The sequence below is a fragment of the Phymastichus coffea genome, unplaced genomic scaffold, assembly GCF_024137745.1.
Source record: "Phymastichus coffea isolate CEN01 unplaced genomic scaffold, Cenicafe_Pcof_1.1 PCOF00002, whole genome shotgun sequence".
Taxonomy (NCBI): domain Eukaryota; kingdom Metazoa; phylum Arthropoda; class Insecta; order Hymenoptera; family Eulophidae; genus Phymastichus; species Phymastichus coffea.
This window is the reverse complement of record NW_026706813.1, coordinates 11,680,656-12,834,088: the sequence shown is the minus strand read 5'-3', so window position 1 is coordinate 12,834,088 and position 1,153,433 is coordinate 11,680,656. Positions and strand designations below refer to the sequence as shown.

General features: G+C 38.7%; 3 protein-coding genes and 1 pseudogene across 3 annotated transcripts; 3 read left to right on the top strand and 1 right to left on the bottom strand.

Moving 5' to 3' along the window:
- The first annotated feature begins 35,226 nt into the window (after positions 1 to 35,226).
- On the top strand, positions 35,227 to 37,033 carry LOC131663008 (uncharacterized). Its single transcript, XM_058933068.1, has 2 exons — positions 35,227 to 35,814; positions 35,987 to 37,033. Exons 1-2 carry the CDS (start codon positions 35,227 to 35,229, stop codon positions 37,031 to 37,033), a joined length of 1,635 nt encoding a protein of 544 aa, XP_058789051.1.
- Positions 37,034 to 91,540: 54,507 nt separating this feature from the next.
- LOC131663000 (negative elongation factor B-like) lies at positions 91,541 to 94,626 on the bottom strand (annotated as a pseudogene).
- A 28,273-nt stretch (positions 94,627 to 122,899) lies between these two features.
- Positions 122,900 to 123,247, top strand: LOC131662992 (uncharacterized). Its single transcript, XM_058933046.1, has one exon. It carries the CDS (start codon positions 122,900 to 122,902, stop codon positions 123,245 to 123,247), a length of 348 nt encoding a protein of 115 aa, XP_058789029.1.
- A 65,900-nt stretch (positions 123,248 to 189,147) lies between these two features.
- On the top strand, positions 189,148 to 1,104,030 carry LOC131663186 (homeobox protein unc-42-like). Its single transcript, XM_058933391.1, has 6 exons — positions 189,148 to 189,770; positions 369,102 to 369,229; positions 481,259 to 481,366; positions 886,750 to 886,932; positions 981,378 to 981,477; positions 1,103,700 to 1,104,030. The coding sequence occupies exons 1-6, from the start codon at positions 189,548 to 189,550 to the stop codon at positions 1,103,804 to 1,103,806; spliced, it is 849 nt and encodes a 282-aa protein (XP_058789374.1). The 5' UTR covers positions 189,148 to 189,547; the 3' UTR covers positions 1,103,807 to 1,104,030.
- The last annotated feature ends 49,403 nt before the right edge of the window (positions 1,104,031 to 1,153,433 follow it).

Genomic DNA, 1,153,433 nt, shown 5'->3' with positions numbered 1-1,153,433 from the left:
GCTCTAATACTACTAAGCATAATCAAGGTTCCCCTTTCGGTGAATCCACGTGATTGCGTACCGGGACCAAGTGTGTAAACACCGCTGACCGCGCAAATTAAAATATTTATTTTAATAAATCACGAACCACATAGTAGCGCGATATTATTACTAGAAGTGTTATCCGACGTATTAAAATATATATATATATATATAAACCTATCTGACATACCGGCGTAAGTTCATTTAAGTCAACCGGCGAAGCCCCCTCCCTTTTTCCTTCCCGATTACTGCCGCCTGCCTCTCGCAAGGACGAACTTCGGATATTATCGGTAAAGACGCGATCCATTCGGTGACACGGTCGGGGTACCGTACTGAAGGTCTAGTCCGCCCGAGTCAGGACCACTCGGAGCTAAAAACGGTCTAACACGTGCCCGTTTTGAAGAGACATCAAAACTGGCACGTAACAGCAGACTTGTTAGTTGAAGAAAATAAAGATAATTATGATAATCAAAAAATTGAAGAGTAGGTAAATCTAAAGCACATGAATGATGAAGAATAAAATTACACAATTAAGCTAATTAACGAGGTACGAGACGTTTTTTATCTACCCGGTGACGAATTACCCGGTACTGATTTAATCATGCATGAGATCCATACAATCGATGAACGTCCTGTTAATTGCAGACAATATCAATATCTCCATGCAATGAAACCTAAATTGAATCATCATATTGACAAATTATTAAAAGCTTGTATAATACGCGAATCTAAATCTTCTTACAATGTATCAGTCTGGATAGTCCCAAAAACAACCGATGAAAACGGACGTATGGTTATGGACATGCGGGAATTAAATGAGAAAACTCTTGCTGATTCATACCCTATTCCTAATATCACTCAAATTTTCGACCAAGTTAGTGGTGCCAAGTTTTATACAATTTTAGATTTAACCATGGGATTTTATCAGATTAAAATGATCCTGATCATTCTGATCATGATATCCTGATCATGCTCATAAAACTGCATTTACCACACCCTTTGGTCACTATGAATTCATACTTATGCATTTTGATCTTAAAAATGCACCTACTACTTTTCAAAGATTAATGGATATGTTGTTAAGAGGTTTAAAGGGACTAGAACTTTTTGTTTATTTAGACGACATTGTTATTTATGCTAATGCTATCGAAGAGCATGATCGAAAATTTAGATTACTTTTAGAAAGATTACGAAAAGCTGGACTAAAGTTACAAATTAGTAAGTGCAAATTTTTAATGCGACGTTTAAATTATCTTGGACATGTTATCAGTGAGAACGGTCTTGAGCCTGATCCAAAAAAGGTTGAAGCTGTGCAAAAGTTTTCTCCACCAAAAAATGTCAAAAGTGTCCGATAATTTCTAGGTTTATGTTGATATTATCGCCGATTTATAAAGGATTTTGCCAAAATCGCTAAATTTTTAATTAAATTATTGCGAAAGCACATAACTTTTCAATGGAATACAAAAGCTAACGAAGCTTTCATGCATTAAAAAAGGCATTGTGTGCAGCCCCAGTTTTACAATTTCCGGATTTAACTAAGAGCTATAATATACGAACTGATGCCTCTGTTTATGATGTAGCTGGTATACTCTCACAAGGTCCTGTTGGAAGCGACAGACCAATTGCATATACTTCACGTGTTTTACGCGGAGCTGAACTAAGTTACGAAGTCTACGAGAAAGAAGCACTCGCAATTATACACAGTGTTAAATCCTTCAAATCATATGTTTACGGTCAATTTATAATAATAATAACTGATCATCAACCTTTGGTTTGGTTTAAAACTGTAGATTTAAACACTCGAGTATTGAAATGGAGATTCCAGCTCTCCGAATATGACTATAAAATTCTTTATATACCAGGAAAATCTAATGCTTCAACTGACGCTTTATCAAGAAATCCAGTAGAATCAGGTGAAACCAATACAGTTGCCGAACTACATTCTATCTCAAAAGCTCAAAGTTCTGTCATAAATTTAGGTTTTTCTCCTGAATTTGGGGATACTGATGTCGATATAAAGTTTTTAATAGATTGCTCTTCCAATATTAATGTTATTAAAAGAAGCTCAGTACCACAAAACCTAATGTTTCATCTTGGAAAGGGCATTATTTTACAAGGATTATTTACAGAGAATATCAAAGTAGTTTGTAGTGTTGAATTATTACTTTTAGACCAAGTTGCCGAGTTTTATATAATTGATGATAATTTTAATTTACATTATGATGGAATTATCGGTTTAAAATATTTGAACGACACCAAAGTAGAATTAATTTTAAAAGGTCGATTTTTATTCATTCTGATGTAATTACACCTTTAAAACAATTAACAAGTCAAAGACTTAATAACAAATATATGTATACGATTGATACTCGCATTATTAACAATAGAATTCCTTTATTAGAAACATATAATTTAAAATCTGAATATAATATGTTATTTATTATCAGCATAGTCTCAGAACAAAGTATTATAAAAGAATGTTTTGCAAATAATATTAATGAATCAGAGAAAATAATCTTAAAAGATATCGGTGATCATTTATATGTAACTGTCGGCTCGACTATAATGGAATTGTTTGGTAAACAAATAAAATTATAAGTAATATCTAATAATTTTCCCATAAATAATGAAGGATTATTAGGAATTGATTTTCTAAATGATAATAAAGCTGTACTTGATTTCAAAGCTAAAATAATTCGGATTGATAATTTTGTTACTTCTTTTAAATGCTCAGTTAAAAATATTGATGAATTTTTAGAAAAACGATTTGTCGGTAATGATTTACCTAAAGATAATGATTTATCCAACACGTTATCAACCAATTTAAGTAAAAATCTTTTTATTATAACTAGAAACCAAAAACAACTTGTTAATCAACAACAACAAAAACACTTGTTAATCAACAACAAGTTGTTGATTTCTAGTTATATTGATCAAATCAATATAACTAGAAATCAACAACTTGTTGTTTGTTCTACTCAACCACCTCAAACTGTTATTATAGATACTAATACGAGCGTGGTCCGATAAGTACTTAGCCTCACCGCCTGATGGCGCCACTCTCGTAAAATAAATATTTTATCACGTAGTACAATCTTCTCAATGGTTACTGTCAAGATTTCAGCCGGATCGAAGTTGTAGTTTATTTTTGAGAGCGTGTGAAAGCAAGTGTGTCCGTTGATTTTTGAAAAATGGAAAAAGAGCAGTATCGATCGGTGATTCGATTCTTGTTTTTGGAAGGGAAATCGCGCAGCGAAATCAAAAAGGGCTTGGATGCTGTGTACGGTGACTCTTTTCCTTCGATGGCGACCGTCAAAAATTGGTTTAACGAGTTTCAATGTGGTCGCACGTCGATTTTTGAAGAGCCACGTCCAGGTGCTCCGAAAACGGCTTCCACGGAGGATAACGTGATAAAAATTCATGATCTCGTATTGGCAGATAGACTATTGAAGGTGCGCGAGATAGCTAAGATTGTAGGTATCGTAAAGACCGTGTGGGTCATGTCCTGCATGAAATTTTGGGCATGAGAAAGCTGTCGGCGCGATGGCTGCCGCGTTTGCTCACTCCGGACAACAAGCGCAACCGTGAGACAACTTTAGAGCAATGTCTGACGCTGTTTAAGCGCAATCCGAAGGAGTTTCTGCGTCATTTTGTGACAGTCGACGAAACATGGATCCACTGGTATATACTAGAGACCAAGGAACAGTCGAAACAGTGGACTTTACCCGGCGAAAGTGCTCCGAAGAAGGCGAAGACTGCCGGAGCGGCCGGAAAGGTGATGGCCACCATTTTCTGTGATTCACAAGGTTAGATCTACATCGACTACCTGGAGAGGGGCAAAACGGTCACAGGGCTGTCCTATGCCGAATTATTGGGCCGATTCGACGTCGAATGGCAGAAAAAACGGCACTATTTGGTGAAGAAAAAAGTGCTCTTCCACCATGACAACGCACCGGCTCACACCTCCGCCGTCGCCATGGTCAAATTGGTCGAATTAGGCTACGAACTGCTGCCCCATCCACCGAATTCTCCAGATTTAGCCCCGTGCGACTTCTTTTTGTTTCCAAACTTGAAAAAGTGACTCGCCAGGCTGAAATTTGAGTCGAATGAGGAGGTAATCGCTGCTACGGAAGCCTACTTTTCAGACCTCGAGGAAGTGGTGGACACCGAGGAATTTCCAAAACATTCTATAGAATTCATCAAAATATTACAGGAAAAATTTAAAAGAAGACATACAACGAAGAATTCAACAATGTTTAGAATGCCAATTAAAAAAGTTTACCAGATTACAAACAAAACATCCCATGATAATTACCGATACTTGTGCTACGGTTTTTGAAAAAATTGCCATTGATATTGTAGGCTGTTACGTGACGCTTCATTATGTTATAATTGTATTTTGTCGAATAATATTTCGCTCTCGAGATTTCCGTTCGGACATAGTATAGCTAGCAGTATTGGTGTGCGCGACTCGGTAGGAATGAGCGGCAGAGGCTGATTCACGCTGCGGCAGTATGCTGCGACAGCATGCTTCGGTCAGCGTGCTTAGCTAGGTAAGACGAGCCGATACGAGAAGCGAAAACGTCTAAAGCATATGTGCGAGTGAGAGACGGAATGCGAGGGACAAAAGATATATAATGAACCGGCGAAAACAACGACGAAAGAGAGATTAGTCAGTTAGGAGTGAGCGCTCAACTAAGAAGCCTGCATTTTTCCTACTGAAGTTAGATCCATAATAAGAGTTTGAGAATATAATTGTTCGAGTTACAATTAAGTATTAGAAGTGTCGACTACAATTGTTTTAATAATTTTGTGTAAACGAAAATCATAGGAATTATCATTTTCTTGTGTGTTGCTACACTATTGGATAAAAAATATATTGGACCAGTTAATCTGATCAGATTTAAAGTAAAAGTGATTGGCCACATCACGAAGCAAGTAATATTTTGGACCAATTTATATTTACAATATTAATACAAAGTGAGTAACACTTTTTATGTAATCAAAAAAATAATAGAGATCGCGAGGCGAAAATTACACGTCTGAGAATTTATATATATATATATATATATATATATATATATATATATATATATCTCTATTCTGCTTAACTTATTTATGTTGTGAAAGAGACTAGAATAAATATTATAAATATAAACGCCTATAAATGTATCCATATGCTTCCCCATTATATTAAAGAAAATCGCTATTACATTTTTCATTTTAATAAACAAGCGAAAAACGTTATAAACGTTGAATTATTTATTTTACAATTGCGATATCGAGTGTCGGATTATAATTAACAGGGATTATCATTATTGACGTGCGAACGGGCCGGGGTGCCCGAAAGCCTGTCTGCCGCCCGAGTCTAAGGCTGCTCGGCTGTTAAAAAGGCCTTCGTACGGGACAAACTCGCCTCGCGCGAGTTGTCACCTATCATAGTCCTTGTAAAGAAAACTCCTGATGGAAATGAATATATCCTAACTATGCAAGATCAATTAAGCAAATTCTGTTTAGCTGTCCCATTAAGAGACACACTTTCCTCTACAATAGCTGATGATTTTATTAAAAAATTCATCTGCATTTTTGGTTGCCCTAAGCTTGTTCTTACTGATCATAGGGAAAAATTACTTGAGTTCTTTAATGAATAGAATAGCTAAAAGATTTAAAATAAAAAGCTAAGAATGACTACTTTTAGACCACAGTCTAGTGGTTCCTTAGAACATTCACATCACGCCAAATTCCTTAAACAATATACTGAGGCTGATAATGATTGGGATCACTGGCTCGATCTTGCAATGCTCAATTATAATACTTGTATACATGAAAGCACCAAGCTTACTCCATACGAATTAGTGTTTGGCCGTTTAGCTCGTTTACCATCAAGCAATACACTAAGAGTAGGAGATATGTTGCCCACATACAAGGGTTATATAACAGATCTTGTGACTCGATTGATTGAGATTGATTGAAAAATTTTTACTATGTGAGAAACGAGCAGTGTTGGCCTATACTTATTAAGTAAAGATTTTTCTTTAGTTACGTGTATAGATATTATTTCTGCTTTTTTTAGTGCATGTGATCAAATTTCTTTGTTAATGCTTAAGTTTATTATGTGTACTATGGGAGATGATATAAATCAGTTAATGTTTTTATTACTTTCGTATTGATGCCAACGACTCCACCGTTTTTATTTTTCATTTTGGCAATGATCTCCTTTATTTCATGTGTGTATGTAGGTTTCAAACATATGCTTTTTGAATTCATTTTTGTTATTTTTATGTTATGGTTTAGTGGGGCGTTCATTTTGCTACTAAGTTTTATTTCAACATTGCAAAACGATTCATTCATTTTGTCTAATATTGTTGTTGATTTAGTAATTTTTGCGTTATTATGAATGATGTAGTCAATGTAATTATTTTTCTTTGTGTTTTTTCCTAATTTATTATTAATTATAGGCTTCTAGAATTGTGAGCTGTTTGAATAAGATTTTTATCAAAAGATTCTTTTGCTTTCTTAATAACTATGTCAAGTGTTTTGTCATAATTTTTGTAATTATTTTTTATTGTATTAATTTTCTCGGCTTTCTAGATGTTATAAAGTTTTTCTTTAGTTTTACATAATATTAGTGTTGCTCTAGGTATCCATGCTTTTCTAGGTTCTGTTATTGTGGTTATTACTTGGCGGTTGCAATCACGACGCTCTCAGGAAGCTCGATTATGATTCGCTTAGCAAAAATATAGATAATGCACATAGTGCACCATATGGCCAGCCTCGCGGCTGGCCAGATCATTTTGTGCAAATGTCTTTTGTCAAAGCGTCGGACAATAATTGTCTTCCTCAACAGAGAATGGAGACTTCTCAAACAAACAATTCGTTGTTTTGGGAGAGGATGTCGTAAACTTCTCTTTCCTGTACGGGCATATGCGAATGCAAATGCTGAAGTACAAAATGCGTCACCGATTGCCCTCGATAAGCAGCTAATGCTAGTCGACCCGAAGTGAATGCAATGTCTATTTGAACGAAGATTTGCAATCACAAGTGCGGATGTGTGTACCTTCACATGGTGGGGCTGAAAACGCTGTCTCTATAAAGAAACAGTTGGCAAAACACACAACGCTTGTCCCTATTTGAGCATCGAACTTTAGAATTAAACTCCGAAGTTCGATCATTTGAACGCGAGTTAGAATACCCGATTTAGCCTAATATCGGAGCTTGATTCGAATGTATGGCATGACTGGCATAAATATTGAAAACTGCCTGGGGAATTGCCTTGTCGGCTAGACGAGGCCCCGCCCTGACCTAAAAGTCAAAAAATATTAAATCGAAAGGGCAAACATCAGTATCAGCCAGTTATAAAAGCCACTCCATAGAAAGCGAAATCCGAAATTAGGGCGAAAACTGGGAAACAACTTTTTCGAATGACGAATACCTACTAGCGTGAGCGGGGAAGACCGAAACACAATGGGGAGACGTGCCACGGTACGTCGAAGCGATGGACCTGTGAGTTGTGGGAGCAATCCCTTAATACAGGTACGCAGGGTGGGATGTTTTCGAAGGTGAGCCCAGGAGGGGAGGCTTAGCTGGTTGATCGTCTTAGAAACTTCCTCTGGATGTCTTAGCTGAGTCTCTCTTCTGACATCCCAATTTGGGTTGGCCTCTGCGGGGTAGTGGTACCAGGTCAAGCAAATCTCGTAAGATTTGTATGCTGCGTGCTTCTGACGCGGTAGACGTTGGGGCAACTAGAGTTCCGTCGTGCCCAAATCGAGGGTCAAGCCTTTAGTTCCGCTCTCCCTGAGCGTCGAACTTTAAAAAGATCGGTACTCCTTTCGAGCAGGTCACCGCCTTAGATTAAAAAGGCTCCGATTCACTGTGAGCGTCAGGGATGTCGTAGCAAACTTGACTTCCGTATCCTCAAAGTACTTGAAAGAGAAGGAGTGAAAGACAGTAGGCTATGCCAACCTATTGGCGCCCAGAGAGAGGGATGGTAATGTTTGATTAAGCTGTGCCACCCTCAAAACGGAAAAGTGTGAACAACGCATACACTAACTGTGGTTATTACTTATGTTGTTAAACATTTTAGCTTTTTGTATGCATTGTTTTATGTTGTTTATAAAAGTCGAGGTAGCTTAGTTTGGATCTGTTTGTATTTCTTTTTCACCGCAATTTATAGTTTTGGCTATGCTGCTTAATTCTTGGAAATTTATTTTAATGATATTTGTATCTTGCCGAATTTTCTTTTTTACTCCCTTCAATCACATTATCAGTGAATAATAGTCATTGAATAGCGTGCTTAATAAATATATATTATAAGTTATCTTATTAAGTATAATGAAGAAATTATCTATGTACGAACCTTTATTGTTATCATCAATGGATGGTCTGGTTATACCATGAAAACCCGGACAATAGCCATTTTCTAGAAGTACTTGTAGAAATTCTTGGTCCATTATTTCTTGGCTAAATATATCAGAGTCAAAGCCAATAACTATTATACTATTTTTCTTATTTTTGTTGAGTTTTAAAAGCTTTTTAATATTAATTAAGAATTTGGTTTTATGCAAGTCGTGAGATCTGTAAACAATGGACAAATTCAATTCTTTATTATTTAGTAATGTTATTTTCGAGTTAGTTATTTTCAAGTTATTGATTTGTATTATTCCAGTGTTTTTTTATATTATTGTTAATATACATCACTGTACTATCTGATCTGTTTAGTTTACTATTATTGTAATACATGTTATATCTATCTATATTTAGAATTTGTTTTAGTTGTAGATTCCAAGTTTCTGTACATATTTTAATGTATGGTCTTATTAGGAACCTGTTTATGAAGACTATTAATTTATTCTAATTTGCATTTAAGCTTCTAATATTTATGCATACTATTATTTCTTTTCCTATTTTTCAATATTTATTGAAGCTGCATACGTTGTTAATTGTTTTTTCTTCAGTAAGTAGATTATTTTCACCATCATTATCCATGTTTTTACTTACTGTTTATTTGTTTATCCGTTGGACTTGGCGTCGATAGGGAAACAAGCGATGCGTTGCTTGGTATTCTAAATCTTAAATTAGTTATCCTTTGTTGTGGTCTAGCGTGCTTTGTTTTTCCATAGGACCATTGAAAAGTCGGTTAAATGTTATAATCTGTTATTTCAATATATTTTTTAATTTTATTTTTGAGTATTTCACAATTGTAGCTCATTTGCAGAATGTTTATCATTATAGTTTGTTTGGAATTTTTTTTATGATAAGCGTAATTTGAACACGTAAGTGTGTCTTTGTTGCACCTATCAGTTGGGTGATTGCCAGTGCATTTCATGCACATGGCTTCGTTTCTGCATCTACTGCCACTGTGGTCAAATCTTGAGCAATTGTAGCAAGGAGTTGTAGTTATAATGTCAAAAACTCTACGATTTTAACAGCCAACAAATAGTCTATTATCGTTTTTATTGGTATGCTTGTATTTAGAGTTACTTCAAATTGATTGAGCCTTATCATCAGTATAAATATGTAATACTTTACAATTTTCATCATACTGATTAAAGTTTCTTTGGTTAATACCTGATTCAATGTATTTCTCATTTGTTGTGAAAGCTATGAAAATTCCCGTTACATTTACAGTTGGTTTTTTAATTTATTCTTTTTCAATTTTTATTGTTCATGGTAATTTTCTTGTAAGAGTTTTATCAATAGGGTTAATACTTTCTTCATTCACGCAGTTTATTATAATCAATTCATTATTTTTTGAATGGATTTTTTTGTTTGAATAGTTTTATCTTTTATAAGGTAATGAGCAACAACATTTTATAAATTAGTAGTATCATTAATACTTTTAGTAGTCTTATTGACAACCAGTTTCTGTTATAATTGAATATAATTATGTTATATATTTCTCATAAGTTATATTTATTATAATAAAGATAATCGAAAATAATTTTTTTCTTATTTGCTAAATCAAAAGGTAATATAGTCAGCAGGTACTGTTCGTATAAGCGTTGTCATAGGCCAAGCTATAGAGCGTTGACGTGCAGATACTTGGAGCGTAAGTTCCATTCCCCGTGATATTAAAATTCTTTTTAATTTGTTTTAAATTATTTAATCGTATCTCAATTATCGATTTTATATAAATTTTGAAAATTTATTAAACACATGTTAAAAATATCAAATTTTTTCTGTAATTTATGGAAGGGTTATAATTTTTCAATGGAATATATGGAATGTATGGAATGTATGGAATGTATGTCATTTATGACATGTATGGAATATTTTTAATGAAGGGAAAATATTAACCGTCCACCATAAAAATGATCTGTATCTTATTAGCAGTCGCATTCGCATCGAGCGTCTACTCATGTAAAGTGTGAAAAAAAAAAAGATAATACGAGGATTGTACAATAAGCGCCAACAAGATTTATTATAGGTCATTATTTTTTTATTGTTTATAGAGAATATTTTATATTTTTTTTCAATATCTTTTTGTAATTTTTATTTATGCAGATTTGAGTAAACGAGGCTGAATAGCTTCACATCTCAATGGACATGCGCTCACGTAAAACGAGCAAATCTGGCTCCAATCAGCTTTTACTATACATGGCAGATTGATCGAGTGCGCCGTTTTGAATATGGTCTGGAAGTCTATCGTTGGGTGACGACCCTGTAACGAAACATCAGCGCTGGGCTGGCCACTGTCTTTTCATTCGCAACAGAAGTTACGGCAATGTGTCAATCGAATTGACCGCCATACGTCATCGAATTAATAGGGATGATTGAAGACAGTATGAGCTCAAGTATCGCGTAGCAACAACATGGGAAGAGCCAGCGCACGCAACGACTAGCATATCTACTTACAACCCGCACGCATGTACAGACGAGCCTGCGTTATCATCGACGAAGAGTTTTATTACAAAGTTTTCATTACTTTTTCAAGGTCATTGTACGGTAAATCACCAGATTCCTACGGAATACCATGACAATTTCTCACTAACCACCGAGTAGGTAAACAAGGAAGGCATCAGTTCAGGGCGGTATCAGCTCGCTAGGCTGACTTCCCTGAGCTAGTGCCCGTGCATCTTTAGCTCGGCACTGTCAACTCACCTCCCCTCCTCTTACGTGCTTCGGCACTGTCGACTCACCTCCCTCTCCCCTCACACTTTCGGTTCATTGTACCCCCTCCCCTATTGAGCTGATATGCTCTCTGAGCTGATGCCCTTGCGATCGCATGCTTTCCGTTCATCGTGTGTGTGTGTGTGTGTACGTGTGTGTGTTAAATTTTTAGACGTAATAAGGTAAATTTTTATCAAAAAAAAATCAACGGACAGATCGGGGGATCGAATCCGCGTCCTCTGGATCCGCAGGTCAATGCTCTACCGCTAAAGCCACTGCAACTAGTACCCCGGACAGTTCTTATTATGTATATTAGCTACACGATTGGTAAAGGACCTAAAAGCGCTAATACATAAAACTAATAATGCTGTTATATATATATATATATATATATATATATATTGTAACGGGATTAATACCGTTTATTTAATTTAAGCGCGCGATCGTATCGAAGAGCGCGCGTGATTATCTGAACGTTCAAACACGAAAACCGGAGAGCAGGAGGGAACGGGTGTCAGTCAACCAACTATTTACTAACATGAAATAAATACGTCGGAAATATTATTAATATCACAAGCGAGAACGTTTCTTGCCTCTTAAAGCTACACTGTATTCGGCCCGCGTGTTTATGTTTACATGCCGCGCGCACGACAATAATATGGAGTGTCGGATCGTTCGCCGCTCTTTGTTCGCCGAGTTATTACATGCGCTTTTTGTCGAGTACGAGCGATTAGTTATAGACAATTCTATCGCGATCGCGAAATTAAGCTAGCCAGCTTACCTTATTAACTCTCGCACGGGTAACAAGTGAGATGAAGAAGGCTCGTACCGCACACGCTATGTCTTTCGGTAATGTTTATCTGCCGGCGATGATGTCTCTCGCTTACGGTTTCGCCCTCGATGACGAAACTCGCCGCCCACGCACACTTGCACGCACTCTTGCACGTACACTTTTCGGACGTAAGGCTATGGTACAGTTCCTTTCTTTTCGACTCTGCACTCCGGGAAACTCGGAAAAAACTCTGGTTCTTCTTAATAGCAGCTGAGTGTGCGGGTTCTAATCTTTCACTCTGCAGCTAGACGTATCGGCAATTAATCCTCCACTCCCTCAGGCGATATCGATAGCTGATCCTCAACTGGTTCATTTTCATACGCGCGCGTTCCGTTCTGTCGCGTGCCGAACTCCCTCGTCACATCCTCCTCAACCGGTAGGTGCTGCCCTCGCGGGCAGCCGCATGGTTGGGCCGTTAGCGCTAATAAGACGTTTACCGTCACAATATATTTATTATAATTAGTATAAAATGAATTTTTTGCAGTTCAAAGTGTGTGTGCGTGTGTGTCTCATCTACCGCAGATGGTTTAATAGAAAAAAAGTGCAAGAACCTGTGAAGATCAAGATGAACAAAATGCAACACAAGATCCTCCTTATTTTCTTTTATATGTAGCATTCGTGGTTGTAAGCTACTATAAATAGCACAGGGTAAAAATAACCGAATCTTTCATGAACCAGTATTCCAATAAAATAGATCGCTACCCTAAAGTAAAGTACTCTCGTCTTCCACAGGAAGACCCGGGCGAAAAGAAGAACAAGCAATCATTGAGATGAAAACAAACTATTTCCAAATTTTCGAGCAATACTAATAATTTTTTTGAGCAAAAAGGCTATCAACAGTTCAATAACGAAAAGAAGGACTAATAATCATATGTACACATGTCATCATTGTACACCACCTCAACTACAATAAATAAATTTTTGTTTTTCATCTGAATTCTATGTTGTATAATTTTTTTTTTGTTGATAAAAAATACAAAATTTATTATAAAAAGTTGAACTGCTGCTGTTGCTGCTGCTGTTGTTATCGTCAGAGTTAGCTTTTTTTTGGATGGTTTAATAAAAAAATAAAAGAACATTTCTTTCGTATCAATTGAAAAAAATTTTTTATTGATAAAAAATATATCTTATTCTACATGTTCTTAAAATATACATGTTAATCTACAAATTATTCACTTAAAAAAAAATCAAAATAGAAATCCTTCAACGACTTCATTGCTCTCTTCCCAAACCATACAACAGCCATCGATGTAAAACTTTTTCATTAACTTAACGTTTTTATGTGTACATGTCGTTACGTATTTGCCGTTATGATGAGATCAAATGGTAACTGATTTTAATTTTTCGAAAGGTGAATAGCCCCAATCATTCAAATCGAAAACTATGAGGCCATATCGTTCTAACCACTCTTTTTCAGATTTCCGGAAACGAAAATTTTCGGCATCTTTGGATATCAATTGGCATCTTTGACTATATCTGTGATGATGAATTTATGCTCTTCGTATTTAAAATCGCCAGAGTTCCATGTTAATCCATGATAGTAGAGTTATAACCAGAGATTTTCCTCGCTATATTTCTCCGTTAGTTTTCACCATGGAATGGGAGGTATGAATAAGCGTACAAGTAGTTTTTCGTTGTAGTTAAGTGGAAATATCGCTAACTCTTTCACAGCATGAGTTTTGCCAGGCATTATGAAGCCTTGCATATCCACTACGATAGAAAGCTACTACTGAGCTGTTTAAGGAAAGAGTCAATTCATTAATACCCCTCTCCTCTCCTAAATAAGTTGTTTCACATCTCTATTTATCGGATTATACTAAACGATGCGATCATGTAGAATAAGACAATACGCTGTAGTTCCTTCCGGAATATTTTCTCTGATGTCGAACTCCAAGCGCACATCTACTAGAGCAGTCTTTAATGATTCGTTTTGTTTTGAACAGCCAATCACTACGAGTAGCATATATTTTTTATATTAGAGTGTTTTGAGCATTGGTTCGGCATCTTTACCGTAGAATACGTTTTGAAAATTGGAATACGTATCGTACAACATTGCGTACTAGATTTTACTGAAATCAATGTAGAGATAGCCATATGGATAACGCTGAGAGTTATGGTACAGTTTTACATTTCTGATGTTACAATGTTCAAATATACTAGCGTCAGAGTTTGGTTCATTTTTTCGATTAGCTTGAAAGGCTAAGATGACGTATCGTGGTTTCTCCAACTGATTTGTCGTTTTAACTGTCCAGACGTGATTTGTGTTTGCAGACAGCGCTGGATATTCATACAATTCCCAACTACGAAAACTCATTAAAATACTTCGTTCGCTTTTGAGGAAGTTGAGTAGATGTATTTTCTTTGCATTCGATGCAATCACATAGGGCATAAGCCATTAGAGACGTATTACATCAATCTTGAATTCTTCGTAAGCTTCAACGTCGTTGACGGTCTTCTTCGTTAGATAAATTGTATTTACATCGATATTCAATTTATGAGAATAAATTCATGTTTCATATTCACTAGCACTTTGCGATAGTCCTCAGCGAATCAAAGTATGAAGCTCAGAGGTATCAAAATATGAAAGTCGCCATTCGCATTAGTTATTTTATGGTTCTCTTGTTCTATTTTTATTCATCCGGCATTTTCGGCAATCAAAGTTTGATTTGGAATGAGAGATAACCAGTTCTTCATAACTATTGTGAAACGACGTTCTTACATTTATCTATTTCTATTGCGTTCAACTTTTACCTGATTTATTTAAACATGTGACAAGTGGCATTATTAACAAAATTAGTATTCGTTAACAAAGTGTTATTGTTGCTACATAATTGTCCACAAATGTGTAACGAGCTACGAGATGGTAAAAGGCACAAGTCTTGATGTTGAATTGATATACGAATCTCGTCACTATTTTTGAATGATGAATTCTTGTAAGGTTAATTAGCGTGGATCTCGTAATGTGCCAAAGATTCATCGAAGACGACAGGTGACTGTATTTATAGAATGTTCCCCATTGTTTCGTTGAAAGCAGCAAAAAATTAGGCAATTTATTTTCCACCCGGAACTACTCTTAGCCCAAGACTTTTTAGGAACTTTATGCTTCGACGTGTTAAAGCTTTCGTTTTCCGACCACGATTGATGACTGGAGTTCACCGTGTTGACGTTTTCAATTTCAGTCTACGACTGATGATGGATTTGCATTTTTCAGTGCTTAGCTCTTACCACTCTTTGAATCGTAAACAATTCCCATCATACGCTTTTGAGGTGTAATCTGATGGTTATAACTGCACCGCAAATATTATTTAAATTTCCGTCTTGTTTGACGATATGTAATTATAAATAATCTACAGACTTTTTCGTAACTGGAACATAAATCACGTGAGAGAGAATTTCAATAATTTTATATCCAAGCGGTACTGCTGGAAAAAATTCGCGTAATATTGTGAACAGTATTTCCGTTCAAGTAAGCGCTAGCGGTTATTTTACATTGGACTCTTACAGTGTTCACCTTGAGAATACTGACGGGTAGATCAGAGTTGTCAGAAACGTTTACCTCTATTGTACGTTGTAAAAAATTCAATAATCGTCCAATAGTGCGGACGGAAATCGATAGGTTGAGAACACTTGATTGTACAATGCAAGATGTTGTTTGGTTTCAAACTTAATGTTATATTATTATTATTATCAGTGCGAAGATACTCCACAGTTCTGCGAAGAAATTTATCAATGTCGTCGATCTTTTAGGTCCCGACAGTTATGTCGATAATTTGATTTTCAACGTAAAATTTATTATTATATACGTCAATATTAGATATCGAGTTGAACGTTAGCAACTCGACTAAGCCTAACTTGTAATATTTATGCTATCATAGTTCAATTGGTAGGAAATAGTGCGCTTCCAACAGTGAAGAATTACGTGAAAGAGTCAGAGTTAACGAATCCTCCATGACTGTCCGAACATGACTACTAATATTTTCACGTAGCCTTTACTTTTATACACTCGAAAAAAAACTGTAAACAAATATGACCACATACGTGAGAAATGAAATCTTGATATCTTTTCGTATTATATTTGATCTCCATATCACTAAGATACATCATTAAATCAATAGGTGGCCTAAGATCTCCAAAGCTAATGTTGCAACAGGTATGGTGCTACGAACAATCCATACATGGAGAATGACTATAATCCACAGAAAGATGACAAGTATTTAATGTATTTTGTCGTCAATAACCTTTACGGATGGAGTATGACCCAGCCCCTTCCACTCGGTGATTTTGAATGATGCGACATTGACTCAAACTTATCTTTCGATATTTGATACATACTCGAGGTGGATTTGGAGTATCCAAAAGAAATTCACGATGCGCACAAAGACAAGCTATTTTGTTCGGAGCACAAAGCTGTTCCCGAACCCAAACAGAAATAGCTCCTGACAATTCCCAATGATAAGGAGCGTTACGTAATTCACTATAGAGCTTTGAAACAAGCAATAAGGCATGGCTTGCATCTTGCTAAGATACATGGGGTTTTAAAATTTAATCAGAGCCCATGGTTCAATACGTACATTGATTTGAATAGTAAGATGCGTAAACAAGCGAGAAACGAATTCGAAAAAATGTTATACAAACTGTTCAACAATGCAGTGTACGGCAGGACTGTGGAAAACGAAAAGAAACGCATCGATGTTGAGTTGATGAATAAGTGGGAGGGGCGATACGGTGTCGAAGATTTGATAGCTCGACAAAATTTCTATAGTAGTGACATTTTCGACGACGAACTGGTGGCGATTCAACTCTTGCGAACGGAAATAATAGTGAGAAAACATACGTAGGTCTTGCTGTTCTTGACTTGTCCAAGACTCTCATGTGTCGATTCTAGTATAAGTACATGGCCAACCGTTGTCGAACCGCTGCTGTCGAGCCGCAAACCGCGTAGTTGAAGTGAATGAGTTTCTGTTGTTTCTATCAAACAAGGTATCAACTGCATTGATCTTAAATAAAAAGCTGCTAAACTATATGGCAGATTCCGCTAATAAATTATTTCTTACCTATAAAGGTTATTGCTGTATACAATTTACTACTGCATAAATATGTATCAATATACGTATAAGAAAAAAAACACTTTTTTATATTTTTCAAATATAATGTATGTTTATTTATTAATTCTTCAATCTTCATAGATTTCTTTTTACAATCCGGTTCTATTTATCTACCGATTATATGAATCATCAAATTCTAACCATTTTACGAAAACTTGAGTACCACATCTTTTAATAACTTTTTCTACCAGATAGATATCAGGACACTTACGAGTAGTTTTCTAAAGTTCCTGTTCGTAGAAGCCATTTAGAATAGGCTGATTTCGATAAACTTTTAAATGATAAGTAGTTGGATTTGTTGGTGCCACGCCAATTTGGTGTATATCCCTTTTCAGATATTTGCTTCGCTTTGCTCACTCTGACTTTCACAAATTTTAAACTTTGATTTTCTTTTTTTTCTTCCCACGTCTTGTATAAAATTTTTCAATACTTAAGCTTGATTCGCCGCTGTAACTTGGATAGGTTTGATACCAATATTTCTGTGTTTGCGATTATTGTAAGCAGCTGTGTGCTCCGGTAGTATATCGATCCATTTGTAGCTCCACGAAACGTTCTTCAACGTGCGATTAAATCGTCCGCATATCAAAGCTTTGAATGAACTATTGGTAGAGTATAGTTAGATATTACATTTTATTACGAGAGCTGGAAAATTTGCATAGTAGAATTCCTTACCTTTATCCGTATGAAGTTTCTTTGGCAGTCTATCTTTTGCTGAAATAGATTTCATGGCTGCTGTTACATCGCTACCAGTTTTCCTTTTCACTAACACAGATCATGTGGGCTTGGTAAAATGATTAATTATCGTGAGAAGCAAATTGTTGCCGCAATTTTGCCTAGAGTAGGCCTGTATATCGACGAGATCAGCTTGCCACGTCTCTTCGATACCTCGAACGTCGTACTTTCATCTCGGATAATTACGTCTCGTTGGTTTGTGCAACTCCTCCACCACTGTTTCTATCTAATCGACTGTTTCCTAAATTTTGAACACTTGACTCTATTCATGATAATTCTTCTTTGATAATTACATCCTCAAGATCACTCGTGCGATCATGTCTCTCGTAGATTTGATTTCCATCTGAACAATCTTTTCCATAGTTTTCCAATTTATAGCGTCTTTATCTTATCTTGGATAAAGGTATTTCAATCTTTTATTCTCTAGATCATAATAGTACTCAGTCGATCGCTTGAACACAATACCAGGCGGAACGCGGAGACCGTTGACTCCTTGCTCTTTAACTTTACGTCCAAATATGTCGACATTCATTTTGATAATGCTCAAGCGGTAGGAGTTCTCTCAGTATATATATATATCCATCCTCGCGTAATTCTTCGATTATTGAATGAATTTCGTTGATATGATTATTGTTACCAGCTGATTGTTCACCCACTATCAATCGAAGACGATCAACGAGCTCATTTGGATCACCCTAATGTACGTAATCCATATAAATACTGTTCCATGCAACCTTGGAGATAGGTGAAAACGTACTAGTCCGTAGCCCCTGCCCTCCTAATTTCTTTTTAGTCCAACTAAACAACGGTCCAATTAATAGGTGTGTTTAAAAAGTAAGGTGACTTTGTATTTTTAAGAAAAAATATTTATTTATTTATCAATATTTATATTGTCCCCTTCAAAGTAATCCCCCCCAGATACAATACACTTATGCCAACGGTTTTTCCAATCATCAAAGCACTTCTCATAAGCACTTTTCGGTATAGCCTTGAGCTCTTCCAGCGATGCAGTCTTTATCTCTTCAATCGTTGCAAATCTCCGTCCTTTCATAGGTCTCTTTAGTTTTGGGAATAAGAAAAATTCACATGGGGCCAAATCCGGTGAATATGGTGGCTGAGGCATGATTGTGGTGTTGTTTTTGGCCAAAAAATCTCTCACAAGCAAAGATGAGTGAGCAGGGGCATTATCGTGATGTAAAAGCCATGAATTGTTTTTCCACAATTCTGGGCGTTTTCTTCGTATTGCTTCTCGCAAACGGCGCATAACTTCAAGATAATACTGTTTATTGACCGTATGTCCATATGGTAAGAACTCCTGATGCACCACGCCATGGTAATCGAAGAAAACAGTGAACAAAACTTTGACATTTGATCGAATTTGGCGTGCTTTTTTCGGTCTTGGCTCATCTGGGCTCTTCCATGAGAGCGATTGGACTTTCGTTTCGATATCATAACCATATACCCATGATTCATCATCAGTTATGACCCTTTTGAGTAAATCTGGGTCGTCGTTGACGTCATTCAACAGTTCTTGAGCGATGCTCATGCGACGGTTTTGTTGGTCAAAATTTAGCAATTTCGGAACAAACTTCGCTGACACACGTCTCATGCCCAAAACGTTAGAAAAAATTTCATGGCACGAGCTATGCGATATACCAACATCCTCATCAACTTCTCTGATAGTGATTAGACGATTTTCCAGAACAATTTTCTTCACTGCTTGAACGTTTTCATCAGTTGTTGACGTGCTTGGGCGTCCAGAGCGAGGCTCGTCATTGGCATCTTCCCGGCCATCTTGGAAGAGTTTGTACCACTTGTAAACATTTTTTTTACTCAGAACAGTTTCACCGTATGCCACCGTCAACATTTCAAGTGTTTCGGAGCACTTTATTTTATTTTTTACACAAAATTTGATGCAAATCCTTTGATCCATATTTTTCGATAGCAAGAAATCGCCGAGTACGCAAAACACTTATAACCTTTAAGCCTCTCACAACCAAACAAAAAAGGCTATTCACTTGAATCTTGGTACAGATGTTCGGGAAGAGTGTACCAACATAACAAAACAAAAAAATTGTTCCGGATGACTGAGTATTTACGCGTTTGTATGCTGAGTGAGAAAAAAAAATAGTCAGATCAAAATCACGCGCTAGCTACAGAATGCCCGTTCGCGATATATTTTTTTTTTCTTAGACCAAGGCGTAACCGCATTTCGAACCCTTAACCACCCGATATCCAAATGTGTAGAAAACGTTTTTAAAAACAAGCAGAGTGCGCCTAAGAATGATTTACGGCCGCACCTAAGAGTAGCGCCTGCAAGAAAACCCGACCCGACGATGATCGCTGATCGCGCACATGTTTTCGTTCAGGTTTCCGCGGGCCTTCTCGACGCGCAAAGACCTTTCCGACTAGTTTCTTCTTACTAATAATATGTTATGGATCAGATAAGAAATGTGACGTTGAAAGAATTTCTATAATCATAAGAAATATTGTAAGCCAGCGACGCTAAATGTTTTAATATTAAGATTAAGGATAAGCACCATAGAATTTCAAATTTGTGAGAGGTCGAGTGGCGAGTTTGAACGGGTTATGAGCGATTCTGCATGATGCGCGCTGACACGAGTCGATTTCAATTATAATAGAGAATTAATAAAATGAGGCGTTGAGATCCTCAAAACTTTAAATTGTTCAAATAGGAAAACTGCACCTGTGTGCGAAAGCCGCTGTCCATTAAGCTCAATTAAGCATACGCATCGCCAGAATTGATGCTAGCTTGCGAATCAAACCAGCAGATCGGAAACGTGTATTTCCGAATCTCACATCGAGATAAAGACTCGAAGGTTGAAAAGGTTGAGAGCGGGGGCCGTGGGTCCCCCTCGAAAACCAATCGTGAAACGTGACGCGAGCAGGACAGCAGGCTAAAAACACTATCATTGGCGGCAAAGCGAAAACAAGCAACGCCCCACGGCCCTTGAGCCGCGAGAGAAGGAAAATTAACGGGAAAGCGGGAGAGGGAAAACTATATGCTTCCTTTTTTGACTCGCTCAGCGGATTCAACCAGAACCGTTCGACCTTTCACCTAGGCAAGTTAGCACCGTTTTCTTCGTGCGATAGTTGTCTGCAGCAACTTGTTGTTTTTATTTTTTTTTCATAATAAATCTGTAATTCACCTTTGTACCTAGTGTTAGTTTATCTTTGTATTATTGATTGCGTTCGACTTGTGTTTTTGTATAATAAATCTTTAATTCGCCTTTTACCAATTTCGTCATTTCACTCCTCAACCCGAACAAAAATCGATAATCGAAAGTACATTGCCCGTGAAATTTGAAAAGTCACCTTACTTTTTGAACACACCTCGTATGTTCTTAAATTAGTTATTCTATTCTGCGTTCGTATAGCCTCATTTGGATTATTTTTCTTCCTATGAATACTAGATATCTCCAATATTTCTTTGTAGCTCTTGAAATCATTGGAATGGCTTAAATTTTGATCGGTCTGCTTTGCTACCAGTAACTCCATTAAACCCTGTGTTTTTGAATACTTGAAACCATCGACGTCTACGTTATTTTTGTCAAAAATCACTGCAGATTTACCAAACGTGTGTGATCCCTTTCGTTCTTTACGTACTCCATAAATCAAGTCCGCAAAATTCGAATCACTTTTATCCAATGCATTCGTGTACTTGTCGCCAGCGAAATGCTCATTCTCGCTCGGCTCGGATGAATTATTATAAAACTGTGTAGTATTGTATGTAACAGTAGCATCGCTATCTTCGCCATTAGACTGAGCGGTTTCATACTTGTCGACATTATCAACAGAATAATTGATTTCGTATTTTGATTTTTTTTTGTTTAGAAATTTCGGCTTTTTAACTGTAACAGAAGTTTCGGGGAAGATTTTTTTTCCCTTCTCACTTATTAAATTTTTTATTAGATCCACTTCGCTTGTTATGGCTTTAAGAGGATCGACTATTGATTTAAATGTCTTATTCAAGACTTCGTCGGTATACTCTCGGCTATGCTTCAATAAACTATATTTTTGTCTTATTGCGTCTTGCGCTTTTACGAGTTGAGAAAGCACATGTTTTTCCCGTTGATAATCAGCCATGTTTACGCTTCAACTATTGTCGAGAGACTGTATACTGCATTACTATCGTGATATATTTATAACAAAACAACCAAAGCCCTTTCGATATCTTCCACAGTTTACAGCTCTATCTTTGTGGAGCACTAAAAACCTATATTTATCATCCAACCACCATTTTGCACAAAGTTCTTTAAATTGATTGTAAATCATATCGAAATTCACGTGATCGTCATATATATGTTTCATATTTGCTCGTGTTATCGAAAAACTACCAATAAATTGATGTTATCTCTCATGAGATGTTTGGGAAAAAGTCCTTATGTTTGCGAGAGATAGAAATAGTTGACGCTTCTATGCCTGTCATACAAAAAAAAGTACGTACATTGTCCTGGTTCTCACAGGTGATGTCGTCTAATATCATAATCGAATTAGATAGTGCATGCTCAGGATCAATCACAAATTCATGCTCTTTGAACGGAAAATACTTTATTCGATGTATCGGCTTTAACACCTCTTCCAATAATTTATATTTTGGCTGATTGAGAGATTTTGAGTACACGTAAACATTTTCGAATCTAACACCATTGGGATGAGTGATAAGCGATAAAAGTCTGTTGGTCTGACCACAGTTGGACGGACCACAAAAAATAGCTTTGATGCTATTTGCCAGTAAATCTCCATGACGCTTTGATTTTCTCGCACGATGACGTCAAAATTTTCTACGCGAAGTTTCACAGTTTATTCTTTGAAATTCATACTCTCAAGACAAAGTTCGAACGATAACCGACTATATGGCTATATATATATACCTGCTTTTATAGTTTCAAACGTTAGTCGTCTGTTGGACTTAATCGAGTGATGATAAGTGCAAACGACAAAGAGCAAAGAAAGGACTAGGATTAATCAATGATATCATCAATAAACTTCCATTTTAGCTCCATATTCCAAGCTATCAATATTTTGGACCAGGAACTAAGTAACAGACACGTTTAGCTCGCAGTTGTGACGAGAGTAGACTTTTGCCTGTTTCTCGTCGGTCCCTCTGCCTCCCCCGTTTGCCCTCGGCAAGGCTCAGTGGTAAGTATTGGGTTTACTTTTTCTATGTGCCTAATACTGTACCTCTTTTTCAGCCGCCATAAATTACCAGGCCCGGCTAAGATAGCCTAAGAAGAGTAAGAAAGAGCGTTGCAGAAGAAAAGACCTAAGAAGACGCTGCAGTTGAAGAAAGAGAGAGAGAGAGAGAGAGAGAGAGAGAGAGAGAGAGAGAGAGAGAGAGAGAGAGAGAGAGAGAGAGAGAGAGAGAGAGAGAGAGAGAGAGAGAGAGAGAGAGAGAGCGTTCACGTGAGCGCACGCTAAACGGTTATTAGGCAGGCGGGCGACGCGTGACCAATTAGCGCTTAAGAAGCGACCAATTAGCGAAGAAGGGGTTGGCTGCCTTTCATCTCGTGCGGCCCCATGTCCTGGCCTTCATCAGAGCGCGCACCACCTGCAGCAGTGACAACGACAGTTGGCTTGCCTGAGTTTCCACCTACGCCTTCAAGGGATCATCGAAAAGAAGAACAAAGGTCTGGTTACCTCTCTCCTGGTTATTCTCTCTCTCGCAGTGATGTGCGACTGTGCGAAGTATTATTCGCCAGGCGATCATTTGCCGGCTACCTTTGTTTAATTCCTTTTTTGTCGGTAATTTGTATTGCGTGTTTCGTTTAGTTATAAGTACGCGGTAGCCAGGCGATTGTTCGCCGGCTACTTTACCAGTTTCTTTGTATTAGAATAAGTCGCGTTTATCATTCCGTCATGGTTCAGCATTGTATTAGAATAAGTCGCGTTTACGGTTAAGATGTTTAGATTTTCGATTAGTTTCATATTGAAGACGTACGAATGAGGTGTTCATAGTTGATTAGTTTAAGCGCCCGTTTGTTTAAATTATAAGATAATAAAAGTTTTGTGATTTGATATTACTAAAATTGGTTTAATTTCACGCCTACTCTTTCGATTACATCTAGAGCGAAAGTGTCTCTCTTATCTTCCTCTTTAAAAATAGGTAGCAGTGCGTCAAAACTGTTATACGGTGATCCAGCAATTAATTCTACCGATGCAGCTTGCAAGCAACATGATATAGCGTACTCGAAAAATCGAGAAAATATACATGTTAGAAAAATTGCAGACAAAGTTTTAGCTGACAAAGCGTTTAATAGAATCTTGACTAAGGATTCTAGTATTTATGAGAAAGTAGCTGCTTACGCTGTATCGAACACCATGAAATAAAAATCGAAGTTTAGTATGGGTCTCAAGAAGAGGAAAAACCAAGCCGAAAGGACGTAAGAAAACTAAAAAGTTAGTTAATTTGAAAAATGTGATCAAAGCGGCCACATTCACATGATCCAAGGGTAAATGTAGATGCAAAGCCATCGGTTCTGCTTTGAAAAAAGCTCATGCAACCGTTAAAGAAGCTGGTGGAAAAGCAAACATCAACGAAGACGGGTGGAGCTTTGCCTTTCTTCATATCACTTTTTGCAGGCTTGAGTGCAACTGGTGCTCTAGCTGGTGGCACCGCGGGAATCACAAAAGCTGTGAACGATGCAAAGTCTGCAAAACATCAATTGAAAGAGAACATGAGACACAACAAATCGATGGAGGCCATTACTCTGGGAAAAGGCTTGTATCTCAAACCTTATTAAAAATGTTATGGACTTTATCTCAAACCTTATCTGGAATCAGGTTTGAAAAAAATAAAAAGTTCGAAATAAATCTACCAAATAGAGCCCTCACAAACACTGACTTGATGAAGTATGCAAAAATTTTGAATGTACCAAATTTTCGCTGAGTCTTTATGAGAAATGACTTACCAAGTTCTGGACCATATTATCACGAATCAGCTATAGTCAATCTTGATGATGTCGAAGGAACTGGGATGCACTGGGTGGCTTGTCGGAAAACAAGAAAAAACGTCACAAATTTTGATAACATTGGAAATCTTAGGCCACATATTGATTTATGTATCTTGGTGATATTGAAATGAAATATAAGACGAAAAGATATCAAAATTTTAATAATTACGTATGTCATCTTTTTTTACAATTTTTGTACGAGGGTATAAAATTAAAGACAATGTGAAATTATTGGTATTCATTTTCGGAAAGTCATGCAGGATTCTTTAACTCTGATTGCTTCAGGTAATTTTTTACTGCTTGAAGCGCACTAATTTCCACCAATTGAACTATCACAACATAAATATTAAAAGTTGGCTTTAGTCGAGTTCCTAACGTTTAAATCGATACCTAGTATTGACGTACATAATAAATTTTCCCGCACATCGTGCGCAAAGTTAGATTTCGAGCACGCTTTTCCATGCGCATAGCCCTTGATTCCCGTAATATGGAATTAATATTACGCTTATGGAAGTAATATTACGCTTATCGTAATATGGAACTGCGCATGCGCAGACCCATTCCCACAGGGGAAAATAGTTTACGCACGGAAAGAATGCGTCAATGCCTGCACAGTTTAATGTGGAAATACTGGGGAAAATACATTTTCTTCGCGGCGTATCTGGCAGTATATTTAGCTCTACATTTTGAGCAGCTTCTGCAATTTCTGCCGGCAGTGATTCACTCATATCACTTACGGCATTCACGTCACCTCCGAGCCGAGCTAAATATTTTTGTTGAATAGAAAGGAACGACGAAAGGACAAACGCGAAAGGACAACTGCCAAATTTGTACTGGCAGAATGTTTTCCGTCGGACTTCGAGAATATTGTTTTTAAATTTTCATTTTTAAAAATGAGTTTCGTGAAGTGGGAAAGGACTTTGTTTTCCTCATTTTTTTGTCGTTATCTACATTGTCAATGGGGGAAAGAAATGTTTTGCGTATTTTTTTCACATTTATTCCATAAATATAAAATCTTCTGCTTTTTCCATCCATCTCACAAATTCGAAGTACAATCGAACTTTCGCATCTCATACGAGAAAATAGTATCTCGCTTGGTCGGTAACCCTCGCGCGTGCGGGAATCGCCCACTTTGCGCACTTGTATCGTAATGAACTATTACATCGTAAATCAAGTTATCATATCAACATACCTGTTCGGATCTACGAGATCAACGACATTGATAAATTTCTTCGTAGAGCTGTGTAGTGTCTCAGCACTGATAATAATAATATAACATTAAATTTGAAACCCAACTACAACACTTTTCATTGCACAATCGACTGTTCTGAAACTATTGATTTTCGTCCACAGAATTCTATTGGACGATTGTTGGATTTTTCTCAAAGTATATTAGAGGCAAACGTTTCTTACAGCTCTGATCTTCTCGTCAGTATTCTCAAGTTGTACGTTGTGGAAGTCCAGTATAACGTAACCGCTGGCTCTTACTTGAACGGAAACACTATTCACGATGTTCACGAATTTTTACAAGCAGTACAGCCTGGATATAAAATTATTCAAATTATTTCTCACGTGATTTATATTCCAGTTACGAAAAAATCTGTAGATTATTTACAATTACACATCTTCGATAAAGACCGAAATTTAATTAATTTTCGTAGTAACATCATTACCATCAGATTACAGTTCAAAAGCTTATGATGGGTATTGTTTATAATTCAAAGATTGGTCGGGACTATATAAACATGGAGAAATGCAAACCCACCATCAGTTGTCCACTGAAATTGAAAATGTTAACACGGCTAACTCCAATCATTGATCACCATCGGAAAGCGGAAAGTTTATCACGTTAATGTTGCTGAAAAGTCTTGGGTTAAGAGTAGCTCTTGGTAGAAAATAAATTGCCTAATTTTTTACTACTTTCAACAATATAATGGAGAATATTCTAGAAATACAGTCACCTGTCATCTTTCGATGAATCTTTAGCTCATTAAGAGATCCACGCTGAGCAACCTTACACGAATTCATCGTTCAAAAATAGTGACAAGATTTGTATATCAATTCAGCATCAAAACTTGTGTCTTTTACCATCTCGCAGCTCGTTACACATTTGTAGACGACTACGTAGAAAATACACTAGTGGAAAAAATTAAAGGATCAAAAAAAAATTCCAATTACAATTTTTTGACGCTTTTTATCTGGCTGTATTTCCCTTGAAAATGGTCGTACTGGAATTAAAAAAAAGAGTTTTCAAGTTTCAAGTTTCTAGTTTTGAGATCTCATAATCAAAAAATTTTTCAAGCAACATGTTCTGCTCAATCCTCTAGAATAACAACAAAAATTTTTTGATTAAATTTATTCAGTTTTTTTATTAATATACGAACTTGGAAAAAATTTTTCTAACTCAGCCACTCTATGGATAGGATAACTTGTTTATTCAGCTTTACGAAGCGTACCACATGGAGGTTGCCCGGTCGGATTTACGCTTCATGTGTGTTTTTTTAGGAGAAATGAGACCCAGAGGCTCGTCATTTCCTCCGTAGTTAATGACTCCAAACTCATTTTCGTAAGAATATGTGTGTGTGTGTATGATGAGAAAAAAACAATTGTTTTTTTTTCAAAAAAAGCATTTGAATTCTCTTAATAACTAGTATTGTCACCCCTGTTCTCAGTAACGGCTGCCAAGCGTTCAGTCATACTAATGTAGTGGACAATCTGGAGTTACGGAATGGTTTTCCAAATTTGCAGAAGTGCACGCTCTAATGCGGCCAAGTTGTACAAATTTGGATACTCTCTGCGCAAACGACGACCCATTATGTCCAAAACATGCTCGATGGGTTTGAGGTCTGAACTCATTGGTCGGTGCCGCAGCAATGTGATGTCATATCGTTCAAAAAGCGTCTGGTAATGTTGGCTATGTGTGGACGTGCGTTATCTTACATTAGAATAAACACCCTCTGAAGTTGTCGTCTGCGCGGTCCAATCGGTCTTAAAATTTGGTTAATGTAGCGCTGAGCTGTTAAGTTTTCACGTACAATCAGCAGAGGTGTTCTCCAATTTCGTGGAACGCTGCCCCAGACCATGACTGATCCACCGCCGTAGGCAACAATCGGACGAACAAAATTCTGGCGAAAACGTTCACCACGATGACGCCGATGACGCCAAGGGAACGTCGGTCGCTCCTATGAAGGACGAACCGGGATTCGTCAGTGAATAAAACATTTCTCCATTGTCTTAATGTCTAAGACTGATGTGCATAAGCATATGCTAAGCGTGCTCGGCGATGTCTCGCTGTCAAAAGGGGTACACGATTAGAATGTCGTGCATTTAACCCAATTTCGCGAAGATTACTGTTCGGAAAGAAATGTTCCGCACTTGATGCCGCTTTCAATGTCTTTGTCGCTCTTGTACCCGATTTGGGAAATTTCTTGCCACAATATTCGCATTGATGAAAGGTTCACGTTGAACTTGTTGGACAATCGCCCAATCATCGCGAACAGTCGTGACACGATGGCGACCTTGTCCAAGGCGACGATTGTATTGGTTCGTCTCCCGCGCATACGTTCGAGATACGACGGATTGACTAACACCTATTTGGATAGCAACATCACGTTGGCTGTATCCTTCTTCAAGCAGGCTAATCAAACGAGAAACCTTCGGTTCTGATAAATGCCGTCTAACCATGATCGAAAATCAAAATGAATTTTTGATTTTTGCAAATTTATGAATTTTTTTTTTGTAATGCAAAAGGAGTGTTTTTTAAAAAAGAAGCTTTTTTTTAGCGTTGTAAGAGTTCACCAAAATTAATGATAAGCAATTTCTGAAAAGCGTGTAGATCGAATTCGAAATTTGATTGGGTATATCAACTTTATTTAAATTTTAATTAAAATTTTAATTCAGTTGAAGTTTACAAATCAGGAAAATCATGAAATGCAATAACAGAATCACGTTAAAAAGGGCAAAGATTATGATCATTTATGATCGTAAATTCGACCTAGCAACCTCCATGTGGTACGCTTCGGGTAATGCTAATGCCGGCCCTAGTTTTTGTTCAAAATTTTTTGCAGTCATTTTTTTTTGCCTTTTTTTCAAGACTATAATCATTTAAAATCAAAATTGTGATCCTTTAATTTTTTTCAAAAATTTGATTGAATAAAACAAAAAAACGGCTTGATCGATTGAATTGAAACTTTATGGGGTTTTTGTGGGCATATTGAACTATAAAAGACACGCTTAACATTTCTGGTTTTCTCGATTGTTCCAACTTAGCGCTTGATTATCCCAAAAGCCACCAAATACAAATAAAAATTAAAAAGCGTCAAAAAATTGGAATGGAATTTTTTTTTGATCCTTTAATTTTTTCCACTAGTGTATAACACTTTGTTAACAAATATCAATTTTGTTAATAATGCCACTTGTCACATGTTTAAATAAATCAGGTAAAAGTTGAACGCAATAGAAAGAGATAAATGTAAGAACGTCGTTTCACAACAGTTATCAAGAAGTGGTTATCTCTCACTGCAATTCAAACTTTGATTGCCGAAAATACCGGATGGATCAATATAGAACAAGAAGACCGTAAAATAACTAATGCGAATGGCGACTTTGATGTTTTGATTCCTCTGAGCTTAATACTTATTGAGCTTTAAACTCAACACACAGAAAAATAGTCGATAAAATGAATGAATTCTTCTGTAACATGGTAAAAGATTTGACTAATAAAATACACCCAACAACAAAAACATAGGAATGCCAGAGATGAACAACAAAACTATATTTTTATAGATATCGAATATATACGAAATACAAGAAATAATCCATAAAAAGAAAAATAAAAAAGATGGTATTGACGGAATAAACTCAAAAGTACTTAAAACTTTAACAAGTTTCATCTCACCATCCCTGGTTCACATAATAAATACTAACATATAAGAAGAAACATGGCCAGATGCACTTAAACAAGCTCAGCTAATTCCTATTTACTAAGCCAAAGAAAAACATTTACTAACAAATTACAGGCCTATCTCACTCATATCGAATTTAGCTAAAGTTTTTGCAAAACTAATGCACAAAAGAATAATTAGTTTCATAAATGATTGCAATCTAATTTCTAACAAACAATATGGTTTCTAAAAAAATAAAAGTACAAAAGATGCACTCTACTACATAACGAATATTATATACAATCAACTCGATCAAGGTGATCCTAGCATTATCACCTTTCTTGACTTAGCAAACGGATTTGATACAGTAGATCATACCATACTGCTAAATAAATTATACCATTGGTATACGAAGAAAAGCTTATAGTCTTATTAACAGTTACCTAACCAACAGAAAACAAATTATGGAAATAAATAACCATATTAGTAAACTAGAAACAGTATACATGGGAGAATCACAAGGAACAATCCTAGGATCCCTACTTTTCCTACTCTACATAAATGATATTCTTTCGAATATGTCAGAAAATTCAATCCTATCTTTTGCAGGTGATACAGCAGTTATCGCATCTGGTAGGAGTTGGATAAAAGTTGAAAGAAATATGAATAATGAACTTCAAAAAGTAAGTGACTGGTTAGCTTTAAATAGACTATCATTAAACATTGACAAAACAGCCTATCTTCAATTTAGAAATAACTATAATAGCACACACAAATACTTGAATATTTCTATACAAGGTAAAACAATTCACAGAGAAGAATACATAAAGTACCTAGGTGTAACTTTTGATAGCAATATGAGATGGGATCAACACTTACAAAATTTATACAAAAGAACCAAGTAATTAACTTTTGTTTTTTAAAAATTATCAAGAAAAATGAGCAAGGAAGTGCTCAAGATGAACTATTACGCTCTAGCTCACAGCATTATATTTTACGGAATTATTGTATAGGGAGGCACTTATTCAGAATTAAAGGACTACAAAACTTACAAAATAGATTACTTAAAATAGTTAATAAAAATAAATTCATCATTGAGAAAAAACCTCTTGACATAGGGAAAACTTTCTCATTAGAATCACTACTGTATCATTATGATGAACTTTTTATAACATACAATAATATAAAGAAGAAAATAAGAAACAACAACTTACAAGTACCAGGAAGATTGAGACAAATCAGTATAAAAAACAGTTTTATTAGTGCTAGTACACTATTTAATAAACTATCTAATGAACTTAAATCAATAGACAATTTACATACTAGGATAAGAAAATTCAAATTATAGATACAGCAGAACCCATAAAACTTGTTACACCGAGTAAGAAAAATACGAAAGATAAATGGCACATTCCAGACTATGACGATCAACTTTTGAGGGGTAGGTTTCGGATTATCTTGAAAATTGGTCTACATGTTGCCTATATGGTTATGTATTTAAGTATGCATTATTAGATCATTAAAATAATTATATCAAAAGTTATAAAAAATTGAACATTTTTGACGAAAAATTTAGGGTGTAGGAGTTACGGGTTAGGGTGTGGCAGGTTAACCAGCTCGAGGGTTGAAGAAAATGGTGTTAAAAATTTGGGCTTACAGCGTAACGGCTTAACCAGCTCGATGGTTGATGAAATTTGGGTGTAGGAGTTACTGGTTACAGCGTGACAGGTTAAATAGTTCAAGGGTTACCCACCAACATTCACCTACAGAGGTTGGTAAGGTAGGATGCTGTAGAAGTTGTTAGGGTAAAATACCCTAACAACTTCTACAGCAACTTATTAAATAGTAAGCTATATGATGGTTTCTCTCATTCTCCTTCTATAGTAGGGAGCATAGTAAGCTTATGCTGGCTAAGTTTGGGCCCTCGGAGATGGGGTAGCGTCTCTAGCTTGCTAGGTGCGTTCGCCGTTTAGTGTGCATGCTTCTCTCTCTCCCTCTCTCTCTCTCTCTATGATTATAGATAGTTTGTATTAAATTCTAACAATATATATATATTTTTTATTTTCTTTTTATATTGAAAAGTATCGTGTACATTGATGTCTTGTTAATTGTAAACTAATTTTTTAACATCACCACTAATTGGATTATATTGTACAATACGATCGTGTAATATTAAGCAGTAGGCTGCAGTATCTTCAGGAAAATCGGTCCGAGTTTCAAATTCTAGGCGAACATCGACCGGGGCGCTTTTTAATCTTTCATTTTGTTTGGAGCAGTATATAACTATTAACGGTACTTTATTAATAAAATCCTTTTTATTAAGTAACGGGTAGTTTTCTTTACCATAGTAAGCGTTTTGAAAATTGGTATATATATCGTAGAGAACAGCAAACTAATTTTGATTGATAGTTAAATTGAGATTTCCATACGGATAGCATTGTGAATTGAGGAATAGCTTCTCATTACTAATATTACACTGATCAAAATTACTAGAATTAATACTCGCTGAACTTTTACGTTTAGTTTGAAAAGCTAAAATAACAAAGCGAGGCTTTTTTAATTGATTGGACGTGTTAACACTCCAAACATGCTTTGATGTACGAGGTAATTTTGGATACTCATACATTTTCCAAGTACGATAACTCATTGTCATTGCACGATCTCGTCCAATCTGATTGAGTAATTTGATTTTTTCTTTGTCTTCAACCATCACATATGGTATCGACCATTCTACCTTAGTTAAAGTAATTTTTGATTTTTCTGAAGCATCAGTATTCCTTACTGGAATACTTAAAATAGCATTCAAATCATCTTTTGATCTTGTGAGAATAAATTCATGCTTGACATTGACTACAATTTTCCGATAATCTTCAGCAAAGCCCAGCAAAAATACTGATAAGGATAGTCACATCAAAAATACCTAGAGCATTACATATTAAAACTTCATTCTTATCACCATTCCATTCGGTATTTTCAACGATAGAGCTTTGACATGGATTGAGTGCAAGCCAATTTTTCACGAGGCTCGTTAAGCTTACATTTGTAACTTTATCAATTTCAATAGCATTTATTTCATATCGTATTTCCTCGAACAAATGACAGAGGGCGTTGTTGACTAATCAAGTGTTCTCCACTGGCGTAGTACCGTCCGGCTAGGTCAACCGACCACAAATATGAATCATACTGCGTGATGGAAGCAGAGATAAATCTTGATGTTCAATTGCTGTATGAATTTCATCGCTATTATTGAAATATGATAATGAATAAGGCTGATGCGCATGAACTTCATAATGAGCTATAGACTCATAGAAAGCGATACCTGAATGAATGTCTAGAATTCCCTCTATATTGTTGTTGTTGTTTTATACAGCACAATAATATGCACAATATTTTCTTCCACGATTTTCGACGACTTTCAGTCTCAATTTTTTCAGGAATCCACTGTTCTGAGGTGTGAGCGGTCTGATAGCTTGCTGTTGAATGGTTTTTGATTGACATTTTTATCTCTTAATATAGCCTCGACTGGTCTTTATATTGTAAATGATACCCATTACTAAGATATGGTCTTTATATGTACTCGCACTGTGATGACTTCTCCTCGAAAATTAACTAGGTTTCCGTCTTGATCTACTATACAAATTTGAAAATGATCAATGCTCCTCACAGCGACTGGAAGGTAAATGACTTGAGAGGGAACTTCTATAATCTTATATCCAGGTGTGACTGTTGGGAAAATTCATATATAGTATGTACTTTGCGATCGTTTTTGTAAGAGCCTGTAGTAATATTACACTCTACACGTAAATCGTTGACTTTGAGAATAGTGCCACCCAATGAGTACCTGGTCCACGTTTATCATCTAAATTTACAACAGCTGACTCTTTATATCGTGGTCCATCGATATAGATAAACTATCCAAAATTTGCAATTTTTAGTATTTTAGCATATTGTTTTATATCATCATCTGTTAGTGCTCGATTAGGTAAAATCACTTCGAGCTTTTTTTAAACCTTTTTCACTTGAATATTGTTTCAGATGAAGGCCATGACCTTTACGATGCGGTTTCAAGTAAAGTCTTCTACCAATAGCAATATCTTCCATAGTTTTATTGTGTTTATGAGCCTATTTCAATTAATTTTGAGCAGCCTTAGCACTGTTTACGGCATTTGCTATTGAAGCAGCTCCTCCAGGTAGAGATCCAGTGGCACTCAAAGTGGCAAATAATGGAATTAAAAAAGGGAAACCTTCACCTACGGTAGAATTGTAATAGCGTAGGCCTTCAATGCCAACAATTTCGCTGCTATTACCGAATTATTTAAGGGGAGGGTAAGGGAGGCGGTGTGTTGCTCCTAGCAAAGCAGAAAAGGGAAGGTGTAGACTCAATGATTTCACACACTCAACTTCGTTAATTGAACCTTTATTACACTTGCACTTCCCTGAGTGCCGACGAGAATACAAAACTACTTATCACTAAGAATACGCAAAACTTACACTAAATGAGATGACCGGCACATTAGCGCCATGTCATCTCATTAACCGGCTCAAACTAAACTAAGTGACGAAGATACGTCGCGCCGGCTCGTGAAAGCCTGGCGCCGCACACAAACCGCGAGACAATGCCGAGGAAAATAGAGAGAGAGAAACGAGAGGAGAGACAACTAAACCTGACCAAAGAGTGATGGCTGCTTGGTAGGTGGGCTTCAGGTGAGGTGGCTAACGCAAGACGTGGCCCAGCTCTCGTTGTCACGGCTCTCACACTCTCTATCGAGTTCGAGGCAAAGAAAAGATGGCAATCCTTCCCAGTGCGGAACTGCCCAGCGCGACAAGTGCCGCGCGCCGAGCCTCACCGAACTACATATATTTTCTCTCTCTCTCTCTCTCTCTCTCTCTGTGAAAACTCACTTTGCAGGGTATTCGCCAACTGCGGCTCTCATGCCTGGGCAATAAATCGCAATTTTTATTGCCTTTTTCGAGCCGCGGAGGCGATTAAATACCCGGCTACACAACATAACCTACAAACTTAAGCAACAACGCCTTACACACACACGCTTCTGCACACCTACGCTTCTACACACTACGGCTTCATCTGTGCTACTACACACTACGCTCTCATCTGCGTCCACTGCATTAGCTGCATATCGTTGCTGCTGCACTCATTGAACACACTCGACTTTGCTCCAACCTGCCGTAGCTGTTCTCGACTGCATTCTACCTGCATGTTGGTGAGAGAGAGAGAAAATACACAAATCTCGTGCATGCCTATCTGCATCCTTATATGCGTTGCATAAATTTGCATTATTGTATTCCCTTGCGTTATCGTGCATTTCATATAATACGTTCTTATAAGTATTGCTGAGTTTCCATATACTGTGTTTATGTTTACATTTTGCCTGTACGTTTGTATACCTGCTCAGCTGGGAAAAGTTGCTGGCTAGAGTCTGCTTGGCACGCAATCACCCGCGAATTTCGAAATTCGTCAAACTCTCTACGTTCGGACAATCAACTGTTGCCTCTGCCAGCATCTCTCGCTCAAGTAGCTTTCCCCTGTCTGTCTACACCGGCCTGGTTCTATGTCCAGTCAATGCGCTAAATGCCTGTTTTCCCTGCGCCGTATCGACAATACTCTTTTATGCACTGAATGTCATATCAACTGTGTATCGCCGTCACTGCGTCCCAGGGGATCTGAACCATTCATCTGCAAGAGTCATCAACATACAAGTAGCAGCGACTCGTCGTTGGCGTCTGTTGTCGAGGCTCTTCCCCAGTCTTCACCAGTAGGTCCACTGGCCACTGGCGCGTCCCTCTTACCTTATCTCTCCAAGAAGCGGCTCGCCTCGCCCACTCTGTCTAGCTTACACGCACTGAAACTCCATTGCCTGGGTCCTCCATTGTTACGCCGCAATTCAACAACTGTAGACAGATCCTCGCCTGCATCGTTGGAGAATTCCTCTACTGCCTCTCACCAGACTATACAGGTAGAGCCTACATCTAAGCCAATCATGTCTGATAAACCACCTACTTGGTTTGTTGGCTTCCTCGAGGAATTCCAAGACCTCAGAAGCGATATCAACTCTATCAGCTCCACTCTCCAGCATTCCGTCAAACAAAATGATATCAACAATAAACTTGCTGCACACATTGATACCCCAGAGGTTATGGTTCGCGGGCTCCCCTCGCAGTTTAATGGCTCGCTGTATGATGCCGCTCGCTACATATTAAGCGCCCTTGGTTTTGGCCACGGCCATGACATGCCTGCTATCGAGGCCACCCGAGAATGGTATCAGCCAAACCGCTACCAAAATGCGCAACAAAATGTTGACGCCCCCGCAGAGTCCTCTCACCCAAGCCACCCTTTTATCACTTTCTCATTCTACCTCTCATCAACCTCCTCTCGCGATCGCGTTATCGCTGCAACAGCTCGTATTCGTGAGCTCACCGCCATATCCATTTTTGGGTGCGGTGGAAGCACCCCTGTCTACGTGCGCCCAGTCTACCCCAAAGTCATCTACGATCTCCTCACAAAAGCTAGAGCTGCCTGCACATCTCTATCTCCGTCCTGTAGTCCGCAATCTGCGTATCTTCGTGCGACCGACATTTAATTCTGAGCTTTTGCCGATTCTCTGCGAGGAGGATCTACACCGTCTCCCCCCCAATCAAAATCAAAATCGCTCAGCAAACCTCTCACTCAACGCTATTACCCCTACTCGTGGCTCTCGACCATTCATTCCACGAAAGTCCCAGCGACTGCAGCAACCACAAAGTAATCAGCATCAATACCCGCATCAGTTACCTTCACTACTACAATACCAACAAGCGCAACAACCACCACAGCAACAGCAGCAGCAACCACAGCAACAGCAGCAGCAACCACCTCAACGGCAGCAACAACAGGAACCTCTGCATAGTCAGCAGCTACTACAGCATCCGCCACCTCAATTGTCTCAACAGCTTCATCAACAACCCCCGTCCCTGCAGCAACAATATCACCAGCCCCAAACGTTCCATGCCCAACTCCAGCATCAGCCACTCCAACAGCCCCAGCTACCGCACCTGCAAGCCACGCACCAACAAAAATGCTTGCAGAAAAACCGTGGCCGGAAAACGGCACAAAACTCTGGTCCGCATCTGCTCCCTGTTCTGCCTGCTCATCCCTTATCCGCTGTTATAGCATCCTCCAATTCTCACACTGGCCAACCCCCACTTCTAAATCATCCGAGCATCAGTCCCGATGCTGCCCCTCGAATGTCTTCACTGGCAATGGATACGGCGGAGCCTTCACTCTCAAGTGGGACGAGCTACCGTCAACCTTCCCACATCGCAGATGATGCATCCCTTCCCACTGAATGCACTATGGGAAATCCACCTACCATTGATTGACCCTCAGGGTCAATACAGCCCCCAATTGTTGCCCCCCCCCCCTCCCATTTTCTGTGTAGCACATGCAAATGTGAACCGCCTGAACCACGGCGGCTATTTCGCCCTTCTTGAGGACAGAGTATCCCACTCACACTATGACGCTGTTGCCATCACAGAAACGTTCCTAAAGGATACTGTGGCTGACTCTCACCTCTCTCTCTCTGGATTCAACCTATTTCGACATGATCGCTCAGCCATGGAAGGTGGTGGTGTTGCTCTCTACATTCGTGACAGCTTCTTCGTTCGCATAATTGCCAAATCGCATCCTGATGACTACAATGCTTCAGAATTTTTGGTGGTGGAATTACGACAACAACATGCAAAACTTCTACATGCTGTAGTCTATCGTCGCCCGTCTGCGTTGGCTCCACTGAATTTTTTCCATACCATTGTCCCTCTTCTCCCAAATTATCATGACGTGATAATTTGTGGGGATTTCAACTGCAATCTCTTATCGCACACACTACACTACGTCAACATGCTTCGAGAACAAATCGAGCGCTACGCCTTAAAAGTCGTCTCCATGCTGCCTACTTGTCATCGATTCCAGGATGGTCATGCTTCTCACACTCTTCTGGACCTCTTCTTAATTAAAAATGACACAGATATCCACTCCTTTTCAAAAACGCCGGCCCCATTTATTGACTGTCACGACCTTATCGAGCTTTCTATCTATGCCACGGTTCCCCCCTCAGCCACGAAAACCATCCTCATTCGCAAACTGAAAAGTGTTGACACAGTACAGCTAAATTTACTGGTTGCCGAGGGCGTTGCCGTACAGTATCCATCACCGCAAACTACTCTTACTGACCCAACTCAAATGTCCCTGGATTCACTCGAACGCTTCCTCTCAAACGCCGTGCTGAAAGCCTTCGACACCCTTGCCCCGGTTCGCCAGACAAAACTGTCTGCCAAGGCTAAGCCGTGGGTATCAGCTGACATTCGCATCCTCATGCGTGCTCGCACGGCGGCGTACAAGCGATCAAAAATAACTGCGCTTCCAGGTGACATTCGGAGGTACAAAGACCTTCGAAACCGTGTTTCAAACCAGCTTGACACTGCAAAAAATAACCACATCTCGGCCAAACTTGCATCTGCCACAGATCCCAAGACCAAATGGAGAGAGCTTCGCTGTCTCGGCATTGCACAAAAATCCATGCCGTCTCCACTATGATTTTTCTCACCCACAGCGTTAAACTGTCACTTCGCCAAAATCGTTAACCAGCTTCCGCCTATTACTCTTTCCTGCTACGACAATCTCACATCGATATCATTCTCTCGCTCATTCTCATTTCCCCAATTCAATCTAAACCCGGTGTCAGTCAAGGACGTGGAGGATGTTCTCGCGGATGCCCACTCAAAGTCAAAAGGAGAGGACGGGATCTCGCTGAGAATGCTGTCGATGGTTTCGCAAACTATCCTTCCGTACTACACCATGCTTTTTAATCACTCAATTGCCAACTCACTTTTCCCTACGCTCTGGAAGCGCACGCAAATTGTCCCGCTCTCCAAAGTGAAGTCTCCTACCTCCCTTTCGGACACACGACCTATTGCTAAGCTATGTGAGCCCTCGAAGCTCTTCGAGCGCCTCGTCCATCGTCAATTGTCAGCCTACCTTCAGCAGCATCACCTGCTCGACTCCCGCCAAGCCGGATTTAGAAGGGGACATTCTACCGAGACCGCGCTCCTTGGTCTTCTCGACGATGTTCGGTTTGCTACCGAAAATAGGCTTCTCACCATCCTTGTGCTTTTTGACTTCTCAAAAGCCTTTGATCGCATCTGCCACTTGCGACTGATCACCAAACTGCGCAATATAAACCTCTCCGACAAAGCCCTCAAATGGTTTTTTAACTATTTGGCGGATCGCGTTCAGGCGGTGGTAGATGAGGGAGGCGTTGTCTCTGAGTGGCTCCGCGCTTCCACCGGTGTCCCGCGGGGGAGTGTCCTTGGCCCTCTCCTCTTTGCCATCTACATCAACGACCTTCCGATGGTCTTGTCATCTGCCAAGTATATCATCTATGCGGATGACACGCAAATATATGTGCATTGTTCCCCGCAGGACATTGAGCGTGGCATCGTGGAGGCCCAGCGAGATGCACAAGCGGTGGCTGATTGGGCCTTGGGCAATGGCCTTGATCTCAACCTTGCCAAAACGAAGGCTATGATCTTGGGCAGCGAATTGTATGTGACTGCCCTTGACCTCACCACTTTGCCTTGCATCACCGTCAACGGACATAAGATCCCCTTCGTGATGGCGGCAAGGAGCCTTGGGGTCACCCTCTCTCCTACGCTCCAATGGAAGTCACATACTTCAGACGTAGTGAGGAAGGTTTACGGCTCTCTCAGCTCTCTTAAGTTCTATCGCCGTTCTTTGTCGCTCGCTCTCCGCAAGACTTTGGTTGAGTCACTGGTACTCCCACTGCTAAACTTCTCGTCCACCGTCTTCATGGATCTTGACAAGACACGTACTCGTGACCTCCAGGTGGCGCAAAATGCTTGTGTTCGATTCGTCTCTGGTAACATCCCATTGCTACCAAATAATAACCTCACCTCTCATGTTACGTTCCACCGTCTGAAACTACGTTGGCTCACACTCTCATCGACACGTCAACTAGCCCTCGCAAAACTATTTTATAAGGTCGTTTGTAACAATGGCCTGTCGTATCTGACTGGCCACATATCACTACTGAACCAACTTACTATCGCCCGCCGCTCTATTTGCAATATACCCGCGGCCTTCCACTTTCGTGCTCCACGCACTGAGTCCTGGAAGAGATCATTCGCAATTAGAGGTATGGATCTCCTAAACCAACTTGCAGTGACCACTTTTTCCTTGGTACGACTCACTGAATTCAAATACTGGTTATTTGATCTTCTTTTCCTCCTTGAAATTGACAGATTCGCTATCCGGGTTGCACAGGAGCAAATGACAGGTACAGCCTCCCTCGCTTACCTTCCCCATATTTCACGCCCGTACAACGTCTCTGCGTTCGCTCCTAATCCTTCATATCTACTGGTGGGCGGCAGATATTTGCGTTATCGATTCCTGAATGATGAACCTAATCTCTCCCTCCACTCTAAACTGTAAATATGCCCCCTCCCACTGCGTTAATTAAGTTTATATATTAAGCTCGTGCGCACATCTCTGAGGTTCTCTTAATTGTATTCTTAGATTATATAATTAGCTTAGTCTCTACATGTACATTTGCGCTGCCTTGCACTTCTATGTATCAAGTAGATTCGACTGCTGTCTTGCAACAATCCGCTTGCTAAAACATGCCGTTTGTACGCTTACAATACTGCTATTGTCACAATCACTATTATATATTGTCAACTGTGTATTTCTTCCAACCACACGGGGTCCTACCCCATGGTTTAATAAAGATTAATCAATCAATCATTCAATCAAATCTCTCTCTCTCTCTTTCTCTTACTCTTGATGTTTCCTTCCCATTTCGCTTGCTCGCTGCCTTCTCTCTCTTTTTCTAGCTACAATACTGAAAAATATAAAGGCAGGCATCAGACACGTAAAATAACGTGCGTCCGATGCCAGCCGTACGCCTTTGCCTAGGATGGAGAGGGAAGCAAGCACACGGTGCAGGCCATGACCAGCCTACACCGTCACAGCCCCTCCGAAGGCCGAAGCTCTCCCTTGGAGACAAGGCCTTACCTCTCTTTAAGCTTTCTCTCTCTTTCCGGCAAATGGCTCACGACTTGATCAAACGCTACAAACCAAAATAACTTATAGGTAAACTTATAGTACTTAAACTAGCTTAATCTAGGTTCCTTGATTTTTAACGAAGATTCTAGTCGGTAACCGATTTATGTAAACTAAATATACAACATTAAATACAAGAGCAATGCGTGACTTAAACAACTACTCTAAAGATAAACTCAAAAAAAAACGTAAATATACGTTTTAATTATTACTAAACCCGATCAAATCAACGGCACATCAGGACGCCGCGCACACGAAATCACAGCTGAAGAAAACCATACCTTTTATTCGGAGACTAGTCTCTCCTCTCCAAATACTTGAGGCGGAGGGCTCTCAATTCCTCCGCCACGGGAGTAAGGGAGCCAGCACCATTGTGCCGTTGACCGCTCGCGACAGTTACTATCGGAGGTGTCGCCTCCTATGTTTCCATCGGGGCAACTTCCGTCGAGAGCGAACTCGATCCGTCGGGCGACCGAGATTCAGCGCCGCTCGCCTGCTGCCGAGCGCTTTTACGTGCCAGTCTTTCGCAGTACGCTTTTCCCGAGCGATGGCGTTTCTTCCGAGTCACTCCAGAGGTGACTGTCGCGACTGTCGATGGAACCGAAACTTAGGGCTCCGGTTCTCGAGAAGCCTGCTGTGGCGTGGGCCTGTCTTGTGGGACAGACACTACACTCGCCGGCGGCTCACTCGAGACCGAGGCCGGGGCGTCCCGAATCGCTTGCAGCCGCGCTTGCTCCCGTGAGTACGCCTGGCTACAACGCGGACAGCTATCGACAATCGTGTCCAAACGGCCACAATTCCGATAGAAGTCGCGTCTGAGTGGCGGCCTCGTGCAGTCAGCCCTGCGGTGGGAGCCCGTCCGACAATTGAAGCACCGGTACGGTGGGAGATCTAGTTGATCGTCCCACAGCACCGAGGCCAACCCGCAGAGAAAGACTCCCCTCGTAAGCCTAACCTCCGGATTAGGCGCCTACTCTAGCCGGCGTACTCACCGGCACCGACCTTTCCGCGCGTGCATCCTCGCGCCTTGCTGGTGGGCACGTCTCCGATGATGTTGAGGCGCGCTCAACAGTCGGCACGGGGAGGACTGGCGATGGCGACGGAGGAGACGGCGAGGGGGCCGACGGCCCGTCCACCTCCATAGCGCCGACACCACCCTCGCAGGGCCCAAGCCTTCGAGTCACAAGGTGACTCGCCGCCCGACCCGCCGAAACCCCGGTACGTTGGTCGGGGTCAATCGATGCAACGTCCGCGATCAGACGAGCCGAAGACGGCGGCATTGGGTCCCGCGAGTGCAGCGGCGACTCTATGTTACACGAGGTTAAGTTGAGCCGGCCTCGATTTCGCCTCCGTCCCGCGTTTACCCGCTCCTCGTGTTCGTGCCTTCTCTCGTCGGCCGAGTAGCCCGCCGGTGCGAAACCACTCGGGCCACCAGTTCTTGCGAACTGGTAGGCCGGGTCCAGCCTCTGAAGCTCGAGAGGCTTCCACGGCAAAGGTTCGTGCATGTGCCTCTGAGGCGCCACCTTAGGCGCATCAGTGACCCGCGCACTCTTCTCGGCCGAACTACCGTCGTCGTCAAGTACTTCAAGCACCCCGTTCGTGCCCGTGGAACGTGCCAGCGAGAGTAACAACGGCATACGGCCGACTCGTCTTCGCGAGTTCGCGCGTGTCTTAGCGGCTCTCCCGATAGCCGGTCTAATGGCGCGATTGGCCGCGGGGAGTCGTCGGTCCGGCGACGAATCACTCCGGGAGTCCTCTCCAGCGAGTGGCTGGAACAAACCCCCCGAGGTGAACATCACGCGAGACCTCTCCGCGGCTTCGCGAGAGTCGTAAGCCGGAAGGAAGCGCACTTCCTCACTGCCTCTGACCAGGTCTGCGCCGGCACAGCTAAGCGGAGTATCGTGTGTGGAGCCTTGCCTTTCCTGGCAAGGCGCACCTGGCTACCCACTTCGGCCGGGACCGGTCCCACCGGCAACGGGGGAGGAAACGGCACGTCGCGGCCCGAACCGGCACTGCCAAGCTGCACAGTCGAGGCACTTAAAGGCAGTGGTTGAGACTCGGCTTGAGAGGCCGCCTGCTCTTCCTGCAAAGGAAAAGCGGCGGGTTTCTCAGCCTGGCTCGATTACACCTGCTCCAGTGCCATCACCACATGAACTCTCGCACTACGGTGTTTGCTGTCTGTCTGCAACTCGTAAATCTCGGGTGAGACTACGCTAATGATCTTAAACGGACCGTCATACGTAGGATCTAATTCCGCGATCTTATCCGCGGCAGCGTTAGAAAGCATATAGACTTTTCGCCAGACTAGATCGCCCACCTGGAAGAGTACCTGCTTTCTACCTTTGTCATATTGACGTTTTTGCCTTTCTTGAGCCTCTTCAATGTGTTTCGCCACTAGGTCTCGAAGCGCGTTTAATCTCGTTAATCTATCCGTCCATGCTTGCGTATCAATTTTCGTAATAGGCAACTTCTTCTCTAACTCTCTCCTAAGACTTTTAACCGGCCGCGGGTCTCTACCAAAATTCAAGAACGCCGGCGATACCTTAGTCGACGACTGCGTCGCGGTATTTAAAGCGTGCCTAAACTTGTGCAAATAACGGTTCCAGCTTCTGTGGTCTATCAACAAACATAGCAATCATAGTTTTCAGCGTCTTATTGACGCGTTCAACCGAATCACTCTGCTGATGATATGCGGGGCACAATACGTGCTCGATGCCATGCTCTTGTAACATACCCTGGAAGATCACACTCTTGTATGCTTTCGCATTATCACTTATCAAGTACTCTGGCGTTTCCCATCTAAATAAAATCAATTCCTCCAAAGCAGCGGCAAGAGCAGGCCCATCCGCCGACCTAAGCGGTTTCAATTCAATCCACTTGGTGAATAGATCTTGAAACACGACCATATACCGAAACCTATTCTTACTACGTGGTAGCTCGACTACGTCCGTGGCTACTACGGCCCATGGGCGTTCTACTGCGCGTTTTCGCATTAAGCCGAGCGGTGCCTGTTGTACTATTTTGTACTCCTGGCATATTTTACACTCGGCTATGAAGGTACTAACGTCGTACCAGATGCCCGGCCAGTAGTACTCACGTGCTATTCTATCGTACATCTTTTCCCGGCCTAAATGCCCCTAAGAGGGCTCGCAATGAGCATCACGCAACACCCGTTCCCTATGTTCAACCAGCACCACCATGCGCCATCACTCTTCTCTGTTAGTGATCGGACCTTCTACTCTCCACGTTCTATACTTTTTTGGCCTAGACATCACGTCCTGTATCCGTTGCAAATACCATTTATCGTTCGTGTCCTCAAACGCGCATACCTCGTATTCGTCTTCGAATTCTCTGGATAATGCGTCTGGCACATAGTGTAATGCCCATTTCCTATTTATTATCTCGCAGTCGTGCTGCTGAAACTCCAGTACCCACCTCTCTAACCGACCTGTAAGTTCTCTTTTATTCAAAATTTTCGTCAGCGCGCTATGATCAGTAACTACAATAAAGTGTGACCCTTCTATGTACGGTCTAAACTTCTTTACCGCGAAAAGAACGGCTAAAAACTCTATCTCACTAACTGTGTAGTTACGCTCATGAGTGCTAAGCATTCGACTGGCATAGTATATCGGATGCTCGCCATCGTCGAATATTTGAACTAAACATGCGCCAACCGCAAAAGATGAACCGTCACAGTGCAAGTAGAAAGGACGCGCGAAGTCCGGGCGCGCAAGAACAGGCGCCTCAGTCAATGCGCGCTTCAACCTTTCAAATGCAACTTGCTGAACCTCGCCCTATTCCCATGGTTGATCTTTCCTAATCAGTTTAGTCAGGGGGACTTTGATATCACTTTCGTGTTCAATAAACCTAGCGTACCAGCCTACCAACCCGAGAAAGCGACGCAACTGAGCTACGTTGCTTGGAGCTGGATCTACAATCGACCTTATTAAGGTGCAGTTGCACCTTATTGTCGTCCAGACGCAAACCCTCACTGTCTAAGCGATAGCCCAAGTATGTCACTTCTGTACAGAAGAAATCCGACTTCTCGAGATTGATTTCCAGACATACGCTTGCTAACCTTTTCAACACCTTTTCTAACCAAAAGACATGACTTTCAAAGTCCGCGCTAACCACTAATAAACGGTCAAGATACCAGAAAACGTGCGGTTCGTATTCAGGCCCAAAAAGTGCGTCCATTACCCTCATGAACGTTACTGGCGCGTTTATTAAACCGAAAGGCATTCTTTCAAACTCCCACAAGCCTAGTCCTGGTACTGCAAAAGCCGTATATTGCTTACTAGTTTCCGAGAGCGGAATTTGCCAGAACGTTGATTTTAAATCGATTTTTAAAAGATGAACCGCGCCACGCAGCCTGTCCAAGATTGAGTCCATGCTTGGCATTGGATAAGCGTCAATCTTTGTCACTCTATTGACCGGCCTAAAATCTAGACAAAATCTATAACCATCGTCTTGCTTTCGTACGACTACCGGCGCGCTGCACCATTGACTGTTCGACGGCCTGATTATCTTTGCTTTCCACAGGCGCATTGTTTCCTCCTGCAGGAAAGTCAAGATTTTCGGCGACATTCGACGCATTGGCGTTTTAATCGGGCGCGCGACACTGACATCGATAATATGCTCGATAACGTTAGTGACTGCCGGTGAATCTCCAGACTCGGGGACGATCCGGCGAATGAGCGCTATGATCGTCTCGCGCTGAGTCTCTTCGTACCTATTCAAACCTGCGCATTCAACAAACACGTCAACTGCCTCGCTACCTTCGTCGGCAAATTGACACCAATTGTTCTGATCACCTGACCGCCAAGCACGATTCCCGACATCAATGTTAATTTGCCAGTTCTTACAGAAATCCGCGCCTAGGATCAGGTCGTGTTTTAAAGTTGACAAGGCCGTCACGGTCAGCCAGGCGATTCTACCACCTATCTCAACACCCAGTCTGAGATCGTCTAATTTTCGCGCCTTTTCACCTGAAATACCTTGCACGAATATAGTTGGCGGCCTCAAACGTTCCTCGTATCTTTGTGCAAGCCTCGATCCTACAACTGACACCTGAGCACCTGAGTCCAACAGCGCGTTATAGACTTCATCGCCTATCTTCACCTTCAAGAAAAACCTATTCTCTGTCACGGCTACTAACGCTTGATCCAACTCTTCCGTTTTTGGCAAAGCTACTGAGCTATCCTCAGTCTCCCCCCTCACCGAAACGGACGGTGCGTCTGTACAGACGACCGGACGCTTACCCAAAGCTACAAAGTTGGTGGGTTCATTAAATATGTGTGCATTATCTATGCGCGAATTTGTTGAGCCTGCCGCGTCGTTAGATGTGGAAGAGTCCACGTTAAGCTGAACTTTGTTCGTTCCGACCGCATCCCACGCATCGTACTTAAGCAATGTTTTGCTTGTCGCCATGACCGACCCTAGCACTAATACGTTAAACCGAGGGTTTTCCGCCATGCGAAACGCTCGATTTTTGGTTCTCTGGCTTTAGGGGTCGTCCAACGCCGAGGAAATAGACTCTCCACTAACTACGAGATCTGGTCTCTCCAGCTTCTCGTCAGCTACATCGTAAACGACTTCATTACCCGGCCTACAGACGACTTGCTTACTTTCATTTGCATCCGACTCTAATTTCTCGTCTACACCTAATACTACCGGCCTGCAAACGACTTGCTTTCTTTCGTTTGCATCCTATTCTACTTCTAACCTCACACCAATACTGCGATCGAAATTCCTTATTTCCGACGCAACAACCGAGTTACTCTTCCTTTTTAGCAACTCGTCTATCCAAACCGCCCGTTCGATTTGCTTTAAGCAGGAGTCGCTGAGCGGTCGGCGGTTCCCGCACCCGAGTTTCCCTGTCTTGCTTGACTGCAAGTCGAACAATTTCGGAAGACAAACCCAACGGTCCCACAAACCTGACACTTCGGTTTGGCCTCCGTCGGTCTCAGTCGGCAATTGTTTGCATAGTGCCCAGGTTGTCGGCACTTATAGCAAACAATCGGCTGCGAATTCTGCGCAGCCGGGCACTGAGACCTCTGATGGCCAGATAAACCGCACGCGAAACACGCGCCTACAAAAGGACGTTGTCCTCTCGCGTTGCCCGTTTGAGGACCGTTCGTTTGTCCACGCTGTTGTGGAATCAAACTCGGCGCAGAAAACATTGGTAGCTAGATGGCCGGCGGCTGCGCTGCAACGTTCGGCTGCGCTGCAACATTCGGTTGCGCTACAACATTCGGCTGCGCATCCTGCTGCGAAGAGCGGTTTGTCGCCTGCGGCTTCGTGCCTTGGACATTCGCCGCGGCAACTTCGCTCTTCGGCCCTTTGCCCTTGACCTTTGCTTTCCTTTTCTTCGAGCTGGTTCTATCTCTAGCCGGTTCTATCGTTAGGACTTCATCTACTTCACTCGCTAATTCTTCTACTGCCGTTACTGTTTTATTCGCGGCTTGCTTTTTCGGCTCAGAGTAAGCCCCTTCCGGCACCAACGTAACGTCCGCGCTCGGTGGACGTTGCCACCTTTTTCTACCTATCATACGATCTTCTAACGCTAGGCTGGCTTCTTTGAATTGGCTTAGGTCGTTAAACGTTTTTGTTTCAAGGTATCGCCTATACTGCGGATGTAACCCTTCCACAATAATAGCTACTTGCTTTTTATCAGAAACCGGCGGATCGAAGCGTCTCAAGATCGACTGAACGGCTGCTACATATTCAGAAATGCGTTCGCGTTCTCCTTGCGATCTTTGCATCAATTCTCTACATAACTACTGCCTACTAAGCCGACGACAAAAATTGGCTGAAAAGCTCTTTTTGAATTCCAATAAAGTCGCCCATTGCTTTCGATTAAGCTCATACCAAGTACGCGCCTTACCACGCAAACTAGTGCCGATTGCGTTTAGCATTTCTTTATCGGGAATTCTATAGAAGCGCTGACAGTCCTCTAGTCCTGATAAATAGCTAATCGCGCTCGTATTACCATCGTCCGAAAAACGAAGCGACCAGGCATTCAGCTCACTAACACCATCGGCTGGCACACCATTAATATACTTAACATGCTTTGGACTTGTCTTTTTCTTTTCAGCTTTTGCCGTCTTATCGCTTTTACCTAACGCTCCTTTCTTCTGATCTTCGATCTCTGACTCGAAGGAGCTTGAGGGGTCTACGGTGCTGCCATGGTCCGGCAAAATTTTCGCCTTGACCGGCTTTTATCCGACGCTCTCGTTGAAGCTCTGGACTCCGAGTCCGAGTCTCCTTTTCCTCGTCTAGACACTCGCGCGCCTACTCTAACAGGCGCTCGCACAGCTTTTTCACATTCAGAGATCCACGACTCTATGTCAGATGGCGGGCACTCAGGAAAGAGAACCTGATTCACTGGCTGAACGCTTGAGCGAATCTGGTAAGCAGGGCTGGCGGCCGCTGGCACGTTGAGCGCCGCGTGGCCGGTCCTCGGATCGGCTTGCAACGGCTGTTGAGCCTGTTGCGCAGCCTGATCCGCACCACCCTGCATTGCCTCTCTCTCTACCCTATAGACGGTATTTGTGCCATCGGTGATGCCTTGTTGCACTTCCCGTCGGTATATCCATCGCGGAACAGATGTTATTGCATCCCATACCTGGCTCAAGGTGCCGGCACTACGTCTCTCTGTCTCGGGCGCATCCGTCGCGCGCGCGTCTCGCTCTTGGGGAGTGGTTCTTACTGGACTGGTCACCGGCAAGATAACCTCCTCGCGAATGGGCGTCATCGCTCTAGCATCCTGAGGCTGAGCCGTACTGACGGCGCCAGTTGCTGGCAATATTACCTCCCCGCGATCAGGAGTCGTTACTCTAGCGCCCTGCAGCTGAGCTGACCGATGCAGAGCGGCAACATTTTGTGGTGACAAAGTCGCCTGCCCTGGTAAGCATGGCTCTACCGCCCTTGATGACGCGACTCTAACACATTCGACCGGTCCAGTCTGGCTTTCGTCGCTGCTAACCGCCGCGTGTGTGGGTTCGCGCTGCGAAAGGTCAGGCACGCGACCTTCTTTAAAGTCGCTCGGTTGAAGCGGTGCTCCTAACTCTGGCCTTTCTATCGCAAGCGTAAAACGCAAGTAACGTTCCCTTAACTCTTCGATCTCGCCGTGTAAAGAAAGTTTCCTATGGCGCAATAACCGTAACAATGCGACCGGCTCTGTTGAGTCGATACGGCGCTTGAATTCTTTGACGCGCGCGTCGCGGAGAATCCTATGCATAGTTACGCGATTCTTACACGCCAGCGGCATGATGCGATCGAATCGTTAGTTTATTAAAAATTCAAATGAAATAAATACTTAAAAAAAAATTATTTTCGAAAACAACGGCGCAACCGAGTTGCCAACAAACAGAAAACACGCTAAAAGAAAATATGAACGGACAAACAGCAATATGTAACCAACCAAAAAAAAAATAATAAATGAATAGAATAAAAAAACTATGCTCCTTCCGTGTACTAGGCCGGCAAGTTATCGCCTTGCCTAGAACCACAAAGGAATGCAGCGTTCGAACGTAAACAAACTCGGAAGCTCAAATTCTCAGAAGCAAACACGTGTTGGCGCGAGCGACCTTTGCGCGCCGCGACCTGATACTCTAATGCTTTCAGTTTCTAAGTTTTTTTTTCTCAGACAAAGGCGCGTTGTTTTTAACACGCTTTGCCCTTGCTAACAAAACGCGACAAAATCACTTTCACAAACCACACTCACTGACAAACTTACTGTAAAAATGTAATCACTAAGGCTACTTATTAACTATTCGCGCACACACATACAAGCACTCTTCTCACTTCTGCTTTGTCCCCTTCCCCACAAGGGATGCCATGTAATAGCGTGGGCCTTCAATGCGAACAATTTCGCTGCTATTACCGAATTATTTAAGGGGAGGGTAAGGGAGGCGGTGTGTTGCTCCTAGCAAAGCAGAAAAGGGAAGGTGTAGACTCAATAATTTCACACACTCAACTTCGTTAATTGAACCTTTATTACACTTGCACTTCCCTGAGTGCCGACGAGAATACAAAACTAATTATCACTAATAATACGCAAAACTTACACTAAATAAGATGACCGGCACGTTAGCGCCATGTCATCTCATTAACCGGCTCAAACTAAACTAAGTGACGAAGATACGTCGCGCCGGCTCGTGAAAGCCTGGCGCCGCACACAAATCGCGAGACAATGCCGAGAAAAATAGAGAGAGAGAAACGAGAGGAGAGAAAACTAAACCTGACCAAAGAGTGATGGCTGCTTGGTAGATGGGCTGCAGGTGAGGTGGCTAACGCAAGATGTGGCCCAGCTCTCGTTGTCACGGCTCTTACACTCTCTCTCGGGTTCGAGACAAAGAAAAGATGGCAATCCTTCCCAGTGCGGCCGATCTCTCTCGCGTGCGCCGATCTAGTCAAATGCGTGCGAGTCGGCTTCTCACGCCTTCACCACCACTGTCCTCCTAATCGGCGGCACGCGGCACTGCCCAGCGCGACAAGTGCCGCGCGCCGAGCCTCACCGAACTACATATATTTTCTCTCTCTCTCTCTCTCTTTCTCTCTCTCTCTCTCTTTCTCTCTCTCTCTTTCTCTCTCTCTCTCTCTCTTTCTCTTACTCTTGATGTTTCCTTCACATTTCGCTTGCTCGCTGCCTTCTCTCTCTCTCTCTCTCTCTCTCTCTCTAGCTACAATACTGAAAAAAATAAAGGCAGGCCTCAGACACGTAAAATAACGTGCGTCCGATGCCAGCCGTGCGCCTTTGCCTATGATGGAGAGGGAAGCAGGCATACGGTGCAGGCCATGACCAGCACCATCACAGAATAAGAGGCATATTTATATTTCTTCTACCACCAGCCTTTTTCACAGCTTCTTTGACGTCTTTTATAGCCGAACAAATGACGAAGAGTGATTTATTACTAGGCATAACACTTTTCGAGGCAGCGTTAATAATTTTTTTCAATGTAATTGATAGATTTTTACTTTTTATAGGTGTCTTTCGTCGTCGTGGTCGTTTTTGTTGTTGTTGACGATTTTTTAATCTCTTACCTCATTCCTTTTCACGTTTCACAATTTTAACATCCATACCAAGTTGACTTTTAAATTTCATTATGTTGGCTACAGCAAACGCAGCAACTTTCTCACCAAAACTATTATCTTTTTTGTCGGCTTTGTTTCTCACGTCAATGTTCTCTCGATTCTGAGCATAAGCAATATCGTGATCTTTACAAGCAGCGACTAGCGGATTTTATCCAGAATCACCCCGAGTATGTCGTTTTTAATTTATTTTCCAGTCAGCAGTACTAATAACTAGACAAATAAGCTTCGAATGGTAAATTATTAATGATTTTTTTCACTAAGATACCACCACTAGTCTTTCTTTCATGACAAATGACTATACCTCTTCAGAAGACAAAGTCTTAATGAAACTAAAAAATATATAAACAGTCTTTTTATAGTTAGTAGTCTCATTCGTCGTTCGATCGGTGACTAGAAAACAAAACTTCAAAGAGCAACCACTTAAGTTGCAAGTCATATAATTTGATGGTGTGGTAGAGACGTAAAAACGAGAAAAAAGACATGGCGAACTACTACCTGACAGTATACGAGCAGTTTTCTGTGGTCCTAGTAACTGTGGAAAATCTAACTGTTTGCTAACACTAATCATACATCCTAATGGACTTAAATTCGAAAACGTTTATGTTTATTCAAAGTCCCTTAATCAACCGAAGTATAGATTTTTACAATATTTATTGGAATCGATTGATGGTATACAGTATCGTGAATTCAATGAGCCTGAAGCAGTTGTTTTGACCAGATAAGGCTCTTTCAAATTCCATATTGATTTTTACGATATATTCTCTGAAAAGCAGAACAAAATAAGTCCATTCTTCTGTATGGGAAAACATAAAGATGTAAATAGTTTCTATCTCTGTGAATCCTACGCTCGCATTTCGAAGCATGTCATTCGAGATAATGTGAATTTACTAGTTTTGTTTCGATAAGATGACGTAAATATTAAACACATTTAATATGATCACGTTAACTTGGATATGTTTTGTGAGAAGTTTAAAGTAATTTGTTCAAAATTTTGGAAATACAATAATCATGGATTTTTAGTTATCGATAGAGATGGACCAATCAATCTTGGACGGTATAGAAAAGGATTTGATTCTTTGGCTATAAATATAGCGGGGTGAATGAATGAAGATTATTTAACTTTAGAAATTACAAGCGTCAACATGGCTGAAAGAGAAAAGAAGGTGCTTGGGCATATATCTGAGGCTCGTGATGTCATAAGACGTAAGTATCAACTAATAAAACGTGACAAAGCTGATTTAGAAAATACATTGAATCAAATTTTTAAGCCTATGGTTGATCCATTGAAGAAACTTGTGAAGGTAGCTATTGATAAAACTAACGCTACTACTAAACAGGAAACGAACAAGGAGAAGAAAATTATGGAATAGATGAGACACGGCAAGCTGATCTTGTTGAGATGCAAGGATATTCCAGAGAGAACAAAGTTTTTCGCTATTTATTAACTATTATAGATACGTTCTCAACTCATGACTCATTTACCTCTTCATAAAATAAATTTATATAATATAATCTTTATTAACATAGAAGAAGATATAAAAATACATTCAAATAATAAATTGAAATCTATCCCATTCATTATATTGTGTATATAATACATATCTTTGAACTTTTCAGATAGATCCATAAAAAGATTATAGTGATGAATTATTGCTCTTGAAATTTGGTCTCGTGGAATAACTTGGAACTCATAATCTAGTTAAAGAATAATTCGATATTCATCTTGCTTCATGTATGTTATTAGGTAATTCTGAACTTTATACAATTTATGATGATTCTTTTCAGGAAGTTTGTCGAAGAGCTTCATTCCAATGTTATTCAACATTTCAAAATTTATCTTGCTGTAGGTAAAGAGATCTAGGATGTTACGTCTTCTACTACTACTGCTACTACTACTGCTGCTATAACAGCTACTATTCGATTCATGAAACAGAATGAAGCTCTTTGAGGCTCGTGAATATTTTAAATGCTGTCTACACTACTTTGGTTTTCGAGCCGCCATAACCGCCTCCCTCTACTTTGAATTAGATATCTATAGTATTTTATATATACAGTGTGATGATTTTCAAATAGAGGACCGAGCATTTGAATTATCATTAGCATACGTTTCTTGAACAATACTCGTGATATAACTTCATTCATTTCAGCAATACGTCTTTGGAAGCGCACACAGTCTCGTGCTATCTGCTCATAAATACCATTTCTAGAGTCTTTTTCTTCGTATAAAAGATGATGTATTCTAACTTTCTTCGCAAACCATACATGCTGAATCAATAAAACGTAACATAATGAATCAATAAAACGTAAATTAATGACATAATTCTGAACATGTTTTGTAAAAGATATATAACGCTCGTTGTTCTCTGCTAAAAGAGGAATTTTTTACTCGAAATCTAGATTAGTAGCAATTTCTGTTACGATAAAATGTCATAGCCTGAAAAATTGTGAAATACTACTGGAATGAAATGGGCCAGTTTATTACTCAAATTACAATAATTATGAGCAGGTCCTCTAAATATACCGGTTAAATGACAATGATCTCTAACTTTTTTTTCTTCTTCCATAACAGTTTTATTACAATTGTAACACTTCGTAGCCCATTTGATGTATACTCATCTATAATGGAAAGATTAATTGCTAAAGCATTTTTATATACTTCTTCTGACTCAGCTAACAATATTTTAAATTGTTTTATAAGCCATTAGGTTTTGTTTAAATTTTGGGATAGTATCGTCAGATAGATTGATTCTACACTTATTAATTTATGAACAATCAATATCGTAATAATAGCTATCAATTGATCCACAGTTGTAAAATAGTGGAGGCAGTGTTCATAAAGATAGATTTTTTTAGTATGTGAGGTTATTTGACTTCTAACAAGAGCAGGTAAATTTTTAATCCAAACATAGACTCGTTAAAAACTTAACTCGTTAGAAATTGGTTCTACATCGTGAATATTTTGGCTTTTATCATCATCATATTCATCAATATACTCTTTTTAAATTAAAAGAAGATTAACACGTTTGGATTTCTTTGAGCTAGTTGAATGGCACGGTGACACTTCCAATTTTTTTCTGTATTTTTTAAGAATGTATACGTTTAAAGATATGTCATTTTACTTTTCAAATATATTTAATACTTTTTATTTCTACAGGAAACGTTATATCATCAAATTTCAATTTTTTTTTCAAAGCGTGTATAATTACTAGTTCTATAACTGTGATTTTTATACCTATCAGTAGGACGAAGACATTATAGTATAGCCCATTTGAAACATTCATTTTTGGTATTCTTAACATTAATATACGCTCTCCTTATTTCTATGGCCTTAGGTAACGGAATACGAGGTGTGTTCAAAAAGTAAGGTGGCTTTTCAAATTTCACGGGCAACGTACTTTCGATTATCGATTTTTTTATTTTGTTATGTTGGTACACTCTTCCCGAACATTTTACCAAGTTTCAAGTGTATAGCATTTTTTGTTTGGTTGTGAGAGGCGTAAAGATTATAAGTGTTTTGCGTGCTCGGCGATTTCTTGCTATCGAAAAATATGGATCAAAGGATTTACATCAAATTTTGTGTAAAAAATAAAATAAAGTGCTCCGAAACACTTGAAATGTTAACGGTGGCATACGGTGAAACTATTCTGAGTAAAAAAAATGTTTACAAGTGGTACAAACTCTTCCAAGATGGCCGGGAAGATGCCAATGACGAGCCTCACTCTGGACGCCCAAGCACGTCAACAACTGATGAAAACGTTCAAGCAGTGAAGAAAATTGTTCTGGAAAATCGTCGAATCACTATCAGAGAAGTTGCTGAGGATGTTGGTATATTGCTTGGCTCGTGCCATGAAATCTTTTCTAACGTTTTGGGCATGAGACGTGTGTCAGCGCATGAGCATCGCTCAAGAACTGTTGAATGACGTCAATGACGACCCAGATTTACTCAAAAGGTTCATAACTGGTGACGAATCATGGGTATATGGTTATGATATCGAAACCAAAGTCCAATCGTCCCAATGGATGAGCCCAGATGAGCCAAGACCGAAAAAAGCACGCCAAGTTCGATCAAATGTCAAAGTTTTGCTCACTGTTTTCTTCGATTACCATGGCGTGGTGCATCAGGAGTTCTTACCATATGAACGTACGGTCAGTAAACAGTATTATCTTGAAGTTATGCGCCGTTTGCGAGAAGCAATACGAAGAAAACGCCCAGAATTGTGGAAAAACAATTCATGGCTTTTGCATCACGATAATGCCTCTGCTCACTCATCTTTGCTTGTGAGAGATTTTTTGTCCAAAAACAACACCACAATCATGCCTCAGCCACCATATTCACCGGATTTGGCTCCATGTGACTTTTTCTTGTTCCCAAAACTAAAGAGACCTATGAAAGGACGGAGATTTGCAACGATTGAAGAGATAAAGACTGCATCGCTGGAAGAGCTCAAGGCTATACCGAAAAGTGCTTATGAGAAGTGCTTTGAGGATTGGAAAAATCGTTGGCATAAGTGTATTGTATCTGAGGGGGATTACTTTGAAGGGGACAACATAAATATTGATAAATAAATAAATATTTTTTCTTAAAAATACAAAGTCACCTTACTTTTTGAACACACCTCGTATACCGGCAAAGTTTGAGTGGATTGTATTTATTTATGTTAACTGTAACCATAACAATACTTTTTATTGATTAACCAGATTCTCTTTCTTGAAATTCTTCAACATTCTTAGGTTAAACCTCTTCAATATGTGACGGTGTAGGCCCGTCATGGCCTGCACCGTGTGCTTGCCTCCCTCTCCTTCTTAGGCAAAGGCGCACGGCCGGCATCAAGCGCACGTTATTATCACGTGCCTGATGCCTGCCCTTTTATTTTTCAGCTACGCACGAGAGCGGTGGAAGGAGAAGCCGTGGACGCGACGACGCGTTCGAGTATTGAGTGCGAGAGAGTCAGAAAGAGAGAGAAAAACTATAGTTTAAGTTGGGCTTGGCGCGCGGCACTCGTCGCGACCGGCATTGCCGCGTGCCGCCGATTAGGAGGCGAGTGGTGGGAGAAGGCGTGAGAAGCCGGCTCTCATGCACTCGCGACAGAGAGTGACGCGACGCGCGCGACAGCAATCAGTCGTACGAGAGCTGGTGACCATCGCTGCCTGCCCTTTGTCCGGAAGAAGTCAGCATTCCCCAGCAGATCGGCCGGACGGGACTTCCTCTGCCAGCGACGCAGCAGTTGCCCTGCAAGAAGCCGTCATCGAGGCAGAACCCGACAGCCTTTTCTGCCAGGTCGCCGGCCACGCAGCAGCTAGGGGTTTTCCAGCCTAGCCGCCGGTGGGACACCTTTAAGGCTGCCAGCAACAGCGACGCCCACCAGAATTTGGTCAGGTCACCGATTCCTCTCTCTTTTTGTATCTCTTCCTTTCCTCGGCGTTTCTCACGGTTCGCGTTGCTACGCCAGGCTTTTCCGAGCCAGCGTCAAGAGATTTATAATAGGCCAACCACAGATCTTTTACAGTTTTTTTAAAATATAAATATGAAGACATTTTTTTGAGATACTTAGTAAAGTACTTTGTAAATTAATGGTTGTCTTTGAGATACTTTATGAATTATACAAGGTCTCTAAGCTACTTTTTCTAACTACGAGTACTAGTAGTCTATAGAAACTACTGTTAACTACCAACTATGGCTACAGACTGTCTTAACACACTGTGCTCTTTCTTAGGGCGGATTCACTTTTAAAGGCAGGCGGTGGCGCTGTTCGTAGCTATGGAGAGGATAGCTTCTGTCGGAAAAGTGGAGAAGCGATTTTAACGACACTGAACTAGTATACGCAGTGTTATGACCTATGCAAGAAGTAGCTTGTACTGAAAAGTGGGGAGACGACTGCAAAGACAACTAACTAAATACAGTATATATTGAATTCTAACGTTCTCATTTCTAGATTAGCTATCGTATTGTTCGGATATATCTACGAGGACAAGTGTTTAAAATGGGGAAAAATAATTGCTAATCATTACATTGTCTACGTACTACAAAGATATATTTAAATAATATAAATATAGTAAGGGAGGTGGGAGAGCGTAAAGTGGGAGAGTGGGTGGGTGGAGAAGCGTAGGAAAAGACTACTTGGTGAGCTGAGTGCGGGTGAGGCACTGAACTTTGTCTTTCAATATAAGCTTGATGCAGCTCTAGCAAGCATTCTCCCCTCCATGTACATCTCAAGCTAGAGCGAGAGAGCGAGAGAGGGAGAGAGAGAGAGAGAGAGAGACCGCACCTCAAGCTAGAAACGCTGGTCCCCCTCCGAGGACTCACACCTAACCAACATATGTTAGCTTACCAAGCGTCCGACCAACTTCTACAATGTCCTACCTATACAATCTCTATAGAAGAAATCTACCTCGACAGTCTATATAATAATATTTATTATTATATTATTTACCTTATAAGGGGGGCTCTGGGGGGGTTGCAACTAGATCAAGGAATCATGCCGGGGGGTTGGTAGGAGATATCATTCACTACCTAACCACCCACCATGCATGCCCAGCGCGCATTTCTAATTTTCACTAATGAGTAGCACTTTGCCTATTTTCAAATCTCAACTGCAGACTCATTGGATTGCTTCCTAAATTCCTCGATTGTCGCAGCTAGTGGTGGATCTGCGTGTAGTGGAGCTTACGATCAGCCAAAAAATGGACAAGACACGGCTCTTCACGGTCAAAGATCCTTTCCTTCTCCTCTCTCCAAGAAAAAATTATTTTATTGGCAGATATGGTAATTCGGATATCCGTAGCGCCCTCCGAATATTCTGTCATTGGTCGATATGTAAATTAGAAAAGTAACAGTATCTTCATTTTATCTCTTACGAGGTCTGTCCGGAAAGTATCGGGTCTACGTTTATATCTTCGCGCCATAGTGTTCGAGCGACCTCTACCGGACAGAAACATCAACAGTAAAGCCTCACGAATCCATTGGTTACTTACTGATACCTGCCGGACGTATAGTTCATGCGCAGCGTGTCTTTGTTTACAGTGCTTTTTTCGCGTTCGTCGGATTTTGATATTGTCAAAAATGACTGAAAAACAAGATCAACGAATTTGCATCAAATTTTGCTTTCAACTCGGAAAAACGAGTTCGGAAACTATTGCAATGATGCAACAGGCCTTCGGAAGCGAGTGTATGAGCAAAACACGAATAAAAGAGTGGTATAAACGGTTCAAGGATGGTCGCACTTCTGTCCATAGTGATTCTCGCTCCGGCCGACCTTCGACGACAAAAACCGCAGATAATATTGAGCGGGTGCGACTTGCAATCAAACAAGATCGTCGTATGACTATGAGAGAACTAGAAGAAGACCTTGGGATACCAAAAACTATCATTTCAGAAATTTTAACCGAAAATTTAGGAATGAAACGCACGTGTGCGAAATTCATCCCAAAATTGCTCACAGCAGAGCAGAAGAACATTCTCTTAGAAATCGCTCTGGACAATCTGGAAATGGTCAATAATGATGATAATGTGCTTAGAAAAGTTATTACAGGTGATGAATCATGAGTTTATGGTTATGATCCTGAAACAAAACAACAATCTTCACAGTGGAAGCATTCTGAATCGCTAAGATCCAAAAAAGCACGTCAAAGTCGGAGCAATGTTAAGTCAATGTTGATTGTTTTTTTCGACTGTGAAGGAGTTGTACGTCACGAATATGCAACAACAGGTCAGACAATCAATAAAGAATACTACGTTCAAATTTTGAAACGTTTGCGTGATGCAGTAAGAAGAAAACGGCCGCACTTTTGGAAAGTGGTGACTGGCTTCTCCATCACAATAATGCGCCAGCGCATTCATCCAATCTTGTGCAGCAGTTTTTGAGCAAACAAATTATCGCATTGCTTCGACAACCTCCATACAGTCTCGACATAGCCCCTTGTGACTTTTGGCTGTTTCCAAAACTAAAAAAACCACTCAAAGGACACCGATTCGATGACAAAACAACGGTTGAAAACAATACGACGAGTGTACTTAAGGCTATTTCTAAAAGTGTGTTCCAGGACTGTTTTGAAAAGTGGAAACATCGATGGAACCGTGTTATTCAATCATGTGGGGATTACTTTGAAGGATGCCACCCACCAGATGATAAAGAATAACGCTAGCAGGAAAATATAAAGGTAGGACCGATACTTTCCGGACAGACCTCGTACTTCGTCGTTATTTACCCTCTCTCACCCTTCACGAAGTCGGTCAGCATTAATTGATGAGAAAGATCTACCCCTACTCCTATTTATTTTTCGGTGTGAACGGAAATAAAATTTATTCTAATTCGCTTATTGGTCGTAACGTCACCGGCGAGTTTCTTTAGAGGTTCAAATTTCATCAGTTATTTATGTTAATTTAATTTGTCAGACTAATTGTCGCTTATACATTTTAAATCGTGTCACTGGGTATTTCGTAATATAATAAAATAGTTGTAGGTCGATTTCATTTTCGTAGCGTCTTCATATCGAGTTTGCGTTTGAACTAGTATTGTATCTATTTTAGTTCGCTCGCTTTTAAATGGTCTGTCTCGCTCGCTCTCGTCTAGTCTGTCTTGCTTGCTCCCACTTAGTCTATCTCGGCGCTTCAGAATGGCCGTTCTCGCTCCCGCGTGTAGACCTCGTGCTTTGCTGCCGGTCTCTGTAGCGCTCCCCCTTGATCGTGTTGTATATGTGCATCGGAGTGTTGTATGTGTGTATCCGGGTGTTCGCCAGTGGTCAATAGCAGTGTGTGTGGCGCTCAAGTTGTCCTCGACACAGCTGATTGCCAGTTGCCGCTTCATCGGCGATTTTCTGGTCGCCCCGGGTGTGACATGTAATGGTCCTATCTATGAGCTAGTTTATTATTTCACTGTATCACTGCAACCCGTCAAACTCAACTATCTGTTTACATAAATTAGTATCTTAAACAGCGCCACCTCACCTATTATTCGATTGTCTTAGTACAAGAGTCTAATTTCATAACCATATAAGAAGCGTGACGTCACAGACTGATAGATTTAGATACTCATATAATAGTTTTTGTTATTTGAATAAAATATGTTAATTAAACGTAATTTTGATGTAACAAAGCATTTCTTATATAGATTATAGTACATAGATTTAGATTATAATAATACCAATTGTGTTTAATTATTAAATAATAATGAATTTTAATATGCAAAGTTAATTTGTTTATTACACTATAAATATTAATTATTAGAAAAATGTGGATACTTTATATTCAAAATGAATATCTGAAAAACATTAGTAAGGATTGGTTTCATTAATAACAGTTTAATAATAACTGTTATTAATAAATAAATAATCAATAATTTATTTAAACATTAAGTTGTATACAGAACGAAAGCGTCAATTTTGTACATAATAATGATACCTTTATAATTTATAAATCGTAAATAATTAATCTAGTAATTACATTATAAGATTATAGAAAAAACCGTTACAAATATGAAAATTTGTTATAGTTCAAATGTTATTAACTAATTTGAATATTTCTTTTTAGAAATTACTTCTAAAATTAATAAACGATAAAGTTATGTTAAAATTTAATATTGTTCTATTATAAATATTGTAATATTGCATTAATTAACTTTATTAGTTAATAACTTTTGACGATACTATTTGTGATAATTATAAATTACATTAAATCGACAAATAACTAATTTTGTAAAGTTCACATGTACTGAAAGTTCAGTGTTGATGTTTATTTACTTGTAAATTAAGAAAATTCATTTCTCAAAATTCGAGAATGTTTCTCGAAGATTCGAAAACTTCTCAAAGAGAACTCTCCTCCGAAAATCTGTGTATAAATACGCCCACTATTGCACAGGCTGATATTCACTTCTAGCCTTGCAAAGTGAGCGCATGAGAATAAACTTGGCTAATACCTCAGTTCTTTTTCTCATTGTGATTAACTGAGCAAGACCTTTCCTTTCCTATAATTCAAGCTCAACTTATAGAACATCTCGCGCTATAAGAAACTTGGGCCGAATTATATCCTATCCAAGAAAGACTTTAGCTCTGCTTATGGGACCATTCGCACCATAAGAAACTAGGGCATAGTCTGACTTGCCTTGGAACTTTACTCATATTCGCATATATTTGATTTATCGAATTATTTTATTGACAATTAGAGTAATTTTAAAAAAAAAAGAATTCTCACTCATTAGCGTGACTAAGACCACGAGAGTACAAATTATTGATTATAAGTGATACGAACATCACAGACATCTAGTGTTTCTGTGCTAGTGTCTGGAGGTGTAACGTGTCCGCAGGTTTTGCTCACATGCATTTTTGTTGTATTTTTCAGTCAGGTTTCCTGTGTTTTCCTCCAGCCGGCAACACGTGATCGAGAGTGTGTGTGTGCGTGCGCTCTCTTTTTGTCGTAGTGCACTCCATTTTTCATTCATCCGTCAGATCGCGCAGTCTGCCTTGTTGCATCTTTTTTCTAAGCATGGGTGGGCGAATTTGAAAATAATGTAAGGTTTTGTTTTAGGGCGCGAGTAGAACAATTTTATTCGGCTGGTTATGGGATGGCAAGAGACGGGGTTGATTCCCCTGAGGTTTTGCAAGTAATGCAACACTCTCAGGCAAAGCCTTGTAATGCACCGTATTTTGCACTTTAAATCTATTATTTTTATATTTTTAGATTTTTCAACTAATTTCCAAGTTTTGTTTTTTATTAAGCAATCCATTTAGGTATTCATAGAATCTTTTCACAAATTATTTTCGTGGCTATTAAACACTTCTTCGTACTTTTAAGAACTAACAGTACTTACAACGCTTACATAAATGTAATTTGAATCAATAAAACTTGCAGTATACTGATCAGGCATTTTCCTTTCCCTTTCTGACCTTCTTAAAGTTAATATATTTTTATTATTTGGGTTTGATATAGAGTTTTCGTTATTTATATTTTGATCGTTATTAAAATATTCATAGTCTTTCTCATTATTATTTTCGTTACCTTTAGATCCAATTAGGTTTTCATTATTTTCAATTATGTCAACATGTCTCGCTCTAGTGTGTTCAGGTGTGGTAGGTGAAAATAATAACTCAGGTATCACGTTTTCAATTCACTCTAAATTTACTTTATTTTTCATATAAAAAGAAACTGCGTGACGATAAATTACACAAAAATACAAAGCAACTTAAAACTAGAAAAACATTAGAAATATTAAAAAACGCTTATACAACAAAACGCAAACTTCAAAAACATTAAAGAATCGCTAAACATTTATCACAGATAGTTTAAAATATGCAACGCCGTGAGGTGAAAAGAAAAAGTCTAGAAAGCGTCCGTCCGAACATTAGAGCTGTTTTCCAAGGATCCCCGAATATATATCCTAATGTGGCCGCTCACCAGACTTCCCTTCCTTACAGCCATCTCCCCGTTTATTTCTTTTTTAAGGATCAGGTGAAGGTGAACACGACCCTTACGCTTTCTCTTTTGAGGAAACAGGCGAAAGCGAAGACGACCCTTACACGTGTGCCCAACCCGCTCAAGCGCGTTGCCCGATTTCTGCCACGTATTTGTCTCTAAAGTCTTATCGCTGGTGCGTTAATTATTCTATTTCTCCATGTGCTACGCTTTCATTTTACAATCGTCCGTCCTGTGCACTACGTGTACTACCCAAAACTCTTACTTATCTGCAGATTCACATTGCTTGATATTTGAACGTCCGGAACACTAGTGATTTTATTATCTATGAAAAATCTATATCCCACATGGTCGTATCCTAATGAAATTCCTAAGTCAGCTCTTCTATCTCATTTTTTGCTTCTCTTAAGTTCTGGTACTTTAACAAATACTTTACTTCCGAATATTTACAAAATTGCTGATATTAGGTTTCTTTTTGACTAAAATTTCGAAAGTCGTCTTATTCTTGATTGTGTTTGCAAATCGTTCTATTTTTCAAGTATGCGGAGGCATTTACTATCTCTGGTCAATATTTCTTACTTACTTTGACTTCAAATATAAAATATTTAGCCGTATTGATAATTATTCGATTGTATCTTTCAGTTATTTGATTTAATTCACGTACGTTTGGAGAACATGATTCTAAATAAATTCCTTTCTCTCTTACAAACTTGTATACATCATTATTCAGGTATTCTTTCCCGTTATCGCATCTCAATTTTTTAATTCTTTTTCCCATGATATTTTCAACTTTATTAACGAAATCAACAAAACAATCTTGTACCTTTGCTTTTGAATGTAATGTATATATTAGTATACACTTGCGATAATCATCGATAAAAGTTATAAAATATTGAAAACCATTAAAATCTACTGTCTAATACGGTCCGTTAAAATCAGTACGTACTATTTTTAAAATTTCATTTGCTCAAATTCTATTATTTTTTAAATGATTATAAATTATAATATTATAATATTATTTTTATAGTTATAAATATTATTTTTTAAATTATATATTTTATTTCGAATACATGTGCCACATTTCTAAAATACTTACGCTAAACTTCTCGTCATTCCACCTACTAGTTTATCTTTGCACATCTTTTCTGAGTTATTAAAATTAACGAGACCCAAAGTCTTATGATATCTTTTCTTTTGTTGTTCTTAAAATAATAATTTTCATTTTTCTAGATATTGTAACATTTTTTTCTGCTAAAATAACTACTTATTTTATACTTATTTTACTTATTAGAACTCTACCTCTGCTTCTATAGTGGTGGCCACGTTGTTCACTTCTGTCTCCGCGACCTCCTTGCCAGTGTGTTCCACGTCTTCTACCGTCTTTCGCTTTCTTGAGCCCAAGATATCCAAGGATTTTTGCAATTTTCTTTAAATAACCAGGTTTTCTGCATCCATAACAAATTTTTCCTTCATCTTGTTCTACATCTTGTCATACTTGTTGGTATGCGGTACTCTTTTTTCCCATTTTCATTCTTGTTGCGGCTTTCCCACATGTATATTTTCTCATTTAAACATTCGCAATTTCATTCCACTTCATTTTCTGCATCAACTGTTCTTAACACATAATTTAGTTTTTCTCGCTTAGTTAGTTTTTCCACCAACATTTTTTAATTCGTTTATAGTCTTTTCAAATTTAGTGAAAAACGACTTTGAAACTTCAAAATATTTCAATTTAATTTTATCTAACTTATTTATTCTATATATTGTAACGGGGGAGATAAATCTGAAAATGGGAAATTTATTTAAGAACAAACTCCCACGATGCAGAGCAAACCGCCGCTCCGTTAAACACGTATGGTAATACGTGTATTCGCCTTAACGCCAGATGATTTATCCTAGTTGTCTTCTATCGAACGGAGTTGAACTCACCTTAAGTCACGTGTCTTGTTACACTTGATGAGTTTTAAGTGTGAGCGACTTTATTCCTAATCTTCTTAATCTCCTAGACGTAATTGGATTAAAACCTAAGCCTTTTTCAATTACTTAAGCTACTAGGAAAATTAAATGACGAAAACGGCGAATAAATTTAACAGACTTTAATTAATAAAAAAATCACTACAGTCTTTGTAGGGCCGAAAGACTAACGCTCGCGAATAGGATTTTACAATTAACTATTTTCCGTGAGAAAGAGAGAGAGAGAAGATTCAAATATTACCGCGAACTAACGCTCGGCGCCAATACCAAAAATAACCATATCACGAATATACTCGTACAAAATATCGAAAGTATTTTGTATCGCTTAATATGACGGGAGGTGCACCTACCATGTGGTGCAATTACGGTGATCAGCCGTAATTGTTGTTGCAAAAATTTCAACTGCCACTGCCCCTCTGTTATCAGCTGCGCTGCCTCAATTCGCTTTTATCTGCTACTTCTGCACCGCTGCTTGCTGCTTCAATACTGTCGTTGCACACACGCACGTAATTGACCAAAGAAATCTTTATTCGGTGAAAACAAAGTGCGAAAACAAATCGGCGGTAACTCGCGTTCACAGCTGAGGCGTAACTGTCTCTTCAAAAGATCGCGCGCCCCCTCTCTCTCTTAGCTGTTAGAACTAACGCGCGAGAAGCAGAATCGCGAACGGTTCGATTAATTAAATCGACTACCGTTGCAATATCTATAACTCCGATGATTCTTTCAAATATATTTTATCGTATTTCTTTATTATATCTTGAGCCGTTTTTTGATCATTCGTAAATTCTATTTGATCATCTATAATCCAACAATAAAAGTAATTCATTGCTTTTAAATTCTTCTCGTCCCATGCTGCTTGATTTTTAGTGGCCTGTGTTCCTTTAGTTGCTGGTTCGTCAAATTTTTGCATTTCAGTTATAACTTCTTCTACATGCTATAATTCTTACCATTGTTATGTCTAGGCGAGGAAATGTTATGGCTAGACGTAATAATGTTTAAAATACTGTCACGTTGATAAAAGTTGGATCTTAGTCAGGAGTTAGGCGGAGGTTGATTAAAGGGATAGTGCCTTTATTATATGTAATGTGTTTAGGTAGATAACTTCTTACCTTATTAGGACTGGGTTTCAGAAGAGATTTTACCAAACAGTCTCAGGTGTTTGCACTTTATTAAGATTTATTGTTGAAAGATAAGTTTATAATGCTTAGCTAAGAATAATTCCGGTTCTGAGTAGCCTGGTAGCGAAACTTAGAAATAACTATATCAGTATAAGTACGATTATGAGTATTAACTTGAGTATGAGCTGCCGCGGATCCTGATCCAGCCTTTTTATACCATAGGCTGATGTGCCCCTTCCCTTGTTTTGCTAAATTAATAAGCGGTGAGTAATATTCGCGAAAATATTATGGAGAACGTGCTTAGCCTAATCTATCTCGCTAAATAGATTTACAAATGTTCCCGGGAGGGTTGATACGATAGGAAGTTAAATTACCGATACCCGACTAGTTACCATATCCCGTCATGTGTGTTGTCGTGACACTTAATTACTTATCATGGTTTGTCACGTACATTTTTTTAGTATCGACGAGACATGTCCACCCCTCGGAGTTCTTTGCTAATAAAGCAAGGGACTAGCGCTCTCCGAGCGCTACTGTAATTATTTTATATATATTTTGTTTGTGTGTATTGTTATCTTTTTTATCTTATTATTCTATATATGTTGTGTATTTTTTTCATTTTATATTCATTCATTTATTCGAAAATAGGAAGGGTTTGGGAAAGGATTATAGCCGCTCTAATCGGTGAACCTACAAGGTGCTCTGAAACCTAAACAACACCTCCTTGCCGATACACCTGGCGCAAGGAGCATTACGAAGCATATAGTGTTCTGGGCTGACTCATTCGGCCTCCATGGCTAGTTGTTGATCCATTGGTGCGGCTGCCACACGTACTTGGCAGTATAAACAGCTTTGCCAATGTGCGGTGTCCTGCCCGTAAAGGCGGCACGGATGGAATGGATATCGCCCGAATCCCTTATCACCGTAAGTCTCTTCGAATAGAAACCGTAGATGTAAGTGATCGTGGTGGGCTTCTCTATACATATATTCAGTTAGCTGGTGGTAGCTCTAGCTTCCCTCTTCGTCGACTTGTGGAAGCTCGGGATGCTCCATGGTCATCTGTGCTTCCCGGTTCTCCCATTGCTGCCTCATAACCGGTCCATAGTGGTGGTAGATGTCCGGCCCTACTGAATCTGCTCCGTTGTCCATGATCTGTTGGCCCTCTTGTGTGGTGGGCTGAGTGCGGTGGTTGCGACACGCTTCATGGTGCTGGTCTATGGTATATCTGACATGACAGGGGGTATGTTTAGTCCCTTTATACCCTTTCTTTTAGAAAGTGGAGAGTGGTAGTGGAGTGTCTTTTCTTTCGGATTCTTGGACTAGGATTCCTTGCTCGGCTATGGGTGGGGAGCCGGGAATATCGTAGTTGATTGGTGGCCTAAAATATTTTCCGTCGAAGAAGGTTGATACGATAGGAAGTTAAATTATCGATACCCGATTAGTTACCGAACCCGTCATGTGTGTTCTCGTGACACTTAATTACTTATCATGGATCGTACGTACGTTTTCTTAGTATCGACGTGACACCATAAAAAATCTGAAGTTTCACATTATCGTTGCTTACCATTTCGTCTTCTTTTTATTTTCTTGCTTTTTTCTTCTTCTTCTTCAATTTTTCTATTTTTCATTCAAATCTTGTAGTGATTATCTATGTCCTCTCCGTCTGTATTAGGGTTTCCTTGACAGATAATGTTTTTTTCGCTTTTTCTGCTTCTTTTATTTCTTCTTTCTTTTTATTTTCTAATGCTCTTTGTATTATATACTTGATAATCTTCCTCAAATCGTCTAGTTTTGTAACGAAAGCTCATTCGTTACCATTATTTAAAGGTGGGCAAGTGAGGCACACTCGCTCATAGCAATTGAGGCGGGAAGGGGGAAGATGCAAAGAAATGAAAGTAGTCAATGAATTATACGCACAAAACACAAATTCGCATTTTAACAAATCTAATTAAACCGAATCAAAATTACATTACACTCAAACTTCGCAATACCGCACATTAACAAATCGCATAAGAATAAGCCGCATTACACGAGCTCTTAATCTAATAAACACAACGACGTTCTTAACACCTATTACAAATAGAACAAGTTAACTAACTAATCGCGCCGAGAAATCTATAGAAAACACAACGCGCGTCTCACGGCAGATGACTGCCTTGACGACGAACCGACTTAGGCTACATAAGAGAAAGTCGCCCGGCGAGGGATCGCCTGGATGATTTCTCTTTGATTGATTTATTATCCCGACCGTAATTAGATGTGCACGCCTTGCTACCCACCTAATATTTAAATTTACGCAAAGTGCCGTCGTTGAAGAGAGAGAGAAAGAAAGAAATTAATTTGCGAACTTGACCTTTGATGCTGGAACGGGATTTCTGGCTGCTCCCTACGCAGGATGTTGCAGGTCGTCGCTGGGCAACTCCTGCCGGCTTCCTAAGTAGCGTCCTGAGCAGATGCAGGAACAAGTCGCCTTCTCCTCTCGGTTTTCTTCTCGGCCCTTTGTCCTCAGCTGCACTTTTGACTTTTTCACCGCTGGCCGTCTACCGTCTTGCTCCGATCGACTCGGAAAACCTTCTCAGTCTGCCCTCGACTTACTACCGTCTGTGTCGCTCGTTTTTCCTCGCAATCTACAGCTTCTTCATCGTTCTTTCTCTCTCCCCACTTGAACTACTAATTCGGAGGCGCGCGACCAAGGCACTAATTGGTTCGAAACGTACGCCTGCCTAATCTTGCGTAGGGCACGCACGCCCCCGACTATTTCTCTCTCTCTCTCTCTAACATCTCTATACTCTCTATCGCCAGATTAACAGCTTCGGGCCTACTCGGCCCCGCTCGGCAATCTCTGTCAGCTCAAACAGAGACCATGCATTAGGCGCATTCTTAAATGCGCCTAACACTGGTCACCGCGCCTTGCCGAGAGAGAGGGAAATTTGGGAAAATTCCGACGAGAGCAAGCGCAACGCTTGCTCTCGTCACAGTTTCAAGTCGTTATATACTTCAACTTCCTTATATCCGTTCAAAATTTCAATTAATCTCGCTTTCGGTGCTGTCTTAGCTTGTTATTTTTCTTTGGTGTTTTTGTACATTCTTTTGAGATTGTCAATGTTAGCAAGGTTTAACACTGTTTCTATTCTGAATTGCATACGTAGTCAATGAATTCTTTTTTTGGAACTATATAAGCCTATCCAGGACTTCTCCCTTGTTAATGCTTTAAAATAAAAAAAAATTTAATAAAATCTAGAAATGAATGAAGAATTCTGTGATGAGCATACAATATAAATTTAAGAAGGTATGTTAGAATATTAAATGAATTATATTAGACTTAGCAGTATAATGCACTGCATAGAATGCAGAGCTTAATAGTACGACGCACTCTTTGTAATTTTGGTGACTGCTGAGTTATCTAATTGCAACTTAGCAGTTATCGGGTAGAAGATTTCCGAAGTCAAGTGTGTAGTGTCAGTTTGTGTAGATTTATGAATATTGTAAGAACATATGTCTATTGTAATGCTACTCTTCAAATATAATAAATATATATAAGGAATAATTATTCCTTTAACTCGTACCTTATTTCAACAGATTCGTGATAATTTTTCGCCGATTGGTCATTCTGTTAATAATTATCACTACATTTACATAAAGAATCCTGCAAAACTACTAGATAGCAGCTTATCACGCAATAAACATGGAAAGCATATTTGCGATCGATGTGTACACTACTTAATTATATTGAATAAGCTACTACTTAATTATATTGAATAAGCTACTACTTAATTATATTGAATAACACCACAAAAAAATTGCAGACAGTTGAATCAATGTCGTGTACAAATGCCAAAAGTCAACAATGATGTAATTGAGTTCAAGAATTACCAATTAAATTTAAAATCACCGTTTATAATTTATGCAGACTGTGAATATCTATTAGAAGTATTCGGTGCAAAGCAAGACGTTGACAAGAATACCGTTGCATATGAGCATCATGAAAAATATCTTTTTTTGGAAGATCACAAAGCATTTGGTTCCAAACAAAAAACTGTATGCTAGACTCATGAGTAAGAAAAATTATGTGATACATTATCAAGCCCTTAAGCATGCCGTCGCACATTGGCTTCAGCTTACTAAAATTCATAACGTTTTGAAATTTGAGCAATTTGCATAGTTGAAACCATACATTGATCTCCACAGTTCAATTAAGGCTAAAGCTGAAAATGATTTTCAAGAAAATCTTTTCAAGCTCACGAATAATAGTATATATGGAAAAACTATGGAAAATTTTAGCACATATGTCAACTTCTTTACACCTATACAGACAGTTTTATTTATGCTGTAAAGTGTCAAAATATCTATGCTGACATAAAAGCTAATATTAATTATTTTTAACACTTCAGATTATCTTACGGACAACGTATTTGATATGCCGCGTGTAAACAAAAAGATTGTCGGCTTAATAAAGGATGAATGCAATGGTAGTATATTAAAAGAATTCATTGGCTTGAGGACTAAAATCTACTGTACTTGTGTGAATGGCATTGTTGCTATGAAATAATTAAAGATATAAAGGGTTCTGTTGTCTAAATTATTATTGACTTTGATCACTATCTGAATTGTTTAAGAAATCTAAGTATTCATAAAAGAGAGCAATGTATAATCAGATCCAAGTTATATAATGTCAAATCTATTCGACAAAGAAAAAATGTTTTGAATCGGTATGATGAAAAAAGATACTCAATCCCTGACAGTATTGACACACTTGCTCATGGATACTTCAAAATCATGTAAACATATATTATTTTTGCAACTACAGAATAATATTATTATAATTTACAGTTATAATGTCCATTAAATTAGTTATTGATAATTTTAGGTTGGAAAAAAATGTCCATCAAAACGTATATACTTTCAAGAGAAGGTTCAAGTACGTCATATAATGGCATGGATATATGCACATCAATCATAGAGAATGAATGGAGATGGCTCGTGATCGAGAACGTTTCAAAGTGAGAATCGAACGTTTTAATAATATTGTTACACCAGTTCTTATAAAGAAATGTATGGAATTCAGGAGCAAATGTATAAAGTAATACATTGGATACTATAAAAATTTTTGTATATTATTTATTTTCAATTTTTACATATCACTTTTATGAACAAGACTGTTATGTAGTTTATCAGATCCTAATCATTTCACTAAATAATGACGAACTCGTTTTTTTATAACTTTTTTCATTAAATAAATATCAGGATCTTTTGTTTTCAATAATTCTTTTAGATATAATCCACCAGTAATATAATAACGTAATATAACATCTGAAGCTTACATCAATCACAATAAAGGACACAGTATTCATAAGTTCTTTCTAGCCATACCACCTGATTATAAGATGATTGAAGATCGTAAACAGCTCATATATTTGCCTCATATAATTAATGATTTACAGTGACGTTTAGTTTATCAAGACGGTGATTTAATTAATTTTCGAGGTGAAGTCATAACAATTCGTTTACATATAAAAAGAATTTTATAATGGGAATAGTTTCTAACTTAAATAGATAGTAGTTACAAAATAGATAGTAGTTACATAAGTATCCTTGTAACACGTACGTTAATGATTTAAGCCCGAACAACGTTGCGTCACAAATTATTTAAGGGGGAAAGGCTCGGAAGGCACATTCGCTTCGTCGCGAAAATTTAACGAGGGCTATGTCGTCCGGCAATATCGATAATCGCAATTTAATCAATTACAGAGAGACAGGTTTAACAGAATGAACTCATCAATTCTAATATTTTTCTCTTTATTACAACAATTTTATACATTCGGCCTTGACGTGTGCGTCGGCCGAGCCCGGGCTAAGTTCGCTCCGTGCGAGTGAACGCACAGGAAACAGAACGTCACCTTACAATTCGTCCCGCGAATTCCGCGAGGGCGATGCGAATTTACGCATCTAACCACTCGTCCGCGTCCGGCCTATATGATGCTCGGAGAGAGAGAGAAATCAAGGCGCGCACCGATAAACTAAAAGGGGTACCTGACCTTGAGAGGGAGCGCTGTTGTGGAAGTCCACGTCCTCTGGGCGAGCGATGTAGTCTTCGCAAGGCAGGATTCTCGATGTAGCCGATCTTCCCTCTTGCTGATGGTCTCCAAACAGTATTTAACCGCACAAACACCCGTTATTGTCGCGAAGTTCGACTAGCTGGCAATTAATCGCCGGTCAGAACTATACTGCCCGCGATCTCGCGGCTTCCGCGCTTTCTTACTCGCCCCTCCCTATAGGTACTCAACGGCCGAGCGCCGCCAGCTACGCACACATGTGCGGCTCATGCCGGCGACACTATTTCTCTCTCTCCTCCTCTGCTCTCCGCCTATGCCTATCCCTCCAGCGCCAGGCATCTCCGCCGATCAGGAATCAGACCTGTAACAAAGCCACATCGTGCGTCGATACTCGGTTTTACTCAACCAAGACCGATGTGGCAGTGGCTCAGGGGAAGGCACGCGGAAGAGAGAGAGAGGCGAACAGGGCGATCGAATCTAATGATCGATTCGCCCGTCACACCCCCTCCCAAGTCCAACGATACCCCCGATCATCGGTGGACGACCACCTCGACCTCTCTAGCACCGCCGCCACCGGCCTCGGAAACTCAGAGGGACAAAAACGGAAATAATATAAGGGCAACACTCGCACACGCCAACAATCATACTCAACATTCATTCCAATTAAATAACCTTCACCACTACTCACCCATTTGCCTTAATCAGCACTCCGGGCATCAGGTGTGCTGGCTTGCAACGCGAAGCGTCGCAGCCGCACCATCCTGATGTATTCGGCCGTGGTGGGGTGACTAGGATTAACCGCCCCAGCCAATCTACCTAATTCCCGGGCCTGTTCGTCCGTCCACGGCTCTTCAGGCGTCGACCCCACCATCTCCGCTCGGGGCTGAAGAGGCTCCCCAGAGGGACCAGGGGCAGGATCAGCCCTCTCTGCGTCGTCGCCAGATCCTGGCGGAGTGCGCCGCAGGGCAACCTCGGCGTCTCGCTGAAGAGAACTTGCAGCCTGGTGTTCCAGCCGCGCGTCCTCTCGCAGCCTTAAAACTGCCTCGTCCGGACCGGCCCGATCAGCCTCGAGAGCTCGTCTCCTCTCCATTCTTTCTCTTCGGAGACGGCCACCACGCCGCTGCTTCTTCTTACGCGGCTCGGTTGCCATCTCTTCCCCGGCCTCCTCGCTACGAGCCCCTCCATTCCTTTCACCCGGTGGTTGAGGTCCGTCCGCCTCCTTGTGCTGTTGCTCCTCAGGCGCCCTGGCTACAGCGTCGGCCCCCGCTCGAGTCCGCAAATACTTTGCGTAAGCGGCCGCACATCGCACGCAATGAGCAACCGTCGCGTCCAGGCGCCCACAATTCCTGCAGCATTCCCGCGGGTTCGGCGGCTCCGGGCATCTCGAGCGGCGATGTTCTCCAGTCCGGCAATTAAAGCAGATAAACGGCCGCACGTCCAACTCCCGGTCGAACGGCACCGAGTTCAGGCCGGCCAGAAAGGTGCCCGTCAATCGGCCCATCATGACGCCCTCCTCCCTGGCTCCTACTACTGGAGTCTCGGCGGGAATGGCGTCCTGCAACGGGGGCCGCGAGCCCTCACTTGATGCAATCGGCCCGTCCACCTCGCCTCGTCGCGGCTCGGGTCGGACAACAGCAGGCAAGCGCGGGGTCCCCGGCGGAGGCGGCCTCTCGTCAGGAATCTCCCACTCTAGTTGGCGGTGATGGGGAAAGAAACCCAAAACCGGCCGGGCCCCGTCCGTCTCCCGGATCCACCGCCCAGCCCGGAGCACCAGACGCGGCGGCTCGGCCTCCGACACCTGACCGGCCGAGTCGCGAGGCTTCAGAGCAGGCTTCGCGGAGACTCCCCCATCACGGTCATCAGGGCCACCCGCCATCGGCGTCCCACCGGAACGCGGAGGCGAAACACGCCTCTCCCTGGAGCGCCGGGGGCAGTGCAGCCCACGGGCTCGTCCTATCTCTAGCCTCCGCGGACGCCTCCCCAATGCTATCGCCTCCGCGGTCGCCTCGCCATGGAAACGGTGCGAATTTACGCACTCATTTCCCGGTCCAGCGTCCTCGGTGCGGCGGTGGCTCCTGAACGGCTGCTCCGGTTCCTCCGCGCCGGCCTCGGTCAGAGGCGAGACCCAATTGCTCGCCGAGAAATCCGGGCCCTTGTTCTTCTTCTTTTTCTTCTTGCCGCCGCCCCGCTGCTCCTCCGCGGTCCTCCTCCGCTCGTCCTCCAGGTACCCGGCAGGCGGGATGCTCGACGGCGGTCCCTGTCGGCGGAAACTGTATCTTGGGTCCAGCTGCTGCTGGTGCATAGGCACCCACTCCATTGGCTCGTGGATGTGCCTCTCCGGCCGCACCACCGCCGTCGCCGCTGCCGAGCCCGCCGCAATTCCCGGAACCGGCTCCCCCTCTAGCTGCAGCCTCCCGTTGGTAAAGCCCAACTCCTGGGGTCGGTCCGCTGCCGCTGATGATGGTAGGCCGGGCAGGTCCGCAGAGCCCCCAGGGTTCGACGGACGTGCGAATTCACGCACAGACGTCTCGCCCCTTAGCTCCTGCGTCTGCGCCGGAGAACTCCTTAGCAAGAGCTCCTCCAGCTCCATTTCTGCGGCGTTGCTGTCCACGATCAGGCCAGCCGCTTCTCCTCCCTCGGCGCCCGGTTTCTCTTCAGGAAACCCCGGGCCGACGCTCAGGACGCGATAGGCCGAAAGCTCCGCGACCATAGCCACGGCTCGCCTCAGCACTCGCGTACCCTGGGTTTCAAGAGTCCCGGGAGCCGCCTCTTCGGTCGTGCTTTCCAAGCCGCACGGATCCGGGAGCTCTTCTTCTCCATCACCCTCCGTGGAGCCGGCAAGCGACTGCTCGGGCCGAGCCAAAGATGACGAGGGCTCGGCCACGCTTGCCTCCGTTTTCTCGGGTTCTGGGTCCACCGTCCGGTCTCGTCCTGGGGAAGGCTCGCTCCTGACGCCTATTTCGGCTGTCAGAGCGGCCAACGTCGTAATTTCATCTTCCATCTGTAAATTTAAGGCGTATTAGTCATTTGGTCTTTCTTCGGTCAACATCAGTAATAAAAAAAAAACAATTAAAAGAAGAAAAACGAAAACACGATCCAACCCGTCTACTTCGTTACCCGACGGCGGTCGGTCGCCGTCCGTTGCCCACACCGCGCGGCGGAACGTAACGCTTCAAGTCCTTCACGTGGACCATCGGGATCCGATAGTTATTGTCAGTCTCCAACTCGTATATTAGGTTCGAGACTTTCTTCACTATTTTATACGGTCCGGTGTATTCGGGGTCCAGTTTCGCGTTCCTGCCCGTCGCGGCACACGACAACGAGTAGTTCCTCCGCCAAACTAAATCGCCTACGCTAAAGACTACGTCCCTTCGCCTCTTGTCATACTCTCTCTTCTGTCTTTCCTGCGCCTTCTCGATATGACGTCCCACCAAGTCTCGCAAAGCATTAAGTCTTTCTAATCGGTCCTGCCAAATTTCGGGTTTGATCCTGATCACGGGAGAACGCCGCTCCATTTCCCTCCTTAAACTTTTCACCGGCCGAGGATTCCGACCGAAGTTCAGGAACGCCGGCGTAACCCTCGTAGAAGACTGAGTCGCGGTGTTAATCGCGTGCCTGAATTCATGCAGGTAGCGGTCCCAAGTCCGGTGATCGTTGTCCACGAACATAGCTATCATCGTCTTTAGCGTCTGGTTAACTCTCTCTACTGGGTCACCCTGCTGATGGTACGGGGGACAGAACACATGCTCAACGCCGTATTCTCGGAGCGTATCCTGAAACGCCTTGCTCTGATAAGCTTTCGCGTTGTCACTAACCACTCGGGTGTTTCCCATCGGAACAGGATCATTTCCTCAAACGCGTGCGAGAGCGACTTTCCGTCCTCGGAGCTCAACGGTTTGAGCTCGACCCATTTAGTAAAGAGATCCTGGAATACTACCATGTACCGAAATCGATTTTTACTTCGCGGCAACTCTATCACGTCCGTCGCAACCACCACCCACGGGCGCTCTATCATCCGCCTTCCCATCAACCCTTTCGGTACTTTCTGCTCGACTTTATATTTTTGGCAAACCTGACACTGATTTACGAACGTCCGTACGTCATATCGCACCCCTGGCCAATAATATTCCCTTATGACCCGATCGCACGTCTTATCCTGTCCAAAATGTCCGGCCGAAGGCGCACAATGGGCGTCCTGCAAAACCCTTTCCCGATACTCGAGCGGAACAACCATTCGCCAGCACTCCTCACGATTGGTAACTGGATCAAGCAGATAGTCTGTCATGTAGCGATACAACAGGCCGTCCTCTACCTTCCAATTTTTATATTTTTCCGGCCGCTCCTGGACTTCTTGGCGTCTTCGTTGGTACCAAGAGTCCTTGATTGCCGTAAATTCGCTGACCTCTGCCTCGTCTTCAAACTCGCGCGAGAGTGCATCCGGGACATGATGCAAGGCACCCTTCCTATGCACTATCTCGCAATCGAGCTGTTGAAAATCCAGCACCCACCGCTCGAGTCGGCCGGTCAAATCTCGCTTGCTTAAAAGCCTCGTCAACGCGCTATGATCCGTCACTACTACGAAGTGAAATCCCTCGATATACGGCCTAAACTTCTGAACTGCGAATCGAACCGCCAAAAATTCAATCTCACTCACCGTATATCGTTTCTCATGCGCGTTTAACATACGACTCGCATAGCAAATCGGGTGTTCCCCATCCTCAAAAATCTGCACTAAACACGCTCCCACCGCGTATGACGAACCATCGCAATGCAGATAAAACGTCCGCTCGAAGTCCGGCCTCGCCAGCACAAGAGCCTCAGTGAGCGCCCTTTTCAGTCGCTCAAAGGCTTCCTGTTGCTCCTCGCCCCAAACCCACGACTGATCTTTCCTCAATAACTTCGTGAGCGGTACCTTTATATCGCTCTCGTTTTCGATAAATCGCGCGTACCAACCCACCATACCCAGGAATCTGCGAAGCTGTTCTATCGAACGAGGCGCCGGGTAGTCCATAATCGGCTGAATCCGATCCGGGTCCGGGCGCAGGCCCTCGCCGTCCAACCTATAGCCAAGATAGGTCACCTGCGTACAAAAGAAGTCCGACTTTTCGAGGTTGATCTCCAACCCTACCTCAACTAAACGCCGCAGTACTCTTTCTAACCACTGCATGTGGTCCTCGAAATTCGCGCTCACCACCAATAAGTCATCCATATACCAGAAAACGTTATGCGCGAACTCCGGTCCGAATAGAGCGTCCATGAAGCGCATGAACGTCGCGGGCGCGTTTACCAGGCCGAAGGGCATTCTTTCAAACTCCCACAGCCCCAACCCGGGAACCGCAAATACCGTAAATTGTTTACTGTTTTCGTCCAAAGGGATCTGCCAAAACGCCGACCTAAGATCAACCTTTGACAAAAATACGGCGCCACGCAATCGATCCAGAATCGAGTCGAGACTGGGCATCGGGTACATATCGATCTTTGTCACTTTATTTACCGGACGGAAGTCCAGACAAAATCGATACGTCCCGTCTGCCTTTTTCACCACGACCGGCGCGCTACTCCACTGACTATCTGACGGCCGGATTACCCCTGCATGCCACATTCTTGTCGTCTCCTCCTGGGTAAACTTTAAGATCGGCGGCGACATCCGGCGTATAGGCGTTTTGATCGGTCTCGCATCCCCCACATCTATTACGTGCCTAATCAAATTCGTCACAGCCGGAGCAATTCCGGGTTCCGGTACGATGCGGTGCACCAACGCCAACACTCGCTCACGTTGCGCGCTCACGTAACTCACGAGTCCCGCACACTCAGCGAATACGTGCGCCGTCCCGTCCTCATTATTCACGAAAGGAATCCATTCTCGCGAGCCCCTCGGTCGCCATTCCCGTCTCTCGATGCTGATATCCTGCATCCACGCATTCCAAAAATCCGCGCCCAAGATTAGGTCGTGCGCGCACTGCGCCACGGCACACGCGATCAGCGTCCCGCTCTTTCCCCCTATCTCGAGGTACAATTTCAGATCGCCCAACGGGTCCGGTTCCTCACCCGACACTCCTCTTACAAATATCGTTGGCGGCCTCAACCGTGACCTAAACCTATTTGCCAATCCTGGGCCCACCACCGTAACCTGCGCACCTGAATCCAACAACGCGAGATAATTTTTCCTATTTATTTTGATAGCTAGAAAAAATCTGTTCTCTACTACGGCCACCTGGGCCACGTCATCATCCTCGCGCGGGCTCGCTAACCGATCATCCGAGCCTGGCTCGGCTCTTCCCTCCGCTACTACGGAAGGCGTCTCCGCCACCCTCGCACGGCTCGCCGGATCCTCGCCCACCGATCCCTGTCGCATCACTCCACTGTACCGCTCACCGGTGTCCGAGAGCCTTGGCGAGGCTCGCGGTGGTTCCGCTTCTCCGCGCCCCCCTCGCGCTCCATCAGACCCCTCTCCTACCTGAGGCGCACCCGAGGGCTCAACCTGCGCTCGCTCGGATCGCTCACTCATCTTTAGCGCATCCGAGAGCAGCGGGGAGCGTCGTGGTGACTCCTCAGCCACGGGCTCAACCTGCGCTCGATCGGATCGCTCACTCATTTTTGGCGCATCCGAGAGCAGCGGGGAGCGTCGTGGTGACTCTTCAGCCACGCGCTCATCCTGCGCTCGATCGGATCGCTCTCTCACTACTCCTAACTTCCCTTTCCCGACGGTGCAATCTTCCTTTCTTTCGCTTCCTATCGCTTTCCCGAACTGGACATCTTCGAGATCCGACACGTTCAACCGCTCATAACGGCGCGACAGACTATCCCAAAATTCCTCTGACTTACTCTTAGCTATTTCCGGATGTACGCCTCCAACCCCGCGCGTCGTTCCCTCAATCGCGGCACTCTTATTCTGGTCCGGTTCCTCGGCCGCGAATAACAACGCCGCCTCCCCGGGCCCGACCTTCTCACCCCCATTGATTTTCCCGTTACCGGTTCTCGTTGCGCGAGTCACCCTGTTCCGGTGCAACTCAAGCGCCAACCGCGCTCGCCCGAGCAGACTCAAGCAGGGGTCGACGAGCGAGTTTCGGCCCCCGCCTGCGAGTTTCCCTGTTGCGCCAGACCAGCCGCACACGTGGGGCAGTTCTGGAAGACCGCCCCCGCGGTCCCGCAAACCTGGCAACTAACCACGGCCCCCGGACACGCATTAGCAAAGTGTCCGGCCTGCCTACACCGATAACAAGTGGGGGGCGGCCTACCTCCGTCGCGATTAACGCGATTCGGACACTGCGAACTCCTATGTCCCTTACCTCCACACGTAAAACAATTACCTCCGAACGCGCGCGAACTCGCGCCAGCGCCATCACCGCCTCGCTGCGCGCCCCTCTGCTGGGGAACTAAACTTGGCGGAACCGGGGTTTGTGTCCGCGCCGCACCTGGATCCGCCGGAACGGCCGAGGTTGCGGAATTATTCGCACTGATTCCCCCGCCGGTTCCGGAACCCAAGGTCGGCCCCCCGCCCCCGCCGGGCTGCGCGGCAGCCGTGAGTACCTCGCTCTTGGACGCGTCGCCACTCTTTCCCTTTGACCGCCTCTTAGAACGTCGCGTACCCGATCCGTCCTCTGGTGTTACCTCGGCGCCCTTTTCCGCCTCTAACACAGCGGTCCTTGCCACCTTTCTCGCTGGTCCCGCCGAGCTCCGATACGCCGCGTCCTGAACCAGCATGCTGTCGGCCGCCGGAGGTGGCCGCCACCTCTTCACCCTTGCCCGCTGACGCTCGAACTCGCAGCCTACCCTCTTCAGTTCCTTGAGCGTAGCAAACGACTTCCCGTACAAATACCTCGCGAAGGTGGGATGCAAACCTTCTTTGCAAATCGCCACCTGCCTTCTCTCCGAAGGAGGCCTATCAAAACGGCGAACGATACATTGGAAGGCGGTCAGGTAGTCACCCAGCGTCTCTCCCTCTGCCTGCGTCCTTAATCGTAACTCCTGATATAAATCCTCCCGCTTATAATGCCTTCCGAATTCCTCCTTTAAATCGGTAAGAAACTCCCCGAGGGTTCGCCAAGTATTTTCATTGTTACGGTACCAGAGCGCCGCCTTCCCTGTTAATATTATGCCTACCGCCCGGAGTACTTCCTCATTTCTCAACCTGTAAAAATCCTGGCATTTCCTAATATCACTTACGAAACCGTCCACATTCGCTCCCCCGTCACCCGAAAACTTCAGCGACCAAGAACGAAAGGCCTTCACCGCGTCCACCGGTTTATAACGTCGGGGCTGACGCAGACCTGAGCGCCTGCAAGTACTCCGGCGCTTCGGTCTGCGACTGACCAACCCCGCCCCATCCGGCCCGTCCTCATCCGAACTCGGGGACTCGCTCCAACTATCTTCCCATTCGCTTGCCGATGGGCACCTCGGCCTATACCTCTCCCTAAATTCCCCTGGGTTGGCAAACCGTGGCCTGGCCCGCGGCGACGTTCCCTCGGTTTTCACAGCGTAATTTTCTCGCGCGCCGTCCTTCAACAGTTTCCTAACTAAATCCTCCCAATTCTTCATGGCCTCTCCAACCTCGCGTGGCAGTGCCGGGGTACTTGTTCTCCGGTCGAACGACCCCAATACTCTCTCCTCGGTGGCGTCGCTTTCCACTTCGGAGAAAAATTCGTCTTCCGAAACCGGCTCCCGCGAGCTACTTTCCCTCCGCTGGCGCGACGCCGAGCGAGATCGTCGCTCCTCTCGCGCCCGTCTATGTGGTGTCCGAGTCGTCGTTATGTCCTCGGCGCGCGGCGCATCCCGCCTACCCGCCTGCATCTCCAACGCGGCCTCTTCTACGCGATATAAGTTATTCGCGCTTTCCGATAATGCTGCGCGTACTTCCCTCCGCATAACTAAGCCAGGCAGGCTTGCGACGATGTTCCACGCCTGTCCGAAAACGTTCGGCCCTCCCGCGGCATCCTGGAACGCCACCTCTCCGTGAGACGCCAACTCTCCCCTGGCATCGGCGAGCGCCGTCGCCCCCTCATGTGATGCAACCCGGGCGTTATCCTGCCCGTCCTCGCTCCTATGCTCTGGCCCGCTTCTCTGCGCTGCTACCGGCGGCGGCCGCTCGTTTGAGGATGCCAAGCTTTCTCGCCTGCGAATTAACGCAGGCTCGATCTGGCCCTCCAGACGTCCGCGGCTCACCTCGCCTCTATCAGGCTGCAGGTCCATGTTGACCTTGCGCGACTCCTCCCGCAGAATAGCCTCCGGCGGGCCCGGCATAACGCCCGACTCAAAGTCACCCGGACTCAGGGGCGGATTAAGCTCCGGCCTTTCACGCGAGATCATGTAGCGCAGCATGCGCTCCTGAAGTACCCCGAAGCTACCCGTCACGCTAAGGCCATAGCTCTTAAAGAGACTCAGCAACTCCGCGGGCGGCGTTTCGTTGATTCGCCGCTTAAGAGCCCGCACCGACCTATCTTTTAATATTTCGCGCATAATCGCGCCTGCCGTCCCGCTTGGCGGCATCCTTACAAGCCCCTCTGCTTTTCACACCGCCCGAACGCTCGATCCAATATCACGTTCGCGATGTGGGCACAACCGACGACCGCGTCGCGCAACTGTCCAAATAATAAAATGAAATTAAACAAACAAAAAAAAAACACTAGCGACCAACACTAACTTGCCCTAAATTATCGTCCGGCCAATTCTCATCAACGGCGGATGCGACTTCTACGCATTCGCTTTTTTTCGTTCGGCCGTTACTCAATCAACAATATAAAATAAACTTTCAGGCAGTGCGAATTATACGCACTGCTCTGCGTCCTTAATTTCAAAATAAAACTCAAAATAAAAACACAAATACTAACTACTCTCACTCTCGTCGCGGCTCCCAGGCAAGGGCGCACCTTTCTAATCCGCTGATCTAAACAGATTAGTACCCCATGGCCATCTCGCATACGTATCTAACTACGCTAACAACACCCGCTTCTTAAATGGACTTGTATATCCGTCCTTTTACTGGCCGTATACCGTGGGTATGATGAGTAGTGGCCTTCGACACGTTAGGTCGATGACTCACTCGCCCGTGCCTGAGTATAGCAACGGCAACACAACTATGCTACAATTTCGGCCTCGTATCTCTCTCTCGATCGGCGCTCTCTGTGAACCCGAGATGAGGAATGTAAACAAACACCGCTCGAGCCGCGGCTCAACGCAGCTCGGCCGATCGTTCGATCACCTCCCCTCTCGGCGTCAACCGACCTTTTCAAATTCTTTTGTCTACGCGAATTACTTTTCTGTTTTAGAATTTCGCGTCCTGTCTCTCTTTCTCGCGATCATCTCAATCCCGATTTCCGCGATTTCCCCACAAGGGATGCCATGTAACACGTACGTTAATGATTTAAGCCCGAACAACGTTGCGTCACAAATTATTTAAGGGGGAAAGGCTCGGAAGGCACATTCGCTTCGTCGCGAAAATTTAACGAGGGCTATGTCGTCCGGCAATATCGATAATCGCAATTTAATCAATTACAGAGAGACAGGTTTAACAGAATGAACTCATCAATTCTAATATTTTTCTCTTTATTACAACTATTTTATACATTCGGCCTTGACGTGTGCGTCGGCCGAGCCCGGGCTAAGTTCGCTCCGTGCGAGTGAACGCACAGGAAACAGAACGTCACCTTACAATTCGTCCCGCGAATTCCGCGAGGGCGATGCGAATTTACGCATCTAACCACTCGTCCGCGTCCGGCCTATATGATGCTCGGAGAGAGAGAGAAATCAAGGCGCGCACCGATAAACTAAAAGGGGTACCTGACCTTGAGAGGGAGCGCTGTTGTGGAAGTCCACGTCCTCTGGGCGAGCGATGTAGTCTTCGCAAGGCAGGATTCTCGATGTAGCCGATCTTCCCTCTTGCTGATGGTCTCCAAACAGTATTTAACCGCACAAACACCCGTTATTGTCGCGAAGTTCGACTAGCTGGCAATTAATCGCCGGTCAGAACTATACTGCCCGCGATCTCGCGGCTTCCGCGCTTTCTTACGCGCCCCTCCCTATAGGTACTCAACGGCCGAGCGCCGCCGGCTACGCACACATGTGCGGCTCATGCCGGCGACACTATTTCTCTCTCTCCTCCTCTGCTCTCCGCCTATGCCTATCCCTCCAGCGCCAGGCATCTCCGCCGATCAGGAATCAGACCTGTAACAAAGCCACATCGTGCGTCGATACTCGGTTTTACTCAACCAAGACCGATGTGGCAGCGGCTCAGGGGAAGGCACGCGGAAGAGAGAGAGAGGCGAACAGGGCGATCGAATCTAATGATCGATTCGCCCGTCACATCCTAAAATAGATAGCAGTTACATAAGTATCCCATCATGTGCTCAGAAGGTCAGTACGACGGATATTCAAAAGTCTGATAAGTTGCTACATTCAGTTTTTGAAGAGTCTCAATTTCGATATCGTCACAAGCACCGCTCAAGGAAAAACAAAAGAAAAAACATTAAAGTTCAAAAAAATTGAAGTGTATTCTATTTGCTGCTGTCAAGTTAAAGATAGAGGAAATACTTAGTGTACAAAGACCAGTCGCTTTTGATGAGTCTATCACTCATTATGAAGTTCATGCACATCAACTATACACCTCATAAAACTTTAATAATAGTAATGAAATATGTATCGCAGTTCAATGTCAAGATTTATGTCTTTTATCATTAAAAAGTTCTCTTTGGTTATAAAGTTGGAAAAAAACAAGAAGTGATGGTACTGCAGTTAGTGGTACAAAGATTGTATAGAATCCTATTTGTTATCTATTTGAAGATATTCGTTATGAAAATGATGCTGTAGAGATAGATAAATGCAAAATTTTCGGATTATCCAGCCCTATAAAGGTTTAGTTTCACTCAATCAAAATCAAAGCAGATTTCTTGAAAATGATGAATGACTTCATTTCAAAGAAATTCGAAATATATTAGATGGTAATGGTAACTTTGATATTTCATTACCATTTTTAATTATCTTACGGTTTGCAGAAGTTCATAAAATATGAAATTATTTTGACTCGATCTAGAAATAATCTAAATACAATAGCGCAAAATCGTGTGAAAATTGGCGCTGATGATGCGTATAAAACTGTCAAACTAGAAGTAACTAGTATTAAATGGTTGATGCCTTATGTTATCATGTCAGATAAGTTTTTTTTTTTTTTTTGACAAGAGTCTGAATCCATTTACGGACAACTGACGGAAGCCCGCCATGTGTGGGACTCAGTAGCTTAGGCCACCAATACCCACCAAACATATCTCTCCTTGTTCACATCAGAACCAGCCCAGAACTGTTGATCACATTACTTCAGACTGGGCGGCTGTCATTGCGTGTCCAACATACATTCATCGCTTTAATACTCATTCATTCCCAAGTAGGCTCTGAAATTTTCTCATTCATTCAATTTTTCAAGCATCCATCCGTCTTTTTGTTTCGTAACACATTCGTAACGTACAGCGCAATCTTACGCCATGCGTCGGCTGTTGTCAACATTACGTTCGTCACATTTTCTGGTGTAATCGGCCATAATTCTATCTCCAGTCTCAATTTTTGCTCGGCCCAACGGTCGCACACGAAAAACGTATGCTCCGCGTCGTCCCAAGACCCCCTACAGAATACACAGTTTAGAAAAGTTACCTTACCCATTCTTTGCAGGTACTTTCGGAAGTATTCGTGTACGGTCAGAAACAGGGTGAGATAGAAATCCACCTCCCCGTGTTTTCTGTCTTTCCACGGACCAACGTCTGTATCAGTCTGTGGGTCCATCGTCCTTGAACGTCTGTCGTCCATCTTGTCTGCCATTGCTCTGTCGTTATCGTTCGTTCCTCTGTTGCAGCGTCTGCCCTCCCTACGGTCGCACTTCGGTCGTAAATGCGTTTCCTCTCGCCTGCCAAGAGGTCATTCGGGATAACGCCCGCTATCGCGAATATCGCGTTTTCCGAAACTGTTCGGTACGCGCACGCGATTCTTAGCTGAGCTGAGCCAGATGTGTGTCGCGGGCCGTTATTACGGCTGCTATGTCGTCAGCATAGGCGACCAGACGCGTGTCCGGGGGCATGTCGAGCTTTATTAGTCCGTCGTACAGTACGTTTCAGAAGTCGGAACCCAGTATGGATTCTTGTGCCACTCCCGCTGTAATTTTCCGGTACTTCCGTCCTTCCGTCGTTTCATACGTCAGTCTTCGGTCCTTTAAGTAATCCTTCAAGACTCTTAGAAGGTAGGCGGGCATCTGAAAGCCGTATAGTGCTCTCAGAATATCCACCCACCTAGCAGAGTTGAAGGCGTTCTTTACGTCTAATGTTACTAGGAACGTTATTGGTCTGGCTCCATAGCAAATCTCGTTCATTCTGTCAACTACCTGTCTCACGTCTGTGATTGCTCCTATCGTTGAGCGTACTTTCCGGAAGCCGTGTTGTCGGTCCGATAGGTCGCCAGTAGCTTGCACTGCCGCATTCAGTCTTGGTTTCAGTAGCAGTTCGTATAATTTGCCGGTCGTGTTGAGGAGGCTCAAGGGCCTATACGAATTCGGCTTATCGGGGTCTCCCTTGCCTTTGCTAATGAGTACCAACCTCGCGTTCTTCGAGAGTTTACTGAAAACACCCGCTGTCAGGCACCCACTGTACAACTGCAAGATTATGTCGGGCCATTGAGTCGCAACATACCGTAGCTGTTCACTCGGTATATCGTCTGGTCCAGGAGCCTTGTTTATCTTCAGCAAGGTTGTGGCTCGTATGAGCTCTCCCCTTGTTAAGCAAGGACATTCCATTTCTTCGTTCGTGTTCGTGTCATCGATTCTGTCAGGATGCGTTGAAAAAAGACCCTCAAATATCTTTTCCATTGTCCGAGCGTCTTTTCTCTCCGGTGGAGCTCGGTCACCTAGTTTCCGGGTCACAATTTTGTAACCCATCCCCCACGGGTCCGAGTCCACCTCGTCTATTAGTCGTGTCCAGCATTGTTGTTTGCTGTCCGTTATAGCTTTTTTCAGCCTTTTTCTGGCAAGTTTGTATGCCTATGAGGCTTCTTCGTCATGTCTGTTTCTTTGTCTTTGTGCCTGTCTACATTCGCGTCTGATGTCTACAATTTCTTGCGTCCACCAGTATATCTGTCGCCGGTCGCGTCCGTATCGTTTTTTTGGCATCGTAGCTTCGCATAGGTGACGGAGGTATTTTTCCGCCTCCTCAGCTAACTTCTCCACCGAGCAAAAGATACTACATTAAATTCGTAGGTATTACCTTCGATAATAAATGCCGTATATTTTTTACTTTCTTCTTCGAGAGGAATTTGCCAAAATCTACTTGTCAAATCAAAACTAGAAATAAATTTTACTCCGAAACAATGTTGAAAAAATATCATTCATATGTAGTGGGGCTTCCTAATCTTTTACTCATTTTTTGTTTAGTTTTCGAGCATCTAAACAAAATCGTACTAATCCGTCTTTTTTATACTTATGACAATTGGATTAATGTAATTACTAATTGATTGACGAATGACGCCATCCTTTAACATTTCTCTGATTGCAATTCGAACATTTTCTCGATAATTTAACGGTATAGGATACTGTTCTGAAAAATATGGCTCTTTATTTTTTAGAATCTGTTTGTGAGTATATACTTTTGATAAACCTAGTTTTGTACGAAATACATCTCTGAATTCGTACACAAGCGAAGCTATCTTATTTTTTTGAGCATCGGTAAGATTAGAGCTTTCATCTACTTTCTCATTAATTTCCCCTCGAGTTAGATTCACAGTATCATCATTTGTGATGCCTGCGTCTATTTCATTACGTGTTAGATCAATGAGTGATGGTATGTCATTACCAAATTCCGAGACAGTATCATACTGAATAGTTAAGCTTTGATATGTACTTTCATCTATAAATGTATCGTTAAATTTTAAGTTTTCTAAAGTATTATTAATTTCAAAATAAATTTGTTCATTATATGTATCAAGTTTGAGCTTTATATTTTTCATTGTGTCATAATCGATAATACAATCTTTTATTAATTTAGGAATGATTATGAAAATAATATCAATATATTGATTACCCCATTTTACATTTAAATAAATTTGTTTTTTCGATCTCACCGATTTTTGGCCTGTAGCTACTTAAATAACATGTCCACTATTCGGAAGGACTGTGAAGATGGCCCCCGGGTTTTTATGGGAAATTGCTAGCGAAAATGGGAAAACGGCATTAATTCCGCTAATTGTCCCTGATACTCGTAGTAATTTCCCATTTTCGATTAGTCAACGGGAAATGGGTGAAAATTGGCATTTTCTCCTGGCACCGGACGTGGCCTCTTTCTTTAATAATTGTTGTTGAATAATTACGATTGATGGCTTAAAATTAAGATTTCAATATCCCCCATCATCCCCCGTATTCGCATTTATGATAAATGTTACTCATTTTAAATAAAAATTGTTTATAACTTTGACGCTTTGAATGGCGGGAAATCGGTGTCAGTCCGTATTTCTGCGTTCCGTGGTCCAGATAACACAGCTGGTGGCGCATACACATGTACTGGACACTTATTAGAGTCGTCTGCTCTTAAAAAAAAACAAGACTTATCTAAATCAAAGAAGTAATCTAAAGAGTAAGTATCGTGGTAAATTATAATGTGTAATTGTGAGTAATTATTATGAACGTACGTTTGTGTTTTTAAACATGTACAGGTTATGTTGTAGTGAACATAGATTAATGAAATTTTTTTATTAATATGAATTTCAGAACAGTTGCCTAGAGAACATTTTAAGATTTAGCTGAGCAGTTTCAACAGGTAACACATGTATATCTTATCTCTCTACAATATTATTAAAAAATTTTTCATGAATGATTATTTATTAGTAAAAAATTATTATGAATTTACTTTGCTTTGTCAAGCAATGCCAAAAACAATTAAGAGCTTGAAAAGACTGTGAACTTAATAACAAAGATATATAGGTACGCTTCATTATTGATCAAAACAATCTCTATTACAGTTAACTAAGAAGAGTCAGTGGACAAGGAGGATGACTTATGAATGTCTTTGTGGGGATTAGCCTTTTATAACAGCTCAACTTACATTGACGCAAACAAGAAAATGTTGAGGAGAGACCATTATGACACTTTTTTTTGCCATATTTCGTAAGTATACTATAATTACAGAGCATTATCATAAAAATTAGTTAACAAACTCGAATAACGTTTTATTTTTTTAGAAATCCTTGTTTTAAAGCAGGATATTATCAATGAAGATTGTGGATGATGTCTTTGATAAATTTTTAACATAAAATATATCAACAGTTTCATCACAGTCTATATTTCAGATAAAAGCAAGGTAATTCCTTTCTTGCACATAAAATAATATTGCAGGTTTTACTTTTTCGTCAGCCTTTTTTGTATATGTGACAATTTCTTCCAATAAATTATCTCTCTTCTCCCACTAGCCATCAGTGAATCTGATATAAGATTAATAGTAAGCCAGTCCATTTTCTCTATAATTATCTGTACCTTTATCTGGAAAATTACATTTTGTAGTTGTGGTTTTCTTTGGTGGTGGCTTGAATGCTATTATACCGGTAAATATGAAATCCTCGCCCTTGAAACTTAAAGTTAAGGGTATTTCACTCAATGTCGCTAAAGCATTTTCATGCATCAGATAAGACGTCTCCACTTGAACACAAAACAAATGTTTGATCTCAAAGGTTATTGTTGCTGTTCTATTGCACTTGTAGCATTTTTTTTCCTTTTTGAATATTTGTTTTCAAAGTAATCTTTCATAGTACAATGAGATGCATTCATTTCAACATGAGTAGTATTCAAATACTCTGACGAATAAGAATGATGATTATTGTGACCACAATTTTTGCACTGAGTGATCTTTGTAATAAAACATGCATCTTTCATTAAAGTCTCGTACAATCTGTCGATAGAGTCTTTGCAATCCAACTGAAAAAGCCTTTCTTTATCTGTTAGCTCATACTTCAAACTATTTTTACAAAGATCTACTCGCATTTGGTAGTACAATTGTCTAGCAAATTTACGTCTATACCTGGATATCAATGTAAAAATGTCGTTCGTGGAACCTTCATATCTCTTTTTTCTAATCCAATTACACAGGCCTGCAAGGTTTTGTTCTTTTGCAACTGAGGGTCATTTCCGAAGTAATTTTTGGCGTAGAATTCGAATCCGTCATCAGAATTTCTCCATCACGTCAGGTTTTTGAGTAATCGTCCCCTAAAGGTCGAAAAAACACGTTTTTTGGCCATATTCAAGGCTTGATTACATCGTGAGTTTATATTCTTTTCAAAAACGGTTGGCGGAATCTTAAAAGAGCACTCTTACCCTTCAAAACCCATTTTTCAAATTTAAGATATCATTTTTTTTCATCAAGATATCGTCAATGGAAATTTGCCATTTTTGAGGTTTCACCATGAGCTTAAAAATTCGGCCAATAGTCCTGGAAGAATACGATATATTTTTAGTATTTTTTGGATAATGATTCTAGAATCATTATAAAAAAAAAATGTCCTGGAAGAATACGATATATTTTTAGTATTTTTTGGATAATGATTCTAGAATCATTATAAAAAAAAAACTAAGAAATATATCGTATTCTTCCAGGAAAATTGGCCGAACTTTTAAGCTCATGGTGAAACCTCAAAAATGGCAAATTTCAATTGATGATATCTTGATGAAAAAAAAAGATATCTTAAATTTGAAAAATGGGTTTTGAAGGGTAAGAGTGCTTCTTTAAGATGCCGTCAACCGTTTTTGAAAAGAATATAAACTCACGATGTAATCAAGCCTTGAATATGGCTAAAAAACGTGTTTTTTCGACCTTTAGGGGACGATTACTCAAAAACCTGACGTGATGAAGCAATTCTGACGACGGATTCTAATTCTACGCCAAAAATTACTTCGGAAATGACCGTAAGTTGTAAAAGAACAGTGACGACTCTCTATTTTGCAGGCCTGTGTTATCAAAAGAATTCCAGAAACAGCTACAAGCTACTATCACCTCAAATATACTATCCAGAGGACACGTATTAATCAATTGATACAATTCACCGTTGTACTCAATAGGCGATAGTTTTGATCCATTATGTATCAACTGCCGCTTATTCCATCTGATACATATACTATACAATTCTACAGAAGAATCACTGTCACTTAAATTGGCAGTCCTTTTAGTATATGATCCTTCATCTGATTCTTGTAAATTACCGATAGTTTCTTCGCAATTTTCAATGCTAGCAGAGCTGTGAAACGATTTTTCAGAATATTCGTAATTATTTTGCAATTTGTCGAGAGTATCTTCGCGTTCATTTTCATGGGAATTTTCTGAAAGTTTATTTTTGTAAGATTTTGTATCATTTGTTTCCAGATCTACCAAACAATGCGATTCTTCTTTCGTTACTTCAACGTTCTGCGAATTACGTTCACCAATGAGAAGGACCTCCAAAGACATAGCAGACTTTTGCCCAGCTTCATTACTATCATCATAAATAATAATTTTCTCGTCATCATTTTCTGACAGCTCTGGTACGTACGATTTTTCATTGGCAGAATCATCACTTACACTATCATCTGAAAATTACATTAATATTATGAGAAATAACAACTTTTTGCAATTATAAAAAAACGCATTGGCGTTACCTACTTCTTCGGCTTCCTCAAATTCATCAAATATTTTACTTTCTTTCACGATTAAACCTTGCCAATTTTCTTTCAATACATAAGGCGCATTGGACATCATAGGTACTTTTTTCGTTTTTAATTTGGGTTTCGAATTCAAAATGATTCGTCTGTGTTTCAGAATCTCTTGTTTAAAAGGAATCAGTTTAGTCAAAAAGTCGGAGACTTCATTTATTGTATTCTCTTGAATTTGTGCATAATGATTAAATTTCATGTAAAATTTTTTTGTTATTCCATGTCAAAGATGCTTGTTATTTACAACATCACTTCAAAACACGAATTCCAAACAAATTACCTTCAAATTATCAATTACTTTGTTATTTAAGTAGTATTCATTATGTATATCCTCGTGGGATAGTGCTTTAATCCAACTTCTTTTAGCAACTTGTAAAATTTATTCAATGAATATTGACGTCTGGCTGTCTGGATTTATTTGTTGACCAATACTTTTTTGTGCAAACATAAATCGATCATTAACTGTTAGATCCACATTCTTTACTTTCTCTTTCAACAAATGTATAGATTTTACATTATTTTTTGTTATACATTCTGTGCCTGCAATTATAAATATATCTTGCAATACATGTTTAAAATCTGTTAGTGTGCAGCACTGACTTAGGAAAATGATACACTTGCTAAAAAAAGCTCGCTGAGCGTTGGTCTTGCAGCAGCTGCATTGATTAAAATTGTCTAGTATTACAGAAACGTCAATTTTAATACTCGTTTTCATACTATCAGATATACTTCCATTATTCTCTAAAATTTGAATGCACATGTCTGAATATTCTTCACAAGTTTTACTGTATATAGCTAAGCTCAATCCCTCTCGTAATTCTTGAGAATCGTTAACAAATATTACTTGTGGAAAGTAAATTTTATTCATACGGCGAAACATTTCTAAAATAAAATCCTCGATGTCATGCCGATTAACGTTTTCTTGTAAAAGAGTACCTAAAGGTATAGAATCATTTTCAATAATGGAAAAGATAGATATTTCACTTATCAATGTGCTTATGTATTTTTTATTTCCATCGATAACAATTTCAAGGTTTTTAAATAAGTAGTTTCCACTGGTTAAAATAAATGGAAGCTCTGATAAACAACTACATTTCCAACTGTTAAGTTCTTCAGGACAAAAATTATGAACATTGAATTTGTAAATATTAATATCTTTAATAGCCGTAGCATAAGTTGCATCTCTTTTCATGTTGTGCAACATAATCAAACTGTCTATTTTGGATTTATTGTCACAATCATATACAGTTTTATTTTCACTTTTTTCTGTTCTTTCTTCTGGAGCTTTTTCGTCATAACCTCCAACTTCACAATTTCTCAATTATCTGATTTTTTCAAATCATCGTAAACTCTTTTATACGAGTACACAGTTGATTTTGCTAATTTATTGATAATATCTGGATGGTTGCTTATTATAGAGATTTGACAAGGGCATGAAGTTGAGCTAAGGGTAATTTTGGATGTACCCACCATAATAATTTCAACAAGTGGCGAGTGACACTATCTTTGGACATGCCTGCCAAGAAAAATTCGTCAAATATCACAGTGCAAAACGATTCATTCGTAAATTTGTCAGACATGTTCAAAACGAGTAAAAGCACCTGCGAAAAAAGCACATACAAATGTCAGTAGTGTCATGATCTAGTCAAATTTAAGTAGATTATAATGCAAATTACCAAGGTGTGGAGAAATGGATCTTCGTAGGCGAGCTGTCCTTGACAATTAGGCAGTGTGGTAAGTACACGCATGAGTCCGCGAGCATCACCGCGCGACTTGTTTTGAACAGTAGTGCCGGCACCGATACCACCGACGTGTAAGGCATAATACATGGATAAGACCGCTGCAACGCCCGACAATTGTACATAGGCTTCACATGCATCTGGTGGAGAACCAGAGTGTTCAATAATAGCAACCGCGCTTTCGGGCTCGTCTGGAGGAAGCTTGAGATTCAAGTGACGAATCTGATCGTCTACTTGTAGTTATATAAGAAATCATTGTAGCATTCCGAATAAATCAATTTCAAAAAAAGATACATTTTATTTACAAAAATCTTACCATCAGAGACATCAGAGCTGGCAGAAATTTAGTCACAACCTGGCTGCCGAGCTTAGGCTCTTTAAAGCCTTGCGAGTCGATCATTGTCTAAGCGGACAAACCCAATGCAAGCATCCGTAACAACAACACTAAAACGGCATTGTCGCGAGGCATTGACTCCCCATTAATCAGATGTAAAGCAATCTTCATTGCGTTACTAACAAGATCACTACATATGGATCACACAGTGTCATGCTCAAATCTCCCAGGTCTTGCTCCTGTCCTTTCTGTTAATAGCATGAGTAATCAGTGAACTTTTATATAACTTATTTTCATTTCATTTTCTAATAGACTATTAATTACCTTAATACTATCTAAGAAACCTTGAAGTTCACGAGATCGTTTGACATCAACGTTTTTTTCGCGTATGCAAGCATCCAAACACCACATGAATTTGTGACAAGGATCCACAGAAATGATGTCTTGCACCTACAATAGAAATTACAAGGTATTTAAATAAACTTACTTTGTCAATTAAAAAAAGTCTCAACATTAGAATAAATAAGACCTCCAAATCATGCAACGCCATCAAAAGTTCAGCTCTTAAAGTACAATAATGAACATTTTTTTGTCCTTAAAAATAGTGTTCTTAAAAATTGAAGAACCATATCATATAGCTTGACACTGTGTCCAATCATGTGGGCTAACTTTTGAATAACTTGGCCTCGTCTTCTTACCTATAAAATTTAATTTTTTTATAGTAAACAAAATCAACATTTATTAAAGTAACGCCGTATTCCTCTACCATTACCTTTGGAGAAGGAATAAAAAAAGGGCGTATCAAATTAAGATGGCCAATAAGGACTTCCTCTTTTCCAATAATATATCTACTGATAATGAGAATGGAGATACTTCATCGCCAAACAAGCTCTGATTGTCTTTCCGTATCTGTCTTTTAACTTCTGTATCTGCATGATTGTAAAGTTCTTTTTCTCTCACAAGTACCTTCAAATACTTATCATCAATAATTGGTGCGTTTCTTAAAATACACATGACAAATGGTCTCAAAGCAGCTACCCTTATAGCGGGAAAACTTTTAGACAATAGTTCTTTCAATCTGCGATCCACAGATTGGGAGCCTTTTTCACTTCTTTCTGCTCCAATTTCGTTAACTCCTCCAGTACAGATGCATGAAAATCAAATCTTTGAATACCATGAAGATCTAGCAAAGATAACATAGGTCGAAGAGAGGGCAAGAGAATTCCATTTTCCAACTAAAAGATATGTACATTGGTTCTTACTATCTTTATTCAAAAGAACGTGTCAAGCAAAGTTAAAATAATAATTTATCAATGATTCATAAGAAAACCTGATTCTTTTGCTTTTAAGGGATCATTACAGCTAGTCAAGGCATCACTAAGAAATGCTTGTCCAGGTATCCTTCTACCCCATCAATTAAAAAAACCTGTACACTTTCGTACGCAACGAACTCGCCTGACGCAATTTACGTAATAAACAATAATAATACCTAATCTGATAATAATACTTTCTTGTCCAGTTAACCTCATAAGCCGTGTTTTCGTTTAAAGCAGTCAACACTACGCGCCATCAGCTGTGTTACTTGGCCAGCGGAACGCAGAAATTCGGACTGATACCGCTTTCCCGCCATCCGAGGCGTCAAAGCTATTAACAATTTTTATTTGAAAAGGGTAACATTTAGGATAAATGCGAATACGGGGGATGATGGGGGATATTAAAATCTTAATTTCAAGCCGTCTATCGTAAATATTCAACAACAATTATTAGAGAAAGAGGCCACTTCCGGTGCCAGGAGAAAATGCCAATTTTCACCCATTTCCCGTTGACTAATCGAAAATGGGTAATTACTACGAGTATCAGGGACAATTAGCGGAATTAATGCCGTTTTCCCATTTTCGCTAGCAATTTCCCATAAAAAACCGGGGGCCATCTTCACAGTCCTCTATTCGGAAGAGTAGGATTATCTTTAAAAGCACTGAAGTTTTGATTGTAAAATTCCTCTGAGATAGCAGAAATTTTACTGCCCGAATCAAGTAGAGCTTTTACTGGAACTTTCTCTAATAAAAGAAGTATTTCAGGACAAATTCTGTCCCCATTGCTATTATCATTATTTGATAATTCACCGTTAATTTCACGTCTAGGATCTTCAAAATTAGTTAATAATTCTTTTAACACTAAGGTGTTATTTGATTTTAATGTTCCAACTCGTTGCAAGCTTTTGCGTTTATCCGATTTCCGAGAAGCAACATTTACTCGTTTCCCGAAGAAGTATTTGGTACATCTTGTAAAATCGGTTTTATACTATTTCAATTTTTATTTACTTTGCTATTTTTGTTAATTGACTTATTACTTTCAATTGTTCTACAATTAATTTGTTGTTCTCCACTACTATCTTTTTGAGTATGACGTGAACTAATATAGTCATCGTTATCCAAAGGAGATAAAATCTTAATTAATTCTAATATCTTTTTTATATTTCTATCTTGAACTAATAAACGTACATCTCTATCAAAATGCCGAGATAATTTATCTATTAATTCTTCTTCATCTAAATTTTAATTTATATCAAATGCTAAATTAATTTTACGTATTGCATAATTATAACGTGACAATTTTGCACCAAAATATTTACCAAATTCTATTTCGCGAGTAATTTTCTACGTATTTCAGCGTTACAAAATTTCTTTTTAAATAATATTTCAAAATCTTCAAAATTTTTAATCTCACGTTGTACTAAATAATACCATGAAGAATTTATTCCCATCACAGATTGAGATAACAAACATAATAATTGAGCAGTATTGTAATTACTTGCATGCAAATAAAGTTTAAGATCATTTAAATATTTTACAGGTTGATATTTATAACTATCATCAAAAACTGGACACGTTAAAGCAGGTTGTTTAATTGTTTCAATAATAGTTTCATTAACAACAAATCTATTTTGATCATTATTTTTAATTTTATCAATATTCTAACGAAGTACTGAAAATGTTTCATTCATTTCCATAGTAACATTATTTTTCGCTCGAATAATATCATTGAAATCATCTTCACATCTATTTTTTAAAATAGAAATAACTTCATTTGACTTTTCTAAGTTTGATTCTAAGTTCTTAATTATTTGATCTCGTTCAATTATTTTATTTGTCAATCTATCATCTTTATTACTCAAATTATTAATAGTTTCAGAAATTGTTTTAAAATCATTTTCTAACTTAAACTGATCAGTATGAAATGTTTTTAATTCATCTACTACAGTTTCGTGCGTTCTTTTTTGTTGCACGGTCAATTCCTCACCAATTAGTGATTCACTAAGTTCGTTTATAATTGTCTCTGGAGTACACTCAGTAGAGTTATAAATTGGACGTTTTTCTTTCGACATTGCAATATCAACTCAAAGAAATGGAAAGGATATAAACAATTCAAAACTAATTATAAATGATATATGAATGATTTAAATCAATTAATTATAATAACATAGAAATTTGTTGAAAAATAATCAAACAAATTCAAACTTATTAATAAAATAAAAAACATAATTGCATATTTTATATTGTAAATTTATTTAATAAATAACCTAATATATAAACAATAAAAATTAAGCACCGAGAGCTAGCCTAGATGCCATTATATGTTCTACAGTGTCAGCTAAATGACTCAAATCTGAACTAATATTTCTTAAATTAGTATCAAACAATCTCATATTCTTCTTCTAATTATTACCTAAATTAACAAACGAATTAGCAAGTTCCATATACAAAGTACGCAATTCACTTAATTCTTTTTCTAGTGATGCATCTTTATACTCGTATATTATAGCTCGCATTTGTTTATATCTTTTCGGCATACTTAATAACAAACGTATAGCATAATAGTATAAATTAAGTAATAACAAATAAATTAACGCAAACTAATGTAACAAGAGTCCTGTCACGGTCGCCAAATGTGGTGTTCTCATCACTTATAATATAATTAATAGTTCGTACTCTCGTGGTCTTGTCACGTTAATGAGTAAAAATTCGTTTCTTTCCAAATTTACTCTAATTGTCAATATGAAATAAATCAATAAATCAAGTATATCCAAATATAAGTAAAGTTTCAAGAAAAATCGGACTCTGCCCTAGTTTCTTATGGTGCCAATTGTCCCAGAAGCAAAGCTAAAGTCTTTCATATAAAGGATATAATTCAGCCCAAGTTTTTTATAGCACGAAATGTTCTATAAGTTGAGCATGAATTATAGGAAAGGAAAGGTAATAATAAATAAAGTAATAATAATAAAGGCTAAGTTAATCACAATGAGAGAAAGAATTCAGGTATTAGCCAAGTTTATTCAATCTCATGCGCTCACTTTATAGCAGTGAATGCCAGCCTGTGCAATAAACAGCGTATTTATACACCGATTTTCCCGCCTATTTTCGCAGGAGAGTTCTCTTCGAGAAGTTTTCGAATCTTCGAAAAATATTCGCAAATTTTCAGAAATGAATTTTCTTAATTTACAAGTAAATAAACTTCAATATTAAAGTTTCAACACATGTAAACTTTACAAAATTAGTTATTGGTCGATTTAGTGTAATTTACAATTATCACAAATAGTATCGTTAAAAGTTATTAACTAATAAAGTTAATTAGTAGTATAGCAATGTATGTTCCAGCACACCTGCGGGGGGTCTCCGGTGTGCTGGAACATACGTATGTAAACTTTACAAAATTAGTTATTGGTCGATTTAGTGTAATTTACAATTATCACAAATAGTATCGTTAAAAGTTATTAACTAATAAAGTTAATTAGTAGTATAGCAATGTATGTTCCAGCACACATGCGGGGGGTCTATAACCCTTTGACCCCACCGGGCTTAACCCTTTTATGTTAATAATAATTATTATTGTTAACAATTATTATTAACAATATTCGTGGGGGGTCCCTTGGTTTAACCCTTTGATTCCCTGGCCTCTATTCCTTCCATGTTAATTATTATTATTAATGTTAACAATTGTTTATAATTTTTGAGGAAGGTTTCTAGGGCTCCTAGTCCCTAGGGCTCCTAGTCCCTAGGGACCCTATACCTAGTGCTTTTAGTCTAATTAAATTGAAGTTATAAATATATATATATTATTAACAATTTACTTGCTACATTGAGAATGAAACGAATATAGAAAATAGCGACGATTTTTTTTTGAAAAAAATGAAAAGACAGACCGGAGAATCGAACCGGAGTCCTCTGGGTTGGCAGGCTAGCGTTCTACCACTAGAGCCAATGCCACATGTACCTTAAAGGATGCATATTGTGTATATTAGCTACACACGCATACATTTGGTATAGGGCCCGAGCGTGTGGAGGAGGAGGGGAGCGCATCCTGTCTATAGTTCTGGCCTGATGGGGATGCGCTACTATAGTAGTATTAAATGTATGCTCTCTCTCTTTCTCTCTCTCTCTCTCTCTCTCTCTCTCTAGCTAAGCGTGGACCATGGTGCGCGGAGGGGAGCGTATGCTGTCCATAGTCAACACGTGCTCTCTCCACGAAGGGAACTGTTTTCGTGAGAATGCTAGAGACTACGAATGCAGACGCTTGACTGACACCTCCTTGAGATGTTCCTCCTAAACATCTCTGCTAGGAGAGAACCTTATTCCCATCCATTCACCCTTTCTTACAATCGTTATGATTATTTTACTATTTAAATAAGCACACATTTATTATTTATTTAATATTTATTATTTTTAATTATACATTGAATAGAGTACATTTTGTCTATAATCTTTATGTTCAGTGTCTGACATAGCTATTTTTAAATATTCAGTTGAATTTTTATATGAATTATAGTCATCTGTAAAACTTTCGACTGTGTCGATCCCTTTTGATTTTGCTTGTTTTTGTCTTTCCATCATCCAATCGTGTATCTTTTGTGTATTTACTGCAGCACATACTATATTCTCGCGATTTTGATTATGATATATGCATGATGGTTTAAATTTAAGACTTAAATCTTCCAATCGCGGACATCTCATTTCAGTTTCGATATCTAAAATATTTCTGTAATTAAAAAAAAAACTAATTAAATTCGAATTTAGAATTTTGTACTATTGTATATTATTTGAACCTACTTTTCAGGAATAATTTTTTTAAGCCATTGCTTCATTTGTAATCCTTTAACATAAATATTTCTACAATTATGTAAATGACTACGTATAGTACAATTTAAAAAATTATATGGTAAAATACCATTTCTCCATAATATACCTATAAAATTAATTATATTAAATATTTCAAATAAAATCAATGTTAATTAACGATAATAAAAATAAATACCATGATGATGTAATTCCAACCACTTATTAACACTTTGATATTCAATAGACAGTTTGAGCCAATGATATGGAGGTTTAAAAAGTAGTACTGTAGGTGAAGTATTAGAACATACTGGTAAATAGGCAAACTCCTTACAAATAAAAGTATTATTAAGACTCTGAAAGCCTTGAATATCTAAAATATAGTCCATCTTAGAGTATAAATCCCATTATTCTCTATGATATGTGAGCTAAATCGTATCTCAAAGCAATAATGACTATATTTTTATTCTGAAGATCTATATATAAACCCTTTAATACTAAATTAATAAGTTAGATGGTGCTACAGTCGGTTCACCCCCAGTCTTTCGTTTGAGCTAACCCTTCCATATACTGCCTACAGCGCCCACACTTTGTAGGCAGCGCCCTCAGTTTGCTGACAGCGCCCTCACTTAACCTTTAAAAGCAGCTTTGGCCTAGCAAAAGAGCGCAGTCTCTCGAGACAGCCTGCGAGCTAAGCTTGCCTTACCTTACGACATTTGCAAGTAGTTCCTCAGTAGTTAGTTGAATCCTTATTGATTTGTTAAACAAATCAATATTCATTACCAACTGAGAACAAGTTCATTTTAGAGCTGTTCACTACTTTTTCCATCCTTTCATCATAATAATCCTTTATACAACTATAGACAAGTGACTGTACAAGACAATAAAACTAGATAACTAACAACATGACTTCTATCGCCTATTTTGAAGAAACAATTAAAAATTTATGGAAAGCTTATATCCATTCGAACGATTTAGATATAGACGATTGTATTAGATGGAGAAATCTAACAGTTAATGCTATAATTTCAATTAATGAATTTATGAAACGATCTGATTTAATTAGAGCAATTCGACAAAGGTGTCAAACTTGTGCTTGTCATTTGAATTCTATTGAAGTCAATTTAAGTAAAACTATAAAAGTTGGTGGAAGTATACAACCATTAACAGCTATTCAGGATGAAATTCTAGGAGATGGAGTTGTTGGGAGACCAATTCATTCAGCCTTTGAAAATCGAATTAGTACAGTCTGTATAGTTAATCAACATCATTTAGATATAAAAACATTTCTAGTTGCCGCAAATCAATTATTACAAATTAAAATACCTCAATTTCTTGCTATCCATAATAACTTAAAAATAAATACAAAAATGGCATCACAATTTATTATAAAGACAAATCAAGAAGAAGATATTCAAATCAAGTATTTCAATACAGAAAATGTTTACATTTATAAGACTACTGATCTTGATAGATGGTTTCAAAATATCGTTAAAGATATTATACTTAAACAAATCGAAGAATTTCAAGAAAGAGACTCAGGCTGGTCGTTAAAAACTATTGTCGGTCTCACTATTAATATAAATAAGTATAATCCATTTAAACCATGCTCGTATATACCATTACCGTCAAGCATAGATAATAAAAGAGCCTGTGTTAATGTAAAAAATGAAGACAATGAATGTTTTAAATGGGCTATACTTTCATGCCTTCATCCAGTTGCAAGAAATCCAAACAGAGTAATTAAGTACAAGCCCTATGAGAATGAACTGAATTTTGATGGTATAAGCTTCCCTGTAAAAATAAAAAGTATTCCTAAATTTGAAAAGTTGAATAATATAAGTGTAAATTTATATATACTAAAAAAATATGGATCGAAATATGAAGTCTCACCGTGCTATATAACGAAATTGAAACAAACTAAACATGTGAACTTACTCTTAATACAAAACGAATATATTGATGAAAATGAGACTAATAAACCACGAATATCAATAGATGATGAAAAATTCAAATTAGAAACTCACTACGTATGGATTAAAACTTTATCTGCTCTCCTTCGTAGACAAGTTACTCAACATACTGAAAAAATTTATCTTTGCGAACGTTGCCTTCATTATTTTACTAACAAGGAAAATTTGAAATCTCATGAAGTTGACTGTTCCAAAATAAATAAGTGTCGGATTAATTTACCTGACGATGCTACTTTAGAATTTTAAAAATTTTAAACATAAAGAGGAAGTTCCATTTATTATATACGCGGATTTTGAATGTCTGTTAAAACCTATAGAAGATCCGAATAGAAATCTCAATGTTAAGAGACATAGTTTCCAAGAACATGAAGCCTATAGCATTGGATTATATGTAAAATGCCGTTATGATGATAGTAAGTCGATATATAAGTCATATAGAAAAAAATTAAATGAAGACGAATCACCAGCATCATGGTTTATAAAGCAATTGAAGTCCCTAGTGATCGAGTTAGAAAAGATATATAATAATGCAATAAAAATGAATTTATAATTTATTAATGAAGAGACGTTCAAAACGGCAAGAAGATGTCATATTTGCAACCAATATTTTCAAGATAACCAAAAACGAGTTCGTGATCATTGTCATTTAACAGGAAAATTTAGAGGTGCAGCTCACAATCATTGCAATTTGAATTATAAAAATGCTGCTTTCATACCAGTCGTATTTCATAACTTTACAGGCTATGACTCACATTTTATTATAACAGAAATTGCTACTAACTCAGAATTTGAAGGAAAGATCTCTGTTCTCACTGAAAACAAGGAGCGATACATATCCTTCACAAAAGAAGTTGCAAACAGTCGAATTAGCTTTCGTTTCATTGATTCCTTTCGATTTATGCCTACATCTCTAGATAAATTAGCATATTATTTACCTCAGCTAGATATTGTACAGAGAGAATTTCAGAAAGATAATTACACTTTAGAACAGATTAATTTACTCAAAAGAAAATGAGTTTTCCCATATGAATACATACAAAATTTAAATAGACTAACTGAGACAGAGTTACCATCTATTGAAAAATTTCATAGTCAATTGACAGATAGTGATATTCCTACTGAAAAATATAAGCATGCTCAAAACGTATGGAATATTTTCGGTAGTATTTGGAAGAAAATAGATTTAGGAATGTATTCTGATCTCTATCTGAAAACTGATGTACTTTTACTAGCTGATATTTTTGAGAATTTTCGATCAAGCTGTAAGAATGCATATGATCTCGTTCCTGCTCATTATTACACTACTCCTGGATTAACATGGGACGCGATGTTAAAATATACAAATATGAAGCTTGAACTATCAGTAGATATAGATATGGTATTATTCATTCAAAAAGGTATTCGCGGAGATATTAAACAATGCTGCAATTGATTTTCAAAAGCAAACAATAAATATATGGGTGAAGAATTCAATAAGGATGAGCCAAACAAATTTTTAATTTATTATGACGTAAACAACCTTTATGGTTGGGCTATGACTCAATCACTACCATTTGAGGGCTTCAAATGGGTTTCAAATGTGGATATGTCAAATTTTTTCAATATCTCTGATGATAGCGACGTAGGCTATATTTTAGAAGTAGATCTAGAGTATCCACAAGAGCTGCATGATGAACATGAAGACCTACCTCTTTGTCCTGAACATACTCAACCACCCGGATCAAAACAGAAAAAACTTTTGACAACGCTTTATGATAAAGAACGATACGTTATTTCTTATAGAGCGTTAAAACAAGCTCTCAAATATGGACTAAAACTCAAAAAGATATATAGAGCGCTAGAATTCAAACAAAAACAATGGCTGAAACCATATGTTGATTTAAATACTGAAAAAAGAAAGCAAGCTAAAAATGAGTTTGAAAAATTATTTTACAAGCTTATGATTAATGCAGTATATGGAAAAACAATGGAAGACGAAAGAAAACGAAAAGATGTCAAACTGATCAATCAATGGGGTGGTAGATATGGCGCTGAAGCTCGAATTGCCCAACCAAATTTCCATAGTAGTTCCATCTTTCATGAAAAATTAGCTGCTATTCAATTATCGCGGACAACTATCAGTATTAAAAAACCTATATACATCGGTCTATGTGTATTAGATCTTTCAAAAACATTAGTCTATGACTTTCATTATGGTTACATGAAGCAACGTATTGGTGAAAAATGTAAATTACTTTATACTGATACTGACAGCCTCATTTATGAAATTCAAGATGTCGATATGTATGAGATCATGAAAGTAGACATTGATAAATTTGACACATCGGACTATCCTGCTGATAATCAATTTGGAATGCCTCTAGCTAACAAAAAAGTTCTTGGTGTTATGAAGGATGAGAGCAATGCTGCTATTATGAGGGAGTACATTGGGTTACGAAGTAAACTATACAGTATTGAAATAATAAATAAGGATCCCTTGAAAAAGGCAAAAGGAGTGAAAAAACATAAGGTGTTTAAACGAAATGGAAATTATTAAACGTACTCAATGTAATATTCGATCTAAATTACATCAAGTTTTAACAGAGAGAGAGGAAAAGACAGCACTAAGCCCTCATGATGATAAACGATGTATTTTTGATAATAATCCGGACACACTTCCATGGGGGCATTATAAAACTCTCGAAATTGCTGAAATGAAAGAAAGAGTTGAACAGCTACGAAGAAAGAGGTATAGAGAAGAAGACGAAGTGATATAACAAAATAGTAATATGAAAAGATTCAGATTTGAAGAAAATAATTCTAGAGGGCAGCACTAGCGAAAGAATTCTACTCCTTCGACAGTTACTAGATGGCGCTGATGACTAGTAATGGAGAGGGAAAAACAATGGATATCTGAGTCTACAGAGTGGGAGAATGGTTTTAGATGAAGAATCATGAGAGAGGGGAGACTGAAAGAGAGGGAAGCGGCGACGGCGGCTTGAGCTTTAAGAGTGGGGATGCTACTTATAAAACTAAGAGCTCACTCTTGTTCGAAATAGTTGCTCGGCTCTCACTCAAGCAACAGTCTTACCTTTAATACGTCTTCCACTAACTATTGAAACAAGTAAGATATTTAAATAATTTTAGTTTATTAATACCTTAGTAATAAATAAGTAAATAATTAATTCTTTGATTCTTTATTTTACAGAATGAATTTCTCAGCAATAAATAAAATTTCCAAGACGACTTTCCTTTCTCGGAAGGCGATGTCCCAATTAACATCGAACACGTTATACCAAGTAACAAAAGTTAGATCATTAACAACGAAATATGGATTTAGCGTTGTTATTACAGTTGACGACGAATTTGATGTGTTCCTGCCTAAAAGGGTTAACATAGTACTCGAAAAAGATGAAGAAATGTTGAACAACCTACATCAGACTAGTGAGAAGGATGAGTTATTTATTTACCATATTGTCGGTTCAAACTTGGAATTTAAACATAATTGTATTTTCAACGAATAGTAATTAAATGTATTATAATACTAATGTAAATAGCTACACTATGAATAATAAAAAAAAAATATATCTAATTAAATAGTCTTTTTTCCTTTATTTAACTATCCTCTTATTTCCTTTTGTGGAGAGGTAAAAAAAAAAGTTCTTAATGTAGCCCTTTCCATTGAATTTCTTCTCAATGTAAAGGTGACTCATGAGCGTTGATTCGAAAGGAAGTACCTCACAGGTGAGAGCGAAGGTTGGTCTCTCACTATTCCTATAATTAACCTTAAGTTCCGATAGAGGGCAGTCATTCGAATTCTAATATATTTATAAGAAGAATGCATAGTTTGCTTTACCATCATTCAGTGAGAAGAAATAGCTATAGCAAGACTATCCTCTTGTGGTTTATCATGGCGCCTATTAGAAGAAACAAGAAGAGCATTCACGCTTCGAAGTATGTATGGTTCTCAGATAATATTCAAATTCATCATCTTCCTATTGAAGACAAAGACTTGAGAAAAGTAGTGTGGGAGCAGCTTGCACGAGATCGAGAACGCTTCCAACGTCGTATTATGCAACTAAGTAGTATAATATCGCGAGCACTATTTAAAAAACGTATAATAATGATGAATCATATTCTTGAACCTATACTAAAAAATCATTGTATAGTATATACACTTAACAAACTAAAAATCTAAGTGGAGGTGGAAGAAGCAGCAAGTGGAGGTGGAAGAAGTATCAAGTGGAGGGAGGCGGCCGTGCCGGCTAGAAAAAGTGTAGGTGGGGTAAAGGTCTTAAGAGAGAGAGAAGAGCTCGGAAAACGTCATTCTGTTAGAAGAATCATTACCAGTAGTATCCACTTCCTTCTCCACTATTCTCAAGTCTTCGATAGCAAGATGGATTTAGAAATGTTAAATAAAATAGCTATGAAGCCCTTTGATCCACTACCGGAGAAAAATCATTATGAACTTGAAGAAAATCATTGTTATTTAGTAACAAACTTTAAGGAAGAAGATAACAATCGAATCATTCTCGAGCTCGATTGTGAATTCCAACTTATTTTACCAGATCGAATTTCAAGAGCCATCATGAAACATTATGATCTTTATATATTACTTTCAGATCATGTACAAAAATATTGTTTACAGATTGAATGTCATAGCGCTGGTAGATTTCAATTTATTATTTAATGTGACATCAATGTATCTTTATTTCAATAAAGTATGTACAATAAATTTATTATAAAATATATTGTGGAGAGGTAAATGAGTCACAGGTGTTTCTACTAAAGCAGGTTTCGACTTGTTCTAATGGACTCACAAGTGATGATGCTCAAATGGAAGTACCTCACAGGTGAGAGCGAAGGTTGGGGCTCTTACCATTAAAATAAAACAAAAATTATTTATTATTATTGTGATATTTATTTGAATAAAATTTACTTTACATAAACGTCTTTATTCTTTCATATGTATAAAGTCTTATCTATCCATGAATTGTGCGAATTGTCGAATCCCAACCATTTAACGTATACTTGATTACCACGTTTCCTTAAAACTTTTTCAATGAGATATACATCAGGATACATAGCTTTCTGTAGTTCTTGCTCGTAAAAACCTCCAACAATTGGATTGCCTTTATAATCTCTTAAATGATAAGTGATAGACTTTGTCTTCGCAACTCGTTGAATAGTAAAAATCTTAGTAGACCAGTTAGGAGTGTATCCTTTTTCGAAAACGTGTTTAGACTTGCTCACACGTACTTTATCGCCTACTTGAAATTTAGGGCTCTTAACGAAAAGACGTCGATCGTAAGAGAATCGTCTCAACACCTGCATTTCATTATCTTTAGTTACGTCTTTTGGCTTCATATCTATCGTACGATGTTTTCGATTATTGTAAGATTTCAATAAATGAGCTAGAATGTTGATCCATTTGTAATTTCCTTGAAGACTGAATTTTTTCCACATGACAATTTTTAGCGTGCGATTGAAAGGTTCACAAATAGTTGCCTTAAGATTGCTATAGGTTGAATATAGATTTATTTTATACTTTGTCATTAGTCTTTGAAAATTTGAATTGTAGAATTCTTTGCCATAATCCACATGTAGATTTCTAGGAGTGCGTCCTTTTTTTAATATAGACTTCATTGCATAAGAAACATCTACACCAGTTTTTTGTTTCACAGGAACTGCCCAAGCGTACTTTGAAAATATATCAATGACAGTTAATAGATATCGAAAGCCTTTGTTCTCTCTCGAGTAGCCTTGCATCTCTACAAGATCAGCTTCCCATGTCTCATCTATTCCGCGTACATCAACTTTTCTACGGTCCAATAGTTTTCAAAATGTCAAACGGTCCAATAGTTTTTTCTTTCTCTTTATGATTACTATTATTATCTTTTTCTAACTGAGTAATAACTACTCGATGCTTTATTAATTCTGATCTTATTGTATCCAATGATTTTGAGAGATCATTTATCATGCTCGTAAGCGTAGCAACGTTAGCTTTACTAGTTTTTCGCAACGTTCGTAAGTTTACAGCATCGTTACTCTCCTGAGGATAGGTTATATAACAAGTTCTTTTGTCATTCGCGTCGTATTGTCCGTCTTCAGTGATATTATACCCTATACCAGGAGGACGTCTATTATCCTCCTTTTTTTTATTCAATATACGTCCAAACACATCAACACTTATTTTATTACTGAGTAATATTTAGGATTCTCTTAATATATATAGCCAGCTTCATGTAATTCTTCAATAATTGAATGAATTTCATTAACATGACTAGAATTACCGGCGGTTTGTTCGGCAATAAGCAATCTCAATCGATCAACGAGCTCGTTTGGATCATTCCAATATACATAATCAAATAACGTTCCTTTTCTAGCTATTTTATAGTTAGGAAAAAGACCTCTTCCATCAATAGTCGATTTTCGCTTCTTAGCGCTACTGCTCAAAGATAAATTTGGTCCAATATACTTTTTGAATTTATTTACATGTTTATTGCGATATTCTCCATTTGTTTCGTATCTCTTTCGATGAGCGTTAGTGATTTCGAGAATTTTTATATAATTTTCAATATCCAATAAACTGATTAATTTAGAATCAGATTCTTTACGAAAGGGAAGTTCCATTAAACCAAGCGTCTTGCTGTATGCTTTATCATTCACAGTCACGTTATCGTTTTGGAAGGAAATTGGAGAATTGCCTATGACATATGTATTTTCATGTAAGCGAACACCAAATGTCTTGTCTAAATTACTTTTCTGCTGAGGTTCATGCAATAGTCGAACATAGTTTCCTATAATCGAATCATCCAATAGCTGTTGCCTCTGTTCTGTAGTTACATTTGAACTACTTTTGTTCAAATTTATAGCAGTTGTATCAAGTGATGATTCATCATGATCATCATCATTATCATCAATAGAAATAGCAGACTCAAATGTAGTATCAAGCGGTTGTAATGTAGAATTTAATTCATTAGCAGTACTATTGAAATATCTAGATTTGTAGGGAGTGTCAGTTGCTACTTCTGACTTGAAAACATTATCGAACTCGATTTTCTTTTTCTTTTTCGTTGGCTGTTCAGCAGTAGTAGCGTTACTTTTATCAGTAGTTGCCTCTACGAGTTTCTTCAATGGATCAACCATAGGCTTAAAAGTTTCATGCAATAACTTTTCTAAATCAGCTTTACCACGTTTTATTAGTTGATACTTGCGTCTTATGGCATCACGAGCCATGGATAATTGCTCGAGCACCTTCTTTTCTCTTTCAAAGTCAGCCATGTTTACGCTTCTAATTTCTGAAGTTAAATAATCTTCATCCACTCACTCATCTATATTTATAGCAAAAGAATCAAATCCCTTTCTATATCGTCCATGATTTATTGGTCTGTCTCTGTCGATAACCAAAAACCCATGATTATCGTCTCTCCAACATTTTAAACAAATTGCTTTAAACTTCTCAAAAGTAAATTCACATTATCTCGAATGAGATGCTTCGGAATGCGAGCGTACGATTGACAGAGATAGAAACTATCTACTTTTTTATGTCTACCCATACAGAAGAATGCTCTTATGTTAGCTTGCTTCTCAGTGGCTATATCGTCAAAAATCATGATAGAATTTGGTCGCGTTTTATCTGGTGAAACAACTGTCTCATGCTCGCTGAAAGCATGATACTCTATATCATTAATAGGCTCTAATAAATCTTTCAAAAATGTATATTTAGGCTGATTAAGGGATTTTGAGTAGACATATACGTTTTCAAATCTAAGACCATTAGGATGAGTGATTAATGTTAATAAACAATTAGTTTTTCCATAATTACTAGGTCCGCAGAAAACGGCACGGATACTATTAGGCAATAGTTCACCATGTCTTTTTTCTTGTTTTTCCGTCTCCACCACTCTATCGAAATTAATGACTTGAAGCTTAAGATGTTGTTCTTGGAAATCCATGTTCTTTACTCATCATTGACACCTCAATGAATGAGTTGTTAGGTATAAAAAGTCTGCTTATATATCTTTTATTTCATTAACATGCTGTCTTTCGAAGAAGTATGATCACGTACTATAAAAGAAAGACTGGTGGTGATTTAGTGAACGAGATTATAAATAACTTGCCTATTGAAGCTCACTTACCTGGATATCAGTATTGTGGTCCTGGTACAAAATTGAACAAACGATTGGCACGTGGAGATCCTAGTAAAAATCCACTAGACGTTGCTTGTAAAGAACACGATATTGCTTATGCGCAAAATCTGGAGGATATTGCGACAAGAAATAAAGCTGACGAAATTCTAGCTAACAAAGCTTGGGAAAGAGTACAAGCTAAAGATAGCAGTTTTGGTGAGAAAGCAGCTGCCTCCACTGTAGCCAACATTATGAAAGTTAAAAGTAAGCTTGGTATGGGTGTTACTATGAAGAAAGGTAGTAAGAAACAAGGTAGAGGATTTAAAACACGTCAAGCACGAAAGAAATGTAGAAAAATCAAAAAGCCGTCAGTTACATTGAATAAAATTATTAAGACGGTCTCGAAAAGTAGTGTGCCTAACAATAGAGCTCTTGTAGTTATTCGTTCGGCTATAAAAGGAGCCACTGAAGCTGTGAAAAAGGCTGGCGGTAGAAGTAAAATAAATATACCCCGTATTTTACCTATTCCCAGTAAAGTTGGTGGAGCGATTCCTTTTTTAATTCCATTATTTGCTGCTTTAAGCGCCACTGGAGCTCTAGCTGGAGGAGCTGCTTCAATAGCAAAAGCCGTTAACAGTCCTAAGGCCGCTCAAAATCAATTGAACGAAGCTCATAGACATAATAAAACTATGGAAGCTATTGCTATTGGTAAAGGACTTTATTTGAAACCATATCGTAAAGGTTATGGTCTTCATTAGAAACCATATTCAAGTGGAAAAGGTTTAAAAAAAAAGCTCGAAGTAATTTTACATAATCGAGCACTGACAGATCATGATATAAGAAAATATGCTAAAATACTAAAAATTACAAATTTTCGAAGTGTTTTCATGCGTAATGCTCTGCCAGCTGATGGACCACGATATAAAGAGGCAGCTATTGTAAATTTAGATGATAAACGTGGACCAGGTACTCATTGGGTAACATACAAAAAGAAAGGTGATGAGGTTATGTATTTTGATAGTTTTGGTAATCTACAACCACCTATAGATCTATTGCTTTATCTCAAAGTTAATAGAATTATGTATAATTATATTAGATATCAAGATTTTAATACATATAATTGCGGCCATCTTTGTCTCAAATTTCTTTTAAACAAACTATAGAAAATACGACTAGTATATGAAATACTCATTCAAAGAATGACTATCATTTGACATGCATCTGTCATGGAGAATAAACTGACATTGAGTCTCTCAGGAACATCATCCGTACTCGAAACATATTATTTTCCACCGATCGAATTGATACCAAACAAAAAATACGTTCTTGGTCTAGTTGAGCTATTAACATTTAATTCAATACCAAATATTGACGTTGGTTATAATAAGTTTTACATTGAAGGTCAAGAAGCTATCACTTTACCGACTGGTAGCTAAGAAATAGAAGATATTGAAAGCTTTCTCAAATAAGCATTAGCATCTAAAGGTATATCGTGTAGCCTGAAACCAAATAATAATACTTTACGTAGTGTCATTTAGTGCAGTCAAAAAATACATTTTGAACCAGAAGATTCTATTGGATCAATTTTAGGCTTCACTAGACGTACGCTCGTTGAAAACGAAACACATAGTTCTGACTTACCCGTCACTATTCTCAAAGTCAACGCTTTACGTGTAGAGTGTAATATTACTACAGGCTCTTACATAAACGATCGCAAAGTACATACTATACATGAATTTTTCCCTGCAGTCCCACCTGGATATAAGATTATAGAAGTTCCCTCTCAAATCATTTACCTTCCAGTCGCTGTGAGGAGCATTGATCATTTTCAAATTCGTATAGTTGATCAAGACGGAAACCTAGTTACCTTTCGAGGAGAAGTCATCACAGTGCGAGTACATATAAAGACCATATCTTAGTAATGGGTATCATTTACAATATAAAGTCCGGTCGAGGCTATATTGAGAGATAAAAATGTCAATCAACAATCAGTCAACAGCGAGCTATCAGACCGCTCACACCTCAGAACTGTCAATTCCTGAAAAGCTTGAGACTGAAAGTCCTCGAAAATCGTGGAAGAAAATATTGTGTATATTAGTGTGCTGTATAAAACAACAACAACAATATGGAGGGAATTCTAGACATTCATTCAGGTGTCGCTTTCGATGAGGCTATAGCTCATTATGAAGTTCATATGCATCAGCCTTATTCATTATCATATTTCAATAATGGTGATGAAATCCATATAGCAATTCAACATCAAGATTTATCTCTGCTTCCATCACGCAGTATGATTCATATTTGTGGTCGGTTGACCAAGCCGGACGGTACTACGCCAGTGGAGAACACTTTATTAGTCAACAACGCCCTCTGTCATTTGTTCGAGGAAATACGATATGAAATAAATGCTATTGAAATTGATAAAGTGAAAAATGTAGGCTTAACGAGCCTCATGAAAAATTGGCTTTCACTCAATCCATGTCAAAACTCTATCGCTGAAAATGCCGGATGGAATGGTGATAACAATGAAGTTTTAATATGTAACGCTCAAAGTTTTTTTGATGTGACTATCCCTCTCAGTATGTTACTGGGCTTTGCTGAAGATTATCGAAAAATTGTTGTCAATGTCAAGCATGAACTTATTCTCACAAGATCAAAAGATGATTTGAATGCTATTTTAAGTATTCCATTAAGGAATCCTGATGCTTCAGAAAAATCAAAAATTACTTTAACTAAGGTTGAATGGTTGATGCCATATGTGATGGTCGCAGACAAAGAAAAAATCAAATTACTCAATCAGATTGGACGAGATCGTGCAATTACTATGAGTTATCGTACTTGGGAAATGTATGAGTATCCAAAATTACCTCGTACATCAAAGCATGTTTGGAGTGTTAAGACTTCCAATCAATTGGAAAAGCCTCGCTTTGTTATTTTAGCTTTTCAAACTAAACGTAAAAGTTCAGCAAGTGTTAATTCTAGTAATTTTGATCATTGTAATATTAGTAATGTGAAGCTATTCCTCAATTCACAATGCTATCCGTATGGAAATCTCAATTTAAATATCAATCAAAATCAGTTTGCTGTTCTCTACGATATGTATACTAATTTTCAAAACGCTTACTATGGTAAAGAAAACGAGCCGTTACTCAATAAAAAGGATTTCATTAATAAAGTGCCGTTAATAGTTATAGACTGCTCCAAACAAAATGAAACATTAAAAAGCGCTCCAGTCGATGTTCGCCTAGAATTTGAAACTCGGACCGATTTTCCTGAAGATACTGCAGCCTACTGCTTAATATTACATGATCGTATTGTACAATATAATCCAATTAGTGGTGATGTTAAAAAATTAGTTTAAAATTAACAAGACATTATATGATATATATATATATATATATATATATATATATATATATACATATATATACATATACACTATATATTGTTAGAATTTAATACAAACTACCTATAATCATAGATAGCGAGAGAGAGAGAGAGAGAATAGCATCCACACTAAACGGCGTACGCACCTAGCAAGCTAGAGACGCTACCACCTCTCCGAGGGCCCAAAATTAGCCAGCATAAGCTTACTATACTCCCTACTATAGAAGGAGAGAGACCATCATACAGCTTACTAAATACCCTACCAACTTCTACAGCATCCTACCTTACCAACCTATGTAGATGAATATTGGTGGGTGAGTGGGTGAGAGTAGGTAGGTGGGTGGAATAGGTGAATGGGGGTGGGGGGCACTGGTAGATCCTAAGTAAATTAAAACATTATTAATTTTTTATTTTAGTTTAATTTATTACTTTTTTTATAAAATTAAAAATACAATTTTTTTTTTCTTTTTAATATTATTGTTTAATTTTTTTGGATCCGACGACCTTAGAGGGGCGAGTCAGCTTCCTGATGATTGGTTGAGCCGGAATCAAAATTACTTTCCGTCGAACACACTCAACGTTTTTTACCAACGGAATTTTTTTCTGTAAAAAAATTTTTTAATTATTTTTTTTAATTTAAATTTATTAATTCTTTCTATAACGTAATTACTTACATTAGCGGTTAAATCGAGTGGTTTATCAATTTGGGTATCATCTCCTCTTTGACAGCCTGCGGATGTTGCTGTCGATGAGCTTGCTGTTGACGTCGCTGGTGATGTTGTCCTCGACGTTGCTGATGACGATGATAATGTCATCGACGCAGATGACGTTGACATCCTCGAAGGTGACCCATTACCTTCATTCACCATGGCTGTTGTTGATGGTGCAGCAATGTTGTTTATGCTGGAAAGCCTTCGCTTAACTTTCGCAGCAAGTTCGTCTTGCTGCGCTTTAGCTAAGTCGGCTTTCCGTTTCCGCTCCAATCGAGCGGATTTTTGCTGCCTCCTCATAGCGTCCGCACGCTTATGTTGCTCTAGTTTTGCATTGACGCGATCATTGACAATTTTGTCAATTTGATACGCGACTTGATGCGCCATCATTCTGGCCGCCATAGATTCCTTGATCCACTGAAAAGAGATAAGACAATTAAATATTAATACAAAATATAAATTGTTATAATTTTATAATAATACTTACTGGTTGAACCATAGCTTTCATTTCTATGATTTGCAGTCCTTGAGGACTGCTCTCCTCCACAAATCGTTGCAACTGAAAATAAATGATAATAAATAAATAAATAAATAAATAAATAAATATATGAGAAAAAATACTTACGGTAATTAATATTAAAATTAAGAGCCGATATAACGGCTCTTTTGCCACATTCTGCATGGTCGGAAGCTGGTAAGTGGTAAGCTGAAATTGAATAATAATATTATTAAAAAATTATAAAAGTTATTTTAATTATTTTTAAATTATTTAAAATTATACTTACAGTTTCTAAAAACTCACACGCTTTAACAATATTTTCCATTGTTGTTTTATTTTTTTTATTTATAACTTTATAAAAAATATAAAAATTACTAACATTTAAATAATAATAATAAACAATTAGCACTGCACTGTGAACCGCTCGAAGTTTCCTTTAAGACTGACCAACGAAAATCCTACTGAACACTCACACTATTATCAGGTACGAATTTTCTACAATATATGTAACGCTACACACAAACGTAGACATTCTTTGAGTGAGATAGGACGTTTAGTGTACCCTTTCCCACCCCATGTAGGCTAGAAAGTTTGTCACTTTCTAAAAACTATAAATCTTGACGTCCCGCTGACTTTATGGTCATCCGCAAAAAACACATTAAACGCAGGTCACGCGTCCGCGCTATGAGTTTTGTTTGACCATCCTTAAACCGTCTATGATCTACATTTGCAATAGTCATAGGTAACATAAGACAAGAGGGAACGTAGTAAGCATAGATGGTCTCTCTTTCTGAAAGTAGTGGAGAAGCTTGATCACCCTCAAACCAGCTGTGATCTACATTTATGATAGACATAATTAACTTAAGATAATAGGGTAGTTAGTAAGCATAGCTGATCATGCGCTCCCCTCCTCCTCGCACTATGGACCACGCTGAGTCAGAGCTAGAGAGAGAGAGCATACATTTAATACTACTATAGTAGCGCATCCCCATCAGGCCAGAACTATAGACAGCATGCGCTCCCCTCCTCCTCCGCACGTTCGGGCCCTATACCAAATGTATGCGTGTGTAGCTAATATACACAATATGCATCCTCTAAGGTACATGTGGCATTGGCTCTAGTGGTAGAACGCTAGCCTGCCAACCCAGAGGACTCCGGTTCGATTCTCCGGTCTGTCTTTTCATTTTTTTCAAAAAAAAATCGTCGCTATTTTCTATATTCGTTTCATTCTCAATGTAGCAAGTAAATTGTTAATAATATATATATTTATAACTTTAAAAAAAAAAAACATTTAAATTTAATTAGACTGAAAGCACTAGGTATAGGGTCCCTAGGGACTAGGAGCCCTAGGGACTAGGAGCCCTAGAAACCTTCCTCAAAAATTATAAACAATTATTAACATTAATAATAATAATTAACATGGAAGGGATAGAGGCCAGGGAATCAAAGGGTTAAACCAAGGGACCCCCCACGAATATTGTTAATAATAATTGTTAACAATAATAATTATTATTAACATAAAAGGGTTAAGCCAGGGGGCCAAAGGGGTAAGCCCGGTGGGGTCAAAGGGTTACAGACCCCCCCGCATGTGTGCTGGAACATACGTATGTTCCAGCACACCGGAGACCCCCCGCAGGTGTGCTGGAACATACATTGCTATACTACTACTTTAATTAATGCATTATTACAATATTTATAATAGAACAATATTAAATTTTAACATAACTTTATCGTTTATTAATTTTAGAAGTAATTTCTAAAAAGAAATATTCAAATTAGTTAATAACATTTGAACTATAACAAATTTTCATATTTGTAACGGTTTTTTCTATAATCTTATAATGTAATTACTAGATTAATTATTTACGATTTATAAATTATAAAGGTATCATTATTATGTACAAAATTGACGCTTTCGTTCTGTATACAACTTAATGTTTAAATAACAGTTATTATTAAACTGTTATTAATGAAACCAATCCTTACTAATGTTTTTCAGATATTCATTTTGAATATAAAGTATCCACATTTTTCTAATAATTAATATTTATAGTGTAATAAACAAATTAACTTTGCATATTAAAATTCATTATTATTTAATAATTAAACACAATTGGTATTATTATAATCTAAATCTATGTACTATAATCTATATAAGAAATGCTTTGTTACATCAAAATTACGTTTAACTAACATATTTTATTCAAATAACAAAAACTATTATATGAGTATCTAAATCTATCAGTCTGTGACGTCACGCTCCTTATATGATGATGAAATTAGACTCTTGTACTAGGGCAATCAAATAATAGGTGACGTGGCGCCGTTTAATATGCTAATTGATGTAAACAGATAGATGAGTTTAACGGATTGAAGAAGAAGTAGTTGAAGAAGTTTAACTAAAAGAAGGCCTTGGGATACCAAAAACTATTATTTCAGAAATTTTAACCGAAAATTTAGGAATGAAACGCGTGTGTGCGAAATTCATCCCAAAATTGCTCACAGCAGAGCAGACGAACATTCGCTTAGAAATCGCTCTGGACAATCTGGAAATGGTCAATAATGATGATAATGTGCTTAGAAAAGTTATTATAGGTGATGAATCATGGGTTTATGGTTATGATCCTGAAACAAAACAACAATCTTCACAGTGGAAGCATTCTGAATCGCCAAGACCAAAAAAAGCACGTCAAAGTTGGAGCAATGTTAAGTCAATGTTGATTGTTTTTTTCGATTGTGAAGGTGTTGTACGTCACGAATATGCACCAACAGGTCACACAATCAATAAAGAATACTACGTTCAAATTTTAAAACGTTTGCGTGATGCAGTAAGAAGAAAACGGCCGCACTTTTGGGAAAGTGGTGACTGGCTTCTCCATCACGATAATGCGCCAGCGCATTCATCCAATCTTGTGCAGCAGTTTTTGAGCAAACACAATATCGCATTGCTTCGACAACCTCCATACAGTCTCGACATAGCCCCTTGTGACTTTTGGCTGTTTCCAAAACTAAAAAAAACCACTCAAAGGACACCGATTCGATGACAAACCAACGGTTGAAAACAATGCGACGAGTGTACTTAAGGCTATCCCTAAAAGTGAGTTCCACAACTGTTTTGAAAAGTGGAAACATCGATGGAACCGTGTTAATCAATCAAGTGGGAATTACTTTGAAGGATGCCACCCACCAGATAATAAAGAATAACGCTAGCACGAAAATATAAAGGTAGGCTCGACACTTTCCGGACAGACCTCGTACATATCTATTATAACGGCCGGGGCCGTTTTCGCGGAAGATTGTCCGCGCACGAGGCCGAGCATGGCCAAGCGGGCAAGCGAGCGAGGAGTGAAGAGTGAGAGAGAGACAGAGCGAGACTCGATGAGGCGCGTGCCGTAGCGAGAGGATGGGGAGAGAAAACGATTTTCGGACACTTGGACTTAGACCGGCGAGCTCGAGGGATTGTCACGTGCGCGCGCGAACAAAAGAAAAGAGGAAGAAAAGGAAAGCGACCGGCAAATAAAGAAAAGTGCGAGTGTGCGAGAAAAGTGGACACTATCCTCAAGGATCGCCGGAGCCAGTGGATCGTCATCTCGAGTGGGCGATTACTAGGGGCAGAACTTGCCAGCCTGAGCAAGGGCGATAACACGGGCGATTAGCAAGGAGTAGTCTGTCTGCAGCAGCTACTTCCCGGTGAGTTTCTCTCTGTTTATAAGCGACAACTTAGCGTGCGTTAGTTGCGCGAGCGAGCGTCTCTCTCTCTAAAGTAGTATTGATAGCGAAATCTCGGCATGCGGTAATTGTATAAAATTTCTCTAAAGGAATAAAGCCTGATTTAACCTGTTTAAGCGTTGACATTGTGTTGGGCGTACCCAGGAAGGCACCTCTGTCCCTTCCCACGCCCGTGATTAGAACCCACGCACGCTCTCGTGCTTAGCCGTGCTTTCGCGATCCCTTTTCAGGGCAGCGCGTGCCCGCCCGTATTCGGCGGAGCGCCAGGAAACGGCTAGCTGATCGGGGCGCCGGTGAGCCTCGCACCGACCAGTGAAAATAAAATCCTTAACGGGCCGCGAGAATAATTCGATTATTTTCCAGACCGTTTCAGTGGCGCCAAACTAGCTATAATCACGGGCAATGACGGTTGACCGGCACGCGGCAACCTTCGACAGGTCGAAACCGGCGCGAGAGAGAGAGAGAGAGTCTTTGTGTCAGGCGCGCGTGAGTGTTTACAAACACGCGGCTTGAGTCAGAGTTTGTGGGGAAAACGGCGGCCTTGACGACTTCTATGTCATTCAGAATTATATCATTGTAGCCGAGTATCGCGACTACTAAAATTCGTAGTCGTCAACGCCGTTAAATAGGTTCGACGACAGTCGCGCCGACAGCGAAAATTGTGCCGCCGCCCGCGCGGGCAAGGCGACCGACAGCTGCGAGAAGTTTTTTTTTCTCTATCATTGTTTTTTTTTGATTTTACTTGTCTCTTCTGTTTCTGATTTTTTCCGTTTATTTTTTTTTTGAGTAGTAGTGTGTGACTCCTCGCAGCGGTCGATATATTTTTTTGTTTTTGCTTTTGCTTTGAAAATTTTCTTTTCTTCTCACTATTTTGTTTTGACTCGTCGTAAGCCGTCTTGCTACGCCGAACTTATAACAGACGAAGCGAATCGAACTTTTCTCGGATTCTAGCTATCGTCACATAATAACCTCAACGAACTACAACACCGGGCGTGCCCAAAAGAAAAATAACACAGCGGCACTAACAAACAGTTAGTACTGCTGATAGGTAGGATTATTGTTTTTTTGTGTAGAGTGGCGCGCCCCAAGCCGTGTGTTGAGAGGCCATTAAAATAAAAGCTCGCGTTGGAGCATTGAATTCGTTAGAATTTAAGACGCGAATAATTAGTTTGTTGTTGGTTGGCCACCAATTAGTCAAGAATACACTCACGTGCGCTAGGTTGTCAGAGCGAGGTTGTAAATCGTACTAGGCGATTATTGACATTTACAACAGCGCTCGCAACCAATTAATAATGGAGACGCTAAGAGACCCGGAAGTAAGCGTTCAGTAATGGATCGCCGAGTTGCAAGAAGATGGGCTACATAGGACACTGGCAGCCCTAGATTTGAAAGTAGATGGCGACATAGCAGTAAAGAAGAGCCGGCTGCAGAAATGGATGCTGGGAGACTATACCGCATCAGATTTTCAGCAGACGATGCAAGCGTCACCAGCGTCGGCTATGCGAGCCAGGATGGAACGGAGGACAACGTTTATCCTGCAAGAGCAGGAAGCGTTAGCGGAGGCGACGGGCGTCGCAGAACATCCACTGCAAACAGCATTGACCGATGACATGCTCATATCAAAAATGGATATGCAGCTAACGGGGCTGATTCTGGAGGAATCGATGCACTCGGGCGAAGCACCAACATCGCCCCCAAGGCCAGAGCAACCTGTAGATGAGGCCGACGAATTGCTGACAACCGGAGGAGACCCAGTACAGGTTTCACGGGAGTTTATCAAAGCAATAGGAGTTTGGCTGAAGCAACTCCGAGCTGTGGAAAAGTCCGTGGCCCTATACAACCAGAGGGTCCGGGAAGCGACGCAGCTGATGCAAGGAGTGTGCGCAGCACAAGCCAGAATCGTCAGCCAAATCGAGACACTCCAGCACAGAGTCGGAATGCTAGAAAACGACATGGATGACCTGCAGGATGCGCAAGAAGCGCAGACACACGCTGAACAAGACACCCCGCCACCAGACAATCCGCGCCCGGGCGCGCGCTTCCAGGACACGTTTACGCTTCACTACCCGAGCGACACGGGCGGCAGCACGCCATTGAGGGGCAATCAAATGCCCGGGGCGCGATGGCCGCACCAACCACCCCTAGCGCAGCCCTCAGGAGGGGGCGGACAGCAGAATGCCCATTTGAATTCCGCTGTACCGAACCCAGGAGGGCAGCCGAGGATTCACCATAGTACCGCAGTCGGACGAAATTTTGGGCAGGTAGAACCAACCACCACCGACAGACTGGGACGCAGTGCAGGGCAGAGAAGGTTCACCAGCACCTATCTGCCCAGGTACAGCATGGGCCCGTCGGCGGGGTCACACCAAAATACGACCGGCGGGTTTTCCACGACCTGAGATGTGGGAAAAATGGTGAGGGGATGGAAGGTTAGGTTCGCTGGAAGTGAAGGCCAAAGTGTGGACGTCTTCTTAGATAAGCTGGAAGCGCAACGGATGGCCGCCGGAATTTCCGAGGAAGAGATGCTGATGGGCTTACCCGACGTCCTAACGGGGGCGGCCCAAACCTGGTACTTAAACAACCACCAGGATTGGATCAGCTATCAGGACTTCCTCGAGGACGCGCGCCAATGGTTTGGCACCAGCATCGTGCAGCAACAGAGGCTGAAGAGGGAGGTGCATGCGCGCTATCAGGGGCAAGATGAGCCGGTAAGGGATTATATTACCAAGCTCCAAGCCATGGTGAGAAAAGTGCAGCCACCCATGCCCGCGTCGGAAGAACTTGAACTGCTATACGCCAACTTGCTGCCAGAAATCCAGCGCCATATCAGACGCACGAGAGTAACCTCGGTGCGTGAATTATGCCGCCTGGCCACAGAGGTCCAGAACGACCTAATTCACGCGAGCCAGAAAAGAGTGATGCTGGAGCCGAAAGCCGCCCTGTTTCCGGAATGGACTTATACCCCACCGGGGGCGGGGGCAAAAAAGGCAAAAGTGTCAGCACTGAGTGCCGAACAGCCCGAGGAAGGAGAGGAGCCCGCCGAGGCAGAGATCGCGGCGGTCGCTCAGAAGGGGACACCGAGCCATTGGATGGAGAAGCTGGAAAAATCCATAATGGATAAGCTCAGTGAAAAGCTTGCCCAGAGACGACACCCAGGCCCAGAGGTCAGCGAAGGACCATAGATTATTCGAAACCGTTGAGCTGCTCCCAGTGCGGCAGACTCGGTTTCAGTGTTAGATATTGCCCAGATTGTAACCCGCCAGTGCCGGCGGGAAACGGGACGGGAAGTAGTTAGAAGGGATCACTACCGCTTCCCCCAAATCCCAGATCCCACAGGCAGGGCAAACTCCGGGCGATAAGGATCGCCTGATGCCCCCGATGCCGATCACTAGAATAAACTCGCAATCGACGGGCAACGATGACTCGCTGAAGCCAGCGAGCGCCCAGCCGACACAAGGGCGAGGAAGCGGTGACGACGGTAACATCGGCTGTGGGACCGCAGCAAGTAGCGAAGATTCGGCTACAACACAGGAAAAAAGAGTAAGCGGACCCAGCAGCGCCGACTTAGTCCTCACAGATGAGCGCGACGGACATTCTTTCCACAGTAATGGCAAGGTATCGGCCTCGGCACCAGAAAACCCGGAGATCTCAGGATCCCGCGCATCTACGCAAGCCCAGACGGAGCAGGCAGCGAGCGAACGGCGCACTGTAGCTAATGGAGCTTGTGATTTGGGCGGCGAGTCTTCGGCGACTGCCGCGGTCGCAAAGGAACGCCATACGGTAAGCCGTGAAAAAGAATACGCGCCGGAGGACGAGTCAAGGTGGTGGCTCACCGTGCAGATCGGGACTTTCCGAATTCGTGCCCTATACGATTCAGGAGCCTCCTGCACGTCGATGGGAGCGTTAGGTCTGCTGATTGCCGCTGAACTCGGACTTAAATTGAAAGTAACCAAGGCTGGGTCGTGCAAGTTGCCAGACGGCCGATCAGTGCCCGTGATAGGCCATCTAGAGATGCCTTTCACAACCGGAGGCGTGACCAAAGATGTCCGCGTCTCTATCATCCCAGAGCTCGCAGATCAATGTTATGTGGGGGTCAACTTCATGAAAAAGTTCAAGGCAGTGACTGACCACACTGATAATACCATTTTTCTGCGAGACGATAACGTGACGGTACCGATGGAGATGGCTGGCTTAAAGGGAGCCGCCGAAATGGCCTCGATCGGTATCGCTGACACGACAGAAGAGCGGAGATAGAAAGTTTGGTGAAAAGTATGCTGCCACCGCCCAGCAAACTTCTAGGGGCGGCGAGAGACGTCGAGCATGACATCAAGCTGACGTCCACCAGGCCGATCAAGCAGAGATATTACCCGGTCTCACCCAAGATCGAGCAAGAAATGCACAAGCAGGTCGCAAAGTTGCTTGAGGCCGGCGTAATAGAAAGATCGAAAAGCGGTTGGTCAAGTCCAATCGTGATGGTACCGCGAGGCAATAAAGGAGAATACCGGATGTGCATCGACTTCCGCGAGGTGAACACGATTACAGAGCCAGATGCTTACCCAATTCCCTTTATGCAAGACATACTGAGGCGGCTGCGCAACGCCAAGTATATATCAACAGTGGATTTGAGCCTCGCCTACCACCAAATCCTGTTGAAAAAGGAATGTCGCCCGTATACAGCCTTCACCGTACCGGACTTGGGGCATTTTCAATACGTGAGAATGCCCTTCGGCCTCGCATATGCGGGGGTGACATTCCAACGCCTGATAGACGGCGTCATCGGCCCAGACATGGACTCTTTTGCGTTCGCGTACCTAGACGACATCATCATCGTCTCTTCGTCATTTGAAGAGCACAAGCTCCACTTGACGAAAGTTCTAAACCGATTGATAGAGGCAGGGCTCACAGTAAGCTCTGACAAGAGCGTGTTTTGCAAGTCGGAGGTCCGATACCTCGGACTACTCGTTAATCGCGACAGAATCAGGCCGGATCCAGAAAAAGTCCGGCCGATTGCAGAATACCCGAGGCCCAGCAATGTTCGGAAGCTCAGGAGCTTCATGGGCATGGCCTCGTGGTACCGGCGATTCATCGAAGACTTTGCCACGATCTCTGAGCCCCTCGTCAAGCTGACCAGAAAGGCCGAACCATTCGTGTGGGGAATCGCACAGCAAGAGGCGTTCGAAACCATCAACCGCACCTTGTCGAAAGCAGAACGCAATTATTCGGTCTCGGAGCGTGAGTGCCTAGCAGTGCTGTACGGAATTGAAAAATTCCGACACTACATAGAGGGCTACAAGTTCAAAGTGGTAACGGACCACAGCTCTCTGCGCTGGCTAAGACGCATGAGAAACCAGACGAACCGTCTAGCGAGGTGGGCTCTACGACTTCAAGGATATCAATTTGAAGTCGAGCACCGTAAAGGAGCCCTGCATGCAGTCCCTAACGCACTGTCACGCGCGTTCGAGGACAACGACGAAGATGAGCCCACGATAAGTGCCCTCACGTGGGCCAAAGAAACTAAAGACGAGTGGTACCTCTCCAAAATCGAAGAGGTCAAAAATGAGCCCGGTGCCCATCCGATTTGGAAAATCACGGGCGGTAACTTGTACACTTACCGCCCCGACCGAGCTTTCTCCGAACTGCTTGAGGACGATGAGGCATGGAAGCTAGTAGTGCCCTAAGAGCAGAAGGGGAAAGTTTTGGCCGAGTGTCACGATGCAGTGACAGCAGGGCACCTGGGGCGAGACAAAACACTCGCCCGCGTGCGCCGCCTTTACTTTTGGCCAGCGCTTAAGCGCGAAGTAAAAGAATACGTGCGCGGCTGCCAAATTTGCCAGCAGTGCAAAATGGAGCAGCGACGCGCTTATGGGCTTATTACCGATTCGTTCCCGCGCAGCCCCCGGGGCCACGAATATCTCCTAGTCTTTGTCGATTTGTTCACGCGTTGGGTGGAGTGCGTACCAATCCGCCGAGCCAACGCCAAGACCATCGTTAAAGAGTTAAACGACAAAATCGTAATGAGATTCGGAGCGCCGGAACAATTTCTCTCGGACAACGGGACGGAGTTTAAAAACCAACTCGTCGAAGACTACTTGGCTAAGCAAGGCATAAAGTCCGGGCTAACCCCCGCGTATAGCCCTCATGCCAACCCGACAGAGAGATACAACCGAACTCTCAAGACAATGATCGTCACCTATCTGGAAGACCATCATAAAAATTGGGACGAAAAGCTCGTTGAATTGTCCTTCGACCTGAACACGGCCATACATAGCACCACCAAGGTCAGCCCGGCCCTTTTGAATTATGGTCGACAACCAGTTCCGCCCGGCACTCAGCGCCGCCAACAGGATTCCGCAAGCGCTGAGAACGAAGAAGAACAAGCCAAGGCAGAATGGGCCGAACACTTGGGGCTACTGAGTGACTGGTATGATGAGGCCGCAGCACGCACGAAGGACGAGCAAGAGCGCCAGGCGCCCCATTATGACAAAAAACATCGGCCGCATAAGTTCAAGGTCGGAGACTGGGTGTGAAAGAGGAATCGGATCCTCTCCTCGGCGGCCCAAGGCGTGGCGACAAAACTAGCACCGAAATATACCGGGCCCTACGTCATCACGAAAGTTTGCGGCAACAACGCGTTCAAACTGGCTAACCACCAAGTAGAGTTAGACACCCTCGTCCACGCCAAAGACCTCCGCCAGTTTTACGACTCGGCCGAGTACAAAGACCAAACCCAGCCGGAAGATGGGGAAGACACGGTTCGACCGCCGAGGGAGAGAAGGGCGAAAGGCGACCCGCCCGAAGCGTGCGACCAAGCGAGCGAGCGCGAGTCCGACGAACCGGGCGAGCCGGCGGATCCGACACCCACGCCGGCGCCAGCGAAGCGGGGACCAGGGCGGCCGCGCAAGGTCCAAGCGGCAGGCCCACAGTCCACTGTCGCGAGAAAGCCACGGGGCCGGCCTAGAAAAACGGCACGCCTGGTACTTCGCACAGCGACGCGGGCTATACCGAATCCGAGCCGAGCCGTCGAAACGAAGGGCTTAGCGGTCCCACCCGCGCCATTCGCAATCATTACCCCCATCAGCCATGATCATTCATTCACCTCATACCATCCATTGTCACCCCATTACAGATGGAAGACGCAGTCGTCGAAGTCGCCGCCTGGTTCTTCAACCACGCCCTACACGAGGACCTCGAGCGGTCGGAGAAAGGGACCCTATTCGGCGCTCGCAAGACCTTCGAGCGGATGCGCGTCGAGGCCCTCGAGTTGGAGGACGAAGAGAAAAGGGATGCGGAGTTCGCCCGCATCTTTGACCAGATTGCGAACCAGATCCGGGAGGGCATCGCACAGGACACCGTGCTCCGCCGGCTAGACGACGCCCGAGCTCGACTCATCCTGCGGGTGCAACAGCTGCAGGAAGAGGGCGTCATCGCGCCGCCACACCTAAGGCCGAACCCAAGGCTCACCCTGGAAGAGGTCCGTGAGGCCCCGAAGGGCTGGCCGACCCGCGGCGGGCACATAAGCAACCCCGCCCCGCCGCCGAAGACGTCGGTGCACGCGTGGGTGTACGGGCGATACGCGTCCATGGCCGTACCCACCGGACGACCCGCCTCAAGTACGGGTCGCCCCACGCCCAAAGCCCAGGATGCCTCCTCGCAGACCATCGGCGAGAAAAGGGACGCGACCACCCAGACCCCCCGCTCAACAGTGCACCGCGGAGTCCAGGTCAGGCCGTTCCGCTGGGCGGTGTCAACCCAGGCGACACCGACCCGGCTAGACCGATCGACACAGGCCTACTCTGACCAGCAGGAGGTGGCCTCGCAAATCTGGCTATCCACGGGCGCACCAGGAGCCGCGACGGGCCGAGAAGAGGCCCTGAGCCGAAGAGGCGCGCCCTCCGAGTGCGGCCGGAGGCCATGGGACGTGGGCAGCAACCCGGAACACATTCCGAGGCCTGCCCGCGTATACCCCCACATCGATCGGCCGTACGAGAGTGCGGATTGACCCACCTCCCCGTTGAGCGAGTGGGTGAGCCGATTGAGTGAAGAGGAATGGCCAAGCATCGGGCGAGCGCTGACCGAAGTTGGAAGTTCGTCATGAGCTTCCAACGTCGAGTCCTAACCAAGTCGGCGCAGTTTCTGGAGCTACCCGGTGTGGTAACCCTCCTTGACCCGTGGCTCGAGAAACTCGAGCGGTGGCAACGCTACGAGTTGGCGGTCCGGGCAATACAGCAAGAGCAGTCGCCCGTATTCACGGCGCCCCCCTCCGCTATTGCCCTACCCGGAATTCCGCCGGGCACCCGGCATGGAAGACCAGCGCCCCCAAGGGCCCAGAGCCACTAGGCCCACAGCCCAGGTAACGTCCGACCAGAACGTCGAGGACGCGGCTACCTCCGAGCCAGCCCATCACGGCCGCGTGAGCGTGGACGCCAACTCCTCCGGGGGAAGCACGGTGATGATCAATGTCAGCCAACGTCACGGGCGCTGGTCAGAACATCATCGCCAACAGAGCGCCCATTCCCTGGGGCGAAGAGAACGGAGCAGCGTGAGGAGCGCGAGCCGGACTCCCAACCCCAACGTCGTCGACCCGGAGGGTCGCCGAGAGGGCCAATCGCGCCGAGACGTCGAGGGATGCTACATCTGCGGACATCCCGGCGTCTCCAAGTCATCGCGCTGCCCGAACCTCGCCCGCCACGGCGAATTCCGTCGCAGCTGTAGCCATCGGCGTCGCTGACAGTTGCCCACTGGGGCAGCTAAATAAAAGATTCTTACCTCATGTCACCGTCACATTTATTTCACTTCACCCCTCTCACCTCGCTAGTCCTTACCCTCGCATAATCATTCCGCGCTATGATCGTCGGAGATTACCTCGGGTATCATCCGACTAGGAGGGGGCTATAACGGCCGGGGCCGTTTTCGCGGAAGATTGTCCGCGCACGAGGCCGAGCATGGCCAAGCGGGCAAGCGAGCGAGGAGTGAAGAGAGAGAGACAGAGCGAGACTCGATGAGGCGCGTGCCGTAGAGAGAGGGTGGGGAGAGAAAACGATTTTCGGACACTTGGACTTAGACCGGCGAGCTCGAGGGATTGTCACGTGCGCGCGCGAACAAAAGAAAAGAGGAAGAAAAGGAAAGCGACCGGCAAATAAAGAAAAGTGCGAGTGTGCGAGAAAAGTGGACACTATCCTCAAGGATCGCCGGAGCCAGTGGATCGTCATCTCGAGTGGGCGATTACTAGGGGCAGAACTTGCCAGCCTGAGCAAGGGCGATAACACGGGCGATTAGCAAGGAGTAGTCTGTCTGCAGCAGCTACTTCCCGGTGAGTTTCTCTCTGTTTATAAGCGACAACTTAGCGTGCGTTAGTTGCGCGAGCGAGCGTCTCTCTCTCTAAAGTAGTATTCATAGCGAAATCTCGGCATGCGGTAATTGTATAAAATTTGTCTAAAGGAATAAAGCCCTATTTAACCTGTTTAAGCGTTGACATTGTGTTGGGCGTACCCAGGAAGGTACCTCTGTCCCTTCCCGCGCCCGTGATTAGAACCCACGCACGCTCTCGTGCTTAGCCGTGCTTTCGCGATCCCTTTTCAGGTCAGCGCGTACCCGCCCGTATTCGGCGGAACGCCAGGAAGCGGCTAGCTGATCGGGGCGGCGGTGAGCCCCGCACCGACCAGTGAAAATAAAATCCTTAACGGGCCGCGAGAATAATTCGATTATTTTCCAGACCGTTACACTATTCAAACAAGAAATCGAGCATGTCATAACAACGGTATATTATCTAACGATCAAACCTACTGATAGGTATAATCAGACCTTGAAAACGATGATTATATCTTTTATAGAGGGACATTTAGGATGAAAACTTGTAACACATCACATTCTCTTTGAGTACATAAAACACGACTTAGGTAAACCCTGCCATATTGAATTTCAGTTGTCAATCGGTGCCGTCCGGTACCTATCAGTATGATTAAGATATCAATCAATGAAATTGTTCTTATTATAACAAAAGTTGAACAAATTGAATATTTAAATGGATTAATACAGTCACAAAATAGATCAACAGATATCGACAATTAATAGCGATATTACATTGTAATGGGACAGTCGGTTTTTACAATAAAATCTGCCCGTGACTCTATTCACTAATTATTTACGCGGAAATTTGGATGGCAAAATGCTTCAGCTACTGAACAACTTGCCAGACATGCAGGTTGCGACGTCTGCGCGTTAGAGGGCCTTAGATATAAAGTGGAAGTAACTTAAAATTTAATTACATAGTTTAAAAAATCCGAAACCATCTATTTATTAACAATAACAATAAAATAAAAAAAGAACAAAAGACATTACAAACAAATAAGTAAAAAGAAACAATACATATTACCGTACAAATAAGCCTTCGAGGCGAAGAGGTATTACCGGAAAGGTGTTCAACCGTTGCGAAGCGGCAGTCTATATGAAAGACAACGTTGAGCCTCACGGCAGTTCCGGACAATCAAGGGTCGCTCAGAGGTCGCAATCCTGCGTACAGCGGAGTATCCAATTGTCAGGAGTCCACGACACCATAACTATCATGGGCGTACTACAACTGATTCTTGAGGGGCGGAAAGAGAGAGAAGAGAGCTCACACTGTGCTGATTGCCCCAGCTGCCACACCTTTACTTCCAATGGGCTCAGGTATCAGTGGTGATGGAGCAAACGCCAAAGGTTGTGCTGCAGTGACCGGGGATGATCTGGCCCATTTAATCACAAGTCAACAAAACTGAAACGAAAATTCCTGCAGCAATCCGCGGCGCACCCCAAATCCACACCAAAGTCTTCTATTCTGCCTGTAACGATAACTTCCCGACCTAAATCTGTACGTAAACTCTTCTCTTTTACCGACGGTAACACAGTGAATCGAATCTTCACGTACAATAATCACCGTTCCACATCCTAAGTTCTCTTATATACTTTCTAGTCTCCCCCGCCCCCCACAACACACGCACCTTTTCGCCACGATGTGCTGTGCCGCTAATCCGCCCTAAGCCACTAATCCGCCACCTCAAATCATGTAAACCGGACATTAGTAATGTGCTAACTCAATTACATCAATGCCCTGCTTAACGACAGTGCACGCAAACAGCCAGAGGCCGGTGAAGACAGGGGAATCGCTACTCAACGGTTGTCCCCGCCACAAAATCTATAAAAGAAAGATAGGAAGAATTAAGTTCATTGTATCAAGGCTAATAGTATTGCTCATGATGATTATGGTGGTAGAGGTGAATATTTGAGCAATGAAGTATCAAAGAATTGTTGCAAAATTAAACAACGATTTGCTGCAATATTCGCGTCGAAAATTTGATATTTGTGGAAGCTTGACAAGTAGAACTTATCGAAATAAAGTCATATTTCCTGTGAGAAAGTCAAGACATGTATTTTAAAAATGGCACTTACTCAATTACTCAATTGAGTTATTCATTATTGATCGAATTGTTAAAACCAAGCCAATAATTTACTATTTTCGAGATTATCAAAATAAACTTATCGTTAACGGGTTTTACGAACAGCAAAAAAACATTGTGTTCCTAGTTGAGAAAGTCTTTAAGAGGCATGGAAATCGAGTCTATATGAAATAGCTTGAATTTGATAACATTTACAACAGTTGCATCGCTAAAAAAAAGTTGAATTGCTAAATACAAATTTTTTTTAGACGTAGTTTAGAGTCCCAATTTTCAGGTTTGAGCTATAAAGAATGAAAATGCCTCTTGATCTGAGAGTTGCATCTCATGCGCATTGTTGTATCTCTTCTCCAAATCATTGGATAGAGTCTGAAGTTGCTGAACGAAGAAGATAAATTATCATCTGTCATCTTCTTATAGATCTTCTTAATGGAATTATTGTCACCAAAGCTACATTTGACGTACAAACTAATGCTGTAAGCCTCATACTCTTTTACGAAGCGTTAATCTTCCACTGGCTACAAGACATTATCCAAGTGAAAATAGATAACAAATAGCACTAAAGTATTGTAATCATGATTCTGAAACTATTGTTCTTCTTTGTAAGAATAATAATAGATACAAATATGTAATTGTGGACATTCCTTTTCATGTGATTGTAACTTTTCATTGCTTCAAAAGTATTGTAAACAACAATCGCAGACGTAGCATTTATGCTAATGAGTAAAGATTTGATTTCCAATCATTCTAAATATATTGTTAACGCATACGTAATAAAACTTGGGGATATACTTTTGTTGTTGTAATCATTTTCTAGTTGAGTTTTAAGACTATCCTTGATGTGTAAATCTTGATCAAGCAGCAATTTCACGTAATTGTCTTTTTTTATAGAGGATAGATGACACGGTCAGACTTCTTATCTTTTATCACACTTTTTAAGTATGTAGAGATTGATGCATATATTGTTAATTGTCTCAAACTTTTTGATATCTTCAGGTTATCAAGATATTTGACATCTAGGATTGTTTTATTAAAGAAGATAGTTGTAGACTTGTGGGTTTACATATACTGAAAACAGTACTGAGAAAATAGACCACTCAAAACACTGATTATCATTCATATATATTAATGTAGACACATTAATATATACTCTAATATCAATGAAGAATAGAAGTATGATGAAAGAGTTTCCCTTAAGAGAAGCCCACTTTTTCATGTTGATTCTTAGTTCTAGGATGGCTTTTATTGACCAGCTAGAAACTTTCCTTTGAAACTTTCCCATTTTTTTCATTATAATCTGCCTGATGTTATCTTTAAACCATGCTGATAATTTGGTGGTTTGATAGCACTATTTTTAGTGCTAAAATACTTCACGTGCTTTCATGCTGAAATACTTTAGTGTTAAAAAAATAAAACCTTCGCCAGCTTTTTGGATAATACTCTCGACTTCTAGTTCAGTATTTACGTTAATAGCACTAAATGTAGTGAGAACTAGTTTGATTTGCATCTCAAGAACGTGTTATGAAAGAGACGATATCTAAATTAATATGATTGATGATAACTCCGGTGTAAATTCGATTTTTGAATGTCAATTAAATATCTTCCTATATAGATTCTCTCTAATCTAATTGTAATTATAATGTTCCGCCAGAAAACTATTCAGTTTGTTTTAATAGGCTCATACACATAGTTCCGACTCTTTGAATCTTCGATCTGTTTAAATCAGTGTTCAACATTAACAATCGTAGAACTTTGATAGCTTTTTTCAGATTATCAAACCATCTCATATAATCGTCAGTTCCGACTGCCGTTCACTACCTTCCAGAGCTGTCTTCAAATTTATAGATGACATTTTGCTGCCACTACTGCTGTTGCTTGCTTTTTAAAAAATCAGAAACGAATAAGCAAGATGCAAATTTATCTTCAAAGAGCTTGCTCTTGTTCCCATCAGACGCAAGGTCCTTCCCGAAGTATATTACTTCTCACTACTTCAGTCACTTGATTATTTCCCAGTTGTTTTTAAATGCAAACAGATAGATGAAAGAAATGGTCATGGTATATCTTGGCAAATAGGAATATTCTATATACAATTCTGGTGCTATAATTTACTGTTTTATGAGATGGTGTACGTCAAGTGTGCACAAAAAGTAAAGTGATTAGTCAGTAACTGCGTGAAATATATATAATTATAATTCGAGAGGTTTTGATTCATTGACTGATTCACGGAATGTGTTCTTTTTTATAGACTAATTGTGGACATAGAAGCTGATATGGAATGCCCATTGTCCTTGTACTTCATATTAACCAATCAAGGCCCATGTTGAAACTGGATAAGATAGCGTCAAAATGACTGTGTTATTCATAGAATATCCAACAAAAGTGTTTTTTCTTTTGCCATTTGCAATTATTTATAAAAAATTAGTTGAACAAATTACCCAAAATTATTATTTTTCGAAATTGATATTGTCAATCTATGAGAAAAATTATGAAGTGAATGTATATAACAATTTTTCATTAGACTTCAATTAGTGTAAAATGACCATGAATTGTATAGTTTCAGAATCTTTGATACCCGTACTTACCCTAGTAATTCGACGACGGAAAGGTTGAATGGGTGAATTACAAAAATTTATTTTCCAGTTTGAGTTTTTGAAAACCGTGTTAAATGTTACATTTGAGTAGTGGGGTAACTGTTTACACAAAATTATAGAATTGTTCCTTTTAACTACAATTTTAACTAAGTTTACTTTTCTGGTATTCAAAGTTGCAGAGCTTTTGACTTGAAAGCTTTAACTAATAACGGAAAAAAATTTTTCACTGTATCTTTAAAATAAGTGAATGTAGTCATATTATCAGTTACTTAGTTTATTGTCTTGTAGAGTCACTTGTCAGTAGTCGTATAAAGGATTATTATTATTATGAGAGATAGGAAATATCGCTATATTTCCTATCGAACAGCTCTGAAATGAACTCGTTCTCAGTTGGTGATTAATATTGATTTGTTCAACACTTGAGTGTTAAACAAACAACACAATAAACACTTCTTTTAAGTATTATCAATCAATATTAATTGTTTAACAAATCAATAAGGATTCAACTAACTACTAAGGAACTACTTGCAAATAAAGCAAGGTAAGGCAAGTTTAGCTCGCAGGCTGTCTCAAGTGACTGCACTCTTTTGCTAGGTCGATGCGGCTTATGAAGGCTAAATGAGGTTGATGTCGGCAAAATGATGACGCTGCAAGCAGCACTATTAGTTGTATAGGTAGCATGTACTTGTAAGGATGGGATAGTTAAAATGAAAGAACGGTGATGAACCTACTGTAGGCTCTCAAACTTATTAATTTCGTATGAAGGATTTGTATAGATCTGTAAATTGAAAATATAGTCATTATTGCTTTGAGATATGATTCAGTTCACATATTTCAGGGAATAATTTGATTGATACTCCAAAATGGACTATATTTTAGATATTCACGGATATTAGGGTCCTAAAAATATCGTTATTTTTAAGGAGTTTGCTTATTTATCAGTAAGTTCTAATACTTCACCTACAATACTACTTTTTAAACCACCGCATCATTGGCTCAAACTTTATATCCCATATCAAAGTGTTAATAAATGGCTGGAATTACATCATCATGATATTTATTTTTTATTATCGTTAATTAAGATTGTTTTTATTTGAAATATTTAATACTTTTCATTTTATAGGTATATTATGGAGAAACGGTATTATACCATACAGTTTTTTAAATTGCACGTTATCATTTACATAATGTAGAAATATTTATGTTAATGGATATAAAAGAAGCAATGGCTCAAACAAAATATTCCTGAAAAGTAGGTTTAAATAATTTACAGTAGAATGTTATTACAATTTAAATTTAATTATTTTTTTTAATACAGAAAAATTTTAGATATCGAAAATGAAATGAGATATCCGCGATTGGCAGACTTAAGTGTTCAATTTAAATCACCATGAATATCTCATAGTCAAAATCGAGAGAATGTAGTATGTGCTGCGGTAAATACATAAAAGATATACGACTGGTTTATGGAAAGACAAAAACAAGCAAAATTAAAAAGGAGACGATACAGTCGAAAGATTTATAGAGAATTATAATTTGTATAAATATTCAACTGAATATTTTGAAATAGCTATGTCAGATACTGAACATAAAGATTATAGACAAAGTGTACTCTACTCAATGTATAATTAAAAATAATAAATAATAAGAAAACAATTAAAATATGAGCATATTTAATCAATATTTACTTAACAATTATTATTACTTAATAACTAATTACAATAAGAAAATAGTCATGCATGAGAAGGATAGGGTACTCTCCTAGTAGAGACCCTTACAGTCGAGCGACTGTTCTCGCAGTATTTAGCAATCTCACAAAAACAGCTTTGGTCGTACGTGAAGCTCTTTTCACGTAGAGAAAGAGGGAATCTAAAATATCTTCCCCTCTACGAAAGAAAATGTGGTTACAAGCTACGTTGAGCCACGTTGAGCCAGAGCGAGAGAGCGAGAGAACACGCGCTCCCCTATTCCTCCGTGCGCCGCCAAGCCACGCTGAACACACGCTTCCCTCTTCTGCACGCTCGGGCTCTATTTTATAACAGCTAATATACGCAATAAGGACTCTTCAACCTACATGTGACGGTGACTCTAGTGGTAAACCACTGGCCTGTCGACCCACAGCACGCGAGTTCGATTCCACGATCTGTCCCTTTACTTTTTTTCAATTACCGCATTTAATATATTTTCCATTTAACATTTTAATTTATTAAAAATATTTTATAAAAATTAAAAAATAAATCATTATATGAGAAATAAAAAGCACTAGAGTGCCTTGGGACTTTCTTCAACCACGTGGCCTTCTGGCCCAGAATATACATTGCTATACTTCTTCCAGTAAAACAGAAAACTGCTACAGATGTCACTAATGCAATGGACTCTGTATTAAAAATTCGTATAAATCCAAGTAGATAAAAGCAATTCGAATTTTTAAAGTCTAATGAGAAAATATAAAATAAACCTATATTCTACTTATAGTAATCTTCAATTATCAATTTGTGAACTTTCAATTGAACACTCAAAAATATTATGTAGAAAAAATTTAGATTAAAAAGAAATTATAAGTAGATTGACTTTTTCCCTGATTTAATAGAATCTTATAATGACCGAAAACATAACACAATAAATATGAAGTCTAAAGACGTGACAAAAGCAAATGAAATGCAAGTCTTAACTCGATTCTTTTAAGACCAACGTTTTTTCAAAAAACCGAAATTCCAAGTAGTAGATGAAGTACAAGTGAATAAGTATAAACACGTTTTTGAAAAAGGATATACGTCTAAATTGTCTACAGAAATTTTTACTATTCATCATATTTCGAGAACTAAACCTGTAACATATCACCTGCTAGATTACCAAGAAAATTCTAATTTTAAGGGTTTTTACGAGCAAGAACTACAGAAGACTATGTATCCTGATATCTATCTTGTAGAAGAAATTCCCAGAAAACGGGGTAATGAAGTCTTCGTAAAATGGCTCGGCTTTGACAATACTCACAATTCTTAGATAAATAAAGAGACTATAAATAAATGAATTACAAATATAAATTTATATGTATCTAGCTTTCTTTGAAATAAATAGTATTTTGTTTTCATTTATATATTATATTGTTTTTTTTTATTTTAAGGACAAGAGCCCTAACCTTTACTCTTACCTTGAGGTACTTCCATTTTATTTTCATAACTAGTGAGTCCATTAAGACACGTGGAAACCTGCTTTAATAGAAACAGTCATGACTTATTTACGTCTGCATAGATTAAATTTATATAATATAATCTTTATTAATACGTAAGAAGATATAAAAAATACATTTAAATAATAAATTGAAATTGATCACATTCATTATATTGTATAAATAATGCATATCTTTGAATTTTTCGGATAGATCAATGAAAAGATCATAGTGATGAATTATTGCTCTTGAAATTTGGTCTCGCGGAATAATTTGGAACTCATAATCTAGTTAAAGAATAATTCGAGATTCATCTTACTTCATAGATGTAATTAGGTAATTCTTATTAAGATTCGGGATGAGGAGTGACACAGCGGCGAATAAACTCAACAGCGGATTAATACACTAATCCTTTACTTGTCAACAATAGTTTACGAGATAGCGATCTCACGCCGATAGACTACGAGCGGCACAACAAATCGCGAGCGCGAAGGTGAATCGGTGGCTGTTCCTGACATTCCCTTTTGAATCTACTTGTTACAATAAATACCCGATAAACAATTTCCGCCGTTAATGTGGCCGACGGGGTAGTCGGCAGATCTGCCACACTACCCACTCATCAACCGGCGCCCAAATATGCAAGAGAGAGAGAAAAGAAAGAACGCATCACCGACCTGGGCCGTCAGCCTCTCTGACGGCTGGAAGACGTCCAAAGAATAATCCCTCTTTTACTCAATAAAAACATTCTCCCAGCAATTAGAACTTAGTAAATTCCTGAAAATATCACACCATTCACAGATTCTATAAACCATCGTATTTTTGTGATTAAATGACATTAGTTTACATTCGCTATATGGTGTTGAAATCCTTTTTCTAGAAACCGAGGTGTTATAGGTATAAGTCTATATTTTTCTAATGTAATAATCGAACTCCAAAACCGCTGTCAAGGACTATCAGGCATTATCCATTGTAGGAAAGGTGATGCTCGTTGCGGTATCAAGCCGTTCAGAATACTGGCATCATTATTTCTACCATTAGAAAAATAAGGTCCGTATATTTCCAAAATGTAAGCAGCGGTGCTTACTAACATTATAGGCTTCACTAGTGGTATATCCTTATGAGCAGAATAACTATGACGTTAGAATAAAAAGTTACTGCTTTATGTGTGTGTGTGTGTGTGTGTGTGTGTGTGTGTGTGTGTGTGAGTGTGTGTGTGTCTGTGTCTGTGTCTGTGTGCGCCATCAGCAACAACAATAACAATAACTTATATTTACCATTTGCGAACAATGCTTCTGCTAAATCCCTTGTGCGGTGATCTATAAAGTATTCCCTGCCACTATGTTCTAAGCCTAGATGAAAAGGAACAAAATTGTCCATGAGAGCTTTCCTAGCTGAATCAATAGCTTTACCTATATATTTTCATGGCATCTGGAAAAGTATTGAAAAAATAAAGTGTGAAAGACCAGTTCTGAGTTTCATTAATAATATTGCAAGACAAGTTCGTGAAATTCTATTAGCTGTATTTGAAATAGCCCCATTTACATAACCAAAATGGTTTTTGAAGTTTGATTCATTTTTACCTGTATGTTAATATAGTCTGAATTACTTAAGGTACCGGCGGTTTCGATCACGACGCTCTCAGGAAGCTCGATTATAATCCGCTTAGCAAAAACATGGATGATGCACATAGTGCACCATATGGCCAGCCTCGCGGCTGGCCAGGTCACCTTGTGCAAAAATCTTTTGTCAAAGCGGCGGACAGTAGTTGTCTTCCTTAACAGAGAGTGGAGACTTCTCAAACAAACACTTTGTTGTTTTGGAAGAGGATGTCGTAAACTTCTCTTACCTGTACGGGCATGAGCAAATGCAAATGCTGAAGTACAAAATGCGTCACCGATTGCCCTCGAGAAGCAACTAATGCTAGTCGACCCGAAGTGAATGCAATGTGTATTTGAACGAAGACTTGCAATCACATATGCGGATGTGTGTACCTTCACGTGGTGGGGCTGAAAACGCTGTTTCTGTTAAGAAACAGTAGGCAAAACACACAACGCTCGCCCCTAGGGCAAATGGCCAATAGGCTAAACGACAATAAACAACACGGACCATGACAGCACGTGGTGAGGTGCGGCCCGAAAACGCCCAAACATTCAACGTGGAGTCTACCGCACCCCAAGAGCTCAACTCAAGCCCAGAAAAGCCAAAATCCGAAAATCACTTGAGGGGAAATCTCTTGGGATTGTGGTATCACGCGCCCTCTTAGAGGACGGGAGACCGCTCCGGGAGCTGGTTGCAGAGGACCAATGGTCCCGGCAATCCGAATCTAATTCGGATAGATAAGAAATTACTCCCTATCGACTGGCAATCGGTAGGTGCCACTATTGTGGGTAAAGAGTCGTGGCCGTGGTTATAGCAGCCACCCAAAGTTCTTTGCCTCCAGCTCCGGGAGTAAGGCCCGACACTTTTGTGTGAGAAAACACAATTTGAACGCTAATCTCGAACGCTAAAACACCTGATTTTAGCCTGGATCTCGGAAATTGATTTGAATGAGTGGCATGACTGGCACGAATATTGTAAACTGCCTGGGGAGTCGCCTTGTCGCCTAGGCGAGACCCCGCCCCTGACCCAAGTCAGAAAATTAATCGAAAGAGCAGAGATCAATATCAGCGAGTCATAAAAGCCTTCCATGGAAAGCGAAATCCGAGACTCGGGCAAAATCAGAACACAACCTTTCGAATGACGGATACCCACCAGCGTGAGCGGGGACGACCGAAACGCAATGGGAAGACATGCCCTGGCACGTCGAAGCGATGGATCTGTGAGTCGTGGGAGAAATCCCTTAATACAGGTACGCAGGGTGGGATGTATTTCGAACGCGAGCCCAGGAGGGGAGGTTTAGTTGGTTGATCATCTTAGGAATCTTCCTCTGGCTGTTCTGGCTGAGTCTCTCTTGTGACATCCCAATTTTGGGTTGGCCTCTGCGGGGTAGTGGTACCAGGTCAAGCAAATCTCGTAAGATTTGTACGTTGCGTGCTTCCGACGCAGTAGACGTTGGGGCAACTAGAGTCCCGTCGCGCCCAAACCGAGGGTCAAGCCTTTAGTTCCGCTCTTTGAGCGTCGAACCGTGAAAAGATCGGTACTCCTTTCGAGGAGGTCGCCGCCTTAGATCAAAAAGGTTCCGACTCACTGAGTGCGCCAGGGATGTCGTAGCAAACTTGACTTCCGGATCCCCAATGTATTTGAAAGCGAAGGGGTGAAAGACAGTGGGCTATGCCAACTTATTGGCGCCCAGAGAGAGGGGTGGAAATGTCTTGAGTACGCTATACCACCCTCAAAACGGAAAAATGTGAAACAACGCATACACTAGCTACTTAAGGTACCAGGTATATTAAAGTTTCGAGATCTCTTTCTAACGAAATAGCAAAGATCGTTTAGGAAATCACAAACTTCTAAACTTGTTAATTTTGTTCTATCTGAAGCTGTTATAATACGAGATTCTTCTTGTTTAAAAAAACTTTTTAAATGTCTCTTACAGTATCGATCTTGTCCCTGAATAATTATGCTGCAGATGACAAATACAATAGCTTAGCTTGAGATGGTATAACAATATGACCCATACCTGCAGAATGGCAAATGTGATTACGACTTTTCGTTTTGCTAGTCCTACTAAAAGATTATGTGATGTGCTGATCAACATCGATTTCTTGACTTCTTTTATTAGACTCTATGTTGGCCAAGTTTCTCACCAATTTATAGTTACGGTCACTTCATGATGACTTCAGGGTCTGACATCTGATGATTCTTCAGGCCTGAACCCCGCATTCCCACCATCATCAGATGTCGATTCTGGGGTTTTAAGTCTTTATTGCGTAAGTTTGTTTTGTCCGGTTGTCATGACGCTATGTCAACCATTACCCATTGTCACCACGTAGAGGTGCCTTGATTGCAATCGTACATTACGGGCATAGTTGAAATTAAAAATTGTAAAATCATGAAAGTAAAAATTTATCAGGGTATTATTACGCTAAAAAAATTATTAGCATAAAAATATATTATATACGAGATCTGTTTAAAAAGTATCGCGAATTTTGTATGTTTTCAAAAATTATTTATTTATTCATGAATATCTATTTTATCTCCTTCAAAGTAATCCCCCTCTGATATAATGCACTTGTGTCAACGTTTTTTCCAATCCTCGAAGCCCATAAAAAAATCATTTTTTGTGATATTGTTCAGCTACTCCTTCGTTGCCATCTTTGTCTCCTGAATCGTGGCGTAGCGTCGTCCTTTCATGAACCTCTTCAGTTTTGGGAACAGGAAAAAGTCACAGGGGGCCAAGTCTGGGAAATACGATGGCTGTGACACCATTACTGTGATGATTTTGGTCAAATATTCGTGTACAAGCAACGATGTATAAGCAGGGGTATTATCATGGTACAAAAGCCAGATTTTGTTCTTCCACAAATCCGGACGTTTGTGGCGTTCTGGATTGCTTCGCGCAAATTGTACATAACTTGCACTTCTTTATTGACCGTATTACCTGTGACAAGAAGTCATGATACACCACGCACTTGTAATCGAAGTAAACTGTGAGCAAATCTTTCACGTTCGCCCGAACATGGTGCGCTTTTTTCGGTCTTGGCTCATGCGGCAGCATCCATTAGGATGATTGAGCTTTGGTTTCCACATTATAACCATAAACCTATGATTCATCACCAGTTATGATCCTGTGGAGCACATTTGGGTTGTTACGGACCGAGTCGAACATCTCCTGAGAAATGTTAACCCGATGCTCTTTTTGGTCAAAATTGAGCAATTTTGGCAAGAAATTTTGCGGCGACCCGACTTATGCCCAAATCATTGGTTAGAATGGAATGGCATGAGTCAATCGATATGTTTAGATCCTCAGAAACTTCTCTAACGGTGATTCGACGATTGACCAATACTATTTTCTTCGCTTTATCAATGTTTTCGTCTCTTGTTAACGTGTTCGGGCCTTCGGCACGTTATTTGTCGTTCAGATCTTCTCGGCCCTCTGAGAACATTTTGTACCACCAATAAACGTTGCTTTGGTCACAAACAAGCGCATCGCGCACCGCCATCTACTGTGGGAGCTATAACCGATCAGGATGTCCAACGGAGAAGCCTACGCAACGCGGCTTGCACATCCCCCTAGGCAAAAACTCAGCTCACACGGTTGTTCCTTCTCTACTACCCCTCTCAAATGCGCGCAGCATGCACATATCTCGCATGCTTGAAGTAAAAGAGGAATTCTCTTCGATTGCACGTAGCGACAATCTCTCGTCCTCTACTGCCTTCTATCTCTCTTTCATTCCGCTCCTCTTCTCTTATCGTGACTCGAGCCTTCGCCTCGTCACTAGGGGGAGAGTACTGTGGCAGTTTCATGGTTTGACCATCTACATCTAGATGGTAACGGTCAGCCACGGGCGGCAAGAAATATGCTCGCTGAATATATAAGTCCGCATAGCAGTACGAGTACTTCGAGCCTATGAGACAGGTGTTACCGGCCGTCGAGCCTTACTGACAAGTTCAGCCGGTAGCATCGGGACTAAACGCTTTCTACCTTATCAACCTCCCGAGTGTGAGCCTGGCTACCTCGCACGATGGACAACCTTCACGGGTCTAATTCCCTTTTACACGAAACTTCTCGTACACACATACATATCTCTCTCACTAACAGCCAAAAGTTTAATGTAATTTTCAACTTGTTCCTTATACTAAAACAATTATTTGTTGTTTTATACAATATGATAATTATTTAAAATAGGAATAAATCAAAGAAGGTTAGCTTTTAACGGAGATCTTTTGCCGACTGAACCATGAGGCGAATTTGTATATGGACGGATTACAGAATATATAAATGTGCATTAACTAAAATTGTTTAATTAATGAAAAGGAAAATACGATTCGAATTATACGAAAATCAATGTATGCGATCCATATTCGTCGGATAAAGTGACTAATAGCGAAATAGACATTACCGATCGATTTAAACTAACAGATTCAAAATTCTGACTAATTGGATTACTAACGTCAGTCACTGATTGGATCAATAGATGAATATGCAAAAAATTATATTTCTCTCCGCATCAAATATTAAGTATTTAAATTTTATTGTTTCGTTTTATTTTGGTATATTTAGGAATTAGGTTTAATTCAGTTATTGCAAAACGTTTTTATTGTTTCTTAGAAATTTGATAACATTTTTATAATCAACCTTTTATATTCTATTTGATAAAATTAGTGAATTTATATTCTGTTTGATAAAATTAGTGAATTTATTAAATAATTATATAAATTGAAAATGATTATGTTTTTCTACATAGAACAATTTTCGAGTTCCCAGGAGAAAGCATAATTACAATTACAATTACAATAGGTTGTAATCTTTATTGACGCTCTCTTTCCTGTCAGGCCATGCCTCATCTTTATGGAATATTCGAAGTGCATACAGTTATTGGAACTCAAAATGCGCTTCGTAATATGCTGCTAGTAGACAAATTTAAGAGAGTATGGTACGTACGTAGTTAGTTAGTTGAGAGAACTGATCAACTTTCGTTTGACTCGCGTAGGAACAATCGTAAGTTTGGCAGCGTTGTATACATGCTCCGCTCTCCACTATTACCGCGTGTTGTTTACGGTGTACGCTCTAACCTAAATTATAGCTCGATCACGGTCGGATATGAGTGACAATAACAACGAGAAAAAAGTTTAAAAATGGTTTTGGGGAAAGAAGAGAGTGACCAAAAAAGTTTACAATCTCAGATGCAAACAACGTGATTTTATATCGAAACTACCACAGAAATGTAAAGTACAAGCTCGTACGTCGTTTGAAAATTCGCGCGTAGTTGAGAGCACGCGAGAGACATGCGACGTTGCCGTGTTGTCATTGCTCTCGCGCTAATCACCAATTTACGATTGAAATTGTTCAATTGCTCTGGTTACAGCTTCCTGAAGATGATTTTGAATGTACCAATCGATTCAAGAATTTTTTTCACATGTTCCAGAATTTTTTCAGATTTTTCTCATTTTTTGATTGTTACGGTAAACGTCAAATTAGCGCTGATAATCTAACTTAATTGCTGCATCTGAGGGCAGCACCTACCGGGGGGACGAAATATGTAACGAAGGAATTCGGCACGCGAGCAAACGGAACGCACGCGATTGAAACCGAACTAGTGAAGCATTGACCATTGTTGTGTCCGCCCGCTTTTCGTTATCGCCACCGCCGATTCACGTGCCCTTGACGACTACAACGCATCAGAACAACAGCAGCCAGTTATCCAGGACGGTAGCCGCCAAGGAGCCATCCAGCTACCAGTTTGAGGCCAAGACGAGTGTGTGTGTGTGTGAGGTTTCGCCATCGAGGGCGAAACCATTCCGTGCGCGCATTCGCGACCCGCGAACTAACATTAAAAACTGTTCCGTGCTGTGCGATTTGTCGCTGTGTTCTCCGATCGCCTGCAAATATAAGGTAAGCTGGCCAGCTTAATTTCGCGATCGCGGTTGCGTGATTAATAATCAATTTCTAATATTCGATGCGTGCGTGTAACGGCTCTAATAACAAAGAGCAGCGAGCGTACCGGCAAAGCGTGTTGTCGATGAGCGAGCGTCAACGTAAACAAACGCGCGGGCCGACCTTCTGTAGATTATGAGGGATAATAAAAGATCTAATTCGTATTACTAACAAGTGCTTTTCGATTCACTTATACCTCATAGCTTCCACTCACTTTCTTTAGATAAGAGAACTTACTGGTTGACTGGCGCCTGTCTTTGCATGCTCCCCGATTTACGTACTGAGCATAATTAACTACGCGCGTCCTTTTAATGTAATTGCGCGAATAATATAATTAAACGGTTTTACCCCGTTACATGATATATTTATAAACGCAGAAAAGTATTTTTTTTTCCATAAGAGCTCGTGTTAACTTCAATAATTAATTACGCCCGTTTGAAGTTCCTGAGTGTCGCGAAATTTGAATAGGGCATTCAGTGCACTTGAATAAAAATTTCCTCAAAGTTTCAAACGATTCTCATTTTTTGATCTCTTAGGTACCATACTCCCTTAAAAAGAGAAAAGGCTTCAAGAATAAAAATATGTTAAGATTGATTGACAATTATTGCCGGCCGTCACAGTGCATTAATTTTCGAGTTATCGTGTTCACCGACTTGAAAAATACCGTTTTGAAAAACGCGTTTAAAGTTTAAAGTAAGAAAAAAACGTTTTTTCGAACATACGTAGAATCATCGATACCAGGGCCATAAAACGATTATCCTTTTGCATCAGCTATGTTTAAAGCCTCTTTTTTCTTATCCCTAAGTTAAACTGAATTTCACTTCAGAAGTTGCGTGAAACGAAAAATATGATTCACACAGATGGGTGAGATCAAAGTGGGAAAATCGATCTCTCTTCTAATATATAGCTCGGATTGACTTCAAACTTTCAGTGAGTATTTTTGTTGAGTTTTACTTTCAGATGAAACAATAAAAATAATAATTTTTCATTATATTAAATCCCTTAAGAAAATCCTGCAGAAAGTCAAATATAATCACTATATGTAAGCAAAATAGTGATTAACCACACGTTATAGTTTACTTTGACGCTTATGATATTATACTTATTGAGTTATACTTATCATCTTTATGATTTTTTTTCAAATATTCATTAATAAAATTTTATCTTTTAAAATGTGGCTTATATTTCGGTTTATATTGCTGCTTGTGCTTGTGCTTGCTGCTGCTGCCGATAATTGTGCTTGTGCTACTACTGCTGGTATAGGTGTTTGTCCTGCTGCTGCTCTCGGTAGTTTTGCTGATTTTGCCGATGCTTATGTTTGTACTTTTACAAATTCTTTTTTCCAAGTATAAATTTAGAATGTCAAACTTCAATTTTATGTTAAAACTTACAAGAAATAAGATAATTTTGAAAATTTTTTAATGCAAAAAGAAAATAAAAAACTGCCTGAATAAAAAAATTAGCGTTTATATAAAATAATTACATTTGATCGAGAAACACTAAAAAGTTAAATAATAATGATTTAAAATGAATGATTTCTTGTTAATATAAGTAATTTAGAAGACAACTATCCATTCCGATTTTAATTGCCAGTCGATTTCATCTAACTTGCCTTCCAAGACCCTGTATTAAATTTTAAACTAATAAGATTTTGGTTTTATTTTTCTGTAGCGGTGGAGTTTATATTTTTGTTGCTGTTATTCATATTCTCATTATTGTTTTTTTTATTGTTCGTGTTGTTGTTATTTTTGGTTGATAGTTTATTGTTAATATTGTAATGGTGGTGGTAACTGTTCTTCGCACTTATTTCTTGTTTTTACTAAAACAATCTACTTCTCCAGATTTTCTCATACTTTTATAAAATAACTAGCAACTCTCACCCAGGATCAGAAAATAAAGTTCAAATTTTTATGAGAAAACTCCAATTTATATATTAAAGATTTATAGTCTTGTTTTTCTGCTGATATTGCTGTTACTAACCCTGTTACTGCTTGTATTCCTGCTGATGATCATTCGACTTGTGCTGCTAATTGTACTGCTGTTGGTGCCAATACTTATGCACGTGCTACTTGTTCTACTCCTGTTGGTACAAATGTTTGTCCTGCTGCTGGTATTAGTGGTTTTGGTGATGTTGCCGATGCTTATGCTTGTGTTTTTGTTACTGGTACTACTAGTGCTGGTGCTGGTGATTGTACTGCTTGTGTTGCTGAGACTCGTACTTGTACTGCTTGTGCTGCTGAGACTCGTACTTGTACTACTTGTGCTGCTGGGGCTCGTACTGCTATTGCTATTTGTCATGTTACTGCAGTAGTATAGCAATGTATGTTCCAACACACCTGCGGGGGGTCCGTAACCCTTTGGCCCCCCTGGCTTAACCCTTTAATGTTAATAATAATTGTTAATGTTAAAAATTATTATTAACAATATTCGTGGGGGTCCCTGGTTTAACCCTTTGATTCCCTGGCCTAACCCTTCAATATTAATTATTATTAATGTTAATAATTGTTTATAATTTTTTGAGGAAGGTTTCTAGCGACAAATGAAAAAAATGAAGAGACAGATCGGAGAATTGAACTGGCGTCCTCTGGGTTGGCAGGATAGCGCTCTACCACTAGAGTCAATGTCACATGTACCTTAGAGGATGCATATTGTCTATATTAGCTATACACGTATATATTTGGTATAGGGCCTGAGCGTGCGGAGGAGGAGGGGAGCGCATGTGCAGCTATGCTTACTACCTAACCTCTTATATTAAGTTGACTATGTCTATCACAAATGTAGATCACAGCTTCTCCACTACTTTCTGGAAGAGAGAAAAAGAGAGCAGCTATGTTTTGCTACTAACCCTCTTTATCTTATACTCATATTGTAGAAAAATATTACCTGTTAATATTACAAGTGTTCGGTAGGATTTTCGATGATCAGTCTCAAGGCAAACTTCGAGTTGGTCATAGTACATTGTGAAATTGGTTTTTCTGTTTATTTGTGTATAAAAATTTTTGTTAGTGAAAATGGAAAATATAGGTAATGTCTGTCAGCTTCTAGAAACCGTAAGTAATCATTTTAAAAATTAAAAATAATTATATATATGTAATTTTAATAATTTTTAGTTATAATTTATAAAATACTAATGCTATCCCGCGTGAGCTGCTGTATCGGCTGCTCATTGTCCTTTTAAATAACGTAAGTTCTTTTTTATATTATTTAATATTTAATATTTAAATATTTATTTATTTATTTTCAGTTGCTCAGGTGTGTAGGCAACACACAATACGTTGCCCAACTCACTCAGATAATTGCGGTCGTTCGTGCAGTAAGTTTATTATTATTATTATTATTTAATTCTATACATGTACTTATACAGATTTTTTATTTTTCAGTGGATCAAAGAATCATTGATTGAAAGGCTGGTCGCGCAACAATTAGCCTATCAAATTGAAAAGACCGTAGAAGATCGAGTGAGGGCGCAACTATGTCGCCAGAAGCCCGCGGAAATAATGAGAAAAAAGTAAGAATTCTCACGATTAGACCGCAAGAGAAAAGCTGAGCTGGCCAAGACGGTGCAGGATGAATTAGCGGACAAAAGAAAAAAAAGATTAGTTCCAGTAAAATCAACGTCATCAGCGTCGCCCTCTTCTACAACATCATCTTCAGGATCGGAGACGTTGTCATCGTCGTCTACGTCTGCATCGTCTACGTCTGCGATATCTGCGTCGTCTATATCTACGACGTCTACGTCTGCGTCATCTACGTCTGCGTCTACTACATCTGCGTCTGCAACATCACCGATGCCTTCGCTTGACATTTTGCAACATGATGAGGCAATTGATTTGTCTACTAAGGTAAGAAAACACTTATATTTATTATAAAATTTATATATTTTATGCGTTTATTTTAATCAAAATTAATTAATATTTTTAATATTTTACAGAGAACTGTGCCGCAGAAGCCACAAATCAAAAGTAGTGAGGCAATTCGTCGTAGAATAATTATGATTCCGGCTGAACCGACAACGAGAAAGCCGAGTCGCCCCCTCAAGGTAGTAGGAACGCATAAGAAGAAAGAAGACAAAATAAAATAAAATAATATTGTTTTTGTAATAATTAATATAAATTTTGAATAAAATAAATTAAAATAAATAAAATGCTTAATTTTTTTTTTAATTAGAGAGAGGGAGAGAAAGAAGTGTGAGAGTGAGAGAACTAGTGGTAGAGAGATAGAGAGAGAGGATGAGAGAGAGTTACATATGCTGTTATGATTAGGTATTAAGTAAAGACATATATTTAAAATTAAATGCTTTTATTCATAAAATTTAACGTGATGTACTGTATGTTACATATTTTAATTTATTTAGCTTATATTTAATTGTATTAATTCCAATTTATTTAGAGAGTCAACTATATTCAACTAATTTCTTCACATCACCGCTGATTGGATCTGCCAGTGGGCCCTCCGACAGAGTGCCTTCCCCAACCACCCATCCACCTACTCCACCCACCCACACCCACCTACAGAGGTTATTAAGGTAGGATGCTGTTGAAGTTGGTAGGATATTTGGTAAGCTATATGAAGGTCCCTCTCAGTCTCCTTCGATAGTAGGACACGTAGTAAGCTTATGCTGGCTAAGTTTGGGCCCTCGGAGAGGGGGTAGCACCTCTAGCTTGAGGTTTTTCCAATTGATTGGAAGTCTTAACACTCCAAACATGCTTTGATGTACCAGGTAATTTTGGATACTCATACAATTCCCAAGTACGATAATTCATAGTAATTGCACGATCTCGTCTAATCTGATTGAGTAATTTGATTTTTTATTTTTTGCAACCGTCACACATGGCATCAACCATTCAACGTTAGTAATTTCTGATTTTTTTGAAGCATCAGGATTCCTTACTGGAATGCTTAAAATAGCATTCAAATCATCTTTTGATCTTGTGAGAATAAGTTCATGCTTGACATTGACTACAATTTTCCGATAATCTTCAGCAAAGCCCAGTAACATACTGAGAGGGATAGTCACATCAAAAAAACCTAGAGCGTTATATATTAAAATTTCATTGTTATCACCATTCCATCCGGCATTTTCAGCGATAGAGCTTTGATATGGATTGAGTGAAGGCCAATTTTTCATGAGGCTCGTTAAGCCTACATTTTTCACTTTATCAATTTCAATAGCATTTATTTCATATCGTATTTTCTCGAACAAATGACAAGGGCGTTGTTAACTAATAAAGTGTTCTCCACTGGCATAGTATCATCCGGCTTGGTTAACCGATCACAAATATGAATCATACTGCGTGATGGAAGCTGAGATAAATCTTGATGTTGAATTGCTATATGGATTTCATCACTATTATTGAAATATGATAATGAATAAGGCTGATGCGCATGAACTTCATAATGAGCTATAGACTCATCGAAAGCGACACCTGAATGAATGTCTAGAATTCCCTCCATATTGTTGTTGTTGTTTTATACAGCACACTAATATGCACAATATTTTCTTCCACGATTTTCGACGACTTTCAGTCTCAATCTTTTCAGGAATTGACTGTTCTGAGGTGTGAGAGGTCTGATAGCTCGCTGTTGACTGGTTGTTGATTGACATTTTTGTCTCTTAATATAGCCTCGACCGGTCTTTATATTGTAAATGATACCCATTACTAAGATATGGTCTTTATATGTACTTGCACTGTGATGACTTCTCCTCGAAAGTTAACTAGGTTTCCGTCTTGATCAACTATACGAATTTGAAAATGATCAATGCTCCTCACAGCGACTGGAAGGTAAATGACTTGAGAGGGAACTTATATAATCTTATATCCAGGTGAGACTGCTGGGAAAAATTCATATATAGTATGTACTTTGCGATCGTTTATGTAAGAGCCTGTAGTAATATTACACTCTACACGTAAAGCGTTGACTTTGAGAATAGTGACGGGTAAGTCAGAACTATGTGTTTCATTGTCAACGAACGTTCGTCTAGTGAAGCCTAAAATTGATCCAATAGAATCTTCTGTTTCAAAATGTATTTTTTGACTGTACTGAATGATACTACGAAAAGTATTATTATTTAGTTTCAGGCTAAACGATATACCTTTAGATGCTAATACTTCTTTGAGAAAGTTTTCAATATCTTCTATTTCGTAGCTACCAGTCGGTAAAATGATAGCTTCCTGAACTTCAATGTAAAACTTATTATAACCAACGTCAATGTTTGGTATTGAATTAAATGTTAATAGCTCAACTAGACCAAGAACGTATTTTTTGTTTGGTATCAATTCGATCGGTGGAAAATAATATATTTCGAGTACGGATGATGTTCCCGAGAGACTCAATGTATTTTCCATGACAGATTCATGTCAAATGATAGTCATTCTTTGAATAAGTATTTTATATACTAGTCGTCTTTTCTATAGTTTGTTTAAAAGAAATTTGAGACAAAGATGACCGCAATTATATGTATTAAAATCTTGATATCTAATATAATTATACATGATTCTATTAACTTTGAGATAAAGCAATAGATCTATAGGCGGTTGTAGATTACCAAAACTATCAAAATACATAACCTTATCACCTTTCTTTTTGTATGCCACCCAATGAGTACCTGGTCCACGTTTATCATCTAAATTTACAATAGCTCTCTCTTTGTATCGTGGTCCATCGGTTGGCAAAGCATTACGCATGAAAACACCTCAAAAATTTGCAATTTTTAGTATTTTAGCATTTTTTCTTATATCATGATCTGTCAGTGCTCGATTATGTAAAATTACTTCGAGCTTTTTTTTTGAAACCTTCTCAGCTTGAGTATGGTTTCAGATGAAGACCATCACCTTTACAATATGGTTTCAAATAATGTCCTTTACCAATAGCAATAGCTTCCATAGTTTTATTATGTTTATGAGCTTCTTTCAATTAATTTTGAGAGGCATTAGCACTATTAACGGCTTTTGCTATTCAAGCAGCTCCTCCAGCTAGAGCTCCATTGGCACTTAAAGCAGCAAATAATGGAATTAAAAAAGGAAGCACTCCACCAACTTTACTGGGAATAGGTAAAATACGTGGTATATTTATTTTGCTTCGACCACCAGCCTTTTTCACAGCTTCTTTAGATCCTTTTCTAGCCGAACGAATGACTACAAGATCTCGATTGTTAGGCACACTACTTTTCATGACCGTCTTAATAATTTTATTCAATGTAACTGACGGCTTTTTGATTTTTCTACATTTCTTTCGTGCTTGGCGTTTTTTAAATCCTCTACCTCGTTTCTTCCTACCTTTCTTCATATCAACACCCATACCAAGCTTAGTTTTAACTTTCATAATATTGGCTACAGTGAAGGCAGCTGCTTTCTCACCAAAACTGCTATCTTTAGCTTGCACTCTTTCCCAAGCTTTGTTAGCCAGAATTTCGTCAGCTTTATTTCTTGTCGCAATATCCTCCAGATTTTGCGCATAAGCAATATCATGTTCTTTACAAGCAACGTCTAGTGGATTTTTACCAGGATCTCCACGTGCCAATCGCTTGTTCAATTTTATACCAGGACCACAATACTGATATCCAGGTAAGTGAACTTCAATAGGCAAGATATTTATAATCTTGTTCACTAGACCACCACCAGTCTTTCTTTTATAGTACGTGATGATAGAACTTAGACTTAGACAGCATATTAATGAAATAAAAGATATATAAGCAGACTTTTTATACCTAACAAACTCATTCACTGAGGTATCGATGATGAGTAAACAACATGGATTTCAAAGAACAGCCTCTTAAGCTGCAAGTCATTAATTTCGATAGAGTGGTGGAGACGGAAAAACAACAAAAAAGACATGGCGAACTATTGCCAAATAGTATCGTGCCGTTTTCTGAGGACCTAGTAATTGTGGAAAAACTAATTGTTTATTAACATTAATCACTCATCGTAATGGTCTTATATTTGAAAACGTATATGTCTACTCAAAATCCCTTAATCAGTCTAAATATAATTTTTTGAAAGATTTATTAGAGCCTATTAATGGTATAGAGTATCATGCTTTCAGCGAGCATGAGGCAGTTGTTTCACCAGATAAAACACGACCAAATTCTATCATGATTTTTGACGATATAGCCACTGAGAAGTAAAATAACGTAATAGCATTCTTCTGTATGGGTAGACATAAAAAAGGAGATGGTTTCTATCTCTGTCAATCGTACGCCCGCTTTCCGAAGCATCTCATTCGAAATAATGTGAATTTACTTGTTTTGTTTCGACAAGATGACGTGAATATTTAGCACATTTACGATGATCATATTAACTCAGATAAGTCTTTTGAAAAGTTTAAAGCAATTTGTTCAAAATGTTGGAGAGACGATAATCATGGGTTTTTGGTTATCGACAGAGACAGTCCAAGAAATCATGGACGATATAGAAAGGGATTTGATTCTTTTGCTATAAATATAGACGAGTGAGTGGATGAAGATTATTTAACTTTAGAAATTACAAGCGTAAACATGGCTGACTTTGGAAGAGAAAAGAAGGTGCTCGAGCAATTATCCATGGCTCGTGAAGCCATAATACGCAATTATTAACTAATAAAACGCCGTAAAGCTGATTTAGAAAAGACATTGCATGAAACTTTTAAACCTATGGTTGATCCATTGAAGAAACTCCTAGAGGCAACTACTGACAAAAGTAACGCTACTACTGCAGAACAGCCAACGAAAAAGAAAAAGAAAATCGCGTTCGATAATGTTTTCAAGTCAGAAGTAGCAACTGACACTCCCTACAAATGTAGATATTTCAATAGTACTGCTAATGAATGAAATTCTACATTACAACCGCTTGATACTACATTTGAGTCTGCTATTTCTATTGATGATGATGATGATGATGATGAATCATCACTTGATACAACTGCTATAAATTTGAACAAAAGTAGTTCAAATGTAACTACAGAACAGAGACAACAGCTATTGGATGATTCGATTGTTGGAAACTATAATCGACTATTGCATGAACCTCAGCATAAAAGTAATTTAGACAAGACATTTGGTGTTCGCTTCCACGAAAATACATATGTCATAGGCAATTCTCCAATTTCCTTCCAAAACGACAACGTGACTGTGAATGATAAAGCATATAGCAAAACGCTTGGTTTAATCGAACTTCTCTTTCGTAAAGAACCTGATTCTAAATTAATCAGTTCATTGGATAGTGAAAATTATATAAAAATTCTTGAAATCACTAACGCTTATCGAAAGAGATACGAAACAAATGGAGAATATCGCAATAAACATGTAAATAAATTCAAAAAGTATATTGGTCCAAATTTATCTTTGAGCAGTAGCGCTAAGAAGCGAAAATTAAGAGCGAAGGAACGTTATTTGATTATGTATATTGGGATGATCCAAACGAGCTCGTTGATCAATTGAGATTGCTTATCGCCGAACAAACCGCTGGTAATTCCAGTCATATTAATGAAATTCATTCAATCATTGAAGAATTATGTGAAGCTGGCTATATATATTAAGAGAATCCTAAATATTCTTCAGTAATAAAATGAGTGTTGATGTGTTTGGACGTATATTGAATAAAAAAAAAGGAGGGAAATCGAGGTCCTCCTGGTGTATGGTACAAAATCACTAAAGACGGACAATACGACGCGAATGACAAAAGAATTTGTAACATAGCCGATTCTCAGGAGAGTAACGATGCTGTAAACTTACGAACGTTGCGAAAAACTACTGAAGCTAACGTTACTACGCTTACGAGTATGATAAATGATCTTATAAAATCATTGGATACAATAAGATTAGAATTAGTAAAGCATCCAGTCGTTATTAATTAGTTAGAAGAAGATAATATTAATAATAATAATAATAAGGAGAAAGAAAGAAATATTGGACCGTTTGACTTTTTAAATCAATTTAAAAAATAGATTAAAATGAAACATCAAAGAGTAGAGGATGAGTTACACAAACCAGCACGTCGAAACTATCCCCGTAGAAAAGTTGATGTACGCGGAATAGATGAGACATGGCAAGCTGATCTTGTAGAGATGCAAGGCTACTCGAGAGAGAACAATGGCTTTCGATATCTATTAACTGTCATTGATATATTTTCAAAGTACGCTTGGGCAGTTCCTGTGAAACAAAAAACTGGTGTAGATGTTGCTTATGCAATGAAGTCTATATTAGAAAAAGGACGCACTCCTAGAAATCTACATGTGGACTATGGCAAAGAATTCTACAATTCAAATTTACAAAGACTAATGACAAAGCATAAAATAAATCTATATTCAACCTATAGCAATCTTAAGGCAACTATTTCTGAACGTTTCAATCGCACGCTAAAAAATGTCATGTGGAAAATATTCAGTCTTCAAGGAAATTACAAATGGATCAACATTCTAGTTGATTTATTGAAATCTTACAATAATCGAAAAGATCTTACGATAGATATGAAGCATAAAGACGTAATTAAAGAGAATGAAATGCAGGTGTTGAGACGATTCTCTTATGACCGACGTCTTTTCGTTAAGAGCCCTAAATTCCAAGTAGGCGATGAAGTACGTGTGAGCAAGTCTAAACACGTTTTCGAAAAAGGATACACTCCTAACTGGTCTACTGAGATTTTTACTATTCAACGAGTTGCGAAGACAAAGTCTATCACTTATCATTTAAGAGATTATAAAGGTAATCAAATTGTTGGAGGTTTTTACAAGCAAGAACTACAGAAAGCTATGTATCCTGATGCTTATCTCATTGAAAAAGTTTTAAGGAAACGTGGTAATCAAGTATACGTTAAATGGTTGGGATTCGATAACTCGCACAATTCATGAATAGATAAGACTTTATACGTATGAAAGAATAAAGACGTTTATGTAAAGTAACTTTTATTCAAATAAATATCATAATAATAATAAATAATTTTTGTTTTATTTTAATGGTAAGAGCCCCAACTTTCGCTCTCACCTGTGCGGTACTTCCATTTGAGCATCATCACTTGTGAGTCCATTAGAACAAGTCGAAACCTGCTTTAGTAGGAACACCTGTGACTCATTTACCTCTCCACAATATATTTTATAATAAATTTATTGTACATACTTTATTGAAATAAAGATACGTTGTTGTTACATGTTGTTACAAATAATAAATTGAAATCTACCAGCGCTATGATATTCTATCTGTAAACAATATTTTTGTACATGATCTGAAAGTAATATATAAAGATCATAATGTTTCATGATGGCTCTTGAAATTCGATCTGATAAAATAAGTTGGAACCATACATACTTCGAAGCACGAATGCTCTTCTTGTTTCTTCTAATAGGCGCCGTGATGAATCACAAGATGATAGTCTTGCTATAGCTATTTCTTCTCACTGAATGATGGTAAAGCAAACTATGCAACCTACTTATAAATGTATTAGAACTCGAATGACTGCCCTCTATCGGAACTTAAGGTTAATTATAGGAATAGTGAGAGCCCCGACCTTCGCTCTCACCTGTGAGGTACTTCCTTTCGAATCGTCGCTCATTAGTCACCTTTACATTGAGATAAAATTCATTGGAAAGGGCTACATTATGAACTTTTTTTTTTACCTCTCCACAAAAGGTAATAAGAGGATAGTTAAATAAAGGAAAAAAAAGACTATTCAATTAGATATATATTTTTTATTATTCATAGTGCAACTATTTACATTAGTATTATAATACATTTAATTATTATTCGTTGAAGATACAATTATGTTTAAATTCGAAGTTTGAAACGACAATATGGTAAATACATAACTCCTCCTTCTTACTAGTCTAATGTAGGTTTTTCAACATTTCTTCGTCTTTTTCGAGTACTATATTAACCCTTTTGGGCAGGAACACATCAAATTCGTCATCTATTGTAATAACAACGCTAAATCCATATTCCGTTGTTAATGATCTAACTTTAGTAACTTGATATAATGTATTCGATGTAAGTTGGGACATCGCCTTCCGAGGAAAGTCGTCTTGGAAATTTTATTTATTTTTGAGAAATCCAATCTGTAAAATAAATAATCAAGGAATTAATTATTTATTTATATATTACTAAGGTATTAAAAAACCAAAATTATTTAAATATCTTACTTGTTTCAATAGTTAGTGGAAGATGTATTAGAGGTTGAGGTAAAACTGTTGCTTGAGTGAGAGCTGAGCAACTGTTTCGAACAAGAGTGAGCTCTTAGTTTTATAACTGGCATCCCCACTCTTAAAGCTCAAGCCGCTCTCGCGGCTTTCCTCTCTTTCAGTCTCCCCTCTCATGATTCTTCATCTAAAACCATTCTCCCACTCTGTAGACTCAGGTATCCATTGTTTCTCCATCTCCATTGCTAGTCATCAGCGACTTCTAGTAACTGTCGAAAGGGTAGAATTTTTTCGCTAGTGCTGCCCTCTAGAATTATTTTCTTCAATTCTGGATCTTTTCATATTACTATTTTGTTCTATCACTTCGTCTTCTTCTCTATACCTCTTTCTTCGTAGCTGTTCAACTCTTTTTTTCATTTCGAAAATTTCGAGAGTTTTATAATGCCGCCATGGAAGTGTGTCCGGATTATTATCAAAAATACAACGTTTATCATCATGAGGGTTTAGTGCTGTCTTTTCCTCTCTCTCTCTCTCTCTCTCTCTGTTATTACTTGATGTAATTTAGATCGAATATTACATTGAGTACGTTTAATAATTTCCATTTCGTTTAAACACTTTCGATAATCTGAGTGAGTTATTGTATTTTTTACTGTATGTTTTTTCACTCCTTTTGCCTTTTTCAAGGGATCCTTATTTATTATTTCGATACTGTATAGTTTACTTCGTAACCCAATATACTCTCTCATAATAGCAGCATTGCTCTCATCCTTCATAACACCAAGAACTTTTTTGTTAGCTAGAGGCATTCCAAATTGATTATCAGCAGGATAGTCCGACGTGTCAAATTTATCAATGTCTACTTTCATGATCTCATATACATCGACATCTTGAATTTCATAAATGAGGCTGCCTGTATCAGTATAAAGTAATTTACATTTTTCACCAATTCATTGCTTCATGTAACCATAATAAAAGTCATAGACTAATATTTTTGAAAGATCTAATACACATAGACCGATGTATAGGTTTTTCAATACTGATAGTTTTCCAGGATAATTGAATAGCAGCTAAATTTTCATGAAAAATGGAACTACTATGGAAATTTGGTTGGGCAATTCGAGCTTCAGCGCCATATCTACCACCCCATTGATTGATCAGTTTGACATCTTTTCGTTTTCTTTCGTCTTCCATCGTTTTTCCATATACTGCATTAATCATAAGCTTGTAAAATAATTTTTCAAACTCATTTTTAGCTTGCTTTCTTTTCTCAGTATTTAAATCAACATATGGTCTCAGCCATTGTTTTTATTTGAATTCTAACGCTCTATATATCTTTTTGAGTTTTAGTCCATATTTGAGAGCTTGTTTTAACGCTCTATTATGAATAACGTATCGTTCTTTATCATAAAGCGTTGTCAAAAGTTTTTTCTGTTTTGATCCGTGTGGTTTAGTATGTTCGGCACAAAGAGGTAGGTCTTCATGATCATCATGCAGCTCTTGTAGATACTCTAGATCTACTTCTAAAATATAGCCTACGTCGCTATCATCAGAGATATTGAAAAAATTTGACATATCCACATTTGAAACCCATTTGAAGTCCTCAAATGGTAGTGATTGAGTCATAGCCCAACCATAAAGGGTGTTTACGTCATAATACATTAAAATTTTGTTTGGCTCATCCTTATTGAATTCTTCACCCATATATTTATTGTTTGCTTTTGAAAATCTATTGCAGCATTGACTAATACCTCCGCGAATACCTTTTTGAATGAGTAAAACCATATCTATATCTTTTAATAGTTCAAGCTTCATATTTGTATATTTTAACATCGCGTCCCATGTTAATCCAGGGGTAGTGTAATAATGAGCAGTATCAAGATAATATGCATTCTTACAGGTTGATCGAAAATTTTCAAAAATATCAGCTAGTAAAAGTACATCAGCTTTCAGATAGAGATCAGAATACATTCCTAAATCTATTTTCTTCCAAATCCTTCCGAAAATATTCCATACATTTTGAGCATGCTTGTATTCTTCAGTAGGAATATCACTATCTGTCAATCGACTATGAAATTTTTCAATAGATGGTAACTCTGTCTTAGTTAGTCTATTTAAATTTTGGATGTATTCATATGGGAAAACTCCTTTTCTTTTGTTTAAATTAATCTGTTCTAAAGTGTAATTATCTTTCTGAAATTCTCTCTGTACAATATCTAGCTGAGGTAAATAATATGCTAATTTATCTAGAGATGTAGGCATAAATCGAAAGGAATCAATGTAACGAAAGCTAATTCGACTGTTTGCAACTTCTTTTGTGAAGGATATTTATCGTTCCTTGTTTTGAGCGAGAGCAAAGATCTTTCCTTCAAATTCTGAGTTAGTAGCAATTTCTGTTATAAAAAAATGTGAGCCATAGCCTGTAAAGTTATGAAACATGACTGGTATGAAAGCAGCATTTTTATAATTCAAATTGCAATGATTGTGAGCTGCACCTCTAAATTTTCCTGTTAAATGACAATGATCACGAACTCGTTTTTGGTTATCTTGAAAATATTGGTTGCAAATATGACATCTTCTTGCCGTTTTGAATGTCTGTTCATTAATAAATGATAAATCCATTTTTATTGCATTATTATTTATCTTTTCTAACTCAATCACTAGGGACTTCAATTGCTTTATAAACCATAATGCTGGTGATTCGTCTTCATTTAATTTTTTTCTATATGACTTATATATCGACTTACTATCATCATAACGGCATTTTACATATAATCCAATGCTATAGGCTTCATGTTCTTGGAAACTATGTCTCTTAACATTGAGATTTCTATTCGGATCTTCTATAGGTTTTAACAGACATTCAAAATCAGCGTATATAATAAATGGAACTTCCTCTTTATGCTTAAAATTTTTAAATTCTAAAGTAGCATCGTCAGGTAAATTAATCCGACACTTATTTATTTTGGAACAGTTAACTTTATGAGATTTCAAATTTTCCTCGTTAATCTATACGTAGTAAGTTTCTAATTTGAATTTTTCATCATCTCTTGATATTCGTCGTCTATTAGTATCATTTTCATCAATATATTCGTTTTGTATTAAGAGTAACTTCACATGTTTAGTTTGTTTTAATTTCGTTATATAGCACGGTGAGACTTCATATTTCGATCCATATTTTTTTTTAGTATATATAAATTTACACTTATATTATTCAACTTTTCAAATTTAGGTATACTTTTTATTTTTACAGGGAAGCTTATACTATTTCAACCAATTTAAAACTTCAAATCACCAATTTTGTTCAAAGTTGGTAGACTTGTTACCTATACAGAGGTTAACATCTGTGCAGAGTTTTAGATCAAAATATTGATAAGGGACCGACTTATCAACTGTTGAAAAAATATTGGACTTTTTTTTATTAATTCGATTTCTCGGAGACTAATAAAGATATGGACATGATTCTTTTTTTAAAAGACGCGGAAAGAGTTTCACTTTTAAAATGTAAATAATAAAATACCAAATAATTTATTTATGCCACTGTTATAAACAATTTTTTCAAAAAATCGACGATATCTCAAAAAACGATATTTTTTTTTTTTTAATTTTTGTACCATCGTGTTCCTTGTCATTTTTTACACAAGAAACCGTTGAGAAAATCGAGTGCCCGCTATTAGGATTAAGATAGCACTAAAATGAAACGAACCACTCGCTAGCCGCTCGGCCGCTCGGCCGTCTGCTACTCGTGCGGTTCCAACGTTGCTTGCTGCAATTGCCTTCTTTAAAGATTAAATAATTTCATATTCTAACAGTCTATATGTATTTATTTAAATAATATATAGATGTATTAATTAAGTAAGTAATGTAAATGAACTATTTTTTTATACAATCTGATATAATATTGAAATTAAACATTCGCTCTCTGCATTTGAGCGGGCTTGAGACCGACGCATATTTAGGATGCGGCCGCATTAAAAATGTTTTTTTATGGGACCTACACCATAATACTCTTAATAAGTTATTTACATGTAATTTTACAAAAAAAAACCCTTTAAATTATGCGTCTTATTTCAAATTCAGATGAGTATGAAGTTTTTTTTACTTTAATTTCCGTTGTATTGTCATCACTAACTGGAATGAATGCATGCAGTGATTGTGTTCCTTGTATAGTAAGAGCATCTTTTAATTGACTATACATGCTACTTTCAAAAATTTCATATTCTTCTTGACTACAGTAAATAAACGTTATTTTAGGCATAACTTGCTTCGCCCATTTGTAAAATTCTGCAGAATTACTTATGATTTTACCGAGCAAGCTTTCTCGTCGAGCTGATCTTTTTATACCTCCACCAATTCCATCACATGGACTTTTAACATGATAACTTGCAAAAAAATGCCACTCTGCTCTAAATAGAATAAATGCCGTAATATCGAACTAAGTTTAGAAAATTCATTCTATTTTTATATTGGCTTCCGGCACCATCACTAACATAAATAATTTTTTTTACAGTATTTTGAAATGTATTTTTGATGAATTCAATTAAATTTTTTTGATATTTAGCATAAATTCTTTTTCGTAAGAAATTCAAAGACTTTTAAAGACTTCTAGAAGCTATTACAAATTGGTGTTTATATTTTCTACCATATATTTTTGCATATACGTCATTCTCACTCCCGATCTAACGCACAGAGCAAATGTTTCATTCAATGTTGTTTCAGATTTATATTACTTATATTACTTTACTTATATTACTTTATATTACGTTATATTAAGTAAATAAGTCATCAAAATTTAATTTAAATTTAATTACTTATTTAATTAATTAATTTATATATTATCTAAATAAATACATATAAACTGTTAGAATATGAAATTATTTAATCTTTAAAGAAGGCAATTGCAGCAAGCAACGTTGGAACCGCACGAGTAGCAGACGGCCGAGCGGCCGAGCGGGTAGGGCGTGGTTCGTTTCATTTTAGTGCTATCTTAATCCTAATAGCGGGCACTCGATTTTCTCAACGGTTTCTTGTGTAAAAAATGACAAGGAACACGATGGTACAAAAATTAAAAAAAAAAATATCGTTTTTTGAGATATCGTCGATTTTTTGAAAAAATTGTTTATAACAGTGGCATAAATAAATTATTTGGTATTTTATTATTTACATTTTAAAAGTGAAACTCTTTCCGCGTCTTTTAAAAAAAGAATCATGTCCATATCTTTATTAGTCTCCGAGAAATCGAATTAATAAAAAAAAGTCCAATATTTTTTCAACAGTTGATAAGTCGGCCCCTTATCAATATTTTGATCTAAAACTCTGCACAGATGTTGACCTCTGTATAGATAACAAGTCTACCAACTTTGAACAAAATTGGTGATTTGAAGTTTTAAACTGTTTGAAATAGCCAAGAATTGCCCACCATCAAAATTCAGTTCATTCTCATAGGACTTGTACTTAATCACTCTGTTTGGATTTCTTTCAACTAGATGAAGGCATGAAAGTATAGCCCATTTATAACATTCATTGTTTTCAATTTTAACATTAACACAGGCTCTTTTATTATCTATGCCTGATGGTAATGGTATAAATGAGCATGGTTTAAATGGATTATACTTATGTATATTAATAGTGAGATCAACAATAGTTTTTAACGACCAGCCTGAGTCTTTTTCTTGAAATTCTTCAATTTGTTTAAGTATGTGGCGAGGACTTTCGGAAGTCTTAACCGCGCTACAGAATCTCTTTCGCCACAAGGCCTGATTGGCTCTTTACCCCCAGTTATTTAGGGCGCCAGACCGCCGTCTAACTAAGGCGATCGTCTGGGATAGGGCCTAAAGGTCGTCGCGTATCCCGGTTTGCTATCACGGCGACTGCGCAGGGTGGGCAAACGGATGGGTATTCGCGATCTCCTCTGCTCCAGGCATCGGTGTCCCACAATTCGATTCCTCTTTGTCTCCTCGTTTATGGTATACCGGCAGCTCAGATGATGACTCCTTGTTTCAGGTCGGAAGTCCGTTCGAATTCGCGCGTATGTTACCTATAGAGGGAACCGAAAATATAACGAATCAGCGTTACCCGATTATAACCGTTCGCGGCTGAAAATAATCAGCATGCAAATAAGGCAGGGTAACAAAGTAAAAATTTATATCAAGAACAATTAATCACTTTTATTGACTTATTACATAATTCATAAGCATGTGGTCGGATTAATTAGGGTCAGTACGATTCTGCATAATTATATGAAATAGCAAGGACACAAAGTAGTAGAAATGCAAATATTCCGTCCCGGTCGGTCTTTGATTGGCGAAAATGGCGGAACGGTCAGCGCGAATAATTGGATGATTGATTTTACTCGTCTAAGCCTAACATTCGCAATAGCTAATATCTTGGCGAAAGGTCAGCGCGAATAACTTAATCACTGATTTTAATTTGTCTGATCCTAACACTTGCAATAGCTAATCTTGGCGAAAGATCAACGCGAATAACTAAATCACGGATTCCTTTTGTCTGATCCTAACATTTGCAATAACTAATAATTTGGTGAAAGGTCAGCGTAAATAATTACATCTCGGATTTTAATTCGCATACTTCCAATGTCCGCGACAAATTACTATTGGCGAAAGGTCAGCACGAATCAACTAATCACTAGTTCTCTTCGTCCGATCTTAACACTCACGTTCGATTCTACGAAATGGCGGAAAGGTTAGCGCGAATTAGAAGGCACCGGTATCAACGGATCCACGCGTCGCGACAACCTACTACACCGAAAAATCCATTCCTGCACTCCGCGATTAATACTAATAAGTGGCACTTTGCCTACTTACGGTTTTTCCTGCTGAGATTCGGCGAACGAAATTAGCATGAAAAAAACAAGATGGTTAGCTCAATTAATCCTGCAAAACAAGAGTATCTGGCACAGGCACTCCTTCTTGCTCGAAGAACAACGGCAAAATGGACGAGAATCGGCTTTCCGCGGTCAAAGATCGCTTTTCTTCTCCTCTTTCCGAGAAGAAATATTATTATTGGTCGGTATGCTAATTCGGATATCGGTAGTGCCCTCCGAATATTTTATCATTGGTCTGTATGTAAATTAGAAAGATACAGCGCCCTCCTTGACTCTCCTACTTTCGTCGTTATTTACCCTCTCTCTCCCCCCACTAAGTTAGCTAGCATTAATTGATAGGAAAGATATACTCCTACTCTTATCTATTTTTCTATCGGGACGGAAATCAAATTTTATTCTAATTCGCTCATTGGTCCTGTCGTCACTAGCGAATTTCGTCAGAGGTTCGAATTCTGTCGGTTAATTTATCGATTAAATTTAACGGAGTATTTGTCGCTCGCTATTATAATAGGGGGTGTATCGGACGCATGCGAATTTTATAATTTGATATCTATTCCATGTTCATTATAATTTTAATTTTAATGCATATATAATATACGTCGTTTCAATTGTAGCGCCCCCATCTTCGCATTTACATATAATTCATCATTTTATATAATCTGTCTCGCTCGCTCTTGTTTAGTCTATTTCGCTCGCTCCGTCTCGCTCGCTCGCTCTTATTTAGTCTATCTCGCTCGCTCCGTCTCGCTCGCTCGCTCTCAGTCTGTCTCGCTCGCTCTTATTTAGTCTATCTCACTCGCTCTGTCTCGCTCGCTCGCACTCAGTCTGTCTCGCTCGCTCTGTCTCAGTCTGTCTCGGCGCTTCAAAATGGCTGCTCGGTCTCTCGCGTGTACACCTCGTGTTCCCGTAACGGTCATTGGAGCGCCTCCTAGGGCGCTCCCGTGTCGGTCAAGTGACGTGTTCCCGGGTGTCTATGAGGGTGGTCCGATAAGTACTTAGCCTACAAAAGAAAAACGAAAATTTTAGTTTTATTTTTTAACATAGTCTCCTTTTAGTTCGATACAGCGATGCTCCAACTTCTTTAACCCGTTTAAATCCGAAAAATACGTTTCCTCGAGGTCTGAAAAGTAGGCTTCCGTGGCAGCGATTACCTCCTCATTCGACTCAAATTTCTGCCCGGCGAGTGACTTTTTCAAGTTTGGAAACAAAAAGAAGTCGCACGGGGCTAAATCTGGAGAATACGGTGGATGGGGCAGCAGTTCGTAGCCTAATTCGACCAATTTGGCCATGGCGACGGCGGAGGAGTGAGCCGGTGCGTTGTCATGGTGGAAGAGCACTTTTTTCTTCGCCAACTGGGGCCGTTTTTTCTGCAATTCGACATCGAATCGGCCCAATAATTCGGCATAATACAGCCCTGTGACCGTTTTGCCCCTCTCCAGGTAGTCGATGTAGATCACACCTTGTGAATCCTAGAAAACGGTGGCCATCACCTTTCCGGCCGATGGGGAAGTCTTCGCCCTCTTCGGAGCACTTTCGCCGGGTAAAGTCCACTGTTTCGACTATTCCTTGGTCTCTGGTGTATACCAGTGGATCCATGTTTCGTCGAATGTGACGAAACGACGCAGAAACTCCTTCAGATTACGCTTAAACAGCGTCAGACATTGCTCTAAAGTTGTCTCACGGTTGCGCTTGTTGTCCGGAGTGAACAAACGTGGCACCCATCACGCCGAAAGCTTTCTCATACCCAAAATTTCATGCAGGACATGACCCACGCGGTCTTTTAAGATGCCTACGATCTTAGCTATCTCGCACACCTTATTGGCGTTTATTGCGGTTAACAAAAAAAAGAAAGAAAAACAAGAGAAAAGAAAAAAAAGAAAACAAAAGAATAATAACAACAAAACAAAAAAAACTGGTTGCTCGCTGGTGGGCTACTGATACCCACGCCTGCGGGAGCGATCGCGCCTCTCCATTTTTTCCATCTCTTGGAGGGCACGCTGGAGTTGTTGGAGCTCCCTCAGGCGTAGGTCCGTGTCAACCTCGTCATCGGAGGTCCTATGGTTATGGGACCTCCGGAGCAGCTCCCTCGCCAGCTCCTCCGCCGATGACCTGGCAGATGAAGCGGGAGGTCCGGTGCGGGGTATAGCCCCGGTGTTAGCCGTCGGCCTCTCCCTCTCCGACCTTTCACGGTATTGTATTATATTACCAATAATAATCGATATGAAACAATTACTGTCTGAGTTTAATCCTCCTATTGATTGTGGGGGTGCGGTCAATATCACTGTCATGTTTTTTTCTTTATCCTCATCTACAGTTTCCTGGTGTCTTTTATCAAATTCCTTAGCTGTTTGTAGGTCTGATTATGAGGGTATTGTCAGTTCTTCATCTTTTGTTTGTATCATCTCTTCATTGTCTAGAAATTTAACGTTTTTTAATATTCCTTTAGGCATTCCTGTATGCGTTCCTTCAGGTTATATCTCAGGCGTGACAGTATCTATTTTGTCTAAGATCCTTATTATTTGGTCTGTTATAGCTGGGATCTGATGGTCAATGTCGTTTGTTAATGTCACTTGTTTAGCTGGTAGAAATTCTAGGTTTTCCACCAATTGTTCACTATTTTGCGTCTCCCCATTCATGTCGAATAGTAACATTTCTTGATCCTTAAGGCGTTTTAGTAACTTATTGAGTGGTTCTTCATCAATCCAGGATAGTTCCTGTCTATTTATTGGAGTGGTATGTTTGTCGGTAAAGTTTTCATCTTCATCTGATGTCTGGTCATTTATCCCTTTATCGTCACCTGATGATATTTCCCATATTGGGCAAGTATTTTCTTCCGAGTCTGTATTAATTTCTATGTGGGAGGCCATTTTCATGGCTATTTCCCCTGTGTGGTCATGTTGGCCTATTATTGGGAATCGGGGGGAAGCAGTGGACTCGTCTGCTCCCCACCTAGCGCCTTTCCCAATAATTCAGAGCAAATATAGTATGTTGGCAAAATTTGCGAAAGTCAAAAGGCGAACCTATATTTTTACAAACTTGGCAGTGTGTCTATCTTATTTTCGGTCCTGTTTTTAGGAATAAAGATTCTCGTTTTGGGCAGGATGCTGCATAATGACCTGGTTGGTAACAGAAGAAATAAAGATTCTTTGGGCATTGTCGGTAGTTATGATCACCCTGGCAGCATTTGCATGGCTCTCTGTTTTGTCTGTCGGTCTGATTATCATTATTCATTGTATTATCTGTTTGATTGTTTTGAAATGGTATCAGTGAAGGCAAATTCCATTTTGTTTCTACACCATTCGATGTCGGTACTTGTTGACCTTGACTGTAACCTTGTGTCTGTTGGTTCCGGTTATTCATTCTGCCATTGGTCTGATTGTTATTTGCTGTCTGTAATTTTTCTTGATTTGTCCATATTCGTTCTTGTTTGACTGGTGGGAAGCCCAAGTATTGGTGAGGTCCTTGGTATGCTGCAATTTGTGCCATCATGGGTGCAGTATACAGGGTGTCCAAAAAGTAACGATACACCTGAGAAATTTTCTAAGCCGGTTATTTTTTTAACCGGGTGAAGGTTGTTCTTGAAGTAACTTTTTACGAGGAATCCGATGGTAACCTTGGATTTGACCTTGAACCTCATTTTCAAGGTTATTTTGAGGACAACCTCATTTTTTTAAATGGAAACCCCTATTTTTTATGGCGGAATCGGAAAGAGCGGAAAATTTTACGTCTAGATATGTATTGAGGTATGAGGTTGAGGTAACCCCTAGAGGTCAACTAGAGGTCAAAGTATGAATTCTTAAAAATCTCGCGAATTCAGTGGTTAAACAAAACAAACAAAAGGATAACCCCGGGTAACTTTCAACGGTGCTCTTTAATTTGTCCTTGAACCTCATTTTCAAGGTTATTTTGAGGTCAACCTCATTTTTTTTAATGGGTACCCCTATTTTTTATGGCGGAATCGAAAAAAGTGAAGACTCACGTATGGATGAGTTGAGGTTTGAGGTTAATGTGACCTCTAGGGGTCAGATGAAGGTCAAACTGTGGCTTTGTAATAGTACCGGGATTTTAGTGGTACAAGGAAGCAAATAAAGGTCATGGAAACCCCCATTTTCGACAGCGGCAATCGAAAGAGCGGAAAATTTCACATCCAAATATCTACTTAGATCATAAGTCAAGGGCGAACTTAAAGTTTAAGGTCAGTCGAAGGCCATCCAAACTTAAAGACGCCCTAAAATTTTTTAAAGTTTTTTTCATAATGGAGAAGGGTATTTATTTAGTAATTGCCCACCGGAGATCCGTGACCTTGAATTTAACCTTCAACCTCATTATCAAGGTTTTTTCAAGATCAATTTTTTTTACTTTTAGCGTTACCCAGGAACAACGACGTGGACGTAGTAAAATCTGTCCCTTTGGGGTGCTTTATTTTCGTGAGTTCCCCTCGCCTCTCACGATCGGGGTGCTTTATTTTCGTGAGTTCCCCTCGCCTATCAACAATGATTTTTTACGCTTATTTTCTTAATAACTTGATTAGCCGGTTAAACTTTTTAAGGTTACTATCCCATACCTATTCATTGATAATCCACTAACAATTTCACTTGGTTCTATCCTTAGGAAATGTACTATGCCTAACTTTATCGTTTTGAGCTTATTCTTCGGGACAATTGCATTTTCAAAAATTAATATTTAAAATGCAACATATTTGAAAAGATTTTACCATTCGAAAATCTCCATAAAGCATTAGTGCATTAGTCGGACTGTAGTAGAACTTTTTTGTAAAAGTACTCAAATTATAATTTTCATTTTTTGAAAACATTTATTTGGGTTGCAAACTTTTTGTTTTTAATTCTGATTGATTTTTGAGTAAATTTCGATTCGCTGACTTAAAATGGAACGCCTCACTGAACGAGAAAGAATATCACTTCTTATGATGAGAGGCTGGGGTGGAGTAGAAAGATCTTACAGGGCAGTGAGAAATCTTTTTAATAAGACATTTCGGGTTAATAGAACTCCAATTGCTGTGTCTACTGTTCAGAATACTATTTCAAGGTTTGTAAATTTTGGCCATGTCAGAAATCTACCTAAGTCAGGCAGACCACGCTCAGCAACAAATGAAGAGAATTTATTAAATGTTCTATTATCATTCACTGAAAATCCACATAATTCCATCCGCAGAGTTGCTCAAGAGCATGACATAAGTACATCGTCCGTACATATCATTTTAAAAACAGCAAAATTCCATCCGTTTAACGTACACCTGGTTCACAAGTTGAATGAAGACGATTTCGATCGTCATGTTGAGTTTTGTGAAGATATGATGGCACGCATAATTGAAAATCCAAATCTTCCATCAAACATAGTTTTTTCTGATGAAGCAACTTTTCAACTTGACGGAACATTAAATCGACATAATTGCAGGTACTGGGCTGCGGAAAATCCACACTGGATGCGAGAAGATAAATCGCAATATCCGCAGAAGTTGAATGTTTGGGCTGGAATAGTGAATAATCGAATCATAGGGCCATTCTTTATTGATGGTAACTTAAACGCTCAAAATTATGAAGAGATGCTTCGTAATCAAATAGTTCCAGCAATTAGAGAAATAGTCGGAGACAACTTCGAAAATACATGGTATCAGCAGGATGGTGCTGCAGCTCACTATGGACGAGACGTTCGAATTTACTTAGATGAGGTGTTTGATAATCGGTGGATAGGAAGGAGAGGCACAATTGAATGGCCAGCTAGGTCCCCCGATTTGACGCCTTTAGATTATTTCTATTGGGGTTATCTAAAGGATTGGGTATACAAAACTAAACCCCAAAACTTGGACGAATTACGTCAAAGGATCATAGACGAATCAGCTCTCATTCCCACTGAAATGATCCAAAATGCTGTTGATGCTTTTTACCACCGATTAGCTTACTGTCAAGAAGTGAACGGTGAACAATTCGAGCACTTAAAATAAGATGTGCTGATGTAAGATAAATCATACGTGAGAGGCCAGGGGAACTCACGAAAATCAAGCACCCCGATCGTGAGAGGCGAGGGGAACTCACGAAAATCAAGCACCCCGATCGTGAGAGGCGAGGGGAACTCACGAAAATAAAGCACCCCAAAGGGACAGATTTTACTATGTCCACGTCGTTGTTCCTGGGTAACGCTAAAAGTAAAAAAAATTGATCTTGAAAAAACCTTGATAATGAGGTTGAAGGGTAAATTCAAGGTTACGGATCTCCGATGGGCAATTACTAAATAAATACCCTTCTCCATTATGATAAAAACTTTAAAAAATTTTAGGGCGTCTTTAAGTTTGGTTGGCCTTCGACTGACCTTAAACTTTAAGTTCGCCCTTGACTTATGATCTAAGTAGATATTTGGATGTGAAATTTTCCGCTCTTTCGATTGCCGCTGTCGAAAATGGGGGTTTCCATGACCTTTATTTGCTTCCTTGTACCACTAAAATCCCGGTACTATTACAAAGCCACAGTTTGACCTTCATCTGACCCCTAGAGGTCACATTAACCTCAAACCTCAACTCATCCATACGTGAGTCTTCACTTTTTTCGATTCCGCCATAAAAAATAGGGGTACCCATTAAAAAAAATGAGGTTGACCTCAAAATAACCTTGAAAATGAGGTTCAAGTACAAATTAAAGAGCACCGTTGAAAGTTACCTGGGGTTATCCTTTTGTTTGTTTTGTTTAACCACTGAATTCGCGAGATTTTTAAGAATTCATACTTTGACCTCTTGTTGACCTCTAGGGGTTACCTCAACCTCATACCTCAATACATATCTGGACGTAAAATTTTCCGCTCTTTCCGATTCCGCCATAAAAAATAGGGGTTTCCATTTAAAAAAATGAGGTTGACCTCAAAATAACCTTGAAAATGAGGTTCAAGGTCAAATCCAAGGTTACCATCGGATTCCTCGTAAAAAGTTACTTCAAGAACAACCTTCACCCGGTTGAAAAAATAACCGGCTTAGAAAATTTCTCAGGTGTATCGTTACTTTTTGGACACCCTGTATATGTTCCCTTGCTTGGTCTGTTGTTATATATTATTTTGTTTTGTTTTACCTATATTATCTTTTCCATTATTGTTTTGAGGGTTTTCACATGTCATGTCAAGTTTTGTTCCAATTTTCTGTACGACCAAGGCTTTTGCTGTTTTTTTATTGGTTTTTGGTGCTGCTGCTGGAAAGTGTGTCTTGGTCGAAGGTGGATGGTATTGTTCATCCATTTCCTCCAAATCTTCCCATTTTCGGCCATAATATGTCACATCACTGAATCTCTCTATCCATTTATCAGACATATATTTTCGGTATGCCGGAAGGAGTCCTCGTCTAGCGATTTTAATTTATTGTCGCAAGGAAATAGGACGTTTAAAATGGCTGGCTATAAATCGGAAGGCGTTCAGGTAGTCTGTTATTGATTCACCCTCATTTTGTGTTCGTCTTTTGAGTTCTTCTTCAATGTCATCATCAGTCATTCTTCTGCCATAGTGGTCTCGTAGGGCATTTTTTAGGTCTCGCCACGAATAGATTTCTTTTGATATTCCCCGGTACCACGAATTGACTTCTTTGGAGAACACGGCTGTTATTGCTTGAAGCAGGTCGTCACTTGACATTCTAACATGTCTTTTCTGGTCTTTGATTTGGCTAATAAATTCTTCAGGTCCGTCTGTGCCATTAAATCTTATTTTACGGCTTTCTAGTAACTTAATGTTACGAAGGTCTCGTCGGGCAGTGTCATAGTCATGTTCCCTTAACCTATGTGAACGATGTCTCGATTAATATTTTGATTCCCAATATGAGGTCGAGCTTTCGGTGTCAGAATAATATCTGGTCGGTTCTCGCCATTGTTCACGAGAATAGTGATATCCTGTATGTTTATTCCTGTGTTTGGATTACGACCGTGACCTTGATCGAGAGCGATAGTCCATTCGATGTTTCGAGCGTCTGTTCCGTGGCTCAATGTCATATTCACTTTCCGATGAGTATCTTTTGTTTCTTCTATGTCGACGGATATGTCGTGATCGGATACGGTCTGAGTGGTCGGGTTGTTGTGGTGCTCTAATGTAGCGACTGTCGTCGGATGTATCGTCTTCGCTGTACGAATCTGAATACTTATTTACACATCTTCTTTTTTCTAATTGTTTATTTCGTCTGTAGTTATCTTTATCACTATAAATTTCCCTTGATGAGCTGAAGGAACTAGACGGTAGGCGAGAATAACTTTTGTGGGGTTCTTTTACTTTTTCGATTCTTTTTAATTTATGTACTTCATTTATTCTGTCTGGTCGTACTATTTTCCATTGTTGATTATCGTCGGAAAATTCTTTTTCATCTAAACATTGTTTCTTATGTCGGACTGGTTGAGCTCTATTTATTTCTGCAGTGTCCTTTGATGGTTTCGCAGTAAAAGTGTAATTTTTGTCTAAATTTGATTTTATTATATTGTTTGGTCTGGTCCTTTTTACAAGCTCATCTGTGGTTGCGAGCTTTGTCTTGGACGGCTTAATTGTGGCAAAGTTTGGTCTGTATCCGTTCTGGTCGATATTTGACGGACCGTGTATTTCTCTGGTTACACCCCAGGTTACTCGCTCCTTTAGTAGTGGTTTCGAACGCCCGCGTGTTTTTCTTTCAATCTCTGATGGTGATTCAGAGTTGCTGTCGGACTAATTTGACTGTCTAGTACGTATTTTGCGAGGTCCATTGTATGTCGGCGAACGTGGTGCTTGAGCACGGGAATAGTCATCATCTGATGTGATTTGTGCTATTTCCATTTCTCTATTTCTGGTTGTTTGTCTATTGGTACTGTTTGGTTCTATTTCATTGATCTGATTCCATGTCAATGTTGGCGAAGTTGTATGGAGTTGTTTTGGTGGCGTAGCTTGTCGACGAACGATATCTACATCGAGTGGTAAGTTAATTAGTTGATTCGTCTCTGTTATCTGTCGCTCGTCTGTTTCTACCTCCTCGCTTGCTGTTGACGTTGCGTCTATCGTGTTTGTTTTTGGGGGTTGGTTAGCAGTTTTGTTAGAGTCAGTTTCATGCTCTTCATTCCATAATATTCTAGCGAACGGTGGAAAACTGTCAATTCTTTGACTTCGGATCATGGATGGATTAGCTGAGAGTCTTTGTTCTCGAATCACCCATTTCAGTAGCTCTAATCAGTCGGTAATATCATCGTTCGATATTCACCATTCTCCTTGCCGTAATTCATTACAAATTTCCTCCTCAGTATTGTCAGCTATTCTATTTGCTATATCTCGGGCTGTTTTATTTTTCTTTAAAATGTGCAGTAGGTTAGCATTTGATAGTGGTAGTTTAATTGTTGCTCTGGCTGGAATGTCATCGTGAGTAACAACCATTTTTACCAACTTTGTTTATCTATTATCAGTTTTTAAGCTAATTTCAGATTGTTGAACCAGACAATCTCAGTTTGGAAGTAATCGAAATCCGACACCTTTCCAGAGTCTAAACTATCAGAATCTGGTGCCAAATCCAAACTATATACGAACCCTAAACGAACTTGAACCGTTGCAATTTGAAATAATTTCACGTCAGACTTCAAACTGTCAAAGTCTGTGGCAACGTATTCGTACTGTCTAAGTCTGAACTGTCAGTTCTTAACCCATTAACGTCCAAAATGTCAAAATTTCTTGCACGTTTTCAAAGTGATTTTTTCCTATGTAATTGGCGTTGAAAAAATTCTTGAACCACATATTCTGATGTAAAATTGCATGCTTTTTCAGAATCCGTTACCAGAATCATGATAAAACTCACAGGAAAAGAGATATGCTCGATTGAAACATAAAAAACACCTAAATTTTCGAAAAAAAAAATTTTTAGGATTTTTTTTCGAAGTGTTACGGTGAAGATATCACCTTGCGACCATGATCAAAGGTGATCATGGGATTTGAAGTAAAACAGGGAATTTTTTTGTTTACCTTGAACCATCGCTTCTTTACAAAATGGCGGAAAAAACGAATTTTTTTTTTTTCAATTTTCATCAACTTTTTTCTCAAAATCTATGGTCTTTAGAAAAAAATTCATAAAAACAAAAATGCCTTAGAATCTCTCGAGGAACATTCTCAAATTTTTTCAGAATTTTTTGAGACATTTTTGAAAATCCCATTTCCCAAGTTTCCCGGAAAATCAAAAATTGTCTCAAAAAATTCTGAAAAAATTTGAGAATGTTCCTCGAGTGATTCTGAGACATTTTTGTTTTAATGAATTTTTCTCTAAAGTCCATAGATTTCGAGAAAAAAATTGATAAAGTCGAAAAAATAAAAATTCGTTTCGGCCGATGTTTTGAAAACCTATTGGTAAAAAAACGTTCTGTCTACGAAAACTCGGAAAAAATTTTAATATTGCTCGAATGATTCTAACTTATTTTCATTCTTTTTTCAAAGACTTATAGATTCCGACAAAAATTTCATCCTTTATTTCCATTTCATTTCGGCTGATAAGCGTCATTTTTGGTCTCATGTATTCATGAATATTCGTCTTTTTTTGTTCTCTTCTTTCGTGTTTTTGTACATACGGATGAGTGATAAATAAACGAAATCATTAATTTCATACATTATGTCGCGGAAACATGTAAGATCTTCTGAATATGAATCAGATTTGTGACGAGAGCAAGCAGTACGCTTGCTCCTCGTCTGCCCTTCTTCTCTCTCTCCCTGTTATCACTCGGCATGGCGACGTGGTCAGCGTTCGGCGCATATATTTATTGCGCCTAACCACTGGCCTTTATGTTTTTCCAGCTGCCAAAGATTGCCGAGCAAGATTGAGAGCGCCCGAAGAAGCAAGAGCGCAGCGACTATGAGGTAGAGAGAGACAGAGAGAGAGAGAGAGAAAGTTAGCGAGCATGCTAGAGTGCGCGTCTATGCACGCACTATGCAGGTTTAGGCGTGTGACGCGCAACCAATTAGCGCTTTTGTCGCACGCCACCTAATGAGTGGGCTTGGTGGGAGAGCCCGGCGAGAGCGCGAATGCTGACCATACGGCAAGTCGCGTGAGGCAGTTCCCGGAAGAAAGTTAAGGAGAGAAGTTGGAAGTAGCAGCGCGATGAGAGAAGAAGAAATACACGTGCAGCAGTGACCAGACCAGGGCGAGCCGAGGCAACGTGTGGCGGCAACACCTGCAGCAGGGCATTCAGTGTCGCCCTCGCCGCCATGCACGGCATGACTTCCAGGGGGTTCACCACGGGCTACGCCGAGGAAGACGTCCAGCCAGCGGCCAGGTCAACTCCCCTTTGCCGGCTCATCGCCAAGGACAAAGGTCAGGTTATCTCTCTCTCCCGGTATTTCTCTCTCTCATGGTGATGCGCGGCTGCGTAGGAACGATACGTAGCCAGGCGATCACTTGCGGGCTACACTCATCGTAATGCGGTAGAGAGGTTTCGACGTATTCTTTCCTTTATAAGGAGGTAAATGGCCAAGGCGATTTAGTCGCCGGGCCATTTGTCCTCCCGCGTTAGTTTAAGTTGTTCTGTATATGTGCGCGTGATGTAAACGTTATTGTAACTGATTTTGTATTTGTTTGTCTGAATAGATTTAAGTTGTATGTTCCAAGTAAAGAAAATTATTTATTCGTTCGACCTATCCTCTCGTTCCCCGATTGTTAAAGAGCGAAAATGCCTCTCTTACTCTCCCCTTAATAAATTAGTGACGTCAGTGCCGAATAAGGCGCTGCCCCCGTTACATGGCATCCCTTGTGGGGAGATTAACAATCGGGTAATAATAGAGAGAAATGGTCAAGCGGTAATGGTATTTTTTTTTTTTCAAGAAAGGAAAAATAATTTGTTAGCTAAGGGCAAAACGCGCGTGCTATGAATTTTTTTTTTTTAGAAGGAATTTCGTCGTTGTTCTCTCGGATTGTTTTGTTTTGGGCCTACCGGCGACCTTTTCTTATCGGGGAATCGGGTAGCCGCGCGTGCGTCATTGAGCCGTTCGAGCGCTAGAGTTCGACACATTTTAAGTTTCCTATTTCTTAGAAAGTAAAACTTTGCCTTGCTGTTTTGTTTTGTTTTGTGATATTTTCTAGTAAGTGGACACATGTATATATTTACGGTTTCTTTCTTTGGCTTATGCAAGGCGATTCCTCGTCGGCTCAGAGCCTAGAAAAAATTGGTCTTATTATTTGGCAGTAGTGTCGAATTACATGGATCGTGGTTGAGACACGTTCGTTCTTGTAGCTCGCATTTCAGTCTCTTAAAAATTTTTTTTAGACGCAAAATGTCATTAGCGTGTAGAGACAGAATCGTCTTACGCAGAATATTACGCGATGCGCACGCGAAAAGGTTAAAACGTAAAATTGACTCAACAGAGCCGGTCGTTCTGTTAGAGTTGATGCGCTATCGCGGATTGACTTTGTGCGGCGATTTAGAAGAATTACGGGACCGGTATTTACGATTTATGTTGATGAAAGAACGAACAGATTTGCGGCCGCCGTTGCATTCTAATGATTTCGCGTCGGGCCAAATCCCGGACTTGCTATGCGACGAGCAGTAAGAAGCAGCGGCAGACAGGGCGCAGAGCGCAGATCTTGGCGATGAGCTCGCGACGGCTGTGACGCCCTTGGCGACTGAATTAACGCGCGCGAGAAAGCAGGCGACGCAGGTAACTGCTTGTGTTGCCGCTCCTCGCGAGCGGGTTCGGTCGCCGGGCGAGAGCGCAGCCGCGCCGGTTAACAAAACGCGTTGCCACCGGCGACATGCCTGCCGTCGGTTAGCGCGACCGGACGCGCTCGCGAGCAAGAAGCCAGAGATCGGGGCGAATGTAGCACTGGGGCGCTAAGCTAAATCTGGGGAGCTTTAACTGCTGTTCCGCGTTGGATTTTTAGGCGCGAGGTTAGACAGGGCATCACGGATGGTGCGAATGCAGTTTTTAGGGTCGAAAGAGAAGCGATGCACAGTAGGTCGGTCCAGGCCGAGCAGCAGGCTTCAATGCCGTCTCAGGCCAGGCCGTCCGGCAACCGTGCGGCGCTAAACGTGCCCGCGGCTGGAACTGAGCAATCGGCACATGCGAGCGCATCGTTTAATAGAGCAGGTAGTACGCTTATGAGCACTGATTTAAGCAAATCAGTGAGCACAAGGTACCAAGCGCCAAGGATAAATTCGTGGGTGGAAAATTGGGAAGGCGAAGTTGCCGCGGCCGCGGCCGATGGGCAGCAGCCGCCGGCGGCAAGCCAACCTGCAAGAGAAGCCGCGCCGGCTCAATTGAGCGCGCAGGCTTCGTTAGCCTCGACTGCAAATGCAGCTCCTAGCTTGATTCCACAACAACGCGATCGGAATAGTGGCGCGTTTAGGAATATTTCTGATAGACCATTCACAGGGGCATGTTTTAATTGCAACGCGATAGGACACAGAAGGGCGCAATGCCCGGTGGCTCGAGTCAATCCACTGGTTGTCTGTTACAAATGTCGGCAACAGGGACATTATGCCAATAGTTGCCCGACTCGATCTACTGAGCGCGCGCCCGCGTGTTAGGTCTGTGGTACGGTTGGTTTCGTTTTTAGAGATTGCCCTTCAGGTAGAGAGAGTGCTTTACGCAAGAGGCAAGGGTACCATGGTTGAGGCGAGAAAGGAAGGCGAGAACAAGGCAATAATTACCAGTTCTTCGCATCTTTTCTCGGATAGCATTTTCGATAAGCGTGAAAATGAGGATGTGAAAGTCAAGTGTGTATCTAGAGTAGAAGGTAAGAGTTTAGCAGAGGATAGAAATGAGATTGTAGATTCGAGAGGTTTGTGAAATAGAGTAAGGAAAGTTGCGTTTGAGAGTGAGCTGCCGAGTTTGACTTTAGACAGGAACCGGGCGCAAGGTAGCGTAGCCGTGGATTTCCCCAGTAAGACCAGCAATGGTCCCGAACAGGTAAATTCTCGCGACTCGGTACAGGAAGGCGCAGAAGGTTTCTGAATAGTCAAAATGCTAAAATACAGAAAGTTTTACCAGACACAAATGCGCGAGATGCGATCGAGCATGGTAGAAATTCTTTGGCGGGTAGTTCGCTCGAGAAGTGCCTAGCGAGGCAAAGTGAGTTGCCGTCACTGCGCATGAACGCGAGAGAGACAGGTTCAAGTATTTCGCCCACGGTTGGGCAGGCTTCGGAAAAGGCCGTTGCTTTAGAAAATCAGGGTGAACCTGTGAAAGAATCTGTTGGTAAGGAAGCGAGCTCAGGCGCTGCGCTCCCGTCGGAGCGGGCTGCGACAAAGGTCATGGTCACGCGCGATAGAAGTGAGCTTGTTGATACTAGGGTTTTGTTGTTTGGACGTTTAGTCGTCGGTGCCGACGTACCTTCCGTTTTGGTGAGGGGAGGGTCTGAGTGGAACTCAGAAATCCCGAAGAAAACGGCAGAGGAATCAGATGCAGCGTTAGTCGCAGTAGTAGAGAATATGTTCTTTATTAAGGTCGACATAGGCGGGCAAGTCTATACAGCGCTGCTAGATTCAGGTGCACAGGTATCAGTGGTAGGGCCGAATCTTGGCTTACGGTTTAAGGACCGGTTAAGGCCACCTACGATATTCGTACAGGGTATCTCAGGTGAGAAACCGCGAACGTGGGGGACTTAAAGCTAAGTATGGAAATTGGTGGCAGGACTGATTGGTTGATTGCGATGGTAGTATCTACACTTAGGCACGACTTGATTTTAGGTGCAGATTTTTGGAATAAATGGGATATTAATGTCAACTACGGTAATCGCGCTTGGCGGGCAGGTGACCAAGGCGATTGGGTTTAGTTAGCAGAGTAGGATAGTAGAGAAGTAGATGTTTACGCCGAACGCGCGGGTTTGAGTAAATACGAGAAGGCTCAGAAAGAGACAATCATGGCGCTCGTTCGCCGGATTGTCACGGAACCTGGCGAATCACCAGCGGTCACCAGGGTTATCGAGCACATTATCGACGTAGGCGATGCGCGCCCGATAAAGACGCCGATGCGCCGAATGTCGCCTCCAATCTTAGCATTCACGCAGGAAGAAACCATGCGGCTATGGAAGGCGAAAATAATTAGGCCATCGAATAGTCAATGGTGTAACGCGCCGGTGATCGTGCGTAAACTAGACGGTGATTATAGGTTTTGCCTCGATTTCAGACCTGTAAATAAGGTGACAAAAGCAGACGCGTATCCGATGCCTAGCATTGACGCTATTTTAGATAGATTGCGCGGAGCGGCTTACCTGTCAAAAATAGATTTGCGAGCGGCGTTTTGGAAAATTCCGTTATCTCAAAATAGCAAATAATATACAGCGTTTGCGGTCCCAGGTTCAGGATTATGGGAATTCGAGCGAATGCCGTTTGGTTTGGTAAATGCGCCGGCTACTTTCACGCGCCTCATGGACGCACTTTTCGGTCCAGAGTATGAGCCGCATGTTTTTCTGGTATCTTGATGATTTGTTGGTGGTTAGTGCAGATTTTGAGAGCCATATGTTATGGTTAGAAAAGGTTTTGAAGCGATTGGGTACAGGTTAGACTGTGAGGGCTTGCGTCCGGATGGTGATAAGGTAAAGCAGATAGTTAAGTTGGATACAAAGGCATGGAAGATAGGCTATTACGTTTGAATGCATTGCGCGACTTAGTAGCCAAACATATTGACGAAGCACAGGAAAAGTAATAGAAGTACTACGATGAAGGTAGGCGACGAGCTCTTTTCCAAGTGGGTGATTTGGTTTGGCGCGAAGTGCATATGCTTTCGAATGCAGCGGCGGGCAAGAACGCGAAACTTGATCCAAAAAATGACGGTCCGTTTGAAATCGTTCTGGTAATCTCGCCCGAGATTTATGAATTGGCCACAAATAGCAAAAACATCGCACCACTAGAGTACATGTTTCGGAGATTCGCCACGGAAAGTAAACGCGTAATTTTTTTTACGAATATTTATTATTTTAGAGTTGGATTGCTATGATGGCGTGCGGGGTTGGTCGATTCTTCGGTGAGAGAAGTTTGTTCACTTTGTTGTAAGGGTTTTAAGTTTAGATTTTGGGGATGAAGAGTTTGCCCTTGGTTCTATCTAGGTGTTATCAGAATAAATTTAAGTTATAGCCTAAGTTATGATTAAGAAATTAATTAAGGTTATTATTTTGTTTAGCGTTTAGCGCTGGCTGCAAGTTGCCGGTCGAGAGAGGAGAAGGGGGAAGAGAGTCAGGCCGCAGTGAGCTTTGGCCTTGGGAGGGGGTGTGACGAGAGCAAGCAGTACGCTTGCTCCTCGCCTGCCCTTCTTCTCTCTCTCCCTCTTATCATTCGGCATGGCGACGTGGTCAGCGTTCGGCGCATATATTTATTGCGCCTAACCACTGGCCTTTATGTTTTTCCAGCCGCCAAAGATTGCCGAGCAAGATTGAGAGCGCCCGAAGAAGCAAGAGCGTAGCGACTATGAGGTAGAGAGAGACAGAGAGAGAGAGAGAGAGAGAGAGAGAAAGTTAGCGAGCATGCTAGAGTGCGCGTCTATGCACGCACTATGCAGGTTTAGGCCGGCGTGTGACGCGCGACCAATTAGCGCTTTTGTCGCACGCCGCATAATGAGTGGGCTTGGTGGGAGGGCCCGGCGAGAGCGCGAATGCTGACCATGCGTCAAATCGCGTGAGGCAGTTCCCGGAAGAAAGTTAAGGAGAGAAGTTGGAAGTAGCAGCGCGATGAGAGAAGAAGAAACACACGTGCAGCAGTGACCAGACCAGGGCGAGCCGAGGCAACGTGTGGCGGCAACACCTGCAGCAGGGCATTCAGTGTCGCCCTCGCCGCCATGCACGGCATGACTTCCAGGGGGTTCACCACGGGCTACGCCGAGGAAGACGTCCAGCCAGCGGCCAGGTCAACTCCCCGTTGCCGGCTCATCGCCAAGGACAAAGGTCAGGTTATCTCTCTCTCCCGGTATTTCTCTCTCTCTCATGGTGATGCGCGGCCGCGTAGGAACGATACGTAGCCAGGCGATCACTTGCTGGCTACGCTCATCGTAATGCGGTAGAGAGGTTTCGACGTATTCTTTCCTTTGTAAGGAGGTAAATGGCCAAGGCGATTTAGTCGCCGGGCCATTCGTCCTCCCGCGTTAGTTTAAGTTGTTCTGTATATGTGCGCGTGATGTAAACGTTATTGTAACTGATTTTGTGTTTGTTTGTCTGAATAGATTTAAGTTGTATGTTCCAAGTAAAGAAAATTATTTATTCGTTCGACCTATCCTCTCGTTCCCCGATTGTTAAAGAGCGAAAGTGCCTCTCTTACTCTCCCCTTAATAAATTAGTGACGTCAGTGCCGAATAAGGCGCTGCCCCCGTTACAGATTCTTTAGATAGTGATTCAAAACGCAACGTATTGATTCCGAATCCTGACTATTCAGGTTCCGATGATTCTGGTTCCGATTTTGATTCAAATTGCGAACATGAAATACCCAATATCACTTACAATAAAGCTTGTGCAAATTATTCTGAAAAACAAGATAAACTTGAAAAAGGTCATGAATTCACTTGGATTGAGGGTGAAAAGTTACACCCTGATTCTTGTGAAGATAAAGTGTTATTGTCCGAATCGCAAAAAAAGAAAATACGTAGGAGCGAACCTTTTCAATTGTTTGAAACCTTTTTTTCTATTGAAATGAAAAAATATATTATTGATGCGTGTAAAGACAATGGTTATGATCTGAAATTGAAAGATCTTGATACTTTTATTGGAATAGTTATTTTTTCTACATTCAATCCCAGAAAATCACAGAGAGATTACTGGTCATCTGATCCGTATTTATCTAATGAAGTAGTTTCTTCTGCAATGTCTCGCCAACAATTTGAAATCACAAAATCTAAATTGAAGTTTTCAAAAAACAAAGACAAAGATTCAAATGATGGAGGATGGCGCGTTCGTTCTCTACTGAAACTTTTTCAAAATAACATCATGAAATTAGGAATATGGAGAACTGCTCTATCCGTTGCAAAACATGTAATTTAAATATTTGCAATAAATGTTGGCTAAAAAAGCACAGCTAAAAGTATGAATAAGTGAGAGGCAAGGAGACTCACGGAAAACAAGCACCCCGAGACGTGAGAGGCAAGGGGACTCACGGGAAAAAAGCACCCCAAAGGAGACAGAATTTTACCACGTCCACGCCGTAGTCTCTGGGTAACGCTAAGAGTAAAAAAATGTTCCTAAAATTTGCACAGAAATCGTTTTTTACCAATAGGTTTTTAGAACATAGCGGCCGAAACGAATTTTTATTTTTTCAACTTTATCAATTTTTTTCTCGAAATCTATGGACTTTAGAAAAAAATTCATAAGAACAAAAATGTCTTAGAATCACTCGAGAAACATCCTAATATTTTTTCAGAATTTTTGGAGACATTTTTGAAAATTCCATTTCCCAAGTTTCCCGGAAAATCAAAAATTTTCTTAAAAAATTCTGAAAAAATTTGAGAATGTTCCTCGAGCGATTCTAAGGGATTTTTGTTTTTATGAATTTTTTTCTAAAGACCATAGATTTTGAGAAAAAAGTTGATGAAGATTGAAAAAAAAAAATTCGTTTTTTCCGCCATTTTGTAAAGAAGCGATGGTTCAAGGTAAGCAAAAAAATTCCCTGTTAAACTTCAAATCCCATGATCACCTTTGATCACGGTCGCAAGGTGATATCTTCACCGTAACACTTCGAAAAAAAATCCTAAAAATTTTTTTTTTCGAAAATTTAGGTGTTTTTTATGTTTCAATCGAGCATATCTCTTTTCCTGTGAGTTTTATCATGATTCTGGTAACGGATTCTGAAAGAGCATGCAATTTTACATCAGAATATGTGGTTCAAGAATTTTTTCAACGCCAATTACATAGAAAAAAATCACTTTGAAAACGTGCAAGAAATTTTGACATTTTGGACGTTAATGGGTTAAAACAATCGAGTTCAATTCGGTGTGAGTCCGTAATTTATAGTCAGGGTTTGGAGTTTCGGACTTGACTCTCACGAATATGCAGGATCGGTCAGGTCTTATGTACTATCCTTATCTATTTTTGATAATATACTGGTTGTCTTCAATAATACTGTCATCCGAAAATACTAATTATCAGTATCTATACTGATGGTCAGAAATATTAGGTATCAGTAACTTGTACGGATGGTCTGAAATACTAGGTATCAGTAACTTGTACTGATGGTCAGACTGTATGTTAGGTATCAGTATTTATACTGATGGTCAGACTGTATGCTAGGTATCAGTATTTATACTGATGGTCAGACTGTATACTAGGTATCAGTATTTATACTGATGGTCAGACTTTATGCTGAAAATAATCTTATTAATTAAATATCTATTCCTATTTTAAAACATATAATTACATATACATGCATATAATAATTAATCACATTTAATGAATATAAATAATTATTAATATAATAATAACAATGTATGATTATGTATAATTATAATTATAATGGTTATAATTAATTCGTAAATTTTCAGTCAGCAACTTATACGCGTAATTTGATGCTGGTTACGGGGCGGCAAGGGGCGGGAATGGCTTTCCTGAGGTGTTACAATTAATGCAGCGCTCAGGAAAGGCCTTGTAATGTACTGCATTACAAGTATAATATCTTTAACGTTATTTTGAAACCATCTATCAAGATCAGTAGTCTTATAAATGCAAACATTTTCTGTATTGAAATACTTGATTTGAATATCTTCTTCTTGATTTTTCTTTATTATAAATTGTGATGCCATTATTGTATTTATTTTTAAGTTATTATGGATAGCAAGAAATTGAGGTATTTTAATTTGTAAAAGTTGATTTACAGGAACTAGAAATGTTTTTATATCTAAATGATGTTGATTAACTATACAGACTGTACTAATTCGATTTTCAAAGGCTCAATGAATTGGCCTCCAAACAACTCCATCTCCTGGAATTTCATCCTGAATAGCTGTTAATCGATGTATACTTCCACCAACTTTTATAGTTTTACTTAAATTGACTTCAATAGAATTCAAATGACAAGCACAAGTTTGACACCTTTGTCGAATTGCTCTAATTAAATCAGATCGTTTCATAAATTCATTAATTGAAATTATAGCATTAACTGTTAGATTTCTCCATCTAATACAATCGTCTATATCTAAATCGTCCGAATGATTATAAGCTTTCCACAAATTTTTAATTGTTTCTTCAAAATAGGCGATAGAAGTCATGTTGTCAGTTATCTAGTTTTTATTGTCTTGTAGGGTCACTTGTCTATAGTTGTATAAAGGATTATTATGATGAAAGGATGGGAAAGGGTAGAGAACAGCTCTAAAATGAACTTGTTCTCAGTTGGTAATTAATATTGATTTGTTTAACAAATCATTAAAGATTCAACTAACTACTGAGGAACTACTTGTAAATGGAGTAAGGTAAGGCAAGCTTAGCTCGCAGGCTGTCTCGAGAGACTGCGCTCTTTCGCTAGGCCGAAGCGGTTTTTAAAGGTTAAGTGAGGGCGCTGCCAGCAAACTGAGGGCGCTATCTATAAAGTGAGGGCGCTGTAGGCAGTATATGGAAGGGATAGCTCAAACGAAAGAGTGGGGGTGAATCGACTGTAGCACCATCTAACTTATTAATTTAGTATTAAAGGGTTTATAAATAGATCTTCAGAATAAAAATATAGTCATTATTGCTTTGAGATACGATTCAGCTCACATATTATAGTATAATAATTGGATTTATACTCTAAGATGGACTGTATTTTAGATATTCAAGGCTTTCAGAGTCCTAATAATATTTTTATTTGTAAGGAGTTTGCCTATTTACCAGTATGTTCTAATACTTCACCTGCAGTACTACTTTTTAAACCTCCACATTATTCGCTCAAACTGCCTATTGAATATCAAAGTGTTAATATGTGGTTGGAATTACATCATCATGGTATTTTTTTTTATTATCGTTAATTAACATTGATTTTATTTGAAATATTTAATATAATCAATTTTATAGGTATATTATGGAGAAGTGGTATTTTATCATATAATTTTTTAAATTGTACTATTCGTAGTTATTTACATAATTGTAGAAATATTTATGTGAAAAGATTACAAAAGAAGCAATGGCTCAAAAAAATTATTCCTGAAAAGTAGGTTCAAATGATATACAATAGTACAAAATTCTAAATTCGAATTTAATTAGTTTTTTTTAATTACAGAAATATTTTAGATATCGAAACTGAAATGAGATGTCCGCGATTGGAAGATTTAAGCCTTAAATTGAAACCATCATGCATATATCATAGTCAAAATCGCGAGAATATAGTATGTGCTGCGGTAAATACACAAAAGATACACGACTGGATGATGGAAAGACAAAAACAAGCAAAATCAAAAGGGATCGATACAGTCGAAAAATTTACAGATGACTATAATTCATATAAAAATCAAGTTATTTTTTTTTTTTCGTTAAAAAAATCTTCATTATTTATTTCTTATTAACGAACGATTTATTTTTAACGGACAAAAAACTGGCTGTGACAAATACTGAATTAGACCTTTAGGTATTCGATTTTTACGGGAAAAATCCATGCAAAAAGAAATATTTCGACGAGCTACCCCAAATTGAAAAAGAAATGATCAAATTCGGTTGATTAGTTGCTTAAAAATTAAAGTTTTTTCAATCCATTTCAATTTGAGCGCCCGGCACACTTTTCTCTCCGCCCGCTTCGAGCTCCCGACTTCTCTCCTCCCACCTGCTGACCACGCTCGCGGTCGAAAATTCACAATACACTCTCATGTTCGACTTGATTTGTTGCTGACATTGTAATGCTAGTTAAGTTAATTTTTATATCATAGTAAACTTTGAACCTTCCGTGATACACCAGTTAAAGTTTTATCGCTCAATGTTTATAAACAAAACTTGATTTGCAACTAAACTTTTATTTTAACAATAATTGACATTACAACGAAATTTATAAATATATTTTCTTGAAAATTTGTTCGTAGTTTCACGACCTCAAAACACAAATGTTATGTGATACGGCTACTCAATTTCCTGCTGTTTGTGCAAATTAAAAAATGATTAACAAATAGTGAAGTTAGGCGGTTTTTCCCTTATAGCGCAAAAGCTATTCAGTCGATTTTGACGTTCGAGGTCTCATTTTGTAGAGAATTTCAGCGCCATAAAAGGGTAGAATTTACGTAACTGACCATCAAACCTCCACACAAATATAGCAAAAACATAATTTTTTCGCGTGTTTTTCGCTAATTGTTTATGGGCGCACGGTTTTTTTTTCTTTTGAAATATTTTTTTTCCATTTTATATAACCTCTCCTACATGTCCGTCGAGAAATATGTCCTCTTACAGTTTTATCCCATTTTTGGCTATTTTGCTGCCAGAATGTTTGGACTAAACATTCAATTCTTGAACTGAAATAGCGTAGTTTATGCATATTTTGCATGAAAAATCTTTTTCTTTTATTTTAAGGACGCGCTTCGTCGACGTCAGTGGGAAGAATTATTGGGGATATCATTGAACGATAACAGCAGAGTGTGTGAATTACATTTTGAATATAGTGATCTACTGCTAGATGATGACGCTTGCTTTGTTGAGAATGAGTGGTTTGTTTCCATTCGAGACAGAATCAATATAAAGAAAGATGCTTTACCGTTGCGAGATTTAATTAGTCCGGATGAGGTATGCGCTAATGACTATTAATTACAAATTTTCATTTGATCCCGTATAAAAACTATTTTATTTTGTAACTTGTTACATGTCATTAATTAAATTATAATTTCACTGTAGATGCGAAAAAGAAAAGGGAGAGAAAAAGAGCACTGCGAATTGAAGAAAAAATTCTTAGAGGCACAAGAAAGAAGTCGTAAAGAAAAGGAACAACTTGAAGCCAAACAACCACCTTCAGTTATAAATGTTACTAATTAAAAGTAGTATTTGTAATTATTTATTGATATGAAAGATACGTAAAATACACCATTCTTTTTAACATTTATGTTATATTATGTTAATTCATTTTTATAATTATAAATAGTATTTGTAATTGTTTATTGATATGAAGGATACGTAAAATATACCATTCTTTTTAACATTTATGTTATATTATGATAAGTAGTCATTGAATTTCCATAAAATATGTACTTATTCATTTATGCATAGTGAATAATTCAATTAATTATAGTAAGTAATATAAATAAACTTGATCGTTATTTATTGTGCCAACTGATCAACAAAAATCCACAGAAATAAAAAAAAATTAAAAAAAAATAAACAAAATGTGATTTGAACCTGCGATCGCAAAATTATACGGACGCCTTAGCTACCGCAGCTACCATGACAAGACAGCGACGTTGACATGAATATCGTACAAGTTCATCAAGGGAAAGGGGGCTTAAGTTTTAGTAATTATAATTACTTATAATGTCATGCATTCGATCTCAAGCGAATTGTTACACATAAATTTTCATCAATAATCTTTCTTTCAAATAATGATCTCGACTATGCAATTCTCTTTGGGACAGTTAGTGTTTGTGTGTTGTCACACTTTTCCGATTTGAGGGTGGCACAGCGTAATCAAACATTACCACCCTTCTCGCTGGGCACCAATCAGGTTGGCATAGCCCACTGTCTTTCACTCCTTCGCTTTCAAATATTTTGGAGATCCGGAAGTCAAGTTTGCTGCGACATCCCTGACGCACACAGCGAGGCGGAACCTTTTTCATCTAAGGCGGCGACCTCCTCGAGAGGAGTACCGATCTTTTCAAGGTTCAACGCTCAAGGAGAGCGGAACTAAAGGCTTGACCCTCGGTTTGGGCGCGACGGGACTCTAGTTGCCCCAACGTCTACTGCGTCGGAAGCACACAGCATACAAATCTTACGAGATTTGCTTGACCTGGTACCACTACCCCGCAGAGGCCAACCCAAATTGGGATGTCAGAGGAGAGACTCAGCCAGGACAGCCAGAGGAAGATTCCTTAGACGATCGACCAACTAAGCCCCCCTCCTGGGCTCGCGTTCGAAATACGTCCCACCCGGCGTTCCTGTATTAAGGGATTTCTCCCACGACTCACAGGTCCATCGCTTCGACATGCCGGGGCATGTCTCCCCATTGCGTTTCGGTCCAACCCGTTCACGCTGGTGGGTATCCGTCATTCGAAAGGTTGTTTTTACCCCGTTCCGTCCCAAAGTCAGATCTTTCAAAACTCTGTCGTTGGGCCAAAACAGGGTTCATCGCGTTGAAGTTTAGCCAGAGCCGCCTTTTGGCCACCCTTCTGGGTGTTCACCGCGTCACCCCGTTGAGGCGGAGCAGTTGGCACTTGCGAGGTCTGCCGTTCAAAGAGATCTCGCTTTAAAACGCGGTCTCTTTGGGACAGGTCGCGTCGGTAACGCGGTATCTCGCGTGGTCTGGTCACCGAGAGAGGCGCTGGGGGTAGAGGGTCAGTGCGGAGATGTGGGTCGCAAACGTTTTACATGGAGGGGATACGGCCGCTACCTCTCCTTTATACAGTCTCCATGCTACTACTATAGTAGCGGATCCCCATTAGGCCAGAACTATAGACAGCATGCGCTCCCCTCCTCCTCCGCACGCTGTGGTTCACGCTGAGTTAGAGCTAAAGAGAGGGGGAGAGAGAGAGAGAGAGAGAGAGAGCACGCATTCTCAAGTTAGAACTATAGACAGCATGCGCCTCCCCCCCGCACGCTCAGGCCCTATACTAAATGTATGCGTGTGTAGCTAATATACACAATATGCATCCTCTAAGGTATATGTGGTATTGGCTCTAGTGGTAGAGCGCTAGCCTGCCAAACCAGAGGACTCCGGTTCGATTCTCCGGTCTCTTCATTTTTTTCAAAAATCGTCGCTATTTTCTACTCGTTTCATTTTCAATGTAGCAAATAAATATATTTATAACTTTTAAAAAGAATACATTTAAATTTAATTAGACTGAAAGCACTAGGTATAGTGTCCCTAGGGACTAGGAGCCCTAGTGACTAGGAGCCCTAGAAATCTTCCTCAAAAAATTATAAACAATTATTAACATTAATAATAATTAACATTGAAGGGTTAAACCAGCGACCTCCCACGAATATTGTTAATAATAATTGTTAACATTAACAATTATTATTAACATGAAAGGGTTAAGCCAGGGGGGGGCCAAAGGGTTACGGACCCCCCGCAAGTGTGCTGGAACATACATTGCTATACTACTATATTGCTATACAAGCACAAGCACTGTCTCACTAGTTCATGATTCACTCTTCAACGATCAAGAGATTATTGCAGGACAGGAGCAAATCTCTAGAGCATTCCCTGATACTACAGTAGAGAAGCTGCTCAGCACCAACACCATCACAAATAGACAGTGAGGGTGAGTCATGTTTTGGTATAAAAGTGTGTAAAAATTAAAAAATTAATAAATCTTTAAGAAAATTAATTTATATTTAAAATATTAATTAAACAATACAAAATGAAAAAGTAAGATAATAAATAAAAAAGGAAGGCTCGCTAAATCAAATATATATAATAAATACATTAACTCAAAATACAAACAAAATATGTATAAAATAAATAATATAAATTATAAAAATATTTAAATAAACAAGATCCACACATTCAATCTTACCCATTCAAATATCAATATTTATGAGCGAAAAAAGGCCCGATTTTTTTATTGAAACTTTTTTCTTAAATAAATGTCTATTAAAAATATTTTATTAAATAATTACAAATAAATCATCATAAATACTCATATAATATTGAAAACGTCATCTGTTTCATACTAAAACAGAAATGATGTCTCGGAATGAGAAGTGTGTTAGATTCTGCACAGATTATTGGGTTATTATGTGCTAAAATTAGCATAGCTTGTCGAGTTATGTAGCTGTACGAACGTCCATTCCGAAGTTCAATAAAGTCTTTTTTTACCAGATTAAAGCTCTGAGAGAGTGAGAGAGCGAAAATATATAAAAAGAACGAACGAACTGCTAACCATTAAATGTACGGTGTTAACGATGCAATACAAATAAAAAACGTAGCGCGATTTTTCTTCCGTAGAAAGACTACGGCTGGTAATGTTACTGATTGTCGGCAGAGAAAGAATCACATACTCACGCAGTTAGTACGTGATTCCTTCCAAAATCCAGGATCCCTATCTGCTGATGCCCATGAAGTCTTGAGGATTTTCATCAATGCAAATAAATATACAAATTCTAGTTTAAGATATATTGTTAATTAAAATATGTATAACTAGGATAAGTTTTATGAATACAGTTTTTCCTTTTATCTTTGTTTTTTTATATATGTTTCTCTAAAGTAGCTAACACATTCAAAAGGGACGATTCAGAAAAGGAATCTTCCTCTGAAGAGGAAGGTAGGTGGAGAAGCAAGAGAGCTGATATCCACCTTGACCAATACCCGCAGTAATAGCTTACCTAAATATAAATATTTGAATAAATTTGTACATGAATCGTCCTCAAAAATGTCTTAAGCTGAAGTATTATTATTTTTGGCATGTTCTTAATATAATATTATTAGAATAACAGACGTTTCATGACAACAATAAAACCAAATCCGAATAAAACGTTATGCAAATAAACAGCATCGATTAATTATTTGATTAATTAACTTAGTGATCTTTACGGTTTATGCAAAATTTCGTTTATTATTTATGGACAATAATCAAAACAGAATATGCATCTTGACTACATTTCTTATGAATTTGATTATTTTAATAACTTACCTCAGTCTTACCTTGATTTAGATTTAAGTCTCAATCATTGAATTGAGTATTTCGTATATAAGTATATTCAATATTACTATATGCATCAGTTCTATTATTTTAATGTAAAGACAATCGTGAATAATTTTATGATATACACAAACTATTATATAGAGTAATATAGCTAATGATTGATTAACGTCATTTTTATACACACAATAATAGGTCTGTATACAAAACCGTGCACATATGTCCATATGTACGTCATTATTTCGAATATATATCGAATTACGACAGTGACATTCTTATATTCATTTCTTCTTATATTTTATTTCATCATCGGTAGCGATTATTTCCTGTATTCCACGTTCAATTTTCCTGATTATACTTTGATTTCTGTACATATACACGTCCACGTAGTACATACAAATAAAATATCAATCAACTTTTTATTTTTTAATCGGTAATTCCTATTTATTTCTAAAATTTTATTAATATTTATGGTCAGATATCACTAGTTTAGGTTTTAAAAGAAAGAGAATAATGTATTATATATAATACAGCCAAATAACTTTAATAATGTGAAATAAAAATAATGCTTAAGTATTCATTAGGAGTACGCGTAATTAATTAACCGATATTTTTTGCATTGAATTCTTTCTCCGCCACACAGATTCTTTTTATTCTCTTTCTTTTTCAAATCTTTGCTCTCTCTTTCTCTCTCCCTCTGATTTCAGTTTCAATGGCTTTCGCAGATGACGTTATTGCTAAGCTTATATTCACAATTTCCGAAATTTCGGCTTTGAATACGTTAATATGATTTCAAATCATTAAAATTATGAAAAAATCATAGTATAGTGATAAATATGCTGTCCATAAGTCTATGAAATAAAGACAAATATGATAAATATATAAAAGTTGTCGTGCACTACTGTAGCTAGTTTCCTATATTATATTTCCATTATTAATAATTGGACACACGTTTCATTTGCTCACTAAAATTAAAATATGGTTAAACATTAATTAAATTTCAATATACATTAAATTATTTGCGTGCTTTTGTTGTCATTTAACTTAAAACTGCTGTGAAAATATATCAAACAAGTAGTTTTCTAATTGCATTGATAAATGAGTAATAAAATGTTAAAATTATTTTGTAATATTTTTATAACAAGTGGAATATTTTAATTTATATTTCTCGCTAAATCTGTATTAGTCAGAGTTCAGGTTTTGAACAGAACAATAGAATGCCGAAAAATCTTACTAAATGAATTAATTACATTTAGTATTACTTAACTTCTGTTGTACTGAAATAATGCACATATTTTATAGCAAGAGTATATATTGTAGTATAATAAATGATGTACGTACGAACACAGAATTTAATTATGCATGTGATATACAATTTTACTAAAATTTATTTTTAAAATAATGCATGAAGTAAGAATATTTCACTATTACTAAACGTTTCTTTTGAGAAAACAAGTGTGGAATAATCAAGATAAATATTATCCTAGATATGCAGACGTTATTAATAGAATATTTCAAATAGATATTAATATTTAACTTCTCTTATGAATAGTTAAAAATAAGTGTATAATTGAAAATAGTAGTTTAATAATAGTAATTAGTTTTTACTGAAGTCCTTATGATCATTTCCGAAAAAAATAATATAATTGCATATAAATATAGTTATCAATAGATTACAACAAGATTAGAAAAAAAAATGTCGATTTACTTATGAAATTCAATATTCAAATATAAACAGTGAAGTTAATCATAGAATAGGTGGGTTACAAAAGATAACAATAAAGAAAGAATAGCAAAAAGAATTTAAAAAAAAAAATTTTTAAAAAAGATTGAAAGAAAAAAAAGGAAAGCAAAATAACACTAGATCTAAATGGACAGAATATTTTTTAGATAAATTTCTATTGGGACAGCGCCATGATGACGGAAATCTAGTTTGATTGGGTGGGTTGTACATGTTGCCTCGGCAACGCCTGGCATTCAGTAACCAATGAAATAGCAGGCCGATTACGTTGGCTACAACTTGCCCTGGACTAACTATATTTCGTTTCTCTCTTACAGATTCGCATGGCAATCATTCTAGTGAACCCGTTCTCAACTGTATATTTGATCTTTATCTATAATATTCAATTTCTTACCGAGTATTTCAAAAGGTAACTAAATGAGTGTTGTACATGAAAGTTTTTAGTTAGTGTTTAGTTGCGGTGTATTGTGGTATGAAATAAGCTATATAGCCAGTATAGTAGACAGCTTCAATCTGGCTAACGACTTGTCAGCCGGTCCGGGCCCGGTTAACGGTGGCGGCGGTGCAGGAAACGCAGCTGGCGCTAGCGGAAGCTCAGCGCCAGGCAGTACATCCAGCATTTCGGGTTCATCTTTATCAACACTGAGCCTCGAACACCAACAGTTCAATATTTTTCCCGCTATTTTTAGCCGACAACTAAACTTTTCAGCAGCTGCAGCTGCAAATTGTAGTCAAAATAAATTGATGGATGAGCTAAGACCAAATCTTGGTCTTCTTGGTGCCGTCAATCTTATGGAAACAGAAGCTTTCCATTTAAACCATAGTCAAGAAAAACGAAAATGCAGTAGCACTAGCTCAAATGAGCAGGATTTCGGTCTTTACGGGGTGCATCAAGCTTTGGAGGCTAGTCCTCCAACTCCAGCAGTTACTCCTGGTAGAAGCAGCGTCGGAGCATCTAATTCTGTTGGTGAGTCTTGAATTTAAATTATATTTCAAATTTCAACATCTCTCTGTTAAAAATTACTTTTTTTATATATATTAATAACGCTCACTTGTATTATAAAAAAAACAAAGTGTTAGTCTTCGGAAGACAGTATAACGTGATTAAAAATATTATACGATGTAAAGTGAATAACCCTTAATATCAGAATACGTTATGTATTTTTCTTAGGACGATTTGGACTTTACTTAGCTTACAGTTATTCCAGCAGAATTATATTGATATTAGATAAAATGAATTTCCATAATTTTGATATACTAATTCTGTTTAGATCAAGGAATGTAGTTATAGTTTGGGGTAGGTATTGTATTATTGTAAGCCAAAAACGTTGACTCAATATTTAAAAGATTCACGAAGGTAGTTTTTATTTTTTTCACATGTAATTCAATGAAAATTGTTGAATCTTTATTGATAAACGTGATTTACATTTATACAATATAGGCATAGGACAACTAGTATATTTCCTTTTTTTAATGTTGTTATTATTCCACCTTTTTTGCTTCTATTTTGTATTTATCAAAAATTATAAGCAAGATAGCAGTTGAGTATATTTGCATATGATAGTATGTTCATATGAAGCATATATATATATATATATATACATATATAACTAGTCACTAGTAACCATTTTTTTCAATATATAATTTAATTAGGCTATGTATAAATTAAATTTCTTTTATAATTATACTATGGTTTGAACATTTTATGAATGCTTGAACAGTTCACAAATCAAGAAAATATATTATCTTTTACTTTTTTGTGCGACAAAGCAAGTCAAAAAATAAAAAATATATTTTTATCTGTTATATTAATATTTTTTTATTTAAAAATGTACTGTCAAAGCTATAAAAGTTTTACAACCACCAAATGATCAAAGTTATATGAGCCTAAATATGTCTAGCTGCATGAACACTCATTAGTTTTAATATCAAATCTATATTAATTACTAAAAAAATATAAAAGTTTTACAATCATCTTTGTAACCAATTTTTGAAGATCTATCGAGAATAACACAATGATAACAAGTCGTTATACAAAACTAACCTTTGTTTTCAGTTGTTAAACACCAACAAAGATAATAACAAAAAAAATTGTATTTGGTTGTAGTAAGCAAAATTTAAATAGCATAAAACGGAAATTCTCACTGTAAATTCTACATAGACTCTTTTATCTGTGTCATTACAGTTCAAACATTAGATTTTAAGAGTCAACTTTAAGTGATATTAACAGAATGATATATCTAATTTTACTCTATTAAGAAAATCAAGTTAAGTGCGCTTAATTAAGCAACAATGAATACAATTTACCGAATACTACTATAACTCTTATTGTAAATTTTCACTACAAAGGAAAAAATTTATTACGAGAAGGATATTTTCATAAACTATTACAGGTTTATCGTTCCGTACATATAAATATTCATCCAAACTTGTACTGTTGACTTGGAAAATTTCTTTTTCGTAAACTAATTCAGGTATTTTATATTTCTTGTTTAAAAAAAATATTCTTATCCTCCTTTTCAAAACATGAAAAACGATATTTTAACTTTTTTAACCTGTAAAAAAATTTGAAACATATTCATGGGCGGTTCCCATTAGGCAAGTAAAACAATAATATTGAATGTATTATTAATTATACCAATATAACATTGGCGTTATAGCAAACCATTAATATTAACTAAGGTTCAGTATTGTATAATATAATAATTTATTACATTTGATGAATCATAGATCTAATGAATTTTTAGAAAATTTTTCAATACATCCTGATATGAGTAACAGTTGATCGAATACTGTGAAATAATTAGTGCAAATTCAATATTTATTCATCGCTGAATCTCAATGGTGATGATCTACTTCGAACTGCATGGTTTATTCATGCGTATATACTAGTAGAATCGCACAGTTTACATGGAAAAGGTTCAATTAATAAAATAAGTAATACAAAAGCAAAATGTAGAGCGTGCGAAGTGCGCTAAACGAAGTATTTAAAATTTTTTTGTGAAACAATTGACCTCCAATTTTCATTATAGCTTTACTATAGCTTTACCAAAAAAATAATGATAAATATATCAACATCGGAATAAAGTCAATTTTGATCAATTCAAAAAAGATTCAGTGATTTTAGCTTCTTTTCTACTTTATTATTTTTATCTTATCAACTTTATAGTCTAAAAGTATATTATAATTTTCGATGGTTATATTATAGAATTAGAAATTGTTTTCCGCGGTAACGACTGGGGTAAGTATTACTCCTGCTACCAATTTAAAGAATGTCAATGAGATATTTTTCATTTGAATTTTTCATATGATTAATTTAATAATATGCGTCTATTTGTCTTTTTTAAGTGAGTTATGTAGTATAGAAATACACGTAACATTGTGTAAAAATAAAAATAAATTAAACTAGTTTATGCTGTGGCTGTGTTTGATAAGCAAATAATGAAAGAAAACTCATTTTTGACTTTTTGGTAACAGATTTGTTAGCTGGCTATTATTTTTTGTGAAGAGGATAATAAATCTACCTATGAAAAGTAAAAAAGGTATTTTTCTTCCCTGCTTCCTTATATCGGTTGAACACAATGTAAACTAAGATAAAACTATAGCTGGCGAGAATAGAGATTAAAGAAAATAAATGAATCGTAAATATCGTATTTATTTTTCATTGTGTAAACCATAAATGGATGCTTTACCTTTTTTTGCTATTGTTTTCTTTTTAAGTATATGATACTGCGAATAGTATAGTAAGCCTTTTAGGTAATACAAAAATACTTTTAAAAAGAGTGTATTTAAAATGAAACATATTCTTTTTGCGGCATTACAAAAATTTAGTATAGGGGCACGGCAAAACCTTAAAATTCTATGTGTTTAAATTTAAACGTTTTAAGTGTGTAATTTTTGTGACGTCATCCGTAAAAAATACATTGTCGCTGAATTTGAACGTTTAGAAGTGTTTAAAATTGAGGACAATGTACTTCTTATGGGTGATGTCATATTAAACGTTTAAATTTAAACACATGGGTTTACCATGGAGGTGTGTATAAGTAACCGGAATACTTTCATATCTTCACGCTGGTGTGGATCATCGTCATCGGGCGAATGACGTTTTTCAAAGTAATCCCCATTTCTTCGATTAACGCACTCTTAGCGGCTTTTCCAGTTCTTGAAGCAGTCCTGAAACTCAGATTTTAGAATAGCCATCAATGCACTCGTCGCATTTGCTTGAATCGTCTTTACGTTATCAAACCGGTCTTCATTGAACGGCTTTTTCTATTCTGGAAATAATTAAAAGTCACAGGAAACTGTGGTGAGACTGTACGGAGATTGGCGAAGTTGTATGATTTGGGGCTTTGTTAAATATCGCTGCACAAGCTTCCTCCTGTGTTAAAGCATAGGGCCCTTCGCTGTTCCCAACCCTCTGCTGAAGCATTGAACAACTTGAAATTGAGGTTGCTTTCTTCTTATTGCGTACCGCAATCGTTTCAGACCTTTACGATAAAATTCTTTAGTGATTGTTTGACCTCTATATATCATATTCGTGGTATACAACACCTTTATAATAAAAAAAAACAATCAGCATTGACTTGACATTGGTCCGACTTTGACGTGGTTTTTTCGATCTTGGCGATCCAAAATGTTTCTACTGTGAAAACTGTTGTTTGGTTTTGGGATCATAATCATAAAGTTACCATTCATCACCAGTAATAATCTTTTTGAATCTATTGAATCATCAAAATTCATGAGCAAGTTGTCCTAAGCGATTTCAAAGCGAAGCTTTTCCTGTTCTTCCATGAGCAGTTTTGGAATGAATTTTGTAAACATATTAGTCATTCTTAGTTTCTTGGTTAAAATTTCCCAAACAATGATTTTGGGAATCACAAGATCATATTCTAGTTCGCGCACAGTCAACCGGCGATCTTTGTTAATCGCGAGCCATACAAGATCTATATTTTCCAGTGTTATAGTGTTTGAAAGATGTCCGAAGCTCGAATCACTGTCAACAGATTAGCAACCACCTTTAAACCATTCATACCACTCATATATCTGACTTTTACCCATACAGTCATCTTCAAAAATTTTTAGAAGTTTACAGCAAAACTTTATGAAAATTCGCTGTTCAACTTTTCCGGTCATTTTTATCAATAAACTAATGAGGTGATAAAAAAAAGTCCTTAAATAAATCACGCTGTTTGCGATTGTCTTGATATAAACTGCGGCATCGATTGAGTTTCTGAAGAGTTGTAGTTGAGCGTGATACCCAACAGAGCGGCTCAAACGTTCTCAAAAGTATTCTGGATTCTTTTAGGACATACTTGTATATCTGGAAATTCCACTCTTAGTTTGCAAAGCTCACACATTCACGGAAATCATTTTATAATTAAATTAAATATTTCAGTTATAAAAAATGTAAAAGAAATAAAGTGTTTCTGTAGTACTAGTAATGATAGGAAATATAAATAAATTCTTACTGCTCTTGTGAACATTGCTTTGTTAGTCTTTTTTTTATTTTATGTTTTTAAGTAATTTTGTATCATGATTTAAAAAAAAAGAAACGTAATTAAAATTCTTAAAATGCATTATGACCTGAAGAAATAATCAAACATAAAAAAATTTAGTAGGTTACAATAAATCTACTAAATTAGTAGATTTTGTTATTATAATTTTATTATCTCAAAATATGTTAAAATCGTTTATATTTGCATGTACTTTATTTGAAACTTCTGTCTGTGGTATGTATATTAACGTATTATATTAAAAATTTATTTTACAATGAAATTCCAGTCTAATTTTCAGCATGCCAATGATTGATTTTTATTTTTTTAGACAGTTCAGAATCTAATATATTTAAACATTTATCTAAAATTAGAACTCGTACAAATGTCTCTGCTTAACTTGTTTGCTCAAACTTCTCAGTTTTTTGTCATCATAGCACTTTTAAGCTTTCTTTTACTCATTATTATTCCATCATATTTAAATTTCACCACTAAATAACGGAAAACACATTTTAAATAAAAGATAACGTTAATTACATCAGATTCTTTTACCATTTATCTAAATAACATACATCAAAATAGTGATTCATTGTTGAATAATAAAATAGGATAGTTAGCAGCGTTTGATTGTTCTAAGAGTTTTCCTTACACTAAAAATAAAAATTCTAAATGCAAAAATAAACTTAAAAATAGATTTTCCACTAATCTAACGATACTAGTTATACAAGGTATGGTAATATAAATGAGCCTATGGCCAGATCGTATTGACAAAGATCGGTGTATGAGCAAATATTTAACATACGCTTGTACAACTAAGCTGGTTCTTATACTCACAAGTTTCACGGTTGAGCTTTAGTATTGTCGTAAAAAATAATTTGCGTAATAGAAATAAAATATCTTATAAAAGGAAACAAATGTACAGCACCAAGAGTGATTGAACATTTAAAATGTTTTAAAGAAAAATACCCTGGTATTTACAACTTAAAAGAATACCTTAAGTAATATAGATATATTCCAATGGAAAATGGTTTTACTCAATTATAGTTTATTCATTATATGTTCATTATTCATTTTGTAGTTTATTCTTTATTTAATAATTTTAGATATATAAAAAAAATTTTCCAAATCCCACTTTTAACATAAATTTTTAATATAAATTTGTTACTTTATGTTAATGCTACATTACCATATCTTCTGATTAATGTATAAAAATAATTTCGCAGGCAAGTAGATTATGAAGCCTGGTTACATGTTATACTATATATAATAAAGTGGTGAATCCGAACGCCCGAAAAATTGTTTCTTATTTGTAATTCTATGCGTTAATTTATTGATGCTTCTATCAGTTGAATCGGTAATCGAGATTATCATTTTTCAATTAATAAAATAGTAAATAATTATAATTGAATCGATGCAGTTTTAAAAAATGTATTTGAGAAACAAAATGTTTAAGTTGTTATTAAAATTATTGTACGGAGCAATTTTTTGTCCCAGGTTAATAATCGATGCTATGTATTGAGCGAATTCTACGTATAATACATATAATAGATGTTTGTTGGTTCAGACAGTTGAGTCAGCTCAGCCTTCGAGCTACTCAGACTTTTAAACTTTAGTGACTACATATGAGTATGCATGAATGAGTGATTGTAAAAATATAAACAAAGTATTAACGTAAATAGAAAAAGATATATCGATTCAAAGTTAAAAAATTATTCATTTATTATCTATAAACTACTTGTCTATTGGAGCAAAGTGATCTAAGCACTTTTAGTGAAATATCTTTCCCGTTATTATTCCCAACCCTTGTACATCTGAAAAAATGTATACTGATAGGCCAATAGGTAGAAAATAGTCGTCAGTTTAAGCTTTCTTTAGTAGAGATTAGGAAATAAATCATTATGTGCTAATGCATAAATGAACCAAAGTTTGTTTAATTCTAATAATTTTTACTATATCTGCTTGGTCTAAAATAAACTACATAGGCCTACTTGACAAACCTGTCTATTCAAAAATGAGTCCTAAATTTATAATTGGAACTGCTTGAACATTTTACATAATATATTTTCTTAATAATTTCTAAACAACTGATCGGTTAGGTAGGGGCATGTAGTTTAGCAGATATAATAAAATTTATTAAAACTAAACATTTCGAGTTTATTTATATATTAGCAGATTAACGATTAATTTCATGAAATTCACTAATGCAAATTTTCGACTTACGATTATTTTCTATCAACTATGAGAATTATGTATCTGCCTATGAGTTTATATATCTTTAAATGTATGAGGAAGAAAGGGGTTATGTAATATAGTTTATTTATTTATTTCAACACACACACACATATATATATGGTTATTTCTCCAAATAACGTCCAAAGACAAAAAGAAGATCAAAATTTTTTAGAATATGTTACTAATATGACTTTTTATAATTTTATTATGTAAATAATTCAATCAGAAAGAGAGTATAACTCACAGCTAAGCGAAAATAATACTTTTATTATTTATACGAATAAAAATTTAAATAATTCCGGTTTTTTGATAATAAAGTAGAAATTAATAAAATTAAGGATAAAATCCGATTCATTTACGTTATAATTAATACTGTAATTTAAAAAAAGAATTATGGTTTTTCATATGTACGAGGTGTGTTCAAAAAGTAAGGTGACTTTGTATTTTTAAGAAAATATATTTATTTATTTATCAATATTTATGTTGTCCCCTTCAAAGTAATCCCCCTCAGATACAATACACTTATGCCAACGATTTTTCCAATCCTCAAAGCACTTCTCATAAGCACTTTTCGATATAGCCTTGAGCTCTTCCAGCGATGCAGTCTTTATCTCTTCAATCGTTGTAAATCTCCGTCCTTTCATAGGTCTCTTTAGTTTTGGGAACAAGAAAAAGTCACATGGGGCCAAATCCGGTGAATATGGTGGCTGAGGCATGATTGTGATGTTGTTTTTGGCCAACAAATCTCTCACAAGCAAAGATGAGTGAGCAGGGGCATTATCGTGATGCAAAAGCCATGAATTGTTTTTCCACAATTCTGGGCGTTTTCTTCGTATTGCTTCTCGCAAACGGCGCATAACTTCAAGATAATACTGTTTAGTGACCGTGCGTCCATATGGTAAGAACTCCTGATGCACCACGCCATGGTAATCGAAGAAAACAGTGAGTAAAACTTTGACATTTGATCGAACTTGGCGTGCTTTTTTCGGTCTTGGCTCATCTGGGCTCTTCCATTGGGACGATTGGACTTTGGTTTCGATATCATAACCATATACCCATGATTCGTTATCAGTTATGACCCTTTTGAGTAAAACTGGGTCGTCGTTGACGTCATTCAACAGTTCTTGAGCGATGCTCATGCGACGGTTCTTTTGGTCAAAATTTAGCAATTTCGGAACAAACTTCGCTGACACACGTCTCATGCCCAAAACGTTAGAAAAAATTTCATGGCACGAGCCAAGCGATATACCAACATCCTCAGCAACTTCTCTGATAGTGATTCAACGATTTCCCAGAACAATTTTCTTCACTGCTTGAACGTTTTCATCAGTTGTTGACGTGCTTGGGCATCCAGAGCGAGGCTCGTCATTGGCATCTTCCCGGCCATCTTGGAAGAGTTTGTACCACTTGTAAACATTTTTTTTACTCAGAACAGTATCACCGTATGCCACCGTCAACATTTCAAGTGTTTCGGAGCACTTTATTTTATTTTTTACACAAAATTTGATGCAAATCCTTTGATCCATATTTTTCGATAGCAAGAAATCGCCGAGCACGCAAAACACTTATAACCTTTACGCCTCTCACAACCAAACAACAAATGCTATATTGTTGAAACTTGGTACAGATGTTCGGGAAGAGTGTACCAACATAACAAAACAAAAAAATCGATAATCGAAAGTACGTTGCCCGTGAAATTTGAAAAGTCACCTTACTTTTTGAACACACCTCGTATTATATTACACTATCGACGGAGTTACAAATTAATCAGTAAAAATTCAGTTTTAAAACAAAATAAATATTATATTAGAGTTTTATAATAATAAACATAACTTTATTGCTATAATAAATATTGATATAATAAATTATTGTTTTTGTAAAAAATAGGTGTTGATGGATTTATATGTAATTGAAATACGCGTTTTTTTCTAAAATATGTGATACTGTTTCACTGTAGGCGTTTAAATCGGTAATAAATTAGTGTTTAAATTGAAAGTACTAAATAAACAGAAACTTTTAACCCCCAAAGAAAAATTAAAAATTTATTAGCTAATTTTTTTTAAAGAAATAAATTTTTTTTAATGCCGTCGACAAAATTATACACGTCGCAATGAAATAAGCTACATACTGTAGGTTTGACTTTAACCAAATTACACGGAGAAATAATGAACTTATACCAAAAGTAATGTTTTTTAAGCTATTAGTTTTGAGATAGATATTGAAATGATCAAACATTTACTTTAATTTTTTGTAATCGAGTAAAAGAAGTCGACTGTAACGATTATGCCTTGGTTCCCATCCTATAATAGTGCCTGTACGTTGACAACCAACTACATTACAAACTATTTAAATGACTTGCATCGTCATAATCTATATAGATATACTATCTCCCTATAGTTTATGAAAAACAATATAATTAATTAACTTGTAATGGACACAGCAGTCAAATATGTAGAATAAGACTTCTACTCAACGAATACGTGTTATTTTACATAAATTATTTATGTATTATTACGGTTTTTTAATTGCAAACATTTATTCACTCTTTATATATAAATAACAATAATTGTGATGAAACTAACATCATGGAAATAAATTATACGATTTAATGAACATTTCCATAGGAAGTTGAGATAAAGTTAATTAATAACTTAAATGCTATTTATAAATAAAAAAATTCAATAATTTAGTTAAACCAAACTAATTTGATGTAATGAATAAGTGATTATTAAATATGTAAACAAAATTTTAATTAAATTGAAAGCTTACGCCAAAGCCGAGATATTTTTAATAAACTGAAAAGTGAAAAAACTCCATAATTCATAATCAACAGCAATTTTTGATATTCTGTTTTGATAAATAGGTTCATTTAATTATAGGCTACAAGTACATATAATTTTCTACCACAATTACAGTGTATTAACTCAAGATATCATCATTTTTAACTTTAAACCAATATATAAAATAAGCCGACATTATAAAAAATAATCTGTACTCATGAAATTAAAGCATAATCAAAAAAGCGGAATCCTAATGTAAATATTTAATTCTTTTTTTTAACATAAAACTTTTTTATTTTCAATATTAATTTAATTATGTTTGAACTAACTATAAACTACTATTTAACGCTTTGATTTTATTTGCTTATTGTTTTTTTAAGTGCTGTAATGGATATCGAATGAACTTGGCGCTTGCATAAAGAAACAACCATATATATAAATTAAAAATAGGTATTTTATAATGATTTGCTGACATTAAGAGACATTAACTGTAGTTGAAATTGTTATATTTCTTAATAAAAAGTAATTTATACTTTAAAGCAATTTATTGTAGAGCACACAAATTAATAATACCAGAAACGATTTTAATCACTGAATTTCTACTAAATTATGTGGCACTAATCCATAAAATAATTTAAACAACTTCAATCTCTGAATCACTCATTCAACTTGGACTCTTGTTTCTACTATATCTGATGTATTTCTGTTTTATTTTATAGAGATAAGATGGCCTTATGACTTGTACCGCTCAATGCACCTTCTTTTTCAATCATAAAGTCCTTGTCGACCATTGTACAGTTAATATTAGAAATTGTTTTATCGAGAATATCATTTTCTATAAGCAGCTGCTTATCCAATGTTGCTCATATACTCGCTTCCGAAGGCCTTTTGCATCATTTCAATAGTTTCCGAACTCGTTTTTCGGAGTTGAAAGCAAAATTTGATGTAAATTCGTTGATCTTGTTTTCCAGTCATTTTTGACAATATCAAAATCCGACGAACGCGAAAAGGCACTGTAAACAAAGACACGCTGCGCATGAACTATACGTCCGGCAGGTGTCAGTAAGTAACCAATAGATTCGTGAGGCTTTACTGTTGACGTTTCTGTCCGGTAGAGGTCGCTCGAATACTATGGCGCGAAGATATAAACGTAGACCCGATACTTTCCGGACGGACCTCGTACATGTGGAAAAAGCACTATTTTTTTATATATTTGAGGTTATGTAGCATCGTAAATAAATTTTATCACAGAAAACTTTCTAAAGCATCTTAAAGTACAAATTTTCCCTTTCAAAATGCTGTTGAGTTAGCCTAAATATCTTTTTTTTTCGTCAATATATCGCATTTTGAAATTTATATATTTATGAATTTCTCAAAATTCAAAAATTCATTAACCCATTAAGTCCTAAGTGGACCATTTTTTTTTACTGTTTTCAATTGATCATTTATCAGGAATAGAAATAAGGGATAGACATTTCTGACGTAAAATTGTCTGAACTTTCGATCTATGCTGTTAGAATTTTGAAAAAATGCGTGAGTGTGCGTGTGTATAACAATGTTCGAGTGAATTCACTGAACAGAAAAATTCGTGCAACGAAATGTTAATATATTTTTGAAATTTAAGAAATTCATAAATACAGTCGAACCTACGGCACTGCACGCTTTCGGGAGTAGCTGACCCAAGGCACTGCACGCTGGCGGTAGCCAATCACAGCGCTGCGCCAGGTACGGGAATATGTAGCACTAAAAGAGGCTCAAAAAAATTTTGCGCAATTGTTCGTAGTTGTGTAATTAAGCAGGATAATGTTTTTATTTAATAGAACAATATTGGATTTTGTCGGCATTAAAATAATTCAATTAAAATTACTTTTTTTAATTTTAATAAAAAAGTTAAGAGGGCCCCCCCGGTGAGTGGGCTACTAGTGACGGTACTGCGCAGCGTGCAGTTTCTAGGGTATAGAGGCGCGCAGTGACTCGGGCAATGCAGTGCCGAAGGGTGCAGTGCCGTAGGTTTGACTGTATATATCTCGGCGAAAAAAAAAGATATTTAGGCAAACTCAACGGTATTTAAAAGGGGATGATTTGTACTTTAAGTTGCTTCGGATTGTTTTTTTATAGAAAAATTTATTTACGATGCTACATCACCTTAAATATATCAAAAAATAGTGTTTTTTACATTTTTAGGGTTAGAATATCGCAAAAACCTGATCTAATGGAATAATTCTAAGGCCAGATTTGGATTCAGCACACCAAAATGTTTCGGAAATACTATAGCTCGCTTGTGATATTAAATCTTGTATACGCTGTTTCATTAGTTTACTATTGATATATAAAATCGTTATTATTTACAATGGCCAAAAAGAGAAATTTATTCGTTTGATTGTATTTTCATTTTTAGAATGCTCATAATCATATAGTTAGAAAACTAGAATTTAGGAATTTCAGGATCACCTTCATCACGTCCAAGAGCAACAATATGAAACTACCATAAAAAATTATGATTAAAAATAAAAGGGTTTTCAATGCATCAACATAATCATCAGAATTACTCACCAAAATCAGAAACTAACAGAATTTTACGAGCGTAGATACAAAGAATAACAAGGAGACTTCTCGCGTAAAATCGAAAGTATTGGCAATATATTGCGAAAATGTTGGAAAATATTATTGGAGATGTATTGGAGATATATTTCCAATGTATATTGCAATACTATTTCCAATATTTGCCTTGAGGTCGAGCAGCAAGATGTTGGCAATAATTTCTAAGTAAACCTACATTTTCGAGTCTATTGGTAATATATTTTCAGAAAAACCCTTTACAATAAGCTGCCAATATGGCGGTAATATATTGGCAATACTGAGTAAATATATGGGTAATAGAATGTCATTTTACTTTTATGTATGCTTTCTCAATCTTCTCTTTATCAATAAAATTGATAAAATTCGATTAAATTCACTTTATTTTTCACAATATAATTTTACATTAATAAATTTACTAAGCCAACAATCTTTACAATGATTTGTTATAAATGCAAAAGTGTTATAATTATGTTTTACAATAGGGTTTATTATAGGAATGCAAAAATGATAACATAAGTCGCTTGTTTTAATTTACAATTATTGTTTCTCTAAATCATTAACGGGTTCTACAATGTAATTGGTATCTGTATTTTGAACTCTAATATGATAACAAACATTTTTCAAACATTTTATTTCAATAATTTCATAATTATCACATACCGCAATATATTTATTTATTAACGATCGAGTGCCACCTGGCACGTCAACGGAGAATGGATTTTCAACTATGAGATTTTTTATGATTGCATAATTTTGTCCACCGCAATTACATAATTTTTTACATTCACAGTTTGTAATGCGTATGAAGTTTTGAACAATACCAAATTTAGTCGAATTATCAAAATTATACTGAATGTAAAAGGACTCGGTTTTGTTGTTATTTTGAACTTTTTCAGATGTATATAAGATATCGATTTTGTATAATTTCAAAAATACAAAAACATTTTTGTCAATCCAATTGTTATTTACTAAAATTTCGTTCACATATTGAAGCTCATCTTTTATTAAATAGCCAACTACTGAAATATTATTATCAATTTTTGTTGATTTAAATTTTCTTGTAGGCGATAAAATTTTAGTACAAAGTTCGAAAGCTTCTTCGTTCCCTTCCAACCATTTATTTTTGTAAGTATATATTGCCATATGAATACTTACATTAAAAAGAATTTGAATTTGTGGAAATTTACTTCCACGTACCATTGATTTCAACTTCCCGTTTATATCTTCAAGTGGAAAACACGAGGTAGTAAACAGTGGGCCAAAACGACGGACCATTAAAGCTGAATGCCTAAGTAGGTGAATGTTACCGCTCATGAATTTTAACTCATAACAATTTTCAAAATTTTCTCTAAATTTTTCAAAGCATTTGTCTGCTAAATCTATCATGTCGTCTGTAATTTTTTCTTGTAATAACAACTGAAGTCCCAACAATAAATACATATAGTGGTGTAAATAGTTATGTGGCAATATACCCCATAAAACAGGTACCAAATAATACAAGGCCCAATTCATCTATTCAGTTGCTTTCCAATAGCAGTAATGCGTCTTTATTGGCCTTGGCCGTCTTGCAACGGAGCAAGGTGGCTTAATAGAGCATAGTCGATAATCTACAACTCCCACTACCATGAAATGAAAATTTTTCACAGTAAATTTATAATCAAACCACAATTGCCCTAGTCGTTTTATGACGCCTTCGAACTCTAAATGCATAATGTCAATAGCTGTAGAAGTTACGTAATTAGGTACAATTTGTGATAGAATTGAGGGACCTTTAACGCCACATACAGGCATATTTATTTCTACAGCTAACCTAGCATTCTCAATCGTTTCCACGTCTGTCCGAATCTGTAATTCTTTTTCATAGGAATATACGCGAGTATTAGCTATAGTGAGACCGATTTCTAAACAAGTTTGACACCCGAATCTACCATTGTATTGGTTCATCGCGAGAAACAAAGCTTTTACAGGTAAGTTAGCTGTGCCGCAAGTAATTATTTCTCGAATGAGAATAGATTTAAACAAATCCTCCACATAAACTTGAATGCCTTTATAAACTTTTCTAAGAGACTCTTTTCCTGGATATAAAAATAAATTAGGATTTGGTTTCTTCTTACCAAACCATAATGCTGCAACCAATAGAATATTTTACAATTTGTATCTCAATGCATAAGACAACTCTAAAATAATTTTAAAAAACCCCAAATGCAATAATTAGACGAGTTGAAAATTTTGACACCGTCAGTGTACAACTGAAATGAAATATTTTGTTTGCTTGAAAGAATTTGATTTTTCTGAGCGAGTTCTTTATACACTTCGCCGTCATAGATATCACATTATTCGCGAAACCAAAGTCCAATCGTCCCAATGGAAGAGCCCAGATGAGCCAAGACCGAAAAAAGCACAACAAGTTTGATCAAATGTCATAGTTTTGCTCACTGTTTTCTTCGATTACCATGGCGTGGTGCATCAGGAGTTCTTACAATATGGACGTACGGTCAATAAACTGTATTATCTTGAAGTTATGCGCCATTTGCGAGAAGCAATACGAAGAAAACGCCCAGAATTGTGGAAAAACAATTCATGGCTTGTCACAGGGTTATAGCGATGTTCGCTAGCCCTGTGTGCGGCACTCTCCTCGCGTGAACGCAGCGACCAAGTGTACGCTATATAGCGACGATCTGGAGAGAGGAGCGCGACGATCGGCGAGGTGTCGCCGTGAGTGCGAGTGAGAGCGAGAAGAGCGAGAGAGAGAGCGATTTTGACTGATTTCTGACGGCGAGAGAAGTGGGAGCGCGGCGGCGTGAGGCTTAGAAATTAAGAGAGAGGAAGGGCAGTTAGGCGCGAGCTCTCAAGTAATTAGGGCCGCCTAGAGAAAGACTGGACGAAGCGAGATTTGGCCGGAAGGAAGCAAATGCCATCGGTGCGACTGCCACACTTGCCAGGAAGCCAGTAGTCCGAAGCCGAGCCAGTACACGCAGCGACCATTCGCCGTCTACGAGGTTTAAGGCCGTGCTGCGGCCCTTCCTGCAGCAGCTTCCATCGTCGCCAGGGCGCCGTTTCCTGCGGGACTACGCTTCCGCCGGCGTCACCTCTCTGTCGACGGACCGTCGGCATCCGGTGGGTACAAAGCCAGTTTATCTCTCTCGCGCCAGCTCTCGCTCGATTACGGACATTAGCGTATTTTGATTTTATCGCGCACGCTGAGCGATCTCGCTCGCGTGATCCCGCGAACTCTGGTCGCGGAAAGGTTGAGCGAGCGCGCTCGCCGCGACGAAGTTAATCTTGTAGCGATATTTGTGAAAAGGCGTCAATAAATGAGATCGCCATATGTAGTACAGTTGAACCCCTGGCAATTCTCGTTGCGGCACTTCTTGCGCCCCCGCACCTCTCGCTGGCTGCGCCGCGGCACTTTTCAAGGGGCAGGGCCGTACACTGCCCCTTGCGTACCAGGGGATCTCTCTTTCTCTTACGGCCTTATTGGAAGGCTTATTCTTCCCTCTTTATAATTTCAATAGATTTCCGAATATGTATGGATAATCCGACTTCAAACTTTTAGTTTTATGGATACACATACATAAACCGACTTTAAACTTTTTTTTTTTTTTTTTTTTTTATTAAAGCTTTTAAACTTATACAAGATTATTTCGCTTTGTACGATAATACATATTACATTATTTTAATTTAGATTCTAAGGTTACAATTTTTTAAGTAATCGAAAATAATTTTACAAACGTTGATATTCGGCTCGCTTATGAACATTTCGATGCACATGGGAAGTTGGAAGTTTGAACAGTTTTTTTAATAATGTAGATCGTTGTTGATCGTACTTGTTACATTACCAGACCACATGGTTTATATTTTCGGGTTCAAGGCCGCATTTGCAAAGAGGACTATTGACAACTTTAATTTTTGCTAGAGATTCAGCTAGGTGGTAGTGGTTAGATCTCGCTCTATTAATTGAGACGATAAGGTCCCTGGGCAGCTTTTTTCCCGTAAACCATGAGTGTTTTTTATCTTTAAAATATTTAAAATATTTTTATCTTTAAAAATTTAAAATACAGAACTCCTTTGGTGTTGCCCAGTTCTCTCATAGTTTCGTTAGTGCGTTCAGTGGCCATTTTATTTACATGAAAATAGAGGACAGTATATGGGATCCTATCTATTTGAGCGTAATTATTTTTGATGGCTACTTTAGCTAGATAGTCGACGCTTTCGTTTCCATTGATTCCCTTGTGAGAAGGGATCCATAGAAATTGCGCAAAGGAAAGAGTTTTTTGAAATTTTCATATTTCTGTTTGATTTGAATAATATACGGGTTCGTTTTATTGTCAGTTTTAGTGCTAGCTAAAGCATGGAGAGCACTAAGGGAATCGGAGAAGATAAAAACGTTAGACTTTTTGTCCTCTAGAGCAACATCCATTGCGAGATTTAAAGCTATTGCTTCAGCTGTAAAAATGGAGGCCTCCTTGGCTATACTCTTATTAATTTTTTTATTAAGTGCAGGTGTAAAGCAAGCTGCTCCGACGAATCTGTCGTCTGAGAATTTACTACCGTCGGTATATATCGAGATGGGATTGCCGCTTTCTCTTAGAAAATTTTCTAAATATTCGTTAGGATTATTGGAGCTTTTTAGTTTTTGTCCGAAATCAAAATTAATTGGAATAGTTATACAATTAGAGCTATAATTGTTGCTAAAAAGTAGTGACTCATGTATTACGAGAGATTCAGTCAGAACAGCAACACTATTAATGCATTCGTATAGAATGCGCTTGGACTTGTTATTATTTGGTGCGTGATAGATAATGTTTTCGTACATACGATTGTTTTTATTGGATAGTGTTTTTAGTACATACCTATTACCTAAAAGTTTCGCTCGTTCTTGAATCAAAGGGAGTTTGGCTTCTGCTAATAGTATATTAGTAGGAGTGCTTTTTCTGAAACCCAGAGCAGCTCTAATTGCTCGGTATTGCATTTGCTCAAATGTTTTAACAGACTCTTTTTTTTTCGGTAAGTATATAAAGCTGCCATACTCAATTGATGATCGAACGAAGCTTTTGTACAGTATAATTAGGGTGCTAGGGTGGGCTCCCCACCAAGTACCGCAAAGAAATTTTATAATGTTCATAAGAGAATAACATTTGGCTAGTAAATTATTCATATGAACAGTAAATTCCATTTTATAATCAAATATTATGCCTAAAACCGAGCAGATTCGCTAGATACAATTTTGCAGTCGTTGATTTTTATAGAGGTGGAGCCAGGAATAATTTTCTTTTTATTGAAATGGACAAAAATAGTCTTTTTAGGAGAAAGTTCAAGGCCCAGAGCTAAGAGGTTACGACGAATAGTTTCATTTGTTTTTTCTAATGATTTTAGACAGCCGGAAGCCGAGAACGATACTGCTACGACTGCTATATCGTCCGCAAATTCTAGCACGGTGATTCCGTTTTTCTCAAGACCATTAGCTATCTCTGACGTATAAATAATGTACAATAATGAGCTCAGTACGCCTCCTTGCGGGACTCCTTTATTGACTGTAATCTGTTCATATCCTTCAATGTTAGTATGCAAGAATCTTTCAAAAGTGAGAAATTTCGTAAATTGGATAACTTTTTCCGAGCATTTGAGTTTTGCTAGTTTATCGAGGAGTAGTACAGGGAGCACATTGTTATATGCATCTGAAACGTCGAGAAAAGTGGCTAACGCTTCATCTTTACGTTCTAGAGCCTCATCGACTATATAACTGAACAGAGCTAGATTATCGTGGCACGATCTGCCTTTGCGGAATCCAGCTTGGGATGAGGGTAAAAGATTATTATGTTCGATCCACCATTCTATTCTATTTTTAACCATGGCTTCAAATAGTTTGCCAGTACATGATGTGAGGGCAATAGGTCTCACACCGTTTCGATCATGTTTTTCAACCATGTGAATAAAAGAGTGCTTCCAAGCTTCTGGATAGTTACTTACGCGGTACATCGCATTAAAGATATCGAGGAGTTCAAGTTTATATTTAATTGGCAAATTTTTGAGAATTTCATAATCTATTCCATCAATGCCAGGGGAAGCTGAGATTCGACGCGAGTCTAATATTCTATTTAGTTCCATGAAGGAAAAAGGCTCATCAAAGAAGTTATTGTCTTGGCACGAAGGAAAATAGTCCGAATTATTGCTCACATGTGGTGAACTTAATTTTTCGAGACAGACAACACTTTTTTGTCGCGATTTTTCCATGTCGTTTTCAGAACTGTGATTAGTTTTGCACCAAGAGTTTTTTAGTACTTTGCATTTGTTCCAAACATAAGTTTTATTAGTGGAAAAGTTGATAGATTCCGCAAAGGTTTTGAAATACAGTCTTTTTTTATGATTAAACGTTTTTTTCGCTGAAGCACAGTTTCTATGATACTCAATCAAGTCTGAGAGTTTATGAGAAAAATTCCATTTTTTAAAAGAAGCCCTCCGAAGCCGTTTGATTCTGTCGCAGTCGGAGTCCCACCAAGGAGTAGGGTTCTTTAATGGTCTTTTGGCTTTTTTGTTGTTTCTGGGCGTGACTTCTTTAATTTTGTCCGATATGACTTGAATGAAGAAGTCATATTTGTTAGAGGGAGTGAGGTTACTATAGTCAAGAGAAAGAAATTTATTGTTAAAATCGTCAGAGAGATCGTTATTAAATTTGGTCCAATTGGTCCTTACTGATTTAAGCTTGAATGTTTTTTTGCTATGTGTTTGTCTTATGGTATCAATGTAGATGGTTATAGGAAAATGATCAGAGCCAAATGTTTCATCAAAGACCGTAACATTGATTTTATCTGCGAACGGAATCGAGGACAGAACGAGGTCTATATTTGATTTTTTGCCAGATCTTTTGTCAAAATGGGTTGACGAGTTATGGTTGTGAAGATATAAGTTATTCGCGTCAATGCTAAGCTCAAGTCTTTCTCCATTTTTGTCTGTTTTTTTGCAGTTCCAATTGACATTGTGAGCGTTAAAGTCACCTACCAGAAGCGCATGAGGTAGATTAGAATTGACACGATTTATTATTTCGTCCCATTCGATTTGCGAGAGTGTAAGGCCGGGGATTCGGTAGCAAGTGACTATGTCAATATTAGGCGTCGTGTTAAGAATTCTAATACCAGTGATTTCCACCTTATCGTTTTGTGTGGTGTACTGAATGATTTCTCTATAAGATAGATTTTTTTTAATGAGGTAAACAATACCACCTCCGCGAGTGTTCGTACGATCTTTTCTAAAAGTGTTGAAGCCAGAAAGATAAAGTCGATTTTCAGGTTTGAGCCACCATTCTACGCATATAAATATGTCTATATTTTGAAGTATTTTATGCAGTTCGTTTTTTCGCTGAAGAATACTACGAGAATTCCAAAACAATACCTTAAGTGTGAATTCTTTTAGGCTTGGATTCATATCGAAAGAAGGATTTTTTTTATTCGTTTTGGGAGTTCTCGTCGTCGCTGAGGCCTTCGGTTTCATAAACGCTACTGTTTTCGTCTTGTGAAGCAGTGAGCTTAATATCAAATTGTTGAGAGACGAGTAGATTCCGAATACGAGTGATTCTGCTTTTAGTATATTTATCTTCTAGCGCTGAATATATTTGAGTGAGCATAATAGCCAGACCGTCCGTGTTAGTGGTATACAAGGTAGCTGTATCACGAATGTTTGCATTGCCGTACGTGCTTTCTACGAATTCTATAAGCTGGTCATATTCGATAGGAAATTTACTTGGATCGTTTTCAATCATATTTCGCGCTGGCTCGAGGTGAGTTTTAAAGTCAATTTTACTAGTTACCTTGGCCTTTTTCTTTTTTGGCTGCTTGGGTGCGCCTGAATTTTTAAGCACATTCTGTGTAGAGAGAGAAGTACTTGTATCGCTGGGCGAGGTATTCGAAAGCGGACGCTTTGACTTGATGTTGCTGTCGGCTAAGATGACCTTGTTAGTTTCATTGGATTTTTGATTCACGATATTGCCTTCAGGAGTAGTTTCACTGCAATTGATCTCCATAGCTGATTCATCTTGAGTGTTGAAAGGGAGATCAGAGCGGTTTGGGCAGTTTTTTGCCAGATGACCTTCTTTCTTACACTGGAAGCACATCATTTTTTCAGTAGAAAAGTAAATCCAGTAGTTTACACCCTCATGGACAATCTTTAAATTCGTTGGAATTTTTGAGATGTCTTCTTGCTTGACGTATAATTGTTTGCGAAAGCTCAGTAAGTGACCCAATTCAGGCACATGTATACCAGCTTTGACAGTTGTGATTTGCGAGGCGGGAGTGATGCCTATTTTCTCGAATTCTTGAGTGATGATAGCATTAGGGATGCAGGGCTGGACGTTAGAGATGAGGACACGTTTCGCTTTCGAAGTTAGTGGTCTAATTTGCAGAGAAAGATCTTCGATTTTAACTTCAGTTTTCTTTTCAACCAATGTGTCGACTATTTCCGGTTTGCTCAGGTAGAAGCACACGCGATTTTGGCTGATTCTTGAGATGTACAAAATATCTTTAGGTGGAACAACTTTTGAAAGAGCTATAGCATACTGTTCAATGGTTTTTCCTTCGATGGAATCAACGACGATAGCTTGCTTTCGGGACAAAACTCTTTCTTGCTGAACAATACTCGAGAATGTTGGTGACTGTGAGGCGTTTGGAATGGCACAGAGCGCCATGATTTGGCTGGTTGGGGCTCTTGACGGAGTCACCAACGGGTATCACCCTTTCTTATCACTAGTTTTATGTACAGCGACAGTTGTGATCAAATCGACACACTTCAGCTCCAAGGGAGAGCATTGGCCAATAGGCCACTACTTTTAGTTTTATGGATGCAGATAATCCGATTTTAAACTTATGAACCCCTGTCTTTCTCTTACGGCCTCACCGGCAGGCCTCACCTGTCCTCTCTTACTTCTAGAACTAAGATGTGATAATGATCTCGAGATAACCCTCGGCTATCCCCGAATCGCAGCCGAAACTGGTAGAGGCTGAGACAGCCTTGCGTAAAACGCGGCACTCATTTCACCCAAGCTGTTACGTGCGGCTCTGGCTAATCGCCACACCGCCAGACGAGCGAAACATTGAGGAGGCATGCCGCATCTAATATGTTGTCATAAAACAACAGGCAGACGCTTGCCACGTCGAATCAACCAGCTTACACTTAATGTTTTCCGAGATATTAATATAATTACTTAATAATTACCCCGAGACCTATCGGTACCTGCTGTGGAAAACATTGGGATTGCCCAGAAGTTTTCCCGGCGCGTCCGACATCTATCGGTCAGATGTATTTTAATTATTCGTGCTTAGCTCTACCTAACCGTCTGCTACATCAGTCTATTTTGACTTTCGAATCTATCCAGTCGTAGGTTTGTTTGTGTCATAGAAAATTTTGTCTCGAAGCATTGCTTAGTTTCCTGTTGATTATATATACATAGTCAGTCAGTTTGTTGTATACAGTTGTATACACTATATATATACATATATACGTATATATTTATAGATTTGTACACGTTGATTGACGTTTTTGAAGTGACTTTTTTGCAGTGAATATTTGAACGGTAAGTGTATTACGTTTTAATAATTTTATAATTTTCCTCCACAAAATAACGCAAGAATGTATTTTTAATTTGATATTTATATTGTATTAATCCGTAAAGTACATATTTTATATATCTGCTAATTAATTTGTTTATCAAAACAACGTTATAAGTAAATTTTAATTAACAATTTAAAATAAATCAAAATTTAAGAATCTTTCTACACTTATTAAAAAACTTGTAAAAACAAGTATTTGATAGTTTTATAATTTTTATCCAGTTTATTTGCAGTAGAAAAATTCAATTATAAATTGTTTATACATATGTATTTATCCTTTAAGGCCCATGCAGAAAATGGATGATGTAGCGACAAATTAATTACGATTTTCATTGTATAATTAAAAATAAATTATATGTATTTTTTTTACTTTGGAACTTTTAATTGTTTGAAAAAAATTATTTAAAATGAAAATTTTCATTCGTGAAAAATTGAAACCACCAATCGATTCTATTCAAAATCCAAGACGAAAATCACTATGACGTTTTTTTGTCAGTGTACAATATTTATAAGCAATTGAAATTTATTAAAATTATTGTGATTTTCGACAATTAAATATGCCAATCGATTTATGGAAAAAATTATGACAATAAATCAAAATCTGACGTAAAAACATCATAGATATTTTCACCTTGATTTTTTTTGTAGCTTCGATTGATGCTTTTATTTTTTGAAAATCAAAAATTTTCCACTAAATTCTTTAAATAATTTTTTTATAAACCATTGAAAACTACAAAAGAAAAAATACGTATATTTTATTTTTTTATTATATGTACAATAAATGACGAATTATGTTTCATTTATATATACTATTGTTTACTGTATTATTTATTTACAAAAATTTCTTTTTCAGATTGCCATGTCTAAGTCTTTAACAGCAGCGCAAATCTCCGATATCAAACAGAAACTGTTTGAAAAGCAGTCGATGGCCAGTCTTGCTAAGGAATATAATGTATCATCAAGGACAATCGGGGGAGTGAGGGACATGGACGGCCAGCAGCAGACAGGCCTAGAATCCCCAATCATCAGAAAGCACCAGGTGAACTTGTCGATTAAAGACAAACTGGACATCATCGCCAAGCTTGAGAAAGGACAATCGACGGATGATTTGGCAAAGTTCTATAACGTCGATTCTTCAACTATCAGAAATACCAGATCTTCAAAATCAGATATATTAAAGCGTAGCTTGGCGCTGGAGCAGTGAAAGCAACCATTAGATAGTAAAAGAATTCGTACAGAAGAAAACATCCGTGACACAGCGCTATATTCTTGGTTCGAGGACGAACGTGCTGCTGGAACACCAATCTCGGGTAGTTACCTCCAAGAAAAGGCTTTGGAGCTCCACAAAGCGAAAGGACTCGAAGGCGATTTCAAGGCGAGCAGCGGTTGGCTCGACAATTTCAAGAAGCGCTATGGTATCAGAGAATTATCCATGCAAGGAGAAAAATTGTTTGCTGATAGTATTGGAGCAGAAGACTTCAAAAGTGAAATGAAGAATTGCATCGTAGAAGGAGGCTACTCTTTGGACCAAATGTACAACGCAGATGAAACGGCCTTATACTTCAGATCGCTGCCACGGAAAACTTTAGCTGCAGGCCACGAAAGACAAGCAGCGGGATTTAAAGAGCCAAAGGAACGAGTCACGGTCATGTGCTGCGCCAATGCGACGGGATCGCATAAAATTACGCCTTTAGTCGTCGGAAAATTTGCAAAACCAAGATGTTTCGCTAAGTGTAAAGGAGAAAATATTTTGTTACAAGTGAAGTATACTAGCAGCAAATCAGCCTGGATGAACAAAAAATTGTTTTTGGACTGGTTCGAGAACGTCTTTATTCAAGAAGTAAAAGAAAAACATCCAGTGCATAGGAAAGTGCTTCTTTTACTCGACAATGCGCCATCTCACCCTTCTGCTGATGAGCTGAACCAAATCGACGAGACGATCCAAGTGAAGTTTTTATCGCCGAATGTGACGGCTTTGGTTCAACCTATGGATCAAGGAGTGATAGAAAAAATGAAAAAGATGTACCGAAAAAGCTGTTGAAAGAGCTTTTCCTGCAGCAACGTGGAGGCAGTACGAAAGCAGCATTCACAAATTAGCGCAAAAACAAGATATGAAAGATTGCTGCTATAGAGTTTGGAACTCTTGGAATGACATCAACGACCGAGATATTTCCCATGCCTGGAATCGGCTTTTTGATGTCGCTGATTTTCCACGAGAGCAACGAGTTTCTGCAGAAGAAGTCAATCAGTTACTTGCCCTTCTCAGAGATGCTTCAGAGTCCGCTGATTGTACTTTTGACATGGCAGCAGCTTGGATTGCAGCTGATTTTCAAGAAAATGCCTGGGAGCGTTCAAATGTTGTTGAAATTTATGAGAGGTATGTAAAGATGTTTTCAATAAATAAATTTATATATATATAAATATATATAAATATATATATATATATATATATATATATATATATATATATATATATATATATATATATATATATATATATATATATATATAAATTTATTTATTGAAAACATCTTTACATACCTCTCATATATATATATATATATAATAACGGGGTGGATATTTGCCCGCGTTATTTCGCGAGAGATTGATAAGTATTTTATACGGCTCGATGCGGGCGTACGACAACCGTACGAGACTATGCCCGGATACTCAGTTACGCCTTAAGGCCCGCGGGAGCGTCGTGGGATCAGCAGCTAGTCTTCAAGTTAATTCACCGACGGGAAGAGCGTGGAAAGTTGTAGAGTTAGGTGTAAATAAGAAAATAGGTTACGTAAAATAAATAATATTTATACAGCTTGTAAGTTTACATAGAAAGCAGAGCGGCGATAAAGAGAGAGAGAATAACTAGCTAGCGAGAGAGAGACAAGGTACGCAAGTAGGTACTTACAAATGCGCGCGAGACCACGGAAGAGTCTTATCAACTGCTTGAATACAGGGGGGGACGATCGACTAGTTCGCACTAGAATAGTCCCACACACTATCTTGCAACACTGCGCACTATTTACGGTGGGAAGTCTCTCTTTTCTACTGCCGCTGGGCCAAACCAAAACGTCTCAGTGAAGATGGACAATATCTCGACTTCTTTGTGAAAGTCGGCCGGCAAGAACACGTGTGTTTTCGGCCGCGATTCTCAAGCTAATGTCGCGGGAGCGTACCCCCACTCTCTCCTCTACTCTGTCGAACCTAAGTCGGTTCCTGTCGCGCGGCCGTCTCTCTCTTATACGTTAGCGCGCCTTCGGTGTGGATCTGCACGGGCTTATCCTTCCTCTCGCTAGTTCGCGTTGCGAATTAAGTATTCTCTCTCTCTTACCTCGTACTCTATTGCCTGCAGCGACTGCCACTTCTAGGCTTTTGTACATAAAGTCACATAAGTTAATATAGATATAAGTATATAAGTATATATAAATATATAAGAGTGGTTGTTTGAGAGAGAGAGACATAACGAGTGGTTTATCGCACGTTATAATATATATATATATATACGAGGTGTGTTCAAAAAATAACGAGAATTTTCGTTTTATGAAAAAAATATTTATTTATTCATCTACATTAATGTTATCGCCTTCAAAGTAGTCCCCTTCGGATACAATACACTTATGCCAACGCTTTTTCCAATCCTCGAAACACTTTTGAAACTCGATCTTTGTAATAGCTTTTAGCTCTTTCAGCGATTCGCTTTTAGTGTCATCTATGCTTGTAAAACGACGGCCATTTAATGTTCTCTTTATTTTTGGAAATAGAAAAAAGTCACATGGAGCCATATCTGGCGAATATGGAGGCTGAGGCATCGTTACAGTTTCGTTTTTGGCCAAAAATTCACGAACAAGCAATGAAGTGTGAGCAGGCGCATTATCGTGGTGCAAAAGCCATGAATTGTTTTGCCACAAATCCGGGCGTTTTTTTCGGATTGCTTCACGCAAACGACGTTGAACTTGTAGGTAGTACTGCTTATTGATTGTTTGACCTTGTGGCAAGAATTCATAATGCACTATGCCATTAAAACCGAAGAACACAGTGAGCATAACCTTCACATTCGACCGTACTTGTCGAGCCTTTTTCGGTCTTGACGATCCAGAATGCCTCCACTGGGACGATTGAGCCTTAGTTTCGACATCATATCCGTAAACCCATGTTTCGTCACCTGTTATAACACGTTTTAGTAGTTCTGCATCGTTATTGACTTCATTTAGCGACTCCTGAGCAACTTCCATTCGCCGCTGTTTTTGTTCGAAATTCAACAATTTTGGAACGAATTTTGCTGCCACACGTTTCATACCCAAAACATTCGAAAAAATTTGATGGCATGAGCCAACTGATATGCCAACATCATCAGCGACTTCTCTGATTGTGATTCGGCGATCGTTCATTACCATTTCTTTCACTTTTTTCACGTTTTCATCGGTTGTTGATGTGCTTGGGCGTCCGGGTCGTTCGTCATCTTCAACGTTTTCGTGGCCATCTTGGAAACGCTTATACCACTCATAAATCCTTGCTTTACTCATAGCAGACTCACTATATGCCTTTGTTAACATTTGACAAACTTTACTACACTTTATTTCATTTTTTACGCAAAATTTAATACAAATTTTTTGATCCATTTTTTTTCACAAACGAAAATCGCCGAGCTCGAAAAACACGTCTAACGTTAGCGGCTGCCACTTAAAAAGTAAGCAATGAATATTGCTGAAAATTTTATCGTACTTCAGGGGCATGTGTACCAACATAATAAAAAAAAAATTTTATACAAGCGGACTCTCCAAACCCGCGAAATTTAAAAATTCTCGTTACTTTTTGAACACACCTCGTATCATAGTCAAAATCGCGAGAATATAGTATGTGCTGCGGTAAATACACAAAATATACACGATTGGATGATGGAAAGACAAAAACAAGCAAAATCAAAAGGGATCGATATAGTCGAAAGAATTACAGATGACTATAATTCATATAAAAATTCAACTGAATATTTAAAAATAGCTATGTCAAACACTGAACATAAAGATTATAGACAAAGTGTACTCTACTCAATGTATAATTGCAAATAATAAATATTAAATAAATAATAAAATGTGTACTTATTTTAATAATAAAATAATTATAACGATTACAAGAAAGGGCGAATGGATGGGAATAAGGTTCTCTCCTAGCAGAGATGTTTAGGGGGAACATCTCAAGGAGGTGTCAGTCGAGCAACTACACTCGTATTCTCTAGCATTCTCACGAAAACAGTTCACTTCATGGAAAGAGCACGCATTGACTATAGACAGCATACGCTCCCCTCCGCGCATCATGGTCCACGCTGAGCTAGAGCGTAGGAGAGAGAGAGAGAGAGAGCACGCTTGTTTACTACTACTATAGTAGCGCATCCCTATCAGGCCAGTACTATAGACAGCATGCGCTCCCCTCCTCTACCGCACGCTATGGTCCACGCTGAGTCGGAGCTAGAGAGAGGGAGAAAGAAAGAGAGAGAGAGCACGCATCCTCAAGTTAGAACTATAGACAGCGTGCGCTCCCCTCCTCCTCCGCACGCTCAAGCCCTATACTAAATGTATACGTGTGTAGTTAATATACACAATATGCATCCTCTAAGGTATATGTAGCATTGACTCTAGTGGTAGAGCGCTAGCCTGCCAATCCAGAGGACTCCGGTTCGATTCTCCGGTCTGTCACTTCATTTTTTTCAAAAATCGTCGCTATTTTCTACTCATTTCATTTTCAATGTAGCAAGTAAATTGTGAATAATATAGATATATATATATAACTTTAAAAAAAAATACATTTAAATTTAATTAGACTGAAAGCACTAGGTATAGGGTCTCTATGGATTAGGAACCCTAGAATTCTTCCTCAAAAAATTATAAACAATTATTAACATTAATAATAATTAACATTGAAGGGTTAGGCCAGGAAATCAAAGGGTTAAACCAGGGACCGCCCACGAATATTGTTAATAATAATTGTTAACCTTAACCTTCTTAATAATAATTGTTAACCTTAACAATTATTATTAAGAAGAAAGGGTTAAGCCAGGCGGGCCAAAGGGTTACGGACCCCCACAGGTGTGCTGGAACATACTTGAATATCATTTCCACCCAATCAAAGTAGCTATCGTGTTTTTTGGGTTGTCTCAATTTCTTTGAGTGCTTGTTTTGGTCATCATCGACTGATTTTTCAATTAAACCTTGCTTAATATTATCAGATTTCGTGTTCTAGAACGTAAAATAAATTTACTATAAATTTAAAAAATTATAAATACGTAATAATAATCATGATTTAAAGGAATATTTGTTGAGCTTTCAATACCTTGATAAATTGGCTTTGAAGTAGATAAGCAATGTATGTTTTGGAACAAAAAGGAGTCGACAAAGGATGCCGCCAATGTACAAGGGATACGTGAATATTCTGGGATACAAAGGAGCCGCCCGATGAAGGTATCACGGTAGTGACACCTTTTAATTTATGGTCAGACCCCATGCTGAGTGTCTAAAAGGCATTTGATGTACCTTTGACACCACCCGCCTGCCAGTGGACCCCATGCTGACTGTTTAAAGGGTATTTGATGTTCGTTTGACACCTTCCGCGTGCTGCCAATGTATAAGGGATATGTGTATGTTCTGGGACATAAGCCAATGTATAAGGGATATGTGTATGTTCTGGGACATAAGCCAATGTATAAGGGATATGTGTATGTTCTGGGACATAAGCCAATGTACAAGGGATATGTGTATGTTCTGGGACACAAAGACGCCGCCCGATAAAGGTGTCGCGGTAGTGATACCTTTTAATTTAAGGTGAGATCCCATGCTAAGTGTCTAAAAGGCATTTGATGTACCTTTGACACCACCCGTCTGCCAGTGGACCCCATGCTGACTGTTTAAAGGGTATTTGATGTTCGTTTGACACCTTCCGCGTGCTGCCAATGTATAAGGGATATGTGTATGTTCTGGGACATAAGCCAATGTATAAGGGATATGTGTATGTTCTGGGACATAAGCCAATGTATAAGGGATATGTGTATGTTCTGGAACATAAGCCAATGTACAAGGGATATGTGTATGTTCTGGGACACAAAGACGCCGCCCGATAAAGGTGTCGCGGTAGTGATACCTTTTAATTTAAGGTGAGATCCCATGCTAAGTGTTTAAAAGGCATTTGTTTTTCGTTTGACACCTCTCGCGTGCCAGTGGGCCCCTTCGACAGAGTTCCCCCCACTCACCTACCCACCCACCTACAGAGGTTGTTAAGGTAGGATGCTGTAGAAGTCAGTAGGGTCTTTGATAAACTATTTGATGGTCTCTCTCTCTCTATCTATCCCTCTCTCTCGCTCTCCTTCGATAGTAGGACGCTTAGTAAGTTTATGTTAGCTGAGTGTGGGCCCTCGGAGAGGGGGTAGCGTCTATAGCTTGCTAGGCGCAGCCACCACCCACATACCCACCTCCCATCTTTCGTCTGACTACCCCCTCTTCAACCTACAGCGCCGAAACCGCTGCTTTCAGCGCCACCATAGTTCTTAAAAGCCGTGCTCGATTGGAAAAGAGCGCAGTCTTTCGAGACAGCCCGCTTCACTAGCTTTCTTAACAGTGACAAGCAGTAGGAGTAGTAGTACTAATAGTTGTAGTAGTGGTAGTACTAGTAGTAGTAGTAGTAGTAGTACTAGTAGTAGTAGTAGTAGTAGTACTAGTACTAGTAGTAGTAGTAGTAGTAGTAGTAGTTCTAGTTATCCTACGCGCATTTTAATTACAATGGCTTCTATTTCTTATTTTAAAATACAGTATGCGATTTATGGAAAACCTATTACAACTTAGATGCTAATAATTATGATTTTATTAGATGGAAAAATATAATAATTACCGCTTTGAATTCTCTTGAAGAATAGATGTTACAGTCTAACTTAAGTAGAGCAATACGACAGAGATATCAAACATGCGCTACTCATTTGAATTCAATCGAAATTAATTTAAATAATTCCATAAAAATCCGAGAAAATGTTAATTCATTAAGAGTCATTCCAAACCAAATTGAAGGGGACGGCGTTATTTGGCGTGAAATAAATTCAGCATTTGAAAAACGTATCATTACTGCATTGATAGCCAATCAAGAACATACAAATATAAAGTCATTCTTAAAAGCAGCAAATAAACTATTACAATTACAAATACCAAAATATCTTTCAATTCATAATACTCTAAAAATAAATATAGAAATGTCAGCTTAATTTACCGTAATAAAAGATAATGTAGAGGACATTCAAGTAAAGTATTCCAACTCCGAAAATGTTTCTATTTAAAGAACGACAGATCTTAAATTATGGTTTACAGAAAATATTGAAGATGTTATACTTAAAAATTTAGAAGAATTTCAAAAAAAGATTCCGGTTGGACATTAAAACTATCATCGGTATTACTGTTAATATAAATAAATTTAATCCTTTCAAACCCGGTTCATATATTCAACTATCTAAACAAATAGCAGATAAAAAAGCAATTATCAACGTTCAAAATACAGATAATGAATGTTTTAAATGGGCTGTGCTTGCCTGTCTTCATCCAGATAGATTTCATAACGAAAGAGTTCAAAATTATATGCCCTTTGCGAATGAATTGAAATTCGATGATATAAATTTGCCTGTTGAGGTAAAGAATATTCCTAAATTTGAAAAATTAAATAGTATTTCAATAAATCTAAACATACTAAACAAATACGGGTTTAAATTCGAAGTCTCACTATATCATATATCAACTTTAAAACAAGATAAGCATGTAAATCTTTTTTTACTACAAAGCGATTATATCGATGAGAATGAAACAGAAAAATCTAATAGATCAAATAACAATGATAATTTGAAATTAAAATTCCACTATGTATGGATTAAAAACCTATGAACTCTTGTTAGAAGTCAAGTAACGAAACATACTGCACAAATTTATCTATGTGAACGCTGTCTCCACTATTTTAATAATAAAGACAAATTTAATATTCATGAGACAGATTGTTCAAAATTAAATGAATATAGAGTTAATTTATCTAATTTTCCTCTTCTGAAATTAAATCATTATGACCGAAAAGAAATGGTTCCGTTTATTATATATGCTGATTTAGCGTGCTTATTGAAACCAGTAAATAATGGACGATCCTTCCAAGATCATGAAGCCTTTAGTGTGGGGCTTTATATAAAATGTAGTTATGATGATTCCAAATCAGTCTTTAAGATGTATAAAAAAAAACTGAATGAAGAACAATCACCAGCACAATGGATTATCAAACAATTTCAGATTTTGTTATATGAAATGGATCAGATATATAAGAATGCAATAGAAATGAATCTTTCATGGCGTAATCAAATGGATTTCAAGATGAGCAAAGTGTGTCATATTTGTAAAAAATATTTTCAACGTGATGAAACACAAGAGTTAGAGATCATTGTCATTTGACGGGCCGATTTAGAGGTGCTGCTCACGCATCTTGTAATTTAAATGATAAGAATCCTTATTTTATACCATTCGTCTTCCATAACCTTACTGGATATCATTCTCATTTTATAATAAAAGAAATAGCTACTAGCTCTGATCTTGAGGGAAATGCGACTATTTTAGCTGAAAACAAGGAAAGATCTATAGCTTTCATAAAACACGTGGACGGTAGTTTTATAAATTTTCGATTTATTGATTCGTTTCGTTTCATGCCATCATCTCTCGAAAGGATTTGGAAGAAAATAGATTTAGGAATGTATTCTGATCTCTATCTGAAAACTGATGTACTTTTACTAGCTGATATTTTTGAAAATTTTCGATCAACCTGTAAGAATGCATATGATTTCGATCCAGCGCACTATTATACTACTCCTGGATTAACATGGGATGCTATGTTAAAGTGTACAAAAATTGAGCTATAACTTTTAACCGATATAGACATTGTTTTATTCATCCAAAAAGTTATTCGAGGAGGTATTAGTCAATGCTGTAATAGATATTCAAAAGCTAATAATCGATATATGGGCTCAGAATATAATGAAAAAGAACCTAGCAAGACTTTGATGTACTTTGATGTTAACAATTTATATGGATAGGCGATGACGTAATCATTACCATATAAAAATTTTAAGTGGGTCTCTAACATCGATGAGCCTCATTTTTTCAATATTTCCGATAATAATGAGGTTGGATATATTTTAGAAGTTGATCTAGAGTATCCAAAAGAACTACACGACGAACATAAGGACCTTCCACTTTGTCCTAAACATAACACACCACCCGGATCAAGACAAAAAAACTTTTAACAACACTGTATATGAATTTCAAGACGTTGATATATATGACATAATGGAAGAAGATATCAATAAATTTGATACATCAGCTTACTCAGAAAATAATCAGTTTAATATGCCGTTAGTTAATAAAAAAGTTCTCGGTATTATGAAAGATGAATGCAATGGTAATATTATGAGAGAATTCATTGGACTTCGAAGTAAAATGTATAGTATACTAATAGAAAACCATCAAGTAATAAAGAAAGCAAAAGGCGTAAAAACCCATACTGTCATAAAAACAATAGATCATGAAGATTTTCGAAACTGGTTATTGGATTTAGAAACTATTAGGCGTGAGCAATGCAATATACGAAGTGTATTGCACCAAGTAAGAACAGAAAGAGTGCAGAAAGTAGCACTAAGTCTATATGATGATAAACGATGTATATTCGATAAGAATCATGATACACTTCCATTGGGTCATTACAAAACTATTGAAACGTCAAAGCTTAAAATCAAGAGTGCGGAACAAGGAAGGAAAAGAAAGACCATAGAAATGGAAGAAAATCTTCAAGAAAGTTGTAAGCTTCCTCCAACCTCCGATAGAAGTCGCTCAGAATAGAGTAGTAATAGTGGGGAGGAAGAAGGCTCAATTAGAAAAAGACTAAGGATAGAATAGTGAGAGAGTGGGGACAACGGTAGAGTGGGGGACTACGGCAGACATGGCGACTGAAGTCGGAGGAGTATGGGCAATGGAATCATATGAGAAATTACTCAAGTAAGGATAAGGCGAAAAGAGAGAGAAATTACGGTGGCTCGAGTTCTCAGGAGGGGACGCATGGTACAAAACGGAGAACACACCTCAGTCCGTCGCAGTTATTCAGCAGTAGGTTGAAGCAACAACAGTAGTCTCTCTTCCTAGTTCTCCTATTCGACTTCTAGATTTTCTCTTAAAAGTAAGTTTCTTTTATACGAGTAGCTCTCTAACTACGATATATCCTAGTAGTATTAATTATTGATTGTTTTTTTTTTATCGTAGAATGGATTTCTCATTAATCAACAAAATAGCCAAATCGGCATTCTTACCTAGAAAAACAATGTCGCAATTAGAAAATAACTACACCTATATGATAACGAAATTAAGATGGCTGAATACTCGTTATGGATTCAGTGTTGTAATAACCGTAGACGACGAATTTGAAATTTTTCTACCTAAGCGAGTAATCTTAGCATTAGAAAAAGACGAAGATATGTTGAAAAATGTTTCGAGACTGGAGAGAAAGGAGTTGTTTATTTACCATCGAGAAGGCTCGAATTTTGAATTAAAATATTAAATTAGTATAATGTATAAATGTATACAAGTAAATAAATTTATATTTAAAATTTTAATTATGTCTTTAATTCAAATTTAATTATTCCTTCTAATCCTTTTTTTGGAGAGGTTAAAGTAATTACTTTTGCGTTCTTTCTGCTGAGTTTCGACTTAGTGTAAAGGTATCATAAGCAATGTTAGTAGTGGAAGCACCTCACAGGTGAGAGCGATGGTTGGGGCTCTCATCATTCCCTAACAAAAAAAAAAATAAAGAGAGAAGGGGCGATTTCGGCGGCTCAAAAAGCGAAGTAGTGGGGTTATATTCTAAAATAGCGATAAGATGTTATAAGGAAGCCCGTTCAGTTCGAAGTAGTGGTAAGAAGAAGAAGTAGTAGTTGAAGCTTAGCCATGCCAGCTATAAGAGACAACAGAAGATCTCACTCCTCTTCTAAGCATGTATGGTTTGCGAAGAAAGTTAAAATACATCATCTTCCATACGAAGAAAAAGACTCTAGAAAAGGTATTTGGGAGCAGATAGCACGAGATCACGAACGTTTCCAAAGACGTATTGATGAATTGAATAAAGTTATGTCACGAGTATTACTCAAGAAACGTATATTGATGATGAATCGAATGCTTGGTCCTATATTAGAAAATCATCACACTATATATATGTTAAATAAAATGGAAATCTGATTTAAAGTAGAGGGAGGTGGTTGTGGCGACTCGAAAACCAAAGTAGTGGGGAAAGGTTTTAAAAGAGCTCTGAGCCTCAAAGAGCTTCATTCTGTCTCAAGAATCGAGTAGTAGTAGCAGCAGCAGCAGCAGCAGCAGCATCAACACCAACAGCAGTGAGAGCAGTAGTAGAAGTAGTAGTAGAAGTAGTATTAGATGAAGAATACGTAACATTCTAGATCTCTTTACCTACTGCAAGATGAATTTTGAAATGTTGAATAACATTGGAATGAAGCTTTTCGATATACTTTCTGAAAAAAGTCATTATGAATTTCATGAAGATGAGAATTATCTAATAACATTCATGAGACAAGATGAATCTGGAATTATTCTTGAACTCGATTGTGAGTTCAAAATTGTTCTACCGGACCGAATGTCAAGAGCGATAATTCATCATTTGGATCTTTTTATTTATCTTCCTGATAGAGTACAAAAATATGCATTATTTATTCAATATCATCGATGTGATCGATTTCAATTTAATATTAAGTAAATGTATTTGTATATCTTATTATATCTCAATAAAGATTGTATTATATAAATTTATTTTCTGGAGAGGTAAATGAGTCATTAGTGTTTCTATGAAAGCAGGTTTTGACTTGTCTTAATGGACTCACTAGTGTCGAATATAAAAAATGGAAGTACCTCACAGGTAAGACCAAAGGTTGGGGCTCTTATCCTTGAAATAAAAAAAAGAATATAACATTTATAAATGAAAATAATTATTTATTTAAATACAAGCTAGATACATATAAATTTATATTTGTAATTCATTGTTGTACGAGGTGTGTTCAAAAAGTAAGGTGACTTTGTATTTTTAAGAAAAAATATTTATTTATTTATCAATATTTATCTTGTTCCCTTCAAAGTAATCCCCCTCACATACAATACACTTATGCCAACGGTTTTTCCAATCCTCAAAGCACTTCTCATAAGCACTTTTCGGTATAGCCTTGAGCTCTTCCAGCGATGCAATCTTTATCTCTTCAATGGTTGCAAATCTCCGTCCTTTCATAGGTCTCTTTAATTTTGGGAACAATAAAAAGTCACATGGGGCCAAATCCGGTGAATATGGTGGCTGAGGCATGATTGTGGTGTTGTTTTTGACCAAAAAATCTCTCACAAGCAAAGATGAGTGAGCAGGGGCATTATCGTGATGCAAAAGCCATGAATTGTTTTTCCATAATTCTGGGCGTTTTCTTCGTATTGCTTCTCGTAAATGGCGCATAACTTCAAGATAATACTGTTTATTGACCGTACGTCCATATGGTAAGAACTCCTGATGCACCACGCCATGGTAATCGAAGAAAACAGTGAGCAAAACTTTGACATTTGATCGAACTTGGCGTCATTCAACGGTTCTTGAACGGTTTCTCATGCGACGGTTCTTTTGGTCAAAATTTAGCAATTTCGGAACAAACTTCGCTGACACACGTCTCATGCCCAAAACGTTAGAAAAAATTTCATGGCACGAGCCAAGCGATATACCAACATCCTCAGCAACTTCTCTGATAGTGATTCGACGATTTTCCAGAACAATTTTCTTCACTGCTTGAACGTTTTCATCAGTTGTTGACGTGCTTGGGCGTCCAGAGCGAGGCTCGTCATTGGCATCTTCCGGGCCATCTTGGAAGAGTTTGTACCACTTGTAAACATTTTTTTTACTCAGAACAGTTTCACCGTATGCCACCGTCAACATTTCAAGTGTTTCGGAGCACTTTATTTTATTTTTTACACAAAATTTGATGCAAATCCTTTGATCCATATTTTTCGATAGCAAGAAATCGCCGAGCACGCAAAACACTTATAACCTTTACGCCTCTCACAACCAAACAACAAATGCTATATTGTTAACAAATGCTACCAATATAACAAAACAAACAAATCGATAATCGAAAGTACGTTGCCCGTGAAATTTGAAAAGTCACCTTACTTTTTGAACAAACCTCGTACTTAAACAAATTAAAGAATTTCTAGAAAGAGACTCAGGCTGGTCGTTAAAAACTATTGTAGGTCTCACTATTAATATAAATTAGTATAATCCATTTAAACCATGCTCATATATACCATTACCGTCAAGCATAGATAAGAAAAGAGCCTGTGTTAATGTTAAAAATGAAAATAATGAATGTTTTAAATGGGCTATACTTTCATGCCTTCATCTAGTTGAAAGAAATCCAAACGGAGTAATTAAGTACAAGCCCTATGAGAATGAACTGAATTTTGATGTTATAAGCTTCCCTGTAAAAATAAAAAGTATACCTAAATTTGAAAAGTTGAATAATATAAGTGTAAATTTATATATACTTAAAAAATATGGATCGAAATATGAAGTCTCACCGTGCTATATAACTAAATTAAAACAAACTAAACATGTGAACTTACTCTTGAATACAAAACGAATACATTGATGAAAATGATACTAATAGACCACGAATATCAATAGATGATGAAAAATTCAAATTAGAAACTCACTACATATGGATTAAAAATTTTTCTGCTCTCCTTCGTAGACAAGTTACTCAAAATAATGAAAAAATTTATCTTTGCGAACGTTGCCTTCATTATTTTACTAACGAGGAAAATTTGAAATCTCATGAAGTTGACTATTCCAAAATAAATAAGTGTCGGATTAATTTACCTGACGATGCTACTTTAGAATTTAAAAAGTTTAAGCATAAAGAGGAAGTTCCATTTATTATATTCGCTGATTTTGAATGTCTGTTAAAATCTATAGAAGATCCGAATAGAAATCTCAATGTTAAAAGACATAGTTTCCAGGAACATGAAGCCTATAGCATTGGATTATATGTAAAATGCCGTTATGATGATAGTAAGTCGATATATACGTAAGTCATATAAAAAAAAATTAAATGAAGACAAATCACCAGCATTATGGTTTATAAAGCAATTGAAGTCCCTTGTGATCGAGTTAGAAGAGATATATAATAATTCTATAAAAATGGATTTATCATTTATTAATAAACATACATTCAAAACGGCAAGAAAATGTCATATTTGCAACCGATATTTCCAAAATAACGAAAAACGAATTCGTGATCACAGTCATTTAACAGGAAAATTTAGAAGTGCAGCTCACAATCATTGCAATTTGAATTATAAAAATGCTGCTTTCATACCAGTCATGTGTCATAACTTTACAGGCTATGACTCACATTTTATTATAACAGAAATTGCTACTAACTCAGAATTTGAAGAAAAGATCTCTGTTCTCGCTGAAAACAAGGAGCGATACATATCCTTCACAAAAGAAGTTGCAAACAGTCGAATTAGCTTTCGTTTCATTGATTCATTTCGATTTATGCCTACATCTCTAGATAAACTAGCATATTATTTACCTTAGCTAGATATTGTATAGAGAGGATTTCAGAAAGATAATTACACTTTAGAACAGATTAATTTACACAAAAGAAAAGGAGTTTTCCCATATGAATACATCCAAAATTTAAATAGACTAACTAAGACAGAATTACCATCTATTGAAAAATTTCATAGTCGATTGACAGATAGTGATATTCCTACTGAAGAATACAAGCATGCTCATAACGTATGGACTATTTTCGGTAGGATTTGGAAGAAAATAGATTTAGGAAGGTATTCTGATCTCTATCTGAAAACTGATGTACTTTTACTAGCTGATATTTTTGAGAATTTTCGATCAACCTGTAAAAATGCATATGATCTCGATCCTGCTCATTATTACACTACCCCTGGATCAATATGGGACGCGATGTTAAAATATACAAATATGAAGCTTGAACTATTAAAAGATATAGATATGGTTTTATTCATTCAAAAAGGTATTCGCGGAGGTATTAGTCAATGCTGCAATAGATTTTCAAAAGCAAACAATAAATATATGGGTGAAAAATTTAATAAGGATGAGTCAAACAAAATTTTAATGTATTATGACGTAAAGAACCTTTATGGTTGGGCTATGACTCAATCACTACCATTTGAGGGCTTTAAATGGGTTTTGAATGTGGATATGTCAAATTTTTTCAATATCTCTGATGATAGCGACGTAGGCTATATTTTAGAAGTAGATCTAGAGTATCCACAAGAGCTGCATGATGATCATAAAGACCTACCTCTTTGTCCTGAACATACTAAACGACCCAGATCAAAACAGAAAAAACTTTTGACAACGCTTTATGATAAAGAACGATACGTTATTCATTATAGAGCGTTAAAACAAGCTCTCAAATATGGACTAAAACTCAAAAAGATATATAGAGCGCTAGAATTCAAATAAAAACAATGGCTGAAACCATATGTTGATTTAAATACTGAAAAAAGAAAGCAAGCTAAAAATGAGTTTGAAAAATTATTTTATAAGCTTATGATTAATGCAGTATATGGAAAAACGATGTAAGACGAAAGAAAACGAAAAGAGGTCAAACTGATCAATCAATGGGGTGGTAGATCTGGCGCTGAAGCTCGAATTGCCCAACCAAATTTCCATAGTAGTTCCATCTTTCATGAAAATTTAGCTGCTATTCAATTATTCTGGACAACTATCAGTATTAAAAAACCTATATACATCGGTCTATGTGTATTAGATTTTTGAAAAACATTAGTCTATGACTTTCATTATGGTTACATGAAGCAACGAAGTGGTGAAAAATGTAAATTACTTTATACTGATACTGACAGCCTCATTTATGAAATTCAAGATGTCGATATGTATGAGATTATGAAAATAGACATTGATAAATTTAACACATCGGACTGTCCTGCTGATAATCAATTTGAAATGCCTCTAGCTAATAAAAAAGTTCTTGGTGTTATGAAGGATGAGTGCAATGCTGCTATTATGAGGGAGTACTTTGGGTTACGAAGTTAACTATACAGTATCGAAATAATAAATAAGGATCCCTTGAAAAAGGCAAAAGGAGTGAAAAGACATACAGTAAAAAATACAAGAATTGGACAGCTACGAAGAAATAGGTATAGAGAAGAAGACGAAGTGATAGAAGAAAATAGTAATATGAGAAGATCCAGAATTGAAGAAAATAATTCTAGAGGACAGCACAAGCGAAAGAATTCTACTCCTTCGACAGTTACTAGATGGCGCTGATGACTAGTAATGGAGAGGGAGAAACAATGGATACCTGAGTCTATAGAGTGGGAGAACGGTTTTAGATGAAGAATTATGAGAAGGGGAGACTGAAAGAGAGGGAAGCGGCGACGGCGGTTTGAGCTTTAAGAGTGGGGATGCCACTTATAAAACTAAGAGCTCACTCTTGTCCGAAACAGTTGCTCAGCTCTCACTCAATGAAGAGTCTTACCTCAATCTCTAATACATCTTCCACTAACTATTGAATCAAGTAAGATATTTAAATAATTTTGGTTTTTTAATACCTTAGTAATAAATAAAGTAATAATAATATCTCTCTCACGCTGAGCTAGAGCGTAGGAGAGAGAGAGAGAGAGAGCACGCTTGTTTACTACTACTATAGTAGCGCATCCCTATCAGGCCAGTACTATAGACAGCATGCGCTCCCCTCCTCTACCGCACGCTATGGTCCACGCTGAGTCGGAGCTAGAGAGAGGGAGAAAGAAAGAGAGAGAGAGCACGCATCCTCAAGTTAGAACTATAGACAGCGTGCGCTCCCCTCCTCCTCCGCACGCTCAAGCCCTATACTAAATGTATACGTGTGTAGTTAATATACACAATATGCATCCTCTAAGGTATATGTAGCATTGACTCTAGTGGTAGAGCGCTAGCCTGCCAATCCAGAGGACTCCGGTTCGATTCTCCGGTCTGTCACTTCATTTTTTTCAAAAATCGTCGCTATTTTCTACTCATTTCATTTTCAATATAGCAAGTAAATTGTGAATAATATAGATATATATATATAACTTTAAAAAAAAATACATTTAAATTTAATTAGACTGAAAGCACTAGGTATAGGGTCTCTATGGATTAGGAACCCTAGAATTCTTCCTCAAAAAATTATAAACAATTATTAACATTAATAATAATTAACATTGAAGGGTTAGGCCAGGAAATCAAAGGGTTAAACCAGGGACCGCCCACGAATATTGTTAATAATAATTGTTAACCTTAACCTTCTTAATAATAATTGTTAACCTTAACAATTATTATTAAGAAGAAAGGGTTAAGCCAGGCGGGCCAAAGGGTTACGGACCCCCACAGGTGTGCTGGAACATACTTGAATATCATTTCCACCCAATCAAAGTAGCTATCGTGTTTTTTGGGTTGTCTCAATTTCTTTGAGTGCTTGTTTTGGTCATCATCGACTGATTTTTCAATTAAACCTTGCTTAATATTATCAGATTTCGTGTTCTAGAACGTAAAATAAATTTACTATAAATTTAAAAAATTATAAATACGTAATAATAATCATGATTTAAAGGAATATTTGTTGAGCTTTCAATACCTTGATAAATTGGCTTTGAAGTAGATAAGCAATGTATGTTTTGGAACAAAAAGGAGTCGACAAAGGATGCCGCCAATGTACAAGGGATACGTGAATATTCTGGGATACAAAGGAGCCGCCCGATGAAGGTATCACGGTAGTGACACCTTTTAATTTATGGTCAGACCCCATGCTGAGTGTCTAAAAGGCATTTGATGTACCTTTGACACCACCCGCCTGCCAGTGGACCCCATGCTGACTGTTTAAAGGGTATTTGATGTTCGTTTGACACCTTCCGCGTGCTGCCAATGTATAAGGGATATGTGTATGTTCTGGGACATAAGCCAATGTATAAGGGATATGTGTATGTTCTGGGACATAAGCCAATGTATAAGGGATATGTGTATGTTCTGGGACATAAGCCAATGTACAAGGGATATGTGTATGTTCTGGGACACAAAGACGCCGCCCGATAAAGGTGTCGCGGTAGTGATACCTTTTAATTTAAGGTGAGATCCCATGCTAAGTGTCTAAAAGGCATTTGATGTACCTTTGACACCACCCGTCTGCCAGTGGACCCCATGCTGACTGTTTAAAGGGTATTTGATGTTCGTTTGACACCTTCCGCGTGCTGCCAATGTATAAGGGATATGTGTATGTTCTGGGACATAAGCCAATGTATAAGGGATATGTGTATGTTCTGGGACATAAGCCAATGTATAAGGGATATGTGTATGTTCTGGAACATAAGCCAATGTACAAGGGATATGTGTATGTTCTGGGACACAAAGACGCCGCCCGATAAAGGTGTCGCGGTAGTGATACCTTTTAATTTAAGGTGAGATCCCATGCTAAGTGTTTAAAAGGCATTTGTTTTTCGTTTGACACCTCTCGCGTGCCAGTGGGCCCCTTCGACAGAGTTCCCCCCACTCACCTACCCACCCACCTACAGAGGTTGTTAAGGTAGGATGCTGTAGAAGTCAGTAGGGTCTTTGATAAACTATTTGATGGTCTCTCTCTCTCTATCTATCCCTCTCTCTCGCTCTCCTTCGATAGTAGGACGCTTAGTAAGTTTATGTTAGCTGAGTGTGGGCCCTCGGAGAGGGGGTAGCGTCTATAGCTTGCTAGGCGCAGCCACCACCCACATACCCACCTCCCATCTTTCGTCTGACTACCCCCTCTTCAACCTACAGCGCCGAAACCGCTGCTTTCAGCGCCACCATAGTTCTTAAAAGCCGTGCTCGATTGGAAAAGAGCGCAGTCTTTCGAGACAGCCCGCTTCACTAGCTTTCTTAACAGTGACAAGCAGTAGGAGTAGTAGTACTAATAGTTGTAGTAGTGGTAGTACTAGTAGTAGTAGTAGTAGTAGTACTAGTAGTAGTAGTAGTAGTAGTACTAGTACTAGTAGTAGTAGTAGTAGTAGTAGTAGTTCTAGTTATCCTACGCGCATTTTAATTACAATGGCTTCTATTTCTTATTTTAAAATACAGTATGCGATTTATGGAAAACCTATTACAACTTAGATGCTAATAATTATGATTTTATTAGATGGAAAAATATAATAATTACCGCTTTGAATTCTCTTGAAGAATAGATGTTACAGTCTAACTTAAGTAGAGCAATACGACAGAGATATCAAACATGCGCTACTCATTTGAATTCAATCGAAATTAATTTAAATAATTCCATAAAAATCCGAGAAAATGTTAATTCATTAAGAGTCATTCCAAACCAAATTGAAGGGGACGGCGTTATTTGGCGTGAAATAAATTCAGCATTTGAAAAACGTATCATTACTGCATTGATAGCCAATCAAGAACATACAAATATAAAGTCATTCTTAAAAGCAGCAAATAAACTATTACAATTACAAATACCAAAATATCTTTCAATTCATAATACTCTAAAAATAAATATAGAAATGTCAGCTTAATTTACCGTAATAAAAGATAATGTAGAGGACATTCAAGTAAAGTATTCCAACTCCGAAAATGTTTCTATTTAAAGAACGACAGATCTTAAATTATGGTTTACAGAAAATATTGAAGATGTTATACTTAAAAATTTAGAAGAATTTCAAAAAAAGATTCCGGTTGGACATTAAAACTATCATCGGTATTACTGTTAATATAAATAAATTTAATCCTTTCAAACCCGGTTCATATATTCAACTATCTAAACAAATAGCAGATAAAAAAGCAATTATCAACGTTCAAAATACAGATAATGAATGTTTTAAATGGGCTGTGCTTGCCTGTCTTCATCCAGATAGATTTCATAACGAAAGAGTTCAAAATTATATGCCCTTTGCGAATGAATTGAAATTCGATGATATAAATTTGCCTGTTGAGGTAAAGAATATTCCTAAATTTGAAAAATTAAATAGTATTTCAATAAATCTAAACATACTAAACAAATACGGGTTTAAATTCGAAGTCTCACTATATCATATATCAACTTTAAAACAAGATAAGCATGTAAATCTTTTTTTACTACAAAGCGATTATATCGATGAGAATGAAACAGAAAAATCTAATAGATCAAATAACAATGATAATTTGAAATTAAAATTCCACTATGTATGGATTAAAAACCTATGAACTCTTGTTAGAAGTCAAGTAACGAAACATACTGCACAAATTTATCTATGTGAACGCTGTCTCCACTATTTTAATAATAAAGACAAATTTAATATTCATGAGACAGATTGTTCAAAATTAAATGAATATAGAGTTAATTTATCTAATTTTCCTCTTCTGAAATTAAATCATTATGACCGAAAAGAAATGGTTCCGTTTATTATATATGCTGATTTAGCGTGCTTATTGAAACCAGTAAATAATGGACGATCCTTCCAAGATCATGAAGCCTTTAGTGTGGGGCTTTATATAAAATGTAGTTATGATGATTCCAAATCAGTCTTTAAGATGTATAAAAAAAAACTGAATGAAGAACAATCACCAGCACAATGGATTATCAAACAATTTCAGATTTTGTTATATGAAATGGATCAGATATATAAGAATGCAATAGAAATGAATCTTTCATGGCGTAATCAAATGGATTTCAAGATGAGCAAAGTGTGTCATATTTGTAAAAAATATTTTCAACGTGATGAAACACAAGAGTTAGAGATCATTGTCATTTGACGGGCCGATTTAGAGGTGCTGCTCACGCATCTTGTAATTTAAATGATAAGAATCCTTATTTTATACCATTCGTCTTCCATAACCTTACTGGATATCATTCTCATTTTATAATAAAAGAAATAGCTACTAGCTCTGATCTTGAGGGAAATGCGACTATTTTAGCTGAAAACAAGGAAAGATCTATAGCTTTCATAAAACACGTGGACGGTAGTTTTATAAATTTTCGATTTATTGATTCGTTTCGTTTCATGCCATCATCTCTCGAAAGGATTTGGAAGAAAATAGATTTAGGAATGTATTCTGATCTCTATCTGAAAACTGATGTACTTTTACTAGCTGATATTTTTGAAAATTTTCGATCAACCTGTAAGAATGCATATGATTTCGATCCAGCGCACTATTATACTACTCCTGGATTAACATGGGATGCTATGTTAAAGTGTACAAAAATTGAGCTATAACTTTTAACCGATATAGACATTGTTTTATTCATCCAAAAAGTTATTCGAGGAGGTATTAGTCAATGCTGTAATAGATATTCAAAAGCTAATAATCGATATATGGGCTCAGAATATAATGAAAAAGAACCTAGCAAGACTTTGATGTACTTTGATGTTAACAATTTATATGGATAGGCGATGACGTAATCATTACCATATAAAAATTTTAAGTGGGTCTCTAACATCGATGAGCCTCATTTTTTCAATATTTCCGATAATAATGAGGTTGGATATATTTTAGAAGTTGATCTAGAGTATCCAAAAGAACTACACGACGAACATAAGGACCTTCCACTTTGTCCTAAACATAACACACCACCCGGATCAAGACAAAAAAACTTTTAACAACACTGTATATGAATTTCAAGACGTTGATATATATGACATAATGGAAGAAGATATCAATAAATTTGATACATCAGCTTACTCAGAAAATAATCAGTTTAATATGCCGTTAGTTAATAAAAAAGTTCTCGGTATTATGAAAGATGAATGCAATGGTAATATTATGAGAGAATTCATTGGACTTCGAAGTAAAATGTATAGTATACTAATAGAAAACCATCAAGTAATAAAGAAAGCAAAAGGCGTAAAAACCCATACTGTCATAAAAACAATAGATCATGAAGATTTTCGAAACTGGTTATTGGATTTAGAAACTATTAGGCGTGAGCAATGCAATATACGAAGTGTATTGCACCAAGTAAGAACAGAAAGAGTGCAGAAAGTAGCACTAAGTCTATATGATGATAAACGATGTATATTCGATAAGAATCATGATACACTTCCATTGGGTCATTACAAAACTATTGAAACGTCAAAGCTTAAAATCAAGAGTGCGGAACAAGGAAGGAAAAGAAAGACCATAGAAATGGAAGAAAATCTTCAAGAAAGTTGTAAGCTTCCTCCAACCTCCGATAGAAGTCGCTCAGAATAGAGTAGTAATAGTGGGGAGGAAGAAGGCTCAATTAGAAAAAGACTAAGGATAGAATAGTGAGAGAGTGGGGACAACGGTAGAGTGGGGGACTACGGCAGACATGGCGACTGAAGTCGGAGGAGTATGGGCAATGGAATCATATGAGAAATTACTCAAGTAAGGATAAGGCGAAAAGAGAGAGAAATTACGGTGGCTCGAGTTCTCAGGAGGGGACGCATGGTACAAAACGGAGAACACACCTCAGTCCGTCGCAGTTATTCAGCAGTAGGTTGAAGCAACAACAGTAGTCTCTCTTCCTAGTTCTCCTATTCGACTTCTAGATTTTCTCTTAAAAGTAAGTTTCTTTTATACGAGTAGCTCTCTAACTACGATATATCCTAGTAGTATTAATTATTGATTGTTTTTTTTTTATCGTAGAATGGATTTCTCATTAATCAACAAAATAGCCAAATCGGCATTCTTACCTAGAAAAACAATGTCGCAATTAGAAAATAACTACACCTATATGATAACGAAATTAAGATGGCTGAATACTCGTTATGGATTCAGTGTTGTAATAACCGTAGACGACGAATTTGAAATTTTTCTACCTAAGCGAGTAATCTTAGCATTAGAAAAAGACGAAGATATGTTGAAAAATGTTTCGAGACTGGAGAGAAAGGAGTTGTTTATTTACCATCGAGAAGGCTCGAATTTTGAATTAAAATATTAAATTAGTATAATGTATAAATGTATACAAGTAAATAAATTTATATTTAAAATTTTAATTATGTCTTTAATTCAAATTTAATTATTCCTTCTAATCCTTTTTTTGGAGAGGTTAAAGTAATTACTTTTGCGTTCTTTCTGCTGAGTTTCGACTTAGTGTAAAGGTATCATAAGCAATGTTAGTAGTGGAAGCACCTCACAGGTGAGAGCGATGGTTGGGGCTCTCATCATTCCCTAACAAAAAAAAAAATAAAGAGAGAAGGGGCGATTTCGGCGGCTCAAAAAGCGAAGTAGTGGGGTTATATTCTAAAATAGCGATAAGATGTTATAAGGAAGCCCGTTCAGTTCGAAGTAGTGGTAAGAAGAAGAAGTAGTAGTTGAAGCTTAGCCATGCCAGCTATAAGAGACAACAGAAGATCTCACTCCTCTTCTAAGCATGTATGGTTTGCGAAGAAAGTTAAAATACATCATCTTCCATACGAAGAAAAAGACTCTAGAAAAGGTATTTGGGAGCAGATAGCACGAGATCACGAACGTTTCCAAAGACGTATTGATGAATTGAATAAAGTTATGTCACGAGTATTACTCAAGAAACGTATATTGATGATGAATCGAATGCTTGGTCCTATATTAGAAAATCATCACACTATATATATGTTAAATAAAATGGAAATCTGATTTAAAGTAGAGGGAGGTGGTTGTGGCGACTCGAAAACCAAAGTAGTGGGGAAAGGTTTTAAAAGAGCTCTGAGCCTCAAAGAGCTTCATTCTGTCTCAAGAATCGAGTAGTAGTAGCAGCAGCAGCAGCAGCAGCAGCATCAACACCAACAGCAGTGAGAGCAGTAGTAGAAGTAGTAGTAGAAGTAGTATTAGATGAAGAATACGTAACATTCTAGATCTCTTTACCTACTGCAAGATGAATTTTGAAATGTTGAATAACATTGGAATGAAGCTTTTCGATATACTTTCTGAAAAAAGTCATTATGAATTTCATGAAGATGAGAATTATCTAATAACATTCATGAGACAAGATGAATCTGGAATTATTCTTGAACTCGATTGTGAGTTCAAAATTGTTCTACCGGACCGAATGTCAAGAGCGATAATTCATCATTTGGATCTTTTTATTTATCTTCCTGATAGAGTACAAAAATATGCATTATTTATTCAATATCATCGATGTGATCGATTTCAATTTAATATTAAGTAAATGTATTTGTATATCTTATTATATCTCAATAAAGATTGTATTATATAAATTTATTTTCTGGAGAGGTAAATGAGTCATTAGTGTTTCTATGAAAGCAGGTTTTGACTTGTCTTAATGGACTCACTAGTGTCGAATATAAAAAATGGAAGTACCTCACAGGTAAGACCAAAGGTTGGGGCTCTTATCCTTGAAATAAAAAAAAGAATATAACATTTATAAATGAAAATAATTATTTATTTAAATACAAGCTAGATACATATAAATTTATATTTGTAATTCATTGTTGTACGAGGTGTGTTCAAAAAGTAAGGTGACTTTGTATTTTTAAGAAAAAATATTTATTTATTTATCAATATTTATCTTGTTCCCTTCAAAGTAATCCCCCTCACATACAATACACTTATGCCAACGGTTTTTCCAATCCTCAAAGCACTTCTCATAAGCACTTTTCGGTATAGCCTTGAGCTCTTCCAGCGATGCAATCTTTATCTCTTCAATGGTTGCAAATCTCCGTCCTTTCATAGGTCTCTTTAATTTTGGGAACAATAAAAAGTCACATGGGGCCAAATCCGGTGAATATGGTGGCTGAGGCATGATTGTGGTGTTGTTTTTGACCAAAAAATCTCTCACAAGCAAAGATGAGTGAGCAGGGGCATTATCGTGATGCAAAAGCCATGAATTGTTTTTCCATAATTCTGGGCGTTTTCTTCGTATTGCTTCTCGTAAATGGCGCATAACTTCAAGATAATACTGTTTATTGACCGTACGTCCATATGGTAAGAACTCCTGATGCACCACGCCATGGTAATCGAAGAAAACAGTGAGCAAAACTTTGACATTTGATCGAACTTGGCGTCATTCAACGGTTCTTGAACGGTTTCTCATGCGACGGTTCTTTTGGTCAAAATTTAGCAATTTCGGAACAAACTTCGCTGACACACGTCTCATGCCCAAAACGTTAGAAAAAATTTCATGGCACGAGCCAAGCGATATACCAACATCCTCAGCAACTTCTCTGATAGTGATTCGACGATTTTCCAGAACAATTTTCTTCACTGCTTGAACGTTTTCATCAGTTGTTGACGTGCTTGGGCGTCCAGAGCGAGGCTCGTCATTGGCATCTTCCGGGCCATCTTGGAAGAGTTTGTACCACTTGTAAACATTTTTTTTACTCAGAACAGTTTCACCGTATGCCACCGTCAACATTTCAAGTGTTTCGGAGCACTTTATTTTATTTTTTACACAAAATTTGATGCAAATCCTTTGATCCATATTTTTCGATAGCAAGAAATCGCCGAGCACGCAAAACACTTATAACCTTTACGCCTCTCACAACCAAACAACAAATGCTATATTGTTAACAAATGCTACCAATATAACAAAACAAACAAATCGATAATCGAAAGTACGTTGCCCGTGAAATTTGAAAAGTCACCTTACTTTTTGAACAAACCTCGTACTTAAACAAATTAAAGAATTTCTAGAAAGAGACTCAGGCTGGTCGTTAAAAACTATTGTAGGTCTCACTATTAATATAAATTAGTATAATCCATTTAAACCATGCTCATATATACCATTACCGTCAAGCATAGATAAGAAAAGAGCCTGTGTTAATGTTAAAAATGAAAATAATGAATGTTTTAAATGGGCTATACTTTCATGCCTTCATCTAGTTGAAAGAAATCCAAACGGAGTAATTAAGTACAAGCCCTATGAGAATGAACTGAATTTTGATGTTATAAGCTTCCCTGTAAAAATAAAAAGTATACCTAAATTTGAAAAGTTGAATAATATAAGTGTAAATTTATATATACTTAAAAAATATGGATCGAAATATGAAGTCTCACCGTGCTATATAACTAAATTAAAACAAACTAAACATGTGAACTTACTCTTGAATACAAAACGAATACATTGATGAAAATGATACTAATAGACCACGAATATCAATAGATGATGAAAAATTCAAATTAGAAACTCACTACATATGGATTAAAAATTTTTCTGCTCTCCTTCGTAGACAAGTTACTCAAAATAATGAAAAAATTTATCTTTGCGAACGTTGCCTTCATTATTTTACTAACGAGGAAAATTTGAAATCTCATGAAGTTGACTATTCCAAAATAAATAAGTGTCGGATTAATTTACCTGACGATGCTACTTTAGAATTTAAAAAGTTTAAGCATAAAGAGGAAGTTCCATTTATTATATTCGCTGATTTTGAATGTCTGTTAAAATCTATAGAAGATCCGAATAGAAATCTCAATGTTAAAAGACATAGTTTCCAGGAACATGAAGCCTATAGCATTGGATTATATGTAAAATGCCGTTATGATGATAGTAAGTCGATATATACGTAAGTCATATAAAAAAAAATTAAATGAAGACAAATCACCAGCATTATGGTTTATAAAGCAATTGAAGTCCCTTGTGATCGAGTTAGAAGAGATATATAATAATTCTATAAAAATGGATTTATCATTTATTAATAAACATACATTCAAAACGGCAAGAAAATGTCATATTTGCAACCGATATTTCCAAAATAACGAAAAACGAATTCGTGATCACAGTCATTTAACAGGAAAATTTAGAAGTGCAGCTCACAATCATTGCAATTTGAATTATAAAAATGCTGCTTTCATACCAGTCATGTGTCATAACTTTACAGGCTATGACTCACATTTTATTATAACAGAAATTGCTACTAACTCAGAATTTGAAGAAAAGATCTCTGTTCTCGCTGAAAACAAGGAGCGATACATATCCTTCACAAAAGAAGTTGCAAACAGTCGAATTAGCTTTCGTTTCATTGATTCATTTCGATTTATGCCTACATCTCTAGATAAACTAGCATATTATTTACCTTAGCTAGATATTGTATAGAGAGGATTTCAGAAAGATAATTACACTTTAGAACAGATTAATTTACACAAAAGAAAAGGAGTTTTCCCATATGAATACATCCAAAATTTAAATAGACTAACTAAGACAGAATTACCATCTATTGAAAAATTTCATAGTCGATTGACAGATAGTGATATTCCTACTGAAGAATACAAGCATGCTCATAACGTATGGACTATTTTCGGTAGGATTTGGAAGAAAATAGATTTAGGAAGGTATTCTGATCTCTATCTGAAAACTGATGTACTTTTACTAGCTGATATTTTTGAGAATTTTCGATCAACCTGTAAAAATGCATATGATCTCGATCCTGCTCATTATTACACTACCCCTGGATCAATATGGGACGCGATGTTAAAATATACAAATATGAAGCTTGAACTATTAAAAGATATAGATATGGTTTTATTCATTCAAAAAGGTATTCGCGGAGGTATTAGTCAATGCTGCAATAGATTTTCAAAAGCAAACAATAAATATATGGGTGAAAAATTTAATAAGGATGAGTCAAACAAAATTTTAATGTATTATGACGTAAAGAACCTTTATGGTTGGGCTATGACTCAATCACTACCATTTGAGGGCTTTAAATGGGTTTTGAATGTGGATATGTCAAATTTTTTCAATATCTCTGATGATAGCGACGTAGGCTATATTTTAGAAGTAGATCTAGAGTATCCACAAGAGCTGCATGATGATCATAAAGACCTACCTCTTTGTCCTGAACATACTAAACGACCCAGATCAAAACAGAAAAAACTTTTGACAACGCTTTATGATAAAGAACGATACGTTATTCATTATAGAGCGTTAAAACAAGCTCTCAAATATGGACTAAAACTCAAAAAGATATATAGAGCGCTAGAATTCAAATAAAAACAATGGCTGAAACCATATGTTGATTTAAATACTGAAAAAAGAAAGCAAGCTAAAAATGAGTTTGAAAAATTATTTTATAAGCTTATGATTAATGCAGTATATGGAAAAACGATGTAAGACGAAAGAAAACGAAAAGAGGTCAAACTGATCAATCAATGGGGTGGTAGATCTGGCGCTGAAGCTCGAATTGCCCAACCAAATTTCCATAGTAGTTCCATCTTTCATGAAAATTTAGCTGCTATTCAATTATTCTGGACAACTATCAGTATTAAAAAACCTATATACATCGGTCTATGTGTATTAGATTTTTGAAAAACATTAGTCTATGACTTTCATTATGGTTACATGAAGCAACGAAGTGGTGAAAAATGTAAATTACTTTATACTGATACTGACAGCCTCATTTATGAAATTCAAGATGTCGATATGTATGAGATTATGAAAATAGACATTGATAAATTTAACACATCGGACTGTCCTGCTGATAATCAATTTGAAATGCCTCTAGCTAATAAAAAAGTTCTTGGTGTTATGAAGGATGAGTGCAATGCTGCTATTATGAGGGAGTACTTTGGGTTACGAAGTTAACTATACAGTATCGAAATAATAAATAAGGATCCCTTGAAAAAGGCAAAAGGAGTGAAAAGACATACAGTAAAAAATACAAGAATTGGACAGCTACGAAGAAATAGGTATAGAGAAGAAGACGAAGTGATAGAAGAAAATAGTAATATGAGAAGATCCAGAATTGAAGAAAATAATTCTAGAGGACAGCACAAGCGAAAGAATTCTACTCCTTCGACAGTTACTAGATGGCGCTGATGACTAGTAATGGAGAGGGAGAAACAATGGATACCTGAGTCTATAGAGTGGGAGAACGGTTTTAGATGAAGAATTATGAGAAGGGGAGACTGAAAGAGAGGGAAGCGGCGACGGCGGTTTGAGCTTTAAGAGTGGGGATGCCACTTATAAAACTAAGAGCTCACTCTTGTCCGAAACAGTTGCTCAGCTCTCACTCAATGAAGAGTCTTACCTCAATCTCTAATACATCTTCCACTAACTATTGAATCAAGTAAGATATTTAAATAATTTTGGTTTTTTAATACCTTAGTAATAAATAAATAAATAATTAATTCTTTGATTATTTATTTTACAGAATGGATTTCTCAAACATAAATAAAATTTCCAAGACGACTTTCCTTCCTCGGAAGGCGATGTCCCAACTTACATCGAATACATTATATCAAGTTACTAAAGTTAGATCATTAATAACGAAATATGGATTTAGCGTTGTTATTACAATAAATGACGAATTTGATATGTTCCTGCCCTAAAGGGTTAATATAGTACTCGAAAGAGATGAAGAAATGTTGAAAAACCTATATCAGACTAGTGAGAAGGAGGAGTTATTTATTTACCATATTGTCGGTTCAAACTTCGAATTTAAACATAATTGTATCTTCAACGAATAATAATTAAATGTATTATAATAGTAATGTAAATAGCCGCACTATGAATAATAAAAAAAATATATCTAATTTAATAGTATTTTTTTCCTTTATTTAACTATCATCTTATTTCCTTTTGTGGAGAGATAAAAAAAAAGTCCATAATGTAGCCCTTTCCAATGAATTTTATCTCAATGTAAAGGTGACTCATGAACGACGATTCGAAAGGAAGTACCTCAGAGGTGAGAGCGAAGGTTGGGGCTCTCACTATTCCTATAATTAACCTTAAGTTCCGATAGAGAGCAGTCATTCGAGTTCTAATATATTATTAAACTCACATACTCACAAAAGATAATAACAACTTTATTATAAAAGAATGATAACGAGTTTTATTTTCGAAACTCAGAAATAGGTTAACAACAGGTATTATTAGAATCGAGCTATTAATACAAATACTTAAAAAATCATAACACCGACGAGAGAGAGGTTGCTTAGCAACGTAAACGTTCTTTTGCTCTTCAGATGAGCCACACATAATATTATCCCCCCGTCTTTCAGATTGTCGTCCCGACAATCTCAACAAGAAAGGAAAGAAAAGACCGATGACATCAAGCGGGTTGAGTCTTGGTTTTCTCAACCAATGGCCCGTCTCTTGACAATTAGCACAGTCTTCTCAAAATCTTTTACTTCTCGAAAATGGCATCCTCTTCAAGCGGGCTGTTCTTTCGCTCATGGCCAAAGGGTCCGTCTCTTGAATTGATCCATCCTGAAATTTCGATAGAATCATCAGGAATCATCCACTTGTCAAGCGAGTTGATCCTCAACTCATCCGGTCAAAGGACCCGTCTCTTGACAGTAGAATTGTATCGTTATCGTCGGGATCTTGTGATTATAAGCAGATGTATTACTTGATAAGTTATGAACGAGAGTGGGAATGTTGATGTGCTGTGGTCCCATAACTCTGTTCCTGCTCTGGCATTTGCCCTGTGGCTCACGGAAAAAAACCACAGCTCAAAATAACCGTAAGCAGAGCAGATTAGTTACCTATCGTGATAAATTGCCAGTCGGTCAATGTGGACTATCTTTGTTTTGCGTTTTGGAGTCTTTTGGATGCAAAACACCACGTCGTTGATTTTTTTTATGATCTTGAATGGTCCCTCCCAGTTACTTTGAAGTTTTGGTGTTATACCCGTGATGCAACGAGGATTGTAAAACCAAACTTTTTAACCATCTTAAAAATCAACTTTTCGAGCTGTTCTGTCGTAGGCTTTCTTTGTTCTTTGAGAAGAAATTCCAATGTTGAGTCTTGCAAAATGGTGGATTTTGTTGAGTGTGGTCTTGAGTTTGTGTATGTAGGTTCCGGAGGTGAATAGATCATCAGTGAGTGGAGATCCACGCATCAGGTCCAATGGAAGTCGTAAGTCAAATCCAGTAACCATCTCGGCTGGAGTAACTCCTGTTGTTGCGTGTATCGAAGATCTGTAAGCTAAAAGGTATAATGAAATCCAACGATCCTAATCTTTCTGATTATTTGTGATGTATTTAGACAAGTATTCAAGTGTTGTTTTGTTTTGTCTTTCAACTTGACCATTCGATTGTGGATGTAATGATGTTGTTCTTGTTTTTCGGATACAAAGTAAGTGAGATAATTCTTTGATTAATTTAGAGTCGAAATTACGAGCTTGATCTGTATGAATTTCAAGAGGAACTTCATATCTACTTACGAATTCTCGAACAAATACATCCGCAATAGTTTTCGTTCTCATATTGGAAAGAGGAAAAACTTCTACCCATTTAGTAAAACAATCTATCAAAACTAAAAGATATTTATTTCCTGGAGAAGAAATTCGGAAACGTCCTAAAATATCTATTTGAATTCTTTCAAAAGGTAAACCTACATCGTAAATTTTCATTTGACTGTGGCCTTTGTTAGAAGGACCTTTTTTGCGATACAGATGGAACAAGATCTACACCACTTTTCAACATCATTTTTATAAGAAGCCCAATAGAACCTTTTACGAATTTTTTCTAGTGTTTTATTAACTCCAAAATAACCACTAGAAGGAGAATCGTGAGCTTCTTCCAAAATTACGTCGATGTAGTTTCAGGGTACAATTAATTGAAGAATTTTGGTTTTTCAATCAGAAGAAATCCATTCTCTATATAAAACATCATCTTTAATTACTAGAGAATCTCATTGAGATACATAAATTTTTATATATTCATTTTTAGAAGAAACATCTTGCCATGATAATTTTAGCCCATTCTTTTTACTTTCTAAAATAGCCCGAATTACATCGTCCTGATATTGACGATCTCTCCAAATATTTTGAGGTATTTCCTCAAAAATAATACGTCTTACAGAATTATCTTTCTCATATTTTGACTCTACATTGAAGCAATATTTGCAAGATGTATTAGGACAATGTCGTCTAGAGAGTCCATCTGCATTGCCATGAGAAACGCCTTTGCGATGTATAATTTTGAAATCATACTGGTCTAATCTTCCTATCCAGCGTGCTAATTGGCCATCTAAATTTTTGAAAGACAAAAGCCATGTCAATACAGAGTGATCTGTTCTGACAAAAAAAGGTCTACCACATAAATAACAGTGAAAGATTTGGACTGAGTCTACTACAGCTAGTAGTTCACGACGAGTAACACAATAATTTCTTTCAGCTTTAGACAAAACACGACTGTAAAAACCGATCACCCTTTCTACTCCATCCTGAATTTGTGATAAAACCGCGCCTATACCATGATCAGAAGCATCTGTATCCAAAATGAAAGTTAAATCGGTACAAAGAAATGCTAAAATGGGTGGAGTTGATAAAACTTTCTTTAAATTTGAGAATGATTTCTAACAATCATCTGTCCATTCAAATTTAGTCTTCTTTTCGGTTAACCGATAAAGGACTTTCGCAATCAACGAAAATCCCTTAATGAAACGTTTATAATAAGAACATAGACCTGTAAAAGCTTTTACCTGTTTTTTACAGACGGGTTCTGGCCAAGAAACCATAGTTTCTATCTTTTTTGGATCGGTCCTCTTTCCTTTTTCCGAAACAATATGCCCTAAATACTCGATTTCACGCTGAAAGAAAACACATTTTTTCCTATTCAGCTTCAAATTAGCATCTCGAATCCTTGTAAAGATTGTACGTAAGTTAACAAGCATATCATCGAACGATTTTGCCATTACCGTGACATCATCTAAGTAGATCAAGCTAATTTCATTTAAAAGATCACGGAGTAATTTTTCCATTAAACGTTCGAATGTAGCTGGAGCATTGCATAGTCCAAAAGCCATAACGATAAACTGCCATAAACCATTACCTATCGAAAAATCTGTCTTTTCTCTGTCCTCTAGACAGATCTTAACTTGCCAATATCCGCTCTTAAGATCCAAAGTCGAAATCCAAGAGTTACCAGCTAACTTATCTAAAGTTTGATCGATTCTAGTTAAAGGATATGAATCTTTGATTGTCTTATCGTGCAACTTTCTGAAATCAATACAAAATCTCCAACTGTCATCTTTCTTTCGTTTTAACACTACTGGAGAACACCAAGAACTTGATGATTACTCGATAATCCCTTATTTGCGCATATCATTAATCATTTTATCAATTTTATTATTACGTAATTAATTTTATTATTTTATATAATCATTTTATCAATTACTCGTACATGAAAAGGAAGAGGACGAACCGGCTGTTTCATAGGATTGAAATCATTCAATTCAATTTTATGCTCAACCAAATTACATTTTCCGGCAACATCATCATCTTGAAAAATATCTTGAAAATCTATTAAAAGCTAAGAGAATTTTTCTTTCTGTGAAGAATCCAAATTTCGGGAATAATCTTCAAAACTCCATAATTCTGTAACACTTTTGTCCATCCGTATCACTGTCGATTCTACTTGGGATACCTTTAAAAATTTTATACATCGACTCTGTAATTCCAGTCTTATTTAAAAAATCACACCTAAGTATGCAATCGTCAGTAATATCTGCAACAAAAACAATCATGTAAACTGAATACTGACCTAAATCAATTCTAGCAAGTGTTTTAAACTTAAGAGGAACATTTTCACCAGTGGGATACTTTAAATTTTTTGTTATTGAGAGAGATTTGATGGCAATTCGGAGTAATAAATTTAGAATTCAGAATAGTAACGTCTGAACCTGAATCAATTTTCAAAATACACGATTTTTTATTTATGCTACCTTCAAATTCAAAAGTTTTTAAATTCTGAAGAACCCTACAAACATGCAAACTCTTATAATCCGATTCACCAGTAAAATCAGTAGGAGCCTCTATATCGGGTGTCAAACTTGTCCCTGAAAATTTGACATGAGCTAGTTTCCCTGTTCAGGACAACAACTTGATTACCACGTTTCCTTAAAACTTTTTCAATGAGATAAGCATCGGGATACATAGCTTTCTGTAGTTCTTGCTCGTAAAAACCTCCAACAATTGGATTGCCTTTATAATCTCTTAAATGATAAGTGATAGGCTTTGTCTTCGCAACTAGTTGAATAGTAAAAATCTCAATAGACCAGTTATCCTTTTTCGAAAACGTGTTTAGACTTGCTCACACGTACTTTATCGCCTACTTGGAATTTAGGGCTCTTAACGAAAAGACGTCGGTCGTAAGAGAATCGTTTTTTGTTGCACAGGAACTGCCCAAGCGTACTATGAAAATATATTAATGACAGTTAATAGATATCGAAAGACTTTGTTCTCTCTCGAGTAGCCTTGCATCTCTACAAGATCAGCTTGCAATGTCTCATCTATTCCACGTATATCAACTTTTCTACGGGGATAGTTTCGACGTGCTGGCTTATGTAACTCATCTACCACTCTTTGATGTTTCATTTTAATCTATTTTTTAAATTGATTTAAAAAGTCAAACGGTCCAATATTTCTTTCTTTATCCTTATTATTATTATTAATATTATCTTCTTCTAACTAATTAATAACTACTCGATGCTTTACTAATTCTAATCTTATTGTATCTGTGACGGAGAATTTCGGCTTGCCGGCTTCTCCTTTGTCTCTCTCTCGTCCGTTCGTTGCGCCCGGGCTGAGGGTGTATTTGTATACACTCTCATGCCTACATTTTCTCTGTTTGAGGTGCGGCGAACGGGCATTGGCGGAGCTGGAGGCGGCCGACGAGGCGACGATCCGTTGCCAGGATCGTCATGCGGGAGAGCGAGCGGGATGGGGAGAGCGCGGGCTACGCACGCATCCGACGCGAGCGCGGCCGGGGGGGAAAATCGGCAGTATCGTTTGGGCTGGCCGATCGCGTGCGCGCATTGTTTTCATTCGTCGCCGATTTTTGTTGGTTTTGGAAGCGGTGCGGTGCTTCGTCGTCGTTTTGTTTGTGAATACGCATCCGGTGTGTGGGCGCGCATCGGTGGCAATTTTTCTCGTGCGTGGAGTGAGTGGCTGGGTCGCGCCCAGCCAAGCCTTGCCGCCCAGCACCGGTGTGCGCGGGTAACGGCGAAGCCCGTACCGCCGGCGCGCGCGCGTTCTGCGAGCGGCTGGGGAACAGCCGACGGCAGCGGCAGCAGCGAGTGGCAGCGGCCGGTTGTCAACAACAGCAACAACAGCGAGTGGCAGCGGTGGTAGCAGTAGCGAGCAGTATCCGTCGGCGAGGTCGGTGCCGGTTTTTTCTCTCTCTCCCTCTCTTTCTCTCGCTCTCTTGCATGTCCGGGGGTGTTCGCCGGTGCAACGGTGCAGGTCGGGCAGTGATGCCGGCCCCCGTTGCCGGGTCTTGAGGTCGCGGGTGCGTTCGCGAGCGAATCGGCTTAGTCGGATTATCGGGCAGTGATTGCCGATAGTCCGATTGAGCGGATTAACGAATTTTGTGTTGGGCCGATTTGCGAGACGGAGCGTGCGAGCTCCGTCTACCTATTAAGTTGTGTTTCTTTCTTTTATTTTCTTTTATTGTATTGTATTAATAAATTTTGTTATATATATATACATGTGTCATATGTTACTGTGTCAACCCATTCGTTTTCCGACTGTCCTTTAATTCGTGCGCGATTGGTACACACGCTCGGTGTGCCATTCAGTCGTGGGAGCATTCGTGCCTCCCGAGCCCTCCTTTTGATAAATACTGTGCGGACGGCCGCGAGCAAAATATTCCCTTGAATAGTCGGCTTAAATAATTCCGTTACATATCCAATGATTTTATAAGATCTTTGATCACACTCGTAAGCGTAGTAACGTTAGCTTCACTAGTTTTTCGCAACGTTCGTAAGTTTACAGCATTGTTACTCTCCTGAGGATCGGCTACACTACAAATTCTTTTGTCATTCGCGTCGTATTGTCCGTCTTTAGTGATTTTATACCCTACACCAGGAGAACCTCGATTTCCTTCCTTTTTTTATTCAATATACTTCCAAACACATCAACACTCATTTTATGACTGAGGAATATTTAGGATTCTATTAATATAACTTAATTTTTCAATGATATAAAGAATTTCATTAACATGACTAGAATTAGTCATGTTTGTTCGGCAATAAGCAATCTCAATCGATCAACGAGCTCGTTTGGATCATCCCAATATATATAATCAAATAACGTTCCTTCGCTTTTAATTTTCACTTCTTAGCGCTACTGCTCAAAGATAAATTTAGACCAATATACTTTTTGAATTTATTTACATGTTTATTGCGATATTCTCCATTTGTTTCGTATCTCTTTCGATGAGCGTTAGTGATTTCAAGAATTTTTATATAATTTTGAATATCTAATGAACTGATTAATTTAGAATCAGGTTATTTACGAAAGAGAAGTTCCATTAAACCAAGCGTCTTGCTGTATGCTTTATCATTCATAGTCACGTTATCGTTTTGGAAGGAAATTGGAGAATTGCCTATGACATATGTATTTTCATGCAAGCGAACTCCAAATATCTTGTCTAAATTACTTTTCTGCTGAGGTTTATGCAATAGTCGAATATAGTTTCCTACAATTGAATCATCCAATAGCTGTTGTCTCTGTTCTGTAGTTACATTTAAACTACTTTTGTTCAAATTTATAGCAGTTGTATCAAGTGATGATTCATCATGATCATGATCATCATCATCAATAGAAATAGCAGACTCAAATGTAGTATCAAGCGGTTGTAATGTAGAATTTAATTCATTAGCAGTACTATTGAAATATCTAGATTTGTAGGGAGTGTCAGTTGCTACTTCTGACTTGAAAACATTATCGAACGCGATTTCCTTTTTCTTTTTTGTTGGCTGTTCAGCAGTAGTAGCGTTACTTTTATCAGTAGTTGCCTCTACGAGTTTCTTCAATGGATCAATCATAGGTTTAAAAGTTTCGATGAGTCTATAGCTCATTATGAAGTTCATGCGCATCAGCCTTATTCATTATCATATTTCAATAATAGTGATGAATGTGACTATCCTTCTCACTATGTTGCTGTACTTTGCTGAAGATTATCGGAAAATTGTAGTCAATGTCAAGCATGAACTTATTCTCACAAGATCAAAAGATGATTTGAATGCTATTTTAAGTATTCCAGTACAGAATCCTGATGCTTCAGAAAAATCAAAAATTACTTTAACTAAGGTTGAATGGTTGATGCCATATGTGATGGTTGCAGACAAAGAAAAAATCAAATTACTCAATCAGATTGGACGAGATCGTGTAATTACTATAGGTTATCGTACTTGGGAAATGTATGAGTATCCAAAATTACCTCGTACATCAAAGCATGTTTGGAGTGTTAAAACTTTCAATCAATTGGAAAAGCCTCGCTTTGTTATTTTAGCTTTTCAAACCAAACGTAAAAGTTCAGCGAGTGTTAATTCTAGTAATTTTGATCATTGTAATATTAGTAACGTGAAACTATTCCTCAATTCACAATGCTATCCGTTTGGAAATCTCAATTTAAATACCAATCAAAATCAGTTTGCTGTTCTCTACGATATGTATACTAATTTTCAAAACGCTTGCTATGGTCAAGAAAATGAGTCGTTACACAATAAAAAGGATTTCATTAATAAAGTGCCGTTTACAGTTGTAGACTGCTCCAAACAAAATGAAACATTAAAAAGCGCCCCAGTCGACGTTCGCCTAGATTTTGAAACTCGGACCGATTTTCCTGAAGATACTGCAGCCTACTGCTTAATATTACACGATCGTATTGTACAATACGAGTATAATCCAATTAGTGGTGATGTTAAAAAATTAGTTTAAAATTAACAAGACATCAATGTAGACCATACTTTTCAATATAAAAAGAAAATAAAATATATATATATATATTGTTAGAATTTAATACAAACTATCTATAATCATAGAGAGAGAGAGAGAGAGAGAGAGAGAGGGAGAGAGAGAAGCATGCACACTAAACGGCGTACGCACCTAGCAAGCTAGAGACGCTACCACCTCTCCGAGGGCCCAAACTTAGCCAGCATAAGCTTACTATGCTCCCTACTATAGAAGGAGAATGAGAGAGACCATCATATAACCTACTAAATACCCTACCAACTTCTACAGCATCCTACCTTACCAACCTCTGTAGGTGAATGTTGGTGGGTGGGTGAGGGTAGGTAGGTGGGTAGTGTAGGTGAATGGATAGGTGGGTGGAGTAGGTGAATGGGAAGGGGGGGAGCACTTTGTCGGAGGACCCATTGGTAGATCCTAGGTAAATTAATACATTATTAATTTTTTAATTTAGTTTATTTTATTACTTTTTTTTATAAATTTTAGAAAATTAAAAGTACAGTTTTTTTTCTTTTTTAATATTATTATTATTATTATTTAAATTTTCTTGATCCGACGACCTTCGAGGGACGAGTTGGCTTCCTCACTGTTGGTTGGGCCGGAATCAAAATCACTTTCCGTCGAACACACTCGACGTTCTTCACCAACGGAATTTTTTTCTGTAAAAAAAATTTTTTAATTATTATTTTTAATTTATATTTATTAATTATTTCTATAATGTAATTACTTACAGTAGTAGTTAAATCGAGTGGTATATCGATTTGTGCATCGTCTTTTTGACAGCCTGCGGATGTTGCTGTAGATGAGGTTGCTGTTGACGTCGCTGGTGATGTTGACCGCAACGTTGCTGATGATGATGATAATGTCACCGACTCAGATGATGTTGACATCCTCGAAGATGGTACATTATCTTGATTCTTCATGGCGGTTGTTGATCGTGCAGCAATCTGCTTTATGCTGGAAAGCCTTCGCTTAACTTTCGCAGCAAGTTCGTCTTGCTCCGCTTTAGCTAAATTTCCGCTCCAATCGAGTGGATTCTTGCTGCTCATAGCGTCCGCACGCTTACGTTGTTCCAACTTCGCCTTCACACGATCATTAACAATCTTGTCAGTTTGATACACGACTTGGTGCGCCATCATTCTGGCCGCCATAGATTCCTTAATCCACTGAAAAGAGAAAAGACAATTAAATATTAATAAAAAATATAAATTGATATAATTTTATAATGATACTTACTTGCTGGACAATCGCCTTTATCTTCCGGATTTACAGTGCTTGATGACTGCTCTCATCTACAAATCATTGCAACTGAAAAATAAATGATAATAAATAAATAAATAAATAAATAAATATATAATGAGAAAAAATACTTACAGTTATTAATATTAGAATTAATAGCCGATATAACGGCTCTCTTGTTACAGCTTGAACGGTAAAATTAGTAAGCTGAAATTGAATAATAATATTATTATTAAAAAAAATTCTAAAAGTTATTTTAATTATTTAAAAATTATACTCACATTTCTAAAAACTCGCATGCTTTAATAATATTCTCCATAGTTTTGTTTTTTCTTTTTTTATTAAATAAATTTTAGAAAATTATAAAAACTTACTAATGTTTAAATAATAAACAATCAGCACTTTACTATGAACAGCTCGAAGTTTCCTTTAAGTCGACCTAATATACAAAATATGCATCCTCTAAGTTATATGTGGTATTGGCTCTAGTGGTAGAGCGCTAGCCTTTCAACTCAGAGGACTCCGGTTCGATTCTCCTGTCTGTCTCTTCATTTTTTTCAAAAATCGTCGCTATTTTCTACTCGTTTCATTTTCAATGTAGCAAATAAATTGTCAATAATATATATTTACAACTTTTTAAAAAAATACATTTAAATTTAATTAGACTGAAAGCACTAGGTATAGGGTCCTAGGGACTAGGAGCAATTGGACAAGAAACAATTATTAACATTAATAATAATTAACATTGAAGGGTTAAACCAGGGACCCCCCCCCCACGAATATTGTTAATAATAATTGTTAACATTAACAATTACACAAGCCGACAAGGAAAAAAACCCAGAAACCAGACAGTACGTTCCCAAAGGTTTTTGGTGCGCTGAAACCGAATCTGACCTCAGAATTGCTCTATCACCCTAGGTTTTCGAGAAATCCTAACCTAAAAGTTCAAAAAACACGATTTTTCACTATATTTTGCGTAGTATTACGTCGTAAGCCAATTTTATTTAAAAAAAGGAGTAATACTAAAAGTACTGCTCTTGCCCTTCAAAACCCTTTTTTCAGATTTAGAAAATCTTTTTTTTCCATCGAGATATCGTAGATTGAATTTGAGTGATTTAGCGATTTCGTTACAGCACGAAATAGTGGCGAATTTCCGAATAAGGACTTATATTGTAATTATATGTTTTTTGGGTCACTGAATCCAAATTGAACGTCAGAATGACTCTATAATCTCAATTCCCTTAACCCTAGAGCCCCATAACCTGCGACGCTGTAACCCCCGACCCTCACACCCCAATTTCCTTAACCCTCGAGCCCTTTAACCTGCTGCGGTATAACCCCCGACCCTCATACCCCAATTTCCTCAATCCTCGAGCCTTTAACCTGCGAAGCTATAACCCCCGATCCTCACACCCCAATTTCTTCAACCCTCGAGCCCTATTACCGCGACGCTATAACCCCCAACCCTCATACCGAAATTCGCTACGCAGAATACCTCAAGCCTCCAAATTATATTCAACCCCCGAGCCCTGCAAGTCTGCAACCTCAGACTCCTTTGCCAGAATTTCCTCAATCAGCACTTCAAGCTGCTATTGTAATACCGTATGTCTCTACATTTCAATCCCTTCAATATCCAAGCCTTGTATTCTACGCAGCTTTCAATTACGCGTCAATCTCATTTATTCAGTTTGTGAGTGTTGCATCTGAATAACTGCAACCCTACAGTTTTTCACTTCTTTTTTTTATGAAAACGCTGTCGTTTATCTTGAAATGAACGTTTAAGAGATTTGCGTCTATGATGATCTGTCAATGTATCGTGTTGGTGTAGAGCCCAGCAATAGTCAGCCATCATGCTCTCATTCCATTTACCTTGATAATGTTCCTCTTTGTTTCTGAAATCTTGATGAAATCTTTCACCCATTTCTTCACTGAACGCCCGGATTGTCCGGAAAGTATTCCAAATGTGAAAACAAAAAGTGTATTTTCAGGCTCATCAAACATCCTAATTTTTAAAAATTCTGTAGCATTGTCGACACAATAGTTTTGTATTTAGGGTCCCAGTGGTTTCCGAGAAAATTCTCGGTGACACTTTTGAAACTTATTCAAGCATTTCTCTCATTAGTCGTCATTGTCAAGAGGAATTCATCATCTTTCATAAGTGCTCGAATGTCTGGCCCTACAAATATACCTTCCTTAATTTTCGCTTCAGACAATTTAAGAAATTTGCCCTGAAGATACTTGTAACATTCGCCTTCCTTATCTAGTGCCTTGACGAATTGCTTCATCAAGCCCAGTTTTATATGGAGTGGAGGTAACAAGATATGTTTAGTATCAACAAAGTTCTCATGGACGACATTGTGTGATCCAATAACCATTCCGATTCTTTTCGTCCATTCTTTCCGAACCCAATGTTCTTCTCGTGCACGACTGTCCCAGAGACACAAAAAACAGGGGTGCTTCGTATTTCCAGATTACAAGCCAACTAATATATTGATCATCTTGAAATCGCCACAAACGAGCCATTTGTGTTCATTGTAATTGATTTTCTCAAGAAGGAATCGAAAGTTATCGTGAGACTCTTTCATCACAGTGGAATGAGCAATGGGAATAGCTGCATACTCATTTCCATTGTGCAGCAATACTGCCTTGAGACTTTGTACAGATGCATCTATGAAGAGTCGCCAATTCTCTGGATTATAACCTCCTTGCACTCCATATAAACTGATGAGATGCTTTATATCGTTGCAGTAAACAAGGTTATCCACGCAAGTAAAATATGGCCGAAATTTAATATCTCACTTCCTGTAAATAGAAACTTTTGTCTCAGGTAATAAAAGATTTCTTTCTTTTAGTCTTGAAGCTAAGAGTTCTGAAGAATCTTTCGAAAGATTCAAATCACGGATCAGATCACGGATCATCCAAAAAATTTTGTTCGAAAAGTTTGGGCTTTTCTGAGTCAGAAAAATCTTCTTCATCACTACTGCTGCTTTTGTCTGTTACCGGAACTTCTATTGGTTGAAGTTTTTTTGGCTCAGAATCAGAATTTTTTTTTCTTTCTATTTTTCCATACTAAGCTGCTGTTACACTAAAAACGTTCGGATAAAGGAGAAAAGCTTTGTTATTATGATTAAAACCTAAAATATCACATTTACAAAAGTAACAGTCATCATGGTGATTTTTAGGTTCACGCCATATTGTTGGTTGGAGAACAACTTCGGTTTTAGTTTTATTCCAGTTTTTCAAACTTCGGCGACAGTCTTCACAAATATATTTAGGAACCCATGGTTTGTCTAAATTCTTCATAGGTGTCTCGTAACATTCTTCAAACTGATCTTTAATGATATCAGTGATTGATCGACAAAGTCGAGTTACCTCAAATTTACCGCAGATATTACAAAAGGAATCGATTTTTCCTTTGCATGGAATTCTACATGCCGATATCTTCAATAACTTATAAGTTAATTGGAAAACACGAGTAATATTATAAACTTATTCTAATAGCGAAATGGGTAAATATAATTAAATTTCTAGAAGACAAAGTAATAATAAAGATCAGTAAAAGTACTGCACACAGTGTTATATGAGAAATAATAGAAAGTATTTAATTCCATTGACTTCTCCGTTAGCCTGCCGCTCAAACACGATCTATAACATGGATGAAGAACGAAGCACAAAAATTTGTAGTTTTTGAGCAATGTCATACACGGTTATCCTCAAGTAAGGAAATGTAGGCCCTAAGTGAATCCGATATCTGCTAACGTAGATACTTTCTTCATCGTTAGTAGACCAGAAAAATGTAAGATTAAAAATCCTAGCTGATCGATTTCGCAAGTTATAGACACTTGTATGTAAACGTAAATTGTACTTGTATACGTAAGTTGCATATGAATTTTCCTATCACAGACACAAATTCTTCTACCTTCTTTTACCGCAGAAATGACGTCTATCATTGTTCCATTGACCCAGCGGTATTCCCCGTTCACCAAACCCGAATTTCTTTAACCCTCGATAGGGCCGTGGGTTATAGCTTCGCAGTTTAAAGGCTCGAGGTTTAAGGAAATTGGGGTGTGAAGGTCGGGGGTTATACAGCAGCAGGTTAAATGGCTCGAGAGTTAAGGAAATTGGGGTATATCGGTCAGGGGTTACAGCGTCGCAGGTTATGGGGCTCTAGGGTTAAGGGAATTGAGATTATAGAGTCATTCTGACGTTCAATTTGGATTCAGTGACCCAAAAAACATATAATTACAATATAAGTCCTTATTCGGAAATTCGCCACTATTTCGTGCTGTAACGAAATCGCTAAATCACTCAAATTCAATCTACGATATCTCGATGGAAAAAAAAGATTTTCTAAATCTGAAAAAAAGGTTTTGAAGGGTAAGAGTAGTACTTTGAGATAGCATTACTCGTTTTTTAAAATAAAATTGGCTTACGACGTAATACTACGCGAAATATAGTAAAAAATCATGTTTTTTAAACTTTTAGGTTAGGATTTCTCGAAAACCTAGGGTGATGGAGCAATTCTGAGGTCAGATTCGATTTCAGCGCACTAAAAACGTTTGGGAACGTACTGTCTGGTTTCTGGGTTTTTCCATTTTTTAAATTTTGTCGGCCTGTGTTATTATTAACATGAAAGGGTTAAGCCAGGGGGGTCAAAGGGTTACGGACCCCCTGCAGGTGTGCTGGAATATACATTGCTATACTACTTGTGGGTGTTCGTGTGAGTGTCTACGTGTGTGCTTATCTGTGATATGAATTCTTTACATGATTTCGAATGAATTGAGTAAATAGAGAAAAAATATGTCATAAAATATATGTTTTATTCACTATTTTAGACTACGTAAACAAAAAGTGTACAGCATAACTTACTCCAGCGATGTTCACTACAGTAGCAAACAATATGATCCAATCTATTTGGCATCCAAAGAAGTGAATATTTTATTCTATTTGAAGATTAGTGATAAATCATACTTACCTTTTTATATCAGAACCATTATATTTTTCGAACGTTTAAATTTTTTAACTATTATAAATTGTAAAAATCGTTGGCTTAGAATATTCATAATAACAATGTAAGATTGTATTGTGAAAAATAAAGTAAAATGAATCGAATTTATCGATTTTATTGAAAAATGGAAGTTTTAGAAAGCATAAATGAAAGCAAAATGACATTTTATTGCAAATATATTGACTCAGTATTGCCAATATATTACCGCCATATTGGCAGCTTATTGTAAAGGGTTTATCTGAAAATATTGCGAATATACTGGCTATAGACTCAAAAATTTAGGTTCACTTAGGAACTATTGCCAACATCTTGCTGATCGACCTCAAGGCAAATATTGGAATTAGTATTGCAATATACATTGGCAATATATCTCCAATACATCCCCAATAGTATTTTGAAATATTTCCGCAATATATTGCCAGTACTCTCGATTTTTACGCGGGAAGTCGCCTTGTTATTCTTTGTATCTACGCTTGTAAAATTCGGTTAGTTTCTGATTTTGGTGAGTGATTTTGATGATTATGTTCGCGGTTCGATTTTTACGCGGGTTATTTCTCTCTTTACATTATTTCAAAAATTTATATAAAAATTTTTTGAGCAAACAATTGCACTGCAGCAAAACTGGTTTGTTGACTTGGCGCTTGAAAGCTTAAAATTACAATGTCAAAAAATATTGAAAAATTGCATTGTCTTTTACAAGTACTATGTGGAGAAATGCTTCCTAGTGATAAAAAAAATAAAGTCGACATATGTTTTAATATTTTCAATGATTTAAATGAAAAATTGAAGGCCGGATGAAATAACCGGATCAGCGATCGGCCCAAGCCAAACTGAAACTATGCAATCGGTGCTTAGTACGGAACAAACTTTTCTTATTGAAAAAATATTAACCAATCATGTACTCGAGTATAACTGCCAGCGAAAAAGTTATTCATACTGGTTCGAAGTATGTGTCTATCAATTTCCAGAAATCTGCATTCAATATTTTCGGAGATTTCCCAGGAATGTGAGATTATAATACAGGCGCTGTATATTCACATCGCGGTAAAACTTCGGTTAAATAATGAGAACAATAACTAACAATTGAAAACTCTATTTCAATGTCATTGTTTTATTTAAATACGTTGAATTAAATTTTAAAATGTGCCGAAACAGGATCACTTTGTATATATGTAGCCCGAGAAAAAAAATCACAATGAGTTTTTTAAAAATTGTTTTGAAGTAAAACACCCTCCATATACAAAATATTAGGCGATAGTATTTTTTAGATATTTATAAGTTATTACAATTTTGTTGTAAATTGCTTACTCTTTAGAATGTGTATGTATGTCTAATAAATAACTATTTCGATAACTTTTACGGTGTCGATAATGTTGTCTTCAAAGAAAATATTTACTGAAGCTTTGCCGCGATGGGCATGAATAGCAACTGTACTATAACCTCACATATTTCCTCGCATATCTCCGAAAATATTGAATGTAAATTTCCGAAAATTGATAGGTACGTACTTTGAATCATTATGAACAACTTTGTCACTCACAGTTATACACGAGTACATGATTTATCAATGTTTTTTCAATAAGAAAAGTTTGTTCCCTGCTAAGCACCGATTGCATAGTTTTAGGGGCTATTTGGCTTGGCCCGAGCCCTAATCCAATTATTCAATCTAGCCCTTCAATTGCGATTTACATGTGAAATAGAATATAATACACAATCCATAAATTTTCTTGACAATACACGCAAAAGTAACAAATTTGATATCAATTGATTTCAAAAAGGTACATACTCAGATAAATTTATCGATTTTATTTTACACCACCCAATCGCACAAAAGAAAGCCATTATTCACAATTTGATTTATAAAGATATCCATTTTTCCAATGGAAGATTTCATTCAGATAATATAAAAATAGTTAAAAAATTAGTCATTAATAAATGATTCTTCGATTAAATTCATTGAAACCAACATCAGTCACAGATTTTCCTATTTAAAAAAGGGCATTAACTTGAACAAACTCATGAAAATAAAAATATTGATAGTACTGAAAAACATAGACATATAGTTGGTCCTTATATAAAACATTTAAGCCAAAAATTAAATAATATTTTTGCGAAAAGAAGATACAGAGTTATTAAAAGGCCCACTCATAAACTAAAATGAATTTCAATGGCATAGGCAAAGATAGAGTAGAGAAAATGGAAAAGAGTGGCTTACTATACAAGATTAATTGCGAGCACTGTAAATATTCTTATATAAGACAAACAAGTGGACAAGTGAATTTGTAAATTAATGAATACAAACTTAGTGTAAAAACTAATGACTGATGCTCAGCTATATCCGAAAATACAAGAAAACATAAGTATACAATAAATGTTGACCATATAAAAATTCAAGATTGTGTCAATACATAAAAGAAATGAGAACTTGCGAAAATGTTACATATTTACAATACCAGACAAAACATAAACAGAGAAAAAGATACCATCAAATTAAAATAATACCATGAAACATCTGTTGATGTGAGTAATCGTTCAATTAAAAACTCTAATAATGCAAAATACACCTATTATTATACTCTGGACGTTCGAAAACTGAGATATAATAATTAAAACCTATTTATTCAAATTTACATATACGCACAACTTTGTATGTATTGTTATGTATGTGAATATTGACTGCAAGTATCATGATTAGGTACATTTTTTTACTTATTATGCTTAATATTAGTGGTTCTACTGTGAACGCTTTGTATTATAATTAGTTCCTCATCTATTCCACATACCTTCCCTTTCCCTCATTATGTCCTGCAGTATATATGCCCTCTTGTCACTAATCGATCAATACTTATACTTGAGATATTGTACGTGAACTTTCAAGATCTGAATGAAGGAGTACATTGACTAACGAATTTTATTTTATATTTTGATTGGCTCTTGATGACGTGAGATACTGAATTTTATTTTGTTGTAACACAAATATAATAACTTTCATAAATGATTATCAATCATGATTATTGCAGTTATTAATGAATAATATATTATTTTACAAAGGGTCCACATTGATTGTAGTGAAGAACTGGTTCCACGGAATTCTTATTTTTTAACAAAAATATTTATCTTGCAAGACCAAGTAAGCATAATCAAGTTGTAGCACTTCACAAAATTTAATTTCCTAGTCGATCTATAGCAAGAAAGTTGAATCTTAGGAGCCAAACTGTTGATTATAATATAAAAATGTTTGAAGAAGCTGAAAGTGTGGAAAATAAATTTAATGGAAAGTATAACGACGGTTTCCGAAGATAAATAAGATATATTGTGAATACAAGTTCTATGGATCGATGAAAGCAAATTCAAAATTTTAGCTAGTAGAAGAAAAGTTTATTTACGAAGAAGGCAAATTTAGAAGTACGCAAAAGATTGTATTGTTCCTAATGCGAAACATGGTGGTGGGTCTGTAACGATGTGGGGTTATTTTTCTGGATCTCAAGTCGTTAATCTCATAAACGTTACAGAGATATGAAGAGGGAGGATATTAACAAATTTTAGAGGACAGCGCTATAATATCTGGAACGCGTTTGATTGGTGTTTCCTTTACTCTTCAATAAAACAACGACCCGAAACACACCTCAAAGATTATACATATAATATTTACCTTCACTTGAAAAGAAAAAAAAGTAAGTGTAACAGAATGGCTTTCTCAAACCCTAACTTTATCCCGATCGAATTACTATGAGAAGAGCTTTTACTTTTAACAATAGTAACATTAATAACTTAATTTAAATTCTTTACCATGAATAAATCGTCATTATTTTCTTAATTTGTAATGCTCTATTTATTTATTTTTTTCTATTTCATTCTATGCACATGTGTGCATGTACACACATTCAAGTTATAAAGAATTAAATACAAATATTTAGAAAAAATAATACGCATGTGTAAAAAATGACTACTATAGAATTTAGCATATTGCAAGGCATAGTTCATAGTTTCTTTTATTAACAATTTACCTTTTGTTGTTTATTTGGTTAAAAGATAATATTTTATACTTTCACTTTTATAATTTTTCGAACCAAAAACAGTAGAAAACGTTGATGTATTTCTTTTTCCTTCACAAATATACAGGGTGTCCCAGAACTATGGGATCAAACTTCTAGGGGATATTCAGTGCACTAATAGAAGATATTTGAGTATAAGAACCCATGTCCCTGAAATATCTCCTTAAGGCGCTACGGCCCTTTAACGTTTTAAGACAGTAATGTGTTCTTTCGAATTTTATTTTCGGTTTTTGTACATAATAGCTACAGTAATTGTTCAAAATGTCGTCCTTGAAGTTGAATACAACTGTTTAAATGGTGTACATGATTTCTGCGGACCCGACTGAAAATTTAATAATCATTTTGAATCACTTCAAATGCCGCAGTAATCCTTGCAAGCAGATCCTGCTCTGTTTCCACAGGCGTTTCATAAGCTAGAGATTTACATGCCCCCACAAAAAGAAATCTAAAGATGTTAGATCGGGTGACCGGGGGGGGGGGGCACGGAACTGAACTACCTCTGCCAATCCAATGTTCTTCGAATTGACGGCTCAAATATTGACGGACTCCAACAGAAAAGTGGGCAGGCGCACCATCATGTAACAGCCACATTTCCTGTCGAACGTTTAATGGGATATTTTCAAGAAGTTCTGGAAGGACGTCTTGTAGAAAACGCTCGTAGATAAATCCTGTTAAACGATTAGGCAACAAGTATGGTCCAACCAAATGGTCATCAACTATACCGGCCCACACGTTAATAAACCAATGCTGCTGATGACTTCTGGCAATTATCGCGTGTGGATTTTCTTCGTCCCAAACATGGTCATTTCTACTATTGAAAATACCATCTCGTGTGAAACTGGCTTCATCCGTCCATAAAACAAAACGTAAAAAATTGAATTGCTCAACAATCTGATGAAGTAGCCACTGGCAAAAGTGAACTCTTGGCTGATAATAAATTGGAGTTAAGCCTTGAACTTTTTGTAAATGGTATGGATAAAGCTGTTGCTCATGTAACACTCACCAAACGGAATTTCGAGTCGCACCATTCTTACTGTTCTCTCTGCACCAGTATCGTACATGTTAGGTTTGAAAGTGCCAGTCTCACTAAGTCGTCGATGAATAGCAATAAACTTTTTGTACCCGGGATGTTGCCTTGCAGAATAGCGTTCTTGATACAGCCGTGCAGCAGCTTTTGCGTACAATTTATTGCTCCATATACCAGATGCATATCTGCAAGTTCTTGATTAGTGTATAACTATGCGAATTTTACAAAATTTGCAGAATTAACTACTAAATGCACTAAAATAAAGAATTTCTTCATTCTTTCTTGACTCAGGTAAACAATGGCAAAAAATATCTAAGATAAGGCATCAAAAATTCCTCAAATGTTTCGACATTTTGAACAATTACTGTAGCTATTATGTATAAAAACCAAAAATAAAATTCGAAAAAAACGCATTACTGTCTTAAAGCGTTAAAGGGCCGCAACACCTTAAGAAGAAATTTCTGTATATGGGTTCTTATACTCAAATGTCTTCTATTAGTGCACTGAATATCCCCTAGAAGTTTGATCCCATAGTTCTGGGACACCCTGTATATATTGTAACGGGGTTAATACCGTTTATTTAATTTAAGCGCGCGCTCGCATAGAAAAGCGCGCGTGATTACCTACACGTTCAAACACGAAAACCGGTGAGCAGGAGGGAACGGATGTCAGTCAACCAACTGTCTACTAGCATGAAATAAATACGTCGGAAATATTGTTAGTATCACAAGCGAGAACGTTTATTGCCTCTTAATGTTACACTATATTCGGTCCGCGTGTTCATGTTTACATGCCGCGCGCACGACAACAACATGCAGTGTCGGATCGCTCGCCGCTCATTGTTCGCCGAGTTATTACATGCACGCTTTTTAACGAGTACGAGAGATTAGTTATAGACGATTCTATCGCGATCGCGAAATTAAGCTGGCCAGCTTACCTTATTAACTCTCGAACGGGTAACAAGTGAGACGAAGAAGGCTCGTACGGCACACGCTATGTCTTTCAGTAATGTTTATCTGCCGGCGATGATGTCTCTCGCTTACGGTTTCGGCCTCGATGGCGAAACTCTCCGCTCACGCACACTTGCACGCACTCCACTCCGTCAGGCTATGGCACAGCTTCTCTCTTTTCGTCTCTACACTCCGGAAAACTCGGGAAAGACTCTTTCTTATTAATTGCGACTGGAGGTATCGATAGCAAATCCTCGACTGGTTCATTTTCATACGGGCGCGTTACGTCCCGTCGCTTGCCGAATACCCTCGTCACACATTTTCCCCAACCGGTAGGTACTACCCTCGCGGGCAGCCGTATAGTTGAGCCGTTAGCGCTAATAAGACCTTTACCGTCACAATATATATGTATATACGTATACATATGTGTGTGTGCATATGTATGTATGTATCTACGTATATATCGTTTGTACTTTTACATAGATAGTTTTTTTACAGTTCTGTTACCGGCCACTTAATTAGGACTGTAGTCAGGGATGGAATCGCTTATTGCGTCTTTCTAAAACAATTAATTTTATCTGTATTGCAGAAATGAGCATCTTTCCTGTACTACTTTCTTTACATTCAAGAAAATTTGTTTGCAAAAATTCGACGACCGTGTCACATTGGTTAAGTTATTAATATTTTATAATAAACAAGTTTCTTTAAAGTGTTGACCCTGCAATTACTAACATGATTTTTTAATTACTTAACATATTAACATAAATTAAAAATATTATTATCTGATCTATCTGATTATTAATCCTAGTTCTGTTGAAAATTTGTCGGGAAATCGTACTTTAATTTTTTAAATAGTTATCTATAAAGAAAATTCATGTACTATTTTAGAGTAGATTAAAAATACAAAAATAAGTAAATGTTTGCCGACATAAAATTGGATACAATTCGATATATCACTACGTTCCTGCATTTGATTCCCCAAAAAATTTTCAAGTGAATAAGACATTACAGTTTATTAATGACAATAATCATAGTTCTATCCGTTTCCTTATAGATCATTCTTGCATAATGTGAATTTTTATTAGATATGAATCGTTCTGTAATGAATATACTTGTTAATTAGTACTCTTTTTTTAGTAAACAATACTGTATGTTTATGATTTCTGGCTTAAATACCAGAGCTATCCATTCGCATAGATATTACATTAATAAATGAATTATAGAATAGCATGACTTACTTACGGTTGCAACAGTGGAGTTATAACACTAAGATTATGGCAATATAACTTAATCACAAGTATGTGTTACAAGTGAAACGACGTCTTGATCATCATGATTTTGCCGATGATAATGTTGTCTACGATATATGATATTGGAATACATAATTATAGAAGATTTGAATTTAATATGTGTATGAATCACTCTACAGCATACTCTGAATAATGTAGCGGTATAGATATAAGGATATTAAATCTAATAGAATCAAGCTAAGCTAAAGGTAAATGATCTAGAATGTTCTAGAACTCTGAAAGCACATAGTATACACACAACATAGTACTACCCTCTCTATTCTCTTTTACGTCCTCACTATTAACACAACTCGTCGTTCGTATAAAAACGTCTTCTGCTATTCTATTTTTTTCCTCTCCCCAAAATTTCTCCATGCACTTTTCAAGCGCATAGTGGGACTGTTCCTCCGACCGGCACCGGAGTCGTGCGTTCTATTCTCTGCGGATTAAGGATCTCGTAGAGGATTACACTGTAGTATCTATTCATGTCATCACGAGTCTTCTTTTCCTTTTCCTGGAGTGACAGCAAATTTTGGTAATCACCTTGCTAGCCGGGGCATAAACCGCGGTCGTTTCCTTTGCATCTTACAAGTGTTTGCGTAATTTTGTTTCACGTTAATTTCTCCCTGATACATACCATTATTCATGCTCTCTCATATTTTCGATCCTCTCTCAATACCACAACGGACGGATCAGAAATAGGTAAGGATACTTTGGTACAAAGATAACGCTGGATTTTTGCCTTTTTTTGGAAAAATTATTATCAAACATACAAAATTTAAAGGAGTTAAGACATTTTTGTAGTTCGGTTTATTACACATTTTTTCTCTATTTCCAATACGATTCACATCTTTTCAATGAGAACGCGTTGAAGTTCGCTATTAGTGAACAAATTTTCGATATATATATATACTTAAAAAGATCATTTTGAGTCATTGTATTTTTGAATATGTACGTTTCAGTATGGCATAACTTGGAACGAGAAAGAAACCATACTGAGTTGAGAATATCAGGTGGTATAATTTCATTTTGCTTAATTTTATTTCATTCTACCATTAAGAATTGTAAATTTGTTATTAGTTATTAAATATCATTTTTGAAATAAATTTATCATCTGACCATATTCTTTAACACCCGACGTTCCATTACCCTGGACATAAATAAATACGTGCGCCAACCAAAACCCCTCGCACGATACTTTATTTTCTTGTATCACTAACCAGTGTAGAACATTTCAGAAATTTTGTAATAATATATAAAAGATCAAGATTTTAATGCAGTACCAATAATTAATTATTAAATGTGATAAAATCCTTAATGAATTATCGTCATAAATCGGATATCGCTGAAATACTTCCAGTATGAGTATATCAACATTCGTAAAACCAATCATTCGAATCAAAACAATCATTTATCAACATAACTGTTGTAGCGAATGAATCTTCATTAAAATGCGCTCATATATTAAGGAATGACGGCGACGGAAAATAGCGAGCACGAATGTGAGAGAGCAACTTGTCAAGAAAGTTAGGAGCTCTATCAATTAAAAAGCGATAGGCCTCTTACATTCCGAACGTATTGCTCTGCAAAAAAAAAATGGCACAATGATATAGCAAAAATAGCATTTAAGCTTTTTGTTTTATGCGATAATTGGTTTGTTAGTAGTAGGTCTAGCTTAATTAGTAAAGTTGTAACAGCGATCAAAAGAAATTAAACACCGAAAATAATTAAAGTTATCAAAGTATATGAGTATATACCGATAGGTTTTTATCAGCCTTCTCTTTTCTTGTCATCGTTTGTTGAAAATCAGCCGATTTCATCATCTTTCTTATATCCGGACCTGTGAAAATACCTTCCTTTATTTTTGCATCAGATAATCTTGGGAATTTATCCAATAAGTAGTGGAAGCATTTTCCATTCTGATCAAGGGCTTTGATGAATTGCTTAATCAATTCTAATTTTATGTGGAGGGGAGGTAAAAGTATTTTTTTTGGATCACACAAGGGTTTTTTGAGAACATTGTGTGATCCTGGCTTCAAAGACACGCGAAGTGGCCACTTAGATTCTTCCCAATGACGTGTAGTAGCTCTACTATCCCACAAACAAATGTAACATGGGTATTTGGTATACCCCGACTGCTGTCCAAGAAGTATAGTTATTATTTTCAAATCACCACATATGATTCTTTTAGATACACTAAATGGGCGAGTGGAATCGAAGCATATTTATTTCCATTGTGAAGGAAGTCAGTCTTTAAACTTCTTTTAGACGAATCGATGAAGAGATGCCATTCAGTAGCGACGTATATAATTTTGTCATTAAGCCAATCACGTCATGACAGTAAGTCGATCCATCTTTCTCTGCGAAATATCTGATATATTCTTGCTCTCTGTTTCTGTACCAAGAAAAAGTTGTTTTTGGAGCTAACAGATTCATTTCTTTCAACCTAGAACCGAACAATTCTGATTTATTTTTTGGCAAGTCCAAATCTTTAACCAAATTATTTAAAAGAGCTTGTGTAAACAATTGAGGACTTTCGGTTGTATGGAAATGTGTACTATCATCTGACTGCGGATCTTCGTCGTCCACCTCGATATCATTTATTTCGTCTGGGCTCTTGGAAGTAGTAGGTAAACATGCTGCTTTCTATAGGGGTGATGATTTCTCACAGACAAGAGTCCCCTGTAAAACTGGTTTAGTAACAGATGAGATTAGGATACAAAATTGCAGATTTATTCTTACTGTTGAAACCTTTCAGGTCAATAGAACAAAAGTAACAGTCATTATGATCACGTGGCTCACGCCAGATCATCGGAGAACTGAAAGGTAATTTTTGAGAAGAGTCGTCTTTATTCCAACGACTTAATATTGTATGGCAACTTACACAAATTGTGTTTGGCACCCAAGATTTGTCTACATTCACGATAAAATAGCCGAAATAGTTTTTGTAAGCAGTTTCGATTGAAGGCGTAATGTTTCTACTTTGGTTTTTAGTAGCATAAAGTCCACATACGTTGCAGAACTTGTTAGGATCGTTCACGCAACTCCGGGGAGACATTACGAGGGTGGTCCGATAAGTACTTAGCCTCACCGCCCGATGGCGCTACTCTCTACTAAGAGTGTTGATTTGATAGCTCATGTATTTCAGATCACTGATCTGAGGCTGCCGCGATCTGAAGCCCTCTGATCTGTGGCCTTTCTAGTTTAGCTACTTGCGATACTTTTCAAATCTGTATTTTCCACATCGATGAAATACACTACTGCGTGTGTAAATGAGCTTGTTTTAGCTGAATCAATTGCCGAGATCATTTCATCTTTATCTAGAAATCAATTATCAATAGTATATGCTAGTCATAACAGATTATTTGTAACATCGGCGCATAACTTTACTTAATTTAAAATATTTTTTTAAAATTAAAATTAAAATTAAAATTAGTAGAATGAGAACCATTGCTCGTAAGTGAAAACGACTACGATGAGAGTCACGGCCGAGAGTTTCTTTCTATTTCCAACTGAAGATAGTTCCATAAAAAGCAATAAAAAGAAACACAGCATTGATTTAGGCCTATACGTATTCCTTTCGCTTTGTTGCTGCTCTCCGATCCTGTTCTTTCTCGCTCGTACGCATTGGATAGGGCATGCAGATCCTAACGCACATCTGCTGATGTGGCCACATATCGATAAGAGGAAAAGCTATAAATGTGCAATCTGTTTCCCGTTTTCATTTTTTTACCAAATTGTTTTCAGTAGGTAAACTAGAGAGGCCTTAACTCAGGGGAATTTCAGCCCAATGAGCAGATGCCCTCCATGAGTTGCTGCCCGTGCATTTTGACTTCAACACTGTCAACACACCTTCCCCCGCTTACTGAGCTAATGTGCTTACTGAGTTGATGCCCGTGTGTTCTGTGTTCTACGCTTTCGATTCATTGTGTCTGTATATGTGTGTGTGTGTATATTAAATTTTTTGATATAATAAAATAAATTTTTATTTATTTAATAATTATTTATATCGTTAAATGACGTATTGAATTATAATAACGTATCGAAAGAAGGCTTGAGAAAATTGAGAGAAAACGAAAGGACAGGTCAAAGGATCGAACCCGCGTCCTCTGGATCCGCAGGCCAATGCTTTACCACTATAGCCACTATCACTAGTACCATAGACAATTCTTATTGTGTATATTAGCTATACGATTGGTATAGGGCATAAGCGCTAATACATATAAATAATAATACTATTATATATATATTTATTGTACTTAGTATATAATGAATGTTTTTTTCTATATAATACGTATACTAACCTGTGTGTGTGCGTGCGTCTGCGTGTGTACATGCGTGTGTGTATGTGTGTGTGTCACTTACAGGAGATGGTTTAATAAAAAAGGTGCAAGTACCTGTGAAGACAAAGACGAAAAAAATGCAATATAAAATACTGATTATTTTCTTTTATTTCTAGTCTTCGTGGTTGTAAGCTACTATAAATAGCACAGCGTAAGAATCATCGAATCAATCAGTATTCCAATAAAATGAATCGTTACCCCAAAGTAAGGTACTCCCGTCATCCACAAAAAGACCCAGACGAAAACAACAAACAATCCACATGGAAACAAACTATTTCCAAATTTTCGAGTAATAATAATAATTTTCATGGACAAAAAGGCTATCAGTAGTTCAATAAAGAAAAGAAGCACTAATAATCACATGTACACATGTTATCACTATGTGTCACCTCAAGTACAATAAATAAGCATTTTTTTTCATCAAAATTCTATGTGCTATAAATTTTTTTATTGAAAAAATACAAAGTTTGTTTATTTTTTCAGAGTCAGCGATGACTTACGCTTTTTTGGATGATTTAATAAAAAATAAATGAATATTTTTTTGTATCATTTGAAAAAAAGTTTTTATAGATGAAAATATGTTATTTTACATGTTCTTAAAAATACATGTCATTCTACAAATTATCTACTTAAAAAAAAGAAAAAAAAGTCACTATAGATATCCTTCAACGACTGCATTGCTTTCTCTCCAATTTATGCATCAACCATCGATATAAAACTTTTTCATAAATTTAACGTTTTAATGTGCACATGTCGTTATGATAACGGCACACGGTAACTGATTTTAATTTTTCGAAAGGTGAATAACCCCAATCGTTCAAGTCGAAAACTGAGGCCATATTGTTCTAACCACTCTTTTTTCAGATCTCGGTAAATCAAAATTTTCGTGGCATTTTTTAGCGTGTCTATGATGATGAATTTATGCTCTTCATACTTGAAATTACAAGAGTCCCATTCGAGTCCATGATAGTAGATTTCTATCCAAAGATTTTGTCGCTTATATTTCTCTGTTAGTTTTCGCCATGGAAAGAGATGTTTCGTAAGCGTACAAGTGGTTCTTCGTTGTAGTCAAGTGAAATTATCGCTAACTCTTTCATAGCATAAGTTTTGCCAGGCATCACGAAGCCTTTCATATCCACTATGTACTCTATTGTGATAGAACTTCACATCTCCATTTATCGGATTATACTGAACGATGCAATCGTGTAGAATAAGACAATATGCTGCAGTTCCTTCAAGAATATTTTCTCTAGTTTAGAACTCCAAACGCATATCTACTGGAGCAGTCTTTAATGATTCGTTTTGTTTCGAACAGTCAATCACTACGAGTGGCATGTAATTTTGTAACAGAATTAACGGAGATTCAAAAGAGAAGACAAGAAAGGCGCTTTCGTTCTAAATATAATCGGAAGAGTAGACGAGTAAATAAGCCACTATTATTAATTTCATTTGACAAACCTTATTATTACACTTTCATCAAATATGCGCGTCAACTTATCATAAACTAAACCTATGAAATGAACATTTGTTCCTTCAAAAAACGCAACTTATTCCAACATAAAAATCCGCACGAAATAGCCGGTGAGTGAACGCCTAGCTATTTAACTTTTACAATAAACCACGGGATATAAACTAACGAATAAGTGTCTACCAAAGATAGCCGGCAAGTGATTGCCAGACTATCTATAGATTCGCGCAGCTGAATATGTCACTGCGAGAGAGAGAGAAAGAAAAACCGGGAGAGAGAGATGACCTGACATTTATTTTCTCCTCGATGATCTCTTTAAGACGAGAGTGACAACAGCAGAGCCGGCCGATCGCTGGGCTTCTTGTTGTTGACGCTGCTGCTTATGTAGGTAGTGCGCGCTATGTCCTGCGGTCAGGAAAACCACCAAGATGATCAGAAGCGCAAGCTTGTTTTCTGGTTGACTGACCTAGATGATGTTGAGTGAAGGAACGCAATACTCCTGCGCGGCCAATGACCGTGCTCTTGCGAACTATCCTCTTTTAGCCTAGTTTCTTAGGCGACGTGCGACAAAACGCTAATTGGTCTCTCGTTGCCCGCCTATCTACACCCGCATATTCCGTGCTCATACACTCTCTCTCTCACTTTTTTCTGATTCTCTCTCTCTCTCCTACTTCCTTAAGCTATCTCGGCTGGATCTGGTGATTTATGGCGATTGAAAAAGAGGTAGAGTATTAGGCGCATAATGAAAAAGGTGCGCCCAATACTGACCACTGAGCCTGGCCGAGGGCAAAAGGAAGAGGCACACTCCCTCCCAAGGCCAAAGCTCGAATCTCAGCGAGAAATAATCATGGCGGTCGTCTTTAATATCCCTCCCCCCTCCTAAATAATATTTTTCATATCTCCATTTATCGGATTATACTGAACTATGCAATCATGTAGAATAAAACAATATGCTGCAGTTCCTCCAGAAATATTTTTTCTTGTATCGAACTCCAAGCGTACATACTCGTATACCTAAGCAGTCTTTAACGATTCGTTTTATTTTGAATAGTCAATCACTATGAGTGGCATGTAATTTTTATATTCGAGTTTCTTGAGTATCCGTTCGGCATCTTTACCGTAGTATGTGTTTTGGAAATTGGCATATTATTGAAATGTCGCAGAACATTGCGTACTGGTTTTTACTGAAATCAATGTTGCGATTGCCATATGGATAGCACTGAGAATTGTGGTACAGTGTTACATTTCCGATGTTACAATGATCAAATATACTAACGTTAGAGTTTGGATCATTTTTTCGATTAGTTTGGAAGGCTAAGATGACATAGCGTGGTTTCTCCAACTAATTTGTTGTTTTAACTGTCCAGATGTGATTTGTATTTGTAGGCAGCGCTGAATATTCGTACAGTTCCCAACTACCAAAACTCATTGAAATACTTCGTTCGTTTTTTTAGAAAGTCAAGTAAACGTATTTTCTTCGCATTCGATGCAGTCACATAAGGCATAAGCCATTCGCGACGTATTACATCAATCTTGAATTCTTCATAAGCTTCAACGTGGTTGATGGTCTTCTTCGTTTGATAAACTGTATTTACATCGGTACTCGTTCTTATGAGAATTAATTCATATTTCGTATTCGCTAGTACTTTGTGATAGTCTTCAGCGAATCCAAGTATGAAGCTCAGGGGAATCAAAACATCAAAGTCGCCATTCGGATTAGTTATTTCACTGTCTTCTTCCTCTATATTTATCAATCCAGTATTTTCGGCAATCAAAGCTTAACTTGGAATGAGAGATAACCAGTTCTTCATAACTGTCATGAGACCAACGTTCTTACATTTCAAATATATTTATTATATAACGATTAATTTATATATATTTTATTTCTATAACGATAAATTCATACCTAATTTTTTCAGACGTATGATAAATGGCATTATTAATTAATTATATATATATATATATATATATATATATATATATATATATATATATATATATATATATATTAATTAACAAAATTAGTATTCGTTAACAAAATGTTATTTTTGCTACATAATCCTACACAAATGAGTAACGAGCTACGAGTTGGTAAAAGACACAAGTCTTGATGTTGAATTGATGTAAGTTCGATGAGTGTGGATTTCGTAATGAGCCAAATATTCATTGAAGATCACATACTATATTTCTAGAATTTTCTCCATTATTTCGTTGAAAGCAACAAAAAGAAATTAGGCAACTTATTTTCCACCAGGAACTACACTTAACCCATGACTTTTTAGAAATTTTATGCTTTGACGTGTTAAGGCTTCCGATTTCTGATGATGATTGATGACTGGAGTTTGCCGTGTTAACTTTTTCAATTTTAGTCGACGGCTGATGATGGGTTTGCATTTTTCAGTGCTTATACAGCCCCTATCACTCTTTGAATTGTAAACAATTTCCATCATATGTGTTGAGGACGCAAGCGCGCAGAACCTTTATATTTTTTTTACCCGGCCTCTTTCTGTTGCACATATGGCAGCGGAGTGCTTCGTACGGCAATCGGTGTTTCGTGTTGGGAACGTGTTGCGAGCTCGCACCTTCCACGACCAAGCGGCACCCTTCTTCCAAGGCCTCGCTCGGATGACGCGCATGGCTGCTGTCTAAACAGAGCCAAGATCGTACGCCTCAGCTCAAGAAACGCAAATGTCGTGCATTTCTTGAGGCTGGAATAAGAACGAATGGCCAGCAACGATTACGGTTCGGCGATGGCACAAGGGCTATCCCGAGATCGTCCAGCGATCCACGAGCGGGGTGGAAGTTTGAGGGAGGAATTGGTCGCGGAGGGGTGATGAGAGGTTCGAAGGACGAAGGGAACGGCAGAAGATATGTGCGATAACATTCGTGGCTATGAGGGTGACATCTATTGGGTATTGAAGGCGAATTGGTGTCGTGCACATTTATCGAGCATTTGTTTAATAAAAATTGATAGTGTAAATGCGCATCAAGTTGTTTTATACATAACGACGAATGTTATTTCCATGGTTACGAGTGCATTTAAAAGGGGAGCGCAGCGCGCCTCCGCCGGCACTCTTTTTTGAATCGTTATACTTAAGACTGTAAAAACATTGTGAACTATTACTTTTCAATTGTGATTGTTTCTTTGTGAGCTGTAACATTCGATTCTATTGTAATTGTGAACTGTGAATAAAAAAAAAAAAAAAAATTTTGGTGTTTGTGTTGTGTCTTCGCGAAGAATAAGTAAATAAATTACTCCTGCTCAACAATCCTTAACAATATGCTTTTGAGATATAATCTGATGATTATGACTTCACAACAAAAATTAATTAAATTTACGTCTTGATCGACGATGCTAATTACTTTTTCGTAACTGGAAGATAAATCATAGACGATAGAAATCCAATAATTTTACATCCAGGAGGTACTGCTGGAAAAAGTTCGTGAATATCATGAACAGTCTTTCTGTTCAAGTAAGCGCCAGCGGTTCGATTACACTGGACTCTCACAGCGTTCGTCTTGAGAATACTGACGGGAAGATCAGAGTTGTGAGAAACGTTTACCTCTAATATATGTTGTGAAAAATCAACAATCGTGCAATAGAATTCTGCCGACGAAAATCAACAGATTTAGAACACTTGATTGTACAATGGAAGGTGTTGTTGTTTGGTTTCGAACTTAATGTTATAATATTATCAGTGCGGACACGCTATACAGCTCTAAGAAATTTATCAAGGTCGTCGATTTCATAGGTTCTGTAGGTAAAATTTATTATTATGTACATTAATATTAGGTATCGAGTTGAACGTTAGGAACTAGACTAAGTTCAACTTGTAATGTTTATGCTGTATAGTTCAATTGGTGGGAAATAGTCCGCTTCCAACAGTGAAGAATTACCTGAGAGAGTCAGAGTTAACGAATCCTCCATGACTGTCCGAACATGACTACCAATATTTTCACCTTGCCTTTACTTTTATATCCACGCACAAAAACTGTAAACAAAGATAACCGCATACGTAAGTATTGAAATCTTGATATCTTTTCCTATTATATTTGATCTTAATATCACCAAGATCCATCATTAAATCAATAGGTGGCCCAACATCTCTAAATCTATTAAAATATGTAACGTTTTCTCCGATATTCTCATAAGCCACCCAGTGCTTCCATGTTGTTTCAACGTCATCAAGATTGACTATAGCTGATTCGTGATAACAGGGTCCAGAACGCGGTAAGTCACTTCAGATGAAGACTCCGCAAATATATCGTATATTCAAAATTTTTGCATACTTCTAGTCAATGTTTATGAGAACTCTATCTCGTAGATTTATTTCGAAATATTCTTTTTATAAACCTGATCCTAGATAAGGATTGAGATAAAGTCCATAGCCATTTTTATAAAGTATGAGTTACGAGCCTTTTCCTAGAGTTATGGCCTCCATCGTTTATTTGTGTCTCTTGTTCTTTTCCAATTGCTGTTTTGCAGATTTTGCATCGTTCACAGCTTTTGCGATTCCCGCGTACGGCCAGCTAGAGCATGAGTTGCACTCAAGCCTGCAAAAAGTGGTACGAGGAAGGGCAAAGCAAAAGCCATCTTCGTTGATATTGGTAGAATTCGTGGAAAGTTGATGTTTATTTTTCCACCAGCTTTTTTAATGGTTGTACGAGCTTTTTTTAAATGAAAACCGATGGATTTTCGCGCAGATTTACCCGTGGACTATTTGAATGTGGCCACTTTGATGACACTTATTAAATTAACTATTTTTTTAGTTTTCTTGCGTCCTTTCGGCTTGTTTTTTTTTCTCTTCTCGAGACTCATACTAAACTTTGACTTTAATTTCATAGAGTTCGATACAGCGTAAACAGTTGCTTTCTATTAATCGCTTTTTCAGCTCAAACTTTGTCTTCCATATTTCTAGCCTGTATATTTTCTCGATTTTTCGAGTACGCTATATCGTATTGCTTGTAAGTTACGTCGGAGGATGATTCCTGGATTACCACGAGCTAAACGTATCTGTAACTGATTTCCTGATCCAAAATATTGATAGGCTGGAATATTGAGCTCAAATGGAAGTTTATTTATGATATCACTGACTAATCCTCGTCCTTTCTTTGCTCTTTGACGTGTGCATATGATCATCACTCGATCAAGTCCAACACACCACTATAACGTTTGAAACTATAAAAGCAGGTATATATATAGCCATGTGGCTAGTGATGGTTCGAACTTTATATCGTGAGTATGAATTTCAAAGACCAAACTGTTAAACTTCCCATAGAAAAGTTTGACGTCATCGTGCGGGAAAATGAGCAATCAAAGTGTCATGGAGATTTACTGCCCAATAGCATGTGAGCTATTTTTTGTAGTCCATCCATCTGTAGTAAGACCAACAGTCTTTTGACACTTATCACTCATTAACTTAACATCCAATGGTGTTAGATTCGAAAATTTTTACGTGTACTCGAAATCTCATAATCAGCCAAAGTATAAATTATTGGAAGAGATCTTAAAGCCTATAGATGGAGTGAAGTATTTTCCATGCAAGGAACACGAATCCGTGATCGATCCTGAGCATCATTGCCTAATTCAATTATGATATTCGACGAAATCGCCTGTGAGAAAGAAGACAATGTACGTGCGATCTTTGTTATGGGCAGACATAAAAGTTATATATATATATAATATATATATAATATATATATAATTATATAAATTATAATCGGAATTCAGATGATCGTCATATATAGTGTGTCCCAAAAGTCCCGGGACTGTCCAAAAACTCGAAAGGAACGCGTTATCGGGAAAAATGTTTCAAATAAAGTTGATATGTTCGTTATTGATGAACTTCGTGATGACCTTGCTTTTAACCTCAAAGTTATTTTTCAAGGTCTTTTCAAGATCAGCTTTCGTTTTTTAAATAGGAACACCTATTTTTTACCCCACATTCAGAATTAACGGAAAATTTTATGAATATGAGATGAAGTATTATATGTTGAGTCCGGGAGATCCGTCAAGATAATTGCCAAGGTTATGCGAATTCCAATATTATTTTTTTCTGTCTACTCTAATGATCCTACAATAATACGGTTTAGCGGAAAATGTTTCAGATGAAAGTTACTGGACTTCGAAGGGAACATTTCCTGTTGAACGCGACTTTGACCTTGACGTTTATTTTCTAGGTCATTTCAAGGTCATTCTTATTTTTCTTTAAAAAAATCTTAGTTTCGATCTCGGATTCTCAAAAATCGCAAAATTTTACATCCAGATATTCACAATCGAGGTCCAGAAGAACTTTGAAGATCATTTATACAATAATATTGTATTTTGTTTGAATAGAAATCTCTTTTCTTGATTCAAAGTCGATTAACGTAGTTATTTGACAATCAAATCTTAATTTTTTGGTGCAGTAAGTTATTTAAAAGAATCCGAAGTCAATTAGTACAACTTACACAAAAGAGGTTTATTCAAAAGTATTTGACTAATAATAAAAATAATTTTATGTACAGCCATAATACAAGTATTTTACATAATAATAAGTATTTTAGTAATAATAACAACCTAATAAAAATAATCGCATATTAATGAATTAAATGTTCAAATTGATGACCACCAACTTCTTGACAGTAATGTTACGTCTCACGTAACGGTCGCGAATTAACAAGAGTTACTCAAACGCGATTGTCTTTTCGGTCAACGTGTAAGCGCTTTACCACGGGTGCGAGACTAATACGAAAGCAGGCCGATAACGTATCCAAAGTACCGAGTGAAAAAGTAATAATTAAATAATTTTGCCTGCAGTTTAACTGGTCCAGAAACTCGTACCTTAGAAGCCAGAGATGTAACGTAGATAAGAATTAGGTATAACTCTCAAAAAAGTTATTATAAAAATAGATTTAAAATATTTATTGATCGAATTACAGAAGGTGCATAGTGTTACAGAGTCGAATACAAAGTGTGTTATACAATTGTTTTGCGTCGTCTTTTATAGTACAAAATACATAAAAACTAATCAATAAAGGGTTAAACCCAGAAGGGGTAAGTGCGTCACTGCGAATAAATGTCAGCTATTAAATGACTATTACTTTTAATTACGGGAACTCCCCTTTCATAAAAAAATTCAAATTTTACCGCTATAAAATAGTCTGACTCGTCCTCGATGTAACACGCCCGCCCCTGAAGACTAGCGACGCAGGGCGCTCGCAAGTTGCACCTGTCTATTTGAAATTTCGTACATCAAAATATTATACTTATACTTATACCTTGCACATCACGAAGTTACAATAAACACTACGTACTAAACACAAAGTAATTTTACAGATATATATGTTTAAAAGAGAAACACTTCGAAGAAGTACTTAACATAAAGTTTCTAATTTTCAAAAGGCAAGAAACCACCACTCCACACTACATTTAATCTTCTTAAAAATATTTCTTCTCCTATGGTGCCAGGTTTACATATACGGCACTTTTCTCCAGGTTAAAGGACATTCTGATGAGCAGTTGACCAGCACTCCCAACAGATGAGGAAAATATTCTTTGGTCCGTGGCTTAAGTATTTTAAAATGCATAACTTATAAAAACGCCACACAGGTAGAGGTCGAGAGCATTGGATACAGTTATCAAAAGTTAACAGATCCACAAAACCTCTACCTCCATAAGACAAATGCACAAATTCTGCGTACGTTCTTCCGCGTTCAATCCTTTCTCCAAGAAAATATGCAACTAGATAGTCTATCCAGACTTGCATTTCTTCTCTGGTACATTCATCAAGTGGTCGAGGAACATACACTACATACTGTAATTGATTATTCTCATACCTTCACTGCCACCTTTTCATAATGATTTGAAGCTGCTCGTTTGTTATATCTGATCCAGTTACTATCGGTAAGATTAGGTCGTTTCCCATCATACGAGCGCAATCCTCCGATGCCTTTCGGTAGTCCTCGCAACTCTCATAACAAATCTGGCCTAAGACTTGCGCTTGATTTGTAGGGTTATCCACTCTGGATGGTCGCCCCATTTTCACTTCTTCACTGTTCAACCATAAGACGATTCCTCGTCGATACATTTACGGTAAAACCACGTTGTCGTATGGTTCCGGACTGTTGAACAAATTCCAGGGATCACTTATCACTCCTTCTTCAGTGATCACAAATCTGTGATTTCCTCCATAAGCCTCTTCCAACTTTTGCAAGACCTTACTCACGAACATGTTACACTATCACTTGTAGAGGCACAGACACAAAACTAGTTGACACGATGCTGTCTTACTGGCAACTAAGTCCATTTTATTTTGGTCTACCTTTCAAACCGGGAGCTTAATCACTAATCTAGCTATAAAACTCTAATTTTATTTCTTTTCTACTGCTAGATACTACTTGATTTATTCGAACACCAGGTGGTGAATTTAGCGTATTTTATGTCAACTGTTTTTGGAGGAGCCTTGCTGGGAAATTGCAGTATAACTTCACTCTAATAATAATTTATTTCTATTTTTATATAAAAATAGCCCACAAAAAAAATTTATTCACTATGATTTAGCCAATAGCTACTTTTTGCTGAATATAACTGGTCTACTTGCCTATTCCACGCCTAAGTTAATTCACTACCTCCTTGATGGAACCGGCACCTTTCGTCATCATTTTCTAATGACTTTCGATGTTCTGCAAAGGGGCACTCCAAAATTTGCACCAACACGTCCTTACATTCTTTGCTTAAATGTAACGCCGTGCAGTAACGACAATTACGTACTGTTAAAAACGGTACTTGACACACTGCACAATATCCAAACGTAAGTCGGTTATCTGTATTAAGACTACTATAATCTATCTTAAACAGATGCTGAATGTAGATATCAGTACTTTCACTCACGGTTTGAGACAGCAAATTTTGGCTCCTGAATAAATTATGTTTGGGTACTGTAGGATATTCAGGATATTGAAATATCTCAAAATTGTTTCTTAATGTAAAACGTTTGCCTCTGGCTTGTTGATGTGCCACTGTGAGTTCTGGTATTACTGGACCTAGTAGTGAGTATCCCATCTTCGTTACACTTTCCTTGCATAATACGTGAAATTCTGATGAGTTATTATATAGTATTTTCCCGATTAATTCATAAGTGTTGGTTAGCTGCAAGGTCCGCACTTTGTATCCATATTCACTTGCTGTTATGTTCAACCAGCAGCAAGCTCCCCAACGATAAATATAGAACGGTTCAGGTGTCCTACAGTAGTTTTCACTCGTTTCAAACTGTCCTAGAGGGTCTCGTTGCACAACACCTTCTTCGTTAAAGATAAAACCGTGGCAAAATCCTTTTTCACTTATGAGTTTGATGGAAATACACTGAACTATATTAATTGTTTACTCTGTTGTTTTCTATAGACTAACTAATTTCTTCTTGCTTCATTCGTTTTAATACTGATGTTTTGTAATTCCCTACTTTTCTCTTTCTACTTTTATGTTCCTGGTTGATTACCATTTTTCAATCCATGACCTACTCTAGTCACACTCGGAAAGCTTTACTACCCACATCTGACCTAATATTACGGATAATGTTCCCCCGCAAAACTAAATATTTCATATGAATGCTAAAACTGCAACTAGCCGGCTGACTCCTTAAATAACAGGTATATTTATTTATTCTTTGATATTTATTGATTCTGAGCTTTGAATTCCTATTTTTTCTGACGAGTCTTCCTTTAGTTCTTCATCTTGGGTTGATTCTAATAGAATTGGTAATATATTTTCATAGTCATGAACCTTTTTAGGAGGTATCTCGTAAAACGGTGGCCCTGTAAAATCGTATCTAAATCCGGAATCTAATTTCGACATTGGTATATATGTTTTGCTTACTGTAATGCCTCTTCTATTTTGTTTTTTGTTGACATAGCGATATACAGTTAACATAATTAGAGAGCTTATAATTAAACATAAAATTGCAATGCTGATACAAATAAAGTTCCAAGTTGATAAGTCTACAATTTTTGATTCTACTTTTGTTGTTAGGATAGTAATCAGTTTTATGTCAATTTTAGTTGTACTCTCTAGCCGCTGGTCTATATTCAAAAGGGTTAGTCAAAAAGACGGAATAATTAGATTTTTTATTACTTTATTGCCGGTCACACCTCTATATATTTTTCCGTCGGCCCATATGTTACAAGACCTTGGGAGTTCAATTATGCCAGAAGAAAGCTTCGGAATAGATATCAATTTGTTAGTGCATTTAATTTTTAATGAATCATATTCTCTCGTGGAAAATAACCAGAGATGACGGCTAGAAGTTTTGATTAGTACGTAATCTTCATCTTGACTTAATTGAACATTACATTTATATAAAGTTTCGATTTTTGGTTTTATTAACATGTTGAACTTACGAGATGGTTTAGCATTTTCTATTAATTCGACGCTACATATTCTATAATATTTTACCATGACACATAATTCAAAGGCCATTTCACTCATAAAGAAATATGAATTATTAGTTTCTGATACAACAATATAATCATTCTGTGGTTCAATGTATGCGGCGATTGATTTGTTTGTCTCAGATTGTTGAAAAATTGGAAAAGACATCATTTTGTACACGACAAACTATTCGGACATCTATGAATGGTAGGACTATTTCTACTATTAGTATTTTTCATACATCATAAAATGTAACTGTGCTATGTCAGCAATATTTGCTGTATTAATACTATTAGGTTTAAGAATGGATTTTAAAAGTGACGTCTTTTCAATTTCATGTACTACTGCTTGTAAAGTATGCATAGCTAATAAATATTTGTTATATTTAAACATTTCAACATTTAATAACAAAATTTCTTTGCTTTCATGTTGTACTTCTTTAATGAGTGAAATTGCTTTGTGGAAATTAAAGCCCTGATTTTTGTCTGTTATGTTCGGGTTTTGTTTTAACAGTTGCAAACATCTTTTTAAATATTCAGTTTTCAAGTTTACAGATCTAATTTATTCATGCAGGCCATTGTCAAAGAAATAAGTGTTCGATTCATCGCCCATAATATAAGATAGATCGTTTATCCCCATGTTAGTTGCTCTTTCTATAAATTTTTTAGTGTTACTCAATGCGTAACTGTTTTGAAAAGATAAAGCTTTTCCTCCCCCCTTAATTTTGTCAACATGCAATGTGTTGACAAGACGATTCAGGGAATCGTTGACACGTTTGATATCTCTCAAATGATCTTTAACATGCTGTATAATCAAACTTGCTTCTATGTTGGACACATTATCTTGTACGAAAATGCTATTTAAAGTAGTTACTTGACTAGTAAGCAGCTCTTTCCAAATGAAAATGTGTTGCAGATCAATGGTTGTTAGTAATCTCCAATTTGCACGAATAAAGGCTATACGTTCAATTTTGTGAAACGCAATCCCTGGATTGTCTTCAATCAGATATACGACGGGGTTTTTTTCTCGTCCCCTAATTACCATAAATCCGAGAAGAAAATACAGGCAGATTGCTGCTTTTTTCATCTTGTTTGTTTTTTTTGTGTGTTCTGCAAATTGTAATTTGATATAGATTACAATTATTATTCAATAAGTTATATTTTTTTATACAAGTTTTGTTAATCCATGCTTGGGTTAGATCGTGTATTATCGTTATTACAAATTTTCTTAAATAATACTCTCTTACAAATTTTATCTAATGAATCAAATACCTTATGTAATTAAAAAAAAGATCTTTGAATGTTTTAATATTGATTAATTGCTAAATCTGTTGCGTTTACAATAATTTCTAATTCATTTAGATTGTTGCTAATTTGTTCAGCGTGCGCAACTGTCTGCTGTAATGAACTATAAAATTTGTATTAACACATATATCTTTTTATACCTTTGTTTAGGTATTCAACAAAACTCATCGTTGCTAATTGTTCTCTTTCTTCCATAGTGTCTGTTACTTCATCTAACTGTAACTGAGCTAAATAGCCTGCAATCTTGTATGATTTTAATATGTTTATGGTTCTTTTTCCAAATTTATGAGTTGATTTGTTATTTCTTTGGGCCATAGATATTAATTTTGTCTTTATAGAAATTAGATTTTCTAATACTTTAATTTTTTCTGAATCATTCATGATGACAAATCTAATTTGAAAACCAATTTTTTTTTTATTTATTCGTCCCTATCTGAACGAGCCCGTTTGTTCCTTGAAGGAATTGATCAAATGCAAGGCTCTTGTAATACGGGATAGAGGCTAGTATCTATTAATCTGTTTTCTACTTGCTGTGTGTTGGGTTTAAAGGTACACTCGATTACTTTCGCTTTTAGTGCTGGTGCATCCGGGGAACTTGGAGCAAATGGGGAATTTGGAGGGGCGTTTATATAACTCTTGTTGGCCACTGATCCTCGCTCGATTTTATTTTAATTCTTATTTTGTTTCCGTTCTTTAGTAGGAGTTCTAGCTAAATGGACAAGTAAATTGGTAAGTGAATTCCACACTGCACCTATTATTTTAATAGACCATCCGAAAAGCGAATAGAGTACGTATCCAAGAATGATTGTATCGAATATAAATTTAATCACGCAAAAAAGCATAATTACGGAAATAACACCTGCGCTTACCGAACCAAACCTAAATCTTCCCCATAATTTCAACCATGTGGATTTGGCTAATTTCTCTAGCACTTTTTCACCGAGCATATGATAAAATGATAATTCTACTCCGGGACGTCCGTTCAAAGATTTTTGCTACTTTATTGCGTTTTTACACTTTTTGCTACTTTATTTAAAATCGCGGCTTGTTCGTTTGGAAACATGATATAGCTTTTTAATTTTTTAATATCTGATAAACTATAAATTCCGCTGTTAGTTATTAAGGTTGAGACAAACCCGCATTTAAGTAATGCTCCTAGATCTTTAAATGCGAAGGACACTCCTTCAGTATTTAACATGTATAGTGGTCGTCTTTCGATACCCTGTTCCATAACTTTTTTTACGTATCCGATGTAAAGTTCTGTGAACTTATTTTCTTGGCACTCGTGCATGGGAATTGGGTCCCAGAAAGCGTAACCAAGAATGTTATCTATGATAATGTGATTTCATTATTATCTAGCGATACTGTTTCCCAGTGTTCTTGCAACGAAATTTTAACATATCCTGTCACAAAAACGTCTTGAAATTTGCCATATGGGTCATTATAGTAGCCTATGTTACTGCATCCAGCCGTGCTACCAGTTGATCCTGCAAAAGTTGTAGCGTGTACTACTGAATTATTCACTAGTAAGGATTGAAAGAGGTGATCTCCTATAGATATTGATCTGTGTACGTGCATTCTTTCGCATTCGTCTCTTGATGTTTCGCGTAGGTATTATATTCTTCCTAATCCAACTTCCATATTATAATTATTATAGCCGCATCTCTTAGCGTGCCTATTTATTTCTATTTTGCAATAGCATACTCGCACTGACGAATATTCATTGAGTTGCAATAGTGATACTTCGATCCGCGTAGAATTGACTATTGGTGGTGGCAATTCGCAGTCTGCAATATCTACCAAAGAAAATATGTAATATTTTGTGACAAGTTCCAAGAGCAGTAGGCAAATTAGAAGACTCATCATCTGTAAACAATAAATTTAAGTTATTCCTTAATAGATCTTAATCAAAACATACAATCTGCGCTATTGTCTATTAAATTCTGCGAAACGATTATTCGGTTGGCCTTATATGCGATATGCGTAAACGGTTTGTATGTACAATTTTGCTGCGGCTTTTGCTGATCTCAATTAGTACATTTCCATTGGGCCATATTTCTGATACTAGATATGGTCCAGAGTATTGGTCACCGAATTTTTTTGGTTCGGGGCAACTTAAAAGCCAAACATAATCGTTTACCTTAATTTCTCTCGGATTGATTTTTTTGTCGTATTAATGTTTTGACTTAATCTTTGCAGGTGTAATTTTTTCATGAGCAATTCGGTGCAAAGTATTCAAACGTCTAATTAGTTGTGACATATAATCGGCATAAGTAGACACGAGATCTTCCGGTTCTGGCGGAGTTGCTGATGGTACTCTTGCAACTCTTGCATACATGAGTTCATATGGAGTATAATGCGTAGCCTCATGTCTGCTAGTGTTATAATTGAACATTGCCATTTCTACAAATTCATCCCAATCTTCAAACTTATTTGTAAAAACTTTTAAATATTCGTTTAATGGGGAGTGTTGTCTTTCTTTTACTCCATTGGATTTAAGATGGAAAGCGCTTGTGCGAAATTGTTTATTACGAAATCTTTTTGCAACTCTTTTCATTTATTTTGACAAAAAATTTTGCCCGTAATCGGTAAGCAAGCCGTTTGGTGCTCCGAATACACAGACTACACGTTTAATAAAAGCATCTGCTATAGTAATAGCTGTTTGATCAGGTATTGGAATACCTATAGCGAAACGTGTAAACATGCACTGAAATGTTAAACAGTAACGATTATTTAGTTTGGTCGTTGGCATCGGTCCCACAAATCCATTGCTGTTTTGAAAAATGGTACTGACGGAGAATCCGTGACGACCATCTTCTGTTTAGTTTTTTCACGTACTAATTTTTTTGTTTGGCAATCAACACATCGTTGTATGAAACTAAGTACGTCTCCTTTAAGATATTCCCAGTTTGATTTGTGTCAAATACGATTAAATGTTTTATTAACTCCCGCGTGTCTCCCGACTGCTGAACAATATGATTCTTGTATAATCTCCGCTCTCTCGTTAGGTAGGGGATGATGTTTTACCTGTCCGGTGCCTACTATAACCTTGACATCTAGTTTTCCAAGTTTATCTCGTATACAGTTAATAATTTTACTGAATAACACGTTCTCTATGCTTTCACTTTTGGCTAAGCTAAAAGTGACTATCTTGTTTTCATCAATGATGTTTCTTAAGTTTATGAGTAATGCTTTTAGCATAATAATTATATCCTCGGTGCTTTCGCGTTGTTTGCACCTTAGCGGCATCACTAAATGATATCTTTTTCCAACTTTAAGTAGTTTAGGGTATCCTACTTTTAAATTTTCTAATCTTGGTAATTTATTTACTTCTTTTAATAGACGAGCTCCTTCATCGAGAAGTTCTCCTTTATCATTGACAAAATACAAATAACTATCTTTTCTCATAAACAATTTTTCGCAACAATAAATGATGTTGCTTTCAGGTAATTTATTTTCTATTTCGTTCTCATTATTTACGATCTCTTCTGTTGCGTTTATCTTAGTTCCGTTTGATTCGCATTTGATTGAAACATTTGTTATTAAATAATGTAAATACATACGAAATATCCTTATTATTTTGACTTGACAAGATTAATCAATTTTTGAAAAATACAATATTGTATAAATGACCTTCAAAGTTCTTCTAGCCCTCGATTGTGAGTTCATATCTGGATGTAAAATTTTGTGCTTTTTGAGAATCCTAGATAAAAACTAAGATAAAAAATAAGAAAATTATTATTTTTTCTAAAAATGGAAGTGTTCCCTTCAAAGTCCAGTAACTTTCATCGTAACATTTTTCGCTAAACCGCATTATTGTAGGATCATTAAAATAGAAATAAATAATAATAATAAAACAGAAAAAAAATAATACTGGAATTCGCATAACCTTGGCAATTACCTGGACGGTTCTCCCGGACCCCACACATAATCCTTCATCTGAATCTAAAATTTTCCGCTAGTTCTGAATGTGAGGAAAAAAATGGGTGTTTCTATTAAAAAAACGAAAGCTAACCTTAAAATGACCTTGAAAGGTCTATCAGACCCCACGTGTAATATATCAGTTAAACGTAGAATTTCCCGCTCTATCCAGATCGAAGGTCAAAAATAGAGGTTCCTATTTAAAAATCAAAGTTGACCTTAAAATGACCTTGAAAAATAACTTTGAGGTTAAAAGCAAGGTCATCGCGAAGTTCATCAATAGCAAACAAATCAACTTTATTTTAAAAATTTTTCCCGATAACGTGTTCTTTTCGGATTTTTGGACAATCCCAGGACTTTTGGGACACACTATATATGGGTAATTCTAGGCTATTTCGATTGACTTGTAACCCTTAGATTACGGATTTTTTTTTAATTTGGCACAATTGTTGTACACATAAAACTGAGATTTTTCCCAAATTTTGGAGACGATACATTAATTATATCAAAAGTTATTAACAATTAAAGAAAAATGATAAAAAATTTTCAAACAGCTATATTTTAAAAACTAATAAAGATATCGAAGTCGGATTTTTTTCAAAATACTTATAATGCCTTAAAATTTCGAAATAATTACAACAATAAACAATAAAAATTTTTTTTCGAAAGTTATTAACTTTTTGTTTAAACAATTGCTAATATCTCAAAAAGTATATTTTTTTTTGAAAAATTCTTGCTCCTGCGTATTCCTGAGGATTTTTGCTATCGAAATCAATCATAAAATTCAAGGGCCCGACATATCGGAAAGCGTAGCCCTAATCAAAAGAAGACGCCTCAGCGTAAGACCACGAAGACGTCCTGCTGTCGTTGCGACGTACACTGAGGCATCTTCTTTTGATTAGGGCTACGCTTTCCGATATGTCGGGCCCTTGAATTTTATGATTGATTTCGATAGCAAAAATCCTCAGGAATACGCAGGAGCAAGAATTTTTCAAAAAAAAAATATACTTTTTGAGATATTAGCAATTGTTTAAACAAAAAGTTAATAACTTTCGAAAAAAAATTTTTATTGTTTATTGTTGTAATTATTTCGAAAGTTCAAGGTATTATAAGTAATTTGGGAAAACTCCGATTCGGTATCTTTATTAGTTTTTTAGATTAAAGCTAAAGTACCTTTCGACCGTGAGTCCGCTGGAGCGCTACCGCAGCCTTACGCTGAGGCGTCTTCTTTTGATTCAGGCTACACTTTCCGATATGTCGGGCCCTTGAATTTTATGATTGATTTCGATTGCAAAAATCCTCAGGAATACGCAGGAGCAAGAATTTTTCAAAAAAAAAAATATACTTTTTGAGATATTAGCAATTGTTTAAACAAAAAGTTAATAACTTTCGAAAAAAAATTTTTATTGTTTATTGTTGTAATTATTTCGAAAGTTCAAGGTATTATAAGTAATTTGGGAAAACTCCGATTCGGTATCTTTATTAGTTTTTTAGATTAAAGCTAAAGTACCTTTCGACCGTGAGTCCGCTGGAGCGCTACCGCAGCCTTACGCCGAGGCGTCTTCTTTTGATTAGGGCTACGCTTTCCGATATGTCGGGCCCTTGAATTTTATGATTGATTTCGATAGCAAAAATCCTCAGGAATACGTAGGAGCAAGAATTTTTCAAAAAAAAAATATACTTTTTGAGATATTAGCAATTGTTTAAACAAAAAGTTAATAACTTTCGAAAAAAAATTTTTATTGTTTATTGTTGTAATTATTTCGAAATTTTAAGGCATTATAAGTATTTTGAAAAAAATCCGACTTCGATATCTTTATTAGTTTTTAAAATATAGCTGTTTGAAAATTTTTTATCATTTTTCTTTAATTGTTAATAACTTTTGATATAATTAATGTATCGTCTCCAAAATTTGGGAAAAATCTCAGTTTTATGTGTACAACAATTGTGCCAAATTAAAAAAAAATCCGTAACCTAAGGGTTACTAGTCAATCGAAATAGCCTAGAATTACCCATATGACGATCATCCGAATTCCGATATGACTTACAATTAATTTAAAGAACTTTGAACAAAATGCTGGTTGTATGATAAATATGGGTTTTTAGTGATCGACAAAGATAGAGCTCTGAACTCTGGAAGATATTGAAAAGGCTTTGATTATTTGATATAAATATACCACGATAGTAATAAAATACACAGTCTCTCGACAATAGTTGAAGCGTCAACATGGCTGATTATCAACAGGAAAAAAATAAGCTATCTCAACTCCTAAAAGCACAAGACTCATTAAGACAAAAATATAGTTTATTCAATCATACCCGAGATTATACTGACGAAGTCTTGAATAAGACATTCAAACAATTAAAAAGCCGAAATTTCTAAATAAAAAAATCAAACTATGTAATCAATTATTCTGCTTATAGCGTCAATAAGTATGACACCGTTCAGTCTAGTGGTAAAAATAGCGATGCTACTGTTTCGCACAATACTACATAGATTTATAACAGTTTATCCGAGCTGAGTGAGAATCAGCGTTTAGCTAGCAATAAGTACGCGAATACAATAGATAAAAGTGATTCTAATTTTGTGGACTTGATTTATGAAGTACGTAAAGAACGAAATGGGTCATACACGCTTCGTAAATATATGATAATTTTTAACAAAAATAACGTAGACATCGATGGTGTCAAGTATCCAAAAACACAAGGTTTAATGGAGTTACTGAGAGCAAAGCAACCTTATCAAGGTTTAATCAGTTCGAATGATCTCAAGAGCTATAAAGAAATCTTGAAGATATCTACTATTCATAGGAAAAAAAAATAATCCAAACGAGGTTATACGAGCGCATAATAGTAACAAATTCATTAATATAATTGGTCCGTTGTTTAGTTTGACTAAAAAGACAAAAAGAAGACAGGGAATACAGCCTCCTACATTTATATGGATTACCTATACTGGGATGATTCGAATGAGCTCGTTGATCGTCTTCGATTGTCAATGGCTGAACAATTAGCTGGTAACAATAATCATATCAACGAAATTCACTCAATAATTAAAGAACTACGTGAGGCTAGATATATATATTGTAACGGGGTTGCTTACCGTTTAATTAATTTTATTGAGGCGATCGCGTAAATACGTTCGTAATCACCTATATCAAACGGGGAAGTCGGAGAGCAAGAGAAAACAGGTGTCAGTCAACCAACTAACTACGAATACAAAGAGAACGCTCCAAAAGTACTTGTTAATATCGTGTACGAAAACTCTTTATTATCTTTTAAATGCTACATTAGAGTCGGCCCGCGTGTTTATGTTTACATCGGCGCTCGCTCGACAACAACATACGGTGTCGGATCGCTCGCCGCTCTTCGTTAGCAGAGCTATTACATGCACGCTTCGAGCGCGGAAAATTAATTATTACACGTGCAATCACGATCGCGATATTAAGCTGGCCAGCTTACCTTTATTCTGCAGACGCACGAAGACAAAAGAATAATTTGCACTGCGGGAATGTCTGTCTGTTCTTTTGTCGCGGATCGTGAATTCGCACGCACGTGGTTTCGCCCTCGATGGCGAAACCTCACACACACACTCTTTTGATGTCGCAGGTACGATGGCCTTCAGCTGGCTCAGGTCAGCACTCCAGACGACTGGGTGACAGTGGTCGCTGATATTTGGCTCTGGTTCGGACAATTCTATTGTAGAGTTCGATCTGGTGGCTCGCGTATCGGTAACTGGCGTCGTAATTACGGGCGAGCGTGATGATGGTTAGTTCCTCACTGGTTCATTTTCAATCGCGTGCGTTCCGTCTGCTCGCGTACCGAATTCCGTCGTTACATTTTTCGTCTCCCGGCAAGTGCTGCCCCCGCAGGCATCTACTAGATTAGGCAATTAGCGCTAATTTGACGTTTACCGACATAATATATATATATATATATACTGGGAGTACACCTATCGTTTGAGCATTATCAAAATGAACGTCGATATATTAGGACGTAAATTTAGAACAAGATCGTCGTATGACTGTGCAAGAACTAGAAGAAGACCTTGGGATACCAAAAACTATCTTTTCAGAAATTTTAACTAAAAATTTAGGAATGAAACGCGTGTGTGCGAAATTCATCCCAAAATTGCTCACAGCAGAGCAGAAGAACATTTGCTTAGAAATCGCTCTGGACAATCTGGAAATGGTCAATAATGATGATAATGTGTTTAGAAAAGTTATTACAGGTGATAAATCAATGGTTTATGGTTATGATCCTGAAACAAAACAACAATCTTCACAGTGGAAGCATTCGGAATCGCTAAGACCAAAAAAAGGCAGGTTAAAGTTGGAGCAATGTTAAGTCAATGTTGATTGTTTTTTTCGATTGTGAAGTTGTTGTACATCACGAATATGCACCAACAGGTTAGACAATCAATAAAAATACTACGTTCAAATTTTAAAACGTTTGCATGATACAGTAAGAAGAAAACTGCCGCACTTTTGGGAAAGTGGTGACTGGCTTCTCCATCACAATAATGCGCCAGCGTATTCATCCAATCTTGTGCAGCAGTTTTTGAGCAAACACAATATCGCATTGCTTCGACAACCTCCATACAATCCCGATATAGCCCCTTGTGACTTTTGGCTGTTTCCAAAACTAAAAAAACCACTCAAAGGACACCGATTCGATGACAATACAACGGTTGAAAACAATGCGACGAATGTATTTAAGGCTATCCTTAAAAGTGAGTTCCAGGACTAGTTTGAAAAGTGGAAACATCGATGGAACAGTGTTATTCAATCAACACGAAAATATAAAGGTAGGCTCGATACTTTCCGGACAGACCTCGTATTTAGACTTTGATGATTCCAAGTTTCTGTATATATTATTGTGCTAGGTTTTATTAGGAGCCTGTTTATGAAAACTATTGATTTATTGTAATTTGCATTCAATGTTTATGCACACTGTTATTTCTTTTTCTATTTTTAAATATTTATATAAGCTGTATACGTTGTTAATTGTTTTTACTTCAATAAGTAGATTACTTTCACCATCATTATCCATGTTTCTTCTTACTGATTATTTGCTTATTCGTTGGACTTGGCGTCGATAGGGAAGCGAGCGATGTATTGCTTGGTATTTTAAGTCTTAAATTAGTTATCCTATGTTGTGCTGTCGCACACGCTGTATTGCCAAAGTACCGTTAAAAAGTTGGTTGAATGGGATTTGTCATTTCAATTAATTTTTTTATTATATTTTTGAGTATTTCACAATTGTTGCTATCATTTACAGAATGTTTATCATTATAGTTTGTTTGGAATTTTTTTATGATAAGTGCAATCTGGATACGTATGTGTGTCTTTGTTGCACCTGCCAGGTGTGTGATTACCAGTACATTTAATACACGACGCTTCGATTCTGCATCTACTTCTACTATAGCTAAATCTTGAGTACATTTACCAAGGAGTTGTATCTACACTAGTGGAAAAAATTAAAGGATCAAAAAAAAATTCCAAATTTTTTGACGCTTTTTAACTGGCTGTATTTCCCTAGAAAATGGTCGTACTGGAATTTTAAAAAAAGCGTTTTAAAGTTTGAAGTTTCTCGTTTTGAGATCTCATAATCGAAAAATTTTTCAAGCAAGATGTTCTGCTCAATCCTCATGAATACCCAAAAAAATCTTTTTATGAAATGTTTTCAGTGATTTTTTTAGTCTACAAACTTGGAAAAAATTTTTCTAACTTAGACACTATAAGGATCGGATAACTTATTTATTCAGCTTTAATTTGCATTTTTGAAAAGTTCAATATCCCCAACTCTCGCTGAGATATCGAACTTTGAATGGAAAAGGATCTTTTTGTCTTTAACCATCAATATCTCAGCAACCGCTGATTGCACAAAAAAATAAAGGTAGTTTATTTACTGTAAAGGTAGTTTAGCTACTGTTTTTGAAAAAAAAATTTTTTTTTTATTCTTTACATTAATTTGAAAAATCAAGAGAAAAAGGGTATTTGGTGGCTTTTGGGATAATCAAGCGCTAAGTTGGAACTATCGAGAAAATCAGAAATGTTAAGTTTGTCTTTTACAGTTCAATATGCCCACAAAAACTCCACAAAGTTTCAATTCAATCGATCAAGCCGTTTTTTTGTTTTATGCAATCGAATTTTTGAAAAAAATTAAAGGATCACAATTTTGAACTAAATGATCATTATCTAGAAAAAAAGGAAAAAAAATTTTTTTTTTAAATTTGAAACATTTTTTTTAATGACTCCAAAAAATTTTGAACAAAAACTACCGCCGGCATCAACATTACCCGAAGCGTACCACATGGAGGTTACCCGGTCGGATTTACGATCATAAATGATCATAATCTTTGACCTTTTTAACGCGATTCTGTTATTGCATATCATGATTTTCCTGATTTGTAAACTTCAACTGAATTAAAATTTTAATTAAATTTTAAATAAAGTTGATACACCCAATCGAATTTCGAACTCGATCTACACGCTTTTCAGAAATTGCTTATCATTAATTTTCGTGAACTCTCACAACGCTAAAAAAACAGTTTTTTTTTCAATACCACTCCTTTTGCATTACAAAAAAAATTCATAATTTTGCAAAAATCAAAAATTCATTTTGATTTTCGATCATGATTGGACGGCATTTATCAGAACCGGAGGTTTCTCGTTTGATCACCCTGCTTGAAGAAGGTTACACTCAACGTGATGTTGCTATCCAGATGGATGTTAGTCAATCCGTCGTATCTCGAACGTATGCGCGATATCGGGAAACGAACCAATACAATCGTCGCCTTGGATAAGGTCGCCATCGTGTCACGACCGTTCGCGATGATCGGGCGATTGTCCGACAAGTTCGACGTGAACCTTTCATCAATGCGAATATCGTGGCAAGAAATTTCCCCAATCAGGTACAACAGCGACAAAGACATCGACAGCGGCATCAAGTTCGAAACATTTCTTTCCGAACAGTAATCAATCGTCTTCGCGAAATTGGGTTAAATGCACGACACCCTAATCGTGTACCCCTTTTGACAGCGAGACATCGCCGAGCACGCTTAGCATATGCTAATGCACATCGGGTTTGGACATTAAGACAATGGGGAAATGTTTTATTCACTGACGAATCCCGGTTCGTCCTTCATGGGAGCGACCGACGTCCTGTTGTTTGGCGTCGCACATTGGAGCTATAGAGGCGGATTGATTCAAAACCACCTAGATGAAACAATATTTGATGGAATTAAAAATTTCTTGAACATGATTATTGGTAATTCAATTCGTCAGAGATCTACGAAGCTTTATTTTTGTAAATCATAAACCTTAAGCCCTGAAACCATGAATTCTAAACCCCAAATCTATAACCCCTTAGCTTTATAGTCGAACATATACTCGTATAGTCCACTTCATATCCGTTCTTAAGCATGGTTCCAGAACATATTTTAGGCAAAATAAATTTAGGATAATCAGAGTAATCTGTCTGTGCAAATATATTTGACTTTGGAATAATTTTCAAGGTCATTTGAAGGTCAGAATTTTTTAATAGAAAACCTCTATTTTGACACCGAATTCGAAAAGAGCGAGAAATTTTAAGTCTGAAATTGTACTTTAAATTTTCATTTTTCACAAGTGCTCAGAAGCTGTTGCTTTAAATGAGCTAATCTTACTTTTAGCGCTACCCAGAAACAACGATGTGGACATAGTAAGGACTGTTTCCTTTGGGGTGCTTGATTAAAGTGAGTCCCCTTGCCTCTCACTGTTTGGGGTGCTTGATTAAAATTAAAAAGGTTCTTCTTGTAATCATAATTTACCATTATTCCAATATTAACATATTTTTTGCAGCCTTATCTATTTCAAGTTTAGTGTTTTTCATTTTGTATCTCAAATTAGAGATCTGTAGATTAGATGAAATAAGTAATTTATGAATCAAATTGGTATTAGTAGCGATTCTACTACACTTTCTTGTATTGAACTTTCGGTAATGCTTCACGTCCTTGTTTCGAGATTCCAGAGATTCTTCAGATAATAAACCTATTGGAATTAGTGCAAAATGGTCAATGATTTTATCTCCATGATAAAGTATCTTATGCACAGATGTTGGCATATAGTACCAATTATATAAATTTATATATAATTGTAAAGTTTCTTTTGCATAAAACTTGAATTTCATGGTGTCAATTTTTATGCCACATGCAATAGTTTGTAATATGATTCCAAATCTGACGATTAATTGTTTGTCGACACCTGTTATTTGGGATCACGAAAAAATCTTCTTGCAGTATTACCGTCATTGGAAGATCCTGTCCCTTGTTATAGGTAATCTATAAGTAAACCTGTTTTATCTTTGAACATTTTTTGGATCTTAGTGTTAGCTAATTTCATTTGTTCTTTTTCTTCAATCGATTTTGCAGCCCACTTGCAGAAATCTAATCTATATGCTATATCAAGAATACATTCCATAAATCGTATCCATGCATGCAAACTTGATAAGCCATATTTAAAATTATCAAGTATCTCAGTTTTTTTCGATAACTCATTCAAATTATTCATTTGTGATGGTGTTGCTTTACATATTACACAAGATGCGGATGAAGGTGTATCTGTTAATGTCTGTACGACTTTTCCATCTATCATAGTTAGATGCAGCGAGTGCTTTACATGAATTTTTATACCAGCAATCTCTAGTGACGTTGGTGATAGAGCGTTGATTTTAGATTTTATTCGAGCTACTTTATCACGAGTGTTCTCTGGTGTTTCTTTGATATATTCGAAACTGATAACTCAGCAATATCTAATCGAGCCAGATTGTGGATTAGATCAAATTTTTTTTCTTAAATTTGGTATATTTTCTTCTAATGTAAGCTGTACCATAGAGATCATAAAAATACTACTGTCTGATGTAGTGCCATCAGTAAATTTTTGTTTATATTCACTCTGATCAGAAGCACCATCACATCTCCATTTACAAGTCATTATAAGAGATACTTCAGTTACATTTTTAGGTATGAGAGAAATAACAGTAGGTATTTGTAGTAACCGCTTACATGTATGATCTAATAAAGCTTGCAAATCAATGGAAACGTGTTTCTCAGTTATTAATATACTTGAAGGTACAGGATAGCGTTCTGCTTTTGCTTCTGCAAGCTTTTTATAAGGTATAAAAATATCTGCATTCTTTTCTTTAGATCGTTTTCGAATCGTATCATACTGCCACCGAGATAACTTTGTATCCTCAATAAGAGCTAATGATTCAGTTTCGGTAAATGTTAGTAAGTTGCATTCTTCATTGTTTAAAAGGCATTCAATAACATGTATCAAATGTTTCTTTCCAGAATCTCTTAAGTTTTTATAAAAAGCCTGTTTTATTTCTACTTCTGAATAACTTTCAGGCAGAAGTAGTATTTTTCTGCGCTTAGTAAATTTAGAACTACCTTCATAATTATCTAATGATGGTCTGCCACCACTTGGGGCATCCTCTTTAAGATCAATAATAACATTTTCTGATAACCACTGACAATTTTTATTTCTAAATACATTTTCTTTGTAAAATGCAGAAGATAATTTCATTTTGAAGATGCGTAGCAAACTAATACTAAGTTTTTTTTTCACGCGCGATAACTGTTCTAAGTCAGAATAAATCGTATTAACATAACTGATTAAGCAATCAACATTTTGTTCATTTTTATCGACTTTGAACAATACGTTACATAAGTTTAAGTGGGGTAGAGTAAGAGATTCCATTTTAATATATTAAGTGTGATGTAAGTGTGATCTAAGAATACTAATAATACTGCAAATATGCACAAGTCTTTATTTTTTTAAATACACTAAAATTTAAAAAAATGGGCTCTCGAATGATTGTGATGAATGAATGTGATGTGAATGATTATAGATAATACAATATAAATATGACTTATAAGTATTACTAATGAATATTACTAATATTAAAGGAAATTATTTAGCAAATTTTAACTTAAACGTTATATGTGGTTAAATTTTTTATACATCTTATTCTTATTGATAACGACTACTGTTTTTTTTTTTTTTATTTAAGCATTTCAAACCTTTACAAAGTGTAAACTTACAGGTTTATTTCTGCTAGAAAAAAAAAAAAAAAAAAAAATTTTAACCACCTATTCTTAGGTCCATTTTTTACATTTTTAAATTACACATTTTTATAAACTTAAAAATAGATTTGCAAGCTTCAATATCCGGTTTCGCTATAAACATTTGTACACAAAAAGGGCGGTGATACTTTAATTTAGCTAAATCTTTATACAAAGAACATCTTTGTTTGTCATAGAGTTCGCACTGCCATAATACATGATTGATGTTTTCGTTCTCTTTTCCACACGGACACAAAGGTGAAGTAACAACTTGTATTTTTTGTAACGAATCTGCCATATGATAGTGACCTGATCGTAGGCGGTTGATTGAGACGATTATTTCTCTTGGTAAATTCTCTTTATAGAACCAGGGCTTACATTTTTCACTATAGTAAAATTGACAATATAGCTTTCCTTTTGTTAAGCCTAGTTGCAAGTTAGCATTATTTGTGTTTACAGTACTCATTTTTTTTATATATTCAAACATGTCAGTGTAAGGTACTTTTAAGTAATTAGTATACGCTTTATCTGTCGCTGTTTTAGCAAGATTGTCAGCAAACTCATTTTCTATGATTCCTATGTGAGAAGGTATCCAGAAAAATTGTATACTGAAAATGTTTTTCGTAATTTTTTTAAAGAGATTATATTTTTTTTTAATTAGCAATATGTATGGATTTAATGAACATATATCGTCTCTAGATTTGAGACTTTGAAGGGCGCTGAGAGAATCAGAGAAAATGTATACGTCTTGGTTAGCATGTTGCAGAGCAATGTCCATAGCGTGATTTAGAGCAATACATTCTGCTGTATATACAGAGGCATTTTTGTTTATGCTTTTTACAATTTCGATGCCAAGCGATGGTGCTATACACGCGGCACCTACATGATTATTATTCGCTATTTTGCTACCATCCGTAAAGATATTCAAAGAGTTTTCATTTTGCAAAAGTGATTCTAGTGTATCGTTAGGTTTTTTTTCTTTTTTCAGATGTTCACCTAGAGATCTATTAAAAGGTATCGAGGTCGCGTTAACATCATAGTCATGATAGAAAATAGGACAGCATTCGTGCTCGGCAATATAGTCAGCAGTACTTGATACATATTCTATACATTCTGTTAGGAGTCGTTTCCTTTTCTTTTTATTTTTTTCTGAGTATATTATTTGACCATACATTAAGTTATTTTTATATGAAAGACATTTAGTTAAGTATTGAGAGCCTAAAAGTTTCGCTCGTTCATATACATACGGAAGTTTCGATTCTAAAATAAGGATATTTGTCAGGGTGCTTTTTCTGAATCCTAATACCAATCTAATCGCTGCATACTGAGTTTGTTCGATTTTTATAATAAATTTTTTGAGTGTTGGAAAATAAATGAAACAACCATATTCAATAATAGAACGAACGTAGCTTTTGTACAGAACAATAAGTGTAGATGGGTCTGCACCCCACCACGTGCCGCAAAGGTATTTTATAATATTGAACGCGGAGTTGCATTTGGTGAGAATCATATTTACGTGTGGAATAAATGTTAGTTTGTAGTCAAATATAAGGCCTAAAAAGCGCACCGTTTCTGTAGACAAAATTTGAGTACCATTTAGTGTTATTGCTACTCGCCCTGGCGGAATTTTTTTATTATTGAAGTGGAGAAGAAACGTTATCTTAGGCGATAGTGATAGTCCTAAAGGGAGGAGGTTGCCATTCATTTTGTCTACTGATTCCTGCAATATCCTTTTAGACTCATTAGTATTTTTGCCTTTTATGTACATGACTATGTCATCTGCGAATTGAAGTACTTTAACCTCGCTATTAATGTTATCAGTAATATTCATAACATAGATTAGGTATAACAGAGGGCTAAGGACCCCTCCCTGTGGGACTCCTTTGCTAGCTTGATTAATTTCAAAGCCTTCTATATCAGTGTGTAAATATCTTATTTGCATCAGGTATTTTGTAAACTTGATCAAACGCTCTGAACAGTTAAGTTTAGCAAGTTTGTCTAGAAGAATATTTGGAATCACGTTATTAAAAGCATCAGACACATCTAAAAAAGCAGCTAGTACTTCTGTCTTTTTAGTGAAAGATTCATCAATTTCAGACGTTAAATATGCTAAATTATCATAGCAAGATCTACCTTTGCGAAAGCCTGATTGACCTATAGGAAGATAATTATTGGATTCAAGCCACCACTGTAATCTATTTTTAACCATTTTCTCAAAAACTTTGCATAAACAGGATGTTAAGGCTATGAGCCTGACCGATTTGCCGTCTGGCTTAGGTATCATATGTACAAAAGAGTGTTGCCAGTCGTCAGGAAAATCGCTTTTCAGATACATTTCATTAAGAATGTCTAAAAGCAGGAGCTTGTATTTCATGGAAATCTTATCTATAATTTCATTATCGATTCCGTCTATACCAGGTGACGCTTTTATTTTAATCGAGCTTAATACTTTGTTCATTTCTGCAAATGAAAAATATTTATCGAAAAACTCGTTATTCATACAATCCGGTATCCAGTCAGGGTTCATAGTAGGTGAAGACGAGGGGCACGGTTTGCATAAATTTTTTATACAGTGAGTTGATCGTTCTTTGATTTTGTTAGGATCTAATAAGTTCGTATTTTTAACTTTAACCCAACTATTATTCAGTATTTTGCATTTATTCCACACGTAAGATATATTTGTTCTAAAATTGATGGTTTCAGCAAATTTTCGTAAGTATTTTTTTTTTTTTGATTTAAATAGTTTTTTAGCTAATGTGCAATTTTTTTTGTATTCAATATAATTCTTATAATTCCTTGTAAATTCCCATTTCTTGTATGCAGCACGCCTTAGGCGCTTTATTTTATTGCATTCCGTATCCCACCAAGCGGCTGGATTATTAATTTGTTTTTTAGTGTAAACTTTTTTCTTAGGAGTAGCTTTGCGTAATGCGTCGGTTACCGTTTGAACAAAAAGTTTATATTTTTCTCTGGCGGGGAGAACATCGTAGTTCCAAGTAAAAAAAAGATCAAAATCATTATTCATGTAATCGTCAAAAAGAGACCAATCAGTTTTCAGTGATTTAATTTTGAATGTTTTTCTTTCGTATTTTTGTTTACTTGCGTCTACATTTATAAGTATTGGAAAGTGGTCAGAGTCATATGGCTCATCATATACTTCATAATTTATTTTATCGGACAAGGATAGAGTAGATATCACGAGATCTATATTCGATTCAGTTTTGTATTGAGAATTTATGTGCGTAGTTGTATTTGTGTTATGTAGAAACAGGTTTTTTAGATCAATGCTGTGTTCCATGCGGTCTCCATTAGCGTCAGTATTTTTGCAATTCCATTTAGTGTTATGAGCATTGAAATCTCCAACTAAGATTGTATTCAGACTTTTAGTGCTACAGTCAAGTATATTATTCCATTCAGTTTGTGTTAGCGTAATACCCGGGATTCTGTAGCACGCAATAATGTCTATTACGGGAGATGAGTTTTCAATACGTATGCCGCCTAATTCTACCTCGGATGTAAATATGTTTATGTGATCGAGCTCTGTTACAATTAAATTTTTATTAACCAGAAACAGGATACCTCCTGCACGAGAAAGACATCTGTCGTATCTTATTGTTGTGAATCCAGTGATTGTAAATTTATCTTTTGGTTTTAACCATGTTTCTACGCAGACAAATACATCTACATCTTGAAGCAAATCGTACAAATCACTTTTTCGCTGTTTTACGCTTCTCGAGTTCCAATATAAAATTTTTAGTTTCGATTTATTTTGTGGATTGATTGAATTTGTGTTAAGATTGTTCATGTTTGTATTTGTATAAATATTCATTTCGCGTCTGAATCAGAATCCTCACTCGTATCTATAAATTTTTCCGCGTCGGGTTGTGTCTCGTGTGCATACAAAACGTTTCGTAAGCGCGTAAGCCGGGTTTTCGCATTTCTATCATCCGTGAGAGGATATACTTCTGTAAGTAAGTCACTGAGAGCGATAAGATTGCTCGTATACTCTTTTGCTTTTTCGACAGCTGTACTCGGGCTCGAATTATTCAAGAAGTCGATTAGTTGTTCAAAATTAATACAGTATTTCTTTTCTTCATTGTCAAACATTTTTTTCGCTCCTACAAGTTTTTTCTCAAAGTCTATCGTAGCTAGCTTTTCGTTTCTCTTTTTTTTCGTACCTTTATTAATTGTATTGTTACTTCTATTTATACCTTGGGTTGTAGTAGCTTCAGATGATACAGAGTCCAGACTCGGAGGGTACGGCCTCTTAAACGTGGATGTTTTGATCTGCGATGAATATTCTTGACTGGTGTTAGTAGTGTCGTCGCCCTTGTTTACCATATTATTCTCTTCGGTGTTTACCTCAGTTGTTGTCTGTTCTTTTTCTTGCGTAGAACTTTCTGTTATCATGTCATTATTTATGTCTTCATCATCTTCGAGGGAAGTGGGAGTAGTCTCAGCGTCGTTGATGTAATTTTGGCAATGTCTGGCTAAGTGCCCTTCTTGTTTACATTGAAAACATGTGAGTTTACCCATCGAGAAGTATATCCAGTAGTTTATGCCTTCGTGAGTGATGCGTAAGCTGTTTGGAATTTTTGGTATGTCTTCAGGTTTTATGTACATCTGCTTTCTGAATGTCAATAAGTGGCTTATCGATGAGTTTTGTGTGCCCATTTTAACTGTAGTTATTTGTGATACTGGAGTTATGTCTATTTTTTGGAGCTGTTGAAGTATTACTGCAGTAGGAACACATGATTGAATATTAGAGATTATAACCCTTTTTGCTTTTGATACTAACGTTCTAATGTTCAACTCTTTTTCTCCGATGTGTAACACAGCTTTTTCACTAATGAGTTCCTCTACTAGTTCTTTGTTATTCAAGTAGAAACAGACACGATTCTGGTTTATGCGAGACGCATAAAGAATGTCTTTCGGATTAACTATTTTCGCCAATTCTAGGGCGTACTTTTCTACGGTATGACCTTCGATAGAGTCAACGATTATGGCTTGTTCTCTTGACAGTACTTTTTCTTGTTGCATGATTTGGGAGTACGATGCTTGTTGCTGTTGAATTTTGTCGGAACAATCATTGTTAATTGCACTCGCGCAGAGACTGAACGCGAGTACTTATAATTGTTTAATTGTTTTTACACCTTTAGCTTTTAAATTTCACTCGTCGAAACTCCATTGACACAGTACTCACACGCGCTATATAACAGCAGCTCCAAAGCTTCCACAGTTCAGAGAGCGTTTACAAACACGTCCGATCACTACAACGGTCGGCGAGCGACTCTCAATGACTACTGTTATTCCATTTCATTTACAATTTAATTTACTTGAATTTGACATATTCAATTTTGCTTGTTCTAATTATAAAAATATTATTTTATCTATAGATTTTTCTTGTAATATAACTAATTTAGGTTTGTAAATCGATCTACTCGCAATACATTATAATAAGTTGCATATTATAGAAAGGAAAATAGACAGCCATACATAGCTGTTTTAGATTTTCACCATAAACGTAAAACAGTAACTTTCAAACTTTCACCATTATAAGCTTTCAATGATGTAGAATAAATTGGGATTACAATTTACTGTATAAGTATTTGAAATTACACGATTAAGAAATTTAAATTTATAATGGATACAGAGCTTACATATTGAAATCTGTTATTTAAAAAAAAAATGATGAAGTCAGGATAAAAAGACATAATGAAGTGCAATGTGTTAAATGAATTCTACGAGAGAGAGAGGTTTGTGGGTTTGGTGTATTGGGTTTGTGGGTTTGGGGGTTTGGGGTTTTGGGTTTTGGGTTTGTGGGTTTGGAGTATTGGGTTTGTGGGTTTGGGGTTTGGGGTTTGTGGGTTTGGAGTATTGGGTTTGAGGGTTTGAAGTTTGTGGGTTTGGGAGTTTGGGGTTTGGGGTTTTGGGTTTGTGGGTTTGGAGTATTGGGTTTGTGGGTTTGGAGTATTGGGTTTGTGGGTTTTGGGTTTGTGAGTTTGGGGGTTTGGAGTTTTGGGTTTGGGGGTTTGGGGTTTGGGGTTTTGGGTTTGTGGGTTTGGAGTATTGAGTTTGTGGGTTTGGGGGTTTGGGGTTTGGTGTTTGTGGGTTTGGGGTTTTGAGAGTTTGGGGTTTGGGGTTTTGGGTTTGGGGGTTTGGGGTTTGGTGTTTGTGGGTTTGGGGTTTTGGGAGTTTGGGGTTTGGTGTTTTGGGTTTGTGGGTTTGGGGTTTTGGGTTTGTGGGTTTGCAGTATTGGGTTTGTGGGTTTGGTGTATTGGGTTTGTGGGTTTGGGGGTTTGGGGTTTTGGGTTTTGGGTTTGTGGGTTTGGAGTATTGGGTTTGTGGGTTTGGGGTTTGGGGTTTGTGGGTTTGGAGTATTGAGTTTGTGGGTTTGTTGGTTTGTGGGTTTGGGGGTTTGGGGTTTGGGGTTTTGGGTTTGTGGGTTTGGAGTATTGAGTTTGTGGGTTTGGGGGTTTGGGGTTTGGTGTTTGTGGGTTTGGGGTTTTGAGAGTTTGGGGTTTGGGGTTTTGGGTTTGGGGGTTTGGGGTTTGGTGTTTGTGGGTTTGGGGTTTTGGGAGTTTGGGGTTTGGTGTTTTGGGTTTGTGGGTTTGGGGTTTTGGGTTTGTGGGTTTGCAGTATTGGGTTTGTGGGTTTGCAGTATTGGGTTTGTGGGTTTGGAGTATTGGGTTTGTGAGTTTGGGGGTTTTGGAGTTTTGGGTTTGTGGGTTTTGAGTATTGGGTTTGTGGGTTTGTGGGTTTGGGGGTTTGGGGTTTGGGGTTTTGGGTTTGTGGGCTTGGAGTATTGGGTTTGGGGTTTTGGGTTTGTGGGCTTGGAGTATTGGGTTTGGGGTTTTGGGTTTGTGGGTTTGGAGTATTGGGTTTGTGGGTTTGGAGTATTGGGTTTGTGGGTTTTGGGTTTGTGAGTTTGGGGGTTTGGAGTTTTGGGTTTGAGGGTTTGGAGTATTGAGTTTGTGGGTTTGTTGGTTTGTGGGTTTGGGGGTTTGGGGTTTGGGGTTTTGGGTTTGTGGGTTTGGAGTATTGAGTTTGTGGGTTTGGGGGTTTGGGGTTTGGTGTTTGTGGGTTTGGGGTTTTGAGAGTTTGGGGTTTGGGGTTTTGGGTTTGGGGGTTTGGGGTTTGGTGTTTGTGGGTTTGGGGTTTTGGGAGTTTGGGGTTTGGTGTTTTGGGTTTGTGGGTTTGGGGTTTTGGGTTTGTGGGTTTGCAGTATTGGGTTTGTGGGTTTGCAGTATTGGGTTTGTGGGTTTGGAGTATTGGGTTTGTGAGTTTGGGGGTTTGGAGTTTTGGGTTTGTGGGTTTGGAGTATTGGGTTTGTGGGTTTGTGGGTTTGGGGGTTTGGGGTTTGGGGTTTTGGGTTTGTGGGCTTGGAGTATTGGGTTTGGGGTTTTAGGTTTGTGGGTTTGGAGTATTGGGTTTGTGGGTTTGGAGTATTGGGTTTGTGGGTTTGTGGGTTTGGGGTTTGTGAGTTTGGGGGTTTGGAGTTTTGGGTTTGTGGGTTTGGAGTATTGGGTTTGTGGGTTTGGGGGTTTGGTGTTTGGGATTTGTGGGTTTGGAGTATTGGGTTTGTGGGTTTGGGGGTTTGGGGTTTGGTTTTTGTGAGTTTGGGGTTTTGGGTTTGTGAGTTTGGAGAATGGGCTTCGTAGCTCTCTTCCATATAGTATAAAAAAGATCCTCACCAAAAATTATAAAGTTTGATCAAGATATCTGGCCTCTAGGTGGTTTTGAACCTATTGACCATAATGTGCGTCGTCGTGGAGAACGTTTTCGCCAGAATTTTGTTCGTTCGATTGTTGCCTACGGCGATGGATCAGTCATAGTGCTGATTGTACGCGAAAACTTAACAGCTCAGCGCTACATTGACCAAATTTTGAGACCGATTGTACTGTGCAGACGAAAACATCAGAGGGCGTTTATTCTAATGCAAGATAACGCACTTTCACACATAGCCAACGTCACTAGACGCTTTTTAAAACGACATGACATCACATTGCTACGGCACCCACCAATAAGTCCAGACCTCAACCCCATCGAGAATGTTTGGGTAATAATAGGTCGTCGTTTGCGCAGAGAGTATCCAAATTTGTACAACTTGGCCATATTAGAGCGTGCACTTCTGCTAATTTGGAACACCATTCCGCAACCCCAGATTGCTCGCTATATTAATATGACTGAACGCTTGGCAGCCGTTATGAGAACAGGGGTGGCAATACCCGTTATTAAGATAATTGAAATGCTTTTTTTGAAAAATTTTTTTTCCTCATCCCAAACATACACACACATACATATATTCTTAGAAGAATGAGTTTGGAGTCATTAACTACGGAGGAACTGACGAGCCTCCGGGTCTCATTTCTCCTAAAAAAATACACACATATAGCGTAAATCCGACCGGACAACCTCCATGTGGTACGCTTCAGGTAATGTTGATGCCGGCGGTAATTTTTGTTCAAAATTTTTTGGAGTCATTAAAAAAAATGTTTCAAATTAAAAAAAAAAATTTTTTTTCCAGATAATGATCATTTAAAGTCAAAATTGTGATCCTTTAATTTTTTTCAAAAATTCGATTGCATAAAACAAAAAAACGGCTTGATCGATTGAATTGAAACTTTGTGGAGTTTTTGTGGACATATTGTACTGTAAAAGACACGCTTAACATTTCTGATTTTCTCGATAGTTCCAACTTAGCGCTTGATTATTCCAAAAGACACCAAATACCCTTTTTTTCTTGATTTTTCAAATTAATGTAAAGAATAAAAAAAAATTTGTTTTTCAAAAACAGTAGCACAGTATTTTGAGAAATTTATTCAAGATTTCAAAACTTACCTTTATTTTTTTGTGCAATCAGCGGTTGCTGAGATATAGATGGTTAAAGACAAAACGATCCTTTTCCATTCAAAGCTCGATATCTCAGCAAGAGGTGGGGATATTGAACTTTTCAAAAATGCAAATTAAAGCTGAATAAATAAGTTATCCGATCCTTATAGTGGCTGAGTTAGAAACATTTTTTCCAAGTTTGTAGACTAAAAAAAAAAACTAAAAATATTTCATAAAAAGATTTTTTTTGGTATTCATGAGGCCTGAGCAGAACATCTTGCTTGAAAAATTTTTTGCTTATGAGATCTCAAAACGAGAGACTTCAAACTTTAAAATGCTTTTTATAAAATTCCAGTAAGACCATTTTCAAGGGAAATACAGCCAGTAAAAAGCGTCAAAAATTTTTTTTGATCCTTTAATTTTTTCCACTAGTGTACAGTGCCGGTCAGCCACTTTTACCCCCCCACGGGCAAAATCAGTCTAACTTCAAAGTTTTATATCTCTGGTAGAAATTAACGTACAGAGACGCGCGTGGGTGCGTTTGAAAGGTCTTTCGGAGAGCTTTCAAATGATATGACTCACGGTTGCCATCGACTGTTTTTTTAAATTTTGCAACAATTATACAAAATTGAAAATTCTGAAATTTTTTTATTATTTTTGACAATTAGCCAATTTTGGAAAAAAAATCGTACGAAAATTTGAAGTACACCATTTTTTAGCTATTACCAAGCCCTATCTGAATCACTCATCAAAAATTTATTTTCGTCAAACATGACGCGCGCACGGGCATTTTTTCCTGGAAGTGACAGTTTTTTTCAACATTTTTTATCTCCGTCAAATTGTAATAATCGAAAAAAATTTTATAGGAGAAAAAATGTTTGTTTTTTCACGTAGAATACTGCAATAATTTTTTTTTCGGTTTTTCGAAAAATTTTTTTTTTCGGTTTTTTTCAATTTTTTTTTTCTCACAGTCGGTACGCTAAAAAGATGAGAAACCACAAAAAAAAAATTTTTTCCACCCATTCAATAATACTACATAACAAGTATCGTAAATTACATAAAAAAAAAATCGTTTTTTTTTCGACCTTGAAAAATAATTTAAACCGAAAAAAAAATTTTTTCGAAAAACTGAAAAAAAAATTATTGCAGTATTCTTCGTGAAAAAACAAACATTTTTTTCTCCTATAAATTTTTTTCGATTGTTACAATTTGACGGAGATAAAAAATGTTGAAAAAAACTGTCACTTCCAGGAAAAAATGCCCATGCGCGCGTCATATTTGACGAAAATAAATTTTTGATGAGTGATTCAGATAGAGCTTGGTAATAGCTAAAAAATGGTGTACTCCAAATTTTCGTACGATTTTTTTTCCAAAATTGGCTAATTGTCAAAAATAATAAAAAAATTTCAGAATTTTCAATTTTGCATAATTGTTGCAAAATTTACAAAAACAATCGATGGCAACCGTGAGTCATATCATTCGAAAGCTCTCCGAAAGACCTTTCAAACGCACCCACGCGCGTCTCTGTACATTAATTTCTACCAGAGATATAAAACTTTGAAGTTAGACTGATTTTGCCCGTGGGGGGGGGTAAAAGTGGCTGACCGGCACTGTAGCTCACCTGAGAAGTGCCCAACGAGGCAAAGTGAGTTGCCATCGCTGCGCATGAACACGAGGGAGGCAGGTTTGACTATTTCGCCCACGGTTGGACAGGCTTTGGAAAATGCCATTGCTTTAGGAAATTAGGACGAACCTGCGGTAGAATTTGTTTGTGAGAAAGCGAGCTCAGGCGATGCGCTCCCGTCGGAGCGGGCTACGATAAGGGTTACGGTCACGCGCGATAGAGGTGAGATTGTTGATAATAGGGTTTTGTTATGTGGACGTTCGGTCGTCGGTGCCGGCGCACCGTTATGGTGAGGGGAGGGTCTGAGTGGAACTCAAAAATCTCGAAAAAAACGGCGGATGAATCGGACGCAGCGTTAGTCCCAGTAGTTGAGAACAGGTTTTTTATCAAGGTCGACATAGGCGGGCAAGTCTATACAGCGCTGCTAGATTCAGGTGTTCAAATATTGGTAGTGGGACCGAATCTCGGCTTATGGTTTATGGACCGTTTAAAACCGCCTACGATATTAGTATAGGGCATCTCGAGTGAGAAGCCGCGAACGTGAGGCAACTTGAAGCTGAGTTTTGAAATTGGTGGTAGGACGGATTGGTTAACTGCGGATGTAGTATCTACGCTTAAGTACGACTTGATATTAGAAATCGCCTTTTGGATAGTGTGGGATATAAATATTAGCTACCATAATCGCGTTTGGCGAGTAGGTGACTAAGGCGATTGGTATCCGTTAGCAGAACAGAGTAGTAACGAGGTAGTCGTTTTTGCGGAATGCGCAGGTTTAAGTAAGTACGAGGAGGCTCAGTGAGAGACAATCCTGGCGTTAGTTCACCGGATTGTCCCTGAGCCGAGTGAATCTCCGGCGGTTACTAAAGTTATCGAGCAATTCATCGATGTAGTTGATGCGCACCCGATAAAGACTCCGATGCGTCGAATGTCTCCTCCTATATTAGCGTTCACGCAAGAAGAAACGATGCGGCTATGAAAGACGAAAATAATTAGGCCATCGCATAGTCAATAGTGTAGCACGCCGGTAATCGTACGACAACAGGATGGTGATTATAGATTTTGTGTCGATTTTATACCGGTAAATAAAGTCAGGAAAGTAGATGCGTATCCGATGGCTAGCATTGATGCTATCCTGGACAGGTTGCACGGAGCAGTCGACTTGTCGGAGATAGATCTGCGAGCGGCGTTTTGGCAAACTCCGCTATCGGAAAGTAGCAAACAATATACAGCGTTCGCGGTCCCTGGTCTTGGTTTATGGGAGTTCGAGCGAATGTCGTTTGGTTTGATAAATGCGCCGGCTACTTTCACGCGTCTAATGGATGCACTTTTCGGTCCAAAATACGAGCCGTATGTTTTTTGGTATCTTAACGATTTGCTGGTAGTTAGCGCGGATTTCGATAGCCACGTGACTTGGGTAGAGAAGGTCCTGAAGCTTTTAGTAAGTGTCGGTCTAGAAATCAACTTAGAAAAGTCTGATTTCTTCTGTACCGAGGTAACTTATTTAGGATGCAGGTTAGATAGCGAGGGTTTGCGTCCGGATGAGGACAAAGTAAAGCCAATAGCAGATTATCCTGCACCGAGTAACGTAGCTCACTTGCGCAGTTTCCTAGGCATGGTAGGATGGCATGCACGTTTTATCTAACACGAGAATGAGATAAAGGTCCCGTTGACCAAGCTTATTCGAAAGGACCAGTCATGGCAATGGAAGGAAGAACAGCAAGTTGCATTTGAGAGGTTGAAGTGCGCATTAACAGAGACACCGGTATTCGCGTGCCCTGATTTTACGCGCCCCTTTCACTTGCACTGCGACGGCTGTTCCTTCGCAGTTGGCACGTGTTTGGTCAAGGTATTCGACGATGGCGAGTATCCTATATGCTACATCAGTCGGATGCTAAACGCGCAATGGCGAAATTACACAGTGAACGAAATCGAGTTTTTGGCGATACTTTTTGCGGTAAAAAAGTTTAGGCCTTATATAGAAGGCTCACACTTTGGCATCGTTACGGATCATAGTGCGCTCACTAAGATCCTAAATAAACGCGAACTTATAGGTTGATTGGAAAGATGGGTACTAAAATTTCAGTAGTTAGATTGCGAAATAGTACATAGAAAGGGAGCGCTGCACTATGTGCCGGACACACTTTCGCGAGAATTTGAGGACGAACTCGAGGTTTGCGCATTCGATAATATACAGGATGCTTCGTATCTACAACGTGTGAATGACGTTCTTCAAAGACCGAAGAAATTCGAGAATTGTAGAGTATCGGTACATCCTGTATAAGTAACTAATCGCGAGAAATTCTGGCGTATGGTAGTGCCACTGGAGTACTGGGAAAGGATGTTGAGAGACGCTCAGTACGAACCGTTCTCCGGACATTTCGGCCGTGAAAAGACTTACGATCGAATAGCTCGTGAGTATTACTGGCCAGGAGTGTGGTATGATGTGAGGACGTTTGTAGATGAGTGCTCTCAATGTCAGAAGTACAAGGTAGTCCAACAGGCGCCTCAAGGTCTAATGGGTAAACGTGTAGTAGAACGACCATGGGCCGCGGTAGCGACTGACGTGGTAGAGCTTCCCCGTAGCAAAAATAAGTTTAAATACCTGATGGTTTTCCTAGACTTATTTACCAAGTGAGTTGAGTTAAAGCCGCTACGGTCGGGGGATGGTCTTGCTCTTGTTGCCGCGCTTGAGGAGTTAATCCTGTTTAGGTGGAAAACTCCGGAATATATCGTTAGTGATAATACGAAGGCGTATAGTAGCAAAGTGTTTCAGGACAGGTTGCGAGAATTCGGTATCGAACACGTATTTTGCCCTGCGTATCTGATGATGACGCAAAATGACCCGGTTGAGCGTGTGAATCGAACGCTAAAAACGATGATAGTGATGTTTGTAGATGCCGAACACTGGAGCTGGGATAGGTATTTGCATAAATTTCGTCATGCTATCAATACGGCTACTCAGGCGTCGACAAAGGTATCGCCGGCGTTTCTAAACTTTGGTAGGATCCGCGTCTGGTAAAGAGTTTAAGGCGCGAGACTGAGGTAAAACCCCCTATTGTCAAGATAGATACGGAGGCGTGGGAAGACAGGCTATCATGTTTAAATGCGTTACGCGACTTGGTAGTTAGGCAAATTGTTGAAGCCCAGGAAAGGCAAAAGAAACACTACCATAAGGGTCGACGTCAGGCACTTTTCCAGATAGGTGATTTGTTTTGGCGCAAAGTGCATACGCTTTCGAGCGCAGCAGATGGTAAGAACGCGAAACTCGATCCGAAATACGATGAACCGTTTAAAATTATTTCAGTAATTTCGCCCGAGATCTACGAGTGAGCAACAAACAGTAAACATCGTACTACTCGAGTGCATGTCTCTGAAATTAAGCGTTATATGCCTCCGCGAAAAGTAAATAAATAGGTTCATGGGGCGATTCTGGTACGACAATTTTGTTTATTTGTCTCTTTTTTTTTTTAAAGGTTTAACGAGGGCAACGACGAAAAGTGGTGATGGCTGAGTCCGGAGACTCGGGCCGCATCCCTCACGTCGCCGAGGACCAAGTACCTTCAGGCGTCACGTTAGCACGGGTAGAACGCTGGAAGCTGCTGAGGTTATGGAGGTTGACCAGGAATCGAGATCTGCCGCCCCGCTTTCGGGCTTAGGGCAGGCGGTCTCTTACGACGTCGAGGTTGCCTCCTGCACCTCGTAGTTGGCCAGGACGTGAGTTGGTGGAGGCTGATGGGTGACTACTCGCGCGAGGCGAGTTTATCCCGTGTGAAGGCCTTTCAACAGCCGAGCGGCCTTTGACTCGCGCGTCAATGGGATATTCGATCGGACATATATATCTATCCGTAATCAGTTATATATCGAATAAACAATGCGGAAGCATATGGATACCCTCGAGTGCGTTTAATAATACTTATAAAATTTATTGTTTAAAGCTCGAGTACATGAATAAATGATAGAGCGAGAATAGAAAAAGATATAAATAAATATAGGCGCGTGTCCTTCGGCTCACGTTGTCTATAATTTATAAACTATATGGTATTCACTTATTTTTTAAATAGTGTTACTGACAATCGGTCCTTTATATGTTAATATTATTTCCTATTTATTGGTCCTCTCTCCTTTCTGTTTTCAAGCGCTTCGTATGGTCCGTTATATGTATGTATATTATAATTATGTGTCCAGTGGATTAAGATATTTTCTTCGGTCCTAATAGCGTGAACAAATTTCCTGTATAACGGTTGTGTTTCCTGGGGTTTTTATTAATACTAGAACTCTGCTGACGTGATTTGAACTGAAGCTTCAATTAAACTTTCAATTAACTAAAATAATATCGCCGAATAACACGGACAAATCAAACTCAATTTATATTTTAGTCGGCGATATAAACTCTATAATGCGGCCTAGTTGCTCGGCGCTCAGTCCTAACTGACTATTCCAACCTCCGTTGTTTTCACCGGTTTATTATATATTCTTTGTCCCTCGCATTCCGTCTCTCTCTCGCACATATGCTTTAGACGTTTACAGTTCTCGAATCGGCTCGTATTACTTAGCTAAGCACGCTGACTGCAGCATGCTGTCGCAGCATGCTGCAGCAGCGTGAATCAGCCTCTGCTGCTCATTCCCACCGAGCCGCGCACACGAATACTGCTAGCTTTGCAATCAATGATATTGGCCAATAAGTATTCCGATTGATTGATATGTGCGATATCATAGAAGAAGATATTGAAAATGTTGATACCTTGGACTATTCAACTAACAATTGATTTGATATACCTAGAGCTACCAAGTAGTACAGACTATAAGAGTTCTAAGTCACTTTTACCATGAAAGTTTAATTTTCTTCCTTAGCAGCAGTCGGAAACATTATCAATCCCATGTTACCGACCGATAAAATGTTTTATCGACAGAATTTGAATCCACAGTTTGCATTATAGCCGACCATTATGTGCCGATATGCAGGCCCCGTCGGTCGGTAGTTATCGACGTGGATGGATGATGCCCCCGGCCCGATGACCCCCCGATGATCGATGAGTCACATTGAAAAAATATATGATTAATGGTATTGACGGCGGCGTACTGGCATGCTCAGTCGGTATATCTCGTGGAAAGTTCTAGATTTACTGGCGTACTACTCGTGCGCATACCCCGTGAGGTAAGGCTTATTATTGGAAAATCAACAAAGAAATCACCAAAATTTTGAATACGTTTAAAATTTTAAAAAACATTTCGTTGATAAAAAAAGTATACATGCTATTATATTATAATACTTATAGAAGTTTTATAACGTGACCGCTTATTGGATTATACTTAACTATACGATCGTGTAAAATTAAGCAATATGCAGCTGTTTCTGCAGGTATATCATTTTTTGTTTCAAATTCTAGACGTACATCTACAACAGCTGGTTTCAGTGTTCACATCGTATAGCACTCGTTGTAATATTATACATTATTAATTATATAATCTCTTGCTAGCCGCAATGTTCAATAAATGTGAATTCATTTTGCTTAGAACAATCTATCACTATTAGAAGTGCATACGTAATAAATTGTCTTCGATCCACAAGTGGATTGTACATACAGTCTCTGTTGTAATAATTCACTTGAAAATTAGCATACATATCATATAACATAGAATATTGATTATTATTTATAACAAGATTTTAATTTCCATACGGATATTGCTGAGAATTGAGAAAAAGAAAAACTCTTAGAAATAGGAATATCTTTTTAAATGAAATTGAATAACTGTATTTTACACTTATCTAACGTAATTACATAAGTCGTCACCCATTCGATACGTATGAGTTCAATTTTAAATGGTTCATACTGCTCAGTATCATCAATGCTCACCAAGTTTTGTATGACTGCGTTTAAATTATCTCTTGATCGCGTAATAATAAGTTCATGCTTTACATTCAAAACAATTTTGTGATAGTCTTCAGCGAATCTTAAAATCATGGGAAGTGGTATCGACACATCAAAGTAACCATTGTTGTTGTGAATTATTGTTTTAGTTTCTTTAATATCAAGCCATCTTTTCAATATCAAGCCAGATTTTGATTCAATGAAATCAAACCTTTCATATTACTCGTCAAGGCAACATTTTTACATATGTCTATCTCAATGGCATTAATTTCATAGCGGATATCTTCGAATAGGTGGCATAGCATTATTTATGAACTTTGTCCCAGTAACAGTATTACCATCTCGTCTTCTTATTTCTCCTATAATATGTTAAGAACTTTTCGATGGTAAGAGACATAAATCTTGATGTTGTATTAATATACGAATTTCATCGCTATTGTTAAATGTTTGTGAATTGTAAGGTTGATGTGCATGAACTTCATAATGAGCTATAGATTCATCAAAGATGGTAGGTGCTTACACACTAAGTATTTCTTTCATCTTTGAAATGACAACAACATACAAATATACACGTTAATTTTTCAAACTGTTGACGTTTCTTTTTCTTCTTTTTGTTGCGATGTCTCGAAAGATCTTCAGCCCGAGATTTTTCAGGAATTGAATGTTTCAACGAGTTAGACCTCTGACTATCCGTCGATGACTGACTTTTTGAGCATATGACGATGTTGTTATATAGCCACTCCCTACTTTAGCATTATAAATTATTCCCATTATACTCTCTTTATATGTAAACGAATCGTGATTACTTTTCGAAAGTTTATTAAATTATCATCTTGGTCAATTAGTCGTAAATGATTAATAACTCTGACAGTTAGAGGTAAATATATAATCTGTTTAGGAACATCAATGATCTTACTCGTATATCCTAGTGGTACAGCTGGTAAAATAAATAAATGATAAATAATACAATAAATGATATGACCTCTATTTTGATTAATGTAAGTACCAGATGCTATATTACATTCAAAGCGTAGAGCGTTTACTTTGAGAATGGTTACAGGCATGTCGGAGACATTGATATTGGTCTGCAACAATCGTTTAGTGAAACCTAATAAACGTTCTATAGAGTTAATTGATCGAAAATCGACAAGTTCACTGCAAATTATTTCACTACATAAAGTATTGTTATTAGGCTTTATTTCAATTTTCATATATGTTGACTTTAACTTTTCTTTCAAATATCGATCTATGTCCCCAATTTTATAACTATCTATAGGTAGTTTAATTTCAATGTCACCATCCTTGAATTTATTCTGTTCGACATCAATATTTGGTATCGAATTAAATGTAAGTAATTCTACCAAACCAAGAGTATAAGTTTTATCCTTATCCAGTTATATAGGTGGAAAAAGGTATGTTTCTAATACAGATGATGTACTAGACCAAATTAATATTTTTCTTTTCACCAACATTTTTTATGGTTGTTCGTGCTGCGTTTAAAGCACTCTAAATAACAATTTTCGGATAATTGCTACGAGTTATACATTTTTTTGTCATGATGATAAGTTTTTTCATTGTTAAAGTCTTTCTTTTTTTAGAACTTTTTTTTAACGAAGTCTTCCTTTTCTTAGAACGCTTCTTGCTGAGTCCATTCCGAACATTGATTTTGCTTTTATGAAGTTCCTAACGGCATATGCTGCAGCTCCTTCACTTAAGTTAGCATCAGAACTATGTACACGTTGCCAAAAGTTTTCAGCCAATACTTTCCCTGCAATGTTTCGTGCTTGAATATCCTTATTTTTAGAGTAAGCAATGTCGTGGATCTGTACATGCAGCGTTCAGAGAATTAATGCTAGGGTTTCGTCGAGCTAATCGCTTATACAGGGTGACCCATTTTAAAGGAACCACGTAAATTTTCTACGGTTGGCGTTCTATAAAAAAATTGTTCAGACAAAAGGTATTTGGGATAATGAGGGACACCTTTTCCTGAAAACGGATTTGACCTTGAAAATTATTATCAAGGTCATTTGAAGGTCAAGGTCATTTTATAATAGGAACCTATAAATTTGATCCCGGATTCTGAAAGAGCGAGAAATTCTACGTTTAATAAACCGTAAACATAAGGTATTATGTGTGGGGTGCGGTTAACCCCCCCCCCCTTCCCCCCCACCCCGCGTAAGGTCATGTAGGGGTCAAATTTATTATTTTCTTCATCTATGCACAGGGATGATCGGGCAAGGGTAAGATTAATTTTAATAACCCAAAAACTCAAATAACTCAATAAACCAACCTCAATAACCCCAATAACCAAATAACCAAGTAATTTTTTTAATAATAACCACCATTTTTTATCATGGATTCGGAAAGAGCGGGAAATTCTACGTTCATATAAGGTATTATGTGTGGGATGCGGTCAACCCCCCTCCTATCCCACCGGGGTAAGAGTGAGATTAATAATAATAATAATAATAATATTAGTAACAATAATAATAATAATAATAATAATAATAATATTAGTAACCGGGCTGGTCTAGTGAGTGGTAACACCTCACTGGGCAAATGCTAGCTTCCAACGTCCACGACGTGCCCGGTGGAAACGATGTCCGTCGCGTCAATGCTCTGAGCAGCAACGCCATAACGGACACGGCCAAGAGGAAGATATGGCTCACAAATGACGCAAAAGATAATGGTATTCTGCCGATGTGTCCAACCATTAATCACTTATACACATATACACTCACACACTACGCAAACACTCACACACACACGCCTTCTGGCTAACCGGGGAAGTGAATGCTCGGCGACCCTATAAACGGGCATTACCGAAAAGCGAATGGTAGGGGACTCCTATAAACGGAGCCGCCCGAAAGCAAGTGAAGGGGATCTCTCTAAACGGGCTCTCCCCGTGAACGAAGCCCGGTTTTGCCCATGGGCACTTACATACACGCACACATCACAGGGGGGAACACTGAACACACAGGGTAAACACACAGGGGGGGGACCTCAGGGGCCGTGCGTTGTCCCAGCGCGGTTCGTGGAGTCGCGACCACGAGGGACCTCTAGCATAACGGGACAGAAAACTATGGAAAATGCACAAAGAAAACATTGATTTACCTCAAGTGGTAATCCCTTCTCAGGGAGAATCCACCCCGGGTTCCGATCGGGTGAAAGCCCCGGTGGCCACGGGCAGCGGCAAGGATTTTGAGGGCCGCACCTTGTGCATGGCGAAGAGGTGGACCAAACGAAACGATACGAACAAAAATACACTGAACATACCAGAACGACAGAGGACAGACAGTGTATCAAGTGGCGGCAGCGGGGTGAGTTACGCCTCCGCCACAGACAACCAAGAACAGACGTCAGGACGAACACCCATGATAAACAAAACACGAGACATGACTGAACTGCTAAGGCTAATACAAGAGAGGGCGACAAAAATGGCCGAAGCAGCAAACATACAAAAAAACATGAATATGACAGTGAAGACTGGAATCAAGACAATTCTCGAGACTGTGGACATTGCGCTGCACAAGCGGATGGACACAGCTCCGGAAGGACACCGACGAGACAGCAACAAGACAAGCACGACGACGAACAACAACGCAGAGACGCCACAGACGAAACGGAAACGTTCGCTGACCGGAACCACGCCGGAGCCCTCACAAAAGAGGCCACCGACGACAGATTCGACCAAAGACTGGCAGACCGTTACACGGAAAAAAACAAAAAAGAAAACGGACGCAAGGAATCGACCTGACAAGGACAGACCGGCCCACCAGGAAAGGGGACTCGCTGTCCTCGTCAAACCGGGGACACACGCGTCGTACTCCGATATCGTCCGAAAAATCCGGACAACGATCGATCCGAAGGAGAGTCACGTACAGGTGACGACCCTGAGGAAGACTAAGAACGGTCTGTGCCTATTGAAGCTGCAGGTAGACGCAGACAAACCAGACGGACGCGACGTGTTTGAGCGACAGATCCAGGAGGCCATCGGGGAAGCGGGCAGTGTCAGGGCTATGACTTCCAAGGTACAATTGGAGATCATGGATCTGGACTGCGTTGCGACTCCGGAAGACGTGACTGACGCGCTCAGACGAGAGTCTGGGCGAGACACAGACTTTCGGGTCCACATTTTCGGTCCTAACCGCGCTGAGCAGTATATGGCGGTCTGCGAAATGGAATCGCGAGAAGCCGAGGCGCTGCTGCGGCGCGGTCGGATCGGAATTGGCTGGGTGCACTGCCGCGTCCGAAAAAGACTGACGGTGACGAAATGTTACAGGTGCCTGGGCTTCGGCCACGTGAAGGCCGAATATACGGGCAAGGACAGGACGAAATGCTGCCGCAAATGCGGCGCATCCGGACATTACGCGACGGAATGCAAAGGAGAACCGGTCTGTCCACTGTGCTCCGAGGCCGGGCATGGGGACGTCGCCCACCTCGCCGGAAACGGCAGGTGTGCCGTGTTCCGGGCCGTGCTGGAGGAGTGCAGGAGGCGTGCCGGAAGACGGACAGAGTAGTACAAGGAAACTTGAATAGAAGTAGGACTGCAGACATGCTCCTACCGCAGATAGCCGACGAACATGACGCGGATATTCTGATCCTTTGTGAATCATACAGGAAAAGGATGTCCCAGACATTATACATTACAAATTACTATACATTACAAACAGGACAGAGACCACTGCTATCTGGGTAAGGGGCGCCGCTCAATTTAGAGTCTCCAACCGCGGAGTCGGGGACGACTACGTCTGGGCTACAGTCGGAGCTATCACTTATGTCAGCGTCTACTTGACACCCAACTGCACCGCGGCGGAGTTCGAAAGGAAGGCGACGCTGTTAGAGGACGGGATCAGGGACTTGCCAGGAGATGTCATCGTTGCGGGGGATCTCAATGCGAGGGCGATCGAGTGGGGAATGAACGAAACGAACCGACGTGGACGACTGCTGCTGGAAATGGCCGCAAGGTTGGACCTAGCAGTAGTAAATACGGGACACACGCCGACGTACAGACGACCAGGGATTGGAGACTCCATCCCTGACGTGACGATGACGTCGGACAGAATCCTGCCACGGATGAGGGGGTGGCGGGTAGTCGAGGACTATACAGCCAGCGACCATCAATACATCGTCTTCGAAGTGGCGGGACGGACAGAAACGAGACAAACGAGTATCCACCAACCCCCGCGGTGGAACCTTAACAAACTTGACCGACAAAAATTTTCGGAGGAGTTGATGGCGGCATCAGCCCCGGGGTCGAAGATTCCTCCTGAGCTAACGGGCCGGCGAAGAACGGAAAGACTGACAGACGAGACGGCGAAATTAATAAACAACTTGTGCACCAGCACAATGACGAAACGACGACAGATACAAAAAAGACGACCACAATACTGGTGGACGGACGAAATAGCCGAGCTACGCAAGATATGCCTGGCAAATCGGCGACGTGCGACGAGGGCTGGAGGTGGACCCGAAAGGGAAAACCTTCAGGCCATATACAAAACAGCACGGAAGACGCTGACGAAAGCAATACGGGACAGCAAGACGCGATGCTGGAGGAAGCTCTGCGAGGAGGTGAACGAAGATCCCTGGGGAACCGGCTACAAGATTGTGACCGGGAAACTAGGGGCCCGAGTCTCACCGGAACTTAAAGATGCCGAAACAGCAGGACGGATCGTTGACGGATTGTTTCCGACGCACCCGATTAGGACAAACGTGATGGATGACGTGGACGCACAAATGCCCCCCGCTTTTACCGCTGAGGAGCTCATCAGAGCCACGAATGCGATGAAGACGGGTAAGGCACCGGAACCGGACGGAGTACCATCCGAGATTCTCCGGCTCGTGGCTCGTCTACGGCCGGAGATACTTCTCGACCTGTACAATACGTGCTTGACTACAGGAACGTTCAGCGATCGGTGGAAGGAGGCGAGGCTCGTTCTTATTCCAAAAGGTAGGGGCGACCCTGGCACTCCTTCGGCCTACCGGCCGTTGAGTTTACTTGACACTACTGGTAAACTATTTGAACAATTACTCAGACCGAGACTGACGGACGCGATACAGGCCGGACGGGGTCTCTCAGATTTGCAATTCGGCTTCAGGAGGGGTCGGTCGACGATTTGAGCGATCCAAAAGGTGATTGATTCTTTCCTGGAACTAGACAGACACTGCCATGCGGCGCGACCCATTGTGCTACTAGCGACGCTCGACATCAGAAATGCTTTTAACTCGGCCAGGTGGGTGGATATCTTGGAGGCGCTGAAAAGCAACTTTCGGATTCCACCGTACCTGGTTCGGGTTGTGGAGGATTATCTGAGAAACAGACGAATAACGTACGAGACGATCGAAGGACTGGTAACGAGACAGGTCACCGCTGGGGTGGCTCAGGGGTCGATACTGGGACCCGACTTTTGGAATGGTCTATACGATAGTCTGCTTCGGCTTGGGATGCCACTCGGAGTGACCCTCGTCGCCTACGCTGATGACGTGGCGGCGGTGATCACGGAGAGATCTCCCGAGCTGGCGCAGCTGACGTTGAACCAGACTATGAGACGAGTTGGACGATGGATGACAGAACACGGACTGCAACTCGCAACAGAAAAGACGGAACTTATGCTTCTCACGAGAAGACGCATACAGACGATACTACCCATGAGAGTGGGTACATACGAAACGGAGACCAAGGGGGAAGTCAAGTACCTTGGGGTAACCCTCGATACGAAGATGACCTTCTGGCCTCACATACAGAAGAAAGCCCGAAAAGCGGCAGAGAGGATAACATCCTTGAGCCGCCTGATGGCAAACACGACGGGACCGAGACCAGGAAAGCGGCGACTGCTAATGGCGACAGCTCACTCGATCCTCTAGGACGGCGCGGAAATATGGGCAGATTCCTTGAAGACAAAGAAGTACTGTAAGACAATGACGATGGTACAGAGACAGGGCGCTGTGCGAATCGCTTGCTCCTACCGAACAGTCTCTGCGCAGGCTGTCCTGGTGGCGAGCGTAATACCCGTGGATCTTCTTGCCTCTGAACGCAAAAGGATTTATGGGAGCAGCGCAGACATAGGACGAAAGAACGCGGGAATCGTTGAACGCGAAAGGACGATCGACATGTGGCAAGACCGATGGACAGAAGAATGAGTTAGCAAATGGACGAGATGACTGATACGGGACGTGAGACCGTGGCTTGGAAGGAATTTTGGTGATGTGAATTTTCACGTCACCCAGCTCTTGACGGGCCACGGGTACTTTCGACGGTACCTCCACAATATGAACCGAGTACGAACACCCTACTGCAAGTATTGTGGACACGAACGAGACGACGCGGAACACACGTTTTTCAGGTGCGACCGCTGGACAAGACTCAGACGAGAACTAGAGACAACAGTTGGCAACATCACCCCCGATAACATTGTAGAGGTGATGCTGCATAAACCCGAATGGTGGCGTTTAGTCGCTACCTATACGGAAACCATACTAAGACGTAAGAACGCGGACGACTGTCTGAAGGACGACTGAGCAGACGGATTGACGCGACGTAACGACGCACGGTAAAACGATACGAACGAAGGAACACAGACAGAACCCCCAGTCAGAAGTAATATCAACATAGTCCCTGGCTGGGGGAAGGACAACAAGGAGATGGCGGTTTAGTGGGTAGGCCTGTCTTTTTTTTTTTTTGGGGAGTCCCACATACCTCCTTAGATCAAGACTAAGGGGAATCCGCAAAAAGGATTCCGCAACTCCTTGTAAAAAAAAAAAAATAATAATAATAACAATATTAGTAACAATAATAATAATATTAGTAACAATAATAATAATATTAGTAACAATAATAATAATAATAGTAACAATAATAATAATAACAATAATAATGCCGGGCTGGTCTAGTGAGTGGTAACACCTCACTGGGCAAATGCTAGCTTCCAACGTCCACGACGTACCCGGTGAAAACGATGTCCGTCGCGTCAATGCTCTGAGCAGCAACGCCATAACGGACACGGCCAAGAGGAAGATATGGCTCACAAATGACGCAAAAGATAATGGTATTCTGCCGATGTGTCCAACCATTAATCACTTATACACATACACACACACACACACTACGCAAACACTCACACACACACGCCTTCTGGCAAACCGGAGAAGTGAATGCTCGGTGACCCTATAAACGGGTCTTACCGAAAAGCGAATGGTCGGGGACTCCTATAAACGAAGCCGCCCGAAAGCGATAGAAGGGGATATCTCTAAACGGGCTCTCCCCGTGAATGAAGCCCGGTTTCGCCTATGGGCACTCACATACACGCACACACCACAGGGGGAACACTGAACACACAGGGTATACATACAGGGGGGGGACCTCAGGGGCCGTGCGTTGTCCCAGCGCGGTTCGTGGAGTCGCGACCACGAGGGACCTTCAGCACAATGGGACGAAACCAACAATATGAATATGCACAATGAAAACATTGATGTACCTCAAGTGGTAACTCCTTCTCAGAAGGAATCCACCCCGGGTTCCGATCGGGTGAAAGCCCCGGTGGCCACTGACAGCGGCACGGATTTTGAGGGCCGTACTTTGTGCACGGGAATGGGGAGAAAGATAGGAAAAAACAGGACAGGACTTCAACGTATTGGAACTTACGACGACAAGATAGAGAGCTGTTTGACAAACTGTTAAGGGAGGCACCGTTACCCGCCGAGTCTGTCCCGGCAGAGCTTGGTCTGCGGGAGCGTGCGGAATGGATAACGGACAAGACAATGGAACTGATAACGGAACTGTGCGACGTCATGATGACTCGACGCAAGGGCCGAACGTACAAACGAGCAATGTACTGGTGGACGGACGAGATTGGCCTCCTCCGTGGGGAATGCATTGCCTGTCGCCGGAGGATGAACCGCGCACGGAAAAAGAGCAGACCAGACGCGGACGAACTATCGACAGCGTACAAGATGGCACGTAAGAGACTGACTACTAAAATAAAGGACAGTAAAAACCGATGCGCTAGACAGTTGTGTGAAGAAGTGGAGCGGGACCCTTGGGGACTTGGCTACAAGATTGTGGCCAAGAAACTGGGGGCCCTTGGCCCTTCTGAACCAAAAGACAAAGACACCATGAAAGAAATAGTAGATGGACTTTTCCCAAACCAACCAGAGACGGAAGAAATTACGAACGAGCAAGAGACGACAGTGCCAGAGTTTGTCGGGGCAGAGCTCACTAAGGCTGTGTCCACGATCAAGCCTGGTAAGGCACCCGGACCAGACGGTATCCCGGGAGAGATCCTCCAGCAGATCGTGGGCGTACGTCCAGGACTCCTCCTGGATAAGTATAACGCGGTCTTACGTGCGGGCATCTTTCCCAGACGATGGAAGACTGCTAGACTGGTTCTCCTGCATAAAGGAAAAGCCGAATAGTCCGTCTTCCTATAGGCCCCTGAGTCTTCTAGACACAGCGGGTAAACTTTACGAAGCGTTATTGAAACCAAGACTGACGAACGCGGTAACTGCAAACGGAGGACTTGCAGGAAACCAGCACGGATTCAGACGGGGCTGCTCAACTATAGGGGCGATTCGACAAGTGACCGACGCCTTTCGGCGGACGGGGCGCGTGTGCTACGGAGCGAGGCCAATAGTACTTCTCGCGACTTTTTATGTCAGGAATGCCTTCAACTCCGCTCGGTGGGGGGATATTCTGGAGGCCCTACAAACTTTCAGGGTTCCCGAATACCTGATGCAGATGGTGAGGGAGTACCTACACGACAGATGGATTCGATACGAGACGACCGACAGAACAGTGACCAGACGAATTACAGCAGGAGTCGCCCAAGGTTCAATCCTTGGACCCGACTTCTGGAACATACTGTACGACGCACTACTAAGACTATCGATGCCACCGGGGGTTGAGCTGGTTGCCTACGCCGATGATGTGGCTGTGGTGATAATAGCCCGTATCCCGGAGCTGGCGCAAATGCTTCTGAACCGCGCGATGTTACGAATCAATAGATGGATGACTGAACGCGGACTTAGCCTTGCCCTGGCCAAGACAGAACTCATCATTCTGACGGGAAGCAGGATTAATACCCTGATTCCCATGACAGTCGTAGAGGTATCGCTGTGGACCAGTGGGGCGGTCGAGTATCTGGGGGTGACCCTAGATACGAAGATGACCTTCTGGCCGCACATACAACAGACAGCGAGGAAGGCGGCAGAGAGGACTTCCGCTCTCAGTCGTCTTATGGCAAATACATTTGGACCGAGACAATGGAAGAGACGACTACTGATGACAACGACCCACTCGATCATGCTCTACGGGGCGGAGGTGCGGGCCGACGCGTTGGGGGTCAAGAAATACTGCAAACGACTGACAAACGTACAAAGACGGGGAGCACTGAGGATAGCCTGCGCCTACAGGACAGTCTCGGCTGAGGCTGTCCTGGTGGTGGCGGGGGTTATCCCGATAAACATGCTCGCCAGAGAGCGGAAACGCGTGTACGAACGAAACAGTGACATGACCAGAACGGAAGCTGCCCAGGACGAAAGAACTAGGACGATGACGGACTGGAACAAACAATGGAGGATGAGCACGAACGGAGCATGGACTAGACGACTCATCGACGACCTGAGACCGTGGACGGAGAGGCAATTTGGGGAAGTGTATTTTTACCTGACCCAGTTTCTTACCGGCCACGGGTACTTCAGGAAATATCTGTTTGACAGAGACAAAGTTAACAGCGCCGACTGTAAATACTGTGGACACAAATGTGATGACGCAGAGCATACATTTTTCAAATGCTCACACTGGAACGACGAAAGGCAAAGACTGGAGACGACACTTGGAAACATCACGCCCAACAACATTGTGGCAAAGATGCTACAAGACAAAGACTCCTGGACGGTAACGGCAACGTACGTTGAGACTATCCTACGAGGGAAAAAGGCGGACGGTTGCCTGGAAGTCGAGTGTTAGACGAGAAGAATGCGAGAGTAAATGGTATGAACAAATGGATGAATGTGAATAAATGGACGTAACGAAACGATACAGGACCCGTGGACAACGAGAGGACTTGACGCGGTTCTCCAGCGGGAAGTAATGCTTACGCGGTTCCCCGCTGGAGAATGGTGTAGGTGGACTTTACTACTCTTCCCCGGACGGTTTACCCTCCGGTTGAAGAGAAGCGGGATTTGGGCGGTCAGCTGGTCTTCGACGACCCGGAGGCTCCTTGCGTTCGATTGATAGATCGCTTGAAACAGCCCGGTCTGAGAGGATCAGCGAGTCACGTCACACGGCGGGTGGGAGAGTGTAGGTGGGTAGCTTCGGTGAACTGCTGTCACACACCAACCGTTATGGTCCATGAGGATTTATCCTGTTTTTTTACCACCATAAAAAAAAAAAAAAAAAAAAATAACCTAATACCCAAGATAAATAAAAGTTCGATTATCAAAGTCGTTTTTAATTTAATCATTTCGTGTGTTCGTGCCACATTTAGTAACGTGAACCAATCTACCCAATGTATGCAAAGAGGAAGTGTCCAGTCTATCTAGGCAAGGTGAGAATGCTGAGCCGATCAAGACAAGACGTTGGCTACCCAGCCAATGAAGGCAAGGAATTAATTACCCAGCCAATTAAGGCAAGGTAGGAATGCCCAGCCAATGAAGACAAGACTATGACTACAGATAGAGTTATGGTCAAGGTTGTAACACAAACATTTATCTCATAAAATGTTCAAAAATACCGCCGTTCAAATTTATGCAGTGTTGAATTCTACGTTCGAAGTTTTCAACTGTGGACAAGAAAATGTGACGCGGAATAGATCTACAAGCTTGTATGATGCGTTGCATCATATCTTGCCGTGTTGTTGGTTGCTGTGTATAAACCACACTTTTCAAATAGCCCCACAATAAAACGAAATCTGGACTTGTTAGATCTGGTGATCTTGGACACCACTCAGTAATGTCACTACCAATGCCTATCCATCGTTTTTGGTATCGTTGGTTTAAGAAGTGATGAACTATTAGTGAGCGATGACACGGTGCACCGTCCTTTTGAAGCCATAATCGTCGTCTTGTTTCCAAGTTCACATCTTCCAATAATTCTGGTAATTAATTCTGTAGTAAATTAAGATATGCTGCGCTGTTGACATTCCCATCGAAAAAATAAGGTCCTATTAGATCATTATTATATAATCATTTATTATACCACACCAAACTACGAGGCTCCATCTATGTTGATTATCAACATGACGTACCCAATAAGGGTTCTGGATAGACCAATAATGACTATTATAGCAATTGAGTTGCCCATTACTATGAAATGTAGCTTCGTCAGAAAACATTACGTATCTGAAAAATTCAGGAGCTTCGCGAATCCTTGCTTCTGCCCAATTACAGAATTCGAGTCTGCGGCGGAGATCATCTGGTATCAAAGCCTGAGTTAAAGTTATCTGATACAGGTGAAATCTATGAAGTCGCAAGTTTTTACGGGCTGTTGTTCTTGGGATTCTAGGGCGTCTCTGAATTTCACGCAAAGAGATATGATGAACCAAAGAAAACTTATTTTCCATTTTTTAGCTTAGACGCCGTGTAAACTTCTTAATTGTTGACATTCTGTTATCTCTCGGGGCGTATTTGTGGTCGACGTCTCTCTCTTCGTTCAATGATTCGGATTCGCACGTGATTTGGATACTGAAGCCTTCCTGAATAATTTTGACGGTCAAGGCCCATATCGTGCTGCAGCAAAATATTACCGTCCAGTTATTGGGTTGGGGGGAGGCAAGATATTACCAGCAAGTTATTGGGTTATAACAATTAATCTTACCCTTGCCCAATCATCCCCGTGCATAGATGAAGAAAATAATAAATTTGAGCACTATATGACCTTAAGCGGGGGGGAGGGGGTTAACCGCAACCCACACATGATACCTTATCTGAACGTAGAATTTCTCGCTCTTTCCGAATTGGGGATCAAAATTATAGGTTCCTATTAAAAAAATTACTTTGACCTTCAAATGACCTTGAAAATAATTTTCAAGGTCAAATCCGATTTCAGGAAAAGGTGTCCCTCATTATCCCAAATAACTTTTGTCTGAACAATTTTTTTATAGAACGCCAACCGTAGAAAATTTCGGAGTTGTTCCTTTAAAATGGGACACCCTGTATAGTTTTGTACCAGGTCCGCAATATTAATAACCTTGTATGTGAGCCTCAAAAGGTAGATTATTTATCGCGTTATTTACTATTATTTATTTTCTCTCGTCGGCGATTATGGTCGAGTGTTTAGTAGTGAATGCGTAAAAACTTTTAAATACACTCTTTTATAGCATCGATTATTATTTGTGATTCGGAGTTTAGACTAAAATGGATGTTGATGAACAATCTCTCAAGCTTTCTGTGATAACTTTTGATGCGTTGTCAGATAAAAGTAAAAAGAAAAGTAAAAGACAGGGAGATTTATTGCCAGACAGCATACGTGCAGTATGCTGTGGTGCATTTAATTGTGGTAAAATGAATGCACTCTTAGCTCTTTTAACCTATTATAATGGTTTAAAGTTTGAAAATATTTGCATATATTCTAAGTCACTTAATCTACCAAAATATAAATTTCTTGAGCAACTTCTTGAACCCATCAAAGGTATTGACTACTTAACTTTTAGCGAGCGCGATCTCGTTGTATCACCAGACGAAGCACGTTCAAACTCTATTTTGATTTTTAATGACATTGCTTGTGAGAAACAAGATAATGTGAAAACTTTTTATTGCATGGGAAGACATAGAAATGTTGATTGCTTTTATTTATGTCAATCATATGCTCAAGTGCCCAAACACTTAGTGAGATATAATGTGAAATTTTAATAATTTTCCGCCAAGATGACATGAATTTAAAACATTTCTATAATGATCATGTGAATACTGATATGTCATACCAATGTTTTAAAGAAATTTGTTCTTCGTATTGGAAAGAAGCTTTCTTGTAATTGACAAGGATCGAAAAATAGATGCTGGCAGATTCAGAAAAGGTTGTGATAAGTTCATTATAAATGCAAAGTATTCAACATAAAACCGACAGTAGGCAACGAGATTGCAGATTGACATCATACTGAGTTAGGTTAACAGATTGGTATTCTTCGTCAAGTTAAAAAAGCTCGCGAAGCCATAAAACATAAATATAATTTGTCAAAGTATGACAAACTAGCAACTGAAAAATTTGTCAAAGAGACTTCCAAGCCTGTGATTGAACCACTTGAAAAGTTGGTTGATGAAACAACACTTAGTCAGCAGAGAAAAACCAAACGTAAAAAATTATTGCAACCTAAAAAAGAAGAAAAAGATAGCTATGACATACGAGAATTATCTAAAACAGAGGAAAAATCATTTGAAAAATTATATGATAGTGGATTGGAAGAAGCATTGAATGCTAATGAACAACTGAAACATAATGATGTTGATGTATTTCATGCTCCTGAAAGTGATTCACTTCATAAGTATTTATCAATGTTGCGGAAAAATCAAGTAACAGCATTAGATACTATTTGTGGGGTACGTCAAATTAAAGATGGTGATAGGTCATTGAATTTTGAAAATAATAAAATTATTATAGGTAAAGATACTGATGAAAAAAGCCCTGGATTGATTGAACTGTTACTCAAAAAACAGCCTGATGGCTCCATTGTAACTCAAGACGATTCAGGTACTTACGGTCGTATTATAAATAAAACGAATGCATATAAAAAGCATTACAAACCAGTTCCATTTACTTATTGTTTGAAAGATTATCAAGACAAACTTATCGCTAGTGGCTTTTACGAAGAAGAATTACTCGAGACAAAATATCCGGATATTTATTTGATAGGAAAAATTGTAAAAAAACATAGAGATCATTATTATGTAAAATAGTGAGAATTTGACGAATCACATAATAGTTATGTTTATAAAGATGATATGTAAACGGTATTAAATAAATAAATAAATAAAATAATAAAATAAATTTTGTTTTTTTATTGTTTCATTTTTATACATTTTTTTATGAGTATAGGTGTAATAATTTCACTCAAACGAATTATTCTTATTTTAAACCGTTCTCTATCACGAGCCATCTGCATCCATTCTCCATGAAGAGCAGTTTGATGTGCATATGCCCATGTAATCATCTCACGTATTTGACTGTTTTCTTGAAAACGTACAGGCTTCGATGGTTTCTTTTTTTAGTTCAATATGAAATTAAACAACACTGATTAAAATTAATTACGCATCTGTTGCATAATAATATTTAAAAAAATGTTAATATGTTTTTCCTTTTTGACTTACCTAATTTTGTAATTTCCTTGTGTTAGAGTGTCAGTACTGTTAGGTAATAGATATCTCTTGTGATCATAAGGATTAAACGCAATTTTTCTTTGTTGAATAATTTCAACATCGTGCAATTTAGATCTGATCGTAGATTGCTGTCTTTTATGAATATGTAAATTTTGTAAACAGTCCAAATAATGATCAAATTCAATAGTTTTCTCGACAACAGAAGCCTTCACACCTTTTAATTTTTTTCATAGCATCAATACCATTTACACGAGTACAGTACATTTTTTTACTCCTCAAACCAATAAATTCTGTTAGTATATTTCCATTACACTCGTCCTTCATTAAACCATCTACCTTCTTATTTACCCTTGGCATATCGAATACGTTGTCAGCAGGATAGTCAGAAGTGTCAAAATAATTTATGTTAGCTTTCATATCAGCATAAATGTCTTGACACTTTATTGAGTATATGAAACTATTAGTATCCGTATAGAAAAGCTTACAGTTTTTTCCATATATTCTTTTCATGTAATCATAATGAAATCTGTACATTAATGTTTTGGATACGTCTAATACTGTAAGACCGACATAAATAGGTTTATTCAAATATACCTGAGTTTTACGCAACTGAACAGCGACCAAGTTTTCATCAAAAATAGCTCTACTATGAAAGTTAAGTTTTGAAACGAAAACTTTCACACCATATCGTCCATCCCACTTTGATAAAGGTTTTACATCAACATGTTTGCGAATGTTTTCCATTGTTTAACCATGTATACAATTATTCATGAGTTTGAAATTATTTTTTTGAAACTCATTTTTAGCTTTCGCTCTCATCGAACTGTTTAGGTCGATGTATGGTTTTAGCCATGCAGATTGCTTGACTTTCAATACTCTATAGATTTTTACAAGCTTGATTCTATGTTTAGCAGCATGTTTAAGAGCTCGATAATATATCATATAATTTCTCTTATTCATGAAAGTAGCACATAATTTTTCATGCTTAGAACCATGAAGCTTGATGTGCTCTGGGCAAAATGGAAAATCATTATGCTCATTGTGAATCGATTACGGATAATATAAATCGACCTCTAAAATATAACCTATTGAAGCATCATCTGCAACCTGTAGAAAATCAATTTTATCAAAATTTTCTTCCCACTCAATTTTATCTTGTGGCAAATATTGTGTCATCGCATATTCATACAAGTTATCAGCGTCTAGATAAACAAGGTACTCCTCTTCTACACTACTATCAAATTTTTCTTTCATGTATCTGTTGTTAGCTGCACCGTATCGACCTGAGTATTGACTCAAACCACCACGAATACCTGATTCTATAAATAAATGCATATTTAAATCCGTCAAAAGTTTTAATGATATCTTTGTAAACTTGAGCATCGCATCCCATGAAAAACCTGGAGTTGTATAATAGTGGGCTGGATCTAGACCATACGCTGTTAGACAATGTTCAAAAACTTCTGCGAGTAATAGAATATCGATTTTTATGTACAAATCGAAATATTCACCTAAATTTTTTATGTTAAATGCTTTCCAAACGTGGAGGGCATGCTCGTAATCAGCATCTGATACTTCTGAATCAGTGAGACTACTGTAAAAGTATTTTTTTTTTAGGCAAGCTGATTTCTTCAAGTTTTTCCCAGCAATCGATATATTCATATGGAAGCACTCCTTTCGCCGTCAAAAAATTTATTTTTTCTCCCCCAGTATCTTGAAATTCTGAATTCACAATATTATAACTAACGAAATAAGAAGCCAATTTGTCAAGTGACGAAGCCATAAACATGAATGAATGAATGAATCCTAATTTGATTCCAATGTCTGCAACAGACTTTGTGAATGCAATATACGAGGGGGGGACAATAAGTCTTTACATAATCCAAGAGACGGCGCTCGTCACGCTTAAATTATCATGTTTTTGGCAAGCAAACTACTAAGTAGATATCGTAAAAAGTTTCAGCTCGATTCATTAAGTTGTTTTTTTGTGAGTGTTGGTTGAACCAAAAGTTATTGGTTTATTTGAAAAATGGAAAAAACAATTTCGAGCGGTGATAAAACATTTTCATTTGAAAGGCCTTACACCAAAAGAAATCACAGTTGAGTTGAACGCCGTTCATGGCAAGTCGGCCCCTGTATTTAAGACCGTTTATAACTGGGTAAATGAATTTAAACGCGGCCGTAAACAACAAAAGATGAACCTCGTTCAGGACGCCCCGTAGTAGATCACCCAAACCTTTTCCATGAACTCTACAATTTTCTATTCTTAAATGAATACATTCAAGTTTACCAATGGTACTGAGCAATGATTGTTTTTGTGGCATACTAAGCGATAATGACTGTCTCAAACCTTTTGTCAAAGTTTGCAAAGATAAGACACATTGTATTTTCCATCGCGTAGGTTTTTAGAAATAACAAGATTTACAGATTCTTCAATAAGATGGAAGTGTTCCAAACAATTTTTTAAAATTTCCATTTTTGTTTTTTAGCATAGACGATGATTGTTGCAGGTATCAATCACGAATGAATTGAGATCGACGTCAACTATTTTATATATAACATTATTGATCTTCTTCACCACATGTACTACAGGTATCTGAAGTTTCTATCTCAGACTCTTCATTTTTAATATAATCATCATATGCTCCATTGATTAATTCATCATCATCGCTAAGCATTTCGATGTCGGATTGAGCTTTTTCTTCTTCTTCCATCTCCATAAGCAACTCTGCTAACGTTCTTTCAGTTAAAATGCAGAATTTATTGATGTCTTAAGCGTGTTTTGGATAACACATTTTGAGCTTCGAAATTTCTTGATAGATGACAAGAGAATAATCATATTTGCAAAGGAAATCTCATTTATATGCATATTTAAAAAGGGAGGGGGTACAACTTTAAGTTTGTGTGCAAGTGCTTTTTTAATTTAGATGCAGTAAGACTCGTATTGAAGTATCATATCAGACTATAGGTAATTGTTTCAAAGTATTCTTAGCAACATTTTTCTTATAAATCCATTTTGTCCAGATCTGAACAAGTTCGGCTGCAAAGCTTTGCCAACTGGCCATTTTCATATGCGCAGCTTAAAGATTTAGCAGCTGCCGGATTTAGTGAATGAAATTGACAAAGTCCGATGCTTCGAGTGTAACATAGAGATTTGTCATTGGGAAGGGAGTGACGATCTAAAGACGTTACACCAGCAATGGGGTAGCCGCTGTTGATTCATTTGCAACGTACCTTCTGGTAATATTCCGATCGGAGTTGACCCGAGTACCGTACCTTTACCAAGTCCACAAAGTTTTGATGTATGTATTATATACGAGCTTGAGTACCGACCAATTGCAGAGTTGTTTGAGTATACTAGTAAGACAATAAATACAGATTCAAACACAACATCATCCTCACAAGTAAATATCGATAAATTTAGAGATGAACGAATTTGTAAAATATGCTTTGCTAAGGATATTTTGTGCTTTGTGGACATATCGCAACATACGAGTACTCCACATGTTCAATCAGATTAATCTCGTCCTTTTCTCTTGTCCTATTTGCCACAAGAGAATAAGTCAAATTTATGATGGATATCTTGTTTAATTTAATAATGAAATTAATACTTTCATACAGATATGTACCCTTGAAAGTTAAAGAAACTTGTTTGAAGAGTTTACGCTTAACCTTAGGCGTCCCAGATTATTCGGGCCCGAAAAATGACCTGTATATGACCTTGGAGTTCAAGCGGATCCCACACATATTACCTTATCTAAACGTAGAATTTCCCGCTCTTTCCGAATCCGGGGTCAAAAATAGGGGTTCCTATTTAAAAAAACACAGTTGACCTTCAAATGACCTTGAACATGACCTTAGAGGTCAAAGGCAAGGTCACAGGGATATGTCCCTCTCAAAGTTGGGCAACTTTCATCTGAACTATTTTTCGATAACCCTCATAGTTTCCGAGAAAATCCACTGGGTCATTTAAAATGGCCCACCCCGTATGTAATAGATTTAAATTCATCACTTGATGTAGTCAAATCTTTTTTTTTTAATGAAGTTTGATGTTAGATTTTTGTTTGTTGGAGAGATAACCAAATCGCGGATAATTTCATTAAAGCAAGTTTTAACTTGTTTTAACTGATTAATAATAAGCGATGGATTTGAAATGGAAGTACCTCACAGCTGAGAACAAAGGGGCTTTCTTTATTAAAAGAAATAAAAAAGATTTTATTTGTTACTATGCCCTTTCATTTGAAAAACTTATTTTATATAAATTTATTTTATTTTCTTGTGCATAAAGTCTTATCTATCCATGAATTGTGTATGCTGTCGAATTCCAACCATTTTTCATATACTTCATTATTAGATTCCTTAGAATATTTTCAATAATATAAATGAAAATTATATATATTTTCAATAATATAAACTAAAACTATATAAAATAATATATAATCTGTAATTAGGGCAGCTGAAACAGAGACATGCGCCTAACGCTGGTCACCGTGCCTTGCCGAGACAGAGGGGAATTTGCAAAAATTCCGACGAGAACAAGCGCAACGCTTGCTCTCGTCACAAGGGAATAAATAACTACCTAGAAAACCTAACTGCTACAGAGGTATCTGATTATTCACTTTAGAACAACCAAAAAATGAATTAACTTCACAAATTTTCACTTCCCATCCTAAAAATCAAAACATGGGTAAGAACAAATATTGATAAAACTAATACATTTGCTAAGTACCTCGAAAGCGTATGTGAAATAATGATATCACCCCATGATAACGTATTATAACAAAAGAAGAAAAACACACAATGTTAAATAGAAGACACACTAAAAATGGTAGAAATTATTTATTCAACAGTGGCAAAATAAATGAAATAATAAACATTATCGCGAATGGGAAAATCAAAAACAGTCCAGGACACGACATCATTCATGGAAAACTACTTAAAAAACTCATTATAAAAGCGAAAAAATTTATCATATAGTAATAAATGCAACTTTTCGACTCTTCTATTTTCCTGTTGTATGGAAGGTAGCAAAAATTTAAAGAAAGGCACACTTTGGTTTAACAAATGAAGAATAAAAACCAATGAAATAAAATCAATTTAAGTAACTTAAACTTTAAAAAAAGAAACTTGTTTTCCAGCACATATAAAAACAAACTAATACATCAAGCAGACAAATCCAAATACCTTGGAATGCATCTAGATCGTTGCTTAACATAGAGAGACCATATATGGATTAAACGTAAACAACTAAATCTACAACTCAGAAAATATTAGGCGGGACATCTAATTTGTCAATTATAAATAAACTATTAATATACAAGAGCATATTTAAACAATGATGATCATAGCGTATCCAACTTTGTGGTACAGAAATAAAATCAAACATTGATATTATTGACAGATTCCAAAATAAAGCTTCGAGATCTACTGCAATAGCATCATGGTTTGTTACAAATGAAATAATCAGAAAGAACATCATTATACGGATTGTTAAAGAAGAAACAGAAATGGCTTGTAAAAGGTACACTATACAATTAATAGAACGTCCTAATTATTTAGCGAAGAAATTAATCCACACAACACCAAGAATATCAAGTTTTAAAAAATATTAATCACTATTTATACATGTATAATTTAGCTCTATAAAATAAAAGTATTGTTATGGACCAATCGTAAAGTACCTTCATGTAATGTAGGTTTTTGTTTCATGTAATAAGTTTTTGTAATAAAAAAATAATATTGTTATTATTATCAATACTTGAAGTACCTTCTTGTGAATAGGTAATATATAATATGTATCTATTCCGCGCACCGGGCACGTATCCTGCACTTATTCACGGTGAGAGCTCGGGAACTTAACCAACAAAATAAACGAAGAAACGAAAGAAAACTTTGTGCGCGCGGCGGTCTGCTACACAGTTCTTCTTTTACTGCCGATTTTTATCTTCTCTTTCTCTCTCTCTCTCTCTATAGAGAGATGCGCGCGCAGGTCTGCTAGCGGCTATCTCTCTTTCTTTCGATCTTCCGTCTCTCTCTCTCTCTCTCTCTCTCTCTCTCTCTTTCACTCGTCAACTCCCTTTAGCATAACGTCGCTGCTGTTTCACCTCGAAAAAGAAACAAAGAAATAGCTAATGAGAGTGTGCTCAACCAGCGTACACTCTCAGCTTGGCAAGGCGCACAGGCATTTGTGAAAGCTCGACGGAGAGCAACGGCCGAGCCGTAATTCTCCGTTACAGCCCCCCCGAAGAAACCGATTCTTTCACCAGAATCGGGAGCTGTTCCCCCGCACTAACCATTCGGGCGCTTTACTTGAGCTGGGAGGACGCCAAAAAAAGAAATTAAAGAATAATGCTAAAATTATAATAATAAAAAAAAGAAATAAGAGAAAAATTAATAAACGGACGGAAATCTATAATCAACACAAAAAACTACATCTCAAACCGCCATCAAAGAAATCCCATCACCTCAAAAAGAAAGTAACAACAAAAGAATAGAATCAAACTTAAAATAAATAAAAGGAAACCAAATCGAAAGTAAAAAAAAACAAAGCCAAACTTGACTTACCTCGTCGCTCCCCCGTTTTACCGATCTTTCTGACGGGGTGGAGGCTGCAAAAGCTCACTCGTCTCAGCGACGAAGTGCAAACGATCCCCAATCGACAACCCGGCAAAATATGCCAGGGCTATCGATCGAGGATGATGGCGTAGACGACTCAGGTGGCGCCAAAGATATTAAGGCTATTGATGCCACTACCGGTATGGCTGCCGAAGGCACCCGTAGCGACGCCACCGACGTTACCAATGGTACTGGCGACGTTCTCGTCGACACCGACGACGAAACTGTTGAGGGTGCGGCTCCCGCCATCCTCTCTCGTAACGCTCCAGCGTCTTATACCACCGGGAGACTCAGCACAGTGTCCGGTCCGATCCGATACCGGCCTGTCGGCCTGACGCTGGTTCGGCCTCCACCACTGCCATGGCCTCCGGTTGAGGCTCCGGCCGTTGGAAGGCGGGTTCCTGGACCAGCACGGAGGGAGTTGCCTCCGACGCACCTAAGCTGGCGGCGAGAAGGCCCCTTTTCTTCGCCGGAATGCGCTTGGCTCTAGCTCGTGTCTTTCGGTGACGACGGCCATCTGGATATCCCGTCGTCGTCGATGAACGAGCACCACAAGCGCATCTGGCCCGAAGCCTCCTCCTCGACCACAGGCTCTTTACCGGCCAGCATAGATCCCGGGGGCAACACTGGCTCAGGACCCTTCACCTCCATAGGGTCGGACCTATCCGGGTTCCGCACTTCAATGGGAACCGGTTCCACCCTCGAGTTCTGGACTTACCCGATCTCTCCGGATGAGCCTTGATCCGCCATACGTCGGCTCGCAATGTCCACCACCTCAGTTGAAACCTCCTATGGGAGTGGGTTATGGCCGACGTAGCGGAACTCTACGTCTTTTTAGAGAAATCGGTAAACCGCCCAGACTTCTTCTTCCTCCAGGGTTCGGGGACATCCTCGTCCTTGTATCCCTCTGGAGGGCAAAGGCCCCGACCACTGAGCCGCATCGGCGGGAACACCCTACGTGGTCTTTCCTCCGGCTCAGCCGACGCTGGGAGGAACTGCATCTCGAGGGAGATCTCCAGTTTCCGCTTCGGGACGCACCTCGGAACTACAGGTTCCTCCCGAATCGCCGGCAGGGGGTCATATTCCTCCCTTGCTCCCCAAATCGCAAACCCGGGGTGCCCGGCTCCAAACGGATTTGTAGATCCCGGGTGCGAGCAGTCTGAAGGCCTATGACTGCCCCAGCGTAGGTGCGCCCAATCTGAGCGCGGACCCGCGGCTCACGAGACGCCATATTGGCCAGCGCCTGTTGTAGAGGAAGCGCCTAGCGAGACGGGCCGGTGTTTAGGTGGTTATTCCACTCAGTCGGGATCCGATGAGGAACCGACTCCAGCGAGACAAGGTTAGCTTACGGTGTTACTCTATTACGTCCGTGGCAATGACTGCCCACGGACGCTCGACTACTCGCTTACTCATTAAACCCTTCGGTACATTCTTTTCACCTTTATAACGCTGGCATAGTTGGCATGACTGCACGAACTTCTGCACATCGTACCACATACCCGGCCAGAAATACTCTCGAGCGATGCGATCATACGTCTTCTTGGGACCAAGATGTCCCGCAGCCGGTTCGCAATGAGCATCTCGCATGACACGTGATCGACGCTCCTCCGGTACGAAAAGTCGCCAATGCTATTCCTTATGAGTTACCAGATCCAGGATTTCATTGGTACCATATTTATACAGCATTCTATCCTCGACTTTCCAATACCGGAACTTCTGTGGCTTCAACTCCACATCCTTCAGTCGATGAAGTTACAATCGAGCTCTGACATGGTGTAATTTTTTTCGTACTCATTCAGTGTGCGACTCGCGTAACACACCGGGTGTTCGTACTCCTCGTCGTCCTTTTGCATTAGACAACTTCCGAGTGCATAAGACGATGCGTTGCAGTGCACATAGAACATCCGAGTAAAATCCGGATGCACCAGCACTGGGCACTCAGTCAACGCTTGCTTCAGCGAGTCGGACGCTTGTTGTTGTTCGAAGTCCCAGTGCCATGCCTCGTTCTTGTGCAGCAGCTTCGATAGGGGTACTTTTAGATGTGACTCGTGCTTGATGAACCTGGTTACCGCCGATGAGCTATATGAGAAGTGGACGGTCTTCCACTATAACGTCCATTATAGGATTCTCACCATCAGATGCACCACGTGCTGCCTTCGATGGTAACCCAGAGAAACTCACGCTTTCATCCGATTGTTCATCTGCCTTGTCCGGCACCTCAGATGCTAGGGCAACCCGCTACGATGACTTGCCTGCGGGCACTGCCTCACACGGCTGTCGCCACCGGCTCCCCTGTCCATCACGCAATTCCTGGCGTCCCCCACCGTCAGCCACCTACCAACGGTTCTCAAGACGCCTTTCGAGCTCTACCCAGTATTCTCCGTCCGTCTCTGTCCCGCCCGCTTCATGGACTCGTACCCTTAGGTACAGTTCATCGTGCCCGAGCCCTGGAGCCTATTGCGAGCCACCGCGGAGAGCGTTGGGCCTCCATTCCCCGCTGACCGGTTTTCCGCCAGCCTACGAATTGGCTCGCAGTTCGCAAAGATGCGGAACGTACAATTCGGCGCCTGGCAGTTCTGACAGGATTTCCTCGACCGACTCAGAGGGCAACCCAGGACATAGTGTCCCGGTTGATGGCGCCGGAAACAAATTGGGCTTCCCTGTGCCTGATTAGTTTGGCCTCGACCAGATCTTGGGCACTTGAAGATCCTATGGCCCTCTTCATTGCAGACATAGCATCGTTCACCCAGCACCTTGGATAGAAAGAGAGAGAGAGAGAGAGAGAGAGAGAGAGAGAGAAAACCACAATACCGACCTTGCTCTGCGCTGTTGATATGCTTAATCGTCCTTCAATCCTCCTCTCCGGAATGCCTTCTTTGCGTTATGCTGTTAAATTTTATCCTGATGTAAATTTCCTTGTTAGTTGTTATCCTCTATTATTACTTGTTAATTGTTGTTTATGTTGTTGTTATTAGTGTTGTTGTTAATTCTTGTGTGTAGCTACGTATTGTCCTGGTATGTGTGTGTGTGTGTGTTGTCACATTGATTGCTGTTGTTGAGTGGGTGAATGTTCATTCGTGTTGTGCTTCCTGTTAGAATATGTCGCTCACCACCAAGGAAAATGGCTACCAACTAACAAAGACTGTAGCTCCGAAAGCAGCTCATTAGCGCTACCAGAGACCCTACCCCATGAAAACATTATATTTTATAGAGACGCGCTATTTATAAGAAAGGTAACTACCTATACCTCACTGACTTATTTGGAAAACCATAAGATGAAGGTGTCTCAACTTGCAGAAACAAAAAAAAAACCTGGTATAAATAATTTAACAATAATAGTACCTAAACTAAATTTCATATTGTTGTACCATTACATAATGAAAAAATAGAAACAACAGCTAATATTAGAACAACCCTCGTTACGGTTTTCACATTGCATGCTGGAATACTGACGCAAAATAAGATTAAAACATTGAGCATAGCAAAAAATTAAACCATCTACAATACTCCACAAATTCGCGCCATAAACTCTTTACCGGGCGCGGATCCCTACCAAAGATTAAAATACCTTCGTAGACGCCTGAGTCGCAGTATTTACAGTATGACGAAATTCACGAAAATACCTGTCCCAGCTCCTGTGATCGGCATGTACAAACATCGCTATTATCGTTTTCAAAGTACGATTAACACGCTCTACCGGGTAACCCGGTTAAATTAACCTTTTAAGAACGGCGATTTTTACGTTAAAATTTGACTTTTTTTTTGCACAATATTTGTGCATAAAATGAAAGAATATGTCACGTGGAGTGCCTGACAAAATTGGTGGTCGATATATCGACCAGTCCCGTCCTTAAAAGGTTAAATTTATCATTCCTTACCTGAAGTTAACATTACAGATTTGGATGTTTCTACGTATACATTTTGAGGTTTGAACAATTTGGATTCTACAATTGGTCCAAACTGGCCAGATTGTTCCTTTAAAACTAAAAAGAGAGGTAACAAAAGTTTAGGGGTTGTATAGTATAGCTGTGTATCCTTAATGATACCGATTGTACTTGTACTAGACATTGAATCTGACTTTCACCTTTCACCGTAAGTGTTCTTCTGGAGTGGATTTCCAATTGGAATCCACTTTGATCTGTATTATATGTATTATGAATTCCAATTTCTTAAATAGTTTTCTTCACATTAGTAATAACTGTAAAAGCTTGTTTTTCTAGTTCTGCACTACTTTCGACAGTTTTTCGGGTAACCAATTTGTTAATTTTTCTTGATATAATTCTGTGAGAAATTTTAAATCTTGATAACTAGTGTTTTGAAGCTTTGAACCTAAAATCTTCAAACTCTAGATCCTTTTTTGCGTGTAATGCCCAACGACTCAAATCTTGATCATGCACAATAGAACCAGCGTCAACAGCAGAATTGAAATTTTGTAATACATAATCACAAATTCGGTCAATTTTTTCTCTGTATGTACCACCTTGATTGACTGTGTGAGCCCAACGCCGAAGCTGACTGATAGAAGATACCTTTTTAAATTTACTTTCCACACTCTCAAGACTCAAATTTTTTCTTTTCCCACTTCGCAAATAATTCACTGCTGTTTCTTTCTAATCAAAAGATAAATCTTCTCTATCTTCTTTACACTAATTTGTTGAAAATTCTACGGGAGGACGAAAAAAATGCATTGTATCGTCCTTGATAATTTGTGCATCAGGATCCTTGCATTCCACCTGGAAATCTAACATTTCTTCTAAAAATATTACTACATCGTAAAATTCGTCCATCGAATCTATTAAAATATTTTTTATGTCTTCCGCTAACTGATTTTCTTGATAAGTAGTTGGGCTATTAATCGGTAATTCCAATGTTTCAAAGTATGCCAGCAATAAATTGATTACGTTTAAAGGATTGACTCTCATCGTGAATACTGCATTGCATTAACTACTTTCGTGGATAGATTGGCTTAATGAAATGAAAAATAAACATTCGAAATTTCTTACCTTTTCGATAAAACAAAAATTAAGAATAAATTATGTTATGAATCTAAATTTGAAAATATTGAAGAAATTATTTAACTAAGAAATTATTTATCACGTCCGTCCAGTAAGACATGGAATTCAAACTGATATCTTATGTTTACTAAAACTTGTACGATATATACGAGGGTGGTCCGATAAGTACTTAGCCTCACCGCCCGATGGCACCCCTCTCGCAAAATAAATATTCTATCACGTAGTAAAACCTTCTCGGTGGTTACTGTCAAGATTTCAGCCGGATCGGAGTTGTAGTTTATTTTTGAGAGCGTGTGAAAGGAAGTGTGTCCGCTAATTTTTGAAAAATGGAAAAAGAGCAGTATCGGTCGGTGATTCGATTCTTGTTTTTGATAGAGAAATCGCGCAGCGAAATCAAAAAGCGCTTGGATGCTGTATACGGTAACTCTTCTCCTTCGATGGCGACCGTCAAAAATTGGTTTAACGAGTTTCAACGTGGTCGTACGTCGATTTTTGAAGAGCCACATCCAGGTGCTCCAAAAACGACTACCACGGAGGATAACGTGACAAAAATTCACGATCTCGTATTGGCAGATCGACGATTGAAGGTGCGCGAGATAGCTAAGATCGTAGGCATCTCAAAAGACCGCGTGGGTCATGTCCTGCATGAAATTTTGGGCATGAGAAAGCTGTGGGCGCGATGGGTGCCGCGTTTGCTCACTCCGGACAACAAGCGTAACCGTGAGACAACTTCAGAGCAATGTCTGACGCTGTTTAAGCGCAACCCGAAGGAGTTTCTGCGTCGTTTCGTGACAGTCGACGAAACATGGATCCACTGGTATACACCAGAGACCAAGGAACAGTCGAAACAGTGGACTTTACCCGACGAAAGTGCTCCGAAGAAGGCGAAGACTGCCCCATCGGCCGGAAAAGTGATGGCCACCGTTTTCTGGGATTCACAAGGTGTGATCTACATCGATTACCTGGAGAGGGGCAAAACGGGCAGAGGGCTGTACTATGCCGAATTATTGGGCCGATTCGACATCGAATTGTAGAAAAAATGGCCCCATTTGGCGAAGAAAAAAGTGCTCTTCCACCATGACAACGCACCGGCTCACACCTCTGCCGTCGCCATGGCCAAATTGGTCGAATTAGGCTACGAACTGCTGCCCCATCTACCGTATTCTCCAGATTTAGCACCGTGCAACTTCTTTTTGTTTCCCAACTTGAAAAAGTAACTCCCCAGGCAGAAATTTGAGTCGAATGAGGAGGTAATCGCTGCCACGGAAGCCTACTTTTCAGACCTTGAGGAAACGTATTTTTCAGACGGGTTAATGGAGTTGGAGTATCGCTGGGCCAAGTGTATCGAACTATAAGGAGACTATGTTAAAAAAAATATGCCACTTTTCCAAAATTTTCGTTTTTTTTTTGTAGGCTAAGTACTTATCGGACCACCCTCGTATATAAGTTGAAATACTTGATTTCTCACTTTAATTTTGACTGTGTTACGAATTATTCGTTTTAGCCTATAATAATTTGACTACGAGAGAAATCAGGTATACTCATATACTCATAACTATATACTTTTGAAATTACTTGTGAAAACTCTATTGTTAATAATTTGTTATGTTTTGATATTAATAAAGCCTGAAGAGGTCAGCAAATGTGCTGACGAAACGTTGCTGAATATAATTAAAATTATTTTATAATTAAATGATTTTCCATCTATCATTATTTCCCTTCGATCCATCATTACAAAATTTATCATTGATATTCTCTAGTATACGCCATCCTCAAAGTAACTTAGTAGAGCTTATACACAGAGAAATAGAACGATTTTTGAGAACGTATACTCGAGAAAACCACAAAAGATGGGCTTCATTAATACCCAAGATCTAAAACACTATGGATTCCATTTATCACGAGACAACCGAGATCACTCCTATGGAATTTCACATAGGAAAGAAGCCAGAGCGCTTTCGGTATTGCTGGCTCCCCACTAATTAACTCGATTGGATCTAACAAAATCGATGATATCCATCAAAAAGTACACAAGAAGCTGAACAAGAGAGCATACGAGGTCTGTCCGGAAAGTATCGGGCCTATGTTTATATCTTCGCGCCATAGTGTTCGAGCGACCTCTACCGGACAGAAACGTTAACAGTAAAGCCTCACGAATCTATTGGTTACTTACTGACACCTGCCGGACGTATCGTTCATGCGCAGCGTGTCTTTGTTTACAGTGCCTTTTTCGCGTTCGTCGGATTTTGATATTGTCAAAAATGACTAAAAAATAAGATCAACGAATTTGCATCAAATTTTGCTTTCAACTCGGAAAAACGAGTTCGGAAACTATTGAAATGATACAAAAGGCCTTCGGAAGCGAGTGTACGTATATCTTTAATATATCTCATGTATCTTTAATCGTTTATAACTTTAAGAGGCGATTTTTCCTTGAGAAACGATTCATACTAAAAAATTCGACATCTTCGACTTAATTTTTTAAATCACGAACTTTTAACTTGCATGCCATTTCGCGACAAAATCTGTGCACATATCAAAAATAGCATTGTAGAGGCTACCAAGCGTAAAACGGAGTCTCTTTCGTAAATAGAAAATCGCTCGTTGCTTAGGAACGCGAGCAGTGTTTGGAAATAAAAACTCAGCCATTTTTTGAGATGTGATTTCATTATTTAATGGTTAGCCCTACTACTCTCCTCTCCTATATGATAGTCAAAGATTTCAACTCATAAGACCCGCTCTATTAATAAGAAAAAAGCAGCCTTAAACTATTTTCTCTCTTGATAAAATTAATACAGCCTAGAGATTTGACTGAGTATTTGTTGTTTGCTGTCGGGCCTTTTCCTGATAGATGAAACAATACTTAGCCGCAGTTCAGATGGCCCATCGAAGTAGCAAACTGCGTGGATTGATATATTTTGTATATATTTCATATGTATGTATATGTACACTGCCGCTCACATAAATTTGGCCACCCCATCAAAAATCTGTCACGAATGCACGGATATATGTATACATATATATGCATATATGCATTCATTGTATACGAACTACTATTATCATTTGACAATTACTAAAGCTATAGATTCTGCGACAAAAGCTCTGATGCATAAATTTGTTCCTCTTCATCTTGACTTAGAACACAATAGTAGGGAATACTTTATAAAACACCACACAAGAGATGTAGCAAAAGCCTTGTTCGCAAATGGTGAAGACGTTGCTATTTTTGTTTCTGATGGCACATACATATACATACAAAAAACAGTAACTACTTGTTCCAGCAGTTTTTCTGTTCGTAAAGTTAGACCACTAGTAAAGTCTGATGTTAGTAAGCTCCACTGAATACATTTCTGAAATATATGTGCCTTATTTTGCTGGTGGTAAGATTAATTATGCCAGTATTTTGAACAGTTTGATGCGGCAACAAGCATCGTCCTTTCTACAATGGATAATTGTATATATCCATTATTTTGTAATATACAAAATAATCAACGTACTGATCGTTGATAGAGGTTTTCAAGAGTCGATTAGTACATTAGAAGAATATAGACTTATACCTGTAATGCTTCGTTTTCTAGAAAGAGGATCACAACATGATACAGCGAGTACAAACGGATCTCGTTTAGTCACAAAAATACGATAAGATGTCGAATCTATGAATGGTCTGATAAAGCAGTGGAAAATGCTTTCGAAGTCATGCTTAACTCTCAGATACCTTATATTGGATACTCTATACGAATTATCTTAGTAATTTGTAATGATTATAGATCACCAAAAGTTTCAGAGACTTGCTACGATTATTCTATAATTGCTGAGAGAATGCTTGCTTTAAGTAAAAGAAGGAATACTCTCCAAAAAAAAGTTAATGACAATGGTTGGAGGAAAAAAAGAGTAAAATGAAATAGAAGCAACTTCAATCATGAGTTTTCCACGATTAATAATTGATAACCTATAAAGAATAACAATTGGTGTATACTAATTTAAGCAAGCTACATCCTGTACCAGAAAACACATTGACGAGGATAGAAATTACATACTTCAAGTACACCGACAACAAGATGATACTGTATTATTAGGAGATACTGTAGGAATTTTTTTGAATTTTTCGGGCTAAATCAAAATTGGATCCAAAACCCGTCTCAGAGAACTTCCCCCTTTAATTAGTACTTATATAGAGCACTCTTTCATAAATCTGCTCACAATAAATTGATTACACATGTCAAAAAAGAAAACTTTTGAAGATAATTATATAAAATAGAGTATTAAAGTATTTCATCCATTCTATTCTATATATACTATTAAGTATAACAATATATATCAATTCAATTACTGATTTATTATGTGATGAGAGCAGGCCGTGCGCTGGCTTCTCGTCTGCGTTTCTCCCTCCTTCTCCACTCGGCAAGGCGTGGTGGCCAACGTTGGGCGCATTAAAGTATGCGCTTAACACTCGGCCTTTTTGTTTTAGTGTCAAGAACGGACCAGCGGAGCTAAGCGCAAGAAAAAGTTGAGGAACGCGAAGAGTATTAGAAAGAGAAAGAGAGAGAGAGAGAGAGATAGTGAGCATTAGGCCTATGCAGGGTTAGGTAGGCGCGCGACGCGTGACCAATAAGCGGCGCGTCGTCCAATAATTATGTCAAAAATGTGTTGGCAAATAACATTGTGTAATTTAGTCGAATAGTCAGATTTCCTTCGCTAATAGGGATTCCTACATTCTTTTTATAGGTAGGACTAAAAAATATATTACACTCCAGGTTTCATTTTCCTATGAATAAAATGGATGTGTCCAATGCGATAATTGATCACTGGGTATACAGGGTGTCCCATTTTAATTTACCACCCCCTAAAACAGGTTAATAATTTGCTCTGAGAAAAAAATATTTCAAATAAAATTTGTTGGGTTCGAAGGGGGGCATCTTTTGGCTATTTCAGCTGCGACCTTGAACATGACCTTCAAGGTCATTTGAAAGTCAAGACCAAATTTTCATATGAAATGTGTATATTTTATGGCGGATTCGGATTCTACTAAAAAAGAAAAACACTTTTTGTATGAATCATTTTTTGATCATCAATAGGTAGGTAGCTCTCCCTTTAACTGAAAAGAGAATTTGTTCTAGAAATAAGATGTTTTAGATGAATGTTACTAGCTTCAAACAAAGACAGAGGTATCCTTTGGATCACTTAAGGCAAGACCTTCACGTCCAACCACTTAAGGCAAGACCCCTTCGTTCAGCTAGTCACGGAAATTTCAATGTCTCAAGTGCTCTATCAATTGCCCATTTTGTTGAATGCACATTTGTATTCTCTGCCGAAAACTTTTTTGGACATCTATTAATGTTTGTGGGGTTAACGCCTGGAATGCTGCAACAATTCTCTCCATCATATTTTGTGCCGTCGTCGGGGCTTCCGCGTAAACTCTCTGCTTCACGGCCCCCCACAGAAAGAAGTCCAATGGGGTCAAATCTGGCGATCGCGCAGGAAATTCACAGATTGGACTACCAATTCCAATCCAACTATTTGGGTATGTCGCGTTCAGAAATCTCCTGACAAGTAGTCGACGATGAGCGGGAGCACCATCTTGCTGGAACCACATATCTCGCCTTATTTCTAGCGGAATGTTTTCTAGAAGAGGTGGAATTTGGTTCTCGAGAATATCTAAATAAAGCTCGCCGTTTAAATTACGGTCATAAAAAATTGGACCCACAACGTATTTCCCAACTATGCCCGCCCAAACATTAATTGACCACCGTCTTTGTGTACGGTGATCTCGCTGCCAATGTTGATTTTCTTCTGCATAATAATGCACGTTATGAAGATTAACTCCTCCCATATTGTCGAGCTTTGCCTCGTCTGTAAAGAGAGTCCGATCAAAGAAAAATGGATCTATGCGCATTCGTGTTTCCGCCTGTGACGGTGTAGGCCGGTCATGGCCTGCACCGTGCGCTTATCCCCCCTCTCCTTCATAGGCAAAGGCGCACGGCCGGCATCAAGCGCACGTTTTTACCACGTGCCTGATGCCTGCCCCTTTATTTTTCAGCTACGCACGAGAGCGGTGGAAGGAGAGGCCGTGGACGCGACGACGCGCTCGAGTATTGAGAGTGCGAGAGAGAGAGAGAGAGAGAGAGAGAAAAGCAATAGTTTGAGTATTGGGCTTGGCGCGCGGCACTTGTCGCGACGGGCATTGCCGCGTGCCGCCGATTAGGCGAGTGGTGGGAGAAAGCGTGAGAAGCCGGCTCGCACGCACTAGAGAGAGTGACGCGACGCGCGCGACAGCAATTAGTCGAGAGTTAGCTGGTGACCATCGCTGCCTGCCCTTCGTCCGGAAGAAGTCAGCATTCCTCAGCAGATCGGCCGGACGGGACTTCCTCTGCCAGCGACGCAGCAGTTGCCCTGCAAGAAGCCGTCACCGAGGCAGAACCCGACAGCCTTTTCTGCCAGGTCGCCGGCCACGCAGCAGCGAGGAGTTTTCCAGACTAGCCGCCGGTGGGACACCTTTAAAGCTGCCAGCAACAGCGACGTCCACCAATTTGGTCAGGTCACCGATTCCTCTCTCTCTATATCTCTGTCTTTCCTCGGCGTTTCTCACGGTTCGCGTCGCTACGCCAGGCTTTCCCGAGCCGGCGTAGTTTTCGGCAGTGTGTAAATTCAAGTAATTGTTTGAGCCGGTTAACGAGGTGGCATGGCGCTAATGTGCCGGTCATCTCGTTTAGAATAAGTGCGCGTGTTGTTAATAGTAATAAGTGATTTGTGTTCTCGTCGGCACTCGTGGTAGTGCGTTTATAATAAACGTGTGTTAGCGGATTGTGTGTGTGAAATTCTTTTGCCCGCTGTTCTCCTTCCTGCTTTGTCTGGAGCGACACACCGCCTCCCTTACCTTCCCCCTTTAAATAATTGGTAATAGTAGTGAAGATATCGGCATTATTGGCCGACACTATTACACGCCCATTGATAGAATCTAAGTCACCTGGCAGGATCACCAGGCTCAATGGCATGTGTAAGGTGCAAGTGATATGGATGAAATCTAAAATGACGCAATACACGGGAAACTGTTGATCTGGGTACTCCATGCATTCGCTGAATTTGTCGCGTCGAAATATGAGGATCCTCGGCAATTACAGCACGAACCCCAAGCGCAATACGCTCTCTTGGGCCCGTCCGTCGCCTCTTCCTTCTTAAGTTACCTCCTTAAGCTCTTATCGTTAGAAGTTTAATATTCCTCCTAGTAGGATGACGAGCGTCCGGATACCTTTCAGCGTACAGCCTCGCTGCAGCCTTGTAATTGTCGTGACATTCTCCCAGAATCTTGATCATGTTAACTATCTCTACTGGCGTGTAGTCAGCCATTATCTGTTGTAGGTAGATTTTTTAGGGAATATTTAATCTTAAATTAATAATTTAATTTTTATTTAATCTGAAATTCAGAAAGTCAATGAAAACCTAATGATGAGAAGCTTTGAGGAGCTGTAAGAATTTACAAGCCTTACCAATAGAACGATAACGAAGCAAAAAAATGTCTTTTAGCGAGAAATAAAGCATTTACGAGAAAAATATTCTAATTCTAATATTCTAATTCCTCGGATAAAATATAATGGTTACCTGTAAATAAACATTTGACCTTCAAAAAATCTTGATGACCTTCAAATGACATTGATGGCTCTTAAGCAAGTTCGTGGTGAAGGTCACTACAGTATGTCCCTCATTGAATCTAGTAACATTCATCAAAATTATTCTTAACTGTGGGAAAAATTGTAACCTCAGTTTAAGGTAGAGATATCTAGTGATTTTTTCTACTTTTTTAAAGCCGTTTACAACAAAAATTTGGGATTTTTTCAAAAAATGATTCATACAAAAAGTGTTTTTCTTTTTTAGTAGAATCCGAATCCGCCATAAAATATGCACATTTCATAAGAAAATTTGGTCTTGACTTTCAAATGACCTTGAAGGTCATGTTCAAGGTCGCAGCTGAAATAGCCAAAAGATGCCCCCCTTCGAACCCAACAAATTTTATTTGAAACATTTTGTTCTCAGAGCAAATTATTAACCTGTTTTAGGGGGTGGTAAATTAAAATGGGACACCCTGTATAATTATATATATATATATATTCTTCATCTCTCATCCCTTCCTCATCGATCTTAGTTAAGGCTTATAAATACGTTTTATAATTCTTCGAAATATAAATTTATTATTATAATTATTGTAAGTGAGAATCATGGCTCGGCCGTTGCTCTCCGTCGAGTTCTCACCAATGCCCGTGCGCCTAGCTAAGCTAAGATTGTGCGCTGGTTGAGCACACTCTCATCAGCTATTTCTTTTGTTTCCTTTCGTGAGGTGCGACGGCGTCGACGGCGATTGGAGGGAGCTGACGAGCAGATGACAGTGAGAGGGAGAGAGACAGAAAATCCGAGAGAGTTAGCGAGTCGCCGGCAGACCTGCGTGCGTATCTCGCTGGAGGAGAGAGAGAAAAATAGGTGCCGATCGAGTGCTACGTAGCCCGGCAGCTCTGCCGGCTACGAAGTCGTCTATTGACTTTGTTCGGGCGTTATTATTTCTTTCTTTTGTATTCAAATGTATCTTCTTTTTTTATATCTTTTTCTTTATTAAACAAACAGCGGTTCGGTGAGCAGCCCTGCAGCCGATCCGCTGCGCGTTTGTGTTTGTGAGTTTCATGTAACGGCGGCATTATTTTATTGTTCAAAATAAGTTTTGTTATTTTATTATTAAAATTGTTAATAAAGTTGTTGTTCTATTCAGATTTTTGTTGTTGTGATAATTGTACCTAGAATCACTCCTAATCCCGAGATAGTTCGTTCGCGTATGATTAATGCTTTCGCTCGACGCATTATTAAGTCGTGGAAACGTTTTCTTTTGCTTCCCGAATCCCCCTTTATTAAACAAATAATTTGTACGGTCAGGCGCTAGCTACCTGGAGAGGGACGACTGGATTTCACCGTTACATTATAGTAACTTGATAATCAAAATTATCAACAATTTTTATAGTACTCATTGTAAGATAGATTTGATCTTCTGTCTTACAAAAATAGATTCAATAAAATGATCCTTGGAATACAAAAATTTAAAACCTATCAATTTTACAATTATAACTTAATAATACAACCTTCCCAGGTTTCACATATAATAATAAAAAAAAGTTATCATTCTGTGCCTGAAAAAAGTTAATTAATCTTTTTAATGAAAAGGAATAAAAATGCATAACTGAATAATTTTATTCATCTGTTATTACATATATATTTTTATAATTTACTACTTTTATTTATTTTTGTACTATTTTTTATTATGTAGATAAAATAAAAATTATTATAAAAATAAGTTTATGCATATTATTTTACATTTTATACTTGACATATCTAATATCTTAGATATATTTTTTCAGTTTAATGTCAACAAATATAGGGTACTTTTGATGAAACTGATCCTTTTTATGTAATCAATCCTGTAATTGTTTTAAAAAATATCTCAGTAAAGAAACAGGTCAAACAAAGACTAATCATTCAGAGACTTAAGTTGAAGTGAATAATGGGAGAACAGATTGATTACAGGAGCATACAGTTCGTGGGCAGTTGAACATAGATAATATTGTTGGTTTTAAACTTAATGATAAATGTAAAACACTTGTTGTTTTTTTTGATACAAAGAAAATTGTTGATGTTAAACCTGAAAATTCTATAACCAGTGATCAAAATTAGCCAGTCAGTTTACTGTCAATATCAGAAGTAACGACTCTCAGAGTTCAGGACCTGGTGAAAAACCTTTTGGTGAAAAATAACCTTCCGTTGAATTAACTTTAGAAGAACTTTTTGCTCTCATTGCTTGTGTTGTCTCTGTAGACAAAAATTAACGTAACTTGATTCTCATATTGATCAATTTATGGAAAAAACGAAAGCGAAAATCAAGTTATTACTACAATATCTTAAAAATAACTAAAATTACCGCACTCGGTCTCACTAGTGTAACTGATGATTAATCTCAAGCCTAATTTATTCCTAACATTGCAAGTTAATCAAGTTAATCTTATTTTTATATATCACATCATGAAAAACCGTTAAAATGGTGCAACGGTCCAGTCTGATTTGTCCCTTTTTTCCCTCTGCAAAATAGCAACCCATCGTGCACGAGACAACCAAAGAAAAGCGGTAATTGAGCGAAGGCGCTTTTCTCACATATATGCAAATATGTTAGAGCAGCTCAGCGAAAACATTACCATATAAGGAGCGTGACATCACGACGGTGGGAAATTTATTGTTTACAATGGAAAATCGACAATTATAAAGTTTTTCAAATGAACAAAAGCATTTTTTTAGTCAATTTTGATGCGCTGATCTTGAATTTCATGTTGTTATAATTCTTAAGTCTGTATTTATTGGTTTAATTTAATTTACAAGTTAATAGTGTTAGTTATTTTGCAATAAATAATTATATTGTTAATTCGAATATGCGATTACGTCCGCGACGTATTGAAACAGAGAAGCAAGAATTCGACACTTTGGTAACTGATTATTCATTGAATTATCAACAAATAAAAAAGTTATAATTTATTTAAACAATTAAAATTGCGTTGTTAGATAGCGAGTGCAAATTCGTTGTTTAATTATTATTCAAAATTGGATAGCTATATTAATCGTTTTTAATTTGAATAATGTTCTACTAATCACAAGCGATTTGTTAATGTAAAAATTTTCCGAAAATTTATTGTAGAATTGGCGTCATTTGATTATCAAATTGTATTACTTATAAATCTAAAAGGCAATTTTTCCTCGAGAAACGATTTACGTATGTTAAAAAACTCGTTATTTCATATTTAATTTTTTAAATCATAAAATTGCAAATTCGATCGAGCCATTTTGCGACAAAACATGTGCAATGCTTGTATCTGTTTCAAAAATAGCGTTGTAGGGGCTACCAAGCGTAGAAAGAAGCCGATTTCGCAAGTATAAATTCGCTCCTCGCTGCGGCAAGAGGATTCACTATCCTACCTTGCTTAGAAGCGCGAGCATTGATTAGAAATAAAGGCTCAGCAATCTCCTGAGACTAATTTCTTTATTCAGTGGTTAGCCTGCTAATTCCTCTCCTTTTGATATCTAAGCTCTCAACTCATAAGACTATCTCTGTTATGAGAAAAAAGTAGCCTTCGAGATCTCCTTCCTTCAAATTTATGAATTGTTGAGAATTTAGATTGAGTATTGGTTGCGGCGCTGTCGGGCCTCTCCCCGATAGATGCAATTACGCTGAATTGTATTTCAAGACGGTTCATCGAGATAGAATACTTTGCGTTTACTACTCGACAAATTTTGATATTTCATGTCTAGTAGAATATAACGTGTCAACTTCTTGTTACTCTCGGAAACGGGATTACAAACGCGACAGATAGAGTCCGAACTATTATTTTGATAACGCGAGATAGACTCAAACGTTACAATGGATTTAAAACAAAGATTTTCAAGAAAATCATCAAATTTATCACATATGTCACTAGTTAACGTCTTCTGAGAGGTCTGTTAAAAAATATGACGTCAAATGACCACGAACCTTAAAAACCCCCAATATACCATTTATAATGTTTACTAATTGTTTTGAACTGATAGAATCAAATTTCAATCGATTTTGAATCGAAATAATCACGAAATAAAATTGACAAAAATTTATTTTACTCATAAGGAGAAAGGGAGCTAGAGCATACATAGTTCTATATATGTTATACTCCTAATATACATATAAATATCCTATATCCTATATATAGTCCTCCTAATATACGTTAAACTCGTAACTATTCGTCAAAAATGCACTTCAGTTAAACAAGTACATTATTCTAATGTCATTATTTTTCTGTATATTTATTAATATTACATATATTCTCAATAAATTATAACAAAGAATCACACTCCACCGATTGGTTCATTGATTCTCACCATCATCCGTTCACCATTTCAGGCTAAGAGTGTGTACGTATGAATTTTCATACCGATTTTCTCTGTTCGAGGTGCGGTGAACGAATTGATTACCAAAGCCAGGAGCGGCCAGCGATTACGTATGAGGAAATGATATGACGAACGTAAGGAGAACGAAGACAAAAGGGGCAAATAAAGAGTAACATAGAAAGAGTATTGAGGAGCAGTTCAAGCTGGACTATCGAATCAGGTGTACTGCTGATTTGTCGACGCATTAGCGAGTTTTGCTTTCGGGCGCGGTATTGTTGGGTTCTTGGACATTTACGTTTCCAGATACACATCCAATGTTCGAGATGTATTGGTTTGAGATCTTGATATTTTGTGTCTAGGTCCCGTCCGGTCAACATTGAATTTCGGTACCGAAGCGTGTGAGAATCCTGACAAGGATCTCCACGGATGAGACACGCGACATTTTCGAAGAGCATGTGAAGAGCAGCAACGACCAACAACCGAAAGCGAGCTACGGAAGCATCGGCTAGCATCCGTGTTTGCTCTTCTTTCTCCTACTTCTCTCCGAGGAGGTGTAGGGTGGCGTGCACGACTCCCTCGACGGCGGGACCTAAGTCCAGCCTAATGAGGGCGGCTGCCGCTTCTTCGAATTGCTCGAAGATGATCTTCATCCTGTAACAGAATCCCGTGTGTCAGAATCCTTAACCCTTTCCTTGGGTATCGAAGGTGGGCGCCTGATCGGCTGCCCAGGGCCTTCGTCGCCGGGATTGAAGGTGGGGTCCTTTGCGTCGGTCTCCCAGGTCCTTCGTTCGCAGGGCCTCATGCATCCACGGTCGGTGTTCTCGGCGGTCAACCCCTCTTCCTTTTCCCCACGATACGAGGGGGAACACGTGGATTCTGTGACGGTGTAGTCTGGGTGGTTAGCGCGTTCTTGCGAGGTCTCCCTCGCGGGCGCTTTGCTGTGTTAGTTGGAAGGGCGGTTATCAGGATCTTATCGGAAGGATCGGAAGAGACGTGACGAGGTTGGCTCGAAGTTGTCGCGCTATCATTCCGGATAGCGTTATCCGTAATAACGGCGTGCCCGCTTCCGCCTGTCGTCGCATCGCTCGCAGTAGGCGGAATGCTCGTCGCCTTGGTTCCCTCGTGAATAATCAATAAACCAAGGTATGTGGCCTCGGGCTTGTAGAAGACGTTCTTCTCTCACTTAATCGAGAGTCCGGCTCGATATAACCTATCTAATACGGTTTTAAGATGTTGTAGGTGATCTTCGAATTTGGACGATACTACTATGATATCATCCAAATAGACGAAGGCGAAATCGCCAAGCTCAGGTCCTATCACGCTATCTATTAACCGTTGGAAAGTGGCGTCGGCGTACGAGGGACCGAATGGCATTCGTACGAACTGGAAATGTCCTAGTTCGGGCACGGTAAAGGCAGTGATAGGTCGAGATTCGGTTTTGAGTGGTATCGTATCACCGACCCGAATATCGTGTTCAATGCCTGCTGCACATCCCAGTCCCACGGGAGCCTGCGATAAGGCCTCGCCGATGGTCCTCTGCAATATCGCCTGCTGAGAGGCTGTTACCTCGGCTAGTCCGATAGTAGCTAATCTCGGACCAGCCTCCAAACTAGCTACCTCTAGTTTCATCTTGGTTTGAGATTTCTTGATCAGTAATGTATCGTCGTCCGGATCAAGTACCGCTCTAAATAACCTAATAAAGTTTACTCCTAGAATACAATCATCGACGAGGGTAGGGGGGATAGCTACTCTCGTCGGCATCGTCATATCCCCTACGGTGAACGGCAACATGGCGTGACCAATGATGTCAACTTACGACCATTTGGTAGTCCTGCCGTACCCTTGTGGGTGGTATCTAACCTGACGCCTAGTACAGACGCTATCTGCAGAGCATTACTACCCATTGCTGTGGTGGAAGCTCCCGGATCATAGAGAGCCCGTATCTGGAAGTCTCCTATTTTCACTGGTAGCCACCAGTGCGTTTCCTGTTCCGGGGAATATAGCGAAACAGATTCGGCGGCTCCACAGCCTTGCTCTTTGCACACCATAGCGCTAGCCACTGTGCTCTTACGTGGTAAAGTGACGTCACTTGTCGTTCGAACCACCTTGGTTCGGACGATCGAAGTTTCCTTGGGGTTACCCTTTGACGGTTTATCAGCCGTTACCCGCGCCCCCGAGAGCGTGTGCGATCCATTCGCCACCACCTCGGCCGGTCTAGAGTCTTGGGCTTTACTAACGTTATTACCCTTTCTCTCCGCGTTCACTTCACCGCCACGTTCATCATTGGCGCCACCAGGGGAGTTCTCACTCTCGTCGCTCAACACACTCGCTACTATCGGTGCTGACTGTGTTGGCGAAGGCCGCGAGATCTCGTTAACGGGGTTTATTTGGGAGGTTGAAGAAGTGGGGTCAACCCCACCTAACCACTCCTTTCCTCGTTTCCCTTGTTGCATTGGGGACAGTACTTTCTGCTGTACCCCAGTAATCCACACTCGATGCATTTGAGTGGCTTGGAGAAGTCTCTCTCCCGTTTTCGAGGAGCTTCCAGCTTCTTAGTTTGGTCCTCTGAGGTCAGGTTTTTCCCGGCGAAGTTATTCTTCATCCCTTCCGATATCTCCTTGAGAGATAGCAGCACTTGGTTCAGTATATCGGTGAGTGGAGCCTTCTTCTCGCCATCAACTGCCTCTAGGCTCGGACTAGGTGTCGCCCCCGAGGGCGTTGGCGTGTAGACGACCTGGTGCATCACCTTCTCGAGCACTTTCTCCATACGGTCCAACCTGTCGCTGACTTCCGGTTTATCACTGGACATCGCTGCCACTTTGCCCTTACGGCTCTTGTTTCCATCGGTGTGAGGGTGGTACGCTAACTCTGGGTACAGAGTTGACTGAGGGTCCGGTACCACCCGTTCTACCTTTCGCTGGTGTAAGCTGTTCTGTTCCGCCGTGGCCAGCGCGTTTAGGGTCCGTATGGAGTTCACTTCGGACCTCCGCGCTTGACCTTGAATGTCCGGGAGAGGTTCGCGTGCAGCAAGTGCAATTGACTATCAGGCGTCATCTGGGGGGTTTAACTGCTTCATCAGGCCCATCATGTTAGCGATGTAAATATTTACTGGTTTGTCGGAGCCCTGATACCGGCTCTGAATCTACCCCATTAGACGTTGTTGCTGCTGCACGCTGGTCCCAAACCACTCTTATGCGTCCATCTCGAACTCAGCGTAGGAGAGCCATTCCTCCTTCATCGCCTCGTACCAGGTGAGGGCGAGACCGATGAGTAGCTTTGATACGGTTAGGAGCATCTCGTCTTCCGTGAGTCCTGCGCCATTCCTCATGTTGTCCAGCCTAGACAGGAAGTTGTCGATACTTGCATTGCCCTCTCCTGAAAACTTGAGTTTCCATCCTCGGACAGTGCGACCAACATCCCTTGTAATCGACCAAGGGTTTGTTGTCGGCTGAGATGACCACGTGCTCAGTGGGTGGTTATTTACTTCAGCATTAACTCCACTGAGTTAATGCTGTCCACCCTCTCCGAAAGGGAGCGTCCGGCGGGGGGTCCTGCCGGTGGCCCCCGTGGGCCTCTGTCCGGGTCCAGCTGGAGTACTTTGAGGTAACCTGGTGTCGTAATGGTAGGTGAAGGTCCTGGAATGCTACGCTCCTACGCGTGTTCTCTTGGTGTCGCATTTCGCTGGAATTATTCACATTGTCTTGCTGTACGTTTCTGTTTTCGGCATTTTCCAATGCGCTCATCCTGGCGGATAGGTCGTCCAGTTGGCTTTTCACATTGCTGCAGTTGTTGTAGATTTGGTCTAATACCTTCGTTAGACTCGACACATTCACTCTTAATGAGTCTAGCAGCTCTAACTTCTTCTCATTCTTTCTGGACCGGAAAATGAGATCTTGAATCATCACAGCGAATGCCGGCGGGAGTTGGAATTGGCTACCATCATTAGCCGTTATCGTAATATATTTATTACTGCTCGTGCTCTTGCCGTCGTCCAGTACGTTTGTGATGTTTATCGCTGTTTCTTGAATTCGCGATATTACTTCCGCACTCTGCATTAGCTGGGCTAGCGGGTGTTCTCCTTCTTGCTCGGATGCTGTGTGTTCCGCGCATAAGGATACTATTAGCTCCGAGCGTAGGGCTGCCCTTCTTGCCAGATTGCTGTGCTGGTTGTCGTCTTCTGCGAAATCCGCCGCAGAGTAGTCGCCTAACAACCAGTTTTGCAGTCATCCAGCTCTCGAGAGCCTATTCCCGCTTGTCTTGAGCTCCAGGTGTTCGAGGTACTCGTTAATTTCCTCGTCTTGGAGCGTTAACACCCTGTCTTCTACCTCTTTTTAAGTGCGGTCCATTGTCATCTATTAGTTGTGTTGCGGCTAATTTTAACGAAAATTTACACGCTTGTTTCACGCGTGATGCGAGTGCGAGTGCTATATTAAAATCGGTAAGCAAGTGAAAATTTGGACTTTATTAGCCGACGATAGGCTCAACCAAGGGTATTCACTATTGTATTTACCGAAAGGCTCTTTGCTCGTTATTACGCAATATAATGATCCTGCCTATCAGGCGCACTAACTGTTTGTTTGCGTGGCTGTGTTGATTAGTATCGAAAATATTATAACGAGCGTCTGTGTGCGTAATCATCAATAACCGCAGCTCACAATATTTAAAAATTACATTTACGTTAAGGCAACACGATATCAAATAAAATTATCGATTTGAATTTCTTTTGTTTGAATGTTCCCGGTGTTAGTTTTCCCCGGGCCAACGGGTACAATATTTATTGCGGCGACTTTCAAAACTTATTGGTGTTTACGCTTAGTTAAGAGTCGTTCGGTCGCACTCGTACGCGCTTACAGCGACTGTTTACAGTTTATCGTCGCGGCGGGCCTTCGCAAGCTAACTAACAGAGAGGTTATGTTTACTATGTGGCTTTTAATAGAAAGTGCGCACAACAACACTTTGATTGCCACCTAAGTCGCTGGTTGACTGAGCGCAAGGTCAATGTTTAGAACCACGCACTAGCATTAGGTTCTTTTACGTTGGGCGCCATGTAACGGGGTTAATACCGTTTATTTAATTTAATGCACACGATGATATCGAAGAGCGCGCGTTATTATCTATACGTTCAAACACGAAAACCGGAGAGCAGGATGGAACGGGTATCAGTCAACCAACTATCTACTATTGAAATAAATACGATGAAATTCTAATCAATATCACATGCGAGATCGTTTATTTCCTCTAAACTGTATACTGTATTCGGCCCGAGTGTTTATGTTTACAAGACGCGCGCGCGACAATAACATGCGGAGTCGGATCGCTCGCCGCTCTTTGTTTGCCGAGATAATACATGCACGTTTTCTAGCGAGTACGAGAATTTAGTTATTCAGCAATTCTGTCGCGATCGCGAAATTAAGCTGACCAGCTTACCTTATTAACAGTTGTACGGCAACACGAGAGAATGTAGCTCACAATTGAGTTTCGGCAAAATCTATTGCTTTTTTTGTATGCGACGAGAAAACTTGCGTTCACGGATTCGCCCTCTATGGTGAAACTCCTCACTTGCACACTCTTGCACGCACTCGTAGTGTTCAGTATCAGGTACGGCTCCTGCTGGCTTGGATCAGCTCGTCTCGGCACTCGGGAAAGCTCGGGAACTATCAACTATTCCACCTTGCACAGCTTAGCGACCGGGTGCTAATCTTCGACTCCTCTCAGGCGATATCGATAGCTGATCCTCGACTACCTCATTTTCATACGCGCGCGTTCCGTCCCGTCGCGTGCCGAATTCCCTCGTCACATTTTCCCCAACCGGTAGGTGCTGCCCTCGCGGGCAGCCGCATGGTTGGGCCGTTAGCGCTAATAAGACGTTTACCATCACAACACTTATATTAATATCACATGTTAATCAAATTACAGCCACTTTTATTACATTGTGCAGAAATACCTGAATACAGCTCTGAAATGGTTCAATAAATAGAGGATAATAATTAAGGGGTCTACCCACTACTCGACTTTTGAAAAATCGATTTTTTTTTTTTACATTTTTCGAATATATATGTATGTAAGAATATTGTGTCAAAATTTTATAAAGATCCGAGCAGTGTAACTATATATTTTTGTGACCTGTACATCACTACCTCGGCGCGCCTACCTGAGCGCGCTACGCCAGCTGCACGCGCTTGCCCGCCCCTTCTGCCGGCTAAATCTCTTAGACAATAAATGCTGCTGCTACCTGAAGTAAATCGTATATTCTCTTTTTCGACTATGTTTTCGACCTTTTTTCTTTGAATTTAAGTGTTACTATATAGTTTTTGGAGGGAAATAAGCCAGCTCTAGTGCTGTTCTTATATATATTTCGACAGTCAGTTTTGTCTGTGATCTCGTACGACCAGCATCATGCCGAAAGGGAGCAGAACAAACCGAGTTTGTGTAGGTTTGACGGGGAAGAAAAAACAACAATTTCGCGGAAATCAATTCTCCGACGAAACCGGAACTGACCATGCAAGTAAATCAGCTGAAAAACTCAAAAATTCAAAAGATGCCACCTTAGACATACACGAAGATCCCACGTCTGGTTACGTGTTTATAAGTTTTGCTGCAGTTTTTTGTATGTTACAAGAATATTTAAAGTGTAAAGTGTGTAACGGAGCAGTTAAATTTACGAAATATGCTCAGCATGGACTAGGTTTCCAATTGTGTGTAGCTTGTGAAAAGTGCGGAGAAAAGTATATCAATTCTTGTCCCAAAATTGGAAATGGCTATGAAGTGAATCATCGCTTAGTATTTATTTTTCGGTTACTTGGAATTGGACTAACAGGTATAAATAAATTTTGTAATCTGATGGAACTAGGCATAGGACTGCGTTCGAAAGCTTATTATAGTATCCTTGATAAGATTCTCATGGCAATGGACGCTGTTTTCACCCTAGTGACTCGCAAAGCTGTTGCCGAAGAACAAAAGATACAAAAAGAAAAAGGACTTCCCGAAGATGTTTTATCTATTTCTGGTGACGGCTCTTGGGCAAAAAGAGGTTTCACTTCTTTAATTGGCATAATATCTCTCATTCTTAAGTTCACTGGAAAAGCTGTAGACGTCATTATAAAATCAAGTTACTGTAAAGGATGCCAATTGTGGAAAGGAAAAGAGCACACTCTGGAGTACGCTGCCTGGTACGAAAAACACGAGCCTGAGTGTTCATCAAATCACGAGGGATCTTCTGGCAAAATGGAAATGAGAGGTATTGTCGAAATGTTTTTCCGATCAATAGAAAGATTTGCAGTTCGCTATGGTTATTATATTGGAGACGGAGATACCAAAACATTCAAATGGTTGCTCGAGAGTGAGCCCTACGGTGAAGATTTTGAAGTTAAAAAATTGGAGTGCGTTTTACACGTTGCAAAAAGGGTTTTTAAACGTGCTAATGAGGCAAGAAAGGCTCTCATTCAAAAGAGAAAAGCAGTCAAACAAGCAGAAACCACGAAGGACTCAGAGGACACACCGAAAAAACGTACTCCAAAAAAAGTCGCAGCAAAGAAAACGCCATCAAAGCCATCCGCTCAAAAGAAAGTTCCTGGAGTTAAAACTCAAACTTTGACAGTAAAACTAATGAAGGAATTGTCAACAAATTACGGTTTAGCTGTACGTAGAAATGTAAATTCTGTTGAAGGGATGCGTAAAGAGATTTGGGCTGGCTTTTATCACAAGATTTCAACTGACGCCAAGCCGCAGCACTCGTACTGTTCGATCGAGTGGTGTAAGTACCTTAAAGCAAAAGCAGCTAAAGAGCAGTACACACATCCACCTGCTCTCGCTGACGAAGTCCAAGAAGTGCTGAAGCCCATCTACGAAGATTTGACCAAGACGGAATTACTTGAAAGGTGTTTAGATGGTAACACGTGGAACAACAACGAAAGTTTCAACACAACTGTATGGACTATGGCACCTAAACACATATTCCATGGAAAACAAGTCGTTGAGATTGCTTGCAAAACAGCAGCATGTATTTTTAACGAAGGGAACAAGTCATTGCTTAAAATTTTGGACGTAATGAACGTCCGTATCGGTCCTATCGCAAAAAGTTACGCGAACAAGAGCGACAAAACGCGCATCTCAACGACGAACCGCAGGAGTAGTCAATCTTCTAAAGAGTCCAGGTCAGCACGAAAGAAAGCTAGATTAGCAGAGAATGAAGAATTTGAACAAGAAGAAGATGAAATGTACGGTGCTGGTATCGCAGATTGAGTTTAGGTAAGATTTTTAAAGAATTTTTCATTAAAAAAAACTTTAAACGCGTTTTTCTCAAAACAACGTTTTCAAAGGTGGTACCACCATTTTAAGCAAAACTACTCGACCGATCCTCTTGAAATTTAAAACACGTATTCTACATATAAAAGCCGAGGTTTGCAAGCTATTTTACATTACAATATTATACTTTTAATACATCTTAACCTCAAAAAACAGCGAAAAAATCAGTGTTTTTTTTTTTTATATTTGTGATTTTTTGGCAGCGATTTTGTTATTTGTTGCTAAATATTTGTAAATATAGCTCGCAAACCTAGCTATTTTCATACTGAATCTAAAAAAGTTCGATTTTTCTGTTTCAGACGAGCCGTTCTTCAGAAAATGGTGGTACCGTTCACCTCGCTTATTTTTTAGGACTTACGTTCAGCCATGGTTTTTGTTCACAAAATTTAAATAAAATGGATTAAAAAAAATTTTTTATACAGTTTTAGACATTATTTATCACACCTAACAATATTTATATCAATATGGTTCACAATATGTTTTAAAAAAATTCCCAAAAGTAGGCATTTTTTTTGAGGGCGAGTAGTGGGTAGACCCCTTAATAAAACGAAATCAATACAAGTAACCTATACCTAAAACAGGGGTTCTTGCCCACAGGTACACATGAATAAATAATTAATTTCACAAAGAGACACAGCAAAATTTCTTGGTATGCACCTGGACCGACGACTGACGGCGAGAAACCATATTTGGACTAAACGTAAAAAACTAAATCGACAAATGAAAAAATATTATTGGCTATAGGAAAAAAATCTAAATTATCAATTAAAAATAAACTATTTCATAAAAATTTATAATAAAAACAGTATGGATATATGGTATACAACTCTGAGATACTACTACTAACCTAAGACAAATACTAATATCGTCGAAAGATTCCAAAACAAATCACTAAGATATATCACTGATACACCACGGTTCATAACAAATGAATTATATAAGGAAAAATATCAACATAACGACTATAAAAGAAAAAATAATAGAACAATCCAGCAGATCTACCACCAGAATACCCGACTATTCAAATCCCCTTGCAAAGGAACTAATGGCCATAACACCAACAACTTCAAGATTTAAGAAACATAAAACACAATTTAGTACAAAAATAAAAAAGCATAGAATTAACGCATTGGTATACATCATTGATGAAGTACCTTCATGTAATATTGTAACTGATTATTGAAATTGTAATAACATCATTTACTTATTGTTATAGACAGATTGTAAATTTAATTTGAAAAGAAAAAAAAAGAAAAAATTTATTATACTAACAATAAGCAACAATTTAGCCTCTTTCTTCTTCTTGCCTGAAGATACAAGGTGTGTTCAAAAAGTAAGGTGAATTTTTATTTTTATGAAAAAATATTTATTTATTTATCAATATTTATGTTGTCCTCTTCAAAGTAAATCAGATATAATATACAACCAACGTTTTTTCCAATCCTCGAAGCCCTTCTCGTAAGAACTTTCTGGTATAGCCTTGAGTTCTTCCAGCAATTTTTTCTTTATCTCCTCAATCATTCCAAACCTCCATCCTTTCATGGGTTTCTTGAGTTTTGGGAACAGGAAAAAGTCTCAGGGGGCCATATCCAGTGAATATGGTGCCTGTGGTTTTGTTTTTGGCCGAAAAGTTCGACACAAGCAATGATGAGTGAGCAGGTGCATTATCGTGATGCTAAATCTATGATTTGTTTTCCCACAATTCCGGAAATTTTTTTCATATCGCTTCTCGCAAACGGCACATAACTTCAAGGTAATACTCTTTATTGACCGTACGACATTGTGGTAAGAACTCTTGATATACTACGCCACGATAATCAAAGAAAACAGTGAGCAAAACCTTGACATTTGATCGAAGTTGGCGTATTTTTTGAGTGTTGGCTCTTCTGGGGTCTTCCATTGGGAAGATTGGACTTTAGTTTCGATATCACATAATCATACACCCACGATTCATCACCAGTTATGACTCTTTTGAGCATATCATGATCATTGAACATCATTGACTTCATTGAACATCTCTTGAGCAATGGTCATGCGACAGTTCTTTTGATGGAAAGTAAGCAATTTTGGAACGAATTTCGCTGACACACGTATCATGCCCAAAACATCCGAAATAATGTTATGGCATGAGCTAATCTATATACCAACACATCTGTAACTTCTCTGATAGTGATTCGACGATTTTTTAAAACAATTTCTTTCACTGCTTCAACGTTTTCATCTGTTGTTGATATGCTGGAACATCACATCCAGAGCGAAGTTCGTCTTCGACATTCTCTCGGCCTTCTTGGAACAGCTTCTACCACTTATACACATTTTTCATACTCAGCATAGACTCACCGTATGTAATTATCAATATTTTAAAAGCTTTAGAGCAATGGATTTTATTTTCTACCTCTGACGGCTCTGCCAGAAAAACAACAGGTGCTATATAGTTGAAACTATGAATATATGATCGTGGCGAATATATTAACACAACAACAACAAAAATTAAAAACTTGAATGTACGTAGCTCGCGAAAGTTGAAAAGTCATCTTACTTTTTGAACACCCCTCGTATAAGTAAATCGCCAAATTGTCAGACCGGCGTGTAAGAAGTTATAATAAAGGACTGTTCTCTTACATTACAATACTGCTCTTATATAGGATCTACTCTGATTATTTCGCAGTATCTTTTGAGGTCGTTATTACAATTTAGTTGGTATTTGTTTACGTGGCATTTTTTTAGTTTGCTGAATACAGAGTTGCGGTGCATTCAATAACTTCATCCGGAGAGCCATGCTCGTTAGTTTCTAGCTGACGTATGGATAAATTTGTTAATTTGAAATTTGAAAATGTATGCTTAGTGTTAAGAAATAAAAATCTGTAAAGATACTGTGAGATGTAACAGTGTAATTAAATTGTTCACAAAATAAACAAATGGTTAATCAATGTTAACAATAAACTATATCAAAAAAAATTGACACGGAATATAAAGATTATCGATAAAGTATTTTATACTCAATATATACAATTTAAATTAAAAATATTAAATGAAAATTATATCATGGGGTTCATCTCAAATAGTTTTTTAAGAAAAAATTGTTTGGTAATTATGTAATAAAATAATTAGAGTTAAAGAACAGTCAATCACTTGGTGGATATGTACAATATGCTGTAACACTAAGGGGAGCAACTTAAAACGGTGGTCATCTAAATTGATACGTATCATAACTTGCTGGATTATTGTAATTTTACGATTTATTTTTGAATTTAACAATTCAATTTTCTTAGGCATAGAATTATTTTGCTTATTAATCAGAATATATAAGGACATGAAGACATAGATCGCTCAGTGAACATGATTAAAATCAATGCTTCAAATAACCTAAAAATGGCAAAGCTTTAAAGAAGCACTTTATAGAAAAATAAAAATTTACTTATTACTCAATACCTGTCGATCATAGTTTCAAATATGTTTTGCACCGACATTTTTACATTTCTGTAGAAATAGCAACTACATTGAAATAAAAACTTGCACTTCTTGTAACATCGCAGTTAAAAAATATTGAGCTTTATATTAACAATAATTGTCGTATTATTATTAAAGAATTATATTTTCAAGATGTAACATAATATCTTTACTGTGAAAGTCATAAATCATACATTTTATTGTTGAAATAATGACACATTTTATTATTTTTTTATTACGATGTCTATTACATAGCCCGACGTGAAAAATTTAGACCGTTGAATTCAAATCTGACCTTAGAATTACTTTATCACATCAAGTTTTTTAAATACTCTAACCTAAAAGTGCAAAAAATACTATATTTTGCTGTTTTGAGGTGCAATCACATTTTGAATAAATTTTTTTTGGAAAACTGAGTGCACTATCTTAAAAGAGTACTCTTACCCTATAAACTCTTTAATTGAGTTTCAAATATCTTTTCTTCTGTCCAAGATATCGCAATTGGAAGTTTACTGTTATAGCAATTCTGTTAAAGCTGGAAAATAAAGTTAGTCGTTTAAAAAATTGATGTAATGTATTTTATTATTATTTGTACAGCGACCCAAAATCTACTGGAAGTATCTAGTCTCATCTAATGAGCAAGTTTCATGTCGGGTAGTGTTATTGCTGAACACGCATTGTATAATTTTTCTTTTTTAGTAATCTATACAACTTGCCTATTTTTTGCTCTCTTGCAATTATGCTTCTGAGTAAATGTATGTGCAAGTATTCCCGTATTTTTGGTATATAAACTATTAACTAGCACTTTTTATTTTTACAGCAACTTTATAACTTAATTCTCAAATATTTATATCACTGATATGTCGAAAATTTTATTAAAAAAAATCTTTAGATTTTTAAAATAAAGTATACATGTGATGATAAATTTTATTATCGTTGAAACGTCCATTAACCCATTAACGTCCAAAATGTCAAAATTTCTTGCACGTTTTCAAAGTGATTTTTTCTTATGTAATTGGCATTGAAAAAATTCTTGAACCACATATTCTGATGTAAAATTGCATGCTCTTTCAGAATCCGTTGCCAGAATCATGATAAAACTCACAGGAAAAGAGATATGCTCGATTGAAACATAAAAAACACCTAAATTTTCGAAAAAAAACATTTTTAGGATTTTTTTTCGAAGTGTTACGGTGAAGATATCACCTTGCGACCGTGATCAAAGGTGATCATGGGATTTGAAGTTTAACAGGGAATTTTTTTGTTTACCTTGAACCATCGCTTCTTTACAAAATGGCGGAAAAAACGAATTTTTATTTTTTCAACTTTATCAATTTTTTTCTCGAAATCTATGGACTTTAGAAAAAAATTCATAAGAACAAAAATGTCTTAGAATCACTCGAGAAACATCTTAAAATTTTTTCAGAATTTTTGGAGACATTTTTGAAAATTCCATTTCCCAAGTTTCCCGGAAAATCAAAAATTGTCTCAAAAAATTCTGAAAAAATTTGAGAATGTTCCTCGAGCGATTCTAAGGCATTTTTATTTTTATGAATTTTTTTCTAAAGACCATAGATTTTGAAAAAAAAGTTGATGAAGATTGAAAAAAAAAAATTCGTTTTTTCCGCCATTTTGTAAAGAAGCGATGGTTCAAGGTAAACAAAAAAATTCCCTGTTAAACTTCAAATCCCATGATCACCTTTGATCACGGTCGTAAGGTGATATCTTCACCGTAACACTTCGAAAAAAAATCCTAAAAATTTTTTTTTTCGAAAATTTAGGTGTTTTTTATGTTTCAATCGAGTATATCTCTTTTTCTGTGAGTTTTATCATGATTCTGGCAACGGATTCTGAAAGAGCATGCAATTTTACATCAGAATATGTGGTTCAAGAATTTTTTCAATGCCAATTACATAGGAAAAAATCACTTTGAAAACGTGCAAGAAATTTTAACATTTTGGACGTTAATGGGTTAATACGCACAGGTAATTAAAGCATTTCCTATTAATTCTATCTACTAGACGCGTAAACTCTTACAAAGACATATTTGAACATATTGAAAATCGTTACTCTTAGACACTAAAATAAAAGTTATGTATAGTTCAATCTTTCGCTTTTCATTTGTTTAAAACGTCTTATATACAGGCTGGGCCATTTTAAATGACCCAGTCGATTTTCTCGGGAACTATGAGGGTTAGCGAAAGATAGTTCAGATGAAAGTTGCCCAACTTTGAGGGGGACATATCCCTGTGACCTTGCCTTTGACCTCTAAGGTCATGTTCAAGGTCATTTGAAGGTCAATTTTGTTTTTTTAAATAGGAACCCCTATTTTTGACCCCGGATTCGGAAGAGCGGGAAATTCTACGTTTATATAAGATAATATGTGTGGGATCCGCATGAACCCCAAGGCCATGTACAGGTCATTTTTCCGGCCCGAATTGTCTGGGACGCCTAAGGTTAAGCGTAAACTCTTCAAACAAGTTTCTTTAACTCTCAAGGGTACATATCTGTATGACCTTGCCTTTGAACTTTCAGGTTATGTTCAAGGTCATTCCGCCTTCATGTTCGGTTATAGACTAAGCTTTCGTTTTTATGTTTTTCTCATTAAAGAATTATGTAGATATTTATTGTCATGTTCTGACGTCACCATTCCAAAATTCAGATGATAATCTTAAAGTTATTATTTGTATTTTGTACTTACATAAAATCAGAATTATGTTACATGTAAATTAAATATTCATTGCAAAAAATTACTAATGCAACATCATACTACAAATATATGAAACATTCTTCAACTTAACAAAAACAAATTAACTTCAATTCCTTTACGTTCCAATTTTTGGAAAATCATTAAAAGGAAATTAATCATGAAATTTGAGTAATTTTTCAAATTTTCTATTTCCATCAGTCTTGCAAGTTCCGATTGAAATTACGTGATCTTAATTTTGTTTGAGTGATTGAAACCTCTAAAAATGCCTGACTATCAGCCGAATAAGATTATGGATATATTATTGGTTTTAGGGACTAGTCATAATAATTATCGTGCTGCAGCTAGACTTTACGCTGAACGCTTTCCTAACCAACAACACCCAGATCATAGATAAATAAGTCACATAACTCAGAGAGCTCGTCGTGGACGTTTGGTTAGGCAACGCAGCGTCACGTGTATGACGCGAATGATGTACGTGTTCTGGTTGTTCTTGCAATCATTCACCTTGATCCTCATACCAGTAGTCGCCGAATTGAAAGAGGGCATGGTATAGCAAGAAGAACAGTTTTAAGAATTCTCAGAATCCTAAAATATCATGCTTATCATATTACTTTGGTCCAGGAGTTACAACCTGCACATTTCCAACAGCGAATTGCGTTATGCCAATGGGCCTTGCAGATGATAAAGAATGATCCAATTTTTTTCAACTATGTCCTTTTTTCTGATGAGGCTAAATTCCAAAGTGACGAAGAACTTAGTAGGCATAATTGCCACTATTGATCGAATGAAAATCCTCATCGGCACAGAACTGTGAATCACCAGAGGCGTTGGAGCCTGATGGTTTGGTGTGTAATCATCAATAGTTATTTGATCGGTCCTTATTTTTTTGAAGAAAACGTTAACGGGAATAGTTATTTACAGCTAATAAGAGATCAGTTACTTGCAATGACGGAAGATGTTGATTTACACACGATTTTCGGTTTTGCTCATTTTTGTATAACATTTAAATACCTTAAGAAACAAATTATATTGATTGTAACGGGGGCAGCGCCTTATTCGGCACTGACGTCACTAATTTATTAAGGGGAGAGTAAGAGAGGCACTTTCGCTCTTTAACAATCGGGGAACGAGAGGATAGGTCGAACGAATAAATAATTTTCTTTGCTTGGAACGTTCAACTTAAATCTATTCAGACAAACAAATACAAAATCAGTTACAATAACGTTTACATCACGCGCACATATACAGAACAACTTAAACTAACGCGGGAGGACGAATGGCCAGGCGACTAAATCGCCTTGGCCATTTACCTCCTTACAAAGGAAAAAATACGTTGAAACCTCTCTACCGCATTACGATGAGCGTAGCCGGCAAGTGATCGCCTGGCTACCTATCGTTCCTACGCGGCCGCGCATCACCATGAGAGAGAGAAACACCGGGGGAGAGAGATAACCTGACCTTTGTCCTTGGCGATGAGCCGGCAACGGGGAGTTGACCTGGCCGCTGGCTGGATGTCTTCCTCGGCATAGCCCGTGGTGAATCCCCTGGAAGTCATGCCGTGCATGGCGGCGAGGGCGACACTGAATACCCTGCTGCAGATGTTGCCTCCACACGTTGCCTCGGCTCGCCCTGGTCTGGTCACTGCTGCTCGTGTACTTCTTCTCTCATTGCGCTGCTACTTCCAACTTCTCTCCTCAACTTTCTTTCGGGAACTACCTCACTCTAGTAAGGCTCGGCTGCGACTCTCTCACGCACTAATTCTTGCGCGCCTCTTGCAGTCGCTCTGCGGCGCTCGCTCCTCTCCCTACCTTGACCTATTAGTTAGGCGGCACGCGACGCGTCGCTTATCAGTCACGCGTTGCGCGCCTGCCAATCCCTGCATAGGCCTAATACTCTCTTTCTCTCTCTCTCTCTTTCTCACTCTCTCTCTCTCTGTCTCTCTCTCTCTCTCTCTGTCTCTCTCTACCTCATAGTCGCTGCGCTCTTGTTTCTTCGGGCGCTCTCAATCTTGCTCGGCAATCTTCGGCGGCTGGAAAAACATAAAGGCCAGTGGTTAGGCGCAATAAATATATGCGCCGAACGCTGACCACGTCGCCATGCCGAGCGATAAGAGGGAGAGAGAGAAGAAGGGCAGACGAAGAGCAAGCGTACTGCTTGCCCTCGTCACATGATTTACTGAATGAATAAGCAACATATATAGTATAATTACAATGTGTGTATAATATTGTATATATGCTATAGAAGAGACTGATCGTTTGTTTTAATGAAAGAAAACGAGAGCGAGAACGAAATCGTTAGCTAGCAGGAGTAGCATAGCGTTCTCAACGAGAAAAAATTACTTGCGTTGAATAAGACAGAGTAAAAGATAGAAAGAGACAGAAAGAGAGAGAGAGAGAGAAAGAGAGAGAGAGAGAGAGACGTAACTAAAAAAAGAGAGACAGAACTAGGCTAGAATGAATAGCCATACTACGGGAGATTAACGAAGAGTAAGGGCATACGATAACTGCTCGTTTACACTAGTGTATTTTTTAGGTTTCACTACTTACATCCCCTTATAATTTTACACTTCTGTTCCTGTTTTATTAACGGTGGCAACAATGATTTATCAATTTACTCCTCAACTGGATGTTCTCGCTATAGAGCATGGAGTAGCATATTGTTTAGAACGACGAAAAAATAACTGTGTTGGTAAAAGGCAGATGATCGCATATGGCAAGCATACCTGCCGACGGGCCGTTGCTAGACACATGGAGGAAATAAGTAGTCCAGTTGTCTTTCACATTTTAACATTTCGTTATGCCGACATGGTGAGAACACGCTTTGGTTTTATTGTTTTCGACTGTTTGCTCGTCCACCGCCCGATGATCTTAATTGCCCTAATCTCGAAGTTAGGCACGTCCGAGTTATTATGCGACATCTGTAAACCGTTCTAGCGTTTCGAAAGTGAGATATTTACGACCGAACCGAGTGACAGAACGAGTGTGTTTAGCAATAATTTGCCGTGTAATGAATGATGTTCATTAGCTTAATTTTATGCGTAGTTTTGTAAGCCGTGTATTTGAGAAAATGAAAATTCAAACGTAGTTGTCAAAAGAAAGTTTTTTATCGAAATGATTAAGCAATTTTTAGATGAATGCAGCACTGATACTCGCGGTGCCGTTTGTTCTTTTTTCCCTCCCTGATACCTTCTATGTGTGCGTGGGCGCAAATGTGCGGACCCATGGCCACTACGCTATTAATACAGATCGAAAGACAAGTTTTTCCGAGGCTATCACTCTCGAAAGGGGGTTTTACCTCGGGTGACTTCACATGCGGATCGGAGAGCCACAGGGGCGCCGAGGCCGATTGGCATGGAGAAGAGTTAGAAGAGGAGGATGCAAACGGGCACGTTAGTAGCACGCGATTTTCTGAAAAGCCACGCCTCTCGAGTCCTAAACGAAAAAACGAGTGGAGGGAGGAGGACTGAGGGCCAATAAATGACCTGAGAAAGGAGTGTCCAGCAGAATTTCTCGAGCTCTCGAGCAGGCAAGTCGCCTTTGTACGCGTGCGAAAGTTTGTATTTGCGTTGAAGTTTTTTATTTGTTTTTCGCGTCGTTTTATCACCTTAGTTAGTGTTAGACTTCGGGTGTTTCTTAATTAAAATTTGTTTTAAATAAATTTCGACTATAAGTTATTTCAAACACTACTTATTCCCATTCGTCATTCCAAACACATATATACCGAAAGATTAAGAGTTCAATTCCAAAAAATTAATAATTAGTTACCAGTAACGTTTCTATATCAATTTTTAACATAATGAAATAAAGATTTGTATCTCTCTCAATACTAACTTAATACACAGCGAATATCCCACACTTTAATGTTAATGAAAATATTGGCAGATAAAAACGGCATTGAACTTATCATCAATTAGAGAAGTTTCTTGGCAAAGGAGAATATGAAATATTAGAAGATCATAAACATCAAAATATTTATAAGTTTAAGAAACCATAGTATAAATTTTTTAAGAATATGTTTTTACCTCAAAATTGTAGTTAAAAGATTTTTTTTTTAAATTCAATTTTTAATATTTTTAAGCTAAAAAAGAGCCAAATAAATAATTATTGATAAATTTTCAGGTTCAGAAGGTGCTTTTAAGAAATTGAAGCCTGAGCCCTGTGCAGTCAGCCCACATATAGGTCATACACCAACTGCAGCAAGTTGCCCGACACCTGCACGGCGTAGGCATAGGACGACTTTTACACAGGTACGATGTTGAGTCTTACGTTTTTTTTTCTTTCCATTTCTAACCAAAACAAGAACGATATAAAAACTTTAATTTAATAATATTTTAAGATATATTTGACGATCTTTTAATGCAGTTTCGTGTTTTTTAGCACAATTCCTTGAGAAGTAAAATGACATGTACGAAATCTTAAGATTTAGTTGTGATTTTTTTTGTAATATTTTTATAGAAGTAAAACCTGTAATTAAAAGCAATTATTGCAGTAAAGAAATTTCAATTGTTAGTAGAATTATATGATATAAATTTTTAAATTCAGAAAAAACTATTTATTTTTCAATAATATTAAATTTATTTTTCGTGAAAAAATAAATTTATTATTATTAGGAGTTTCAATTTACTGTTTAGAATTATGAATATTGTAATCATCGGGCATTTGTTAAAGCACACAAGTATATCAAAAAGCGACCGCAATAGAAAATAGCAAGTGCGAAAGTGAGAGAAAGAGAGGTTGATTGATTGATAGATACCCCTTTATTTGCTATAATGGCAAAACATAAAATACAGAATATATACAGCATTTATCAATACATACAATAATTATCCTATTTCAAAATCATACCGTATCACAAGGTATCACAAGAATATCACAAGTATGTGGAAATAAACTAGTGTTATATAATTAAAAATTCCGCAGAAAAAAACACTAATATTTGTCACTACAGACTAGATTGCGTATTTCTTAAAACTAGTAATCAGCCAAAAGTACATTTACGACTAGTTTTCGTCATTTAACACTAAATTGTATAATAAAAAAACAACACAAATAAATAAGTAAATGCTCCAGTAGCACCCCGTATCCTACGTGATCAAGCAAAGCACTCGCACGCTCTTCTCTTAAAGCTGCCAAGCGACGGCGCATGCCTCAGATCCAAGGAAAGGGTGTTTCAAAGACGGGCACACATCATCTGAAAAGACCTGCGCGCCATCTCCGCCTTGCCCCCCCCTTAACCGGATATCTTGACTTATGCCTAGGGAAGAGCTCAGCTAGGTAGCCAGGCACCAGCATACACAGGCACTTGTATATGAGCAGGGACACAAAATATTCCTTGTGCACGTCCACACGAATCCAGCCTGACCTCCATCTAAATGGAGAGTTCGATGCCCTCGCGTGGGATACAAAGAAGTATATCACGTATGCATTGCTCAGTCTCTGCAACCGTACTACACGATCTAATAAAGCACAGGCCGTACAGAGCTCTCCTGACTTTAGCTGCAACCCAGTCGATGTGCGATTTTCACGAGCGATAGCTTACTATCGAGCACGCCCCCAAGACAAATTATCTCCTCACAGAATGGAACAAATACACCCTCCTGCACGTCAACACCAGGCAAGTCAATCGCGTATATGTCATTTATATGGTTTATCAGATTCTCTGTGGTGATGTGAGTGTTGGACATACCGCGCTTTACTTTCATTAAATTGCAAAGCAGTCCATCATCCCTAACCCTTGCAATGCATGAGGGTAAGAGTAATCCCGACCCCCACTGTCCCATACAATTTATCAACCCCGCACCCGTAGCGACTTCAGTGGGCCGGTGACGAGGCCACGAGACTCTAGCCCTTATCACGTCCCCTTGAGTCAATGAAGAAAGAACAACCTTCAGAGTCACGAGAGCTAGCCTGTGCATACTATCAGGGAAAACGTCTAATCTAAAGCAGATGTTACTTTGATAAGATCTTTATCTCGGTTGGCTTTAAGCCCTCTAAATCCTTCTTAAATCCTTCTTAAATCTTTCTTCTAGAGAGCAATTGCTGCATACTTTCTGCAGGTCTGTACAATCGAGAACTGATCTTGGATCACGCTCTCTAATGCCACGATGTGACCTTCACTGGTACTTTCTCTTTCAGTCTTTATTCAAATCGTCATTTGTTGAAATGTAACTTTTAATATTCATGACAATTCAATTTTGAAAAAATGCTGTACAAAATCGGTAAAATGAAGGAAAATTATTTTCTCTTCAAATAAAAATATATAAATGTACACTCCCGCCCAATAATCTTTACCCACCCGAAGAAAAAACGACTTTAACTTTGAAACTCTATATATCGGCTGAAAATAAACTTACAGAGCTCTGCAAGGGCTCATTTGAAAGGTCCTTTCAGGCATTTTTGAATGGTGCATATGAAAAATATACTAACATATTTCCCTTTGTATAGAGGGGCGAATGTCAAAACAAAAATTACGAAACTTTTGTTGTTTCTTTAACCGCTCGCCATTTCGAGCAGAAAAATCGTAGAAAAAAAACAGCGTCCATATTCATTGCTCTTTCTCTCGGAAAATTCGAATTGTAGAACAAAAATATACTTCGAAGAAAATGCTCTATTTTATTAGGTGTAACGGGGTGGTTATCTAGCAAAAATGAGAAATTTATTAACGCACAAACTCCCACGTTGCAAAGCTAACCGCCGCTCCGTTAAGTAAGTATAGTTATACGTGTATTCGCCATTACGTTTGATGATTTCGTTTCAGTGTCTTCTTTCAAACCGAGTTGAACTCAATTTAAGTCACTTGACTTGTGACACTCGATCTATCTTCAGTATGAATGACTTAATGCCTAATCCGCCTAATCCCCTAGACGAAATCGAATTAAGACTTAAGCCTTTATAGATCTATTAAGCTAATAGAAAACGAAATGACGTAAACGGCGAATAAAATTAACAAAGTTTAATCAATAAAAACTACAATCTTTTATGGGCCGAAAGACTAACGCACGCGATAGGATTTACAATTATAAATTATAATTCGGTGAGAGAGAGAGAGAGAGAGGATTCGAAAATTGCCGCGAAATCTAACGCTCGGTACGAATACAAAAATTTACGATCGCGATTGACAAAATACTTTCGAAAGTATTTTGTCGCGCAATAATAAAGAGAGTTGCACCTACCCTGCGGTACAATTACGGTGATCATCCATAATTGTTGATGAATAAACGCAAATATGCTCCTCGCATCAGCTGTGCTGCCTCACACTCAAATCTGCTGCTGCTTTTACTGCTGCTGCTGTAAATGCTGCTGCTGGCTGCTTCTGTAAATGCTGCTGCTAATTGATTGCTGCACTCTCGCGCGAATAAAATAGTCCCAGGAAACTTTCGATTTATAACGGCAAAACACAGTGCAAAAACTAAACACGGTAATATTATCGTGAAAGCAGCTGAGGCTTAACTGCCCATTTTCAAAACCTGGCGCTCCCTCTCTCTCTCTCTCTTAGTCGTTCGAACTAATATCGCGAGTAGACGAATTGCGAACGGATCAATTAATCTAATCAACTACCGTCGTAAAGGAGAATGCGTAAACGAAATTTTATAATCATATGAAATCATTTTTTTTCAGTCATAATATCAAGTAGCCTAATTTTTTTATTTTTCTTTAGTCTGGAAGAATAAAAAAGATCATTTATATGTGAAGCTATTCTATTTACTACAGACAAATTTTAACTCTATGCATATCTCGATCAACGAAAAATCTGAGTCAGTTTAACAACTATTAAGAAACAGTCATAATACGATATAGGGTTTTTGAAACAAAACAGTCATGAAAATAATATTTGATTTGAAATAAGAACATTTTTGTTGCTTTTTTTGTCTCAATATAAGTAGAAAAATTAATCTAACCTATTAAAACTAATCATAATTAATGATTAAAAAAAATAAAAAATAAATGTTTATGTAACCTTCGTTTATTATTTTTTGCCATAGTAATATATTGTTGAAGTATTATTGAAGTATAACACCAAGAGATTTGGGTTAACGTTATCACGTTATTGGATTACACATAAATAGTAAAAGTAATCGTCAGGTTGCTAATATTCTCAATATTCCTCGTCGAACCGTAGACTATAATGTAAATAAATTTGAAAGTAGCTAATGCCCATTTCGCGCTATATGCGAATCCGGGGTCAAAAATAGGGGTTTCCATTACAAAAAACACTTCGACCTTGAAATGACCTTCAAAATGAGGTTAAAGGTCAAAGGTTTTTGGTGCATTCGGTAGCCCCCTCTGTTCTGAACAAATTTTGTAGAGGTCATTTTTCGATATCTTAAAAATTAAAAAAACGCTTTTAGGCAGTTTTTCAAGCATTTGACCTTAAATCGACCTTCTCACGGCCATGAAAAAAAATTTAAAAATACCGTTTTGGACGTAAAATTTTCCGCTCTTTCGATTGCCGTTGTCAAAAATAGGGGTTCCTATTTAAAAAAATAAAGTTGACCTTGAAATAACCCTGAGGGTCAATCTCAAGGTCAAATCCAAGGTCACCATCGGATTCCGCGTTGAAAGTTACTAAAGGAATGATCTTGACCTTTTTCAGAACTGAAGTACTTCAGAAAATATTCAGGCGTCCCGGGACTTAATTGACACCCTGTATATATTCAATTTGAAATTCTCATTCATTCAATTCCATCGTACTTAAATATTCTTAAAAGATTTTTCCAATATTTATGGTCTTAATTATGATAAGCCATCTGACTAGGTTTCAATGCATCAAAAGGCTTACAAGTATAGCTGATCGAAAAATCCTTGAATGTGTGATGGGACAAAGGGAGGGGAAAAGATAAAGGTTCGAAAGACGACGATTCTCTCCTCGCCCTCAGTCTGTCGTCGGCGACGCAGTCAGCCGATAAACGTTTGCAGCTTTGTTTATTTGAGTTGGGCGCCAGCTACCGTGCTCCCGCGTTAGGAGAACAGGTAGCGCTGCAACATCGGCTGTTGTGAGGGAAAAGTCGGAGAACGACGATGCTGGGATGGTCGATCAGCGTTCCCTTCCTGGTCGCTGGGGCAGACGATCCCAAGGATTGCGAACGCGATTACACGACGTCGAGCTGTTCAATTTACGCGCAAAAACTCAGACTTCATTTAAGGAACACTAGCGAGAAGCCTACACATGTGCCAAGGATCGGTCGGTCGCGCGAAAGTCAGACGCTACCCAATCGACGCTTAGTACTTCAAAATGAGATCGTAGCGAAAATCGGATGTTAGGAATGCTTATGGAAAATTCATCGGTCGAATGAAGGTCAGACGCGACTCGAGTAATATATATATGAATCCGATCAGCTTTACAAAGGAATTTCGACAACACGCGTATGCAAACTCGTCGCCCGCGCGAAGGTCATGCGACGCTTGACGACGATCAACAATCGCAATGGAAAATCACTAAGGAATCTACGATACTAACGCGCATATAGGGAATCGATCGGTCGCATGAAGGTCATGCTCCGTCTATTCGGAATGTGGCAACTTATGCGGAAAATCACTCCAAGAAACTAGCAAATAAACTACGCGCACAAAGATGATTACTTCCCGCACGAAAAACGGAGAAACCTCGTTTATCAACCGGCAAATCGATAAGTTATGCAACAAATCGACGACGACTAGACGCGCGCGCGTGAAGTACTTGTCGTTCGGGCAAAATGTGACATAACGGCGCAACAAGAAGGGAAAATCATCCGAAGGGTCGGTGGCGAAGAATGCGTGCACAAGCGATCGGTCGGACGCGCGTAGGTCGGGCTACCGCCGCTAACGCCGCTGTAGCTATTGCTACTGTCGTTGTTGTTGCCCCTGCCGTTGTTGGGGCTGCTGCTGCTACTGCTGCTAGGCTGTTGCTAGGCTGCTTGCTATTGTTGTTATTGCTGCTGCTGCTGTTGCTCACTTGCTGCTCTGCTACTGTTGCTCGCTTGCTGCTGCTTTATTTGCTGTTCTCACTCACTCACGTCTCTGGCCGGCTCCAGAGTTCAGCGGACACTTCTGGTCGGCACCAGAGCTTAACGAGTACTCGCGCGGCGTTTTTCGGCGACGCGCCGCTTCTCCTTTCTTACCTCTCCTTAACGATTAGGTGATTGGTCGACTTATTGCTAAACCGGATGTAAGCGCCGTCTATATCGGTATTTCTAGCCCGCGTAATTTTATCATTGGTCGTGTCTTGGCGCCTAATTTTCCTACTGGTTGCGAAGATAGCGTCGGTTTCACTCTATTTGTCTAGCTACCCCTAAGCTGATAACGATTGGCTAGTCCGTTAGCGTCGCTTACCTATCCTTGTCTATCTACCGCTCGTTGGTCTTACCGATTCCCCTCACTGGCGTCCGATCGGTCTCATATCAGTTGTCTCGTTCGCTCTCACGCACTTGATTGCCCCTACTTTCATCTAGCCAGGTCTGCCTTAGTTAACGGGGGCTTGCGATCAGCTGATCCTGACTGGAATCTTTAAGGGCTTCCAGCTTCCTGGGGGAGTATCGGACCGGGTCGTGAGTGTGCGAGGGGTTGTACGCGGACGTAAGGGTCGTGCGCATCGGTCGGGAAGACTTCGGGGGACCGTAGGTCGCGAGATCTGAACATGCGGGGGCGGGTGTATGCGGCAATAGCTGTTCGGCCGCATTTCTAGCTGGATCGGGGCTAGCATACGGTAGCATAGGTTTTCCTGTGATGACGCATCATCACAAATGATGAACAATAACTATTGCAAAGGAATTTCGTTTGGTCAAGTAAATGATTGATGAAAAATATTCTTAAGTTTTATAAATTGAAAAAACATTCAGTTGATTTTGAACAATTCGATGAAGTTTCAGAAACTGAAATCGAAAAAGATACCGAAGAATTTTTAGAAGGCAGTGATTCTCCAGCAACTTAAGTTATAGAGATTATATTATTTTTCTTTAGATATATTTTGTCTTATTATTTTTATTAATTTTAAAGATGATTGTGGAAATTTCTAATTTTTGTTTGGAGAGAATATAATTTTATCTGGATTTTACGAGTACTGCACTTTACACAGCGTTGATTCAAAATTAAACTGTCACGAGTATTGAAAGTTACATTCCAATATATAATCTTTTATTTTTTTAAATTTTTGTAGTCAATAATATCGAAATAAGTGTATAAGTAGAAGCTAGGTTTAGTAAGCGTTTTTTCAGTGTTAGAAAAATATTGGTTAATTTTTTATGCCAGTTTTGGATTTGTAGCAGGAAATTGTATCAAATGCTATGATTTGAAATTAATTTTGAAACGGTTAAGACTGGTAAAAATTGAAAATTTGGTTGCATGAAGTTTCGAAGGACATTTGAAGGTCATATAATAGAACTATCATCTCTATAGTATTTTTCTCGGATTGTACATCAGTCTCGGTTTAATTGGCTTCTTGGCTCATATTTTTGGTTTCACTCTGAGCCGATATATTTGATTTTTTCACACTAAAAAAAATGGTCCATAGTGTGAAATCACAGTGCCTCTGCGACCAGAAAAGAGCTCGTTGTCGATGAGACTGCTAGACGCCTTCCTTGATATTATTACATATTTTGTTTTGTGGGTATAAATTTCAAAGGTACCACGTTAAAAAAACGACACGTGGATTTGTAACCAACAAATTAAATTTTAAATGGAAATAAACATTTTAATAATAATGCTATTAACAAATACATATAATAATAATATAACGAGTGAAGTTGTTAACTCATTATGTCTCTCACTCCCTAGCAGCGATAATTAAATGTCACCTATTTCTCCAAACCTATCCTATGTATTCATGAATTTATTATATTTACGAGGTCTGTCCGGAAAGTATCGGGCCTACCTTTATATTTTCAAGCTAGCGTTATTCTTTATCATCTGGTGGGTGGTATCCTTCAAAGTAATCCCCACTTGATTGAATAATACGGTTCCATCGATGTTTCCGCTTTTCAAAAAGTCCTGGAACTCACTTTTAGAGATAGCCTTAAGTACACTCATCGCATTATTTTCAACCGTTGTGTTGTCATCGAATCGGTGTCCTTTGAGTGGTTTTTTTAGTTTTGTAAACAGCCAAAAGTCACAAGGGGCTACTGTATGGAGATTGTCGAAGCAATGCGATAAATTTTCGCGTGTACTAGGTTTTCTGTAGCAAGCTTCTGCACGTCAGCTAGTCGCGCCTTAGTAGACTTAACAGGTAACTATTGTAGATTTATGATCATTTTCAATTATTTGATCATCTCAACTATTTCGAGGATTAGGCACTTGGGCCAGCTTGCTGTATACGCATTCGAATAGAGTGAGTTTAGTGCCTTCGTCTACACTAGTATTGTAGAAGAATGCGGCGCATTCACATAAAATATTCTATTTTCTAACATTATCAACGTAGTTCATGAACCATTCTTTCATCGAATGATACATGTGCTAGATTGATTCATATGCTTGAGCGTGTAAAGCGTAAAGTGTAAAGTGTAAAGCGGTGGTTTGCATGTTTTTATCTTAGAAAGCTTGACTACGTTCCTAATAAGTGAGCTCGTCAAATTTTTCTCTTGATCAGTTCGAATTATTTTGTAAGTAAACACTGCATATTTAGCATATTTTCGTTTTGTTTTTTTTGTTTTTTCGGATGGATGGACTATATCCAAGGCTAACTTTTCAAAACTAGTGTCCGGTGTGTTAGTTAGCACCATCAGTTGTCGTATCTTTTGTCGGTGAAACTTATAGATTTTGCATTTTTTTACAAGTGCCAAAAAGTTTCTGTATGTCAGATTTCATATTTGGCCAAAAGTAGTTCTGGCGAATTCATTTTTAAGTTTTCGAAACGCCCTTGTGACCAGTTATTGGTGACTCGTGCGTTTCTTTAATAATTTCTTTGCGCAGAGCTTCTTCCGGTAGTTGAATTAGATTGTTACAGATTAATAGCTTTGTATGAGAATCATGAATGTAAATTTTGAAGAAATCCATGATCTCGCACCATTTAAGGTTATCGATCCTGCCCGTTTTCGAGATTCTAATCAATCCTAGTTCTAATGTCAGATATACATCAAACAGCGACTTAATTGAGTCCTTGAGTATTTGAGGATCGACTGGAATTATAAGATTCTCTTTTATCGGCAAAGCAATTAGATATTTATTGTTTTTCTTTGTGACTTTCGTCTCATAATCTAACATCTTGCAGGTATGGAAGTTTGTTTTCTTGTTGGAGCGTGATTGCTCATAGGTCGAGGAGTTAGTTCTTTTTTGTAATGAAATAAACTAAATTGTCTTTGGTTAGCAAGAAATGATCTTTAATTTTATGATATTCGGAGCGGGGCAAGAAGCGTTTAACTCACCACGATCAAACTCGTACTCTACTTCTGAATTAATTTCGTATGAGCTGTCGTCATAATTGATACGATCTACTAGAGTGTAAACCCTGAGAGTGATAAGGTTCTTGGTCATTCGGTTCGTTGTCATTAGGTAGTTGTATTGCTTCTTGGAATATCCTTGCAGTTTTCCATTTCTACGTCAAGGTTAGGACTAGTGAAAGGCTCATTATCATCGGCATGAATATCTATGTTTTCATTAGTTCCGAAAGTCGATGTTGGTGAGAGTTCTGGAACCTTGTTGTGGGAATTGTGGATATATTGTTTTTCGGGGGGAGTGGGTGTTTGATCTGTTTTCTTATCAGAGTCTATAGAAGCTTTAAGTACTTGTACAATTTTATCCCGTTCTTGCGATGGTAGTCGAAAGGTGGTGCCTGATACTTTTTTCAATTGCACATCCGTTAAAATATAAGCAAAAATAATCTTATCATCAAAATCTAGGTTGAACAATTTTTCGGTCTTTTTGCTTCTAGTCAACCATTTTATTTTGATCTTTCTAGATTTCTAGTATATATTTTGTAGAGCTTTACATATAAAAATTCGTGTCAAGGGTATGTACGGCAATAAATTCACCTTCGTTATATATAATTTCATGTCCTTGGTTATCTAATCTTAGACATTTCGTGGTTTGGAGATCATTGGTTGACGAAATCGTACGTTTGTTCCGTCTCCTGATTCCTTCCACGGTATCTGCTGCGTGGTTCGTTTTTCCTCGGTTGTAGCGAACTTCAAAGTCATATTCTAGTAGTTTATAATACTAACGCTTAAGCCTAGCATTGGGTGTTTTGAGATTTTCGACCAGATGAGGAGTTGGTGATCTGTTATAATGGTAAATTTTCGGTTAAAAAGATAATAACGGAAGTGATTGATACAATATACTATCGATAGAATTTTCTTTTCAATCGTGCTATAATTGGTTTCGAGTTTAAGTAAGACTCTAGGGGCATAGAGAAAATATTTATAGGGACATATTTGTCGTCTATTTTTTGTCGTAGGTAGCCGCCGACAGCGTATCGTGAAGCGTCCGTCATCACGAAGAGTCGTTCGTTGAAATTAGGATGTATGAGTGTCGGCTCTGTGGTTAGGCAAATTTTTAGTGTTGGTTTTACACGCATCTTATTGAGCATCTTGTCAGATAAATGGCGTATTCCTCTTCGTAAGTTCGGTGAGGGGCTTAGCTATTTTTGAGAAACCAAGAATGAATCGGTGGTAATAGCCGGAAAGGCCAATAAACTCTTGTATATTTTTGGAAATTCTTGGTGTCGGAAATTTCTTGATGGCGCAAATCTTGATACGGTAAATATTTACAGGGATGATATTTACTATGGTTATTATTTTATGGCACGTTGTGTTAGTTGTTGTTAGATAGTTGTTTAGTAAGTGGAAGGCGTTATTAGTTTTTACTACAAGTCTATGAAAGCGCGTTTGTAAGTCGTTTGGAATTTTGTTGGTGTCAATCAAGCTCATAATTTCAGCTACTTGATTAAGGTTAGAGTTAAGATTGAGGTGGGGAGGTAAATGAGCATAATTTAGCGAAGAGAATTTTTCTTTGGAATAATAAACGGAGTCACTTTCAAGTATATGTCTGATATCACCTTCTGAATCTAGATTCATCACCGACAAAGTGTATACTTGGTCGTATTTCATTCCTCTATCTAAGGCAATAACGTTTTCGAATGACTGATCTCTGAATAAAAATTTGTTGCTAGGGCTTCCAACTAAATTTCTGTTACGAGTATCATGGGTTGAGGATGATCCTTGAATTTTTAGAGTTATATAAGTTAGCGCGTTAGTTCGACTCGATTTGGGCAGACGAAAAAAGTAAAGAATTGTAATTAACGTATCTGTAATAGGTTTTGAGCTGGTAACAGTTGTGATATGCTCATCTACCTGTAGTCTTGATACCACCAAATGCTCACTTAGTCTGGAGATGAAATTTCAAGATCAATTAGTTTGTTTAAAATTTACGAAAAGGTCTCTTGGTTCTTTAGCCCTTGTGTCGAGACTTCGTTTTCGTTAGAGTTTCTTGAATTATTAGAACTAAGGGGAACTGCAGTGACGGATTCGAATTCGTGAGAACATATTGATACGTGCAGTAAAGGATCATTTATAGAACTTTCCTACAAGTTCAATTTAAAGTACATCACTTCTGGGTTCAGCGTTAATTTTGGAAATCTAATCTTGACCGGACAATCGTTACTATTCTCTATTTGTAGGTCTACATAGCCATCTATATTATTTGCTATTTGATTTCACCGTAAGGGTTTCCAAATTCCAAGATAAGGATATAATCTCTATAGAATGATGTTGAGTTTTTAAGAGGTACTTTAAGGATTAATTAAAATTTAAGAAAATTTGCTTCCAAAATAGCTTGGATGCTGATAGGGAATTGGTCAGTTATAACAATAAATTTAATTTGTGAGTCACCAATACTTATATAAGTTGTACTTACAGTATCAAGAGGTGTGATCAAAAAGTAAGGTGAATTTTGAAATTTAGCGGGCTACGTCCGTTCGATCTTCGACTTTGTTATTTGGTTATGTCGGTACACTCGTCTAGAACATACGTTCCAAATTTGAGCTTTGTAGTATGTTTGGTTTGTTTGTGAGAGGCATCAAGGTTAGAAGTGTTTTGCGTGCTCCACGATTTGCTGCTGTCTAAAAACATGGATCAAAGAGTTTGCATTAAATTTTGTGTGAAAAATGGAATCAAATGTTCCAAAACACTTGAAATGCTGAAAGTGGCATACGGTGAGTCTACTTTAAGCCAAAAAAATGTTTACAAGTGGTATAAACTCTTCCAAGAAGGCCGAGAAGACACCGACGACGAACGTTCGTTCTGGACGCCCCAGCACATCAACAACTGATGAGAATGTTGAAGAAGTGAAGTAAATAGTGTTGGGAAATCGTCGAATTACCATTAGAGAAATTGCTGATGATATTGGCATCTCATTTGATTCGTGCCAATCAATTTTGACGAGTGTTTTAGACATGAGACGTGTGTCAGTGAAGTTTGTTCCGAAATTGCTCAATTTCGACCAAAAGAAACGTCGCATGAGCATCGCCCAAGAGCTACTGAATGACGTCAACGATGATCCAGATTTACTCAACAGGGTTATAACAGGTGACGAAACATGGGTATACGGTTATGACGTCGAGACTAAGACTCAATCGTCCCAGTGGAAGCATTCTGGATCACCCAGACCAAAAAAAGCACGCCATGTTCGATCAAATGTAAAGGTTTTGCTTACAGTTTTCTTTGACTGCAGGGACGTGGTGCATCATGAGTTCTTGCCACAGGGTAGAACAGTAAATAAGGAATATTACCTGCAAGTTATGCGCAATTTGCGCGAAGCAATCCGCCAGAAACGTCCGAATTTGTGGAAAAATAAAAATTGGCTTTTGCACCATGATAACGCCCCTGCTCACACATCGTTGCTTGTGCGCGAATTTTTGGCTAAAACCAACACAGTAACGATGCCACAGGCACCATATTCCCCAGATCTGGCCCCCTGTGACTTCTTCTTTTTCCCAAAACTGAAGAGGCCCATGAAAGGACGGCGTTTTGCCACGATTGAGGAGATAAAGACGGCATCGAAGGATGAACTAAACAAGATCACAAAAAATGATTTTTTGAAATGCTTTGAGGATTGGAAAAAGCGTTGGCACAAGTGCATTATATCCGAGGGGGATTACTTTGAAGGAGATAAAATAAAAATTGATGAATAAATAAATATTTTTTGAGAAAAATAAAAATTCACCTTACTTTTTGATCACACCTCGTATATCAGTGTCTGAGGCTCCTCTGATAAGGGGAGAGTCACTGACATTAAGTTGAAGGTGGTCTTGCAATGCCAAAATTTTTATTAAATTTGGTTCGGCACCGGAGTCTATCATGGTGTCAATTTAGACATAATTAAAGTCATTAGATGCGATTTCGACTATAGAAATGTCGTTAGGATGCAGTAGATAAGTATTTTACATCTGTAACCGTTAGGATTCTATTTACTGGACGTTGTTTCTGGGACGACCCCGACGTGCCCTGTGCTTCTGATGCTTCCCGACGATTAAATGTTATTGGATTTGCACCATTGTTTATACTTGAGGCTCAAGCAGTCATTGACACTGTACTTATTCCTTTTACAGTAGCTACGAGTCGCTTGTGGGTGATATAGAACCTTTCTGAACTGCGGTTGATTGTGGACGGTAAGTCTGAGCGTTGACGCTGTTGAAGATAGGCTGCTGGGGTGGGTTCTTGCGTTATGTTCCGGGTGACTTGTGGATAGTTCTCGTAAACTTTTGTTGTAATCATCGTATTATTTCACTTTCTGTCCGGCATTCCACATTTTAGTCAATAGCGTTCTTGTTGTTTGTCTACTTTTATTACGTCGTTGACCTTTTGTAGTGTCATGCTCGGTTTCATTTGAAGACGGCTTTGAAATCTGTAATAGAGCTCGTTCCTCAATCCTTCGATGGTAACACTATCAAGCTTAACCTTTTTCATCAAAGTTATTTGATACTCTGTCATATTTTTGTCACGTATCGTCAGCAATATTGTCTCGGATATCCATTAATCTTTAAATGTACTCTAGTATGAGTTCATTCTTTCACCGGACTAAAGCCGTCGACTCTCCTTCGTGCGTATTTGCCGTTGCGTTCGAGGAAAACATTTATTTGAATTGTTCTGTGAAGTTTTCAAAGTCTGTAAAGTTCAATCCGTGTATAGCTGCTCATACCCTATCTTCTAATTTGTTGATAAGCAGCTTGATCATTTGAGACTGAACTTCTTGTGGTATTAAAGCTTTTACGCGGTGGTATGGTATGAACGCGTGTAAATTAGTACTCTTTAAAACGGGGAACGTTAGCCAGGGCTTCTTTAATCGTGAAAGTAGAAGGTTATCTACAAGGTACCGGGGCTGATGTTTCGAATAACCTTCATCGCCGTGTGTGATAGAAGGATAGTCGCTGTCGTATTCGGAATAGGGAACTATCTGGCAAACCTGAGGTAGCCGGCATTTATGTTGAGTTAATCAAATTTTAATTTTGTGTAATCGAAGCTGTCGAATTTTTCAATAGGTCATATGCTGCGCCTAGTAATGTAATTTGTCCCTCAAGCTGCTTAGTCTTTATGTTTTCTTTGTCAAGAGCAGCGGTAACTTCCTGCGCGATTTTTTCGTAAAAATGCGTTTGGAAAAGTAGAATTAGCGTGTTCTGGTGAATTTAGATATTCGCGAGCAACACGGTTTGTGTTCAAGAACTCTGGTATCTGGAGATTTGTAGTTTATAAAGAGGGAAAAGGAAAAGAAACATATACCTGATGTGTAGTAGTGATACGAATGTGCGCGTATGAGTTGGTGCGAACCCACGATCGGCGGCTACGAGTCTTATTGTATGGTGCAATTAATTTTGTTAATAGGATTTGATACAAATACTCTATTGAAAAAGTACTCCATCGCTGCTGTCAACAATATTACGTCTTGTTTTTATGTTATTTTATAAGGAGATAATTTACGTGTCCGCACGAATAGCAAAGGTTTATGGAGTAATACAAATTATATATGTAAAATAGTATAATGAACAAAAATGCTGTAAATCAAATAAATCAATAACAAAAATGTAACCTCAGATAATGAGAGATATCAACTTTCTTTACTTATACTTATCGATGTATTGGATGAAGTTCGTCAGCTGGATTTATTATTTTGTAACACGTACGTTAATAATTTAAGCCCGAACAACGTTGCGTCACAAATTATTTAAGGGGAAAGGCTCGGAAGGCGCATTCGCTTCGTCGCGAAAATTTAACGAGGGCTATGTCGTCCGGTAATATAGATAATCGCAATTTAATCAATTACAGAGAGACAGGTTCGAACAGAATAAACTCATCAATTCTAATATTTTTCTCTTTATTGCTACAATACTATACATTCGGCGTTTGACGTGTGCGTCGGCCGAGTCCGGGCTAAGTTCGTTCCGTGCGAATGAACGCACAGGAAACAGAACGTCACCTTACAATTTGTCCCGCGAATTCCGCGAGGGCGATGCGAATTCACGCATCCAACCACTCGTCCGCGTCCGGCCTATATGATGCTTGGAGAGAGAGAAATCGAGGCGCGCACCGATAAACTAAAAAGGGTACCTGACCTTGAGAGGGAGCGCTGCTGCGGAAGTCCACGTCCTCTGAGTGAGCGATGTAGTCCTCGAAAGGCAGGATTCTCGATGCAGCCGGTCTTCCTTCTTGCTGATGGTCGCTATGGTACTCAACCGCACAAACACTCGTTATGGTCGCGAAGCTTGACTAGATGGCAATTAATTGCCGGTCAAAACTCTACTGCCCGCGATCTCGCGCCTTCCGCGCTTTCTTACGCGCCCCTCCCTATAGGTACTCAAACGGCCGAGCGCGCCGCCGGCTACGCACACATGTGCGGCTCATGCCGGCGACACTATTTCTCTCTCTCCTCCTCTGCTCTCCGCCTATGCCTATCCCTCCAGCGCCAGGTATCTCCGCCGATCAGGAATCAGACCTGCAACAAAGCCACATCGTGCGTCGATACTCGGTTTTACTCAACCAAGACCGATGTGGCAGCGGCTCAGGGGAAGGCACGCGGAAGAGAGAGAGAGGCGAACAGGGCGATCGAACCCAACGATCGATTCGCCCGTCACAATTTTTCCTTTTTTTTCGACTAACTCTGATATTCCCTATTTACTAATGAGCGCGCTTTAGCTTCTTTATTTTCAATTTTCTGGATTTTATGTGATTCTTCCTGTATGTAGCAACGATTGCACGACTGTGCCATTCTCAGTCAATCTTAGCACAAGTTCGTCGAGGGATTGATGGAATAAACGGCAATTACAAAATGAGAATACGCGGAACTGCCAGTTTCACTTGTGTGATTAGATATTTGTTTCTCGAAAAATAGAATGACAAAAAATAGATTTAGAACCGAGCAGTATCTTATTGAAAATTTGCACTACTTGGTTGTGATGCTCGAGCTAGACTGACTATCGTTGACAAAAAATGCATCGCGGTGGTACTACTTTCCCCACCTTAACTCATCGTAATTTCGAAAAATTAGATTGGCGGAGGTATTACGCTTCGCTCTTGCTGACATTCGTGCAGGTGGATTCATTTTACATCTAGTGCACGCTCGCTAATCGGTTGTAATTTTTGGGGTATTAACCAATTTTGCCTGCCTTTGCAGCTCGACTTTATGAAAAGACATTTTTAAGAGCTCTCACAGACTCAGCAACAAAGGCATATCAATTTACAGTGTCCTTATATCGATTTTGCCTGTATAGGCTTTATGGAGACGTAACATAGAATATTTTCAGACGTTTCATTCAATTTATATTCAACACCTTCTACAATAAATTCATTGTCATATTAAAAAAGTAGCGTTGTTTCTTTTTCGACATCAAGATAAGAATTTATTACGCATTGCGTTATTATTTCTGCCAGTATATCGTGTAACGATCTTTCTTCTTCATTAACTATAAACTTAATTTTTTCATCATAGTTCCGATCGAAGGTTCTTGATAATAATATTATTACAACGGTCGTGGTATTAATTGTAATAGGTATGATATTGTTTTATTTATTATTTATTATCTATACGTATCACTATACGATATAATTCTGTGTAAACATTATGCCTATGTGATACAACTGAAACTTCAAACTGATTTTAGCCTTTTATAAGACTCTTATTTATATGTTTCATGATACACATATATGAAAAGTTATTTTGAGTTCGAATAAAATACAATTTTATAAAAATGTTTTATTATCACAGATTTACAAGTGAAAAATACATAGTATTGATTTGCCATGGCGGTTTCACATCCAATCACGGATGAAAGAAAATGATACGATTAATTGCGGTTTCCCTGTTTACAATTAGAAGTAACATCAAAATAAATATAAAAAGATATAAATATTTTGATAAAAATAAATATATAAATATAAATAATAAAAGATAAAAATAAATGACTTTGCATATTTAAATTTTAAACTTTAAATTAAAATTTTGTAACGGGGGAGATAAATCTGAAAATGGGAAATTTATTTAAGAACAAACTCCCACGATGCAGAGCAAACCGCCGCTCCGTTAAACACGTATGATAATACGTGTATTCGCCTTAACGTCAGATGATTTATCCTAGTTGTCTTCTATCGATCGGAGTTGAACTCACCTTAAGTCACGTGTCTTGTTACACTTGATGAGTTTTAAGTGTGAGCGACTTTACTCTTAATCTTCTTAATCCCCTAGATGTAATTGGATTAAACCTAAGCCTGTTTCAAATACTTAAGCTACCAGGAAAATCAAACGACGAAAACGGCGAATAAATTTAACAGACTTTATTTAATAAAAAATCACTATCACGAAAATAGGATTTTACAATTTAATTATGTTCGGTGAGAAAGAGAGAGAGAGAGAGTAGATTTGAATTCTACCGCGAACTAACGCACGATGCGAATACAAAAAATATAACGCTATCACGGATAGACAAAATACCGAATGTATTTTATTTCGCTTAATATGACGGAAGGTGCACCTACCATGCGGTGCAATTACGGTGATCAGCAGTAATTGTTGTTGCAAAATTATCAACTGCCGCTGCACCTCGCTTAATCAGCTGCACTGCCTTAATTTGCCTTTATATGCTGCAAATCTGCTGCTTCTGCACCGCTGCTTGCTGCTGCAATATTACTGTTGCACCCACGCACGTATTTGTTCGGAAAACTAATTATTTTTGCGAATCAAAGTGAAAAACACAAATCGGCGGTAAACTCACGTAAACAGCTGAGGCGTAACTACTTATTCAAATCATCGCGCGCCCCCTCTCTCTCTCAATACTTCGAACTAACGCGCGAGAAGCAGAATCGCGAACGGTTCGATTAATTCAATCGACTACCGTTGCAATTTGTGAAATATTTTTAAAAGTTTTAATTCAATTTAAATTAATTTTTTTTGAGAAACAAATTATTGGAAAATTGCTATTTTATCTCAATTATAACGATGAACGTTATATTAGTACTCGTATCGTCAGTAGGACTGTACGCGGGGACAGCATCTGCCGGCTATAAAGTGAGGGCAAGCGTGGCATATCAAAAGATATGCAGGAACTCATGCAGAGACTGTCTCGTACATACACATTCCTATCGTAGTTCTGTACCTTCGAGATTCAACGTTGGACGAACGCGGAGGCTATCGTGTGCGTACCCTCCCTAAAAAAAAGAAAGGCATCCTGAGCGAGCATTAGAGGATACCGTTGAGCAGAACTTTCTATAATCACACCGGTTACCAAAAAAAGGATAGGAGAAGCCTTCTTCTTCGTTTGAGGAGACTTGAACGGTGGCGAAATCGTAGACATCGCGAGGTAAACTGGCCAGTTCAGCGCAATCATCCGCACGATCCCTCGTTTTACGTGTGTAATATAAAATATAAGACATAATCCGAGATGGATCGTCGGCCAATCTCGCGCGAGCTCGGAAACCGCGACGATATAATTGTGCGCGAATCATCCGTAGACGAACGATCACTGCATGCATATGGCAGCAAACAAAATGGTGGCGTCCGCATTTGCCACATCCTAGAAATTATTATCATTGTACAGCCATTGTTTAACCCATTAACGCCCAAGCGACCAAAACGTGACACGCATTTCCCAGAACGAAAGTTTTCGTTTCTGCTAAATTACAATAGTCGTTTTAAGGATAAAATTGACTGATCTACACGACTTTTTAATTAGATTCCTCCTGCAACCCCCCAAAAATATGCTATCGGAGTTTGAATCTCAAAAAACAAGAAATTCGCGATCAAACGTGACACGAAGGCCTCGAAGCCAAAATTTTTTGATTTTGCTCAAACTAACATGATTTTTTTAATAAGATATATACCTGAAATGCAATTTGAGATACCATTAAATATAGATATATAACATGAAATGATTAGGGTAGTAGGGGAGGGTTGCAAGAGTTTATAAGGGGTGAGAAATGGATATGACAGAAAGTCGTTCTTTGTAACGAAAGCTCGTTCGTTAACTATTCTTTATAGGTGGGAAAGTGCGGCGCACTCATTCATAGCAATTGAGGCAGAAAGGGGGAAGAGGCAAAGAAATAAAAGTGGTTAATAAATTATACACACAACACAAATTTGCATTTTAACAAATCTAATCAAACCAAATAAAAGTTACATTACATTCAAACTTCGCAATACCGCACATTAACAAATCGCATAAGAATAAGCCGCATTACACACAACTCTTAATCGAATAAACACAACGACGTTCTTAACACCTATTACAAAGAGGACAAGTTAACTAACTAATCGCGCTTACAAATCTATAGAAAACACAACTCCTCTCGGTTTCTTCTCGGCCCTTTGTCCTCGGTTGAACTTCTGACTATTTCACCGCTGGCCGTCCACCGTCTTGCTCCGATCGACTCGGAAAACCTTCTCACTCGCTACTCGACTTACTACCGTCTATGTCGCTCGTTTTTCCTCGCGATCTACAGCTTCTTCGTCATTCTTTTTCTCTCCCCACTTAACCTATTTATTAGGCGGCGCCCGATCAATGCGCTAATTGTTGCGAACCGCGCGTCTGCCTAATTTTGCATAGGGCACGCATGCCCCCAACTATCTCTCTCTCTCTCTCTCTCTCTCTCTCTCTCTAACATCTCTATACTCTCTGTCGCCAGCGTAGCAGCTTCAGGCCTGCTCGACCCCGCCCGGCAATCTCCGTTAGCTGAAACAGAGACCATGCATTAGAAGCATTCTTAAATGCGCCCAACGCTGGTCACCGTACCTTGCCGAGAGAGAGGAGAATCTGGGAAATTTCCGACGAGAACAAGCGCAACGCTTACTAACGTCACATGTTTTTTATTACAATCCATCAAAACGAGAATTTAGGAGGATAACAAATTCAATTTCGATAGATGAAAAGTACAGCAACATTCCCATCGTTGCGTTGTGCTTTCGCGTCTCTTTTTAACTAGCAGAATTTAGCTGAACTTCCGAGCGAGGCTGAAGCTGCCCAGTAAAGGTACCGGCAGCTATTAACAAAGACTTCGCCCGGTAATAAGGCAATCGCCTAAGGTATGGTCTCGGCACAAGATTCGTCGCAAACAAGACGCATGTGGTTGCCAGCGAGGGCAACCCACGCAAAGCACATAGAGCACCGCTAAAGTGTGTGCCATTACGCAGAGCGCGGCGATACTCTTATAGCTCGTGCTCATCCGTACGCACTCAAAGAGACTTGCCCGTACACCTCTGCACCGTGTAGACTACCAAACATCTTACCCTCGTACAAAATATAACTTTTATTAATCTCTTGATAGTTTGTAATTTCTACTGAAAACAAAAAAATTAACATTCATTAAAAATACATTACGATTTTATTGTTTATATTTATCTTTTGTGTATACTATTATTGTATATCACTCTATAGACTGTAATAAGCAATATTCGTGTCGCAAATTTGGATCGCGCGCAACAACCTTTGCAACATTGGATGCAAGGCGACCAAAGAGCGGCGCGAGAGAGAGCACGTGGAAGCGAGAGAGGCTTGGCACTTACATGTGCCGGTAGTCTAATCCTATCCGTACGTTTCGCAACATTTATCCTCAAAACCCTCACAGTTTTCGAGGTCCTGGTGCAGCGACGATTAGGTGGATCCAGGAAAGCTGCGTGACGAATCGGAGCGAGCAACGCAAGCCGAGCGTTTTCCGCCGAGTACCAACGTGTTGTGAAGTTCCATGGGACAAAGCACTGAAAAACCTCGGCATATCGGCGAACGCTGGAGCATATGGCCCGACTAGCAGGTTGCCGTGCATCACGTTGGGCTGTTATTTAATTAAGTGGCATGGGGGGTTTTACCATCTTTATCATGCCCATGAGACTAGTGATGTAGGTGGTGACGTCTTAGTTAGGGCTTTGGATTCACGTATAGATTTCACGCACCAGCCGTTGCTGTTAGAGGGCGTTGGTACCATACGAATAAAACCTGCGCTGCCTGACAACTCAAACAGCTATTTGCTGGTCGAACCATTTTAGTATGAAGCACGCACTAGAGATCGAGTTTGCCGGCTAATTTAATGAAATTTTTACGATGATTGGTTTAGAATGAAATGCTTATTTTCTAGTTACAGTAAAGCGAAAGCAAAACCAAATAAAGTACGCGTGTGTATCGGTATGACTCTGCTTACATTGCTGTTGTTAGTAGTTCCTGGCCTGGCTTTTACAGAAAAATATTTACAGCGAACGTCGTAGTAGAAGGCAGACTCGAGGTTGTTAGAGGCTCGCTTGAATGTAAACACAAGCACGGGCTTACACTGTGTTGCTCAAGTTGCTTCTCTCTCTCGTCGTATTTACGCACGCTAAATAATGATCTTGAGGGTTGTTAGTGTTGTTCGTCGAACTAAAAGTTGGACGTCATGTAACGTGACGAGTATTCGGGCGAAGAAATGCCGCAGCGTACGTGAACATGACTGTATGCTCGCGCCCGAAGGGTGCTGCGTTCGCGTGCAAGATCACACATGCGGGAAGGACGCTGGATTTTCGCCTGACGGCTGGGCAGGGTTCGCACATAGGCGTAGCTGGTTAGCGTAGCTGTTACTTCGTTGATTGTTCTCTCAACATGAGAAGACGAGGAATGGGTGATGGATGAGTGATAAGGGGGAGAGGTCGCGAAAACTCTCGCCATCACGGCCAATACATAAAATGCTCGTGGATTTGTTCAACGAGGAACTTTAGGAAAATGACCGGCAAAAGATGACTAACTGGTACTTTACTTCAAGCTCCTCGGTTTTATTGAACCGTTAGATAAACGGTATGTATCACTTTTCGGGCGATCATTACAGAAGGCATAAGAATAGTGACAATGTTAGGTCGGACTCATGCAATCAATAATTCGTTGTACACACGAGAGAAAAAATATATGCGAAGCTAAGAAACATCGCGTATGCGCTTTCGCTCGTAAACCTTATAAATTAGACGTTACTTTAGCTTTGCCGCTTGCCAGCCGACAAAGCTTTATCGGCTCGCTTTGTCCGCGCGATTCAATTCGCAAGATGAGAAATACTCGTTACAAATTATAAATAAAAATAAATAAAAATTAATTAATTTTCTGTATAAATTTTCTGTAGTAATTCACTGTAAACATTTTCTACAAAAATTACACATCTCACTCTCATTGTCAATTACTTCCACCATATTAGATTTATTATTATGAAGTTTGGGAATATAGTTGTAAATTTATATTTAGCGACGTCAAACAGACACTATTTATCGAAATTAAAAGTTTTTAAAAAGTTTCCTCGAACGTATTGGATCCATCGACTTAAAATTTGAAATTTTAATGACGAACTTGTGACTTGTCAAAAACACTCTAGAAGATTGTATAAGTAATTTTTTTTTATTTATTTTGAGTTAATTTTTAAATTTTTATTACAAAAATATACTTGATAAAATACGATTCTACCCTTTCCAAAATAAAAGGGGAATAAACCGTAAGTTAATTTTACTAATGGGTTATTGATTATTAGATTAATAAAAAGATTTTTATTTGGTTCAAAAATATTGATTGGAAGAGAAAATATCTGTAAACGTATTTTAGGGGTAAAGTAGGGGTGTTTTTCACCTCCTATTAGGATATTGGATTATCAAAAATAATTTTATTTGTTTTGAAAATATTGACTGAAAGTGAAAATATCTGTAAAAGTGTTTTAATGGCGATATTTAGGTGTAAACTATAAGTGATTTTCGCTTCCTTGATTATCTTGTCAGCAGTTAAAAATAATCACTTATTTAATATTTTTCGACAATTTATATAATATGTAAAGTTTCAAGAAAATCGGCGAGTGACACCTTCCTTCCTCCCTTTGTAAGGGTGATTTTTATAAATAACTCATAAAACATGAAAAATAAAATAGAAAATTTATAAAACCTAATTTACATATATTTTATATTTGATTGAAAGATAAAACGTTACAATATAGACCATGACAAAACTTAGTCCTTAAATAACATAGGTTAATATAATTAGGTCAACCTTTTGACCTACAAACTAGAGTATATATTTCCCGAGGTTCTCTTGCTCTGAATTCAAATCTAAGGTCTAAATTTTTCTATCGGCTTCGGTCCTAACCTAAAAATGCAAAAGCAGCGTTTTTTGCCTATTTTTTAATTTATGTAGTACCAGATTATTATTTTTGCTTAAAAATTAGAAGTGTTATTTTAAAGTAGAGTTCTTACTCTATATTTTTTTTGCTGAGATATCATAATTTGAAAATTTTCAAAAACGGATATGAATTAAGAGAGAGTGATGCTAGAACCGATATCTATAATATCTAAGCATGTATATAAATCTTAGAAAAAGCTGTGACGAGAGCAGGCCGTTTGCCCGTCTCTCGTCCGCGTTTCTCCCTCCCCCACTCGGCTAAGCGTGGTGGCCAACGTTGGGCGCATTTAAGTATGCGCCTAACACTTGGTCTTTTGTTTCAGCGCCAAGGACGAGCCAGCGCAGTTGAGCGCAAGAAAAGTTGAAGAGCGCGGAGAGAGAGTGAGAGAAAGAGAGAGAGAGAAAGAGAGTATTAGGCCTATGCAGGGATTGGCAGGCGCGCAACGCGTGACCGATAAGCGACGCGTCGCGTGCCGCCTAACTAATAGGTCAAGGTAGGGAGAGGAGCGAGCGCCGCAGAGCGACTGCAAGAGGCGCGCAAGAATTAGTGCGTGAGAGAGTCGCAGCCGAGCCTTACGAGAGTGAGGGAGTCTAAGCCTAGTCTTGCTAGAGTGCGGAAGTCCGAGCCCAGCAGAGAGAGCAGTTTGGGATAGCCGGAAGGAAGGACGATTAACCCTACCGGCAACGGCTTTGCCAGCAACAACAGCCAGCCCACCTGCCAAGAGAGTCAACGCCACCGACGGAGACCTGGTCAGCGACAGCGGGTAGCGACGATCTGACCAGCGACGACGGCCGGTACGTCCTGCGGCAGCACATCGCCCAGGATTCTCAACGTTGCAAGGAACAAGAAAAAAAGGTCAAGTCTTCCTTTTCTTCTTTCTCTCTACACTCTCTCTCTCTGTTGATACGACGACCGGTGCGCGGTGAAAGAGATAGCCTGGCACTCACGTGCCGGCTATCTGAAGGTTCGCGCTAAGGTTAATTTGTAGTGATATAAGTTGCGACCGGTGAATTGTCCAGGCGCCCACGTGCCGGGCAATTTCCCGGTATTAGTCCGCGTAGTTTTAAGTAAGTTTGTAATAGGTTAAGTGTGCGATTTGGTATTAGTGAAATGCGAAATGTTCAGTTGCGATTATCTTAAGCAGTTTATTGTTCGATTTTTAGTTTATTAGTCGGTAATTTAGATTATGTTATGCGCGCGTTTGTTCAGTGTGAATGATTATTAATAATAATAGGTTGTAAGTGAGATTTGGTTCTTGTCTGTGTATAATTTATTTATCAGCCTCCCCTCATTCTTCCCTCTCAATTGTCATGAGCGAAAGCGCCTCACTTACCCCGCAAAAGAATTGGTAACCAAGGATTAAGTTTTGTTACAAAGCTATAAAAATTATATCATATACAAACCCAAATCCCAAACTCTCGAAACCTGAATCTAATCTGAAATTTAACTATGCTTCAAGTTGAGAAACCGGGATAGAGACGAATAAGTTGTACGTCATGATTCTCGATTTACACCGTGCGACTTAATCGCCTCTATCTCGGTTTGTGGGTGGGATTTGGGGTTTAGGGATTTGTGGTTGGGGTTTGGGGTTTGTTTACTACAATCGTTATAATTTTTTCAGAGGTTTAGATACGTGCTTGGATATCATAGACATCCGTCCTAAAATCACTTTCTCTTGATACATACCTGTTTTTCTAAAATTTCAAAATTCGATATCTCAGCAAAAAAAGATATTCAAGCAAACTTAACGCATTAAAAAAGACAAGAACTCTATTTAAGATATTACTTATAATTTTTAAGCAAAAAATAAAATTCGGTACTACATAACCCCAAAAATAGGGAACAATAATGTTACGCTGTTTTTAAACTTTTATTAGGGTATCTCGGAAGCCGGAGTTAATTGACAGATTTAGATCTCGAATTTGCATTCAGCGATATGCTTACTAATATGTAAAAATTAGAAACCTTTTGGTAAACACTCTAAGCTTTGGAAAGGTGCAAGTCAAGAAAGACATCTGAACTGCCAGTAATTTTCGATCATATCCGATCGAAAACGTCCCATTCTCCAATTTACGGAACAAAATTAGTAAACTATTCTCGATTACATAAATAATTTAGATTTGGTCAGAGAAGATAAACTGAAAAAATCTTTTTAATGAGAAAAAATAGTAGTAATTACAAATTAAAAGAAATTAATGATATTCAAATTAGAATCTTCAATGATTTTCCAACCACCATCAAATCATTTCATAGTTCAGCTAGCCAAATAGATAGAAAATTTATGCAATATTGTTATAATCGAGTTGATAAACTTATATTCGCAATCTCTCAAAAAGATTAAGAAATACAAAAATTAAACATAATTGTTAAGAAATTATTGGAACGGTGAAATAATAATTTAGAAGACACAGTTTGTACATGAAACCTCTTGTTCTAAGAAGTAATAAAACAGACGCATTGGAAGAAAAAATTAGCAAGATAAATAAGTCAGAGCATGTCAAATCTGATAAAATCTGTTATAGAAAAATATCTAATACTTGACGAGACATCGATTTTAACCCATTAAGTACTTAAAAAATTTCAAACGATATATAGAAGCTAGTCATTATATACATGCACAATTATTATGTCTTCTTATTTCATCGGTGGCCAGTTCTATCTCTGCATATAGATTTAGTACAACGGATATAACGAATTTGTCTGACTTTGAAATTACTTTCAAACAAAAATTGTGAAACACAAAAGTAAGACAAAATATTATGAGAGAAGGAAACATATAAATATCGGTAATCTAAGTAGATATAACTATGCACCAAGGAAACTAAATTTAGCATAGATATTAATAAAAATTTGGAAGAATATAATCTTGAAGAATAATTATTATCTAAACACTTTGATAAAGATGTGCGGTTAATTTTTCAAGCTCAGAAAATAAGAAATATTTCAGAATTTGTAAAACTACTATCATCTCTCAATAATGATGATTATATCGCCTTCAGAGATATAAATAAATTATAAAACAATAATACTCCAAAAAAGGGAACTCTTAAAATACTAAAGTTAGTATACCTTTATTCAATTTATTAAAACAAAATAAACTTTTTAAATGGTTGTTTCAGCATTAAGTAGGATATTAAGAACATGAATTATTAAGAAGTATTAATATCTCACTGTTTTTAGAAGGTGGTACCCAATCTGAAACAGTACTCGTCCCCAAAGGGCACAACTTACTTATACATTTGGTGATTTGAGCTTTAGTTTTGTTCGTTTTTATAATATTGTTGTTACGAATTTTAATTTAACTCTTGTTTAAAATTTTGGATTTGCTCTATACGTATGTTTCACTACTAACTGTAGTTGTAAGCTACTATAAATAGCTCGGTGTAAGAATTATCGAATCATTCATCAACCAGTATTCCAATAAAATGGATCGCTACTCTAAAGTAAAGTACTCTTGTCTTCCACAGGAATACCCGGACGAAAAGAAGAACAGAATCATCGATATGGAAACAAAGTATTTCCAAAATTTCGAGCAATACTAATAATTTTCTTGGACAAAAAGGCTATCAGCAGTTTAATAACGAAATGAAGGAATAATAATCATATGTACACATGTCACCATTGTACACCACCTCAACTACATTAAATAAACATTTTTTTTTCATCTAAATTCTATATTGTATAAATTTTTTTTGTTGATAAAAAATACAAAATTTATTATAAAAAGATGAATTGCTGCTGCTGCTGCTGTCACCGTTAGAGTCAGCGAAGAATTTCGCTTTTTTTGGATAGTTTAATGAAAAAATAAAAGAATATTTTTTTTTTAATAATTGAAACAAAAATTTTTTATTGATAAAAAATATATCTTATTCTACAAATTATTTACTTAAAACACACTATAGAAATCTTTCAACGACTTCATCGCTCTCTTCCCAATCCATACAACAGCCATCGATGTAAAACTTTTTCATTAATTTAACGTTTTGATGTGCACGTGTCGTTACATATTTGCCGTTATGATTAGGGCACACGGTAACTGATTTTAATTTTTCGAAAGGTGAATAGCCCCAATCATTCAAATCGAAAACTTTGAGGCCATATCGTTCTAACCACTCATTTTTCAAATCTCTGGAAACGAAAATTTTTGTGGCATCTTTGAGTTTATCTGTGATAATGAATTTATGCTCTTCGTATTTATAATCGCCAATGTTTCATGTTAATCCATGATAGTAGAGTTCTAACCAGAGATTTTCTCGCTTATATTTCTCCGTTAGTCTACGCCATGGAAAGGGAGGTTTGAACAAGCTTATGAGTGGTTCTTCGTTATAGTTAAGTGAAAGTATCGCTAACTCTTTCACAGCATAAGTTTTGCCAGGCATCATGAAGCCTTGCATATCCACTACGTACTCCATTGCGATAGAAAGCTACTACTTGACTGCTTAAGGAAAGAGTCAATTCTTTAATACCCTTCCTCCCTCTCCTAAATAAGTTTCTTCACATCTCTATTTATCGGATTATACTGAACGATGCGATCGTGGAGAATAAGACAATACGCTGTAATTCCTTTCGGAATATTTTCTCTGATGTCGAACTCCAAGCGCACATCTACTGGAGCAGTCTTTAATGATTCGTTTTGTTTCGAACAATCGATCACTACGAGTGATATGTAATCTGATTTGTCGTTTCAACTGTTCAGGCGTGATTTCTATTTGCAGGCAGCGCTGAATATTCGTACAGTTCCCAACTACGAAAACTCATTGAAATGCTTCGTTCGGTTAGTAGAAAGTCGAATAGATGTATTTTCTTTGCATTCGATGTAGTCTAATAGGGCACAAGCCATTCGAGATGTGTTACATCAATCTTGAATTCTTTGTAAGTTTTAACATCGTTGACGGTCATTTTCGTTTGATGAACTGTATTTTCATCGGTACTCGATCTTATGAGAATTAATTCATACTTCATATTCACTAAAAATTTGTGACAGTCCTCAGCGAACCCAAGTACAAAGCTCAGAGGAATCAAAATATCAAAGTCGCCATTCGCATTAGTTATTTGATGGACCTCTTGTTATATATTTATCCATCCGGCATTATGGTAATCAAAGTTTAACTTAGAGTGAGAGATAACTATTTCTTGATAACTGTTATGAGAGCAACATTCATACATTTATCCTTTTCTATAGCGTTCAGCTTATACCCAATTTTTTCAAACATGTGACAAATGGGATTATTAACAAATGAGTATTCGTTATCAAAGTGTTATTATTGCTACAAAATCGTCCAAAAATGTGCTATGAGCTGCGAGATGGTAAAAGGCACAAATCGTGATGTTGACTTGAAATACGAATCTCGTCACTATTTTTGAACGATGAATTGGTATAGGGATAATGAACGTGGATCTCGTAATGAGTTAAAGATTCATCGAAGACGACAGGTGACTGTATTTCTAGAATGCTCTCCATTGTTTCATTGAAAGCAGCGAAAAAAAATTAGGAAAATTATTTTCCACTAGGAACTACTCTTAACCGAAGACTTTTTAGGAACTTTATGCTTTGACGTGTTAAATCTTTCACTTTCCGATGACCATTGATGACTGGAGTTCGCTGTGTTGACATTTTCAATTTTAGTCGACGACCGATGGTGGGTTTGCATTTTTCAGTGCTTATATAGCCCCTATCACTCTTTGAATCGTACACAATTCCCATCATATGCTTTTAAGGTGTAATCTAATGTTTATGACTTCACCACGAAAATTAATTAAATTTCCGTCTTGATCGACGATGCGTAATTCTAAATAATCTACAGACTTTTTTGTAACTAAAAGATAAATCACGTGAGAGAGAATTTCAATAATTTTATATCCAGGCGGTACTGCTGGAAAAATTTCGTAAATATCGTGAACAGTGTTTTCGTTCAAGTAAGCTACAGCGATTATGTTACACTCGACTCTCACAGCGTTCACCTTGAGGATACTGATGGATAGATCAGAGTTGTGAGAAACGTTTGCCTCTAATATACGTTGTGAAAAACCCAATAATCATCCGATAGAATTCTGCGGACGAAAATCGATAAGTTCAGAACATTTTATTGTACAATCCAAGGTGTTGTTGTTTGGTTTCAAACTTAATATTATACTACGAGATTATTATCAGGGCGGAGATGCTGCACAGCTTTGTGAAAAAATTTATCATAAAGCTGTGCAGTCCTGACAGGTATGTCGATAATTTGATTTGCGACGAAAAATTTATTATTATATACGTCGATATTAGGTATCGAGTTGAACGTTAGGAGCTGGACTAAGCCCAACTTGTAAAGTTTATGCTTGATAGTTCGATTGGTGGGAAATAGTGCGCTTTCAACAGTGAAGAATTACCCCAGAGAGACAGAGTTAACGAATCCTCCATGACTGTCCGAACATGAATAATATAACGGTCCTATTTATGAGCTATTTATTAGATCACTGAGTTACCGCAACCAGTCTAACGCATCTATCTGTTTATTCAAATTAATACATTAAGCGGCGCTATCTCACTGTTTACTTGATTGTCTTCATATAAGAGTCGAATCAAAATAAATAGTGTGACGTCATAAAGTAATAGATATAGATATAATGATTTTTGTGATTAAGAAAAATATGTTAATTAGAGATAATTTTAATATAACAAAGCATTTATTATATAGATTTTACTACATAGATTCAGAATATAATAACATAAATTAGATTTAACTATTGAATAATAATGAATATCAATATCCAAAGTTAATTTATTTATTACGCTAAAAATATGAATTATTAGAAAAATATAAATATTCCATATGCAAAGTGAATAAGTATAGATCATGAGTAAGAATTGGTTTCATTAATAACAGCTTAATAATAACGGTTATTAATAAATAAACAATTAATAATTTATTTAAACAATAATCTGTATATAAAACGAAATTATTATACTTATAACGGAATTATTGTACTTAATAATGATAACTTTATGATTTAGGAATCTCAGATAATTAATCTAATAATTGCGTTATAAGATTAGAAAAAACCGTTACAAATATGAAAATTGTTTATAATTCAAATGTTATTAGCTGATTTAAATATTTCTTTTTAGAAAATACTTCCGAAATTAAGCAACTATAAAGTTATATAAAAATTTAATAATTTTCTATTGTAAACATTGTAATATCACGTTAATTAACTTTATTAGTTAATAACTTTTGACGACACTATTTGCGATAATTGTATATTGTATAAAATCAACAAATAACAAATTCTGTAAAGTTTACATGTGTTAAAAGCCTACTATAAATGGTTATTTACTTGTAAATTAAGAAAACTCATTTCTCAAAATTCGCGAATGTCTCTCGAATTTTCGATGACATCTCTCCTGCAAAAATAAGCGGGAAAATCTGTGTATAAATACGCCCACCTTTGCACAGGCTAGCATTTACTTCTAGCCTTGCAAAGTGAGTACTTGGCTTAATACTTGGATAAACTTGGCTAATACCTGGTTCTTTCTCTCATTATGATTAACTGAGCAAGACTATTCCTTCCTTATAATTCGAGCTCAACTTATAGAACATCTCGCGCTATAAGAAACTTGGGCCGAATTATATCCTATCCAAGAAAGACTATAGCTCTGCTTATGGGACAATACGCACCATAAGAAACTAGGGCATCGTCTAACTTTCCCTGAAACATTGTACTTATTTATATATATTTGATTTGTTTATTATTATTAGAGTACATTTGATTTATCTATTTATTTTATTGACAAGTAGAGTAAAATTATTAGAAACAAATTCTTACTCATTAGCTAGATACGAGAGTTCGAATTATTATTATTTATAAGTGATACGAACATCACAATACCAATATTTTTACGTTGCCTTTACTTTTATACCCTCATACAAAAACTGTAAGCAAAGATGACCGCATACGTGAGAATTGAAATCTTGATATCTTTTCGTATTATATTTGATCTTGATATCACCAAGATACATCATTAAATCAATAGGTGGCCTAAGATCTCCAAAGCTATTGGAACGTGTGACGTTTTTTCCGATTTTCCGATATGCCACCCAGTGCGTCCCTATTCTTCGACGTCATCAAGATAGACTATAGCTTATTCATAATAATATGGCTCAGAACTCGGTAAGTCATTTCTCATGAAGACTTCGCGAAAATTTGGTATATTCAAAATTTTTGCATACTTCATCAAGTCATTGTTTGTGAGGGCTCTATCCGATAGATTTATTTCGAACTTTTTTTTCAAACCTGATCCTAGATAAGGTTTGAGATAAAGTCCATAGCCTTTTTTATAAGATTTGAGATACAAGCTTTTTTCCAGAGTAATGGCCTCCATCGTTTTGTTATGTCTCTTGTTCTCTTCCAATTGCTGTTCACGGCTTTTGCAATTCCCGCGGGGCCATCAGCTGGAGCGCCAGTTGCACTCAAGCCTGCAAAAAGTGGTATGAGGAAGGGCAAAGCTCCATCCATCTTAGTTGATATTGGCAAAATTTATGAAACGTTTATGTTTGCTTTTCCACCAGCTTTTTTAACGGTTGTACGAACTTTTTTCAAAGCAAAACCGATGACTGCTCGCACATTTACTATTGGACCATTTGAATGTGGCCGCTTTGATCATGCTTTTCAAATTAACTAACTTTTCAGTTTTCTTGCGCCCTTCGACTTTCTTTTTTTCTTCTCTTCGTGAGACCCATACCAAACCTTGATTTTAATTTCATGGTGTTAGATACAGCGTAAGCAGCTGCTTGCTCACCAAAACTAAAATCCTTAGTGAAAACTCTATTGAACGCTATTTCAGCTAAAATGTTGTCTGCAATATTTTTAGCCTGCATATTTTCACGATTTTTCGAGTACGCTATATCGTGTTGCTTGCAAGCTGCGTCGAGAAGATTGATTCCTGGATCACCGCGAGCTAAACGTGTCTGTAACTTAGTTCCTGGTCCGTAATATTGATAACTTGGAATATGGAGTTTAAATGGAAGTTTATTGATGATATCATTGACCAATCCTCGTCCTTTGTTTTTTGACGTTTGCATATGATCATCACTCGATCAAGTCCAACAGACGACTAACGTTTGAAACTATAAAAACGGGTATATATATAGCCATGTGGTCAGTTATCGTTCGAACTCTGTCTCGTAAGTATGAATTTCAAGAAACAAACTGTGAAACTTCCCGTAGAAAATTTTGACGTCATCGTGCGGGAGGATAAGCAACCAAAGCATTTTTTTGTTATGTGCATTAAAATCATCGCCTAAAAATGAATTCGGGTTTTGTTAGCTAAAGTTGAGAATACCATATTATTCCAGTCAATTTATGGTTATATGAAGCACGAGATTTCATAGCATACTATAATATTGATTGGTGGTAAAATATTTTCTATACTAATACCAACAATTTCTAATTTTGAACGTTTTTTTGTTGATATTTTTAATTTTGGTGAAATATAAGTCTTTTCTAACTAAAAATAGAATAACACCACCTCGAATATAAAATCTTTGTTTTCTAAATGTAATAAAACCGTTCATTTAAATTTGTTTTTAGATTTATACCACGTTTCTACACCGAAGAATTTATTTACATCTGAGAGCATATCATATAAATCATTTTTGTGATTGGTTATCTTGCGCGTATTCCAGTACATTATTTTCAGATGCAATTTATGACTACAATTGTATTGATTATTTTGACTTGAATTTACTTGTGTTCTTTAACGAAGAGAGTAGAGGTAAATTTGTGACGAAGAATCGCTGCATAGCTATTGTTCTACCTTCGGGCTCTCTTCGAGGTCTGCGCGCCGTGCCAAGCTGCGAGTGTGTGTGTGTGTAGAAGATACACTCAGGCTTGTGTTTATCGAATTTGAGGTATGGCGCTTGAACGAGTGGCAGAGGAGGGCGCTGGCGCCAGAGAAGAAAAGTAGCAATGAGAGAGAGAGAGAGAGAGAGAGAGAGGAGAGAGAGAGATTAGATTAGATTAGATTAGTTCGTTTATTGCGCCAATGAGGTGGAACCCCGTCTGGCAGTTTGGAAATGTAGATAACAAAATAATAACAAAATTTAAACATTACAAAAGAGGAGATGCAAGTATGAATAGTAACGTATTTAACTATATGAAGAAGATGAATTACGTGAAAATGCGTGAGTAGTATGTACGATGAGCAGCGAATTTCCAATGGCGTTAACAGTAAACACTAAGAGTTTATATATAAAACAAAAATAGAATAAAATATGTAAAATATAGTAAAATAAAATATAAACAGAACAATGTAAATGAGTTATCAGATAAAACAACAAAATTAACAATAATAAAAGATGAAAAATAATATTAAAATAAAGACGCGAATGGCACTTGTTTTACAGAAGGGCGGTCTGAAAAGAGGAGAGGTATAAAGGTGAATCGACGTGCGTTTGGCCAGAAAATAACCGTTCAATTAGCTACTTCATGAACCAAAGGTCGATAGCGGGGTAAGTGTGGGACGATGGATAATTTTGGGAAAACGCGACTGGATTGACTCTGTTTGGTATGCGAGTGTAATCGGACAGTGCCGGCACTGGCATTAACTTTTCGCGAGTCGCCCTCTCAATCCATGCTGCAGCCTCGTAGTTTAAGAATAGATCACGGGTCCAAACCTTGAAGTCAGGGATCCGATCGATGGAGAACAGGGTCATGCTCAGTGAGTTTAGTATTCTCTGAGCAAGGATAGCAAAGGAATGGTTCCATGCCTCAGTTCGAGGGGCCTTGTATTCAAACGCCGACGGCGGGTGGTGACCCGAGCGCCGGACAATGACGCCATCGAGCAGGACAGACAGGTTTCTAGCCAGGTAGTGCGGCGATTTTCTGGACACAACAGAGTAGGCCAGAACGGCAAGGGCTCTATACCTATTTGAGGTAAGAGATAGCCAGCCCAGGGCTAGTCTATGGTGCGTAATGTGGCTGTTTAAGGATAGAGAGGGTATAAAAGGGATCTATCCAATTACGAAGCGTACGCAGGCGTTTTGTGCAACTTGAAGCTTAGACGAGCGCTCTCCATCAAGCTGAATACAAACCACTGAGAGGTAATCGAAATGTGGAAAAACGAGTTGCTCGACGAGAACTTTTCTGAGGGTAGTCGAGAGAGATTTCCTGTGGAAACGGAGTGAAGCCAGACAGCTGTATGCCCTCCTCGTCACGCTTCTCACATGTTCGGACCAGTTTAACGTGGGAGTAAGTGTCACACCCTGATTACGAGCACTAGTAACATAGTCGAGTGGAACCTCGTTGATGGTGATCTTCACGATGTCATTCAAGTTGATAACCCTAACGTACTGTTCGCTGCCCAGTATCATGACCTCGGTCTTGGTGAGGTTAAGGGAGATACCGTTTCCTAGTGCCCAATCCGCTATAGCCTGCACATCAAGCTGCACCCTCCCCAAAGCCTCCGCAAGGCTGCCGGGATGACAGTGAAGATAGACCTGCGTGTCGTCGGCGTAAAGCATGTAGTTCATGAAGGAGAGAACAGAGGACAGGTCCGAGATAAAGATTGCAAATAGCAATAGTCCCAGAATACTACCCTGTGGTACTCCGGTAGCAACCCTGAGCCAATCCGACACCCTGCCATCCTCCCCCATAACGGCCTGAAACCTGTCGGTCAGATAGCTAAAAAACCATCCCAGGACAGTGTCAGACAGGCATAGGTCCCTGAGCTTGACCATCAGACGACCATGGGGGATAACGTCAAAAAGCCTGGAGAAATCCAGCAGGACGAGGATTGTAATTTTATGCTCCTCAATAGCCCTGCGGACGTCATCCAGGACACCTAGGAGAGCTGTCTGGGTGCTGTGAAACCGCACGAAACCCGCCTGCCGTGGATCACGCAGCTTGTGGCGGTCCAGGTAAGACGAAAGTTGTAAATGAACAAGCCTCTCAAGCACCTTTGATACCTCAGATAACCTTGCTATCGGTCTGATGTCCGATAAAAGAGCGGGCGAAGGTACTTTGGCAAGAGGGGTGATGAGAGACCGTTTCCAGGAGGTAGGGAAGACGCCACACAGTAATAATTTGTTGACAAGATGCGTGAGAGATGAGAGACAAGAAGAGGAGACGAGTTTAAGCATCTTGACAGACAAACCATCAGGATCGAATGTTTTGGATGTGAACGAGTTTAGTGCGTCCATGACCTCCTGGCAAGTGACTTCACGAAAATTGAATGGGGAGTGGACGTGAGGAGCGTTTGGCGGACTCGCTAAAAGGGCGTCCAAAAAGTCACGTGTTAATGGAGGGGACGAGTTGACTATGTTGGCAAAGTGGGTGTTTAGTACGGCTGGAGAAAAAAATTGAAACGGGGATGGAAGAGCGCGCCTTGTGACTCCCAAGTTTCGTAACTCTCTCCATCTGGCCTTGCTGGTGGCTGCGGAAGACAGTCTGCCTGAAATGCAGGAAATTTTTGCAGAGTCGAGGGCATTTGAGACATCGTTGCGTAGTCTTCGATACCCAGCGACGTCACTGCCCGAGCGGGTGGAGGATGCCAGTTTATAGGCAGCGTCACGCTTTTTCATAAGCGCAAGAATGCTCGGAGTCACCCAGGGTTTACGCCTAGAAGACAACTTGATGCACCTAAGAAGGGCTACCTCGTCAAAGGATTTTATGAGGACTTCAGTGAGAGAGTGCACCAAGTTGTCAAGGGGATGCACGTCGGCTTCGATCGACGGGTCGAAAGAGTGCTGCAGTCGTGTTGAAAAAATGTCGACCAGATTCGAGAGAAGGCCCCTGAGGGTCTCATTTAAGGCCGCTTTGTCCACCCGATTCAAACTGCGGCACTTAATGACTCTGGTGATATGATTGTTAGTAGCGAAACGATAGGTGAGCGAGATGAAATCATGACCAGCAATAAAAGGAGTATCAGACTTTCCAAATGTCTGGATAGCATTTAAGTCTTTCACTATGAAGAGGTCAAGAGTAGTGTGGGAAGGGGGATTTGTATCAAGACAGTGATGAGTGGGAGCAGTGGATACGAAGTGGAGGTTGTGCAGGTCAACGAGAGATCTCAAAGCTCGAGCATCTGGCAGAGAGCTGGAACCTAGGTCTGCGTTAAAATCACCGGTAATGATGACATTTCCGTACAGAGGGAGGTAAGTGGCCAAGCAGTTGAAAAAGTGTGTGGGAGAGCAAGCAGAGGGACGTCTGTAAACCACCGCCATCAAAAGCTTGGTGTTGTCGGACTTTATTTCACCCAGGATGAATTCAGGCGTGTTATCGAAAACTGGATCTGATGTAGCTAGGAAACTGAATTTAAAGTGAGATCTGACGTACAGACCAACACCGCCACCCTGCTTTCCAATTCGGTCAAGCCTGAAAAAATTGAAATCGGGCAGAGAGAGGTGTGAGTCAGAGATATCAGGTGAGAGGAAAGTTTCGGTAATGGCTATGACATCAAAATGTGTAGAAATGGCTTGTGCTTCGAGAAGAGCTAAGTGACGGGGGGAATTAAGTCTGTTTATATTGATGTGGCCGATAACGAAGGAAGCAGAGGGCGGGGTAAGGTCCCGGATTAGTTGGCATCATGGACCAGAAACCGGAGGAGATGAAGTTGGGATGGCTTGAGATAGCTGGGCCGGAAAGACAGACACTGTCGGGCTGAAACAACCGTCTGTTTTACTAAATTGCGGAGCCGGATTTTTTGGGATGGAGGCAGTAGGTCGCGATTTGACAACCTGGGGCGCGAAGTTAAGGTTGAATGGAGCATGTCTGCGAGTGCCGATCGGAGTGGCAGCCACTGACATGGCACCAGATCGCGGAGCGGCCTGGGCAGGAGGCTGACCAGGAGGCACAGGCACGCAGGTGTCAAGGTCACTCTCCGACGTGATTGGGATCGGGGTGGAACGTGTGTTCTCCCGCATATGGACGACCATGCCCGAGACGAAAGGGCGCGCGAAACCCAGCTCACGACTACGCGCGAGCGCCTTTACAAAGAGATTGTGGATGGGCTGCGGTAACAGCTGGCGGATGAAGACGGGATTTCCGTGACCGCACTTAAAAATGTCCCTCGCCGTCTTCCCAGCGAGCTTGCCCGAGCGCTCCAGTATGACATCACGCACCACCGTTGAGTCGATACGCACAACGAAAGTGGACGTAGTATCGGTCGGATTTGGACGAGAGCGAGTGGCAGTCCATCTTCTGGTGGCCACTATGCGACCACCAGCGTTTGGACAGCCAATCGCCTCAAAAAGCATCCCGGCGGCATCCTCCAGCGAACCCTGGAACCCCTGCGGTAGGCCCATAATAAGGAGCTCGGAACGATCCTTGAGACCCACCACGGACTTGAGGCTCTTCACCTCGTCGGCAACACGATTGACTTTAGTCAGAATGGAGGTCTGGGTGGCTCTGATCTCGTTCCGAAATTCAGTGAATTCATTATTCACGAAGCCAGAAAACCATGCTGGTGGTTTGTCGCCCGTGGTAGATGCCATACTATCCAGCAAGTGGATTTGGTCCTCACTGGAGGGAGAAACAGTGGGAAGGACGGCCGATCGGTCAGCACTACGGAAGTCACTCCGGGATTCCACTCTCGACGTCTTCGATGGGAAAAGCTCGTAAGGAGATGCCTGTCTCTTACGGCCTGAGGTTTCGATAAAAGGCAAAGTACCAGCAGAAGCAGAGTCAAATTGGGTAGAAGAAGGGGATTCCAAAAAAACGCCACCGGACTAACGAGAGTTGGCTAAAACCGCGGACTGAAAAGAGCAGGCACGACAAGTAAAGGTCGCAAGATCAGGATTTGAGGTTAAATGGAAACAGTGACGATGGAAAGATCTGACACAGGACTCGCACCGCAAGATATTAGCACCCAGATCACTCAGCGCTTCACCACACTCGGCGCATGAAGACAAGACCATTTGATAAAAGTGAAAGGTTTGAAAGTTTAAAACTAGTTAAAACAAAAAATAAAAATTCATGGATTGTGTCAAAAAGTTTCCCATATCTCCTCTCCGGATCTTAAAACTACGCAAGAAACTGTAACAAGTGAGATAGTTTAAAGGACCGATCGACACGACAAAATGAGCAGTTTGAATTTCGCGCGAAAATTTGAGTCACTGACCAGTCATAAACGGTAGTTGTGAAAAGTCTGGATTTAAAAGATTTGAAAATTGGCGCCTCAGTGGCACCAACTCAGTTAGTTAAGAATAAAAATTGGCGGGAGACACGGGAGTAAAATGATGCCATTTACAAGAGACGGTAAGGGAATTCGCAAATTAACTTAGAGATGATTGAAACGCAAAAATAAATGAGTAACTTAGACGCAAGAATGAAATGAGAGAAAATGATTGATGACGCGAACGCAGAAAAATTACATTACAAATTACGTGAAAAAGCAAGAAAGTAAACGCGATTTGACACAGTCGATAGAATAAAATTAAAATTAATATTAAAAATAAAATTGTCTAGCGTGTAGATAGCGCTAGATGAAAATACAACAGTATTAAACTAAATAAAACAAAACAAGATGTTGTAAAATAAATATAAATTAAAATAAGCTTAAAATTAAAACAGCCATCGAACTCGCCTGCAAAAATATGCCGCTCGAGGAAGTGGCAAAATTGAGAAAATGATTATTAAGGAAGAGAGCCTCATATACCAGTGTGTCGCTACTCACCGAGAGAGAGAGAGAGAGAGAGAGAGAGAGAGAGAGAGAAGAAAAAAGAGATAAATAGAGAGGCAGAAGAACAAAGAAAAATATCATGAATTGCGCGCGTACTCTCACATCGATTTGACGGCAATATTTGTTGAAATACAGCAAGGGCTGCAATACGTGCTGGTTATTATCATTTATTTGGGATTTTTGTCTCCCATACTTGCCGATGGTTATCTTTTTATAGGTGTGCTCGGTGCGCGTAGTAAACTGTACGAGGTGTGTTCAAAAAGTAAGGTGACTGTATTTTTAAGAAAAAATATTTATTTATTTATCAATAATTATGTTGTTCCCTTCAAAGTAATCACCCTCAGATACAATACACTTATACCAACGGTTTTTCCAATTCTCAAAGCACTTCTCATAAGCACTTTTCGGTATAGCCTTGAGCTCTTCCAGCGATGCAATCTTTATCACTTCAATCGTTGCAAATCTCCGTCCATAGGTCATAGGTCTCTTTAGTTTTGGGAAAAAGTCACATGGGGCCAAATCCTGTGAATATGGTGGCTGAGGCATGATTGTGGTGTTGTTTTTGGCCAAAAAATCTCTCACAAGCAAAGATGAGTGAGCGGGGGCATTATCGTGATGCAAAAGCCATGAATTGTTTTTCCACAATTCTGGGCGTTTTCTTCGTATTGCTTCTCGCAAACGGCGCATAACTTCAAGATAATACTGTTTAGTGACCGTGCGTCCATATGGTAAGAACTCCTGATGCACCACGCCATGGTAATCGAAGAAAACAGTGAGTAAAACTTTGACATTTGATCGAACTTGGCGTGCTTTTTTCGGTCTTGGCTCATCTGGGCTCTTCCATTGGGACGATTGGACTTTGGTTTCGATATCATAACCATATACCCATGATTCGTTACCAGTTATGACCCTTTTGAGTAAATCTGGGTCGTCGTTGACGTCATTCAACAGTTCTTGAGCGATGCTCATGCGACGGTTCTTTTGGTCAAAATTTAGCAATTTCGGAACAAACTTCGCTGACACACGTCTCATGCCCAAAACGTTAGAAAAAATTTCATGGCACGAGCCAAGCGATATACCAACATCCTCAGCAACTTCTCTGATAGTGATTCAACGATTTCCCAGAACAATTTTCTTCACTCCTTGAACGTTTTCATCAGTTGTTGACGTGCTTGGGCATCCAGAGCGAGGCTCGTCATTGGCATCTTCCCGGCCATCTTGGAAGAGTTTGTACCACTTGTAAACATTTTTTTTACTCAGAACAGTATCACCGTATGCCACCGTCAACATTTCAAGTGTTTCGGAGCACTTTATTTTATTTTTTACACAAAATTTGATGCAAATCCTTTGATCCATATTTTTCGATAGCAAGAAATCGCCGAGCACGCAAAACACTTATAACCTTTACGCCTCTCACAACCAAACAACAAATGCTATATTGTTGAAACTTGGTACAGATGTTCGGGAAGAGTGTACCAACATAACAAAACAAAAAAATCGATAATCGAAAGTACGTTGCCCGTGAAATTTGAAAAGTCACCTTACTTTTTGAACACACCTCGTATTATATTACACTATCGACGGAGTTACAAATTAATCAGTAAAAATTCAGTTTTAAAACAAAATAAATATTATATTAGAGTTTTATAATAATAAACATAACTTTATTGCTATAATAAATATTGATATAATAAATTATTGTTTTTGTAAAAAATAGGTGTCGATGGATTTATATGTAATTGAAATACGCGTTTTTTTCTAAAATATGTGATACTGTTTCACTGTAGGCATTTAAATCGGTAATAAATTAGTGTTTAAATTGAAAGTACTAAATAAACAGAAACTTTTAACCCCCAAAGAAAAATTAAAAATTTATTAGCTAATTTTTTTTAAAGAAATAAATTTTTTTTAATGCCGTCGACAAAATTATACACGTCGCAATGAAATAAGCTACATACTGTAGGTTTGACTTTAACCAAATTACACGGAGAAATAATGAACTTATACCAAAAGTAATGTTTTTTAAGCTATTAGTTTTGAGATAGATATTGAAATGATCAAACATTTACTTTAATTTTTTGTAATCGAGTAAAAGAAGTCGACTGTAACGATTATGCCTTGGTTCCCATCCTATAATAGTGCCTGTACGTTGACAACCAACTACATTACAAACTATTTAAATGACTTGCATCGTCATAATCTATATAGATATACTATCTCCCTATAGTTTATGAAAAACAATATAATTAATTAACTTGTAATGGACACAGCAGTCAAATATGTAGAATAAGACTTCTACTTAACGAATACGTGTTATTTTACATAAATTATTTATGTATTATTACGGTTTTTTAATTGCAAACATTTATTCACTCTTTATATATAAATAACAATAATTGTGATGAAACTAACATCATGGAAATAAATTATACGATTTAATGAACATTTCCATAGGAAGTTGAGATAAAGTTAATTAATAACTTAAATGCTATTTATAAATAAAAAAATTCAATAATTTAGTTAAACCAAACTAATTTGATGTAATGAATAAGTGATTATTAAATATGTAAACAAAATTTTAATTAAATTGAAAGCTTACGCCAAAGCCGAGATATTTTTAATAAACTGAAAAGTGAAAAAACTCCATAATTCATAATCAACAGCAATTTTTGATATTCTGTTTTGATAAATAGGTTCATTTAATTATAGGCTACAAGTACATATAATTTTCTACCACAATTACAGTTTATTAACTCAAGATATCATCATTTTTAACTTTAAACCAATATATAAAATAAGCCGACATTATAAAAAATAATCTGTACTCATGAAATTAAAGCATAATCAAAAAAGCGGAATCCTAATGTAAATATTTAATTCTTTTTTTTAACATAAAACTTTTTTATTTTCAATATTAATTTAATTATGTTTGAACTAACTATAAACTACTATTTAACGCTTTGATTTTATTTGCTTATTGTTTTTTTAAGTGCTGTAATGGATATCGAATGAACTTGGCGCTTGCATAAAGAAACAACCATATATATAAATTAAAAATAGGTATTTTATAATGATTTGCTGACATTAAGAGACATTAACTGTAGTTGAAATTGTTATATTTCTTAATAAAAAGTAATTTATACTTTAAAGCAATTTATTGTAGAGCACTCAAATTAATAATACCAGAAACGATTTTAATCACTGAATTTCTACTAAATTATGTGGCACTAATCCATAAAATAATTTAAACAACTTCAATCTCTGAATCACTCATTCAACTTGGACTCTTGTTTCTACTATATCTGATGTATTTCTGTTTTATTTTATAGAGATAAGATGGCCTTATGACTTGTACCGCTCAATGCACCTTCTTTTTCAATCATAAAGTCCTTGTCGACCATTGTACAGTTAATATTAGAAATTGTTTTATCGAGAATATCATTTTCTATAAGCAGCTGCTTATCCAATGTTGCTCATATACTCGCTTCCGAAGGCCTTTTGCATCATTTCAATAGTTTCCGAACTCGTTTTTCGGAGTTGAAAGCAAAATTTGATGTAAATTCGTTGATCTTGTTTTCCAGTCATTTTTGACAATATCAAAATCCGACGAACGCGAAAAGGCACTGTAAACAAAGACACGCTGCGCATGAACTATACGTCCGGCAGGTGTCAGTAAGTAACCAATAGATTCGTGAGGCTTTACTGTTGACGTTTCTGTCCGGTAGAGGTCGCTCGAATACTATGGCGCGAAGATATAAACGTAGACCCGATACTTTCCGGACGGACCTCGTACATGTGGAAAAAGCACTATTTTTTTATATATTTGAGGTTATGTAGCATCGTAAATAAATTTTATCACAGAAAACTTTCTAAAGCATCTTAAAGTACAAATTTTCCCTTTCAAAATGCTGTTGAGTTAGCCTAAATATCTTTTTTTTTCGTCAATATATCGCATTTTGAAATTTATATATTTATGAATTTCTCAAAATTCAAAAATTCATTAACCCATTAAGTCCTAAGTGGACCATTTTATTTTACTGTTTTCAATTGATCATTTATCAGGAATAGAAATAAGGGATAGACATTTCTGACGTAAAATTGTCTGAACTTTCGATCTATGCTGTTAGAATTTTGAAAAAATGCGTGAGTGTGCGTGTGTATAACAATGTTCGAGTGAATTCACTGAACAGAAAAATTCGTGCAACGAAATGTTAATATATTTTTGAAATTTAAGAAATTCATAAATACAGTCGAACCTACGGCACTGCACGCTTTCGGGAGTAGCTGACCCAAGGCACTGCACGCTGTCGGTAGCCAATCACAGCGCTGCGCCAGGTACGGGAATATGTAGCACTAAAAGAGGCTCAAAAAAATTTTGCGCAATTGTTCGTAGTTGTGTAATTAAGCAGGATAATGTTTTTATTTAATAGAACAATATTGGATTTTGTCGGCATTAAAATAATTCAATTAAAATTACTTTTTTTAATTTTAATAAAAAAGTTAAGAGGGCCCCCCCGGTGAGTGGGCTACTACTGACGGTACTGCGCAGCGTGCAGTTTCTAGGGTATAGAGGCGCGCAGTGACTCGGGCAATGCAGTGCCGAAGGGTGCAGTGCCGTAGGTTTGACTGTATATATCTCGGCGAAAAAAAAAGATATTTAGGCAAACTCAACGGTATTTAAAATAGGCTTAAGGTTTGACACAGAACGATGAACCGCATCGACGAATGAGGCTCCGCTGGCTCAAGTTTTCATTGCTCCACCTGTCTCCCGTGTAACACCGATAACAATGATATTTTATACCCGTTTTTGAAAAAAAAAATTACTCACGATGTCAAATAACCTGGAATATAGCAATAAACCATGTTTTTCACACTTTTAGGTTAGAATATCTCGAAAAGTTGACGTATATGGTTGATTCTGTGGTCAGATTCAGATTCAGTACACCAAAATCTTTCGGGTACATAAGGTCATATTTCTGGATGAGCCATTTCATTAAATTTTGTCGATCTGTGTAATTTTTAAATGAGTGATTTAGATAAGATTTGGTAAGAGGAAGAGCATCCTGTGTTTAAAAACGTCTATAAAGATTCCAGCTGGGATCAGCTGATCGCAAGCCACCGACTAACTAGAGCAAACCTAGCTAGACCAAGTAGGGGCAACCGAGCGCGTGAGAGCGAGCGAGACATCCGATACGAGATAGATCGGACGCGAGCAAGGGGAATCGGTAGGGCTAACGGGCGGCTGTTAGACAAGGATAGGCAATAATGACGCTAACGGATAAGCCAATCGGTACCAGCTTAGGGGTGACCGAAACAAAACCGACGCTACCTTCGCAACCAGTAAGGAAACTAGGCGCCAAGACTCGACCAATAACGAAAATACGCGGGTAATAATTAATGAAATAGACAGCGCTGGCATCCGGCTTAGTAACAAGCCGACCAATTGCACGACTTCTAAGGGGAGATAAGTAAGAGAAGTGGCACCTCGCCGAAAAAACACGGCAGTTGTATCCGCTGAGCTCCGAAGCCGACCGGACACCTGAGCCCGAGAAGCCGCAAAAACGCGAATGAGTAACCAGTAGCAACGGTAGCAACAGTAGCAAGCAACAGCAGCAGCAGCAGCCACAGCAACAACAACAGCAGCAGCAGCAGCAGCAGCCATAGCAACAGCAGGCAGCAACAACAGCAACAGTAAACTAAGCGAACATAGATGTGAGTACTCCTTTTTCACCCTAAGTCTAGATCGCGCGTATTACCGGGAGTGCTGCCTGACCCTCACGCGTCTGTGGAATTTCACGTGTATCAGAACTCGCTACCTGCTCCATGAGAACTTAGCCTAGATTGTCGCGTATTATCGAGAGTGCCGTATGACCTTCGCGCGCGCAACGAATTCCTCGCGCACATCAGTTTATCGCCGGTTTCTTTGTACGACCTTCTTTGTTAGGCTACTAAAGTTGAGTGAATATCGGCTGACCTTCGCGCGAACATCAAAACTCCCTGCGCGCGCGTCAGTTTACCACCGATTTCCTTTACGAGACTTTCTTCCTTGAATTGCCAAAGACCGAACGAGTTTTCCGACCTTTGTCGTGATCGACTGATCTTCCGCGTGCGTGTCAGTCTATCGCATAATTTCTTTGTGCGACTCTCTTCATAAACGTCTGAATATTGAACGAGCACCGTATAACCCCCCGCACGACCAACGAGTTCTTACGCACGCCTCATTCGTCACCGATCTTCTTGCGCGATTTTCTTTGTTAGATCTTCTTATAGAGTGCCGTCTGACCTTCGCACGAACAACGGATTCTCAGCGCGCGCGTTAGTTTACCGTCGACTTTCCTCTGTGCGATTTCTCCTTGTAAGTTGCCAAACATCAAGCGAGCACCGCATGACCTTCGCGCGGACGACGAGTTTCGTGAGTATGTTGTGTTGACGAAAACTCCTTTATACGATTAACGGATTTATGCGATTTAAGGATCGAACTTCCTTGCGTTAAACGGGTAGTGTCTAACCGTCGATTGACCGACGACTTCTTGCGCACGCGTTATTTGCCTCCGGTTTTCGTTACGCAATTTTTCTTTGTCGACTTTACCGAAGATTAAGTGGGGTTTTCCGACTTTAGCACGAACAACGGATTCCTCACGCGCGCGCGCCCGATTAATACGAGTTGTCTTCGCGCGATCGCTAAGCTCCCATACATAGATATCGCCCGACCTTACATAACCGCCCATGATCTACGAAAGTATCCGCAAGTCGATTCACACATTACAGCATCCGCTCAGTCGTCATCAAACTAAGTTGGAGCCGCGTCACGGTGTGCCGCTCGTGCCCCTACCAGGATAGATTAGGCAGACCATCGCGAGCAATAGATCTTGGGCTGACCTGGGGATATAAATTAATTTAATAAACTCAAGTCCTTATTTACTCATTGTTATTATTGACTTTGCCCGTTCGATTACCTCATCCCTCGTAGCTTTCTTGGTCAGTCATGAGATTAATGAACGCGTTAGCATGAGCTAGCTGTTATTTCGACAATCGTTATCGTAAATCACGCAATCGGTCGATCGGGATCCTCTCCTGCCTATTGGATGGTCGACGAGGTGCCCTGAGACGCCATTCCGACGTACCCGCTGCTGAGACAGGACCCCCGTGCTCCGAACATCACTGACTAGCCGTCGAGCTGCAGCCGTGGGTGGTTAAAATCAACCGTTGTTCCCCTTTTTCTCCCGATTGACTCTCTCTTTCGAATGACTCAGTTTAGGACTGCGCGCTCCCTCTTCTCTCTCATCCCTTGTAGGTGATTGCACGAGGTCAGCGTACGACGACTGCGGCGGAAGGAGACAACGGGGGAACCATCCGACAACCATAGCGACCAGGACCCTACAGCCGATGCTGCAGCGCTACCTGTCCCCCTAATGCGAGGACATAGTAGCTGTCCTCTCTCGTCGCAATTGTACTCGTGATATACACTGCCCGTCAATCACTTTTGCCATGCTTACCTCAAATGGCACGTCTTAAATGGAAGCTTTTGCAATTACCTTTAAAATGCCCTACTGTTTTTTGTGATACGATGATTTCCGACCGAGATACAAAACTTTCAAGTTTGCCTAATTTTGAGGTAAGCATGGCAAAAGTGATTGACGGGCAGTGTATACCACTTGAAATATCTTGGAAATAGCTTTCTAATCCGCTGCATCTTGTCTCTGTTCGTTAGTTTTGAAGGAACATGAAACTTTAAAGTTTGAATAATTTTGCTTGGAGGGGGGTAACCAAACCTCGGTAGCTTACTACAGCAAGTAAGTGGTTTTCGAAAATAGTTAGAAAATTTAATGATCAAGCAATGAACATTGTTCGGTTCGCTACTTCAATGTGCCGTTTGAAATTCGGCTAAGTTTGTTGCATTTATTTAGGGAAAGTCAAACAGTACCGTAACAAAAACTTAGCCGAATTTCTAGGATGTATAATATAATGTTAGTGGAGATAGTCGAAGACTGCTTATTTTCTCATAAGAGAGAGGGTCATATGAGTTGAAAGCTAACGACTGAATAAAAAACTTCTCAGGAAATGACCGAGACATTATAGTGCTCGTGTTGCTAAGCAAGGTTAGATTGGAATTTCACTTGCCCCAACGACAAACGAATTTATATTTACAAAAAGGGTTCTTTTTTATAATGGATTGCCCCTATAACGCTGTTTTTGCAAATTTGCACAAAAATTAAATACGCTTTATTGCAAAATTGCGCATGCCAACTGGACAATCTTGTAATAACTATCATGTCTTAGGTGGCATTGACGCTCGAATTTATTTTTAATTTTTACTGATATTTCTGAAAATATAATAAATGAAGGATAGTTAAAATTAAAAAATTGCCCACATAGAGAAAAAAGCCTGTGAAGGCATAAAAAATTCTTTTTATTGAAAGAAAATGAAAATGTGTTGATGATGTAAAATTTGTGAATATGTGTATATAAGTGACGGAATGGCACAGCAGTGATATGTGCACACACGCACACACTGATGCATTCACGTGGTTTAATAACCTTGTATCGACCACCTGTCGCACGCCTGCAATAACCCACTTCTATTCACACTTATCAAAAAATGATTTAACGCTGTATAAGAGCGTATGTAATTTTGCATGAATGCCGAAGGCAATAAATTTATGTTGTATGACAGCGTATATGCGTAATAACGCCGAAGGCGTGTATGTTTTTAAAATCCGGAAGACGGGAAATTTGTTTTATTCGAGCGAGGTTGATTTTATTTTGCCAGAGGCTTTATTTTGTTTAATAAAAGGATGGTTGCGCAATACGTTGTTTTGCATCTTTATTTTTCACTGAGGGCTGCATATTACCACGATTTTAACGGATGAAACTAGACTCGCATATTCGCTTGACGGAGGCTGGAACGGAACTAACCCATATTAGCAAGACGGAAACGAGCTGCCAAGTGAGTGGCGGGACAATCACCGGTACGTGCTGCCACCGCCGGCCGCTCTATCTACTTGCAACATTCACACATACATGCGTACATATATATATATACAAAATATGTTACGATGTAACACCAACTGAAAAGCTTGTGATTTTAAAAATTAAGTTGAAAATGCTGATTTTTATAATATAAATCTTTTCTTAAGAAAAAATGAAAAACAGTTAGAATAAAATTTACAATATTATATGAATTTTTGCATAAAATGTTATTTATGACACACTGAAAATTATTCAAAATCGAGAGTTCCAATAAACAAACAAAATATGAATAACAATTAAACAACGAAATCGAAAATTGATTTTTTTGCAAATATAAAATCAACGATTGAATAACAATCATTTTCGTTAATTTTACTTATATGTACAGTTGGATAGGTATATCACTAAGTAATTTTAAATGTTTAAATAAATTATCAATTTTTAATTACTGTTAATTATATTAAAAAATCAGTTATTAATGAGTTAAATTCTGGATTCTCTTTCTTAAAATACTATTCTCGCTATATGATATTCAAATTCGCACTACATTTGTTTATTGCAAAATTTTTCGTGTTTTATACTGGTGAATTAAATTTTGGAGTCTTATCCGATTAATACTCATAATAAGCTTAAATCCGAGATCAATGCATCGAAAGTTTACGTAAAAGTTCAAGTTAAAAACTGCATTTCAGACATTCGTTCCACACCTATCGTAAATTTGGTTTTATTTGGTAACTACAGCTGTAACGTGCTCAACACATTTTGTTAAATTTTAAATAAACATTACTTGGATATCAAATATTCAACTAGTCATTTTCTGCATTTTTAAACTTGATCTACGAGATACCTCTACGATAAGATTCCAGGTATTATAACACTCATTCATTCATTTCGCTGCTTTCTTTTTGTTAATACTTCTATACTATATATATAATATATATAGAAAATATAAGTGAGCCTTGCCCACTAGATTTCATATTCGTACGTCTTAAATGTTAGGTTTAACGGGTAGCTAATGCCCAAGTCGTAACAATTGGTATTGAAACAACTTGCAATTACCGATTTTGCATAGTAAATAAGAAATTTCTTATAGACGTGACGTCACGTTTCTTATATGGTAATAATTTTGATTAAGTACCTTAATTACATCTAATTGTGTATGTGAGGTAGCGCCTTAGTTTTGATTATCACTTTCCTCATTTTCGGATGTGTGGTGGATACCCGTTGCACTGTGAAAATAGGAAAATAGAACAGATTAGGTCAAATCATTACATTCGAGCCGCACTTTCTCGATTCCTGGCCGAACTTTCGCTTGACCAACGATGCACATCGTTAGGTAATCTAAACTTCTCTCTTTTTTTCTCTCTACTTGTTCTTGCTCAAGGCTTGAGCTAATCTACTCTCCGTGCCCGCTCTCTCTCTCATTATTCTTCCTTCTCTCCTTTCGGCTCTAGTCGTGCTGTCCCCGATCTCGTTCTTTCTTCTCGCTCCCTCTCTTTCTCGCTCTTCTCGCTCCTGCTCTTCTTTCACGCAGCTTTCTCTATCGACCGCGCTCTCACCTCTCCAAGCGCTGGAACGATACAAGCTTGTGAATACTATGTTGCCCAATGCCACGCTCGGCCGCCGTATCCGTGCGAGGAGAGTGCCACGAACAGGGCCAGCGAATATCGCTGTGAGTCCTGTCACATACCATTGCACTTATATTTTATAACTCCTAGAACATTTTTGTTTGTACGATACTTATTAAATTGAGTATTTTCGAAATATTCTGGTGTATCGAACTTATCAACGTCTTTTTTCATAATTTCATACATATCAACATCTTCAATTTCATATACAAAAATGTCGGTATCATTGTTAGCAATTTACAATTAGTACCGACTCGATTGAACATGTAGCCATAATGAAAGTCATACATCAGTGTTTTCGAAAGATCTAGTACACAAAGTTCCACATATATTGGTTTATTTATACATATGACTGTCTCTAATAATTGTATTGTTACTAAATTTTCATCAAGAATAGTACTACTATGAAAGTTAGGTAAAGCAATTCGGGCACCGTATTGACTTTTCCATTGATTAATAAGTCTAACATCTTTTCTTTTAAGTTTTTCTTCCATCATTTTACTATATATTGTATTTACAATGACCTTAAAAAATAGTTTTTCAAATTCATTTTTAGCTTATTTTCTTTTTTTAGTATTAAAAGCTACAGAATACTACTAAATCTACATAAGACGTCGTCACCAGCTACTATCCGTATTCTGACGTCATCCGCCAGCTCCCCCTCATTTCAATGACGTCATCCACTAGAACATATATTGGTTAACTACTATGTAAGAATAACTGCATTTCTTCGACATTTTACCAGAAATGTTACACGGGCTTTCTATTTTGATAATTCATGTCTACATGAAGTACAAATCTTGAATACATGCTTACATTAATCACCATATTCGTTAAAAATGTACTAAATAGTCGATAGAGAATGCTTATACAAATTCACTTTCAAGTTTGGCATGAACGCTAGATTATTTTCTTTATATCTCGATCAATTTTATTAATATTATTTAATTTCGCAATGTTAAAATCAGCTTGCTTCTTACTTTACATGTCAGTACATGCGCGCACTTAGCGAATGAAAGGGTGTGATATAGTAGTGTCAAGCGAATCGTGCGTTAACTTGACATACTGCTTCGAGACGAGACGTCGAGCAGATCACTGCTCTCTCTCTCTCTTTCTCTCTCTCTCACTCTCTCTGGTGAGCGCCGCACGCACTTCACATCGGCTCCAGGTTTTTACAGTTTAACTAATATAATTTTGTTGCACCTCTGCGAGCAACTCGTTCCAGGTGATGTATTGTCCAAGGGGCGGCTAGGCTTGAGCTAGTTAGTGCATAATTTGCCCTGGAATTACACATTACCTCAATCTACAGTTATCACATAACCTGATCCACCTCAATCTGAATGGACGTGAGACTTCAGCAGCTACTGGTATCATCTGTCATCACTACATTGATTTGACCTGCACACCGGTTTCCTGCAACATCGGCTACTAAAACACATTATCATCGCCTACACACCGCTTCGTGAGAGAGATACATCAAAATCACCAATTTTATTTTATCTAATCTTATCTAATTCTCGCCTCGTTATCCGGCTGCGCCCTTAATCAATTTCTCCTGTACCCGTCATCATTACCTTTTTGACTGAGTGATTTGTTTTGTTGTTTCTGTTAGTCATCAGCCAATTTATTATTAAGCGACCAATTTTAAGTACTCATAATTCCGAGCGCCATTTAGGTTAAGTTCCTCTACTAATTAATATTCCCGCGAATTTTTCCAAATTTCCCATGAATTCCAAAATATCTTGCATTTCATCTAACTGCAGGTAGGAGTCGCAGATCTCGTTTACTCTTGTTCGCGCCAAATTTTCTATCTGCCACATACATACTATCCTGACCTTTTCGACTACGTTAATTCGCTCTTTCCTCTCCAGTTTATTTACTTGTTGAGTTTAACGTAGTTGGACTCCCTCTTAATCCTCTAAATCCTAAACTTGTAATCCCCTACGATTTCTTAATGTCAATTAGAGACTGTGCAAAGTGTTACCTTTCATTGCGACGACTCGACAGATCTCTTTTGTGCGGCTCCTGCAACTCCCTTTACCACCTTAATTGTATATCCCCAAATTCTAGGCCGATATCGAAAACTACTGAATTTATATGTTGTGCTGATTTATCACCTTCCAACCAATTACCGATCGCCAATACAGCCGCGCTATTCGCCACGCCTACCGGACACTCTCCATCTATACTCTTGCGGGCCAAGAAACGCCTAGCCTCGCCTACTCAGCCGCTATTGTCGCCGGTACCCAAGCAATATTGTACTGCGCCTCATCATTCGTCATCTGAGTCCTTTGTTCCTGCAACTAACGTCTTCGCTGCGAATCAGAACCACCTGCAATCGTCCTCGCACTCAATCTCATACCAAGGCGCAGATCACTCTACTACCATGGCGGATGCACCTGAGTGGTTCAAAATAGAGGCCCAACTAAATGCCGGCAGACATCAAGAGATGCGCGATTTGTGGTCCCAATTGCGCTTGGAGCACCAGGTCAGGGATGCTCTTTTCGCAATCACAGACGAGCCGGAACTTCTCGTCCACGGTCTTCCCTCAGACTATCAGGGCACACTGTTCCAAGCAGCAACTTCACTGCTTGTTGCGCTCGGTTTTGGCGGGATGCACAATCTGCCGCAAATCATAAATACACGTGATTGGAACCATTCTTCTGTCTCTTCCCAAAACTCACTATCACTTCCCGGCGCTGCTCGTCGGTCTGCCCGCTTATTCGCTTTTCTGGTGGACTCTCCATCGATCCGGGATAGGATTCTTCGTTTCTCCCCGAAGTTAAAGGAGCACACCGCCCAGTCAATCTTTGGTACCGGTGGACCGACGAGAGTCTACGTTCGCCCCATATGGCCGAAGCCGGTCTTCGATCTTCTCACAAAAGCGAGAAAGGTTAGTGCTGAGCTTGGTTACGCCTGGCCGGTGGTCCGTAACCTGAGAATGTTCTGCAGGCAGACTCAGCGCTCTGATCTGATCCCCATATTAACTGAGGCTGACTTACGCGGCCTCGTGCCTCTCCAACGCGTGACACCGTCTGCCGTGAGGCCACCCTCTCAGCAAACTCATAATCACAGACGACCGTCCCCCTCACCCTCTATGCTCCATCAAATTAACACTGACCCAGTCTGACATTCACAGAAATGCAACAATTTAGCTAAGTCAAACTCATCTTTCACTGTTGCGCACGTCAATGTTAATGGACTAAATGTACCCTCACATTTCTCTCTTCTTGAAGCTAAAGTCCTGACTGTCCCTTACGACCTAATAGCAATCTCCGAAACTAAACTTAATGAATTTGTATCAGATGCTCACCTTGCTCTTCCGGATTACAATTTTGTGCGACACGATCGTGTGGGCAAGGAGGGTGGAGGTGTTGGTTTTTATGCGGGGAACCCATTGATGATCAAAATACTAGCCGAGTCTGATCCCATCTATGACAATACTCCTGAATTTATAATTGCCGACATTCAACTGAATCAACGTAATAGGCTACTTTTTGCTGCAGTTTATCGTCGTCCCTCAGCCTCCATCCCCTCTTTCTTCTTTGACTCCATCTCTACTTTCCTTCCTTATTACAACGATATCCTAATCACAGGTGATTTCAACTGTGATCTCACCTCTGATCTTCCACATGTTCGTGCTTTTCGTGATCACCTGGACTCTCTTGCTTTAAGGGTTGTTTCTACTGTACCTACACATCATCCTATCTCAACCATTGGGGAAATCACACACACAACCTTTGATTTATATATCACCAACCACTCAACTAACATCTTAAAGTTTGCACAATCTAATTCACCCTTTGTTCCTTATCATGACTTAATCGCTGTCTCAATCTCAGCTACATACATCAAAAATACCATGAATACTTTTTCCTCCCGTCCTCTCCAACACATTAATCCCTCAGCCCTTAATTTGATAATCGACACTAATCTTTCAGTTTTCTCCTCCGGACCGTTACCGGGCCTCTCACCCTCACTTGATCAGCTTGAATCTATCTTTAATCTCAATGTACTTGCTGCTTTTGATCAGCTTGCCCCACTTCGCAAGATCATTATTCCATCCATGAAAAAGCCCTGGGTCTCTGGGGAGCTACGATCCAAGATGCGCACACGGGATCATCTTTTCCTTCGCTACAAAAAGACAGGTTCTATTGAAGTACTCTCCCAATACCGGTCACTTCGTAATCAAATCTCAAATTCCCTATACACTGCAAAGAATTCCTTCATTAATGACACCATCCACAATGCAAAGTCTATCACACACAAATGGGGAGCCCTCCGTGACATGGATATAGCTTCCAACCATCTTCCTTCACCACTACTCCTCTTTTCCTCTGACATTCTGAATGTTTACTACGTTTCAGTTGCCTCTCGTCACCCTGCTCTAACTAAACAAGCTTTCGATGACATAATTAATGCTCCGATATTCGAACCGATCTCCTCTCATTTTTCACAATCCTTCACCTTTTCTACTGTCTCCCAGCGTGAAGTTGAGTTCGAGGTCTTGGCCCTTCGCTCCAAAGGCAAAGGAAACGACGGCCTCTCCTCCCAAATGTTAAAACTTGGTCTTAGTTCTCTAGCTCCCCTCCTCACACTCATAATAAACCAATCCATTCTCACTTCAGTCTTTCCCTCAGCCTGGAAACGCACTATCATCACTCAAAAACTAAATCACCCCAGTCTCCCTTTGATACACGGCCAATAGCTCAGCTTTGCGAATCCTCTAAGGTCCTGGAGCGCTTACTTCACAAGCAACTCTTGAACTTTCTGGAGGCCAGCAATTTCTTCGACCCAAGACAGGCTGGATTTCGCAAGGGGCACTCTACTGAGACCGCTCTGATTGGTCTGTTGGAGGATTTCAGACGTGCTGTTGAGATGCGTCAGCTCACGATTCTTGTCTTGTTCGATTTCTCCAAAGCGTTTGACAGTATCCCCCATGACTTGCTCGTTCGGAAGCTGCGAGCCTGTAACCTGGCTGACTCAGCACTTCGCTAGTTTTTTGGCTACCTGTCGGATCGGTTGCAGGCTGTAGTTCATCGGGCGGGCTCATTGTCTGGCTGGCTGCGTGTCTGTTCCGGAGTGCCCCAGGGCAGCGTTCTTGGACCTCTTCTATTTTCCATTTTCATTAATGATCTTCCCAAGGTACTGCATTTCTGTCAGCATATGATATATGTTGACGACACTCAAATTTATCATTATTGCTCTTCCTCTGAAATTATTCCAGCCCTCACTAAAGTTCAACTTGATGCCCAGGCAGTCGCGGACTGGGCTACCTCAAATGGTCTGCAACTAAATGTTTCCAAGACCCGTGTCATTGTTATCGGCAACGAACTTTATTTATCCTCTTTACATCTAGACTCCCTCCCCCAAATCTCCATCAATAATATCATCATTCCATTTTCCTCATCCGTAAAAAGCCTTGGACTCACGATATCCTCATCATTACATTAGAAAACTCACATCAACAATACGCTCAAAAAGATCCACATGAATCTAAATTCACTTAAGTTTTACAGGAAGTCCCTTGCGATTTCCACCCGATCCTACCTAATAAAATCCCTCATCTTCCCTCACTTCACTTGCTTTCCACAACCTGGATAAAACGAGGCGGCTTGCTCTACAAGTTGCTCACAACGCTTGCGTCCGTTTTGCTACTGGTTACATCCCTTTCATCCCATCTCCTGACATTGAATCCCACGTCACCTTTCATAGACTACGTCTTGGATGGCTCTCCCTTGAATCTCACAGAAACATCTCACTAATCCTTCTTGCGTACAAAACAGTTTGTCTTTCTCACCCCTCACACCTTACTACCCATTTCCAATCACCAAACTGTCTTTATTTGAAACGTTCCTCCCGCAATCCACCTTCAGCTTTCTCATATCCAGCTCCGCGTACTTCGACTTAGAACCTCTCTTTTACAGTTCGTTCCATGTACCTGCTAAATCAACTATCCATAACTGACTTTGACATTTCCAGATATAAGGAGCTCAAGTCATGGCTGTTCTCCCTCTTTACGGTCCTGGAACATCAGCACTTCATCCAGAGGGTCACGTCCGAATCCTTAACAAATCTCTCATCCCTTCGAAAATTACCCACAGTATCCCTTCCTTTCAACGTCTGAGCCTTCACTGACAGTCCAAATTACCTGCAAACCCCTGGTTCCTACCTCTCCTATAATTTCCCTCCCTTCAACTCATAAAAACTAGAATATTGAATCTTCCTCCGTCTTCCGTCTAGACCTTATTTCTTCTTCTCCATCCTCTCCTCCTTCTATCCTTCAAACGTAGTTGTCACATGACTCGTATTAATTGTCGTTATCAACTAGATTTATCTGCCTCCTTAAGGTCATTCATTGAGGCCCACCTATCCATTTTGCTCACACGATTTTCTCCCCTCTTTCTTTTATACGACTTATTTTCTCCTGTACTCTGCGACCTGCGCATCTCCAGTTTTGTATTGTTATTCTTATTATTTTATCAGTGTGATATTATTGTCTCACACTCCGTCATTTCTTATTGCCTTTCTTATTGCGTTTTATTCTGTTATGTTTCTTGTTATAATGCCAATGTATCGCGTACGAGGTGTGATCAAAAAGTAAGGTGAATTTTGAAATTTAGCGGGCTACGTCCGTTCGATCTTCGACTTTGTTATTTGGTTATGTCGGTACACTCGTCTAGAACATACGTTCCAAATTTCAGCTTTGTAGTATGTTTGGTTTGTTTGTGAGAGGCATCAAGGTTAGAAGTGTTTTGCGTGCTCCACGATTTGCTGCTGTCTAAAAACATGGATCAAAGAGTTTGCATTAAATTTTGTGTGAAAAATGGAATCAAATGTTCCAAAACACTTGAAATGCCGAAAGTGGCATACGGTGAGTCTACTTTAAGCCAAAAAAATGTTTACAAGTGGTATAAACGCTTCCAAGAAGGCCGAGAAGACACCGACGACGAACCTCGTTCTGGACGCCCCAGCACATCAACAACTGATGAGAATGTTGAAGAAGTGAAGAAAATAGTGTTGGGAAATCGTCGAATTACCATTAAAGAAATTGCTGATGATATTGGCATCTCATTTGGTTCGTGCCAATCAATTTTGACGAGTGTTTTAGACATGAGACGTGTGTCAGCGAAGTTTGTTCCGAAATTGCTCAATTTCGGCCAAAAGAAACGTCGCATGAGCATCGCCCAAGAGCTACTGAATGACGTCAACGATGATCCAGATTTACTCAACACGGTTATAACAGATGACGAAACATGGGTATATGGTTCTGACGTCGAGACTAAGACTCAATCGTCCCAGTGGAGGCATTCTGGATCACCAAGACCAAAAAAAGCACGCCAAGTTCGATCAAACGTAAAGGTTTTGCTTACAGTTTTCTTTGATTGCAGGGGCGTGGTGCATCATGAGTTCTTGCCACAGGGTAGAACAGTAAATAAGGAATATTACCTGCAAGTTATGCGCAATTTGCGCGAAGCAATCCGCCAGAAACGTCCGAATTTGTGGAAAAATAAAAATTGGCTTTTGCACCATGATAACGCCCCTGCTCACACATCGTTGCTTGTGCGCGAATTTTTGGCTAAAACCAACACAGTAACGATGCCACAGGCACCGAATTCCCCAGATCTGGCCCCCTGTGACTTCTTCTTGATCCCAAAACTGAAGAGGCCCATGAAAGGACGGCGTTTTGCCACGATTGAGGAGATAAAGACGGCATCGAAGGATGAACTAAACAAGATCACAAAAAATGATTTTTTGAAATGCTTTGAGGATTGGAAAAAGCGTTGGCACAAGTGCATTATATCCGAGGGGGATTACTTTGAAGGAGATAAAATAAAAATTGATGAATAAATAAATATTTTTTGAGAAAAATAAAAATTCACCTTACTTTTTGATCACACCTCGTATGTTATCTAATGTGTTTTATTGTTTTATTATTATTGTTTATTATTGGTTTGTTAATGTTTATTATTGGTTATTATTATTGTTATTTTATTGTTTTATTGTTTTATTATTGTAATAGTACTCTATTGTTCTTGAAGCCTACGGGGTTATACCTCATAGCTAAATAACAAAAAATGGTTTAATCTAATCTAATCTAATCTCTCACTCTCTCTCTCTTTCTTTCTCGACACTTTGTGACAAATGAAAGCTCTGTACTTATAAACTATTTTGTTGTATTTTGTCAACCTAATGCCCGATCCGAATTTTCAAAATACTTTGGGCTCAGCACGCTTCCGCTGCGCAAAATATTGATAAACGACTTAAGTAAGTAAAAATGCGTATTTTAGACGAGAAAGCAAAAGATGATGTAATCGCGTGTAAATTAGAATTATTAAATGCTGTGTCTATTTGAGACGAGAAGACTTTCATATATAAATTAGATTAAATAAAACTGTAATTTGAATTTCGAATTTTGGCAAAATAGAAACGAGAGGGTCATTAGATGTACATTATACAAGTGAAAAGGCGTTAGACATTTTAGCTGTTTAAGAAACTGTTATGATATAAAATTAGAAGTTCTTGAAAGGTAATATTGCAAGTCTCGACCAGTTCAATATAGGCGGTATGCCATATCGCCGAACCGAGCACGTTTAGCAGGCATGAATATATAAGCATGTGTTATTATGCCGCTATTTTGATTTAATATAAAGTAACAGGTTGGCGTGCACATGAAATTTTTTTGAAATATAGAAAGAGAGAAAGATAGAGTGAGAGAGAGAAAGAGAGATTTAGAGATAAATAAAAAAGAAAAGATTATTTTTTCTGAAACTCTATTTACAAATTTAATTCGACTGAGAATTATAAAATAAAATAGATGTAATTAGAAAGTGGATTAGAATTAATTAGAAAGTAAAATTCATCTGATTAAATGATTGATTAAACATAAATGAAGAATGGAATAGACGGGATGTATCAAAGACAAAATTTAAAGTTTTATTAAAATTATAAACAAAAATTATAAAATATTATACTTTATGTAAACTATGAAATAATAGAATAATTTAAAAGAAATCAATTATTATAACATGAAGTTAATATTAAAAATGCAAAGTCAAGGAAATTCGTATAATGTTCGAACAGTTTTCTCAAATGACTGGCGTAAACTTGGATCACATTTCCGGGACACTGCATGTTTGCGATTGCTTCCTTCAATTAAAGCATTTGTCATTATACAATTTTATTTTGATATTAAGTGCATGTGTTGAAAACTGGTGTGTAATAAGAACGAATGTCGTTTTCAATCGGAACTGTCAAATGTTTTGATGAAACCGAAAGGAAACTGCAAAACATCCATGAGAGATAAAAAAAATGTTTGGTTAATTGTTTAGAGGTTTGCTATTCAACCGGATAGCTCGGAACGCCGTACCGTACTACAAAGAAAGAGGAAAGGCTAACGAAACTCCCCCAAAAACACCACCTGGCTTCAGAAGGAACAGATCCTAGCGTAATAACAAGTCAAACCAAATACACATACACGTACATATCTACACTGCTGATCACGTACTTTCACCCCTCCCCCCTTGGGCAAAATTACTCAAACTGTGAAAGTATCTATCTTTGATGCAAATTAACGTACAGAGCTGAGTGGAGGCGTACTTGAAAGGTCTTTTCAAGAGATTACAAATGGTGTGAATCACAAATACAATCAAATGTTTTTCTATTTTTTTTAAACGATAATTCAAGACTGAAAATTTTTTAAATTTTTGTTCATCTTTAATCTTCTGACCAACTTTTGAAAAAAATCACACACAAATTTAAAACACGGCATTTTGTAGCTCTTTCCAAGCCCTATTAAAATCATTCATTAAAAAATTATTTTCATCATATTAAAACATCAGCCGGTATTAGCTGTTTCCCTAAAATTTTACACTTTACTCCAACTTTTTATATCTCTTATAACGAGTTCGATGTCAACTCATTATATCTCTCTCTCTCTCTCTCTACAGCGATAATATAAAGAATAACATATATTTACGAGGGTGGTCCGATAAGTAATTAGACTACAAAAGAAAAACGAAAATTTTGGAAAAGTGGCGTTTTATTTTTCAACATACTCTCCTTTTAGTTCGATACACTTGGCCCAGCGATGCTCCAACTTCTTTAACCCGTCTGAAAAATACGTTTCCTCGAGGTCTGAAAAGTAAGCTTCCGTGGCAGCGATTACCTCCTCATTCGACTCAAATTTCTGCCCGGCGAGTGACTTTTTTAAGTTAGGAAACAAAAAGAAGTCGCATGGGACTAAATTTGGAGAATACCGTGGATGGGGCAGCAGTTCGTAGCCTAATTCGACTAATTTGGCCATGGCGACGGCGGAGGTGTGAGCCGGTGCGTTATCATGGTGGAAGAGCACTTTTTTCTTCGCCAAATGGGGCCGTTTTTTCTGCAATTCGACGTCGAATCGCCCCAATAATTCGGCATAGTACAGCCCTTGACCGTTTTGCCCCTCTCCATGTAGATTTTTTTAAGATTTTTTTTAGATTTTTTTTAGATTTTTTCTCCCTCTCGATGTAGATCACACCTTGTGAATCCCAGAAAACGGTGGCCATCACCTTTCCGGGCGATGGGGCAGTCTTCGCCTTCTTCGGAGTACTTTCGCCGGGTAAAGTCCACTGTTTCGACTATTTCTTGGTCTCTAGTGTATACCAGTGGATCCATGTTTCGTCGACTGTCACGAAACGACGCAGAAACTCCTTCGGATTGCGCTTAAACAGCGTCAGACATTGCTCTGAAGTTGTCTCACGGTTGCGCTTGTTGTCCGGAGTGAGCAAACGCGGCACCCATCGCGCCGACAGCTTTTTCATGCACGAAATTTCATGCAGAACATGACCCACGCGGTCTTTTGAGATGCCTACGACCTTAGCTATCTCGCGCACCTTCAATCGTCAATCTGCCAATACGAGATCGTGAATTTTTGTCACGTTATCCTCCGTGGTAGCCGTTTTCGGAGCACCTGGACGTGGGTCTTCAAAAATCGACGTGCGACAACGTTGAAACTCGTTAAACCAATTTTTGACGGTCGCCATCGAAGGAGAAGAGTCACCGTACACAGCATCCAAACGCTTTTTGATTTCGCTGCGCGATTTCTCTAACAAAAACAAGAATCGAATCACCGACCGATACTGCTCTTTTTTCAGTTTTCAAAAATCAACGGACACACTTGCTTTCACACGCTCTCAAAAATAAACTACAACTCCGATCCGGCTGAAATCTTGACAGTAACCATCGAGAAGATTGTACTACGTGATAGAATATTTCTTTTGCGAGAGTGGCGCCATCGGGCGGTGAGGCTTAGTACGAGTACTTATCGGACCACCCTCTTATAATGTCATATCTTTTGAATTATGTTTCTCCTTAGTAGCAGCAAACGATGACTGCAGAGAACAAGGTAAGAGAGCGTGCCGGTAAAGAGAGACCGCGTGCGCGTGTCTAACTATATCTTACGGGCCGATAATTAGCCGATAGCTCGCGAGCCGTGCAGAGGCGTTCGGACGGGCCTATTCTTCGTTAGTTTTTTTTTGTGAATCGCCTCGTGGCAAGGGAGTGATCTTTGACTGTGACTGGTTAGTGAGGTGCAACTGTGCGTGCGGCACCTCCTCTCTCGTGACGAGCGACAAGGTAAATACACGAATTCAGTAATCTTGCCGAATTGTAATCGAGAGGCATCGACTAATGTAAGTACCGACTATTTCTTGAATCTCTCTCTCGCTTTGCCTATCTCGCCGCTCTGTCTGAACCGTTCTGTATACAAACACGTACATAAACTATATATATATATTTATATACTACTACAATTGCATGGTTTTTCTTTTGGACTACCTTTCCTTCCTATCGCTTCCCTCAACTTTCGCGATTTAAGCTGCGTGATCCACGCCGCTCTCCGCGGGCCAGTTGGCAATTCGACCTACCGGGCCGGTCTTACGTAGCAGAACGTAATCCCGCAAAGAGCTGCAATTGTGCTAGCCATTACTTGATCTCAGTTAAATTAATATATTGTAGCGGTCTAAATTCCCGTTACACTCGGTATATTCAAATCATAGGAAAAAACGTATATGAAAGAGAAAGTTTCGTTTTCCACGTAGAATACTGTGGAACTTCATTTTTTATTTTTTTCAATACAAAATTTTTCAACTTTTTTCATCTTAAACTGATGCGCTAGAAGACGTAAAAAATATTCTATGAGTAATAAAAATCTTCTTTTTTACTCTTAGAATAATTTGTGCGAAAAAGTTTTTTCATCTTTTTTTTAGTAACAAAAATTAATTTGTTAATAAAAATAATAATTTTCTTAGGATGGCTTAGTTTATGTAAAAAAATAACTCGAAATTTATGAGATATGCAATTTAAAATAATTGCCTACTTAGTATACAGTACATCCAACAAGCTTAAGAATAACGAAAGTGTTTACGAAAACCGATTTTACAAAATCCATACTCCTATCAAATCAGGTATAAATTTTCAAACATTTCTCTACTTCGAGCTTCAAGCCTATCATTCTGAGCCTATCATTCTGAGCCTATCATTTATGTATATATTTTAAGCCTGAATAACGATTCTGTACTGTGTAGTTACCATGGTGAAATCGAGAAATTTAGGTGTCCATGAGCGTAATAAGATTATTGCACTTCATGGACTTTAAATGAGTTATCGTACCATTGCAAAATTATTGAACTTGGATAGGCGTACAGTCCTTTATACATTTTTTGTCACTGAAAAAGAGACGATTATAGATATTTACGTATCTTGACCCGCTTGATGTCGTCTCAGGATAGTTGGAGGGAGAGGGAGAACAGTTCTTCCCCTTCTCCCTTCATCATCCTTCGCTGACATCAAGTGAGGTTCGCCCAAATACGTACATAATTTTTCTGTTTTGGAGTCTGTAACCTGCTTTTTATGGCGTAAATATTTACATACGAGATGAGTAGGCATTTGTTATTGTGTTGCCATTTTACGTGCATGCACGACTGTCTTTTTTGCTGGGTTACACCGGCCAGCGCGTTCGCCGGCAAGAAAGAGAAAGCAAGTATTAGCCGAAAGCTTACAACTCTGTCTTTTTCTCTCTCACGCGCACTGACAAAGAGAGACAAAGAGAAAGAGAGAAGGAAATAGCAGACCTACCAGAGACTAGCTGTCTCTCTTATTCGCGGGTGCACGACAGTGTAAGAGAGAAAGAGATAGCAAAGCTATACCAGAGACTCTATAGCTATCTCTCTCACTGGTGAGCGAGTGGTTAGTCAGCGAGAGTAGCACACAGTATACTCCTTGATCTACATCCTAGTGATGTCGTCCAAGGAGTATAGTGCGTGCTAGATGAGGAGTATAGTGTGTGCTCCCTCGACGACATCCTAGTCATTACCCATTGAGCGTGCTCTATACGAAAAAAGCTGGTTACAGACTCCTAAACTGAAAAAAATTTTTTGCACAAATTATAATTTTATTCACGAAAGTTATTCTAAGAGTAAAAAATAACTTTTTTATGACTTAGAAAATATTTTTTATGTATTTAGCGCTTCAGCTTAGGGTCATAAAAGTAGAAAAAATTTTTTTCGAATAAAATCAAAAACGCAATTCCACAGTATTCTACGAGACAAACGAAAGGAACAAAACTTTCATATACGTTTTTTTTTATTATTTGAATTGCAACGTCAGATAACTAATAATAATATTGTATTTTATCCTAACTTATATTACAGTAAAAGCGCACCAAGTTATACAAAATTTGGAATGCCATTGGAAAGCCAAAATACTTGGAAAGTTCCTCTTCTCCAGGTTTACTCTGATTCCGAGAAAAGACAAGCTAACCAAATAATCAGTCATTTGAAAACATAGCTATAAAAAAAAAAGAAAGATTTACTACTCTGTTATGCGCGTCCATTTACTTAGGGCGTCCTTCCGTTAATACAAGGAGGGGGGGGTCAATAAGTCTTTACAAAAAGAAGGAAAAAAAAGTTTTGCGTATGTAATTTTTTTTTATTTTTCAATATAATCTTCTTGAAGGTCGATACATTTTATTAAACGGCCTTCCAGTTTTTTTAAGCCATCAGAAAAATATGATTTCTGAAAACCCTCAAAATAGGCATTTGTTACGGCGATAACTTCTTCATTCGACGTGAATCGTTGTCCGGTAAGCCATTTCTGAGGTTAGGATATAAGAAAAAGTAACTGGGAGCCAAACCAGGTAAATATGGTGGATGGTCAATTAATTCGAACTTTAAATCGTTAATTTTTGCCATCGAAACTGCACGCGTGTGAACTCGAGCATTGTTTTAAACAAAGAGGCATTTTTGTTTTGTTCAAGTAAGGACATTTTTCTCTGATTTTTTCTTTCAGCTAACCTAAGAATGACTCATAGTGTTGTCCAGTGATCGTCTGGCTCTTCTCCAAGTAGTCGATGTAGATGATTCCATACGCATCCCAGAAAACCGTGGCCATAATCTTGCCAGCTGAATTTACTGTCTTTGCCTTCTTTGCGGCTGGTTCTCCTGCGGTAATCCATTGTTTGGACTGTTCTTTGGTTTCAGGAGTGTAGTGGTGTACCCATGTTTCATCTACAGTTATGAGTCGACGCCAAAAGTCTTCCGGATTACGATGTATGCGTGCTAAAAGAGCCTCAGAGCTGACCACGCGGGTTCATTTGCTTTCAACAGTGAGTAAACATGGCATCCACCTTGCTGATATTTTTTTCATCCCCAATTTTTCATACAAAATTGAAATGATTGACTCTTTAATACTCCTGTGGCCTCAACTAATTCTCGCAATTTTAATGTTCTATCACTCAACACCATATCATGGATTTTGTTGACCATTTCGGGCGTACTTATTTCTACGGGGCGTCCAGAATGGGGTTCTTCTTTTGTTGTTGTACGGCCGTGTTTAAATTCATTTACCCAGTTATAAATAGTCTTAAACACAGGAGCAGATTTGCCATGAACGGCGTTCAACTCAACTGTGATTTCTTTTGGTATAAGGCCTTTCAAATGAAAATGTTTTATCACCGTTCGAAACTCTGTTTTTTCCATTTTTCAAATAAACCAATAACTTTTTGTTCAACCAACGCTCACAAAAAAACGTCTTAATGAATGGAGCTGAAACTTTGTACGATATCTAGTTAGTAGTATTGCTTACCAAAAACATCATAATTTAAGCGTGACGAGCGCCATCTCTTGAATTTTGTAAAGACATATTGCCTCTTCCTCGTAGCATGGCCAGCCGATGCTCAAACCTTATTCGGGAACGCAGAGAGATAAAGAAAGATAAAATCTTTCTTATACGTTTCCTTATGAGATTTAATTTTTCTGTTTAGCACTATATAAAATTTTTACAATAAAAAAATTATGAATTTGTCAGCTCAAATTAACCTGTTCGAAAGACGAAAACAAATTGATTCTATGTTAGATTTTAAAATAGAAATAAACAACATTTAAGAGTTAAAATATAACTTTCAGATTGTTATTTATCTATATAATGTTAATAATAAATAGTTAAGTAATAAAAAAATGTAAAGATCCTTGTACATTAGAATTAAAATAATACGTTATTTTGCACTCGATTTGGCATGAGTACCTCCATATGTGTTGGAAAACTCAAGACAAAAGTGCACTCTGCAGTGTCTTTTACTTTTGTGGGAAAATTCCCACTAATTACTTTTGGAGTTTTTATGCCCTAATCCGTTAGAGCCTCTCGTGGCTGTTTTCCGAAAAAAAGCACATCCCGAGGCATTGTGTTAAGTTGCGCGCCAACGGTCTGACGCTGCTAGGCCATCCGCAGCAAGGACTGCTACATTGACCAGGCTTTCTCTCTCAGTTAGTACCAAGGACTCAACAGATTTGGGACTTTGAGTCAATTAGATTTTTAAATATGATGAATTTAAATATGATTTTTAAATATGATGAAAAATGATACTTAGTATAACGCTCAGAACTGCTTACGATCTTTAGGTTGAGACTTCTCAGGAACTGTATGTTTCGACGTGTTACCGCTCCGGTAGGTCACTGTGAACTGATATTTCGTTGATATGATGGACTACTTATATAGCCACTTTCAACTTTTCTGTTGAACATCAGGCCCATTACGTTATGAAAATCGAGCTGCTGTGGCAGTTGGCTGCAGCTATACGAGCCTCAGTACCATATCGTACCTCCCACGTGCTGATGAGTCTGACGTCAACCGTTTTTCTCTCACACTCCATCGTCTTATCGTAGACTACGTTAATCATTAATTTGTATAAGAGTTTTTGGAACTCGTTCTAAGATTACTTTCTTTTCACCGTATTAAGATCAACGTAAGCCTTGAGCCCGGGACTTTGCTTAAAGCTGATCGCTCGATGTAGTTTACGGAACTTAAGTCCATTAGTAAGAGCTTGCATTAGAGCCCGGTAGTGGACGACGTAACGCTTCATATGATGGAGAGTAGTGAGAAGCTTCTTCTGTGTAGATCCTAGAGAAGCACGATGTTCTGGACAGAGAGGAACACCTTGTGCGCATCGTGTTTGTTTAATTCCTTTTCATCGATAATCGGTATTGCATGTTTCATTTAGTTATAATTGCACGGTAGCGAAGCGATCACATTACAAATTTCTTTGTATTCGATTAAGTCGCTTTATTATTCGGTTAAGGTGCATAATGTTGTAGTGGTACGATTACGGTGTTTATATTTTGATAAGTTTAAGCACGCGTTTGTTTGAATTATAAGGTAATAAAAGGTTTGTCGTTTGGTATTAAATGAAATTGGTTTATTTTCTCGCCTACTCTTCCGATTGCATTTAGAGCGAAAGCGCCCCTCTTATCTTCTCCTTTCAAAATAGGTAGCATCGCGTCAAAACTGTGACGAATATTAAACAATATTAAAGAATATTATTAAATTATTAACACACCCTTAAATGTTTCTTCTTCGCTGATAACATCAAAAGTGTTCCTAACTGCCTGACTTTTCAGATAAATTTTGAAATCAACGAAGGGAATTTTAAAGTCGTAGTTAACAGCACTGTCAATTCTTTAGCCCTACGATCAGCTTTCTCATTTTCCTGAATTCCAGAGAGCGCTGGGGTCCAAATGAGTTGAATATTACTATCGTTTGGGCTATTTCAGAATTCATATATGTTCTGTCTAATGTTGAAGATATACGGATTAACTATAATATTTCAGCTGAAGTTTTTTAGTGAGAGCAGAGCACTCAAGGAATCAGTGAAAATGATTACATTTTTGTTGGTGTGGTTAAGAGCAACTTTGATCGCGTCACGAAGGTCGAGTCCAAACTAAGTATCAATTTCTATATTAAGAAATAGGGATCGATAATAATCAGTCTCATTCGCATTGTAATGACTATTGATCAATCTAATATTATCAGAAAAATTCAATGTTTAAATACATCTAATAAGAAGACGATTCTGAAGATTACTTCCACTGTGGTGAGTTTTATTATAGATCCTTCGAATATTTTTATGAGCTACTATACTGGAATTGAACATAACTTTGTTGATATAGTTATTGCAGGAAAATGTAAAACGATCTTCACGGACAGTGAGTTTAAATTTGGATAACAGCATATTGGTCGGATTGCTCATTCGGTAACCTAATGTAAGTCTAATAACTGAATATTGCACTTTTTCGAGTGCATCTGAGTTTTTTATAGTAGTCGGGTAATAAACAAAACAGATTTAATCTAAAATTGAACAAGAATAACTTTTATACGAAGTTAGCAGAATTTGAGGGCTGGATCCCCAAGAGACACCACGTAAGCATTTATAATGTTATTGGATTTGAAGGTCTTTTTGATGAGTGAGCTAATATGCTGTTTAAAAGACAGACGGTAGGGAAAAAGTACACCAAGGAATTTTGCAGTTGCGTTAGAAGTAATTACATTATCTTTAACAAGAATGGATGATTCGCTGGACTTAGCCTCCGCTTGATTGAAGTGAAGAAACACAGTTTTAAGCAGTGTAAGGTTCAATGCAATGTCTTGGAGCTTATTGTAAATTAAGATAATTGTCTTTCCAATCGTTTTCTTTTACAATACAAAGCAATGTCGTCTATGAACTTAGCTACTTGGATGGACTTAGGAATACCATTGCAAATAGAAGCTATATAAATACAAAATAAAAAAGGACTAAAAACCTTAATTTGAGAAACGCCCTTGCTGACAGTTGTAGTATTTCTACCCAAAGATTCGATGTAGATAATTCGTTCCCAAATTAAATATTGTATAGACTTGATAAGACTTAGACTGCAGCCGACTGCAGTAAGTTTGTCGAGAAGAATTTCTACATAGATGTTGTCAAATGCACCTTCAGTATCCAGAAATGCAGTGAAAACTTCTTTTTTGTCGTAAAAGATCTCTTCAATATCAAGGATCAAATCAATCATCTTGTCAATAGTGGGCTATCCCTTTCTAAAGCTAGTTTAAAAGTCTGGGAGAATGTTGTTAGTTGGCCTAACACCTTTGCTGTTGGGTTTATTTATAAAATAAATATAAGATTTTTTCCCATCGATTGAAAAGGAACTAGCCTAATACTAACATTAAATACATCGACAAGTAGTAGTTTGTATTTGAGAGGTAATCACCTGATGGCATCGTAGTCAATAGTATCTACGACGCAAGAGGATATAGTATTTTTACTATAGAGAGCTCTAATTGAGTTCGGAAAAGGTAAACACAGATTCAAGAAAGGGATTTATTTGACAGATGGATGATCGGGATAGTTCTGGCACTAATCAGGGCTGAAGCGATTTAGACTTTTATTAATAAGATCGTGATTCTGATGGTTTTCGAAAATTCTGGAGTGCGTACTTTTAATCTATTTATTGTTTAGTAACTTGCTTCTGTTCCAAACATATGATGGATTGATCCTAAAATTTATGGATTCGGCGAAAATACGAAAATTAAATCTTTTTTTCTTTTTAAATGTATTTCGAGCAATCGCAACAGCTTTTTTATACTCAAAGAAATCGCGTTGGTTTTTAGTAAATCTCTATTTTTCAAATGTAGTTCTTCTCAGTCTTTTAACCGTGTCACATTTCGCATCTCACCAAGGAACAGGATTTCGATGATTATTGTTTTTAACAATCTGCTTAACCGAGGTACTTGCTTTAATAGCACTAGTGATAAAATAGCACTAGTAATAATATTGATGAAGTTGGCTTATTTGTCACAAGATTCTGAAGAGTTATATTCATAGTTTAGAAAATCCGAGTACTTTTCCACGAGGATTGAGTTAACGTCATTCCAGTTAGTTCGAGTCGACTTGATATTAAAGGTCTTTTGCGATAAAGATATTTATATACTCTTGTTGATATTAATATCGATAAAAATAGGGAAATGGTCAAAGCTCCATGTTTCGTCATTTACTAAGACATTAACTTTATCAGCAAGGTGAATAGCAGAGAAAATCAAATCCAAATTAGAAAAGTAATTAGAATTATTGTGAAAGTAGGTCAGAGAGTCAGGATTACGCAGAAAGGTATCTGAACTATCATAAGCTGGAAGAAGTGTTTCACCATTGTTATCAAAATTACTGCAGTTCCACACGGTGTGGTGAGCGTTGAAATCGCCTATGACAGGGGAGTTACAATTTGGATCAATATTATTAAAACATGTATTCCAATCAGATTTAGAATGATCAAGACCTGGGGCTCTGTAATACGCATAACAGACAATATTTGGAGTAAGATTTGTTAGTTGGAATGCAAAGATTTCGAAACCTACGTGTGAAGAATGCAAATGATTTATCTCTACATATGCTAAATTGTTTTTAATAAACGCAACGATGCAGCCCCCCTTTCTTGTGAAGACGATCTTTCCGTAGAGTCTTTTAAGATTCTAAGGACTTTTAAGTCTTTTAAGTCTTTTAAGAGGTTTTAATCAGGAAAGTGTACAATTTTATCAAGATGAAGTCAGGATTCGACATAAACTAGAATGTCCACTTTCTTGAGAATTTGAGAAATTTCTACGAGATTTAAATGTAAACTGCGTGAGTTGCAGAAAATAACTTTAAATTCAAACGGAAAATTTGCGGAATCATTAGCTTGACTATCCATGACTAAGAAGAGACGTCTCCGTCAGTACCGTCTTTTGACTTTGATTGATAAGGATTCTGAAGCTTTTTCATCACTCCTGTGCACCTCGCCTTTAGCTTAGATTCAAGAATGAGTCAGTTCAATTCGCCTATCATTTAGCTAGACCAATCAGATCACTCATAAGCGAGCAATATTTTTCACCGGTATTACTTTTGCCGTAAGTTGCTGTGAAGAAAGTTTTGAATTTCTCATAATTGTGCAATTCAGTTGATGTTTCCATAATAGATTATTTGTTTTCAGTAACTAATTTAATGGAGGATTTCAGAAACGAATTTAAGTTTATCTGAGACATTGTAGACTGTAGAGAATTACTAGTACTTTCATGAGTTATCGTAGACTGAGTTCCAGTCTGCGTGCACTGCTTGGCAATGTATTCCATTTGATTACAGAGAAAGCATTTCGCCGTGTCGATACTCAAGTAGATCTAGTAGTTGGTGTTGTGATTGATTTGCCAAAACTGGCTGTAGTAAGTCATCATTTTCTTTTACGTTAGCTTGACGTCGACATGAAAGAATGTGCGATCGGCCGGGTTTACTTGTACTTGCACGTATATAATATATCTCTGAAACTAATCGCACTCCTAGTTGACTTAGTGCACTTAGTAGAACTTGATTTTGAATGATTAGATTAACGTTTGAAATGACGATACTTTTATTTCTTTCGATGAGAGAACGAATAATTAATTGGTAATTTTTCAGTTGAATGAACTTATTTTCTAGGCTATCAACTATAGATTGACCTTTAAGGAAAACGCAAACGCGCCTACCAGAGATTTTAGAAATAAATTTAATTTCGCTGACATTGAATAACGTTTTAAGACCGTCTACATAATCATTGATAGAGAGGCCTTTAATAGCTTCGATAACGATAGCATGTTCACATTTTGGTAAGTAAGTAGCTTGAGCTTAGTACGCGGTACTATGTTGGGTTGTACACTTTGTATTAACTTGATTTTTGCCAAGGTTCTTCGGTGGGAAAGCCATTGCGAGGCCGTAGGGCAATTAAAAAAACTGTAAGCTTAACCGGAAATATCGTAGAAATACTGCGATATGTCACGTATAACATTGAATACACAATTCCTACGTGTTACACTACACTGAACGTAAACGTAAACACGGTGAATTCTCAGGGACATATCTGCTCGCTACGATAGCTTATTGAGCAGTGAAAGTTCTTAGTTAGGCTGATATTTTTCTTCTCTTTTCTGTTTAGTTGTTGCTGTTTTATTACTGCAATTACTACTATTGCTGGCATTTCTTTCGTTGCTGTTGCTGTTGTTTCTTTCCCTTGTTTCAGTTGCCATGATGGCGGTAAGTCATATTTTAATATATTATTATTTCCTTTATATTTATATATATTTTTTGTGTCTTCTGCTACTGCTCGCTGATGTTATAGTATATGCTGCTGTTGAATTGTTGCCGCTCTGTCTGCTGCTACTTGTATCCATGCTGCTGTTATCATTTTCAGTTTATTTCAGATAAAGTGAATTCAATATTTAATATATGAATATTATAAAAAATATATGTATAATATAAATTTAATTTTTCTTTCTTTTCCAGATAATAAAAACTATTTTGGAGGAGATGACCTTGCCTCCTCCTTCCACCATTCATGTAACACGTAGGAATTGTGTATTCAATGTTATACGTGACATATCGCATCCATCGAACAGGCATTAGGGGGATTAATTTTTCTATCTGAAGCTTGTTAAGTTGACGATAGAGAAGCAACAGCTGCTGCATGAGAAGCAGCAATTAGTGGAAATAAATGTAAGTTTTCTTTTTCTTTATATATATATATAAAATCAAAGATTATAATTCTTTTTTTCTACAGGCTGAAGCTTTCTTCTTGGGATTTTTCTGCACACTGAGATTGACTAGCCTGCTGAGAAAGCTACAGCAGTCTCGAAAGAAGGACCTTGCGCGTCACAAGTTTGTTGCCGTGTGCAAGGTTGAAGTTATCGCCATGCGTAACAGGAAGCTGCTACGCAAGAAACGGACTCCGTAGGATACATGTACAAAAGCTGTCCCACCGATTCATATTCCTTTTTCCAATGATCGAGAGATCATTGACGATTAGAAGCAAATCATGAGAGCTCTCCCTGATACTACAGCGGATGAGGCGATGTCGCAGCAGCAAAAAAACGAAAGATGAGTCTAATTAACGACTCAAAGAGGTGATTGCTCCCTATTAATTATGGGCTTTACGTTATTGCAGCGCTGGAAACTCGGCAGCAGTATACAGAAATATGCAGCACTGGAAACTTGACAGCAGCATGTTATATGCAAAGCTGGAAACACGCAACATCATACTGAAATATTAAAGCGTCGGGTAATATTTACATAATATTATTACTGATGAGATCCTTACTGATGAGTCCAATCTGACATAAATATTTAGAAAAAGGCGTCTAAGGAAGCTATCACAAATATGATAGGCTGGGACGAAAAGCTTAAAACGACACGTCCATTTCAGGGTTACCCTTCAGGTCGACGATACACGATCCCCTACAACGTGCAAGCATATAGTGTTTACGTCGAAAAATAATGTCTCACCCAGGAGACGATATCCAGGTGCCAGGGTGACCTCTAGGTCGACTGAAGACCGTCCACGAGGTTGAGCACCTAATGTGCAACAACGTGGGGACAAAATTTCTAGAATTCCTTGTAGATGATTTCCAAGCGCCAGGGTGACCCCCAGGTTCACGAGACACCATCCACCAGAACGTGCATCAGGTATATGGTGTTTCTATCGAAAAACTCAGATCGAACATGAAAACGATGTCCAGGTGCCAAGGTGACCCTTCGGGTCGACGAGACACAATCCACGAGAACATGCACGGAAAGTCCGGTGAACCAGGATAACATTGATACCCATGATCGTGCTACATCTCCATCATTAAAATAAAGCAATGATTAAGGTGGGCTACTAGAGTTAAAAATCTGTCAGATAAACGTTACGGAGAAAAACACGGTATTCTTCAATATATTATAAGATTTAATTGCTTTCTTTCTAATATCATGAATTGAACTAAATCAACGATTTTTAATACCAGTCAGCTTTTTCCTATCAAATAATGTAATGTTTCTTCCTTCTATTTCATCAATTACAATCTATTTATACCTAAATCGAATTATTTAATAATCAAATAAATTTATCAATTAAAATTTAAATATAAACACAAAAGTGCAAACTTTGTATTTTACAAAACTGTCTCTATCAACGTTTTTCATAAATTCAAAATTTTAACAAGACTGTTTTACCATCTTTGTGTGTTGCAGTCATAAAGTTACACTTATTATCAAAATGCAATAGACAGGATGTAAATTAACTTCGATTAATTTAAAAAATTTAATATTTTATTCCAAAATGTAAAATAATAGAATAATATTTACTCGAAATAAAATATTATTGAATAAAAGTAAATTGTTATTTCACTAGAACGATGTTCAAATTACTAATAAAATAAGTTTATGTAGAATCAAATAATATAGTATACTTAGAATTCTAAATAAAAAACAAATAATATAATAATTTACTTTATTCAATAATAATTTACTTTATTCAATAATAATTTACTTTATTCAATAATAATTGTTCAATAATTAATTAATAATGTTCATACGTTTTAAATTATTGAAATTTATACCAGGTGTAGCATATTCTAAAACAAATAAATTTTCAGTAAATTTCTGTGCTGAAAATTAACGTGTTAATAAAGAATATGATAGTCCAAACAGCTCTCAATAATTTCGATAAAGTGGATAGACCTTTTTATTTAGCATTAAAAATAACTAAAATTCTCAAATTTTCAGATCCCCAAATCAATATAGGGCCTTATGAGGCCCGGTCTGTCTTTTTTTACATTTTGTTGCAATATCTCAGTCAATTTTTAAGCTAAAACAATTTTTTTTTCAAATTTTAGTATTTTTTAAATCCGAAAATGTTTTTTTTTTTTAACTGCAAACTAACATTCGAACAAAATGATTTATCTATTCTTGATTTAGACCGACATCAACAAGTATCCAAATTTTCAAAATCTATTATGAAATCTTTTGAAAGAGACATATTGTCTTCATACTTTGGATTAAAAGCTGCAAACAGGGATGATTTAATTCGAAAACACTCAACGATTCTTCTTAAAACATTTCACGATACAAGTGACGATAATCTTGCGCTTGTTTGCGAAGAAACTTATGGAAAACCCCCAAAAAAGCTCTAATAATAAGTACCAAAGGAATTTGTTTTCACGTCACAAGAAACTTCCACATTATAAACCATTTACCATTTATACTACTGATGGTTATACAGTCTGCGTAGGTAATCAAAACTTATATACCCTATAATGATCTTGAAGGATACCGAAAGCGAAAAGATGAATACCCGAAAACTGCGATGAGCAATCGATCTCTAAAGCATTGTAGGAGACATAAAAAGTTGAATGAAAATAATCCCGTTAGCCGTTTTGTTCGCACCAATTGCGCTCCGAATAACAGAGAGAGAGAGAGAGAAAGAGAGAGAATCGTAAACCAACTTTCGATGCCACTGTCGAAATATGCGCGCGTACAGCTCCGTGTACAGGCTTACCCACCCTTTCGTCCAACTACGTTTTCCGACATCTTCGCGTCTCTTGAATGACTGATTTAACACCGCATGTTGGAGTTTGCAGAAAATAATAACGAAGGTAGCAAGTGGGCCATTACCACTGAACGCTTTGAGCGTATTTAATAGGTAGAAAAATGTGGATATATAAGCCTCATAGATTTAAGTATTGAATTCGTTATTATATTAGGAGAGTGTAGTTGTGCGAAATAATAATTCCAGTGTTTAGTATAAGTAATCTTTAATTATAATCAAACAACATTTAGCCGGCATAAAAAACCCCAGTCCTGAGTGGGGAAAAAGCCATTTCAATAGAAAGAAATTAATACAAATAGTTACAGGTAAGTGACTTAATTAATGAAAATTATTAATATGACGCTAACTTGACGGTGAACAAATCAATGAAGTAAGTAAACTAAGAAAATTTGTAATACTGCTGACAATTATAGAACTGAATATGATTAATACACACGCATACAATTATATGAAGGCTCACTTGCCTTTGTCGAAGCGCGGATTGAATGGCCATTCAATAGAAAAAACGTTTACCACAGCCGACAGCACACAGTGCTAGGAAGGAGTCACCTAGAACAATCGTAGTACCAACGTCTTGGTCCTGGGTACCGCCTACTACATTGTTCCTGGTCGAAGGTGCGCGTATGCAGAAGATGGTAGAGTCGGGCTGAAACCCAGGCAGTCGGTGACACCTCAGAGAACACGCCCGTGTCCTCAGCTAAAACCTTGATCGGTCTTAACCCTTCTGACTGGCGCTGGGTCGTACACAAGCCGTGTAGTCGGATATATAGGCGGTCGGCGCGCTTTACACGCACTCCAAGGTCCAGTCCCCTTTTTAGCGGCTAAACAAAAACTGTCGGGTCGGACGGAGAGAAACCGAAAACTGAGATGGTTGGAGAGCGGGAACTGTTCTTGGCGATTTCCCGAATCGCACTGTCGCTCCTTCCGCTGTTTCCCTGGAAGCCAAAATGTGGAGCGAGTGCCAGGGTTCTGCTAAGGCCCACTCTACGAGGTTGCGGAGGCTGCCCGTAACGTGGCAGCAGCACGGCGACAGCGCAGCGGCGGCGTTGATGGTAGTGGCGACGTTACGATTATACCTGGAGGCAATCGGTCCTCTACTCTCTTTTTTTTTAATGGCCCTCCTGAGTTTGGCAACTAGCGAAAGTTGGGGAAATCCCGAGCTGGGAAAGTCCCGAAAATAATGTCCAGAACGTGCTTGTATGAATGAAAGAAAGTTTGAGCCATAAAGGGATGCCGGTTTTTTTGTGCTGTTTTTTCTCTCAACCTTTATAGTTGAGATGTTTTGTTGATCTTCTAATCTCGCTGTTTGATCTCGTTGAGAGATTCGATCTTTTCCTTTCCTTCAAACACATGGAGCGCATATGGCGCAAACAACCACGTATCGGTAACCTGGTGCCGAGCGCCATAAAAAAAGTGTCTATGACTAGCCGCCACCTTGGCAGTCTGAGAAATCCCAGACTACTTGATGGTCCATATGATTGAGCTCATGGCTGAAAGTCATAAGTCTCCGAGCGCCAAAGTCTATGGGCGGCCGCTGCAGGTAGCCATGAGAAATGGCATCGTGCAGTATACACCCACACCTTTTGGGCAAAATGGTCAGCACCCGTTCAGGCCTAGGGGAGTGGGGAGTATTTTCCTTATGTTGCATGCCAACTCAGACAGGCGAGGTGAGTTAGTTTCTTGCGAGAAACCGACGAGTTAGTTCTCTTTCTCTCTCTGATCACCATCAAGCTAAGCATCCTGACCGAACCGCTTGAATAAATAAATGCCACGCGTGCTACACCTTCTCGCTTCAAGTGTGCGTGTGTGTGTGTGCAATTTAGATAGCGGTGTCATCGCAATCCCAGTGACGCAGTACAAGGGACTAACTACGTTAGTAGAGGACGTCTTCACGCCTCTGAGGTGCTACCAGAGATCCTTTTCTCTGCCCATCAGATCGGCAAATTAGGTCGCATCGTAGTTTATAAGTATGTGCACGAGACGTCGGGGTTACGGTGCACCGTTCTGTGTGTGAGGTAGCACCTTCTCTCTCTCTCTCTCTCTCTCTCTCTCTCTCTACATGCATGTTGGCATCGACTTGTAAGCGAGCACCTACATTATGTTTGAATGGCCATTCAACAGCGTGTGAATTATGTAAATCTCAAGTAACCTACTTTGTTAACATTCGCTAGATAAGCGCTGTCTATCCTGTATTCTTTTCATTAGTTGGTCCATTTTGTCTTGATCAGATTATAATTATTAGTTTGATGTCTCATGTATCTGATCGTATTTAAATGGCTATTCCTCCACTTATGACTGGGGTTTTTTATGCCTGCTAAATATGATTCGATTAGATTATTTTTTATTAAAATCACAAATTTAAATGAATTGCTTCTTGATTTGTCATTTAACAACGCACACACCCGCCCACCTTAATTGATTGCGCTTTATTCACAGATAAGACTTCTATATTCATCTGTACATAGTATTTAACATCCAAGGTGCTGTTTACGTTTTTTTTTGCGATCAAAAAAAAATTTTTTTTATGAAAAAGTAAAAAAATTTATTTAAAATTATAATTTCACAATTAATACATTTGATATATTAGTATATAAATAAAAAAACTAACACTATAAAGTCAATTAACTATATATTTATACAAAAAATACAAAAACTCAAGATAATATCGTATGAATTTAGTTATAGAGTTTAACTATTTCCAAGAGATCGGTTGGTTTGTAAACTAAATAATTTCTTAACTTTATATATATTGTAAAGATCGATAACTACTAAGCACTAAAGAAATATTACCATAATTGAACAAAATAATACAATATTTTACAACCATAATTTAGGTTCATCATGGGATTTCATTTTTTTTCAAGGCAAGCTGTAGAGTCAGCTCATGCTGACTTCAAAAAATTTAGAAAAAAGAATGAAGTCAAGAACTCAATTGTGAAATATTTTCAAAATTTCTGGAAAGCAGCTACTGGATATGATAGCCAACATCATTCGAAATATACTGTAAATTATGGTTGTGAAATATTGTATCATTTGTTAAGTCAGTCAGTCATCGTTAGGTCATTGAGGTGAGTAGACGTGTTGAAACTATACTCTACCTAAAAAGCTATAGTATTAGCAAATCTAGTAAAGTATCAGTTGTGAATAAAATCTGCAAAAAACTTAATATAGCCCCTAAAAAATGTTTTATTCGAGCATGAATTACTTTATTTAGTAGAAGCATGCTTTTACCATTAACACCATGTAACGGTCCAGTCTGATTTGCCCCCCTTTTTTTCTCTGCAAAGTAGCAACCCGTCATACACAAGACAATCAAAGAAAAGCGGTAATTGAGCGAAGGCGCTTTTCTCATATATATGCAAATGTGTTAGGGCAACTCTGCGAAAACATTACCATATAAGGAGCGTGACGTCACGACCGTGGGAAATTTATTGTTTACAATGGAAAATCGACAATTATAAAGTTTTTCAAATGAACAAAGGCATTTTTTAGTCAATTTTGATGCGCTGATCCTGAATTTCATGTTGTTATAATCCTCAAGTCAGTGTTTACCGGTCAAATTTAATTTACAACTAGATAGTGTTAGTTATTTTGCAATAAATAATTATATTCTTAATTCGAGTATGCGATTACATCCGCGACGTATTGAAACAGAGAAGCAAGAATTTGACACTTTGATAACTAATTATTCACTAAGTTATCAATAAATAATAAATTTATAATTTTTTAAAACAATTAAAATTGCATTGTTAGATAGCGAATCGATCGTACGTATCTGTAAAATTAATGATTATGATTGTTACTAATTTGCTGATTTTTAAATCGTTAAAAAAGAAATTTGTAAATCCGTTTTTTAATTATTATTCAAAATTAGATAGCTACATTAATCATTTTTAACTTGAATAACGTTCCGTTAATTACAAGCGATTTTTTCATGTAAAAATTTTCCGTAAATTTATTGTAAAATTGGTGTAATTTGATTATTGAATTGTATAACTTATAACTTTAAAAGGCGATTTTTCTTCGAGAAGCGATTTATGTTAAAAAATTCATCATTTCATATTTAATTTTTTAAATCATAAATTGCAATTTTGTTCGAGCCATTTTGCGACAAAACATGTGCAAAGTTTGTATCAATTTCGAAAATAGCGTTGTAGGGGCTACTAAGCGTAGAAAGGAGCCCATTTCGCAAGTATAAATTTGCTCGTCGCTGCGGCAAGAGGATTCACTATCCTACCTTGCTTAGCAGCGCGAGCACTGTTAGAGAAATAAAGCCTCAGCAATTTCCTGAGATAAATTTCTTATTCAGTGGTTAGCCTGCTAACTCCTATCCTATAGATATCTAAGCGCCCAACTCATGAGACTATCTCTCTCTTGAGAAAAAAGTAGCCTTAGATATCTTCCTACCTCAAATACAATTACTGTTGAGAAATTAAGTTGAGTAGTGGTTGCGGCGCTGTCGGGCCTCTCCCCGATAGATGCGATCACGTTCAATTGTATTTCAAGACAATTCATCGAGTTAGAAAGCCTTGGGGTTTACTACTCGAAAGATTTTTATATATCATTTAGATTACACGCGTGTCAACTTCTTGCTTTTCTCGAAAACGCGATGGCGAATTCAATAGAAAGAGTCCGAACTATTGTTTTGATAACGTGAGATAGATTCGAACGTTACAACCAAGAGCCAACGAGTGTAATATTTTAAGGCTATTTTGAAGTCACATGATTCCAATATACTGATTAAATATAATAGTTTAACCATAATAAAATGTCAAAATGATCTGTTGTGGCTGTAAAATTAGTTTTTTCCAATGCGTTAGGCTACCGCTTCAGTCAACAATGCACGCAGATTTGGAAGTCGTAAACATTGTTACGTGTTTAAAGTTTCAAATTTCCGTTGCTAGTTGTCTAATGGTCTTTGAATCGTCCGTGTTTAAATCGAGAGCAGAAAGTATTGTGGTGGTGGAAAAACAGTCGTTTCGGGTATCTCGATTTATCAATATTTCAATGTCGATCAGGGTTAGATTAATATTAGTAATGATATTGCTTTGAAAAGTTGCGATATGCTATCATCACATCACAAAAGTGAAATTTTCTCGGTTCCGAATCAATAATCGTGCAGTCGTCTAAAAGTTTTGAGACCACACGAGTTCCGCACCAGGATCGCTGCTGATACAAGTTACGACGACACCCTATTTGCTTTCAGTGATTTGCTTTCGTCTCAGTTTCAGATCGAACGTACGTCACTGCGAAATGGTAATTATTACGACGCTCTTGATATATCCTGCGTTCGTTCATCTCAGTGCGGCTTTTACATGCTTGTGACTGTCTCGCACTCCTACTTATCTTATCGAGATCATTTCATTTTGTTACTAATACAGATCCCACGTAGCGTACAATCATAGATTTGAGATTTACGGAACTAAGCATGTTTCGAATGTTTTGATCGAATATCAGATCAGTGGAAGCATAAAATCAAGCATAATTTGAGATCTTGACATATTAAGATCAATACTCCCAGACCAATTGTAACTTCAAAAACGTGCATTTCAAGACCAATACTCTCCGATCATACCTAATCTGAAAACCGTGCATTTTAACAAAAACGAACCAACATAGCTAGGAAATGTACCTTTACTATTATCTAAGATGTTTTTTCTCTTCTGACTCCCTCAGAATTGAAAACTTACATATATAAATATATATATAATATTTAAGCAATATTTAAGAAATATTTACCATCGCGTTGAATGAGAATAATAATGGAAATCCTATACTTCTAGGTATTCGCCAATGTAAGTTACATTAATGTTAGTGACATCACAGTAATATTTAGAAGTTCATGAAACATCATTGTGTTTGATTGCTGAAAATTCAATATACAAGTTGATTCTGAAACATATGAAGAGTTTGGTACCATTCGATTCGTTTTGAAAAATGGAATAAGATGGCACAGTTAAAATTTTTTTTTGATAATTAGTCAATTAGATAATCGCGATTGAATGTCAGCCAATGAGCGCTGGCTACGGCCGACGGGCCGCGCGACGGCGAGTCGCGACGGAGAAGGGAGGTCGACTCGCGCATTTTAATCAACAGGTGACGGAGGTGCTCAACTCTTGACCTGTTACTGCTAGCAGCCGTTATGTTGTATTTTGATATTATGAATATCAATAATAATATGGATAAAATTATTAAAAAATACGTTGCAATGTAATAATGCATTACATTGTTTTGTATTGTAAAAAACATGAATTGTACAAAATGAATAAAAACATTGATGAAATTTCGAACGAGGCATAAAAGAATAACTAAATGCCAGCAACGATAACTTCATATTGTTTATTGAACAATATTTTCAAAACAAATAAGTGTTGTGTACTACATGCACATGCAAGAATGTTTTCGTTGGTCTTGTGGAAAAATAGTAAAGAGTGCAGTGTCGTGGCGTCCGAGAATTTGCGTCGTGTAGGAGTATTGCACGAGGCAAAATACGGGCGTAAATGGCTTGCAGTGGATTTGGTGGCAGCAAATGGTAAGTTAGTACAATTATCATATACACATTATTAACCTTTAATGTTTATTTAGATGACAGAGAATATTTACACGAATTGGAAGTTTCGACTGATGGTAAGGTGATTCTTGGAAATGAGCGCAGTGAAGGTAATTTAAATAAAAAAATTGTTAATCTATTATATTAATAAAAATATGATTATTTTTTAGATTCGGGAGATAATGACGAGGAGGCTATTTTGAAGAGGATTTTGAGAAAGGAGTTTGCTGGACTGGAACCCCGAAATGGCAAGGTAGGGCAACTTACATACATACATACATACATTCATATACTCATACAATAAAAAACATACATACACAGCTCTTACAGACGTACAGGGTCATTCCTACTAACGCTTGCAAGCTTATAAACATACACACACACACCCGCTGTATACAGCCAGTACTTACGCACGCTTGCAAGCTCATCTACCCACACACCGATGCATGCGCATACACGTTCACATGCACATTGCATTCACGCACGTTTGCAAGCTCACAAGCCCACGCACATACAACCACGCTAGTTCGCATGCGCTCACGCACTCTTGCAATCTCACACACAGGTACACACACACTACCAAGCACACTCGGACATAACGCTTAAAAAAACATACATTCATACGCACACGATACATACAACTAATATAAAAATAACAATACTTATTGTTATAGGTACGGCTTTGTGATGGTTCTTCGGTTTACGTTGTCCAAATTGAATTGGACAACATAACCGAAAAATACAAAGGGAACCCACAAAAACTGGTGACGAAGCTCATCAACATGCTGGTGATCAAAGATGAGCTTCGTCGCATGACACCTACCGGGAAAGCCGGTACGGTTGCCATTCCGCAAGCCATTTATGAAGGCGTACTCGGTGAGATATTATCTAATAATATAATCATTGAAAAGTAATTATTCTTGTTTTTGTTTTCCAGAATTGGTTAACAAGATTTCGACGGGGGCGGAAAAAATGGCGACGGATAGATATCCGCTAGCTCTGACGCGGATATGCGACAACGCGCGTCGAATTAAAAAATAATTTTACATTTTTTATATTAATTTTTATTTGTAAAACTTATTAATAATAAACAATTTCTGAACAATAACATTTTTTAACACAATAACTTAAACAATAATAACAATAACATAATAATAAGATAAATTAATAATAAATGATGAAAAAAAAAAATTAACAACAATAACAAAAAGTTTAACGAAATCTCCAGCCAGGACCGCAATTCCGACAAACACTGCAAATAAATAGAAAATATTATATTTTTTTTACTTTTTTCTTTAACCTAATAACCCAACAACTTTGCTTACGACTTTTCTACGAACCCAATAAACACAATAACCCAACAACTTTGTTTACGACTTTATTACGACTTTTTTACGACTTTTTTACGACTTCTTTTACGACTTTTTCTATGAACCCAATAACCCAATAACCCAACAACTTTGTTTACGACTTTTCTACGACTTACCTCTTTCTATTCGTCCATCTCCCAGTCTGGATCGTTATCATCTTCAGGATCCCTCTCAAGCTCCTCGTCGCCTACTCCATCACCAGGATCCCCCCCTGCCTTCATGCATTGTTCAAAGTGGCCCCTATCCATTTGTATACATAGGCGAGCTCTTCGTAAAACTTGGAGCGTCGCTCTATGTATTTGATCGGGGGCCACATTTTCTGCCCACTCTTGAACAGCCTGCCAGCATCCATCTGCGTTGCCAGGTGGACCGTTAGAGTAGATGGCCTCTTTGCACGTTCCCCTAACATAATAATCCAATGGATTATGGTCTGGGAAACGTGCTGGCCATTCTACGGTACCACCACGGCCTATCCACTCAGGGTAAGACTGGAAAAACATAGAAATCAGTATACTTTTTTTTATAAATTAATAAAAAACAAACAGTAATCAATTACCTCGTCGAGATGGTCCCGGACAGGCTGCGCAAAGTTGGCTGGGGCTCCGTCGTGCATCAGGATGATGTTATTTTGATCTGGGAGGACGTCATCTAGAAGAGCTGGCAGATCATGTTGCAGAAAATCGAGGTACGCACCAGCATTGAGGTTTCGCGGTAGACAGAATGGACCCACAATTCGGTCACGAATCACACCAGCTCATACGTTTACGGCATATCTATGCTGCGAACGATCTAAATTATGTTGAAAAATATTGTTAATTATTTTGTTGTGCAAGCAAATACAATATTATTCTTAAAACCTTCTCGCACCGCAAATGGATTCTCGTGGACCCACACATGTTCATTGTGTTGGTTGAACATTCCGATTCGCCCGAAAGTGGATTCATCCGTCTATAAAATGCGATCCAAGATGTTAGGATCTTCGTCAACCGCGTCCACAAGCCAATGACAGTACCTCAATCTCTGTTGCGGATCTCCAGGTTCTAATAAATGATTAAACGGTCCATTGTCTTTAATACAAACCGAGATATAATTGATCAAAACATAAAAATAAATACTGTGTCCGTCAGCATATCAAAGTTACTACAGGATCGACCTCCTGTCGTTACATGCGAATACATAACCGCTATAAATAACAAATTATGCACTTACCTAGTGACTGCACTCGCCGGAGATGATACGCATGTTGACCATCATCCTTCATGACCCGTTGTACAGTGCTGTACGAACACGCCACACCTAACGCCGCCGAGACTTGCCGCGAAACAGATCGCAAGCTATCTGTCGGATCGGCGGCGAAAGCTGCCACGATAGGGTCATGAAGGCGATCGCGTTGGCGTTGGCGTCCTCCATCAGGATTCCTAACCACGGCATTGCCCGTTTCCCTCAACCTCCTCACGGTATTTTCTATCGTCCGAGGATTGGGGTGTTGTGCTCTGAGAGGGTAAAGCTCAGCGTACCGTCGAGCAGCTGCATTCGCATTACCCTCAGCCCAGCCCAAGCACAACACCATATCGGTGTACTCCTCGTTGGAATAAGCATTTCTTCTTGCCATTTTGCAACGATGGAGTACACCGTGTCAAGAAAATTTTGCAACTAAGTCTATCAATAGTAATGAACAAATGAATAGCAAAAAAAAAACATCACTATTCATTTGTTTGGAACTATTGATGTTTGACTGTTTGAGAGTTTGCATATTACAAAATATTCAAATCCTTGAACTATCGAAAATTCGATGCTTAAGTTGAGATAATTAAATAAATAGCGTTAAATCCATTACCCTATTGCAACTAATGCAGACCATTAATTAATCAATTTATTGATTGATTGATTGATTGTTTGTTTGAAAAATGTATTTCACGTATTGTATTGTATGTAGCTACAATGTAAGTAATGCCTATTGTAACTATTCGTATAGTTTAATATGCGTTTATTAAACATGCAAGTAATTGCACAATGTGCAATATTTTCGTAAAAGCGCATGTAGTACACATGTTTTTATTGATTTCATAAAATTCATGTTTTTTTACGATACAAAACAATGTAATGCATTATTACATTGCAACGTATTTTTTAATAATTTTATCCATATTATTATTGATATTCATAATATCAAAATACGTCAACATAACGGCTGCTAGCAGTAACAGGTCAAGAGTTGAGCACCTCTGTCACCTGTTGAATAACATGCGCGAGTCGACCTCCCTTCTCCGTCGCGACTCGCCGTCGCGCGGCCTGTCGGCCGTAGCCAGCCGCTCATTGGCTGACATTCAATCGCGATTATCTAATTGACTAATTATCAAAAAAAAATTTTAACTGTGCCATCTTATTCCATTTTTCAAAACGAATCGAATGGTACCAAACTCTTCATATGTTTCAGAATCAACCTGTATAATCATAATTCGTTTATGTTATATACAGGGTGTCCAAAAAGTTCCGGGACACCCTAGTAAGTCCTGAGATATAAATATTTCCGAGGAGATTAAGGTCATTCCTGTAGTAACTTTGAACGAGGAATCCAGTGGTGACCTTGGTTTTGACCTTGAGCTTGACCTTCAAAGTCATTTCAAGGTCAACCATTTTTTCAATTGGGAACCACTATTTTTGACAACGGTAATCGAAAGAGCGGGGAATTTTACGTCCAAAATGGTATTTTTAAATTTTTTTTCATGGCCTTGTTAAGATCAAATGCTTGAAAAACTGCCTAAAAGCGTTTTTTTAATTTTTAAGATATGGAAAAATGATCTCTACAAAATTTGTTCAGAACAGAGTGGGCCACTCAATGCACCAAAAACCTTTGACCTTTAACCTCATTTTGAAGGTCATATCAAGGTCGAAGTGTTCTTTGTAATGGAAACCCCTCTTTTTGACCCCGGATTCGCACATAGCGCGAAATCCGACGTTTGGATAAGGTATTATGTTGAGTTTCGATTGATCCACGACGTTCATCGCTAAGGTCATGTGAAATTTAGATCCAATTTTAATCGCGAAACATTTACAAAAAGTTTCGGGCTAAATTTCTTAAATTCTATTGGGAGCATGTTACAGTGACCTTATCTTTGACCTTCAAGATTATTTAAGGTTATTTCAAGGTCACCTTTGATTGTTTGAATAATAAAGTAACGGGTTATCCAAACCGAAAGTCAAGTTGTTTTAAATGAGGAGCAAGCAGAGACATAGGTACAGTTTTTTTTACCAGATAAGTTTTTTCCACTCACTGCGTTTTGAATGTTTCTTTCTGATTTCGCGCTATGTGCGAATCCGGGGTCAAAAATAGAGGTTTCCATTACAAAAAACACTTCGACCTTGAAATGACCTTCAAAATGAGGTTAAAGGTCAAAGGTTTTTCGTGCCTTGGGTGGCCCACTCTGGTCTGAACAAATTTTGTAGAGGTCATTTTTTGATATCTTAAAAATTAAAAAAACGCTTTTAGGCAGTTTTTCAAGCATTTGACCTTAAATCGACCTTCTCAAGGCCATGAAAAAAAATTTTTAAATACCGTTTTGGACGTAAAATTTCCCGCTCTTTCGATTACCGTTGTCAAAAATAGGGGTTCCTATTTGAAAAAAAAAAGTTGACCTTGAAATAACCTTGAAGGTCAAGCTCAAGGTCAAAACCAAGGTCACCACTGGATTCCTCGTTCAAAGTTACTAAAGGAATGACCTTAATCTCCTCGGAAATAGTTATATCTCAGGACTTACTGGGGTGTCCCGGAACTTTTTGGACACCCTGTATAATCCTTTGGTCTTGAAAAATATACCAACCTCCATTTTATTCAGCTTTGATGACTATATCTACTCAAATTAATGGGTTTCGATAAAATTATCTATAATAACTGTATTATATATAACACTGAAAATTATTCGAAAAAACAGCTTTAGATATTATCGAGAACACAATACTGCGATATGGTTAAAATAATGTTTTTACTAGTAAATTTTTATAATGACTGATGGAATTGCTTCTGCAGAAAACAGTGTTCTTTTAGTTGCATTCAATCCCTCTCAAGTAGAAAACGCTCTCGACAATTAGGGATGGAACTTACCATTTTCAGCAATCACCCTTTTTTATAACAGTAGTAGCGCCAGCCTCTTTAATTTTTTCTCGCAGAAGATAGGTAAAATTCATTAGTACCAGTCTCGAATACTTCAAACTTCAAATAGAAAACCTATTCGAAATCTTTAAAATTCCTAGTTGTAGATAGTTGTAACGTATACTGAATCATCAAAGGCTGTGGTTGCAGTATTCCGTATAGGTCAATATGATAAAAAGAGTATTCGTATACCGACTTAACAGCAGTTATGGCTTCCCGCAAAAAGATGCACACTACATACAATAATATAGTAGCACTATTAGCTTTCTTACAGTTTACAAAGACATATTCAAATCCTTAAAAATATTTATCTATAGATATACGTATTGTAAGCCAACGGCTGTGGCACTCTGCATAGATCATTATGATAAGAAGAGTCTTACAATTTATACGGAAACCTCAATCTAAATGTTGAACAAAATCAGAAAGTCATGCCATATGATATGTTTGCTAATTTTCAAAACTGCGACTATGGGTAAGAAAGCGAATCAACGTTTACTAAAACGGATTTTATTAATATATCACCTTTAATAGTTATTGACTGTTCGAGACAAAATAAATCAATCAAATGTGCTGCAGTAGATATGGTATTAATGTGGTATTTAACTAATGAGAAAAAAGAATTATATCATATAAAATATATACTGTATTATTTTATAAATTTTCAATAAATACAAATCAAATTTGCACAACATACGATTTTCTCTTTTTCAATACTGCTCTGTAAACCTTGTATACATTCATTACTTTATGGTATTATGTTATATTATTTTATATTATATTATTTTATTGAGCAAACACTTATTAATAATTTATAACGGCCGGGGCCGTTTTCGCGGAAGATTGTCCGCGCACGAGGCCGAGCATGGCCAAGCGGGCAAGCGAGCGAGGAGTGAAGAGAGAGAGACAGAGCGAGACTCGATGAGGCGCGTGCCGCAGCGGTAGAGTGGGGGGAGAAAACGATTTTTCGGACACTTGGACTTAGACCGGCGAGCTCGAAGGATTGTCACGTGCGCGTGCGAACGGAAGAAAAAGGGAAGCGACCGGTAAAAATAAAGGTGAAAGTGCGCAGGAGGTGAAGATCATCCCCGAGGATCGCCGGAGCCTGTGGATCGTCATCTTGAGTGGGCGATTACCAGGGGCAGAACTTGCCCGCCCGAGCAAGGGCGATAACGCGGGCGACTAGCGAGGGGTAGTCTGTCTGCAGCAGCTACTTCACGGTGAGTTTCGTTGCGTTTGTAAGCGATTATTTAGCGTGCGATAGTTGCGCGAGCGAGCGTCTCTCTCTCTAAAATAGGATACAAAGCAAAATCTCGGCACGCGATATTGTGTATAAGATTTGCCTAAAGGAATAAAGCCGATGCACTCGGGCGAAGCACCAACATCGCCCCCAAGGCCAGAGCAACCTGTAGATGAGGCCGACGAATTGCTGACAACCGGAAGAGATCCAGTACAGGTTTCACGGGAGTTTATAAAAGCAATAGGAGTTTGGCTGAAGCAACTCCGAGCTGTGGAAAAGTCCGTGGCCCTAAACAACCAGAGGGTCCGAGAAGCGACGCAGCTGATGCAAGGAGTGTGCGCAGCACAAGCCAGAATCGTCAGCCAAATCGAGACACTCCAGCACAGAGTCGGAATGCTAGAAAACGACATGGATGACCTGCAGGATGCGCAAGAAGCGCAGACACACGCTGAACATGACGCCCCGCCACCAGACAATCCGCGCCCGGGCGCGCGCTTCCAGGACACGTTTACGCTTCACTACCCGAGCGACACGGGCGGCAGCACGCCATTGAGGGGCAATCAAATGACCGGGGCGCGATGGCCGCACCAACCACCCCTAGCGTAGCCCTCAGGAGGGGGTTGACAGCGGAATGCCCATTTGAATTCCGCTGTACCGAATCCAGGATGGCAGCCGAGGATTCACCATAGTACCGCAGTCGGACGGAATTTTAGGCAGGTAGAACCGACCACCACCGACAGACTGGGACGCAGTGCAGGGCAGAACAGGTTCAACAGTACCTATCTGCCTAGGTACAGCATGGGCCCGTCGGCGGGGTCGCACCAAAATACGACCGGCGGGTTTTCCACGACCTGAGATGTGGGAAAAATGGTGAGAGGATGGAAGGTTAGGTTCGCTGGAAGTGAAGGCCAAAGTGTGGACGTCTTCATAGATAAGCTGGAAGCGCAACGGATGGCCGCCGGAATTTCCGAGGAAGAGATGCTGATGGGCTTACCCGACGTCATAACGGGGGCGGTCCAAACCTGGTACTTAAACAACCACCAGGATTGGATCAGCTATCAGGACTTCCTCGAGGACGCGCGCCAATGGTTTGGCACCAGCATCGTGCAGCAACAGAGGCTGAAGAGGGAGGTGCATGCGCGCTACCAGGGGCAAGATGAGCCGGTAAGGGATTATATTACCAAGCTCCAAGCCATGGTGAGAAAAGTGCAGCCACCCATGCCCGCGTCGGAAGAACTTGAACTGCTATACGCCAACTTGCTGCCAGAAATCCAGCGCCATATCAGACGCACGGAAGTAACGTCGGTGCGTGAATTATGCCGCCTGGCCACAGAGGTCCAGAACGACCTAATCCACGCGAGCCAGAAAAGAGTGATGCTGGAGCCGAAAGCCGCCCTGTTTCCGGAATGGACTTATACCCCACCTGGGGCGGGGGCAAAAAAGGCAAAAGTGTCAGCACTGAGTGCCGAACAGCCAGAGGAAGGAGAGGAACCGGCCGAGGCAGAGATCGCGGCGGTCGCTCAGAAGGGGGCGCCGAGCCATTGGATGGAAAAGCTGGAAAAATCCATAATGGATAAGCTCAGTGAGAAGATCGCCCAGATTCCTTCCGCGACAAGAGCACCGCCCAAGCCGCAGGCCCAGGGCGAGGTGACACCCAGACCAAGAGGTCAGCGAAGGACCATAGATTACTCGAAACCGTTGAGCTGCTCCCAGTCCGGCAGACTCGGTTTCAGCGTTAGATATTGCCCAGATTGTAACCCGCCAGTGCCGGCGGGAAACGGGACGGGAAGCGGTTAGAAGGGATCTCTACCGCTCTCCCCAAACCCCAGATCCCACAGGCAGGGCAAACTCCGGGCGATAAGGATCGCCCGATGCCCCCGATGCCGGTCACTAGAATAAACTCGCAATCGGCGGGCAACGACGACTCGCTGAAGCCAGCGGGCGCCCAGCCGACACAAGGGCGAGGAAGCGGTGACGATGGTAACATCGGCTGTGGGACCGCGGCAAGTAGCGAAGATTCGGCTACAACACAGGAAAAGAGAGTCAGCGGTCCCAGCAGCGCCGACTTAGTCCTCACAGATGAGTGCGACGGACATTCTTTCCACAGCAATGGCAAGGTACCGGCCTCGGCACCAGAGAAACCGGAGATCTCAGGATCCCGCGCATCTACGCAAGCCCAAACGGAGCAGGCAGCGAGCGAAGGGCTCACTGTAGCTAATGGACCGCGTTTTAAAGCGAGGTCTCTTTGAACGGCAGATCTCACAAGTGCCAACTGCTCTGCCTCAACGGGGTGACGCGGTGAACACCCAGAAGGGTGGCCAAAAGGCGGCTCTGGCTAAGCTTGCCAGGCAATAAAGGCCGTGGATAGCGACCACGATAAAAAATGTCGAACTTGAACGCGATGAACCCCGTTTTGACCCAACGACAGCGTTTTGAAAGATCTGACTTTGGGACGGAACGGGGTAAAAACAACCTTTCGAATGACGGATACCCACCAGCGTGAGCGGGTTGGACCGAAACGCAATGGGGAGACATGCCCCGGCACGTCGAAGCGATGAACCTGTGAGTCGTGGGAGAAATCCCTTAATACAGGAACACAGGGTGGGATGTATTTTGAACGCGAGCCCAGGAGGGAGGCTTAGTTGGTTGATCGTCTAAGGAATCTTCCTCTGGCTGTCCTGGCTGAGTCTCTCCTCTGACATCCCAATTTGGGTTGGCCTCTGCGGGGTAGTGGTACCAGGTCAAGCAAATCTCGTAAGATTTGTATGCTGCGTGCTTCCGACGCAGTAGACGTTGGGGCAACTAGAGTCCCGTCGCGCCCAAACCGAGGGTCAAGCCTTTAGTTCCGCTCTCCTTGAGCGTCGAACCGTGAAAAGATCGGTACTCCTTCCGAGGAGGTCGCCGCCTTAGATTAAAAAGGTTCCGACTCGCTGAGTCGCGTCAGGGATGTCATAGCAAACTTGACTTCCGGATCCCCAATATATTTGAAAGCGAAGGGGTGAAAGACAGTGGGCTATGCCAACCTATTGGCGCCCAGAGAGAGGGGTGGTAATGTTTGATTACGCCGCGCCACCCTCAAAGCGGAAAAGTGTGAACGACACACATACACTAACTGTAGCTAATGGAGCTTGTGATTTGGGCGGCGAGTCTTCGGCGACTGCCGCGGTCGCAAAGGAACGCCATACGGTAAGCCGTGAAAAAGAATACGCGCCGGAGGACGAGTCAAGGTGGTGGCTCACCGTGCAGATCGGGACTTTCCGAATTCGTGCCCTATACGATTCAGGAGCCTCCTGCACGTCGATGGGAGCGTTAGGTCTGCTGATTGCCGCTGAACTCGGACTTAAATTGAAAGTAACCAAGGCTGGGTCGTGCAAGTTGCCAGACGGCCGATCAGTGCCCGTGATAGGCCATCTAGAGTTGCCTTTCACAACCGGAGGCGTGACCAAAGATGTCCGCGTCTCTATCATCCCAGAGCTCGCAGATCAATGTTATGTGGGGGTCAACTTCATGAAAAAGTTCAAGGCAGTGACTGACCACACTGATAATACCATTTTTCTGCGAGACGATAACGTGACGGTACCGATGGAGATGGCTGGCTTAAAGGGAGCCGCCGAAATGGCCTCGATCGGTATCGCTGACACGACAGAAGAGCGGAGATAGAAAGTTTGGTGAAAAGTATGCTGCCACCGCCCAGCAAACTTCTAGGGGCGGCGAGAGACGTCGAGCATGACATCAAGCTGACGTCCACCAGGCCGATCAAGCAGAGATATTACCCGGTCTCACCCAAGATCGAGCAAGAAATGCACAAGCAGGTCGCAAAGTTGCTTGAGGCCGGCGTAATAGAAAGATCGAAAAGCGGTTGGTCAAGTCCAATCGTGATGGTACCGCGAGGCAATAAAGGAGAATACCGGATGTGCATCGACTTCCGCGAGGTGAACGTGATCACTGAGCCAGATGCTTACCCAATTCCCTTTATGCAAGACATACTGAGGCGGTTGCGCAACGCCAAGTATATATCAACAGTGGATTTGAGCCTCGCCTACCACCAAATCCCGTTGAAAAAAGAATGTCGCCCGTATACAGCCTTCACCGTACCGGGCTTGGGGCATTTTCAATACGTGAGAATGCCCTTCGGCCTCGCATATGCGGGGGCGACATTCCAACGCCTGATAGACGGCGTCATCGGCCCAGACATGGACCCTTTTGCGTTCGCGTACCTAGACGACATCATCATCGTCTCTTCGTCATTTGAAGAGCACAAGCTCCACTTGACGAAAGTTCTGAACCGCTTGATAGAGGCAGGGCTCACAGTAAGCTCTGACAAGAGCGTGTTTTGCAAGTCGGAGGTCCGATACCTCGGACTACTCGTTAATCGCGACGGAATCAGGCCGGATCCAGAAAAAGTTCGGCCGATTGCAGAATACCCGAGGCCCAGTAATGTTCGGAAGCTCAGGCGCTTCATGGGCATGGCCTCGTGGTACCGGCGATTCATTGAAAACTTTGCCACGATCTCTGAGCCCCTCGTCAAGCTGACCATAAAGGCCGAACCATTCGCGTGGGGAACCGCACAGCAAGAGGCGTTCGAAACCATCAAGAACTTGATGATGTCAGCCCCAATCCTACAGCCACCAGACCCCAAGGGAGACTACGCGCTACACACGGACGCCAGCGACTCAGGACTCGGAGTCGTCCTGGTCCAGTCGGTTGGCGGTGAAGAGCGCGTAATTGAATTCGCGAGCCGCACCTTGTCGAAAGCAGAACGCAACTATTCGGTCTCGGAGCGTGAGTGCCTAGCAGTGCTGTACGGAATTGAAAAATTCCGACACTACATAGAGGGCTACAAGTTCAAAGTGGTAACGGACCACAGCTCTCTGCGCTGGCTAAGACGCATTAGAAACCCGACGAACCGTCTAGCGAGGTGGGCTCTACGACTTCAAGGATATCAATTTGAGGTCGAGCACCGTAAAGGAGCCCTGCACGCGGTCCCCGACGCACTGTCACGCGCGTTCGAGGACGACGACGAAGATGGGCCCACGATAAGTGCTCTCACGTGGTCCAAAGAAACTAAAGCGAGTGGTACCTCTCCAAAATCGAAGAGAACAAAAATGAACCCGGTGCCCATCCGATTTGGAAAATCACGGGCGGTAACTTGTACACTTACCGCCCGATCGAGCTTTCTCCGAACTGCTTGAGGACGATGAGGCATGGAAGTTAGTAGTGCCCCAAGAGCAGAAGGGGAAAGTTTTGGCCGAGTGTCACGATGCAGTGACAGCAGGGCACCTGGGGCGAGACAAAACACTCGCCCGCGTGCGCCGCCTTTACTTTTACAAAGTGGAGCAGCGACGCACTTATGGGCTTATGGGGCGACACAAAGTTGAGCGCCCATGGCAGGTAGTGGCCAGCGACATTACCGGTTCGTTCCCGCGCAGCACCCGGGGCCACGAATATCTCCTAGTTTTTGTCGACTTGTTTACGATTTGGGTGGAGTGCGTACCAATCCGCCGAGCCAACGCCAAGACCATCGTTAAAGAGTTTAACGACAAAATTGTAATGAGATTCGGAGCACCGGAACAATTCCTCTCGGACAACGGGACGGAGTTTAAAAACCAACCAAAGACTACTAGGCTAAGCAAGGCATAAAGTCCGGGCTAACCCCGGCGTATAGCCCTCATGCCAACCCGACAGAGAGATACAACCGAACTCTCAAGACAATGATCGTCACCTATCTCGAAGACCATCATAAAAATTGGGACGAAAAGCTCGTTGAATTGTCCTTCGCCCTGAACACGGCCATACATAGCACCACCAAGGTCAGCCCGGCCCTTTTGAATTATGGTCGACAACCAGTTCCGCCCGGCACTCAGCGCCGCCAACAGGATTCTGCAAGCGCTGAGAACGAAGAAGAACAAGCCAGGGCAGAATGGGTCGAACACTTAGGGCTACTGAGTGACTGCTATGAAGAGGCCGCAGCACGCACGAAGGACGAGCAAGAGCGCCAGACGCCCCATTATGACAAAAAACATCTGCCGCATAAGTTCAAGGTCGGAGACTGGGTGTGGAAGATGAATCGGATCCTCTCCTCGGCGGCCCAAGGCGTGGCGGCAAAACTAGCACCGAAATATACCGGGCCATACGTCATCACGAAAGTTTGCGGCAACAACGCGTTCAAACTGGCTAACCACCAAGAAGAGTTAGACACCCTCGTCCACGCCAAAGACCTCCGCCAGTTTTACGACTCGGCCGAGTACAAAGACCAAACCCAGCCGGAAGATGGGGAAGACACGGTTCGACCGCCGAGGGAGACAAGGGCGAAAAGTGACCCGCCCGAAGCGTGCGACCAAGCGAGCGAGCGCGAGTCCGACGAATCGGGCGAGCCGGCGGATCCGACACCCGCGCCGGCGCCAGCGAAGCAGGGACCAGGGCGGCCGCGCAAAGTCCAAGCGGCAGGCCCACAGCCCACTGCCGCGAGAAAGCCACGGGGCCGGCCTAGAAAAACGGCACGCCTGGTACTTCGCACAGCGACGCGGGCTATACCGAATCCGAGCCGAGCCGTCGAAACGAACAAGCGAAAGCCTGGAAGACCGAAAAGGGCTTAGCGGTCACACCCGCGCCATTCGCAATCATTACCCCCATCAGCCATAATCATTCATTCACCTCATACCATCCATTGTCACCCCATTTCAGATGGAAGACGCAGTCGTCGAAGTCGCCGCCTGGTTCTTCAACCAGGAAAGGACTCTCTTCGGCGCTCGCAAGGCCTTCGAGCGGATGCGCGTCGAGGCCCTCGAGTTGGAGGACGAAGAGAAAAGGGATGCGGAGTTCGCCCGCATCTTTGACCGGATTGCGAACCAGATCCAAGAGGGCATCGCACAGGACACCGTGCTCCGCCGGCTAGATGACGCCCGAACTCGACTCATCCTGCGGATGCAACAGCTGCAGGAAGAGGGCGTCATCGCGTCGCCACGCCTAAGGCTAAACCCAAGGCTCACCCTGGACGAGGACCGTGAGGCCCCGGAGGGCTGGCCGACCCGCGGCGGGCACATAAGTCACCCCGCCCCGCCGCCGAAGACGTCAGTGCATGCGTGGGTGTACGGGCGATACGCGTCCAAGGGCGTACCCACCGGACGACCCGCCTCAAGCACGGGTCGCCCCACGCCCAAAGCTCAGGATGCCTCCTCGCAGACCACCGGCGGGAAAAAGGACGCGACCTCCCAGACCCCCCGCTCAACAGTGCACCGCGGAATCCAGGTCAGGCCGTTCCGCTGGGCGGTGTCAACCCAGGCGACACCAACCCGGCTAGATCGATCAACGCAGGCCTACCCTGACCAGCAGGAGGTGGCCTCACAGACCTGGCCATTCACGGGCGCGCCAGGAGCCACGACGGGCCGAGAAGAGGCCCCGAGCCGAAGAGACGTGCCCTCCGAGTGCGGCCGGAGGGCACGGGACGTGGGCAGCAACCCGGAACACATTCCGAGGCCTGCCCGCGTATACCCCCGCATCGATCGGCCGTACGAGAGTGCGGATTGGTCTACCTCCCCGTTAAGCGAGTGGGCGAGCCGATCGAGTGAAGAGGGCTGGCCAAGCATCGGGCGAGCGCTGACCGAACTCGGGAACGCTTGGAAATTCGTCATGAGCTTCCAACGCCGAGTCCTAATCAAGTCGGCGCAGTTCCTGGAACTACCTGGTGCGGTAACCCTCCTAGACCCGTGGCTCGAGAAAGTCGAGCGGTGGCAACGCTACGAGTTGGCGGTCCGGGCAATACAGCAAGGGCAGTCGCCCGTATTTACGGCGCCCCCTCCGGTATTGCCCTACCCGGAATTCCGCCGGGCGCCCGGCACGGAAGACCAGCTCCCCCAAGGGCCCAGAGCCACTAGGCCCACAGCCCAGGCAACGCCCGACCAGGACGTCGAGGACGCGGCTACCCCCGAGCCAGCCTATCACGGCCGCGTGAGCGTGGACGCCAACTCCTCGGGGGGAAGCACGGTGACGATCAACGTCAGCCAACGTCACGGGCGCTGGTCAGAACATCATCATCAACAGAGCGCCCATTCCCTGGGGCGAAGAGAACGGAGTCGCGTGAGGAGCGCGAGCCGGACTCCCAACCCCAACGTCGTCGACCCGGAGGGTCACCGAGAGGGCCAATCGCGCCGAGACGTTGAGGGATGTTACGTCTGCGGACATCCCGGCGTCTCCAAGTCATCGCGCTGCCCGAACCTCGCCCGCCACGGCGAATTCCGCCGCAGCTGTAGCCATCGGCGTCGCTGACTGTTGCCCACTGGGACAGCTGAATAAAAGATTCTTACCTCATGTCACCGTCACATTTATTTCACTTCACCCCTCTCACCTCGCTAGTCCTTACCCTGCATAATCATTCCGCGCTATGATCGTCGGAGATTACCTCGGGTATCATCCGACAAGGAGGGGGCTATAACGGCCGGGGCCGTTTTCGCGGAAGATTGTCCGCGCACGAGGCCGAGCATGGCCAAGCGGGCAAGCGAGCGAGGAGTGAAGAGAGAGAGACAGAGCGAGACTCGATGAGGCGCGTGCCGCAGCGGTAGAGTGGGGGGAGAAAACGATTTTTCGGACACTTGGACTTAGACCGGCGAGCTCGAAGGATTGTCACGTGCGCGTGCGAACGGAAGAAAAAGGGAAGCGACCGGTAAAAATAAAGGTGAAAGTGCGCAGGAGGTGAAGATCATCCCCGAGGATCGCCGGAGCCTGTGGATCGTCATCTTGAGTGGGCGATTACCAGGGGCAGAACTTGCCCGCCCGAGCAAGGGCGATAACGCGGGCGACTAGCGAGGGGTAGTCTGTCTGCAGCAGCTACTTCACGGTGAGTTTCGTTGCGTTTGTAAGCGATTATTTAGCGTGCGATAGTTGCGCGAGCGAGCGTCTCTCTCTCTAAAATAGGATACAAAGCAAAATCTCGGCACGCGATATTGTGTATAAGATTTGCCTAAAGGAATAAAGCCCGATTTGACCTACTCAAGTGTTGTCGTTGTGTTGGGCGTACCCAGGAAGGCACCCTTGTCCCTTCCCACGCCCGTGATTAGAACTCACGCACGCTCTCGTGCCTAGCCGTGCTTTCGCGATCCCTTTTCAGGGCAGCGCGTGCCCGCCCGTATTCGGCGTATGCCAGGAAACGGCTAGCTGATCGGGGCAGCGGTGAGCCCCGCATCGAACAGCAAAACTAAAATTCTTAACGGGCCGCGAGAATAATTTGATTATTTCCCAGGCCGTTACAAATTATTATATATCTGATATAATATACTCAAAGTATATATAATTTATATAAATCATATGTAATTATTTCAGATATAGTATTGAATTATTCAACTTATTACATAATAATAAAGGATAAAAGGTAGAGCTACTGATTGTGTTGTAAACTTTTAAAGGACCCCTACTATTCAAGCGGTAGTCGAACGATCACGTTTCCCTTTCTCTCTCTCCCTCTCTCTTCCAACATCTCTGACTTAGTGACCATAGCTCTGCAATTACAGATAGCATCGTCTCCAACTTTGTAGCTCTCTGCTAGTATCATTTTCCCCTTTGCAAGTCTTATGCTAGCTCTATCAGACTTATAAGCTCCTATGCACTCATGCTACGCTATACGATCACACACGCCAGATATTATTATTTATCAGATTAGTACCGGCTATCAATTTATTACCAGCTCCTATCACCATATTCTGCATATACAATAAATGCATTTCAGCCGAATGGTTCAACCCACGGTCGTCCGTACAAAATAATTAAGAGATACATTTAGGAAGCATCTACTCTTTCACGGCTAAATTGTCTACCTGACGTATATATTAATTGTGCGCAAAACTAATGTTGAGATAACGATCAGTGATAAGCGAAATCTTGTGATACTCGTTCAATTTGAACTCAATTTTATTTCACAAAAGAAATTTATGCAAGAAACTGCGCTTAATGACGTCACGAATATAAAGTAATGACAACGGTGGTACCAAATTGTATAGCACGCACAACATCAGCTACCAACAATCTCGATAAACTTTTTCCAGTTAAGCAATCAAAACGTGATGGTTACGACCAGCGCAGGAGTCGGCATAGTTGCTTGACCACGCATAAAATATAAATGGAGAGAGAGAGAGAGAGAGAGAGATACATGGTATCTATCTTCCGCGCCTCAACGACCATTTTCTAGCTGCTGCAGTCTAATAGTTCAAATAACAATGATTATTTCAAATTAAAAGTCCACTATGTATGTATTAAAAAATTATCTGCTCTTGTTAGAAGTCAAATAACGAAACATCCTTCACAAATTTATCTATGTGATAAATTTGTATCTCCACTGATCGCTGTTTCCACTATTTCAATGATAAGGAAAAATTGAATATTCTTGAGACGGATTGTTCAAAATTCAATAAATATAGAGTTAATCTACCTAACTTTTCTCTTCTTAAATTTAGTCATTACGATCGGAAAGAATTAGTTCTATTTATTATATATGCTGATTTAGAATACTTATTGAAACCAGTAAATAATGGACGATCCTTCCAAGATCATGAAGCCTTTAGTGTGGGACTGTATATCAAATGTAGTTACGACGATTCTAAATCAATCTTTAAGATGTTGTAACGGGATGGATTAGCTGGTACAAATAGGGTTAATTAAGAACACACACCCACGATGCAAAGCTAACCGCCGCTTCGTTAAACACGTATGAGTATACGTGTATTCGCCTTTACGTTTGATACTTTCGTTCCGATGCCTCCTTACTCGCGAGATTATGAGCACGTGCTTATAATCTTGTTACAATAATTCGGGGAGAACATAAAAACGGTTGCGATAGACAAAATTCTCTTGTAAGTATTTTGTTGCGCAGAAAAAGAGAGGTGAACATACCCTGCGGTGCAATTACGGTGATCAGCCGTAATTGTTGAAGAAAATCGAATTCTTGTTGGTGCTCCTGTGGAACCAGCTGCCTCGGTTACAAATATTGATGACTGCAGCAATTTATGCTGCTGTTCGCTGTTGCTGTGGTTTGCTGATACATTATAATCTTTTTGCAATCATTCGCGCATGTATCCAAAATACCAGAAAAACACAGTAGAAAACTATTTGGCGGTACTCTCACAAGCAATAGCTGAGGCTTAACTCAAAAATTGAACTCTCGCGCACCCTCTCTCTCCCTTAGACGTTCGCTCTAGTATCGCGAGTGTTACCAAATTGCGAACGTATTGATTGATCGAATCGACTACCGTTACAATGTATAGAAAAAAATGTATAGAAAAAAAGAATAATCACCAGCACAATAGATTATAAAACAATTTCAGGTTTTGTTACATGAATAGATAAAATATATAAGAATGCCATAGAAATGAATCTTTCATGGCGCAATAAAATAGATTTAAAAATGAGCAAAGTGTGTCATATTTGTAGAAAATATTTTCAACGTGATGAAACAAGAGTTAGAGATCATTGTCATTTGACGGGCCGATTTAGAGGTGCTGTAGACGCATCCTGTAATTTAAATTATAAGAATCCTTATTTTATACCAGTTGTCTTCCATAACCTCACTGGATATGATTCTCATTTTATAATAAAAGAAATAGCTACTAGCTCTGATCTTGAGGGAAATGTGACTGTTTTAGCTGAAAACAAGGAAACATATATATCTTTCTCAAAACACGTGGACGGTAGTACTATAAATTTTCGATTTATTGATTCGTTTCATTTTATGCCATCATCTCTCGAAAAACTGGCTTCATACTTAACCAAACTAAATATCGTAGAGCATGAATTGAAGATAGATAAATATACAAAAATATAAATAGAATTATTGAAGAGAAACGGCGTTTTTCCATATGAGTATGATAATAGTTTTGAAAGATTAAAACAGACTCAACTACCTCCTAGTGAAGATTTTCATAGTGAATTGATAGATAGTAACGTCTCTGAAGCTGACTATGAGCATGTACAAAAAGTGTGGAATGCTTTTGACATCATCGATTTAGGACAGTATTCTGATCTATACTTAAAAACTGACGTATTACTCTTAGCCGATATTTTTGAGAATTTTCGTAAAACTTGTATGGATGCGTATCAACTCAACCCCGCAGACTATTATACTACTCCTGGATTAACATGGGATCCAATTTAAAGTGTACAGATGTAATAGATATTCAAAAGCAAATAATCGATAGATGTGCTCAAAATACAAGAGAATAATACAATACAAAATAGAAAAGAACTAAGCAAGACTTTGATGTATTTTGATGTTAACAATTTATATGGCTGGGCGATGACGCAATCATTACCGTATAAAAATTTTAAATGGATCTCTAACATTCATGAGCCAAATTTTTTCGACGTTTCCGATAATAATGAGGTTGGATATATTTTAGAAGTTGATCTAGAGTATCCAAAAGAGCTACATGACGAACATAAGGACCTTCCTCTTAGTCCTTAACATCGCACACCTCCCGGATCAACGCAGAAAAAACTTTTAACAACACTGTATAGTAAAGAACGGTATGTAATTCACTATATTTCACTAGAGCGTTAAAGCAGGCTATCAAATACAGAGTCAAACTAAAACAAATATATAGAACACTACAGTTTAATAAAAAATGTAGCTTAAAACTTATGTAGATTTGAATACTGAAAAAAGAAAACGAGCTAAAAATGAGTTTGAAAAGTTATTCTATAAATTCATGGATAATGGAGTATACGGAAAAATTATGGAGGATGAAAGGAAGCGAAAAGACGTCAAATTAATTAGTGGATGGGGTGGTAGATATGGAGCAGAAGCACGGATCGCACAACCCAACTTTCATAGTAGTTCCATCTTTGATGAAAATTTCGTAGCAATACAGTAATCATGGATAATTATTGATATTAAGAAACCAATATATATTGGAATTTGTGTGCTCGATCTCTCAAAAATATTAGTATACGACTTCCACTATGGATAGATAAAAGCAAGACTAGCTTATAAAGCAAAATTACTTTATACTGATAGAGTGTATGAATTTCAAGGTGTTGATATATATGAAATTATGAAAGAAGATATCAATAAATTTGATACAACAGATTACTCAGAAAATAATCAATTTAACCGTTAGTTAATAAAAAAGTTCCCATTATTATGAAAGATGAATGCAATGGAAATATTATGAGAGAATTCATTGGCCTTCGAAGCAAAATGTATAATATACTAATAGAAAACCATCAACCAATAAAAAAAACAAAAGGCGTGAAAACACATACTATCACAAAAACAATTGATCATGAAGATTATCGAAACTGTTTATTAGAATTAGAAATTACTATGCGTCAGCAATGTAATATACGTAGTGTATTACATCAAGTAAGAATGGAAAGAGCGCAGAAAGTAGCACTAAGTCCAAATGATGCTAAACATTGTATATTTCATAAAAATCCAGATACACTTCCATGGAGTCATTACGAAACAATTGAAACAACAAAGCTTAAAATCAACAGTGCGGTACAACGGAGAAAGAGAAAGATCATAGAAGTGGAGGAAAATCCTCAAGATACATTTATAACAAGAAGTAGAGATGACTATAGAAAGCAATACCAAGAAAGTTGCAAGCTTCCTCCAACCTGCGATAGAAGTCACTTAGGATAGAGTAGAAATAGTGGGGAGGAAGAAGGGTCAGTTAAGAAAAGACTTAGGATAGAATAGTAATAGAGTCGAGGATAACGGAAGAGTGTGGGACAGCGGTAGACATGGCGACTCAAGTCGAAGGAGTAGGGCAATGGAATCATACGAAAAATTATTCAAGTAGGGATAAGGCGAAAAGAGAGAGAAATGACGGCGGTTCGAGTTCTCAGAGAGAGGAGACTTGGTACAAAACGGAGAACAGACCTCAGTCCATCGCAGTTATTCAGCAGCAGCTTGAAGCAGCAGCAGCAGTCTCTTCCTAGTTCTCCTCTTCCAATTGTAGTAGATTTTCTATTAAAATTAAGTTTCTTATATAACTCTAACTATATCCAAGTAGTATCAAACTGTATATATTCAATTAATGATTGATTTGTTTTTTTTTATTGTAGAATAGATTTTTCATCAATCAGTAAATCTTCAAAATCAGCTTTCTTACCGAGAAAGACTATGACACAGTTAGAAAAGAACTGTACATACATAGTAACTAAATTAAGATGGTTGAACACTCACTACGGATTTAGTGTAGTAGTAACAGTAGATGATAAATTTGAGGTATTTCTACCGAAGCGAGTAAGCTTAGCGTTAGAAAAAGATGAAGAGATGCTACAGAAATTGTACGAGATCACGGAGAAAAAGGAATTATGTCTACAGCATCAAGAAGGCTCGAATTTTGAATTCAAAAATTAAATTAGTATTATGTATAAATGATGTATATACTAAATAAATTTATATTTAAATTTTAATAACGTCTTTAATCGTAATTTAATTATTCCTTCAAATCCTTTTTCTTGGAGAGGTTGAAGTAATTATTTATGCGTTCTTTCTGCTGAGTTTCGACTTAGTGTAAAGATCTCATAAGCTATGTTATTAGTTGAAGTACTTCACAGGTGAGAGCAATGGTTGGGGCTCTCACTATTCCTTAACAAAAAAAAAGAGAAGGGGCAATTTCAGCAGCTCGAAAAGCGTAGTAGTGGGGTTAGATTCTCAAATAGCAATAAGACATTAATAGGAAGCCCATTCTGTTTGAAGCAATGGTAAGAAGAAATAGTAGAAGTTTAGCCACGCCAGCTATAAGAGACAATAGGAGATCTCGCTCCTCTTCTATTCATGTATGGTTTGCGAAGAAAGTAAAATACATAATTTTACATACGAAGTAAAAGACTCTAGAAAAGGTATTTGGGAGCAGATAGCACGGGATCGCGAAAGTTTCCAAAGATGTATTGCTTATTTGAATAAAGTTATATTACGAGTATTATTTAATGAACGTATACTGATGATGAATCGAATGCTTGGTCCTATATTAGAAAACCATCACACTATATATATGTTAAATAAAATGGAAATCCAATTTAAAGTAGAGGGAGGCGGTTGTGGTGGCTCGAAAACTAAAGTAGTGGGGAAGGTTTTAAAAGAGCTGTGAGCCTCAAAGAGCTTCTATCTGTCTCAAGAATCGAATAGTAGCTGTTATAACAGCAGTAGCAGCAGAAACAGCGGCAGTGACAGCAGTAGTAGCAGTAGAAGATGTATCATTCTAAATCTTTTTACCTACAGCAAGATAAATTTTGAAATGTTGAATAAAATTGGAATGAAGCTTTTCGACGTACTTCCTGAAATGAGTCATCATGAGTTTCATGAAGATTAGAATTATCTAATAACATACATGAGGCAAGATGAATCTCGAATTATTCTTGAACTCGATTGTGAGTTCGAAATTGTTCTCTCGGACCGAATCTCAAGAGCGATAATTCATCATTATGATCTTTTTATTGATCTGTCCGATAGAGTTCAAAAATATGCATTATTTATTCAATATCATGGATGTGATCGATTTCAATTTATTATTTAAATGTATTTTTATATCTTCTTATATGTTATTAAAGATAGTATTAAATAAATTTATTTTCTAGAGAGATAAATGAGTCATTAGTGTTTCTATTAAAGAAGGTTTCAACTTGTCTTAATGGACTCACTAGTGAAGAAAATAAAATGGAAGTACTTCACAGGTAAGAGGGAAGATTAGGGCTCTTATCCTTAAAATAAAAAAAAACAATGTAATATTTATAAATGAAAACAATACTATTTATTTTAATTTAACTAGCTAGATATATATAAATTTATATTTGTAATTTATTGATTTATAGTCTGCTTATTTATCCAATAATTATGAGTATTATCAAAGCTGAGCCATTTTACGAAGACTTCATTACCCCGTCTTCTGAGAATTTTTTCTACAAGATAGATATCAGGATACATAGCTATCTGTAGATCTTGCTCGTAAAAACCACCAACAATGAGATTTTCTTGATAATCTAGTAGGTGATATGTTACAGGTTTAGTTCTCGAAATACAATGAATAGCCAAAATTTCTGTAGACCAATTAGGCATATATCCTTTTTCAAAAACGTGTTTCGACTTGCTCACTCGCACTTTATCTTCTACCTGGAATTTCGGATTTTTGACGTTGGTCGTAAGAGAATCGTGTTAAGACATGCATTTCATTTTCTTTAGTCACCTCTTTAGGCTTCATATTTATTATGCGGTGTTTGCGATTATTATAAGATTCTATTAAACTGGGGGAAAGTCAATCCACTTATAATTTCCTGTTAAACAGAATTTTTTCGACATAATATTTTTGAGTGTTCGATTGAAACGTTCATAAATGAATGCTTTAAGATTGCTATAAGTAGTGTAACGGGGATTTAGTCCGCTACAATATTTAATAACCGAGAGATGCGTAATAAATGACGAAGCGGGCTCGTGCAATGGCCTTGCACGACCGACCCAGTAGCACAGACTGCCGATGGACTTGCCGGGTGGCAACGGCCCGCGGAGAGCGTCGTAGGTCGCGTAGCTGAAATCGCGAAGGTGTAGGAAACGAAAGGAATGATAGAAGGCGCAGAGTGAAAGAAGCGATAGGTGTAATAGAAAAATATATATATTCTACGTGTATTTGTACAGGGCAGTGCAGAGAGAGAAGCAACGCGGGTAATGCGAGAGAGATGCAAAGAACGAGTAGTACTTACATCGGCTGCCGTTTTCAGTGAGATTAGCCACGAGGCTCGACAATAAAAGTTCGGTCTACCGAATGCCGATCCACGCCGTAACCGGTAGCACTCAATCTATCACTCTATCTAACCACGAGGCGACGCAAATCACCAAACGAATGTCGTCAATGGCACAGCCAAGCTATGAATCCCTAACGCAGTCGCACGAGTGTCACCAGTTCGAGAGGCGTCAGCCAATTGCCTCTCCTTTGTCAAGCAGCACATGTGTTTCGCGGCACCCGGCTCGCCAGTTCTACTAACCTACGCGGTCTCTTTCTCTGCTAGCGTTCTCTCTCTTACCTTAGTTCAGCTGCTGTCGTCTGCTGCGGCTGCTAGTAATATAATATAAAAGTAGATACATGAATATGTACATATATTATTGTTATATAATTAATGTGGAGAGAGACATAACGAGTTGATGACAAACTCGTTATATCCCCTACCCCCAGACGTTGGTAGCACGGTGCCAACTCGAACCTTAGGTCTCTCCCGTAATGAAAGTACAAGTCATAGATAGATAAATAGTTTATTCAAATAAATAATAAAATGAAATAAAAAAAGGGGACTTTTCCTCATCGCTCTCTCTCTGCGATGACGGGGCCGTGCCAATAAACAAAAAGGGCGTCAATGCCTGATCATACAATGAGGCACGGCTAAGCCTAATACTAGCGCAACGGCGCGAACAAGGTATGGCGCGCAGGCCAAAAGGCGGAAGGAGACGCGAGTATAATAGGAGCTCGTCTTCTTTCCGTCTTCTTCTCTCTTCTCCTTTGGTGGCGTAGCCTTGGGGTAGAAGAGACGACTATGTCGACGGCTCAGAGACGGTAGCGTTCACCGAACTCGTCGCCATAGTCGTAGCGCGTCTCTAGCCCTCGCTCAAATCTCCAGTGGAGGAAGAAGTTGGGGCAGTTCTCGGTTCTGGAGACCCCCGTCAAATTGCAGGCGAAGCAGAACCGGGTGCCCCTCTTCTCGACGGCAGAACCGTCATATTTGCCACAGGGCCTCGTGGTATTTCGATGGAGGAGCGCCGAATACTGCGTTGTTAGGCCCTCGTTCCCTCGGCAAAATCTGCCAGGTAGCCTTTGGGCCTGTTTCGCAATTTCGCGACGCTCCTCGTGGCTAAGCAGGCGCGGGTCTTGGCGCGGAGTATCCGATGCCTGAGCCGGTGAAGGACCGGGAACCGCGGCACTTGGCGACACGGCCGATGCCCACGCGTTCTGGACATTGAGTCTCTAGGCGCTTCTTCTCTTGAAGGGCCAGGAAGCGCTCGCGCTCCTTTTGGACCGCCTTGGCCTTGTTCCAGCGGTCTGCCGCTTGGGCTAGGAAGGTCTGGCGCTCCAGCTCGTCCCTTACTTTTCGGACGAAGCTGGGGGAAGCAACGGCTCGGACTCTCGCATCCGGGTGGTCCGCGAAGGCAATCACGGATGCGTAGGCCCGGTGCTCCTTCTCTTGCGCCTCGATGTGCGCCGAGCGGCACGATTTTGCCGCAGCCTCCACTTCGGCCCACTTGTCCTCATGGGATTGGGCCTCCTTCGGCTCTTCGTCCGGGACGTCGGCGAAACGCACCGGAGACTGGCGGGGAACAGGGCTTGGCCGTTGCCTTTCGCCCTGTTGGTCAGGAGCCGGAAGAGCCATGCGGACGCGCCTCCGTTCCTCTTCCTCTTCCCGGCGTTTTGCGGCGAAGCTTTCTGCCCAACGCCGAGCCCGCTCTTCGATGGTAGGTAGCTCCAGCGTGAGCTCCGACGGCATGGACACCTGCGACCTAGCCAGTCGGAAGGCAAGCTCCTCAAATCGAGCCAGCAGGCCACCAGAGATGGTCACTTAGACCTCTTCGTCCTTCTAGACCTTCTTGACTGGTAACATCCTCTGCAAAGAATTCCGTAATAATAAATAATAAATAAACATTATAGGAGATGTTGTGAAGAAGCGAGGGCAGTGGGGTAAGCAGAAGCGAAGCAGTAAGCCAACCAAGGGGCCAAGGTCCGTCTTGGAGTGCATGAGCGTGGTGTAGCATTGTAGTGGCGTTGTATAGTGTGAGGACGCAGTGAAGCTGGGGAATTATTCGTCGAGCTTGCCCCTAGGACGCAAACGCCGAGGCAAAGTTGGCCACCGTATCCTCAACTATCTCGCGGTAGGTGCACCTTCCCTTTATTGTTGATAGCGTGCGATCCCGCGCAGCGTGCGCGAAGAGATAATTTGTTGCGTGCGAGCGGTTAGTTCGCGTCGGTCGCGATTTTCTCTCTCTCTCCCACCCAGCGTATTGTCAGTTGTATTTGCGTGTGCAAGACTCTCGGCAAATCCCCCGTGTTTCTATGTTTTCCAATAAAGCGATCAGTTGTCACTGCTAAATCGAATCATAATTTTGTTTTTCCTTTGTCCGGAGTTCGCGTTTGTTTACTTTCGATTCGAATAAGCCGGTAGCGTAGCACGGATCACGCGGAGATCGGTAGAAGCGAATCGCCAACCTAGTTTCCAGCAGCGGCCGCAGGAGCGCTGTTAAGCAAAAGCGACAGCGCCGCCAAGTGGCGAGTTGGGGAACCCAACTCGGATTGGCAAGGAGACTCTGCGCAGGCGCACTCCCGGGCAAGGTAGGTTGACGTGCTTTCGGCACGTAGATAACAAGGCGTCGTTGACCGAGGTAATAAATAGGTTTAATAGGTTAAACGGCAGCCTGTTACATAGTGTTAAAGGTAAAAAAATTATTTTTGATTAGAAAATAATCTTTTATAAAATATTAAAATATCTAATTCGTGATAAATTTAGACGAGGGTTATCATTTACTACTATTACTACTCATTAAGCTTTTTGATTGTTATCAAAAATTTTTGTTTATTGCACTACACTTGAAATATTAATTAAAATTTAACAGTGTTATTCAAATGTTCAACTGTCATAATGACTGACTATCCTCCAAATGAAATTGTTGATGTGATAACGGTTTCAGGGGAATGTCGTAATAATTATCGTGCGGCAGTAAAACTTTACGCTGAACGTTTTCCAAGTAGAAGACATCCTAATGATACGACAATACAAAGTTTAACTGCTAGAGCTCATCAATGGCGCCTTGCTCGCCAACGCAGGTGTTGTGAGTACAACGAAGATAATGCTCGTATTATAACTATTCTTGCAGCTATTCATCTTAATCCTCATGTCAGCAGTCGTCAAATAGAAAGAAAAGTTGATATTCCAAAAAGAACATTTCTGACAATTTTAAATAGGCTTAATTACCATGCTTGTCATATCACGTTCGTACAGGAATTGAGAATGAATCATATGCAAATGAGGATTGAATTTGGCCAATGGGCCTTACGGATTATGGAAAATGATCCTAATTTTTTCAACTATGTTCTTATTTCTGAAGAAGCGAAATTTTGGAGCGATAGATAATTAAATAGGCACAATTGTCATTATTGGTCAAATTGAAATCCTCACTGGCACAGAGTCGTAGACCATTAGCATCGCTGGAGCCTGATTGTGTGGTGCGGAACTGTGAATGGATATTTGATTGACCCTTACTTTTTGAGCGGAATGTTGATAGACACATTTGCACTTAATAAGAGACCAGGTATCAGAACTATTAGATGACGTTGATTTAGAAACTAGACGAAGAATGCGGTTTCAGCAAGATGGTGCAGCACCACACTTTGCACTAATTGTCCAAGAATTTTTTAATCAAATTTACCATGAAAGATGGATTGGTAGAGGAGGACCACTTAATTGACCTCCTAACTCACCTGATTTAACGTCTCTAGATTTTTATTTGTGGAACTTTCTAAAGAATGTTGTTCTCACAGTATATATTTACTGGTCGGTTTATAAAAATATTGTTTGGTCCTCTATACTACTGTGGGCAAAAAGTAAGGTGAATTTTCAATTTAAACTTCGCGGGCTTAACATTTCGGGCTAGTTCTTTTTTTCTTGAGTTGGTAGGACTGCGAATGACATCTGGGACAAATTTCATGTCAATGTCATCATCATTAATATATTTACGCTTGTGTTTACCAAACGACCAAGAGTGCATGTTTCGATTTTTACAATGTCTGATTTAATTGAGCAAAGAAGTGCCATCAAATTTTGTTTGCAGAATGAAATTTCGGCTGCGGAAACGTTGAGGATGTTGCGGAAGGCCTTTGGTGATTCTACCATGTCGCAGAAAAATGTTTATAAGTGGTACAAAGACTTCAAAGAGGGTCGAGAACGTGTTGATGACTTGGAGCGCTCCGGACGACCATCGATGTCAACAGATGACCAACACGTCAATAAAGTGAAGGAATTAGTGCTCGAAAATCGTCGGTTGACTGTTAGAGACCTTACTGATATGATCGGAATATCAGAAGGATCTGTGAAAACAATTTTGAAAGACCATTTGGGCCTACGAAAAGTCAAATCTCGTTTGGTACCGAAAACTCTCAATTTCTTGCAAAAAAGTCGCCGCGTTGATGTGTGTGAAACAATGCTTTCTGACTATCAGGACAAGCTCAAATGCATGATTACGGGAGATGAGACTTGGATTTATGCTTACGACCCTGAAACAACCGACCAATCAAGCGAATATCGTGCTAAAGGCGAGGCCAGACCGAAAAGAGCACGTCAAAGTCGTTCAAAAATCAAGGTCATGATGACAGTTTTCTTCGATTTTCGTGGTGTGGTGCACTATGAATTCCTTCCACCCGGCCAAACTGTTAATAAGGAATATTATTTGAGCGTTATGCGTCGTTTGCGTGAAGCAATTCGTCTAAAAAGACCAGAATTATGGGCCAACAACTCTTGGTTTTTGCATCACGATAATGCACCATCTCACACTGCACTCGTTCTTCGTGACCATTTCGCCAAAAATTCGACGCATATCGTTCCGCAACCACCGTATTCGCCTGATTTGGCTCCGTGTGACTTCTGGCTATTCCCAAAACTCAAGAGACCACTCCGGGGAACGCGTTTTGAGTCGATTGAGGAGATAAGAGCTGAATCGAAGAAGGCGCTGATGGCTATACCGGAAAGGGACTATTTGGCATGTTTCGAGGATTGGAAAAAACGTTGGCATAAGTGTATTTTATCGGGAGGGGATTACTTCGAAGGGGATGACATTGATGTAGAAGAATAAATAAAGATTTTTCATTTTACAAACAAATTCACCTTACTTTTTGCCCACAGTAGTATATTCCACGCAATATTAGCGTTTTATGGTAATAACAATCTGGGCTTTTTTTCTGATCTTTTTCTTTTTTGTAGGTAATAATAATGTAATATAATTTTCTAAGCAATCTCACGTGTTCTAAGTTGCTAAATTCAACTTTGAAATATTACGAACAAGAATAAAAATGAAAAGATTTTAGTTCCAATATACGAGAGACAAATAATATACGACTGCACTGATCTACAGATAGTCTCGTCTGCTGGCGCGATGCACGCTTGTTATTACAGTCTCATGCTTACAATCTTCCTCTTTATTTCAAGTAATCAGCCAGCCTACCCAACCCAAAACACGTATGCTTACCCCAGCATTTTTATTGCCCGAATACAAAATCTTCATCGCTGTGAAGGTTGAGCTTAGTGCTTTCGAAGCATAGTGAAGCTTTTCCTTGCTGCAGTTTCTAAAATTAATAATCACTTCTTAATTTAATTTACGCTACAAGATTCTAAATAATTTATTTATAATTATTTTTAATGCAACGATTGCCGAAAATCGTTTTGACTCGCGGAGGTTACTGAACGGCTGAGCGTAACAGCCGCGATCGGTTTGAGAGAGAGAGGGCGCGTAGGGGCAATGACCGGGAGGGGAGAGTTTGCTAGCCAGTATGACTATGTCTTTCAGTCCGGCAGCAACATAGTTTTTACGAGCGTGAGAGTAAGAGACAACTGTGTGTGCGATTTTCCCGAGTGAGAACCCGAGTGTGGAGTGCGCGCACCGCTAAAAGTGTGCGGCTTCATCAGCGAGTGGAGCAACCTCAGCAGCATTAGCAGCAGCAAACCAAACAACAAGCAGCGGAGAAACAGCAGCGGATCAGCGAGCGTAGAGACAGCTAATCCGTAGCTAGTACGCCGGATACGGTTGGCCACCGTATTCCCATCAATCCCGCGGTAGGTGTACAATATTGTTGATTGTAATTGGTGTGCGATCCCGCGCAGCGTGCGCGGTAGAGTTATTTAAAGCGTGCGAGCGTTTAGTCCGTGACGATCGCGAATTTCACTCTCTCTCTCTCTTCGTTTATATTGTCAGTCGATTTAGCGTGCGTGAGTCTCTCGGCAAATCCCTCCCGTGTAACATATTAAGGTCAATAAAGCGGTCAGTGGTTATTCCTAAAGATCGTATTGTTTTGTCTTCTCTTTGTCCGTGTCATTGTTTACGTCCAATTCGAATAAGCCGGTAAAATAGCACGGATTACGTAGCCGAAGTAAGAGGCGGTTCGCCAACTGAGGTACCAGCATTAGCCAACGGAGCGCTGCTAAGCAAGCGCGATAGCGCCACCATCGGAGGGATCGAGAACCCAACTTCGATCGATAGTAGAACTCTGCGCATGCGCATTCCCGGACAAGGTGAGTTAACGTGCTTACGGCACGTAGCTAACACGGCGTCGTTTGACCGAACTAATAGACACGTTTGATAGGTTCAAGGTAAAACGGCAGCCTGTTACATTAAATACTTTTATACCCGGTCCTGTATAGTATGAATTTATATAGTACATTTTGATAGAAAATAAGATAAAAATAAACGTTAATAAGCGTCCTGATTTTCAACAATTTTAGTCGTCACATAACAAAACTACTAAACCTCTAACTTTTAAATCTTGCTTGCTGTGGTGTAGACAGCACTATTTCAAAATTTTTCTGAGTCATCATATTACTGAACTAACTATGCTGATGCTTATTTATTTTTAACTTAATAATATGGAGAAATTAAATTGACCTGTCTAGAGCCATAATAATATATCAGCAATATAATATTATTGCTTTTATCCATGGGAATTTTCATGTAGTAGAATTTAATATCTATAAGCTATGTTACAATGTTATTTAAATAAACGCTTAGATTATCTATGTCGATTCTTACACAGAGAAGACCTCTTATCATAGGAGATACTTTGCTCGAACCAGCTTGCTTAATAGGCCAATGAATATAAAAGAATCAATGGGTCATGAAAGACGGGAGGGGCTTCGCTAAAATCGACATTAATTGCTTGTCTGTTTACAGAAAAAAATTTTCACTTCTTCTTATTGAAATTTGTAAAATCGTTGAAATGTTAAATTTAGATTTATCTGGAGACTCCATATCTTACTATTTTTGAAGAATGCTTCTGACTGCACTATTTTAAATTTACTCTTGTACTTAAGGTATTCTTAGTGTTGTATATTATGCTTATTTAATCATCGGTACATTTACTTTACACAAATGCAATCTGCAATTCTGCGCTATTTCTTCTTCAGTAAGGTTGTTTAGCCAATAAATTACATTTTGGGAGCATATTTTTTATAAAATTTTTCATCTTGCTGCATCGCACAAGCGACTATGCATGCAGATATACTTTCATATGTTGTAGAATTACTAAAGTTTGTCTACTGACATTTTTGCTATAATTCATTGATATTTTTACTCAGATTTTTAACCTCCGATTATAAATCTTATTTACAGTATTTATATATTTTAAAACCTTACTATAGTTCACTATAAATGGCCTAATCGAGTACTAGCAAGTGATAAAATATTTCTAGTAATTTAATAAATAAGAAAAAATAAATGGTTATTCCAGGAACAACTTGCCGAGCTGGAATCGGCATTTGCCAAATCACATTATCCTGATATTTATTGCAGAGAAGAACTTGCCAGGAGTACAAAATTGAATGAAGCTAGGATACAAGTGAGTGAGTTTTTTTGCATGATTTTTGAAAGAATGTTATTGTGAATAATTTCATAATTATAACGGATTGATATTCAAAGAAATAATTTTGGCATAGTTTTGAATAATTTTTTATAAAACAAACGTGTTATAAAAGAAACGTGCTGATTTTTAATAACAAAATTTTATATAAAAATACTGTACTAAAAAATTCATCGCTATAGTTTATTTTTTAACATTTACAGGGTTAGAATACATTTTTTTAAATATTTTTTTCAGTAAGTGGTTCGTTCTTTAACTGATGTATTATTCGCCAATTTGTTTTATAAAAAAACAATGGAAAAGTAGGAATTAAAGCTCACTTATTCTATGTGAACATAATAAAAAATTATTATAAACAATGGCTTTAGAAATCCTGTAGATTAGCGTTTTAATTGTTTAAACTTGTCAATGAGAAGCTCCCTCAAATAATATGAAATCACAAAAGTTTTTGTTTTATAACCTTAAAAATTTAATGAAAAAAATGTACCGTTATGAAGTTTTCTGTTATTAACTTTCAATGCTGAAATTTGAAAAATTTTAGTTTCTTCTCGGCTGGAATCCAAACAAGACAATGACCTAACAGCTATTTTTGGCGCGGCTTCCTTCAATTCGTCATAAATTTTTTTCTTGTTCTCGCTCTCAATTGAAATTAAAATATCATTATGAAATTCAAGTTACAGATTTATGGCCGTATTTATAATTTTTTTTAATTTCTGCAAATGTCTATTCCAATTTCTGTGATCGTTGTAAAATATACAATCTATATCACAATAACACAGGCCGATAAAACTTCAAAATGGAAAAATCCCAAATACGCGATAGTATATTTTCGTAGGTTCTTAAAATTGATCAATTAGTTAAGGTGATTGATCAATTCGGTTGATCAATTTCAATAAAAGATTCTTTATATATCCTAACCTAAAAGTACGAAAATTCTGATTTTTGCTATGTTCAAGGTTACGTAGCTCCGCAAAACATTTTTTCTAAAAACAAGTAGAATAATGACAAATCAGCACTCTTGTAAACTAAAACTTATTTTGAGGATTGAAATTATGTTTTCTCTTCATCGAAATGTCATTGACTGAATTTAAGTACTTTAGCAGTTCTGCATCAACATTATAACAGCCTAATTACCAAATACCCCTGTAATCTGTCACCATATAAGCCTAGAACCTTGAACTTCAATTGCCTTAACTTCCGACTTCTATAATCTGTGATCACATAACCTCAGACACTTGGACCCCGATTGCCGTAACTTCCGACCTCTGTAGTCTGTGATTTTTATGTTGTTGCAAAATTGCCAAAATATTTGACATCAATCAGACATCTCGATATAAAAGAAATACATCCCTAATCGAAAAACTAGATTTAACGGGCAAAAGTACTGCTTTGTCATGATTTGATTGGTTTTTGTAACAAATTTATTCACGGTATTACATAATCTCGAGAATAGAAAATAATCATGATTTTTGCATTTTTCGGTAGGATATCTCGAGAATCTTAGGTGATCAATCAATTCTTAAAGCAGATTCAATATCAGCGCATTGAATATATACGGAAATATACTATCGCATTTCTGGGTTATTTCAGATATAGGTCTGTGTAATTTCTATCATAATCTGTTATGATATAATTTTGAATTTCTTAACAGAAAAAAATTAACTTCTGTAGAGCTTGTACAAGAAATTTTTCCATATATCGGTACGAGTTTAGTAAATAAAAGTGGTAATATAATACATATATATTTCTAATTTATAGGTTCAATGAATAAATTATTCAAGTTCTTCTGAAAAATTATGCTATCTTCGACTTTCCAGTACCAAAACATATATAAGAAAACTTCCAGATAAAAATTCATTGCAATGACCTCTTGTACTTAATGACCACGAAGGCAGAAATTCTTATTATAAATCAGCCTTTCTTATGTATTTTTTACCGACAGTACATTGGATTTCCATCGTGTACAATGTGATATGAAATTCTTATTGTAACAATTAGAGAATACAGTATATAATAAGTTCCCTTGTTTCTTTTTCTGAAAAGTGCAAAGTAAAATAGTCAGTAATGACTGTAAAATAATTTACCCCTATAAATAGTCTAAAGTCATTTATTCCAAAAAGTACTTCAGTGTATCAGAGCTCAGAAACAAATATACTCCAGTATTAAGTATATATTATTACTTTAAATATATTCCTAGATATTAAGTATACCTTGGGGTTTTATCTTATTTATCATTTACATCATTTGAATGCTCTCTCGTTTCTGTACTATAATTCCAACCAAAGATATGAAACTTTAATAACTGACTAATTTTTCTCGTGGGTAGATAAAAGTATTACACTAGCACTGTTCACCTTGGATGACGATTCATGTGATTATATACAATCTCCGTCATATGGTTTTGTGCACTCCAGGCAAAAATTACGAGAGCTAAAAAGCTTTATTTCGCATCAGTAAAATGTCGTAGCTCAAAAAATCCAACAGTATTCGAAAGAGCAGCTGAAATATTTCAAGAAGTTCTACTGTAGAGTTAAAAATATTCAAACTTAATATAGGTTTTTATAGTTATTAGAAAGACATGAAAAAAGAAAAAATCTTGTCTCATTTTCAACCTATGCAGATTTAGTTTCCGGGAACAATAACTCAAAAAGCCAGCAGGGTTTGGAAGGCAATTTTTGTAGTTTTTAGATAAGGAGATTTTCCTAAAACTATTTTTTAACAAAGTTAGAGTATGTTTTATAAAAAAACACGTTTATTTAAACCCAAATATAATTAAAATTAGAAAGATACAGAAAAACTTCAAAAAGATAATAGGTGCGTTTTTACTTACAAAACGTAGATTTGAACAATAAATTTTTTTCCAATTTCTTATCATGTCGCAAAATTAAAAAAATGTTTAATAAAATCTAAGATAATGCAGTATTTTTTAATCATTCTATTCTATTATTCTGAACTTGGTTTTACTCTTAAACTTTTTTTGAAGTCCACTATATAAAAAAAAATGTGTTTTATTTCATGAAAAAAATTGATTAAAAACTATACTTTATTTAAAAATTTATCATTAAATTAATTATCCATTCTCTATCACTATACATTGATTCACTCAAATTTTATTTCGACAATGTTATTTTGCATGTTTATTACAATTGAAAGAAAACAACTTACGAGGTGTGTTCAAAAAATACCCGGAATTTTTAAATTTCGCGGGTCTGGAGAGTCCGATTGTCAAAATTTTTTTTTATTGTGTTGATATACATGCCCCTGAAGTATGATAAAATTTTCAGCTATATTCACTGTTTACTTTGTCTGCGGTAGTCGCTAAGGTTTGACGTGTTTTTATGAGCTCGGCGATTTTCGTTTTTTAAAAGAAATAGATCAAGGAAGTTGCTGATGAAGTTGGCATATCAATTGGCTCATATCATAACATTTCTTCAAATGTTTTGGGCATGAAACGGGTGGCAGCAAAATTCATTCCAAAACTACTGAATTTTGACCAAAAAAACAATCGCATAAACATCGCTCAGGAGTTGTTAAACGACGTCAACGACGATCCAAGTTTGCTTGAATGGGTCATAACTGGTGATGAAACACGGGTGTATGGTTATAATGTCGAAACCAAAGCACAATCATCCACCTGGAAGCATTCAACGTCACCAAGAGCGAAAAAAGCACGTCAAGTTAGATCAAATGTGAAGGTTTTGCTTACAGTTTTCTTTGACTGCAGGGCCGTGGTGCATCATGAGTTCTTATCACAAGGTCGTACGGTTAATCAAGAGTATTACCTTGAAGTTATGCGACGTTTGCGTGAAGCAATCCGAAAAAAACGCCCCGATTTATGGAAAAACAATTCATGGCTTTTGCATCACGATAACGCACCTGCACACTCGTCGTTGCTTGTTCGTAATTTTTTGGCCAAAAACAATAACGTAGTCGTGCCCCAACCTCCATATTCACCAGATATGGCTCCGTGTGACTTTTTCCTATTCCGAAAGTTGAAGAGACCCATGAAAGGACGGCGTTTATCCTCGATTGAAGAAATAAAGGCCGAATCGCTGAGAGTGCTCAAGGACATACCAAAAAGTGAATATCAAGAATGCTTCGAAGATTGGAAAAAACGCTGGCATAAGTGTATTATATCTGGGGGGGATTACTTTGAAGGGGACCACATTGATGTAAACGAATAAATATTTTTTTGGAAAAACGATAATTCCGAGTACTTTTTGAACACACCTCGTATATACTCACTTAATGTGGTATTGTTGACGAATATGAAGAATTAATATTATAAAAATATAAATAGTATAATTCTAATGCCTCAACCACTATATCGCGTATGTAATAAATTTTGTGTGAAAATGAAGAGGCTTTTATAACCTTAGTCCGCAATAGGTTTAATAATGAATATCGAAAATTGCCGGTGCTCTTCTAAGACGAAAATGGTCAACGTTATTATCTATGTAGCGTCGGAGTACTGAAGCGCTGGCCTGTTTTGTACAATCCGGTTTTCGGAGCTATGGGAAAGATGTCGGGTTACGGGTTAATTAATGCATTGGCATTTATTGATTATATACCAATATTATATTTTTAAAGTAAAATTTTTAACTAAATTTGATCTTTTATGTAACGTTTTTTAATATTTTTTCCTTATGAAAAAATAAAATAATATTATGAAGACAAATAACGTTATCAGAAACGTCCAGTGGTTAAACATTGCCGCATTGCTTCCGTAATCAGTAACAAAATGATAAATCAATCGTGGTTTGCACATTTATACTGGTAAATAAAAAAATAAACAACATATTGTCTTCAGTATTTTTATTTAATTAAATATTTATTTAAACGTAACATACTGTCTTAATTTCCTTATGATTTTTTAAATGATAAATTTTGTAATGATGGAAAGAAGGGAAATAGTGATAGATAGAAAATCACTTAATTTTAATTATATTCAGCAACGTTTCGTCAGCACATTTGCTGACCTTTTCAGGCTTTATTAATAGAAAAACAACAAATTATTAACAATAGAATTTGCACAAGTAATTTGGATAGTATATAATTATATGTATATGTGTATACCTGATTTCTCTCGTAGTCAAATAATTATATCAAATTATTTCTGGTCATAATACCCCATATATACTCGTATACGAGGTCTGTCCGGAAAGTATCGGGCCTACCTTTATATTTTCGTGGTAGCGTTATTCTTTATCATCTTGTGGGTGGCATCCTGCAAAGTAATACCCACTTGATTGAATAACACGGTTCCATCGATGTTTCCACTTTTCAAAACAGTCCTGGAACTCACTTTTAGGGATAGCCTTAAGTACACTCGTCGCATTGTTTTCAACCGTTGTTTTGTTTGTTTTGTCATCGAATTAGTGTTCTTTGAGTGGTTTTTTTAGTTTTGAAAACAGCCAAAAGTCACAAGAGGCTATGTCGTGACTGTATGGAGGTTGTCGAAGCAATGCGATATTGTATTTGCTCAAAAACTGCTGCACAAGATTGGATGAATGCGCTGGCGCATTATTGTGATGGAGAAGTCAGTCACCACTTTACCAAAAGTTCAGCCATTTTCTTCTTACTGCATTACGCAAACGTTTCAAAATTTGAAAGTAGTATTCCTTATTGATTGTCTGACCTATTAGTGCATATTCATGATGTACAACACCTTCACAATCGAAAAAAACAATCAACATTGACTTAACATTGCTCCGACTTTGATGTGCTTTTTTTGGTCTTGGTGATTCAGAATGCTTCCACTGTGAAGATTGTTGTTTTGTTTCAGGATCATAACCATAAACTCATGATTCATCACCTATAATAACTTTTCTAAGCACATTATCATCATTATTGACCATTTCCAGATTGTCCAGAGCGATTTCTAAGCGAATGTTCTTCTGCTCTGCTGTGAGCAATTTTGGGATGAATTTCGCACACACGCGTTTCATTCCTAAATTTTCGGTTAAAATTTCTGAAATGATAATTTTTGGTATCCCAATGTCTTCTTCTAGTTCTTACACAGTCATACGACGATCTTGTTTGATTGCGAATCTTACCCGCTCAATATTATCTGCGGTTTTTGTCGTCGAAGGTCGGCCGGAACGAGAATCACTATCGACAGAAGTGCGACCATCCTTGAACCGTTTATACCACTCTTTTATTCGTGTTTTGTTCCTACACTCGCTTCCGAAGACCTTTTGGATCATTTCAATAGTTTCTGAACTTGTTTTTCCGAGTTGAAAGCAAAATTTGATGCAAATTCGTTGATCTTATTTTTCAGTCATTTTTGACAATATCAAAATCCGACGAACGCGAAAAAGGCATTATAAACAAAGACACGCTGCGCATGAACTATACGTCCGGCAGGTGTCAGTAAATAAACAATAGATTCGTGAGGCTTTACTGTTGACGTTTCTGTCCGGTAGAGGTTGCTCGACACTATGGCGCGAAGATATAACCGTAGGCCCGATACTTTCCGGACAAACCTCGTACTCTTCATCTATTATCTCTTCCTCATCGATCTTAATAAAGGCTTATAGATGTGACTAAGATATTGTATATCCTCTTTTCATGTTTTTATGTAAGCCAATGTGTAACATTTCGGATATTCTTCGTTTCTTATAATTCTTTTCATAATCCAATATCTTTGCTTTTTTCCAGTCAAATTCGTGTAAGAACGTTCTTCTATGTGTATCTGCTACTGTATCTGAATCAATGTTTTTATTTATTTATTTGTTTTTCGTGTTCGTTTAATCTAATTTTTAAGGAACGTTTACTTTCACCTATATAGACCGCTCAACATTGTTTGCAGTTAAAACTGTAGACAATACCAGTGTTGTCTAATAAATCAGATTTGTCTTTCCCTAAACGGATAAACTCTTGTAATGGTTTTTGAAATAAAGGGATAGGCATAACGTTCTGTTTTTTTTTTTTTTTTAAGAGAGATGAACATTTTTTGAAGATGTTGCAATTATTAGGAATAGAGACTGTAGGTAATTTTTGATTTTCTAATTTTTTAGAATTATTATTCCCTTTTTTTTTGTATTTATTGCTACGTTTTTGTATATATATGTTTTTTGATAAATAAAGATGGATAATTATTCTTTTTCAAGATATTAGTAATTATTTTTAAATTGTTGGAATGAAATTTTTTGTCAGCAAGTAAAAATACTCGGTTAATTAAATTTGAAACTATATTAACTTTTTTTTTGATGAATTGTATGTTCTGAGTTAAAATTCAAAATTCTGTCAGTTTATGTTGTTTTCCTAAACCAGTCAAATTCTAACTTATTATTTTTAATCAATTTTAAGTCAATAAATGGAATAAAATTATTCATTTCAATTTCAAACGTAAATTGTAGTCTATTATGATAAGAATTGAAAGTCTCGATAACTAAATCAATTTTATCTTTCGGAACGCACGTCAAAGTATCATCAACATATCTTTAATAGAAAACAGGATTGAGAGTCCGGTTTGAGACACCGTCGCGATCGGACGTGTTTACATCTCACACCTTGCACCTCGTGTATGCTTGCTGTGAATTTTTTTGCATAAAACGCTTAGTGTGTGCCGGTGCTTTGCGTTCGGGCCTACAAGAAGCTCGTTTTGTGCAGTTGGTTAGTGCTTCTGGTTCCGGAAGCACCAACCAACTTCCATAGTCAACCATGACCTCTACTCTCAACGTAACGCTTCAATCACAGTCTTCCTCTCCCAAATCGTCATATGCTTATGTTGCGAAACAAGTACAAGTGCCTACCAAAGAACAAGCTCTCGTAATTGATGCTGTGGAGGGAATTACGGTTTAAGAATATACCATTGCTATCGGAAAACTAACTAATCCAGCTAATATACGATTTGTATCACGTATTTCTCACGGCGGAATATGTATCTACATGAATAGCAAGGAAACCACCGACAAACGCACAGATGAGTGCAAGAAAGAAGATATAATCAAGCTTCAGCCTTCAATGGAGATCAACCTACTCAACACGACATACTACATTTACCTTTCAGCAAAAAAATTGAGCTGTTTCCTTTATCGCGAGGAAGGTCATTCAGCGAATCACTGCAAGAATATAAGTGCTAGTACGCCGAAATCGACGGAAAATTCCGAAAATAACAACACAACCACTACCGTTGGAAATGTCACCCCGCCTTCTGTCATTGATCCTCGCAACAAAGAAATTCTTCCAGCCATCGACAACACGACTAAATTAATATCACCAATGATAAGCAAAAAATATCCCCCCCCCCAGATAACCTCAAGCGCCCCACACCTCCTAGCACCGACTCTTCGACAAGTTCGCTCGCCGGAGCGGCTCAAGTGGCTCAAGCAGCCACTGCGGCTTTGAAGAAGCGGGCTGGCCGGCCGTTGAAGAAACTTAAAGGTATGAGTAAAAAAAAAGTGACTAGTGAGGACGTGGAGCATCAACTAGATTCAGCTAAACCTCTTGTCATGATGAACACAAATAATTACCCTCTTGATTTCAAGCAACTTGCCGACTTTCTTGTACTCGCACATGGAGTGACAAACATTCCGGATGTAACTGGAGAGTTCACCAAAGACACTGCTTCTCTTATTAAAATGCTCAATGAAATTCATGATCAGCTAGCCAACAAAAATTTAAAAAATCGGTTACATAGAATTGTTGCGCGTCTAAGTGATGAAAACTCCACCGAACCTATGGACTTTTCTGACCTACAGAGTGAATGAAACACTGTTGATTCCGACTAATTTAACTTTTTCTTTTCAAATTGGCTGAAGAAAAATGTAGAGATCTCAAAATTCTTTATTGGAACTGCAGAAGCTTTACAAACAGACGTCCTGAAATCGAAAAACTGCTCGTAGATATTGATATTCTCGTATGCGTCGAAAGTTGGCTTACACCTGAAATAAACGTACAGTTTCCGGGCTTTGTTCCGATGAAAAGAGACCGAACACACAAAAAAGGAGGTGGTATCATCTTTTTAGTTCATAAATTATTGGCGTTTATAGAAATAGTAGATCTAAAGACCCCTTGCGACCATGTAGAGCTGTGCGGCATGCATATAAATAGCATCTCTCCGTGCTTCGACCTTTTCGCGTGTTATAGATCTCCTGGTTTCGATCTGAGACAGGCTGAATGGGACATTATTATTAATAACATTAAAAATGATAGACTTTGCCTCTTTGTGGGTAACTTTAATGCACACAATAAAAATTGGAACTGTCGTAAAACAGATATCAACGGCTGTAGACTAGAAAACTCTATCCAATCGCATAAAAATTTATTCCTTCATAATAGTGATTCCCTTTCTAGTATTGATTTGAACAGAAATTTAAGGTTAAATATTGACCTTATATTTTCGTCTACTAACTTTTCGGACAAAGTCAACTTCAGTGTCTCAGACGAAACCCTGGGCTCTGACCACTATCCGATTACCATTGCCGTTAATGTTGTGAAATCCTTGTACTTAAAAAAATCTTTTAAAATCAAATGTATTCGAACTAACTGGCTCACTTTCAACCAAAAACTAAATGATCAATATTCAAACTTTCTCGTTAACGATTATGAATTGCTAAGCCCACCTGAATAATATAGTTTTTTTATGTCTACTGTGACGAAAGCTATCCATGACTCTTCGCCGAAAAAAGTTGTAACAAACATAGTCTACAGAAACAATAACCCAGTCCTTTGGTAGGATGCGGAATGTGATCGTGTTAAAAGACTCAGGAGAGCGTCGTGGAAAAAGTGGAGATTCAGCAAAAATCTAGATGACTTGATTATTTATAAAAAACATGCTGCTCTTGCAAAAAGAACTTTAAACTAAAGAAATAGGAGTGCTTTCGCAAATTTACCGAGACTATTAATTTTCACACAAATTTCAGCTACGTTTGGGACAAATGCAAAATTTTTAAAAATGAATGGGTCAAAATAAACCTCTCTCATGTACCTCAAAATTTACAATCGAACCAAAACAATGGTCTACTATCAGAAAAAGTTAACTCTCCACTTATTCCCAACAAACCTACTTGTAAAACACTTTTCTTTTGTTGAATTTAATACAGCCCTCGATTCTAAAAATGTCAATTCCTCCCCTGGTATGGACGGGGTTGATTTTTGAAATTTTGGCGAATCTTCCTATCAAATTCAAATTGCTCTTACTAGATATCCTGAATTTAATGTATGATTCGAACTCCTTCCCGGAGGAGTGGAGAAACGCTTTCATACACTTTATTCCCAAAGGTGTCGGTAAAAGTTTTCGGCCTATCTCTCTAACGTCTTGCACCTGCAAGCTCTTCGAGACTATGGTAAAAAATAGGATGCAATATCGGGCTGAAAAAAACAATCTAATCCCCGACAGCCAACACGGTTTTCGCAAAGGCCATTCTCACATAAGAGCAAATCACTATAACCTAGCCGCGTCGCTAGCCAGAATAAACATTATTTCGAATCCTATCTGCAGTTGCAACGAAGCAGATGAAGATATTAATCATGTTTTTTGGCAATGCATTTTATATGATAAACAAAGAAGCGTGCTGATAAAAAACTTACGAAAAATAGGTTACTCGCTTCCTCTTAGCGTAGAATCGTATCTCTTCCTGACATTAATGCTTGTTTGTATATTCTCTCATATTTAAAATCGTGCGGCTTGAAAATTTAATGTAAGTCACAATGTAAAAATTATACTGTATATTACTAATGGCAATGTATGTTACTTTTTGTGTAGCTGAAATGTCCAACAAGGCTCAAAAGGCTAAATAAATAAAAAAAAAAAAAAAAAAAAAAAAACAGGATTAATTTGATATTCATTCCACAACACGCTCAGGCAATGTTTCTCTAAGTCTTCCATAACAATATCAGCCAGTAAAGGAAAGATAGGTCTGGCTCCCATCGGGCTTCCAAATATTTGTTTATAATAAATTTTGTTAAACACAAAATATGTGTTATTATATAAAAATTTTATACCTTTCCGAATCTCTTCTATTGGAAACTCACAATTTTTAATTTGTTCATAACGTTTGTCCAATCCCTCTTAGACTAAATGACACGATATGTTTGTGAATAAGGAACTTACATCCAATGATATTAAAACATGATCGTTTGGAATAAAAATTGTCTGTGCTACGATCTATTCGTTTTAGCCTATAATAATTTGACTACGAGAGAAATCAGGTATACACATATACATATAATTATATTATATTATAAAATTACTTGTGCAAACTCTATTGTTAATAATTTGTTGTTTTTCTATTAATAAAGCTTGAAGAGAACAGCAAATGTGCTGACGAAACGTTGCTGAATATAATTAAAATTAAGTGATTTTCTGTCACTATTTTCCTTCTTTCCATCATTACAAAATTTATCATTTAAATATTTATTTTTTTAAATATTTTTGCTTAATTAATTATTAATAATTGTAACGGAGGGGGGGGCGGATTAGTTGTGTAAAAGCCGAAAATGATAGTGCACTATCCCAGGTTGCAGAGCTAACTGCCACTCTGTTATCTACGTATGGGTATACGTGTCTTCACCTTTAGATTTGTCACTTAATTCCAACTTTGAGTAACACTCATTAGTGAACTCACCTTAAGTCACTTGGTTGCTGACTCTTGTTACTAGTACCGTGTAAATAGGCTTATGTTTATCTTTCACAATTCCCTAGACTAAATCAATTCGAATACTGGGATTGAACTGGACGTTAGTTAGGGAGCTAAAGATCGTAAAATTGCCTATTCAAGGTAAATCCTTTTAATTCGCTTGACTATACTACAGTAATACGGATCAAAAATCTTTCACGCGCGTATAGGTTTACATTAAGTACCGGGGAGAGAGAGATAGAGAGAAAATACAAATAAGACGCGGGATAACGTTCAATGCGGCGTACATAAAAGGTTATTCGGCGCATATACTACCTACTTCGCGGTACTATTTAACACGAAAGTCGTGGTTAGGTGTACCTACCGTGAGTGGTGGTTACGATGATCAGCTGTAAACGTTAGTGCTAATGCGTTTATCCTGACGTCTCAGTCCGATGTGGGGCTGCTGCTGTTGCCGTGCGCTGGATGCTGTTGTCGGGTGTCACTACTCGCTGTTGTTGGTGAGTTGTTGGCACAAGAAAAATGGACTCTTATGCCGCTCCCTTGGTTCCTGCTCACGTAACCCCAATGATACTCGTGTATTTTTCGTTCGGATACTTTTTTTCACACAAGTGTCTCAATTGCTAGTTCTAACAATACTACTTATACTTCCCACGCGCGCCCCCTCTCTCTCCCAATCACTACCTCACGTGCCTCGAGTGTTACCGAATCGATACCTTCAATCGATTACCATTGCAGCCCCCTCCAAATCCTGACTGTCCGGAATGGACGAATATTCTCGATTCGCTATCTTCAATATCCTGCAATATAAAAGGAAAAGGAATCAAATGTGTCAAGACTCTTTCGCTCATTATATCATTTACTTATACCTCGCCAGGGATCCCATCACTTTTTAGTTACACCTGTGGCATTTTATGTTTCGGATAGAGCCAGTGTGTAGCCTTCTTGGGGTAGTTTTGGAAGTAGGTCATCCCGGCTCACCGCAAATGTAGCAGCCCTTTAGCTGCGAGCGCGAAGAACCAGCTCCCGGCTCTTAAGCGGTTGGCCTCGCAGTCCGAGCAAACTGCTGAGCGCTGGCTCCCAGGAAGGTTATAATAGAAACGCTTCCCACTATGGCGGTCGGATATTCCTCGTGCAACCGTACCACAATCGTGATGTTAGGATCAATGCGCCCGTTCACATGTATCATGAGCGTGGTTCCGGCACCAGGAGCTCCCGTCACGCTCTTCGTAGAAGATGGCTCTGGGAGCGCTGCTCTCGCTCTCGTCCTACCCGCAGGAGAGCCTCTTCCGCATCCTAGTGGTTCAGGAATTGATGCAGGTGCTCATGCACGTGCCTTTGCAGATCGCTCGTAATTCGCCAGGCGCTCTCCAGCTTAAGGAGACCCAAATGTACATGCCTCCACTCGAGCTGGAGGCCCTGCTGCGAGGGAATATGGGGGTGATTGTAGACCCAATGCTGAGTCCCGAGCACTAGGTAGCGCTGTCAGCCGTGACAATGACGTTGGACTTATGCGTCTGCACCCCCTGGTCCATCGTGGACTTTGGATGCTCGATCTCTTCTACCGGATCTGTCTGGATTGAGGTATCCCGGGTAGCCCTCGGTGGGGTGACCCACACTCCCTTCCGCAGGACTTTTTCGCCCGTCCCTCGGCGTCGCTCCCTTTGAGTGGCCCCCTCTAGTTGGACCAGAGCGAAGCTTCGGTTTTTTATAAATCTTCTTCTCGCCTGATCCCGGCTACAGATCGACGAGCATCTAGGTGATCATCTCGAAGGTCTCTTCGTTAATCACGATCTTGTGGTCAATCTGTAAGGATAAAAGTTCTAAGTAACATTCTAGGATGATTATTACCCTACGTCGCATCCCACTGATTGACAAATCCCCTCAATCTTACGCACGCATCCTGGTCCTCGTTGGCTTCCATTCGCTCCCCGTCGCTTGTTCGGATCGGACGGCCTGACCGTCCTCGGATCTCTTTGCGGGACAGTCGTCCTCTTTTGTTCGACCGGTTTCCAATTCGGGGGCCTTCCAACGCCTATTTCGATCTCTCCTAGTTGGTGCATTTACTGGTATACCTAACGTTTCGGTGGAATTTTTACTTAAGACCGTGGAGGTTGCTAATTCGACTAGCTCGCTCGATAAATCCTTGCTAGGATGCATGCACGTCTTAACCGAATCGTCAACCTCCTTCAGTACTTTTTTACGCGGCTCAGTTGGTTCTTCATCTCCTTGTTCCTCCTCTTATTCTTCACCTGGACTGTAATAAAGTTTGAGATCCTTAGCATGAAAAAGCTCAGGCAGGATCTCCAGTTGGTTACACCGTCAGTATGTATTGGAACCGTACACTTCCTTTATTAAGTACGATCCAGCGTACTTCGGTGCAAATTTTGTAGATATGGGGAGCCGATGAGAGTATCCTGTTCCGCTTCCATATCCAGTATCCCACCTTAAACTTTGGTTGTCGTCTTTTCTGGTCATAATACCCCATCTGACGTACCGCTTCCTCCCTTAACTTAAGGTTGGCACGCTCGATAGGTTGGGGATCTTATCCATGTGTTCCGCCCACTCTAGAATAACTTGACCCTCTGAACATTTTAGGGCTTTCTGATAACGGAATCTTCAGAATGTCAAAGGAGAAATCGGCTGTCGCCCAAAGATAAACATCGCAGAGCTCTATCCGGTGGCGCTATGAGTTGCCGAGTTCAATGCGAAGTTGAACTCTGGCAGGTATTCAACCCAGCTCTTATGATCACGATTCACATATAACGTGATCATAGTTTGAGTGTCCGATTTACCTGCTCCGTTGGGTTCGCTTGGGGATAATACAAAGGAGTTAAGGCGTGCTAAATGCCGCTCCTTTAAGTACGAATCAACCTCCTGATTCTTAAATTCGGTTCCGATATCTGACTAAAATACCTCTGGGACGTCAAATCTCGTGACAATCCGCTCGTGTAGCTCCCTCGTGATTGTCTTCCCATTTGCTTTGCGTATTGCAACGCACTCTACCCAGCGAGTAAAAAGGTCTATGAAGACAAGAACATACTCAATACCTTTAGAACTTTTCGGAAACCGGCCAGTGATATCACGGGCCACCACTTGCCGTTACGACACCTGTCATCGACCCATCAGCCCGTAAGGTGCTCTTTGCTTCATCTTGTATTGCTGACATACCGAGCAACTTTTAACGTACTCTCTAACAAGGTAATACATTTTAGGCCAGTAGTACAAACGCATAGCCCTGGAAAACATCCGCTCTCGTCGTTGATGTCCTGCCGTCGGAGCATCATGGATTTCCTCGAGCACTTGGTGCCTTTTCTACCTAGGTACCGCAAGCTTCCACGCTTCCTCTTTAACGGTGGATCCTGTACTCTGCTTATCAGACTGATAATGGTACAGTCTCCCTCCAATCACTTTCCATGGAGGATGCGAGTGCGGGTCCAGGTATATCACCCAGTACTGTTGCAGGTACCAAGCGTCCTTTTGTTTCTGGCTGACTAGTCATGGCACTCACTTTATTTCCCTCCTCCTCATAGGCCCTAGATAAAGCGTCTGTCACCACATTGAGATCTCCCCTCCGATATTCAATTTCAAAAACATTACCTTGTAATGCTAGCGCTCAGCGCACTGGCCTTCCTGTAAGATTTCTCATACTGTGGAGCCATTTCAAGCAATTATGATCAGTAATGACCATGAAGTGATGCCCTTCAATGTTCGGCCGGAACTTTCCAATGGCCCATACCACTGCCAGGTAGTCTTTCTCGGAGACTGTATAATTCCTTTCAGTGCTGTTTAAGGATCGACTGGCGTATTCGATCACACGCTCTTCTCCATCGACGTAAAAACAGCTTCTATCCCACTATTACTGGCATCAATCTACAAGACAAACAAACCGCTAGGATCGGGAAGTTGCATTATTGGGACGGAAGTCATCGCTTCCTGCTACCTCGCGAAAGCTCGCTCTTGTTCCTCTTCCCAGGCGAAATAGAAATTTTTTTTCGTCAGGCAGTTTATAGGTTCAGCGATAGTTGCGAAATCGGGTATAAAACGTCTATACCACGACGTCATGCCCATGAATCGCTTCACCTGTCTCATCTTTCGTGGTATTGGATATTCCAATATTGGTCTCATTTTCACGGGGTCTGGTCTTACTCCGCCCTGGTTCACATTGACGCCCAGGTACCTTACTTCCATTTTACAAAAGTGGCTCTTCGTTTTATTGATGATTAGGTCGGCATTTAAATTTTACTTCAATTTCTTTTTAAGGTGCCGTTTATGCTCCTCAAAAGACGATGAAACTATGATCACATCGTCGAGGTACACAAAAGCAAATGGATCCAAATCCGGGCCTATTACCATATCCATCAATTTCTGGAAGGTCGCTCCCGCGTATGATAGTCCAAAGGATATCCTCTCGAATTGGAAATACCTTAACTCTGGTACTGTAAACGCTGAAATCGGGCATGACTTCAGGGGTATTTTATGGTACGCGCTACTTAACTCCAGAATTGATATGAATTTGGCATTCCTGATCCTCCTGAGGATGTCTTTTAAAAACGGTAAAGGATAGGCATCTGGTTTGGTCACTGCGTTCACCTTTTGATAGTTCATGCAGAATCTATATCTCCCATCAGCCTTTTTCAGCATTACCATTGAACTTGGCCACCTGCTGATCGCTGGTTTAATAACCTTTTCCAGCATATCCTTGACCAACGCGTGCATTTCCTCTCGCACCCTGTCAGAAACTGGGTAGTTCTTCTGTTTGATGGGTCGAGCATCTCCAACATCTATTTCGTGCTCAATCCCCACGGCACAGCCTAAAGCTTGACCTTATCCTAAAGCATCAGGATCAATCTTCTGGCGAGGTCTTCTATTCCTCAAACTGTATTTCCGTGGCCTCCCATAGTCCTACCAGTGCGAGAAATGCCGTACCATAAATTCCAGCCACTTCCATAGGTACTTTTACCTGGGCGTCCTTCAGCCTTAATTCATCCTCATCGGGAACCAAAACTGCGCAGAACTCTCTTATAAAGTTCGCGCCTACGTAGCAGTCATCAGTGAGTAGTGGCGTTATGGTAACCCTTACATTCTTGATGATTTCCCCACCTTAAACGGGAAAATCACGTGGCCGATGATGGGGCATGAACGTCTATCTGAGAGCCTTGCGTCACTTGCCCTGGACACATTTAAACCAAATCCCATTTCCGATGCCAACTTGAACCCCCGCTGACCCATTACCGTAGATGAGGCTCCGGTGTCATAGAGTGCTCTGAATTTAAAGTCTCCTATGTCTACCCGTAACCACTATCTGGTTTCATCCTCTGAGTCATATCCATAAGTCTCCTTTTCTCCCCTGGCCGTCACACTGTTCAGCGGCTTTTTCCCTTGAGCCGCTGCTACGACGGTGGGTCTATTCTTATCTGCATACAGCTTATGCATGGGAGATTTCCGTGTGGAGTGACATAACCTTTTCAGATCGTCGGGTCTCTTATTCCCCTTATGGATTGAGTCGTTCCCCTCCTCCACTATCTGGATACGGGTCTCCTGGTTCTTCAAGATAAAGATCGTTCCACTGCTCTGTCGGCGGCTGGTTTTGGGGTCGTTTGCCAACTACTCTCCCTTTCTGCTTGGTTCTGGACTTCCTTGATGCTCTTTTAAGACCTATTCAGATCCCTGAATCGCCGACGATGTACTCTTCTCTGACGACACGAATTCGAATTCACTAGAGACGCGAAGATGACGTTTTTCCTTGACGTTTCTCTTACTGCAATTGAGGCAAACATTTGGAAGTCAATCTTCCACCTTTGATCTTCTCGCCAGTCGCCAGGAGACCTGGGAGAAAGTGAACTTCTTCTTCTCCCTCACCATTGTCTTTTGCGCTGCTCCGAGAAGGACTGTCTCGCATTCCTGATGCCATATTTCGCAAGATTTGTTCAATGCCCATCAGTCGTTCCTCCATTTTCTTGTCAGATTGCAACTTGAAATGAAAATTGGTACAATTACGACATATAGTACTATGTCAAAAATGTTACGCGACGAGGACAACTGGAAAGAGGTCGCGACCTTTGTCGAGACTATCTTGAGAAGGAAGAAGGTGGACGGATGCCTGGATTTTGGATGAATGTATGAGAAATACCGCGGGTGAATAACGTGTATGAAACGTTGAATGAATGAAATAGATGGAAAGATGTAACAAAATCAATGAAACGAACAGATTTTTGGACGGAACCCGTAGCGGTGAAGTAATGCGAAAGTAATCCCACGCTGCGGGTTGGACATAAGTGGAATTTGGCTTTCGGAAAATGTTTTTGAATACCCTCAGGGGTATACTTGACGTATGGCGGGTTAGACAGTCTCCGTGGACCACCAAAGCCTCATCGTAGATTGGCTGGATTAATCCAGTTTACCCGCTGCCAAGACTGACGTGTCTCCGGAATCCGTCACATTGGCGGGGTCCACGATACCTGCCTTGGTAGGCAAGAGGACCACCGCTGATGATCTGTTCTAGGCCGATTCTCCGTTTACTTACCCCAAAAAAAGAATATTAATAATAATAATATTAATAATAGTAACATGTAACGGGTGAATTATCGCTCGCTTGGATCCTTCGTCGTCAAGAATCATATTTCGTGCCATGGTGCAAATCTAACCGCCATGACGATTCGCTCAGTGGACAGAAGCGGCTGGAATAAACACGAAAGTGCGAATCCAGTTAAGAAGGGGACAAAATCAAATACGAGATTCTATGTTGTGAGCAAGGATAAATTCAGTCGATATCATTAAGATAACTAAACGTGTTGTTAGTCGAGAGATTTGAACGCATCGCTAAACATTAACAAACGCATACTTACTGATCGAAATAAAGCTATAAGAGTGGAAGAGAGAGAGAAAAAATAATAATAATAATAATAATAAGCTCTTAAATGTACGATAATATTTTTTTTAGAAGAAGTTTTAAGTATTTTACGATGCCAAACTCAAGTCCGATTATCATTACCGTATAGACAAAATCGCAACTCATTTGTAAATAAAACTCTTTCCCATTAATGTTATGTTCAATTTATATGATCTCTCGTATATCATCAATTTCGCAATATTACAACCAAATGTATATTATTGAGCATTGATAGATGTGCATGAATTCGAGATCTTAAACCTGACTCATGTCAATGATTCCTTAGAGTTTGGTTACTTATTTGCCTTCGCAAGCTGTAATTATAATTTGTCTAACTCTATTTACAAGGAATTTAACCAGAGTAATAACGAACCTACAACCTTCTCTTGCAAATGTTATCCGAGGTTTACCTTGTACTGTTTTAGTACCTGTATAGTAAAACGAAATGGGTTATTATGAAAATTAAATTATGGGATATCTTTATGAAAATTAGAACAAATTCTAGTGTATTTGGCTTTTTGAGATGGAATTCTCTATTTTTAATACGCAAAAACTTGCAAAATTGACATCATTTTGTACAATGAAAATTTGTATTATAGATATTATAGAAGTTTAAAAGCAAATTTTTTTATTTTCATTGCTTTGTATATATTGTTATAATGAAAATATTCTACATATAAAGGGTGAAATCCACTCTAAAAAGTTGATATCCAAAAATAGTTTTTTTCTCTTAATAAATTTTCTCTTAATTAATATTTTTTAATAATACCAAATGGATGATAATCCTTATTAAAAGTCTAATTAATTCTGTTGTGTTTGACTTTTGAGCGTTGCAACTTCTATTTTCGATAGGTAAAAAATTGGTAAAATAATTCAGTTTTGAACAGATATTTGTATTTAGAAAGAAAATAAAGTTAATGAGATTCTTCGTTTTTAATTAAATTATAAGGATTGCAACTACTGTTTCTAATGAAAAAAACTGGAAAAATTGATATGAATTGTAACGTTTTATCTTATGCTACGTTATAATAAATTTCAGAATCTAAGGTATATTTGCAAATCGCGTTTCCACGTTAGAAGTTGACATACAATATTAGATGCTTTATATGACGGAAATAAGGGTTGTTAGTATATTTAAAGACTCGCTATTGAAATCAATCATCGAACAGCGAACATAGTATAAATTTACGCAATTCGCTATTTCAACGGGCCGTTTGAAATGTGGCTAAAATGTCGTTGCATCTATCGGGAAAAGGCTCGACAGCGCCGAAACAAATAATTAGTCGAATCTCTAGGCGGTATTAATTTAATCAGGAGAGGAGATAGTCTAGGGCTGCTTTTTTCTCGTACGAGAGAGGGTTTTATGAGTTGAACTCTTAAACTATCATATAAGAGAGGATAGTGGCCGAGCTAACCACTGAATAATGAAAATAGATGTTACGAAATGGTTGAGTCTTTATTTGAAAATAATCGGTGCTCGCGCTGCTAGGCAAGAAAAGATACGAAGTACCTCCTTGCCGCAGCGATGAGCGAATTTCTACTTGCGAAAGAGGCTCCTTTTTACGCTTGGAAGTCCCTATAACGTTATTTTTTATATTTGCATAAACATTAGACAAGCTTTGTCGCGAAATCGCGCACGCAAAGTTAAAAGTTGGTGATTAAAAAAATTAAATCGAGGAGGCTGAATTTTTTAGTATAAATCGCTTCTTAAGAAAAAATCAACTCTCAGAGTTATAAACACTTAAAGTTAACTAAATAGCATAAAATTATTTATGATATATGGAATATTATTTAAAATTAAAATCACCAATTTAACAAACAGCTTTTGAATAATAACACAAGCCGACAAGGAAAAAAACCCAGAAACCAGACAGTACGTTCCCAAAGGTTTTTGGTGCGCTGAAACCAAATCTGACCTCAGAATTGCTCTATCACCCTAGGTTTTCGAGAAATCCTAACCTAAAAGTTCAAAAAACACGATTTTTCACTATATTTCGCGTAGTATTACGTCGTAAGCCAATTTTATTTTAAAAACGAGTAATGCTGTCTCAAAGTACTACTCTTACCCTTCAAATCCCTTTTTTCAGATTTCAAAAATCTGATTGAATTTGAGTGATTTAGCGATTTCGTTACAGCACGAAATAGTGGCGAATTTACGAATAAGGAGTTATAGTGTAATTATATATTTTTTGGGTCACTGAATCCAAATTTAACGTCAGAATGACTCTATAATCTCCATTCCCTTAACCCTAGAGCCCCATAACCTGCGACGCTGTAACCCCTGACCGACATACTCCAAAGTCCTTAACTCTCGAGCCCTTTAACCTGCTGCGGTATAACCCCCGACCCTCACACCCCAATTTCCTTAACCCTCGAGCCTTTAACCTGCGAAGCTATAACCCCCGGCCCTATCGAGGGTTAAAGAAATTCGGGTTTGGTGGACGGGAAATACCGCTGGGTCAATGGAACAACGATAGACGTCATTTATGCGGTAAAAGAAGATAGAAGAATTTGTGTCTGTGATAGGAAAATTCATATACAACTTACGTATACAAGTACAATTTACGTTTACATACAAGTGTCTATAACTTGCGAAATCGATCAGCTAGGATTTTTAATCTTACATTTTTCTGGTCTACTAACGATGAAGAAAGTATCTACGTTAGCAGATATCGGATTCACTTAGAGCCTACATTTCCTTACTTGAGGATAACCGTGTATGACATTGCTCAAAAACTACAAATTTTTGTGTTTCGTTCTTCATCCGTGTTAGGGATCGTGTTTGAGCGGCAGGCTAATGGATAAGTCACTGGAATTGAATTTTTGGTATTATTTCTCGTACAACACTGCGTGCAGTACTTTCATTGATTTTTATTATAACTTCATTATTCAGAAATTTTATCATTACCCCATTCCGGTATTAGAATAAGTTTTAGAAACTTTTTAGAAACTTTTAGAAACTTAATTATATTTACCCATTTCGTTATTAGAATAAGTTTATAATATTACTCGTGATTTCCAATTAACTTATAAGTTATTGAAGATGTCGGCATGTAGAATTCCATGCAAAGGAAAAATCGATTCCTTTTGTAATATATGCGGTAAATTTGAGGTAGCTCGACTTCGTCGATCAATCACTGATATCATTAAAGATCAGTTTGAAGAATGTTACGAGACACCTATGAAGAATTTAGACAAACCATGGGTTCCTAAATATGTTTATGAAGTCTGTCGCCGAAGTTTGAAAAACTGGAATAAAACTAAAACCGAAGTTGTTCTCCAACCAACAATATAGCGTGAACCTAAAAATCACCATGATGACTGTTACTTTTGTAAATGTGATACTTTAGGTTTTAATCATAATAACAAAGCTTCTCTCCTTTATCCAAACGTTTCTAGTGTAACAGCAGCTCAGTATGGAAAAATAGAAAGAAAAAAAATTCTGATTCTGAGCCAAAAAAACTTCAACCAATAGAAGTTCCGGTAACAGACAAAAGTAGCAGTAGTGATGAAGAAGATTTTTCTGACTCAGAAAAGCCCAAACTTTTCGGCCAAAATTCTTTGGATGATCTGATCCGTGATTTGAATCTTCCGAAAGATTCTTCAGATCTCTTAGCTTCAAGACTAAAAGAAAGAAATCTTTTATTACCTGAGACAAAAGTTTCTATTTACAGGAAGAGAGATATTAAATTTCGGCCATATTTTACTTGCGTGGATAACCTTGTTTACTGCAACGATATAAAGCATCTCATAAGTTTATATGGAGTGCACGGAGGTTATAATCCAGAGAACTGGCGACTCTTCATGGATGCATCTGTACAAAGTCTCCAGGCAGTACGTCTGCACAATGGGAATGAGTATGCAGCTATTCCCATTGCTCATTCCACTGTGATGAAAGAGTCTCACGATAACTTTCAATTCCTTCTTGAGAAAATCAATTACAATGAACTCAAATGGCTCGTTTGTGGCGATTTGAAGATGATCAATATATTAGTTGGCTTGCAATCTGGAAATACGAAGCACCCCTGTTTTTTGTGTCTCTGAGACAGTCGTGCACGAGAAGAACATAGGGTTCGGAAAGAATGGACGAAAAGAATCGAAATGGTTGTTGGATCACACAATGTCGTCCATGAGAACCTTGTTGATACTAAACATATCTTGTTACCTCCACTCCATATAAAACTGGGCTTGATGAAGCAATTCGTCAAGGCACTAGATAAGGAAGGCGAATGTTACAAGTATCTTCAGGGCAAATTTCCTAAATTGTCTGAAGCGAAAATTAAGGAAGGCATATTTGTAGGGCCAGACATTCGAGCACTTATGAAAGATGATAAATTCCTCTTGACAATGACGACTAATGAGAGAAATGCTTGGATAAGTTTCAAAAGTGTCACCGAGAATTTTCTCGGAAACCACCGGGACCCTAAATACAAAACTATTGTGTCGACAATGCTACAGAATTTTCAAAAATTAGGGTGTTTGATGAGCCTGAAAATACACTTTTTGTTTTCACATTTGGAATACTTTCCGGACAATGTTGGTGCGTTCAGTGAAGAAATGGGTGAAAGATTTCAGAAATAAAGAGGAACATTATCAAGGTAGATGGAATGAGAGCATGATGGCTGACTATTGCTGGGCTCTACACCGACACGATACATTGACAGATCATCATAGACGCAGATCTCTTAAACGTTCATTTCAATATAAACGACAGCGTTTTCATAAAAAAAGAAGTGAAAAACTGTAGGGTTGCAGATATTCAGATGCAACACTCATAAACTGAATAAATGAGATTTAAAACGTGTAATTGAAAGCTGCGTAGAATATAGTACAAGGCTTGGATATTGAAGGGATTGAAATGTAGAGACATACGGTTATACGATAGCAGCTTGAAGTGCTGATTGAGGAAATTCTGGCAAAGGAGTCTGAGGTTGCAGACTGGCAGGGCTCGGGGGCTGAATATAATTTGGAGGCTTGAGGTATTCTGCGTATCGAATTTCGGTATGAGGGTTGGGGGTTATAGCGTCGCGGTAATAGGGCTCGAGGGTTGAGGAAATTGTGGTGTGAGGGTCGGGGGTTATAGCTTCGCAGGTTAAAGGCTCGAGGGTTGAGGAAATTGGGGTATGAGGGTCGGGGGTTATACCGCAGCAGGTTAAAGAACTCGAGGGTTAAGGAAATTGGGGTGTGAGGCTCGGGGGTTATACCGCAGCAGGTTAAAGGGCTCGAGGGTTAAGGGAATTGGGGTATGTCGGTCAGGGGTTACAGCGTCGCAGGTTATGGAGCTCTAGGGTTAAGGGAATTGAAATTATAGAGTCATTCTGACGTTAAATTTGGATTCAGTGACCCAAAAAACATATAATTACACTATAACTCCTTATTCGTAAATTCGCCACTATTTCGTGCTGTAACAAAATCGCTAAATCACTCAAATTCAATCTACGATATCTCGATGGAAAAGAAAGATTTTTTAAATCTGAAAAAAGGGGTTTGAAGGGTAAGAGTAGTACTTGGAGATAACATTACTCGTTTTTTAAAATAAAATTGGCTTACGACGTAATACTACGCGAAATATAGTGAAAAATCGTGGTTTTTGAACTTTTAGGTTAGGATTTCGCGAAAACCTAGGGTGATAGAGCAATTCTGAGGTCAGATTCAGTTTCAGCGCACCAAAAACGTTTGGGAACGTACTGTCTGGTTTCTGGGTTTTTCCATTTTTTACATTTTGTCGGCCTGTGTAATTAAATAATGAATTAGCAAATTATTCTTTTAGCTGTTATAAAATCAACAATCGAATAACAATCGTTTCCACTAATTTTACATGTATATACAGTTGAATCACTATCTCCTAATGAAATTTTAAATATTTAAATCGTAATCTATTAAAATAACGTTATCTGAAAAAAGGTCGAAAAAAGTTTTTCCATATTTGAAATCCGTATACGTATATCTAATGGTTGGATTTTTTCTGTAGTTCTTGTCGCAATTTTTATATTAACCATTTTACTTTCTAGCTTAGTTTATGCAATTACTTGTTCGCAGTGGCCACTCCAAAAATCTAGCAGCAATATACTGGTAGGACCAAAATTTGGGTGAATAACTCTTCGCATCACATCAGTCAGTAAAGACATGGAAATTGAATTGATATTTTATTTTTATAATAACTTGTACAATATTTATAAAACAGTTAACACATTCCATTTGATAGTATTTTTATCTTGATTTTTTATATGTTCTCAACTATGGATAAAATTGAAGAATTTCTTTAATTTAATAACATCATTTCATTTGATTAAGTTTCGATATTTATTTTCCATAAATTACATGAAATTTAATAATTGAAAGACCCTACTCTTTTGTACACAAACGTTTTATCACACTATAACATTATACATACAACTACTGAAAAAACTAATATTATTTCATTTGTATGGTTTTCAAATAAATTTATATTGTAAATTTTCTATTTACTTTTATATAAACAATTTTAAACTGAATAAAAAAATTTTATTTAATAATATTATGTTATGCAATGGTAATCGATTCGATTAATCGATACGTTTGCGATTCGGTAGCACTTACGATGCTAGAGCAAACGTCTAAGAGAGAGAGGGGGCGCGCGAGAGTTCAAAGTTTCAGTTAAGCCTCAGTTGTTGCTTGTGAGATAGTACTGCCAAACTGTTTTTCCACTGTGTTCCTGCCGTTTTGCCTTTTGAAATCAAAAGTTTTCAGGATTTTTTGATACGTGCGCGAGTGATCGTACAGTAATCACAGCAACAGCAATCGAGCAGCAGTATTAATCGCAGCAACAATCAATTTGCAGCGAGGAGAACCAGCGCAGTAGTTCCTGGAAAGGAATTCGTTGGAAAACAATAATTTGCTTCAACAATTACGGCTGATCACCGTAATTGCCCCACAGGTAGGTGCACCTCCCTTTTTCTGCGCGACAAAATACTAACGAGAGTATTTTGTCTATCGCGACCGTTTTTTTTGTATTCGCGCCGAGTGTTAGTTTTCGCGGTTGAATTTTGAATTCTCTCTCTCTCTCTCTCTCTCCCTGTATTATATTATATATTGTAAATTATATTCGTGTGCGAAAGTCTTTCGGCCCATCGAAGACTGCAGTTTATAAGAGATAAACGATTAATTTGATTCGCTGCATTACGTTATTTCGTTCCCTTTTAGTTTAACGGATCTATCACTGGTTAAATTTTAAACCGATTTCATCTAGGGGATTAGTTGGAATAAACATTAGGTCTCTGACACCTAAGATAGATCGAGTGTCACAAGTCAGGTGACTTAAGGTGAGTTCAACTCTGTTGGAAAGAAGACATCGAAACGGAAGTATCTATCAAACGTATACGCATGTGTTTAACGGAGCGGTGGTTAGCGCTGCATCGTGGAAATTTGTTCTGTAATAAACCCATTTTGTACCAGCTGATCCACTCCGTTAGAGTTATTCCATATAATAACAAATAAATTATTCACTTCTTTCAAACGTTATTAGTATGGCCACGGCTACGGAGTAATGAAAATCTATTTAAAACCATTATCTAATCATTAGATACTAATTTTTATTAAGAATATTAGTTTTACGCTCTGAAATAAGTTTTTATTGGCGATTCAGAATTTGTAAGATTCTATTTTTTTATTTTTTTTCTTAATGTAAATATCTGTTCAAAACTAAATTACTTTTTCACTACCAAAATTCATGTCAATTTTTGAATTTTTCACCTATGAAAAATAGTAGTTATAACCACCAAACGTCAAACACACCAAAATTTGTTAGACTTTTTATAAGAATTATTACCCACTTGGTTTTACTAAATAATATTGATTAGGAGAAAAGTTATTTGGAAATAAAACTATTTTTAGATGTGAATAATAAGAGTGGAGTTCAATCTTTAGATTTGTTTTTAGAATATTTTTATTATAATAATATCTATAAAGCAGTAAAAATTAACAAATTAGTTTTTAAACTTTCTTATTTTCCAAAGTACTAATTTTCATTAGTAGGGATTAATAATACTTTTCATAAGGATTATTACCTTCTTGGTTTTACTAAAAAATATTGATTAAAATAAACGCTATTTGTAAAATAATATTTTTGGAGGTGAACTTACAAGTAACCCTACCCAAGTGTCACTCACCGATTTTAACCAAACTTGGCACATCATTAGAGCACTAAAAAATATTGAACCCGTGTTTTTTTATTTTGGCCGAATCCACTGTTAAGGGGTAGAAACCACCCCTAATAACCCCTAACCAGGATAACCCACCTAACTCTGGGTAGAGCGAGTTTGATTAATTATTTTTTCACAAGAAAGTTAACTTCTCAACCCGGATAGGCTAACCCATTTATAACCTGATATAACCGATCCCCACAAATCACTATATCCCTTATAAACCATCCCTATCAACCCCTAAGCAGGCTAACTCACCTAGCCCTGAGTAGAGCGAGTTTGATTAATTATTTTTTCACAAGAAAGTTAACTTCTCAACCCGGATAGGCTAACCCATTTATAACCTGATATAACCGATCCCCACAAATCACTATATCCCTTATAAACCATCCCTATCAACCCCTAAGCAGGCTAACCTACCTTGCCCTGGGTAGAGCGAGTTTCATCAGCTGCTTTTCTGTAAAAAAATTAAGATCATAACCACTGATAGGCCAACACAACCTGAACCTTGATGTACCTCATCCGCACAAATCCGCACAATCTTCATAAACCGCCCCTATCAATTTGCAAGTATTAAAATGCCTCTATCTTTCAATACATAAAAAATATAAAAAACTTAATTTAAATTAATCTTTAAGGTGTACTATCCTAAAGCTTCAGTTTGGTACACTGTGGATGTATTTACGGTCTCTTTTACAATTCGTATCTTGATTTAATTTTCTATTTTATTAAATTTAAATATATTTTATATTTTATTAAATATAATATTTTTAACAAAAGTAAATTTTTCTGGAAATATGACAAACATTTTTTTATTAAAGTATAAATATTATATTTAGAGATTTACAAGATCAAAAGTGAATTTTTCACACATTTTTCAATTTTATATCCGGGTATTTTAGTCCTGTATGTACCTTCAGGGTTAAGTTTACGCGCAATCAGATGATATTAATTGATTCTAAGGAATAATATCGAAACGTCAACCTTAAGCATCATTTAAAATACCTATACCAACTAAAAACAGAACATAATTTAAATTTATCTACTATCATTTTTTATATCAACTTATAAGAAATAAATTCAAAGAGAAACAGAAGAACCGTGTGGAATAAATAATTTGATAACTTACGAGTATCTTTTTCTTTCTTTTTATTCAATAATAATTCAAATAGCCCACCATGCTGATGAACCCAAAAAATATTTTGAATTTATTGTATTCTGCATTTAATGACCCAGCATATAATATCCAAAGTCAAATAACAGATGAAGAACGATCTTTTGCTTCGTATTTAACAGACCTAATAAAAGTTTCATCGAATACTAAAATTTTTGTTGAAAATTACGAAACTTTATGTTACTATGATGATAGCGTAGAAGCTAATGCTATAAGCGTGGAAGATGAAGTAGAAGAAGATTTCGATGACTATGAAGAAAAAGAAATTTCTGACCAATCAGAGGATGTCGATTTGGATTATAAACAACGAGCAGTTACTTTTTGGCGTAAAAGTAGTACTAAAAAAAGGAGAAGTTTGGATTCAGTAAAGAAAAATTTTAAGATGATAAAACATGAGAGAATGCTGTACAGATGGGAAAAAGAAATAGAAGAAGGAGGATCCAGATTAGAAAAGTTACGCAATATTTCAAAATACGTTTTACAGCAATTCAATAATGCTACTGAAAATCGTTTACCTGTTCATGATATCGATTTAAAAAGATGGGGGTTATTGGCAAAAGAAAGTGTACAATTAGCTTCAAAATATTTTAAAGCGTCGCCAAAATGGGTGCATAATTTTAAAGTGAAACATGGAATAGTTTCAAGAAAAATTAATAAGTTTGTTACTACTGCACAGTTGACAAATCAATACGAATTGAAACAAGCAGCTTCTGAATTTGTAGACGAGGTATGGTCAGAAGTGGAAGCAAGAGGTAATAAAAATATTTATAATTCTGACCAATCAGGGTTTAATCTAGAGGTTCCGTACTTTATCAATCATAGGCACCCAAAAAGTAGAATGTCTAGCACAGTCGATAAATTCTTTAACACATAGTTATACAATTCAGCCAATCGTTTCAGCAGATGGAAAACTACACTCACCTTTGTTAATAGTTTTAAAAGAACCTGATGGTAAATTTGGACCATTGGTACAATCTACTATTTATAAAGCAGATAATATTTATGTTTTACCTTCAAAATCAGGAAAACTAACATCTGATATTGTAACTGAATGGTTTAAAAACGTTTTTTTACTTGCAGCTGATACGGATAGTTTGTTAATTTTAGATTCTTGGACTGGACAAAATGAAAAAGTGTTTGAAAAATTGGATACAGGTATGAAAAATATTCAAATTAAAACTATACCTGCTGGAACGACGGGAATGATACAGCCTTTAGATGTCTATGGATTTAGACCTTGGAAAAATTTTGTAAAAAACTTTTCAGATATAGTTATGTTGTACAATTTTAGCATTAACTTACATATACGTAATAACATTTTAAAATTACAATCTCTTACGCATAACCAGTTTTCTTCACCACGATTTACAAACATGTTCAAATATGGATGGTACAAAAGTGGTTACGTACTTGAAAAACCAAATAGTTGGCAAACCCCTGTTCAGTATTGTTTTCAACATACTGATGTTAAATGCCACTTTTGTATGCTATTTGGGATTGTCACATGTGCATGGTGCACCAAATGTCTTTGTATAAACCACTTTTTTGCTCTTGACAATGTCGATAAACCACACTATTGTAAGCAATACGTTAATTCCACTTAAATATTAAAATAATAATAGTAATTTCATTATGAATATTTTATATTTTAAATAATAGTACATTTTTTATTGTTTCGTGTTACTTTTGTCTTCACTAATTTTATGATATTTAAACGAACTCCACTTACTATAAAAAATCTTTTAAAATTCCAAACGGCCCTTTTCATGGCCAAATGATGTGCAAAATCCGATCGATAACCTCCACGCGGTGCACATTGGGTCACGCTAATGTCGACGGTTCTTCAAAAAGTAATTTCAAATCACAGTTACTGTTATTCTCAAAATATTTAAGGTCAAAAGATTTTTTTCAACTTTTTAAACCTTAAAAAAAATACAAAGATAATACAAGAAAAGTATAGTCGTTGTTACAAAAAAAAGCTTGCGAATGAACATTTTATTTGAAGAAGCTTACTTCCAACGAGTTGGCTGCGGTTTTATTTATTTCTATGAAATTTACAGGTTTTAACTCATTTTTTATACAAAAGTTTTATTACAAAGTAAAATTTTGTTGACCTTTCTCTGGTTATGATCTTTATTTTCCTATAGAAAAGCAGCTGATGAAACTCGCTCTACCCAGGGCTAGGTGAGTTAGCCTGCTTAGGGGTTGATAGGGATGGTGTATAAGGGATATAGTGATTTGTGGGGATCGGTTATATCAGGTTATAAATGGGCTAGCCTATCCGGGTTGAGAAGTTAACCTTCTTGTGAAAAAATAATTAATCAAACTCGCTCTACCCAGAGTTAGGTGGGTTAGCCTGGTTAGGGGTTATTAGGGGTGGTTTCTACCCCTTAACAGTGGATTCGGCCAAAATAAAAAAACACGGGTTCAATATTTTTTAGTGCTCTAACGATGTGCCAAGTTTGGTTAAAATCGGTGAGTGACACTTGGGTAGGGTTACTTGTTAGATTGTCACGTCAATACAAAGAAAACGTAAGTGACGAACTATGATAAGTAAATGTCGCACATAACGGGCTATGGTAACTAACCGGGTATCGGTAATTTAATTTCCTATCGTATCAACCCTCCCGGGAACATTTGTAAATCTATCTAGCGGGATAGATTAGTCTAAGCACGTTCTCCATAATATTTCCGCGAATATTACTCACCGCATATTAATTCGGCGAAAATACATGAAGGGGCACATCAGCCTATGGTATAAAAAGGCTGGATCGGGATGCGCGCAACACAGTACACAGTTCGCGCAGTTCATATTACAGTTTACATTAGCGCTTATATTAGCAGCTCAGATTAACACTCATACTCTAGTACTCGTATTTATACTGATTTAGTTATTTCAAAGTTTCGCTATCCGGCTACTCAGAACCGGAATTATACTCTGATAAGCATTATAAACTTGTCTTTAAATAATAAATCTTAAATCAAGCGCAAACACCTGAGACTGTTTATAAAAACCTCTTCTAAAACCCAGTCCTAACAAGGTAAAAAACTAAGTTATCTACTTAATCACTCTACAAATAATAAAGATGCTATCCCTTTAACCAACCTCTGCTTAACTCCTGACTAAGATCCACCTTTTACCAACGCGACAGTATTTTAAATATTATTACGTCTAGCCGTAACATCTCCTCGCCTAGACATAACAATTAGGGGCCCCTCATTCTTGGTAATTAGGATCTTATCGCAAAAAAATTACAATGGTCGAAACACCTTATTTAACCTAACTAATTACACTCAAAATACTAATTAAAAAAATTAGCGAAATAGAACCAAACTTTGCGACAAACAGGGAACCTACGCTTACAGAATGTCTCGCATATCTGCATCAAAGACATCTACCCGCCGAAACAAAGCCAATTACCCGAGTCGAGGAATTACAACGATTAAAATATAATTTACAAGACTTCATTGATACAAACCCATTGGTCTTTCTAGGTAAAGATGACCTAATATTCGACATCCTCATTGAAATGACTAGTAAAAATAAAAATCCAGCATTCCTCCTTAATGCTACTACGGATATAAACTTCGAAAAATTAAAATTAGATAAAACTGAACTTCCATTACTTGAGATCATTGAAAATCAAACAGGTTACGGAACAGCAATTGAAAATTCAGACACGTATAACGCGGCCATTACAAACGTGTCTATGACTAATACACTATCCGCTTCCAAATTACCAGAAATGACTCATAATAAATCGGAAAAATTTAATGCATTTTGCCACTACAAAGAAAACTGATTTTGCAAGCAGCCCATTTACTACGTATTATACGCCGGGAACTTTCAGAACAGGACTAATGAATTCCACACAAAACATAGTATCACCAATAAAAAAATTTAGCTTGAAAGACGCTGTTAACTTCGTACCTAAATACGATGGATTCAACATACCTTTACACTTATTTATCGACCGTTGTCGAGGGGCACGCAGCATAGTCTGGACAATCAATGAAAATGATCTCACCACGTTAATTAAAATCAAACTAAGCGGTGAGGTACTTAAAAACGTGCAAGGAAAAACGTTTGATAATGTAGAACAAATGATTAAATTCTTAGACCTACTGTTCGGATCAGCAAAAACTTGTAATCAATGAACAGGCGAATTAGCAACCTTAAAACAAAAACGTGGTGAGAATGTAGTCACATTTTCTAATAGAGTGAAAAAAGTAGCTGACGAACTTTTTGAAGCAGCAGTAAGGGTAAATCGAAACTATGCTGGATTTGAAAGCCAACTTGAAAAAGACAAAGTAAAATTCTTTATCCGCGGTTTATATTGAGTCATCAAGGCGCGTATGAGGGAAACTGAAAATTTAGAATTAGCCACAACTAAATCAATAGAAATTGAACGAGAATTCAACGTACAGGAACCTGAGGAAATAACCGAAACAGTAAAAACGCTGATTCAACCTAAAATAGAGCTGGTTCGATTAATGAAAGCGGAGGATACTAACACCTGCAAATTTGCAATAGATCAAAACACACAGCTAAAGACTGTTGGTATCGGATACCGCAGAATCCAAATCAGACTTGACAACTACGCAACAGCAACGGCTGCAGCCTAAACAGCAGCCATGGGCGGAGCTCGCGCGGCAGCTAACAATAGCACTAGCCCCTGCTCCAACCATCAACCACATTGGGCCACCCAAAATCAAGTAAAAACAAGCGCCCCAGTCAATTTAAATTCGCAAGAAAACTTGCAACAAACTAATTCCTCGATTTGCAATTACTATAAAGAAACGGGCCACTGGAAGAGTGATTGCGAAAAACGAAAACTCAGAAATCAAAAATTGTTACAAGTGGAAAAGGACAAGGGTTCCCAGACACTCGGCGCTGCCCGGGAGCTCCTGTACATACAGCGCCTCAAACGTCGCACGCACAAAAAATTATCCTTTTACATCTTAACAGTCAATCACCCACAATACAGCTTGAAATAAATACAACTAAACAAAAATTTAGCTTCATCGTAGACACCGGAGCAGCAGACTTAAAATTTCAAGCAAATCAGACGGTGTCCACATAAATATTTTAGACAGATACGAACTACGAGGGATCTCGCAAGAAAGTATCTCGACATTAGAAGAAATTCCATTAATCTTTCATAACTTTGTACTAGATTTTCACCTAGTACCAGAAAATTTTCCTATATTAGAAGACGGTGTAATAGGAAACGAGTTATTAAAAAAGTACAGAGCGCATATTGATTACGTGAGGAATCTCTTAAAAATTTTTCCCAATTCTCACCGAAAGTAAATCCTGTTACACTGGAGCTATTCCTGTAGCAAAAAAAATTAACCAGGCACCCAGCAGGATACCTCTCGCAAACGAAGGGCAGATACAGCCTGGCGATAACTCGTCGTATTCGGTCGACAGCCTTAGCGGGAAACTGCCAGACCTAGCGGTCGAAACCCAGAGGACGAACGCACCTATATACAAAACCCATGTAAAAAAAATGGTAACGATGCCATAAAACTGTAACGGTGTAGGTTGATCATGGCCTCCACCGTACGTCCCTTCTCTCTCTCCGACATCGGCAAGGGCTTATGGCAGGCATATGGCGCACTTATGTTTCGTGCCTGATGCCAGTCTTTTATTTCAGTATTGGTTTCTCTCTTCATTAAGAAAGGAAGTGAGAGCAGCAGCAGTATTAGTGAGTAAGAGCACGCAACAACATGCGCTCTCATCAGTCACCGAAAGTGAGAGAGAGAGAAAGAGAGAGAGAGAGAGAGAGAGAAAGAGTGCAGCTATACGGCTAGGCGCGTGACACTGGCCACGCTTGGCGGTGCCGCGTGCCGCCGATTAGGTAAGCATTAAAGAAGTGACCCCGCGAGCGAGAGCATACCAGCTAACGCACCAGCAGAGTATCCTCGAAAGCGGCCTTTGTCCACCAGCCATGCTATATCTGAGGAGGTCACCAGCCGGCAGAAAGACGATCAACGTGCCAGCCCAGCGGACTTCGCCAATTAACAGGTCATACTCTCACCTCTCGTTTCTCTTCCTTAATCAGTTTTAACCCTTTTGGGCTATTCACGACTTGTGTGCTATGCCAGGCTCTCGCGGGCCGGCACAGCTGAACTAGTGGTTAAGTTTTCTTTCTTTATTATGTATCGAGTCGGTTGTGAGATGGCAAGGCGCTCACGTGCCGGTCATCTGATTTAGTTGATAAGAAGTTATTGTGTATTAGGTTAAGGTTTGATAGATTGTTCAGTTTGTCATCGCTCAAGGTAGCGATTTTATAATAAATATATTTGATTGCTAAAAGGTGAGAATATTTATTGCGATCGCCTTTCCTCTTCTGCCTTGCTGGGAGCGATACACCGCCTCCCTTACCTCCCCCTTTAAGAATTTAGTGATATCGGGAAAGGATTATCGGCTAAAGACGGCCGACGCTATTACATAGCATCCCTTGTGGGGAGAGGCGATGCTGTAAGAGAGGACGATCATTGGTGCGCGAATTACTTAAATAGGGTGAAATAGCGAACGCGAGTGATTTTTTTTTGTGTGTGAACAAGGGCAAAAAGACGTGTGTTGGAAAACAACGTGCCGCCTTGTAAGTATAAGTCTCATATATCGGCTCGCGGCGTGGCGAGGTCGTTCCCGTCGTGACGTGTTCGTGTTGGGGAATTCGGCTAGTGGAGGTGTTCGCTTACAACCGCGTGACGCATTCCTTTGCCGTCTTATGCTAGGCAATAATTTGCCAGCAAATGACGCAGGGAAGGCACGGTTAGCTTAGTTTTTGTTTCGTTTTCTCTCGTTTCTTCTTTTTGTGTTGTGTTGTTAAATTCCTAGCGTGTTGGTTATCGCGTTCTATGGGGTTGTTTGACTGTCCGTCAGCACTGCAACTGCGCCGATAAAAGAATATTTTTTTTTTTTTTCAATATGCCGCTCGCATGCAAAAATCGGCTTACGATGCATAGGTTGCTTCGTGATGCCCGTGTTAAGGAAGTCAAGCGCCGCATCGATTCTATGGAGACGGCCGCCCTGCTTGAATTAATGCGTTACCGTAGGTTAGCGTTGCACGGCGAGATGGATGAACTTAAGGAAAAGGTACTTGCGTTTCATGATCGCATTGGAGAGGCCAGAGCTTGGGTCACCTTTAGAGCCGAGCGATTTTAGTCGGATCGCGTGCCTGATCTATCGCGCGATGAGCCTACGCATACGGCAATTTACAGTGATGAAAGCGGGAATAGGACAGTCGAATCAGTTAGGATCGCATCGCCAAGGGCGGCAGAGTGGCAATGACCAGGACAGGCGACGCGATCAACAGAAAGCGTTGCCGTCCTGCCTGAGCTAATTCGGCCACCGGGTTATCACTCCCATTCCTAAGGAGGAAATTTTACCAGCAACCAGCGCCGCTGATGCAGTAACCAGGGATAGGTGTACGTACGCTGGCTGCTCCTGAACTAGAAAGGCGTAGTAATAGTACATTTAGCCAGGTTTGGGGTACGATAACAGCGGTCCCGAGATGGATTTATCGACGGGAAGTGCAACAGGTTATCACTGATGGTACCGATGCGGTCTATAGGGTAGAAAGAGAAGCAATGCAGGGCGGAACGAATCAGGCTGCGCAACAGGCTCAACAGCCGTTGCAAGCCGATCCCTCGGCAGGCCGCGCGGCGCTCAATGTGCCAACGTTTGCCGGTTTTGTCCATCAGGCTCGCTCAAGCGTTCCCCAATGCAGAGAAATACCGGTGAATTAGGTACCCTTTTCGAATAGCTCTCTGGAGACTATTTATAAATCGCCCCCGTTACCTGAAACAGAGATATGGATTCGAGAATGGGAAAGGGCAGTGTACGCACCTTATAGTGAACGCACGCACGCTTCGAAATCATATGGAGGAGACTCGAGCTCGGAGTCTAGAGCTTCAACGAGAGCGTCGGAAAGTAGGCCGGTAAAGGCGAAAAAGAAAGTTTTGCCGGCCAATGGCAGCACTGTTGACCTCTCGAGCTCCTCCTCCGAGTCTGAGCTAGAGGATCGGAAGAAGAGCGTGTCGCATAACGGCGACAAGCCGGTAAAAATTGAAAAGAAAAAGAAAAGCACGAAACGTTTTAAGTACATAAATGACGTGCCAGCCGATGGCGTTAGTGCATTGACTGCTTGGTCACTTCGTTTCTCTGGCGATGATGACATGAGCGCGATGAGTTATTTGTCACGATTAGAGGACTGTTAGCGCTACTATAGGAATTCGGATAAAGAAATGCTATGTGTTATTTGCACTACTTTTCGTGGCAAGGCGCGGTCGTGGTACGAACTGAATCGTAAGCAGTGGGCGACTCTTACAGAATTCAAAAAGAATTGTTTGGCTAATTTTTGTCGTCGGCTTAATCGCGAACAGCTACATAGAGAGCTAAGATAGACATTGCAAGGAGAGCGCGAGCGTATCTCTGATTATGTAGCAGCTTTTCAATCGATTTTGAGACGCTTCAATCCTCCGGTATCTGATAAAAGACAAGTAGCTATCATAGTGGAAGGGCTACACCCGCAGTACAAGCATTATTTACCAACAAAAACCTTCAAAAATTTGAGTCAATTCAAAGAAGCAGGATTAGCTCTAGAAGACCGTATGGCGGGTTGGAAAAGGTGGCAGCGTCCACCGAGTCGGACGTTACGCTCGTGCTGGAGTCTGCTTATACCGAACCTAAGAAGCTGGCCGGAAAGAAAGCAGTCGCGGCGGTAGAACAGGTAGAAAGCGAAATAGATGAGGTTTTGACGTTAGAGCCAGCCAAAAATATGCGCGCGAGTAAGAAGAAAGCAAAGGCTAAGGGCAATGAGCCGAAGGGCGAAGTTGCCGCGGCTGCTGCTCTAGTCACCAAGTCGCAGGCCACGAATCGCTCTTCACAGCAGGCAGCGCAGTCGAATGTTGCAGCACAGCCGCCGGCCACCCAGGTACCGATGTTTTCTGCGCCGAGCTTAATTCCTCAACAACGAGAGCGAGCGAACGGCGCTCAAAAAGACAACGCTAGAGGACAACGTCTTTTCGCTGGCGCGTATGGTCTGGTTGGCCATCTGAGGTGTCACTGCCCGACCGCGCAGAATGCGCGGCGGATCGTTTGTTACAAGTGCAGACAACCTAGGTACAATGTTCACTAACAGTTATCCACTGAGGCCAACCGAGGTTAATCTAGTATGTCAGGTATGCGATACCGTCGGGTTTGTCTTCTGAAACTGCCCAGTTTGCAATCAAGTAATACAGGGAAACTAGGGTGCGGGAGCCGTCGACCGCTCAGCGACTCCTGCTTAAGGCAAATTGAACGGGCGGTATGGATAGAGGAGCGATTAAAAAGGAAAAGTAATTGGGTTGACGCGTTGTAAATAAGGAATTTCAATCGCGCTGTTAGTAGTGTATTAGGTGAGAAGTCGGGTGCAAACGAAAGAAAACAAGTCGTTTGTAGGCCGGGTAGTGAAGTCACTTACGATGTAGCTGACGAGAAGCTGGAGAGATCAGATCTCGTAGTTAGTGAAAAGTTTATTTCCTCGGTATTGGACGGGCCTATAAAGCCAGAGAACTAAAAATCAAGTAATTCGCAAGGCGAAAAACGCTTGGTTCACCGCGTTAGTGCTAGGGTCGGTCATAATGAACGGGACGAGGCGACAAGCGGAATATTGCTTAAGTACGATGCGTGGGATACGGTCGGAAAGAACAAAGTTCAGCTGAATGTGAACTCTTCCACATCTAATGACGTAGCGGGCTTAATAAATTCGCGTATAGAAAATACACAAGTATTTAACGAACCCGCTAACACTACAGTTTTGGGTAACCGTCCGGTTGTCTGTACAGACGCACCGTCCATTTCGATGAGAGAAGAGACTGAGCATGGCTCAGATGTACCTTTGTTAACGATGGAAGAGTCAGATCAAGTGCTAGTAGCCGTGGTCGAGAATAGGTTTTTCTTGAAGGTGAAAATAGGCAATGAAGGCTATACCGCGCTGTTAGACTCGAGTGCTCAAGTATAAGTAGTACGACCGAGGCTTGCACACAGGTATGAGGAACTTAAGGCCGCCTACGATATTTATTCAAGGTATTTCCGGAGAAAAGCCGCGAATATTAGATGATCTTAGACTGTGCTTTGTGATCGGTGGTAGATTCGCGCCCGATCAAAACACCAATGCGTCGAATTTCGCCGAAAATCTTGGCTTTCATACAGGACGAAACGATGCGCCTGTGGAAAGCAAAGATAAACAGACCGTCGAACAGTTAGTGGAGTAGTGCGCCGGTAATTGTACGGAAACAAGACGGAAGTTATAGGCTCTGTCTAGATTTTAGGTCGGTAAATAAAGTGACAAAGATTGATGCGTATCCAATGCCGAGCATGGACTCAATCTTGGATAGGTTGCGTGGCGCGGTTCATCTTTCAAAAATCGATTTAAAGTCAGCGTTCTGGCAAATTCCACTCTCGGAATCGAGCAAGCAGTACACAGCTTTTGTAGTACCGGGATTAGATCTATGGGAGTTTGAAAGAATGCCGTTCGGTTTGGTAAACGCGCCGGCAACGTTCATGAGAGTCATGGATGCACTTTTCGGACCTGAAGACGAACCACATGTTTTCTGGTATCTTGACGATTTATTGGTAGTGCTGATTTCGATAGTCAAGTCGTTTGGTTAGAAAAAGTTTTAAATAGATTAGTAAGTGTAGGCCTAGAGATTAACCTCGAGAAATCGAACTTCTTCTGTACCGAAATAACGTACTTGGGCTATCGCTTGGACAGCGAAGGTTTGCGACCGGATGACAATAAAGTGCAACCGATTGTAGATTATCCGGCTCCAAGCAACGTAGATCAGTTAAGTCGCTTTCTCGGGATGGTAGATTGGTATGCGAGGTTTATTGAACACGAAAGTGATATTAAAGTCCCTCTGACTAAATTAATTCGTAAAGATCAACCGTGGGAATGGGGTGAAGTACAGCAAGTAGCATTTGAAAGGTTGAAGCGCGCATGGTTGAGGCGCCTTTTCTTGCGCGCCCGGACTTCGCGCTCCCTTTCTATTTGCATTGCGACGGATCATCTTTTGCGGTTGGCGCGTGCTTAGTACAAATATTCGAGGATGGCGAGCAACCAATATGCTACGCCAGTCGAATGCTTAACACTCATGAGCGTAATTACACAGTTAGTGATATCGAGTTTTAGCCGTTCTATTCGCTGTAAAGAAGTTTAGACCGTACATAGAAGGATCACACTTTATTGTAGTTACTGATCATAGCGCGCTTACGAAAATTCTGAATAAAAGAGAACTTACAGGTCGTTTAGAAAGATGGGTACTTGAGTTTCAGCAGCATGATTGTGAAATAATACATAGGAGAAGGGCATTACATCATGTGCCAGACTCGCTATCTAGAGAATTTGAGGATGAGTGCGAGGTATGCGCGTTAGAGGATACGAGCGATAAATGGTATTTGCAACGGATTCAGGACGTATATATAAGTAGACCGAAAAAGTATAGTACTTGTGACGGTGTAGGCCTGTCATGGCCTGCACCGTGTGCTTGCCTCCCTCTCCTTCTTAGGCAAAGGCGCACGGCCGGCATCAAGCGCACGTTGTTATCACGTGCCTGATGCCTGCCCTTCTATTTTTCAGCAACGCACGAGAGTGGAGGGAGAAGCCGTGGACGCGACGACGCGTTCCAGTATTGAGTGCAAGAGAGAGAGAGAGAGAGAGAGAAAAACTATAGTCTAAGTTGGGCTTGGCGCGCGGCACTTGTCGCGACCGGCATTGCCGCGTGCCGCCGATTAGGAGGCGAGTGGTGGGAGAAGGCGTGAGAAGCCGGCTCTCATGCACTCGCGACAGAGAGTTACACGGCGCGCGCGACAGCAATCAGTCTTACGAGTCGTACGAGTTAGCTGGTGACCATCGCTGCCTGCCCTTTGTCCGGAAGAAGTCAGCATTCCTCAGCAGATCGGCCGGACGGGACTTCCTCTGCCAGCGACGCAGCAGTTGCCCTGCAAAAAGCTGTCATCGAGGCAACACCCGACAGCCTTTTCTGCCAGGTCGCCGGCCACACAGCAGCTAGAGGTTTTCCAGCTTAGCCGCCGGTGGGACACCTTCAAGGCTGCCAGCAACAGCGACGTCCACTAGAATTTGGTCAGGTCACCGATTCCTCTCTCTCTCTATATCTCTTCCTTTCCTCGGCGATTCTCACGGTTCGCGTTGCTACGCCAGGCTTTTCCGAGCCGGCGTAGTTTTCGGCAGTGTGTAATTTAAGTAATTGTTTGAGCCGGTTAACGAGGTGACATGGCGCTAACGTGCCGGTCATCTCGCTTAGATTAAGTTTGCGCGTTATTGTTAATAAGTGTTTGTACTTTCGCCGGCACTCTAGGTAGTGCGTTGTAATAAACGGTTTATCAACGAGTTGTGTGTGTGAAGTTATTTGCCCGCTGTTCTCCTTCCTGCTTTGCTTGGAGCGATACACCGCCTCCCTTGCCTTCCCCCTTTATAAATAATTGGTAATAGTAGTGAATATATCGGCGTTGCACGCCGACGCTATTACATGGCATCCCTTGTGGGGAAGGGCAAAGCAGAGGTGAGAACAGTGCTTGCATATGCGAATAGCTAATAAGTAGCATTAGTAATTACATTTTCTTTTTTTTACGGTTAATTCGCTAGTATGGTTTGTGAAAGTGATTTTGTCGCGTTTTGTTAGCAAGGGCAAAGCGTGGTAAACCTTTGTTTGAGAGAAAACGTAGAAATTTGAAGCATCAGTGTATCAGGTCGCGACGCGCAAAGGTCGCTTGCGCCAACACGTGTTCGCTTCCGAGAATTTGAGCGTCCGAGTGTGTTTACGTTCGAACGCTGCATTCCTTTCTCGTTCTAGGCAAGGCGATAACTTGCTGGCCTAGCACACTGAAGGAACATAGTTTTTTTTGTATTCGTTTATTATTTATTTCTTTTTTTGGTTGGTTACATATAGTGTAGTTTTTCCGTTTATATTTTTCTTTTAACGTGTTAGCTGTCTGTTGGCAACTCGCGCGCGTCGTTGGATTTGAAAATAGTTTTTTTTTAAGTATTTATTTCATTTGAATTTTATTTTTTTTTTAAGCTAACGATTCGATCGCACCATGCCGCTTGCATGTAAGGATCGCGTAACCATGCGTAGAATTCTCCGCGATGCTCGCGTCAAGGAAGTCAAGCGCCGTATCGACTCAACAGAGCCGGTCGCATTGTTACGGTTAATGTGACATAGGAGACTTTCTTTACACGGCGAAATCGAAGAGTTGAGGGAACGCTACTTGCGCTTTACGCTTGCGATAGAAAGACCAGAGTTAGGAGCGCCGCTTCAACCGCGCGATTTTAAAGAAGGTCGCGTGCCTGATCTTTCGCACCGCGAACCCACGCACGCGGCGGATTGCAGCGACGAAAGCCAAACTGGTCCGGTCGAATACGTTAGAGTTGCGTCACCAAGGGCAGTAGAGCCAGGCTTGCCAGGGCAGGCGACTTTGACACCACAAAGTGTTGCCGCTCTGCATCGGCCAGCTCAGCTGCAGGGCGCTAGGCTTACGACTCCTGACCGCGGGGAGGTAATTTTGCCAGCAACTGGCGCTGTCAGTACGGCTCAGCCTCAGGGTGCTAGAGCGATGACGCCCATTCGCGAGGAGGTTACCTCGCCGGTAACCAGTCCAGTAAGAACTACCCCCCCCCCCCCCCAGAGCGAGGCGCGCGCGCGACGAATGCGCCCGACACAGAGAGACGTAGTGCCGGCACCTTGAGCCAGGTATGGAATGCAATAACAGCTGTTCCGCGATGGATATACCGGCGGGAAGTGCAACAAGGCATCACTGACGGCACAAATACCGTGTATAGGGTAGAGAGAGAGGCAATGCAGGGTGGTGCAGATCAGGCTGCGCAACAGGCTCGACAGCCGTTGTAAGCCGATCCGACGACCGGCCGCGCGGCGCTCAAGTGCCAGTGGCCGCCAGCCCTGTTTACCAGGTTCACTCAAGCGCTCAGCCAGTGAGTCAGGTCCTCTTTCCTGAGTGCCCACCATCTGACAGAGAGTCATGGATCTCTGAATGGGAGAGAGCTGTGCGAGCGCCTGTTAGTGTAGGCACGCGAGTGTTTAGGCGAGAAAAAGGAGATTCGGACTCGGAGTCCAGAGCTTCAACGAGAGTGTCGGAGTGTAAGCCGGTCAAGGCGAAAACTTTGCCGGACCATGGCAGCACAGTAGACCTCTCGAGCTCCTCCGAGTCAGAGATCGGAGAGCAAAGGAAAGAGGCGTCGCGTGAAAGCGACAAGACGACGAAGGCTGAAAGGAAAAAGAAAAGTCCAAAGCACGTTAAATATATCAATGGCGTGCCAGCCGATGGTGTTAGTGCGCTAAATGCCTGGTCGCTTCGTTTTTCGGATGACGGTAATACGAGCGCGATTAGCTATTTATCAGGACTAGAGGACTGTCAACGCTTTTACAGAATTCCGGATAGAGAGTTGCTAAACGCAGTAGGCACTAGTTTGCGTGGTAAGGCGCGTACTTGGTACGAGCTTAATCGAAAGCAATGGGCGACTTTATCGGAATTCAGGAAGAGCTTTTCAGCCAATTTTTGTCGTCGGCTTAGTAGGCAGCAGTTGTATAGGGAATTGATGCAGAGGTCGCAAGGAGAACGCGAACGCATCTCCGAATATGTAGCGGCCTTCCAGTCGATCTTGAGACGTTCCGATCCGCCGGTTTCCGACAAAAAGCAAGTAGCTATTATTGTGGAAGGGTTACATCCGCAGTATAGGCGATACCTTGAAACCAAAGCGTTTAAAGACCTAAGTCAATTCAAGCAAGCCGGCCTAGCGTTAGAAGATCGTATGATAGGTTGGAAAAGGTGGCAACATCCACCGAGCGCGGACGTTACGCTCGTACCAGAGTCTGCTTATACCGAGCCGAAGAAACTGGCCGGGAAGAAAGCAGTCGTCGCGGTAGAACAGGTCGCGAGCGAATTAGACGAGGTTTTAACAGTAGAACCGGCTAAAGAATCGCGCGCTAACAGAAAAAAGGCAAAGGCCGAGGGCAAAGGGCCGAAGAGCGAAGTTGCCGCGGCTAATGCCCAAGGCACGAAGCCGCAGGCGACGAACCGCTCTTCGCAGCAGGCTGCGCAACCGAATATTGCAGCTCAGCAGAACGTTGCGGCGCAGCCGCCGGCCGCCCAGGTGCCGATGTTCTCCGCACCAAGATTGATTCCACAACAGCGTGGACAAGCTAATGGCGCTCAAACAGGTGCTGCGAGAGGACCACGTCCTTTTGCAGGCGCGTGTTTCGCGTGTGGTCTGGTTGGCCATCAAAGGTCTCAGTGCCCGGCTGCGCAGAATTCGCAGCCGATTGTTTGCTATAAATGCCGACAACCGGGGCACTATGCGAACAATTGCCCGCCGAGACCGACGGAGGCCAAGCCAGAGTGTCAGGTTTGCGGGACCGTTGGATTTGTCTTCCGAAATTGTCCGACTTGCAGCCAAGTAAGACAGGGAAACTCGGGTGCGGGAGCCGCCGACCGCTCAGCGACTCCTGCTTAAAGCAAATCAAACGGGCGGTTTGGATAGACGAGTTGCTAAGAAAGAAGAGTAACTCGGTTGTTGCGTCGGAAATAAGGAATTCCGATCGCATCATTAACGTGAGGTTAGAAATAGAATCGGATACAGGCGAAAAAAAGTAAGTCGTCTGTAGGCCAGTAGTTTTAGATATAGGTGAGAAGTTAGAATCGGATGCAAACGAAAGAAAGCAAGTCGTTGGTAGGCCGGGTAGTGAGGTCGTTTACGATGTAGCTAATGAGAAGCTGGAAAGACCAGATCTCGTAGTTAGTGGAGAGTCTATTTCCTCGGCGTTGGACGGGCCCCTAAAGCCAGAGAACCAAAAATCGAGCATTTCGCGCGGCGGAAAAGCCTCGATTCGACGCGTTAGTGCTAGGGCCGGTCATAAACAACGGGACGAGGCGACAAGCGGAACTTTGTTTAAGTACGATGCGTGGGATGCGGTCGGAAAGAACAAAACTCAGCTGAACGTGGACTCTTCCACATCTGACGACACGGCGGGCTCAACAAATTCGCGCATAGATAATGCACACACATTTGACGAACCCGCCAACTCCGTGGTTTTGGGCAAGCGTCCGGTTGTCTGTACAGACACACCGTCCGTTTCGGTGAGGGGGGAGACTGAGGATAGCTCAGTACCTTTACTAAGAACGGAAGAGTCGGATCAAGCGTTAGTAGCCGTGACAGAAAATAGGTTTTTCTTGAAGGTGAAGATAGGCAATGAAGTCTATAACGCGCTGCTGGACTCAGGTGCTCAGGTGTCAGTTGTAGGACCGAGACTTGCACAAAGATACGAGGAACGTTTGAGGCCGCCAACTATATTCGTGCAAGGTATTTCAGGTGAAAAGGCGCGAACACTGGGCGATCTCAGACTGTGTGTTGAGATAGGTGGTAGAATCGCCTGGCTGACCGTGACGGCCGTGTCAACTTTAAAACACGACCTGATATTAGGCGCGGATTTCTGTAAGAACTGGCAAATTAACATTGATTTCGGGAATCATGCCTGGCGGTCAGGTGATCAGAGTGATTGGTGTCAATTTGCCGACGAAGGTAGTGAAGCAGTTGACGTGTTTGTGGAATGCGCAGGTTTGAATAGGTACGAAAAGATTCAGCGCGAGACGATCATGGCGCTTGTTCGCCGGATCGTCCCCGAGTCTGGTGATTCACCGGCAGTCACTAACGTTATCGAACATATTATCGATGTAGGTGACGCGCGCCCGATTAAAACGCCAATGCGTCGAATGTCGCCGAAAATCTTGGCCTTCCTGCAGGAAGAAACGATGCGCCTGTGGAAGGCAAAGATAATCAGGCCGTCGAATAGTCAATGGTGTAGCGCGCCGGTAATCGTACGTAAGCAAGACGGCGGTTATAGATTTTGTCTAGATTTTAGGCCGGTTAATAAAGTGACAAAGATTGACGCTTATCCAATGCCAAGCATGGATTCAATCTTAGATAGGTTGCGCGGCGCGGTTCATCTTTCGAAAATCGACTTTAAGTCAGCGTTCTGGCAAATTCCTCTCTCAGAGATAAGTAAGCAATATACGGCTTTCGTAGTAGCGGGGCTAGGTTTGTGGGAGTTTGAAAGAATGCCCTTTGGGTTGGTGAACGCGCCAGCAACGTTCATGAGGGTAATGGACGCACTTTTCGGGCCTGAATACGAACCGCACGTTTTCTGGTATCTTGATGATTTACTAGTGGTTAGCGCGGACTTTAAAAGTCATGTCTTTTGGCTAGAAAAGGTGCTGAAAAGGTTAGCGAGCGTAGATCTAGAAATCAATCTCGAGAAATCGGATTTCTTCTGCACAGAAGTAACGTACTTGGGCTATCGCTTAGACAGTGAGGGTTTGCTACCGGACGACAATAAGGTGCAACCGATTGTAGACTATCCGGCTCCGAGTAATGTAGCTCAGTTGCGTCGCTTTCTCGGAATGGTAGGCTGGTACGCTAGGTTTATCGAACACGAAAGTGATATTAAAGTTCCTCTAACAAAATTAATTCGTAAAGATCAACCGTGGGACTGGGGTGAAGCTCAGCAAGTCGCATTTGAAAGGTTGAAGCGCGCGTTGACTGAGGCGCCTGTTCTTGCGCGCCCGGACTTCGCGCGCCCTTTTTACTTGAACTGTAACGGTTCATCTTTCGCGGTTGGCTCATGTTTAGTTCAAATATTCGACTATGGCGAGCATCCGATATGCTATGCCAGCCGAATGCTTAACACTCATGAGCGTAACTACACGGTTAGTGAGATAGAGTTTTTAGCCGTTCTATTCGCGGTAAAGAAATTTAGACCGTACATAGAAGGGTCACACTTTATTGTAGTTACTGATCATAGCGCACTCACGAAAATTTTGAATAAAAGAGAACTTACAGGTCGGTTAGAGAGGTGGGTACTCAAGTTTCAGCAGCACGACTGCGAGATAGTACATAGGAAAGGGGCATTACACCATGTGCCAGACGCGCTATCTAGAGAATTCGAAGGCGAATATGAGGTATGCGCGTTTAAGGACACGAGCGATAAGTGGTATTTGCAACGGATACAGGACGTGTTATCTAGGCCGAAAAAGTATAGAACTTGGAGAGTAGAAGGTATCACTCTCTATAAATTCATGCAGAACCATTTGCTCGATCCGATCACTAAGAGAGAAGAGTGTTGGCGCATGGTAGTGCCGGTCGAGCATAGAGAACGCGTGTTGCGCGATGCTCATTGCGAGCCTTCCTCTGGACATTTAGGCCGGGAAAAGACTTACGATAGGATAGCACGTGAGTACTACTGGCCGGGCGTTTGGTACGACGTTAGTACCTTTATTGCCGAATGTAAAAAGTGCCAGGAGTACAAAACAGTACAACAGGCGCCGCTCGGCTTAATGGGAAAACGTGCAGTAGAACGCCCGTGGGCCGTAGTAGCCACAGACGTAGTCGAGCTACCGCGTAGCAAAAACAGGTTTCGGTATATGGTCGTGTTTCAAGATCTGTTCACCAAGTGGATAGAGCTGAAACCGCTTAGGTCGGCAGACGGGCCTGCTCTCGCCGCTGCCTTGGAAGAATTAATTCTATTTAGATAGGAAACGCCAGAGTATTTGATAAGCGACAATGCGAAAGCATGCAAGAGCGTGATCTTCCAAGGTATGTTGCGAGAGCATGGCATCGAGCACGTGTTGTGCCCCGCATATCATCAACAGAGCGATCCGGTTGAACGCGTCAATAAGACGCTGAAAACTATGATTGCTATGTTTGTTGATAAAGACCACAGAAGCTGGGACCGTTATTTGCACGAGTTTAGGCACGCTCTAAATACCGCGACGCAGTCGTCAACTAAGGTATCACCGGCGTTCTTAAATTTTGGTAGAGATCCTCGGCCGGTTAAAAGTCTCAGAAGAGAGTTGGAAAAGAAGTTGCCTATCACGAAAATTGATAAGCAAGCGTGGACGGATCGGTTAACGCGAGTGAATGCGCTTCGAGACCTAGTGGCGAAACATATTGAAGAAGCTCAAGAAAGGCAGAAGCGTCAATATGATAGAGGTAGAAAGCAAGTACTTTTCCAAGTAGGCGACCTAGTCTGGCGAAAAGTCCATACGCTTTTTAACGCTGCCGCGGGTAAGAACGCGAAATTAGATCCGAAGTACGAAGGTCCGTTTAAGATTATTAGCGTAGTTTCACCCGAGATTTATGAGTTGCAAACAGATAGCAAACACCGTAGCACGAGAGTACATGTATCGGAATTGAAACGATACATACCACCTCGTAGAGTTAATAGTTGTGAGTAGACTTTATATCTGTCTATTCTAATTGTTTAACGTATGTGCTGTTTTATTTTGTTTGTAGGCTTTATATTATTGGTACTATGGAAGGTACGCCGATGGAGTCAGGAGCAGCCGCACCCGTTAAGCCTGATCGCTCTGCGCAATCCGTTGCCGCGATCGAATTGAGCGCCGCGCTTCGCGCTGAGCAGTCGATGGCGCTGGAGCAGTTGGAATCGAGCCAGGCTGAGAGACCTACCGCTCTTCCTTTGCAGGAAGAGCTGGCGGCCTCTCAAGCCGAGGTTCAGCCACTGCCTCCAAGTGCCTCGACTGTCCAGCTTGGCAGTGCCGGTTCGGGCCGCGACGTGCCGATTCCTCCCCCGTTGCCGGCGGGACCGATCCCGGCCGAAGTGGGTAGCCAGGTACACCTCGCTAGGAAAGGCAAGACGCAAACGGTACTCCGTTTAGCTAAGCCGGTGCAGACCTGGTCGGAGGCAGTGAGGAAGTGCGCTTCTTTCCGACTCACAACTCTCGCGATACGCGAAGCCGCGGAGAAATCTCGCGTGATGTCCGCTTCGGCAGGTTTGTTCCAGCCACCGGCTGGAGAAGACTCCCGAAGTGACTCGTCGCCGGACCGGCTCCCCGCGGCCAGTTGCGCCGTTAGACCGGTAATAGGGAGAGCCGCTAAGACGCGCGCGAATTCGCGAAGACGAGTTGGCCGTACGCCGTTGCCATCTCCGTCGGCACGTTCCACGGGCACGAACGGGGTACTCGAAATGTACTCGAAATGCTCGACGAGGACGGTAGTTCGGCCGAAAAGAGTGCGCGGGCCGCTGATGCGCCTAAGGTGGCGCCTCAGAAGCACGTACACGAACCTCTGCCGTGGAAGCCCCTCGAGCTTCAGAGGCTTGACCCGGCCTACCAGTTCGTAAGAACTGGTGGCCCGGGTGGCTTCGCACCGGCTGGTTACTCGGCCGACGAGAGAAGGCGCGAGCACGAGGAGCGCGTGAACGCGGGACGGAGGCGAAATCGAGGTCGGCTCAACCTATCCTCGTGCAACATAGAGTCGCCGCTGCACTCGCGGGACCCAATGCCGCCGTCTTCGGCTCGTCTGGTCGCGGACGTTGCGTCAATTGATCCCGATCAACGTACCGGTGCTTCGGCGAGTCGAGCGGCGAGTCACATTGTGGCTCGAAGGCTTGGGCCCTGCGGGAGTGGTGTCGGCGCTATGGAGGTGGACGGGCCGTCGGTACCCTCGCCGTCTCCTCTGTCACCGTTGCCGGTCCTCCCCGTGCCGACTGTTGAGCGCGCCTCGACATCATCAGAGGCGTGCCCACCAGTAAGGCGCGAGGGTGCACGCGCGGAAAGGTCGTTGCCGATGAATACGCCGGCTAGAGTAGGCGCCTCGAACCCTGAGGTCAGGCTTGCGAGGGGAGTCTTCCTCTGTGGGTTGACTTCGGTGCCGTGGGATGATCAACTAGATCTCCCACCGTACCGGTGTTTCAACTGTCGGACGGGCTCCCACCGCAGGACTGACTGCACGAGGCCGCCACTCAGACGCGACTTTTGTCGGAATTGTTGCCGTTTGGACATAATTGTCGACAACTGTCCGCGTTGTAGCCAAGCGTATTCACGGGAGCAAGCACAGTTGCGAGCGATTCGGGACGCCCCGGCCTCGGTCTCGAGTGAGCCGCTGGCGAGTGTGGTGTCTGTCCCACCAAACAGGCCCACGCCACAGCAGGCTCCTCGAGAACCGGAGCCCCAAGTTTCGGTTCCATCGACAGTCGCGACGGCCACCTCGGGAGTGGCTAGGAAGAAACGCCATCGTTCGGGAAAGGCGTACCGCGAAAGGCTGGCCCGAAAAAGCGCTTGGCAGCAGACGAGCGACGTTGAGTCTCGGTCGCCCAACGGGTCGAGCTCGCTCCCGACGGAAGTTGCCCCGATGGAAACATCGGAGGTGACCCCGCCGGTAGCAGCTGTCGCGAGCGGTCAACGGCTCAGTGGTGCTGGCTCCCTTACCCCAGTGGCGGAGGAATTAAGAGCCCTCCGCCTCAAGTATTTGGAGAGGAGAAATTAGTCTCCGAAGGTAAGGTATGGTATTCTTTATGAGGCGGATACGTGCGTGTGGCGTCCTGGTGCGCCGTTGATTCGATCGGGTTATGCGTTAATTAAAGGTTCTTTATTGGGTTCATTTTCTTTAGAATAATCGTTTTGCTCTTGTGCTTGATGTTGTAAGACTTAGCTTGTATAGATCGGTCATTAATTCGAATCTTCGTTTAAATAATGAAACTTAGATTAAGCTAGTTTAAGTGTTATAAGTTTATGTATAAGCTATTTTTAGTTTGTAGCGTTTGACCGAGCCGTGAGCCATTTGCCGGAAAGAGAGAGAGAGAGCTTAAAGAGAGCTTAAAGAGAGGTAAGGCCTTGTCTCCAAGGGAGAGCTTCGGCCTTCGGAGGGACTGTGACGGTGTAGGCCTGTCATGGCCTGCACCGTGTGCTTGCCTCCCTCTCCTTCTTAGGCAAAGGCGCACGGCCGGCATCAAGCGCACGTTGTTATCACGTGCCTGATGCCTGCCCTTTTTATTTTTCAGCAACGCACGAGAGTGGAGGGAGAAGCCGTGGACGTGACGACGCGTTCGAGTATTGAGTGCGAGAGAGAGAGAGAGAGAGAAAAACTATAGTCTAAGTTGGGCTTGGCGCGCAGCACTTGTCGCGACCGGCATTGCCGCGTGCCGCCGATTAGGAGGCGAGTGGTGGGAGAAGGCGTGAGAAGCCGGCTCTCATGCACTCGCGACAGAGAGTTACGCGGCGCGCGCGACAGCAATCAGTCTTACGAGTCGTACGAGTTAGCTGGTGACCATCGCTGCCTGCCCTTTGTCCGGAAGAAGTCAGCATTCCTCAGCAGATCGGCCGGACGGGACTTCCTCTGCCAGCGACGCAGCAGTTGCCCTGCAAAAAGCTGTCATCGAGGCATCACCTGACAGCCTTTTCTGCCAGGTCGCCGGCCACGCAGCAGCTAGGGGTTTTCCAGCTTAGCCGCCGGTGGAAGGCAACTTAGGCTGCCAGCAACAGCGACGTCCACCAGAATTTGGTCAGGTCACCGATTCCTCTCTCTCTATATCTCTTCCTTTCCTCGGCGATTCTCACGGTTCGCGTTGCTACGCCAGGGTTTTCCGAGCCGGCGTAGTTTTCGGCAGTGTGTAATTTAAGTAATTTTTTGAGCCGGTTAACGAGGTGACATGGCGCTAACGTGCCGGTCATCTCGCTTAGATTAAGTTTGCGCGTTATTGTTAATAAGTGTTTGTACTTTCGCCGGCACTCTAGGTAGTGCGTTGTAATAAACGGTTTATCAACGAATTGTGTGTGTGAAGTTATTTGCCCGCTGTTCTCCTTCCTGCTTTGCTTGGAGCGATACACCGCCTCCCTTGCCTTCCCCCTTTATAAATAATTGGTAATAGTAGTGAATACATCGGCGTTGCACGCCGACGCTATTACAAACTTAGAGAGTAGAATGTAGCACGCACTATAAGTTTAAGCACTTGCTTGATCCGATCACAAACAGAGAAGTGTGTTGGCGTATGGTAGTTTCGGTTGAGCATAGGGAACGTGTGTTGCGCAACGCTCATTGCGAGCCTTCTTTTGGACATTTGGGTAGGAAAAAGACTTATGATAGAGTAGCACGTGAAAATTACTGGCCGGGCGTTTGGTACGACGTTAGTACCTTCATTTCCGAGTGTACGAAGTGCCCGGAGTACAAAACTGTACAATAGGCGCCGCTCGATTTAATGGGAAACGTGTAGTACAGCGCCCATGGGCGGTAGTAGCCACGGATGTAGTCTAACTACCACGTAGCAAGAATCGGTTTCGGTATATGGTCGTGTTTCAAGATCTATTCACCAAGTGGGTAGAATTGAAACCGCTTAGGTCGGCAGATGGGCCTGCTCTGGCCACTGCCTTGGGAGAATTAATTTCATATAGATGAGAGACGGCAGAGTATTTAATTAGTGACCATGCGAAAGCATATAAGAGTGTGGTCTTGCAGGGCGTGATGCGGGAGCATGGCATCGAGTACGTGCTGTGCTCTGCCTATCACCAGCAGAGCGATCCCGTTGAACATGTTAATAAGTAAACTATGATTGCAATATTTGTCGACAAAGACCATTGAAGCTGGGACCGTTACTTGCACGAGTTTAACCACGCATTAAATACCGCGACGCAGTCGTCCACAAAAGTGTCGCCGGGGTTTTTAAACTTTGGTAGGGATCCTCGGCCGATTAAAAGTCTTAGGAGGGAGTTAGAAAAGAAAATGCCAATTACGACAATTGATACGCTAGCGTGGACGAACCGTTTAATTCGACTCAATGCGCTTAGAAATCTAGTAGCGAAGCACATTGAGGAAGCTCAGGAAAAACAGAAGCAGCAATATGACCGAGGCCGGAAGCAAGTACTTTTCCAAGTAGGAGACTTAGTCTGGCGGAAAGTTCATTGGCGCTCTAACGCTGCCACGGGTAAGAACGCGAAATTAGACCCAAATTATGACGGTCCGTTCAAAATCGTTAAAGCATTATCACCAGAAGTATACGATTTGCAGACGGACAACAAACATCGTAATGCACGATGCATGTATCGGAATTCAAGCGATACCTTGCACCTCCAAAGGTTAGGGGATATTAGTTGAAGGCAAGAAGGCATGTACTGTATAGGTGTAATAAGTTGGATGTCTGTTATTTTATTCTTAAGGTGTTGGTAACGACGATGGATAATACAGCGACGGATTTGAGAGCCGCCGCACCCGTTGAGCCCGACTATGCCGCGCAGTCGTCAGCCGCGATCGGGATGAGTGTCCCCAACGTATCGCAGCAGTCGATGGCGCCGGAAGTTGAGGGGTTGAGCCACCACAGCTTCCTGGCACCTCGAACGAGACGTTTGATAATGCCAGTCTCAGGTCGCGAGGAGTGCCGACTCCTCCACCGTTACCGGTGGGTCCGGTTCCCTACGAAACGTCGGATTTGGTGAGTCTTAAAAAAGGCAAGACCCCATCCACGACATTGCGTTTGGCGGCTCCAGTACGGTACTGGGGAGAAACCGTACGCAAGTGTCCGTCCTACCACCTGACGTCTCTCGCAATACGTGAAGCGGTGGAGAGATCGCGTGTGGCTTCCGCCACGGAGGCCCTATATCAGCCCACGGTTGATAAAGATACCTGCTTCGGATCGTCACCGGATCGGCGACGTATCTTGATCGGTCGTTCCCCAAGGCCGAATTTCTGGAGAGTCACTAGGACACGCGCGAATTCGCGAGGACGAGGCGTCGGTCGCGAAAGTACGGTATTGTGTTCCGCGGGTACCAACGGAGTGTCGAAGATCCTCGACGAAGGAGATTTCACAAGCTATTGAAGTGCCTCGAGTGGCGCCTCAGAGGTACGTACATGAACCTTTACCGTGGAAGCCTCTTCGACTCCAGAGGCTCGATCCCGCTTATCAATTCGTAAGGACTAGTGGACCGAAAAGTTACGCGCCGGCTGGCTACTCGGCTGATGAGCGAAGGCAAGAACATGAAGAGCGCATTAACGCAGGGCGGAGGCGGCGGCGGGCGCGGCTTGACTTGTCCTCCTGTAACATAAAGTCGTCATTGCACTCTGGGGACCCGGAGCCGCCGCTATAGGTTCGGGTGGTTGCGGATGCTGCATCGGTAGAAGTTGACCAGCGTTCCGTGGCCACTACAGGTCGGGCGGCGAGTTAATCTTTGACTCGAAGGCCTGGGTCCCGTGAGCGCGTCGATGGACCTATGGAGACGGAGGAGCCGCTGCTACGTCCGTCGTCTCCTCTGGCCTCGTTGTCCGTTCTCCCCGTGCCGACATCTGGGAATGCCTTGACATCGTCTGAGGCAACCTAGTTTGTAAGGCGCGGGGAAAGGTCATCGGTTGGATCGGCCCCGGCGAGTGTGCCAGTGAAGGCTGGCGCTTCAGATGCAAGGTTCGGGCTCGTGAGGGGGACTTTTCTCTGAGGATTTGCGTCTGTGCCGTGGGATGGTCAGTTAGACCTCTCTCCGTTCAGATGTTTTAATTGCCGAACGGGCTCCCACCGCAGGGCCGACTGCACAGAGCCACCGCTCAGACGCGACTACTGCCGCAATTACGGATGGTTGGACACAACCGTCAGCGATTGCCCGCGGTTTCGCCTGGCATACTCGCTGGAATAGGCGAGAATTAGTTCTAGCCGAGATGCCCCAGCTCCGGTCTTGAGTGAGCCGCTACCCAGCATGCCGCCTGTCCCACAAGACAGACCGGCGCCTCAACAGGCTCCTCAAGGTCAGGGACCTGTGACAATGGGACAGACGGTTCTCCTAGTCACCACGCCGGAGGTTACGCGAAAACCGCGCCATCGATCGGGTAAGGCTTATCGAAAGAGGCAGGCATGCAAAAGCGCTCGTCAGCAGACGAACAACACGGAGTCGCAGTGGCGAGACTAATCCAGTTCACTCACTACGGAGGTCGCCCCGATGGATACATCGGAGGCTGCCCCGATGGATACGTCGGAGGCGCCTCGGGCGTTAGTGACTGCTGCGGTTGGTCTTCGGCTCAACGGTGCTGGCGCCCTTACACTTGTAGACGAGGAGCTTAGGGCCCTTAGGCTCAAGTACCTGGCAGGTAACTGTTAGTTGTCGAGCCATAAGGTATGGTATTCTCATTAGTAACCTAGCTAACTTTAAGGGTGAATACACGTGCAGGGCATTTTGATGCGTTGTGGACCCGATGGTTGAGTTTATTTTCTTTTACAGTGCATGGACCACGCGTTTGCCCTTGTAATGAACCCTTGTAAAATTTAGCCGTCCTTCTTAATCTAAACTTCAGTTTTGTTCTTATACTAACTTAGAATTAAGCTAATCATAAGCCTATTAAGTTATTGAATAAGTTATCTATTGTTGCGTCAGGCCAAGTCGTGAGTCTATGCCGAAAGGGTGAGAGAGAGACTTGAGGTTGGATTAAGACCTTGTTATTCTGGGGAGAACTTCGGCTTTCGGAGGGGCTATAACCGTATCGGTTGGTCATGGCCTACACCGTGCGTCTCTCCTCTCTCTCCGACATCGGCAAGGGCTCATGGCAGGCATCTGGCGTACGTATATTTCTTGCCTGATGCCAGTCTTTTGTTTCAGCATCGGTTTCTCTCTTTATCAAGAAAGGAAGAGAGAGCAGCAACAGTATTAGTGGGTAAGAGCACGTAACAACATGCGCTCTAGTTAGTCACCTAAAGTGAGAGAGAGAGAGAGAGAGAGAAAGAGTGCAGCTATAGGGCGGCTAGGCGCGCGACACTGGCCACGCTTGGCGGTGCCGCGTGCCGCCGATTAGGTAAGTGAGTAAGGAGGGCGTGAGAAGCAGTCTCTCACGTACTATTGCGTCGCTTCGCGCGAGCATTAAGGAAGTGACCTCGCGAGCGAGAGCATACCAGTTAACGCAACAGCAGAGTATTCTTGAAAGCGGCCTTTGACCACCAGCCATGCTATATCTGAGGAGGTCACCAGCCGGTAGAAAGACGATCAACGTGCCAGCCCAGCGGACATCGCCAATTAACAGATCATACTCTCTCCTCTCGTTTCTCTTCCTTAATCGGTTTTAACCCTTTTGGGCTATTCACGACTTGTGTGCTATGCCAGGCTCTCGCGGGCCGGCACAGCTGAACTAGTGGTTAAGTTTTCTTTCTTTATTATGTATCGAGTCGGTTGTGAGATGGCAAGGCGCTCACGTGCCGGTCATCTGATTTAGTTGATAAGAAGTGATTGTGTATTAGGTTAAGGTTTGATAGATTGTTCAGTTTGTCATCGCTCAAGGTAGCGATTTTATAATAAAATTAAATGCATTATCAAAAACTCGCTCGATTATTAGGGGAAAAGTACCTAGAGCGCGTCGCGCAGCACTGCTTGTTAACCCAGAAATTAATAATCGTCACGACAGAGTCAAACAGTTACTTTAATTGATTAAATTGGACCATATCAAACAAGATCAACGGACAAAAATTGAAGAAATAGTCGAAAATTACAACGAGATTTTTTGTTAAAGGCGACAAGCTCGGAGCCACGAGTATTATCGAGCACGAGATATATACTACATCTGAAGTACCAATCAGACTCAGACAGTTTAGACACCCCCCCGCAGATTAGTAAATTTATAAATGAGCAAATGCAGAAATTATTAGAAAGAGGGATTATCAAAAAATCAACTAGCACATACTGTGCACCAGTCTTTTGCGTGCCCAAAAAGAATACGGAAGATGGCGAACCGCAACCGCCGAGCATCGTATTTGACTATCGCGCGCTAAATAAAATTATTCCGGCTTATAATTTCCCAGTCCCTCTACCTGTCGACTTATTTGAACAAATGGCCGATGCGCAACTATTCTCATCATTCGATATGTATTCATAATATCATTAGATAAGCATTAAAAAGGAACACCGGCATAAAACGGCATTCCAATGCGAGTCACGCCTACATCAGTTTTGTTACTCGCCCTTTGTACTGAAAACTAGCCCACCAGTTTTTCTGTCACTAATAAATATACCAGTATCAGATTTAAAAATTGTAGTAGCATTTTTTGATGATCTTTGTGTATATTCTACAACATTCGACGAACACTGCGAGAGCATCATCGAATTAATGAAACACCTTCGTGAAACTAATCTGGTCTTTCATTCGAAGAAATGTAAAATTCTACGCCCGGAAAATGAATATCTTGGACATATAATCTCGAAAGACGGTCTACGCCCTTGCAACGAAAAACTGCACGCAGTAAAAGAATTCCCAGTCCCACGACCGCCAAAGAATGTTAAACAATGGCTCGGCCTTGCAGGTTACTATAGACGATTCATAGAAAATTTTGCTAAAATTGCTAAACCACTTACTATTCTATTAAAGAAATGCCAGCCGTTCGTTTGGGCACAAGAGCAGCAAAGAGCTTTCGAGACACAACGCGATAAATTATGTTAACCTCCGGTGCTCAGACACCCAGATTTCGAAAGGACATTTTTTCTTACCAGTGACGTATCTAAAATCGGAATCGCAGGGTCGCTTTCTCAATTTGATGACGAAGAGCGAGAACACGCTGTAGCATACATCTCACGCACCCTCACACCTTCTGAAAGTAATTACCCTGCTATTCGACTCGAACTATTAGCAATAGTATGGAGTATTTCACAATTCAGACCATATCTGTACGGCCGAAAATTCATCATCATTCCTGACCATAGATCTTTGGTACATTTATACTCAATAAGCGACCCAAATTCACAAGCAACTCATCAGCAACTATTGTTACAAAATTTTAATTTAGAAATCAGATATAAAAAAGGCACGTCGAATGTCAATGTAGATGCACTCTCTCTAAATCCTATACAGGAAGACGAACAGCTCAATAAGCATTTGCAAGCAACTAGGCAAGATCTGGTTCAAATGCTGGTCTTGACAGCACAACTAGATGATGACACCAAAACGCCAGGAAATACGCACGCCATGACCATGCGACGCGTAAGGGGGCCGACAACCAAGCACAAAATACCAGGAAGACATCAAGTCTCTCCTGCCGCGTTAGAAAAAGAATCTACCTCCTCAGGAAGTAGACACGCCAGTAAAGGAACCAGACACGAATACTAATTATACAACAGTTACCGAAAACACATACTGCTCCGAAGGCAATAAAATTGGCACACAATATAATATGCATAATGAAGACTAAAAATAAACAGGATACACAACCAAAACAGGATATGACCTTTTTAAAAGACGTGATGCTTGAAGACTCAGTCAACTCCCATACCAAACTCGTGACTTTACCCAATGAAAACATTATCTATTGTCGAGACGCACTATTTATGAGACGAGACAATTACTTATACTTCACTGAGACCTTGGGTACCCCCCTAGATGAAGGTGCACTCAGCTTATTTAAACATGATAAACTACCACAAATGAACAAATTATAATTAGCCGTTCCCACTGTAATCAAAATAGGGAACAAGATGCATTATATTATCCCAGTCCGTTGTGAAAATAGAGAGACTACTGAAAACATTAGAAATTATATATACCTGGCACTGAAGCAATTAGTAATAAATTTAACTGAAAATAAAATTAAAACCGTCAGTATAGCCCAAAGTAAAAAAATTGAACTCATCGAATTCTTTGAAATTTTACGAATGATAAAAAATACACTAGGTCTTGCTAAAGTCAAGATTATAGTATGTCAGGGACTTATAGTCTTCGTCCCCATCGAGCATCGTCAACAAATAATCGAACAGGCCCACTCTTCAGCGATAGGTGGTCATAACGGTTGCAATAGAACTTACAAACGTATCAAGAATAAATAGTACTGTATACATTTGAAATGAAGATGTGCAAGTGTTCATTCAAAAATGCTTACCATGCCAATTGAGAAAGTTAAATAGACATAATGTCAAACAAAAAATGATCATAACCGATACTTCTCCGGTTCCCTTTTTTAAAGTCAGCATAGACGTAGTAGACCCACTCGAATCTCCCCAAACAGCAAACGCTTACTTACTTACCTGCATGTGCACGTTTACCAAATACGCCATAGCGGTACCCATGCCAGACCAAACAGCTACTACTGTAGCTGATAACCTTATTAAAAAACTAATATGTACCTTTGGAGGACCTAGCGTCATAGTAAGTACCAGAGGCACTAACTTCACTTCAAAACTAATGAAACGTATTGCAGCTCGCTTCAAAATTAAGTATATTACTACAACGGCTTGTCACCCGCAGGCTAAAATGTTGAACGAATTCATTTATCGTTAATTGAATATCTAAAAATGTTCACTTCCAAGACCAAAAATTGGGACGAGTATGTCGAACTTGCTTTATTTAATTATAATACAAGTTGGCACAGCAGCCACCAGTTCTCGCCATAGGAACTGCTCCTAAGCCACGCCTACCAAGCGCAGAGCGCATACTAGAACAAGACTTACTACCTACCTACGAAGGCTATGTGGAAAACTTGGTCAAGCAATTACATAATATATATGAAATAGCTAGAAAAAAATTAATAACATCTAAAGAAAAAACCAAAATGCAATATGATAAAAAAACAAATCCTAGCAAATTCAAAGTCGGTCAATGGGTTTTCCTAAAAAGTGGCTCAAAGCTTGCCGGTCCTAACTTGGTCCTGGAAGTGGGAGAAAAAGAAAATATTAAAATAAAAATAAACGAAAAAGAAATTCAAACAGTCCACGCCAATCGTTTAAAAAAATTATACATCGAAACAAGTAGTAGTTGAAAAATTATGTTTCAAATAAAAGCAGTAATTTTCAGCATCTTTTTCAAACAATACTTCAAAATAGTCACTCCTTTCATAGCCTACGATTGTTTTCAACGTTTTACTAACTTCACTACCTTCTCTCTTGTAGACATTGCTGTATGCGACATGCCTAATCTGATAATCAATTCTACTGTAACTGAAATATCCCTCCTCGAACTTAATGATTTTGCAACTGTAAAAGTTCGTTATTACAAAATAGGAGTCAAACGATCATCCAAGACATGTGGCGCACTATCTCATGAAAGGTCCACCCCTTTTTCCGAAATAGAATATATTAAGGAAGTAACACGAGAAGAATGCATTAAAATGCACTCTTATCGAATAATGACGATCAGAGATAATCTAGTAGGATACATTGCCCCAGACGGCACTTGCACTAACGCGGGAAGTTTCTCCGATCCTTACGGCACATTCAGAAATGTACACGTTACTGGCTATGTTAAAGTATCACTCGAAGAAAGATTTAATTCCGTAACGCTGGAAACAAATAAAATTAAACTCGAGTCCGGAATTTCTTGTCAATTTACCGAAGAACGTTGCATTGATAGCATATTCGGATACGAATTCTGGGATAGAACCAAGTCTCAGGTATGCCAAGCCAGCAAATATACTAATCTATATTCAGGACACGTCACTAAAGTAACAGACGTCGGTAATAAACTAAGACCACTTTATGTATTGGATACTGAGGATATATCTTTTGCATTCAAAGACCTCGGTAGAATGATACAGGGCGGTTTTGAAATTATTAAAACAGAACACCCGAGTTTATTCATATTAGAAAATAGGATTGGTGAACATTTTAGTTCTAACAATGTTAAAAATATACACGATCTGGATCTTTCCACTTATATAATTCGAAAATATTATTCGTTGAAAAACATATTAAAAATCACCTACAAAAACTATACCACGATGTACTATTACAGCAATGCCAATTAGAAAGAAAAGTTATTACGAATGCATTAAATATTGCCACTTTATGACCAGATCTTTTAGCATGTTAATTAATGAGAGAACCCGGATACATGGCCATGATGGCGGGTGAAGTAGTACACATTATCAAATGCATACCAGCAGAAGTCAAAGCTAGAAAATCTGAAACGTGCTACCAAGAACTACCGGTCACGCGCGGCGAGACTCCGATGTTTATCTCACCTCGAACGTATATAATAAAACAATACGGAACCAAAACAGCTTGCGATACTAAAATATCATTAATGTATAAATTCGGTGACACATGGGTAAAAGTTAGTCCGGATGTCACTAGTCAAAAAGCCCCGCACATAATAAAACCTCAGGCCAAACAAAGTTGGGAATATAATAGCCCCATAAATACGGCAACAAACGGAATCTACACATATAACGATACGTACGTTAATTATGTTCCCTACAGAATTGAACGCAGTCCTTAATTAAATCACGCTCGGTTTCGCTGGAAAATCCAATAGCTCCGGGAATATCCGTCTCTAAACTACTTGACGAAGATACTCTGAATCGTACTGCGAATTCCACGTGGGAATCGCTATAGAGTCGATTCATTACGTTCGGATCAGCGAGCGCCGATGTTTTGGCCATCCTTATGATCTTTAGAGCAATAAAATTTGTCCTTGATACCATTATACATGGTTATGCCCTTCATTCCCTCTATGGCTGTAGCATACACCTGCTTCGTGCATTCTGGAATTCTTTGACTAACGTTACTTTACCTAGCTAGGAAACCTGAAAGAGAAACAAACACAGACAAGCTAAACAAGGAAGCCCTGCCGGCAATACAGCCCGAAGAGCGAACTGCTATCTTTAAAATCGGACGTGACGATCAACTGACCCAGAAACCAAGCTACACACAGATTCAGATCTATCCAGTATTATCAGAACCAGAAATTTCACCATTAATCAACAAAACATAAAAGTCAACAATAGCTATATGTCTGAAAACATGGATCACAGAGCCAAAAGAAAATTACTCGAAGACTTAATAATAGAAAAAAAGAGACTAAGTGTTTCAACACAAATGCAGGGAGAAACCGCAATGGAATTCGAACACAAAATAAATGCATATTTACAAAAATACATTGTCATGGGAAAGGCCGCGCAAATGTTCTTATTGGAAGTTACAGAAGACGAAACTCAAAAATTAGCTATTTACATTTTTATTAAGGGTCTCAAACATGAAATCAGATGTTACGTTTGCCATTTTACCTTTTACGACAAATTACAAGACGAACGCTTACATGCCGTACAAAAAGAAAAAAATCTAATAGACATCAATCGCATCAAAAGTAATTCAATCCGCCCCATATCAGAGTCTTTTAGAAAATAACAACACTGAACATTACACAAAAAACAACTGTGTTGCATTATTGTCTTTTTTTAGGATACTGACAAGTAACTACAAGACATTGCAGTAGCCACCAGCTGCTAAACCCCAAAAGACCCTACCTCTTATCAATTTCCTTCCGTAAAATCCCACTAAAATGCACAAAAATAACACTAATGAACTATCACCCCCCCAGCAAAGTACCTCATACTGAAAAACACATTGCATAACAAACCAAATTTAATGGAAGCAGAAGTAACTTATTATGTAAATAGTAACTTTTCACCTACTTGCACAAACTGGCGTATTGCCCTACCCATACAACAACGATTATCATATAAGCTTGTCTACGTCAAAATCATCGGCCCTCACAAACCATCATATGATGCATTAAATGCGCAGACTGCATACATCATATGTTCGACACTATCCCAACCACGAATTGCCGATAAACTCATTTCCTAAACCAACCGGCATTAACAGCCTTTTACCTTTCCGAACAAAAAACATCCGCTCTTTAAAACAATTTCATGAACACTACTCTAACTGCTTACACATAGCCATGAAATATATAGCAGAGATAAGAGATATCTTTGAGAAATGCACTAACAAAAACATCCCTACACAGACACATTACACCACGAGTCATCATCGCGACGTCCAAGATAAAAATACAATGCTCAGCGAGCTACTCAAACCCAGTACTAATTACCCTTCTGACACGCCCCCACGAGTGGCACCACTCCTGCTCCGAAAAAATTATAACACCTCCCCAGTCACATTAATAAACATTTTTGACCAAATAGAAAATTGGGAATAGATTTAGCTTTTTAACAAAATCGCTGTCAACGCTAGGCAAAAATTTTAAAAAACAACTCTTCCAGCTAATACCAGCAAAATGCTCCCAGAGTACTTTTCATCAATCTACTAACTACCGTTATATGCCAAAACCAGCCAACTACAAAGCAATATGATAGTAAACCTGGAATCGCTTTTGAAAAAGGACCTACTATACGATTTATTCAAGAAAAATGGAATATTATCACCGCTCTTGACATCAACTCAGTACTTAACTCACATTACAATTTCACCCAAACACTGGAAAAAATATCTGCAGCTCGCAAGACAATCGAGATAAACGATTTCATCAAAAGTTCTATATACACAGCCTACGAAGGAACAAAAAAACTCCAACACATCAAAGAAGCAGTCAGCACCCGTCTCAACACATACGCTTTTGATACACCCAACGGGGGGCGGGATGCCCTAGCATCGCCAGACAACCTCTTACTCGAACATGCCGATAAGGTTTTTGAAGATGTTTTGTATATGCGCGAGAATAATTTGACCGAACAAATGGGCGAGTATGACTTATCTTATATTACCGAAAATAATTTACAATCAGAAACAATTCTTATGCTTTTTAGAAAAGATCGCGCAGATTTCATTACTAGCGCAATGAGCCCAGTATATAATTCTACACATATTAGCCTTATTTTAGCCGAAATTAACGACATGTTACATAAATTTATTGACATGTCAACAGAAGTACGTCAACTCCTGCAAAACAAACAATTATCTTTCAATCCGCAATTTTTGCTGATCGCGATAAAAACTATCAAGTCAATTACTAATTCAAAGTTGCCAGTACATATGTCAAAAATTAATATCATAACACTACAACAAATTGCAGAAGTTAACGTAGTTTACTGTCGTAAGAAGATCATTGTCGAAGTAATTTTTCCCCTTGTCGCAAGCAGCAATACGCAGAGTTTCAAATTATATTCACTACCAGTATTTCAGTATCTTAACAAAACTAACCGAGTCGCCAAATTCATTAGACCACAAAGTGATTACCTGACTGTGACAGAGGGAGAAACTACCCATGCCTTTGTAAGCAAAAATTTAATTGATAACGAGTGTAAACGTATTTTTTCCTTCTATCTATGCCCGCGCCCAACTATACGCAAGTCAAACAATAATTCCTATGAGTTTAGTCTGTTAACATCACCGGAAGAGTCAAATCTTGTATTTTGCCAACTTGAAACTAGCTCCGAAACTGACTACTATCTTATACCGACGTTATAAAATAATGTTTTGCTATACTCAGTGATTCTCAATACTTCTTTTGATGTAAATTGTAACGGCGTAGTACAGCTCTTTCTTTTGAATGGCACTGGATTAATACAGATTCCGCAGCTGTGCGAACTTAGAACGGCCCACCATATTTATTTGGGGGCTAAGAAAAAACTAAAGGCGAAAAATTTTGTGATTCCGAAAATCTCTCTGATAATTACAAACGAAATAGTAATAAAAAGCCCAAAAATGAATAATAATCAGAACAGATACGAACACTCGGACCGAGTGAAATTATTACACGCGTATTTAGCGCTAGGAGTAACCATTGTAATCGTTATCGTATCCGTAATCGCAGTAAGTTGCATGCTTTGCGCATATAGAGTGTGCAGTGACAAAGGCCATAGGTTCGAAAATATACCAATGCAAGAATTGAATCAGCCCTTAAACCCTAAAAAAAAATTGATCTGCAAATCTGCACAGACATTACTTGACGGAAATTATTTTAGGCTACCAATCAACTACGACACTCCTCACTCCCCACCCATAGCCGTACAAGAAATCCCACTCCAAGAATCCGAAACAACAGACACTCCTCTACCTCTCCCCACTTTCTAAAATAAAAAAAAGGTATAAAAGCACTAACAAAATTCTGTAATGTCGGATACACCATAAACCAGCACAATGAAACGCACGGCTACTACTGCACTCGGCCCACCGCACAAGAAGGCCAATAGATCCTGGACGACTGAGCAGATATTGAACAACCGGACGTCGGCAGCAACAATGGAACGACTAATGAAAAGACGGGAGAACCGGAAAGCTCAGATGAGCATGCAACACCCTGAACTTCCACTATTGGACGACGATGGAGGCTGGATCCACCACCAGCTAACGCAGTATATTTTCCAGGAGGCTCATCATGGGCACCTGCACCTAAGGTTCCTCTTTGAGGAAACCTATGGAGGATAGGGGTTCGGACGAGACCCATTCACTCCATGCCGTATGTGCGGACAAGAGACCGCACATTGGCAGGGGGGTTTCTTCTGCCGGGTACGCGTCGTGGCCGCTTCAAAGGACCAACAACTGGCCATGGAGGCCGAATGTGTTCGCCCGGAGCATATTATGCTCAGTAATGCTCTTTGCGCCAGATGTATCGGCAAGGAGGTTTTATGTAGGTTCCAGAGGAGTTTGCAGGTTCACCATTTGGAGTTGCTGTAATCATATCTCAAGTCCTTTCTATTTTTAGAATAATAAGACAAAAAATAATAATAATAATAATAACAAAAAAAAACAAAAAAATATAATAAGATACAAAAAAAATAGAACACAAAAAATATATATAACAAAACCAATACAAAAAAATATAAAAAAAACACACAACACAAAAAAAATATATATATAAAAAATAATACGACACAATACAAATATATATGTAGAATGATAAGACACAAAAAAAGAGATAACAAAAACCACAACAAAAATATATATATAACAGAAAAATATCTATACAAAAAAGAGACAAAACTGACCAACATAGTAATTACAGTAGCGCTCGGAGAGCGCTAGTCCCTTGATTTATCAGCAAAGGACTCCGAGGGGTGGGCATGTCACGTCGATACAAAGAAAACGTACGTGACGAACTATGATAAGTAAATGTCGCACATAACGGGCTATGGTAACTAGCCGGCTATCGGTAATTTAATTTCATATCGTATCAACCCTCCCGGGAACATTTGTAAATCTATCTAGCGGGATAGATTAGTCTAAGCACGTTCTCCATAATATTTCCGCGAATATTACTCACCGCATATTAATTAAAATACATGAAGGGGCACATCAGCCTATGGTATAAAAAGGCTGGATCGGGATGCGCGCAACACAGTACACAGTTCACGCAGTTCATATTATAGTTTACATTAGCGCTTATATTAGCAGCTCAGATTAACACTCATACTCTAGTACTTGTACTTATACTGAATTAGTTATTTCAAAGTTTCGCTATCCGGCTACTCAGAACTGGAATTATACTCTGCTAAGCATTATAAACTAGTCTTTAAACAATCAATCTTAAATCAAGCGCAAATACCTGAGACTGTTTATAAAAACCTCTTTTAAAACCCAGTCCTAACAAGGTAAGAAACTAAGTTATCTACCTAAGCACGCTACAAATAATAATGATGCTATCTCTTTAACCAACCTCTGCTTAACTCCTGACTAAGATTCAACTTTTACCAACGCGACAGTATTTTAAATATTATTACGTCTAGCCGTAACATATCCTCGCCTAGACATCGCAAGATGATGGATTTCACTCCTTAAATATGCTTTTCTACCGATAAAAAATTTCTTATTTTTTTAATGTTTTACAATAGTTACAAGAATTATCAAAATCGATGAGTTCGAGTTGGAGTACCTTCTTTGTAAGATCAAGCTTCAATGAACTTGTTTATGAGAAGAGTCAACTCTCTAATATATGCACCGCCCCTTCCCTTAAATAAGTTTTTTTATATCCTTATCTATTGAATTGTATTGATCGATGCAATTAGCAAAAGAAGAAAATGCTATAATTTCTTCAGGAATATTTTTTCTTAATTCAAACTCCAAGCACCCGTCCAATGTAGAGTTTTTCGATGTCTCCTTTTGTTGATAACATTCACTCAGATTGAGTGATACTTGATCGAAGAAGGTACATGGTAGATTTATTTTGTAAAGCTAAGATCACATAGCGTGGTGTTTCCAATTGATTTACAGTTTTAGCTATCGATACAAGACTTGTGTTTATAGGAAACATTGGATACTCCTATAATTCCCAACTACGAAAATGCATTTAAATGATTCTTCCTCTTTTCAGAAAATCAAGTATTTGATACAGTATCATACAGTATAAGCCATTCGACATCTATTAAATCACTCATCATGTTTTCGATGACTGATTCTAAATTCGACTAATTTTGCTGTTTAGATAACGACATTTAAATCACTGTTCGATCGTATGGGAATTAGTTCATGTTACATGTTTACAAATAGTTTGTAGTAATCTTTATAAAATCTGAAAATGAAGCTTAAAGGAACGGAAACGTTGGAGTATCCATTCTCGTTGATTATCTGATAGTTTTCTTCTTTTGATATCCATCCAGCATTTTCAGCAATCCAATTCTGATACCGATTGAGTGATAGCCAATTTTTTATAATAGTTGATAGACCAACGTATTTAGATTTATCGTTTTCTATCAGATTTATATCACATGTGTCGTCTTGGTCATATAATCGTCCACAGATATGTAGTGAGCTGTAAGATGGTAAAAAACATAAGTCTAAATGTTGGATTGGTATACGATTTCATATCATTTCTTTTGAAAAATGTATAGATATACGGTTATTAAATATGAATCTTACAATGAGGATTCATCAAAGACGACAGCCGACGATATATCTAGAATGTTCTCCATTATTTCGTTGGAAGCAGCAAAAAATAATGAAAGTTACTTTTCACCAGCCATTACTTTTGAGCCATGACTTTAGGAACTTTATACGTTGATGTATTAGTGCTTTTGCTTTTCATTGACGATTGAGAATCATAGTTCACCATGCTGACGCTTTCACTTTTAGTCGACGACTGATGGTTGGTTTGCATATTTCATATATATAGCCACCACCACATTTTTAATTATAAACGATTTCCATCACGTACTTTTCAGGTAATCCAATAATCACTACACCTAAAAGTTTATTAAATTTAATTCTTTATCAATGATGCGCGATTAAAAATTATCAGTAAACTTTACGGTAACTAGGAAATAAATCACATTTGAGAGAATTTGGACAATTTTATATTCTGGTGGTATTGTAGGAGAAAAATTTATAAATTATGTGAATCTTACTCCCATTCGTATATGTATCAGAAAGAATGTAACACTCTAACAAGATCCGAATAGGGAGAGATGTTTTTTTTCTAGTTTACGTGGTGTAAATCCCAATATTCTTCTAATGGGATCTTGTAGATTTGAATCGTTATCTTCCGAACTTTTAATTACACAATTTAGATATTTGGTTTTAGATTCACTGTCATTTCCGGGTCTAAAAGTTTACAAAGGAAGTTATCTTTTTCTTCAATTTCATAACTTCCTACAGATGAGGTTACAGGTGGTTTGTTACCAACGTAAAATTTATTGCTATTTATATCTATATTAGGTATTGAATTTAAATGTTTAAAAAGTTTTTATTTGCTCAAAGTTCAATTAGTGGACAATATTAGGTTTCTGTAGAGAAGAATTACCTGATAGCGTAAAAATAAATGATTCTTCCGGGACTGCCTAAATATGATTAATACATTTTTACAGGTTTGATCTATACTGCCCCACACTGTAAACATAGGTGACCACAGATATAAGTATCCAAATCTTGACATCTTTTTGGATTGTATTTGATTATATCAACTTACAGATATGTTATTAAGTTTAATAGAGGTCTAGAATCTCCAAAGTTATCAAAATATATATCGGTATTTCCGATGTTTTATAGCAGACAACTCGACACTGGAGATGTAAATTAAGGGTGAATCTTGCAATTACGGAATTAAAAAGTATGCTGTATCAAGAAAAGAATCGGAAAGTGGAAAAATTCTTAAGTGACGTTTCACCTACAATCTTCACGGACTATTTACTTTGAAAAGCCACTTGAAATATTAGAAATCCTTAACAATTTATCGGGCCTATTCGTCAAGCCCTTTGAAGCTAGTGTAACGGTCCTATCTATGGGCTATTTATTAGATTACTGAATTACCGCAACCAGTCGAACGAATCTATCTGTTTATTCAAATCAGTACATTAAGCGTCGCCACTTGTCTGTTTACTCGATTGTATTAGTACAAGAGTCGAATTTCATAATCAAAATAAAGAGCGTGACGTCACAAAGTAATAGATATAGATATAATGATTTTTGTTATTAAGAAAAATATCTTAATTAGAGATAATTTTGATATAACAAAGCATTTATTATATAGATTTTAGTACGTAGATTCAGAATATAATAATAACAATTGTATTTAATTATTGAATAATAATGAATTTCAATATGCAAAATTAATTTATTTATAACGCTAAAAATATAAATTATTAGAAAAATGTAAATAATTTATATACAAAATGAATAAGTAAAGAACATGAGTAAGAATTGGTTTCATTAATGACAGCTGAATAATAACTGTTATTAATAAATAAACAATTAATAATTTATTTAAACAATAAGTTATATATAGAACGAAAGCATTAATTTTATACTTAATAATGATAGCTATATGGTTTATGAATCTTAGATAATTAATCTAATAATTGCGTTATAAGATTATAGAAAAAACCGTCACAAATATAAAAATTTGTTATAATTCAAATCTTATTAACTAATTTAAATATTTCATTTTAGAAAATACTACTGAAATTAATCAACTATAAAGTTATATAAAAAGTTAATAATTTTCTATTGTACTCGTAAATATTGTAATATTACGTTAATTGACTTTATTAGTTAATAACTTTTGACGACACTAATTGCGATAATTGTATATTGCATTAAATCAACAAATAACGAATTCGGTAAAGTTCACATGTATTAAAAGCTCATTATTAATGTTTATTTACTTGTAAATTAAGAAAACTCATTTCTCAAAATTCGCGAATGTTTCTCGAATACTCGAAAACTTCTCGAAGAAAACGCTCCTGCGAAAATAGGCGGGAAAATTTGTGTATAAATACTTACCGATAATACTGTTATTTTATTTTAAATAATTTATTTTCAATATTATTAATTTCTTTTAAATAAAGGGAAGCGCATTTGCTTGCAGATCTTTTAAAAAAATGCGAAATTTATCTATTGTAAGTAACATTCAAGTAATCAACAAGGACTATTTTAATTAATAGTTTTTGTTTATTGCTCGGATAGTCTTAATTTTATACCTAAATATAAATATGGAAATTATTCACTATATTTCCGTATTTATTAAGATATTTTTTACTGCGAATTTTATATGTTTAATCGTTGAATGCGCTTAAATTTGCGTTAGAAAATTTAAGAACGGTTTTAACGAAAGTTAATGATTATATTTATTATAATTACCTCTGATTTTTCAGTATTTTTTAAGGCTTTTTGATAATTGATTAATAGTTAAGACTATTAATATCTTGTTTGTTTTCAGATAAATATAATCCTTAACTTTTGTTCTGTAGTTTAATTTTATTATAGATTAATTAATATTATTGTAAAATTAGAGACCACACACACAATTGTATTTAAATAAAATTAGTTTATATAATTAAAGGTTAAAATAGTACATAGAGGGCCATCTGTGTGAAGAGGGCCCAAAACACTTGAATGAGGCCACTCCCGCACACTCCGCCCCCGGCCAATTAGGGTTTGAATTTCGCTTACGCTTGAGGCACTCCCCAAATCTTACAACCAATTAAGTTAAGAAAATTTAAGTTTTTCCTGACCAAAAACGATAAGGATTTTAGAGTGGGAGTCTCTTGCGAAAAGCATAAAAGGAAGCTTTTCAAGAAAATTAGATAGTTATTTTTCTAATTCAGTTCGTGCAACCATTTTCAAATTCGTTAGCTATTTTTCAAGTTCGTCCAGTTTAGTTAGTTCCAGTTATTCTTTCCAGTGTGTGTGTGGGAAACTAAGATAAAAGAGAATAAGGAAAATCAAATAAAATTTTTTTTATTCTAACTTCTTTCTACATTCTTTTCTGTCCTTATTTTTTCCTATTTTAGTTTCGCGTACGGTTTGTCTTTTTAGATAGTTACACTCGATTGACAAGCGTATGGTCGAGTGCATATTAGATAGACTCCCCTTTACGTCATTTTATTGCCAAGAGTGTGGTAAAATAACGCGAATCATTGCTGTATTGCCAAGCGTGTGGTATAGTAAAGTTCCGATCCTTCGTCACCGAAAAGAGAATTTCCTACGATAAGGGCAACGCACGCCCCGGTTATTTTCCGCAAGGATAGACCAAAAAAGTGCGCCGGAGAATTGTTTCGTCAACCGGCGTTACAATTCATTTTCTTCAATAGATGAAGTACTAGATCAATTAGGCGAAATGCGGTTTTTCAGCGCATAGTCCCTATATTGCCAGCGCATCGTGAGCGAACGAAGGAAAATAGATTGTATCAAAAATTACAAACAATCCACAAAGTAAAAGGAAGTACGGCAGGTACTAGGTCTTTGTGGATACTAAAGAAACTTTATCAAGAACTACGGCAAAATAATTGTACCATTTAATAAACTACTGAAAGAAGATCAAAAATTTGAATTCACAGACAATTGCAAACAAGCCTTCGAAATACTTAAAGAAAAATTAAGTTTTTTTTTATTGGTCAAGTATTTTTTTTTTAGAGCCTATTTACTATGAAAACAAGAAAATATAGTTTCAACTTCCAATTAATAGATGTCAAGAACAAATAAGATTTTAAAATCTAAATGATAACAATTTTTTAATTATTATTTGTAAAAGCATTTCTATTTTATTTTTAAATTTTCACTTCTTTCAAATGCCTTCAAAATAATTTTGTTTTTATAATACTTAATTAGCTTTACAGTCCATGAAAGAGGAGAAAACTTTTGACAAAAAAAAAAAACGTGACTTTCCAGTTTTTGACAATTTTAATGATATTTTATGCTTAAAGTAGTGACTTTCTATTTTCTAAAATGAAAGATGAAGACTACGAAAAAAATGAGATCCAGATGAACTGTGCAGTATGAAAAAAGAGTTGTCTTCTTTTTTTAAAATTCTAAAAAAATACGAGAAAGACAGATCTTCAAATTGCTTTTTATTCGTTTTCTAGCAAAAATCAACCCTGTTTTTGTATTTTTAAAAAAATATTGTTTTCTCAGACGAAGCTACATGTTAATTAAATGACGAAGTCAGTCGCCATAACCTTAGATATTGGTACGACAAAATCCTCATTCGATGAGAGAAAGTCACACTCAATATCCTCAAAAATTAAACGTGTGGGCATAAATGGTAGGCGATACAATAATAGGTCCCTTTTTTATCACAGGAAATTTGAACGCTGTAACTTTTGTGAAATCAGATTGTTTCAGCTATCCAGGCGTTAAGATGTGATGATTTTGAAAATAAATGGTTTCAAGGAATATTAGGGGTCGTTTGAATCGTTCCCACCCATAACATTTATCACTCTTTTTGATTTCAGTATAAAAAATAGCGGTTCCTATATGAAAAAATGAGGTTGACCTCAAAATAACCTTAAAATGAGGTTCAAGGTCAAATCAGAGGTTCCTCGTTGAAAGTTACATAGGGTATGTTTGTTTCATGGCAAACCTCATGCGGTTTTCCGAATTTTCCGGGGTTTCCATACTTTTCCCTCACCCTGTATATTTTTACCGTCCGAATTCAAAAACGGATCATAAAAAAACTCAAAAAATGATCTATCTCGTGAAAAATAATACGAATAGACCTAAGTTGTTCCGGTATATCTCCTAAACACCCAGTGATTAACTCCATACGCGTACCCCCTAATCATCTTCCTGATTAATCCTCTGATTAGCCCCACTCGCATACAACCTAATCAACCTCACTCGCATATCCTGTGATCAACCTCATCCCCTTATTAACCCCATTTGTATATCCCCTGAATAACTCCACCCGTCAAGTTAACCCTTATAAATGTAAGCCCCCAGTTCATTCTCAAGACAGTTTTACCTCGAAAAGGCTTAACTTAATGAATGGTTATTGGACGGGCTTACCCCCAGGTTAGTCAACCGCTTGACAAGTATTTCCATAGACAGGAGTAACCCGCAGAAAAATTCACCCCTATACAAGTTGTCAGGACAAGTGATGTATGCTTATTTATTTTAATAATACAATATTAATATGTTTGTTGTTATCATCATATTCTTGAAATTCAATCAAATTTTCAATGTTAATGATTGTATTGTATCTTGTCACTGTTAATATCATGAGAATAATGATACTCTATAAACAAATGCCGCAGGCATAGTAATGTCTTGCACCATGCACATTTCATAATTGCTATATTTTCACAAATCTTGCAGATAGGATCATCTTCAATTGCAAAGCAATATTCTGCAGGATTATCGAAATTAGGAGGGTTTTCATCCAAATATCCACTCTTGTATCAGGCATATTTAAATACTTTTCGGAATCTAGGTGAAGATAATTGATTATGTGTAATAGATTATAATTTTATAATATTATTTCTGCCATGTAAATTTATGTCCAAATAAAATAACAGCATCAGATATCTTTCGCACAAAGTTTTTCCAAATTCTAATACTAAATACATCCAATGATTGAAGAGACGTCCGGAGTCGCTCTAACTCGAATAAAAGAGGTGACAAATAGTATTTAGGTTAACTTTGTGCTTTTTTAAGTGTTTACATACACGTTAAAGTAATTAAGTGGGGGTTAGTCACCGAGCGACAGTACCAGCAGAGCGCGCAATTGGGGTGTGTGTAGGGTTAGATTTACTAACCCGGTGGAACTAGCAAACAGTTAGCCTCCACCTATAGGCAGGTAGTTGCGAAGTGGAAGTTCGTACTTCCTTAGAGTCGCGATACCTGCACACACCCACAAGCCACGCGTATTGTTGCCTTGTAAATAAAGGCGTAATTGGGTAGTTGGCGATAAAAATCGCAACACCCCGCTCGCGCCTTGGGCGATAGGAGGCGGTAGTGGTCGACTAGGGAAAATTAACCTCAACCGTCACCTACGCCCCAGCATAAGCGATATGGAGGATACCGCCGACGCGATAACCCGGTGGGCTTCGGATCTGCCTTCGACACAGCTGGACAGATACCTGACGCAACTGGAGTTGCGCACAGATGGTCCCAAGCTGATGCAGGCAGTTCGATTAGCGTATTGGTTGCTAGGCGAATATATCGACCTAGACTTCCAAGGAGCGGCGTTGGATAGGGAGGCCACACAACGCAGGCGAAGGAGTCGAGAGAGGTGGCTGGAGTCCAGGCGACAAGAGTTAGAAGCAGCTGATGCCGAGGATCTTGTCGCCCACCCACTCATGTTGTTATACAGAGATGAGGTGGTAGAGGCGAACCTGACGCGGACTCTCGCGGTCTACGACAACTTAGAAGAGGAGAGTCAGAGCGAGACGGGGGAGCGAGAGCCCGCAGAGGAAGAGGGGACCGGCGAGGTCAAGGGGCCCACGGAGGGGGTCAGTAGCGAGCATAAGGGCTCCACCGGATCGCCGGATAGGCGAAGAGCCCGTCGTTTCGAGAACGCGGAGCTACAACCTCCAGAAGAAGAGGAAGAGCGGTGCGTGACCGAACGACTAAAGGAGGAGATTGAGCGCAACCGGGTCGGGATAAACCGCATATTAGAGATGCTGGAAAGACACGACCAGGTATGCGCGCGGTGGAGCGACCAGGTGACCGCTCTGCAGGTGGAGGTCCAGCAGTTAAGGAACAGGGACCCCACCAATCGACGAACGGTCATACCAGAGCGGCCCCGGAGGACCGTGGACTTCCAGTCCACGTATACGTGCCACTACGACCCAAGGGTACCAGGTAGTATCCCGGAACCCCAGCGACCGACCCCTGGCGAACCTCGAGAGGCTCCCTAAAGGCAGGTGCCTTCAAGGACGGAACAGCCACCAAGAAGAGGACCAAGAGACGCCGACATGGATGAAGGGCAGGCGATCCCGGAAGGATCTGCCTGGTACGACGCCAATGCGGCGTCGGGGTACTACGCGACTCGGGACGCGGGTAGGATTGTCCGAGGATGGAAGCTGCGATACTCTGGCACGGCTTCAGAGTGCGTAGACACCTTCTTGTCACGACTGGAGGATCTATGCGCGGGCTCAGGGCTAACGGACGGCGAAATCTTGTGCTCGGTATCAGAGCTCCTCGAAGGCGTTGCGAGGACCTGGTACGAGCTTAACAAGTTCAAGTGGAGGAGTTACGCCGACTTCGTGGCAGGCGCTCGTTTTTCCAAAAAAATATTTATTTATTCGTTTACATCAATATGGTCCCCTTCAAAGTAATCCCCCCCCCCCAGATATAATACACTTATGCCAGCGTTTTTTCCAATCTTCGAAGCACTCTTGATATTCACTTTTTGGTATGTCCTTGAGCACTCTCAGCGATTCGGCCTTTATTTCTTCAATCGAGGAAAAATGCCGTCCTTTCATGGGTCACTTCAACTTTGGGAACAGGAATAAGTCACACGGAGCCATATCTAGTGAATATGGAGGTTGGGGCATGACTACGGTATTGTTTTTGGCCAAAAAATTACGAACAAGTGACGACGAGTGAGCAGGTGCGTTATCGTGATGCAAATGCCATGAATTGTTTTTCCATAAATCGGGGCGTTTTTTTCGGATTGCTTCACGCAAACGTCGCATAACTTCAAGGTAATACTCCTGATTAACCGTACGACCTTGTGATAAGAACTTATGATGCACCACGGCCCTGCAGTCAAAGAAAACTGTAAGCAAAACCTTCACATTTGATCTAACTTGACGTGCTTTTTTCGCTCTTGGTGACGTTGAATGCTTCCAGGTGAATGATTGTGCTTTGGTTTCGACATTATAACCATACACCCGTGTTTCATCACCAGTTATGACCCATTCAAGCAAACTTGGATCGTCGTTGACGTCGTTTAACAGCTCCTGAGCGATGTTCATGCGATTGTTTTCTTTGTCAAAGTTCAGCAGTTTTGGAATGAATTTTGCTGCCACCCGTTTAATGCCCAAAACATTTGAAAAAATGTTATGACATGAGCCAATTGATATGCCAATTTCATCAGCAACTTCTCTAATTGTGATTCGGCGATCATTCAGAACCATTTTTTCCACTTTTTTCATATTTTCATCGATTGTTGACGTGCTGGATCGACCGGAGCGTTAGTCATCTTCAACGTCTTCGCGACCATCTTGGAAACGCTTATAGCACTCGTAAACACTTGTTTTTTTCATAGCAGACTCACCATAGGCTTTTTGTAACATTTCACACACTTTGTTACACTTTATTTCATTTTTTACGCAAAATTTAATACAAATTCTTTGATCCATTTCTTTTAAAAAACGAAAATCGCCGAGCTCATAAAAACACGTCAAACCTTAGCGACTACCGCAGACAAAGTAAACAGTGAATATAGCTGAAAATTTTATCATACTTCAGGGGCATGTATACCAACACAGTAAAAAGAAATTTTGACAATCGGACTCTCCAGACCCGTGAAATTTAAAAATTCCGGGTATTTTTTGAACACACCTCGTACATCGTGAAATAATTTTATTTCCACTAACAGACCATATACTACAAAGAGTACTCTTATCCTTCAAAATTAACTTTAAAGATTAGGAATGCATTTTCCTTCGTCGAGATGATCGAAGATTCCCCGTGAGGTTAATCAGTGGCTACGTGAGTGGAGTTGATCAGAGGTATTTAGGGGGTCAGCGAGTGAAGTTAATGAGGGATTGTTCAGGGGTATGGGAGTGGGTTTAATCGGGGGGTCTGCGAGTAGAGTTCATCAGGGGATGAGGTTGATCAGAGGGTATACGAGTGGATTGATCAGGGAGTGAGGTTGATTAGGTGGTATGCGAGTGGGGCTAATTAGGGGGTTAATCAAGAAATTAATTAGGGGGTATGCATATGGAGTCAATCACTGGGTGTTTAGGAGATATACCGGAACACCTTAGTTTTATTCGTATTATTTTTGACAAGATAGATCGTTTTTTTTATTTTTTTATGATCCATTTTGGAATTCGGACGGTAAAAATATATACTTTAAATACAGTTTCACCCCTGTACTACGTAGAGCTGGCAACCCCCAGTGACAAAACCTGTATAGTTACGTTTTTTTTGTATAGATTTTTTCATAAATACCGAAGATATTGTTGTTAACAAGATTTTGGGGGTGGCTTTTGAGGGTGGTTTCCAGACCCCAAATTTCTTTTCTAGTACAACAGCATAATTCTCTCATCAATTTTTAAGCGTCATAGCAAATGAAAAATCAGCGAAATTGGTATTGGTAACTATTCATATAGCAATAGTAGAGTTTAGGGATGGTTCATCCTCAAAATATCAAATAACGAAAATACTCCGAAGCTGGTCAATATTATTTTATTATTTGCTAGATGAAAATTTATTTTTCATGGTAATTTCATGATTTTTTACACGAAAAATCCAATCAAAAAGGTTGTTCTTTCCCTTTACATCGTAGGAGTTGCAATCCCTAGAGACAAAACCTATATAGTTATATTCATTTTTTTATAAAGAATTTTCCAAATTTTTTATTGTCGACAAATATCGATATAAACTGAAGATTTTACTGTAATAGTGTTTTAAGGATAGGTTTTGAGGAGGGTCTTCAGCCCTTAGATTTATTTTCCTACAGACAAACAGTGTCATTGTCTCGCCCACTTTTAAACATCATAGTATATAGAAAATGAGCAAAATTGGTAATCGGCAACTATTCATAGAGTATTAATAGGGTTTAGGGGTAGTTCATTCTCGAAATACATAAAAATGAAAAAACGCCGAAACACATTATTTTATTTTATTATTTCCTAAATAAAAATTTATGTTTCAATTTTTGTATGATAATTTTTTGATTTAGTACACGAGAAATTCACTCAAAAATGTAGTTTTTTTGCTGTACATCGTAGCGGTTGCAACTCTCCGAGTCTAAAACTATGTGGTTTTGTTGTTTTTTAAGTAAGAAACTTTTTCCATTTTGTTTCATCAAAAAAGATTCATTTCAAACAAAGTTACTGCTGTTTAACTGTTTTGAGGAGTGAATTTTGAGGGTGGTTTTCATCCCCTAGACAGTTTTTTCCGCCGATAGAAAAAATAACTGATTCTGTAAGGCACTTTTACCTCTTCCTAGTGGTCCCTTTTTAGCAATACAAAGATCACAACTCTTATACCAATTTTCAACATCTCTTTTACAGGAATTCTAGTACAAACGACGACGAACCTTGTCCAGAGTCTTGTTTATACCAAAATAGCCACCAGTACAAGAATTGTGAGCTTCTTTGAGCACTTCATTGATCCTACTCTTTGGAACAATTAATTGCCACACACATGTTTTCAAATCATGTGATTCCCAACGTCTAAAAAGAAGATCATTGCGAACTAAGAGAGAATTCCATTGAAGAATGTAAAATTTAAAGAAGGACTTTTTGAAGAAACAATACGAGGGTGGTCTGATAAGTACTTAGCCTACAAAAGAACAACGAAAATTTTGGGAAAGTGGCGTTTTATTTTTCAACATAATCTCCTTTTAGTTTGATACACTTGACTCAGCGATACTCCAAATTCTTTAACCCGTCTGAAAAATACGTTTCCTTGAGGTCTGAAAAGTAGGCTTCCGTGGCAGCGATTACCTCCTCATTCGACTGAGATTTCTGCCCGGCGAGTGACTTTTTCAAGTTTGGAAACAAAAAGAAGTCGCACGGGGCTAAAACTGGAGAATACGGTGGATGGGCAGCAGTTCGTAGCCTAATTCGATCAATTTGGCCATGGCGACGGCGGAGGTGTGAGCCGGTGCGTTGTCATGGTGGAAGAGCACTTTTTTCTTCGCCAAATGGGGCCGTTTTTTCAGCAATTCGACGTCGAATCGGCCCGGTAATTTGGCATAGTACAGCCCTGTGACCGTTTTGCCCCTCTCCAGGTAGTCGATGTAGATGACACCTTGTGAATCCCAGAAAACGGTGGCCATCACCTTTTCGGCCGATGGGGCAGTCTTCGCCTTCTTCGGAGCACTTTCGCCGGGTAAAGTCCACTGTTTTGACTGTTCCTTGGTCTCTGGTGGATACCAGTGGATCCATGTTTCGTCGACTGTCACGAAACGACGCAGAAACTCCTTCGGATTGCGCTTAAACAGCGTCAGACATTGCTCTGAAGTTGTCTCACGGTTGCGCTTGTCCGGAGTGAGCAAACGCGCCGACAGCTTTCTAATCCCAAAATTTCATGCAGGACATGACCCACGCGGTCTTTTAAGATGCCTAAAATCCTGCGGGGTCTCATTTGAAAGATCTTGCCAAGACCTTTCAAATGCTGTAAAACATAATTGATTTTATTTGGTTTTTGTACAACTTGTGACGTCATAAACAAATTGTTTTTTTTAATTTTTTCACATCAAGTTCGACCCCGATTTATTTATATAACGGATTCTAGGATGGAAAAACTGTATAAGCTATTCATTAGAGCTTTCAAAAAGCTACAAAATCCATATCCGGAAAATTTTTTTACCTTTATTTTTTATGAGCTATATGGTGTTTTATACAAAAACAAAGATTTTAAAAAATTGTGCTGTATTTTTTTTATTTTCAACTCTAAAGAAAAAACTCTCAGAAGAAAAAATGTAGTATTTTGCAAGAGCTATCAAATGCGCCACTCAGAATTAAAAAAAAAAAATTTTCTTTTTCACGTTTTTTAGAATTGAAATTTTTCTAGAAAAAAAACTCAAATTACATATATTTAATAAAATTAGTAAGTAACTAGTATTTATAACTGAATGGGCTTGCAATCAATGATAACAAGATACTTTTATTGTATTCGACGTTTGTAACAGAGGAATTTGCATTGTATTCATTTGTAATGACTTTCTACAGTATCGTGCTCACCGATAATCACTGTGATAATCACTGAGTGTTTACGTGGTTTGATTTACTTGACTTTCATGAATGTATACATATAGCAGAGAATACGTATGGAAATTCAGTCTCTTATCAGCTTTAATGAGTGAAATATCAATGTGTCCAATCTAGTCAGTAAATTATGCATGTATTTTTTGTTCATTAAAAATGACGAAAAAAAGAAACTTAAGCATTGAAGAGCGATCTGAGATAGTAGCCTTGCATAAAGTGAATAAAAGTAATAATGAAATTTTCAAAATTTTGAATATTCCGAGAAGAACAGTTGATTATAACATTAAAAAATTCATAACTCAAGGAAATATCAAAAACAAAAAAATTTCAGGAAGGCCTAGGAAAACTGCGAGCGCTACTAATAAACATATTTGTAGTACATGTACACATAATCCAAGACTCACGGCACCCAAACTTGCTGTTGAAACTCAAAAAGCGTATGATGTTAAAATTAGTGTTACTACGATAAAGAGACGACTTCGTGAAGATGGACTATACGGTCGAATAGCAATTAAAAAGCCTTTACTAAAACCAATTAATAAAAAGAAACGATTGGCTTGGGCCAGAAACATAAAATTTGGACCATTGATGATTGGAAAAAAGTTTTGTGGTCTGATGAGAGCAAATTCGAGGTTTTTGGTAGTAAACGCAGATGTTTTGTGCGGAGAAAAAATAAGCAAAAACATTTAGAGAAAAATATGTGTGCTTCGGTTAAACATGGTGGTAGTTCAGTAATGGTATGGGGTTGTTTTGGTGGTTCTAAGGTTGGTGACCTTCTTAAAATTGATGGCAAGTTGAAAAAAGAAGGTTACAAAAAAATTCTTCAAAAAAATGTTGTATCTTCCGGAACAAGAATAATTGGTCGCAAATTTACGTTCCAACAAGATAACGACCCAAAGCATACTTCAAAGTTATGTAAAAGTTATCTTGCTGAATTGGAGAAGAAAAAAAAATTAGTTGTGATGGAATGGCCACCGTACTCTCCTGATCTTAACCCTATCGAACTGTTGTGGGATGATCTAGATAGAGCTGTAAGGAAGGTAGGACCTACTTTCCAGAAGGATCTTTGAAATATCTTAGAAAATGAGTGAAAAAAAATAAGTGCAGAAACTTTAGAGAAACTTGTAGCACGAATGCCTCGAATTTGTAAAGTAGTTATAGCAAACAAAGATGGACATTTCGATGAAAAAAACGTTTCAATAATTAGTATTGTTTCGTTTTTGTTTACAACTGAAATTTATATTCAGATTGTGATAATATATTAATTACAAGCGTTATTAGTATTATAAAAAATGAAATTATTATTGTTATGTTATTATTGAAACGTTGTAATAAATAAATTTTGTAGAAAAATTGTAACCAAATTATGTTAATCTATTCTGAGTAAGTAATAAATTATGGTTCAATAAATGTATCTTGTTATCATTGTTTGTAAGCCCATTCAGTTATAAATACTAGGTACTTACTAATTTTATTAAATATATATAATTTCAGTTTTTTTTCTAGAAAAATTTCAATTCTAAAAAACGTGAAAAAAATAATTTTTTTTTTTAATGCTGAGTGGCGCATTTGATAGCTCTTGCAAAATACTACATTTTTTCTTCTGAGAGTTTTTCCTTTAGAGTTGAAAATAAAAAAAATACAGCCCATTTTTTGAAAATCTTTGTTTTTGTATAAAACACTATATAGCTTATAAAAAATAAAGGTAAAAAAATTTTCCGGATATGGATTTTGTAGCTTTTTGAAAGCTCTATCGAATGGCTTATACAGTTTTTTCATCGTAGAATCCGTTATATAAATAAATCGGGGTCGAAGTTGATGTGAAAAAATTAAAAAAAACAATTTGTTTATGACGTTACAAGTTGTACAAAAAACAAATAAAATCAAGTATGTTTCACAACATTTGAAAGGTCTTGGCAAGACCTTTCAAATGAGACCCCGCAGGATTTTCCAGCTCTTATAGAAACTGAGCCATAAAGCTCTAAAGTTTTGATGATTTCAGCAAGGGGATGGCTAATCTTTATGGACGGTACTGTATATTAGAAATTTACAATTAATATTATATAACCTTAAAAATTCTCCACAATCTCATAATACAACCCAGTAGAAGATACAATATGATAATTTTCTAAATCTTCAAAGATATTAAATAAAACTTTATAAAATACGGGTAAAAAATAAATCTTGAATTTCAAGCAAACATTAAATTCAAAAATCACAGCGTAGAAAATTTTCTTCAAAAATAAATTCTTTATTGTTACAAAATTAATTAGCATCATTAGCTGTTTGTAAATTATGGGTAAGGAGAAAAAATGTTTTTAATACTATAACGCGATCAATTTTATAGGTAATCACTATATAATTGTTAACTTAGTCATAACAATTATTTCAGTGCTAAAATCTTCATTTAAAAATTTTTATCGACTATGTATAGCATAATTCAAAAATGTGTATGGCCAATACCATTTCTCTATCATATTCTTATGAAATTTCATTGATTAAATATTTTAAAGAAATCTAAAATCTACTAACAATATATGTATAAACAAATACTCTAATGATGTATTTCCAGCTATCTATTAACATTTCGATATTTTATAGAAAGTTTGCACCAATGATGTGGAGGTTTGATATACTAGTAAATAAGCGAATTATTTACAAATAATAATATTTTTAGTACGCTGAAAGCCTTGCACGTCAAAAATATAGTCCAATCTTAGAGTATAAATCTAACTGTTTTCTGAGATATGTGAACTGTACCATATCTCAAAGCAATAGTAACTATTTTTTGGATTTACCGATTTATTCAAACCTCTTTCTACAGAATCATATTCTTTACAGTTTTTGAAAATATTTTAGAGAGCGTTACAGTCGGTTTATACCCCCCTACTTTCTATTCTAGCTAACCCCTCAGCGTTTGATAGTGCCGAAACTACTGCTTACAGCGCCATCACTTAGCTTCAAAACCTTTTTGGTTTATAAAAAAAGAGCAGTTTTTCGAGACAGCTAACGAGCTATACTTGCATTACCTTCTCTATTTGTAAGAATCCATAGTAGGTAGTTAAATCTTTATTGATTAGTTAATCAAATCAATATTCATTGATTATTAAGAACTAACTCTTTTTTAGAACTGTTTGATATCTATTCTTTTTCCTTATAATAATCATTCGTTAAAATATATTAATTGTAAGACAACTAACTAACTAACTAGATAATTGTCACGATGACTTCTATTGCTTACTTTGAAGATACGGTAAAAAACTTGGGTGGGAAGCTTATTGAAAGATTTAGACATAGATAATCGTATTAGATGAGAAATCTAGCGATTAATGCTATAATTTCACTTAAGAAATTTATGATACATCATGATTTAAATAGAGCAATTCGACAAAGATGTCAAACTTGTACTTTTCATTTAATTCTCTTAAAGTCAATTTGAGAGATTTTATAAGAGTTGGTGGAAGTATACAACCATTATAGTCTATTCCTAATGAAAGAAGATCGAATTATTTCGAGATCAATTCATTTGATATTTGAACAATATATTCGTACAGCATGCATAGTTAATTAAAATCACTTAGATATAAAAAGATTTCTGATTGCTGCAAATCAATTCTATCAATTTAAATACCACAATTTCTAGATATTCCTAGTAATATTATATGCCATTTATTCGAGAAGATACAATATGAGTAAAATGCTATTCAAATAGATAAAGTAAAAATTATCGGCTTCACGAGTCTTAAGAATAAATGGTTATCATTCAATCAAAGTCAAAGTTTAATTGCCGAAAATGCTGGTTGGACTATTGACAAAGAAGTATCGCTTAGAAATGATAAAGGTTATTTTGATGTTACTATACCGTTAGTATGCTGCTAGAATTTACTGAATAATTATCAAAAAGTCGTAGTAAATGTCAAACATGAGCTTATCATTACAATATCAAGAAATGATTTGGCTTCTGTCATACTACACCACCTATCAATTTGTAAGGAGTAATTACTTATAAAAAAATTAATATTACTTTGAATAAAATTGAATGGTTAATGCCGTATGTAGTATCATAGATAGAGAAAAAATCAAACTATTTAATCAAATTGATCGTGATAGACCAAGCTATGCGTTATCGCAGTTGGGTATTATACAAGTATCCGAAATTACCTCGAATATCAAAGCATGTTTGGAGTGTGAAGATATCCTTGTGTGAATTATCCTTTCAAACGAAAAGAAAAAATTAAGCAAACGCTTCTGCTCGTCGCTTTGATCATGGAACATTTGCGATGTTAAATTATTTCTAAACTCTCAGTGCTATCCATATAGAAATCTTAATTTAAACATTAATCAGAATCAGTATATGAGAATAGTACTTCATAATGTGTACGCTAACTTTCAAAGCTTATATTATGGAAATGAAAATGAACCATTGCTTAATAAAAAAGACTTCGTCGAAAAATTACCATTAATCGTGATAGATTGTTCCAAACAAAATGAATCTATAAAAATGTGATGAGAGCAAGCGTTGCGCTTGTTCTCGTCGGAATTTTCCCAAGTTCCCCTCTCTCTCGGCAAGGCACGGTGACCAGCGTTAGGCGCATTTAAGAATACGTCTAATGCATGGTCTCTGTTTCAGATGAAGGAGATTACCGAGTGGGACGAAGCAGGCCCAAAGCTGTTACGCTGGCGACAGAGAGTATAGAGATGTTAGAGAGAGAGAGAGAGAGAGGGAGAGAGAGAGAGAGAAATAGTCGGCGCAGGGCGCAGCCAGGACTCCCGCTTCAGCACCAAAGATCAAGTTTTCAAATTAATCCCTCTCTCTTTCTCTCTCTCTTCATCGACGGCACTGTGCGTAGATTCAAATATTAGGGGGGTAGCAAGGCGTGCACACGCCGGCTACCTGCTCTAATGACGGTCGGGTAATAAATCACGCAAAGAGAAATCGTCTAGGCGATCCCTCGCCGGGCGACTTTCTCTTTTAGCTAAATAGCCTAAGTCGGTTTGTCGTCAAGGCGGTCATCTGCCGGGCGACTCGCGTCATATTTTGTATAGATTAGTAAGCGCGATTATTTAGTTAATTTGTTTTCTTTGTGATAGGTGTTAAGAACGTCGTTGTGTTTATTCGATTAAGAGTGTATGTAATGCGGTTTATTTTTATGCGGTTTGTTAATGTACGGTATTGCGAAGTTTGAGTGTAATGTAACTTTTATTTGGTTTAATTAGATATGTTAAAATGCGAATTTGTGTTATGTGTGTATAATTTATTAACCATTTCATTTCTTTGCCTCTTCCCCCTTCCCGCCTCAATTACTATGAGTGAGTGTACCTCACTTGTCCACCTTTAAATAATGATTAACGAACGAGCTTTCGTTACAAAAATGTTCTCCTGTCGACGTTTGCCTAGAGTTTGACGTGAGAGAAGATTTTCCTGATAATATGCCGCGTATTGTTTAATTCTACACGACCGAATTTTGAAGTATAAGCCAATCAGCGGTGATGTAAGGAAATTGGTTTGATGTAGTTTACTCTCTAAATAAAATATAACTAATGACTGTTCAAAACATAATAAATCAATCAAGAGTACTGCAGTATACATTTGACTTGAATTTGAGACAAAAACCGATTTTCCTGATGATACTTCTACCTGCTGCTTAATTCTTTATAATCGGATTGTATTGTACAATCTGATCAGTGTTAATATGGTAAGACGTATGTAGTATATAATTAGTAAGAAAAAAGTTAATATAAAATGTATATTTACTATTTTGGTACTATTTTCTAGCGCGACTTGGCTTTCGAATTGTAGACCCAGCTGGTATTATAATAATTTTTCGACGTACCGCATCAACATTTTTGATTAATGGTACCTTTAAAATATTTTTATTTGTCTGTAAAAAAAAAGTTTCAATATTAAGTTGAATTTTTGAATTTAAAAAAAATATTTATGTATTTTAAATACTTACTCCAGCTCACAAATCAAGCGGTATGTCCACTTATACTTCCACTCTTTTAGAGCAAGCGGTTGTTGACGTTCACGGCGACGATAACGTCGAGAAGCCAATCACCATGGTCATGACGGCATCTAGTTGGTTGGTGATTAATTCGATGTGAACTTAAAACCTTTCATTTGACCTTTTCGGGAAGTTCAACCTTCTCTGCCTGAACCAGGTCAGCTTTTCTTTTCCACTCCAATCGAGTGGATTTTTTATGTTACCTCATCGCCTCTGCATGTTTATGCTTCTATGACTGCGCCTTTACGCGACCATGTGCCACCTTGTAGATTTCATATGTGACTTACTGTGCCAACAATCGCACCATCACTGTTCCTTGATCCTCTAAAAAAAAAGAGAAAATTATTAAAATCATAATAAAAATATAAATTGATATAATTTTATATAAATCTATAGTGATCATACTTACTTATTGAACCATAGCTTTTAGCTAATATAATTTAACAGCTTGTGGTGTGTTGTCCCTTACGAATGAGAATATATATATATTCTGGAAAAGGGAGTTAGATTTCACTCGAGGGGAGTGTGGACGTGTCTTGGATGTGAGCGCGAGTTTTGGTGAGAAAGTTAAAGAGGAAAAGTGTTTGAGGAGAGAAATAGAGGTGAAAAAAGCGTGGAGGCGGAGGAGGAGTGGAGAAGAGAGAGAGAGAGAGGCCTGGAGAAGAGCAGGAAAAAGCAGAGAGAGAGGAATAAAGAAAAAATATAAAAGTTGAGGTTAAGAGAGAAAATTAGAAAGCGGGAAAGGCAGGCAGAGAGGAGGGGCGATAAGAAGTAAAGGCAGAGACAGAAAAGGTAAAAAAGGGAATAAAGGTGGGATCACGGGTAGATATATAGAGTCGAATTAAGGCTTACGGGATAGGATGGAAAGATTTGTGACAACAGAAAACTTAAGAGTTAAAGGTGGAAGGTTGGATAAGAGAGGCCCAGAGGAGGAAAAGAAGAAAAGAGTAAAGGTGGTGAGGGGGAAGGAGAGCAGGGAGGGGCTGAGGGAGAATAATAGAGGAGAAATGAGAGAGGCAAAGAGATGCAAGAGTGAGAGCGAGAGAAGCGAGATGGATGGGGAGGGGGGAGAAGGATTGGACAACACGATAAGAGAAGTGGGAAAAAGTAGTGTTGCAGAAGATATAATGGAAAAGATACGGACAGATATAAGGGAATTAAAAGAGGTATAAGAGAAGGAAAGGAAAGAATGGACAGAAATGTTTAAAGAAATAATGAGAAAAATGGAAAGAATGGAGGCAGAGGGGAAAAGAAGAGAAGAAAGATGGGAGAAGGAAATAGGAAAAGTTAGGAATGAACAAGAGAGAGAGTGAGAAGAAAGAAAGAAAGAGACGAAAGAAGAAAGGGAAAAAGCAGAACGTAGAGAAAAGAAACTGCAGGAAAAATGGGGAGAGAGGATGGACCAGTTGAAAGAGAAGTGCGTGAAACTAAAAGAAAGCATAGAAGGAGGAAACAAGAAGCAAAGAGGAACAGAAGTAGGCAATAAGGAAGAATTAGAGCATGTGAGAGAAAAAATGGATAGAGAAAGTAGGATAAACAATATAATAGTGACAGACATAGAGGGTGAGTTAAGATGGGAAAAGAAGAGAGAGGCAGAGGTCTGGTTAAGGGAGGTACTAGAAATGAAAGGAGAGATAGTGAATCTGAGAAGAATAGAAGGAACAGCGGAGAGGGATGATCGGAGAGAAAGAAGAAAAAACATGTGAAAAATTAGATGCGCTTCATGGGAACAAAAAGAAGGAATTATGAAGAAGAAAAAGCATCTGGCACAGAAAAAGATATACATAGATCAGGACTGGCCGTGAAAGCAGAGAAAAATAAGAGAGGAAGTAAAAAGGAAAGCGAAAGAAATAAAAAGTAAAGATAAAGAGGTAAAGATGTGGCATAACGGGGTGAAGTCAGAAGAAGAAGAATGGTGGTGGAGCGAGAGAGACGGAAAAATGGACGGAAAAATTAACTCTATCCATACATTTTCAATGTAACATTTAAATTTTTTAAAATATTTATAACTATTTGAATACATTAAAATAAATTATCTAATGAGATTGAAAGCATTAGGGACGCTAAGGACTTATTCCATTTCTAACCGCGTGGCTCTTTCCTGGCCCAGAATATACATTGCTATACCACTCTTGAGGTTTTAAGCTAAAGTGAAATTTAAAAGTACAAAAGAAATAGAAAATCAATCTCAATGGGTATTAACAAGGAAGGTACCGCAACTTGAACTCATTGATTATAATAATTCTTGTATATGTTGTAATACATTTGTAACGGGACTTCTGTTCAACGTATTTTGAATAAAAGCTGAAACATAAGTTTATTGTTATTCACGGACGAAAATTATGTATAGCGAGCTTTAACGCTATCCTACGCAATACTATGTTCCAGCATAGGTGCATCCAGGGTTCAGCTGCCTCAGGTTGCCTCCTTCATCGAGAGACAAATCTGCCTGCGGAGAGTGTCGTGAGCTACGTGAAAATCAATCGGGGAATAACGAAGAGCGAACAAAGCACGAATCAATAATGCGACCGATTATTATATGGATTATTATAGAGAAGCGGTATTGTAAATAAGTTGGCACAAAACTCAGTTAAATAGTGCTCTGTATTGACAAAAAGGAAAGTATTACAGACAAAGAAAGTAGAGCACAAAACTCGGTGCAAATCGAGCGACGCGCATACGTCGCGCAGGTTAGTGCAACACGAGAACTAGCAAACGCGCATTCAAAACGAATAGGTATTGCACACGTTGCATTGTAGACCACCGCTAGTAGAAAGCGGAGCGGCGCGCCGTATATGAACGGGTAAGCGGACGGGCTTGCATTAACGAAAGCGACTGTCGATCGACATGACAATGTGTCCATACGCAACACAACGAAATGATAGTATGCGCACAACACACGAGACGCGGCAACAATCGAATCAATAAAAAGAAATATACAAGGTAAACGTAGTCTCTCTAAAGTCAAGCAACGAGCTCATACTCGTAATGTCGGTGGCTCGCTGAACGCGTAGAGATTCAATAGCGCACTCGCTTTACGAGATATGCGAATACGCTTCTACTTTTCTAATTTTAACTCCTTGCACACGCTCGGGTCCCCGATATTCATTGGCTATCTTGCTAGTTGCACGCGTGGCTGCTTTTCTCCTGTCCTCCCTTCGATGCCTCTGTGTCACACTTCAATCGCTAGTCGTCCTGACAAGGTGTACACTTGTTACCAGTTGAAAGCCAATTGTGCTAATCACGCCTATTCTCTCTTTCTTCTCGATATAATCGAATCTTTGCGAGGTCCGCGGCGCGCGTTTACTATCGACTATCGAATGATTGACGCGTCAGTTACCGGTTCGCCGACGTCTGCGCTGCAAACATTTTATACAAATATATACATAGCAATATAACAAATATATTTATTACTGACTCCGTAGAGGAAGAGAGACATAATGAACTACAAGCCGTTCGTTATACATAAAAAAAAAACAAACGCTTCGTACTTTTTTCATCAGGGAAAAAATATATATAAGTGGCGAAATCCACTCTCTAAGTTCTGTAACAGGCTGCCGTTTAGTCTATAATCTCTTGAATGTACCTTTATAATGACTAGACGACGCCTAGTTATCTATGTGCTCGAAGCACATCAACCTACCTTGTCTCGGAGTGCGCCTGCGCAGAGTCTCTTCACTATTCCGAGTTGGGTTCCCCCAACTCACCGCTTGGCGGCGCTGTCGCCCTTGCTTAGCAGCGCTCGCGCGGCCGCTGCTGGAAACTAAGTTGACGATTCCCGTTTACCGGTATCCGCGTGACCCATGCTACGTTACCGGCGAATTCGAATCGAATGTAAACAAATATAGACGCGACCTCCGGACAAAGGAAAGGCACAATAACGATGACTAGATTAAATAAAGGCTAACGTTCACTTTATTCATGCAATTTAATTACACGAGGGACTTGCCGAGAGTCTTGCGCACGCTCGCGCGAATGACAATACACGCTGCACGAGAGAGAGAGAGAAAACCGCGATCACCGCGAACTAACCGCTCGCACGCAACAATTAATTTCCTCGCGCACGCTGCGCGGGATCGCACGCTATTAACAATAGTAAAAAGGGGAAGGTGCACCTACCGCGAGAACGATGAGGATACGGTGGCCAACCGTATCCGAACAACAAACTGCTGAAACGCCGCTTCGCTGCTCGCCGCACCGCCGCGATTACTGTTGCTGCTGTTGTTGTTGCTGCTGTCGCTATTACTGCTGTTGTTGCTGTTGCCGCTGCTGCTGCTATAGCTACTGCTGCTGCTGTTGCACCCAACGCACCACACCAAAGTTCGCACCTTTAAGTTCGCACCACCACGCGAAAACTTCAAATGGCTCGGGAAACAAAGGTTAGTTCGACACAGGCGGACTGAGTGACACAGTCATACTGCCTGTTGAACGCTCCCCTCCCGGTCATTGCCCCTACGCGCCCTCTCTCTCTCGCGAACCGATCGCGGCTTTTCTCGATCAGCCGCTAATTAACCTCGCGCGAGTCGAACGATTTTCGGTAATCGTTGCAGTTCATAGATTTTTTCAAATAATTTTTCTCCTAATCGATATTTTTTAGTAAATCAAGTGGGTAATAATTCTTATAAAAATCTAACAAATTCTGATATGTTTGACTTTTAGGAGTTCCAACCCCTATTTTTGGTAGGTGAAAAATTAAAAAATTGACGTAAATTTTCGCAGTGAAAAAATAGTTTAGTTTTGAACAGATATTTTTACTTAGAAAGAAAATAAAATTCAGTAATTTATGAATTGTCAATAAAAATTAATTTTAGAGGGTATATCTATTCTTATTAAGGGTGTTGTCTAGTCGGGCACTTTGAAAAAACCGATTTTTTTTTACATTTTTCGAATGTATATGTATGTAAGAATATTGTGTTAAATTTTTATAAAGATTGGAGCAGTATAAATGTATTTTTTTTCAACCAAAACGACCCTACCCGACCGCTCGTATTCCACGCGTGTTCAAGAAGCAAATCGCCACAGCTTGAATACTTCCAAAGAGTCTAGAACAGCGAGAAAAAAGGCTAGATTGGAAGAAAATCAAGGTTTCGATCAATCAGAAGGTACTTCATACGGTGCAGGCATTGCAGATTAAATTTTGGTAAGATATTTTTTATATTTTTTGTTTAAAAAAACTTTAAAAACGCGTTTTTCTCAAAACAATGTTTTTTCGGACCTGCAACACGATTTCTCCGGAACCAGTGGACCGATCCTTTTGAAATTTAGACCACATATTCTATACATAATTATCCACAAAGTGGACCACTTACAAGTTATAATTTTGATTTTTACTATTTTTTTTTCCAAAAAATGCCAAAAAAAAGCCGTTTTTTTCAACTTTTCACATTTTATTAAGTAAAATCCACAAAATTAGCCCAAACTTAATAATTATGGTCCATTCTGTAGCTATTATCATACCAAATCTAAAACACTTTGATTTTTTTGTTTCAGATAAGCCGTTGCTGAGAAATCATGTTGCGACTAAGCTGTCTTGAAATTACCGCTCAATATTCAACTACGTATTTCGTACAATAAACTTGAAAAAAATGAATAAAAAAAAATTTTTTTTTGGAATTTAAGATCTAATTTATTATACCTATGTATTTTTATATCCATATCTTTCATAATCTACTCAAAAAAAAATTCCAAAAAATAGCAATTTTTTTACCCCGCCGACTAGGCAACACCCTTAATAAAAATTATTATCTCATAAGTAGTTAATGCAATGATATTAAATAAATTTTCTACTTTTCAGTATTCGCTGGTCGTTAACATACTAAACATGTTAAACGAAATGAATAATTTAATCGAATAAAAAAATAATATTAATATAAAATTATTTTAACTTATTCGAACATGAATTGTCAAATATAAAATTTGAAATAATTATAATAATAACACAAGTCATCTTGTTATAGACCGGGTAATAGCCATTTTGGAAGTAATTTATATCGTAGAACTTAAATCCGGGTTTAGAGTTACTCTATCACATCAGGTTTTTGAGAATAAAAATTGTTCATACCTCAAAATGTACACGTAGAAGCATTTAAATCTAGAAAATTAACGTCAGGTAAGTAATTATTAAATATAACTTAAAAATATCTGAAAACTAATATAAAAATGTTGGAAAAAGTTTTTTATTGTGGATCTTTTTAAAATTTGATTGAAGAACATTTTTCATCCAAATATTGGTCCTATCAGTATATTACTGCTAGATTCTTGGAATAGTTACTGTAAACAAGTAATTGAAGACGCTAGACTACAAAATAAGATCGGTATTGTTATGCAAATTGTGACGAAGAATCACGGTATGACCGTTCTTCTGCCGTCGGACTCTCGCGGAGGTTCGCGCTATACCAAACTGCGAGTGTATGTATTTAGAACACACACTAATACTGGGTTTTTATTTGTTGAGGTACCGTGCGAGGATGAGTGATAAATTAGGATGCAGGCGGCAGAAGAAGAAGGAAGAGCGAGGAATGAGAGAGAGAGACAGAAAAAATAAGAGAGACAAAGAGAGGGAAGGAGAGAGAGATTGTGAATTGTGCGCACATCCTCACATCAATTTTCCAGTATTTGTTAAGTTTCAACGGTGGCCGTCACGTGCGACGTTTTCGAGATTGTTTTCGACAGTTTTCCCCCATCCTCGTCGACAAGTAATTGGTGAAGATACGCTCGGTGCGCAGAGTGTTTCGAGTTATCAACTGGCTCGCTCACAGTCATTGGATTGTATTGATTTCCCGGTACCGGTGTGCGTGTGATTCCGGCGAGGCGACGAGGGTACGCGCGTGAGTGGCCATTGTCGTGGGCAGTGAAACAACCACAGCAGAAATAACCACGACAACAGGAACAGCAATAATAACAATAACAGGAGCAACAGAATGAATGACAGAAACAGCGACTACGACAACGAGGACAAAGACGACAGCAACGACATTGACGACAGCGAAAGGAACAGCTTTAGAGTAGTGGATCTGCGGAAAAGGTGGGTACTGCGTTTCTATCGCTCTGTCTTTCTTTTTTTTTAATTATATTAGTAATCTTGATATTAGAAGTCATCCCTATAATTTTCCCCCCTTTCTTTTTTTTTATTTAACGTCGTTCTATTTATGTTCCATCAGTGTTAATCAGCGACGGAGGCTTGTAATGTGTTTTGAGAACAAAGCACATGAAACTTTTTTTAGTGATGCTTGTATCAATCAGGAGGGACTGGGAATCGAACCCGGGCCTACCGGGTGCGAGTCCGTCGCCCTACCGACCGAGCCATTGCAGGCCTCATCTTTTTCTCTTTCTCTCTCTCTTCCGCATGTTACAGGTTCGCGGATAGCCTGGCAGATCTGCCGGCTACACCGTCCGCCGTGTTCACCGAGTGAATTTTGTATGGATGTAATTTTCTTTTGTTGTTTTAATTGCAAATCCAGGACAAGTCAAATCGGATGGCAGTCGTGCCATCGATTCGTTTTCGCGAGCATGGGAATTGTCGTACAGGAGATAGTGTTAGGATCGCCAGTTTGTATTATTTTCGTAATATAACGCTTTTTATGTTAAGTTGCTGTCACCGTTGTTTGCCGCCTTACTCACTCCTCGTCCCGAATTTGTCTCCGTGTGATTTATGCATTTCGTTAGGCGTGCGCAACGGAAAGTTAAGGTGCGGAGCGACAAACATAGATGTCCAGTAGCAATTTAAGGGACTTAGACGCCTAAACAAAGCGCATGCGCATTGGCAGCGCATTTTATTAACCTATTAACGTCCAAAATGTCAAAATTTCTTGCACGTTTTCAAAGTGATTTTTTCCTATGTAATTGGCGTTGAAAAAATTCTTGAACCACATATTCTGATGTAAAATTGCATGCTCTTTCAGAATCCGTTGCCAGAATCATGATAAAACTCACAGGAAAAGAGATATGCTCGATTGAAACATAAAAAACACCTAAATTTTCGAAAAAAAAAATTTTTAGGATTTTTTTTCGAAGTGTTACGGTGAAGATATCACCTTGCGACCGTGATCAAAGGTGATCATGAGATTTGAAGTTTAACAGGGGATTTTTTTGTTTACCTTGAACCATCGCTTCTTTACAAAATGGCGGAAAAAACGAATTTTTTTTTTCAATCTTCATCAATTTTTTTCTCAAAATCTATGGACTTTAGAAAAAAATTCATAAGAACAAAAATGCCTTAGAATCGCTTGAGGAATATTGTCAAATTTTTTTAGAATTTTTTGAGACATTTTTGAAAATCCCATTTCCCAAGTTTCCCGGAAAATCAAAAATTGTCTCAAAAAATTCTGAAAAAATTTGAGAATGTTCCTCGAGTGATTCTGAGACATTTTTGTTTTTATGAATTTTTCTCTAAAGTCCATAGATTTCGTGAAAAAAATTGATAAAGTCGAAAAAATAAAAATTCGTTTTGGCCGATGTTTTGAAAACCTATTGGTAAAAAAACGTTCTGTCTACGAAAACTCGGAAAAAATTTTAATATTGCTCGAATGATTCTAACTTATTTTCATTCTTTTTTCAAAGACTTATAGATTCCGACAAAAATTTCATCCTTTATTTCCATTTCATTTCGGCAGATAAGTGTAATTTTTGGTCTCATGTATTCATGAATATTCGTCTTTTTTTGTTCTCTTCTTTCGTGTTTTTGTACATACGGATGAGTGATAAATAAACGAAATCATTAATTTCATACATTATGTCGCGGAAACGTGTAAGATCTTCTGAATATGAATCAGATTCTTCAGATAGTGATTCAGAACGCAACGTATTGATTCCGGATCCTGACTATTCAGGTTCCGATGATTCTGGTTCCGATTTTGATTCAGATTGCGAACATGAAATACCCAATATCACTTACAATAAAGCTCGTGCAAATTATTCTGAAAAACAAGATAAACTTGAAAAAGGTCATGAATTCACTTGGATTGAGGGTGAAAAGTTACACCCTGATTCTTGTGAAGATAAAGTATTATTGTCCAAATCGCAAAAAAAGAAAATACGTAGGAGCGAACCTTTTCAATTGTTTGAAACCTTTTTTTCTATTGAAATGAAAAAATATATTATTGATGCGTGTAAAGACAATGGTTATGATCTGAAATTGAAAGATCTTGATACTTTTATTGGAATAGTTATTTTTTCTACATTCAATCCCAGAAAATCACAGAGAGATTACTGGTCATCTGATCCGTATTTATCTAATGAAGTAGTTTCTTCTGCAATGTCTCGCCAACAATTTGAAATCACAAAATCTAAATTGAAGTTTTCAAAAAACAAAGACAAAGATTCAAATGATCGAGGATGGCGCGTTCGTTCTCTACTGAAACTTTTTCAAAATAACATCATGAAATTCGGAATATGGAGAACTGCTCTATCCGTTGATGAGATGATGGCCAAATCCTATTCAAAAACTGTTTTGAAACAATTTATTCGAGGAAAACCGATAAGATTTGGTTTGAAATTTTGGGGCTTGTGTACTTCGGACGGCTATCTACTGAATTTGGATCTTTATTGCGGCAAGAATTCTCAAATTGGAGATTAGTTATCTAAATGTGCTTTAGGTTCACGAGTAGTATTATATTTATTACAACCATTTTTTCAAATAATAAGTTATAACAAAATTTCTCAATTTCATCTGTACTTTGACAACTTCTTCACGAATATGGATTTGGTATTACATTTGAAGAAATTGCGTTTGAAATGCACTGGTACTATCAGAGATAATCGAGTCAAAGAAAAAAATGTGCTTGATAAGAAAGCTCCAAGAGGGACATATGTGGTGAAGCACGACGTAAACAGTGGCATAAATTTCATTACTATCATGGATTCGAAGCCCGTCTCAATAGCTTCAACTGCAGCAGGTGTCAATCCTCTATCTATTTCAAAAAGATACAGCGCAGAGGCTAAATCTAAAATTGAAATACCTTTTCCGCAAGCTTTTCACCTATATAATAAATTCATCGGAGGTGTTGACCTGCATGACGGACATTGCAATGACATATTCCCAAGTATACGATCAAAAAAATGGACATGGGTAGTTTTTATGAGACTTATACAGGAGTCTATTACTAATTCTCTTGTAATTTTCAATGCTGCTAACGATGGAAAGAAAAAAGTTGGAATAAAAGAGTTCACTATTTCGATTGCCAAATACTACTTACAAAAAAGTAGTCGCAAAAGTAAAGCACATGAAAGATCTAATAGTGACAAATTGAGGATTTGTTCGAATGGAAACTGTCCAATAAGAACAAAAATTTTCTGCAAAACATGTAATTTAAATATTTGCAATAAATGTTGGCTAAAAAAGCACAGCTAAAAGTATGAATAAGTGAGAGGTAAGGGGACTCACGGAAAACAAGCACCCCGAGACGTGAAAGGCAAGGGGACTCACGAAAAACAAGTACCCCGAGACGTGAGAGGCAAGGGGACTCACGAAAAACAAGCACCCCGAGACGTGAGAGGCAAGGGGACTCACGGAAAACAAGCACCCCGAGACGTGAGAGGTAAGGGGACTCACGGGAAAAAAGCACCCCAAAGGAGACAGAATTTTACCACGTCCACGCCGTAGTCTCTGGGTAACGCTAAGAGTAAAAAAATGTTCCTAAAATTTGCACAGAAATCGTTTTTTACCAATAGGTTTTTAGAACATAGCGGCCGAAACGAATTTTTATTTTTTCAACTTTATCAATTTTTTTCTCGAAATCTATGGACTTTAGAAAAAAATTCATAAGAACAAAAATATCTTAGAATCACTCGAGAAACATCCTAAAATTTTTTCAGAATTTTTGGAGACATTTTTGAAAATTCCATTTCCCAAGTTTCCCGGAAAATCAAAAATTGTCTCAAAAAATTCTGAAAAAATTTGAGAATGTTCCTCGAGCGATTCTAAGGCATTTTTGTTTTTATGAATTTTTTTCTAAAGACCATAGATTTTGAGAAAAAAGTTGATGAAGATTGAAAAAAAAAAAATTCGTTTTTTCCGCCATTTTGTAAAGAAGCGATGGTTCAAGGTAAACAAAAAAATTTCCTGTTAAACTTCAAATCCCATGATCACCTTTGATCACGGTCGCAAGGTGATATCTTCACCGTAACACTTCGAAAAAAAATCCTAAAAATTTTTTTTTTCGAAAATTTAGGTGTTTTTTATGTTTCAATCGAGCATATCTCTTTTCCTGTGAGTTTTATCATGATTCTGGCAACGGATTCTGAAAGAGCATGCAATTTTACATCAGAATATGTGGTTCAAGAATTTTTTCAACGCCAATTACATAGGAAAAAATCACTTTGAAAACGTGCAAGAAATTTTGACATTTTGGACGTTAATGGGTTAATAGGGAATAGTCAACTTTAAAGTGAGTAAAACGGCTCAAGCGTATGCTCAAAGGGGTTTTAGCATATATTTTTGTCTGCGATATGGCAAGTCGGGGCATTGTGACTGGGGTGCTACTGCACAAGGCCGAAGTTTCAGCCAGATCCATCGAGTAGTTCCGTTTTTATCATTGATTAAAGTAAACAAGTTTTGTTTTTTGTTAACAATGGAAAAAAGTGAGTTTATAGAGGTGATAAAACATTTCTATTTAAAAGGCCTTACACCGAATAAAATCAAAGCTGATTTAGATGAAGTTCATGGTGTATCTGCCCTTGTGTTTGTAACTGTTTGCAATTGGATAAATGAATTTAAACGTGGCCCTACATCGACTGCAGATGAACATCCTTCAGGCCGTCCTGTAGACATGAGCACACCGAAAATGATCAATAAAATCCTCGATATGGTGTTGAGTGACCGAAGAATAAAATTGCGGGACATAGTTGAAGTCACAGAGATTTCAAAAGATACAGTCATTTTGATTTTGCATGAGAAATTGGACGTGAGAAAAATTTCAGCAAGATGGCTGCCGCGTTTATTCTCAGTTGAGAACAAATGCAGTCGAGTGGTAGCCGCTAAGGCCCCCTTGATGCGTATTTGGCGTAATCCGGACGTCCGGACGATCTTCTACGGTGATTAAAAATTGTAGACGAAACGTGGATACATCACTACACTTTTCAGACGAAGGAACAGTTAAAACTATAAATTGGTAAAAGTTAACCAGCTCCAAAGAAAGCGAGGACAGTGAAATCGGCCAGGAAGGTTATGGCCACTATTTTTTTAGATGCATGTTTACCTTCGTTGGCTATTTAGAACAAGGACGAACAATCACTGGAGTGTATTATACGTCGTTATTGGACCGGTTAAGCGAGAAAATAAAAGAAAAACGTCGTCATTTGAACAGAAAAAATTCTGTTTCATCAAGACAATGCACGAGTGCACACTTGCTTAATTTCAATAACTAAAATTAAGAAATTGAAGTTTAAATTAGTAGACCATCCACCGTATTCACCAGATTTGGGCCCTAGTAACTTTTGTTATTCTCAAACCTAAACAAGTGGCTTGCCGGATAACGATTCATCCCGAACGAGGTTATAACATAAACAAATGGCTATTTTAATTAACGTTAAAAATTATTTTTTTCTGATGGCATAAAAAATCTTGAAGAACGTCTGGAAAAGTGTATCGAGCTAAAAGGAAATTATGTTTAAAAATAAAAAATCTACCAACAAAAAATTGTTTTCCTATTTTTTTCTAAGTACTTATTGAACCACCCTCGTCGTCCAAATTCATCGAACACGAGTGGCATTTAAAAGTACTCCGAACCAAATTACTGCATTAGAACGATGCATAGCACTGAGATTCTAGGAAGTGTGTGATTCACTGAAGCAAGCATGCTAGTGTGTCCATATTTCACCAGGATATTCTATGTTCACTGCGACGCGTCGTCTTATGCACTGAGCGCCTATTTGATGCAAAAGAACGATGAAGGACACGAATGCCCGGTATATCACGCAAGTCGCATCCTTAATAAGCACGAGAGAAATTACACCGTGTCGGAACTCGAATATCTGGGATTTCTGTTTGATATTCAAAAGTTCAGGCCGTATATTGAAGGCGCGCATTTTTTCACCGTTAATGATCATACGGTCCTGACTTAGCTGAAAAATAAGAAAGATCCAACGGGGCAGGTCGCTCGTTGAATTCTTGAGTTACAGCAATGGGACTTCGAGTTCCTGTATCGCAAAATGGCCTATCATACGTCCCTGATGCGTTATCTCATGGAATCCCGAATCAAGAGGTAGTTGCAACATTTGAGTCGATACTAACCAGTGATACCTTCGGCGAATGAAGACTATTGAGCTGAGATTACTAAAGTACCGGAATTGGTAGGTTAAAAATGGAATGCTATAATAATATGGTACCAATGAACTATTGAATCCGGTGATTCATAAAGAGCATTACTAATGACTTGTATGGGAGGAATGTCTATCTCGTATCATCCGAGATGCTCATTAAAGACTGCTGAGGGAATATCTCGGTCGCAAAAAAACATAAGATTGCATCGTGCACGAGTATTTCTGGCTATGAATGCAGTACGAATACGATGTGGAAAAGTTTGTGCAGTCATGCTAACAATGCCAACAGTATACGAGTATAATCGAATAAAATGTACCGAAAGGTGCTATGGGCAACCAGATGGTCGAACGCCGTGAGCAGTTATTGCCACGGATGTGGTCGAACTACCTCGTAGTATGAACTGGTACAAGAACCTGGTAGTATTCCAGAATCTGTTTACCAAGTGGATGGAGTTCAAGTCACTGATGGTCACTACAGAAAGACCTTGGACAGTGCCTTTGAAGAATTAATCTTGTTCACATGGGAAATCCTTGATTATCTAAGTAAGTAACAGCGATAAAAATTACTATGGGGTGGAGTTCAAGGGTATCCACAAGGAATACGGAATCGAAAATATGCCTTGCCCACCCTACTATAAACAGGCCGATTTCTACGAGCGAGCGATCAAGACGTTGAAGACCATGATCTCGTATTTCGTGGATCACGTTCACTTCGACTAGGATAAACACCTGTACGAGTTTCGGCACGCGATGAATACGGCTATATAATCGAGTATGAGGGTATCGCCTACGTTTCTGAATTTTGGTAGAGAACAGCGTCAAGCGAAGAGCCTGCGAAGAGAGGTCAAGAAATGAGGGCCATTCGTGCGGCTTTCTCCAGAAGAATATGCAGAACGGATAACATACCTGAATGCGCTACGAGGTCTTCACGTGAAACACATTGAGCAGGCGCAGGATAATCAGAAGTGGCACTATGTTCGTGGATGTTGGTCTGTCTAATTTCGAGAGGGTAATTTGATCCGGTGACGGTCGTACACCCTCTTTAACGCGGCTTAGGGTAGGAACACAAAGCTAGATTCTTCGGACATCGAGCCGTATAAGGTCATAAAAGAGCATTTTCGAGAATGGTACATTCTACACACGGATAGTAGGAAGCAGATGGATAGCATGCATGTGAAGGAGCTGAAGTGGTATATCCTGCCGTAAGGAAACCGATTGGAAACTCAGGAAAGTGCTCACCGAGAGTTCTTAAAGACCAAGACTTGCGATTTCCCATCTCTTATGTAGATTGTTTCAGTCGTTTTCTGTCGTTTTCACGTTTTACTTTACTATATTCCGGGTAAGATAATATAAATATGTTGTAGATGTGTAGTGTAGAGTAAGTTGCCTCTTGTGGACTCTTGATTAACTCGGTGAGGGAGCTACGGTGTATAAAGTTCGCTAATACATTTGGCCCTGTATAGGAAGAGCATGATGTTAGGGCCTATACTTTGTTTCAGATTTTACAGATAGTTCCAATGTAATGAGCCCGAAGGAGGAGATCAGGCGTCTTTGTGTCCTGATGGAGCCGGACAATGGACAGGAGAGTGAACTTTCGCTAGAACAGCGGAGAGTTCCGGCGCTGTTATGGCTGGTAACCATGCCGTTACGGTAGCCTCGACCGTGGAGTCTTCGGGGGAAAGAGGCCGATTTGACTCTCGTGTTGGCTGCGAAAGTAGTAGAGGTGGAAAGCCATAATAAGCTTTAGCGTTGATGGCCATCGCCGTTTCTCCTTCACATGTCGAACAGCAGGCACGGAAGCATCGGGTAAGTGAGGCTTTAACGTCGCCTTTTGTCCCGGTAGAGTCAGCCCCTACCCAGAGCCGGGCTGAATAGAATAACCATCTCAACTCAGACCCAGCCAGTTACATGCTTTCTCTCCAACAGGTCCCTGCGAACACGTCGTCTCGAGGTCTTTGGGTTCGTGCCCTGATCGGGAGAACCTATGCCTATATGGCCTATATACCTATATGGGTCTTAGTACCACACGCACCTGGGGATTTCAGACCCAATTATTGTCGGATACCTCCGGGCTGAGTTTTGGAAAGTAGACCAAGGCTAGACGTCACTAGCAACAGTGACGTGGTCGGTAATGCCGCCACTAGCGACGCCGATAGTTGCCCCGTTGGAGGCGTCAATGACTTTACCATCTGCGACAATACCAGATCCGCCGCCATCAGACTCGCCGGGAAGACCAGTAAGGCAGAGGAGCGACGAGGTAAGTGGAGCCCTAATTCTAGTCTATTTAATTTATTGCTTTTTGTGTTTTCCTTTTCATTTTATTTTTTGGGCGATGGATTTATTTCCTTTTTAGGTTGTTTTTATTTGATTTTTGTTGTTGTTATTTTCGTTTGCATTCGTTTCCGATTTTATTTTATTTTGTGTTATTTTTATTTATTACATTTTTCTTATCTGTAAGCTAGCCCACTTGCGGGCGGCCAGATAACGTCTGTGCTGTTTTTATAATCACCGAGGATACAATATGCTGTGCTTGGACGGCTAGAGTGAGAAACAGACCAGGATACTATGCGTAGGATCGATTGCTTTGAGAGCCTGTGACGGAGAATCGCGTTGTTCTGCTGACGGGCTCTCACCGAGGTCCACGCGCCGTAACAAGCTGCGAGCTTAGAGTTTCGAGCACACACTCATGCTTGTTTTCCTCAATTATCGTCGAAGTGCGGTGCTAGAACGAGCGGTGAAGGAGAACTCAGGCGGAAATACAAGAAGAACGAGGAAAGAGAGAATGAGATATATAAAAGAAAAAAAATAAAAGATGCTACAGACAGAAAAAAAGGCTGCTAGAAGAGTTATTGTAAGAGCATCTATTTTATCAATGGCAAAAGGCTTGCGTCGACGAATAAATTATTCATTTCGAGCTCATTGACTCAATCTCCGTAAAGTTGTAAACCTAGGATGTTTTCTATTTGAAAAACGTTCTTTATAAAGTTCTGCCGCTGCTCTGGAATAGTTACAACACTCTTCTAAAATTAGAATCATATCATAATTTTCTTCAGAAACATAGTCAGATATAACCAAAACTTGAATTTAGAGATAGAACATCCAGTACGAATACAATATTATGTATTTTATTGTTAATTAAATAAAAAATACGATAGCACATGTTCAAATCGATATTATTAAAATCGAATGTACATATTATAGGATATCCACAAAATTTGTAAAATGGAACATTTATACGATTTACTGCAATCTACTACGCATGAAAATGTTTTTTATTCGTTAAAGTTATGAAGAAAACTGTAATATTTTATATAATGTTACATCTCGTTTTTTTTTCTCGTTAAAAGTATTTCTGATATACTTACCATTTTAATTTGTTGGTTTTTAGCAATTCTATTTTTCATGTTAAAAAATATTATATTACTAAAATATATAATGTCATATTAATTTTAGTATTAAACAATGTGTGATTGGTTTACATTTCTTATATTAATTTCTGAATATTCTTATATATATTATTAAATGTAGATATAGAGATTTCACTCGAGGGGAGTGTGGACGTGTCTTGGTTGTGAGCGCGAGTTTTGGTGATAAAGTCAAAGAGGAAAAGTGTTTGAGAAGAGAAATAGAGGTAAAAAGAGCGTGGAGGTGGAGGAGGAGTGGAAAAGAGAGAGAGGCCTGGAGAAGAGCAGGAAAAAGCATAGAGAAAGGAATAAAGAAAAAAATAAAAGTTGAGGTTAAGAGAGAAAATTAGAAAGCGGGAAAGGCAGGCAGAGAGGAGGGGCAGTAAGAAATAAAGGCAGAGACAGAAAAGGTAAGACAGGGAATAAAGGTGGGATCACGGGTAGTTATAGAGAGTCGAATTAAGGCTTACGGGATAAGATGGAAAGATTTGTGACAACAGAAAACTTAAGAGTTAAAGGTGGAAGGTTGGATAAGAAAGGCCCAGAGGAGGAAAAGAAGAAAAGAGTAAAGGTGGTGAGGGGGAAGGAGAGCAGGGAGGGGCTGAGGGAGAATAATAGAGGAGAAATGAGAGAGGCAAAGAGATGCAAGAGTGAGAGCGAGAGAAGCGAGATGGATGGGGAGGGGGGAGAAGGATTGGACAACACGATAAGAGAAGTGGGAAAAAGTAGTGTTGCAGAAGATATAATGGAAAAGATACGGACAGATATAAGGGAATTAAAAGAGGTATAAGAGGAGGAAAGGAAAGAATGGACAGAAATGTTTAAAGAAATAATGAGAAAAATGGAAAGAATGGAGGCAGAGGGGAAAAGAAGAGAAGAAAGATGGGAGAAGGAAATAGGAAAAGTTAGGAATGAACAAGAGAGAGAGTGAGAAGAAAGAAAGAAAGAGACGAAAGAAGAAAGGGAAAAAGCAGAACGTAGAGAAAAGAAACTGCAGGAAAAATGGGGAGAGAGGATGAATCAGTTGAAAGAGAAGTGCGTGAAACTAAAAGAAAGCATAGAAGGAGGAAACAAGAAGCAAAGAGGAACAGAAGTAGGCAATAAGGAAGAATTAGAGCATGTGAGAGAAAAAATGGATAGAGGAAGTAGGATAAACAATATAATAGTGACAGACATAGAGGGTGAGTTAAGATGGGAAAAGAAGAGAGAGGCAGAGGTCTGGTTAAGGGAGGTACTAGAAATGAAAGGAGAGATAGTGAATCTGAGAAGAATAGAAGGAACAGCGGAGAGGGATGATCGGAGAGAAAGAAGAAAAAACATATGAAAAATTAGATGCGCTTCATGGGAACAAAAAGAAGAAATTATGAAGAAGAAAAAGAATCTGGCACAGAAAAAGATATACATAGATCAGGACTGGCCGTGAAAGCAGAGAAAAATAAGAGAGGAAGTAAGAAGGAAAGCGAAAGAAATAAAAAGTAAAGATAAAGAGGTAAAGATGTGGCATAACGGGGTGAAGTCAGAAGAAGAAGAATGGTGGTGGAGCGAGAGAGACGGAAAAATGGTAGGAAAGGGGTGGAAGGGTTTCGAAAACAATAGGGATAAAAGAGAGAGAGAGGAGAGAAAGGAGAGAGAGGGGAGAAAGGCAGTAAAAATACTATTCTGGAACGTGGCGGGGGTGAGGAGCATGAAGGAAGACGGCTGGGAATATGTTAGGGAATTCGACATATAGGGTTAACGGAAACCTGGGTTAGAGGCAAGGGGCAAGAACTGGTGTGGAGAAGCAACTGAAAGGGTACAGCATAGAGTGGAGGGACTCAAGAAGGGAAGGAAGAAGGGGGAGAGAAATAGGGGGAGGAATAATGGCGGTAAGAGAGAGGAAAGGGATGAACAAGGTAGAATGGAAGAAAGAAAGGACAAGTGAGGTAATAGTTGGAGAAATAAAGATCGGAGGAAGGGAATACATGATAGCATCGGTGTATATGCAACATGAGAAGAAGGAAAACTATGAATACCTAAGTGAAGAGATAGAGGAGAACAGAGGAAAAACAATAATTATAGGAGGAGACTTCAACGCAAGAACAGGAAACGAAGGAAGAGAATGGGAGACAGAAGAAAACCTAGAAGAAATAAGGGCCAAGGATAAAGTGTTAAACGCAGAGGGAGAAGAAAAGATAAAATGGCTAGGAGAAATGGGCTTAGTGATAACGAATGGGAGAAAAGAAGGAGATGAAGAGGGAGAAATAACATATATAGGAGCGAGAGGAATGTCAACGATAGACTATGTAGTAGGTAACGAGGAAGGTAATGAGGCGATAAAAAGGGTTCAAATGAAGGAGAGGCTAAAGTCGGACCACTTACCAATAGAGGTGGAATTGGGAGACAAAATAGCGGAAGAAAGAAAAGAAGAGGAAGAAAGAATGATAGACGACAGAAGCGAAGAAGGTATAAGGGAGTATCAGAGATGGATAGACGCAATAGAGGGAACAGAAAAATGGAAAGATATAAAAAATAGAGTGAAGAACGCAGTTGTAAAAAAGAAGATAAGGAAAAAAAAGGGATCAAAAAAAAGCTGGTGGAGAAAAGAATGTAAGGCAAAAAGGGATAGGGTGATGGCAGAGTTAAATAAGGTAAGAAAAGGGGAAGGAGACAGAGGCAAATGCTTAGAAGCCAAGAGAGAATACAGAGAGGAAATAAGAAAAGTAAAAGAAGATGAGGGGAAAAGAGTGGCAGAAGAAATAAGAAATGATAAGACGAGAAAAAAATTCTGGGATAAAGTGAATGGCAATAGTAAGAAAAGAATAAGATTAGACGAAAATATAGGAAAAGAAGAATGGAAAAAGCACTTCAAGGAACAATTGGGAGAGAAAGAAAAGGAAGAAAGCAAAGGGGAAGAAACCGAAGACAGCGAAGGAGAGGAATGTGAAGAAATCAAAGAAAGAGAAGTAAAAGAGGTAATAAGAAAAATGAAAAAGAAAAAGACGACAGGAGAAGATGGTATAGCAAATGAAGCGTGGGTGGAAGGCACGGAAGGCTTGATAAGACATGACAAAATGCTTAAACGGAATATGGAACGGAGAAGGATATCCGGAAGAATGGAGGAAGGGAATAATAGTACCAATATATAAGAAAGGGAGGAAAGAAGAAGTAGGAAACTATAGAGAAATAACGCTGATGGATACGGGATAAAATATATGCGGAAATACTGAGGAAAAAGCTGGAAAGAGAACTAGAAGTTAAAGAAACGCTAAGCGATACGCAGATGGGATTTAGGAAGAAAAGAGGAACAATGGACGCAATATATATATTAAAAACAATAATAGGGAAGGAAATAAGGGAAAAAGGAGGAAAACTGTACGTATTCTTTGCAGACATGAAGGCCGCTTGTGATAAAATAAAGAGGAAGAAAATATGGGAAACAATGAAAGAGAAAGGGATAAATAGAAAAATTAGGAAGAGAATAGAAGAAATATACAAGAAAACAGGGAGTAAGGTAAAAGTTGGACGAGAAATAATTGGGGAGTTTGAGACTTACAAAGGCGTAAGGCAAGGGTGTCCTTTGAGCACCACGCTATTTAATCTTGCCTTCGCCGACCTAGAAGTGAAGATCAAGCAGGTGCAGAAAGGAGGGGTAGTGATGGGAAGGAAGATAATAAGGACATTAGGATATGCAGATAATATAGTGATGATGGCAAAGAGCGAAAGTGGAATGAAAGCAATGCTGAAAAAATTACAAAGATACCTGGAATAAAGGGGATTAGAGTTAAATGTAGGAAAATCAAAGATGATGAAATGTAGGAGAGGAGGAGGTAGGGGGAAGGAAGAAGAATTCGAATGGGAAGGTGAGAAGATAGAGGTGGTGAAAGAGTTCAACTACATGGGATATGTGATAAGCAGAAATAACGGAAATAAAAAGCAGATAAAGTAGGTAGAAGGGAAAATAAATATGGGACTTGGAAGGCTATGGGAGCTAGGAGAAAAGATATTTAGAGAAAACTGAGTGCTAAGGATGAACCTGTTCGATGCTCTGGTGAAAAGCGTGATTATGTATGGAGCAGAAATTTGGGCCTGGAAGTGATATGAGGAAATAGAGAGATTACAACTAAAATACATAAAGTGGGTATTAGGATTAGATAGAAACACGCCAAGTTATCTAATACGATGGGAAACAGGAAGACAAGAAATGATAGAAACAGCATTAGAAAGAGCAATGAAGTATGAAAACAAAATAAGAGAAGAAAGAGATGGCTTAATAAAAAAAGAAGCATGGAGAGAATTAAAGAAAAGGGAAAGAAATGAAAAAGATAAAAGGGGTAAGAAGGAGGAGAGAGAGGAAAGGCTGGAAAAAAGTAAAATATATAGAGAGAGGGAAGAGGGAGATGAAATAAGGGAAGAGTTTTGGGAAGAAATAAGAGATGAGCTAAGGAAAAAAGATGAAAAAGAACTAGAAGAAAAACTAGAAAAATCAAGATACATAAACGAGTGGAAAGAGCTGAAAGAAGAAATGAAAAGGTATAGGTTAAAGGAAATTCAAGGAGAGGGAAGAATAAAAGGCCTGCAAATAAGGGAAAGGTTTAGGTTAGGTAATGAAACGAGAGGAAGTAGGTATTGGGAAAAAGAAGAAAATAAGAAATGCAGAATGTGTATGAAAGAGGAAGAAAATTGGAAGCACATGGTAGAAGAATGTGAAAAAAGCAGAAAGGAAGGGGAAGAATGGGAAAAAATAATAATAGGAAGCAAAGAAAAGATAGCGTGGATGATGGAGATAAAATTGAAGAGAAGACTAAACGAAGAGAAGAAAGAAAAAGAAAAGCAAGAAGACGAAGCTGCAAGACCCTAAGGAGAGACGGAAACAGAAGACAGAGAAGCAAGACTCGCAGACACATTTACACACACATACATACACACACATACACACAAAACACAAACATACGCGCAAACATAAACATACACATGCACACACACGCACACACAAGACACAAGTAAAAGCAACTACACAAGCGAGAGGAAGCAGGTATTGGAGGATAGAGCAAAATGGAAAAGAAGAAGAATCGAAGAAGAGAAAGAAAAACGTAAACTAGAAGGCAAATCATAAGATATTAAGGAAAAATAAGTGAGGTTGAGGAAAGGAAAGGCAGAGGGAGCAATAGGAAACAAGAAAAAGGTGTCAAAGCCTTAATAAGGAGAAAGATAGATGAAATGATTAGCAAGAAGGAGAGCAAAAGCAAAGAAAAGGCAAAGGTGAAAAGGCAAAAGAAAGTAATAAAGGAAAAGCTGAAAAGAAAACAGAAGAGCGGAAAAGGCAGATCTTGGAGAGAGAAAGAGGAAGAGAAGATTAATCAGAAGAAAAATGAGAAGAAAAGAGGAACAGGCAGGCGCAGAAGACAGGGACACAAGAGTTGCAGACACACCTACAAAGGCACATATTTACACAACACATACACACACACACACGCACGCGCGCACTCACACACACACACACAAAACACATACATAATCAACTACACAAACTGGATACGAGACACAAATAAAAATTTAAGAAATGTCAACCAAATGTAACATATAAGTTGTAAATAAATAAACTAACTAACTAACTAACTAACTATAATGTTACATCTCATAATTAAATATGAGACTAATATTAACTTAATATAAAGTTCACTCCCCTATATTAAAGTTCAATTTTTGAAAAAAGATACTTGGGATATTCAAAGATTTCTTTAGTATTTTTATGTTATTTTTATAATGCAATCACTGGATCTTACATTCTGTATTATATACTGTAACCGGATTAATTAGTTGGTGAAAATTGGGTTTATTAAAGAACAAACTCCCACGATGCAGAGCTAACCGCCGCTCCGTTAATCACGTATGAGTATACGTGTATTTGCCTTTACATTTGATACTTTCGCTCCAATGTCTCCTTTCCAATAGAGTTGAACTCACTTTAAGTCACCTGACTTGTGACACTTGCTTTCTCTTAGGTGTGCGGAGACTAATGTTTCTTTCCACTATTCCTTAGATGAAATCGGTTTAATAAATATCAGGTGACGGATCCGTTAAATTAAAGGGAAACAAAAGAACCTAATGCGGCGAATAAAAATCAAAACTTTTATAATAATAAAAGTTATAACCTTTCGTGGACCGAAAAACTTGCGCACGCGTATAAGATTTACAATTGTCCGGGGAGAGAAAGAGAGAGAGAGAATTTGAAATTCTACCGCGAAATATAACGCTCGACGCGAATGCGATAACTGTCGCGTATAACAAAATACTTTCGGAAGTATTTTGTCGCGCAGAAAAAGGGAGGTGCACCTACCCTGCGGTACAATTACAGTGATCAGCCGTAATTGATGTTGGTAAGCGATTTCTTCTCCCGGGGGATGCTGCAACGATTTCGCCTTACCTACCGAATCGGCTGCTGCTCTTAATTTAGTTGCTTTTTCCTCGCTCTTTTCTACCCGCACACGTACAAAAACAAATAAAATTTCGTTTGTCAAACGGCAAAAACTCAAGAGAAAATTTTGGCGGTTTTCTACATAACAGCTGAGGCTAAGCTGAAAATTAAACTCGCGCGCGCCCCCTCTCTCTCTCCTAAACGTTCGCTCTCGCACTTTGAGTATCTCGAATCGCAAACGTATCGATTGATCGAATCGACTACCGTTACAGTACATATTCCAGCTCCCTTTATTACTTTAAAAAAAGAGCAATTTTTTTGGTGATAAATTAATTTCATAGCCCTTCATTATAAAATTCCAAGCAGCTTGTAATTTGCCAATAACTTTTTCTATTCAAGCTGACATTATCCATGCTGGATATTTGATTTGTATCTTCAAGAGACTGTAGAAGTATCTTTTTGATGTCACGAAGAAAGAAAGTTATAATTACACAGGTCATCATTAAATTTCTCCAAGAATACCAGTAACGTATCCTGAACAATTTTGATGCTAAATTTTGATATTAATCCGTCTTTGAAATAGCTCTATCATGTCATACATTACTAAAAATGACTCATATCATCTAAAAGTACAGCTCTTACCCTTTAAAATCCATTTTTCAGATTTGGAATATCTTTTTTTTCAAGGTATCGTCAATTGAAGTTATGAATTTTAGAGGTAGCTTAACGTCGCACAGGTCATTGTTTTTCCCAATCCTGTTGTCCTGTTTATCTGACCGTTAAATGTCCTTTAATTGGCCTCTACGTGACCTTGTACGGTCAAGTAAATGATATATTTTAATTTGTAACGGAGAATCTCGGCTAGGCCGATTTCGTCCGTCTGGCTCTCGTAAATATCTGTGCGCCGCGTCAAACTGAGAGTGTGTGCATGTGGTACACACACTCATGCTTGAATTTTTGTTTACGAGGTCCTATATACGGGCTGAGCTGACGACTGGAGCGATGTAGATGGCGTAGAAGAAAGGAGAAAGAAAGAAAGAGAGAGAGAGAGAGCGCTCGAATTATAGAAAATTCGAGAGTCGCTGCTAGGCTGTGAGCAGAGGAAGTCGCACGCGCGGATAAAACCGAAGGTGACGGTTTTCCGAAGTTGGCCCCGCGAGCTCGTAGGCGATTGTTCGTTTTCGGAGAAACGCCCGGTGCGCGGACGAGTATTTAAGTGTGAGGCAGGGTCGCGCCCAGCCGTGTCCTGAAGGATACTCGGCACCGATGCGTGTGGGTAACCGGCAATATGCTGCAATACCGAGCAATGGAGAGACAACGAAGGCAAAGGCAAGAGCAATCATCGAGCAAAACAACGGATTGAGGCAGCAGTATTGTGGAGCGAGCGAGAGGACGAGCAAGAAGACAAACAGCTACGACAACAAACATCAGCGAGACGGTCAGCAATGAGCACACCAGTGACGTCGCACTGCGGATCGCTCTAGCCGTCAGAGAGGCTGAAGGTTGAGGTCAGTGCCGTGTTTTTCACTTGTTTCTCTCTCTTGCATGTTTGGGCACTACCTTATGGGTGGTAGCACGGTAGACCTGCTAACTACAGTTTAACGGCGGAAAGAGTTGTCGGGCATTATTGTAACAATTTAGTGTTATAAAGGGAATCGGCAAGCTGACAAGCCACCGGTTCACCTACGCGTTCGAATTTATTATTGTGCCGCTGATAGTGTAGAAGCGCGAGATCACCGTCTTGTAACCTATTGTTGACGATTAAAGGATTATTGTGATAATCCGCTGTTGTGTTTATTCACCGCTGTATCACTCCTCATCCCGATTTCGAATCTGTGCGTTTAACGTGTTTATGCTCGACGCGTTATTCAGTCGTGGGAATGTCTTTTGCTTCCCGAATCCCCAAATAAATAATTTGTACGGACGGCCGCGAGTAACCCAGACGGGAACGGTCGATAATTATCCGTTACAAATTCAACGATCCAAAAAAATAAATCTAATTTTATTCAAATGTTTTTCTTGATTAACAGCAATTTGTGCTTTTTTCACATAACGTTGAAACCGACGCGATAGAGAAAAAATAATCACGAATTCGTGATCAGCGATTCGTAAAACCCTTCTATATTTTTATAATGTCATCTACAAGGTCTGGTGCATCGACATTTGCAATGTTAACCCATTAACGCCGTAGAATGCTGATTTTTACATAGACTTTTGATGTATGCATCTGGTCTATTTTTACATGTTTGATTCAAAATGACAGCCAATATGGAGGTCAATATGGACAAATGATGACTTTTTTCGTAATTTTCATTTTGATGGGTACTGAATGAGTTCGCCACCGTTCATTCTTAAAATGGTGATAGCTTTAAAGAAATTTAAAATGGCGAATCCAATATGGCTGATGTGAAGCAAAATCTTCGCAACTTTGGAATGCGAAAAAAATTATATATTTGTGACAAGAATCACTCTTCCTTGTCACCAATTATTTTGCGGGGTAAGTGAGGCACTTTAGTTCAAGGTAATTGAGGGAGAAAAAAGAGGATAGGTCATAAATAAATTATACAATGACAGAAATCATATTAAACTTAACCCATTATTATTAATAATTATTCATACTAAACATACGCGCGCATAACATAGTCAAAATTATTGACCAACTAACTATAAAATAGAACAGTAAACTACTTATAATATTCACAAATGAATATTTCGCATTTCATCCTAATACCTAATCGCGCACTTAACCTATTACAAACTTACTTAAAAACTACGCGAACCAATACCGGATAAATTGCCCGGCACGTGAGCGCCTGGACAATTCGCCGGTCGCAACTTACACTACTATAAATTAAACTTAGGCGCGAACCTTTAGATAGCCGGCACGTGAATGCCAGGCTATCTTATTCAACGCGCACCGGTCGTCGGATCACCAGAGAGAGAGTGTAGAGAGAAAGAAGAAAAGAAGGCTTAACCTTTATTCACTTCTCCTCGCAACGTCGAGAATTTTGAGCGATGTGCTGCCGCAGGAAGTACCGGTCGTCGTTGCTGGTCAGATCGTTGTTAGCTGCTGGCTACTGTCGCTGACCAAGTATCTGCAGGCGACGTTGACTCTCCTTGCAGGTGGGGCTGGCTGTAGTCGCAGATAAAACTGTTGCCGGTAGGGTTGGCTTTCCCTTCAGCTATCCCAGTACTGCACACTCTGCACTCTAGCAGGACTAGGCTTGGACTCTCGCACGCACTTATTCTCGCGCTCGTCTCGCAGCCGCTCAGCGGCGCTCGCTCCTCTCCTTACCTTGACCTATTAGTTAGGCGGCACGCGACGCACCGCTTATCGGTCACGCGTCGCGCGCCTGCCTATCCCTGCATGGCCCTAGTACTCTTTCTCTCTCTCTCCCTTTTTCTCTCTCTCTCCGCGCTCCTCAACTTTTTCCTGCGCTCAACTACGCTGGCCCGTCCTTGGCGCTGAAACAAAAAGACCAAGTGTTAGGCGCATACTTTAATGCGCCTAACGTTCGCCAACACGCCTTGCCGAGTGGAGGAGGGAGAAACGCAGACAAGAGGCCGGCACACGGCCTGCTCTCGTCACACCCCCTTCCAAGACCAAAGTTCACACCCGCGAACGGCCTGACTCCGTTTCTCCCTCTCTCTCTCTCTCTCTCTCTCTCTCTCTGTCGACCGACAATGGCAACCAACGATAGACGCTAAGTTATATAATAATATCTTAGACTTAGCTTAAATCATAATTAATTCTAAGTTGGTAATAACCAGATCAACTAAGAGCAAAGTCTAACAAACCCAATAGTCTAATCCGAGTGATATGCCCAACCTTTCGTCGTAGCGAACTGACTAATCCGCTGCGCCAAGATCACGACTAACTCAGTATTCAATTAAACCAAGAATCTTGCCATTTACCGCCGCTCCAACGACTCTAAATACCGGAGGAGCGCTCGAAGCTCCTCCGTCGAAGTAAACGAGACACTTGCCCCGGAGAGTCTTTGGCCGGCATCCTCAGTTGCCTCGGACCCAACCACCCCGGCGCTCCGATCGCTCGGCTCACTCGCGGGGACCGACGCCTGCTCCGTCTGCGGCGCGACTTCCATCCCCGTATTTTCAGCCGGACCGGCTTCAGTCCCGGCTCCCTCTGCAGCAAGCGCCTGTGACCTACGCGCGAGCTTAGCGCGAAAACGTTTGCCACATCAATGCCTGGGCTTTTTTGCCTTGGGCTCCCCGACGGAGGATTCAGGGCTGGCTACCTCGGGCACCGACCTAGGAACTTCGAGCTCCGGCTCCACAGTCTTTGCCTGCGTGGCCGGGAGCTCTACTGGTTCGGCTGGGTGAACCCGAATCCTGACCTCTTCCACCGACCGTGCGCGCGCCTGGTCTGCCATGAAGGCATCGCGGCAGTGCGGGCAGTCTTGCACGCGGACGTTGAGTCGTCCACAGTTCCTACAGACCGGACGAGAGAGAGGCGGGTTCCTGCAGGCCGACCTGGGATGTTACCCCGTTCTGTAATTGAAACAGCGGAACGAGGGCACGTCTAATTCCTCATTGCAAGAGACCGGAGCCAGGTTTTGCAGGAAGCTACCTCTTACCAGCCGAAACCCGGTTTCGTCGACCCAACACGGCGACGCAGAGGACGAGGCTGAGCTCGCTGCCTGAGGAGTCGGGATAGGTCGTACCGGCCTAAGGGTTGGTTGCTCAGGCACCCCTCGCCAGTCGCTCACGAACGGCGTCGGGGGCGAAGGCAAAGGCGGCGGCGAAGGGAACCCCTTCGCCTGTCCGTCACTGCCCCCGCCAACCGACGCTTGTGCCAACTATGAGACACAGGAGGCAACCTCGGCGTCAAAAGAGGCCGCCTGCCCTAAGCCCGAAAGCAGGGCGGCAGACTCCGACGCTCGGTCTACCTCCATAGCCCTAGCAATTCCCGTCGAGTTCACCGGTGCGGTCACGACGCCTGTAGGTGTTCGGGCCTCGGCGACTTGAGCGATGCGGACCGACTCCTCGGTTTCAGCCATCATCACCTGACGTCGATGAACCTCTTGTACCTTAAAACAAAACAATTCAGTTATTACACCTGTCCTATTTCGCAAACTATTTATTTACCTTTAGCGGTGGTATATATCGCTTAATTTCTGAGACGTGTACCCTAACCGTACAATGCTTACTGTTTGTCGCTAGCTCATAGATCTCGGGCGAAATTACTGAAATAATTTCAAACGATCCGTCGAATTTCGTATAATTGAAGCAAGCCCCCGTAAATGGCCTATTTAAGTTGCTACCTCCCTGATTGCGCTGCTGTGGGACCAGACTTAGGGGCTACACCTGCAGCCGGGGCTAACAAAACCTGCGCGCTCTGACGAGCAGATGCGGCTTCGTTCGCAGGCTGGTTTCTTGCCTGTGGCTGTTGTCTGTCGGCAATAGCCACGGCAATTTCACCGTTCTGTTTCTTGCCCTTTTTACCTAGTTTGTTTTACTGTTGCGCTTTATTTTTATGAGGTTCGACTGTTAAGACCTTGTCAATCGTGTCACTTTCACGAATCCTCTCGTGAAAGTGACTTCCGGGCTGTTTTTATTTTCGTGAGGTACCTTGCCTTTCACATTCTGAGGTGCTTCACTTTCGTAAGTCCCCTTGTTTCCCACCTTTCGGAGAGCTTCACTTTTGTGAATCCCCTCGCCACTCACCTTTCGGGCTACTTTATTTTCGTGAGGCCCCTTGCCTCTCACTGAGAAATATAATTTCCTAGCGTTTTGTCTCGAAACACGCATCACATAATATCATATCATTTTCCCTGCAAGAAATTTTTGTACTTATAGATCAATTTGAACACTTTTTTAATTTACTTACATGATATATTTCATGTGGTTTTAGTCGTCTTGACTGACCTCTTTGGATGTAATATTTGGTAATAGAAATTGTGAATTCTTTTATCCCATCTTTTCCTTTTTCGCTAATCGCGGCATTGTATATCAGGAACGAGTTCGTTATAGATGCCTGTATGAGTCTAATAAGAACGACCCAAGTCCGTTTTTTCGATCGAATGCTTGGGAGTACATTATTACAATCCCCGTCGTGAAAATCGGCGCCTCCCATGAAATAGTTATAGAAATGAAATGCTTGTGGGAAAGGTACTTTGATTTTAGAATGTGCTTTCCAATTATATCTTGAAGGTAATAATGGAGTTACACCTGTCGCAGTTGAAATTATTGTTGTAATTGATGGCTCTGTTTTTGTCATACTTTATAATCTAAGTATCTCTTGGAGCTATTTATCAAGTTTATTCTTTTCTTTGATCTGGTTTTCTCTAACAGTACCTGTATATTTCAAGCCTAGTTTTTGCAAATGTAGAATTAAATCTATATTCTTAAAATAGTATTTAATGTAAAGGTGAAATTCATGGATTTTTCTAAAAGAAACCGATTTAAAAAATGGTTTCAATAAATTCAATACTACGCGGGAACTCAAAGCGCGTTTTCCTAATTTATCCCCAATTTTTGAATTTTTCCAACATCAATCTGCATTCAGTACATAGCCGTCAAAAGTATATAAGCCTCAAAACTTCAAGCAAAACCGTATTGATTTACCTCGAATAAACTGTTTCAATGTTGTTTTTGCGTATGATTTCACCATCATTTCATCTATTGACAGAGCAGTTTTCTAAAAATCATATTTCAGAATGTTATTTTGAAATAATTTTAGCGATGTCCGAACACGCCAAATTTTGAATATTTCAAGTTTAACTTGATTTCTTTGAACTTATCTCTAGACATTGCAGACGACACTACTTAACACGATAAAAATGGATCTGTTGACCAATAATCTCATTGGACTTTCTTTTATTGAACGAACTTAGGGTAACATTACCTAAAACAGTATCCAGGTCCTGCAGTTCTAAATTAAAATTATTTTCACGACATACATCAATGATATAATGTTTCATTTCGGTAGAGAAAAATGTTTCGAATAATTTTACAAGCTCGCTCTCTTGTACGTATAGTTTTTTTCTCAGATTTCTTCAACTAAACTTTGTCTTCAACTATATTTTCATTCACTGACTCATCCTCATTCTAAATAAATATACGATCTTTCTTAAGTTCGTCTTGATTTTCGGAGTAACTTTTTGACGCTTCTTTATAAGGAACGGTGGAAATATTTACATTTTGATCGTAATCTTCATCAGAATCATCTTCTGATAAATATGCTTCATGCTCTATTAGAATTAGAAGATCTGGATCGTTTTTGTAACATCTCTTCCAAATAGGATTAGTTCGATTGACAAGTAACTTGCAGCGGAAACGATTATAAAAAAATAGTAGACAATAATTCTTGTAATTCCAGTAATTATTTGGTAAGAAAAATACGTTGCAAAATATAAAGAATGGGAACTGACCTAGAGTCCAATGAACAAGCAATGGCAATACTGTTGTCAATTACTAGAAAAAAAGATTACTACTACTGATCATGAAAAGTGTAGCAAAAAAGTTAACAAACGTACTTTTATTACGAATTTCATACAGATGACGATAAAATTCTATGAATTTGAAAAATAGGTTCTGCATCCATGTATCTTAAATCACATGATCAATATTGTACACATATAGTACCTAAATATCTAATGAACTTCCACTCGATCCTGCCTTTTCAAGAATCATTTTTTTAAAAGAAAAAATACCGAGCGTAAATATACCAAAAATATTTCCAAAAATTTTACAAAGAAAACAAAATTTTTGCATTTGAAAATCGTGAAGATTTTTCTTTACATCCGCCATATTGGATTCACTATCTTGAATTTTTTAAAGCTGTCACCATCTTCAGAAATAACGGTGATAAATATATTCAGCACCTATCAAAACAAAAATTACGAAAAAAGTCATTATTTGTCCATATCAACCTCCATATTGGCTGTCATTTTGAACCAAACATGTAAAAATAGACCAGATGCATACGATAATGTTGAATGTAATTTAAAATTATATTTTTATGGCAAAAACCGCATGAATATTTAATTACTTATAAGATATACACCAAATCTTCGGGTTGCACAAAATTTTATGTAATTTTGGCTATTATTTAGAGGTTATGCTGATTTGAGATATGATAAAAAATTTTCTTCTCAACTTTAACTATCATGATCACGATTCATCAGATTTAGAATTCAATCCTAATAACCTTTCATTTTGAAAAAAAATCTTGAAAAAAAGAAATTTACGTTTTTTTGCATTTTTTTCGTTGAATCCACTATATTTCTTTCAGAGCTTCCTAAATGCAAATTTGACCCTGGAAATTAAAAGAGCATGTGAAAAAATAGTTAGATATGCTATTGTGATAAATATTTACTCGATTTTTGTTTTTGTTTGGAGCACAAAGACCTGTGTAAAAATCAGCATTCTTCGGCGTTAATGGGTTAAGATACCACTAAAATAGTTAAATTCAATTAACGATATCTCAATGAAAAAAGATCTTTTAAATTTTGAAAAACGAGTTTTGGTGGGTAATATTTGTACTTTTAGATGGTATGAATCGTTTTTGGGAAAAAAATATTCTCGTGATGTAGTAAAGGTTCAAATATAGTCAAAAACGTGTTTGGTCAGTTTGTTCACAAGATCTCACATTGCAAAATTTTTTTTCTCCAGATATCTTAAAAATGTAGTTTACGTACGACTAACAACGAGGGAAGATATGATCGTTCGCATCCGCCAAGCTCGCATAGCTATTTCCAGGGCAACGTTGCTAAGAACAATTGAGAATTTTCAGCCGTGTTTAAATCGATGCCTTGAAGGAAATGACAGCAACTTTAAACAGCGACTTCGTGATAAGAACAGCGAGAGATAAGGGATTCATGGTAAAAATGCACCCCAGTAAGAGGCGAAAGAACTTACGGTAAAAAAAGCACTCCATGGAAAGGCAAGGGGACCTACACAAGTTTAATCTCCTGAACGTAGAATTCCACGTAGAATTAAAATCTGCAATAAAAATTAGAGTTTCTGATTTAAAAAAATATTGATCTTGAGATTCCTTGACGGATCACGATCAAGGTCAAATCCAAGGTTACCAAAACATGACCCCCAAACTTGAGTTACTTTTATCTCAAACTTTTTTCGGTAAAACGCTCATAAATTCAGATATTTGAGTGAGTCGATTAAAATTGGCCACCTTCTAATATATATGTATTGTAACGGGGTTGATATCGTTTATTTATTTTAATGCGCACGATCGTATCGAAGAGCGCGCGTGATTACCTATAAGTTCAAACACGAAAACCGGAAAGCAGGAGGGAACGGGTATCAGTCAACCAACTATCTACTATTGAAATAAATACGATGAAATTCTAATCAATACCACATGCGAGATCGTTTATTTCCTCTAAACTGTACACTGTATTCAGCCAGCGTGTTTATGTTTACAATACGCTCGTGCGACAATAACATGCGGAGTCGGATCGCTCGCCGCTATTTGTTTGCTGAGATAATACATGCACGTTTTCTATCGAGTCGAGAGATTAGTTATTTAGCAATTCCATCGCGATCGCGAAATTAAACTGGCCAGCTTACCTTATTAATTCTCGCACGGAAAACAAGTGATACTGCGAACGTTTATATGCGTTTTCAGTTTCGCCCTCGATGGCGAAACTGCTCACTCACGCACGCTAGCTCGCACTCCTCCGTCACGCTATGGCACAGCTCGTCTCTCGTTATCTCTGCGCTCTGGAAAACTCGGGAAAAGTCTCGTCGTTTTTTGTAGCAGCTAAGTACGCGGGTTCTAATCTTGCACTCCTCGCTAAGCGTGCCGGTAGCTAATCCTCTACTGGTTCATTCCGTTACGTCTCGTGCCGAATTCCCTCAATACATTTAGCCCCAACCGGCAGGTGCTGCCCTCGTCGGCAGCCGCATGGTTGGGCTGATAGCGCTAATATGACGTTTATCGTCACAGTATACGAGTATATATATTTAATAATAAACATAACATTTCATTAAGCTGAAAGTTTTATGGTACACTGTGTATTTTTATACAAAATAATTATATTCATTTAATTATTGATAAAATAAAGTATACGCAAGTCTTTTGATGGTAACTTGATGGCTGTAAATACATTGTTTTGTTGAGACATTGTCTGCGCTAGTACAAATATATTTAAAAACTATGTAATAGTTGACCAAACTTAGAGAATATTTATTTAGGTTAGTGTGGCTGTTAAATCAATTTATAGTAAAAAATAGAAAGTTCTTCTATCGAGAGTGTAGTTCTGAAGGCCTATATAATAGAATTCTTCAAAGAGCTTTCATATCGATACAAAAGAAAGCTACTGACCAAGGTTAAGCAGAATCTATCAGGCGAAGGGTCTCATGTCCCCTTGTAAGCAACCGGCCATAGGCTCCATGGCACCTTGGGTTCCTATTCACTTCGTTCATTGTATTCATTGGCGATGCATTTTCTCCTATACCTAAGCCTAAAACTGAGCGTCAATCTTAAAGTTGAAGAAAATATCATTGTAGAGCTACATCTTGCAGCATGCTAAGCATCGCATTCAGAACATCCATGCTTATCAAGACAAATCCATGCTGACATTCTTCTACCCAGCATAAAAATTTCTTGATACATGATCGCATTAGTGGTTAAATTTCAGCCATCACTTTCGGATGGTATCTTCTGTAATTCAGCATGGAATGTAACAGTCTGAGACTACCATCACAGACATTGGCGAATGTGGTGCCAGATTATTATTTAGCGTCACTGCAGAGTTTACTGCATAGGAGATATTGTATAACTTGAGAAAATGTAACGGAAGCTGATGAACGTACGGAAACCAAATCGTGGAGAAAAAGAAAAGAAGAGCCATCTGTAGAACTTACGATTTAATTGAGAGTGAAGTGAGTAACCTCGGACAGGCTATTTGCTGAAGCAGTAACTGGTCATGTTGACATGGATCACTCCTGGTCACTATGGGGGAATCCCCTTTCAGCATTTTTTTGTGGCCAGCTTATCATCATCTTTTATCTACTTCTGTTACGTCTCATTATTTGATACGTCAAGGAACAGACTACCAAGAGCTACTGATAACTCAGCCACTTCTAAACAGTTCACCTAATTTATCAGCGTTTTTTGTTCCATTCCCCCGGACAAAATAACTATCTCTATGGATTAAAAGGTCAGATGCCGCTGATATAAAACATAAGCGTTGTAGGCTCCAGTCAACGTATATGTTTCCAGCTTCAGCAATCGAAAGAAAAGAAAAAATAACAAAACAAAATACGGATCCCAGAGATTCACGCTGCTGTTTAAGAAAAAAAGACACAGGGATAAAGAATAAAATCATATAAGGAAGAGAATGAATCACTACCATTGAACCATATCAAGACTAAAGATGGTTATCTGAGCAACAACAAAAGATAGTTATCGTGTACGATGACATAGACAAAAAAGAAAAGAAAAATCGAAATGGGCAGTGCTAAGCTTACATCAGTAGGTCATCACCAGCCAAGACTGCATATGAAGATCTGTTAATCTCCCATTGTTATAATACGATAGCCGAGTCTAGCCTCAGTGAGTAACAGAATATTTAGAATATAACAGAGAGAGAGAGAGAGTCGAAATCTACTTTAGCAAAAGCTAGATCGGTAGTAGTAAGCAGCAAAAAAAGCCAGGAACTTAAGCAGATCTGTGATAAAGCAAAAAGGGAAGCAGATTCAGACGACTCTAAGTAAGTACTTAAAAACAAGATCAGTTTACAACAAGCTTTCCACAATAGAAGATACTAATAATCACAGTCGGCCAATTTATCAGCTATCACCGAGTACCCTGCGCTTGAACGAATCCACACACTACGCAGGAGCGTGGAAACCAAGCTTGCCTCACTTGGTCTTCTGGTCATTGATGGGAATCTATGCTTTTCCAGAGCCAGTTATCACTAGCAAACGTACCCAACAGTCAGCAACAGTCAGACTTAACCAGTACCATATAAAAAGTTTCCGGCTACCTCGTTCAAAATCTGTTCTGCTTAAACAATGGTTAAATAACGGTTCTTGTTAAACAACGGTTGGCTAGATGAGGTTGAAATCCTTTGTATACTGGTCCACAATGACTGTGCTGGCTGGAATAAGTACTTGTACGAAACAGGAAGATAGGTAGGAAAAGTAAGAGTACTACACATATATTCCTTAGTTACATATATCTCTGTGGTGGTACTATAGGTTGATTGTCTTCCAAGATATTGACTTTACCTTACAGAGAAAAACTACATCGGTTAATTGTGTTATTAACCGTGATTAACTTAACTTGATTTACACAAAATGATGTGGCGACGCGCGTACGGCATATTTTCAATGTTCGATGTTCGATTGTGAAGTTGCCGTCGTAGAGCTGATTTTGTTATATTCGACGCGCCAATGTTTCTACATGATTTTTCTTCAGTCGTTATTATGACAGCTAATCATAATCACATATAATAAAGCTATTTACTATATATTGTCTCTACACATTCATTCTCTTCATTGGTGACCCCGAATTAAAGTATATTTTAAAAAAAAAAGAAAGTTAACTTTTGAGAGTGAAGTATGGTGTTACCCCGAGACAACCAGCAAGAAGAGCTCCTTGCACAACTCGAACAGTTTCGCCTCGACAACGAGCGACTCACTCGGGAACTGGCTCAGCAGCAGGAGCAACAACTGCAACAACAGCGACAGCAGAACAATGATGGCCTTGCAGCAGGCGGCGCACCCGCCCCAGTTACCCCCATCCCTGCACCGGCAGTTCATCGTGTTGCTGTCAAGCTGCCGCCCTTTTGGTCGGACCGGCCTAGCATGTGGTTCGCGCAGGCGGATTCGCAATTCATTATCTCCAACATCACAAACGAAGTAACAAAATTCCATTACGTCGTTTCACAATTGGATACTCGTATAGCTGTCGAAGTTGAGGATGTCATCGTCAATCCGCCCGCCGATAATCCGTATATTTTTTTGCGCACCAAACTGATTGAGCGTTTGTCTGCCTCAGAGGAACAACGCGTGAGGCGCCTGATTAGTGAGGAGGAACTAGGTGATCGCAAACCCTCGCAGTTCCTTCGCCACCTTCGCACGCTTATTGGCACGACAGTCATCCCGGATAACCTCTTGCGTCAGTTTTGGCTCCAGCGTCTTCCGTCTCACGTTCAAGCCATCATCACTGCGCAAATGACGGCTCAACCGACCTTGACCCTCGATAATCAGTCCGAAATCGCTGACAAAATCATCGAGGTGTCTCCAGCAACGCCTTTATCCGTCCGAGCCACCTCTGTTTCAACGTCCGCCGAACAAGAAGTATCAAACAACGCGCTGATTTGTGCCATCGAATCGTTGTCAAAGGAAGTCGCAGAGCTTCGTAGAAATCGAAGCAACAGCCGAGGACGTCAACGCAGCCAATATAAGCAAGATTTCAGTCCTGATTCATCTCGTCTGTGTTGGTACCATCGCAAATTCCAGGATAAAGCTACGAAGTGCACCAAGCCGTGTGCTTACAAACCGGGAAACGACTACGGCAGTTCGTAAGGACGGCGTCGAACTGTTTGTCTCCGGGCAGCCGTCTCTTCGTGACCGATCAGACCTCCAAGCGCAATTTTCTCGTTGACACAGGGTCTGATATTTGTTGTTATCCTCGTCGTTTTCTTCGTCAGCGTTCTTCTCCTACTAATTTTAACTTGGTTGCAGCGAACGGCAGTGCAATTAAGACGTACGGCTATCTCCCGCTTAATCTTAATTTTGGTTTGCGGAGGGAGTTCAAATGGAAGTTTGTCATCGCTGACGTTGATGTCCCAATCATCGGTTCGGATTTTATGTCGCACTTCCATTTGCTACCTGATTGTCATATGAAACTTCTCGTTGATGGTACCACTAATTTACGAACAAACGCTCAGGTAAAAAAAGTTTTTCAGCTCAGTGTGAAAACCGTCGCAATGTTTTCTTTGCCCGAATTTTCTCATATTCTCGCTGAATTTCCTGATTTGACTCATCCTTGTGGTAAAGATCGTGAGATTAAACACAATACTGTTCATTACATTCACACTACTCCAGGTCCTCCAGTCTCTAGTACTCCTCGTCGATTAGCTCCGGACAAACTCAACGTCGCCAAGAAACAATTTAAGGACATGGTCGAGGCTGGCACAGCCCGCCCTTCTTCAAGTTGTTGGTCGTCACCGTTGCATTTAGCTCCAAAAGGCGAGTCGGACTGGAGACCCTGTGGTGATTATTGTCATCTCAATAGCCGTACTATTCCGGATCGTTATCCTGTTTGGCACATCCACGATTTCACAAGTAATTTAGATGGTTGCACGATCTTTTCAAAAATCGACCTTGTCAAAGCGTATAACCAAATTCCTGTTTTCGTTGACGACATTTGCAAAACTGCCATTACTACACCATTCGGTCTTTTCGAATTTCCTTATATGACGTTCGGTCTTCGTAACGCAGGTCAAACTTTCCAACGCTTTATGGATGAAGTTTTGTTCGGTTTAGATTTTTGCTACGCTTATATTGACGACATATTAATTTTCTCTCGTTCTATTGATGAGCATAAAAAGCACCTCAGAATTGTTTTCGAGCGTCTTTCTCGATACGGTGTCATAGTTAATGCGTCAAAATGTGTTTTCGGTGTTCCGGAACTCAATTTTCTTGGATATATGGTATCTTCGAGCGGTATTCAAGCTCCGCATGAGCGTATCACGGCAATTCAAAATTTTTCTTTGCCTCAAACTGCGCAGGGCTTACGTCGTTTTCTCGGTATGATGGATTTCTATCGACGATTTATTCCGCACGCTTCTGAGTTTGAAGCACCACTTCACGACGCACTAAGTAACCCACCTTTGAAAGGTAAGCAAAAGGTACCATGGACTCAAGAGCTTGAAAAAGCTTTTCAAGCTTGCAAAGATTGTCTTTCCTCGGCTACTCTTTTAGTTCATCCACGAATTGGTGTACCTCTCGGTATATTCGCTGACGTTTCGGGCTTTGCTGCTGGCGGAAGTTTTCAGCAGTTTGTTAGTGGTTCTTGGCAGCCGCTCGCATTTTTCTCAAAAAAGTTGACTCCTAAACAAGCGCAGTTACCGGCATATTACCGGGAACTTCTTGGTACATATATGACAGTCCACCATTTTCGTCATTTTCTCGAAGGACATCACTTCACTATTTTCACCGATCACAAACCTTTAATTTATGTTTTCGGACAAAAGCGTGACAATTTACCTCCTGTGCAAAGAAATCAGGTTGCATTTATTTCTGAATATACTACAGATATTCAACATATCAGCGGGGCAGATAACGTAGTTGCAGACGCTCTTTCCCGCATTGAGGCAATTTCAAAACCATTGAACTACGAGTCATTGGCAAGATTTCAAGAAGACGATGAAGAACTCAAGACTTTTCTGAATCAACCTACGTCTCTTCAGCTTAAGAAGATCAAAGTTTCTGGATGTCAAGGATCAGTGTACTGTGACGTTTCATCTGGTAAGGCAAGACCTTTTATCTCTGCTCCATTTCGTCGTCAAGTTTTTGAACAGCTCCACAGCCTCAGTCATCCTGGAGTCAAAACGACCGTGAAACTTATTAGCGATCGTTTTGTTTGGCCTTTCATGCGGAAGGATTGCCGTATTTGGGCTCGGGCTTGCTTGGATTGTCAACGTTCTAAAATTTCACGTCATGTGAAATCATCTATTGGCATTTTCGATCTTCCAGCTCATCGTTTTTCGCATGTTCACGTCGATATCATTGGTCCTCTGCCTTCCGTTCGCTCTTTTAGGTATTGTCTGACTGTTGTCGATCGTTTCACTCGTTGGCCGGAAGTTTTCCCACTTGAGAACATCACTGCAGAATCTGTCGCTCAAGCATTCCTCAGCGGTTGGATTTCTCGTTTTGGTTGTCCTCAAATCGTTACAACTGATCGAGGTTCTCAATTTACTTCATTTTTGTTTCGTGTACTCGACGATTATTTCAGCATCAAGCACAAATATACCACTAGTTGGCACCCTCCAGCTAATGGCCTCGTCGAGTGTCTTCATCGACCTCTTAAGGCTGCTATTATGGCTCATTCTGATGTAAACTGGGTTGAAGCTCTTCCTCTCGTTCTTCTTGGTATTCGCTCTACTTTCAAAACCGATATTAATTCATCATCGGCTGAATTAGTCTACGGCGAACCTCTACGTCTCCCAGGCGAGTTTATTTCAGCCAACGCTTAGACTGCTGAAGATCATCCGACTTTCCTGGCCGCTCTTCGTGATCGCATGGCTCGCCTAAGACCAATGCCAGCATCAAGACATTCAAAGCCTGGAGTTTTCGTTTACAAGGAACTTCGAGACTGTACGCACGTATTTTTACGTGAAGGGCCAGAACGACGATCTCTGCAACAACCATACAGAGGCCCTTTCGAAATTATTGACCGCAACGATAAAACTATGACTCTAAAGATTAACAACAAACCAAACCAAGTTACGATTGACAGATGTGTACCAGCGTTTATTTTAAATGAACCACCACCAGTTTTCTCATCACCATCGAAGCCTACGCCCTCATCTTCACCACCAGTTGAGAAGCTTTTACCTCCACCTGCACCATCACCAGTGAAACCTTTGCCTCCACCTGCATCACTATTTAAAAAGCCAGAGCGGACAACTCGTTCCGGAAGACGTGTGCATTTCCCGGACCGTTTCCAACCCTGACCTTTTTCACTCCGCAGGGGGGTAGTGTGGCGACGCGCGTACGGCATATTTTCAATGTTCGATGTTCGATTGTGAAGTTGCCGTCGTAGAGCTGATTTTGTTATATTCGACGCGCCAATGTTTCTACATGATTTTTCTTCAGTCGTTATTATGACAGGTAATCATAATCACATATAATAAAGCTATTTACTATATATTGTCTCTACACATTCATTCTCTTCAATGATAACTGATATATTTTTGTCAATTGTGTAATTTTAACTGGTTTGTTTATTTTATTTTTGTTGCTCTAATATAAAACATCATTTTACAGTGTTGTTAATTCTGAAAAAATTTTATGCAGGGATATCGCAGAGGGTTATGTTTGTTGATATTGCAAAAAACACAATCAATTATCAATAATCATTACAACTTTTAAGATGTGAAATGGATTTGTTGTGTTTATAGATTAAGATTCTAATAATTATATAGATTAATTATTGTTGCATTACAGTCCTTTAAGAGGAAAGCATAAAACGCGATTAAAATGCTAAATTGATTTATTAATATTAATTTGTGACCAATGAGATATTTTGTTTGCTCAAGAGCATTTTCGTGAATTTTTTTTAACATACCATTTGATTTGAAATATAAGCGAGTAGTTCAAGAAAATAAGAAACAACGACAAATTTCACTAGTGTTGGATCTGTACTCTGACACCTTATGAGATAATAACAATGGGAACAACGACCGCGAAGAGAGCATTGAACTACACATAAAAACGCAAGACGAAGCTGATAGGATATATCGTTGGATATTATGTAACTATTCATGCACACAGAGATATTTGAAAATTTTTTATTTGATTTCGCGAAGCAATATTAGCAATGCTGATGTTTTCGTACTATTCATACATGGTTAGGTATTGATGCCAAATGAATTTGTGTCAATTTGAACAGCATTTTTCACTGAATTGTAAAAATCACATGTAATATAAACTTTTTATTACATTGTAAAAAATATAAAGTTTTTCTGAAGCATTTATCTGATATGACAAAAAGATTCATTAACATTAATTTAGATAGTTGTAAATCTAGATCCAAGGTCAATGGTTTGTCAAATGAACAAAATGTTGAATAAGAATAAGAAATTTGAAAAGTTAAATTTGCAAAATATAAACACCAATTTAAACGTTTGATATTCTGAAATGCAGTCGACTGCATTGACTTTTGATGTAATTCCAGACAATCTGAAAAATGTAATGCGATTGGGTGATGATTTTACATTTACTTGTAAACACGATGAAAAAATCTTTTCTGAAATTTTTATATCAATAATTATTATATTTTCGTTTTTAAAAATTTGGACAAATCTCATGAACTCCACGATACTTTGAGAAATGCTGTTAATTCGTTTGCTAAAAGAAAGGCTCATACGTGACATGCTGACTATTTACTGATGTATAACATTTACCTTAAAAACCTTTATTAAAAACAAAAAAACGTTATATTTACCAAAGCTGACAAAAGGAAAGTACCAATCGCAATAGAAAAACAAGACTATATTTCCAAAGTTATAGATATTTTACCTAATGCTAAATCTTATCAAAAAAATTAGAAAAAAGCCTGTTATCTAGTTTACGTCTATTTTTAGATAAAAAGATATCTTATCCTTTTAGTGAAATATTTTTGTATATAGGTTATATTTTCTGATAAAATTTATTCGGCTTAAACAAAAAATGTTCAAGATTATTGTTTGCAACAATTTCAAAATTTTGAAACTTTCTTCAAATTGTATTAAAGAATAAACTTTCTATTCTTATTTAGCATCTTTCAAAACATAATAAATAGAGTATTTTATTAGAGATTAGAAGTGATGTACTATGTCATTTATGGAGTCTTTGTCTTTCACGTACTAATATAAGAAATCACTTCAAATTATATTATTGTACATTATTTACTTATAATAATTTAACAAAAGCTGACGCTCCACAGAAGCTGTCGTCGACTGCTAACTGTTATCAGGGATTTTTGTGATCATCATACAGGACTCTTTTTCAATTTCTATAGCTCTAGCATCACGGCCGACAGCCCTTTTATGAAGTTAATCATTACCGATGGCTGTAACAACATAAAAAGGTAAATTAGTCAATATAGAAAAATAGGAAATTAAATAGTCATTTATTAATTATAATTAAAATTTACACTTACACAATACCGCAACGAATTTTTGTAGAGAAGTAGTTTGTGCCACTTTCTTCCCATTTCAGGAATGGTGATGCATAACTCACTTTAGAACAACGCAGCAATATAACAGCACTGTTACTAGCAAAAATGCACTGATGATGGTTTTAACAAACTTAATATCTTTGTAGTTGGAGTCTTCACTACTGAAGCTCATGCAACTTGGTTGATAAAGATGCCGCAGCCAAGATAAACCTGTAACGATAAAAAAGATATACTAAATTGAAAAATTTACAGATTTCTAACTATGCACTCGTATGTACGTATACGACTATCTTTAAAGTAATGATACACCCAATAAATATTGCAGATAAAAAATTTCTTAGATAAAGTTGAAGGTCATTACTTAAATAATTTTATGAGGAATCCAATAGTGACATTGAATTTGCCCTTGAACTTATCCTTTAGTAAAAATTTTCGCTCTATTTTTTTTGCAAATAGGAATTACCATTAATAATTAGAGTTCAAGAAATGTTGCATTAACATTAAAAATATCTATCAAGGTCTCTATGAAATATGAACTTGAGTACCATTACGTGTATATATGTTATTATGCCCGTAGAATCTATGAAATCCTTACTTACATGAATCAACTTTTGACCTGTTTTCTTGAAGACCTTAAGAAAAAGAAATGTTGAAGGTCATATTCTTATATCTCGTCCCAAGGGCTATAAGATGACGTCCTTTGTTTGAAAAAAAATTTGTTATCCTCAAAATCAAAGAAAATAAATTATTTCAAAAATTAGCAACTTTCACCTCTAAATTCAAAGGCAAATTTTCTTGTTTCGAAAAATTAGATAATTTTTCAGTAATCAGCATTACTCCAGCTTTCAACTTTTGTCAATCTCATTTTCCTATCTTTATTCCATCTCAAGATATTTGTTTTTGTCCACCCCTAAGTCAATATACAATATAGCGCCCCGGTTCACGGAAGAACATCAATACAGGAGGCGGCATCGGCCTACGCGCGGTTGAGGTGGAGTGAGAAAGCAGACTGAATTAGTAAATGCCAGCCCATCGGAAGAATATCACGTACATTTTCGTACTCCAGGATCGTAAGTTGGAAAATCTAAAATAAATAAACTTCATAGTTAATGTCATCATCTCACGGAAAGAGGTAAACCTCGGCGTCCACCACTGAACTACGGATCATCGAGGAAACAAGATACTTGCGGTCTTGGAGCTAGACAAATTAACTGGCCAGCTCAAAGCACATTTAACTCAACTTACAAAAAACAGCAGCTTGTCATAACGTTACGATATACTTTACTCTCTCTCTCTCTCTCTCTCTCTCTCTCTCTCTCTCTCTCTCGCGAATCAACTAGCGAATCCGCAATTACGAATGCGTCCAACACTTCCGATTTCCAATGTAGCTTCGTGTATGCTTAACGATGATTAATAAACTTCCTTTTTTTATATAACTCGAGTGCATCGATGTACTAATGGTCATGTTCTCGCATCCGCGCATCCAACGTCAACGTATTCTGATAATGACGTATACGCACACGATAATTGTGCTCGTCAGCGGATAAATAACCTTCCATTGCGAAATACCAGTAAAGACAATCGCCTGCGATTAACAGGGTGCAATTGAAGAAGCTTCTGTGGCAACTAACCAAGTGCAAAAAAATACACTCTGTTCAAATATATATAATACATCAAAATATAAAAACTTCGTCTCGATGATTTCACCTCAAATTAATATAAGAAATTAATATAAGAAAAGAAAAAAAATGATTGGATAGTTGCGTATTCTACAATTTCATTGATTCAATTACAATTTATTTTATCAAACCGATTATTTAAAATCATTTTTTTTTCTAATTTTTGCTCTCATTCATAACATTGAGTTATCCATTTGTTTAAACAATTAAAATATTATGTCCAAAATGGAGAAATAATTACAAACTATTTTCAAATAATTAGTTTGATTAAGAAAGCTAAAGGCATTAGGAAATTATGGAGACAGATTCTCTATGCGTTAGTGTGCGATTTATATATATATTGTAACTGGTAGCTACCATCGCGCGTCGCAAGCTTGACGTTTGACCGATCGTCGGTCATCAGTAACACGAGTGTACACAAATGCACCAAGCAGCGGCTTTGACACATACATGTGTTAGTAGGCAGACAGGAGAGAGAGAAAGAGAATGAGATGAAATTAGTTGCGCGAATCACGACAAACAGTATCGCCTGGTCTCTACGTAAGTTAGTTCTGTTTATCTACATATCCTACACAGCGTGTTCGAGCACCTTTCGAGCCATGCGACGAAAACTTAAATTAACGTCATCTCATGTATTCAGAACATTTTGCCGAATTCCACGCTGAAACACAAATTCAGCCAGGGGTACTAAGTCTCAACGATGAAGTTGAAGCAGTTCCAGACATCATCGTTCCAGGGTCGGCTTCGATCGTAGATTCAGCAAGGACATTGCAGCGAGTGCCGCGAGCACCTGGATGGCTGGCTAGCAACTAGAGTCAGGTGATGACAATAAACTATTCACGTTATTAATCGCTAGCTAAATATAGATTTACGTCCGCGAATTCTCTCTCATAGTTAGGCTACATGCATGCGCTTCGCCCACGAATATCTTGTGCTATTTATTGCGTTGCATCGCTCGAGAGATAACAAGGGTAATTCAGCGCGATGATGATTCTTTTGTCAGTATTACCTACCCTATAATATCCTCGGCCATGCGAGTAGATTCCACGAAAAAGCATCCGGGGGCGCGAAATTTTCACATTGCTCTTTCAGCTCACTGTAACGTGAACCGTATGTTGGCGGGGATGAGAAGACTAACAGGATGTCAGTGAGCTGACAGTCAACGAAGCCGCTTCACCTCAGGAGAAACTACATCAACATTCTTTGTCCCAGCGCATTCATGGCGTATGAGACCTTGCACATAGATGCACTACCCATCAGGCACTTACACTCGTAGTCACATATACACTTACTAATTCATAGAAGAACGTTGCCCCGTTACAACACTTCCAATAATCTTTGCCCATCCGAGAACAAAACGACTATAAATTTGAAGTTCCATATCTCGCCTAGAATTGAACCTACAGAGTTTTACAGAACATGATTTTAAAGATATTTTCAAGCCATTTTGAATAGTATATATTAAAATTATGCTCCAATACTTTTCTTGGGTATGACTAAACAAAAATCAAATGAAAAATTACAAAAATTATTCACATTTTTATCCACTCGACATTTCAAGCAAAGGAATAGTAGAAAAAATTTTTAAAATCTATTTAATAGCTCTTTCTTGATACTGAACAATACACTTATTTAAAAATATTTTTGATTTAAATACAGTGATGATACGAGTATTTCTTTCCAAAACAGAGTCTATATTCATTGTTCTTGATCTCAAAAAATTCGAGTCATAAAAAAGCTTACTTGAAAGAAAATGCTCTATTTTGTATGAAGACTATGTAAAAAATGTTCGTAATCATATAAAAATTTTTTTTCAGTCATAATGTCAAGTAGCCTAATTTTTTCAATATGTCGTTTTTTTTGCTTTGGAAGAATAAAAAAGATCCTATTAATTTGGAGTTATTTTTTTTATTAATTAAAATTTAATATTTTTACAGATAATTAAGTTCTTCATTAATTAAAAATCTGACTGAGTATAACAAATATTAACCCTGGAAAGAATAGGCAAATTGTCAAAAAAATTTGAATATAGACATGAAACATCAGCCGCTAAAAAGTTGATAATAATTATTTGAAACAATATAACATGAACAATTGTGTTAATTTAATTTTAACGGACTTGAATTTGAAACGAAGAAATAATAAAATTTAGATCAAGAATTTTGCAAACGCACTAAATCTTCTTTTCATCAAAATGATAAATTTTGTTTTTTTACAACTGGTTTACGAAGTCTGGGCATTCTTTAAATCAGTTTCTCCAATGTTGTTGCTGATATTGATTACCATTCTTCTTATATTATTTCTTATAGATTTTTTGCAGAAATTGGAATATTTTTTCTCAAGGTTCTATCAAATTCATCCTATAATAACATGATTGGATTGAGATCCGGCGATTGAGGTGACCATTCCATAACTTTTAACTTGTTTTGTCTCTTTAAATTTTCAATAAAATGTTTTAATCCTGCCTGAGAAGGTAGCCATGAAAACGGCTGATTCGAAAGTCCGAAGAAGAACTCACCAAGAGCAGAGTCGTGAAAACGACTGATGAAAACTAGTCGTCGATAAATCCTGCCTGGAAAGGTAGCCGTGAAAATGATTTTTGGAAACTGTTTAGAAAAACTCTCCGTGAATGACGTCACAAAAATGAGAGCGATATACCAGGAAATTTTATCACATGTACGAGGTTATGATACGAACCCAATAAGCATCGCAGGTTACAGGGATCGAGGGTTAAGGAAATTAGAGTATAAGGGTCTACGGTTATAGCGTCGCAAAGTTACAGGGTTTGAGGGTTAAGGAAATAGGGATTTGAGTGTCTGGGGCTATGGCGTCGTAGTTTACAGTGCTTGAGGGTTATGGAAGTTAGGGTATAAAGGCGTGAAGTTATAACCTTGCACATGCCATATGTGCGCATCCGGGAAAATAGCAGTATCGTAACTGCTAAAATACTTCATTCGCGACCTCACCGACGAGAGTTATTAAGGATACACATCTGGTGCCTGGACAAGATTTTCAAGCAGTGCTGCGTTAGCTGGGTCGTTCCCACCCGTCTTTAGAGAATATCCTGCACCGGTTTGTGTGAGTAACTTGCGAGGCTACTCGATGCACGTGAGCTTGGCTACCGGCAATGTTTCCAGACAGCGAGGTAACAAGGATAGCTGGTGAAGTCAGCAGCAGTTTCACAGTCGAAGACCATGAGGGTAGTGGGCGAGGTCAATGTTGTGTTTCTCTCACTTTATATATATACGACAAAAATTTTGTTATTTTTGTTTTGTTGTTTCCCTCACTATACGCAAAAAAAAATCTAAACATGGCTTTACTATATACCATTGACCAGGGCTTAAAAGGACCTTCTAAATGAGTTCCTGCAGATTTCTGTAGATTCATTTTGAGCCGAGATTTAGAGCTTCAAGTTTCGTTCTCGGGTGGATGAAGATTATTGTGTAAAAATGTATGTATACGTAAAGTGACCTTAAGTTTTATACACCCCGTCAGGAGCTTTGATAACGATCGCATCTCTTGTCTAAAGCGTTGTAACTGTAACAACTACATGACAGTCTATCTCGTTTCCAATAAGCTTCTGCATCTACTCTTGGAATTTTATTTTTTGGCGGGTTCCTATTTAATGAACGAGCTATAATTGTCATCACTTTCAGCGTTCAAATCACCATTATATTCTTCAGTTGTCCCGACGTTTGTTCCAAGAAAATGATATCGTCGAGTTCTAGTATGCCGACGGCATATTGTTTATATAGCAAATCGACAGGAATCGATACTAGAGTTTTACTTTTTGGATCTTCGGGAAAAAAAGATTCGATAATATTTTTACATGGTAAAAAAATATTGACTCTAGGTTACGTGCATGCACGCACAGATATATATGCGTAGTATGACCTTGAGTGAAATCCATATAAGCATTATCACAGCCATCCATAGTATTTTTGTTCAGCTTATCTATTTCCCGACAATAGGGAAATTCATCTAGATCCCGTCGTTCTTTGCTGTATGAAAAGTTGATTTGGTGGTCGGCGCCTCAGCCACATTCAGCAAACGACGAATAATAAGTACGTCTAGTTGCTCCATATTCGCGCAGATATTGTAGTGTCTCTTTCTTTTCCCTTGCAGTCACGTCACTTTCAAAAGCTGCAAGTATAAAGGAAATCTTATTTTTGAATATCACAAATAAAATATATAATAAGGAATATTGTATGATTTTTCAATTTAAAGAAAAATTTTTGTCAGAAATAAAAAAAAAGATACATGGACTCCTAAAGCTTTCAAACGATTATATATCATAATTAAAAAATTTATTGATAAAATAATGATAGAAATATCTTGACTCCAGTAGATAATACCCGGACTATAGGAAACTCATCACTGTTTGTGTACCTTGAATGTCGTGATCACATTCAAGTGCTACTGAGGTATAAGAAAAATTCGTACGGCTCAATGATGTCTTACCAAATACTTCAGAAAAACAATTACTGTTAACATTACGACTAACTACAATGAGGGCTTAAAAACATCTGACAACTAGTGTAAGTCGAGAACCGATATCGGTGCCAAGATCGGCGAAATAAAAATACAGATACAAGCAGTAAAACTGACTACAATGTGATCTCACAAATGACTGAGCATTGCAATCTACTAATGATAGCTACCTATCCCTCACCAGCTTTTCGTCTCTTCCGTCTAGTATCGGCAATGTTACGACCCTGAAGTATCTATTGCCTTTGGCGTCATTCACATATTGACAACGCTACGCTCATGCCCCGATCCTTTTTTCAAGTAACCTGATCTCATTAAGATGAAAGAACAATTGAGGCTCAAAACTTTCTTTTCTTCAATTATCGCATGTTTCCCCCATAGCTTTCTCCAGAAAAATGATGCGCCCTTGCTCGAGATGCAATTAATGAACGTTTCAATAGAATGTTAATATTTGTTTGATTTCTTTGCAACATATTTTTTGATAGCTAACAATTTTATTAACAGTTAGTGAATATTGATTAATTATTACAAAATGAAATGTTAAATAAACAATTCATGAATAAATGATAAACTATTCATCTGCTTGTAAAATAAATTTTGTCATACGCGTATTTAAGCTGACATACACGTACTAAACATAGGACTCGACAAACATTGTTCTGGCAATAACAATTACTGTGTTAGATGAATAATCACTATTTTTCATTGCACTATAATAACATTAAACGATACTTATGAAAATGCATTGATCGATCATATTTTTTAACACTACTCTATTTGCAAGATAATACAAATTTTCACATCACGAGATCTTGTTGAATTATCATCTCTGAATATCATATGCACATCCTCCTCCTATTTTCATTATTTTCACATTACATAGCATGCGCGCAACAGATTTTCACTTTTATTTACCATCAACGGATGTGTCACGCCGTAAAATCTTATGTTGATGATTCTTAGCGGATGCAACAATGATAAACCGCAACCTTCTACTTGCGGCTGTTTATGTCTTATACCAAAGCAAAGCAGCGTACAAAAGCTCTGGCACTCTTACATCAACTCTAGTTTGTGTCATTATAAGAATGACTAATTATCTTAATATTGATCTTCAAATTCAAACTCATTTTTGCGACGTTAAACATATATGTATATAAGCACTTTTAAGTATTGGGCTACTGCTATCAAACAGTATTTTGATGACTACAAATTTTCATTGTCATGTTGAGTTGGTTTGTTTATAGACTCACGGTCAAAAAATTTTGTCAATTTAAATACAAAATTACTATAATTTTTAAGTTTTATATCTCAATTATAAATCAACACACAGAACTCAGTCGAGGTTTATTTGAAAGATCTTTCAAGATTTCTTCAAAATATGTATGCCATAATCTTTAAAATAAATCCTTAACACTAAACCTACCGACATATATATATACCTATTTCTACCGAATGGCGGTGAAATGACCGCTTTTGAAATAAATAATTATAGTCCTTTCTAGTTGATTGTAATTAATACAAAATTTATCATAAGCTATAAACACAAAATAATTATCAGATAATAATTAAATAACATTTATTTTTCGGGCTTTAGGAGCGGTCATTTGACCGCACTGGTAGGTTTAGTGTTAAATAACTTTTCCTTTACCCTATCATAGGAAAAAGAAAATTTTTTTTTTCAAAAATCTTTACTCATCTTCAAATACTTGCCGTTTTGTGAAAAATAAAGCATGAAAAAATTAAAAAAAAAAGGTTTTCGTAGCTTTTTTCAAGTACTTTCCAAATTGTTACAGCAAAATTATTTTAAATTTAAATTTAGCGATTTTATAAGCAATTTCTTCCAAAACAACGTTGAATTTCGACGCCTCATATCTTTGAACATTCGAATGATACAAAACGGCCGATGAGCAAAGTTAAACAGCATCGAGCACGGTTAATATTCGGATAGGTGTTTATTTCGACGATACGACTTTGTTTATAGGTTACTTTGTTTTTACACGTAACAAATTGAATAGGAGGTATGGAGTCTATAATTTTGCTGTTTATACAACACAAGTCGTAGTCACAGTGGGAGGGGAAGCAACCAAATTTAAATTTTTACGAGTATACACTTTTTGAATTTAAATTAAGTAAATATTTAATAGAAAAGTTTCAAAATATTGTATTTATACGTGGTAAAATATAAAAAACAGAATTGACACGTATGTATATACTTCCAAAAATATTTTATTACTAAACATAATTTTTATATTGATACACAAAGTGAGGGATAACAAATTCATTCAACAATACATTCAAAACACAGTAGTAACGATTATAAATTGTATTTAATATCATCACAGATTTTTAATAAAGAAAGTCCTAAAAACTCAAATTTTAATAAATATATTTCTAAATACTGATCAATTTTAATTTTATTATAAAATGAAATCAAACTTTCTTTTCACCAACATGATGACCGTTACTTTAATAACAGCCTTGAACAGTCTGGGTATTCTCTTAATTAGTTTATTTAATGTTATTGTATATATCTGCTTCCATTGTTTTTATAGTACAGACTATAAATCTGCTGCAGAAGTTGAGTTCGTTTTTCTTACAATCCGATCTAGTTCTTCCCCTAACAACTCGACGGGATTGAGATCTGGTAATTGAAGGGGCCGAACCATCATTTTTAATTTACTCTGCTACTCTAAATTTGCTATATAATTTTTGTTGGAAAATGAATGGAGGTCCAATTAGGCATGTGTCGGAAGAATACACATGTCTCTAAATGATTTGTTTGTACTTTTTCTTGTTTAAAATTTCTTTAACTTTCACAATATCTCCTACTTGTGATCCACTTTAACATCCCCAAACAATTACAGAACCGCCACAATACTTCACCGTTGTTACAATATAATTAATAAAATAAATTATTAATAAATACATGTAACAGGAGAGGTTATCTAACAAAATGGTAAATTTATTTAAGCACAAACTCCCACGATGCAGAGCTAACCGCCGCTCCATTAAACACGTATAGTAATACGTGTATCCGCCTTTACATCAGATGATTTCGTTTTGGTGTCTTCTTTCTAACTGAGTTGAACTCACCGTAAGTCACTTGACTTGTGACAGTCGATATATCTTAGGTGTGAGTGGCTTTATGCCTAATCCGCTTAATCCCCTAGAAGAAATCGGATTAAAACCTAAGCCTTTATAAATCGTTTAAGCTAATAGGAAATGAAATGACGTAATCGGCGAATAAAATTAACTAACTTTAATTAATAAAAACTACAGTCTTTTATGGGCCGGAAGACTAACGCACGCGAATAGGATTTACAATGAATTATTATTACTCGGTGAGAGAGAGAGAGAGAGAGAGAGAGAAGATTCGAAAATTACCGCGAAACTAACGCTCGGCGTGAATACAAAAAAATTCAATATCGAGATTAACAAAATACCTTCGAATGTATTTTGTCACGCAATAATAAAGGGAGGCGTACCTATCCTGCGGTGCAATTACGGTGATCAGCCGTAATTGTTGATGAAAAAATCAACTGTCGAAACTCCTCCAATTAATCAGCTACGCTGCCTCATTCTGCCTCCAATCTGCTACAATTTGCTGCTTGTACCGCTGCTGCTTATTGCCGCGATAACGCCGTTGCACTCACGCACGTAAAATCGTCCCAGAAAACTTTGTAAACGGCAAAATACAGTGCAAAATGATTTAGTGGTATTGTCACGAAAACCGCTGAGGCTTAACTGCCTATTTCAAACGCTCGCGCGCCCTCTCTCTCTCTTAATCGTTCGAACTAACACGCGAGTAACAGAATCGCGAACGGATCGATTAATTGAATCGACTACCGTTGCATACAATAAATTTCTCTTCTACACGTCTTCATACATAAACTGATCCTTTAGAACAAAAATCTGAAATTTAGCCTTATGGGTTAACAGTACTAGTTTCTAATTTACTATTGTCCATTTTCTATGTTCTCTAACTCATTTTAATTTTTTCATGACATTTTGCTTTCTCAATAGCGGTTTTATTACTGTAATTTTACCAAACAAATTGCTTTCATGCAGTCTGCACTTCGCGATTGTTTCACTTACAGGTTTATTTATTTGACTGTTCACATCAGGAGCAATTTGTCTAGCTCTAAGATGTCTATTATGTAAACTTAAATTTACAATATATTTATTGTTAGACTTTGTGTTTTCCTTCTACCGCAGCCTTTTTTTGTTTTTAATACTGCCATTAGTTTTGAATTTTTTCCATGGTAGTCTACAGTATGTCAAGGAAAATTCAAAAATTTAGAATAATACGATTACTTTTTTCACTTTTGTCTAATGCGATAGCTTCATAACGGTTAGCCAAATGTGAGTTTTTTTATGTCATTCTGAAGTGACAGTTGCAAGCCACTTAATAATTAGCGATAATTCACGTCAAAAATATTGAATGATGATGTGAATAATATGAAGACGGCTTGCAAAATTTAAAATCTATGAAGTGAAAATAATTTTATCAGATGCAAACGAGCATATATATCCAATAAATAGAGAATCACATAAATTTCACGATAACTTTGTCATGATTAGCTTTTGATAAATATTGTAGAGCATCTTGGAAAATTTTACATAACCTTATGAACGTACTTTTGTCAACTTATTTATTTCAAAACAGTCTTGAAGGATGAACATATTTGTATATTGAAAATTCAAATTATAGAGCAAACTTTATCTACAAGAAATGATCATTTTGTATAAAGAATACGGAGACATTTTTTTTAGAAAATTTTGTGTACTATTAAACTTTATTCTATTTTTGTATTATTTGTATGTTTAAAGATAGGGATAGTCGAAATGCTATAGCCGCTTAACAATGTTAAAATTACCTAAGAATGAATCGTTATCGGGGATCAACCATCCAAAAGAGCATATTTTGAGGCTCTCTCACCTAAATTTTCAGATCCCTAGGTGGCAATAGAGTGCCACAATCGTAAAAAACTGGTTTTTGTGAAAATAATTTCTTTTGCTTTACTATTTGCTCAAAAAATTCTGAAAAAATTCATGGATATTAAATTTTTTACTACACAATAGCCCGATTTTTTTCAGATCTTTTGGATAAAAATCGGAGTCAGAAAAAATGATTTAAATTTTCAACGATTTTTTAGGTTATGAAGGTCATATTTGGCTAATATCTACATAATTATTTTTCATATATTTTTTACCGTACTTTCGAATGCATTTATTCAAATTATCATATTTTGACCGGAACATGCTCAAAAACCGTAAAAACCGTTATTTTTCGCGTTTTTCCCATGTTTTTAGCACATAACCTCAAAATTAGATACTTCACTAGGTACTAAAATACCTAGAGATACTCTAGGACTCTTTGCCTGTATGCAAGAACACCAAAAAGTAGTTTAGAAAAATTTTCCAACTCCAAAAAGTTCATACAGTCAAGTATTACTTCTCTGTAACTGCAAAGAGCAAGACCAATCATTTATGATTGAGATATTTTTGTTGCTTAAAATTAATTCAAACCTTAAAGCTATAAAACATTTTGAATTAAAATAGTTTGAACAATATAAGCTAGACATTTTTTTAACGAGCCTCTTATTATATTGACAATCTTGTGATCCACAAGTTATAGTTATCGTACTTAGTCATACGTATTTGGTACAACCCTTTATTTATAGTTTTATTGAATAAAACTTATGAGATTGTATACTTGGATTACACATTAATATAATAACACATTATATTACACATTAATGATTAAAAAAACATTGAATTTACTTATGTGAGGTTATGAGAACGTTTTAGCACAATAACATTAGTTGTCTTCTGCTACGTCAAATTATCTCGACGACCTACTAAGTCGCTCAGTATCACGCGGTGAGCTAACAGGTCGGCCTCAGAAAAAGTACTTTTTGGTTAGTGACCTACCCACTCACTCGATGGCACTACCGGGCTTCCGTACTTCCCTCCCTCCCAGAAGAGCCTACGTAAACCTACTGCGCATGACAACGAATCGTTGGTCATCTAGCCCAATCATGGCCGACGATTCTGACGGTTCGCTTCTGACTATTTAAATGGAACAAAAATGTACCTCAAATCTGAACGTGGATTCATTTCAAGTTTGTATTTTCATGAGATTCAAGGCAAAAATTGAAGAATTCCGTTAGGCGCTTTTCAAAAAAAGTGAAATAACAAAAATTGAAAAATGTATTATATTTTGATAACATTTTATAAATAAATATCCTTATAGATATTTAAAATATAAATAAAATGAGATATTTAGTTAAATTACTGAGGATAGATGTTTCATGAATCATGTATGATGGTATAATATAAATTATTATAATTATGATTAATATTACTATTATTATCTAAAGAAATTATGACTATAATATTAAAAATGATGTCAATAAATTACGATATTTGACGGTTTTTTCATGCTGAGTTTTTCTCTGAGGTCTGTACTCGCTCTCTGCGAAAATTCTGTGGGTACGTTCGACTATAGACTATAGTCCGACCATTCATCCGCCAACCGTTTGACACGTTCGATGACCGTTGAGTGACCGCAGCACTCGCAGCTGCAAAAGCTACCTCCGCAACAGATTATTCTCGTATTAACTCCTATAAGTACTTGGTGGTAACGATTGCATTTCAAATAGAAAACGAAGTCAGTAACAGTATATACATACCGACCTTAATGGATAAAAATTTTTGTTTTGTATTATTATAATCAGTATTATTAGTAACGTTACAATTGTTACAGAGCATTATATTAATTTAGAAAACGGAGTCATTTTACAATATATAAGTAAGTATTTGAATCTATTGAAATTTTTGTAAATTAAAAGTATCTTAAAAACTAAAAATTCATCGTATGATTCAAGGTTAACTTTTTTCAAATACCTCCATTATTTTTAAATGTCGTGTACATAAATTGCAGGAAAATACATTTTCTATTCATTTTACATTAATTTGTCTTGAAAGAAAAAAAGGGATATTCCAACATTTTTTTCAACATTTTCATAATATTTTTACACTCTTTGGATATCAAGAAGGGCAAACGTCATTTTTGATGAAGTTTATTGAAGGAAATATAATATTACATTTGTGGTTATCATTTATAACTATTGTAACAGGCCGCCGTTTAACCTGTAATCCCTCTTGAATATACCTACTCGATTGGTCAAACGACGCCTTGTTATCTATGTGCTAGAAGCACATTAGCTCACCTTGTCCGGGAATGCGCCTGCGCAGAGTTCTACTATCGATCGAAGTTGGGTTCTCGATCTCTCCGATGGTGATGCTATCGCGCTTGCTTAGCAGCGCTCCGTCGGCTACTGCTGGTAACTCAGTTGGCGAACCGCCTCTTACTTCGCCTACGTAATCCGTGCTATTTTACCGGCTTATTCGAATTGGACGTAAACAATAACACGGACAAAGGGAAGACAAAACAATACGATCTTTAGGAATAACCACTGACCGCTTTATTGACTTTAATATGTTACACGGGAGGGATTTGCTGAGAGACTCACGCACGCTAAATCGACTGACAATATAAAGAGAGAGAGAGAGAGAGAGTGAAATTCGCGATCGTCGCGGACTAAACGCTCGCACGCTTTAAATAACTCTACCGCGCACGCTGCGCGGGATCGCACGCTAACAACAATAATAACGAATAATATTGTGCTGTGCACCTACCGCGTAAATAATGGGGATACGGTGGCCAACCGTATCCGACGCACTTGCTGCGGATTAACCGCTGCGCTGCTCGCTACACTGCAACTGTCTCCTCGCTGCTTGGTGCCGCGGAGCTGCTGGGATTGCTGAGGCTGACGGAGTTGCTCCAATAGTTTGCGAAGCCGCACACTTTTAGCAGTGCACGCACTCCTCACTCTGGTTCACACCCAGAAAATCGCACACACAGTAGTCTCTAATGCTGGCACGCTCGCAAAAACTATGCTGCTGTCGGACTGAAGGACACAGTCGTACTGACTACCGAACTCTCCCCTCCCGGTCATTGCCCCTACGCGCTCTCTCTCTCTCTCGAACCGATCACGGCTATTCCGCTCAGCCGCTTATTAACCTACGCGAGTCGAACGATTTTCGGTAATCGTTGCAGCCCCCTCCTAGCTTCGGACTACCGGACCGAACTACTTCGCCGACTCGCGACCCTACGGACAGGATTGGGAAAGGGGAGAAATTAACATAATCCATCCTTATAAATGACACCTTTATTCGCCCCTCCCGGGCCACCACACTCCCTCCTCATTTGCCGGAGCCTCCTGGCGCTTTGTGACGTGGATAACGCCAGTGCTCCGCCTTGTTTAGGCACTTTGACGTGGTGGTAATCCCGGGATGGCCACAAAAGTAGCAGCCCTTCCGCTGCTGTCTGCTGGGGTCTGGTAAGGATCCTTGGCCCTGGTTGCCCGCCGGCGGAAGGGGCTGCTGGGCTGGGGTTACCGGGGCGGCGGTAAAAGTCACGCCGCCCACCGTGGCGGATGTGCGTCCCCCATGGGTGCGCACCACCACGGTAGGGTCGGAAACTGACCCGTCCACGCGGACCGTGAACTCCTGCCCGGCACCGGGGGCCCCCGAGACTCTTTTGACCTGAGTCTGTGTCGGGGGCTCGGCCGGAGTCTTGGCCGCAGCCTTGCTCGCTGGTGCTGTCGGTGGTGACACCGTCGGCGGGCCCGCGGCCTCTGGGGACTCCTGCCCCCGATTAACGCGCAGCAGGGCCTCACCATAGGCCCTCTGCCGCCGGACCACCGGAGCCCACTCCCCCAGCATCTCTCGGGCTCCTCGGAAGTCGAGGAACTCCTCCAGGTGCGCATGCGCCTGGCGTTGGAGCTCCCCGATGAACTCCCAAACGTTCTCGACCTCCTGGAGGCCCAGTCGCACGTGCCTCCAGGAGTTTTCGAGTCCGTGCTGCTGGGGGACTCGGGGGTGGTTGCAGACCCACTGCCCCTGGCCACAGGCCTCCTTTGGCCTGGGGCACTGAGTTGAGCCGTCAACCATCGCTGGCTTGCTCGGCTCTGGGGTCTGCACCCCCTGGTCCGTCGTGGACGAAGACCGACGGCCCTCTTCGGACGGACCGTCGGTCTGGGTGGACGCTTCCCAGGTTTCCGCTTTTCTTGCTTGCGGCCTCAATCCTTCCCGGAGGAAGTCGTCCACCCGCTGGCGGGAGCGGCCTTCTCGGGCAGCCACCTCGACCTGGGCCCGGACAAATCTGCGAACGTCGCCGATCGGCCGATCGGCGTCCGGACCCAGCCTAAGGTAGAGCAGCATCTGGGTGGCTGTTTCGAAGGCCTCCTCGCTGATCACCAGCTTCCTCTCCATCTGTAAAAGAGAAGAGGGGGGTTAAGGGATATCTCAGGTTCAGCCCTTAACCTAACCGTCGCTGCGTCACGCTCGACGCTACAATTTACGAGGACGTCCCGGTCCCCTGCGCTTTCCTCGCGAATATGGCCCATTTGTGAGGGTAGCTGGCAGGACCACCTTCCGCACGTGCTGAGTGGTTCTACGGGACCTGCCACTTCCCCTTGCCCCATTGCCATTCAGGTCATCTCCGCCTGGTGCCTGGGGTTCGCTCGCAGGGTTCTTGCGCGGCCTACCACGGCCTCGCTTAGCCGGCGCCTCGATCTTTGGAGCCGCCACGGACTCCTCACATTCGTTCGCGGGGGCTGCAATCGCGACGCGCTCGCATATCGGGTCCCCGCTGGGATCCTCAACCTTCGCTGGCGGGTCGCCTGCGCCCTCCTCTTCCTCCAACGGTGTTGAGTCCCCGCCTTCCGGTTCCTCGCCGTCCTGGTCTGAGAATGGACCGAAAAAGGGCTTGAGATCCTTAGCGTGGACCAGCTCGGGCAACTCTTCCTGCTGGTTACCGAGGCGGTAAGTATTAGTCCCACATACCTCCTCTATAACATATGGACCAGCATACTTCGGCGCCAGAAATGCCCTGAGCTGCGGAAGACAAGATACGGTTCCGCTTCCACACCTAGTCCCCAACCCTAAAGTCGGCTTGGCGTTTCCTCCTGTTATAGTAGACCGCCTGACGGTCCGCCTCCTCCCTGGACTTAGAGCCAGCGCGTTCCCATAAGTTGGGTAACTGGCGCATGTGCTCACCCCATTCGGTCAGTTCTTGGCCCTCAGAAGCTTCCCGGGCCAACTGATCCTGGGCTCTCCTAAAGGCCTACGGATGCGAGGCACGACGTACCAGTGACGCTTGCCACTTCCAACGGTACCGCCACTTTGGCTTTCGCCAAGTACAGCTGGTCCGTGTCAGGGTTCAGGTTGGCGCTGAATTCCCTCACGAAATTCGCGCCCACATAGCAGTATCAGACAGCAGTGGCATTATGGCGACCCTAACGTCCTTCGTGATTCCCCCTACCGTAAAGGGGAAAATCACATGACTCAAGATGGGTCATGGGCGACCGTCGGCGAGCTTTGCTTCTCCCGCACGCGTCACATCCAGGCCCAGCCCCATGTCCGATGCCAATCTAAGCCCGAGCTGACCCATTACCGTCGATGAGGCCCCGGTATCGTAGAGTGCCCTCAACTTGTAGGCACCTATGTCCACCTGAAGCCACCATCTGGTCTCATCCTCGGGATTATACCTGCGGGGAGCTTTCTCCGTCCTTTTTTCCTCCGTGGTCCGGAGGCTTTCACGGCTCCTCTTGCCTTGGGTCGCCGCTACTCGCGTCGACGTGCTCTCACCCGCTGGTTTCTGGGTCGCCGGCGTATCCTCTGGAGCGTCAGGTGGTCTCCTGGAGCTTTTGGGTCTGACGGTCTCCTCTCCGACCCATTCATACCCATGCTCCACCACCTGAATTCGACCCCCATACCCTTCGAGGATACAAAATGCCCGGTTACCCAGATCAGGCATCTGTTCGGTCGCTGTCGCTTCCAACGCCACCGCACTGCTAGGTCTCGTGGGGTCTGATATCCCTGGCGAGACCTTCCTGAACCCTGGGGTCGCTGACGGGCCCCTGCCACGTTCAAGCGACCCGCGACGAGAGGTCACCTTTACTGGAGACGCGGAGGGGATCTCCGTCCTCCGTTTCCCTGCCCGTTTCCCTTGTTGCAATCCGGGCAGTACCTCCTGGTGAAGCCTAGCTTGCCGCAAGACGAGCACTTGATTGGTTGGGAGAAATCTATTTTTCTCCGCTGACCCTCTCGTCGCTGGCCAGGAGACCCAGGGGGGGTTTTATTCCTCCCCTTTTCTTGCGGCCGACCCCTCGGCCGCTTGGGAGAGTTAGCCTTCCTCTCCTTAAAGTACCGCTCCATTTCGCGTCGCAGTGTCGCAATCTGCGACGACAAATCTTCAATGCGGTCTGTCGCCTGCGTTGCGGCGATTGTGGACCGGTCCTCGGGTTTCCTGGCCTGGGTTTTGACCGGTGACTCGGGTTGCAGCTGTTCCCTCCCCGAGGTTTGTTGGACATGGCCGCCGTTCGGGGTCCTGCCCGGGGCAGTGGTGCCTTTGCTGACACCCCCATGTGCTCGGGGTATAACGTGAACGTAGGCTCCAACCTGGTCCTCGGGCGCTCGTCGTCCCGCAAAGCGGTCTCGATTTCAGTCGCCCGGGAGTGAAATTCGTCCACGTTGGAGAACGCGTACCTCCTCAGCTGCATTCGGATGGCGGGCAGGAGATTTGCGTATAGCAAATCTAATTGTCGCTGCTCTGGTAACGGCGGGCGTAGTTGGGCTAGCATGAAGAGGAGGTGGCAGGCATATTCTCGTACCAACTCTCCTTTCTCCTGGTACCGGGCTTGGGCCTCTTGCAGCAATCTTTGTTGCTGCAACTCACTTGACCCAAGCCAACGTCGAGCGCCAGCCACGAAGTCGGCGTAACTTCTCTACTTAAACTTATTGAGCTCGTACCACGTCCTCGCTACACCTTCGAGGAGCTCTGATACCGAGCACAAAATTTCGCCGTCGGTTAGCCTGGAGCCCGCGCGTAAATCCTCCAGTCTTGACAGGAAGGTGTCCACGCACTCTGAAGTCGTACCTGAGTATCGCAGCTTCCATCCACGGACTATCCTACCCGCATCCCGAGTCGCGTAGTACCCTGACGCCGCATTGGCGTCGTACCAGACGGATCCTTCCGGGATCGCCTGCTCTTCACCTATGACGGCGTCTCTTGGTCCTCTGCGTGGAGGCTGCTCCGTCCGTAAAGGCGCCTGCCTTTGAGAAGCCTCTGGGGGTCCGCTAGGGGTCGTTCTCTGGGGTTCGGGGGTACTTCCTGGTACCCCTGGATCGTAGTGGCACGTATACGTGGATTGGAAGTCCACGGTTCTCCTGGGCCGCTCCGGTATGACCGTTCGTCGATTGGTGGGGTCCCTGCTCCTCAACTGCTGGACTTCCACTTGCAGGCCGGTCACCTGGTCGCTCCACCGCGCGCATACCTGATCGTGCCTTTCCAGCATCTCAAGTATGCGGTTGATCCCGACACGGTTGCGCTCGATTTCTTCTTTTAATCGCTCTATCACGCAACGTTCCTCCTCGTCTTCTTGAGGTTGTAGCTCCTCATTTTCGAAGCGTCGAGCTCTTCGCCTATCTGGCAATCCGGTGGAGCCCTGGTGCTCACTACTAACCCCCTCCGAAGGCCCTCTGGCCACGCCGGTCCTCCCTTCCTCAATGGGCTCTCGCTCCCCCATTTCGCTCCGACTGTCTTCCTCAAGGTTGTCGAAGACTGCGAGAGTCCGCGTCAAGTTCGCCTCTACTGCTTCGTCTCTCTCTAGTAGCATGAGCGGGTGGACGACGAGGTCTTCGGCAGCTGATGCCTCTAGTTCTTGTCGCCTGATCTCGAGCCACCTCTCTCGGCTTCTTCGTCTCCGTTGCGCCGCCTCCTTATCCAACGCTGCTCCTTGGAAGTCCAGGTCGATATATTCGCCTAACAACCAATACGCTAGCCGAACTGCCTGCATCAGCTTGGGACCGTCTGTACGCAACTCCAGTTGCGTCAGGTATCTATCCAGCGGTGTCGAAGCCAGCTCCGATGCCCACCGGGTTATCGCGTCGGCGGTATCCTCCATATCACCTATGCTGGGGCGTAGGTGACGGTTGAGGTTAATTTACCTACTCGACCACTACCGCCTCCTATCGCCCAAGGCGCGAGCGGGGTGTTGCGATTTTTATCGGCAACTGTTCCTCTACGCCTTAACTTACAAGGCAACAACCCACGGGGCTCGTGGGCGTGTGCAGGTGCCGCGTACCCTAAGGAAGTACGAACTTCCACTCGCAACTACCTGCCTATAGGTGGAGACTAACTGTTTGCTAGCTCCACCGGGTTAGTAAATCTAACCCTACACACACCCCAATTGCGTGCTCTGCAGGTATTGTCGCTCGGTGACTAACCCCCACCTAAATGTTCTGAGGTGTGGATAACCACTTGAAAGAAAACGAAAAAAAACGACAATTTGTCACCCCTTTTATTTCGTTTCGGCGACTCTGGACGTTTCTTCGACCCTTAGGGTTAGTGTGCTCTCGGCTCACAAAAGCAAATGTTATTAGGTCGGAGAGGCGTCTTTTCCCCACTGCAGAGCACGTGCCGAACGAGCCACGCGTTCTTTTACCCGCTCGCACCTTAATACGCACGCGCGCAAACGTCTCTCTCTCCCGTGCGTCGCTCTCTTTTTCGTGCAAATCGACTCCCCTTGTGTGAGTCCTAATATCTGTTGGGCGCCATGTAACAGGCAGCCGTTTAATCTGTGACCTATTAATTGTATTTATTATTTCGGTCAAACGACGCCTCGTTAGCTACGTGCCGTAAGCACGTTAACCTACCTTGTCCGGGAGTGCGCCTGCGCAGAGTTCCCTCGCAAACCCGAGTTGGGTTCCCCAACTCGCCACTTGGCGGCGCTGTCGCTCTTGCTTAGCTGCGCTCCTACGGCCGCTGCTGGAAACTCGGTTTGCAATGTGCTTCTATCGGTATCCGCGTGATCCGTGCTATGCTACCGGCTTATTCGAAACGAATGTCAAGAATAACATACACTCCGGACAAAGGAAAGACAAAACGATATCTCAGTTAAGAACAACTATCGATCGCTTTATTCAAGTTAACCAATTACACGGGGATTTGCCGAGAGTCTCACGCACGCTAATTCAGGTGACAATATACACGGGGAGAGAGAGAGAAACTCGCGATCGACACGGTCTAAACGCTCGCACGCTTTCGATAACTTCACCGCGCACGCTGCGCGGGATCGCACGCTAACAACAATAATAACGAATAATATTGTGCTGTGCACCTACCGCGTAAATAATGGGGATACGGTGGCCAACCGTATCCGACGGACTTGCTGTGGATTAACCGCTGCGCTGCTCGCTGCACTGCAACTGTCTCCTCGCTGCTTGGTGCCGCGGAGCTGCTGGGATTGCTGAGGCTGACGGAGTTGCTCCAATAGTTTGCGAAGTCGCACACTTTTAGCAGTGCACGCACTCCTCACTCTGGTTCACACCCAGAAAATCGCACACACAGTAGTCTCTAATGCTGGCACGCTCGCGAAAACTATGCTGCTGTCGAACTGAAGGATACAGTCGTACTGACTACCGAACTCTCCTCTCCGGTCATTGCCCTTACGCGCCCTCTCTCTCTCTCTCGAACCGATCGCGGCTATTCCGCTCAACCGCTTATTAACCTACGCGAGTCGAACGATTTTCGGTAATCGTTGCAAGGTATTTAAAAAAATTGACCTTAAATGTAGTAAATGAAAGATTTTCGAATGATAAAAATTAGACGGTATTTGTTTGCGGTTTGAACAATTTTATAGCTATTTGAAATTTTTGTTAATTGAACTTGAAAGTTGAAAAAATATAAGGAAGAAAGAATTATGCCATGATACATTGATATAACATTTGTAGAGTATTTCTAGTATAACGAAATCGACGATATTACGTGGTTACAAAAAATATTACTTTTTTAATTCAAATCCCAAAAAAATTCTGTAGTGAATCAAACCTACATCGGATTGAGGTTTTTTTGTTTATAAAGATATTAATTTTGAATAAAAAAAATATTGGGAACGACTACTAAAAAATTCGAAACTCTAAGGCTCTCTAAAGCTTAAAAATTGTAAATAAAATGAAGCGAAATTGAGGGTGCCTCATAATTTTGAGTAGCTTGTCTGACTACATTAAAATTTTTTTCTTTTTATGTGGTAAATCCACTCGTCCATTTTTTTACAATAACATCTAAGTCAGCAAAAAATAACATAATATCTTAATAATAATATTAACAATTTAATAATAACATAATATCTATGTCAATCCTGTGATTTTTTTTGTAGACATAGATCTTATATAAATGCTTAAAATATTTACCAAGGATGACTCTTTAATAGAAATTTTCACTTTTTTCTTTATAAATTAACAATGAATTTTTTAATAATATGCATAATCCCATAATAAATCTTACAATTTTTTCATTTCAGTTTTTTCATAAAATATGGGTAATTTTGATGCAACTGACCAATGTTGCAATTGCTCCAAAAAAAATCTAAGTAAGACAGCCACACAATTAAAGAATATTAATTTAGAAAGTAAAGTTGAAGCTGTTCTTCAACAATTAAATATAGATAATGTCATTGTTGGATCTAAACTTTGTGATAAATGTAGAAGACTTGTTTTTTTTGGTACAAAAAAATTTAAAGTTGATGAGCAACCATCAAGTAGTGATCAAAGTCAGCCAACGAGTTCTCAGGAAGTACCAAGCTCACAGAGTTCGGGAAGTGTCTTCGAGGTAAAATTAAATAATCCTAAAGAAATAAAACCTACTGTTGAGCTACCCCTTAAAAGAACTTTTGCCTCTCATAGCGTGTGTTGTGTCTGTAAAGATACAAATAAATTGATTCTTGTGCCATTGAATGCAAGATTACAATGTTTCAATGAATTGAAAATTTTTATTCCAGATGGCAATCGCGTTTGTTCTAAACATTTAATCAAAAAACGATTTTTCCAAGATGAATTAAAATTAATACAAGTATACTATAATACAAGTTTTTTACAAGTGTTACAAAATTGAGATGGGTAGTAGAGGCCGTTCACGGTATTCAAGGGAAAAAATATAAACTTCTCCATCAGCAGTCGGATAACAAACTTCTATCAAAAGCTGGCCCATATTGTAGAATCGCTTGTTTTTTCAACAAAGCAATCCATCTTCATCTTTATCGCTGTTCAAACGCTTTGAACAGCGATAAAGATGAAGATGGATTGCAAGACATAATTATTGAAAAAATGCTGAAATGTCATCAAGATGAAAATACTTTGGCATCAGAAGTTGCGACAGCCAGATGGTCTAGACGATCTACTACTATGACTAAAATAACGTCAAATGAAATAACTGACTTTCCGGAGATGACTGAACGGGATCTTAAGATTTTTTTTCAGGTACCTATCAAATAGGTCAAGCCGTCTGTTATCTGACTGAATTAATGGATGATAATCAAAATATCAATTTGGAGTATGTTAAGTTGAAACCAAATATTATTAAAGTATTAGTAAGATCCAGGCATATAAATAGTAAGACCTATAAGTGCTACGTTGAATACAAGCCTAATTCAATCGGTTATAGCGGTATTCTCACGCATGCGACTGTGCGAACGGATTACGAACTGTAGGTTCTTGCTCACATATCGCAGCAGTTATATACTATCTCAGTAATGCTAGATATCAATCGAAAATTATTAGACCAGCAAAAATTCTTTCTGATTTGTTTTTCCTCCATAGATATTGATCCAGTTATAAATGAAGATAGTGATGAAGATTAAGAATAATATTGTAATTAAAATTGATAATGTTAAAGTTCTTGTAAATTTTAATTGATATGGATTTATCACATTTACATTGACAATACATTTCATGAACAAATTGAATGCACATATTTATATTTTTTATAAACATTATTCTAATTTCTACTATAATTATATACTTACTTACTCAAGGATATTATTTCATTATAATAATTAATAATTTCAAAATGATACGGAGTTTTTCTATACTTGAAGTTGGCTGAATATAACGAATAATTCCTGTCAAAATATGATAATTTGAATAAATGCATTCGAAAGTACGGGAAAAAATACATGAAAAATGATTATGTAGATGTTAGCCAAATATGACCTTCATAACCTAAAAAATCATTGAAAATTTCAATAATTTTTTCTAACTTCGATTTTTATCGAAAAAATCTGAAAAAAATCGGGCTATTTTGTAGTAAAAAATTTAATATCCATAAATTTTTTCAGAATGTTTGGAGCAAACAGTAAAGCAGGAGAAATTATTTTCACAAAAACCCATTTTTTACGATTATGGCACTCTATTGCCACCTAGGGGTCTGAAAATTTTGGTGAAAGAGCCTCCAAATATGCTCTTTCAGATGACTGATCCCTGATAACGATTCATTCTTAGGCAATTTTAACATTGTTAACCCGCTATAGCCTTTAACATTATTTTAAGAAAATTATTGTCAAATCGCTGAATTTGAATAGAAAAAAATTCACCAGTAGAAATTTTAAAAATACGTAAAAAAAGCTACCAAGTGCTTTTTTTTTTAATTTTTCTATAATTTTTTTTACAGAACGGCAAGTACTTGAAGATTAGGAAACTTTAAAAAAAAATAAATTTTCTGTTTTTATGATAGGATTAAGCGAAAATTATTTAAGGGAATTGTCAGATACATATTTTGAAAAAATTTGGAATGACATTTCAAATGAGCTCCCGCTGAGCTCTGTAAGTTGATTTCCAACTGAGATATATAACTTGGGTAGGCAAAAACTTTTAACTGGGAGTATATTTTATACCTGCTGCAACGGTAGTCGATTTAATTAATCGAACCGTTCGCGATTCTGCTACTTGCGCGTTAGTTCTAACAGCTAAGAGAGAGAGAGAGAGGGGGCGCGGGATCTTTTGAATAGACAGTTACGCCTCAGCTGTGAACGTGAATTTAGCGCCGATCTGTATTGTACTTTGTTTTCACCGAATAATTAGTTTTTTTGGGACAATTTCATGCGTGAGTGCAACGATATTTTCGAGATAACAAGTAGCAGTGCAGAAGCAGCAGCTTTGTAGCTAATTTGAGGCAGATCGAGGCAGCGCAGCTGATAATAGAAGTGCAGCGGCAGTTGAAATTTTTGCAACAACAATTTCGGCTGATCACCGTAATTGCACCGCATGGTAGGTGCACCTTCCGTCATATTAAGCGAAACAAAATACATTCGGTATTTTGTCTATTCGTGATAGCGTTATTTTTTTTGTATTCGCGTCGTGCGTTAGTTCGCGGTAGAATTCAAATCTACTCTCTCTCTCTCTCTTACACACCGAACATAATTAAATTGTAAAATCCTATTTTCGTGCGTCAGTCTTTCGGCCCAACAAAGACTGTACTGATTTTTTATTAATTAAAGTCTGTTAAATTTATTCGCCGTTTTCGTCATTTAATTTTCTTAGTAGCTTAAGTAATTGAAAAAGGCTTAGGTCTTAATCCAATTACGTCTAGGGGATTAAGAAGATTAGGAGTAAAGTCGCTTACACTTAAAAGTCATCAAGTGTAACAAGACACGTGACTTAAGGTGGGTTCAACTCCGTTCGATAGAAGACAACTAGGATAAATCATCTGACGTTAAGGCGAATACACGTATTGTCATACGTGTTTAACGGAGCGGCGGTTTGCTCTGCATCGTGGGAGTTTGTTCTTAAATCAATTTCCCATTTTTCAGATTTATCTCCCCCGATACACTACGTAAAGTGCAAGAAATTTATATCTTTTTTCAGGTTAAATATATATAAGTAGATTTTTCTCATTATTTTTATACCACAGTCAGTGTAACAATGAACTTGAAATATTGTCGAACACTTTAATTCGTTTCGTTCTAATAAATAGCATCTCTATCTCTCTACCTGGAAAAAACGCAAGCGTTTATAAGCATACAGATTCGTTAAGGGTCAGATATGAGCCATCGCACTCTCTTTCATTCCTTTTTGACGTAAATACAAATTACCGGGTTATCATCTAAGAACCGTAATGGTACAGTGAACGAATAGGTAAATTGATGTTGAAAGAACGACTTTCATGTACAGCATGATGATGATTTCTATTGGTCGCGTTATCTGTGTGATATCTATTTCAGGTTAGGAAAGAAAGTTAAGTTCTCATTTGCACATCGAAGAACTAAGATACTTCTGCTTCTAGACAATGCACATCAGCTATTCGATTGATTCAGTTAATTTTGTGTTAGCAATTAATATAAATACTAAATGCTTGATTAACTATATTTGTTGGTATTAGTCTGTCATTATTTTTATATCTCGTTTTTTTTTCAACTCTTAAAAGATAACTATGGTTACGAGTTGTGTATACACGAAAGTACATTATATCACAAATCGCATATATATAGTAGTACTACGATACATTTCTCAACAATGCAAATATCGAGGTGCGGCATTTAGTATTTCTAGAGATAGCTGACATATCGTCAGCTTCATTATGTTGAATGGCAAGCCTTGTATCGAAGCTTCGAATAAGCTTTTGATCAATTCTCGAAACAAAACCATGTCGTATTTGGCTTACGATTAACTTTTTTTTGATATCACTGCTCAAGCAAAACTAACCCACGAACGCGTCTAATTAATTTATACAATGCAAGTATGAGCCAGTGGCTATCGTTTTAATAAGTAGCACGATGTCTCTCTACGTTTGAACAACAATAATAATATTCTATATCAGACTTCCGTTAGTCATTTTATCCCGTGTTCATGATTATCTCCATTGCGGAGCGTATTAGATACTAAGGACTCCCAACTTGTGACTGTCTCATCGAAGTTCAAATATTTGATTTCGATAAAATTTGAAATCTAATTATTTATGAGGCGCTCGAAGGGTTGTGAATATTGAAATTCTTTCGGTTTGAACAATTGCTTAATTTATGAAATGGGCGATGAGGAAAAAATATCCGAAGAAATGCTACGTCGAATTTTGTATGATGCAAAATGTATTTAAAATACTCAAATCAAGATGTTTTTGATAGTAGATTTTTTAAATCAAAAAGATAATTTAGTTGTGAAAACTTATTGGTAAATATTGTTTTTTAATCGTATTACTTACAATTAGCAAAAGAACAAATATAAAATTAAACAGTATTCAAACGATATAGCGTATGCGTTTTTACGCAGGAAATAAAAATTGACTGTGAAAATCGTGCCAATGATTTTCATAGTCCCTTTAACATCTTAATTAACATTAATACAATCAGGGAGAAGAAAGATAAATAGACGATAGCTGAAAAAGTGTATACACTTACTCTCCAATTTCTCAGCCTTGTCTCTCCTCTCCCTTTCACTCTCTCTCTTCCTCTCTTTCCCTCTCTCGTTCTCAATATCTCTCTCTCTTTCTCTCTCGGAAGTTAATACCGAACTGAGCTCGTACAGATAGCATTATGTTCAAATTAAATTTGCTAGGCAAATTAAATTTTTCGAGCATAATATTTTATAACTTCTGGCCATTTTATGTATAGTTAGCCATATTTTTCACATTTAAAAGCTTCTAAAATAACTTATTTAATTATGAATTCTGTATAAAATTATAATTATATTTACTAAAAAATATATATTTTGACGAGTTTATTGGATTTAATTAATAATGAAAAGTAAAATAAAGTAACCATTTGGTATTAATTGCATGCATTAGTTAATTTTTTTAGAGCTCTTTTCTATGGTCAATGTTAACACATAATGAAATATAAATTACATTTATGCATTATTTTCTATTAATATAAAAGGATCCATTTATAACAAACATAAAACTTCAACGTCAATGAGTTTTTATAAAAATTTCTGATATATACTACATGTTATAAATCATTTAGGAACTAGCTGAAAACTTATTGAAAAATTGAATTGTCTTGTCGTTGGCTATTTACACATATTTCGTTTTCAACTACAATTCTTAAAGTATCGATCTTCCATCCCCTCTGGAAATCCTGTGGGTCATTGTATTGGCAAATTTGTTTCAACTCATCCTGTGCTAATTTCCTCCCTACTAAAATTGTTTGATAATGTACGTGAATTACTTATAATTGGACTAGCAAACTAGTAGCTTGCAGATTAAAGATGCTTTTTTAAATCATATTTTTGTTTCTCTCATGAAACTTTTATATAAACTTGTTATTTTTACTCTTTTTCTTTTCCAGTACTGTCGAAATTTATGTTGAACATTTTTATTATTATTTGAACTTGATATTGCAAAGTCTATAATAATTTATTAATTGATTTCTATGAACTTGTATGTACTTATGGTGTTACAGAAAAATGAGTGATATACCCCTATGGAATCTGACTCACGCAATGACATAAATGTTATTCTCGACAATAACTTGAACGGGAGTCAGTTTGCAAATGCTTTTGATAATATTATTAATGCAGTAAAAATGAATTTGCACCTAGCTTCATAAATGTTCAAAATATTGTTCATGATGCTACAAAAGATCCAATAGTAAATGAAATTATTCACTCGAAAATATTACATTCAAATAGCACTGGTCGTTTAATAGTACTATTTAAAATTGATTTGTTCTATACAAATATGTATATTTTTATCATTTTCATGGAAAAAAAATCATGCATTAGTTTATTTTTTTATTTCTTTACCAATTCGAGCTTTGATAAAAACAATACTTGAGTGACATAATTACAATAAATTTCAAATAATATTTTTATTTTCTGTTTTAAGGCATTGTGACGTCGGGGTCTCAGGTACGCTTGTAGAAAGCGTAAACTCAGGGTTGCTCTGATTTGGCTATCGTGTAACACATAAGCCGGGACGAGCAATATTGTTGCGTGGAGAAAACTGTATGCTAGCGCGGTATGTAATAACCAAATGTTATTACGAACACACCAGACTCACGCTTAATGTGTTCTTAAGGGACTTTAATGAAAATTCACCAGACTCACGCTTAATGAATTTCCAAAAAACGGATTGCTTAAAGAAAGAAAAGGATAGCTAGATATAAGGTTTTACTTACTTTTATTTTATTTAATTACTTATTATTAAGACTGCGCTCTCTCTGCTCTTTGACCTCTTTCTCTCTCTTCTGGATGTAGTTGGGTGACTTCTTAATTGAATTTTGGCTGACTTCTTCAAAATTTTCTTCTTTGATGCTTCCTCAAGCACTCACTCACTGGTAATCACTTCTTGTTAGGCACTTCCTGGTGCTCACTCCACTCCTCCAGTCTTGTACAGAGCTTTTTATAAGCAGTGGGCGGTTGGGTGGAAATCCCTTTCCTCAGGCCCATGAAGCGATAACAGCCAAATTTTTTATTGGTGGGAAATTTTCTAATCATATCTAGGATTTCTTTATTGGTCTGTGGGCGTGAATTTTCAAAGAGAGAAAGGGCGGTCCCTTTTTAACTTGGGCCCTTTTCTCCAGAGATGGCTCTCGGAGTGCTACTTTTAAGAGCAAGAGTAACGCTATAGTTTATAATTACTTATACAAAATCGTACTAAACTTAGTTAATTTTAACGATACATAGTGATTATTACAATAATTCAATTATTATAAATATTTAGAAAAATCCAAAACTTCTACGATTTATTATAAAATACATTATTGTTCTAATATAAAATTATTTATTGGTTATTTGGTGACTAAAAGATGCGCATTATAATAACTTACAAAATTGATTAAAATCTATTTAATATTACGGATATTTTCTTAAAATTCGGTGGGAAAAAAAAGACAAATTGCATTTTTATGGTCCTCTTCCATTATCAGCGCGATAACACTTCACGATGTATACGCGATGATCGTAGGCTCCTGTCAACACATGTGCGTGGGACAAAGCAGGATAGAGCGTCGATTGTAAGGCCGAGTACGCAGGCTCGGGCCACTATCGAAGTTTATATAAACACTTTATTTCGAATGCGTTTTCATCGTGGGTAATCAGGAAGGTTCCCACTCCGTTCGTCATATTTAATAATTAAATTAATCTAATAAAAAAAACTAAGTTACAGCTGGCCGTCACAGCATCAACTACAAAACCTGTAATCAAAAGTAGATCTTATTGATAAAATTTAAATTGTTAAAATATTAAAATTAGACAGTGTTTAATCTTCGAAGAGAATAGACGAGTGTATATTGCACTTTACTTGAAAAGCTTGAATAACAATCAATTAAACGAAGCGATAGTTAATATAAATTTATTTCACAACATCATAATAAAAATAAAGCAATGGCCAAAATAATCACTCGATCACGAGAAAATATGTCTATTTCATCATCAGAAAACCACAATTAGAAGTGCAAGAGTCAATGGTAAATGATAGAGAATGAGCCTAGAAAACCGAATACAAAGCAAAAAATGGCAAACCCAATTACCGGATTAATAGGCATGTCAATCCACAGACAAATACCAAGTTCTACAAAGTAATCAAAAGGAATGATATATACTGAACATAAAAGTGTATATACCAAATATTAAGTCTCCATCAATCATTATTGACGTTCATTAAAAAATATTCTGAATGCAATAGCCAAAAATACATTTAAAGCTATACATTTAAAGTGCTACGGCAAAATAAAATAAAAATTCAACTGACAACAGTCGCAAAATCTTTACCAATGGTTAATGCACTAAAAGAAAAGAACATGTAATTTTATGTGTACCAGCATAATAGGATTTAAAGTAATTTTAAGATTTATACCCTTGATTGATATTGATGATTTAAAAACTACCTTAGAGGAACACGGACACAAGATAAGAAGCTTTCCTAATATTTTGTATCTTGTGACTAAGATATTATTACCACTATTTATTAGAAATATTCTTGAATTTTATAACTGTCAGGAATTGCATACAAACAATTACTGTAATAAAAGGCCGGTGGGCGCAATGTTCAAAAGAATACAAAACTAAAAATGGTTCTACAAGTGATAAAATTAAAGATGTAACCCACACTAGTTGTAGTGATAACTGTACTGCAAATAACAAACAGCTATAGCAAAAATTGTTGTCAATATTAATAAAAAAACTCTATATCAAAACAGTTATAAAGCTTAACCAAACCTAAAGATAAATACAAAAAGAATCGGACCAAATAAAATATAAACTTAAGTAACGGCAAAACAAAATGAGCAGGTGAGATAGAAGAATCAAAGCTAACAAAAACACAGATAGAGACAAAGAAATACAATAATGAGTAAAATGCGAATTAACTTATAAAATATGATGAAATAGCTGATGTAAAGAATGAACACTGTTAATTCTATTAACCATACTCTTAAACAAAATAATACAGCGAACGGCTTAGAACTATCCATTTGAAGCGCAAATGATCTTATACAGAGACATCTTGAATTAAGACTTTTTTTAACTTACGAAAATATCAACATCATGTTTATCTGAGAAATACACCTTATAAGTAAGAACTATTCTTAATATATTAAACTACACTATACATAAAACAAATCACGTATTTAACAAAGCACGTGGAGGCCTTGTGATTATAAATAATAAAATTGTTACATATACACATTAGTGAAGTGTATCTACAAAGAACTAGTGAAATCATAAACGATAAGAATAGTCCAATAGTAATATCAGTTATTTACTGCCCTCCAAATAAATCAATAACAAAAGAGAACTAGACAGAATTAAAATATGGACATCAAGATTATCAACTCCAATATTTAGAGACGGAATTCTCTACTTTTAAATTTTATCCACTAGAGAACCTATATACTGGTCAACATATCATTCACCAGTATTAAGTATACTCTACACTCATAGGTAATCAAAACTGTAAACAATTATACGAAAGCTGACTGGAAAAAATATGCTCAATTCATTGAGGAATGCATTATACGTAACGTTCCTCTTAAATCAACTATTAATATAGAATCAATATTAAAATGCTCTATTTATTCCTAACTAAAGCTATTAACAAATGCTCTACTCCTATAAATAGTAAAAAATACAGCAAATCACTTCTTATAATAAATCATAGAAAATTAAAGGAAAGAGATTATTTAAAAATAATATATCAGATAATCTAATGAAGTCAACAGAAAATCATTCTAAACTAAGCATCCAAAGAGATGCAATGTCGATTCAAAAAAAAAAATGATATAAATGCAAAACTATCTGAGAACATTAAATCCAATAGAGACAACGAATTACTAACTATTAAAAGCCACTGATAAACAGTATTACACCGGCATATTTTTCGATATTGTCTAGACGTTTATAAAGTTTGGCATGAAGTAAAGCTCAGTCACAAATTCAAAAGGCATTTTCACAAGCATCATTATGAGTTACTACAATTATATCTACAAAAAAGAGTTTCCCACGTGTAACGAAGAATCTCGGCTAGGCCGATTTCGTCTGATTAGCTCTCGCCAATATCCGCGCGTAACGCCAAGCTAAGAGTGTGTGCGTGAGGCACGCACACTCTTGCTTGGATTTTTTGATTTTAAAGAATAACACAAAAATTGTTAGGATTCAATTAAAATTGGCGCGTGGCTCGAATTGTTTCCGATTTCCATCACTGTACGACGGCGCCAATGCGCACACATATTCTCGACGTAGATACGCACACTCCCACACACACATACTTTCAACACTCTCATACGTTGTAACTTGACAGTTGTACATAAATGAGATGTATGCAATTATATTTATTTATCACATCATATGATCATAGCTGAATATAGATCCTTTCTTTTGGTAACTGATTATGAACACATCAATAATTCGCAAGCAACAAATCAAACAAAATGATACCTAAAGATTATTATGCAAGCTTAGATTCTAATTTAAATAAGAGACTTACAGGTCATTTGAAATATTCTAAAGTAAACTAGTTAATATAGAGAAATGAATACAAAAAATAAAAACATTGAAATAGCGAGAAATAAAGGAAAGACTAGAGTAGTAGGAATTGATGGGGCAGAGAAGTCACCAGGCTGTACATTCGGAACGATTGGATGGTACACTTTGTACACAGGTTGTCTGAGCCTCATCCGTTCTTTCGTTTCTCTATCTAGCTTCTTCTGATTCATGTTCACCTCGTGAAGCCAATTTCAGTCTTCTTGGTAAAATTGAGGTTTTCCGGGCGAAAACTGACTTATAACATTCAATACATCAGTTATGCATAATTTTATCTCTCAAACTTTCGTGTATCGCAACCGATACTAGTTTGGTGAATATATCGGTTACCGGGTTCATTCGTTCTTACTTATTCAACTTGTACTAACTCATTTTTAATACATACTTTGATATAATACATTATTATGTCAACTATATGTCTAAACGTATTATTATAACTTATATTTTACTATTATTTATAGCGAGGTTATTATCGCAAAATACTTTTATGAAATATAATTTTTGTTTAGCTAATTTCTTCACTGTAAAACTCAAAGTAATCAGCTCTTTACAAGTGTTGTTCATAGCAATATATATTCTGACACGCGATTCGACAGTGCTGCATGAGTTTGCTTTTAAGTTTTCGAGGTAATGACATTATCAAACAGTCCAACTTAATAACCGAATGTAGATATAAAATCTTTACCATCTGCGCAGCAACGAAATATGCATTTAGATCATCGTCTGTATCTCGATACGACGAATATTCTTTTACACTAACAAGGGAAGGAAGTAAGGTGTCCCTCTTCGATTTTCTTGAAGCTTTGCACATCAGTAGATTATTGAAAAATATTAAATACGTGTATTTTTTAGATGCTGATATGATGATTAAGGGAATGAAAACCATCCCTAAAGCTTACCCCTAAATATCGCCATTAAAACATTTTTGTAGATATTTTCACTTGTCACTTCACCAGTCAATGCTTTTGAATCAAATAAAATTATGTTTTATTAACCCAATAACGAATAACCCAATAGTAAAATCAATTTAAGAGTTTGCCTTCCTTAGTTTGGAGGAGGTAGGATCGTATTTTATCAAGTATATTTTTGTAATAAAAATTCAAAACTTAACTCAAAATAAGACTAACAGCGGGAAGTTTTACGCCTTCACGCAATTCCAATGTGTCGGCAAATGGGCCGTAATTTCATCTTTATGCAGGATAATGCACGCCCCCATATTGCAAAGATAGCTCGTACTCACTTGGATGAAAACAATGTAAACGTATTGCCTTATCTTGCTAATAGCCTAGACCACAATCGAGTAGAGCATATGTGGGACATGATGGGTATATAGGAATAAATGGTTATTTGTTCGAGTATTTACTCCTATTAGTAATAAGTCAATTGGTTAATATCACAACGTCTATTTATTATGAATACAATTGACAGACTAACTATAGAAATGTTTTTTCATTAAACGAAATGAATGTTCGTTGCTATGCTCACACTTTTGTTTCTCAACCACGTTCGAATGTTGGTTCGAATGCTCGGTGCGCTCGCCACAGGTAGGTGATTATGGAGCTTAGAGAGACCTCCTGTTAATCTCCTAGAGTTTGAGAGAATTCTGAATAAAATTCGGTACCAAATACCTCAAGAATCAATTAGAGCATATATTAATATGCAAGAACGTTTAGGAGAGGTAATTCATCAGCGAGGTGGCAATACACGATACTAAAGATCTAAGGTGCATGGGGTTTGGAGTCAACAAATACTACGGAAGTGACGAGCCGCGGGGTTTCTAATTTAAGAAATGGTTCGAATAATCGGCTCTTTTTAGGGCCACAATGATACGTAAGTCCGACCAACAACCTCCTCGCGGTACGCATCAGGTGATGCTGATGTTGGCAGTATTTAGCTAAAACATAAGAATATCTTTAAAACGGCATAACTCGGTCAAAAAAAATCATAGAAGGTCGAATTTTTCTTTAAATACTCGTTCAAAAGTGTACTTTAAGATAGTATTTGTGGTTTTTTGAGAAAACATGTGTGCTAATCCAGGTAACCGTACAAACTATTACGTTTTTTAAGAAAAAAAATTTGGTAGGCCTGATTAAGATATAGTAATGTGGTATTATCTTGCAGCTATTGGAAATTATTTTTTCCGAAAAGTACACGAAATTTCCTACAAAACAAAAAAAATAATTTCAATACGATGAAAATTGAACGAGTTACAAACATTTGAAAAATGGCAATTTTTCGATGAAAAATGTTGTTGGGATAATTTGTTTCGGAGTTTATTTTCTGAAGTAAATATGGTTTGCCTAACTCGGAGTCCACAATCTCTACTTGCCTCTTTCAATACTAAAAACAACGGCGAAAGCAACTTACCCTCTGCTGATATAGTAGGCTGAATAGTATAGCTATGTTTTAACGATGATAGTGATTGTACTATGTTTTGTACCTCCTTAATTGCTTTACAGTACCGCTTAATGACATTTGCCACCCTATCAACTAAAAACCTAACATTTTTTAATTTTATTTTTCGATTTCGGGTAGTTGTAAAAAACCCTGTGGGTACTGATTTTGTAGGGTTTTCTAATATCTATCGAGTGGCGTAAACTACATATTTGATTTTTAATTTTTTTTTTCAAAAACTATGACGACAGAAGTAAAAAATAAAACTGTTTTCTTTTTGCCAACTTTGATGCGATATAATTTAAAGGAAAGTAATAGGAGGTAAAATACATGTTAATAATTAAATCGTTATATCTCGAAAATAATCTCTTTTACAAAAAAACTTTATGTTGCATTTTGGTAAAAAAAAAACATTTATAAACTAACAAACTTTTTTGATTTGAATGATAGCTTCTCGTCTACATTTCAAAGGAAAAAAAATTCACTTATATATTTTTCAATAAACAAAATTTATATAAACGTGATATTAATATTTGGAAAACCATCTCTTACCCAAGTTACTCAAGCTCTAGAAGCGAAGAAAATTACTAGCCGTGCTCTTACAACGTCTAATGCAGAAACTTGGAATATTAAAATATGTATTCCTCCAGATGCAAACAAAAAATTTCATACAACTTCAAAAATATTGCTAATAGCCTTAGCAGAAAAATGACTTAAATAAACAGTTCAATACATTTTCAAAATGTTTTTGCTTTTTCTTAACAAAATTTCATATTTGTTGTTAGACAAACTAAGATTCACAACCGGCATTCCCAAGCATCTTGGTCATAGTTATATAAACAATATAGATGTAATACAATTTCGTAAAAATGAATTTTTTTGTAGCGTCATCGTATTTTCATCACTGGACTATACTATCATATAATAGCGCATGAACTATGAAATAATATAAGTAGGTTCTCGTTTTTAAAGTTTTTAAATACTTATATTAATTTTTGTTATATAATGATAGAAATAATTTTGCCATTCAATTGTTCATCAAATCAATAAACATTTTTGCCACTTTCGTTCGTTGGTACACAAATAATTGTACAACAATTAATCCTTTTAAAAATAACATGGGTGGCAGGTGACGAGCTCACCCACAACCCTCACGACGTCTAACGTCAAAACTTGGAAATGTTACTTGAAAAAAATGTATGAACAAGAAAATTATTAGTTAGACTTACAAGATAACGATACCTACAATAAAATAATTAGCAGTCAACGTTTTTTTGTACAGAAAAATAAAAAAACCATTACTGGAATTTAAATGATCGTATGTATAATTCGAGCTTCTGCGCATGTGCAGAAGAATTTATATGGCATCACTGCATAAAGCGTTGCTGTTCGTATTTTTATGTTTACAAATGATAAATTATTATTACCGAAACGTTAATTACGTATAGTGCTTGACAAAACTCATATCAAATGTGAAATTAGCCCTTTTAATTATCATGTCACAATTGCATGTATGAGCTACTTATTTTTCGTTTCGAGAACTAATAAATGAAAGGAAAAATTCTTTTGAAATACTGCTACGATACTCAATGATAGAAATTTTTTATAACAATACACCAAATCTGTTGGTTGAAAAAAATAAAAAGAGCGTTTTCATTGAGTATACGTATCTAAGTGGTTGGTTCGACCGGCGCTTGACATTAGATAAAGTTTTCTTTTGTATCATTGCAAAGCATCCAGCAAATACACAGCTAAAGAAATAAAGAAAAATAAGTCAAGTACAATCGGTACTGTTATTCATAGTCATAATAATCGGAAAAAGACGTGAAAAGTTTGTTTTAGTTTTCTTTTCAATATTCTACCAATTTTTAAAATCTGAAAAAATTTATGAGCATAGAAAAACATAGGATAAACAAAATTAATTTTTTTTAGCTTGTTGTTTTGTTTTGTTTTTGAAAAAATGATTTAAAAAAATTTTTAAAGTGTTGAATTTTGCACCAAAAATTTTGGGAAAATCAGGTAGATAGCTTTTTTAAGACAAATTTTTTGCCATCTAACCGGTTTCACTAGCTATCTTCAGAACGGGGATATCTTAAAGAAACGATTTTACATTTTTGGCCTACATGGCTCCTCTGGGACACCTGGAGATCTAAAATTTTGGCCAGTAGAGTCCTATACATAGAGACCGTCCTATTATCAAGCCCTACGTGAATCCATCATTCCGCTGCCGAAATCGTGGGGGGGGGGGGGGGTGATTTGACCATCTTATCCGGCTAGGTCCTTTAGTAATTTTTCGTGTTAAGATGTTGTGTTTCTTTTTAAATTCCTGAATTCACCAATGTGATGCCTTGAATGAAGGCATATCTATTTCAGCTTTCTTTTGTAAAGCCCATCTTATCAAATCAATATCATGAATAGTCAGTTTTGATGCAATGGCTTCTTTTAAATTATTTCAAATGTGTTCCGAAATTTTGAGTAATTTTTCATATCTGTTGCGCTTCGTTTCAACTTGATGTTTCCATTTTCGCAATTGTTTCTCGCTACTTACTAGTCGATACAGTCGATATTCCTTACAGTATTTAAAGGTTAAGGCTCACTTCTTCCACTCAACCAGTATCAACCAGTATTTAACTGCTTCTTCTTTATATTTAAAGTCTACATTTTTCTACTCGTATGAACAATTCAATACTTCTGGAATATCTTCAGACATTTCATTTTCTTCGTATTGAACACCTGCAATAACTTCATTATCGTCGTAAAAATATAGCGTTGTTTATTTTTCTACATCAACATCAGAATTATTACGCATTGTGTTATTATTTGCGTTATTTATAGCTGCCAGTATATCTTGTAACGATATTTCTTCTTCATTAACTGTAAACTTGATTTCTCCGTCATCCTCCATAATCGTCGGATAAAGAATTTATCGGAACATAAATTTAAATGGCATTCTCAAGATGACAACGATGTTTCTCCGGAATATGTCACTAGTACTCGTAACCTGGGCGTGATGTTGACACCTACTCTAAATTGGAACGAGCATGTGAAAAAAGTGACACAGAGGGCTTACGGCTCCCTAGCCTCACTTCGCTTTCACAGAAAATATCTTTCGCTTGCTCTTAGAAAGCAGCTTGTCGAGCATCTTTTTTTTCCCTATTTCGACTACCTCTTGGTGGTCTGCATTCGGCTTGATAGAAAACGTACATCAAAGCTACAGGTAGCCCAAAACACCTGCGTACGACATGCAAAAGAGACATGTAGATAGATACTAGGAAATCCTACAAAATGAGTACCCACAGGATTTTTTACAACTACTCCAAGTCGCGATATATTATAAAACTTTAAAGAGTTAAGTTTTTAGTGTTAGGTTTTTTCTCCACAAGGTGAGTGATAAATGTTATTGAGCAGTATTGTAGATATACATTATCGGATAACCTTCTTTATCCAAAACGGTTCTTTATATTTCCCAGCTAATTTAGCTAAAAAACGTTTGGTTGTGTTGGATAAGTGTTGATATTTTCTTTATCCTAGGTCCCCTACTTGGTATCACACGGTTTTGCGGCCTTTATTATAGTGTTCGGCTATTCGGTCGTGGGCTTTCTCTAGTAGGCGTTAAATCGCTTAGTGAAGGTCGTCTAGTCTCCTTAGATGATTAGTTCATTTGTTGGCATTGGAGACTTTTTTCTCCTCGGTCGATTTTACTTCCCGAAGCAAGCTCTTGGGCAATTTAGACTGTTTGATGCTATATTCCTGCAGCATAGTATCCATATGTTTGTTGACGTACTCCTTACCATTGTCGGTAAGTAAATAGTTCGGGGTTTCCCAACGTAAGAGTAATAGATCCTCAAAGCTCTTAGCGATACTCTTGCCATTCACTGCTTGAACTGGCTTTAACTCGATCCATCAAGTGAATAGGTCTTGGAACACTATCAGGTACTTGATTTGGGTCTTGCTCTGTGGCATTTCATTGTGTCTGCTGCTACGACGGCCTAGAGTTGGTTAAGATTCCGGCAGCTTGGGATCCGAACTCACTAACTTTGTACTTCTGACATAACGTGCAGCGACTCACATAATCGTATACGAGGTGTGTTCAAAAAGTAAGGTGACTTTTCAAATTTCAACGTACTTTCGACTATTGATTTTTTGTTTTGTTATGTTGGTACACTCTTCCCGAACATCTGTACCAAGTTTCAAGTATATAGCATTTTTTGTTTGGTTGTGAGAGGCGTAAAGGTTATAAGTGTTTTGCGTACTCGGCGATTTCTTGCTATCGAAAAATATGGATCAAAGGATTTGCATCAAATTTTGTGTTATTATTTCAAAATTTTAAAAATTTTAAAAATAAAGCGAGATTACGTTTTCTTACGTATTGTAGAAAAAATGATGTTACTCCTACTCACATTACAAACATTTTCAATCGAGTATTTCATTTCCATAGTAATTCAACCAGTGGAAAGTACATAAAATTAAAATCTGATTTTCATAAAAAATTACTTAATACTGAAATCTCTGACTTACATATATTTAATTGATGTTATAATTTTATATTGACGTTATATATGTGAGGAAATAATTTTTATTTTAATCAACATTGCAATACAAAGCATATTAAAAAACGTAGGTTTATATTTAATTTATTACTATATTTGATTTGAAATTATTCATTTTATATATTTAACAGATGTATACTGAGGTGGCAATAAATTGAATTGCGAAACGTTTACAAGAAAAACACGGTGTGTAATTATTTACAGGGATAACTCCTAAGATCAGAAATTTCTGAACTACTATCTAACCTAGTCCCCAGGGATCTCTGACTACATTCTCGCAGAATCGTCTCCAACATTGTTTCTTGCTGTACGTAATAGTATAAGATAGTTTTTTCCATGTGGTCTTGTAGGAGTTTGACAACTACTCGACGTTAGGGTTTTTTCTTATTCGCACCCGATATAATCATCTACGGTACGCTATACAGTCTCTGCGAAAGAGACCGATTTCATTAGACCACTAGTATTGCTTTTCTGTCCGGTCTTTCGCGTCTGCATGGCATGGTAGCCTCGTAAAGTGACATTGTCTTTTCTACTACCCAGTAGATTTACGTAAGTCACGTGCGTGCCGTAATTAGCAGCATCTCCTGAAAGCAGTCTTTTACTTATTTTGCGAGATTCTAACGCTTAGGGTGTCGAGATCCCGCAAGTCCGTTTCGTGGCATCTCAGTACGCCTCGTTACTTCAAAGACGATGTTTTGATAATCACTAGCCGTGAAGTCCTCGTCGACATGTCATCCCTTTACCTGCGACAAGAGGTTGTCCGTCATCATATTTACTTAGGGTTAATTATTAATTAACTTTAATAATTAATTATTAATAATTAATTATTAATTATTAATTATTTAATAGTTTAACAGTTAATATTTAATAGTTTAATAGTTAATAATTAATTACCCAAAACTCGGTCTTCTATGGGTAGTCCATCCCAGGTTTGCTACCACCAGATCTAGCCTCGCAAACATCTTCAGTAGCAGCCTCCCCCTTTTGTCCGTGGCTGTCATACCCAACTCGATCGCTTTGGAGTTAAAGGTCGCCCGTGACAACGAGATTGACCAGCAGATCTTTCAGGTTCTGCACGTCGAGATGGCCCATTCCTCTATGTCACAAAGCGATGTTTGAATTCTATACTATGCTCAGTACTACTGCGGTGTTGACATCGTCAGATTCACCTACACAAGATTTCAAATTGATTTTGTAAATATTATTTTGTCCTAAGTTACTCTCTAAAATCACTGATTAAATAAAGTCTGTGACTCTGTATTTCTCTCCTTGAAATGTTATTGCGCTACCTTGCCTGGTGATTGCGCTCATTTGACACGATACAAAATTGACTTACAAATCAGGAACATTATGTCGGAGTTGATTGAGCGCTCGCAGAGTTCAGCCGAATGAGTATGTCTGTTTATTACGAAGGCTAAAAACGTATATTATATCTCCTCAGAGTCACTTTCAACTTCTACCGACATCAGATGTTTATTGTTTAGTAATTTTGAGTAATTTTCCAGAATTCCATTGAATTATGCTTCCTGGACCTATAATCTGCTGAGATGAGGGAAGCGACTTGAGACGTAGGTTGAAAATAACTTAAGTCCAAGTTGAAACTTGAAATTGATATTTATTGTATACTTCCAAGAAATCTTAGAGGGTTAAATGAGAGAGGTTTTTCGTTCAGCGTTAAAGCAAGAAGATGGAAATGAAACTTTCGAAAACCTTTCCATAGCTAAATATCGCTCAAACTAAATTATCGTCTCAAATTCAATAAAACGCGAAAAACGCTAACAATTCGAACGCGAAACTAGACATAAAAAGATTATTGATGGAAATAAACAAAATTACAATGATAAGTTTATAGTAAAATAAAAATAACTTTACCTGCACAGCTGTATTTTTAACGCCATTCTTCTGAAACATTTTGATTATTTATGTTTTTCGAATTTATAAATAATACATGTGAGTAAAGCAATATTTGCTAAGTAGATAAGCAATGTATGTTCTGGGAAACAAAGAGGCCGCCCGATGAAGGTGTCGCGGTATCACACTACCGCGACACTTTTTTATCGCGATAAGGTGAGACCCCATACTGAGTGTCTAAAACGCATTTGATGCACCTTTGACACCTCCCGCTGAGTATCTAAAAGGTAATTGATATACCTTATATATTGAAGATGCGTCGCCGATGCATAAGGGATATGTATATGTTCTGGGGCAGAAAGAAGCCGTCCGATCAGAGTGAGATCCCATGCTGAGTGTCTAAACGCGTTTGATGTACCTTTGACACCTCCCGCTGAGTATCTAGAAGGTAACTGATGTACCTTATACATTGAAGATGCGTCGCCGATGCATAAGGGATATGTATATGTTCTGGGGCAGAAAGAAGCCGTCCGATCAGAGTGAGATCCCATGCTGAGTGTCTAAACGCGTTTGATGTACCTTTGACACCTCCCGCTGAGTATCTAGAAGGTAACTGATGTACCTTATACATTGAAGATGCGTCGCCGATGCATAAGGGATATGTATATGTTCTGGGGCAGAAAGAAGCCGTCCGATCAGAATGAGATCCCATGCTGAGTGTCTAAACGCGTTTGATGTACCTTTGACACCTCTCGCTGAGTATCTAGAAGGTAACTGATGTACCTTTTGCATTGAAGATGTGTCGCCGATGCATAAGGGATATGTGTATGTTCTGGGACAGAAAGAGGCCGCCCGATGAAGGTGTTGAGTTTTCGCGATAATTTAACACCTGTTTGTCTGCCAGTAGGCCCTTCGACAGAGTGCCACCCTACCCGCCCCGCCGCCACCCACCCACCCACCAACCAACCCATAGCGCCGAAACCGCTGCTTTCAGCGCCACCATAGTGCTTAAAAGCCGTGCTCGATTTGAAAAAAGCGCAGTCTTTCGAGACAGCCCGCTTCACTAGCTTTTTTACCAGTGACAACCAATAGTAGTAGTAGTTGTAGTAATAGTAGTAGTTATCCTACGTGCATTTTCATTACAATGGCTTCTATTTCTTATTTCGAAAATAGAGTACGCGATTTGTGGAAAGCCTATTACAACTCATACGCTAATAAGGATGATTTTATTAGATGGAAAAATATAATAATTACTGCTTTGAAGAACATATGTTACAGCCTAACTTAAGTAAAGTAATATGACAGAGATATCAAACTTGCACTTCTCATTTGAATTCAATTGAAATCAATTAAAATAATTCCATAAAAGTCGGAGGAAATATTAACCCATTACGAGTCATTCCTAACCAAATTGAAGGGGATGGAGTTATTTGGCGTGATATAAATTCTGCATTTAAAAAACATATCATTACTGTATTTATAGCCAATCAAGAACATAGAGATATAAAGTCATTCTCAAAAGCAGCAAATAAACTCTTACAATTACAAATACTAAAATATCTTTCAATTCATAATACTCTAAAAATAAATATAGAAATCTCAGCTTAATTTACCGTAATAAAAAGTAATGTAGAGGACATTCAAGTAAAGTATTTCAACACCGAAAATGTTTTTATTTATAGAACGGCAGATTTTAAATTATGGTTTACAGAAAATATTGAAGATGTTAACTTTAAAATTTAGAAGAATTTCAAGAAAAAGATTCCGGTTGAACATTAAAAACTATCATCGGTATTACTGTTAATATAAATAAATTTAATCCTTTAAAATCTGGCTCATATATTCAACTACAAAAATAAATAGCAAATAATAAAGTATGTATCAATGTTCAAAATACAGATAATAAATGTTCTAAATGGGCTGTGCTTGCCTGTCTTCATCCAGCTAGATTTCATAGCGAAAGAGTTCAAAATTATACGCCCTTTGCGAATGAATTGAAATTCAATGATATAAACTTTCCTGTTAAGGTAAAGAATATTCCTAAATTTGAAAAATTGAATAGTATTTCAATAAATCTATACATCTAGACTTTCCATTAATTCAATAATACTCTCACAATGTTCCTCGATAGTCTTACTGTGTACGCAAATATCATCGAAGAAGGTTACTACTCCTTTCATTCCTGTCATTAAAAGGTGAATTAATGATAGAAAGACCGCTTTTTTCAATTCGAAAGAAAGAGCGCTTGTTTTCAATTCGAAAGGCGACTTTGTAAACTGGAAAAGGCCTTTGTCGCATTGAAAAGCTGTTACCTGCCTGTCCTCCTTTTTATCTAGACATTGATGATATCCTGAATAAAGGTCAAAGACCGAGTATATTGTGGATCCTCCTAACGCATCTAACTGATCGTATACATTCGGCACTAGAAAATTGTAATCCGGAATCCGCAGTAAATTGTATTTACTGCGCGGAAGTCTATTACTAGTCTTTTCTTGATTATGCCTTCAGCATTCCTTTTCTTGTCTACGCAAAATATTGCAGATAAGTACGGACTAAAAGGACTTTTAATTATACCTTGGTCGAGCATATTTAAAACTTGAGCATTAATTATTTTTCTTAACTCAGGGAGTTGTCTGAAAGGTTTTATGCGAATAGGTAGTTTCGACGTTAATGGAATTTCGTGTTGGAGTAGATTAGTATATCCTAATTTGTCTCCAGGTAAGTGATATCTGTCGTTGAATTTATTTATTATATCAACTATATGTTCCGTTTCATTTAAATTCAAATGATCTAGTTGTGATATGCCGATTATTCTTGATACCCTATCTTCCATATTCTGATTCATACTTATTTTGGCTATCCGCACGTGTTCGTTGATAGTAGGAGGTATTCATGTCTTCCCCTTCAATAAAAACTTTACGGCGACCAAAAGTTGTAAAACTATTCGTTGTTTATTGGACCTTTGAAGGTGGCTTATAGTTTTATATTTTTCGGCTATTTGTGCCACTTCCTCTAATAATTCTTTAATGTATTCTTTATCTCTGATTTTGTCCAATGTTTCTAGGAGGGTGGTTGCAGAATTAATACTGATAAAAAGTTACTTACCGAATATGGTTTATTACTTGTGTAAGAATTTGTATTATTTAATACATTAAAACCTTTATTAACCCTTTCTAATAGGGTAGTTTCGTCAGCATTATCATAAGAATCTACATTTTTGTGATCGTTGCTACTACTTTTTCTAATTTTCGACTTATAGTATGACTGTATACCCAATTTTATCACCTACGAAATTTTTATGGAGAGTGATTTCATTATGGCTTTGCTCAGCCCTACTTGTTATATTATTCTGAGTAAATAACAAATTAGCTTTCGCGGAACTTGGGCGTGCACTCCCGTATTCTTTGTTAGCTACTGCTAAATTACAAACTGAGTACGTACTTTGATTTTTTCTAATTTCTGATTTTTTACAATTCTTAATATTCGAATTTCTAATTTCGGATGTACAGATTTCAGGTTCACTACTTTTAACTTCGCTAGCTTTTTCCAGTCCAATTTCGGAATTACAAATCTCAGATTTTTTGTGTAGCAATTTACAAATTTCAAATTTTCGCAAATTTACTCCAATTTTATTTAAACGATTGGCTTCGTAACCGCTCTGTCTAATTTTCCTGACATAGTTTTTATCTGGCTCAAAATCTATCTTTGATTCTTCATCGCTTTCTTTATTATTGGGAACGCTTCTCACAAATATATCTAAATTGTTACAAATTTTTACTTGATTTCTAACTACTCCAGCATAAGTTTTGCAGTTTGCTACTGATTTTGAATAACTATTATCATTTGGCGATGTTGTATATTGATTATCAGTAGGTGTATTGTTTGTGGATAAAGAAAATACTTTATCAGCGATTTTTAAAATATTGTTTTTATAATCTATTTTAGCGTTAAATTGACGCAAACATTCACTGCCGATTCGTCCGTCTTCTTCAATAGGTAAATCATCGGGTACCATATAAAATTCGAATTCTAAATCTTTTATTGTAATATGTATTTTTCCTAATGTTACTACACTATTGTGTGTAATACTTCGCAAATCTATAATATATTGAATTTATCCAGATATGCTTCCTTTGGTTTCTTAGACAATTTCAGTAGAGATGGTCCAGCACCAGTATCTAGCATGATAGAAAGACTGATATTTTGATTTTTATCTTCTAAAATGAAAGTTGGTGACTTACTATTCAAGTTTAACAATACCAGTCTTTTCGTTACTTCTAATTTCTTTGTATTCTTACCTAAGCTCGGCGCTCCGTTTGTCTGGTCGTTTCCCCGGTCGCGCCTTTCACCTCGAAACCACCGGCGTTTCACTGTTGTTGTTTCTTTTGTTCGTTAAAAATTCTTTTGTTACATCTTATTTTCCAGTGACCTTTAATACCGCAATAATTAAAAATAGTCGGATCTCTGTTTGGATTTCCCGGTCCGCGATTATTAGAATTAAAATTTCCCTAGTATTGATTTTTTGATGCAGAGTTCTGATTTGCTTGGGGCGGAGCTACTTGCTGGTTCATTCTTTCTCTATTGGCTGAATTTTGACTATTCATTTGCTTTTGGCCTTCGTTACTATTGAATCTTTTATTTCTAAATTTTGTACTGCCATTGTTACGGTAAAAACACGTATCTGCTAAATGATTTGACAACTTACAAATTTGACATAGTTGCGAGTTATCGGTTTCTACTACTTTTAACTTTTAATGTTTGCTAATTCTTTTTTTGCTTCTGCAAGTACTTTTACTGTCTGGTTGAGATCGTTGGGTTCCTGTGTTGCGAAATCGCGTTCAATCTCTACGCTTTTGCTGTTGCATCTTCAAGATTTTTTGCTTGTCCTGTTAGGGTGAGAAGGACTGAGAGTGGAAGTTTTAAAACATTTGATATGAGAACGCCGGATTTATTCAACTCACAATAAATTATCTTAAATATAATAAATAAGCCGGAACGCTCGGAACCAAAGTAAGATTGCAATTAAAAACTAACGGTACAAATTGCATTTATAAAGGTTTGAAATCTCAATCGCAAACTGAGTTAGTTAAATTAAGAAATGATTAACTTTATGTCGGCACAGAAATCGTATCTCTAAATTTTACAAAGGTATAGTTGACGGAAGTACAATTAATAGAGTATGATTAACGCCCGCGTGCTCAACGATAAGCGACTTGCCTTTTGTCATAGCCTTATCTAGAAAGAATGAAACGCATCGCCGCGCCAGCTGAGTCCGAGGCAAAAAAAAATTTTTTTTTATCTCAATTCCCTTTCCTCGCACGAAGGTCGAAGTCGTAAACTTCTTGACCTCCTGCCAATGGGGTTTCATTATTCACGCATCAACTGCTCCTTTCTCTGTTTGATTGGCTCGAGTCGAAGTCTGTGATGATTCCGACCGTGCGCTAAAGATTGTACGTGTTTTGGTGGCTCGTGTTGCGCTGTTTGATATCGCCGGATTTCGGCTCAAATAACGGGGTGACGGACGCTCAATGTCCGTCGTCGGTAATCAGCTTTGAAAGGTAACCTTTCAACCAATCTGATTGCCACAATGCATTTGCCATCTTTTTTAGCTATGTATGCATTTTAGCGAGTTTGGAGGCAGTGATCGTAGCAATGTTGAATAGTAAAATCTGATTCCAAATCGCATCTCAGCTTGATGCGGCGCACGCGTCTCTCACACACTTATTTCAAGTAAACAATATTCATAGTGTTGCTTAAGATTCGAGTTTCGAAGAGGCCGTAATTGAATTTAACAACAAAGGAACCTTCCGACAAATATCGGTAGATAAGAAATTCTTTTAGAAATGAGAGTGTCGATGCCGCTACGCATGGTCACTCGATCTTGATTTCGAGTTCGATATCGCACGCGCGTATCGATTAGCAAAACAGTCCGCGGCGTAATGAAATGATCTAAGCGCAATGTCTTTGTCCGAAAATTCTGTGAGAGCATATTTCAAAATACATCCGTAACATGTCCCATTCGCGCTTTAATCACCCAGTGTAAGCCGCGGATGAAAAACTTGACTTTATCCTTTTCTAATTGATTTAAGAATCCGACATTATATCTTTTTTCACGCACTGCTGCGCTTACTAATTCTCGCGCTACTGTTTTAACTCTGTTTGAGAATTTTACTACATTTTCTGAGGCTTTTTGCTTGAGCATAGCCAGCTCACCAGATAATTGGTTGAAAGTTTTGTCTGATCCGAAAAGGTGATCTAAATACATTTCAATCTCGCTAATTGTCTTGTAAAATGTTTTCCACGCATACTTTTTAATGCATCCCCATATAATCTCATTTAAACTAATCTTGCTAGATCCGCTTCATTTCTGGGTGGAATAAAATTATAAGATTCCCAACAACCGTCTAGAAAGTCATGTAGTGGAATGCAGTATCCATCGTATTTAGGACTGAAATCTACGATATCTTTCAAACCTACATTTCCCAAAGGGCTAATTGTGGTGTTTTGTACTGTACGGGTTACTTCTTGTGGAGTTGAATGATAAATTGGTCTTGTGCTGGCAAATGATCTGCTTGTTGACTTTGGCGTAAAGTATTCTGAATTGCTACTTTTCTGGTTTTGACTTTTTTCAGTGATTTTTGGTATTAAAAATTTAATGTTTTTATAATTTATAATAGGAATTTCGTTTCTTATTTTAACTATTTCGTCTTCGTTATCATTATCAATTGTCAAGTTTGTCAAAGCTTGGAAATATTCCCTTGACTCGTATTCCGCTATTTCCGCGTTTGATTCAATTATTGGATCAAATTTATTTTCAAATTGTACTAGTTCGTCAGTATGATTTACTGCGACTAAAATTTCTTTTGGACTTATATTACGTTTTGTTAATTCTACAATGAGTAGTAAAAGTGGATCTTGACATGAATTCCTTATTAATTATTCATTTATATAATGTTCTAAAACTTTTATTAATTTTTCTAGTTGTTGTTGTTTTTTGCCTTCTAATTCAAAACCTAAATCTTGACGAGCGTGCAGAAATTCTATACATTCTAGTAATGTTGGTTCTCTACTAGTTATAAAATTCGGATCTACTTTTCCTATGCAGTTTCTTAATATTAATAGTGCTTCCTCATTTCGTTTGTCTCTCAAATCGGCTCCCGTAGCCATATTTGTAAAAAAAAAATTTACTTTTGCCTAATTCTGCTTTTCGTTAAAAAAATTTACCCTGAGGGGTCCCCAATTGTTACGTCTCACGTAACGGCCGCGAATTGACAAGAATTACTCAAACGCGACTGTTTCTTTTCGGTCAACACGTCAGCGCTTTACCACGGGTGCGAGACTCAAACGAAAGCAGGGCGGCAACGTACCTAAAGTACCAAGTGAATAAGTAATAATTAAATAATTTACCTGCAGCTTAATGGGTCCAGAAACACGTACCTCAGAACCCAGAGATGAACGTTGATTCGGTATAACTCTCAACTAAGTTATTATAGAAATAGATTTATAATATTTATTGATCGAATCACAGAAAGTGCGTAGTGTCACAGAGTAGAATACAGAGTGTGTCTTACAATTGTTTTGCGTTCTCTTTTATAGCACAAAATACATAAAAACTAATCGATAAAGGGTTAATCCCAGAAGGGGTAAGTGCGTCACTGAGATTAAAGTCAGCTATTAAATGACTATTGCTGTTAATTACGGGAACTCCCCTTCCATAAAAAATTCAAATTTTACCGCCATAAATTGTCTGACTCGTCCTCGACGTAACAATGATCTCGAAATCTATGCACTATAGAAAAAAATCTCCAAAGCTAAAGAATGTTTTCTGTATGTAAGTAGTATAAGTATTTCTTAATAAATTCTATGTCTGAAAAAACATTTTTCCTATTTTCACCATGGATGATGACTATTGAATGATTTTTAATTAATCTTTTATAAATAATATTTTATGAATCTGGTTCATTGAAACCAAATAATATTATTTAAGTTTAATCAAATATGTATTATACGTATAATGAAGGCATTTTTTCTCTTTGGAATTTTCTTTTACAGTGCATAGATTTCTACATAATTCAAATTAAAAAAATTGAATTTTCTTACAATAATCGTTATAACTTTTTATCAAGTCCTAAAAAATGGATACTGTTCCACTCATTTTAAAGAGGATACAAATACGCAACTTTTCCATTTGTGTTTTTTAAAATTCGCCAATCCGTTTACAAATTATAATCGAGTTTTCACGGTAAAAATAAAAAAAAAAATCAATTATTCTTCTTAACTAAAAAAATGTAATATTTAATTCAAAAAAAGCAACTGGCGCGATATAGAAAATGTTACTTTTTCCTTTAAAATGATGCCTCGCTGGTTTTTTTAGACGGAGCTCTAAAACTGAATTTTAAGAGATTTTTTTTCTAAATAATAACTTTTGTAATGATGGATAGAAGGGACATAGTGATAGATGGAAAATCACTTAATTTTAACTATATTCAGCATTATAATTATATTATAATGCTGAATTATTATATTCACATTATATTCGCTGAATATAATTAAAATAAAGTAATTTTCCATCTATCACTATTTCCCTTCGATCCATCATTACAAAATTTATCATTTGTAACGAAAGCAGCGCCTTATTCGGCACTGACGTCACCAATTTATTAAGGGGAGAGTAAAAGAGGCACTTTCGCTCTTTAACAATCGGGGAACGAGAGGATAGGTCGAACGAATAAATAATTTTCCTTAATTAGAACATACAACTTAAATCTATTCAGACAAACAAATACAAAATCGGTTATAATAAAGTTTACATCACGCGCACATGTACAGAACAACTTAAACTAACGCGAGAGGATGAATGGCCCGGCGACTAAATCGCCTTGGCCATTTGCCTCCTTATAAAGGAAAGAATACGTCGAAACCTCTCTACCGCATTACAATGAGCGTAGCCGGCAAGTGATCGCCTGGCTACCTATCGTTCCTACGCGGCCGCGCATCACCATGAGAGAGAGAAATACCGGGAGAGAGAGATAACCTGACCTTTGTCCTTGGCGATGAGCCGGCAACGGGGAGTTGACCTGGCCGCTGGCTAGACGTCTTCCTTGGCGTAGCCCGTGGTGAACCCACTGGAAGTCATGCCGTGCACGGTGGCGAGGGCGACACTGAATGTCCTGCTGCAGGTGTTGTCGCCACACGTTGCCTCATCTCGCCCTGGTCTGGTCACTGCTGCACGTGTACTTCTTTTTCTCTCTTTGCGCTGCTTCTTTTCTTCGCTACTTCCAACTTCTCTCCTTAACTTTCTTCCGGGGGCTGGCTCACGCGACTTGACGCATGGTCAGCGTTCGCACTCTCGCCGGGCTCTCCCACCAAGCCCACTCATTAGGCGGCGTGCGACAAAAGCGCTAATTGGTCGCGCGTCACACGCCGGCCCAAACCTGCATAGTGCGTGCATAGGCGCGCACTCTAGCATACTCGCTAACTCTCTCTCTCTCTCTCTCTCTCTCTCTCTCTCTGCCTCATAGTCGCTGCGCTCTTGCTTCTTCGGGCGCTCTCAACCTTGCTCGGCAATCTTCGGCGGCTGGTAAAACATAAAGGCCAGTGGTTAGGCGCAATAAATATATGCGCCCAACGCTGACCACGTCGCCATGCCGAGCGATAAGAGGGAGAGAGAGAAGGAGGGCAGACGAGGAGCAAGCGTACTGCTTGCTCTCGTCACACATTGAAACAAATCGTAAGGGAATCAAGACAGTATGTTACGTTTAGATTTTTTTCTTTTAGCCAGAAACTTATGCACACCATAGTTCCATGAGAACCGTTCTTATTCTCATCCACATGTTTGAGCTTCTCAATTAACCAAACCAAACTGGCCAATGGACCTTGTACTATCACTAGAAAGTTTCGGTAATAGTCATAGACATTTACTCATAGTATAGTAAAAATGTTTATTAATTGAAACGGTTAGATGAGCGGCAAGAATAACTATTGAGTTCAATATACATAATAATTTAGAAAGTTTCTACCGTAGACTTCCGCTACAACAAAAATTGTTCGTAAATTGATAAAGTATATAGTTACAATCATGATCGCAAGTTTCTATCAAAATTCATTAATTGATATGATTATACTGTAGAATTGGTTAGAACATACCTACATGTACTACATTTTCCTTACTATTAACGGTTTTCGCATTATACCTACATCCAGCTTCCTTACTCTTAAGGGTAATCATATTATATCAACATCCTGAGCATATAGACTGCAATGATAAATGCGAAAATAAATTTTTTTAGAAGCAACTGAATGGTTTATCATATATACTAACGAATTATTGATTTAATTTTAATTTTATAAAAATTAAGTACTATTCATTCTTAGTTAATGCAATTATTAACTATCAAAAAATATGTTGCCAGGAAATCAAATTAATATTCACGTTCTATTTAAACGTTTATATTTTTGTGTTCGCAGCTCGACAGAGAGAACAGTACTTTCCTTGAGAAAGCTGAAGAGAAAACACATGTGATCATCTAAAAAAGAACGCGTCAAGTCTCAATTCTTACCTTAATTTATTAAGCGAGGAGAGCATACGCATTTTTTATTTTGTCTACAAACACCTTTTTCAATAAGGTCAGGTCACTTGAAACAAGGGCCGAAGCATGAGTGTAGCGTTGCCAATATGTGGGTGATACGAAGGTAATAGATAGTCGGAGTTGCGAAACATCGTATATTATATAAGAGATGGTGAGAAAGAGAGACTGAGAAGGAGTCGTTTCGAAATTGTGATGCTCATTTATGCTCGTACATTGTGGCCAATCTTATCGCTGTATTTTCTATCTGTTGATTTCTGACACCGCTATCGCTTTGTTGAAAAAAATTTTATAATTTAATTATATACCAAGTTTCTTAATTCAGTTATGCAATCCCATTACATTAGTATTTATGTATCATATTTTGCTCACATGTTACATGATTGCATCCATTTTATTTCAAATATGGTTTCTACATTCTATATGAAGAATGGAATAATATTAAGCATGCAAATAGTCGAAGCATTTTCGTAATAATGGTATCATTATTAATTTTTAGAAAGTTATCTTAAATATCTACAGAGGAAGTATAATACCAGAAATAAAAGGGATACAAAGACCTATGGAAACACTATTTGAGTATGTATTGTACGTTTGATTACATGCCAACATATTTTCAAGTACATGTTAATCATATTTATCGTTTATAAAAAAGTACAAAGAAGAAAGAGTTGAATAAATAAAAATGTAAAACATCTAAATTAGAAAAAAAGACGATTAGGTTTGTTTAACCACTTTAAGTTGTATGTTAGTGTTTCCTTTTTTTTTATAATAGTGTTCCTTACACGAGTACTCCACTTTAGTCTATATATACTTTTTAATTTAAAACAGAAAAGATTTCAAGTTTTTAAATCATTTTTTATTTACAAATGTAATTTATTTTCTTTAATTTTTCAGTGGCGCATTATTGTTTTCAAATTTTTGTACTTTTTTTTTTTTTTTCTGGACAGCCGTGCTTTGCTTCATAATATTTTTTTATACCTTTTATAATACGTTTATTTCAAAAATTTAATGAAATTTTTCACTTGCATAAACAATAAATATTAGAATGATTGCAATAACTATTTGAACTATTTTGATCATCACAGTCCATATAGTCACGTTTGAAATGCAAATGTATTTTCAATTATATACCTTTCATAATTTATATAATAAAATTGAAAAAAATTAAGTGACCATATACAACTCAGGTACATATTTAAATGTTTCTCGATTAATAATTCAACATATCTACATAACTAAATCATGCGATGTGATGATGCGTCATCACTTAAATAATTATTGAGCTTACACAAGATCCGCTCCCGATAAGAGGATGAGATCGAACAGCTGATGTCACATAGCCCACCCGCGCACATCTGAGACCTCGCGATTTATCACACCTCAGGATCTACTAAGCTGGTGCGCGCGACCCTTACGCCCCATAGTGGGCGCCATTTTCAACGGGGGAGAGGGCGAAGAAAAATAAATTGTCTAATTCTTCCGGCCTCAACTGCCGCCAGCGACGCAGTTAGCCAATAATCGCAGCTTTCATTTATTATCGATGATCGATTGTTGGGTGCCAGCTACCGTCCTCGCGTTAGGAGGGCGGGTAGGCTGCATATCGGCTGGTTTTTGGTCGTTGTAGTTCGGGTGGTTCCGTTGCCTCCTTCATCGTACGTTGATCTCGTGCGGCTACCTATAGGATGTTAGAAAGAAAGGGAGCGCGAAGTCCTAAATTGAACGTGCGAGAGAGAATAAAACGGGGGGGGGGGGGGTATTAACCACACACCCACGGCTGCGGCTCGACGGCTAGTCATTCTGTCGGGGCAAAAGGCTCTTGTCTCAGCAGCGGGTAATCGGAGCGGCGTCTCAGGACGCCTCGTTGACGATCCAAGGGCAGTAGAGAATTCAGGTCGACCGGCCACGTGGATTGAAGCGGTGTCGAGGTGTCAACGTGTTTGCTAATTTCGCTATCCGATCGCGACATCTACGGGGGATATGATAAAATCAATCGGATAAAGTCAATGATAACAATGGTTTAGCTAGGATTCATTTTTATTAGTAATCAGACTTGTTTTCCCAGATCAACCCAAGATCAATTATCTCGCGTCGTTTTTCATACCCACTCGTAATTGGTTATTCACAATGGTCTGCTTCGCCTAAATTTAATAACCCGCACCGTGACGCGACTTCGACTCGTTTTCGTGGCGACGAAGAGGAGGTTAGGTGACCTAGGCTAATATGCGGACAGTTTCGGGGACTGCGTGGAGGTCATATAGGGTTTTAATGATACGCGAGCATTTACGACGGCGTGAAAGCATCAACGGCATCTAATGCTATTGTGAGGGACTTGGCGATCAGGAAGGTCAAGCGATATTTATATTTACATAGGAGCTTAACGATCGCGCGAAGGAAATTTGTGTCGATCTAACGCGCGCGCGAGGGACTCGTCGGTCACACGAAGGTTAGGCGGCACTTATTCGATGTGCGAAAACTCACAAAGATCGCACAAAGAAAATCGGTGGCAAACTGACGCGCGCGCGAGGGATTTGTCGGTCGCGCAAAGGTCAGACGGTGCTCGTTCAATCCACGAAGATTCGATCAATCACACAAAGAGAATTCGCGTCAACATAACACGCGCACGAAAAACTTGTCGGTCGCGCGAATGTCAAACGGCACTCCCGGTAATACGCGACGATCTAGAGTAAATTTCAATGTGGGACAAGCGGCAATCTAGCATACGCATGAAATTTATCGGTCGCGCGAGGTCTAGGCGGTCGCGTATGATAATAGGGTCAGAAAGAAGTACTAACTTTGCGTTTATCCTGTTGTCGCCCGTTCGTTTCCTGCTGCTGCTGCGACGGCTGAGCATGCTGTTGTCGCTAGTGCTTCCGTGGTATGCTACTGTTGCTGCTACTTCCGTGTGGTATGCTGCTGTCGCTGCTGCTTCCGTTTTGCTGCTGCTGCTTTCGTGTGATATGCAGCTGTTCACTCACTCGCGCACTCTGGGTATCCACGCGGTACCAGAGCCTAACGAGCTGAACGGTTACTTTCGGCTACTGCTAGTCAGCTACTCTGTGCGGCTCGGCTGCTAGTCGGCTACTGGCGCGGCGTTGCGTCGCTTCTCCTCACTTACTTCCCATTAAAATCGCGAGGATTCACCCAATTGGTAGGTCTTGTTGCTAGGTCGGATGTCAGCGCCGTCTATTTTACCAATTTTGGCCCGCGTAATTTTATGGTTGGTCAATTCTTGGCGCCTAATTTCCCTATTTTTTCAGCAGATAGCGTCGGTTTTATCTTATTTGCTAAACTACCCCTAGCCTGTTACCGATTGGTTGGTTAAGTAGCGTCATCTTAGCTCATTCGGCGATCTACCTCTATCCTATTACCGATTGGATAGTCAAATCGTACGCGTCGGTCAGCTTCGCGTCGTTATCAGCTATCTCTTTCTAACAAGCGCTCGTTAGTCCTACTGATTCCCCTCGCTCGCGTCCGATTGCTCGGTTGCCCCTCCCTTGGTCTAGGCAGGTCTACTCTAGCTTAACAGCAGTTGCTAGGATCAGCTGATTTCAACTGCAATCTTCTTCAACGTCTAGCTTCCTGGGGGACTATCGTTTCGGGTCGTGAATGCGCGAGTGGTTGTACGCGGGCGTAAGGGTCGTGCGCACCAGTTTGGTAGACCCTGAGGAGTGATAGATCGCGAAGTTTCGGATGTGCAAGGGTGGGCTATGCGGCATCAGCTGTTCGATCGCATCCTCTTATTGGGAGCGGATCTCGTGTGAGCTCAATAATTATTTAAGTGATGACGCATATATATATACTTATGGGACTTGTAACTGGCTGTTTCTTTTTGCGTAATAAATTAATATTTATTTTAAATATTATCGAGAAACAGTCGAAAAAGGACAACTACAACTCTCCGTACTTCGCATCGCAGTAGAAAACTAATTTGTAGAATTAATATTAATCTACTATTTTTTTTTAATTCTGTAACACGATGAGTACCAGCCATGCTAACATTTAATTTTATTTCATTTCAGGCCGACTGCTCTTCCGTATGTCACTACTTTTATGCCAAGAACTAAATCAAAATCTACAGAGAAACGTGGATATTTGCGACTACACAGATAACTGCTGGAAAATCGAAGAAAATTCAATTATCTCAAGATTTAAGCGCATATAAACATCTATCTGCTAATAAATTATAAGCTAAATAGGTTTCTAATAAAACTACTTATGTGAAATGTATCCTACGTTAGACAATCCCACCTATATTCTTATCTATAAGCGAATGAAAAAGCTATAGCTTAATGAATAGACAAGGATAGTGATCACACTTATTTTATCTAGACTAAGCGCTAGATAGACAAACAGCTAAAGAAAGTTACAGTGAGACAGCACTACACACCAAAATCATATCAATTCAAATCTGTACTGTTTGCTGAATAATACTCGCGACTATAAGAGGAAATTGATAGGAGAGGAAAAACCGGATTTTCCTGAGGGCTTTTGTATTGTTCGGATATTTATCTATCTTAGAACTACTTTGCAAATCAATTTCCCTGTGATTATTACAAGTTGAAATTGTGTAATAGCACTATAGTTTGCTCGTGTATCATGCTAGAATTATTAAATAATCAATCTATCATTGGATTTAACACAAAAGTAGGTAAACTAGAGGGGCATCAACTCAGAGGGGTACTAGCTCACTGAGTTGAAGCGTGGGAGTTGAGGTGTGTGCATGTTCACCTCACCCCCCCCCCTCCCGATCAGCCCGTGCGCTGTCGACTCACCTCCCCCCCCTCCTACTGAGTTATACCGATGCGTTCTACGCACTCCCCCCTCCCCTACTAAGTTGATCTGATGTGGCGTGCGTTCTTCCCCCTCTCCTACTGATTTGATTCCTATGCGCGCATCACCTCCTCCCCCTCCTCCTACTGAGTTATACCGGTGCGTTCTACGCACTCCCCCTCCCCTACTGAGTTGATCTGATGTGGCTTGATCTGATGTGGTGTGCGCGTTCTCTGCAGCATTTCCCCCTCTCCCACTGATTTGATTCCTATGCGCGCATCACCTCCTCCCCCTCCTCCTACTGAGTTATACCAGTGCGTTCTACGCACTCCCCCCCTCCCCTACTGAGTTGATCTGATGTGGCTTGATCTGATGTGGCGTGCGCGTTCTCTGCAGCACTTCCCCCTCTCCCACTGATTTGATGTCCTATGCACTGCGCGCGTTCTGTGTTTCGCGTTTTGATTTTCTTATTGTGTGTGTGTGTGTGTGTATGTGTGTGTGCGCGCGTGTGCGCGCGTGTGTTAAAAATTTTTAGATTTATCTGAAAAAAAACGGACGGATCGGGGGATCGAACGCGCGTCCTCCGGATCCGCAGGCCGATGCTCTACCGCTAGAGCTACAGCCACTGTTACCACGGGCAATACCGTATTGTGTATACTGGCTACACACGCGATTGATATGTGGGGGGGGGCGGCGGCGCCGGCGGCTGCTGCTGCTGCTGCTGGGGAGGGCCCAAGCGCTAATACATACAAATGATAATAAAGTTTAATAAATATACTAATTATAATAAATATTATACATAAATATTTATTATAATTGGTATATAACGAATAATAATTTTTTTATGTTCGATGTGTGCGCGCGGGAGCGCGCGTGTGTGTGTGTGTGTCTGATCGGTGAAATAAAAAAGACATATTATTAATAATTATTTATTATATAAAAAAAATACAAGAAAATATTAAACAATGTACAAAAAAATACAAAAAAAATATAAAAAATGTACAAAAATTTATAAAAAAAACCGATGCTTAGTTATCGTCACCATCATCATCGTCGTCGTCGTCGTCTTCGTCGTCTTCGTCGTCGTCGTGATCAGCGGGAAATAACTTGGCAACTTTATAGCGCGGGGCGCCGTCGACCGTTTCGTCCATGACGCACAGGCGCTTTTTCCCCGTGATGTGGAGATCCTGCATGAGCGCCGTTACAGGCGATCTCGCAGGTCTACTCAAGGGACCTGGCGACGGCGATCTAGAAGGCTGGCGCACAGCGGGAGAACCTTCGGGACTGCACGACCTCGATGTAAATAATCTGCGCACCATGTGTCTGACCGGCCCATTTCGATCTACGTGCCGCCTGCTGCCGCGCTGCGGTGGTGATTCCACCCACTGCGGCTGCCGACTGCAGCGACCAGCGGCGCAGTATACGCACTCCCAGCCCTCGCATACTGGCATGTTGTTGTTGTTGTCATCGACCTGCAACTAAAAAATGAAAAAAACTTTGAACATACTACCGCCGATTAGAAAAAAAAGAAAAGAGAAAAAAATCATACCTGTTCTCGTTGGCGGCAGGGCGTCTCTTGTATCTCTGGTGAAACTAAGTTCACCAAGAGCGGCTGCTGTGGCGTTGTGATGTCGATGATCACAGGTGCTGCTCGAGGCGTCACCAGGTCGACGTGTGTCACGTGTCGTGATGATGGTGGTGGTGGTGGTCGACGCGCGACAATCACCTCGCAGACCATCTCCACGTCGTCGTCGTCATCGTCATCAGACCTGCAAAAAAAAGATTCTTTAATTGAAAAAAATTAATTCATATATCTATTTATATATAACAATATTCAACTTACACATTCACCGTTGGTAGCAATCGCAAGCTTGGAGACGGTGGCAGTGATTCAAGTGGCGACCGATGCCTGCTGTAATAGGAAACACATGTATAATAAAACTATGAGAGTAACAGCGATAACGACTACGACGACGAAAACCAGACATCGTAAAAAAAAAAACGCGATCCAAAAACAAAACAAGAAATTCTAACTACGTGAGAGAAAGGGACATTAAATTTAAAATTGGAAATACTCTCTCTCATATACACACGTACATACATATTATATAACGAATAATACAATATTATTCAATGAAAAAAAAGAACAGAACCTCTTTTTTTAATGTAAAGAACATATATGCTCTTATTATTATAAAAAATTTATGTATAACTAATACCATTATATTGATAAATTAATAAAATTTAAATATAATTGTGTTATTAGTATAATGGTATTAATTATATATAAAATTTTATAATAATAAGAACATATCTATTTACATTTTAATGATTTTGTTCTTTATATTATAAAAAACAGAATGAGAGAGAGTAAAAGAGAATGAAAAAAAAATGATACTTACAATAATATCGTTGGTGGAGGTGTCAGCGGCATCCGTATTGTTGCCGCTTCGTGGATGTCGTCGCCGTTCCTCCTCGGCGAAGGTGTTCGCGGCTCCTCAATGACGACTTCGTCCACCGCTGCTTCTTGTACCGGTAAATCAATCAATCCGACGACTTCATCTTCGGAAAGATCTATGTCCTCGCCCAACGCCTCGATTGCTTCATTCAGTGCGTCTTGCCACGGCACATTGTCCGGCGAAAACAATTGTTCCAACAATTCATCACTCACTGCTTTATCGTTTTCACGCTGCATTTTTCTTCACTGAACTTAACTTCACGACAAAAAAAATCACAATGACGTATCGTTGCAAGGCGTTCGAATTTTATTCATTTTTGAAACACTTGCCGCGTTTTGGTCATTGGTCGAAGATTTGGGAGTAGGGACGCGAGACTACGCGATAGCACTGATTTTGTCGCGCGCATAAGACGATCATAATTAGTGGTGGGAGTAGCTAAAGAAAATGTGATTAGTGCGGAGAAAAGACGCCAATGTGTATTAATATAGGATCGCGATAGCGCATACGCTCTTTTTTTCTCACGCAACGGACGAAGAGTAGGTGGTGGCAAGCCGTTGGTAGTGACAAGTTGCAGCGAACGAACGATCGGCCCTTTTCTGGGCCACTTTTTTTTTCAAGTTGACGGAGCTGTACAATCCCGACAGTTAATCGATATCATGATCAGATCAGATAAATTTAAAACAGCACTTTTAAGTGCTATTCAAACGTATGTGCAAATATATTAGTGCTAAATTTTCAATAAAAAACTTATATTATTTTTCTATAAATCAGCACTTTTAAGTGCTATTCAAACGTATGGTTAAATATAACATAGACTAACTATTTGTTTAATAAAAAACTTATATAATTTTTTTAATAAATCAGCACTTTTAAGTGCTATTCAAACGTATGTGCAAATATATCGTAGCCGCAAAGGTAAGTACTAAAAACAATAACAATTTGAAATTACGAATAAATTTAACCTTGTGTTTTTCTTTATTCTTCCCCCCTCCATTTTCAGCGAAACGAGCAGGTAAGTATAAGGTAAGTATTTTTTTAATTAGTTAAAAATTAGTTTTTAATTATTTTTTTAATTAGTTAAAAGTATTTTTTTAATTAGTTAATCAATATAATATTTAAAATATACAAAATTAAAAAATAGTTCGTTTAAATCAGTGTACAAAATAATATTAAAAAAATGATAATTTTTTCCTAAATCATAAAGTAATATACAGTTAGTATGCACTATCTTTGGAAAGAGCGACAATGACTCAGACGGTAGACCACTGTCGTATAGATGCAAAGGACGCTAGGTTCGATTCTCCTGTATGTCTATTACCGAAAGATTATTACGAGAAAAAAATTCGATAAATAATGTTACTAATTTTTTCTTATAGAGTATTAGATGTAGTCAATTAATTATTAAAAACAACAACAACAAATGTCTCTAAAAAATCAGTGCGTATATGCGACAGTTTTAAATGATGTCACTCGCATAGGCCGTTGAGTCAATTCCCCACAAGTTGTATGCTTTACATACACATACACGCACGCGCGCGCGCACGTGTATGTATAACTCATAAAAATTAAATGAATTTTTTTTTTTTTTATGGAATGTATGGTATGTATGGAATGAATGGAATGTATGGCATGTATGGAATTTTTTTTAATGGAGGATGGAGGGGGGAAATCTTAATCGTCCGTTATAAAAATGAGCTGCATCTCATCAGCAGTCGCATTCGCATCCAGAGTGAACTAGTGTAAAGTGTGAAAGAGAAAAGGTTATACGAACATTCTACAATAAGCTCCAACGAGATTGACTATAGGTAATTATTTGTTTTATTGTTTATAGAACATACTTTATATATTTTTTAAATATTTTTTTATTTGTGCAGATTTGAGCAAGCGAGGCTGGATAGCTTCATGTCTCAATGGACATGCGCACACGTACGACCAGCAGATCTTGCTGCGGCCGGCTTTTATTATACGGGGCAGATCGATCAAGTACGCTGTTTTGAATGTGGTATGGAAGTCTGTCGTTGGGAAGAAGGTGACGACCCTGTGACGGAACATAAGCGCTGGGATGGCGGCTGCCTTTTCATTCGTAACAGGAGTTGCGGCAATGTGCCGATCGGATTGAGCCCCGTACCGGTACCTCCTCCTCGAAGAAAAAGTAAAGATGTTTGTGGACCGTATAAGCTCGAGTATCGGGCAGCAACAGCGTGCGCAACAACTAGCCCACTTTCGAGTACAGACGAGCCTGCGTTATCGTTATCGATTGAGAGTCTTGTTACAAAGCTTTTTTCCGATTTACATTTGACGGAGAAATGTGCTTCGAAAACCATAGCAAATGCAACTGTTGGTATGGTATCTGTTTGCGAAGAATTTGTACGCGGTTATAAGAAGAGTATCTGTAAACAAAATGAAAAAATGAATAAAATTCGCGAAAGGGTTAAAAAGTCTCAGCGAGATATAGGCAATATTTTGCGTCAACTTGAAATTACCAGATGTAAGATATGTTTGGATGCTAGGGTCGCTGTACTTTTTTTACCTTGTGGACATATCACTGTATGCATGGAATGTGCATCAAGAATTGACGATTGTCCAATATGTCGTCAAACTATTAGCAAACGCGTTCGTGCTTATTTTGCGTAAATTAGTTCTTGTTTGGTTTTAATAAAGTTCCTATTATTTTTAAAAAATGTTTGTGTACTTTTTTTCTTTTAATCTAATATTTTTTTTGTATTTTAATGTTATATTTTTTTTGTTTCTAAAATTTAATATATATATATATATATATATATATATATATATATATATATATATATATATATATATATATACAGGGTGAGTCATTTTAATTTCCCCAGTCTAATAACTTTTGAAACAAGCAAATTACGCAAAAATGTTTCAGACCAAAGTTGTAGGGGTTCAAGGGGGACATCTAGGGGTGACTTTGAAATTGACCTTGAGCTCGACCTTGACGGCTTTCTCAAGGTCAAGTCTATTTTTTTATTGGGAACCCCTATTTCTGACCTCGGAATCGGAAAGAGCGGGAAATTTTACATCCAGATAACATCTTTTAACATGGGTCAAAATAAACCCTTAAGGTCATGGTAAGGTCAAAACTATCCTGGAACAAGAATCGAACAATGTAAGCAAAATACGAAAAAATGACTCAGAAAAAAGTTGTAGGAGTTCAAGGGGGACGTCTAGGGGTGACTTTGAAATTGACCTTGAGCTTGACCTTGACGGCTTTCTCAAGGTCAAGTCTATTTTTTTATTGGGAACCCTTATTTCTGACCTCGGAATCGGAAAGAGCAGGAAATTTTACAGGATTTAAATTTTTTAAATTTAATTTTTTTAAATTTTACGGGACTATTCTTGTTTCTGTTCCCTATCCTTTTTTATTTTTCACCGGACTGTATGATTATTATTAATAAATTTCAAATATTGGAAGTTGTTGCTAATAATTTGCTATTACAAGTCTATTAAATTAATGAAACTATTTCAGTATCAATCTGATGTTCTGCAAAGAAATAAGAGTAAAAGTTAAATACATAAGGATAAATTTCATGTTCAATGAAGAATCTATTACATTTGGAAGTCGTTTAGAAAGTAATCGCAATACGTTCAGTCGTGATTTCAATTTTGAAAAAGCTTTAAATATTATTTTTGTTTTAACCATGCTTGTGTTCATTGTATCACTATCATTATTTCTTCATATTTGAATAAGAGACCTTTCTTATTGGCCTGCGCGATCACCGGACTTAACTTCCCCAGATTTCTTCCTTTGGGGATACTTAAAAAATACTGTGTTCGCTGAAGCGCCCACAACAAGGGAGAATATGATAGAAAGGATTAGAGTTGCATGTAGACAAATCTCTAGAGATATCTTACTGCGCACTATTGAAAGCTTCGAACAGAGGCTCAGGCAATGCATCGACGTAAATGGTAATAATTTCGAGCAAAACCGATAGGAAATAAGTTTATTCTAGTTTCATCACGAATCGTGAGAGGCAAGGGGACTCACATTAATAAAGCACCCCAAATCGTGAGAGGCAAGGGGATTCACGTTAATAAATCACCCCGAATCGTGAGAGGCAAGGGGACTCACGTTAATAAAGCACCCCAGAGGGAACATAATCCTATTACGTCCACGTCGTTGTTCCTGGGTAGTGCTAAAGATAGGAAGTTTATGATCTTAAACATCAGCATCGTTAGTACATGGCCAGTCCCTTACTCTTTGGAAGTTTATTTAACAACGGTCATATGCGATAAAAGCTTCGCCTCGAAATGTAACAAAAATAAGAGAATTTTCAAGAATTTGACCTTTGCTTCACATTGAGAATAGAAGTACGACAAAGGTCTTCGATGCCCGTTAAACCTTTTGATGTTTGAAAGCGGCTTCAATTTCTTAAGTAAAAACTGAAATATTGTTTATGTTCTTATGAAAAAAAACTAAATAGATACTTGAACGTAAAATTTCCCGCTCTTTCTGATCCTGAGATCAGAAATAGGGATTTCCATTAAAAAAATAGAAATGACCTTGAGAAAACCGTCAAGGTCAAGCTCAAGGTCAATTTCAAAGTCACCCCTAGATGTCCCCCTTGAACCCCTACAACTTTGGTCTGAAACATTTTTGCGTAATTTGCTTGTTTCAAAAGTTATTAGACTGGGGAAATTAAAATGACTCACCCTGTATATATATATATATATTATAAGTGAGTAAAAACAAGGATTGATCGACACGTTAATTTTTAAAATTTATTTTCAAACTTAGATATAAAAAATCAAATTACATATCACGACTTTTGCGAGCGAGCATCCATCTACTGATAGCCAGCGCGTTTTTAAAGGCACACGGTGGATTTGATAGATACGCGTTGTGGTTACTGCATACGGAAATGCTATCGTTTGAAATATTCTTGAGTGATGGACAACCCAAATCTTCAAGGTTAACCACAGTCGTTCTGTAAAAAAAATTATTAGATATCATTTTTTTCTCTTTAAGATGATACGCGACGAAAAGACACTTACTGTGCATTGGTCAACAAATTTCTCAGCCATTTTGTTTTTTCAAGACCTTTGACAAAAATAGTTGCTCCAAAAAGTGTTTTTTTGATTATTTTTCCAAGATCGTCGTACGGTAAATCGCCAGATTCCCACGGAATACCATGAAAATTTCTCGTTAACCACCGGTTTTCACACTGATTTTTCTTTAATAACCACTCCCATGGGTAAGGTGGTTTAAACAGAAGCACCGATGGAGTTGGATCTTCTTCCAGAGGACAAACAGCAATCTCCTTGAATACGAATTCGTTTAAGCTAGTTTTGAAGCCCTGTACGTCTACAACAAAATCCATCGTAGTAACTGAGGAATCGACGTCGACGACTGCGTCAATACAGACGAATGAATGTCTTTTTATACTGAGCTTGCACTTGTTGATGCCCCACTATAATTTTTCGATCAATCACAATCGTTCACCCCCCCCCCCTCTATACTTTTTCCAACCAATCAGCATTGACGAGTAATGAATATAACGCGATGGATTTGTCAAATCTGCTCAGTTGAGTAACTAGCATCATGGCTGAGTATTTCAAGAACACAGCTTTGTTGCTCTTGCGCGCACATCGTCTGGCGAATGCAGGTTATGCTAGTGTCGAAGACATCGAAAGATGGTTGACACTGGGTTCATTGGCTTTGCGCAAAGCCGATGAGCTTTCTCGTTCGCCTAGCTTGATCGTGTCTGGCAAAAAGAAGCTGCAGGCAGCTATGTGCATGATTAGAAGCGTTTTACATCTGCTAAACGAATACAAGAGTAGGCTGTTGGCACAGCCCCCCATTGCCACCTCATCGATTGCCGAACCTGTGGTGAGAAAGCATAGCGAACAATCCATATCCGAACCTCTCGTTATTTTAGATGTAGTTGGTGAAGGTCTCGAACCGGCTAGTACTACTACTACTACTACTACTACTACTACTATTACTACTACTACTACTACTACTACTACTTCTACTACTACCACTACACCGGCTGTTGTTAATCCAGCTCAAGACTCAACAGTTCACTGGAACGACATCAATAGTGCGTTCAAAGGCAGAATAAAGACTGGTGTGATAACCAATCTGAAACATCTGGATTTGAATGCGTTTTTGAGGCATGCCAAACCATTATTCCATGCTCAAATTAAGGAGACCTTGAAGAAACATAGTTCTTTAAAAGTTAATGCCGTACTGGATGCCGAGTATGCAGTCGAAAAGAATAATTGCGATGAAAAGCTCGATGTGAAGCATTTCAATACGAAGATGGCGCCGATATACCTAACCACAGACATAGACGAGTGGTTCGTCGAAAACGTTTTACAACCAATTAGTAAGAGCACGGAAGAATTTCAAGAGCAAGACTCAGGCTGGTCTCTTCGCGTTATATTAAACTTAACCGTAAATATCAGCAAGTACAATCCTATGAGAGTTGGTTCTTACGTTGAATTGCCCAAGCATGTTAAAAATAAGAAAGCCTGTGTGAACGTGCGGAACAACGATAACGAATGCTTCAAATGGGCCATCCTTTCGGCGTTACATCCAGTCGCAAGGAATGCATGCCGTGTCACTGCCTATACTGCTCATCAAGATAAATATAATTTCAAAAATCTATCATTTCCGGTACACCCGAAAGAAATCGTGAAATTTGAAAAGCAAAACAACGTTTCAGTGAACGTGTACTTTTTAAATTTGAATAATGGATCCTACGATGTGTTGCCGCAACATTTGACCGATGAGAAAAAAGACAGGCATGTGAATCTTCTTCTAGTGGAAAATTATTATATCGATGTAAACGAAAAGCAGCAGCAGCAAATGGAACGTCCCGGTATACCATACAAAGTGCACTACGTTTGGATAAAAGACTTATCTCGATTGATGTATCGACAGTTGTCATTTCGCAAATGTAAGTCGTATATATGCGATCGTTGCTTGCACTATTTTCTAACTGAAGAGAGATTGAAAACGCACGAGATCGACTGTAAAAATGTGAATATGTGTAAAATTGTGCTTCCCAGTGTCAAGGATAAATATTTACAATTTGAAAACTTTAAAAATGAGTGCGCGGTACCGTTCGTCGTGTACGCCGATTTTGAGAGTCTCTTGGAAGCGGTGTCCAACGACGAGCGGATCTATCAACGTCACAAACCGTACAGCGTTGGCTTTTTCGTCAAGTGTAGCTACGATGACTCTCTTTCGCGTTATCGAAGCTACAGACAGAAAACCGTCGATGACGTTGGTCCGGCCAAGTGGTTCGTTCGCAATCTTCACGATTTGGCCAAGTATCTGCAAGAGTTGTACAGAAGCCCGCAGCCTATGGAAAATTTAACGTTCCAAGAGGCAATTAGCTTTCTTCGTGCTACGCTATGTCATATATGTAATAGGCCTTTTGTCGAGAATGAAAAAAAAAAAGACAGAAAAGTTCGCGATCATTGTCACTTTACGGGAACGTATCGTGGAGCTGCTCACAGCACGTGTAACATTGCTTATCAAGAATCGCGAACTATACCCGTTTTTTTTCACAATCTCAGCGGATACGATGCGCATCTATTTATCCGGGAAATCGCGAACGAATTTCCCGGTCGAGTGAGCTTCATTCCTCAAACCAAGGAAAAATACATATCTTTTACGAAGTACGTGGAAGGTACCGATATAAAGCTGCGTTTCGTCGATTCGTTTCGATTTATGGCGTCTTCGCTCGACAAACTATCGTCGTACTTGGAAAAACACGATATTCTAGAGCGACATTTTCAGCAAGATAACGGATACACACTGCCGCAGATTGCCCTACTCAAGAGAAAAGGTGTATTTCCGTATGACTATGTGTCGTCGTTTACAAAACTCGAGGACACGACGACGCTTCCACGAAAGCAAGATTTTTACAGCAGTCTGTACGATTCGGATATCAGCGACGAGGAGTACAGTCACGCGGAGAACGTTTGGAGAACGTTCGACATCGCCGATCTCGGCCACTATTCGGATTTGTATCTCAAGACGGACGTTCTCTTGTTGACCGAAGTTTTTGAAAATTTCAGAGCCAAGTGTCGAACGGCGTATCGTTTGGATCCGGCCCACTACTTTACGACGCCCGGACTGAGTTGGGACGCCATGTTGAAGTATACGGGTGTAAGGTTGGAGCTCTTGACGGATATCGACATGCTCATGTTTGTCGAGCGCGGCATTCGCGGTGGAGTTAGCCAGTGTTGTAATAGGTACGCTGCCGCGAACAATCCATACATGGACGACGACGACAACGACAACTACGATCCACAGAAAGATGACAAATATTTGATGTATTTTGACGTCAATAACCTTTACGGTTGGAGTATGACCGAGCCACTTCCACTCGGTGATTTCGAATGGTGCGACATTGACGCCACCGCCAACTTTTCCTTCGATATTCCCGATGACTCAGCCTTCGGTTACATACTCGAGGTGGATTTGGAGTATCCAGAAGAAATTCACGATGCGCACAGAGATATGCCATTTTGTCCGGAGCACAAAGCCGCTCCGGGATCCAAGCAGAAAAAGCTCATGACAACTCTCCATGATAAGGAGCGTTACGTAATCCACTATAGAGCTCTGAAACAAGCGATAGGGCATGGCTTGCACCTCGCGAAGATACATCGGGTTTTAAAGTTTAAGCAGAGCCCATGGCTCAAGACGTACATCGATTTGAATAGCGAGTTGCGTAAGCGAGCGGTAAACGAATTCGAAAAAATGCTGTACAAACTGTTCAACAATGCGGTGTACGGCAAGACCATGGAAAACGAGAAGAAACACATCGACGTGAAGTTGGTGAACAAGTGGGAGGGGCGATACGGTGCCGAAGCTCTGATAGCTCGACCAAATTTCCACAGTAGCGACATTTTCGACGACGAACTGGTGGCGATTCAACTGTTGCGTACAGAAATCACCGTGAGAAAACCCATTTACATAGGTCTCGCTGTTCTCGACTTGTCCAAGACGCTCGTGTATCGATTCCACTACGACTACATGCTCGGTGCCGCCATTGGCGAGGAGCGTTGCAAGCTTCTGTACACCGACACGGACAGTCTCGTGTACGAGATTACCAATGTAGACATGTACGAGGTCATGCGTCGTGATATTCACGAATTCGATTTCGTCGGATTTTCCAGAGCCGAATCGCTTCGCGATTCCCAGAGCCAATAAGAAGGTGGTCGGCAAGATGAAGGACGAGAACGCCGGAATGCTCATGCTCGAGTTCTTGGGACTCAGAAGCAAAATGTACAGCGTGAGAGTTCGGAATAGAGATGCGATAAAGAAGGCAAAGGGGATCAAGAATTCGGTGCTGAATACCACGATTACGTTCGCCGACTACGTCAAATGTCTCCGAGAAAATGTGATTTTGAGCCGACAGCAAAAGTTCATCAGATCGCGTCATCATCAATTGTACAGCGAGAGACAAACAAAGATCGCGCTCAGCGCGCACGACGATAAACGCTTCTTGCTGCCCAGAACCACCGATACGCTTCCTTGGGGCCATTACGGCATTGCGTTGGTGGAGAGGGAGGGGCGGATAGAGGCGTTGGGAATGATCGCAGTCGAGCCAACGGTCGCTGCTGCCGCCGCCGCCGCCGCCGCCACCATCGACCAGCCGGCCGACGCCGTCGAGCCACCAACCGCCGCCGTCGAGCCGCCGACCGCCGCCGTCGAGCCGCCGACCGACGCCGCCGAGCCGCCGGCCGCCGCCGCTGTCGAGCCGCCGTCGCCGAAAAAGAGCGGAGTGGGGGACGGGTTATATCAATCGACGCCCGAGGCTTCGCAGCTCATTCTCATCGAGACAAAGTTACCAGCAACGTTGACGACGACGAGTAGCGAGCAGCAGTCTTCGAATCATTCATTCTTAGTCAACTTGCACCGAGGAAAAGAAAGTTACTGGAAGCTCGGTTTGTCGATAAAATTAGAAAAAAATAAAAAAATTACACGAGGTAATTGTGATTTTGTGTGTGTGTGTGTGTGTTTTGTTTCAAGTCGACTGAGTTTAAATATCATTGTTTTTTTTCTACAGATGGATCTCGCGCAGCTGAATAATTTAGCTTGTAATCAATTCAAACCCACTATGAAGATTCGTGAATTGGACACAGAATCCAAGTATATGATCACCAGACTCAAACAAGTTGAAACACGATACGGTGCAAAAATCGTAGCCGAAGTGAACGAGGAGTTTCAGCTGTTTCTACCAAACAAGGTATCGAGTGCGCTGATCGTGAATGAAAAGCTGTACAACGATATGTCGGATTACGCTAATAAACTTAAATTATTTCTCAGCCATAAGGGTAATGGTTGTATAGAATTTACAACTGCATAAATATATGTATATCAATGTACGCATAACAAGAAAAAAAAAAGAAGAGAATAAACTTCCTTTATATTTTTTTCAAATTAAAATATGTGTGTGTGTGTGTTTATTTATTAATTCTTCAATCTACATAGTTTTTCTTTTTTTTCTCTACAATACGGTTCTATTTATCCAACTATTGTGCGAATCATCAAATCCTAACCACTTTACGAAAACTCGATTACCACGCCTCTTAATAACCTTTTCCACTAGATAGATGTCGGGATATTTGGTTTTCTGAAGTTCCTGTTCGTAGAAGCCACCTAGGATAGGCTTATTTTGATAATCTTTCAAATGATAAGTAGTTGGATTTGTTGGTGCCACGCGCACAATTGTAAATATTTCCGTTGACCAATTTGGTGTATATCCCTTTTCAAATACTTGCTTCGCTTTGCTCACTCTGATTTTGTCGCCAACTTTGAACTTTGGCTTTCTTCTTCCCACGTATTGTATAAATTTTTTTAATACTTGAGCTTGATTCGCCGCTGTAACTTGGATAGGTTTTATACCAATAGTTTTGTGTTTGCGATTATTGTAAGCAGCTGTGAGCTCCGGTAGTACGTCGAACCATTTGTAGTTCCCACGGAGACTAAACTTTTTCCACATAGCGTTCTTCAACGTGCGATTAAATCGTTCGCATATCGAAGTTTTGAGCGAACTATTGGTAGAATACAGATTGATATTATATTTTTTCACGAGAGCTTGAAAGTCTGTATTGTAGAATTCCTTGCCTCTATCCGTATGAAGATTCTTTGGCCGTCTACCTTTCGCTAAAATAGATTTCATGGCCGCTGTCACATCGCGACCGGTTTTCCTTTTCACTGGCACAGTCCACGCGTGCTTGGAAAAATTATCAATTATCGTGAGAAGCCAATTATAGCCGCGATTTTGTCTAGAATAGGCCTGCATATCGACGAGATCGGCTTGCCACGTCTCATCGATACCTCGAACGTCGTACTTTCGTCTTGGATAATTACGTCTCGTTGGTTTGTGCAACTCCTCCACCACCGCTTCCATCTAATCGACTGTTTTCTAAATTTTCAACACTTGACTTTATTCGTGGTAATTCCTCTTTGATAATTGCATCCAAATCCTCAAGATCACTCCTTAATCGTGCGATCACGTCTCTCGTAGATTTGATTGCCATCTGAACGATGTTTTCCGCAGTTTCCCAATTTATAGCATCTTTAGCCTTCCGCGGAGGAGCAAGATTTACCAATCTTTTATTCTCTAGATCGTAATGGTACTCGCTCGTGAGCTTCAACCCAATACCAGGCGGACCGCGAAGACCGGGAACTCCTTGCTCTTTATATTTACGTCCGAATACGTCGATGTTCATTTTGATAATGCTCAAACGATAGGTGTGCTCTTAGTATATATATATATATATATCCACCCTCGCGTAATTATCGAATGAATTTCGTTGATGTGATTATTGTTACCAGCTGATTGCTCAGCCAATAACAATCGAAGACGATCAACGAGCTCATTCGGATCATCACAGTATATGTAATCCATAGAAGTATTGTTTCGAGCAATCTTGTAGGTAGGCAAAGACGTATCAGTCGTGTGTAGCAGCCCCTCGCCTCCTTTTGTATTTTTTTTAGTCAAACCAAATAACGGACCAATTATGTTATTGAATTTATTACTATTGTGCGCTCGTATAGCCTCGTTTGGATTATTTTTCTTCCTATGAATATTAGAAATCTCCAAGATTTCTTTGTAGCTCTTAAGATCATTGGAAGTGATTAAACTTTGATCAGGTTGCTTTGCAACCAGTAACTCCATCAAACCCTGTGTTTTTGGGTACTTGAAATCATCGACGTCTACGTTATCTTTGTCAAAAATCACCGTAGATTTACCAAGCGTGTATGATCCATTTCGTTCTTTACGTACTCCATAAATCAAGTCCACAAAATTCGAATCACTTTTATCCAATGCATTCGTGTACTTGTCGCCAGCTAAATGCTCATCCTCGCTCGGTTCGTCGGATAAACTGTTATAAAATTGTGTAGTATTGTGCGTGACAGTAGCATCGCTATCTCCGCCACTAGACTGAGCGGTTTCGTACTTGTCGACATCATCAGTCGAATTGATTTCGTATTTTAATTTTTTTTTGTTTAGAAATTTCGGCTTTTTAATAACTGTAACGGGAGTTTCGGGGGGAAGATTTTTTTTTTGTTCCTTCTCACTTATTATGACTTTAAGAGGATCGACTATTGGTTTGAATGTTTTATTCAAGACTTCGTCGGAATACTCTCGGTTATGCTTCAATAAACTATATTTTCGTCTTATCGCGTCTTGCGCTTTTACGAGTTGAGAAAGCACATGTTTTTCCCTTTGATGATCAGCCATGTTAACGCTTCGACGATCATCGAGAGACTGTGTACCGCATTACTATCGTGATATATTTATAACAAAACAATCAAAGCCCTTTCGATATCTTCCACAGTTTATAGCTCTGTCTTTGTCGATCACTAAAAACCCATATTTATCATCCAACCAGCATTTTGCACAAAGTTCTTTAAATTGATTGTAAGTCATATCTGAATTCACATGATCGTCGTATATATGTTTCATATTTGCTTCGTCTTGTCGAAAAATTGCCAATAAATTGACGTTATCTCTCACGAGATGCTTAGGAATACGCGCGTACGTTTGCGAGAGATAGAAACAGTCGACGCTCCTATGTCTGCCCATACAAAAGAAAGCGCGTACATTGTCCTGTTTCTCACAGGCGATGTCGTCGAATATCATAATTGAATTAGGCAATGCATGCTCGGGATCGATCACGGATTCGTGCTCCTTGAACGGAAAATACTTCACTCCGTCTATTGGCTTTAACATCTCTTCCAATAATTTATACTTTGGCTGATCGAGCGATTTCGAGTACACGTAAACATTTTCGAATCTAACGCCATTGGGGTGAGTGATAAACGCCAAAAGACTGTTGGTCTTGCCACAGTTGGACGGACCACAAAAAATAGCTCTGATGCTATTCGGCAGTAAATCTCCGTGACGCTTTGGTTGTTTATCCTCCCGCACGATGACGTCAAAATTTTCTACGGGAAGTTTCACAGTTTGTTTCTTGAAATTCATACTCACGAGACAGAGTTCGAACGATAACTGACCACATGGCTATATATATACCTGTTTTTATAGTTTAAAACGTTAGTCGTGTGTTGGACTTGGTCGAGGGATGATCATATGCAAAAGTCAAAGAGCAAAGAAAGGACGAGGATTCGTCAATAATATCATTAATAAACTTCCGTTTGAACTCCATATTCCAGGCTATCAATATTGCGGACCAGGAACTAAGTTACAGACACGTTTAGCTCGCGGTGATCCAGGAATCAATCCTCTCGACGCAGCTTGCAAGCAACACGATATGGCGTACTCGAAAAATCGAGAAAATATCCAGACTAGAAATATCGCAGACAACATTTTAGCTGAAAAAGCGATCAAAAGAGTCTTCGCTAAGGATTCTAGTTTTGATGAGAAAGCAGCTGCTTACGCTATATCTAACGCCATGAAATTAAAATCAAAGTTTGGTATGGGTCTCGCGAAGAGAAGAAAGAAAACCAAGACGAAAGGACGCAAGAAAACGAAAAAGTTAGTTAATTTGAAAAGCGTGATCAAAGCGGCCACATTCAAATGGTCCAAGGGTAAATGTGCGCGCAAAGTCATCGGTTCTGCTTTGAAAAAAGCTCGTACAACCGTTAAAAAAGCTGGTGGAAAAGCAAACATCAATGTTCCACCAATTCTGCCAATATCAACTAAGATGGGTGGAGCTTTGCCCTTCCTCATACCACTTTTTGCAGGCTTGAGTGCAACTGGCGCTCTAGCTGGTGGCGCCGCGGGAATCGCAAAAGCCGTGAACGATGCAAAGTCTGCAAAACAGCAATTGGAAGAGAACAAGAGACACAACAAAACGATGGAGACCATTACTCTGGGAAAAGGCCTGTATCTCAAACCTTATAAAAAAGGCTATGGACTTTACCTCAAACCTTATCTGGGATCAGGTTTGAAAAAAAAAAAAAGTTCGAAATAAATTTACCGGATAGAGCCCTCACAAATGCCGACTTGATGAAGTATGCAAAAGTTTTGAATATACCAAATTTTCGCGGAGTCTTCATGAGAAATGAATTACCGAGTTCTGGACCATATTATCACGAATCAGCTATAGTCAATCTTGACGGCGTCGAAGGAACAGGAACGCACTGGGTGGCTTATCGCAAAATCGTAAAAAACGTCACATATTTCGATAGCTTTGGAGATCTTAGACCACCTATTGATTTAATGATGTATCTTGGCGATATCGAGATCAAATATAATACGAAAAGATATCAAGATTTCAATTCTCACGTATGCGGTCATCTTTGCTTACAGTTTTTGTGCGAGGGTATAAAAGTAAAGGCAACGTGAAAATATCGCTAGTTATGTTCACACAGACATGGAGGTTTCGTTAACTCTGACGCTCTCGGGTAATTCTTCACTGTTGGAAGCGCACTATTTCCCACCAATCGAACTATCACAGCATAAACATTACAAGTTGGGCTTAGTCGAGTTTCTAACGTTCAACTCGATACCTAATATCGACGTACATAATAATAAATTTTACGTCGCAAATCAAATTATCGACATACCTGTCGGGACCTACGAGATCGACGACATTGATAAATTTCTTCGCAAAGCTCTGCAGCCTCTCCGTACTGATAATAATAATAATATAATATTTAGTTTGAAACCAAACAACAACACCTTGCATTGTACAATCAAGTGTTCCGAACCTATCGATTTTCGTCCGCAGAATTCTATCGGACGATGGTTTTTCACAACGTACATTAGAGGCAAACGTTTCTCACAACTCTGATCTTCCCGTCAGTATTCTCAGAGTGAACGCTGTGAGAGTCGAGTGTAATATAACCGCTGGAGCTTACTTGAACGGAAACACCGTTCACGATATTCACGAATTTTTTCCAGCAGTACCGCCTGGATATAAAATTATTGAAATTCCCTCTCGCGTGATTTATCTTCCAGTTACGAAAAAGTCTATAGATTATTTACAATTACGCATCGTCGATCAAGACGGAAATTTAATTAATTTTCGCGGTGAAGTCATAACCATCAGATTACACCTCAAAAGCGTATAATGGGAATTGTTTACGATTCAAAGAGTGGTAGGGACTATATAAGCATTGAAAAATGCAAACCCATCATCGGTCGTCGACTGAAATTGAAAACGTCAACACGACGAACTCCAGTCATCAATCGTCATCGGAAAGCGAAAGCTTTAACACGTCAAAGCATAAAGTTCCTAAAAAGTCTTGGGTTAAGAGTAGTTCCAGGTGGAAAATAAATTGCCTAATTTTTTCTTTTTGCTGCTTCTGCTTTCAACGAAACAATGGAGAACATTCTCGAAATACAGTCACCTGTCGTCTTCGATGAATCTTTGGCTCATTACGAGATCCACGCTCATCAACCTTACACCAATTCATCGTTCAAAAATAGTGACGAGATTCGTATATCAATTCAACATCAAGACTTGTGCCTTTTACCATCTCGCAGCTCGTTACACATTTGTGGACGATTACGCAGCAACAATAACACTTTGTTAACGAATACTGATTTTGTTAATAATGCCATTTGTCACATGTTTGAAGAAATTAGGTATGAGCTGAATGCTATAGAAATAGATAAATGTAAGAACGTTGGTCTCACAACCATTATGAAGAACTGGTTATCTCTCACTCCAAGTCGAACCTTGATTGCCGAAAATGTCGGATGGATAAATACCTTAGAACAAGAGGACCGTAAAATAACTAATGCGAATGGCGACTTTGACATTTTGATTCCTCTGAGCTTCATACTTGGATTCGCTGAGGACTATCGCAAAGTGCTAGTGAATATGAAACATGAATTAATTCTCGTAAGATCGAGTACTGATTTAAATGCAGTTTATCAAACGAAGAAGACCGTGGCTAACGTTGAAGCTTACGAAGAATTCAAGATTAATGTAACACGTCTCGAATGGCTTATGCCCTATGTGACTGCATCGAATGCAAAGAAAATACGTCTACTCGACTTTCTAAAAAGCGAACGAAGTATTTCAATGAGTTTTCGTAGTTGGGAACTGTACGAATATCCAGCGCTGCCTGCAAACACAAATCACGTCTGGACAGTTAAAACGACAAATCAGTTGGAGAAACCACGCTACGTCATCTTAGCCTTCCAAATCAATCGAAAAAATGAACCAAACTCTAACGCTAGTATATTTGATCATTGTAACATCAGAAATGTAAAACTGTACCTCAACTCTCAGTGCTATCCATACGGTAATCTCAACATTGATTTCAGTAAAAACCAGTACGCAATGTTGTACGATATGTATGCCAATTTTCAAAACGTATACTACGGTAAGGATGCCGAACCGATGCTCAAAAAACTCGAATATAAAAATTACATGCCACTCGTAGTGATTGACTGTTCGAAACAAAACGAATCATTAAAGACTGCTCCAGTAGATGTGCGCTTGGAGTTCGAAACCAGAGAAAATATTCCCGAAGGAACTACAGCGTATTGTGTTATTCTACACGATCGCATCGTTCAGTATAATCCGATAAATGGAGATGTGAAGAAACTTATTTAGGAGAGGGGGGGGGGGGGTATTAAAGAATTGACTCTTTTCTTAAGCAGCTCAGTAGTAGCTTTCTATCGCAATGGAGTACGTAGTGGATATGCAAGGCTTCATGATGCCTGGCAAAACTTATGCCGTGAAAGAGTTAGCGATACTCCCACTTAACTACAACGAAGAACCGCTCGTACGCTTGTTCAAACCTCCCTTTCCATGGCGAAGGCTAACGGAGAAATATAAGCGAGAAAATCTCTGGTTAGAACTCTACTATCATGGATTAACATGGAACTCTGGCGATTATAAATACGAAGAGCATAAATTCATCATCACAGATACACTCAAAGATGCCACAAAAATTTTCGTTTCCGGAGATTTGAAAAAAGAGTGGTTAGAACGATATGGCCTCAAAGTTTTCGATTTGAATGATTGGGGCTATTCGCCTTTCGAAAAATTAAAATTAGTTACCGTGTGCCCTAATCATAACGGCAAATACGTAACGACATGTGCACATCAAAACGTTAAAATAATGAAAAAGTTTTATATCGATGGCTGTTGTATGGATTGGGAAGAGAGGGATGAAGTCGTTGAAGGATTTCTATAGTGATTTTGTTTTTTAAGTAAATACTTTGTAGAATAATATGTATTTTTTTAAGAACATGTAGAATAAGATATATTTTTTATCAATAAAAAAAATTTTTGTTTCAATAGATAAAAAAAAAATATTCTTTTATTTTTTATTAAACCATCCAAAAAAAAAAAGCGAAATTCTTCGCTGACTCTGACGATGACAGCAGCAGTAGCAGCAGTTCATCTTTTTATAATAAATTTTGTATTTTTTTATCAACAAAAAAAATTTATACAACATAGAATTTAGACAAAAAAATGTTTATTTATTAGTTGAGGTGGTGTAGAATGATGACATGTATAAATATGATTATTTCTTCTTTTCGTTATTGAACTGCTGATAACCTTTTTGTTCAGGAAAATTTTTAGTATTGCTCGAAAATTTCGAAATACTTTGTTTCCCCGTCGATGATTCTTTGTTCTTCTTTTCGTCCGGGTCTTCCTGTAGAAGACGAGAGTACTTTACTTTAGAGTAGCGATCCATTTTATGTGAATGCTGGTTGATGAAAGATTCGATAATTCTTACGCTGTGCTATTTATAGTAGCTTACAACCACGAAGTCTACAAATAAAAGAAAGTAAGCAGGTACTTGCACGTTTTTTCTATTAAACCATCTTCGGTAGATAAGACACGCATGCACGCACACACACACACACACGCGCGCGCCCGCGCGCACACATCGAACATAAAAAAATTATTATTCGTTATATACCAATTATAATAAATATTTATGTATAATATTTATTATAATTAGTATATTTATTAAACTTTATTATCATTTGTATGTATTAGCGCTTGGGCCCTCCCCAGCAGCAGCAGCAGCCGCCGGCGCCGCCTCCCCCCCACATATCAATCGCGTGTGTAGCCAGTATACACAATACGGTATTGCCCGTGGTAACAGTGGCTGTAGCTCTAGCGGTAGAGCATCGGCCTGCGGATCCGGAGGACGCGCGTTTGATCCCCCGATCCGTCCATTTTTTTTCAGATAAATCTAAAAATTTTTAACACACGCGCGCACACGCGCGCACACACACACACACACACACACACACACACAATAAGAAAATCAAAACGCGAAACACAGAACGCGCGCGCGCGCGCGCGCAGTGCATAGGAAATCAAATCAGTGGGAGAGGGGGAAGTGCTGCAGAGAACGCGCACGCCACATCAGATCAAGCCACATCAGATCAACTCAGTAGGGGTGGGGGGGGGGGGAGTGCGTAGAACGCACTGGTATAACTCAGTAGGAGGAGGGGGAGGAGGTGATGCGCGCATAGGAATCAAATCAGTGGGAGAGGAGGAAATACTGCAGAGAACGCGCACACCACATTAGATCAAGCCACATCAGATCAACTCAGTAGGGGAGGGGGAGTGCGTAGAACGCACCGGTATAACTCAGTAGGAGGAGGGGGAGGAGGTGATGCGCGCATAGGAATCAAATCAGTAGGAGAGGGGGAAGAACGCACGCCACATCAGATCAACTTAGTAGGGGTGGGGGGAGTGCGTAGAACGCATCGGTATAACTCAGTAGGAGGGGGGGGGGAGGTGAGTCGACAGCGCACGGGCCGATCGGGAGGGGGGGGGGGGGGTGAGGTGAACATGCACACACCTCAACTCACACGCTTCAACTCAGTGAGCTAGTACCCCTCTGAGTTGATGCCCCTCTAGTTTACCTACTCACAAATTTATCTTTACCTTGTCACACTTAATTATGTCACACTTAATTATTGGATATCAAAGGACTTTTTGAAATTATTAGAATACGGTTAATCTCTTCGAATTTAATTCAACTAGCATTGTTCATGCAATTGTTCATCTCGATATTTTATATTAATGTACGGTGTGCCAGTAAATATAAGAATTTTAGTTAATTAATGCAATGTGGAGTACGAAATAGTGTTACCGCAACTCTAACCATTGTTAATCATTTCGTACGTTGATTCATATAAAGTTTTGCTTCTATTAAACTTATTTTATAACGTTGTTTAATTTTTAAATTTTTCTTTCAGGATCGAGCCTACACACTGAAACACACATCTACACTTACATAATTTGAGTTGTAAGATTTAATACCATTACAAATACAAATTAATTTTGTTTCTCAATAAATGGCTTCAATCGTAACGCATAATTTATGATTGGTAAGTTTATTTTGCCTCCTAACGTTTCCGTTTGATTAGCATATTAAACTAATGATGTACATTCAATGTCAAGGACAGACACTTAGAAATTTCAAGGCCAACAAAACAAATTTAATTAAACTATTTGCTATGGAATAGAATTTTAGAAATAAAAACTTTAGCTAAAGTTGTTGAGCTCAGCTGAATTTGGTCTTCGTGACTTAACAAAAATAAATATTCAACTATAATTCTTGAATAGAAGTGAAATTAAACTAACACCGATTATTACATAATAATGATCGAAATTTTACTATATCGCGAATAATAATAATATTTGCTATACTGCTCTGGAGTTTGATAATACTACTGTGGGCAAAAAGTAAGGTGAATTTTCAATTTAAACTTCGCGGGCTTAACATTTCGGGCTAGTTCTTTTTTTCTTGAGTTGGTAGGACTGCGAATGACATCTGGGACAAATTTCATGTCAATGTCATCATCAGTAATATATTTACGCTTGTGTTTACCAAACGACCAAGAGTGCATGTTTCGATTTTTACAATGTCTGATTTAATTGAGCAAAGAAGTGCCATCAAATTTTGTTTGCGGAATGAAATTTCGGCTGCGGAAACGTTGAGGATGTTGCGGAAGGCCTTTGGTGATTCTACCATGTCGCAGAAAAATGTTTATAAGTGATACAAAGACTTCAAAGAGGGTCGAGAACGTGTTGATGACTTGGAGCGCTCCGGACGACCATCGACGTCAACAGATGACCAACACGTCAATAAAGTGAAGGAATTAGTGCTCGAAAATCGTCGGTTGACTGTTAGAGACCTTACTGATATGATCGGAATATCAGAAGGATCTGTGAAAACAATTTTGAAAGACCATTTGGGCCTACGAAAAGTCAAATCTCGTTTGGTACCGAAAACGCTCAATTTCTTGCAAAAAAGTCGCCGCGTTGATGTGTGTGAAACAATGCTTTCTGACTATCAGGATAAGCTCAAATGCATGATTACGGGAGATGAGACTTGGATTTATGCTTACGACCCTGAAACAACCGACCAATCAAGCGAATATCGTGCTAAAGGTGAGGCCAGACCGAAAAGAGCACGTCAAAGTCGTTCAAAAATCAAGGTCATGATGACAGTTTTCTTCGATTTTCGTGGTGTCGTGCACTATGAATTCCTTCCACCCGGCCAAACTGTTAATAAGGAATATTATTTGAGCGTTATGCGTCGTTTGCGTGAAGCAATTCGTCTAAAAAGACCAGAATTATGGGCCAACAACTCTTGGTTTTTGCATCACGATAATGCACCATCTCACACTGCACTCGTTCTTCGTGACCATTTCGCCAAAAATTCGACGCATATCGTTCCGCAACCACCGTATTCGCCTGATTTGGCTCCGTGTGACTTCTGGCTATTCCCAAAACTCAAGAGACCACTCCGGGGAACGCGTTTCGAGTCGATTGAGAAGATAAGAGCTGAATCGAAGAAGGCGCTGATGGCTATACCGGAAAGGGACTATTTGGCATGTTTCGAGGATTGGAAAAAACGTTGGCATAAGTGTATTTTATCGGGAGGGGATTACTTCGAAGGGGATGACATTGATGTAGAAGAATAAATAAAGATTTTTCATTTTACAAACAAATTCACCTTACTTTTTGCCCACAGTAGTATAATTTAGAATTATTCAAATTTAGTGTGTCTGACCCCTATATATTTGACTAACAAGGGAACGTTTTCAACCCTCCGTCTTCGATTTTGCTACAATTTGTATATATTACAGCTTATTGATAATTACAAGAGACGTGTTTTTTTATCAGCGAAAAAAACCTTCTAAGAAGTAAAAGCCACCCTGAAAAATTACCCCTCTGAACAGTTTTCTATTAATTGAAACCAAAAATATTCATGGAAAACTGCTCTTAGAAGTGTTTTTTGAGAATGGCTGAAAGTAGAAAGCTTCATCCGTCGATAAAAAAGACGTATCTTGTATTTTTCAATAAGATATAACATATTGAAATTACAGCGAAATTGAAGACGAAAGGTAGGGAGTGTTCCCTTGTAAGATTATTTAATAACTCCTCAAAACCAACAGTATCACGATAACTAATACTCGGAAAAGAACCACGCTAGAGTCTCATAATCAGTTTCGTGATATATAAGCAAAAAACGATATGTGAATAATTATGTGATGAATTCGTAAGATGCTTTGGTACCTAATGATGATTATGAAACATTTTTAAAAGGACATTTCTCGATTTACACTCAGTTGTTTGTTTATACTCATTGCAGTTAAGAGTAATCATAGTTCTTGCAGTGATAGCTTTGCCAAATATTATGGGATATCATCGAGCAGTGCGAGTTTTTTTATGCCGTAGTGGCAATTGAGTGTGATGAGAAAAGTTGCTGCGTAATTTAAATATGCGATACTAAAGTCGTTGAGAATGAAAACGGCAATTTTTTCAAGGATTTATCACATGTGTTGTCTATAATCAACGTATTTTTCACCGGAGTAAAAATATTTGTAACATTATTTTATCAAAAAATATATATAAATTGTTTGTTTTTAATCACGGTATATAATCGTTTTAAAAGCTTTGGAGTCCATGTTTAATTTTTTTTAATTTGTAGCAAACATTTTTCTTTAAATCGCAAAGTTGCTCAATAGATTTTCTTTGCGCATTTTACTATTTCCCGGTAACGATTTTCAAAAAACAACATTTCGTTTCTACTTACAGGTTCTCAAAATGACGTGGCTGCGAGGGCAAAAAAATTTCACTACTGCCTGTGCGTGTACGTGAACCAAGCAATCGAACGAACTTATTATTTGATGTTATTTGTACGAAATTAAGGCACCGTCGATAATAACTTCGAACTCTTAAAGTAATCTTAAAAAAATTATATCGTATGAAGCTATACATCAAAGTTTTGCAGCTATTCACTTTTTAATTTTTTTTTTGCAGAAATGATACGCAGTAGAAAGAAATACCATGCAGCTGAAATTCTTGAGTAAAAGGAGAGTCATTTAGACAAAGCCATCTACAATCATCGATGTCCACGATGAGATACAGTTAACCATTAATAGCAAGCTGCGCATTCGAGCAGATTCATTACGATAAAAGAACTCTGAGTAAGTATGTCAAAACATTGTGGTAATATATTTTTTGACTGATTTTTTCATGTGCCAAATTTAATGTGATTTTTTTTTAAAAACCTACCGCAAAATCAGCTGTTCATGTAACGACCATCGACAAGATCGAAGTACATTTTCCTGCTATAGGATAGCTAGATAAACTGAACAATAATACTATTTATGGCAATGGTAATCTTGATATAAACATCATTTAAGGTTCTTCGACGCATGTATATCTATGTGTGAGACCATGTTGTTATTTTTTCACCGTGTACAAATATTAATCTATTTTTTCTTTATACAGATGCAACAGGTATCACTGCGTCAAGTGAACGCTATGTCGTCGGTATGCAAGAAAAACACTTTCTAAGAACGAGAGTCGGGCCAACTGAACAAGAACAATGATGATTGAAGCTGAATAGAAGTTGAATGTAGTGACAATTATGGCTCTTGCAGGTAAGACAAACCCATTGAAAAAAAACTACCAGGAGTGGCTACTGGAGCTCATCAGAAATATAATGAACCTAACTATCTACAGCTATGATGATTTAAGCAAAAGACAGGACGGTTATCAAAGCTTTTCACAAGGTATGTAAGATTTAAGATTACTATGCGTGTGTTATTTATAAATCGATACTTAAAAATTGTGTAGCTGCCTCGATTCTATTTTAGCTCTTTTGATCAAGCTAATTATATAAAAATGATTTTCACAAATTTGCTCTTCATTGTCATAGGCATTGAGTTTCCATTTTTTAACCAAATGGATAGTTCGTTGTTATGATTGAAAGAAAAATTTATAATTTACGATTAGTTGTGCAAGCCAATTCTGAAATAGTTTTCTCTTTATCACTATTCTGCGGTTTGATTTTCTTTTTTTGAGGTACGGTAATGCTCAAGGCCGATGAAAATTGGTAGCGGGCAGATACTCAGTGTTGTATCTAACTCGGTTACGTCTTATAAAACCAAGTACTAGGAGTATCGATTGAAAAGCCAAATAAGCACAGTAAATAATGGCCAGGGAAGCGCAGGAGTTGCGATAGTCATCTTCAGCTATCAGTACGTGATATCAGCAGCAACCGTTAACAGTCGTTGCAATGACCATCTTTGGTTATCGGCTCGAGACAAAGTCAACAAGCCATTGCAATAACTAAGGCAACTACAATAAGAACTAGATGCAGTAATATTAGCAATATCATTGGTTGGTACAGAGCTATAATGTCATGCGCAGTGGTTACCATATTAAGCATATCCGACATTAGTGGCCTAGTTGATAATTACTTTCTTTCTTCCTGTCTCATCTGTATTATCAGCGACCGTCTCCGGTATGCGGGATAGCGTGCAGCTGTGTAGCTAAATTGCAGTTTTGCGAGTTTGACAGTTCGATTGTCGTAACGGTGTAGTACGTAGCAACGGTGCAGTAATACGCGTTGCCTGTGCCACGAGTGTAACATCGACAAGTGTGTACGCAAATGAAAATTTTAATTTGCATTATATATAAATGTCAAGCACTACTCTTTCTTTGATTTTATAAAAAGAAAGTTTGTTGTTATTTCACACCCGGCATCTCTTACAGATCTACACGTAATTCCGTGAACCAACAGAATCTTAAAAGTTGGAGCGCATTTACATACCCTAACCTACGATCAAAATAATATGTTAGTGGTTAGCTCAAGCAACTGAGCCGATTACGTTCCTTATCTCGACTATCTCGTTAAAAATTTTGGGAAATTTTTATTTACATAATCTACTTGATCAAACGAGCTGTAATTGAATTAATGTAATTATATAATCGAGTGATTTTTTTCTTTTCATGTTCTCATATTTCTTTGATGTCAAAATCAGATGGATAAATTTCATATATATATAAAGAGAGATTATATGTTATAATTCCGCAGCGTACCGAGCTACACTAATAATTCTAACTAAAGTGTGCGTGTACAAAGGCAGCTCACTCGTTCACGCGCAAGGTTGCACTCTATGTCACCGAGATGTTTATTTCACTTCTTAACCTCCTTGTCTTCGAGACGAAGGCAAAGATGGCAACACTGACATTCGAACGTCAAATATCAACACTGCAGCTATTAAGATCCACGAGCAAATGAAGAACTTCTGGAACAGGAAAGGAAGAATGGGAAGAGATAGGACTAGGTGATAGAAAATATACGATAAATAATACGAAGGAATAGCAGGAAAATTGACAGGAGGTACTCACGTGAGGACCAAAAGGAAACAACAGTAGAAGCAGACGGGGATAGGAGAATTGTGGAGAGCAAAAGAGGGAAAAGCCTACAGAGTGAAGAAAGAGAGAAATAAGAGATAGAAATATATCCTGTATAGGAAAAAGGTCCTAAATCTATAGGACAAAATCAGACTAGATGATGGAAACGGAATATTAGAATACCAGCTAAGAGAAAGATCAAAGGAAGCATAACGAACTTACAAAAAGGATGGGAATCGGGAGAGATAAGAATATAAAGAGGAGGTTTACAAAAAAGTTAGAATAGTTACTACATGTATCGGTAAGAATATTTAAGCTGCAACCAACTATGGAAAGAATGTTGATGACGTGTAGTTTCCAACGAAATAAACGTGTTAACATACAGGAGTAAATTAAGAGGAACGAAAATACTTATAGATGATAACACAATAACGAAAAAGAAAGAGAGAGAGATTAAAATACAAGAGTAGTTGAAAACTGTGGAAAGAAAAAGGAGAGCAAGAACATGATTCTTGAAGATGGATATATAAAAGGTATAGTATGAGTGTAGGAAGAAAGAAGAATATCTAATAGAAGCAAGAGAAAGAAAGTAAGCAAGCAGAAGAGAGAGAAGCATAGAAGGTATAGGAAGGACTAATGAAATTACTGAAATTATATGAAATGTTACTGAGATACCTAATGTGAAAAGAGAACAACTATGATATAGTAATAGTATAAGAAACCTGAGTATCAGAGAAGAAAACAAAAAGCTTGATCAGGAACATGAACAAGAGCTTTATATAGAAAGCAAAGGTCTTAATAAAAATGAAGAAGAAGGTAAAGACAAGCAGAGAGGTATTAATCGGAATCAAAAAGTGCTTACAATAAGACAGCAAAATGGAAGAATGGAAGTTTAGGATCGTGATAAGAAAGCTAAAGATAGGTCAAGAAAAGAAATACGACATAATAACAGTTTGTAACAACGTTAGAGTACAAAATATAGTGAAGCAGCTCAAAATTTTATAGCTAGAAGGAGAAAATAATAAGAGTTTTTAACATAAGGGTAAGGAAAAGATAAGGAAGTAACGCAAGTAATACCAAGAAGCTCAGAAAACAAGAAATAAACAGAGCAGGGATATAATTTGTGAATAGGAATGTGTAAAGAGAAAAAAAACTTATAACAAAAAAGGAAAAAAATAGAAGGAGACTGGTAGGGGAATATAATCTATATCCATTATTAACAATGTGACGGAGAAGAGAAATTAAAAGTTGTAAGGCAAACATCAATAGACAATTTACCGATATACTTCTAAATTAAAGTGAGACTGGAATAGCAAAAAATACAAGCTGTTACCATGGAAATAAGAGGCTCAAAGTGGTGAAGGAGTATCAATATTTAGGATTCTGCCTTGCAACAAAAAGGGGATATACACACATATAATAAAGAAGAATAAAAAAAGCTCAGAAAGCAATAAATACAGCATATGGAATGACGAAAAGAGCAGGGTTGAATTTACTCAAAAGAAAATTTATATAATGAATGCAACAGGCAAAGTGAAAAGTTTATATGATGCGTAAATTTGAATTTGAAAAAAAAACCAGGAAAGATGTAAAAAATACGTGAAAAAAGGGAGGAATGGGCAGTGGATTTAACCAGGTATATGTCAAACTATAGCTGGAAAATGGAATAGTAAGCTTAGAATTTGAAACAGTAAAAATGGCGGAAAAGTATATTATGAAAATACTGAAAATGGATGAAGAAATACTCTTTATAATAAGCTTGAAAGTCGAAATCAGAGTAATCGGGAATAGAAATTCTACCCGAGGAAGAGAGCGTGTAGAAGTGATGTGCTTGAATAGTGAATCTTTCATAGAAATCATACAAAGAATTATAAAGATAAGAGTTGAATAGGAACCACAGATGAACTGGAACACAGTAGATAGATCTACATACTGAAAATACTATGGTACATGGATGAGTACGTTATTGTCAGGATATACTGGGATATATCAAGAAAAGATAGGTGTTAATAAGATGTGGGAGCTTTAGCCTGAAAAGAGAAAAAGAAATAAAAAATACAGAATATAGAATATAATGAGAGAAAGATGAAAATCGGTAACGTATAGATATGTGAAAAGGCATGGAGAGAGATAAAGGAGAAAAGGTGTATACCGATTGATAGATGAAGAAAGGAGAGAAATCTAGCACAGGACTAGAAAAGCTAGACTTTGAAAAGTTAATAAATCTGTAATGCTGTTATTACTTTTTCTATCAATAATTCTTTAAAGTTACAAGTTCGGAAGGTGCAATCGCCTCTAAAATTAAGTGGGCTAAACCTACATGAGTAGGATTTGAATTAAAGGAAAGGTTGGGCATAGTCAATGAATACATCGACATTGTAAAAACTTTCTATATTCTTAGAAATATCACACACTGTCGTCCATTAGCGACGCTTCGCTATCACAATTTAGATACATAAATCGCTTAATTTCGCATAAGATTTCGGCAGTAGATCGCCAGAAACCTCTGCTAATGATTTTTGACATGAAATAATCTGTGAAAGAAAGCCCTTTCTTCGTCTACTCAGATTCAGGCGGAAAATCGCCGAGTCTAAGCCCACGCAACTGTGATTGCCGGCGACGTCGTTGTGACTAGATAATTACTAACCTTGTTCAATGCAGCGACAGCAGATAAATACAGGTATAACACAGCCTCTTAATATTTGTCTCTTAATAGCTACGTTTCACTGCAATCGCAGAAGCAGCTGAAGGACTTCGTGCACAAACGCGAAACAGTGAACGCAACAAGAGTATCTCAATCGATGCGCGGTCTATCGCTTAGACGCCCGAACTCTGACTGACTCTCTCTCTCCCGTCGTTATTAGCCACACGCAATTAGTCAGACGAGTTCACACTTGCAAGATTTTCTGTCTCTTTCTTTCTTTCCAAAATCTATTGCAACGCTCTTGTAAACATGGTCGAGCGTAGCTAGGTGTCGAATTACCTATGCTCGCTATCGACTCTAGACAAAGACGTCGAATTTAAAAGGGCAGGGATTATAACATTATAAGGCCGGCTAATTGAAGCCATGGCTCTCATCACATATCAAAGAAAACAGAAAAAGAAAACGAAAGTTAACTGGACTATATGAAGAGGCACGTAAGAAGAGAGAAAAGCAAGCAGAAAAAATAGAAATGTAATTAATGTAAATTGCTATGTAAAGAAATATATTGTGTGAGTAAGGAGTCATGTCAAAAAAGATCACGTTATACGTTTATGCAAATTATATATATTGCAACGGTAGTCGATTCAATAAATCGATCCGTTCGCGATTATTCTTCTCGCGCGTTAGTTCGAACAATTAAAAGAGAGAGGGGGCGCGCGATCATTTGAATAAGCAGTTACGCCTCAGCTGTTTGTGTGTCATTACTGCCGATTTTTATTTTGCATTTGTGTTCGCCGATTGATAAGTTTCTCTGGGAAAAACTTTACGTGAGGGGGTGCAACTAAGTGATTGCAGTAAACAACGGCGGATTGGCAGCAGCAAAATTGAAGCTGATAGGAGAGCGAGGTAGCGCAGCTGATTATTAGGAGGGCAGCGGCAGTTGATTATTCATCATCAACAATTACGGCTGATCACCGTCATTGCACCGCAGGGTAGGTGCACCTTCATTATTGCGTGACAAAATACATTCGGTATTTTGTCAATCGTAATAGCGATTTTTTTGTATTCACGCCGAGCGTTAGTTCGTGGTAAACTTCGAATCTTCTCTCACTCTCACCGAATAATATTCATTGTAAAATCCTATTCGCGTGCGTTAGTCTTTCGGGCCAACAAAGACTGTAGTTATTTTTATTAATTAAAGTTAGTCAAATCTATTCGTCGATTACGTCATTTAATTTTCCCAGAGGCTTAAGTAATTTGCAAAAGACTTAGGTTTTAATCCGATTACGTCTAGGGGATAGAGTGGATTAGGGGTAAAGTCGCCCACACCTAACATTCATCGAGTGTCACAAGGCACGTGACTCAAGGTGAGTTCAACTCCGTTCGATAGAAGACAATTAAGCGAAATCATCTGACGTAAAGGCGAATACACGTACAATCATACGTGTTTAACGGAGCGGCGGTTAGCTCTGCACCGTGGGAGTTTGTTCGTAAATAAATTTCCCATTTTTTTAGATAACCTCCCCCGTTACAATATATATAATTGTATATTTATAATTTTCATAAATGTATAGTTATATCATATATATAGGACGTTCCACGTTAACTGGATCACCTGCATATTTAAAATTTGTGTTGATGGATGTAAATGTTTGTTTGGACTTGAGCTTTCAAAAAATTGCCGGCGAAATTTAAAATTCAATATGGTGGCCACAATATGACGGTCGGAAGCTGGAAAAAAAGTCTAAAGCAAAACAAGCTTCAGAAAAAAAAGCGCGAACTATTGGTCACTTTTTCGGTCAAATTGTAGCTAACGGATGTTCTTCATTATCTGGTATGGTTGGATAAAATCCAATATGGTGGTCGAAAATTCAAGTGGCGAACGAATTTTACAAAGTCAACTAATTTATACCAAATTTGGTATACAAGGATTTTCAGAGTTGCTGATCATGAATCCAGGGTTGTATTTACAAAATCTAAGATGGCAGATCCAATATGGCAGACGCAATTTTAAAAAATCAACCGATTTTTCTCAAATTCAGTATACGGGGGTTTTTGAGATCGCTGTTCACGAATCGGATTTACTAAATTTAAGATCGCAGATCTAAAATGTTGGACGCAATTTAAAAAAAAATTAATAATACAGGCTGTTTTAGGAGAGCTAATCACGAATTCGTTCAAGATGATAGATTATCGATAGCAGTAGATATTTGCAAATTTGTTCTGCGTCTTGGATCTGCCATTTAATTAAAAATTTGATTTTCGATTTGTGATTGATAACTCCGACAACTCCTATATACTAAATTTGATATAAATTAGTTGATTTTGTAAAATTCGTTCGCTATATTGAATTTACGACCGCCTTATTGGAAATAGTGTGACGTTACCGTCACTTGGCACTGCCGTCAATGCCCGCCAGGCGGCTTCATATTCACGAGAAAGGAAAAATTAATGCCCTCAAATTTGGTATATGCGGATTTTCCTTTCATGTATATTCTCGGCCGGCTGCGAATAAGTAGAGAGCTCGGGGAATACTGCAAACTTCCACTGACGAAACACAGTAATCTGAGCCACGGTGTTTGAGTGTTTCCGCCCTTACACTCTTTTACAAGCCCTAGGAGATTGACCCTCCGACTCCCCCCTTGAGCGTTGCCACCTTCATGGACCAGCTGATCTTTGTAGCCTTAGATTTCCGTACCGTACTGACTATCTCCTCCATTGAGAGGGTGAGGTGAATCCGAGACAATCAGCTGTCGCAAGTTATACCAATGAACGATACCATAGGTACGACCGTCAGAATGGACGCGCTCTCGTAGTTAGGCGCTACATTAAGTTTGCGAGCTGTGTGACGATCGGCCGTTTTGTTTTCATTATTGCAGAGGAGACGCCGCCAACTGACGAACTCTAAATTGTTTTGTATTTATCGTTTATAATTAATAAATATTTCCTTACTACTTAACTTGAGACTTCATTTCTATAGCACGAATTATTTTCTCGGGGACTTGGTGCAGTCCGAGCACGCTCACGGCTTTAGGAATTACCCCGCGAGTGGAGTTGCGCTTCGTTAGCAGCCACCTCTAGTGCATGTGTACTGTAACGTTGCACCGCCATATTAGATTTTTTCACCCAACCATACCAGATAATAAAGGGATTACTTTAGATACATTTTGAGTCAACAAATAACCTAATAGGTTGCGCATTTTGTTTCTGCAAGCTTTTGTGACTTAGAGATGATTTTTCTCCCGATTCTGACCACCATATTATAGCCGCAATATTAAATTTTAAATTTCATCAGCAATTTCTTCAAAACTCTTGTCCAAACAAAAATTTTTATATCTAAAATTTCAAGATCCATCAACATATATTTTGGATATGCAGGTGATCCGGTTAACGTCCCATATATATAATTATGTGTCTAAAGAGTTCCGGGACAGCATGATAACTCACCGGAAACGCATTTTCTGAAAAAATGTTTCATATAAACGTGATAGCATTTTTCCTGGCTCTTCAATGTTAACCTTGAATTAGACCTTAGTCTTAATCTTCAAGGTCACTTTAATGTGAAATTGAGTTTCTTAAACGGAACCTAACTTTTCTCAAGACCTCAAAGAGGTTAGAAAGACTAATATTCGATATTGGGATAATTCTTCATTTTTTTCAATTAGTCCTTTTAATTAGACCTTGCACAATCAAGGTAACACATGAGATGGTCAATGGTCATGGAATCAAGTTATAGTCAGTTATTTTAAAACTCTTTACAGTCGAGCCAGTTAAATCAAGCTTCTGAAGAATCCATCTACTGAAGGCAAGGTTCTGCACAGCCCAGCCAGCCAACGCAACATTATGCACAGCCTAGCCAATCAAAGCAACTATGTAATTTAATCACTTACGATCACAGTCAATCAAAATTATTTTTGTAAGTGCTCAAAGTATCCTAAGTTCATGTCCTGACAATAACCCAATCGCTTCTAAAAGATGTTAATGGCGTTAATTATATATTCGTTTAGTGTAATACCACATTTTTTTAATATGCGTTATTGCATTATTGTTTTAAAAACTCTATCTTGAGATAGCCCCACAGAAAATAATCGAGTGGAGTTAGATCAGGCGATCTCTATGACCTAACCATTGATAATTAAACACAACGTCCAAATAATTGCGTAAATTGATTCCATAGTGAAATGGGGCACCATCTTTTTGGAAGTATGCTTAAAATTTTGACCAGTTATTTCTATTATTCTAGGGATGATTAATAGCGATCCATGTTTTCATATTTTATTGCTTTTAAATCCCCTTCAATAAAAAATGAACTTAACATCTGATTATTCATCTAATTATTTAACTTTTGACGGTTTTGCGTTTATCTTCTCGCATCTAATCATGAGTCTAATATAAGCAGTTATGTTGCTTTATAGATCTATATAGCTCAAATATTTCTCTATCAGAAAAAACTATATTGAAAGAAAAATTCGGATCGTCATCAATCAGTACCATCATGTCCGTAACAAAATTCTAGCCTATGATCGAGATGACTTTCATTCAATTCATGAACAAGCTTGGCTTTGAATGAATGAAATTGTTTTTCTATGTATTATAGTACTAGTACTTAGGTAGTAACAATAGTATTTGGGGTATAAAATGTTTACTAATGTCATATTTCTGAGCAGGTTTTCTTGTACTACAATGAGAATCTTCAATGAAAGTTAATAGAACATCCAATTATTTATCCTTACTTCTAGCCGTACTTGATCTTCTGGTTCATGGTCTATTTTTAACGTTGCTAATTTGTTCAGAACGTCTTATCGTTTGATCGACAGTTGATCTTGATATTGGGCTCAAACCTTTATAGAATACTTATTAAAAACATGTTTTCCTTGAATATAAGATCGCTTGAGCATACCCCAACCTCACATCATTAAAATTGATATTTGTTCTCTCTCAGAAAATCGCTGCATTTTAATGCAAAGGACAATTAGCAGAAGAGTAAATAAGATCAACGGAGCTAATTAATGTTACTCGAACTTACGGATGGAAATTTAGTATTACTCTGAAATGGAGTGATAAAAAATGACTACGGCTAATATGATACCTCATTAATTATTTCAGAATAACTAACTTAACTTCAAAAATGACTACTGAAAAAAATTTCTTGAAAATATACGCAGTAGGTTACTTTTTACATCCCATTCGAAAAACTTAACATGACCTGCAAAAGATCTTAAAGGTCAAATCTAAGGTAAAATTCAAGGTTACCATTGAATAGCCAACGAAAAATGCTATCACGTCTGTATGAAACATTTTTTTTTTAAATACGATTCCGCTGTGTTATAATACTGTCTCGGAACTTATCAGACTCTTGTATACGGTAGGGTAACTCAAAACTGCAAAATATTAGAAAAATAATTCAAAGAAAAGCTGTATGTTTTGAAACGGGTTCAACCCAGGACCTCTAACTCAGTCATGAACTTTATTTAAAAGGTCATTTCAAGGTTAATTTTGTTTCTTTAAATAGGAGCTCCTATTTTTGATACTGAATTCACATAAAATGAGAAATTATACCTCCAGATGACCTATCATATGTCAGGTCCGGGAGATCCCTCAAGGTCATTTCAAGGTCCGCTTTCTTTTTTCAAATAGGAACGCCTATTTTTCATCCTGAATTCGGATAGAACTGAAAATTCTACGTTTAGACGTTTAAATAAAGTATCACATGTGGGGTGCAGAAAACCATGTAAGGTCATTTCAAGATCCAATTTTTTTAAGCTTGCATGCTGTGATATAAGTCATTTTCCTCTATATTATCTACGCGTGTGTTAAACTGTTTGTTGGTTCACTTTGACCTAAACAGTCAGCAGACCTGACTAACAAATGACTGTTTACCTCAGTAACGAGTGAATCACAGAGCTTAAAATCCATCGCACTGGTTGTTTGGAGATCTTACAGTCTCTAGGGGAGGTGAGCACATATGTACGAGTATACATTGATGAATGATATGGCAAAATCGTGTAGGGATCTAACCAGTCCAGGTAAGATCATGTAGTGATCCAGTCAGTCAATGCAAGATCATATAGAGATTCAGCCAGAGAAGACAAGATTTTGTAGAAATGCATACATTAAATGTAGATATAAGAGAGATCGATGAATTTGAATCGATTACTAGTTATGTATAACTAAATTTTTAAATCAATTTATTTAAGCAAGTTATTACAAAATTCATATTTTCATATTTTTGAAAATTATGTAATATATAAGGAAAGATTTACATTTTTTTTGAGAAATTTGTATTTTGTATCTTAATTTTGAAATAAGATTATGTAAGTGTTTTATGAATCATTTACAGTAATTATTTTTTCATTTATTAATCGTATAGATAAATTAATCTTACTTTCTTTTAATTTAAATGTAAAATTTTAAATAAATTTTTGGCTGTTAATAAGAATTCATGATTACTGAATTCAAAAAATATTTTAAAACTAGTAAACTTTGCTTAGATCCAATATATGACATGGAGTCAAATATTAGTGATATAGAAACGTTCTGCAGCAAATTTAGTCGATATTATAAAAGATGCTATTAATAGTGATGTATTTTTAGTGACTTATAATATTTTATGTTTTAATGAAAAAAGTATAGTCCCTGATAAGATTGCGTTGATAGAAAATTATGAACTAGAAGATGAATTTAACAAGATATTTGAAATGTACATTGAAATTTCTGAAAATATAGATATAGAGTACAAAAATAAATACTGTTAACTTTTGGCGTTGTCAACCAAGAAGTAGAAAAGTTTGAGCAGTGTTCAGAGCAAATACAAAAAAGTAAAATATGTAAAATAATTGTACCGATAAAAAGAAAATGAACCATTAATGACGAAAAAAAAAGAGAAATTACAGCTTATTGCTAATAAGAATTTTCAACATTTTCAGAGAGTAACATGTCTTCCTATTCATGATATAGTTTTGAAAAGATGGGCACTGGCATTTAGAAAAGAAATAGGGTTATCTAGTAAATTATTTATAAGTTTGGCTAAATGAATTTAGCATTTAAAAAAAATAATGGTATTGTTTCGAGAAAAGTAAATAAATTTGTTATTTAAAAGCAAATATCACATAAAACAGAATTATTACAAAGGACATCCAATTTTGTTGAACAATCATATTAGAAATTTCTTGAATAGGACTAAGCAACGTTTATAATTCGGATCAATCAGGTTCAATCATGAATCCTACGCTGGTCTTTCACTCACTATTACAGATACATGAAAAATTAAATGTATTGCTTAATATCTAAATTCACTCACTCATAGATGTACAATACTATCAATTATTTCTGCTGACAGTACTGTAATATCACCTTTACTAATAATTTTGCAAGAAAGTAAGAGCTAATTTGATCCAATTATAGAAAAAACAATGTATAAAGCTGAAAATATTGTTACATATGCTTTGAATCAGGAAAATCAACATCAAAGTTAACTATAAAATGGTTTGAAGATATTTTTTTACGGATTACAGGAAACTTAGATTCTTAGACTGGATAGAAAAAATCTATACTGATACTAACAAATGGAATAAAAAAGTGAAAGTGTATACGATACCAGCTGGAGCCACAAGATTTTCACAACCGCTTGATCTGTATGAATTCAAATCATAAGAAACTTCTTAAAGTACTTTTGAGATCTAGTTATTCAAAATAGATATGACATAAACTTACATTTAAGAAGTAATACACGTAAAATTCAATCGTTTATGTATAGCCGATTTTCATCACCGTGATTTGTAAATATGTTCAAGTATGCATGGTGGAAAAGTGACTACATTATAGAAAAGCTAGAAAAGGTTTAAACTTCTGTTAAGTTTTGTTTTAAAAATATTGACGATTACTGTAAAGTTTTTAATACTATTACAATAATAAAATGTGCCCGTTGTAATATTCCTCTGAGCATATATTTTTTCTATCAATAACGAGACTCATCCACATTATTGCAAAAACTTTCTTCAATAAAAATTAAATATCTACTCAATCGTTACATACTAAAATGGTACTATTCAACCAATTATGTGCAAGAAGACGTGAAAGGCGAGGAGATTCGCGTAAATCTAGTACCCAGATTGTAAAAGGAAAAGGAACTCACTTAAAACTATTACCCCGATCAAGAGAGACAAGGGGACTCGCGCAAATCAAGCACCTTGAAGCGAACAGAGTTTTACCATGTCCATGTTGTTGTTCCTGGGTAAAGCTAAAAGTAAAAAATATAGGTGAGTAGGTTAATCATGAGAGGCAAGGGGACTTACATTCATTCAGCACCTTAATCGTGAGAGGTGAGGAAAATCATATAAATCGAGCACCCCGACCGTAACAGGGAAGAGAATTTACGTTAATTCAGCATTCCAATTATAAGTAGCAAGGAAACTCACGCTAATCCAATACCTCAAAGGAAACAAAAACGCACTACGTTCTCGTAGTTATTTCCGGACTCAACGTAGGTTAAAAGAAGAATTAGATGGGTTAGCCTACTTGCGGGTTTATAGGGATGGGTTAGGCTATTTGTGGTTAAGTTCTTAATTTTCTTATAGAAAAACGATTGATTAAACTCGCTCTACCCAGAAGTAGGTGGATAAATCTGCTTGGGGGTTGTTAAGGGTGTTTTCTAACCCTAAAAATGAATTTCATCAAAATAAAAAACACGGGTTCAATCTTTTTTAGTGTTCTAACGATACGCCAAGTTTGGTTGAAATCGGTAAGTAGCACTTGGGTAGGGTTACTTGTCAGTTGAATCATAAATCGATGCACATACGCACACATGCACGTGCGCTCAGATCTTACCTAACGGTTGTAAGATCTTGTAGCTGGTGGAAAGGCTTAAGTGTTTAACTTAAGCAGCCATGTTCAGAGATATGAAGCTACGTGAATTATTCGTAACTGAGGTATGAAACCAGTTGTGAGTCAAACCGCTTGGCTGATTTCATAAGATCGATTCAACAAAAAGCTCAGTATATGTTTGGACGATATAATGGCAAATGATTTATATCATATCATGCAAGCTCAAAAAAAAGTTGACTTTGATATGACTTATATGATATTCCGGATCCCACATGCGATACATTATCTGAACATAAAATTTTTAAATCTATTCAAATCCGGGGTTCAAAAATTGGGGTTTCTTTTTAAAACATCAAAATTGACCCTGAAATAACCTTAAAAATAAAGGTCAAGGTTAAGTTTGAGATCATCCTGGATTGCCTTTCTTTGATCCAAAGAACTTTCATTTTAAACATTTTTCGAATATTTTGCAAAGTTTTGAGTTATTCTACTGTCCAAGTTAAAGTGGAACACTCTGTATATATAGATTGTTTCATTTTAACCCATCCACATAGGAAAACTCTATAAAAATGAATGATATTAGAAAATGATCTGTACAAAAGTTAAACGAGACAGAGGGAGGGTTACATAACGATACCAACGATCTTTACTTTGAATTCGATTTTGAAAGTCATTTAAAGGTTACTGTTTCTTTTTGAATAAAAATTCCTATTTTTGAACCTGGATTCGAGTAGAGCAGAAAAACTTACGTCTGAAATAATATTTTAACTTTGCTTTAGTGATCTTGGTTAATTCAAGGTTAAATGCTTAAAAAATTGTCCAAGAGCTGTTTTCTTCGCAATTTTTTGTAGAATAAACGTCGTGAAGGTACATTAGACAAGAATGTAAACTTTAACTATAAAAGTAGCCATGTTGTCTTTTCAGGGTCATTTAAGGGTAAGAGTGGTTATATTGACAGATAACTTTTTGTTAACGATCCAGAAATGGAAAAATTTACCAATAGAATGTAATAACGGACTTGTCTTTATCATTAATACCGAAGGTTATTTAAAGGTCATATTTTTATTCTATCTTTAGTATTACCCAGGAACGTATTAGGATTATGTCCCTTTTAGGTTTTTTTTTTGATTAGATTGAGTCCTCTTGCCTCTCATTTGTAACGTTAGATGCAAGCATGCATTAAGATGATGATTAATGCAACGTGTTTCCACGCGCGGAGAAATCTCCACAGCCGTTGACCACTCGGACTAGCAATAATCTTCCCGTAGGATGACTCGGGTTTTGTCATCATGAAGACAACTTTTCCTCTTGGTAGAAAAGGTATTAAAATAATTTATTAGATAACAGAGTTACAATTGCATTCGGTTGGTCATCGGTAGAGTTTTTTTATCTTGGCCTCTGTAACAAAGGAAATAGAACCCGTCTGTCACGATTGAGAACGTACATTTAGAATTTACGCTCTTATCTACGAGTACGTGTCAAAACCGAAGGTCGGTAGAAGTTACCGACCGTCGGCAAGGACTCGTGTTGAGTGGTCTCTGTTATTATTTTCACCCTTCAAGTGAAAGAAGAACGGTTGCGACTCTACGGAAGTCTAGAACCGAAGCTAGGCGACTAGTGAACTCATGTGTGCCGTGCCCAAGGGGAAAGACTGTCGATCAAACTCCACAGTCTTTATAAAAGAGTGATTAGGCGAAATGCCGTATCACTTGGCTTGGCCTATCCAGTTTCCCTTGTATGGGAGGTTGTAGTGAGGCTGTGCTGCTCAGTGCTCTTCTTCAGTGGTGTATGAAAGACAGTTATATTCCTGCTGTGTGATACCTGTGCCGTCTAGCGGCGTCTTAGCGACATATATGCTGTCCGAGGTCTGTTCAAATAGTATCGCGAATATTTATGTTTTCATAAATTATTTATTTATTCATGAATATCTATTTTATTTCCTTCAAATTAATCCCCCTGGGATATAATGCACTTGTGCCAACGTGTTTTCCAATCCTCAAAACACTTAAAAAAATCATTTATTGTGATCTTGTTCAGCTCCTCTTTCGATGCCATGTTTATTTCCTCAATCGTGGCGTATCTTTGTCATTTCATGGGCCTCTTCAGTTTTGAGAACAGGAAAAAGTCACAGGGGGCCAGATCTGGGAAATACGGTGGCTGTGGCACCATTACTGTGTTGTTTTTGGCCAAATATTAGCACACAAGCAACGATGTGTGAGCAAGGGCGTTATCATAGTGCAAAAGCCAGTTCTTGTTCTTCCACAAATCCGGACGTTTCTGACGGATTGCGCATAATTTGCAGATAATATTCCTTATTAACCATACTATTCTGTGGCAAGAACTTATGATACACCACGCTCATGTAATCGAAGAAAACTGTGACCAAAATTTTCACGTTCGACCGAAATTGGGGCGATTTTTTCGGTCTTGGCTCATGCGGCAACTTCCAGTTGGATGATTAAGCTTTGGTTTCCATATCATAACCATAAACCCATAATTCATCACTAATTATGATCCTCTGGGGCACATTTGGGTCGTCACAGACCGAGTCCAACATCTCCTGAGCAATGTTAACGCGATGCTGTTTTTGTCGAAATTGAGCAGTTTTGGCACGAATTTTGCGACGACTTGACTCATACCCAAATAATTAGTTAAAATCAAATGGCATAAGCCAATCGATATGTTTAGATCCTCAGAATCTTCTCTAACGGTGATTCGACGATTGTTCAATACTATTTTCTTCACTTTATCAATGTTTTCGTCTATTGTTGACGTGCTCGGGCGTCCGGCACGTTGTTCGTCGTTCACATCTTCTAGGCCCTCTAAGAACATTTTGTACCGCCGATAAACGTTGCTTTGATCCAAGGTAGCTTCACCATATGCTACAGTCAACATTCGAAATGCGATCGCGCACTTTATTTTGTTTTTCACACGAAATTTAATACAAATTCTTTGATCTATTTTTTAAAATAGGCAAACATTTTAAGACGAGCCAAAACACATCCAAGCAAAACAGCTATCAAAAATTAACTAAACCTTCAAAATGACCGACCTTGTCTGCATAAGTAAAGGTCATGAGTACCGAGATAACGCTACAAATAATCAAAAATCAAATTTACGTAGCCCACGGAAATTCAAAATTCACGATACTTTTTGAACAGACCTCGTATATGTTTACACACTTATCTTCAAAATTCAACGTATGTGCTCGAAGACATCACTTTTTGCTGTCAAAATTTAGCGAGACATCAACTATTCGCTGTTGAAATTCCCTTGCTGTTTTTATTGTTAGTAATATAGTCTTCAGAATGTTCGCGCAAGTGGTTCGTCTTATGAGCACCATATCTTACTTTTTTGATTTGTTGTTGGTGGGTGTTGATAAACAACATTTTCTAATATGCTAAAAGATTAAAGTTGGTTGACGTCATATTTGGTGAACTTGGTGACCATCAAATACCGAAATCTCCACGCTTAGTACGACCAATCGACCTGTCATGGTAATTTTGGTTAAGAAATGCTCTAATTCTCAACTTTGTGTGCAATTCTAATTCCTTGAGAATTACTGGAAAATAGCCCCTCAGAAACTTTAAAAATTTATACTCATTTAGGTACATTTCCTTAAAAAAAGTAGGGGCCTATTGTGTTACCATTTATAATTCCACACTATACATCAATGTTCCAACGAATTTGATTATCTATCTGCCTGTGCCAATACGGATTAATGTCCCACGAATAATGACTATTGTGTCAAAGAAGCTCAGCATTGCTTTGAAATTTTACTTGATCGAAAAAAATTACGTACAGAAAAAAGTTTGGAACACCGGCAATCTTTCGTTGTACACGTTCACAAAACTGTAATCTTAATCTCATATCGATTGGTATGACATTGTGATTTAAAATGATGTATATAGATGATAATACTCATTGTACAATATTCTCCAAGCATTATCCATAAGTATTTTTTACGTACTAATCTGAGGATTTAAATGAACCATTGCTAAAACGACAATTACACGAAGATTATTTTCAATATAATTATGATATTATTTAACGCGTGCAAATTGCCCTTGTTAAGCTCCATGGTAAATATTACGAATTGTTGTATGATTTGAATGTCTTCTTCGGAGATATCGACCTAGACACAGATTAGCAGCTCGCATAATTACGCCTAACTTCTAAATAAAGTTTGATAAAAATTGTGCTGTTATACCGAAGTAAAAATTAAATAATGTTATGTTTATTAATGAATATTTTAAGAGAAAGAAATAAGGGTACAAAATTGAAATAATATAAAAAGTTAAACAATCAAAATTTAATTACATTAGTATACGAACAATAAATGTAAGAAAATTAATTTCATTCCACACATTTTTTGTTTATCATTTAACAGGACTAGCCCATAAAACAAAAAATTAAAAAATTTTACAAATTTAAATCTATTATTTTTTAAGATGTAAGCATATAATCGAGAATTGAAAATATTAAAATTGACTTTAAGTATATATCTCTAATTTTCATTAAACAAACCACTCAGGTTCATGTATAATCGTATATCATAAGCATAAAGTCGAGTTTTTACTGAGAAGTCTGTAAAGAGCTCAGAAGTATCACAAGTGTGGTCAATTTGTTAATGTTCTCGAAAGTTTCTGACAAAATTTAATGAGCACGGCGCTCCTGGGAAAGTTTAAATGAAAGTTATCAGTCACTTCAAAATAATGACACTTCTTGTTTCTGCAACACTTAAACTGCATTTTAAGTGCCTAACGAAAATATTTGGTTCGATACTTTTTTTAACGACAAAACAAAAAATTACTTATTTTCCATGTTGGCAACAATAACAATTTTACTTGATAAATAGAAAAACCGTGTGTAAATTATTTTAACAAAGTAAAAATTGTATAGTACATTTATATATAGAGTTTTATTATTTTATTTTACAAGAAAAATAATAGTTTAAGTCTGAGTGGTTAATTGAATAACTTATGAAGTACGTTTTAGTGTGGAAGTCAAGTACATATACGTATAATCAATTATATTATTATATATGTCAAACGTTGTAATGACATAAAGCATGTAACAGTATCACGGAGTATTCAGAGTTATTGGCTTATATCAGGGTGATAGGCTAATATTTTGTATCTATTCCAAGTTTTAAAAAAGTTTGAATATGCAGATTCTGCTGGTTGTTCACTGTAATATGCTAATCCTTTATTTTTTCTAAATAAAAATCTTTAGCATGGTAAGCATGGATTTTATGTCTCACAGATATGTCAAGGTTCAAATAATTAAATTCTTAAATGTGTTTTACAAAATTTTTAACAAGTTTAATTGAAAAACAACTGTCAATAACTTTATTCAACTTTCTGAAACAATCAACAAACTAAGCAAATTCCAAACACTCGAAGATATCTATTCTGATAAAGACGGCAATCGACAAAAGGAAAAACGCTGGAGACGCGTTATGACCCAAAACAAAAAACAAACGTGCACGAAGTACCTTCGAGTGCACGAGTGCGGCACCTCTTCTCGTTTCTCTTCGCATGTCTCTGATGTAGTTGGGCGAACCTAGATTATGATGCGAATTTTATAATTTAAAATAGTGAGCGAGTGTATTTATAAGATATTATATTATATTTTTATAGCATTAGAAGAATCATAAAATAGACCGTGGTCGAAACTTGGACGTATGGCTGCGGCAAAAAACGATAAGCGTTAAATATGCCGAGTGATTTTCCGACATCGCATGCCTAAAATGCGCATAATTTTAATGCGATCCATGCCCATTACAGGAGCACATTAAGTGCAATTATTGGCACTTCAAGTACACTATCAATACATTACCAGTGATATTACCATTATCTATGCTATTACCAGTGCAGTATCGGCACTACAAATGCAGTGGAAAGGCGTGAACGCGAGCTGAACTACCGCATTTGAAAGAAAACCAGACAGCTCACAGTCTTCCACGAAATTTGAACGCGATGCCCGGGCCTATTGGGCCTCAGGTGGGAAAGCGACTGTGAACGGTAAAAACTCAGCGGAGCAATGCGGCGACGCGGAGAAAAAAAATAACTCATAGTGACTCGAGCTAACATTGTGACTCTCATGATGAGTACATCCGTGAAATTTTGATGACCAATAACAATAAATAAAACCGAAAACGTTGTTACATAAAATTGAAATATAAGGACTTCCTATTATTTTTTTAACTTAAACATGAATGAAATCGAAGTCTCGCTTTTGAAAACAATGATTAAACAAATGACACTATCATCAAGTTTATTTTTGTAGTTTGATTCAATGATTTTTGAACTCCTCGTTTCAGATCTTATAAACTTATTGTTAGTAACATTTAAAGTTTTTCTCTTGTATAAATAAAGATTTGTTTTTAATTTGTATAACGATTCAGCGAAAATCTAAGAACTTCTGTTTTCTAAGTTGCATAGTTACATCCAAAAGTTTCCTTCGATTTTGTGATAGCAAAACATTAGCGTCACTATTCATCAAATCTTTGTACCATCTTTTATAATAATAATGATTTCAAGATCTTGGATACTATTTGTTTTTTGCTTTCGTAAGTTAGTTATGCAGTCTGCCACATTTTTTATTAAACTTATTTTATTACATATATGCTTTCTCTCAGGATATATTAAACTAAAATACTGGGAACATCGTTTTTCTTGAGTTCGTATTTTTGTATTTCATTTGCTTTATTCGTAATTTTTGTTGTTGGAATATTTCTTTGTATTAAGTTCAGTTGTATCATAATTAGAAATATTCTTAAAACACTGCACTGAAAGTAAACTAGACCATTATTATGGAATAACTGATAACTTTCATTTAAACTTTACTTACTTTATTTACAGTAGCATGTAGTATACGCTCACTTATCACAAATCTGAGATTAGATTTATGCTGGGCTAAGATTAAAAAATAATAGTGATTTTTTTGAGAAACTAAAAAGGAAGATAATGTATACAAATTTTTTTGAGAAACTAAAAAGAAAGGGAACTTTCAAGCATCCTAAGGGGAATTTCACATCGTTGTCCCTGGGTAATACTCAAGATAAGATAAGAAATTTGACTTTTCAATAACTTTGGGTACAGATGATAAGGTCAAGGCCGTTGTTACATACTAAAGGTAAATTTTTTCATTTTCGGATTCTTAATAAAAAGTTAGCTGTCAAAATAACCACTCTATCCTTTATCTGACCTTAGAAAGACAACATGCTATGTTTGAATTAAAGTTTATATTCTTATAAATATATTTTCATAAAATATCATACCACAAATTTTAAGAAAACATTTACGCAGTTTTTTAAGAATTTGACCATGAACTGACCAAGATCACTAAAGAAAACTGGAAATGTTATTCTAAACGTAAATTTTCCCGCTCTACTCGAATCTAAAATCAAAAATAAAGGTTATCATAAAAAAATTCAGTAATCTTCAAATGATCTTGAAAATCATGTTTAATGTGGAGATCGTTCGTACCACTGAGTAACCTCCTCTGTCTCTTTCAACTTTTGTAGAGGTTGTATTTTGATACCATTTGTTAAAACAAAATTTTAAGAAAGGTTATGTACGTGAATGGATTAAAATGATATATATATATATATATTGTATATACCCTGTATATAAAGACACACATATACACACATATTGCCGTACTTACGTGTATGTATATAAAACTTTAATAACAAATTTTTTCATTTAATATAACGTTCTTTTTCCTTCTTTACAGGTTAATCTTGACAACAGTGTCTTCATAAACCTAATGGCTTGGTGTACAACAAAGAAGCAAAGGATACCAAATTATCAAGACTATCATTGCCGCATTTTGATCAGTGACGCACATTGGGATAGTATAATTTTTTTTCACATAACACACTGTAGAAAGCTCATTATCTAAGCAAATTGAATAAATGTATTTTTCAGATCTCTGTCTTGCAATTCATTATTGATTCCTCCGAAACTATTTATTAAATCTTGATCAGTTGTCCCCCCCCCCCCCACTCATCAAGTCATATGAAGGTTAATTTTTTTGTTTTTCTTGATCTTTCCAAGCGAAGTAATCGTTAAATGAAACAAGCTTTAGGTAAAAGTTGTACCATTTGAAGAGAATATGCTTTGCTGATCTTGGAAGTCATTTTTAAGATCAACCTTTAAATTTTTTTATTAAATTCGTTTGTCCTGAATTTGTTTAGAGATAGAAAAATAAGGTTGATCTTACTGTGAAACTCTTTTCAAGGTAATTTCACGGTTTCTATAGCATGTTCCACTCTGATACGAGTCATTTGTGTAAAAATTTGTTTTTGCTCTGCTCCATTTTAACAAACGTAGAAATAAATATCACTAATGTAGTAAATATGAAATGGTCAGAAAAATAACATAAATAATTATAATAGGATTTATTATTAACATTTGAATTACTTTAAATATTTTTGGATACAGGAAATGATTTACAAGGAATCACCTCAATTCGAAATCATCGATTTTAATAATCTTTTGATATGTTATAGTTCATAAAAAAATAAGTAACACATGTTTTTTTAATCTTTGGGAAAGGGGGTGAAATTCATTGCCAAAGTACACTCCTAAAAAAGTATTTTGCAATATATCTGAAGTTCTAATTAATATTTTACGATAGATCATATTTCATTTAACTGCTAACGTAAATACGGAACTAACGCATGCAGTTTTGACCATAAGAGATGCTACCCTTAATTTTTAATAAAAATTCAATCTTTTCTATGACTATTGTTAAAAAAACAGTTATAAAAGTTATTATAAAATACAGTATGACTAAAAAATTGTACTAAAATCTTATTACATTGTTTTTCAACAAAAAATTTTACATAATTTATATTCGATAATGTTCATAGTAATGATAAGAAATAATTAACCAAATTTGTCGTTCAGAAAACTCTACGACCCTTATAAGAAGGGTTAAAATACAGTTAAAACACGATTTTCCACACAACACTTAATGTACGAATCCTAAACTCAGCAAATCCCAAGTTCACAACTCTCAAACTATAAATAAATGTTGAACGTTTTTAGCAGCAATGTGCGTTTCCAGAACCAACCGCAAGAAGGTATCGATTACTGAATCCTCTTTTTTTTTGTTTTTATTTTTTTTTAATTTTACTAGCATTATTATTTTTAAAGTTTTAAACAATATACTGTTAGTATTACATATGATTGTTGTAATTTTATTTTTCTTAAACATACTTGAGTGAAAAGTTACTATGTAAAAAAATCAGTATCTTAGGTTCTTATATAGACAGAAATCTAAGCTTACTAGCCTGTCGTTTATGTACAGTTATTGCATCATCACGTTTGTGTAACCAACAGTAGCCAGCTATCATGACAAAATCCCATCGTCCTGGACACCTAGATGCAATAGCTAAACTTCCATCCGGAAAGAAATCGAGATAGTCATACAGATTTCCATTCCACTTGTCTGGATTATAATTTTGAAGGCCTAAAGCAGCCAATAACGATGTTTTATCGTTGCAAAAAGAAAATCATTTCACCTGCATAAAATAGTTTAGAAATTTTCCTTGCGATTTTTGTGCCAAGTAAAAGTTACCTCAGGAGAAAGCGCACCTTTTTCTTGCAATCTTGAAGCTAGCAGTATCGACTGTTCTTTCGAATTCCATAAATCTCGATTTAAGTCATTCAATTCAATTGATTAAAAAACGTATATGATTTACCAAACGATAAGCGCAGTTTGTTGCTACTATAAGCAAATTCAAATTCATTTTCATCTTTGTTATTTTTCTATCTCTGTTCTCTTACTTCTTCTTTGTTTTTTTTCTGCTTCCACTTTGATTGTGGAACAGGAATGGAATTTTTAGACGTATGAGGAGTGGTCTTGTAACAGATTGTACATTTGCATATTTAATAGTGTGTTTATTTTTGCTATTGAAGGTAAACAAATCAGTATTTGTTTACCACCGTTGCATAAATAAAAATAGCAATCATCAACATGATTTTTTTATTCTCGCCATGTGACGGGTGAGGCGATCGTTGAGAGATCTCTTTGTTCGCCTCTCTCTTCGCCGCTGCTTTTCCCTTCGCCATTGCCTCATCGTTATCTTCGTAGTTGGAACCCGTCTCTGGTACGTTCATTCGCACGGCGACGAGCTCACACGGCCTTTTCCTCCGATACGTAAAACCGCATCGAAGTATTGTAACTAGATACCGGTTGCAATCATGAGGCGGTTGCAATCATTGGCTGTTGCAATCATGACACCCTCAGAAGACTCAATTACGATCTACTTAGCAATAAAACACATAAACAAAACACATAGATGATACGCATTGTGTACCATATGTCCGGTCGCGAGGCTGGCCAAGTCGCTTTGTACAAGAATCTTGATCAAAGCGGTGGGTTGCCATTGTCCTCCTCAAAGGAGAGTTAAGACTTCTTAAACAAATAATTCATGGCTTGGGCGAGAATGTCTAAGACTTCTTTTTTCCGTACAGATATTGAAAGCAACACGCAAGAAGAAGGACGATGTACATTATTATTGAAAGGCTAAGGACGGCGTGAATTAACTACATATATACGATACCTCTGAAGTAATACGTATAATCGCACGCATATGTACGAAGAATATGCCACCGATTGCCCTCAATGAGCAGTAAATAACTGCAAGTCGACTCGAAGTAAATATAGTACGGTTTTGAAAGAGGACAGCATTCATAAGTACGGATGTGTGTGACTTCATGTGGTGGGGCTGAAAATGCTGTATTTCTGAAGAGATAGTAGGAAAAACACACAACACTTGCCCTACGGGCAGCAGGCCGTTAGGAAAACCTAAAGTAATACGGTACAATATCAGCACGGACCATGAAATTGCGTGGTCAGGTAAAGGATAAACGCTCAAAAATTCAACGCTCAATTCAAGCTCAGACAAGCCAAAATCCAGGAATCACTCGAGGGAAAATTTCTTAGGATTGCGGTACTGCGCGCCCTCTTTAGAGAACGGGGTACCGTTCGAGGAACTAGTTGCAGGGGACCAATGGTCCCGACAATCCGAATTTAATTCGGGTAGATAAGAAATTACCCCCTGTTAATTGGCAACCGGCAGGTGCCACTACTGTAGGTATAGAGTTGCGGCCGTGATTATAGCAGCAAAGTTCTCTGCCTTGAACTCATGGAGTAAGGCCGAATACCTTTATGTTATGCAAGTGAATGAAGTCCTCTGGACTGAGTAACGCTCAATGATCTGAACATAATGCGGATGCCAAAACCCTCAGAAAAACTATTTTCACAGAAGGGCAGCATCCTTTCTGCTAAAGAATTAGCAGGAAGGATGGTGTCCTTCTATCTAGCACCACTGCCTAAAGCAGATTTACAATTGAAAGCAAAATTAGTAAAAAACAGCAATTTTGAAAGCGTAAAACCATGCCCTTAAACCTCCATTGAAATCCAGTGCTGCTATACATGAACACAAGCAAAAAACAAAAGATGAGGCAAGACACTTGAAAGGCTCATTCGAGTGCTGTTTTTGAATGTAATTCGTTGAAACACTCAATTCCCCTTGAATAAGATCAGATTTGACCAATTTCAAACCCAGCATGGAAACAAACACGCCTGTGCAAACGGAAGTAGTTATAAGTTAAACTAGTTTTAAGTAGTTATAAGTAGTCTAAGCAGTAGCTGTAGTAGGTAAAAGAAATCAATGTTATTAATAAATAAATAAATTAAGAAAATGAAACTAAAAAATTAAAAATCATAAAAGAACAAATTAATTTAATTAATTAATTAAAAGTTAAACGAAAACTAGAAAAATAGCCAGCTCAAATCAATGTAAATAAAAGAGCCATGAAAAACCATGGAGAAATTCGCAAAGGAAACTGAACGAAGCTCAAATGTTAACTCGCACAGGATCACTCACTTACCAATTCACTCGTTACTCGCTTATATGAACGCACACTTGAACGCATGCTTGAATGCGCAATCAAACACGCAATCGAACGCTCCACTTCAGAAACGTTGTAAGCAATTCTAAAGAGACCAAACTATAATTAGACACTGCATTGTACCTTGAAAGCGAAATGGTCAATCAATCTAGGTGTAGAAAGGCGAAGAGCATGGCTCGTCGATCAAGGAAATTGGGTTCTAAGAGTCTCTTGCGCCACATTAGGTTAAAGTGTTCATCGTTGAATCGACATCTGTTTAAATTCTTACAGTATCAGTGGATATAGGTTAGGTACTTAAAGTTATCCAGTAATGCTTTGTTCTACGAAAAATACTATTTCAATCATCCACATTAGCTTTATATTTCTAGAAAAAACGTCTCATGAGCTGAGGTTATGATGCAGTTTTGATAATGAGTATCGATCCAAATGACAATAAAATTCGTTACATCGATTTTTTAAATGACTCACTCTATTTTCAGGTTTTAACGAAATTGCTATAACAGTTACCTTCAAATGACGATATCTTGGATAAAAAAAAGATGTTACAAACTTAGAAAATGAGTTTTAGAGGGTAAGAGTGCTTCTTTAAGAGAGCATACTCAGTTTTCCAAAAAATGTATTCAAGATATTATTCTACCTCAAAAACATCAAAAACACCATTTTTTGCCCAAAAGATAACCTGAAAAGGCTATGATATTTAAGAAAACTTGATATGATAGAGTAATTCTAAGGTCAGATTTCAATTTAAGGATCCAAAATCTACCAGCAATAACTAGTCTCATCTATAAGTAAGTTTCACGTGGAACTGTGTTATTAATACCAGTTATTTCGAGTTTCGTGGGGGAAAGGGGTTCCTTACTAAGAAAAATGAAGATCCCAGTATATTTCTGTTATTATTATACAATAATGGTTTTATAACATAAGACGGAGAGAAGAAAGCAATCTTTTGAGTACTGAATATAAAATACAGCATAAGGACTTTTTTATTTCATAATTATATTATATAACCCCACAAAAAAAACTTTTAAGTACCAAAAACTAGACTAAAATACTTATATATTTTTGAGGTCACTGATTCTGAATCCGAGGTCGATTTTGGTTCAACCTGATCAAATCAGATTCAAGGTCATTTGAAGGTCAAATCCACAGAATTCATTAAAAATAACTTAAAATAATAGTTATATAGCTTTTTTGACTCACTGAATCCTAGTCCAGGGTGAGATTAATACCTCAAGGTCATGTTCAGCTTACTTCAAGGTCAAATCAGCAGAATTCATGAAAATTAATTTAAAATAGTAGTTCTATAGGAATTTTGGGGCGCTTCTTCGAATAACGCATTTGAGGTCAGTTTGACTAGTAGGTAAGTTTAAAGTTTATTTCAAGGTTTCATTAAGCTCTTCATTTTAGGAAGTATTTTTTTCATTTATACTGTAACCGGATCAATTCGTTGGTGCAAATTGGGTTTATTAAAGAACAAACTCCCACGATGCAGAGCTAACCGCCGCTCCGATAATCACGTATGAGTATACGTGTATTCGCCTTTACATTTGATACTTTTGCGCCAATGTCTCCTTTTCCAACAGTTGAACTCACCATAAGTCACCTGATTTGCGACATTTGCTTACTTTTATGTGTACGGAGAATTGCTCCTTTCCAATATTGCCTAGATGAAATCGGTTTAAAAAAATAACCGCTGACGGATCCGTTAAACTAAAGGGAACGAAATAATGTACTGCGAATGTACGGCGAATAAAATCAAGATGTTTATGACAAAAAACTACAGTTTTCGTTGGACCGAAAGATTTGCGCATGCATATAGGATTTACACTTATACAGGGAGAGAGAGAGAAAGAGAGAGAAGTCAAAATTCTGCTGCGAAATCTAACGCTCGGCGTGAATCCAAAAACGGTAGCGTTTGACAAAATACTTTCGCAAGTATTTTGTCGCGCAGAAAAAGGAAGGTGCACCTACCCTGCGGTGCAATTACGATGATCAGCTGTAATTGTTGTTAGCAAATATCTATTGCTCCCGGGTTATACTGCAACGGAGCTGCCTTTCGTTCCCAGATCGTTTGCTGCTCTTCCGACTCCTCACTGCTAGTGGCTCAGCTGCTTTTCTCTCGTTCCTCGCACTCATACTCTCGCACGTATCAAAACCAAAGACAAACTATCTTTCGGCAAACGGCAAAACACGATTGAGTAAAACTGATTTATTTGAAATTATTATTATGATTATTTGAAATAATTCCAAATGCAATATTAAATGTTATTAGAAAGGATTCATTATTTAAGTTGCAATTGATTGAAAAATATTTCTTTACTTTACTTACAAGCTCCAATATTGCGAATGCGAATAAAAATGGTTCAGCATATTGTAACGCTGGAGAGGTGACGATAAAATATTAATAGGGATTTTCTTGGCCTCGTCCAGCTGTCGACATCTATAGCGGCAGAATACATGCGTGCATACGTAGGGGCGATCAAGAATCAAGAGTTAAGTCAAATTCTAGGTGCAGCTTTTGTTTGTACACGTGTAGGTGTGTTGGACGCCAACTACCGTCCTCCTATTAGGAGAACAGGTGGAGGGTTGACTGACTGGGGTACGCTCGCACGCGGGGGAGGGGGAGGGAGGTAGAGAGCGAGCGAGCTGCAAGTTGTTGTTGTTGCTGCTTCTTGTCGGCTCGTCCTTGGCGCGTCAGTCACCTGTGATTATCACTCGAAGGAGGGAGATGCGAAAGAACTATCAGACGAGCAGCGATAAGGCAAACAGAGAGATAATAAAGGGGAGGGCTGCTCGGATAGCTGGTCCAGAAAAAAAGATGCGTCGCTGAGCGGACTCCTGCTCAAAAGCGGGTAGTCGGAATGGCTCCCTCAAGGTCATCTTGCTAGCAGGTAGTCTTACGAGTACTGGAAAGTGTTGAACGTAGTGGCGCGCGATTGAGATGTCGAAGGTACTGACACGTGTAAACCTGCCCCTCCTACTCGGCAATCCGATCGCAAAAGCTGCGAGGGAAAGGTGAATTATAGATTACGCAAAAAAGAAAACACTGATTAACAAGGAAAGTCTATTTATTAAGTAAGTCAAAATCTGGTTAAACGATCTGCCCTGAAATCAAGCAATTATTTTCGTCTAACTATTGCTATGCTCTTTATTACTTTTCGGCCCAAGGTCAAGCTATGCTGAATTCCTACTTGTTGCTATACTCCATGTTAAGCTATATTCCAAGGTCAAGGTATGCAATCTACCTTACTATTTCTTTGTAACTCAGTCTGCCCAAGGCCACATTTCTAATTATTGCTATTTCCTATATATTCATGCCAATTTTTGTCCTATTTCCTATCTGAATAATTCGTGGGCCCGCGGGGCCTATTCTCTCTCCGTGCACTCCTGTTCACGAATCAACTGTAAAGGTACTTACAGGTACTGCGTCATCTCGAGGTCAATGCTCTTGCCCTTGTCAGAGTGCTGCAAGGAAACCTTCCGGTCCGTAACTCTCGCCCTTGCCTCTCTCGTTCACATTTGCACTTAACAGTTCAGCTCGCATTAATTAATCACCTCCACCTTCGGCTGCGGTCTCCAGAAGAGTAGGTCACGTCTCGTGCGGCGTCGTTTTACGTCTCTTCGATTACCTCTATTTTTTGGTGCAGATTCTTATGTTATTGGTCGAAAGTGTCGTTAACTCCATCATCAGCGCCGTCTATTTTAGTAATTTATTCCGCGTAATTTTGTTAGTGGTCAGTTAAGTAGCGTCGGCTTACTTCTGTTCGTTAATATACACCTGTCTCTATTATCATTGGCTAGGCGAAAGTGCGCGCGCTGATCAGTCTAGCGTTACCCGTATCGTTATCATCTATCCTTTACTTTCTCATGCTCTTAACCCTACCGGCCATTTCTACTTAAGCCTACTCTAGCGATAGTCTCACTCGCACCTATTTTCTCTCGCGCCTGCTGACGTTCTTCCTCGGTCGACTAGTTCGCACTCACGCTCGTACTCACGCTCGCACTCCTTCCGCTCTCACTCTAGCTCAAGCTCGTTGCCGATCGCGTCGCAACATGACCGCCGCTCGGTTCCCGCGTCAACATCACTTCTCATTGCCGCTCTTCGCAACTACCTTTCAGGACCTGGATGGTGGCAAGCGATGTCAGTGTGCGTGCGGTACTTCTCCTTCCGAAGTCAACTACCACGATCAGCTGATCTTGGCTGCGAACTTCCTCGTCGTCTAGTTTCCTGGGGAAGCATCGGTCCGGGTTTCTGTGTGTGAAAGTGTGTGTGCGGAGGTGTAAGGATGGTGCGTATCAGTCGGGCGGGTCCTGAGAGATCGCGATTCGCGAGGTCTCGAAGTGGAAAAGAAACGCGTCAGTGTGAACTAAGTGGCATCAGCTGATCGTCTGTCCGCGTCCTCTTGTCAGGACAGGATTTCGCGCGAGCCTTATAGGTCAGGCTTTTTATGTGATGACGGGTCATTTACAATATATTCTCAATTATATTAGTAATGTGATTCGTTATATATACTGAATAGGATTAAAAATGATTTATATTGAAATTCATTAAAATGATTCATTTGATTGTGATGAATGCTATATTATAGTATATTATTGATGTATTGTTCAAAATCATTTTCAATTGTGAATCTGAATCCCAATAAATACTCTTAAAACTAACTAAATAAAACTAAAAAATGAATTAATTAAATTGCATTAAATATAATTCATTCAATGCTGATCATTCTTATAGAAACATATAAAATATTATTAAATTTAAATCGAATCTAATCATAATGATTCCTATCGACTTTAATCGTTTTCAATGACCATGCTTTCGAGGTATTCATAGGTTTCAATAGACGTGAAAGATTTCAGAAATATTCCGTGAAATATTTCAGAAATATTCCGTGAAATATTTCAGAAATATTCCTTGATCTGTTTCCGAAATATTCCTTGAAATGTTTCAGAAATATTTCTTGAAATGTTCGTGAAATATAGTAATGTCTGTGATAAAAACCGTTCTGAAATATTTTATGAAATATTTTAGAATGTTATAAAATATTTTAGAACAGTTTTTATCCTGGACATTACTGTATTTCAGAAACATTCCATGAAATACTTTAGAAATGTTCCTAATCTATTATGAAATATTTCAAAAATATTTCAGAAATATTTCATGCTCTGTGGGGTACTCTCATAGAACGGACGTTTTCTCATAATCTATATTATACCAAAACAAAGTATAGAAAAGGCCTAATGGCGGAGAAACGATTGCTGTTCCACCCCCAAACGAGAAAATCATGTAGGGTGAAGTCTTGTTAGAGGAAATAGACAGTAAACCAGATCGGAGATTATATCCCAAAATAAAAGAAATTAATCTCAAACCACGAATTATTACTGGTTCAGTCAACCAGAAAATAGATACAAGTTGGAAAAGTGCGATGATGACTGATCGAAGTACGGACAAACAACAACAATCCGGTTCCAAGGACCAATAAACCTCCACCAACTTTTATATTCCAGGTAGAAAACATCCACTCTCTGCGAAAATTCATTAAAAGAAACAGCAAAAGAGAGCCCACTGGCTCCTCGGACAAAACAAGGTAAAAAAACAAACAATAAATCCAGGAACTTATCAAATTATAAGCAAAAATACACAACATTATACATACCAACGGGAAGAGGAAAAAGGACTCAAGGACACATGAAGGTATTCATCCCACAGCAGATATCGGCGAATTAAAAGCAGTTATAGAAGAGCACAATCATAAAGTTAAAAGTATTCACAACATGGAACATCAAGTGATGAAGATTTCTTACCACTCTACATCATTATACATACATCATAATACAACTCCCAACATATATATACAATGAATAAATTATTAAACACAATCCTCAAAATAGAATCACCACATGAGAAAATAGTCATTGTGTAATGTCAAAAATATGAATAATACGGACATACAAAATTACTGTCATAAAAGTGCAGTTTGTGTTAAATCTACAAAATCATACCCGACGAGTGAATATCTAATGCACGAAAGAACAAACAAAAAAATGTGCAAATTACCTAGGAAATCACAATGCAAACTACAGAGGTTGCCTGGTACATATACAGCTCCAAACAAAAATGTTCTCGAAATTAAAAAGTAAAACTCTCGATCATACAGACACGGATAATAAAATGCAAATCAAAACGAATCAAAACAGAGTCTGACCAAACATATTTTACATACAAGCAACAGCAAAACAAAACGTAGACATCGAGGTAGAAAGCTCAAGGCACCTAGAAGTACGAGCATTTCTAATACAAGAGATTATAGACATCATGCTAATATGCGAAACACACTTTACCAGTAAAGATTATTTGAATATACCAATTTATTCTATTTATACAACAAATCACCCTCTAGACAAAGCACATGAAGGTACAGCGATCATAATCAATATAGAAATGAACCACTACGTACACTCGTACACGTGAAATTAACTTACAGGTTTCAAGCCTATTCATAAACGACGATAAAGGCTCGTATGTTAACAGCTGATTACTGTCCTCCAAACAACATCATCACAAAAAAAACTTGATAAATTTTCTACAAACACAAGGCAACGGCTTCATAGCCAGAGGCGATCACATTGCAAAACATCCATGGTGGAGCTCAAGATCACAGACTCCAACGAACAGAGGAATATATGAAGTGATGCACAAAAATAACTGCATCCCAATTTCAACAGGGCAACAAAGCTCCTGGTCAACACATAAACAAAAACTACCTAGTTTAGTTGATTTTGCAATAGTCAAAGGTATAGATGAAAAGTACTTTGAGGCATCAACATGCTTAGATATAACGTCTGATACTAATCACCGGTACTAATCACTCTACATTTATACATTTCTAAAAAGGTAAAAAATATACGAAAACGAATTGACATAAATGCCTATTATTTATTTTGGAGTTTCACATGTAAAATTCCTCTTAAAACTGTAAACAACATAATATATTAAATAGTTTGATATAATCTTTATTGAGACTAGAGGAAACTGCTTCATCACAGTACTTAAAATGAATTAATATAAACACACTAAGAAAATCATACAAAAAATCAGAGTAAAACGGGAAATATGGAAAAGATACCAAAAAACAAGGTCAAGTGCAGAAAAAACAAAATTACAAAAGAACTTCAAAATTTGTTTCATGAAGAAAGAAATACACAAATTTAAAATAAATTTAAAACACTCATTCCAACAGAAGCTACAGATTACTCACTCTGTCTTCAACCAAATCATCAAAAAATTCAAAAGACCGATATCATTTATTCCTCCAATTAAAATACCGTGTTAAAGTTGGGCCAGATTAAAAGAAGAAAAAGCAACAACATTCACCAACCATCTAAGTACTGTATTCCAACCTCACTCAAGAAAAATCAGCACACAAGAAGAAGAAACATTATTAACAAAAAATGAGACATGAAGAAAACTGCCAAATAAAACTAATAAAACTAAGACAAATACTCAAATTAATTAAAAATATGAACCTAAGAAAAGACCCTGGCTTTGATAAAATAAATGGGAAAATGAGCAAACATCTGCCACCAAAAGGAATACGATATTTAAAAATAACCTTCAATGCGACTAACAAGGGAACCACCCAAACCCGATCTCACCGATTTAAATGATTTGGGATATGTCGTAGTACTTGAAAAAAAAAATTAGATACGTGTTTTTTTTTATCGGCCCATAAGGGCTTTTAAGGGATGAAATCCACCCTGAAAATCAACCTCTAAAATCAGTTTTTTTAATATTTCTCAGCATCAAATGAATATTTTTCAGTAAACTCAACGTTAAAAAATTTCTCAAAAAAAGGCGCTTTTAAGGATATAACATTTATACCGAAGGGTTGCAACCCCCTTTTTAATAGGGGTAAATACACTATTTTTTGTACTGTTTTACGACATGTAATATAGTAAATCAGCTCGAGTGATTTAAAAATCGCACAGATAATGAGAAAATACCAAAATTAAATTGGCGTGTTTCCGGATTTAAAAAAAAAAATGTTTAAGGGGTGTTTCACCCCCTAGAAACCACCCCTATCAAACTATCAGCAGGTTAATCCACCTAACCCTGGGATAAACAACTTTAGTCGTTTATTATTTCCTGAAATCATTTAATCCTACGCCTAAGCGAGCTACCTCAACTAACCAACCTGCCTCTAACCCACCAAATCCCCATAAACCACCCTTACCCAACCAAATGTAGGCTAATAGATCTAACTTTGGTAGAATTGTGTTTATCAGTTGGTTTTTCTTAAAATAATTGATTTCTACACCGTACGTGGTGTATCCCATTTTTTTTTGATAAAATATAACTGTAACTCAAACATAATTTATGACAAATAAAAATATGTTTAGTACATTTTATTTTAATAGTACCAAAATGGCGAAGAAATATCTTTTAAAAATTAACACGAAAATAACACGAGGTCTAATTATCATTTATAAATCTATATATATATATTTATATTCGTATGTAGATACATAACTATATTTACGTAAGAGCCATCGTACACGATACTACATATATTTTGATTTTTCATAATAATTTTCATCTTTTTCTTTTTTTTATTTATTGGTAAATTAAAATGTATCATTCAAAAAATTCCTTACAGAAATGATAATCATCGAAAAAGTGGTTGAAACATAATGATCTTTTACACCAACCACACCGTATAATAGCAACATTTTTACATGCTTCTACTTCGCAATGTATATTGCAAGAATCTCCAAAACTAAATTCAACAGGGTTATCTGTTTTAGCTGGTTTTTCAGCAATGTCGCCGTTTTTATACCAAGCGTATTTAAAAATATTTTTATATCTTGGCGAAGAAAGCTGGTTATGGACAAGAGGCTGCATTTTTATGATATTATTTCTTAAATGTAGATTCATTTCATAGTCCATCAAAATTACTTGATCTGATAAACGTCGAACGAAGTTTTTCCAAATACGAAATCCATAAACATCGAGTGGTTGGATGTTCCCTGTTGTTCCTGTGGGAATTTTTTTTATATTAACAATTTTGTTTGTCGGCATCGTTTCCCTTACAGCTTTATCGCAATGTCCACTCCAAGAGTCGAGTAAAATTACAGATTGAGGTCCAACATTTGGGTAAAAAACTTCTTTCAACCAAATTTTAAAATGATCTAAAATAAATAAATGTCAAAATTTTTTTATGTCAATGCATTATAATAAACAAAAATATAGTGACTTGTCATTAATTTTCCAGATTTAAATGCTTCAACATGCACATTTTCTGGTCTAAATAATGAAGATTCCACTAGAGGACCGAATTGACCACGTTTTTCTTTTAATACTATAAAAAGTGGTGATAAATGTTTCCCGGTTGCTGATATAGTTGGCTGAATTGTATAACTGTGCGTTGTCGATGAAACCGACTGTACCAGACATTGCACCTGCTTTTCTCCTTCAACTGCTATTCTTCCCGAGTGCATTTCTAATTGGAAACCACTCTGATCTGAATTATAAAAATTTGGAATGCCGATTTCTGGTATACATGATTTAACATCAGCTACAAAAGCATCAGCATTAGTTTGTAGTTCTTCTTTACTTTCTAATGTTTTTTTGATGATAAATTTATTCATTTTTCTAGATACTATTCTATGAGCTTTTTTAAATTTTAGTAACCAATTTTGAGAAGCCTCAAATCTTATATCTTCATGGCCAACAATTTTTTGAGCTTGCAATGCCCATTTCCATATATCTCGATCATGCACTATCGTACCAGCTGCAATAGCGGCTTTTAAATTATCAAACATGTATTGGCAAATTTGCGCAATTTTTTCTCGATAAGTTCCATTTTTATTAATTGTTTTCGCCCAACGTTTAAGTTGGCTTGTGGAAGAAACTTTTTTGAATCTATGTTGTACAGTATACAGTTTTAAATTTTTGTTTTTTCCGCTCCTCCAAAATTCTACGGCTCTTTGTTTATAATCAAATGTGATTTCTTCATCATCATTTGTGCACTGATTTGTTGGTGCAAAATCAAGATCAGGAAAGTGATGTTGAACTTCATCTTCGATTATTTTAGCATCAGTATCTTTATAATCTTCATGAAAATCTAACGTCTCTTCAACAATCATATCAATATCATTAAACTCATACACGGCATCTATTAATATTTCTTTCAACTTTTCTGACAATTTAATTTCTTTGAAATTAATCTCGCTATCTGGTATTTGTAAACTTTGAAAATATGCTAATAATAAATTGACTACGTTCAAAGGATTGACCTTCATGTTTTAATCTAAAACAAAATCAAGATATAAATACTCTTTTTTTGCAGTTGAATAATTTTACAAAAGACAAAAGAAAACCAAGTCTATAGATAGAATTCGATCATACGTTTTTAACAGTTCTATTTCACATGTTTACAAATCAAAATATTTGAATAAAATTTATATGATAAGTGACACGAATACTTACGTAGTAGACAAAAACTTTTTTTCTTGTTATGTACTATATTTTCGTGTTCGGAAAATTTGTATGTAAATATAGAGATAAGTTTATTTATAAATCCAGCACTATAAGAAAACTTTAACTTTTTAAATACTTGACTTTTCTTCAACTATTATGAATAATGAAATATGTATCGGATGTCTTATTATCGTAAGGGGCGTAGATTTGATATAACTTATCTTCTTCGAGCCATTGATAAGACAACATTGTAAATAAGATAAAGTGTACAGCAAAGTAAAGTACCAACAAAAAGTAAACTAAACACAAGTGAAAATTGAAAAAAGGAACCAGTTTATAAGTATAGGAATTGAGACTATAATAACTATTTATAACTATTAATATAATCAATTATTTGTTATAATTTCTTTTCTCATTCACAAATTGTAAATGATTAAAAAAGAAATAATAACTATATTAAACTTCCACTTTTGAAATTAATAATTTTTAACTGTTATTACTTGTTATTTTTCTTTATTACGAATTAACTTTACGTTTAAAAAATAATAACTATTATTATTACTCTTTTATATACAGCTATATGTAATACAATGCAAATAATATTTTTAAAAAACTGATACTATAACTGTTATTATTAATTTCGAAAAAACAAAATAGTTAATAATTATTTATAATTTATTTTAGTCTCAAATCTTATATTTATAAGCCGTTATTAATTATTTTTATCTTTTTTGTATTTATAATGAAAAGAAAATAATAATTATTACATTAAATTTATAATACTTGGGGCATATTTTTATGCAACATGAATGTTATTCAAGAAATACATTTATTTTTCGCTATTTATATAAGGTTAACCCGCATGTGGTTCGGTAAGGGTGGTTTATAAGGGTGGGGGTTAGATAGGTTAGGGGTAGGTGGATAAGAGGTATGTGATTCATCTGGGATAACTCGCTTATGGTGTAAAATTCAATTATTTTGAGAAATAAGAAACGACTAAAGTTGCTTTTCCCAGGATTAGGTGGGTTAACCTGCATGTGGTTCGGTAAGAGTGGTTTATGGGGGTTTGGTGGGTTAGAGGCAGTTTGGTTAGTTGAGGTAGCTCGCTCATGCACAGGATTAAATAATTTCAAGAAATAACAAACGACTAAAGTTGTTTATCCCAGGGTTAGGTGGAATAACCTGCTGATAGTTTGATGGGGGTGGTTTCTAGAGGGTGAAACACACCTTAAACATATTTTTTTTTTAAATCCGGAAACACGTCAATTTAATTTTGGTATTTTCTCATTATTAGTGCGATTTTTAAATCACTCGAGTTGATTTACTATATTACATGTCGTAAAACAGAACAAAAAATAGTGTATTTACCCCTATTAAAAAGGGGGTTGCAACCCTTCGGTATAAATGTTATTTCCTTAAAAGCGTCTTTTTATAAAAAATTTTTTAACGTTGAGTTTACTGAAAAATATTCATTTGATGCTGAGAAATATTAAAAAAACTGATTTTCGGGGTTGATTTTCAGGGTTGATTTCACCCCTTCAAAATCCTTATGGGCCGATAAAAAAAAAGACGTATCTAATTTTATTTCAAGTACTACAACATATCCCAAAATCATTCAAATCAGTGAGATCGGGTTGGGGTGGTTCCCTTGTATGATACTTTTCCACTCAATGGAAAAAACAGAAATAATTTTAATACCCAAGCTTGAAAAAAAAATTGAACTGGTATCTTCATATAGACCAATAAGTTTTATCAAAATTACTGTAAAATTAATAGTAAATAGAATCAACAGAATAATCACAAAAAATAAACTTATCCCGGATCACCAATTTGGATTCAGATGTAAACACTCTACAATCGAGCAAGTAAATAGAATAGTAACAACTGCTAGAAAAGCTATTGAAGGAAAACAATATTCTATAGGTTTATATCTATATGTTGCGCAAACATTTCGATAAAGTATGGAATAAAGTATTGCACATTAAAATTCGTTAAAGTCTTCAGTGCAACATATTATTAATGCTAGAGTATCACAAGGTAGTCTTCTGCGCGATTGTTCTTAATAAATTATATCAGTTGTAACGGGGGAGATAAATCTGATTAAGGGAAATTTATTTAAGAACAAACTCTCACGATGCAGAGCAAACCGCCGCTCCGTTAAACACGTATGATAATACGTGTATTCGTCTTAATTTCAGATGATTTATCCTAGTTGTCTTCTATCGATCGAAGTTGAACTCACCTTGAGTCACGTGTCTTGTTAACTTGATAAGTTTTAAGTGTGAGCGACTTTACTCCTAATCTTCTTAATCCCCTAGATGTAATTGGATTAAAACCTAAGCCTGTTTCAAATACTTAAGCTACCAGGAAAATCAAACGACGAAAACGGCGAATAAATTTAACAGACTTTAATTAATAAAAAATCTCTACTTTTGAAAGTTGCCGCTAATCAATAATATTGTACCCGTTGGCCCGGGGAAAACTAACACCGGCAACTTTCAAACGAAATTAATCCAATTTGATAATTTTATTTGATATCGGTTGCCTTAGAGTAAACGTTTTTTTAATATTATTAGCTGCGGTTGTTGATGACGACGCTAAGCGCTCGTTAAAATATTTTAGATACTAACCAAAACAGCCGCGCTAACAAACAGTTAGTGCGTCTGATAGGCAGGATCATTATATTGCGTATTAACGAGCGAAGAGTCTTTCGGCAGATATAACATTAAACGCCCTTGATCAAGCCCAATGTCGGCTAATAAAATTTTTCTATTTTTATTTGAACACGGATTTTAATACAGCACTCGCACTCGTATAACAAGCCTGTAAATTTTGCGTAAAAATTAGCCGCAAGTCAACTAACAGAGAAAAATGGACCGCACTCAAACAGAAATAGAAAACTAGGTGTTGACGCTTCAGGAGGAGGAAATCGACGAATACCTCGAACAACTGGAGCTCAAAACAAACGGGAACAAGCTCTCGAGAGCTGCACGACTACATACCTGGTTACTCGGCGACTACTCCGCAGCAGATTTCGCGGAAGTCGACAACCAACACAGCAGTTCAGCCAAAAGAGCTGTCCTACGCTCGGAACTAATTGTATCCCTATGCGAGGAACACACAGCATCCGAGCAAGATGGGGAACACCCGCTAGCTCAGTTAATGCAGAGTGCGGAGGTAATATCGCGAGTGCAGAAAACCGCGATAAACATCGCGAATGTCCTGGACAGCGAAGAGAACACGAACAGTCATAAGAGTATTACGATAACAGCTGATGATGGCAGCCAGTTCCAACTCCCGCCGGCATTCGCGGTGATGATCCAAGACCTCATTTTCCGGTCCAGAGAAAATGAGAAGAAACTGGAGCTGCTAGATTCACTGAGTTTGAATATGTCCAATCTAACAAAAATATTAGACAAGATCCTCAGCAACAGCATCAATGTGAAGGACCAACTGGACGACCTGTCAACCAGGATGAACGCATTGGAAAATGCCGAAAACAGAAATGTACGGCAAGACAATACGAATAATTCCTGTGAATCGCGTCAACAGGAAAACACGCGTAGGAGCGTATCATTCCAGGACACCTTCACATGCCATTACGACACCAGACTACCCCAGAGCACTCCAGCTGGACCCGGACAGAGGCCCACGGGGGCCACCGGCAGGACCCCCCACCGGACGCTCCCTTTCGGAGAGGGTGGACAGCATCAACTCGGTGGAGTTAATGCTGAAGTGGACAACCACCCGCCGAGCATGTGGTCATTTCAACAGACGTCAAACCCGTGGTCGACAACAAGAGACATCGGCCGCATTGTCCGAGGATGGAAACTCAGGTTCTCCGGAGAGGGCAATGCGAGCATTGACACCTTCTTGTCAAGGCTGGACAACTCGAGGAGCAGTGCCGGACTCACAGAAGACGAGATGCTCCTGACTGTATCCGAGCTACTCGTCGGTCCTGCCCTCGTCTGGTACGAGACAATGAGAAATGAATGGTTCTCCTACGCGGACTTCGAGGCAGACGCGAAAGCATAGGTTGGGACCAGCAGGCAACAACAGCAGCGTTTAACGAAAGAGGTTCAAAGCCGATATCAGGGCCCAGACGAGCCTGCGAACGTCTACATCGCTAATATGATGGGTCTAATGAATCGGCTGAACCCCAAAATGACGCATGAGAACCAACTGGACCTGCTACATGCCAACCTCCTCACGGACATCCAGAGCCAAATACGGAGATCGGAAGTAGACTTCATACGGACCCTGAACGACCTGGCCACGGCGGTCCAGAATAGCTTGCATCAGCGAAGGATGGAGCGGACGGTACCAGACCCTCAGTCGACTCTATACCCTGAGTTAGCGTACCACCCCCGCACCGACGCGAGCAAGGGTCGTAAGGGCAAGGTGGCAGCCATGACCGGCGACAAACCGGAGGTTAATAACAGGTTGGACCGCATGGAGAAGGTACTCGAGAAGGTGACGCACCAGGTCGTCTACACGCCGACGCCCTCGGGGGCGACACCTAATCCGAGCCTGGAATCGGTCGATGGCGAAAAGAAAGTCCTATTCCCCGATATAGTGAACCAAATGCTGCTATCTCTCAGGGAGATATCGGAGGGGATAAAGGATATTCGCGCCGACAAAAACCTGACCTCCGAGGACCGAGCTAGGAAGCCGGAGACTCCTCACAGGCGAGAGAGGGATTTCACTAAGCCACTCAAATACATCGAGTGTGGTTTACTGGGGTACAGCAGGAAGTACTGCCCCCAATGCAAAAAGGGAAACGAGGAAAGGAGTGGTTAGTTGGGGTTGACCCCACTCCTTCATTCCGTAACCCAACCCCGTTAATGAGAACTCGCGGCCTTCGTCAGCACAGCCCGCACCGTTAGTAGCGAGCGTGTTGAGCGACGAGAGCGAGAACTCCCTTGGTGACGCCAATGATGAACGTGGCGGTAGAGTGCACGCGGAGAAGAAGGGTAATGACGTTAGTATAGCCCGAGACCCTGGACCACCGGAGGTGGTGGCGTATGGATCGCACACGCCCTCGGGGGCACGGGTAGCGGCAGATAAACCGTCGAAATGTAATCCCGTGGAAACTCCGATCGTCCGAACCAAGGTGGTTCGGACGACAAGTGACGTCACTCTACCACGCCAGAGTACAGTGGCTAGCGCTATGGTGTACAAGGAGCAAAGCTGTGGAACCGTCGAAACTGTTTCCCGATATTCCCCGGAACAGGAGACGCGTTGGTGGCTACCGGTGAAAATAAGGGACTTCCAGATACGGGCCCTCTATGATCCGGGAGCTTCCACCACAGCCATGGGTAGTAATGCTCTGCAGATAGCGTCTGTACTAGGCGTAAGTTTGGACACCACCCGCGCGGGTACAGCAGCACTACCAGACGGTCGTAAGTTAACGATCGTTGGTCACGCCATGCTGCCGTTCACCGTGGGGGAGATGACGATGCCGACGAGAGTAGCTATCCTCCCTACCCTCGTCGATGAATGTATCCTAGGTGTGAACTTTATTAGGCTATTTAGAGCAGTACTTGATCCGGATGATGATACATTACTGTTCAAGAAATCACAAACCAAGATGAAACTAGAGGTAGCTAGTTTGGAGGCTGGTCCGAGATTAGCTACTATCGGACTAGCCGAAGTAACAGCCTCTCAACGGGCGATATTGCGGAAGACCATCGGCGAGGCCTTATCGCAGGCCCCCGTGGGACTGGGACGTTCAACAGGCATCGAATACGAGATTCGGGTCAGCGATACGGTACCATTCAAGACCGAATCTCGATATACTGCCTTTACAGTGCCCGGACTGGGACACCTTCGGTTCGCACGAATACCCTTCAGTCCCTCGTACGCCGACGCCACCTTCCAACGGTTGATAGATAGCGTGATCGGACCCGAGCTTGGCGGTTTTGCCTTCGCCCGTTTGGGTGATATCATTGTAGTATCGTCCGAATTATATCCGAATGAATAGGAGATCACCCGCAACATCTTAAAACCGAGTTGGACAGGTTGCGTAGGGCTAGCCTCTCGACTAATCGAGAGAAGAGTGTCTTCTGCAAGCCTGAGGCCACATGCCTTGGTTTGCTGATTATTCACGATGGGACCCGACGACGAGATGACGACGAGATCTCTACCACCGAGGGAGCTAAGGCGATGAGCGTCCCGCCTAATGCGAGCGATGCGACGATACGCTCCAAAATGACAACGCGACAACTTCGAGCCCACCTCGTTACGTTCCTTCTGATTCCTTCGTCAAGATTCCTATAACCACCCCATCAACTAACGCGGAAAAGCGCCCGCAAGGGAGACCTCGCGAGTACGCGATAACCACACACACTACACAACATCGACAGACTACTCGAGCCCCTCCTCCCATCGTCGGGAAAAGGAAGAGGGGCAGACCACCGAGAACGCCGACCGTGGATGCATGAGGCCCGGCGATCGAAGAACCTGGGAGACCGACGCCAAGGACCCCACCTTCGACCTCGGCGACGAAGGCCCTGGGCAGCCGAACAGGCGCCTACCTTCGATATCCGCGGAAAATATTCGGGATACTGATGCATAGAATTTTGCAAGATGCAGATTACCCTCGAACAGTTCGAGGAAGCGGCGGCCGCATTCATCGGCCTGGATTTGGGCCCCGCCGTGGAAGGGGTGGTGCATGCCGCCCTGCACCTCATAAGTGCCCGTAAAGAGGAGGAGGAACAAGCACGGGTGCGGGCTCACGAGAGCTCGTCATCCGTGCTTATTGAAGAGCTCCCAGCAGAAGAGACTACCACGCGATCGTCGACGATCCTCGGCATCGCGCGCGGCGATACCACGCCATTGCCTGGACCCCCAGCGGGATCCATCCCGCTGAAGGCCCCAACAACATCCGTGGGCACCCAGACGGAAGAGGGTTCCGCCGACGCGACCTGGCGCCTCAGGTTCACCAGCCAGACACCCCCGTCTGGCGGACGAGCCTGGGAGGAAATAGTAGAGGGGTTGAAGGAAGTCGAACAAGGCTGGGCGACCCTCAACGCCCTCCAACGAGCCGTGTACGCTGAGTACGATGCGTACACGGCTGCGGGATACTGCCCCGATGACATGGACCACTGGGGTAAGGTGGTGTCCCGCCGTCGCCAGTTCGCGTCGGCGCTAAAAGAAGTACAGCGGCGTCACCGCCAGGCCCTCGAGGGCCCGGCGAGTGACACACCCACGGGCCTCTCCCAGCCTCCGATCGTCGGAGCCAGACCAATAGCTCCAGAGGTCAGGTCGGGGGCCGCACCAGGCCAGGGCTCGCAAACGTGCGGGGTAAACCTGGTGGTGAACGTGGACGGCAGCCAGGGGGGTCACGCAACGGGGCCCATCCACATCAATGTGGTAGTAGGGCCCGCGGGTGAGGACCCCACGGTCGAAAGACCGCTGTGGTCCGCCCCGAACCGTAGGGACAGGTTGCCACTGAACCCCAGGGAACGAGGCCTCCCACGGGGCACCCTATCCCGCGCTCAGTGGGAGGGGTGCAACGTGTGCCACTACCCCGGGATGACCCGAACGGACCGTTGCCCCCATGTGCGACGGCACGCCGACCTGGTCAAAGAGAGGCTGGGATGGGAGGCGCGCGGTCGTTCCCCATTGGATAACCTAGGCCAAGAGGAATCGCCGAGACAAACCAGATGATCTTCCCCTGCCCCCGTGGGCAGGGCCATATCTACACGATTCCGCAGAATAAAAATTAATCTAAACATCACACGGACTACGACCCTTTATTATCCATTCACCTCTCCACCTCTGAAGGGACAGCGCTAATACGGTTATCGTCGAGGACCCTATAGGTCCAAACTAGAAGGGGGCTGTCACGGTAAAGGTCAAATTAGCGCTAATTGCTGCCTGCGGGGGCAGCATCTACCGAGGAGACGAAAAACGTAACGAAGGAATTCGGCACGCGAGTAGACGGAACGCGCGCGATTGAAATTGAACTAGTGAAGCATTGTCCATCAACGAAATCACCGGAGTTACGAGATCAGCTGTCGCTACCCGAGTTACCGGAGCCGAATTTCGTTCGCAAATCATCCAGAGGAGAAGTCCAGAGACCGTTGCAGTCGAGGTGCCGTGTAGCTCCTGAGGGCGAAGGCTTAAACCAGCAGACAAAAACACCGTGCGCCGCGATAACGCTAGTGCGTGCGTGAGGTTTCGCCATCGAGGGCGAAGCCGCGTGTTTATAAGTTCGCGACCCACGACACAAAAACAATAGCCCTTTCCCGAGTGCGACTTATTGGTGTCATCTTCAAGCGTCCGCAAAACAAAGCTAAGCTGGCCAGCTTAATCTCGCGATCGTGACCGCATGCATAACAATTAATTTCTCGTGTTCGAAGCGTGCATGCAATAGCTCTGTTAACATAGAGCAGCGAGCGTCCCGACGCTGCGTGTTGTCGATGAGCGAGCGCCAATGTCAACATAAACACGCGGGCCGATCTGATGTAATTTTTGATAGACAATAAAAGGTTCTGTTCGTGTTATTAACAAGTGCTTTCGACTCGCTTATTCCGTATCGCTTCCACTCACATTTTCGTAGATTAGTAGATCTATTGGTTGACTGACACCTGTTTCCCCATGCTCTCCGGATTATGTATCGAGCATAGATGATTACATTCGCCCTTCAATAAATTCGCGCGAATAAAAATAATTAAACGGTACCCACCTCGTTACATGGCGCCCAGCGTTAAAGAACCTACGGTGTTTCTGACTGTTCAAAACACCGGTTCTCAATAGTGACCTTGCGCTCAGTCAACCAGCGACTTAGGTGGCAATCAAGTGTTGTTGTGCACACTTGATATCGAAGGCCAAAATAGTAAACATAGCCTGCTAGTTAGCTTGCGAAGGCCCGCCACGGCGTAAAAGTGTAAATAATAACTGTAAACGCGTGCGAGTGCGACCGAACGACTCTTAGAAGCGTAAACACCAATAAATTTTGAAAGTTGCCGCTGATCAATAATATTGTACCCGTTGGCCCGGGGAAAACTAACACCGGCAACTTTCAAACGAAATTAATCCAATTTGGTAATTTTATTTGATATCGGTTGCCTTAGAGTAAATGTTTTTTTAATATTATTAGCTGCGGTTGTTGATGACTACGCTAAGCGCTCGTTAATAAATTCGCGCGAATAAAAATAATTAAACGGTACCCACCCCGTTACAATATGTACAGTTTAATTTTGGTACAAAAATCTGGAACACATATGTTTGTTAATGTGCATTATCTGAAGTTCATTTATTGCTCAACAATTTTGAATAGAAAATTAGCAATATGAACGATTTTGCAATGTATTTCCGTTTTCTTCTGCTTGTAGCACGGAACTTTTTTATTTTTTAAACGCATATTCTTTTGTATTTTTTCTCAAGGAATCAAATAAAATAGGTTTCAAAGCGACCCCGGAGATGTATTACGCTTAAAAACGCTATATAAGCGAGAAAAACCCAAAAAAATGGATATGTCGCTATAAAAAGTGGTCTAGTCTGCTCTTGAGTTGTGAAAAAAAATTTTTTTATATACGTATATGCGTGTCAGAGATAATTGTCAGGAGTAATAGTACGAAGGGAAATTGTAATAATATCTAATATATTTCATTACGGATTAACTAGAGACTCAAAAATCAGCGATAATGACGATTATACGTTGTTTCTACGCCTACAGTGCCTGTGGCTTTTAAATTTTTAAAGAATAGTCTAACCTATTTTTAACCAGGAAAACCAATGAAAAAGGTCTCCAGATGATGTTGATACGGTTTCTTGCTAAAAAATGAAGACAGATTAATAACAAAACGTAAAAAATCCAATTTTTTGGTTGGAAAAAGCGTTTTCTCGAGCTTTCCAAGGCTTCGAAAAAATTTTAAAAATATCTCTAGCAGTTAGAAAAAATCATCACAAGTAAAACTAAAACACGTACGTTAAAAAATATTGTCTTTCCTGCAAGATATACGCCAAAACGTCAAGAATGTGCCGAAAAAAGATTTTTTCCATTTCTCTCGGTTCTAATGTATCGTAAGGTTAAAAATTTGTATAAAAACTTTTGAAATCAGCCGAAACAGGATCCTTTAATTACTTTTTGAAAACAGCTGGGGGTCAAGAAATCACAAGAGAAAGTCGGCTATGGTCTTCAACTGCAAAAATGCTTGTGTTAATTGAAAAAGCTTAAAAGTACAGATTTTACATAGTAAAAACAGATTTCGCATAGGTGTTACGGCACTCTGCTTATATGGTAAACATTTTAATCAAGTGCCTTGACAATCTAAGCTTATATGTGAAGTAGTGCTTTAGTTTTAATTATACTTTTCCTAATTTTCGGGTGTGTAACATGTTGCTGTTATACAATGAGAAACGATAAAAAGCAGAGTAGGCCGGACCGTTGCACTTAGACAGTTACTTCGCTTGGATAGAGCAAGAAAAATAAAAAATTTGACCTTCATGTGACTTTAGAAGAGTCAACCTACCAAGATTTGATAAATAGCTTTGCGAGGATTAATAAAGAATTGAAAGACAAACTTTCCACACAGCAATTTAGAAAAAAAATATTATAGATTTAACCACAGTAGGTAAACTAGAGGGGCATCAACTCAGAGGGGTACTAGCTCACTGAGTTGAAGCGTGTGAGTTGAGGTGTGTGCATGTTCACCTCACCTCCCCCCCTCCCGATCGGCCCGTGCGCTGTCGACTCACCTCTCCCCCCCCTCCTACTGAGTTATACCGATGCGTTCTACGCACTCCCCCCTCCCCTACTGAGTTGATCTGATGTGGCGTGCGTTCTTCCCCCTCTCCTACTGATTTGATTCCTATGCGCGCATCACCTCCTCCCCCCTCCTCCTACTGAGTTATACCGGTGCGTTCTACGCACTCCCCCCCTCCCCTACTGAGTTGATCTGATGTGGCTTGATCTGATGTGGCGTGCGCGTTCTCTGCAGCACTTCCCCCTCTCCCACTGATTTGATTTCCTATGCACTGCGCGCGTTCTGTGTTTCGCGTTTTGATTTTCTTATTGTGTGTGTGTGTGTGTGTGAGTGTGTGTGTGTGCGCGCGCGTGTTAAAAATTTTTAGATTTATCTGAAAAAAAACGGACGGATCGGGGGATCGAACGCGCGTCCTCCGGATCCGCAGGCCGATGCTCTACCGCTAGAGCTACAGCCACTGTTACCACGGGCAATACCGTATTGTGTATACTGGCTACACACGCGATTGATATGTGGGGGGGGGGGGGGTACCGGCGGCTGCTGCTGCTGCTGCTGGGGAGGGCCCAAGCGCTAATACATACATAAATATTTTTATAGTTTTTAAAGTTTTCAAAGTTTTCAAATTGTAAATATTTATCCTTGACACTGGGAAGCACAATTTTACACTTATTCACATTTTTACAGTCGATCTCGTGCGTTTTCAATCTCTCTTCAGTTAGAAAATAGTGCAAGCAACGATCGCATATATACGACTTACATTTGCGAAATGACAACTGTCGATACATCAATCGAGATAAGTCTTTTATCCAAACGTAGTGCACTTTGTATGGTATACCGGGACGTTCCATTTGCTGCTGCTGCTGCTGCTTTTCGTTTACATCGATATAATAATTTTCCACTAGAAGAAGATTCACATGCCTGTCTTTTTTCTCATCGGTCAAATGTTGCGGCAACACATCGTAGGATCCATTATTCAAATTTAAAAAGTACACGTTCACTGAAACGTTGTTTTGCTTTTCAAATTTCACGATTTCTTTCGGGTGTACCGGAAATGATAGATTTTTGAAATTATATTTATCTTGATGAGCAGTATAGGCAGTGACACGGCATGCATTCTTTGCGACTGGATGTAACGCCGAAATGATGGCCCATTTGAAGCATTCGTTATCGTTGTTCCGCACGTTCACACAGGCTTTCTTATTTTTAACAGGCTTGGGCAATTCAACGTAAGAACCAACTCTCATAGGATTGTACTTGCTGATATTTACGGTTAAGTTTAATATAACGCGAAGAGACCAGCCTGAGTCTTGCTCTTGAAATTCTTCCGTGCTCTTACTAATTGGTTGTAAAACGTTTTCGACGAACCACTCGTCTATGTCTGTGGTTAGGTATATCGGCGCCATCTTCGTATTGAAATGCTTCACATCGAGCTTTTCATCGCAATTATTCTTTTCGACTGCATACTCGGCATCTAGTACGGCATTAACTTTTAAAGAACTATGTTTCTTCAAGGTCTCCTTAATTTGAGCATGGAATAATGGTTTGGCATGCCTCAAAAACGCATTCAAATCCAGATGTTTCAGATTGGTTATCACACCAGTCTTTATTCTGCCTTTGAACGCACTATTGATGTCGTTCCAGTGAACTGTTGAGTCTTGAGCTGGATTAACAACAGCCGGTGTAGTGGTAGTAGTAGTAGTAGTAGTAGTAGTAGTAGTAGTAGTAGTAGTAGTAGTAGTAGTAGTAGTAGTAGTAGTAGTAGTAGTAGTAGTAGTAGTAGTAGTAGGAGTAGTAGTAGGAGTAGTAGTAGTACTAGCCGGTTCGAGACCTTCACCAACTACATCTAAAATAACGAGAGGTTCGGATATGGATTGTTCGCTATGCTTGCTCACCACAGGTTCGGCAATCGATGAGGTGGCAATGGGGGGGCTGTGCCAACAGCCTACTCTTGTATTCGTTTAGCAGATGTAAAACGCTTCTAATCATGCACATAGCTGCCTGCAGCTTCTGTTTGCCAGACACGATCAAGCTAGGCGAACGAGAAAGCTCATCGGCTTTGCGCAAAGCCAATGAACCCAGTGTCAACCATCTTTCGATGTCTTCGACACTAGCATAACCTGCATTCGCCAGACGATGTGCGCGCAAGAGCAACAAAGCTGTGTTCTTGAAATACTCAGCCATGATGCTAGTTACTCAACTGAGCAGATTTGACAAATCCATCGCGTTATATTCATTACTCGTCAATGCTGATTGGTTGGAAAAAGTATAGAGGGGGTGAACGATTGTGATTGATCGAAAAATTATAGTGGGGCATCAACAAGTGCAAGCTCAGTATAAAAAGACATTCATTCGTCTGTATTGACGCAGTCGTCGACGTCGATTCCTCAGTTACTACGATGGATTTTGTTGTAGACGTACAGGGCTTCAAAACTAGCTTAAACGAATTCGTATTCAAGGAGATTGCTGTTTGTCCTCTGGAAGAAGATCCAACTCCATCAGTGCTTCTGTTTAAACCACCTTACCCATGGGAGTGGTTATTAAAGAAAAATCAGTGTGAAAACCGGTGGTTAACGAGAAATTTTCATGGTATTCCGTGGGAATCTGGCGATTTACCGTACGACGATCTTGGAAAAATAATCAAAAAAACACTTTTTGGAGCAACTATTTTTGTCAAAGGTCTTGAAAAAACAAAATGGCTGAGAAATTTGTTGACCAATGCACAGTAAGTGTCTTTTCGTCGCGTATCATCTTAAAGAGAAAAAAATGATATCTAATGATTTTTTTTTACAGAACGACTGTGGTTAACGTTGAAGATTTGGGTTGTCCATCACTCAAGAATATTTCAAACGATAGCATTTCCGTATGCAGTAACCACAACGCGTATCTATCAAATCCACCGTGTGCCTTTAAAAACGCGCTGGCTATCAGTAGATGGATGCTCGCTCGCAAAAGTCGTGATATGTAATTTGATTTTTTATATCTAAGTTTGAAAATAAATTTTAAAAATTAACGTGTCGATCAATCCTTGTTTTTACTCACTTATCATATATATATATATATATATAACATTAAAATACAAAAAAAAAATTAGATTAAAAGAAAAAAAGTACACAAACATTTTTTAAAAATAATAGGAACTTTATTAAAACCAAACAAGAACTAATTTACGCAAAATAAGCACGAACGCGTTTGCTAATAGTTTGACGACATATTGGACAATCGTCAATTCTTGATGCACATTCCATGCATACAGTGATATGTCCACAAGGTAAAAAAAGTACAGCGACCCTAGCATCCAAACATATCTTACATCTGGTAATTTCAAGTTGACGCAAAATATTGCCTATATCTCGCTGAGACTTTTTAACCCTTTCGCGAATTTTATTCATTTTTTCATTTTGTTTATAGATACTCTTCTTATAACCGCGTACAAATTCTTCGCAAACAGATACCATACCAACAGTTGCATTTGCTATGGTTTTCGAAGCACATTTCTCCGTCAAATGTAAATCGGAAAAAAGCTTTGTAACAAGACTCTCAATCGATAACGATAACGCAGGCTCGTCTGTACTCGAAAGTGGGCTAGTTGTTGCGCACGCTGTTGCTGCCTGATACTCGAGCTTATACGGTCCACAAACATCTTTACTTTTTCTTCGAGGAGGAGGTACCGGTACGGGGCTCAATCCGATCGGCACATAGCCGCAACTTCTGTTACGAATGAAAAGGCAGCCGCCATCCCAGCGCTTATGTTCCGTCATAGGGTCGTCACCTTCTTCCCAACGACAGACTTCCATACCACATTCAAAACAGCGTACTTGATCGATCTGCCCCGTATAATAAAAGCCGGCCGCAGCAAGATCTGCTGGTCGTACGTGTGCGCATGTCCATTGAGACGTGAAGCTATCCAGCCTCGCTTGCTCAAATCTGCACAAATAAAAAAATATTTAAAAAATATATAAAGTATGTTCTATAAACAATAAAACAAATAATTACCTATAGTCAATCTCGTAGGAGCTCATTGTAGAATGTTCGTATAACCTTTTCTCTTTCACACTTTACACTAGTTCACTCTGGATGCGAATGCGACTGCTGATGAGATGCAGCTCATTTTTATAACGGACGATTAAGATTTCCCCCCTCCATCCTCCATTAAAAAAAATTCCATACATACCATACATTCCATTCATTCCATACATACCATACATTCCATAAAAAAAAAAAATTCATTTAATTTTTATGAGTTATACATACACGTGCGCGCGCGCGTGCGTGCGTGTATGTGTATGTAAGGCATACAACTTGTGGGGAATTGACTCAACGGCCTATGCGAGTGACGTCATTTAAAACTGTCGCATATACGCACTGATTTTTTAGAGACATTTGTTGTTTTTAATAATTAATTGTCTACATCTAATACTCTATAAGAAAAAATTAGTAACATTATTTATCGAATTTTTTTCTCGTAATAATCTTTCGGTAATAGACATACAGGAGAATCGAACCTAGCCTCCTTTGCATTTATACGACAGTGGTCTACCGTCTGAGTCATTGTCGCTCTTTCTAAAGATAGTGCATACTAACTGTCTATTACTTTATGATTTAGGAAAAAAATTATCATTTTTTTTAATATTATTTTGTACACTGATTTAAACGAACTATTTTTTAATTTTGTATATTTTAAATATTATATTGATTAACTAATTAAAAAAATACTTTTAACTAATTAAAAAAATAATTAAAAACTAATTTTTAACTAATTAAAAAAATACTTACCTTATACTTACCTGCTCGTTTCGCTGAAAATGGAGGGGGTAAGAATAAAGAAAAACACAAGGTTAAATTTATTCGTAATTTCAAATTGTTATTGTTTTTAGTACTTACCTTTGCGGCTACGATATATTTGCACATACGTTTGAATAGCACTTAAAAGTGCTGATTTATTAAAAAATTATATAAGTTTTTTATTAAACAAATAGTTAGTCTATGTTATATTTAACCATACGTTTGAATAGCACTTAAAAGTGCTGATTTATAGAAAAATAATATAAGTTTTTTATTGAAAATTTAGCACTAATATATTTGCACATACGTTTGAATAGCACTTAAAAGTGCTGATTTATAGAAAAATAGGATAAGTTTTTTATTGAAAATTTAGCACTAATATATTTGCACATACGTTTGAATAGCACTTAAAAGTGCTGTTTTAAATTTATCTGATCTGATCATGATATCGATTAACTGTCGGGATTGTACAGCTCCGTCAACTTGAAAAAAAAGTGGTCCAGAAAAGGGCCGATCGTTCGTTCGCTGCAACTTGTCACTACCAACGGCTTGCCACCACCTACTCTTCGTCCGTTGCGTGAGAAAAAAAGAGCGTATGCGCTATCGCGATCCTATATTAATACACATTGGCGTCTTTTCTCCGCACTAATTACATTTTCTTTAGCTACTCCCACCACTAATTATGATCGTCTTATGCGCGCGACAAAATCAGTGCTGTCGCGTAGTCTCGCGTCCCTACTCCCAAATCTTCGACCAATGACCAAAACGCGGCAAGTGTTTCAAAAATGAATAAAATTCGAACGCCTTGCAACGATACGTCATTGTGATTTTTTTTGTCGTGAAGTTAAGTTCAGTGAAGAAAAATGCAGCGTGAAAACGATAAAGCAGTGAGTGATGAATTGTTGGAACAATTGTTTTCGCCGGACAACGTGCCGTGGCAAGACGCACTGAATGAAGCAATCGAGGCGTTGGGCGAGGACATTGATCTTTCCGAAGATGAAGTCGTCGGATTGATTGATTTACCGGTACAAGAAGCAGCGGTGGACGAAGTCGTCGTTGAGGAGCCGCGAACACCTTCGCCGAGGAGGAACGGCGACGACATCCACGAAGCGGCAACAATACGGATGCCGCTGACACCTCCACCAACGACATTATTATTGTAAGTATCATTTTTTTCATTCTCTTTTACTCTCTCTCATTCTGTTTTTTTATAATATAAAGAACAAAATCATTAAAATGTAAATAGATATGTTCTTATTATTATAAAATTTTATATATAATTAATACCATTATACTAATAACACAATTATATTTAAATTTTATTAATTTATCAATATAATGGTATTAGTTATACATAAATTTTTTATAATAATAAGAGCATATATGTTCTTTACATTAAAAAAAAATAGGTTCTGTTCTTTTTTTTTTCATTGAATAATATTGTATTATTCGTTATATAATATGTATGTACGTGTGTATATGAGAGAGAGTATTTCCAATTTTAAATTTAATGTCCCTTTCTCTCACGTAGCTAGAATTTCTTGTTTTGTTTTTGGATCGCGTTTTTTTTTTTTTCGATGTCTGGTTTTCGTCGTCGTAGTCGTTATCGCTGTTACTCTCATAGTTTTATTATACATGTGTTTCCTATTACAGCAGGCATCGGTCGCCACTTGAATCACTGCCACCGTCTCCAAGCTTGCGATTGCTACCAATGGTGAATGTGTAAGTTGAATATTGTTATATATAAATAGATATATGAATTAATTTTTTTCAATTAAAGAATCTTTTTTTTTGCAGGTCTGATGACGATGACGACGATGACGTGGAGATGGTCTGCGAGGTGATTGTCGCGCGTCGACCACCACCACCACCATCATCACGACACGTGACACACGTCGACCTGGTGACGCCTCGAGCAGCACCTGTGATCATCGACATCACAACGCCACAGCAACCGCTCTTGGTGAACTTAGTTTCACCAGAGATACAAGAGACGCCCTGCCGCCAACGAGAACAGGTATGATTTTTTTCTCTTTTCTTTTTTTTTCTAATCGGCGGTAGTATGTTCAAAGTTTTTTTTCATTTTTTAGTTGCAGGTCGACGACAACAACAACAACATGCCAGTATGCGAGGGCTGGGAGTGCGTATACTGCGCCGCTGGTCGCTGCAGTCGGCAGCCGCAGTGGGTGGAATCACCACCGCAGCGCGGCAGCAGGCGGCACGTAGATCGAAATGGGCCGGTCAGACACGTGGTGCGCAGATTATTTACATCGAGGTCGTGCAGTCCCGAAGGTTCCCCCGCTGTGCGCCAGCCTTCTAGATCGCCGTCGCCAGATCCCTTGAGTAGACCTGCGAGATCGCTTGTAACGGCGCTCATGCAGGATCTCCACATCACGGGGAAAAAGCGCCTGTGCGTCATGGACGAAACGGTCGACGGCGCCCCGCGCTATAAAGTTGCCAAGTTATTTCCCGCTGATCACGACGACGACGAAGACGACGAAGACGACGAAGACGACGAAGACGACGACGATGATGATGATGATGGTGACGATAACTAAGCATCGGTTTTTTTTATAAATTTTTGTACATTTTTTATATTTTTTTGTATTTTTTTGTACATTTTTTAATATTTTCTTGTATTTTTTTATATAATAAATAATTATTAATAATATGTCTTTTTTATTTCACCGATCAGACACACACACACACATGCGCGCACACATCGAACATAAAAAAAATTATTATTCGTTATATACCAATTATAATAAATATTTATGTATAATATTTATTATAATTAGTATATTTATTAAACTTTATTATCATTTGTATGTATTAGCGCTTGGGCCCTCCCCAGCAGCAGCAGCAGCAGCCACCGGCGCCCCCCCCCCACATATCAATCGCGTGTGTAGCCAGTATACACAATACGGTATTGCCCGTGGTAACAGTGGCTGTAGCTCTAGCGGTAGAGCATCGGCCTGCGGATCCGGAGGACGCGTGTTCGATCCCCCGATCCGTCCGTTTTTTTTCAGATAAATCTAAAAATTTTTAACACGCGCGCGCACACACACACACACACACACACACACACACACACAATAAAAAAATCAAAACGCGAAACACAGAACGCGCGCAGTGCATAGGAAATCAAATCAGTGGGAGAGGGGGAAGTGCTGCAGAGAACGCGCACGCCACATCAGATCAACTCAGTAGGGGAGGGGGGGAGTGCGTAGAACGCACCGGTATAACTCAGTAGGAGGAGGGGGGAGGAGGTGATGCGCGCATAGGAATCAAATCAGTAGGAGAGGGGGAAGAACGCACGCCACATCAGATCAACTCAGTAGGGGAGGGGGGAGTGCGTAGAACGCATCGGTATAACTCAGTAGGAGGGGGGGGGGAGGTGAGTCGACAGCGCACGGGCCGATCGGGAGGGGGGGAGGTGAGGTGAACATGCACACACCTCAACTCACACGCTTCAACTCAGTGAGCTAGTACCCCTCTGAGTTGATGCCCCTCTAGTTTACCTACTAACCACTATGTAATGATGGTGGTATGTCGCTTCGTTACTTCAGAGACAAAGAGACAGTGAGTTGTGCGTCATTATATCTAAAATGTGAAGAAAGTGACGTAAATTACTTCAAGAAAATTCCTTGCAGTATTGGGTAAGTATACATTTTTATGACAATTAAAACATTTAGTTGTTGTTTGTTATTCTTTATAGACTAATGTACTTTTTGATGATCTTACAATCATCTACAACGATAACATTTTAAGAGGTTTCCTATAAAATAAAGATTTCCTATGCAATGGATATGAAATTATACCACATCAGGAAACAGCTGGAAAAAGCTACAGTGGTGCATGAATCTTTATTAAATAACCATAGGTGAAAAATGTATAATCACGATAGAATGTAGGTTAAGGTAACTTTTTACACTAGTACGTAAACGGCAACGACTTAACCATAGTAGATCACTTTTAATCACTTACAAAATACTCTATTTGTCATATGTTTTTAAAATTAACGAATACGAGTCGTTTAAAAAGTAAGAGAGATGACGCTACTGGTACGTTTCGAGGTTCTTTTCAGTTAGTAACATATCTTGGAAGAGCACAAAATTTCAACCAGATCGGTCTATTCATTGTATTTATCATTCTTTTGAATCAATTAAATCGAGTGGTTGTAAAAAATGCACGCAAAAGAATTTAATGTGTTGATTAAACATTATTTTATTAAAGGCAAAACGCCTAGAAGATTAAATAGAAGCTTAATGAACATTATATCCATCATAACGTGATGACTGACAGAAGAGTGAAGGTACTTGAGACGGCTAATGCGCCGTAGCGAGGAGCTCGAGCGAATGGGTACATAATATTTTGCACGTATATTTAGAGATTAAAAAGTTATCCGCTAAGAGGGTCCCGCGATTGCTCACAATTGACTAAAAATAAGATCGTGTGAAGTGTTGCAAGATCGGTTTGCAGCTGTTTCAGTGAAATCTGCAGGGTTTTAAATATCGTTGCGTTACTGTGAATGAAACATGGATACATCTTTATACTTCTGAGACCAAAAAACAGTTTAACAATGGGTTGACAAATGAGAATCTACACTAAAAAGAGGCAAAGACTTTGACTGGAAAGGTTATGGCGACTATCTTTTGGGATTCGCAAGGAATAATCTTCATCGACTATCTAGAAATAGATAAAATCATTACAGGTGATCGTCACTATATGTCAAATTTTCTAAATGATTTGTACAAAATTCTGCAAAAACATTAAATAAGTGCTTTTATAATGAATAAAAACACTTTTCTTATACTTATAGATGCGTAGAAATGAAATATATAAGTTTTAAGCTAATTCAATAGTTACAAATTGGTGAAAATTAGTTGTGAATGTTTAATTCTCAAAAAAATGTTAATATTAATTCATCAGTTGATTCAACTTTGCCTATTCGTAAAAGACAGTTAATCAAACCACAGCAAGAATTTGTTCTATTTATAGTCAACTACCAATAAAAGCTCTAAATAAATAAGTAAATAATTTATAATTTTATGTAACAAATTAAAATATTTTATAAGATAAAGTTCGACCTGTATGTACAGGGAAAATTGTCAAAGCGAACGTAATACATTACATGATTTTATATTAACAATTAAAAGTCTCGTACATTTAAAAATTTATTGATAAGCCAAATTCTATTGTTTATACTGAAAAACGAAAGACAACAATATTTTAAACAAAAAGTTAAAATGAAACCTATAATTTTATTATAAATTTTGCGAATTAACTAATCAAACTGTAACATAACTATTTATAGCGATTTCTCTCAGATTTGGTATTCATGCTATAATTTTCGGTATTATCAATTTAGATTTTTAATGCAAAATAAAATATCTAGCGTGGTTGGTCCAAATAAAAAATAGCGTTAAACGGGCATTTTAGCGTGAAATTTTCGCGAATTCTATGTATAAATACGGTCTCTTGCGTGATGCAAGGCATGAGATCTACTCCTGCTTTTCCACCTATAATATACCCTAAATAATAAGAAATAAACGTTTGACTGATTATAAATTTATTTTCATTATTTAGAAAGTATAAGTATAAGTACTCTTTCTTTTCCTTCATCCTAGACTCAGAGTCCAACTCTAGGGAGCGTATCTTCTGAACTAAAGGTAACCCGAAATCGCCGTAACATTTTCTTTCGTCAAGATTTCTTAGATAATATAAATATGTTTGTTAATGTGCATTGATCCCATAATTTTCTTCAATGTTTTTACATAATCGAATTATTTGTCCTACTTTACGTCAAAAGAGAATTTTTTATGAGTAGTATTGCTATGTTCATTCTTGCCCGGAAATAAGTCATAATAAGTGCTGGCTCTATCATAATGATACGATGGGAGCTGGCGCATGACGTAATAATACGATGGAGCTGACACATGACGTGACTGGTACGCATGGGAGGTAGCGGCAACATAAAGATACGATGATAGGAGCTGGCTATTAATTGATATCGGGTATTAATTTCACAATTAATAATGTTTGGCTTGTGTGATGGTATAGCGTAGCATAAGTATATAGGGAAGACCTATAGAGCTAGAAGAGCTAGCATAAAGCTTGAAGAAGGAAGGACGACGCTACCATAGCACTACAGAGATGGACACAGAAAGAAAGAAACAGAAGCGTAGTCTGATTACCGCATGACTAGGCAGCTTCTTTAAGAGCCCATAGTAGTATTGGTAACTCTACCCATTATTATTTATTGTTATGTAATAAATGAAATAATTTAATACTAGATTTGAAATAATTTGTTAAGTTTCACGTAAGTGGCAACAACTTACAAATTTTCTTTAATAGTTCATACCTGATATTAATTGATATGGTGTTAAGTGAGAATTTGAGTATTCGCACTTCAACATATTTACTTTGTACAATGAATAATAACATAAAAGAAAAGAATATTATCATCGAGTGTATCTTATGATATTTGATACTGTCTATAGTTAATAAACCAAGTTTAGCTAATAGGTGTCCGCGTTAAGATAAACTTGAGAAACTCTTAGCAATGGTAGGACGTATGTCCCAGAGACATTGTTAACTCGTTGGAAAAGAAGTATGCCTATGCCTATGTAGTACGGTAACATTGACTCAGGTCACTCTCTATCTTATTTCTTTGATTTGACGAGAGCAATCTCGGGTTTGTCCAAACAGAGTACGTATACTCTCGTAACGTTTTACAAAAATCCGCACAAGACCCGGCCTGACCTTAGGTGATGCACCTGGATATGTGCCGAGAATTCTAATTCAGATTCTCTAGACTATCAAATTATTAAATTGTAACAGAGAATTAGCGACCGTTCCCGTCTGGGTTACTCGCGGCCGTCCGCACAAATTATTTATTTGGGGATTCGGGAAGCAAAAGACGTTCCCACGACTGAACAACGCGTCGATCATAAACACGTTAAACGCACAGATTCGAAATCGGGATGAGGAGTGATACAGCCGTGACTAAACAAAACAGCGGATTAACAAACTAATCCTTCAATCGTCAACAACAGGTTACAAGACGGCGATCTCGCACTTATTTACTACGAGCGGCACAATAACAAACGCGAACGCGAAGATGAATCGGTGGCTTGTCAGCCTGCCGATTCCCTTATTAAAAGTAGATATAACAATAAATGCCCGACAAACACTTTCCGCCGTTAAACTGTCAATAGTTAGCCAGCAGGTCTGCCGTGCTACCACCCATAAATTGGCGCACAAACATGCAAGAGAGAGAGAGAGAGAGAGATAAGAGAAAAACACGGCACCGACCTCGATCTTCAGACTCTCTGACGGCTAGAGCACTCTGCAATGTGACGTCACCGGTGTGCTCCTCGCATCACCGTCTCACTGGTGTTAGTTGTCGTAGCTTTTTGTCTTCTTGCTCGTCCTCTCGCTCGCTCCACAATACTGTTGCCTCTATCCGTTGTTACGCTCGATGATTGCTGTTGACTTTGCCTCCGTCGCCTCTCCGTCTCCGCCACTCTATCACTCGACGCTGAAACCATTGTCTCCCGTCCCAGCTTCTTCGAAAGTCTGTCAGGACCTGAAAGCTGGAGTAACCAGGGCCGACTCACTCCCTGCTACGATGCGATTCCAGTACGCGCCGATGACATTCGAGAAACAACTGGGGCCGTGGGGACCTGCACCGCCGGAGCCATATTCCCTGCCACAGCTCGACCACCTGTACCGAACCCGAATGCCTGCAAGACCAGCACTAGCTGATCAAGCATTGCTGGGTCCAACTGCGCGATGGCCGGCGACAAAATAGGGCTCGGCAGTCCCTCATCTCCCGCCTCAACACCAGGATCCGCCGCACCATCCCGCGGCACGACCGAGGCAAACACGGACGTCTCGTCTCTCCTCTCGACCTCCGATGCGTTCGACTCACGTTTAGTACCCTTTTCAACAAAGGTCCGCTGTGCAATGTCGGATGGGTCGGCCGACCCTGAAATCGGAATTGAGTGCTCCATCCCCTTACACCCGAAAGGACGGATCAAGGAGAATTCATCACCTCCCAAGGGATTCCAGTGAGCCTCACACGTCAAAGCCTGCTCCAGAACGTTGGGCAAGCTCAGATCCGTCCCCACATTCTCATTGTTAACGTAGATGGGCTCCGACAACCGACCAGACAAGAAGTCCTCGGGATACAGGGGAGCGCTGGTCTCAGATCACGATTTCATCACGAACGTGCGGAAAAAGTGATCCTGAAGTACAACTAGCTTCCTATCCGTACTCAAGCTCTCCTGGAGCATCACCTCGGTCAACTGTTGTGGCGACATCTTCAGGATACATGCCCCCAAATGCTGAAGCTCCGACTATCTCAATAGGTGCCGTATAAAAAGCTCCGGCTTTCTTGAAATTTGTGGCATCTTGATTCGTCTTCGAAGGGACTCAACGCGTCAACCAACCCACAAACCTCGGAATAACAAATAAAAATCCTAAAAAATTACTACTTCGCATGATGGGCCTTCCCCTAGCTCCAGTAGTACTTCTGTTGCCTCTATCCGTTGTTTCGCTCGATGATTGCTGTTGTCTTTGCCTTCGTCGCCTCTCCGTCGCTCGGTACTGCAGCGTGTCAAATTGCTCGCGCGCGCACCTGCGCACCCGCGCACCTCGCCGGTTACCCACACGCACCGGTGCCGGGTATCTTTAGGGATACGGCTGGGCACGACCCAGCCTCACAATTAAATACTCGCCCGCGCTGCGGGCGTGTCTCCGTAAACGAAAAGACGTCGACGAGGTCGCGGAGCCAACTTCGGAAAACAGTCACCTTCGGTTTGATCCGCGCGCGACTTCCTCTGCTCATAGCTTAGCAGAGACTCACGAATTTTCCGCGATTATCTGCGATTCGAGCACTCTCTCTCTCTCTCTTCCTCTTCTTCTGCACCATCTCTATCGCTCCAGTCGTCAGCTCAGCCCGTGTTCAGCACCTCGTAAGAAAAATTCAAAAATGAGTGTGTGTACTACACGTACACTCTCAGCTTGCCGCGGCTAAGGCCTTTTAGGAAAGGATTGTCGCTAGGCGAAGTAGGGGCAAATGATTAAATTTTAGATCAGAGCATGTTCCAATCATTTATTGAATCACCAGTCACCGTCCGCGTCGCGCAGAAGGAGCGGATGGAATCTCTCATGATAAGCCAATGTAATTGTTTATTTTATTGAAATTGGTTATCCTTTAAAATTTCATTATTCTTACACTACAATTTAGATATAATTTTATAATTATTTCTCTTTTTCGCTTTAATTATATATATTTGCACGTATCCTGCAATCAATATAGTGAATAGCATGGGTAACATTTATAAACTATCTTGCTAGTTCGAGATACATTTTATTAATAAAATAGTAGTGCCGTTGATAATTTTATTTAAACTATTATCAACTACTCAAATTCTCACTTCGCACTATAAGTTATGTTTATACTCTTACGTCGCATCATATCATATAGAAAACAAATTTAATAGACAAAAATCAAAACACGCTGTAGTTTAATTCCTCTAAAGACCTATAGTTGTTTACATATATGCAAATCGGCGACTATTTACGTGTGACGTCATGCGCCCTCTGAGTCTAATGTTTTCAATTTTCGTGAACTTGCTCTGATACTTGCTTTGACCATTATAAATTATATATCATTTATATATATATATATATATATATATATATATATATTAGATATGAAATATTAGAGAGTTACTAACGTGTTACTGATGAAAATAAATTAATATAAAATAATAAAAATATACAAAGTTTACGAAGCGTTATAGGAAAAGAAAAAGTGACAATCATAATTGTAACTTTGATTTGTATTTATTGAAAATTTATAAAATAATATATTTTATATAACATGATATTTTCTCTCAATAGTTATAAAATGTATTAATTTTTTCATATCGACAGTGATCGGATTATATTATACGATTTGTTCATGAAGAATTAAGCAGTCATCAGCAGAATCATTGAAAAAAGTGGTACTTGTCTCAAATTCAAGTCGAACATCTACTGTACTACTCTTGATTGAATCTTTCTGTTTTGAACAGTCAATAAGTAGTAGAGGTGATTTATTAATAAAATTGGTTTTATTAAGCATTGATTTATTTTCTTTCCCATAGTAGCAGTTTGTGAAAATTTGCATACATATCATATAGCATAGTATATTTTGTTAAATATTATATTCAGCTCCCAATACGGATAATATTGTGAATTGAGAAATAACTTTACATTACTAATGTTGCATTGATCAAAATTACTACCATTAGCAGTCATTTTTTCATTTAGTTTGAAAAGTTATTACAAAGTATTACAAAGCGAGGCTTTTCTAGCTGATTAGATGTTTTGACATTCTAAACACGCTTCGAAGTAAGAGGTAATTTTGGATACTCATACAGTTCTCACATTCGATAACTCATTGTTATTGCTTTATTACGAACAATATGATTTAGTAATTAGATTTTTTCTTTGTCGGTCACTACTGCGTAAAGCATTAACCATTCAATCTTAGTCAAATTAATTTTTAATTTTTTCAAAGTGGGAGGATTTATTGATAGTGTAACTATTCCAACATTCACGTCATCTCGTGATCTCGTAAGAATGAGTTTATGTTTCACATAAACAAAAATTTTTCTATAATTTTCAACAAATCCCAAAAGCATACTAAGATGGATAGGTGACATCAAAATGACCTGCTTCATTCGTTATCAATATATTTTGTTTATCCATAGTCCAACCAGTATTTTCTGGGATAGAACTTTGACTTGTATTGATCGAAAGCCAATTTTTAATAAGACTCGTTAAGCCAACATTTTTAAATACATTTATTTCAATGAAATTTATCTCATAACGTATTTCATCAAAACAAATGACAAGGCATTGTTGACCAACTTAGTATTTTTAACTAAAGCAACAATATTTTCTTGAATTAATCAACCACGTATGTGAATCATATTACTAGATGAAAGTAGAAATAAATCTTGATGTTGAATCGAAATACGAATTTATTCACTATTGTCCAAGTGTGCTAATGAATAAGGTTGATGTGCCTGAACTTCATATTAAGCGATAGACTTATCGAAGATGATAGCTGAATGAGTGTTTAGAATTTTTTCCGTTTTGTTGTTCTGGGCAGTAGACTAATATGCAAGATATTTTCCTCCTACGAGGTCGATTTTCGATTACTTATAGTCTCACAAGGAAGGTACACCAAGTGTAAGTAACCAATTTCGATGAAACTCTGATATGTGATAGAGGACTGAAAAATAGTCGACACATATTTTTTTTTATTTGCTAATACGTTGTATAAAGGGGTGAAAACTGTTCCTAAAATTCACCCCCGAAAATTGTTTTTTTGATATATCTCTTCTTCTAAATAAGATATTTTCTTGGACCTAACTGGATATTTATTGTTACTCAATAACAGTGTCACATAGCGTACCAAAGCTCCAGAGGGTTGCAACCCTTACTTTTTATAAGAGTGGACGTGATTTTTTTCCTACATTTTTGTCTACCAATATTGTGAATTTAATTTAATCCTCTTCTAACTTTTTTATTTAGAAGAGCATTAAGAATCAAAGTTGCCGTGTTTTTTATTTTTTTCTAATTTAAGGTTGAACTACCCTTAATTTTTGATATTTTCATTGAAACTAAGCGATTTGAGTTAATTGTACGTATACATGAAACTGATGTAACTAACATTGAATCTGTTCAATATACTATGCAGAACTAACAAAAAGCCAGAAGTATTCATTCGTGAGGCGAAGAAATCATTTAATGGGTGGAAACTACTTATCACGTTCACCCCCAAGAACCGTTCTTTCAGTATATCTCCTTTTCTATAAAACATTTTTTCTTGAAACCAACTGAAAATTATTTGTTACCATGTCACAATGTTATAAGTTGTAATAGTGTCGGCCTACAATGCCGATAGATCCACTGCTATTACCAATTTTTTTTTTAAAGGGGGAAGGTAAGGGAGGCGGTGTGTCGCTCCTAACAAGGTAAAGAGAAAGGGTGAACACAAAGATTATTCTCTTTATCTCAGTAAATCCATTTATTATAATACGCTACCTTGAGCGTTAACAGTTCGATCACTCTATCGCGCGCCTTATCTACCTATACAAACAATCTCTGATCGCTGAAGGAGATGGCCGGCACGTTAGCGCCTTGCCACCTCACTACCAACTTGATATAAATCTAAATTACCTATGTACTTAAACTAGCTGTGCCGGCCCATGAGAGCCTGGCACAGCGCACAAGCCGCGAGTAGCCGTTAGATAAAAATTTAAGAGAGAGAGAGATTAGAGAACGACCTGATGTATGTAGATTCCTTCCGATACAGCGCCTTGCCGGTGATGGTGATACGGTGTCCCGTAGGTAAATCTGTGGCTGGAAGGGCTCGCTGGAAGTAGTAGGCTGGACCCGGGCAGGTTACTATTGCCGTCTTGGTTTCCTTGCCTTTTCCTTTTTAACTGCTGGGGGTCTATACACCTTTCTCTGCTGTGGGCAACTTTCTTACTGCCTCGCGGGTATACTTCCGAGTGCGTGAGAGACTGCTTCTCACGCTCTCCCCACTCACTTGCCTAATCGGCGGCACGCGGCACCGCCAAGCGCGGCCAGTGTCATGCGCCTACCCGCACTATAGCCGCATTCTTTTCTTTCTCTCTTTTCTCTCTCTTTTTTTCTCTCTCTCTTTCCTCTTCTTTCTTGCTGCGGTAAAGCAATGCTGAAAAATAAAGGCTAGTATCAGGCACGTAAAACTGTGCGTCAGATGTCCGCCATGAGCCCTTGCCGATGGCAGAGAGATAAGGGACGCACGGTGCAGGTCAAAACCAACCGGCACCGTTACAAAGTTATACCACGGATCCAAGGGGTTACATGTCTTATTTTTTACAAGGGTGAAAGTATTTTTTTTTAATTTTATTCTTGCAAACTAAATGAAACTTCTTTTATTCGGAAAGACATTGAAAACTACAGATAATGTATTTCGAATTTTCTTTTTAAATTATATATTAGAGGGTAAAGAGTTAAATATTTATTTGAATATTTATTTATTATTCATTCTCTTCAGTTGAATATTCATTTTTATTACAATAGATAGCTAAGATAATCAAGCACAATTAAATTTTAATAATACACTAGATGATATTCCATATTACTTCTTATTGTTGGGAAACTTATCTATGAACATTATTAATTTTTTAAAATAAAAAGAATTCCTTCAAAATACATTGAGAATATCGATATAAATTTATGGATTATTAGCAGAACAATAATGATATTCTTAAAAAAAATGCTTGAAACATAAAGATTTCTTACACCAACCGCAACGAATAATAGCCACGTTTTTACAACCGTCTATTTTACAATGCGTTCCACATGAATCTCCGAAACTGAAATCTTCGGGATTTTCAAATGCCTCTGGTTTATCTACAAGATACCCACTTTTATACCACGCATACCCGAATAGATTCTTATAATGTGAGGATGAAAACTGGTTATGAACTAATGACTGTAATTTGATAATATTATTTCGTTTGTGCAACTCTAAATCATGATCTATATACATAATACTATCTGGAAATTGCTTGACAACATTTTTCCAAACACGGAACCCAAAAACATCTAATGGCTGAATATTTCCAGTGGTTCCTGTAGATATTCGTTTCAGATGAACCGTTTTATCACGTGGCGTGGCATGATGCAGAGCCTCTGGACAGTGTCTGCTCCACGAATCAAGTAATAGCATTGTTGTAGATCCAACAATTGGAAAATATATTGCTCTCAACCATGTTTTGAAGAGATCTGTAAATTTGTCCTTTTTGAATTGCTATATTTACAAGTATGTAAAACATGATTTTACCTAAATTCATTTTTCCAGACTTTGAAGCGGCATCATACACATTCGGAAGCTTAAATATTTTTTGTAAGACAGTTGGTCCAAAATCTCCGGTTCGTTCTTGTAAAATTAAGAATAAAGGTGATAATAACTGTCCCTCTGCTAATATCGTTGGTTGTACTGTATATCTGTGTGTAATTGACGAGACAGATTGTACAAGACACTGTACAGGGTGAACAACGATAATATTTATCGTTGTTCAACGATAATATTTATCGATATACGCTGGCCCTATGTGCGTCACTCTCGACGAATTAATTACAGCAATACGAAGTCTATACCCAATTCAAGAAGACATACACGAACTGCGTGCTAGGATACGCAAAATAACACAAGGAACTACAGAATCAGTTATCCAATACACAAATAGATTATGTCAATTAGTCTTAGAAATAAAAGAAATATATAGAATACAAGAAACAAATGAAATAGCCAGGAAGAATTTCTACGAAGAATTAAATGCGGACGCAGCAAAATGTTTTAAAAAAGGAATGCGAACGGAAATAAAATACGAACTGGGCAATGGGACAACATTACAAGAAATGTCCAAAAAAGCCATAGAAATTGAAAATGACATAAATATTAGAAAAACAACAGACAATGTAACAATTAATAACACATATGCCGAATACAATGATTATTATAGACCTGAATTACCAAAAAAAATCATGATATGTCAAATTTGCCATGACCCCCAACACGAAGCACTATTTTGCCATTCTGCAGCATGCGTCTATTGTAAAGGATCAGATCACTTTTCTAATAATTGTAAAAATTCATTAGACAAAATCAATTTGATATGCAAATACTGCAGCCAAAAAGGACACTCAATAAGCGCTTGCCCACTGAATAAACGATGAAATATCCATTGCCAATACTGTCAAGAATTAGGACATGAGGTAGGTCAATGCCCCTACATTGCCGACTACATAAAATGCTGGAAATGTGGAGAAACAGGACATGAAGCCATTAAGTGTAAAAATAAGATCACACAAAAGGTACATAACTGCGATATTTGTGACGAAGGAAGTCATTCAACGCAAGAATGCCCTGGGGTCTTTTGTAAAAAATGCAATAAAAAAGGTCACTCTATCAAATTTTGCACAACAGGTAAAAATAGATCACCTTATAGAATATGCACCCTATGCCAAGAACAGGGACACGAAGAACAAGATTGTGAAGAAGCGCGAATATATTTCACAGAACAAAGAAATAAATCAAGTTACAAATGCCAATTATGTGATCAATTAGGTCACACAGCAAAGTACTGCAGAAAATTCGCGAATACACAACAATCTGCAAACCCTCAGCAAAATCAGCAAAACTATAACACTTACAATAGAAACCACAACAACGGATACAGAAACAATTTTAACAATGATCAAAGGAAAAAATTCTGCGCTTATTGCAAAAATATAGGTCACATAGCAAGTGAATGTAGGAAATTACAAGCACTAAAAAATTATCGAACTCAAAATATTTCAATCACATGCGAAGGTTGCAACGAAACTGGACATAACATAGATAACTGTGAAAAAATTAAAAGATTACAAGAAGAAAGAATATTTTGCAGAATCTGTAAAGGTGTCGGTCATACAACAGAACAATGTCGCAAACATGGGACAAACTCGGAAAACTCTGGAGCTCCTTTGGGAAGGAACGCCTAAAGAATGAGCAGACAATAAAAACGTTCCACGACAAAACACTCACTCTCCCAACACAAACAAAACATCACATAGATACATACAGCAAATTCAAAGAAAATATAAAGGAAATAGAGAGTACCATGCTACAGACAGATATAGCTAAAAATAGTACTGATATTAACCAACAAATTACAAATGACTGTACCAAAATATACATTATCAAACTAAAAAACCTGCTCAAGTACATAGAAATAGCCGAACCAAATTCAAATAATAAACTGCAACTACTAGTAGACAGTGGAGCACAACTAAATATTATCAAAAATAGCAGCATTCCACAAAAGCAGTTAAACAGAAATGAACAAATATCTATATCAGGAATCACAGAAGACGCAATAAGAACAATAGGTTCAACACAAATGTATATTGCAGATGAACCATTTGATTTCCATGTAGCACCGGATAACTTCTCTATTCCTTACGATGGAATAATAGGAATAAATGCCTTATCCAAACACAAATTAAGATTAGACAGAGGATACTTGGAAATAAATAATCAAAAAGTGCCATTAAAAGAAATCACTAGCAGAAATCAAACAAACACATTTACAGTACAAACCTCAAAAGAAATTAATGAACATCATGACACATGGAAACCCATAGCATTTGATAAAAGATACATAGTAAGCAAAAATGATATTGAAATAAATACGATTACACACAGCAAAGAAGTATCAATACATAAAGATGTAATTCAAATCCTAAATATAATAAGCGACATACAAGAAGAAACAAAAAATAGTACGAATGATCAAATATATGGGAATCCAGAAACAAAAATATCTCAACCTAACTATAACTCAAGCGTAACACAATTTATTGGAAACATTAATAAAGCCCTGGAAGACGAATCCAATGAAACCAAGGAGAACTATACTATTAATGATTATTCAAATTTTTGCGACACATTGAGAGATAACGTTGCAGGAGAGATCGATAGAAAATATGACAAAATGACGAACCTTCACATTATAAATGATATAGAAAATAACTTCAAAAACATCAATGAAAAATTCACACCTAAAGAAACTAATTTAAAACCGACACATATATTTACAACTACGCACAACGAAATTACACAAAAAGAGACACAAGAACATGAAATAACAATACGACGAAAGCAACTGATAGATACAATAAATTTAGAACACCTGACTCAACGAAAAAAAGAAAACTTAAAAAATTTAATACTGTCATTTGAAGACATATGCTGGTTAGAAGGAGATAAACTTGGCCAATGCAACATAGAAGAACACGAAATTAATTTAACTGATGATAAACCAGTATATGTTAAACAATTTCCTCTGCCATATACACTCAAGCAAATCGCATGTGATGAGACAAAAAAGCTAATTACAAATAACTTAATTAGACCTTCAACAAGTGCATTTAACGCGCCAGTATGGATTGTGCCAAAAAAGAGATTAACAAAAGACGGAAAGAAAAAATGGAGAATGGTGATAGATTATCGAAAATTGAATGCAAAAACTATTCCAGATCCATATCTTATACCCAATATATTGGAAATTTTCGACTGCATAGGAAAAAACAAAGTTTTTACCACTATCGATATGGTTTCCGGATTTCATCAACTAAAAATGAAAGAGTCAGATATAAATAAAACGGCATTTAGTATCCCTGGCATGGGACGTTTTGAATTCAAAGTATTACCTTTCGGACTAATAAATTCACCTAGAGTCTTCCAAAGAGCACTAACAAAAGTACTCGGAGACCTATTGGAAAAAGGGTTCTGCTACCTATACATCGATGATATAATTATCGTTGCAAATACGGTTGAAGAACATAATGAAAGATTCAAACTCATAGCAGAAAAATTAAGAATAGCAGGATTAAAAATTGAAACGAGTAAATGCAAATTTTTCCAAAAGGAAGTAGAATTCTTAGGCCACATTATAAGTGAAGAAGGTATCAAAACAGACCCAAAGAAAATAGAAGCAATAAAAAAATTTCCTATCCCGAAAACTATCAAAAATATCAGGGAATTTTTAGGCCTAACAAGCTATTACAGACGCTTTATTGGACACTTTTCACAAATAGCAAAACCTATCATAGATTTACTGCAAAAAGAACAACCATTTATTTGGACTGAAGAAAGACAAGAAGCTTTTGAAAAATTAAAAAACGCTCTATGCACAACTCCAGTTCTTCAATACCCAGATATGGAAAAACCATTCATCATTACAACAGACGCTTCATACTACGCGCTGGGTTGTGTACTCTCTCAAGGAGAGATCGGTGACGACAAACCAATAGCATTCGCATCAAGAATCTTAAAATCAGCAGAAAAAAATACCATACATACGAAAAAGAAGCACTTGGCATAGTATTCGCAATAAAAACATTTAAGAATTACATATATGGAAACAAATTTACCGTCGTTAGTGATCACAAACCATTGTTATCCTTTAAATCAGCAGACAACAATTCAAGAGTACAAAAATGGAGACTAAAACTGGCAGATTATGATTATGACATTATCTACAAACCTAGCAAAATAAATACAAATGCCGATGCACTATCACGAAATCCGATAGAAGATATAAAAATAAACGCAGTTACCAGAGCACAAAAAGCAAAACAAGAATCAAAAGAAATAGTAATAAATGAACAAGAAAAACAAGAGGAACAAATCAAAATAATAAGAAAACAAGACAAAGAAAAAAGAAATAGAAATAAAAATATTACACAAACACAAGTACATATGGAAAATGACAAAAATACAACACAGAAACAATATAACATTCGATTTACGAAAAAAACCATCGAATCAAGAAAAGACAACATTATACATTTTATCGATTACAAACATCAATCATTAGATAACGCAACAGAAAGTCTAATGAAAATCAAACATATACAACCAGACAAAAATCTACAGCCCCAAGAAATTGAAATAATACAGTCAAGAACAAAAAACATCTTCATAGCCTGTCTTGACACAAGACAGTCGGCTATGAGAATAAAGGAAAATCTCAAAAGTCTCTTCAAATTATTAAGAACATTAATAATTCGCAAGAGAATAAAAACATTCAGCATCTCAAAAGACCTACAATTAAAAAACATACACTGGACTGAAATAGAAAACATTCTAGCGACAACATTCGAAAACTCTAAAACTAAAATTATCATTTGCCTAAATTACATCGACTACGTAAAACTCACAGACCGAGACAACATATTCGACCAATATCACTCAAGCGCACTAGGAGGACATTCGGAAATCAACAGAACATGGAACAGAATAAAGAACAAATACTATTGGGAAAATCTGAAAACTGATATAGAGAACCGTATTAAAAATTGTGAAATTTGTCAAAGAAACAAACTAAAAAGAATAAAAACTAGACAACCAATGATAATAACGGATACTCCCATGAAAACATTCGACAAAATCGCAATGGACATAGTAGGACCTCTAAACGTTACTAATAATCAAAACAAATACATTCTTTCTATCCAAGACCTCCTCTCAAAATTCATAATAGTTGTTCCACTCAGTGATCAAACGGCAGAAACAATTGCAGATGCCTTAATTAAAAGATTTATATGTATTTTCAGTTAACCAAAAGTAGTCCTCACCGACAGAGGAGCAAACTTTACAAGTAAAATTTTAAAAGCCATTGCTCGTAGATTTAAATTTGCAAAAATAGAAACCACCGCATTTTCACCACAATCAAACGGCTCCCTAGAAAGAGCACATCACCCCCTTTGTGAATATTTAAAAAATTTTTCTAGTAAAAAAATTGAATGGGACAATTTATTAGAATTAGCCCAATTTCATTACAATACAAGCATTCACAACGCACATAGATTTACTCCGCATGAACTGGTCTTCGCTTATCCACCACGATTACCATCTAGTGAACCATTAAAAATTTCAGAACAATTGCCAACATTTAATAATTATCTATCCACACTTATACAAAACATGCAGGATATTGCATGCTTAGCGCGGGAAAACCTCATAATAGCTAAAGAAAGATCAAAAAAATATTACGATCGCTTCATAAACCCAACAGATTTCAAAATTGGAGACCAGGTCTGGCTCATAAAAGAACCTAAACCAGGCAAACTTGAAAAGAATCAAAACCTGGGACCATTTGAAATCTTAAAGGTTACAGACAAAAATAATGTTATCATAAATAAAGGTGGAAAAGCAAATACAGTCCATGCAAATAAATTAATTATGCACAAGAAAAAAATCTAACAATAATTTATGTTCTAGGACCACTCCAATATGTATCAACAATTCTTAATAATAATTACAATTATCAAAACAACATCAGCCATCATCGGATACGACTGCGGGACAACAACGCCAAACATCACAACGTACTCCTTAGTAGACACGGGAAAATGCGACTTCCACAACACTCCCGTAAATAAATCAAATGTATATATAGAATTAATACAAACCGCGGAATTCCGCGAAATTTCCGTACTACAATGTAAAATAGAGATACATAGAACTGTCTCCACATGTGGAATATTCGGGCACTTAATACCCACACCAACTGGAGAACAGGAATACACTTACGAAATAAGTGATGAACAATGTAAATTTATCCATGAAACGGGAACTTTCGTATATGACAATATTCATAAAATTGGTAATCTAAAAATAAACGCAACTACTTCAAAAAGTATCGATTTCGCGGGTAGCGCAGAAGGAAACTCCTGTTATGGAGCAGCCTACGCTGATAGCTTCGGATCATGGAATAAGGTATTTGTTCATGGCTTTATCAAAATAACATTAATACAAAGTAGAGCTAAAGTAAACTTAGATAACGATAAATTAAGATTAAACACAGGGACCGTTTGCAAGTTCTCTGACAAAACATGTATAGACATGGAAGCAGGCTATACCTTCTGGGATATTTTACCAGGAGAAGAATGCTTCAAAAACGAATTCGATGTACCATTTAAAGGCATAGCAACGAAATATTCTACTGACTATGACCATGAAATAATCTACGCATTAAATCATAGTGAAATAACATTTGCTCTAAGTGCCAGAAACAAAATACAACTCTGCAACAGAGAACTTGTAAGAACGGAACACCCGAAACTATTCATCGTAGAAAAAGACAATTACATAAACACATACCAACTAGAAAATGATTTAGTAAGCACAAGAAACACCATAAACCTAGATCTATTTACATATGTCAATTCAAAATTTGTATACGTAGAAAAACATTTAAGGAGTCAATTGAACAAACTATACTTGAATTTAATAACAGAAAGATACGAAGTTGAAAGAAAGGTAATACAAAATGCCCTATCCATTGCCACCCTCTCCCCTGACGAATTCGCATACGACATCATGAAAAAACCAGGATACATCGCAAGAGTTGCAGGAGAAGCAGTACACTTAATAAAATGTGTACCAAAGACAGTAAAAATAATTAAATTAGAAGAATGCTACAACGAACTCCCAGTAACCTCTGGAAATGAAACATGGTTCCTGACACCAAAAACACACATCATCAAAAAGAAAGGGGAACAGATAAACTGTAACGCACTCGTCCCAACATACTACAAACTTGAAGAAGAATGGGTAAGACTCACACCCAAACCTCAACCATGCGTAGCACCAAACACACTCAGACCTAACACAAAAATAGGATGGAATTTCAAATCAATAAATTCATTAGCAACAAGTGGAGTATACTCTCAAGATGAACTAGACGAACTACAACAACAAATAATGTTCCCTATGGAGAGAACATCAATACTCAATGACATAGCAAGAGAAATAACGGGAGAGGTGACAACGAGTGGGAGTATCTTCTCAGAAAATACCATAAAAAACATTGCAGTCAGCACCTGGAATATGATCATAAACAAAATGATCACTTGCGGATCGATCTCTTCAATTATAATTATGACATTGATCTTAATAAACACAATGAAATTAATAATAGATACAATAATTAGAGGATATGCACTACACGCAATCTACGGCTGGTCACTCCACATACTCGGAGCCATCTTCAGCTCTATTACACACCTCCTCATCAAACTCGAGAAACCCAGCAAAAACAGAACAGACAACGACAAAGAAAAACACATAGAACTGCAAGAAATCAAGATTATCCCCACAATACCTATCTCAACACCTAGATGCATAACACCACCTCCTCTACCAAACAGACCACCTTTTACCTTCAACAATCAAACCGCTCTTTCAACTACACATAAACATTTGTTTTCACTAGAATTAAACTAATACAAACATGACACTCCTCAAATGTTGCTACATTTTAAGCGGGGAGGGAAGCGAGATGTTCGCTTTAGGAATCTAAATAAAAAACAAATTCCTTATCTAAAAACAAAAGAAAAATATATTTTTACCAAATTACAATTATGTTTACAAATACAATTACACTTATATACAATTACAATTGTATCGATGATCTACACTTGGACCTATGATTACATTGTAAAACTGACTAAAAACCTCCATGCATACTCGACGAAAACCATTACAATACACTAATAAGTCATAAAAAAATAGTTCGCGCAGATTCCAAGTATCTTCATCTGGACCATACTCCCCCAAGAAGAAAGCTGTCTGCGTCACTCGATCACAATGCCTCAGAGTACGCACTAACTGCCATTTCTGAAACTAACAAACAAATAGGAAACAAATTAGACATATCAATATACCAATATACAAATATACATTGTAAAACACTTACATCTATTCTCACATATTTTCGGGTCCCGGGCTTAGGTGCGACCGGTAAAGGCAAGCCCTCCCGTCTGGCCTTCTTTACCGCACGGGAATACTGCCAATCCGCAAACTAGAATAAAGAAATATAATGATAATAATAACAATGAATAAGAAATCAAATTGTAAAATACTTACGCAAACCATCAAAGGGCGTTTTCTCGAGAAACCATACATGTTGAATTCTGTATTTTCGTCACAAGCACAGAGAACACTTTGTAAACTATTGAAACGACGCAGCCTTTATATATCAAATAATTTGTACACCTTGCAGAAAAATGATCCCACCGACGCAATCAAATTCCAACACTTCCGAAACTCGGAAATGCACATAACGAAATAATCTTTTCCACGGACAACCAATCATTGCAATCAATACATATTAATTGCAATATCTTATGCCCCGAGGTGTTACGTCTCAAGACGTATCTTTACTCATTTACATTCTTTAAAAGTGCAATCCCGAATTTCGTAAAATCAAAACTATATACACGTCCACCAGAAAACGATACGGCAGCAAAACACAAAGACCATACTCAGCATTACACAACACACAATGAACTCAAAAAGAAAATTACTCAACTACACAAGAAACATCAGCGATTTATTGAGCACAAATTTATGTATATAAGATGAACCACCCGAAAGGTGAACAGCAATTATCGTTACTCCGTACACGTCAGTTCGACAATTGACGTTTAAACTCTACATATCGACGATACAGTCGCGTGCAAGCCTGTTCGACAATTTGGCTAATTATTCAACTATCACCTGTCAAACTACATTATTTGATCTCAATAAATACGCGATCCATTAAAAGTGAGAACGTGCAAATTCATTATTGAACCTATCCAAATACCGAGATCTACGATACTGAAAGTACTCTAAAAACTGTAAGTACAACATAATAAATAAATACATTCATTCTTATTCATACATCGTATATTATTCATTACTTGTGAGCCTCAATCAGCCACTAGTCAACATATTGGAACGTCTCATTCATTAGCTATTCGTAGTTGATGCACGAGACGTAACACAAGTATGAAGTAATCATCATCTTCTTTTGATCTTGACGGGTATTTGTATATTTGTAGGTTATGTAACGGAGAATCTCAGCTAGGCCGATTTCGTCCGTCTGGCTCTCCCAAATGTCCGTGCGCCGCGCCAAGCTGAGAGTATGTGCGTGTGGTACACACACTCACGTTTGGATCTTTGTTTACGAGGTGCTGTACACGGGCTGAGCTGACGACTGGAGCAATGGAGATGGCACAGAAGAAAGGAGAGAGAGAGAGAGCGCTCGAATTGCGGATCATCGAGGAAAATTCGGGAGAGTCTCTGCTAGGCTTTAGGCAGAAAAAGTCGCGCGTGGATTAAACTGAAGGTTACGGTTTTTCCGAAGTTGGCCCCGCGACCTCATCAACGTTTCTCGTTTTCGGAGACACGCCCGATGCGCGGACGAGTATTGAATGTGTGGCTGGGTTGCGCTCAGCCGTGTCCCGAATAATACCCGGCACCGGTGCGTGTGGGTAACCGGCGAGGTGCACGGGTGCGCACGCGAACAGTTTGGGCGTTCTGCATTACCGAGCAACAGAGAGGCGGCGGAGACACCAGCAGCAGCAATCAACGAGCAAGTTGCGGATTGAGGCAGTAGCATTGTAGATTGAACGAGAGGATGAAAAAGTGATAAACAGCTACGACAGAAAACACCAGCGAGACGGTCAGCGAGAAAGAACACACCAGTGACGTTACACTGTAGAGCGCTCTAGCTGTCAGAGAGGCTGAAGGTCGAGGTCGGTGCCGTGTTTTTCTCTTTTTTCTCTCTCTCTTGTATGTTTGGGCGCCAGCTTATGGGTGGTAGCACGGCAAACCTGCTGGCTACCTGGTCGATGAATTAACGGCGGAAAGTATTTTGTCGGGTATTTGTTGTAATATTTTGTTTTAGACAGGGAATCGGCAGGCTGACTAGCCACCGATTCACTTTCGCGTTCGGATTTATTATTGTGCTGCTCGTAATGTATAAGCGCGAGATCGCCGTATTGTAACCTATCGTTGACGATTAAAGGATCCGTTGTCAATCAATCCGCTGTCGTGTTTATTCACCGATTTATCACTGCTCATACCGATTTCAAATCTGTGCGTTTAACGTGTTTATGCTCGACGCGTTATTCAGTCGTGGGAACGTCTTTTGTTTTCCGAATCCCCAAATAAATAATTTGTGCGGACGGCTGCGAGTAACCCAGATGGCAACGGTCGCTAATTCTACGTTACAGTTGTAAAAAGCAGTTTGATTTAAAGCGCGGTAACTATAGTCAAACTTAATCAAATTAATCGTGTGGAGGCTAGTTCTAAAGAGTAAAAGAAGATTTTTATAATGAGTTTTCATGTGTCTAGATTTTCGCTTCCGGTCGAAAGTCATGGCCGATTGTGTAATAAAAAGTGGTATTTTTTGCATGCTGGGAATGAAAATACTCGCTTTGAGACGCAATTACTCGGTTGGAAGGAAAGCTTCAAAATGAACACTCATAAAAAAAAATTACTCATCAAAAGACTCGTTTCCGGTCGAAAACTACAGCGGTTTGTTTAATAGTATAACGTCCATATAAATAAATAATGGATTTAAATTTCAAATTTTGATTTTTTTTGTCAGCTCAGATGGCCCATTAGTCAAACACGTGTCTAATATTTTTTTTAAATAGAATACGCTCAAAATTTTTCATCAAAATCGGTTTTCCACTGGCTATATCCCCTCCTTATCTGCTGAGGTGAGCTCTCAAATTTATTCGGAGCATTCCCACTCGATATACTTAAACCGTCGTTTCCACTTTCCTCACCATCGCTTTCCCTTTTCAAGCACTTCTCCATTGACAAACATTATCCCACTTTTACATGATATTTATATGTATTATAAATAAGTAATATAATTGTAACTTCTGACGGATGTCGAGATGCTCATGTTTATCGAACGTGGTATTCGTGGAGGGATCAGCCAGTGCTGCAACAGGTATGCCATCGCAGCAATCCGTACATAGGGACTGATTATAATTCACAAAAAGATGACAAATATCTTATGTATTACGACATAAATAATCTCCACGGGCGGAGTATAACTGAACCTCTTCCAAAAGGTGGTTTTGAATGGTGCGACATTGATTAAAACTTCTCTTTCAATGTACCCGACGATTTACCCTTCGGATACATATTCAGAGACGATTGAGAGTATCCGATGGAAATTTACGACGCGCATGAAGATCTAGCATTCTGTCCGGAGCACAAGTCTGCACTTGAATCCAAACAAAATAAACTCATGACGACTCTGGTTGATAAAGAGCGTTACGTGATCCACTATGGAGCATTGAAACAAGTAATCAAGCATGGTTTACGTTTCTAGAAAATCCATCGGGCTTTCAAATTTGATCAGAATACGTGGTTGAGGTAATATATTGATTTGAACAGCGACATAAACTATTCAACAATACCGTATACGGGATGGAAAATTAAAAGAACGCATTGATGTGAAATTGGTGAGCAAGTGGGAGAAGCGATATGGTGCTGAAGCTCTCAAAGCTCGGCTAAATTTCCATAGTAGAGATATTTTTGACGATGAGCTAGTAGCGATTCAACTATTGCGAACGGAATAACAGTGAGAAAACACATATACATCGGTCTTGCTGTCCTAGACTTATCGAAAACTCTCGTGTATTTATTCCACTATGACTATATGGCTAGTGGTATGGGTGAGCATTGCAAAATATTATACACTGACACAGATGGTTTGATGTACTACTGTGGGCAAAAAGTAAGGTGAATTTTCAATTTAAACTTCGCGGGCTTAACATTTCGGGCTAGTTCTTTTTTTCTTGAGTTGGTAGGACTGCGAATGACATCTGGGACAAATTTCATGTCAATGTCATCATCAGTAATATATTTACGCTTGTGTTTACCAAACGACCAAGAGTGCATGTTTCGATTTTTACAATGTCTGATTTAATTGAGCAAAGAAGTGCCATCAAATTTTGTTTGCGGAATGAAATTTCGGCTGCGGAAACGTTGAGGATGTTGCGGAAGGCCTTTGGTGATTCTACCATGTCGCAGAAAAATGTTTATAAGTGGTACAAAGACTTCAAAGAGGGTCGAGAACGTGTTGATGACTTGGAGCGCTCCGGACGACCATCGACGTCAACAGATGACCAACACGTCAATAAAGTGAAGGAATTAGTGCTCGAAAATCGTCGGTTGACTGTTAGAGACCTTACTGATATGATCGGAATATCAGAAGGATCTGTGAAAACAATTTTGAAAGACCATTTGGGCCTACGAAAAGTCAAATCTCGTTTGGTACCGAAAACGCTCAATTTCTTGCAAAAAAGTCGCCGCGTTGATGTGTGTGAAACAATGCTTTCTGACTATCAGGACAAGCTCAAATGCATGATTACGGGAGATGAGACTTGGATTTATGCTTACGACCCTGAAACAACCGACCAATCAAGCTAATATCGTGCTAAAGGCGAGGCCAGACCGAAAAGAGCACGTCAAAGTCGTTCAAAAATCAAGGTCATGATGACAGTTTTCTTCGATTTTCGTGGTGTGGTGCACTATGAATTCCTTCCACCCGGCCAAACTGTTAATAAGGAATATTATTTGAGCGTTATGCGTCGTTTGCGTGAAGCAATTCGTCTAAAAAGACCAGAATTATGGGCCAACAACTCTTGGTTTTTGCATCACGATAATGCACCATCTCACACTGCACTCGTTCTTCGTGACCATTTCGCCAAAAATTCGACGCATATCGTTCCGCAACCACCGTATTCGCCTGATTTGGCTCCGTGTGACTTCTGGCTATTCCCAAAACTCAAGAGACCACTCCGGGGAACGCGTTTCGAGTCGATTGAGGAGATAAGAGCTGAATCGAAGAAGGCGCTGATGGCTATACCGGAAAGGGACTATTTGGCATGTTTCGAGGATTGGAAAAAACGTTGGCATAAGTGTATTTTATCGGGAGGGGATTACTTCGAAGGGGATGACATTGATGTAGAAGAATAAATAAAGATTTTTCATTTTACAAACAAATTCACCTTACTTTTTGCCCACAGTAGTATGAGATCACTAATACTATATATATGACGTAATGCGTCGAGATATTCATGAATTTGATACCTCAGACTTTGAAGAACAAAATTAGTTCAATATTCCAAGAGCCAATAAGAAAGTGGTTGGACTGATGAAACATAAGAATAACGGTGAAATCATGTTGGAATTTATCGGATTCAGGAGTAAAATGTATAGCGTTAGAGTTTAGAATTAAAATCCTATAAAAAAGGTAAAAGGTCTAAAGGGTTCCATATTGAAAACTACAATCATATTTGACGACTATGTCAAGTGTATTCATCTGAATACGACTTTAAGCCGAGAGCAAAAGATCATCAGATCTTGCCATCATCAGTTATAGAGTGAAAGGCAGACAGAGGTCACGCTCAATGCGCATGATGACAAACGGTTCTTGCTTCCTGGTACCACCGATACGCTTCCTTGGGATCACTATGGTATTCCATTAGTGGAAAAGGAAGACATAGAAGCATTGGGAATGGTCTCGGACAAACCCTCTGCTATTGCCTCAGTCGCCACCACTACCATCGCCGCCGCCACCGTGGCTCCAGCATTGATCACTACTAACGAGCCACCGACGAACTTGGAAAGGTAGCAGAGAATGGGGTGAGAAAAACGTTACATTAATCGTAACTACGGACTCTGGAGCTCATTCTCGTCGAGAAAAAGTCATCGACCATAACAGCAGCAGCAAGCAGCAACTAGTGAGCAGCAACAGTCTTCTGATTATATTCTAAGTCAAATTGCACCAAGGAAAAGAAAGTTACTAGAACCTAGATTTGTCGCTAAAATTTGAAAGTTTGATGATTTAAAGAAAAGAATTATTTTACCTTCGAGGTAAATACAAAATATTATACAAGTTATTTTTTCTTTTGAACAAGTGGAGTCGTTATTATTAATTTGTTTTTTTTTCTTTTCAAGATGGATCTTACTCAACTAAATTTATACATTATCAAGGAGGAAATTGTATAGAATTTAGTAGTGTGTAGACCAATCATTATTATTAATAAATAAATACTCCAATTATATATTAATATTGAATGTTTATTTATTTATCCTTAAATCTACATACATAATTTTAGACTAACTATCTTTTTTTTACAGTTCACTTTTTTTATCCAACTATTATGCGAATTATCAAATCCTAGCCATTTCACAAGCATTCAATTATCACGTCTTTTAATAATTTTTTCAATTAGATATATGTCGGAATATTTCGTTTTTTATAGTTTCTATTCGTAGAAACCACCATAGTCCACCACACGTGGAAACCATAATGGGCTGATCTTGATAATCTTTCAAGTGATAAATAGTTGAATTTGATGAAACTACATCTACAATAGTAAATATTTCCATATAGTAATAGACTAATTCGGTGTATATCCTTTTTCAAACATTTGCTTTAAAATAAGTCTTTAAAGGTTTCAGTTTCGAGATACCTTTTATACCTTGGCCTTCTACAATTATCGCTAGTTGTTTTACTAAACCTGACGGATAAAATCGTCGCGAAATTGTCATTGTGACAGGCCGACATATAATCTACGATCCTTTCGTTCTCTGCTGCAGTTTACCGTAAAACTGTTACTTATTTAGTCGATGACAAAATTCGCTTAAAAAACTCTTTTTAAAGTCCTTAAGCGTTTTCCAAAGCTCGTGATTAATTTCATACCACGATCATGCGTTGTCGGGAAACGCTCTACGTATTGCTATCAACATTTTCCTATCCAAAATACCGTATAACGCTGACAATCGCTCAAATCTGATAGAAAACTCAACGCGTTCATACCGTCTTAACCCAAAAATCGAATCACAGAGACTAGGCGTGGAGCGCGCTCACTCCATCCGTAGGTATACCATTGGTATACTGTATTCTAAAGGGCTGCTCTGTTTGCTCAGCCTTTCTGTTTTGATTATTTTACTTCTTCTCGGCGACCTGCTTATCTGAATATCGTGACTATCACTATCTGAAAGATACGTACTCGTATCAAGGTCATCATGATATCTTTAATTTTCCGCTTTACTTCACCTCTGCTGCTTCGTGCCAGCCGCAGTCATCCTAGCGGCTATCGAGCCCTTATCCGATGATAAAAGTATATGTACTTCACCGTTGATAGCTGCCGATACCTTGCGCTCCCAATTTTCGAGCCACGAATTGACTGTGGGTGCCAAGTATGACGTACTCGCCGATCTGCTGAGATTTTTCGTAGATAGCGTGCTAGCTGCTCGTGCTCTTTCATGCACCAATCATTTAGTAAATCTTTTTTAATTTTGATTTTTAGATTAATATACGCATTATTTTAATATTATTACTCATTTTTAATACAATTCAAAGTAAATTTAACTCTCCCCATCTCTTTTTAAAAACATAAAAAAAAGCAAAAAAAAAAGAAACAAAACTCTACCTCACTCGGCTCCAAGCCCGTGTTCGAGAAAGGAGTATATTCCAGAATCGTTCATACATGGCAAAGCGGTAGTTTTTACCCTATTCTAACAGATATTTTTAGATTTATTGTATTCTTGACCTCAGATTTAGATTTATTATTAAAAATACATGAAAAACTTAAATTTATATAATGAAAAAATGTTATATACTATTTACAACAGTATCCCAAAATTCTAGTGACTGGGCTCTTGTTAGGTTCTCCCTACTCAACCTACTTATCAGGCGGCGTGCGATGATAACATTAATTGGTCGCGCGCAACACGCCTGCCTCAACTTGCATAGTGCGTGCATACGTGCGCTCTTTCTCCCACCAATCTTCTCTCCGTCTCTCTCTAACTCTCAGCCACTGCGCTCCCGATCCCTCTTCGGGCCATTTCGGCCGTTCTCATTAATCATCGGCAGTTGAAAAAATATAAAGACCGCTAATTAGGCACAATACAAATATGCGCCCAACATGTTCACACTGTCTTGCCGAGCAGAAAATAGAGAGAAAAGGAGAGAGAGTATACAGAAAGCAGACACATTACTTGCTCTGATCACAAAATTACAAATAGAGCCTTTTTGAAAGAGCATCAATCTAGTCCTACACTAGGGCAACCATCCCAATGATTAATGCTAGAATCTATGATTTAAGGCCAGAAAGAGTAGCAAAAATTAGTCTCAGGATCGACATCAACCTGGTCGGAAGACTGACATGCGCCTACTACATTTGAGAGCATGACGGAAGGAAATACATCATCATCGTTGCGCATCAAATTTATCGTGGGTTTAATGGTAAGGCCAAAATGAGTCAAGCCGACTGGAACCTCATCTCTGTTCAAATTGTCGTTGACGAGCGTTAGTGAAGGAGTTCATAGAACTGCCTAGTGTGTGCACGTAGGCATCTTACCATAATATCGTAGAGCTTGTTGAGAAAAACCTTGAACCACACAAACTCAGGGGCATGGTTGAGCACGATGAGATAGACGTCTGCAATGAAGATTACATAATTGAGAAAGTATTCGGACACTCAAGCATCTCACATAAAAATCACACATATCCTACAGAAAATATATGTGCTAAACTCAAAGTGACAATTAATTTATTATTTTTATACTAATCTAATTAATATTAAACTTATATACGAATTCTATCGAAAGTATATGCTGTAGAGAAACTAATGCTGTTATACGTCCATTCTTCAGCTTAAAATGTGAGAACTCCAGCCTTGACGTGTTTGAAAAAAGATAAAGATAAACCAACCATGCAGAACGAGTAGCGAGCTGGACGGTTGGCAGCAGTGTGAAAGAAAAAGAACGTATGCTAAACCTCCATGAACAAATTTTAAAATTCCAAATGGTTGCCGATTCTCGATAACGTGGCCCATTGTCGCTTTTTTTGAGAATTGAAAAAGCGATTCACGAAACGCGAGAAATACCTCGAACGCTATTGTCGCAATGATGAATACTGCAAACAATGTGCTGCGAACCGGTCGTCTAATAAGATTGACTGCGGCGACGAAACGAAAAGGCTGGAAGAGAAAAATTTAGTGCCAGTGCCTAAAGTTGGAGTCACCAATCTAGGAGACGGTCGCTAAGTGCTGGTCAGGATGACGGTCACCAGATCCGGGGAAACAAAAGAACAACAGAGTGTTACTTGTAACTCTTTTTGTTGTTCATATATACAGCTCGAGAGCTAACTGCGGCGTGCAGGCGATGTGTTCCCTAGCTCAAGATGACTGACTTTCTCCACTCCTCCGAACGATACTGTACACAACTTATGTTGCAAAGACAAGCAGCACTTGTGAATAAAGTGCTACCAAAATTTCAGGTAGATCCATCTAGTGGTTTCGTTTTCATCGTCGATTAAAGTGAACAACTTTTGCTTTGCGATCTTAATGCGAATGGTTAAATTGCGTAGTTTGTTTATTAGTTTAGTTGTAGTATGCAGTTTATTCTTTTTTAATAATAAAATTTTAGTTGTCTTAAAAGAGGAGAATTCGGTGAAAAAACTAGAAGAAGGAAACAGGATGCAGAATTATAACTTTTCTTCTTATCGGCATATGTCTACGCAAGGGCTGTAGCTCTTGCTAATGCATATGAACGAGAAAAAACAGAATCTGAGAGTAACAACAAAGCCAAAGGAACATCAGCCGGAACTAGTACAATGTTTTTTTATTGCTTTACATGGGAACTATTTTCAATTGGAACAAAAAGAAAATCTTAGCAACGATTCTCATCCTAGTTCTTTTTGCTGGCAAGCAAAGGTTCTCATTTTAATAATTTGCTCTTAATTAAAAGAAGAATTCTTTTAAATGAAATAAAATTATGCCCGGACATCACACTGTGATCTGGAATAAAGTTGGAGGAGCGATTGTCTCGCGGTGATCAAGATGTCAATCTTCTAGACGCAGTTTGCAACGAGCATAATATTGCTTGCTTGAAAAATTTAGAGGAAGTATAGAGGCTAGAAATATCACAGAGAAAGCTTTGAAAAGAGCTCGAACCAAGGATTCTGATTTTTGGGAAAAACCAACAACTTACTTTATAAAACATGCTATAAAATTGAAATCAAAGCTCGATATAGGACTCAAGAAGGAAAGAGAAGCAAAAAAACACTATAAGAGGCGTAGACTAAGTCAATCAACTTGAAAAAAGTCATGGAAGTAGCAACCATATTTAATAATATGTTCAACAAGAAGAATATTTTGTTGACTACTAATAAAAATTAGGTAATTCATCGTTAAAAAACTTGAAAACAACTGGATGCCGTCATAGACGCCTATTGTGAGATACAAATAAAATTTAAATTATACTGATAATGTAATAATAATGTATACTTGTAATGATGGAAAGAAGGGATATAGTAATAGATGGAAAATCACTCAATTTTAATTATATTCAGAAACGTTTCGTCAGCACATTTGCTGACTTCTTCAGGCTTTATTAATAGAAAAACAACAAATTATTAACAATAGAGTTTGCACAAGTAGCAGAGCTAGGAAAGAAGAGGAAGAAGACCGTTTACATGGAGTATTGAGGACCAAAGATTAATTTTAATATTAGTTTGCGGAGATCTATGTACGAAACTAGGACTGTATAATGTTAAAAGGTTGTATTATATGGCATGGTAAAATAAGCAAATGATGTATACTTATCTGGAATAAAATTATTATATATATATATATATATATATATATATATAATTTTTATTATCATCCAAATTAGTTTTCCTATTTGCATTAATATTTATCCTTATAACTAGAAATTTTTGTATAAAATAATGATGAAATCTTTTAACTCAATCTGAATTTTTTTCATAAAAATAAGTACGTACAAGGTATAATTTTCAACGAAAAAAATAGGCGTTGCTATTCTCGCGGTCGGAACTACATGTGTTAGTTGTATTTTTACACTATAAATAATGCGCGGTGCAATCCATAGTAAATTATTAGAACTTACAGAATATTGAAAAATATTTTTCGGGAGTAGTTTTAAGGTTAATCTCGAATGGGTCAACTTTATTTGAGTATTCAATCAACGAAAAAAGGTTTTGTAATATTTTTGGCACGTTTTGATTTTTTTCATGAAAATAGGCAGACATAGAAATTTCCTTAAAGAAAATAAGGGTTGCAATCTTAATGGTTTAAGCTGCATATATTAGTTTTTCCTATACATAAGAAGTTATATGCAACGTATGTCTTAATAAATTGGCAATCAAAATCTGTAAAATATTGAAAAACGTTTATTGGCGGTGGTTATATCATTTTAAGGGTGTTTCAAAAAAACTATCAAACAAATCGTCTTTATTATTGTAATCAACCCATGTTAATATTTTTTCATGTATTTTTTGGTTCATTTGAAGCATCACTGATGTCATAAAAATAGATATAACGGCAGATAATTAATCATAATTTTTTTATATTATTTTATTTCAATTCATTTTATTATAAAGTGAGTGAAAATTTATATTCCTGAAATACCATTAAAAGGAAAATAAAAATATTCTAAAAAGTCTTGCTTCTCAAGGTTTACTCAATTCCTACAGACACAAGCTGATCAAAAAGTCTGCAATGTTGAAACGCAGCCATAAAAAATGTGTACATCTGTGAATCGTACACTGTTGTGTGTGTCCCATTGCTTTAACATGTTTTAGCATTAACAATATGGCCCATCGATGCAAGAACCCAATCAGGGAACGCAGTAGAATAACCAGAGGTAATGTTTATCATAAAATCTTTGCTGTGCGTTTTCCCCTCGGATTTTCACTTTTCTATGTCTGTTTTCGTTTTCTATGTTGTTTTCGATCAAAAGTACGAATTTTTCAATTTTAATTAATCCGTTTCATAGATAAAATTAATAATAACATGTAATGGGGGAGGTTATTTGACAAATGGAAAATTTATTTAAGAACAAACTCCCACGATGCAGAGCAAACCGCCGCTCCGTTAAACACGTATGATAGTACGTGTATTCGCCTTAACGTCAGATGATTTATCTTAGTTGTCTTCTATCAAACGGAGTTGAACTCACCTTAAGTCACGTGTCTTGTAACACTCGATGAGTTTTAAGTGAGAGCGACTTTACTCCTAATCTTCTTAATCCCCTAGATGTAATCAGATTAAAACCTAAGCCTTTTTCAATTACTTAAGCTACTAGGAAAATTAAATGACGAAAACGGCTAATAAATTTAACAAACTTTAATTAATAAAAATCACTACAGTCTTTGTAGGGCCGAAAGACTAACGCTCGCGAATAGGATTTTACAATTAACTATTTTCAATGAGAAAGAGAGAGAGAGAAGATTCGAATTATACCGCGAACTAACGCTCGACGCGAATGCAAAAATTAACGCTAACACGATTAAACAAAGTACCGAATGTATTTTGTATCGCATATAATGACGGAAGGTGCACCTACCATGCGGTGCAATTACGGTGATCAGCCGTAATTGTTGTTGCAAAAATTCTCAACTGCCGCTGCCCCTCGATTATCAGCTGCGCTGCCTCGATCTGCCTCAATATAACTTTGATGCTGCTTCTGTACTGCTGCTATTAACTGTCACGGAAATGCCGTTGTACACACGCACGTAATTGTCCCAAGAAAACTTAATATTGGCGAAACAAAGTGCAAAACACAAATCGGTGGTAAACTCGCGCGAACAGCTGAGGCGTAACTGCCTATTTAAAAGATCGCGCGCCCCCTCTCTCTCTTAATTGTTCGAACTAACGCGCGAGAAGCAGAATCGCGAACGGATCGATTAATTAAATCGACTACCGTTGCAAACAATAACATTTAATAACCATTTTTGATGCCATGTATAATTCGCTTGCCGATAAAGAAAAATAAACTGTATAATTGTAAGTTTTAAGTATCTTTTGGTTGAGACAAAAAGTTCTAAGAAAAGAAAAACACATCTATTTATAACAGAAATTTGCTAATGTAAAATTCAAGTGAATATATTGTCTTAGTTACAATTTTATTTTGAATTATTAAATTGATTGAATTATCAGTAAATCACTTTTAATTAATATTTAAATAAAATCTATTATTTACATGCATTGATTTTCCTTTCAATTACTAAAATTAAGCACATATAAAGACGAAAACAAATTATTTTCAAGCCGAGACTTGAAAAACATAAATAAATAATAAATAATATTTAATAGTTAAAATAGTTAAAATATAACTTTTAAATTGTTATTTATACTTACAATATGAATAATAATATAATAGAATTCATCTTTCCTAATTCCGTATCGCTCAATCTTTTCGATGTAAATGAGTTAGATAGCATTCATACACAAGGTGTCCCATTTTAAATGAACCACCCCAACATTTTCGATGGTTAGCGTTCTACAAAAAACTCGTTCAGACAAAAGTTGTTTGGGACAATGAGGGACACCTTTCTCAGAAATCGGATTTAATCTTGAGATTTATTTTCAAGGTCATTTGAAGGTCAAAGTCATTTTTTGAATAGGACCCTATAATTTTGATACCTGATTGGGAAAGAACGAGAAATTCTACGTTCAGATAAGGTATTATGTGTGGGGTGCGGTTAACCCCCCCACGTAAGGTCATGTAGGGGTCATTTTTATTATTTTCTTCATCTATGCACAGGGATGATCGGGCAAGGTTAAGATTAATTGTAATAACCCGATAACTTGCCTTGACCGTCAAAATTACCCAGAGAGGCTTCGGTACCCAAACCACGTGAGAATCCGAATTATTGAACGAAGAGAGAGAGACATCGACAACGAATACGCAGAAATCGTCGCATTATGAGGCAGAAAAACGATGATCAAAGAATTCTTATTGTTTTGGCAATTGTTGATTTGGATCATCATAACTCTGCGTGAAATTCAGAGACGTACTGGAATCCCAAGAACAACAACCGGTAGAATTTTGCGGCTTCATAGATTTCATCCGTATAACATAACTTTGACTCAAGCTTTGATGCCAGATGATCTTCGCCGCAGATTCGAATTCTGTAATTCGACACAAGCTAGGATTCGTGAAGATCCTGATTTTTTCAGATACGTAGTGTTTTCGGACGAAACTTCATTTCATAGTAATGGGCAACTCAATCGCCATAATAGTCACTATTGGTCTATCCAAAACCCTCGTTGGGTACGTCATGTTGATAATCAGCATAGATGGAGCTTCGTAGTTTGGTGCGATATAATAAATGGTTATCTGATAGGACCTTATTTCTTCGATGGGAATGTCAATGGCACAGCATATCTTAATTTCCTGCAGAATGAATTACCAGAATTATTGGAAGATGTGGACTTGGAAACAAGACGACGATTATGGCTTCAACAGGACAGTGCACCGTGTCATCGCTCACTAATAGTTCGTCACTTCTTGAACCAATGATACCAAAGACGATGGATAGGCATTCGTAGTGACATTACTGAGTGGTGTCCAAGATCACCAGATCTAACAAGTCCTGATTTCGTTTTATTGTGGGGCTATTTGAAAAGTGTTGTTTATGCACAGCAACCAACAACACGGCAAGATATGATAAAACGTATCATACAAGCTTGTAGATCTATTCCTCGTCACATTTTGTTGACCACAGTTGAAAACTTCGAATGTAGAATTCAACACTGCATAAATTTGAACGGCGGTATTTTTGAACATTTTATGAGAAAAATGTTTGTGTTACAACTTTGACCATAACTCTATCTGTAGCCATAGTCTTGTCTTGATCGGCTCAGCATTCTTACCTTGCCTAGAGACTGGACACTCCCTCTTTGCATACATTGGTTAGATTGGTTCACGTTACTAAATGTGGCAGGAACACACATAATGATTAAATCAAAAACAACCTTGGTAATCGAACTTTTATTTATCTTGGGTATTGAGTTATTATTATCATTATTATTATTATTGTTTTTTTTTTTTTTTTTTTTTTTTTTTTACAAGGAGTTGCGGAATCCTTTTTGCGGATTCCCCTTAGTCTTGATCTAAGGAGGTATGTGGGACCCAAAAAAAAAAAAAAAAAGACAGGCCTACCCACTAAACCGCCATCTCCTTGTTGTCCTTCCCCCAGCCAGGGACTATGTTGATATTATTTCTGACTGAGGGTTCTGTCTGTGTTCCTTCGTTCGTATCGTTTTACCGTGCGTCGTTACGTCGCGTCAATCCGTCTGCTCAGTCGTCCTTCAGACAGTCTTCCGCGTTCTTACGTCTTAGTATGGTTTCCGTATAGGTAGCGACTAAACGCCACCATTCGGGTTTATGCAGCATCACCTCTACAATGTTATCGGGGGTGATGTTGCCAACTGTTGTCTCTAGTTCTCGTCTGAGTCTTGTCCAGCGGTCGCACCCGAAAAACGTGTGTTCCGCGTCGTCTCGTTCGTGTCCACAATACTTGCAGTCGGGTGTTCGTACTCGGTTCATATTGTGGAGGTACCGTCGAAAGTACCCGTGGCCCGTCAAGAGCTGGGTGACGTGAAAATTCACATCACCAAAATTCCTTCCAAGCCACGGTCTCACGTCCCGTATCAGTCGTCTCGTCCATTTGCTACCTCATTCTTCTGTCCATCGGTCTTGCCACATGTCGATCGTCCTTTCGCGTTCAACGATTGCCGCGTTCTTTCGTCCTATGTCTGCGCTGCTCCCATAGATCCTTTTGCGTTCCGAGGCAAGAAGATCCACGGGTATTACGCTCGCCACCACCAGGACAGCCTGCGCAGAGACTGTTCGGTAGGAGCAAGCGATTCGCAGAGCGCCCTGTCTCTGTACCATCGTCATTATCTTACAGTACTTCTTTGTCTTCAAGGAATCTGCCCATATTTCCGCGCCGTATAAGAGGATCGAGTGAGCTGTCGCCATTAGCAGTCGCCGCTTTTCTGGTCTCGGTCCCGTCGTGTTTGCCATCAGGCGGCTCAAGGATGTTATCCTCTCTGCCGCTTTTCGGGCTGTCTTCTGTATGTGAGGCCAGAAGGTCATCTTCGTATCGAGGGTTACCCCAAGGTACTTGACTTCCCCTTTGGTCTCCGTTTCGTATGTACCCACTCTGATGGGTAGTATCGTCTGTATGCGTCTTTTCGTGAGAAGCATAAGTTCCGTCTTTTCTGTTGCGAGTTGCAGTCCGTGTTCTGTCATCCATCGTCCAACTCGTCTCATGGTCTGGTTCAACGTCAGCTGCGCCAGCTCGGGAGATCTCTCCGTGATCACCGCCGCCACGTCATCAGCGTAGGCGACGAGGGTCACTCCGAGTGGCATCCCAAGCCGAAGCAGACTATCGTATAGACCATTCCAAAAGTCGGATCCCAGTATCGACCCCTGAGCCACCCCAGCGGTGACCTGTCTCGTTACCTGTCCTTCGATCATCTCGTACGTTATTCGTCTGTTTCTCAAATAATCCTCCACAACCCGAACCAGGTACGGTGGAATCCGAAAGTTGCTTTTCAGCGCCTCCAAGATATCCACCCACCTGGCCGAGTTAAAAGCATTTCTGATGTCGAACGTCGCTAGCAGCACAATGGGTCGCGCCGCATGGCAGTGTCTGTCTAGTTCCAGGAAAGAATCAATCACCTTTTGGATCGCTCCAATCGTCGACCGACCCTTCCTGAAGCCGAATTGCAAATCTGAGAGACCCCCTCCGGCCTGTATCGCGTCCGTCAGTCTCGGTCTGAGTAATTGTTCAAAGAGTTTACCAGTAGTGTCAAGTAAACTCAACGGCCGGTAGGCCGAAGGAGTGCCAGGGTCGCCCCTACCTTTTGGAATAAGAACGAGCCTCGCCTCCTTCCACCGATCGCTGAACGTTTCTGTCGTCAAGCACGTATTGTACAGGTCGAGAAGTATCTCCGGCCGTAGACGAGCCACGAGCCGGAGGATCTCGGATGATACTCCGTCCGGTCCCGGTGCCTTACCCGTCTTCATCGCATTCGTTGCTCTGATGAGCTCCTCAGCGGTAAAAGCGGGGGGCATTTGTGCGTCCACGTCATCCATCACGTTTGTCCTAATCGAGTGCGTCGGAAACAATCCGTCAACAATCCGTCCTGCTGTTTCGGCATCTTTAAGTTCCGGTGAGACTCGGGCCCCTAGTTTCCCGGTCACAATCTTGTAGCCGGTTCCCCAGGGATCCTCGTTCACCTCCTCGCAGAGCTTCCTCCAGCATCGCGTCTTGCTGTCCCGTATTGCTTTCGTCAGCGTCTTCCGTGCTGTTTTGTATATGGCCTGAAGGTTTTCCCTTTCGGGTCCACCTCCAGCCCTCGTCGCACGTCGCCGATTTGCCAGGCATATCTTGCGTAGCTCGGCTATTTCGTCCGTCCACCAGTATTGTGGTCGTCTTTTTTGTATCTGTCGTCGTTTCGTCATTGTGCTGGTGCACAAGTTGTTTATTAATTTCGCCGTCTCGTCTGTCAGTCTTTCCGTTCTTCGCCGGCCCGTTAGCTCAGGAGGAATCTTCGACCCCGGGGCTGATGCCGCCGTCAACTCCTCCGAAAATTTTTGTCGGTCAAGTTTGTTAAGGTTCCACCGCGGGGGTTGGTGGATTCTCGTTTGTCTCGTTTCTGTCCGTCCCGCCACTTCGAAGACGATGTATTGATGGTCGCTGGCTGTATAGTCCTCGACCACCCGCCACCCCCTCAGCCGTGACAGGATTCTGTCCGACGTCATCGTCACGTCAGGGATGGAGTCTCCAATCCCTGGTCGTCTGTACGTCGGCGTGTGTCCCGTATTTACTACTGCTAGGTCCAACCTTGCGGCCATTTCCAGCAGCAGTCGTTCACGTCGGTTCGTTTCGTTCATTCCCCACTCGATCGCCCTCGCATTAAGATCCCCCGCAACGATGACATCTCCGGGCAGGTCCCTGATCCCGTCCTCTAACAGCGTCGCCTTCCTTTCGAACTCCGCCGCGGTGCAGTTGGGTGTCAAGTAGACGCTGACATAAGTGACAGCGCCGACTGTAGCCCAGACGTAGTCGTCCCCGACTCCGCGGTTGGAGACTCTAAATTGAGCGGCGCCCCTTACCCAGATAGCAGTGGTCTCTGTCCTGTTTGTAATGTATGTCTGGGACATCCTTTTCCTGTATGGTTCACACAGGATCAGAATATCCGCGTCATGTTCGTCGGCTATCTGCGGTAGGAGCATGTCTGCAGTCCTACTTCTATTCAAGTTTCCTTGTACTACTCTGTCCGTCTTCCGGCACGCCTCCTGCACTCCTCCAGCGCGGCCCGGAACACGGCACACCTGCCGTTTCCGGCGAGGTGGGCGACGTCCCCATGCCCGGCCTCGGAGCACAGTGGGCAGACCGGTTCTCCTTTGCATTCCGTCGCGTAATGTCCGGATGCGCCGCATTTGCGGCAGCATTTTGTCCTGTCCTTGCCCGTACATTCGGCCTTCACGTGGCCGAAGCCCAGGCACCTGTAACATTTCGTCACCGTCAGTCTTTTTCGGACGCGGCAGTGCACCCAGCCAATTCCGATCCGACCGCGCCGCAGCAGCGCCTCGGCTTCTCGCGATTCCATTTCGCAGACCGCCATATACTGCTCAGCGCGGTTAGGACCGAAAATGTGGACCCGAAAGTCTGTGTCTCGCCCAGACTCTCGTCTGAGCGCGTCCGTCACGTCTTCCGGAGTCGCAACGCAGTCCAGATCCATGATCTCCAATTGTACCTTGGAAGTCATAGCCCTGACACTGCCCGCTTCCCCGATGGCCTCCTGGATCTGTCGCTCAAACACGTCGCGTCCGTCTGGTTTGTCTGCGTCTACCTGCAGCTTCAATAGGCACAGATCGTTCTTAGTCTTCCTCAGGGTCGTCACCTGTACGTGACTCTCCTTCGGATCGATCGTTGTCCGGATTTTTCGGACGATATCGGAGTACGACGCGTGTGTCCCCGGTTTAACGAGGACAGCGAGTCCCCTTTTCTGGTGGGCCGGTCTGTCCTTGTCAGGTCGATTCCTTGCGTCCGTTTTCTTTTTTGTTTTTTTCCGTGTAACGGTCTGCCAGTCTTTGGTCGAATCTGTCGTCGGTGGCCTCTTTTGTGAGGGCTCCGGCGTGGTTCCGGTCAGCGAACGTTTCCGTTTCGTCTGTGGCGTCTCTGCGTTGTTGTTCGTCGTCGTGCTTGTCTTGTTGTTGTCTCGTCGGTGTCCTTCCGGAGCTGTGTCCATTCGCTTGTGCAGCGCAATGTCCACAGTCTCGAGAATTGTCTTGATTCCAGTCTTCACTGTCATATTCATGTTTTTTTGTATGTTTGCTGCTTCGGCCATTTTTGTCGCCGTCTCTTGTATTAGCCTTAGCAGTTCAGTCATGTCTCGTGTTTTGTTTATCGTGGGTGTTCGTCCTGACGTCTGTTCTTGGTTGTCTGTGGCGGAGGCGTAACTCACCCCGCTGCCGCCACTTGATACACTGTCTGTCCTCTGTCGTTCTGGTATGTTCAGTGTATTTTTGTTCGTATCGTTTCGTTTGGTCCTCCTCTTCGCCATGCACAAGGTGCGGCCCTCAAAATCCTTGCCGCTGCCCGTGGCCACCGGGGCTTTCACCCGATCGGAATCCGGGGTGGATTCTCCCTGAGAAGGGATTACCACTTGAGGTAAATCAATGTTTTCTTTGTGCATTTTCCATAGTTTTCTGTCCCGTTATGCTAGAGGTCCCTCGTGGTCGCGACTCCACGAACCGCGCTGGGACAACGCACGGCCCCTGAGGTCCCCCCCCCTGTGTGTTTACCCTGTGTGTTCAGTGTTCCCCCCTGTGATGTGTGCGTGTATGTAAGTGCCCGTGGGCAAAACCGGGCTTCGTTCACGGGGAGAGCCCGTTTAGAGAGATCCCCTTCACTCGCTTTCGGGCGGCTCCGTTTATAGGAGTCCCCTACCATTCGCTTTTCGGTAAGGCCCGTTTATAGGGTCACCGAGCATTCACTTCCCCGGTTAGCCAGAAGGCGTGTGTGTGTGAGTGTTTGCGTAGTGTGTGAGTGTGTATGTGTATAAGTGATTAATGGTTGGACACATCGGCAGAATACCATTATCTTTTGCGTCATTTGTGAGCCATATCTTCCTCTTGGCCGTGTCCGTTATGGCGTTGCTGTTCAGAGCATTGACGCGACGGACATCGTTTCCACCGGGCACGTCGTGGACGTTGGAAGCTAGCATTTGCCCAGTGAGGTGATACCACTCACTAGACCAGCCCGGCATTATTATTATTATTATTATTATTATTATTAATCTCACCCTTGCCCCGTGGGATAAGAGAGGGAGTTGACCGCACCCCACACAGAACAACTTATCTAAACGTAGAATTTCTCGCTCTTTCCGAAACCACGATCAAAATTATAGGTTCCTATTCAAAAAATGACTTTGACCTTCCAATGACCTTGAAAATAAATCTTAAGGTCAAATCCGATTTCTGGGAAAGGTGCACCTCATTGTCCCAAACAACTTTTGTCTGAACAATTTTTTTGTAGAACGCCAACCATAGAAAATTTCGGGGTGGTTCCTTTAAAATGGGACATCCTGTATAGTTTAACGCTCAGAACTTGGATAATTAAGATCTTCATAGTGGAATATTTGAGTGGAATTATAAATTGTTTTCTCTGTGCCTTCTGAAAATATTAGAGCTAGAAAATTAATTTTTAGATTCAAGGACCAGCTAAGCATACGTGTCTTACATTGTAACCTAGTATTTATTAACCATCATCAATCATTCCTTCCTCAGGTAAAGTAAAAAATCACCGTCCTAAAAGGACCTATTATTTCAGTTTCACATTTCATAATATAAGCATAAAAGTGGTAGAATTTTTAATAAAAATAAATAAGGGTTATTATATTCGGAATTTTATCTACTATTTCCGCATTTACAATAAGAAGTGAAAGAAATTTATTTTATTGTAAAATTTCATAAATTAGAATTTGAGATGAATTGTAAACTTAATTTTTGAGAGTGGACTTTAAAGGCGGATCTCACCTCCCTACAGTGTTTTGTCATCCATAAAAAAAAAACACGTGTTACTTATTCTTCTACGATGGATGAGAAGGTAGATCGACTTGCGGGGTTTTCTTATCAGTACGTCGTCGACATCTTTAGATACATGATCTTTAGTACAGTGTTTCTTCTGAGCTTCCATTAAGGATCTTAGCACTTGTCACATTTTAGGTTTTGCATTGTACCGCTTTTTCAGCTATATTTTAATGTAAATTTAATTATATTTTATCAAAACCATAATTTATATATTCCATCAAACTGTAAGATTGTCTTTGAGTTACAACGGAATAAGTGTCTACATAATAAACGCGACCGACTAGCGTAGAAAATTATCTTATTCTCTGAGCATAAAATACGATGGTTGAAGAGGTTCGGTCATTTTTGTTTTCAATGTTTTTGTTTCTATAAAATATGATGGTGCTAGTGAAGCGTTTAATGAGACTGATTAGTAGTTTTTATTTATTTAGGGTTGTCATAGCACTTTTATAAATCTGAAAAAATATGTGTATTTTTGAAAAAAAATAAAAAACATTTTTTCCAATTGAAGTTTGCTTCATTATATATACAGAGTGTTCCATTTTAAGCAATTCAGAAGAATAAATTCTGATTTTCACGTTTTTAGAAAATATGTTTCAGAAAAATTTTTTGGGTTTGGAGGGGAACCATTGACCTTCATCATAACCTTGTGCTTGAACTTACGGTTTTCTCAAGGTTAATTGTATTTTTTTAATTAGAAACCTATATCTTTTACATTGGATTTGGAAAGAGCAGAATATTTTACTTCCAAAATGATATTTTAGAATTTTTTTCTGACCCCGACAAGATCAATTGAAGATCAGTGCTCTAAAACCATGCGGTAATTGTTTATCTACATTTTCTGACAGTTACAAGATTTTGAAGGTACATATAGAAGATAGATCGTGACAATGAAATTCTAAAAATGTGACTCTGAAATGCTAATTTCAAAGTCATTTTCAAGGTCACTGAAATAAGAATTCTTTCTCGAATCAGAATATTGAATTTTGACATCGGCTTTGAATAAGAAACCAATCATACAATGTTAATATGTATCAAAGACTTGATCTTTAGATCAATATCTAAGATCAATTGAAAGTCTCGTTTTTCTACTCCTGAGCTCACAACCTCAAATTTATAAGTCTAAAACACTCAAGATCTGAATGCTTAAGCTTGAAACTCAAAATCATTAATCCTACAATTGTTATTTCAATATTAAAATCATGTTAAAATACATAGCCTTTGATTATACGTTCTAAGCCAGTATTTGAGTTATCTAATATTCTCCACGAGGAGCTTGTTTGATCTGATTTTGACTATCATTTAGTCCTAGTGAAGGTTGATTTAGAACAAACTTATTCAATTCATGAGTGATAGGTGACAACTCGCGCAAGGCGAGTTTGTCCCGTACGAAGGCCTATTTAACAGCCGAGCGGCCTTAGACTCGGGCGGCAGTCAGGTTTTCGGGCACCCCGGCCCGTTCGCGCGTCAATAATGAAATCCCTGTTAATTATAATCCGACACTCGATATCGCAATTGTAAAATAAATAATTGAACGTTTATAACGTTTTTCGCTTGTTTATTAAAAGGAAAAATGTAATAGCGATTTTCTTTAATATAATGGGGAAGCATATGGATACTCTTATAGGCGTTTATATTTATAATAGTACTTGTTAGATTTATTTTATAAACATTAAGTACATGAATAAATGATAAAGCGGAGATAATAAAATGATTAGAGCAATATATAGACGCGTGTTCTTCGCTTCGCGTTGTCTATTATCTATGAACAATATGGTTACATAAAAAGTATTACTCACTTTGTATTAATATTGTAAATATAAATTGGTCCAAAATATTATTTGTTTCGTGATGTGGCCAATCACTTTTTCTTTGAATCTGATCAGATCAACTGGTCCAATATATTTTTTATCCAATAGTTTGGCGACACGCAAGAAAATGATAATTCCTATGATTTTCGTGTTCCAATATATTTTTTATCCAATAGTGTAGCAACACACAAGAAAATGATAATTCCTATGATTTTCCTTTACACAAAATTATTAAAACAATTGTACTCGACACTTCTAATACTTAATCGCAACTCGAACAATTATATTCTCAAACTCTTATTGTGGATTTAACTTCAGCAGGAAAAATGCAGGCTTCTTAGTTGAGCGCTCACTCCTAACTGACTAATTCTCTCTATCTGGATCGTTGTTTTCGCCGGTTCATTATATATCTTTTGTCCCTCGCATTCCGTCTCTCTCTCGCACATATGCTTTAGACGTTTACGCTTCTCGTATTGGCTCGTCTGACCTAGCTAAGCACGCTGACCGAAGCATGCTGTCGCAGCATGCTGCCGCAGCGTGAATCAGCCTCTGCCGCTCATTCTTACCGAGTCGCGCACACGAATACTGCTAGCTATACTATGTCCAAACGGAAATCTCGAGAGCGAAATATTATTCGACAAAATACAATTATAACACAATGAAGCGTCACGTAACAATGAGGTATCCTAAAGTTGCACAATTTATTTACTGAAAAAGTTAGATTCGTCGATAACAATATCTTATTGTGTTTAATAATACTTAACGTGGAATGTTTAAACACGTTGTCCTGATTCTTTCAATCATATTTTCTCTTGTAATAGGTTTAATGCAGTAAACAACACTTTGTAGCTAACCCAATAAATGAAAATTTAGTGATGTAAAATCAGGTCATCTTGGCGAACATTTGACGGGATCTCTTCTACCTATCCGCTTAGTTTAAAACATTTCATTATAACGAGATAGTGCGGCTCGCCACTAATTATTATGGGCGGGAAAGAGAAGCAATATAGCTCTAAGCAAGGATTATAATAAGAGAAAGGAAAATTAAAAGGGTTAATTCCAAAAGCATAGCCCTATACTCTACGCATTAACTTAATCTACTGTATAAATGAAAGTCCGCCAATTAGTTAGCTCGTTGCCTGGCATGATATCGCCACGGCAACGATGCGAATACCGGCACAAAGAATCGTCGCAATAGTTAGCGGGTAGACGCCTTACTATTGTGGCACGAGCGAGGACCACCGCTACGTCTGAGAGAGAGAAAGAGAGAACTTTGGAAGGGCACTCGACCTTAGATCTTAGTTCTGCAGTAGGACTCCTCGGTGGGCGGGAAGTGGCAGGCTACCATTCCTTAAAGGTGCGTCTTTGCCTTTCCAGTAAGCAGCTTCCTTCTAAAATTCTTCTTGCCCCTTGTTGCCTCTTTTTTTCTTCTTTTCGCTCCTCGTACTCGACTCTCCTTCTCACGATATCCACTGACTAACTCTCGAACCTGACTATCCATCCTTGTTCTCACTCAATCGCTGACTTGACTCACTCACTAATATTTAACAATGCAAAAATCAACATACTTATTATACATTATTTATAAATTATATACTATTCTAGATGAAACTACTGTGGCAAAAAAATTGTTATAAATGCCTCAGCATCACAGGATAAGGATAGTCTTATTAATGTCATTTAACGTTCCGCATAAATAAAATAATCTATCAAATATAGTATCACAATCACCTTCGAAAACTCAGAGTCAAATTATTTCAAAACTTTTATAGTAAAACATAAAAGAAAAATAAAATGATAGTAAACAACCAATTCTGAAACTATCACAAATGCATGGTCGACCTTTTCCAATTATAATTCCCAAAGACAAAAATGTTGCTTCGAAAACTCCATTACTATCTGCTGATAATATGATTTCAATAAAAATTAATTTGAATTTGGGGATCGTGAGACAATGAAAATAACTGCTTCTTTACGAGCCAGTACAAGGAATAGAAAAGCGATGGAGTCTGGTTTAAAAAGAAAATTTTTCGACAAGACCAAGCAAATATGAAACATATATTTGACGATCACGTGAGTTCGCACATAACTTACAATCAATTTAAAGAACTATGTGCGCCATCTCAGCATACTTGAAAAGTAATATCAATGACTTAGTTGAAATAAATAAATTAGCGAGAAATATAAGTACTCAAGATACAGTAGTAGACCTGTCGTCCCATGGAAAATAAGACGAACTTCATGGTAGAAGAACTTCATAAACCAGCCAGACGTAATTATCCATGACGTAAGTATGATGTTCGAGGGATAGATGAAAGCTGGCCGATCAATTTCGTCGATATGTCGGCTTATTCTAGAGGAAATCGCGTTACAATTAGTTTCTCATGATAATTGATAATTTTTCGAAGCATGCGTGGACCGTGCCAATGAAAAAGGAAACGGTAGTGATGTGACAGAGGCAATGAAATCTGATTTAGTGGAAGGTCGGACAGAAGCAAGGAATTTTGCAATGCAACTTTTGAATCTCTCGTGAAGAAATATAACATTAATATTTACTCGACTTATAGTTGACTCAAAGCTTCTATCTTGCTTTTGAATTTGTGGATACTTACTTAGTTGTTATCTTAAGATTTGATTATGCTTTCATTATTTTACGTTTTTTGAGTCTAGTGTTGGTAATCGATTCCGAGAGAAGTTTACTGATAAGTTTGATTGAGTGGTTTGTAGTCTCTAACAGGGCGGATATTCGGGTAAAGGACCATCGCAGCGTGCATGACCGTGAGTGTGTGCTCGCGCCTGAAGGACGCCACTTTCGCATACAAGGTCACTCACGCAAGGGAAAATGCTAGATCTTCGCCCTGCTGCTCGGCCGGCTTCCCACCTCGGCGAAGCTGTTCGACGCAGTCTCTACACCATTAATTCCACTCTCGACGTGGAAAGTCGAGGATCGGGTAATCGTAGAGTGCTAGAAGGAGAAGGATCACCAAAACTCACGCGACCACAGCTGTTATACTCGTTGCTAGCGAGTTCATTCGGCGACGAACTTTAGGAAATAGACCGGCAAAAGATGGCTAGCTGGTGTTTTACTTCTTGCACCTCAGCTTTATTGAGCTATCAGATAGACGGTACTGATCTTCCGTCGGGCGACCGCTATAAACGGTTTAACAACAGTGACAATGTCAGGCCGTAAATAATATTTCATTACAGTCACATTGATACAAGCGAGCAACTGGTTAAATCGAACAAATTGATCACATTTCATTCAGCGCTAGTTGAATCTCATTGGTTACAAAAAGTATGGTGGGAGTCAGCGAATTAGATTGGTTAAAAAATTGTGGATGGAAAGGGGATAAGAAACATTATTTTAACGGGAAAAAAGAAATTTCATTTGTCAAAAAAAATGATGGGCAATGAGTGGCTGCCAACCGTATATAAAAGGCGTTGATTCAAGTGTTTAATATTTAATCAGCCAAGATGGAATTTGTCGTAAACGTACAAAGCTTCAAGATTTCCATGGACGAATTTGTATTCAAGGAGATTGCCATTGTTTCTATAGAAGAAGATACAAGTCCTTCAGCATTTCTATTCAAACCACCTTATCTGGAGGTGGTTATTGAAAAAAAAATCAATCGAAAATCGTTTGTTTGGTGAAGAATTTTCATGGCATTCAATGGAAATGTGGCAATTTTTCTTTACGATGAGCTTTAGAAAAAACTCTCTCTAGAGCTGCTATTCTGTCAAAGGCCTCGAAAAAACAAATTGGATAAGATCTTTGGTAATTGATGTAAAGTAACTTTATACTTTCACATACATACAATTATTACGGTTTATCTATATATATTATTATTATTTTATTTTTTAACAAATAACTGTGATCAACGTTGGAGATTTGAGTTGTTCTTCACTCAAGAAACTATCAACCAAACTTTTTCTTCGTGCAGTAACCACACTAAGTCTCACTCAAATTCATCGTGTGCCTACGAGAACGCACTTGCTACCATGAAATGGATGCTTGCTCGCGAAAAATACAATTAGTTATCATTTATAATTACACTATCGTTATCATTTTATGTATTAGTGTTTATATAACTGAAAAATAAAAACAACTTAAATACTCATTTATTAAAAAAAAATCTTTTCGACGTAATGTTAATCATGAGATGAATATGTTAGTATAAACTATTTGAAATATTTAATCATTTTTAAAGAAAATTAATTGAGTAATTGATAGTCAAAAATATACATACGAACAGTTTAAATAGAAAATATTTTATTAAAGAAAATTTGCACAAAATGGGCATGAACACGTCTTGTAATTACTTGGCTACTATTCGGATAGTCATTGAGTTTTGCTGCACATACGCTGCATGAAACAACATGTCTGCATGGTAAATAGTCTACACTAATTCTTGCATCCAAACATATTTTGCATACGCTATATTTAAGCTATCGTAAAATATCAGCTATACCTCGTTCTGATTTTTTACTAACTTCTCCTATATCTTTATTGCTTTCAGTAATCATCTTTTCTAAATTAGATATAAGTTGTTAACAAATACTTGCTATATTAACTATTGCATTCGTTTTTTTCCATGAAACATAAATCAGTAACTTTCGCAAGTTTTTATTGTAAAAAATAAGTTTATTTGCCACAATTTGAGCAATATTGATTTTTGGAAAAAAATTTTAGTCAAAAGTTATATACATTTTAATTCTAAACACCTTTTTTTTCTTATAATTTTTTCGATCAACCATTATTTTTTGAGATAATCCAGAAAATGTGCTAGTATGCTTGGTATTACTATACAGTGAATCTATATAGCTATAGAATTTACTTGAATGTTATTATTGCTTATAAAATTTATCGATATTTGTCGATTATCTTGAAAAATAATAGATTTTCAATCAGAATTATAAGGAAAAAATAGATTTTTTTAAATATGGGGGAAAATACCAATGTCGAACCTCCTCATGGGCCGCGGAGCGATCCCCGAGAAGACCAGTAGCACCAATGTACATATAAATACTACAGGGTATCGCACCGGCGTTCCTCGTGCGTTCGGTCGACTACGCTGTGCCGTTTAGCCGTAGCTATACTTTTTAGAAACTACTATTGACTATGTGCGTTGTATATTCTTAGAATTTATCATTACTGATAGATATTCATATTCTGTAATATAATTAAATCCATAACAATTGATACAGTTTGTTAAAAAAAATTTGATTTGTGGTTAAAAATAATTAATTAAGGTGTATTATAAAGTAAGATAGACTTTTTTTATCTATTAACAAAATGGTAATTCTTCATTTATGACGACTGAAGATAAATATATAGATTCTTTTAATATAAAATTTTCATACCAGTCTTTTATTTTAGCCTAATGAATAGAACTTACTTAAAAAAATACCTACCTTATACTTACTTCTTGACTCTGCAGCAAATTGAATAAGAATACAGAAAAAACACACTAGGCAAAATTTATTAATAATTTTTTGTGATTTAGAACTGAAAAGAACTGTTTTATATGTTAATTAAACGATAATAACGATTGAATAGCCGTGCGGCCGCTTTGGAAAAATGTCCTAAAAGGGGCCGATTAAGTCGTTACAACTATATGACCCATGACCTGTACGTTGAACTGATTTTTATGACTTGCTTGCTCTGGAAAAAGTTGTTAAAATGACATTTACTTCTTGCCTGCTATGTGAAAAGAAAAGCGCACGAGCGATCAAGAATACATATATACAACCTGCAACGATCGCCGAGAATCGTTTTGACTCGCGTAGGTTACTAAGCGGCAGAGCGTAACAGCCGCGATCGGTTTGAGAGAGAGAGAGGGCGCGTTAGGGGCAATGACCGGGAAGGGAGAGTTTGCTAGCCAGTATGACTGTGACATTCAGTCCGGCTGCATCACCGATATTACGAGTGAGAGACAACAGCGCGTGTGATATTCTTGAGCGAGATCCAGGAAGTTAAGTGCATCAATAGCGAGTGTGGAGCACGAGCGCGAGTACTGAGTAACGTGCGTGACCTCGACAGCTGCGAGAGGAACCTCGGCAGCGTCAACGGCCGCGGCGTGTACCTCAGGCGCAGAGGCAGCCCATCGACAGCCAGTTTAGACGGGTACAGTTGGCCACCGTGTCCCCGATAACTCCGCGGTAGGTGCACAGTACTGCTTATTGTTATTAGCGTGCGATCCCGCACAGCGTGTGCGGCGAATTATAAAAAACGTGCGAGCGATTAGTCTGCGGCGATCGCGATTTTCACTCTCTCTCTCCGTTTGTATTGTCCTTCGATATTGCGTGCGGAAGTCTCTCGGCAAATCCCTCCCTTATACAAGCTTAGAGTAAATAAAGTGATCCGTGGTTAAAACGCAACGATCTCATTGTTTTGTCTTCCCTTTGTCCGAGAGTTGTGTTGTTGTTTACGTTTAATTCGAACGCGCCGGTAGTTTAGCACGGATCGAGTAGGCAACTTAAGAAGCGGCTAGCCAACCGAGTTGTCGGCAGTGGCTGACGGAGCGCTGCGAAGCGAGCGCGCCAGCGCCCCTAGCGGAGAGATCGAGAACCCAACTTGGGACGGTAAGAGAACTCTGCGCAGGCACACTCCCGGACAAGGTGAGTTAATGTGCTTATAGCACATAATAACAAGGCGTCGTTTGACCATACGAATAGATATATTCAATCGGGATTGAAGGTTAAACGGCAGCCTGTTACATGGCGCCCAACAAATTTTAGGACTTACACAAGGGGAGTCGATTTGCACGGAAAGAGAGAGCGACGCACGGGAGAGAGACGTTTGCGCGCGTGCGTATTAAGGTGCGAGCGGGTAAAAGAACGCGTGGCTCGTTCGGCACGTGCTCTGCAGTGGGGAAATGACGCCTCTCCGACCTAATAACGACTGCTTTTGTAAGCCGAGAGCATACTAACATTGGGGGTCGAAGAGACGTCCTGAGTCGCTCTAAAGAAAACAAAAGAGGTGATAAATTGTTTTTTTCGAGTGGTTATCCACACCTTAGAGCGTTTATTGATGCGAGCGTTTATTGATGCAAGCGGTTCGGCTGGCGTATTGGTTATAAGGCGAGTACATCGACCTGGATTTCCAAGGAGCAGCGTTGGATAGAGATGCAGCGCAACGTAGACGAAGAAGCCGAGAGAGGTGGCTCGAGACCAGGCGACAAGAGCTAGAGGCAGCTGATGCCGAGGATCTCGTCGCCCATCCGCTCATGCTGCTAGATAGAGATGAGGCAGTGGAGGCGAACCTGACGCGGACTCTCGCGGTCTACGACAACCTTGAGGAGGATAGTCGGAGCGAGATGGGGGAGCGAGAGCCCGTTGAGGAAGCGGGGACCGGCGTGGCCAGTGAACCCCCGGTAGGGGTCAGTAGTGAACGTAAGGGTTCCACTGCATCGCCAGATAGGCGAAGAGCTCGCCGTTTCGAGAACGAGGAGCTACAACCCCAAGAAGACGAGGAGGAACGGTGCGTGACCGAGCGATTGAAAGAAGAAATCGAGCGCAACCGTGTCGGGATCAACCGCATACTAGAGATGCTGGAGAGGCACGATCAGGTATGCGCACGGTGGAGCGACCAGGTGACCGCCCTGCAGGTGGAGGTCCAGCAGTTGAGGAGCAGGGACCCCACAAATCGCCGAACTGTCATACCGGAGCGGCCCAGGAGAACCGTGGATTTTCAGTCCACGTATACGTGCCACTACGATCCGGGGATACCAGGAAGTACCCCGGAACCCCAGAGACCGACCCCTGGCGAACCTCGAGAGGCTCCTCAAAGACAGGCGCCCCTGCGGACGGAGCAGCCACCGCGAAGAGGACCGATAGACGCCAACATGGGCGAAGACCAGGTGATCCCGGAGGGATCAGCCTGGTATGATACCAATACGGCGTCAGGATTTTATACGACTCGGGATGCGGGCAGGATAGTCCGAGGATGGAAGCTGCGATATTCGGGCACGGCTTCAGAATTCGTGCACACCTTCTTGTCAAGACTGGAGGATCTACGCGCGGGCTCCGGGCTAACCGACGGCGAAATTTTGTGCTCTGTATCAGAACTCCTCGAAGATGTTGCGAGGACATGGTACGAGCTCAATAAGTTTAAGTGGAGAAGTTATGCCGACTTCGTAGCAGGCGCTCGACGTTGGTTTGGGTCAAGTGAATTGTAGCAACAAAGGTTGTTGCAAGAGGCCCAAGCACGGTACCAGGAGAAAGGAGAGTTGGTAAGAGAGTACGCCTGCCACCTCCTCTTCATGCTGGCCCAACTACGCCCACCGTTACCAGAGCAGCAACAACTAGATTTGTTATATGCAAATCTCCTGCCCGCCATCCGAATGCAGCTGCGGAGGAATGCGTTCTCCAATGTGGACGAATTTCACGCCCGGGCGACTGAAATCGAGACCGCTTTGGGTGTGTCAGCGAAGGCACCACCGCCCCGGGCAGGACCCTGAACGGCGGCCATGTCTAATAAACCTCGGGGTATAGAGCAGCTGCAACCCGAGTCACCGGTGAAGAATCAGGCCAGGAAACCCGAGAACCGGTCCTCAATCTCCGCGACGCAGACGACAGACCGTTTTGAAGACTTGTCGTCACAGGTAGTGACCCTGCGACGTGAAATAGACCGGTACTTCAAGGAGAGGAAGGCTAATTCTCCCAAGCGGCCAAGGGGTCGACCGCAAGAAAGGGGGAGGAATAAAACCCCCCCTGGGTCTCCTGGCCAGCGACGAGAGGGTCAGAGGAGAAAAATAGATTTCTCCCAACCGATCAAGTGCTCGACTTGCGGCAAGCTGGGCTTCACCAGGAGGTACTGCCCGGATTGCAACAAGGGAAACGGGCAGGGAAACGGAGGACGGAGGTCCCCTCCGCGTCCCCAATAAAGGTGACCTCTCGTCGCGGGTCGCTAGAGCGTGGCAGTGGCCCGTCAGCGACCCCAGGGTTCAGGAAGGTCTCGGAAGAGACATTGGATCCTACGAGACCCAGCAGTGCGGTGGCGTATGAAGCGACAACGACCGCGCAGGTGCCTGATCTGGGTAACAGGGCATTTTGTATCCTCGAAGGGTATGGAGGTAGAATTCAAGTGGTGGAGCATGAGTACGAATGGGTCGGAGAGGAGACCGTCGGCCCCAAAAGCTCCACGAGACCACCCGATGCTCCAGAGGATACGCCTGGGACCCAGAAACTAGTGGGTAAGAGCACGTCGACGCGAGTAGCGGCTACCCAAGGCAAGAAGAGCCGCGAAAGCCTCCGGACCACAGAGAAGAATGGGACGGAGATAGCCCCCCGTAAGTATGCATCCGAGGATGAGACTAGATGGTGGCTTCAAGTAGACATAGGTGCATATAAGTTGAGGGCCCTCTACGATACCGGAGCCTCATCGACGGTAATGGGTCAGCTCGGGCTAAGGTTGGCATCAGACATGGGGCTGGGCTTAGATGTGACGCGCGCGGGAGAAGCCAAGCTCGCCGACGGTCGCCTATGCCCCATCTTGGGTCATGTGATATTCCCCTTCACGGTAGGGGAAATCACGAAGGATGTCAGAGTCGCCATAACGCCACTGCTGTCGGATGACTGATATGTAGACGCGAATTTCGTAAGAGAATTCAGCGCCAACCTGAACCCTGACACGGACCAGCTGTACTTGGCGAAAGCCAAAGTGGCGGTACCGTTAGAAGTGGCAAGTGTCACTGGTACGTCGTGCCTCGCACCCGTAGGCCTGATAGAAGCCACGGAAGCACAGCGACAAGAAGTGGCTAGCCTCGTCGACGGATTGATTTCAGACGCAGGTGAGAGTTTAGGCTGTGCTGTGGGGGTCGAGCATGAGATAGACATCGGAGACGCTCGACTCTGTAAACAGAAATACTATCCGGTCTCCGACAGGGTGCGAGACGAGATGCACGCGCTGGTCAAGACCATGCTGGACAACGACGTCATTGAACCAGCAACCAGCGGGTGGTCAAGTCCAGTGGTGATGGTGAAGAAGGCAGATGGCAAATATCGGTTCTGCGTAAATTACCAGAGGGTAAACGCGGTAACCAAGCCTGACGCCTATCCATTGCCCTTCATGAGCAACATCCTGCGAAGAATCAGGGATGCCAAGTTCATCTCTACACTGGACTTGAGTAGCGCGTACCACCAGATTCCTCTTAAAAAGGAGTCGCGCCCCATTACGGCGTTCACAGTCCCCGGCCTGGGGCATTTTCAGTTCAAAAGAATGCCTTTCGGATTGTCCTACGCAGGCACGACCTTCCAGAGGTTGATGGACAAAGTGATTGGCCCGGACTTAGATCCTTTCGCTTTTGCTTACCTCGACGACGTGATCATTATCTCGCCGTCCTTTGAGGAGCATAAGCGACACCTGGAATTGGTTTTACATCGAATTCTGGGTGCGGGTCTCACTGTAAATAAGACCAAGAGCCACTTCTGTAAATCGGAAGTCAAGTATCTAGGGGTCCTTCTGAACCGTGAAGGAGTAAGGCCAGATCCGGAGAAGATCAAGCCTATTATGGAGTACCCAACACCACGGACCATCAAGCAGGTGAAGCGATTTATGGGGATGATGTCGTGGTATCGTCGCTTTATACCCGACTTCGCCACAATCGCTGAGCCGATAAACCGCCTGACGAAGAAGAGCATTCCGTTTGCTTGGCAGCAGGAACAGGAGCAGGCTTTCGAAAGGTTACGAGACGCAAAGGTCTCTGCACCAATCTTGCAGTCGCCAGATCCCAGCGCACAGTTTGTATTACAAACGGACGCGAGTGATAGCGGGATAGGTGCCGTATTGACGCAAGAAATCGATGGACAGGAGCGCGTCATTGAGTACGCTAGTCGCTCCCTAAATAGTGCGGAGAGGAATTATACAGTCTCCGAACGAGAGTGCCTGGCTGTGGTGTGGGCTATCGGGAAGTTCCGGCCTTATGTTGAGGGGCACCACTTCAAAGTCATTACCGATCATAGTTGCCTTAGATGGCTCCACAGTATGAGGAATCCTACAGGAAGGCTAGCGCGTTGGGCGCTAGCACTGCAGGGTCATGTCTTTGACATAGAATACCGAAAGGGAGACCTCAACGTGGTCCCAGACGCTTTGTCTAGGGCCTATGAGGAGGGGGTGGTAGAAGTGGGTGCCATGACTCATCAGCCGGAAACTGCCGATGCCTGGTATCTACAAAAATACCGAGAAGTATGCCAGGACCCGCATTCTCAACCTACCTGGAAGGTAGTAGGAGGGAGACTGTATCACTACAATCCGACTGAGGAGAGCGAAGGGTCCATCGACAATGAGGAAGCCTGGAAGCTAGTGGTTCCTGCTGAGAAAAGGCATCAAGTGCTCGAAGAGGTACACGATGCACCAGCAGCGGGACAGCAGAGACATCAACGGATGTTCTCCCGGGCTAGGCACCTGTATTTCTGGCCAAAGATATACGAGCAGGTCAGAGAGTACGTTAGGAGTTGCCCGGTTTGTCAACAGCGCAAGGCGGAACAGAGGCCGTCTTGCGGACTGATGGGTCGACGAGAGGTCTCGCGACCCTGGCAGGTGGTGGCCAGCGATATTACTGGCCCATTCCCAAAGAGCTCGAGAGGGTTTGAGTACATCTTGGTCTTTTTAGATCTGTTCACTCGGTGGGTTGAGTGTGTACCCGTACGCAAGGCCAATGGAAGGACCGTCGTGCGGGAATTGCATGAGAGGGTGGTAACCAGGTTCGGCGCGCCCGAGATATTTCTTTCGGACAATGGGACCGAATATAAGAATCAAGAAGTCGATGCCTACTTGCTGAGGAACGGCATCCGGCGCGCCCTCACTCCAGTTTACCACCCACAGGCCAACCCTACGGAGCGAGTGAACAAAACCCACAAGGCCATGCTCATGTCGTATGTGGAGCGGGACCACAAGAGCTGGGATGAGCACCTGCCAGAGTTCAACTTCGCGTTGAACTCGGCAACTCATAGCGCGACAGGCTATAGCCCGGCTATGCTCGTTTTCGGTCGACAGCCCACTCCCCCCTCGACCTTTAGAAGGGCCCAAGATCAGTTGGCCCGAGAAGCTTCTGGGGGCCAAGAACTGACCGAATGGGGTGAGCACATGCGCCAGTTGCCCAACTTATGGGAACGCGCTGGCTCCAGGTCCAGGGAGGAGGCGGACCGTCAGGCAGTCTATTATAACAAGAGGAGACGTCAAGCCGACTTCAGGGTTGGGGACTGGGTGTGGAAACGGAACCGTATTTTGTCTTCCGCAGCACAGGGCGTATCGGCGAAGTTGGCGCCGAAGTATGCTGGCCCGTATATTATCGAGGAGGTATGTGGGACTAATACCTACCGCCTCGGTAACCAGCAGGAGGTATTGCCCGATCTCGTCCACGCTAAGGACCTCAAGCCCTACTTTGGCCCATTCTCGGATCAAGATGACGAGGAACCGGTACGTGGAGACTCAACACCGCTGGAGGATGAGGAGGGCGCAGGCGACCCGCCCGCGAAGGTTGAGGATCCCAGTGGGGATCCGATATGCGAGCGCACCGCGATTGCAGCCCCCACGAGCGAGTGTGATGAGTCCGTAGCGGCTCCAAAGACGCTGATCGAGGCGCCGGCTAAACGAGGCCGTGGTAGACCGCGCAAGAACCCTACGAGCGAACCCCAGGCATCAGGTGGCGATGACCTGGATGGCAATATGGCGAGGGGAAGAGGCAGGCCCCGCAAAACCATCCAGCACGTGCGGAAGGTTGTCCTGCCAGTTACCCCCGCAAGTGGGCCATGTCCGCGAGGGAAGCGCAGGGGACCGGGACGTCCTCGTAAAGCGTAGCATCGATCGTGACCCACGACGGTTAGGTTAAGGGCTGAACCTGAGATATCCCTTGACCACACTCTTCTCTTTTGCAGATGGAGAGGAAGCTGGTGATCGGCGAAGAAGCCTTCGAGGTAGCCACCCGGATGCTCCTCGATCTCAAGCTAGGCCCGGATGCCGATCGGCCGATCGGCGAAGTCCGAAGTTTTGTCCGGGCCCAGGTAGAGGTGGCTGCCCGAGGGGACCGCTCTCGCCAGTGGGTGGACGACTTCCTCCGGGAAGGGTTGAGGCCGCCACCAAGGAAGGCGCCGACGCGGCAGGCGTCCACCCAGACCGACGGTCCGGTTGAAGAGGGCCGTCGGTCTACGTCCACGACGGACCATGGGGTGCAGACCCCAGAGTCGAGCAAGCCAGAGGTGGCTGACAGCTCGACTCAGTGCCCCAGGCCAAAGGAGGCCTGTGGGCAGGGGCAGTCGGTCTGCAACCACCCCCGGATCCCCCAGCAACACGGGCTCGAGAATTCCTGGAGGCACGTGAGGCTGGGCCTCCAGGAGTTACAGAACGCGTGGGAGTTTGTAGGGGAACTCCAACGCCAGGTGCATGCGCACCTGGAGGAGTTCCTCGACTTCCGCGGAGCCCGAGAAATGCTGGGGGAGTGGACTCCGGTAGTCCGGCGGCAGCGGGCATATGGAGAGGCCCTGCTGCGCGTCGACCGGGGGCAGGAGTCCCCAGAGGTCGCGGGCCCCCCGGCGGTGGTACCACCAACGGCACCAGGAAGTAGGGCCGCGACCAAGGCTCCTGCCAAGCCCCCGGTGCAGACTCTAGTGAAGAGAGTCTCGGGGGCCCCCGGAGCCGGACAAGAGTTCACGGTCCGCGTGGACAGGTCAATGGTTTCCGACCCTACCGTGGTGGTGCGCACTCATGGTGGACGCACCTCCGCCACGGTGGGCGGCGTGACATTTACCGCCGCCCCGGGAACCTCGACCCCGCAGCCCCTTCCGCCGATGGGGAGCCTTGGACAAGGGTCGGCGCCTGGCTCCTCCAGGCCACAGCGGAAGGGCTGCTATATTTGCGGGCACCCCGGAATAACGACCACCTCCAAGTGCCCGAACAAGGCGGAGCACTGGCGCTACCCCCGACACAAGACGCCAGGAGACTCCGGCAGATGAGGAGGGAGTGTGGTGGCCCGGGTGAGGCGAATAAAGGAGTATTTTGTAAGGATGGAGTGTGATGATTTCTCCCCTTCCTTCTCCTGTTCCTAGGGTCACGAGTCAGCGAAATAGTTCGGCCCGGTAGTCCGAAGCTAGGAGGGGGCTGCAACGATCGCCGAGAATCGTTTTGACTCGCGTAGGTTACTAAGCGGCTGAGCGTAACAGCCGCGATCGGTTTGAGAGAGAGAGAGGGCGCGTTAGGGGCAATGACCGGGAGGGGAGAGTTTGCTAGCCAGTATGACTGTGACATTCAGTCCGGCTGCATCACCGATATTACGAGTGAGAGACAACAGCGCGTGTGATATTCTTGAGCGAGATCCAGGAAGTTAAGTGCATCGATAGCGAGTGTGGAGCACGAGCACGAGCACTGAGTAACGTGCGTGACCTCGACAGCTACGAGAGAAACCTCGGCAGCGTCAACGGCCGCGGCGGGACCTCAGGCGAAGAGGGAGCCCATCGACAGCCAGTTTAGACGGGTACGGTTGGCCACCGTATCCCCGATAACTCCGCGGTAGGTACACAGTACTGCTTATTGTTATTAGCGTGCGATCCCGCACAGCGTGCGAGCGATTAGTCCGCGGCGATCGCGATTTTCACTCTCTCTCTCCGTTTGTATTGTCCTTCGATATTGCGTGCGGAAGTCTCTCGACAAATCCCTCCCTTATACAAGCTTAGAGTAAATAAAGTGATCCGTTGTTAAAACGCAACGATCTCATTGTTTTGTCTTCCCTTTGTCCGAGAGTTGTGTTGTTGTTTACGTTTAATTCGAACGCGCCGGTAGTTTAGCACGGATCGGGTAGGCAACTTAAGAAGCGGCTAGCCAACCGAGTTGTCGGCAGTGGCCGACGGAGCGCTGCGAAGCGAGCGCGCCAGCGCCCCTAGCGGAGAGATCGAGAACCCAACTTGGGACGGTAAGAGTACTCTGCGCAGGCGCACTCCCGGACAAGGTGAGTTAATGTGCTTATAGCACATAAACAACAAGGCGTCGTTTGACCATACGAATAGATATATTCAATCGGGATTGAAGGTTAAACGGCAGCCTGTTACAAACCATGCTAAGCTGCTCCGCACTTGACTTAGCTACTCTCACTACTAATTATAATCGACTTATGTGCGTGACAAAATCAGTGCTCTTGTATAATCTCCACCTTCGACTAGTAGGTTAATGATCGATGCGCGCTCCAGTTTGGTGGAAATGAATAAAAACTCCATCAATTCGCCTTATTGCATCAGTATAATATATTAAGTTGTAGTGCAGAGATATCCATAAGTTTTTTCGCCGTAAGCTGGGTTGCGGTAGAATGTCCTCAACCTTGCTATTAAAGCTTAAGGAGAGAACTTTCCGAAGGACCATAAGTTCAGTGCATTGGAACCGGAGATTTTCAATGCTCTGGTGATACCGAAAAGAGGATCGAATGAAGAAGCATCGATAAAATATGCGACCGTTCTCGTATGGGTAGATCGCGGCCGTCTGCACAAATTATTTATTTGGGGATTCGGGAAGCAAAAGACGTTCCTACAGCTAAATAATGCATCAAGCACAACCACGTTAAACGCATAGATTGGAAATCGGGATGAGGAGTAATATAGCAGCGAAAACACAACAGCGGATTAACACTAATCCATTAATCGTCAACAATCAATTACAAGACGGCGATCTTACGCCTATACACTACGAGCGGCACAATAGCAAGCCCGAACGCGAAGGTAAATCGGTGGCTGGTCAGCCTGCCGATTCCCTGTCTAAAACTGAATATTACAACAGATGCCCGACAAAATACTTTCGGCCGTTAATCTATCAAAGGGGTATCCAGCAGATCTGTCGCGCTACCACCCATCAGCTGGTGCCCAAACATATAAGAGAGAGAGAGAGAAATAAGGGAAAAATATGGCACCGACCTCGACCTTCAGCCTCTCCGACGGCTAGAACGCTCTGCAGTGTGACGTCGCTGGTGCGCTCCTTCTCGTTAACCGTCTCGCTTGTGTTTGTTGTCGTCGCTGTTTTTCCTCTTGCTCGTCCTCTCGTTCGCTCTACAATACTGCTGCCTCAATTCGTTGCTCCACTCGTTGATTGCTATCGTTGTTGTTTCCGCTGCCCTTGCGTTGCTCAGTACTGCAGCAGCGATAAAGTCCACTCACGCGCGCACCGGCGCACCTCACCGGTTACCCACACGCACCGGTGCCAGGAATCCTTCGGGACACGGCTGAGCGCGACCCAGCCACACACTCCAATACTCGTCCGCGCACCGGGCGTGTCTCCGAAAACGAGAAACGTTGACGAGATCGCGGGGCCAATTTCGGAAAAACCGTAACCTTCGCGCGCGACTTTTTCTGCCTAAAGCCTAGCAGATACTCTTCCGAATTTTCCGCGGTGATCCGGAATTCGAGCGCTCTCTTGCTCTCTCTCTCTCTCTCTCCCTTGTTCTTCTTCATTTTCTGCACGATTTCTATCGCTCCAGCCGTCAGCTCAGCCCATGTACAGCACCTCGTAAACAAAAATCCAAGCATGAGTGCGTCCAAGCTGAGAGTGTGTGCGTGTGGTACGCACACACTCTCAGCTTGGCGCGGCGCACGGACATTTGTGAGAGCCAAACGGACGAAATCGGCCTAGTCGAGATTCTCCGAAGAACAGATTTCTAGAATCGCTCGTTGTAAAGTAACCAGGTCGAGGAACAGAGATGACACTGGGCATAGAATGGGGAGAAGAGATTGTCATCCAGGGCACTGAGACTTTAGGCCAGCCGCCTTAACATCAGTTCAGCCAGTAGCCTTCTTAAGGTCACATCGTCGTCGTCTATCTCTCTCTCTCTCTCTCTCTCTCTCTCTCTCTCTCTCTCTCTCTCTCTCTCTCTCTTTCTCTCTATCTCATTTCATTCGGGAGTATGTGACGCGTCGATGAAGTTTCGCGATCATCCACGACCACCACGATCACGGCGAAATCCTCCCTTCGGTGCCTCTCAAAGCTGTTTTTTGTATCGTGCCCCCGTATATTCTTCCGTACAAGCAACGGCACGCGGTCGCAGAGAGCGATGCGTGAATCCGTATCGTCTCTCTCTATTTTTGTAGATATCAACGGTTAATGAATATAATTAAAGGTGATTGAGAGTTTGTATGTGCGCCCGTCATTTCCTTCCTGTAGATCTATCACCTAGCCCACAACATCGTGATGAGGCCAAGTTACCTTTGCAATGGAAAGAATAAGCCTCCCGCACCTTTCTCTTAAAAAAAATTAGTGACACGGTGCTTAGGCACGGGCCCAGTGTATGTCTCGTGGGAGTAATCAAGTATGATTATTTCGCTACATGCATAATTATTGTGTTACAAATATATACATTTATCGATATGTTGTTCAACTTTTCAAACTTTGAGATACTTTTGATTTCGATTGGAAAGCACAATCTTTCAAATTACAATTTATTCGTATATTCACTATATGGAATTACTTTATTACTATTTACATTATTCAGATAAAGGGTTGATAATATAGCCCATTTAAAGCATTTATTATCTATGTTTCTAACATTAATACAGGCTTTTTTCTTACTATATTGTCCGGCAAAGGAATACGTGAGTTCAACGATAGTTTTTTATGATCAACCTGAGTCTCTTTCTTGAAAGTCCTTAATATTCTTGAGGAGGATATTTTTAACATTCATTTTCAACCAAGAATTTAAATTCGTGGTTTTATGAATATTTACTCTGCATTGATTTTCAAATTACTGTAACAGTGATATATTTAGGAATTTCAATTTGTAAAAGTTTATATGAGGCGTCCAAAAACGAAGCTATTTCGAAGTATTCTTGATTGGCTATTGTTACAGTACTGATTTTATTCTCGAAAGCGGAATCGATTTTTCTCCAAACAATTCCATCTCATTGAATTTCATCTTGAATAGGGTTCAGTGATTGTATATCTCCACTAATTTTTATACATTTATCAAACTTAATTTCTAGAGGATTTATGTGTGAAGCACAAGTTTGACATCTTTGGCGTATTGCTCTGGTCAAATGAAGTTGCATATAAGACCTTAGTGCACTCAAAGCAATACTCATTAGACCTTTGTGACAGGGCCCATAGCGATATTCGCTGGCCCTCTGCGCGGCACTCTCCTCGTACGGATGCGACGGCCGAACGTGGCTATGGCGACACAATATTCACGCGTTCGTGTCGTTGTAGGGCCTGGAGAGGAAGGGAGCGGTGGGCGGAGATGACGGCGCGAGGAAGAGTAAGAGCGAGAAGAGCGACGGAGATGGCAGAGAGCGTGGCCCGGGCAACGAAAAGAGGGGCAGAAAGAAAGAAAAGAGAGCGAGCAGGAGTAGACCAACAGAACAGCCTAGACGATTAAGTAATAAGGTCACAATAACTACTTGTTGAACCAATGATGCACACCAGCTGTGATGAGTGAGTCTGACGACTAGTGAGGATCAAACCTTCCCGTCTGTGGGGTACTCAGCTGCTTCCTGCAGTTCCCTTCGTCTACCATCATTCGGCGATTAGACAGCCGGGGACACGCGTCCGTGATCAACAGACCGTCCTTGGAGGTTCAACGAGCTCCACTGCCAGGAGGGCTACGCTTCAGAGGACGGCGGCTCTTCACCAGCGGGCCGCGGATGGAATTACCCGGTGAGTCCCACTAAGTATCTCCTCGCTGATTCTCTCCCGCACCAGCTCTCGCCTGATGCACGCCACGGTCTTGTATCTCTCGCGCTTAGATAGTTCAGCGAATGCGCTCCTAGATTCCGCCTGTTTATCGCGTCTAAATGGTTTGAGCGTGTGCGCTCACCATTGTTATACTAGGTATAGTTTCCGTTTATTATCGTTGTTTTGGTGATGTTGGCGTAATAAAAAGATCGCCCTTTCGTAATAATAACCATATAGTGGTGCCTGTGTCAGTGCTTACTTCCTTCACTTTTTCCGTCATGGCGTTGGATTCGCAAATTTGGAAGTTCGCGCCGGCTCCCTTCACCGGAATGGAGCCCATTTTAAATCGCAGAGGCGCAGCATCAACGTAGAAAGCTGCGGAATAAATTTCCCCTTTGCACCTTTTCATTCTATTATATAAAATCATCTACGACTGCAATATATGATTGCTAATAAGCTTTCCATAAATCTCTGACTGTGTCGTCAAAGTACGAGATAGAAGTTACTATATCTCTCGAACAAGGAATTTACTACGTTAATAAATTAATTAAATACTACAAAGGATTTTCAAGCTAGTCTAATAGAAAACTAAGTAGATTGGCTATCTGAACAGACTGCGCTCTCCGTTAGAACTAGCTAACTTTTAAAGTAGCATTAGCAAATAGCAAAAAATATATTTAAGAAAATATAAGTGATAAAAAAAATTATTTTTAATGTTAATTATTTTTACTCTAATTTATAAATTCCAAAGTCAGTATGTATAATATATGAAACAAGAAACTCATTTTTAGAATTTTTAAATTACGAAAATTTGTTGTCCTTGATTAGAAACAGAATTTTGCACATATTTGTATTTGCACATTCAACTTCATTAACTTTCAGTTTCAATTTTTATTCGGTTCAAAAATGCAGACAACGATCGAACCGAGTAACTTAGCTTTAGGAACTATCAACTGATGACAAATCAATAGTAATCATTGTTTTATCCAAGCAATGTATTAAGTCAGCATTCATATCAACGTACATAAAGTAATTAAATTAACATGTTTCTTCTTCTTTTTAGCAGTCCGATGGAACTTTCATAGATTTCATTTTTAAAATTCAAAAAGTATATATTTATAAAGTCTTTATTTCGTTTTTCAAATTTAACAACTTGTTTTCCATCTACAGAATATGGAATACCCTTAATTTTTCATTCTCGGTAACAACTCAAACTTGCTTTTTCTTGATGAACAGGGGCAAATCGATGTAGGAACCGATTCTAATTCTAGGATTTTACTTACTAATATTATAAAGAGAAAGTCAATCTTTTGAATTAAAATGGAGCCCGCGATTCTATTTACGAAATTGTTTACACGAGGAAAAGAGGCATGTTTTATTCTATTCTTTAAACTACTAAAGACATCTCTCCAATAAATAGATAATTACTAGTCTCGCTGCTCAGATGAGGCTGTGGGTTCAGATTAGATGGTAGGGATTATAGATTCAGTCGAGTTATCGAACACTTGTACAGTAGTGTCAATGACAAAACAAACAGTAGGCTAGCATGAGATTCTATCAGCAGAGATGGAATACCATTAATCAGATAATTTACCATCTGCCGTTTTTGTTTATTGACGGTAGTAAGACGTAATGAGTTAGAAAGATTTTCAACTATTTCCACGAACAAAAAATTCGATTTTAAGCACTTATTGACTTTACCACTAACACAAATGATTCTTGCATGGTAATATAAACGCAAAAACGCTTAATAAACGATCTTGAAATATTAGGCCATTATAAAAAATTAAGAAATTTTTCTTTCGTAGAGCAATGTACTAATCAATGCACAAGCGTTTTATACATGATAAAAAATAATAGAGGAAGGAAATCGTCATAGCGGTCGGCGGATCAACGGTCAGCGACAGCTGGTGGCTAGAGTTGTTATGATGGAAACGCTAAATAATAGAAGGACAGTAGTCATAAGCGGTGACGTCTTTCGGCAATTCAACTTCGGCGACTCAATTTGGGTGTTTGTAATTACATTCTGAAGACGTAAAAAAGAAATGGAGTATTAAAGTGTATTCTTAATTAAAGATATTTTCATTTAGCGAAATGCGAAAAAGATTTCAAATTATAAGATGTTAATTACTCCTAATAACATATGCAATTTTAAAGTCAATATCACTTCTAAAATTAGCATATCTTTTCTAATTTACATAATGGGAACATTAACACAGTTCTTGAAACCTTTTGATTTTTTGTCTATCCCTAAGTTCCACCATCTTTGCCTGCATAACCCCTGTACTTAGAATTTACATATAATATTATTTCGAAAATAATATTACCAAGTTAAATAGTCGTCGCTACGGCTCACAATTATAAATTTTCAATTCTGATCACAATTGGGAAACATTCTTATAATTTTCTTGTTCATAAGATGCCAATGCAAGTATAAATAAGTCATTTATTTCTCAAACTTGTGTACTTTTGGTTATAAAATTAATTATGTAGAAAAACAATGTTTCAAAAATCTACATTTTCCATCAAGACTCAATTCTAAAAGTATATTGTAAACTTGTGATTTTTTGACAATAATGCGATGCATTATAAGGCTCTACCTGAGAGTGTTGCACTATTTGCAACACCTCAGAGGACCCATCCCCGTCCCTTGACGCTCCGTAACCAACCGAATAATTATGCACGACTCAAACAAGTCAAAGAATGCGATCCGACGGATGAGGAAAAAATGGAGCGCACGAACATACACATACTCTCGACCACGTGGTGCCGGCTGGAGGAAAAACACGGGAAACTTGACTGAAAAATGTAATGAAAATGCATGTGAGCGAAACCCGCGGACACGTATACATCCATACATTAGCACAGACACTCTGAGGAAGCTGTCACATCTGAGACGACCAGGAAATTGTCGATGAAGTGGCAGCCAGCAATCAGCTGATTCAAGCTGCTGCGTATCATCGATGACAACCTGAACGCCACACATACAACACCCAGGTACACACATATACCACACGACCGAGAGGGAGCGCTCCAGGAGGCGCTCCGGAGACCGGTAGCAGAGCATGAGGTTTACATGCGGGAGCGAGTGTAGCCATTTTGAAGGGCTAAAATAGACTAAGCAGAAGCGAACGAGATAGACTAAGCAGAAGCGAGCGAGATAGACTTGAAGAGAGTAAACAAGAGCAAGTGAGACAGACCATATGAAAGCGAGCGAACTAGAATAAATACAATAGTAATTCGAATGCAAACTCGATGATGATGGGGCTACAAAAATAAAGCCGACCTATTATATTGCAAAACACGTAGCGATGTACTTTAAAATGATTAACGTTCTAATGAAAAATTGGAAATACTTGTATGCTATCTTTATAATCCCCTAGGAGTACTCATAAGCGATAATTAGTCCGACAAATTAAATTGATATAATTGATTGATAAAATTTGAACTTCTGACGAAACTCGCCGATGATGTCATCATCAATAAACGGATTAGAATACATTTGATTTCTGTTTGCACCGACAAATAAATAGGAGTAGGGGTAAATCTTGCTCATCAATCAGTGTTGACCGACTTATTGGGAGGGGGGGGGGGGGGGGTGAGAGAGGATAAATAGCGACGAAGTAGGAGATAAAATGAGGGCGCTGTTATTTTTCTAATTTGCATATTGACCAATGACGAAATATTTGGAGCGCGCTACCGATATCCGAATTAGCATATTGGCCAATAAAATAAATTCTTCTCAGAAAGAGGAGAAGTAAAGGATCTTTGACCGGGAAGAGTCGTTTCTGGTCCATTTTGCTGCTGATCGTGAGCTTCGATACATGCAAATCTGATACTAGCTGAGATCATCGAAGAACTCTGTGGTTTAACCGAGTGAGTCTGCAGTTGGAATCTACGAGGGTCGTTTGAAAAGACCTTAAAAAGTCAGAGAGATGATGCTACTAGTGCATATCAAGGTTATTTTCAGTTAGTGGCATATCTTGGAAGAGCACACACCAAGTTTCAGCCAGATCGGCCAATTACTTTGCGTTTTATATTCGTTTCAATCAAAGGAATCGAGTGGTGGTAAAAAAATGGACGAAAAAGAATTTCGTATTGATTAAACATTACTTTTTCTAAGGCAAAACGCCTCAGGAGATTAAACAGAAGTTTAATAAACATTATGGTGATTGTGCACCTTCGATTAGAATGGTTTATAAGTGGTTTCAAAATTTTCGGAGTGGCCATATGAGCACAAAAAACGCTGAACGTTCTGGACGCCCTGTTCAGGTTACCACTTCAGAATTTATTGATAAATTCCATAATATGATGATGGCTGATAGAAGAATGAAGGTGCGTGAGATTGCTAGTACTGTAGGCATCTCAAGCGAACGGGTACATAATATTTTGCACTAACATTTGGACATGAAAAAGCTATCCGCTAGATGGGTGTCGCGATTGCTCACGATTGAGCAAAAACGAGATCGTGTGAAATGTTGCAAGAATGGTTTGCAGCTGTTCCAGCAAAATCCGCAAGACTTTAAGCACCGTTTCATTACTATAGATAAAACATGGATACATCTCTACACTTCTGAGACCAAAGAACAGTCTAAACAATGGGTTACCAAGGGGGAATCTGCTCCGAAAAAGGCGAAAACAATTCCTTCGGCCGGGAAGGTTATGGCGACTGTCTTTTGGGATTCGCAAGGAATAATCTTCATCGACTATCTGGAAAAGGGTAAAACGATTACAGGCAAATATGATTCATCGTTTTTGGATCGCTTAAAAACCGAGTTGCTAGAGAAACGTTCACGATTGGCCAACAAAAAAGTCCTCTTCCACCACGACAATGCACCAGCTCACGCCTCAGCAGTTGTGGCCGCAAAACTGATGGAGATAGGGTTCCAACTCGTTTCACATCCCCCCTATTCTCCAGACTTGGCTCCGTCGGACTACTATTTGTTCCCTAATATGAAAAAATGGCTGGCGGGGAAAAGATTTTATTTAAACGAGGAGGTGATTGCAGAAACGAATGCCTATTTTACAGACTTGGACAAATCCTATATTTGGAAGGGATTAACAAACTAGAGCAGCGTTGGATGAAGTGTATAAGCCTAAAAGGAGACTATGTTGAAAAATAAAAAAGATTTATTAAAAAAATTAAGCAGTTTTTATTTTTGCACGGTCTTTTTAAACGACCCTCATGTAAGTAGTCAAAGTGCCACTCAGTAGTAATAGTTATGGGGTGCTGTGCGTGATTCGTCGTGTCCATAATTTCGTCGTGACGTGTGGATTTGTCGACTCCGGGAATAGAGTGCTCCGACCGAGTCGCGCTGACCAACCGCCATGTCTTTGACTAGCTTGAGTGTAAGAAGTGTGGGATTCAGATAGCTAGGTGAAGTACTAATCGCCTTCACGAATTGGAGATCGTGCGTATAGTTCATTGCGTACTTAACTCGCCGTGACGCGTGGATCCGTTGCCGCAACGTGTTTATCGCGTCGAGCCGCGGTACTCCACCATCCACCATTCTCACCGACTTTGCACTCTAGCCACCGAATAAAGAAAAATGAAGTGTAACTAATCTCTGTTATTTACGCCTCGTTAACTTTTCCTACCGTGCATGCTGATTTAATTTTCAGCCGTGGACGGTCTATAGCGAGCATTATTATTCATTACTGATTCCGAACGTTAGGTAACCAATGCGTCAGATCTAGCGAACCCCCGACCAGAGACGAGGAGTTGTATCCGGAGGTGTCGGCACTTCCACGACATGAGAGGACGAAGAAGATCAACGATTGGTTGGTACCACGGCCTCAGAAAAAAATATCGGCATGAGATCACCAATTTGCCCGCTCTGCGCAGTCGCACAGTGGGCTGATAAAACGTGCTCCGATTTCCGACCCTATCCCCGACGATCGCCGTAACCTAGAAACGGAGGTTTGGCGCCCTTATTAATAGTCGGAAAAATGGTCCAATCAGGTCTTATGGCGGAAGTAGTTCGATTGTGTTGCTGAGACCTCCGAAAATTCTCCACCACATGACATATTCAATAAATTGGTTTACACATTAGTATAACAACACGATATAGTAACAGATTAAGGATTATTTGAAACGTCATTACCTTTATTTTCAACAAATTTAAACTTTTTTTCATTAAAATCTACCAAGTGATTATGTAATAGTAGCTTATTTTTCAGATTAGGCTCGATAATTTTACGAATTTTCAAAGCAATACGAATGTAAGTAGCAAATCCAAGTATGGTTTTGTAACTGAGATTGTAATAGTGCTTTCAAGTATTGATAAAATTTTTTATTATAGTATAAGTAGAAGTACAGGGGGGTGATGGCAATTCTTTATCATCATCATAAGTGAATATTAATGATATTAAATTTTCGTCCGATCTCTGCTTCATTCACCCTAATAAATATTCGTTCGTTCCATTGAATAATATTATATAAGCTTTTTAATATCACCGCTAATTTGATTATACTGTACAGTTTAATCATGTAAAATCATACAGTAGACTACCTTATTATGAAGAAATTCAAATTGCTTCAAATTTAAGTCGCAATTTAACAAGTGTTCTTCTATTTGATTCATTCTGTTTAGAACAATCAATAACAATTATAGGTGATTTTTTCGATAAAAACTTTTTTATCAAGCACTCGCTCAATTTCCTTTCCATAGTAAGCGCTTAAAAATGAGCAAACATATCATAAAATACAACATATTGATTTTGAGTGATATTTAGATAGATATTTCCGTATCAATGCCATTAAAAATTGAGAAATAATTTTATGTTACCAATGTTTTTTTTATACGATGATAAAAAACCAGCGAAAGTTAATAAGATAAGTGAAAGTAAGATGTAAGTCACCGAATTGACGAACGGATGAATGCACGGAGCTTAACTGCCTCCAAACGCGTATGCAAGACTCTTGATATAATCTTTATTACATCAATCTTCTTTGAAATTTCGGATTAGTATCGACCTGAAGTAGCAAATGCTTGCTATATGGCCATGTTATTCTGAAAAGTGTTTATTCGTGACATAGATTCTATGCAAGTCTGACGGTTCTTGCAAACGCTTGCACAATTTTGGTCTCTCGAAGAGCTTGACTTTCGGAATTGTATGTGCAATGTTTAAGATAAAAACTTCTATGAAAAAATACGTTGCAAGACATTACATGTCAAAGCTTAACATATTGCGATTAATGTGCAATAATTGTAATGTTAGAATTTGGTGAAAGGATGGAATTGATATTATAATATTGACATATTTCTGATATTTAAGTTCTTAAAGAGTTATGATGTAGCAACATTTTGATATCATTACACTTCTTGTTTTGTTGAGTTTCCAGTTTTAGTTTTACTTTATAAACATATTATCGGTATATAAGAGGTCTATCAATTTTATTTTACCTTGTTCCACTTTGTTTTTTATAAGTGTTCATTTATACAATGTTTGAGTTTCCCTGAAGCATTATTAGGTAGTTCATGTAAGTAGTCATTGGAAATTCTATTATATATATAGTTTTCTATTAATTTCATAATTATTAACAATTTTTTCCTTATATTAGTTTCAGGATTGGCAACATTCTCGTGTTATCAAGCGTACCAAACGAAATGATCTTCCAATACTTGCTGCACCTAAGCCGGGTACCAAACAGTATTTCAAGATATCTGTAAATACAAAATTTGAATGTATTTATATTTGAACTTATTCTGTTTGTAATCTATATTTTTCTTTTTGTTTCAGGATTGGTTTGTATGAACTCTGTAGATAATGTGATCACTGGACTCGCAGTTTAGACTATCTCAGGAAGTATGGTCTAGATTAAGATACTTGGGATCATTTCAACTTATTCTTTTATAAATTGCGCATATATTTTAATGGGTTTCGTAGGATATATATAAAAGTCTTTAGCGATTTTCACAAATATATTTGTAGGTCCGAGTTTTGTTTATAAATATAAATGTAATTGTATTAAAATCTAATAGTACTGTATAAATAATAAGTATAAATAAAAGTATAAATAATAAGTCATAGTAATGAATATTCTTTCTATTATTTTATAATACTATATGTTACATCTTCGGGTGTAATCTCTCGGGCCTAAGTGATCGCCTTACTAAAAGTGTAATAGAAAATAAATAAAAATGAAGATGTAATAAAAGATGATTCCGTATTGAATAAAGTTCAGAGCGAGGTTTCTATACTAATTTGAGCCCTAAGCCGTTTTAAAAAACTAACTATGGGGTCTTGTTTGGACTGATTTTATATGTCTTATCATAAATTTTCAGCTCGAAAGTTGCATAAGAAGTGACGCAATCGTGCAAAAACCGGTTTTCGACACTTTTTTGGCTCTAGCTTAGCCGCTAACAAATATTTTTTGACGTTCTTTTATTAGTTTTACTTGTAAGAGAATTTCATAACAGATACTTGTATTTTTTAAATTTTCTCAACTGTAACTCGCTAAAACACTTTTTTCAACGAAAAAATGCACTGTTATCAATTGTACTTTTCTCATTTTTGAACATAATAATGTAATTTGGCAAAATTAGGGCATGAATCATTCGATTTTTCAGTAAAAATTACTCATGTAAAATTTGTTTTTGACTAACTTAACTAAAACCTGATTATTTTTTTCCATTGCTTTACAGTTCAGGTTCATCCTTTTTCAATCTACCTAGATCAACTCTTTCTTCTCTGACAAGAGTAGTCAGCTTTTCAGTAGGTCTAAATATTTTACCATGATACCTAGCATTTGCTAGGTAATAAATCATAGCAGTCACATGACAACAACAGAGATTGTCTTAAGCCATTAAGACAATCACAGGCATATCCTTTTATTCCACTGATTCCATTTGTATGGGGCTTATATTCCATATAACACTTATAGTTTTTAGCATTTACATGGCATGACCTTACAGAAAAAGCAATTATATTTTTATTTTCTTCAAGTTATTTCCATTAATCGTTCTCATGTAACATTTGAACAAAACATGAAATTGTCATTGCAAGTTGATATGTCCCACAGTAAAGAATTTTTAAATCTCTTTCAGTTATCTCTGGAAAATCTTCAATATCACTCGAATCCAGTTTTTGGAACTTTTTCATTTTTCGATTCTACTTTTCGTCTTCTACTACTTTTGCAGAATTATATTCTTTGTGATTTATATTTAACATTTTGTTGATAATTTCTTCGTTCATACCATCATCGGTTTTGAATCTTTTACCAAATCCATTATTTGGAAAAAATTCTAAACGGCCTAACGATTTTGCTTTGAGAAGTAATTTGCTGATGAAATAATACTTTAAATTTAAATTTATTTTCTCCATGAACTATTCCAATGATCCAACGTAGCTTTACATAATGAGATTTATTTGCTTTTAGCGTATTGAGCTGTTGTCTTCTATACTTTAATAAAACCTTTATTCTTTAGCAACTTGACAATATCTCGAAACCTATGATCAACAATAATAATGTCACCTTGTTTTAACAACTTGAAGACACTATTGAAATCAGCTAAAAACATTTTGTAATTCCGGCATCATTAATTGTGCCTACATGTGGACCAACACTTTCAATAACAAATCCATTAGTAGTACTAACTGTAAACGGTTTTATAAAAGGAGCTTTCTTTTCCCATCCTTTTAGATACTGCGAGAGGGGACAGCCACCGTGCGCCTTGGGCTAGTCTCTGCTAATTTTTCTGGGTTCTTTCTCGGTAAAGAAAGCCGGTGCTGACTTTCACAGGTCGCAGTTCGCTCCGGTTCGGGAGGTTGATACAAATAATCGGACACTTTAATTCTCTTATATTACATATGGCGATCCCATTTATTGACGCCTTTTCACAAATATCGCTACAAGATCTACTTCACCGCAGTGAGCGCGCTCGCTCAGCCTTTCCGCGACCAGAGTTTGCGGGATCACACGAGCAAGATCGCTCAGCGTGCGCGATAAATTTCTCACAATACGCTAATGTCCGTAATCGAGCGAGAGCTGGCGCGAGAGAGATAAACTGGTCTTAGACCCACCGGATGCCGGCGGTCCATCGGTAGAGAGGCGACGCCGGCGAAAGCGTAGACCCGCCGAAAAATGTGCCCTGGCGACGGTCGAGGTTGCTGCAGGAAGGGCCGCAGCACGGCCTTTGCTCCATGGACGGCGAATGGTCGCTGCTTGTCCGCGGACTCAGCGTTGAACACCTGGTTCTTCTGGCAAGTGGCAGTCGCACTCCTGGCAGTAGTTCCTCTCCTGCTGGAATCTTGTCTCCACCAGTCTCTCCTTAGGTGTCCCTAATTACTCGAGAGCTCGCGCCTAACTGCCCTTCCTCTCTCTTCATTTTCTAAGCCTAGCGCCGCCGCGCTCCCACTTCTCTCGCCGTCAAAAATCAGTCAAAATCGTTCTCTCTGTCTCTCGCTTTTCTCGCTCTCACTCGCACTCACGGCGACACCTCGCCGATCGTCGCGCTCCTCCCTCCAGATCCTGCAACGATACAAGTATGTAGTCGCTATATAGCGTACACTTGGTCGATGCACTCGCGCGAGGAGAGTGCCGCACACAGGGCTAGCGAACATCGCTATACCCTGTCACAATACAACTAATCGAGGATTCATTGTTATGTCTAATTGTTATTGGATACGTCGTTTTACTTAACATATCTCTAAGAGCTTTGTCTAACGATATTATTTCTTGACATGCGTCGCTCATAGCGTAATATTCCGCATGACAAATAGATATATTTATTACATTTTGTTTGTGGCTTCTCCACATAACAGTCATCCTAAATAAACGAGCAATTATTCCGTTTGTGGAGGATGAATCTAAATTATCTTTAAAGCTCGCATCAATGTATATCTCTAAGTTTTCTGTGTTGCTTTTGTATGTTAGACCTAAGTGAGAAGTTCCTCTAAGACATTTGAAAACTCTTTTCACATCTGTCCAATCTCCCATAGCAGAATTCGACTGATTTCTAGCTAAATAATATATTGCAAATGAAATATCAGGTCTTGTCACATTTGCAAGATACATCAATCAACCAATTGCTTCTCTTTAAGGAAATTCTATTTTATAGGATTTCTCTAATTTCTCTAAGTTATTAGTAATTCTAACTTTAACTTGTCTCGTGATCATAGGTGTATTTTGTGGTTTACATTTGTTCATGTTAAACCTCTCTAATATTTTCTCTTTATATTTACCTTGGTTCAATATAATTTCTTTCTTATTTTTGTCTCTAGTTATTTGTAAGATATAATATTCTTTAGGTTTACCTAAATCTTTCATCTTAAATACAGAACTTTAATGATGTTTGACTTCCTTAATTTTCTCTAAATTATTTTCGGCTAATAATATATTATCTAGATATAAAATGAGTATGATTACTATAAAAGTGATTACTATACCATTTTTCCTGTAAGTAAATAAACAGGGTTCATCTTTTTGGAGCCTTAGTTTTTCAACATCTAAGGAAAATCTCTGATTCCATTTCTTAGGACTAATTTTTAAGCCGTATATAGCTCTATGTAATTTGCAGACTATTTTATCTGGTGTAGTCATCTACTTGTACTCTCTCTGGTCTCTCAATATATACAGGGCGATTTAAAAACATTAAAGGAAATTGGTATTGCCGGATTCGTATCCAAAAGTTATTTAAGAATCAATTATTATTTTTTTTTTGACAATCGAGTAATTACATAATTAGTTTCAAAGATTGACCAATCAGCGCGCGGCTTTGGAAGTATAGGCGCTCGGTGGCGAGCGGGGAGCATCGAGACGGACTGCTATGAGCGCGCCACAGCAAAACAAAAACGGTGCTCAACCTTCATGCGTGGCATAATATTCCGATGCTAACGAATTGAAATACGTTTTCATAATATTAGAAATATGATAATAATGATAATAGTAATGCCAAATTAATTAATATATATATATTTTTTGTAATTGAGAAGCTAGATTTTTTAAAAAAATGCCTTGTTCATAATGTATTTTGCAACATTGAAAACACCCAAAAAAATACCAATTTCCAATATGCTATGAACAAAAAATACTATCTTTGTACATTTTTCATATTCAGCAACGCGTCAAGTTTACAAGGATAAAATAATTGAAATGAAACATAAAAAATAATAAATTTAAATATGATTTTTATATCTTTTTTCTTAAATAACTGGCTCTAGCTTCCAGAAATATTATTAGAATTAATTCATTATTTTTTTCAAATGCGTATAATGGTTTGCAAATACGTTAAACATATACAAAAATAATTGTGAAATAATATTATTTATTTGATTAATTTTAAGTAAACGATTTCGAGTGACATGTTTTTAGTGTACATTCAACGTTGATATGTATGCAAAGAAGTTGGAGACTAGAATAACTTTCAGTGAGACATTTATTTAATAATAATCAAGGAAGATTTCTGTAAAGTTTCAGATCGATTCAATGAATAATCACTGAAATAAAGCATTTTTAACACAAACGCGCGATCTTGCACGCGGCATCGTTGTATGCTGCTGTCACGTAAGCATCATTTCGTTGTTACCGCCAGGGCGCGGATTTGGTATAAACGCTCTATTTCAGTGATTATTTATTGAATTGATCTGAAACTTTACAAAATCTTCCTTGATTATCAATGAACAAATGTCTCGCTAGGACTTATTTCAGTCTACAATATTTCTCTTCGTATATTTCTTTTATTGAATTTAATGAACCAATATGACTCGATATTGTTAAAAATAAATTGTAATTAATATTATTCCCTATTATCTTTTTTGCACATTCGATGTGCACGTTTGATAGTGACGTGCATTAAAGAAACCGTTCGATTTTGATCATTAATCGAATTCAGAACGAAAATATAAAACAAATAAATCTGTCAGCTACTATTTTTTTGCTCATATTATAACCAAGTTGCAAAATTCGTTAGTTGCTGTTACAGTAGTGATCAACTGTAAGATGAAGAAGTACTGTTTGGTTTTGTGGAAAGGTGTGTGATGATGCGTCATCACACAAAAATTATGCACTACCGGCACGATGCGGCAGAACAGCCACGACCGCATACACCCGCCCACGCACTCCCGGATCTCGCGAACTATGACCTCTAGAAGTCCCCCTGACCGATTCGCACGACCCTTACGCTCGCGTACAACCCCTCGCGCACTCACGACCCGATCCTATACTCCCCCGGGGAGCTAGAAGCCCCTAAAGTTTCCAGCCGCGATCAGCTGATCGCAAGCCCCCGTTAGTTAAGGCAGACCTAGCTAGACTAGAAGTAGGAGCGACCGAGCGCGTGAGAGCGAGCAAGACCGCCGATGCTAGACCGATCGGAAGCGAGCGAGGGAAATCGGTAAGACCAACGAGCAGTGGATAGAAGAGGATAGACAAGCGACGCTAGTTGACTGACCAATCGTTATCAGCTTAGGGGTGGTCGAACTAATGAGTGGAAACCGACGCTATCCTCGCGACCAGTAGGCAAATTAGGCGCGAAGGGCCGACCAATAAACAAATTGCGCGGGCAAAAAGCATTAATATAGACGGCGCTGAGACCCGGCATAGCAACAAATCAGCCAATCAACAATTACGAAGGGGAAGTAAGCTAGGAGAAGCGACGCGTCGCCGAAAAACGGCGCGCCAGTGACCGTTAAGCCTCGACGGGGAGTAGACCCGCCGAGCCTCGCTGTTGCGCGGCATCCAAATAGGGAAAGCAGATAAAGCAAAGAAGACAGATAGAGCAGATAAAAGTAAAGGAAGCCGACAGAAACTAAAGTGGGAATAGAAGAGAAATAGGAAATAGAAACGTGCAGAAATAGAAGTGAGAAGTGAGAATAGAAAAGGAAATAGTGGAAATAACGAGAAGATAGTGAGGGGAGTGAGAGTAGCGAATACAGAAAGAAGATAGTGCGAACAGTGAGTATAGAGAGAAACGGTGAGATCAGTGAGAAAATAGTAATAGAAAATTAGAAGCAACGACAGCTCCATAACGGAGACGCAAACGACCTTAGTAGCGGCCACTACAGCGGCTTTGGCGGCCGTAGCCGCGATAGTAATCGCCCGAAAGGTTAATAGGAGTGAGTACCTTTTTTATTACTGATTTTCTTTGTGTCACCGCTTATTGCGAGATTGCCGCGCATTGCCGACCGTCGCGTTTCGGGAGTGCCGTACGACCTTCGCGCGTTCGAGATAATAACATTAGCGCGCCTCCATTGCCGACCTCTGAAATTCCGTTATCAAGCCGTTGTACTATCGCTGGCCGCATGACGAAGTTGTCGCGTAATTACCGAACGGGAGTGCCGCATGACCTTCGCGCGCATTACGCCTTGAGACCGAAAACGTTTGCCGTTGTCTCCAAGTTTTTCTTTGTTACGTCATCTCATTGCCCTGCGTTTGAAATTGTCGCCTAATCGCCGAATGTTCGCGCGCGGGTATGCCGTATGACCTTCGCGCGCCCGTTGCCGTTGCTGTACATGTTTTCGCCACCGACCTTTCGGGCATAGTTTTGCGTGTCGCCGTACTGTTGTCATCCGAGAAACGAATTTTCCTTAGAGTGCGCGCCTATGAATTCCTCTTTTGAGCCGACCTAAACATTACGCGAGTCGTGTTAGACCTTTGTTCGACCGGTAGAATTCGGATACATATTCGCCTTTATTTTGTTCGCGATCGTCGCTACAAGTACCGTCAACACCGCGAACAGTAGTTAACCTTCGCGCGACCGACTGAATTCCTGAGCGCAATTGTTTCGATCAAGCTGGAATTTTCGCCGTGAATAAACAAACCGACGTTGTGTATCCGAATCGTATCTGAAGTCCGAAACATTCAACCGAATTATTGTTTGTCTAAGCCGACTTCGCGCCGTAGTACGCCACTCGCGTCCCCCAGTAACCTAGACCAGGCTGACCATCGCGAGGGATAGACCACTGGGGTTGACCCGGGAAATTCTTTTTGCATAATAAATCCGAATTATCTTACATCCGACTTGTTATTGACTGTACCCACTTGATCGCCTCATCCCCCGTAGCTTTCGCGATCGGTTTGAGATCGGTAAGCGCGTGCGCGAATTCCCCGACTGCCCTGATTATCACGATAGCCGCCGTCGCGGCCACCACGCCACCAGTCAGCAGGGAAGGAGCTATCCCCTAAACCACTAGTCCGCCAGTCAGGGCGCCCCTACGACGCCCCCTCGATGTACCCGCTTCTGGGTTAAGAGTCGTCATGCCCCGAACCGCATCTAGCTAGCCGAACGAGCCGCAGCCGTGGGTGGCCCTGTAAACCACCCGTTGCCCCCTTCTTTCCCCTTTCGCTCGATACGTCTCCCCGCTTTAGACTCGAACGAATTCGTAGCCTAGGACTTCGCGCTCCCGCTTCATTCTTCACAGGTGATAGCCGGCCACGCGCGCAAGAACACCGACGGCGACCGAGGAGGGAGGCAACGGGGAAACCACCCGACCTTCACAGCGACAGCAGGACCTTGCCGAGAACCAGCCAACGTTGCAGCGCTACCCGCTCTCCTAACGCGAGAGCGCGGTAGCTGGCGCCCAACAAATATCAAATAAAAGCTGCACACGTTGTCTCGGCTGACTGCGCGCCGCTGGCGGCAGTGCGAGACCGGAAAGATAACCGTCTATTATTTTTCCCCTCCCTCTCCCCCGTCGCAGGTGTTGTGAGGGAGTTTAGTGTGGTGCGTTCGACGAATGTGAGAGAGGGATTTAAAGTTAAATTTGGGAAAAAGTGGTTTGCGGCGGACGTTATAAAAAATAGCGGTAAGTATTTTTAATATTAATTATAAACTCTTTGAATATTATATTTAACAATAAACACTTTATAAACTCGAACCACACAGTTACAAAAAAATCTTTGTATTTATTTTGCCATTAGAAATACATTAGATTAAAGTAATTATATACATCTTACAGAAGTACACTAGTTATTGGATTATTGACATTTAAAATTTTCAGTTTTGGTTCTGTTAATTTATCCTGTAGTATATTATAATCCTTACCAAATTCAATATTAAAATGATGTTCAACAATATTAATATCCTCTTTGTTTGTACAATTAACGACTATCGTTTTTAGTTTCAACTAATTTATCTGTCGGTACATATTATTGATATTATTTAGAAGTTTGTCCGCTACCGTTTTTAGTATTTGATCCTTATGCTATAAATTTTTTTGCTTGATTATTAGTGCAGGCTTATGATTTATTTTCAATGTTTTAGACTTCGTAGTTTCTGCAAAGGATGGAAAGTTAGTTCTTAAGGGATCAGATTTATTATATTATCGCTATTATGTTCTAGATTAAATTTATTTAGTACAAGTTGGTTTGTTTCGAGGAATTCTTTCAATAATGCAAAAAATAATACATTTTTTTCTTGTATTTCACCATTTAATTTCCGCAATAGAATTGTCAGCATAGAATTTTATTTATGCATTCGCAACGTCCCGTATAAGAGTGCGGACAGTCTACACCAGCCCATTGGAACACACAATTCTCGGCGATCGAGGGATTCTGCTTCCCAATAATAGACATATACTCCACATACATACACATGCAGATACTCACTTTATTAATTATTTTATAGATGATGAATATCTATTGAGTTTTGATGTTTTTACGAATGCAACAGTGCTACCAAAAAATCGAGGTTAGTATTTATTCCTTATAACGGGGTTTTCGCCTATCTTGGCTGTCCCGGTTGATATAAAAGTGTGTTCGTCGAGGGAATGAACACGTTCTCACCTAAAATTGCCGGAAATCAAATTTGATGTGCGGATTTCGTTGATGTCTTGCCAAACCCGATCGCAGTATGCCGCTTATAAGGCCGATCTACCTAAGGGCCCGCGGAGGCGTCGTGAATACAGGCTTCTTGTGAGACGCGAATTTATCCGAACGCGAACACGCATTAATTTAAATTATTGAGGAAATGGATAGGCAGTCAGGCTTCAAAGAACGAACAGAGATATAAATATACGAACAAAGCGTGTAATAAAAAGATAGTTAAAGATATTACACAAGGTAGAAAAGCGCATTGTGTAAGAGAGAGCAATAATGTAGTCAGGGAGAGTCAAAATCTAGCGGCACTTACAATTGTCGTTTTTAGACACGCTCGAGTCCAAGAAGCTGCCTAAAGTCAGGATCGCCCGGTGATGCGATCTTCGCAGGAGTCGGTTATAAAACAATGAGGGCGGGCGGCAACGATGCCAGCTCGCACGCACACTCACACAGTCTTTTCAGTTGGTTTAGACCACCGAAACTGCCAGTCTTTGATTGTGGGATACTCCAGTCGCTCACCCACACACCGGGATGGTCTGCTATATATCAAATGCTCACAAAATACAGTACGGAAATACCGCCAAAACTCTCTGGAGTTCGAATCAACGCGCCCGTGCCGTTCCGTTCGCAGCGTAGCTTCTCTGGTCTCTGCCTAAAATCACGGCTCGCGATACACCTCTCGCGCCCCCTCTTGACTTTTACCTCTCTCTCTCTCGTTCCTATGTCGTATCTCTCTCTCTCCCTTACCGTATTCCCCTTGCGTTTTCGCTGCTGCTGAACAAAGAGCAAATACAAAATAGATACTACAAATAAATATATATATATTTTAAACACAATGATACTTGAGAGAGAGAGAGAACATAACGAGGAATTTTTCACTCGTTATATCCTTTACTAACATTCTATTATACTCCCATTTTTTATATTAAACTTCTAATTTCTAGCATTATAAAATCTAATAATATTAATTGATTATTCTTTTATTTTTATGAGGAGGAGCAGGAAAAGGAGAAAAGAAGAGTGATGGTATGGAAGAAGTAGAAGAAGACGAGGAAGAAAAAATGGAAGAAAAAGAAATGGAAAAAGGAAGACAAGAGGAGCAAGGGATGAACGAAGATCAAAGAGGATAAAATGGAGAAGGATTGGAAGAAGAAAGAGGACCAACCGAAGGAGAGATAGATGAAGGAAGAAGAGAAGAAGGTAAAAGAGAAGAAGAACAATATCAGGAAGAAGGTATAGTATTATATTTCATTTTTAAATTCTCAAATTATAAAATAAAATAAAATAAATGAATCTTATATTTTTAGATGGACGAGTGAGAGAGGTTGAAGAAACGGTAACAGGCGAAGAGTGAGAAAATGAAAGGAATGAAGATGGTAAAGATGCTGAAGCTCAGATGGCAAAACTCGTCCGAATTTGAAGGACAGATTTTGCAAGTTGTGTGTTATATCTTTTCATTTATAAAATATAAAATATGAGCTTGGATGCGTACGCGTAACGTCGGAACGTTTGTATATAAATTATACACACGCCTACGTAAGCTCGCCAAAACTATAACGCAAGCAAATATAAATCGGTTTCATTTAGAAATCATACATACTTATTCTTAAAAATATTTTCACGTACGTTCAGTGGATGATGTTGATGTATACGTTTCAAAAGTTGAGCTTGACAGCATCATAAAAACGTACGCTCACAACAGTACTAGAATGGTTACAAAATTGATGAGTTCCTTGATTAAAAAAGAGGAACTCATAGTCATGACCGCTACTGGCAAGGGAAAAACACCTGAAATTCCAAAGGAGATATTCGAGGGAGTACTACGTAAGTAAAAAAACAATGTGTAATTGGAAAATATATACGTATATTTAAATACATGAGTTTATTATTGTTGTAGAATTTGGTAGTAATGCAGTGAGTGAGGAACAGAACATTTCTAAAAAAAGGTACAAGATAATATTAACAAGGATGTTGAATCATATGAGGAATCGATAACGAAGTTTTGTATATTTTTATTTATATCGTTACTTTTTATTGAGTTATTTTTAATAAATAGTTCTTGAAAATATAAAAACCTTTTCGTGTATTAATTTAAATATAAGAGTTAAGACTATCGAAAACATATTTTTTAATTAGACAAACAACATAGAGTATTATATCACCTATTATTCTAAAAAATATACAGATGTACAAAAAATTATTCGGAGCCGAAAAAATTAAATAAAGTTCTCCAAAAGTTAAAAAATAAATACAAAAAAATGTATCCGTATATATGACAATAAGCTGTACAAATAACAATAAATTAGACAAAGTAAAATAAATATAGCCGAAAAAACGAACGCAAAATTACAAAAAGAAGCCACAAAATTAACCGGAAAAGTAACCGTAAACTAACCGATAAAGTAACCGTAAAGTAGCCGATAAAGTAACCGAAAAAGTAACCGAAAAAGTTACCGATAAAGTAACCGTAAAGTAACCGATAAAGTAACGGATAAAGTAACCGAAAACGTAGCCTGGAGAGCAAACGGAAAAGGCAATAATAGTAATCTATTTTATAAACAAATAACTATTCGAGAAAGCATCCGTGAGAGCAAACACAAACAAGACCTAAAATGTAATAAAAACATAGTCAAAAGAGTAATCGAGAAAGTAACCGAAAAAGTAACCGGGGAACTAACCGAAAAAGTAACCGTAAAAGTAACCGAAAAAATAACCGTAAAGTAACCGAAAAAGTAACCGAAAAAGTAACCGAAAGTTACTTTAACGGTTACTTTTTCAGTTACTTTTTTGACTATGTTATTATTACTTTTCAGGTCTTGTTTTTGTTTGCTCTCACGGATACTTACTGGAATAGTTATTCGTTTATAAAATAGATTACTATTATTGCTTTTTCCGTTTGCTCTCAAGACTGCTTTTATAGTTACTTTTTCTTTTACTTTTTCGGTTAGTTCCTCGGTTACTTTTTCGTCTACTTTGTCGGTTACTTTTTCGGTTCCTTTCTCGACTACTTTTTTGACTATATTTACATTACATTTTAGGTCTTGTTTTCGTTTGCTCTCACGGATACTTTCTGGAATAGTTATTTGTTTATAAAATAGATCACTATTATTGCCTTTTCCGTTTGCTCTCCAGGCTACTTTCTCGGTTACTTTTTCGATTACTTTTTCGGTTACTTATTCGGTTACTTTTTCGGTTACTTTTACGGTAACTTTTTCGGTAACTTTTTCAGTAACTTTTTCGGTTACAGTCGCGTTTTATTATGTGTTTTTTCAAGATTGTTTTATGGCTGGAGTGTTATGAGGGGAAAAGAAGATAATGAACAAGAGAAATTTTCAGTGAACTAAATTTGTATTAACAATTGTAATCATGACATTAAATAAAAGAACGGAACAACAAAAAACAAAATGGAGAAACAAATATAAACCATAAGAATTTTAAACGAAATTAACAACATTTACATAGATGAAGTTACAATTTGTTAAACACAATTACACGCATATAATACACACTATCATACAACAAACAAATCAAAAACATAATTACACAACCCACACATCAAACATATCACATCTCCCAGTCTGGATCATCATCATCTTCTTCATCCATCTCTTCGTCTTCTTCTCTATTTTCTTCATCTTCTTCATCATCTTCATCCATTCCATCCTCGTTGATTGCTTCATCATTCCCATTATCGCCATCCAAACATTGTTCAAAGTGCCCTCCCCTCTGTTCAATACACAACCTAGCTCTCCGTTTAATTTGATGTGTAGCCCGATGGATCACTTCAGGCTGTACATCATCCGCGAATTCTTGTATACTTCGGAGCATCTCATCTAGATCTTGAGGGCCGTCGCCATGATAAACATGTTCCTTAGATGCTCCGAAGTAATAATAATCCAACGGATTCAAATCTGGCGATCTTGCTGGCCATTGTATTGGCCCATTGTTGCCGATCCAACGACCAGGATATGCCTCGAAATATATAATTTTTTTTTAATTAATAAGTGACACTTAAGAAATTGTTTAATTATTTTTAACCATTAAAGATTAAAATTAAATAAATAAAAAATTACCTCGTTTAGATAGTTTCTAACTATCGCGGCAGTGTGTACAGGTGCCCCATCGTGCATGAAAATCATGTCGTTCAGTTCTTGCCGTGTTAAATAATCCTCCAACATTCCTGGCAAATCGTTTTGCGAAAAATCGAGTTACGCTTGAGCAGTTAACGGTACTGGTAACTCGAATGGCCCAATGATCCTGTCGCGGTACAGGCCTGTCCAAAGATTCGCCGAAAAACGATGCTGGAAATTATCTGAAAATAATTAACACCATTTTCGTTAATTTACCCAAAAGATCACAACAAATATCATCTCAATCTTGTAACTACAATTTTAAAAATATTGGCAATTGTGTCGATTCATTTATATTCATAAATATCGTATGACCTCGAAATCTAAATAACCCAATAACCTAAATTATCAAAATGTATGTTTGTGTCGAAATTTTGCATATTTTTCAATAGCACAATTACCATATTTTTAAATTTTAGAAAAAACATTTATTTAGTATTTCATTCACCTTCTCGGATAACGAAGGGATTTTCATAATCCCATAATGTTCATTATGATGATTGAACAGCCCTACCCGACCATAACTTGACTCGTTCCACAGAATTCGGTCCATGTATTCTGGATCTTCTCCAATCTATTCCAAAATAAACTGAGAGAACCGCATGCGATTTTCAGCGTCTCCGGGATCTGTATCACAATCACCTAACTTAATAAATCTAGCTCTAATTTAGTTTTTGTTGAATTGTTTGGCGGTTTCTTATAGCCAAAAAGCTGTATATTTGTGCGCGTTTATGTAGGTGTTTGCTGAAATATCGGTGAAAAAATGTTTGAAAAATGTTAAGAGTTATATTTAAAATTGTTACATTTTTTATAATAAAAGTTTTAATTATTTGGTTAGAGATAAAAGAGGTATTTGCACGGAGAAAAAACAGATTATTATAGCATGATTTTGTTGTTGATCGTTAATAGCGTGAAGTCCATGCCATAGTGGTATGAGTCTTATCAATGAGATTATTCAAGTTCTGTCTCTGTTTTGACCATTGCAAAAATTTTGTCAACGTAATCTTGCAATAGAGAATTTAGAATACAAAATATATTTATTAAATTATTCGGTATACCTTGTGACGGTAAACGTCAAATTAGCGCTATAACGAGCGGCCAGATCCTCGTTATGTCTCTCTCTCCCCACACATAATTATAATTATTTTTATATAAATATATTTGTCATATAATTATCTCACTTGTATGGCAGCCAAAGGTAAGTCAGAGAGAGCGCTAATAGAGGGCGAGCTAGAGAGAGAAAGAATTCGGGAGACCGGCGCGACGCGCGCGAGTAGGAGAGTGGAGCAGGAAAAAGCCCCGCGATAAGAACTCTCTCTTGTACCGGCGACTTCGAAGCACGTGGACGTGTGACGAGCGGATATACGTGCTTGCGACCTTTTGTGATCTGCGACTATTTCCTTGGTGTTCCCGGCGAGTACGCGAGTGCACACTCGGTGTGAGGTTTGGTGCCGAGAGTGCCCCAGTGTTTTTGGCGAGCTAATTCTAGCGACTACGCGTGCGAGCCTTCAAAGCCGCCCGCCTCTTGACTGCATTCGAGTTGCGTACTGCGCGTCCTCGCGGACCACGTGCGAGGCCGACGATACCGTCTCCAGGGCTGATTCCTAGACGTCATTGTAAGTACTACCTCGAATACGTGTCTCTCTCGCTAGCTTTTCGCCGCTCTCTCTCCCGCTTACGCTGCGTACTACTTTGTACTATTCTCTGTAGTAAACTCAATGCTGCTCGTATATCTGTTTTCTTTCTCTGCGCTTCCTTTTTTACCTATCGTAAACAATCCCGTTCCGTCCGGCTTTCGCACCTGAATTTCGTGATCGCTCCAAAGCGCCCATAGGACTACACGACGCTCTCCGCGGGCCAAGGTAACAGACGCTGCACCACGACGTTCCTGTTGCTGCTGGGTTAGGCTTTGCGCAGCCTATTACGAGGCCCACACCGAGCCGCTTCTAATTCCCTCGTAATTTATATAACGAGTGACCCGCGTCGGGTCAAAACCCCGTTACAGCGCTAATTACCTAACCTAGTAGCTGCCTGCGGGGGCAGCACTTACCGGTAGACGAAAAATGTAACGACGGAATTCGGCACGCGAGCAGACGGAACGCACGTGATTGAAAACGAATCAGTGGAGAACCAGCTATCGGCGCGGAAGCCAGAAAAGTCGAGGTTCGCGAACCAATTGCAGATACGTGTACCAGAGTCCAGGATAATTGTCACCGAGCTACACGGCGTGCAGACCTGAGCCAGCTGAAAAAGCAGCATCGTTACCTGCGGCATCAAGAGTGTGTGTGAGGTTTCGCCGTCGAGGGCGAAACCACGTGCACGCGAATTCGCGATCCGTGACAGAAAGAACAATCAGACTTTCCCGCAGTGCGAATTATTCCCTTCGTCTTCGTGCGTCTGCAAAATAAAGGTAAGCTGGCCAGCTTAATCTCGCGACCGCGATTGCATGCATGTTAATTAATGTTCCGTATTCGATGCGAAGCGTGCATGTAATAGCTCTGCCAACAAAGAGGGGCGAGCCATCCGACACTGCATGTTGTCGTCGTGCGAGCGCTACCGTAAACATAAACACGCGGGCCAATGCTAGTGTAGTATTATGAGAGGACAATAAAGTGTTTTCGTTCGTGATATTAACAAGTAATTTCGACGTGTTTATTCCGTACTGATTCCACTCCTGTAGATTCGTAGATTTGTTGGTTGACTGACACCTGTTTCCCCTTGCTCTCCAACTTCTCTGTCTGATATAGGTGTTTACGAGCGTATTTACGCGATCGCCTTAATAAAAATTAATTAAACGGTATCCACCCCGTTACAACCTACAATTATTCATGTATAAAGTGCTAGCAATAAGTTTATCTAAATTTTTTTTATGGAAGGGAGTAGAGCCAGATTTGCAATCTGGCAACAATATTATGAAAAATGGGCATGTTATAATCATCGAATTTTATCTCCGTGATAGGATTCCATGGAGTATATATTTCCGAACGTTTGAGCTGAACGTAATCTTAGCGTTTAGGCGATTGACATATTTTTCCATTCATAATATTGTATTCGTTAAACGATTGTAATAGCACGAGGAATAACCGGCTAATTATTTTTGTCTTTCACCTTAAATTTTATCGATTGATTATTGGATTGGCCACATATTGGCAAAATTATTCTGTAATTAATATCAGCAACATGAAATATAAAAGAAATAAAGATAATGACGAGTTAAGACAATTATAAGGAGTCATTGGCAAACGTAGAAAATGATTTTGAAGAGCTTGTTGTTCCGGAATCTTAACTTTTAACTAGTGATAATGACCATAATCGCATAAATATGTCACAAAATATGTAACTTATTAAATCATAATTTTTTGATGAGTCTCTAGTCAGTGTCCATGCTGATCTGACGTATTCGTATTCGCTTTAGCATTGAAAACTAATAGATTAGAGAAACTGAAAGTTGCACGAGTAAATAAGTGGATTATGCGCCGATCATAAATCAGATTAAATATTATTTAGCATCTAAATGTAAATGTAGTGTAAGTGTAACTAAGTGGTATTGAGAGGTATTTACTCTTTAATCGACAGATATGAGCTAAAGAAAGAACTTGATGATATCGGATATAAAACTATGAATATCATTAACATTTATAGCAGAATTTCAAAGAAGGACACTCTACTCTTTACTATTGAACTCGAAACTCGCAGAAATAATAAAACCATCTTTAAAGTAAATAAGATACTAAACTCAGTAGTATTTTTTGAACTACTTTAAATAACTAAAAGAATTACTTTTCATTTAAATAGAAGAATTACTTCAAATTTATTCTAGTTATAAAGATATTAAAAAAAGCAATATAAGAATAGTAAAAACGTTGAATTACAAATTTTAATTTATGGTCAAACCCCATGCTGAGTGTCTAAAAGGCATTTGATGTACCTTTGACACCTTCCGCGTGCCAGTGGGCCCCATGCTGAGTGTTCAAAGGGCATTTGATGTTCGTGTGACACCTCGCGGGCGCCGCCAATGTATAAGGGATATGTGTATGTTCTGGGACACAAAGAGGCCGCCCGATGAAGGTGTCGCGGTAGTGATACCATTTAATTTAAGGTGAGACCCCATGCTGAGTGTTTGAAGGGCATTTGATGTTCGTTTGACACCTCCCGCGTGCCAGTGGGCCCCTTCGACAGTGCCCCCCCCCCACCCACCCACCCACCCACCCACAGAGGTTGTTAAGGTAGGATGCTGTAGAAATCGGCAGGGTGTTTGGTAAACTATATGATGGTCTCTCTCTCTCTCTCTCTCTCTCTCTCTCTATCCCTCTCTCTCCCTCTCCTTCAATAGTAGGACGCTTATGCTGGCTGAGTGTGGACCCTCGGAGAGGGGGTAGCGTCTCTAGCTTACTAGGCGTGTATGCCGTATAGCGTGGATGCTGTTCTCTCTCTCTCACTCTCCTTAGTAAGCTTATGCTGGTTGAGTGTGGGCCCTCGGAGAGGGGGTAGCGTCTCTAGCTTGCTAGGCGCGTACATCGTATAGTACGGATGCTGTTTTCTCTCTCTCTCTCGCTCCCTCTCTATCCCTCTCTCTCGCTCTCCTTCGATAGTAGGACGCTTATGCTGGCTGAGTGTGGACCCTTGGAGAGGGGGTAGCGTCTCTAGCTTGCTAGACGCGTACGTTGTATAATGTGGATGCCGTTCTCTCTCTCTCTCGCTCTCCTTCGATAGTAGGGCGGTTAGTAAGCTTATGCTGGCTGAATGTGGCCCACCCACCTCCTACCTTCCGTCTGACTACTCCCTCTTCAACCTACAGTGCCGAAACCGCTGCTTTCAACATCATGCAAAAAAATAATTGTAATATTATATTTAATAATTATATAAATAAATAAAAAAATTAATAAATTACATAACAAAAAGTGTCTCTCTCTCTCTCGCTCTCCTCCGATAGTAGGGTGCTTCGTTAGTAAGCTTATGCTGGCTGAGTCTAGGCTCACGGAGATGTGGTAGCGTCTCTAGCTGCTTGCTAGGAGCATGCATAGTATAGCCCTTGGAGAGGGGATAACGTCTCTTGCTGCTTGCTAGGAGCGTGCGCCGTATAGCCCTTGGAGAGGGGGTAGCGTCTCTAGCTTGCTAGACGCTTAAGCTGTATAGTGAGGATGCTGCTCCCTCTCTCTCTCTCTCTCTCTCTCGCTCTCCTTCGGTAGTAGGACATGTGGGCCCTTGGAGAGAGGGTAGCATCATATAGCTTGGTAAGCTATATGCTGCTCTCTCTCTATCTCTAAGCAAGCGCTATAGTAGTTTCATTAGATTTCGGGAATCTTTCAACCTCACAGTTTGATTTAATTTGAATATTAATTAATAAAACTTATAGAATTTTCGATTAATTATTAATTTATTGTTCGTTCAACTATACATTCAATATAATACAGTCTGTCTATAATCTTTATTTTCAGTAGTTGACATCGCTATATTGAAATATTGATTTGAATTTTTATATGTCATATGGTCAACTTCATCAATACCTTCCATTTCAGAATGCTTCCGTCTAGCTTTTATCCATAAAAACAATCTTTGTGCATTTGTAACGGCACATACAAAGTTAGCTGGTTTATTGTAATGATATGTACATACTATTTCTAATGGATAAGGTAATTCGCTCATTGGTGGACATCTCATTTCGCTTTCAAGTTCTAAAATTTTTCTAAAAAAGGAAAAAAATTTTTAATTAATGATTTTAATTTCTAACAAAACAAAAAAAATAAAAATACTTACTTATCAGGTAAAATTTTTTGTAACCATTGTTTCTTTTTTAATCCTTTTACATAAATATTTCTTGAATTATTTAAATGATTGTTTGATACACGTGCTAAATTTTTATATGGAAAAATACCGGATCTCCATAATAAACCATGATGACACGTTTCGAAGAAATGATTCACTTTTCGACACTTGAAAGGAATGTGACGGAGAATCTCGGCTAGGCCGATCTCGTCCGCTTAGCTCTCGCAAATGTCCGTGCGCCGCGCCAGGCTGAGAGTGTGTACGTTTGGCACACACGCTCATGCTTGGACCTTTTGTTTGCGAGGTGCTGAACACGGGCTGAGCTGACTGCTGGAGCGACGCAGATGGCGCAGAAGAAGAGAGAAAGAGAGAGAGAGAGAGAGAGAGAGAGTGAGAGAGCGCTCGAATTGCCGATTCGCCGCGGAAAATTGGAGAGTCTCTGCTAGGCATTGAGCGGAGAAAGTCGCACGCGGGGATAAACCGGAAGGTCGCGGTTTTTCCGAAGTTGGCCCCGCGACCTCGTCGACGTCTTTTCGTTTCCGAGGACACGCCCGGTGCGCGGACGAGTATTTAAGTGTGAGGCTGGGTCGCGCCCAGCCGTGTCCCGAAAGATACCCGACACCGGTGCGTGTGGGTAACCGGCGAGGCGCGCGGGTGCGCGTGCGTGCAGTTTAGACGTGCTGCAGTACCGAGCAACAGAGGTGCGACGAAGACGACGACAGCAGCAACCATCGAGCGAAACAACGGATCGGGGCAGTAATATTGTGGAGTGAGCGAGGGAACGAGAGGGAAGAAAATAGCGACGACAACAGGCATCAGCAAGACGGTCAACGAGGAGCACACCAGTGACGTCACGGTGCAGAGCGCTCCAGCCGTCGGAGAGGCTGAAGGTCGAGGTCGGTGCCGTATTTTCCTCTTATCTTTCTCTCTTGCATGTTTGGGCGCCAGCTTATAGGTGGTAGCACGGCAGACCTGCTGGCTATCCCGTTGATAGTTTAACGGCGGAAAGTATTTTATCGGGCATTATTGTAACGGTTTAATTTATAAAGAGAATCGGCAGGCTGATCAGCCGCCGATTCACCTTTCGCGTTCGGATTCATTGTTGTGCCGCTCGTAGTGTATAAGCGCGAGATCGCTGTATTGTAACTCATTGTTGACGATTAAAGGATTAGTGTTAATCCGCTGTTGTGTTTATTCGCCGCCGTATCACTCCTCATCCCGACTTCGAATCTGTGCGCTTAACGTGTTTATGCTCGACGCGTTATTCAGTCGTGGGAACGTCTTTTGCTTCCCGAATCCCCGAATAAATAATTTGTGCGGACGGCCGCGAGCAACCCAGACGGGTACGGCCGGAATTCTCCGTTACAGGAAGTTGAAACCAATGATATGGTGGTTCGAAGAAAAACACAGTTGGAACAGTATCTACATCTAATGGTAGATATGTGAGTTCTTTACAAACAAAAGTCTCGTTTAAACTTTGAAAGCCTTGAAAATCTATTATGAAATCCATTTGAAAAGGTGCTGAAGTTAATGTGAACTCTACTAGTTCCTAAAATCATTATTAGAGTAGAGGTATGTGTTTGTTCTATATAAAGCCTATACCTCACTATTCGAAAGTAGAGGGCGCCATAGTCACCATACCTCACCAATCGAAAGATAGGGCGTCATAGTCACTATATAGTATGATTATAGGTAGTTTTTATTAAATTCCAACAATATATAAATTATTTCCTTTTTTATTGAAAAGCATTGTATACATTGATTACATAATGTCTTGTTAATTTCAAACTGATTTTTTAATATCACAACTAATTGGGTTATATTATACAATACGGTCGTGTAATATTAAGCAGTAGACTGCAATATCTTCAGGAAAATCAGTCCGAGTTTCAAATTCTAGGCGAACATCGACTGGCGCGCTTTTTAATGTTTCATTTTGTTTGGAGCAGTCTCTAACTATTAGCGGCACTTTATTAATGAAATTTTTTTATTGAGTCATGGCTCGTTTTCTTTACCATAATAAGCGTTTTGAAAATTAGTATACATATCGTAGAGAACAGCATACTGATTTTGATTGATATTCAAATTGAGATTTCCATACGGATAGCATTGTGAATTGAGGAAGAGCTTCACATTACTAATATTACAATGATCAAAATTACTAGAATTAACACTCACCGAACTTTTACGTTTAGTTTGAAAAGCTAAAATAACGAAGCGAGGCTTTTCCAATTGATCGGAAGTCATAACACTCCAAACATGCTTTGATGTACGTGGTAATTTTGGATACTCATACATTTCCCAAGTACGATAACTAATTGTAATTGCACGATCTCGTCCGATCTGATTGAGTAATTTGATTTTTTCTTTGTCTGCAACCATCACATATGGCATCAACCATTCAACCTAAGTTAAAGTAATTTTTGTTTTTTCTGAAGCAGCAGGATTCCCTATTGGAGCACACAAAATAGCATTCAAATCATCTCTTGATCTTGTGAGAATAAGTTCATGCTTGACATTGACTACAATTTTCCGATAATCTTCAGCAAAGCCCATCAACATACTAAGAGGTATAGTAACATCAAACAAACCTAGTGCATTACATATTAAAACTTCATTGTTATCACCATTCCAACCGGCATTTTCAGCAATAGAGCTCTGACATGGATTGAGTGAAAGCCAATTTTTCATGAGAGTTGTTAAGCCTACATTTTTCACTTTATCAATTTCAATAGCATTTATTTCATATCGTATTTCCTCAAACAAATGACAGAGGGCGTTGTTGAATAATAAGGTGTTCTCCACTGGCGTAGTACCGTCCGGCTTGGTCAACCGACCACAAATATGAATCATACTGCGTGATGGAAGCAGAGATAAATCTTGATGTTAAATTGCTATATGAATTTCATCGCTATTATTGAAATATGATAATGAATAAGGCTGATGCACATGAATTTTGTAATGAGCTATAGACACATCGAAAGTGACATCTGAATGAATGTCTAGAATTCCCTCCATATTGTTGTTGTTGTTTTATACAACACACTAATATGATTCTATTAACTTTGAGATAAAGCAATAGATCTATAGGCGGCTGAAGATTACCAAAACTATCAAAATAATTAACCTCATCGCCTTTCTTTTTATATGCTACCCAATGAGTACCTGGCCCCCGTTTATTATCCAAATTTACAATAGCTGTCTCTTGATATCGAAGTCCATAGGTCGGTAGAGCATCACGCATAAAAACACCTCGAAAATTTACAATTTTTAGTATTTTAACATATTTTCTTATATCATGATCTGTCAGTGCTCGATTAGGAAAAGTTACTTCGAGCTTTTTTTTTTAAACCTTTTCCACTTGAATATGGTTTCAGATGAAGACCATAACCTTTACGATGTGGTTTCAAATAAAGTCCTTTACCAATAGCAATAGCTTCCATAGTTTTATTGTGTCTATGAGCCTCTTTCAATTAATTTTGAGCGGCCTTAGCACTGTTAACGGCTTTTGCTATTGAAGCACCTCCTCCAGCTAAAGCTCCAGTGGCGCTCAAAGCGGCAAATAATGGAATTAAAAAAGGAAGAGCTCCACCCATTTTACTAAGAATTGGTAGAATACGAGGAATATTTATTTTTCTTCTTCCTCCAACCTTCTTCACAGCTTCTTTAGCGCCTTTTATAGCCGAACGAATGACAAAGAATGATTTATTACTAGGTACAACACTTCTCGAGGTAGCGTTAATAATTTTTTCCAATGCAATTGATATATTTTTACTTTATACATGTGTCTTTCGTCGCTGTCGTTGTTGTTGGCGATTTTTTAATCCCTTACCTCGTTTCTTTCCTCGTTTTAAAATTTTAACACCCATACCAAGTTTACTTTTAACTTTCATTATGTTGGCTACAGCAAATGCAGCAACTTTCTCACCAAAACTACTATCTTTCGCTTACACTCTATCTCAGGCTTGTTTAGCTAGAATTTTGTCGGCTTCGTTTCTCGCCTCAATGTTCTCTCGATTTTGAGAATAAGCAATATCGTGATATTTACAAGCAGCGTCTAGCGGATTTTTTCCAGGATCACCACAAGCAAGTCGTTTTTTCAATTTAGTTCCCGGTCCGCAATACTGATAACCAGGCAAATGAGCTTCGAATGGTTAGTTATTAATGATCTGATTCACTAAGCCAACACCACCAGTCATTCTTTTGTAACAAATAATCATACCTCATCAGAAGACAAAGTCTTAATGAAACTAAAAAATATATAAACAGTCTTTTTATAGTTAGTAGTATCATTCATCGTTCGATCGGTGACTAGAAAACAATATGGACTTCAAAGAACAACCACTTAAGTTGCAAGTCATAAGTTTTGATAATGTGGTTGAGACGGAAAAACGAGAAAAAAGACATGGTGAACTACTGCCTGACAGTATACGAGCAGTTTTCTGTGGTTCTAGTAACTATGGGTAAACTAACCGTTTGCTAACGCTAATCACACATCCTAATGAACTTAGATTCGAAAACGCTTATGTTTATTCAAATTCCCTCAATCAACCAAAGTATAAGTTTTTAAAAGATTTATTGGAACCGATTGATGGTATAAAGTATTATGCATTCAGCGAGCATGAGGCAGTTGTTTCACCGGATAAAGCTAATCCAAATTCCATCATGATTTTTGACGATATAGCAAGTGAAAAGCAGGACAACGTGAGAGCATTCTTCTGTATGGGAAGACATAAAAAAGTAGATAGTTTCTATCTCTGTCAATCATACGCTCGCATACCGAAGCATCTCATTTGAGATAATGTGAATTTACTAGTATTGTTTCGACAAGATGTCGTGAATATTAAACATATTTACAATGATCATGTTATTTCAGATATGACTTTTGAGAAGTTTAAAGCAATTTGTTCAAAATGTTGGAGAGACGATAATCATGGATTTATAGTTATTGATAGAGATAAATCAATCAATCATGGACGGTATAGAAAAGGATTCGATTCTTTTGCTATAAATATAACGGAGTGAACGAATGAAGATTATTTAACTTTAGAAATTGCAAGCGTCAACATGGCTAATTTTGAAAAAGAAAAGAAGATGCTCGAGCAATTATAAAATTACGTTCGATAAAGTTTTCAAGTCAAAAACAACAGCTGACACTCCCTATAAATTTCGATATTTCAATAGTACTGTTAATGACTTAAATTCAACATTGCATCCGCTTGATTCTACATTTGAATCCGCTATGTCTATTGCTGATGCTACTGATGATGACGATGAAGACGAATTTAGTAAGACTAGTGAATCAACACTTGATAGAACTGCAATAATTTTAGACAATGTTAGTTAAAATGTAACTACAAAACAAAAAAACAGCTATTGGATGACTCGATTGTAGGAAACTATATTCGACTATTGCATGAACCGCAACAGAAAAGTAATTTAGACAAGACATTTGGTGTTCGCTTGCATGAAAATACATATGTCATAGGCAATTCTCCAATTTTCTTCCAAAACGAAAATGTGACTGTGAATGATAAAGCATTCAGCAAGACGCCTGGATTAATGGAACTTCTCTTTCGTAAAGAACCTAATTCTAAATTAATCAGTTCATCGGATATTGAAAATTATATAAAAATTCTTGAAATCACTAACGCTCATCGTAAGAGATATGAAACAAGTGGAGAATATCGCAATAAGCTTGTAAATAAATTCAAGAAGTATATTGGTGCAAATTTATCTTTAAGTGGTATTACTAAGAAGCGAAAATTGACTATTGATGGAAGAGGTCTTTTTCCTAACTATAAAATAGCAAGAAAAGTAACATTATTTGATTATGTATATTGGGATGATCCAAACGAGCTCGTTGATCGATTGAGATTGCTTATCGCCGAACAAACCGCTGGTAATCGCAGTCATATTAATGAAATTCATTCAATCATTGAAGAATTACGTGAAACTGGCTATATATATTAAGAGAATCCTAAATATTCCTCAGTAATAAAATGAGTGTTGATGTATTTGGACGTAAGTAGATAAGCAATGTATGTTCTGGGACACAAAGGAGCCGACAAAGGATGCCGCCAATGTATAAGGATACGTGTATGTTCTGGGACACAAAGGAGCCGCCCGATGAAGGTGTGAAGGTAGTGACACCTTTTAATTTATGGTCAGACCCCATGTTGAGTGTTAAGGGACATTTGATGTTGGTTTGACACCTCGCGCGCGTCGCCAATGTATAAGGGATATGTGTATGTTCTGGGACACAAAAATGCCGCCCGATGAAGGTGTCGCGATAGTGACACCTTTTAATAGCGATAAGGTGAGACGCCATGCTGAGTGTTGCATTTGATGTTCGTTCGACACCTCCCGCGTGCCAGTGGGCCCCTTCGTGGGGGGCCAGTCTCCCCCACCCCGCTCTCCTTCGATTGTAGGACGCTTCACCCACCCTCCCACCCACCCACAGAGGTTGTTAAGGTAGGATGCTGTAGAAGTCGGTAGGGTGTTCGGTAAACTATATGCTTATGCTAGCTGAGTGTGGACCCTCGGAGAGGGGGTAGCGTCTCTAGCTTGTTAGGCGCGTACGCCGTATAGTGCGGATGCTGTTTTCTCTCTCTCTCTCTCTCTCTCTCTATCTCTCTATCCCTCTCTCTCACTCTCCTTCGATAGTAAGGCGCTTAAGCTGGATGAGTGTGGACCCTCGGAGAGGGGGTAGCGTCTCTAGCTTGCTAGGCGCGTACGCCGTATAGGGAGGATGCTGTTCTCTCTCTCTCTCTCTCTCTCTCTCTCTCTCTATCCCTCTCTCTCACTCTCCTTCGATAGTAAGGCGCTTATGCTGGCTGAGTGTGGACCCTCGGAGAGGGAGTAGCGTCTCTAGCTTGTTAGGCGCGTACGCCGTATAGTGCGGATGCTGTTTTCTCTCTCTCTCTCTCTCTCTCTCTATCTCTCTATCCCTCTCTCTCACTCTCCTTCGATAGTAAGGCGCTTATGCTGGATGAGTGTGGACCCTCGGAGAGGGGGTAGCGTCTCTAGCTTGCTAGGCGCGTACGCCGTATAGGGAGGATGCTGTTCTCTCTCTCTCTCTCTCTCTCTCTCTCTCTATCCCTCTCTCTCACTCTCCTTCGATAGTAAGGCGCTTATGCTGGCTGAGTGTGAACCCTCGGAGAGGGAGTAGCGTCTCTAGCTTGTTAGACGCGTACGTCGTATAGTGTGGATGCCGTTCTCTCTCTCTCTCTCTCTCTCTCTCTCTACCTCATAGTCGCTGCGCTCTTGCTTCTTCGGGCGCTCTCAATCTTGCTCGGCAATCTTCGGCGGCTGGAAAAACATAAAGGCCAGTGGTTAGGCGCAATAAATATATGCGCCGAACGCTGACCACGTCGGCATGCCGAGCGATAAGAGGGAGAGAGAGAAGGAGGGCAGACGAGGAGCAAGCGTACTGCTTGCTCTCGTCACAAAACAAATAATAATGATAATAATAAGGAGAAAGAAATAAGGATTACGCCGTCTGACTTTTCATTCATTCAATTATAACAAATAGATTGAAATAATGAAACATCAAAAAGTGGTGGATGAGTTACATAAACCAGCACGTCGAAACTATCCTAGTCGAAAAGTCGATATACGCCGAATAGATGAGACGTGGTAAGCTGATCTTGTTGAGATGCAAAGCTATTCTAGAGACAATAAAGGTTTTCGTTATCTGTTAACTATTATAGATACGTTCTCTAAATATGCTTGGGGAGTTCCAGTAAAACAGAAAACTGCTACAGATGTCACTAACGCAATGGAGTCTGTATTAAAAAAGGGACGCATTCCTAAAAATCTCCAAGTGGATAGAAGCAAAGAGTTCTACAATACAAATTTTTAAAGTTTAATGAAAAAATATAAAATAAACCTTTATTCTACTTATAGCAATCTTAAAGCATCAATTTGTGAACGTTTCAAACGAACACTAAAAAATATTATGTGGAAAAAATTCAGTTTAATATGAAATTATAAGTGGATTGACTTTCTCCCCAGTTTAATAGAATCTTATAATAATTGAAAACATCGTACAATAAATATGAAGCCTAATGACGTGACTAAAGAAAATGAAATGCAGGTCTTGACACGACTCTCTTACGATCATCGTCTTTTCAAAAAACCGAAATTCCAGGTAGGAGATAAAGTGCAAGTAAGCAAGTCTAAACACGTTTTTGATAAAGGATATACGCCTAATTGGTCTACAGAAATTTTTACTATTCATCGTATTTCGAGAACTAATCCTGTAACATATCACCTAGTAGATTATCAAGAAAATCCCATCGTTGGTGCTTTTTATGAGCAAGAACTACAGAAAGCTATGTATCCTGATATTTATCTTGTAGAAAAAATTCTCAGAAGACGGGGTAATAAAGTCTTTGTAAAATGGCTTGGCTTTGATAATACTCACAATTCTTGGATAAATAAGGAGACTATAGAACAATGAATTACAAATATAAATTTATATGTATCTAGCTTGTATTTAAATAAATAATTGTTTTCATTTATAAATATTACATTGTTTTTTTTATTTTAAGGATAAGAGCCCCAACCTTCGCTCTTACCTGTGAGGTACTTCCATTTTTTATATTCAACACTATGAGTCCATTAAGACAAGTCGAAACCTACTTTAATAGGAACACTAATGACTCATTTACCTCTCCAGAAAATAAATTTATATAATACAATCTTTATTGAGATATAATACGATATACAAAAACATTTACTTAATATTAAATTAAAATCGATCACATCCATGATATTGAATAAATAATGCATATTTTTGTACTCTATCAGAAAGATAAATAAAAACATCCAAATGACGAATTATCGCTCTTGACATTCGGTCCGGTAGAACAATTTCGAACTCACAATCGAGTTCAAGAATAATTCAAGATTCATCTTGTCTCATGAATGTTATTAGATAATTCTCATCTTCATGCAATTCATAATGACTTTTTTCAGGAATTATATCGAAAAGCTTCATTCCAATGTTATTCAACATTTCAAAATTCATCTTGCTGTTGGTAAAGAGATCTAGAATGTTACGTATTCTTCTTCTAATACTACTTCTACTACTACTTCTACTATTGCTCTCACTGCTGTTTGTACTGATGCTGCTGCTGCTGCTGCTGCTGCTACTACTGCTACTACTACTACTCGATTCTTGAGGCAGAATGAAGCTCTTCGAGGCTCACAGCTTTTTTAAAACTTTTCCCCACTACTTTGGTTTTCGAGCCGCCACAACCGCCTCCGACTACTTTAAATTAGATTTCTATTTTATTTAACATATATATACTGTGATGATTTTCTAATATAGGACCAAGCATTCTATTCATCATCAATATACGTTTCTTGAGTAATACTCATGATATAACTTTATTCAATTCAGCAATACGTCATTGGAAACGATCGTGATCTCGTGCTATTTGCTCCCAAATACCTTTTCTAGATTCTTTTTCTTCGTATGGAAGATGTATTTTAACTTTCTTCGCCAACCATACATGCTTAGAAGAGGAGTGAGATCTCCTGTTGTCTCTTATAGCTGGCATGGCTAAGCTTCTACTACTACTTCTTCTTCTTACCAATGCTTCGAACAGAATGGTATTCCTATTAACATCTTATCGCTATTTTAGAATATAACCCCACTACTTCACTTTTCGAGCTGCCGAAATCGCCGCCCCCCCCTTCTCTCTTTCTTATTTTTTTGTGAGGGAATGGTGAGAGCCCCAACCATCGCTCTCACCTGTGAGATGCTTCCACTACTAACATTGCTTATGAGACCTTTACACTAAGTCGAAACTCGGCAGAAAGAACGCATAAGTAATTATTTCAACCTCTCCAAAAAAAAAAAGAATTTAAAGGAATAATTAAATTAGGATTAAAGACATAATTAAAATTTTAAATATAAATTTATTTACTATGTATACTTTTACACATTATGCTAGATTAATTTTAAAATTCAAAGTTCGAGCCTTCTCGATGGTAAATAAACAACTCCTTTTTTTCCATAGTCTCGAATAATTTCTTCAACATATCTTCATTTTTTTCTAACGCTAAGCTTACTCGCTTAGGTAGAAAAATTTCAAATTCGTCGTCTACGGTTATAACAACACTGAATCCATAACGAGTATTCAGCCATCTTAATTTCGTTATCATATAGGTGTAGTTATTTTCTAATTGCGCCATTGTTTTTCTTGGTAAGAATGCCGATTTGGCTATTTTGTTAATTGATGAAAAATCCATTCTACAATAAAAAAAATCAATCAATAATTAATACTACTGGGATATAGTTAGAGAGCTACTCGTATACAAGAAACTTACTTTTAAGAGAAAATCTAGAAGTCGAATAGGAGAACTAGGAAGAGAGACTACTGCTGTTGCTTCAACCTACTGCTGAATAACGGCGACGGACTGAGGTGTGTATTCCGTTGTGTACCATGAGTCCCCTCTCTAAGAACTCGAGCCGCCGTAATTTCCCTCTCTCTTCACCTTATCCCCACTTGAGTAATTTCTCATATGATTCCATTGCCCATACTCCTCAGACTTTAGTCGCCATGTCCGCCGTCGTCCCCCACTCTACCGTTGTCCCCACTCTCTCGCTATTCTATCCTTAGTTTTTTCCTAACTAAGCCTTCTTCCTCCCCACTATTACTACTCTGTTCTGAGAGACTTCTATCGTAGGTTGGAGGAAGCTTACAACTTTCTTGAGGATTTTCTTCCATTTCTATGATCTTTCTTTTCCTGCGTTGTTCCGCACTCTTGTTTTTAAGCTTTGACGTTTCAGTAGTTTTGTAATGACCCCATGGAAGTGTATCAGGATTTTTATCAAATATACATCGTTTATCATCATATGGACTTAGTGCTACTTTCTGCACTCTTTCTGTTCTTACTTGGTGCAATGCACTTCGTATATTACATTACTTACGCCTAATAATTTCTAAATCCAATAAACAGTTTCGAAAATCTTCATGATCTATTGTTTTTATGACAGTATGTGTTTTTACGCCTTTTTCTTTCATTATTGCTTGATAGTTTTCTATTAGTATACTATACATTTTACTTCGAAGTCCAATGAATTCTCTCATAATATTACCATTGCATTCATCTTTCATAATACCGAGAAACTTTTTATTAACTAGCGGCATATTAAACTGATTATTTTCTGAGTAATCTGATGTATCAAATTTATTGATATCTTCTTTCATTATTTCATATATATCAACATCTTGAAATTCATATACGAGGCTATCTGTATCAGTATAAAGTAATTTTGCTTTATGAGGTAGTCTTTCTTTTATGTAGCCATAGTGGAAGTCATATACTAATGTTTTTGAGAGATCTAGCACACAAAGTCCAATATATATTGATTTTTTAATACTAACAGACGTCCATGATAACTGTATTGCTACTAAATTTTCATCAAAGATTGAACTACTATGAAAGTTTGGTTGTGCGATCCGTGCTTCTGCTCCATATCTGCCACTCCATGCACTAATTAATTTAACGTCTTTTCGTTTCCTTTCATCCTCCATAGTCTTTCCATATACTATATTAATCATGAGTTTATAGAATAACTTTTCAAATTCATTTTTAGCTTGTTTTCTTTTTTCTGTATTCAAATCTACATAAGTTTTAAGCCATGACTTTTGATTAAACTGAAGTGCTCTGTGTATTTGTTTTATTTTGAGTCCGTATTTAATAGCCTGCTCTAGCGCTCTATAATAAATGACATACCGTTCTTTATTATACAGTGTTGTTAAAAGTTTTTTTTGCTTGATCCAGGTGGTATGTTATGTTCAGGACAAAGTGGAAGGTCCTTATGTTCGTCGTGTAGTTCTTTTGGATACTCTAGATCAACTTCTAAAATATATCCAACCTCATTATTATCGGAAACATTGAAAAAATGAGGCTCATCGATGTTAGAGACCCACTTAAAATTTTTATATGGTAATGATTGCGTCATCGCCCATCCATATAAATTGTTAACGTCAAAGTACATCAAAGTCTTGCTAGGTTCTTTTTCACTATATTCTGAGCCCATATATCGATTATTAGCTTTTGAGTATCTACTACAGCATTGACTAATACCTCCTCGAATACCTTTTTGGATGAATTAAACCATGTCTATATCGGTTAAAAGTTCTAGCTGAATTTTTGTACACTTTAACATAGCATCCAATGTTAATCCAGGAGTAGTACTCGTATAATAGTGTGCTGGGTCGAGTTGATACGCATCCATACAAGTTTTACGAAAATTTTCAAAAATATCGGCCAAGAGTAATACGTCAGTTTTTAAATATAAATCAGAATTCTGTCCTAAATCAATGATGTCAAATGCATTCCACACTTTTTGAGCATGCTCATAGTCAGCTTCAGTGATGTTGCTATCTACCAATTAACTATAAAAATCTTCAATAGGTGGTAATTGAGTCTGTTTTAATCTTTCAAACCTGTTAACATACTCATATGGAAAGACGCCTTTTCTCTTCAATAATTCTATTTATGTTTTTGTATATTTATTTATCTTGAATTCGTGCTCTACGATATTTAGTTTGGTTAAGTATGAAGACAGTTTTTCGAGAGATGATGGCAGAAAACGAAACGAATCAATAAATCGAAAATTTATAGTACTGCCGTCCACGAGTTTTGTGAAAGCTATATATCTTTCCTTGTTTTCAGCTAAAACAGTCACATTTCCCTCAAGATCAGAACTAGTAGCTATTTCTTTTATTATAAAATGAGAATCATATCCAGTAAGGTTATGGAAGACGACTGGTATAAAATAAGGATTCTTATAATTTAAATTACAGTATGCGTGAGCAGCACCTCTAAATCAGCCTGTCAAATGACAATGATCTCTAACTCTTGTTTCATCAGGTTGAAAATATTTTGTACAAATATGACACATTTTGCTCATCTTGAAATCTATTTGATTACGCCATGAAAGATTCATTTCTATTGCATTCTTATATATTTGATTCATTTCATCTAACAAAATCTGAAATTGTTTGATAATCCATTGTGCGGATGATTGTTCTTCATTCAGTTTTTTTCTATACATCTTAAAGACTGATTTGGAATCATCATAACTACATTTTATATAAAGCCCCACACTAAAGGCTTCATGATCTTGGAAGGATCGTCCATTATTTACTGGTTTCAATAAGCACTCTAAATCAGCATAGATAATAAACGGAACCATTTCTTTTCGATCATAATGATTAAATTTCAGAAGAGGAAAATTTATATTTTCCTAAAATTATACAGTGCCGGTCAGCCACTTTTACCCCCCCACGGGCAAAATCAGTCTAACTTCAAAGTTTTATATCTCTGGTAGAAATTAACGTACAGAGACGCGCGTGGGTGCGTTTGAAAGGTCTTTCGGAGAGCTTTCAAATGATATGACTCACGATTGCCATCGATTGTTTTTTTAAATTTTGCAACAATTATACAAAATTGAAAATTCTGAAATTTTTTTATTATTTTTGACAATTAGCCAATTTTGGAAAAAAAATCGTACGAAAATTTGAAGTACACCATTTTTTAGCTATTACCAAGCCCTATCTGAATCACTCATCAAAAATTTATTTTCGTCAAATATGACGCGCGCATGGGCATTTTTTCCTGGAAGTGACAGTTTTTTTCAACATTTTTTATCTCCGTCAAATTGTAATAATCGAAAAAAATTTTATAGGAGAAAAAATGTTTGTTTTTTCACGTAGAATACTGCAATAATTTTTTTTTCGGTTTTTCGAAAAATTTTTTTTTTCGGTTTTTTTCAATTTTTTTTTTCTCACAGTCGGTACGCTCAAAAGATGAGAAACCACAAAAAAAAAATTTGTTCCACCCATTCAATAATACTACATAACAAGTATCGTAAATTACATAAAAAAAAATCTTTTTTTTTTCGACCTTGAAAAATAATTTAAACCGAAAAAAAAATTTTTTCGAAAAACTGAAAAAAAAATTATTGCAGTATGCTTCGTGAAAAAACAAACATTTTTTCTCCTATAAATTTTTTTCGATTGTTACAATTTGACGGAGATAAAAAATGTTGAAAAAAACTGTCACTTCCAGGAAAAAATGCCCGTGCGCGCGTCATATTTGACGAAAATAAATTTTTGATGAGTGATTCAGATAGGGCTTGGTAATAGCTAAAAAATGGTGTACTCCAAATTTTCGTACGATTTTTTTTCCAAAATTGGCTAATTGTCAAAAATAATAAAAAAATTTCAGAATTTTCAATTTTGCATAATTGTTGCAAAATTTACAAAAACAATCGATGGCAACCGTGAGTCATATCATTCGAAAGCTCTCCGAAAGACCTTTCAAACGCACCCACGCGCGTCTCTGTACATTAATTTCTACCAGAGATATAAAACTTTGAAGTTAGACTGATTTTGCCCGTGGGGGGGTAAAAGTGGCTGACCGGCACTGTATATTTTAGGTAGATTAACTCTATATTTATTTAATTTTGAATAATCTGTCTCATGAATATTCAATTTTTCTTTATTATTAAAACAGTGGAGACAGCGTTCACAGAGATAAATTTGTGCAGTATGTTTCGTTACTTGACTTCTAACAAGAGCAGATAAGTTTTTAATCCATACATAATGGAATTTTAATTTGAAATTATCATTGTTATTTGATCTATTAGATTTTTCTGGTTCATTCTCATCAATATAATCGCTTTGTAGTAACAAAATATTTACATGCTTATCTTGTTTTAAAGTTGACATATAATATGGTGAGACTTCGAATTTAAAACCGTATTTTTTTAGTATGTATAGATTTATTGAAATACTATTTAACTTTTCAAATCTAGGAATATTCTTTACCTCAACAGGAAAGTTTATTTCATCGAATTTCAATTCATTCGCAAAGGGCATATAATTTTGAACTCTTTCGCTATGAAATCTAGCTGGATGAAGACAGGCTACCACAGCACATTTAAAACATTCATTATCTGTATTTTGAACGTTGATAATTGCTTTTTTATCTGCTATTTGTTTTGGTAGTTGAATATATGAGCCAGGTTTGAAAGGATTAAATTTATTTATATTAACAGTAATACCGATGATAGTTTTTAATGTCCAACCGGAATATTTTTCTTGAAATTCTTCTAAATTTTTAAGTATAACATCTTCAATATTTTCCGTAAACCATAATTTAAGATCTATCGTTCTATAAATAGAAACATTTTCGGCGTTGAAATACTTTGCTTCAATGTCCTCTACATTATCTTTTATTACGGTAAACTAAGCTGACATTTCTAATTTATTTTTAGAGTATTATGAATTGAAAGATATTTCGGGATTTGTAGTTGTAATAGTTTATTTGCTGCTTTTAAGAATGACTTTTTATATGTATGTTCTTGATTGGCTATGAATGCAGTAATGATACGTTTTTCAAATGCTGAATTTATTTCACGTCAAATAACTCCGTCCCCTTCAATTTGGTTTGGAATGACTCGTAATGAATTAACATTTCCTCCGACTTTAATGGAATTATTTAAATTAATTTCGATTGAATTTAAATGAGTAGCGCATGTTTGACATCTCTGTCGTATTGCTCTACTTAAGTGAGGCCGTAACATATATTCTTCAAGAGAATGCAAAGCGGTAATTATTATATTTTTCCATCTAATAAAATCATCCTTATTAGCGTCTGAGTTGTAATAGGCTTTCCATAAATCGCGTACTGTATTTTCAAAATAAGAAATAGAAGCCATTGTAATGAAAATGCACCTAGGATAACTAGTAACACTACTACTACTGCTACTAGTACTACTACTACTACTACTGCTTGTCACAGCTAAGAAAGCTAGTGAAGCGGACTGTCTTGAAAGACTGTGCTGTTTTCCAATCGAGAACGGCTTTTAAGCACTATGGTGGCGCTGAAGGCAGCGGTTTCGGGGCTGTAGATTGAAGAGTGAGTAGTCAGACGAACGGTAGGACGTGGGTGGGTGGGTAGTGGCTGCGCCTAGCAAGCTAGAGACGCTACCCTCTCTCCGAGGGCCCACACTCAGCCAGCATAAGCTTACTAAGTGCCCTACTATCGAAGGAGAGCGAGAGAGAGAGCGAACGGCATCCATACTATATGACGTACGCGCCTAGCAAGCTAGAGACGCTACCCCCTCTCCGAGGGTCCACACTCAGCCAGCATAAGCGTCCTACTATCGAAGGAGAGGGAGAGAAAGGGATAGAGAGAGATAGAGAGAGAGAGACCATCATATAGTTTACCAAACACCCTACCGACTTCTACAGCATCCTACCTTAACAACCTCTGTGGGTGGGTGGGTGGGTGGGTGGGGGGGAGCACTGTCGAAGGGGTCCACTAGCACGCTGGAGGTGTCAAACGAACATCAAATGCCCTTCAAACACTCAGCATGAGGTCTCACCTTAAATTAAAAGGTATCACTACCGCGACACCGTCATCGGGCGGACTCTTTGTGTCCCAGAACGTTCACGTATCCTTATACATTGTCGGCATCCTTTGTCGGCTCCTTTGTATCCCAGAACATACATTGCTTATCTACTCCTTGAAGTATCGAGATTTGATAGGTCAGTATCAAACTATTGCCAAATAGAAAAAAAAACATAAATAGTAAAAAATACGTATTTCTATTATTAATAAAAGCGTAGTAATTAATTAATAAATTTAGTCGCTCTGGATGTGTCGATATTAATTCAATTAAAGCTCTCCATCGGCGCAATTTCTGCTACCTCCGGCCGAAATCGAGATCCGTGTACGTAATTTAACTTTGTACAATGATAACAAAACTTAAAAAAAAATCAGTATCAAGTAAAATTATTGCTGATTATTGGTATCATTGTATTAGTCTTTAACTATAGTCTGCAACATTAGTCTATTATCTAGTGAAATTAATTAATATTTGTCATAATTTATAAGTTTATACAGTTTTGACTTTATATTTAAAATATAAATAATAAAATTTTTTAATTAAACAGGAAATCATTATGTATGCCGTTTGAGAGTGGCTTTGTGTGTGTGCATTCTTATTATGCTTGTGTGAGATACTGTTTTAATATATTTAATTGATACATCGACTAAAACGGAATACGAAAATGAAATATTTAAATGTTGTGGTTTCAAAGTATTGTTATATTTTATTAATCAGTAAGTAATGAGACATTTACGTATTTATCTATCTCTCATTTGTGCAAGTCTTAATTTTTTACTTACGAAGTGCTTGAACGCGTTCATAATGATAGGCGTGCTGTCCATCGTCCTTCATTACCCGTTGTGCCATACTGTACGTGCAAATGATTCCTGTAGTTTGGTTATTATTGTAGCGACTCGACGTAAGCTGGTGGTCGGTCACTCTCAAACGCTTCAACTATTGGTTCATGCAACTGATTTCGAAGCTCCCTTGGTCGCCCACCATCACGGTTGGTCACGATAACACTCCCAGTATCCCGTAACCTTTTTATAAATAGCAACAAAAAGAGGTTAAATTCATCGTCGCTACTGATTACTATGGAATTATTCTGTCTATAAAGCAACAAAATAAAAGTATACAAATAAAAACGGCTTCGCTAGTAGCTTTTTTAATTGAATATTGACACAATACATGTCTGTATACTCTTCAGCAGTATAATTAATACGAGGTATTTTAGATGCGCGTTGATGTAAACAAAACAACGATTAAACGATATTGACGGCATTTGAAACAAAATTAATAACGAAAAAAAAGTGCGCTTTAAGAAGTTTCAGTTCGAAGCCGAATAAATTTGAATAATTTTATAATAACAACATTTAAAACGGAAATACGAAGTCCTTGACACATTAATAATCATAACATTAATATTGAAAAATTTTATTCAATTCAAAAGTATTTGTTTTAGCTACATAATCATTATTATTTCATAATCTTAAATATATTAAGTTGTACTTACTTTATTTTTATTTTGCTACAATATAATGCATTAAAAAAATTATAATATAAGACTTTTAATAAATATTAAAAATTACCGTATGCCAATTAACACAAAATTTGATAAATATTATAAAAATGCGACTACTTACCTACATTTTATTCAGCAAAATATGTAACACATTAATATTGCCAAAAACCAAGAAATTGTATTATCGATAATTAAAATCTATTGTGCACTATCTAATTTCTAACCAATGTATATTTTAAGCAAAAATCATTATTACAACTGTTAAGCCTTCACAGTCACTTGAAAATACAAAATACCAATACCACTGACTCTAAATTTGAAAAAATACCTCCATTATTTGCACTATCGCAAAGAAAGCAACGAACTGATTATAACGTCTTTGTCATTTATTATAAATATCATAAAATCTAAAATAGTTTAAGCGAGACATTTGTTCATTGATAATCAAGGAAAATTTTTGCAAAGTTTTAGATCAATTCAACAAATAATCACTGAAATAGAGCGTTTATACCAAATCCGCGCCCTGGCGGTAAGAACGAAATGATGCTTACGTGACAGCAGCATACAACGATGCCGCGTGCAAGATCGCGCGTTTGTGTTAAAAATGCTTTATTTCAGTGATTATTCATTGAATCGATCTGAAACTTTACAGAAATATTCCTTGATTATTATTAAATAAATGTCTCACTGAAAGTTATTCTAGTCTCCACCTTCTTTGCTACATATCATCGTTGAATGTACACTGAAAATATGTCACTCGAAATCGTTTACTTAAAATTAAACAAATAAATAATATTATTTTACAATTATTTTTGTATATGTTTAACATATTTGCAAACCATTATACGCATTTGAAAAAAATAATGAATTAATTCTAATAATATTTCAGGAATCTAGAGCGAGTTATTTAAGAAAAAAGATATAAAAATCATATTTAAATTTATTATTTTTTATGTTTCATTTCAATTATTTTATCCTTGAATCTCCCTGTATTTCTTCCTCTAATTCTCCGTTTAGAAATGCTGTTTTAACATCTAACTGAGACACCTCGAACTCTAATTTATTAATTATTGCGATCGCTGCTCTAATGATGGCAAGTCTCAATACCGGGGCATAAGTCTCTCTAAGTTTATATTCATTAGTATCTTTAAATTCTCTAACCACTAGCCTAGCTTTGAATGTGATTTTTCAATCAGAATCAACTTCTTTTTTTAATACCTATCTACTGTCTATTATATTAGCTCTATTATTGATGTCACTGTCGGTCTATATACAATAGTCCAAACTTTATTTTCTCTTATGAAGTTTAATTATTTATTGCTTGTTACCAGTTCAATTTATTTTTTGTTTCCATGACTTCTCTAAAATTAGTAGGGTCTGAATTTATAGTAGTAATTAAGCAGAACTGTTTTCTATCTTCACCTAATACTTCGATTTCACTGTACCGTGATAAGAAAGCAAAACTTGTCTACGAAAACTGTTGTTGCACTTCTTTTTGACCTTGCTCTTTTAGCCTTGCTACCTCTCTGAGGTTGCACTTTAATATGACTGCCTATGTCTTTTGCAGTTTTTATTTTCCTCTTATTAACTATATTTTTCTCTGAGTAAATTGTTTTCTTTAGTAATTCATTTTCATTTTCTTGTAAGTTATAGCTCAAGTTCTCATTGTATTCTCTAGTTAATTTATCGTTTTTGTCTATTTTTTTAAAAGGTTAATTTCTCTCTAAATTTAACGTACTTTGTTATAATTAATTTATAAGTTTCTGGGTGCCAGAAAATATATCCGTTGCTGGTTTATCCTACCAATATTGCCTTTATAGCTTTATCTGATAAGTTATTTTTCGATACAGGCTTCTTTGCATAAGCTATGCATCCAAAATGTATTATCTTTTCTAAATGATTTTTCTTATTCGGGGAAATCAGGTTTAACAGGATTTTAAAATCTATAGATGAATTAGCGGTTTTATTATCAACATCTACGGCTACTTCTAATGCAATGTTCCATAATGATTTGGGTAATCCTGAGTCTATCATCAATGACCTTGACCTCAGTTTCTCTAATATGGTTCTATTAAACCGTTCGGCAGTACCATTATGAGAATGTGTATAGAGGTTTGAAAAGTTTGTCTTTAGTTATTCTTTATAACTTCTAGAAATTTATCTTTAGTAAATTCTCTGGAATTGCGGCACTAATATAACAAGCTCTAAGATTCTTTCCTATTTAGTTTCTCATGGTTGTTAAATAATTTTCTAAACAGTCTGCTAACTCTGATATGTTTACAATGGCATAAGCTTGGTAACGGAGAATCTCGGCTAGGCCGATTTCGTCTGTTTGGCTCTCGCAAATGTTCGTGCACCGCGTCAAGCTGAGAGTGTGTGTATGTGGTACGCACACTCATGCTTGGATTTTTATTTACGAGGTATTGTACACGGGCTGAGTTGACGGCTGGAGCGATAGAGATGGCGTAGAAAAAGAAGAAGAAGAACAGAGAGAGAGAGAGAGAGAGAGAGAGAGAGCGCTCGAATTGCGGATCATCGAGGAAAATTCGGGAGAGTCTCTGCTAGGCTTTAGGCAGAGAAAGTCGCGCGCGGATTTAACCGAAGGTTACGATTTTTCCGAAGTTGGCCCCGCGACCTCGTCAACGTTTCTCGTTTTCGGAGATACCCCCGGTGCGCGGACGAGTATTGGAGTGTGTGGCTGGGTCGTGCTCAGCCGTGTCCTAAAGGATACCCGGCATCGGTGCGTGTGGGTAACCGGCTAGGTGCGCAGGTGCGCGCGTGAGCGGACTTTATCGCTGCTGCAGTACTGAGCAACGCAAGGACAGCGGAAACAACAATGACAGTAATCAACGAGCGGAGCAACGAATTGAGGCAGCAGTATTGTAGAGCGAACGAGAGGACGAGCAAGATGAAAAACAGCGACGACAATAAACACCAGCGAGACGGTCAGCGAGAAAGAGCGCACCAGTGACGTTACACTGCAGAGCGTTCTAGCCGTCGGAGAGGTTGAAGGTCGAGGTCGGTCCTGTGTTTTTCTCTTATTTCTCTCTCTCTCTCTTGCATGTTTGGGCGCCAGCTGATGGGAGGTAGCGCGGCAGATCTGCTGGCTACCCCATTGATGAAATAACGGCGGAAAGTGTTTTGTCGGGCATTTGTTGTAATATTTAGTTTTAGACAGGGAATCGGCAGGCTACCGCCATGCCGTAATCAGCCACCGATTGACCTTCGCATTCGGGTTTATTATTATGCCGCTCGTAGCACATAAGCGCGAGATCGCCGTCTTGTAATCTATTGTTGACGATTAAAGGATTAGGGTGTTAATCCGCTGTTGTGTTTATCCGCCGCTGAATCACTCCTCATCCCGACTTCAAATCTATGCGTTTAACGTGGTGGTGCTCGACGCGTTATTCAGTCGTGGGAACGTCTTTTGCTTCCGAAATCCCCCAATAAATAATTTGTACGGACGGCCGCGAGCTACCCAGACGGAAACGGGCTGTGTAACGGGACTGATTCTCCGTTACAGCTTTGGCAAACTATGGAAAGTCATCTACATAAACTATAATATATTTTTTCCTGCTTGGATGAGTAGCGTTTTTAAATGGTCCTATTATATCAGTACAAGGGGTCACTTGAAGTGGATGATCTGCTCTAATTCTAACTTCTTTTAAAGATTGTTTACTTATCTTGGACATTATACACACTTTACAATTTTTAATATTATCATTAAGTTTGAAATTATAAAGTTCTTTGTATATTTATTTGTAGTTTCAATAGATAGTCGTAAGAAGGATGGCCTAGTCTAACATGCCATAAAATCGTTTCATCAATTCCTCTGCGTACTTTTTCTCTAGTTCCAATGAATTATATATTAATGTGTTTGTTCTCTTTCGGATCATCTAATTCGTAATTTTCAAAATCTCTATTTTAGTTTAATTTAGGGATTAGCTTGCTCTCAATTTCTAAATCACTATTTTCAGTATTATTCTCTATTTCTGTATGACTTTGTGGATTGGATTATTCCTTTAATGTAATCATTCGCGCTCTACAAGAATATGTGTTATAGGTTTAATTTTCCATATTACTGACTGTATTCTTAACCTCTAATTGAATTAGCCTGTTCGGTTTTTCATAATATCCAGTCAAAAATACTGAGCCATCATGTTTATAAAAAACTTCAAAGTCTCTTGTCATCTAAATATATACCGAATCCTGCATCCGCAAATTTTCTAAGAGATATTAAATTGTCTGATATTCCAGGTGCGGCTATCATGTCAGTGAGTTTAATAAGATGACCATCTTTATTTAAATTCTTAAGATACAGATCACCTTTGCTATCTGTTTCTATATCAGCTGTCCTATTTTTATACACGCATCTAACATGTTCCGGAGCTTCTTTTGAAATTTTGCAATAAAAGTATTTTTTTTGTAATGTCTCCATTGCTCCAGAGTCTAACAAAAAGGTTATTTTTTTTTGAATAATGATTATTGTGTTCTTACTATTTATTTGAGCAATCGCTACGTTCGTTATGTTTTGCTAGTTTTTGTTTTCGCCTGATTCGCCTGAATAGATCAACCTCTATTTTGTCCTCTAAAGCTTTGACTCTTATTTCTTCTAAAATTATTGTGATTACCTCTACCTCTTTTCTTTATACTTCTATTAAAATTTCCTCTAGAACCACTATTCCTAGAACCCTCTTTCTTTCGAGTCTCTATTTTTATCATCTCTATTTGGTACGTACCCGCTTCCTCCATTTCCACCAGCATGGTTCAGGCACGTCTTGCCTTCATGGTATCTAAAGCCCCGGCAAATGTAGTAGAACCACAAGCCGTACTAGATGAGTAAGCAAGTGTGTGAGATGTGATCACATCTGTAATACTTGTTAGTCCCACCGATAACAGCACCTGCCGATCTATATTCGTCCTTGCTATATTCGCTGAGACTCCCTCTAAGATTCGAGATCTTCTCTGTTCTGCCTCTAACAGCCTTTACAAAGGCAAAAGTTTTTTCTGTATCTGTGAGTGTAATAGCTGTGTCTCATAGCTCATACTCTTTGAAAGTAGAATCGAACCTATTAAAAGTGCTAAAACTTTATCCGTTTTATTTAACTTTATGCTATACAGCTCTTCCCTCATCTTTGTATTATGAGTATTAACTTCTATTCTTTTGTGCTCTCTAATCTTAGTTATTATTTCTCTAGGATCATTGATATTTAGAATTATTTTATGATAATTTTCATCTGTGTGGTTAATAATGTCTAACTTTAATTTACTAAACTAACGTTAATAACTCTAACTAGTCTATTTCTTTTATCTGTTTCATCTATCGTAAAAATTTTTTTAAGCTCTAGTACTAGGATCTAATACATCTAGTAATTCTTCAACAGACAGTTCTGAGTTCAGTCTATTCGACCATATGTTGATATTAACTTTTGGCGTTAATATGTAGTCGCTTTTATAGAATGCCTTAGAAGTTGAATTTAATCTCTTTATGTTTGGGCTAATGCTCCAAAAGTTTGATGTAGTTGATTGGATTTTCTCTAGATCTTTTACTATCTATATTTCTAGTGTTGTCCACTAATATGTTAGTAATAGAAAAAGTGTAGTCTCTGAAATTTTCAACTAGGAAAAAGGTTATTACACTCGAATTTGTATTTGTATTTTTGTTGTTTGGTCCCACGTCTAAACGTTGAATCTATAAAATATTGCATTTAAATTATTCTCTTGTTATGCATATGTGCATATATATATATAGTGGATATATATGTCCACTAGAGTGAATATATATATATATATATATATATATATCCATTACAGTGAATATATGTATATATATATATATTCACTACTGTGAATATATATATTTATATCCACTACAGTGAATATATACCGGGTGTTTCAGACCATCCGTACAGCCATTTTAAAATCGAAAATTCGTGTTTTTGTGAAAAATGTTTCAGATGAAAGTTGTTTACGACAAAGGGGGCCATCTATCTGTATAATTAGTTTTGACCTTGAACATCGTTTTCAAGGTCATTTGAAGGTCGAATTGTTTTTTTTAAATGCGAACCCCTATTTTTGATACCGGATTCGGAAAGAGCGGGAAATTTTACATCCAAAATGGTATTGTTACGTCTCGTGCATCAACTACGAATAGCTAATGAATGAGACGTTCCAATATGTTGACTAGTGGTCGGATATGTCTCACTTATAATAAATATATGTGGAAATGTATGTCTGATAATTGTACTACCTTGATAATCGTAGCCTTTAATTGTTGATAAAATGTAGCAGGCTCTAACTGCTTGTTGGATTGTATGAATGTAGCAGGCTCTAACTGCTTGTTGAATTGAATAGGATAGGTTGTTGAATAATACTTGCACGATATTACTTAGTTGAGTCTTACAGGTACTTATTGACTGACTGACGGACTACTGATCAACTGCCGAGAGTAATTTGTCCATTGCTTTTTATATCTTTTATAGTTCTTTTCAGGTCAGTATTGCGATATTGTGTGACATTTTGTTTTCGCTGATTATAAATTCTTGCGTTTTGGTGACTTAGTTTCGGAGTGTGTTTCGACAGCTTTTTGCTGTCGTGTGAATAGCTTAGCAGTTTTGAATGTGCATATGTTACAAAAAGGATGCGTCGTAAGGCTTAATTTCGGAGAGTCATTTACCTCGCGTTTAATTAGCTTTTTGCTGACGTGCGAATAGTTTAGTAGCTTTGAATTTCGCAAATGTTTATTTTATAAAAAGGATGCGTCGTAAGACGTAACACCCCAGGGCCTAAGATATTGCAATGTTTGCATAAAAATACTTCTGAAATTCAAAGCTACTAGCGGTTTATACAGAAATTTTTGCGGTGTGTGCATTTATTTAGTATATGAGGAGCGCGGTTGCTCGACTTTGTACAGTTCAATTTTTACAATCTTTGGATTTCCAAGGAAGCGTCATTCGATGGTCTGCGTAAGTATTTTACAAATTGATTTCTTATTCATTGTTATTATTATCATTATATTTCTTTATTCTAGTTTGCGGATTGGCAGTATTCCCGTGCGGCAAAGAAAGCCAGACGGGAGGGCTTGCCTTTACCAGTCGCGCCTAAGCCCGGGACCCGAAAATATGTGAGATTAGATGTAAATGTTTTACAATGTATGTTTGTATATTGGTATATTGATATGTCTGATTAATTTGTTTCCTATTTGCTTGTTAGTTTCAGAGATGGAAGTTAGTGCGTACTCTGAGGCATTGCGATCGAGTGACGCAGACGGCCTTCTTCTTGGGGGAGTGCGGTCCAGATGAAGATACTTGGAATCTTCGCGAATTATTTTTTTATGATTTGTTAGTGTATTGTAATGGTTTTCGTCGAGTATGTGTGGAGGTTTTTAGTGAGTTTTACAATGTAATCATAGGTCCAAGTGTAGACCATCGATATAATTGTAATTGTATATGAGTGTAGTTATATTTGTAAACATAATTGTAATTTTGTAAAAATATATTTTTCTTTTATTTTTTAGATAAGGAATTTGTTTTTAATTTAGATTCCTAAAGCGAATATCTCGCTTCCCTCCCCGCTTAAAATGTGGCACATTTGAGGAGTGTCATGTTTTTATTAGTTTAATTCTAGTGAAAACAAATGTTTATTTGTAGTTGAAAGAGTGGTTTGATTGTTGAAGGTAAAAGGTGGTCTGTTTGGTAGAGGAGGTGGCGTTATGCATCTAGGTGTTGAGATAGGTATTGTGGGGATAATCTTGATTTCTTGCAGTTCTATGTGTTTTTCTTTGTCGTTGTCTGTTCTGTTTTTGCTTGGTTTCTCGAGTTTGATGAGGAGGTGTGTAATAGAGCTGAAGATGGCTCCGAGTAGGTGGAGCGACCAGCCGTAGATTGCGTGTAGTGCGTATCCTCTAATTATTGTATCTATTATTAATTTTATTGTGTTTATTAAGATCAATGTCATAATTATAACTGAAGAGATTGATCCGCAAGTGATCATTTTGTTTATGATCATATTCCAGGTGCTGACTGCAATGTTTTTTATGGTATTTTCTGAGAATATGCTTCCACTCGTTGTCACGTCTCCCGTTATTTCTCTTGCTATGTCATTGAGTATTGATGTTCTTTCCGTAGGGAACATTATTTGTTGTTGTAGTTCGTCTAGTTCGTCTTGAGAGTATACTCCACTTGTTGCTAATGAATTTATTGATTTGAAGTTCCATCCTATTTTTGTGTTAGGTCTAAGTGTGTTTGGTGCTGCGCATGGTTGAGGTTTGGGTGTGAGTCTTACCCATTCTTCTTCGAGTTTGTAGTATGTTGGGACGAGTGCGTTACAGTTTATCTGTTCCCCTTTCTTTTTGAGGATGTGTGTTTTTGGTGTCAGGAACCATGTTTCGTTTCCAGAGGTTACTGGGAGTTCGTTGTAACATTCTTCTAATTTAATTATTTTTACTGTCTTTGGTACACATTTTATTAAGTGTGCTACTTCTCCTGTAACTCTTGCGATGTATCCTGGTTTTTTCATGATGTCGTATGCAAATTCGTCAAGGGAGAGGGTGGCAATGGATAGGGCATTTTGTATTACCTTTCTTTCAACTTCGTATCTTTCTGTTATTAAATTCAAGTATAGTTTGTTCAATTGACTCCTTAAATGTTTTTCTACGCATTCCTTTTTTTAATTGACATATGTAAATAGGTCTAGGTTTACGGTGCTTCTTGTGCTTACTAAGTCATTTTCTAGTTGGTATGCGTTTATGTAATTGTCTTTTTCTACGATGAATAGTTTCGGGTGTTCCGTTCTTACAAGTTCTCTGTTGCAGCGTTGTATTTTGTTTCTGGCGCTTAGAGCAAATGTTATTTCACTATGATTTAATGCGTAAATTATTTCGTGATCGTAGTCACTAGAATATTTCGTTGCTATGCCTTTAAATAGTATATCGAATTCATTTTTGAAGCATTCTTCTCCTTGTAAAATATCCCAGAAGGTATAGCCTGCTTCCATGTCTATACATGTTTTGTCAGGGAACTTGCATACGGTCCCTGTGTTTAGTCTTAATTTATCGTTATCTAAGTTTACTTTAGCTCTACTTTGTATTAATGTTATTTTGATAAAGCCATGAACAAATACCTTATTCCATGATCCGAAGCTATCAGCGTAGGCTGCTCCATAGCAGGAGTTTCCTTCTGCGCTACCCGCGAAATCGATACTTTTTGAAGTAGTTGCGTTTATTTTTAGATTAACAATTTTATGAATATTGTCATATACGAAAGTTCCCGTTTCATGGATAAATTTACATTGTTCATGACTTAATTCGTAAATGTATTCCTGTTCTCCAGTTGGTCTGGGTATTAAGTGCCCGAATATTCCACATGTGGAGACAGTTCTATGTATTTCTATTTCACATTGTAGTACGGAAATTTCGCGGAATTCCGCGGTTTGTATTAATTCTATATATACATTTGATTGATTTACGGGAGTGTTGTGAAAGTCGCATTCTCCCGTGTCTACTAAGGAGTACGTCGTGATGTTTGGCGTTGTTGTCCCGCAGTCGTATCCAATGATGGCTGATGTTGTTTTGATAATTGTAATTATTATTAAAAATTGTTGATACATATTGAAATGGTCCTAGAACATAAATTATTGTTAGATTTTTTCCTTGTGCATAATTAATTTATTTGCATGGACTGTATTTGCTTTTCCACCTTTATTTATGTTAACATTATTTTTGTCTGTAACCTTTAAGATTTCAAATGGTCCCAGGTTTTGATTCTTTTCTAATTTTCCTGGTTTAGGTTCTTTAATGAGCCACACTTGATCTCCTATTTTGAAATTGCAAGGGTTTATGTGGCGATCATAATATTTTTTTGATTTTTTTTTTGCTATTATGAGGTTTTCCCGCGCTAAGCATGCAATATCCTGCATGTTTTGTATAAGTGTGGATAGATAATTATTAAATGTTGGCAATTTTTCTGAAGTTTTTAACGGTTCACTAGATGGTAATCGTGGTGGATAAGCGAAGACCAGTTCATGCGGAGTAAATCTATGTGCGCTGTGAACGCTTGTATTGTAATGAAATTGGGCTAATTCTAATAAATTGTCCCATTCGATTTTTTTACTAGAAAAATTTTTTAAATATTCACAAAGAGGGTGATGTGCTCTTTCTAGGGAGCCGTTTGATTGTGGTGAAAATGCGGTGGTTTCTATTTTTGCAAATTTAAATCTACGAGCAATGGCTTTTAAAATTTTACTTGTAAAGTTTGCTCCTCTGTCGGTGAGGACTACTTTTGGTGAACTGAAAATATATATAAATCTTTTAATTAGGGCATCTGCAATTGTTTCTGCCGTTTGATCACTGAGTAGAACAACTATTATGAATTTTGAGAGGAGGTCTTGTATAGAAAGAATGTATTTGTTTTGATTATTAGTAACGTTTAGGGGTCCTACTATGTCCAATGCGATTTTGTTGAATGTTTTTATGGGAGTATCCGTTATTATCATTGGTTGTCTAGTTTTTATTCTTTTTAGTTTGTTTCTTTGACAAATTTTACAATTTTTAATACGGTTCTCTATATCAGTTTTCAGATTTTCCCAATAGTATTTGTTCTTTATTCGGTTCCATGTTCTGTTGATTCCCGAATGTCCTCCTAGTGCGCTTGAGTGATATTGGTTGAATATATTGTCTCGGTCTGTGAGTTTTACGTAGTCGATGTAATTTAGGCAAATGATAATTTTAGTTTTAGAAGTTTCGAATGTTGTTGCTAGAATGTTTTCTATTTCGGTCCAGTGTATGTTTTTTAATTGTAGGTCTTTTGAGATGCTGAATGTTTTTATTTTCTAGCGAATTATTAATGTTCTTAATAATTTGAAGAGACTTTTGAGATTTTCCTTTATCCTCATAGCGGACTGTCTTATGTCAAGACAGGCTATGAAGATGTTTTTTGTTCTTGACTGTATTATTTCAATTTCCTGGGGTTGTAGGTTTCTGTCTGGTTGTATCTGTTTGATTTTTATTAGTCTTTCTGTTGCGTTATCTCATGATTGATGTTTGTTGTCGATAAAACGTATAATGTTGTCTTCTTGATTCGATGGGTTTTTTCGTAAATCGAATGTTATGTTGTTTCTGTGTTGTATTTTCGTCATTTTCCATATGTACTTGTGTTTGTGTCATATTTTTATTTCTATTTCCTTTTTCGTTGTCTTGTTTTCTTATTATTTTGATTTGTTCCTCTTGTTTTTCTTGTTCGTTTGTTACTATTTCTTTTGATTCTTGTTTTACTTTTTGTGCTCTGGTAACTGCGTTTATTTTTATAACTTCTATCGGATTTCGTGATAGTGCATCGACATTTGTATTTATTTTGCCAGGTTTGTAGATAATGTCATAATCATAATCTGCCAGTTTTAGTCTCCATTTTTGTACTCTTGAATTGTTGTCTGCTGATTTGAAGGATAACAATGGTTTGTGATCACTAACGACAGTAAATTTGTTTCCATATATATAATTCTTAAATGTTTTTATTGCGAATACTATGCCAAGTGCTTCTTTTTCGTATGTATGGTATTTTTTTTCTGCTGATTTTAAGATTCTTGATGCGAATGCTATTGGTCTGTCGTCGCCGATCTCTCCTTGAGAGAGTACCAACCCAGCACGTAGTTTGAAGCGTCTGTTGTAATGATGAATGGTTTTTCCATATCTGGGTATTGAAGAACCGGAGTTGTGCATAGGGCGTTTTTTAATTTTTCAAAAGCTTCTTGTCTTTCTTCAGTCCAAATAAATAGTTGTTCTTTTTGCAGTAAATCTATGATAGGTTTTGTTATTTGTGAGAAGTGTCCAATAAAGCGTCTGTAATAGCTTGTTAGGCCTAAAAATTCTGATATTTTTGATAGTTTTCGGGATAGGAAATTTCTTTATTGCTTCTATTTTCTTTGGGTATGTTTTGATACCTTCTTCACTTATAATGTGGCCTAAGAATTCTACTTCCTTTTGGAAAAATTTGCATTTACTCGTTTCAATTTTTAATCCTGCTATTCTTAATTTTTCTGCTATGAGTTTGAATCTTTCATTATGTTCTTCAACCGTATTTGCAACGATAATTATATCATCGATGTACAAGTAGCAGAACCCTTTTTCCAATAGGTCTCCGAGTACTTTTGTTAGTGCTCTTTGGAAGACTCTAGGTGAGTTTATTAGTCCGAAAGGTAATACTTTGAATTCAAATCGTCCCAAGCCAGGGATACTAATTGCCGTTTTATGTATATCTGACTCTTTCATTTTTAGTTGATGAAATCCGGAAACCATATCGATGGTGGTAAAAACTTTGTTTTTTCCTATGCAGTCGAAAATTTCCAATATATTGGGTATAAGATATGGATCTGGAATAGTTTTTGCATTCAATTTTCGATAATCTATCACCATTCTCCATTTTTTCTTTCCGTCTTTTGTTAATCCCTTTTTTGGCACAATCCATACTGGCGCGTTAAATGCACTTGTTGAGGGTCTAATTAAGTTATTTGCAATTAGCTTCTTTGTCTCATCACATGCGATTTGCTTGAGTGTATATGGCAGAGCAAATTGTTTAACATATACTGGTTTATCATCAGTTAAATTAATTTCGTGTTCTTTTATGTTGCATTGGTCAAGTTTATCTCCTTCTAACCAGCATATGTCTTCAAATGACAGTATTAAATTTTTTATGTTTTCTTTTTTTCGTTGAGTCAGGTGTTCTAAATTTATTGTATCTATTAGTTGTTTTCGTCGTATTGTTATTTCATGTTCTTGTGTCTCTTTTTGTGTAATTTCGTTTTGCGTAGTTGTAAATATATGTGTCGGTTTTAAATTAGTTTTTTTAGGTGTGAATTTTTCATTGATGTTTTTGAAGTTATTTTCTATATCATTTATAATGTAAAGGTTCGTCATTTTGTCATATTTTCTGTCGATTTCTCCTGCAACGTTATCTCTCAATGTGTCGCAAAAATTTGAATAATCATTAATAGTATAGTTCTCCTTGGTTTCATTGGATTCGTCTTCCAGGGCTTTATTAATGTTTCCAATAAATTGTGTCAAGCTTGAGTTATAGTTAGGTTGAGATATTTTTGTTTCTGGATTCCCATATATTTGATCATTCGTACTATTTTTTGTTTCTTCTTGTATGTCGCTTATTATATTTAGGATTTGAATTAGATCTTTATGTATTGATACTTCTTTGCTGTGTGTAATCGTATTTATTTCAATATCATTTTTGCTTACTATGTATCTTTTATCAAATGCTATGGGTTTCCATGTGTCATGATGTTCATTAATTTCTTTTGAGGTTTGTACTGTAAATGTGTTTGTTTGATTTCTGCTAGTGATTTCTTTTAATGGCACTTTTTGATTATTTATTTCCAAGTATCCTCTGTCTAATCTTAATTTGTGTTTGGATAAGGCATTTATTCCTATTATTCCATCGTAAGTAATAGAGAAGTTATCCGGTGCTACATGGAAATCAAATGGTTCATCTGCAATATACATTTGTGTTGAACCTATTGTTCTTATTGCGTCTTCTGTGATTCCTGATATAGATATTTGTTCATTTCTGTTTAACTGCTTTTGTGGAATTCTGCTATTTTTGATAATATTTAGTTGTGCTCCACTTTCTACTAGTAATTGCAGTTTATTATTCGAATTTGGTTCCACTATTTCTATGTACTTGAGCAGGTTTTTTAGTTTGATAATGTATATTTTGGTACAGTCATTTGTAATTTGTTGGTTAATATCAGTACTATTTTTAGCTATATCTGTCTGTAGCATGGTACTCTCTATTTCCTTTATATTTTCTTTGAATTTGCTGTATGTATCTATGTGATGTTTTGTTTGTGTTGGGAGAGTGAGTGTTTTGTCGTGGAACGTTTTTATTGTCTGCTCATTCTTTAGGCGTTCCTTCCCAAAGGAGCTCCAGAGTTTTCCGATTTTGTCCCATGTTTGCGCCATTGTTCTGTTGTATGACCGACACCTTTACAGATTCTGCAAAATATTCTTTCTTCTTGTAATCTTTTAATTTTTTCACAGTTATCTATGTTATGTCCAGTTTCGTTGTAACCTTCGCATGTGATTGAAATATTTTGAGGTGGATAATTTTTTAGTGCTTGTAGTTTCCTACATTCACTTGCTATGTGACCTATATTTTTGCAATAAGCGCAGAATTTTTTTCTCTGATCATTGTTAACATTGTTTCTGTAGCCGTTGTTGTGGTTTCTATTGTAGGTGTTATAGTTTTGCTGATTTTGCTGAGGGTTTGCAGATTGTTGTGTATTCGCGATTTTTCTGCAGAACTTTGCTATGTGACCTAATTGATCACATAATTGGCATTTGTAACTTGATATATTTCTTTGTTCTGTGAAATATATTCGCGCTTCCACACAATCTTGTTCTTCGTGTCCCTGTTCTTGGCATAGGCTGCATATTATATAAGGTGATCTATTTTTACCTGTTGTGCAAAATTTGATAGAGTGACCTTTTTTATTGCATTTTTTACAAAAGACCTCAGGGCATTCTTGCGTTGAATGACTTCCTTCGTCACAAATATCGCATTTGTTTACCTTTTGTGTGATCTTATTTTTACACTTAATGGCTTCATGTCCTGTTTCTCCACATTTCCAGCATTTTATGTAGTCGGCAATGTAGGGGCATTGACCTACTTCATGTCCTAATTCTTGACAGTATTGGCAATGGATATTTCTTCGTTTATTCAGTGGGCAAGCGCTTATTGAGTGTCCTTTTTGGCTGCATTATTTGCATATCAAATTGATTTTGTCTAATAAATTTTTACAATTATTAGAAAAATTAATCTGATCCTTTACAATAGACGCATGCTGCAGAATGGCAAAATAGCGCTTCGTGTTGGGGGTCATGGCAAATTTGACATATCATGATTTTTTTTGGTAATTCAGGTCTATAATAATCATTGTATTCGGCATATGTGTTATTAATTGTTACATTGTCTGTTGCTTTTCTAATATTTATGTCATTTTCAATTTCTATGGCTTTTTTGGACATTTCTTGTAATGTTGTCTCGTTGCCCAGTTCGTATTTTATTTCCGTTCGCATTCCTTTTTTAAAACATTTTGCTGCGTCCGCATCTAATTCTTCGTAGAAATTCTTCCTGGCTATTTCATTTGTTTCTTGTATTCTATATATATCTTTTTTTTTTTTTTTTTTTTTTTTAACGTCGCTCTATTATGCTCCATCAGTGCTAATCAGCGACGGAGGCTTGCAATGTGTTTGAGAACAAAGCACATGAAACTTTTTTTTTTCAGTGGTGCTTGTATCAATCAGCAGGAACTGGGAATCGAACCCGTGCCTACCGGGTGCGAGTCCGTCGCCCTACCGACCGAGCCATTGCAGGCCTCATATATATCTTTTATTTCTAATATTAATTGACATAATCTATTTGTGTATTGGATAACTGATTCTGTAGTTCCTTGTGTTATTTTGCGTATCCTAGCACGCAGTTCGTGTACGTCTTCTTGAATTGGGTATAGACTTCGTATTGCTGTAATTAATTCGTCTATTGTTTCTACACAGCTGTTTCCTAAAGCTTCTTCTGCCTCTCCCTTCATTCTCACTTTCAATAATTCTACTACATTGTGTTCATCTTGGTCATCTATTAAATTTTTTACTCGTCGTAGTCTTCTGATGTACTTTGCGGGTGGCATATTTTTGCCATCGAAGTCCGGAACATAATTTACCAATTCTTTGAGTGATAATTTGATTGGGTGTGAATTTGCCATGTTTATTGGGTTTGTTGCTGGACTTGTGATACGTTGGTTTCCTTGAATTTGTCTTTGAATTTGCTGAGTGTTTCTTTCACTCTCCTTTTCGTTTATGTATTGTGTTTTGTTTATTTTTCTAATGTCTTTTTTTGAATCTTTGATGTTCTGTTGTTGGTTAATAGATTCGTCAGAGTTTTTCGGTAATGCGTATTTTGTGTAGACAGATTCTTCGTTTGTGTTTATGCTGAATAATATATCTTTTGGTGTCCCTAATATTAGGCTTTGTTCACCTAAAAATCCTCCAATGTCTGAATATCTATCGTGTTTTTCTGAGTCAAATGTGTCAAACGTCTGGTCTAATAGTGAATATTTGTCTGAATCAGTGTAGTCGGTTTTATTTGTTTGTTTTTCTGTTAAATCAACTAATTGGTCAACTGTTGGTATGATTTTCTTTATTGCTCCTGTGTTTTTCTCTTTTCTTACGATTTCTTCTTGGGTATTGGTCTTAATCGGCGATCTTTGTAGCTTGTTACTCTTTTTGAAAGCTATCTCATCCAGTCCTTTTTCTAAAAGGTCTTCTAATTTTGAATTCTTGTCGATTTGTGATCGCGTAAGTTTCCTAATTATGGATGATGTGTCCTTCGTTGTGCTGGACTTCTTGCTCATTTATCGCACTTTCGTAATAAACGGAATAAACAAGGGTAATTCGACAAAATCAAAATAGAGTGAAGCAGGGAAAATATATAAAATAAGAAAAATTATTGTTAGCAAAAAATTATGGTAGAAGTATATGGAAACACAATTGCTTATTGAGATGGCAAAAATAAAAGGGGAAAAAGAAAAGAAAAAAGGAAATTCTATCTACGTATGGTATTTGACCTACTAGCTGAAAATTATTTCTCGGTCACTTATTTCTGCTGTTGTCTTAGTTTCACAATTTTACAAAATTGTAATTTTTTGAAATTCGGTCACTATGAAAGAAAGTGACGTGTTCTGTTTACTTCTGTAATACAACACCTACTCGTATATCCACGGTTTTTGAACTCTCTCTTTTCCGTTTGATGCGTTAATTCATTAATAAGAACTTAGTTTTAATATGTATCAAAATAATTTTCTTTATCTTAATCGAATGTATTTTTCGTACCGGAACCAATTGTTACGTCTCGTGCATCAACTACGAATAGCTAATGAATGAGACATTCCAATATGTTGACTAGTGGTCGGATATGTCTCACTTATAATAAATATATGTGGAAATGTATGTCTGATAATTGTACTACCTTGATAATCGTAGCCTTTAATTGTTGATAAAATGTAGCAGGCTCTAACTGCTTGTTGGATTGTATGAATGTAGCAGGCTCTAACTGCTTGTTGAATTGAATAGGATAGGTTGTTGAATAATACTTGCACGATATTACTTTGTAACAATCGCGAGTTTATTAAGTAAAATGATCACCAATTGTCGGACCAGTGTGTACGGAGTTGAGTCTTACAGGTACTTATTGACTAACTGACGGACTACTGATCAACTGCCGAGAGTAATTTGTCCATTGCTTTTTATATCTTTTATAGTTCTTTTCAGGTCAGTATTGCGATATTGTGTGACATTTTGTTTTCGCTGATTATAAATTCTTGCGTTTTGGTGACTTAGTTTCGGAGTGTGTTTCGACACTTTTTGCTGTCGTGTGAATAGCTTAGCAGTTTTGAATGTGCATATGTTACAAAAAGGATGCGTCGTAAGGCTTAATTTCGGAGAGTCATTTACCTCGCGTTTAATTAGCTTTTTACTGACGTGCGAATAGTTTAGTAGCTTTGAATTTCGCAAATGTTTATTTTATAAAAAGGATGAGTCGTAAGACGTAACAGTATTTTTAAATTTTTTTTCATGGCCTTGAGAAGGTCGATTTAAGGTCAAATGTTTGAAAAACTGCCTAAAAGCGTTTTTTTAATTTTTAAGATATCGAAAAATGACCTCTACAAAATTTGTTCATAACAGAGTGGGCCACCCAATGCACCAAAAACCTTTGACCTTTAACCTCATTTTGAAGGTCATTTCAAGGTCGAAGTGTTTTTTGTAATGGTAACCCCTCTTTTTGACCCCGGATTCGCACATAGTGCGAAACTCAACATAATACCTTATCCAAACGTCGGATTTCGCGCTATGTGCCCATTTAAAAAAAAAAAATTCGACCTTCAAATGACCTTGAAAACGATGTTCAAGGTCAAAACTAATTATACAGATAGATGGCCCCCTTTGTCGTAAACAACTTTCATCTGAAACATTTTTCACAAAAACACGAATTTTCGATTTTAAAATGGCTGTACAGATGGTCTGGAACACCCGGTATATATATCCACTGTAGTGAGCGCACACTCAAACGTGCATACGGTCTCACTTGATTTAAATCAATCACTCTAACTGTATCTATTTTATATTGTGTGTTACATCTTCCATTATGAATACGTCTCGATTTTCGTAAATTCAGGAACTTTATATAGCGTGTTGCAACTCTCGTTGTGAATGATCTTTAGTAGCGCTCGTTTTTTGTTTTACGCTCTCTCCGTTTCTAATCGTCTTTACCGTTGGCGCAGGCGCATCTCAAGTTCTTTGTCGCACGAAATCTTGTAGGCACGCGTTTCTAGCCGGGGGGTTGGTGGGTTCTCGTTCATCTCATTCCCATCCGTCCCACCATTTCGAAGACGATCTACTGATAATCGCTGGCTGTGTAGTCTTCGATCACCCGCCATCCCCTCAGCCGTGGCAGGATTCTATCCGACGTCATCGTGACGTCAGGGATAGAGTCTTCGATACCTGGCCGTCTGTACGTCGGCGTATGTCCCGTATTTACCACTGCTAGATCGAGCCTTGCGGCCATTTCCAGCAGTAGTCGTCCGCGTCGATTCGTTTCGTTCATTCCCCACTCGGTCGCCCTCGCGTTAAAATCCCCCGCAACGATGACATCTTCGAGCAGGTCCCTGATCCCGTCTTCTAGGAGTGCCGCCTTTCTTTCAAACTCCACCGCGGTGCAGTTCGGTGTCATGTAGACGCTGAAATAAGTGACAGCGCCAACTATGACTCAGACGTAGTTGTCCCCGACACCGCGATTGGAGACTCTAGATTCGGTGCCACTCCTCACCCAAATAGCAGTGGTCTCTGTCTCGTTCGTGATGTATGTCTGAGTCGTCATTCTTCTGTATGGTTCACTCAGGATCAGGATGTCCGCGTTTTATTCGTCGGCTATCAGAGGTAGGAGCATGTTTGCAGTTCTACTTCGATTCAGGTTTCCCTGAATTATTCTGTCCGTCCTCGGGCCCGTTCTCTGCACTCCTCCAGCCCCGAACACGGTATATCTGCTGCTTTCGGCAAGGTGGGCGACGTCCCTGTGCCCGACCTCGGAGCACAGTGGGCAGACTTGCTTTTTTTTACATTCCGTCGCGTAGTGTCCGGATGTGCCGATCAGAGCTCGATTAGAGGGATCCCCTTCATTCGCTTTCAGGCGGCTCGATTTATAGGGTTTCCCGGCATTCCCTCTTTCGGTAAGCCCCGTTTATAGGGTCGCCGAGCATTCATTCATCCCGGTTTGCCAAGAGGCGTGTATGTGTAAGTGTTTGTGTAATGTGTGAGTGTAGGTGTGTGTAAGTGATTAATGATTGGTCACATCGGCAGAATACCATTATTTTTTGCGTCATTTGTGAGCCATATCTTTCTGTTGGCCGTGTCTGTTATAGCGTTGCTGCTCAGAGCATTGACGCGACGGACGACGTTTCCACCGGGCAAGGTCGTGGACGTTGGAAGCTACCATTTGCCCAGTGAGGTAAACACTCACTGGACTAGCCCTCCATTATTATTATTATTATTATTATTATTATTATTATTATTATTATTATTATTATTATTATTATTATTATTATTATTTTTTTTTTTTTTTTTTTTTTTTTTTTTTTTTATGGTGGTAAAAAAACAGGATAAATCCTCATGGACCATAACGGTTGGAGTGTGACGGCAGTTCACCGAAGCTACCCACCTACACTCTCCCACCCGCCGTGTGACGTGACTCGCTGATCCTCTCAGACCGGGCTGTTTCAAGCGATCTATCAATCGAACGCAAGGAGCCTCCGGGTCGTCGAAGACCAGCTGACCGCCCAAATCCCGCTTCTCTTCAACCGGAGGGTAAACCATCCGGGGAAGAGTAGTAAAGTCCACCTACACCATTCTCCAGCGGGGAACCGCGTAAGCATTACTTCCCGCTGGAGAACCGCGTCAAGTCCTCTCGTTGTCCACGGGTCCTGTATCGTTTCGTTACGTCCGTTTATTCACATTCATCCATTTGTTCATACCATTTACTCCCGCATTCTTCTCGTCTAACACTCGACTTCCAGGCAACCGTCCGCCTTTTTCCCTCGTAGGATAGTCTCAACGTACGTTGCCGTTACCGTCCAGTAGTCTTTGTCTTGTAGCATCTTTGCCACAATGTTGTTGGGCGTGATGTTTCCAAGCGTCGTCTCCAGTCTTTGCCTTTCGTCGTTCCAGTGTGAGCATTTGAAAAATGTATGCTCTGCGTCATCACATTTGTATCCACAGTATTTACAGTCGGCGCTGTTAACTTTGTTTCTGTCAAACAGATATTTCCTGAAGTACCCGTGGCCGGTAAGAAACTGGGTCAGGTAAAAATTCACTTCCCCAAATTGCCTCTCCGTCCACGGTCTCAGGTCGTCAATGAGTCGTCTAGTCCATGCTCCGTTCGTGCTCATCCTCCATTGTTTGTTCCAGTCCGTCATCGTCCTAGTTCTTTCGTCCTGGGCAGCTTCCGTTCTGGTCATGTCGCTGTTTCGTTCGTACACGCGTTTCCGCTCTCTGGCGAGCATGTTTATCGGGATAACCCCCGCCACCACCAGGACAGCCTCAGCCGAGACTGTCCTGTAGGCGCAGGCTATCCTCAGTGCTCCCTGTCTTTGTACGTTTGTCAGTCGTTTGCAGTATTTCTTGACCCCCAACGCGTCGGCCCACACCTCCGCCCCGTAGAGCATGATCGAGTGGGTCGTTGTCATCAGTAGTCGTCTCTTCCATTGTCTCGGTCCAAATGTATTTGCCATAAGACGACTGAGAGCGGAAGTCCTCTCTGCCGCCTTCCTCGCTGTCTGTTGTATGTGCGGCCAGAAGGTCATCTTCGTATCTAGGGTCACCCCCAGATACTCGACCGCCCCACTGGTCCGCAGCGATACCTCTCCGACTGTCATGGGAATCAGGGTATTAATCCTGCTTCCCGTCAGAAGGATGAGTTCTGTCTTGGCCAGGGCAAGGCTAAGTCCGCGTTCAGTCATCCATCTATTGATTCGTAACATCGCGCGGTTCAGAAGCATTTGCGCCAGCTCCGGGGTACGGGCTATTATCACCACAGCCACATCATCGGCGTAGGCAACCAGCTCCACCCCCGGTGGCATCGGTAGTCTTAGTAGTGCGTCGTACAGTATGTTCCAGAAGTCGGGTCCAAGGATTGAGCCTTGGGCGACTCCTGCTGTGATTCGTCTGGTCACTGTTCTGTCGGTCGTCTCGTATCGAATCCATCTGTCGTGTAGGTACTCCCTCATCACCCGCATCAGGTATTCGGGAACCCTGAAAGTTTGTAGGGCCTCCAGAATATCCCCCCACCGAGCGGAGTTGAAGGCATTCCTGACATCAAGAGTCGCGAGAAGTACTATTGGCCTCGCTCCGTAGCACACGAGCCTCGTCCGCCGAAAGGCGTCGGTCACTTGTCGAATCGCCCCTATAGTTGAGCAGCCCCGTCTGAATCCGTACTGGTTTCCTGCAAGTCCTCCGTTTGCAGTTACCGCGTTCGTCAGTCTTGGTTTCAATAACGCTTCGTAAAGTTTACCCGCTGTGTCTAGAAGACTCAGGGGTCTATAGGAAGACGGACTATTCGGCTCTCCTTTTCCTTTATGCAGGAGAACCAGTCTAGCAGTCTTCCATCGTCTGGGAAAGATGCCCGCACGTAAGACCGCGTTATACTTATCCAGGAGGAGTCCTGGACGTACACTCACGATCTGCTGGAGGATCTCTCCCGGTATACCGTCTGGTCCGGGTGCCTTACCAGGCTTGATCGTGGACACAGCCTTAATAAGCTCTGCCCCGACAAACTCTGGCACTGTCGTCTCTTGTTCGTTCGTCATTTCTTCCGTCTCTGGTTGGTTTGGGAAAAGTCCATCTACTATTGCTTTCATGGTGTCTTTGTCTTTTGGTTCAGAAGGGCCAAGGGCCCCCAATTTCTTGGTCACAATCTTGTAGCCAAGTCCCCAGGGGTCCCGCTCCACTTCTTCACACAACTGTCTAGCGCATCGGTTTTTACTGTCCTTTATTTTAGTGGTCAGTCTCTTACGTGCCATCTTGTACGCTGTCGATAGTTCGTCCGCGTCTGGTCTGCTCTTTTTCCGTGCGCGGTTCATCCTCCGGCGGCAGGCAATGCATTCCCCACGGAGGAGGCCAATCTCGTCCGTCCACCAGTACATTGCTCGTTTGTGTGTTCGGCCCTTGCGTCGAGTCATCGTGGCGTCGCACAGTTCCGTTATCAGTTCCGTTGTCTTGTCCGTTATCCATTCGGCACGCTCCCGCAGACCAAGCTCTGCCGGGACAGACTCGGCGGGTAACGGTGCCTCCCTTAGCAGTTTGTCAAACAGCTCTCTATCTTGTCGTCGTAAGTTCCAATACGTTGAAGTCCTGTCTCTAGTTTGTCCGTTTCGTATGTTCGTCGATTGATTTGTCACCTCAAAGACGATGTGCTGATGATCGCTGGCTGTATAGTCCTCGGTCACCCGCCATCCTCTTACCCGCGACGAGATCCTGTCTGACGTCATCGTCACATCGGGTATTGAGTATCCGAAGCCCGGTCGTCTATAGGTCGTTGTCGTCCCTTGGTTGACCACTACCAGATCAAGCCTTGCGGCCATTTCCAGAAGCAGTCTTCCTCGTTTGTCCGTCGTTGTCATACCCCACTCGACCGCTCTCGCGTTCATGTCTCCCGCGACGACAAAGTCACCCGGGAGACCTGTGAGGGCGTCTTCCAGCTTACCGACTTTTTCCTCGTACACTGCCATCGTGCAGTTTGGGGTCAAATATACGCTAACGTAGGTGACGGAATCTACCCTCACCCACGCGTAATCTTCCCCCCTGCCAGACGCTTGTATTCTCCTAGCCGGTTTGCCTTTGACCCATATGGCCGACGTACCGAGGGTATTCGAGAACCAGCCGTTCTGTTCTCGTAAGTCCCACAGTTGCTCGCTCAGTATCAGTATGTCTACGTTTCGTTCCTTCGCTGTCTGTGATATAAGCAGCTGGGCTGCCTCGCACCTACGCAGGTTTCCTTGTAAGATTCCTGTCATTGTCGTGTCTGCTTCCGGCACTCCTCCAGCGCTGCCCGGTAGGCCGCGCACGCTCCCGTTCCCGGGACGTGCACCCTCTCCGTTGCACGCGCCTCGGAACATAGGAAGCACGTCGGCTGTTTGGTGGGGCAGGCTCTCCCGACATGGCCGGTCCCCCCGCACCTCCAACAGCACTGTCCTCTGTCAGGTCCTGTGCAGTCCGTTCGTCTATGTCCGTATCCGAGGCACCGGTAGCACCTCGGGACCGTCAATCTTTCTCTCAGCCGACAGTTGACCCAGCCGATCTTGATTCTGCCCTTCTTGAGCAGTTTGTGGGCCGTGTCTCTGTCTGCTTCGAACACTGCCATACAAACGTCGTGTTTATTCGGTCCGAAAATGTGGATCTTAAAGTCCGCATCTTGTCCTGTTTCTCGTTTCAATGCGTTCTGTACATCATTCGTGTCTGTAACACAGTCGAGGTCTAGTATCTCTAGTGTCTGTCCGTGTGTCATGTCTCGTACATTACCCTCATTTCCAAGAGTAACCTGGAGTTTCTCCTGGAACTTCCGTCTTGCGTCTGCGTTACAGCGAAAGCGCATGAGGAGTCCTCCGTCCTTAGTCTTCCGATATCCCGAGATACTCACTTTAGAGCCCTCGGGATTAATCTCCGTCTTTAGTCTGCGCAGGGTATCCGCGTACGTTCGTCCGTCGTTTGGCCGTACCAGTATAACGTTGGTCCCCCCCTTCCGGCGGGAACCACCCGCACTGGGCCGGTTCTTGTCCAGCTCGGGCCGTTTGTTCCCGTGGATAGGCGTCGCCGCTGCGGATGTCGAAGCTAGTGGCCTCTCCCTCCGCGCGCCCAGCGCCACCACAGGGGTAGTCTGTTGCGTCTTCTGTTTGAGGGAAGTCGTCTCCGTCGTTTGGTCATTAATTATTATTATTATTATTATTATTATTATTATTATTATTATTATTATTATTATTATATATAATGGTAATACTATGTCCATAGCTATTTTATCGAACGATTTAAAAAGTTTACCTGTGATAATCATGAGTTGTCTAGTTTCTATTCTTTTTAATTTGTTTTTTAATAGTCTCCACATTTTTTTATTCGGTTTTCGATATCGGTTTTTATATTTTTCCAGATGTAGTTACATTTAATACGGTTTATTCTTCTATTTATACATGAATGACCGCTTAGCGCAGAGGTAAGATGTAAATTGAATGTTTTCGCGATCGATTATTCTTACGTATTCTATATAGTTAAATCATATTATTATGTTAATTTCAGTATTTTGGAAGATATCACAAAAAATTTCTTCAATTGCTTTTAAATAAAAATTGTGTATTAGTAAATCTTTGGAAATACTGCATTTTTAATTTTTTCCTTGATTATAATTTCTATAAAAATTACAACTATTTGTTTAATATCCTCCTATATTAAGGAGATCTTATATTATTAAGGAAATATTCTTGGAGAATTTATTAATCCAAATGGTAATACCATTAATTCAAAACTTCCTAGACCTGGTAAGTTTTACATATGTTTTTATGGATATCTGACTTTTTCAATCGTTCGTAGTGAACTTAATACTAGATCAATAGTTGTAGAATATTTATTTTTTCTAATGCAAATGAAAATTTCCGCTATATTCGGTAGTAAATAAGGCTCTAGTATTGCTTTACGAGGATGGGTCAATAAATCTTTACAAAATCGAAGAGATAGCGCTCGTCATGCTTAAATTATGATGTTTTTGGCAAGCAATACTACTAACTAGATATCGTACCAAGTTTCAGCTCGATTCATTAAGTCGTTTTTTTGTGAGCGTTGGTTGAACAAAAAGTTATTGGTTTATTTGAAAAATGGAAAAAACAGAGCTTAGAGCGGTGATAAAACATTTTCATTTGAAAGGCCTAACTCCAAAAGAAATCACAAATAAGTTGAACGCCGTTGGCAGGTCTGCCCCTGTGTTTAAGACTGTTTATAACTGGGTAAATGAATTTAAACCCGGCCGTACAACAACAAAAGATTAACCTCTTTCAGGACGTCCCGTAGAAGTGAGTACGCCCGAAATGGTCAACAAAATCCACGATATTGTGTTGAGTAATAGAAAATTAAATTGCGAGAATTAGTTGAGACAACAGGTGTATAAAAGGGTACAATCATTTCAATTTTGCATGAAAAATTGGGGATGAAAAAAATATCAGTAAGATGGGTGCTGCGTTTGTTCACTGTTGAAAACAAAAGAATCCGCGTGGTTACCTCTGAGGCTCTTTTGGCACGCCTACGTCGTAATCCGGAAGACTTTTGGCATGGACTCGTAACTGTAGATAAAACATGGGTACACCACTACACTTCTGAAACTAAAGAACAGTCCAAACAATTGGTACCGTAGGTGAACCAGCCCCAAAGAAGACAAAGACAGCAAAGTCAGCTGGCAAGATTATGGCCACGGTTTGCTGGGATGCGTATGGAATCATCTACGTCGACTACTTGGAAAAGGGCCAAACGATCACTGAATAATATTATGCGTCATTATTAGGTCACCTGAAAGAAAAAATCAGAGAAAAACGTCCTCACTTGAACAAAAAAAAATGCCTCTTTCTTCAAGACAATGCTCGAGTTCACATGTGTGCAGTTTCGATGGTAAAAATTAACGATTTAAAGTACGAATTAATAGATTATCCACCATATTCACCTAATTTGGCTCCCAGTGACTTTTTCTTATTTCCTAATCTCAAAAAATGGCTTGCCGGACAACGATTCACGCCGAATGAAGAAGTCATCGCTGAAACAAATGCCTATTTTGAGGGATTTCAGAAATCATATTTTTCTGATGGCTTAAAAAAACTGGAAGGCCGTTTAATAAAATGTATCGACCTTCAAGGAGATTATGTTGAAAAATAATAAAAAATTACATATGCAAAACTTTTTTTCCTTCTTTTTGTAAAGACTTATTGACCCCCCCCCCCCCTCGTAGCATTTAATTTTCTTTAATTTATCACAAGCCTTCATTTGATCTATTCTTCGTTTCTTCGATCTATTTTTGTTTCGATCCATGCAGGTGCATTAAATGCATTTGTTAATGATCTGACTAAACTATTTTCTATCAGCTTTTCTGTTTCTCTGATAGAAATTTGCTTTAACGTATAAGGTAATAGAAATTATTCAACAGAAATCGGTTTATCATCTATTAAATTAATTTCATGCTCTTCTACTTTGCCGAAATCGAAAATATGCCGACCTTTTTCTCTTATAATCAGTATATATCTCCAAATGTAACTATTAATTCTTCGTTGGTTTTCCGTTTTTTTTTCCTGAATGATTTATATTGTAACGAAATCTCGGTCGTTAACCATATTACTTTAGGTAGGCAAGTGAGGTGCTCTCGCTCATAGCAATTGAGGCGGGAAGGAGGAAGAGGCAAAGAAATGAAAGTGGTTAATGAATTATACGCACAAAACGCAAATTGGCATTTTAACAAATCTAATTAAATCAATTAAAATTTAAATTACACTTAAACTTCGCAATACCGCACATTAACAAATCGCATAAGAATAAGCCGCATTACACAAACTCTTAATCTAATAAACACAACGATGTTCTTAACACCTATTACAAAAGAGAACAAGTTAACTAACTAATCGCGCTTACAAATCTATACAAAACAACGCGCGTCGCCCGGCAGATGACCGCCTTGATGACAAACCAACTTAGGCGACTTAGCTAAAAGAGAAAGTCGTCCGGCGAGGGATCGCTTGGACGATTTTCTTTGAGCGATTTATGACACCGACCGTAATTGGGGCAGGTAGACGGCGTATTCACGCTTTGTTACCTACCTACTTAAAATTACGCACTGTGACATCGTCGAAGAGAGAGAGAGAGAGAGAAATTAATTGACAAAACTTGGCCTTGATACTGGAACGGGAGGTCTGGCTGCGCCCTGCGCACGGTATTGCTGGTCGTCGGTGGGCAACTTCTGCCGGCTTGTCCCAGTAGCATCCCGAGCGGATGCCGGAACCAGGCAGACGTTCTCTCCTCTCGGTTTTCTTTTCGGCCCTTGGCAGTGTGTGCGTTCGGCTGGCCCTTTGTCCTCGGCTGCACTTTGACTTTTTCACCGCTGGCCGTCTACCGTTTTGCTCCGATCGACTCGGAAAACCTTCTGACTCTCGATTTACTACCGCCTGAGTCGCTCGTTTTTCTCTTCCGCGATCTACAGCTTCTTCGTCGTTCGTTTTCTCTCCCCACTTGACCTACTTATAGGCGGCGCGCGACCAATGCGCTAATTGGTTCGTGACGCGCGCCTGCCTAATCTTGCGTAGGGCACGCACGCCCCCAACTATCTCTCTCTCTCTCTCTTTCTAAGACCTCTATACAGTCAGCGAAACAGCTTCGGACCTGCTCGGCCTCGCTCGGCAATCTTCGTCGGCTGAAACAAAGACCATGCAGTTAACGCATTCTTAAATGCGCCTAACGCTGGTCACCATGCCTTGCCGAGAGAGAGGGGAATTTAGGAACGCTTGCTCTCATCACAATATTTAAGATATTTAATAATAATAATTATTTGTTGCTCTGTAATATTTTTCTCGTCTGGGTTTTCTTGTAACTCCATTGTTAACTGTATAGAACTGCAGTGTATGGTTTCCATTTTTACAGATGTTAGTTATATTATAGTTCCTTCTAAATATTTAGGCATATATTCAATTATTTTGTAATATTTTATGAAAAATAGTGTAACGTCAGTAATGAATCTGTGGATAATTTCGAATAATATCATTCGGTACAAACCAAAGGGCCCGTACTATATTACGTAGAACTTTTCATTGAAATTTTTTCAAAATTTCGATATTCGAGTTAGAAGCAGCATCCTACAGTTGAATGCTATATGACCAGATCAATTTAAGTACCGTTTTATATAACAGCAGTTTGTTTTTAATTAACAGCTCCAACTTTGTTCCAATGCACCAGTATATTTTCCTCTATTTTAGACTAATTGTTTACGTTGCAACGGTAGTCGAGTTAATTAATCGAACCGTTCGCGATTCTACTTCTCGCGCGTTAGTTCTAATAGTTAAGAGAGGGGGCGCGATCTTTTGAATAGGCAGTTACGCCTCAGCTGTGAACGTGAATTTACCATCGATTTGTGTTGCACTTTGTTTCGCCAAAAATAAAGTTTCTCTGGGACAAATACGTGCGGGTGTGCAACGATGATATTGCAGCAGCAAGCAGCGGTACAGAAGCAGCAAATTACAGCTGATAGAGGCAGTACAAGGCAGAGCAGCTGATAATCGAGGGGCAGCGGCAGTTGATATTTTTGCAACAACAATTACGGCTGATCACCGTAATGGCACCGCATGGTAGGTGCACCTTCCGTCATTATAAGCGATACAAAATACATTCGGTATTTTGTATATTCGTGATAGCGTTATTTTTTGTATTCGCATCGAGCGTTAGTTCGCGGTATAATTCGAATCTTCTCTCTCTCTCTTTCTCACTGAATATAACTAATTGTAAAATCCTATTCGCGTGCGTTAGTCTTTCGGCCCTCCAAAGACTGTAGTATTTTTTATTAATTAAAGTCTGTGAAATTTATTCGCCGTTTTCGTAATTTAATTTTCCTAGTAGCTTAAGTAATTGAAAAAGGCTTAGGTTTAAATCCAATTACATCTAGGGGATTAAGAAGATTAGGAGTAAAGTCGCTCACACTTAAAACTCAACGAGTGTCACAAGACACGTGACTTAAGGTGAGTTCAACTCCGTTTAATAGAAGACAACTAGGATAAATCATCTGACGTTAAGGCGAATACACGTACTATTATACGTGTTTAACGGAGCTGCGGTTTGCTCTGCATCGTGGGAATTTGTTCTTAAATAAATTTTCCATTTTTCAGATAACCTCCCCCGTTACAACGTTTAGTAAATATATGTTCTTTCCATGTAAGTTTTTGGTTTAGGTGAATACCTAGATATTTTACTTGATTTGTTCGCTTTACTTACTTTATATACTTTACTTTCTTTTACTGTTTTTATGTCACTTAATGAATTGAAGTGTAATAATATTTCTCTGACTTGATGTTTAGTGACCCGTCTTTCCCAAAGAAAACTATGTATTTTTTCTAACTGTGAATGTCGTATGTATTGCTTTGCTTTCATTTACTATTATTCTTCAAGAGTTAAACCAATTTTTAACGTGATATTTTATGTAGTTTTGTAACGTTTTGCGATCGTTGCCTCTAGGTGTATTGTTAAAATTGCTATATTATCTGCATATGTTGCTGTCAAATTATTAATAGACAATGGTAGATTCGAGATCTATAATAGATATAGTGTTGAACCTATAAACACTGCTCCGCGGTACTTCTGCTTTTATTAACTGACATTTTGATACGTTTTTGTTGATTTTAAATTGATAGGCTCTATGGTGTAAAAAAGATTGTAACGTATCGTTTATGTACTTTATGATACATTTAATGAGACAGCTAAACCTAAAAATATGATAAAAATAGATGAATAGTGAAATTAGTATTTACAAGAAGCTTAAAAATAAATTTTCATTATGCATTTTGTGAATTATTTTCATTCATTTGTATTTCATAATATATCCATGCTCGAGAATTATAATATAACTACTAAAATCTACTATTATAAGATAACTACTAAAAAAGGATAACTTTATATAATCCAAAATACGAAAAATCGCCCGAAAAAAAATGACACTGCAATTGATTGAAAAAATATTGCAAATCAATAGGTATTCTTAAATGATCTTAATTTTGTCTGATACGATATCATACATAAATGACATACATAATGACGTACATAACTGAATTCTATTGATAATAGAATAAAAATAACAAGGAAAACAAATACATATTAATTAATGGCGCACAAGGAAGTGGAAAAAGTTATCTCTTGAATGTTCTCATTGACTATGTACAGTTCTACGATATCGATTATGTACACGTGATATGGACAGGCATTGCCATAAATTTATTAAAACATGGAGGAGTAGTGCATACCATTTTCAAATTGTCACTGAATATTACTAATTGTACAATATGTCAACTTAAATTTGCTAGGTTTGCTTCATCAATATCGTCAATATAGTTTCTTAAATATTTTAATGTTTCTATATATTCAGTAGCAGAAATATTTATCTTCATTATATTCCCAAAAATAGCTAACTACGTCCTTCAAACTTGATTGCAGTGATAATTGTATATACATATGTATAGAACAATCGCTTCTCTCATTCGGTAGTACCATTTTGTAATGTGACGGACCATTTTCTTTTTTTATATATCCCTAAATATATATAGATAGAGAGAGAACTCGCCGGCGAGAGCATCGCTTGCGTCGCGCCAAGGTCAAGAGCATAGCGATAAAATGCTATTGTCAGCAACACATAGCTGCGCACTTCGACGAGAATGTGTAGGAAAGACCGCGCGTACTGCTGTAGTATGCTGCGGCAGCATGCTGTAGTCAGCGTGTTTATCGAGGACTAAAGCAGTGATTAAAAACGCGTAAATCAGAGAAAGTGAGTGAGAGTGGAAAACAAAGTGAGCATAGTAATAGCGAGGACCAGGGCAGTCAATCAGAAGTGAGCGTCCAACTAGTAAGCTGCAATTATTTTCCTCTGACACTAATTTTGTTCCTAAGAGTCATTTATATACATATACATACATATAATTATATATATACAGAGTTTATTAGATTATAATCAATAGAAGGAATCACGTTAAATATAAATACAGTATGAAAACAGAGCTTATCCCATTTCTTGGATTTGTTCGACTTATTGGACTTATCAGATTTATTCAATTTATTGGATTGTAAATAACTGATATTACTGCATTGAATATCTACGCAGTATACGTAATCAAATTTATTGATTTATTTTAAATTATCTATTTATTATCTATTTATAAAAAAACATATATTGGACCCTTGTACTATACGAGTATACTACCAAAACTATAATAAAAGAAGTGAGTACTTATCTACTTTCTTTGTAATAGACTCTTCTTGGTGGAATTATATACCTTTCTCTCTCTCTCTCTCTCTCTCTCTCTCTCTCTCTCTCTATCTCTCTCTCTCTCTCTCTTTCTTTAACATTCTACTGCATATAGCTACAACCGTAAGTAATATCCACTTGTATGTATACGAAATTAATGATTATTAATTAATCCGGACCACGTAATTTTAAATTAATAAGTCATTAAAGATCCCGATTTATTTGTATTAATGATAAGTAACAAAATAAAGTCGAAGTGTCTGGATCGTGACAATATCCGGTATCCTTACAACTCAATATTTTACAAGTGAAACGCGTATGCGGGCCAGGGTATTTATACAGCTTGGCAACCGCCCGAATCTGAGGCCGGTCAGCTGCTAAAAGAGCCTACACCTACAGGGAGAATTCGTTTCACGCTAAGCAGCACCTATCACATCTTCTAATCCCTGTGAAACTCATCTAATCTGTATCACAAACTAAATTATTATTACCCGCCTACACTTATTTATTTGCCTCTTCGAGATTACTATTAGAAACCTCTAATGATGATTTCTATTCAAAGGACTTCGATAAATATCGATATCTAATTTCACCAAAAATTCCGACTTTCCCTTTATAATATTTCCAATTCTTCTCTGTTTGAAGTTTCATATCGTCTTTATGGTCAGTTAAAGTTTCTTTTATTGTTTTTATTTCACTTAATGAATTGAAATTTTATAACTTTTTTCTGACTGTATGTTTAGAATCTCATCTTTCTCAAAAAGAAACGATATATCTTTTAGACTACATATTATCAAATTCCGTTCAACTTATATTCAGTGACCAAAAATTTATGTTTGAAGATGATAACATCAAGTTTTGAATGAGATAGAGATTAGATGTAGAAAGGAAAGCAGGAGTTCTGTGAAATGACATTCGGTGATTTGATGAACGCTTCTTTACTTTAGCACAATCTACGTACATGAAAGAAAGAGACAGAGAGAGAGAGAGAGAGAGAGAGAGAGAGAGAGAGAGAGAGAGAGAGAGAGAGACTTGATGGCTCTCCACTCGAGGTTGTTGAGAAGACTGACTACTCAGCACACGTTAGGCGGAAATGGCGCTCAGCATGGCGTTAGTGATACATATCAGACGATCAGGAAAATCACCAAAACATCCTACCCACCTTGTTCCAAGATTAAGATTAGATCTTTAAACCGTTTGAACTGGTTTAACGGGAAATAGAACAGGATCGATCTTGTGTATCAGCAGCCGGGCAGATTTCTACCACTGGTTGGACATACTGGACGGCGGCCGTGCGGACAGTGACATTACGGACTAGATTGTATCTGAGTTTATCCTGAATGCGTGACAATGATTCATCCGTGAGGTCATCAGTCTGAAGAAGCGAGGGGTCTACAATAACGACAAATTCTCCGATCTCAACGTCTGGCTAGGGCTTCTTCTACTTGGATCGTTAAATGAAGGTGTTAAGATATTCTTGACTCCAAGGACGTCAAAAGTTGTCCCGCATGACGATGATGAGATCCTAATGAGTTGAATATTCCAGTAACACCTCGGGAGTCATCGGCTGAGGACAGGAGGTGACAAAAGTTCTAACGAGGTGGTGGTTCAGTATTAGGGCGTCAATGTCGCTCAACTTGCTGAAGGGGAAGTAAGAGGTGGTTGCTCAAGATTATTCTGATTCAACTCATCAAGGTCGCGAACTCTTCCTAAATAAAGCGATGCGGTCCTGTGATCCGGTGGAGGTGAGCCTTCATCGACTTCACTGCCTATATGCCTCCTATAGGCCTTCGAAAAATGGCGCGCTGGGGAGAGGATGAATTTCTACATGATGCCTTGAGAGGCTAGCGAGCCTTCGACTAAGCTCCAGTCCAGCTTCGCAGCTCGCATAAAACTCTGTAACTCCAGGTTGATGCCACGGAAGTTACTGGCATCGTGGCTCTAGATCTCAACGGGTTGGGTTTGCTTCGTCGGATGATGAATCGGATCAAAGCTCCGAGGAAACTTGTCATTGTAATGTACCTAACGAGTTTCAGGGATACCGCCTTTGTGCTAAGGCGAACATTAATACGAACATCGCGACGTAGCCTTTTGCCTTTGTGGCCAGGTCTCGAACGTAAGAACGATTGACCCGGAAAGGCCCTGCGTAATGGACGCTAACTTTGTTTAAGTGCTAAGACGAAGTAAATTTGGCGTAGGACAGTAGGACCTTTCATTGGGTGGCCGGTCGAGCCACGACCCGACAACGCATGACACAGCTCCGCAGATCTCTCTCGATTCGAACTTTGTCGACCGTGATCCAAGCACGCTGTATGATACGACAGGCGGTTGCAATCACGACGCTCTCAGGAAGCTCGATTATGGTCCGCTTAGGAAAAACATAGATGATGCACATAGTGCACCATATGGCCAGCCTCGCGGCTGGCCAGGTCACTTTGTACAACAATCTTTTGTCCAAGCGGCGGACAGTAATTGTCTTCCTCAACAGAGAACGGAGACTTCCCAAACAAACAATTCGTTGTTTTGGGAGAGGACGTCGTAAACTTCTCTTTCCTGTACGGGCATATGCAAATGCAAATGCTGAAGTACAAAATACGTCACCGATTGCCCTCGACAAGCAACTAATGCTAGTCGACCCGAAGTGAACGAAATGTGTATTTGAACGAAGACTTGCAATCACAAGTGCGGATGTGTGTATCTTCACGTGGTGGGGCTGAAAACGCTGTTTCAGTGAAGAAACAGTAGGCAAAACACACAACGCTTGCCCCTAAGGCAAAAGGCCAATCGGCCAAACAAAAGAAATAACACGGACCATGACAACACGTGGTGAGGTGCAGCCTGTAAACGCCCAAACGTTTAACGCGGAGTCTACCACACCCCAAGAGCTCAACTCGAGCCCAGAAAAGCCAAAATCCGGGATTCACTTGAGGGGAAATCTCTCGGGATTGTGGTACCGCGCGCCCTCTTAGAGGACGGGAGACCGCTCCGAGAGCTAGTTGCAGAGGACTAATGGTCCCGGCAATCCGAATTTAATTCGGGTAGACAAGAAATTACTCCCTATCGACTGGCAATCGGTAGGTGCCACTATTGTGGGTAAAGAGTCGCGGCCGTGGTCATAGCAGCCACCACAAAGTTCTTTGCCTCGAGCTCCGGGAGTAAGGCCCGACACCTTTGTGTGAGAAAACACAATTTGAACGCTAATTTCGAACGCTAAAACACTTGATTTGAGCCTGGATCTCGGAAATTGATTCGAATGAGTGGCATGACTGGCACGAATATTGAAAACTGCCTGGGGAGTCGCCTTGTCAGCTAGGCGAGACCCCGCCCCTGACCCAAGTCAGAAAATATTAATCGAAAGAGCAGAGATCAATATCAGCGAGTCATAAAAGCCTTCCATAGAAAGCGAAATCAGAGATCCGGGCAAAAATCAGGATACAACCTTTTCGAATAACGGACACCCACCAGCGTGAGCGGGGATGACCGAAACGCAATGGGAAGACGTGCCTCGGTACGTCGAAGCGATGGACCTGTGAGTCGTGGGAGAAATCCCTTAATATAGGTACGCAAGGTGGGATGTTCTTCGAACGTGAGCCCAGGAGGGGAGGCTTAGCTGGTTGATCGTTTTAGGAATTTCCTCTGGCTGTCCTGGCTAAGTATCTCTTCTGACATCCCAACTTGGGTTGGCCTCTGCGGAGTAGTGGTACCAGGTCAAGCAAATCTCGTAAGATTTGTATGCCGCGTGCTTCCGACGCGGTAGACATTGAGGCAACTAGAGTCCCGTCGCGCCCAAATCGAGGGTCAAGCCTTTAGTTCCGCTCTCCTTGAGCGTTGAACCGTGAAAAGATCGGTACTCTTTTCGAGGAGATCGTCGCCTTAGATCAATAAGGTTCCAACACACATACACGAACTGTATGATACGACAGCCGATGGCTCGAAACCCGGAGTGCAAACTATCTTCGTATGTCCAGCGGATAACGAGAAACGCTAGGTGCGATTGGCCGTCAAGAAGTACAAGGTGTCGTTTATCATAAGTGTGTAGGGCGTTGTCTATACGATCTCCGACCTGCAGCCCCCAATCATCATCTAAGAACAAGCTCAGTGAGCGAAGAGAGATGCAGACTTCGTGGCTACCTGGCGCAGAATTCTTTTGCAGCGTACGATACCTCTCAGCAGAACATTGAGAACGCTGAAGTGCTCGATGTGACCTAGAGAAGGGATATCTTGAACTGCGAAACAGTTACAGATGAGTGGTGGTACTAGTTGGTTGATTCTACAACAGAAGCATCGGTGGGCTGGTGGATCAGCTGGTGTGAGCCTAGTTAGCATGGAGGATCCGTTTCACCAAAGAGGGTCCTCGTAAGGATGGCCATGTCCAAACCTTGTGACGCGATGTCAGCCGGGTTCTCGTCGGTTCGGATATAGTGCCAGGTCATTTAACTAGAAAGTTTCTAGATGTGGCTGACATAATTATTGACAAAATCATTCCCAATTGATCTTTTCGATCGTATCTAGTTAAGGACGACCTATGAGTCGCTTTAAAAGTGGCACTTCAATGCTACTATCTGGAGTGTCAAGGCCGTCACTCGCATCAGTTCAACGGTGATGAGTGCTGCCAACAACTCAAGCCGTGGAATAGTTATACGATTGGTTAGTCAAGATGAAGGCTTCAGGCTCTTGATGGAGTTGAGCTTGGTCTTAGCGCTGATGAAGACCACCTTTATGCAGGAGCAATGGTTGTCCGCTCTAACTGCTCGTTGAAGTACATCATGTGGGAGTACACCAAAGTAGGGAGTGGAACAAATAATATGCTAAAATAATTTTACAATGCTGGCAAAGATTTATTGTACATCAATAAAATGCTCAACTTATAGAGTTATAGTAAATAGAATTGAACAGATAATAAGTGGAATATAGTGAATTGAATATGCGCATAGATTTAGTCAATTGTTAAATTAGTATTGCATGGAGTTCGGAAATGGAACGTTCGCAACGAGTTTGTTAGGGCATAAAATGCATACAATACATAATTGTATGATCGGGTTATACTACAGCTTAGATTATGAAATTTATATAGTTTTCAAATCATAAAAATGTCTTGCTTTGTCACATGATTAAACGGTCGGCTTGTACTACAAATAAAACGTCTTGCGACGTCAGAGTAACAAATCAGATTAGGCTGAGGAGATATGTTAAAACACATAAAGATTATGAAGCTATGTAAAATGAAAAGGCTAAGTTATCCTACTGTATTTCTACATCTTTTACTAAATGCAGTATAAGTAATGATTTAGAAGATAATAAAAAGATATATACCTAATAATGTTTTGTGTTTTGAACTTAAAATTATTTTGAATTTATCATTTAATTTTGAAGAAACCACGAACACAGAAAATGGTGAAACCTTTTTCTGCTGTTTCCTCCGGGTTACCCTCACTCGTTTAGTCTTCTCTGTATTACCGATGACTGTAATCACATATCCGTGGGAAAAACAGTAGTAAGAGCAAGAAAATAAACGAAAAATCAAGGGGTATAATTGCTTGTGTGTTATCAGTCTAAACTCTACTGTCTCCTTCTAGTCGCGTGCTGATCTCCTGTATACTTAACTCTCACCTCTGATTGTATGCTCCCGAATTTCTCAGCCGATCTATCACTTCTGACTTTCTTTCTCTCTCTTTCTTTCTCTCTCTCTCTCTCTAACTCTCGCTTTCGCTCTCTTTCTATAATGGTCACTCTTCTGTAAGATCGCATCTTATCGATTATTAATTCGTCACGATATCATGTCAGAACGCGCATGATTTAAGAGTGCTGATCTTAAAATACGTAATGTTGGATTATGCATGATTTTTTCTTTACCTTCTCTACAGGAATTGTGCTTCTCCATTTTACACACTTGCGGAATGATGTAATCTGTTACTTGCAATATTTATATAATTTTGAATTTATAGTTTTCTATTTTGGAAAGTAAGGAATCACAGGAATATATTATTTAAGTTTGGATAAAGTATGTATTAAAAGTAATTAAAATATATTTTACTTTAGTAAGCTAATGAACTTTTCTATATTTACCGAGAAATTTATAACTATTCAAACCGTTACCTCAAGGTCACATTGAATAAAAAATTTTTCTCCAAAAATTCTCTAATTATTAAAAATAAATTTTTAAATTTATTTATATAGTATTTTAAAAACTGAATTTCAACACAAAATATTTTTATAGGTCTGGTTTCAAAATCGAAGAGCGAAATATCGAAAACAAGAAAAGCAGTTGCAAAAAGCGTTAGCTCCAATCCCAACATGCCAAGGTGCAATGATGAGGAATATTTATCCAAGTACTAGCAGAGGTTATCAACCATACCCACATCCTCATAATACTATCAATGGAATTAACCGTTATCCACAGGTAAATTTACTGTTTAATTTTGATCATTGAAATCAAAATATATGTTCTTATAAATTTTTACATAAATAATTATTATAACATGATTATATTATATATATAAACATATAATAATTATTATAACATGTAATGAATGAAATTGAGAATTAAAATTTTTTATACATAAATTTTATTTTGACATTTTGTATTTTCGAATAAATTATTGGTTTGGATACATTTGATTGTGACTAACCAAAGGTATCGCGTGCAGTCCAGCTATATACAAGAAACGTCAGATGGATTGATTTCTAGATTACAAAAGTAAAAGGTTGCATGAATGCTTTTTTAACTTCCTTGCCATTTTTATCGCTAAAACCTTGCTACTTCGTCCACAGTTATTTTAATTTATAAAAATGATACGAGCGCTATATATTACTTGCTCATACACGTACAGACAGATTTTTGTATCCTATACTAAAAATTATCCATTTTTCACATATTACTCTGTTTAGATCTTAACTCAATAATAGAATTTTCTTATTCGTCTTTAAACTTTTGAAAGTACTGAAATCAATATAAATAAAGCACGGATGCCATTTATAAGTGTAACATCTTAAGGACCAAAAGAATCGATAAAATACTAAAAACTCGTTGATTTTATATGTCTAGTTCTCTATGTCTAAACATCATTGTTAACAATGACTGAAACATGTTCAGTATCTTTAAATAATGAATCATTTTTATGTATTTAAATTGATATTAGATACACTACGTCTCGATCAACCTTATTTTTTTATTGGGATCGTTTTTAAATTTTTGAAAGAAATGAAATCTATTTGAAAATGGCACAGATGCTATTGATTCGTTTCAGCTGCTACATAACAAATAGTCACGCATTATTTATACGTTGAAATTTTCAATAACTTATATAAATTTTTGGCAACTTTTATTCTTGCCGGGCCTGTCGCCTGAGTTAAAAAGAAATGATTAATTTACAGCTAACTTTTCATTATACGCACCCTTACTATCATTATTTAATATTTTTATCAATATTGTCTTTGGTAAACCTATAATTAATTTGTATTTGTAAGTGTTTAATGAAATACTCAGATGATTTTTACTACTCAACTGAAAAGTATACAAAAGTGTTTAATGAAATACTCAAATGATTTTTACTACTCAACTGAAAAGTATACAATACTGTTATATTAATTATTGCGTGGTTCAGCAAATACTAAAGTCACTTTTACAATTTTTAAATTTATATCGAAATATTTTTTTTGATACATAGTGAAAAATAATTTTTTTATACCAGGTAGAAACATAAAGTTCTTGGTAATAATTTTTTAACGTTAGATATTTTTCATTTTCAGTACACGGCTAAGAGTAATTCATTTTATAATATTTTATTGCCCATGCTTGTACCTGATATTATTGGCGGACTGGCCCGGCAAGAATAAAAGTTGCCAAAAATTTATATAAGTTATTGAAAATTTCAACGTATAAATAATGCGTGACTATTTGTTATGTAGCAGCTGAAACGAATCAATAGCATCTGTGCCATTTTCAAATAGATTTCATTTCTTTCAAAAATTTAAAAACGATCCCAATAAAAAAATAAGGTTGATCGAGACGTAGTGTATCTAATATCAATTTAAATACATAAAAATGATTCATTATTTAAAGATACTGAACATGTTTCAGTCATTGTTAACAATGATGTTTAGACATAGAGAACTAGACATATAAAATCAACGAGTTTTTAGTATTTTATCGATTCTTTTGGTCCTTAAGATGTTACACTTATAAATGGCATCCGTGCTTTATTTATATTGATTTCAGTACTTTCAAAAGTTTAAAGACGAATAAGAAAATTCTATTATTGAGTTAAGATCTAAACAGAGTAATATGTGAAAAATGGATAATTTTTAGTATAGGATACAAAAATCTGTCTGTACGTGTATGAGCAAGTAATATATAGCGCTCGTATCATTTTTATAAATTAAAATAACTGTGGACGAAGTAGCAAGGTTTTAGCGATAAAAATGGCAAGGAAGTTAAAAAAGCATTCATGCAACCTTTTACTTTTGTAAAAAGTGTTTTTATGGAGATTTCACTTATTTCAATGGAAGCTATGGTTACGACTGAATACTACAATAATAAATTCTACTAGACTTGACTCGAATATTAGTCATCCTAAAATACATTCAAGTAGTGCAAATAAGAGTTGAACTTTGTCATCTTTTGGCACCCGTGCGCCACGTTCGGAGAGTTGATGCGAAACATCTGATATTTTCTTTACGAGATATACGTATACAATATAAAGTTCGTTATCTTAGTTTATTGTTCAGCTTACGTATCACTAATTTATGACTTGTAAGATTTAGTCACTTGATTTTAATTTGGAAACATAAATAAACTTGTAAGATAATACAAGCCTAAATCATAATATAAAATTTTCCTTGTTAATCAATTAAAAAATATCAACCCTGTGTTATTGAATAATTAAAAAAATTACATCATTGAATATATGACAAGTAATTTTATGAAATAATTTATCGTTTATTAAAATATGTTTGTGCGTGTGTATATAGTATTTCAATATAATAAAACTCATAGGCTACATATGTGAAAAATACAGAGAATGGTTTTTTCAACTTTCTTTTACATTTTCACATTGTATTCCCGTTCGTCAGTTCTATGAAATATTGTTAATTTTTGCACTTTAATTTATATTGTGATTCAAAGTAATAGAATAATTGAAAATAATTTTTAAAATACTAAATTAAAAATCTTGTAATCTGTTTTATAATTAATAAATTAAAAGTAACATTAATAGACAAGGTATAAGAGACCTATAAAATCGTATGAATATGCGATTTTACAGGTGGTAATTTAATTAAATTTTACATTTACTCAATTAATGTTTACAACTTTATTGTTCAGCTTATGTATGACTATAATTTATGACTTGTTTAGTCACTTGGTTTGATTTTTGGAAATATAAAGGAACTAGATAAGATAACACGACACTGTAATCACAACATAAAATTTTTCTATTTGAAAATTATTTATAAGTTATAAAATTATGATCATTAAATGTACAACGAGTAATTTTATACAAACATTACAGAATGAAGCTTTCAAAAATTTCCATGATATTCTATTATATTTTCATATTATAAGATGAGTTTCATTATTTTCTGTTGTTGGTAATTTGTATAACTAATTTTAATAATAAAGGTAAAGAAAAAGAAAATTAAGATATTTGAAGTACTTTTATTATATCTGAGAGCAAAGATTAGGAGAATCCTCTTTTTCTTCTCCTAATCTCTAACTATAGATACTCGTAGCAATAAATAATGTGGGCATCAGAGACAAGGAAAGCCCAGGCAAAAACGAAAAACCAATGGAATTTTATGTACATTATTACTTGTTATGTCTCTTAGTCATAAAATCATAAAGCTAATAGAAAGGATTTTGTTTTCCATGATATTTGTCAATTTTCCATGGTTTATAAATTTCCAAAATAATTCCATATGGTTTCCATAATTTCTAGATTTTATGACAATCCTCATTCAAGTTAAATTCAGCACGTGTGCCTTCTTACCTTTTTAAGTATTGTGTAGTTTTTCACCAAAGTATTTCATTATATAGATATAATTAATACGATTAACAAATAAATTATGTGAGTACTTTGTAGAATAGTATCTATTAAGAATAAACACCCTGTACTGTTTAGTAAATTCAATATTCCCAGATATTTTTCAAACAAAGAGAAACTATTTTCTTTAGAAAATAAGCTTTTTAAGCACTTCTAAGAATTATTTTAGTAGAGAAAATGTTTTATACTTCTTAAAACTTTTATGACAATTGAATAATTTATTTATTTTAAATTTGTTCTGATAATGTACTTGCTTTTAATTAATAAAACATTCAAAACAATATGTTATGTTTTATTGAATTGAATATCTGAATAATCTAAATATTTGACCGGTACTTTTTCATTCTTTATTATTAAATAAAAGAAATTGTTTTTATTTATTTTTTTTTGTTTTAATTAATTTTTGTATTGATGATAATTTTACATATTTTGTATGTGCATATTATATCTGTATTCTCAATAATTGAGTATAGTACAGTCACTTTTATACAAAAAAGTAAATTTAGGTTTCTGAAATAGAGCTTTTCTTTTTTCTTTTGCCACAGAATCTTTGCATACAAACACTTATAATGTATTGTAAATTATAAGATACCTGCAGTTTAAAATAGTAAAACCAAAAAATATTATCCAAGCAATTTGGATACATATTTATAAAAGTACACCATTGATTTAGTGAGTAATTACGTGTTCATATTATTTTTTCTATCTTTGATTATTTGTCAGTAATTAGTAATTTTCAGAATCATGAAATAGAAAAATAATTAATCCTTGAATAAGTAGACAATCCAATAACCGATATGATAAACTTATATGAATATAAGAGTTAGGGTCTGTCCATATTTCAATATAAAGAATTAAAATCATATACTTGTTCGTAAAATTTATTGGACAGTAAATTATATGAAACATGTTACATAGATATTTTGAAACTATAAAAAATGTAATAAGTTTTAAAACATACAGCTGTAAGTATATGCAATATTGAACACATGGAAAAAAAACCTTAAACATTATGAAGGTTATATAAAAAATATAATTTTGAATTCTAATGATTAATTCATGCTTCTATTCTTTCTAACATAATTAAATAACTATATTTACAAAGCTTAAATATGTTATATATATTAAACAATACTAATATATTATTACACATTTTGTAATAATGCATTTATATTAAAACAATAATTTTATTATGCTACTTCCATTCTTAATAAAAAGTTTTTAAATTATCTTGTGTTGTTGATCACATTTTAAACATTGTACAATACCTAGTTTCTATTTAAAATAGTTTTTAAAAAAACCAATCATCATTTATGAATAAGGTAGAAGAAAAACAAAGCCAACAAATATAATTTAAAATATTTCTAATAAAATCCTATTGGATTGATAAACTTGTAGAATGTATAACTATAAATAACTAACATATATATATGATACATATTACATATGAGAATAGAGAGAGAGAGAAAGGGAGAATATTATAGTCATCTTAAAGATAATCATCTTAAAGATAATCATCTTTACCGATAAAGATGGCTGGGAAGAAAGTAAGAAAAAAAGTTTTCGACCATATAAAAAAAAAAAAAAATTAATAAATGAATGAATGTCAAGTAAACAATTAAAATTTTTTAATAGAACCAATCTAGGTATAATATATTAACAATATATAATAAGTTTTTTTACATGCAACGCTATTTATGTATTAATTAATTAATTGAAATCTGTGCACGCCGACTTCATTGAGTATAGTGTCGCGTAATAAACCGCGCCTCCGGCATTCATGCCGCAGGTCGCTGCCGCGACCCTTGATTACCGTGCGCTAGGTGTTTTTGTAACTTAATACCTGAACGACAATACTGGTAGTCTTAAATATGGAATTTTAATAAATTTTTGTTGGTGATATTATTAGCAAACCCTCATCCCCTTTTTCATTGCTTCTATACTTTGTAAGTGATGTTATGGATTGCAACGTATTTTTACATACGTGCTAATTTTCAATAAATTATATTCTAATAATATCTGATCTGAGCATTAGATACCTTTATTTCTAATGTTCCAAGGTACAGTACTAAATAATTATTCACTTCAATTTATTATTTGCCAATAAGCTTCTTCCGAGATAGAAACTGTTGCGCAGAAGGTGAAGAATAAGGCGGGGACTGTTTCAATTCGTTTATTCTGCTTTGCTCAAATCTGATTACACTTTGAATATTTGTAATACGCTCTGGAATGCTCTTGATCGGCTGTCCGTCGAGGCGTTCGGATCAAGACTAACTCGCAAAAACTGGCCCCTGGCGGGAGAGGTCACTCTCGAGCGCTCCCTGTCGACCCCCTCTCTGAGGCGTCAGCAATCGGCCTTACCGCACGCCGGTAGGGGCAGGGCGCTGGGTGCGCGCTTGTTCCAAACAGAAACAATATACATTTTCTCTTTATTAACTAAACAATAGTTGCTACTAATATCGAAGTGAGCCTTACACATAAGATTTATATTGGTACGTCTCGATTGTTCTATAACAAAGACAGTGAATATTACTCTATGAAGTTAATTACACGATTAATGATCAAAACTTGTGATAAGATTCGAATTTATTTAATTTGCGATAATGCGTGAAGGCCAGTCAAAAGCCGTTACGAATACGTGAACACCTTCCGCCTAAAATCCGGCTAAGCGACCAGATTACGCAAGAATATTGATTAGGATTGAAATGAGGCAAAGGCAAATCAATTAATTTATACGAGCACTTACACTAAAACAACACTTTATTACACGATAAGAAATGCATATTACAAGATTGCGCGCATGCCGGAGTCCTGTACACCGCGCGGTAGTCAGTAACATAAGCACAACTATTAAACACTATTAAGTGCAAAAGCTTATCTACAGTGAAAAAAGATAATATCATACCTAATGATTTAATACAGTTACTCATAGCAAAATATCCTAACAAAATTCTTTCAAATGATCTAAAAGAAGTTATAAATAAATTCTAGAATTAACTAGCATCCATTAAGAGAAAATAAACCAAATGAGTCTATTTGAGTTTAAAGACCATTAAATACTATTAATATGGATTACAAGTATTGAGTGACTCGAACGAATTCGTTGATCACATTCGTCTGAAATTGCTAGAATTTAAACGTTCAACCAGTGTTAAATTCAACTCCCAATTTCTCACTATCTGTAGCCTCTCCTTCCCAAATTTTCTCTTTCATCCCTCTTTCCGTGCGTATCTACGCTTTTACGGCCTTACCAAATCATAATATGTCCCCTCTTCCAACTCTGCTATTCCGCACCTCAAACAAACAGATCAGGTGAAAATTTTACGATTATATAAATTCGCACATGTCCAGCCTGACGATGGCACGCATGCAAATAACAGAGGCAATGGAAATTGGCAATATAAATATTGAAGTATATCTGTCATCCGTTAATTATTATCGAAAGAAACGTTATTTAATCTTAAAGATGGACAAGCTATTGTTTATCGTGGACCACCAGATATTGGATTGAAACATAAGTGAGAGCGATTTTTATCTACAAAATAAAAAAATAGGAAATTTGATTCTCTCAAAGCAACCAAAAAATGCTATAAATTGGAAATCTGTAAATACATTATTCTGAAGTAATGTTAAAACTATGACGAATACTAGTTTAGAATGGATGAGTTTTCATAACCATAAACCCATGATTTATCACCAGAAATGATCTTTCTGAGTACATTTGCATCATCAGAAATCATTTGCAAGTAAGTTGTCCTGAGCAATTTCAAAGTGAATCCTTTTCTGCTCTAACAGAAGTAAGCAATTTTAGATTGAATTTTCACACACACGAATAATTCTGAGTTTCTCGATTAACATTTTTGGAAACATTGTGTAACGAGCTGTTTGGATTATTTAAAAATTTATTGACTAATAAATTAATTAGTAAATTAACTTAAACTACTCAGAAAGCCAACGACTACTCTCCGTACTCCACATTGCATAAGCGTCAAAAATTAGATAATTATTAACAATACTAAAATAATTTTATTTTTATTTTTTTCATATGCTGTAACACGATGAGCACCAGCATTACTAATAATTAATAAAAAAACTAATACTGTCGACCATTTCTCGAATTATCGTTGCCTTATGCCAACAGCAACATCATCTACGCAGAAAATGGATAAATTCAACAAGATGAAGTCTGACCGAAATGCGAAGAAAATAATTATCACTGTGACGGTAAACGTCTTATTAGCGCTAACGGCTCAACCATGCGGCTGCCTGCGAGGGCAGCACCTACCGGTTGGGGAAAATGTAATGAGGGAATTTGGCACGAGACGAGACGGAACGCGCGCGTATGAAAATGAACTAGTCGAGGATTAGCTATCGATATCGCCTAACTGAGTTGAGGATTAACTGTCAATACCTCCAGTCGCCATTTACCACGAAATAAAGATTTTCCCGAGTTTTTTCGGTGCTTCGAGACGAGCTGGTTAGGAGAGACAGAAGCTGTGCCTTCGCCTGACGGAGACGAGTGCATGCAAGCGTGCGTGAGTGAAGAGTTTCGCCATCGAGGGCGAAAGCGACAGCGAGAGTCAATTGACCACAAAAGCGGATTTCTCCGAGATACATTTACGAACTGTTTTCGCGTTCATCGTGCGACTGCTAATAAGGTAAGCTGGCCAGCTTAATTTCGCGATCGCTACGTAATTGACGATAACTAATCTCTCGTACATCATAAGAAGCGTGCATGTATTAACTCGGCGAACAAAGAGCGCCGAGCAATCCGATGCTGCATGTTATTGTCGCGTGCGCTCTTTGTAAACATAAACACGCGGGCCGAATATAGTGTAGAATTAAGAGGCAATAAACAATCTCGCTTGTGATATTGATCGTAATTCTGATATTATCATTTTGTGTTAGTAGAAAGTTGGTTGACTGACATCCGTTCCCTCCTGCTCTCCGATTTTTGAATTTGAACGTGTAGATAATCCCGCGTGCTCTTCGATGCGATCGCGCGCATAATTAAATAAACGGATAGCTACCCCGTTACATCACATAAAGTAAGCGAAAAGATAAATTATACGATATTCGAACTATAAATCGAAATATTTCCTAGTTAACTTATTCCTATGCAAGCGTATGCTACGCTAGCCATGCCCACCTATATAGTCTAATGTAAACGAATTAGAAAGAGATAGCTTAATAAATTAGACAAAGAGGGCGCATCGCATTCACTTTGACGACGCCTAGTGAGAGATAGACTAATAGCCAAATCATATGAGAAAAGGACAGCGCTAATTAATAAAATCTCGCTGTTTCGAATTGATACTGCTAAGATCTACGGCTAGAATATAAATGATAAGAGAGGGAAGGCCGAGAGTGTGCCGATGGCTGTATGATAGACTGGACGTTTGGCTCCAGCTATCTATTTTCTAAGTTTTATTTTATTAATTTATTGTTGCAATTTCGTAAATTAAAATTAAAGTGTTAGCATCATAGCTCGCTCGTGCTCATTGTAATTAATTTTTATAAATTGTAAAACAATTATCCAAGATATATTGGGCTGTCAGAATAATTTTTATAATTAATAATTGCCTGTGGAATTGCCGGGACATTTGTAGAAAATTATATTTATTTACTGGAAGTCCTGGGAAACTGAGATACTATTATAAGCTCGGAATTACACCTCCATTACCCTAGAGTGAGTACCACAGGATTAGTAATTCAGCCAGCCTTAATTTTAAGCAATTCCTCTCACTACTTAACGGAAGGTATTACGTGCCGGTTTTTAATTGAATTTCAATATTAACGTAAAAACAATGAGGAGTACTGATTAGCGCTCGCGCGACTCTAGTATTAATTTTATAATCTGTTTGAGATTATCAATTTCTTTGTAATTGCTCATTAACATATTATGAACAACTTCGGAACTTAATTTTTGTAATTAATTTTAAGTGCCGAGCCAACATACTCATACAACACGCTACACTTCACATAATTTTTATTTTCTAAATTTCACACTAACAAATACACGTTTTGAATTGGTCAATAAAAGGCTCAATTTTTATATCAAAATTTATCAGCCGTGTAAATATCATAGTTTCCTATTCTTCACCTTCCTCTCCTGTATTTACTCTACTAAGCGCATCATAATCCCCGTGAAAGACAATAGACTAAGAAAAGTTGAAGAAAACAAGTTAATCCGACTATTTGCTATCGGAGTGACCGTGACCTTGAATACGCTCAACTCTCTATCCTTCGAAGCCGGCCTTGGCCTTAGCACTTTGCGTCCGCCAAATTTATTATCTAGAATTAAATTACTTGATCTGAATAAATATACGAAGTGGCACACCTCCTGGGTCTAGGTAATCCTAGTAATATTGACATTAGACATAGAAGTGCCTGGAGCCCTTATTTCCCCTTAATTTTTCTTAGTTTTTTAGCTAAACCGCCAGTACCATGGTGACCTGTTAGTCGGCAGAAACCACCGTGTTACAATTGGTTTTAGAAATTTTACGATTATATGTAGAAGTCATATAAGATCAATATTTTCCGATATTGTTATTCTTGAATGACATCCTGAGTGCTAATAACTGTCAACTAATTGGCGGCCATCTTTAAACTTGTACCACTCATATATCTGACTTTTACACATACATTTATCTCTAAAGGCCTTTTGCATCATTATAATCATTTCTGTACAAATTTTTTTAAGTTTAAAGCAAAAATTAATGCATTTTCACTGTTGAACTCTTTCAGTCATCTTTAGCAATAAAAATGCGACAATTGACTAAAAAATTCCGTAATTTTGCGCTAATTCAGTCGAAGACTTTTGATAATTATTATAAATACTTTTTGGGCAGACCCCGTACAAGCAATTAATAAATGAAAATATTCAATATTTTACGCGAAGACTGAACAATTCAACAAATTACAACTTAAAAGACTGCAGTTGTTAACCTACTATTACGTCCCAAGCAAGCCAGACATCAAACGCTGATATGTTGTCGAAATAGTAGATTGCTTGTGACTTTTAGTCTTTCTCACGCAAACGGCTAACTGCGCGGTTTCTTCGCTTTCAGCAGCTTCGGTACAGATCGACCTCTAGACGGAATGTGCACGTAGCCGATGCCATTTCATGCAGAGAATGGAAGTCGCGTATAGCTTTCCAGCTAATATGCGCTTTTGACAATAATTTTGCCAAGCTTTGCTTGCTCTAGACTGATTTTTCAATTAAATTAAATTAAATATTTGTAAATTTCGGACGTAACATTTAGTGACACACGCGATGGGATACTTTTATTACAAATGTATTTGATGCTCATAATTACAATCGTACAGAATTAAATAATTAATTAATTAATAATTAATTATCTAACGGAACAAATCGAAAATAATGCTTATCAGAGCGTAACATCTTACAAGCTCAATGAAATGTTATCTCTTGATAGGAAGAAATTAAAAATCTGTCTCTAGTGTCGTCGGTTTTATTTCTCTTTCATTTTATTTTAATGCTTTATCTTTATATTTCAGCTCTCGATTCTACGAAATTTTTATTTCTCATTGATCAAAAAATCAAATAAAAAACTAATTTTGCAAAAGAGTAACTTTTATCCTCTCAGAAACAGTTTAGGAAAAATAGCAATGTCAGAAAACGGTAGCGGAAGGTCGTCACACTTAGAACAATATAACGAAGAAATAAACAAAGACGATTAATTCTTGAAAGAATTAGAGGTAGTAATATTAATAAACAACAACTAGAGGAACTACAATTTCGACTGTCTAAAAGACAACAAGAACTTGAAGAACGAGAAGTGGCTATTCTAGCCGAAGAACAACAGATCAAGACAGAGGTTAAGAAAATTGTAGAACAAGTATCCACTGCCCTCGCAGAAGAAAATAAAAAAACCGTTGCTTTAGACATAGAAATTAAACGGTTAAAAACTACTCTTCAACAAATGCAAATTGAAAACCGAGAGATTCTCCCTCTCCAGGTTCCCTCTAGTACTTCGTTAGCTGAACAAACAAGAACAAAAATTTCGGATCCTTTCGCTGATATTAGAGCATCATTAGAAAATTATTCAAGACAGGATGAAACGCCCAGCCAGACTACTGCTGAACAAAATTTAACAGTACCCGTCTCAGTTACAATTTAAGAAGCCCTTATAAAGGTTCCTTCTTTCGATGGCACGAACTTGCCTCAATTCCTACGCGCATGTCGCCGTGCTCAGAGACTGGTACCATCGGAAGCTCAAACAGAATTAATAAAGCTCCTGACGAACAAGTTAGATGACAGGGCCTATGAGGCTATCGAGGGCCTTCAATTCACTTACTTCGAAGATTTTTCGAAACAACTAAGACAAGTCTTTTCACCAAGCATCAGCGCGAACACTTATCGCTGTAAGCTCGTAGAGATAGTAAAAGAACGCGGCGAGGCCATATTAGATTATATTAATAGAATAACCAACATTAGAGACTGCATAGAAGATGCAATTAGAAATGAAACAAAATCAGAATTGTCGTTAATGGAGGGCGGTTGCAATCACGACGCTCTCAGGAAGCTCGATTATGGTCCGCTTAGCAAAAACATAGATGATGCACATAGTGCACCATATGGCCAGCCGCGAGGCTGTCCAGGTCACTTTGTGCAAACATCTTTTTGTTAAAGCGGCGGATTATGATTATCTTCCTCAACAGAGAATGGAGACTTCTCAAACAAATAATTCGTTATTTTGGGAGAGAATGTCATAAACTTTTCTTTTCTGTACGGGCATATGCAAATGCAAATGCTGATGTACCAAATGTGCCACCGATTGCTCTCGACAAGCAGTAAATGCAAGTCGACCCGAAGTGAATGCAATGTATATTTGAAAGAAGACTTGTAGTCACAAGTGCGGAAGTCACTTGATGGAAAATCTCTCAGGATTGTGGTACCGTGCGCCTTCTTAGAGGACGGGAGACCGCTTCGGAAGATAGTTGTAGAGGACTAATGGTCCCGGCAATCCGAATTTAATTCGGGTAGATAACAAATTACTCTCTGCCGACTGGCAATCGGTAGGTGCCACTACTGTAGGTAAAGAGTCACGGCCGTGATCATCAAAGTTCTTTGCCTCGAGCTCCTGGACTCGCACAAACTCACTCACTCACTGCTCGCACGCTCGCACGCTACTCGCTTATTTTGAACGCACACGTTAGCACGCTAAAACTAATAGTCGAACGTCCCACTCCAAAAACGCTACAAGCGATTCCAAGAAGATCAAATATAACTAGACATTGCATTGTACCTCGAAAGTGAAATGGTCAACCATTCTAGGTATAGAAAGGCGAGGCAACGTAAGCAGGAGGCGACCGTTGAGAAATCAGAGCATTGCTCTAACACTCTAGTGTCAACTCAGTTTCCTTCGCAACTAATCAATTCAGACGAAATCAAAGACGATTGCCCCCAGTTAAGAGGTTTAATTTGAACGCATAACAAAACCCTGAACTGGGCCAGAAACTGAGGACCATACAATTGAACCTCAACAAAAGGCAAGTAGCTAACGATGAGCTCCGAGAGATCATGACAGACAGAAATTTTGACATACAGGTAGCACTAGTGCAAGAACCATAACACTGGAATAACGCGATTTCAGGCATAGACAGTATCATGGCCATTTACGGAGCCGAAAAAGGCGAAGTGATTCAAGCCGTGATACTCCGTAACCCGCACAGGTTCACAGCTACTAAGATTTCAAATTTTTGTAACTTCTACTGTGCCTGTGCACAGATAGTCGGAGCCTTTGGTGAAATTTATTTCATAAGCGTCTATTGCCAGTTCAGCCACAGCACGAAGACCTATCTTGACAAACTAGCTAAGATTCTGAAGCAATTGAAAGGCAAAAGAGTCTTAGTTGGAATGAATGCAATTGTCAAATCAAAGATCTGGTCTAATACACAGGATAAGAATGAAGAAGTCATTGAAGAATTCATAGACCTATACGGGCTAATAGTGGCGAACAGGAAGGGCCAGCTTCCAACGTGCCGCAGTACAAGGGGGGAGACGGATATCGATGTAACTCTACATACATCAAATCTGTTAAACCTCTTGGCTAGCTGGACGATGAAAGAATGGATCACCAGTGACCACAGGCCCATAGTGATCGACCTGGATTTTGCCTCACAACCAGCCAGACTCATGCGAACAGTAGAACAAACAATAGAACCAAGGTTCAATATGAAGAAAGTTGATTAGGAGAAATTTGGGAGACTTTGCAAATTCGAGAAAGAGAACCTGTCTGAACTCCTTTTAAAAACCTCCGAAGTCATCGAAACATACGTTTCAAAACTTGAAGAGGTTTTAATAAGGGCAGCAAAGGACTCGATCCCATCAAAATGGAATGTCATCTTTGACAAACCACTTCAGGAAATCAGGTATGTAGGATATGAGGTACTAACCTATGCAGACAATGTGCTTCCCATCATTAAGGCGACGACACTCATTAATTTTGAAAGACAAGCCCAAGAAGTCATTCATATAATGACGAATTGGTGTAAGTCCGACAAAATGAATTTGGCAGTGCAAAAGTCAGCACTAATATGGCTAAAAGCCCAACTAAACGAGAATAGGAGCCCTACAGTTAAAATTGGGAAAGATAACAGTAGAACGCACAAAACAGTCAAGTACCTGGGAATCACGATTTCAAAAGGCTTCCAATTGGGAGAACACATTCGAAACGTGGTTTAAGACTACAGAAACACCTACTTCGAGCTAAGTAAAATAGCGAAAGGGAACTGGGGCTTAAAATTCAATTCTATGAAAAAGATATACAATGGCTTCCTACTATCGAAAGTTATATACGCCGCTGCGGGCTGGTGGCAAAGAATAAACATCAAACAACAATCTGCCATAGAAAGATTGCAGCGATAAGTTCTTTGCAAAACAATAAAAGCCTACAAATCGATCTCTCACGAAGCGGCGCACGTGCTTGCAGCCACCTGACCAATAGCTCTCAAGCTCGATGGGAGAGTTGCGAAGTACTGCGTCAGGAAAGGTAAAGCGATAACACTGCACGGCATCCGAATAGACTCGGAAGAACTTCGATCCGACAGACTAAAAATCTCGAAAGCCATACAACTCATCAACGATGAAATCGAAAGAGTATGGCAGGAGAGATGACAGACAGCCATAAAGGGCAGGAGAACGTACTGCTATTTCCCAGTTATCAAAGATAGATTAAAAAAGGGATGGCTAAATCCCAATCACTATACAGTACAGTTTATGACTGGACACGGTGGTTTTAAGTCATACCTCCATAAAAGAGGATTATGCGAAGACTAACTGTGCAGTTGTGGAGAAATAGAAAGCAAAAGCCATATTCTCTTTGACTGCGAAGAATTAAGGGAACTAAGAAAGCCATTAATAAAGGCTATTGAAGAGAAGGGCCATATATGGCCTTGCCCTGAAACGGCCCTAGTATCTACGAGGAAAATCTACAAAGTCTTTGAAGACTTTGCTAGTAAAGTCATAAAGCCCAGGGAAGGAGCACCTATAAAGAAGAGTTAGTGCAGAAAAGTAATTATCAACTACAGTAGAAAGACGCCGCTTCTTACAAGGTCCCTTATGAATTAAATTCTGAAGTTCAATAATTCGAACGCTAAGTAGAATATCCGACACTTATACACTACGAGCGGCACAATAATAAATCTGAACGCGATGGGGAATCGGTGGCTGATCATCCTGCTGATTTCCTGTCTAAAACAAAACGTTACAATAAATGCTCGACAAAACACTTTCCACCGTTAAACTATTAACAGGTAGCCAGCAGGTCTATCGTGCTACCAACCATAAGCTGGCGCCCAAACATACATGAGAAAAACACGGCACCGACCTCGACCTTCAGCCTCTCTGACGGCTAGAGCGCTCTGCCGTGTGACGTCACTGGTATGACTCGCTGACCGTCTCGCTGATGTTTGTTGTCGTAGCTGTCTATCTTCTTGCTCGTCCTCTCGCTCGCTCCACAATACTGCCTCAATCCGTTGTTTCACCCGATAATTGCTGTTGTCGTTGTTTCCGCCGCCTCTCTGTTGTTCGGTATTGCAGCAACGTCAAAACTACTCACGCGCACCCGCGCACCTCACCGGTTTCCCACACGCACCGGTGCCAGGTATCCTTCGGGACACGGCTGGGCGCGACCCAGCCTTACACTCTAATACTCGTCCGCGCACCGGGCGTGTCTCCGAAAACGAGAACGCGGGGCCAATTTCGGAAAACCGTAACCTTCGGTTTGATCCGTGCGCGCGACTTCCTCTGCTCACAGCCTACAAGAGACTCTCCCGAATTTTCCCCAGCGATCCGCAATTCGAGCTCTCTCTCTCTCTCTCTCTCTCTTTCTCTCTCTGCCAGACGAGGTTCCACCTCATTGGCGCAATAAACGAACTAATCTAATCTAATCTCTCTTCTTCTTCTTCTTCTGCTCCATCTCCATCGCTCCAGTCGTCAGCTCAGCCCGTCTACGGCACCTCGTAAACAAAAATCCAAGTATGAGTGTGTGTACGAAACGCACACACTCTCAGCTTGGCGCGGCGCACGGACATTTGCGAGAGCCAGACGTTACATAATAAAAACTACAGTCTTTTATAGCCCGAAAGACTAAGACAAGAGAAAGAGAGAGAGAGAGAATTCGAAAATTGCCGCGAAATCGCTCGCGATAGACAAAATATTGTCGGTAGTACCCTGCGGTGCAATTACGGTAATCAGCCGTAATTGTTGAAGCGAGATTTAAACGGTGCTCCTTGGATCAGCTGCGCTGCCCCCTCAAAATCTGCTATTGCTTGCTACTACTGTAATGCTGCTGCTGCTGCTTCCTCGCTACACTCACGCAATTATCAAAATCCCAGGAAACTTTCGATAAAACACGGCGAAACACTGTGCAAAATATTTGACGGTACTTTCACGAAAGCAGCTCAGGCTTAACTGTCTATTTTCAAAATCTCGTTCGAACTAATATCACGAGTAAACGAATCGCGAACTGATCGATTAATCGAATCGACTACCGTTGCAGAACATTATTATACATAATTGTTAAAAGCATCCACTATTACGATAAGAATATTTCAATTTGTGAAATATACATTGACTATATCATGCAGTGCATATTAAAATAATACATATTAAAATAACAATTACTAGCCTGCGGTCGAAGATATATATCTATAAGTGTATGGATACATCATATTGATGGCAAGACGTATATACGAAATAATAACAAAAATAAATAGCATACTAGAGAAGAACTAAATATACTGTGACGGCGGACAAAATAATTTTGATTTTTATAAGAATTTTTCTTGTAGCATCTAAGCCAAGCGCGGAACGAGAACAGTTGCTTATAGCGAGGGAATGAGATGAGTATCGCGATAAGAATTTCCCTCAAAAAGCAATAAAATCCGTACTGCATCCGAGCCAGCGCTCTCTCACGCATGCAAAGAGGATATAGTCCCTTGCACGTGTTTAACAACTGTCAACATGTCGATGAGAGGAGTGAGTCATAAAACTGCGACTGCATCCTGTATGCTACTTTTCCTAACGGACTTTTCCTCCTTTTAAGATGTTCGAGAATTTACCATTGAGATGGAATAAAATTTAAAATTATCCAAACGTAATTATTTAACTTTCGGAATACATCCCGGATAATTATGACATCTCAAACCTCTCATCAAGTTCTCACTCCGAAGTTCATATTAGCTAGAAAATAAGAAAAACAGTGAAAATCCAAAAAAAAAAATTATATATGCGCACTATGTTTTTATTGTAAGAAATTAGGAAATAATCGCCTTGTTAAGTTACATAAGTTTTCTTTCTTGTATTAATACTCCGACTAAAACTTAAAATAAATAGAATTGCATGATTAATGAATAATTTAATAAACCATCCACGAATCTGTACAATACAGGGTGCTATATCATAAATTACACTTTATTTTTTATTTCAATGCAAATTATACTCAACTGTAATTGCGAAAAAAACCTATAATAATGTCCCTAGTATTAAGTAACTTGTAAGTTATCGAGTTTATACAAAAAAATAATTTTTAAGTTATTGTAAACTTGCTTATTGGATAAATCTTGGTTGAAAACGGTACTCGAGGAGCCATCTCGCGAGCTAAGGCCTGTACCCTTGCGCCCGCGCCTCCGATTTTCTCCACGCCTCCGCTTCAATCAGGGTCCGAAAACCCAGCGAGGAAACTCAGAAGAGACGAGTGAGCCAATTAACGCATTATCGCCTGCTCCACTCCTCCCGAAAGCAAGACGCTGAGAGAGGGACTTACCATCCAGCCACCCCCAGCGTATAAAAAGAGCTGTACGAGGCCCGAGGGGCAATCGAGAAAAAAACCACGAAGTCGAAAAAATCACGCAGTGCTACTAGTGAGGAGCAGGAAGTCAAGCAGCTAAACAGAACGAGGAAACAGGGAAAATCAGTTAATTTAAAATAAGGATGTGCAGGCCGAAAAAAAGCCAATTATTCAATAAAAAAAACAGAAAGCAAACGAAACCATTTTTATATCTTTTTCTCTTTCTTTCTTCTAATTTAGAAATAGCTCGTGCTTCCCTTTTCTTTTTTTTATTATCTGGAGACTACTTTTGATAGGCTCCAGGTATTAATTTTGTTATGAAAACCCGGGTACTACTATTGATAGGACCGGTGGTGCTTCTCGCCTAAAGATTACAACTTTCGATTGGAATCTAAAGGCGGAAGTATAGGCTCTGTGGCACTATCCCCCCGATTAAAAATTTTTTCTTGACAAGTGAGCCATGCCAGTTTAGGCGAGAAATCGCAGTTCTGGCGACATCAAAACCCTGAGACTGCGCCAAGCCTCAGGCGCACCTGAGCTGTGTCGTTGCCACGACGTCACAATACTTAAAAAATTTTATTGATGAAGGCTGAAGATTTTGTAACGATATTGTTGTTTTAATGAAATATTAGGTTTTATTATTATTATATGTATTTTATAACAAGAACAAAATTTTGAGCTTTGATTTGTATTAAAATCTTAAAAAAAGTAAATTGTCAGAACGAAACATCCTTGCAATGTCGCCAAAAAATATAATCCCGAAAAATTTTTTTATTTTTCTAAAATACATCTAATTTTTTAAAATAGGTAATCTTTCAAATCATATATTCCTTTTTAAGTATAACTGTATGTGAAATGAAATGTAAGCCTCGCTATCACGAATATTTAGAAATTTTTCAATAGGCATTTTATTAATAATTATTATTGTAAGTGAGTAACACAGTTGTAGCCCGATTTTTTTTCACACCAAGTCATTTTAAAATTGCTGAACATGTTTCATATTTCCGTTATTAAATATGTTATTAAATATGTCAGTCTCACTCAAAATAATTGATTAATCAAAAATGTAAATAAATAACGAAATCATTTCAGATTAATTAAAAGTCTGTGTTTAATTCAATAATTTCAATTTTAGACCCATCCTATTTTTATAACAGGAAAATAAGAGGAATATAATAATAATCAATATAATTAATATAATCATATGAAATTCACAGGTTAAGTAATTTCGTAATTAAAATTTTAATTATTCAATTATAAACTTCGTGAATAAATATCATTTTCGATTTATTAAATGGATAACCTAGCGATTAAACAGCCATTGCGAAAGTGTGAAATTACTGAAATGAGATGGTAAAAATAACATTGTTAAGTTAACATTGTATGTCTAGAATTTTATTTTCGATGTATAAAAAGACCTTATGGTGCATTAATCTATTCATCAGGTGAACAGAAATTCGTATGATATCTGATTATAATATAAATTAATATAATATAAATTATATCCGTTTTCCATGTTACAGTCAAATTTATCTTTAAAATCACAAGTCTAACCTAGCTATAAAATAATACTACATTTTTCTCATTGTTTGATACTTCGTTGCGAGTTAACAACCGCTTAAGGAATTGTATATTCCAAGTAAATATATATTAAGTATTGCACATAGATGATAATGTTAGTCAAAAAATATACGTAGGATGGACTTTCACCATTGAAAAGATCAATTTTATCTCTGATTAAATTCAAGAGATACTAATACATTTTATAGATTAGAATATTACCCAATTATACGTTAACTTGTCGTCCAATTTATCACCTCAAAATTTGTCGTACTTGCTGGTGAGTGCACCTGGTTCAAAGAACACCAACATAAGATTAAAAGTACGTACAGCTAAAATTTTTACCACGTCTTTATTCAACATTTTTTTAAAAAAGTGATGAATTAATTAGGGTATTATGCTCTTTGCCATATATATATAACGCTCCTATTATTGTGGGTATTGCTTACTTTTCGAATTTTATTGTACATTGCAAAAGTAAAAGATGTTTTTACTAACATCCTATCAATGTGCGTTGTTAATTAGATAGACTATCATAAAATTTAATTTAGTTGTTATCCAGTAGCACACTTTATTGACTTTATTTATATATGCGCACGTAATAAGTTATAATCTATGAGGTGTGTTCAAAAAGTAAGGTGAATTTTTATTTTTATGAAAAAATATTTATTTATTCATCAATATTTATGCTGTGCCCTTCAAAGTAATTTTCCTGAGATATAATACACATGTAGCAACTTTTTTTCTAATCCACGAAGCACTTCTGGTAAGCACTTTCTGGTATAGCCTCGAGTTCTTTCAGCGATTTTTTCTTTATCTCCTCAATCGTTCCAAACCTCTGTCCTTTCATGGGTTTCTTGAGTTTTGGGAACTAGAAAAAATCGCAGGGGGCCATATCCGGTAAATATGGTGTCTGAAACATGATTGTGGTTTTGTTTTTGGCCAAAAAGTTCGACATAAGCAACGATGAGTGAGCAGACGCATTATCGTGATGCAAAATCCATGAATTGTTTTCCCACAATTTCGGATGTTTTTTTTTTATTGCTTCTCGCAAACGGCGCATAACTTCAAGGTAATACTCTTTATTGACCGTACGACCTTGTAGTAAGAACTTTTGATGTAATACGCCACGATAATCAAAACAAACAATGAGGAAAACCTTGACATTTTATTGAACTTGTCGCACTTTTTTTGTCTTAGATCTTCTGGAGTCTTCCATTGGCACGATTGGGCTTTAGTTTCGACGTCGTAACCATCAACCCATGATGCTTCACCAGCTACGACTCTTTTGAGCATATCAGGTTTATCATTGACGTCGTTTAACAGTCTTGAGCGATGCTCCTTCGACGATTTTTTTGTTAAAAACCAAGCAGTTTCGGAACAAATTTTGCTACTACACCTTTCATGCCCAAAACTTCGGAAAAAATTGCATGGCATAAGCCAACAGAGATGCCGACGTCTTCAGTCACTTCTTTAATAGTGATTCAATGATTTTTTAACACCATTTGTTTCACTTCTTCAACGTTTTCATCAGTTACTAAAGTGCTGGGGCGTCCAGAGCGAGGTTCGTTCTCGGTGTCTTCTCGGCCATCTTGAAAGAGCTTATACCACTTGTAAACAGTTTTTTGACTTAAAGTAGACTCACCCAATGCCACTGTCAATATTTCAAGTATTTGGTATAATGGTAAATTGATAGTAGAACCATAGTCCTACAATGAATTATTTGTAGGGAATGATCAGTCTCACTATCAATTAAGTATGGATTGATCAGTTGTAATATGAATTACTATGAATAAATTTATAGCTCGATGACAATGTAATGGTATACTTCTATAGTAAGTGTAGCATGAGTATATCTATTGACTGGGCGATAATGATGGTGTGCCCATGCAGCAAACGTAGTGTCAGTATACTTTGTAACGGGGTTGCTTATCGTTTAATTATTTTTATTAAGGCGATCGCGTAAATACGCTCGTAATCACCTACGTTCAATACGGAGGTCAGAGAGCAAGAGGGAACGGGTGTCAGTCAACCAACAAATCTACGAATCTACAGGATTGGAATCAGTACGGAATAAACACGTCGAAATTACTTGTTAATATCACGAACGAAAACTCTTTATTGTCCTCTCTGAATGTTACACTAGCATTGACCCGCGTGTTTATGTTTACGGTAGCGCTTGCACGACGACAACATACGGTGTTGGTCGCTCGCCGCTCTTTTTTAGCAGAGCTATTACATGCACGCTTCGCTTCGAGTACGGAAAATTAGTTATCATGTATGCAATCGCGGTCGCGAGATTAAGCTGGCCAGCTTACCTTTATTTTTGCAGACGTACGAAGACGAAGGGAACAATTCGCACTCTCACTACGGGGAAGTCTGTTTGTTCTATGCCGCGGATCGCGAGTTCGCGCGCACACGGTTTCGCCCTCGATGGCGAAACCTCACACACACACTCTGGATTCCGCAGGTACCGACGCTGCTTTCTCCGGCTCAGGTCTGCGCTCCGTGTAGCTCTGTAACGACAGCCTCTCGATCTCTCTCGTGCGCACAGGTAATTAGATTGTCGGTCTTGATTTCCGTGGCTTCCGTATCGGTAGCTGATTCTTCACTAGTTCGTTTTCAATCGCGCGCGTTCCGTCTGCTCGCGTGCCAAATTCCGTCGTTACATATTTCGTCTCCCGGCAAGTGCTGCCCCCGCAGGCAGCCACTAGGTGAAGCAATTAGCGCTAATTTGTCGTTTACCGTCACAACTTATAATGTGTAGCATACGGATCCTATAGAGCTAGCCTGTAGTTATATTACACAGCGTCAGTCACGTCATGTTATTTCTTATTGTGGTATCATGGTTTGGTTGATATGCAACAGCAAATGGCGCGGTCGAGCGCGCTCGCTCAACCCAGATCGCGACAATAAAAAGGATTTCGCATCTTAAATATAAATGTTACCATTCCACCATTATCACAAATATTATAAAAAAATGCGATTTTTTGGTATAAAAAAATAATAATAAATTAATAATTATCAAACGAAATTCTAATGACGTAGAATGCCGTAGAATGATAAAGAATGACGTAGAAGTGATAAAAACAAAAAGGATTTGGATGGACCAACAAAAGCTATATTACAATCGAGCAGCCAGGAAAAAGAGTTCACCGCTGAACCCGTAAAGAAATAATTTGAAGTATTATTCAAATAAAAGAAATTGCTGGATCGCTTTTGCCCGGCTTACGGGATTGTGATTAAGTTTTTTCTGAAATATAATTGCTTCGCAAGCTTGTGAAAAAATATTTTGTTATTATGACGTTATATTAGTGCGCAAAATAATGAAAGTATGTTAGATGATCTTGCGAATAAAATGAATTAAATATATATGATTTGTAATTTTATTTATATAATTATAGCATAACCCCATAGGCTGCAAGATATACAAATTGTTCACAAAATACTTTTAAAAGTACAATAATAAATTATAATAGCATTTAGAGGAGCAACTAGATCAGTAACGCAAATTAGTATTCAATAGACAAAAGTTTTATCTTTTATCAAATGACATAGTCGAGAATACGTTTTGAATTGAATATAATTTAATTTTAATTTAATTAACAAATAAGAAAGTTAGACGAATTAAGATATGAGCTCATATTAATCAAAACAATTATAATATATTGTATTGTTAGGATTATTAGAAAAGACAATGAGGTGTAGACACAATTATAGAGTAAGAAGAGCTTGCGTACATAAACTTAATAACGAGCGACCTTATGTATTCATTAATTAATTAGCATGTAAGTCACGGGAAATTGTTATTTCAACCCTAAGATACCCATACCTTCGTTTGAGGAGAGAAAGAGGGAGAGATAATGTTTTTAATTACTTTTAGATTGAGGTTTGAGGAAATACACAAATATTTTTAAACTAACATTTTTTTTTTATTTTTTTTTCATTCATGTTATACGAGGGTCGTTTGAAAAGTGCGTACAAAGTCAGAGAGATGGCGCTACTAGTGCGTATCAAGGTTATTTTCAGTTAGTGGCATTTCTTGGAAGAGAACCCACCAAGTTTCAGCCAGATCGGCCAATTACTTTGCGTTTTACATTCGTTCAAATCAAAGAAATCGAGTGGTTGTAACCAAATGGACGAAAAAAAATTGCGTGTATTGATTAAACATTACTTTTTCAAAGGAAAAACGCCTCAGGAGATTAAACAGAAGCTTGATAAACATTATGGTGTTTGTGCACCTTCGATTAGAATCGTTTATAAGTGGTTTCAAAATTTTTGGAGTGGCCATATGAGCACAAAAGACGCTGAACGTTTTGGATGCCCTATTGAGGTTACCACTTCAGAAATCATTGATAAAATCCATGATATGATGATGGCTGACATAAGAATGAAGGTGCGTGAGATTGCTAGTACTGTAGGCATCTCGAGCGAACGGGTACATAATATTTTGCACCAACATTTGGACATGAAAAAGCTATCCGCTAGATGGGTGCCGCGATTGAACAAAAACGAGAATGTGAAGTGTTGCAAGACTGGTTTGCAGCTGTTCCAGCAAAATCCGCAAGACTTTAAGCGTCGTTTCATCACTGTAGATAAAACATGGATACATCACTACACTCCTGAGACCAAAGAATAGTCTAAACAATGGGTTACAAAGGGGGAATCTGCTCCGAAAAAGGCGAAGACAATTCCTTCGGCCGGGAAGGTTATGGCGACTGTCTTTTGGGATTCGCAAGGAATAATCTCCATCGACTATCTGGAAAAGGGTAAAACGATTACAGGCGAATATTATTCATTGTTATTGGATCGCTTGTAAACCGAGTTGCTAGAGAAACGTCCACGATTGGCACGAACTCACGCCTCAGCAGTTGTGACCGCAAAACTGATGGAGATCGGGTTCCAACTCGTTTCACATCCCCCCTATTCTCCAGACTTAGCTCCGTCGGACTACTATTTGTTCCCTAATATGAAAAAATGGTTGGCGGGGAAAAGATTTTATTCAAACGAGGAAGTGATTGCAGAAACGAATGCCTATTTTACAGACTTGGACAAATCCTATTACTTGGAAGGGATTAACAAACTAGAGCAGCGTTGGATGAAGTGTATAAGCCTAAAAGGAGATTATGTTGAAAAATAAAAAAGATTTATTAAAAAAAATCAAGCAGTTTTTATTTTTGTACCGACTTTTCAAACGACCAAGCATACGTTAGCTTATTCTAAATTTTATTTATTGTATTTTATTTAGAGAATACATTATTTTGACCATTTTCCTGATGTTGCCGCTAATTGGAGTATATTGTACAATTCGATCGTGTAGAATTAAATAGTAGGCGGTAGTATTGTTAGGAAAATCTTCGCTTGAGATGACTTCCCTTGACGAGACAATCTTCTCTTCTTGGAGTTCTGGCAAGACGTTATCGCTGGCGACGCTACTTCATCTTGCTAGCTGGTCAGTCGTTAACGACGTTGTTGACCAGCGCCTACTCTGCCCTCACTGCTCGTACTTCTGGCATGTAGCCCACACTGCTGTACACGACCTGACCTATTCTGACCTCTGACTATCACACACTGTGCTTACTCTAAACTGTTTCCTTACTTTTCGTCAACTCACACACACCTCCTCTCTTTGTCCGCTTCCTTGTCATCGCTCGCTTCCACTCTACTGCACTCTCCACTTGACCTACTTATCAGACGGTGTGCGACAAACAACGCTAATTGGTCGTGTGTCGCACGCCTGCCTAAACTTGAATAGTTCGTGCGTGTGCTCTCTTTCTCTCTCTCTCTCTCTCTTCCTGACTTTAACTTTTTTAGGTATGACCGAATTAGAAAGCAGGGTGGTGGGGTGGGCCTGTAGGTCAGATCTTACCTTAACTTCAGCTTTCTAACCACTTGCGATTTAGTCTTTGACAATACACCTGAATTCATCCTTGACGAAATGAAGTCCGACAAGATCAAGCTTTTGATCGCGATGGTATACAGACCTCCTTCAGCATACTCTCCCACACATTTCTTTAATTGTCTGGCTACTTGCCTCGTCCTATAAGGAAATGAAATTATCTCCGGCTATTTTAACGCTGACCTCAGTTCTAGAACATTGCCTGATGCTTGAGCCTTGAGATCCCTCGTTATCTTACAAAATTTCCATATCATATTTACTGATTTTACACACCACTGTTTTAACATAATCCCTCCTTTCCTTACTACACTCGACCTCTTCATCGTCAAAAATTCAAATACCATCCAGGACTTGAAGAAATCTGATGCTCCTTTTATTACGGACCACGATTTTGTTACACTTATCTACCATCATAACTCGAACAAGCACGTCTCCAGATATATTAAGTCTCGTAGGTTGACTCATGTAGATGAAGCAGCCCTAAATGAAACACTCAGCAATTATCTCTCGCGTCTGGTCGACGAGTTTCCAGTACGATTGGAGCGCTCTTCGGACCGGTCTGCTGAATTTTTATCCCTAAGCGACTCGGCATGGTCTCTGACTGAAGTTATCATTAAGTCCTTTGATGTGGTAGCCTTTCTCAAAAGTATTAAGCTATCTTACAGACGTAACCGGCGGGTGACTTCAAACATCCGCGCTCTCATGAAATGGCGTGATGCTGCCTACAATCTGTCATCCTCTTCCCACTTCGAAAATGACGTATCTAATGCCCTCGACTCAGCTAAAAACTCCTGCATCTCAATCAGGCTATCCTCCACAGAAAACAGTAAGGCTAGATGGAGTCTACCGTCTTTATTTCAGTTTTTTCCTTCGGCCGTGTTAAAAACTCACTTTGCCAATATAGTCAGCTCTTCTCCACGGGACTTTTTTGTCGCTCTGTTAGCTTTCTCTTCAAATGTTTCTCATGTCCACTCTCCATTCGAATTCCGTGAGATTACCAGCCAGGAGGTCCTGGACACCCAAAAATTGTCTTCATCCAGAACATTTGGTTACGATGATTTGTCTGTCAAGATACTTAAACTGGTACCCTCCACATGTCTCTAGTATCTCACGCATCTTATCAAGAAATCATTATCGTCCGGTATTTTCAGCCTCCTGGAAACGGTCTCTTCACGCCCAATTATCTTCATATCTAGACCATTTCAAACTGTGTGATCCACGGCAGGCCGGTTTCGTGAGATTTCATAGACCACACTCTGGGGTGTCCTTGACGACATCCGTAGGGCCATTGAGGAGCGTAAAATTTCTATTCTCGTCCTGCTGAACTTTTCCAGGACCTTCGATATTTTCTCTCATGGCTGTCTTATGGTCAAGCTTCGGGACCTGTGCATATATGACACTGTCTTAAGCTGGTTTTTCAGCTACCTGGTTGACCAATTTCGGATAGTTGTGGAGGAGGATGATAGAGTGTCGGACTGGGGGTAGTATCCTGGGACCATTGCTATTCCTAATTTATACGTATCTCGGATTTGCCCTCTGCCCTCTTTTTTATGAACTACATGCTTTATGCCGAAAACACGCAGGTCCACCTTCACTGTTATCCTGGTGACACTGCAGAGGGTACAAATTGATGTTCAGGCTATAGCGGATTGGGCCCGAAGAAACGGCATCTCTTTTAACCTGAGGAAGATTAAGGTCATGATACTAGGTAGCAAACAGTACGTTAGGTCCATCAACTTAAATGACATCATGATCACCATTAACGAGGTTCTACTCGATTATGTTACCAGTACTTGCAACTGACTCCCACGTTAAATTGAACTGATCATGTCAGAAGCTTGACGAAGAGGGCCTATGGTTCACTGGCTTCACTCTGTTTCCATAAAAAATCTTTGTCAACTAACCTTAGAAAATTACTTGTTGAGCAGCTCGTCTTTCCTCACTTCGACTACCTCTCAGTGGCTGCATTCGGCATTTCTATTAAATCTCTACTCAAAACGGACAAAATCTTTTTTTTGCTAAGGGAAAGGTGACGTGCACATCAAATCGTCACCAGAAAATATACAAAAAAAAGAAAATAAAAATGTTTATTAATTGCTGCTATGCTTCACAGACTCGAAATACCGGAGCCTAAGCACACGTAGCTCTACTGGCGATGGACAGGAAGCATTCTCGAGGACAGTCAGTGGCCGGAATCCTCAAGTACCTCGTATAACCTCAGGCACCTTTCCGCTCGCCACTTCTGTTTATAACGGCGCAATCTCCTCCCAAATCACTGCCCTGTTCATACCCTCTGCAGTTGCTATCTAAGCCTAAATGCGCACGAATTTTTCCCGGTACCATTTTCCACATCTGTGCCACGGCTTTCTAACTCTGGGCTCCCTGACTGATAACTTGGGGTTTGCCACTCACCATCCGAGGAGTCACTGGCTCCGGCTTCACCCTTTCCAACTGCGCAGCTTGGAGTCTTAACGACTCCTTGGGTTGACTCCTTCTTAAAGCCCTCTTTTCCAACACCATTCTCGCTCTCGCCAGATCAGCCGCATAGGCATCACGGCACTGCAGCTAACAGTGAACAAGCACATCGAGCCACCCACAGTTTTCGCACACACGACGGGCTATGGGCATTAAAATCGCCAACTAATAAACGATTTTTGTTTAAATTTGCACTAATTGCAATAACGTTCCAGTCATCTTGGTTTACGGATTTAGCATACTATGTTATTAAAAGGATAGTTTACGTGACTTATGTGTACGCCGCATATTTCCACCGTGTTATTTTAAATTGTTTTTGATTGGTTGCTTGGATATATCATGAAGAACATTGATCAGTTTGATAGTTAAAATATGATACAGTAATTTAATTTATATTTGATTTGAACCACTCCAACACGACCCCACCGATTTTAGTGATTTATAGATATGTTGTAATACTCGAAAAAATATTCGACACGTGTTTTTAAAGGCTGACATCCCCTTTTAAGGGGTGAAATCCACCTTATAATGGATTTTCGAATTTTGAGAAATTCATAAATATGAAAATAAATATAAAATGATATCTTGGCGAAAAAAAAGATATTTAAACAAACTCAACGGCATTTTGAAGGGGAAATTTTTTTAAGATGCTACATAACTTCAAATCTATCAAAAAAACTACTTTTTACACTTTCAGATTAGAATTTCTCAAAAATCTGACGCGATGGAACAATTCTGAGGCCTTTTGTTATACACATAGCTACTTTTTCACTATAAAACGATTATTATTTTGATTGTTGCTGTTGTTTTTGTTATTGTTCTCAAAACTCAACGAATATTACATAGACCATTTTTTTCCGATTTTAGTTTAATGACGGTGGATATATTCAAGCAGGCTTTTCGACCTTGAAATGATCCCTAACTAGTAGAATTATTCTAAACATTTATAATGACTATTTTTCCGATTTCTGCAGTTCCAGAGTTTAATTGAGAGAGTGTGCATTTAAAATAAGTAAATCTATATTTTACTTTTCGTTAGTGATAATATTCAATCATATATAATTTTTTAAACAAGCGTCGTAGCAACCAATGCCGGAAATAATAAATTTTAGGTTTTTTCAAGACCTATCGATTTCTATCAGAATATTCGACCTACGAGAGTGGATCAATAAGTCCTTAGAAAAAGATAGAAAAATAATTTTTTTTTGGTAGATATTTTTACTTTTCAACATAATCTCCTTTTAGCTCGACATACTTTTCCAGGCGTGCTTTAAATTTTTTTAAGCCATCATAAAAAAATAATTTTGGAAATTCCTCAAAATAGCCATTTGTTTGTGTTCACGGTGCGCTGGAAGTGCCTTTAAATCGAAGGTGAAGAGCACATCCAATTTTATTGCATAAATAGATTCTACGGTACTTATTGAGTAACTCTCTGCAAAAATTAAAATAATCCCCAGGGCCGTTTTTATTTTTTTTTAGTTTTAAGCTTAGAAAATCAAATATTGAGACGTACACAAAAATTTGACGGAGCGTGGTCGGTGAAATAATTCGATGATGTAGAAAAAATCGTATAACATTTTATTAACTGAATAATTAACATCTGCGGACTGTATGTGCACATCTATATCAAATCTATACATATATACATATGTGTGTATATTTGAAATATATACATTAAATATCCAATAACAAACTATAACAAACAAAGAATAACGAACTATATATGTTGACTATTATATTCTTATATTATATTATATTATATTATATTATATTATATTATAACTATTATATTCTTGCACCGCTTTGAGTAAATTGGCAGCATAATTTTCGTGGGATTTATTCAACTTATATTTCTTCCAAGTGTTTTCAAAATCAGAGTGAACAGACTCCACTGCTTGTTCACTGAAATAACCGAGTCCTCTTTGAGCTTTATCACAAAAATATTTGACATGAAAGAACACTGCGTGTACTTTTGGAATGATACTTATATTTAAATCTTCGTAACTTTTTTCAAAATTATCGATGTATAAACTGAAATTTGGATCAAGTTCAACTGTAAAACAAAAATCGACTACTATGCAAAAATCTTCGAAGCACTTAACAAATTTCAAACAATCAATGAACTCGAGTTTCTAGTTTTGCTGGAAATGCGTGTCACAGTCTATTAAAGAAGGTAGACATTTTGCGCTCGATTGCAGACATTGGTTGTTTGAAATTTGTTAAGTGCTTCGAAGATTTTATGAAATAAGTAGCTACTTAACTTTTTATATAATAACTGTAGAAAGGAAGATGGCCGCGGTAGAGTAAGGACCGTGTGTGCCGTAGCGAGTGCTGAAAACAAAGTAATTAAAGTAGAAGCGAAGGGAGAGTGTAAAAAGTAGAAGGAAACAGTCCAGAAAAAGGGGAGGTTCAAGTGAGAGTGAAGGTGGATTGAGAGGAAAAGTGTGGCAGAAAAGGCAGGCGCTTGAAGTGAAGAGTGCTGTCAGAGGTTAGGACGCGGAGAAGGAATCAAGGGGAAGAAGGTGTTGTTCAAAGGCATGGAGGAGAGCAGCGAGAAGGAGACGGGGAGCCATCAGCGTTCAAGACAAGAAATAGGAAAGCGAGGACGAGGTAGACCGCCGAAGTTAAGGTGCGAGCAGGAAAGGATTGCGGCAGGTATGGATAAATTTATAATAAAAGGGAATACAAAAAAGGCAGATGACGAAAGAGAGGAAGGGAACTTAAGAGAGGGAGAGAAGGAGAGTGATGCAGCATGCCGGCAAGCGGCAACATGGGGGCCAAGGAACAACGAAGAGAGGAGAGCGAAGGAGAGGAAGCTGAAGGCGACGAGCATTTTGACGAAAAGGCGGGGAGGGAGGAGAGCGAAAGCCGAATAGAAGAGTTTATCGACGGAGGGACAATGGTGTTTAGTAGACGTGACGAGAAAAGGCCAAAAGACGTAGGACGGACTATCCAAAGGAGGGGAGAGGGCATACATAAGAGGAATGAAGAGAAATCATGCGACAGTTGCTCAAAAAAATTTGATAAAATGGAGAAAATGTTATGGAAGACATTGGAGAAAGTAAAGGAGAACAATTCGAAGAGGATCGGGGTAGTTGAGGGGAAGTTGTCTGAAGTGATGCAGGAATTGGAGAGGAGCAATATTGAGATAAAGAGGCTAAAGGCAAAGCTGGAGGAAGAAGGGAAACAAAGAGAAATTTTGAAAATGAGACTATGCAATAGAATTAATAGGGAAATGGAAACGGAGGGGAACGGACGACGCTCTAATGCAGCAACACAAGGAAGGATCGAGGACAACGGCGAAGAGAGGAATACGGCACAGCAGGTCACCGGGGAGGCTAAAAATTGGCTAGAAATGGGAGAAAGGGCAAATGAAGGGGAGGGGAACAGAAGAGTGATAGAATCAAGAAGAGCTAAGGGGGGAAGGAGAGTATGGGAAAGGTAAGGTACAAGGAGCTTTAACACTAAACCGGACAAGATGGCCAAGGGAGAGTTGGAGTTTGAGTTAAAGGAAAGGGCTGCGAGAAAACAGAATATCAAGGTTAGGGGACTGGCAGCGATAAGGGGAAGAGATGCAATTAAAAGAATGAGAGAGAAAATGGAGGAACTTATGCAGAGGCCGGTAAGGGTCTACAAAGTAGAATGTACGAGGGAGGGGATGATCATGACAATGTGTAGCATGGGGATAAGTTGGATTGAATGAGGGATAGGGGAAAATTAAGGAAGACGAATTTAATGCTTGAAGATAATTTAACGCCTAGGGAATGTGAGGTGATGGAGTGGCTACTGAATATAGAGAAAGAGGAAAAGTTGAGAGGGAATACAGCAAAGATCGGATTTATGAAAATAAACCTAGAAGGGGATTGGTACGAGTGGAGGGAGAGAGAGGGCGAGTTGTGCAGGTCTGAGAGAGGAAAATGACGGAAAACTTACGTTAAAGGATGTCAGAAGGAGAGACAAGGGGGGATTAGTGGGGTATCATGGAACGCAGCAGGGATGGAGAATGTGTGGAAAGAAGTCGACTTTCTGAAGAAACACGACATTATTATGATACAAGAAACGTGGATCACGCAGGAGAAACTTGAAGGGACGCTAAGGAAGATGGACACCAAATATGAATGGAGGACAAAGGCAGCGGTTAAAACGAAAAAGAAGGGGAGAGCAAGTGGAGGGGTGCTTGTAGGAATACGGAAGGGGATGGCTAAAGGGATTACTATAGAAGAATGGTCATGTGGGCTGATAGTCAGGAATCTGAAAGTTGATGGGGAGAGAAAGTGTAGTTTGATAGTAATTTACAACAACAGAGGAATGAAGTTAGCGATAAAGGATACGAGGGAACTGATTGAAACCGAGAATGAAGATGAAAGAAGAATTTTGATTATAGGGCACTTTAATGCGACAATAGGGGAGGCTCAAGTGGAGGGGGACTTGAAGGTGGAAAGGAAGTCAGAAGATAAAAAACTAAACGAGGAAGGGAAAAAATTGATGACGTTTTGCAAGGAAACTAACTGCAGGGTAAGGAATGGAAGAACGGAAGGGGACTGGAAGGGTGAGATAACATATGTGGGTGAGGGTAGTGGCTCAGTTCTTGATTTAATAATTGAAAAAGAGGAGGCGGAGGGATCTCTGGTTAAAAAAATGAAGGTGATTGAAAGATTGGAATCGGATCACCTACCACTATACTTTGAATTAGGTTATGAGAGAGATGGACAGGAAATACCAGAGGAAGAAAGCAGGGTCAACGAAGAGGAAAAAATTTTCAGATGGAAGAACGATAGGAAGGAAGAGTATATCGAAGAAATGGAAGAGGGGGCGGATGCTGAATTGGGGATGAGCACGGCGGAGAAGTGGAAGAAATTAATTGATAAAATGGAGACGGTAAGTAAAAAACGATGAATGTGCAAGAATAAGGGGAAGCAACGGAAAAGTGGAAAAGAAATTTGCAATAGAATATATGATGGTGAATATAAGCTGCAAAGAAAGATAGTTTGGAAATGTCTAAAAAGGTACTTAGAAGAGAAAGGGGAGACAGAGAAAGGCAGACTAAAGGAGGAAAGAAATAAATTGAAATGGATAATCAAAGAAAAGAGGAGGGAAGCAGCAGAGGACAAGTGGAGAGAAGTGGAAATTAGCAGGAAGGGGGGGGGGGATTTTTGGAAAGCACTGGCGGCATTTAGACCCAGAAGAACGAGAAGGGGTGAGGGCATTAAGAAGAGCGAATGGATTAGACACTTTAAACCTGAGGAGAAATTGGAAGAAGAAGTGATCTATAGAAATGGGGAGGAAGAAATGAAGTGGAAAGGAGCGAGGGACACGTTTGAAGGAGCAACTAAGGAAGGCGCAAGTGAGAGGGAGGAGCCGAAGGATACATTGAATAGGGACATAACTAGGAAAGAGGTGGCTGACACAATAGGAAAGCTCAAGGACAACAAAGCAGCAGGGGAGGACGGAATCACTGGGGAATTTTTCAAAAACTTCTCGGAAAGAGGGAAAGACACGCTCACTGATATCCTCAGTGAATTATGGACGGAAGGGGAAATCATAAAAGGTTGGAAAAAGGCAAGAATATTTCCGATTTACAAGGCAGGGGATGAGTCAAGAGCAGAAAACTATAGAGGGGTATCACTATTGGACGTTGGATATAAAATTATGGCTGGAATCATTGATACTCGGTTGAGGGCATGGATAGAGGAAAACAAAGTTCTGAAAGAGACATAGGCGGGATTTAGGAAAGGGAGGAGCACGAGCGACCATATCTTCGTCCTTAACAGTATAATAGAGAATAAATTAAAGAGGGAGGGGGGCAGATTATACTTGGCATTCGTGGACTTCAAACAAGCCTTTGACATGGTGGCCAGGGAAATCATGTTAGAGAAATTGGAAAGGAAGGGGATAAATGGCAGGATGCTGGAAATGATAAAAAGAATTTATAAAGAAACAAAGTGTGAGATAATCACTGGGGAGGGAATTTCAGATAGTTATAGAACAAGAAGAGGGGTAAGACAAGAGTGCCCAGTTAACCCCACAATTTATGGTCTGTACTTGGATGACATAGACGAGGAGTGGGAAAGGAAGAAGGAGGGTGGCACAGTGATTAGGAATATTAAAATTTATGGACTGAAATTTGCGGACGACATTTTTATGGTCGTGGATACGCCAGAAGGGTTACAGGATATGTTTCGAAGTGTGGAGAGCGGGAAGAATGGAATGAAAGTTAACACCAAGAAGACCAAGGTGATGGTTTGCAGAAGAGGAGGGATCATTGGGAAGAATTTGTACTGGAAATATACTAAGTTCTATAAAGAAGAGACTCCATTTGATGAAAGTCATGGGAAAATCAGGGGGCTTATACGGAGCGGGAATATGGGGTTGGGATCAGCAAGAAGTAATGGAAAGGATTCAAGCGAAAATGGGAAAGATGGTTTTAGGGATAAATAGGAACACTCCTAACTACATATGGAGAATGGAGTTGCGACTAGGAAGCCTAAGGCTGGAGACGCTAAAGAGGGTGGGGAGCTACATAGCAAGGATAATGGGAATGGAAGAGAATAGACTACCTAAGATTTGCCTGAGAGAAGAATTAAGGGTCATAAGCAACAGAGAACCTACGAGATGAGGAAGGCGTTGGGAAGAAGCGATGAGATCGGTAGGAGATGGAGTAATGTTGGAGCAGTTATGGGAAGGCATGGGGAGCGAAGAATGGCTGGGCAGATTAGAAATGGCAGTGAAAATATTGGCGGAACAGGAATTGCAAGACAACTGGAACAGGATTGATAAATCAGGGTACTGGAAATACTACAGAACATGGAAGGTAGTGATCGGACTGGAAAATTATTGGCAGGAGAAAGGAACAGCGGGCTACCTGAAGGAGCAATGGGCAAGGATAAGATGTGGAAGCATTAGCTTGGAGGGAGAAAAAGGGTTTAAGGATAGGGGATGTAGGCTATGTAAAGACGAAGAGGAAGACCTGCAACATATTTGGGTATGTCAAGAAGCGAGAAGGAAGGTAAAGAAAGATTGGCTGGAAGCGGTGGACAAATGGAGGGGGGACAGTAGAGGGGAGGCTCTAATCGAGAGATTGGAAAAGATTCTGAAGGGACCGATTGACAAACGGACTTGTGAATACGTGAAGCAATTTGAGGAGCTGGTGCGGAAAAGGAAGGAAGGATAACAGGGAGAAAGAAGAAAAGGGAAGTCGCAGGGCAACAGAAGGATGAAGATACAAGGAAGGAGGATTCAATGGAGGATGAAGAATGAAATACATTATATGAAAACTTTTGTAAATTTTTTGTAATTATTATAATTTTTGTAATTTATATAATTTTTGTAATTTTTGTAATTCTTCTAATAATAATTGTAATTTTTAATATTCTTAACAATTTTCATTATTTTGTAATTTTTGTAATTTTTGTAAATTCTGTAATTTTGGTAATTTTTGTAATTTCTGTAATTTTTATAATTTTATAATTTTTGTAATTTGTGTAAAAATTTCTGTAAGTTTTTGTATGTATGGGGATATTGTATGAGGGGGATAATGTAAAAAACTTAATGTTATACATTTCTGGAAATAAAATATATATAGGACGTTTCACGTTAACCGAATCACCTGCGTACCCAAAATTTGTGTTGATGGATCTTGACGTTTGAGGTATCAAAATGTATGTTTGGACAAGAATTTTCACAATTTTACCGGCGAAATTCAAAATTCAATATGGTGGCTACAATACGGCGACCGAAAGCTGGAAAAAACCGCGTGTAAGGCATAAAAAGCTTGCAGAAAGAAAAATGCGAAACCTATCGGGTCATTTTTAGGCTCAAATTGTAGCTTACGGATACCCTTTATTAGCTGTTGGGGTTGGATGAAAAAATCCAACATGGCGGTTCCAATATAACGGTCGAAATTCACTATGGCGGACAAATTTTTAAAAATCAACAAATTTATAACAAATTCGATATATGGGGGTTTTTAGGGTCGCTGTTCACAAATCCGGGGTCAGATTTACAAAATTCAAGATGGCGGATCTAATATGTCAGATAAAATTTTAAAAATTAATCGACTTTTTTTAAATTCGTTATAGGGAGATTTTTGGGATTGCTGTTCATAAATCTGCGGTCGGATGTACAAAATTGAAAATCTTAGATACAGGATGATGGACCTAATTTTAAAAAATCAATCGATGCCCACAAATTCGGTATATTGGGATTTTCGGGGTTGCAAAATTCAATGTGGCGGATGTAAGTGTATAGACCACTATTTTTAGTGAAAATTGCTACTCTTAGCACTACCCAGGAGCAACGACGTGGACGTAGTAGATTTCTGCTCCCTTTGGGGTGCTTGTTTTTAGTGAGTCCCCTTGCCTCTCACTATCAGGATGCTTATTAATTTTTAAAAATCAACTTATTTGTAATTATAATCAATTTTTGCAAGTAGTTTTTTTGCATGAGAGTATTCTAGTACAGATAGAGTTTTATCTGTATTCGGAACAAATCCATGCGATGATTGGATTTTTGTAACTTTTGGACATTTATCAAATCTCTTTTTCAGAACTGAAAGGACTTTTTCATGATCTTTCTTAGAATATAAGAAAAATTTTATGCCAAATTCTCGTTTATTAGCCCAATTAAAGAGGCTCTGAACATTCAAAATTGCTTCATTTTCTGAAACTTGCAAGCTATCTCTTGTAGCTTCTCTTTTTACAATGGTTCCGACGTCATCTGGAGCTCCTTTTCCGTGAGCAGTGGCGGAAGTATGCCAATCAGCATCCACTCCAAAATCCATCTTGTGGTTCATTAGATTAACCATGTGATAACGATTTTTGAAGTGCTTTTTGGCACCGTCACTGATATATATGATCTTTTTAACATTCGGTATGACTTTGCAGATTTCAGGTACAAGTTTTTTTTGCATCAAGTATACAGCAGCAGCATCGTGCTTAGTACACTCCGACATCGATAAACAGCTAAAATATTTTAATTCACCTTCTGATTTATAGTAAACAACAGCTGGAAATATTGTAGATTGATCATTATTATAATGAAATTGCTGGGCGGCATTTTGAGCAACGTAAGCATAATTTTCTGAAAAATCTAATTGTACGAGCACTTCACCAGCTGAAAGATTTTTTTCTTTTTTTCTTCAATAAACTTAGACTGTTGCTTAGCAATAAAGTGATGAGGTATCAACTTTTTCAATGCAGAAGAAAGAACTTCAATGAAATCTTGCGTTGATAGACACTGCTTTATCAGTGTACATCTGTCGGTTGCCTGCCATGTACTGAAGATTACTTGACTAATATTATTCTCTTCCATAACATTTTCAACGTAGTCTATGAATTTTTGAATTTTCGGACAAAGATCACACTGCTCCAAATAACAGTTTTCTGTCGGATTCTTACAAAGAACATAATTTATACAGTCTTTATAATCTTTGAGAGTACCGTTAGAGATATTTTCTAGATTAATAGCGTCAATTATCGCTTTGAAGTTTTCATGTATAATACACACGCATACATTATGCGTACCAGCGGATCCTGCGAGTACACACCACCTTGGTCTGAGCTCGGCAAATTTGGTAAGACCAATCGGATATTCAGGAAAATTCTTTTTAAACTCTATGTGAAGATTTTTAATATCATTTAGTAATAATCTTTTTTGTTTTTTTGTCTTTTTATCATCAATACAAACAGTAACAGTATCTTTTTTATTGGACATGATTCTGCTGTTAATATCGTTTTCATAATAATCTATAACTGCTTTTATGGTTTCTGGCGGTAAAGTTTTTCTAGATTTTGCAACTGGAGACGCCAAAATCCCAGCTGATTTTTTTAACTGTTTGGATATACGTACCTTCCTATAAGATGTATCAACTTCCTCGGCAATTCTACGTATACTCCATCTTTCAGGCAAAATAGTGAGTATACTCGTACGTAATGGGTCATTCTGTGGAAGAAAATTAAATTTGTTTTTAAGTCCAGTTAAAATGTCTTTAAGATCATCAGCAGTATTTGAATCCTCCTCTGCCTCATTTGAGTCAGAAGGAGGCTCACTATCTTGTAATTCGGCATTATTACAAGAGTCCTGCTCAGAATCGAGACTCATATCGTTTGCTGAAGATGAGGTATATAGTGTATCAAAAGATTTTCTGCATGCATCACAAATTACTGACCATTCTGGAAATTCAGGATGTACTTCGTGAATTTTCTTAGAGATCTTCCTGATAATTTTGCTATGTCCTCTATCAATACCGAAAGGGTTAATACATCTGTCTCCACGGAATTTTTTTTCTGGAGGAGACATTGTTTAGAAAATGGACGAACAAATTGGAAAAGAAAGGAAAATATAAATAAAACTGAGAAAATAAAAATAAAAAAACCAAAAAATGTGTGAATGATAAAATAAAATTTAGAAAGACTGGCCTACCAATTATCCTAAAAAGAATGATTGGGAAAAAAGTTGCCTACAAGTTGATATTAAATGTCGCTGTTGGATTCTGAAAAAGACCTTTGAAAAACTCAGATAGAAATAGTAAACATCGATAAAAATTGCTGTATTTATAATTTTGACAAAGTAAATCACTTGTGTCTAGTCATGCATCACCTAATGATGATAATTTGAAGTTTAACTATCGTATGATGACCAAAATGGAAAATTCAAATTAATTTGATTCTGCACAAGTTTGCTCTAAAAGAGTGTCAAAATTCAACGTTGTAACTCTAATTTCCTATATGGGGGTGTTTCGAATCATGAATCCAGATCTGCAAAATTTAAGATGGCTAATGCAAGATAGTGGAAGAAATCTTTAAAATTTGACTCATTTACTTAAAATTTGGTATACAGGCGGTTTTGGGGTAGCTGATTGTGAATTAGTGGTCAGATTTTCAAAATTCAAGATGATAAATTAAAGATGGCAGTACATATTTGCAAATTTGTTCCGCATCTTGGATCTGTCATATTTAACCCTTAATTGTCACTGTGGGTAAAAAATATCCCAAGTAATTTTTGAGCTTAAAATATACGTACGTACTAAATTCGATAAAATGGATCATGTGGTGACATCTATCAGTAGTTGATATTACTAACTACAGGTACAATAGGTACGCGTAGTGCAGCAGGCGTCAGTTTATGTTGGGCAGTCGCTCAAAGTAGACGCCAAAAATTGTTGGGAAATTGATTACACTGTGTATTTTGCAAAATGAATACCTTTTTTTGGAAGCATCAATGTCGCAGTAAATTTTTTCTCAAAGTATAATATCTCAAGCATTTACCCATAAATTTATAGCTAAAAATATTAAAAATTATGCGACTTATGATTATTTAAGTGAAATTTTTTTCATGTTTTTTTGCAAACTATTTTTCAAAAATTTTTTTTACTAGATTAATTTAAATAAATGACTATGAAACCAATTAGACTTCGAAAAACATACCCTAAAGTACATTATATAATGTTTTTGAGCAAAAATATTAGATATTAGCTGAAGAAAACTTATTTTAACGCGTTGGGATATTAAATACCCCATGTGTCAGTTACGTATATTGGAACCAACAGTGCCAATTATGGGATAATTTCAAATTTGACATTCAATTTATGAATAGCAACTTTAACGATCCCATATACCGAATTTTAGGGCAATCAGTTGATTTTTGAAAATTTTGTCCGCCATATTAGATCCGCCATCTTGAATTTTGTAAATCTGACCCCGGATTTGTGAACAGCGACCCTAAAAACTCCATATATCGAATTTGGTATAAATTTGTTGATTTTTAAAAATTTGTCCGCCATAGTGAATTTCGACCGCCATATTGGAACCGCCATGTTGGATTTTTTCATCCAACCCCAACAGCTAATAAAAGGTATCCGTAAGCTACAATTTGAGCCTAAAAATGACCCGATAGGTTTCGCATTTTTCTTTCTGCAAGCTTTTTATGCCTTACACGCGGTTTTTTCCAGCTTTCGGTCGCCGTATTGTAGCCACCATATTGAATTTTGAATTTCGCCGGTAAAATTGTGAAAATTCTTGTCCAAACATACATTTTGATACCTCAAACGTCAAGATCCATCAACACAAATTTTGGGTACGCAGGTGATTCGGTTAATGTGAAACGTCCCATATATATATAATAACTGTAGAATTATTTTTTACTGAAACAATTTCTTTTATATACATACAAAATCAATCAAGTAATTCATATACATATTTACATTTATTAGTATATGCGTGTACCGTTAGTAGTATAGGCTATAAGGGTTCTAAGCCACTTTTACCATGTGAGTATTCATTCCTTCCTTACCAGCAGTCGGTAACATGATTAATCCTGCCTTACCGGCCACTGAAATGTTTTATCGGCCGATTTTGTATCGACGGTTTGCATTGTAGCCGACGTGCATGTGCATGTGCATGTGCATGTGTGTATGCTCGGACGGTAGTTATCGACGTGGGTGATGCCCCCCGCAGGCCCCATGTCTCCCCGGCCCTATAGCCCCCTCCCCGATGATCGATCGATGATGCGTCAGATTGATGAAAGAAAAAAAGATATATGTGATTAAGTGTGGGGGTGGAATATTATCGACGGTGGCGTACAGACATGGCGCGTCCAGTCGGTATATCTCATGGAATGAGGTGGGGGATAAGGTTTATTGTCATTGGAAAATCAACAAAAAATCATCGAAATTTTGAATACGTTTAAAATTAAAAAAACATTTATTTGATAAAAAAAGTATACATGTTTATTATATTATAATACTTAGACAAGTTTTGTTGTCTGATTATTTGTATTACTTCTTTTCATTGTCGAACTGTTTGTAGCCTTTTTGTTCTGGAAATTGCCTAGTGTTGGTTGAAAATTTGGAAGTGACGTGTTTCCATGTAGATTGTTTTTTCTTTTCATCTGGGTCTTCTTGGGGAAGACGCGAATACTTGACTGACGGATAACGGTCCATTTTATTCGAATGCTGGCTGATGAATAATCTGATCCTTGCGTTGTTTTATTTATAATAGCTGATAATTACGTTGGTTATACAGCCAAGAGGGTAAATTGGATTCTGTGTTTGATAATTTTCAATCTTGGTTTTCAGAGGTTGTAGCACTTTTATGCAGAACCATCTTCGATATGTGTAAGCCGAGTAAACAGGAATATATTTCACTTTGAAAAGTTTAACTTTGAATTTGGGATTGGAATCGGTATATTCACGATGTACGAGGTGTGATCAAAAAGTAAGGTGAATTTTTATTTTTCTCAAAAAATATTTATTTATTCATCAATTTTTATTTTATCTCCTTCAAAGTAATCCCCCTCGGATATAATTCACTTGTGCCAATGCTTTTTCCAATCCTCAAAGCATTTCAAAAAATCATTTTTTATGATCTTGTTTAGTTCATCCTTCGATGCCGTCTTTATCTCCTCAATCGTGGCAAAACGCCGTCCTTTCATGGGCCTCTTCAGTTTTAGGAACAAGAAGAAGTCACAGGGGGCCAGATCTGGGGAATACGGTGCCTGTGGCATCGTTACTGTGTTGGTTTTAGCCAAAAATTCGCACACAAGCAACGATGTGTGAGCAGGGGCGTTATCATGGTGCAAAAGCCAATTTTTATTTTTCCACAAATTCGGACGTTTCTGGCGGATTGCTTCGCGCAAATTGCGCATAACTTGCAGGTAATATTCCTTATGTACTGTTCTACCCTGTGGCAAGACCTCATGATGCACCACGCCCCTGCAGTCAAAGAAAACTGTAAGCAAAACCTTTACATTTGATCGAACTTGGCGTGCTTTTTTTGGTCTTGGTGATCCAGAATGCCTCCACTGGGACGATTGAGTCTTAGTCTCGACGTCATAACCGTATACCCATGTTTCGTCACCTCTTATAACCCTGTTGAGTAAATCTGGATCATCGTTGACGTCATTCAGTAGCTCTTGGGCGATGCTCATGCGACGTTTCTTTTGGTCGAAATTGAGAAATTTCGGAACAAACTTCGCTGACACACTTCTCATGTCTAAAACACTCGTCAAAATTGATTGGCACGAACCAAATGAGATGCCAATATCATCAGCAATTTCTCTAATGGTAATTCGACGATTTCCCAACACTATTTTCTTCACTTCTTCAACATTCTCATCAGTTGTTGATGTGCTGGGGCGTCCAGAACGAGGTTCGTCGTCGGTGTCTTCTCGGCCTTCTTGGAAGAGTTTATACCACTTGTAAACATTTTTTTGGCTTAAAGTAGACACCGTATGCCACTTTAAGCATTTCAAGTGTTTTGGAACATTTGATTCCATTTTTCACACAAAATTTAATGCAAACTCTTTGATCCATGTTTTTAGACAGCAGCAAATCGTGGAGCACGCAAAACACTTCTAACCTTGATGCCTCTCACAAACAAACCAAACATACTACAAAGCTGAAATTTGGAACGTATGTTCTAGACGAGTGTACCGACATAACCAAATAAAAAAGTCGAAGATCGAACAGACGTAGCCCGCTAAATTTCAAAATTCACCTTACTTTTTGATCACACCTCGTAGATATAAAACTGTGAATATAAAATGTACATCCAGAACCAATTCATTTCGGAGATAATTGTCAATGGTGATGCGAACACATTCAGCAACATATTGTATAAAAACGTTTAGTATGGAATGACTAACATTGATTACTACTTTTGTAGCTAACCTATCAGTTCTAGAACTAGGAATATCTTCCTGAGTAAATTTATGACAAAGACCCATTGAATATTCAGATAAATTGTTCGTTTTCTTATCCTTTGTCATGTACCAGATACCTTTCAATAAGGCTATAGAATATTCAATTATTATGAGATCATGCGTTGATAGGTTAAAAATGTTAGAAAAATGTATCAGGTCCACACCTTCGTCAATGAGTGACTGTACATAATTCATCGTTGTTTGAATCATAGAATCATATATATTATACGGTTTACTAAGATATTCATGCAAGCAGGCTATAGCTCGACTTCGAATGTTGGTACTTAATGAATTCATAATGTGTCTGATGCTGCTGCAGACGGCAAATGAGCTGCGGCAAATGAATCGCGCTCCTTTTGTAACGGCAACTGCGTCATGGAGAGGGTAAATGACTCATTCAACTTATGAATGTCAGATAAAACTTCTATGATTTTCATATCAAGTTCTTCTCGATGAAGATCAATCAAAGTATAAGTTTCTTTTAATTCAGCTTTCAATTTTAAAATAGAATCTTTAATATTTTCAATCTCTGTTAAAAGAATCTCATGTGAAGTTTTCAACTTTAGTTCGTCAGCTCCTTTGAGCTTGCGTCCAAACACATCAATGCTCATTGTTAAAATGAATAAAAAAAGGTAATTAATGGATGATAAATAGTAAATTGAAAATGCTTAATTTCTTTAAGTTTTTTTATATTTATTGAATTATTGTAACTTATATTCTAATAAGCTGCCGCCAAGATACTTAATCTTAACAATTCTTTTTTCAAGTTGACCGAGCAGAGTATTGTACGATTCCGGGTTCACAATGAAATGTTCGCTTAGTTTGCTGGGAAGGAAAATGTCAAACTCAGCATCCAGTTCGACGACGACTCTTGCTCCGAATTTTGTTTGAACTTTTTTCATGCTAGTGACTGTGTAAAGGATTGAAGGATTCAATTCTTTTAATTTTTTCGTTGGAAAGTAGGATGGGGTACGAGCTACAGCGTTAATAGCTTCCATAATGAAGATTGATACCTTCGACATGTAAAATTTCAAATATAAAAAATGAAAAAATTCTATGAGTAACAGTTGACATACAATTTTTGATTAAAAAGAGTATTCAAGCTATATGAAGTATCTACTGTGAGCGCAGACGAGCGAATGAATCCGTACCTTGATGCTATTGTATATATAGGATTAAACCGATCATTTTAATTGACGGCTTTGTACCAATCCCCCACCTCTACTTCATCTTCATCATCCTCTAAATCTAACATTTTTAGTTTGCCGATCACATCGTAATCATAATCATAATCATCATTATCATGATTCGACTCTGACGTTGAAGAATCGCTGTCAGGGAGGTCGCAAGTCTGACTTAATTGTCCACTATAACGATTTTTCAACCAATTTTTAAGAGCCACGACATTTTGAAGCGCGCAGTTTTCTGTTTAGCCTGAAGGATGATAATTGCAAACTATACGTTCGCAAAATTCTTGCTGATGTAAGGAACGGCAACCCAGATCTTCGAGATCGAAGACATGATCAATAAATCTAGTGAGCCACTTCACTTTTCGACGTCCCTTCACATAAATAAGAACTTTGTCAGTGTCAGCTGCTAAGCGACATAGGTCTTGTATAATAAGCGGATGGCAATCGTATGGTAAGTTTCCTGTATTCCAATCAAGCCCATGATAGTTATTTGTAAGCCATGAATTTTCACCTTTTGAATGACTGGGAAGTTCTTCCCAAGGACATGGTGGCTTGAAAATCCAATGAGCGGGTTCTATATCGTCATTGAGATTTATCATTGCAAGTTCTTTAAAAACTGGTTGATCATCGCTCTTAAAAGCTTGTATATCAACGATAATTTCCATGCCAAATCTACAATGACAAAAAAAAAATATTAGACAGAAATATAGTTTAAATCATATGTTAGTTCATTGATTTTTCCAATACCTTGTTAAAGGATTGCAACGTGCCATGATCGCTCGAACCGATGAGTGCTCGACTGAATTTCATGTAGCATCGATTTTCACACGCATTTTATACATTTAACCCTTCCCACTTTTTCATATATTAGTAACAACGCGATAATCAAAATTCGCTCATACGTCTATGTCCAATCAAAAGTCTTTATGAATACGGCTAAGTTCTTTTTATATGCTGCAAGAACTCTAGTTCCGAGCGAATATAGTTAAGTCCCTTTAAACGAGCTGACGCTAGATGACTTATACTATAGCCTTTCTTTCTAATGCGCACGCGGCTAAGTTTCATTTCTCTCTCTCTGCTATCGACACTTAGTCTCTACAGCATACAAAACAGAAAAAAACTTAAAATCGTGCGCCTGCGAAGTGACATAGCTCTATTAGCTATGTCGCACGCTGAAAAATATAAGTTTTCGGTCAGAAAACTTACACGTGTGAACGTAATATGATCTTAGCCGTGGAGCAGTGCAATGCGTCACACTCTCCCCTCTCCCAAAAGTTAGCCATGTAGCGCGTGGCTACGAGCTGTGCGTGCGCGCTCTCTCTCTCATTCATGAATTGATATAAAGAGCCATCATAATGCAAACGCGTTAATTGATGATTGAACAGCATCACGACTGTAGTCTATGAATTACTAAATCAACGCGCTCATTTTAACTTTGAAAAAATTTTCAAGAATTCATTGCGCTAAATGTAATATATTTGGTCTTGAAAATTTTTTTGAAGTTAATTAAAAAAGTAGTTAGCGTGATAGTTAGAAGCGTACACGCATGAAATGACATAACCACGCGTGCAAATATAAGTGGTCTTAATTGCGCGAGCATAAACTGCACGAAAATTTTCTAAGTCCACAACCGGCTGCACGAAAATTTTCTAAGTCAACCGTATGACTTCATCCTCTCACTACGAGAGCTCAGATTTAAATGACTGCGCGTGCACGCATGAAAGAACATAGCCACGCGCGCGAGTATAAGTGGTCTTAATTGCGCGAGCGAGCATAAACACCATGCACGAAAATTTTCTAAGTCCGCAACCGAATAACCTCATCCTCTCGCTGCGATAGTTCAGAGTTAAATGACTCTGCGTGGAGCTCCCCATCCTAAAGTAGCCTTTGACTTCCTATGCATTGATTGATATGTAGGGACTTAGTCGCGTGCGAACATATTAGGACTTAGTTACATACAAACATATTCGAGACTTATGAAATATTACAAGTGTCAATACCCTCACTTTACTTTAACAATTTTTGAAAATTAAAATTTTTTCTTTTGCTATGCATTGATTGATATGGAGAAACTTAGTCGCGCGCGAACATAATAGGACTTAGTTATATGTAAGCATATTCGAGACTTATGATATATTAGAAGTGTCAATATCCTCACTTGACTTTGACAATTTTTGAAAATTAAAATTTTTTCAATCATTTTTCTTAGAATTCATACGTCTAATACGTTGAATTATACACATGTATAGCAAGTTAGTTCATTGCTATACATGTGTATAGTAACGAGTGCTCTCGGTTACGTTAGCTGATCCATAGTCGTAAAAATTTGAAACGTCACGCCGTAGGTCATGTTATAATACAAATTCTCAAAACAAAAATACACCCACTTTATCTCATTTTTAGTGCATAGTTCGATTTGTAAGAAAGAAAGAAAAAATCTCAGTCAGTGTAAAGCTGTGGTGCTATTCAAACGTCTGAATTTGAAAGTAAAAAATATCGCGTTATTCGAGGCGTTATTTCATCCATGAAATATGTAAAAGTGAAAATTGTGATCGTGCACATGAACATTTAATGGATCCACGACTTCAGCACTTAGAGATATCACCGTTACAATATGCATGTTGTAAGTTTGTTAATTTTTATAGATTGATATATATTTTTTTTCAAAAGTAGTTTTAGCAGTGTAGTGATTGCTTTATTATTTTAGCCACTTAATTTTTATAAACGCGAAACTAGAGAAATTGAAACGCAAACGGAAATAGAAGATCCAAAATCTGTTGAAAACTCTGTCCAAAACTTCGAAAGAAAACGTCACTGTAGAAGTCATCGTTCCTGATGTTGTAAGTATAAAAAAATTTTAACATTGCAATGGAAATGGAAATTTTCAAATTAATTTTTTTCTAATGATTTATTATTTTGATTGCAGAATTTACAGAAATCACGTGTTGACGAAAAAAATGAAGAGTCTGCAACTCAATATTTGCCCGTTTCAATGGAAAATTAAAAAAAAATTTAACGTCGGAGTAGAAATTGAATTTTTTTTAAGTTAAATTAATTTTTTTCTAATTTTAGATACTTTTGGATATAGGTAATTTCATCACCGATTATGAAAAGTTATGTTGAAACACTATTTTATTTTTATAAAAAAATTATTTGCATAACGACTTATTATTCTGATTGCAGGAGGATTTTGAGAAAATGTACAACGAAGAAAAAAGTAATGTGGCTGTAACTGAATATTATCCAGTACCAATCGTAAGTTTTTATTTTCAAAATCATATTTTATAAAAAAATTTTTTGCACACCCATTTATTATCATAAATTTTTCAGAATCCATCAAACAGCTACAGTACAACGAAAAATCAAGATAATACGCAGGCATACGAGGAATATGTTCCCTCTTCAGAGGTAAAATATTTTTTTAATTTCTAACGTTAATTTTTTTTTTTAATTTCCAAAGTTAATCATTTTTACTTATTTATTTTTTATAGTGTAATCAGAAGAAACAGTACGTGGAATGGAAACGGCAAAATGGAAAAAAATCTGGAAAAAAAGATAATAAAGTTGCAGATCAAAGTGCAGAGGTACTTATTTTTTATCCTCGTATATTCTCTTTTATTAACATAATTTAAATGAATATATAATGAAAAAATTCTATTTTTCAGAAACAGCAGCCGGACGTGATAGACCATTTGGACATTTACCGTCCAAATAATAAAATTGAGTCCTTGCCACGCGTACCTAAAGAAAAGGATGACAAATTAAAGGATAATAACTCATATAAGTATGTAGCATCTAAAAACTCAGTAAAAAAACATGTGACGATAACGAAAACGGACGGACAAAAACAAAAAACTAATGACAAAAAAATTACAAAAAAAACATTACCAAAAATAATAAGTGACGTGAAGACGCGCGTTATATCAAACAAACATATAAATAAGACTGAAGCGACAAAAACAGACAAAGAACAGAAACTTCTTCACTATTCCACAACACAATCATTAAAAAAAAATATAAAACAGACAGATAAAAATACGGACGTGACGAATACTCGTAAATCGCGACCAAAAATTGGACAACGAAAACCCACTCCTCGTTCAAAGTCTTTTATCAGTACCACGAGTTCTGATAATTCACCTCCTCCGAAGAAAAAAAAATCCCCCCCAAAAACTTCTCCAACAAAAAAAATTTCAAGTTCCTCGAGTTCCTCGAGTTCAAGTTCAAGTTTCTCTAGTCAAGTTCAAGTTCCTCTAGTTCTTCCAGCAGCTCCACTTCTGAAAATTCCCCACAAAGACAAGACTCCAATGACAAACGTACTCCTCCAGACACTAACAACTCACGACCAAAACCATTTCAATATTCTCGAAAACGATAGAGTTCGTGTTCCTCGATACATAAGCGACTGAATAAGTTTTTAAATTTTAAAATGTAAATATTTTTTATGTACGATTGTAAATTTTGCACTTTTATACTTTTATACTTTTATACATTTATACTTTTATAATAAAAAGAATATATTAAAATCTTGTGTTAATAATTTTTTATTAAATGTATTAATTCATCTTTAAATTAAACAAAATATGCATTACAAATTTGCTTTATTTTCTTGCGGCAAATAGGACAAGAACTTAATCTGATTGAACATGTGGAGCATGTTGCGATATGTCCACAAGGTAAAAAAATTTTTCTAAGTTCCTTAGCGAAGCATATTTTGCAAATTCGTTCATCGCTAACTCTATCGATATTTTCTTCTGGTGATGATGTTGTGTTTGAATCTATATTTATTGCAATCGGTCGGTACTCAAGCTCGTATATACCACATACATCAAAACTTGGTGGATTTGGTAGAGGTATGGTACTCGGATAAACTCCGATCGGAATATTACCACAAGGCACGTTGCGAATGAATCGACAGCGGCCACCCCATCGCTGGTGTTCCATCTTAGGATCGTCACCCTCTTCCCAACGAAAAATCTCTATCTTACACTCGAAGCATCGGACTTTGTCAATTTCATTCACAAAGTAAAATCCGGCAGCTGCTAATCCTTAGGCTGCACATATGAGCATGGCCAGTTGTCAAAGCTTTGCAGCCTAACTTGTTCAGATCTGGAAAAAATGAATTTGTAAGAAAAAAATTACTAAGAATACTTTAAAATAATTACCTATAGTCTGACATGGTTCTTCAATGCGAGTATTATTGCATCTAAATTAAAAAAGCACTTGCACACAAATTTAAAGTTGTACCCCATCCCTTTGTTAAATATGCATATAAATGAGATTTCTTTTGCGAATGTGATCATTCTCTTGTCATCTATCAAGAAATATAGAAGATCAAAATGTGTTATCCAAAACACGCTCAAGACATCAATAAATTCTGCTTTCCAACTGTAAGAACGTTAGTAGAGTTGTTTATGGAGCTGGAAGAAGAAGAAGCTCAATCCGACATAGAAATACTAAGTGATGATAATGATGATGATGATTATATTCAAAATGAAGAGTCTCAGATATGAACTTCAGATACTTGTAGTACATGTGGTGAAAAAGATTAATAACATATATATAAAATAGTAGAAGTCGATCTCAATTCATTCGTGATCGATACCTGCAACAGTCAACGTCTATGCTAAAAAACAAAAATGGAAATTTTACAAAACTGTTCGGAACACTTCCATTTGATTGAAAAAGCTGTAAATCTTATTATTTCTAAAAACCTACATGATGAAATAATTATAGAACGATGGAAAAAACAATGTATCTTATTTTTACGAACTTTGAAAAAAGTTTTGAGACAGTCATCATCGCTTAGTGTGCCACAAAAACAATCATTGCTCAGTACCAGTGGTACACTTGAATGTATTTATTTAAGACTAGAAAATTGTAGAGTTTATGGAAGAGGTTTGGATGATAGTATAAAAAATCGGATACAATGGGTAGACTTGGAAAGCGCATTCGAAAACCGTTTGAAAACTAGTATTATAGCCAATATTCAACACATTGATATTGAATCATTCTTAAAAGATGCTTGCGATTTATTTGCAAGACATGTCAAAAGTATTTTAAGAGTGAATAATGCTTGTAAAATTAATGCTGTACTATCATGCAAATTTTGGAAATATTCAAGTAATCAAGATAAATGGAAAAAATCTTTTGACACAAAGCATTTTACTACTCGAAATATTGAAGTACATCCTTCACGCTCTCTCAAGAAATGGTTTGATGATGATATTAAAAGTCCATTATTAAAAGAGGTGGAGGAATTTGAAAGTAACGAGTCAGGTTGGTCTTTGGATTCTATTATTAATCTTCAAATTAATATTAATAAATTGAATCCAATGCGAAGTGGAATTTCTTATATACCTCTACCAAAATTTTTAAAAGACAAGCATGCTTGTATCAATGTAGAAAATAATAAGAAATGCTTTATATGGGCAATCTTAGCAGCTTTATGTAAAATTAAATATAAAAATCATCCTCAAAGAGTAAGTCACTACATATCATACGAGAATAAACTCCATTTGAATGGTATATCATATCCAGTCTCTTTGAATCAAATTTCAAAATTTGAAAAACAAAACAGCATATCAATCAATGTGTTTGGTTTAGAGGGTAAAAAAATAATTCCTCTTTATCATACAGATGATAAAAAATTAAATCATGTCAACCTTTTATTGATAAATGATGAAATATCAAATAATTATCATTATATTTATATAAAAGATCTTGCAAGATTAGTAGGAAGCAGTTTATCGCGCTGCAAAACTAAAAAATTTATTTGTGATCAATGTTTGCATTATTTTAACACCTCAGAGAAACTCGTTGCACATGAAGGGAACTGTAAGCAAATAAATAAGTGTAGTGTACAGATGCCAAGAAAAGGTCAAGATGTGATTGAATTCAAGAACTATGGATTCAAATTAAAATCACCATTCATTATCTATGGAGACTGTGAATGCTAGTAGTATAGCAATGTATGTTCCAGCACACCTGCGGGGGGTCTGTAACCCTTTGGCCCCACCGGGCTTAACCCTTTGGCCCCCTGGCTTAACCCTTTCATGTTAATAATAATTATTATTGTTAACAATTATTATTAACAATATTCGTGGGGGGGTCCCTGGTTTAACCCTTTGATTCCCTGGCCTAACCCTTCCATGTTAATTATTATTGATGTTAATAATTGTTTATAATTTTTTGAGGAAGGTTTCTAGGGCTCCTAGTTCCTAGGGCTCCTAGTCCCTAGGGACCCTATACCTAGTGCTTTCAGTCTAATTAAATTTAAATGTATTTTTTTTTTTTTGTAAAAAGTTATAAATATATATTATTGACAATTTACTTGCTACATTGAGAATGAAACAAATAGAAAATAGCGACGATTTTTTGAAAAAAATGAAGAGACAGACCGGAGAATCGAACCGGAGTCCTCTAGGTTTGCAGGCTAGCGTTCTACCACTAGAGCCAATGCCACATGTACCTTAGAGAATGCATATTGTGTATATTAGCTAAATACGCATACATTTGGTATAGGGCCTGAGCGTGCGGAGGAGGAGGGGAGCGCATGCTGTCTATAGTTCTGGCCTGATGGGGATGCGCTACTATAGTAGTAAACGTATGCTCTCTCTCTTTCTCTCTCTTTCTCTCCTACGCAGCTATGCTTACTACCTACCCTCTTATCTTAAGTTGACTATGTCTATCACAAAAGTAGATCACAACTGGTTTGAGGTTGATCAAGCTTCTCCACTACTTTCTGGAAGTGAGAAAAAGAGAGCAGCTATGTTTTACTACCAACCCTCTTTATCTTATACTCATATTGTAGAAAAAATATCACCTGTAAATATTACGAGCGTTCGGTAGAATTTTCAACGGTCAGTCTCAAGGGAAACTTTGAGTTGGTCACAGCACATTGTGAAATTCGTTTTTCTATTTATTTGTGAACAAATTTTTGTTGGTGAAAAAAAAATGGAAAATACAGGGTGGACCATTTTAAGTGAGCCAGTACGTTTTCTCGGAAACTAGTGGGGATAGCGAAAAATGTTTCAAACAAAAGTTGTCCAACTTGGAGGGGGACATACCCTCATGACCTTGCCTGTGTCCTTGGATGTAAGGTTCAAGGTCATTTCAAGGTCAACTTTGTTTTCTTAAACGGGACCCCCTATTTTTGACCCTGGATTTGGAAAGAACGGGAAATTCTACGTTTAGATGACCTATTATACGTGGGGTCTGGGGTGACCCTCAAGGTTATTTGAAGGTCATTTTTATTTTTTTACGAGTGTAAGATTTACGAAAAATAGTTTCATACAAAAGTTGCTCAACTTGAGGACATACCCTTATGACCTTGCCTGTGACCTTGGAGGTCAGGTTCAAGATTATTTCAAGGTCAACTTTGTTTTTTTAAACGGGGCCCCTCATTTTGACCCCGGATTCGGAAAGCGTTGATTCGCCCCTTTTATCATATGCTAGCACAAGGCCGTATGCTTTTCTAGCTTAACCATCCATTTTACTCCATAAAAGTAACATTTACCGTGAAGATAGAATATCTGTCATTGTATGGTTTGGCTTATCGAATCTCTTCATTCTCCCAAAACAAAAATTATTTGTTGATACAGCAGCTTAGTTTATTCGTTTATTTCACTGAATAAAGATTTTGTGTTCATTGAAGAGAATTTTTTTGTTACAAATTTTTATTAAAAATTAAATCAAAAGCCTTTTGTTTTGGAGTATGCCGGATTATACTGCGCGTGAACGTGTTGACATGATTATTATTCTTGGTCTAGCCGGAGGGAATTATCGTAGAGCTGCAAGATTTTATCAAGAACGTTTCCCGTACCGAAGACACCCTAATCCTAAAACCATTCGAAGGGTTCATGTGAAAGCTCAACAAGGACAGTTATTTCGTACGCGAAGACATCATACTTACAATGAGAATGATGTTCGCGTGCTTGTGATATTGGCAATTATTCATGACAATCCTCATATTAGTACATTACAAATTCAAAGAGAAACTGGCATACCAAAACAAACTGTCTTGAGAATTTTGAGAAGCCAAAAATTCCGACCATATCACATCACTCTCACTCAAGCCATCACACCAGATGAAATGGAAAGACGACTGGAGTTTTGTCGTTGGGCAAGAGAAATGATTCAAAACGACAGAACCTTTTTCCGTAATGTCATGTTCTCTGACGAAGCTACATTCAAAAATAATGGGGAGCTCAACAGGCACAACTGTCATTATTGGTCAGCTGAAAATCCTCATTGGCATAGACACATAGATCATCAACATCGTTGGAGCGTCAACGTGTGGTGTGGCAATATCAATGGACATGTGATTGGACCTTACTTTTTTGAGGGAAATGTCAATGGGGAAAACTTTTCTCGATTTTTACAAAATGAAGTAGATGCACTACTGGAAGAAGTTGACCTCCAAACAAGACTGAGAATGTGGATGCAGTTAGATGGAGCTCCTGCGCATTTCCACAGAAATGTTAGAGCTTACCTGGACAATAGATTCAATGGTAGATGGATCGGTCGCGGTGGACCAGTTGCATGGCCACCACGATCTCCCGACTTGACATCTCCTGACTTTTACTTATGGGGATACTTGAAGAATGTCGTTTATCAAGAACAACCAACTACCCGAGAAGACATGATGGATAGGATCAGGATCGCATGTCAGAACATACCGCAGGATGTACTACTAAGGACAGTAGATAATTTTCATCGGAGAATTGAATTATGCATTCAAGGAGAAGGAAATGTCTTTGAACACTTACTGTAAAATATTTCACATGTAATTAACAATTGATTAATTTTGTAAATAAATAGTAAATCTAAAATACTTTAATCACTTATCTTCTTCATCACATTACGACCATGAATAAACAGGGCAACATAGACCGCACACGTGACGGCTAAACAAGACGTTGAGTAGAATTCCCGGTCTTTCCGAATCCGGGGTCAAAATGAGGGGCCCCGTTTAAAAAAACAAAGTTGACCTTGAAATAATCTTGAACCTGACCTCCAAGGTCACAGGCAAGGTCATAAGGGTATATCCTCAAGTTGAGCAACTTTTGTATGAAACTATTTTTCGTAAATCTTACACTCGTAAAAAAATAAAAATGACCTTCAAATAACCTTGAGGGTCACCCCAGACCCCACGTATAATAGGTCATCTAAACGTAGAATTTCCCGTTCTTTCCAAATCCAGGGTCAAAAATAGGGGGTCCCGTTTAAGAAAACAAAGTTGACCTTGAAATGACCTTGAACCTTACATCCAAGGACACAGGCAAGGTCATGAGGGTATGTCCCCCTCCAAGTTGGACAACTTTTGTTTGAAACATTTTTCGCTATCCCCACTAGTTTCCGAGAAAACGTACTGGCTCACTTAAAATGGTCCACCCTGTATAGTTAGTGTTTGTCAGCTTTTAGAAACCGTAAGTAAACATTTTAAAAATAATTTATGTATATATATATATATATATAATTTTAATAATTTTTATTTATAATTTATAGAGTACTAATGATATCCCACGCGAGCTGCTGTATCGGCTGTACATTGTTATTTTAAACGCAGTAAGGTCTTTTTTTATATTATTTAATATTTAATATTTAAATATTCATTTATTTATTTATTTTCAGTTGCTTAGGTGTGCAGGCAACGCACAACACGTTGTCCAACTAACCCAGATTATTGGGATTGTTCGTGAAGTAAGTATATTAATATTATTATTTAATTCTATACATGTACTTATACAGATTTTTCATTTTTCAGTGGATCAAAGAATCAATGACTGAAAGACTGGTCGCACAACAATTGGCCTATCAAATTGAGAAGACCGTAGGAGAGAGAGTGAGGGCGCAGCTATGTGGCCAGAAGCGCGCAGAAATAATGAGAAAAAAACAAGAATTCACACGATTAGAGCGCAAGAGAAAAGCTGAGCTGGCCAAGACGGTGCAGGATGAATTAGCGGACAAAATAAAAAAAAGATTAGTTCCAACAGAATCATCGTCATCAGCGTCGCCCTCATCTGCATCATCTTTAGTATCGGAGACGTTGTCATCGTCGTCTACGTCAGCATCGTCTACGTCTGCGTTATCTACGTTTGCGTCTGCAACATCATCGATGCCTTCGCTCGACATTTTATAACATGATGAGGCAATTGATTTGTCTACTAAAGTAAGAAAACACTTATATTTATTATAAAATTTATATATTTTATGCGTTTATTTTAAACAAAATTAATTAATATTTTTAATATTTTACAGAGAACTGTGCCGAAGAAGCCACAAATCAAGAGTAGTGAGGCTATTCGGCGTAGAATAATTATGATTCCAGCTGAACTGACAACGAGAAAGCCGACTCGCCACCTCAAGGTAGTAGGAACGCATAAGAAGAAAGAAGACAAAATAAAATAAAATAATATTGTTTTTGTAATTATTAATATAAATTTTGAATAAAATAAATTAAAATAAATAAAATGCTTAATTTTTTTAATTAGAGAAAGGGAGAGAAAGAAGTGAGAGAGTGAGAGAACTAGTGGTAGAGAGATACAGAGAGGGAGAGAGAGAGAGAGAGTTACATATGCTGAAATGATTAGGTATTATATATTTAAAATTAAATTATTATTATATTTAAAATTAAATGCTTTTATTCATAAAATTTAAAGTGATATACTGTATGTTACACATTTAAATTTATTTAGCTTATATTTAATTGTGTTAATTCCAATTTATTTAGAGAGTAAACAATATGAAACTAATTTCTTCACATCACCGCTGATTGGATCTGCCAGTAGGCTCTCCGACAGAGTGCCTTCCCCAACCACCCATCTACCTACTCCACCCACCCACACCCACCTACAGAGGTTATTAAGGTAGGATGCTGTAGAAGTTGGTAGAGTATTTAGTAAGCTATAAGATGGTTTCTCTCATTCTCCTTCTATAGTAGGGAGCATAGTAAGCTTATGCTGGCTAAGTTTGGGCCCTCGGAGAGGGGGTAGCGTCTCTAGCTTGCTAGGTGCGTACGCCGTTTAGTGTGGATGCTGTTCTCTCTCTCTCTCTCTCTCTCTCTATGATTATAGGTAGTTTGTATTAAATTCTAACAATATATATAGTGTATATATATATATATATATATATATATATATATATAATTTTATTTTTTTATTGAAAAGCATTGTGTACATTGATCATATAATGTCTTGTTAATTTTAAACTAATTTTTTAACATCACCACTAATTGGATTATATTGTACAATACGATCATGTAATATTAAGCAGTAGGCTGCAGTATTTTCAGGAAAATCGGTCCGAGTTTCAAATTCTAGGCGAACATCGACTGGAGCGCTTTTTAATGTTTCATTTTGTTTGGAGCAGTCTATAGCTATTAACGGCACTTTATTAATGAAATCCTTTTTATTGAGTAACGGCTCGTTTTCTTTACCATAGTAAGCGTTTTGAAAATTAGTATACATATCGTAAAGAACAGCAAACTGATTTTGATTGATATTTAAATTGAGATTTCCATACGGATAGCATTGTGAATTGAGGAATAGCTTCACATTACTAATATTACAATGATCAAAATTACTAGAATTAACACTTGCTGAACTTTTGCGTTTAGTTTGAAAAGCTAAAATAACAAAGCGAGGCTTTTCCAATTGATTGGAAGTCTTAACACTCCAAACATGCTTTGATGTACGAGGTAATTTTGGATACTCATACATTTCCCAAGTACGATAACTCATAGTAATTGCACGATCTCGTCCAATCTGATTGAGTAATTTGATTTTTTCTTTGTCTGCAACCATCACATATGGCATCAACCATTCAACCTTAGTTAAAGTAATTTTTGATTTTTCTGAAGCATCAGGATTCCTTACTGGAATACTCAAAATAGCATTGAAATCATCTCTTTCTCTTGTGAGAATAAGTTCATGCTTGACATTGACTACAATTTTCCGATAATCTTCAGCAAAGCCCATCAACATACTGAGAGGGATAGCCACATCAACAAAATCTAGAGCATGAGATATTAAAACTTCATTGTTATCACCATTCCAACCGGCATTTTCAGCGATAGAGCTCTGACATGGATTGACTGAAAGCCAATTTTTCATGAGGCTCGTTAAGCCTACATTTTTCACTTTATCAATTTCAATAGCATTTATTTCATATCGTATTTCTTCGAACAAATGACAGAGGGCGTTGTTGAATAATAAGGTGTTCTCCACAGGCGTAGTACCGTCCGGCTTGGTCAACCGACCACAAATATGAATCATACTGCGTGATGGAAGCAGAGATAAATCTTGATGTTAAATTGTTATATCGATTTCATCACTATAATTGAAATATGATAATGAATAAGGCTGATGCGTATGAACTTCATAATGAGCTATAGACTCATCGAAAGCGACACCTGAATGAATGTCTAGAATTCCCTCCATATTGTTGTTGTTGTTTTATACAGCACACTAATATACACAATATTACTTCCACGATTTTCGACGACTTTCAGTCTCAAGCTTTTCAGGAATTGTCTGTTCTGAGGTGTGAGCAGTCTGATAGCTCGCTGTTTTTTGTCTTTTAATATAGCCTCGACCGGACTTTATATTGTAAATGATACCCATTACTAACAATAAGATATGGTCTTTATATGTACTCGCACTGTGATGACTTCTCCTCGAAAGTTAACTAGGTTTCCGCCTTGATCAACTATACGAATTTGAAAATGATCAATGCTCCTCACAGCGACTGGAAGGTAAATGACTTGAGAGGGAACTTCTATAATCTTATATCCAGGTGGGACTGCTGGGAAAAATTCATGTATAGTATGTACTTTGCAATCGTTTATGTAAGAGCCTGTAGTAATATTACACTTTATACGTAAAGCGTTGACTTTGAGAATAGTGACGGGTAAGTCAGAACTATGTGTTTCGTTTTCAACGAGCGCAGATCTAGTGAACCCTAAAATTGATCCAATAGAATCTTCTGGTTCAAAATGTATTTTTTGACTGCAATGAATGACACTACGAAAAGTATTATTATTTGGTTTCAGGCTAAACGATATACCTTTAGATGCTAATGCTTCTTGGAGAAAGCTTTCAATATCTTCTATTTCGTAGCTACCAGTTGGTAAAGTGATAGCTTCTTGACCTTCAATGTAAAACTTATTATAACCAACGTCAATGTTTGCTATTGAATTAAATGTTAATAGCTCAACTAGACCAAGAACGTATTTTTTGTTTGGTTTCAATTCGATCGGTGGAAAATAATATGCTTCGAGTACGGATGATGTTCCTGAGAGACTCAATGTCAGTGTATTCTTCATGACAGATTCATGTCAAATGATAGTCATTCTTTGAATGAGTATTTTATATACTAGTCGTCTTTTCTATAGTTTGTTTAAAAGAAATTTGAGACAAAGATGGCCGCAATTATATGTATTAAAATCTTGATATCTAATATAATTATACATGATTCTATTAACTTTGAGATAAAGCAATAGATCTATAGGTGGTTGTAGATTACCAAAACTATCAAAATACATAACCTCATCACCTTTCTTTTTGTATGCCACCCAATGAGTACCTGGTCCACGTTTATCATCTAAATTTACAATAGCTGTCTCTTTATATCGTGGTCCATCAACTGGCAGAGCATTACGCATGAAAACACCTCGAAAATTTGCAATTTTTAGTATTTTAGCATATTTTCTTATATCATGATCTGTCAGTGGTCGATTAGGTAAAGTTATTTCGAGCTTTTCTTTTTAAACCTTTTCCACTTGAATATGGTTTCAGATGAAGACCATAACCTTTACGATATGGTTTCAAATAAAGTCCTTTACCAATAGCAATAGCTTCCATAGTTTTATTATGTCTATGAGCTTCTTTCAATTAATTTTGAGCGGCCTTAGCAATGTTAACGGCTTTTGCTATTGAAGCAGCTCCTCCAGCTAGAGATCCAGAGGCGCTTAAAGCAGCAAATAATGGAATTAAAAAAGGAAGCGCTCCAACAATTTTACTGGGAATTGGTAAAATACGGGGTATATTTATTTTACTTCTACCGCCAGCCTTTTTCACAGCTTCTTTGGCTCCTTTTATAGCCGAACGAATAACTACAAGAGCTCTATTTTTAAGCACACTACTTTTCGAGACCGTCTTAATAATTTTATTCAATGTAACTGACGGCTTTTTGATTTTTCTACATTTCTTTCGTGCTTGGCGTTTTTTAAATCCTCTATCTCGTTTCTTACTACCTTTCTTCATAGCAACACCCATACCAAGCTTACTTTTAACTTTCATAATGTTGGCTATAGTAAAGGTAGCTGCTTTCTCACCAAAACTGCTATCTTTAGCTTGCACTCTTTCCCAAGCTTTGTTAGCTAGAATTTCGTCAGCTTTATTTCTTGTCGCAATATCCTCCAGATTTTGCTCATAAGCAATATCATATTCTTTACAAGCAACGTCTAGTGGATTTTTACCAGGATCTCCACATGCCAATCGTTTGTTCAATTTTGTACCAGGACCACAATACTAATATCCAGGTAAGTGAGCTTCAATAGGCAAGTTATTTATAATCTTGTTTACTAGATCACCACCAGTCTTTCTTTTATAGTACGTGATCATACTTCTTCGAAAGACAGCATGTTAATGAAATAAAAGATATATAAGCAGACTTTTTATACCTAACAAACTCATTCATTGAGGTGTCGATGATGAGTAAACAACATGGATTTCAAAGAACAACCTCTTAAGCTTCAAGTCATTAATTTTGATAGAGTGGTGGAGACGGAAACACAAGAAAAAAGACATGGTGAACTATTGCCTAATAGTATCCGTGCCGTTTTCTGCGGACCTAGTAATTGTGGAAAAACTAATTGTTTATTAACATTAATCACTCATCCTAATGGTCTTAGATTTGAAAACGTATATGTCTACTCAAAATCCCTTAATCAGCCCAAGTATAAGTTTTTGCAAGATTTATTAGAGCCTATTAATAGTATAGAGTATCATGCTTTCAGCGAGCATGAGACAGTTGTTTCACCAGATAAAACACGACCAAATTCTATCATGATTTTTGACGATATAGCCACTGAGAAGCAAGATAACGTAAGAGCATTATTCTGTATGGGTATACATAAAAAAGTAGATAGTTTCTATCTCTATCAATCGTACGCTCGCATTCCGAAACATCTCATTCGAGATAATGTGAATTTACTTGTTTTGTTTCGACAAGATGGCGTGAATATTAAGCATATTTACAATGATCATGTTAACTCAGATATGTCTTTTGAGAAGTTTAAAGCAATTTGTTCAAAATGTTGGAGAGACGATAATCATGGGTTTTTGGTTATCGACAGAGACAGATCAATAAATCATGGACGATGTAGAAAGGGATTTGATTCTTTTGCTATAAATATAGATGAGTGAGTGGATGAAGATTATTTAACTTCAGAAATTACAAGCGTAAACATAGCTGACTTTGAAAGAGAAAAGAAGGTGCTCGAGCAATTATCCATGGCTCGTGATGCCATAAGATGCAAGTATCAACTAATAAAACGCGGTAAAGCTGATTTAGAAAAGACATTGCATGAAACTTTTAAACCTATGGTTGATCCATTGAAGAAACTCGTAGAGGCAACTACTGATAAAAGTAACGCTACTGAACAGTCAACGAAAAAGAAAAAGAAAATCGAGTTCGATAATGTTTTCAAGTCAGAAGTAGCAACTGACACTCCATACAAATCTAGATATTTCAATAGTACTGCTAATTAATTAAATTCTACATTACAACCGCTTGATACTACATTTGAGTCTGCTATTTCGATTGATGATAATGATGATGATCATGATGAATCATCACTTGATACAACTGCTATAAATTTGAACAAAAGTAGTTCAAATGTAACTACAGAACAGAGACAACAGCTATTGGATGATTCGATTGTAGGAAACTATGTTCGACTATTGCATGAATCTCAGCAGAAAAGTAATTTAGACAAGACATTTGGTGTTCGCTTACATGAAAATACATATGTCATAGGCAATCCTCCAATTTCCTTCCAAAACGATAACTTGACTGTGAATGATAAAACATACAGCAAGACGCTTGGTTTAATGGAACTTCTCTTTCGTAAAGAACCTGATTCTAAATTAATCAGTTCATTGGATATTGAAAATTATATAAAAATTCTTGAAATCACTAACGCTCATCGAAAGAGATACGAAACAAATGGAGAATATCGCAATAAGCATGTAAATAAATTCAAAAAGTATATTCGTCCAAATTTATCTTTGAGGAGTAGCGCTAAGTAGCGAAAATCGACTATTGATGGAAGAGGTCATTTTCCTAACTATAAAATAGCTAGAAAAGGAACGTTATTTGATTATGTATATTGGAATGATCCAAACGAGCTCGTTGATCGATTGAGATTGCTTATTGCCGAACAAACCGCTGGTAATTCTAGTCATGTTAATGAAATTTATTCAATTATTGAAGAATTACGTGAAGCTGGCTATATATATTAAGAAAATCCTAAATATTACTCAGTAATAAAATAAGTGTTGATGTGTTTGGACGTATATTGAATAAAAAAAAGGAGGGTAATCGAGGTCCTCCTGGTATAGGGTATAATATCACTGAAGACGGACAATACGACGCGAATGACAAAAGAATTTGTTATATAGCCGATCCTCAGGAGAGTAACGATGCTGTAAACTTACGAACGTTGCGAAAAACTAGTGAAGCTAACGTTACTACGCTTACGAGTATGATAAATGATCTCACAAAATCATTGGATACAATAAGATTAGAATTAGTAAAGCATCGAGTAGTTATTAATCAGTTAGAAAAAGATAATATTTGTAATTATAAAGAGAAAGAAAAAACTATTGGACCGTTTGAATTTTAAAAACAACTTTAAAAATAGTTTAAAATGAAACATCAAAGAGTGGTGGATGAGTTACATAAACCAGCACGTCGAAACTATCCCCGTAGAAAAGTTGATGTACGCGGAATAGATGAGATATGGCAAGCTGATCTTGCAGAGATGCAAGGCTACTCGAGAGAGAACAAAGGCTTTCGATATCTATTAACTGTCATTGATATATTTTCAAAGTACGCTTGGGCAGTTCCTGTGAAACAAAAAACTAGTGTAGATGTTGCTTATGCAATGAAGTCTACATGTGGATTAAGGCAAAGAATTCTACATTTCAAATTTTCAAAGACTAATGACAAAGTATAAAATAAATCTATATTCAACCTATAGTAATCTTAAGGCAACTATTTGTGAACGTTTCAATCGCACGCTAAAAAATGTCATGTGGAAAAAGTTCAGTCTTCAAGGAAATTACAAATGGATCCACATTCTAGTTGATTTATTGAAATCTTACAATAATCGAAAACATCGTACGATAGATATGAAGCCTAAAGACGTAACTAAAGAGAATGAAATGCAGGTGTTGAGACGATTCTCTTACGACCGACGTCTTTTCGTTAAGAGCACTAAATTTCAAGTAGGCGATAAAGTACGTGTGAACAAGTCTAAACATGTTTTCGAAAAAAGGATACACTCCTAACTGGTCTACTGAGATTTTTACTATTCAACGAGTTGCGAAGACAAAGCCTATCACTTATCATTTAAGAGATTATAAAGGCAATCCAATTGTTGGAGATTTTTACGAGCAAGAACTACAGAAAGTTATGTATCCTGATGTATATCTCGTTGAAAAAGTTTTAAGGAAACGTGGTAATCAAGTATACGTTAAATGGTTGGGATTCGACAATTCGCACAATTCATGGATAGATAAGACTTTATACGTATGAAAGAATAAAGACGTTTATGTAAAGTAACTTTTATTCAAATAAATATCATAATAATAATAAATAATTTTTGTTTTATTTTAATGGTAAGAGCCCCAACCTTCACTCTCACCTGTGAGGTACTTCCATTTGAGCATCATCACTTGTGAGTCCATTAGAACAAGTCGAAACCTGCTTTAGTAGAAACACCTGTGACTCATTTACCTCTCCACAATATATTTTATAATAAATTTATTGTACATACTTTATTGAAATAAAGATACATTGTTGTTACATTAAATAAGAAATTGAAATCTAGCGCTATGATATTCAATCTGTAAACAATATTTTTGTACATGATCTGAAAGTAATAAATAAAAATCATAATGTTTCATGATGGCTCTTGAAATTCGATCTGGTAAAATAAGTTGGAATTCACAATCGAGCTCGAGAATGATTCGATTGTTATCTTCTTCCTTAAAGTTAGTTACTAAATAACAATGATTTTCTTCAAGTTCATAATGATTTTTCTCCGGTAGTGGATCAAAGGGCTTCATAGCTATTTTATTTAACATTTCTAAGTCCATCTTGCTATCGAAGACTTGAGAATAGTGGAGAAGGAAGTGGATACTACTGGTAACGATTCTTCTAACAGAATGACGTTTTCCGAACTCTTCTCTCTCTCTCTTAAGACCTTTACCCCACCTTCACTTTTTTTTAGCCGGCACGACCGACTCCCTCCACTTGCTACTTCTTCCACCTCCACTTGCTGCTTCTTCCACCTCCACTTAGATTTTTAGTTTGTTAAGTGTATATACTATACATCGATTTTTTAGTATAGGTTCAAGAATGAGATTCATCATTATTATACGTTTTTTAAATAGTGCTCGCGATATTATACTACTTAGTTGCATAATACGACGTTGGAAGCGATCTCGATCTCGCGCAAGCTGCTCCCACACTCCTTTTCTCGAGTCATTATCTTCATTAGGATGATGATGAATTTGAATATTATCCGAGAACCATACATACTTCGAAGCGCGAATGCTCTTCTTGTTTCTTCTAATAGACGCCATGATGAATCACAAGAGGATAGTCTTGCTATAGCTATTTCTTCTCACTGAATGATGGTAAAGCAATCTATGCATCCTTCTTATAAATATATTAAAACTCGAATGACTGCCCTCTATCGGAAGTTAAGGTTGATTATAGGAATAGTGAGAGCCCCAACCTTCGCTCTCACCTGTCAGGTACTTCCTTTCGAATCGTCGCTCATGAGTCACCTTTACATTGAGATAAAATTCATTGGAAAGGGCTACATTATGAACTTTTTTTTTTACGTCTCCACAAAAGGAAATAAGAGGATAGTTAAATAAAGGAAAAAAATACTATTTAATTAGATATAATTTTTATATTATTCATAGTGCAGCTATTAACATTAGTATTATAATGCATTTAATTACTATTCGTTGAAAATACAATTATGTTTAAATTCGAAGTTTGAACCGACAATATGGTAAATAAATAATTCCTCCTTCTCACTAGTCTGATGTAGGTTTTTCAACATTTCTTCATCTTTTTCGAGTACTATGTTAACCCTTTTAGGCAGGAACACATCAAATTCGTCATCCATTGTAATAACAACGCTAAATCCATATTTCGTTGTTAATGATCTAACTTTAGTAACTTGATATAATGTGTTCGATGTTAGTTGGGGCATCGCCTTCCGAGGAAGGAAAGTCGTCTTGGAAATTTTATTTATTGCTGAGAAGTCCATTCTGAAAAATAAAAAATCAAAGAATTAATTATTTATTTATATATTACTAAGGTATTAATAAAGTAAAATTATTTAAATATTTTACTTGTTTCCATAGTTAGTGGAAGATCTATTAGAGGTTGAGGTAAGACTGTTGCTTGAGTGAGTGCTGAGCAACTATTTCGAACAAGAGTGAGCTCTTAGTTTTATAAGTGGCATCCCCACACTTAAAGCTCAAGCCGCCGTTGCCGGTTCCCTCTCTTTCAGTCTCCCCTCTCTCATGATTCTTCATCTAAAACCATTCTCCCACTCTGTAGACTCAGGTATCCATTGTTTCTCCCTCTCCATTACTAGTCATCAGCGCCATCTAGTAACTGTCGAAGGAGTAGAATTCTTTCGCTAGTGCTGCCCTCTAGAATTATTTTCTTCAATTTTGAATCTTTTCATATTACTATTTTGTTCTATCACTTCGTCTTCTTCTCTATACCTCTTTCTTCGTAGCTGTTCAACTCTTTATTTCATTTCAGCAATTTCGAGATTTTTATAATGCCCCCATGGAAGTGTGTCCGGATTATTATCAAAAATACAACGTTTATCATCATGAGGGCTTAGTGCTGTCTTTTCCTCTCTCTCTGTTATTACTTGACGTAATTTAGATCGAATATTACATTGAGTACGTTTAATAATTTCCATTTCGTTTAAACACTTTCGATAATCTGAGTGAGTTATTGCATTTTTTACTGTATGTTTTTTCACTCCTTTTGCCTTTTTCAAGGGATCCTTATTTATTATTTCGATACTGTATAGTTTACTTCGTAACCCAATGTACTCCCTCATAATAGCAGCATTGCACTCATCCTTTATAACACCAATAACTTTTTTGTTAGCTAGAGGCATTCCAAATTGATTATCAGCAGGATAGTCCGATGTGTCAAATTTATCAATATCTACATTCATGATCTCATACATATCGACAACTTGAATTTCATAAATGAGGATGTCAGTATCAGTATAAAGTAATTTACATTTTTCACCAATTCATTGCTTCATGTAACCATAATGAAAGTCATAGACTAATGTTTTTGAAAGATCTAATACACATAGACCGATGTATATAGGTTTTTTAATACTGATAGTTGTCCAGGATAATTGAATAGCAGCTAAATTTTCATGAAAGATGGAACTACTATGGAATTTTGGTTGGGCAATTCGAGCTTCAGCGCCATATCTACCACCCCATTGATTAATCAGTTTGACATCTTTTCGTTTTCTTTCGTCTTCCATTGTTTTTCCATATACTGCATTAATCATAAGCTCGTAAAATAATTTTTCAAACTCATTTTTAGCTTGCTTTCTTTTTCCAGTATTTAAATCAACATATGGTTTCAGCCATTGTTTTTGTTTGAATTCTAGCGCTCTATATATCTTTTTGAGTTTTAGTCCATATTTGAGAGCTTGTTTTAACGCTCTATAATGAATAACGTTCTTTATCATAAAGCGTTGTCAAAAGTTTTTTCTGTTTTGATCCGGGTGGTTTAGTATGTTAAGGACAAAGAGGTAGGACTTTATGATCATCATGCAGCTCTTGTGGATACTCTAGATCTACTTCTAAAATATAGCCTACGTCGCTATCATCAGAGATATTGAAAAAATTTGACATATCCACATTTGAAACCCATTTGAAGCCCTCATATGGTAGTGATTGAGTCATAGCCCAACCATAAAGGTTGTTTACGTCATAATACATTAAAAACTTGTTTGGCTCATCCTTATTGAATTCTTCACCCATATATTTATTGTTTGCTTTTGAAAATCTATTGCAGCATTGTTTAATATCTCCGCGAATACCTTTTTGAATGAATAATACCATATCTATATCTACTGATAGTTCAAGCTTCATATTTGTATATTTTAACATAGCGCCCAATGTTAATCCAAGGGTGTGTAATAATGGGCAGGATCGAGATCATATGCATTCTTACAGGTTGATTGAAAATTTTCAAAAATATCAGCTAGTAAAAGTATATCAGTCTTCAAATAGAGATCAGAATACATTCCTAAATCTATTTTTTTCCAAATACTACCGAAAATATTCCATACATTTTGAGCATGCTTATATTCTTCAGTGGGAATATCATTATCTGTCAATCGACTATGAAACTTTTCAATAGATAGTAACTCCATCTTAGTTAGTCTATTTAAATTTTGGATGTATTCATATGGGAAAACTCCTTTTTTTGAGTAAATTAATCTGTTCTAAAGTTTAATTATCTTTCTGAAATTCTCTCTGTACAATATCTAGCTGAGGTAAATAATATGCTAATTTTTTTAGAGATGTAGGCATAAATCGAAAGGAATCAATGAAACGAAAGCTAATTCGACTGTTTGCAACTTCTTTTGTGAAGGATATATATCACTCCTTGTTTTCAGCGAGAACAGAGATCTTTCCTTCAAATTCTGAGTTAGTAGCAATTTCTGTTATAATAAAATGTGAGTCATAGCCTGTAAAGTTATGAAATACGACTGGTATGAAAGCAGCATTTTTATAATTCAAATTGCAATGATTGTGAGCTGCACCTCTAAATTTTCCTGTTAAATGACAATGATCACGAACTCGTTTTTGGTTATCTTGAAAATATTGGTTGCAAATATGACATCTTTTTGCCGTTTTGAATGTCTGTTCATTAATAAATGATAAATCCATTTTTATTACATTATTATATATCTTTTCAAACTCAATCACTAGGGACTTCAATTGCTTTATAAACTATAATGCTGGTGATTCGTCTTCATTTAATTTTTCTCTATATGATATATATCGACTTACTATCATCATAACGGCATTTTACATATAATCCAATGCTATAGGCTTCATGTTCCTGGAAACTATGTCTCTTAACATTGAGATTTCTATTCGGATCTTCTATAGGTTTTAACAGACATTCAAAATCAGCGTATATAATAAATGGAACTTCCTCTTTATGCTTAAAATTTTCAAATTCTAAAGTAGCATCGTCAGGTAAATTAATCCGACACTTATTTATTTTGGAACAGTCAACTTTATGAGATTTCAAATTTTCCTCGTTAGTAAAATAATGAAGGCAACGTTCGCAAAGATAAATTTTTTCAGTATGTTGAGTAACTTGTCTACGAAGGAGAGCAGATAAAGTTTTAATCCATACGTAGTGAGTTTCTAATTTAAATTTTTCATCATCTATTGATATCCGTGGTCTATTAGTATCATTTTCATCAATATATTCGTTTTGTATTAAGAGTAAGTTCACATGTTTAGTTTGTTTTAATTTCGTTATATAGCACGGTGAAACTTCATATTTCGATCCATATTTTTTTAGTATATATAAATTTACACTTATATTATTCAACTTTTCAAATTTAGGTATACTTTTTATTTTTACAGGGAAGCTTATACCATCAAAATTTAGTTCATTCTCATAGGGCTTGTACTTAATTACTCTGTTTTGATTTCTTTCAACTAGATGAAGGCATGAAAGTATAGCCCATTTAAAACATTCATTGTCTTCATTTTTAACATTTACAGAGGCTCTTTTATTATCTATGCTTGACGGTAATGGTATATACGAGCATGGTTTAAATGGATTACACTTATTTATATTAATAGTGAGATCAACAATAGTTTTTAACGACCAACCTGAGTCTCTTTCTTGAAATTCTTCGATTTGTTTAAGTATAATATCTTTAACGTTATTTTGAAACCATCTATCAAGATCAGTAGTCTTATAAATACAAAGATTTTCTGTATTGAAATACTTGATTTGAATATCTTCTTCTTGATATTTCTTTATGATAATTTGTGATGCCATTTCTGTATTTATTTTTAAGTTATTATGGATAGCAAGAAATTGAGGTATTTTAATTTGTAATAGTTGATTTGCAGCAACTAGAAATATTTTTATATCTAAATGATGTTGATTAACTATACAGACTGTACTAATTCGATTTTCAAAGGCTGAATGAATTGGTCTCCAAACAACTCCATCTCCTAGAATTTCATCCTGAATAGCTGTTAATGGTTGTATACTTCCACCAACTTTTATAGTTTTACTTAAATTGACTTCAATAGAATTCAAATAACAAGCACAAGTTTGACACCTTTGTCGAATTGCTCTACTTAAATCAGATCGTTTCATAAATTCATTAATTGAAATTATAGCATTAACTGTTAGATTTCTCCATCTAATACAATCGTCTATATCTAAATCGTCCGAATGATTATAAGCTTTCCATATATTTTTAATTGTTTCTTCAAAATAGGCGATAGAAGTCATGTTGTTAGTAATCTAGTTTTTATTGTCTTGTAGAGTCACTTGTCTATAGTTGTATAAAGGATTTTTATGATGAAAGGATGGAAAAGGTAGTGAACAGCTCTAAAATGAACTTGTTCTCAGTTGGTAATTAATATTGATTTGTTTAACAAATCAATAAGGATTCAACTAACTACTGAGGAACTACTTGCAAATGGCGTGAGGTAAGGCAAGCTTAGCTCGCAGGCTGTCTCGAGAGACTGCGCTCTTTTGCTAGGCCAAAGCGGTTTTTTAAGGTTAAGTGAGGGCGCTGCCAGCAAACTGAGGGCGCTGCCTACAAAGTGTGGGCGCTGTAGGCAGTATATGGAAGGGTTAGCTCAAACGAAAGAGTGGGGGTGAACCGACTGTAGCCCCATCTAACTTATTAATTTAGTATTAAAGGGTTTATATCTAGATTTTCAGAATAAAAATATAGTCATTATTGCTTTGAGATACGATTCAGCTCACATATTATAGAGAATAATGGGATTTATACTCTAAGATGGACTATATTTTAGATATTCAAGGCTTTCAGAGTCCTAATAATATTTTTATTTGTAAGGAGTTTGCCTATTTACCAGTATGTTCTAATATTTCACCTACAGTACTACTTTTTAAACCTCCATATCATTAGCTCAAACTGCCTATTGAATATCAAAGTGTCATTAAGTGTTTGGAATTACAGCATCATGGTATTTATTTTTATTATCGTTAATTAACATTGTTTTTATTTGAAATATTTAATATAATCAATTTTATAGGTATATTATGGAGAAATGGTATTTTATCATATAATTTTTTAAATTGTACTATTCGTAGTTATTTACATAATTGTAGAAATATTTATGTGAAAGGATTACAAAAGAAGCAATGGCTCAAAAACATTATTCCTGAAAAGTAGGTTCAAATAATATACAATAGTACAAAATTCTAAATTCGAATTTAATTAGTTTTTTTTTTAATTACAGAAATATTTTAGATATCGAAACTGAAATGAGATGTCCGCGATTGGAAGATTTAAGTCTTAAATTTAAACCATCATGCATATATCATAGTCAAAATCGCGAGAATATAGTATGTGCTGCAGTAAATACACAAAAGATACACGATTGGATGATGGAAAGACAAAAACAAGCAAAATCAAAAGGGATCGACACAGTCGAAAGATTTACAGATGATTATAATTCATATAAAATTTCAACTGAATATTTAAAAATAGCTATGTCAGACAATGAACATGGAGATTATAGACAAAGTGTACTCTATTCAATGTATAATTAAAAATAATAAATATTAAATAAATAATAAATGTGTGCTTATTTAAATAGTAAAATAATCATAACGATTGTAAGAAAGGTTGTAACGGATGGGAATAAGGTTCTCTCCCAGCAGAGATGTTTAGGAGGAACATCTCAAGGAGGTGTTAGTCGAGCGACTGCATTCGTAGTCTCTAGCATACTCACGAAAACAGTTCCCTGTTTTCGTGAGAGAGCACGTATTGACTATAGACAGCATACGCTCCCCTCCACGCACCATGATCCACGCTTAGCTAGAGCGTAGGAGAGAGAAAGAGAGAGAGCATACGTTTACTACTATAGTAGCGCATCCCCATCAGGCCAGAACTATAGACAGCATGCGCTCCCCTCCTCCTCCGCACGCTCAGGCCCTATACCAAATGTATGCGTATGTAGCTAATATACACAATATGCATTCTCTAAGGTACATGTGGTATTGGCTCTAGTGGTAGAACGCTAGCCTGCCAACCTAGAGGACTCCGATTCGATTCTCCGGTCTGTCTCTTCATTTTTTTCAAAAAATTGTCGCTATTTTCTATTCGTTTCATTCTCAATGTAGCAAGTAAATTGTCAATAATATATATTTATAACTTTTTACAACAAAAAAAATACATTTAAATTTAATTAGACTGAAAGCACTAGGTATAGGGTCCCTAGGGTTTAGGAGCCCTAGGGACTAGGAGCCCTAGAAACCTTCCTCAAAAAGTTATAAACAATTATTAACATTAATAATAATTAACATGGAAGGGTTAGGCCAGGGAATCAAAGGGTTAAACCAGGGACCCTCCCCCACGAATATTGTTAATAATAATTGTTAACAATAATAATTATTATTAACATGAAAGGGTTAAGCCAGGGGGCCAAAGGGTTAAGCCCGGTGGGGCCAAAGGGTTACAGACCCCCCCGCAGGTGTGCTGGAACATACATTGTTATACTACTAATGCTTATTAAAAAAACCAAAAAAAAAAATTAAAATTCTCCACAAAGACAAGACTCCAATGACAAACGTACTCCTCCAGACACTAACACCTCTCGACCAAAACCATTTCAACATTCTCGAAAACGATCGAGTTCGTGTTCCTCGATACATAAGCGACTGAATGAGTTTTTAAATTTTAAAATGTAAATATTTTTTATGTACGATTGTAAATTTTGCGCTTTTATACTTTTATACTTTTATACTTTTATACATTTATACATTTATACTTTTATAATAAAAAGAATATATTAAAATCTTGTGTTAATAATTTTTTATTAAAAGTATTAATTCATCTTTAAATTAAACAAAATACGCATCATAAATTTGCTTTATTTTCTTGCGGCAAATAGGACAAGAACTTAATCTAATTGAACACGTGGAGCATGTTGCGATATGTCCACAAGGTAAAAAAATTTTTCTAAGTTCCTTAGCGAAGCATATTTGGCAAATTCGTTCATCGCTAACTTTATCGATATTTTCTTCTGGTGATGATGTGTTTGAATCTATATTTATTGCAATCGGTCGGTACTCAAGCTCGTATATACCACATACATCAAAACTTGGTGGATTTGGTAAAGGTATGGTACTCGGATCAACTCCGATCGGAATATTACCACAAGGCACGTTGCGAATGAATCGACAGCGGCCACCCCATCGCTGATGTTCCATCTTAGGATCGTCACCCTCTTCCCAACGAAAAATCTCTATCTTACACTCGAAGCATCGGACTTTGTCAATTTCATTCACAAAGTAAAATCCGGCAGCTGCTAAATCCTTAGCCTGCACATATGAGCATGGCCAGTTGTCAAAGCTTTGCAGCCTAACTTGTTCAGATCTGGAAAAAATGAATTTGTAAGAAAAAAATTACTAAGAATACTTTAAAATAATTACCTATAGTCTGACATGGTTCTTCAATGCGAGTATTACTGCATCTAAATTAAAAAAGCACTTGCACACAAATTTAAAGCTGTACCCCCTCTCTTTGTTAAATATGTATATAAATGAGATTTCCTTTGCGAATGTGATCATTCTCTTGTCATCTATCAAGAAATATAGAAGCTCAAAATGTGTTATCCAAAACACGCTCAAGACATCAATAAATTCTGCTTTCCAACTGTAAGAACGTTAGTAGAGTTGCTTATGGAGCTGGAAGAAGAAGAAGCTCAATCCGACATAGAAATACTTAGTGATGATGATTATATTCAAAATGAAGAGTCTGAGATAGGAACTTCAGATACTTGTAGTACATGTGGTGAAGAAGATTAATAACATATATATATAAAATAGTAGAAGTCGATCTCAATTCATTCTTGATCGATACCTGCAACAGTCAACGTCTATGCTAAAAACAAAATGGAAATTTTACAAAACTGTTTGGAACACTTCCATCTAATTGAAAGAGCTGTAAATCTTATTATTTCTAAAAACCTACATGATGAAATAATTATAGAACGATGGAAAAAACAATGTGTCTTATCTTTGCGAACTTTGAAAAAAATTTTGAGACAGTCATTATCGCTTAGTGTGCCACAAAAACAATCATTGCTCAGTACCATTGGTAAACTTGAATGTATTTATTTAAGACTAGAAAATTGTAGAGTTTATGGAAGAGGTTTGGATGATAGTATAAAAAATCGTATACAATGGGTGGACTTGGAAAGCGCATTCGAAAACCGTTTGAAAACTAGTATTATAGCCAATATTCAACACATTGATATTGAATCATTCTTAAAAGATGCTTGCGATTTATTTGCAAGACATGTCAAAAGTATTTTAAGAGTGAATAATGCTTGTTAAATTAATGCTGTACTATCATGCAAATTTTGGAAATATTCAAGTAATCAAGATAAATTGAAAAAATCTTTTGACACAAAGCACATTACTACTCGAAATATTGAAGTATATCCTTCAAGCTCTCTCAAGAAATGGTTTGATGATAATATTAAAAGTCCATTATTAAAAGAGGTGGAGGAATTTGAAAGTAACGAGTCAGGTTGGTCTTTGGATTCTATTATTAATCTTCAAATTAATATTAATAAATTGAATCCAATGCGAAGTGGAAGTTCTTATATACCTCTACCAACATTTTTAAAAAACAAGCATGCTTGTATCAATGTAGAAAATAATGATAAGAAATGCTTTATATGGGCAATCTTAGCAGCTTTATGTAAAATTAAATATACAAATCATCCTCAAAGAGTAAGTCATTACATATCATACGAGAATAAACTCCATTTGAATGGTATATCATATCCAGTCTCTTTAAATCAAATTTCAAAATTTGAAAAACAAAACAGCATATCAATCAATGTGTTTGGTTTAGAGGGTAAAAAAATAATTCCTCTTTATCATACAGATGATAAAAAATTAAATCATGTCAATCTTTTATTGATAAATGATGAAATATCAAATAATTATCATTATATTTATATAAAAGACCTTGCAAGATTAGTAGGAAGCAGTTTATCGCGCTGCAAAACTAAAAAATTTATTTGTGATCAATGTTTGCATTATTTTAACACCTCAGAGAAACTCGTTGCACATGAAAGGAACTGTAAGCAAATAAATAAGTGTAGTGTACAGATGCCAAGAAAAGGTCAAGATGTGATTGAATTCAAGAACTATGGATTCAAATTAAAATCACCATTCATTATCTATGGAGACTGTGAATGCTTATTGAAAAAACCAAAAGTTGATGAGCAAGATGTTCATAAAAATACGATTACTATTCAACACCACGAAATGTTTAGCATAGGCTACTACTTGAAATGTAGTTATGATGACAGTTTATCAAGATATAATTCTTATCGCGGGCCTGAGCCAGCGAAATGGTTCGCAGAAGAGTTAAAAAATATTTTTTATTACATAAAAAATATTTATGATCATCGTAAACTTATGAATGATCTTACGCCAGAGGAAATCGCTCAATTCGAGGCAACAAACGTATGTCATATTTGTGAAAAATTAATTAACGAATCACTGAAAGTTCATGACCATTGTCACTTGACAAAAATATATCGAGGTGCAGCCCATCAAAGTTGCAATCTGAACTATCAAGATTCTCGTATAGTACCTGTAGTTTTTCACAATCTTAGTGGTTATGATGCTTATTTTATTATTCGTGATATATCCAATCACTTTTCTGAAAATATTAAAATTTTACCTTTGACGAATGAAAAGTATATTGCATTCACAAAGACTGTTGCAAACACTGGAATCAAATTACGATTGATTGATTCATTCAAGTTTATGGCTTCGTCACTTGACAAATTGGCTTCTTATTTGGATAGTTATGAAATTGTGAATTCAGAATTTCAAGATATTGAAGAAGAAAAAATAAATTTGTTGATGCGGAAAGGAATGCTTCTATATGAATACATCGATTGCTGGGAAAAACTTGAAGAAATCAGCTTGCCTGAAAAAAAATACTTTTACAGTTGTCTCACTGATTCTGAAGTATCGGATGCTGATTACGAGCATGCCCTCCAAGTTTGGAAAGCATTCAACATAAAAAATTTAGGTGAATATTGTGATTTATACATGAAAATCGATATTTTATTACTCGCAGAAGTTTTTGAACAATTTCGCGAGCAATGTCTAACAGCGTATGGTCTAGATCCAGCCCACTAATACACAACTTCAGGTTTTTCATGGGATGCAATGCTCAAGTTTACAAAGATATCATTAAGACTTTTGACGGAGATAGATATGCATTTATTTATAGAATCAGGTATTCGTGGTGGTTTGAGTCAATGCTCAGGTCGATACGGTGCAGCTAACAGCAGATATATGAAAGGAAAATTTGATAGTAGCGTAGAAGAGGAGTACCTTGTTTATCTAGACGCTAATAACTTGTATGGATATGCGATGACACAATATTTTCCACGAGATAAAAATGAGTAGGAAGAAAATTTTGATAAAATTGACTTTCTACAAGTTGCAGATGATGCTCCAACGGGTTATATTTTAGAAGTAGATTTAGATTATCCGCAATCGATTCACGATGAGCATAATGATTTTCTATTTTGCTCAGAGCACATCAAGCTTCATGGTTCTAAGCATGAAAAATTATGTGCTACTCTCATGAATAAGAGAAATTATGTAATACATTATCGAGCTCTTAAACCAGCTGTTGAACATGGACTTAAGCTTGTAAAAATTCATATAGTATTGAAATTCGAGCAATCTGCATGGCTAAAACCATACATCGACCTGAATAGTTCGATGAGAGCGAAAGCTAAAAATGAGTTTCAAAAAAATCTTTTCAAACTCATGAATAATAGTATATATGGTAAAACTATGGAAAACGTTCGCAAACATGTTGATGTAAAACTTTTAACCCGTTAACGTCCACAGGACACATTTTTTAAGTTTGAGTTTGAATTGTTACCTCGCAATGAATTCGAACTCAAATAACTTAAAACTAACCGTACCCTATGTTTTCGAGGGTGTTCTTTCGAATGCTGATAATCAGAAGTCGAAAAAAAGATTTCTAACCTCTAAAAAATCAAAATTAAAAAAAAAAACGTGATTTTGAAAAAAAAAATTTTTTTTTAAACTGTTTTTCTGGAGCCTATACATTTTTGTATCGGTCTAAAACCGGTTAGAAAGGTGTCCTCGATATCTGAACTAAATGTTAGGATGATGACATTTATTTGAATAATTTTTCATCTAAGCAAAATGGCGGCCGAAACAAAAAAATTTTGTTCTAAACTTGATAAATTTTTTTCTCAGAAAGTATAGGTGTTAGCAAAAAATTTATAAGAATAAAAATATCTTAAAATCGGCTAAAAAATACTCTTAAATTTTTTCAAAACGTTTTGAAACAATTTTTGATTTTTGAAAAATTCAAAAAAATGAAATTTCAAAAAAGTTGAAAAAACATTTTGAAAAAATTCAAGAGCATTCCCTGATTAATTCTAAGATATTTTTGTTCTAATAAATTTTTAGTTAAACTGCATAGTTTTGAAGAAAAAATTACGTGAATTTGTAAAAAAGCACTTCTTATTTGTATAGTTGGATACAATTTAATCTTCATGCATTTCAAATCAGTTTTTTAAATTATTATTTTGATAATTAACTGTCAACGTATTGTCAGCTTCACATAATATTATACTACTTTCAGAAAATATATAAAAGAATCTTTGTATAAAATGTAAAAATATGTTATCTTTACACTAAGTAGTTTGATGATTACTAAAGCTCTAAAAATTTTTTTTATTTCTTCATTGAGTTCGGAAACAATTTTTAGTTGTTTAGATAACTTAAATAATAATTTTTTATTGCATTATTACATATTCTTATAAGAAAATAGTAGAATTATTTTATTGTGAAGTCGGAAAAATGCCACCCAAAAAACGATCAAAAAATTCTGATCAACAATATGATATTGAAACCGAAGAAAATGACGAGAATTTTGATGTCATTATGATTCCCAGTTTAGACGATTCTCAAGATTCTGAGTCTTATTCAAATTCAGAAAATGAAAATGATCACATTGATGTATGTTCATTCCTTGAAAATCTTATACCTACTACTTTATACAATCAAGTTCTTGATAGCTACTCGGAAAATCAAAAGTAGTTAGAACCAAACCATGTTTATGAGTGGTTGGATGGCGAAAAAGTTTATGGGGAAAAGTTAACAAGTGAAGTTTTTCTTTCAGAATCTGATCGTAAAAAGATCCTCGATTATTCTCTGACTGATTTGTTTGAATTATTTTTTTCTGATGAATTAAAGGCATTTATAGTAGAAGCAACAGTATGCAATGGTGGTGATCTTACTCTACAAGACTTGAACACATTTTTAGGAATTATTATTTTATCGATCTTTAATTCAAGAAAAAGTCAGAGAGATTACTGGTCAAATAATTCTTTTATAGTCTGCGAATTAGTAAAATTAGCCATGAGTCGTCAAAAATTTGAAAAAATAAAATCAGAAATAAAGCTATCAAAAAATGAAGACAAAAATGCAAATGATAGAGCTTGGCGTATACGTGTTCCTTTAGATATTTTTCGAAAAAACTGCCAACAATTTGCGATTTTTTCCACAGCTTTATCAATTGATGAATGTATGATCAAATTTTATGGTAGGACAGTCTTGAAGCAGTTTATGAAAGGTAAACCTGTACGTTTTGGTTTGAAACTGTGGGCTATTTGCAATAAAGAAGGATTTATTTTTGATTTTGATATATATTGTGGGAAAGGATCAAACCATCTCCCTTCGAAGCAGTTAGAGAATTTAAGAAATTGTGCTTTGGGTAGCCGCGTTGTTCTACAAATGCTCCAGATGTGATCAGTCGTTATCACATTTATTTCGATAACTTTTTCAGTTCACCAGATCTTTTCGTTCATCTACGAAAAATTGGTCTTCGAGCTACAAGTACTGTGAGAGCAAATAGAGTAAGCGGAGTCACTATTGATCTTAATAATAAATCAAAGAGAGGAACATATTTTGTGAAACATGACAAAAATAGTGGTGTCAACTACATATCAGTCATGGACTCTAAAATTGTCTCATTGCTCTCGACGGCTGCTGGCATTACTCCATTGTCTTCAGCAAAACGATATTCTAAAGATGAACATGGTAAAGTTGAAATACCTTGTCCTTATGCTTTCAATTTGTACAACAATTTTATGGGTGGAGTAGACCAACATGATTATTACTGTAGCAGTCTGTTGCCGTGTATTAGGTCGAAAAAGTGGACTTGGATAGTTTTAATGAGAATTATTCAAGGATCAATTATAAATGCCGCCGTACTCAAGAATTTGGTGCGTGGTAAAAAAGTTGTAACCATAAAAGACATTGCACTAGCTGTAGCATCAAAATACTTGAATGAAACCAATAATCGACAATCTCACACACACGAAAAAGTCATGGCAAAAAAGAAATGTTTCAACTTCACAAAATGTTCTAAAAGAACACAACAATTTTACGTTGATTGCCAAAAATATTTTTGTCCTACATGTTTCCTTGATTTTCATAAATAATTTTATAAGTTGTGGCAGGGAATTTCGGGGGGTTTAAACGCGCTCCGAGTTCTTCCGCCACAAGGCCTGTTTGGCTCTATCCCCGATTATTTAGGGCGCCAGACCGTCGGCTGATTACGGCGATCGTCGGGGGTAAGGCCAGTAGGGTTACGCGTATCCCGGTCTGCCTAACGGCGACTGCGCAGAGTAAGCAGATGGGGGGATACGCGTTGTGTCCGAAATTCAGGCCTTTGGTGTCCAACTTTCGATGCTAATTTCCTCCTTGATTAGTGTATGCCGGCAGCTCAGGTGATGACTCCTTAAGTCAGGTCGTGAGGACGTTCGAAATCGCGCGTATTTTACCAAACGAATAATCCGAAAATATAACGAATTAATAAACCCGTATGTAACCGACCGCGGCTGAAAATCACTAACATGCAACAGGGGTAGGTTATCAAGTAAGATATATATATGTATATAAAGACAATTAATTGTTTTATTGATGCATTAAAGTTTCTCACATACGAGGTCGGAATAAATGTGGTCGGTAGAATTCTGAATTTTCATTAACCCCTAAGATACAATTTAACGGTTCCTAAAATGGCGAAAAGGTCAGCGCGAGTAACAAATCGCAATTTTCTTTTATAAAACCTACGCTCAAATTCGGCTTGCGAAATGGCGGAAAGGTCAGCGCGAATACTAAGTCGCAAATTTCTTTCGTAAACTCTACACTCAATAACTGGTAAACGAAGGTCAGCGCGAATCCTAAATCGCGAATCTCTTTCGTAAACCGAACACTCAATTTAAATTCGCGGAATGGCGGACAGGTCAGCACGATCCTATAGGCACCGACGTCGACGGATCCACGCGTCGCGACGACCTACGGCACTGAACTATCGATTCCCGCACTTCGCGATTAATTAAAATTGAGCGGCATTTTGCCTACTTACGAATTTTCCTTGCGGTACTGGCAAACAAAATTGGCAACAGGGAGTATAAGAGGCGTCTAGCGCTAAAGGTTCGACAGCGAAAATCAGCTAATAGAGACTCCTTCTCTCTAGATCTCCAATAGCGAAATATCTGAGGCGTCTAGCGAGATTAACAATAGAGAGAGGCTCCTTCCTTGCGGATATCCAGTGGCAAAATGGACGAGAATCGGCTTCTCGCGGTCAAAGATCGTTTCTCTTCTCCTCTTTCCGAGAAGAAATCTTATTATTGGTCGGTATGCTAATTCGGATATCGGTAGCGCCCTCCGAATTTTTATCATTGGTCCGTATGTAAATTAGAATAATACAGCGCCCTCCTTAACTCTCCTACTTTCGTCGTTATTTACTCTCTCTCACCCCCCACTAAGGTATCTATCATTAATTGTCGGAAAAGATCTACCCCTACTCTTATCTATTCGTCTATGCGGACGGAAATCAAATTTTATTCTAATTTGCCTATTGGTCGTGACGTCACTAGCGAATTTTGTCAGATGTTCGAATTCGGTCAGTTAAATTTTTATTAAATCTAAAGGGGGTAGTTGTCGCTCGCTATCATAATAGGGGTGTCGGCCGCGTGCGAATTTTACAATTCGATATCTGTTTCGTTTTCATTCTTTTCCAATTTAACATTTATTTTATTATCAGAGATACGTATATAATGTGCCGTTTCATTTGTAGCGCCCTCATCTTCGCATTTGTATTTTGTTCTATTATTTTATATCGTCTGTCTCGCTCGCTCTTGTTTCGTCTATTTCGCTCGCTCTGTCTCGCTCGCTCTGTCTCAGTCTGTCTCGCTCGCTCTTGTTTAGTCTGCTTCGCTCGCTCTGTCTCGCTCGCTCTGTCTCAGTCTGTCTCGCTCGCTCGCTCTCAGTCTATATCGGCGCATCAAGATGGCCGCTCAGTTCCTAGCGCGTACGCCTCGTGTCCTCGTGCCGGTTGTTGGAGCGCCTCCTGGGACGCTCCCGTGTCGGTTCTGTGGTGCTTTTCCGGGTGTTAGTGTGTGGTCACTGATTTTCGTGTGTGTGTGGCGCTCAGGATGTCGCCGATGGTGTTCGGCAGCCCGACACAGCTGATTGCCGGCTGCCACTTCATCGGCGATTTTCTGCTCGCCCCAGGAGTGTTAGTGCCTCGTGAGTGTTCGTGTCGGTGTCTGGGAGTGTAACGGATCTGCATGTGTCATCAACATGCATCTCCGTTGCATTTCCCAGTCAGGTTTTGCGTTTTTCTTTGCCGGCCGGCAATACGTGGTCGGGAGTGTCTGTGAGTGAGTGTGTGCGTGCGCTCTCTTTTTTTCTGTGGTGCGCTCCTTTTTTTTTTTTTTTCTGCTCTTTGAGCGTCCGTCGGATCGCGTTGGGCAAGTTTGTTTCGCCCATATCTCAGGCGTGGTCGTTCGGACATGAAAAATAATAATCATTCGGTATAGGGCTTGTTTAGTTTTATTTTGAACAACCGGTTACGGGGCGGCAAGGGACGGGGATGGCCTTTCTGAGGTGTTGCAAACAATGCAGCACTCAGGAAAGGCCTTGTAATGTGCCACATTACAAAGTTTCAATTAAATCTAGTTATCAGATTTAATCCAAAACATTTAAGTATAAAAAAAATTTGAATAAGGCGAGAAACAAAAAAAAAATAAAAAAAAAAGTAAAAAAACAAGGCAAAAAACAAAAAAAAAGAAAATGTCTCTTTCTATTGTCGACCTCCCCGTGGTAAGAGATGGACAACGGTGATGTACCATCGCCGGCTAACAGGCATAACAATTAGAGAACTGAAAATCCCGTTGGTTCGGCCTTTTTATTTATTTGTTGCTCATTATTTTGAATATACAAATAAGTTTTTTTACAATTTCACACATTTTTTCTTCAAAACTATGCAGTTTAACTAAAAATTTATTAGAACAAAAATATCTTAGAATTAATCAGGGAATGCTCTTGAATTTTTTCAAAATTTTTTTTCAACTTTTTTGAAATTTCATTTTTTTGAATTTTTCAAAAATCAAAAATTGTTTCAAAACGTTTTGAAAAAATTTAAGAGTATTTCTTAGCCGATTTTAAGATATTTTTATTCTTATAAATTTTTTGCTAACACCTATACTTTCTGAGAAAAAAATTTATCAAGTTTAGAACAAAATTTTTTTATTTCGGCCGCCATTTTGCTTAGATAAAAAATTATTCAAATAAATGTCATCATCCTAAAATTTAGTTCAGATATCGAGGACACCTTTCTAATAGGTTTTAGACCGATACAAAAATGTATAGGCTCCAGAAAATCAGTTTAAAAAAAAATTTTTTTTTTTCAAAATCACGTTTTTATTTTTAATTTTGATTTTTTAGAGGTTAGAAATCTTTTTTTCGACTTCTGATCATCACCATTCGAAAGAGCACCCTCGAAAACGTAGGGTACGGTTAGTTTTAAGTTATTTGAGTTCGAATTCATTGCGAGGTAACAATTCAAACTCAAACTTAAAAAATGTGTCCTGTGGACGTTAATGGGTTAACAAAGTGGGATGGACGATATGGTATGGAAGCTTTTGTTTCAAAACCTAACTTTCATAGTAGAGCTATTTTTGATGAAAACTTGGTCGCTGTTCAGTTGCGTAAAACTCAGTTATATTTGAATAAACCTATTTATGTCGGTCTTACAGTATTAGACGTATGCAAAACATTGATGTACAGCTTTCATTATGATTACATAAAAAGAATGTATGGAAAAAACTGTAAGCTTCTCTATACGGATACTAATAGTTTCATATACTCAATAAAGTGTCAAGACATTTATGCTGATATGAAAGCTAACATAAATTATTTTGACACTTCTGACTATCCTGCTGACAACGTATTCGATATGCCAAGGGTAAATAAGAAGGTAGTTGGTTTAATGGAGGACGAGTGTAATGGAAATATACTAACAGAATTTATTGGTTTGAGGAGTAAAATGTACTGTACTCATGTAAATGGTATTGATGCTATGAAAAAAATTAAAGGTGTGAAGGCTTCTGTTGTCGAGAAAACTATTGAATTTGATCATTATTTGAACTGTTTACAAAATTTACATATTCATAAAAGACAGCAATGTACGATAAGATCTAAATTGCACAATGTTGAAACTATTCAACAAAGAAAAATTGCATTGAATCCTTATGATGATAAGAGATATCTATTACCTAACAGTACTGACACTCTAGCACATGGACATTACAAAATTAGGTAAGTCAAAAAACATATTAATATTTTTTTTAATATATAATCATGGAACAGATGCGTAATTAGTCTTAATCAGTGTTGTTTAATTTCAGATTGAACCAGTAAAAGAAATCATCCAAGTCTGTACGTTTTCAAGAAAAAATTCAAATGAATGAGATGATTACATGGGCATACGCACATCGAACTACTCGTCATGGAGAATGGATGCAGACGGCTCGTGATAGAGAACGGTTTAAAATGAGAATCAATCGTTTGAGTGAAATTATTACACCTGTACCCATAAAAAATGTATAGAAATGAAAAAATAAAAAAACAGAATATATTTTATCATTTTATTTATTTAATACCGTTTACATATCATCTTTATAAACATAACTATTATGTGATTCATCAAATCCTAACCATTTTACATAATAATGATCACCATGTTTTTTTACAACTTTTTCTATCAATAAATATCCGGATATTTTGTCTTGATTAATTCTTCTTCGTAAGCGATAGGTTTGTCTTGATAATCTTTCAAACGATAAGTAAATGGAACTGTTTTCAAAACTTTATAAACTGTAAAAATTTCTGTTGACCAATTTGGTGTATAGCCTTTCTCAAAAATCTGTTTACTTTTGCTTACTCGTACTTTGTCACCAACTTTGAATTTTGCACGTTTCGTTAGAGGTAGAGTTTTTTTCGCAGACAGTCGTTTCAATATTTCTAAAACTCTAGCAGTAGTTACTTCGATAGGTTTCATTCCAATTGTTCGATGTTTGGAGTTATTGTATTGTGAAACCAGATCAGGTAGTATATCCAACCATTTACGATTACCATTCAGCGAGAACCGTTTCCACATCTTATTTTTCAAAGTTCTATTAAACCGTTTACAAATTGATGCTTTCAATTTACTATATGTAGAATACATATGAATTTTATATTTCGTCATTAAACTTTCAAAATCTTTATTATAAAATTCACGACCTCTGTCAAGACATATCTTTTTTGGCACACATCCTTTTTCAAGTATGGTTTTCATAGCCTTTGCAACATCTTTACCAGTTTTTTGTTTGACTGCCTCACACGAAGCGTACTTGGAAAGGCAGTCAATAGCGCACAAGATATACTTGTAATTTTTATTTTCTCGTTGATATAGTATCATTTCAACAAGATCGATTTGCCATGTCTCCTCAATATCACGAATGTCAAATGATATTAAATAATTATGACGAGCTGGCTTATGAAGCTCATTTACAACTGTTTTATACTTGTTGTTCATTTTTTTCAAACGCAAAAGTTTTTCTTCAATCCAAAGAGATCAATGCTTATGATGATAATGAACTTGAAAGCTAACTAATACTATTAATATATAATTTCAGCTTCTCTTAATTCTTCGATTATAGACTAAATTTCATTCACATGATTTTGATTGCCTGCCGATGTCTCTGCAATTAATAATCTAAGACGTTCTACAAGCTCATTGGGATCATTCCAATATATATAATCAGTAAGATTATTAGGTCGTGCAATTTTATAAGGTGACTTCAAAGAAAACCCTCTGCCACTTGGTGAATTATAAGGTGTAACTCTGATCAACTGAGATATGATATCTCGAAATTTTTCACTTGATTGATAGCGTATTTCCTCGTCAGGTTTGTAATGCTTTTTATATGCATTCGTTTTATTTATAATACGACCGTAGGTACCTAAATCGTCTTGAGTTACAATGGAGCTATCAGGCTTTTTTTTGAATAACAGTTCAATCAATCCAGAGCTTTTTTCATAAGTATCTTTACCTATAATAATTTTATTATTTTCAAAATTCACTGACCTATCACCAATCTTAAGAGTACCATCTTTATTTTGACGTACTCCACAGATAGTATCTAATGTTGCTACTTGATTTTTTCGCAACATTGATAAATACTTATTAAGTGAATCACTTTCAGGAGTATGAAATACATCAACATCATTATTTTTCAGTTGTTCATTAGCATTCAATGCTTCTTCCAATCCACTATCATATAATTTTTCAAATGGTTTTTCCTCTTTTTTAAATAATTCTCGTATGTCATAGCTATCTTTTTCTTCTTTTTTAGGTTGCAATAATTTTTTACGTTTGGTTTTTCTCTGCTGACTAAGTGTTGTTTCATCAACCAACTTTTCAAGTGGTTCAATCACAGGCTTGAAAGTCCCTTTGACAAATTTTTCAGTTGCTAATTTGTCAGACTTCAACAAATTATATTTATGTTTTATGGCTTCGCGAGCTTTTTCCACTTGACGAAGAATACCAATCTGTTAACCTAACTCAGTCATGTTGTCTATTTGCAATCTTGTTGTCTACTGTCTGTTTTATGTAGAGTGATTCGCATTTATAATGAACTTATCAAAACCTTTTCTGAATCTGCTAGCATCTATTTTTCGATCCTTGTCAAATACAAGAAAGCTGTAATCTTCTTTCCAACACGAAGAACAAATTTCTTTAAAACATTGGTATGACATATCAGAATTCACATGATCATTATAGATATGTTTTAAATTCATATCATCTTGGCAGAAAATTATTAAAAAATTCACATTATCTCTCACTAAGTGTTTGGGTACTTGAGCATATGATTGACATAAGTAAAAGCAATCAACATTTCTATGTCTTCCCATACAATAAAAAGCTTTCACATTATCTTGTTTCTCACAAGCAATGTCATCAAAAATCATAATAGAATTTGGACGTGCTTCGTCTGGTGATACAACGAGATCATGCTCGCTAAAAGGTAAGTAGTCAACACCTTTGATGGGTTCAAGAAGTTGCTCAAGAAATTTGTATTTTGGTTGATTAAGCGACTTAGAATATATGTAAATATTTTCAAACTTTACACCATTAGGATAGGTTAAAAGAGCTAAGAGCGCATTCGTCTTACCACAATTAGATGCACCACAGCATACTGCACGTATGCTGTCGGGCAATAGATCCCCATGTCTTTTACTTTTCTTTTCACTTTTGTCTGTCAACGCGTCAAAATTTATCACAGGAAGCTTGAGAGACTGTTCCTCTACATCCATTTCACTCTAAACTCTAAATCACAACTGATAATCGATGCTATAAAAAAGTGTATTTATAAGTTTTTACGCATTCACTACTAAACACTCGACCATGATCGCCCACCAGAGAAAAAAGAAAAGGAAGACTGGTAGAGGTTTAGTAAATAACTTGATAAATAATCTACCCTTTGAGGCTTACATACCAGGTTATCAATATTGCGGACCTGGTACAAAACTATATAAGCGATTAAATCGAGGAGACCCTGGCATTAATTCTCTGGACGCTGCATTTAAAGATCACGACATTGCTTACTCTAAAAATAAGGATATTCAAGCACGAAACATTGCAGACAAAGTATTGGCTGAAAAAGCTTGGCAACGTGTACATAGTTCTGACGCTAACTTAAGTGAAAGAGCTGCAGCATATGCCGTTACAAACATCATGAAAGCAAAATCAATGTTCGGAATGAGACTTAGCAAGAAGCGTTCTAAGAAAAGGAAGACTTCGTCGAAAAAAAATTCTAAAAAAAGAAAGACTTTAACAATGAAAAAACTTGTCAGCATGACAAAAAAATGTGTAACTCCTAGCAATGATTCGAAAATTGTTATCAAGAGTGCTTTAAACGCAGCATGAAAAACCATAAAAAATGTTGGTGGAAAGAAAAATATTAATTTACCAAGAATACTTCCAATCCCTAAAGTTGGAGGTTTCCTACCAGCACTCGTTCCTATTTTCGCGGGACTTAGTGCACTTGGATCTTTGGCACGTGGTGCAGCAGGAATAGCACAAGCTGTAAACCGAACGAACGCTGCTAAAAAACAATTAGAAAAACAGTCGAGGCATAACAAACGTGTTGAAGCTTTAGCTCTTGGTAAAGGTTTATATTTGAGACCATATCAAAAAGGTTTTGGTTTAGCCTTTAGTACATATAGTAAAGTCAAGAAGCCTAAAAATAAAGTTATTAAGAAAAAAAAAATTACAAAGACATTAAAAAAAAAAACTTTGATTTAAAACTGCCACGTCGTCCTTTAACAGATTACGATATAAAAAAGTATGCTCATGAATTACGAATTCCAAACTTTCATGGTGTTTTTATGAGAAACTCTCTACCCACGCGACCACGCATCAACGAGTGTGCAGTTATAAACCTTGATGATAATTCTGGATCAGGTACACATTGGGTGGCATACCGAAAAAATGGTAAAAATGTCTTCTACTTTGATAGTTTTGGTGATTTACGACCACCTCTAGACCTCTTGAAATATTTCAAAGTTGATCAAATCAAGTACAATTATAACAAATATCAAAATTATAATACTTACACCTGTGGCCATTTATGTTTAAAATTTTTATGTAATTTGTTAGAACATCATGACAATTATCATTTGTATAAATAGTAAGAATTGTAAATAAAGAATTCAGTTGTGTACAATCACTCGACATGGTTGAATCATTGAACCTCAGTTTGTCTGGTACATCATCTGTATTAGAAACATACTATTTTCCGCCTATAGAACTGGATAAGGATAAAACTTATACTCTTGGTTTGGTAGAATTACTAACATTTAATTCGATACCAAATATTGACGTCGGACACAATAAATTCAAAGTTGGTGATATTGAAATTGATCTACCTACAGGTAGTTATGAAATTGGTGACATAGATCGAAATTTGAAAGAAAAGTTAAAGTCAATAGATATAAAAATTGAAATAAAACCTAATAACAATACTTTATGCAGTGAAATAATTTGCAATGAGTTTGTCGATTTTCGACCAACTAACTCTATAGGACGTTTATTAGGTTTCACTAAACGATTGTTACCAACCAATATAAATAATGTCTCCGACATGCCTGTAACCATTTTCAAAGTAAACGCTCTACGCGTTGAATATTGTGACGGTAAACGTCAAATTAGCGCTGATAACCTAACCTGATTGCTGCCTGGGAGGGCAGCACCTACCGGGGGGAGGAAATACGTAACGAAGGAATTCGGCGCGCGAGCAGACGGAACGCGCGCGATTGAAACCGAACCAGTGAAGCTTTGACCACCAACACGCTCGTCCGCTTTTATTGTTTTGCTACTACCGATCCGCTGCAGCTAACACCGAAAATCGAGAGGACGCCCGTATCAGTAATAGCTAGAGTGATCGCTATCGTCGAGGTGCCCTACAGCAGCAAAAGGAAGAGATCTGCGCCGACAGAGAAGCGTCGCTCCAGACGAAATCAAGAGAGTGTGTGTGAGGTTTCGCCATCGAGGGCGAAACCGCGTATGCGCGCATTCGCGACCCGCGATATAAACAATAAGACAACTTTCTCGCAGTGTGTGTCTCTACCGTTTCCTTCGAACGTCTACAATATCAAGGTAAGCTAGCCAGCTTAATCTCGCGATCGCGGTTGCATGATTAATAATCGATCTATCATATCCGAAGCGTGCATGTAACGGCTCCAATAACAAAGAGCAGCGAGCGTCCCGACAATACGTGTTGTCGATGAGCGAGCGTCGATGTAAACAAACGCGCGGGCCGACCTCATGTAGCAATTGAGTGATAATAAAAGGTTCTGTTCGTGTTACTAACAAGTGTTTTTCGACTCGCTTACTTCTTATAGCTTCCACTCACTTTCTTACGGCTTAATAGATTTACTGGTTGACTAACGTCTGTCTCCCCATGCTCTCTGGACTGCATTTTGAGCATAGATAATTACTTTCGCCCTTTCAACAAAGTCGCGCGAATAAAAATATAATTAAACGGTGTTACCCCGTTACAATGTAATATAACATCTGGAGCTTATATTAATCAAAATAGAGGTCATATCATTCATGAATTCTTTCCACCTGTACCACCAGGATATAAAATCATTGAAGTTCCTAAACAGATTATATATTTACCTCTAACTGTCAGAGTTATTGATCATTTACAGCTACGACTAATTGACCAAGACGGTAATTTAATAAACTTTCGTTTAGAAGTAATTACGATTCGTTTACATATAAAGAGAGTATAATGGGAATAGTTTATAATGCTAAAGTAGGGAGTGGCTATATAACAACACCGTTATGCGCTCAAAAAGTCAGTCATCGACGGATAGTCAGAGGTCGAACACGTCGAAACATTCAGTTCCTGAAAAGTCTCGGGCTGAAGATTGTTCGAGACGTTGCAACAAAAAGAAGAAAAAGAAACGTCAACAGTTTAAAAAATTAACGTGTATATTTGTATGCTGTTGTCATTTCAAAGATGGAAGAAATACTTAGTGTGCAAGCACCTATCATCTTTGATGAATCTATAGCTCATTATGAAGTTCATGCACATCAACCTTACAATTCACAAGCATTTAACAATAGCGATGAAATTCGTATATTAATACAACATCAAGATTTATGTCTCTTACCATCGAAAAGTTCTCTACACATTGTAGGAAAAATAAGAAGTGATGGTAATGCTGTTACTGATTGTGAGACAAAGTTCGTAAATAATGCTATATGCCATCTATTCGAAGATATCCGCTATGAAATTAATGCCATTGAGATAGAAAGATGTAAAAATGTTGGATTGACAAGTACTATGAAAGGTTTGATTTCATTGAATCAAAATCAAAGTACATTCCTCGAAAATGCCGGATGGCTTGATATTGAAGAAACTAAGACAATAATTGACAACAATGGTTACTTTGATGTGTCGATACCACTTTCCATGATTTTAGAATTCGCTGAAGACTATCACAAAATTGTTGTGAATGTAAAGCATGAACTTATTCTTACCCGATCAAGGGATAATTTAAACGCAGTCATACAAAACTTGGTGAGAATTGATGATACTGAGCAATATGAACCTTTTCAAATAGATCTCATACGAATCGAATGGTTGATGCCTTATGTAATTACGTCAGATAAGTGTAAAATACAGTTATTCAATTTCATTCAAAAAGATATTCCTATTTCTATGAGTTTTCGATCGTGGGAACTTTATGAGTATCCAGCATTATCACAAACGTCAAAACATCTTTGAACAGTAAAAACATCTAATCAATTAGAAAAACCAAGATATATTATATTAGATTTTCAAACAAAACGCAATTCTGATCAAACTAAAAATCCCAGCAGATTTGATCATTGCAGTGTAACCAATGTTAAACTTTTTCTCAATTCTCAGCAATATCCGTATGGAAATTTAAATCTTGACATAAGTAATAATCAATATTCTATGTTATATGACATGTATGCTAATTTGCAAATGAATTATTACAACAGAGACTGTATGTACAATCCACTTTTGAATAGAAAACAATTTATTACGCATGCTCCTCTAATAGTAATAGATTGTTCTAAGCAAAATGAATCATTGAAACAAGCTGCTGTAGATGCACGTCTAGAGTTTAAAACAAAAAATGATATACCTGCGGAAACAGCTGCATATTGTTTAATTTTACACGATCGTATAGTTAAGTATAATCCAATAAGTGGTAACATTACAAAACTTGTATAAGTATTATAATATAATAAACATGTATACTTTTTTATCAAATAAATGTATTTTAAAAATTTTAAACGTATTCAATATTTTTAATAATAATGATAAACCTTATCCCCCAGCTCATTCCATGAGATATACCGACTAGGGGCGTCATGTCTGTACGCCACCGTCGATAATATTCCACCCCCCACACTTAATCACATATATTTTTTTTTCTTTCATCAATCTGACGCATCATCGATCGATCATCGGGGAGAGGGTTATAGGGCCGAGGGGGCATGGGGCCTGCGGGGGGGCATCACCCACGTCGATAACTACCGACCGGGCATACACACGTGCACATGCACATGCACGTGCACGTGCACATGCTCGGTCGGTTACAATGCAAACCGTCGATACAAAATCGGCAGATAAAACATTTCAGTGGCCGGTAAGGCAGGATTAATCATGTTACCGACTGCTGGTAAGGAAGGAATGAATACTCACATGGTAAAAGTGGCTTAGAACCCTTATAGCCTATACTACTACCGTTATTTACATACATTATAAATTAGCAATTAATTATTTACATTTATGTGGATATAACAACTTATATTTACTTATGAGTTATTCTAAAAATATAAAATGAATATAATAAAAAATTATATTAATTCCCTCAATACGTCAATTAGCATAATTTTTTTTATCTGTGATTTTTCTTTTATTTTTATCTTTTAGACCTAATGAGTGGAGAAATAATTTTTTACTTTCAAATCAATCTAACATTGACTACGCGAATATAAATGGAATCTCCCCAAAGAGAGTTAGAATCGCTGCGGCATATGATATAGGCTGGCCTAAGAGAGGAACCGGTCATGAATATGGCAGCTCATCCGGTACAGCAGCTTTAATTGGACATTTTAAACAAATTATCGGTTTCGTATCATAAAATCACAAATGCTGCATGGGTGATATTAGCCATGATTGTAACGATCATCACCGTAAGCTCAATTTTATAGGTTCAGTTAAAGCAATGGAATCTACAGCTGCAGCTGAATTAGCTAACGACAATGAAATTTTTCAATATGTCATGTTGAATTAGGAGTAATGATTGAAAATAATAATAGTGCATCCATATTAGCTATTCGTACTGGCAATAGTTATACGAGTTTATCAAGCTCTCTAACAAAAACTACACATCCAAAGGCGTAATAAGTTGTATAAAATCTAAAAAGAGCATAAAGAACTAAATTCAAACGCGATAAAATATTGAACACGTTGTTTCAACTACTGTGTATCTCAAAACGTGGTGATACCGTTTTGACGATAAGGAATTTCGATAATAAGGAAGAGATCATGCTTTCACTAATCATTTTAATTGCGGCAGTTGGTGTGGCTATAAAGAGAATTCAGATACGTACAAACATTCAACAATAGGTCATGGATTCCAAAGTAAAAAATTGTTCGATGTACTATACTGCTTGTTTGATATACTAGCTACCAAAGTTGACAGGTATGTAGTTGGAGTATCCAGCAATGCAAACGAAAGTTTGAATACCATTATTGCGAGTAAAGCTCCGAAAGTATCTTATAACGGAAGCTCGGCAGCAAATGATTATCATCTTGCATTTGCAGTCGATAAAAACATCACAGTTGCTCGGAATTTATCTAAAAAAATATCTATATCCATACTACAAAATATTATCATACACTTGATACACAGGCGAACAAAACTCATGAAAAATCATTAACAAAAGGTTTTGAAAGAAACGGCTTGTTTCTTAAAAAAACAAAGAAAGAATTAGGCCATAAAAAGAATGCCTTGAAGGTTCCGAAAATTATTAATCAGGTATAGGACTTTTAAATAATGACGCTCCTCCTATTTTAGGAATCGTCGGTAACTCTTCTGAACTTCCAATACTTCATTTCGTCTTGGAGATTGGAAGTTTCCTATAAAATGCTGACATTTTGCAAATCGCTGCAAAGCACAAAGATAGAACTTTCTCGGTTGACGTAACTCTAACGTAAAATATTAATGAAAAATATAGAGAAGTAACTGGTTTATACATTTTATTTGGCAAATTGTATTTACATAAAGATATTGCTGCTACATTTAGTTTATTGGAAGGTCTACAAGAGTTTTATAACTTTTTAAGTGAACTTGATAAGAAATGTGTTTCAGAGGCATATAATTGTAATCTCGAGCGACGAAGATTACTGAGAGCAATCTACTCGTAAAGCAGTTATAAGCACATTTCTTATAAATCATTTTCTGTCAGTGATACATGGTATTTGGCGAAAGTCACGCGCGAGGGCGCAGCGTCAAGAAAGAAAGAGGCACATCCGCGCGTGCGCGCGCCTTTTTTCAGCTGGCCGCCATGTTGGCCTCAGTTGACCATCATGTCTCGACCTGAAAGCTCGTGTCTCGCCACGCGTCAAGTGTACAGATTTCGTAAGATAAATAAGGAATTAAACCATTGGCATTCACTACCCATTGTCTTTCATTTCCCGCCCATTATTCACATAGTTTTACGGACACTTTGCCTCTTATAAAAAAATTAACAGGAAATACTAAGACATGAGATAATAAATTAGTAAATTTAGCATGTACTTACAATATACCCACTATTAATGCGCATAATGCAATAAACGATGTTGTCATGTTGGAACAAGTAATCATGAAGTTAGTTACTTCGTCAAAAACAATAACTAATAGTGCAATGACATGGATAAAGGTGATTGGCCATGTTAATTACACAAATGAATTACACAGGCCAACAAAATCTTACAAAAGTCATGAATCTGAAACCAGACATGGTATAATAGATTTTCATGCGCTAATTCCGAATCTCGGCTCAGAACTACGCTATCACTCTTGGTTTTCTAGATATCTTAATCTAAAAGCGTCAAAAACATGCTTTTTTTGCTATATTTGACCATCCGTAACATGACGAAGGATTTTCTTTTGCGCAATTCTGATCACAGTTTCTAAAAGAGTAACTATTCAAAATTAATTTTATAATTTTTTCAAAAGAGATATGGTCGTTTGAAAAATGTTGGATCTTAACATTCTGCTATAGGCTTACGTGAATCCATCAAATGTTCTGGTTTGAAAATTACTCAAGAAATGTCACGTGAATTCCTACTGGCTTAAGAAATATCGAGTTTGACGTTATGGGATTTCAGCAAACTGAACACTGTGCTATACGCGGACTCTCGTACTTCTCATGCTGTTATACGTGTGCATTTATAAGCATGAGAAGTGAATATTGAGTTTCATGTTATTATAAGCCTATAGTAGAATGTTCAAATCCAACATTTTTCAAATCTCCATTAAAAAAAATTATAAAATTAATTTTAAATAGTGTCTTTTGTAGCCCAAGAGTTGCTATTTTCGGAACTATGGTCAGAATTGCGCAGAAAATATCCTTCGTCATGCTACTGGTGGTCAAATCTAGCAAAAAAAGCGTATTTTTTTACCCTTTTAGATTAAGATATCTAGAAGACCAAGGGTGATATTGCAATTCTAAGCCCAGATTTGGAATCAGTGCATGAAAATCTATTATGCATACTATGTTTGGTTTCAGGTTCTTAAAATTGGAAACCTTGAGTTCTTTGCTTGAATACTTCGTTCGCAACGCGAAAAAAAATCGTTGCTGCTAAAATTCCAAAGATTTTAAATTTCTACATGAAATACAGGTGATAAATTATCAATACTGCAATTATTTCATATTTTGATTATTACAAAATGTAAATTGGTTGGATATTTTAATAAAAACATATTTTTTTAATAATTATTTTTTTCTTACTGCCTTTCTCTAAATTTCATTGTAGTCAATAATTTCTGGTTAAAGTTAATGAATTATATCGTCATATCATGACGTATGTTGGAGAATTCCAAATATCGCGTGACGGTTAACGATTGCGACGTTACCGTTACCATACGCAATGGTGGTTATTATACAGTGGAAAATGATAATTTCACGGAAAGAATGGTAATGCGAATTTTTCAATTACTGTTGTAGATTTTTTAAGCTTATACAATATTCCTTAGATACTTTTCTCCTGCTGATAATAATTTCATCGAAAACTACTTGTTAATTCTATTTCATATTTCAATTTGTAAGGCATGACAATTCAAAGACCCACAGAGTCTCTTGTAAATAACGGAAACTTTGTTTATTAATATCTCATTAGTAAAGTACCCAAGTATCTAGTAACTTTCACAGGTAATATTATGCGTATTAATAACCTCATATTCAATTTTTCTTCGATATCGACTTGTTAATTGTGAACCTGACCAACATTCTTAACTACTTTTTTTCGATTTATAAAAAGAAAGAAAATAAAACCTCATTAAAATATGTGCCCAAAAATCAGCTAACTGTACCCTCTGAAACATGACCTGATCAGGTAAAAAAGCCAGTCTTCATCATTTTACATATTGTTAGAAAAATTTATCATCTACTTCATTTGTTAAAATTATTAATTATATACTATAAAAATTTTCTATAAAATGTAATTTTCTTGTTAACTTCTATAATTTTAATGTTTTGTTATAAAATCGAAACTTCTGTTAATAAAATCGTAAGTCCATAAATGTTAAAATCAAATAGTTATTTATTATTATTACTAAGTACGTAAAACATTTGCCGATGTAGAAATTGTAACGATTTAAAAAAATATTATTTTAATATCAAATGAATTTTGCCATATTTCACTCATTTATTTATTTCTATTTTATAATAATGACAAATAAACTCAAAAATAAGCGATAAAATGAGAGTATATATTGTAACTGGTACTGCGATGTAATATTATACTAATTCATCAATACAAATTATTATATTGAGTATCTTAAAGTGCTTGTGGTTTTCTGTCTAGATGACAGGTACATCATATCCAACCATGACACAGCCGTTCTCTATGTCACATTCTGGTCCAAATATGTCAACAGTATCTAGTATGCGACAAGATTCTATGGGTAAGTCCATAAACGTTAAATTTATTAATATCTTTTAATCTACAGTGCCGGTCAGCCACTTTTACCCCCCTCCCCCCCACGGGCAAAATCAGTCTAACTTCAAAGTTTTATATCTCTGGTAGAAATTAACGTACAGAGAGACGCGTGGGTGCGTTTGAAAGGTCTTTCGGAGAGCTTTCAAATGATATGACTCACGGTTGCCATCGATTGTTTTTTTAAATTTTGCAACAATTATGCAAAATTTAAAATTCTGAAATTTTTTTATTATTTTTGACAATTAGCCAATTTTGGAAAAAAAATCGTACGAAAATTTTAAGTACACCATTTTTTAGCTATTACCAAGCCCTATCTGAATCACTCATCAAAAATTTATTTTCGTCAAATATGACGCGCGTACGGGCATTTTTTCCTGGAAGTGACAGTTTTTTTCAACATTTTTTATCTCCGTCAAATTGTAACAATCGAAAAAAATTTTATAGGAGAAAAAATGTTTGTTTTTTCACGTAGAATACTGCAATAATTTTTTTTTCGGTATTTCGAAAAATTTTTTTTTCGGTTTTTTTCAATTTTTTTTTCTCTCGGTCGGTACGCTAAAAAGATGAGAAACCACAAAAAAAAATTTTTTTCCACTCATTCAATAATACTACATAACAATTATCGTAAATTACATAAAAAAAAAATCTTTTTTTTTTCGACCTTGAAAAATAATTTAAACCGAAAAAAAAAATTTTTCGAAAAACCGAAAAAAAAATTATTGCAGTATTCTACGTGAAAAAACAAACATTTTTTCTCCTATAAAATTTTTTTCGATTGTTACAATTTGACGGAGATAAAAAATGTTGAAAAAAACTGTCACTTCCAGGAAAAAATGCCCGTGCGCGCGTCATATTTGACGAAAATAAATTTTTGATGAGTGATTCAGATAGGGCTTGGTAATAGCTAAAAAATGGTGTACTTAAAATTTTCGTACGATTTTTTTTCCAAAATTGGCTAATTGTCAAAAATAATAAAAAAATTTCAGAATTTTAAATTTTGCATAATTGTTGCAAAATTTAAAAAAACAATCAATGGCAACCGTGAGTCATGTCATTTGAAAGCTCTTCGAAAGACCTTTCAAACGCACCCACGCGCGTCTCTGTACGTTATTTTCTACCAGAGATATAAAACTTTGAAGTTAGACTGATTTTGCCCGTGGGGAGGTAAAAGTGGCTGACCGGTACTGTAAGTTAACCGCATAATTTAATCAACTTTCAATCTTATCTTTATCGTAAGGAAATAGAAAAATAAAAACCATATAAGATAAGAAATATATCTCAGTTCATATCCATGACCCAATTCAAACTATTTTGTGAATTATTCTTTAAGTAAAAGTTCTAAATAAAATTATGTAGAGAATAAAACAGAGAATCACATATAGACAAATATATGATCTCCTACATAAAACTGCCTGGTGGTTATTACTAAAATTTCTGCATGAATTTATGAAAATGTGAGTAAGCAAACTATTTCCCGATAAACCGTTATGGCACATTTAAATTTATCCTATTAAATATATATTATATTAGGTCTAGTTAAATCGAGCTGTAGCTACAGTGGAAAGCAAGAGAAATAAAGAGAACGTGTCGTTGTGCATAAATGTTTGGACGTATCTTTGTTATCCGAAGAGACATACTACGCGGCATCGGTCTCTACGTAAAATTCTTACCATCTTGATGCAGTTTATATAATCTGTACTACATTATCGATTGAGGAGAGTAGGTGAGAATATTTGATTAATTTTTTTTTGTGTCCCTCAGTCGCTTTCGTGTTAAGCCTACTTCAAGTTAGAATCGATACAACTAAATAGAAAATAAAAAGAGTAGGTAAACTTGAGAGGCAACAGGTCAGAGAAGCCTCAGATAATTGATCTGAATTTCATGAACTATGAGATGAGCACTCTTAGATCAAGGGCAAAAGCCTCCGCCCACCCAATCTCTAATGCGTTTTGATTAAATAAATTTTATTATTGAATCTCATTGAATTAAAATTATTTATATAATATAATTTATTAATATATGTTGTGACGGTAAACGTCAAGTTAGCGCTAACCATTTAACTTCATTGCTGTCTGTGAGGGCAGCACCTCCCGGGGGGACAAAATACGTAACGAAGGAATTCGGCACGCGAGCAGACGGAACGCACGCGGTAGAATTCGAACCAGTGAAGCCTAGATCATCCTAGCGTCCGCCCGCTTTCGTTACCGCCATCGACAATTCACGTGCCCTTGACATCCACACGCTTCAAAACAGCAGTAATTGGTGATCCCGGATTGCAGCCGCCAGGGAACTACTCAGCTACGAGCCAGAGGCCAGATCGAGAGAGAGAGAGAGTGTGTGAGGTTTCGCCATCGAGGGCGAAACCAGTGTGTGCGCGCTTTCGCGTCCCGCGAATAAAAACAATATCAAAAACTGTTCCGTGCTGTGCGACCTGCCGTAGTTTTTCTCCGATCGCCTGCAAGTAAAAGGTAAGCTGGCCAGCTTAATTTCGTGATCGCGATATTACGAATAACGATTTAATTCTAACATTCGATGCGTGCATGTAACGGCTCTAATAACAAGGAGCAGCGAGCGTACCGGCAAAGCGTGTTGTCGACGAGCGAGCGTGCATGTAAACAAACGCGCGGGCCGATCTTTTGTGAATTTTGAGGGACAATAAAAGATCCGATCTACATTACTAACAAGTGTTTTCATTGATTCTCTCATTTCACGTAGCTTCCACTCAACTTAGTATAGGTTATTAATGATAATCGGTTGACTGGCGCATACTTTCTCGTGCTCTCCCGGAATAGTAGCGAGCATCGACGGTTTACGCGCGTCCCTTAACGTAATTGCGCGATATAAATTTATTAAACGGTAATACCCCGTTACATGGCGCCCAACGTTAAAGAACCTACGGTGTTTTTGATAGTGCAAAACACCGGTTCTTAATATTAACCTTGCGCTCGGTCAACCAGTAGCTCAGGTGGCAGTCAAGTGTTGTTGTGCGCACTCGACACCGAAAGCCACAATAGTAAACAAAGCCCGTTAGCTAGCTTGCGAAGGCCCGCCGCGGCGAAAAATTGTAAACATTGACTGTGAACGCGTGCGAGTGCGACCGAAAGATTCTCGAGCATAAACACCAACGAATTTTGAAAGTTGCCGTAAATAATATTATACCCGTTGGCCCGGGAAAAACTAACACCGGCAATTTTCAAACGGGATTAATTTAATTGAATAATCTTATTTGATATCATATTGTCGTAACGTAAAAATTTTTTTTAATATTATTAACTGCGGTTATTGGTGTTTACGCACAACGCTCATTACAATATTTTAGATACTAACTCACACAGCCGTGCTAACAAACAGTTAGTACGCCTGATAGGTAGGATCATTATATTGCGTATTGACGAGCAAAGAATCTTTCGGCAATTAATCCGTAGAGCGCCCTTGATCAAGCCCAGTACTGACAAATAAAATTTTTTTATTTTTCAATTCGGCGCACGAATTTTAATATAACACTCGCACGCGCGTAACATACCTGTAAATTTACATAAAATAGACGCAAGCAACCTAACAGACAATCATGGACCGCATTCAAAATGAAATAGAAAATTGGGTATTGACGCTCCAGGAAGAAGAAGTCGAAGAATACCTCGAGAACCTGGAGCTCAAAACAAGCGGAACCAAGCTCTCGAGAGCTGCACGTCTACAAAGCTGGTTACTCGGGGACTATTCCGCAGCGGATTTCGCGGAAACCGACAACCAGAACAGCAGCTCAGCCAAAAGAGCCGCCCTACGCTCGGAGCTATTAGTATCCATATGCCAGGAACACACAGCATCCGAGCAAGAGGGAGAACATCCGCTAGCCCAATTACTGCAGAGTGCGGACGTGATATCGCGAGTTCAAAAAACCACGATAAACATCGTGAATGACCTCGACAGCGGAGAAAAATCAAATAGTAATAAGGAAATTACTATTACGGCTGATGATGGCAGCCAATTCAGACTCTCGCCGGCATTCGCGATAATGGTTCAAGACCTCATTTTCCGGTGCAGGGAACATGAGAGGAAATGGGAGGTACAAGACTCACGAAATAGAAATGCGTCTGACCTAACCCAAATAATGCAAGAAATCGTCCAGACCAACATCAGGGTGCAGGAACACATGGACAACCTAGCAACCAGGATTACGGAACTGGAGAATGCCGTAAACAAAATTACGCGGCAAGACGAGTCGAACAGTTCCAATGAGGAACCGCAACCCGAAAACACGCGTAGGAGCGTCGCATTCCAAGACACGTTCACATGCCACTACGACGCAAGACTACCCCAGAGCACTCCAGCCGGACCCGGACTGAGGCCCACGGGGGCCCCCGGCAGGACACCCCGCCGAACGCCCCCTTTCGGAGAGGGTGGACAGCATCAACTCGGTGGAGTTAATGCTGAAGTGAACAACCACCCGCCGAGCATGTGGTCATCCCAACAGACGTCAAGCCCGTTATCGACAACAAGGGACGTCGGCCGCATCGTCAGGGGGTGGAAGCTCAGGTTCTCCGGAGAAGGCAACGCGAGCATCGACACCTTCTTAACAAGGTTAGACAACTCGAGGAGCAGCGCGGACGAAGACGAGATGCTCACGGCTGTCTCCGAGCTACTCGCCGGTCCTGCCCTCGTCTGGTTTGAGGCGATGCGGAATGAATGGTTCTCTTACGCGGATTTCGAGGCAGACGCCAGAGCGTGGTTTGGAACTAGCAGGCAACAGCAGCAGCGTCTAACCAAAGAGGTCCAAGGCCGATATCAGGGCCCAGACGAACCCGCGAACGTATACATCGCGAACCTCATGGGCCTAATGAGCCGGCTGAACCCTAGAATGACGCACGAGAGCCAGCTGGACCTGCTACATACCAACCTCCTACCGGAAATCCAAAGCCAGATACGGAGGTCAGAAGTGGACTCCGTACGAACCCTAAACGTCCTGGCCATGACGGCCCAGCACAACTTGCATCAGCGGAGGATGGAGCGGACGATGCCAGACCCTCAGTCGACTCTGTATCCTGAGATGGCATATCATCCCCGCACCGACGCGAGCAAGGGTCGTAAAGGGAAAGTGGCTTCCATGTCCGGTGATAAACCGGAAGTCAGCGATAGATTGGAAAGCATGGAAAAGGTACTCGAAAAGGTGACGCACCAGGTCGTCTACACACCGACGCCCCCGGGGGCAACACCTAACCCGAGTCTGGAATCCGTCGATGGTGAGAAGAAGGTTCCACCCAGCGACGTGTTCAACCAAATGCTGTTATCACTTAAGGAAATATCGGCGGAAATGAAGAATAACCGCGCCGACAAAAGCTCGACTTCCGAGGACCGAAGTAAAAAGCCGGAGACTCCCCGCAAACGAGGAAGAGAGTTCTCTGGGCCGATCAAATGTGCCGAGTGCGGCCTACTGGGTTACTACAGGAAATTCTGTCCCCAATGTAATAAGGGAAACGAGCAAAGGAGTGGATAGGTGGGGTTGACCCCACTCCTTCATCCAGTAACCCAAACCCCGTCAAAGAGATCTCGCGGCCTCCGCCAACACAGTCCATGCCGTTAGTAGCGAGCGTGTTGGGCGTCGAGGACGAAAACTCCCTTGCTGACGCCAAAGATAAGCGTGGCAGTAGAGTACGCATGGAGAATGGGAGTAACGACGTTAATAAAGCCAGGAACCCTGGACCAACCGAGGCGGTGACGAAAGGATCGCACACGCCCTCGGGGGCACGGGCTAAGGCAGATGATAAACCGTCGAAGAAGAACCCCATAGAAACTCCGATCGTCCGAACCAAAGGGGCTCGGACGATAGGTAACGTCACTCGACCACGCAAGAGCATAACGGCTAGCGCTATAACGAATAAAGAGCAAAGCTGTGGAGCCGTCGAAACTGTTTCCCGATATTCCCCGGAACAGGAGACGCGTTGGTGGCTACCGGTGAAGATAGGGGACTTCCAAATACGGGCCCTCTATGATCCAGGAGCTTCCACCACAGCTATGGGTAGTAATGCTCTACAAATAGCGTCTGTGCTGGGCGTCAGATTAGATACCACCCACGCGGGAACAGCAGGATTACCAGACGGTCGCAAGTTAACGATCGTCGGTCACGCCATGCTACCTTTCACCGTGGGAGGATTGACGATGCCGACGAGAGTAGCCATCCTCCCTACCCTCGTCGAAGAATGTATATTAGGAGTGAACTTCATCAGATTGTTCAGAGCGGTACTTGATCCAGACGATAACACGTTGCTGTTCAAGGGATCGCAAGCCAAAATGGAGCTAGAGGTAGCTAGCTTGGAGGCTGGTCCGAGATTAGCCACAATCGGACTAGCCGAGGTTACGGCTACGCAACAGACCATGCTACAGAAGACCATCGACGAGGCCCTATCCCGAGCCCCGTTGGGCTTGGGATGTGCGGCAGGCATCGAGCACGAGATTCGGGTCGGTGATACGAAGCCAATTAAACAGCGTTACTACCCGGTATCGCACAAGGTCGAGCAGGAAATGCATCGACTGGTAAGGGAAATGTTAACCCAAGGGGTAATCGAACCAGCAGACAGTGGCTGGTCGAGCCCAGTGGTTATGATACGCAAGAAGGACGGCTCATACAGATTTTGTATTGACTTCCGAAAGGTCAATAAAGTCACCGAGCCGAATGCGTATCCCTTGCCGTTTATGCAGGATATATTAAGACGCTTGCGAAACGCGCGCTACATATCCACGCTCGACCTCAGTAGCGCGTATCACCAGATCCCGCTCAAGATTGAATCTCGGCCGATCACGGCCTTTACCGTACCCGGACTGGGACATTACCAGTTCGTACGAATGCCGTTCGGTCTCTCGGTGTGCGAAGCTGGCCTCTCGATCAATCGAGAGAAAAGCGTCTTCTGCAAGTCTGAAGCCAAATACCTCGGCCTGCTGATCAACCGCGAGGGGATCAGGCCAGATCCTGAAAAGGTGCGCTCTATCATGGAGTACCCAAGGCCAGGAAACGTGCGACAGCTGCGCACCTTCCTGGGGGTAGCTTCGTGGTACCGCAGATTCTTGACCGACTTCGCCACGCACGCTCAACCGTTAACGAGGTTAACAGGAAAAAAGAGCGAATATGTGTGGGGAGAGGAACAGGAACAAGCCTTCGCCAAAATTAAGGCACTCATGATGTCCGCACCATGCCTGGGATTACCAGAACCAGATGGGCAGTACGTGCTGGAGACAGATGCTAGCGCTACCGGAATCGGGGCCGTCCTGTTACAAAAGGCAGGAGACGGCGACCGAATCATAGAGTACGCTAGCAGAGTCCTTAATCCGGCTGAGCAAAACTACTCAGCTACGGAGCGCGAATGCTTGGCGGTCGTATGGGCCATCCAAAAGTTTCGCCCATACATAGAAGCGTACCCGTTTAGGGTGGTGACTGATCACAATAGCCTGAAATGGCTATACAACCTGAAGAATCCAATTGGACGTCTCGCCCGATGGGCCTTACAACTTCGAGGCCATACTTCGCGTCCCTTAACGTAATTGCGCGATATAAATTTATTAAACGGTAATACCCCGTTACAATGTGCATGTATGTTAAAATTTATTTATATATAATATAGTGTAAATTGAGCTGAGTGAATTAAAAAAAATGAACAGATACTACGGGGAATTAAACTCGCGTCCTATGAATCCACATACCGGAGCTCTACCAACTGAGCCACGGCTGATCTTTAATTGATCATTCATTAATTAAGTACAGGGGGGGAGTATCAGTAAATATATACATTGTATTTTAATTGAAACTGTGTTGTATTAATAAAAAATAAATCTTATTTTACAAGTATAAAAGTTATTTATTAACAATTTAACCATTTATTAAAATTATTTCAATTAAGTAATTATAAAATTAAACTATTAATTACAAACTGAAACTATGTTCAGTCTTCTTCGTTGAACAACATCGCCGTAGTCACGTTCAGCTCGCATAAAATTTTTCTTTTCTTGGGGAGCGAGCAGTGGTGATGTATTGTCACTGCTTCTTTTCAGTGGGCTGCTTTGGCTAACATTGTCGAATTACTATATTTGCTGGAAAAAGACATTGAAATTAATTTCAATCCATAAACAAAATGAAAGGATTATTTTTTAAAAGATACCTTTTAAAAGATGTTCCCGCTTTATGCAGTATCTTGTTCAATTATCGGTACGTGTGGGTGATTCGGTCCAATGCGGGCAGTTGATGGGTGCAAGAGGTGAAGCTTCATTTTCATCCTGCGATGTGGTGATGAATGCGGAAAGAAGACATAGGAACGAAAGTATCAAACGTAAAGACAAATACACGTATAATCATACGTGTTTAACGGAGTGGCGGTTGGCTCTGCATCGTGGAAGTTTGTTTTTTAATAAATCCCTTTTGTACTAGCTAATCCACCCCGTTACAATATATATATATATATATATATATATATATATATATATATATATATATATATATATATATATATATATATATATATATATATATATACATATATGTATACATAATTATTACAATAATCTTGAAAAATACAAAAATACAAATGAACAGTTAATATACAAATTTATAAAATATAAATATAAATACTAAGTACACGCTCAGTTGTCGTCATCGTTATCGACTTCGTTATCACCGTGGTCGTCGTTATCTGCGAGGAAAAATTTTCTTATTTTATAAGAATATAAAAACTGAACTGAAAAGTGCTAAATTTCAATTATAGACAAGCTATTCGTTCAATAAAAAAGACATATAATTTTTTTAAATTAGCACTTTTAAGTACTATTCAAACGTATGTGCAAATATATCGCAGCCGCAAAGGTAAATACTAAAAAAACAAACGTTTCAACAAAAAAAAAAAACAATTCTAAAATACGAATGACTTCAACCTTGTGTTTTTTCTTTATTCCTACCCCACTTTTAACGAAACGAGTAGGTAAGTATAAGGTAAGTATTTTTTAATTAGATCATCATCTTGCTAAATCATTTTTCCATGCTCAAATTAAGGAGACCTTGAAGAAACATAGTTCTTTAAGAGTGAAGGCTGTACTAGATGCCGAGTATGCAGTTGAAAAAAATAATTGCGATGAAACGCTCGATGTGAAGCATTTTAATACGAAGATGACACCGATATACCTAACTACAGACATAGATGAGTGGTTCATTGAAAACGTTATAGAACCAATCAGTAAGGGCATGGAAGAATTTCAAGACCAAGACTCGTGCTGGTCTCTTCGTGTTATATTAAACTTAACTGCAAATATCAGTAAGTACATCCTATGAGGGCTGGTTCTTACGTTAAATTGCCCGAACCTATTAGAAGAAAGAGAGCCTGTGTGAATGTTTAGAACAATGACATGTTTCAAATGGGCTATCCTTTCGGCGTTGCATCGATGCAACGCCGAACTCTAGCTTTAACAAAGTTTAACTCCAGTTGCCATTTAACCTTTGCCGCAACATTTAACCGATGAGAAAAAAGAAAAGCACGTAAACCTTATTCTAGCGGAAAATTATTTTATAGATGTTAATGCCGATGTGAACGAAGAGCAAATGCAAATTCCTAATATGCCTTAGAAAGTTCACTATGTTTGGATAAAAGACTTATCTTGATTGATGTATCGTCAGTTGTCATTGCTCATATGTAAATCGTACATATGCGATCGTTGCTTACACTATTTTCGAACTGAACAGAGATTGAAAATACACGAGATCGACTGTAAAAATGTGAATATGTATAAAATTGTGCTTCCTAGTCAGAAAGATAAATTTTTAGAATTTGAAAACGTTGAAAATGAATGCTTAGTATCGTTTGTTGTGTATGATGATTTTGAGAGTCTCTTGGAAGCGGATGAACGGATCTATGAATGTTACAAACTGTACAGTGTTGGTTTTTTCATCAAGTGTAGCTATGATGACTCTCTTTCATGTTGTCAAAGCTACGGATAGAATACCGTTGATGACGTTGGTCCAGCCAAGTGGTTTGTTTATAATCTTCACGATATGGCTAACTATCTGAATGAGTTGTACAAAAATCCACAGCCTTGGAAAATTTAACCTTCCAAGAAACATTTAACTTTTTTCATGCTAAATACTCGTTTATTTTTTACAATTTTTTAAACCACCCTTTTGGAAATTTTCATTCCCAAAGGCGCCTTTCACTCTTTAATTTTGTATTTTCCAAATTTCCAATAGCGTTTTTTTTATCTCAACTAATATTCAGGGGGCTGTAAAGAAACTGCTTTTTTTAAATTCGCACTCTTTCCCCAAGAAAATCGCCCCTATAAGGTTGATTCAAGAGTTTGGTACCATTGGATTCGTCTTAAAAAATTGAATAAGATGTCACAATTAATTTTTTCTCTATAATTAGATAGATAATCGCGATTCAATCTTAGCCAATGAAGTGCTGATTACGGCCGACGGGCCGCGCGACGGCGGATCATGATGGAGCAGGCAAATTGACGTGCGCATACTAATCAATACGTGATAGCGTTGCTCAACTCGATTGCTACTGCGTACTACATTACTTACTGCATATTGTAGCAATTTTTTGATAATATTATACTCATCGCAAATGACAACAATAAATTGATTTAATCTATGCATAACAAAAATGATGTTTAATTTTAATAAGAATTCATGAGAAAAAGCTGAGTGCAATAAATATGAATGTAAGCTAACGAGTAAATACGAAATTAATAGAAACATAATGAAATTCGATTTCATGGAAATGTGATTCATGGAGATAGGCTCAAATGAAGGTAATTTAAATAACAAATTAATATGTAAATTATAGTAATAATAGATTTGTATTGCAGGTCTGGAAGATAATGAAGAGGAGATAATTTTAAGAAGATTTTTGAGGAAAAAATTTGCTGGAGTGAAATCCGGAAACGGCAAGGTATTAAGGCGCAAGCTCGTAGACAGTATATACACTCACCGTGCTCGTATTCACACATATTCTCATGCACGCTTACAAGCTTACACATCAAACATGCTCGCACACGGATCCGCGCACATTTTCAAGCTCGTACATACGGGCATATACCGTTACGCATACTCGCCTATACACTTAGCCATACACACGTTTGCACATTCAACTGATATTGATAGAATAGTATGTACTATATTGTAACAGAATGTATTATATATTATTGTTATAGGTACGGCTTTGCGATGGTTGCGCGGTTTATGTTGTCCAAATTGAGTTGGACAACATGATCGCAAAATATAAATATAACAGCCAAAATATGGTTAACAAATTAATGCAGTTATTAATCGAGAAAAAAGAGCTCCGTCGTATGACTCCAACAGGGAAAGCCGGTACGGTGACCATTCCGAAAGTTATTTACGACGGAGTATTGGGTAAATAAATAACTTATAAAATAATATTATAAAAAACATCATTTTTACTTTTCTTATGTTTCAGCGTTGGTTAACGAAAAGGTTTAAGAAGCAGAAAAGATGTTGGCAACAACGTATAGACTTGTGCTGATAAGATTATCGACAATGCGCGGAGAAATAAAAATAAATTTTTAGTTATAGATTTGTTTGTTTCTTTTTTTCTTACTATGTTTATTCTATAAAGTTTCATTTATTTTATTGAGCATTATTTATTTTAATTAATTTTTAAATTAATTTCCTACTATTCTGTGAATTTTCTACAACTTTTTTTACAACTTTTTTACGAATTTTTCAACTTTTTAGGGAGGGAAACAAAAACAATTTTTTTTATTTATAACGAATTTTTTTTTAATAGAATAAAATGTGTAGGAAATGAAAAATAAAACTTAGTATATAGTAGAAAGTTCATGTTAATCAAGAACTCTTCTTCCCGTGGATAAAAGCTCGCGAAAGCTTTCAGTTTTTTATAATTTGAAAGTAATTAAACCGTAATAAACTATTAAATAATGAATAAACGCGTGAACTTCGAACCAAATTTGTTTCTTTTATAATACAATACCATTATAAATTCTGTAACGGGGGGATAAATCCGCAAAATGAGAAATTTATTTAAGAACAAACTCCCACGATGCAGAGCAAACCGCCGCTCCGTTAACACGTATGTTAATACGTGTATTCACCTTAACGTCAGCTGATTTAACTTAGTTGTCTTCGATCAAGCGGAGTTGAACTCACCTTAAATCACGTGCCTTGTGACACACGATGAGTTTTAAGTGTAAGCGACTTTACTCCTAATCCACTTAATCCCCTAGCTATAATAGGATTAAAATCTAAGCTTTTTCCAATTGTTTAAACTACTAGGAAAAATTATATGACGAAATCGGCGAATAAGTTTAATAGATTTTATTAATAAAAATCTCTACAGTCTTTGCCGGGCCGAAGGACTGACGCACGCGAATAGAATTTACAATTAAATAACTTTCGGTGAGAGAGAGAGAGAGAAGATACGAATATTGGCGCGATCTAACGCTCGACGCGAATACAAAAAATTAACGCTAACACCGTTGGACAAAATACCAAATGTATTTTGTCACGCGATAATTAAGGGAGGTGCACCTACCCTGCGGTGCAATTACGGTGATCAGCCGTAATTGTTGAAGCAAATTAAAGGTGCTCCTCCGATCAGAATCAGCTGTGCTGCCTCGTTCGCAAATCTGCTGTATAATTGCTGTCACTTTTGCTGCTGCTTCCGTGATGCTGCTACTGTTGCTGCTTCCTCGCTCACCCTTGCACACGTATCCAAAATCCAAGTAAACTTTTTTATTGGCAAATCGTTGGAACACTGTGCTAAACTATTTTGGCGGTACTATACAAGTAACAGCTGAGACGTAACTGCTAATTCAAAAGATCGCGCGCCCCCTCTCTCTCTCAATACTAAGAACTAACGCGCGAAAATCAGAATCGCGAACGGTTCGATTAATTGAATCGACTACCGTTGCAATTCCTATGGTTATTTTTAAATAGTTTAATTAAACGTAGCTTTGCGCATAATTGTTATTAATAGTGGTAGTTAAAATATTGACCGAAACGGTATGAGTGGATCCATCTCTTAAATCCAACTTCAATTTTCGCTCCACCTCGCTCATCTCGGAAAACTCCCGCCTCCTGTTCTATTAATACCACCAAAATTAGACAAGAAAATCCTTCTACCAATGAGAAAAATGGCCAATACCAACTTTACAATAAAGCTTTTTTGAGAGGATGAGGAAGAGAAAAACCATCGAACCACCCCCAGCTGATAAAAGGCCCTGCACGGCCCCGGAGGACAAGTTTTCTGCCGTCCGCTCCTCAACTCAGAAGTAAGCCCTGGACCAAGCTTGCAGCCGTCCCTGTACGCCAAGGAGCAAAAGAAATTGTGAATGAAACTTAAATTAAAATTAACTTATTGTAAGTACGCAAAGCTACGCACGGTGGTGCGGAACGACCCAGATATTCGATGAAAAAGTACCTCCGATTTTATTACAGAAATTAGTTGAAGAATATTTCAGAAAGGTGTATACCAAATTTGAGCTCGATCGGTTAAGCTGTTTTTGAAAAAAGTCATTTTGAAATTTAAAAGTACAAAATTACATTTTTTTCTGTTATTTTATTTAAAATAAAAAAATTTTATTACAATATAACAAATAATAAACGATACAATAAATAATAACTAACATTACGGTATAACAAAATATAATTAATATCACAGATTAGATATGTTTGGAATTGTACTCTCGGACAGCTCGCAGTAGCTTAGTTGCATAATTTGGATGCGTACTTACCACTTTGTATTTATACCAAATAGATTGAAAATCATGATGTACCGATTCAACTGCCTGTTCACTAAAAAATCCGAAACCTTTGTTAACTGTACAACAATAATCTGGAACGTGAAACAGAACTGCGTGAACTTTAGGAGTGATCGGAATTTCTAAACTGATGTAGTTTTTTTCAAAATTAGCAATGAACTCTTTAAAGTTTTCTTCTAAATTCGTAGAAAAACAAGAATCGACTACGCATCGAAAATCATTAAAACATTGAACATATTTTAAGCATCCTAAACTATAAATACTACGTAAGTTATCTACCTTGTCCAAGAGCACTTTACATGCATTATCAGCAAATTTAGGACTTCCATAAACAAATTCACACGGGACATTTCACATTTTCGCCCATACGAGACTCAGATGCATACGCAAGTAACATATGTTTATATAGCGTGTTAACAACCCCGATCATGAAGTGGAGTTCAGGTGGTGGAATAATATCGATGATACGCTCTGTATTGTTAGCAGAGGAAATTATAGAATTATTTGTACATTTAAATTTTTTCGCATATTTTTTCTTACTACTTTTTTCCTTTCAATCTGCATAATTAGTCTTGCTATTTTCTTTCGTTCTATATTTCCCACAAACATTCAATGCATCTTTTGATGTCATGCACCATGTACAAGGATAAGAACTCGCATGTGCCATAATACCTACTAAAATGTTCGCCATATTCAAGTCGGTCGCAACGTTCCCATTGAAGTTTCCGATTTTTAACACTGATCAAAGCATCGACACATTTTCGTAATTTTCCTGCGTATCCGCAACCAAAACAAGCAAGAAAAGTTTTTAAACACCTGTATCTTCAAACTTTTTAGATTTATCTTAGCGAAATGATTGATTTTTATTTGTAGCTAATAAATTTGCGCTTAAGTCATAATTGACTGGATTGATAAAGTAACTTGAAAAACCACCGCCGCCATAAATCCTAAATTTCAGGTGAGTTTGGTGATACGCTCTCTCTTCTGTAACGAAATCAATGAGGCCTTTAACATTGTTACAAAAAATCCCAGTTTCAGTAGAAGTCTTTGTCTTGCTATTTTGTATTTAAATTATTTTACAAGCTATAACGAAAACTCGTTATCAATTTTAAGGTGGGCAAGTAAGGCGCACTCGCTCATAGTAATTGAGGTGGGAGGGAAAGGGGGGAAAAGGTAAAGAAATGAAATTAATCTAAAAATCACAATACCACAAATCACATCAAAATCTAATCAAAATGACACTTCAAATACCGTATAATTATACTTATAACCAGCTATACAAACTCTTAACCTCTAATTAACACTACGGTGTAATAAACACGTCTTAACTCTACAGAACACAACGGTGTTCTTAACATCTACTACAGTAAAGGAACAAAGAACAAATTAACTAATTTAACGCGCTTACAAATCTAACCGACGTACAGAACATGTCGCCCGGCAGGTGACCGCCATGACGACGAATCGACTTAGCCTACTTATACTACAAGAGAAAACCGCCCGGCAAAGGATCGCCTTGACGGTACTCAACCTTAATAAATTTATGACGCCGACCGTAATTAAGGTAGGTAGCCGGTGCGTACGCGCCTTGCTACTTACCTGACTCTTACGATTACTCGCTGTACTATACTGTTGAAGAGAGAGAGAGAGAGAGAGAGAGAGAGAGAGAGAGAAAGAAATATTACGAGCCTTGATCTTATCGATGCAGGAACGGGAGGCCTGGCTGCGCTCTGTGGATGGTGTTGCTGGCCATCGCTGGACAACTCTTTGCCGGCTCCTCCAGGTAGCGTCCCTAGCAGATGCTGGAAAGGGCACTTGTCCTCAGTTTCTCCTCGGTTTCTCGTCTCAGCTCTCTTGGCGGCGTGTGCGTTCGGTTGACCTTTGCGCTCTCAACTACTCTGCTGACCGACTAACAACCGTTTGTACCGCTGATCGACTGAAAACCTTCTGTACCGCTGATCGACTGAAAACCTTCTGTACCGCTGATCGACTAAAAACCTTCTGTACCGCTGATCGACTGAAAACCTTCTGTCGCTCGTTATCTTCCATAATCGACAGCTTCTTCGCTCGCTCTTTCTCCCCCCACTTGACCTATTTATTAAGTGGCGCGCGACCAATGCGCCTAATCCTGCGTGAGGCACGCACGCCTTCTCTCTCTCTCTCTCTCTCTCTCTCTCTTATTCTAACACCTATTTTTGTCGTCCACTTAACGACTTCGAGGCAGCTCGGCCTCACTCGGCAATCTCCGTCGGCTGAAACAAAGACCATGCATTAGGCGCATTCTTAAATGCGCTTAACGGTGATTACCGTACCTTGCCGAGAGAAGGGCAATTGGGGAAAAATACAGACGAGAACAAGTGCATCGCTTGCTCTCGTCACAAAGCTTTTGCTTCAAAATAACTGTCTAACCGATGGTTTAGTTTTTGTAAGTTATCCCTGATATTAGGTTCGAAAAGTTTTCTCTTTCTATTTGAAGCATTTCGCAAAGATGAACAAATATTTTCAATTTTATTAGTAGAAATACCATAATCGGTTAAGATTTTCGAAGGAACTGTAGCCAATATCGGGTTTTGCTCGTCACTTTTTGATGGATCCAAGTTCACGCGTAATTTTTGCCCACGCTCGCGAGATAAATACAATACTTTGTTTGAAGTTTTATCGCGGCCTGGTAGCGATATAAGGCATGCCTTTTTCTCTTTCCAAAACATCTTTTTTCACATAAGAAAAATCTTCTAGTAGCTGGCACGATAAATGTTCTTTTTGTTTCAATGGTAAATCACCTAACACTTGACTTTTTAAACTAGCAATATATTTCGATAAACTTGAACACACATGTTATACTGCACCTACTTTCAATAATGCTTTACATTTTCGACAATATATTTTTTTTTCACTTTCAGTCCTGGGGATGACGTGTCCTCCAAGTTTTCTTTTTATCATACCATCTTGCACAACTTACATTCACATAACTTTTTAGCTGTCGATCTACTTTTTCGTGAAATGTTAGGAAATTCTGAATAGTACAACAAATTCAATTTCTTGTGTGTTATATTTGAATTTACCGAACGGTGAATAAGAATTTTACACGCTGCGCAAATGACACTAGGAAGCCGATTATCGTCTGCATCATAGTCAACTGATTTATCAATTTTTTTTTCAAAGCACCATTTATTGTCATATTTTTTTCTTTTGTAAACAAAATAAACAAATTGATGCACGATTTTCATCGTGGCATTTGGCGTGATCTAAATGACATGACATTTCTTAACACTAGATATAAATATAATGTCACTAAAATTAAATTAACGAAATACGTATATATATATTCCACTATTGCTTAAATTACAATGTTTCCGTCAAAAATTTATGTTCACTCGCTGAGCGATTACCGACAGCTAAGATCTATTATAAACACTACACATGATTGTTTACTTACATTCTTGCTTACGTTTGTTTTGAATATAGTGTTGTTGTCATTATGAAATAGAAGCACAGTTTCGTACGTTTGTCCACGAATAAAATTTTTTCATTGCAGTAGTAGAATATAAAGTAGAAGTTCAAAACTTACACACAGACACACACACACACGCGAGCGCGCACACACACATATATATTCGAAAGTTCAATATTTATTTTTTTAAGTAATATATAATAGCGGTAAAAGACATTGGGCATATAAATTCATATTCACAATTTGTTATATCGCATTATTTGAAAGGAAAAAAATAAGAAAATGAAAAAAATGGAATCTTGTACTTTTAATTTTCAAAATAACTTTTTTCAAAAACAGCCTAACTAATTGAGCTCTAATTCGATATACACCCTTCTGAAATGTTCTTCAACAGATTCTGGTAATAATACTGCAAGTATGCATAACAGATTCCTGTAATAAAATTGGAGGTGCTTTTTCATCGAATATCTGTGTCGTTCCGGACCACCGCACATTGGAGCTATAGAGGCGGGTTGATTCACAACCACCTAGATGAAACAATATTTAATGGAATTAAAAATTTCTTGAACGAGATTATTGGTAATTCAATTCGTCAGAGATCTACGAAGCGTTATTTTTCTAAATCATAAACCTTAAGCCCTGAAACCATGAATTCTAAACCCCAAATCTATAATCCCTTAGCTATATAGTCGAACATATATATGTCCACTTCATATCCGTTCTTAAGCATGGTTCCAGAACATATTTTAGGCAAAATAAATTTAGGATAATCAGAGTCATCTGTCTGTGCAAATATATTTGACTTTGGAATAATTTTCAAGGTCATTTGAAGGTCAGAATTTTTTAATAGAAAACCTCTATTTTGACACCGAATTCGAAAAGAGCGAGAAATTTTAAGTCTGAAATTGTACTTTAAATTTTCATTTTTCACAAGTGCTCAGAAGCTGTTGCTTTAAATGAGCTAATCTTACTTTTAGCGCTACCCAGAAACAACGATGTGGACATAGTAAGGACTGTTTCCTTTGGGGTGCTTGATTAAAGTGAGTCCCCTTGCCTCTCACTGTTTGGGGTGCTTGATTAAAATTAAAAAGGTTCTTCTTGTAATCATAATTTACCATTATTCCAATATTAACATATTTTTTGCAGCCTTATCTATTTCAAGTTTAGTGTTTTTCATTTTGTATTTCAAACTAGAGATCTATAGATTAGATGAAATAAGTAATTTATGAATCAAATTGGTATTAGTAGCGATTCTACTACACTTTCTTGTATTGAACTTTCGGTAATGCTTCACGTCCTTGTTTCGAGATTCCAAAGATTCTTCAGATAATAAACCTATTGGAATTAGTGCAAAATGGTCAATGATTTTATCTCCATGATAAAGTATCTTATGCACAGATGTTGGCATATAGTACCAATTATATAAATTTATATATAATTGTAAAGTTTCTTTTGCATAAAACTTGAATTTCATGGTGTCAATTTTTATGCCACATGCAATAGTTTGTAATATGATTCCAAATCTGACGATTAATTGTTTGTCGACACCTGTTATTTGGGATCACGAAAAAATCTTCTTGCAGTATTACCGTCATTGGAAGATCCTGTCCCTTGTTTTAGGTAATCTATAAGTAAACCTGTTTTATCTTTGAAAATTTTTTGGATCTTAGTTTTAGCTAATTTCATTTGTTCTTTTTCTTCAATCGATTTTGCAGCCCACTTGCAGAAATCTAATCTATATGCTATATCAAGAATACATTCCATAAATCGTATCCATGCATGCAAACTTGATAAGCCATATTTAAAATTATCAAGTATCTCAGTTTTTTTCGATAACTCATTCAAATTATTCATTTGTGATGGTGTTGCTTTACATATTACACAAGATGCGGATGAAGGTGTATCTGTTAATGTCTGTACGACTTTTCCATCTATCATAGTTAGATGCAGCGAGTGCTTTACATGAATTTTTATACCAGCAATCTCTAGTGACGTTGGTGATAGAGCGTTGATAGATCATAAAAATACTACTGTCTGATGTAGTGCCATCAGTAAATTTTTGTTTATATTCACTCTGATCAGAAGCACCATCACATCTCCATTTACAAGTCATTATAAGAGATACTTCAGTTACATTTTTAGGTATGAGAGAAATAACAGTAGGTATTTGTAGTAACCGCTTACATGTATGATCTAATAAAGCTTGCAAATCAATGGAAACGTGTTTCTCAGTTATTAATATACTTGAAGGTACAGGATAGCATTCTGCTTTTGCTTCTGCAAGATTCTTATAAGCTATGAAAATATCTGCATTCTTTTCTTTAGATCGTTTTCGAATCGTATCATACTGCCACCGAGATAACTTTGTATCCTCAATAAGAGCTAATAATTCAGTTTCGGTAAATGTAAGTTGCATTCTTCATTGTTTAAAAGGCATTCAATAACATGTATCAAATGTTTCGTTCCAGAATCTCTTAAGTTTTTATAAAAAGCCTGTTTTATTTCTTCTTCTGAATAACTTTCAGACAGAAGTAGTATTTTTCTGCGCTTAGTAGATTTAGAACTACCTTCGTAATTATCTAATGATGGTCTGCCACCACTTGGGGCATCCTCTTTAAGATCAATAATAACATTTTCTGATAACCACTGGCAATTTTTATTTCTAAATACATTTTCTTTGTAAAATACAGAAGATAATTTCATTTTGAAGATACGTAGCAAACTAATACTAAGTTTTTTTTTCACACGCGATAACTGTTCTTCGTCTAAGTCAGGATAAATCGTATTAACATAACTGATTAAGCAATCAACATTTTGTTCATTTTTATCGACTTTGAACAATACGTCACATGAGTTTAAGTGGGGTAGAGTTAGAGATTCCATTTTAAAATATTAAGTGTGATGTAAGTGTGATGTAAGAATACTAATAATACTGCAAGTATGCACAAGTCTTTATTTTTTTAAAATACACTAAAATTTAAAAAAATGGGCTCTCGAATGATTGTGATGAATGAATGTGATGTGAATGATTATAGATAATACAATATAAATATGACTTATAAGTATTACTAATGAATATTACTAATATTAAAGAAAATTATTTAGCAAATTTTAACTTAAACGTTATATGTGGTTAAATTTTTTATACATCTTATTCTTATTGATAACGACTACTGTTATTCCATTTCATTTACAATTTTACAATTTGAGTTACTTGAATTTGACATTCAATTTTGCTTGTTCTAATTATAAAAATATTATTTTATCTATAGTTTTTTCTTGTAATATAACTGATTTAGGTTTTTAAATCGATCTACTCGCAATACATTATAATAAGTTGCATACTATAGAAAGGAAAATAGACAGCCATACATAGTTGTATTAGATTTTCACCATAAACGTAAAACAGTAACTTTCAAACTTTCACCATTATAAGCTTTCAATGATGTAGAATAAATTGGGATTACAATTTACTGTATAAGTATTTAAAATTACACGATTAAGAAATTTAAATTTATAATTGATACAGAGCTTACATATTGAAATCTGTTATTGAAAAAAAAAATGATGAAGTCAAGATAAAAAAACATAACGAAGTGCAATGTGTTAAATGAATTCTACGAGAGAGAGAGGTTTGTCGGTTTGGATTATTGGGTTTCGGGTTTGTGGGTTTGGGGGTCTGGGGTTTTGGGTTTCTGGGTTTGGAGTATTGGGTTTGGGGGTTTGGGGTTTCGGGTTTGTGGGTTTGGATTATTGGGTTATTGGGTTTGGGGGTCTGGGGTTTTGGATTTAAGGGTTTGGAGTATTGGGTTTGTGGGTTTGTGGGTTTGGGGGTTTGGGGTTTGGGGAGTTGGGTTTGGGGGTTTGGAGTTTAGGGTTTGTGGGTTTGGTGGTTTGGGGGTTTGGGGTTTGGTGTTTGAGGGTTTGAGGTTTTGGGATTGTGATTTTGGAGAATGGGCTTCGTAGCTCTCTTCCATATAGTATAAAAAAGATCCTCACCCAAAATTATAAAGTTTGATCAAGATATCTGGTCTCTAGGTGGTTTTGAACCTATTGACCACAATGTACACCGTGTACGATAAGTGGAGTGCATAAAATAAAAAAAGAAATAATAAAAGTAAGTCCAGACCATAGCAACAGAGCAGTTTTATCGGCTATTAATTGTAATATTAATAACTGTAAACGTAACATAAAATACTGCATATTGATTTTGATTAATGTTTAAATTAAGATTTCTATATGGAGAGCATTGATAGTTTAGAAATAATTTAACATCACAAATGTTACAATGGTCAAAGTGACTAACAGAAGCAGCTACTTCAGTTTTTCGTTGTGTTTGAAAGGCTAAAATAACGAAACGAGATTTTTCCAATTGATTGGATGTCTTCACACTCCAAACATGCTTTGATAAGCGAGGTAAATCCGGATACTCGTATAATTCCCAAGTATAATAAATCATAGTGATCGCTTTATCACGACTAATTTGATTAAATAATTTGATTTTTTCTCTATCAGCTGCTACTACATGTGGCATTAACCATTTAATTTTATTCAGAGTAGTTTTAATTTTTTCATAAGTAATTACACTATTTGTATTGGTTGGTATAGTTATGGTACCATTCAAATCATTTCTCGATATTGTAATAATAAGCTCATGTTTAACATTTACTACAATTTTTGGATAATCTTCAGCAAATCAAAGCAGCATACTGAGAGGTATAGTAACATCGAAATAACCTTCATCATTTGTAAGTGATACTTCTTTGTTACTAGTCCAACCAGCATTTTCAGCTATTAAACTTTGACTCGGATTGAGTGATAGCCAATTCTTCATAAGACTTGTCAAGCCAACATTTTTTACTTTATCTATTTCAATAGCATTTATCTCGTATCGTATCTCCTTGAACAAATGACATATAGCATTATTAACTAACTTAGTTTTAACTGTTACATTTCCATTTTCCTAAGTTAATCTACCGCAAACATGAATCATACTGCGAAATGGAAGTATGGATAAATCTTGATGCTGAATTAAAATACCAACTTCATCATTATTATTGAAATGTGATAATGAATAAGGTTGATGCGCATAATAATAACTTCGTAATGAGCTATCAACTCATCGAAAGCGACACCTGAATGAATATTTAGAATTTCGTCCAGTTTGTTGTTTCACATAATGAATGTAAAATAGTTTGATATTATTTAAGTTTAAGATGATTTACGTCACTAGAATCATTTAATTATTCGATTACCCTTTTGGTTTAGTATGCACGTGGTGCAATTTAAAATGGTGGAACAACGAACTTTGTAATTATTTAACGATCGGCAGGGGGGCAAATTTATGATTTTATTATTATGCCTTCGATGGCTTCACCTTGACACTCACTTGCTAAATAGGGTGCGCAATTCGTTTATTTGCGTCTTTGTATTCACTCGCGATACCGTGATTCTAAGATAAGACTAGAAAGCCGAACTTAGTTGTGCCCGGATCTCAAGCAGGAAGTAGACTGTCAGTTTTTGGCGGTTGCATGCATGTGCTTCGCTTATCGCCGAGATAGCCGGAAGCCCCACATGTCGCCATCTAACGTGTGCATAATTACTCATCGTCAAGATTGAACAAGCGCCACTAGTATGAGTTACGCCGTAACAGGCAAAGATATCGGCAGTTATAGGTATTGAAATCTTGATATCTCATATAGTTATATTTTGACTCTTTTGACTTTGAGATAGAGTAATAAATCTATAGGACGTTGAATAACACCAAAACTATCAAAGTATATAACTCCATCTCCTTTCTTTTTATATGCCACCCAGTACGTACCAGTCCATTTTTGTCATCTAAATTGATAACAGCTGATTCTTGATAGTGAGATTCGTCGGACGATAAATTGTTACGCATGAAAACATCTCGAAAATTTGCAATTTATAGTATTTTAACACATTTTTTTAAATCAGTCAGAGCGCGTTCAAGCAAAACTATTTCAAGGTTTTTTTTCTTAAACCTTGTCCGCTCTGTGGTTTGAATGCAGACCATAACCTTTAATATGAGGCTTCAGATAAAGACCTTTACCTATAGCAATAGCCTCCATAGTTTTGTTAAGTCTTTGAGACTCTTTCAGCTCATTTTGAGCAGCTTTAGCGCTGTTCACAGCTTTCGCTATTGAAGCAGCTCCTCCAGCTAGAGCTTCAGTGGCGCTTAAAGCAATAAATAATGGAATTTAAAAATGAAGCGTTCCACCAACTTTACTGGAAATAGGTAAAATACGTGATTTATTTATTTTACTACTACTGCCAGCCTTTTTCACAGCTTCTTTGACTCCTTTTATAGCCGAACGAATAACTACAAGAGCTCGATTGTTAGGCATACTACTTTTCGAGGCTGCCTTAATAATTTTATTCAATGTAACTGATGGCTTTTTGATTTTTCTATATTTATTTTGTGCTTGGCGTTTTCTGAATCCTCTACCACGTTTCGTACTACCTTTCTTCATATCAACACCCATACCAAGCTTACTTTTAACTTTCATAATGTTGGCTACAGTGAAGGCAGCTGCTGTTTCACCAAAACTGCTATCTTTAGCTAGCACTCTTTCCCAAGCTTTTTAGCTATAATTTCGTCAGCTTTATTTCTTATCACAATATCCTCCAGATTTTGTGCATAAGCGATATCGTGTTCTTTACAAGCAACGTCTAGTGGATTTTTACCAGGATCTCTACGTGCCAATCCTCTTTTCAATTTTGTACCAGGACCACAATACTGATATCCAGGTAAGTGAGCTTCAATAGGCAAGTTATTTATAATCTTGTTCACTAGATCACCACTAGTCTTTCTTTTATAGTACGTGCTCATACTTCTTTGAAAGACAACATGTCAATGAAATAAAAGATAAAACGTAACATACTGTCTTGATTCCCTTATAATTTTTTAAATGATAAATTTTGTCATGATGGAAAAAAAGGATTTCCCTTTTTTACTATTTAGTGAGAGATGGAAATTTAATTTATTTTGAATTATATTCAGCAACGTTTCGTCAGTACATTTGTTGATCTCTTCAGGCTTTGTTAATAGAAAAATAACAATTTATTATACATTGGCTTACATAAAAACACGTTAAATAGAAAAGAGGATATACAATATCTTAGTCACATTTATAAGCCTTTATTGAGATCGATGAGGAAGGGATAATGGATGAAGAATATACGAGTATACACTCCCGCCCAATAATCTTTGCCCACCTGAGAACAAAACGACAGATTGCTAGTATTCTCAATATTCCTCGTCGAACCGTAGACTACAATGTAAATAAATTTAAAAGCAGCGGCAGTGTTGAAGACAAGAAGCGCTCTGGTAGACCGCGGAAACGATTGCTTTTACCATTTATGTGAAATCCAATAACTTGATAACGCTTACTAAAATCTCTCGGTGCCATACTTCAATAATATGTTACTATGGTAAACAATTTTTTAGAAGATTAGAACAACATTAAAAAAAGATTTTTTTCACTAATCATTAGTTATGTCAGTTTTGGTAGATTAGATTAATTTTTCTACTTAGATTTTTCGTTGATCGAGATTTGCATACAATTAAAATTTGTCTACAATTAATAGAATGGCTTCGAGTATAAATGATCTGTTTTATTATTCCAAAGTGAAATATTGAAAAAATTAGACTACTTGATATTACGACTGAAAAAAAAATGTTTTCATATGATTATGAAATTTCGTTCACGTATTCTACTTACAAAATAGAGCATTTTCTTCCAAAAAATTTTTTTCTACAATTCGAATTTTCCGAGATACAGAGCAATGAATATAGATGCTGTTTTTGAATTAAATGCTCATATAATCGCTGAATTTAGACGAAAATTATTTTTGAATGAGTGTTTTGGATAGTGCAGAAAAAGAGCTAAAAAATGCTATTTTTGAATTTTTCTACGATTTTTTTTCTCGAAATGGCAAGCGGTTAAAGAAAAAGCAAAAATGTCGTATTTTTTGTTTTGATATTCGCCGCCCTATCTGTAAGGGAAATATCTAAGTATGATTTTAATATACACCATTGAAAAGTGCTCAAAAAACCCTTTCAAATGAGCCCCCGCAGAGCTCTGTAGGTGTATTTCCAGCCGAGATATGGAGTTTCAAAGTTATAGTCGTTTTGTTCTCAGGTGGGTAAAGATTATTGGGCGGGAGTGTATATGGGTTGAAATACTTGATCTCTCACTTTATTGTAACTTGACTGCGCTACAAGTTATTCGTTTTAGCCTATAATAATTTGACTAAGAAAGAAATCACGTATGCACATATACATATAACTAAATACCATTAAAATTACTTTTACTACTCTATTGTTAATAATTCGTTGTTTTTCTATTAATAAAGCCTGAAGAGGTCAGCAAATGTGCTGACGAAACGTTGCTAAATATAATTAAAATGAAGTGAATTTCCATCTCTCACTATTTATCTTCATTCCATCATTACAAAATTTATCATTTGAGAAATAAAAGATATATAAGCAGTGTTTTTATACTTAACAAACTCATTCATAGAGGTATCGATGACGAATAAACAATATGGATTTCAAAGAACTTTTGATGGAGTGGTAGAGGCGGAAAAACAAGAAAAAAGACATGGGGAATATTGCCTAATAGCATTCCTGCAGTTTTCTGTGGACCTAGTAACTACGGAAAAACTAATTGTTTATTAACATTAATCAGTCATCCTAATGGTCTTAGATTTGAAAACGTATATGTCTACTCAAAATCCCTTAATCAGCCCAAGTATAAATTTTTGCAAGATTTATTAGAGCCTATTAATAGTATAGAGTATCATGCTTTCAACGAGCATGAGACAGTTGTTTCACCAGATAAAACACGATCAAATTCTATCATGATTTTTGACGATATAGCCACTGAGAAGCAAGATAACGTAAGAGCATTCTTCTGTATGGGAAGACATAAAAAAATAGATAGTTTCTATCTCTGTCAATCGTACGCTCGCATTCCGAAGTATCTCATTCGAGATAATGTGAATTTACTTGTTTTGTTCCGACAAGATGACGTAAATATTAAGTATATTTATAATGATCACGTTAACTCAGATATGTCTTTTGAGAAGTTTAAAGCAATTTTTTCAAAATGTTGGAGAGATGATAATCATGGGTTTTTGGTTATTGACAGAGACAGACCAATAAATCATGGACGATATAGAATTACTATAAGCGTAAACATGACTAACTTTGAAAGAGAAAAGAAGGTGCTCATCCATGGATCGTGATGCCATAAGCCGCAAGTATCAACTAATAAAACGTGGTAAAGCTGATTTAGAAAAGACATTGCATGAAACTTTCAAACCTATGGTTGATCCATTGAAGAAACTTGTAGAGGTAACTACTGATAAAAGTAACGCTAATACGAGGTGTGTTCAAAAAGTACCCGGAATTATCGTTTTTCCAAAAAAATATTTATTTATTCGTTTACATCAATGTGGTCCCCTTCAAAGTAATCCCCCCCAGATATAATACACTTATGCCAGCGTTTTTTCCAATCTTCGAAGCACTTTTGATATTCACTTTTTGGTATGTCCTTGAGCACTCTCAGCGATTCGGCCTTTATTTCTTCAATCGAGGAAAATTGCCGTCCTTTAATGGGTCTCTTCAACTTTGGGAACAGGAAAAAGTCACACGGAGCCATATCTGGTGAATATGGAGGTTGGGGCACGACTACGCTATTGTTTTTAGCCAAAAAATTACGAACAAGCAACGACGAGTGAACAGGTGCGTTATCGTGATGCAAAAGCCATGAATTGTTTTTCCATCAATCGAGGCGTTTTTTTCGGATTTCTTCACGCAAACGTCGCATAAGTTCAAGGTAATACTCCTTATTAACCGTACGACCTTGTGATAAGAACTCATGATGCACCACGCTCCTGCAGTCAAAGAAAACTATAAGCAAAACCTTCACATTTGATCGAACTTGACGTGTTTTTTTCGTTCTTGGTGACGTTGAATGCTTCCAGGTGGACGATTGTGCTTTGGATTCGACATCATAACCGTACAGCCATGTTTCATCACCAGTTATGACCCTTTCAAGCAAACTTGGATCGTCGTTGACGTCGCTTAACAGCTCCTGAGCGATGTTCATGCGATTGTTTTTTTGGTCAAAGTTTAGCAGTTTTGGAATGAATTTTGCTGCCACCCGTTTAATGCCCAAAGCATTTGAAAATCTGTTATGACATGAGCCAATTGATATGCCAACCTCATCAGCAACTTCTCTAATTGTGTTTCGGCGATCATTCAGAACCATTTTTTCCACTTTTTTCACATTTTCATCGATTGTTGACGTGCTGGGTCGACTGGAGTGTTCGTCATCTTCAACGTCTTCGCGGCTATCTTGGAAACGCTTATACCACTCGTAAACACTTGTTTTGTTCATAGCAGACTCACCATAGGCTTTTTGTAACATTTCACACACTTTGTTACACTTTATTTCATTTTTTACGCAAAATTGAATACAAATTCTTTGATCCATTTCTTTTAAAAAACGAAAATCGCCGAGCTCATAAAAACATGTCAAAACTTAGCGACTACCGTAGACAAAGTAAACATTGAATATAGCTGAAAATTTTGACAATCGGACTCTCCAGACCCGCGAAATTTGAAAATTCCTGGTATTTTTTGAACACACCTCGTACAGCAAGACGCCTGGTTTAATGGAACTTCTCCTGTAAAGAACCTGATTCTAAATTAGTCAATTCATCAGATATTGAAAATTATATAAAAATTCTTGAAATCACTAACGCTCATCGAAAGAGATACGAAAAAAATGGAGAATATCGCAATGAGCATGTAACTAAACCCAAAAAGTATATTGGCCTAAATTTATCTTTGAGCAGTAATGCTAAAAAGCGGAAATCGACTATTGATGGAAAAGGTCTTTTTCCTAACTATAAAATAGCTAGAAAAGGAACGTTATTTGATTATGTACTCGTATATTGGGGTGATCCAAACGAGCTCGTTGGACGATTGAGATTGCTTATCGCCGAACAAACTACCGGTAATTCTAGTCATGTTAATGAAATTCATTCAATTATTGAAGAATTACGTGAAGCTGGCTATATGTATCAAGAGAATCCTAAATATTGCTCAGTAATAAAATGAGTGTTGATGTGTTTGGACGTATATTGAATAAAAAGGAGGGTAATCAAGGTCCTCCTGGTGTAGGGTATAAAATCACTAAAGACGGACAATTCAACGCGAATGACAAAAGAATTTTTAATATAGCCAATCCTTAGGAGAGTAACGATGCTGTAAACTTACGAACGTTGCGAAAAACTAGTGAAGCTAACGTTACTACGCTTACGACTATGATAAATGATCTTAGAAAATCATTGAATACAATAAGATTAGAATTATTAATGTATCGAGAATTGATTAAACAGTTAGAAGATAATAATAATAATAATAATAATAATAATAATAATAATAATAATAATAATACCCCCGCGGTGGAACCTTAACAAAACTTGACCGACAAAAATTTTCGGAGGAGTTGATGGCGGCATCAGCCCCGGGGTCGAAGATTCCTCCTGAGCTAACGGGCCGGCGAAGAACGGAAAGATTGACAGGCGAGACGGCGAAATTAATAAACAACTTGTGCACCAGCACAATGACGAAACGACGACAGATACAAAAAAGACGACCACAATACTGGTGGACGGACGAAATAGCCGAGCTACGCAAGATATGCCTGGCAAATCGGCGACGTGCGACGAGGGCTGGAGGTGGACCCGAAAGGAAAAACCTTCAGGCCATATACAAAACAGCACGGAAGACGCTGACGAAAGCAATACGGGACAGCAAGACGTGATGCTGGAGGAAGCTCTGCTAGGAGGTGAACGAGGATCCCTGGGGAACCGGCTACAAGATTGTGACCGGGAAACTAGGGGCCCGAGTCTCACCGGAACTTAAAGATGCCGAAACAGCAGGACGGATTGTTGACGGATTGTTTCCGACGCACCCGATTAGGACAAACGTGATGGATGACGTGGACGCACAAATGCCCCCCGCTTTTACCGCTGAGGAGCTCATCAGAGCAACGAATGCGATGAAGACGGGTAAGGCACCGGGACCGGACGGAGTACCATCCGAGATCCTCCGGCTCGTGGCTCGTCTACGGCCGGAGATACTTCTCGACCTGTACAATACGTGCTTGACGACAGGAACGTTCAGCGATCGGTGGAAGGAGGCGAGGCTCGTTCTTATTCCAAAAGGTAGGGGCGACCCTGGCACTCCTTCGGCCTACCGGCCGTTGAGTTTACTTGACACTACTGGTAAACTCTTTGAACAATTACTCAGACCGAGACTGACGGACGCGATACAGGCCGGAGGGGGTCTCTCAGATTTGCAATTCGGCTTCAGGAGGGGTCGGTCGACGATTGGAGCAATCCAAAAGGTGACTGATTCTTTCCTGGAACTAGACAGACACTGCCATGCGGCGCGACCCATTGTGCTGCTAGCGACGCTCGACATCAGAAATGCTTTTAACTCGGCCAGGTGGGTGGATATCTTGGAGGCGCTGAAAAGCAACTTTTGGATTCCACCGTACCTGGTTCGGGTTGTGGAGGATTATCTGAGAAACAGACGAATAACGTACGAGACGATCGAAGGGCAGGTAACGAGACAGGTAACCGCTGGGGTGGCTCAGGCGTCGATACTGGGACCCGACTTTTGGAATGGTCTATACGATAGTCTGCTTCGGCTTGGGATGCCACTCGGAGTGACCCTCGTCGCCTACGCTGATGACGTGGCGGCGGTGATCACGGAGAGATCTCCCGAGCTGGCGCAGCTGACGTTGAACCAGACCACAAGACGAGTTGGACGCAACAGAAAAGACGGAACTTATGCTTCTCACGAGAAGACGCATACAGACGATACTACCCATGAGAGTGGGTACATACGAAACGGAGACCAAAGGGGAAGTCAAGTACCTTGGGGTAACCCTCGATACGAAGATGACCTTCTGGCCTCACATACAGAAGACAGCCCGAAAAGTGGCAGAGAGGATAACATCCTTGAGCCGCCTGATGGCAAACACGACGGGACCGAGACCAGGAAAGCGGCGACTGCTAATGGCGACAGCTCACTCGATCCTCTTATACGGCGCGGAAATATGGGCAGATTCCTTGAAGACAAAGAAGTACTATAAGACAATGACGATGGTACAGAGACAGGGAGCTCTGCGAATCGCTTGCTCCTACCGAACAGTCTCTGCGCAGGCTGTCCTGGTGGTGGCGAGCGTAATACCCGTCGATCTTCTTGTCTCTGAACGCAAAAGGATCTATGGGAGCAGCGCAGACATAGGACGAAAGAACGCGGCAATCGTTGAACGCGAAAGGACGATCGACATGTGGCAAGACCGATGGACAGAAGAACGAGGTAGCAAATGGACGAGACGACTGATACGGGACGTGAGACCGTGGCTTGGAAGGAATTTTGGTGATGTGAATTTTCACGTCACCCAGCTCTTGACGGGCCACGGGTACTTTCGACGGTACCTCCACAATATGAACCGAGTACGAACACCCGACTGCAAGTATTGTGGACACGAACGAGACGACGCGGAACACACGTTTTTCGGGTGCGACCGCTGGACAAGACTCAGACGAGAACTAGAGACAACAGTTGGCAACATCACCCCCGATAACATTGTAGAGGTGATGCTGCATAAACCCGAATGGTGGCGTTTAGTCGCTACCTATACGGAAACCATACTAAGACGTAAGAACGCGGAAGACTGTCTGAAGGACGACTGAGCAGACGGATTGACGCGACGTAACGACGCACGGTAAAACGATACGAACGAAGGAACACAGACAGAACCCTCAGTCAGAAGTAATATCAACATAGTCCCTGGCTGGGGGAAGGACAAGAAGGAGATGGCGGTTTAGTGGGTAGGCCTGTCTTTTTTTTTTTTGGGGAGTCCCACATACCTCCTTAGATCAAGACTAAGGGGAATCCGCAAAAAGGATTCCGCAACTCCTTGTAAAAAAAAAAAAAAAAATAATAATAATAATAATAATAATAATAATAATAATAATAATAATAATAATAATAATAATAATAATAATAATAATCATAATCATAATAATAATAATAACTGTGGGACTTATGAGAGCAGGACGGCTGGTTCTCGAATACCCTCGGTACGTCGGCCATATGGGTCAAAGGCAAACTGGCTAGGAGAATACAAGCGTCTGGCAGGGGGGAAGATTACGCGTGGGTGAGGGTAGATTCCGTCACCTACGTTAGCGTATATTTGACCTCAAACTGCACGATGGCAGTGTACGAGGAAAAAGTCGGTAAGCTGGAAGACGCCCTCACGGTCTCCCGGGTGACTTTGTCGTCGCGGAAGACATGAACGCGAGAGCGGTCGAGTGGGGTATGACAACGACGGACAAACGAGGAAGGCTGCTTCTGGAGATGGCCGCAAGGCTTGATCTGGTAGTGGTCAACCAAGGGACGACAACGACCTATAGACGACCGGGCTTCGGATACTCAATACCCGATGTGACGATGACGTCAGACAGGATCTCGTCGCGGATAAGAGGATGGCTATACAGCCAGCGATCATCAGCACATCGTCTTTGAGGTGACAGATCAATCGACGAACGTACGAAACGGACAAACTAGAGACAGGACTTCAACGTATTGGAACTTACGACGACAAGATAGAGAGCTGTTTGACAAACTGCTAAGGGAGGCACCGTTACCCGCCGAGTCTGTCCCGGCAGAGCTTGGTCTGCGGGAGCGTGCCGAATGGATAACGGACAAGACAATGGAACTGATAACGGAACTGTGCGACGCCACGATGACTCGACGCAAGGGCCGAACGTACAAACGAGCAATGTACTGGTGGACGGACGAGATTGGCCTCCTCCGTGGGGAATGTATTGCCTGCCGCCGGAGGATGAACCGCGCACGGAAAAAGAGCAGACCAGAGGTGGACGAACTATCGACAGCGTACAAGATGGCACGTAAGAGACTGACTACTAAAATAAAGGACAGTAAAAACCGATGCGCTAAACAGTTGTGTGAAGAAGTGGAGCGGGACCCTTGGGGACTTGGCTACAAGATTGTGAGCAAGAAACTGGGGGCCCTTGGCCCTTCTGAACCAAAAGACAAAGACACCATGAAAGCAATAGTAGACGGACTTTTCCCAAACCAACCAGAGGCGGAAGAAATGACGAACGAACAAGAGACGACAGTGCCAGAGTTTGTCGGGGCAGAGCTCACTAAGGCTGTGTCCACGATCAAGCCTGGTAAGGCATCCGGACCAGACGGTATCCCGGGAGAGATCCTCCAGCAGATCGTGGGCGTACGTCCAGGACTCATCCTGGATAAGTATAACGCGGTCTTACGTGCGGGCATCTTTCCCAAACGATGGAAGACTGCTAGACTGGTTCTCCTGCATAAAGGAAAAGGAGAGCCGAATAGTCCGTCTTCCTATAGGCCCCTGAGTCTTCTAGACACAGCGGGTAAACTTTACGAAGCGTTATTGAAACCAAGACTGACGAACGCGGTAACTGCAAACGGAGGACTTGCAGGAAACCAGCACGGATTCAGACGGGGCTGCTCAACTATAGGGGCGATTTGACAAGTGACCGACGCCTTTCGGCGGACGGGGCGCGTGTGCTACGGAGCGAGGCCAATAGTACTTCTCGCGACTCTTGATGTCAGGAATGCCTTCAACTCCGCTCGGTGGGGGGATATTCTGGAGGCCCTACAAACTTTCAGGGTTCCCGAATACCTGATGCGGGTGGTGAGGGAGTACCTACACGACAGATGGATTCGATACGAGACGACCGACAGAACAGTGACCAGACGAATCACAGCAGGAGTCTCCCAAGGTTCAATCCTTGGACCCGACTTCTGGAACATACTGTACGACGCACTACTAAGACTACCGATGCCACCGGGGGTGGAGCTGGTTGCCTACGCCGATGATGTGGCTGTGGTGATAATAGCCCGTACCCCGGAGCTGGCACACATGCTTCTGAACCGCGCGATGTTACGAATCAATAGATGGATGACTGAACGCGGACTTAGCCTTGCCCTGGCCAAGACAGAACTCATCCTTCTGACGGGAAGCAGGATTAATACCCTGATTCCCATGACAGTCGGAGAGGTATCGCTGCGGACCAGTAGGGCGGTCGAGTATCTGGACCAGAACGGAAGCTGCCCAGGACGAAAGAACTAGGACGATGACGGACTGGAACAAACAATGGAGGGTGAGCACGAACGGAGCATGGACTAGACGACTCATTGACGACCTGAGACCGTGGACGGAGAGGCAATTTGGGGAAGTGAATTTTTACCTGACCCAGTTTCTTACCGGCCACGGGTACTTCAGGAAATATCTGTTTGACAGAAACAAAGTTAACAGCGCCTACTGTAAATACTGTGGATACAAATGTGATGACGCAGAGCATACATTTTTCAAATGCTCACACTGGAACGACGAAAGGCAAAGACTGGAGACGACACTTGGAAACATCACGCCCAACAACATTGTGGCAAAGATGCTACAAGACAAAGACTACTGGACGGTAACGGCAACGTACGTTGAGACTATCCTACGAGGGAAAAAGGCGGACGGTTGCCTGGAAGTCGAGTGTTAGACGAGAAGAATGCGAGAGTAAATGGTATGAACAAATGGATGAATGTGAATAAACGGACGTAACGAAACGATACAGGACCCGTGGACAACGAGAGGACTTGACGCGGTTCTCCAGCGGGAAGTAATGCTTACGCGGTTCCCCGCTGGAGAATGGTGTAGGTGGACTTTACTACTCTTCCCCGGATGGTTTACCCTCCGGTTGAAGAGAAGCGGGATTTGGGCGGTCAGCTGGTCTTCGACGACCCGGAGGCTCCTTGCGTTCGATTGATAGATCGCTTGAAACAGCTCGGTCTGAGAGGATCAGCGAGTCACGTCATACGGCGGGTGGGAGAGTGTAGGTGGGTAGCTTCGGTGAACTGCCGTCACACTCCAACCGTTATGGTCCATGAGGATTTATCCTGTTTTTTTACCACCATAAAAAAAAAAAAAAAAAAAAAAAATAATAATAAGGAGAAAGAAATAAAGATTATACCGTTTGTCTTTTTACAGCAATTTTAACAAATAGATTGAAAATGAAACATAAAAGAGTGGTGGATGAGTTACATAAACCAGCACGTCGAAATTATCCTCGTAAAAAAGTTGATAAACGTGGAATAGATGAGACATGGCAACCTGATCTTATAGAGATGCAATATTACTCGAGAGAGAACAAAGGCTTTCGATATCTATTAACTGTCATTGATATATTTTCAAACTACGCTTGGGCAGTTCTTGTGAAACAACAAACTGGTGTAGATGTTGCTTATACAATGGAGTCTATATTAAAAAAAGGACGTAGTCCTAGAAATGTACATGAGGACCGTGGCAAGAAATTCTACAATTCAAATTTTCAAAAACTAATGACAAAGTATAAAATAAATCTATTTTCGACCTATAGCAAACTTAAGGCATTTATTTATGAACGTTTCAATCGCAGACTAAAAAATGTCATGTGGAAAAAATTTAGTCTTCAAGGAAATTACAAATGGATCGACATTCTAGCTGATTTATTGAAAGCTTACAATAATCGAAAATATCATAAAATAGATATGAAACCTAAAGACGCGACTAAAGAGAATGAAATGCAGGTGTTGAGGCGATTCTCTTACGACGGATGTCTTTTCGTTAAAAGCCCGAAATTCTAAGTAGGCGATAAAGTGGGTAATTCTTGGCTATTTCGATTGACTTGTAACCCTTAGGTTACGGATATTTTTTTAATTTGGCACAATTGTTGTACACATAAAACTGAGATTTTTCCCAAATTTTGGAGACGATACATTAATTATATGAAAAGTTATTAACAATTAAAGAAAAATGATAAAAAATTTTCAAACGGCTATATTTTAAAAACTAATAAAGATATCGAAGTCGGATTTTTCCCAAATTACTTATAATACCTTGAACTTTCGAAATAATTACAACAATAAACAATAAAAAATTTTTTTCGAAAGTTATTAACTTTTTGTTTAAACAATTGCTAATATCTCAAAAAGTATATTTTTATTTGAAAAATTCTTGCTCCTACGTATTTCTGAGGATTTTTGCTATCGAAATCAATCATAAAATTCAAGGGCCCGACATATCGGAAAGCGTAGCCCTAATCAAAAGAAGATGCCTCGGTGTCCGGTCGCAACGGCACCCGAGGCGGGTGCCGTTAATTCAAGAGGTTATTTACTGTGAGGGGACCTCGGGTGCCGTTGCGACCGAACACCAAGGCATCTTCTTTTGATTAGGGCTACGCTTTCCGATATGTCGGGCCCTTGAATTTTATGATTGATTTCGATAGCAAAAATCCTCAGGAATACGTAGGAGCAAGAATTTTTCAAATAAAAATATACTTTTTGAGATATTAGCAATTGTTTAAACAAAAAGTTAATAACTTTCGAAAAAAATTTTTTATTGTTTATTGTTGTAATTATTTCGAAAGTTCAAGGTATTATAAGTAATTTGGGAAAAATCCGATTCGGTATCTTTATTAGTTTTTTAGATTAAAGCTAAAGTACCTTTCGACCGTGAGTCCGCTGGAGCGCTACCGCAGCTTTACGCCGAGGCGTCTTCTTTTGATTAGGGTTACGCTTTCCGATATGTCGGGCACTTGAATTTTATGATTGATTTCGATAGCAAAAATCCTCAGGAATACGTAGGAGCAAGAATTTTTCAAAAAAAAAATACTTTTTGAGATATTAGCAATTGTTTAAACAAAAAGTTAATAACTTTCGAAAAAATTTTTTATTGTTTATTGTTGTAATTATTTCGAAAGTTCAAGGTATTATAAGTAATTTGGGAAAAATCCGACTTCGATATCTTTATTAGTTTTTAAAATATAGCCGTTTGAAAATTTTTTATCATTTTTCTTTAATTGTTAATAACTTATCATATAATTAATGTATCGTCTCCAAAATTTGGAAAAAATCTCAGTTTTATGTGTACAACAATTGTGCCAAATTAAAAAAATATCCGTAACCTAAGGGTTACAAGTCAATCGAAATAGCCAAGAATTACCCAAGTACGTGTGAGCAATTCTAAACATGTTTTCGAAAAAGGATACAATCCTAACTGGTCTACTGAGATTTTTACTATTCAATGAGTTGCGAAGACAAAGCCTATCACTTATCATTTAAGAGATTACAAAGGTAATACAATTAATGAAGGTTTTTACGAGCAAGAACTACAGAAGGCTATGTATCCTGATGTTTATGTCATTGAAAAAGTTTTAAGGAAACGCGGTAATCAAGTATACGTTAAATGGTTGGGATTCAACAACTCGCACAATTCATAGATATATAAGACTTTATACGTATGAAAGAAAAAAGACGTTTATGTAAAGTAACTTTTATTCAAATAAATATCATAATAATAATAAATAATTTTTGTTTGATTTTTAATGGTGAGAGCCCCAATCTTCGCTCTCCCATGTGAGGTACTTCCATTTGAGCATCAACACTTGTGAGTCCATTAGAACAAATCGAGACCTGCTTTAGTAGAAACACCTGTGACTCATCTACCTCTCTACAATATATTTTATAATAAATTTATTGTACATACTTTATTGAAATAAAGATTAATTTTTTGTATATTAAATAATAAATTGAAATCTATCAGCGCTATGATATTCAATCTGTAAACAATATTTTTATACATGATCTGAAAGTGATATATAAAGATCATAATGTTTCATGATGGCTCTTGAAATTCGTTCTGGTAAAATAAGTTGGAATTCAAATTGATTGATCAGGATAGTCTGATGTGTCAAATTTATCAATGTCTACTTTCATTATCTCATAAATATCGACAACTTGAATTTCATAAATGAGGCTGTCAGTATCAGTATAAAGTAATTTACATTTTTCTCCAACTCGTTGCTTCATGTACCAATAATAAAAATCATAGACTAATGTTTTTGAAAGATCTAATACACATAGACCGATGTAGATTGGTTTTCTAATACTGATAGTTGTCCAGGATAATTGAATATCAGCTAACTTTCCATGAAAGATGAAACTATTATGAAAATTTGGTTGGGCAATTCGAGCTTCAGCGCCATATCTACCACCCCATTGATTGATCAGTTTGACATCTTTTCTTTTTCTTTCGTCTTCCATCGTTTTTCCATATACAGCATTAATCATAAGCTTGTAAAATAATTTTTCAAACTCATTTTCAGCTTGATTTCTTTTTTCAGTATTTAAATCAATATATATATTGTTTCAGCCATAGAGTTTGTTTGAATTCCAGCGCTCTATATATTTTTTTGAGTTTTAGTTCATATTTGAGAGCTTGTTTTAACGCTCTATAATGAATAACGTATCGTTCTTTATCATAAAGCGTTGTCAAAAGTTTTTTCTGTTTTGATCCAGGTGCTATGTTAGGGAAAAAGAGGGAAGTCTTTATGATCATCATGTAGCTCTTGTGGATACTATAGATCTACTTCTAAAATATAGCCTAAGTCGCTATCATCGGAAATATTGAAAAAATTTGACATATCTACATTTGAAACCCTGTAATAGCGTCGGCGTGCAATGCCGATATATTCACTACTATTACCAATTATTTATAAAGGGGGTAGGCAAGGGAGGCGGTGTGTCGCTCCAAGCAAAGCAGAAAGGAGAATAGCGGGCAAAATAACTTCACACACAACTCGTTGGCAAACCGTTTATTACAATGCACTACCTCGAGTGCCGACGAGAACACAAATCACTTATTACTATTAACACGCGAACTTATTCTAAACGAGATGACCGGCACGTTAGCGCCATGTCACCTCATTAACCGGCTCAAACAATTACTTAAATTTACACACTGCCGAAAACTACGCCGGCTCGGAAAAGCCTGGCGTAGCAACGCGAACCGTGAGAATCGCCGAGGAAAGGAAGAGATACAAAGAGAGAGAGGAATCGGTGACCTGACCAAATTGGTGGACGTCGCTGTTGCTGGCAGCCTTGAAGGTGTCCCACCGGCGGCTAGTCTGGAAAACTCCTCGCTGCTGCGTGGCCGGCGACCTGGCAGAAAAGGCTGTCGGGTTCTGCCTCGGTGACGGCTTCTTGCAGGGCAACTGCTGCGTCGCTGGCAGAGGAAGTCCCGTCCGGCCGATCTGCTGAGGAATGCTGACTTCTTCCGGACAAAGGGCAGGCAGCGATGGTCACCAGCTAACTCTCGACTGATTGCTGTCGCGCGCGTCGCGTCACTCTCTGTCGCGAGTGCGTGAGAGCCGGCTTCTCACGCTTTCTCCCACCACTCGCCTAATCGGCGGCACGCGGCAATGCCCGTCGCGACAAGTGCCGCGCGCCAAGCCCAACACTCAAACTGTTGCTTTTCTCTCTCTCTCTCTCTCTCTCTCTCGCACTCTCAATACTCGAGCGCGTCGTCGCGTCCACGGCTTCTCCTTCCACCGCTCTCGTGCGTAGCTGAAAAATAAAAGGGCAGGCATCAGGCACGTGATAACAACGTGCGCTTGATGCCGGCCGTGCGCCTTTTCCTAGGAAGGAGAGGGAGGCAAGCACACGGTGCAGGCCATGACGGGCCTACACCGTCACAACCCATTTGAAGCCCTCAAATGGTAGTGATTGAGTCATAGCCCAACCATAAAGGTTGTTTACGTCATAATACATTAAAATTTTGTTTGGCCCATCCTTATTGAATTCTTCATCCACATATATATTGTTTGCTTTTGAAAATCTATTGCAGCATTGACTAATATCTCCGCGAATACCTTTTTGAATGAATAATACCATATCTATATCTGTTGATAGTTCAAGCTTCATATTTGTATATTTTAACATAGCGCCCCATGTTAATCCAAGGGTGTGTAATAATGAGCAGGATCGAGATCATATGCATTCTTACAGGTTGATTGAAAATTTTCAAAAATATCAGCAAGTAAAAGTACATCAGTCTTCAAATAGAGATCAGAATACATTCCTAAATCTATTTTTTTCCAAATACTACCGAAAATATTCCATACGTTTTGAGCATGCTTATATTCTTCAGTGGGAATATCATTATCTGTCAATCGACTATGAAATTTTTCAATGGATAGTAACTCCATCTTAGTTAGTCTATTTAAATTTTGGATGTATTCATATGGGAAAACTCCTTTTCTTTTGAGTAAATTAATCTGTTCTAAAGTGTAATTATCTTTCTGAAATTCTCTCTGTACCATATCTAGCTGAGGTAAATAATATGCTAATTTATCTAGAGATGCAGGCATAAATCGAAAGGAATCAATGAAACGAAAGCTAATTCGACTGTTTGCAACTTCTTTTGTGAAGGATATGTATCGCTCCTTGTTTTCAGCGAGAACAGAGATTTTTGCTTGAAATTCTGAGTTTGTGGCAATTTCTGTTATAATAAAATGTGAGTCATAGCCTGTAAAGTTATGAAATTTGACTGGTATAAAAGCAGCATTTTTATAATTCAAATTGCAATGATTGTGAGCTGCACCTCTAAATTTTTTCTGTTAAATGACAATGATCTTGAACTCATTTTTTGTTCTCTTGAAAATATTGGTTGCAAATATGACATCTTCTTGCCGTTATGAATGTCTGTTCATTAATAAATGAGAAATCCATTTCTATTGCATTATTATATATCTGTTCTAATTTAATCACTAGAGACTTCAATTGCTTTATAAACCATAATGCTAGTCATTCGTCTTCATTTAATTTTTTTCTATATGACTTATATATCGACTTACTATCATCATAACGGTATTTTACATATAATCCAATACTAAATGCTTCATGTTCTTGGAAACTATCTCTTATCATTGAGATTTCTATTCGAATCTTCTATAGGTTTTGACAGACATTCAAAATCGGTATATATAATAAATGGAACTTCCTCTTTGTGCTAAAAATTTTTAAATTCTAAAGTAGCATCGTCAGGTAAATTAATCCGACACTTTTTTATATTGAAACATTCAACTTCATGAGATTTCAAATTTGCTCGTTACTAAAATAATGAAGACAACGTTTAGAAAGATAAGTTTTTTCAGTATGTCGAGTAATTAGACTACGAAGAAGAGCAAATAAATTTTTAATTCATACGTAGTAAGTTTCTAATTTGAATTTTTCATCATCTATTGGTATTTGAGGTCTATTAGTATCATTTTCATTAATATATTGGTTTTGTATTAAGAGTACTCGTAAGTTCACATGTCTAGTTTGTTTTAATTTCGTTATATAGCACGGTGAGACTTCATATTTCGATCCATATTTTTTAAGTATATATGAATTTACACTTATATTATTTAACTTTTCAAATTTAGGTATACTTTTTGTTTTTACAGGGAAGCTTTTACCGTCAAAATTCAGTTCATTCTCATAGGGCTTGTACTTACTTACTCTGTTTGAATTTTTTCAACTAGATGAAAGCATGAAAGTATAACCCACTTAAAATATTCATTGTCTTTATTTTTAACATTAACACAGGTTCTTTTATTATTTAAGTTTGACGGTAATGATATATATGAGCATGGTTTGAATGGATTTACTTATTTATATTAATAATGAGTCCAACGATAGTTTTTAACGACCAGCCTGACCTCTCTTTCTTGAAATTCTTCGATTTGTTTAAGTATAATATCTTTAACGTTATTTTGAAACCATCTATCAAGATCAGTAGTCTTATAAATGCAAACATTTTCTATATTGAAATACTTGATTTGAATATCTTCTTCTTGATTTTTCTTTATGATAAATTGTGATGCCATTTCTGTATTTATTTTCAAGTTACGAGGTCTGTCCGGAAAGTATCAGGCCTACCTTTATATTTTCGTGCTAGCATTATTCGTTATCATCTGGTAGGTGGCATCCTTCCCCATTTGATTGAATAACACGGTTCCATCGATATTTCCACTTTTCAAAACAGTCCTGGAACTCACTTTTAGGGATAGCCTTAAGTACACTCGTCGCATTGTTTTCAACCACTGTTTTGTCATCGAATTGGTATCGTTTGAGTGGTTTTTTTAGTTTTGGAAACAGCCAAAAGTCACAAGGGGCTATGTCGGGACTGTATGGAGGTTATCGAAGCAATGCGATATTGTGTTTGCTCAAAAACTGCTGCACAAGATTGGATGAATGCACTGGCGTATTATCGTGATGGTGAAGCCGGTCACCACTTTCCCAGAAGTGCGGCCGTTTTCTTCTTACTGCATCACGCAAAAGTTTCAAAATTTGAACGTAGTATTCTTTATTGATTATCTGACCTGTTGGTGCATATTCGTGATGTACAATACTTTCACAATCGAAAAAAACAATCAACCTTGACTTAACATTGCTCCGACTTTGACGTGCTTTTTTTGGTCTTGGCGATTCAGAATGCTTCCACTGTGAAGATTGTTGTTTTGTTTCAGGATCATCAGCATAAGCCCATGATTCATCACCTGTAATAACTTTTCTAAGCATATTATTATCATTATTGACCATTTCCAGATTGTGCAGAGCGATTTCTAAGCGAATGTTCTTCTGCTCTGCTGTGAGCAATTTCGGGATGAATTTCACACACACGCGTTTCCTTTCTAAATTTTCGGTTGAAATTTCTGAAATGATAGTTTTTGGTATTCCAAGGTCTTCTTCTAGTTCTCGCACAGTCATACGAAGATCTTGTTCGATTGCAAATCGCACCCGCTCAATATTATCTGCGGTTTTTGTCGTCCACCAGTGAATTATTTATACCACTCTTTTAGTCGTATTTTGCTTATACACTCGCTTCCGAAGGTCTTTTGCATCATTTCAGTAGTTTCCGAACACGTTTTTCCGAGTTGAAAGCAAAATTTGATGCAAATTCGTTGATCTTGTTTTTCAGTCATTTTTGACAATATCAAAATCCGACGAACGCGAAAAAGGCACTGTAAACAAAGACACGCTGCCCAAGAACTATATGTCCGGCAGGTGTCAGTAAGTTACCAATAGTTAGTAACCAATATGGCGCGAAGATATAAACGTAGGCCCGATACTTTCCGGACAGACCTCGTATTATGGATAGCAAGAAATTAACGTATTTGAATTTGTAATAGTTGTTTTACAGCAACTACAAAATGTTTTTTTATATAAATGATGTTCATTAACTATACAGACTATACTAATTCGATTTTCAAAGGCTGAATGAATTGGCTTCCAAACAACTCCATCTCCTGGAATTTCATCCTTAATAGCTGTTAATGGATGTATACTTCCACCAACTTATATAGTTTTACTTAAATTGACTTCAATAAAATTCAAATGACAAGCACAAATTTGACATCTTAGTTAAATTGCTCTAATTAAATCAAGTCGTTTCATAATTTCATTAATTGAAATTGTAGCATTAATTGCTAGATTTTTCTACCCAATACAATCTAAATAAGTCTAATCTAAGTCTATATCTAAATCGTCCAAATGATAATGTAATAGCGTCGGCCGTCCTTGGCCGATAATCCTTTCCCACTATCACCAAATTCTTTAAGGGGGAGGTAAGGGAGGCAGTCTATCGCTGCCAGCAAGGCAGAACAAGAAAGACGATCGCAATAAATATTCTCACCTTTTATCAACCAAATACGTTTATTATAAAATCGCTACCTTGAGCGATGATGAACAGAACAATCTATCGAACCTTAACGTAATACACAATAACTTCTTATCAACTAAATGAGATGACCAGCACGTGAGCGCCTTGCCATCCCACAACCGACTCGTTACACAATAAAGAAAGAAAACTTAACCACTAATTCAGTTGTACCAGCCGGCGAGAGCCTGGTACAGCGCACAAGTCGCGAATAGCCAAAAAGGGTTAAAACCGATTAAGGAAGAGAAACGAGAGGAGAGAGTATAACCTGTTAATTGGCGAAGTCCACTGGTGGCTTCCTTGGATATGGCGTGACTGGTGGACAAAAAGCCGCTCTCGAGGATACTCTGCTGGTGCGTTAACTGGTATGTTCTCGCTCGCGGAGTCACTTCCTTAATGCTCGCGAGAAGATACGCAATAGTGCGTGAGAGACTGCTTTTCACGTCCTCCCCACTCACTTGCCTAATCGGTGACACGCGGCACCGCCAAGCGTGGCCAGTGTCGCACGCCTCGCCGCACTATAGTTGCACTATAGCAGCACTCTCTCTCTCTCTCTCTCTCTCTCTCTCTCGAATACTAACGAGAGCGCATGTTCTTGCGCGCCTCTGGCTACTAATACGCTGCTGCTCTCACTTTCTTTCTTGATGAAGAGAGAAACCAATGCTGAAATAAAAGACTAGCATCAGGCACGAAACATACGTGCGCCAGATGCCCGCCATGAGCCCTTGCCAATGTCGGAGAGAGAGAAGGAACGCACGGTGTTGGCCATGACCAGCCTACACCGTTATAGCCTCTCCGAAGGCCGAAGTTCTCCCCAGCATAACAAGGCCTTACTCCAACCTCAAGTCTCTCTCTCACCCTTTCGGCATAGACTCACGACTTGGCCTGACGCTACAATAGATAACTTATTCAATAACTTAATAGGCTTATGATTAGCTTAATTCTAAGTTTGTATAAGAACAAAACTGAAGTTTAGCTTAATAACGACGACTAAATTTTACAAGGGTTAATTACAAGGGCAAACTCGTGGTCCATGCACTGTAAAAGAAAATAAACTCAACCATCGGGTCGACAACGCGTCAAGACGCCCTGCGCGCGTATTCACCCTTAAAGTCAGCTAGGTTACTAATGAGAATACCACACCTTAAGGCTCGACGACTAACGGTTACCCTCCAGGTACTTGAGCCTGAGGGCCCTAAGCTCCTCAGCTACACGTGTAACGGCGCCAGCACCGTTGAGTCGATGACCAACCGCAGCAGTCACTAACACCGGGGCAGCCTCCGATGTATCCATCGGGGCAACCTCTGTTGAGAGCGAACTGGATTCGTCTCGTTACCGCGACTCCGCGTCGTTCGTCTGCTGACGAGCGCTTTTGCGTGCCAGCCTCTTTCGATAAGCCTTACCCGATCGATGTCGCGGTTTTCGCGTAACCTCCGAAGTGGCGACCAGGGGAACCGTCTGTCCCGTTGTCACTGGTCCCTGACCTTGAGGATTCTGCTATGGTGCCGGTCTGTCCTATGGGACAGGCGGCACGCTGGACAGCGGCTCACTCAAGACCGGAGCCGGGGCATCTCGGCTAGAACTAATTCTTGCCTGTTCTAGCGAGTATGCCAGGCGATACCGCGGGCAATCGCTGACGGTTGTGTTCAACCGTCCACAATTGCGGCAGTAATCGCGTCTGAGCGACGGCTCTGTACAGTCGGCCCTGCTGTAGGAGCCCGTTCGACAATTAAAACACCTGAACGGCGGGATATCTAACTGATTATCCCACGGCACAGACGCCAATCCTCGGAGAAAAGCTCCCGTCACGAACCCGAACCCTGCCTCTGAAGCGCCAGCCCTAACTGCCACACACGCCGGGGCCGACCCAACCGATGACCTTTCCCCGCGTCTTACAAACTAATATCCCTTAACCTTTCGAGGTGCAAGGTATCGCTTTAATTCCGATACATGCACTCGCGCACTACGATGTTTGCTGTCCGTCTGCATATCGTATACTTCCGGTGATAATACTCTAACGATTTTGAACGGACCGTCAAAGTTACCAAAGTTTAAAAACGCCGGCGACACTTTCGTGGACGAGTGTGTCGTGGTATTTAATGCGTGCCTAAACTCGTGTAAGTAACGGTCCCAGCTTCTATGGTCTTTGTCGAGAAATATTGCGATCATAGTTTTCAGTGTCTTATTAACATGTTCTACTGGATTTCTCTGCTGGTGATACGCAGAGCACAGCACGTGCTCGATGCCATGCTCCTGCAACACGCCCTGGAAGACCACACTCTTATATGCTTTCGCATTGTCACTAATTAAATAATCTAGCGTCTCCTATCTATAAAAAATTAATTCTTCTAAAGCAGTGGCGAGAGCAGGCCCATCTGCCGACCTAAGCGGTTTCAATTCTACCCACTTGGTGAATAGATCTTGAAACACGACCATATACCGAAACCTATTCCTGCTGCGTGGTAGCTCGACTACATCCGTGGCTACTACGGCCCATGGACGCTCTACTGCACGTTTTCCCATTAAATCGAGCGGTGCCTGTTGTACAGTTTTGTACTCCTGGCATTTTTTGCACTCGGAAATGAAAGTACTAACGTCGTACCAAACGCCCGGCCAGTAGTATTCACGTGCTACTCTGTCATAGGTCTTTTCTCTATCCAAATGTCCAGAAGAAGGCTTGCAATGAGCGTCGCGCAACACACGTTCCCTATGCTCAACCGGTACTTTCATGCGCCAACACTCTTCTCTGTTTGTGATCGGATCAAGCAAGTGATTCTGCATAAACTTATATAGCGTGCTACCTTCTACTCTCCAAGTTCTATACTTTTTCGGCCTAGATAATACGTCCTGAATCCGTTGCAAATACCATTTATCGCTCGTATCCTCGAACGCGCATACCTCGCACTCATCCTCAAATTCTCTAGATAGCACGTCTGGCACATGATGTAATGCCCCTTTCCAGTGTATTATCTCACAATCATGTTGCTGAAACTCAAGTAGCCATCTTTCTAACCGACCTGTAAGTTCTCTTTTATTCAGAATTTTCGTAAGCTTGCTATGATCAGTAACTACAATAAAGTGTGATCCTACTATGTACGGTCTAAACTTCTTTACAGCGAATAGAACGGCTAGAAACTCGATCTCACTAACTGTGTAATTACACTCATATTGGTTGCTCGCCATCCTCGAATATTTGTACTAAGCACGAGCCAACCGCAAAAGATGATCCGTCGCAATGCAAATAGAAAGGGAGCGCGAAGTCCGGGCGCGCAAGAAGAGGCGCCTCAGTCAATGCGAGCTTCAACCTTTCAAATGCTACTTGTTGTAGTTCACCCCATTCCCACGGTTGATCTTTATGAATTAATTTTGTCAGAGGGACTTTGATATCACTTTCATGTTCTGTAACGGTCCAGTCTGATTTGTCCCTTTTTTCCTTCTGCAAAATAGCAACCCGTCGTGCACGTGACAATCAAAGAAAAGCGGTAATTGAGCGAAGACGCTTTTCGCACGCATATGCAAACGTGTTAGGGCAACTCTGCGAAAACATTACCATATAAGGAGCGTGACGTCACGACCGTGGGAAATACATTGTTTACAATGCAAAATCGACAATTATAAAGTTTTTCGAATGAACAAAAGAACTTTTTGAGTCAATTTTGATGCGCTGATCCTGAATTTCAAATCGTTATAAGTCTCAAGTCGGTATTTATTAGTTTAATTTAATTTACAAGTAAATATTGTTAGTTATTTTGCAATAAATAATCATATTGTTAATTCGAATATGCGATTACGTCCGCGACGTATTGAAACAGAGAAGCAAGAATTTGACATTTTGGTAACTAATTATTCACTAAGTTACCAATAAATAAAAAATTTATAAATTTTTTAAACAATTAAAATTGCATTGTTAGATAGCGAGTCGATCGTATATATCTGTAAAATTAATGATTATGAATGTCACTAATTTGCTGATTTTTAAATGGCTAAAACAGAAATTTGCAAATCCGTTGTTTAATTATTATTCAAAATTAGATAGCTATACTGATCGTTTTTAATTTGAATAACGTTGTTTTTTTTTTGATTTACAACGATTTTTTTAGGTCACAATTTCCCGTAACTTTATTGTAAAATTGGCGTAATTTATTGTAAAATTGGCGTAAGTTGATTATAGAATTGTATTACTTATAACTCGAAAAGCGATTTATGTTAAAAAATTCGTTATTTTATATTTAATTTTTTAAATCATAAAATTGCAATTTCGAAACCTTCAAGTGCCCGTGCCTTCCCCGCGTCATATGCTAGCAAATTATCGCCTAGCATAAGACGACAAAGGAATGTGTCACGCGGTTGTAAGAAAACACCTCCACTAGCCGAATTTCTCAATACGTCACGACGCGAGCGACCCCACAACGCCGCGAGCCGATATCTGAAACTTACACTTACAAGGCGGCACGTTGTTTTCCAACACACGTCTTTTTGCCCTTGTTCACACACAAAAAAAAATCACTCGCGTTCGCTAATTTGCCCTGTTCAAATAATTCGCGCACTAATGATCGTCCTCTCTTACTGCCTCGCCTCTCCCCACAAGGGATGCCATGTAATAGCGTCGGCCGTCCTTGTCCGATAATCCTTTCCCGCTATCACCAAATTCTTTAAGAGGAAGGTAAGGGAGGCGGTATATCGCTCCCAGTAAGGCAAAAGAGGAAAGGCGATTGCAATAAATATTCTCACCTTTTACCAACCAAATACGTTTATTATAAAATCGCTACCTTGAGCGAAGACGAACAGAACAATCTATCAAACCTTAACCTAATACACAATAACTTCTTATCAACTAAATAAGATAACCGGCACATGAGCGCCTTTCCATCTCACAACCGACTCGATACAAAATAAAGAAAGAAAACTTAACCACTAATTCAGCTGTGCCGGCTTGCGAGAGTCTGGCACAGCGCACAAGTCGCGAATAGCCTAAAAGGGTTAAAACCAATTAAGGAAGAGATACGAGAGGAGAGAGTATGACCTGTTAATTGGCGAAGTCCACCGGGCTGGTACGTTGATCTTTTTTCTGCTGGCTGGTCGCTTCCTTGGATATGGCATGACTGGTGGACAAAGGGCCGCTCTCGAGGATACTCTGCTGGTGCGTTAACTGATATGCTCTCGCTCGCGGGGTCACTTCCTTAATGCTCGCGAGAAACGACGCAATAGTGCGTGAGAGACTGCTTTTCACGTCCTCCCCACTCACTTGCCTAATCGGTGACACGCGGCACCGCCAAGCGTGGCCAGTGTCGCACGCCTCGCCGCACTATAGTTGCACTATAGCAGCACTCTCTCTCTCTCTCTCTCGAAGACTAACGAGAGCGCATGTTCTTGCGTGCCTCTGGCTACTAATACTGCTGCTGCTCTCTCTCTTTCTTTCTTGATGAAGAGAGAAACCAATGCTGAAACAAAAGACTGGCATCAGGCACGAAACATACGTGCGCCAGATGCCCGCCATGAGGCCTTGCCGATGTCGGAGAGATAGAAGGGATGCACGATGTAGGCCATGGCCAGCCTACACCGTTACAATGATAAGCTTTTCACAAATTTTTAATTGTTTCTTCAAAATAGGCGATAGAAGTCATGTTGTTAGTAATCTAGTTTTTATTGTCTTGTAGAGTCCCTTTTCTGTAGTTGTATAAAGGATTATTATGATGAAAGGATGGAAAAGGCAGTGAACAGCTCTAAAATGAACTCGTTCTCAGTTGGTAATTAATATTGATTTGTTAAACAAATCAATAAGGATTCATCTAACTACTGAGGAACTACTTGCAAATAAAGTAAGGTAAGGCAAGCTTAGCTCGCAGGCTGTCTCAAGAGACTGCGTTCTTTTGCTAGGCCGAAGTGGCTTATAAAGGTTAAGTGAGAGCACTGCCAGGTAGGCAAATTTAGGGCGCTGCCTACAAAGTGAAGGCGCTGCAAACAACACTATTATCTCTGTAGACAGTATATGGAAGGGATAGCTAAAACGAAAGAGTGGGGGTGAACCGACTGTAGCACCTCCAAGCTTATTAATTTAGTATTAAAGGGTTTCTTTATAGATCTTCAGAATAAAAATATAGTCATTATTGCTTTGAGATACCATTCAGTTCACTTATCACAGAGAATAATTGGATTTATACTCTAAGGTGGACTATATTTTAGATATTTAAGGCTTTCAGAGTCCTAATAATATTTTTATTTTTCAACATAGTTTTCTTTTAGGCTTATACACTTCATCCAACGCTGCTCTAGTTTGTTAATCCCTTCTAAATAATAGGATTTGTCCAAGTCTGTAAAATAGGCATTCGTTTCTGCAATCACCTCCTCGTTTGAATAAAATCTTTTCCCCGCCAGCCATTTTATCATATTAGGAAACTAATAGTGGTCCGACGGAGCCAAGTCTAGAGAATAGAGAGGATGTGAAACGAATTGGAACCCTATCTCCAACAGTTTTGCGGCCACAACTGCTGAGGCGTGAGCTGGCGCATTGTCGTGGTGGAAGAGGACTTTTTTGTGTGCCAATCGTGGATGTTTCTCTCGCAACTCGGTTTTTCAAACGATCCAATAACGATGAATAATATTTACCTGTAATGGTTTTACCCTTTTCTAGATAGTCGATGAAGATTATTCCTTGCGAATCCCAAAGGACAGTCGCCATAACCTTCACGGCCGAAAGAATTGTCTTCGCCTTTTTCGGAGCAGATTCCCCCTTGGTAACCCATTGTTTAGACTATTCTTTGGTCTCAAGAGTGTAGAGATGTATCCATGTTTCATCTACAGTGATGAAACGACGCTTAAAGTCTTGCGGATTTTGCTGGAACAGCTGCAAACCATTCATGCAACACTTCACACGATCTCGTTTTTGGTCAATCGTGAGCAATCGCGGCACCCATCTAGCGGATAGCTTTTTCATGTCCAAATGTTGGTGCAAAATATTATGTACCCGTTCGCTCGAGATGCCTAGCAATCTCACGCACCTTCATTCTTCTGTCAGCCATCACCATATCATGGATTTTATCAATGATTTCTAAAGTGGTAACCTCAACAGGGCGTCCAGAACGTTCAACGTTTTTTGTGCTCATATGGCCACTCCGAAAATTTTAAAACCACTTATAAACCATTCTAATCGAAGGTGCACAATCACCATAATGTTTATTAAGCTTCTGTTTAATCTCCTGAGGCGTTTTGCCTTTGAAAAAGTAATGTTTAATCAATACACGAAATTCTTTTTCGTCCATTTTTTTACAACCACTCGATTTCTTTGATTGAAACGAATGTAAAACGCAAAGTAATTGGCCGATCTGGCTGAAACTTGGTATGTGCTCTTCCGAGATATGCCATTAACTGAAAATAACCTTGATACGCACTAGTAGCGCCATCTTTCTGACTTAGCATGGACTTTTCAAACGACCCTCGTATTTATATTAGATATCAAGATTTGAATACCTACAATTGCGGCCATCGTTGTCTCAAATTTCTTTTAAACAAACTATAGAAAAAACGACTAGTATAAAAAATACTCATTCAACGAATGACTCATTTTATATGAATCTGACATTGAGTCTCTAGGGAACATCATCCGTACTCGAAACATATTATTTTCCACCGATCGAATTCATACAAAACAAAAAATACGTTCTTGGTTTAGTTGACGTATTAACATTTAATTCAATACCTAACATTGATGTTGGTTATACTAAATTATACATTGAAGGTCAAGAAGCTATCACTTTACCGACTGGTAGCTACGAAATAAAAGATATTGAAAACTTTCTCAAAGAAGCATTAGCAACTAAAGGTATATCGTTTAGCTTGAAACCAAATAATAATACTTTACGTAGTATCATTCAGTGCAGTCAAAAAATACATTTTAAACCCGAAGATTCTATTGGATCAATTTTAGGCTTCACTAGACGCCCGCTCGTTGAAAACGAAACACATAGTTCTGACTTACCCGTCACTATTCTCAAAGTTAAAGCTTTACGTATAGAGTGTGATATTACTACAGGGTCTTACATAAACGAACGCAAAATACATACTATATATGAATTTTTCCCAACAGTCCCACTTGGATATAAGATTATAAAAGTTTCCTGTCACGTCATTGACCTACCAGTCGATGTGAGGAGCATTGATCATTTTCAAATTCGTATAGTTGATCAAGACGGAAACCTAGTTAACTGTCGAAAAGAAGTCATCACAGTGCGAGTACATATAAAGGCCATATCTTAGTAATAGGTATCATTTACAATATAAAGACCGGTCGAAGCTGTATTAAACGACAAAAATGTCAATCTGCTACCAGTAAATAGCGAGATATAAGACCGCTCACACCTCAGAACATTCAATTCCTGAAAAGCTTGACACTAAAATTTGTCGAAAATTGTGGAAGAAATTATTGTACATATTAGTGTGCTGTATAAAACAACAACAACAATATGGAGAGAATTCTAGACATTCATTCAGATGTCACTTTCGATGAGTCTATAGCTCATTACGAAAGTCATGTGCATCAGCCTTATTCATTATCATATATCAATACCAGCAATGAAATCCATATAGCAATTCAACATCAAGATTTATCTCTGCTTCCATCACGCAGTATGATTCATATTTTTGGTCGGTTGACCAAGCCGGACGGTACTACGCCAGTGGAGAACACTTTATTAGTCAACAACGCCCTCTGTCATTTGTTCGAGGAAATACGATATGAAATAAATACTATTGAAATTGATAAAGTGATAAATGTAGGCTTAACGAGCCTCATGAAAAATTGGCTTTCACTCAATCCATGTCAAAACTCTATCGCTGAAAATGCCGGATGGAATGGTGATAACAATGAAGTTTTAATATGTAACGCTCAAGGTTTTTTTGATGTGACTATCCCTCTCAGTATGTTACTGGGCTTTGCTGAAGATTATCGGAAAATTGTAGTCAATGTCAAGCATGAACTTATTCTCACATGATCAAAAGATGATTTGAATGCTATTTTAAGTATTCCAGTAAGGAATCCTGATGCTTCAGAAAAATTAAAAATTACTTTAACTAAGGTTGAATGGTTGATGCCATATGTGATGGTCGCAGACAAAGAAAAAATCAAATTACTCAATCAGATTGGACGAGATCGTGCAATTACTATGAGTTATCGTACTTGGGAAATGTATGAGTATCCAAAATTACCTCGTACATCAAAGCATGTTTGTAGTGTTAAGACTTCCAATCAATTGGAAGAGCCTCGCTTTGTTATTTTAGCTTTTCAAACTAAACGTAAAAGTTCAGCAAGTGTTAATTCTGGTAATTTTGATCATTGTCATATTAGTAATGTGTATTGTAATATTAGTATGCTGTTCTCTATGATATGTATACTAATTTTAAAAACGCTTACTATGGTAAAGAAAACGAGTTGTTACTCAATAAAAAAGATTTCATTAATAAACTGCCGCTAATAGTTAGACTGCTCCAAACAAAATAAAACATTAAAAAGCGCACCAGTCGATGTTCGCCTAGAATTTGAAACTCGGACTGATTTTCCTGAAGATATTGCAGCCTACTGCTTAATATTACACGATCGTATTCTATAACATAATCCAATTAGTGGTGACATTAAAAAATTAGTTTAAAAATTAACAAGACTTTATGTAATCAATGTATACAATGCTTTTCAATAAAAAAGAAAATAAAATATATATATTGTTGGAATTTAATACAAACTACCTATAATCATACTATATATAGTGACTATGACGCTCTCTACTTTCGAATGGTGAGATATGGGCTCTATATAGAACAAACACGTGCTTCTACTCTCATAACGGTTTTGGGATCTCGTAGAGTTCACATGAACTTCTGCATCTTTTCAAATGAATTTTGTATTAGATTTTCAAGGCTTTCCAGATTCAAACGACTCTTTAGTATGTAAAGAAATCATCTATTTACCTTTAGATATTGATACTGTTCCAACTGTGCTTTTCTTTGAACCATCGTATCATTGGTTTCAACTTCCTTTCAAATGTCGAAATGTGAATAAATTCTTAGAAATGTGTCATCATGGTTTATTATGGAGATCAGGCATTATTCCATATAAAAATGTAGCACGTGTACTAAACAATCATTTAGATAATTCTAGAAATATTTATGTAAAAGGAGTGAAAATAAAACAATGGTTACAAAAAATATTACCTGAAAAGTAAGTATAAAAATTATTTTATTTTTTGTTAGAACTTAAAATCATTATTAATTAGAAACTCTTTTCCTTTTATAGAAAAATTTTAGAATTTGAAAGCGACATGAGATGTCTACCATTGAGACCTTTCCCATTAGAAACGATGTGCACATATCATTACAGTTCGAGCTAACTTTGTATGTGCCGTTACAAATGCAAAAAAATTGCTTTTATGGATTACAGATAGACGGAAGTAATCTGAAGTGGAAGGTATCGATAAAGTTAACAGTATAACGTATAAAAATTCAACTCAATATTTCAAAATAACGATGTCAACTACTGAAATTAAATATTATAGACAGACTGTATTATATTTAATGTATAGTTGAATAATAAATTAATTAATAAACGAAAATTCTATAAGTTTTATTAATTAATATTTAATTAAAATTAACGGTGAGGTCGAAAGGTTCCCGAAATCTAAAGAAATTACTATAGCGCTTGTAACGGTCCTATCTATGAGCTAGTTTATTATATCACTGAATCATCGCAACCCGTCAAACGCATCTATCTGTTTACTCATATCAGCACATTAAACGGCGCCACCTCACCGATTATTTGATTGTATTAGTACAAGAGACTAATTTCATAACCAAAATAAGCAGCGTGACGTCACAAAGTCATAGATATAGACATAATGATTTTTGTTATTTAAGAAAACACGTTAATTAGAGATAATTTTGATATAACAAAGCATTTCTTATATAGATTTTAGAACGTAGATTTAGAATACAGTCATATGAATTGCGTTTAATTATTAAATAATGAATTTTAATATGCAAAGTTAATTTATTTATTACTCTAAAAATATGAATTATTAGAAAAATGTAAATAGTCCAAATGCAAAATGAATAAGAAATGAACATGAGTAAGAATTGGTTTCATTAATAATAGCTTAATAATAACTGTTATTAATAAATAAACAATTAATAATTTATTTAAACAATAAGTTGTATATAGAACGAAAGCGTTAATTTTATACTTAATAATGACAACTTTATAATTTATAAATCTTAGATAATTAATCTAATAATTGCGTTATTAGGTTATAGAAAAAACCTGAAAATTTGTTATAATTCAAATGTTCTTAACTAATTTGAATATTTCTTTTTAAAAAATACTTCTAAAAATAATATACTGTAAAGTTATGAAAAAATTTAATAATTTTCTATTGCAAATATTGTAATATTACATTAATTAACTTTATTAGTTAATAACTTTTGACGACACTATTTGCGATAATTGTAAATTACACTAAATCAACAAATAACGAATTCTGTAAAGTTCACATGTGTTGAAAGCTCATTATTAATGTTTATTTACTTGTAAATTAAGAAAACTCATTTCTCAAAATTCGCCAATGTTTCTCGAATATTCGAAAACTTCTCGAAGAAAACGCTCCTGCGAAAATAGGCGGGAAAATTTGTGTATAAATACGCCCACTATTGCACAGGCTGGCATTTACTTCTAGCCTTGCAAAGTCAGCACATGAGTCTGAATAAACTTAGCTAATACCTAAGTTCTTTCTCTCATTGTGATTAACTGAACAAGACTTTTCCTCTCCTATAATTCGAGCTCAACTTATAGAACATCTCGCGCTATAAGAAACTTGGGCCAAATTATATCCAATCCCAAGAAGACTTTAGCTCTGTTTATGGGATAATTCGCACCATAAGAAACTATGGCATAGTCTGACTTTCCTTAAAACCTTTGCCATATTCACATATATTTGATTTTTCAATTTATTATTATCACCTTATATTTGATTTTTAAATTTATTTGACAAGTAGAGTAGATTTATTAGAAACGAATTCTTATTTATTAGCGCAACTAGATACGAGAGTTTGAATTATTTATAAGTGATACGAACATCACACGCTTGCTTAGAGAGAGAGAGAGAAAGAGAGAGAGAGAGAGAGAGAGAGCAGAGAGCAGCATCCACACTATACAGCGTATGCGTCTAGCAAGCTAGAGGCGCTACCCCCTCTCCGAGGACTTACACCTAGCCAGCATATATTTACTGAGTACCCTACTGCTGAAGAAGAGTGAGAGAGAGGGAGGGAGGGAGAGAGATTTTTTTTTTAATTTAAATCAAATCATTTAATTAATATTAATACATTTTATTAGATAGAAATTTTTTTTTTAATTTTTTTAATTGTTTTTTGTCCCACATGGTTTGGTAGGACGTGTGGGTTTCCTAACCAAACAAGAAAATACGCTCGGGTCCGTGATGCTTTCAATCGATTTTACCTTCGATACCACTTTCTGCGTGATGATGGTACCAGTGTTGGTAAAAATCATGCTGCTGCTGCTGGTGGTAGAGATGTTTGCCGTTGGAAGGGCATTTTCAATGCTACTCATTGGATGCCTATCCACAGCAGCAGTAGAATGATTCATTTAAAAAATAATATTCATTTTTTTTTCAATTTAGTTATAAAATAAAAAATTTATTTATCTATAATAATAAATAAGCTTACCTTAAGAAATTTCTTTTTCGGTGGAAGAGTTGTAAATGCTACTAACGATACAGCGATTATTGCTATAATTTGGAGATTATCCATTTTTTTCTTTTTTCAATAATCACAAAAATAACAATAAAAATCACAAAAAGACCACAATAACTATTCACTTCGTCTAAAAAAAAAGAAACTTCTTCTAAAGAAGAAAGAATGCGGTTTACTCTCGTCGACAACTGGCGAACGATTGACTCTGGAAAAGATTTTCCTGTAAAATCGAGATGTTTCCCAGTCTCTGAAAGAAACTCTAGTCATACTACGAAAAAATCTTTAAAGGAAGAGGAACATCTATTTCGTTTTATACGGTCAGTATGTGTGGAGATTGTTAGCACAACTAAACAAGAGACTAACTTAAAAACATTATCTCTGAGTAAACAGTGCACTCTGTCGAAGGGCCCACTGGCAGACAAACAGGTGTCAAACGCGGATAAATAGGTGTCAAACACGTGTCAAACTATCCTAAATACACAACACCTTCATCGGGCGGCCTCTTTGTGTCCCAGAACATACATTGCTTATCTACTAGTTAGTACTACAAACTGACGCCAGTGACAGTGGGATTGGTGCAGTCCTCACGCAGGATGTCGATGGAGTGGAGCGTGTGATAGAATACGCTAGCTGATCACTCAACAGTGCTGAGAGAAATTATACGGTTTCTGAGGAAGAGTGTTTGGCAGTGGTATGGACTATTAGAAAGTTCCGGCCGTACATTGAAGGGCATCATTTCAGGGTTATCACTGATCATAGTTGCCTAAAATGGCTCCACAGTATGAGAAATCCCACAGGAACACTAGTGCGGTGGGGCTAGCATTGCAAAGCAATGTCTTCGATATTGAATATCGAAGGGGAGATCTCAATGTGGTGCCGCACGTACTGTCAAGGATCTATTTGAGGAGGAGGGAATTGAACCGACTATGAGTGCCATAAATAGTTGGCCGGAGACCACTGATGCCTGGTATTTAATACAATACCAGAAAGTATGCCAAGACCCACACTTACACCCCACATGGAAGGTAGTGTGGGGGAGGTTCTATCACTATCAGCCTGATGAGGACGGTGACAACGACCAAGCTCACCATCGACATCGATAACGATGAAGCTTGGAAGCTTGCGGTGCATAGGGAGAAAATGCACCAGGTGCTTCAGGAGGTCCATGATGCTCCTACGGTAGGACATCAAGGACGAGAGCGTACGTTCTCTAGGGCTAGGCGCTCGTACTACTGGCCTAAGATGTATGATCAGGTCAGGGAGTACGTAAAAAGTTGCCCGGTATGTCAGCAGTGCAAGGTGGAACAAAGGGCACTTTGCGGGCTGATAGGTCATAGACAAGTATCACGACCCTGGCAGGTGGTGGCCGATGATATCACTGGCTCATTTTCCAAAAGCTCTCGAGGTTTTGAGTACGTCTTAGTCTTTTTAGACCTATTTACTCGCTGGGTAGAGTGTGTTGCGATACGCAAAACCAATGGGAGGACAGTCGCAAAAGAATTACACGAGAGGATTGTCACTAGGTTTGGCACGCCAGAGGTATCCTTGTTGGATAACGTAACCGAGTTCAAGAATCAGGAAGTCGTTTTATACCTCCAGATGAACAGCATCCAGCGCGCCTTGACCCCCGCATACCATCGCCAAGCGAATCCCACAGAGCGAGTAAACGGAACGCTCAAAACTGGGAGCACCTGTCAGAGTTGAACTTCGCGTTGAACCTCGGCAACTCATAGTGCCACCGGATATATAGTCCTGCGATACTCATCTTTGGGCGTCAGCCGGTACCTCCTTTGACATTCAGAAGATCCCAAGATCAGCAGGCCCTTGAGTGTTTGGAGGGTCAAGCTGTGGTAGATTAGGCTGAACATATGGAGAAGCTCCCTAATTTATGGGAGCGGGCAAACTCCAAGTCAAAGGAGGAAGCGGCGTGTCAGGCGGATTATTACGACCGGAAGAGACGGCAACCTGAGTTTAAGGTCGGGGATTGGGTATTGAAGAGGAGCAAGAATCTCTCTTCGGCTGCCCAAGGCATTTCAGCCAAATTGGCGCCGAAATACGCCGGATTGAAGATGTTTGAGGTTCCAACATCTACAAACAGGAATAAAGAGGAAAGCGAGGAAGTCATCGATTCTCGCGAACCGCTGAAGAACAGCCATTGGAGGCGACTGAATCCGCAAAAGCGGGCGAAGATCCGAGAAGGGATTTGTCGAGTGAGCGGCTTGAATTAGCAGCCTTCACGGCCGTAGGTAATGATCCCACCGAGACGTCGGATTTACCGGTATCTGCCCCAACCAAGAGAGGTCGAGGTCGACCTCGAAAGGTCCTAGAGACGGTCACCGGTCAAGCAAGAGGCGACAACTCTCCTTTAAAGGAATCTAGAGAGAAGAGGTCAAGCGTCCCAAGTCTACCGTGGACCAGGGGATGCAGATCCTCAAGTCCGATGTACCTCAAACGTCAAACAGTGCGAGCCAGTGCCCAGGACCCAGGGAAACCTGTAGGATATCGCACTGGGTTTGCAACCTCCCCCGTATCCCAGAGCAACCAACTCTCCTCCTCGACTTCAAACATGTACGAGGTATGATCAAAAAGTAAGGTGAATTTTTATTTTTCTCAAAAAATATTTATTTATTCATCAATTTTTATTTTATCTCCTTCAAAGTAATCCCCCTCGGATATAATGCACTTGTGCCAACGCTTTTTCCAATCCTCAAAGCATTTCAAAAAATCAATTTTTATGATCTTGTTTAGTTCATCCTTCGATGCCGTCTTTATCTCCTCAATCGTGGAAAAACGCCGTCCTTTCATGGGCCTCTTCAGTTTTGAGAACAAGAAGAAGTCACAGGGGGCCAGATCTGGGGAATACGGTGCCTGTGGCATCGTTACTGTGTTGGTTTTAGCCAAAAATTCGCGCACAAGCAACGATGTGTGAGCAGGGGCGTTATCATGGTGCAAAAGCCAATTTTTCCACAAATTCGGACGTTTCTGGCGGATTGCTTCGCGCAAATTGCGCATAACTTGCAGGTAATATTCCTTATTTACTGTTCTACCCTGTGGCAAGAACTCATGATGCACCACGCCCCTGCAGTCAAAGAAAACTGTAAGCAAAACCTTTTTTTGGTCTTGGTGATCCAGAATGCCTCCACTGGGACGATTGAGTCTTAGTCTCGACGTTATAACCGTATACCCATGTTTCGTCACCTGTTATAATCCTGTTGAGTAAATCTGGATCATCGTTGACGTCATTCAGTAGCTCTTGGGCGATACTCATGCGACGTTTCTTTTGGTCGAAATTGAGCAATTTCGGAACAAACTTCGCTGACACACGTCTCATGTCTAAAACACTCGTCAAAATTGATTGGCACGAACCAAATGAGATGCCAATATCATCAGCAATTTCTCTAATGGTAATTCGACGATTTCCCAACACTATTTTCTTCACTTCTTCAACATTCTCATCAGTTGTTGATGTACTGGGGCGTCGTCGAACGAGGTTCGTCGTCGGTGTCTTCTCGGCCTTCTTGGAAGAGTTTATACCACTTGTAAACATTTTTTTGGCTTAAAGTAGACTCACCGTATGCCACTTTCAGCATTTCAAGTGTTTTGGAACATTTGATTCCATTTTTCACACAAAATTTTATGCAAACTCTTTGATCCATGTTTTTAGACAGCAGCAAACCGTGGAGCACGCAAAACACTTCTAACAAACATTGATGCCTCTCAAAAACAAACCAAACATACTACAAAGCTGAAATTTGGAACGTATGTTCTAGACGAGTGTACCGACATAACCAAATAAAAAAGTCGAAGATCGAACGGACGTAGCCCGCTAAATTTCAAAATTCACCTTACTTTTTGATCACACCTCGTACGTCTAGGGATCAACGAGGTGGAAAGTGCCTAGCGGTTCGCAGTGGATCTCCAGTCTCAGGTGCAGGAGCACCTGAGATGCATCCTGAACCGCCAGGGCGCTAACGAAATGCTCGGGGATTGGGCAGAGATGGCTCAACGTCAGACGGCCTACGGAGAGGTTCTGCTGCGGTGCATGCCGAGCTCACGATGACAATTAAATACAAAAAAGAACTAACAACAATTATGCTCACCCAATCTCCGTAGCTCCCTACAATCTCCCTTCCGCACGCTCCTTCAGGGCGCATCCGCCCGCCGCTCAAAAAATCGAAGCCGGAGTCTTCGGAGCCCGATGTCGGTCGGCAAACCGGTGCGCTCTTCTGGTGATTTGTCCGTCTGTGGGATTTGTCTCATGACGGTCTCCACAGAATTAACCTCCATAGCCACGGGAGCAATGACACCCGCATCGCCCTGACGAGGGAGCATGCGACGACGGTCATGCTCTCGTGATGCTTCACGGATTCGCGTGGCGAAGTCGCCGGCATCAGTAATTTCCTGTTATTGTCTCTACAAATACAGCTGATATCGGGCACGTTTCTTCTTCCCAGCCCAACAACGCTTCCGTCGAGGTACTTCAGCAGCCTCTGCTTCCCCAGGCGGCTCCACGACGCTGGTAACTGGCGCGTTCTCAACGGGCGCGTCCCAGCCGACACCGGCTCCAGCGGCCCAAATCGCCCCCTCTTCAAACTTCCTCGCCTTCTCGGCAATGTGCGCTTCCCGAAAATGCGGGCAGCACCAAACAATGACGCCTAGGTGATAACAGTCGCGGCATAGCATTTTCCGCTAGGCGGGCGCGGGCAGGCGGAGCGAGGGTGCACACTCGTTCGGCAGTTGAAGCACCGATGGGGCAACACGTCCAGCTCCGGATCGAGCACGACCGACGACAGTCTCCAAAAGTATGTCCCGATCGTGCGATTGCCCGCGCTGTCGAGCCACTCCACGAACGCCGGTCGAGCCGGCGCCGGTGCTAGCACGACGGGAACAGGCGGCGGCGGCAGCAGCGACGAAATGCTCGGCGGCAGCACCGGCACCGTCGTCTCCGAGGGCCTGCTTCTTCGACGACCAGGACCCTCATCTCCGCTATCATCTCCCAACTCTCCGGGGAACTCACGGCAGAAGAAACGTGGGGGGGGGGATACACGGCAGTAGAGACGCTGGTGGGACTCACCGGCCTCCTCGAGTGCAGCAGCGACTCGAAATTATGTGAGGACAAGTTTATCCCACGTCTCTGTCTTCTCCAACGCCGGCCCATGCCGTCGCGCTCCTCCTGCTCCTGACGACGCCTCTCCACGACGTAATCTGCTGGAGGAATGCTAGTACCTAGCTCTCCTCGGCGGCACTGGTACAACGGGTCGGCCAATTGTAGGGACAACGGTTTCCACAGTAGCCTCACATGAACGTGTTTTTGCGGTGCTACCCGGGGTGGCTCCTGTCGAACAGGGCCACTCGCCGTCGCGTCCTTCTCTATTACTTAGAGAAGACCGTTGGTACAACCATGGCCTCCGCAATTCAACGATTTGGCCATTACCACAGTTGCGAATTCCTTTGCTGCTGATGGAGTTGCAGCGGGTGTTCGCCGGTCCAGCAGCTGAATGCTCGGACCAGCAGAGCTCACAACTGAAAACTCCTCTTCTCTCTTCCTCTGACTTGTCAACGAGTGGATGTGGAGAGTAGCGAGCCTGAACAGGGCATACTTCTGTTCAGGTCGCTGTCGCTGCCTTTAGCCTCAACAAGGTGGTACGAGGCGTTTCGCGCAGACGCAGCCTAACGCCTCGGTCGACATCACCACATACCGTGGGGCCCTCGGGCAGGGGCGGAAGTGATGGAATCTCCGGCTTCCCTGCTCGGAGCTCACTCAAAGCTGGGCTACCTCCGCACTCTCTCCGCCGGGTCTCTCGAGAGGCCTCGAGCTTTTCAGGAAGGGCCGGTAGAGTAGCTCCGCGGGCCTCTACCTCGAGCTTGAGAATCTCCTCAATCTCTATCTTCATCGGCTCCTTGAGAATGACCAATGCTGTAGTTGACACGGACGAGATCGAAGTGGATGAATCGCTCTCAGTTCCGTCGCCGCCGACCAGCGGATCCGACGACTCCTCGTCAGTCAGGTCCGGTAACTCACCGTCACTCACGACGACACCCACCGTGAGAGCGACGAGCCGAGCTACCTCGTCATCCATTTCCAACATCAAACATCTCTAAATACACATCCATACTACATTTACGCCTTTACGATCACACCTACTTATTTACTCTAACAGTGCAGCACCGCGGAGTGTATCACTTCAACTCAGACACGTGCACAATCGCGGTCTGGCGCTTATTGTACTCATAAATCTCGGGGGAGACGACTTTCAGTACGCTGTATGAGCCAACGAATTTGGGTTCGAGCCTTGCATTCCTTCCCGCGGCCGCGTTCGAAAGCGAGTACAACTTCCGCAGCACCAAATCGCCAACTTGGAAAGTCGCGCTCCTTCGACTTTTGTCGTAGTGCTGCTTCTGCTTTTCTTGCGCCCCCTCGACATGTTTCGCGACCAAGTCGCGCAACGCGTTCAATCACAGCAGACGGTCCTTCCAAGCTTCTGAATCCATCTTCAAGATGGGTGCATGCTCTTCCACCTCTCGGCGCAAGCTTTTCACTGGCCTCGGATGGCGATCGAAGTTTAAAAACGTAGGCGAAACCCGCGTCGCCGATTGCATCACGGTATTGATCGCGTGCCTAAACTCGTGGAGGTATTGATCCCACGTACGATGACTATTTTCGACAAAAATCGCGATCATAGTCTTTAACGTTCGGTTCACGCGCTCCACCGGGTCGCTTTGCTGGTGATAAGCGATACAGAGCACGTGCTCCACACCATACGCCTGCAATGTTTCCTGAAAAATTTTGCTCTTATAAGCCTGTACATTATCGCTAATAAGGTAGTCCGGCGTCTCCCATCTAAAAAGAATAAGCTCTTCAAAAGCGCAAGCCAAGGCCTTCCCATCTGCCGACCGTAAGAGTTTCAACTCGACTCATTTCGTAAATAAATCGTGAAAAACCACCATGTACCGAAACTGATTTTTGCTCCGGGGCAACTCCACAACGTTGGTCGCAACTACAGTCCACGGATGCTCGATCGCGCGCTTTCCCATTAACCCTTTCGATGCTTATTGCTCAATATTATACTTCTAACATTCGAAACATTCTGCAACAAAATTTTTCACGTCATACCACACTCCGGGCCAATAGTACTCGCGCGCGACTAGATCATACGTTTTCTCCTGTTTGAAGTGTCCCGAAGACTGCTCGTAATGGGTGTCTCCCAGGACACGCTCCATGTACTCCACGGGCACCACTAAGCGCCAGCATTCCTCGCGGTTCGTAATCGGATCAAGCAAATGATTACGCATGTACCTGTACAGCATGCCATTCTCAACCTTTCAATTAGCGAATTTCTTTGGTCTTTCAACTACGTCGCGCATTCGCTGCAGATACCACACGTCCTCAATCGCTTCAAAGCCACAAACCTCAATTTGATCTTCATACCCACGCAAGAGCGCATCCGGCACGTGAGGCAACGCTCCTTTTTGATGTACGTTCTCGCAGGCTAGCTGCTGAAATTCCAAGACCCATCACTCCAGTCTGCCTGTTAATATGCGTTTGCTTAAAATTGACGTAAGTGCACTATGGTCCGTCACAACTACGAAGTGTGCATCCACTATATACGGCCGAAACTTCTTCACGGCGAACAAAACCGCTAAAAATTCAATCTCGCTCACCGTATAGTTAAGCTCATGTGGGTTTAGCATACGACTTGTTACTAGCGTAGCGAATCAAATGCTCGCCACGTCAAAATTCTGCACAAGGTAAGCTCCTACAGCGAAGGACGAACCGTCACAATGCAAATAGAAAACGCGCTCGAAATTTGGCCTCGCAGGCACCGGCGCCTCCGTTAGTGCTTTCTTTAGTCGCTCGAAAGCCTCCTGTTGCTCCGGGCTCCAGCTCAACGGTTGGTCTTTACGAGAAAGCCTCGTGAGCGGAACCTTAATCTCGCTTTCGTGCTCTATAAATCGTGCATACCAACCCACCATGCCCAAAAATCTACACAGCTGTTCCTGGTTTATTAGAACCGGATATTTGACTATCGGAAGTATTCGCTCAGGATCGGGGAGAAGGCCCTCGCAATCCAAGCGATAACCCAGATATGTAACCTCGGTGTAAAAGAAATCCGACTTTTCTAGATTAACTTCCAAACCTACCTCGACTAAACGACTTAGTACGTACTCCAACCATATCATGTGGCTCTCAAAATCTGCGCTCACGACCAACAAATCATCAAGATACCAAAATACATTGGGCTCATATTCTGGACCGAACAACGCCTCATAAACATCGCAGGTGCGTTGACCAGCCCGAACGCCATCCTTTCAAATTCCCATAACCCGAGACCCGGCACTGCAAAAGCATACTGCTTACTCTCTTCCGAAAGTGGTATCTGCAAAAATGCCGTCGGCAGATCGATCTTCGACAAATAAACCGCGCCGCGTAGTTTATCCAAGATCGAGTCACTGCTTGGCATCGGATATGCATCTACCTTGGTTATCTTGTTCACGGGCCTGAAGTCTAAACAAAAGCAATAACTAGCGTCCAATTTCCTAACGACGATTGGCGCGCTGCACCATTGGCTATCCATATTACGCCCGTTACAGCTGGACATTCTCCTTGCTCAGGGACGACCCGGAGGACCAACGCTAGGATTCGCTCTCCCTGAGACTGCTCATAGGTCGTTAAACCAGCGCACACCGCGAGCACGTCGACAACGCACTCATCAGAACCCGCGAGAGGAACCCATTCACCACGATCACCCGCCCACCACTGACGATAATCTCACAATCGCCACTTCTCAAAATCGATATTAATGCGCCACTTCTTCCAAAAATCTACTCCGAGAATGATATCGTGATCCACCCATGACACTACGCTTACTATTCATTCCTCGCATCTACTGCCCACATCAAAGACCAATTTCAGATCGCTACACATGTTAGGTTTCTCTCCCGAGATTCCCTTCACGGTAATCCGCGACGGTCTCAATCATGATTTAAACTTATCCCTTATCGCAGAGCCTACTACTGAGATCTGCGCTCCAGAGTCAAGCAACGCCTTGTACGTGACACCTGCAATGTCAACGTTGATGAAAAATCTATTTTCCACCATCGTTACCGTCTGTCTGTCCCCGAGGCAACAGCCACCGTTGAAGCCTGCCCAGCCGAGGGCGGAACGCACGAACTCGCCTCATCTTCTACGACACCCGCCACGATCCAGCGCGACGATACTCCCCCGCGCTTTCATCTCGTGCTCCGCTCGCATCTACCGTTCGTTCATCGCATCGCGCCACAGAATCGGCGATCACACCAATCGTAACGCTGCCCTTCTGCGCGAATCTTACAAACCGCTCAACCTCTCACGCGCGACCACCACTTGATCTCGGTACATATTCACATAGGACGTCGAGCCATCCTGTTTATTGGCTGGCACGCTCGTCCCCGACACAACATCCCCGCACGTCCCCCTCATCCGCGACGGCTCCGATACGCAAGACAAACTAGGCGCGGAAACGGACAACCGTGCGTCTCTCACTACCTCCGAGCGCGCGCTCCTCTGCGCCGCGTCATCCAGCACTATCAGCTGTGCGTATTGCTCCATCACTTTCGTCCAATACTCATTCTCGGATCTACGGACGTTCTCTACCACGCGCGTTTCCACTATCCGTTCGACTCCTTTAATCGCGCCTGGTCACGAATTGTCAGCATCCGTTTAACCCGGCAGCTGATTCTCCTTTTTCTCCCACTTTCTCTACTGCACCCACTCTACCCGCCCTCGTTCTCCGAAGGACTTTCTGAACACGCAACGCCCGTTGAAGGGTAGTTAAGCAGGAATCGTCGTGCTGTCGACGGCCCCCGCCTGCCAGTTTTCCTGCACGGCTTGGGCGCAAGTTGGACAAGTTTGAAAAACGGATCCAACCCTGCCGCACATCTAGCAAACCGGTGTCTGCTGTGCCTGGTTAAAGGGACAATTATTCGCATAATGCCCTGCCTGTTAACCGATAACCACGCGCCCGCCGGTCTGTTCTGATTGTTCGGGCACCCCGATCGGCGGTGACCCTGCGCACCGCATCCGAAGCAAACTCCCGAAAAAGGGCGACCTGAACCTGGCGCGGGCCTATAAACGGCATTCTGCGCATTACGCTGCTGCGGTTCCAAACTCAGCGGCAAACCGTCAATCGGGGCCGCCATTGGAACCATCTGGGAAAGCGGTCGCAAGCTTCCCATAGCCAGCGTATTCACGCTCTGACCTTCTCCACAAGCTTCGGAGGGTCTTGGTTGCTGCGGGTTTGGCTGATCAGCCGTCGCAACTGCAACCTCGCCGCTCTCCTTCTTGCTCCTTTTCACGACGGCACTGTGGTTCTTTCGCGAACTTTCCTTTTTTAGCTCTTCTCTTTCACTATCATTTCCTTCATTCTGCTCTATCACAGCTACCGACGCCTCTCTCGCATTTTTTGACGATCCCTAATACGCAGCCGCTGAAATCATCATCTTTTCCGCTCCAAGCGGTGACTTCCAACGCTGCAATCGCTCATACTTAATCTCAAACTCCTCACCTATCTTCTTAAATTCGCGTATATCTTTAAATTTTTTGCTACCCAGAAACTGCTTATACTTTAGATGCATTCCCTCTATCAGCAAAGCGACCTGTTTCTCCATCGAAGGGCGCGGCTTGAAATGATGCACTGGAACGCAGTCACTTACTCATTCAACGGCTCGCCCTGACCCTGCGTTCGCGCGGTAAGTTCGTGATACAAATTCATCCGATTCAACCGCCTACAGAACTCAGTCTTAAAGTCCGCTCTAAATTCGTCCTGAGACTCCTACGGCTCCTCCTTATTTTCCGACCACAACGAAGCCTTACCCGCGATCGTAGTACCGATGCTCTCCAGCATCTCCTCGTCGGATAATCCATAAAAGCTCTGGCACTTTCGTAACTCGATCAAGTATTTCTCTGGAGAAAGTCCGCCCTCTTTTGTGAACTTTACCGGTCACGCCCGCATTGCGCTCACCGCATCAAGAGATCCGCCGTGCATGCGTCTAATCGCGCGCGCCCCAAAATTCTTCAGCAAGGCTCGCCTCCCAGCCGGACGTTGACCCGAGCCGCACTTCTCATAAACTTCCGAATCGCAGGAAAATCGCTCGTCATCGTCATTCTTCGGTCCAGCCAACCCCTCCTCACTGCGCTTAACACTGCTGTGGGTCGCACCCGCACGGCTCGCAGAGTCACCGTCGGCGAGCAAATCGCGCCTCTCCCATGACACGGCACGACGCGCGACTCTCACTCTCATCCGCAGCGTACTCGCGTGGAGTGATGCGTCATCATGGTCTAATACAGTCCGGAACACGCCGGCGTCTCCCAGATCACGGGCAGTATCGCTAGCCAACGATCCCTTGGTCGCGGCGCTCGCCGGCGAGCCCCTCACGTGGGCAGACGGCACGATCAACGCTGCGCGGCCCATTGCCCCTTCTACTTTCGGAGATTGGGGCGCCCGCGCTGCTGATCGCTTTATGGCTTCTCGGTCGACCCGATATACCTTGTTCTTGCTATCGGACATCTGTTGCCGACCTCACGCCATCATACCCATCGCTGCCAGCATTTCCCATACCTGCCCGAACGGACCGTGTTCCTCTCTCGATCCGTCCTGTTTCACGTGTTCGCGCTCCCTAGCGTCCGCTCTCATCTCCATAAGAGCGGACACCTCCGAATGATTAGAAGCCCTATAAAAGGACTCATGCACCGGAGTGCCCGCATCTCTCTCGCCTATTTGCTCCCTGCATTCCTGCGGGAGAACGCTTGCAAACGCCCCCGGCCTAGTCTCCCGCTGCCCACGTCCTAGTAGCGTCGCTACCACCGCTTCTCCATGCGCGCTAGCTTCAACTTCTTTCCCGTAGATCCTATATGAGAAATCGGAGACCCTTCCCGACGCGAAATCATCGGGTCACAACGAAGTGTCAAGGTCAGGCCTTTTACAAGCCACCATAAACCGCAACTCGCGATCGCGCAACTCGTCAATTGTACATTGTGTACTGAGCCACCTCATAGTCATGAGGTTCATCAACTCGATGGGTTCGGTTTCCTCGATCTTTTTCTTCAATACTTTAATGCGAGCGTCTTTCAGAATACGGTGCATCTTCACGCCGTCTTTGCACGTGAGGAGCATCGTAAATCAAGAGGAGACCTATCCACGCGGCACTACTTACCACAATAAATAAACTCTTCTCTCCTGCGTGTTTTCGCGGGGAAGGGGGGCGATTCTCTTCCTCGAGCTTTAGCTCGAAAAGCTCCGGAAGCCAGAGGGTCGAACGCTCAACTCAGCACAATCACATGAATAAAAGTTATTATCTATCGTCATATATCTAACATGCAAAACTACTCACTACTACAAACACCTTACACACACAATACTCAACTGTCGCGCTACGAGCAGCCGGATAAGTATAACCGAACCTTCTCTCGCTCTACACCGCCAACAACTCAACCCACGCCTCTCTCCCCTATATTTTCACGGCTACCGTACCGGTTCAAATTTCAGATCGACGCGAGGACCGCACCGGCAACAGCGCACGGCAGCGGCCACGAGACCGCCGAGAAAAATTCACTTCTCTACACGTCTGTAAACAGATGCGCGACCCTAGCGAGCGCGTGACCGTAAACAAAACAACAGGTCGTCGCGACTTTTCACTACCCGCACACTAATTCGATGCTCGACGCACGATAATAATGCTCCCGCTCACCCGGCTCTTTTGCTCCTCAAAACGCGTAAACAGCGCGCCGGCAAGCAACAAGTTTCTCCTATGCACACACAATACGAATGCCGCACTCACGGTGCCGGATTCACTAGCAAGCACATGCCAAACGAGTCGATGCCCAGCAAGAATGACAACGATAACTCCGCTCGCACTTGCCCACGCCTATACTAAGTCGCCAACAATAAAAACAAAATGAATTCGCACTACTTACCATTCCCGCTGTCGTTCCCCAATCTCCACAAGGGATGCCAAATCATGACTTTTCTCCCGGAAGACCAAGCTGCTTCGTAGGGGACGCGAAAGGCAACGTTTCGACGCGCGCAGAAAGGAATAGGCAGAAATGGTCAACACAATTATCACTCACAATTTTGTTTGATACATATATTTATCTATATAGTCTAACAATTCCAATTAGTAATTCGACGTAACAACAATCGCGCTCTCGCACCACCGCAGCCGCGAGTTTCTGCAGAAAATCGCATGGAACCCGGCTGGCGCGATGGCTACGAGCTATTCTCTACGTTTCTCCATAGGCCCTCGAGCGAAATAACTGCTGAGCCTCCCTATCCTCCGCGGGTTGCCGACGACGCGATCTTACGAGAGAGAGAGAAAAACTTGACCAATCTTCATTGAAATCTACTCGATGTCCCTGGGTTGTACAGATGCTGATAGCTCGTTCATTCTTTCTTCAACACATGTCTCGTGGCAAACACCCACACTACGCTGCACACACGTCGCAGAATAAATCCCGCTCACGCTTTCACAAGGGCCAAAAACCAAGCAATCAGACGGCGCGGACAAAGCGTGTTACGTTCAATCGTTGTCGCAGTCTACTGCCGGGCACCGAGCGCCTCCCCCCAAAAACCCTAGAATAGCGGGCAATCGGTGGTGCCTAATGCGTGCCAACCCTGCCGGCGTCTAAATCATATTCTTTGTTCTCCCCCCCCCCCCCCCTCTCTCTCTCTCTCTCTCTCTCTCTCTCTCTCTTTGTCACCAGGAAGGGAGAGACGTTGACGGAGCCAACGGCGCGAGCCGTGGCTGTCATCACAACTTATTCAGCATAAGCTTAATAAACGCCCTACTATCGGAAGAGAGCGAGAGAGAGGGATAGAGAAAGAGAGAGCAGCATATAGCTTATCAAGCTAGAGATGCTACCTCCTCTCCAAGGGCCTACACTCAGCCAGCATAAGCTTACTAAGCGCCCTACTATCTAAGGAAAGCGAGAGAGCATCATATAGCTTACCAAACACCCTGCCAACTTCGACAGTGTCCTACCTTAACAACCTCTGTGGGTGGGTGGGTAAGTGGGTTTGTGAGTGGGTGGGTAGGTGGGAGGGTGGGTGGGCACTCTGTCGAAGGGCCTACTGGCAGACAAGCAGGTGTCAAACGCGGATAAATAGGTGTCAAACACGCGTCAAACTATCCTAAATACACAATACCTTCATCGGGCGGCCTCTTTGTATCCTAGGACATACATTGCTTATCTACTCAAACTGATCACCAGGATCTGTGGTTGCAGTATTGGGGCGGATGTCATCGCCTCCTGCAACCTCGTGAAAGCTCGCACTTGCTCATCCTTCCAAGAGAACCGTACATTCTTCTTTTTCAGGTGGTTTATAGGTTCTGCGATCATGGCAAAGTCAGATATAAAACGTCTGTACCACGACATCATTCCCAATCGCTTCATCTATTTGATAGTCTGGAGTATTGGATACTCCAACATCGGTCGTATTTTCTCGGGATCTGGTCTTACTCCGTCCTGGTTCACGAGAACTCCCAAGTACTTCACTTCTGTTTTACAGGAGTGATATTTGGCTTTGTTGATGGTTAGGTCCGCACCTAAAATTCTCTTTAATACCATTTCTAGGTGTCGCTTATGCTCCTCGAATGACGACGAAACCACTATTACGTCGTCGAGGTAGGCAAAAGCGAATGAATCCGTATCCGGGCCTATCACCTTATCCATCAACCTCTGGAAGATCGCTTCTGCGTATGCTAGTTCGAAGCACAATCTCTTAGATTAAAATTGCTCCAATCGAGGTACTGTAATCGCTGATATCAGACACGATTCTTCCTTTAAGGGAATTTGATGGTATGCGCTACTCAAGTCCAGCGTGGATATGAACTTGACATCCCTTATCCGTCTTAGGATATCGTTCATATATGTCAAAAGATAGGCATCAGGTTTGATGATTGCGTTTAACTTTTGGTAATTCACGCAAAACCTGTACTTTCCATCAGCCTTCTTTACCACTACTTCTGGACTTGACCATCCGCTGGTCGCTGGTTCGAGTACATCTTTTTTCGGCATAACCTTGAACAGCGCCTGCATTTCCTCTTGCACCCTATCAGAACTAGGTAGTACTTCTGTTTGATGGGTCAAGCATCTCCAACATCTATTTCGTGCTCAACTCCCATGGCAGAGCCTAAAGCCTGACCTCTGTCAAGAATCAATCTTCTGACAAGGTCTTCTATTTCTTCAAGCTGTATTTCCGTGGACTGCCACAGTCCTACCGGTGCGAGAAATGTCGTGCCATTAATTCCAGCCACTTCCATAGGTACTTTTACCTGAGCATCCTTCAGCCATAACTCATCCTCATCGAGATCCAAAACTGCGCGGAACTCTCTTATAAAGTTCGCGCCTACGTAGCAGTCATCCGTGAGCAGTGGCATAATGGCGACTCTTATCTTCTTTGTGATCCCTGTACCTTAAAGGGAAACATTACGTGACAAATTATGGGGCATTGGCGCCAATTGGCGAGCCTTCCATCGCCCGCCCTGGTCACATTAAATCCCATCTCCAATACCAATCTTAGCCCTAACTAACCCATGACCGTGGATGAGGCGCCGGTATCATAGTGCTCTAATCTTAAAGTCAACTATGTCTATCTGCAATCACCATATGGTCTCATTCTCTGGGTCATATCCACGAGTCGCATCTTTTCCTCCATTCGTCGTGCTTTTCAGCGGCTTCTTTCCTTCCGCTGATGCTACAACGATGGGCTTGCTGCCACTCGTGGATTCCTTCGACAGGGAAGCTTTTTATGTGGATGGGCCTGAACCTTTCAAGTCTTCGGGTTGCTCGATCCTCAGATCTAACGAGTCTTTCCCCTCCTCCACAACTTGTATTTGGCCATCTGGTCCTTCCAGGATGACCACTCCCCTATTCTGCCGAGGGCTGGCATCGGGCTCGATCGCCTTCTGCTCTGATGTACCGCTAGGACCTGGGCTCCCTTGTTGCCGTACCAGGACCTGTTTGGATCCCTGGGTCGCCGACAACTTACTCTTTCACGTTGACGACCAGCAGCGATAGGTCGAACTTACTAGAGGCGCGAAGATAACTTCTTCTCTCCTTGCTGTTTCCCTTGTTGCAGTCTGGACAGAATTTTCGACTAAAGCCGAGTTTGCCACAAACGGAATACTGGAGATGCTTCGTGAAGTCGATCTTCTGCTTCTGCCCTTCTCGCCGCTCGCCAGGAGGCACGGGAGAAGGAGAATTCTTCCTTCCCCCACGCCATCGGCTTTTACGCTGTTCTGGGGGACTTTCTATGGCAAATTTGCGAAGGATTCGTTCAATGCCCTTCAGACGCTCCTCTATCTTCTTATCAGAAGTGGAAATTTGTGTAGCCGATACCAATGCTTGCTCGGTAGGCTTCCTGGCAGGGTTATCTGCGCCCTGTCCGGGCTGCGGATATCCCTCCTTCTTCGTACGCGCCTACCCTTCGCTGGCTATTGCAGCGGTTTAGGATTTACTACCTACCGTTTTTTTTGCTTGGCTGGTAGGCGTGCTGAGGGAAGATCATCGAGTTGAGGTTTGCAAATACGCGTGGACGACGACCGTAAGACAAGGTGTTTTGTACTCCGGTCGCCCTTCTATTAAACTGGTATATCGACGTCAACTCGATGCGACGCAGCTGTATCTGGATGTTCGGAAGGAGGTTTGCATGCAGCAGGTCCAATAACCTCTCCAAGGGTATTGGTAGTTCCAACCGATTCACAAGAGCTACAAGGTTGGATACGTAGTCTTGTACCATTTCATCTTCGCCCTGGAATCGGTTCTGCACTTCCTGCAACAGCCTTTGTTGCTGTTGCGTACTTGTGCCAAACTATTCTCGAGCGTCGGCGACGAATTCGGCATAACTGAGCCACTGGTACTTATTGTTATCGTACCAGGTGCTCGCGTTACCTTCGAGGATCATTGATACGGAACAAAGTACTTTATTATCAGTTAGCCCTGCGCCCACGCACAGATCTTCCAACCTTGACAGAAACGTGTCCACGCTCTATGCCCTACTGCCCGCAAACCTCAATTTCCATCCTCGGACAATTTTTCCAACATCTCTGGTTGTGGAGAGCCCGGAGGATAATTGAGGACCGGTGCCAGATGATCCACTTCGACTCCTCTGTCGAACAGGTGTGTATCTCCCGTATTCCTCTGGATCCTCTTCACCTCCTCTTCATTGGAGGGATTCTGGTGGGGTGACTTCCCTTTTCCTGGGTACGGGTCTTGGAGGAGCCGGTATGCTTCCCGGAATTCCAGAGTCGGATGACACATGAATGTGTCCTGAAAATCCACATTATGTTTGGAGCGCGGTTGAATCGAGTCACGCTGGGAGGAACGAGCTGCATCGGCTATTTTATGTATTCCATCTTCCAGCTCTCGTATTCGTTGACGCATGTCCTACGCCTCACGATCCGCACACACCTGTATGCCCTGTAAAGTCTGAAGGGTCTCTAAGATCCGGTCGACCAGCTTGCGGTTGCGGTTGAATCCCTCTTTCAGGTAGATTATTCCCCGGAAGGCTTCACCCAAGGATAGTTCTCCTTGAATGTATAGTGACCCCTTCCGAGTTTAGGACTCTTTCGATTTCACATGCGGGTTGCTCCGTCTCCTCTCCCCCTCCTCCTTTTCCTGGATACGAAGAGTAGTAGATAAGCAATGTATGTTCTGGGACACAAAGGAGCCGACAAAGGATGCCGCCAATGTATAAGGGATATGTGTGTGTTCTGGGACACAAAGAGGCCGCACGATGAAGGTGTCGCGGTAGTGATACCTTTTAATTTAATGTGAGACTCCATGCTGAGTGTTTAAAGGGTATTTGATGTTCGTTTAACACCTCCCATGTGCCAGTGGGCCCCTTCGACAGAGTGCCCCCCCCCCTCATCCACCCACCCGCCTACAGAGGTTGTTAAGGTAGGATGCTGTAGAAGTCGGTAGGGTGTTTGGTAAACTATATGATGGTCTCTCTCTCTCTCTCTTTATCCCTCTCTCTCGCTCTACTCCTATAGTAGGGCGCTTATGCTGGCTGAGCGTGGACCCTCGGAGAGGGGGTAGCGTCTCTAGCTTACTAGGCGCGTACACCGCATAGTTTGTACGCTGTTCTCTCTCTCTCTCTCTCTATCCCTCTCTCTCGCTCTACTCCTATAGTAGGGCGCTTATGCTGGCTGAGCGTGGACCCTCGGAGAGGGGGTAGCGTCTCTAGCTTACTAGGCGCGTACACCGCATAGTTTGTACGCTGTTCTCTCTCTCTCTCTCTCTATCCCTCTCTCTCGCTCTCCTTCGATAGTAGAGCGCTTATGCTAGCTGAGTGCGGGCCCTCGGAGAGGGGGTAGCGTCTCTAGCTTGCTAGGCGTAGCCACCACCCACCTATCGTCTGGCTACCCCCTCTTCAACCTACAGCGCCGAAACCGCTGCTTTCAGCGCCATCATAGTGCTTAAAAGCCGTGCTCGATTGGAAAGAGCGCAGTCTTTCGAGACAGCCCGCTTCATTAGCTTTCTTAGCAGTGACAAACAGTAGTAGTAGTAGTAGTAGTAGTAGTAGTACTAGTAGTAGTAGTAGTAGTAGTACTAGTAGTAGTAGTAGTAGCAGTACTAGTAGTAGTAGTAGTATTACTAGTTATCCTACGCGCATTTTTATTACAATGGCTTCTATTTCTTATATTGAAAATACAGTACGCGATTTATGGAAAGCCTATTACAACTCAGACGCTAATACGGATGATTTTATTAGATTGAAAAATATAATAATTACCGCTTTGAATTCTCTTGAAGAATATATGTTGCAGTCTAACTTAAGTAGAGCAATACGACAGAGATGTCAAACTTGCGCTACTCATTTGAATTCAATCGAAATTAATTTAAATAATTTTATAAAAGTCGGAGGAAATGTTAATTCATTACGAGTCATTGCAAACCAAATTGAAGGGGACGGAGTTATTTGGCGTGAAATAAATTCAGCATTTGAAAAACGTATCATTACTGCATTCATAACCAATCAAGAACATACAGATATAAAGTTATTATTAAAAGCAGCAAATAAACAGACTCAATTACCACCTATCGAAGATTTTCATAGTCAATTGATAGATAGCAACATCTCTGAAGCTGACTATGAGCATGCTCAAAAAGTGTGGAATGCATTTGACATCATTGATTTAGGACAGTATTCTGATTTATATTTAAAAACTGACGTATTACTCTTGGCCGATATTTTTGAAAATTTTCGTAAAACTCGTATGGATGCGTATCAACTCGACCCAGCACACTATTATACTACTCCTGGATTAACATGGGATGCTATGTTAAAGTGTACAAAAATTGAGCTAGAACTTTTAACCGATATAGACATGGTCTTATTCATCCAAAAAGATCTTCGAGGAGGTATTAGTCAATGCTGTAATAGATATTCAAAAGCTAATAATCGATATACGGGCTCAGAATATAATGGAAAAGAATCTAGCAAGACTTTGATGTACTTTGATGTTAACAATTTATATGGATGGGCGATGACGCAATCATTACCATATAAAAATTTTGAGTGGGTCTCTAACATCGATGAGCCTCATTTTTTCAATGTTTCCGATAATAATGAGGTTGGATATATTTTAAAAGTTGATCTAGAGTATCCAAAAGAACTACACGACGAACATAAGGACCTTCCACTTTGTCCTGAACATAACACACCACCTGGATCAAGCAAAAAAAACTTTTAACAACACTGTATAATAAAGAACGGTATGTCATTCATTATAGAGCGCTAAAGCAGGCTATTAAATACGGACTCAAAATAAAACAAATACACAGAGCACTTCAGTTTAAGCAAAAGCCGTGGCTTAAAACTTATGTAGATTTGAATACAGAAAAAGAAAACAAGCTAGAAATGAATTTGAAAAGTTATTCTATAAACTCATGATTAATGCAGTATACGGAAAGACTATGGAGGATGAAAGGAAACGAAAAGACGTTAAATTAATTAGTGCATGGAGTGGCAGATATAGAGCAGAAGCACGGATCGCCCAACCCAACTTTCATATTAGTTCAATCTTTGATGAAAATTTAGTAGCAATACAGTTATCATGGACGTCTATTAGTATTAAAAAATCAATATATATTGGACTTTGTGTGCTAGATCTCTCAAAAACATTAGTATATGACTTCCACTATGGCTACAGAAAAGAAAAACGACCGCATAAAGCAAAATTACTTTATACTAATACAGATAGCCTCGTATATGAATTTCAAGATGTTGATATATATGAAATAAAGAAAGAAGATATCAATAAATTTGATACATCAGACTACTCAGAAAATAATCAGTTTAATATACCGTTAGTTAATAAGAAAGTTCTCGGTATTATGAAAGATGAATGCAATGGTAATATTATGAAAGAATTCATTGGACTTCGAAGTAAAATGTATAGTATAGTAATAGAAAAACATCAAGCAATAAAGAAAGCAAAAGGCGTAAAAACACATACTGTTATAAAAACAATAGATCATGAAGATTTTCGAAACTGTTTATTGGATTTAGAAATTATTGCGTGAGCAATGCAATATACGAAGTGTATTGCACCAAGTAAGAACAGAAAGAGTGCAGAAAGTAGCACTAAGTCTATATGATGATAAACGATGTATATTCGATAGAAATTCTGATACACTTCCATGGGGTCATTACAAAACTATTGAAACGTCAAAGCTTAAAATCAAGAGTGCGGAACAACGAAGGAAAAGAAAGATCATAGAAATGGAAGAAAATCCTCAAGAAAGTTGTAAGCTTCCTCCAACCTCCGATAGAAGTCGCTCAGAACAGAGTAGTAATAGTGGGAAGGAAGAAGGCTTAGTTAGGAAAAGACTAAGGATAGAATAGTGAGAGAGTGGGGACAGCGGTAGAGTGGGGGACAATGGCAGACATGGTGACTGAAGTCGGAGGAGTATGGACAATGGAATCATATGAGAAATTACTCAAGTGGGGATAAGGCGAAAAGAGAGGGAAATTATGGCTGCTCGAGTTCTCAGAGAGATACAAAACTCATGGTACAAAATGGAGAACACACCTCAGTCCGTCGCAGTTATTCAGCAGTAGGTTGAAGCAACAGCAGTGTCTCTCTCCCTAGTTCTCCTATTGGACTTATAGATTTTCTCTTAAAAGTAAGTTTCTTGTATACGAGTAGCTCTCTAACTATATCCTAGTAGTATTAATTATTCATTGATTTTTTTATTGTAGAATGGATTTTTCATCAATTAACAAAATAGCCAAATCGGCATTCTTACCTAGAAAAACAATGTCGCAATTAGAAAATAACTGCACCTATATGATAACGAAATTAAGATGGCTGAAACTCGTTATGGATTCAGTGTTATAATAACGAGATGTAGACGATGAATTTGAAATTTTTCTAGCTAAGCGAGTAAGCTTAGCGTTAGAAAAAGACCAAGATATGTTGAAGAAATTATTCGAGACAATGGAGAAAAAGGAGTTGTTTATTTGCCATCGAGAAGGCTGGAATTTTGAATTTAAAAATTAATCTAGTATAATGTGTAAATGTATACATAGTAAATAAATTTATATTTAAAATTTTAATTATGTCTTTAATCCTAATTTAATTATTCCTTCAGATCCTTTTTTTTGGAGAGGTTGAAGTAATTACTTATGCGTTCTTTCTGCCGAGTTTCGACTTAATGTAAAGATCTCATAAGCAATGTTAGTAGTGGAAGCACCTCACAGGTGAGAGCGATGGTTGGGGCTCTCACCATTCCCTAACAAAAAAAATTAAGAGATAGAAAAGGAGGCGATTTCGGCGGCTCGAAAAGCGAAGTAGTGGGGTTATATTCTAAAATAGCGATAAGATGTTAATAGGAAGCCCATTCTGTTCGAAGCAGTGGTAAGAAGAAGTAGTAGTAGAACCTTAGCTATGCTAGCTATAAGAGACAACAGGAGATCTCACTCCTCTTCTAAGCATGTATGGTTTACGAAGAAAGTTAAAATACATCATCTTCCATACGAAGAAAATGACTCTAGAAAAGGTATTTGGGAGTCAAGCCATTTTACAAAGACTTCATTACCCCGTCTTCTGAGAATTTTTTCTATAAGATAAATATCAGGATACATAGCTTTCTGTAGTTCTTGCTCATAAAAATCAATAACAATGGGATTTTCTTAATAATCTAGTAGGTGATATATTACAGGTTTAGTTCTCGAAATACGATGAATAGTAAAAATTTCTGTCGACAAATTAGGCGTATATCCTTTTTCAAAAACGTGTTTAGACTTGCTTACTCGCACTTTATTTCCTACCTGGAATTTCGGTTTTTTGAAAAGACGATGATCGTAAGAGAGTCGTGTCAAGACCTGCATTTCATTTTCTTTAGTCACGTCTTTAGGCTTCATATTTATTGTGCGATGTTTTCGATTATTATAAGATTCTATTAAACTGGGGAGAAAGTCAATCCTCTTATAATTTCCTATTAAACTGAATTTTTTCCACATAATATTTTTTAGTGTTCGATTGAAACGTTCACAAATTGATGCTTTAAGATTGCTATAAGTAGAATATAGGTTTATTTTATATTTTTTCATTAAACTTTTATTGTAGAAATCTTTGCCTCTATCCACTTGGAGATTTTTAGGAATGCGTCCCTTTTTTAATACAGACTCCATTGCGTTGGTGATATCTGTAGCAGTTTTCTGTTTTACTGGAACTCCCCAAACATATTTAGAGAACGTATCTATAATAGTTAAAAGATAGCGAAAACCTTTATTCTCTCTATAATAGCCTTGCATCTCAACAAGATCAGCTTGCCACGTCTCATCTATTCCGCGTATATCGACTTTTCGACGAGGATAGTTTCGATGTGCTGGTTTGTGTAACTCATCCACCACTCTTTGATGTTTCATTTTAATCTATTTTTTAATTCTTTTAAAAAGTCAAACGGTCCAATATTTCTTTCTTTCTCCTTATTATTATTAATATTATCTTCTTCTAACTAATTAGCCTGTTAACCGGGGAAATCCCTTTCAAATTACGCAACATATAACGGGCGCGTCCTTTTCCACTAAGACGTGTATGAATGACGTATTACCATACTAGTAGTAAAATATACGTCCCGTCCGTTCCATAGCGCAATATAAATATCGAGGACCTATTCATATGTCCTACCCGTACCCGATATTGTTTACTTTTGATGTATTTATACGTCCCGCTCGGTTAACAGGTTAATAACTACTCGATGCTTTACTAATTCTAATCTTATTGTATCCAATAATTTTATAAGATCATTTATCATACTCGTAAGCATAGTATCGTTAGATTCACTAGTTTTTCGCAACGTTCATAAGTTTACAGCATCGTTACTCTCCTGAGGAACGGCTATATTACATATTCTTTTGTCATTCGCGTCGTATTGTCCGTCTTTAGTGATTTTATACCCTACACCAGGAGGACCTCGATTTCCCTCCTTTTTTTATTCAATATACGTCCAAACACATCAACACTCATTTTATTACTAAGGAATATTTAGGATTCTCTTAATATATATAGCCAGCTTCACGTAATTCTTCAATGATTGAATGAATTTCATTAATATGACTAGGATTACCAGCGGTTTGTTCAGCGATAAGCAATCTCAATCGATCAACGAGCTCGTTTGGATCATCTCAATATACATAATCAAATAATGATCCTTTTCTTGCTCTTTTATAGTTAGCAAAAAGACCTTTTCCATCAATAGTCAATTTTCGCTTCTTAGCACTACCACTTAAAGATAAATTTGGACCAATATACTTTTTGAATATATTTACACGCTTATTGCGATATTCTCCATTTGTTTCATATCTCTTACGATGAGCGTTAGTGATTTCAAGAATTTTTATATAATTTTCAATATCCGATGAACTGATTAATTTAGAATTAGGTTCTTTATGAAAGGGAAGTTCCATTAATCCAGGCGTCTTGCTGAATGCTTTATCATTCACAGTCATATTATCGTTTTGGAAAGAAATTGGAGAATTGCCGATGACATGTATTTTCTTGCAAGCGAACGCCAAATGTCTTGTCTAAATTACTTTTTTGTTGCGGTTCATGCAATAGTCGATTATAGTTTCCTACAATCGAGTCATCCAATAGCTGTTTTTGTTGTTTTGTAGTTACATTTGAACATTTTGTAGTTACATTGTCTAACTTTATTGCAGTTCTATCAAGTGTTGATTCACTAGTCTTACTAAATTCGTCTTCATCAGCATTATCAACACCATCATCAGTAGCATCAGCAATAGACATAGCGGATTCAAATCTAGAATCAAGCGGATGTAATGTAGAATTTAAGTCATTAACAGTACTATTGAAATATCGAGATTTATAGGGAGTGTCAGCTGTTGTTTTTGACTTGAAAACTTTATCGAACGTAATTTTCTTCTCCTTGTTCGTTTCCTGTTCAGTATTATCGTTAGTTTTATCAATAGAAAAAAACAAGTTTCTTCAATGGATCAAACATAGGTTTAAAAGTTTCATTCAATGTATTTTATAAATCAGCTTTGTCACGTTTTATTAGTTGATACTTACGTCTGATGGTATCACGAGCCTCAGATAATTGCTCGAGCATCTTCTTTTCTTTTTCAAAATTAGCCATTGACGCTTGTAATTTCTAAAGCTAAATAATCTTCATTCGTTCAATCCGTTATATTTATAGCAAAAGAATGGAATCCTTTTCTATACCGTCCATGATTATTGGTCTATCTCTATCAATAACTATAAATCTATGATTATCGTCTCTCCAACATTTTGAACAAATTGCTTTAAACTTCTCAAAAGTGATATCTGTGTTAACATGATCGTTGTAAATATGTTTAATATTCACGTCATCTTGTCGAAGCAAAACTAGTCAATTCACATTATCTCGAATGAGATGCTTCGGTATTCGAGCGTATGATTGACAGAGAAAGAAACTATCTACTTTTTTATGTCTTCCCATACAGGAGAATGCTCTCACGTTGTCTTGCTTTTCAGTGGCTATATCGTCAAAAATCATGATGGAATTTAGATTAACTTTATCCGCTGAAACAACTGCCTCATGCTCGCTGAATGCATAATACTGTATACCAATAATCGGTTCAAATAAATCTTTTAAAAACTTATACTTTGGTTGATTAAGGGACTTTGAATAAACATAAACGTTTTCGAATCTGAGTCCATTACGATGTGTCATTAGTGTTAGCAAACAGTTAGTTTTCCGACAGTTACTAGGACCACAGCAAACTGCTCGTATACTGTTAGGCAGTAGTTCACCATGTCTTTTTTCTCGTTTTTTTCGTCTCAACCACATTATCAAAATTTATGATTTGCAACTTAAGTGGTTGCTCTTTGAAGTCCATATTGTTTTCTAGTCACCGATCGAACGATGAATGAGACTACTAACTATTGTAACGGAGAATTCCGGCCGTACCCGTCTGGGTTGCTCGCGACCGTCCGCACAAATTATTTATTCGGGGATTCGGGAAGCAAACGACGTTCCCACGACTGAATAACGCGTCGAGCATAAACACGTTAAACGCACAGATTCGAAGTCGGAATGAGGAGTGATACAGCGGCGAATAAACACAACAGCGGATTAATACGCTAGTCTTTTAATTGTCAACAAACGATTACAATACAGCAACCTCGGACTTACACACTACGAGCGGCACAATAACAAACGTGAACGCGAAGGTGAATCGGTGGCTGGTCAGCCTGCCGATTCCCTTATAAAAACTAAATATTATAACAAATGCCCGACAAACACTTTTCGCTGATAGATTATCAACGGATAGCCAGCAGGTCATAGACTGACGCCCAAACATGCAAGAGAGAGAAACAAGAGAAAAATACGGCACCGACCTCGACCTTCAGCCTCTCCGACGGCTGGAGCGCTCTGCACCGTGACGTCACTGGTGTGCTCCTCGCTGACCGTCTCGCTGGTATTTTCTTTTGTTGTCGCTATCTTCCTCCTTCTCGACCTCTCGTTCGCTCCCTAATACTACTGCCTCACCCGCAACTCGCTCGTTGATTGTTGTTGCTGTTGTCTTCGCCGCCTCTTTATCGTTCTGGACTACAGCACGTCTTGACTGCTCGCGCGCGCACTCGCGCACCTCGCCGGTATCTCACACGCACCAGTGCCGGGTATACTTCGGGGCACGGCTGGGCGCGACCCAGCCTCACGCTCCAATACTCGTCCGCGCACCGGGCGTGTCTCCAACACGAACGATCGTCGACGAGGTTGCGAGGCCAACTTTGAAAAACCGTAACGGTCGGTTTTATCCGCGCGCGCGACTTCCTCTGCTTATCGCTTAGCAGAGACTCGTCGAATTTTCCGCGGCGATCCGCAATTCGAGCGCTCTCTCTCTCTCTCTCTCTTTCTCTCGTCTTCTGCGCGATCTGCATCGCTCCAGTCGTCAGCTCAGCCCGTGTTCAGCACCTCGCAAACAAAAGGTCCAAGCATGAGTGTGTGTGCCAAACGTACACACTCCCAGCCTAGCGCGGCACACGGACATTTGCGAGAGCCAAAGGGACGAGATCGGCCTAGCCGAGATTCTCCGTCACACTATAAAAAAACTATTTATATATTTTTTAGTTTCATTATGACTTTGTCTTCTGATGAGGTATGATCATTTGTCACAAAAGAAATACTGGTGGTGCTGGCTTGGTGAATAAGATCATTAATAACTTACCATTCGAAGCTCATTTCCCTGGTTATCAGTATTGCGGGCCGGGAACTAAATTGAAAAAACGATTTGCTCGTGGTGATCCTGGAAAAAATCCGCTAGACGCTGCTTGTAAAGATCACGATATTGCTTATTCTCAGAATCGAGAGAACATTGAGGTGAGAAACGAAGCCGACAAAATTCTAGCTAAACAGACCTGGGATAGAGTGCAAGCGAAAGATAGTAGTTTTGGTGAAAAAGTTGCTGCGTTTGCTGTAGCCAACATAATGAAAGTTAAAAGTAAACTTGGTATGGGTGTTAAAATTTTAAAACGAGGAAAGAAACGAGGTAAGGGATTCAAAAATCGCAAACAACAAGGACAGCGACGAAAGACACATGTAAAAAGTAAAAATCTATCAATTACATTGAAAAAAATTATTAATGCTGCCTCGAGAAGTGTTGTACCTAGTAATAAATCACTCTTTGTCATTCGATCGGCTATAAAAGGCGCTAAAGAAGCTGTGAAGAAGGCTGGAGGAAGAAGAAAAATAAATATGCCTCGTATTCTACCAATTCCTAGTAAAGTGGGTGGAGCTCTTCCTTTTTTAATTCCATTATTTGCCGCTTTGAGCGCTACTGGAGCTTTAGCTGGAGGAGCTGCTTCAATAGCAAAAGCCGTTAACAGTGATAAGGCCGCTCAAAATTAATTGAAAGAAGTTCATAGACATAATAAAACTATGGAAGCTATTGCTATTGGTAAAGAACTTTATTTGAAACCACATCGTTAAGGTTATGGTCTTCATCTGAAACCATATTCAAGTGGAAAAGGTTTAAAAAAAAAAGCTCGAAGTAACTTTACCTAATCGAGCACTGACAGATCATGATATAAGAAAATATGCTAAAATACTAAAAATGCAAATTTTCGAGGTGTTTATCTGCGTGATACTCTACTGACCGATGGAACTCGATATCAAGAGACAGCTATTGAAAATTTAGATGGGGACCAGCTACTCATTGGATAGCATATAAAAAGAAAGGTGATGAGGTTTCGTACGAGGTGTGTTCAAAAAGTAAGGTGACTTTGTATTTTTAAGAAAAAATATTTATTTATTTATCAATATTTATGTTGTCCCCTTCAAAGTAATCCCCCTCAGATACAATACACTTATGCCAACGGTTTTTCCAATCCTCAAAGCACTTCTCATAAGCACTTTTCGGTATAGCCTTGAGCTCTTCCAGCGATGCAGTCTTTATCTCTTCAATCGTTGCAAATCTCCGTCCTTTCATAGGTCTCTTTAGTTTTGGAAACGAGAAAAAGTCACATGAGGCCAAATCCGGTGAATATGGTGGCTGAGGCATGATTGTGGTGTTGTTTTTGGCCAAAAAATCTCTCACAAGCAAAGATGAGTGAGCAGGGGCATTATCGTGATGCAAAAGCCATGAATTGTTTTTCCACAATTCTGGGCGTTTTCTTCGTATTGCTTCTCGCAAACGGCGCATAACTTCAAGATAATACTGTTTATTGATCGTACGTCCATATGGTAAGAACTCCTGATGCACCACACCATGGTAATCGAAGAAAACAGTGAGCAAAACTACTATATACATGTATTCAGACGATTCTCTTACAACCAACGTCTTTTTATTAACCCTAAATTCTGATTAGGCGATAAAGTCCGTGTGAGCAAGTCTAAACTCGTCTTTGAAAAAGAACACACTTCAAACTAGTCGACAGAGATTTTTACTATTCATCGAGTTGCGAAGACAAAGCCTGTCACTTATTATTTAAGAGATTATAAAGATAATTCAATTGTTCGAAGATTTTACGAGCAAGAACTACATGAAAGCTATATATCCTAATGTTTATCTTAATAAAGAAGTTCTAAGGGACCGTGTCAATCAAGTATACGTTAAATTGTTGGGATTCAATAACTCGCACAATTCGTGGATAGAAAAGACTTTCTACACATGAGAGAATAAAGACGTTAATGTAAAGTAACTGTTATTTAAATAAATATCATAGTAATAATAAATAATTTTTGTTTTGTTTTTTAATGGTAAAAGCCCCAACCTTTGCTCTCACTTGTGAGGTATTTCCATTTGAACATCATCATTTGTGAGTCCAAGTTAAAACTTGCTTTAGTATGTGACGAGGGCAAGCAGTACGCTTGCTCTTCGTCTGCCCTTCTTCTCTCTCTCCCTCTTATCGCTCGGCATGGCGACGTGGTCTGCGTTCGGCGCATATATTTATTGCGCCTAACCACTGGCCTTTATGTTTTTCCAGCCGCCGAAGATTGCCGAGCAAGATTGAGAGCGCCCGAAGAAACAAGAGCGCAGCGACTATGAGGTAGAGAGAGACAGAGAGAGAGAGAGAGAGACTGAGAGAGAGAGAGTGAGAAAGAGAGAGAGAGAAAGAGAGTATTAGGCCTATGCAGGGATTGGCAGGCGCGCAACGCGTGACCGATAAGCGACGCGTCGCGTGCCGCCTAACTAATAGGTCAAGGTAGGGAGAGGAGCGAGCGCCGCTGAGCGACTGCAAGATGCGCGCAAGAATTAGTGCGTGAGAGAGTCGCAGCCGAGCCTTACTAGAGTGAGGTAGTTCCCGAAAGAAAGTTGAGGAGAGAAGTTGGAAGTAACAGCGCAATGAGAGAAGAAGTACACGTGCAGCAGTGACCAGACCAGGGCGAGCCGAGGCAACGTGTGGAGGCAACACCTGCAGCAGGGCATTCAGTGTCGCCCTCGCCGCCATGCACGGCATGACTTCCAGGGGATTCACCACGGGCTATGCCGAGGAAGACATCCAGCCAGCGGCCAGGTCAACTCCCCGTTGCCGGCTCATCGCCAAGGACAAAGGTCAGGTTATCTCTCTCACCCGGTATTTCTCTCTCTCATGGTGATGCACGGCCGCGTAGGAACGATACGTAGCCAGGCGATCACTTGCCGGCTACGCTCATCGTAATGCGGTAGAGAGGTTTCAACGTATTCTTTCCTTTGTAAGGAGGTAAATGGCCAAGGCGATTTAGTCGCCGGGCCATTCGTCCTCCCGCGTTAGTTTAAGTTGTTCTGTATATGTGCGCGTGATGTAAACGTTATTGTAACTGATTTTGTATTTGTTTGTCTGAATAGATTTAAGTTGTACGTTCCAAGCAAAGAAAACTATTTATTCGTTCGACCTATCCTCTCGTTCCCCGATTGTTAAAGAGCGAAAGTGCCTCTCTTACTCTCCCCTTAATTAATTAGTGACGTCAGTGCCGAATAAGGCTCTGCCCCCGTTACAAGTAGAAATATCCATGACTCATTTACCTCTTTACAACATATTATATGGTAAAATTTATTGTACAAGCTTTATTAAAATAAAGACAAATTTGTTACATTAAATAATAAATTCAAATCTACCAGCGCTATGATATTCAATCTGTAAATTATATCTTTGTACATGTTCAGTAAGTAATATATAAAGATCATAATGTTTCATGATGGCTGGTTAGCTCTGGTAAAATAATTTGGAATTCGGCTTCGAGCTCAAGAATGATTCGATTATTATTATTTTCTTCTTTAAATTCTATCACTAAATAATAACGATTTTGTTCAAGCTCAAGATTATTTTTCTCCGGTAGTAGATCAAAGGACTTCATAACAATTTCATTTAAAATGACAAAATCAATCTCGTTACTGGAGATTCAGTTTGAGATTAGAAGATACTACTGGTGATTATTCTTCTGAAAAAATGATTTTTTCCGATCTCTTCTGTCTCTCTCTCTCTCTTAAGACCTTTACTCCACTACTACTACTATTACTAGAATTTTTTCGAGTCGCCACGACCGCTTTCTTCCTCGTCTTGCTGCTTCTTCCACCTCTACTTAGATTTTTAGTTTGTTAAGTGCATATACTGTACAATAATTTTTTAGTATAGGTTCAAGAATATGATTCATCATTATTATTCGTTTTTTGAATAGGACTCTGGATATTATGTTACTTAGTTGCATAATACGTCGTTGAAAGCGTCTCGATCTCTGCTCCCACCATCTTTCCTCGAGTCATTGTCTTCAATGGGAAGATTGTGAATTTGAACATTATCTGAGAAACATACATGCCTCGAAGCATAAATGCTCTTAATATTTCGATCTATATTTTTTAAGTTATAAAACTTACAGTTATATTATTTAACTTTTCAAATTTAGAAATACTTTCTATTTTTACAGGGAAGTTTATACCGTCGAAATTCAGTTCATTCTCACAGGGGTTGTACTTATTTATTCTGTTTGAATTGGTTTTAACTGGATGAAGGCATGAAAGTATAGCTCGCTTAAAACATTTATTGTCTTCATTTTTAACATTAACACAGGCTCTTTTATTATTTAAGCTGGACGGTAATGGTATATATGAGCATGGTTTAAATGGATTTACTTATTTATATTAACAATGAGTCCAACAATAGTTTTTAACGACCAGCCTGAGTCTCTTTCTTGAAATTCTTCGATTTGTTTAAGTATAATATCTTTAACGTTATTTTGAAACCATATACGAGGTGTGATCAAAAAGTAAGGTGAATTTTTATTTTTCTCAAAAAATATTTATTTATTCATCAATTTTTATTTTATCTCCATCAAAGTAATCCCTCTCGGATATAATGCACTTGTGCCAACGCTTTTTCCAATCCTCAAAGCATTTCATAAAATCATTTTTTGTGATCTTGTTTAGTTCATCCTTCGATGCCGTCTTTATCTCCTCAATCGTGGCAAAACGCCGTCCTTTCATGGGCCTCTTCAGTTTTGAGAACAAGAAGAAGTCACAGGGGGCCAGATCTGGGGAATACGGTGCCTGTGGCATCGTTACTGTGTTGGTTTTAGCCAAAAATTCGCGCACAAGCAACGATGTGTGAGCAGGGGCGTTATCATGGTGCAAAAGCCAATTTTTATTTTTCCACAAATTCGGACGTTTCTGGCGGATTACTTCGCGCAAATTACGCATAACTTGCAGGTAATATTCCTTATTTACTGTTCTACCCTGTGGCAAGAACTCATGATGCACCACGCCCCTGCAGTCAAAGAAAACTGTAAGCAAAACCTTTACATTTGATCGAAGTTGGCGTGCTTTTTTTGGTCTTGGTGATCCAGAATGCCTCCACTGGGACGATTGAGTCTTAGTCTCGACGTCATAACCGTATACCCATGTTTCGTCACCTGTTATAACACTGTTGAGTAAATCTGGATCATCGTTGACGTCATTCAGTAGCTCTTGGGCGATGCTCATGCGACGTTTCTTTTGGTCGAAATTGAGCAATTTCGGAACAAACTTCGCTGACACACGTCTCATGTCTAAAACACTCGTCAAAATTGATTGGCACGAACCAAATGAGATGCCAATATGATCAGCAATTTCTCTAATAGTAATTCGACGATTTCCCAACACTATTTTCTTCACTTCTTCAACATTCTCATCAGTTGTTGATGTGCTGGGGCGTCCAGAACGAGGTTCGTCGTCGGTGTCTTCTCGGCCTTCTTGGAAGAGTTTATACCACTTGTAAACATTTTTTTGGCTTAAAGTAGACTCACCGTATGCCACTTTCAGCATTTCATGTGTTTTCGAACATTTGATTCCATTTTTCACACAAAATTTTATGCAAACTCTTTGATCCATGTTTTTAGACAGCAGCAAATCGTGGAGCACGCAAAACACTTTTAACAAACATTGATGCCTCTCACAAACAAACCAAACATACTACAAAGCTGAAATTTGGAACGTATGTTCTAGACGAGTGTACCGACATAACCAAATAAAAAAGTCGAAGATCGAACGGACGTAGCCCGCTAAATTTCAAAATTCACCTTACTTTTTGATCACACCTCGTATTAAGATCAGTAGTTTTATAAATGCAAACATTTTCTGTATTGAAATACTTGCTTTGAACATCTTCTTGATTTTTCTTTATGATAAATTGTGATGCCATTTTTATATTTAATTTAGTTATTGTGGTTAGCAAAAAAGGGAGGTTTTTTTAATTTGTAAAAGTTGATTTGTAGCGAAATGTTTTTATATCTAAATGATGTTGATTAACTATACAGGATGTAGTAATTCGATTTTCAAAAGCTGAATGAATTGGCCTCCAAACAACTCAATCTCCTAATATTTCATCCTGAATAGCTGTTAATATATGTATACTTCCGCCAGCTTTTATATTTTTACTCAAATTGATTTCAATAGAATTCAATAGACAAGCATAAGTTTGACATCTTTGTCGAATTGCTCTAATTAAATGAGGTCGTTCCATGAATTCATTAATTGAAATTATAGCATTAATTGGTAGATTTCTATATCTAATACAATCGTGTATATGTAAATCGTCCGAATGATGATAAGCTTTTAGCAAATTTTTAATTGTTTCTTCAAAATATGCGATAGAAGTTATGTTGTTAGTTATCTGGTTTTTATTGTCTTGTAGAGTCACTTGTCCGTAGTTGTATAAAGGATTATTATGATGAGAGGATGGAAAAGGTAGCGAACAGCTCTGAAGTGAACTCGTTCTCAGTTGGTAATTAATGATGATTTGTTTAACAAATCAATAAGCATTCAACTAACTTCTGAGGAACTACTTGCAAATAGAGTAAGGTAAGGCAAGCTTAGCTCGCAGGCTGTCTCGAGAGAATGCACTTTTTTTGCTAGGCCGAAACGGCTTATAACGGTTAAGTGAGGGCGCTGCTAGCAAAGTGAGTGCGCTACAAGTAACACTATTATCTCTGTAGACAGCATATGGAAGGGATAGCTAAAACAAAAGAGAGGGGGTGAACCGACTGTAGCACCCTCTAACTTATTAATTTAGTATTAAGGGTTTATATAAATCTTTAAACTAAAAATATAGTCATTATTGCTTTGAGATACGATTTAGTTCACATATGTTAGAGAATAATTAGATTTATTCTCTAAAATGGACTATATTTTAGATATTCAAGGCTTTCGGAGTCCTAATAATATTTGTATTTGTAAGAAGTTTAATAATTTACCAGTATATTCTAATATTTCACCTACAGTACTACTAATATTTTTATTTGTAAGGAGTTTAATTATTTACCAGTATGTTCTAATATTTCACCTACAATACTACATTTTAAACCTCCACATCATTGGCTCAAACTTGCTATAAAATACCAGTGTTAATAAGTGGCTGAAATTACATTATCATAATATTTATGTTTTATTATCGTTGTGACGGTAAACGTCTTATTAGCGCTAACAGCCTAACCATGCGGCTACCAGCGAGGGCAGCACCTACCGGTTGGGGAAATGTAATGAGGGAATTCGGCATGAGACGGAACGCGCGCGTATGAAAACGAACTAGTCGAGGATTAAAATCCGCACACTCAGCTGCAGCAGAAATTAATTAAATTTTTTAACGAGTTTTCTTAGACTATCGAGACGAGCTGATAAGGAGCGACAGGAGCTTACCTTTGCCTGACTGAGACGAGTGCGTGCAAGTGTGCGTGAGTGCGGGGTTTCGCCTTCGAGGGCGAAACCGAAAGCGTGGACCGCTTGGTCACAGACGCGGACTTTCCCGAGACTTAATCTGGCTTAATGGCCAGCTTAATTTTGCAATTGCTATAATTACTATTAACTAATCTTTCGTATTCCATAAGAAGCGTGCATGTATTAACTCGGCGAACAAAGAGCGACGATCGATCCGACACTACATGTTATTGTCGCGCGCGCGCTTTGTAAACATAAACACGCGGGCCTAATACATTGTAGAGATAAGAGGAAATAAACGATTTCGTATGTGATATTGTCTGTAATTTCGATGTTATTATTTTGCGCTTGTAGAAAGTTGGTTGACTGACACCCATTCCCTCCTGCTCTCCGATTTTCGAATTTGAACGTTTAGGTAATCCCGCGCGCTCTTCAATGCGATGGCGCGTTTAATTAAATAGACGGATAACCACCTCGTTACATGGCGCCCAACGTTAAAGGACCTACAGCGTTTATGATTGTTCAAAATGCTGGTTCTAAACATTGACCTTGCGCTCAGTCAACCAGTGACTTAGGTGGCAATCAAAGTTTTGTTGAGCACACTTTGAGTTAAAAGCCACATAGTAAACATCACCTCTCTGTTAGTTAGCTTGCGAAGGCCCGCCGCGACGATAATTTGTAAACAGTCGTTGTAAGCGCGTGCGAGTGCGACCGAACGACTCTTTAGCGAAAGCTTAAACACCAATAGGTTTTGAAAGTTGCCGCAAATCAATAATATTGTACCCGCTGGCCCGGGGAAAACTAACACCTGCAACATTCAAACAAATGAAACTCAAATTGATAGTTTTATTTGATATAGTGTTGTCTTAACGTAAATGTATTTTTTTTAAATATTGCTAGCTACGGTTATTGGTGACTACGCATATAGACGCTCGTTAAAATATTTTAGATACTAACCAACACAGCCGCGCTAACAAACAGTTAGTGCGCCTGATAGGCAGGATCATTATATTGCGTAATAGCAAGCAAAGAGTCTTTCGGTAAGCACAACGTTAAATGCCCTTTGTTGAGCCTATTGTCGGCCAGTAAAGTCTAAATTTTTGCGTGTTTGCTTGTAAATATTAGATGTAGCACTCGCACTCACATCATCCGTAAAATAAGCGTGTAAATCTGTACAAAAACTAGTCGCAACATAACTAACAGATGACAATGGACTGCGCTCAAAAAGAAGTCGAAGACTGAGTGTTAACGCTCCAAGACGAGAAAATAATCGAATACCTCGAACACTTGGAATAAGCTCTCAAGAGCTGGGCGACTGCAAAACTGGTTGTTAGGCGACTACTCTGCAGCGGATTTCGTGGAAGTCGACAACCAACACAGCAATCCAGCAAGAAGGGCAGCACTACGCTCGGAGCTCATAGTATCCTTATACGCGGAACACACAGCATCCGAACAAGAAGGAAAACACCCGCTAGCCCAGCTAATGCAAAGTGCAGAGGTGATATCGCGGATTCAGGAAACAGCGATAAACATCACAAACGTACTGGACGACGACGAGAGTACTAGCAGTAATAAGTATATTACTATAACGGCTAATGATGGTAGCCAGTTTCAACTCCCGCCGGCATTTGCGGTAATGACCCAAGACCTCATTTTCAGTCCAGAGAAAATGAGAAGAAGCTCGAGCTGCTAGACTCGTTAAGAGTAAACGTGTCGATTCTAACGAAAGTATTAAATCAGGTATACAGCAACTGCAGCAATGTCAAGAGCCAACTGGACGACCTATCTGCAAGGATAGAAACAAAAATGTACAGCAAGATAATGCGAATAATTCTAGCGAAATGCGACAACAAGAAAACACGCGTAGGAGCGTCGCATTCCAAGATAGTTTCACCTATCATTACGACACCAGGTTACCTCACAGTACTCCAGCTGGACCCGGACAGAGGCCCATGGGGGCCACCGACAGGATCTTCCACCGGACGCGCCCTTTCGGAGAGGGTGGATAGCATCAACTCAGTGGAGTTAATGGTGAAGTGAATAACCACCCACCGACACGTGGTCATCTCAGCAGACAACAAACCCTTGGTCGACTACAAGGGATGTTGGTCGCATTGTCCGAGGATGGAAACTGAAGTTTTCAGGAGAGGGCAATGCGAGTATTGACACTTTCCTGTCTAGGCTGGACAACTTAAGGAACGGCGTGGGACTCACAGAAGACGAGATGCTCCTAACGGTATCGGAGCTACTCGTCGGTCCCGCCCTAACCTGGTACGAGGCGATGAACGAGGAATGGCTCTCCAACGCCGAATTCGAGATGGACGCAAGAGAATGGTTTGGAACCAGTATGCAGCAGAAACAGCGTCTGATGAGGGAAATTCAGAACGAATATCAGGGCCTTGACGAACCCGTGAATGTCTAGATCGCCAACATGATGGGCCTGATGAAGCGGCTAAACCCCCAAATGACGCCTGATTGTTAACTAGACCTGCTGCACGCCAACCTTCTCCCGGACATTCAGGGCCACGTGCGGAGATCCGAAGTGAGCTCCATACGAACCCTGACTGCGCTGGCCACGGCGGCACAGAACAGCCTGCACCAGAGAAAGGCAGAACGGGTGGTACCGGATCCACAATCAACTTTGTACCCGGAGTTAGCGTACCACCCTCGCACCGATGGAAGCAAGGGCCGCAAGAGCAAGGTGGCATCAATGTCCAGTGATAAGCCGGAGGTCAGCGACAGGTTGGACCGTATGGAGAAAGTACTCGAGAAGGTGACGCACCACGTCGTCTACATACCGACGGCCTCGGGGGCGACACCTAGTCCGCGCCTAGAGGTAGTTGATGGCGAAAAGAAGGCTCCACCCGCCGATCAGCTGAGCCAAATGCTATTATCTCTCAAGGAGATATCTGAAGGGATGAAGCATAACCTCGTTGGGAAAAACTTGACTTCGGAAGACCGCACTAGGAAGCCGGAAACTCCTCGAAGACGGGAGAGAGACTTCTCCAAACCACTCAAGTGCATCGAGTGCGGGTTACTGGGATACAGCAAAAAGTACTGTCCCCAATGCAATAAGGGAAACGAGGAAAGGAGTGGTTAGGTGGGGTTGACACCACTCCTTCATCCCCTAAAATAAACCCCGTAAACGAGATCTCGCGTCCTTCGCCAACACAGTCAGCACCGATAGTAGCGAGCGTGTCGAACGAAGAGAGCGAGAACTCCCCTGGTGGCGCCAATGATGAACGTGGCGGTAAAGTGAACACGGAGAGAGAGGGTACTGACGTTAGTAAAGCCCAAGACCCTAGACCGGCCGAGGTGGTGGCGAATGGATCGTGCACGCCCTCGGGGGCACGGGTAACGGCAGATAAACTGTCGAAAGGTAACCCTATGGAAACTCCGATCGTCCGAACCAAGGTGGTTCGAACGACAAGTGACGTCACTTTACCACACGAGAGCACAGTGGCTAGCGCTATGGTATGCAAGGAGCAGAGCTGTGGAGCCGCCGAATCTGTTTCCCAATATTCTCCGGAACAGGAAACGCGCTGATGGCTACCGGTGAAAATAGGAGATTTACACTTACGGGCTCTCTATGATCCGGGAGCTTCCACCACAGCGATGGGTAGTAATGCCCTGCAGATAGTGTCTGTGTTAGGCATCAGGTTAGATACCACCCACGCGGGTACGGCAGGGCTACCCGATGGTCGTAAGTTAAAGATCGTTGGTCACGCCATGTTGCCGTTTACCGTGGGGGATATGACAATGCCGACGAGGGTAGCTATCCTCCCAAACCTCGTCGATGAATGTATCCTAGGAGTGAATTTTGTTAGACTGTTTAGAGCGGTACTTGACCCCGATGATAATACGTTGCTGTTCAAGAAATCACAAACCAAGATGAAGCTAGAGGTAGCTAGTTTGGAGGCTGGTCCGAGATTAGCTACTATCGGACTAGCCGAAGCAACAGCCTCTCAACGAGCGATATTGCAGAGGACCATCGGCGAGGCCTTATCGCAGGCCCCCGTGGGACTGGGATGTGCGGCATGCATAGAACACGAGATTCGGGTCGGCGATACAAAACCGATCAAGCAGCGCTACTATCCAGTGTCGCACAAGGTCGAACAAGAGATGCATAGATTGGTAGGGGAGATGTTAGGCCAAGGGGTGATCGAGCCAGCGGATAGCGGCTGGTCGAGCCCCGTGGTCATGATACGCAAGAAGGATGGCTCGTATCGTTTCTGCATAGACTTTACGAAGGTCAACAAGGTCACCGAGCCAAATGCGTATCCCCTACCGTTTATGCAAGATATATTGAGGCGCTTACGAAACACACGCTATATCTCCACGCTCGACCTCAGTAGCGCGTATCACCAGATACCACTCAAGACCGAATCTCGACCTATCACTGCCTTTACCGTGCCCGGACTGGGACATTTCCAGTTCGTGCGAATGCCATTCGGTCTCTCTTACGGCAGCGCCACCTTCCAACGGTTAATAGATAGCGTGATCGGACCTGAGCTTGACGAGTTCGCCTTCGCCTATTTAGATGATGTCATCGTAGTATCGTCCAAATTCGAAGATCACCTCAAACATCTTAAGACCGTATTGGATAGGTTTAAGTCGAGCCGGACTCTCGATTAATCGAGAGAAGAGCGTCTTCTGCAAGCTTGAGGCTAAATATCTAGGTTTTTTGATTAACCGCGAGGGTATCAGGCCAGACCCTGAAAACGTGCGACTGTTGCGTACCTTCCTGGGGGTGGCTTCATGGTACCGCCGATTCTTGAGTGACTTCGCCACACACGCTCAACAGTTAACGAAACTAACGGGGAAGAAATGCGAATACGTGTGGGGATCGGACCAAGAACCAGCCTTCGCTAAACTTAAGGCACTCATGATATCCGCACCGTGCCTTGGGTTACCGGAGCCCGACGGGCAATACGTGTTGGAAACAGACGCTATTGCTACGGGAATCGGCGCCGTCCTGATTCAAAGAGTAAGGGACGAAGACCGAATCATCGAGTACGCTGATAGGATCCTTAACCCGGCGGAACAAAATTACTCTGCCACGAGGCGCGAGTGTTTGGCAGTCGTATGGGCTATACAGAAGTTCCGCCCATACATAGAGGCGTACCGATTCAAGGTGGTAACGGACCATAACAGTCTGAAATGGCTATATAATCTGAAGAACCCGATAGGACGTATAGCCCGATGGGCCTTGCAACTCCAAGGCCATACCTTCGAGATCGAGTATCGAAAGGGAGCCGACAACGTATTGCCCGATGCGTTATCACGCGCTTTTGAGCCCACGAAGGCTGAGGTTAGTGCAATGGACCAGCCGAAGCCAGGGGACAAAGCCTGGTACGCGAAACAGTTCCGGCGCGTCGAGGACAACCCAGAAGACTACCCGGACTGGAAAATAGTTTGCAAAGTGATGTATCACCAAAAGCAGAGCTGTGATTACCAAGGCGAAAATGGGTACGAGGACACTTGGAAGCTTGTCGTACCTTCGGAAGACCGAAAGAAGGTCCTGTTCGAGAACCACGACTTTGAGACTGCGGGACATTTGGGACACGAGAAGACCTTCGCCCGCGTCGCCCAATCCTACTATTGGCCAAGGATGTACGCGGGCGTTAAAGGTTACGTCCAAAAGTGTCAGGTTTGTCAACAGTGTAAGATTGAACAGCGATTGCCGCGCGGACTCATGTGGTAGCGGGCGACATCGCCGGACCCTTTCCAAGAAGCCCTCAAGGGCACGAATACGTATTGGTGTTGAAGACGATGATAACCTCGTACCTGATGACGATGATAACCGCGAGGGAATCACAAGGAATGGGACCGAACATTACCCGAACTCACGTTCGCGTTGAACACCGCCGTCCACAGTTCCACGGGAACCAGCCCTGCCATGCTCAACTACGGCAGGCAACCGGAAGCCTCGAATACCCTTCGGAGACGAATGGACGAGCTTGTAGCTCGAGAGGAAAGTTTGCTCCGTATCGGACAATGGAACGAGCATATGAAGAATAACCGATTCGTTATTCAACAAGCTCGAGAAATAGTTTTGGATGAGTTCCTGAGGCAGGCGAGATATTATAACGCCAAGCACAGGACCATCGGATTTAAAGAAGGGGACTGGGTATGGAAGAAAAATCACATATTGTCCAACGCGACACAGGGTATTTCGGCAAAGTTAGCGCCAAAATTCCTAGGTCCCTTTATTGTCACGAAAGTACTCGGAGTCAACTCGTACCGCCTTGCCAACCAGCAGCAAGAGGTCAAAGAATTGGTAGACGCCAAAGACCTCAAACCCTACTATGGACAGGAGGATACCTTGCGGGAAGATGTAACCCGACGGCGAGATGACGACGATACCCTTATCACCGAGGGACCCGAGGCGATGTACATCCCGCCTACTGCGAACGATGCGACAACACGCGGAAACGGGCGCGCCGTTACTACGGATCACACACCCCGGAATGATAACGCGACAACTTCGGGCCAACCTCGCCACGTCCCTTCCTATCCCTCCGATAAGATCCTGATAACCGCCCCTCCAACTAATGCGACAAAGCGCCCACGAGGGAGACCTCGCAAAAATGCGCTAACCGCCCAAACTACACCGTATCGACAGAATCAACCTATCTCCCCTCCCATCGTCGGCAAAAGGAAGAGGGGTAGACCGCCGAAAACACCGACCGCGTATGCATGAGGCCCTGAGAACGAAGGACCTGGGAGACCGACGCAAAGGACCCCACCGTCAATCCCGGCGACGATGTCCCTGGGCAGCCAAATAGACGCCCACCTTCGATACCCGAGGAAAGAGTTATAGATACTGACGTGTGGGACTGTTACAGGATGAAGATCACCTTCGAGCACTTCGAGGAAGCAGCAGCCGCCCTCATTAGGCTTGACCTAGGTCCCGCCGTCGAGGGGGTAGTGCACGCCGCCCTACACCTCCTCGGAGAGAAGAAAGAGGAGGAGCAAACACGGATGCGAGCTCACGCGAGCTCGTCATCCGTGATCATCGAGGAAGTCGCGGGCGAAGAATCCCTGCGTCCCTCGACAGTACAGGATCGTGCGCGAGGAGTCAACCACGCTACCCGGAGCACCAGCGGGGGCAATTCCCATGAGGGCCCCTCCAACCTCTGTAGGCACGCAGACGGAGGGAGCCTTCGCCGATGCTATCTGGCGTCCCAAGTTCACTAGCCAGGCATCCTCACCTGGTGAACGAACCTGGGAGGAGATAGTGGAGGGTTTGAGGGAGGTCGAGCAAGGCTGGATGACCCTCAATACCCTTCAACGAGCCGCATACGCGGAATACGACATACAGACGGCTGCGGGAAACCGCCCCAGTGATATGGATTACTGGAGCAAGGTGGTGTCCCGTCGGCGCCAGTTCGCACAAGCGCTGAAAGATGTTCAGCGCCGTCACCGTCAGGCCCTCGAGAGCCCGATTGGTAACACACCCGCTGGCCTTACCCAGCCTCCAGCTGTCGGAGCCAGACTAGCGGCTCCGGAGGCCACGGCACATCTGGGTCCGCGGACGTGTGGGGTAATCCTCGTGGCGAACGTGGACGGCAGCAACGGGGGTCAAGCAACGGGACATGACGATGGGAGGGGAGATAGGTTGATTCTGTCGATACGGTGTAGTTTGGGCGGTTAGCGCATTTTTGCGAGGTCTCCCTCGTGGTCAGTATCTATAATAAATCTTGTGGTGAGGTCCACGGGTGAGGACCCCACGGTCGAAAGGCCGCTGTCGTCGCCCCGAACCGGCGGGACGGGTTGCCACTGACCCCCAGGGAGCGAGGCCTCCCTCGTGGCACCCTCTCCCGCGCACAGTGGGAAAGGTGCAACGTGTGCCACTACGCCGGGGTGAGCCGCACAGACCGTTGTCCCCGTGTCCGGCAACACGTCGACCTGGTCCAGGAGAACAAGCGGAATGTCCCCCGTTGGACACAGAAGACCGGGAAGTACCCATGTGACCAGCCAGGTGAACGATCCCTGCCCCCGTGGGCAGGGTCGCACCCACACCAACATCCAATAAAGTTTACTCAAAGTATCACAGAGAACATGATCTCTTATTATCCTTTACCCCCTTAACCTCCAAAAGAATAGCGCTAATAATTCTATCGTCGAGGACCCCATAGGTCGAGACTGGAAGGGGGCTGTGATGGTAAACGTCTGATTAGCGCTAACAGCCCAACCATGCGGCTGCCTGCGAGGGCAGCACCTACCGGTTGGGGAAATGTAATGAGGGAATACGGCATGAGACGGAACGCGCGCGTATGAAAACGAACTAGTCGAGGATTAAAATCCGCACACTCAGCTGCAGCAGAAATTAATTAAATTTTTTCACGAGTTTTCTTAGACTATCGAGACGAGCTGATAAGGAGCGACAGGAGCTTGCCTTCGCCTGACTGAGACGAGTGCGTGCAAGTATGCGTGAGTGCGGGGTTTCGCCATCGAGGACGAAACCGGAAGCGTGAACCGCTTGGTCACAGACGCGGACTTCTCCGAGACTTAATCACGAACTTTTTCTCTCGTTCTCCGTGCGACTGCTAATAAGGTAAGCTGGCCAGCTTAATTTCGCAATTGCTATAATTACTATTAACTAATCTTTCGTATTCCATAAGAAGCTTGCATGTATTAACTCGGCGAACAAAGAGCGGCGACCGATCCGACACTACATGTTATTGTCGCGCGCGCGATTTGTAAACATAAACACGCGGGCCTAATACATTGTAGAGATAAGAGGAAATAAACGATTTCGTATGTGATATTGACTAATAACCGTTCCCTCCGATTTTCGAATTTGAACGTTTAGGTAATCCAGCGCGCTCTTCGATGCCATGGCGCGCTTAATTAAATAGACGGATAACCACCCCATTACATCGTTAATTAACATTGATTTTAATTGAACTGTTTAATATATTTAATTTTATAAGTATATTATGGAGAAATGGTATAATAAATACCATATAATTTTTTAAATTGTACTATACGTAATCATCTACATGATTGTTGAAATATTTATTTGAAAGGATTACAAAAGAAGCAATGGCTCAAAGAAAATTATTCCTGAAAAGTAGGTTTAAGTAACTGACAGTAGAATGTAATTATAAGTTTGGATTTAATATTTTTTTTTAATTACAGAAACATTTTGGATATCGAAACTGAAATGAGATGCCCGCGATTGAAAGATTTAAGTGTTAAACTTAATCCTTCATGCATAATCATAGTCAAAATCGAGAGCAGTATAGTATGTGCTGCAGTAAATTCACAAAATAGATACGATTGGATGATGGGAAGACAAAAACAAGCAAAATCAAAAGGAGTCGATACAGTCGAATAATTTTTATAATTTTTATGAAAATTCGACTTGATATTTTAAAATAGCTATGTTGGATACTGAACATAAAGATTGTAGACAAAGACATTATAGACACAAAGATTATAGACTCCAATCACTGTATAATTAAAAATAATAAATATTAAATAAGCAATAGAATGTGAACTTATTCAACTGATATCTAACTAATTACAATAACAAAATAGTCACGCATGAGAAGGATAGGATACTCTCTTAGTAGAAACATTACAACTCAAGGAGTGAACAACCAAGCAATTTCAAGAAAGAGTGAATGGATGGAAATGAAGTTCTCTCCTAGTAAAGATGTTTAGAATGATTATCTGAAGGAGATGTCAGACAAGCGACTGCGCTCGCAGTCTCTAGCATTCTCACGAAAACAGCTATGGTAATAAGTGAAGCTCCTTTCGTAGAAAGGGAGAGAGAGAGAGAGAGAGAGAAAGTACGCGTTTACTACTATAGCAGCGCATCCCCAAGCCAGAACTATAGACAGTATGCGCTTCCCTCTTCCTCCGCGCGCCGTGGTCCACGCTGAGCCAGAGGAGAGAGAGAGACAGCATGCCTTTACTACTATAGTAGTACATCCCGAAGCCAGAACAATAAACTACATGCGCTTTCCTCCACGCACTGTGGTCCCAAGTCACGCTGAGCCAGAGCGAGAGAGAGAGAACGAGCGCGCAAGATACGTGCTCCCCTCCTCCACACGCTCGATTCCTATACCAAATGTATATGTGTATCTAATAACACAATAAAGTACATGTGGCATTGGCTCTAGTTGTTGAGAGCTAGCCTGCCAACTCAGAGGACACTGGTTCGATTCTCCGATCTGTCTCTTCATTTTTTTCAATTATCGCTTTCTTCTCATTTTCAATGTAGTAATTAAATTATCAATAATATTTATAAATTTTAAAATACATTTAAATAAATTAGATAGAAAGCACTAGGTAGAGTCCCTAGGGAATAGGAGTCCTATGAATCTTCCTCAAAAAATATAAATAACTATTAACATTAATAATAATTAATATGGAAGGGTTATGCCAGGGAACTATAGGGCTAAGCTCGGAACCACCGGAGATATTGTTAATAATAATTATTAACATTAATAATTATTATTAACATGAAAGGGGACCAAAGTGTTACGGACCCCCCGCAGGGTGGCCTGAAACATACATTGATATACTACTTACGAATGTAAACAAACGTTTGTTCAATCCTAACATTTAACTAGATGATCTATAGGTGTCGCCGTCGGAATTACTTACGTCGCGTATAATGATAAAACTATAAATTTTCTTAGAATTACATCTTTCAGTCATTTTCTAGCAATCTTCTAGTAATCATTTAACAATCTTCTACGTTTTCAGTATAAAGTATAGCGCAACTGATGATAATTGAAATTATGCATCATTTGATTATATTATTTAAAATATTCCGATGCTCATAGCAAAAACGTATCACTCAGATTTTACAATTTGGAAAATGAGTTGATCCATAAGATTTAGATTGGAATTAAAAATATTTTTCCATAAATAATTCAAATATCACTTAAGTAATTATCGTAACACCATTATTTATTGTAAATTTTTAACATTAATAGTTTTCCTATAGAAACTAAAAACATAAATATCTATTATAAATTTCTATGTGTACGAGGTGTGTTCAAAAAGTAAGGTGACTTTTCTAATTTCACGGGCAACGTACTTTCGATTATCGATTTTTTTGTTTTGTTATGTTGGTACACTCTTTCCGAACATCTGTACCGAGTTTCAAGTGTATAGCATTTTTTGTTTGGTTGTGAGAAGCGTAAAGGTTATAAGTGTTTTGCGTGCTCGGCGATTTCTTACTATCGAAAAATATGGATCAAAGGATTTGCATCAAATTTTGTGTAAAAAATAAAATAAAGTGCTCCGAAACACTTGAAATGTTGACGGTGGTATACGGTGAAACTGTTCTGAGTAAAAAAAATGTTTACAAGTGGTACAAACTCTTCCAAGATGGCTGGGAAGATGCCAATGACGAGCCTCGCTCTGGACGCCCAAGCACGTCAACAACTGATGAAAATGTTCAAGCAGTGAAGAAAATTGTTCTGGAAAATCGTCGAATCACTATCAGAGAAGTTGTTGAGGATGTTGGTATATCGCTTGGCTCGTGCCATAAAATTTTTTCTAACGTTTCGGGCATGAGACGTGTGTCAGCGAAGTTTGTTCCGAAATTGCTAAATTTTGACCAAAAGAACCGTCGCATGAGCATCGTTCAAGAACTGTTGAATGACGTCAACGACGACCCAGATTTACTCAAAAGGGTCATAACTGGTGACGAATCATGGGTATATGGTTATGATATCGAAACCAAAGTCCAATCATCCCAATGGAAGAGCCCAGATGAGCCAAGACCGAAAAAAGCACGCCAAGTTCGATCAAATGTCAAAGTTTTGCTTACTGTTTTCTTCGATTACCATGGCGTGGTGCATCAGGAGTTCTTACCATATGGACGTACGGTCAATAAACAGTATTATCTTGAAGTTATGCGCCGTTTATGAGAAGCAATACGGAGAAAACGCCCAGAATTGTGGAAAAACAATTCATGGCTTTTGCATCATGATAATACCCCTGCTCACTCATCTTTACTTGTGAGAGATTTTTTGGCCAAAAACAACACCACAATCATGCCTTAGCCACCATATTCACCGGATTTGGCCCCATGTGACTTTTTCTTGTTTCCAAAACTAAAGAGACCTATGAAAAGACGGAGATTTGCAACGATTGAAGAGATAAAGACTGCATCGCTGGAAGAGCTCAAGGCTATATCGAAAAGTGCTTATGAGAAGTGCTTTGAGGATTGGAAAAACCGTTGGCATAAGTATATTGTATCTAAGTGGGGATTACTTTGAAGGAGACAACATAAATATTGATAAATAAATAAATATTTTTTCTTAAAAATACAAAGTCACCTTACTTTTTGAACACACCTCGTATGTCAAAAGACATTTATCAATCTGACCATGTGCTATTTTTACAAAATAGTACTAGGTAGTGCTAGATTTTACAGATCAATCTAAAGTAAAAGTTGCTTGAAAAATTCTTCCTTTAGAAATACTACATTAATGAAATTGAAATATATATTTATCTTGATATAAGGTGAATCAATAATTATAATATTTTACTATTTTTTATTCAAGAATTCGGCATTGTGCTGGAACCCTATTCAGTATTCAACTAAACTAAACTTTCATTCATTATTTATAAATATAATTATAATAAATAGTTGATTTATGCAACAAAATAGTTCAATTATTTTTGTAATACTGAATAATCAAAGTTATTTGTTAAGTACAGATTTTAATAATATTTCGAGACTGAGAATATTTCTTCTGATAATAAATTATAAAAGCTGTGAAACATTTATTTACTTTATAGTTTATCAATTATATTTATTTAGTTAAAAATTTTTTTCAAATAAATACTTATATTTGAATTTTTAAAGTAGTTCTCAAAAGTATTTCACGGTTGGTTTTGAAAAAATTCAAAGTTTTAATACTACTCGGAAAATTCTTATCAATGGCTGTTCTAGATGGCATATAGATCAGTTAGGTTCCTCAAATTATATCTAACAATAACCTAATAATTATATAATTACTAATATTGAATAACCTAGCTTAATAGCTAGAAGCACCCTCTAATGTTTCGAAAATACAATTGGCTATAAGTGTGATGTAATGGGGTGGATTAGCTGGTATAACTGGGGTTTATTAAGGAACAAATTCCCACGATGCAGAGCTAATCACCGCTCCGTTAATCACGTATGAGTATACGTATACACGTTATTCGCCTTTACGTTTGATACTTTCGTTTCAATGTCTCCTTTTCCAACAGAGTTGAGCTCACCTTAAGTCACCTGACTTGTGACACTCGATTTATCGTAAGTGTGAGTGACCTAATGTTTAATCCAACTATTCCCTACATGAAATCGGTTTAAAATAAAATAACCTGTGACGAATCCCTTAAACTAAAAGGAAACAAAATAACGAGATGCGGCGAATAAAATCAATATCGTTTATCACCAAAAATTACAGTCTTCGTTGGGCCGAAAGACTTGCGCTTGCGAATAGGATTTACAAATTTTCAATAATACGGGGGGAGAGAGAGAGAGAAAATTCAAAATTCTACCGCGAAAACTAACGCTCGACGCGAATACAAAATCGGTCGCTATTGACAAAATACTTTCGCAAGTATTTTGTTGTACAGAAAAAGGAAGGTGCACCTACCTGCGGTGATATTATGGTGATCAGCCGTAATTGTTATTCCAAATGAATTTTTTCTCTGGAATGGCTGCGCTGGTTCACTTTGCTACCAAATCGGCTGTTGCTGCATAATGCTGCTGTTCCGCTTGCTGCTACTGTGATTGCTGCTGCTTTTATTCTAGCACCCTAGCTGCCACTCATGCACGTACAAAATCAATAACTTTTCTGGATCGGTAAACGGCAAAAACGCAGTGGAAAACTTCGGCAGTACTCTAACGAACAGCTGAAGCTTAACTGAAAATTGAACTCTCGCGCGCCCCCTCTCTCTCTCTTAGACGTTCGCTCTAGCATCGCGAGTACTATCGAATCGCGAACGAATCGATTGATCGAATCAACTACCGTTGCATTACATATACTCGATAACCTTTCTAATTGTCGGAACGTTTTTGAAGAATCACTTGGCAGCGAGGTTACGAAATAAAAATGTGGGAGTCTAATCTAACGAAAAATACTTTATAGTTATCTCACTATCAGCATTGCTTCGAGGGATGCTATTCGGTAGGCGTTCTTTTGATCGTCAAATTATATTTTATAGGTCATGTGAAAGTTTTTATTATTTTCAGCGTGAACCAAAATTTTGAATGATTTATTGAAATTGTGCAAATACGAGTATTAAACGTCTTGCTAACGAGGATCGACTTATAAATTGATTTAAATAGATTAATCTTTTGTAATTATACAAAATTTAACAAAAAATATAGCGTTAAAAATTTTTAAGCAACATTTTAATGATTCAGCTGTTACGAAGATTCTTGCTGAGGACTTCTAAGCATTTATACTGCAATGAAAATCGCATTTTTTATAAAACATACGAGTATTTTTCCCAGTTTGTGCTGATAGAACTTAATAATTATTCTGTACATTTGTATATAAATGGAGTAGTTGATGAAAAATTGAATTTATAGCTAAAATATTTAAAGAATCTTTTGAAAAATAAGTAACCACAAGCTTGAAGAAATTAAAAATATTAATTCAAAATAAACTGTTACTTCGATGCGATGCAAAGGCTCCTAAACTTATTATTTGTGCTCTGGATATATTTATCAGTAGATCTGTTAAACGTCTTTCATTTGCGGTCCGAAGAGATCGATTTTATTTAGGTCCCTATTTAGTACTAACAGTTCAAGTTCATTGACTTTATTAAATATATGTGTTGTAACGGGGTATGACCGTTTAATGATTATATCGCGCGATTATCTTGAAAAGACACGCGAACTTGTCAATGCTCACTACTATTCCGGGAGAGCACGAGAAAGCATACGCCGGTCAACCGATTATCGTTTATAACCTAAAGTTAAATTGAGTGGAAGCTATGTGAGATGAAAGAATTAATGAGAACACTTGTTAGTAAGGTAAATCGGATCTTTTATTATTCCTCTAAACTCACAAAAGGTCGGCCCGCGCGTTTGTTTACATGCACGCTCGCTCATCGACAACACGCTTTGCCGGTACGCTCGCCGCTCTTCGTTACGAGAGCCATTACATGCACGCTTTAAATGTTAGAATCGAGTTATTATTTGTGTAATCGCGATCGCGAAATTAAGCTGGCCAGCTTACCTTTTACTCGCAGGCGATCGGAGAGAAGCAACGAATACTTCGCACAGCACAGAACAGTTTTATTGTTGTTTTGATGTTCGCGAGTCGCGAACGCGCGCACGCACTGGTTTCGCCCTCGATGGCGAAACCTCTCACACTCTCTCTCTTTCTCGTTCTGGCCTCCGGCTGGTACTCGATGGCTCCTTGGCGGCTGTACTCCTGGATCACTGGTCGCTGTTATTATTAGAGCGTACGGACGTCAAGGGCACGTGAATCGAAGGGATGATATCGTAAGCGGACGGACACTTTGATGGTCGATGCTTCACTGGTTCAAATTCGTTCGCGCGCGTTCCGTCTGCTCGCGTGCCGAATTCCTTCGTTACGTATTTTTGTCCCCCCGGGAGGTGCTGCCCTCACGGACAGCAATAAGGTTAAATGGTTAGCGCTAACTTGACGTTTACCGTCACAGTGTGTATGAAAAATATTTTCGAAAATGTACAATTTGAATTGGATTTTTTTCTTGTTAGAGATATATAAAATGTAAAAAATTTTGAATAAACATTTAATTGTGTATAAAACAAAAATTTTCTCGCTACCATTCCAACAAACGTTAATTTTGTAAAATCTACAATGATTTATCAAATGTACTTTTCCTTTATAACATTTATTGTTTGCCTTAGTATAAAAAGGAAATAGGTGACGTCGATTATGAACCGTCGCCCAAGAAAGTGACTATGAAAAGGAACGAAGCAAAGTACACCAAATGTCAAAAGTTTCTTCGCAAAACTCGTGGTTTGGTCATATATTTTGAAAATAGAAAAGCCGCTGAGGTTTCAGAAAAGCATACTATCTTCATGTTGAAAGTGGCCAATCCATTTGCTATAGTTGTCGAGCTCTACTACGTGTTCTTGGGAGTAAAAAAAAAGCTGATTCATCGTTCAAAGAAATTAAAGACAATGCCTTGCAACTATTAGAAGAAACAATTGATAAAATAGTGAGTAGTGAATTCCAATTGCTGATAAAACATCAACCCACAGTAAAAATCATGATTTAATAAGCAATATAGCATTACCAGGAAGTCAAAGTAATGAAGTTTCACTATCAACTAAAACATAACGTAGTCAGCGCTCTAGTGATAACTCAGTATACATTCTACCCACAAAATGAGTTTGAATACGTCACCATGCTCTTTTCTAAATATTGTTTCATGTGCAAATGTATAGAGAAAATTCAACACGTGCCATTAAGCTTGAATACAAGAGTTTATTGCCCGATAAATTTTCATCCCACAAAATAATAGATGATGTTCATTGAACTAACATTTCATAACTAAATGATTTCATGAAGATGAATTACTAAATTCAGAGATTTTTTCAAATGAAAGTAGCATAGCAGCTACAGAACTTAAGAAATCCATGGATGTATTGTCAAATAAAGCAGACTCTCGACTTTATGATCACATAGGAAATTTCCACATTTCAGATGAGCGCCTGAAAGCTCTTACGAGTTATACGCGGCAGGATATTGATCAACTTCAAACTTTGATGACATCTACGAGATCCTCTGAAAATCGAAATATAATTCAACTTTAGTCATTTTTTTATTCAAGATGAAAACTGGCATTTCTGATAAATGTATCTTGGTGATTTTTGGTCTTGAAGAAAAACAAATTACAGAATTTATCAATTCTATTTTGAAATATTTCCAAGACGAAGTATTGCCAAAAAATTTCGGATTGCGCGCTCATTCTAATGAAATTTTTCTTTCTGATTTAACGGCTAATCTAAATGATGCACAAATATTAATAACTATTAAAGTGACCTGACGGATTGAGTTGAATTTTGAAAAAGTGTGATATTTTCATCCTTGATAGAGGCTTTAGAGTTATCAGTGTTTAACTGAGAAAGCATTCATTGTTTTGATGCCTGCTCTAAAGAGAAAAGGAAACCAACTTCCCACCGATAAATCAAACTTATCCCGAATGGTAACAAAAATTAGAAAGATCGTCGAAACAATTTATGGAATTATTGATTAATAAACCACGTTCCTACATCACCAATTTTATAATTATATTTTGCCAAAGGCTGGATTATACTGTAGAATTGCTTGTTTATTACAAAATTTATTTGGTAAAAGATTGAACCGATGCTGGAATGCTGGATCAAATTATTGAAAGAATCAATCATACAAAAATAAATTAAAAGAACTCCTTAAGCGACGATGTCAAGGAACAAAACTAGAATGCTAAAAAATACCATTCCAGCAATTATCATCAAAAGACTTGTTAGATTTTCCGAGAATGACGTTGATCGATTTGAAAATTTTATTTACAGAAACATATCAATTGTCATAATCTGTTTTATACTTAGCTGAATTGCTTCAAGAGGACAACATATTTATCTTACATTATTTGAAAGCAAAGCCCAATATTATAAAATTTGAATGTACAATCCAAACATAATAACTACAACACTTACAAAGCTTATGTAAACTAATAATATGCCGACACTAATGGTTTTAATGGTATTAAACGATACTGTTGCTCTTGTGCTAATGGTAAGAGGACTGTTGGTTGCTGCTTGTATGTCTCTGCTGTGATTTAGTACTTGAGTTATGTTAGGTATTTATCAAGAATAGTTTATGCTGCCGGAGTATTGACTGAACTGTTTAGTTATGAGCAAGCTTATCCCGTTATTGAAGAAGAACTTGTGATGACGATTAATTCCTTTCATTGAAATAAATATTGAGTTGTACTTATAATAATATATGTATATATTTATAAATAAATTTGTATTATATGTAATATATACTGTAACAGAGGTTTAGACCGCTACAATATATTAATTAAACGGAGATTGAGTAGTGGCTGGCACAAATACTGCTTCGCGGCACTGCGTTCTGCTACGCAAGACGGGCCCGGTAGGTCAGATCGCCAACTGGCCCGCGGAGAGCGCCATGGGTCACGCAGCTTAAATCGCGAAAGTTGAGGGAAGCGATAGGAAAGAAATAATAGTTCAGAAGAAAAGCCATGCAGTTTTAGCAGTATACAAATATATAGTTTATGTACGAGTTAGTGTACAAGGCGGTTCAGAGAGACCGGCGAGTTAGACAAAGCAAAACAGAGATCCAAGGAATGGTTGGTACTTACATTAATCGAAGCCCCTCAACTACAATTCGGCAAGATTGAAGAATTCACCTGACTGTGCTGTCACTTGTCGCGAAAGAGAGGAGGTATTGCACGCACAGTTGCACCTCACTAACTTGTCACAACTAGTGTATGCGTTGTTTCACACTTTTCCGTTTCGAGGATAGCATAGCGTAATCAAACATTATCACCCCTTTCTCTGGGCGCCAATAGGTTGGCATAGCCCACTGTATTTCACTCCTTCGCTTTCAAACACTTTGGAGATCCGGAAGTCAAGTTTGCTACGACATCCCTGACGCACACAGCGAGTCGGAGCCTTTTTGATCTAAGGCGGCGACCTCCTCGAAAGAAGTACCGATCTTTTCACTGTTCGACGTTCAAGGAGAGCGGAACTAAAGGCTTGACCCTCGGTTTGGGCGCGACGAGATTCTAGTTGCCCCAACGTCTACCGCGTCGGAAGCACACGGCATACAAATCTTACGAGATTTGCTTGACCTGGTACCACTACCCCGCAGAGGCCAACCCAAATTGGGATGTCAGAAGAGAGACTCAGCTAGGGCAGCCAGAGGAAATTCCTAAGACGATCGAGCAGCTAAGCCTCCCCTCCTGGGCTCTCGTTCAAAACATCCCACCCTGTGTACCTGTATTAAGGGATTGCTTCCACGACTCACATCGTTTCGACGTGCCTTGGCGCGTCTCCCCATTGCGTTTCGGTCGTACCCCCTCACGCTGGTGGGTATCCGTTATTCGAAAGGAAAGTTGTATCCCGATTTTCGCCTAAGTCTTGGATTTCGCTTTCTATGGAAAGCTTTTATGACTCGCTGATATTGATCTCTGCTCTTTCGATTGATATTTTCTGACTTGGATCAGGGGCGGGGTCTCGCCTAGCCGACAAGGCGACTCCCCAGGCAGTTTTCAATATTCGTGCCAGTCATGCCACTCATCCGAATCAATTTCCAACATTAGGCTAAATCGGGTATTCTAATTCGCGTTCAAAACATCGAGCTTCGGAGTTTAATTCCGATGTTCGATGCTCAAATAAGGATAAGCGTTGTATGTTTTGCCTACTGTTTCTTTACAGAAACAGCGTTTTCAGCCCCACCACGTGAAGGTACACACATCCGCACTTGTGATTGCAAGTCTTCGTTCAAATACACATTGCATTCACTTCGGGTTGACTAGCATTAGTTGCTTGTCGAGGGCAATCGGTGACGCATTTTGTACTTCAGCATTTACGTTTGCATATGCCCGTACAAAAAAGAGAAGTTTACGACGTTCTCTCCCAAAACAACGAATTGTTTGTTTGAGAAGTCTCCGTTCTCTGTTGAGGAAGACAATTATTGTCCACCGCTTTAACAAAAGATTTTTACACAAAGTGACCTGGCCAGCCGCGAGGCTGGCCACATGGTGCACTATGTGCATCATCTATTTTTTTGCTAAGCGGACCACAATCGAGCTTCCTGAGAGCGTCGTGATTGCAACCGCCACTAACTTGTCACAGTCAAAAGTCTCTGTTGCCACAAGGCGATTCACAAAAAAAAAAGCTAATATAAGCGCACGCACGACCGAATGCCTCTGCATGGCTCGCGAGCTATCGGCTAACTGCCGGCCTTTCGTCACGCGGCGCGCGGCGCGCGGTTCGTCATACATGTCGCTATGCCTACACGCGTACACGGTCTCTCTCTGCCGGCGCTCTCTCTTACCTTCTCCGCAGTCGTCGTCTGCTGCTGCTAAGGAAAAATATAATTCAAGTAATATAACATTTATATATATATATGATATTCTTAAAATTATCGTCGTATAGAGAGAGAGAGTTGACGTCAAACTCGTTATATCCCCCACCCCCAGACGTTAGTAACGAAGGCGGTACCAACTCGAACCTTAGGTCTCTCTCGTAAAGAAAACTACAGGGAATAGTCAAGATAAGTAATTTATTATTATAAAGAAAAAGGAACAAGGGTTATTTTTCCTATCGCGCTCTCTCAGAGACGTAGGGACCGTGCCAATGAAAGAAAACAAATTAAAGTGGCGAAAATGCCATGATTAGGGAAATAAAAGGGGCACGGCAAAGCCTTACATTATAGGCGCAACAGCGCAAAATTTGAATGGTGCGCAGGCCAAGAGGCGAAAGATCTTCGGTTTTAATTTTCGCTTTTCTCTCTTCTTTCTTCGGTGTCGAGGCCTTAAGGCAGAAGACTTGAAGAGAGGTGAATGCCGTTTAGATGGTGGCTCAATGGTGGCGGCGCTCACCAAACTCGTCACCGTAGGTGTATCGCGGCTCCAGCCCCTGCTTGAACATCCAATGTTGGAAGAAGTTGGGGCAGTTTTCGGTCCTACTGACTGCCGTCAAGTTGCAGACGTAGCAGAACCGAACGCCTCTCTTCTCCGGGGTTGGATCATCGTACATGCCACATGGCCTTGTGGCATCTTGATGCAGGAGCGCAGAGTATTGAGGGGTTAAACCCTCATTTCCCCGGCAAAATCTGCCAGGCAGCCTTTGGGCCTGCCTTGCGATTTCGCAACGCTCTTTATGGGTGAGTAGGCGAGGATCCAGACGAGTTGGATCTGGCATGTGGCTCGGGGACGGACCAGAGAGAGCAGCGCTTGCTATCGCGGTAGAAGCCCATGCGTACTGGACATTTAGTCCAGCCGGACATTTAGTCCAGCCTGGCGTTGGAGCTCCAAAATTTCCTGCCGCTTTTGCTCCTGCTGTGCCAGAAGGCGTTCGCGCTCCTTCTGGATGGCCTTGGCCTCATCCTAGCGTTCTGTAGTTTGGGTGAAAAAGGCCTGGTGCCCTATTTCATCCCGGACCTTCCGGACAAAGCTGGGGGATGCGGCAACTCGAACACGAGCGTTAGGGTGCTCTGTGAATACCATAACGGCAACATAGGTCAGACGTTCCTCTTCTTGTGTCCTGATACGTGCAGAGCGACACGATCGCGCTGTCGCCTTTGTGTCGGTCCACCTTTCTTCATGGGTTTGGGCCGTCGTCGGCTCTTCATCCGTGACGTCGGTCAGGCGTACGGTGGATCTACGCGGCTCAGAGTATGGCCGTTGCCTTTCGTATTGGTTGTCAGGAGCGGGGAGAGCCCGTTTGGTACGCATATGTCGCTCCTCTTCTTCTTTTCTGCGCTTGGCAGCGTTATGCTCTGTCCAGTGCCTAGCCTGCTCCTCTTTTTCTCGGTGCTTGGCGGCGTATCGTTCCGCCCAGCGCAGAGCCAGCTCCTCGATCGAGGGTAGCTCCGGCTTAACCTCTGGTGGGAGCGGAGCATGCGCTCTAGCCATTTCAGAGGCGACCTCCCCGAATTGGGCCAGCAGGCTTCGGGGAATGGTCACCTGGACCACGTCTGGGTCTTCACGGGCTTTTTTGAGAGGGAACATTCTCTGTAAAGGATTCATCTAAATCGATAAGGGCTAACAAAGAAAAGAAATTGAAAGCGGTGAAGCATAAGCGGAAGTAGGGCAGTAAGCGAGCCAAGGGCAGAAGTGACTGTGGAATGTCTTGAAACGTATAGCGTAGGCTTGGTGTTGTAATGGTGTCGTGTAGTGTAGGCACGCTGTGATAGAGGGATGTTAAGAGTCAAGCTTGCAGCCGCCGGGGCAAGGTTGTTACCAATAGTGGTATGGCTTTCTTGGAGCCACGTGGTCGGCCTCTTTTTCGATGAGCAATGACCCTTGGTACCAGAGGAACTGGGCCTTTGCATTCAACTGCGTCTTTGCATCATCATTCACAGGCATAGAAGAAGCTGTTACCGTTGATTCCTCCATCACTGGTAGAGCATCTGCGCGGGCGCTTTCATCAATGGAAAGCTTTAAGTCTTCCCCGTACAGAACATCACCCTCATCCTGTATCGCGTCCGAGGGAAATTGCTCCGCATCAAAACAGGGCTTCATGTCACAGACAGCGACTTTTCCTATATCGACTCCATTCTCGTTCCGAAGCTGATAAGAATTCATGCCGAGGTGAGATATCACAACAAATGGGCCAGCGTATTTAGAGCAGAGTTTAGCTGGTATGGCTTTAGCCGCAGAGGAGAGTACTCCGTTCTTTACCCAAACTATATCGCCGATGTCGTAGCTGATATTGCGATGTTTCTGATTGTAGTACTTCTCTTGTCGCAATTGAGCAGCTTCACTCCTCTCGCGGGTATTGGCTCATAATTCGTCATGCTTTTGCATGCGAGAGTACCATTCTTCATTGACTGTAGTTTCTAACTGCTGTAAAGCAGCGTACTCTTCCTTGCGTCGAACGTTATATGGTGGTTCTGGATTCCGTCAGTAATTTAAAAAGGCTGGACTGGAGCGAGTGGTCTTGTTGAATAGCAGTGTTGTAGGCAAAGGCAAACTCGCCAATATGTTCGTCCCACTTGTTATGCTTATCTGTAATAAATGCCGCAATCATGGTTTTAATGGTGTGGTTTACTTGTTCGGTCGGGTTCGATGTGGGGGAATAAGTAGCGCATGTACCGTGAAAGACGCCATGTGCATCTAAGAAAGAGTCGACTAACGAGTTTTGAAAGGGCGTGCCCTTGTCTGATAGAAATCTATCAGGGATTCTAAAACGTAAAAAGATGCAATGATTAATCTCTCTCTTGATCGTTTTGGCATTGGCCTTGCGGATCGGAATACACTCTAGCCATCTCGTGAAGATATCCATGAAGATGAGTAAATGTTCGTTTTTTTGAGGCGATCTCGGAAAGGGGCCCATCGTATCGCCACAGACGATTTTCCATGGACGGGAAACAACGTGTTTTCCCATCAGTCCAGCAGGGGTTCGTTGTTCGACTTTAATTTGCTGGCACACTTGACAGTTACGTACAAAGTGTACGGTATCTTTGTAGACACTTGGCCAGTAATAACGTAGCACCACCCTCTAGTGAGTTTTGTGTCGGCCTAAATGGCCGACTCTGGGTTCCTCATGACATTTCATGAGAACCTGCTCGCGCTGTTCTCTTGGAACAACGAGCTTTCAGGCGTCGTCGTCTCCGATGAGATCGTCGATCACAGGATCACAGGGTCAGATCAATACAGATACAAACGACCGCCAACAATCTTCCAGTAAGTGTGTGTTCGAACTGTAGAAACTTACGCCGGTACCACGGATCCTTTATATCTTTTGCAACCGTGAAAGATGCTAGCTAAGCTATTACGTCTTCATCTGTCTCGTACATACGAGAAAGTGCATCGGGCACGACATTATCCTTGCCCTTGCGATGTACGATTTTAAAATCCTTTTCATTTTATACCGGGGTACCCTTTCTATTGTAAAAATTGAGTTACTAAATTAGTAACAAAAAAAACACTGCGAAATTTATGTTTATCAGTTTCAACGAAGAATACATATAGTAGAAAGTTCGTGTGAATTAAAGATTCTTCTTCCCTGAGAGGAAAGCTTTGAGCTTTTTATAATTTGAAATTAATTAAACCATAATTAACTATTAAATAATGAATAAACGGGTAAACTTCGGACCGTATTTGTTTTTTTTATAATACAGTACCATCATAAATTTCTATGTTTAGTTTTAAATAATTTAATTAAATGTAGCTTTGCGCACAGTTATTATTAATATAATAGTAATTGAAATTTTGACTAAATCGGTATGGGTGGGTCCATCTCTTAAGAGACGCCCATACCTCAATTTTCGCTTCGCCCTGGTCATCCCGGAAAACTCACGCCTTCAGTCCAATTAACTCCGCCAAAATTAGATAAGAAAATCCTCCTGCCCATTGGCTCGTTAGGAAAATGGGGTCAACTTCACAGCGAAATTTTTTTGAAAGGATAAGAAAGGGAAAAATCACCACAGATAATGAAAGGCCCTGCAAGGCTCCGGAGGTATTGATTCTGCCGTCCGCTCTTCAGCTCAGAAGCACACCCTCGACCAAGCTTGCAGCCGTCCTCGTATGCCAAGCAGCAACAGTAAATTTGGAAGGCAAAGTAAAACCTTATTTTAAGCGCACAAAGCTATGATAAGTAAAGTATAAAGAAATAAAAGGGAATAATAAAAGTAAGTTAATATAAAATCACATCTTCTTTCTCTTTCTCTATTCAGCACGTGTCAATTCGTTTCCTTTCTTTAAACGTTGTTGTGGCAAGAACCTTACTTCCTTTTCCCTCCTGCATCCGTGGTACTGTTGCGTTTAATCCATACAATACCAAAGTTAAAATCACGCACGTCAAAACTTTCTCTATAATACATATTCCTACAATACTTATCATCCCGGTTTACAGGCGCGGGCATAGACCAAAAAGAGTGTACCTGAGAAGTCGATTATCGACGTCATAACCCGATCGTTCAAGTTCAACTCCTATGCCTAGTATCTACTTTTATATTTTGTTTCTGAATTTGTTGTATCACATGTTTAAAAGAAGATATTAATGAAACTAGTCTTTTGCCAAATAAATTGACTGCGAAACATGCAATGTTACAATAAGTTCCAGACCGAGGGAATAATTTATTATCTAATTAGTTGTGTAATAAATTAAATTTGTACCCTAGAATACTATGAATAGCTTCAAATGGCCATCCAATAAGAGTGACAGTATGAGAGTGATCTGCTCCAACAGTACTCATTTGCTTACATTGATCCTAGAAGGCTAGCATTAATATTTCATAATTATTTCCACCTGCTTCATAATGTCATGAAATCCCCTATCTAAAATGAATCATTTTTTTAAACTGATTGCTGCAATTATTTACCTTATGAACTCTTCCAGAATTTTAGCATTATTATAATTAGCAGAATATGGATCTCAAACGTCAACCACATAGTTATCTGTAGTACTTATTGGAAAAGATTCACAAAGAAGAGATTTTTCGGCCTGCATGGGATTTTCTCTGATAATAATTGTCAGAGCTTTTTTGATGGCGCGAATATGTACCATCACCAATCTACGTAAGCTGGTAATTGGTTAAATTATGTATTTTTTTTTTACAGTAACTGTTCTGTGATTTATGATCAAATCCGCTCTAGCCGTATCTTTTAATATAAAGTAAGTAGGTAAAACATCACGTTCAGAAGAATCGAATATCGAAGTTGAAAATCAAGACACATGCTGGGGTCAATCAAGAAGATGTTTAGAAGAAACTAATTCATTACAATATTCATTTAGCATTTTAAAAGAACAGACAACTAGAACGTTTGTAACGCTTCTAATTTCTCTATCTCGTAATAACGTCATCATTGTACGTAATTTTATTTTTTTCTCAGCTTAAACTTATAAAGTTTATTCATTCTTCAAGAAAACGAATATCTCCAACTCGATGTACGAGTTCCTTATCATAGTCTAAACTACGGTTTTCAATGAATTTTCAAACATATGACACTTTAATTAGCCATCGAATATTTGTTATTTCACTTTTCTAAAACAAGTTCATGTGTGCCTTTCGTGGAGAGTATACGTATATAAAGCGTGATCTGCTCTAGAAGCAAATCAACTTCTAAATAAATTGAGTTTATGACTGTCAGCATTGGATTGAATTTCTCTTATTCCCCTACGAAGAAATATCCTCATGGCTTCCCATTCAGGGGACGCTCTGTCCACTCCATTAATAAACGTAGAATGGAAATTGGTAAGTGGAAAAAGATTTAGAATGAACCCAGAATGCAAATTCTAATAAAAGAAAATAACCACAACTAATGGACCACTGATTGAACAAAATACAAAGCACTGAAAATGGCAATAATCACAATAATGAAACTGAAAAATCAGGATCAACAAAAGAAAACAATCAGGATCAATAAAAGAAAAAAGTCAAAGTAAGTCGCCGCCAATTTTTGTATAAAACGTAAAGAACATTCGTTCGTTAGAAAATCTGTTGAATGAAATAGCTATTAATATAATAAGATTGCTATTCAATAAAAGTACTAAGGCAAAATAAATTAAAAATCCAACCGTTCTCATCCAAAAAATAGTTACCTATAGTTAGTTCACTAAAAAAGAAGAACACCCAGTTTTATACATATTAATGTAAAGAAGATAAGGGATTTATTGTTATAAAACCGAAGTGTGTGTCAAATGTGCAAAATAACATCCAACAAAAGAATATAAAATCAAAGAAAAAATAAATTAAGTTGTGTGCGCTAATTGTCAAGGAAACCACACTACAAGTACAAGGGATGTCTAGTACGTATTCAGTTACAACGGAAATTATACCCGAAATTAAGAGACAAAACAATAATACATTTCACTCAGCCTAATATAAATACAAACATAAACACGTACACAGAAAAACACTTCCAATAAAATTACAGATAAAATCAAAGAAAAGAGGCAACTCAGAAAAAGGTACCAAATAACTAAATCAAGTCAAGATAAAACAAAATTGAACAAAGCAACGACAGAACTAAAGAAAATACTTTATTAAGAGAAGAATATACAAACGCAGAAAACACTCAGACCACTAAGTTCAACAGAAGCAAATGTTTACTTACTCTGGAAAGCCACAAAACGACTTAAAAGAACCAACTACGTTTTTTCCGCCTATAAAAAAATCATGCAGAAGTTGGGCCAGAACAGATAGTAAAAAAACAGAAACGTTTACTAAGCTAATCTAACGTTTACTAGCTATCTAAGTTCAGTATTCAACCTCATGAAAGAAAAATTTCATAACAAGAAGAAGAAATCCTACTAGAAGAATATGACACCCAAGACAATAGCACCGGTTAAAATAAAGGAACTATCCTAATTAATTGTTCGTAAGTCTTAGCAACGGTTTGATGTTATCGAAAAAGTTATCCATAAAATGACGGTACCATAAGATCATACCGATAAACCTGCGTTATTTTTTAAGGCTTTGAGACGTAGCGAATTCTAGAATAAGTATAACATTTTCTTTATCAGGGGATAAACCGTCTTGGGTCACACGGTAGCCGCGATAACGGAGCGAAGAACGACAAAATTCATATTTTTTCAAGTTTACCTCGAGATTTGTATCAGAGATTTTCACTAGGAATTTTTCTAAAATTTCTAAATGTTTCTTAAAGGTCAAGATGAGGTAGCTGCGATAACGGATCGAAGGACGACAAAATTCATATTTTTCCAAGTTTACTTCGAGATTTGCGTCAAATATTTTCACTAGTAATTTTTCTAGAATTTCTAAACGTTTCTCAAAGGTGATCCAAATAAGGAAAAACATAAAGTTATAAATCTGCAGTAATTAGGGTACCCATGAGACATTGGAAAGTAGCTGACGGGTTAAGAAGACCGTACGCCATAACCACATAATAGTCTAATCTAGGTCAGGTACAGTAGAAACTGTCATTTCCTGACTTTCTTTGGCGAGAGGCACCTGGTAGTACGCATTACGCAAGTCGATATTGCTTATGTATCGAGCTAACTGAAGTTTACGAAGGATGCTTGCCGTGAAGGGAAGAGAGTAGGCATCTTTCTTCGTGATTACGTTGATTTTCCGAAAATTAATATAGAAACGAAAGATTTCATTTATTATTAGGTTTCCGCGTCATTACTACGGGGCTGGACTACGGACTGGATAATTCTACTACGTAACCTTATGCTATTAATTCTTCAAGCTGCTCATTCATGTAATTTGCTACCAGCTTAGAAACTAAGTGATTACATTGATTGATGTTTACAATTCCCTGGAAGTCTATCACATATTCCTCCAAATTGGTTACAGCTGGGTAGCGTCTTGAAGGCTTAACATATTTTTTGACCATAGTTTTATTTATTCCTGTTGAATTGGGGAGGTTTTAGTTAGACAGAGAGGTAAGTGGTTTACCCAAGAGTTTTTTCTACGTCGTTGAACAGCAGAACTCACCAGTAGTGCTTCATGGTAATAACCAGGTTGTGACAGTCAAGTCGATTCTAATCTCACAGTTCCGTAGAAGATCGATTATAAAAATACAGTCGTATATGAGACAAGGTAAGATATTGACCACGACTGTATTTGAATTATCAGCAACCGCAATATCCAAGACTATTTTAGCTTTCGTAACAGCTTATCTTCCGTCTGCCATCCGAACCGTCGTACAGTGGGAATTTTCAGCCGTTTTTGTGTCAATATTCCTTCCACAGGCCAATTGGGTAATTTTTTTAAATACTCATTATCCTTTGTACTTGGAGAAAATGGTGCTAGAAATCCGAAATATTTCACTTTCCAAAAACAGCCGCTAATAATAGCGCTATTATGAGAAAATCATTTTTCAAAATCGAGTAACCAACTAAAATCAACTTAAATCAATTAAAATCTATCCTCAAATATAGTTTAGAGTTTTTTAATTGAATAAAGCTCTATATTTTTTCTTAAAAATCAATATATAACCTAAAATTGGATTATAAATGTCTTCTCTACTGCAAAAATAATGTAATTTGATCTGAAAATTTTTATTAATAGGAAGTAAACTGGTAGTTGAAGCTAACTCTGAGATATATACATACAATAACATAATCAAAGTATCCAGTCGATTGGTTATCGGTTACCAGGTAATTTAGTTATATTTCAGTTGGTTACTTGATTTTCAAAATGATTTTCCCAAAACAGCATGCTATCATTAGCGGCTATCTTTGGGAGGGGAAATATTTTGAATTTGTAGCACCATTCTCTCATAGTACAAAGTATAATAAGTATTTAAAAAAATAATTACTCAGTTCAAGTGAAAATTGGCCTGCGGATGGAATTTTGATACAAAAACGGCTAAAAATTTCGACTGTGCGTCAATGATAGGTTATCATGCTGACACATAGGTAAAACTGAAAACGTCTTCTGACCTAAGTATATGTGCATATACCCGCTATCTATTAAGACTGCGTATATATTACAATAGGAAGGTAAAAACGATTATCCTTAGGTCGGACAAAAAGAAAGGCACACAAACACACTGTATCAGACAAAACTATTAGGTCTTGACCCAGAGGGAAGTTTTTCGTTTTGTATTTTAAGACGTTCGATGCAAAGTTGATTCTTGCAAGTGCGTACTGTAACCTCAGGTACCCTGCTCTAGTAATAGTATTTAGAGTTGGATTTAGGGGAGGTACGGCTCCATTTGAAACAGTGGCGGGAGTCGCGGCAGAGTTAATAAACGGGACTGCAGCTGTGTCTTGCGACATGGTTGTAGGTAGAAAAGGCTACATTGAAGCTATCTCCTCAATTTGCTTGGATTTATTATTATTATTTTTTTTATTTCGCTCTCGTTTTCCAGAAGCTTCCACCGAGGCTATAACCAAAGTTGTTTCCTGAAACTCAGCCAATGCTGATTTTTCCGGACTTGAGCGGGAGCGGTTAGGAAATTTATCGATTAATACAAAAATAAGAAATTAAAAATACTGCCCATCATCACAAATGCAAGTAGATTTGATCACTGTAATATTAGTTGTAAAACTATTTCTCAATTCGCAATCCTATCCATATGGAAATCTTCATTTATATATTAAAAAAAATCAGTATGCAGTACTTTACAAAATGAACTCTAATTTTCAAAGCTTATATTACCGAAAAGAAAATGAACCGTTGCTTAATAAAAAAGATTATATCAAGAAATTATTGTGAATCGTGATAAATTGTTCGAAATAAAACGAATCTATTATAAGTGCGCTTGTCGATGTACGCCTCAAGTTCGAGAGAAGATTTTCTGACAACACTGCCGCTTATTGTTTAATTCGACGTGATCTAATTATACAATATAATCCAATCACTCATGACGTCAATAAATTAGTTTAAGATTCTACTATTATAAATTTATATATAAGTGTGAAAAAGAAAATAATAATTATTAATGATATTCTAAAAAAATTCTTTTATTTAATCAAATTATTTCTGAATAATCGTTGTTGAAAATTGAAATATATAATTTTTTTTACTGCGATTTAAGACCACAAAAATTTTGTCCAAAGATTTTTTTTATCACATTTTTTATTGTATTTTTATTACATTTTATTTAAATTTTGATATTACATTTTTTTATTAAAGACTGAGCAGTTTCCAGTCCTTAGCTAGGTCACCAGTAGCGTCTTAAAAGCATTAACAGCCGCCCAAGAAACAGTATTCCCCCTGCTAGAGAGAGAGGGAGAGAGAGAGAGAGAGTTCCACTTTTATCTTTAAATTAACCTGTCTATAATTTATAATTCTATATATTCTACTGATAAAAAAATTAGGGTTTTTAATCCTTATGGAATAATATGTCTGGAAACGTACATATATGCTTAAGCATAAGGCTTAATTCCTAAGGATAAATCTGCCCTGAAACATACATTACTTATTTACTGGCGATAGAGATAGAGGGAGAGAGAGTATTATAACGAGTGAAATTGCAAACTCGTTATATATCTCTCTCCCTAGTAACGATATGTAAATATGACACATTCTTCCGAACTTATCTTACATATTTATGAATTTATTATGTTTGTATCCATTTATTATCTATATCTGCGTATGTAATTATCCTTCTGTACGGATGTAAGGTAAGTGAGGTGAGAGAGAGATGCGAATACGCAGGGATACTTCCGTGCGCGACCGCGAGGCACGGAGAGAGAAAGAGAGAGAGACTTAGTCGCGTTTTAGCGAGTGACCGCGTGCACTGATTGACTCACTAAGGAGAACGAAATCGAGAGTCGAGCAGGCGACACGCTAGAGAGTTACTGTTGTGCGGACTTGTGAGCGAGCGGATAGATTTCTTTGTCTCGATGACTTTCCTTGCTGAGATCACGGTTGTGACCCGGTGCTTCCCTTTTCTTCTTCGATCCTTAAGCTTGTGCCTTTGTCCAGAGGAGGATCACGACGTCGCCTGGCCCCGTAGAGGATCCACGCTTGTGAATCGTAGCTAGTAAAGCAGGACTTCGTTAGAAGAAGCCGAGCCGCAGAGTGCACGTGGTACCCTGTAATTTGTGCGTGCGCGTTGACGCAAACCGTGCGACTAGGTTGCATATTTAGAGGACGAGCATCGTCATTGTAAGTATCGGCTTGTTGGTTTACTCTCTCTCCCTATTCACTCTCTCAGCGTACTCTCTCCCTCCTTCCGACCGCTCATGTCAACTCCTATTGATTAAAATACCGTTTACCGTAAATTCCTTTTTTTTATTTAACCGTGTCCCGTTGCCTTTTTCGAACGTTCCGCTTTTTCACGTCTACGCCCGCTTTTGGAACCTTGGACTTTCGCGTTCATCAGCCAAAACTACGAATCTGCGCGGTTCCGGTTGTCCCATCACCGGCGTGACGAGCACCGAACCTGAAAAGACGGACAGTCCAGGAGGTTCCAGACTTCGCTCGGACATTCCTCATTTATCATTCATTTACTATTTCTTTATTTTTTTATATTTACGGGGTAAACCGGGCTGAATCCCCGTTATAGTATATATACGAGTATATATATATATATATGTAGAAGGTTGGGTAGTCAAATTAACATAAGATGTATCGATTTATCCCGTCTACTCCTCCATTCACACTTTTATCGTAGATTTTTATACAACTTCATGAGAAGCATTCTAAAATCGCTCTTGTGTTTGATAAACCTCGTATCAACACATTCCCTAAAATCTACGCAACTATTTCACGTTTTATAAGATAGGACCACTCACTTTATGCGATCTTTGATAAATACAAACGTAATGAATGCTAAAATATGATGCGATTGGAAAGATTTTAGCGACATCAAAATCTTATTTTAGTAAATGGTTTTACATAATCTGTCTATTATATTACTTAATATAAATATTTTTTATATCAATAAAATTAAACGTTTCTTAGATTAAAAAATTATTTAAGTATCAGCTGATAGTAGGTCAGATAGCAACGAAAAAGTTGTTTAGAAATAGGACTTTCAATTTTTAAATGACTACACCAAAATATGGTATTTTTATGATATCATTCTCACATTCAAGAAATTTCAAGAAAAATGATTTCTATTTACTGATAGAACTTCTATAAATTTTGGCTAATAAATTACAGTTCTATTTAAGACAGATATTTAAAACTGAAATCTGAATTTTTTCTATATAAATTTATAAAATTATTTGATAAAAGCCCTCAACAACAGTCTAAACGATTCCAAAACTATATCTTTTATATTATAGGAATATCAGCTGAAGATGAATGGTACAATAAAAGTATTTCAGCGTTAAGAATGAACACAGCTCACCATCTTAACCCTCCAACGCCGATGCTTCAATATCAAACATAGTGGCAAGAGTAACTGCAGAAGAAGGTGATAGACAGATTGCAGTATTGTTACTCAGGGTTACGATTGCAAGCACCGTACAAGAAATAAATAATGTTCAAAGCATATCTAAATTGGGTCATATATTTCCAGAATATACTTTTTGATTTATGCAACAACTTATTGAGTGATTATACCAAACTATTTGAGTAATCTTCATTCAGGATTATTTTTATACTAATAAGAAGAACAAAAATAACAATGATACTAATTTCCAAAACCACCTGCTCCTATATTGTTATCCCGTAATATCAATGATATCCTAGAAATACATATACAGCGAATTAATAAAGTAATCTTATATATAAGTTGTGTGTGTGTGCGTGCGTGTATAATAGAGTTTTACACAGAGTCATGGATCAATTTCTTTTTTCAATGAAAATGATATATTCACCTTTTAAACAAAAACTAAAGAGCTTATTAATTAAGATTGAATTTTTAGTAGCAAAAATTGCAATTTATCGTTTAGTTTAAAAACCTATATGTTTATTTTCCGGGGATATGTCTGTGTGTGCTGTGTGTGTGTGTGTATGTCTGTCAGACGGATTTAGATGATTTTTCTCAATCTACCTTCGGAATGATATCTTTCGAATCTTTTTTAAGAGTAAGACGGTTTCGATGATTTCTAATATAAAAGGGATTTTGACGACTTCGATTTTTCGTAAGACCATTTTAGACGAGTTCAGAAAAAAAAATTTGAATAATTGATGGTTCGATAGAGTTTTTCAAACTATAAGTCTGATAGAACATTAAAAATACTGATAACCGAATTTTATTTAAGTACTTGAAAGCGACGATACACGAAAAATCCCAATAAATGCAAACTACCAAAACTGAGGGACAGATAGTGGTCTAAAACGGTTTGATATTCAGCATATTATCAAGTTTAGTGAATATAATGAATAATTATTACCACAATGAAATTTACTTTAAGCAAAATAATTTAACGCGTTCACGAAATCAATTAGAAACTATGCTTTAATTAACGAATCACACGGTCATGAATTAAAATATTTTATGCTGGATTCAGATGGATAAAGCTATAAGTAAGAATTTTTATTGTTTCATATTACAAAAATTATTACTCAGATCAGCAGAATCCATAAATGCGACCGATTACTCCCGTACCTGCAGGTGATGATTGTTCATCTTAGACTAAAGTCCAGTTTTTCAATAATCATAATGCGTTTTAATCTGCGGAAGTCTCAAGCCTTACAGTCAAACATCTCTTACATCAAAGAGTTCTGGACGCTTAAAGTCAATTTATCATCGAGACGATAGAATTGGAAATGCACAAGTCAAAATTCCATTCCTAATGCGAAATTATTAACTTCTATTCAACAACATTTCTGTCAAAAGCTATAATTTTCTAAACTAGCGTAACTAGTTATAATTCGTATTTGTTTCTGTAAAACTGTAACGTTTTCTGGAAAACTTTTAAACGTTGATGACTTTTAGTGAAAAAAACGTTATTAAAACGTTTTTAAAACGTAATATATGTCCGCGAGTAATACGTTTTGAATACGTTTTACAAACGTTTTAAAAACGTCTTTTATAAAAATTTATACAATAGACCGGTATCATAATACGTTTTGAAAACGTCTTAAAACGGGTATCACAACATATTATAGAAAAATTTATACAATAAGCCCGTATCACAATACGTTTTGAAAACATATAAAAACGTTTTTAAAACGTTGTCAAAACGTATTCCGATACCGGCCTATTGTATAAATTTTTTTGGGAAAATATTTTTAAAACGTTTTCAAAACATTTTCGGAATGTTCTTAAATCGTTTTCAAAACGTATTCTAATAGTTCATTGTATACGTTTTTCTGGAAAACGTTTTAAAAACGTTTTTAAAACGTATTTTCATACCAGCCTATTATAGAACATTTGCAACAAAACGTTGTGACACGATTAAAAACGTTTTAAATCGTTTTCAAAATGTATTATGATACCGGCCTATTGTATAAATTTTTATGAAAAACATTTTTAAAACGTTTTTGAAGCGTTTTCAAAACGTATTACCCGCGGACATATATTACGTTTTAAAAACGTTTTAAAAACGTTTTTTTTTTTCACTAGAAGTCATTAACGTTTAAAAGTTTACCAGAAAACGTTTTTAAGACGTTTTTAAAACGTTTTGTGCTAATCGGGGTATTTATTACTGTAATCACAAATTGATGGAAAATAATAGTATTACTAATTAGCTACTAGGAAAATTTAATATGTCCAAATGAGTATAAACATTAACAAAATGAAATATAAAACATTTGATACCAGAAAAATCACACGCACGCAAGTTAACTCTAATCTAAAATTGAAAAATTCATAATACGTGGAATTACAACAAAACATATTGAAGAAAAACGGAAAAGCATCATGATCTCCTATAAAAACAGTATCAAAACTACAAAAGGAAATTAAAACAACCAACAATTTCAGTTCAATAAAGAATAACTCTAAAAGTTCAGAAACTGAAGTTGAAAACAAAAAGAATCCACAGAGCAAATTTAGCAATACATTCCACTTTGAGAGTAACGCGAGATATTCCTATATTAAAGATAAATTTTATGAACAGAATCTATAAATAGGCATTCATCAAGGCCCATTTTAATTTCGAAACTAATAAATCAGTAAAAAATAGTAGAATCAGTGGACCAGAAATCAAGATTGTAGGAAAAGATCAAACATTAATTGATTTAAAAAATAAATTAAACATCATTATTATCCAGAAAACTGATTTATCTGGTTTAGATATTAGCATCCTTATTGTAAACACCAGTACTGAGAATCATCAAACAATGGTTAATCATGAAATAGGCGAAAATAAAATCACAGACGAGAAAGCCAAGAAAAAAAAGTTACAATCTAGGATTTCCTAGATTCTATCGTGAATTTTCACTGCATAACAGAAATGAAACTGACATTAACATTACGACTTAATCTTAGTTCTTAATCTTTTGTTCGCGAAATTCGTTTGCATGCACGCTATCGATTTTCTTGTAATAACCGGTGTGGCGGGAGAATTAATACGCGCGGTTGATTAATAAAAATGGTAACACGAAGCTGGCCAGTTTACCTTATATGAATAGTTGCACTATCAGGGGGAGCAGATTAGTATCCCGTTTTCAACTTACCCGGACCAGTAGGTGTTGCCCTCGCAGGCAGCCGCGCGATCGAGACGGTAGCGCAGATCGGACGTTTACCGTCACAATAGAAAAAATGAAAGTTCATTTATTTTAGAGTAAAACTATGATATCGGAGCATAATTTTACTCAATGTTAAAAAAATCCTTTTTTTTTGTTAATTTCGAATAAATAAAATGAGAACCATCGCTCGCAAGTGAGAAGAACTAGGATGGGAGTCACAGATTCAATTTTCTTTCTGTTCCCACTGAAAATAGTTTCTATATGAAGCAATTAAAATCAGCATAGCACTGATTTAGGCCTATATTCCTTTCATTTAGCTGCTGCTTTCAGATTCTATTCTTTCTCGTTCGCATGCATTAAGAGGGCTTGTAGTCCCCATGTGTAAATACACACCCGTCTATATGTTAACCCATTAAGGCTCATGCCAAACCTGGGAAAGATAGCGCCAAACTAACTATGCCAATCGTAGCTAAATCGAAAATAAAAATACCCGTGTTTTTTCTTTTGCAATTTTCAATTGTTTATAAAAAATTATTTAAACAAATTATCAAAAAGTTATTATTTTCAAAAAACTGATAGCGGCAATCGATTCTACGGGAAAAAACATGAACGAAATGTATATAACGTTTTTTTGTCAGACGTCAATTTGTTAGTGTAAAACGGCTATAAACAATTGCAAGTCTGTCAGGTACATGTGTATACGCCAAATCCCAAGCAAAATCTATTGTCGATAGCGCCAAACTAACTATGCCAATCGTAGCTAAATCGAAAAAAAAATACCCCTGTTTTTTCTTTTACTGTTTGCAATTGTTTATAAGAAATTATTTAAACAAATTATCAAAAAGGTATTATTTTTAAAAAACTGATAGCGGCAATTGATTCTACGGGAAAAAACATGAAAGAAATGTATATAACGTTTTTTTGTCAGACGTCAATTTGTTAGTGTAAAACGGCTATAAACAATTGCAAGTCTGTCAGGTACATGTGTATTCGCCAAATCCCAAGCAAAATCTATTGCCGATAGCGCCAAACTAACTATGCCAATCGTAGCTAAATCGAAAAAAAAAATAACCGTGTTTTTTCTCTTGCAATTTTCAATTGTTTATAAAAAATTATTTAAACAAATTATCAAAAAGTTATTATTTTCAAAAAACTGATAGCGGCAATCGATTCTACGGGAATAAACATGAAAGAAATGTATATAACGTTTTTTTGTCAGACGTCAATTTGTTAGTGTAAAACGGCTATAAACAATTGCAAGTCTGTCAGGTACATGTGTATACGCCAAATCCCAAGCAAAATCTATTGCCGATAGCGCCAAACTAACTATGCCAATCGTAGCTAAATCGAAAAAAAAAATACCCCTGTTTTTTCTTTTGCCGTTTGCAATTGTTTATAAGAAATTATTTAAACAAATTATCAAAAAGATATTATTTTTAAAAAACTGATAGCGGCAATTGATTCTACGGGAAAAAACATGAAAGAAATGTATATAACGTTTTTTTGTCAAATGTCAATTTGTTCAAAAAACAAATAACTGTAAAATAAATGTACTAGAAATGTCCAAATATACTAAAAACTTTTGTAATGAAAACTGAATCCATAATATTACATAAAACCGTTAGCCCGCCACTCAAATGTGATCTCTAACACGGTTTCAATAGAAAAAAAATTTTGCAAACTCTTTGCAACTTCGTAACCCAACAATTACTATGTTAGTCAAATTTCCAAATGTACAATTTGTGAAAATTCAAAGCTTTCTGTCCTATTTTCTTAAACAAATTGACGTCTGACAAAAAAACGTTATATACATTTCTGTCATGTTTTTTCCCGTAGAATCGATTGCCGCTATCAGTTTTTTGAAAATAATAACTTTTTGATAATTTGTTTAAATAATTTTTTAGAAACAATTGAAAATGGCAAAAGAAAAAACACGGGTATTTTTTTTTACGATTTAGCTACGATTGGCATAGTTAGTTTGGCGCTAACTTTCCCAGGTTTGGCCTGGGCCTTAATGGGTTAATAAATAAAGTCATAAAACTGCAATCTGTTTTCTATCTCTAGTTATCCCACCGAATTCTCTTCTTTGAAGACGACTAAAATTGTATCATTGGGAAAGAGTAAAATAGAATATCCCAATAACAGAGCTTAACCCATTAAGGCCCAAATGTCCTAAATTTTCAACGAATCTTCATGCAGTTATTTTTCATATTATCTGCACCAAAAAAAATTTCCAACACATCATATCCGACGTAAAATTTGATGTTCTTTCAGAATATGGCTTCAGAATTTGTCTAAAGTCACTGCTAAAAAAGTTATAATTAAATATTTGCAAAAGAAAGCGATTTTTTCAACTTAAAAAAGATTTTTTATTCAAAATTTTTTTAAGAAATTGATAAAGATGTACATCTTTTTACAGCAAGAAACGTGTCCTCGAGTCCTAAATTTTAAGACATATGGGGTACAAAATCGAAAATCTAACATGGCGGTTCTCAAAATAGCGTCCTAAGTGATAATTTTTTTGAAAAATTTCAGGATGCTATAACTTGAAAACTATGAGCTTTTCTGAAAAAATGCTTAGAATGAAAAGTTCTTAGAATTCATCAAGAAATACACTGGAATTTATTCAGATTTTTTTTCATGAAATTTTATATCACCTATCACAATATTGCTCGTCCCGGCTGATAAGTTACGCGGAAGCCAAATCAGAGCGAGCCTGAGTTTATGTTTACTTCAAACATATCTGAGAGTGACCCCGACGTTACAAAACTATTTGAAATCAACATTTTCGAACAACTATTTTAGAACAACATTTTAGAAATTTGAAGATAGCTTATTCACAGAAAAAAGTTTAACGGCAACAAGCAACACTTTAAAATCGATATCGGTCGACTGCTCCATTTATCTTTGGACGATATGGCTAAATCGAAAAATACATGAAAACACCATTAACCTTTTAATGTAAAAGAAATATATGGAAACATAAACAATTATTAACATACGTATATTTCATTAGGAATTCCTTACTTAGATTCAGTCAACAACGATATTCCATCATTTAAAAAAAAAGAAAACAAATACCTACTACCGAACTAATCTCGGCGTCCACAACGGAATTTGCTAGCCATTTTGAGAAGTAGTGAAAAAAAATGTTGGTAATAATTAACATATTGGTTTTAATCGATATTGTATCACAAAGTAAGAATAAATTTCTACTTAAAAATATGCATTACATTTATCTTCATAGATTCATTTCGATTTGTAATGCTGTTAAAAAAGTTTACATAATCTTTTGCGATTCATTTCAAGCACATACAAAGTAATATGCTCACAGCACATAGCAGACACCTTTGTTCACTTTGATTTGGCATAAAAAACGCGCTTCCATAACACGTAAAGGATATTTAACAGAAAAACGTCATTAGTTTTCTATCAACAGAAACGTAAAAGTATCTACAATCAAACAATGTCCACAACCGAACCTGCGATCGTACATATAAGTAAGATGACAACTTTCCCCCTTATTAGATAATATACAAAGTTTACAAGGTAAATTTACAGCATTTTACATAAAACTGGATTTAAAAATCAAGAAAATGAAAAAAGTAGAAACTGATATAACAAACAAAATATATAAAGTATTTGAAGAAAATATAAACACAGATGCAGTAAAATACTTTAATAACGGCTTACAACAAGATATACGTTTAGAAATGAAATGCCACGAAACTTTAGATACAGCCCTGCAAGACGCTCTTGAAATAGAAAGTGTTTTGAAAAAATAGCGATTATTAAGAGGCGACAACATTAACACATTAAACAATACTACTAACCCTAAAGTTAGCTTCAGCTAACTTCAATAAGTACAGCGAACATACATAATTATCAAATATGCCATGACAATAACCGTGAAGCTTTATATTGTTATAATGGGGCAAGTGCATACAATAAAAACAAAGGTGATCCATTTATAACTGTGAATTCGCAGAAAAAAATCGAGCTTATCTACAAATTTTGCAATAAAAAGGGACATTCAGCTGAAGATTGTAAGTTTAATAGATCAAAAGGTAATCATTGTCAATATTGTCAAGTATACGGATATAGTATTTTAAAATGTCCTTTTATGCGAAATCACAAAGTATGCAATAAATGCAAAAAAGCGGGCATGATCCATATACGTATTCAAGACCATTACAATCAGTGAATTTTTGCGAGTATTCCAATATGACTGATCGTACAATACAGAACTCTCCTTACACATTTTGTAAATGTTGCAATAAAATAGGTCATACAACTAAATTTTGTTCAATTTCAGACGGTCGAAGAACTCACGGATACGTTTTATGTACGATCTGGAAAAAGAGGGACGCGAATCAATAACTACGAATTAGTTAAGATTTTAGACAGCAATATCAAATATAATAAAAATGAAGATAACAGAAATAAGTAATTCGATTATAATAGACTTTTAAATGGAACTCAACGATACAACAACTACGGGAAACATAACAATAATTAAAAATGTGATTACTGCGGCATCACATCATTGATGATTGCTGTCAAATTAAATCCTTCTAAGCAGGCGTAAAATCAAAGGATATCTGCTCGTTTGCTAAACAATCTGGAGATAAAGCAAATACATTGCGCGGATATATAAATATTAAAAAATAATAAGCAACAGCGTTGTGATGTTTTTTCGAGCAATAAATACGCTTCAAACAATTGCTCAATAAGCCGAAACTCAAAAAACGACTAACCTCTTCCAAAAACGAGGGCACGCAAGAACAACATTATATGTCGCCCCAATTCAACGCAAAATCGCGAAATGCGAAATATTAACCTAACCAATAAATATAATTCTAAACATCATCTAAACATCTTTACCATCTAAACATCGCCTTTATACGTTCAGTAACAGAAAATTCAAGTATATATGTGCAATATACTATGAACATAGTTCCGAAGTAAATTATTGTGAAAAAACAATAACAAATTTTGAACCAGAAAAAAATGACACTAGTGAGGAATATTACAACCAAAATTACCATATTATCAAGAATTATTCGAAAGAAGAGAATTTCCGTAAGAGAGAAATTTGAATTTACTGGTAGATAGTGGAGCTCAGATAAACATTATAAAAATCAATCCTAATCAATTATGGGAATCAATTATAAAAATTAACGCATTAATAAAATAAAAAGTATTTAATTATCGGATATTACGAACAACACTATCAAAGCTGTAGGTTTAATAAATCTAAATATCAACAGATTACCATTCCATTTTTTCGTTGTATCTAAAAAATTCTCTTACCTTACAACAGAATTATAGTTAGATCAATTTCAACAGCATATAAGTTAAAACTAGACAAGAGATATTTAGAGATAAGCAACATTAAATTAAAATTATAATTGACATCAACCAAGAGTGAAAGAAAAAATCAACAGATAAAGAAATCAGACTCTAGAAGTACCTTTCGTCCGATAAAAATTACACAAGCCGACAAGGAAAAAAACCCAGAAACCAAACAGTACGTTCCCAAAGGTTTTTGGTGCGCTGAAACCGAATCTGATCTCAGAATTGCTCCATCACCCTAGGTTGTCGAGAAATCCAAACCTAACAGTTCAAAAAACACGATTTTTCACTATATTTCGCATAGTATTACGTCGTAAGCCAATTTTATTTTAAAAAACGAGTGATTTAGCGATTTCGATACAGCACGAAATAGTGGCGAATTTCCGAATAAGGAGTTATAATGTAATTATATGTTTTTTGGGTCACTGATTCCAAATTTAACGTCAGAATGACTCTATAATCTCAATTCCCTTAACCCTAGAGCCCCATAACCTTCGACATTGTAACCCCTGATCGTTATATATTATTACATACCCCAATTTCCTTAACCCTCGAGCCCTTTAATCTGCTGCGGTATAACTCCCGACCCTCACACCCCAATTTCCTTAACCCTCGAGTCCTTTAACCTGCTGCGGTATAACCCCCGACCCTCATACCCCAATTTCCTCAACCCTCAAGCCTTTAACCTGCGAAGCTATAACCCCCGACCCTCACACCCCAATTTCTTTAACTCTCGAGCCCTATTACCGCGACGCTATAACCCCCAACCCTCTTACCGAAATTCGCTACGCAGAAATACCTCAAGCCTCCAAATTATATTCAACCCCCGAGCCCTGCAAGTCTGCAACCTCAGACTCCTTTGCCAGAATTTCCTCAATCAGCACTTCAAGCTGCTATCGTATAACCGTATGTCTCTACATTTCAATCCCTTCAATATCCAAGCCTTGTATTCTACGCAGCTTTCAATTACGCGTTTTAAATCTCATTTATTCAGTTTGTGAGTGTTGCATCTGCATATCTGCAACCCTACAGTTTTTCACTTCTTTTTTTTATGAAAACGCTGTCCTTTATCTTGAAATGAACGTTTAAGAGATTTGCGTCTATGATGATCTGTCAATGTATCGTGTCGGTGTAGAGCCCAGCAATAGTCAGCCATCACGCTCTCATTCCATTTACCTTGATAATGTTCCTCTTTGTTTCTGAAATCTTGATGAAATCTTTCACCCATTTCTTCACTGAACGCCCCAACATTGTCCGGAAAGTATTCCAAATGTGAAAACAAAAAGTGTATTTTCAGGCTCATCAAACACCCTAATTTTTGAAAATTCTGTAGCATTATCGACACAATAGTTTTGTATTTAGGGTCCCGGTGGTTTCCGAGAAAATTCTCGGTGACACTTTTGAAACTTATCCAAGCATTTCTCTCATTAGTCGTCATTGTCAAGAGGAATTCATCATCTTTCATAAGTGCTTGAATGTCTGGCCCTACAAATATGCCTTCCTTAATTTTCGCTTTAGATTTTTTTAAGACAATTTAGGAAATTTGCCCTGAAGATACTTGTAACATTCGCCTTCCTTATCTAGTGCCTTGACGAATTGCTTCATCAAGCCCAGTTTTATATGGAGTGGAGGTAACAAGATATGTTTAGTATCAACAAGGTTCTCATGGACGACATTATGTGATCCAACAACCATTCTGATTCTTTTCGTCCATTCTTTCCGAACCCAATGTTCTTCTCGTGCACGACTGTCCCAGAGACACAAAAAACAGGGGTGCTTCGTATTTCCAGATTGAAAGCCAACTAATATATTGATCATCTTGAAATCGCCACAAACGAGCCATTTGTGTTCATTGTAATTGATTTTCTCAAGAAAGAATCGAAAGTTATCGTGAGAATCTTTCATCACAGTGGAATGAGCAATGGGAATAGCTGCATACTCATTCCCATTGTGCAGAAGTACTGCCTTGAGACTTTGTACAGATGCATCCATGAAGAGTCGCCAGTTCTCTGGATTATAACCTCCTTGCACTCCATATAAACTGATGAGATGCTTTATATCGTTGCAGTAAACGAGGTTATCCACGCAAATAAAATATGGCCGAAATTTAATATTTGTCTTCCTGTAAATAGAAACTTTTGTCTCAGGTAATAAAAGATTTCTTTCTTTTAGTCTTGAAGCTAAGAGTTCTGAAGAATCTTTCGGAAGATTCAAATCACGGATCAGATCATCCAAAGAATTTTGGTCGAAAAGTTTGGGCTTTTCTGAGTCAGAAAAATCTTCTTCATCACTACTGCTGCTTTTGTCTGTTACCGGAACTTCTATTGGTTGAAGTTTTTTTGGCTCAGAATCAGAATTTTTTTTTCTTTCTATTTTTCCATACTGAGCTGCTGTTACACTAGAAACATTCGGATAAAGGAGAGAAGCTTTGTTATTATGATTAAAACCTAAAGTATCACATTTACAAAAGTAACAGTCAACATGGTGATTTTTAGGTTCACGCTTTATTGTTGGTTGGAGAACAACTTCGGTTTTAGTTTTATTCCAGTTTTTCAAACTTCGGCGACAGTCTTCACAAATATATTTAGGAATCCATGGTTTGTCTAAATTCTTCATAGGTGTCTCGTAACATTCTTCAAACTGATCTTTAATGATATCAGTGATTGATCGACGAAGTCGAGCTACCTCAAATTTACCGCAGATATTACAAAAGGAATCGATTTTTCCATTGCATGGAATTCTACATGCCGACATCTTCAATAACTTATAAGTTAATTGGAAATCACAAGTAATATTATAAACTTATTCTAATAACGAAATGGGTAAATAAAATTAAATTTCTAGAAGACAAAGTAATAATAAAGATCAGTAAAAGTACTGCATATATGAGAAATAATATAAAGCATTTAATTCCAGTGACTTCTCTGTTAGCCTGCCGCTCAAACACGATCTCTAACACGGATGAAGAACGAAGCACGAAAATTTGTAGTTTTTGAGCAATGTCATACACGGTTATCGTCAAGTAAGGAAATGTAGGCTCTAAGTGAATCCGACATCTGCTAACGTAGATACTTTCTTCATCGTTAGTAGACCAGAAAAATGTAAGATTAAAAATCCTAGCTAATCGATTTCGCAAGTTATAGACACTTGTATGTAAACATAAATTATACTTGTATACGTAAGTTGGATATGAATTTTCCTATCACAGACACAAATTCTTCTACCTTCTTTTACCGCAGAAATGAAGTCTATCGTTGTTCCATTGACCCAGCGGTATTCCCCGTCCACCAAACCCGAATTTCTTTAACCCACGATAGGGCCGGGGGTTATAGCTTCGCAGGTAAAAGGCTCGTGGGTTAAGGAAATTGGGGTGTGAGGGTCGGGGGTTATATCGCAGCAGGTTAAATGGCTCGAGAGTTAAGGACTTTGGAGTATGTCGGTCAGGGGTTACAGCGTCGCAGGTTATGGGGCTCTAGGGTTAAGGGAATTGAGATTATAGAGTCATTCTGACGTGAAATTTGGATTCAGTGACCCAAAAAACATATAATTACACTATAACTCCTTATTCGGAAATTCGCCACTATTTCGTGCTGTAACGAAATCGCTAAATCACTCAAATTCAATCTACGATATCTCGATGGAAAAAAAAGATTTTTTAAATCTGATAAAAGAGTTTTGAAGGGTAAGAGTAGTACTTTGAGAAGGCATGACTTGTTTTTTAAAATAAAATTGGCTTACGACGTAATACTACGCGAAATATAGTGAAAAATCATATTTTTTGAACTTTTAGGTTAGGATTTCTCGAAAACCTAGGGTGATGGAGCAATTCTGTGGTCAGATTCGGTTTCAGCGCACCAAAAACGTTTGGGAACGTACTGTCTGGTTTCTGGGTTTTTCCATTTTTTAAATTTTGTCGGCCTGTATTATTTTTACATCCAGAAAAATTTTACAAGAAATTAACGATAAAAATAACTAAAAATAAAACTGAGATGCAATTTTACTATTTATTGCATGAATTCAAATCTACCGAAGAGCAGTGTTGTAAAATAACAAAAATACGTACAATAGAAACTCTAAACGCCATCTAGAAAGACATATTTTTCAAATAATATCATAAATAATATAATAAAATCGATAATTACGAAAAATTATTGAACACATTTTTCAAACCTGAAGGACTCGTAGTACCAAAAGATGAATTAGAAAAATATTCTTCGAAAACAGAAACTTTAATCAATCACATAAGTATAACATTGGGCTACGAAATAACTCACAAAAATGACGACCTAATAGGAGACTACGACTATAAAAAATTTACGACAAAATAACGAAAAACATAGATGTAGAACCTTCGGCTGAAAAGATAATATTAAAATAAGATGAGACAATGAGTTATACAGCTTTTGATCTAAAAAATTTACCAGATGATATCAATTTAAAGGAAGATGAAAATTCTGATATTAACAAAAACGAATGTTTATATGCTGGTTGTATATACTCTGTTAGTAAAAAAGATGCAGACACGAAAAATAACCTAACCCTTTAATCACAATAAGAAAATCTTCCAATAAATAAATTTCCAAGATTTTGAAGGAAACAATTACGAAAAGACAAAAAGCTTATCTAAAAAATCCAAAATATATTTTCGACGGTGGCGAATTAGGAACTTGAAACGTTGAATAACACGAGATTAACTGACAATAAACCGGTTTACGTGAAACAATTTCCGTTACTACATAAACTAAGGGATATCGCTATTGAAGAGGTAAAAAAAATTAATTTTTGACAAGTTAGTGAAAAGCTCATAAAATACTTTGCGACGGGACAAAGGGGAGGGAAAAGATAAAGGTTCAAAAGACGACGATTCTTTCCTCGACCTCGGCCTGTCGCCAGCGACGCAGTTAGCCGATAAATGTTTGCAGCTTTGTTTATTTTGAGTTGGGCGCCAGCTACCGTGCTCTCGCTTTAGGAGAACAGGTAGCGCTACAACATCAGCTGTGGTGAGGAAAAAAAACGAAGAACGACGATGCTGTGATGGTCGATCAGCGTTCCCTTTCTGGTCTCTGGGGTTATGTCGGATGGTTTTCCCGTTGTCTCCTTCCTCGTCGAAGACGTCGTACGCCGATCTCGCGCGGGCTATCACCTGTGGGAGATGAAAGTGGGAGCGCGAAATCCTACACGTAAGTTGTTCGGGGGGGAGAGGGGGGATACCGAACGAAAGAGAAAGGGACAACGGGTGGTTTTCAGCCACCTACAGCTGCAGCTCGTCCGGCTAGTCAGGTGTTGCTCGGTGCACTAGGCTCTCGCCTCGGGAACGGGTACATCGGGGGGCGTCTCAGGGACGCCTCGTTAACGGGCCAGTAGCTAGGAGAGAGGTTCCCTCCGGTTCTTCGTCGACTGGTGGCGTGGTTCACGTGACAACGGTTATCGGACTGGATGGCAATCAAATCATTCACGCGCGCACTCGCTAATCTCGGGACCGATTGCGAAAGCTACGGGGGATGAGGTGGTTAAACGGGCGAAGTCAATAACAACAAGTGGTTAATGAGGATTCGAGTTTATTAAGTCACTTCAAGAAAGAAATCCCCCCCCCCCCGGGTCAACCCAAGGTCAATCGCTCGCGATGATCTACCTGATCTAGTCCATGGGGGCTCGAGTGGCGCACCACGACGCAACGTCGACTTGGGCGGACGGTGGCTGATGCAGACGATCCCAAGGATTACGAACGCGATTACGCGACGTCGAGCTGTCCAATTCACGCGCAAAAACTCAAAGTTCGTTTGAGGAACACTAGCGGTGAGTCTACACAGGCGTGAAGGATCGGTCGGTCGCGCGAAGGTCAGACACTACTCGATCGGCATCATGGATGTGATTTTGCGCAAAATCCAGCACGCCAAGTATATAAGTGCTCTAGATTGTTCTGGAGCTTTCTGGCAGATACCTTTCACGGAGAGATCGATACCAATCACAGGTATCACAGTCCTGGGTATGGGCTTGTTCGAATTCATTCGTATGCCTTATGGCCTGGCGGGCGGTCCGGCTACATTTCGAATGCTGGCTGATAAAATTATCACGTCTGAAAGGAGCCCCACGCTTTTGCCTATTTAGATGACCTGATCATCGCGACTGACACATTCGCAGATCACGTGAAATGGCTCACGATGATTCTAAATAGAATTAACGAAACGGGCCTTACCATCAATAGGAAAAAGTCTAAGATTTGCATGTCCGAAATTCGTTATCTCGGCGTGTTAGTCAATCATGAAGATTGCCGGCCAGATCCTGAAGGAGTGCGACCAATTTTAGAGTACCCGACGCCAAGAAATCTACGACAATTGCAACGTTTTCTTGGTATAGCCTCATGGTACCCCAAATTTTTGCAGGACTTTGCTACCCTGGCTGCGCCTCTTACGTCTCTCACGAAAAAGGACACTAAGTACGTATGAACGGAAGAGTACCATACTGCTTTTGCTTTGCCTTGCAGTCATATGGTCAATAGAAAAATTTCGCCCATACATTGAAGGATATCACTTCATAGTGGTGATCGATAACCATAGCCTAGTGTTGCACAAAAATCTTCGGAGCCCAAATGGTAAGTTAGGCCGATGGTCTTTGCGTCTCCAGGCATACAATTTCGACATCGTACATCACAAGGGCAAGGATAATGTCGTGCCCGATGCGCTTTCGCGTATGTACGAGACAGACGAAGACGTAGCAGCTTCACTAGCGTAGATAAAGATATCAATGATCCGTGGTACCGTCGTAAGTTTCTGCAGGTCGAACGGGATCCTAAAGTACACCCTTACTGGAAGATTATTGGCGGTCATTTGTATTTGTACCGACCCGACCCTGTGATCGATGATCTGATGGGAGATGACGACGCTTGGAAGCTCGTTTTTCCAAGAGAATAGCGCGAGCAGGTTCTCATTGAATGTCATAAGGAACACACAGCCGGCCATTTAGGCCGATACAAAACTCAGCAGAGGGTGGTGCTACGTTATTACTGGCCGAGTGTCTACATGATGGATAGAGTGTATTTCGATCCGCAAGGTCAATGCCAAAACGATAAAGAGAGAGATCAATCATTGCATCTTTTTACGCTTTGGAATCCCTGATAGGTTTCTATTAGACAATGGCACGCCCTTTAAAAACTCATTAGTTGACTCTTTCTTAGATGCTCATGGTGTCTTTCACAACACATGCGCTACTTATTCCCCCAAATCGAACCCGATCGAACAAGTAAACCACACCATTAAACCCATGATTGCGGCATTTATTACAGATCAGCATAACAAGTGGGACAAACATATTGGCGAGTTTGCCGTTGCCTACAACACTGCTATCCAACAAGACCACTCGCTCCAGTCCAGCCTTTTTAAATTACTGACGGAATCCAGAACCACCATATAACGTTCGACGCAAGGAAGAGTACGCTGCTTTACAGCAGTTAGAAACTACGGTCCATGAAGAATGGTACTCTCGCATGCAAAAGCATGACGAATTATGAGCCAATACCCGCGAAAGGAGTGAAGCTGCTCAATTGCGACAAGAGAAGTACTACAATCAGAAACATCGCAATATCAGCTACGACATCGGCGATATAGTTTGGGTAAAGAACCGAGTATTCTCCTCTGCCACCAAGGCCATAGGAGCTAAACTCTACCCTAAATAAGGCTTTACGTAATGTAAGGCTTTACCGTACCCTTTTCTTTTTCGAATTATAGCATTGACGTCACTTTAATTAGTTTTCTTTTTTTGGCATGGTCCCTATATCGCAAAGAAAGCGCGATATGGGAGACAATATCAGTTCCTTTTTTTTAATAATAATAAATTACTTATTTTAGTTATTCCCTGTAGTTTTATTTACGAGAGAGACCTAAGGTTCGATTTGGTACCGCCCTTGTTACCAACGTCTGGGGGTAGGGGATATAACGAGTCTGATGTCAACTCGTTATGTCTCTCTCTCTCCCTACGGCAATAATATAGAGAATAACATATAAAAATGTAATATGTCATGTCTTTTGAATCATTTTTCTCCTTAGTTGCAGCATACGACAACTGCGGCGAACAAGGTAAGAGAGAGTGCCGGTAGAGAGAGACCAAGTGCGCGTGTATGCATAACTATGTGTAGCGAGCCGTGTGTCGCGTGCCGCGTGACGAAGAGCCGGCAATTAACTGATAGCTCGCGAGCCGTGCAGAGGCATTCGATCGTGCTTGTACGTTATTAGTTTTTGTTTGTGATTCGCCTCGTGGCTAGGGAGTGATCCTCGATTGAGAATAGATAGTGAGGTGCAACTATGCGTGCTGCATCTCCTTCCTTTTTGTGACAAACGATAATATGCATACACGTGTTCAGCAACCTTGCCGATTAGTAACACAGAGGCATCAACGAATGTAAGTACTGACCGTCCTTTAAGTCTCTCTTTCGCTCTGCCTAACTCGCCGCTCTCTCTGTGCCGTTCTGTACTCACACACGTACATAAATTATATATATACACCTGCTGTTGTAATTACATGGCTTTTTCTTTGGACAACCTTTCCTTCCTGTCGCTTCCCTCGACTTTCGCGATTTAAGCTACGTGATCCATGACGCTCTCCGCGGACCAGATGGCAAGTTGACCTACCGGGCCGGCCTTACGTGGAATAACATGAGCCCGCAAAGAGCTGCAATTGTGCCACTCATTACTTTATCTCGGATAAATTAATATTGTAGCGGTCTAAATCCCCGTCACAACATTAAAATAGAATAGCAAAATACGGAGAATTTAAAAAAAATAAGTTAAAACGAAAAAAAGACAACCCATAATTATAACAGACACACCTTTTCAAAACCTTTGATAAACTTGCTATAGATATAATGGGACCATTTGATATTCTAAAAACTAATAAACGTTCTTTCCATTCTTTCCATTCAGGATTAAATATTCAAATTCATTACCTAGTAGCAATAAAATACCAAAATGCTGAGACAGTAAAAACAAGATCAACGAATTTGCATCAAATTTTGCTTTCAACTTGGAAACACGAGTTCGGAAATTATTAAAATAATGCAAAAGGCCTTCGGAAGCGAGTGTATGAGCAAAACACGAATAAAAGAGTGGTATAAATGGTTCAAGGATGGTCGCACTTCTGTTGATAGTGATTCTCATTCCGGCCGACCTTCGACGACAAAAACCGCAGATAATATTGATCGGGTGCGACTTGCAATCGAAGAAGATCGTTGTATGACTGTGCGAGAACTAGAAGAAGACCTTGGGATACCAAAAACTATGATTTCAGAAATTTTAACCAAAAATTTAGGAATGAAACGCGTGTGTGCGAAATTCATCCCAAAATTGCTCACAGCAGAGCAGAAGAACATTGGCTTAGAAATCGCTCTGGACAATCTGGAATTGATCAATAATGATGATATGTGCTTAGAAAAGTTGTTACAGGTGATGAATCATAGGTTTATGGTTATGATCCTGAAACAAAACAACAATCTTCACAGTGGAAGCATTTTGAATTGCCAAGACCAAAAAAAGCACGTCAAAGTTGGAGCAATGTTAAGTCAATGTTCATTGTTTTTTTCGATTGTGAAGGTGTTGTACATCACGAATATGCATCAACATGTCAGACAATCAATAAAGAATACTACGTTCAAATTTTGGAACGTTTGCGTGATGCAGTAAGAAGAAAACGGTCGCACTTTTGGAAAATTGGCGACTGGCTTCTCCATCACGATAATGCGCCAGCGCATTCATCCAATCTTGTGCAGCAGTTTTTGGGCAAACACAAAATCGCATTGCTTCGACAACCTCCATACAGTCCCGACATAGCCCCTTGTGACTTTTGGCTGTTTCCAAAACTAAAAAAACCACTCAAAGGACACCGATTCGATGATAAAACAACGGTTGAAAACAATGCGACGAGTGTACTTAAGGCTATCCCTAAAAGTGAGTTTTAGGACTGTTTTGAAAAGTGGAAACATCGATGGAACCGTATTATTCAATCAAGTGGGGATTACTGTGAAGGATGCCATCCACCAGATGATAAAGAATATCGCTAGCACGAAAATATAAAGGTAGGCCCGATACTTTCCGGACAGACCTCGTAAATTAAGCATAACAAAAAACACAGGGTATTCAAATAGGGAAATAAGTATACTACTATTTTATTAATTTTAGGAAAAACAATCAATACAAAAAATTAATAATGGTTTTCATTTTTTTCTACTTCTTGAAAACAAACAAAAACATAGTAGGATTTCACTATAGATCACCCCACCGTCAAGATATATTCTCTTAGACACAGGAGAATGTAACTTTCAGGAAACGAAAATATCTTCAACGGAAATTAAAACAGAATTAATAGAAACAGAATGTAAAATAGAGATAGGGCAAATTGTTTTTCACTGCGAGTAAGTTTAATTTAACTAAAAAGACAGGGTTACACTTAGGGTTAAATAGCAATAAAATTAAGTTATATTCAAAGACAGTTTCTAAATTTTCCAATCAACACTGTATTAACATCGAAGACCGTTACACAGTTTGACTATTGTTACCACTGGGAAATTGCTTTCAAAGCAAATACGATGTATTTATACAGAGGATCGGTAATAAAATCACCGTTACCGGATCAAGAAGCGATATTTAGCGTAGATACCAACTCAGTATCTTTCGCATTATCGGCTAAAGAAAACATAGGCTTTTGTAACAGATTATTAACTAAAACAGAACATTCAAAATTATTGATATATGACGTTCTTCTCGTAATATTTTAATCGACAACAACATTCAAAAGACAAACGGAATACTAAATCACGATCTTTCCACTTACTTTAATAGCAAATTTGTATATTTGTAGAAAAACGTTTTAGAGTAGAAATAAATAGTTTGTATTTAAATATCATGATAGAAATGTATGAGTTGCAACGGAAACTCAGTATTTCTTGCATCCATCGCACCAAATAAATTTTCCTACAATCTCATAACAAATCCCGGGTACATAAATCGGCTGTCAGGAGAAGCCGTACACGTTATACTATGCATGTTTATTGCAGCTCAATTATTCCGTAGAGACGTATATTTCTCTATGTTATCTCAGGTAGTCAATCAATGTGCCTGACTCCAAAGCACATCTTACTGAAAACAGACCGTCAAATAAATTGCAATACCATCATCCTATAATTTTATAAATTAGTCAAACCATAGATCAATCTAGGGTCAACGCCTAGAAGAATAGGTAACATCATTGTACTGAAGCCATCGAATAAACCTATACTATGACAAAAAAACCTCTAGCAAACATCACTGAAACTGAACATACGTCGAATCGATTCATCACGAAATTGTCACATTTTAGATCGAGAAGCTCAGCCGTCAATATGATTGTAATCATTTTTCAACTTTATAAAATAATCCTGGACATGATAATAAAAAAATATACTCTTCTTGCCGTGTATGGAAGCATACGTACTAGCATCGTTATTCAGTTCGATAACACATCTGTTAATAACATTAAACAAACCAATTATCAAGAAACAGAATGAACAATCAATCAAGAATCAGGAATACGAATTGAAAGAAATCAAAATCGAAAAATCAAAAATCTCACTAATCATACCACCAGTAACCCTTGCAATCTCTTCCTCCATCACCTCAGATAGAAAACTAGTGAATCAAATTGCACCTTTACCTCCAGAAATACTTCCCGCAAACGCTCAAAAACCATTTCACTTTTTACCTTACAATTACAGTTAAATCATGTTTTAATTGAACATATCTTTAAATGACATTTTACTCAGTATACTCGGTAATCACGTAATTTTAAATGTAAACTAGTCAGTTAACATTAATGAACAACGTAATCCATCAATTAAGGAAAACATCATTAATATTTAAAAATTTTATTTACGTTGAATATCATACCGATATCCAACAATCTTAGCAATGAAGTATCGTCTTGAGACGTAATATTCAAATTTGGTTAATAAATTTACGATGTAACAATCGATCGAACTCAGCAAAAACAAAAATGTAGTAGTCCTAAAGTCGAGGCGCCTGATATTTCGATTTTCTGATTAGTCAACAATTAATGCAAGCAGAAAAGTCAACCTGTTTAACAATGACTTGACTTTCGGCAGTTGATAACGACGCGCGACAGGTGAGTTGTGAACTGACTGATCTGTCGGTCTTAATTTATTGATACTTTTTATATCCTATATCTTACATTTTATATGATATGAACTCATAAAGATCATTAATTGTGAATAAAATTACTTTATTTTATATCGCATATCGAGAATTGTTAGTGCTAATTCATTGCTAATCCCTTTACCGTACAGCATAGTCAAGCAGAAGGATTTAAAGAAAATAACTCGAAACAGCTCAAACTTCCTTTCAATAATATAAAATCTGTTTTTTCTACCGCTAGTTGCATCTTGTCTGATCTGTACCAGTCTCTCATTATTCTTATGACTTTCTGTGCTTGTGTTTCAAGGTCCATTCATTGTTCATCTTTATAATGGGTATTACGTCGTCTGTGCAAGCTAGTACATCGTATCCTGCTAATCTCAAGACATGGAGTGGCTTATCGAAAATGATGCGCATCTGACTGATCCGAAGACTGATCCTTACGGGCATCCTTTAATTATTTTCTTTCTATCTTCATCGAATAAAGCGATGCATACTTCTCTGTCGTTAAAATAACTTTTCAGAAACCCATACATTTTGGACATTTCCTTCTTTTTATTTCGATAAGCAGGCTCAGCCTGCATAGGGCACCGATTGCTCCTGAGATGTTTAGTGGAATAGCCACGATATATTCAAAGCTATTGTTAACTTTTATTTCTTCTACAATCTCTCGTAGACGAGAGATTGGTATCTTGTAACGGTCCTATCTATGAGCTCTTCTCTTATTTTCAGTGGATTACTGTAATCGGCAAAACTCGTCAATCTATTCACATCAATTAGTATATTAAACGGCGCTACCTCACATATTATGTCATTGTATTAGTGCTAGAGTAAAATTTCATAACCATATAAGGAGCGTGACGTCATTCTACTTATAGATATAGATATAATAGTTTTTATTGTTCAATTAAAACGCATTAATTAAGAGTAATTTCAATGTAACAAAGTATTTTTATATATATTTTAGGACACAGATTAAGATTATAATATTTTTAATTACTTTTAACTACTAAATCATATTAAATTTTAATGTACAAATTTAATTTGTTTATTATGTTGTAAATGTTAATTATTATAATAAAGCGGGTACTCTGAACTCAAGATGACAATCTGAAAAACATGAGTAAGTTTTCGTTTCATTGATAATAACCTAGTTATTACTGTTATCAATAAATAAACAATTAATAATTTATTTAATCAATTAATTGTATATAAATCGAAAGCGTTAATTTTATCCATAACAACGACATTTTTATAATTTATTAATTTTAATTAACTGATTTAATATTTGGATAAAGTCAACGAGGCATAAATACCAGAAAATGTCTTGAAATGTTGAAAATTGCATACGGTGAGTTTACTCTGAGTAAGTAAAATGTGTATAAGTGGTATAAGCTCTTCGAAGAAGGCCGAGAGAATGTCGAAGACGAATCTCGCCCTGAACGTCCCAGTACATTAACAACAGATGAAAACGTTCAAGCAGTGAAAGAAATTGTGTTAAAAATTCATCGATTCACCATCAAAGAAGTTGCAGAAGATGTTGACATATCGGTTGCTTTATAATATTCTTTCGGATGTTTCGTTCCAAATTCGTTCCAAAATTGCTTAATTTTGATCAAAAGAACCGTCGTATAACCATAGCTCAGGAGAGGTTGAATGAAATCAATGAAGATCCTGATTTTCTCAAAACGGTTATTAACATTATAACTGGTGATGAATCGTGGGTTAAATTAATCATGGTGATGAATTGGTTATGATATCTAATCGTCCTAATGGAAACCCCCAGAAGAACGAACACCCAAAAAAGCACACCAAGTTCAATCAAATGTCAAGGTTTTGATCACTGTCTTCTTTGATTATCGTGGCGAAGTTCATCATAAATTCTTACTACAAGGTCGTAGATTAATAAGGAGTATTACCTGGAAATTATTCGTCATTTGCGAGAGGCCATACGCAAAAAACGTCCGGAACTTTGAAAAAACAATTCATGGATTCTATATCAGGATAATGCACCTGCTCATTCATCGTTGCTTGTGAGAGATTTTTTGGCCAAAATCAACACCATAGTCATGTCTCAGTCTCCATATTCACCGGATTTGGCTTCCAGTGACTTTTTTTTCTTATAACTTAAGAAACCCATGAAAGAACATCGATTTTCAACGATTGAGGAGATAAATATGCCATATGCCGTACCGACGATTTTAATGATTTCTTGTTAGAATAAATAATTTAGAAGACATTCGAATTTTAATTGCTAGTTGACTTTATTTAATGTCTCTTCCAAGTTATCCTGGATAGGGACAAGCACCTCCAGAAGTTTCGCCATCTATCTGAACACCGTGAGTCAGTTAAATAGCAACGTATTACCAACCCAGCGTTCCTAAATTTTGGTTCTTAAATAACCACATCCTGTCAAGTGCTTGGGCGGCGAAGTTGTGAAGCGAGGCCCTATGGTCCGAATTTCGCCCGAAGCATGGAAGAATCGAGTGCTGTGGCTTTGCGTGACTTCGTGAATCATTCTGTGCTGGTGCAAGGACTCAAAAGTACTATTATGACAAGGGTCGACGCCGAGTTTAGTTCCATAAAGCTGACTTATATATAGCACCGACCGTCTTCATTAACAAATGCCACGGCCGGCAAGAACGTGAACTCGATCCTGCGTATATCGTTCCGTATAAGGTCCCGGAGTTGATTTCTCTGAAAATATATATTTGAAAGATCGTTAGTAAGCGTATGAGACGGGTGTAGTCATAACCCGAAAAGCTACGAGCACGTCAGTACTTTAATTGTCTCTTGATTGTGGTATTAAGTTATTGGTTATATTAATTGTCTTATAGAATCGATGTGGTGTAGTTGTGCTGTCTTAAATTGATGCATTAACGGATAAGACGACAACGTAGTAACTCCAGATTAACTACCATGTTCGGGGGTCTGATGCTAACTACGTCAACGCAGCCGACCATCGTGGATCGCCAGGTCTCAGTTATAGCACGCCTGCGCCGTCCTCGCGGTGTTCCCGTCTATAAACCACTAGCATCTGTGCCAGTTTTTGGGGCTCTGACCCGCCGCAGGGATCAAGCTCCAAATGAGATCATGACTGATAATGTGTAAATGTGTCAAGGGGTCGTCTTCGGGTTGGAATATAGACACGGTCGTTCGTCACTCGAAATTTTTTATGAGATTTTTTTTTCTTTGCTCTGTATACATTCGGCAAAGCAATCGCTTTATATTATAGAGGTAATCAAGCTCCTTTCCTAGGTTAAGGGGATCGGATGCTTGCTGGGGATGATATGGAGAAAACAGCTTTGCTAGTGATTTATGGTCCTTGAAAGCGGTCAAAGTATTTCACCGTTGTACAAGCGAGCATTTATATCGACCCGCAATGGTTGAGCGCTTCGTCGAGGATGACGTCGTGCCCGATTAAATCTTTTTTTTTAAATCCTTCTCTTTTTTTTCATTTTTTTGTATTTTTATTCTTTCCTGTTATTCTTATTTTTTGGTATTTTTACTATTCAGACTTGTAATTAAAGTTTGTCATTTATTAATTTACTGACGTGACTGTTATATACAGTGCGCCATGTAGATAGCTAAGTAATTGGAATAATTTTACTTCCCTAATCCCTGCGCAAAATAAATTATTAATAAAGTCGCGAGCTAAGAATTATTTTAAATCATTCAATTAATCGATTCTTCCTTTACAAGAGTATAAAGTTTAACAGCAAGGTCTTAAAGGAATTAATTGATTATAAGGACTATTGTGACAGCGTTAATTGTAAGTAAGCCTGTGCCATACACAAGTATGGTATATAAAAACATAAACGCCAAGTAAGCGAGCCGATAGCTTTCCTATATCTATACACTTATAGCATGTACCGAGAGATAAACAGTATCAACAGGCAAACCACTGTAATCGCGAGAGACATTAACGTGCTGGGGGCTTTTCTGTCCCTCTTTGTTTGACGAGATTGACATCAATTGGCAGCGACTAGTATTACCTTCGAGCACGAGTATACTTGACAATGAGATGACTATTGTATATCCCGATGATTGTTCAATAAGCGCATGTGTGGGATCTGTATCACAAAAATATTAAATAAATGCGTTATCTAATGTTTTTAGGCATTAGTCGTTACAGGTATCATGATTAATTTCGATTTATGATGATTTTATAGATCTTATAGCTGAATGAAACGGGCTAAATTCATTTCGTATGGCGGATGGTAAGTCTCTAGTTCGTATTATTCAAGAGTTGATTTTGTTCCGGTGATATGTGCTTGGATTATTTAAAAAGTGACAGCACGCAAGTATTCAGTAGTAAGATATTTTAGGAAACATATCAAAAGTATGACATACATTATACATTTTGTCCGATTCATCATCAACAAAGTAACGTGATTAAGCACGTGAATTGAACGATGAAAATAATGACCGCAACTTTTGTGAATAATAATTATTGAAACTGAGATAAGAAATTGTATACATTTTGTTTTAGATCAATACAGATATTCAGTAAATCAGGAGATGATGAATTTAGTGACCACTTTGCACTCATCAAGATCCTGTTCTGTTGATATTCTCACCTAATATATTATTTAGTGGATGGTGAGCTTCTTTCTTTCTTTTATTGCTTCTTTTAATGAACATGTGATGAATAGATAAACTGAAACGACAGATCGAGTTGTACATGTTGGATTTTCCGTTTACATGTTGGTCATATTACACAAATCAAGCTTCATTTTTAATTACATGAAAAATTAATTAATAGATTTGTAAGTTCGTTATATGCATCTATATTCAGATACCGTTCTACTAAGGATAGCTATGCATACACATATTGACTCATGAGCTCAGTAATATAGGATGAAGCGCGTATTTCTTATTGATAATAGCATCATACTTTTCACTCAATTACACGCCAAAATTAAATCTAGGAGATAAATAAACAGAAATTATTCTTGATTCTCAACCGTCTGTTTAACTAAAATCTTTCACAGTTAATATTGTCATATGTATAAAAAATAAGGAATTCATTAAATTCAAACATTCTTTTGAGGTCAGTTGTTTTTCTTTTTTGATGAAACTTCTGAATGCCTGATACACTTTATCAGGAATTTTGTTCTTGATGCTCAGCCTTTTTATTTTTCTGGAATCTGTAGGCATTTCTTCCTCATTTTGTGTATATAAATTCTTATAGATCCTACCTCTATGCTTGCTAGTTTCAGATTTTTTTTAATAATAGATTCTCTTTTTCTATTTTTTTTTCTGAAATTTAAAGTTAAAGTGTAAAGTTAAAGTGTAAATTTAAAGTGTAAAAAAATTTTTTTTTAAATTTTTAATTCTTTACCTGTAACGGGGATAGCAAAAGACACGTCTAACTCGCTGATAGTAGGTGCAACTATAGCTATGGGTGTGACATTATCACCGTATGTGCTTTCTCATTTTACCAAGTCGTGAAGGTAATAACATAATAATTCAGAGTAAGCAGATACCTCGCCAACGTCACCGTAACATACGCTGAAGCCATTGTATGCATTTGATCCGAAATAGCCTCTCATACCTGCGTATAAAGTGACTTGCTAGATGGACCATTCTTACACAGCTTAATAATGGATTTGAGGATGCTTATAATGTCATAAGAAATTTTATTTTATTTTGAATGAAAAAATCACAATATCACTGAAACAAATTCAGTTGGTCGCGAACTGTTAAAATTCAATATCAACATTTAGCGCGAAATACGAAGTTCGCGCTACATTTCAAGTGAAATTATGTTTTTCTACTTCCTAAATAGTTATCAACATTGGACATTATTCTAGTAAATCGTATATCCAAATAATCCGTTTATAAAAACACTATAAAGAATGTAGTATGGATTTGTTACAATTGTAACTGTGCATGTTTGTACGACATTATTTCATCACAGATTTAAAGTTTCTCTCCTTGGGAAATTAACGAGATTATAATTAATTAAAGGTACTGTTTTTCGTTTACTACATTAACATAATTTAAAACAAATATAAATCAAAATTAGGTATCTCAGTAAATTTTATACTAATTAAGTCTTAAATGATAATTTAACACTAATATTCAAGATATAACATGCTGTATCTTCATTGAACCCCTACCCTAGGTTGCTCTTTTAGTGTACCATTTGTTAAGAGTGTATGTTACAAGAGGTATTATATAAACTGAAATCACAAATTTTTGACACTCATTCATACATGTTTGCAATCGAAAATCATTGTATCGTATGGAGTTCGACTGACACTGTAGCTATACCAAGTCCTTACAGCCCAACACAATAGTAAAGAAAATTTACATATTTTTCGATTCAATTACAAGAGAAAGAAGTAGGGAAGTCTGCAAAGTTACGCATGAAATTGAGTTCATGAAATGGAATCGTTTTCTGTAATGAAAGTCGTATATTTCGTGCTCTAGATATATTCTTGACTGCTGACCCATCGATTGGTTTCGATTATATACGTTCAATTGTTGATGAAAGTTTAAAATTTTTATAAAACAAATACTATATTTTCTGTTTATTTACACAATGCCATTAACGTGACTTGAACTAAAATTGACTCTCGATATTCACGAGAGAAATCTGCCTCTATGACTTTGTCGCTCTGATCCAGAACCCTAAGTATTTTTGATCGCTCGATTCTCGGAGTAGAGCAAAAAAGGATGTGTTAGAAACTTTTAACATATTACTGATAACTAAAGATAACTCAATTAAATTTTGGTGATATACAAAATTCTTAAGCTGTAAGCGAAAAAATTGATAATCTATCTTTAAAATTCATAATTTTATTTACAAATTTGAATCAAAGATAATTGAAGACATTAAATAAAAATTTGAATAAAAGAATTTGAATAAAAGAATTTGAATTTTAGCGGATGCGAGTAACGGACAGCACACTTGTTGGTGAAATAGAGATGTTATTTATTAGTTAGGCACAACAGGTAAGACAGAGACCCGGTTAACAACTGGTGAGACGCAGCGACGCGAGGAGCAGGTCCGATTGCGCTGCGGCCATCTTACGAACTGATACGGTTGAGAGCCAACTTCGCGGCTGTAGGTGTTGCTTCCTGCGGTGTTGCCGCGTGGCGTCGGGAGATGGCGACGTTGCAGTCCCCACAGGTACTCCCTCCTCAGAGACTTTCGTGGGAATCGAAGGGAACGAGACCCTTTTGCGTAGGATCGAGGGCATCTTTCTGGCTGACGAGTCCGCCGGAGGCTGTTGATGTTGTTGGTTGGATGAATATCGCGGAGGTTGAGTTGTCGGTTGCTGGATCTGTTGAGAAGCCGGTTACTATGCAGGTGGAGAAACTGGTTCTTCCTGTGATAGTGGAGCTGGTTGTTGTGAAGGTGGAGGAACTGGTTCTTGCTGCAATGGTGGAACTAGTTGCTGGGAAGGCTGTGCTTTCTTTGCTGTTGTTGGCTCCGAGACCGTGATTGCTGGTTGTTGGCCGGAGCTTTCGTCCGTGTCGAGGAAAGCTGATTTTAGGCCATCCGAGGAAACCGTCTTCTCCACGCCATTCACCAAGATGACGAACACCTTGTTATCGAGGTGACGGCAGACTTTGTAGGGGCCCGTGTAAGGCGGTTGTAGCGGTTTGCGTACGCTGTCAAAACGCAGGAAGACGTGCGTGCAGGTCTCCAGTGCTTTGTGCGTGAAAGCACAGTATTTGGAGTGTTGCGAGGCTGGCACTGCTCGAACAGTCCTCACGCACACATCAGGCTCCGGAGGTTGTTGGCGAAAACGTGCGGCTCTGCTGGGAGACTGCTCGATACGAAAAATTCTCCTGGAAGCCGTAGCGTGGTCCCGAAAAGCATTTCAGCTGGTGAAGCTTGCAAGTCCTCCTTGTAGCAGTTTCTCAAGCCTAGAAGAGTGATGAGAAGACGATCCGGCCATGGTACGTGCGATTCGCACATAGGCGCTGCCTTGAGAGTGCGGTGCACTCGCTCGATTAAGCCGTTGGCTTGTGGGTGGTAGGGAGTGGCATGGATGCGCTGCGATCCCATCATGCGGGCAAGTGTGGCGAATAGGGCCGACTCAAACTGAGTGCCCTGGTCGGTTGTGATAGTCAGAGGGCAGCCGTAGTGAGAGATCCACTCTCGTACGAAAGCAGCAGCTACCGTCTCAGCTGTGATGTTCGCCAGGGGGACGACTACTGGCCACCTCGAGAATCTGTCGATCATGGAGAAACAGTAGTGAAGCTCGCCCACCTGAGGCAGTATGATAATGTCCATGTGGACGTGCTTGAAGCGGTTGTCCGGGACATCGAAGGATTTGAGAGCAGCTCGATTGTGACTGCTGACCTTGGCTCGTTGGCAGCCATCACAAGCGTGTGCCCAGTTGTCTGCGTCCTTCTTGATGCCAGGCCAAGTGAACTTCTCGGCAAGCATTTTCACCATTGCCCGAGCACTTGGGTGGGCAGGTGAGTGCAGAGCGTCGAAAGCGCGACGTCGTAGAGGCTTGGGCAGATACGGCTTGACGATGCCGTCTGCAAAGCTGCACGCTATGCTAGCACCGTCGATGGGCAAAAACTGCAGGCCAAGGACCTTGTTGTTGAGCAGATTCTGGAGCTCCTCGTCGACCATCTGGGCCTCCTCGATATCCTGTGCGCGCAGGGCAAAGGGCATTTCGATGGCGCAAGTTCTGGAGAGGGCATCGGCAACTACGTTGTCCTCACCCTTGACGTGTTGGAACGTCACGTTAAATTTTAGCAGGTAGTCGAGGTGTCCTGCTGTCTTGGAGAAGCCTTGTCCGATGATTGATTACCGGCGAAGGTTAAGGGCTTGTGGTCAGTCCTTAAGGTAAAGCTTCGTCCTTCCAGAAAGCGTTTAAAGTACTTGACAGCAGCGTAGGCGGCCAGTAGCTCGCGATCATACGTGCTGTATCTTGATTCCACTTCCGTGAGCTTCCTGGAGAAGTAGGACACGGAACGCCAGGTTGAGTCGACGCACTGCTCGAGGACGGCACCAATGGCGACGTCCGAGGAGGCAGTTGATAGCGATAGCTGTGCTGTGGGAGAGAGAAAGTTGGCGACGGCGGCGTCGCACAGTGCTTGCTTGCACTGTTTGAAAGCTTCCTCGGCTTCGGGACCCCGTTGGAGTTGAGCGCGCTTGCGCTTTGGTGCGCCGTAGAGAAGACTGTCTAGCGGAGCTTGTAGGTGAGCGGCGTGCGGGAAGCAGCGCCGGTAGTAGTTGGCCATTCCTAAGAAGCGACGCAGCTCTTCGATTGTCGTGGGCTTTGGGAAGTTTTCGATGGCCGTGACCTTGTGCTCTGGCGGTTGGAATCCTTGCGGCGTGACGGTGAAACCCAGGTAAGTTATCTGTGATCTGCCAAAGACACACTTCCCCAGGTTTATGGAGAGTCTCGCCTTGCGCAGCACCTGGAACAAGATGCGCAGGTGCCGTAGATGTTCCTCGTAGTCTTTGGAGGCGACGATGATGTCGTCGATGAAGGCTTCGCAAATGGACAGTCGCGCAGGAGCGAGTCCATGAAGCGCTGGAAGGTCTGGGTGGCGTTCCTGAGACCGAGCGGCAAGAAGAGGTACTCCCAGAGTCCAAAGGGGTGACGACAGCAGTCTTGTCCACATGCTCTTCTCCCATGGGAATCTGGTAAAACGCCCGTTCCAGATCGATTGTCGAGAAGACCTTAGCGCCGTGGCAGCTGTGGAGAAGGTCCTCGATGATAGGCAGCGGGTAGCGGTAGGCTGCGTGCAGGCGTTGAGACGCCTGTAGTCTCCAGTGGCTCGGAAACCTTCACTGGCTTTCGGCACGAGGTGCAAGTGGCTGGCCCATTGGCTGGATGAGGGGCGGACGATGCCGCGCTCCTGAAGCTCCTTGAAGATTCCTTTGGCTACTTGCAGGCGTTCGCCGTGGAGCCTGCGTGGGCGCTCGTAGACAGGAGGTCCTGTAGTGTGGATATGGTGCACCACTGGCGTGCCGTTGAGTGTAGCCTATTCCGTCCTGGGACGTGTGACGTCTGTGTATTCCAGGAGCAGCTCGTCGTACTGCTTCCTCCTGCTGAGATCCTGGTTCTCGTGCGCCGGGCTGCTAAGCAGGGCCACTGAGTGTACGCACACTGCGTGCACCTTTCCTGTGGCGTGCAGTGAAGTGAGAGTGTCCACTAGGCGGAGGTTCCGCATGTCCACCATGAGGCCCGCGTGGGCCAAGAAGTCGACGCCGAGAATGGCGCAGTCGACGTCTGCGACGATGAAGGGCCACTCGAAGACTCTCCTGAGCCCGAGGTTGAGGGACAGGATGCGGCGCCCGTATGTCACTATCGGGGAGAGATTGGCAGCTGTCAGCTGCAGCGGCTCCGCTGGCAAGGGCTACGTCGAACGCACAGCGATGGTGGTAGTAACAGAAACCATTCTGCGCCGACGATGTCGACCTGGCTCCACTGCTGCGGGAGCGGCTGCGTCCGCGCCCTCCACTGCTCTACTGTAATGGCGGCCGAGTGGAGACTATCTCCAGCACCATCCTGGTAGCAGAGAGCACCTGGCTCAAAGTGGCGGTGAGATTGGCAATCTCCTTTGCCAAAGCTGAATCCAAGCGGTGCGGGGAGTGGCTGTGTGATGCCGGTCCGAGTGCCGCAACTGACACTGGTGCGAACTCTGCCGCGGTCAGCCGCTTTGGCCAGTTCGTCGAGCAAGGTGTCGCCCAGAACGCTCAGGACGCCACGAGAGTTCATAGGCAGCAGGTCCAGCCACTTGATTTTCAGCCCTTCGTCGGTGATGCTCGTGCCGGCGAGATTTTTCATTTCTCGAAGCAGCTGCGAGGGCTTCTTACCTTCTGCTGATAGGCCGGTGAAAAGAGTGCGCAGCTGTTGTTCTGGCGTCGTGGCGAAACGCTCGAGCATCCTTGCCTTGAGCGTGTCGTATTTGCTCTCGGTCGGCGGATTCCGCGTGACATCGAGAAGCTCCTTGAGCACTTCCGGTTTGAGCGCCGTTACGAGGTTGTATCGCCTCGCGTCGTCCTGCACGTTGTGGCACTTGAAGAGGGATTCGACTTGCACGAACCATGCTTCCGGCGAGAATTCCCAGAAGTCGAGGAGTTTGCAGCGTCCTGCCAAGGCTTGATTGCTAGCCAAGATTTGTTGCTGCTGCGCCTGAAGATGCTGAAGCAGCGCGGCCAGCCTTTGAGCGTCGTCTTGTTCTGCCGGGAAGGACATTTTCTCGCACTTTTCACTGGCACTATTTTTTTTTCTTGTCCTTCGCTAGTTATGCAGCGAAAGCGCGCGTAATCGGACGCGGTCGTGCACTTGTTGCGTCATTCACTGCAACAGGCAGGGACAGGCGCGATCAGCGTGCAAAGTTTCGAACCGGTAGCGACGTGTTTCGTGCATCCGATCGTCATCCGTCTAAATCACGTCGGGGTCACCACTTTAGCGGATGCGAGGGAGGATGAGTAACGGACAGCACACTTGTTGGTGAAATAGAGATGTTATTTATTAGTTAGGCACAACAGGTAAGACAGAGACCCGGTTAACAACTGGTGAAACGCAGCGACGCGAGGAGCAGGTCCGATTGCGCTGCGGCCATCTTACGAACTGATACGGTTGAGATCCAACTTCGTGGCTGTAGGTGTTGCTTCCTGCGATGTTGCCGCGTGGCGTCGGGAGATGGCGACGTTGCAGTCCCTACAGAATAAAAAGAATTTGAATAAGAATTTGAATCAAAGATAATTGAAGATATTATAAAAAAATTATATGAAGCTGTGAATTATGCAGATAAGTTGTCTATTTTGTCACTTCTCGCAGAATCTTGAAGTGCACGCAAAATAGAAAAAGTAATAGATTGTTCGTATCATGTTGCTTTAGAATCAAAAAAATTACGAGAAAATGAAGATATTCTCTCAGCCTGTGCCACGTTCCAGAATCCATATTGTGATCGACGTTGTTATAAACAAGTAGTCTCGGCCTGCTGCAAAAGACTTTATAACCGTTAAAAGTAACAACAATTAAGAAAAGATTCAGAAATATTTAATGCTTGTTAACTTAAAAGAAGATTATAAGCTATTTCCTTAATGGTACAAAAAAAATGTACAATGAAGAAATAAAAATTGGATTTTCAACTTTTAGCCAATATCGTCCAAAAGAGTGTTATTACCAGATGAATCGAAAGAAATTCATAATGTTGGTCTGTGTATTTACCATCAGAACATCAAGGTATTAATAGATGGCCTCCACTTGTTGATTATCGAATCGAATTTTAAAGCAAATATACCAACGTCTTACAAAAAGATTTTCAAGACAATTTTTTGTAATAATCCCACTGAAGCGTATCATTTGTACGAGTGTTTCGATTGTTCTGGTTTTAATAAAGTGACCAATGACTTTTTTAAATTTTTTATAAACGCTTCAAACAAAGGGCTATTGTTGATAAAAACTAATATTAATTGATTTCTATGAAATTGATTGTACAAGATTATGTTGAACAGCTAAGTAAAGAATTCAGAAGGATTTCAGAATACATGATTATATTGCCAAGAGTCAGAATTTCGTACAATCTGCAATATATAACTTAAAAGACAACGAAGCATTGGTAATGTTAAATTTTTCAGAAAAGTACAGCTGTATTATCCAAAATAAAATTTAAGCTCTTCACTGGAATCATCAGCAAGTGACAATACGTCCATTCTGCATTAATCGAAAACTTAACGGTGAAGCAGTACCAGAACATTTAGTGATTATATCTGAAATTTTAGATCATAATCTACAATCAGTTATATAATTTCAAGAGAATATTATTATTATTATTATTGATTGATTATTTAAAAAAGAAAAAATATAATGTAAGTAAGATTATTTACGTATTCCATGGAGCAGCAGCATAGTACAAGAATAGATACAACTTTTTGAATTTAGCACACCATTTCAAAAAATTTTCCATAGTAGCAAAGTGGCACTTTTTTGTAAGATGTCATGGGAAAAGTGATGTGATGGGACTGGAGGAAAAGAAAAGATTAGCTAGAAGAACCAGCATTCAAGGTGCATTAATGAGATCAGCCAAAGAATTATATGCCTGTTCTACCGTATATGAGTTCTGTTTCGTGCACAAACGAAGAACATGAAAAAATAAAAAAACAAATTAACAAAGTATTTTACGGAAGCCAAAACATTGAAAGGTACTATAACGGCTCATGCATTTATTCCACTCATTGGAAAAGATAGTTTAAAAATTAAATTGAAAGCAGTTTGTAACGGAAAATTTCGGATAAGCCGATTTCGTCCGTTTGGCTCTCGCCAATGTCCGCGCGCCGCGCTGGGCTAAGAGTTTGTGCGTATAACAAACTCATGCTTGGTTTTTGTGTTCGAGGTATGGTTTACGGGCTGAGAAGACGGATGTTGCGATTGAGATGGTGCGGAAGATGGAAGAGGATAGAGAGAGAGCGTGCTAGTTGTGGGATCCCCGCGCCAATGAAGGAACTCACGCGCACGTATATTATCGAGTTCAAAAACGATTTTTCCGAGCCGTTCCCGCGACCTCGCCAACGACTTTCGTTTTTGAGGCACGTCCGGTGTGCGAACGAGAAGCAGAGTGTAGTGGTTAGATCACACCATGCCGTATTCCGAAGGATACCCGGCACCGGTGCATGTGGATAATCGGCGAGGTGCGCTGGTGCGCGCGAAAGCCGTCATCATCGCTACCGTAGTCAGTGAGCAGACGAACGACTGCGGGAACAACAGGAGTAACGGCAACAACAACAACGAATACAACAACTATGTGATGAGAGCAACGGCTCGCGCCGTTGGCTCCGTCAACGTCTCTCCTTTCTCAGTGACAGTGAGAGAGAGAGAGAGAGAGAACTAAGAATATGATTTGGACGTCGGCAGGGTTGGCACGCGTGAGGCGCCGCCGATTGCCCGCTACTCAAGGGTTTTTGGTGGGAGACGCTCGGTGTCCGGCAGTAGACTGCGACAGCGATTGAGCGTAACACGCTTTGTCCGCGCCATCTGTCTTGCATTGTCATGATGGAATAGAACACTTTTTCGATTTGTCAATTCGGGCCGCTTTTCTTCAACTGCATTGTTTAATTTCGTTAGTTGTTCAATGTAGCCATCAGAGTTGATCGTTAGGTTGGCTGGTAAAAGTTTAAAGTAGACAATTCCTTTGTAATCCCACCAAACGAATAACAAAACACTCTTTTGATGAAAATCAGCTTTTGATGTTGTTTGAGTTGGTTCACCAGTCCTGCTGCACGATTCTTTCCGATCTATAGTGTTGTAAACAACCAATTTTTCATCGCCAGTTATCAGTCGTTTTAAAAATGGATCATATTCATTACATTTCTTTAGCAAATCGCAGCTGTTAATGCGTTGCGTAAATGCATTTCTTTCAGGTCGTGAGGAACCCATGTATAGAATTTTTGAACGTAGCCAAGTTGTTTTAAGTGATTTTCAATGCATGTATGTGATACATGAAGCTTCTCTGCAATCTCACGTATTGTACTGCGACGATCCGAGTCGTTTATTGCTTTGATTAGGACGTCATCAACTTCAACTGGATGACCAGAGCGTTTTTCATCTTTGAGTGAAAAATCACCAGAGCGAAATTTGGCAAACCAATTTTGACAATGCCGTTCTTTTAAGGTTTCATCACCATAAACAGCACATAACTTTTTATGAGCTTGCGATGCGTTTTTCCCTTTGCGGAAATAAAAAAAAAAATAGAACGAAAATATTCCTTTTGATTTTCCATTTTTCAACGAAGACCAAACGAAAACTACGCAAACGATCGAAAAACTCTTGTTACTGATTGACAGCTAAACTGCCAACTATCAAATAACAAAATGTGTTTTACATTTGTACTACGTCTGCAAACCTAAAAATTCAACTGAAGCCATCTATGAGTAAAATTCGCAATTAATTAGTTGCCAACCCAAAATATTCATTTTCCAACTCAGATTGATCATTCGTATTGTTGTCCAATCAACAGAGAAATTTTCGTGCAAAAATTAAAGAATGGATTCAGCCAACGTAAATCCCTTCGGAGTAACGCAAATAGAAACTCTACATAAAATGCAACATGAGATTTTGGTCAGATTTTTTTTCATGTTTATCTCCCTTCAAGGAAAGCTCTTGTAATTTAAAAAAAAATGAGTGGTGACATGATTATATGTTTTTATAAGTTACTGACTTATCCTTATTAGTTAACTAAGAGACACCAAAAGTACGGGGCTGTAACTTTCTTTTTGGCCAAAGATATTGAGTTGCAAAATAGCTCAATCTCTTTGTCAAACGTCAATTTTGATAAATGTGTTACGTCCTGAGACGTAAATATTTCTTCATTTTGATTTTATCAGCAATCGATTGAAAACGAAATAATGTATAAACGACGAACGGCATCTTTACGAAATACAAACTCAGCGAAATTAAAAGATGAGTAGTCCGAAAATTGAGGCGCACGACACTTTGATTTTCTGATTACTCAACACATTAATACGGGCCGAAAAGTCAATGTCCAAACAGAGACTCGACTTTTCGGCAGTTGATTCGCGACGCCCGACTACTCAATAGCACTAAAAAAATATTGTTAAAGTTTTTACGAGCTGATTCACGATGCGCGACGGCCGAATAACGTACAATTTATCTATTGTTATTTTTGAGAAATTCACTTCTGTCCTTTGAATAAATAAATAATTACTTGAATCGAGTGTTCGTGCATCATTACCGACCGACCTCACATATACTTCATCGAGATAGAGCTAAGCAGCCAATTTAACTCGAAATAATAAACCCAGGTAAGTTCCTGTCACAATAATAATTAACAAATGAATGATCATACATATTCTAAAATCACACGTCACGACTACATAGTCGCGATATAACAATTGGTTCCGGTACTAAATGGGTGTTTGTTTTATATAAAATAACATCCTAGATGAAATCACATTTTAATGAGTAACATAAACCTCTCTAGCCCTATTGAAGCAAAACGACTCACGCGGCTAAAGGTAAAATATAAACCAGAGTTGAAAAGTGATATAGTGCAACCGAGCACGTCTGTTATAGATCCTTTCAAACGATCAAGGAAAATGGTACACTCTCCTCGTAAAGGAATTAGTAGGGAAAATACGGACAAAGCATTAAATAATATAGTATAGTAATAATATAGTATAGTATAGTATAGTAACACCTAACAAAAGCACGGTACAAGAAGTGCAAGTATTTAATACGTTGGACGTAAACAACTCTGTAGAAAATCCACTTAAACGATTAACACAAAATTTTGAACACTCAAATTCATTATTAGATTTGGACTTTACTCTTGATTAGAATTACGAATTTTCATTTAATAATAACGAATACACAGATATTGGTGGTATTTGTAACGAAGAAAGTATTTGCAAAGACGCGAAACGTACAATAGATACGAACAGAACGGACAGACAAGTAGCACTCTATAATCCAATCATTCAAACAAGTCGATAACGACGGTGTAGAAACAGGCAACAAAATGACGCAACCGTTGCGCTTACCGCTTAAATACGTTGCAGATTTAGTTCCAAAGTTCGATGAAAAAAATATGACAACTAATGAATATATTGAAAAATTGAAACACGTAAAAATAATTGTTTCTGAGTTAGATGAACCAAGTTTAATATCAATTCTGAAAATTAAATTGGGCGGAGAAATTTACAAAACATCAGTAAACATCAAAATTGATAAGATTAATGATTATATCAAAGTGATAAGGCAGCTATTTCCCTCCTTTGACAATATTCATAGTTTATATGGGAAATTTACGGAAATCATCCAAAAACCAAATGAACCCGTTTTAGCATATGCAAACCGTTCACAGGAAATAGTTTTGCAAATTAAAGAAATGAAAAAGTTAGAAGCAGACGTAACTGACGAAGATTTCAAAACGTTTGAAACAGTATTAAATGCTGACGCGTTAAAAATTTTTAAACAAGGTCTACAACAAGACATTCGTTTAGATTTAGGAAATCACATTAATTTGGGTCCTGCTTTATAAGACGCTATTGAAATCGAAACAAACTTAAAAAAACAAAGATTGCTGAGGGGTGATATCGCTAGTCCTTTTCATAGTAATGTAGACTCAGTTAATGCTTCAGCAAATGTTACTCACATATATAATTGTCAAATTTGTCAGGACTTTAACCATGAAGCTTTATTTTGTTACAAAGGAGCTTGTGTATATTGTAAAAACAAAGATCACCTGTCAAACAATTGTAAAATTGTAAATAAAAAGATCGAATTGATATGTAAATTCTGTAATGCTCAGGGGTATTCTATAGACGGTTGCAAATTTAACAGAGTCAAAGGAAATCATTGTCAATATTGTCAGGTGATGGGTCATACGGTTACACAATGCCCATTTATTATAGAATTTGAAGTATGTTGGAAATGTAAGGAAAGCGGACACGCCCCGCACAACTGTTCAAAATCTTTCAAATCAGCAAATTTTTGCGCTGCTTGCGACAGCAGTGACCATACGATACGTAATTGCCCGAATGTGACATGTAGACGTTGCAATGAAATCGGTCACTCAGTAAAATATTGCCCAAATGCGGACGAAACGAAAGAATGTAGATTTGCAATGTGTACAATCTGTAAGGAAAAAGGTCATGAAGCCAATAATTGTGAATTGGCAAGAATCCTGGTTAGCTATAGTAAGAACAATAGAAGTAACGATAATAAAATTAGTTCAAATACAAATTTTAATGACGATAGACGTAGAAATGGAAATTTTAGTCACGATAACGGACCTTCACGATGCAATAATTTTGGGAAAAGAAATAATAACACTAAGTGCGATTATTGCCACATGAATAATCATGTAATTGAAAATTGTTTGAAATTGAGAGCTTTAGAAAGAAATGCTAAAACTACTAGTATTTGTACTTATTGCAAGGAATCAGGTCATAAAGTCGAATCATGTCCAATTATAAAATCACTAGAAAATAACCAAGAAAAATTTTGTACAATTTGTAAACATACTGATCATACAGAATCGACTTGTTTCAGACGTAATAATCAAGGAAACGAATAGATTCTTCCGAACATGAGTGCACGGAGGAAATAAATAAAAAGTCACTCGCTGCAGAATTAGGAGACAAAATAACGACAACACGAAACATGGACATTGATGAACAAAATGAAACTCACGCATTAACTTTAATAGGAAAATATGAGTCGCAAACCAAAACGGAAAAAAATAATAAAGTATGCCTCTGAAATGAGAAACAAAGGAAACTTTATAATGAATGTAATGGTAATATAGAACTTACAAGTATTATTGAAACTAAAATGCCAATGTATTTCTTAAAGTTAAGAAATTTGTTACAATACATACAGGTACCGAATCCGTTTTCGGGTGTTAATTTTAATTTACTTATAGGTAGCGGAGCTCAAATCAATATCATAAAAAGCGATTGTATACCATCAAACGCTATTTTGGACTCAGAAAAAATTTCATTATTATATTACTGATAAAGCAATTCAAACATTAGGTTTGATAAAAATAACAATTAATGGGTTGTTAATTGATTTTCATATTGTACCAAGAGAATTTTCAATCCCTTATGACGGTATTCTTGGCATACCTGTTCTGAAAGAAAACAAGTTAAGATTAGATGAAGGTTATTTGGAAATAAATAGTAAGAAAATAAAACTTGTATCAATACCGTTGACTCAAATGAACTCAATCGTTTTTACCGAAAACAAACAGATAGAGAAATCAAGGATAACAGAAGAACAGAAGGGATTTTTAAGTAAAATTTTACATGGCATTAATAAAGAAAATAATACAAAAAACGAAAAAGAAAAACACTATGAAGAATTGAAAATCTTTGAGGAAAATAACAAATCAAATCCACTAGAAAGGGAAAATATACTAGAGGACCCCGAATCTGTTACATTTTCTTGCACAACAACAACGGATAAAATAAATAACGAAACAATGACTGTAAAGGATTTAAAAGTAGAACGCGAGATCAAAAGTTGTAAAAACTCATTACTAATACCTTTTTCTTCCAAGGGAATAACGAATTTGGAAGCTGAATTAGAGGAAGACCCTTTGAAAATAGAACATATGATTACTGATATAAATGTAGCAATGAGTACTGATGAAATGACTAACACAAAGGATGATTAGGCAGACAATTATGATTATAAACAATTTATATCGGTTATAAAAGAAAATATAGGAATAGAATTACCTTCAGAAAATACTGTTTCAGAAGAAATCCAAACATATCAATATTTATCTTTTGACTTAGAAAACTTTCCGAACAGTATTGAACTAACGGAAAATATAGACTTCAATGTCAATGAAAATGAAATATTATACGCGGGTAGCATAAATTTTTTAGGAGAGGAACAAAAAAAAATTGAAGGAAATCAATTAAACCACAAGGAAAGAGTATTAGAAAAAATAAATTTGAGAGACTTAGACGGAAACAACTATAAGAAAATGAAAGAACTTATTGAGGAAAAGGAAGATGTATTTTGGGCCGATGGCGACAGATTAGGTACATGTAATATAGAACAACATGAATTTAATTTAACAGACAACAAACCGGCTTACGTCAAATAATTTCCCTTGCCACACAAATTACGAGATATTGCTATTTAAGAAGTAAAATCATTAATATCTAATAATTTAATAAGGAAATCAAAAAGTGCTTTCAATGCACCAACATGGGTAGTGAAGAAAAAGAGCTTAGCAGACGGGAAAGCTAGATGGCGATTAGTAATTAACTACAGGAAATTGAATGAAAAAACTGTTCCTGAACCATATGTAATTCCAAACATAACAGAAATATTTAATCAACTCGGGAAAGCAAAATTTTATCATGTTGTCGATCTAAAATCCGGCTTCCATCAGGTGGCAATGCACCCGAAAGATATTTTCAAAACAGCGTTTAGCATACATCCATTAGGAAAATTGGAATTTCTCGTTTTACCATTCGGATTAGTAAACTCGCCTAGAACATTTCAAATAATTCTTAATACAATTTTGGAGGACTTAATCGCTAATACATGTTTTGTTTTTATTGACGATATAATCCTCTTCGGAGAAACAGTGGATGAGGTCAATAAACGTTTTTCCGAAATAGCTCAAAAACTAAGAGAAGCTAACCTAAAACTTGAACCTCAAAAATGCGATCGGCTCAAAACAGAAGTATCCTTTTTGGGACATATTATCAGTGAATATGGGATTAAACCAGATAAAAAAAAAGTACAAGCTATTGAAGCTTTTCCAACACCGACAATTACGAGAAACGTTAGAGAATTCTTAGGACTATGCAATTATTATAGACGTTTTATTCCAAATTTTGCAGGAGTAACAAACCATTAACTATACTCTTACATAAAAACACAAAAACACAAAAAACACACAATTTAACAAACCTTACATCGTTAGAACAGACGCATCGAATCATAGTTTGGGCGCGGTCCTTTTCCAGGGAGAATTAGGGTACGATAGACCCATCGCATACGCTTTAAGGGTTTTGAACAAAACAGAACAGAATTATATGACTTATGAAAGAGAGGCTCTTGCAATAATTTTCGCTATTAAAACATTTAGAACGTACTTATTCGGAAATAAATTTACGGTAGTAACGGACCACAAACCTCTACTTTCATTAAAGTCGGCTGATAATAATAGTAGAGTACAAAAATGGCGACTAAAACTAGTTGATTACGATTTTGACATAATTTATCGCCCAGGCAAAGAAAACGATCCACCTGAATGTTTATCACGGATTGCGGTAGAACCAAAAATTTGTGTTATGACACGAACACAAAGAAAAAGAACCTTAGACGAGGTAGTACAGACAAAATCATTAAATATTGACAAAAAGGAACAAATTACAAATCACGAATGCATTCAGGAAAAGAGCAAACGGAAACATACATACAAATCCAACAATATAGATAAAAAATGTATCAAAAATAGTAGCATTAATAATGATTATAATAGAGGTCATGTCATTTATAGTAAAAGTTCTATACAACTTCGTAATGATAACATTATCCATTTAGTCTCTGAAAAACATGAGAGGCTGGACAGAAATACGAGTAACATACTTGCAGAGAAAAATTTGAAAATAAGCAAAAATTTATCCAGTTATAATTTGGAAACATTAAACTACGGTAAGCGAAAAATATTTATTTTGTGCCTGAACACTGCCACAGCGACGGAAACAGTAAAACAAAATTTAGCCGAATTGTTCAAAAATTTGAAAAAACTTCTATTACAAAATAAGATCTCTATGCTGAGTATTTTAAAAAATATTTACATAAGAAACATACAATGGTCAGAAATAGAAGAAATCATAAATGATACTTTCATAGGAACTAACATCAAGACTATTGTTTGTATGAATCACGTTGAATATATATGTGAGTTAGACCAGAGAAATGAAATTTTTGAAATATATCATTCTTCGAAATTGGGAGGTCATTCAGGAGTGAATCGAACTTACAATAAAATTAAAGATAAATATTGTTGGGAAAACCGAAAGAATGACATACAAAAGAGAATTTCCATGTGTATAGAATGTCAAAGAAACAAATTAAAACGTAAACCTACACGATAACCAATGATTATAACAGATACACCTTTCAAAACTTTTGATAAAGTTGCCATCGATATAATGGGGCCATTTGATATTACAAAAAGTAATAATCGGTACATACTTTCAATTCAAGACCATCTTTCAAAATTTATCACGTTAGTAGCATTAAAAGACCAAACAGCAGAAGCTGTAAGCGAAGCTTTTATAAAAAAGTTTATTTGTACTTTCGGAACTCCAAAAATAGTACTAACGGACAGAGCATAAAACTTCAGAAGCAAGATGTTAAAGCAAATTGCCAAAAGATTTCATTTCGAAAAAATTGAAACAACGTCGTTTTCACCTCAATCTAATGGATCTGTCGAAAGGGCTAACCATCCACTTTGCGAATACATCAAACAATTTACATAAAAAAAATGTGATTGGGACGAACTCCTAGAGTTGCCATACAACACCAGCGTATACACTAGTCACAATTTCACACCACATGAATTAGTTTTTGCTTTTCCAGCTAAATTACCATCTAGTGTACCATTAAAAAAATCCGAACAATTACCAACTTTTAATGGATACCTAAAGAATTTAATAAAAAACATGAATATAATATCACACATGGCTAGAGAAAATCTAATAACCTCAAAACAAAAATCAAAAAATTATTATAACCGATTTACAAATCCAGTAAATTTTAAAATTGGAGATAAAGTATGGTTCATGAAAGAACCAAAACCGGGGAAATTAGAGAAAAATAAATTCAGGACCTTTTGAAGTATGTAACAGGCTGCCGCCTAGCCGCAAACCTCGGGTAATAACAATCCTAAATACAGCCAGACGGTGCCCTGTTAACTGTGTGCTCCTAGCACACTTGCTCACCTTGTCCCGGTGTGCGCCTGCGCCGAGTTCTCTTACCGATCCAACCTGGGTTCACGATCTCTCCGCCAGGGGCGCTGTTACGCCTGCTTTACAGCGCTCCGTCGGCCACTGCTGACAACTCGGTTGGCGGGCAGCTTCTCTCGTTGCTTTCGTGATTCGTGCTAAATTACCGGCGCGTTCGAATCAAACGTAAACAATAACACCGATTTCGAACAAAGGGAAGACAAAATAACGAGATCGTTTCGTGTTAATCTCTGATCACTTTATTCACTTAAATCTAATATAAGGGAGGGATTTGCCGAGAGACTCACGCACGCTATTTCGATACACCAATTCGAACGGGGAGAGAGAGAGTAAATCTCGCGGACGTCACGGACTATTCGCACGCTCGCTATCAAGAAAATCACCGCGCACGCTGCGCGGGATCGCACGCTAAATTGAACGCGACAAAAGGGCTGTGCACCTACCGCTACGTTAACAGGGATACGGTGGCCAACCGTTTCCGATGCACACGCTGCGGATTAACTGCCTCTGCGGTTGCTGCTCTGCTGTTGTTGTTCTGCTGTTGTTGTTGCGTGGCTACAGGAGACGATGAGGTTGAACTCGCTGGAGCCGAGGTCACGCACGTTCAACAATGCGTGCACTCGGCACTCCGCACACAATTCTTACTACGGCGACGGTGCCACACACGTCGCGTAATGCGTGTCCTCGGATTGCCATGCCGATCGTTGTTGTCGGTCGCCGATGCACACGTTACGCGGTGTACCCACCTACTTCACGCCTCGCTAACAACGTGCACTGCTCCCTGGATCTCACTCGTAAATACTCGGACTCCCTGTTGCCTCTAACTCGGATGCGATGTCGCTAGACTGAAGGACATAGCCATACTGGCTAGCTAACTCTCCCCTCCCGGTCATTGCCCCTACGCGCCCTCTCTCTCTCTCTCTCTCAAACCCTGCGAGTAACCCACGCGAGTCTAAACGATTTTCGGCAATCGTTGCAAGTATTAAAAATAACTGAAAAAGGCAGTGTTGTAATCGATTACAATAGAAACCCAAAAACAATCCATGCCAATAAATTAAGTGTAGCAAAACAAGCATAGTAATCTCATTCTGTTTCCAGGAAACACAATGGCGCAAAAATCAATGACTATCTTAATCATAATCACCTTCTTTTCAACAAGCAAAAGACTTATTGGCTTCAATTGCGGCTCAACGAACCCTACCATTACAACATATTCACTCTTGGATGCAGGGGAATGCAACTTTCAAAAAACTCAAGTAAATAGCACACAAGCCACTATCGAACTATTACAAAAAACGGAATTCAAATCAATGAAAATCATATAATGTAAAATAGAAATAAGGCGAACAATTTTTCATTGCGGTACGTTTTGTCATTTAGGCCCAACCGAAAATGCAATCCAAGAATACATTTACGAAATATCACACGACAACTGTAAAGTTATACATGAAACGGGTATTTTTAAATATGATAACGCACACACAATAGCCGATCTAAGGATTAACGACGAAAAGTCTAGGTTTAGATCTAGCAGGAAACGTTAAGGGAAAAATCTGTTCAGGGGCAGCCTATGCCGACCGATTTGGTACGTGGAGCGATGTTCTCGTACAGGGACTTATAAAAATAACCTTGTTAGAAAGCTATGCAGCAGTCGAATTAAATAATGATAGATTAAGATTAAATTCGGGTACAGTATGTAAGTTTTCGGACTAACATTGTATCGATATGAAAGGGGGTTACACCTTTTGGTCATTACTACCGCACGAGGACTGTTTCGAGAATCAATACGATATACTGTATAGAGGAACGGTCACTAAAATAAGCTCACCCGATCATGAAACCATTTTTAGCATAAGTACGAACGAAGTATCCTTTGCATTGTCAACTAGAGGGAACATGAGTTTTTGCAACAGAATCTTAATCACAACTGAACATCCAAAACTTTTTATATATGAACGAACCCAATTCAATATTTTGTACGACAATGATATTCAAACGAAGCAAGGGATACTTAGCTATGATCTATTCACGTATTTCAATAGCAAATTTGTGTATGTAGAGAAACATTTCAGAGTCGAAATAAGAAACCTCTATAAAGATATATTGCAACAAAAATGTGAATTGGAAAGGAAAGTCCTACATAACTCCTTATCCCTATAGAAGTTCAACTACTCCATACAGACAAATGTTTCTCGCAACTTCCAGTCATTTCAAGAAACGAAATATTCTATCTCACACCAAAAACACACATCTTAATGAAAACAGGAACAGAAATAAACTGTAACACAATCATTCCCCAATACTACAAAATAGGAAACGAATGGATAAACTTGACGCCAACACCGAGAAGAACAACCAACGCAGTTCTGACCTTGAAATCGACCACCAAAATAACATGGAAACCGACGGAACTAGAATCATTGGCGACTAGTGGGATCTACTCCTAAGAAGACCTACAAAAATTACAAAATCACATTCTCTTTCCCATGGAGAAAGCATCACTCCTCAACGTAATCGCGAGAAGTATGCGAGGTGACGAAAGTGTACAGGGAGGATTAGTATCAAACCTAATACTGACAGAACAAACACTAACCAACATCGCTGAAAACACATGGAATAAGTTCATCACCAAACTAACTAAATTTGGTTCTATAAGTTCTGCCATCATAATGACCGCCATTATATTTCAATGCTGTAAAAGTTTAATCAACGTAATAATCAGAGGTTACACTCTACACTCTATATATGGAATTTTTGCATATTTGCTAGGAGCCATATTTAATTCAATAACACAATTACTGGTGGTACTGAACAAACTACTGATCAAACAGAGAAACCATCGAAAGATGAAGAATACGCATTGGATGAAATAGTAATAGACAAACAAAAAAATGAGAACCCACAATCAATAACCCCATTTACGAATCAGATCTCAAACACCATACCCCCCGTTCCTACTCCTAAAGAAATTTCCGCCAGAAAGAAGCAACATATCCCAATTTTCACATTGGAATCACATTAGGTAAAAATACAAACCTGTTATATATATACATATCAAATCCCGAAATGAAGCTCTACTATATCATGACACGGAGTATTATTGTTCGCGTAGCATTAAAAGTACTATTAAGGCAAAATTAAAGCGTATTCAATTGATTGCCGAATAACTACGAGTAATGCACATTTATTTATTTATTTATTTATTTATTTATTTATTTTTTGTTCATTTTGCGTTGATATCACACCGATATACAACGATCTAGCCACGGAGGTGCTACGTTCTGAGACGTAAATATTTCTTCATTTTGATTTCATCAGCAATCGATTGAAAACGAAATAATGTATAAACGACGAACGGCATCTTTACGAAATACAAACTCAGTGAAATTAAAAGATGAGTAGTCCGAAAATTGAGGCGCACGACACTTTGATTTTCTGATTACTCAACACATTAATACGGGCCGAAAAGTCAATGTCCAAACAGAGACTCGACTTTTCGGCAGTTGTTTTGCGACGCGCGACTACTCAATAGCACTAAAAAAATATTGTTAAAGTTCTTACGAGCTGATTCGCGATGCGCGACGACCGAATAACGTACAATTTATCTATTGTTATTTTTGAGAAATCATTTCTGTCCTTTGAATAAATAAATAATTACTTGAATCGAGTGTTCGTGCATCATTACCGACCGACCTCACATATACTTTATCGAGATAGAGCTAAGCAGCCAATTTAACTCTAAATAATAAACCCAGGTAAGTTCCCGTCACAATAATAATTATTAGCAAATGAATGATCATACATATTCTAAAAACACACGTCACGGCTACGTAGTCGCGATATAACAAATAATTAAGGGCGAATGAAAAAATTAATTTGCAACACCTTATTTTTGACGTAAAAAAGTGCACCTTCTTTTCTGTATAAACAATTGGATTTGCGGGTTTCCTATGCATTATAGAAAACTCTTTCTTAGAAATACGAGGTCTGTCCGGAAAGTATCGGGCCTACCTTTATATTTTCGTGCTAGCGATATTCTTCATCATCTAGTGGGTGGCATCCTTCAAAGTAATCCCCACTCTCTCTGCCTCATAGTCGCTGCGCTCTTGCTTCTTCTTGAAAATTCGAATTGTAGAAAAAAATTTTCTTGGAAGAAAATGCTCTATTTTATAAGTAGAATACGTGAACGAAATTTCATAATCATATGAAAACATTTTTTTTCAGTCGTAATATGAAGTAGTCTAATTTTTTCAATATTTCACTTTGGAATAATAAAACAGATCATTTATACTCGAAGCTATTCTATTAATTGTAGACAAATTTTAATTGTATGCAAATCTCGATTAACGAAAAATCTAAGTAGAAAAATTAATCTAATCTACCAAAACTGACATAACTAATGATTAGTGAAAAAAAATTTTTTTTAATGTTATTCTAATCTTCTAAAAAATTGTTTACCATAGTAATATATTATTGAAGTATGGCACCGAGAGATTTTAGTAAACGTTATCAAGTTATTGGATTTCACATAAATGGAAAAAGCAATCGTTTCCACGGTCTACCAGAGCGCTTCTTGTCTTCAACACTGCCGCTACTTTTAAATTTATTTACATTGTAATCTACGGTTCGACGAGGAATATTGAGAATACTAGCAATCTGACGATTGCTTTTACCATTTATGTGAAATCCAATAACTTGATAACGTTTACTAAAATCTCTCGGTGCCATACTTCAATAATATGTTACTATGGTAAACAATTTTTTAGAAGATTAGAACAACATTAAAAAAAAATTTTTTTCACTAATCATTAGTTATGTCAGTTTTGGTAGATTAGATTAATTTTTCTTCTTAGATTTTTCGTTGATCGAGATTTGCATACAATTAAAATTTGTCTACAATTAATAGAATAGCTTCGAGTATAAATGATCTGTTTTATTATTCCAAAGTGAAATATTGAAAAAATTAGACTACTTCATATTACGACTGAAAAAAAATGTTTCCATATGATTATGAAATTTCGTTCACGTATTCTACTTACAAAATAGAGCATTTTCTTTCAAGAAAATTTTTTTCTACAATTCGAATTTTCCGAGATACAGAGCAATGAATATAGATGCTGTTTTTGAATGAAATGTTCATATAATCGCTGAATTTAGACGAAAATTATTTTTGAATGAGTGTTTTTGATAGTGCAGAAAAAGAGCTAAAAAATGCTATGTTTAGAATTTTTCTACGATTTTTTTTCTCGAAATGGTAAGCGGTTAAAGAAATAGCAAAAATTTCGTAATTTTTGTTTTGATATTCGCCGTCCTATCTGCAAGGGAAATATCTAAGCATGGTTATTATATACTATTGAAAAGTGCTCGAAAAACCCTTTCAAATGAGCCCCCGCAGAGCTCTGTAGGTGTATTTCCAGCCGAGATATGGAGTTTCAAAGTTATAGTCGTTTTGTTCTCAGGTGGGCAAAGATTATTGGGCGGGAGTGTATATGCGCCCAACACTGACCACGTCGCCATGCCGAGCGATAAGAGGGAGAGAGAGAAGGAGGGCAGACGAGGAGCAAGCGTACTGCTTGCTCTTGTCACACCCCCTCCCAAGGCCAAAGCTCACTGCGGCCTGACTCTCTTCCCCCTTTTCCTCTCTCGACCGGCAACTTGCAGCCAGCGCTAAACGCTAAACAAAATAATAACCTTAATTAATTTCTTAATCATAACTTATTCTATAACTTAAATTTATTCTGATAACACCCAGATAGAACCAAGGGCAAACTCTTCATCCCCAAAATCTAAACTTAAAACCCTTACAACAAAATAAACAAACTTCTCTCACCGAAGAATTGACCAACCCGCACGCCATCATAGCAATTCCAACTCTAAAATAATAAATAAATCAACAAACCAAAGAAACACTTTACCATTACTGCTGTCGCTTCAATGACTCTAAATACCGGAGTCGGAGCATCCTGAGTTCTTCAGCCGATGGTGAACAGGCATTGGCCCCAGAGAGCCGATGGCCAGCGACCTCCGTTGCCTCAAGCCCAATAACCCCGACCGTCTCGTCAACCTCGACCGTCTCAACAACCTCGACCGTTTCATCAACCGGCACGCCCGCTGAAATTGGCATGTTTACCTCTCGCGGCGTATCTTCCAAACGCGACGCGTCGCTTGAACAAACCGCGGCGTGGGCTTCCCCAATGGCTCGGGCTCGACGCGCGAGCTTTTCGCGAACGCGCCTACGGCAACGGTGCCTAGGCTTCTTTGCCTTCGGCTCCCCGACAGAGGATTCAGGGCTTGCCACCATGGGCACTGCCCTAGAAACTCCAGACTCCGGCTGTATCACCTCTGGTGTAGCTGGAACCTGACCGGCTCCCTAGGACGGTCCTGAATCCTTGCTCTTTCTATCAACCGCCCGCGCGCCTGCTCCGCTTCATAAGCATCGCGGCAGC

Coding starts and splice junctions, on each gene's coding strand:
- LOC131663008 (XM_058933068.1), top strand. CDS start 35,227: ATGTCCAGTCAATGCGCTAAATGCCTGTTTTCCCTGCGCCGTATCGAC. Junction 35,815..35,986: donor TTGATACCCCAGAGGTTATG/GTTCGCGGGCTC, acceptor ACGCCCCCGCAG/AGTCCTCTCACCCAAGCCAC.
- LOC131662992 (XM_058933046.1), top strand. CDS start 122,900: ATGATCGTCACCTATCTGGAAGACCATCATAAAAATTGGGACGAAAAG.
- LOC131663186 (XM_058933391.1), top strand. CDS start 189,548: ATGGATGAGCTAAGACCAAATCTTGGTCTTCTTGGTGCCGTCAATCTT. Junction 481,367..886,749: donor TGAATGAAGCTAGGATACAA/GTGAGTGAGTTT, acceptor ATATTTTTATAG/GTCTGGTTTCAAAATCGAAG. Junction 981,478..1,103,699: donor TATGCGACAAGATTCTATGG/GTAAGTCCATAA, acceptor TTTATATTATAG/GAATATCAGCTGAAGATGAA.